The 1,049,459-nt window shown below is 45.0% G+C and overlaps 3 protein-coding genes across 11 annotated transcripts; all 3 read right to left on the bottom strand.

Annotated features, from left to right (window-relative positions):
• Nucleotides 1–55,331: 55,331 nt before the first annotated feature.
• On the bottom strand, nucleotides 55,332–201,427 carry BVES (blood vessel epicardial substance). Of its 9 annotated transcripts, XM_029595348.1 has the most exons (13): nucleotides 201,213–201,427; nucleotides 149,139–150,119; nucleotides 126,904–127,012; nucleotides 122,582–122,734; nucleotides 117,146–117,154; nucleotides 94,542–94,554; nucleotides 88,841–89,086; nucleotides 87,824–87,948; nucleotides 87,065–87,252; nucleotides 84,529–84,637; nucleotides 69,246–69,413; nucleotides 63,689–63,830; nucleotides 55,332–56,056 (listed from the first exon to the last, which is right to left on the bottom strand). In XM_029595348.1, exons 2-13 carry the CDS (start codon nucleotides 149,627–149,629, stop codon nucleotides 55,941–55,943), a joined length of 1,869 nt encoding a protein of 622 aa, XP_029451208.1. In that variant the 5' UTR covers nucleotides 149,630–150,119; nucleotides 201,213–201,427; the 3' UTR covers nucleotides 55,332–55,940. The 9 variants fall into 9 exon arrangements, with proteins under 9 accessions (XP_029451208.1, XP_029451201.1, XP_029451202.1 ...); XM_029595341.1 differs by lacking the exons at nucleotides 94,542–94,554; nucleotides 117,146–117,154; nucleotides 122,582–122,734; ... (1 more) ...; nucleotides 149,139–150,119; nucleotides 201,213–201,427 and adding an exon at nucleotides 95,162–95,600; XM_029595342.1 differs by lacking the exons at nucleotides 94,542–94,554; nucleotides 117,146–117,154; nucleotides 122,582–122,734; ... (1 more) ...; nucleotides 149,139–150,119; nucleotides 201,213–201,427 and adding an exon at nucleotides 94,945–95,155.
• A 159,318-nt stretch (nucleotides 201,428–360,745) lies between these two features.
• On the bottom strand, nucleotides 360,746–849,382 carry PREP (prolyl endopeptidase). The gene is made up of 15 exons (XM_029595338.1): nucleotides 849,243–849,382; nucleotides 837,677–837,751; nucleotides 834,746–834,879; nucleotides 833,726–833,856; nucleotides 827,519–827,728; nucleotides 819,322–819,443; nucleotides 764,693–764,798; nucleotides 654,370–654,561; nucleotides 615,683–615,880; nucleotides 576,093–576,196; nucleotides 489,739–489,875; nucleotides 456,903–456,997; nucleotides 410,569–410,700; nucleotides 382,712–382,868; nucleotides 360,746–362,895 (listed from the first exon to the last, which is right to left on the bottom strand). Exons 1-15 carry the CDS (start codon nucleotides 849,285–849,287, stop codon nucleotides 362,601–362,603), a joined length of 2,133 nt encoding a protein of 710 aa, XP_029451198.1. The 5' UTR covers nucleotides 849,288–849,382; the 3' UTR covers nucleotides 360,746–362,600.
• Nucleotides 849,383–870,207: 20,825 nt separating this feature from the next.
• Nucleotides 870,208–874,068, bottom strand: LOC115087783. Its single transcript, XM_029595337.1, has one exon. It carries the CDS (start codon nucleotides 873,933–873,935, stop codon nucleotides 870,447–870,449), a length of 3,489 nt encoding a protein of 1,162 aa, XP_029451197.1. The 5' UTR covers nucleotides 873,936–874,068; the 3' UTR covers nucleotides 870,208–870,446.
• Between the last annotated feature and the right edge of the window lie 175,391 nt (nucleotides 874,069–1,049,459).

The following is a 1,049,459-nucleotide window of genomic DNA, read 5'->3' as shown; positions in this document are numbered from 1 at the left end:
CTTTCGTTGCTAAAGCATGAAGATATTTCCCCCCGCCCCCCACCCCTCCATCCCAGAAAAGCAGAATGAGTGTTAATTGTCTTTGCTGTTTAGAAATGAATATGTTATTGTGGATGGGATGAAGACAGTGTGGATAGGTGGGTGGGATTGAGAGCCTGTAATATGCTGGTGACCCCACTCCGCTCCACCACCACCACCACCGTCTGACGCCACATCGGTCATGAGAAGAGCAGGCAGGGCGGCGGCAGCAGCTTCCCCCTCTCCCCCCCCCCCCCCCCCCCCCCCGCTGACCTGTCATACTCGCCGCATGTGGCTCCACTGTGCAACCTCCACTTGCCAGCTGCTGGGAGAGATGGAGGTGGATGCTGGCTTTTGGCAGGGCCACGTGCCTAACGAGGTTGCAGCTCTGTCTAACGCAAACGCGCGGTCGAGTATGCTTGGCAGGAGGACAAAGGGCAGTCAACCGACAAGCAGCGCAAGTCTGCGTCCAGTGAGCCCATAACTGAGATCGATAAGGCAGCAGCTCCAAGGAGCTTTACCAGCATGCAAACTGGTGCTGACCCAACCAACGAACTGGAACATCTTGCCAAACTGCATGAGACAAAAACCTCAATCCTCCAACCCTTTCTGCAGTTGTTAGAGAGAGGTAGCTAATATTCAGCACTTACTGAAGCAATAAATGTAAGCTGTGGTAGCGGGCTAGAAATCTTCCTCTGCGTTCTCTTCTTGCCCCACAAAGAACAATTCCTGGTGTCATTGGCAACCAGCAAGTATAAATCAATGGCATTCTGCCTGAGGATTACAAGTCATGGGGCTTCTCTCGTACAATATATATATTTTTTTTTTTTTTGAAGTGCAGAAGAAAATGGATTTGGTTTTTAGATTTAAAAATTTGCCTTTCCATAACCGAGCACAAGATGAGTTGCATTCAGATACAGTAGGTACAAAATGTTTAGAGACGATAACATTTGGATGTGGTTTTCTGGTTTATTCCCCTAAACCTCAGTCACCCAGCGAGCCGGATCCGAGGGCCACGGATTGAGGTGATGGTGCCCTACTCCCATGGCCTCGTGCTGCCGAGTTGCACAACAGATGAGTATTGGCAGCCTTTCCTGAAGGGTATTCACCGTGCAGACCAGTGCATGATGTCCTCAGCAGTGTTTGCACGAGTACCTCCGGCGGTTCACCCCGATTATCCTCATTGTTGCTGCCACCGTGCACATCTTTCCTTTGACGATATTGAATGTGATGCTCTAGCTGTAGAGAAATGTACTCCCTTGCCTTATGTGGAAGGAGGAGGAGGGGGGTGCGAACTTGTATTTAAAGTGTGACAAATCAAAATGGTGGTGTTCGGCCTGCTGGGAGCTGATATAGTCAGGCCAAGCAACAGAAATGCAAAAAAAAAAAAAAAAAAAAAAATTTTTTTTTTTGTTTGTTTTTTTTAAAGAGAGATGACCCAGTGAAATAAGAAAAACAACCCCCCCACAATGCAGGTCTCTTTGACAACCTTACAAACCAAAGTTTCTTGACTTTTTAGAGAAGTGGATTGTTGTGGATCAGAAAGCTGGACATTCCCTGTTTACAATTAGCAGAGCTCATTCTGAATGGAGGACCCCGGGAAGCTGGCGAGCCTGCACAGACTCTGCAATCGGCAGATGCACCAAATGCTGGGCTGGACAATTTTAAAAGAGCACACGCAAGCAAAAACAAACAAAAAAAACAGCCTTATGTGTTGGGGGAGGGTGGGGGACTTAAGGATGTTTCTTTTTGTATCAAGAGATGATAATTCTTACATTACGCACTCAGGACTAAGAACTCTTGCTCAGGGAAATAATACCAATGTAACGTCTGGTGTCTTTATTGCTTTCCTTTGGAGAAACATCTGATCTGCTTTACTCAGAACAAAACCAAATCAGTGTCGTGCTCTCTGTATTTCTCTGTAAGTGTTATGTATTTAGCAACTACCTCCGAGCTTGACTCAGATCCACCTTTCTGATAACCGGATCACTCAACCTTTTTTTTTTTTTTTATAGTTCTTGGGGGGAAGGGAGGTTGTTGGTTTTTATTTTTTTTTCATTTTCACGTAAAAGTGTTCCTGTACTGGTTACTTATGTGAATATGTGATTTACTTATTCATTATTTTAAATTCACAGTGTTAACATAGGTAAAAACAAAAAGGAAATCGTACTCTGTTTACAGCACAAAACTACCTCATTCTTACTGCATAGTGCATGAATTTATGCTGCTTCAGCCTTACCAGTGGCTGTTAATCCAATGGTACGTACATACATACCTTTTTTTTTGTCTTGTCTGTATTTTATATATGTGTAAATTCATAACAGAGCAGTGCGTGTGTCAGAACCACCCAACAGTCCTTTTTAATGCAGCAACCAAAATGAAAGCTTAAGAGGTCTCCTAACATTTAATGTTGGCTTATCTTTTGCATGCACATGTATGTAATCAGCTAGGTATGTTATGGGGCACTGTTCATGAAGGAGAAAGCTAGGGAGGAGGGTGTCTGGAAGCAGAGAGGTGGGCAATAAGCCGGAAAATGCATCCCCACTTACCGGCATCGCCTGTTCATGGAGCATCCATTGATGGGAGCGCCAGGAAATGTTAATAGTCCCTTCTGAGCAAAGCTGGAGAGGTGTACCCTTTTACTGCAATCTCATTCACCCTAACCCCTTCAAGTGCCTCAAAGCAAGGGAGGGAAGAATGTAAGAATAGGGGAGTATACTATAAAATACCAAATGTTTGCAGGGACAATATTTTTGTTTGCAATAGTTTTTAGACTTGCCAGAGGATTTATTTTAACTTTTTTTTGGCCACCAGTGTTAAATTATATTGTATGTCACATCGCTTTGCATGCCTGAACAGTAACACTGTGTTACGTCAACGTAGATTGCTCAAGCAAACACATAAAGTATTTGTTTAATATTTACCATTTCTGTGGTCTGCATTGTTGTAGAAAGTATTGCCTTATTGGAAAAATTTCCCTGTGAGAATGTATTCTCGTATTTAATTTCAGAAGAGAAGGCTGAAATCTTAGGCTGAGCCTCTCCTCCTTAAGGACGTGACTCTCCGATTTTTTTCACAGCGGTTGTATTAGATTTAGTTACCTGGGAGTTTGCATCTTATGAGATACATAGGTGCCGCAAACTGTCTGCACAAAGTCCCAAGAATACGTTTTGGCATGATGGGACAGATGTGAGGAATGAGTATTCCTGGAAGAGCTAAAGAAAAAACATGTTAAACAAAAATCTGAATTCGGTCTGCTATAGAATCTTAAGTAAAGATGTAGTGAAGGTTGGTCTCATCAGGAGTACCATCTGGTGCCAGCTGCTAAAAAGCTATAAGCTGCTAGGAAACTGGCCAGAAACTGGAGGCTGGCTCCTCTTAAAACTGCAGTACTGCTAAATAGATAGATCGATCCATGTTTCCCTGCCCAGTCCTGGAGGCACACCTAAGCAGTGTGGTTTTCAGTTTGGCTGTAGTGAATGTGCGTGCAAAATATTTGCACACTTTGGAGATGCATCATATGCAAAATATTTCTCATACATATTCGTCATGGATGGCTCCATACTACTTAGCTGCGCCTCCGGGACTGATGTGGATAATTCAAGTTGGCAGTCAAACATTCATCATTGGCTACGATGGCCTGCCTTTGGCTTTTTCCGTGCGGGGCTATGGGTGCCATATTGGTTCCGGAGAAAACTGGTCATTTCTGCAGGTTATGATAGATATGCACAAGAAGAATTATCCAAAGAGAAAACCATACACGTGCGCTTTGGAAACAAAGATCTCCAACTTTTTGTTTTGTTTTTGAAGAGTTGGTCAAAGGCGTGCTTTATTTATTTATTTATTTATTTTTTAAGTGGTGAACTGCTTCCTCTACACTCAGGCAAGTCAAGTCCACACCAGTGGGTGATACACTTCTACCAGCAGATGGAGACTGAGTAAAGCTGACTCTCTGACACTGACATACAGCCCCGCCCGATGACAGCCCACCAGTATTCTCCATCTCCAACAGATGGTGGATGTGCATCTCCCTTGTAGGGATTGCTTGTGGCAAAGGAAAAATATAGAAGACAGAAGACTAAGAGAAGATTCAGATGCACCGCTTCAGCTCCTGAGATGAAACCCATTTGGTCCCTCCCTTAGTTGAGCACTTTTAAGTCTGGAAGCCTGATCAGGTAAAGAGGACGAGGGAATGCTCAATGGTGAATACTTGTGCTCTCTTCCTCCCCTAGCCGGTGACCCCATCGTGCTTTCAGCCAGGGAGGGCTGAGCTCAGGTAAAAAAAAAAAAAAGAGTAGGGAAGTTTTAGGCTCTCTTTTTTTTTTTTTTCCTTACCAGGTCGTCCTTCCCTCTGCATTTTTCCTCTGTTTCTTACTCCCTTTTCCCCCTCACTTCTCTGGGAAGTTAGTGAAGAGCGGAGGCGGCTCGGGCCCAGTGGGTTGAGCAGCTTTTGACTAGGCCCTGCTTCTTGGGCTCAGCTGCGTGGTAGACCGCGATGGTGGTTTTTACGCACGTGCTTAGACGTGTGCGCATTCTCGCCGCACGCAGGTACACCCAGGCACTAGATCCAAGTGCAAGAAAAATGTCACTGGGGACAAAAAAAAGTCTAAGCGCCTTGCTATCTGTGAGGCTTGCTATATAAGGGCAATCCAGCCATTGCTCTCTCTGTGCCTGGGTCAGCACTAGTTAGATGCTCAAGGCAATTTGACTACTACAGATTTTGCAAAAATTGGGACATCCCCTCAAGCTATGGCAGCTCCATAGGAGAGTGGGGCAAGAGGCGACACAGTGGACAGTTCCCCTCCCCCCTTGCTTTCTATGACAGAGGCATCCCCGAGAGAGGAGTCAGAGAGTGCCAGGTTTGGGCCTATGGACCCCAGTATGGATTCATCCTCTTTCTCTTGGGTGGATTTTTCCCTTGGCATGCCTTGGATGTCAAGTGGCATCTGGTGCGGTACTTGAAGATTACTTGCTCCTTCAGGGAGTCTGATAAACTGTTTGAGCTCCATAGTGGGGGTAAACAAGGAGAACCGGCAGAGCGGGTGACTTATCGCCCATTGGGTGAAAGAAGTCATTATGGCTGCCTACGTGGATGCAGATGTCCCATTACCTAGACAGGTCAGGTCACATTCAACTAGAGCTCAGGTGGTTTCATGGGCAGAGATTCAGTTGTTATCTGTCGTCAAGATTTGCTGGACAGCGACGTGGTCCTCCTTACATACTTTTCCAAGCATTACCACTTGAACAGTAGGGCTCAGGAGGATATGGCTTTTTTGCATGCGTTGTTGACAGGACCGCGGGCAGCCTCCTTCCCTGTTTAGGTGTAGCTTTGGTCCTCCCCACTGGTATGTATTGGCCTGCCTGAGTGCAGAAGAAAAAGAAATTACTTCTTACTTGATAATTTCATTTCCTCCAAGGAAGGAACCTGCCCTGGGCTGCCTATTTGCTTTTAGTTCGTCCTTTATATGCGGATGATGAAGATTATTTCTCTTAAGTGGTAAGTGACATAACCAGCCCCTAAGATTAGTTGTTGTGAACTTTTTTGCAGAGCTCAGTGTTTCCCAATTGGTTGGAAGCATGAGTGGTTAACTGTTAATAGTCATGTTCAAGTATAATCAGTTTGTCCACAGTTTGGATTTTCTAGAGATACTGGTGGGCTGATGTCTGGGCAGGGGTATATGTCTGTGATGTCAGCATTACTCTGTCTCCATCTGCTGGTAGAAGTGCATAACCCACTGCTGTGGATTGGCCTGCCTGAGTGCAGAGGAAAGAAAATTATCAGGTAAGTAGTAATTTCTCCTTAACTGCGCCCATTATTCTAAATTTTAGGTAAAGCAAGGGAGAAACTGCCATGCTGATTGCCATCTAACCCTTTTGTTCAGATATCACATTTAAGATGTCAATGCAGCATGAGCAGCTGAAGAGAGGGGAAATGGAGACTTAAATTGTGGTGGGGGGAGCAGTGCGAAGGGCAGGAAGATCGTGGCTGTAATAAAAGGCAGGCACTTCTTATGTCCAAAATACTGTGACAAAACAAGGAATAAAGAACCAAGGATTAAGACCTGACCAGAAGCACAAGATGGGGGAAGTGTGTATTCTGAGCCATCTATAATAGTACTGCTGCTTTAAATGGGGGAGGGGTTGGGAGAATGAAAGGAATGTGCAACTTTTTAGCATTCGGCAGGCTTTTCGGAAGCTGTAAAATGCACCATTCAGATTGCCAGCTATCAAAAGCCTAGTTTTCATTTGGTTAATTGGGCACTATAGACAGACCTTTGCAAAACTCTTCACTTTTTCACACGCTGCCTGTCTCAAAAATTCAAATCAGAATGCATTAATGTTGGAGTTTTTCTTTGATCTACCCAACATAATTGTTCTTTCACGATGAAAGTAAAGAGTAACAGAAATATTCCCAAAGTATTTAAGAATAAACAAAAAAAAAAGTCTCAAATGTATAGATCTTCACACCCTTTGCCAAGGCAAACCCAGATTAGCTCTGCTTTGGAAAAACTGCCTTAACAAGGCCCATAATAACTTAAATGCAACCCACCTATGTCCAGTAGCAAGATTTGAGCTAATTCAAATACTCTTGGGTGAAGAATGAAGCTGTTTTTTGTGTGATGTGAATTTGAAGCAAAGGTCCAAACATACTGAACAAGGAGCTGCTGAAAGAACTTCACGATAAAGTTATTCAAAGGTAGAGAAACGGGGAAGGCTATAAGAAACTTTCAGTGTGTCTGAATATCCTTTAGGGCATTGCCAGGTCCATCACTGTGAACATAAGAAGTGCCATACTGGGTCAAACCAAGGGTCCAATCAAGCCCAGCATCCTGTTTCTAACAGTGGCCAATCCAAGTCACCTGGCAAGTACCCTAAAATTAAATACATTTCAAGCTACTATTGCTTATTAATTAATAGCCATTTATGGATTTTTTTCCTCTAGGAACTTATCCAAATCTTTTTTAAACCCAGTTACACTAACTGCTGTAACCACATCCTCTGGCAATGAATTCCAGAGCTTAACTATACGCGGAGTGAAAAATAATATTCTCCAATTTGTTTTAAATGAGCTACTTACTAACTTCATGGAATGCCCCCTAGTCCTATTATCTGAGTGTAAAAACCAATTTACATTAACTTCTTCAAGTCCTTTCATGATTTTGTAGACCTCTATCTTATCCCCCCCCCCCCCCAGTTGTACAGATCCCTGAAGCAGTCCACTGTTTACCTTTTTCCAGTGTGAAAACAGACCATTTAATCCTACTGTTTCCTGTCTTTTAACCAGCTTGCAGTCCTCAAAAGGACATCGCCTCCTATCCCATGACTTTTTAGTTTTCTTAGAAGCCTCTCATGTGGGACTTTGTCAGAGACCTTCTGAAAATCCAAATACACCACATCTGCTGGTTCACCTTTGTCCACATGTTTATTCACCCCTTCAAAAAAAGGTAAGAGATTTGTGAGGCAAGACTTTCCTTAGGTAAATCCATGTTGGCTGTGTCCATCAAACCATGTCTATCTAAATATTTAGATTTTATTCTTTACAACAGTTTCCATGATTTTTCCCAGCACTGAAGTCAGGCTCACCGGTCTATAGTTTCCTTGATCACCCCTGTAACCTTTTTTAAATATTGGGGTTACATTGGCCATCTTCTAATCTTCAGGTACAACAGATGATTTTAATGATAGGTTACAAATTAATTGAAATAGGTCTAAAATTTTATTTTCCTAGCATGTAGCAGATGGACTCAGGACCAATGGGTATAGTGTGCTCCTGATAGCAGTTGGAGACTGATCAAATCTCAATCTGACATCAGCCCTAGTACATATAACCCTGCAGGAAGCTCTGCTCTTCAGTATTTCTGTCTCCATAGCAGTTTGGGACTGTATACATGCTTGCACAGCGTTACAGTATTCTAACCAAAGAAATCCAAAACAAAGAAGAAAACTTACCTCTACAGACAAGTCCCGCTCTCCTGCAGTGATACCTATGGGTCCCTCCCTCAGTCGAGATTCCTGAGGTGATTTCCGCGATCCCTCAGAGGTAGGCCTTGGTCCGGCAGCCAGCTCCCGGCATGGACTTAGCCCCCAGCAACGGGTGCGGCTGAGAGGCAGCGGGTGCAACTTTGAGTGCGGCGGTGAAGGTACTTTTCCCTCTCCCCCCGCAGCCGGAGACCGCCTGGGACGAGACCGGGAAACGCCGAGACAAGGTAAGGTAGAAAACTTCCTAAAAGTCTTCGAGGCTCGAATAGCCGCACAGATCGCCAGCTGGCATCAGTGCTACCGGGTTGATCAGCACTATCCAGGCTAGACCCCGGTCCGACACAAGGGTCCTCCCATGTGGAGACCCTCCGAGGTGGTAGCCATATTGCTCGCGTGGTCGCCGTCGCCATTTTCACTTGTTTACCACCCTGTCTGCCGATTCGATCCGTGCGCACAGAGGCAAGCCATGCGCACAAAATCACTTGTGCGCACATAAGGCCATGCGCACAGTGATGCGCACAAGGGCGCACAGCCACACGCTTCACTGTGCCGGGCGCATAAGTAAACCTGTGCGCACAGCAGCGTGCGCATCTTATTGAGCGTGCATCCGACCTACACGCAGAACTTCTGCACAACCGGAGCGCATAACTAAGCCACCTGGCGTACATTTGAACACACAAACCGGAGTTTTCTGCAATTCTACATGCACAAACCATGGCACCACCGGACAAGAAGCTGAAGGCTCAGGACCTCTGCCAGGCATGCCACATCCGAGCTGTGCAGCACGAAGACGTCACGGCCCTGTGTCTACAGTGCAAGGAGGCTCTGGGTGAACCAGGCCAATGTCCTCTCCAGACGGCACTGGGATCTGGATCCACCGACAGTACACCGGATCTGGCTACCCCTGGCGGAAGCCTCCTTCAAACAGGGTTCCCCTGGGTCACGGATCCGGCCCCCGAACTCGCCCAGCAGACGACCCAGGCCGCAGACCCGCCGCCGACCACGAGGCCCGGACACCCCACCCCCTCCCGGAGCTCCAACCTAGCGGAGCGGAGCGCAGACGTCAGCGCCAGGGAGGGAGGCACCTGCAGCCCTTTAAAGTAAGGGCTCCTTTCGCTGCTCGGCCTTTCTCTTCACGGACCCGGCCCGAATTGCCCGGCCGCTTCTCCTGCCGCCTCCGATCGCCGATCCGGCCCCCGAACTCGCCCAGCAGACGACCCAGGCCGCAGACCCGCCGCCGACCACGAGGCCCGGACACCCCACCCCCTCCCGGAGCTCCAACCTATCGCAGCGGAGCGGAGCGCAGACGTCAGCGCCAGGGAGGGAGGCACCTGCAACCCCTTTAAAGTAAGGGCTCCTTTCGCTGCTCGGCCTTTCTCTTCACGGACCCGGCCCGAATTGCCCGGCCGCTTCTCCTGCCGCCTCCGATCGCCGATCCGGCCCCCGAACTCGCCCAGCAGACGACCCAGGCCGCAGACCCGCCGCCGACCACGAGGCCCGGACACCCCACCCCCTCCCGGAACTCCAACCTATCACACACCTCCTCCTAGATTGCTACAGAGACTGCTTCAGAGATAGCCTATCAGAGGATCCCAGGCCGGACTTTAAATCCAGATCCCAACTAGGCGCCGCGCGCCTCGCGTCGCGCGCCGAAGGAGCACGACAAAGGGGCCCGCCCCTTTGTGCGCCCCTTCGTGCTGCCCCATTGGACCCTGTGACCCCTCTTGGACCTCCCTGGTCTGCAGAGCAGGCCCCGAAGTATTGTTGCCTGCCTTCCCCAACCAAGACCCTCACAGATCCAGGAACCACAGAGTGAGTAGGCACCTCCCCGAAGAATCCATCTCCTCCCTCTCAGGAGCTCGTTAGCCTACCCCAGCCTCTTGGACCCCCCAGCCTTTGCAGCCCCTGGACCTTGGCCTTCCCCAGCCTTTGCACTACTCCCCCCCCCCTCCAGCGTACCTAACCCCTGCGTGGTATTCTCTAGAATAACCCGCGTCCCTAGCACTGTTTAATCTCTTTACCTATCTAACTGTATCTGCTCAAGCCGTATCAAACTGCTCCATATGTTTAATCTGCATTGAACTGTCTAACTTGCACTGCTCTGTCTAACCTGCATTGAACTGTCTAATCTAAATGTTTAATCTGCATTGATCTGCTCTGTTTATCTGCCCCCACCGGCACCACCTACCTCGCATTGTACTCCCTCCCTCATCCAGTCACACCTATACCCATATTCCCGTCCTGCTACGACCTACCCTTCACATTGCTCCCCCCTCTACCACAATGACACACAACACATCCGCCGCATTCACCTCCCCCACAACAGGCACCACCATTTCTCTCCCCTCCGACTACCCCCCACCTACAAGTCCCTACTCCCGATCCTCACGACCCCCATCAACCAACTCCTAGGACTCACTGCCCTCTCTATCATACTGTTCAACGCCCAATCTCTCTCAAAGAAAACCCCCATTCTAAATGACCTCCTCATTGACACTAACCCAGACATCTGTGCAATCACGGAAACCTGGCTCAGAGAAACTGACCTAGTCCTCCTGAACCAGCTACCGACCCACTCTTATGATTTCATATCCGTTCCTAGACCCAAGAAAAGAGGAGGTGGTATCCTCCTAGCCTTCAAAAAACACCTTAACCTCAAACTCACCCACTCCACCTCACCCACTAAACTTGAAATTGGCCTTTTCAAGTCTCCCTTGCTACAAATTTGCCTTATTTATGCCCCCCCTGGTTCCATTGAACAAGATCCCTCCCCCCTGATTGAATTCTTAACTACCAATATCAACACTGAGATCCCTTCCATTTTACTAGGAGATTTTAATCTCCATGTTGATGCCACCCCCCTTACCCCCGCCTGTGAGTCATTCCTCACGGCACTCCAGGCACTAGGCCTTAGACAAATTGTCGCCTCCCCCACCCATCAAACCGGACACTCCCTAGACCTCATATTCATCAACCACTGCTTCCAACCATCCCACCCCCCCTCCTGCTCCCCTGTACCCTGGTCGGACCATTTCCTAATAGAAGCCTTACTTCCCCTTAATTTCCCCGCTACCCCCGCCCCCACTAACAACACCACCATCACCTTTAGGAAACCCTGCTCAGGAGATGAACTAGCTATCGCTATCTCCAACGCCTCAACCAACCTCGACTGCACCAGCCCAGAAACTGCCATCACATCCTGGTTCAGCATAACCCAAGAAATTGCTGACAAACTCTGCCCCATCTCCAGACGTAACCCATCCCAACCCACAAAAAACCACCAACCATGGTACACTACCGAATTAAGATCCCTAAAAATTGCCCTGAGGCAGCGAGAGAGAAGTTGGCGTAAAGCCCCCTCACCCCAACTCGCCGCAAGCTACAAATCCGCCCTCCACCATTATAGAATAACCACCCTTAAAACTAAACGAGATTTCTATGCCTCTAAGATCCACCAGTACATCTACAACCCTAAAGCCCTCTTCAATTATATTGCCAACCTTACCAAGTCCCCCCAACCTGCTATCCCTGATAGTGAAGCCGCCGCCAAGAGTGAGGAACTCGCACAATACTTCCTCACAAAAATCACCAACATCCTCCGTAGATTTCAACACCCCTCTCCTTCAACCACCCCTTCTCCCTCCACGCCCCCTTCCCCCGCCCTTCAACCCTTCCCTTCTACACCCACCCTCCAAACCCTTGACCTGACCTCCTCTAAAGAAGTGGAATTGATTCTCAGAAAACTCAAACCTGCATCTCACCCCTCAGACACCATCCCCACAAAATCTCTCCTCTCCATCCCTACCTCCATCTCCAAACCTATTGCAGACATCATAAATTCCTCCCTCTCCTCAGGTTCTGTCCCCGACGCTCTTAAACAAGCAATTGTTAAACCCCTCCTAAAAAAACCAACATTAGACCCCAAAGACCCTGCCAACTTCCGCCCCATTTCTAACTTGCCCTTCCTCTCCAAAATCATGGAAAAGATTGTGAACACCCAACTTACAGAATACCTCGAAAACAATAACTTTCTGCATCCAGCCCAATACGGCTTCCGTAAGTACCTCAACACTGAAACCCTCCTGCTCTCCCTCTCAGACCACCTGCTCATAGGCATGGACAGAGGCAACTGTTATCTCCTCGCCCTCCTTGACATCTCAGCTGCCTTTGACACCATTAATCACAACCACCTCATCAACCGTCTAACAGACATAGGCATATCAGGCCTAGCCCTGTTATGGTTTAAATCCTATTTATCTAACAGAAAGTTCTCAGTCAAGATAGGAAACGCCAACTCCTCACTCTATCCCTTGTCTCAAGGTGTTCCCCAAGGTTCCTCCCTTTCCTCTACCCTCTTCAATATATACCTCACGCCACTATGTCAGCTCCTCTCAGACCTCGGCCTTAAATTCTACCTCTATGCAGACGACGTGCAAATTCTCATTCCCATTCACAACTCTCTCTCAGATGCCCTAGAACTCTGGAACTCATGTCTCTCCAACATAAATGACTTCCTCACCAACATCCACCTCGCTTTAAACTCTTCCAAAACAGAGTTGCTCCTCATCTCTCCTCACCTTCCTCCTAAATCCCTGATCTCCAAAGACCCAGCCTTCAACACCATCACATCCCAAACCTCAGTAAGAGACCTTGGGGTAATTCTCGATCAACAACTCAATCTAAAAAAACAGATCAACCCCATCCTAAAAGATGGTTTCTTCAAACTCAGTATTCTGAAGAAACTCAGACCCCTCCTACACTATCATGATTTCCGCACGGTCATCCAGGCTACCCTATCCTCAAAGCTTGACTATTGTAATGCCCTCCTCCTCGGCCTACCTTCATCCACTATCAAACCCTTGCAAATGTTCCAAAATGCCATTGCCAGGGTCATCACCAACTCACGGAAGGCTGATCATATCACCCCCATACTCAAAGAACTCCACTGGCTCCCCGTAGTATTCCGTATACTCTTTAAAATCCTTACCATAGTGCACAAATCCATCCACTCGCATAACTCCAACTGGCTTGACGATCCTTTCTCCCCCATACGCTCTGAACGACCTATTTGATCTGTCAACAAAGGCACCCTTTCTATTCCCCCTATAAAAAAAGCCCACCTCTCCGCTACTAGGGACCGCGCTCTATCCATTGCAGGACCCAAACAATGGAATGCCCTCCCCACCTTCCTCAGGCTTGAACCTTGCTACTCCAAGTTCAGAAAGAGACTTAAGACGTGGCTCTTTCAACAAGCATACCCTGACTAACCCCCCCCCCCCCCCCCCCCCCCAAGCTCACCCTGATTAACCCTCCCCTCCCCCCCCCCTCCTACCAGCCCCGTCTAACTGGTTCCCATTTGTTTTTAGGCTCCGGTCAGTATCCTGCTTAAGCCGCCATGTATATACCTGTAAATAGTCTGTTACACTTGTTAATTGCTTTAATTTCCAACCTGCCTGCTCTATGTATATTCCTCCCAGTTTTTCCCCTCCCTGTTGATTGTAATTCCAACCTTCTAGTTACAATGTGAACCGGTATGATGTATGCTTACTAATGCCGGTATATAAAAGGTTTCAAATAAATAAATAAATAAATAAATTTAGACCCAGTATCTTTCTCCTGGGTAGAATTCTTCAAAGGCCCACATACCTTTGTCCACATGCAACTGGCGCCCCCAATGACACACCACAGCCTGTACCAGAGGACCCGAACATCCCAGGACCCTCTAAATCCAGAGAAGTGCCCCTCCCGCCTCAAAGTCCCAATTTTGGGGACACAGGCACCTCGGATAAGGATCAAGACTCCCTGGAGAAAGGGGAAATCCCTCCAGGAACGGAACCTTACCGAACCATGAGGCATTTCTTCGCTAAAGACGAACTATCAGACCTCGTGGCTCACAGCCTGAAAGAACTCGCTATCCCAGGCACGAGTGCCACAGGGGAACCAAAGACTAACCCCCTTCTCGAGGGACTCCATCAGGCCTCCCGCCATTTCTCTTTGCTGCAGGCCGTTCAACAGCTGATTGACCTGGAATGGGAGGCTCTGGAGGCCACGTTCAAGGGGGGACGGACCCTGGCAGCCCTATACCCCCTGGACCCCACTGCCAAAGACCTCCTGACATTCCCTAAAGTGGATGCCATGGTCTGCGCAGTCTCAAAGCACAGTACCATCCCAGTCGAGGGAGGAGTGGCACTCAAGGATGCCCAGGACAGACGTCTCGAATCCATCCTTAAACAGTCATTTGACGTTTCAGCTATGTCACTACAGATCGCGGCCTGCTGTGCCATGGTGACACACGCCTGCTTATCAAAGACCAGGAACGCCACCACACCCGTCGAAGCACTAGAACCAGCAGTATAACTCCTCACGGATGTGACCTCTGACCTGATGTGCACTGCAGCCAGAGACGTTTCGTCTGTTGTGGCAGCCAGAAGACAACTCTGGCTCAGAAGCTGGTCAGCCAACGCGACGTCCAAGATGAGACTCACAAGAATGCCCTTTAAGGGAAACCTCCTGTTCGGAAGCGAACTAGAGAAGTTAGCTGACAAATGGGGCGAATCTCCAGTACCGCGGCTACCGGAGGACAAGAACAAGCCAGCGCTCCTCCCCCCGAACATCTAAGGGCAGGGAATCACAGCGCTTCAAACAGTGCATAAGTACATATCAAGCATCTCGCCCCGCAGGCAGGGGCCAGTCCTTTCAGAACAAACACAACAAAAGGGTAGCCGGCGCTGGTCCAGGCACCCGCCGCACCCCGCAATGAAGATCAGCCAACCCATCCACAGGAAGAAGCCATAGGGGGCAGGCTTTCTCTATTCTACCAAAGATGGGTCGAGATAACTTCGGACAAGTGGGTCCTAACCATCATTCGAGAGGGATATTATCTGGACTTCCACAACATCCCTTCGGACAAGTTTGTGAAATCTCCCTGCCATGACCCTTTCAAGAGGGAGGCAGTGAATCTACCCTGACCAAATTGCTTGACTTAAAGGCCATAACTCCAGTGCCCACGCAACAAGATAGGTCGGGGCACTATTCCATCTATTTTATCATTCCCAAGAAAGAGGGTACGTTCCAGCCCATTCTGGACCTCAAGTCCGTCAACCGCCAGTTGAGGGTACCTCGCTTCTGCATGGAAACCCTACGCTCGGTCATAAGGGCGATACAGCCGGGAGAATTTCTCACATCTCTGGACCTGTCAGAAGCCTACCTACACATCCCGGTCCATCACAAACAGCGTTTTTTACGCTTCGCGATCCTGGACCACCACTACCAGTTCCGGGCACTACCCTTCAGGTTAGCCACAGCACCCCGAAAGTTCACCAAAATCATGGTTGTAGTGGCGGCGACACTGAGGAAAGAAGGAATCCTCATACACTCATATCTGGACGATTGGCTGATCAGGGCAAAATCCCCAGAGGAAAGTCATCAGGTGACCACCAGAGTCAACACAAACAAGAGCTGTCTGCAGCCCTCCCAATCTCTGGAATACCTGGGAGTTCGGTTCGACACCAGACAAGACAAGGTCATTCTGACTCCTACAAGGAAAACAAAACTGATGAACCAATTGCGAAACCTGTTAAGCAGTCTTTGCCCCAAGGTGTGGGACTACCTCCAAGTCCTCGGTCTTACGACATCCACACTGGAAGTGGTCCCATGGGTGAGAGCTCACATGCGACCCCTACAGCATTCCCTACTGTTGCGATGGAATCTGATGTCCCAGAATTACTCCATTCACCTCCAGCTCACGGAGGAAGTTCGAACCCAGCTACAATGGTGGCTACAAGAAGACCATCTGAGCAAGGGAGTAAGGCTATCCCCGCCGACCTGGATCCTGCTCACAACGGTGCGAGCCTCCGAGGGTGGGGAGCGCACTGCCAGGAACTAACCTCCCAGGGACAATGGGACAAGGAAGAGTCGGGATAGAACAACTGACTGGAAGCATGGACAGTCAGGCTAGCCTGCCTACGCTTCAGTTACAGACTCCGGGGCGAATAGGTCAGAGTCATGTCGGACAACGCCACAACAGTGGCCTACATCAACCGCCAGGGAGGAACCAGAAGCCAACAGGTGTCCCTGGAAATAGACCCCCTAATGGCAGGGGCGGAATCAAACCTACAAGAGACCTCAGCTGCCCACATCGTGGGAAAAGACAACGTCACTGCAGATTACCTCAGCAGAGAAAATCTAGACCTAGGGGAATGGAGGCTGTCGCACACAGCCTTCCAGTTGATAGTAAACCGCTGGGAAACACCAGCCATGGACCTCCTGGCAAGCCGGTCAGACGCCCAAGTTCCCAACTTCTTCAGTCGCAGACGGGAACCACAATCCCAAGGAATCGATGCTCTCATCCAGACCTGGCCACAGGAAATCCTGTTATACGCTTCCCACCATGGCCACTACTGGGCGGAATCATCCGCAAGATAGAACACCACAGGGGACCAGTACTTCTAGTGGCCCCGGATTGGTCCAAGACGGCCATGGTTCGCAGACATGCGAAGACTACTGACAGGGAGCCTTCTCCCTCTATCTCCTCACAGGGATCTGCTCCAACAAGGCCCGATCCTCCACGAAGACCCAACTCTATTCTCTCTTACAGTCTGGCCATTGAGAGGACACGCCTGAGGATGAGCAGATACTCGGGGGCGGTGATTGACAATCTGCTCCGAGCACACAAGTTTTCCACGTCTCTAACCTACATACGAATATGGAGAATATTCGAAGCCTGAAGACCGCGACATCCTCCCACGGGCAGTCAAGATTCCCACGATTCTGGAATTCCTGCAGAACGGCTTACAGAAGGGGTTGTCTCTCAACTCCATCAAGGTGCAGGTGGCCGTGTTGGCCTGCTACAGAGCCAAGGTGGGGTGGCGGCAGCCTAGCTTCTCACCCGGATGTCTCCCGCTTCCTGAAAGGGGTCAAACAGATCCGACCACCTATAAAGTGGCCGGTACCTTTATGGAATTTCAATCTAGTCCTACACTTCCCAGCAGGAGCCTCCTTCAGACCCACCCGCGGTCTGTCCCTCCGACTACTAACATTGAAGATTGCATTTCTAGTGGCAGTCTGTTCAGCCCATCGCATCTCCGAGCTTCAAGCACTGTCCTGTCAAGAACCCTTCCTCAGGTTCACACCGGGATCCATACAGCTACGCACGGTCCCCTCCTTCCTCCCAAAAGTGGTTTCTCACTTCCATCTAAACCAAACCATCTCGCTGCCATCACCAGACAACATAAGGACTCAGAAGAATCTCGCTGCCTTCGCCATCTTAACGTTGGCAGACTCCTAGTCTGATATCTGGAAAGGTCGGAATCTGTCCTTCACAGCGGGAAGAAACAAGGGGAAGCGGCCTCACGGGCAACCATAGCCAGCTGGATCAAAGAAGTTATCAAGGCAGCCTACGTAGAGGCAGGCAAGCCTCCACCTCTACAAGTCAAGGCCCATTCCACTAGAGCCCAGGCAGTGTCCTGGGTGGAAACCAAGATGCTGTCACCCGCTGAGATCTGTCAGGCGGCGACATGGTCCTCCATTCATACCTTCTCTAGGTTCTACCGCTTGGATGTTCAGGCTCGGGAGGACACAGCATTTGCAAGGGCAGTACTAAGTGGGCCATGGGCAGCCTCCCACCCGGTTCAGGAGTAGCTTTTGTACATCCCATTGGTCCTGAGTCCATCTGCTACACGCTAGGAAATGGAGAAATTACTTACCTGATAATTTCGTTTTCCTTAGTGTAGACAGATGGACTCAGCATCCCACCCACGGCTGCCGACAATCACGGAAACCTCGAGTGACAATTCCCCAAGAGCAAGACAAACACTGGTAAGCCAAGCTTCCCTCTAATTAGGACACCCATTCCTACCGGGTGTCTGCGTTTCTCGGTTGAAGTGCACTGGCGGTCTCCAGCTATAACCACATCAACCAGTTCAGGTTAATCAAGTTAACCAAGTTATTCAAGTTAATCAAAGTTAACCAAGTTAATCAAGTTGTTCAGTCTTACATATATTCACAATTGCTTTTCGAAGAGAATACTGAAGAACAGAGCTTCCTGCAGGGGTATATGTACTAGGGCTGATGTCAGATTGAAATCTGATCCGTCTCCAACTGCTATCAGGAGCACACTATACCCATTGGTCCTGAGTCCATCTGTCTACACTAAGGAAAACGAAATTATCAGGTAAGTAATTTCTCCATTTTTAGTTCTTTCAGAACCTTGGGGTATATTGCCATCCAGTCCCAAGTGATTTATTATTCTTCATTTTATCAGTCTGGCCTAGCACATCTTCCTGATTTACCATGATTTGGTTCAGTTCAACTCATGAAAACCTTCTCCAGAATGGGTATCTCCCCAACATCCTCTTCAGTAAATACCGAAGCAAAGAACTCGTTTAATCTTTATGTGATGCCCCTTTAACCCCTCGATCATCTAATGGTCCAACAGACTCCCTTGCAGGCTTTCTGTTTCAGATATACTTTTTAAAGTTTTTATTGTGAGCTTTGCCAATTTTTTTTTCAAATTCTTTCTTAGCCTGTTTTATCAATGTCTTACATTTAACTTGCCAATGCTTATGCTTAATTCTATTTTCTTCTGATGGATCCTTCTTCCAATTTTTGAATGAAGATCCTTTGACTAAAATAGCCTCTTTCACCTCACCTTTTAACCATGCTAGTAATTGTTTTGCCTTCCTTCCACCTTTCTTAATGCGAGGAATACATATTGGCTGTGCTTCTAAGATGGTATTTTTTAACAATGTCCACCTATTGCACACTTTTTACCTCATAGCTGCACCTTTCAATTTTTTCTTTAAACTATTTTTCTCATTTTCTCAAAGTTTCCCTTTTAATGTTTAGTGCTACAGCTGTGGATTTACTTACTGTCCCCCTTCCAGTCATTAATTCAAATTTGATCATATTATGATCACTATTGCCAAGCGGCTCCACCACTGTTACCTCTCTCACCAAATCCTATGCTCCACTGAGAATTAGATATAAAATTGCTCCCTTTCTTGTCGGTTCCTGAACAAATTGCTCCATAAAACTGTCATTTATTCCATCCAGGAACTTTATCTCTCTAGCATGTCCCAATGATACATTTACCAAGTCAATACTGGGGTAATTGAAATCTCCCATTATTACTGCATTACCAATTTGGTTAGCTTCCCTAATTTATCTTAGCATTTTACTGTCCATCTCACCATCTTGGCCAGGTGGATGGTAGTATACTCCTATCACTATACTCTTCCCCAACACACAAGGGATTTCTTCCCATAAAGGTTTGATTGTGCATTTAGTCTCATGCAGGATCTTTATCCTGTTGGACTCCATGCCATCCCGGACATAAAGCACCACCCCACCTCCCAGATGCTCATCTCTGACAGTGCGATATAATTTGTACCCTGGTATATCACCACCAAGACAGTGCCACGATCAGGCAGTCCCTCCTGAGCTCAATGGCCATGGGTTAAGGAAACTGCTGCCCAAGGTCACAGTGAGGCCTAAGATTACTTTAAAAGAATTACAGAGATTTCTGGATGAGTCTGAGGAAAATGTTGATCATTAAATAATGTCAAGATTACTCTACAACCATAACCCTATGGGAGGATGACAAAGGTAGCCACTGCTGAAGAAAAGCCACAGGATGTGCTGCATAGCATTTGCAGAGAATCACTTGGGGATACTGCATGCATGTGGGAGGTGGTTTTGTGTTCTGAAGAGAGCAAAGTGGAAGTTTTTGGTCTCTTATGCTAAGGGATATGTGTGGTGTAAAACAACCACAGCACATCACCCTGGAAACACCATCCCTGCAGTAAAACGTGGTGGTGGCTTTATACTGTGGGGATGCAGCAGTGGGGACAGTGGGATTTGTGAAGATGGCAGGAAAGATGCACGATGCAAAGGACAAACAGATCCTGGAGGAACCTGTTCCAGTCTGCCACAGACCTGGGACTGGGGAGAAGATTCACCTTTCAGCAGGACAATGATCCCAAGCACAATGCAAAAGTAGCAAAGGAGTGGCTGAGCAAGAAGAAAGTGAATGTCACAGCCCAAGCCTAAATACAATAGAAAATCCATGGCAAGACTTGAAGACTACTGTGCACAGACTATCCACAGCCAACCTGAAAGAGCCCGATCTCTTCTCCGAAGAAGAATGGGAACAAACTGCACCTTTCCACTGTGCAAAATTGGCAAACATCCTAAACTACTCATGGTTGTTATTGCTGCACAAGGGGTTTTATCAACTATCGCGTCGAAAGGGCATGAAGATTTATGTAATCAAAACCTTTTGGTTTTATATTCTTAATTACTTTTGGAATATTTTTATAATTGTTCTTCGACAAAGATAGTGTAGAGTATATTGTGTAGATCAGTGAAACAGTCATCTATTTAAGTGCATTTTGATTTGTATTAACTTGTGAAAAATGTATAAGGATGTGAAGACTTTTGCAAAGCACTGGATACTGTATGTGTGTGTATGTATGTGTATATATCTGCAACCATGCAAGCAGTTGCTATTGTCAGATTCCTGGAATGCTATGACGACCTCTTTTTGGGGGGAGGGGAAGGGTGGGGTGCATGGGTTGTTTGTTTTGTTTTTGTTTTTGCTTTGCTTTTTGCTAGTGATGATCCCAAACGTGCAGCCTTGGGAGTGTCGCTTTCAGGATAGTGGTATATGTTTCATTACAACTAGCAATATTCATTCATCTTAAGAAATAATTTATAGACGTGGGATATCTCAATTCTTAAAATAAGTAATTTAAAGTAATTTATGTTTTCTTTAAAAAGTGTTTTATCATTTAATAAAAAAAAGATTATATATATGAATGCAACCTTATTAGTTAGGAAATTTTAACTTGGAGGGGAAAATGTGTGCCCCAACACACTGGTTTTTAACTTCTAGATGTCTTAAATGAGATTTAATCGTTCTTTAGAAACGAAGACCTTTTTTTTAGCGCATTGGGTCATACCTCACATTTGAGTCAACAAACTCTTTTAAGAACGGATTTTCCTGTTAACAGCACCTCTTCTGTAAGACAGTAACAGAGGGGGAAGGCTGGTCCTGTTACAATTACCTCTTCCACATAATAGTGGATTTTAACGGAGAAGAAGGCCAATCCCATTACAGCGCCTCTACTATAAGGTTGCCAATCCCATTACAGCCTCCCGTTTCATGAGTTGTCAGACAGAAATGGAAGGGGGAAAGCTGGTCCATGAATGCACCTCTTTAGCTTGATTTGGTGTAGAGTAACTGCGGAGGTGGAATTTGTATTGGCACATCAGGAAGGGCTTAGCCATGGACCATCACCATTGGCCATTAAATGTTGTGTTCTATGTTACCAGCTTTAAAACCACATGGTTTCAACTACCTCCTGCTTTTTCCTGCTTCCTTACAGTAACCGGTAGGCAGCCCATTACAGACTGGCTTTTTAATTAGCAAGTGCTGCCCATGAAATTTAAATAATCACACCAGAGACCAAAGTCAACTCCAATTTCTGTGTTTTTAATACTGTCTTAGCTACTGTTTAAATTATACTATGTAGGATAGATTACCTCATTTCCAATTTTGACTCAATATGTTGTTTACAAGACGTTTATTATTTAAAGGAAAAAATCACTTGAATTGTGTTAAAAGGAATAAAAAAGTGCTTTGAAGTGTTGACCATGTTTATCATTTGTTTACTGTCTCCTTGTTAGACTAAAGCACTGATTGCCCTTCTGCATATTATGTATTATATCCTCTCATTTCATTCCTAAATATTGGGTTTTTTTTGTTTAAATTTGTCAATCATGAGTATTTTGGATCTTAAATGAATTGTTACAAAAATAATAAAATTTGAAGCATATACTGGTTGTCATGTTATAGTGAACGTGCTGGAAGAGCAGGGCTTTCTACCCTCCAGTGTTTATCTTGGCAGTAAACAGTTTTGCAGAATGTTTAATTGAATACGGTTTTCTCCCAAGTCACTAAACTATGCAAATAGATGGATTTGTTTTGTATGTTTTCTATCTGTAATGCTCCTGCAACTGTTCGCTATTTGGGAAACCCTAAATGAGAGACATGTAATCGCAAGGGAGATTGTAGATGGTGGCAGATTGGCCCATCCAGTCTGCTCACTTACTCCAGTCCACTTTACTAAGGATATTTCCCAGCTGCTAGCCAAAGTAACTTAGCCATTTGTAGTTTTAAGTTGCTTAACCAAGTAGTTTTTTCTTGTGCATTTTATCTACCATTCTGTATGTATGAGTCTAAAAGTTCCCATACTTAATCCAACATGCAGCCCCACTCCCGTCCCCATCTTATCACCAAGCATTCAGGCCGATACAGTACAGTACCAAAGGTAGGCGCTAATTTCTACGGGCACCGGGAAAGTGCACAGAAAAGCAGTAAAAACTGAAAGTTTAAAAAAGTAAAAAAAAAAAACCCAAAAACTTTTGCTGGCGTCCGGTTTCCGAACCTGTGGCTGTCAGCGGGCTCGAGAACCGACGCCGGCAAAATTGAGCGTCTGCTGTCAAACCCGCTGGCAGCCGCCGCTCCTGTCCGAAAAGAGGCACTAGGGACACGCTAGTGTCCCTAGCGCCTCTTTTTACCGCCGGGCCTAATTTAAATAAATGTATTTACTGTATCGCGCGCACAGGAGAGCGGGTGCTCTCCCACAATTTTTACTGTATCGGCCCGATTGTAAGCTAAAGAGGGAGACTGTTACCTAATGATCATCCTGCTGCCTAGGTTCTCGTAGCCCTCCTGGACGGTGCCCAGCTTCTACCAACTAGAGATAGAAATGGCTTGCCCAGCGTGGATTTTTATTTTGTGTATGTATGTATTTCAGCATATTTATGAGGCACTTGTTCAGTAAAACAGATCCAGATGGCATATAAAAAACAATAAAACACTTTCATAAAAATATTCTCACAGAATTAAAATAAAACATAATCATATAATAAATCACAAGTAAACCTACAAATTCAAAAACAAGTCCATCGTAGGAAGAACAAAAGAGTAAGTTTTAAAATCAGCAGTAACACCCAATAATCCAGTTTTAAAATGTAGTGGTAAATAACCATGTCTAGCAGCCCTTCCTAAAAGAAAGGTACATATTAATAAGACAAGGTGTTTCACGGAGTGTGTCTGCTCTGTTTCTAATCTTGGCATATCTGATGTCCTTTGCTGAAGGAATACATAAAGTAACAGCAGCAGTTGTGGATCAGTATGGGGCGGATTTTAAGAGCCCTGCTCGCCTAAATCCGGGCGGATTTAGGCGAGCAGGGCCCTGCGCGCCGGTGCACCTATTTTACATAGGCCTACTGGCGCGCGCAGAGCCCCGGGACTCGCGTAAGTCCCGGGGTTTTCAGAGGGGGCGTGTCGGGGGCGGGCCCGATCCGTGCGGCGTTTTCGGGGCGTGACGGGAGCGTTTCGGGGGCGGGCCCGGGGGCATGGTTATGGCCCGGGGCGGTCCGGGGTCGTGGCCGCGCCCTCCGGACCCACCCCCAGGTCGCGTCCCGGCGCGCGGGGATTTACGTCTCCCTCCGGGAGGCGTAAATCCCCCGACAAAGGTAAGGGTGGGGTTTAGACAGGGCGGGCGGGTGGGTTAGGTAGGGGAAGGGAGGGGAAGGCAAAAGAAAGTTCCCTCCGAGGCCGCTCCGATTTCGGAGCGGCCTCGGAGGGAACGGAGGTAGGCTGCGCGGCTCGGCGCACGCCAATCCCGGATTTTAGCGGCTACGCGCGTATCTACTAAAATCCAGCGTACTTTTGTTTGCGCCTGATGCGAACAAAAGTACGCCAAATCGCGCTATTTGAAAATCTACCCCTTAGTGTTTTCTGATATGCATCCCTCCCAGTTCCCTTTTCTCCCCCAAGCGTGTGTGCGCTCTCTGCAACAAAATACTGGATACCATACAAAGCCTTTAATACAGAAGGTAAATCGTGCCCTACATTGACCATGTGGGTCTCCTTCATTGGAAGTGTTTTCACTTGGCACCCAGTCTGGGTGGAGAGTTTGTGCGTGACATCGGGCTTGCGCGTTAGAAAAATAGTTTTCTTCCATCGTTCTCGGTGTTTTTCACACACCAGTGCTGTGCAGGTTTGACAAACAAATGGAGCTTGTTTAGCATATTTTATGTTTAAAAGTGCTGAAATTTTCTTTTTGTGTATTCACACTGCACTTTATTAAGATTCTTGTACGTATTTATGGCACTTCATGAATGGAATTCTGTGAAAATGTTTGGGGCAGATGATTATAAATCTAGGTTCATTCTTTGAGTCCCTAAAGTTTCTTTCATAGCCCCTCTAATAGTTCCACATTTTTCTTTATCCCTTAAACATTATACCACGTGTTCTTTTTGAAATATGTGTGTGTGTGTGTGTGTGGCGGGAGGGACATAGGGGTAATGAAGCCATCAGGGGTTGTAGTTTATTGTGAGAATTTAGATTAGAAAGAGTTGAATGAAGATTAAAAATTGAGAGAGTGAGGAGATTGGAATCAGGGTATTCCAGACAGAAGCACAGCAATGAATGAAATGCTGCTTCTGATTAACAGAGGTCCAGGTTTTAAAGCTCAGACCAGTGAAATGGATGTTTGAGGGTATTGAAAGCTTATGGGTAAATTTTAAAAGGAACGCGCGTGCGCCCATAAACCCTCATTTTATAAAGTACACGCGTAGCATATAGAATCCTGTTGCTGCATGTACTTCTACAGGCTTTACACGTGTGAGAGAGAGCGAGAATCAGTCTGACACCCTTCATCTAGGTACCACTCAAGAGGGGCACTTTGAATCGTGGGGCGTTTTATAGCAAAATTGTCATCAGTAAAGAATTAGAGTCCTTATAAGTGATAAAGTCTTAACAAGGAATTAATTTGTATACTGCAGTCTCTGCTAGCTGCATTGTAGAAATCTACTCCTTTTCATCACTTATAAGAGCTGTAATTCTTTACTGATGTCAATTTTACTATGAATATCTCTGAAGGTGTCTATAACAACAACCCACCTCCAGAAAACCCACCCCGATTCAAAGTGCCCCTCTAGCGTGGTACTTATATGTAGGGTGTCAGACCGGCTCCATACAGAGGTGCACTCTCTCCCTCCCCTCCTGCGCCACACGAGGCACGGTAGCAAAGTCACACAGGCAACATACGTGTGTTGCCTTTGCAAAATTTGTGGTTACGCGTTGACCCGCTCCCAGAATGCCCATGACCTGCCTCTTTTCCACCTCCTTATTCTGGGCCCGCATACAGGCATGTACATGCACCCTTCCCAGCTTCTTAAAATTTGTGTGGCTCGCGCATGGCCCCTATCCACGCAGATGTGGCCATTTTTGCACAAAACGCTTTTAAAAATATACCTCTTAATGAGAAATGCATGACTTTTGGTATCAACCAGGGTAAGAAACACATTTTATTTATTTATTTAGGTTTTTTATATACCTAGTCATGAAAAGATCACATCATGCCAGTTTACATTTGAACAAGGAGTGCAGGTTAACAATAAAACTGAAACTAGTGCATAGGAAATGAAGTTACAATGAACAAGGAGAAGAGAGAGAAAGACAAAAGTAAAGTTAACTTCATAATTTAATTATTAAAGTGTGAGGGAGGAAAGGTTAAAATAATACTGATTGAGTAGCATCGCAGGAAAATTAACATAGAAGCTACTACCGTTAGCAACAGGGGAAAGGAGTGAATAAGAAGTGGTATAGGTGAATCTTCATATAATCCCTGAATTGTAATAAGAGAAACAAATTACCAGTAGTGGAGTAAAAAAACAAAAACAGCTAACGGGAATGAAATACTGAGAGGCCTCTGATCTGAAATAGAGAAACAAGTTTATCTCAAATGCAATGAAAGCCCTTAATAGAGGCTGGGAATCAAAGGTCCCAGAAAAACAAAATAGGAAAGTGATTAAATTAGATTTTCCTAAGAAAAATTCTGGTGAACTTTCCCAGCACTTCCTTTGGAGTTGGTGGGCATGCTGAATGAATATCCCATTGGCAAACTGCTAGTTCAGCTTAGCCACTCTGTCATGCTGGCAGTCCAGCTACGCAATCCATTTCCAAACGAACAGAGGAAACAGTGGAGAAAATTAGAATTACTATAACCAGAACGAATCCCTAGACTTGAGGACTTAACCGGAAAGAATCCATAAAATTATTATAGAAGTGTGGATAAATATATTAAGGAAAGTGCCAGATCTTAAAATCTATGCCGCAACGCGCGTATGTCCCGGGGCTTGCAAAAAAAGGGGCGGTCTGGGGGCGTGGCGGCGGTCCGGGGGTGGGATCGAGTACTCTGGCACAGTGGCCTGTGCCGGGGCATGGCATGCCAGCAGCCTGCCGGCAGGCGTAACCTTTGGAGTAAAGGTGGGGAGGGGATTTAGTTAGGGATGGGGGGTGGGTTAGAGAGGGGAAGGGAGGGGAAGGTGGGGGGGCCTTGGAGGGAATGGGGAACGCCATTGGGGCTCCCCTCGGGCTCAGCGCGCACAAGGTGCACATGTGTGCACCCTTTGCACGCGCTGAGCCTGGATTTTATAACAAGCGCGCGACAGTGCTCGCATATTATAAAATCGGGCGTAGATTTTAAGATCTGGCCCATTGTGAACTAACACAAAAAAGACACTCAAAATCTATACAGCAAACCTATCATAACATAACAGTAATAACACCAAGGACTCAAAACAACAATAACCTTACCTGTAAGTATTACACTGGGACCCAGAATACCACCTACCTGGGGAAACAAAACAAACCCAATTGCTATAGATCCCTACCCAGACACTACACGCTAGCAGAATCTCTCATCATGGTCACACGTGCAGAGCAGAGACATCCTCACCAAATACAGAATAAAGGATCACAAATTAGACAAGAACTGAAATGGAAACCCCAAGAAGCCAGACTCTTGTGTGTAACAATGGAAAACTAGAGCCAGCATTCCTCATAAAACAAATAAAATCAAGGAACATAAGAACATGCCATACTGGGTCAGACCAAGGGTCCATCAAGCCCAGCATCCTGTTTCCAATAGTGGCCAATCCAGGTCATAAGAACCTGGCAAGTACCCAAAACCTAAGTCTATTCCATGTTACCGTTGCTAGTAATAGCAGTGGCTATTTTCTTCGTCAACTTAATTAATAGCAGGTAATGGACTTCTCATCCAAGAATTTATCCAATCCTGTTTTAAACACAGCTATACTAACTGCACTAACCACATCTTCTGGCAACAAATTCCAGAGTTTAATTGTGCGTTGAGTAAAAAAAGAACTTTCTCCGATTAGTTTTAAATGTGCCACATGCTAACTTCATGGAATGCCCCCTAGTCTTTCTATTATCCGAAAGAGTAAATAACTGATTCACATCTACCCGTTCTAGACCTCTCATGATTTTAAACACCTCTATCATATCCCAACTCAGCCGTCTCTTCTCCAAGCTGAAAAGTCCTAACCTCTTTAGTCTTTCCTCATAGGGGAGCTGTTCCATTCCCCTTATCATTTTGGTTGCCCTTCTCTGTACCTTCTCCATCGCAATTATATCTTTTTTGAGATGCGGCGACCAGAAATGTACACAGTATTCAAGGTGTGGTCTCACCATGGAGCGATACAGAGGCATTATGACATTTTCCGTTTTATTCACCATTCCCTTTCTAATAATTCCCAACATTGTTTGCTTTTTTGACTGCCGCAGCACACTGAACCAATTTCAATGTGTTATCCACTATAACGCCTAGATCTCTTTCTTGGGTTGTAGCACCTAATATGGAACCTAACATTGTCTAACTATAGCATGGGTTATTTTTCCCTATATGCATCACCTTGCACTTATCCACATTGAATTTCGTCTGCCATTTTGATGCCCAATTTTCCAGTCTCACAAGGTCTTCCTGCAATTTATCACAATCTGCTTGTGATTTAACTACTCTGAACAATTTTGTATCATCTGCAGATTTTATCTCACTCGTCATATTTCTTTCCAGATCATTTATAAATATATTGAAAAGTAAGGGTCCCAATACAGATCCCTGAGGCACTCCACTGCGAAAATTGTCCATTTAATCCTACTCTCTGTTTCCTGTCTTTTAGCCAGTTTGCAATCCACAAAAGGACATCGCCACCTATCCCATGACTTTTTACTTTTCCTAGAAGCCTCTCATGAGGAACTTTGTCAAACACCTTCTGAAAATCCAAGTATACTACATTTTCCGGTTCACCTTTATCCACATGTTTATTAACTCCTTCAAAAAAGTGAAGCAGATTTGTGAGGCCTTGGGTAAAGCCATGCTGACTTTGTTCCATTAAACCATGTCTTTCTTTATGTTCTGTGATTTTGATGTTTAGAACACTTTCTACTATTTTTCCTGGCACTGAAGTCAAGCTAACCGGTCTGTAGTTTTCCGGATCGCCCCTGGAGCCCTTTTTAAATATTGGGTTACATTAGCTATCCTCCAGTCTTCTGGTACAATGGATGTTTTTAATGATAGGTTACAAATTTTTACTATTAGGTCTGCAATTTCATTTTTTAGTTCCTTCAGAACTCTGGGGTGTATACCATCCGCTCCAGGTGATTTACTACTCTTCAGTTTGTCAATCATACTAATAAAAGAATATTTTAAAACTACTGACAAATAGAATAACTTCCTTTAATTAGTCATATACAGTTTTTAAAAATTTCCCAATAAAATATTTCAAAACAGCACATATATCAAATAACACCCAATAATTAAAACTAATAAGATAAGAACAAAAAAAGCTCATGCTGCCCATACTTGGGAACTCGTGATTTCCAGTCACCCTGAGATTGTCGAGGATTAGCGTGTTGGGGGGCACACAAATTTTATCCTCTCTCACACATACTCGCATGTACATTCTCTCTCACACGTACATTGTCACATACACACATACCCTTATGCACACCTACAATCTCTCTCACACAAACACTGATACATTCTCAGGCTCTAAGACCCTCTCTCTCCCACCACCCCTCACACACAAGCTCTTACTCCCCCAGATTCTCTCATTATACACACACACTCACTCTCACTGGCTCCCTCACATAAACACACCCAAGCAAGTTCCCAGTCATTCTCATACACACACACAGACCCCCAGGCAGGCTCCCATTCACTTTCACACCACTCTGCCCCCACTCCCCAGGCATGCACACATTCATTCTCACACTCACACACACAAACAGGCACCCATTCTCACATAGACAGACCCCAGGAAGTCACCCATTTATACACATGCACACACTGAAGACAGACCCCCCCCCCCTCTTAATTTTGCCAGCAAACTCGGAGCCTCTCTTGTTTCTTTGCTACTGCTGTCACTGCTGCCGAGTGGCTATTGGGGAGGCGCTGATCGCAGCTACTGATACTGAAGCCCGTTCTGCCTCCTTCTCTGTGCAGGCCTCACGGTATTAATCATTTGTGGGGCTTCCAGTTCCTCCATGCTGATCTCGTACATAACGAGATCAGCATAGAGAAAGTGCTACTCTTGCACATTCCCAAAGATAACATATGCCAATCATTAAAAATTCAAAACTTATTTTTTTTTTACCTTTCCTGTCTGATCTTAGTTTCCTAATCAGTTGTTCACAGGCTTTTTTTTTCCACCTTCCCTTTCTTGGTCTTTTGCCAATTTCTTTTACAGGGTCTCTTTTTTTTCTGTTTCTTCTCTATCCACCTGTCTTCTTCCCTTTTTCCCTCAAACACACACTCAGATTCTTATTCTCACATGCTGCCTCACACACACTCAGGGTCTCATTCTCACACACTAACACTCAGGCTCTCATTCTAGCATGCTGTCTCACACACATACACACAATCCCTCAGTCTCACACGCTATCACACACACAGGCTCTCTCACTCACATGCTGTCTCACACAGACACACACACAGGCTCTCACTCCTACACACACAGTCTCTCAACTCACTCTCTTACACACACACTCTGCAGGGCCTCAGTCTCTCTCTCGCTTCTAGGCCTCCTCTTTGTGGGTCACTGCAGGATGGGCTCTGCGGCAGCCCTGATCTTCTCAGGCCACTGCGAGGTGGGATCCGGGGTGGCTCTTCCACAAACGCTGCTCCTCTTCTGCATGCAGTCAATGCTCCTCCTCCTTCTGTCCATGCAGCTCCAGCAACATTTTTCTTTCAGGGCCATGCAGGCAGGAAGGAGGAGGAGCCCCTGGACATGACTTTTTCTTCAGGCCATGGTGGGAAGAGCTCCATCACGGCCCCACCGATCTTCCTGCTGTGAGCAGCTAGCACACAGAATAGAGTAACATGCTTCCCTGTTTAGCCGCTGATGGGATGATGTCCACCGACGGTCGCATGGGCCTCCCTGTCGGCCATCAGCGCCTCCCTATAGCCCTGTGCTCAAGGGCATTGGCCCTCCCTGCCCCCCCCCCTCGGTACACCACTGAATTTTCTGGGTACTGCCAGGCAACCCACAGTGACCTTTGTCAGATACAGGATGTCAGGCTCAATGCACCATTGGTCTGACCCAGCATGGCACTTTTTCCAATTCTCCACTAATGATAAATTTCCCAAATGATAAAAATGGTAAAGAACATGGCATGAGACTTTACAAAGTGTAGCTGACGATCATGCCCCTGCCCCCCGGGATGGATTTAGGGTTTGCAACCCATAGGCACTTTTGGTGGTTTCACTGTCATAGGGTAGCAAAGGGCTGATCTCTGCTGAATGAAATCCAGCAGAGCTGGAAGGCAGCAAATCTTAACCAGCCTGCTGCCCCTACATGTTTACCCCCCTAGAAACACACATAATAGGTGCCTATTGACAAATCCAGGGCTGCCGCACCCCGCCTTCCCGAGATTACAGAAACCAGAACATAGACATAAAACCCCTTGGTATACTCATCAGATGCACACTTTGCACACTTAGATCTTGCTGGCACAAACAGAAGACAGCTGACAATCTAGCTGCCTACCAACAGCAACTGTCACATCGCAGAACTCAAGTAAATTTAGCTAAGAAAACATATTATAGTAATTGCATCAGTGCATCTGGAAATAATCCAAGGGAATTAATTAGCACTGTCAAATATCTAGTGAATCCTCCTAGTAAAAGCTTTAATTTTCTACCTGCTTATTCGTTTCCAGAGCTTTGCAGATCTTAATCCCATTCTCTACTGTCTCTGATGTTGAATATGTTTCACCATCAAAATTCTTCAAATTATTTCCAATTTAAAACCTTCCTCCTGTCTACTGAAACCATGTGCCACTTCTCTTCTCTAAGCTGTATAAAATGACATTGTCAAACCTGTCACCAAAATAGCCAACCTTTCCCTAGCAACTGGCAATCTGCCATCTACATTCAAACGGGCCTCTGTTAGATCCATTCTAAAGAATCCAACAGCTGATGCCTCTGATTTTTCAAACTTCCGTCCTATATCCTCACTTCTGTTTCTATCTAAAATAATTGAATCTGCAGACTTGGAACACCTCTCAGAATTTCTAGACCCAACCCAATATTAGACCAACACCAGTTTGGCTTCTGGGAGTTTCAAAGTACAGAAACACTACTGCTTTCCAGCAGTGATGTTGTGCACCAAGACTTTGATTCAGGCTGCTGATTTTATTAGTCCTAAAAGGCAGCCTTCAGTACCTTAAACCCTATTCTACATACTTGTTTATCTGAAATAGGAATTTATGGTTCTGTTCTTAGAAGATTCAGTTCATACAGAAACACTGGATTATCTTTCGTGGAAAGACAGTTACTACCATAAGAAACTTACTGGATGGACTGTTTGGTCTTTTTCTGCCATCATTACTATGTACCTTAATGGACAAACACAACAAATTTGTATTGCCTCGTGTACATCAACACATTGGCAATCCATAACTACTGGAGCCCCAAGGCTCTGCTCTCTCCGCCACTCTGTTTAATGTCTATCTCGGTCTGCTTTGTGCTTTGCTTTGCACACTTGGTCTCACAAGTTATACACTGATGACATCCAGTTGTACTTTCCATTGAAATCAACATGGTCCACCACGATTCATTATGCTTCATTCTCTCTCTCAGCTATTACAACTTGGCCATCACACAACAAATAATCTTTGAATCTCAGCAAAACAGGAATAACGATACTAGATCAAGCACCATCATCCTCAGTTCCCTCTACCTTCTCTTTTGTAAATCATATATTTCACATAACACACAAAGCACATAACTCGGCTATAATATTATATCCTACATTATCTTTTAAACCTCAGATCAAAGCAGTTATACAAGCTTCCTTTGCCAAACTAAGACTACTTTATCAAGTTAGACTGTTTTTAGACTCTCACAATTTTTGTACAGTCCTTCAAGCCCTAATTTTTACAGGTTTAGACTATTGTAATGCCTTATACCTTGGACTTCCAAAAAAATGCACTACGACCGTCACAATAAGCACAAAATGCTGCTGCCCGTCTCCGTTCTGGAACTCACATTCGTGAACATATTCCACCAACCTTGCCATTTTTACATTGGCTTCCTATAGTTTGGCGAATTCAGTATAAGTTAGCCACAATAATTCACAGCTTATTAAATAATACTGTTCCATTCTTCACTTCTATACCCCTGCAAGGTCTCTCCATTTATCCTCCAAACACCTTTAGGATGTACCATCACACAGATTTGCTAGATTAGATGATACTCATGAGACAGCGTTCTCTATAGCTGGACCGGCCTGGTGGAATTCCATGCCATTGTCCAGCAGCAGCATCACTGTCCATACGGCACTTAAGACATTTTTACAAATACATTTATTTCGGCAGGCATTCCTAATAGTCCACGCAGATATTGACTGCAGTGTCATTGTTATAAAGTAATGTTTTGTTTTTAGGTTTTTTATCTACATTTCATGATTTTTATGTATGTAAGCTTGTATCCTGCCCTGAAGTTTGGAGGGCATGGGAAATAAATTATTTTAAACAAATAAATGTTCTTTTTCATCTTGGGGTGGCCTGCCTCATTGTCACCCTATGACACCTGCTTGAGTCTCTTCCTGTGTGACCAGAAGCGCGTGCCAGCAAGGAGAAGGCTTGCAGTCAGACTGCTGCTCTTATACAGCCCCTAAGGTGATGCACGTACTCGGAAAGCAGCCTCCTTATTGGTAGGTTACCACTGCCAAACCAATCAGATGGATCCATTTGTAAAAGGAGGAAGGGGAGAAGAGAAGACCAAGGTTTGAACTGGAGGGAAAGAAAAAGGGCTGCAGTGAGGTCTGGTCCAGGGATCGAGCTGGGGATGAAGGAAAAGATAGGGTTGCTAACTTCCCACAGGCTGCAGCTCAACACTTTGTAGCTTGAGGACGGAGAGAAAGGAAGTCCCTGCAACCTTGTTCTAGCCTGTGCTCTGTTCAGTGCTCCTGCTCCTCCCTCCACGGCATAGTTTGGAAATTAACTCAGAACCACAGGCAGCGGTCAGCCAACCCTGAGAAGACACTAAAGATCCCACAATGCATTTGAAGAAGGGACCTACCGGTATGTGATCTCACAAGTTGATGCTGAATTCTTTGATGAAATAAAATGTATCACAATCTGCATATAGTCTGGTTTCCTCCAACACTACTTCTATGGCCACTAATTTAACAGTAAGCATTGCCTGCCCCCCCTCCCCAACTAGCCAGTCCATGGTCTCTCTGTGTGCTCCAAGTCTCCTCCCCCCAAACACTTTGGTTTATGATATTTAATCAATTGTTTCAACCATCTCTGCTGTCCTCACCCATGACTAGACAATTTTATTCTTCCAATAGTTCCTTTAATAAAGGCAATAACAAAAAAGCACTCAATGGACGTCTGGGAAGGATGGTCCAAAATTTCATTTTTTTCACTTTATAAATATTTTCAGGTTTTCACCAAAGTTTTAATGTATTTTCATATCATATGTGGGTGAAGGACACCAACCTATTATAATATTTCAGTCAAAATAAGGCTTACTGATAACATCAGTGATTGGATAACATGCTCATTCCTGTGCACAATGTACACACTATTCAGATCTCTTACTTTGCCTGTTGTATATTTTTGTATACATGGGAGACCTAGGGTGTGCGAATCTCTCTCTAGCACATTCGTTCTGGCTGGCCTGAAAACCAGGCTGGCTAGCTGTGTCTCCGGGAAAAGGTTAAGAAGCTAGTGCCCCAGCGGAGGGGGTTATAATAGGAACATTCAGATATCTCTGCACATGCAAATAATGCACAGAAAGCGAACAGAAGGTTCTAGAACAGGAAGCCACATTCTGAGGATCAAAGGGGGAGGACTCAGGAGTAACATCAGGAAGTTCTTTGCAGAAAGGGCGGTGGATACAGGGAACGGCCTCCCAGCTGAGGTACAAACGGTAACAGAATTCAAGAAGGCCTAGTACAAGAGGGATCTTCAGTCTTGAAGTAAAAGAAAATCAGAGCGCAGCCCTGGCCAATGGCTGGGGAGCTTTCAGGATCTCCCTAATTAATATGCATGAAATATATGTGCATGCAACTGAGGGACATCCTGAAAACCCAGATGCTTTGCAGCTGAGGACCGGCATTGCCCACCTCTGGTCTATGGTATGGCAAACAAAAATAAACAGCAGAGAGGAGGAGTAGATGATCCTTCCAGACGCTATCAGTCATTGCATTCCGTTTCTTGTGGTGGTTATTAGGAGAGGGGCACAGTGAAATTTGTAGCTGTGACTGTCCTAAATGCAGCTAATGCCAGGAATTTGTTATATGAAGTTACAAACAAGCATGTTGGTATCAGAATAGGTTTGTGATGCAGCATGCATAGGGACCTTAAAGGTAGATTTTAAGATCTGCACGCGGGCGTCCATGTGCGCGCAGTTGCTGGTGTGCACACGTGGATATGCCCATTTTGTAACATGCACTCGTAAGGAGTGGACTTCCTAAGCCTCCCTTTTACCCAACTAGCTCCAACCCCTAAAACCCCGCAGACTACTGATGTGTGCCTGAACAGAAAACCAACATGGAGAAGGAAATCCCCAGATTCCTTTGGTTTTCTTTAGCCTGCCTGGGCTGAATGAACTCTAAGTGCCTTGCTGCGCAAGACTTGCAGAATTTCCCTGGATATCTATAAAGGCAGTCAAGCTGTCACCAGAAAGGTGAGGCCGAATCATAGGGTCACAAAGAAGAAACCAACGGCGGGACCTTCAGGCCATACGAACACTACAGAGGCACTCTTTCTCAGGAGTTTTCTATAAACATAGCCATGTGTTCATTTCCTTGACCAGTAAGATTTTAACAGAACAAAGGACTATCTCGAGAGTGATGACAAATGAGCCACACCTGGGGGGGAAGTAATCAGGGCAGTTCAGAGATAGTCACATCATGTTGTTGACATGACAACCTATGTAAATGATTCTTTGGGCAGTCACACAAGTCTAGAATCTTCCACAATATTGTATGTTATCTATAAAAGAAGGATCACTTCCTGTATACGATGAGATGCTGTTAGTGTGTAAGAGACATGGCATCAGCATCTCCCAAGAATACTTATACTGAAAAATAAAAAATTATGCTTTCACTAAAAATCTAAGTGTTCTTGTCTCTCTGGCCATAAGCATCATAAAAAATGGCATGGCGCTTAACACTACCCTAGAATTTTTTGTTTTATTCTTACCCGTGGTCTGTAGCAGCAGCAGATTACGCGGGTCGGTTGGATCCCGGCACACGCTTGTGCAGGACTCTGCCTAATGGCGCTGTCCCAGCCCGCCCATGCCCCGCCCCCAGCCAGCCTCTTTTTCAAAACTCCCTCACAATCGGGCCGATACAATAAAGTGCGCCCAGGTTGAGCGCGCTGTTAGCCCCATTTGGACGCGCGTTTTCCACGCGCTATTTTTACCCCTTATACAGTAAGGGGTAATAGTGAGTGGAAAACGTGCAGCCAACCCCCCCGAAACTAATAGCGCCCGCAGCATGCAAACGCATGTTAATGAGCCTATTAGTTATTCCCATGCGATTCAGAAAGTAAAATGTGCAGCCAAGCCGCACATTTTACTTTCAGAAATTAACGCCTGCATCAGGAAAGTGTACAGAAAAGCAATAAAAACAGCTTTTCTGTACACCCTCCGACTTAATATCATAGTGATATTAAGTCGAAGGCCCCAAAAAGTTTTTTAAAAATTCTTAAAAAAAAAAAAAAAAATCTGCCCACGGATTGGAAGACGGACACTCAATTTTGCTGGCGTCCGTTTTCCGAACCCGTGGCTGTCAGCGGGTTTGACAACCGACACCGGTAAAATTAAGTGTCAGCTGTCAAACCCGCTGACAGCCGCCGCTTCTGTCAATAAGAAGGCATTTTACCGCGGGCGCTAATTTTCATACTCTTGCTTACTGAATCGCACGCCCAGGAGAGTGGGCGCTCACCGACTCTCCCGCGTGTTTTACTGTATCGGCCCAAGAGCGCGTACCAGGAGACATGCACGTGGCTGTGGGCCTCTGAAGATCTGCGCAGCCCAGCCACACACGTAATATCCCCTTTTCGTCGTGCATAGGGCTTTGAAAATTACCCCTTTAGTTTTTATTTTATTTTTCCTGGGAATTTCAATGTTTATAACACAAGTAAATCAGTGGAAAAATTACTTTGTGATAACAAACGGGAGAAAAATGAGTGGAAAAAGTCATTTTTCCATTTTTTAAAAAATTTAAATAACATTGAAATTTAACACCCCCGCCCCCCCCCCCCCCAAAAAAAAAAATTGAAAACAAGGGTCCCTAAGGATGACTCACAGCTTAGTAAAATATCTTCTCTGTGGAGTTTACAAGCTGGGTTTGAGTTGAGAGTTTGTGTTGTCATGGGATTGGGGGGGTGGTGCCTGCTGTACTGGGTTGAACCTGGGTGAAGTTTTATATAATCCCCTCCCTCCCCCCCCCCCCCCCCCCAAAAAGAAATACTATTCAGCAGATAAGGTACAGATAGGAAAATCCCTCATCTACAAACTCGAGCAACTGCACAGCGCAATACAGCAAACAACTGAAAGTATTGTATGCACACCAAGTAAGTGTGTGAGTGTGTGGGCTGTTGGAGCATTGTGCATCGCTGCTGGTGCAAGAGGCGCTGGTCCTGAAAAAACCCCGCCACTGCTGGTGCTCGCCTCTGCCTGCCCAGAAGAGAACAGGGGAAGGGAAGGGACTCAAAACAGGCATGGAAGCCGGAAGATAGACTGGTGGGGAGAGGAAGAGAGTGTGGGGGGGAGGGAAAACAAAGCAAAAAAATACTCCAAGGAAAAAAACCAAACAAAACTATGGGATAGATTTTTAAACCTATGCGCACGAGTCCATGTGTGCGTGTTTCCCAGCGCACACACATAGATGCACCAATTTTATAACATGCGTGCGCCGGCACACGCATATTATAAAATCTGGGGGCCGCGCACACATGGGTGCTGGATTTTATAATCCGCGCGCGCATGTGCGGGCAGCGCGCACAAGGAGGTACTTAGGAAATTTTTGCGTGGCGACTCATCCAAGCCTTCCCCAGTTCCCTACCCCCTACCTAACCTCCCTTCCCTGCTCTTCCCACCCCCTAAATCTAACCTACCTTCCTTTTTTTTTTTTTTTTTTTTTTTTATAGTTGCTGCTCTTCTGGAGCAGAAGCAACTTGCGCCTGCCGGCGAACTGCTGGCGCACGCTTCCCTGGCAGGGTGGCAAATGGCCACTGTACCGGCCGCCTCCAGCCCCACCACCCCTCCCCGCCCCCTTTACAGGCTCCGGCATTAAATTGCATATTTGGGGGGGGGGTTACACGCGTGGCTGGGCCCGTTTGAAAATTGGTCCAGCGCATGTAAGGCCCGGGATTTATGCACACAAGGGAATTTAAATCTGCCCATAAGTAAACAAAAAGCTTCTAAAACAATCTTTCTAAAAGGCAAAACAATAACAGGCCGATACAGTACAGTGCGCTCCGGCGGAGCACACTGTTAACCCGCATTTGGATACACATTTTCGACGTGCTAGCTTTACCCTTTATTCAGTAAGGGGTAATAGCGCATCCAAAACGCGCGTCCAACCCCCCCGAAACTAATAGCGCCCGCAACATGCAAATGCATGTTGATGGCCCTATTAGTTATTCCCGCACATTTTATTTTCAGAAATTAGCGCCTACCCAAAGGTAGGCGCTAATTTCTGCCGGCACCGGGAAAGTGTACAGAAAAGCAGTAAAAACTGCTTTTCTGTGCACCCTCTGACTTAATATCATGGCGATATTAAGTTGGAGGTCCCAAAAGTAAAAAATAATTAAAAATAAAAAATTTAAAATCGGCCCGCGGGTTGAAAACCGGATGCCCAATTTTGCCGGCATCTGGTTTCCGAAACTGTGGCTATCAGCAGGTTTGAGAACAGACACCAGCAAAATTGAGTGTTGGCTGTCAAACTTGCTGACAGCCGCTGCTCCTGACAAAAAAGAGGCGCTAGGGACGCGCTAGTGTCTCTAGCGCCTCTTTTTACCACGGGCCCTCATTTAGATACTGAATCGTGCACACAGGAGAGTGGCCTGTGCGCGCGCCGGGAGAGCAGGCGCTCTCCCGCCACTTTTACTGAATCGGCCTGTAAGAGAACAGAAAAAAAAAAGGTTGCAAGTAAAAACAATATTTTGTTCTGGCTCCTAACAATCCCTGGGATTTATCATTTCACTATAAATATAGCGGAACAATGGCCTGCGGGGAAAAAAGGGCGGGGGGTAGCGAAAGTATGCAGCCAGCTACGTTGCGGCAGTGAGTTTTCACCCACTGGAGTTGCAGTTGGGCCACACATTTTCGCCTCCCATAGCACCACGGGAAAAGGTGTTGTTATTTCTTGTGGAACTGCCAGCGAAAACGTGGAAAACATTATCGCCCGCAGCGCTGCCAGACCGTAACCCCCACCCAAACCCCACCCACACTCCTCCCTTTCCCCTGATTTAAATTGTACCGTCGCGATAAAGGCACGTCACAGATTAAAGAATGACCCTGAGTGTTTGGCTGCGCCCAAGTTTACCAAATATGTTTCCACCCTGTGGTCATTGGTGAGACCTTGCCTACAATAACGAGTCCAGTCCTGGAGGCCCCTACTGCTGCAATAATATAGAGAGAGTGGAGGACGTGCAGAGAAAGGCGCCCACAAAGGTGGTGAGTACTTGGAGCTGGGTAGAGGAGGGCAGTGATAAGCCTGGCCAGTTTAACCAGATAAGCAGCAGTTTGCCCTGATAAATGACTTTCAGAAAGTGTCCTCCTCATGTAGTATACTTAGATTTCAGGAAGCTTTTGAGCCCCACTCTCCAGAACTGAAGAAGCTGCAGTTCCTAGGGGTGGGACTGTTCAAAAATTAGTGGAGATTTAAACAACAGAGAGTAGGTAGTATATGGAGTTCACTCTGAGGAAAGCTGGATCCTCAGATGTAGTGCCTCGGGGATTGTTCCTAGGGCTGATTCTGCTCAATATTTTCATACAGTAAATGATATTTCAGAGGGATTAGTATTGAAGGTTTGTATTTTGGCAGATGATACGAAGATCTGCATTAGGGTGGCCTCTCTTGCTGGTGGAAACTCGACTTTATTTAGTTTTGTAAATTTCCATAAAAAATTATGCAGTGGATAAAAACCATATAGGCACATATATATAATACCTTAGATAAAAAGATAAACAATCAACATACCATTAATTTGAAACAGGAAAAATACCTAAGAACGTTACAATGATCCAACTGACTGCAAAAGCAAAGTAAAAAGTCAAAACGTATAGCTTGTGAGGCCCTACGACTTGAGCCACTAAATAAATATATATTTTGAGAAGAGAGTGGAAATGATAGAGATGTTCCAATATCTTGCAGATAATAATGCACCAAGGAAAAATAAAGGTGCGGGGGGGGGGGGGGGGGTGGAAGGAAAGTTCCCTCCAAGGACGCTCCAATTTCAGAACGGCCTCGGAGGGAACGGAGGCAGGCTGCGCGGCTCGGCGTGCGCATGCTGCCGATTTTGCACAGCCTTGCGCGCGCCGATCCTGGATTTTAACAGATACGCATGGCTACGTGCATATCTATTAAAATCCCGCGTACTCTTGTTTGCGCCTGGTGCGCGAACAAAAGTACGCTTGTGCGCAAATTTGTAAAATCTACCCCTCTGTGTTTGTCCCATGCCCTTTTGAAGCCATTTACTGTTTTCATCCTTACCACCTCTTCTGGGAGAGCATTCCATGTGTTCACCACCCTTTCCATGAAGAAGTATTTCCTGACATTGCTCCTGAATTTACCATCTTGGAGTTTCATATCATGACCTCTAGTGCTACAACTTCCTTTCCATTGGAAAAGGTTTGAGTTTTGTGCATCATTAATATTGTTAAGGTATTTAAAAGTCTGAATCCTATCTCCCCTGTCCCTCTTCTCCTCCAGGGTATACATATTTAGACTTATGAGACTGAAGGATCTTCCAGTGCAGACCCCACTCCATTTTGGTTTCTTTTCTCTGAACTGCTTCCATCCTGTCTTTATCCTTGTTGACATACAGTCTCCAGAACTGAACACTGTACTCTAGGTGAGACCTATAAAAGGGAATTATTACCTCCCTTTTCTTGCTGATTCTATCTCTCTATGCAACCTGGCATCCTTCTGACCTTAGCCAAATCTTGTTACAGTGCTTTGATACCATAAGATAGTGTCTGATGATCCCCCTGAGGCTTCTCTCCCAGTCTATGCACATCACTCTTTTGCTCCCATCGCTTACAGCTCCTTTGGATGAATATACCATGAATGTATGACGCTGCACTTCTTGGCACTTATCCCAGCTGCCAAACCATTGACCACTCCTCCAGTTTTCTTAGATCATGTCTCATTTTCTCTACTCCTTCAGATATGTCCATTCTGTTGCATATCTTATTGTCATCAGCAAACAGACATCCTTTACCTTCTAATCCCTCAGCAATATCGCTCACAAAGATTGAACAGAACCAGTACCAGAACCAATCCTTGAGATACTCCACTTATTGCTCTTCTTTCTTTAGGGTAGGTTCCATTTACCACTACTCACTGATATTTGTCGCTCAGCCACTTTTTAATCCATTCCACCATATTGGGACCCACTTCCAGGCTTCTCATTTTACTCATGAGACTCCTATACGGGATCAAATCAAAAGCTTTGCTGAAATCCAAGTAAACCATATCCTTGATCTAATTGTCCAGTCAACCAATCAAAAAACTCATTCATATTCAATTTACAGGATCTTCTTCTGGTTGCCTCAGATCCTACAACCCATTGGATTGCAGATAGTTCATTATCCTTTCACTTGGCAGAGTTGCCATTAATTTTCCCACCACCAAGACAGTGCTAACAGGCCTGTAATTTCCAGCCTCCTCCCTGCTACCACTTTTGTGAAGTGGGACCACAACCACCCTTCTCTGATCTTGAGGCACCACTCCAGTGTCAAATGATCTATTGAACAGGTCCTTTAGCAATTAATGAGCACTTCTCCAAGCTCCCTAAATATCCTAGGATACATTTCATCCGACTCCATGGCTTTGTCCACTTTCAGGTTTGCTGGTTCCACCCAAACACTCTCGTCTGTTAAGGGAGTAGTATCCCCTCCGCTCCCATGCATAATCTTGCCAACCAGTAACGGTCCTTCTCCAAGGTCTTTAGTGAACACCAAACAGGAGTGTGTGTTCAAAATAACAGAAATATTTTTCTCTTTCTCCCCACTTTGCTCGTTTCTTTTCAACCTTACGACGACATCACTGGCCTTTCTCATTTTTCTGATATATCTGAAAACTGTTCTGTCACTTCGGTTTATCTCTTTGGTAATCCTTTCTTCCACTCAAGCTTTCACTATCCTGATTTCTTTACTCGTCTTTTCCAGCCTCACCAGTTATTCTTCCCTGCGTTCCTCTTTTTGAGCTCCTTTGTACTGTTTGAATACTGATCTTTATTTTATCAGCCTCCTCCTTGGAGAACCAGATCAATTTCCTTTTCCTCTTACTTTTATTTGCTTTTCTTATACAAAGCTCTGTTGCCTCCATTATGCCTCCTTTTAATTTGGCCCACTGTTGTTCCACTTCATCTATTTCTTTCCAGTCTTCTACTCCTCCTCAAGGTATCTTGCCATTTTCCCAACTGACTTTTCTTTGCAATATCCAAGGGGAAGAAAGATGCATGTTTATTTTCCATAAGAGTTACTTTTTCAGGTACTACTTGTCCATCCTCATGCTGCTGCATTACTGATCCTGGAGGGACTGGCAGCCTTTTTCACACGTGTTCTTGTTGTAGGACATAGAGCTCAGAATGGAGCTTCTAGGGCTTACATGGAGCAAAATGAATAAATAAATACAAAGCATCACTGAATGTGTGAACATTAATCTTCCAAAACTATCCTTCCTCAAAGAAAAATAATCCATGGTGGTTTGATATTTGTTACATGGTCTTCTGGTGGACTGTTTCAAGCAAGTAAAGTTGGAACATAAAAGGCAGATTTTAAACGCCTTGCATGCAAAAACAGCCATTTATGTGTGTAAGTGGTCCGAGCGGGAGATACGCATATTTTAAATAGCCGGGAAGGGTGTGCATACATCAATATATGTGCAGCCAGAACATGGGTGTTCCAGAGGCAGAGTCAGCACTGACATGTAGCCTCTAATTTACCTCAGCCAGTGTGTGTGTGTAACACACCCATGCCACTTTCCTACTGCTCCTTGGTTAGGCGCAAGAGAACATTGGAGAGAGAGAGAGACTGACTCTCTATAGGGCTTAGTCTGATACTCTACATATGGATCATTGTAAGGGGGCATTTTGATTCAGGGTGAGTTTTCAGGAGGTGGGTGGGGGTTGTTAGAGACACATTCAGAGGTATCCATTGTAAAATTGACCTCATTAAAGAATTTTTTACCTTATAATTTTGAATTTTGGGTTTCCATGACTGCAGGACAACATTTTTATGTAATACATCAGTAAGTTTTTAATAAATGTCTCAGTAACCTCCTTTTTTTTTTTTTTTTTTTTTTTTTAAACGTGTACTAGGGCTTTCTTGGTTTAAGAAATTATGTTCCAGTTCATCATGATGCCAGAGGATCTTCTATTGTTCTGCTGGTGTTTCTTGGAGATCTCCCACCAGTTTGGGAATCTGGGAGCTTTCGCACTTCAAGCCTTATGCCCCCTGAAAATATCCAAGGGGTATCCGCTGGTTTCAGACTGGTTGGGGGATTTAATTGCCGGCACACAGATGATCACGACTCCCTTTCTTCATTTGTAACTCCTATACGTGCTCATCTATGTGCCGGTAATTAAATCTCCCATGGCCGATGCTTTACCCATGATCTTTACTGCAGCTGTACTGGGGAAACCGCAACCACCGAAGAGCTCAAACAGGAGGTTTGGGAGAGTAGTGTTTACTCCCTTGAGCATCTCTGCTTTTAGTCGCACAAGATTTCAAGTGGCCAAGTAACTGGAACCCAGGCTGCAAGAGTATTTCCTTAAACATGGCCGTGCTCCTGACCTCTTCCAGGCCCCCTAGTAATGGGGGCTGAGGCGGGGGAGAGCCAGTGCAGGTGCTCTGTTGATTTTGACGGAATCCCGCCCCAGACTTTAGTCTGGCGGATCCTGTGCAAGGTCACGCACGTGTTCATAGTGCCCCAGTCCCAGAGAGCTTCCCTCTTGAGTTTGAGTGCAGGGAGGTGGCTCGCTTCAGGTTACTCAACGAATGAAGAGGAGAATGGAAACCGAACTTCCTGGCACCAACTTCCCTGCCAGCACTGCAGCCAGCACCCCAGTCCACAAGAAGTAAGGCCTTTATAGTCACACGTTTTAAGCCAAAGCATGAGTATATTTTAGCCCTCAGATTTCACTGTCTACTCTTCTGCTTTATGAAAGCATTTGGCATTTCATTAAATTAATTTATTTAAATATACTTACTACCTGCTCAACCAGTGAACAGTGCTCATGGCGGCTTAACGATAACCGAAACATGAAATAGTATTAAAACCCATACTAATAAACATAACATAACAGTGAAAATCCATAGAAAAACATATTTAACCTCACCAAACCCTCCTAACAGAGGCCCTTGCACATCAGCTGCCAAAAAGACAAACATCATCCTGCCAACTAGCTCCAGACCCATCATCCCTAAAACTCTATCCAATAAAGCAAAGCACTGACCTTTGACCTGCGTTGGAGAGTGCAGAAGGTGAGACTCCTGTCCCGATGAAGCTTCTGTGCTAGGGACAGAGAGAGGGCCCTGCACCGGTTAACCTGTAAACGTGGCCTTTCTGAGTGAAGGCAAAGAAGGCCGATCAGAGCCTGAAGATCGTAGCGCCCAGGTTGACTCATAAGGGACCTAAACTGGCCCAGGATGACTAGCAGGCCTCCCTCTCTAACAGGCCGATGCAACACCAACACGCTAAATATGTGCGTCCAAACTGGACACACTTTTTTAATGCGCACACAATCACCTCTCCTGGGTGATCAATGCAATAGGCAAATGAGCCGCCGCGCTAAAAAGGCATGCAAGGCATAAATTTAAATTGTGCATCCTTAGCGCGTCCATAAGATGTGGCTGCGCACAGGTTAGGAAAATGGATGCTCGTACATTGATCATCCTTTTTCCTAACCTGCCAGCTATAAAGACCTTTTTATTTTTTTTGCTCCTTCAGTGGTTCCTCCTGCTTAGTATTATGACAATATTAAGTCTGAGGAACCACAGAAAAGAAGTACTTTCTGCTTTTCTGTGCATGGCTCGAGGCGCCTGAAAACTTAAATGCCAGCTCCAGGGCTGGCATTACATTTGAGCGTGAAAACATGCGTGCTATTAGCTACGCGCTGGTTTGGATGCGCTAATACCGATATTGCATCGAGATCTCATCGAGATGTAAGAGCTTTAAAGTTCAACACTACAGCTTTACATTCTCCAGCCAATCAGTAGCTGGTGTAAAGTCCTCTAAGACCAGAGAAACCCAGTCCAGATAACCAGGCATGGAACTGACCTGAGCTGCTGCCCTGTGAATGATCTGTAAAACAGGAATTGGGGGAAGGACTCAAATACAGTGCATTGCTGTAGTGCACCCCAGTCATTTTATTCTTTTCAGTTAGGCAAAGGGAATAGCATCATGCCCACAGACATCTTGGCATGACTGCTTTTATTTTTACCCAGTCCTCAACTTTCTAAGCGTGTAACCCGAAGCAAAAGGGAGACAAAAGTGATTTGCCCATGGTGAGATTTGAACTGGGGTCTCCTGGTGCTCACAGAAACTCACTCTTGACGTGTCAGGGATACTGTATCATATTTCTTCTATTCCTGCTCCCCAGCTGCTTGAACAATGCCTTCGGCCATGAGAAGTCGGACAAGGAGAGATGAGGAGCTGGCTGAGAAGCAGAGCTTCCCTTGTACAGTGGGAAAAGGCAAACGGTGTGGGTGTGGGTGACAGTCCATGTAATAAACCACGCTGACCTTAGTGCAGGTTTTAACCCGGGTTTTAGTGCATGTTTTTCCCATGCTAAAACCCCCTACATACCGGGGTTGTTATAGCATGGAAAAATCCACACCAAAACACAGGTTAAAACCTGCACTAAGGTCAGCGTGGTTTATTACACCTGTGTTTTGGTGTGGATTTTTCCATGCTATAACAACCCCGGTATGTAGGGGGTTTTAGCATGGAAAAAACATGCACTAAAACCCAGGTTAAAACCTGCACTAGGATTGGCACAGGAACATGTACATCCCATGATAATGGTTTAGCAACCATTATAGTGCCATGAAAGGAGGTGTGCTAAAATTCACTCTGCTTTCCTGCATATTTTTTAACGTGGAAAATTTAACTCCTGGATCTGAAGTGGGGTAAAAGATAACTCACATTTCTGGTGCTATTGCTGTGCCTGTGGGCTACTGTCTAGCTGCTGCTATCACACTGGGCAGTGATAAGAGAGAGGATGCATGAACCGTGCCCAAGATGTCAGCAAGAGGTGAGCATGCAGCAATGTCCGGAAAGGAAAAATTCATAGTAACAGAAATGACGGCAGAAAAGGACCGAATGGCCCATATCCAGTCTGCCCGGCATATTTCTTATGGTAGTATCTGCCGCGCCGTGCAGGCTACCCCCATGTTTCTTTTGAGGTAAGCAACTACTTATTGCTGCTTATGGTACCTGTATAAAATCCTCTTTTTCTCTTGCCCAACTAGACAGGCCCCTTCATCAGGCCAGACCAGCAGCTGCCTTGAATTCCCCTTTAAGCAAATCCAGATGGGGATATGAGAAGATAAGACCATCCATTGTGGGTGACACCTCACGTGTATTTTTTATTTTGTTTGGATTCCTGCTCATCAATCACTTCTAATCACGGGCTTCATGGTCCCAGAATGAATATAATATAAGGTGTAAGTAAGGAGATAAAACATACAGGGGCCGATGAAATAGCACCCTTGTTATGAGCCACGCTGGACACAGTAAACTAATCGGATGTGGGCACAGCAGGAGTATAAGAAAGCTCGCTAAATGGAAAAAAAAACCATATTCTAAAACTGTGCATTAACATGGAAATCCACAATGATGCAGAAAAGTGCTTTGAAAAGTGCATTAAAATCCTTAGAAATTACTTTATGAGCTGCACAGATGTACTTCATTAGGCAGTTATTTCACCCACCCCTGCAGGTTATTCAATTTAAAGGGGCGGGAGCAAAGTTCACAGCTAAAGCATCAGTGGGCGACTCCTGGAGGAGCAGAGCTTTGCCAAAAAGCATCGTTTCACACATCATACAGAGTAAAAAAAAAAAAAAAAATATATATATATATATATATATATATATATATATATATACACATAAAAGTTGGGTGTCACCAACAAATGAGATCTTATCTTCTGAAATCTCAAATCCCCATCTGGATTTCCTTAACAGGGAATTCTTCTGCTTGGAATTCAAGGCAGCTGCTGGTCCTGCCTGCTGAAAGGGCCTGTCTAGCTGGGCAATGTGGTTTATATCAAAGCAGAAAGGAAAAAAAAGGAGGATTTTATACAGGTACCATGAGCAGCAATAAGTAGTTGATAAAAGATGTTAATGATGCATGAAATCAAACAAAACTAACTTGGTTATAATTTACAACATAATGTAAGCGACCAAAAAAGAAGCAATTATTCCTAACAATCAACTCATACAGTCTCCAAATAAAATAAATCGGACAATATATAAAATTAAACAATCGATCTATTTTACACCTGTCCCCACAATAAATCAAAATGCACCTAAGCCAAAAAAAAATAAAAAAATATAGAATCAAAACATCCTCTCAAATAAGCCTCAAACAACTTTACATAATTCCACTAAACTTACACAGCAATCAACCACGGTTTTTGTAGATTTTTATCTGGTGACCTTCATTTTCAGTTTTTATTTTATTCTTCCTGGGAATTTCAATGGTATAACAAAAGGAAATCAGCGGGAAAAATGACTGTTATAACACACAGGAAAAAAAAAATTTCAGTGAGATGAGTCTTCAAAACCTGGTGACACTTCATTAAAATCCTAGGTGTAGGTGAGTTATAAATGTAATAAATATTAATAATAAAAACCACAAACAGCAAAATTGTCAAAATATCCACAAATCCCCTTCCAAATTACTTGTGGGCCACAGCTCGAGTCCAAAATTTTTGCAGCCTCTGCTGGGCAGAAAATCCAGTGGGGAGCCTCAGGTTTCTCCCGCCGCCTGCTAAAGGCATTCGGCTCCTTTACTCTCTCTCACTGCCACACGGATGTCACTGGGGATCCTTCCAACTGAATGATCCAAACTTAATATAATAAAAAAGGGGTGGGGAGGGGGGAAATCATTTTTCTTCTTCACTCCTCTCTCAGGGGCAGGAAGGATGGACAAATGCGGAGTTAATCTAATAGCGCTCATCTCATGCGTGTTAATGAGGCTATTAGGCATTCACTCCCCATGCAAAAAAAAAAAAAAAATGCGCGTCTCGGATGCACATTTAACTGTCATCTATTAACGCCTGCCTGGAGCAGGCGTTAATAGCTGTGCGCATCAGAAAAAAGTACAGGAAAGCAGAAAAAACTGCTTTTCTGTACTGCCTCCTACTTAATATCGTTGTGATATTAAGTAGGAGGCAGTACAGAAAAGCAGCTGGAAACCCTACTGGTGCTCTAAGCAACAGAGGAACAAACAAGTTGTGATATTAAGTAGGATGAAAAAAAAAAATAGTCGGACCCATCACAAAAACCGACGCTGAGTTTATCGGCATCTGTTTTCTACCGGCGGACAGCAGAGTCATGAAAACCGATGCCGATAAACCCGGCGTCAATTTTCATGACTGCCGTCCGCCGGTAAGGAAAACTGATGCCAGGTTAGTCGGTTTCCATGGCTGTCCACCAGTAAGGAAAACAGACGCCGAAAAACTCAGCGTCGGTTTTCGTGACCGGCAGTCACAAAAATCGATTGGGTTCGCGTTAGCAAGGAGGCACTAGGTTCGTGCCTCCTTGCTAATACGACCCCCTAATTTAAATATTGCATGGCACCCCCCTTGGGGGCGCGTTAAGAAAGTGGGCACTGACTGTTCAGTGCCCGCTTTCAATGCAAATTTATTGCATCGGCCCCTCTGTCAGTAGCCAGTCCCAGTCCTGGCTAACTGCTGCCCTTTGCCGGCATCATTGCACGACAAAAAGCCTATGAAAGGTGTTGGAAGAAACTGCACTCGCACCTCGATTTCACAATGTTATATATATAGCAACATAGGAAATGCCAACAGATAAAGACCCGCTTGGTCCATTCAGTCTGCCCAGGTGAGATTCTTCCACGTTGGGTGGATGTGCAGATATCGCCCCTATGCAAGCCAACGCCGTGTCATCCTTTCCGGCTCCTCTCCACCCAACCATGCCCTACGTCTCGGTGTTTATCAACCGGGAGGGTCTGTGGATCAGTACAGGTCCTCGGCAGCATTTCTGCTGGTACCGCGGAGGAAGAGGAGGCAGCAAGACCTGCTCCGCAGCTGCACGCACTGCACTACATCACAGCCAGTCAAGACTTTTCTATGCCTTCTCCCCCACAAACATGTTTTTGTCAGCTGGGGGGGGGGGGGGGCATTCCTGAGGCCCCCATTTCCGGGAAAGCAACAGGTGCAACTGAACGTTCCTGAGTCAGGGTCTGCTCCGTTCTCGGGCCCTGCCCCCCCTTACAGAAACCGGGAGAGGACGGGGCTGCCACGAGGCCTGAAAGCGGAGCAGACACTGACCCGACCTCGTTCTGGCACGCCAACATTCAGCTGCGGTAGCTCCCCTTTCCCAGAGATCAGGCCTTAACTGGGGAAAAAATAAAGCCCGCGGGTTCGATAGTAATTGCAGTAATCTTGCTGGATGGCAGGGGATGGGAGAGAAAGGAAGAAACTTTTATTTTATTTTATTTTTTTTAAGATGGGAAGCTGTTCTCTGATTGGGGGAGAGAAGAAAAGAAAGAGGGATGTTTTTTCTTTTATTTTAAATGACCAACGTGACTGACTGGATGGGAGAAAAGGAAGACAGGGAGGATTTGTTTTTTGATGATTAACTGGTGGCTGGCTGGGAGAGGGAAGGTGGGAAAGAGAAGGTTTTCCTTTAATAAGAGCAACTTTATGTTTTAGAAAACAATTTTGTTAAACTGGCTCGTTGCTTTCTTAAAATGGCACGGATCAGCTGCGAGGCCGAGCCAAGAAATTAAAAGACCAGGTGGGAAGGGAATCTATTGCTCCTGACGATCTGAAGGCGGCCAAGCAGTGTGTGACAGGGCGGTAGCTAAAGCCAGGAAGATGGCACGGAGAGAGGCATAACCAGCAGGAAAAGGGAGGTGGTGATGCCCTTTTGGCGAGGCCTCACCTGGAGTACTGCGTTCAGTTCTGCAGCCCGTTATCTCAGAAAGGATGGAGGCGGTAGGTGACCACAGGGCCGGTGCTGGCTTTTTTTGCTGCCCAATGTGAACAATTACTGTGCTGCCCCCACCCCACCCCATATTCAGTCTCTGACCCTGTCCCGGGCCCATCAAATAAAGCCCAGCTCCCTCCTGCATTCTATATTTTTAAAAAGTGACACGCCCGCACCCACCCCTGAAACCCATGGATAGGGAAGGGTATTAGGTAGCCTAGGCAAACCTTACAGCCTTGCACTCACACCACCCACACACACATTCCCACACCCTTTACAGAAACACACACAATTCAGTTATGCATTTATAACAAATTGTACATGAAAAGGTACATTCAAGAGTACAGTCTTCTGAGGCAGAAATAACCCTTACAACATGCATATTATATTTACATGCACTGCTGTGGTGCCAACCAGAAAACTGCAAAAAAGACACTTGGAACTCCTATCTAATTAGACTTTTTGTAATTGCATACTGGGTGTGGGCTTGGTTCTCAGAAAGCCATGAACAAACAGCTTTCATAGGGGTGTTACCTCCCATACCAAAACAACCCTAACAACCTTATCTATGAAAAGGCAACATCGCACATATTACACCAGGCCCTAGAACACCAATAAAAGCTCTTATTAGGAAACCAGGCTGCTATAGATCCCTACACAAAAATTACATGCAAGCAAAATACCTCACATATGCAGACGCTCTTCTTCCTCTGCATCTCCCAGGACAGCGGGAAGTAGCAACAAGTGCGGCACAACCATGGGAGAGGCAGAGGAGGAGGAGAGTCAACCGAGCCCCGAAAACAGGCAGGCGATTGGAGCGCTGCCAGGCTGCCACCACTGATTAACCCCTGGCCTTGCCTGACCGGGTTTTACAGTGTCCGGTTACCCTTGCAACTGGAAACGCTACAATAGGCTACAGAACCAGGCTGTCCGGTCAAAAACTGGGCAGTTGGTCACCCTACACACATGCTCTTTCTCCCTTGGATTCTCTCACACACACACGCACACAAAACGCTCTCACTCTCACTGGCTCCCTCAAATATACACACACACACACACACACCCAAGCAAGCTCCCATTCATTCTCACACACACACAGACTTCCAGGCAGATTCCCATTCATACACATGCACACACTGAAGACAGACCCCCACCCCACCCCCCTCTTTCTTTTGCCAGCAACCACGGAGCCTCTCTCTTTCCTCTGCTGCCGCTGTCACTGCTGCTATGTGGCCATTGGGGATGCAACGATCGCAGCTATTGGCACTGAAGCCTGTTCTGCCTCCTCCTCTATGCAATATTAAAAACTTGCGGGGCTTCCAGTTCCTCCACGCTGATCTCGTACATGATGAGACGGGCATAGAGAAAGTGCTACTCTTGCCCATTCCCAAAGATAATATATGCCAATCACTAAGAATTTAATTTCATTATTATTTTTTATTTTAACCTCTGCTGTCTGACCTTAGTTTTCTAATCGATTGGTCACAGGCTTTTTCCCCCCCCCCTGTAAAAGGAATTGGTCTTTTGCCAATTCCTTTACAGGGTCTATTTTTTCTATTTCTTCTCTCTCCACCTGTCTTCTTCCCTGCCTCCGTCAAAACACACTTAGGCTCTCATTCCCACATGCTGTCTCTCTCTCACACAAACACACTCAGGTTCTCATTCTTACACACTGTCTCTCTCTCTCTCATACACACACAGGCTCTCATCTCATATACTTTCTCACACACACACACAGTTCTCTCTCACATACTGTCTCTTACACACACACTGGCTCTTTCACATGCTGTCTCACTCTCACACCAGAGGCTTTCACTTTCACATGCTCTCACATACACAAACAGGCTCTCTCACATGTTGTCTTTCTGAACATACAAGCTCTCACTCCTACACACAATCTCTCAACTCACTCTCAAAGCACACACTCTACAGGCTTCCACAGATCACAGCAGCTTGGGCTTTGCGGCGGGCCTCCTCTTATCAGGCCGCTGCAAGGTGAGATCCGCAGTGGCCCTGTCACAGATGCTGCTCCTTTTCTACACATGGGCTGATGCTCCTCCTCCTTCGTGCCTGTGCGGCTCCGGCAACATTTTTCTTCCAGGGCCACGCAGGCAGGAAGGAGAAGGAGCACCTGGAGATTTGGAGGTTTCTTCAGGCTTTGGTGGCCCCCCCCCCCCGATAATCTTCCTGCTGTGCGCTGCCGTGCACGCACGCAGCTTCATGGGAACAGCAGCTGGCACCCAGGATAGGAAAGGCACACTTCTTTGCTCTGCTGCCAGTGGGATGAGGTCCACCGCCGGCCGCACGGCTTGTCTTCCTGTTGAGAATTATGCATTTATAATAGATTTTACAAGAAAACATATTCAAAGTACAGTCTTCTGAGATAAAAATATCACCAGGTGTATATTATATTTATACTAGCCATTAAGCCCGTAACAACGGGCTACATTTAACATTATTTTTGGTCCATTTCCTTTCCACTCCCTCCCCCTCTAGTCTTTCTCCTCCCTCCCTCCCTCCCTCACTCTCTCCTCCCCCCCCCCCCACTCTCTCCTCCCCCCCCCCCCACTCTCTCCTCCCCCCCCCCCACTCTCTCCTCCCTCCTCTTTCAGCTCATCCACAACAAGCTTACAGGGGGGCGGTGTCCCTCCCTCGCGTGCGCGTCGCTGGAGCTACTGCTCCTCCCGCTCCTGCTTGTCGTTGCCGCGGCTACTGCTCCTCCCGGTCCTGTTCGTTGCCGCCGCCGCTCCTAAGGAGCCAGCGCCATTTTTTTTTTCTGACACGCTGCGCTCTGGCCGACGTGCGAGCATGCTCGGTAGAGCTGCTCTCTACTGTGCATTTGCGGCACGTTGGTCCGGGCTCCCTTATGATGTAGATGAACTACTATGGTGCCAACCAGAAAAGCCTGCAAAAAAGACACTTGGAACCGCTATGGCATTAGGGTTATTGTGATAGATGTGGGCACCCTCAGAAAGCCATGAGCATATTACAATTCAAATGTAACAAACTTACCACATCAAAACAGCACTAACAAGCTTACCTACGAAAAGGCAACACTGCAAATATTGCACCAGGCCCTAAAAGACCAATACACCTTCTATAAGGAAAACAGAACATACCAAGTCGCTATAGATTCCTACACGATAGCAGAAGACCTCTCCTCGGTCACACATGCAGAACACAGGTAGACCCTCACCAAATACAGAAAAATAAAAACCATAAAGTATAATAGAAATGTGCAGGCAAAAACTGAACTGGAAACCACTACAAGTCAGACTCTGTATGCAGTGCAATAATAGAAAAACAGAACTTATCAATCCTCAGCCATTAAACAAAATCAAGAAATATAATAAATACATTAATCATAATAGTATAAACATACTAATAAAAAGAATATTTCAAAACAGCTGATGAATGGAAGATCCAATCATTAAAATATACAATTTGTTTTAAAAGTTCCCAAACACCTTTAAAATATTTCAAAACAGCAAACAACACCCAAACATTAAAACTAATAAGGATAAAATAATTCATGCTCTCCATACCTGGGAACTTTGGTTTCCAGCCACTCAGATTGTCGTGGATTAGTGAGAGTGGGATATACAAATTTTCTCTTCCCTCTCTTATAGATATAGATATATATCTATGCATACACACACATGCTCTTTCTTCCACACACATTCATATGCTCTCATACACACATGCTCCTTACATACACACTCACCCTCACACACATATGCTCTCTCTTACATGCACATACATACACACAAGATCCCTCTCACATACACATGCTCAGACACACACACAAAGAAAAGTACCAGGCCTGGACTCAGAACATCCTTTGCTTGAATAGCACAACCTTTCCTGATATAAACTGCATAATTTACTGCTCAAAAGAACTTGCTAATTACTACTTATTCCATCTGCCTAGAACTTGGTATCTGCACTTCTTTCAGTACTCTCTCTCACACACACAAATACACTCTCTCATACACACACACTAATAAAAATGGCGCCGACGGGCCTTTGCCCTTACCATGTGACAGGGTATCCGTGCCATTGGCCAGCCCCTGTCACATGGAGGGAGCACTGGATGGCCGGCACCATCTTTAAAAATGGCGCGGGCCATCCAGTGCTCCCACCATGTGATAGGGGCCGGCCAATGGCACGGATACCCTGTCACATGGTAAGGGCAAAGGGCCATCAGCGCCATTTTGATTAGTGGCAGCAGATGGCCCGGGAGCGGGACATAGCTCCCGGGACCCCCACTGGACCACCAGGTTCCTGTAAATTTTTTTTTTGGGGGTTTTAAGGGTTATTTGTGTGCCGTTTTTCCCGCCCTCTCCCAAAACAATAAGAGAACCCCCACGAACAATATCGTAGGGTTTTCCTATCGTTTTGGGGGAGCCCCCGATTTCTGACGATATTTTCAAGCGGCTGAAGCCCGATTCACATCCTTAGTGCTTAGTGCAGTTAGTGTAGCTGCGTTCAAAAAAGGTTTGGATAAGTTCTTGGAGAAGTCCATTAACTGCTATTAATCAAGTTGACTTAGGGAATAGCCACTGCTATTAATTGCATCAATAGTATGGGATCTTCTTGGTGCTTAGGTAATTGCCAGGTTCTTATGGCCTGGTTTGGCCTCTGTTGGAAACAGGATGCTGGGCTTGATGGACCCTTGCTCTGACCCAGCAACGCAATTTCTGATGTTCTTACTCAAACGTCGACTCTAACCTGCATTGCTCAGAACAGTTATCAATAACGCACATCGCTGAGCTCCGTGAGCTGATGAGGTAACTGCCCCCGATAGTCTGCTGCTGCACACATTCTTCTTTCTAGTTACTTGTTCTCTTTTTTTTTTTTTTTTAAACTGAGAACAAATAAAGATACACAGAAACCAATACTTTCCTTTGGTGCAGAGGTTCAGGTTCCAGGAACGCAGGCCTCATGGCAGATCAGAAAAGAGCCAGACCGCTGGCTATAAATCGGTCTCTTTTCCCCAAATTTTAGTGACCCAGCCCAGAGCAAACCATATAAAAGGGATGGCTCGTGGTGGATGAGGGATCTGGACCACCAGATGTCCACCCCAAGGCCCTCTGGACTGAACTATCCACCTCAAAAGCAGGGGGGGATATCCCCACAAAAACCTCACAACCCCCTGAGCAGATCCAGAAATGTTGTCTTTTAATCTATTTTTTTTTTCTCTCTGCCCAGATGGCAGGTTTTACACCATCTACCATCTGCTGGAGACAGAGAAATACTGAGGGAATGAATGTGGCACACTGGGTTACGTACAGTGTCAGTGAAAATTTCTCTGTCTCCATCTACTGGCAGGAGGAAAAAACCCAGGAGTCTGTACTGATCTGGGTACACACAGGGAACAGGGGATTCCATGCTGCAGCAGAATGAGGAAGGGTTAATGATACAAAATCACATACCTAGAAAGAATGATCTGAGTTCCATATTGCACCATTGTAAAAAAAACACAAAACAAAAAAAACACACCAATAACCTTGAGAATCTGTAGTGATTCAGTGACCTTTTATTGGTATTGTGCAAATAAAAAACCACACCCCAAGTATATATATATATATATATATACACACACACACACACACACATATATATAATCACAATATGCACAACATAGTTAAAAGATAAATACAGAGAAGGAGCAGTGAATGAAATGTAGACACAGAAAGCTTGATTCAGACATACACAGATCGGCCATAGGTGATGTATACAACCAAAACTGGGGAAAAAAAAAAAAAAAACATTGCCAGTCCGATTGGCTGATAGCTGAACCACATATTCATTATTAAATCAGTTCAACGAACCACATGTCCAGAACATTTCTAACCTGGGCTGTGTCCCAAAAGCAGAGTAAAAGGTATTTAAAACTGTTTCAGAATCTTGGCCGAAGCAGACAAGAATCTGAAGAGGAGAGTGACGGAAGAGCTAGGGCATCTGTAATTAAATGAGTGTACAACCAAACTAGAGCACCAGCTCGTTTAATGACATCACAGCTTTCAAACGCAGCAGGACGAGCGTGGCACTTTCACGCCTCGGTGGAGGCAGACTTCCTTCTGTGGCCAGGCCAAACGCCTCCTACTGTAGGCTGCCATCTGCTCAGGGGAGTCGCTGGAACCTAGGGGTGACGGGAAAGGCAGCCTCGAACACATCGTCTTCGATCCCTTCTTCTATCGGGTTCATTTTCGCCGAGGTCCTCAGGTAAGGAGAGCGGTCTGCCACAGGAGAAAAGGAATTTAATCCAGTCAGTAGCATGCGGGCTGGGCCAGGATCAAGCCTATGTGACTTGTCTGCGGGCAATAAGCAGGGACAATCTGCGAGCGCTTGGTTCCCTGGACTTTAAAACTGAGGGACCTGGGTGCACGGAGGGCAGGCGTTTCAAACAAACAAAAAAAAAAAAGAAAGCACATCCAAATTCTCCATTTTGTTTTTATGCAGCTTTCTATGGACGGATTTCTTAGATAGCGAAAGCAGAGCTCTTCCATTGCTGGCAGGCAGCAAGGAAGGAGCATGGATTGATATTACACAGGACTTTTGCAGAGCAAAGGCTTAGCCTTAAAGAATTAACACGCTCCCTCCCCTCCCAACTTCCAGCAGGTAGGGAGGCAGTGGACAGAATGACACGAAACCAATATATAACGTAAGTAATTTGTGTCCGACAGCCACTAGGGCCCAGTTTGATCGAGTGCATAAAGGGCTCCCCGTGTGACTGGACACAGAGTCTACTGATCCGACGTGCCCGTTCACGCAAGGAACACCATTGTTTGGATCAGTAAGATAATGCATGATTTTCAGCTGTGGCTATTTACGCTCTACAGGGTCACCGGACTGTTCCATATCATCAAGGACAAGCTGACCTGTCCTGAGTTTGTCCATGGTGCAGGTATAAATGTGCAGTTCCACTTTCTCTGAGAAGGAAAAATCAAACTAAAAGCCTCTAGCTGGAACAACACATAACCAGGATTGGCTCTGAGCATCTGAGCCAGCCTCTTATGGCCCCCCCCCCCCTTAGCTCCACTTCTTACTGACTGTTACTCTGCACAGCATCCGTACCTCATGGGAACAATGCAGGGCCTGAGTCAGGAAGCCTGGGTGGCAGAGCATGCAAGCAACCAAAGATTCATTTTCAAAACGACTTCCGCACGTAAGATCCTGCCCTATGCCCACGACCTTTTGGAAAGCAATCAGGGTCCAGTGAATGCACAAGCAATGGGTGTCGCCCGGTGTCATGCACAGAGGAGCGGGCTGGGAATTCCACGGATGCTTATGGATTTTAAACACGGCACGCCTTAAGTTACCCCCTCCCCGCTTGCAGCAGGAGCATCTCTGTGCGGGCACTCAGCCCAATTACCTGGGGACTTTCAAAGCAGACTTATGACTCCTAAGTTTGCTTTGGAAATACTCGGTAAAGGTTGCTTGTCCAGTGCATGCAGGCTGTTATTTAATAACCCTCTTAATGCAGGCCATGACCCACCCTATGAAGCCCTATCACTGGAAGGCAACGTTAAAATACCAGAAGCAGGAACACAGACCTTTTGGCACAATTCTTTTGCATCCAACACCTGAGTGGTTACTCCTCCTTGCTTTCTTCTCAGACAATTAAAAGCCAACCAAAAGGCAGAGAGCAGACCCGGATTTTAAAAGCCCCAGTGCTAGGGCTTCATGAAATAGCTTTTCAGTGTGCTGCACTTGCAAAGTTTCTGGATTTAAACAAAAGAAAGCAAGCAGAAGGGGATGAAAAGGTTGAGCACGACGACAGAGAACAGACACTGCTGCTCTCTGGTGAGGGAGGAAGCAGGATGCTTGCCGAGACTGAATCCTCTTTGCGAGGACGACTCATGCTAGAAGACATCTGTCCCTTCTGCAAAGGAGGCCAGGATTGGTTTCTTTAAAGGGTGGTGCAGAGGACCCTGGGAAGTGGTGGGAGGGGCATGGTACATGAACAGAGGATGATCCTTGCTGCTGGTGCAGAATGGCACCTAAGCGATCAGCCTGAGCACGTCTCTCTACCTTTGAATGCAGGAGTCCCACCCCCACGTTGACTCTTGTTCCACTGTGCTGCCATTTAAATAACAAAGGTCAGGAGGGGCAGGCTGAGCCTGTCCTGGTTTTGGACCTTTCATCCCACCGAACACACACCAACGTCCACGTATGAATGGTGGGGATCCACGGGAAAGCACTGCTGCAGCATGGCCGCTCCCACTGAAATTAAAGACTGAGGACCCTCGCTTGTGCTCCCTTCAAACAGGCAGCACCGGATGGGCCCCAGGGACCACGTGCTCTTACAGCGTGGCCCGGATCAACCTGTATCCAAGTAACTTCAGGTCAGCTGGCAACACTGACCACAGCAGAGCTGGTATTCAGAAGGCGCAGAAGATAGAAACTGTCGAACCGATACTTTATGTAACCCAGCATCCCGTCTCCAGCAGGAAATGTAGACTAAACAGGATGGGCGTCCATCCGCTGCCAACCTCCTCCGATCTCCAGCATTCATCATTTAGGGATGGATGAAGGCTGGGTCCGAGGCATAACTGATCCCTCTTCCAGACCCGCACACCTCCATGGCCGCATAGGACCCGACCCCGCGCTGGGGCACATCTTTTCTCAAAGGAAAGAAGCCAACACAAAGATCCTCCTCCTACCCCCTCAGTCATGGCTGTTTAGGAGCTGTAATTAACAGGCAAGGACTGTGTCTCCGACATCAACCTTTCCATAGAGCCTTAGCTTCAGAAACCAAATGAAAGGATGAAATATCTCTCTTTCTGCCTTCATTTATGCACATTCAGTATGGAAGTGCCTTCCTCCTTTTACTTTTAATCAGATAGCGTTGTGCCCGGATGTGGCGAGATCCCCTGGCGTCAAAACTTCTCCCACTGCCACAGAAATTCTTCCTGGCGCGAGTGGACATTCCCCAAGCGTGAGAGACCAGCAAAGGTGATGATTAGTAGGGATGTGCAGAGGGACACCATACGTTGCATTCGGGATTCGTATTCGTTGGGGGGGGGGGGGGGGGGAGGGGGCAGATACGTTACATTCGGCAAGGGGGAGCTCCGATATGTACATGCGTTAATTCTTATTCACTTCCCGGCTAAAATTGAATTAAGTACAACCCCCCGCCCTCCTGACCCCTCCAAGACTTGGCTATCTTGTCCCCACAAGACTTGCCAAAAGTCCCTGGTGGTCCAGTGGGGGTCCGGGAGCGATCTCCTGCACTCGGGCTGTCAGCTGCCAGTAATCAAAATGGCGCCGACAGCCTTTGCCCTTACTATGTCACAGGGGCTACCGGTTCCATTGGTCAGCCCCTGTCACATGGTAGGAGCACAAGATGGCACCGATGGCCATGTGACAGGGGCTGACAAATAGCACCGGTAGCCCCTGTGACATAGTAGGTCAAAGGCTATTGGCGCCATTTTGAATACCGGCAGCCGAGGGTGTGAGTGCAGGGGATGGCTCCCGGACTCCCCGCTGGACCACCAGTGAGTAATGGTTAAGTCTTGGGTGGGTCAGGAGGGTGGGGGGTTTGTTTAAATTGGCTCCTTTAGACGGCCGAATAATTTGGCGAAGATTCGTTGTATTCGTGGGGAATCACGATACGTTTCGCTTCCCCACAAATACAACGAATATGGCCCTATACGTTGCGGATTACAAATACGTAGGAAACGAATGCACACCCCTAACGATTAGCACCACATGTAAAACTGCCAGCGTAAGAGGCTGCAAGCACAGTTCACAATTACTGCACTGGTATGGTACCTTAAAGCCATTTCACTTCTTCGCAGACTTCTCCATGCTGTGGTTTTCCCAGCAGGTTTTTGGGTGGGTGGAGAGGCAGCAGTTCACTGTTAGAGCCATCTCCGCTTTGACTTCCCAGCCCCACCACGCCCTCCAGGCTTTCCCTTTCACAGGGTGGCTTCTGAATGCCTTCCTGGGACTGAGGTGAGTTTCTGGGGTTGGCAACTGGTGGAGAGCTTCTCAGCCCAGTAGAAGAGACCTGATAAACCGTGCTGGCGCAAGCGCTATTATTTGATGAGGTCAAGCTAGAGCTAATGCTTTTAAAATACGGGTCTGCAACCATTCCAAGATAGTTAAATTGAAGAAAGTCACAGGAGTGCCGGAATTGTGATGCTTAATGATGCAACCAAAGCAGAGACACGTTTACTGCAGAAGTCTGCCACAAACAGATAGGGGGGGTCTCTCACTGCTGAACCCCCTCCTCCTACACAAAATTCAGCATGGAGAGCACGCCCGGCTGAGAATGCAGAGCTTAAACCAAGACACGATGGCAAGGAGGCTCTTCCTGTTACATCCATGGCACGCCTAGCCTCACCCTCCCTCCACCAGGTAAGCCATACACCCCCTGGACTGGGACTGAATGACGTGGGGGGCTGGCACATCTAGGTCAGGCTGGCAGCGACTGAAAAGCACCACTAGCTGGGAGCTGCCTGACGGGACCACATGAGAGGAACTGGAGATCCTGTTCAGCTCACGCCCCAAACGAACAGGCGTCGACATTACACGTAAACCACCATTTACCCGTGATGCTGCATCCCCAGACCTCCCCCCCAGCCAGGAAGGGAAGCTTGGAAAAAGTTCCCATCCCTTTGTTGGTGCGGATTTAGGAAGGGAACCCCTCCAAGTGAAGCCCTTTTAAATACAAGCTGTATCTCTCAGCTGGAGGGGAAAAACACAAAAACACATTGAAAGAGTGTAAAATGTTCTTATGCCAGAACAGGAAGTCTCCAATTCCACCCAGGATCTTTTTAGGTCATTGATTAGCTGGAGTGCAATAAATACAGGTTAATTACAAGCAGAAGTCCCTGCTCCCCTTTATCCTATGTCTCTCTTCTAACTCATAACCCTTTTTCCCTGTTAAACCAAAGGGTTTAACAGGAAAACCTCTCCTCCAATTTGCTAATATACCACTAGCCCTGCATCTCCCACCAGTGATATTTACATTTTGCAGAGAGGAGAGTGAAGTGAGGATCAGAGCCAGCTCACCGCACTAAAGGCTGAGCATTTGCAAAAAAGCAAAGCAGTGCCCCTGGAGAGCCACTTCAGGCCCAGAGGTAGACGCCTCACCCCCCTGCACGTGAGAAGGGGGAGAAACCACCCATCCTAAATCCATTCCCACCACCCCAGGAATACTCCCGAGAACACCACCAAAGCGAGAGCCCCAGCTGCCAGCGGAAATGGGTCAGGGTAACCTGCTGCAGCGTCCACATTCGTTTAGGGTGTACGAGCAGAAGATTTGGGGGGGGGGCTGGCTTGATTTTCAACGAGCCGAGGGAAGCCAGAGTGTGGACCTTGCAATACCTTCTCGGCGAGGATGCTGGGTTAAAACGGTTAAGGCCCCCCTCTCTCTCTCTCAATAGAAAGCACAGCTCTGCAAACGGCCCATTCCATAGGCGTTAAAGAACTCCTGCTGGTTATTCCCTTAACGTAAAAAAAAGCAGACAACAGGGTTTTGAGTTAGACACAGAACACAGTGCTGACGACGATGAGCACAGTCTGGGCAGAGGGGCCTCTCTATGAACGAGACCGTCCCACCCTCCCTCTCCAATCGTGCCACACAGAGTACACACAGTAACTCTGCACAGTGCGACACACTGTGGGGGGGGGGGGGCTTTTGGCCTCAGAGGCAGCTCATGCGCCAAGCAGCGTTACATAAGTAACAATAAATGCCATCACCACCACCACCACCACAGGTGCCAGCCAGAGAGACACACACAGAGTCTGGGCCAGGCCACCTCTCCCCAGAGTGCGCAGAATGATTATCTGGTTACTAACCCAGGAAGGGATCCTGTAAACCCCCACTTTACAGAGTCCCTTCTGGCAACTGCAAAAAAAAAAAAAAAAAGGGGATTAGTTGTATTACCTTCTCCAAAACAGAGGTTAACAGACCAAAAAAAAAATTAAAATAAACTTTACGCACACAGGGACAGCGGGGTCAGGTGCCGTGTTAGTAAACTGGCCCCGACACGGTTCTTGGCAGGTAAGTGGTTTAGTGCGGGTTACACAGTGGGAGAGATTATTTTATTATCACGCTGTAACCAGTCCGGGCGGCACATGGCCCTGAAACACCCTAAAAAATATTCCCGCGAGAGAGGCATCGAGACCTTACATATCAGGTCAGCCTTCATATTAAAAAGCCCCTTTACCGTTATGCTGCCTGGTGCTCTAGAAGGGAACGCAAAAGGATTATTAGAGCAAAATTCAGGAAAAATTACACAAGAACTGTTTCCCCCAGGACCCCTGAAGTTTCTGCACTGGCACTGCCTATTTCGGGCATTTGTGGAAGGGAAGCTACAGCAGGACGCCCTTTCTGCTGGCGGAAGAAAGGGCCGCGTGGTTCTCCGGGGCTGCACCGCAGGCCTTTCCCTCCACCACCGAAAAGGGCGTCCTGCTGTAGCTTCCCTTCCACAAATGCCCGAAATAGGCAATGCCAAAGAGCCAAGAAGTAAAAGGGCTGATTTTCAAAGCTGCCTGCTGAATGCCCAGCTCACTAATTTCAATTGACTAATGATATGCATTTAATGTGCATTGACGACTCCAGGTCCTCCTCATGGCAGCGCGCAGCACCGCCACCAAGTCGGCCCACCCTATACTGTATTTTTTTGGGGGTCCGGTATTTTCTCCTCTCTCATCCGGCTCAATCAGAACCAGAGCTGGGATCCTAACGATTACCTTTTGGATTTTTTTTTTAAGTCCACCTCTCCAAAGCAGGTTTACAGCACTATTAGAATTCCACCGCAGTGTTCCTGCCCCAGAGAGCTTACACTGGAAGTGGATACCTGAAGCAACGGGAGAAAAAGTGACTTGTGCGAGGAATGTCAGTGGGGGGTGGTGAGGGGGGGGGGGTAGAGAAGGGTTTGCCCTGGTTCTCAGCCCACAGCTCTAACCATGAGGCCGCTCGTTCTTCTGAGCCTTTATTTGTAAATTCCCAGGCACCCCCCCCCCCCCCCACTGTCTGGCCATTGCGGCAACGGTCCTGAGGCCGGGAGATGATGACCAGGGCTCTTTCCAGAACCCTGTTATCCTGCAACCTGAATCCGGCCACCAGGTGCCACCCTTAACTCTGACCGTGACTCGCCACTCTCCCCGCCACCGGGGGGCTGTGCACACTGCCTCCGCAGCATTCCCAATCGATCCAGGGCGCAGAAGGCCCCGATGCAGGGTCCCTTAACAGGGCGGTGCATGGCACTACCACCGAAAGACTGGCCCTATTGTATTTTTTTTCCCCCTAATCATTTGAGCAATTTCTATAGGGAAAAGATTTCCCTCTGGGATGGGGAGGGCATTTGGAAAATCCAGGGGCATCCCCATCTTTTAAGCCACCTCTAGTGCTGCTTCCTTTCGGAGCGCAGATAAATTCAGCACAACATCTTCCCGTGGATTTTATTGAAAGTAAAATGTATGCGGCACCCCGAAAAGAAGGCGAATCAGCAAGCAAAGGCTAGAAACCATCTACAGTCCTCCGTGGCATGGCCCATACAGAGAATCGCAGAAATCCTGCCGGCACAGGCATTGCTGTATTCAGGACGGTGGCTTCGTTCCCGTTTCTTAGGTGTTTTTGCTATTTTATTATTTTTCTTTTAAAAGGGTAACGAGCGGTAAAAACAATCAAATTTAAGATAAATATTTTCTGAGCAGAAACAAGACAGCTCATCAACCTTTTCTAGGTTCTTGTGCAGATTGAGATGTTCACGAGCCAAAACGAACGTGCTGACCGACTTGCTGCTGTATTGTTTCATATGGTGGCCGCTCCCAGGGCGCTAGGCCAGGGACTTACGCAAAGCGGTACACATCCCTCGGAGCGGCCGCTCCCTTGAGCAGGGTTAGCGACTTACGTAGCGAAGAGGCAGTGGAGGTCCCTCGGAGGAAGTGATGCAAGCCATCGTCACTGTCGCTGGTGCTGGCCATGCTGTTCCTCATCTGCATGACAGAGAGCTGGGAGCACACGCTAAGCTGCCGGTCCATCTTCTTTGCTGTCTGGAGAGGCAGAAAAGATGCTGCATGGAGAATTCAGCTACAGTCACTGCCCCACACCCCATAAAACTGCGATCAGGCTAATTGCAGAGCTCCCCCCAACCGTCTGTCGCATTCTCCCTCCCCGAATGGCATACCCAGCCCTCACTGGCCCAGAGGACAAGAAGGATGCCTCCTCCGAAGCACACACTTACTGCTACTCATTGGCCGGTTGGATAGTAGTGGCAGCCGTCTTCCCTCCTTCCCTGGGCCTGAGGACACCCAGGAAAGCAGAGTTGCTTACCTGTAACAGGTGTTCACCCAGGACAGCAGGATGTTAGTCCTCACATATGGGTGACATCATCAGGATGGAGCCCAATCACGGAACACTGACTGGCACCACTTTGACTGGCACCACTGAGCATGCCCAGCATGCCACCAATCCTGCATCCAGCAGGGGTCCCCCCCAGTCTCGTTTATAGTAAAAAGAATGTGCGAAAAATAAAACAAAGTCTCAAGCGTACCCAACTCTGCGGGGTGGCAGGTGGGTTTCGTGAGGACTAACATCCTGCTGTCCTGTGAGAACACCTGTTACAGGTAAGCAACTGCTTTCTCACAGGAGAGGCAGGATGGTAGTCCTCATATGGGTGAATAGCGGGCTGAGGATGCCCAAGCAATGTACCAAAAGCACCCAAAGACGTGCAACAGGCACAAGAACAGGGGTGGTTTTGGATAAGAGGGCAGCCTGAAATTCCCAACTGGCCATTGGAAGGAAGTTGGGTATTAGGCTGAGAACAAATTGACGAAAGAGAGAATCTTGTCTGCCAGCCTTGTCCAGGCAATAATGAGCTGCGAAGGTATGGAGAGAACTCCATGTAGCAGCCCTGCAGATGTCAGAAGATGTACAGAATGAAGGTGTGCTACCAACGTTGCCATGGTCTAATGGAGTGCGCTTTAACGTGTCCCTGGAGCGGAAAGCCTGCTTGCTGGTAGCAGAAAGAAATACAGTCCGCCAGCCAGGAGGACAGGAACTGCTTTCCCACCGGGATTCCCAGTTTAATTGAATGAAAGGAGACAAATAGCTGGGTGGGCTTCCTATGAGCTGCAGTGCGTTCCAAATAAAAGGCTAGCGCATGTTTGCAGTTCAAGGAATGCAGAGCCTGCTCACCTGGATGCGAGTAGGGTTTTGGAAAGAAAGTAGGTAAAACAATGGATTGATTTAAATGGAACTCAGACTACTTTTGGTAAAAATTTAGGATGAGTGCGAAGGACCACTTGATCATGAAGGAATTTCGTGTAAGGGGTAAGTAACCAGTGCCTGTAGCTCACTGATCCTGCGAGCAGACGGCAAGGCAAGAAGGAAGAGCACCTTCCAAGTGAGATGACGCAACTCGCAGGAGTGCAGAGGCTCAAAGGAGGTTTCATGAGTTGCGCCAATACCACATTAAAGTCCCAAGCGGGGGCCGGGGGATGGAGAGGGGGCTTGAGGTGAAGCAAGCCCTTCATAAAGCGCACTACTAAGGGTTATGTCGACAGAGACATCCCTTATACCTCTATGGAAGGCGGCCACCACACTGACATGTACTCTAATGGAGGAAGTTGTAGACCCGACTCCAAGAGGTGCAGAGGTAGTCTAGAAACTTTGTTGTGGGGCAGGTAAAGGGATCTAAGTCCTTTGAAGTGCACCATAATGAAAACAGTTTCCATTTAAAATGATAAGATCTTCTAATAGAAGGCTTTCATGAAGCTACTAGGACCTGGGATACAATGTCCGAGAAGTTGAGAGGCCGTAAAATCAGCCTTTCAACATCCAAGCTGTCAGCACTAGAGCCTGGAGGTTCAGATGTCGCAGGTGTCCAGCGTTCTGAGAGATCAGGGACGGATCCGCACCCAGGCGAATTTGCAGGCAGACTGAGAGGTCGCGAAGGATGGGAAACCACACCTATCGCAGCCTTTCGGGGCTATGAGAATCATGAGACCCTTGTCTCGATGTAGCTTTGAGAGTCTTGCTGATGAGTGGAAGAGGGGGATAGGCATACAGGAGACCTGTTGCCCAAGAGAGGGTGAAAGCATCCCTCGGTGGAGTGCTGGGACTGCAATGTAGGGAGCAGAAGTTCTCTCCACTTTGTGGTTGTGGATTGACACAAAGAGATCTATTGGATACCCCCACTTTGGAATATGCGCTCCGCCACCGCAGGGTTCAGGGACCACTCGTGGGATGAAATGTGTGACTGAGTTTGTCCGCTAGTACATTATCCACGCCCTCCAGGTAAGTTGCTCTCAGTAGCATGGAATGAAATAGAGCTAGAGCCCAGATTTGAGCTACCTCCTGACACCGTAGGTAGGAGCCGGTTCCACCCTGCTTGTTGATGTACCACATCGCTACTTGATTGTCCGTTTGGATTAGGATTGCCTTGTTGGATAGGCAATCCTGGAAGGCTAGGGCATCTCTGATCACCCTGAGCTCCAGAAACTTTATCTGATGTGCTTCCGATGCAGACTAGGATCCCTGAGTTTGCAGGTCGTTGACATGTGCTCCCCACCCTAGAGTGGAAGCATCTGTCATCAAAATTATCTGAGGTTCTGGAGCTTGGAAAGGTAGCCCTCTGAGCAGGTTGGACTCTTGGATCCACCAAGCCAGTGAGAGATGAAGCTGCCTGGTGACGTGGACAATGTTGAACACTGGATGGTGGGCCTGAGACCACTGAGATTTTAGTGTCCACTGTGTTACTCGCACGGCAAGTCGAGCCATCGGTGTAACATGGACAGAGGACGCCATGTGGACTAATAAGACAAGACGACGACAAGCAGTCGTGGTTCGATGAGACTGTAAAGTGTGTGCAAGCACTGCCAGCATATGAGCTCAGTCCCTGAGAAAAAAAGCCTTTGCTTGAATGGTGTTGAAATCCGCTCCAATGAAGGAGAGGAATTGGGATGGAGCCAGATTGGATTTTTGATAATTGATTACAAATCCCAAGGACAGCAGTAGACACAAGGTGAGATGGAGGGATTGAAGAACCGTCTCTGCAGACTGAGTCCTCAGTAACCAGTCGTCTAGATAAGGGTAGACGTGAGTGCCCAGTATGCGGCTACTACTGCCAGGCAGTAGATAAGGGTAGACGTGAGTGCCCAGTATGCGGCTACTACTGCCAGGCATTTCATGAAGACACGAGGTGCCAATGCCAGGCCGAACGGAAACACTCTGTACTGGAAGTGCTTGTTTCTGATGAGGAACTGGAGGTATTTCCTGTGAGACGGGGTAATTGCTATGTGCATGTACGCGTCTTTTAGATCTAGAGAGCAAAGCCAATCTCCCTGTTGGATCAGAGGTAGTAGAGAACCCAAGGTTACCATTCTGAACTTTTCCTTTCAAAGATGTTTGTTTAGGGCACGAAGATCCAATATCAGGCGAATACCTCCCGAATTCTTTGGTATTAAGTATCAAGTAGAAGCCCTTTCCTCTTTGCAGAGGGGGAACTTGTTCTATGGCATTGGCTTGAAGAAGGGATATGATTTCTTCTTCTAGAAGGGAATTGTGATCAGTAGAACTCCATGCCGGATGAGGTGGAGAGTCTGACAGGATTAAAAGAAAGTGGAAATGGTAACCTTGAGTTATCACCGACAGGACCCACTGATCTGTGGTGAGCGTGTGCCAGATGCTGATAAATTGGCAGAGACGGCCACCCACTGGTAGATGTGGCAGTGGCGGAAGTGGACATTTCTAGTGGACAGTCAAAAACCGGAAGAAGGAACAGGCTGTGGAGGAGGCTGCATCTTCTGAGGCCTAGGTTGGCAAGTTTGAGACTTCTGATATGGTCTGGACGGGCGAGACAGTCTGAGGAGGGTAGTACCTGCATGCCTTGAAGGTGGTTCGTTTAGCCTTCATTCTAAATGGGCGTTTAGAAGAGGTGGAGACCTCCATGTGCCCAGTCAAGAGTTGTCGCAATGTCTCGTAATGATTTTTAAGTTGAGCTACCGTCTCCTGAATTTTCTCGCTGAAGAGGTTCTCCAACCTCTCCTGAACCTCTGAACACAGATCCAAAGATTTAAGCCAGGCCCACCTCCTAGCACTTATTCACCGGTATAGGTGGAGTCTCGGCCGCTGCTCCTACCGAGGGCGGGGAACGCCTCTGTGTACACGGCCTAGAGGAGGTTTGGGCTCCTCGGCACGGGCCTTCTTCCTCGGTGGAAGTGGAAGTCGACGCCACCAGTGCGCCTGGATCGGATGGCGAGGTTTTCTGATGGCGATGCCGATGTTTTTCTCGATGCTCGCCTTTACCCATGTCCGGCGCCTTCAATGTGAATAGAGAGTCATCGGTATCCGACCAATGACGGGACTTGGCTGGCAACGGCGTCAATGACTTCGAAGCTTTAGCTGAAGAAAGCTGTTTGGAATGAAACAATAAGGCCATCTTTTCCAAAAGAGCCCGACGTCCTTTAGGGGTCATTTGGGCACAGTTGGTACATGTATCCACATCATGGGTAGGGCCCAGGCACAGCACACAAACCTGGTGAGGGTCGGTGATGGATATTGTCAGAGGACAGTCCGGGCACCTACGAAAACCAGTCGCCATCAGTAAAGTCGAAAATTTAGGCCGCGATGTGGTCAGTGACCTCCGGGCCTAAAACTTGGACCAGTCAGTAACAGACCGAAAAGTTAGTAAAACTTACCGAACTGTCATGGGTATCGACTGTGTACAAGGGGGAACCCAGCCGGGGTGAAAAGTTTTGCAAATTTTGAAAATATTTCCTGAAGAAAATTCTTGTCAGGAAAACCATGAGCGCGCTCCTCACTCCGCGTGGCAGAAGCTGCGCGGAAAAAAAAAAAAAGACTGAAGGGGGACCCCCTGCTGGATGCAAGGTTGGTGGCATGCTAGGCATGCTCAGTGTTGCAGTCAAAGTTCTAGAAACTTTGACAAAAGTGTTCAGTGATTGGGCTCCATCCTGATGTCACCCATATGTGAGGACTACCATCCTGCTTGTCCTCTGAGAATGGCTGACCCTGAAGGATTAGGCATCTGAAAAGGGATCCTCAATGCTGCCATACAGTGTGCCACAGCCTGAGCCATGGGCTGGTCCATTAGACTTAATACAATTGTACACGCAAGTGCCAGGATCTTGCACAAGCCACCAAGTCAGATCCGAGCAAAAGGGTCCAGCAGCACAGATCAGCAATTAGACCCATCTGACTTCCCTATCTGCCACCTACTCACTGGGTCACCTCTAGCAAGTCACGTAACCTTCCCGCACTCAAACGTCCCACTGGAAGTTTTGTACATAGTGGGGGTGCTATATAGGCAGTTCTGCAAATTTATGACTCCACTACCCAACACATGGGGATGTAACCAAAGTTCTCAGAAGCTTCTGTTTTACATAAAGACCTATTTATGGATGGTTGGTTCTCTCATATACATATTTCTCACACACACATAAACCTACCTTGTCATTTAATGTAGGGTCATTCAGCGAGTACAGCTTGTTGGTGATATCTCTACCGATCAGGTATTTGAACATCTCGTACAGGAACGGTTCTGACTCCAGGAAGTAAGTCAGTCTTTCCCTTGACCAGCATAAGAACTTACAATTATCATCTGCTGTGATGGTGACCTGGAAAAAGCACACAAAATGACAGTCATCTGCCGAATGCTGATGCCGTTGCTGAACAGGATTACACTGGCACATGTGAGAAATTCTAGGAGAGGGTACCTATGGTATCTGAATGTAATCTGCTGTGCAGTGTCATGAAAGGCGGAATATAAATCAATTATAGACCTCCAGGTACACAAATACACGGACTTCACCACTAGCTCTCGTCTTTCGGAACAAGAACCTCAAAAGTATGAAAAACCTTCCAAAGTCATCTTAGGAATTTCCATTGTGCTGTTTCTTCATGGATCTCGTTAAGAGTAGAGTTCTTGAAAGTGCGTCACAGATGAACCGAATTGGTCCAATAAAAAGGTCTCATCTATAATTGGTTTGTTGACCCTTATTTCTACATCTTCGAGTGGAGCAACATAGAAACCATAATACTTTGGAAGTAACCAAATATAAAATGTGACAGGTGTCTGGGGCCTAGTAAAGCACATTCTTGAAGACAACAGAATTAGCAGAAAGCAAACTGACAGGGTTTTTAATCACAAAGCATATCACATGCTATAGGAAAATTGGTTCTTACCTGCTAATTTTTGTTCCTGTAATACAGATCAGTCCAGAAAAGTGGGTTTTGCCTCCCTACCAGCAGATGGAGTCAGAGAAACAAAACTTTGACACAATGCTACATAACAGATTGTGCCACCTACAGTCCCTCAGTATTGACTTGAACCCAAGCCAAGATGTAACCCCAAAACCCCTTCTCGGGCTAACAGGGAAAACTATAGGGTTGGAAAACCTCCAAAACTAAAGCCCAAAACACTCCCAAAAACTAAATCTGAAAAACCCAAACCATGATCAACAACTGCCCAAATACCCTGAAAGGCAAACCAATTTGACCCGCCAGTTGGCAAAAAAAACAGTCTTTCAGCAGTGATGGGTCTCCAGACTGATCGGTGGTATTACAGGAATGTAAATTAGCAGGTAAGAACCAAATTTTCCTTTTCTGAACATACCAAGATCAGTCCAGACAAGTGGGATGTACCAAAGCACCCCTAGACTGGACAGGAATCCAAAAGACCCGCACGCAGAACACTCTCAAAGAACGCATCTTCCTGCGCCCTTCATGACCATGCAGTAATATCTGGTGAAAGTATGCAACGAGGACCACACTGCAGCCCTATAAATCTCCTGAGGTGATAGCAACTGACATTCTGCCCAAGAAGTGGCTAGCAATCTTGTAGAGAGCGCCTTCAGCCCTGCTGGAACTTGACAACCCTTACAAATATAGGCCGCGCAAATAGCCGCTTTCAACCAACGGGAAATGGTTGCCTTAGAGGCCTTCTCTCACTACTTCCTGCCCCCATACAAGACAAAAAGGTGATCAGAGCGCTGGAACTATTCAACAACTCCAGATAATGCAACAGAATTCTCCTCACACCCAAAAGATGCAGCTCCCTGTCCCTAAGGGAACCCTTAGACCACTCCAGAAAAGCTGGAAGGTCTACTGATTTACATGAAAGGACATCACATTAGACCAAAAAGAGGGGACTGTCCGCAAGGAAACCCAGTCATGGGAAATCCACAGACAGAGCCTGTAACTCCGAAACTTGTCTGGCCGAATAGGCCACAAGGATCACTGCCTTCAGAGTCAAAGCCTTCAGTGTCGCTCTCCTCAAAGGCTCAAACGTAGCCTCACACAAAACTCGCATGACCAAATTAAGGCTCCAAACTGGGCATAACTTCAGGACCATGTGTCGCAAATGCTTGACCTCTTAAGAAATGAACCGTGTCCGGACGCAAGGCCAAGAACCTGCCTCGCCATTTGCCCCTAAGAGAGCCCAAAGCTGACACCTGAACACGAATGGAACTATAGGAGAGACCCTTGGACAAGCCCTGTTGCACAAATTCCAAGATGCGAGGAACCTCCACTAACAGGGGATGCCCCTATCCCCGAAGTCACTGAGAAACTTCCTCCAGACCTGAATGTACGCCAAAGTGGCAGGTCGACGAGCCTGGAGAAACGTAGAGATAACCTGCTCCAAATAGCCTTCCAGGTGCAGTCGCCACCTCTCAAAAGCCAAGCTGTGAGACAAAAGTGATCCTCTCGATCCAAAAATATAGGCCTCTGACGCAGCAACTTTGGTAGATGAGCCAGCCAAGGATCCTACCACCGCCAGATGCACCAGATCTGCAAACCATGGACACCACGGCCACTTGGCCACTAACACCACCACAGAACCGGGATGCGCCTCTATATGCCTCAGAATTCAACCGACCAGAGGCCAAGGAGTAAACGCGTGCAGCAGGATCCCCGACGGCCAAGGGCACTCTACAGCATCCTGGCCCACCAAACAGACCTCTCTTCTGTGACTGAGAAACCTCTGTCTTTGCGCTGAACCGTATCACCATGAGGCCCAGCTGGGGAACACCCCCCCACCAGGCACAAATGTGGTTCCAAGCCTTGTGAGACAACTCCCATTCCCCCGGGTCCAGTTGCTGCCTGCTGAGGAAGGCTGCCTGTATATTTTCCACCCCTGTGACATGCGAGGCCATTATACCCTTGAGGTGGCGCTCTGCCCACACGAACTCTGTGCCTCCAGAGCTATACCACCTATTTGCCTCACCTTGATGGAACCACAAAGTAAATGGAGTACCTGCCCTGCCCTTGTACCTTCCACAGCATGGGCACTATGGCATGTGACCACGTGATTGAGAGAGACTTCCCTAACCGGGCACAAAAATTCGAGAGCGTAGCCATGTCTTATGACTGCTAGCACCCAATGGTCTGAGGTAATCCTGGTCCACTCCATGTAAAAGCTGGACAAGCTGCCCCCTATGGCTTCTATGCACCCTGGCTTCCTTGTGTTGATTTTCCACCACCGGCCCCTTGACCGGCATCATCCCTGGAACCTCTATGGCATCCACGAAAGGACTTCTGGTGGTTGTCCTTTGGCTTCGCAGACACATTATAGGTAGTCGTACAAGACCAAAATCTCCTCAAATCGGGTTCAAGGCAGGAACACCTTCTTACTATCCTCAGGCAGCCTGTTCCCCCTTAGATTCCCCCAACATCTTCATCAGCTAATCCAAATCCTCCCCAAAGAGAAGCTTCCCTTTGAAAGGGAAATTACACAGCTGAGTCTTCGACCACATGTCCACTGACCAATTGCGCAGCCACAAAAGCCTGCGGGCTACCACCACTGAGACCATACTCTTGGCTGATGCGAGAACCAAATCATAGAATGCATCGGCTGCATAAACCACCCCAGCCTTTAAACGAGCTGACTGCAGGGCACCATTTCCTGTCAAAGTCGGGTCCTGTGCTTTCTACACCGCACGGTCAGGCCCTCTGCATCAAGCTGGCCCAAAGTCTCAGCGTGGGGACCTCAAATATCCGCTTTAGGTGAATCTCCAACTTGCAGTCCTGCACATCCTTCAAAAACAGTGGCCCTCATCACAGGGATGGTCGTCTTAAGTGACTGCCGACACCTTCGGTACTTGCAGTATCTCCAAGGTCTCCTCCATCGGGGGGATATAGCTTCCCAACTTCCTGATCTTCTTAGGTAAGGGAAAGGCACTTGGGGGACCCCCCCCCCCTCAGCCCATCCAGGAATGGACTCACCCCCTCACTATCCTACTCCTCCTGTCACTTTAACCCCCAATTCGTCCAAGACTCAGGGAATAAGAGGGCATAGTTCCACTTTCTTAAATAAATGGACAAATCGAGGATCATCCCCCTCTGATTTCATCCGGATCCTAGTAGTCTTTTGTTACATCTGGGTCCACACCAGATGCCAGTGTTACGTCAGTATCTGGAACCACCCTCTGGTGGTCCAAAGGGACATCCAGTGGATCATCCTTGGAGTCCCCCTCCAACTCCACCCGACAGTCCCAGACGATGCAATGGGTCCCCGGACTCACCTGCGACCCTCTTAGGCTTCTTCGGCGCGGATAGGGGAGGCCCAACTCTCGCCTGCTTCCCCTTTGCCGCCTTCCTTGCCAGGAAGGATTTATGCATCAAGAGGATAAATTTCGGCAACAATCCTTCAGGGCTATCCGTCCCCTGCTCCAGGCTGCCATTGGAATCCCCCCCCTCAGAGCCCCCCTGAACCACAGGTGAAACTGGGGGAGGGGAATTTGTGTTCCCTAGTTAAAAAGGACTCCTGTCCATGGCCAGCCACCTCGCGGGGTTCCCCAGACCCCTCAGCTGCCGACACCGAAGTCCCCCCCCCCCCCCCAAAGGGAGGGAAATCCTTTTCCCCCAGTGCGCCCCCGCCGAGGAACCCTCCTCTCCCGAAGCACATCCAGGTCAGAGAGAGCAAGAATTCAAGCCTGTAGATGCCAGCCCACTCGCACGGCACACTTCTCTGTGCAGTTCAGGCACCATACCACATGCTCCCGCACCGATGGCTGCCCTGCGGGCTGCAGACACCGCCAGCCTCAATCACTGCTTTGGTGCACGCCTTTTTCCCTTTAACCACACTGCGCCATTTTCCCGTGGCACGCTAAAATCAGTCGGGCACCACCGCAGAAAAGAATACTCTTCTCCAGCCTCAGCACGGCCCCTAGAGATGCGTGGGAAAACAAACACGGCCGCACCAACCACCGTTGCGCTTCTACAGGCCTGGCTGCTAATGCCGCTCTCCCCAGGACACACGCAGACCGGCGCAATAGTTACCTTCTGTCTACCGAGGCCTGCAGCCCTCGCTGTCTCATTACCATACCTTCCACTCCCCAGCAACCAGCTGTTTACCTTTCTGCCCTTTAAAATCACAGATACAAAGGCAAAACACAGGGCCTTGCAGACAGAGGCCTCAGAGGCCTTGAGGGAACCAGTCACCTGGCTTTCTGGGCCCCTGGCACGATGCAGGCGAGCACAAGACAGGGGGTTCCCAACCTCCCAGACACTCGGCTCAACCTGAGGGATAGTCCACCAAGGAGCCTAACACCTCAGGGAGCTTCCTCCGAAATTCTCCTACTTCAAATTTCTCTTTCTGCTTCTTAATTTCAGACTGCAGGGTTGCACCTCTACCATCTGCTGGAGTCAGAGAAATACTGAGGGGACTGCAGGTGGCACTCTTATGTAGCAGTGCCTCAAAGTTTTGTTTCCCTGACTCCATCTGCTGGTAGGGAGGCAAAACCCACATGTCTGGACTGATATGGGTATGTTCAGGAACTATAATTTTAGAATCCCTTTATTCTAAAACATAAAACCAAATTAATCTCAGTCAGGTAAGGTATCTACAAGAAATCCCCATTGACAGAGCAGGGCATTAATTCGGCACAAACCGTGGCTCGTTTTCCTCTCACCAGAACATACTGGTAAAAGTAAACAATGTCTTCCTGTAGACCTGTACAAATGGTCCTGGCAGCCACCCTGAATTTGCTACTAATGCCGCAATCATAGGCCCGTGTTCAGTGAAATCCATGAGAAAATTTATAAATGATACATGACATGGTTAGAATTCAACTTTCCGAAAGACAGAGCCGAACATTCAAGCTAGGCTGAATATACTGTACAGAAGGTGAATGTCCACAGATCCAGGCTTTAGGAATGTTATAGAACTGAGCTGAAGCCAAAGGAAGCAAGATAAACGTCAGGTGCCCCAAATCAGACACCATCCCATAAAGGTGTGCCGAAATCCCCCACCGCGCAGTCGTCATCATCGGAGGGGGTGGGGTGGAGGAGAGCACTGACCGATGGTAAGGCAGTTTTAAGAATGCATCATGAGAGGCAATACACAGACAGGGAGCGGGCTTTAACAATGCAGGACATCACCACAACCTGCTCCAGTGCCCATGAAATATCAGCCACACAGGAAAAGGAATGCACGTTCAGAACATCTGCGGAATTCTTTCCCAAGTACAGTAACATACTTCAAGGTGTGCAGTAAAAATTTAAAAACGTACATAACAGTATCAAGGAGCAAAAACGGAGCCAGAGGGCAAGTGTGCCCTCAGTATTGCGCCAGGAAATGAAACTGGACAGACCGGTTGGATCAATAACGATATCTTACACCCAAATCAACATACAGTACTGAATCCCTTCTAATATCTTTTGACACCATACTTAAGACACTAACATGGATTATATATTGGTACTTTTAGATATTTCTGATGCATTCGATATGTTAAATCATTAAATCCTCCTTTAAAACCTTGAACACATAGGAATATCTGGTTCCGTCCTTCAATGGTTTCAGTCCTTTCTGACTAACTGTCCACAAAGTTTCCCTCAGTGATGCCAATTCCAACTGGTACTATACCAATTTAGGCACACCACAAGGCTCAGCGTTGTCTGCTATCCTTTTTAACATCTATCTTCTTCCTCTGTTATCTCCTCACTGGCCTTGATTTGAATTTCAAAATTTACGCAGACGATATACAATTTATTATCCCATTCAAGGTCCAAAACTATCACTTCTACATTTGTACTTAACCACAATAAAAATCTGGTTATCACATAAATCGACTAAAACTGAATGCTTCAAAAACAGAATTGCTTTACTTATCCACAGTTCCAGACTCCACAAACTGTCCCCTAGACAATTTTATTTTTGATGACCACACAATCCCTATAACCAATTGTGCTAGGAATTTAGGTGTATTCATAGACTCAAAACTGTCTGTGTCAAACATCCTTTTTTAAATTACAAATCTTAAAGAAACTCAAACCATTGCTCTTTCCTTCTGATTTCCGTTCTGTAGTTCAAGCTTTAGTTTTATCAGGTCTCAAATATTGTAAATCATTGCATCTAGGACATCCTGCTATAAATATTTGGCCCCTTCAACTCAGCTGCTCGCTTAATATATAATATACCTCGTAAAGATCATATTACTCCAACGTTACAATTTTTACATTGGTTATCAGTTTCATATGTATTCAATACAAAGTTTTTACCACCGTTCATAACTTAATCTACAAACCATCATCAGTCGGGCTGTGCTCAATGCTGAGGCTTTTCAAACCATCTCAACAATTATGCTCCATGGATAAATGCATCCTAGAAGTGCCTACCATTAAGACAGCAAGAATAGACTTGACTCTTAAGCGAGCATTTTCAGTGGCTGGTCCAGTTTTATGGAATTCTTTGCCTGAAAACATCCATCTCATATTTATTTATTGAGTTTTATATACCGTCGTTCGGTTTCACCATCACAACGGTTTACAAAGTTTCGATGTTTAACAGAGTTTCCAAAAGAGTCCTGTGATGGTTAACAGATATAGTAGGCTTCATAAATGTGGTTCGGCTGTTAAAGTAAATGGTTTCAGTTATGTGTTGTATTACGTGTTTGCATTGGTTCCGTATGTTTGCATAGGGTTAGCAGGGGGACGTAATAGCTGAGAGTCATTGGGTGTTTTGGTAAACATCCAGGTTTTTAGTTCTTTTTTGAATGTTTTTAAATCTTGTTGTGTTCTAAGTTCGATTGGGAAGGAGTTCCAGAGTTGGGAACTTCCTAGCGATATGGCTCTCATCCAAGTTGAGGTAAGTTGTTTGGAGCGAGCAGGTGAGGTCTTTAATAGACCTTTGTTTGCTGAGCGTAGATTTCTGTTTGGAGAGTGTAATTTTATGGATGTACCTAGCCAGTTTGTTTTTCGTATATTATTTTGTGTAGTATGGATAGTTTTTTGTATTCTATCCTGAATCTTATTGGGAGCCAGTGCAGTGATATAAGTGTCTGAGTAATGTGATATTTTTTCATATCAAATACTAAAGATTTCAAAAAAGCTTTAAAAATATATTTCTGCTCCATTGTAACTGTCAGGCAATTACAGTACAGTGCGCTCCACCGGAGCACACTGTACTGTAATTGCCTGACAGTTTGACGCGTTATCTTTACCCCTTATACATTAAGGGGTAATAGCGCGTCGAAAACGCGCGTCCAACCCCCCCCCCCCTGAAACTAAAAGCACCCGCAACATAAAAATGCATATTGATGGCCCTATTAGTTATTCCCACGCAATACAGAAAGTAAAGTGTGCAGCCAAGCCGCACATTTTACTTTCAGAAATTAACGCCTGCCCAAAGGCTGGCGTTAATTTCGGCCGGCACCGGGAAAATGTACAGAAAAGCAGAAAAAACTGCTTTTCTGTAAACCATCCGACTTAATATCATAGCGATATTAAGTCGGAGGCCCCAAAAGTAAAAAAAAAAAAAAAGTAAAAATTGGCCCATGGGTCGGAAAACGGGTACTCTATGCCGGCATCCGTTTTCCGAACCCGTGGCTGTCAGCGGGTTTGAGAACAGACGCTGGCAAAATTGAGCATCAGCTGTCAAACCTGCTGACAGCCGCCGCTCCTGTCAAAAAGGAGGCGCTAGGGACACGCTAGTGTCCCTAGCGCCTCCTTTTACCGCGGGCCCTAATTTGCATAGGCCACCCTCCTTGAGTGCCCAGGAGAGTGGCCTGCGCTCGCCAGCTCTCCCGTGCGTTTTTCTGTATCGGCCTGTATGCGATTTTGACTTATCTATTTAAGTTTTAATTTTTAGACTGTTATTGTATATTGCTTTTATTTTATCTTAACTTGTTTTATTTTATTTTGTATTTATGTATGTAACCAATTTGTAAGCCACATAGATTACCCAATTGTATAAAGCGGTATATAAAAAAAATAGATGCCTGGATCTTTTCCAACACTTTATTGATGCAGAGACTTATCAAATTACCGTATTTTTCGCTCCATAAGACGCACTTTTTTTCCCCCAAAAGTGGGGGGAAAATGTATGTGCGTCTTATGGAGCGAATATAAAAAAAAACAAAAAAACCTAAAAATCTAACAAACCCCCCCCCACCCTCCTGACTCCCCCAAGACCTGCCAAACGTCCCTGGTGGTCCAGCGGTGGTCTAGGAGCGGTCCGGGAGCGATCTCCTGGGCTTGGGCCGTCGGCTGCCAGTAATCAAAATGGCACCGACAGTCCTTTGCCCTCACTATGTCACTGGGACCGACCAATGGCAGCGGTAGTCCCTGTGACATAGTAAGGGCAAAGGCCCGTCGGCTGCCAGTAATCAAAATGGCGCCGTCGGCCCTTTGCCCTCACTATGTCACTGGGACCGACCGCTGCTATTGCTCGGTCTCAGTGACATGGGGAGGGCAAAGGGCCGTCGGCGCCATTTTGTTTACTGGCAGCCGACGGCCGAAGCCGAGGAGATCGTTCCCAGACCGCTCCTGGACCCCCGCTGGACCACCAGGGATGTTTGGCAGGTTTTGGGGGGGCTCGGGAGGGTGGGGGGCTGTAGTAAATTAAGTCAGCAGGTCTTGGAGGTGGGTCAGGAGGGTGGGGGTTGTTAAAGGGTTGGGATTTTTTTTTTTTTTGGGGGGGGAGGGGTTCCCAGAGAAAGAAAAGTTTTCTGATCTGGGGAGTGGACCGAAATGGCCCTCCCCAGACCCGAAAACAAAATGGGGAGAAAAAAAAAAAAAGCTATGCACTCCCCTAATTTGCTCCATAAGACGCCCAGACGCAGAGCCGGTTTAGCACAAATTTTTTTTTTTTTTTTTTATTTTCCCCCTCTGAATCCTTGGTGCGTCTTATGGTCAGGTGCGTCTTATGGAGCAAAAAATACGGTAAATCGCCCGACTCAGGCAGAGTTTCGCAGCTTTACAGCCGCTGCCTCAGGGGCTACAAATAGAGCAAACAATCATAAATCAATAAATATTAAGATCTCAAATATTTAAAAAGAATTTTATATAAATGAATAATTATCCTTTATAAACATTGTAAAGATCTAAAATCAAAAATATAAAATCATAATGCTAAAACAGGAAATAAAAGGTGACAGATCCATATGAGGCATACTTAAACAAATTAAAACCAAATATAGTTTACCTCCACTCTTATCAGTAAGCTGTTTCATCCAATCAATTAGTATGCCAGCAGTACAAGACCAACTAGAAAAAATCAACCATTGACAAATCTATACATCATATTGAAAATGAATATAAACATGTGGTGTTATAATTTATCATATGTTGATTCTATCATTTGTGTGTGGCTAAAATATTTTTACAAAATGATTTGTAATTAGATGGCTCTTGATTATATTAATGCTTGCAGGAATTCTCTATTACATCTGAAACTATTCAAGCACAATATTCCATCTTATAACTATCAAATAGTGTAATTTAATGACAATAAATGACAGAATAGGATTCAAAATTATCACTACTGTTTAATCTTTAATTTGAACCTAATTGTTTCTAAGCTGTATCTCATATTTATTCAATATTTCTTATTAAAAAGTTGTACCTTATGCATGATGGTAAAAAACAATGACAGATCGCTAACTCATATTCTATCTAATTTAAGCCGTGTGTAATAAGCCATTTAATAAAATGTTAGTTTTGGTGCAGAAATCTAACAAAAACCTAAAAACTATGACTATTACCGAAATAAATCTTAGTTAATTAACTAAAGGGACCGCGGTATATGCTATGTTATCGGAGATCTCAAAGGGATCACACATTCGCTTTTAAATGCGCCGGGAGTTGCTCAATGGACAAATGTTCATACAGTAAAAAATAATTGTATATCCTTTGCTTAGCTTTTTAGTGACACTTCACAACTATACAGTACTTATAAAAATTAAGAGAATTTCTATTTGATTTTACCTTGTACACGAAAATTCCAAATGCAATGCAGCATAGCATACCACCGTCTCTGCTTCTATCTGATTCGAACCGCGTCTGTTCAGCCATTTTTAAACGCCAAATTTTTGGCACCAAAAATATCAACAAAACCTTTAAATATTATTACTAGTGCTAAAATAACAATTCTTAATTAATAAACCAAATATATTATTGAATTGAATTCAAAGGTATTAAAAACCTGATCTTAAATAAACAATCGTAAGCTGTCAATCAAAAAAAAGGGGGTGTGGTATGTTCTCTACTCTCGGCGATCTTAAACAAGTCTTGTAATGACTTTTAATTGCAATGCTTGTCTACATAAAAAAACAAAGGTTCACAAAATCTATGATACCATTAACTACAATTTAATAGAAATTCAAAACACTATTTGATCTTTTTGGTAATCTAAAATACTTAACAGTTGTTTTTAATAGTTAGGCTTTATCTATTTATATTAATATTTATTATTTTAGTTGGATTTATGGCCATTTATTAATACACTATTACGTTGTTGGAATAAGATGAAAGCAGAGGAATTGATTTTCTTTTCGAAAATTTGGGGTATGTACTCCTGTGCGCAAAGCATACAATAGTTTTTCTAATATTATTTCCAGTGGATCACTATGGATATTTACACAACTGTTAAGTATTTTAGATTACCAAAAAGATCAAACAGTGTTTTGAATTTCTATTGAATTGTAGTTAATGGTATCATAGATTTTATGTGAACCTTTGTTTTTTTATGTAGACAAGCATTGCAATTAAAAGTCATTACAAGACTTGTTTGAGATCACCAAGAGTAGAGAACATACCATGCCCCCTTTTGATTGACAGCTTACGTTTTATTTGAGATCAGTTTTTTTAATACCTTTAAATTCAATTCTATAATATATTTGGCTTATTAATTAAGAATTATTTTAGCATTAGTAATAATATTTAAAGGTTTTGTTGATATTTTTGGTGCCAAAAATTTGGCGTTTAAAAATGGCTGAACAGACGCGGTTCGAATCAGATAGAAGCAGAGACGGTGGTATGCTATGCTGCATTGCATTTGGAATTTTCGTGTACAAGGTAAAATCAAATAGAAATTCTCTTAATTTTTATAAGTACTGTATAGTTGTGAAGTGTCACTAAAAATATCTAAGCAAAGGATATACAATTATTTTTTACTGTATGAACATTTGTCCATTGAGCAACTCCCGGCGCATTTAAAAGCGAATGTGTGATCCCTTTGAGATCTCCGATAACATAGCATATACCGCGGTCCCTTTAGTTAATTAACTAAGATTTATTTCAGTAATAGTCATAGTTTTTAGGTTTTTGTTGATAGATTTCTGCACCAAAACTAACATTTTATTAAATGGCTTATTACACCCGGCTTAAATTAGATAGAATATGAGTTAGCGATCTGTCATTGTTTTTTTACCATCATGCATAAGGTACAACTTTTTAATAAAAATATTGAATAAATGTGAGGTGCGACTTAGAAAGAATTAGGTTCAAACTAAAGATTAAATAATAGTGATAACTTTTAGTTCGTGATTCACTGGTACAGCTTGTTAAATAAAATCCTATTCTGTCATTCATTTTTATCAAATTACACTGTTTGATAGTGATCTGTCATGCTGGATTGTTTTTTACCATCATACATAAGGTACAACTTTTTAATAAGAAATATTGAATAAATATGAGATACAGCTTAGAAACAATTAGGTCCAAATTAAAGATTAAACAGTAGTGATAATTTTGAATCCTATTCTGTCATTAAATTACACTATTTGATAGTTATAAGATGGAATATTGTGCTTGAATAGTTTCAGATGTAATAGAGAATTCCTGCAAGCATTAATATAATCAAGAGACATCTAATTACAAATCATTTTGTAAAAATATTTTACCACACACAAATGACAGAATCAACATATGAGAAATTATAACACCACATGTTTATATTCATTTTCAATATGATGTATAGATTTGTCAATAATGGTTGATTTTTTTCTAGTTGGTCTTGTACTGCTGGCATACTAATTGATTGGATGAAACAGCTTACTGATAAGAGTGGAGGTAAACTATATTTGGTTTTAATTTGTTTAAGTATGCCTCATATGGATCTGTCACCTTTTATTTCCTGTTTTAGCATTATGATTTTATATTTTTGATTTTAGATCTTTACAATGTTTATAAAGGATAATTATTCATTTATATAAAATTCTTTTTAAATATTTATGAGATCTTAATAATATTTATTGATTTATGATTGTTTGCTCTATTTGTAGCCCCTGAGGCAGTGGCTGTAAGGCTGCGAAACTCAGCCTGAGTCGGGCGATTTTATTTGATACATCTCTGCATCAATAAAGTGTTGGAAAAGATCCAGGCATCTATTTTTTTGTATTTACCTGCCGGTATCATAGATCGCCTACCTCTGTGTTTTCTTGGACTAAAGCGGTATATAAGAACTTTTAAATAAATAAATGGCCCTTTAGCTGCCATAAGTCTATGTTTCTGTGATATAAGGAGAACAGCAGGCACTCTGTAAATATATATTTAAAGAGTAACGCTTGTCAACTATTGCTAGTGGCTCTGCATACTTATTCGTTTTACGTATCTTTCAGTGGCCATCCTTGGACCCTGAATGCCCAATTTCCATTTTAATCCTGCACTGGAAAATTGCATCAGGCATAAAACCTGCAACACCGCTCAAATTCCCCACCTCAATCAAGCTTTGTAACCCTTGGTCAACAAGGCTGAAAAGTGGAGAAAGCTCGAGGTTCCTGTTTTAATTATTTCTTAATCTCAGGACATGCCACTGGGTGGCGCTACAATCAAGCTATCTGTCCCTGCTTAAATAAGTCAATTTTTCCATGGCATGCACCGGACCACTTCTTGGTTTCACACAGAGTTGTTTTTACCCAGTGCTTGCGCCACCAATAGCCTGGCTGTTCTCAATGAGGGGTGTAAGATATGTGCTTCCACAGACCCGATCAAGGTGTCTGGGAGTTTAGCGACTGCAGGGCACGCCCTCCTGGTCACCTTCTCTCCAGTGCATCAGGGGGTAAGGGGAATGAGGTAATACATCCTCACAGGAGAACGGGCACCAACGAGAGAGCTGGCAATCCAAGAGGATGCAGCACGTCTAGAGGGGTTATTTTGCAACATCGCGCATAAAAAAAAAAAAAAGTTGGCAGATATATGTGCAAGTCCACTTTGAGAATGATCCTGCCAAAAGCACCTCACACAAGTTGTATCTGCTAAATCAGCCACACAAATGTTTCCTGAAAATGTACACACAGGGAGGATAACTTTCAAACAAATGCACCCGGCGGTATATACCTGCGTATATGGCCATGAGCAGATATATGCAATCATTTTATGACCCAGGCAAGTGATATACACGTTTTATAAAATATGCGTCTCTCTACCCTACAACACATGCACTTATGTATGCTTACGCTTGAATACATGTACTGACACCACATATATCAATGCACAGAAAGTGCATACTTTTCCCATTTTAAAAATATACGCGCATATATTTTACATGTGAAAGTAAAGTAGGACAAAGCCAATTCTAAAACATGCGCACGTAAATGAAATTAGCCAGTTGCCAATTTGTCCACCAGTTGGCCCAGTCCTTCCTGGTTCTTCAGCCTGAACTGCCCCCAATTTGCCCAGACCTCCCACCCAGTCAGTGCTACCCAATAAGCACGTTTACCACCACTTACGCCAGATAATTAGCAGGTGTAATAGGCAATGAAGTTGGCAAATGCAATGTATGCAAGTGACTTAAAACGGCAACGTCTGTGCAGAAGTGTCTGACCCAATCTAGAGCTCCCCTTTCCAACACGTCTACGTGTGTGCATGAAAGTGAAAATAGGCAGGTTTTTGACTTTTACAAAATATGGAATACGAGTAGAGGCTACTTACATGCATATATCTACTTTTCACAGGCATAACGTTTTGAAAATTCACCCCACTCCGTTTGGGTAAGCTTAAGTGTGGAAATGACATAAATGCCTAAGTTTACCCACATATCGGGTGAGCAATTTTGTAAAATTTTTCATGTTTAAACTTTTTTTTTCCCCCTCTAAGGTTCTTTTGAAAATTACTCTCAAAACACCCAACTGGCCCACAGAACCAACCAAAACAAGCAGAAGTGTCACAAAAGCTGAGACACAGCAAAGATTTTGAGGTTAATACTGAATAGTCAATGTGCTCTTTCACATGTCCATCCTCGGTCGGGTTTAGCATCTTAGAGGATCAACATTGAGCACGGACGTGGGTAGAAAGGAAGGTGGGAGAAGCTCGCGTCTGTGCAGCTCCCTTCCCGGGCAGGCCAGGCCAGGCCACTGGCTTTTCACCCTAGCAACATGGGAGATGCAGTCTACTCTTCCATGGATCCTCGCAGGATGGGAGAATTTGACATGTTCGCCCAACCAGCCGGTCATACCGGCTGCCCGGTATCTGATTTTACGACATGCACTCTTATACAAGAGAACAGCTCACCTGGAATTTCTCCCCACGGTTCATCTGGGTTGATCGGAATTCCGGAGAATCTACGTAAGCATTGGGGTAAATATTATGCAGGAAATGCCCTCGATAGGAGACTTTCATTCTAATAACAAAAAAATTATATATGTGTTACAAAAAAAAAACAAAACCCCTAGCTCATCAGTTGTGCAACTCTATTGCAAAAGCAGCGCTGGAGTGTGCTTGGACACACTTGAGTGGTGAGGACTGGGTGGGTCATACCTAGAGTGCAGCCCCCATGTCATACCTCTCTGGGACAAAGAGTGACCGCTGCAATCATTTGGGTCCTCTGTTAGCTCCAGAACAACATGGCCTGAGTTTCAAAAGCAAACCTGGCTCTTCTGAGAACTACAGGGATATTTTGTTGCTACAGGCAATTTGACAGCCTGGATTCCACCTGCTGGAAGGCGAGGGAGGAGCGCTCCTGGGACACATCTCCTTTACCACTCGCTCTCCATGTCAGTGAGGGTAAGTGTCTTTACCTCTGGATACCTCAATATACTCCACTGCAACTAGCAATTAATACCCATATTCCCTAGCCTGCAATCATGTGTGCAGCCAACTCACCCAAAGGCCGAGCACATTTCAAAGGTGTGCACATTTCTCAGACTTGAAAGCATTCTAGGATGTTATTTAGATGAAAGGCACTGAACAAATACAAATTCTACTGTTTTGTTTAGGTTCTGTCAGATGTTGTGTGTGAAACCTAAGTGGAACCACGTGACAAAAGTCTCACATTAAGAGTATTCCACTGGAATCTGTACACCAATTATCTTGTTACAGAAAAACATTTGTCAAACATTCTGTACTATGGACGCGTATCATATTACTCTATAGGCAGTGCCCCTAGCCTCCGAAGATTGTACAGCTATGGGAGAAGCCACATAATTAGCCTGTAGAAGCATATTTCACAACCTGCCACAGAATCAACATTCCTGAAAGCTTTCACACCTCTTAATTTAATCTTTTGAAGAAAGCTGCAGGGTGCCTGGCTGCCTTCAGTCTCTGCTCTTGCTACTCCCTTCAAAAAAACAGCCTGCAGAGAACCCTCTCCTTCTGTTGTTCCCCCTACCGCACTTCCTCCTGCCCTGAAAGTGAATGGGGTGTGAAGTTGGCATGGACAGAAAGTTTGATCTCTCAAAGCTATCTTAAATCCTTATCAAACTAAAGATGATTTTTATATAATTTCTGCAAATGTGGCCAACCATACACCATTTACAAAGATCTGGATATGTTTTTGGATATCTGCAACTGCTGGTGTCCCACTGTTGGCAGAGAGGGCATTAATTTCAATTCATAGAAGCCTTGATGTCTGACAAGTTTCCAATTTATGCTAATTCAACTCCTTTTGTGTCTGTCACCATGGTGCTCAATATGGGGCGGATTTTCAGCGCCCTGCTCGCCTAAATCCGCCCAAAACCGGGCGGATTTAGGCGAGCAGGGCCCTGCGCGCCGGTAAGCCTATTTTACATAGGCCTACCGGCGCGCGCAGACCCCGGGACTCGCGTACGTCCCGGGGTTCTCGGAGGGGGGCGTGTCGGGGGGCGGGGCCGGAGCGCGCGGCGTTGCGGGGGCGTGTCGGCAGCGTTTTGGGGGCGGGTACGGGGCGTGGCTACGGCCCGGGGGCGTGGCCGCGCCCTCCATACCCGCCCCCAGGTCGCGGCCCGGCGCGCAGCAGGCCCGCTGGCGCGCGGGGATTTACGTCTCCCTCCGGGAGGCGTAAATCCCCCGACAAAGGTAAGGGGGGGGTGTAGACAGGGCCGGGTGGGTGGGTTAGGTAGGGGAAGGGAGGGTAAGGTGAGGGGAGGGCAAAGGAAAGTTCCCTCCGAGGGAGGGAACGGGGGGAGGCAGCGCGGCTCGGCGCGCGCAGGCTATACAAAATCGATAGCCTTGCGCGCGCCGATCCAGGATTTTAGTGGATACGCGCGGCTCCGCGCGTATCTACTAAAATCCAGCATACTTTTGCTTGAGTCTGATGCGCAAGCAAAAGTAGGCTGATCGCGCTTCTTTTAAAATCTACCCCTATATGTGCATTTATATTTCTGTATAAACCATATGACAAACTGCTGATTCCGAGGCATGTATAGCATACAGAAATTCATATACTTGGAAAGATAAGGATTTTCTCAAGAAAATATAAAAAGAATGGTTGCACTATTTCAACTCAAAATAAAAGTGACATTTCACATTAAAAGTTTGTCTTAACTTGATAAATTGTTGATTTTTCTACTTTGTATATTGTTTAAAAGCAATACACACAATATAAAATATTGTTTAAAAACAATGTGAATATTTTCCAATAAAGAAATTTATTTTGTATAGTCAGAGGTGTGAAATCTCTTTGCAAAATTATGCAAATTTGCCACATAATTGCTACAAAAGTTTGAAACATCTGCCACAGAATTTACTAACTCTTGCTGCAAAATCCTGAGAAACCTGCCATAGGAAACCAGGGGCTTTGTCTAATCCACTGAAAAAAGAGAGTCAACATTTGGCTTTTATTCAAACATACTTTCCTTTTAAGAGGATACTCAGGCGATCGTCAACAGAGGTTTTGTCCTCGGCAGCATAGATCTGGCCCTTTTTCAAGCTCTGGATGCTACAGAATTGTCCCGTCAGTCTCTGGAAGGTTTCTGGAGGCACGTGGAGAGGCTCAAACATCCTTTTATAGACGCCTTTCAGCTCCTTCTCTATCTTGATCTGAAAACAGGCCAAACATCAGTTATAAAGAAAACTAAGCAGATCCCTGCAGCTAGCGCCTCATTGTGCCTTCTCTCTCTCTCTCCTCAAGGCCAGAGCCTTATTGGACAATAGTCTGCCCATACCTTCCCTCCGACGGGACAGTACCCCGCCTTCTCCTAGGGATGTGCATTTGTTTGGCATGAAAAGTACAAAACGCAACAAATGAGGCTATTTTCGGTTTGTGTGAATGGTACAAACTAAAAACAGCCATCAAATACACATGAACAATTTTGTGTACATTTTATAAAAAAAAATATATATATATCCAAAATTGGGCCTAGGCCTATCCCAGAACCCAGCACCCACCATACGACCCAAATCCCTACCTTCTCTTGCCCTCCACGTGGCAAGTGCCTCGGTGCCCTGTATCCTTGCCCCCTGCAGCCAAAAGCTCCTTGCACTGTACCCCACCCTCTCCCTTCTCCTGACCAGACTCTTATCCCACGTCATCCCTCCTGACCAGAACCTCGTTGGGCTGCACTGCTATCTGCTCCTTCAGGGCACACACAAGCTACAGACCGCAACCCACCGGTCTTCTCTTGTACACCAAGTACACAAAATGCATCAAGTTGACAGCGAGGAACACTGTATTCCAGATCATTATATCCAGCGCGCAGCGGAAGAGGGTTGTCCATATGATAAAAAAAGTGCATCCTATTGGGGAAAAAGAGAAGAACATTTAGTGGTGTTTTAAAAGTAAGCTTCGCACACAGGAACTCAAAAAAAAAAAAATCAGTAACCCAGGAAAATAATTATCCAATATAGAATTCTACCGGGAACTCTTATTGTGATCAGAAGTAAGCTTCTCTTTTTCCTGTCAATTGTCTTCTTCTCCTGTGATAAATTGGGTACCTACTATATTCTATTTCCATACATAAGCAATAAGCTGCAGTAACATAAAACTTGAAGTACTTTGCATTCCTTTAGGTGTCGTAAACCCTGTGCTCAGGAGGAAATGCCCAAGAAGGAGCCTAAAAGGCAACTTTAGAAGCAAAGTGATATAAGCTTGCAGATATCTCTCTCAAAATTCATTTTTCTGCTGTAGAGGCAGTGCTCACGACCTCCGGGGAGAGGGTGTCCCAGCCACTGTAAGCCCCAAAGAGACAAATGTCAGGGCAATATATATTAAAAAAAAAAAAAAAATCTGGCTTTTTACCCTCGCCATGGTTTTAAAAATCTAAAAGGAAACAGATCACCACCTAATGCTAGATCCACATCTCTCCTCCCTGCCCCCCCCCTTCCCCATAAAGAGATCCCACTGTTTTACGTGGACGACACCACTGGTTTTAGAGGGCATGGAAACCAACGCAAAACGCCCGGAACTGGAAGGAAGGGACGCAGGGCCGAAGCTCGGCTTTTAGTTCCGAGAACCGAGCTCCGGGTGCTCTTAAACAATCCCTAGGTTGACGCTGAGCATGTCCTGGCTTTCCCAAACGACAGGCACCAGGAAAACGGAAAAAAACACAAGATTAAAAACCCCCGCTCTGTGAAGACTGAAGCCCATCAGTAAAGCCGGTTCCCCTCCCCCCTGTTGCCCGGGCCCTACCTAGACAGAGCATGGCTCGGAGCAGAATCATATGAAGGCTCAGTGTGGTGGGGATGACCAGGCCAACGGCAAAGCAAATGTTTGCCAGATGAAACACCAGATGATGGATCTCTCGCCAGTGCTCGCAGACCACCGCGGTCTCGTTGTACGGCGCGGTGGCGTCATTTCCGGATGCCGGCGGCGTGGAGTGGAAGGGCAGCAGGGTGCTCAGCTGGAGCCCCAGAGAGCGGTTCATCTCGAAGACACCTGCAGGAAACACAAAAAAGCAGAGGAGAAACCCAGTGCAAGAAACCGGGGAGGGTGACGGGGAAGCCACGATCACAGTCGCACCTTCACGACCACGAATGCACAGCGCTCTGATGGGTTAAAGGAGCACAGGTTTATCACTTTTTATTTTTTAAATAAACCATCATAAAAAACTAAAAACGGCCAGCCTGGGGGGCAAGTGCCAGGTACTGCTGTGCAGGAGACCTGGATTGCTGGGCTGGCCAGGTCTAGGAAGGCAGCACTCAGCGGAGGGAAGAGGAATCTCGGCCATCGCTCCAGGGTGACACCTAGCGCCCAGTTAAGAGTCCACTTTGGCCTGGGGTTTTGGAGGGAGTTATGGTTTGTGTGGCCCTGGCCCGGGACAGCCGCTGCAATGAAAGGGAAACCGCCTCCTCCCCACGCCCACAAGATGTGAATGAAGGCTCCCGGGCCCCCCATCGACTATTAGAAACCCAAGCTCCCAAGGAGCAGGAGGAAAGCCAGGCACAAAAATAAATAAATAAATAAAAAATGCGGGTTTGCCAGAACCCGCTATGAACTCCTCATGTGAAAGATTCTTTGACGCAACCAAAACGATCAAGGTAACAACGTTTGGCTTGCCTGATGGCCAGTGAAATCAAACAAATGCAAGGCCCCCCCCCAGGGGCCATCCAAGCTTTGCTTTAAATAAATCTTGCAAAGGGGAAATATACGCTGTAACCAATATCAGATCTTCGGAGCAAAACAAGTGATGCGTCAAAGGTCAAAACACACACATTTATCTCTCTGTCACACACACACACACACACATCTGAACTCTGGAGGCCCTGACGACTGATCGTAGCCTCCGGGGGGGGTTGGGGAATATTGATCATCGTACACTGGCGCCACTCACAGGCCAAACTCTGGATGATGGTGTACCAGGCTCCAGAGAGAGATGCAGGTCTGTGGCCCCCGATCAAGGACAGTTACTGGAGAGGACGGATTAAGGGGTTAGAAAAAAATGTGGGAAAAAAAGCACAGGATCACTGTAAATTAAGGCTCATGGTAATACAGCATCTGTACAAACTGCTTCTGATACAGATGGAAACCCCCAAGAAAGAAGAAAGCTGCTGGTGCAAAAAATCCTAAACAGTTTCATGCATCCCACAGGGGCAAAGAGAACCCTAAACCTGCCAATGAAGGGAAGATAGTGGCAGAGGGAGGGAGGGAGACCACAGGTTGAATAAGACTGTGGCAGCTACAAATGGGCAGAGTAGTAGGACCAGATGGTCCTTTTCTGCCAACATCATCTGTGCTTCAATATACCATAGGTAACAGAGTGAAAAAAATCCAGGGAGCCAGGTCACCTGGGTATCTAATAATCAGAAAAGGGAAATAAAAAGAAAGGGAAAAAAAAGCAAATTAATTATTAAAAAAACTAAAACAAAAAAAAAATCAAAGGAAAAAAAATGTTCCCTGGCTTCTAAAATGTTTTGTTTGGCACCTGTTTTCTCTAAATGTCTTTCCACCCCTGGGTGGGTGGGAATAAATCATTCCCCTTGCCAGGCACAGTGAGATCAGCTGCATTTTAAGTTGGTGCGCGCACTCCTCCGGACAGCGGGGCTCTGACAGCCGCCTTGGTCTGGGAAGAACCGAAGGCTGTGGGTGAGGAGGTGCTGCCATGCACTTGCCTTCCCAGGCCCAGAAAGGCTTCTCTTCTCCTTGACCCACAAAAAGCTGTCTTTGGAAGTGCTGGAGCTTCCTGGCTCTGCCAAGTCAAATTAGTAGCCCAAATTTCAGAGAAAAAAAAAAGAAAAGATCTCAGACAACTTTACAGTCAGAAAATATTACAAAAAGTTAAATCTCTGCTGGCCTGGTAAAAAGCCTCACTACCTGCAAAGAATCTTTGGTTCCCCAGGATCAATGTGTGGCTACTGGCACGCAAGCCAAACGAGCCCAATGACACGATGGGAGGATAGAATGTGAATTCCCTCGTTCTATGGTGCTGTTTGGACCGTCCACGTCACCTTTCCATTTACAGTGTCACAGAAGAGTCAAAAACCCAGGATAAGTTTATTATAAACTGAAACGTATCCCCCTCTGGAGAGCAGCAGCAGAGCGCTTACACAGGGTGGGAATAAAGTATTTCATGATATGTACTTTTAGCACTTGAAAACCTTTAATGGAAAAAAATATCCCATGCGCAAAACAGGCCACAGATATAGATTAAAAAAAACCAAGCAAAAAAAAAACGAGCTTGGATCCTTTTTATCAATTTACACGTTCAAGTGACAGAGCAGAATTTTCGGTGGGACCAGAACTTATTTTATAAGCAGAGATAGAAAGACAGAGGTGGACAGAGACACGAGATCTTCTAGACTGCCCCCGCCATCTCCCAACCCACCCCCCTAGGCAGGATCCCTCGTTCACAAGTTACCCAGAACAACGTTTAGCTAACCTGCTCTTGACAACCTTTTGTGGGGGGAGAACCTGTCACCATCACCACCCCGGGACCCCTCACAGTCAGGAAGGGCTTTCTAAGGGTGAGTCCCCAAATCTTCCCTGCTGCACTCTCTTGCCCTTTATTTGCTGGGGTCCTTACGTCCTAAATTATCAGAAAAACAACCGGCGATGGCGGTTGTGCAGGCAGCGATTTTGGCACGGCTAGGCCATCCCCACATTCTTTTTTTTTTTTGCAGGCATGGAGAAAAACTATTTGCTTGGCTGCAGCATTTGCAAAAAAAAAAAAAATAAATTTAAAAAAAAAAAAATATATATATATATATACCGTGACCCTGATTGTGGGGGGGCCTAGTAAAGCACAGTTCTTGTCTTGCCGGCACTGGATGAACTTTTTTGGCTGGTTTTTAAGGTATCGGTGCCCGGGAGGGTGGCCTCTTTCAGTGGGCACATCGCAGGATGAGGGTGAAAGGGGTGGACAGCAGTAAGCCAAGGAAATATTTCTTTACGGAGAGGGGCGTGCAGGCACGGAACAGCCTCCCCCCGCAGATGTGGTGCAGGCGAGGACGGGACAAGCAGAGGGCATCGCCGCGGGCGTGATAGGGATTGTAGAGCTGAACAGTTGTGTGGATGGGCAATATGCCCTCACTCTGTCTCATTCGAGACTGGATCTGTGGTACACAGGAGAATCTATAATCTCTTACAGACGGCTGGTTTATATACAAACGCAGAAGGGGGTCTGTGTGCTTCACAGGTCGCTCTACTAACTGCTCCTGCTTGTCTTTTTCTACTTGGCACCTGCCCTGTGGCCAAAGAAATGAGAATGGTAGAGGATTAACTCCACGTCAGAAAAATAAATGCAAAACTTTTTTTTTTTTTTTTTTAAATGCTGCTTTCAATGAGGCAAAGTAATTGCAGGTTCTACTTTCTTTTCAGGACTTGAGGATACCTGAATTCCTCATTACAATGTTTCTGTGTGTTTCGGTCTTATGCTTTTTGTATTTTCAATATATTTGTTCTTCAATCCTGTATTATCTGATCTTAATATGCACATCACTCAGAGTCTGTGCAAAAATCAGGCGACTAATGAAATATGTACAAGTAACTGGAAGACATTTCATTAAGCAGAGGGGCAAAGAGCGTGCTCTGTCCGGTCGGCAGGATATCCCCCGCGTGGACGCTTTCCAGCCCCGGCCTGGGGAAAGTCGTTTCCATACCCCTGCCACCCTCCACTGGGAATAAACGGAGAACCCGCTGGTCCAGTAAAATCTGGTTCTGCGCTTCTGAGCCGTGAAAGTGAAAAAGGCGACCATCGCGATTTACAAAAAAGAGTTCTCTCCCCGCATCAAGAAAGAGAACCCTGGATGACCTTAAATCCCCAAGATGGGTACCGGAATGAGGAAGACGCTTTCAAAACAGGCCCTTTTTTTTTAGGATGTAAAAAAAATCAGTGTGGAAGCTGGAACCCACATGGACTCAAAAACTCGTCTACAACATCTTTCTTGGCTGTGATATGGTTAATTGCAAGAAAGTAAGAATTAGAGTGAATACCTTGGGTGAAGGAAACCTTTTTCAGCTGGGTAAAAACATTAAGTCACGTACACAGTTGCTACTAAGAATTAGACTACGACGTACTGCAAGACTCTCAGATTTTAAAAAATGCCTCTCTCCTGATATCGGTAGCCTTTGACTTTAGTTTTGCTGGTCTGTAAAAAGGAGGCAAGCATTTTGAAAGTTTGGGTTAGGAAAATAAAAGGTTTATTGCAGTTTGGCATAATTTGCAGTTAAAACTCACATACTGCACCGTTGTTCTGCGCATGCCTGGCTGCTTCGTTTTAAGGGAGGAAACCTGAAATGCTTTGCATCTACTTCTGCCCTAATGTTATACTTGCTTTGGGAATAAAATTGTAATTTTTTTTTCAGTATATGTTTGGTTATTGCAGAATAAAACAAGATTCTAAATCTCTGGATGTGTTTTATTTTTATGTATTTATTTATTTATTTATTTTTACAGCAGCATGTATGACCAGGAAACAAGAAGCCAGTGGCTGCTGCTGTTTGTTGTCTTGATATCGGCTCCAAAAAGGAACCATCCTGAGTGCTGCACGCAATTTTATCTATACAGTCACTGATTTTTAATAAGGAAACGGAGCAGGTCTGAATCCTGATGCACACAGTCAAGTTCTCACCGTGAACCTTGCCAGCCTCCAGAGAGCAGCAATAAAAAAAAAGGGGGGGGAACACAGAAAGCTCTCTGGACTAAGGCATAAATCCAGAAAAGGTTTGTAAACGGAATTTTACACACGTTACAACATTACTGAACAAGCCAGACATTAGAACAGGGCAAAACGGCAGTCTAGTGCCCAAGTGCTGGAAAATCTGCCGGCACCAGGCAATTTACGATCACAAAGCACCCACAGCGTACAAGAGCTCAAAGATCGGACGCCTTGACGTCTGCGCGCCCATTTGCAAAGGCACACGCCTGCATCTAACTCATAGCCCCATGGACGCCTCAAACGCTACTCACCTGCATACAGCTGACTTGAGGTGGGGGATTTGATGTTTTTACCCCTAGGCCTTTCAAATGCATACACAGATATGGATTAACAGATTGCAATCTGCTACAAGCATACACACAAAACCTCAACTGGTCAACTTCAGAAAGGCTGACCTGACTGCATGGGCCAATCGGTCTTCTCTCTGCCATCATCTACTACCGACCAGGAATAGCACACGAGATACCAGCATTGCACTAATGGAACCGTATGGAGCACGTTTTGTTTTGTTTTACTGACCCGACAGGCATCAAACTGCACTAGCCTAAGGGGGGAGGGGCGGGCATCGAAAGCGCGGGCAGGTGTGCGCGTAGAACCTCGCGGCCAGTGACAAAACGCACGCGGGGCTTTTCGCGGTAGGTGTGAGTGCGCGCTATTTTCACCCGCACCGCAGCTGGCAACGTTCCAGGCGGCACTGCGCATATTGCGCACCGGCGGGAGACGAGCAAAGGATCGACCACCACCGCGTCCCTAGGCGGACATCACTGTTATTGAATGGGATCTGGGGCTGAAGTTAGCAGGGTCCGCTTTGGGCTGAGGCTCCCGAAAGTACATCCCAAGGAAACGAAATCGCTCAACTCTCCTGCAAATGCAGCGTGGGCACGCGGAGTGACCCACGCACCACGGGGTCATTTTCAAAAGGAGTTAGGCGGGTAAAAGCGGCAATGTCCCAACGCCCATTTGCCTGCTTCAAACCCAGTATTAAGCGTGCAAACCCTTACGAACATTCAGTCCCAAAGCAACAAATTCGAGAGGGAGAGGGAGTGGCGGGGCCCTTCACAAGTCCCTGAAAGGCAATGGGTAGCAGTGACCGGGAGAGGCTCCGGGCCACCCACCCCACAGATTTCAGCTCCCGCTTACTTTCCGTGCAGCCCCTGCAGTCTCTCCGGTACAAGGGGTGGCGCTGCGATGGCCCCAGGCCACTCGGGCTTTGCACCCACCCGCCGGTCTCGCTCCTGCACGGGAGGGGGGGGGGGGGGGAGTCCGGGCTCAGCGCTGTCCCCCGGCCGCTCTCTACTTTCCTGGGACCCAAAGAAAAGCCGATCGGACCTGGGCGGGATCCAGTGCCTCCCCTTACCTCGGTTACCCAGGAGAGGGTGACGCGTCCGGAACACCCGTACCCAGCTCCGCTCCCTCAGCAGCCGCCGCCGCGACCAAAACAGAGGGGGGGAAGGACGCGCGCCCCCGGCGGTCCAGGGCACGCGCTTCTCCACCCGCCCAGGCGGGGTGGGGCCGGGGGGAGGCGGTGCCAGGAAGCGAAAGAACCACGCCCTCGCCCCATCCCGGCTCGCGAGGGATCGGGGAGGGCGGAGGTCCCGAGAACGGGAAGTGGCGCGATTCTGAAGCGCGTTAAGGCAACGCCCGAGGGCTGGGGGGAAGAGGAGCGCGGATCTGAAGCGCGTTAAGGCAACGCTCGCGGTCTGCTTCCGACGTGCTGGAAGCTCCTCGCCCTCTTCTTTCCTTCTAGGGCTGCTGATTCCCACGTCTGTGCCAAGCGGCGGCCGAGGCAGGGGGAGTTTGATCCCGGGCTTCCCACTTATAGTGAAAAATAGTTTGAGCGATTTATTTTAACAAATTTCGTAATCGCTTAAATATAAAAAAAAATTATAGAATAAAATAAACATAAAAAGAAATGCAGACGATTCCAACACTGTAATAATGCAGATTGCAAACGTTAAATACTTCCTTTAGCGTTTCGTTCAAGGAGAAACCTGCAGTCTGAGAACACTTTTGTCTTCAGTGGAACAGCAGGTGGCAGCCCGACAGTGGACTTGGATTGACCGGCGTAATAATCTCCATTCATTTATTTTATATCGATTGCAGTTTATAAATACACAATATCAGGTAAAAAGTAAACAAAGACCATTTAACAGAAACAAATACATAAATGAAACATCAGGCCCAGTCAATCGTGTCATAAAACAAACATCAATGTCTTCTTTTATGAATCCTCTCTCCAGAAAGGCAGAGAGCATGGTGACTACAATAAAACAGCCACAATCCTAAGAATTTAAGATTTGCAATGGGTGCAAAGTACAACTAGGGCAGTTCACCTTACTGCCCAACATGCACAAAATAGGGAGTGAGAGAAAGAGAGAGAGAGAGACTCTCTACAAGGCCCTCACACAGGCCGATATAGTAAAAGTCGCGGGAGAGCGGGTAAGCGCCCGCTCTCCTGTGTGTGCGATTTAGTATTCAAATGAGGGCCCGCGGTAAAAAGAGGCGCTTACTGAATAAGGGGTAAAACTTACTGAATAAGGGGTAAAACTAGCTCGTCAAAAACGTGCGTCCAAACACGGGTTAACAGTGTGCTCCACTGGAGCGCACTGTACTGTATCGGCCTGACAGTAGGGATGTATGTATATCTTTATAGGATGGCCACCTAATAGGTCGAGGTGAGGTGTTGGTATAGGGGCCAGTTTCGCATGTAGAGTGAGATGTACGGACAGCACAGTACACCTTGGTGAGGAGAGTCTCAAAAAGATGAAATTTCTACTATGTTCTCTCACCCTAGCTTGATGCTTCAGAGCCAGGCATCTGGCTCTGAAGCATCATTTCTAACCTTTTCTAACCTTTTGTCCCCACTCTCCGTTTATAATTGATAATCCTTGGCTGGGGTCCACCCAGACTGCTGCCAGCCTCTGAAACCCCAGCATGTGCCCGCTATCACTCTGACCACTAGGTGTCGCGGTTGTGTGATGGCTGAGACTCCCTCCTTGGGGGTGGGAGCCTGTGATTGCTGCCTCTGTAGCATCCCCCAGCCCCTGCTGGAAGTATATATATATATATATGTGTGTGTGTATTTGTTTTCTATTTCAAAATGTAATGAATATTCAAGCTTTTTGAAATATCTGCCTGGATCATGAATCAGGATTAATCTTTTCTGTTATGGCTGCCAAAATCAAGGTTCCTAGCATAAAAACATAAACCGCTGCCTTCTTCTGAGTGAAATCTTTCTTTTTTTTTTTCCAAGTGAAGGGATAAAAGCCCCTGGAAATTAGGGTTGCAAATGGGCTCTAGATTTTTAGCACAGGTTGATCCAGTCCTGGTTTTACTCCTTTGCATGCAGGTACTTATAGTCTTGCTTTCCTTAGGGAATGCAATAGGGAAATCAGAACAAGTCCCAGCATGCAATGGGGTAAAACCAGGATTGGATCCACCTGTCCTGAAAATCTGGAGCTGGCTGGCAACACTACTGGAAATGCTTGTTAAAATGCAGGTAGGCTTTAACATTACACAAACAATACTTACTTTAGTGTTTCGTTCAAGGAGAAACCTGCAGACTGAGAACACTTTTGTCTTCAGTTCAATATATTTATAAATGATCTGGAAAGAAATACGACGAGTGAGATAATCAAATTTGCAGATGACACAAAATTGTGCAGAGTAGTTAAATCACAAGCAGATTGTGATAAATTGCAGGAAGACCTTGTGAGACTGGAAAATTGGGCATCCAAATGGCAGATGAAATTTAATGTGGATAAGTGCAAGGTGATGCATATAGGGAAAAATAACCCATGCTATAATTACACGATGTTGGGTTCCATATTAGGTGCTACAACCCAAGAAAGAGATCTAGGTGTCATAGTGGATAACACATTGAAATCGTCGGTTCAGTGTGCTGCGGCAGTCAAAAAAGCAAACAGAATGTTGGGAATTATTAGAAAAGGAATGATGAATAAAACGGAAAATGTCATAATGCCTCTGTATCGCTCCATGGTGAGACCGCACCTTGAATACTGTGTACAATTCTGGTCGCCGCATCTCAAAAAAGATATAATTGCGATGGAGAAGGTACAGAGAAGGGCTACCAAAATGATAAGGGGAATGGAACAACTCCCCTATGAGGAAAGACTAAAGAGGTTAGGACTTTTCAGCTTGGAGAAGAGACGACTGAGGGGGGATATGATAGAGGTGTTTAAAATCATGAGAGGTCTAGAACGGGTAGATGTGAATCGGTTATTTACTCTTTCGGATAGTAGAAGGACTAGGGGACACTCCATGAAGTTAGCATGGGGCACATTTAAAACTAATCGGAGAAAATTCTTTTTTACTCAACGCACAATTAAACTCTGGAATTTGTTGCCAGAGAATGTGGTTCGTGCAGTTAGTATAGCTGTGTTTAAAAAAGGATTGGATAAGTTCTTGGAGGAGAAGTCCATTACCTGCTATTAAGTTCACTTAGAGAATAGCCACTGCCATTAGCAATGGTTACATGGAATAGACTTAGTTTTTGGGTACTTGCCAGGTTCTTATGGTCTGGATTGGCCACTGTTGGAAACAGGATGCTGGGCTTGATGGACCCTTGGTCTGACCCAGTATGGCATTTTCTTATGTTCTTATGTTCTTAATACTGAAGAACAGGCAACTGTTTTGCCACGAAACTGTATTGCATCTGTTTTCTGCTACACCGGTGATTTGCAGCCTGAAGGGACTGGCGGTTCTCCTTCATTAATAAAAGCAAGGTTTACTTGACATCAGATTTACCGCATGGAGAATCCTCGGCAGGAAGATCTGCTGAGGCCAGAGTTTAGGGGAGACAGGCCGGGGATGCCTCTCCCTCAGCGAGAAGGCTGAGTCTGTTTCCTGCACAATGCTTTAATGCTGCGCTTCTCTGATCCTCACAGGAAACAGAATCCAAGAACAACATGCGGCTTTAATCTTGCACTGAAAGAGCCGGATGGTAAATTTGTAGGGGAATGATACTTAGGTATGAAGAGCGAACCGATCCAAAATGGGCTAAAAACACCCCCTGTGATAGCTGGGTGGAGGGGTTGTGTTGATTATTACTAAAAATTTAATTGGGTATTTTACACTTTAGCCTGCTTTTTGGGTACTCAGAAGAGAAGCCATTGAATTTTAAGGCGTGATTTGGTTTCTTTTCCTGCTGTGTGTCTCGCGGCCTCTCGTCCAGTGCTGTGGCCTTTTACAAAGAAAAACCTCTTGATATGGCTGGAACCAGTGACTCGATGGCCACTGCTGGGTACTGATGTGCGGAGGACCTGGTTTCATTTTCTGGGTCAGGCCCCCCCCGTTCTCTGGGCTGGCCAGGGATGGAGATGGTGCAGAACTAGTGCTCACAACCTCTATGGAGGGAAGGGAGTCTCCGCCATCAATTGGTAATGACAGCTTCTGGCCGACTTAGGGTCCACATTGGCCGGGTTCCAGAGGGAGCTGCGGTTTGTGGCTCCCTGTCCCAAGAATAGAGCTCTACAGCCCCGAAAGTTTTACTTCGGTTCATTTTGTATAGCAGGGGTGGAGAGGTGGGTTTTTTTTCAGTTCAGTTTCCTTGCCGAACCAAAACAAAAGCAAAACATTAAATCCCCCCCCCCCCCAAAAAAAAGAAATATATATATATAATGGGCCTCCCACAGCCCTCAAGCATCCTCCCACCCTGCCAAAATTTAACCCAGGGCCTGGACAGCCCAGGACCTCCTTGGGCCCCTTCTGTCACAAAACTAATCCAGCCCTGATTCCAGGCCTAGCTAGGGCCTTCCTGGACCCCCCCTCCCTTGCACTTAAAATCTACCAGGGCTAGGGAGCTCCCACCCCCAGCCCTCACTTATCCCTAATGGCACCATTCACCTGGAGGCTGGCGCTGGAGTGATGTCACGCTGGTGCCTGCCTCTGGTGTGTTCGGGGCTATTTTGCTGTATGGCCACGTGTTTGAAATTGGCCCGTGGGCTGGATTACTTTTGTGGCGGGAATGGGGGCTGAAGGGATTCAGGGAGGCCCAGCCTGGAAGGCCCAGGCCCTGGGTTAAACTGTGACAGGGCAGGAGGCCTGCGAAGACCTTTCTGGTACTGCTCTGCGGGGGAGGCGGGCCTTCATTTTAGGGCAACAGTAACAGTACAGCCCTGTAACACCACCGTCTGTGACGGCATCAGGAGCGGCGGGGCACTGGTGTTACCATCTTCCAAGCGGGTTTGGTGGCATGACTACTCCTGCAACTCCTCCGGTCTTCCGTTTCTTCAGCCCCACTTGCATCGTGTGAACTAGAGAAAATATGCAAGCCAAAGGGGAGTCCGACAAGACGAAAGAGCTGACCACAGCTATTACTTCTTGCTCTCATGCCCTGCTCAACCGAGCCTCTCCTTCATCAAATGATGGAAAATGAGGGACTTCTATGTTGCTCACTCCTGAACCCGTATGGATGCTACGAGGAGTAGGACCTTTCTCGAGTTCTGCAAGAAGTCTTAATGAAACTGCTCATTCTTTTTTACCAAATGCAATCAACTGCGGGGACAATATATCACAAAACGTCTTGCAGTATTAAGCTTCTGATAGAAATGCAATAATTATGTATAAATATATTCGGTTAGAAATAGAGTGCAAGATGAAGGGATATTTATGTCTAACTCAATAGCTCTCTCTTTAAATAAAATAGATATTTTAAAGATAAATTTTGAGATATTGCACTTAGTCCTTGGATTCCAATTAAAGTTTTGCTGACTCTGGCTCCGTCTTTGTCCCTAACCAGCTGCGTGTTTAAGTAGCACAAATGCTTGAGGTATATAAATATTTGCCCTGTGTCGTGAGTACTGGTTATGCACGGTCCTACGTATGGCGCGCTCCGTGAACATGAAGGATCGGGACAGATGGACACATGCATGAGCCTAAAAATATATATTTATTGTACAATATGAATTAATGCTTAGAGCTAATATTTTGAGCAATTTATTAAGTTTGACATATTGTCCATGTATTTCCAAACCTTTGGCTTGGTTTTTTTATTCTGAATGTCTGCCCTTGTATGTCCACTGCCTGTTTAATTTTCTATATCAGAAAATTACCCCAGAGGAAGCAGAAACTTGAAATGGGACTGGAGAGCTCTGTCCTGCCTTATATATGAATCCCTGCACCTATGCCCCCTCCGCTCTGTCTTGATTAAAGGACTCATGCTTGTGTCCACCTGTGCCGATCATTCATGTTCACGGCGCGTGCCATCCGTAGGACCGTGCATAACCAGTACTCACGACACAGGGCAAATATTTATACACCTCAAGCATTTGTGCTACTTAAACACGTAGCTGGTTAGGGAGAAGGACGGAGCTAGAGTCAGCAAAACTTTAATTAGAGTCTGCAAACAGCATGGAACAAAGAGAAGAAAATTGCATATTTTTTCAATGCTGATTTTGTGTGAAAATTCCCCTTTCTGCATCATTCATAATCCTTTCTGTGGCTGCTATTTTGGTCCCTGCCCTTAAATGCCTTAAACCTCACGGGAAAAACTGAGTGCATTTCCAATGACATCTCAAAGCCACCCAGATGCCGGCTTTTTCTTCCTTTACTCCCACCTTGGCAAGGCCCGTGACATCGCTGTGTCCCCAGTGAGGCCAGGTCGCAGGGTGTTAACTCTCCCCTTTGTACCTGTAGCCCCCAGACCGAGGTCCTATGGACGAGGCCATGGGCCGCACATACAATACCCGGGGCTCAGTGGTGCATGAATTTTCAGTATTTCTAACAGGTGCCAGTAACCAAAGTGGAGGCAAAGCCGGTGATCCAGCACAACTGTACTGCTGATCTGGAGTAAGCACGACATATGGCAGTTTGTGCAAATAGCTTCCAAATGATATCCTCAAACAGGTCGCATTGGTAAATGTTGGAATTGCTGCTTCTTTGATCCTTTAACTCAAGCATCAGGCTCCCTTCCTTATTTTGAGTTAGAATCATAAAGCCGCCCTGGGTTACTGGACATGGGAGGGATGTCTTCCCAGTTTAGACTCCCAGGTCAGTTACCTTGAATCCTTTTCTTGGATATTCACTTGTCTTCTCCCTTCCTTACTCTGATGCACCGGATGGGCACAGGTCCTGGGGAACGGCAGATAGACGAGAGCCCGAGGCACCTTTAACTCATGACGCCGCCAGTTCACGAAGGACACTGGATAAGCATCTCGCCTCCTCCAAAATTCTGCCAAATAGGCACTGGCCCTCCTGGGCTATGGGGACACGATGGGAACATAAAACGAATATTCAAACAAAAAGAAAAAGGAAGGGCGGAAATCTTCCTTTCAAATGAAATCCCAAGTGGGGTTAAAACCTTCTCCAACCTCAGAGGCAAAACAATTGGACGTCTCTTACATCTAAAAAAAAAAAAATCCTTGTCCCACTGACTGGGGCCTAGGAGTTTTTAGGGAGAAAGAAAGGTGAACACTCCAACTTTCAACCATAAAATCCACAGCTCCTACAGGGGGGTCTCTGTCTTATAGAAACACGGGAAATGACTGTTGCGGCACCCTCAGATAAGGTACGTTTCTCTCTCCTTCTCTGGCCGTATGGCCTTTCTACCAGGCCACACCTTCACAGGGATCCCAATGAAGCCCTAGATTCAGGTTCCCAGTGTCAGTGAAGATCCTGTGTGCCTCCCAGTCCTAAAGAGGCAGACATACCCTGTGTAGAGCCCTGCTGGGTCTCTACTAAGAGGATTAGATCATCAGTACAGGTAGAGGTCAGGCATGCTCTTAGGTGTAACCGGTCCCCCATGTGGGCTGCTGTATTGGCAATTTTCTGAGTCTATAAAAACTAGAAACACCATCTTAGGGTGTGGATTTGTATCTTGAGCTTTTCAGGAAGCAGGTTGTGTTTGCTTCTGCTCTTGAATTTTTTTCCTTTCATTTTGGGGAAAGAAGAACCCTTACCTTGGGGTAGATATCCAAACACTACTTAGCCGGATAAATCAGATTTATCCAGCTGTTGCTGAATATCCGGCAGAATAAGGGACTTTGCTGTCTAAATAGCCGTATAGTCAGTGGGCAGGCAGTGAGTGAAACTGGGTGGTGCTACCCATCTGGTTAACTTAGCCGGATAAGTAGCGATATTGAGCCTTATCTGGTTAAGTTAACTTGGTAAGTTAGGTGTGGCCCATAGCAGGTCTAAAGTTAGCCAGATAAGCTTATCTGGCTAACTTTAATATTTATTTGGGCATACTCAGTGTGTAAGTTAGCCAGATATATTTTAATATTGGCCCCCAACATGTCTAAAGGTCTGGATGCAGAAAGACTGGATAAGGTGTTCTTCTCCCCTCTTGTTAAGAAATATTATTTTCTAAGCTTCCTTCTTTCATGGATTTTCTGAGTTCTCTACCTGCCAGAGTCAGTTCACCCATCCAGGGTTTTGGCAGAGAACAGGGCAATCAACCAGTTATCCGGGAAGAAAGAGAGAAGACTTGAGATGTAAAGGAGAAGAGATGCACCCCACCAGCGGAGACCCACTACAAATATCTCCCAAATAGTCAGGAGAAGGAGTTAGATGAGTTACCCCACAGGTGCCTCAAGGACTGAAAAAGAAACCAGAGGAGCATGAGACCTGAATACCAAGACATCTAATCAGAGGAGCTATAAATGGGTAATTGAAATTGATCCATCACCTCATTGGAGTACCCACCCCAATGAGGAACCTTCTAAACTGCTCCTAGGATGGGAGGAGATCTGGCTGCTGTTGCGACAGTCGCTGCCCGACGTCTCCACCCCACCCACCTTACCTCTTTGGTCACTCCCTCTTTGCTTGTTGGATGTTTGGCTGCTGCGGCGTCATCTTGCCACCCTCCTCCGGCGTCCCCGGACCGGCAAGACGCTGCACTCTGCCATGTTTCCCAGAAGCCTAAGGGTGCGCGAGCGGTGCGGCCCCGACTCAAGTACCAGCAGTGGCACGAACCTCAGGGGAGTCCCCCTGAGATGACGTCATCTGCACTGGATATTTAAGGTCTCTGAATTCGCTAACTAATCGAGTTAGCAAGGAAAGGAAGGGAAAGGAATGGAAAGGAAAGGTTTTCTTACGCTCCTAGCTACTCTGCCTCCTCGGACTTACCAGGGGTACCCGCTCCTCGGGGGCCTCGTTTCTCTTTTGCCTTTCAGGTCGCAGTCTGGAACCGGTACTCGCTCCTCGAGGGCCCATGTTCTCAGACCTGCTTCTGAATACTACTTCTGCCAAGAAGTCATCGCTGCCTACAACACCAGTGAGTTACCATCTTTCTCTACAGCTCAGTTATCCAGGATCACTGTTCCAGTATCTGAGGGACTACAGCCCAGCCGGGCGCTTCCAGCTCACTACTGCCACCTCTGGTGGTTCAATATACTGTTTAATAAAAGAACTAGTGTGTGTCTGTCTCCAAACTCTGAGCCTGACCGGTGGTCCCTCTCGGGATCATCCCTAGGGGGCATGGTCATCTGCCACCAGTCCAAAGATCCACCCACAACTATCCCAAACAATAGCAGCTGCGAATGAACATTGAGTAAGAGACTGCAGAATCACAGATTTAACCCAGTAATGTTTGTGTTTTGGACTGTATGAAGACTGGACTTGTAAACAGAACTATTTCCAACCTTAAATCCACCTATCAGTAAAGTTATATTGGAACCATATTCTTGAGGCCAGCATGATATTTTGTTATTACTTGCAACAGAGTCTAATGGGTATGGGATGTGTGAGCTCTTAGTTCTGCAGCGTACTTGACCCAGCCTCGAGGGCAAATCTCCAAGGCCTATACCAGCAGCAGGCGAACAGACTTGATAATGGGCCAGCCTGGAGCTTCACCTATACCAGCCGCCTCCCCCTTGGGCCTGTGTGGAGAGCAGGACTTATGCGGGGCCGTGGGAGAGAGGTCATGGCTAGAGGTCAGGCGGCAGGCACTCATGGTCAGGTCCAAACGAGAGGTCGAGATGCAGGCTAGAGGTCAAGATCCAGGCAGCAGGCACTCGTAGTCAGTGCCAGGGAAGAGGTCAGGTCCAGAGCAGCAAGCAGAGGGAGACGTGGACGCACAGGAAACACCGAGGATGGGAACAAGGAAGACAGGCTGGACTGGAAGACAAGGCAAGGCTGGAAGGTGAGGCAAGGCTGGAAGATGGAACAAGGAACAGGGACGCTGGCAATAAGCACTGCAGGGCATGCAGGAGCCCCATTGCTGCTGGGGCGAAGGCTAGCAGTCTGAGGAGCCCTTATATGTGGAGGCTGCGTGATACCATCAGGAGCTGCCGTGGGGACTTTCCCGTCGCGGGCCCTTTACAGATCAGCCGTTGGGCACGCGCGCACCTAAGGAAGCTGGGGGTCATGGCGGTGTCCTCCCGCATTGGGGGCAGCACGTTGCAGCAGCGGGGGGGGGGGGGGGGGGGGGGGGTAAGTGAGGCAGCTCACGCTAGTTGCCCGTCATAACATAGAGATTGTGAAAGTACAACACCCGAGCCTAGGAGAGTGTTCTCACTCCCACCGTCTCACAGGGGCCTCCCGGAAAACTGTGGGCTAGCGGACCGTAGGGGGGAGTGAAGGTGGTTTAAGACCCAGGATTATCTGTGCTCCCTTGGACTCCCAAAGAGGATTTCGGCCCAGGGGGTTACAGCCACTTGATTCAGTGCGAAGGGAAACCAGAGCACTTTCCCCTAAAAGCATAAGTAATAAATACAGTGCGGAGTTCCAGCAGCCATATCAGTGCGGGAGAAGACTGTACAGGTCGTGCTGCCTTTTATCGGGCCAACAGCAGAATTGTCTTACGTTTTCATGAGCTCCTATAAAGCAGCGTACGTATACAATTCACGGGCTGCTCACTGGGTTAATGGTTTTGATATGATGAAGCGAGAGGGGGAAATGCATGCTTACTGCCGTGCTGTCTTGATTTTTTTTTTCTTTTGCACAATTGCCGAATTCTCAATTCCCAGAAGCAAAGCACAATTCTACCAACCAAGGCTGAGTATCGGGCAGAAGGGAAGGACAAAGAGGACTGTGCTCCCCCCCACACAAGGATCCAGCTCTACCGGTGCCGTTTTTTCATGCTTGTAAAATCATCAAAAGCAGGATTTCCAAAGTCACTCCCAGCCTGACAGGTCGGTCGGTCGGTCGCATCACAACCGATTGCTGTTTCTCTCTGCCTCCAAAACAACAAATGCAACTTCCCTGCCCCTTGCACAGAGAGGAAAGGGGAAAAAAAAGTTATCAGTTCTGTTTTTAAACCCATGAGTTTAATTTTCATTTTAGTTAGAATTCTGCTCACTCCTGCTTTCAAGTGATGGTGCTGAAATCCCTAAAGGTTCTTAGTAATATGAAACGTGGGTGATAGCATGGCCTGCAGAATTTTTCATGCGTTCAACCTGTAGGTTTTTGTCGGATGCACAGATAAATGCAGGATATCACAGGCCCCTGCGCTCCAGTGTTGTGAATGCAAGGGCGAGTAAATGCTGTGAAATGAAGCTCCGGTTTCTTCCAAATATTTTTAGTGGATGATTGGAGCGCAACATCTGCCGTAGCAAATGTTCCGGAGAAGCATAGAATAAGATGGCAGATGAAAAGCTGCTCACCCCTCCTACGTGATATCCACCTTGAAGTTTGCTCCCCCCCCCAAGCATCTCTCGTGCTTGTCCAAGGCGTTGTTGCATTTCAATAGTGTTTCTGCCCCATCCCCTCTACTGGGAGATTCTTCCATGCAGGCACCTCTTCCCCACTCTCTGCCCAACATGCTCTCCCTCCCTCCCCTCCATCCAGCCGCATCCTTATTTCTCATTCACCTTACTCCCACTCACTCTCGATCCAGCAATCCTCCTCCCATTCCCCCAATCCTCCCTCTCTCTCTCTCTCCCTCCCTCCCTGTTATTGTTTGGAGACTGTGGCTGCTGACCACACCCACGGGGGGGGGGGGGGGGAAGTCACGTGAGGGGCCACAGGTCAGGCTCAGCTTAGGACACACAATACAGATAGATATTTTATTAACATTATTGAGGAGCCACCAGAGGTGGCAGTAGTGAGCAGAGATGAAGCCTGGCTGGGCTTGTAGTCCCTCAGGGCTCTGGAACAGTGATCCCACAATGGCTGTGCTGTAGTGAAGAGAAACTGAGATAGTGAGTACAATGAAGTATATGCAGGGTTCTAGAATAGAGCCTCGTTGGTTGAGTACTCACACAGCGGTTTCTCTCGGTAGGGAACACAGGAGCTGAAGTAAAGGCAGGCCCTCGAGGAGCGAGTACCTGGGCCCAGGGAACAGCTCTGAGAGAAGTAGATAGTAACTCACAGATGGTGTAGGCAGCGGTATCTTCCAGGCAGAAGTGAAGTCCAGGCAGCGAGTCTGGGAACATGGGCCCTCGAGGAGCAAGTACCGGTTCCAGACAGCGACCTGAAAGAGAAGAGAGAGGCCCCCGCTGAACGGGTACCCCAAATAGAGTAAAGTCCAATAATGGAGAGGCAGAGTAGCTAGGTACGGAGAGCGAATCCCATCTGTAAGGAGTTCACCAGTATGAATACCTGTTGCTAACTCGATTAGCTAGCAGTAGTGTAGGCCTTTTGTATCCTGGATGCGTGACGTCATCACAGGGGGATGCCCCTGAGGTTTGCGCCAAAGAAAGTATTTGAAGCAGGGCCGCATGCTGTCCAGCGCCCTAAGGCAGCTGGACAGCATGGCGGGAGGCAGCGCCCAAGCCGGACTGGGGATGCCGGCAACCGTGGGAGGAGTTGCCAGAGAGGTAAGGAGGGCGGAGTGGAGACGGGCAACGACAGTCGTAACACCCCCACCCCACCCCTGCCTAGCAGCATCCCTCTCTCTTATCCACCCTCGGTGCAGCTCCAGTACCCCCCTCTCTTTCTGCTCCTGCACATTTCCCTCTCCTATTCTTGTTCCACAGCATCTCTGACATCCTCTGCCCAGCATTCCCCCTCTCTTTCCCCTGCTCCTGCCCAGGATCATCTATGCTTTCTCCTCACTTACCCAGCAGCATCCTTTCCTCTCCCACTCATCATCTGTCCAGCAGCTCACTCTTCACCCACCCTCTGCCCAGCACAGCTTCTTGCTTTCTCTTTAGAAACAGAGAAATGTGACAGCAGAAAATGAGCATATGATCTATTTAGTCTGCCTGTGACCAGAAAATGACCATATGACCAACGGCTCAGCTGTACAGTCTCTACCATTCATTCAGAGAGCCCCTGTACTTGGCCCATACTTTTTTTTGAACTCAGATATTAGCCTGGTCTCTACTTCCAGAGGGAAGCTGTTCCATGCATCCACCACCCTTTCTATATAGAAATCTTTCTTTCGATCAGTGGTCCCCAACCCTGTCCCGGGGGCCCACCAGCCAGTTGGGTTTTTCAGGATATCCACAATTAATATGCATGAGAGAAAATGTGCATGTTATCAGGACAGGGTTGGGGATCACTGCTTAAGCTTACTCCTGAGTCTACTCCCTTTCTCCCTCATCCAATGACCCCCTCATTCCAGAGCAATGGTTCTCAACCCTGTCCTCAGGACACACCCAGCCAGTCAGGTTTTCGGGATATCCACAATGAATATATATGAGATAGATCTGCATACAATGGAGGCAGGTCATGAGAAACAAAACAGCAGAAGGTCTGTTAGAGCCAGGAAGCTGATCGAGCAAACGAGACCGGTAGACTTAGTTATCAGAGTATTTTATTGTGGAGACAAAGATTATACAGTAGAAAACATTGAAATCTCAAGTGGCCCTACTCTGTCGAGTTTCGCCTGGAAAAAGGCTGCATCAGGAGCTACAAAAAATTAAATAGAACAATTAACAATCATGAATTTCAAAACAACCGTATAATCCACTTAAAGATTCTATTTAAACAATAAATATTTTAAAAAATAAAAGCAATAAAATAGAATATATTTTTATTAAATTAGCTTATATGTTTATTACTAGACATCAATGGCACTACTTATCAAAAAGGAGACAATAATTACAATTAAAACAAATAATATATGATACAGAAAAAGTACATCAGATACGAAAGACCAAAACATGCATGCATTTTAATTATGTTTAACATAGTACAGATTTAGGCCTAGATTTTCTAAGATACCACGGCGTCATGAATCGTGCGGTACAGGGGGGGTGAAGCGGGGGGCGGGCCTGTGCCATCGTAAAAGGCAGTGCTATTGGGTGCGAAATTGGAAGCGAAAAGGCTCCTTACCTTTTCGCCGTCCACGCTGTCTTCGAGGCGTCCGCCCCGGTGTCGTCCTGACTCCTGTTCCAGTCTTGATGCCGCCCCTTTTTAGTGATTGTGGGTTTTTCTTTGCATTGCGACAAGTTTCCCTGGCAATCGTGTCTGAAATCTTTCTTGGTCTACCTTCATATCAACAGAACCCATAATTTTCCACTTCTTGATCAGAATTTGAACAATACCGATTGGTATTTTCAAATCTTTGAATACTTTATATCCTTTTCCTGATTTATAAAGTTGAACTACTTTTGCTCGCAGATCTTTTGACAGTTTTGTTTTCCCCATGCTTCAGTAACCACCAGTCAGTGCACAAGGATTTCTCAAGAGCTAAGAAACTCATTGACTATTTATAAACAAACACTAATTGTAAATCAAACAAGGCACAGGTGTGGATACCTACCCCTTCATTGCCATCTCAATCTGTGTGTGTGTGTGTCAACTTGCATGTTTGGCAGCAGTTATCCTTTAAAGGATTTGATGTTCTTCCCAGATGCTGAAGGCATACATCCCTGCACTCAGATAGGGTGTGCACTGAAATTCTTTAATGCATATTCTGCAGATGCATAATATATCATATAAGAAATCTCAGTCACTCTGCTGAAGCAGAACCCTCCCTGTCAGCACTTGGTTACTGAGGTCACTTGTATGTACCTGTAACCCATTTATCCCCCTTAGCTATGCAGCAAAATCTACTCTGTTCTCCCCAGTACTGGCATTTCCTAACATGCAACTTACTTTGGAAAGTTATCCACACCGTAGAAAAGGGTAAGATGCAGAGTCAATGACAGTCTTGGCAGAATTTGACCATTTATAGAATTGATCTGAGCCTGTATCAACTCAGGCTAGCATACTATACTCAATAAGGGTGGAATATACATATTTTAAATAAATATAGGGTTAATGACACCTGTGGGCCTCAGCAGTACTGAACGCAGACCTTAAAATGATAAGATCTCCTTATTACTGTTTGCAGGGATAATAGAAAGGTCACCACCCTTACCCCACTGATGTAAGGCTTCTTTGATAAATGTGTACAGCAACCTGAAGGCCTCAGAAAAGGGCACTCTCCCTTCTATATGCTGATTATTGCTTTAGAGGAAAGTGCTAAAACCCTGAGAACTATCAGCTAAGAATCTGGGAGATCCTGGGCGCTGTAGACAACACCCACACAGGATATCAAAGCAACTCAGTTGTCATTGTTAAGATTCCACACAAGCACTATAAACCTGAACAAAGCTGTAAGAGAAAAAAAAAACTCACAGCCCTCAGACTTCCAGAAATGGCAGGACAGACTGCTCTCTTGAGCCCTTGTTTTCAGAGATTAGGCACATAAACTCTGTATCTATCTATCTATCTATCTATATATATTTTGCTAGGTACTCTATAATTGCCATTTGCAATCAAGGCTTCTGTATTATTTGACTTATTTAATCTCTGTTCTGTCATCCTTTTGCTTAGTAATAGCTCAAATGAACTTGCTATTAAGTGCCTTGTACTGCAGTACTCAGAGTACATTGGGCAAGCTGTTGAGGTCGTCCTGTCGACAGGTGAGCCTCCTCAGGTAGTTTAATCTCTGACCAGGTCAGGGAGGGTCTGGTTTTTTACATTGGCTGAACTCCTGGGGTTGCAGCCCCCCCAAGGTAAAAGTCCAGTGTTTGCATGCTGAACCCAGCACACAGAAAAAAGTCTGAGATGGTTTACTTTTGTATAATTATTGTCAACAGTAAACCTAGAGATGACCGAGCAGTGCAAACAAGTCTGGCTTTCGGGGGGGGGGGAAATGATCACAGTTATAAGCATTAATTTAAAAAAACAAAAAAAAAACACGGAACTAGCCCCCACTCCTGCATAGGCCCAAGTTTTTCTCTGGGTTCTTCCAGCGGTAATTCTGACTGCATTCTCGCGAAGGAGCTCACAGCCTCCAATGGATCCGATTATTTCAGAATAACCACACACTGCGTTCATGACATGTATGTGCCCCTGGATGGTGTAAGAACCATGTGTTTTACAAACTATCCAATCTATACTAATTGTTGAAAGGCAGGAGGCATTTAAATGATTTTCCAGGTGACAATACTCCCAACAGATGGCCAGCCATGTATATTGCTTTTGAGCACACCGATGATCTTTTGTTTCAAATCTATGAACATATGTCTTCTGTTGAACAATTTTATGTCACTCTGCCAGCCCATCCTTATCATATCTGAAGTTAAAAAAAAAAAAAGGAAGGTTAATCTTAAATGTCAACCACACTTTCATGTTCCGATGATAAACAGGATTATTTGTAGGTAATAACCCTGCCTGCAGACATAAATTGTCTTTCAGAATGCGCAGCGACTGAGGACAGCTCACAGGTTTCACTACGGCCCTGCCCGAGCTAAAGCCAAGCCAGTTTGCTGAGATTTCCATTAAGGAAAAAAAAAGATTGCAATTCCAGGGAATAACCTCTCTTTCAGGCCGATACAGTAAAGCACGGCCGCGGTTACCCTGTTTCTAACCCACTTTGTACGCACAATTTGGACGCGTAAGGCGAACCCGCGATTCAGTACGGTCTGGTGCATGTCTATGTCCATAGACCCCTTCACTTGTTCCACTGCAAAAGTTTCTGGACTAACTCTGGCATTTGTCAGAATCAGGTCTGAAAACTTCCTTTATAAGAGTGCACGTCAGTGCGGTAGCCACCTTTCACAATGGAATAGGAGATCTCTATTTCAACACAGCCCTTAGTCACATACTTCATGAGAGGTTTTCTCCACCTGAAACCTCCATTGTGCCCTCCGGCTCCCGCTTGGGACCTTAATGTGGTCTTAGGGTGGCTCATGAAACCTCCGTTTGAGCCTCTCCACTCCTGTGAGCTCCACTATCTCACCTGGAAAGTAATTTTTCTTCTTGCTATGACATCTGCTCGTAGTTAGTGAGTTACAGGCATTAGTCTGCCTACCCATCTTACACTAAAATTCTACATGACAGGGAGTGTGGGAATTTCGTCTTGATGAATCCATCATCTTACCTACTTTCTTCCCAAGGCCCCATTCAAACCTAGGAGAAAAGGCTCTACATTCCCTAGACTGCAAACGTGCCCTAGCCTTTTATCTAGAGCGCACGTCAGCCCACAGAAAGTCCACCCGCTACCCCGCGGAGTTATAATTTGTTTCTTTCGATAACATCAAATTGGGAAATCCAGTGGGAAAACAGACCCTTTCCTCCTGGTTGGCGGACTGTATCTCCTTTTGCTACCAGCAAGCAGGCATTCCGCTACAAGACCGTGTGAAAGCACACTCTGTTAGGGCCGTGGCAACCTCTGTGGCTCACCTTCGGTCGGTGCCACTTGTTGATATTTGTAAGGCTGCGACCTGGAGCTCTCTCCATACCTTCGCAGCCCTTTATTGCTTGGATAAGGCTGACCGGCAAAATTCCGTTTTTGGCCAGTCTGTTCTACGCAACTTATTCTCAGCTTAACTACCCAACATCCTACCAACGACCCGTTCAGCGTTTTCAGGATGCCCTCCTACCCAAATTCACCCCTGTTGTTGTGCCTGTTGCACGTCTTTGGGTGCACTTAGTGCATTGCTCAGGCATCCTCAGCTCGCTACTCACCCATATGTGAGGACTACCATCCTGCTTGTCCTGTGAGAAAGCAGAGTTGCTTACCTGTAACAGGTGTTCTCACAGGACAGCAGGATATCAGTCCTCATGAAACCTGCTCGCCACCCTGTGGAGTTGGGTTTGCTTGTGATTTGTTTTATTTTTCACACATACTTTTTGCTATACATGAGACTGAAGGGGGACCCCTGCTGTATGCAGGGTTGGTGCCATGCTGGGCATGCCCAGTAGGTGCCAGTCAAAGTTCTAGAAACTTTGACAAAAGTGTTCCGTGATTTGGCTCCATCCTGATGATGTCACCCATATGTGAGGACTACCATCCTGCTTGTCCTGTGAAAAAGCAAACTACTGCCATTTCCTTTCATGTTCCAAACCGATCAGAATTATTTTTCTTCTTTGTTTTGCATGAATAGGGCCTGGAAGAAAGAGGGTAAAAATCTTTTTCTTGAGCTCAGCTTTATCATCCCTTCTTCTCTTTCCAGAGTCTCAGTGCTTGGCCTATGCTTTCTTGCATTCTGCTGCAGGCTGTCCTCAGAATTACCCCATCCAAATTCTGTCCTTCTGCTTTCACCTCGCTGCTTATTTTAGACCCTACACCCCCCCTCACCCTCCCTGGACCTGCTTTCTCCTGACTTGGCTTCCAACGTTGAGCACGCAGGTGGCTCTGCTGTTTGCATATCCAAACCCGACCTTCACCAGGCGAAGGCTGGCCCCTCGCTGCTGCACCATGGAGGCGGCAACGGCTGGCACTAATGTCAGAGTGACTCAGCCCAGCAGGGACAGCATGCAGCTCTGCATTGGGAGCCTCAGCCCCATTCCTGGAGCAATCTGTGAGCGGTGGTGGCACTAGCAAGACTGCCAGCATTTACCCAGTTGTGGTGGTAGGAAGGTGCACTGGGGCAATGAACAGCAGCAAATAGAGGTAAGGCAGGGTACTGCACATGAGCAAATTTGTCAGCATTTTGGAGGTGGGCATGTTTTCTGCTATTTGTCTCCCTATACAGAGAAGCATCTTTCTGGCTTTTACTGTCGCTTTATTCTCCTGTTTGGCCTCCTTAAGATCATCAGATACGATCACCCTCGGATATTGCTCTTGTTTTGTGTGCAGAATTTTATAGTAACGACGGCAGAAAAAGACCAAAATAGTCCATCTAGTCTGCCCAGCAAGCTTCCCAAGGTAGTAACTGCTGCTCCTTGCAGGCCACCCAGTCTCTGCCAAGGGCAGCAACCGCCGCTCCGTGCCTGATAAGTTTTTTTTTAATTTATTTATTCCCATCCTCTAACCTTTAGGGATCCACAGTTTATCCCATGCCCCTTTGAAATCCTTCACAGTTTTAGTCTTCACCACTTCCTCCAGAAGGGCATTCCAGGCATCCACCACCCTTTCCATAAAGAAATATTTCCTGTCATTGGTTCTAAGTCTTCCTCCCTGGAGTTTCAAATCGTGACCCCTAGTTCTGCTAAATTGTTTCCAATGGAAAAGGTTTGTTGATGACCATGGATCATTAAAACCTTTCAAGTATCTGAAGGCCTGTATCATATCACCCCTGCTCCTCCACCGTATACATATTCAGGTTCTTCAACCTTATCTCTATACTGTACCTCTCCCTTGGGTTTTTGCAGCGTAAATGCACAACTCTCCATTATTTAGCATTAAAATATACCCAGACTTTAGGCAGGGGTATGCAATTCCAGCCCTGGTGTGCCATAAACAGATTTGGTTTTCAGGATATCCACCATGAGCATGCATGAGATAGATTTGCACGCAATGGAGGCAGTGCATGTAAATTTGTGGTGGATATCCTGAAATTCAGACCGGTTTGTGGCATTCGAAGATTGGAGTTGCCTACCCCTGCCAGGAACCAGTTAGCCGATCTCTTAAACTGCCGTGGACTGGCGGGCTCGTAGAGTTGGAGGGAGACTCCTGAAGCATGGAGGTAAGGGGAGTGGTCTATGACTGAAGAGCATGGGGCAGCCTATGTGGTAAAGTGTGTGTGTGTGTGGTGGGGGGGGGGGGGGGGGGGCCAGTGTACATACTTGCCCTTGGAATCTCCCCGTCTCAACTCCATCCCTCCCAAATGTTTCAAGAATTATGACAAAGGAGCTGTTTTTCTTGCACCCAAAGCAGCAGAGGGAAAAATAGGTCTCCTCATTCTGGCCAATAGTGGCACCACAGGAATATTGATGGTGGTGGTGGTGGTGGTGGGGGGGAGGGGGGAGGGGGTTGATGCCCCCTTCGGCCTGGTGCTTGCAGTAGCCTTCCTGGCTGCAAAGCCAGCAACCCAGTGGCGTCTTTTTTTTTTTTTTTTTTTTTTTTTAACAGAGCCAGAGTGGGGCAGTCCAGGCCTCAAATGAGCCCAATGTACAAGTTTAGTCTGCTGATCCAATGAACAATTCAATGCCATTGGTAGCGTAGAGCTGGCAAATGTTGGCAGTCTGTCACCACACCCTGAAGCAGCAGCTGTGCTCAGTGCGGTGGGGCCTGAAGTGAAGCCACTAGTAGGGCATTGTGAGCCAGTGATTTAGGGCAGTAGGGAATATCTTATTTATGGCTGCAGGCACTCAGATGGGAGCCAGTATCTGTGCAGCTTTACAGGGCTCTGCAGCGTAGATCTGCTTTCCTCCCACCATCACTGTCACTGCACAGACCCGCAAAAATATTGCCAGGGGCCACTGCTGATCCATGAGCCAATAGTTGAGAAACACTACTCTAGACCCTCTCTCAAGCTTCACTAGATCCCTCCTCCTGTTTCCCTTGCTTGTTCAACAATTTATAGTGCCTTATAAGGAGAACATCCCTACAAGAACATGTTAGTTGATAGATAATAGTCATAAAAATCTACACTTAAAGTAGCTTTCATTGCCAATTTTTTTTCTTTTTTAGAGCAGACCTCCATGGAAAAGCCACTTTGCACCACCATGACATTCACATTGACTATATATTGTTAAAAAAAAAAAAATTCAGGTCATTTGTGATACTAAACTAACTTATTTCAATATATTGTTATAGCACAATCAGGCCAAGCCTTGTGTTGACTTACCATGAAGATGCTGGCCATGTCTAATGAAAGTAGCAACCAAAAGAAGAAGACCGGTAAACATTAAGGATACTTTATTAGCACAAATAGTCATAAAAAGCCCGACTCAGGCCGAGTTTTGCTCTATTCTGAGCTGCTTCAGGGGCTATGGTGATACTGCTGTATGCAAGGTGGTCTACTTGTTGCAATCATATACATTGGAACATCGCTTGATGATTAACGTTGAGCTGTTTGAGCAAGTTTTGAAAATAATGCCGGTGGTTGCCTATTTGCAGCATTTCATACGGATCCCATATTCACAGCAATCTTAACATCCATGTAGTGTATTGTAAGTGCCAGGAGATGATACCACCATGACAAATGCTTGACAACTGGAAATGCACTACAGTACATCAAGCAGTGTTCCAATGTATATGATTGCAACAAGTAGACCACCTTGCATACAGCAGTATCACCATAGCCCCTGAAGCAGCTCAGAATAGAGCGAAATTCGGCCTAAGTTGGGCTTTTTATGATGATTTGTGCTAATAAAGTATCCTTGGTGTTTACCAGTCTTCTTTTGGTCGCTACTTGCAATATTGGATTGGTTTCCGGTTTGTTTGGCACATCTAATGAAAGGAAGCACAATGTGGTCTGAAAAAACCCCCAAAAAACTCATCTCTCTCGATAATCCTTGTGTCAATCCTATAAGGTGGTGGACCTATGGAACAATCTTCCAGCAGAAGGGGTAGAAGCAAAGACAGAACCGGAATTCAAGAAAGCCTGCAGTAAGCACAGAGGAGGCCCTACATAAGAGGTGAGGGGAATGTCAGACCTCAACTGGGATCTACAGCATTGCACTAGGACTAAGATTAAGCAGATTGAGCAGGTGGGTAGTAGAATCCTTATCTGACACACTTTAAAGAATCCAATGGCAAAATTTAATTTTTCTACTGCTGCTCCTACTATTCTGTATCATTTAATTAAGCTAAATAAACAAGTTTGTGCAAATACCATTGGATGGTTAGTTTGCAGCACTTGCTATAATCAATTAAAAAAAAAATATGTCTGAACACCCTGTGACATGATCTTGGAAGGAGGATGTCGTATAGTGCTTAAACTAAAATTTGGAAATTCCCTTCATTATTGACAGTGGGCCATGACCTTAGCCTTGTGCCTCTGGTTTAGCCAGTTAGAATTGGGCAGAAGTAGTATCACCTTTGTCTTTCCCCACCTGAGGATTTCATGCAGAAATATACTATTTGGCCATACATCCCAGAAGTAAGAACATAAGAAATTGCCATGCTGGGTCAGACCAAGGGTCCATCAAGCCCAGTATCCCATTTCCAACAGAGGCCAAACCAGGCCACAAGAACCTGGCAATTATCCAAACACCAAGATCATCCCATGCTACTGATGCAATTAATAGCAGTGGTTATTCCTTAAGTCAACTTGATTAATAGAAGTTAATGGACTTCTTCTCCAAGAACTTATCCAAACCTTTTGTGAACCCAGCTGCACTAACCACATCCTCTGGCAACAAATTCCAGAGCTTTATTGTGCGTTGAGTGAAAAAGAATTTTCTTAGTCTTAAATGTGCTACTTGCTAACTTCATGGAATGCCCCCTAGTCCTTCTATTATTCGAAAGTGTAAATAACCGAGACATCTACTAGTTCAAGACCTCTCATGATCTTAAAGACCTCTATCATATCCCCCCTCAGCCGTCTCTTCTCCAAGCTGAACGGCCCTAACCTCTTCAGCCTTTCCTCATAGGGGAGCTGTTCCATCCCCTTTATCATTTTGGTTGCCCTTCTCTGTACCTTCTCCATCACAACTATATCTTTTTTGAGATGCGGCGACCAGAATTGTACACAGTATTCAAGATGCGGTCTCACCATGGAAGGATACAGAGGCATTATGACATTTTCCGTTCTATTAACCATTCCCTTCCTAATAATTCTTAACATTCTATTTGCTTTTTTTGAGTGCTGCAGCACACTGAGCCGACGATTTTAAATTATCCACTATGATGCCTAGATCTTTTTCCTGGGTGGTAGCTCCTAATATGGAACCTAACATCGTGTAACTACAGCAAGGGTTATTTTTCCCTATATGCAACACCTTGCACTTGTCCACATTAAATTTCATCTGCCATTTGGATGCCCAATCTTTCAGTCTTGCAAGGTCCTCCTGTAATGTATCACAATCCACTTGTGATTTAACTACTCTGAATAATTTTGTATCATCAGCAAATTTGATAACCTCACTCGTCATATTCCTTTCCAGATCATTTATATATATATTGAAAAGCACCAGTCCAAGTACAGATCCCTGAGGCACTCCACTGTTTATCCTTTTCCACTGAGAAAATTGACCATTTAATCCTACTCTGTTTCCTGTCTTTTAACCAGTTTGTAATCCACGAAAGGACCGCCTCCTATCCCATGACTTTTTAGTTTTCATAGAAGCCTCTCATGAGGGACTTTGTCAAACGCCTTCTGAAAATCCAAATACACTACATCTACCGGTTCACCTTTATCCACATGTTTATTAACCCCTTCAAAAAAATGAAGCAGATTTGTTAGGCAAGACTTCCCCCTTGGGTAAATCCATGTTGACTGTGTCCTATTAAATCATGTCTTTCTATATGCTCTATGATTTTGATCTCGAGACTAGTTTCCACTATTTTTCCCAGCACTGAAGTCAGTCTCACTGGTCTATAGTTACCTGGATCGCCCCTGGAGCCTTTTTTAAATATTGGGGTTACATTGGCCACCCTCCACTCTTCAGGTACAATGGATGATTTTAATGATAGATTACAAATTTTAACTAATAGATCAGAAATTTCATTTTTGAGTTCCTTCAGAACCCTAGGATGCATACCATCCGGTCCAGGTGATTTGCTACTCTTTAGTTTGTAGCTCCACCTAGGTTTCTAAAATGAATTTACAAGGGGAAATATACAAAATATTGTGCCAGGTTTTTTTTTATTTTGCAAAAACATGTGTCCTGCATTTCTTTCTCTGCAGCTGGGTCCTCTCAGCTCTCTGCTCATTCACTCCTGCAGCAGGGGGAAAGGATATCTGGCTGCATGCTCACTACCCTTTTGCTGTCAGGGTCTAGGGAGGGAATCCTTGGCTCAACCTAAACATGTGACAAAGGAACCTGCATGCACTGTACTGCACCCCAGAACCGCTGCTGTAACTGGCAGCTGGACCGAACTCGCTCATTAAACAGCATGCCACTTTTTTCTTAAACCCTTTGGGTTTTTGTGTGGCAAAACTACAGCTTTTACTAACACCAAAGAGACATCTGAACCATGTGCAGAGAGCAACGGGAAGCATCCCAACTTATGCACCCAGGGCAACAAAGGGAAATAGCTATCATTATATAGGGAATGTGCACGGGGATCCTGTCTGGGAGGCGAATGGAAGTTCAGTATCGTGGTAGCGACTCGCATAAAAGGAATGAAGTCATGGGGATAACAGGTCCTTCCTTTAAAGCGACCTCAGCACTTAGAAAAGTTAAATGAAGTATTTATCAGCAGAGTGATGCCTTTTTTTTGGTCCAGCACCTAAAAAGTTCCACCTGTGTACCAGCAATTTTCTAATGACAAGACTTTGAAAATATCCATTTCTACTAATTTTTTTTTTTTTTTTTTTTTAACTTCCAACTATGAATTAAATAAAACACCAAGGCCACAGTACTGGCTCGCTTCCTCAAATCTGTTTTCATTTTGTTCCTTGAGCTTATGCCATTCATTTTATTTCCATGTTCTGAAATTTTGAACTAGAAAGACGGAGCCTTTAATACATGCAACAGAAGAAAAACTGGAACCTGCTCTGGTACACACGACCCCACAGGTTGCACTGGAAAAGCTTGTGTACTAGAGCAGGTTCTCCTTTATTCTTCTGTGGAGCTGATTAAAAAAAACAAACAAAAAAAGTAACATGCAACAACCTCCCAATTATGGAATAATTAAAAGAAAAAAAATAAGAGAATCTGCATCTTTAAGCACAGCTCCACCCTCTCAAATTTTTCTATGACACTACTCTACAGCTAAGCATACTTTGCATGCACCAGGGTGAAGCAGACATGGGGTGTTGTGTGTGCGTGTGGAGGGCGAGGGGGTCTCACACACACACACACAACACCCCAGAGTCATGGCGGCAGGTACGGCAAAAGCAGGCAGAGCTTTCAAAACAATGAAAGTGAATTATGCCCAAATGAATTCTCTAGAAAACAGAACGTAAAATAAAAAAGGGGGGAACAGGGAAACTTAGTCATGCTGTTTGCCTTTAAGGACTACCGTGTCTAGAAATCAATGCATGGAGAGTGCGCAGCGCCGTGGCTTTTAAGCTGCAAAGTTCCAGGAAGGGCTTCTCCTGTCAGAGGGAGCCCTCGGGAGTTTCTCAGCTGACTGGGGCCCGCATACAGTAAGCAAAGCCGCTTTCTGGCATTCATCTCCGTCTGGACCAAGGAGCTCTCATTTAAAAGAAAAAAATCACAGCACCTGACATTAGGATATCCATAAGCTGCAGTCACTTAGCGTCATGTGTCTGATACCTGATTAGACTGGGGCTTTGCTTTCCTTGGGAGAATAAGCATTAGATTACACTGAAAAAAATATATATTTTATATACGAATGAAGATATATATATATATACACACACACACACACATATACACACATATACACACATATACACACATATACACACATATACACACATATACACACATATATACATATATATACATATACATATACGTACATTTTGCCTTTTTATTGAGCATTGCTGAACACCGAAGAGCTCGATTTTCAGAGTTTACATGCCTGACTAACTGCAAACATCAGAGATGAAGCAGCAAATTCATTTCTGCTCCCTACCAAGCCTGTGGTTTAATTAAAGCAGGCTTCAGCTATTTGCTGTGAACATATTTTTCGTTGGTGGGGAAAAAATAAAGCCAAAATTGTTCTTACACAAGCAGCCAACTATTTAGCAGACACTCGTACACATTCCTAGATTATTTTTCTGCTTTGTTCTCATCTGACAATTCTCAATTCTGCAGGGACGTAATCAGGTCTGGGGGGGGGGAAAATAAATAAATAAATCTCCCCACCCTCCATACACGAATCCAAAAACTGCAGACATCTGTGGAAGAGAGGGTGCAAAGTGGAGGGGGGCAGGATCATGGTCGTCTGGCTCCTGTCGAGCAGCTGCGAAGGAAGTCGGCACAGACCCTGCATCTCTGCGCTGCTGCAGCATGGCTGTAACCAAACACAGAGAACAGAAAAACAGCACCAAGACTGTAGCCAGAAAGCAACTGAAGCGGATTGGAATAAACAGAATGGCGCTGCTGTAGATTCTTAGGACTTGATGAAAAATACAGCACAAAGGAAAACAAAAACAAACGTGTGATAAGCATCTGGGTATTTTTTTTGCAGATAGGGTAAGTCAGATATTGAAAAGAAGCTGAACACTTAGAATTTAGGCACCTAAGTTGAGTTCCTAATTTCAGCTGTACATAGGGGGCCTAAGATTTTTTTTTTTCCTAAAAATTCACCTAAAATTTAGACCTGCTATTCTTTTGCATATTTAGGACTCTAAGGAGGTCATTTACCAAGCATATTTCCTATAGACACAGGATGGGATAAATAGGCCCCTAAGTTAAGTAATTTTTTTTTTTTTTTTTAATTACAAATCAGTGTGGCCCCTAAATTTGAGATGCTACTGAAACTGGGAGCCTCAAAAATTTCACCATATAGCCTTAGTACATTTACAAAAGGGCCAAATTAAGAGCCTACCTCTCACAGTTAGTCAGGCATGTAAACTCTGAAAATTGAGCTCTTTGGTGTGCAGCAATGCTCAATAAAAAAGGCAAAATGTCTTGACCATCCTTCACAGCGTTGTTCCAGCCTACACCACCACTGAAAAAAACTCTTTAAAAAGGCAAAGAAATACTTTGCATTAAGGAGTGTTGCCAATGTAGTTTCTTGTATATGTCTGGCATTGTATTTTTCATCGAGCCTCAGGAAATCTGCATGCACGCTCCGCTGTATCTGCTTACATTTTTCTACCTACCTATTCCACTTAGTCACCAAACCTCAGTCAATGCAGCGCAACACGCAGTGGCCCCAGTACACCTTCACGCTTTCATTTGAAGAAAAAAAAAAAAAGTTGAATAAAGATATCTAAAGGCTAAGAAAAGAAAAAAAAAAAGCAGCAGCAAGGTGGTGGCAATATTTAACACCAGGATAATAAGATTTCTCTGGGAGAGATTTTCAAATTCCCACTTCCCCCGGTCGTGCTCGCCCTCTGTAACTCAGCAAGAGAGGCTGTGAACAGTGTGGAGCCTTAATTTCACAAGAAGCTAAGTATGAACAGAACACAGGCAACCTAGGATGCACTCTCCTAGACTTCATGAATCAGGACAAACACGTACATCTTAAATAAATAGGATTAACACCACCAAGAAAATAAATGAATCGTTTTTTCAGCATGTTGGATGCCACCTTTTAAATAAAGCTGCAATTGCAACTATTTATTCATTTTCCCCCCATCAAGACTTGTGACAAAAAATAAAACCTCACAGAAGAAAAATTATTGCAAATAAATCCTGTTGCAGTTAAATCAAGCTACGAGGGCCCTGTCCCGTTCCCCCCCCCCCCCCCCCAAGCTGGCTGTATAAAGGCAGTGAAGAGTTCAAAGGCTGCAGTTTCCTATGAGGCTAGCAATGGCACTTTCTATCCACTGAATTCTGGGATTGAGGAAGGCTCAGGCACCGAAGCCACCAGCTGCAGTCACTGTTCTACACTTTGACTCGAGGAGCTGTTGGCTAGGTGCTCCTCCTCCGTGGGCAGAGTCTGGGCCGAGCTAGGCCCTGCTGCCCGGTAGAAGTTGGGCAACCTGATGTCGAAGCGGAGTCCTCTGCCCGCGTGCACCTTGTCATTCAAGGCATAGAGCTTCTCCGCAATGTCACTCCTTATCAAAATGGAGAAGAGGCGGGCGATGAACCGGTGCTGGGCGAAAAGCAGGTAGAGTTTCTTTCTTCGCCACGCGATGTAGCGACAGTCCGTCTCCGCCGTCAGCGTGACCTGCGTTGTAGCACACACAAGAGGGCATCAAGCTTTGACTCCATGCCGTTTAGCTAAAAAATACAATGTCTATATTATAGAGAAGTGGGATAGCACAGCTTTTTCCTCTTCTGACATTTTTCAGACTTCCTCTCGTACCTAAAACATGCTGTATTACTCCCTGGGGGAATATCACAAGTCATCCTAAATATCTCAACGCATAAGCGTAGAGGCAGCAAGTATTCCCCCTACCCCTCCATGAAAGTAAGCAGCAGACCCAGTGGGTTGGACGCTACACCAAGGGAGTACACACTTGGGGGGGGGGGGGGGGGTTATCCTCCGGTAAGGGCGGGCAGGGAAGGGCGAAAATCAAAAGGGCTTCAATAAAAGAGCGCCGCGAACAAAGGCGCGGCTTAATAAAAGTGATGATAAAGAACGGTGAGATTAAAGGCCCGTGCTAATAAAGGCGGGGATTAATATGGGCGCCTCATTGCCTTTAGGAGGTTCGCCATTCTTCATCTTCGCCCTTTCCTGCTGGGCTCGCCCTTATCGGAGGATACCGCCGCTCCCGCGCCCGGCTGCCCTCTCCTCCTCCTCAGGAGCAGCACCTCGGGTGGGTCTGTCCCTTCTCCAGGTACCTGGCACCAGCCGGCTCTTTCCTGAGGGGGCGCAGGCAGGGCAGGGGGGGAGTGAGCCCCCACAGGGCCCCTGCCGTGGAGGAGGAGGAGAGGGCGGCCGGGCGCAGGGCTGCTGTCTGGCGGCTGCAAGAGGCTCAGGGCCCCGTTCTTCAGGGAGGAGCTGGGCGGGACAAGCTGCTGCTGCAAGTGCTGCAGGTAGGACAGATACAGCTTCAGAAAGGCTGAGCCGCCGGGAATCCCCCGGGCTTCAGCATCCACCGATCAAGTGATCCTCTTCCCTCCCCTGATCACATTAGCCACCCACTCCCCACCAGAATCTCCCACCACATCCAAGAGATCAACTACCCCTGTGACCCTCTCCCCCCCCCACCCGATCACACTGCAGCCTCCCTCTCCCCACCGCCAAGGCCTTCCTCCACCTTGGACACCGCCCCCCACCCCCCGATCCAACCTGAGAGAAAACAAAAAAAACTTAAACACTACGTGCGTGCGCAGACACTGCCGGGAGAGCAGAGGAGCCCGGGAAGAAGGCGGAGAGGGAGAGAGCATGGAGCGGCCGTATCCTCCGAAAAGGGCGAGCACAGCAGGAAAGGAAGATGAAGAATGGCGAACCTCCCTAACGATGATGAGGCGCCCTTATTCATCACCGCCTTTAATAGCACGGGCCTTTATTCCCATCGCCGTTCATCAATCGCTTTTATTAAGCCGCGCCTTTGTGGCGTGGCGCTCTTTTATGGAAGCCCTTTTGATCTTCGCCCTTTCCTGCTCGCCCTTGTTAAACCCACTCGGGGCGGGGTTAAAACAAGGAAACTATTTCTCAAGGGAAAGGGGCGGTGGAGGCACAGAACAGCCTAAGGAAGGCAAAATAATTCACGAAAACCTGGGCTAAGCACGGATCATCCTTAAGCTATGGGGAAGAGAGGGGGGGTAAAGGTGGAAGCAGAGCAGAGTCTATGGCACTGCAACCTGCAGAGAAAACAGGCAGGCAGGACAGAAGGGCTTCCCACTTTTACTTGTTGCACGCCTACGTTTCATTCAGAGTAAAAGCCACCCAGAAAGGGAAACGGCTCTCTCTTAGTGGATGCCATTTTTTTCTTCTTTCAAAAAAAAAAAAAAATCACACATAGGGCCAATGCAATATTGAGCTCTGAGCTCAGCACGCCACTAAACGCGCAGTTGGACGCACTAGACCGACGCCCAATGCAACATTGGGATTAGCGCGTCAACAACATGCGACAATACCGGTGCATATCTAATAGTGCTCATCGCATGCAAATGCCATGTTGAGGAGGCTATTTAGCTAGTAACCCTGACGGAAAAAAAAAATATCTGTGCCCAATGTGCACATTTTAACCCTCAAAAACTAACGCCAGCCCAGAACTGGTGTTAAGTTTTGAGGCACCCCCCAAGCCATGCTCAGAAAAAAAAATAAAAATACAGATTTTCTGTGGTTCCTTCTACTTAATATCATTGGGATACTAAGCAGGAGGAACCAGAGAAAGCTGCAACATGGAAAAAAATAAAACAACCTTGGCACCAGTCAGGTTAGGAAAAGGGAAGCTCAGTTTACGTGGCTGTGCACGGGTTAGGAAAACGGACGCTGGAAAACTGTGTCCATTTCCCTTGCCACTTCTCCTGGGTGCTCGATGCCATGGACGCACTAGGGATGTGCAGTTTATCCATTGTGCGCTGCTTTTAGCGCGCCAGCTCATTTGTGTATTGCATTGAGCGCCCAAGGGAGGCGATGTGCACGCGTTAAAACGTGCATCCGGGTTGGACGCGCGATCTTTTGCGTGCATGATATTGCATCAGCCCCTAGTGCAGAGAAGTCCAACTAAGGCTTGGAAGCCACTTGTGGGCTCTCAAACCACAAAAGCTGTAAGAACAGAATCACTGAGGATTATCCTTAACACTTCTATAGCAGAATTAGACATATGCAGTGCTGAACAACAAAAGCATGAGACACGGTCCTTGCTCGGTAGAACTTACAATCCTATCAGGATCTGCCCCCAGTGGCCTAATGGTTTAAGGCAGGGGCCTCCTAAGCCAGGGATTTTGGGTTCAAGTCCCATCTGGGGTGACACTGGGTGGCTTGATTAACAGTCTCATAGGGTGGTGGATGCGTGGAACAGCCTCCCAGTGGAGGTGGTGGAGACAAAACACAACCTGAATTCAGGAAAGCATAGGATAAATACAGGGGATCTCTAAGGAAGAGATGGGAATTATAATGCTGTTTCTAGATTTCTAAGATAAACATGCAGGGCAGGAGACACTTTGGGAATTCAATTTATTAAGACAACAGTTAAAAATTAACGTGGTGGTTAAGAATCAGAGGTTAAGATTTGAAAGCAGCCTCAAAAAGGTGGGTTTTTAGGCAGGATTTAAATAAGGCCAGAGAGGGAGCATGGTGCACCAATTCAGGAAGTCTCATCCAAGCACACGGTGCAGCCAGGTGGAAAGCACGGAGTTGGGGACTGGCGGCAGAGGAGAAGCGCATAGAGAGGAGGGACCTGCCTGATGAGCCGAGTGCATGAGGAGAGGGGTGCACCAGAAGCAATTGAATGTGGCCCAACTGAAGTTCTGCTTACTGCAAATGTGGCTTCGAATGGCACAAGACAAGAAATGAGTCAGGAGGCCAATATGCAGGAAACCATCACCCTTAAAAAGAGCAGTGCTAGCAAACAAGAAATGTATACACAAAGTGCTTCTAGGTGCCTCCGATAGGTATGACGACAAATAAAAATTCAGATTACCCATTTCTACCTAGGATTTGATTCACGGCACATTATGTTCAGATACAGTTCTGCGTTTCCCTGTTCTCAGGTTTACACAATCTTACTTTGCACCTGAGTCGGTGGAGAGTGATGTGACTTGTCCAAGGAGCATCAGTGATATTTGAACCCTGGCTTCCCTGCTTGCTGCTCCAACCACTAGGCCATGCTTCCATTCCAGCGCTGATCATTTTTTTCTCCCCCATTCATGAAGTATTAGTATTTATATTTTTCAAATGCTCTTCCTCTTTGGTCACTCGCTCCCACTCTGAACGTAAGCGAACAGATGATGTGTTTATTCCCACAGTGGCACGTGTGTGCGTTTCAGTGCTGTGTGCGCGCACACACAAAGTGGTTTTACATTGGGGTACAATTATTTAATTAGTTTTTGAATTATATGACAGCCTTACTAATTGAGCAGCTTTTTAGTTTAGTTTTTTTTTTTTTTTTTTTATATTTCTAGGTTTCAGTTTGCTTCAGAAGTTGGTGGTTTGGGTGTCTCGTGTGATTTTTGCAAACAGAGAGCAAGCATGTGGCTTGCTTTTCAGTCCCACTGTCCTGGCCCCTCACACACCTGCCCTACTTCCTGTTTCTCTTTTCTAAACAGGTAGTAGGATAGAGTCTAATTAGTTAAAGTTTTCCCTATCCACTACTTAACTCACCTGCTTCCAATCTCGACTAGAGTGTAAGTTCCACAAAGCAGGGTCTATCTCTTGTGGTTCTGTACAGTGGCTGCATGCGCCATGAACTGCTATATAAATGTTTAATAACCATATTTTACCTGAAAAAGTCCTTCTTCTGAAGGTCTGAGTGAATCCCATTCAGGAGAATCCAGGAATTGAAGAGGAAAAATGTAATGCAGAAATTCTCCGTCAACAGTCACCCTGATCCTACCAAAATAAAAAGGCCCAAGTCAGACAAACACAAGATCATGAGGGTCCACTTTACTTTTACAGGTGGTTCAGACACAAAGCAGAAGCTAAGTATGGCATGAAACTGGTCACGGACGGTTTTTATCTGGACACCTATGACTGAAATCACGAACTCCTGTACTCAAACTTATTCCAAGTTACTGTCATTCCAGATTTTACAAGGAGTTAGAAAGGCATACCAGAGAGATATTTTATAAAGATATTTCCTGAGCTGCAAAGGAATAGCTGAAAGAGCTTCTTACCCAGTGTGGCAGATTAAGGCTCATGGTAGAAATCTGGAATAGCTCGAACTGATGAGCAATTATGGTCTTAAAACTACTCCTTGGACACAGGAAAACAGAACAGCACTCAAGTAGTAAAAAGGATGTTGCTGTCATGTGTAGGGTTTAAGGGTGGGGTTGCTGTTCTTCCTTCTCCTTTCCCTGACCATCCTCACAAGGTTGCACGCCTGCTCTCTCACACCGCATACCATGTTGGCAAGCCTCCTCTCGTCAGCCTTTCCCCATTGCTGATCTCCCACTCTACTGCGCTCTGTGCAAATGCTCTTACCCACTTACTATTTTCCAGTACCCTGCTAGCCCCACTACTATTGGTCCTCGGCCACCCCCTAGTCTTCCTATCCCACCATCTCCACTCATCCCATGATGAATGGTGGGCTTAGGGGGGTTGGAGCCTTGGATGAGAGAGAGAGAGAGAGTCACTGGGGCCCTCAGAGTCTTAATTTTCATGACCTAAGCAAGTTGCATTTTTTTTTTAATTTCAATTTAACTTTGCCTTCTCCATAAAACCGCAATAAAAGTTGTTTCTTATGTGTGTGTTTTTGTGTGTGTGTGTATATATATATTCTTCTTTGGGGGGATTAGTTAAATAATTGAGTGTTAAAATGCAAATAAATACAGCCATTTCCTTGCAAAAAAAGTTCACCCCCAAAACATTTAGAGGTAGATCTTTAAAAAGTACGCGCGCGCATACTTTTGTTCGCGCAACTGGCGCAAACAAAAGTACACCAGATTTTATAAGAAATCCAGGGTCGGTGCGCGCGCAAGGCCGCGCAAAATCGGCAGCCTGCGCGTGCCAAGCCACGCAGCCTGCCTCTGTTCCTTCCCGCGTCCCCCCACCTTCCCCTCCCTTCCCCTATCTAACCCAACCCCCGGCCCTACCTAAATCCCCCCCTACCTTTGTTGGGCAAGTTACGCTTGCTTGAAGCAGGCGTAACTTGCGCGTGCCACCTCGCATCCCCCGGCACAGGCCGCAGGGCCGGGGGACTTGGGACCGCCCTCCCGGCCCGCCCCCGAACCGTCACCACGACCCCGGACACGCCCCCTCCCGCCCCTTTTACGAAGCCCCGGGACTTACGCGCGTCCCAGGGCTTTGTGCGCGCCGGCGGCCTATGCAAAATAGGCGCGCGAGTGCCCTGCGCGCGTAAATCCGGGAGGATTTACGCGCGCAGGGCTTTTAAAATCTAGTCCTTATTGCTAAATTTTGGGGACCCCTGGTGGATGCCTGTCTTGCCACCCTCGAAGAGTCCCAACACCATGAATGCTCTTCTAAACCCCTCGAGCCCTTATCCTCACTTCCCCCACCAGCAACACTAGGCCACACTGACAGCACCCCATAGGGAGAAGGTGGTGTCAGCACCTGGAAAAAGGTGCCCAGCGTCTGTAAGAGAAGAGTCACTGGACGGGTCACCTGAGGGGGTGTGAAATGGCTTGGAGGGGATAAAGGAAGGGGGTGGAGTGGAAGTGGGGACAGGATGAGGACTAATGTCAGCATGGGACAGAGCGGATGCACAGGAACAGGAGATTTTGGGACGGGGGGGGGTGGGGGGGCTCGCCCACTCTGCTTTTGGTTGCACCCATCACCACTCAGCTCTGTTGGCACAGCAGCACATCCTCGGTGCTTAAATCCATAAACGGACAGGCAAAGACCACAGGATGTGTTTTAAGGCTTTGCCTTCAGAACCCTAAAAAAAAAGGGTTAAAGGAAACACAAAAGAAAAAAATACATCATAGAAAACATTTCAGTCCCAGGACGATGGCTTAACTCTTTCTTTGAGGCAACAAAACGTTAGGGGGGGGGGGGGGGATTTACGTTCCTCCTCAATATTCCCTTCTGGGAGTGCTTCCTGGTGCCACTTCCCTCCTCCTTTCCATCTTATTTATCCCACCAAAATGTCAAAGGAAACTGGAAATTATAATAATTAATCCTCCCCCTTTATACAACTATGGTTTGAAACCTTGTGACGGCCAGAGTAAAGAGGGCTCTCCTGCTATGCTCTCTCTTTTCCTCCCATTAAACAAAAAACATATGTATTCTTTCCTGGTTCCTTTTTTTCTTATTTCAGTGCATCCTTTATTTTAGAGTCTGCTTTGTGTTTTTAGGACAGCTCCCTCCGTCCCCCTCCTGCCCGCACAGTCATTACCTGCTGCTAGGCGGGAGTCGGCCGGTGAACCAGTGTCAGTCAGCCTGGCCGCATTTATGGGAGCGAGTTTCTGCAGGAGTCCTGCGGGGCTGGGAGGGAGCTCTGAAAAACACAAAAATTAGGTTGAAAAAAAATACAAAAAACCCCCCAAAAAACTGGGGAGGGCACCACTAAAAGCGACAGGCCGACGGCTCAGCTGCAAAAAGTTTCACGCTCGCTTTCGGCTGCAGCACGGCCCCCTCGCAGAGGTAGTCGGCCACCATGAATACGCGCTTAAGCTCCTAGGCCGGCCTGCGCCCAACTAGGGATTCAAAAGATACAGCCTTTAGGATACACACAGCCTCAAGTGACTATTGCAACCTCACGGCATCACCTACGGACAAGAATTCTGATGTTGGGGGCAAGTGCATCACAGTGCAGGATCTGACTTAAGAAGGGAAGGCATAACACCCTGTCACCTAACTCTATTAGGGTGGCGATTAGACAACCCCTTGTTAAAGAAAAAAAAAATAGATGGAGAGGATGACATCGAAAGAAGTGGGTTTGAAGATTACGCAGTCTTTTAGGAGCTACCTTAATGTCAAAAGCCAAATTTTACAGAGAGATAACTGACTGAAGTCAATATAATTTTAAAAGACTAAGAGTTTAGAACTCCTATGTGTAAAGTTAATTTTGAGATACAGATGTGTGTGTGCTGTTACTTTAAGTGGGGGTTAATGTGCTAGGTTACGTTGTACAGAAAAAAAAAAAAAAAAAAAAAAAGAGGAAAAAAGGAAATCGGTGGGGGGTGGGGAAGAGGTAAGGAAGGGAGGAAAGTTGGTTATGGGTTAATATCTGATGCGTTTACATCCTTAGTACAAAAACGCTTTAAGATTTTCATGATTTTATCTTTCATTTAAAAATGTGAATATGCGCAACAGTGAGTGATAAAATTTTGTAATAAATTACAAGCTTAATATCATAAAAAATAAGAGAAACTGTTGTACATATTCTGTTCTATTTATAGTTTGCCTCCTCTTGACAGACGTCTCGAAGCAGCTTAAAAGAAGGTTCACACAGCAAAAGAAGCTGTTCAATGCTGCTCCCGAAGGGGAGGAGCTAGCAATTTGTAATACTCGGTAGGCGGAGTTAATGATCTATTGGGGGTTGGCTTGCCACAGAGTGGCAGTCTGCTATGATACCACTCTAGTAGTGTACGGAATAAACACTTCATGTAAATTGGTGAATCCTTGGGCCGATGGCAGATGACAGCGCCCCCAGGAGGATATCCTGAGAGGGACCACCAGCTAGGCTGGAGTATGGAGACAAACACAGATAGTTCTTTATTAGACAGGAAGTAGAACCACCAGAGGTGGCAGTAGTGAGCTGATATGCACGGCAGGGCTGAAGTCCTTCAGATACTGGAATTGCGATCTCTGGGTCGATGAGCTGTAGAGAGAGACTATAGGTAGTGAGTAGACAGGGTATGCTGGATACATAACCAGTAGTAGAAGATACACTCACAATTGTAGATATCTGTAATGGCTTCTATGCAACAGAGTCTTCAGTATATTCAGGGACAGGAGCCGTAGTCTGAAATAGGAATACACGATCTCCGTACCTGCGATAACGTCTAGACAGACAGAAGAGAGAGTCTTCAGAGACTAGGAATATAGGCCCTCATGAAGCGAGTTCCGGTTCCTATCTGTAATAGAACTTGCAATGTTCACGTCTGCGATCGCTTCCAGGCAGTAAGGAGTCTTCAAGCATTCAGGGACATAGGCCCTCGAGGAGCGAGTACCGGATCCCGTCTTAGCAATCTGAAATCAAGAAAAGAGCGGGGCCTCTGAGGAGCGGGTCCCCCTAGGTAGTACAAGAAGGCAGAGTAGCTTGGATGAATCGAAACCAAGAGGAGAGCGATTCGAGTCCTTGCTAACTCGATCCATAGTTGCAAACAAAAGCCTTTTTAAGTTGGAAGCGGATGACGTCACTACAGAGGGACACCTCCGAGGTTTGCGCCCTTGCTGGTACAAACTCCGGAGCGTGCGCGCGCCCTTACGTCATCAGGAACATGGCGGATCCGCAGCATCAGGCCAACCCGGGGATTCCAGAGAGATGTGGCAGGGAGAACCCACGGCAGCAAGCTGTCCCTCAGACCTGGAGGGAGTCGCCACACAAGTAGAGAGAGGGTGGAGCGAGGGCGAAGAGCAGGCACGAACGCAACAGAAGCACCATGCAAATCTAAATCCTAATGATGTCCCCTACTCTAAGGGATAAACTAGATTACAAAACAAACTCGTGACAATCTAATTCTAAATACAATTCATAAAAACGGTAATCAACCACCAACCCACTCATAGCTTCAATCTATATACAATCCACACCTACCAAACCTAACTATTACAACACCAAACTCCCAATCCCCCACACACAAACCTCACCCATTCCCTGGAGGCTGCTGCCCTAGGTGATCACTTAGTTTGCTTAATGCTTAAGCTGACCCTGGAGGTTACTGCATTGCAAACAACCAATCAACCTTTTGCTCTCTTGATAACACACAAAGGGCAAGGTTATTAGGAGAAAAAGTGCAGATACAGGAAGTGCAAGCTACTGATGAAGGTGATGGGATGGCCAAGTGAAAAACAACAAGCTACAACTTCCCAAAACCCAACCAGTTCAAGGCCAGTAGGATGCTGGTGACTGGCTATCATTCAGCAAGTCCAAGGGACATAGACAGCTGGATGTTTGGACAAAAGACTCAGTTTGCTAGCTATTTTAGACCATTACAAAGCTTGTTGGTAAGGTTTAGGTGTTGGATTAAATATGGGAACTTCTATGCTCACCTACCTAGGATGGAAAACCAACAAAAATGGACTTGGATAAGGAGCTCAAGGTTCTATAACTGGCAGCTGGGATATATATTCTTAGCAGTGTAGACTAAACTATCCAGGCAGCCTGGATGCACCAACTGGTGTTTTATCTACTGTTACATACTGAATAACATAGTAAGTAATTACGAATGAAGGCTCATGTGCCATATCCCCAGAAAAAGTCAATTCTGATTAAACAGGAAGACCAAATCCACAGGAGGAATCTGCTGGGCCAAAACAAGAACAGCTCTATAGCCATTTATTTATTGCTTATGTTATTACATTTGCTCCAAATTACAACACACAAGACATGACAGTGCAGGATGATAGTAACAGTGTACAAGACCAGCAACATGGTTACGATACCCTCTCTCTAAACCATTTAGAATCTACGTTGAAGCATAAATAGACAGCACCTTGTTCAAGTTCAGTCTGGGAATAAATATTTAAAAAAGATTTATGCTTGGAGAAGAGACGATTGAGGGGTGATATAATTGACATTTATAAAATCATAAGCAGGGTGAAATGAGTAAATAGGAACAAGTATCTGCTGGATCGTTATATAACTGAGGGATTAAAGGGGTACTTAGGGATGTCTGGGGTGGACAAGATGGCAGCATAGAGAGGCTGTGGATCATCAGCTGCGTCTAAGCTTTCTAAAAAATACAAATTTTCCTTACTGAAAATGCCTTCAAAGAGGAAGGGAAAGGTGAGGATTTTCCCTCCAGAGTCCTCACCCGAACCTGGTCGGCTGGATATTGTGCGATTCCTGTCTCAGGTAGTGGCTTTAGAGGGAACCAAGGAAACCGTTGCGAGCACCGCTACAGGAGAGCGAGGTGCGTCGCTGTTGGAGGTGGCCCTCAGCACCGACCTCCGTCAGCCCCCGGTGCAGCACGACCATAGCAGGGGAGCATCTCCGTCGCAAACCGATGACGTGGCTAGTGCATCTGAGGTGGAGGGGGCACAACCTGAAGGAGCACGAGGAGAGGAAAGGTCGGGACCGGCGGAGCCGGATCTCGGCGTTTGGAGAGAGGTGCCCGGTACATTGGAGAAATCTTTGGCGAATATGGTGGAGAAGGTTTTCCAGGGCCGGAGAAGAAATGGAAACAATGAGTGCTTCAGGTGAGTCAGTGTTGGTGCCAACAAGGCTGGAGGCGGTGACTCTTGAGTCAATATGGGACCCTAGTAGCAGGTTATAGGCTCTCTTTAAAACAGCTTGAGAAGAAAATGGATTCCTTTAATTATAACCTCCAAGGGAAAATATTGGGCATCCAGGAGCAAGAGACTGCGACGGTAAACAGGATAATAGAAGCTGAAAAGAAGATCCAAACTATTTCAACAGTTAATGCAGTAATTATAAAAGAACAGTTGTCTTGCTCAAGACGATTTGAAACATTAGAAAATAGATTGAGACAACAATGTAAAAATTTTAAACTTTCCCAAAATTATGGGAGAAATACCATATACTACACTAAAAAGATTTCTAACAGAAGCATTCTGCTTTTCTGAAGAGAATATTCCCTCAGGAAATTCATTTAGATTTCTGTCTAGTAGAGCAACTGTTAGAAATGCAAATTCTGATGTTAATATACCAGTAAATTTGACTAGTTTCCTGGAAAATTCCAATATGGATGTGATAGAAAGAAATCTATTATTAGCTTCCATTATTGCAACCCAAGATGTTAACATTATGCAAAATTACTTTAGAAAATTCCCAGTAATTTTTTATGGTCAGAAAGTCAGAATATCTCCTGAAATGGCACTGAAAGTTTTGCCAAATTCTGCATAGGAGGTGAATTCTGTGCTCTGCAGTAGCACAGAATTCCCCCAGGAGTACGCTTTCCAGTCTTGAGATACATTGGATGATTTTAATGATAGGTTACAAATTATAATAGGTCTGAAATTTCATTTGATCTTTCAGAACCCTGGGGTGTATACAATCTGGTGAGGTGATTTACTACTCTTCTGTTAGGCCAGATTGACAATTACATCTTCCAGGTTCAGTCTATCTGAATTGAAAACTGTCTCGAATGGGTATTGTTACACATGGGGTGTTTTAGTGTGCCCTTGGGCCTCAGCCCGACCCCAGACAGATCCAGGACCGAACCGAGGGTTGGAGATGTGTCCCAGAATGGCAGAGACACGGTCTTACCCTCTGCCGGGCCTGCAAGCTCCCAGCGCCAACAACATGATGATGTTGGTAGGAGAATGGTCCTCCGACCGTTCCAAGTCCTTTCGGACCTGCAGCTTGGATCGGCATGGAGCAGCAGGCTGGCCTGAGAATGAGGGCAGACGGAGGCCTTGACACAGACATTACACCAAGGTCGATGCGACTGCATCACAGACGAGGGTTGAAGGTTGAAGCGAAGATATGACACCAGGGCTGATGCAACGGCACCAGGGACGAGACGAGGAACTTGAAATCCAGACGAGACGGAAAGCTGGGCAGGTAGACGTTGGCACTGTCTTCTCAGGGCGCCCTACTCAGCCCACCTTCATGGGCGGACCCAATGGGCTGCTCGCAGACCACCCTGTCCCACTGCGTGTCCTACACAGCCAGAGGACGCTGGTCACAGACCACGCGGAGAGCGGGACAAGCGCAGGAGAGGATCCAGTCGAAGTGGGACTCTGACAATGAAGCTGATGTCGTCATCCGAAGCACCACAAAGGCTGGCAGGACAAGACGGCTCAGGAGCACAGGACACCAGTCCACTGCCGGCATCTCCCATGACGGCGATCCGTCACCCGGAGATCCACGGCCGGCAGAACAGAAGGCTCCGGAGCAAGAACGAACACCAAGGAGGGCTAGAACACCAGGAGGCGAGACATCAGGAGATGAGACACCAGGACGGGGACCCCAGGTAATGAAGACATGGCATGACGAGACAACAAGACGAGACGAGGAGCTCCACGAAGAAAACAGAAGACCTGACGGAGCTCTGGCAGGCAGGAGCCTCCAGGACTGAAGACACGCTGATGCAAGGCAACAAGGAAACGCAGCAACAGCCCTTTTATAGGGCTAGCACAGGAAATAGTCACTAGGTGGGGCCCAGGGCATATCCGGCCATGGGCCCTTTAAATTCAGAAGAGAGGCGCGGCCGCGCACCTAGAGGAAGCAGCAGGACCATGGACAGCGGTCCTGCACAGACGATGATGACGCAGGGCTGGGCCTGGAGGCAGGCCCGAAGACGACAGCGGCTCCAGCCGCCAATCCAGGCCGGGGCTTGCGGCCTCTGGCCGCAAAGATGTTGAAGACATCGGCGGCGGCTCCGTGCCACATAGGAAAGCAGAGAAGTCCGTGGCTCCAGCCGCGGTGAAGCAAGACACCAAGGGCTGCCTCCGGGACGCATGAGGGAGGAAAGTCCGCGGCTCCGGCCGCAAGGAAGGCCCGACTTTGGCGGCATCCGTACCGCGTCAGGCAGCAAGCAGCAGTAGCAGGGTAAGATGCCTGCTCGCGGGGGGACCCGCGGGCAGGGTTCCTAAAAGGTATCTCCCCACCATCCTCTTCAGTAAAAACTGAAGGAAAGACTTTTAATCTTTCCGCAATGGCTTTATCTTCCCTAAGTACTCCTTTATTTTATTTTTAATTTTCAATCAACTTTATACAATATCCTTTTTCCACAGTGGATTATGATAATACTTAATTTTCTATATAACATAAATTTATATCATTCCATCCAAACTGTGTACATAATCAAACAACTCTCACTTCCAAAAAAAACCCCACTCATAATTAGGAAATTAACATATCATTTAAAGAAAATAGAAAGAGGGGGACAAGTAAATAACCAGATTTAAGGAAACTTAATTTAGGCATGGGCTATGCATAGAATTCTGAGGTATTTTTTACATATGCCTCCTTTCCCTTAAGTATTGGGAGATGAAGTTACAGGTTTGCGAGCATCTATAAATTGACGTAACTGTTCAATTTGAAAAAAACAAAAATCTTTTCCCCCCTTTTTAAAATACATTTGCAGGGAGAACGTAATGAGAGAGAGAAAGAACTCAAGAGCAGTAACATTTTTGCCTATAAGACAAAAATTCCTTTCTCCTACACTGCACGAAATGAGGGGAACATATTACCCCGGCCCTCATTGACTTGCACTGGCTCCCCGCAGAGCAAAGTGGGCGAGTCTCTCCTACATGCCAGACTCAGCTGTAGGAGAGACTGTGCATTTTCAAATGCTGCCCCGGCTCTCTGGAACACATTCCCCTGAAACACTTCGATCGGTAGACAGTCTAAAGACCTTTAAGCTGTCACTAAAAACATGGCTATTCAGGCAGGCATTCTATTAATTGTCCATTTTGTATGTTACTAACTTGTTAAAAATTTTTAACATGTTGATTTGTTGTCTGTACAAGTTTTGATTAAAATCTTATGTTTTTGTTTTGTACATTGCCTAGTTCTTAAGTGATTAATACATTTTAATAAAGATAAGACATCCTTTTGTGGATTGCAAGCTGATACAGGAAAGAGTAGGATTAAATGGTCTGTTTTCACAGTGGAAAAAAAAAAGTGGAGAGCCTCAGGGATCTGTACTAGGACTGGTGCTTTTTAATATATTTATAAATGATCTGGAACGGGGTTTGACAAGTCAGGTGATCAAATTTATACATGACAAAAAATCATCCAAAGTAGTAAAATCTCAAGCAGATTATGATAAACTGCCGGAAGACCTTGTGAGACTGGAAGATTGGGCTTCCAAATGTCAGATAAAATTTAATGTGGACAAGTGAGGTGTTGCATATAAGGAAAAGTAACCCACACAGAAGTTACACAATGTTAGGTTCCATATTAGGAGCTACCACCCAGGAAAAAGATCTAGGAGTCATAGTGGATAATACTTTGAAATAGTCAGCTCAGTGTGATGTGGTGAACAAGAAAGCAAACAGAATGTTACAAGTTATTAGGAAGGGAATGGCAAAACTGTGGATGTCATAATGCCTCTGTATTTCTCCATGGTGAGACTGTGTGCAATTCTGGTCGCCGCATCTCAAAAAAAGTTATAATGGAGAAAGTACAGAGAAGGGCAACCAAAATGATAAAGGGGATGGAACAGCTCCCCTATGAGGAAAGGCTTAAGAGGTTAGGGCTGTTCAGCTTGAAGAGACGGCTGAGGGGGGATATGATAGAGGTGTTCAAAATCATGAGAGGTCTAGAACAGGTAAATGTGAATCTGTTATTTGCTCTTTCGGATAATAGAAGGACTAGGGGGAATGCCATGAAGTTAGCAAGTAGCACATAAAAAACTGATTTGTTTTTACACTCAACTCAAATTAAGCTCTGGAATTCACTGCGAGAGGATGGGGTTACGGCAGTTAACGTAACTGGGTTTAGAAAAGTTCCTAGAGGAGAAGTCCATAAACTACTATTAATCCATAAGGAATAGTAGCTTGGGATCTATTTAATGTTTGGATACTTGCCAGGTACTTGTGACTTTGGACTGACCACAAGATGCAGGGCTTGATGGACCCAAGATGGCATATCTTATGTACCCTTTCATACAACACCAGGACTAGGGGACACATCTTGAAACTAGCAACCGGCAGATTTAAAACAAATCATAGGAAGTAGTATTTTTTTTTCACTCTGTGCACAATCAAGCTATGGAATCTGTTGCTGAAGGATGTTATCAAAGCAACTAAATAGTGGGGTTCAAAAAGAGAATTGCACAAGTTCCTGAAGGAAAAATCCATGAACAGTTATTAGTCAGGTAGACTTGGGAAAGCCAGCGCGTACCTCTGGGCGTGAGATTCAAGAAATAGATCTATTGGGAATCAGCCAGGTATTCGTGCCCCGAACTGACCACTGTCAGAGATAGGATGCTGGGCTCGATGGAGCTTAGTTTGACCCAGGATGGCACTTCTTACTTTGTGATGTTATGTAGTTAAAAATAGTTGAATACATAAATAATTGGTTAAAAATATTCTCCTTCTGCCCTCCTCACTAGCTAAATCTGTGCACACAAAAAACGGGCTAGGTCAGAGAGAGAGTGCCTCAAGCAGGCTTATCAAATTAGTTAGGCGATATCCCAGGCTAACTGGATAAATTTGTATGGATATTACAGTATATAAAGAGATATTTAGGTAACTGCAAAGGATGCTGATATATCAGTATTTTATGATTGTCTCTTGCAATTTGTTTTTATAAATGGATGTTTTATTGAAGTGTTATGGCATGCTTTGGTTAAGTTAGAGACTTCCATTTCTTCTGTGGTCTTGGAAACAATCCCTTAAAGCAGAATTCACTTAAACTAATCAGCTTAAGAAGTCAAGATTGCTAATATAGAATCTAGAGTGGCTACTGTTGAAAAAGTACAACTAGTACAATCTGATTTAGTTTGCTCAAAAAAGCTTGAGAACATTGAAAACTCATTGCATTTTTTTTTTAATCTGAGGAGTATTAGTTTTCTTATAGTAAAAGAATATACTCCGGGGGAACTTTTTAGGAACTACCTGTCTCAGATTCTTAAAATTCCAGAAACAGCTATGTAGTAAAGGCATATCTACTGCCAAAACCAGACAGACTAAACGCAAGACAATTTGCCTTCAGGGATCCCGCGGGATTTATCAGATTTTCTGCAGAACTCTCAAGAGCTTGAAATTAATCAGAGAGGAACACTGCTTGTTAAATTTGCTTTTCCTATGGACAGAGAAAATGTTCTACGTGTATTTTTTCGTAATCGATCTAAATTATTATATGGTCAGAAAATTTGGGTATACCCTGATCTAGGGTTACCCAAATTCGGAGGAAAAAAATTCTGCAAATGCGATCCGAAGTTCAGTCTAAGGGGCGGCTTTTTCTTATTGCGTTATCCACGCAAATGTTTTGTCAAATATAACAATGTTAATTATATATTTTTTGAGCCTTACCAATTATGTGCATTGTTAAACTCTCCATTGCAATCGAACCGGTAGACGTGATGTAACTGGTGGTTCTCAATTTTTCTTGTACCCATTGATTATGCAACCATTCTCTCTCTCTCTTGTTCCCTCCCTATTTCCTTTTAAAACTAAGGGGTTACATAGTAACATATATAGTAACATAGTAATGACGGCAGAAAAAGATCAAAATGGTCCACCTAGTCTGCCTAGCAAGCTTCCCAAGGTAGTAACTGCCGCTCCGTGCAGGTTACTCCCATGTTTCTCTTAAGGGTAGTAAGGGTTTGGATATGTATTTTCAACTGCAAAAAAAAGATTACCTGTTATTTTCTTTTCTGTAAAATCTCCTTTTTTCAAATCAAGGTATTCCTTGTAATAGTTTTTGAAAGTGAATAGAAAAAAATAAATGGCTGTTTCATTATGTGTATTTTACTGTGATCTGCCCTGACAAGTGTCACAATTTGGAAGAATATAATTTTTTTTTTTTTAATTAAAAGACCACACACACACCACATTCCACATAAATGACTGTCCTAAATCTAACTGCACAAGTTTTGTGTGACTTAATATCTGGTTAAATCTAGTCACACGTTTAACCAGTTAAACGTGACCAAATATCCAAAGTTAACCAGTTAAACTGACCAACTCTGTCCGCTTTTTCTGCCATTCAAAAATCAACCCTCACAGTGGATACTGGAGAGAAGAAAATTTTAAATCAAAGTTTCTAGATTTTATGCATATGCGTACAGCACAGGATGCTCACCATAGATTTCAAAATGCACGCAATTCAGCAGACAAGAGACAACCCGGTTCCAGACAGGGTCATTATAATGGTCAAACCTGACCTGTCCAAAGGGCTGGAGGGTGGGTGGTTGTCATCCTGGGAAAACCCTGTCTCCCCCAAAATAAAAAAAAATACTGCATCATAAATGATATGCAAAGTTATCAATGAGAGAGATTCCTATTGTCAGTGGCTCCCTTCCATGCCACATTTTTCCTTGACCCTCATTACTTTGTATGGTCATTTCGAAAATTTCATTTAAGTCAACTGGAAAGATTTGGTTTGAAAGATAAAATTATCTAAGTTTCTAAAACATCTCTCTCAACTAAACTAGAGAAAAAAAAAAACTGAACATAGGTTTCAAAATCTAGCGAGCTCAAATCAGATTACAATTCATCGCAGACTAGACTAACCACCATAAATGGACTCCATTCCTTGCGGTAGGCGGGGGTGAAATTGAGGAGAAGAGTTTTTTTCCCCGTTTGTTCTCTATCTCCGAATTCTTAGTAGGCTGTGAGGTCTTCAGAACAGAAGAGAAGCCAGGTCTTGTGACCTTGAAAGCCGACAGTTCTATACTGCCATTATCAATTATTCTCTTAAGGTTGCCCTGAATAATTCTAGAGGATGGTTAAGTCTTATGATGAAGCCCGAGAATAGTCTTGATTGCTGTGCAGCCCTGTCAATGAGGTCTCTGAAGCTCCTTTATCTCTGTTCTATCTTAAAACTGACTTTATTCCTCTTGCTACATCTATGGACCCAAAATGTCCTCCACAGAGATGCTGCTTTCTAACATGAAGACTGACCCTTGCACCTTGGATTTTTTTTCCCTCTTTGGGTGACATGTTCTGAAGAACTTTTTCCAATTTTTTGAAAAATTATACTTTTCTGTCCAAGATCTTAATCCCAGACCCTCTGAAGAAGGTGGTTGTTCATCCTATGTTAAAGAAGTCTTCTCATATTGGGATGGACCCCGTTAGCTACTGCCCTCTCTCTAACGTTCCATCAATAGACAAACTGGTAGACAAAAATTGCCCTATCCCATCTGAAAGAATTTCTGGACTATCAGAGTACATTGAACCATTTCAGTCTGGGCTCTGAAAGAGACACAGGAAAGACATTACTGATATCGGGCCTTGAAAATCTACATTGTAAGTGAGATAGAAGAGAATCCATATTGCTTCTGTTTCTATGTATCTCTTCTGCCTTTGATACCATTAACCATAAAATACTAAATCAAACACTGTGGCAAAACATGGGTTTTGTATGCTTTGTGATTTATAGTTTTTCCTGCGACTATTTTCCCCAGAGAGCTAATTGCACCTGATTTGACCTCTGCACTGGAGCTCAGCCAGAAGCTTGAGATATTGGCTTGACATAGAATAAGGCTTGGACAATATATTTATTTATTTATTTAGCATTTTTCTATACCGACTTTCCAATAACAAAATTATTGATCAATTCGGTTTACATTTTAAACAATAACAACAATGACAAGTAAATGTCTTACAATGAACAGGTCGAATTAACTTGGATTAAGATATAAGGGGGTAATAACATAATTAACATGAGCGGTGCCTAATATAGGCTAGAGGCTGGGTTTTAATGATAGACTGCCGAAGATAAGAGACTGCCAAAGATCATGTGATTTCTAGAGAAGATCTATATAGTTCTCTAGCGTGTTACCACTGAGGGGATATTGGCAGGGATATTTCGCAGGTTGATGTTATGGGAAAGCTTGGTTGAATAACCAAGTCTTGAGTCTTTTTTTAAATGTAGTGGAGCATTGCAGTGATCTGAGCTCTGCTGGGAGAGAGTTCCAGAGTTTAGGCCCAGCTGTGGAGAAAGCTCTTTTACTTAATGCTGATTTCATCGGTGGAATTTGAAGGTTGTTTTTGTAGGCTTGTCTCACTGGTCTGGAAGATGTGTGGAGTTGGAGAGGGAATGTGAGCTCGAGTGGTGCCAGGTTGTGTATTGCCTTGTGGGTTACTGAGAGCACTTTGAATAGTATTCTGAATTTGACGGGAAGCCAGTGTAGGCTTTTTAAGATGGGTGAGATGTGGTCTCTTTTGTTGGACTTGGTTAAGATCCTCGCTGCAGCGTTCTGCAGCATCTGTAGCGGTTTTATGGCGTTGGCAGGGAGACCCAGTAGAAGTGAGTTGCAGTAATCTATTTTCGTGAGAATGATTGCTTGTAGAACTAATCGGAAGTCTTTGAAATGTAGGAGTGGTCTCAGTCTTTTTAAGACTTGTAATTTGAAGAATCCATCCTTTACGATGTTATTTATGAGTGATCTATAATTCATTTGGTTATCAAGTATAACTCCTAGATTTCTGACTTGTGGAGTTATTGTTAATTGAGTTGACAAGATGGTACTTGGAAGTGTGTAGGTTCCGTTTTGGGAAATGAGGAGATATTCTGTTTTGTTTTGATTAAGGATCAAGTTGAGGTTGGTGAGTAAGTTGTTGATGGCTTGTTGGCAAGAGTTCCAGAAGTCCAGAGTTTTTTGGAGAGATTCAGTAATTGGAATCAGTATCTGAACATCGTCTGCATATAAGTAGTGGACGAGATTCAGGTTGATGAGGAGCTGGCAGAGTGGCAGAAGGTAAATATTGAATAAGGTTGGAGAGAGTGATGATCCTTGTGGGACTCCTAAGTTGCAGGTGACTGGTGGAGATTCTTCCTTGTTGATCTTGACCTTATACTGTCTGTTCTGTAGGAACGATTTGAACCAGTTGAGGGCCTCATCTCTGATGCCAATTTCTGCCAGGCGATCTATTAATGTGTTGTGATTGACCGTGTCAAAAGCTGCTGTTAGATCTAGGAGGATGAGAAGACACGGTTGTCTGTTTTCAAGTTTAAGTAATATAGAGTCCGTTAATGAGATTAGGAGGGTTTCGGTGCTTCGAGATTGGCGGAAACCGAACTGCGATGGGGAAAGAATTTTGTGGTCGTTTAGGTATTCTGTTAGTTGTTTGTTTGCAACTCGTTCCAAGATTTTTGCGATGAAGGGTAGATTAGCTATTGGGCGAAAATTGGCTGGGTTTTCAGGAGAAAGATTAGGTTTTTTTATGAGTGGTTTTATGATTGCCATTTTTAGTGGGTCAGGTACAATCCCGTGAGAGAAGGAGCAATTTATGATTTGTGCGATGGGTTTGGATATGATTTTAGCACAAGAGATGAGGAGATTGGTGGGTATGGTATCCTGAGGGTGAGAAGAAGGTTTGAGCTTTTTTAGGATATTTTCGATCTCTAAGGATGAGGTCGGTTCGAACTCCTTAAGGCTAGCCTTTTGTGATGAGACTGCAGCTCGAGGTATTACTGGCGTAGTGTAATTATTATTGTTATTATTAATGGACTGAGTTAGTAGATTTGGTATCTTGTTTTTGAAGTAGGTTGCCAGTTCTTCTGCTTTGCTTGCTGCTTTATCATCTGGTATGGATGTTGGTAGGGGTTTAGTGAGGGATGAGACCAAAGAAAAAAGCGCTCTAGGGTCGAAAATGAAGTGGTGGATTTTTTGTGAGTAAAAGTCTCTTTTTGCTTGGAGGATGGATATTCTGTAATGGTGCATCATGGTTTTGAATGCTGTGATGTTGGTGTATGTTGGGTTTTTCCGCCAGTGTTGTTCTTTTTTTCTGAGATCCTGTTTTAAGGATTTTAGTTTTGGTGTGTACCAAGGTTTTCTGTTGTCCTTGTTTGCTTGAGGAGCTTTGGTAATAGTTGGGCATGTAGTATCGGCCACTTTTTTGGTAATGTTGTTCCAGGACAAAATGGCTGAGTCCGCGTTAGTAAGGTCCAGTTGGTTAAGTTCATCCGATAGTCTGTTGCTGAGAATTTCCTGGCTGCACATTTTTTTGAATTGGATTGTGTTATTCTGCTTTTCTGGGAGTGTAGGTAGGTTTATCTTTAGTGTTGTGTTGATCAGCTTATGGTCTGACCAGGGAACTGGAAGGCATGTAGGGTGAGAGGAAAGAGTAAGTTCCTGGTTAATGAAAATGAGGTCCAACGTATGACCAGCTTTGTGGGTGGGTTCCTTAATTATTTGTTTGAAACCCATGCAGTTTAGTGTGCTTAGGAGAGTTTCACAGCTGTGAGAATGGGGAGATACATCCACATGGAGGTTGAAGTCCCCCAATAGTATCGCTGGTGTGTCGGAGTTGATGTGTTTTACTATATTTTCAATCAAAGGTGATGGATCGGTTTCGAGGTATCCTGGGGTGGCGTATGTGAGCCCGATTTGAAGGTGAGAGGATTTAAATACGGCAAATTCTAGAGAATGTGAAGATATTGAAGTTTGTAGTGACATTCCTATACACATCCCAGTATCCTTGAGGAAGCTTTAGATTAACATTCTACAGTGCCATTGGCCAGAAAACTATTACTAGTCAGGCAGCCACTGGTAAGAGAGCCAATGTTAGTATTTTGTACTCAGACTGGCCTTTCAGACTAAGAACTAGTTCTGGAGTTTCTAGAATTCTCTAGTCTAGTCTGGGGTACAGAGAGAGCACTTCTCTGTGCCGAGAGACTGTGGTGAACAGCACAATTCTTGAAGTTTCCCACGCATTGTAAATAGTGAAAAGTGCTTAGCTTTTTATTGCTTAATCCTTATTTTACCTGTTGCTGTTTGCGAATTCAGTTTTTCTGTTCACTGTTCCCACTTTTTGTTAAACTCAGTTTGTTAGCTCTACCTGTTCCTAGTGTTTTGGTATTTGGCTTGCAAGTATATTTCTAGGAACTGATGGGATCCTAGCATCTCTAGGAACTACCAGGGAATAGTTTGCAAGGGGGACCTTGCTCTGAGGCAAGCGGGACCCAGCTGGAGAGCTGGAAGGCTGCCAGTGTAAGAGCATGTGCACAGGTTACAGCAGACCTGGGCAGTGCTCAGCAGGACTCTAAGTAGCCACAGGGTTAACAACTGAGAGGGTGATAAGGGTGGCACTGAGGTGTGACAAAAACATCTCATTAGAACTAGGTTAGAAAGAGCAGTACTTAAATGGTTTGCTCACACCTTACTGGTAGATCCCAACAGTTATATTAGAACGTAGGGAAAGATGATGTGAAGGTATTTCAATGGTGAAGTGTAGGGATAGCTAGCCCCCGAAGTAAAATGGACACTGACAAGTGGTATCTATATCTATCTGCTGTGCTTTAATGAAAAGAAAAAACAGTATAATTGCACACACAGTAAGCCATAATATAAAGCAGCTTTGCTCAGGACACAGAATAAAATAAAAATTAGTTACATATAAAAAACTACTTTTACTTAGATACACAGCAGAGAGACAGTTAAAGGTGAATTTTAAAAGCCGGGCATGTGCCAAAATTTGGAGATGTGCATGCACATAGGGCATGCGTGCGTCCACCTGATTTTAAAAGCTGCCCACATGCTCACACAAGTCCCAACACGCGAATCTCTCACATCAGACAAAAAAGGGGCCAAGAGATGTGTAAGCAAGTACCTCTGTGCTTGGGTGTGCGTCCAGGTATATTTGAGTGCAAATTTACTTCTGCTATAGAAGAGGTATAAGTCTTAATAAAAAACTATTTTCAGGCATCTTTGAACTGCTTGAGGGGTCCGGGTTAACTGAGGGAAGTGCAGGCTAATTAACCAGGGTTGTCTGGAGGACCTAGCTCTAGACTGGGCGAACTGGTGAAGCTGGTCAAGGCATTTTATAACGCACCTGTTATAAAATGTCCTCACTCGCGTGGCTCAAAGCCAACTTTACATGGCTGTGCACGTGCACTTTTAAATTTTATGCCGTTTATGTACAGCTTTAATTTTCCAGCTGCTGATATTTTTTGGAAACTAAGCAATTGATTGATGATTGTATGGAAGGAATAAATAAGTGGCTAAGTTATAAGAACATAAATGCCATACTGGGTTAGGCAGAGGGTCCATCAAGCCCCGTATTCTGTTTCCAACAGTGGCCAATCCAAGTATCTGGCAAAATCACAATTTTAAACATTGCCAAAATGGAGGTAATAGGCCAGCAGAGATTGACAAATTATCTATTTTAGGGGTTGGAATACGTTTTTCTACACAAGTATGTCATTTTGGAGTTCAGTACGATTTGTAATTAAGTTTTGTCTCTCATTAGATATGTATTAGCTAGTGATTACTTTAAGACAGCCATGCCATTTGATATTAGAACAAAATGATTTCAGAACTGTTGTACAGGCGTTTGTGATGACCACCATGGATTATTGCAATGCTTTGTGTGGGGTTGCCAAAAGCCCACATATGAGCATTGCAGTATCTTCAAAATTCAGCAGCCAGGTTGATAACAATATGAGCAAATATGAACATATTACTCCAATTTTACAAAAAAAAAAAAAAAAAAAATTTACATTGGTTGCCAGTAACAAAATTGAAAACTGTCCTGTTAATTGTCAAATCATTTCAATGAAACACTCCTAGATACGGTATTTAGCTAACTTTATTTAAAAAATAAGTCCAGGGACTTTGGTACACTTCGCAATATCTTTTAGAGCTGTCTAATGCGAAGGAAGCTCATCTCCAGGAAGTAAGGAATCATGCTGTTTCAATGATTGGATCTAGTTTATGGAATTCTCTCCCTGAAGAGAGAAAAATTATTACTAATCTTAAACTGTGTCACAAAAAATTAAAGGCATTATTTTTAGAAGCATTTTCAAATTAAGATTTTTATTATTTTATGAATTATTGCTGTATGATGCTTTATGTATTACATGATTGTGCTTCATGTAGTATGCAATATGTTCTTATTTGTTACATGATTTATCTACTATGATTGTGCTCCACTTGGCATGAATATTATATATTATAAAGCATTGCAATAATCCATGGTGGTCATCACAAATGCCTGTACAACAGTTCTGAAATATTATAGGTGGAATCTAAATATTTTAATAAAAATAAATAAAATTAGGAGCACACATACTCGCACCGGGGCTATTTTATAACATACACGCGTGTGTGTGGATATAAAATTGCTGCATATCTGGCTGAGCATCGGCACGCATGCGTATATGTGCACCCACATGCCTGTTTGAAAGTTACCATCCCTATGAATTCCTTAAGCATAAATTAAAGTTGAGGTATGTGAAGCTGTTTTGCCTAGATAAGCTGAAGAAATATAGTTGAAAAATAAGGAAGCCCTGCTAGTAAGAAACAGAGAAAGTAATTTGTTTCCTCTCCATGTACCTTAAGTCACATCTAGAGTTCAAAGGTATGTTGTTTCTCTAATGACCGCACGAGACCCAGGGATTCTCCTAGACTCAAAGCTTTCTTAAAAAGTCAGTTTAGGCATTAGCTAGAATAGATTATCCTTTAAGCTAGAACCTTTAAAAAGGATTTATTCTGGACACCTGGAGGTCTATATTCAGCCAGTATCTGGATAACAAAGTTAGCCAGATTCAATTATCTGGCTAACTTTGGAGATATATTCAATAGTGCAACTGCACAATTTAATATAGCCAGTTATCTTGAAGTTAGCAGGCTAATTTTATCCAGTTAACTTTAGGACAGCTCTCTGGCCCAACCAGACTTACCTGGCTAACTTTGAAAGTTATCCTCTAAAGTCCATTTTAAAAGATTTGCTCGTGCAAAAAAAATAGCCCCATACATATGTGGGCCTTACATGAGCAACACTAATTTTAAGAAGCCAGGAAGTATTGCACACATACCTGTGCATGTGTCAAGAATAAGGAGGCAGAAAAGGGGCGGGGCATGGGCATTCCAGGGAGGGGCCAAGACTTACATGTGTAAGCCCTGAATTTTGCAAGGCTGAACATGGCAGCACGCGCCATGTTACCTGCATAACTTGACTGCCAGAGGGATCCTGAACACAGGGGGGAGGGAGATAAGTGTCATATTCATTCTCTCTCCCTATCTCCCACTGTAAGAGGAATACTTTCAACTCGGGGTGGGTTTGGGGTGAGGAGGTGTTACCTTGGTCTGCCTAGTGCACAAGGGTCTCCAGATCCTTATAACAGCACCCCCCGCCCCCCAAAACCCACCCTGAGTTGAAAGTACCCCCCTTACACAGTGTGAGACAGATAATGTCAGACTATGTAACAGTCCCTCTCATGAGTACGCGAGTAAAGGCTCCACACATACGAGCAGTAGGAAAAATTTAAATGATACACGTGTACTTGCACACACGATATAAAATTAAAAGAGTTTTTGCTCATGTGCCCAATACACACCTTTATGGCTGCACGCATGCTCCTTTTAAAATTTTACCTGTAAGTCTGGTGGCCCTTGTACGACTGGTAGCATGTGATGATGGACTTCCCACCTGTATGGGTTTCCAGGACAAAATTCCCTAATCTTGATTTTGTGTGTTATTTTAATTGGTTGTACTACTGCAATTTCTGGTATTTTATTTATGTATATGATAGTGTGCTGCGGTGTTTTGTGTAATTCATCATGAACAGTCTTGGATTGGCAAAATATATGATTTTAGCAAAGAAATAAAGATGCACACAATCCATTTCTCTGAATTAAGTTATGTCAAGTCACAAAAAAATAAAAAATTTATAGGTACCATAACTTGCTAAGAATCCAGTTCTCTTGAGACCCGGCTATTAGAACTCATCTACTCTGGCAGGTGGATTTTAGAAATTGAGACAGTTAGGAGCTGAAGTAAATCCTTTGAAACAAAAAATGACTTTTTCCTATAAGCCTAGTTATATTCTATTTCCCCTATAAGCCTATAACAAACATTTGCACACTGAATTACAAAATGCACATTTCATGCAAAAAATCTAAATGTGTTTTGTTTGTGTTTAGCATGGCCCATGAATTTAGCAAGCCATGTAATATATAGCACTATTACATATTTATAATTTGTATAAATTTACACTTCGGCTATCAACAGGAAAATATGCATAATGAACAAAACACTCAAATAAATACAACATGCAGGCTCATTTCAGCACCTTCATAAGACAGTGTTGAAGCGTTATAATGGAATATCATACAAATATAATTAATGACGTCCATTCATACTGTTCCTTCCCTTCAGCATACATTTTTATTTGGAAACATTTATAAAACTGACACTTACCAGATGGAACATTTTCCATACTGCTAAACCTCATGACATGGAAATGCAATTTTAAGATCTGGAGGAAAAAAAAAAAAAAAATAGCCATTGAAATTCTACAAACCTTCCTGAGAGAAGCAAGGAGAGTTTGTCGATAGGGGTTTTGCCTTGCATGGCGTAGCAATGCTCATTCTCCAAAGCAACCACCTCTCTGTTGCAGCAAGAGATGATCTTCCGGTAGACGGTGGGCGAGATCCCCAGGGGCTGGAAGAGGGTGCTGTACAGCTCCTGGAACTCACTGTCGAAGGAAACGCTCCGCAGCTGGTAGGCAACGTGGATCACCTGCACCAGGCAGAGCACCAGGAGCACAAAGTTCCAGGAGAAGACGTCGGCAGCGCAGGCGTCCAGCCAAGCCCAGATTGAGGAGCAGAGGAATCCCAGCCCGAGGAGAACAAAGACATAGATGAGGCCGAAGAACCCGCTTCCTCCCATGTAGCCCAGAATGAACAGCACGCTGCCCAGGTGGTAGATGGAGCCCTCAGCCTCTAGCTTCCAGCTGTCGCAGACAGGGTGTCCAATTATCAAGCTCTCCCAAAAGCTTGCATTTTCTCCCATGGCTGGACCAGAGTCAAAACTTCCAGTTCCAATTCTTTCCACTGCTTTTCAAACCATGGTAAAATGCAAGGACAGAGCAGAAGGCAAGTCAGTCTCTTTTTTTCTCTCCACTCTTCCCGTTGACTCTTCTCCAAGTAACCACATTGTCAGGCTTCCCTTTGGTTTCCAGGGTTACAAAAAAGCTAGATTCTCCAAATCCACAACTGTGCCAGAAAAAAGGGATTTATGATTTTCCTCCCTCCTGGATCTGAAGCGGTCAATAAAACCTAGCTTAGACCAGTTATAACAAGTGGATCCAAACAAGTTAAGGCAAGTAGAAAAAAAAAACAAACAAACAAATGAAGTCCATTTACTCAGCCGACTTTCATGAATGGTTTCCTGAGGAACATGGGAACTGCTGCATGATTTATGGTTATGGTACTTTAGGAACACACTGACAGTTTTGTAGCCACAGATTCCTTTCTTCAGAAGGACAGGTGCTTTTGAGGATCTGAAAGAAAAACCAGAGGCAAGAAGATTAGACCACACTAGCTCTCTGCAAGCATAAAAAGCATTTGTAAGGGGGGGACGGGACCATGAGAACAGTGATGCACAGCAGATCATGAACACTCAGAAAACGGTTACTGACGTTCCCTCGTTAATTATACCCAACCCAGTGTTATTTCAACACTCCTTAAATCATTTCAAAAGCAAGGAAGTGAAAGATAGCCGATTTACTTGATAGCACATAAAAACTTAAAACAAGTAGTAAAGGAGCAGGCACAGAGCATACAGCTTCCTTTTAAATTATGGCCATGTTTTCTGTTTTTAATAAAACCCCTACTGCAGGGGCTGTTTATGCTGCCTGGATAGGCAGAGCCCTAGTGCAGGTTTCTAAAGATTTGCCTCTCTCTCTCTAACTTCAAAGTGTTGGACTGGTTAGGCAGGAGGAGTTGGAGACCACACAACACTCACTACACCTCAGGCATGTAAATGCATAAAAACAGAGAACATAAATGGTAGATAAAGACCATGCAGCCCATCCATTCAGCTTTATAGACCCTGCCTCAAGAGAAAAAAAAAATGGAATACTGCTCGTTTTCCTCCATTAGATTAATGTTTTTTTCAAAGATGCCAGTATTGTTATTTTAACACAGTGCTTCTTGATATTTTTTGTTTGAAATAAACAAGCTGGAAATGAACAGAATCTCTCAACAGAAAAAAAATAAATCACTCTACATCAGAAACTTGGGATTCTCCTCTTCCTCTATTTTTTTTTTGTAAGTGTTACATGGTTGGTCCAGGTTAAGAGAAGAGGTTCACCCATCTTCTGTACATGGTAATCTATAGCCAATTTTGTAACAATGGACACCTCCTTCAGACCTCAACCAACTCAGCAGTACAGGATTACCATACCCACAATTCGTTCTCGCCTCTAAAAACCACGCCCAATTAACTTTGCAAATAAGTTAGTGTCATGCTTCCAACACTTAAATCGGCTGATAAGTTAACTGTACATAAGATAAATGGCAGGTAAGACTGGCAAAATGTTTCACACCACCATCGCTCTGAATAAAACAAAAAAGAAACCTCTCTCAGATTTCAACCACCACTACTGGAGGAGGAATCACTTAAAGAAATATTCTCTGCTCCTCCTCTTCTGACAATCCACCTAACCTGATGCAAAGATTAATAAGGGGTCCGCTCCAAACAGAAACCCAAAACACGAGAAGTCTGTGCAAAACCGCGCAAGACACCGCCATGCAAGTTTGCCAGGACCCCACCCGAACCACCCACATGGGAAATGCATTCAAAATTTTAAAAAAGCGTTGAACTCTATGAATGTTGTGCCCAGGATCTCATGCATAAAAGTGTGAAGGAGGAGATGTTACATTGGTGAAACAAGCCAGAGATGATGGACAAAGATCATAAAATGTTAGAGAAAAAAAAAGGAATGACAGTACTTCTGAAAGGAAGATCATTCTCGTAACGACCTCATAAATCAGGGCACAAAGGGAACTTTAGGAGCATATATGAACAGAAAAAAAAATTGAATTCAGGATGTTCAAATCCTTGGAAACAGACACCATAGGACTTAAGTACATTGGCGCTCTCACCCATTATTATAGATCCTTTCAACTGTAAGGTTTTGCAGTCTCATCACTTCTGGTAACAGCCCTCACCTCTTCCCTTTACTGACCTATAATGGCACCTGCAGGCAGCCTCCAGTGTAACTGCCCTGTTTCTTCACTGATCTGATAAAGAGGATCATTCTCGAAAGCTACTCGCATATCTGTTGGAATCAGTCCAACTTGATTGTTGAACCTCAATTCTAAGAATACCCCCTTAGGAGTACACATCCTGTCTGGTTTTGTTTGTGGCCACTTCAGTAAATACATTGCCTGCAAAATCCAGTAAGATATATTGCTATAAAATAAGGTTCAGTAACTTGTGTAACAAAAAAAAAAAATAATAATAATAATTCACATCCTTGCACACTTTCTATATTGTCTACAGAATATAAAATCAAAATGCATTAAAAAAAATAGGAGTTTTCAGTGAACTATACAACATACGCTACTTTTGGATTTGTTCTCACATGATAAAAATGTAATTTTTTATTTTTTTTTAACTAAAAAGCCATTTTTTTGCAAGATCAACATTTGAGAAGCGACATGCAGGTACTGGTCTTATCAAATCTTGACTATTGCAAGTTGATATCTGTGGGGTTTCCTAAAAGATTAATAACTCTGCATTAATAAGTACCGCAGAGCATGGTGGTTAGAAGGATTACCATACAGTCACCAACAGGAGAGAGCGGCAACTCTTGACTGAATTCCATTGGTTACCTTTGTCTTGTGCAAGCTTGGCATACCATTCTGATGCTTGCTTTTCATGCCTCCGTGAGGGTTGGTCCTTTGCATTTAGCTGCTAAAATTAAGCAGGGATCTTCCAGGAAGGACTGTGCATTCCACTCATGGGCTTAGGCTAGAGCTTTTACCAACCAAGACTATTTCCAAGAGTGACTCTCCCTTCCATGAAGTTAACATATTTCAGATTATTCAATATTTAAAAAAGAAAAAAAAGGTTTTCAGCAATTTACAAGAGCAAGGATTTTTGGTAGGAACCAGCTATTGTTTTAGCAGTTGGATATGTGTGGGCTTGAGGAAGGGTTAGGAATGGATCCAGGATTGAGTGTATAATTTACTGGAGGGGATTATTTTACTATTGATTGTTGGATGCTGTTTACGTAATGTTTTATTTTGGTGGATTCACACTTTTTTTTGGAGATTTATTGAAATCCGGCTGGACATACCTCGCAGGTTATGTAAAATGGAATACACTAAGCCTGCTCCACGTCTTCTTCTGTACAAGGATAAGGATTGGGGTAAGGGAAGGGTTAGCTAAATACTGCCACCGGGTGAGGGGGGAGAATGAAGGGAAGGTGATGATGCTTCATGGGATGGGAAAGAGGTGGAAGGAAAGGGAAAATTATGATGATGCGAGGGACTGAGGCTGAGGGAAGGTGATGCCAGGGGGTAGAGGGAAAGGGAAAACAAGGTGATGACAGGAGATGAGAGATATGGAAGATTACGATTATGTTGGTGGGGGGACAGGAGTGGGGGGGGGGGAAGGTGATATCAGGGGGCGGAAAGGAAGAGAAGGTGATTGCCATGGGGCTGGAGGGAAAGGGAACAGAAAGTGATGATGCCAGGGGTGAAGGAGAGTGGTAGAGGGAAAGGGAAGCTGCTGCTGGGGTGAGAAGAGATGGAGGGGAGAGATGATGATGAGGATTGCCAGGAGGTGAGGGAGAAGGATAGAAAGAAAGGAAAGGTGGTGACAATGAAGATGTTACCAGGAGTGAGGAGGTGGAGAGGAGAAGGTAATGATGAGGCAAGCAAAGAGGTGGTTTGAATGGGTTGGGAGTGGGAGGGAGAGAGGGAGAGAGAAGGTGGTGATGATGCCGCCAGAGAGTGGGGGATAGGAAAAGGCATTATGATGTTGGTAGGAGAGGTGAGAGAGCGAGAGAGAGCCGGGTGTGGTGCAGAGGGGTAGAGGGAAAGGGAAGGTGATGATGCCAGGTGATAGGGGGAGAGGGAAGGGAAGATGATGATGATGCAAAAGAGAGGGGTGATTATTATGCTGGGTGGTGAGGGAAGAGTGAAGGGAGAAGGGAAGAGAAATGTGATGATACCAAGGGGTCGGGGGGGTGAAGAGAGAAGGTGATGATTATGCCAGTGGAATGAGAGAGAGGGAAGAAAAGAGAAAGTGATGATGGGGGAAGTGTTTGGTGTGCCACTATGAAGTGAAACTAGTGCCAGGTTTGCTACAAAACAAACAAGCAGACCGATACAGTACAGTGCGCTCCGTTAACCCGCGATTGGACGCGTGTTTGACGTGCTAGCTTTACCCCTTATTCAGTAAGGGGTAATAGCGCGACGAAAACGCGCGTCCAACCCCCCCCCCCCGAATCTAATAGCGCCCGCAACATGCAAATGCATGTTGATGACCCTATTAGGTATTCCCGCACGATACAGTAAGTAAAATGTGCAGCCAAGCCGCACATTTTACTTTCAGAAATTAGCGCCTACCCAAAGGTAGGCATTAATTTCTGCCGATGCCGGGGAAGTGCACAGAAAAGCAGTAAAAACTGCTTTTCTGTGCACCCTCAGACTTAACATCATGGTGATATCAAGTTGGAGGCCCCAAAAGTTAAAAAAAATTGTAAATGGGCCCTCGGCTCGAAAACCGGACGCTCAATTTTGCCGGCGTCCGGTTTCCGAACTCATGGCTGTCAGCGGGTTTGAGAACAGACGCCGGCAAAATTGAGTCTTGGCTGTCAAACCCGCTGACAGCCGCAACTCCTGTCCAAAAAGAGGCACTAGGAACGCGCTAGTGTCCCTAGCGCCTCTTTTTACCGTGGGCCCTAATTTAAATAAATTAAACTTACTGTATCGCTCGCATAGGAGTGTCCTGTGTGCTCGCCCGCACTTCCGTGATTTTCACTGAATCGGCCCGAAGGGTGGAAACTAGTGCCCTAGTAAACTCCTTTTAGCTAGTGCAGTATAGGTTGGTAATTAGGGGAAGACCCCATTCATATACAGCCCCTCCCTTTGAGGGAGGCAGTATGGCTGTCCCCCTGGGTAAGTAACAAATGAGCCTATACAGTAAACCATGTGGGAGAGCACCAACAGGACACTCTCCTGTGCACACGATTCAGAAAGTTAATTTATTTAAATTAGGGCCCACGGTAAAAAGAGGCGCTATGGACACTAGCGCGTTCCTAGCGCCTCTTTTTGGACAGGAGTGGTGGCTGTCAGCGGGTTTGACAGCAGATGCTCAATTTTGCTGGCGTCGGTTCTCAAACCCGCTGACAGCCACGAGTTCGGAAACCGGCAAAATTGAGCGTCCGGTTTTCAACCCGCGAGCCATGGGCCCATTTTTTTTTTTTTTTTTTTAAACTTTGGGGGCCTCCAACTTAATATCACCATGATATTAAGTCAGAGGGTGCACAGAAAAGCAGTTTTTACTGCTTTTCTCTACACTTTCCCTGTCGCCGGCAGAAATTAATGCCTACCTTTGGGTAGGTGCCAATTTCTTAAAGTAAAATGTGCAGCTTGGCTGCACATTTTACTTACTGTATCGCACGGGAATGACTAATAGGGCCATCAATATGCATTTGCATGTTGCGGGCGCTATTAGTCTCGGGGGGGGGGGGGGGGGGGAGGTTGGACGCGTGTTTGACGCGCTATTACCCCTTACTGTATCGGCCTGAAAGGCAGCTCTCTACTGAGAGACTGGAGTCAGTACCTTTGAGTTTAAGAGTTACATGGCAGTGCTGTAGCATTTTCTTAATTGGATTTTGGGTCTACATAGAGGATCCAACCAAGGTCAGTAGGCTGCACCCGCCAGTCCACTAACTGTCTGGTTGGGCTCATCTCCAGTTTGTTTTCGGGTTTTTGGACTTTTGCATGAAAGGAAGCCCTTGAGAGAACCTCTGGGTGTCACTTGGGTACAAGGCATGGGGAAACCTGACCCAGGGGCCACAGGATAAGGAAAGACCTGCCCCACTGTACCATTCTTCTGGCCCCCCCACTAAAAAGGATAGTGTCCCGATTCAAGGACCTTCTGATTATTCTTGGAATAAGTTTTGGGAAAAGATTTTTGGTTACCAGAGCCAGGAGAAAGATTTCTACTGCAGCTTTCCTACCCGTGAAGGAACATCAACAGACTGCACATTCCTGAGAGGATCCCTTGGGATTCGAGAGGAAGGAAGAGAAACACAGGAGAGGAGAACTGAAAGTAAGATCAATCTGAATTTCATCTGAAGACTCTCCCCACTTGGAGTCTTCAATCCTTGGGGAGAGAGGATTGTAAACTCTGTGCAGAGACTGATTTTACCCTTTTTGCTGGTGGGGTTTTCCTGTCCAGACAAGAATACCCTACCCACCTGGGACCTTCACTTTTCCAAGCCCTGGAGGGTGAAATCTTCCCATGCCCTGGTATTCATGCACAGCTAGAGGGATAAACTGTATCAAGAGACCATCCTGTGGTGCTGAGGACTGCGTTAATTGTACCTATTACTTCATCTGACTCACCATCAGTAAAGCATTTATTTTCGACAGTCAGCTCTGGGCCTCTGGTGTGTTATTTGGCACTCACAGCACACTCAAAGGGGAGAAAGAAGAGTCTCTCTCTCTCCCCCACAGAAAGTAATTCTAAAGGCACCCCGTGACACTCCGGGGCCTGAAAGGAGATTCCCTTCCCACCAACAAAAGAAATATGGCCCTGTGGCGGAGAGACTCGTGCAGAGGGCTAGCCTGCGAGAGATCCAGCCCCGGCAGAGACGCAAAATTATTTCATGGTCCCATCGGTGTGCGGCCAGCACCCGGAGATGGGGGGGCTGCACCAGCATGGCCTCCGCTTTCACAGTCCGAACACTATTTCCGTGCGTCTTCTACTACTTTCTTGCAAACAGTTAAAAAAAAAGAAAAAGGAATAATGGAGCTTCCACTAAGCCAGCACAATTTGCTAATTTGCAAATAACAAATCTCAAGTGGTTTTAGTGGTTAGCAAAAGACAATTAACAGCTTCTCTTTTTCAAAACTGGCTGGGTTTTGTCAGAGGGAAAAAAAAAAGTGGATGAGCACAGAAGCAGGATTTAAGGACAGCAAGACCAGAGGAGTGGCTGATACAAGCATATCACGCAACGTAGCACGTGAGTTCTCCCTTCATCAGATCAGTACAACAAAAAACGGATTATGCCCAAACATGCAAGTACATTTTAGACTGGATCACATCAGAACCATACAGAGCTGTAAAAACTAAAGGACCGGGGGGAGGGGATGGAAACCGCATTGCTTCACTTTTCATAAAAAAAAGGTGATGAAATCTTTCCCTCCTAGCCAGAGAGCTAGCAGAGTCTGGAAACTTGTGTACAAGCTGTAACTTTCCAGCCCTGCTCCCCGGAGGAGGACCAGAATACTGCATGCATGCCATCAGGGGAGCGAGACCTTGTCATCTTTGCTGTAAGTTTGGTACAGCAAGCCAACCCTGCACCGTGAAAGCAACAGGAAGGGAAGCTCCGTGTTTGCATAATATTGATGAGTTCACTGCTATTAGCAGCAGAAGGGCAGAACCACAAGCGCCTGTTTTATTTTTTTTTTTAAACACTTTATAGAACAGCAGCAACACAGCCTGGGAAAGAGGAAAGGAAGCACAGAACGTTCACATTTGCTGCAGATGCGGCAAAATTGTTTCTCTGCTTTGGAATCTTTCGAAACGGGCCTTGGGGCTGATAGGGAAGGAAGCTGCTGCTACTTACACCCCGAGCACGCCTACTGAAAGGAAAAATGAAGAGTTTCTGAAACTCCACCTTAATAATGGTTTATGGACTTTCCCTCCAGGATGTTGTCAAACTTTTTTTTTAAATGCAGTTACAGTACTAGCTTTCACCACATCCTCTGGCAATGAATTCCAGAGCTTAATTATGCATCGAGTCCAGTTGAGGCGTGGACTCTGGGAAGAGGTTTTTAAAAAAAACAAAAAACAGGATGCAGTCACAAATGAAAAGTGCACAGCTCCTTTTTATTCTGTGGACTACCATGGGGGAAGATCCCTACTTTAGATTCCCAAGTTGAGTCTTCCACTCTCCGGGTCGGACAATGCTGGGGATGCTAAAGGAGACAACGTTTATAGCCCTCAGAGGGTTTGGGGGGGGGGAGGAATTATGGTCATTACTTAAAAAGGCAACAGCGAGTGGTCAGATTCAGGGCCCATGATTGCAGGATTCCTGAAGGCGGCCAAGTGCACGGCCCCTGACAGTAGCTGTGATGACTAGAATAGGTCTGTTGGCAAAGGGAGATAAAGATTAGGGGAATCCTCAAGCTGAGAATGAAACCTCAAGGTGCTTCTATTGAGCTAGAAGCATAAAATGAGGAAAATGCCAGATAAAAAACAAATAAAAGAACTTTATTCAATGCATAAGTACATAGGACTCACAAGAGATCACCTTCCTCCCTCACTTTCCAGCAGGAACTCAATTCCAGTACTTTCACGAGGAACGCCAAAGGTCGGTATAAAAAAAAAAAAATTAGGTAACATGCGACATTAAAGTACTCGGGAAATACATGTAGGCAGACAGACCTGTACAATGTTTCAGAGTGCCACTGACATCTCCCAATGATACAGCACTGGATTGACAGGATGTGCTGCCATCCAAAGCACACGGCGCAGGCCAGGATACACCGCAATGGCTGGCCCTGGATTACGCCACCCCAGCGGGTGCTTCCTCACCCCTGCAGGCGGCCTTTGAAAGGAGCATCAGAAGCCTCAGTGCATTGCTCCGTCCCCTCTTCACTTGATTTTGCTCCTTTGTCAGGTAATCATTAAGGCCACCGACGAGTGCAGTTTGTGTTCTGCCATGCCAGAAACAGGTGCTCAACTTGCAATCATCTGCTCTCCAGGACAACTAAATAACTATAGAGGGTTTACAGTTCAGAGTTCCAGGAGGTGTAAGTCCTAGAGTAATCTGGATCCCTCAAATGCTCTGATGCTTTTTATCGTACATCATAATCTGATAAATCTTTTATCGGACCACCATACTTAACACAAGGTGCACGTGATCTACTTGGACGAACCAGCACGCTCTGTAGAGGGGTTCAGGCCTGCCAGGGAGATGGCTTGCTAAAGCCCTGAGAAAGAGGCCTGCTGGAAGGCAGGTGACCTGTCGGTTTACAGGAGACACCGGAGGGTTTAAATTCAGTTGCAAGAAGTACCGTTTCCCACCCAACCCTAAGTCTTGCAATTACCAAGATTTCCAAAGAGCACAGACACGACGGAAGAGAGAACAAAACAGGCTGCTGCTACCATCTTAACCCCTGCCAGCCAGAAAGGGGGTCGGAGACCAGCCTCCCGCTGGAAGCTTGCGAGTTGGCAGGACATGTCTTCCAGGGTGGGAAATTAAAAAATTGAAAGTCTTACCCTCAGCCAAAAGATACGTTTTTGAGCCCAAGCAGACTGAACTAGCTTAGCACCTCTGCCGCTCAAAGCATGCAACTTACGCCAAGAACACAGCGACACTGCAAGAGAGCCTGGTTCCTCACTCTCCCCCAGTGAGCAGGGCTGGGACACCACCTGGCAATGCAGCAAGCGGCTTAATCCTGCTGCTACAGATAAATACGGTGTTACAATACAGCTTAATGTGTCGCTATAATGTAGCAATCCTATAGTGCACCTTTTTGGAATATTCAGTTGAAAAGTGACTTTTGCTGCTATTTTTTATTTTATTTTTCATTTTCAATAAACTTTATACAATATCCTTTTTCCACAGTGGATTATCATAATACTTAATTTTCTATATAACAAATTTATATCATTCCATCCAAACTGTGTAGATAACCAAACTCACTTCCAAAAAAAAAAAAAAAAAAAAAAAAATTAATTCTCATATTTTAAAATTGCTACGCACTATTTGTAAAGCTGCAGGGGACCCTGCTCATATGCTGCTATTTCTAATACACTCTAAACTGCTTTGAGTGAATTTTGTATTCAGAAAAAGTGGGTAGCCAATCCAAATAAGTAAAATAAATTTCAATCATAGCTCTACCATTGCTAGTGCAAAAATAGATGTTCCTGGAAACAGAGAACTCTCCACAGCAAACCGCTCACAATCATCCACCCCATTTAAAAGTTTAATTATATTTAAAAAAAAAAAAAAAAAAAAGCCAGCCCTACAGTTTTAGGTGGGTGCTCCCCTTTAAATGCAAAATAAGTAAATATCAAAAGTTTCAGGTTTGAATTTACACGTCAGTTGACATACAGATATTTGTTTCTCTTAATCACCATTGCCTCAGATACAGACTTGGATTGTGAACCCTCTGGGGACAGGGAAATACCTACAGTACCTCAACGTAATCCACTTTGAAGTGCCTGAAAAAGCGGAATATAAATATAAAAAAAACCCCTCAGTGATATACAACACTCAATAATAAAAACAAAGCAATATAAAAAAAAAGCTACCCATATGACATAAAATGGAGTAGCCATAAATTAATAAAATGCATAAGTCATAATAAAACTAATCACCCACCATAACAATGCTCAGACTAATGGTATAATCACACCATCAAGAGACAATGGTGCTTTACTAGGCAAGTCACACAGAAACAAAGTGGCATTACAAGGACCCCCATCCAGTCTACTCATTGCTGATGCAATTACAGAGAGCCTGCCCAGTCTCGGGTTTTACCCTCATCTCCCGTCTAAGTTTCTTCTGTTCTCATCCCAGCCTTTAATTGTGCTGTTTTGGCCTCACTGCCTCCAGCAGGAGACTGTTTCACGTAGCAGGGCCGCCATCAGGAATTTTGAGGCCCCATACAGCAAGCAGACAGCGACGGCCCGCGCGCTTTGCCGGCGCATACTGTCTGACGCGGCGGTGACGTCACAGCCGCGTCAGACAGTGAACGCTGGCAGGACAGAGCGCGCGGACGAGTCTCTGTCTGCGGTGCTCTGTAAATCAATGCTATGCGTGTCTAAAAGACACGCATAGCATTGATTCTCTCCCTTCTCTGGGGCCCGCACCCAGGGCCGGCTCCAGGTTTCAGTAGGCCCCTGGGCGACAGACTGTCGGAGAGAGCCTCAGTGGGCCTCTTTGCCATGAACTAATACATCCCCCAAGCGCACCTGCCGCCTGGCGGCTGCGGCGGGCCCCCATATGTGGTAGTAGATCCTGGGGCCCCATACTGCAGGCCCAAGAATACTGCCCTGATGGCGGCCCTGCGTAACACCACCCTTTCTGTGAAGTATTTCCTAACGTTAACTCCGGAGTCCACCCCCTTTAATCCTCACGATCACCTCTCGTTCCAGGACTTCCTTACCACGGAAAAATACTTTGCTTCTTATGCTTTAATACCTTTTGTGGTATCTAAGGGGGATCAATGTTGAGCTGCTAGCCACACAGCAAAGTTAGCCAGCTGACTTAGCTGGGACATTCAGTGGCGAGGACCTGCTGCTGAATACACCCAGTTATGTAGAAGCCCAGGACTTAGCCAGACAAACCCCTTTCCATATTGACTCCTGAATGTCTGTTTGCGTTTCTCAAATTCAGCCAAGATGGACACATGTGGCTACTAATGGAATTGTTTTATTGCAGCCACAGGTAGGAAAACTCAGTTCATAAAGGGTGTGGGGTGTATGGAGGGGTGTACGAGAGCGAGAGAAGCATGATGAAGGCAGTGTGGTGAGAAGAGAAATTTTAGGAAAAAGTTTCAAAGCAAAACACCAGCAATGAGACCTGGTGGCTGCATCCTTGAGGTCAACCAAAATTTTTGTGGGCAGAATGTCTGTTCTAATCATATTCCTGACCCCTAAATGTTTTTGCCTCAAAGAAGAAGTTTACACTCCAAAAGGGAAAAAAAAAAAAATGCACAATGCAGAAGTCTGCCCTGCATAATTATGCCCAGGGCCCAGAAGACAGTAACAATGACAGCGGGCCGGAAGAGAGGCAGGAACAGTGTAGGCGTCATCCTGAGTAGGCTGGAAAAGAACAGTAATGGGGTGGCCTCAGCAGCGAGAGTCTAGCGGAGTCTGAAAGAGAGAAGTAGGCAATGAGCTGGGAGGGACTGGCTCTAGAGTGAGAGGGAGGAGAGGAGAGATCAAGCCTGGGGATGGGGCTCTAGCCAAACAGAGGAAGAGAGCTGGGGAAGGCCCAGGTTTTAGGTGGGAAATTTCTGCAAAACAGAAAAATAAGTTGTTAATCAAAGACAGGGATTACGTTATGTTATTTAAACAATAAAGTCTACAAAATTAAACAAAAAAAAAAAAAAATCACAGTGTGCAGAAATCACAATCCGAGCTTGAACACAAGGAGGTTAAAGTGACTCTCTCAAGCAAATACAGTAAATGGTTGACGGGAGAAAGTTAATCTATGGGATCTCAGGAAGTGTAATTAAGGTCTATGATGGCACTTCAGACTTCTAACATATCGAAGCGTAATGCTAAAGGGTCAGAATCCCCTCTTAAGGAAAAATCAACTCAGAGACAATGAAAGGTCGGCTTTAATGTACATCCGTCTGTGATAGCAGTCTGTCTACACTTTATATCCAGACTGTGTGTGAGAAACTAGAGGTTTCTAGGCCCATGACACGGACCGTGTTTTGCTTAGAGATGTGCATTCTTTTAACTCGAATTATGCAATTTCAAGAAATTGCCTAAATTCGTCATGGTTCGGGGGACCCGAACCACGAAATGGATTTTCCCCAAACTTTGGGGAAAATTCATTTTTTGGGTTAGTGTGGGGGGGGGGGGGCACATTTATTTAAAAAACCACCCCAACCCTTCAAATTTTACTTTATTACAACCCCCCCCCCCCCAACCATCCCGATCCCTCCCCAAGACTTACTAAAAGCCCTGGTGGTCCAGCAGGGCCCTGCGAGCGATGTCTCCCTCTCAGGCTGTTGGGCCTGCCAAGAATCAAAATGGCGCCTGTGGCCCTTTGCCCTTATGTGACAGGGGCTACCAGTGCCATTGGTCGTCCCCTGTCACATGGAAGGAGCAATGGATGGCCCGCACCATTTTCTAAGATGGCACCGGCCACCATTTTGATTCGTGGTAGGCCTGATGGCCCGACAGCCCGAGAGGGAGACATCGCTCGCGGGACCCCGCTGGACTACCAGGGCTTTTAGTAAGTCTTGTGGAGAGATCGGGATGGTGGGGGGTTGTAATAAAGTAAAATTGAAGGGTTGGGGTGGGTTTTTTTCCCCGATTCGGTTTTTTTTATATTCGTTTTTCGGGTTCGTTTTCCCAATTCGTACCACCAAAAAACGACCCGCTGGAAAACAGTTTCCCACAAAGCGCCCGAACCGAAACCCAACCCATCACAGAAAAACAAAGCTCATCTCTAGTTTTGCCACATCGGCTGTGTCGGGGGGGGGGGGACCGGTTCACAAGAGCTGTTGACGGAGCAAGAAAGACTGCATGTGAGTAAGGGTCCAGAATAAAGCATAATGGCTACGAAAATAAACTTAATGGCTACCGAGTAAAATTAGTCACGTACCAAGAAGTTCATTGTATGTAGCAAGTAGGAGACGGTAGCGGCTGTCCCAGCGTTCAGTGTCACAGAACAAAAAAGACAGAAGACACCCTACTGATGATCTCTACTTTACGGCCATTGAAATTTCCCATCAACGTCTCCATGGTGGCAGTTTTGGAAAATTCCTAATAAGCCAGGAACAACCAGCGGATTTACAATTTAAATTCACTTTCCCCCTTTGGCTTAAAAATTGGGACATGGAGCGGTCGGGTTTTTTTCCCCTCCCCGTATCTCATTTGGCCTGCCCACTCTGCTGCAACTGGTAGTTCCATACCATGTGATTTATGGCACCTTTTCTGCAATCTCCTCCCCTTCTTTAAGGTATCCGTATCCTATCCTTCGGCGTCTCACCAGACACTCCCTGTTGAACAGTTAACACAAGTTACTGTGATCTCACCGGGTACATTTTGTTATTCCTCCTATGGTTCAATCTTCTGTCTTTCTTCTGTTTTGTTTATTTTGCTGTAACTGGGTTCTGTGTCATTGAGGGCTTTTTTTTTTTTTTAAACACTTATCATTTTAAATATAATGCACAAGCATTAACTTGCAACAATAATAAAGGTTACATAGAAATCTTCATAATGGCAAAAAAACATCCAAAAATTTAAGCAATTGTTAACAGATCACAACAAAAGGGACAGCTGAGAAAGAGTAAGCCCACTTTTTTCATAGCTGTTTTGAACCCTGGGTCAGCCGCTACCGGCCCCTACTTCCTACATGCAATGAACTTCTTGGTACGCAACTAGTTTTACTTGGTAGCCATTAAGTTTAACTCTGGACCCTTGCTCACACAGTGTCTTTCTTGCTCCGTCAACAGCTCTTGTGAACCGGTCCCTCCCAACGCAGCTGATGTGGTGAAACACGGTCCGTGTCACGGGAATAGAAACCTTTTGTTTCTCACACACCATCTGGATATAAACTGTAGACAAGACTGCTATCACAGACAGATGTACATTAAAAAGCTGACCTTTCACGGTCTCTGAAGGAATGAGTTGATTTTTCCTTGTAAGAAGGGATCCTGGATCCTTTAGTGCTGCACTTCAGTATTTTGGGATTACATGTGTGTGTACCGCTCGCCTTCTGCACTTTATATTTGCTATTCACTTTAGAGACTTCCACACATCTCCTCCTGCCTTTGGCTTGGATCTGGTGCCCCACACTAACCAGTACATCAGCATCACTAGCAAAGTCACTGTAGCCTAGTACATTAGGATGCTATTAGCACTTTCCACAACTCCAATTAAATGCGGTGACTCATGGTTTTCTGCCTACTGTGGGCAAGGGGGGGGGGGGGGGTGGAAAATGAAAAGGTTGAAAGACTGTGCCCAGCTGCCTGGCAGGATTACTGTGATTTTTCCACATTCCCGATAGATACGCATACCAACTTCAGTAAGTACAACGCATGGTTTTTACAATTAAGAAATTTATCGCATTTGTTGTCTAATTTGAGATGTCCATGAAGGGGGGAGAAAAAAAAAAGTTGCTTGTAGCATTAAAAAAAAAAACCACCCAAAACAAAAAACCACATCATGGGATAGTGCTAATGCAGCAGAATTCTGTGGAGCTAGCAGGAGAGCAACATGCTGAGACATATTAATGATGGCAGAAAAAGACAAAATGTTCCATCCGATCTGCTGAGAAAGCTGCTTATGGTAGTAACTGCTGCTCCATGCAGGTTACCCCCAAGCCTTATATTAAAAGATAGTAATACTACTAGCAACATTTTTACGGGGGTGGGCAGCCTTAATAATTCAGAAAATGCTGCTTGAATGCATTTTGCTTTTGGACATGGCCATAGAAACAGTCCTGTACTATTTCCCTAATGTCTGCACATCAGTACTCCGGGCCGTCAAAGTCAGGGCAACAGTATTGGTGGTCATCTGAATCCAAGTCCTCTTTTACCTTCACCACTGCAATGGACAGCAATGCTGCAATTGTGTCAAAATCATGAAAGTTAATTAAGTGTAGTAGCTGCCACTCTATGCAGGTTACCTCCATGCACCCTTTTCTTCGTTTCCGTGCTCTAGCCTTTAGGGATTCACAGTGTTTATCCCATGCCTTTTAGAATTCTTTTTAATGTTTTTGTCCTCACCAACTCTTTCGTAAGCGCATTCCAGGCAACCACCACCTTCTCCGTGAAAAAAAAAATTCCTGATGTTGGTTCTGAGTCAGCCCCCTAGAGACTTTCTTTTCGTGACCTCCAATTCTAATGTCTGCATTCTAAAGGAAAAGGTTTGTAATTCATGAATCATTAAAACCTTTCAGGTATCTGAAGGTCTGTATCATGTCTCCCCCTGCACCTCCTTTCCTCCAGGGTATACCTATGTAACGTGAGAACATAAAGATATGCCATGCTGGGTCAGACCAAGGGTCCATTAAGCCCAGCATCCTGTTTCCAACAGAGGCCAATCCAAGCAACAAGTACCTACCAAGTACCCAAATATTAAATAAATACCATGCCACTAATGCCAACAAGAAGCAGTAGTTATTCCCTATTGATTAATAGCAGTTTATGGATTTCTCCTCCAGGAACTTTAGATTAAAAAAACAAAAAACACACACCCTCCCCCCCCCCCCCCAACATCCAAAGCTTAATTGTGCATGGAGTGAAAAAAATTCTCTCAAATTTGTTTTAAAATGTGCTACTTGCTACTTCATAGAGTGCCCCCTAGTCCTTGTATTATCCGAAAGAATAAATAACCAATTCACATTTACCTGTTCAAGTCCTTTCATGATTTTGGTTTCTATCACATTCCCCCCACTCAGTCGTTTCCAAGTTGAACAGCCCTAACCTCTTTTAGCCTATCCTCATAGTGGAACCATTCTATGCCCTTATTTTGGTCACCATTCTCTGTAGTTTCTCTAGTGCAACTATATCTTTTTTGAAATGCAGTGACCAGAATTGCACACAGTATTCAAGGTGCGGTCTCACCATGGATTAATACAGAGGCGTTATGACATCCTTTGTTTTATTTGCCATGCCCTTCCTAATAATTCCTAACATTGTTTGCTTTTTTGACCACCACAGCACACGGAGCCAATGATTTCAAAGTAATATCAACTATACACCCACATCTTTTTCCTGAGTGGTAACTCCTAATATGGAACCTAACATCATGTAACTACAGCACAGGTTATTTTTTTTCCCCATATGCATCACCTTGTCCACATATTTTATCTGCCGTGTGGATGCCCAATCTCGCAAGGTCATCTTGCAGTTTAAAATCAATCCGCTAGCAATTTAGCTACTCTGAATAATTGTGTTATCTGCAAATTTGATCCTTCAGCCTCTCCTCGTAAGTCTGATACAAACCCCACACCATTTTGGTCACCCCTCTCTGGACTGCCTCCATTCTGTCTCTTTCCTTTTTGAGATAAGATCTCCAGAACTGAACACAGTACTCCAGGTGAGGCCTCACCAAGGATCTGTACAAGGACATTATCACCTCCTTTTTCTTATTCCTCTCTATTCAGTCCAGCATTCTTCTGGCTTTAGCTATCGCCTTGTCACATTACTTTGCAATCTTCATATTGCCAGACACTTAGATTCCTCTCCCAGTCTATGCACATTCGACTTTCACCCTCTATCATATATAGCTCTTTTGGATTACCACACCTTAGATGCATTACTCTGCACGTCTTGGCACTGAATCCCAGTTGCCAAGTCTTCAACCTTTCTTAAATTACTTTTCATTCTCTACTCCTTCAGGTGTGTCCACTTTGTTGCAGATACTAAGATCTGCAAATAGACAAACTTTACCTTTTATCCCTTCTGCAATGTTGCTCACAAAAGATATTGAACAGAACTGGTCCCAAAACTGATCCTTGTAGCACTCCACTTGACACCGTTCTCTTTAAAGTAGGTTCCATTTACCATTACGTGGTGTTTCCTGTTAGTCAACCAATTTGGAATCTACTCCACCACCTTGGCGCCATCACCCAAGCCTCCTGCATGGGACCTCTCAAAGGTTTTGCTAAAAACCAAGTAGATCACATTGAGCCCTCTTCCTTGATCCAATTCTCTAGTCACCCAAATAAAACAACCCCCCCCCCCTCCAGATTTGACAAGACCTTCCCTTGGTGAATCCATGCTGCCTCAGGTCCAGAAACCCAGCAGACTGCATATAATTCACTATCCTTTCCTTCAGCAGATACTGTTAATTTTCCCACTACTGAGGTGAGGCTAACAAGCCTGTAGTTTCTAGCCACCTCTGCTCTCACTCTTGTGAAGCGGGACCACAACTGTTCTTCTCCAATCTCGCAGCACCACTCCCGGTTCCAAGGATCTATTGAACAAATCATTCAGCAGACCCGCCAGCACATCTCTGAGCTCCCTCAGTATCCTGGGATGAACCTCATCTGGCCCCATGGCCTTGTCAACTTTGTTTTCCTAGCTCTTCCCATATATTCTCTTCTGTAACCCATCCCACTCCTATCTAGTTTTGTCAACCAGCGACGGTCCTTTCTCCAGGGCCTTCTTTGGTGAACACTGAACTGAAGTATTTCTTTAATATATGTCTTCCATTTCTTCATCTCTCTCCACACATTGTTCCTTGTCACCTTTCAATTTCACTATACCACTTCAGGCCTCTCATCTTTCTCCAATATATCTGAAAAATATTTTCTCACCTTGCTTTTCCTCTTCAGCAATCCTTTCTTCTGCCTGACCTTTTGCTTTCACAATTTCTCTTAGTCTCCCTTAGTTTCACTGAGTATTCTTCCCCTTGTTAGTCTTTATGGGATCCTTTATACTTCTTGAACACTGTTCTTTTCACCTTTATTTTTTCAGCCACCTCCTTTGAAAACCGGATCAGTTATTTTCCTCTTACTTTTGTTTACTTTTCTAACTTATAGATTTGATGCCTTCTTAATAGTTCCTTTTAGTTTGACCCACTTCTTCCATGAACATTGCCATTTTGATAAAGTCTATTTTTGAAATTCAAAATTCAGGTCTTCGGGCAACTTCTTCGTCTTATTTATGATATCAAACTATATTGTCTTATCACTGGTGCTTAGGTGGGCATCTACTCAGACATTATCCCCATTTGTGAGCACCAGGTCGAGTATCACACCCTCCCTCGTGGGTTCCATTGCCATTTGTTTGAGCAGAACTCTCTTTACTTCTTGCAGATTCTGCAGAATTGATACTCCAATCCACATCTGGCAGATTAAAATCTCTGAGAAACAAACTCCCTTTTTCCCCTCCTTTTGGATGTCTTCAACCAGATTGCTATCCAATCCTTATGTTTGAGTTGGAGGTTTGTAGACCACACTGATGTAAATGGAAGCACCATTTTTTTTTATTTTTATTTTTTATTTATTTATTTATTTATTTTTTTAAGGACAGTCCATAATGCTTCTTCCTACCCCACATCCCTTGCATTTCAGTTGCTATAGCAGGTAATATATCTAGATTTGTAGGTCCAGAGTGTGGGACTATTTGAGAACGTATGTTGCAGAAAAATGTATCTCGATTGGATTTTTAAAAAATAAAAAACATTAACCTTGGCATGGTAAAAGGATTGAATGCCATAATTCTACACTGAAATAAACTTACATAAGAACATAGGATTTTCCATACTGTGTCAAACCAAAAGTCCATCAAACTCAATATCCTGTTTCCCCAACAATGGCTCATTCAGATCATAAGTACCTAGTAGGATCCCAAGGGCTAGATAGATTCCAAGCTACTTACCCCAGGGACAAGAAGTGGATTTCCCCAAGTCCACTTAATAATGGTTTATGCACTCTTCCCCAGAACTGAAAGGTAATCAAATCTCAAATTCCACAAAATTATTCAAGTTGCAAAAGTACAAATTTATTTATAACTTTGGATGGCAGTGCAGGCAAAGTGAAGGATTTGGCCACAGTCCCCCAACACTGAACAGTGTTTCGACAAGCTACATTGGGAGGCACCTCTAAACTATAAAAAAAAAAAAAAACAAAACCCTCTACAACCAAGAAGAAAGTTACCTTTGCTTTTTCTTCCTCATCCTTGGAAGACTCTTCTGGCAAAGATGCTCCTACTTCACTACCTTTACCTCATCTTCTTCCAGGACTTTACCTTTTGCAACTACCAATGAAACCAAGATTGTGTTCCGCCTCGCCAACCCTCTTTCCAGCCTCATTGTCATCATTCCCATGGACAGTTTCAAACTTCGGATCCTCCTTGACCCACATGACTCACCAGATTACTTCAACCAAAAGATTCATGGCAATAAACAGTTCTGGTTTGTTAGCGATTAATTTATCAGAGTTACAGCTTCCTAATAAAGGTTTATCTTTTGACCTCAGAATCCATTTTCAGAAATTTTTGTCTCTTACATCTCAAATTGTTTTTTTCAAATCACATTCTGCCTCACTCAATGGGTCACGTTTAACAAAAAAAAAAAATCTTCCTGGCAACCCCCACCAGGTTTCACTCACCCATTTTTTAAATCTTTAGAGGTTTTAGTGTTACATGACTTACAGGCCTTTGAGAGTTAGAAACATCACTTTTTCAATAATATGTCTCAATAGGACTACAAGGCTTACAAAATCTCTTCTTGCTCATGATTCCATCATAATAAAACCTGCTAACAAAGGAGGGGGTATTGTTATTTTGAACCGTGAATCTTATGCTGCTGAAGTGGAATGCCAACTCTCTAATCGCTCATATTATGTAACTTTACCAGTTGTCCCACCTTGTCATTGTAAACTAAAATTTCCTCAGTGGTTCAAGACACCATACAGGCTAAACTCATCACTAACTGTGAAGCCCTGTTTCTTACTGAACTGCATCTACATACTCCCACATTTTACATTCTTCCTAAGATCCACAAATCTCTTGCCAATCCTCCCGGAAGACCTATTGTCTCCGGTATAGGTTCTCTTCTTGAACCCTCAACCCTGTTTGTAGAATTTTTGAAACACATTATCCCTGAAGCCCCTTATGTCTGACTCAAGCCACTTCATCATTACTCTTGAAATATGTCCTTCCCTCTCCCGACTGTTTACTAGCTATTCTAGATATTGAATCTGTACACCAACATACCACAATCTCAAGTTATTGACTTGTCTCATCTACTCTATCACAACACCCTGAAATTCCCCCTTCCCTTGTTCCTTTTTTGACATAATTCACCTGCATTGCACTCTCAAACAAAACAAAAAAAAAACAAAACCCTGTGTTTGATAACCAATATGTTCAGATTAAGAGCACTGCAATGGGTGCCACAATGGCCCCCAGACATTGCATATCTTTATGTACCCCATTTTGAGGCTACTTATTTATATACTTCACATTTCTGGCCTCATTGCATCACCTGGCTTCATTATATAGATGATAGTTTTGTAATCTGGCAAGGTTCTGAAATTCAGTATTTTATTTTCATTTTCGATACACCATTCTCAAATTCTTTTTTCAGACACGACTGCATAAACACCACATTTTCCACTACAATTTTTTTTTATAAATCTACTGATAGAAATACTTTAAGCTATTCAAGTTGTCACTCTCAGTCTATGTAACAATATCCCAACTGGCCAGTTTTTTTTGTCTGCAATTATGTTCCTCTAAAGATGAATTTTTAGAACGTCTCTATGAAGTATACATTTTTTGCAGTGTTGTTATCCCTATAAAATTATCAAAAGGGCCTTGAAAAGAGCTTTATATGTAGACTGTGAGTTACTTTTCACTAAGTCTCCTGTTCCCACGGAAGATGTTTTCATGTGTGCTTTCCTACACCCCAGCCAGTCACGACATCTGTTCCATTATCTGTAGATATTGACATAAATTTATCTCCTCAAAGTCTGATAAACTGCTATGCTTTGCCTTCCGGAGTTGCAATTTTCATGATTAGTTTTTTCAGAATACACCATTTCCCAGACTGCTTCAGCACCACACACTAGCTATAATCTCTGTGGCCACTGTAAAGCTTGTGACCTCTCTCTTCAATCTTTTATTAATCCCCTTACTGGTATCTCCTATCCTCTTCATTTTTCAGATTGCTCAACAGTTAAGCAATGCAGTCCTTTGTCCATGTCCTCTAATTTATGTTGGCAAGACTTCACACCCCATGAAAGGGGGATATGATAGAGGTCTTTAAGATCATGAGAGGTCTTGATCGAGTAGATGTGAATCTGTTATTTACACTTTCAATAATAGAAGGACAAGGGGGCATTCCATGAAGTTAGCAAGCAGGACATTTAAGACTAATTGGAGAAAATTATTTTTCACTCAACACACACAGTTAAGCTCTGGAGTTTGTTGCCAGAGGATGTGGTTAGTGCAGTTCATGTAGCTGGATTCAAAAAAGGTTTGGATAAGTTCTTGGAGGAGAAGTCCATTAACTGCTATTAATTGTTTACTTACAGGCCGATACAGTACAGTGTGCTCCTGCGGAGCGAACTGTTAACCCGCAATTGGATGCGCGTTTGACGCGCTAGCTTTACCCCTTATTCAGTAAGGGGTAATTGCACGTCAAAAACGTGCGTCCAATCCCCCCTAACCTAATAGCGCCCGCAACATGCATTTGGTCCTATTAGGTATTCCCGCGTGATGCAGAAAGCAAAATGTGCAGCTAAGCCGCACATTTTACTTTCAGAAATTAGTGCCTACCCAAAGGTAGGTGTTAATTTCTCCGGGCACCAGGAAAGTGCACAGAAAAGCAGTAAAAACTGCTTTTCTGTGCACCCTCCAAATTAATATCATGGTGTATTAAGTAGGAGGTCCCAAAGTTTTAAAAAAAAAAAAAATTGAAATCGGCCCGCGGCTTGAAAACCGGATGCTCAATTTTGCCGGCATCCGGTTTCCGAACCCGTGGCTGTCAGCGGGTTTGAGAACAGATGCCGGCAAAATTGAGCGTCGGCTGTCAAACCCGCTGACCGCCACCACTCCTGTCCAAAAAGAGGCGCTAGGGATGCGCTAGTGTCCCTAGCGCCTCTTTTTGCTGCGGGCCCTCATTTGAATACAGAATCGCGTGCACAGGAGAGTGGCCTGTGCATGAGCCGGGAGAGCGGGCGTTCGCCCGTTCTCCCGCAACTTTTACTGTATCGGCCCGTTAAAGAATAGCCACTGCTATTAATTGCATCAGTAGCATGGGATCTTCTTGGTGTTTGGGTAATTGCCAGGTTCTTGTGGCCTGGTTTGGCCTCTGTTGGAAACAGGATGCTGGGCTTCATGGACCCTTGGTCTGACCCAGCATGGCAATTTCTTATGTTCTTATGTATGCACCCATATTTATGAACGCTGCTCTTGTATTCGTATCATCGAGGAGAATGTCCCTCTGTCATTACATTGGTCTAAAAAGTCATTGTCTGGCTCAGCTCCAGTTAAAAATAGTTGTTCCACCATCATGGAGTGGTGATTTCTCACTTATCTCAGCAAGAGCAAAGATGGATGTATCTTAATTCTGCATCACAGAATGGTTTAAATATTTCCACTGAATGGTCTATTTTTTTTTTTCTTTTTTATGTAGTACTGGAAGAAGAATTTTTTTTTCCTCCAATTCAAGTGTATTTCCTCTTTTTGCACAACCATAAGAATTTTTATGATTCTGGTCTAAGATGTATCCCCCTTTGCCTAATCGATGTTGCCCTCCCTTCTCTTTATAAGAATTGTTTCATTTTTCTTTAAGTTCATGTACTCTAATTTTTAGGGATGTGCATTCGTTTAATTCGTTTCCCATTACATGTCAATTAGATGTGCATTCGTTTCATATTACATGCTTGTATAGGAAACGGATGAAACGAATGCACATCCCTACTAATTTTTATATGTTATATTTCATTCATTTATCTTCTATCGCATTTTTTTTGCTTTCCTTAATTTTTATTTTGCTTCTGTAACTGTTTATATTGATGTTTTGGCGTGCAATTTGCAGATTTAATCCCCGCTGCCCAAACCTTCCCTTTCAATGTGTCATTTAATATTTTATTATCTCAGCATGAGCAAAGATGGATACATCTTAATTGTGTGTTATTTAATGGTTTAAATGTTTCCACTGAATGGTTTACGCTTAAATGCAGCACAGGAAATTAATTTTGCTCCAATTCAATTTTTTGTGCATAAAATCATACCACTTATGATTCCGTTCTATGTTCCTCTCCCTTCTCATGTACTCTAATTTTTATATATGTTATGTTTCAAACATTTCTTTACATATTTAGTCTATTTCATTCACTTATTTAGGGCATTTTTCTACGTTCTTTAATTTTTGCTTTGACAACTGTTTATCACTACATTTTGTTTGTTTGTTTACATTGACATTTTGGTGCACATTTCGCCGATTTAATCCCCGCTGCCAGAACTTCTGCTTTCAATGTGCCATTCAATATGTTTGAAACCACTATTGTTTCGGGTGAGTGTGCCACATTATCATGCATGTTATTAAGCCTGTCATTTATTGCCATACCGAGTGTAATGTTAATTTTGTTTTCGTTATAGTTTAGAGGACCCTCCTGACGCAGCTTGTCGAAACATGGTTCCGTGTTGGGGGACCGTGGAAAAATCCTTCACTTTACCTGCACTGCCATCAAAAGTTATAAATAAATTTGTACTTTTGCAACTTGAATAATTTTGTGGACTTTGAGATTTCTGACTACCCTTCAGTTCTGTTGATATTCCTTTGTTGGTTGGTCCCTCACTGCCTATCTGTGCTTTCTGCACCCTTCCTCCAGGAACTTGTCCAAACTTTTTTTTAAACCTAGCTATACTAATAGGTTCCACCCCATGCTCTGGCAATGATTCCCAGTGTGTGTGCTTCCCAGCACGCACATGTTATAAAATACGTGGGCAGCATGCGCAAGGTGGGGAGGACTCCTGCAGTTTCCACGCAGCGATGCATTCTGGCCTGCCCCAGTTCCCTCCTTAATTGAAGCGGACTGGGAGGAAATTTCCCTACTCCACTTCCTAACCTCCCTTCGAAAAAGCCCGGCATTTGTGTGCATACTGGGCCCCTTTGAAAATTGGCCCAGCACGGGCAAGGCTCAGCCATACGCATAAAGCTCAGATTTTACGCACAAAGGGGCAGATTTTATAAAACTACGCGCGTGCAAACAAAAGTACGCCATATTTCAATAGATACGCGCGTAGCCGTGCCTGTTAAAATCTGGGGTCCACATGCGCAAGGCTGCCCAAAATTGACAGCTTGCACACGCTGAGCCGTGCAGCCTGCCTCCATTCCCTCCACCCCCCCCGCACCTTCCCCTCCAGCCCTATCTAAACCCCCCTACCTTTGTTGCACAGGTTACGCCTGCCTTAACTTGCACGCGCCGGGCCGGCCGCCAGCGCGCCATGGTCCGGTCAGGGGGCTGGTCCGGAGGCTGCGGCCACGCTCCCGGAATGCCCCGATGACGCGCCGGCCGCGACACGCCCCCCCCCCCGCCACGCGTCCCGGGGCTTTGCGCGCGCCGGCAGCCTATGCAAGATAGGCTCAGCGCGCGCAGGGGGGGTTTTGGGGTAGGTTTTCAGGGGTTACGCGCGTAACCCTTTGAAAATCTACCCCAAAGTACGTATAAAATCCATGCTTTTTCTTCTGTTTGTTTTTGGAGAATAGGATTTAAATGTAGTGATGGTTTTTAGCTTCCTTTTTGGTGCAAGTAAAATATTTCTAGACAGGAACCAAGCTCACAGGATTAAGAGAAATAAAGAGTCCAAAAGAGTTCAGTGGAGCTCATCACTTGTGGGGTAAGTAGCACAAAACGTGACCAAGGGCGCTCCAATCAATTTGCACCCACTGATTATATTCCTGCCCAGTAACACTTGCGTGCACATTTTTTTTCCCCACCAGCAATAAAGCAAGTGTTTTAATCTTTCCGTTTGTAGTGTACATCTGGGTTTCTGTGGACCCGACACCAGTTTGAGTTCATCCTCCTTAGGTTCAGAAAAGCTTTGTGACTTCTGAGCCTCTGGGCAAGGAAGCCCACTCCACATAAACCAGCAAACTGTGCCACTCATCCTTTTGAGGACAACAAAATGAGTGGGTTGTAACAGCTATGGTTAGAGACTATCTTCTAGCTATTAAAAAAAAAAAAAAAGTTTTTCCAGGCTCACTTGAATTCTTTTAGTATTGTGGGGTAAGGCTAAAGTTTTTGGTGGCATCGGCAGGCTAGCTCTGGGATATTCCATACTCTTCACACCCTGCTGGAGAGCAAAAATGATCAATGTTCAACCTCCTCCCCACCACCCAAATAATCTTAAAATGCTACTTCCCAAGAGATTTGCTTCATCAATTCTAATGGCTCTGGGGTAGAAACAATGCATCCAGTAATGATTTTGATCCCCTCCAGAAAAAGAAAAAACCAAAAAAAAGTCTGCAAGCTAAACCGGAAGGTGAGGCCTGAAAAGGCTTTCAGGAGTTCCTCATGCTCGAGCCTCGGTCAGCAGAAACCATAAGCTGTCAGGGCATGGGCTTCTTTAGACCGTCAGAAAATCGTTTGCCATAAATCAAAATAAATCATTAGGAGCCCTAAAGAATTAAAGCTGCACACATTAAGCATATTATCTTATTAAATGAAGAGTGGCAAGCCTAACAGATTAAATTCTTTATTAAAAATAAAAGTTGGAGAATGCTTCCTTCCCTAATGTGATTTTGTCCTGGCCATTTATTGTCCCTACAAAAATAAATTTTTAAATAATTTAAGCATAAAATAAAAAAAAAAGTGCCAAGGCTGCAGAGGCAACCGGAAAAAAAAAAAAAAAAAAAAAAAAGTCATTTGATTTTAATCTGTTACTCAGCATTGCATATTCCCCAGGGCAATTTTCTTTAATGTAATCATGAACATAATTTAAACAAATAAGGTTTTTGTTGTATAAATATGCTCAAGAGGTTAACAGTTGAAATAAATTATATCAATAAGTCACACAAACTCCAAATATCTGTAGACATTCTTATATGAAAATGGGAAGTATAAGAATGTTGCTTTATAACGAGGACCTCATTTAAATAACTGCATTGAATTTTTTCCAGTAACTCCATGTAGGAAGTATAGCATTTTAAGATTAAGGATGTAAATTAATCTGCAATGGGTCCAAAGGGTTACCCACAGTTTTCTTCCATTGTAATTCCACTGAGCATGGAAGATTAGTCTCTTTCCTTACTAGCTTCTTGCAATGTCTGACTACATTGCTCAATTTAAAAAATGCAAAGGATTTGATATACTGTTTATGAGTTACCATGCTAAGCAATGTACAGCAAGACATACATAATGCAGCAAACATTAAAACAAAAATATACTCATAACAATACAAAACAAACCCCCATAGAATCATATCAATGAATAAAATATCTCAGGAGAAAGCCACTAAAAATAATGGACTTTCAGCTTTTTTCTAAAAAGCTTGTAATCATTAATGCCACAAAGCTCAATGGGTAATTGATGTGATGCCTATCATGAAACTCGGTATAACAAAAACAATAAATAAATAAATAATTCATTCCTTAAGGTAACACCAGTTATGGAAAAAGCCCTACTACGAATAGCCTGCAAACGCATAGTTTTAACTGTGGGGTCCTTTAGGAGACCTTAATCAAAAGATCACATAGCATGTAGAGGGTACGCCTAACTAATCTGTTAGCCAGTAAGTGAGGCGATTTCAAACAAAACCCAGAGCAAAACCTCAGATAATATTAAATCCACAAACAATACAAAACATATCCAAGCTAAAATGTAATACTAAGCACTTACTTCGGGAATTAGTATCAGATATATGAGTGCTTGTAATTCTTAAATCTACAGGTTCTTCTGCAATGGGCTTCAACCAGTATCATATATCAAGCACTAAAGCTCATGTCATACACCTGTTTTCCCCAAATTTTTTTTCTTACTTCATACAAAGAAGTTTTATTTATCCTTGAAAAATTAAATTAAAAACAATCGAGCAGATGCCTGGTGTGCATAAATTCCGGCCTTTACGAGCGTGGCTGCGCCTTACATGCGCCAGGCTAATCTTCCAAGGAGGCCCGGTCATGCGCGTAAAGGCCGGTACGCGCTCAAGTGCCAGGTCTCTTGGAAAGGGGCGGGGTTGGGCTGGGACAGCACCATTGTTTGCTGTCCCGGCTGCCGGTGCGCACAACTTACGTCAGCTCAGGAGCTGAAGAAAGTTGAGCAAAATAGGTAAAAAAAAAAAAAAAAAAAAGTTTGATTTAGGAGTTGGGTAGGAGAGAGGAAGGGTAAAATGTGTTGCCGCGTGAGGTATGCAAAAATTCTCCCCCTTTGCGCGTGGATTACAAAATCCGTGGCCCACTGATTTTAGAACGTGTGCAGGGGATGTTGTGTCTGTGCACAAGCCCATACTAATATAAACTAGACTTCTTACAATTTACGCTCCTATAAACCTAAGATGAGAACTACATGTGTTTCCAGTAAGGTAATCTAAATGATTTAGTGTCCTTGCCATTTTATATACGTGTGCAAGACTTTACGCACGTTAAACATGCAAATAATAGAACATCTTAGCGCTATCAAATGCCAGAGACTTGAAGCACCAATGGTAGAGCATTGCTTAATGAGTAGTCAAGCTTTTGAAGATTTTTCACCATGTTGGAGGTAATAAAAATGAATGTGCGGGGGAGGGGGATCTTAACCATTGGCTGCTTCAATGAGAACAGACGTGGATTTCTATGTTACAGACTGCCCACCCTTCGTGCTTGAATAAGGAAGCGGATTGGATGGTGTTTCTTTAGAGTATGACATAAAATTGTTTGAGGGTGCTGACTTTCTTTAAATTGATGTTAGCATAGGTATTAGAGTGAGGTAGCCACCATTTTTTTTGGAAAGTTGAGGAGAGTTGTGAGAGACTGTAACTGAAGGTATTTCCTACAGTAATCTTTTTAGCGTTTGATTTAGTTGGGCATTTATTGTATATGTGTGGTTTCTTGTTGAAATTGAGACATTTCCCCTGAAAGCAGCATCGCAGGTTACCGAAACATTGGCAATGTTGGGACAACTTTTGAGCACTCTAGCATGAAAGGAACAGGGCACAAAAGCTAAGTGACATGTTTTTAATTTAATTTTTCAAGGATAAGTAAGAGACATATAAAGAAACAAACATTTTTGGGAAAAAGATACGACGTGAGCTTTAGTGCATGTTATATGATACCTGTTGTAGCCCATTGAGGGCAAGTGCCTATAGATTAAGAGTGACAAGCGAGGAGACCACGTGATGTGGTGAACGGGGCCGGTCGCATCTGGCAACGCTCCGGGGATAGGACCCCCCTAATCCCTCCTCATCTGTCCTTCTGCGTTCTGAAGGATTTCATTGATCCTAAGTGTGGCATATGTCGATCACCAACTATATGCACAAATCGCCGGTGACCATGCCGCCGAAAACAGCGAGAAAAGACAAAGAAAAGCCGAGCGGCCTTGGAGCCAAGATGGCGGCGGACGTCGGGAAAGCGGGCAGTGGAGAAGGGAGCAACAGTGATCAGCAAGCTCACCCTACCACGCTGGAACTACAGGAGGCGATTTTGCAAGCACTAGAAAATAAATTTACCGGGCTTTCCGAACAACTAACTTCGGTGCAAGCGTCTTTATCGGAATTTGCTCCTCGGCTTGATCAGGTTGAAGGGCGTATGGGAGTTTTAGAAGATGACGTACTAGCCCTTACAAATCGTGTACAGGTGCTTGAAAAAGCACTGACTGAGCAAAAAGATAAAACAGATGACCTGGAAAACAGATCAAGGAGGTCCAATTTGAGGCTGATGGGATTCCCAGAATCTATTCTGGACCAGAATCTCCGAACCACGTTGACGGCCTGGATCCCTGAGGCGCTTGGGTTAAGCGAATTGCAAACTTGCTTTGAAATTGAACGAGCACACAGGCTGGGACCTCGCCCCCCGGAATCGGGGTTGAACCATCGCCCACGGATCGTCATTATTAAAATCCTGAATTACCACCATAAAGAGAGTGTGCTGCAAGCCGCGAGGAAAATACCTGACTTACAGTTCCAGGGACATCGCATTCGAATGGCGCCAGATTATTCGGCCCGGGTAACAGCACAAAGGAAAGCCTTCTCAGCGGTGTGCAATTTGCTTTTTGAGAAACAAATTCGTTTCATGTTGCAATTTCCAGGGAAATTAAAAGTATTCCGAGAGGGGAGCTGGACAGTGTACTCCTCACCTGCAGCCACAAGACAACTGCAGGAGGACTTAAATAAGTGATATATTACTAACATAAGGTTCCATGTTATGTTATGTTTCTATTGGTTCTAGTACTAGCAGGGAGGTGGGGGAGGGGGGGTCCTATACTCCCAACACATCCTTGCGTGCTCTCAATTCAGGCTTAGCCTGTGTGGGGTTAGAAGAACAGGAGGGGAAAGGGGGGGGGGGGGGGTGGCAGGGGTTCCATATTTACTTTTTTCTTTTGGGTATTGCAAAGGGAATCATGTTGGTTGCGATTGTGAGGGAGAGTCAGTGTGTGAATGAATGCAGTTTCCTAGATGTACTGAAGGAATTATTGATGGGAGGGAGGCTAGGCTGGGGGCCTCCTTCTCCTTTCGCATTAGTATTATTCCGGAATGGAAGATTTCTGGGGGAGGCTGGATAATGGGCTCCACTTATAAAGTGGTATCCTGGAATGTGGATGGCCTCGGCAGTCCTATAAAACGGAAAAAGGTTTTCCAGCACCTGGCCCGACTCAAAACGCATATAGCATGCCTTCAGGAAACACATCTCAATGTGTTGGAAAGTAAAAAGCTTTGTAGAGAGTGGGTGACTACATGTCACTTTGCCCCTGCAGCAGGACGCAAACGGGGAGTGGTAATACTGGTGAATAAAAATACTCCTTACATAATCTCTAAGGAGGTGGTAGACCCTGAGGGTAGGTTTATTCTCATCACAGGCACGCTGGAGGGGCAGCCCCTCACTATTTGTAATGTATATGCCCCGAATAATTCAGATAGCAGATTCTTTGGCCACCTTATTTCCCAGATATTAGAGCACATCCAAGGCCGCCTGCTTCTGGCAGGAGACTTTAATTGTGTAGCAGATGCTACTTTAGATAAGTCCAGCATACCTAGCAGTTATAAAATACCAAAAGAGTCTGACATGGATTATATTTGCAGGAAATTAGACTTGTTAGATGTCTGGAGGGTTTTGAACCCAACCTCCCGGGAATATACTCATGTCTCCAGAGCACATCATACTATGTCACGCATTGATTATGTGCTCGCCGCTTCATCTCTATTTCCTAATGTAGTTGAGGCGGACGTGGGTTCTATTGTAATCTCTGACCACGCCCCTATGTGGGTGTGTTTAAAACTGTCCCGGGAGCCCCGAGCCCCCGGATCGTGGCGATTCCCTGGTCAGTTGGGCAATGACAAACAATTTCACCTATATCTGCGCCAAAAATGGGAGGAATTTGAGAGGAATAATATTCAGCACATAGATCAGCCACTACTTTTTTGGGCTACAGGGAAAGTAGTTATACGTGGTGATATAATCGCATATACGGTTAAAAAACGAAAGCAATTGTTGAGTTCTATTTTATGCTTAGAAAAGGATTTAAAACAGAAGAAGACAATGCTAGCGCAATCCCCGTCACAAGTCTCCAAAGAAGCTTATTGGGCGTGTTTAAGCCAATTAAATTCCCTACTTCATATGCGGGCACAGAAGGCCTTACAACATGCGGAGCTCAATTACCATCGTTTTGGGAATAAAGCGGGAAGCTTACTCGCCAGATTAGTAGCTACTAAACGGAGGAAAAACTTTATTAGTAGCCTTTGTGCCGATAATGGGCAATTGGTCACAAAAACATCTGAGGTGTGTAAAGTTATGAGGGAATTTTATGCGCATTTATATACCGAAGACAGAGTTGGCACATCTCGGGATGAGGAGGAGTTTTTTGAAAATCTTTCTCTACCGCAATTGTCAGCCTCTCAATTAGCAGCTTTAAATAAGCCTATCTTGGAACAAGAGGTTCAGCAGGTAATTAAGCAAAGTAAGTCACATAAAGCCCCGGGCCCAGATGGCTTCTCCTCAGATTTTTACAAAATTTTACAATCTCAAATAACTAAACCATTGTGCCGGTTCTTTCGGGAAGCCGAATCTGTGGGGGAATTTCCGAGTGACTTCAATAAAGCTTATATCACTGTTCTTCCCAAACCTGGGAAGGATCCGTTAAAGGCCGCTTCCTATCGTCCAATCTCCCTGTTAAATTGCGACCTGAAACTCTATGCACGTATCTTAGCTAATCGTCTGAGTACGGTGCTCCCAGATCTTATTTCTCTGTATCAAACTGGATTTGTGAAGGATCGCAAACCAAGTGCTACCGTTATAAAGTTAATATCGGCAATTGAAGTCACTAGGAAGCAAGGTCACCCATCTATGGCTGTCGGATTTGATTCCGAGAAAGCCTTTGATAGGGTGGCCTGGGAATATATGTTTTCGGCTTTGCAAAGATTTGGGATAACGGGGAATATTTATCACAGGATCGCTATGTTATACAAGGATCCCGAATCCCATCTCCTGGTTAATGACTCGCTCTCTGATACTCTCTCTATACAACGAGGGGTTAGACAAGGTTGTCCCTTGTCACCTATTCTATATGTCCTTTCTTTAGATCCCCTGTTAAGGAAATTGGGTAGCTCAGTGGCAATATCGGGGTTTCAAGGTACCTCCCCCCCTTTCACCATAGCAGCATTTGCGGACGACATGTTAATATTTCTTAGTAATCCATTGTCGGCCTTACCGGAGGTACTTAACATCCAGAAGTCCTTTGGGAAATTCGCAGGTCTGAAAGTTAATACCGATAAATCAGAGGCGCTGGACATTACAGGAAAATTACAGTCCTTATGGGAAGGAGTATTCCTGTTGAAGTGGGTAACTTCCGAATTAAAGTACTTAGGAGTGAGAATCCCAGCGGACCCTGCCCTGTTATATTCCCTAAATGTAGGTCCCTTAAAGAAAAAACTGATTCGAAACCTAAAGCAGTGGAGGGATCTTCCCTTGTCCCTGTCGGGGAAAATTCAATTAGTGAAAATGATGGAGATCTCCCGTTGGATATATTTATTTCAAATGTTGCCCATCTGGCTGACCCGCACGGATATTATTGAGATTAACCGAGAACTCCGCTTATTTATATGGGGCGGTAAGCGAGCTCGCATATCGTTACCAATATTAATGCAGTCAAAGCAACGGGGAGGTCTAAATTGCCCTGATTTCTCTCTATATAACTGTGCCTGCCTACTTCGTCACATTAGGGATTGGCTCTTTGATACTGATTATATTACACCGTTGAAATTTTATAAGGATTGGGTGGCCCCCTGGTCTCTGAGTTCGATTCTACATATGCCGTCTGATATGTTACCCCAGCACCTACTTCATAGCACAATGATCAGACCTATGAGACTAGCATGGAAGTTTATTTGTCAACAATTGGGATTGTGGCCGGGTAACACAGCTTGTCTCCATATCACGGGTTGCCCCCTGTTTGCTCCGGGGATGGTACGCTCTCTTTTCACGACGTGGAAGGAGAAAGGACTGATTTGGATCTCCCAATTATTCAGTTCGGGCTCAGACCCGAGTCATCTATTAAGCTTTCACGATTTGAAGACTAAGTTTTTACTTGCCAATCAAGACCACTATGGGTTTCTTCAACTGAGGCATTTTATTCAGGAGCAATGTGGACTGAATCCCAGGTTTCCGGCCTTTTCGTCATTACATACTCTGTTGTTAGGCCTGGACAATAAACGTTTGAAATGTGCCCAGTATTATAAAGGTTTATTGGACCTGACGTCTCAGGCTCATATTCACACTCTACTGGAGGCATGGAACTCTGGATTGGGCACTTCCATTTCCAGCGACGCCTTCCTAACGTGTTTTGTGAATATTTCTAAAATGGTGGATAATGTGAACTTCAGAGACCAACAATATAAGCTGTTGCATCTTGCCTATTACACACCAAGGCATGCGTATTACATGGGACTAATACCACAAGCTAATTGTCTACGATGCTCACATCCTAAGCCCGACTTAATGCACTGCTTCTGGTTTTGCCCTTACACACAGCAATTTTGGACCGCGATTGCAAGGCGGGCGCACGGATTATGGAATACTGCCATACCGCTGGTTCCTGAACTTTGGTTGCTTGGATTATATGACTCTCATATTGCGTGGTTGTCAGTGCCACAAAGGATGTTGCTTGACAAATTGGCTCTGATGGCGAAGTCTGCAATCCTATCCTCCTGGACGATTCCTCTACCTGATTTATTTGCAATATGGACTCAGAAACTTCATCATTTAATACATTTAGAGAATTTGTTAGCCCATTCACTTGCCTCAAAGCGACTGCTTCTTTTCCAAGAGATCTGGGATCCTTATTTATTACTGCTGCCTGCAACACTTCAACATCAACTGGCACCGAAGGACAACTCTATGTCTAATCAGACACCCTCTGCGTGAAGGTTTTGTGTGGTCCAGCTCGGCTATCTGCGGACGTATACATCTAGTAATTTCACATGACAAGTCTACTTGAGCACTCTCCTATTACACAATCTGAATCCTACCGTGCATTTTCCAATGGACTCCTTAGTCCCACCTGTTATACGTAATTTTATATGTATACCCAACAGTGTAGCCATTTCTGTCGCTAGGGAGGGAGGGAAGGTGGGGGGGGGGGGGGGAAAGAAGGTCGGGTGGTGTTGTTAGGGCCTTCATTAAAAACAAGGTGTTTTCAAAGTTTCCATTTTTCAATTTTTCCAGTTTCAATGTTTCAATTTACAATTTCAATTTCAGTTTCCAGCTCATTTACAAGACGATATGTATATGTATGTTCCTGCTGATAAGTTACTTGTATGAAGAGGACGGTTGTATATCATAGTGAGATATGTGGTTATATGCTTACGCCTGTAATTTGCATTACATACTACTATTGTGTTCTATGGGAATGTTCCAGGTACTTGTTATGTCACCTTGAATAAACATACTATACAAAAAAAAAAAGAGTGACAAGCACCCATATATCTGATACCAATTGCCGAAGCAAGTGCTTAGTATTACATTTTGAAAGTTACAGTTTTGACTTGGATATTTTTGGTATTGTTTGTAGCCAGATAAATGGGACCATCTTCCTGGAGAGTTTTGAAAACTAGGGTTACAACCTTGAACTGGATCTTCTGAGCCACGGGTAGCTAATGAAGGTGTTTCATCTCCAAGCAGGACTCCACCAGGCATGCAACAGCACAGCACAGCACAGCACATGTTTTGGTAGTCCTACATATAGTAAAATTTAAATGATCTACAGTGGTCATAATAAACAACTGTTCAGAAGTCCTCAACAGGTAATGAGTATTTAAGGAGGACAGATCATTCTAAGCTTAAAAAAAAAAAAAAAGGCAGATTTTAATAACAGCATCCAGCTGAGGCTTTAGACAGAAAAGTGACATCCACTAAGAAACCAAGATCTTCAATAGTAGTAGTAGTAAGAGTAAGGGGCTCTTCTTCAATGGTGAAGCCAAGCAGCTTTGATGGAACAGGCTGCTTAATTATCCATGTCGTCTCAGTTTAATAAGATTTAAACCAGGGATAGGCAAGTTCAGGTCCAATTTTCAGGACATCCACAATAAATCTGCATGAGATTTATCTACATACAATGGGGGCAGTGATGCAAATATACTTCATGCATATTCATTGCAGATATCCTGAAAACCAGACAAGGCTGTGGCACTCCAGGACCAGCATTGCCTACCCCTGATTTAAAAGTAAATTTTGCCTCCACCAGCTGACTCAAAAGACAAATGGGGATCATAGAAGAAAAGTAGCTGAATATCATCAGTGTAGATTTTTAATTCTTCCACACCGAGACTGAGCAAAGAGGCAGCATGCATAAGTTAAACATTGACCAAGAGTGGAAACCTGGGGCACAGCCTTAGAAATAGGCTGCCAAGAAGAACTAGCTTGGCCAACCTTAACTTGAAGTTTATGCTGCAGTAAGTAGGACCGAAACATCTCCCATTCCAAGTGAATATAAATCTTTAAAAAAAAAAAAAAAAGAGAGACTTGAATGGTCTTACCAAATCAAATACAGCAGAAGTGTCCAAGGAGATCATTAGTGACTTACCTACTACTAGTTAACATTTCTATAGTACTATACATAAGAAATTGCCATGCTGGGTCAGACAAAGGGTCCATCAAGCCCAGCATCCTGTTTCCAACAGAGGCTAAACCAAGCTACAAGTACCTGGCAAGTACCCAAACACCAAGACGATCCCATGCTACTGATGCAATTAATAGCAGTGGCTATTCCCTAAATTAACTTGATTAATAGCAGTTAATGGACTTCTCCTCCAAGAACTTATCCAAACCTTTTTTGAACCCAGCTATACTAACCACTAACCACATCCTCTGGCAACAAATTCCAGAACTTAATGGTGTTTTTGGGTGAAAAATAATTTTCTCCGATTAGTCTTAAATGTGCTACTTGCTCACTTCATGGAGTGCCCCCTAGTCCTTCCATTATTCGAAAGTGTAAATAACCGATTTACATCTACTCGTTAAAGACCTCTCATGATTTTAAAGACCTCTATCATATCCCCCCTCAGCCATCTCTTCTCAAAGCTAAACAGCCCTAACCTCTTCAGCCTTTCCTCATAGGGGAGCTGTTCCATCCCCTTTATCATTTTGGTTGCCCTACTCTGTACCTTCTCCATTGCAACTATGTCTTTTTTGAGATGCAGCAACCAGAATTGTACACAGTGTTGAACAAGCATACAAAAAAAAAAAAAAAAGACAGTCCCACAACCTAATAAAAACAAACATACAGGACAAGAGCCTTGGGATATTTCATAAAGAAAAACAATGGTTAAAAAGAAAAGAAAGCTAGTTAAGACTAAAAGCAGACAATCTGGCATAAGATTTAAAAGCGGTTTCAAAAAGGTGATCTTTAGATGGGACTTAAACATGGCAAGAGAAGGAGCATGACACACCAGTTCAGGAAGTCTAGTCCAAGCACACGGCACAGCCAGATACATCAAAATTGTACGCATTTGATTTATATTCTGCTTTTTGGCACTTCAAAGTGGATTACACATTCAGGTACCGTAGGTATTTCCCTATCCCCAATCTAAGAGGTGAATTTTAAAAGCCCGGTGTGTGCCAAAACCGGGAGATACACAAGTATGTCTAGCCAGCACACGCTGCACGGATTTACAAAACGCACCCAAGTACGCACAATTCTCCCAATACTCACAAATAAGTTGCAAAAAAATTAGTACCACTTATGCGGTAGAGGCGGCATCTGCGTGCATCCACATAAAGTTGTGCACACATATATGCGTGTACAGCCTATTTTATACCATGCGCATGTTATAATATGGCTGCATTCTTTGGCATGAGCGGACATGTGTGTGTACATATGCGCCTGCGCACCAGTATCAAAGTTACCATCCCTATTTGTACCTGTAGTACAAACCATGCAGTCTGATAAAGATACTAAGGTTTCCATGCTATGATCGGCACGGAAGCCACATTGGTTTGCATGTCGAATCTTAAATTACTGTATGAAGTTGGAAAGCTGTAACTAAACTTCTCCAGAATTTTGGCTAAGAGAGGAAGGTTGGAAATAGGCCTAGAATTAGAAACTGAATCAATAGTTAATGTCCCTTCTTCAACACGGGTGTAGGTAAAGCCCTTGTACAGAAGTGTGGAACAGTACCCTCAGTACAGGATGAATTAACTGTGGTAATAACAGCATCCATGTACTGGGATTGCAAACACTCAGGTTTTTACATATTTTTGGTTTTTGGTTTTTTTTTACACTTCCTAGTGCCTGTCATTTCAAATGTCATTTGAAATGACATTTGAAATGACAGGTACCAGCGCACCCAGGTTACTGTATAGGCGCTGTATTAAGCGCCTATACAGTAAAATGGGTTGCGCGGGCATAACCCTTCCCTAACGCTTTAAAGCCACGGCATGCATTTGCATGCAATTAGAAGAGAGTATCGGGGACTAAGTGAAGAGAACTGTGCGTGCGGGGAGGAAGGGTGCGCCTGACACTGCCGCACTGTTTCTACCGCGGCCTTACTGTATCGACCTGATAGTAAAATAGTAACATAGTAGTGACGGCAGAAAAGGACCAGATGGCCCAGCCAGCTTCTTGAAATCATCCTGCACAGAACGGCAGATACTACCATACGTTTCTCTCAAGGGTAGTACCTGCCACTCTATGGAGTTACCCCCAAGCCTTATAAGGGTAGTAATATTTACAAATCCATCAAAACCAAGCAACTGTCAAACCCATAAAATTACTGCTAGCAACATTTTTTACTGGGCGAGGAGCTTTCTTGATAATTCAGACAATGCCGCGTGACGTTCTTTGCTTTGGGCCTTCGCCGTAGAAGCCGTCCTATGCTTTTTCCCTAATGTCTAAATGTTAGAACCCCAGACCATAAAGGTCAGGGCCCATGTTGGTTCTTGTCTATATCCAATTCCCTTTTCCCCTTGCCCTCAGCCATCAAAGCGGGGAGCAATGTGGCAGTTGTGTTAAAAATATCAAGGCTATTGATTGAGGGTGGTAATCCCCATACCTTCTGTTAAGGGCAGTAACTGCCACTCCGTGCACCCTCCTCTTCTTCATTTCTGTCCTCTAGCTCTTAGGAATCCACAGTGTTTATCACATGCCCTTTTGAATTCACTGACTGGTTTCTTCACCACCTCCTCCGGAAGGACATTCTAAGCATCCATCACTCTCTCCATGAAGAAATATTTCTTGACACTGGTTCTGAGTCGTCTCCTCTGGAGTTTCATTTCGTGACCCCTAGCTCTACTGCTTCCTTTCTGATAGAAAAAGGTTTGAAGTTTGTGTATCATTTAAACCTCTCCGGTACCTGAAGGTCTGTATCATATCTCCCCTGCACCTCCTCTCTTCCAGGGTGTACATATTCAGATCCTTCTGCCTCTCCTCATAAGTCTTCCGATACAGATCCCACACCATTTTGGTCGCCCTTCTCTGGACCATCTCCATCCTGTCTCTAGCCTTTCTGAGATACAGGCTCCAAAAACCCTGGGTCAGTGCAAAGGTATTAGGCGCCCTAGGCAAACCTCCTGTCGTGTCCCCTCCCCTCCAAGGTCCAGGCCCTTGTCCATACACACAAGTAAAAATTACGTAACAATAAAATGAACAATAGTAAAACCATACTAGTAAAAGGAATACTTCAAAATAGCAGAGTGACATCCAATAATTAAAACTAAAAAAAAAAAAAAATTGTTCCAGCTCCAAAACAAATATTGAAAAACAGCGCACACATCAAATATTAACACCCAGCGATTAAAACTAACAAAACTACCTAGGAACTTTTGATTTCCAGATGCTCTGAGATTGCAATTTACTGATGGGGTAGGGAGCGGGGGTTGTTGTGCACACACACTCTCTCATATACATTCAATTACACATATTCATTCTCACACATGCATACTCTAGACACACATACATGCTCTCTCTCACATACAAATGTCCTTATTCACTCAGACAGGCTCCTTCTCTCACACACATACTTAGGTTCCTTGTCTCATTCAAGATATAATTGCGATGGAGAAGGTACAGAGAAGGGTGACCAAAATGATAAGGGGAATGTAACAGCTCCCCTATGAGGAAAGACTAAAGAGGTTAGGACTTATCAGCTTGGAGAAGAGATGGCTGAAGGGGGATATATGATAGAGGTGTTTAAAATCATGAGAGGTCTAGAATGGGTAGATGTGAATCGGTTTTTTACTCTTTCGGATAATAAAAACACTAGGGGGCACTCCATAAAGTTAGCATGTGGCACATTTAAAACTAATCGGAGAAAGTTCTTTTTCACTCAACGTACAATTAAACTCTGGAATTTGTTGCCAGAAGATGTGGTTAGTGCAGTTAGTATAGCTGTTTAAAAAAGGATTGGATAAGTTCTTGGAGGAGAAGTCCATTACCTGCTATTAATAAAGTTGACTTAGATAATAACCACTGCTATTACTAGCAACAGTAACATGGGATAGACTTAGTGTTTGGGTGCTTGCCAGGTTCTTATGTTCTGGATTGGCCACTGTTGGAAACAGGATGCTGGGCTTGATGGACCCTTGGTCTAACCCAGTATGGCATGTTCTTATACCCTTACATACAGGTTCTCTCTCTCACTAACACCATCGCTCGTGTACAGACACCCACACACCCTCATACAAGCTCCCTCTCACATATACATTCCCTCAAAGGCTCCCTCTCACAAACACACACCTTCCCAGGTTCCCTTTTCCCCACACACTCCCTCACAAAGGCTCCGTCTCTCCATCTTATACACAGAGACACCGCCTGCAGAGTCTTCTTCTCTCGGCCACGGCCCACATGGCTGATCTTTGCTGCCCCCAATCTCAGGGTGATTGGAAATCAAGAGTTTCCAGCTATGGAGAGCAGGTAATTTTATTCTTAGTTTTAATTACTAGGTATTATTTGATGTGTCTGTTTTGAAATATTTTATTGGTTTTTGGAAAGTTTTTAAAGTTTAATTTAAAATTGTTTCATCCTTATTAGTTTTAATTATCAGATGCTATTTATCTGCTGTTTTGAAATATTTTTTTATTAGTATGATTGATGTTTTATATTTCTTGATTTTGTTTTATGAACAATCGGGGATGTTTCTGATTTTGCAGTTGCACTGCATACAGAGACTGGCTTGTTGTTGTTTCCAGTTCATGTTTTGTCTAGAGTTTTTGTTATTTATGCTTTATGGTCTCCTTAGTCTGTATTTGGTGAGGGTCTATCTGTGTTCCACATTTGTGACTGAGGTGATGTATTCTGCGTAGGGATCCATAGCAACTTGGCTTGTTCTGTTTTCCTAAAATGAGGTATATTTGTGTTTTAGGACCTGGTGTAATATTTCAGCATTGCCTCTTCATAGGTAGGGTTGTTACTGTTTGAGTGCTGGCAATCAGTGCTGTTTTGGAATGGGAGATTTACTATATTAGAACTAATTAATTATACTCACAGCATTCTGGGGGGCCAAGCCCACACCAGACACACCTTATAGTAGAACTAATGAGTTCCAAGTGCCTTTTTGCAGTGTTTTCTGGTTGGCACCATAGTAGCACATTTAAAAATATCACTTACATATACATTATATTTACATCAGAAAACTGTACTCTGAAGGTCCTTATGTAAAATCTCCCTTTTGGGGGTCAGGGAAGTGGTTAATACGAAATTATAAAATAAATGCAGAATTTTGAATTGTGTTTGGGGAAGGCCAATGGAAAATAAAATGGCCAATAAAAGTTCACCTAGGGTGCTTAATACCCTTATCCTGAGAGTGTGCCACACATCCTCCCACCTTTCACCCATCTCACATCCCCAGGGGGCAGATGGCGGAGTTGCCAACTCCCCAGAAATCACTATGTGCTACTCCTCTGGGAACCATGAGTCCTGCCCCCCTCCACTATGTGCTACTCCTCTGGGAACCATGAGTCCTGCCCCCCTCCCCTTTCCCCAGCATTTGAAATCACCTACGAGGGACCCCTCCAGCCCCCTCAGGTGATTTGACCTGGAGAGGGACGCAGTGTGCTGGAAGCCTGCTGGCAGTTCAACTTTTGGGCCCATCGTGCGCAGAGCGTCTTCTTGCTGGTGGGGGAACGCCGCCAGCACGTCATTAAATAGCGCAGACGCTATGACCTTCCTGCATATGTGCGCGACCTCAATCAAGGCCTGATGTCATACGGTTCAGCAGTTATGAAAGGATATGCCGGGGCAGACAGTAAGGAACGTAGGCGGCTGCAAGTGATATAAAATTTTAAAAAGATAGGTAGGCTGGCAGAAGGATGGTGAAGGGCTGGCTTTGGCCCGCAGGCTGTAGTTTGCACTCCCCCGGTTTATAGCATGCAACAAAAGGACTTTTCTGGTGACAAACCTTAAAATGTCATGTCTAACATAAGTTACATGTGACCCATAAGAAAAAAAAAAAGAAAATCTGGAGCTGTGAACTGGAATCTCTCTCCATGAGAAAAATGTTCCCATCGTACTGCAGAACAGCAGATTTCTTTCGCTTTCCTTTTCATATAAAATGTGTTTGTATCATTCTTTTGGTGTTGGTACCTTTTTCTAGATGAAAGCTCCAAGCGAACAAATGGTTAAAAACTATAAAACTGAAGGGGGGGAAAAAAAAGTGTGAACATTTCATGATACCGAGCTTTTTCTTCTTTAGTGCAGAAATCTGCACATGGTTTTGACAACATTCTTGATGGGACTTTGTTGAATAAAACAGATCATTAAACAGAGGCTTTTCTCCTTTCCTAAAAGGGAGAAAAAATTCCGGCCCACGCCCACTCGCCCTGATCAATGGCAAGGCAGTTTTAAAAATGCCTAGACACACACTGACCTCTCTGGGATTTCAGCTCCCCCATTTCCCAGTAGGAAACAATTTAACACAAGTAAAGAAAACAGCTCCAGGAATGCCTTCCAGCACAGGATTTGTAGAAGGGGCGAGCGTGGTGCTGGAGGAAATGTGTGTAGGGTAAGTAAGGTGGTGGTGGTGGGGTCTGGGAGCGTGCGAGTTGTGGGTTTGCATAGGACAGAGATATTCCCTTCCAGTCCTGGAGGACCGCCAACAGGCCAGTTTTTCAGGATATCCCTGATACACATGAAGGTTTTGCATATAGTGGAGGCAGTGTGCATGCAAATCTGTCACATGCATGTTCATTAGGAATATCCTGAAAAAATCTGACCTGTTTGTGGCCCTTGAAGCCTGGAAGTGAATACCACTGGTATGGTGGTGGTGATGTGAAACTGTGTGATGTGTATGGGTTTGTGCATGTATGGCAGCGTGTGTAGAGTATGGATGTAGGCGTGTATGGGTATTTGTGGGTTTTCTACGTAGAGTGTGTGTGTATTGGGGGGGGGGGGGTGAGGGAATACGGATTTGTATGCAAGAACGTGACTGCGGAAGTGTGTGTGGGAGGTGGCTTTGAAAGTAATTTTTTCTGCCGTCCATCCAGTTACTTCACTTATTTTTCCCCATCTGTCTGCCTATGTTGCTCTGTGCCGAAATACTGTAAGCATGATGGGGACGCAGCTTTTAGAGTGGTGCACTCGTCAACACTTCTAACAGCTTTCCATAGACAAAAAAAAAAAAAATCCCCCTTGCTTTCCTAAGTTGGTTCTCTAAAAATACTGACCCTGTTTCTGATTAAAAGTCCTCCAAGATATTCCGATTTTCTTTTTTGCATGCCAAATTTGGTAAATTTATTTTATTAAGAGAATTACTCTGCAAACACATAGACCGACATGGATCCTTTTTATGTAAAATTCTTTCCATCATCCCCATACACTAGAAATCATGAAAAGGGATTCTAGATGTTGGGGAGTGTTGAAAGCGTATGAAAGAAAGAAAAAAAATAAAGAGTTTGAGCTGAGTGTCATTCTGCACTCTAACATCACGCAAACCTGAATGAAATTGGATGAGCACTCCAACAGATATTACTGGAGACAGATTTTATAAGGCCAGTTTTTCCCTACAAGAAGTCAGGCTGAAAATGAATTTGCTGGATAACTTTAAAGCAGAAGCTAATGGGCTATTATAAAAAAAAAAAAACCCCCAAAAAAGTTCAATCTGATCATAATTTGTCTTGCACTGGTATATGTATGTACTCTCAGCTGAAGACTATATTAGCGAAACAGAAAAACTGTGACAGACCAGGGAGCTCTGCTGCACAAATGATATACGTGCATGCCAAATGCAAGTTTATGCAGAATGGTAAAATGCTCTCAGAGTATTATACAAAATATATCTGCCTGAGTTTTAAATAGATACCATTAACAGTTGTTCCTAACATTTCCTTTCTGACAAGGCTTCATGAACCATTTGCAGGAAGGAGACAATCATCAAGTGCCTCTCTCTCTCTTCTGGCCCAAATTCATCCAGCCCTGCTTCCCTCCACCCTGCATTAATGGGAGCGGCAGCTCCAATTTCACATTCAGACAGGCACGAGTGTAGGAGGATTTTATTCTAGGCATGTGCTTTCCAAGCAGGGTGTATAAATAGAAACAAGACCAAACAAACATATAGTAGATGACACCTTTTCTATTTGAATCACTTAAATCGATTTGTGACTAGTTTTTGAGAGAGTTATACTCCCATCAGGACTCTGCAAAGCGAGCTAAGGATACTGGGGGCCTGCATGCATAAAATCAGCCGTAGGTTGGATTATTGCACCACAGCTGTAATTTCTTCAAACCCGAGGGTCAGATATCGGTATAGGCAACACAGGCACACACCTAGGCCGAGAAATTCTGAAGGCAGAGAAAAACTAGGACTCTCCCCCCAGTGCTACTCCTTGGATTTCCGGGGGCAAAACTCCCTTGCCTGTAAATTCACTGCCTGCGGGCACTATAATCTTAAATCCAGCCCCGTTCAAATCCATAAACTGTTATAAAATAAGAAGGGTGTTGGGGGAATGGCCTGGGTGACCACCTAGTCATTACAGATGTTAAAAAAAAAAAAAAAAAGTGTGCTTGTTCACGTCAAGAACTCAATGAGGGGCGAGAGGCAAACCAAGAACAGGGCTTCCAACTACAGAAAAATAGCTCTAGAAAAAAAAAAAAAAAAGTGTGAGGACAACACAGTTTCTAGAAAGCCTCTGTGTGATCATTTTAGTTGTAACCCCACCCTTGGGGCATATAGACTGGATGGGAAGGGCCTACCTTCCAATTTTAAATTTATGGGTTCCGAATTTTGGATCATGAAGATGGGGCGTGGACCCGGATAGAACCAGCAGGGGCAGCTCACACATTCCCTTCACTGGTCGGGGAGAACGCCCACTCCCTCCCTTCCATGGCCCCTGGCCCCTGTGACTACCAACTTTATCTCTAGTTTGCAAGCCGTCACAATGTGGAGGAACAGAACAGGGCAGGCATTTTATTAGTGAATACCCAGAATCCATGGGATACAACACTCAGAGTAAATCTTTCCCTTAGTAAACCATCTGGTAGTCCAAAGGGTGAATGAACCGATCTCATTCCTGTTCAGGTGAAGGCTGAGAGATCTTCCCACACCCCCATGCTGAACATTTTACTGGAATGCATGGATCACATTCCTTACGGTTCCACCCACCCAAATTTTCCCACTTTCAGGTACACAATCCTTTCACATCCCGAACGCAAGGGACAGTGCAGTGCTCTCCTCAGATTCCTCTTCCCTTTTCAAAATGCCGGACTCACAACCGCCGCTGCCCCATCTCCTCATTTATTCTGGTGAGTGGAGGGCTGGAAGGAGCAGGACAGATACACACCCCCCCCCCCCCCCCCCCCGATCAGCTGGCGGAGAAATATTCAAACTTCAGACAGTCAGTCAATTTTCCAACCTCTGTTTCCGCAGCTCGCATCCATCCCTGGTCTCTGCGTGCTTTTGGATCTCTCAAGTTTCCTCTGCGCCTCCTCATTCCTTTTTCTTTTAAAGCTTGTTTTCTGGTCTTCCTGGTTTCTTATTTTTCCTGCAGGTGCTGTGCCATCTCCCTTCCTATCCACCGGCTGTCTCACCACAGCTCATTACCTTCTCACCTCCTCTTAGGCTCACGCCCACCTGACACTTCCATTCTTCTCCTTACTCCTCCATGCTCCTCTCTTCTTACAGCCGCTCCTTTGATTTACTTCCCTTATCAGTCCACACCTCTCTCTCTCTCTCAAGTTTCCTACAAATAATCCCTTGCCCCAGACCCTCTTTATTACAGCCTATGACCTCTCTTCCAGTTTGTATCCTCTTCTCCTTCTCCACTATCTTCTCCTCTCGCAACCCAAGTCTGCTCTTTCAGCCCTCTCAGCTCCTTTCCCAGCCTGGGTCTTCTCTCCAGTCCTTCCCCCCTTGCACATCCTCACCTCTTCCTTCCTCTCTCAGAGCCTCAAAGCAGTGCTCTCTCTCTCTCTCTCCCAGCCAGTATTCCCTTTCACAACCAATCTTCCCATCCCCCAGCCTGCATTACCTCTCCCAAAAAAAAAAAAAAAGTTCTCACAGCCCTTTCAGCAGACCGAAGGGAAGCAGGCAGCTGCTCTCCCCACCCCCCAGCAGCTCCTGAGACTACTGCTCTCCTTCCAAACCCCTGCACAGCTCCCCTTCTCCCTCCCTCTGCCCTTCTCACAGCTGCTCCTGCAGATTCCTCCAGAAGCAAGCACCCTCCCTGCTGCAACTCCACCTGTATATTGCAGCAATGGGGTTGAGTTTGCAGCTGAAGGAGCCACCGTGGGGGCTCTCTTTTTAGTTCTGGAGCAGATTAAGGCTTTTTTCCATTTACCTTCTTTCTTCCTTTAACCTAAAAGGCAAGGTTTGTTTGTTTTTTATTTTTTTATTTTTAGTCCCAGCTGGGTAATTTTCACCTCTTGATTTAGGTTTGCTTTTTCAATAGACAAACAGGCCTTTAATTTTCTGTTTTAATCCCACCCACCCCCCCCCTTCCTTTTTCCCCTCCTAAGAAAGCCTAAACTTTTTTTAGGCATTTTTCCTTTGGCGGACCACCAAGGCATCCGCATTGAAAAACAGGAGACGTACTTATCTATTGCCCTCCCCCCACAGCCGTACGGCAAGGAGCTCTCAGCTCCTTTATTCCAATACTTTTATTTATTTATTTATCGAGTCTTAGTCATAACAAAAGCATCCACTTTGTAATAGAAACATAGATGTAAGAAAAAAGAAAACATATGTAGGCAATAATAATTAGGAAACCAAAACCATCTACTTTAGACCCTAAATAAGAAAACAAAAGGGGGAGGAGAAGGAAATATTAGAGAAAACTATATAGGAAATATACAATCAGGGTAATGACCAGGTAAAGTCCAGGTCCATTATGTAATAGATGACAAATTAGGAACTCCAGTGGGACTCATCAACTTCTTAGAATCAAAAGGCTTTTAGCTGTTCCGGTGCATAAAAACACAAAGAGCAATCATATCTCACAATGCATTTGCAAGGGCACCTCAAGGAGAAAGCGGCACCCACTCCTAGGATTTCTTGCCCCTAGAGCTAAGTTTCCCTTTCTCCTCTCCTGTGTCATCTTGGAAAGATCTGGAAATATCCTAACTTTTTGCCCCATAAACAGAGTATTAGGATTCTTAAAATAATTTTATAACTGAACTCAAATCATGCTCAATGGAAAAAAAAAAAAAGGCCCCATAAGATAGCTCTTTAAGATTTCATAATCAGAGGATTCGAGGAAGGTAGTCAGATTAGCATCCAGAGCTTGATTTAAAATCTGAAGAACGAGATGGCAAAAAATATATTTTATCCACGGTGGGGATAGAATCAGAGGGAAAAGCCAATATATCCAAAAGATATCATTTAAACGTAGAATGAGGATTTTCACCCTCCACTCGTGGAAAATTTAACAAGCGCAGGTTCAAATTGCGCAGTTTATTTTCAATATATTCATATCTTCTGTTCAAGGCACTGCAATCTTCAATAATAGAAGATTGAACTCTTTTGAGAGACTATTTCCCCTTCCAATTTTCCCTAACAACTCCCAATATTCAGGTGTACAATTCTTGGAAATGCATTCAACTTGACGAGAAACAGCAGTTACCTTGGAATGACAAGAAGTAAAGGCCTTCCAAGATGAACCAAGAAATCCCACAAAATCTAAAGGGACTACCGCCGGTTTCTCTGGAGAGTAGAAAACCCGCGCTAGACAAAGTCCGGAGGAGAGAGAGAAGCTTCCTCCTTAGACACGACAAATCGTGCCTTGTCCAAGCACACCAGAAACACTTCCAGCTGATAATGGAAGCATTGGCAAAGAAGCTTGAAACGCTGTTGCTCCCTCTTTTCCGGTGACAACCTGAACCTCATCGGGACCCGCTGCCAATGAGGTATCCGGTCATCCAGGGGGCTAAGAGATGTGACGTCCACAGCCGAGGTAAGCTCTCCAACACAGACCTTGGCAATGGGAACCAAACTCCCTTCTGGAGCGGGGAGCAAGTATTGCTGGATATTAAGTTGACCCAAGGGTAGAGTGGACTCAGAGGGAAAGAGCCTAACTATTCCTTTACGTTTAGAAAGCATAAAAGCACTAACTAAACAGTCATAGAGGAAAAATAGTCGAGGCAACAAACAAGCTTGCAATCAGGCAGCCATCTTGGCTCCTTCTTAGGAATCAATACTGAAGGTGCTCAAGCACCCACAGAGCTAGCACCTATGATGGTGTGTTATTTATCATGGATATTTAAGTTGCGGGAGGAGAGGGGGGGGGGGGGGGGGGCTTGACACTTGCACAGTATGATTAAGTGCAGACTGCATCAAGCATAAAAGCCCACTTTGTACACAGTTTAGTAGTTAGCGGTATATAAAAAAAAAAGTTTAATACATAAATGACAGAATGACCATCTTCAACATGGATCCTCTTGCAACCTTACAGCAGCAGAGGCACCGAGCAGAGAAAGAGAAGCAGGTAACAGAAAGTAGAGGGGGAAAGAGCCCAGGAAGAACAAGTGAGAAAGGGGGTGGAGGAGAGGCCTCACAGCAGGCACCACTGGAGAGAATGCCAAATCGGACAGCACAAAGCCAACGAATAAATCTTTGGGGGAAGGGGCTGCACCCTCTTGTTTGAAATGCACCATTTTGACTCAGATCCTTAAAAAACCCAACTTGAGTGGGACAGAAGGTGCAAGTTACAGGCTGATGGCCAATATCCCTTTCTCAGCAAAAGCACCGGGAACGTTGTGACTGCACAGATTACGGTTTTTCTAGAGGAAAAGGATAGCCTGGATCAGTTCTAGGCTGGCTTTAGAAAAGGGCACAGCTGAAACCATTGTGGGTTTCAGCTCAGGGTGATATTTCGCCATTGTCATACAGAGTTAAAAAGGTACATATTTTACATCTCATTGGCACAATTCACAGTAAAACTTACCAAGTGCATGCACATTAGAACCCCAAACCCTTAAAACCCATTCACAAACGAATATTGGGATCCTAAATAATGAACATGGGGGGAGGGGCTGCTTTCCTAGCATTTCCACAGTTGGCCCTGGATTCTTCACTTGGTTAAGATGTTTACTGCAGGGTAGCGCTGACAGTGGTATGACTGGGTCAGTCTGTTCCTTTACCCAAACTGCATCCAGGAGAGCAGGTCCTCTAAGAAAAGCAGAACCAGAAGTCTGCAAGTGGGAAAAGCTAGGGCAGACTCAGCTAGTCCCTTAATGGACATAAAACCACTTGCAAAATCTACTACAGGGCAAAAAAAAAAAAAAAGCCAAAAAAGATAGGTCAATGAATTCTTCACACGCCTTTCTGTCTTGTTGATACTGGACAACCCTTGAGAAATGGCACAGTTATCACCTTTAGGTCTCTTGCAGAAGAGAAGAGGGTCACTGTAATTCTCTATAGGGCGTTTTTAGGACAATCCCCACAAGCAGATATGGAATTACTGTAGGTCCCCCTTTTTCTGTTGGGGGGGGGGAGGGAGGGAGATCTATAAGTATTAAAATAGAAGTAGACTTGTTGCTTTTTGCCCTCCCCTGAATGTGGTTAGCATCGAGCCAAAGAATGCAGATACCTAAGACATGATGACCAGACGGACCAGCCAGCCTGCACAGTTTCATTACCACTGCACAGACCACATTTCATCTCCAGCTCCAACTTCCTTTCCTCGTAATTAAAAAGAGCCTCTCCATTTATCCCGGGCTTTCTTGAATTGTTATTGTTTTTGCCCCATATTACGCTGTCTTGCACCAGAACTTCCTTTCTCCCGAAAAAACAACAGATGCTAATTTCTTGTACCTATTTATATGTTTGGTGTATTTATATTATCCCCCACCCCTGCCTGCTCTCCATTTCACAGGGCTCACAATACATGTAAAATAGCCTAGCACTTCTCTGACCTGCTTTCATCCATGCATTTCTGAAGACACAGCTTCCAGAATTGGACACAATACTCAAGGAGGCAGAAATGCATATTTAGGGCTTTAAATATTTCCTATGGCTTTTGGTGCAGACTCTGCACTAATTCGGTAGCCTCTGTCTCTGGGTTACCACCAAGCTATCTATAACCATTCAGGAGGTACAGCCTCTAGAACCGGACAGCACGTGAGAGGAGCATCACCACCTCCTATTTCCCACCGATAATGCCTCTCTCTACCACTGCAACCCCTCTTTGGGATGCCTTACTACTGCCCCTTCTCCTGGGCTCTCTTCTTTTCAAATCCCATCTCAGCAATCTTATCTTCTCCCCTACGTGCAAGTCCTTGATCTCTGTGAGGTCTTAAAAAGTTTAGCAATGAAAAAAAAAAATGGTCATCCGTGGCCATAGAGCGCAACCCCCCTCACCCCCTCATGAGCGCAGGCGGAGTTTACTGGATCACAGTGACAAATTCAATAGATTGAGAGGAAGAGGAATACCAGAGTCCCATCTCAGCCTGTCAGTCAGAGAATCTTGTCCGGTTTATGAAAACACAGTTCAATTAGGTGGGAAGCTGACAGAACGCAGCTTTCGCCTTTGTGAGTAAATCATCCCAGCAAAACTACAGACATGCCAGTTAAGGGGCATTAAACATTGCTATCTAATTAATCTGAAAGACAAAACGTGAATTAAAAAAAAAATCCACACACACACACACAACCCTGTTGCTTTGTGTTAAAGTCTTCGACAGTTACACCAACAATTATAAATTAGCAAGACATGGGTCGCGCGATCCTGTCCCTAAACCTGACCGTGTGGAATAAGGTCTAGACGCGCATCATTAAGACCTTCGCACGGAGCCAAGCCAAAGGAAAAATCCACCTTTTTTATCTTGCCCTCAGCCGCTGTTATTTTTGTTTTATTCCGAGTCCCAGCGTTCCCAAAGGATGCCCACAGTTAGTGCTTGGAAGCACGCCATCGACATGTGGCTACAGCTCGTCTGTCTCACCTTTGGGCGCGCAGGACATTCGGGCACTGCCGGTGTCCGTCCTGGAGGGAACAGATTGCTAGAGTAGCGCGCGCCCTTCCAGCTCTTGATTTCGGGAGGTTAATCGGACACCCCCGGTTTTTAGATTATATGCAACGGCTTCTTAGCTGTTCAGGGGCAGCTGAAAGATCCGGGCTCTCCCCTAGCCTGCCAGTACTAAAGCGTGTTTAGTACATCGAGGCTTACAAGAGGGCAAGCCAAAGAAGTGCCGTTCGCACACCAAAAGCATCAATTAAGAGAAGCTACAACTCACGAGGGAGATACTAGGTAGGAAGGACGTATATGCAAGACAAGGTAGCCCCCGAAGCTTGCACCTTTAAACACGCGAGTCTCTTTTAAGTTGTCATCTCTAGGCATTTCTTTGCTGGCATTTACTGTTATTACACATTCACTAACACCTGCTAGGTATTTAAAGTCGTTCGAGTAGGAAAATTAAGACAAATGCAATCCCTCAAGAAAGTCACCCTTATTGCACTAAAATTGTGCCCCGTCGCCGCGCAGGTTCTGTTTATACTCTCTCAATTTAGAGACCATGCAGTGAAAAAAGCATTAAAACTGCATTTCTGTTTCACCACACTTGGATTTCCATGGCAAGAAAAAGCCCCTCAAGCAATCTGTTCTTCGAACCGCTTCCGTTTATAAAGCCCCTTTCTGGCACAAGCGGAAGGAACCCCCCTCGCTGCTGAGCACCCCCTTAAGGAGGATGTATAATCTAAAGAGGGGACCCCACGTGCTCTCGGCGGCACCTCAGGATGCATTTTTCACGTCGATCTAACTTAAAATTAAAAAAACGGATCAGAACCGGACTTCGGTTTTGCCAAGGCCCAGCACACAGTAAGAGCTCCGCACCGCTGTTGGGAGTGCAAGGTTTCGGGACTCGGACCGGAGAGAGGAAGGAAGGAAGGCAGGCAGGCAGCGCCGGAGGCTGGCGAGCGACTGCACCTCTCCCCCTCCCTCCACACCGCTCAAGGCTGAACGTTTCCCCTCCCCCCCCCCCGAGCTCCCTGCGCCTCTGCGAGTGTTGGCCACTCTCTAAAAATGGTCTCCCCACCCCCTCCATGCAATCCGAAACTCAAAAAGCTACGAACATGCAAACAAATGCTGGCAGGAGTAGCGAAAAAAAGTTTAGTTAAAAAAAAAAAAAGATTTTCGTCCAACCTGCAAATGATAGCGGTAAGTCGGGGTCTCTCCCACTTTGCAAGCTCTGCGGTTGCGGTGAATTTAAGGCTCCCGAGCAGAGCTCCCCGGGAAAAGAAAGCCGCGCGCAGACTGACTTCATGCAAGAGACGGGAGGGCAGCCTGCGCGCCTTTTGGTTTTCTTTCCTTGCCAGCCTCACAGCTGCTGATTACAATCACCACAGCAGCGGCTTCGCCCACGCGCCGGGATTAAAAAAAAAAAAAAAAGACGCGCCCTGCCCCTCCCCGACAATCGCTCAGACCGCTCCGGCTCACTCTCTCCCTCCCCAGCAGGAGGGAACTGAAACAGCGGCTGCCACCTGCGCCTCTCCGCCCAGCGCGGGAAGCGGGGAGGCTCGCGCCCAGCGCGCGCACGTGCACTCCCTCCTGCCAGGGCTCGCGCTGCGCTTCCCCGCAAGAACACCCCCCCCTCACTGGGGGAGTTCGTGCTCCTCGGACGCCCCCCTGTGTTGCACTGTTCGGCCGCACACAAGGCTTTCCCCCCCGCTTAAGAGACAAGAAGCACGAAATAATACGAAAGAGAGCATAGGCAGCTTGCAGCTCCCGAGGTGCAGACACTTACCCAAGGGCAAGAAGAAAGCTCCCCACCCCCCAATCCTTTTGGGACTTACAGTCCTCGGAAAAGGTCCCTCTTTTCCTTCCTTAAAAGAGGAGCATCCCTTCTATGAGGAAAGAGAGTGGGTGACAGTGGTCGCCCCTCTCCCTCTCCGACACATTTTTTTTATTTTTCTCTTGTGCTTTCTGCAGGAGGCTCCCCGAGTTGGGCTCTTTCCTGTCAGGATCCCTTCTTGTAATAATAAGATCACCCTTGGCCAGACGGTGAGGATGTGGGAAAGGGGGCAGTTAAATCTGGCTGGGTTTAAGAAAGGTTTGGACAAGTTTCTGGAAGAGAAATCCACACGTGGGGGTGGGGATCACGGGACCCTGCCAGGTGGCTGGGCCACTGTTGGAAACAGGATGCCGGCCGGGCTCGATGGACCCTCTCTCTGACCCAGTGTGACAAGCCTTATGTTTTTAGAGCACAAGCTTTGCAGGGGCCACAGGGAGCACGGACAATACTGAGCTGGGAAATTGAAGTGTAAAAGAACACAGATTCCTATCAAATGTGTGCTTTATTGAACGGTGCTTTCCCTGTTCCCTGGAGAGGGGGGGGGGTGTAATTTTGCATTATTTTTTATTTACTGTGGGCTGCATTTTCTGTCTTAAATATCTTACCCCGTTGATCTCAATCAGGAGACTGAGTGGTCTGTATTTTTGTGATCTCTGTTTCTTCTTATTTTTGACATTTCCTATTCCTCATTTCTTGTTAGTTCTGAGCTTGCATAGGTGACCTTCGATCAGGTGGCTCCTTGGTGCAGTTTTAAACTCGCCTGTGTTTTTCAGTTCCTTACCCGGTATTTGAAGGCGCTCCTTTTGTTTGCTGTAAGTCTGAGGTGCTGATATCGTATCCCGCTCTCTGTCTAGTCTAGCCGATTCTCTGTCTGTGCCCGATTACTGATGGTAAGTTTTTCTTTTGCTTTGCAGAATTTATGTCTATGCCCCTTTGAGACAGCAAGTACGAAACAGCCTGTGTCAGGGGATTTTTCAGCCTTCAGCTATTTCAAGCTGCATTGTGTAGCTGTCATTATTCACTTATTGAACTGGGACTTCAGCCTCAGCCTGTTGTTTTCTGAGTCTCCTTATTTGTTAACCGATATTGGCACCTTTTTGACAATCATTCCGATTGATGTATGTCTCAGTGTCCTCCTATTAAAGATATTGCCTTTTATGTAAAAAACAAAACAAAAAAAACCCATCTTTTCTGATTTGTGCTGTGTTTTTGGACACATTTTTTTTATTACCTTCCTTTTATCAGTTTGAGTCTTTCCCATTAGGCCAGTAATTCTGTTCAACTGGTCTATGGTTTCCTGGATCATCTCTGGACCGCTTTTTAAAATTTAGCATTACAGTGGCTAACCTCCAGTTGTCAGGTACAGTGGCAGATTTTAATGATATATTACAGATTACAAGACTGAAATTTTATATTTGAGTTCTTTCAGAACTCTGGGTTGGATACCATCAGGTTCTGGTGATTTGCTGCTATCTAGCCGTTCAATTTGCTCTAGTACAATCTCCAGTTCCACTGTGATTTAGTTCATTTCCTTTTGCTCATCACCTTGAAAGAACTGTTCCTGCCTGGGTATCTCCCCAGCCTCCTTTTTGGAAGGAAAGAATTCATTTAGTTTTTCTGTAATGCCCTTGTCCACCCCGACTGTTCCTTTTATATTGGTCATCTGGTGGTCCAACTGCCTGCCTTGCAGGCTTCTTGCCTTTGGATATACTTGAGAACATTTTTGTTATTAATTTTTTTTTGCCTCAGTGGCCAGATTCTTCTTAAATAATTTCTTGGCCTACCTTATTTATTTATTTATTTATTTTTAATTTTTATATACCGATGTTCCTGTAAAGAATACATATCGCACCGGTTTACAAGGAACTGAACAGTCGCCTCCAGGGCGGAAATACATTAAAACAGTCGCCTCAAGGCAGAATACATTAACACAAGTATACAGGAAAACTATTAAAAGAGAACTTTCATAAACTCAATTAAATGTAACTGTGAACCATAAATCAGGAACCATAAATCAGGAACATATGTACAGAGGTAGGTATATCGTCTGTCGCTTCACCAGATTTTAGCTCTCAGGGAAAGCCAGAGTGAATAGCCAAGTCTTTAGCTTCTTTTTGAATGTCGGAAGGCATGGTTCTTGGCGGATATTATCTTATCAATATTTTACATCTGCCTTGTCAGTGTCTGCGCTCTTTCCTAGTCTCTTCATTTGGACTTGCTTTCCAATTTAAAAAGCTGCCTTTTTGCCATTAATAGCCTTTCACAGTGCCGTTTAACCTCTTTTAATGTGTGGAATGTATTTTAAAAATACCATTTCCATGCCTTGCAACCAACTGCTCCCTCTAGTTTCTTCCTAATTTTTTTCACAGTCTCCCTTCTCAAAGATGAATACTGTTGTGGCAGTTTTACTTAATGTGGACAGGTCCACAAAAAGAATTAGAAAGAAAGCGCAAAAAAAAATGTTTACTGGTTTTGTGAGTGATATCAGTGCAAGCTTTTCTGTTCAATAATCAGCAACAAGCAGGAGGGAAGATAAGGTTTCTGAGCAGCAGGAGGCTGCTAGCATTTAAGAACAAATGGATTGGTGGTAGCAAAAGGCTTGGCCATCATGAGGGAAGGAGTAGTGCCTGTTAGAAATCCTGAATCACAGTCCACGACAGATTCCGTTTCCAAAAAGACCAAGAATCGCAGAATGGTCCATGCAGCAAGAAATCCAGTTGCTGGGAGCCCCTGAACTGCTTTTCAAGGGAAATGAATGCAGAGCTATAGCGGAAAGAACTGAGACTCATTCCTCTGGAGATAAGAGATTTCCCAGTAAAAGTAAAACTGGGACATGTTAGATGAAAGTCAGCAGGATGCATTGAGAGAGCTGCTGCAACTTCGAAATGTATTCTCAAGGAGAGATACCGGCATAGATTATACGGAAGTTGTCACTCATAAAATTGATACTGAAAAGGTGCAGCCCATAAAGCAAAAGCATCAGATATCTCCACATATTTATGAGGAATTCCGGAGACATATAGGGGATCTGGTGCAACAAGGGATATTGCAACACAGTCACACAGTTCCTAGTTCTTGCCGGGAGTTATAAAGAAAAAAGATGGAGGATTAAGATTCTGTTGCAACTACAAGAAATTGAATTCATTCATTTTGAAAAATGCCTGTCCTCTACCTCGCATTGAAGAGTCTTTAGATGCTCTAAGTAATGCAAAATACCTTTCTTCCCTGGATCTCACATCAGGGTACTTCCAAGTGACGATGGTTTCCAAGATACTCAAAAAACAAAAAAATGCAGTTACCACACCCTTTGGGTTATTTGAATGGACCCATATGTGATTCCAGTTATGTAATGGTCCTGCTACCTTCTCCCTGTTGATGCAAATGGTGCTGAATGAGTATATCATGTCCATCCTGCTAATATACCTGGATGACAAACTGATTTTCTCATCTGACTTTGAATGCCATCTTAAGAGACTGGAAATGATATTCCAAAAGCTGAAAACTTTCTAAATGTCAACTTTTATTTCAAAAGACAACGTTTTTAGGACACAACAATGCATTATTACTGACGAGGATAAGCCAGAGCGTTGGAAGATTGGCCTGCCCCCACCAACGTGACTGACGTCCACAGATTTAGCGGGTTCATGAGCTATTACCGCAGATTCATTCCAGGATTTGCAAAAATAGCCAAGCCTCTGGGTTCGCCAAGAATTGGGAGCCAGTCCCATTTCTATGGAATGCAGCATGCCAACAAGCCTTTGATACACTGAGAAAGCATTTAATCACTGCACCAATTCTGGCATATCCTGATTTTTTTTGATAAGCCATTCATCTTGAAAATAGATGCTAGTCACTCAGGATTGGGAATCATACTATCCCAAGTGCAGATGGGTCAGGAAAGAATGATAGCTTATGCCAGCCATGGCTTACGAAATTCTGAGAGGAATGATAAGAATTACAGTCCTTTCAAGTTAGAATTACTTGCTTTGAAGTGAGCCATAACAGAAAAATTCAAAGAGTATCTGTTCTACAGAAAGTTCATTGTAAGAACTGACCACAGTCCTTTAAAATATTTGGACTCAGCTAATGTACAGGCAGTAATTCAAAGATGGCTTACACAGATTTGCTGAATATCAGTTTGAAGTTCAATATAAGCCAGGAAGAGAGAATATAAATGCTGACATACTCTCTAGAATTCCCAAGAAGGAGGAACCTGAAGAGGAAATAGATTACTCTCCTGATTGGTTTTTTTTTTTTTCCTAGATATGGAGAAACAAAGATGCATGAACCAGGAAGATAACAACAGGATTGAAGCTGAGAACCCCATGTTGTGAAACGCGGAGGCGCACTCACTTTCTCGAGAGAGATTGTGAGCCCTTGGGTCACGGCACGGCTCAGGGAGGAGCCCCAAGACACACCGTGAGAGGTGAGCGAGTACAAGCACAGGCGGAGCAGGAACGAGGCAGGACTGAAGACAAGGCAAGGAGCGTCTGGACTAGAACGAGGCAGGCTCAGCCTTCCACTGGACCTACACGCACCAATGAGACCCAGCAACGCAATGCTGGTCTTGAGAGTAGCCCTCCGGCCACTCGATAGCCCTTCTGGACCCGCCGCTTGGGAAAGATGAGTGCGTGAGGATAGATGGAGGCTGAGGACAGGAAGAAGACGAGACATGGAACTTGGAACCGAGGACTCAGGATACAGAAGACTCAGACGTAGACTCAGGATACTCGGAGGACTCAGACGTAGACTAGGAAACTTGGAGGACTTGGATGTAGACCAGGATACTGGGAGATTCAGACAAGGTTTCAGGTTATTCAGAAGACTCAGACAAGGTTTCAGGTTACTAGGAGGTCTCAGGCGAGGATTCAGGAGAAAGTACTGGGTGAGTACCGCATCGCAGCGTGCCCTACACAGGCGCCCATGGCTGGTCGCGGACCACGCCAAAAGCGAAGCAGACTCCAGACAAGACAGTGGAACTTGAAGCCAGGACATGATGAATATTCAGGAGAGGTCTGCATCGAGGTGCACCCTACACAGCCACCTGTGGCTGGTCGCGGACCACGCTGAAGTGGAGCAGGTTCTGGCAGAGTCTTGGGCATGGACGGAAGCAAACACAAGGAACTCCAAAGACCGGGAGAGAATTCAAGACTCAGGATTCAGAAGCTTGGTGTTAAAAACAGGAGCCTTCCGGAGGCTTGCGCTGCTGACGAGAAGAAGGCCTTGTACCACGAGGCATCCTACACAGCCCCCCATGGGCTGGTCACAGACCATGATGGTGGCATGCCAGGAAAGGTGGACAGACGAGGAACCTAGGAACTGGACGAAGAGCTGAAGAAGAGACGGACGGAGTCAAGGCAGGAACATCGGACTTCAGGAACGAGGAACACAGTACCTCTGGACATGGAACATCAGGACATCCCGATACGGAACATCTGGATATCAGGAGAACTGGATATCTGGAACATTAGGAACACGAAACAAGCGATGGAGCTCCGACAAGTGACGAGACCAGGAACACGAAGAACATGGACCAAAGATCTATCAAGGCACAGGAAGACCATGGAGGACCTGGACCGGAAGAAAACTACAGACGCTGTGAAGACCAGTCGAAGGCCCTGAGGGAAAGAAGCAGAGCCCTTTTATAGGGCTGATCCAGGCAAAGACTGATGATGTCATCCATTGGGGCTGTGGGGCTTTTGCCACCGCTGGCCCTTTAAATACAGAAGTGAGGCACGCGCCCGTGCCTATGCAGAGCTCAGAGGATGGAACAGCATCGGTGGCATCCTGCTGCGATGTAGCAAGGCTGGAGGCAGCTCCCACACCGCATGGGAGGTCCTGGCAGCGGCGCACAGGCCGTGAAGATGGGGCAGCGGCAGCGACGGCCTCCTGCCGCAGCAGGAATCCAGCGGCGTCAGCGTTACTATGCTGCGCGGAGGTGGATCCCGGCAGCAGCTAGGCCGCGAAGATGAAGAGTGGCGGCCCCTCCTGCCGTGAAGGGAATCCTGGAGGCATCTTCTCCGCTGAGAAGGTGGAGTCAGCTGCGGCAGCGCGGTCTGGGGCAGCCCAGGCCGCCAGAGAGGTTCCCACAGAGTCAGGCCGGTGAGGACTACTGCAGTGAAATGGCGGTAGGTGGAGGACTTGTCTGCGGGATGGGGTCCGTGGGCAGGAGCGTAACACCCCAGAGGAAAACACTGTGCAATATCAGATGAAAGAATGGTTGAAGAATATCCCGAGTTGATGCTCAGGGACTTTGAGATTAAGAAGTTTCAAAAGAAAGACCCTTATCTAAATCCAATAATAATGGCTGTATTGGGTGAAGAACCTTTACACCTTTACATATTGAAAACTGCACAGAGGAAACCAGGAAAATCTGGAGACAGCAAAGTAAACTATAACTGCAGAAGGGATTGCTGATCTGGATAATTAAAAACCTGAGAAATATGATGGAGCAATGACAGCTTGTGATGTTTAAGTGTTTGTGGAAAGATGTCATTGATAGGAAACATACTCATGCAGAGCACTTGGCAGAGGAAAATACGTTCAAGATGATCTGCAAAAATTGCTATTGGCCTTTGCTTAATCAGGATGTATGTTAGTTGGAGAAACAGTGTACCAGGTGCATACTTTCCAAAGATGTTTCCTCGAGGAAGAGTGGAAATGCAGTGCTTCCATGCTACATATCCATTAGAGGTCCTTGCCATTGACTACACAGTTTTGGAACCAGGAGTAAACAAAATTGAAAATATTCTCATAATAATGGGTCTATTCACGAGATATACAGTAGTTGTGCTCACTAAAAACCAACCTGCCCTCACAACTGCTAAAGTGATCTTTGAGTATTGGATTATCAGCTATGGAGCTCCACAGAGGATGCATTCTGTCCAAGGCCAGAATTTCGAATCTGAAATTATTCATCAACTCTGCAAGTTATATGGCATCACTAAGAGTGGCACTACTGCTTACTACCCTCAAGGGAATGGAATATATGAATGCTTCAATCACACGTTACATGATATGCTCTGATCTATACCAAATGAAAAGAAAAAGTACTGGGTGCAATACTTACCTGAGCTTTTTCTAGCATACAACTCTCACTTGCATGCATCAACAAGATGTTCTCCATTTTGCTCCAGTAGCAATCTTTGCAGATCATCTTGAGCGTATTTTCCTCTGCCAAGTGCTCTGCATGAGTATGTTTTACTTAATGTATATTCGTGATCCTAGACTACTGCAAGATATGAATTCCCTTTAGAGGGGTATCAAGAAGCAACTACTTTCGATGACTGGATAGACAAACAGATGTACAAATGGGATGTTGCAGTCATCATTACTTTCAGAACAGTTGAAAAGACAGGCGATGTGTGGAAGTGATATTATGACAAGTGAGCCAGAGGAGATCTTCTCAGATAAGGTGATCTAATGTTGCAACGACAACAGAAATTCAAAGGTAGATATAAAATGCAAGATTTCTGGAAAAAACAACCATGTATTATTGAAAATGTATTTCAAAAAACACATTGCAAATTTGACTAGAAAGGGGAGGACAGTCTAAGATTATACACAGCAATCATGTTAAATTGTTGAGATATCCTAGAAGTGTTGATAGTATGGGTTACAAATTTTTTTAAATAAATAAATATCCTTTTGTCAGGGCAGACGTGGAAGAAGAAGAAGTCCAAAAGGAGGAGTCTCATATTCTGAGAGCCTAAGATCATGACATATTGTACAATCTGTTGAAAACTCCTTCACTATGTACAACCCAATCTAAAGACCAAATGGAATACCCTTCTTTGAGGGTTAACTGTACCAGAGACAAGGTAGGAGTGACATTTGGTGAAGGAGACATAACAGCACAGAAAGTGTTCTTGAACTGATTGAGCCTCAAATCCGATATCCCTCCCATGTAAATCAAGGGAGACCTCCCAATTGTTTATGCGAGAACTATTATTTTTATGGAATTGGCAATCGATTAAAATTCACCACTGGAAGTGGATACTTAAATCCTCTAGAAGAAGAGCCAAGTTGGTTGAAAGAGAAGTGTAAGCAAATTGTAACATTTTCTTGAACAAATACTTGGTTCAAGAGAATTATCTATGTTTGTTTTTGTTCTGAACCTAGGTACTGTGATATACTATATTTGACTAAGTTGACTTGCTATACAAAAATTGATCCCTGTGAGAGGCAGGAATGATGATTTGAATGTTGAGGACAACATTCTTTCTTTAGCAGGGGGACGTTTGGACAGGTCCAGAAAAAGAAATAGAAAACAAGAGAAAAAAAAATGTTTACCTGCTTTGTGAGTGATGTCAGTGCAAGAGGCATCCAGGTTTCTGTTCAGTAATCAGCAGCCAGCAGGAAGAGAGATAAGATAAAGTAAGATTCCAAAGCAGCATAAGGCTGCTAGCATTTAAGAACAGCATCTTGTGGCTTGAAAGTTCCTCTGATCGTAACTCCCAAGGATGCATTGGGGCATCATGGGATTAAGAACATAAGAACATGCCATACTGGGTCCATCAAGCCCAGCAGCCTGGGTCCATCAAGCCCAGCAGCCTGTTTCCAACAGTGGCCAATCCAGGCCATAAGAACATTGCAAGAACCCCAAAACTAAGTCTATCCCATGTTACTGTTGCTAGTAATAGCAGTGGCTATTTTCCAAGTCAACTTAATTAATAGCAGGTAATGGACTTCTCCTCCAAGAACTTATCTAATCCTTTTTTAAACACAGCTACACTAATTGCACTAACCACCTCCTCTGGCAACAAATTCCAGAGTTTAATTGTGCGTTGAGTGAAAAAGAACTTTCTATGATTAGTTTTAAATGTGCTACATGCTAACTTCATGGAGTGCCCCCTAGTCTTTCTATTATCTGAAAGAGTAAATAACCAATTCACATTTACCTGTTCTAGACCTCTCATAATTTTAAACACCTCTATCATATCCCCCCCTCAGCCATCTCTTCTCCAAGCTGAAAAGTCCTAACCTTTTTAGTCTTTCCTCATAAGGGAGCTGTTCCATTCCCCTTATCATTTTGGTCACCCTTCTCTGTACCTTCTCCATCACAACTATATCTTTTTTGAGATGCGGCAACCAGAATTGTACACAGTAATCAAGGTGCGGTCTCAACATGGAGCGATATAGAGGCATTATGACATTTTCCGTTTTATTCACCATTCCCTTTCTAATAATTCCCAACATTCTGTTTGCTTTTTTAACTGCCACAGAACACTGAATCAATGATTTCAATGTGTTATCCACTATAAAGAATGGAGAGAAAATAAAACAACTGAAAACCTAACTAAGTACAGAAAATACCTAGCCTACTATAAACAAACAATTCTCAATGCAAAGAAACAGTTCTACAACACTAAAATAGAAAAATACGCTAACAACCCGAGGACACTATTTTCCATAGTAAAAGATCTCACTAATGACAAATCCAACCCTCCACAAAACCTACCAGTAAATAAATGCTATGAAATAGCCACCTTTTTCAACGACAAAATAAAAAACTTAAAAACAAAAATTCCTCCTACAACGAAACAAGAAATAAAAATGAAAAAAAGAGATATAGAACAATGGACAACATTCAAGATGGTTTCTGAAATGGAAATTGAATCGATGTTAAAAAAACTAAACCCGGCACCGCATGCATCTGACACAATACCAACCACTGAAATAAAAAATTTAGTCAACACAGTATCACCAACATTATCAAAGATAGTGAACCTATCACTAGAGGAAGGAATCATGCCAGATAGTCTAAAAGGGGCAATTGTAAAACCGATCCTAAAGAAGAAAAACAGCGACCCACTTAACCTGAGCAATTACAGACCAGTTTCAAACCTACCACTAATCGCAAAACTAATTGAAAAAACTATACAAAAGCAACTAGCAGAACACTTAGATAATAATAACATCTTGTATCCATCACAGCATGGCTTTAGAAAACACTATAGCACTGAAACACTCCTGCTAGCACTAACAGACAACATCATGAGAGGATTCGACAACGGCAAACATTATATCTTAGTAATGCTGGACCTCTCAGCAGCATGTGATACTGTAAATCATGAAATCCTTTTAAATAGACTAAATGAAATAGGTTTAAGTAACATAACTCTCAAATGGTTTAGATCATATCTAAGCAACAGATATTTCCAAGTTCAAATCAAAGACGCAATGTCAGAGAAAATACACTTGCAAACAGGGGTTCCACAGGGGTCAGCTCTATCTGCTACCCTCTTCAACATATACCTACTACCATTGTGCCACCTACTAGCCGGTCTAGGAATAACACACTATATATACGCTGACGACATTCAGCTAATACTACCCATAGATGAAACTATTGAAAAAACACTACACTTAGCCAATATGTACCTCGATATCATAAAACAACTACTAAACCAAATGGGGCTAGTAATCAATATTGAAAAAACAGAATTCCTACACTTAGAACGCAAAAAGAATGAGATCATCCAAAAGACATTCACAATCAAAAACAACCAAAAAATAGAACTAGCAGAGAAAGTACGGAACCTAGGAGTTATAATCGATTCTGAACTAAGCCTAAAACAACATATATCATTAAAAGTGAGAGAGGGATACTCCAAACTCATGGTTCTCAGAAGACTCAAACCGCTGCTAACGACTATAAACTTTCGTTCAGTGCTACACACATTGATTTTTGCAAGCACCGACTACTGCAATACCTTACTACTAGGTCTACCATACACATCACTTAGACCATTACAAATTCTACAAAACACTGCGGCAAGAATTTTGACAGGAAAAAGTAAAAAAGACCACATCACAGAAACCCTAGCCGAGTTACACTGGCTCCCAATTGAACAAAGAGTTCAATACAAAACACTTTGCACCATACATAAATTAATACACAATGAAAAAGCAGAGTGGCTCAACACAGCCCTCCACGTTCACAAACCAAACAGAAATCTAAGATCAGCTAACAAAGTACTTCTTACAATTCCATCAATAAAAACAGCAAGACTCGCACAAGTAAGAGAAAGAGCCTATCGCTGGCAGGACCCATACTATGGAACACCATGCCTTTAGAATTAAGGTTACAAAGCGACAACAAATCCTTTCAAAAAAACCTAAAAACCTTGTTATTTAAGAAGGCCTATCAAAGAGAGTAGGTGAATAGTGAAGCCGGTGAAGTGCGAGATATGAACAAAACGCAAGACGCGTGTAGCTGTATTTTATTTATTTTTATATTACTTTGTCTGATCATCCATCACTATAAGGCAAAGTGACACTGATAAAATTAGCATTGCTTTTAATTCCGGAAAACAAAACAAAACACTGTACAGTATCTTATCACACTACATTTATCTTATTTTTAAAAAGTATGTACCGGACCAATATGGCACTTGTGTAAAGTAACGTTTTAGCATCATTAATTGTTTGTGCCTATTGTAAACCGTTGTGACGGAAACTACTAAACGACGGTATAGAAAAGACTTAAATAAATAAATAAATAAAGCCTAGATCTCTTTCTTGGGTGGTAGCTCCTAATATGGAACCTAACATTGTGTAACTATAGCATGGGTTATTTTTCCCTATATGCATCACATTGCACTTATCCACATTAAATTTCATCTGCCATTTCGATGTCCAATTTTCCAGTCTCACAAGGTCTTCCTGCAATTTATCACAATCTGCTTGTGATTTAACTACTCTGAACAATTTTGTATCATCTGCAAATTTGATTACCTCACTCGTAGTATTTCTTTCCAGATCATTTATAAATATATTGAAAAGTATGGGTCCCAATACAGATCCCTGAGGCACTCCACTGCCCACTCCCTTCCACTGAGAAAATTGTCCATTTAATCCTACTCTCTGTTTCCTGTCTTTTAGCCAGTTTGTAATCCACGAAAGGACATCGCTGCCTATCCCATGACTTTTTACTTTTCCTAGAAGCCTCTCATAAGGAACTTTGTCAGAAGCCTTCTGAAAATCCAAATACACTACATCTACCAGTTCACCCTTATCTACATGTTTATTAACTCCTTCAAAAAAGTGAAGCAGATTTGTGAGGCAAGACTTGCCTTGGGAAAAGCCATGCTGACTTTGTTCCATTAAACCATGTCTTTCTATATGTTCTGTGATTCTGATATTAAGAAATTTTCCACTATTTTTCCTGGTACCGAAGTCAGGCTAACCGGTCTGTAGTTTCCCGGATTGCCCCTGGAGCCCTTTTTAAATATTGGGGTTACATTAGCTACCCTCCAGTCTTCAGGTACAATGGATGATTTTAATGATAGGTTACAAATTTTTACTAATAGGTCTGAAATGTCATTTTTTAGTTCCTTCAGAACTCTGGGGTGTATACCATCTGGTCCAGATGATTTACTATTCTTCAGTTTGTCAATAAGGCCTACCACATCTTCTAGGTTCACAGTGATTTGGTTCAGTCCTTCTGAATCATTACCCATGAAAACCTTCTCCATTACGGGTACCTCCCCAACATCCTCTTCAGTAAACACCAAAGCAAAGAAATTATCTAATCTTTACGCAATGGCCTTATCTTCTCTAAGTGCCCCTTTAACCCAACGGTCCAACTGACTCCCTCACAGGCTTTCTGCTTCTGATATATTTTAAAAAGTTTTTACTGTGAGTTTTTGTCTCTACGGCCAACTTATTTTCAAATTCTCTCTTAGTCTTTCTTATCAATGTCTTACATTTAACTTACCAATGTTTATGCATTACCCTATTTTCTTCTGTTGGATCCTTTTTCCAATTTTTGAATGAAGATCTTTTGGCTAAAATAGCTTCTTTCACCTCCTCTTTTAACCATGCTGGTAATCATTTTGCCTTCTTTCCACCTTTCTTAATGTGTGGAATACATCAGGACTGTGCTTCTAGGATGGTATTTTTTTAACAATGACCACGCCTCTTGCACACTTTTTACCTTTGTAGCTGCTCCTTTCAGTTTTTTCTAACTATTTTTCTCATTTTATCAAAGTTTCCCTTTTGAAAGTTTAGCACGAGAGCCGTGGATTTGCTTACTGTCCATTCCAGTCATTAATTCAGTTATTAATTCAAATTTGATCATATTATGATCACTATTGCCAAGTGGCCCCACCACCATTACCTCTCTCACCAAATCCTGTGCTCCACTGATAATTAGATCTAAAATTGCTCCCTCTCTTGTCGGTTCCTGAACCAATTACTCCATAAAACTGTTATTTATTCCATCCAGGAACTTTATCTCTTTAGCATGTACCGAAGATATATTTACCCAGTCAGTATTGGGGTAATTGAAGTCTCCCATTATTACTGCACTAGCCATTTGGTTAGCTTCCCTAATTTCTCTTAGCATTTCACTGTCCGTCTCACCATCTTGACCAGGTGGACTATCACTATAGTCTTCCCCAACACACAAGGGATTTCTACCCATAAAGATTCAATTGTGCATTTAGTCTCATGCAGGATGTTTATCCCGTTGGACTCTATGCCATCCCGGACATAAAGTGCTACACCGCCTCCCAGGTGCTCTTCTCTGTCATTGCAATATAATTTGTACCCCAGTATAGCATTGTCCCATTGGTTGGGATGGGAAGCTGCTCAGAGACTGCTGGGACAGACATGGAAATAGCTCCTGGATAAGTATTTTAAACTACTTCAGGCAGGAGAGGTAACGAGGTGCCCTATACATGCCCCTAACCTTTGCTAGGATGGTTATGTATGGATTTGGTGTTCAGAAAATTCCCTGAGACAGCACTACAGATTCAACAGGGATCCGGTCCTGGTTTTGTCCTGTAAGCACTGGGATCTATTGCAGCCTTTCCAAACAGATCAGGCTTTCCTCGTGGTCTTTTGGAGCTGAGAAAGCCAGCAGAAGGTTACCATTAAGGAGGTAAAGTGACTAGCCCCTGGGATTTCTGGGCAGCGCTGTTATTTTGAAGAGCAATGTGAATATAATAGAGGTGGCTGGCACCTGTGTCATGCTATGAGGACACCTGACAGTGATAACATTTGAGATGAGGAACAGTTTTAAATGTGGGTCTCTGCTATGATGTCCAATGTGTATTGATCCCTATAGGAAGAAAAAAAAACCTCATGGACACAGTTCTGCAGATATTGGGCTTAGAAACATAGAAATGACGGCAGAAGAAGACCAATCGGTCCATCCAGTCTGCCCAGCAAGCTTCACACTTCTTTTTTCTCATACTTATCTGTTTCTCTTGGCTCTTAGTAACCTTAGGTTCTATTTCCCTTTCACCCCCACCATTAATGTAGAAGAGAGCAGTGATGGAGCTGCTTCCAAGTGAAATATTAAGTTTGATTAGTTGGGTAATCGGCAGCATAGCTCTCTGCCGTTGAAGCAGAGAGCAATGCTGGATATGCATTGAAAGTGAAGTATGCCTTGAAAGTCACATTAACTATCATCAAATATTGAAAAGCCTAATAATTGGTAATTGAATAAGCCTAATAATTGGTAATACCTATAGCCCATGAACCCATCCCTGTTTTTTGTTTTTGTTTTTTTTAATTTGGAGATGTCAGCCCTCCATCCTTCCGCTCTGTTGTTTGCCAGGTGGAGTTTGCAGCCACAGAGGGATCATTATGGGATACTTTTATGTGTTGGGTGAGAACCTGAAGAGAATGTTTAGAGATTTGGAATAAGGTAAGGTGAAAACTGTTAAGGTTAAAACATTGAAAGTGTCAGTTACAAGATTAAGAACTGCCGGGAACGTGGATTTTTAGACCCAACATTGCCAAGTAAAAGAGGAAAACTATATAAATGTGACTGATATCACTAAGCTATAAACAGGGTCATTCGTTAAAACATGATAACTACCGCATTGCGACGTTAAGATTTAAATGAGGGAAAGGGCGGGGTTTGGGCAGGGTTAATAACATTTTTATGCCGGTACCACTGCGAGTGATAATGTTTCAACACATTATTGCTGGCAGTAGTGCCGGAAATAACATCTTTTGCTGTGGCGCTATGGGGCGGTAGTGGGCAGCACGGTCGCAACCGCAGCGGGTGAAAACACACCGCTGCGATGTGGCCACCAGCTCAGTATCTCCCGTGCCCCTGGTGTTTTTTGCACGACTCATCATTCCGCTATAATTATAGCGGAATGATGAATCCCGGGGAAAGTTTGAAGTGAGTCAATCTGATATTTCCCTGCCTAAAAGAGGTTAACCAGTTTGCTGATTTGTCTTATCAGAGTACCAAGATCAGGTGAATGAATGAGGGTGTACCAGACTGTGTATTGAGTCCAAGTAAAGTGAAGACATCTGGGACTCAGATCCAATAACATTTCTCCTCCGAGTCACTGAATAAGCTACAACATTGCTATCTAGTGCTCAGAATTTAAGACTTTATTATTTGTGTAAGCAATGCTGCAAGCAAAAATAAAATAAAGAGAGGAGTTTCTGATTGTCTGTAACTCTGATTTGTTTTCTTTCAAAATACTCACTGATCTAGTTTTCTGATCCCTCTGCACCAAAAAGATAGTGCTTGCTGCAAATATTTTTTTCTCCCTAAGATAAGCAACTTCAGTTAGATGGCAAAGACACACACCAAGCAAGATATTAGCATTTGCGGAAGATTATGGGTGATAGTGTAGCCAGTTACTCTTTTATTTTATTTAAAGCATTGAGAAGTATTTTCTTTCTGCAGGAGAGGAACATTATCTGAGGATAGTTTGCTCCAAGGTCACTGAATACTAGAGGAAGAGAGAGGCCGAGGAGACAAATGTCATCAACAGAGTTCAGCAGCACCAGCTTCACCTGCTAGCCAATGGCATCCCCAAGTCACTGTTATGCTCAGGCTTGTGGACCCTTGGCCGACGGGAGGATGGTATACCTTTCGGAGGGTCCGTAGGCTCTCTCGTCGGGTGGCGAGGCAGGACCAGCTGACCCTTGGCACTGGAGACTGAGGCGAACACGGAGGTGATGAAGAGACGAGATAAGGTGCTGTGTCTTCACCACTGGTGGTCTGCGGTCCGCCCGGGAGGAGCCCATAGGGACCCGACCGCTGGGACTTAGGTGGACCTAGGGAGGTCAGAGTAATGGTGCAAAGGCCAACTGGAGCTTCGCCCTGGAAGCCCGCGGTCCCCCCAGGAGGAGCCTGTAGGGACCCAGGCCGCTGGGACTTAGGTGGGCCCTTGGAGGCGGTGGTCTTGATGGAGTCCTAGGTCAAGTGCCAGAGGGTCGACGCTCACCAGTCCGAAGTCGTGTACCAGAGACTCACCGCTTGCCAATCCGAAGTCAGGAACCAGAGGATCACCGTAAGCCAATCCGAAGTCAAGAACCAGAGAATCACCGTAAGCCAATCCGAAGTCAGGAACCAGGAACTCCAAGACGAAACAGGAACCAGAGTCCGAGCACAAGGAACTCACCGAAGCAAGCAGACTAGACAGCGTTGGAGGACGTTGCCAAGTCAAGGAATGAGCAGAGGAAGCTTCCTTAAATACTTCCTCTGCTCTGGATCATTGGAAGCAGGTGTGTATCATTAAAGGGATCAGGTCCCTTTAAATCCAGCAGGGGGGCGTGGCCTCGCACCTAAAGATGGCGGCGGCCATCTTGGATTTCTGAGGAGGAGGAAAGCCAGCAGAACTCTGCGAGGGAGGAGCAGAGACGGCTCCCCAGCGGGTGGCCAGACCGCGGACCATCCCCGGGGTGATGGGCACCGGCCCCAGGGAGCATTTCAGGAGTTGCCACGGTGGGTTGCCGCCATGGTGGAGGTAGGGGGCCACGCCCGTGGACGGCCACGGGCGCAGAACACAACAGTCACCAGAAGGAGAGGACCACACTTCTGTCTGTAACAAATAAGTGGGTGCACTTACTGGGACACAAAAACACAAAGTGTAGAAAAAGAGAGACAAAAGACAGACATCAACAGAGAAAACAAACATATAAGTAAACAGAAAGTAAGACAGAACAAATTACTTACTGTTTCTTGCTAATTGTAGGGATTACTTTCTTTTCATTGCATGGACCTTGATAACACTAATTTCATCTGGAGGCAACTGATAAAGAAAAATATAAAAATATCAAATTCTTGTGTTCGCCTTATAGTTCATATACTCTTGCAAACACTGCAGTAAACTGTATGTTACATGTGCCGGCCGCGGCAGACCCGCAGCTCGGCCCCTCACTTCTCTCGGACGAATCCAGTGCCTGGTTCCTCTTCCCTGGTGGTGGTAGGCCGTCGGCTCCGTCCTCTGGCTGCCCCTGGTGCCTCAGCTACTGCTACGGATTCCTGTGCTCTGCGTCGGGCCTCTCCTCATGATCCATGGAGAGATGCCACCGTCCAGCACTGCACTCCTCCCTAGGCGTGCGCGTATCAGTAACACTTCTGAAGGGCCCACAGCGGGAACTTGGCCGTGGCCCCAGATGATAACATCAGCAGAGCTCCGGTACTTAAGACCGGACTCCGCTTCCAAGGATTGCCTTTGCAACAGGTCTCCACGCTGGTCGTGTACTCGTTGCCTCCTGGTGATTCTCCTACATTCCTGATTTTCGCTGACTCCTGTTCCTACGTTCCTGACTCCTAACCTACTATTGGACTGCCTTTTTGGACATGACCTCTGCTTTGCCTGACTACGCCATTGACCCTCTCCAAGCCAGGACCTCTGCTTTGCATGATTATGCCGTTGACCCTCTCGAAGCCTGGACCTCTGCTTTGCCTGACTACACCATTGACTCTCTCCAAGCCTGGACTCTGCTTTGCCTGACTACACCGTTGACTCTCTCCAAACCCAGACCTCTGCTTTGCCTGACTATGCCGTTGACCCTCTCCAAGCCTGGACCTCTGCTTTGCCTGACTACACCATTGACTCCCTCCAAGCCCAGACCTCTGCATTGCCTGACTACACCATTGACTCTCTCCAAGCCCAAACCTCTGCATTGCCTGACTACACTATTGACTCTCTCCAAGACAGACCTCTGCATTGTCTGATTACGCTACCGATTCTCTCTTCATCCAGGCCTCAGCTTTGCTTAACCACTGCTTCTTGAAGCAGTGTTCCAACATTTCTACTAAGAGGAATTGACTATCTGGAACTGGGCTGTTGAAGCAGTGTTTGAATATTTCCGCAATGAGGAATTGACTATCTGGGACTTTTTGAAGAAATATCTATAACGAGCCAAGGAAGAAATGTGAACTTATATATGAGAAGGAGGTTTGATATACATGGGACTTTTTAAGTGAACAACTTTATTAGGTGTAAAAGTGGAATGTTTTTGGGTATGAGATAAGTGAGGGTGGTTTTACATTGTGCAAATATATGGGTGTATTTTTAGTGGAGGTTCAGGGGAGTGTAGGGGTTTACAGGAATGGTGTGAATGATGTGTGAGTGTATAATGTAAATGTGAAAAGATGGTGAAATTATTTATAGTTATAAACTTGAAATAAAATAATTCAAATAATAGAAGATGGTACAAGAGTTGATGAACTGGTGAGCAGAACAGCAAGGTTTTCTTGTTTTCTTTTGAGTAATCAACATTTGTTTAACAACAGCGTACCATCCGCAAGCCAATGGACAAGCTGAGCGTATGAATCACTCCTTAAAATCCTTCCTCTGTGCCTACATAAATGACCGTCAAGCAACTGGTCTGAACTCCTTCCTTGGGCGGAGTTCTCCCACAACTCCCATATTGCTGCTGCCACAGGTATGTCACCCTTTTCAATCGTGTATGGGAAGCAACCGCGACCACCACTACCTATACCACTATCAGTGCCATCTCCTTCTGCGCAAGCAACTGCTGATGCTCTCAAGGCACTCTGGAATCAGATAAATCTTCGCTTACGCCAAGCCGCATCCCGGGCCAAGAAGTCTGCGGTCATCCATCGACGCTTGGCCCCTGAGTTCCTTCCTGGCTAGAAAGTCTGGTTAAGCATCCAGTATATTAGACTTAAAATACCTTTCTAAAGGTTTGCACCGAGGTACATTGGACATTTTCAGATTGCACCAAATTCTGTTGAAGTTTTTCAACTGAAGCTAATCATTTTTCAAAGGCATTTAATTTATTTTCTGAAATCCTTTTTTCAGTATTTATACTATGCCTATTAGTATCCAGGGAAGTTTGAGTTAATGTAACAATCGCAGACTCTACTGAGACTAAGGCTTCCCAGACCGAGTCTAACATTATGACAGAAGGTTTTGTAAGGAAAGGGCCTGGTGGAACCACATGCTCACCACTTCTTTTGATTTCAGTATCAGTGTCCCAATTTCGATCCAACGTTGATACAGCGACTCCAGACTGTTCCAGTAGAGAAGGGGGCAGATAGACCATGGAGTGGCCCTCCAAAACCTCTCCTGCAGAAATATTCTCCTTGAAACTTTCTCCCGTAGCTCCCGAATCGATCTCCTGTAATGCAAGTTGCTCAATAGAGCAGACGGGCGGGGGAGCTGCAATTGCAGCAATTCACACTGCATTCAATCGATGGGGTGGGGACGGCATTTCTGGTGCACGGGGATTGAGCGAGATCTCTTCTGCCATGGGAGGAGGTGTTCACTCTGCGACTCCTCCCTCTGTGGCCCTCGCTCCCGGCATGTTCAGCGTAGAGGAAAAGAAGCTCTCTATACGTGGCTGGTTAGAGTCCAAAGTATCTGAAACCACCAAGCTCTCTCGGAGCTTGGCTTTAAGTTTCGTATGTGGCATAGGAAATCTCAAAAAGGTAAAAAAAAAGTAAAGTTTGATACTAAAGAGAAAGAGAGCATTATAATCCAGCTCCTTAGTCGTCCACCATCTTGGCTCCTCCCCCAAATTTCACTTTTGTTGTTTCTGTTTAACCTCATTTTCTTTTATTTTACACAATAAATCTTGTTCTTCACCAGCAGAAGCAATCCAACCATTTATTATTCCTTGCATCCCCTCCCAACCTCCAGGAGCATCACTGGCTAGGCGGGATTTCCCAAACACACAAAATTACCTGGTCGGGAAAAAGGCAACTTTTAGAACCCCTCTGGGTTTGCATCCTTGACTCCAGTACTACCTGCCTACCCCAAAACCACTCGGAACACTTTAACTACCATAGCGGTGAAAGTCATCATTATACTGGTTGCCTCCAGGGGGCACTACATTAATAGGAGGGTAAATACACTCACCTAGCTTGAAATTCACCTAACTGGTTATGCAGGCCAAATCAAAACGAAAACAAAAATTATTTCATCTCGGACTGCAAGAGAAAGCCAATCCAAAGCTTAAACCGCGATTCAGCAAACACAAAGGGGTAGATTTTAAAAGGGTGTGCGCGGGCGTAGATGTGCGCGTGCTACCCGGAGCGCACACATGTACGCCCGATTTTATAACTTGCACGTGCACGGAAGTTATAAAATTGGGGGTCAGCGCGTGCAAGGGGGTGCACAATTGTGTACCTTGCGTGCGCCGAGCCGCACTGCCTTCTCCCGTTCCCTACCTCCACCCCACCTTCCCTTCCCCTACCTCCCCTGCCCTTTCACCCCTACCTTTTTTCTCTTCTTTTTTTGTTTCAGAACTTACTTCAGCCCTGGGGCTGATGTAAGTTGCCGGCGTGCGATCCCTGGCACAGCAGCAAATGGCTGCTGTGCCTGGAGCCTCTGACCCTGCCCCGTCCCCATCCTGCCCCACTCCACCCACATCCCGCCCCTTTAGTAAAGCCCCGGGACTTACAGGCGTCCCTGGGCTTTACGTGCGTCACTGGGCCTTTCTAAAATAGGCCCAGTGAGCGTAACCCTTTGAAAATCCAGCCCAAAGAGAGCAGGAGAAATGAGCTGGAGAAATGGACATTTTTGCATAAGGGTCTTTATGGTATTTTAGTGCTTTTGGTTTGATGTAGTCCTAATAATGCCTAATCTAAAAAAAAAAAAGAATGCTTTGGCATCATTATAGCGAAGTTCAAGCCACAGAAGGAAGGAAAAAAGTTGATAGATGTAAATAATGCAGGCAGGAGTATGCTAACAAAGCAACAAGACTGATGAAGCATTTAATAAAAAGCAGAGACTGTTCTGAAAGAGGACATGCCACATACAGAGAGCTAATAGGATGAAGTGTTAGAAAAATATCATCTGAGAAAGCTCTGCTTCAGGAGTCCCTTGTAACTAAACAAATTAATGCATTAAACACCTCATAGCATAGACACCAGCGTCTATAGTACATTGTTTTAAAACTGTAGCATTCTACTTTTTTTTAGACATAGGACCCACCTTTAGCCTGAATGTTATTTATTTATTTAAATATTTATTATCCGCCTATAACCTAACAGTGTTGCGTCAAAATCATCAAGGCTAATTGGTTAAGGGTGATTTTGATGCAACACTGTTAGGTTATAGGCGGATAATAAATAGTTTAATAAATAAATAATATTCAGTCTAAAGGTGAAAAGAGTGCTGGATTCTGAAAACAGCCAACGCTGGGCTCCGACCTTTATGGTCTGGGGTACTGATACGCTGACACTGGGGATAAAGCTTCTACAGCCAAGTTCAAAAGCAAAGAATGTTCAAGCAATATTGTCTGAATTATCAGGAAGGCTGCTCAACATGCAAAAATGTTGCAGTAATTTTGTTATGGGTTTGATAGATGCTTGGTTTTCGCTTGTAAGTATTACTATCCTTAGCAAACGGCATGGGGATAACCCGCATGGAGTGGCAGCTGCCGCCATGGGAAGCTTGCTGGGCAGACTAGATGGACCATTTGGCCTTTTTTCTGCCGAAAATACTATAGGGTAAATTTTCAAAACTGCGTGCGGGCGTCCATGCGCGTGCTGATTTCATAACGTGCAAGTCGTCGTGCGCATGTTATAAAATCCCTCCCTCCCTGGGAGGGAACTTTCCTAACCCCCAAACTACCCTTCCTCCTTTTTCCCCTCTCTGCCCCGACCCCTAATCCCCACCTAATTAATCTAATTTTTTTTTTGTTTTAAACTTACTTGCACTCAGGAGCTGAAGTAAGTTCCATGCTACAGCTGCCTACTGATGCTCACTTCACCGGGACAGCGCATGTGGCCGGGCTGCTCTGAAAATGCTCTTGGCGCGCGCGGGGCATTTAAAATTGCCCCATATGTTACTATGTATGAAGCGGAGTACAAACATTCATAGGACAATCTTAAAATACAAATTAGAGCAAAATATAAAATATAACCAAAACAACAACACGTGCTAACCAAATGAGCGGCTTTAGCAGAAGGGAGCAACAAAAGATTTTTCTCACTAGAACTGGGAGTATAGGGTGTCAAAGAATTTAAATTTGCGGGCTCATTGTGTTTCAAAACTTTAAAAAGTCAATCTAGGACCTTAAATTTAATTCTTTGCAAGACCAGCAACCAGTGAAGGTGCTTCAAGAAAGGGTTATGTGTTCATTCTGCCGTTTATTAATGATGAGGCAGGCATTGGAATTCTGTAATACCTGCAATGCTTTTAAAGTAGATTAAGGTAATCCATAATATAACAAACTACTATAATCAATGCATGTTAAAATATAAGCCTGCAAAATAGAGCAAAAATCTTCTGGGTCAAGAATAAATTTAGTATGCCTTAATAATCTCAATTTATAATACCCCCCTCTAAGAAGCTGTTGTAACAGCTTTTCAAGATAAAGTGCCACCAAAGAGTATTTCTAGATTTCAGACAGATACTTTAAATGGAATGAGATTTACTAGGGCTGAAAATGTGGAAAGGTTGTGATCCATCAAATATGTCCTAGATCAAGAAAAACAAAGGACTTCGGTCTTATTAGGGTTAAACTTTTAGTTGATTACTGCACATCCAGAGATTAATCTTAGTAAGAATCCCTACAGCAAATGCAAATGTGGTTGACGTTTTCAGTAATCAGAGAAAATAATTACATCGTCATCATACATTCCGAACTGAACACCAAGGGGTAGATTTTATAAATTTGCGCACACGCGTACTTTTATTCGCGCCACAGGCGCGAACAAAAGTACGCGGGATTTCAATAGAGCCGTGCGTATCCATTAAAATCCAGGGTCAGCGCGCGCAAGGCTGCCCAAAAATCGGCAGGCGTAACTTTGCGTGTGCCGGGCCGGCTGCCACGCACCATGTTCCAGTCCAGGGGCTGGTCCGGAGGCCGTGACCACGCCCCCGGAACGCCCCCGGATGATGTGCCGGCCGTGTCACGCCTCTGATGATGCGGTCGCGACACGCCCCCCCCCAGGAAAGTCCCAGGACTTACGCGCGTCCTGTGGCTTTGCGCGCGCCGGAAGGCTATGCAAGATAAGCTCGGCGCGTGCTCGGAGGGGTGGGGGTTGGTTTTCGGGGGTTACGCGCGTAACGCGTGCATGTTATAAAATCCGGGGTCGGCGCATGCAAGGGGGTGCACACGTGCACCTTGCGCGCGCCAAGCCAACGGGGAGCCCTGATGGCTTTCCCCGTTCCCGCCAAGGCCGCTGCGAAATCGGAGCGGCCTCGGAGAGAACTTTCTTTTTGGATCCCCCCCACCTTTCCCTCCCTTCCGCTATCTAACCCACCCTCCCGCCCTACCTAAATCCCCCACCCTACCTTGTTTGATGGAGTTATGCCTGCTTCTCGCAGGCGTAACTTGCGCGTGTCGGCTGGCCAGGTCCCGACACAGGCCGCTGTGTCAGGGCACTCAGCCATGCCCCCGGACCGCCCCGGACCGCCCCGGACCACAGACACGTCCCCAGACACGCCCCCGGACCGCCCATTTTACCAAGCCCCGGGACATACGCATGTCCTGGGGCTTGTGCGCGCCGCCGAGCCTATGCAAAATAGGCTCGGCACGTGCAGGGGCAGATTTCCTCAGGTTAAGCGCGTAGCCTTTGAAAATCTGCCCCTATATGTTCATTTTCTAGCATATGTGTTTATGCCAATAATTGATGAATTCAGAAATCTCTCTGCACACAACATTCAATGCTCTCATAAACTATAAATTACAGAAATGCTGTAAATTAACAATTCCTGAACTTATTGGACCTTCATAAATGTGGACTGTATGCGCTCTCACAGTGCAAATCCACATTGCGCACATATTTTCATTATTCCACTAACATTCTACTCGTGAGCCCAGTGAGTCTTTTTTAGGTATTTTTAAAATATTTTCTTGTGCATCTGAAATTGATTTCATTATAAAGATAGTTCAGTTATGAAGTGAAAACTTAACTTTGTATATGCAGTAAAGTTCCATCTAGCTTGTAACGCCAATTAATCAACCAGCCATCCGAACAATCATCCTGCATCAAACTTTCAAACCTGGATGCCTTATATGAGAAATGGGCCAGAATACTTCTCTCCAGACAAATACCTTTGTGCTTAATCTTAGAGATCAACAATGGAAAAAGTAAACATCCCTTAAAATGTCGCAGCAAAGCTGAGTGTTCTCAAATGCTAAAAAACACCACGACCCCATAGGATACCAATAAACGTTGTGGGAGGCATTTTTTGCCTATTCTGTCCCTCTGATGTGACATAAGACCTCTGGCCTCTGTACCTAGGATCTGTTTTTATGTTTTTGTTCCTCTGGAGTTTATGGAGGTCTTTTGCACGATTTGTATCCCTGATGCAGACAACAAGCTGAAAAATGATCATGCGGTTGTTAATTATTTTATATCAACAATTTTATATTGAATCTATGTGATTGCTGTTATTTTTATTACATATATTCTATATTTTTGTTTTGTTACTTTGTCTATGGTTTTATGCTTTATTGCAAATTATCAAAATGTATTTACGGCTGATTTAGAAACCCCCCCCCTGCGTGTAACAAACAGGGGTTATCCACATGGCCGAGCCTTGCGCACACTGGGCCAGATTTTAAAAGGGTTACGCAATCGTGTAAGTCCCAGGGCTTGCAAAAAAGGGGCAGGAGGGGGCTGGGCGGTCCGGGGCGGGAGCGGGGTCAGGCTCCTGGCACATTAGCCATATTTGCCACTGTGCCGGGGATCGTGTGCCGGCCGACTGGTTACAGAGGCAGGCGCAAAAGGTAAGACAAAGGTTGGGGGGGGGGGAAGGGTTGGGAAGGTCAGGCTAGGGAGAAGGGAACGGGGGAAGGCAGCGAGGCTTGGCGTGCGCAATGTGCACAATTGTGCACCGCCTTGCACGCACCAAACCCATGATTTTATAACATGCACACGCTTGCGCGTGCATGTTATAAAATTGGGCGTACATGTGCGCGCTCCGGGTAGTGCGCGCACATGTACGCCTGCGCACACCTTTTAAAATCTATCACACTGGGGGTAATTTTCATAAGGTTTTACACGTGTAAATGTAACTGCTATTGTAGCAATTTTCAAAAGCCATTTACTGGAGTAAAGGACACTTACGTGAGCAAATCCTATGGACAATTTATGGCATATATTGTAGCAATTTTCAAAAGCTGTTTACACGAGTAAAGTGCATTTACTCGAGTAAAATCCAGTTTTAAGTGAGTAAATGCTTTTTAAAATCAGGCCCACTGTGCGCATTTTAGAAGAGGCCTGGCCACGCGCGTAACCCCTGTTACTCGCACAAGAGCCAGGCCTCTTTGAAGGGGCGATCCTGGGGGTGGGGATTGCTGGCTGGGGCAGCACCATTCCTCGCTGTCCTGGTGCGTGCAATTTACTTTAGGTCGGGCCCTGAAGTAACTTGCCGATTAAAAGGTAAAAAAGAAAATGTTTTAGAGGGTGGGAAGGGGAAGGGAGGGGGTAAGAAAGTTCCCTCCCAGTCCGCTACTTAAATTTTAAAATCTGTCCCTAAGTGATTATTTGCAGTTATGTTTATTTTAATATATTTTTGCTTTTTGTATTTGTTATATTTACACAATTTATTTCTGTTTCATGTGCACATGTGCCACTCCGGTTTTCTGTTACCTTGTTTGTGGTCACTATTTTTTTCTGTACTTCCTATTCAATGTATGTATATAGTCAATAGGGGAGATTAATTAGAAATATGGGTTTCGTATTTCAGTCGTATGCAGGCGATATCTGGATTTATGCTGAACTTGGTATTGCTTGGCATATGAGACAAGCTGATTTGTTGAATTGCCATGAGGCAATATCTGTATGGATGAACCAAAATAGGTTATTGATCAATTCACAGAAAAGTGAGTTCTTCGGCTTAAAAGGTCCACTATGAAGGTTAACCCACCTCCAATTATTTTTTTTATGGGTCATTTACTTCCAGTTAAATTTGAGATCAAATTTTTGGGAGTAACTATTGATTCTGCCTTGGGAATGCAGCCACTCACCGATAATGTGGTGAGGAGCTGCTTCGCTTAGTTACTCATCATTTGTAATTGCTTATAAAACATCTTGCAACAGAAGTCCATGCCCTGGTTACAGGACAGCCAGATTAAAGTAATTCCCTTTACAAGGGCCTACATAGAAAGCAATTATACAGATTAAAATATGTGCAAAATACAAGTGGCATGGACTTTGATTTTCCTATAATGATCACTTTTATCGAAATCATGAGGAACAATAAAATACAAAGAAATTATAATGCAGTTCTCGACTCGGTACATAAAAAAGGATTAGACTGTCTGCAAAAACAGCTTTATTAATAGTAATAATTCATGATATTGTCAATGGATGCATCAAACCTAGCAGGATTATTGAAAATTGAGCAATTAAATCAAGGCCGATATTTTTCAATTTTTGAACAATTATCCTATCAAAGGTCAAAGAAATGAGATAAAAGAAACATCCCTAAGGGATCTTTGGTGAAATGACAATACATTTACTGTATGTGGACACTTATGTATTTGGACACCCAAGGGAAGGCGGTCTGTCTGCCCCCTTGCTCCGCCTCCCCACCCACCACCACCACCTTTAAAATGGAAATGGGAGACCATATTCTTGGCATATTTTGGTATCTATTTCTTACGTAGAATGTGATTAATTCCATTGTAAATGCTTTTCAAACAGACTGTAACCAACTGTTAACTAGGGGTTTGGTTCAAGATCTCCAGTAATGTTCAGTGTTTTGTTTAGCAGCCACTAATAAGTTAGTATCTAAACATAGAAACATGGAAATGACGACAGAAAAGGACCAAACAGTGCATCCAGTCTGCCCAGCGAGATTATGGTAGTATTTGCCGCGCTGCATAGGTCACTTCCATACTTAATTTCTAAGACTGTAAAAGTCAGGGCCCTTATTTATTGCTGTCTGAGTCCAATTCCCCTTGCCGTTGAAGCAGAGAGCAATGTTGGATTTGCATTAAAAAGTATCAGGCTTATTGGTTAAGTGTAGTAATAGCCACATCAGCAAGTTACCCCCATGCTTATTTGTTTCCCCCAGACCGTAAAAGTCAGGGTCATTGTTGGTTGCTGACTGGATCCAGTTCCCCTTTTCCTCTTTTCCCCCCTGCCATTGAAGCAGATACAGAACTGGATCCAGTTCCCCTTTTCCTCTTTTCCCCCCCCTGCCATTGAAGCAGAGAGCAATGATGGAGTTCTATCAACAGTATGAAGGCTTATTGGTTAAGGGTAGTAACCGCCACACCAGCAAGTTACCCCCATGCACTTTTTTCCTCATTTCCATCCTTTAGCCTTTAGGGATCCACAGTGTTTATCCCATGCCCCTTTGAATTCTTTCACTGTGTTTGTCTTCACCACCTCTTCCAGAAGGGCATTCCAGGCATCCACCACCCTCTCCATGAAGAAATATTTCCTGATGTTGGTTCTGAGTCGTCCTTCCCGATGGAGAAGTGGCAAAAATCATTGGCGTTCCCCAAACAGAGTATCAGTGGATCCAGAGGGAGTCTAATCCTAGTGAACCTAACCCCAGAGAGTAGCTCCTGCCAATATATCTTTATTACAAGACATGTCTATCACATTTGAATAAAGGAGCTGCCCCTTCTCCAATCCTCCAATATTTATTAGTCACAGTGTGCTTCGTTTTCTGCAAGTTGACTGGGATATGATATCCATTTTCCCATATTGCCATACAAATAGAATTTTCTTGAGTAAGCTTCCATATAATCTAGTCCCAGTCTTCTTTCCTCATCCATAATAATGCAATAGATTTTGTTGATAAGTCTTTTGTTAAATGGGGCAACCACTAATTACTTAAAAGTGGTAAATTATCTGCTATATTTTTTGTCAGTGCTCTTGTTAATAAGCCCTTTAAAGTGTAAATAACTAAATACAGAGCAATCCTTAATATCAAATTTAACTTCTATTTCCTGCAACAAGTGTTACATGTGCCATCTGCGGCAGAACCGCGGCACGGCCCCCTCACCTCTCTGCAGTGACTCCAGCTCCTGGTTCCTCCTCTCTGGCGACGGTGGGCCACCAGCTCTGTCCTCGGGCCTCCCCTGGTGCCTCCGGCTCAGCTGCTGTCCCTGGCATTCCCGGTCCAGCCACCACGTCCATTACTTCATGTCGGGCCTCTCCGTACGGCCCGCAGAGAGACGCTGCTACTCGGCGCTGCGCCCCTCCCTAGGCGCGTGCACGCGCATCTCCAAGGCTTAAGTAGGGACCGCGGCAGGAACTTAGCTGCGGCCCCGGATGTTGATGTCAGCAGAGCACCGATACTTAAGCCCGGGCTCCGCTCCCTAGCTTTGCTTTTGCAACAGGTCTCCTCGCTGGTCAAGTACTCGTTGCCTCCTTAGAGATTCGTCTTGTTCCTGTGTTCCTGTTCCTCATTTGATCCTGTTTCCTTGTTTCTACGTTCCTGCCTAGCACCTTTCTACGGATTGCCTACATGGACTTTGACTTTGCTTCACCTGACCACACCATTGCTTCTCTCCAAGCCCGGACCTCTGCTTTGCCTGACCACACCATTGATTCTCTCCAGACCCAGACCTCTGCATTGCCTGACTACGTCATTGCCACTCTCCAGACCCAGACCTCTGCATTGCCTGATTACGTCGTGGCCTCTCTCCAGACCCAGACCTCTGCATTGCCTGATTACGTCGTGGCCTCTCTCCAGACCCAGACCTCTGCATTGCCTGATTACGTCGTGGCCTCTCTCCAGACCCAGACCTCTGCATTGCCTGACTACGTCGTGGCCTTTCTCCAGACCCAGACCTCTGCATTGCCTGACTACACCTCTAGACTCTCCGTGATCAGACCTCAGCCTTGCTTGCCACTGCTTCCAGATTGCCTCCAGCCCTGACTCAAGCCTGTTCCTTGACGTCTCTTCTGCTTACCTCCTGGACTTGGACAATTCAGGCTTCGGCCTGCTCTTGCTTGGGCGCCCCCTGTCTGCCTTTGTTCCTTAGGCACCCACGTCTCCAGGACACTACCTTGTCCAGTGTAAGACTGTACCATCTCTCTCCTGCTGTCTCTGGGCTGAACTCGATCTCATTGACTACATACAGAGGCCCACCTAAGTCCAGCCGGCCCCGGCACCCAAAGGCTCAACCAGCGAGGAACGAGGGCTGGTATTGGTGAAGCTCCAGCTGGCCTCTGTTCATCAGCCCTCTCCACCTGCTGACCGTGGGGACCCGTAGGTTGCGTCAACTCCACCTCGGCCCAAGGGTCCACTTCCAGCGCAACAACAAGCAGAATCGTCCCTCCTTAAATTATTGATCCGTATGATTGACACCCTTATGCTGAAGCCTAATAATTGAACCTCAGCTAACGAGAGCTGATAATCATAGGTTGTTCCATAACAGTGCTGGAGGAGATAGCCAAACAGTGATCTTACCCCTGGTCACAATGGCATGCCATGTATTTAACACCCTGTGAGGCAGTGCCCCTAGTGTTCCCCTATTTACCTGTGCAGGACCAGGCTACACACTTGGTCCATCTTAAAAGCCTTAAGGAGAGTATGCTCTATGCACGGGAACCTGCGTGGGACTCAGAGGGCATAACCAGAGACTGGGGAAAAAGAGCTGGGATCCAGGTGGAGATAATCAGACCAGGCCCAGGTCTCCGGGAGGAAAGCAGCTCCTGTAACACAACACTGTCCAAACACTAGGCTGAGACGAAGCAGAACAAACTGTGAGTAGAGAGTACACTGACTAAAGGTAAAGGCAGTCCACTGTGGTGTATATGATTAAAGCTGTGAATAAAGATTATGTTTTAAGAAAGGCTGGAGTCTGACAAGTTCATGTCTCCAGGCCTGTGGGGAATCACTGCTCATTCCCAAACATCCCCTTAATGATGGGATAGTCCCCAACCATCTTTTTCTGTGCCAACTATGACAACCAAGAAATGCCCCAAACGCCATTTTAGGAGGTAATGCCTCCCCCCCTTCCATAATTACCCAATATTTTTCTTTTGGTTTCTTTCACCACAGAATACTTATAAGATGTATAGTACAATTTTCTCAGAAAACTTTAATGCAAATCTTACAAAATGGGATGAAATACTTGCTTGGATCCAGAAGGATTTGGAACATCATGAGAGCAAAATAATGGCCATGCTCAGGTATCTTTGGCATGAGACATGGGGAGTCAGCAGGTAGTGTTGTAGAGACCCTGCTTCCCCACTGACAATGGACTGAACTTTGTGTATGCAAAGCGTCATTCTCTAAGAAAAAGATGAAAAAGAATCACCGTCTACCGGGTGTTCAAGGCCTGGCAACAGAAGGGAAAAGTGGAGTCCACCACCACACTGGGAGCAGTGGGGCCCCTCCTCAGACAAACCCACCCCCCCCAGCATAGAATCCCTTGATGGCTGTATGAATCAGAATTTGCTGGGACTCATCTGGACCCCAGGGAACCGGAGTTGACTTTGTCGGCATTTTAGCATTCCTCTAAAATGCTATGGGTGGATATTCTCGCAGAGATCGGCCTCTCTGCTGGCCAGAAGAGGATGTCTCTCTTTTTTTTTTCCTTTTTACTTGATTCTCACTGTAAAGCAGACAAAAAAAGCTCTATATAAAATAGTACTTTGGATGTAGTTATACAAATGAGGTTGTAGTTCTGTATCCCACACTGTATTTCATGGACTTGTACATGCACAGAAAAGAATGCAAATGGTATCACTAACCCACTGAAATCAGATGGCAGTGAAAAAAAAGAAGAAAGAGGTCTCCCTCTGCTGTTTTCGAATTTGCTAAAATAGATCTTGTTTATGAAGTAACAGTTCCAAAAGGCTAGCATTTTGCACCACAAGTTTCCTTTGATTCAGGCCCATTTCATTAAAATATTCATAAGCAAAGCTGCCGCCTGTGTAGAGAAGTGTTAATTCAATTTCTGGTGCGATACTTTTGTCTCTTCTTAGTTTTTGAACTTACATCTTAATACACATTGGTATTTGTGGTCCTGCTTCTTCCATTTCACATTAAAATGACAGGCACCAAAGTGCATCAGGAAATAGAGCCTGCCTGCAATTTTCCCTCCCTGTGCCCGAGGAAAATTGGGGGTGAGGTGGGGGGGGCGGGGGGGAGCAGAGGGCCCATTAAATGCCACAGAAGAGCAGTGATGATCAACAGGCCATTCATCTGGGTCTAGAGTTGATCCCTAGTTCCAGCCGAGTTCTTGGTTCCACACCCTCCCGCCCCCCCTCCCCCATGACACTCCGAGCTCCACCCACCAACGTCATCGGCAAGGGCTTTATTGAGATGCCGAACTTGCTGGACGAATACTGGTATTGCCTGCACTTTTTCCTCCCTGCACCCACAGAGAGTTGGGGAGGTGTGCATTAAATATCACAGAAGAACAGAGATGGTCAGCGGGCCATTTGGGTTTGGACGTGAGACCTGATTCTAGCCGGGTTCTCGGCCCTGCCCCCCTGCCATGACGTGCTGAACTCTTCCCACCAGATCTTTGGAAAGGGCTTTCTTGAGATATGCTGAGCTGCCGTATGGTGGCGTGCTCCTTTGTACATTGTATTAGGGGGGAGAATTGTGCATAGGGTTAATTTTTATTTTTGAATTAAACATGTTTAGAAGGTTTCCCCATAGTTAGGTTAATGGGGAGGGGAAGAAATGGAGGAGGTTTTAGGGTTGATAGAAAGAAGAAGAAAGGGAGGAATGGTGTTTGATAGTTGTATAAAAGAGTGGGGGTAATAGATGGAAGGTTGGAGAATTGTCTAACAGGTTGAATTACCTTTTATTCAATGCTAGATCTTTGAATGAAAAGGCTGTTACTCTTCATGATTTAATGATTGAGTCTTCTGCCGATTTAGTGTTTATTGCTGACACATGATTGGCAGAGGATTCAGTGGCTACTCTACCTCAAGTATGTTAGTCAGGATTACAGATTTTCTCAGATAGTAGAATGGTAGGATAGGAGAAGGGGTGGCAGTCTTTTTAAAACATCTTGGAGGTTGGAGCCTATAAGAGGTTGTGGATATTTGTTATTAAGGTTGGGGAAGGTGCAGGTAGTTGGGGAAGAAGCACTGAGATTCTCTTGTGGGATAGTGGCTAGAGATTTTAATCTCAATGTGTATGTTTTGTCATGCCCTTTGGTTCAACATTTTCTGTTTTTTCATCATTTGAGTTAAGACAGTTGATTGACTTCCCTACTTATGAAGGAGGACGTATGTTGTATCGGGAGATGATTTGATTATTACTAGAGAGAGGGAAGTTTTATACTCTGAACACCGGGTGATTGATTTTTCCTTTAAGGTAAGTGATTCATTGGAGATGAAACTAGAAAAACTTGCCTAGGAAGAGGTGGGGAAAAATTGAACATGAAACTTTTTATACAACTTAGAGAGATCTGGGGCTAGTTTTCTCAGAAGGTAAACTTAAAGAGTTACTTAATAAATGGAATTCTTTCCATTCCCAGCTTTCAGATTTTGTTGTTCCACAGAAAATGGATGTGAAGGAATCGAAAACTTTACTTCCATGGTCAGGGGTGTCTCAAGGCAATCTGCTGCCTGAGGCAAAGGATGAAATGACGCCCGCATCATGGCCCAGTGTAGATGAAATCACTGAGGGTCAGGGCAGAGGGAAGGCAATGGAGGGTGAAGTGACTTGCCCAAGGTCACAAGGAATGGCAATAGCATTTGAATCCTGGCTTCCCTTGTTTGCAGCCCACTGCTCTAATCACTCAGTTTTAGGCCTGTTATTTTTTTGTTCTCAGTCTTCGGTGTCCACACTAGGGGGCGCCGGAGAAATGTTTAATGGGGTGCCACCCCACCTCCTGGGTCTAAAAATAGGACTGGTGAATGGTGGGAGTCTGTGTGCGTGACACACAGTCTCTTAGGCTGATACAAGAGTATTAGATGGCCTAGACAGCCTTTTGTTCCCCCTTCCCTCCCCTCCGATATCTTCCTTTTGCTGGCAGGGAGTGGAAACCCTTCCAGCACATCACAGTTCCATGCCGCCGTGGGACCTTTCTTTTGCTGGTGGGGAGTGAAAACCCTGCAGCATGTCACTGCTCCATGCCACCAGCACTGCAGGTTTTCCTGCTGGCAGAGTTGTTCGCCTGAATGAAGGGTGGCAGGAAAGTTTCAGGGGCAATTTTGCTGCCTCGAACTCTTACCACCTGAAGTGGCCGCCTCACCCTGCCTCGTTATTAGAACCGCTCCTGTCCATGGTTTACTTCAGATCTTCGGTCTCAAAGACAATCAGTAAGGAAACTGGAGAAGAGATGATTAAAGACACATTCTTGGGAAGACAAGTTGCATTAGTGAAAGCTTGCTAATCAATATTGTTTCAGTATTGTTCATTCTAAAAAGCTTTGTTTCATGACCCAGATTGCTAGGGCAGAGAACAGTCCAAAGGAGTTATTTAAGACACTGCAGCTTTTATTAGGTAAATACTGTAGGCCTAAATAGTGGTATTCCTGATGGATTAGATAGGAATAGGTTTTTCTAGATTGTGGGTGAATAAAATCAAGGAATATTGTGAGGATTTGGAAGTGAGCAGAAGAGGACAGAGGGTTACAGGAGAGGGCGAAGAATTCTGATCAAGGTTTAGTAGATTTTTGTCCAGTTTGCCAGATGGAAATGAAATGTATTTTATCTTCATGAAGGCCCACTTGGTGTTTGTATGATCCTTGCCAATTCTTCCTGAGTAAGTCCCTTCCTGAGGATTTATTGCCATGATTGAATCAGAATGTGAATTTCTCTCTACAAGAGGGCTGGCTTCCTAGTGCAACTTAAATGAACGGTGGTGATTCCCCCACTTTAGAGGGTGACCTCTTGTACCAGGTATTGGGCCAGGGGCCAATATTCTTTCCCTGCTGACGTTTGTAGAGAAAATGGTTGTTTCCTAATTATACTTTTATTTGAAAGAATTGGAGGATTTGGATGACTCAGTCTGGGTGTAGGAGAGGTTACAGTACAGAGATGGCACTGGTGACAGGAAATGAAGAGGTGATATGATGCAGAGATGGGGTGAATCTGTATTTTTCATTTTACTTGATTTATCAAGTGCTTTCGATTCTGCTGGAGTGTTGTAGACAAGTTACAATGGGAGGGATAATGGGTGAGTGGTTAACTTCTTGCTTGACGTCAAAATTATGATGCTGGGGGTGAAAGATGAGTTGTACAAATCATTCCAGATGGAGTGTGGAGTCCTTCAAGGGTCCCCTTTGTCATCGTTGTTGTTTAACTTGTTTATGCAGCCACAGGGGGCCTCATTCACTCCTTGGTGATTATGGCTTTTTGTATGTTGATGATGACCAGCTGGTCGACCTGGCAGGGTTGGATCCAACTTCCACCTTGGAAGGCCTGAATAATAGCATGAAGAGGATTTCAAGATGGTTGTTGGAGAACAACTTACAGGAAAACTGAGATTTTATTTGTCAATGGTGGGGAGCGTCTGGGGGCTTATCCTCTCCCTTGACTTTTAAGATAAATGATATGGAAGTTAGATGTGGGGAAAAGGTGAGAGATTTGGAAGTCCAGTTGGATGTCAGTTCAGCTTGGAATCCCATATCTCCATGGTGATGAGGGCAACCTTCCTTAAATTATGGCAGTTACGGAGATTACATTCAGACATGTGATTCAAATTTACTTTTCACCTTTTTTTTTTTTTTAGATAACTGTAATTGTCTGTAGGGCCTCCAAGCAAAAATGTTCGCTGTTTGCAGTTTATATGGAATGTGAGTATGGTGGCAAGGATGAATGTTTGAGTGTCTGTGTAGTTAGTGTGATTCTCCTGTCACCCTCCCCACCATAATACTCCTTGAAAACATATTTGTTCATGCTGGAATTTAATCAGGAAGTACCATCCGGGCAATTCGTTTCTGTAAATCAAGCATATAATATTCCCCTTCTGGTGGAAAACTGTATGCTTGATTTATATATACAAAATGGTCGCTATGGGCAAAATTTAGTGTAAAGCTAAATTTCAGACCACTTGGAAAACTGTAACTGATTTTTTGGCATTGTAAATGTAATGTCTGCTGCTTATATCCTTTCTAAATGCTAATTTATAGTGATCGATGGACTTCCACCTCCTTTTACTTTTATGTTCTTTTTTTTTTAATGTTCTTTTTCTTTTCCAATCATCAATAAAATTGTTTGAACAAAAAAAAAAGGCAGTACCATCTGGATAAAGGCCAGGCTTTGAGCAGGCTTTGCTTGTTCAATCTATACAGATTTTTTTCTCGGATTTATTGTATGTGTTTTATGACTGTTGCTTTATGTTCGTTATTCTTGTACACCGACTCGAACTTCCTTGCATGAATGCGGTTTACAAATTCTTTTAAATAAATAACTGCGAGAACTTTAAATTGATGATAATTTTCAAAGCCATCAAGGATATGGGAGCTAGGTCTGCAGAAGCTACTTAAGAAGTATAACCCTGGGTATATTTTGCGCTCGCCTGATGGGGGCGTCCTCCTCTGTTCAAGAAATGTGGACAATCATTAATTGTAGAAAAGCTTTTTTGGTGGTAGGCCCGAAGTGGTGGAATTCTGCGCTGGTGAAGGTGAGTGTGGAATCAAATTATTTGATGTTTAGGGAAGAAGTGAAAACCTGGTTATTTCCTGGCAAATAGAGGGCGTGGTTGGAGATAGGACATGCAGGGAGAATTTAAGATCTTTTTGAGCGTTGGGTGGGAGGGCGGGAATGATTGCATCTTGCCTCTGGGATCAGGCTGGTTAGAAAGCTATTTTTGGGAAGGTAGTAGCTGAGGGAGGGGGAATATGTTTTTAAATTGTGTGTTTTTAATTATGTTTAAACAGTTTTTTATTTTTTTGTTTTAATTTTTTGTTTTTATATTGTTGTATACTGCCATGGGCAGATTTTGTATCTAATTTGACGATATATAGGAAATAAATGAAATTACATGAATGGATGAATATCAAAATGACGGACCGGGTCTAAACCCTGCAGAAACTCTTGTCACTTGGCAGCTCCGCCGGTGATGGGATATCAGGAGCCTGGGGAGAACAGCAAATAAGCGCCAGGCTTTCACTGTTGTACAGCATGCCTAGTGTTAAATTTTAGGCCACAGATTTGTATCACCTGAGCCTTAGTATGTATGCTGGACTTCTCTTTCTTAAATGCCTTGGTATCCTTAATATGCCAGAAAGAAACTGTTCTAGCTAGAACAAAGGGCAGAAAGCAGATGACAATTTCCAAGTCTTTAAAGTGTTGGTAGTCTTGATAGACTACATTCTATGACACTCATGCTTCAAAGAGACTAAATTGCAGAGGATGGCAAGTAAAACACTTCTGTGCAGTGAGAGTGTGACATTTACTAAATGGAACTGCAGGGATTTTAATACAGACAAACGTGGTGATTCATTGATGGTTGTGAATCTCTGCGATGCACAGCAATAAGCTTGCCGGATCACATTTTTTATTTTCTCATTCTGAGTGCAAAATTGGCTATCTTTCATTAGTAGTTATCTTTTGATGGGATGATAGAAGGAAAGTGTCTCCAGACCGGTACGCAATTTACTGAAATGTCATTTTATAGTCGATGTTAGGGGACTGTGCAATTATTTTACTGCACGCTGAATTTTAATCCTTGCCTGGATTGCCAAGTTGAGTTTCAAGATGTGTGACTCACATTGTCCTGAGCTGTTGGTCTTAATGATTGTGGGCAGTAATGTGACCAGTTCCCTTTGACTGTACAATTTCATATTGAAACCTGGAAGTTGTGGGCAGCTAAGGGTTACTTGATCCATGTGTTACCTGCCTACAAACCCCTAATTGATCTCTGGTCTTCTCTCTCCTTTGCCCTGCAGCTCAAGGTCCCCTTGGGTTTTTTCCAAGCAGGACTGAATTCTGTCTGTGCGTTTTGGCCCCTACCATCTCTCCTGAAAGTTTATTCAAGGCGTCTGGTATTATTCTCTCAGAGGTCCATTTGACCAACTAGATTTAGGCCTGCTATAGCAGTGCGAGGTTTGGGTGCTCTAGTTAAGTGACTTAGTGGGAAAAAGCAGCTTTTGGTGTCCAGATTCTCTCCCCTGAACTAACCCCACCTCAGGGCCACCCAATTTTTTTGGCAGCCAAAATTAATTGTTGAGATGCAGCAAATGTCACCCCTTCTCCAATTCCACCCTCACCCCCGTAGGATCTAGCCACTTAACCTCACAGTTAGGGGGCTGGATCACACTGAAAACCCCACACCTCAGTGAAAAAATATCTTCTCGTATTATTTTTCAGCTTTCTCCGGCTTCATATAAATGACCCTTTGTCCTTGATCTGCTTTCACACACGCTTGCTCATGCTCTCTCTCATGCACACTTTCACGCCCCTCTTTCCTGTCTTCAGGCCCGACCTCTCCTCCCACCTGTTCAGCTTTGGCTGCTTTAGGACAGTTCAGCTGTACCTGCTGCCACCACCTCCTCCTTTGGATTCAGACGACAACCATGACAAGCCCTGGGGTACTGATACACAGACATAAGGGAAAAAGTACAATGGACAAGTCCATAAGCAAAACATATCAGCACTGTCTGAACTTTCAAGAAATCTCAACACCCAGTAAAAATCTTGCTAACAGTCATTTTTTATGGGTTATCATAAGGCTTGGGGATAACTGCATGGAGCGGCAGTTACTACCCTTAACAGAAACATGGGGGTAATCTGGAGGGAGCGGCAGTTGCTACCCTTAACAGTAAAATGGGGGTAACCTGCACGGAGTGACAGTTACTACCCTTAACAGAAACATGGGAGTAACCTGCACAGATCGGCAGTTACTACCCTTAACAGTAAAATGGGGGTAACCTGCACAGAGTACTCGGAGTGCAGAAACATGGGAGTAATCTGCAGGGAGCGGCAGTTACTACCCTTAACAGTAACATAGGAGAACCTGCACGGCGTGACAGTTAGTATCTTTAACAGTAACATGGTGTTAGGATCAGTAAGTGTGTGGGCCATTTGGCCAAGATGAGAGGTGGTACTGCCCAGGGGGAGGAGTCCCGCTGAGCCTCACTGTCGGGAGGCGGAGTCTCAGCTGTGGGATGATATACAGCAGATGTGTAGATGGAAAGAGAAAGAGAGGGTGACCCCAGGAGGCGGGCCCCGGAGCGTCAGACTCAGCTTGGAAGACTGGAGTCAGGCAATAGATGCGGCACTACCCGAGGAGTGGGGGTGCCAGAGGATTACAGTCACTGTAGTTACACTGGGTCCAAAGGAATGAAACTCAAGAGGGTTCCTCGGTGGGAGATCACGGTAGTGGTTCGCAGAGCAGGGTACACTGACGAGGGGTCCCACATAGATGACACAAGTGGGGGTCCACAGTGTGGTACTCACAGTGGCTGAAGACGAGTAGAAGTCCCGAAGAAAGCCTCGGGAAGTGAGGCAGGCAGGAGTCCTGGTGAAAGGCCCTCTGAGGAGCGGATAGCCAAGAGACGAGGAAAGCCCCCGAGGAGCGGGAACCTGATAGTCTCACACCACGGAAGCAGGAACTGGAACAACGCTGAAAGTAAGAGTAGGTAAATGCAGCAAGTGAACTCGTCGCCAAGTCACCGGCTGTCTGGGCTGGCGAGCTTAAATACCGGAGTAGAGTGACGTCATCTGATGGGGACGCCCCCGAGGTTCCTGCCATGACGTGGTTAAGCTGGTTGGGACGCGCGCGCCTAGGGAACCCCAAGGGTAAGATGGCAGTTGGCAGCATCCATGCTGCTCAGGTAGGCCCGGGGAACGGAGGCTGGAAGGCTGGTGGTGGCTGGCAGAGGCCGCGAGTTCGCCCAATGGAGTCAATGCAGCAAAAAGATAGGTGAGCAGCAGTGGTCGCAGCCGTCTGCGGCTGCGGAGCGTAACACATGGGGGTAATCTGCAGGGAGCGGCAGTTACTACCCTTAACAGTAGCATGGAGTGGCATCCTCCTCTTTTTCTCCTTCACTTCCTTCTCAGCACACCAGCATCCCCTCAATCTCTTTGCCACCTTTTCTAAGTGGCCCGTATTCTCTCTCTCTCTCCCTACCCCCTATCTCCCTCTCTCTGTCCACTCCCTCTACCCATCCAGTACCCTCTGTCTACAACTTCTCCACCCACCCAGATTACGCTCTGTTGCCATCTCCCACATTTACCCAACATCCTTTCCCTTCTCTCTTGTGGTACTGTAACGTGGGTGGGCAGCACCTGGATATTTCTGGGGTTTTTGCCCCCTCCCCCCTCAAAAGTCTTGGCATCCTAGGCGACTGCCTTGTTTCTCTAATGGAAGAATCGACCCTGGAGGGCACCAATCCTGCTGTGAAACTTTAGACACTGCATTTAGGGGAAGATTTTCAAAACTAGCGTGCGCATCTATGTGCTCGTTCTACCCGGCGTGCACAATTGCACACGCGATTTGATAACATGCGCGCGCCACGCCTCGCGGATTTACACGCGTAAGGTTTTTAAAATCTGGCCCTTAATCTTTTCATTTTGAAGAAATGTAACATGAAAGGAGTTTGGAGTCGTTCTGCTTTCTAAATTGTTTCACTGTGCTGTTCTTCTGTTATTGATTTGTTACAAAAATACTAAATTATGTAGCACCCAGAGGAACAGAAAAAACCCTCCTGCACACGGTGACTGAGGGAAGTTGTTATGGCTGTTAATTTGAGAGGTTTTCCTGAGACGTATTCCCTCGCTGGCTGCCGCATACGTCAGCAGTGAATAAACAAAAATCAAACAATGCAAGACTTAGCTAAAAAACTGAATTATAAAAACCATTATGTCAGGGTCTGCTTCAAATACCACACAACAGTCACACTTTTCAATTAAAGGTAAGCAACAGAAGTTCAAACATAACATGGGTTTCCTGACTTACAGCTTACAGAAAACAAAACAAGATAGTCCCGTAATGTGGATTCTCTTTCCGGACAGGCAAAGAGGAAGATCCAGCACAGCCCTGTGTATCCAGCATGATCCAGCTCAGATCCTATTCTCTACAAAGCAAAGGACATGTTGTGCCAACAGGGAACTACTTGCTGGCTATCACTTAAAAGCAGCTACTCAGGCAGGGTGGGTCTACCTGCTAACCAATCACAACCTACTTTGTCATAACTCCACCCACAAATACCTAAAGACCAACAGTATTAGAGGCTCTTTCTCTGTTCCCACTAATTGGGTAGCTCTCTGTTAGAGCTTTGGCCCCCATACCTCCAGGGCTAAGGAATCAAAACTCCCCATGAGCCTTACACAGTAATTGTGTTGTACAAAAAAACCTAAAATTAATTTCAGACCAAACGTCAATCAAATCCAGTATTCTATTTCCAACAATGGTTAATCTAGATCACAAGTACTTGGCAGGATCCCAAAAGGTTGATGGAATCCCAGGGATAAGCAGTGGAGTTCCTCACATTCACCTTAATAATGTTTTATGTGTTATGGCCGCCGGCTGCGGGGGCCCGCGACCGGGGCCGGCCACCTACCGCCACGGACAGGTGGCTTCTGAAGTGCCGGAAGGAGCTGGCAGCTGTCCCCGACGCTCTGTACGCAGCCATCCCAGCTGCCGCTGATTTGGCCGCGTCCCGGCCTGCCTTCTTCCTGGTTGTTGACTCCTCCCCTGCAGGGCCTCCCTAGAGCCATGCACATGGCTGAACTAGATATTTAAAGGGGCCACGACAGGAAATAGTCATGGCTCCTTCCTGGGGACTCCTCCTATCTGTTTGCTATTTATGGCAAGGTCTACTCCTCAGACCTTGCTTGGTTTCTTGGCTCCTGGTTCAGAGTTGTTCCTGATCCTGAGTTCCTGTTTCCTGTGCTCCGTTGTCTGCCCTTCTTGGACCTGCTTCTGTCCTCCTGCCTGTTTCCTGCTTCTGCTCCCGCTCCCTTCCTCCTTGGATGGATCTTCTGGCTCCGACCCCTGGACCGGTTTCCGACCATTTTTCTGGCTCCGAGGTCTGGACCGGTTTCCGACCTCCCTCAGGTTTCCGACGTAGGACTGTACATTGACTTTTCTCCTGCCTTCACGGAGGTCCACCTAAGTTCAGCCGGCCCTACGTACTCAAGGGTTCAATCCCGGGGGAACGGGGCTGATACTGGTGAAGCTCCAGCCAGCACTCGCTTCAGTACAGCCTCGCCTTCCAATGGTAGGGACCTGTGAGGGCCTTCTCTCTCAGGTAGCACCAACTCTACCTCGGACTAAGGATCCACCTCTCAGAATCATAACAGTATGGGCTTTTCTTTGAGGAACTTGTCCAAACTTTTTTAAACCCACCTACCCTAACAGCCTTTACTGCATCCTCTGGCAATGAATTCCAGATCTTAATAACGCATTGAGTACAAAAATATTTCCCCCCTATTTGTTTTAAATGTATTAGCAATTTAATTGTGTCCCCCCCCTAATATTTGTATTTTTTGAAAGAGTAACAACTGATTTGCATTTACCCATTCCATGCCACTCATTATTTTATAAACCTCTATCATATCTCCCTTCAGCTTTCTCTTTTCCAAGCTGAAATGACCTAACCTCTTTTGCCTTTCCTCATAGGGGAATCACTCCATCCCCTTTATCATTTTGGTCATCCTTCTTTGTACTATTTTTTTTAATTCTGCTATATCTTTTTTGAGATGCAGTGACCAGAATTGCACTCAATACTCTATGGAGCAATACAGAGGCATTATGATATTCTCTGCTTTATTCTCCTTTCCTTTCCTAATAATTCCTAACATTCTATTTCCTTTCTTGGCAACTGCTGCATACTAAGCAGAGGATTTCCACATATTATCCACAATGATACCTAAATACTTTTCTTGGGTGATGACCTGCAGTGTTGATCCTTGCATTGTATAGCTATAAAATGGGTTGCTCTTCCTTACGTGCATTACTTTGCACTTGTCCACATCAAATTTCATCTGCCATTTGGATATCCAGGCTCCCAGTCTCATAAGGTTCTCTTGCAATTTCTCATAATATTCTTGTGATTTAACAACTTTGAATAATTTTGTGTCATCTGCAAATTTGATCACCTCACTTATTGTTTCCATTTCCAGTTCATTTATAAATATATAAAAAATCCATGTTCTTAGTACACATCCCTGGGGATCTCTACTGTTCACCATATAGTCCTATTGTTTGTTTTCTCTCTTTTAACCAGTTCCCAATCCTCAATAGGACATTTCCTCCTATCCCAGAGTTTTTAATTTCCTCAGAGGTCTCTCATGAGGTGCTTTGTCAAACACTTTCTGAAAACCCAGATACACTATATCCACATGTTTATTCATGCCTTTAGAAAAATATATATAGCAGATTGGTAAGGCAAGATTTTCCTTGGCTAAATCCATGTTGGTTTTGTCCCATTAAACTATGATTATATATATTGTTGCGCCGGAGATGGACCCTTGGGCCAAGGTAGGGTTGGTGCTACCCATAGGAGGGATCCTATGGATCCCCACCATCGGCAGGCAGAGTGGGCTGAAAGACGGAGGCTGGCAGGCACTTCACCAATACCAGCCCTTGTTCCCCGCGGGTTGAGCCTTTGGGTACTGGGGCCAACTGGACTTAGGTGGACCTCCGTATGTTGTCGGTGATGGAAGGATCAAGAGTTCAGCCCAGAGGCAGCAAAAGTGGAAAGAAGAAGTCTGTACTGGATAAGGCGGAGTTCCGGAGACCCGGGAGCCAATAGAACCAAAGTCAGACAGGGGGCACTTGAGCAAGAGTAGGCCAAGCCTGAATAGGCCAAGTGTAGGACATAGACTGAAAAAGCATCATAGGGCAAGCTCGAGTCAGGGCCGGTGGCAATCTGGAAGCAGTGGCAAGGAGAAGCTGAGGTCTGGACGAGGAGAGAGTCAATGGTGCAGTCAGACAATGGAGAGGTCTGGGCTTGGAGAGAGTCAATAGCGTAGTCAGGCAATGCAGAGGTCCAGGCTTGGAGAGGGTCAATAGCATAGTCAGGCAATGCAGAGGTCCGGGCTTGGAGAGGGTCAATAGCATAGTCAGGCAAAGCAGAGGTCCGAGCTCGGAGAGCATCAACAGCATGGTCAGGCGAAGCAGGGGTTGTGTCCAAGAAGGCAATCCAAGTGAAGGTTAGGAATCAGGAATGAGGAGACCAGGAACAGGAGACAGCGAGGATTAGGAACCAGGCATGAAGGAGAATCACCAGGAGGCATCAAGTACACGACCAGCGTGGAGACCTGTCGCAAAGGCAGTCCTTAGAAGCGGAGCCCAGCCTTAAGTACCGGGACTCCGCTGACATCATCATCCGGGGCTGCAGCCAGGTTTCTGCCGTGGGCCCTTCATAAGATTCAATGGTGCGTACATGCACACCTAGGGAGGGGCGCGGCACTGGACTGCGGCGTCTCTCCGCAGGCCATTTGGAGAGGCCCGATGCAGAGCACAGGGATCTGCAGCTGAGACTGAGGCACTGGGGGTGGCCCAAGGATGGAGCCAGCGGCCCACCTCCACCAGGGATGAGGAACCAGGCACTGGATTCATATGAGAGAGGTGAGGGGGCTGGGCCGCGGGTCTGCTACGGCCGGCATGTGAACATATATGATCAGTAATTTTTTCTTTATAATAGCTTCTTCCATTTTGCCCAGCACTAACATAAGCTCACCAGTCTATAGTTTCTTGGATCTCCACTGGAACCTTTTTTAAAAACTGACATTAGGTTGGCCACCTCCAACCTTCAGATATCATACACATTTTTAATGATAGTTTAAGATTATTAATAGTAGGTCTGCGATTTCATTTTTCAGCACTATGGGATGTATACCATGAGGTCCAGGTGATTTGCTACTCTAGTTTGTCAATTTGCCCTGGTACGACTTTCAAGTTCTCTAAGCTTCGTTTCAGTTCCTCTGAATCATCACCTTTAAATATCACTTCTGGCATGGGTATCTGCTTTACATCATCCTCAGTAAAGACTGAAGCAAAGAATTAATTTAATCTCTCCGCTATAGCCTTGTCCTTCCTTACTACCCATTTTACTCCTCTATCATCTAATGGGCCAACTGACTCCCTCACAGGTGTTTGCTTCAAATGTATCTGAAAACATTTCATTATGAGTTTTTGCTTCTATGGCAAGCTTCTTTTGAAATTATCTCTTTGCCTTCTTTGCATCTAACTTGCCACTGCTTATGCTGTTTCCTGTTTTCATCATTCGGATCCCATTTTCATTTTTTGAAAGATGTTCTTTTGACAGTAATAGTCTCTCTCAAATCACCATTTAACCATGTCAGCAGTCAGGCATTCCTTTCTTTTTTAATTCATGGAATGCATCTAATCTGGGCTTCCAAGACGGTATTCTTAAACAATGTCCATGACTGATATAAACTCTTAATCTTTGAAGCTGCTTATTTCATTTTTTTTGTAACCATTTCCCTCATTTTTCATAGTTTCTCTTTTGAAAGTTAAATGCTATTGTAGAGGATTTCCTTACTGTCCTCCCTTCAGTTATCAAGTCAAATTTGATTATGTTATGATGATCATTATTCCCAAGTGGCCCCAATACCGTCACCTCCTACACCAAAGCCTGTATTCCATTAAGGACCAGGTCTAAAATAGCTCCTCCTCTTGTCAGTTTCTGTACCAGTTATTCCAAGAGGCAGTCATTTATTTCAGCTAGAAATTTTATCTCCTTGGTATGTCCTGATATGATATTTACCCAACCAATACTGGGATATTTGAAATCACCTATTATTTTTGTTAACATTTCATTGTCTGTTCATTCTGGCCTACGACATCTAAAACCTTTCCTTTCCCCCAATGACTTCAGAACAGTCCTCCAACTACTCATTTTCTCCAACCTGGATTATTGCAATTCCTTACTATTCAACTTACCTCTCACCACCATCCGACCTCTCCAAATCCTTCAAAACACAGCTGGCAGAATACTCACAGGAACAAAAAAATATGATCACATTACCCCAACTCTCATCTCTCTACAATGGCTCCCAAAAAAACACAGGATAGACTACAAAATACTATCCATAATACACAAAATAATATATGAAAAACAAACAAATTGGCTAAGTGCTTCCATAGATCTCCACTCACCAAAAAGAAATCTCCGATCAGCTAACAAAAGACTTTTAAAAATTCCACCTGCGCGTCACAAACTCACCTCAACTCGGAAAAGAGCTATATCCCTTGGAAGCCCCGAACTATGGAACTCCATCCCAACCGAACTGAGAACACAACAAAATTTAAAAACCTTCAAAAAAGATCTAAAAACTTGGATGTTCACCAAAGCCTTCCAAAACACCCTATGATTCTACACCACATTTTCCCCTGCCCACCGGCCCAAATAAACATACAGAACCAATCCAAAATATGTAAGTTAACCTGTACAATTGTTACAACCGTCGCTGCTCGACGTCTCCACTCCACCCTCCTCACCTCCTTGGCGACTCCCTCTTGCTCAAGTGGAAGGTTAGGTGCCACGGCGTCATACTGCCGTCTTCCTCCGGCGTCTCCAGAGTGGCTCGACGCTGCAGTCCACCATGTTTCTCAAGGGCCTAAGGGCGTGCACGCGGCGTGGCCCCGACTGATGTACCAGCAATGGCGCAAACCTCAGGGGCATCCCCCTGAGATGACGTCAGCAGTACCGGATATATAAAGTCTTAGAAATTGCTAAGCGAGTTAGCAAGGACCAGTTTCGCTCTCTCCTAGCTACTCTGCCTCCTCGGACTTACCAGGGGTACCCGCTCCTCGGGGGCCTCGCTCTCTCTTTGTTTTTCAGGTCACAGTCTGGAACTGGTACTCGCTCCTCGAGGGCCCATGTTCCCAGACTAGTTGCTGAATACTTATTCTGCCTGGAAGTCATCGCCGCCTACTGCACCAGTGAGTTACCATCTCTCTCTCAGAGCTTTCCCTGGAACCAGGTACTCGCTCCTCAAGGGCCTAACTCATTCCAACACCTGGACTACTTCTAGAGACTAATGTGTGAGTGTTACCATCAAGGTTCTGTTCCTGAACTCTGCATACTCTGCCAACTCACTATATTCAGTTTCTCTACAGCTCAGTTATCCAGGATCGCTGTTCCAGTACCTGAGGGACTACAGCCCTGCCGGGCACTTCCAGCTCACTACTGCCACCTCTGGTGGTTCAATATACTGTTTAATAAAAGAACTAGTGTGTGTCTGTCTCCATACTCTGAGCCTGACCGGTGGTCCCTCTCGGGATCTTCCCCCAGGGGCGTGGTCATCTGCCACCGGCCCAAGGATCCACCCACAACTACCTCAAACACCAACAACAATTTAAAATCCAAATGATGCCTAGAACGACTAAGATAACTATGTTAACAAGCATATGAATTTTTTGGACACTCTATTAAACATCGAAACTTTGTAAACCGTTGTGATGGCGAAACCGAATTGATGTGATGGCGAAAATTCAATAAATAAATAAATAAATAAATAAATAAATAAAGAATAAAATCATGGAACATAGACATGATTTAATGGGACACAGCCAGCATGGATTTGCCCAAGGGAAGTCTTGCCTCACAAATCTCCTACATTTTTATGAAGGGGTTAACAAACATGTGGATAAAGCAGAACCGGTAGATGTGGTGTATTTGGATTTTCAGAAGGTGTTTGACAAAGTCCCACAAGAGAGGCTTCTAAGAAAACTATAAAGTCATGGGATAGAAGGCTATGTCTTTTTGTGGATTGCAAGTTGGTTAAAAGACAGGAAACAGAGAGTAGGATTAAATGGTCAATTTTCTCAGTGGAAAAGGGTAAACAGTGGAGTGTCTCAGGGATCTGTACTTGGACCAGTGCTTTTTAATATATTTATAAATGATCTGGAAAGAGGTACAACGAGTGAGGTAATCAAATTTGCAAATGACACAAAATTATTCAGAGTAGTTAAATCACAAGCAGATTGTGATAAATTGCAGGAAGACCTTGTGAGACTGGAAAATTGGATATCCAAATGCCAGATGAAATATAATGTGGACAAGTGCAAGGTGATGCATATAGGGAAAAATAACCCATGCTATAGTTACACAATGTTAGGTTTCATATTAGGAGCTACCACCCAAGAAAGAGATCTAGGCTTCATAGTGGATAACACATTGAAATAATCCGTTCAGTGTGCTGCGGCAGTCAAAAAAGCAAACAGAATGTTGGGAATTATTAGAAAGGGAATGGTGAATAAAACGGAAAATGTCATAATGCCTCACCCTTGAAAACTGTCTCCAAACAGGTATCTCCCCTACATCCTCCTCATTAAAGACCAAAGCAAAGAATTAATTTAGTCTTTCTGGGATGGCCTTATTTTGCCTAAGACACCCTTTAACCCCCCTTGATCATCTAACGATCCAATTGACTCCCTCACAGGCTTCCTGCTTTGGATATATTTTAAAACGTTTTATTATGAGTTTTTGCCTCTATGGCCAATTTCTTTTCATTCTCTTTTAGCCTATCTTATCAATGTTTTACACTTAACTTGCCAATGCTTATGCTTTTTCCTATGGTCTTCAGATGGATCCTTTGTCCAGTTTTTTGAAGGAAGATCTTTTGGCTAAAATAGCCTCTTTTACCTCATCTTTTTACCATGCCAATAATCGTTTTGCCTTCCTTCCACCTTTCTTATTGCGTGGAATACATCTTGACTGCGCTTCTAAGATTGTATTTTTAAACAATGTCCATGCTTGTTTTACACTTTTAACCTTTGCAACTGTACCTTTCAGTTTTTTTCTATTTTTCTCATTTTATCAAAGTTTCCCTTTTGGACGGTAGTATACTCCTATCACTATACTCTTACCCAACACACATGGGATTTCTACCCATATAGATTCTACTGAGCATTTAGTCTCTTGTATGATCTTTATCCTGTTGGACTCTATACCTTCCCGGACATAAAATGCCACAACCCCACCAAGTTGATCCTCCCTATCATTGCGATATAATTTGTACCCTGATATAGCACTGTCCCATTGGATATCCTCCTTCCACCAGGTCTCTGAGATGCCAATTATGGTCTATCTCATCATTCATTGCTATACACTCTAACTCTCCCATCTTAGACTTCTAGCATTGACATACAGACATTTCAAAGTGCATTTTTTTGTTTGTATTAACAACCTGCTTTTCAGGTTGTAATGACATTGCACACTTTTTAAAGAATAAAATAGTAGATTTAATAACCAGTATTGATTGTACACCCAAACAAGAAATAAATATGCACCCGAAAGAGGTCAGAAAATGGTCAAATTCTGAAGAAGCATCAACAGTGGAGATTGAAAGTCTCATAAAGCAATTAAACCCAGCAAATCATCTTCTAGACCAGCGATTCTCAACCGGTGTGTCGCGACACACCAGTGTGTCGCCAAGCACTGGCAGGTGTGTCACGCCTCCCGGTGTCCCACTGCCCCGGTTGTGCTTCACCGTTCCCTACCCCTGCAGGCCATTGGCAAGCCTCCTTCATTCTTCCTGCCCCCGCGCAGGCCAATCAGAAGTCTCCTCCCTTCTACCTACCAGTGGGAGTAGAAAGAAGGGAGGAAGCTTTTAATTGGCCAGTGAGGCAGGAAGAAGGGACATAGCATAGGCCGGGGGTGGGGGGTTGGGAGGATGGCAGTGTCGAATCGAGGCTGCGGAAACCCAACCCCTGATGAAGCAAGGCCGCCACGGGAGCTTATCCCCGTGGTGGTGAAGAGGAAACCCGACCCTCGATGAAGCAAGGCCATTATGGGAGCTCATCCCCTTGGCGGTAAAGAAGAAACCCAACCCCTACGAATCAAGGCTGCCATGGGACTCCATCCCCGTGGCGGCGAAAAAGAAGTCCCGCTGGAGTAAAGCCACGGTGGAACTGGAGCCTATCCCTGTACGAAGGAAGAAGAGGTTTGGCGGTGAGGCCCAGTGCATGCATGTATGAATGGGAGCCTGGGTGAGGGCTGGTGTATGTTGGTGTGAATGGGTGCCTGGGTGAGGGCTGGTGTGGGTGTGAATGGGTGCCTGGGTGATGGGTGGTATGTGGGTGGGTGTGAATGGGTGCGAGAGCATTTGTGTGTGATTTTGAGCTTGTATATAACGGAGAGTATGTGTGTGATTGAGATAGAGACTGGTCAGGGAGATGATTGGTGTGTGCATGAGTGACTGGTTGTGGGCCCTAAGAAGAGGATCGTGAGGACAGAGCTTCAGCAGCTGCTGCTGCTTCTGGTGTGTGCTTTTGGCCTGCAAGAGAAAAGAGTAGGAGAGTTTCTGGAGATGGGCATGGAACAGCTCCCCTATGAGGAAGCGCTAAAGAGGTTAGGGCTGTTCAGCTTGGTGAAGAAACGGCTGAGGGGAGATATGATAGAGGTCTACAAAACCATGAAAGGACTTGAACGGGTAAATGTGAAACAGTTATTTACTCTTTCGGATAATAGAAGGACTAGAGGGCACGCCATGAAATTAGCAAGTAGAAAATTTAAAACAAATCATAGAAATTATTTTTACACTTAACGCACAATTAAGCTCTGGAATTCAAAGCTAGAGAATGTGGTTAAAGCAGCTGGTGTAACTGAGTTTAAAAAAGGTTTGGATAAGTTGCTGGAACAGAGAATATTGCTTGTTGCCAGCATTAGTAGAATGGGATCTATTTAATGTTTGGGTACTTTCCAGGTACTTGTGACTTGGATTGGCCACTGTTGGAAACAGGATACTGGGCTTGACCCTTGGTCTGACCCAGTATGGCATATCTTATGTTCTTATGCTATGTTTTTTGCTTGTATTAACCTGCTTATTACTTGAATGGAATAATTTGGAATCTTTCAACTCTATCTGCTCTTTACTTAAAGGCATCTGATCTAGGGATGTGAATCGTTTTCCATATCGTCTTAACGATAGAAATCGTGTGCCAGGGCAAGAAAATCGTCTTAGGCACGATTTTTTAGTTAAAAAATCGTTAAAAATCGTTTTTTCCGATTAGTGCGCACTAACTGGGAGTTAGTGCGCACTAACTGAAAATGATACAATTTGACACTTTTCAGGTCAGTTAAGGTCAGTTTAGGAATGAATATGTATTCCTATTGGCTGCCCTCTTATTTATTCATGTTACCAAGTTTCCTACTGACAGTATATGGGGGATGGGAAATGGAAACAGTTGGTAGCTTGACAAACAAGTAATGTGATCAGTCAATGTGACTAGAACTTGTGCCCTAACCCTGATACCAGGGGTATTGTGATCTTCCTGCACACAGTGCCCTATCCCTATTAATACCAGGAGTGTTGTGATCTTCCTGCACACAGTGCCCTATCCCTAATACCAGGGGTGTTGTGATCTTCCTGCACACAGTGCCCTATTCCTGATACTGGGGGTGTTGTGATCTTCCTGCACACAGTGCCCTATTCCTGATACCGGGGGTGTTGTGATCTTCTTGCACACATCCCGATATCAGGGATAGGGCACTGCATGCAGGAAGATCACAACACTCCTGGTATTAATAGGGATAGGGCACTGCATGCAGGAAGATCACAACACTCCTGGTATTAATAGGGATAGGGCACTGCATGCAGGAAGATCACAACACCCCTGGTATCAGGGATAGGGCACTGTGTGCAGGAAGATCACAATACCCCGGAGGAGTGAGGGTCAGGCAGCTCCCCCCTGTCTGTGAAGCCAGCCTCTCACTAGTAATGCAGGGAGGGAGCTGTCTCAGACTTCACCATCCTCCCCCCCCCCCTTACCCACACACCATTCACTAGCTGGGACATGGGGGAAGTCAGGAGTGAGGGTCAGGCAGCTCCCCCCTGTCTGTGAAGCCAGCCTCTCACTAGTAATGCAGGGAGGGAGCTGTCTCAGACTTCACCATCCACCCCCCCCCCTCCCCCACACACCATTCACTAGCTGGGACATGGGGGAAGTCAGGAGTGAGGGACAGGCAGCTCCCCCTGTCTGTGAAGCCAGCCTCTCACTAGTAATGCAGGGAGGGAGCTGTCTCAGACTTCACCATCCTCCCCCCCCCCCTCACCCACACACCATTCACTAGCTGGGACATGGGGGGAAGTCAGGAGTGAGGGTCAGGCAGCTCCCCCCTGTCTGTGAAGCCAGCCTCTCACTAGTAATGCAGGGAGGGAGCTGTCTCAGACTTCACCATCCTCCCCCCCCCCCCTCACCCACACACCATTCACTAGCTGGGACATGGGGGAAGTCAGGAGTGAGGGTCAGGCAGCTCCCCCCTGTCTGTGAAGCCAGCCTCTCACTAGTAATGCAGGGAGGGAGCTGTCTCAGACTTCACCATCCTCCCCCCCCCCCTCACCCACACACCATTCACTAGCTGGGACATGGGGGAAGTCAGGAGTGAGGGTCAGGCAGCTCCCCCCTGTCTGTGAAGCCAGCCTCTCACCAGTACTGCAGGGAGGGAGCTGTCTCAGACTTCACCATCCTCCCCCCCCCCTCACCCACACACCATTCACTAGCTGGGACATGGGGGAAGTCAGGAGTGAGGGTCAGGCAGCTCCCCCCTGTCTGTGAAGCCAGCCTCTCACTAGTAATGCAGGGAGGGAGCTGTCTCAGACTGGTATCAGGGTTAGGGCACTGTGTGCAGGAAGATCACAACACTCCTGGTATTAATAGGGATAGGGCACTGTAAGAGATGACTGTAGTAGATTGAATAAAGATCTGATGTTTCTGCTCTCCTCACACCAAACAAAAACAACACACAAGCAGAGAAGCCCTTCTTACAAAGCTGAGCTAGTGAGTTAAGTAGGAGGAAAAGTAAACATACTGGTGCCAGTGTGGCTACTTAAAAATACACTTACCAACAATCAATTACATATATTTGAACTGTGTACAGTTCCAGCCAGGACCACCTTTCTAAAATGCACAGTGATTGGCAAATTCAACATGCACTAGCATTTCAGGTGCCTGCTAACAAAAATAATAAACAAACAAGTTCTAGTCACGTGAGTGCTGATCATTACATTACTTTTTTTGTCAAGCTTCCAACTGTTTCCATTTCACATCCCCCCAACCATATTGGTAACATCAATAGATAAGAGCACAGCCAGCCAATAGGAATACATACATACATATTCATTCCTAAGTGATCTTTACTGACCTGGGAAGTGTGAACACTTTGTTTCATTTTCTGTTGGTGTTCGTTAGTTTCCAGTTCCATTTCCCATCCCCCCAACCATCACCTCAGTGGTAACCTTGGTAACATCAATAGATAAGAGGGCAGCCAGCCAATAGGAACACATATTCATTCCTAACTGACCTTCAGTGACCTGGAAAGTGTTTATTTGTATCATTTTCAGTTAGTGCGCACTAAATCGAGTTAGTGCGCACTAACGGGGAGTTAGTGCGCACTAACTCGAGTTAGTGCGCACTAACACGATTTAACGATTTTTAACGATAAATCGTTAGAATTTCTATTGTATCGTGTTCTATAACGATTTAAGACGATATAAACATTATCGGACGATAATTTTAATCGTTGAAAAACGATTCACATCCCTAATCTGATCCACCTTGGCATTTAATGCAACCTCTCTACTGGGATGCCCTAATTTCCCTGTTGTCTTAGTATCCTTTAAAGATGCATTATTCTGAACCATACACTTCTTAGCGACTGTCAGCTTTCCCCCATCATCCAGTTTAAAAGCTGCTTTATTGCCTTTCTAAAGGTTAGTGTCAGCAGCCTGGTTCCATTCTGGTTATGGTGGAGCCCATAACAAACCTATAACCCTCTTCCCTGCACCATCGTCTCATCCAAGCATTGAGACTCCAGCGCTCTGCCTGCCTCTGGTGTCCTGCACGTGGAAAGGGGAGTATTTCTGAGATTGCTACTCTGGAGGTTCTGGATATCAACTTTCTACCTAAAATCCTAAATTTGGCTCCCAGAACCTCCCTCCTGCACCTTCCTATGTCATTGTTCTTCTCATGTACCAAGGCAGAATAGGAAATTGGTTTAAGGTTTTATCTCAAAGATGTCCTTTGAGCAGGATACTGACTCCTTACACCATGGGGCATATATTGGCTTGGAGAGACGAGTGTTTGTAGTGAGCCACCTGCAGCATCCAGAGACAAGGTTGGATTAAAAGGAGAACAAAAGGGTCCATGAGCTTCTAAAGGGACCTTCTGTAAGGTCTGAAGTACAAACTATCCCTTATAAAATTATCTGAATGCAAGTCTCACTTTCTCCCATATCCGTAGCCTCGTGCGCTTAAATGAGCTGTAACTGATAAATAACATAATGAATAATTCATTGAAGTTCAGTAGCTATAATGAGGTACTTCTGATATTGAGTTGATGGAGATAAATGATGCGCCTGACTGTGACTGTCTCACAGCGAGGATGAGCTGAGGCAGTGTTTCTTCAGTCATTTTTCTGTACTAGTCAGGCCCTGCGTGTCTTATCTAAGAATCGTTTATTGTTCTGCTAACATTTCATTTTAAGATGCAGTATTATCAGTACAGTGGCAGTTCATGAAGAAGTTTACAGTGCATCAGTTAGGCGCTGTGCATCTTCAGTTGTACGATTGATTAATTATGTACTCTAGCACTCAGTACGGACATCATGTGGAATCTCATTTGAAAACCGATAATCTACGTTTGTTTGATCATCTGAACCCCAGACAGAGCACCAACCTCGCTTCATTCCCCATCAATAAAATTCGTTGCGGACCCAAGGTTTGAAGAGAATTTGTGGATTCCAGTTGGTTTCACTCTCAGTTCCATGCGTTGCCCAATCCACCAGGGAAGTCAGACCTCAGTTTGTTTCTAAAGCACAGCCAAGCCCTGCCACCCCAGTCGCAAAAGTGACATGTTGAAAACCCTCCCGGGCCCTCTCTCCACCCACCCTCCCTCCGAGCCCATCCAGTATCTTACTCTATCCACTGGTCATCCACCAGGATCCTCATGGGGCAGGAGCCCTCCCGTGCTCTGTTTTATAATGGCACAGCTGACCCAAAAGCCGGAGCCATTTTTGCTGTACAGTTCGTCTGGTGCTATTGTGAAACAGAGTACCAGGGGGGACAGGAGCCACTGGGGTTTGCTCCTGCCCCCTGGAGATCTGGTGGATGACCAGCGAATTGGGGGGGGGGGGGGTAAGATGATGGGGAGAGATGGCCCAATAGGGTTTTCAGTGTCTTTTTCAGGGCGTGGCATAGGGGGGCCAGATCTAACTGGGGGATATTCTGTGTCATGGAATTGAGGTTACAGCTGTAAGCTCGATTCTGAGTCACTTCAATTCCATGGGATGTCAGAACTGATTCGATTTCCTTTTTGGTTTTTTCCTGGAATACAAGTTCATAAACTAGGGCAGTGCGGTAGCAACAAGACAAGATTGGGGGTTTTTTGGACTTCATTTCAGTTGTGAATTCAGATGAGATTTCTTTTCATCCTGCTATCTAGAATGGTTGTAGACAGTCATGATAAATAGAAGTTGACTTAAACAAGAGATGGGACATTTTACCTGCAGTTAATGCCCCAAATGAAAAAGGTGAAGACCTAATGCAAAGCTAAAGTCATTTAACCCAGACAAGGTAAATGACCAGTCTGGACAGAATTATTACTATTCTAAGTTAAAATGTGTGTATATGACAGCATTTAAGACTTTTATTTCTCAATATTTTTTAAAGTATAGCAATTGATACACACATTTTTATTTTATTTATTTATTATTTTTATATACTGACATTCATCTGAGATTTCACATCGGTTTACATTCAGGTACTGTAGGTATTCCAAACAAGTTAGATGTGCAGCATTTCCAAGGAACTAATGTCCTTTGCTCTAACCCAGGGGTGCTCAAACTGGTCCTATGGGCCCCCTAGCTAGTCGGGTTTTCAGGAGATCCCTAATGAATATGCAGGAGGTACTGCATGCAAATAAATCTCATGTGTATTCATTAGGGATATCCTGAAAACCTGACAGGTTGGGGGGGAGGCATAGAACTGGTTTGAGCACCGCTGTTCTAACCAATCACCTTGTTCATTTACAGGTCATCTTATGCAGTAACGGAGGGAAGACCCATCGTTTAGAGAGCCTTCCAATTATCAGTGTGTGAGATAGATGTCTAATATTGCCATTTCCAAGAGTACTTTCTCCTATGGCCAGTCTCAGACAGCCACAAGCTGCTTCAGTTACTGAGGAATACAGTGAGTAATCCGGAGCTCTCTGTGTTGATTAGAGGCAATGGAAAAGAAGCTTTTAATCATGGCCAATAAGAAATTAATGTGCATCAGAATTTAATAAATCATTCTATTCCTAGCATGGCAGCTTTATATTTCCTTTTTATTTAGCCATCTGAACGGAAGAGCTAGGATGCGCTGACCACCAATATTAAAGGTTGGACTGGATTAAAATTTGATTGCACAAGGATTGCAAAAGACTAAGGAGAATGGAGGAGAATGATTGCTACATTAAAAGTGCCCCAACGATCGATATGGGCATGGGACTGCCTGACTGAACTTTAATTATAAAGCTGAATGGGAGATGTGGATGGGCAGACTGGATGGGCCGTATGTTCTTTATCTGCCATTGTGTTCTCTGTTTCTATGTTTCTAACAACAATTATGCACTTGACCCAACAGTTTTCTCCTGCTCTTTGTACCTCCAGTTCAATTGGAATCTGGTACCATTCATTCGTATCCCCCCAGGGAGGACATGTCAGGGGGTCTACAAGGACCATGAAAGGGGGAAGTTTTCTGAGAATCCATGGATTTCACAAATACACATAATTTCACCACACCAAATTTTCAAATACCAGGAGGTCTATTGATGAGGATCATGAGAAGCCTTCAGCTGCAACATCCAGGGATTTCACCCCTATTTTATATCCCCCACCTTGCCTCCAACTCTAACATACCTAGTCTGGTTATCATAGTGATGGTGCTCCTGACCCAGCACAAAAGTAGAAAGGAATCATGACAAGTTTTGTTTTTTTTCTTTAGCAGAAAAGAATAACATAGTGAAGAATATCTGGTGGAGCTGAAGGAAACAAGGAAAGAATATTATGAGAGTGGATCCTTGGGCCGGCGGAAGTGAGAGCCAATGGGGAGGAGCCCCAGAGGTACCCTTCCGACAGCAGGCGAGGCTAGAGGAGACCTGAGACCCCATAGGGACTTCACCACTACCAGCCTTGTTCTCCGCAGGTTGAGCCCTTGGGTACCGGGGCCGGCTGGACTTACGTGGGGTCTCAGGCAGGCGATGAATCACGTGGAGTGGCAGGCAAGGGTCTTGGCAGGTGGCGAATCTCATAGTCAGGCAGGCAAGGGTGTTGGCAGGGGGCATATCTCGTAGTCAGGCAGGCAATGGTTGTGGCAGGTGGCGTAGACTTGGTCAGGCGAAGCAAGGGTCCAGGAAACAGAGCAGATGAAAGACAGGAACCAGGAACAAGGCAACAGGAATTCTTCACAGGAACCAGAGCCAGGAATAGCCAAGGCAAGGTCTGTGGAGCAGGCCTTGCCTTAAATACTTGCAGGGCTGGAAGGAGGCGTCCTGACCCCTCCCATGCTGCCCCCTGAAAAGGGGTCAGGTGATGGGCGTGCGCACCTGGGAAGCCGGGTGTCAGGAAGCAGGCCTGAGCAGGCGCTGGCGGCGTGCCGTTCTGTGTGGTGCATCGGGGAGAGCGCCGAATAAAGAGGCCACGGCGGAGCATGCTGGCAGAATGCAACCTATTCTGAAGAAGGATGAGGGATAAGTGGAGTGCCTCAGGGATTGATTCTGGTACTCGTTCTGTTCAATATCTTTGTGAGTGATATTGTGGATTGATTAGAAGATAAAATTTGTCTTTTTGCAGATGACACTAGCATCTGCAACAGAGTGGATAGATCTGAAGAGGTAGAAAGATTGAGAAGCAACTTAGGAAAGCTGAAGGAATGGTTGAAAACTTGGCAGCTGGGATTCAATGTCAACAAGTGCAGAGTCATGCATTTGGGGTACGGCAATCCAAAGGAATTGTATGTGTTGAGGGATGAGAAGACTGATGTGCATGAACTAGGAAACCTCGGGGTGATAGCATCTGATGTTCTGAAGGCAGTGGAGCAATGTGACAAGGCAGTGGTAAAGCCAGAGGGATGCTGGGCTGCATCTAAAGAAAAATAACCAGCAGGAAAAGGGTGGTGATAATGCCTAGCATGATTTTATTAATATAAGCAGCTGATAAATATTTTTAATAAATACATTCCACTATACAGATCCTTGGTGAGGCTGTACAGAGGAAAAGAGTGGAAAAAGAAAAGAACCAAGAAGAAGATTCCGCCACCCAAAAGGTATGATGAGGGCCCAGGGAGGAAGGGTACCTTCCCCTAAGAGCTTACTTGTTTGGGAAGCACACACAGAGTGTGATAAGAGATTGTACTTGGATTTTTGTGCCTTTTTAAACTTTGGTTGCTGTTGGTGCATTATCATTTAGTGCATTCTTTGGACTTTGGTTTTCCTGCCATCAGTTTAAAAGAAAGCCTTCTCTTTAAAAATAATAAAACTGTAGTGCAGAGTTGGGGGTTTTTTTGTGTGACTGGAGTGGTCTGCTGAAGAGCCCTAGAGAGAGAGAGAGACAAAACTCTAAGGGATGTGAAAAGCTTGACTTTTCTGTCCATGGCCCACCCCAGGTGCCCACATGCCCAAGGGCTGAACATGACGGGGGCTAAAGAAGCAAAACCAAAAAGTTATTAGGTGGCATAATTGTGTGCATGCATTCATGGAATACACATATATGAAGACTGGAAAAAAAACAAAACTTGTCATAATTGTGTGAATGCATTCATAAAATACATAGCTTCCCCAAAAAACATACTCCCTTTCATGATCCTCATTGACCACCTGACTTCTGAAAATTTGATATGAATCAGATGCAAAATCAAAAAGTCCTTAGATTGGCATAACTGCACAAATCTCCATGGAATATGTGGATCCAGAAGCAGCACCCTGGTCAGAATCCTCATGGCCCTGCCTGACACGTTCTATAAATTTATTTTGGATAGAATGGGAAAAGCTTGTTAGCTGCAGTCCCTGACATGGATTTGGTGTGGATAGGATGGGAAAAGGCTATTAGATGCAACTCTGATGTGTATTTGGTTTGGACAGGATGGGAAAAGGTTATTAGATGCAACTCTGATGTGTATTTGGTGTGGAAAGGATGGGAAAAGGCTATTAGATGCAATTCTGATGTGTATTTGGTTTGGATGGATTTGTTAGGAGATTTCATGGCAACATTTTTTGTTTTGTGTAATTTTCCTTTAGTTTGTTTATTTCTGTTTTCTTTAGTTTCATGTTAAAATGTATCATCTTTATCGTGCGCTAGTTCCAAAGGTACAAACTATTTCATGTTCATGCATGAGCTTTCAATTTAGTGCACACTCAAAAAAACCCCAGAAAAACCTTAATTTTTGTGTTTTTGTTGTCATGTCTCATTTAAAACAATATGAAGTAATTAAAATGAAAGCTCCTATTTGGAGTGGATTAGATGCAAAACAAAGACATCATTTGGGGATGACAATTTGTAGCCTTGTGGGAGATATGGTCTCTAAATTTGGAAATAAAAAAGATAATATTGCATCTGTATAATCATTAAATATGTGGATCTGGATAAAAAATACCCATGCAAAAAATGTTTCCACATGCTCCTAAAACTTTTGGGTGGCACTGAAGTTTTTTGAAACATTTTTGTACCCTTGTATTTGGTTCTAAATATGAGCAATAGTATACAGTGCAGCTGTTTGTAAATCTGTTCAGAGCTTCACAATGTATATTTATGAAAGCTGGCACCTCTCAGAGATGATCCTATTACTATTGGCTGTCATTTGTGGATATTCTTGTCCTGAAGTTTCATTTCTTGAGTTTATGAAAGTGATTTGTACTATTTTTATAAAAATCAAGTCAGCATAAGTTCTGCTAGAAACGAAAGCTAGACTGAATGCTGGGCTGCTTAGAGAGAGGAATAACCAGTAAGAAAAAGGAGGTGATAATCCCCTTATACAGATCCTTGGTGAGGCCTCACCTGGAGTATTGTGCTCAGTTCTGGAGACCGTATCTCAAAAGAGACAGAGACAGAATGGAGGTGGTTCAGAGAAGGGCTACCAAAATGGTTTGGGGGATGTATGAGGAGAGGCCGAAGAATCTGAATATGTATACTCTGGAAGAGTGGAGGTGCAGGGGAGATATGACACAGACCTTCAGAGACCTGAAAAGTTTTAATGATGCACAATCATCAAACCTTTTCCATCAGAAAGAAATCAGTAGAACTAGGGGTCATGAAATAAAACTCCAGGGAGGATGACTCAGAACCAACATCAGGAAATATTTCTTCACGGAGAAGGTAGTGGATGCCTGGAACGCCCTTCCGGAGGAGGTTGTGAAGACGAAAACAGTCAAAGAATTCAAAGGGGCATGGGATAAACACTGAGAATCCCTAAAGGCTAGAGGATGTAAATGAAGAAAAGGATGCATGGAGGCAATCTGAATGGTCAATGTGTAGGGTTGGCAGCTGGCTCCAGATTTTCAGGATAGGTTGATCAATGTCTGGTTTCACCCCACTGCATGCAGGGACTTGTAGTCTTGTTTTTCCAAGGACATGCAATAGGGAAGTCAAAACTACAAGTCCCTGCATGCACTGGGGTAAAACTAGGACTGGATCAACCTGTTCTGAAAATCGGGAGCCAGCTGACAACCCTATCTATATGCCGCCCCACCCCCTGAAACAATCCCGTGTTTCACCCGAAGGCTGAGTCAGGAGGGACTAGGTAGGCAATAGCTCAAAACTAAAAAAGTGAAAGAGGAAAACTGAATTAATATTGTGAGAGGACAAATTGATAGGAGAACAGCAGAGCGTGCAAGTTTACTGTGGTTACTAGGAATTTTCCACAATAAAGCTCTTTGTTGATTTGTCTACCACAATTTCTTCAAACTAAAGGACAACAATTACTATCATGCTTTCCTGCCTGTTGCCTTGACATTTCAGAGTAATTTTCTCTTTCTTATTGACTTTTGCATAAAACCGATGTGAATATATGGGGGAATTTTCTTTTAGAGATAAATGAACGCCTTAGGAAAACTTAATAATAAATAATTCTGCACTACTTTATTTACAGTTTTGCATGTAACACTGGAAGTATAAAAGTTTCCTTAGATACAGAATACAAAGGGGAAAAACAGTTTTGTGAGATTAAATGTCAGTCTGGCATCTACCATTTATCATTAATATTTATAATTTATAAACCTTTGCCAATGTGCATGACACTATATGGCCTAACAGGCTTGTATAAATGCAAGTTTCCTGTTCTTAAGAGTTTACCATGTGGAGTCGCATAACACAAGCACCTGTAATAAAATGCATAATGTATGAGAGTAAGTATAGGCAATGTGATACAGTGTAATACAGTATCACACAGGTTAGCGCAGGAATACAAGAAGTGCCATGCTGTGTCTGTGCGTGTGTGCATGCGCCTGCCCAGCAGCCTGACTCTGATAGTGGTCAATCCGGGGCATTCAGCAGAATCAAATGGGGAGATCCATTCCCTGTTCCTCACTCTCAGGGGGAAGCAATCTTTCAGTCTTTCAGCCCCCTCCCCCCGACTCATAATTGTTAATGGACCTGTCCTCCAGAAACTTGCTTTAAATTCAGCGATGCTACTGGCCTTCACGCATGTCCTTTGGCAACAAATTCCATGGTTTAATCGTGCACCGACTGAAAACAAAATATTTTCTTAAATTCATTTTAAATCTGCCGCCAGTTAGTTTCATAGTGCGTCCCCTAATCCTGGGGAAGGGGGCGGGGGGAGTGGGAGGGGAGGAGGAAGAAGAGCAGGCTACAAAGGTATTCTGAGTAGGGACGATATGGACCAGCACCAAAATCTGAGGCTTGTCTCTGATATTGTACTTCCCATATTTAATTAATTTATTTATTTGTGCAGTTTTTTTATCCTGTTGCACAGAAAACAAGTTTCTATCTTTATGGTTTACATGTAAAATGAAAAATCATCATATAAATTAGAAAAAGGAGCAAAAAATAAAATAAAATTCAATATAAAACAAATATAAAAAACCCATATAACTAAAAATTTCTACTTATTAAAAACAGAGTAAAAGTGTAAGTGCAGATAAAAGAATAGAGATAAGAAAGTGCCGCCCATAATCTGTTACTTTACTTTATTGTTAATGTTTTGTAATTTTTACATTTTTTTCTTTCCCTTTCTATGTATAACTGTGGCAACACATGTAAAGCTGTCATGCCAATAAAGATATCTGAAAGAGTAAATAATAAGGATTTGTAGGGAAATTTTTGTTTTGATTTGTTTTTTTCATTTTCGGATAATTTTTAAATTTGTTTTAGGGCTTTTTTAAATGTTTTTTTTTTCATGTTAGTTTAAGAAAATAGTGCACACTATTTGCAAAATGAATGAACTTGAAAGCTATGTGCTGATAGCCCACTTACTAATAGAAATTTAAAAAAAAATTAATGGAGAAAATTATATTCTATTGTGATTCTTCTATTAATTTTAAATGCTTTTTCTATTAAAAAAAATCTAGTAACCTTTTTTATAAAAATGTTTAACCATAGGAACAAATCTAAGACTACAGCTTCAAAATGGCAAGCCTAATTGTATCTCAGTAATCTTAATCATTTGTCTAAAACAGTGTTTCTACAACCCTCTCCTAGAGGCACACCTAACTGGTCTGGTTTTCAGGATATCCATATTGAATATGCATGAGATAGAATCTCCAATGTGTGCTGTTCTATCTCATTGTGACAATCCTGAAAACCCAATTGGGTAGGTGTGGCTCCAGGAGAGGGTTGGGAAACACTGAGCTAAAACAACCTCCTTTTTTTCCCTGCACCTGACGAAGTGGACTCTGTCCTCAAAAGCTCATGTCTCATTAAATTGGTTAGTCTATAAGGTGCTACCCACCTCTTTTGCTACACCAGACTAACTTGGCTATCCCTCTGAAGATCTTTTTTTATAATGTTAATAATGTTCACATTTTATAAAGAAAAAATAAAATCTTAAACAAGAGATGCAAAGTAAACATCCCAGGAGTAGGTATCATCAAACAAGATGAAACCTCATAGGAAAGTGGCGGACCTTCCTGGTCTGGCCACTAGATGTCATTGTCCCTGTGCTTAGAACACCCTTAGTAAAAGCCACCCATCCCTCTCAGTCCCTCCCATCTGGAGGTTCTGGATTGGATGCCTCAATGCTATTTAGCCCAGCCATGCTAATGTTTGGGGGGGTTCAGTTTGGGGAAGCAGTCAGAGGGTAAAGATGTATTTTTTTTTCCCACACTGTGGTGGGGCCTCCCAGCTTCACCCAAAGGAGTTTATTTTAGAAGTGATACCTCCCCAGTGCATTCCCTGCCTGAGGGTCCTTCTCATAATTTTCAGAGAGATATATTGGTAAGCCTGATACCCTCTAGGGGCAAAAGGGCTCTCATCAGGGGACCAAAGACCTGCAAGCCTATTCTAAACCCTAGGTAGGCAGCCTCTCACCTCATGGGAAGCACCTCATGGGAAGCACCACTACAGTGCACATACACTGGCGACCTTTTTTCATTGTCTGGGCCAAAAGCAAGAGCTTCTCCCGTAAAAACAAATCCCCCCTAGGGAGGGGGTAAGTCACTGAGCGAAGCAGCCATAGGCCCATACTTCACTTTTTTTCCTACTGAACCACTTAACCGACTGTATTCTTTTTTTGAATATAGCCAGTTAAGCCTAAACTTATTCAGCCACCTTATGCTGGATAACTTTAGACCTGCTCCAAGGCACAGCTACAGTTAACCAATAAACTTATTTGGCTAACACCAACAACTTAAACTGTATGAGCCAATGGCTTTTCTGAAGGTTTCAGGGACACAGGATCACTCATTTGAAGAACCTCAATCAGCCTGGCTGCTGTAGTCCGAATAAGCTGCAACCGGGCCAATAGCTTTTTTTGAAAGCCTGAAATAGTCAAGTCTCAAGATCACTGAAATCTGAGCAATAAATCTCAAATCTTGAGGTGGCAAAAATTATCTGATTTGTCAGATTACTCTCAGAAAAAGTAAGCACACTTTATTCCAAAAGACCATATGCTCAGGCCCTGACAAATCCGATGCAAGCCAAAATCCTAAATCCTGAACCATCCTCAAAAGGTATCAACTAATGGGTAGATAAAGAGATGCTGAAAACTGACTTTATGTCAAGAGAACCGACCCATAGAATTTCAGGCTTAGTACTAGGATTAAGTTTAAATCCATTGTCTAAAGTTCATTTTACCACTTTAGAAAACGTATTCATAAAATTCTTTCCATCTAAGTTTCCATCCTTAGCTGTAAAGACTATCCGTACATCATTGTCAGCAAAAAAGCCAGAAGTCCAAATTTCTTGCAAGCTTTTAACATTCTTGTAACCTCTGGGTAGGACGGATCCTTTTTGCTTGCTCCCAGAGGCACATGGGAAAGAAAAGATGATGGTACACACTCTCTCTCTCTTGGACGCTCTATGGACAGCTTAAGATCTGAGTTCCCAGGCTCTCAGTGGCAGAAGAATAATACTTTCAAGGCCCCTTGTCCCATCTGCAAGAGCTCAGTACCAATCCTCTCCCATCCTTGTAAACAGCACAAATAATTATCACAGTCTTTCCAGTCACAAAACACATGGACAAGCAGGGTGGTTTGTAACTTCTTTACTGATAGCTGATTTGATGACTGATGAATATTTACAGCCTCATTTCTGGCTCAAATAAAGTAAATAAAAAATAACACAATAGGTAGATAAATATGGATACATGGACTTCAGATTCTTTCGGAAGTCCATTTCTTAATACTTTTCATCCTTCTCCTTACAGTTACTCCAGTTTCTCTTTACTCAGATTTATTCCAATTATTTAATCTCCCCAGATTAACGGTAGTTCATTCTCCTTTTAGATTCCCAATATTTTCCCAGTTTCTTCCCACTGTAGGTGGTTAAGCTTGCAGTTCCAGTATTTTATCAGAACATAGTCCCAGTTTCCATATCTTTTCCTGAACTCTTCTTAAATACTTTAGCTCTCTGAATTAATACCTGATGGACATTTCCCTCTTATTTACCTCAGCAAAACTCACAGATCTCAGAACAAATATCTCCAATTTCTTACCCCTTTAGATGCTTTAGTTTCCTTCCTCTATGCCATTGGCAGGAAAACTGGTTTCCAACTGGATTCCTCCACACTCCAGATTCTTTCAGGATGAAAGACACCAGTCTCCCAAGGTTTTGGTTACTGAGTCCTGGGTACTAAGGGCCATCAGCTCCCAGTGGAACAAAAACAGTCTCGAAGGGAAAAATCAAAACAGAGGCAGAAAGGATGGAAAAACTTCCTTGCCACACAACAGAGGAGATAGTCCAAAATAGTTAAGATAAAGTTTAAACTGCTGTGCATCAGGTCACTGTCAGGTCCATCCTCTGAAGGAGAGATAGTGCTCTGCAGGTCTTCTTTACCCTGTGATCCAGCCTTGAACACAGGAACACGGGAGAACCTGGCTCTCATAGGGAATTCTCCAAAAATGGATTAAAAGAGTAAAATCAAGCAGAATCAGGTCAGATGAGAGGCTGACCCCACCAGGAAAAATTCCTTATTCTTTTCCTATAAATAAGAAGAAAAATACAGCAGGAAAATCCAACTTAAAATCCACAAGGATAGATGATGTTTGGGGAGGATAACAGCTAGGATTGCATCTCCCACATGGCGGAGTAAAACACAAATCTCTCTTTACTAACAGGCTGATTCAGTAAAGTCCGTGGGAGAGCGGACGAACACCCGCTCTCCTGGCGTGCGCACCGGCCACTCGCCAGTGCGCGCGATTCAGTATTCAAAGTAGGTGGTGCGGTAGAAATGGGCAAAAGGAGGCACTAGGGACACTAGCGCGTCCCTAGCGCCTCTTTTTAGCCCGGAGTGGCGGCTGTCAGCGGGTTTGACAGCCGACACTCAATTTTGCTGGCATCAGTTCTCAAGCCCGCTGCAGCCACGGGCTCGGAAACCGGACGCCGGCAAAATTGAGCATCCGGTTTTCGGCCCGACAGCCGCCGGCCCATTTAAAATTTTGTTTTCTTTTTTTTTTTTTTACTTTTTTTACTCTTCGGGACCTCCGACTTAATATCACCAGGAAAAAGTGCGTCCAACCCACAGCACCTAATAGGGCCCTCAACATGCAAATGCATGTTGAGGGCCCTATTAGGTGTTCCCACGTGATACAGTAAGTAAAATGTTCAGCCAAGCCGCACATTTTACTTTTAGAAACTAGCGCCTACCTTTGGGTAGGCGCTAGTTTCTGCCGGCACCGGGAAAGTGCACAGAAAAGCAGTAAAAACTGGTGATATTAAGTCGGAGGGTGCACAGAAAAGCAGTTTTTACTGCTTTTACTGCTTTTCTGTGCACTTTCCCGGTGCCGGCAGAAACTAGCACCTACCTTTGGGTAGTAAAATGTGCGGCTTGGCGGGAATACCTAATAGGGCCATTAACATGCATTTGCATGTTGAGGGCGCTATTAGGTGCTGCGGGTTGGACGTGCGTTTTCCTCCCCTTACTGAATAAGGGGTAAGGGAAAACGCGCGTCCAAGGGCAGGTTAACAGTGCGCGCCGTCGGAGACACTGTACTGTATTGGCCTGAGAGTTCTGCCTAAACCTCCCCAGCTGGCTAGTACACGCCTGTTAGTTAGGGAAGCCAAGGGTTCTCTACATTCATAGGATACACAATGCATATTAACAGCACAGTACTAGAATTCTTATATCGTGTCTTTGTTCAAAGTACTTTACAAACATGGAACACTATTCTTGTTACTCAGTTATATTGAGTGATCCTTTTATCTATCTCAGAAAAATGAATAGCTAATTTGGCCACATCAGGATTTGTACTTGAAAACTGTGGGAGTAATTCTCAAAAGGATTTACACCCTTAAAACAGGGTTATATACATGTAAATACTCTTTACCCATGTAAGTGGGCTTTTGGAAATTGCTACGATGGTATGTAACATTTACACATGTAATGCCTTTGAAATTACTTCCTCTATGTTTACATCAGTGCCACTGGACTTTAGATAGCAAAGTCTCCAGTATTTGAACTGGGCATGACTACAGATTCAGGAAACTCTGTTGTTTATGACAATGTATACATGTATTGCCAAAGTAAAAGAAAGGTAATTTTTTTTTTAGTTCAAATCTTTTTATTAGTAAGAATGCAATAAACAAAAAACCAAAATACAAGGCAAAGACATAGGGGCAGATTTTCAAAGGGGTACGTGCGTAAGATACACGCGTACCTCCTGAAACCCTGCCCCCAAGTTTCCCCTGTGCACGCCGAGCCTATGTTGCATAGGCTGCCGGCACGCGCAAAGCCCCGGGACGCGCGTAAGTCCCGGGGCTTTCCTGGGGGGGGGGGGGGGCGTGTCGGGGGCGTGTCACGGCAGCGCATTATCAGGGGTGTTCCAGGGGCGGGCCTGCAGGCATGGTTCAGACCCGGGGGCATGGCCCCAGCCTCCAGACCAGCCCCCGGACTGGAGCATGGTGCGCCGGTAGCCGGCCCGGCGCGCGTAACTTTTCGAACAAAGGTAGGGAGAGTTTAGATAGGGCTGGGGGGTGGGTTAAGTAGGGGAAGGGAGGGATAGTGCGGGGGGGTAGAAGGAAAGTTCCCTTGTAGGCCGCTCTGATTTCGGAGCGGCCTCGGAGGGAATGGAGGCAGGCTGCGTGGCTCGGCGCGCGCAGGCTGCCGATTTTGCGCAGCCTTGCACGCGCCGACCCCGGACTTTAAAAGATACGCGCGGCTATGCGTGTATCTATTAAAATCCAGCGTACTTTTGTTTGCGCCGGTCGCGCGAACAAAAGTATGCGCGGGCGTAGTTTTTTAAAATCTGCCCCATAGACAATAAGGAAAACAAAACCTACAAAATACAAGGACAGATAACATAAAGCTGTCCTAACAAGTAAAACTAAGCGCTATCAGAGAGATAATACTGCCCTGGTAGAAAAGTTGTGCATCAGCTTGCCTTACCCAGAGAATCAAGAGACAAGACGGCGACTCTTAATAGCAACAGCTTTCTCATATTTACAATATAAACAGAATTCCAGCAAAAATGGTCATTGAGTAAATCACCGTGTTTCTAGAAGGACAAAAGTAAATGAATTGTAACAGCAAGGAAAAAAAATCCGATAATTTACGGTGTGGAGGGGGAAGAGAGAAATGCAACGCCACTCCCCTCCCAAAGAATAACTTTGTGATAAGTAAGTGGGGTGTCCGAGTGTAAGATCCGGGAAATTACCTCCCACACCTGTTGTCAAAATGAAAACACAGTGGGACAAAAAAATAACATGTGAGATAACGTGGCCTTTGGAAGAGGACAGGACCAGCAATTATGAGCGGACGCTGTGCCAGCTTGAAAGAGCTTCCTTGGAGTCCACACCGCCCTCTGTGAAACAAAAAAAGGAAGATTGTGTTAAGCTGGAGGACAGTGAAATACACAGTAAGGAATACCGAAAATACCTCCAATCTACATCTTCAGACAAAAGCAAGTACTTTCCGAGCACCAGAAAGACTGAACCCAAGAGCAGCAAGAAACAAGGGAATTCTTAAGAGATTTATAGATCCGAGAGGCCAATGACCCCTAGGACCAAAATCCTGATAGAGAACAAATAAACTGGGAAAATCAGCCAGACAAAATTGGGAGAACAGAGCAGGAGACAAACAGTCACGACGTTGTAACAAGGCATAAAACTGAGTATGAGAGTGACGAGAGAGTGGGGTTTATAGTGCCGGGGGTGTGGGGTGGGGGATGGACAGTGGCCTGGGATTTAGCGATTGTGGGAGGATGGGTGAGGGTCCGGTGGGGGGGGGGGGGGGAGCCTGATTTTGATGTTTAAATGTTCCCAGGGAAGAAGGTGTGTGTCTGTGTGTGTGTGTGGGGGGGGGGGGGGGGGGGGAGCACGACCTGCAGATCCCGCAGTGTTTATTTCATATTTAGGAGGAGTTTGTGGGGTGCATGGCCCAGCAGGGCTATATATGAAATTTGGGGAGAAGGGGCATAGGGAGTACCCAGATAACTTTAGACTGCTCTCCTGCACGACCAGACATACCCGGCTGAGATTTAGCCCCACCCCCAGAATGCCCTGGCACCGCCTCCTATGTTATCCAATTAAGTTTCAGCCAAGTGGGCCTACCAATTTGAATATAGACCTCGCAAAGTCCAGAATGTTCTGTGATGGGGGACTGAAATTTCATAGTGCTAACTAATCACCCTGCATTAAGATCGGCTCGTACAGCCTCAGGTGATACCATGCTTTATTCTGATTACTGTGTACAAGTTACATTCTCACCGAGCACTATAACAGCAGTAATTAACTTGATTGCTTTAGCATTTGCCGTTAATAATTACATTAGTGCCTTTTTGTTTTTGTGCTCTCATCAGGAAAACAGTAAAAATATTGATTGCACAGTGCATGAAGAACAGGATATTAATCTCAAGGGTCTATATTTTTCACCCTGTGAAGCCTCCCCTTTTGTAAAACAATTTCTAATTGCATAGCTAATGAAGAGAATCCTGTATAATGAAAAAAGGACTACATTAATTTGTTTCATGGCAGGTCAATAAAGATTTAGAAGTTCTCAGGGTTTTTGTTGATATCAAACAAACATTAAACATAGGCCTATTTCTAATGTATCATTTTTAGCCAATGTCATAGAGCAAGTGGGAATGGTTCAGGTGTACACTTTCTTGGTCAAGTCTGATTATCTGGATGGTTGTCAGTGTGGCTGTTTGACTTTCATTATAACATAGAGACAGCTCTGAATGCAGTAATGGATGAACTACAACTCAGACGGGATGGGGGTGGCTTGGAATTTTTGATTATGGTAAAACTTTGAATCACCATTGGCATGGAGAGCCATGAAATTCTGCTTGCTCATCTGTCAGCAGCCGGCATCCGAGATAAGGTGGCAGATTTGCTTGCATCCTGTCTCTTGAGTGCAATCTGGGGAAATGTTATCATTTGGCTGGCTTTTGCCTTGCGGTGTTCCCAAGAGCTATGCATTATTCCTTGTCATCCTGCCAGACCAGTCCAGACACGTGGGTCTGTGCTATCTTGCCAGCAGAAGCAGAGGACAAGACTTACACTGATGCCCTGCTGACATAAGGGGAAGCAGCCAGGAAGCCTCTCAGTATTTCTGTCTCCAGCCAACATTTCTGTGGAATCTCAGGGTTCTCCCCCCGTGAAGTTTCCAACAGGTAAAGGTCAGAGGTCCATCGGCCCTCCCTTCCCCCAGAGGGAGCTACTTTCTGGGGTAGGGTTGCTGCAGTCCTGCGGTGACAGTGCGCTCTAGAGGCCCTGCTTCCCATCCCGATTGCATGATGACTGGGGGGGTTGCAGTGGGCTTACCTTACAGGAACACCTCTTGCTGGCCAAGTTTTCCATTGGCATACTGGAGAGGTGGCAGCAGAAACAGAAAAAACCAGGGCTTTGTGGCTGCAGCCTCTCTTGGCATTGCCCTTATCACAGGGCTTCTCAAACTGTGGGTTGGAACCCCAAATGGGGGTCACAAAGCCTTCAGCTGGGGGTCACAGGTGCCTCAACTGGCAGCAGCAGCGGTATTTAGTAGTATAAGTTATCCCGGGCCCTGTGAGCCTGAACCCTTTCACAGGGCCTACCCTCACATGAGTTTATGTGGTAACAGGAAGCCCTGGGCTCAAGGGCCACTGGATCACTGTTGGGCTTGGATCCAGACAAGAGGGGAGGACATAGGCCAGCGGAGATTGCTACTGTTCCTCTCTCTTCACCCACCACTGAAACCCAAGAGAGAAAAAGGTTGCCCCTGTCGTTAACCTTCCCTCTCTTCCCACCAACTGTCATCCACCTTTCATCTGGGGCTCAAAGGAAAATATTGCCACTGACCCTGGCTGGTGAGGGACTGTGTGTGGAGAAGGGAGGGATCAGATGCAGGAAGGGTTTGAGGGCTGGAACAACTGGAGAGGGAATGGCTGTGGAGGGTGAGAGGGGAAAGAGAAGATCAACTGGGAGATGTATTAAGAACTGGGAGTGAGAGAAATGATGTCGGGGGATGCCTGAGCGAGGTTGGAGAGGAGATAAGGCTAGGGGTGAGAGAGGATGGGGATGACGGTGAGGCAGGGATGAGGTGAGAGGTAGGATGATAGAGGATCAGTTGGCTGTTATAAAAAGGGAATGGGTGAGAGGATTAACTGGGAGGATGAGAAAAGGATTGAAGTGGGTCAGAGAGCGGATGGACTCAGTAGGGGAGAGGATCTGGGATATGTAAAAGGGAACAGCTAAAAGAACAAAGGTTGAGAGAAAGAGAGGGTCTACTGGAAGGATGTTAAGAGAGGAGGTCATTTGGAGGGGGTAAAAGCTGAGAGAGAATATTGACTAGAGAAGGTGAAGGATAAGAGAGAGGATCATTTGGAGTGTGGTGATGATGAGTGGAGTGATCGTTGGAGGGAGACCACATCCCCATTAATTTGTTTTAGTGCTACAATTTGGTCCTACCGAAACCTCTTCTCTGCTGGGAAGTCCAGAGGCTGTGGTGGTGAAGGAGCCAGTCATGGCTGACAGCATTGCATACGCACCTGTTCTGAGGTAGGCCCTGGGTAGTTTGAGTGGAGCAGGGGTTGCACAGGCAGTGGGAGCTGGCATCAGTGAAGCGTGGCTAGATCATTTCGTTTGGTGCGCAACGGAGGTGACAGCAGGGTCATGGGCCTAATATTCATGGAGCTGGCACAGGTGAGGAGTGGAAGCAGGAGACATCACCCCCATGGGGCCTGGGGCCCGAATTCATGGACTGAGTGTTGGGAACAGTGATTGGCCCATCCCCTCACTTGAATCTTCAGTGACAGAAGAGGCTGTTCCCGCCGTTCCTTTCAGCGAAGAAGTGAAAGAAGGGACAGGAGGCTTCTGGGAGCTGTAGTTCTAAGAAGCCGTAGCATAAAGCAAGTTGTAAGGGGTAGTACTTTATGGAAAAGGCAGTTGGAAATTGTAGTCTTGAAGGAGCGGGACATAGAGCCAGCCAAGAGGAAGGAGCTGATGGCAGGAAGAAGCATCAGTGAATGCTGGGTACAATTAAGGGCTTACTTAGAGGAAACAGCTCTAAGTAATCCTGTGTAAGAACTGAATCTCAGGTTATAGTAACCCAAAAGATTTCCCACAAATTCCGAGGCCATCCGGCAGAACCTTTCTCTGGAGTCCTGCTCCTGGAGAAGTAGAAACCCCAATCCAAATGCAAACCCCAAGGGCAGAACAGGAAAGGGAGGGCTTTAAAACTGTCACGGGGCAAAACTGAATAACCTCTCTCTCTCCCTCATCTTTCCTCCAATGGCAGAACACGTTTTTCTCTGGACTGTGATTATTAATAATACAACTGGTTTCCCTGGAGGCAGGGGAGCAAAGTCAAGTGCCATAAGATTCGGTTGTTGGGAACTACTTTGCTGCCAGACCTCCCTATCACCCACCTTAGCCCACCCTCCTGAATCCTCCCTAGACTTTCCAAAATCACCCTGTGGAGGCCCAAGAGGAGGCCCTTTGGCCACGATTATAAGGCAAAGTAGGCTTTTGTACCTGCAAATCATCAAAAAACTTCCCATCTTCTGTTCACATTAATAAACTGTTGCATATATTTTTGCTTGTAGATTTTTTAGTTTTTTAAATTTATATTTAAGAACTGACATCTATCATTACTCTGCTCTAAGATTTTATTTTATGTTTTTACTGGGATGGGAGGTGAATGGGAATAGATAGTGTCAAGTCATTTACTATAACGTTTATTCTGTGGCCCTCTGGCCAGTCTCTCTTATAGTGACTGTATACATTTGGGCTGCCTGCCTGTGATGTATTATGGGATCTGCCTCTGCCAGTCTGGAACTGAAGAGAGGACAAGATCCTCTCTCTCCAATCCTTTCTTCTCCCTCCAACCCTCAATACCATTTTCCAGCCGAAGGCAGTAACTGGCTGGAGGAGAGTGGTACAGCCAGTTCACCTGCACGCCCACCATGCCATAAGCCTCCAGGGTCCCACTTATGTAGTGTAGGACCAGTTTCATGGAATGGACTCCCCAGGACTCTGCAGTCTCACAGGACCTCAGCCCCACACATTCAAACTTCAGAGTGAAGCTGGCAAAGGAGGAGGCAGATACATGGAAGAAATGCTGTTCGCCTCCTACCAGTAAGTGATGGGAGGAAAGATCGCTCTAATGGGCATGGGAGGAAGAGGGTTGCTAGAGGGAGGATTATGCCTAGGGTGGGGAAGAAGATCATAGGGCATATCAGGGGAAGAGGGTTGGAAAAAACAGGAGGGGAGGGGGGAAGAAAATCATGCCAGTGGTGGGGGAGGGTTGAGGAGAATAGGGGAGCAGGAGGAGAATCACAAGTGTCTGTCTGTGTGTAGGATTGTGCCTGGGGTGGGAAGTTGGAGAGGACCATATCAGGGCATAAGGAGTGGGACAGCAGAAGAAACACACAAAAGTATGTGTGTGGGGGGAGGGGGGGGAGTTAGAGGGGGTGGAGTGTATGGGCCCAAGCCTTGAATCTTTTAAATATCTACTGGTATCTCTGCCCCAATATGACTTGATAAAAACCGCATGGAGGGTCTGTGGCAGAGGGAGGTGTTACTCCCCATGTCCCAGGACTTCTGGAAGGAACACGGTCAAAATGTTCTAACCCTTAGACTATTCCTGTACAGGGCAGACGGGCAAAGTACCGACTGCCCTAGGATAACAAGGGAGCAAGCTTGGCCTCGTGCTGCTGGGAGCTGGCAGGAATGGGTGGGAGGGAGGGGAGTCGGTGCTTCAGGGACAGGAAGGTTAGGGACAGTGGTGGCAGCTGAGGGTATTTGAAGAAAGCAGAATGGGATTAAATGCTCCAATTGGTTGGAGTGCAGGGACTCAAGGAAAAGGGAAAGGAGCGTGGGTAAGAAAGGCAGGGGGTTGAGGGTTCCCCTTGTCTTTTTCCTATTGCTGTGAGAGCTGCAGGACCTCGGTTGGTAGTCATGGGTATCATGGCTGAGATAGTCAGATTATGGTGCGGAGATCCTTGAGGGCAATGTCTCTATGACAGGATCAGGTACAGGGAGAGGCAGTGGGCATGGACATGGAAGTCACAGTGGTGGTGATTGCTGGTGGTTCTGAGGAGGAGGACGATCAGGGTGTATGGCCTCATTGATCCGATGAGGCCAGCCTGCAGGAGATTGAAGTTTCTTCATGAGGAGATGTACATGCGGCTCCTGCTGTCCTGGAGGTGTCAGTGGCAGCAGCGTACGTGGGTCTGGCAGGGGAGGGATGACACTCGTGCAGTTGCATATAATCTCCCGAGGATCTCCTCAGCAGTGCACGTTGTTCTGGCATGGCAGGATGATGATATTGCAGTGGACAAGTTGGAAAAATGATTTGAGGTGTGAGCTGTGGCTTTGGCACCCAATGTCCCTCATAGTGCTTGATCCCGCTGTAGAGGCAGTAGTTTGGTGACATTAGGGTGGAGTGAAGCAACGCTTGTGGATAGCCTGCTGCCAGAGGAGTGTGACTTCAGCACTATAGGAAGAGGGACTTCATTGTGCAGCTCCAAGGGCGGTGAGGTGAGATGGCGAGAAGTGGGAGCAGGAGTGGACAACTGGTAGGGGTGGGCAGACCTACATTTGGGGAGGAGTTGCTAGGTCAGTGTAGTGATGGGGGTAGTGTTGTTGGGGCAGTATCAGTAGCTTGAGGAATGGCTCTGGGGAGCTTGACATCTGGAGCAACTGGCTCCTGTCAGGATGGAGGGGTGCTTTTGGGGGGCTGCTAGGTATCATGAACAGTAGGTTCCAGATGTTCTTGGAGGTATACCCTCGACTGCGGGTGTATACTGCATGGGTGGAGAGATAGATTTTATGGGAATGAGGGTATGCAATCTGGGTTTCTGGCTGGGGCCTTCCCACCATGTTCAGGAGGAGTGAGTAGAGGGGCATCCCAGTGGATGAGTGGAAGTTTGCCCAACAGGTTTCTGTCTCCCAGTCAGGCTAATTGGGGTCATTTTCCTAGCTGGTAGCCAGGATGGGGAGTAGAAGGTGCAGAGTTTGTTGTGGTTCCTCCTAGGTCGGGTGGTTTTTGGGAATGGCATCTTGGCGTGAGTATGCTGCCAGGCAGTGTATTTCTTTTGGTTGGAGTTTATCCTTTTGGATACACACCAGTGGACGTGGATTCTGCCATTTCTCTTGCTGAGACTCCTGTCCTTCCTTTTCAGATCGGCAGGCATGGGCAGGGTTCTCAGGAGGCAGCCAATGGTCCTGGCACATCTCAGTAGGAGGAGTAGCTGTGGCATCTCTCAGTTTGTTTCGTTATGCAGCAGTTGGGTGAAGCTGAATCCATAGCTCAGGAGTCTGCTGAGCTGACAGTACAGGATGACTCTGGGGTAACTGGTGTGGTTCTGCAGGGGGGTTTATGTTCTGGAAAGGTTTGATCCTTCTGAGGGAATAGTAGGGAGCCCTGATCAGTGTGGACTAGGAGGTTATGATGAGGACAGTTCTAAGCATAGGCAACGGCACTGGCAATCTAGTTCTTCTAGCTTGTCCAGTCATAGCTCATCCTCTTCCACATCATCCAGTTCCTCATCAAGGGGTAGATCTTCAGCAATATCAGGTATGAGGATTTATTTATTTATTTATTTTAAGTTTTTCTATACCGGCATTCACAATAGATATCGCATCATGTCGGTTTACAATTAACAAGTGGATAGGTAACAAAAAAGGTAAAAACTAATATTTATCTTAATAATAATAATAATAATAATAATAATAATAATCGTAGTAATAATAATAATAAAACATTAAACAAGAGAAGGCTAAGGTATGCAGTTACAATAAAACAAGGGAGTAATACAACTTGGAGCATAGAAAAGAAGCAGGGGATTAAATCGAAAGAACGTAAAAACGTAAAAACGTAAAGGATAAGGGTAAGGATAGAGGATAGAGGAACACCTGCATTGGTGCATTGTCTGAATTGTGGGAAGGGGTTTCACGTTCAATGTGGTGTAGGATAAGAAAGTGGGGGTGCATAGAAAAGTTGATAGAGAGTCATGGGGGTGGCAGAAGGAAGGTAAGAAGCAGAAGGATAGGAAGCATCCCTTGTACTATTTTGAACTGGATACAGTGTTTTATGCACCTGGTAAGTGTGGTTGGGTATGAGGACCCTGCAGAGAACAGGCCGATTTTGGCTTATGATGACATTATATTGACAGCTAATAGGGATTATGAGGGTTGGGCTTGGCTCAACTATGATGAGCGCTTCAGGTACAAGATCGAAGAGAATAAGTTCATATCTTGGGGCACTCAAGATGTGGGTCTATGGCTTACGAAAATGACGAGTCTGGTGGCTCTGGCTTCATCATTGGGGGTGGGTAGAACAAGTGCCCTGTCTGCAATGGGGGTCAAAGTCTTTCAAAGTGTGGCCATACCTGGTGCTGCAGCCAAACTGGGAATTGGGATGTGTGATGTGTGCTGCAGGTTTAACCGATCCATGTGTAACTTTACAGACTATAAGTTTCGATACTATGTTCCATCTGTGGGGCTAATAACTTAGCCAGCTGAGCAGGGAGGAATGCTGGAGGTACAGCAGTTGGGGGAGCTAAATGATTGTTTTCAGAAGGCTCTGTTGATGTTCATTGTGTTGGCTATGGCAGTTGTTCTCAACCTTTTTTCGGCTGGGACACACCTGACAGATGGTTCTCACATGTGTGACACACTAAACATATGACCGTCATGGGGCTAAATGTAAATATATACTCTGCATCCACAGGAACCCCTCAATTCCCAACAATGGGTCAGAGCAGAACTAGGGCATTACCCATACAACTCGCCATACAGAAAAGATATTCTGGTTCTGATGACATCTCAGTAAGAGCAAAACAAACTCCCTCTACTACCAGGTGCAATAGCCCTCCTTATGAAAAGACAGTAATTTACCACTAATGCATATCCTATTGAGAAACACAACAAATAAGATTGATACAAATGCCTACATGCTCGTAAAATATCTCACCTCAGTCACTTACCCAGAATTGACCTTCACCAAGTACAGAAAGATCACAAATTATAAATGTGAAGACAAACTGGAATGGAAAACAAAAAAAAGCCACTCTGCATGCAGAGCAAACCTGGAGAAATGGAAAGAGAAATATAGCACCTAATATAGTCCCAGGATCTGCAATAATGCACACAAACTAATCCTCACAAAGTTACACCTACATTATGGCATGCACTCAAATAGTAACAACCCTATCTATGAAAAGGCAACCCTACAAATATTAAACCAGGCTCTAAACACCAATATATCTCCAATTAGGGAAACAGAAAAAGCCAAGCTGCTATAGATCCCCACACAGAAATAATTGTAAAGCTATACTAATAAATGTTACAAAACAGCTGTTGAGAAGAATAACATCCAACAATTAAAGACTCATAAAAGTTATTAAAATTGTCCAAATATCAATAAAATATTTCAAAACAGCAGACATCATATAATACCCAATAATTAAAATGGCAGTCAATCAAGAAAAATAAATTTAAAAAGCCACCTTTACTTACCCTCTCCAGCAGTTCTCCTACTCCTTTCCCTTGCAGGCCAAAACCACACACCAGAAGCAGCTGCTGAAGCTCTGTCCTCAAGGTCCTCTTCCTTAGGGCCCACAACTAGTCACTCACACACAAACACACACACACATACCCTTCAATTAGATCCTACGACCAGTCTCTGTCTCTCACACACACACCAGTCAGGGTGTTTATTTATGTGTGGTAGAATGGGTGCCTGGGTGCGTGACCGACAGCTTGTGCAATTGGTAGAATGCGTGCCTGGGTGCGTGACTGAGAACTTGTGCTTGTGGTAGAATGGGTGCCTGGGTGCCTAACTGAGAGCTTGTGCATATGGTAGAATGGTTGCCTGAGTGCCTAACTGAGAGCTTATGTGTGTGGTAGAATGGGTGCCTGGGTGCGTGAGTGAAAGATTGTGCGTGTAGTAGAATGGGTACCTGGGTGCATGAGTGAGAGCTTGTGTGTGTGATAGAATGGGTGCCTGGGTGCATGACTGAGAGCCTGTGCGTGTGTTAGAATGGGTGCCTGGGTCCGTGACTGAGAGCTTGTGCGTGTGGTAGAATGGGTGCCTGGGTGCGTGACTGAGAGCTTGTACGTGTGATAGAATGGTTGCCTGGGTGCGTGACTGAGCTTGTGTGTGTGGTAGAATGGGTGCCTGGGTGTGTGAGCAGAACTATCAGGCTTACAGTTTCAGCAAGTAGGGTTGGGAAAGGATAGCTTAACATTGAAGAATTTGCACTCCAAGACTGAGCAGGTTGGCAAGGGGGCCACTTTGCTCTTGAGAGCAGTGTGAGGGCTGCAGATGTGTCCAATAGTGAATGTAGTGACTTATTTGAATCTTCAGCCTCCGTGTTTGTGTGTGCATTTTCTGGTGAATGAGGATCTAAAGCCACTGACAAATACCATTTTGAGGCAGACTTGAAGGCAATTTTGAAGAAAGTTTGGAGGTGGATCATTCTGGCACTCACTCTTTTTGGATTGGTGAGACAATGTCTACAACAGTGTCTGGTCTTTCTGGGAGCGCTGTTCAAAGAACTGGGCAATGGAAGTCTGACGCGTTTGAGTCCTATGTACGACTGAAGGCAGGGAATGTTTAATGTCGTCAATTAATTCTTTTCTCTGTATTTAGATCGCAGTCATGGGCTCGTAATGTGAGCGATATGGGACATTCATACATTTTGTGGGCGTACAAGCATGCTTGCAAGCATCCTTATGGTCCGCACTGGGACTTATCGAGCAACAAAGTGGCAATTCATTGAATGCGGCATCAAGGAATGCGCTGGGACGAGTTACTGCATCGCATGTAGTTTGGGTTAAACATCAAAGCGCATCCTGAGGTACTGATTATACATTCGGGGGTGAAATGATTGGGATAAATTGCCTGGTCACCAATTCATTAGTATTGGCTGAAAGGACCTGGCTACTTTGTTAGACTGGCTACCGAACTCTGTAATTGGATGGTCAAACAACATTCCAAGCCCTGCTGAAATGGATCAATTAATCTGAGGGCACAGTAGAGCCAGGAGGTGACATATCAGGCATGAGTGGACTTGGAATGTGGGTAGTGGCGTTTTCAGAGCAGATGGTGTTCATTTATCTTTTGTGGGTCGAAATTAGATTAATGATAGACTAATGATTTTCAGGAGACCTTGAAAAGTATATTGTGGTAAAATCTATGAGACCATATCTTTTAGTTGGGGGGGGGGGGGGGAGACGACACAGGATAGGTTTTACCTTACCATGCCCTGAGGAGGGTGGTGGAAGCCTCTTTAAGGTTTCCGCAACGGGCTGACGGGTTAGCCGGTTCGATCATGTGGTCAGCATGGGAAATACTCTTTGGCAGGAGTGACTGGGTGTAGTTGCTCTGAGTATCTGTCCTTGCTGGGCTGTGGCGGGAGCTGGGGGATGAGGCACCATGAGGCTGCCGGTGGCCTGTGGGTGAGTCATCTTGCTGGGGCGTGGCCGATGATCACCAGGGCTCGGTTGCAGGAATATTTTGGCTCAAGCTGGTTGTGTTGCACGGTGTTAATAAAGCTGTGGCCTGTTGCTTCCCAAGCAGTTGTCTGTGTGTTTTATTGTTTGTGGGAGTTATGCTGTAATAGAGACGGAGGCAGGGAGAGGCCAAGTCCTGGTTAGCCCTGTTATTCTGAGCAAGCACAGAGAAGCAGCCCAGAGGTCTCATTATCGCAGAATGATTTTTTGTCAGCAGGGAACACACAGTATCACAGGAATGTGTGTAATTGCAAGAAATACACTACTGTATCTCTCTGTGAGTTGGATACCTTCACATTGACTGTAGCTGTTTCTTAAATGTCAGACAAACTCTATAAATAACATTGAACCAGATCGTTCTGGCGTGAGACCTTTGTGTGGATTAATTCACACCTTTCCCTCTTTTGTGACGCAGCTGGAGCTGGAACTGGCCTGACCCAGGATGCCTGAATGAAAATTGCACTCTTCTAGCCATGGCAAGACCTACGTTGCTTCTTCGTTTATGCTGTTTTTGTAGGGTGATTTATTGTAAAGTTTTCCTCTTTCTTTTTTTTCATTTCCTCCACCAATCTATTGTCTTTAAAAGTCCAAGGAGGAAAGATCTAGGGAGGGCGTAAAACAGGGCAATTTTTTAAATTATTTTGATTGGAAAATTGCTCTTGAAACTTTCCTAGCAGGCATTACAGTATGGCAAAGCAGTGAGAAACCCAGAAACTGGACAAAATATCAGTCTCTGAATAACATTTCTTTATTTCTTTAATACTTTTATATTCTACCTCCTTTCAATAAAATTGCAAGAGGCGGCATGATTCAACCAACAGAAACATCAAGATAAAAAACATACAGCATCTAAAAGCAGACAACCAAGAATTAAAGATCTAAACATGTACACCCTAGAGGAAAGGGGAGATATGGTAGGGAGATTTAAATATCTCAAAGGTTTCCATGTGTAGGAGGCAGACCTCTTTCAATAGAAAGGAGGCTCTAGAACATGGGATCATGGGATGAGGGCAGAAGGGGGTTCAGATGCAGCAGTATTCTTAGGAAATATTTTTTTTACAGAGAAGGAGGTGGTTGCATGGAACGGCCTGCCAGTGGAGCTGGTGGCGACAAAAACAATATGTGAATTCAGGAAACCATAGGATAAATACAGGGGATCTGTGAAGGAGTGATGGGAATTTAAAGCTAAATTAGTTGGGTGGATGGGCAGACTAGATGGGCCATATGATATTTTTCTGCCCTCAGGTTTCTATGTTTCTAATAAATAACCAATGACTCACAAATCCCCCCCCCCCCCCCCCCCACACACACACAGTTAACCAATTTATTCAATTAGAACTACTAAATATTAAATAAGTAGGACCACCACTCATACTGCCTTAGGAAATAATTCTATAGACTGATGTTAGGATCAAGGTCCATAATGGTATATTTTTTTATGAATTTTTTTGAAATTCCTATGCAAATAAAACTTTTTCCTGTTCTGATTTATGCAGTCCAAAAAAATCATAATATGCAAGCCAACAATACACAGTCCTTATGTCACTCATTAACATCAGGAAAATACTTAGCTCTGGCCAATAATATCAATCCATTGTTTTGAAACAATCTGAGGGCTGTTGCCTATAAGCCCTGAATGCATGTGAGTCTGAACAGCAGTAGGAAACACCCCCCCCCACCCCCGATGCAGATTTTGACGAAATAGGGGTCTGAGTCTGGGTGGACCAAATGGATTGATATTATCAATCTGTTGTGGGAACGCTAGGGAGCGATCCCGATTCTGGGGAGATGTGTGCCCTTGGACCACGATGTGACTGCAGAGAGGAGCTCCGAGGAAGCACCACGGCAGGCAAGACATGTCCAAGCATGGGAGGAGTAGGCCGACCACCGAGCCCTAACCTCTGCCGAACCTGCACGCATCAGTAGAGACCCAACAACACAATGCTGGTCTCTGGGGTAGCCCTCCGGCCTCTCGATTGCCCTTTCGGACCTGCTACTGGGGAGCGGCAGATACGGCAGGACGGACAGAGGTCGAGGACAGTCGATGGTACTAGAACTTGGAACAAGACGGGACCTCGGACTTGGACTAGACTCAAAGACTTGAACAAGACGAGGATGCTTGGAGACTCAGATGAGACGAGGACGTGTAGAACTTGGGACTCAGATGAGACGAGGATGCTTGGTACTTGGAAGCTCAGACGAGACAAGGACAAGAGGTAGCTTGAAACTCAGATGAGACGAGGGTGCTTGGTACTTGAAAGCTCAGACGAGACGAGGATGCTTGGTACTTGGAACTCAGACGAGACGAGGGCGCTTGGAAGCTGAGACGAGACAAGGACATAAGGCAGCTTGGAACTCAGGTGCAAGATACTCAGACGTGGATGAAGATCAGAGGTGGATCCTAGAGAGTCAGGCGAGGATCCGGATATTCTGATGAGGACTTGGAACTTGGGAAGACTCAGACGAGGATAAGGACTTAGGATACTTGGAGACTTAGGCTGGCACTGCCCCTCAGGGCACCCAACACAGCCAATGTGGGCTGGTCATGAACCACCCTGTCCCGCTGCGCACCCTACACAACCTGAAGAGGCTGGTCGTGGACTACGCAGAGAGAGGAACATGCACAGGACTGAGGCTCAGGACAAAGGAGGAATCCAGGCAGTGCTGGAAGAGGGCTCCAACCACCAAACTCAGACACCGGACAGATACGGATTTAATCCCAGGAAGGTCAGCTGGAGGCGAGGTCCAAGGCAAGGCAAAGCTGGACCCGGAGCTAGGAACTGACGGTACTTCAGGATCAGAACTGGACAAAGTACATCAGGAGTGAGACTTGGAACATCAAGGTCAGGACTCGGAACATCAGAGCTGGAATGTAGGACATCAGATACAAAGGACACTGGTACCTCAGGACACCAAGACATCAAGGCATCTGGACATCTATGGAATCTGGACATCAAGGACATCTAGAGAGAATGACCTTAGGGACGACTGGAACATGGGACAAAGACAATCTGACGATAACGGGGACGTCTGGACATCTGAAGACGAGAGGATGGGATCCGATGAGAGACCAGAACATGGAATAAGGATGAGACAAAGGTTCAGGAACCCTGGACGAAGACAAGGAGTACCAACGAGGAACAGAGTGCCTTGAAGACGTGAAGAGGGATCACGGAGGACTCCTGGAACAAAGAGCTGGAACTGAAGATCCAGGAGCAGTCCGACTCCATGACCAACTCCTTGCGAAGGCAAAGACTGAGTGCAGGAAGGCCCTCCTTATAGGGCTGAAGAGGAAACACCTTGGAATATCAGCAGGAGGAGCCCAGGAGGACAGCCCACTGCTGGCCCTTTAAATGAAGCAGAGAGGCGTGGCTGCATGCCTAGGAGGAGGGCAAGACCTTGGAGAGCAGTGTCCTGTCGCACAGGAGGAAGCAGGCCCTGACGACGGTGGCTCCCTGCCACGAAGAAAGAAGAACGATGGCAGCTCCCTGCCGCATGAAGAGGAGCTCTGGAGCGGCCTCCAGGCTGCAGAAGAGGACCCGAGCAATAGCGGCCTCTGGGCTGTGGAAGAAGCTTCAGGGCGGCCTCCAGGCCGCAGAAGAGAAAGGCAAGTGGCGGCCTCCAGGCTGCGAAGAGACAGCAATGTTCGGTGGTGGCCTCCAGGTCACATGGGAGGCCTGGGCAGCTGTGGCTAGAGCTGTGTGGAGATTACGCTGTCGGCGACAGCCTCCAGGCTGCGGAATGGATGGCGCTGGCAGCGGCTTGTGCCGTGAGGAGCGGCTACTTCGGTGGCGGCCTTCAGGCCATGAAGGGATGACAGTCGGGCCGCCAGAGGCAGCGGTGATGGCGGCAGCCTCCAGGCCACGAGGGAACTTCGGCGGTGTCAGCAGCGGAGAGGTAAGAGGCTGCTTGTGAGCTAGTCTCACAAGCAGAATCGTAACACAATCAGAGTAAAGTATTTTTGCAACATTAATGAGTGACATAAGGATTTGTATTGTTGGCTCTCATATGGGGTGATTTTTTGAATTGCATAAATTGAGGGGTCTTTGTGGGTGGCTGGACATTGCTTCCTGGACAAATATGGATTATTGAGGGCTGACTTTTTGCCATCTAATAAATAACTGCTTTATAAAAATTAAGAAAAGTGAAAAGTGTCCCCATCTCCTCCAGGGAAATTTAGGCTTCAGCCAGTTGCACGTTTCATAGGTCTTCAATTTTGTTCTAAAATATACAAGATAGGTTTCTTCTTTTAAATCCATTTTTTTCCACAATGGGGCCGCAGCTCTGCTCCAAGTTACCTGAAGGTGATGGAAGTGTTTGTTTGAAGAGCCTCTGGAATACTAAATATTCAGCGCTACCTTCCTGGTCTATCTATCTATTTATTTATTTAACGTCATTTGAATTTTCATAGATCACCTTCCCCAGGCCTTCAAAACGTTGTGCGAAGTAATGTACAATTCCTGTCTGCATAACCGAGGGAAAAAAGTATCATAAGCCATTGGTTTCATGTCCAGTAGACAGTGTCCTTTGCTATTCTGAGGGCTCAGAAGTACCCTGGTAAGTTATGTGCCTTGTTACAGCTATATTTGCATACAAGTCTTTTCCCAAGGAACTTGATTTCCCTTTCGCTACATGCAAATAGAGTCCCACTTTCTATCATCTCAGGAAAGGTTCACCAGTTCTAGATGGGATACCTCTACGATGGAATGTCAATTTTATCCATAGTGTGAGTATTTCAGACCAGTTGGAGCCAGGCTATAGCCCCATTTCACCTTGCAGCTGCAGGCAGACGAAAGACAAGCCTAATGCTTACTTATGGGAATATATATTTTCGTGTAACAAAAAAATAAAAAGGTCTATTTTAAAGTGTCACTCGTGCAAAAATGGCCACGTACGCACGCGTATGTGGGCCACATGCAAACAGTGCGGATTTAAAAAAGCCGCAAAATACACGTGTACCTATGCACATGTGAGGAATAAGGGGGCAGAAAAGGGGTGGGGCATGTGAGTTCCTGGGTGGGAACAAAACTTAAATGCATAACTCCGAATTCTAAAAACGAAACCCACAGCTCGTATCCGCTAGATATCCGCGTAACTTTACTGCTGCTCCTGATGAGGAACAAGTCTGTAGAGCTCACGTTTTAGGGTGAGGGGTCTGGGTCAACTGGGCAGCATGCTAGATGAAGAACCAGAGGGGTCTGAAAGACTTCGCTATTAACTGGACAAACTGGTGGACTAATTGGAAAACTGGGAATGTACCAACCACGAGCATGCTTTAAAATTTGCTGATGTATGCGCATAAAAGTCCTATGGAAGACATGCATGCTGGCTGTGCTCGAGTAACCTCTTAAAATTAGGAGCATACTTATGCACAGTTGGTGCATTTTAAAACATACACACGTAAGTGTGCGCATGATTAAAAATTCTAGTGTATCCTTGATCACGTGGCAACACGCATGTTTATGGGCGCATGCATGCTCATTTTAAAATCGACTTGAAAGTGTTTTATGTTGCTGTGGTCAGGCAAACAGGAACCTTCAGAGGAGCAGGCAGGCAAGAGCATTTGATATCTTCGGCAACCCGTAAAATTGTCATACCAATAAAGTTATCTGCAACTGTGTCTCAGAGCTGGGCTCTGTTGCTAGGCAACAGAAAAGTTTGTAAGGGAAGCCTCTTTTGAGTGTGAGTAAACAATACAGTGATTTGCAGGTGTAAGAATACTGGGGGGTGTTTAAAGTTTTATATTATTTTTTGAGAACAACTTAAGTTGCTTGGAGCAAGATTGCTCGGCTGTTACTGTGGATCAGAGTAAGTTCAGAGACTGTTCTAATGTTTAAATACTGAGAGAACAACTAAACATGCAGGGGTGAATGAATATAAACGAATGGAAGTCAGGCAATAGATTTTCTTAAATTACAAACTTTGAAGATAAGAATTAAAATAGAATAAGTTAATTTTAATAAAGAGCTGGCATGCAGGAATTTATTTCAGCTCATAGTTGTGCAGATGTAATAAAATCCATGCTAAATTCAGAGTTAGAGTTTAGTGTGGGTTTTATTTAATGCATGACTTTAAACTTTGGGTCCCTGAAAGATACAGGAAGCTAATGACATATAAATAAACCAGAAATAAAGAAACTGTGCTAAACTGGAAAAAAAAACCCTGCTTTTTTTGCTTCTGTTTTATTTGCATGCCAATCTGCACAAAACCCCCAAACAACATATTCCCACCACCTGATTGGCTCATAGTCACTAATCCCAGAAGATGGTAGCATGGCCAAGCAGGCTAGTCCTCCCCCTTTCTCTCCCCCTCCCTCCCTCAACTCCCAAGAATGCAGAAACCTTCCCTCTCATATTAAACAAAGTGGTCAATGGTCCTTCCCCCATTCCTCACTTTCCCTAACTTCGCCAAACTAACTCCCACCTGTGGAACCCCCACCCCACCCAGGAGCCCCAGCAGAAGACCTTACCACCTCTGGCTGGGCTGTTTCCATTCTGGCAGCTGATTGGTCCCTCCACTGTTACATGTCATTGAAAGGACCAATCGCCTTTCAGAATTCTGAAATGCCAGCCTTCTGAAAGGGGATTAGTCCTTTCACCAACAACTGACAGTGGAAGGACCAATAAACAGACAGTGAAAGAGTGAATATATTAATATTAAGAGCCCGATACGTGCATACTTGTGTGTGTGATTGCATGTGGGGGGGGGGGGGGGGGGGGAGAGAGAGAGAGAGAATGTGTGTGTGTGTGTGTGTATGATTGCATGTGGGGAAAGGGAGAGAGAGAGAAAGAAAGAGAGAGAGCACATGTATGTGTGTGATTGCTTGTGCAAGAGAGCAAGTTTGTGTGTGGTTGCATGTAGGGGAGAAAGAGAGATTGTGTGTATGTGTGTGATTGCATGTGGATGAGAGAGAAAGTGTGTGTGTGTGTGTGTGATTACATGTGAGAGAAAGCATATGTGTATGTCTTGGAAAGTGTGTATATGTGAGAGTGGAGAACATTTGTGTGCACTCTCCTTCACTCCAACTAATTTATGACAAACTCATGGTGTCTGGAAATCAAAAGTTCCCAGGTATGGAGATCAGTTTTATTAGTTTATCCTTATACGTTTTAATTATTGGCTGTTATTTAATGTGTCTGCTGTTTAGAAATATTTTACTGGTGTATGGAAATTTTTGAGTATGAGCTTTAAATTATTGGATGTTATTCTATTCCTCAGCTGTTGGAAAATATTTATTTGTTGTATTGATATGCTTTTACTATTATAATTGATGTTTTATATTTTTTAATTTTGTTGTTTGATGTTTTATGAGGCATGGTGATGGTTCTGTTTTTCTATTGTTTCATTGCATATAGAGTTTGGCTCATTGCAGTTTCCATTTCAGATTTTGTTTGCATGTTTCTATTTATACTTTTTTCTATATTTGTGAAGTTCTTCATGTGTGACTGAGTTGAGGTATTCAGCTAGCTGGCATATAGTTTCTGTGTAGGGATCTATAGCAGCCTGGCCTGTTCTGTTTTCCTAATAGGGGGTGTATTGGTGAGGATGGGGGAGAGAGGGAGTGACATTTTTATCTTCCCTGTATATCATGTTGTTTTTATGCGAGGAAAAACACAAGTTTCAATCATATTTTTATATAATGTCAATTTTAATTTACATTAATTTTCATTTAAAATACTCGAGTTATGTAAAAATATGATTGAAGCTGATCTGTTTTTTCTCACGTATGAAAGATTTGTGAGAAAGGAATCTGATGGATCAGGATGGAGACCATCTTCTGGCACTCGAGGACCAGAGTTACCTACCCCTGATTTAAATTTTGGCCCACCGCTTCAAAAAGGTTGCCTAACCCTGGACTAGACATATGCAGCATTGTATAAATACACATAAAAGACAGTCCCTGCTTTATAGAGCTTACCGTCTATTCAAGACAGAGAAATAGGACAAATACAAGAATTAGGAAGTTTAATTTATTATGGAAATGGTTAAAACCAACAAGGATATGATCAGGAGAACCAGACCCAAAAAGGTTGTTTTTAAGATAGATTGGAATAAGGCCAAAGATGGGGTAAGATAAACTGACCCAGGAAGTCTATTCCAGGCCTATGGCACAGCAAGGGGAACACACAGAGTCTGAAGTTGCCAATAGAAAAGACGGGCATAGACAGGAGTGACTTGCCCGATGAGCAGAGTTCACGAGGAGAGATGTAGGGAGCGATAAGAGAGGAGAGGTAATGAGGAGCTGCAGAGTGAAGGCACTTGTAGGTGAGTAAGAAAAGCTTGATCTTATGCAGCAAGGATAGGGGGCCAATGAACTGACTCTAGAGGAGGGGTGTTATAGGTGCAGCGACATTGGTGGAAGTTAAGTTGCACAGCTGAATTTTAGGGGTGTGCGGGCCAAAACAATTTCATTTTATATCATTTGGGGGAGTTTCTGACCTAATTTTGCTTCATTGAGGGGCTTTTTTCATTTTTTGTTCATTCCTATTCATTTTTGGGAAATATTTGCGGAAATAAAAGAAATGGGAAAAATATCTAAATTTTGGCAGGATTCTTTTTTCTTTTGTTTGAAAATGACACAAGAGCATTTTGTTCCAATTTTTATTTCATTTTTATATGGATGCACATCCCTACTGAATTTTGGATAGATTGTAGTTGAGAACGATGGTTCAGTGGGAGACCTGTGAGCAGCAGGTTGCAGTAGTGGGAGGTAATGAGAGTGAGGATAAGAGTTATAGTAGTGTATTCAAAAAGGAAGCGAGGATAGTGTTGATGTATAGAGAAAGAAATGACACATTTTAGCAGTGTTTTGAATGTGTATAGAGAAACTAAGAGAGGAATCAAAGATGACTAAGAACATGACAGTGTTACATACAGAAACTGAAAAAGGGGGAAGAGGGAGGTGAGTTTGGGTGTGGTGAGTGGCATAGAAGTGAACTCTTGGTACTATGGCATAGTTGGCGCTGCCTATGAGGCCTATGCTGACAGATGGCGAACATGCCCTGTAGCGGGACAGGCTGGAGCTTCAGCTATACCAGTCTCTTCCCCCGCAGGTTGAGCCCTTGGGTTCTGGTGGGCGACAGGGCTTAGGTGGGTCCCTAGGATGGTCAGGAGAGCAAGAGTCCGAGGGCACACCAAGGGTCAGGACAGGCAACAGACTGGAGAAGCCAGAGATGGACCAAGGTTGGGGCAGGTGGCATGCAAGCACAGTCAGGTTCAAGGCAAGAGGTCAGGTCTAGGGCAAGAGGCTAAGAGTAGACAAACACACTGCTCCAGACTGGAATGAGGAGACAAGACGGACCAGGCAAGACAGGGCTAGCCAAAGCAAGGCTGGATGAAATAGGGCTGGATGGAGCAGGATAGGCAAGGCAAGGCTACACAGGAATACAGGAACATGCTGGAACACAGGAACAAGCTGGAATACAGGAACAGACTGGAATGCAGGAGCAACATGCATTGCTGAAGCAGGAGACCCATATCAGAAGGGCATTATCAGGTACTCATAATGTCCATCTCTGGTACTGAAGGCAGTCTTCCACTCTTCCTCTTCTTGGATCCTAATTGGGCTGTATGCTCCCCATAGCTCCAACTTGGCAAATATCTGCATCCCCTGGAGAATGTTAAAGAGCTTGGTGATCAAAGGAAGAGGGTACTGATTCTTCTTGGTAATAGCATTGAGACCCTGGTAGTCAATACATGGACTTAGTGAGCAGTCCTTTTTCCCCCACAAAAAAAGATACCAGCCCCGTTTGGCAACAAAGAGGGACAGATAAAGCCTCTATCCAAAATTTCCTTGATCTATTTGGACATGGCTTCTGTCTCAGAAGCAGAAAGTGGGTATACTCTCCCACTAGGTGGTACCTTCCCTGAAACCAAGTCTATGGCACATTCATAGGGGCGGTGAGGTGGCAGGATCTCCGACTGTTGTTTACCGAACACACCTGCATATTTGGTGTACTATGTTGGCAGAACCAGTAGCTCTGGTGGAACGGTTGTGCAAGATGCACAACCGGCAAGACTTTGGAAAGGCAGTGCTCATGGCACTAAAAGCTCCACTTGGCGACCTGCAGAGTACCCCAATTAATGTGAGGCTGGTGCAACATGAAGCAAGGGAGGCCTAATATGACGATATTGACTGTTTTGGGAAGCACATACAGGCTGATATGCTCTCCATGCAGGATGCCTGTTTGCATAGTGAGTGGGGTGGTAGCCCTCATGACATGTCAAGGTAAGGGCTCGCCATGCACAGACAAAATTGTGAGCACCATGCCCAAAGGAACCATCGGGATCCTGGACCAAGGACTTGTGGATGAAACTGCCTCCAGCACTGGTATCAAGAAAGGCAAGAGTATCAACAAGGGTGTCCCTGAATGAGAGATGTACTGGTCTGGTATTTGAGGAAAGGTACAGGATCAACCTAGGATGGCCTCTCCCACCAGACCTGGCTTGGCCAGGCAGTGACTTGCAAAATGCCCAGGGCCAAGACAATAGAGACACAGATTGAGGCTTTGGCACCTCTTCTCTTCTGCAGACAGCTTAAGGTGATTGATTTGCATGGCCCCCCGTGGAACTGGTCCCGGCTCAGGAGGTGATCTGGGAGCCATGAGTCACTGGAAGCTAGGGGCGAGATACATAGGGCAATGAGCCAAATCCCTCTCACAAGCTCGTTCTTGGAACCTGAGATCCAGATAACTGGCTAGGCCGATTATACCTTTCCAAAGTGTCAGGCAGATCCCTGGCAGCCAGCTCATCCTTAATGCATTCCACGAGCCCTTGCCTAAAGATTCCAATTAGGCTATCGCTGCCCCACTGAAGTTCAGAGTCCAGGGTGCGGAAATGCATCGCATTCTTTTCCACGGACCAGGTGCCTTGTTTAATCTGTAGAAGTTCGTATACCATAGAAGCAGCGCGGCCTGGCTCATCAAAAAGCAGATGAAATTCTCATAGGAAGCGATTCAGGTCCCCCAGGAGTGGATCATCTCTCTCCCAAGTGGATGACGCCCAGGCCAGGGTGGAAGCACCCAATAAGGACAGGATATTTATTTATATTTATTTAATTAATGTATTTATTTTGACGAATCACATTTCTTACATGTGTATGTCAAAGCTGTACTTATAAAAGCATATCTAGAAAGCATTACAAAACAAGTTAAATAAATAAAACTATTTAAATCAAAAAATGAAGTAAAATGAAACACAAGAATAAAACAAACTAAAGATTATGATATGTAACTCGGCATACATTAAAACTGATAATTAAAATATAAATTGAATTTCAAATCAATAAAATCCAGCAAATAAAATGAAACAAATACATTAGTGATCAAATAGAAAACACTAATCCTGAAAGGCCCGTGTGAAGAGAAAGGTTTTAAGAGACTTCCTAAATTTAAGATAGTCTTTCTCAAGGAGCAACCTCAAAGGAAAAGAATTCAAAAGACTGGGAGCCAGAAAATAGAAACATATTTCTCGGGTGAGTTCATGTCTGATCATCTTAGGTGAAGGGAAAACTAGTAATTTTTGTAGCAATAAATGGAAGGGTCATGTAGGCTGGTATGGGACAAGAAGATTGGATAAGTATGGTGGAGTACCCCAGCGGAAAGCTTTGAAAGTTAAACAGCTGATCTTGAATATAAGTCACTTTGACCCAAGCCAATAGAAAAAAGGGTACCTGAAATTCAAATTGCATCTAGCAGTGGTTCAAGAATCCCCTACATTTAGATGGATCAATATTGTACTTCGGGGACGGAGGCAGATGAAGTGCGGAAGTAGTAGGCTGTATTACAGGTTGCAGAGCAGAACCAAGCAGCCATACCCTGGAGATACCTGGCCATTGTGTTCAATTGATCCTACTGCTGTTGAAGTTGGTGTGCTAGCCTAGCAATGGTGGAAACCTGGGATAAATCTGCTGAGCTCATGTTCTCAGCAAATCTTGGTGAGTGGTGTGAAATTTCACCTTTAGTGCTATTGATGCTGCCTCATAGGAGAACCTATGAGGCCTATGCTGACAGCTGGCAAACGTGCTGAAGCTTCTTCATCTATACCAGCTGCCTGCCCCGCAGGTTGAGCTCGGGTTCTGGTGGCCAGCAGGGCTTATGTGTATCCCTAGGGCAGTCAGAAGAGCAAGAGTCCAAGGGCATGCTGGGGTTAGGACAGGCAGAAGACTGGAGATGCTGGAGACAGGCCAAGGTTGGGGCAGGTGGCAGGCAAGCGTGGTCAGATCCAAGGCAAGAGGTAAATACCAGAAGATCAGGCTGAGATTGGACAAAGACACTCAAGAGACACTGGAGCAGACTAGAATGAGGAGACAAGACTAGATGGACCAGGCAAGACAGGGCTAGGACAAGGAAAGGCTGGATGAGACAGGGGTAGACAGGGCAGGCTGGGCAAGGCAAAGCTAGACAGGTTGAAACAAAGGAACAGACTGGAATGCAGGAATGCAGGAGCAACACGCATTGCTGAAGCAGGAGACCCATTACTGAGGCAATGATAGTGAGCTTGGGCCGTGCTTAAATAGGGAAGTCCTACTGATGTCATTACCAGGTGCCTCAGTGCCTTTCCCGCCAAAGGCCTTTTAAATATTGACACTTAATATGCACCCTTGCCTAAGGGGAGGGCCTTGAGGAACTGGAAGATAGTGGTGTTAAGTTGCAGTGTTGATGTATGAGCTCTGTGAAGCAGCCCCAGTCACAGGAGGTGGTGTCCCAGCCTTGGAAGAGCTGTTGCTGCACTGGGTGTAAGTAAAGGGGTTGTGAGGGCATCCCACTAGCTGCTGACTGTGACATTGGGGAAAGATAAGACGTTCTGACTTGGCCATGTTAAGTTTAAGGTGGTGTTGAGACATCAAACGGCAATGTCAGACAAGTCTGTTGAGATTTTGAATTGGATGCTTAGTGAAATTTCTGGTGTAGAGATCTTGGAGTCATAAGCATAAAGATGGCACTGAAAGCCATGAGGGGAGATAAGAGGAAAAGTATACAGAGAAAAGAGAAGAGGTCCCAAGACAGTGGCCTGAAGAACATTGATTGATGGTAGGATAGCAATGGAGGAGGATGTATTGGAAGGTACTGTAAAAGTGAGATGGGAGATGTAAGAAAAGAACCAAGACAGAGTACAGTCCCAAAATTCAAGTGAGAAAAAAGTATCCAGAAGTAGATGGTGATGAACAGTGTCAAAAGCAGAAGATAGATCAAGGAGGATGAGTATCAAGTAAAGGCTTTTGGATTTGGCCAAGAATAGACTACTGGAGACTTTGGCAAGGACTGTAGAATGTAGAGGGTGAAAGCTATATTGGAATGGATTGAGATGAAAGAATGTACCAAGAGTAAAAGTGAGATGGTAAGAGCTCACTTTTACACTACCAAGATTTCTGGACTGTCATTCAAGCCACACTTTCCTCAAAGCTCGACTATTGTAACTCCCTTCTCCTTGGACTCCCATCATCTACCATCAAGCCTCTACAAATGCTCCAGAATGCTATAGCTAGGGTCATCACAAACACCCAGAAATCCGAACACATTACTCCCATACTCAAGGACCTCCATTGGCTCCCCATCACATCCCGCATCCTCTTTAAAACTCTATCCATAATCCACAAATCCCTCTACTGCCATAACTCTGATTAGCTTGACGAACCTTTCCACCTTACACGCTCTGATCGGCCCACCAGGACTGTCAACAAAGGGACCCTCACTATACCCTCCCTTAAAAAAGCCCATCTCTCTTCCACAAGGGTTAGGGCAATTTCTATCGCAGGCCCCAAGCATTGAAACTCCCTCCCGACCCTGCTCAGACTCAAATCATGTTACTCTAAGTTTAGAAAGAAACTAAAGACTTGGCTCTTCGACAAGCCTACCCGGATTAGACCTTTCTCTGCAGGCCCCCCCACACCACTTGATACAAGCTTTGCTCACTCTCCCGACGCTAGCCCTGTTCCTAACACTACGAAGCACACAATTTAGAATTCTTGGCCCTTGTATATAAGTTATTCCATATTGTAAAAGTTCAATACCGTTGCTGATCGCATTTTTTCCCTGCAATTTCTCCCTCTGCAGCTATCTGTTATGTCCCCGCCCCATACCCTTGTTCTTTGTACTTTTCCATCCTTTTAGTTACAATGTAAACCGGTATGATGTTTGCACACTAATGTCGGTATATAAAAGCCATAAATAAATAAATAAAAAAATAAATAAATGTCAAGACAGTGGAGGTGAGTGGCATGCTTGAGTAGTTTGGACACAAAAGGGAAAAGGAAGATGGAACAATAGCAGGGTAGGTAGAGTCCAGCGAGGTTTTACTGAGGAGTGGTGTGAATAAAGAATGTTTGAAGGCAGCAGGAGCAGGAGCAGTAGAAAGTGATAGACTGAGGATTTGACAGATGGAAGGGATGGCTTCAGGAAAAATAGATCTGAGAAGCTGAGTGGGAATGGTGTCAAGAGAAACAGGTAGTGGATTTGGAGGATGAGAGAAGATTTTCAATTTCTTCCTCCTTGATTTCAGAAAAGAAAGTGAGAATGGCAGGAGCCAAAGGAAAGGGAAAGGAATGAAGTGGAGAAGAGGAAGAGGAAGGTGAACTGGTAGAGAATTCAAAGTTAATCTTTTGAACCTTGTCATGGAAGTAATCAGTTAAAGTCTGGGAAGAGAGTGAAGAGGAAGAGACAGAGTCAGTTTGAGGAGAGAGTTGAATGTGGCAAAGGGACAGTGAGGGTTGGAAGCAAGAGAATTTGTCAGATGAGCATAGTAGCATTGCTTGACATGTGAAAAAGTAGACTGAAGGAGACCAGCATATATTTTCAGTGAATGAAACAGATATTGGGTATACTGGAGTTGTAAAACTTGTGATGTACCCCAGAGATGTTATGCCAATCAAAGAACAGTATAGACAATTATTCTCCACATATATGAAGAATTTAAGAAACATTTACAGCATTTGGAGGTGCAGAGAATTTTAAAGAAAAGAATTAGTCTATGGACATCTCTTGCTATGGTGATCAAAGATAGAGATGGCAGGGTAAAAGTCTGCTCTGAGAATCATAAGCTATATCAGATAACCACCAAAGATGCTTATCTGTTTCCCAGAATTGAGGAATATTTGGATGCTCTGGGCTAAGCTTCCTTGTTCTCTTCTCAAAAATGACATCCTCTTATTTCTAGGTTGGCATGAAGGAAGAAAAATATGCAAAAGATGGCAGTAACTAGTCCTTTCAGGTTGATCAAGTGCTCTCAAAGGTTATTTTGACTTTTTAATGCTCCTGCCACTTTCCAGCGTCTCATGGAATCCATGCTAAATGGCTACATTTTAGACAACATGAGGCCAATATTCAGCTGCTGAGCAGCTAGTTAAGTTAGCCAGATATACTTATCTGGCTAACTTAACTGGGATATTCAGTGGTGCAGGAATGCCACTGAATATACCCAACTATCTTAAAAGTTAGCTGGATGGGTGTATCCAACTAACTTTAGATCTTCCCTACAGCACGACCCAAGTTAGTTGGTTAGGTTAACCGGCTAGCTCCAAATATCGTAGTTAGCCAGTTAATCTAACTGGCTAACTCTGCACCTCCACGGAATATCTACCGCCCGCCCCAGGAACACCTCCAATCTATCTGGCTAAATTCTAGCCAGATAGTTATCCATCTAAATGGCTTTTAAATATCGGCCACTTTATTATTATGCCTCTCCAGTAATACTGGCCTGAGAAAGCTTGAACTTGGTAAAGCTCAGAAATTAAGCAGAGTCAGGCCTAGTTAGAATGTGGAAAATCAAGCACTGTGGGCTCTGGAAAACTCTAACAAAACTCTGTTGTATTCTGTCAGTAAAAGGTAACAAGAATCAAGGTGGATCCATGATTAACCAACCCTGTACAGCCAGAAATGGGTAGAAAGAGATAGGGAAAACAAATATTAATGTATTTAGATGACATCCTCATATTTTCTAAAAATGTTAAGGGTCATCTGCAAATATTGAAGAACGTTTTTGGAAACTAACTGACAATGGACTAAAATTAAAACTTTCCAAATGCAAATTACCTAAAGAGATACATTTTCTGGGCCATATTTTGTCCAAAACAGGTGTTGCTATAAATCCTGAAAAGACAAACACTTTAAAGCAAGTCAGTTCCTGAGAATGCAACAAATGGGAGAAGGTTTTGGGGATTATCAAAACTTATCAAAGATCTGAACCAAGTTTTCATCAGATAGTATCTCCGTTATACCATCTGCTTGACAAATTGAAGAAAAATATAAAAATTATTCCATTTCAGTGTCAGAAAGTATTTACTATGCTAATAGACAAGTTAACTTCTGCTCCAGTTTTGACCTACTCTGTTGTTAATTTACTATACAAATTAACATCATATGCCTGTTTCCAAAAATTAGGTGCCATCCTTGGTCAAATAAAACAGGGACAGCATACACTATTAGGGCCCTCAGGACTTTATCGCAAAAAACCTAAGTATCCCTCCTGAGGTGCAGTTAATTTTCTCATGATTATTCATTTGCGAAACAGCATGCATAGTTTATTGTTGTGCAAATCGGTAGTGAAGGCTTCTGTATAATTTTGCATCTCATTAGTTCAGCATTTTTTTGCTCATAAATTCTCAAAAGTTAAAGGTACACATGTTAAAAGCAGTTGTAGCATAGGAACACCTAGTTTAATTGTACTTTAGTACCTTAGCCTCAATGTGATGTTACCCAATAAAATTATGGAAAATGCTATCAGATGAAGAAATTTCTGTTTCATTAATTTTCTGAAACTACCAACACTTTTTTCACTGGAGATGTATTGGACAAAGAAGCATCTGAGGCCATTCATCTGATTTCTAAGACTATCTTCCTGCTTCCAAGACGGCAGCCAGGGAAGAAGGAAGGGTTTAGGATATTCGGTTATCTTTTGATAGTTTTGACTTGATTGCTATTTTTGAGAAATTTGAAGTAGAGACAGCTGTATATTCTACACTCATAGTTCACGTTATCTTGTAACCGCATAGAGAAAGCTGTAGTTGCAACATAAAGGTGTTCTGTTTCTATCCCAAAATGATAAAGGGGATGGAACTGCTCCCCTATGAGGAAAGACTAAAGAGGTTAGGGATGTTCAGCTTGGAGGAGATGGCCAAGGGGGGATGTGATAGAGGTGTTTAAAATCATGAGAAAGCTCTCCCCTCATCTCATTCTGTATGTACCGTTTATTAATGTGAAAATCAATAAAACAGTTGAAACATAAAATCATGAGAGGTCTAGGACAGGTAAATGTCAATCAGTTATGTACACTCTTGAATAATAGAAGGACTAGGGGGCACTCCATGAAGTTAGCATGTAGCACATTTAAAACTAATCAGAGAAAATTCTTTTTCACTCAGTGCACAATTAAACTCTGGAATTTGTTGTCAGGGGATATGGTTAGTGCAGTTAGTGTAGCTGGGTTCAAAAAAGATAAGTTCTTGGAGGAGAAGTTCATTAATTGCTATTAATCAAGTTGACTTACTGGCATTAGTAGCATGGGATCTGTTTAATGATTGGGTAGTTGCCAGGTAGTTGTGGCCTGGTTTGGCCACTGTTGGAGACAGGATGCTGGGCTTGTTGGACCCTTGGTCTGACCCAGCATGGCAATTTCTTATGTTCTTAACCCAAAGAATATGTATCTTCCCCATGCGGTAAGAGCTACTCAAAAGAAGAAAAAAAGTTATTTTTACAAGTGGGGTCTAAAGTGGTACAGTGTCCTAATATTTCAACGTAAATGCACTGTGTGGGACATCAAGTTGCTCAGGACATTTTTTCACATTTTAATCAGCTTTTTCTTTGTCCTTAGGGATAGACCTGAGTGGGATTTCCCTCCACCTGCATTAGTGCCATTTCAGTAACTGTGATACTGTCAGCAATCATTATTTCATATACTGGCTTGTGTTGGGATTGTAACAGCTCAAAAAGTGTTTTACTTTTTCCTTTTCTTTCCCTCCTCTGTATGTGTTGTGTTTATGGCATTGTGGACCCTTGGTCGCTGTGGAGATGACTCCACCCATGGGGAGAGGCCCCTTGGGGAACCACAGCGATAGGCTGAACTCAAATAGCAGACACAGTATGGATGGAGGGCTTTATTGTACTGCTGTAGATGGATGATGTAGGCAGGAAAGTAAGGCACTGAGATCCACGAGGTGCCAATGCGTTCAACAGGCTCGGATGTATAATCTCACCCAGATGTTCATGATAGGCGGGAGCCCGCAGTGCGGGTAGCGCCAAGGCTGGTGGGTGGAGCTGGAGCACCGGATCATAGAGGTACTCACAGGAATGTTGGCGTCTTCCTGATGATGAAATAGTGGGACCGAAGGTCTGTGGTGCAGGATACGTAGGCTGGTAGGCCCTCGAGTAGCGAGTACCTGATAGTCCGATATCCTGAAATGGAGAAGAGAGAGAAAGGCCTCCGAAGAGTGGTTGTCTTAATTAGTAGAGGCTCAGAAGGGTAGTTGGAAGCGAGAGACCCCCGAGGAGTGGGTGTCTAGAGCTTCTTGAGGAGCAAGGCCCTTGGAGTGATAGCGGCGTCTAAGCGTGCAGCTTAGAGCGGTCAGAGTAGCTAAACCAAAATCCTTGCTAACTCAAAGGTGATAGCGAAACGGAGGCTTGATATACCCAGAGGTATTGACGTCATGCGGTGGGCTGCCCCCGAGGTTCCCGCCATGATGTGTATTTGAGCGTAGGAGATGTGCGTGCGCATGCCCTAGGAGGTCAAGGGAGTGAGCATGGCGGACTGGGACGCCCATGCTATATTGGAGACGCCGAGACCCTCGGCACTTGGCACCAGAGGCAGCCATCTTGCCCAAGGAGAGAGAGGAGGGAAGAAAAGAGGTAAGGCAGAGCGGTCGCAGCCGACTGCGACCGACGGACGCAACAGTTTGAATGCATGTCTCCTAGCAATTCACAAATCCCATTTAAGCCCTTAAAGTGCACTTACACGTGTAAAACCTATGGACAATTCAATAGCATATATCATAGCAATTTTCAAAAGCACATGTACTTGAGTATAACCCAGTTTTAAGTGTATAAATCCTTTAGAAAATTACCCCCAATTGTTTAAAATTTGTTTCATATTGAGATACTGAGACTTGTGTCTTCCTTACTGTTAGAACTTGATAGGATATTTGGCTATATCTCAGTTTTTTTCTTTTCTTGTTTTTTTTATTTTTGGTGGATTGGTTAATTATGGTACCTCATGTCATTTCATTTGAAGGGTGTGTTTCATGGATTTGGCATTGTTTGAAAATTCTGACGGACCTGATGAAGATTTAAAAAAAAGCTCATCGCAGATGTATTACATTAGTCTAATAAAAAGGTTACGCTGCAACCTCTTTGTTGACCCTTAATTCCACAAATCTGAGTGGACTCACATGGCAGCCACAGCTCTTCGCTGAATAAATAAATAATTTGAAAAATGACATGTTTGCCCAGTGGACTTTTCTTTCTGGAAACCGGACCTCTTTGATATCTACCAGGTGACAATGCAACATAGCAAATGGAATGGAGCTTCTGAGTTCTTGAAATCAATATTTGATTCTGATCGGAATTGGCGGCATACATAAAGTACATAAAAAGGGAAGTTATTACTGAAATAGATTCAGTCATGAAATTTGCTTAGAGTGTGGGTTAAATGGATTTTCTCTTCACATATATAAAAAATAATCATGTATGCCAGATGTTAGATTCTATTTTTAAGTCATTTTCTGCACTTTGCAAATTATTCTCATTCAGTACCAGAGGAGTTTAACTTATTTACTAATCTGTTTATTTATTGAAGCTGGCTATAATTCAAAGAAGCACGAATGTACAGTATTTCTTACAAATCATATATTTTGGCTAAAAAATGTGTTAAAGCCAAAGGTTTTGGTATCATCTGAACCTAACCTAATATCCTTGCTGTATATTTTATTTTTATTTATTTGACTTATATTCTGCTTTTCGGCACTTCAATGCGGATTATGTGCAGGTACTGTAGGAACTTCCTTATCCCCAGAAGGCTCACAATCTAATAGGGAGATACATCAAACCATGATAGGGCTCTAGTGTGCATTAAACAGCATATATCGTGCAATATATGCTATTTATTGCATGATAAACAACCTGACCTTGCCCCAATCAGATGAGGAGTTTGGGGGGGGGGGGGGGGGGATCGAGGTGGAAGGTTAGGGTTTCCACTTGACACCAATGTGTTGGGACCTTGGTAGCAGTGTGGACCCTTGACCTGCACTGGGGTTGACACTACCTGGGAGGAAGGCCTACCGCGGGTCCCCAGCGACAGGAGGCGAGGCAGACGAAAGGCAGGGGCCAGCTGGAGCTTCACCAATACCAATCCCGCCGGCCATACGCGTATGGCCGGCGCCATTTTGCCGTACGGCAAAACGATTCGAGTTTAGGAGGTCGTTCCCAGACCCCCGCTGGACTTTTGGCAAGTCTTGTGGGGGTCAGGAGGCCCCCCCAAGCTGGCCAAAAGTCCCTGGGGGTCCAGGAGCGATCTCCTACGCTCCTGACGTCGGGGGACAAAAAACAAAATGGCGCCGGCGCTACCTTTGCCCTGTCATATGACAGGGCAAAGGTAGCGCCGGCGCCATTTCTACAACGCACCGCAGGCCCGAGAGTAAAAGATCACACCGGGACCCCCGCTCTGGACCCCAGGTAATTTAAGGCATTTGGGGGGGGGGTTCGGGAGGGTGGGGGATTTATTTTAAAGGGTCGGGGTGGGTTTTAGGGTTGTTTTAGTGTGCCGGTTTTTCCGCCTTCCCCTCCCCCTTCCCCCGATTTACGATTTTTGACGATAAATCGGGGGAATTCCTATTTTATCGCGCTTCTAACGATTTTTGACGATTTAAAATATATCTGACGATATTTTAAATCGTCAAAAAACGATTCACATCCCTAACAGCCAAAACAGTGCTGTGCATCCTTAATAGCTGTAGTAGCCCATTCCAGAGAACTTACCCTTTGCTTTCCCTTGGCATGCCTTGCTCAAATGGCCTTGCATGTGAGATTGCAACCAAGTCGGGATGCCCAGTGTCAATCTCACATGCAAGTATGCGTTTCCATGTACATGCACCATTTTCTGCCCACGGGAACACCTCTTTTTAATGTGGCTAGAAGCATGTGCACTATAGGATCTGCACACACTTATAGATGCATTTGTGGAGTGCATTTTTCAGTCAGTCCATTTTAACTGGATATATATCTTTGATAATTGTCTTGGATTTTCTTTGCTAGGGCACAGTGCTGCATGTCATTCTTTTAGAGCCTTGGGGCTCTATTTTCAAAAGTTTATTGCCATGGGCACACACTAGGAGAAACTTTCAGGGACAGAGGGCTTTTACTTTCTTACCCTGTATCGTAAGGCAGGGTGGCCCAAGAATCCCCTGTGGTTATACAGTGCAGGTTCAAAACAAATACACATAGTTTTTGAGTTTTGCAGCTCACTGATTTTTTTTTTTTTTTTTTGCAAGTTTAGCATTTCATCTGTTTAAGTTGCAAATTAGTGAGCAAGCTCTTGTCTTTTCTTTCCTTGACACGAATAGGATGTCCCAGGAGTAGAAGAATTCATGTTCCTTGAATGCAGCATTGATGTAATTCAGAAGGACAATTCACTCATGTTACTGTGATAACCTATTGGGATATCATTTTCTTTTGTAAGTGAAATGTGAGGTGACCTTCCTCTTACAACAAGAAAAAACCTTGACAAGAATTATCTAGGCCAGAGTTTCTTTTCCAAATTCATTATGAGGATAACTTTCATACTGGTATATGGGCACACATATACATACATGCGTATGCCGGACACAGCCATTTTTTAACATATGCGCGTATATGCACACATGGTATAAAATAGGCTGTACTTGTGTACATGTGTGCGCAATTTTGTATGGACACATGCATGTGCGTGCAAATGCCACCTCCACCACGTTAGTGGGGGGATTTTGATAGATACGCACGCCGATACAATTACCAGTTTCCTCAGTCTGTTCCTAGTTCGCCCATTTAAAGGATAGGACTTCCTAGCCCTCCTAGTTAATAAGCCTCCCTTTTGCCCTTTTAGCTCCAACTCTTAAAACCTTGATAATTAGCCTAGTGTTTTTTGTTTTATTATTTACACTCCATCCATAGCAGAAGTAAAGTTATGCAGATTGGGACCCTGAGTCGTGCTGGTGCACGTAAATACTTATGTGTTGGTTTCATTCATGTTTCCTGGAATGCCCATTCCCCACCCAGATTACACCCTTTTGTAAAAAAAAAAATTTTTGTGTGCATACTAGGAAGTACGCGCATACTTGTGCACTTTTTAAAATCTGCGCAGCGCATGCCGGTCTAACTTCTGCGCATATCTCCTAGCTTTGGCACAGGTAGGGCTTTTAAAATTCACCTTTTAGTGAGAGGACAGGGAAGTAAGAAAGAAATACTGGTCTGAGTGTCCAATATATGTTGATTAACCTGGTTCTTAGAGACTTAAAGGTGAATTCTGAAAGTCTGGCATGCGCATTAATCAGGAGATGCGTGAATAAGTCGGACTTGCACATTCCGAGTGGATTTTAAAAGCTGTCCAGATATGCATGCATTTCCTGCAGTGTGTGCATATCCAAAGTTTTCAAAAAGAGGCGGGTTGTGTGTGTGGTCACGCGGGGCATAGGTGTTTTGGGCATGAACAGGGATGTGCGCCTAAATACTTGCATGATCTGGTGCATGCTCAAATACCCATCTGCTTATGTTTACTTCTACTATGGATGAAGTGTAAGTTATAAAATAAAGATAAATAGGCAGATATGCAGGGTTTTAAGGTTCGGGGCTATCTGGGGGGACTGAATATTAAACTAGGTGGATTTGGAGGACCTACCTCTTAACTGGGTAAACCAGGGACAAACTGATTTAACTAGCAATGGAGTTTATGTGTGCCACTTTTAAAATCACCTGATTTAGGCAATAGAAATGGGATTTCTGTACACATGCATGCAACCATTTAAAATTTGGTGCACATGTGCATGCAGCCAGATGATTTTATAACATGCATGCATATGCGAACATATATTATAAAATGGCTGTGTCCCTGTGTGCAGGCTGATGCTTGTGCTCAAATGTGTGCTTTCACACCAGTTTGAAAGTTACTGTCTGAATAAGATTATTTTAGGGAGTTATTTTATAGTTTCACAGAAGACTTTTTGATGCACAGGTAGGGTTAATAGTATGGAATAAAATAATCACCAATCAATAAATAAATCAATAAACTAATAAATGTGGATCAATTTGTAGTGCACAGCTTAGAGTAAGACATGATACTGTTTTACTTTTTTTTCTTCTTCTTCTTTAAGTTTGCTTATTAACTGGCTGAGATAAGAACCAAGAATGTCTGTCAAAGCTATGAGTTCTAATTAGACCAACTGGCTATACAAAACATTAACTAGAGCCAGAAATGAGAAAATAAGGAAATGACAATTGCAGTGTCAATTTTAGACCATCAGAAAGACAGAGCACAGATAGCCATCTCATCTGGGGTGGTCTCTAGAACTACTGTCCCTTGATTTCTTCACAGATACGTAGGTTTGCACAGGGGGACTGTGAGAGAGGTATCTCTTATCTCTTTATTTCTTTATCTTCTTTGTATATATCTTAATCTTAATTTTTTACTATTGTAATGCTATTTGCCTTTTACTGATTCATGCAATATTGCTGTGATGCTGTGTGATGTTATTTGTCTTTGCTAATTTTTACCATATTTAACCATATTTAGTAAACTGAATTTTGCTTTTACAGATTTGTTTTGTGTGTCCTATGATGTAATATACCACCATTCAGGCCACCACTTACATTTGGTGTCACATAACAAGATATGGTATAGCGCTCAAAATTTGCGGATCTTTATACTGGATTAATCCAAAAAATGAAGCGAAAAAAGTTGTTAAAAATCAGCATTTCCACCTTTACTCATGAATAGTTGAAAGAAGGTCTTGGTCCCCCAACACGGACTGTGTTTCGCCACATGGGCTGTATCAGGAGGGACATAGGCCCAAGAAATCAGCTTATAGTGATGGCAATGAATATCCAATACATGAAATAGTAATAAAATCCATATGCTGTTGAAAGAGACGTCAGTGTATTATGTGAAGCGCCCTATGGAGGGTAATCCAAACTGGAGCAAACTTCCAAGCGTAAGTCAGAACAATGGGTTTTAAACTCTGTCGGGCAGATCTTTCAGACTGGAACCAAAAATCAGTGCCTTACACTTGGAAGTTTATTGCAATTTGGATTACCCTCCGTAGGGTGCTTCACTTAATACACGGACATCTCTTTCGACAGCATATGGATTTTATTACTGTTTCATGTATTGGATATTCATTACCATCACTATAAGCTGATTTCTTGGGCTTCTGTCCCTCCTGATGCAGCCCATGTGGCGAAACACGGTCTGTGTCGGGGAACTGAAACCTTCTTTCAAATATTCATGAATAAAGGTGGAAACGCTGAATTTAATAACTTTTTTCGCTTCATTTTTGGATTAATCCAGTATAAGGATCCACAAATTTTTAGTGCTATACCATTTGTTTTTGTTGGTTTTACTAATTGTGCATACTGCTCATCACCTCCACGTCCCATTGGATGAAACAAGATATTACATATTACGTGGTTAGTGTAGTTAGTGTAGCTGGGTTCAAAAAAGGTTTGGATAAGTTCTTGGAGGAGAAGTCCATTAATGGCTATTAATCAAGTTTACTTAGGGAATAGCCACTGCTATTAATTGCATCAGTAGCATGGTATATTCTTAGGGGCGGATTTTCAGAGCCCTGCTCGCCTAAATCCGCCCAAAACCGGGCGGATTTAGGCGAGCAGGGCCCTGCGCGCCGGTGAGCCTATTTTACATAGGCCTACCGGCGCGCGCAGAGCCCCGGGACTCGCGTAAGTCCCAGGGTTCTCCGAGGGGGGCGTGTCGGGGGGCGGGCCCGGTCGTCGCGGCGTTTCGGGGGGCGTGTCGGCAGCATTTTGGGGGCGGGTACGGGGGCGTGGCTACGGCCCGGGGCGGTCCGGGGGCGTGGCCGCGCCCTCCGTACCCGCCCCCAGGTCGCGGCCCGGCGCGCAGGAGGCCCGCTCGCGCGTGGGGATTTACTTCTCCCTCCGGGAGGCGTAAATCCCCGGAGAAAGGTAAGGGGGGGTGTAGACAGGGCCGGGCGGGTGGGTTAGGTAGAGGAAAGGAGGGGAAGGTGAGGGGAGGGCGTTAGAGGATTCCCTCCAAGGCCGCTCCGATTTCGGAGCGGCCTTGGAGGGAACGGGGGTAGGCTGCGCGGCTCAGCGCGCGCCGGCTATACAAAATCGATAGCCTTGCGCGCGCCGATCCAGGTTTTTAGCAGATACGCGCGGCTCCGCGCGTATCTACTAAAATCCAGCGTACTTTTGTTTGCGCCTGGAGCGCAAACAAAAGTAGGCCTATTCGCGGAGTCTGAAAATCCGCCCCTTAGTGTTTGGGTTATTGCCAGGTTCTTGTGGCCTGGTTTGACCTCTGTTGGAAACAGGATGCTGGGCTTGGTCTGACCCAGCATGGCAATTTCTTATGTTCTTATGTTCTTATAGTAACACGTCATTGAGTGTAGATATATTGCCATACAGTGAATAAATGCCAGAGAGTGACAAAAATAATGTGTGTCCTTCTTGCTGTTAATACTGCAATTATATGTAAGTCTAGCAATGCTCCTGATGATCAGGTTTCTGATAGTGTGTCTGGCTGGACCAGTCATGAATAATTTAATGCTCCTGCACAATTACTGAGTCAAACAGAGACAGCTGATTTGGAAGTGTTGGGACAGGGCTTTTTTTTTTTTTAATTATTTCTTTATTGAATTTTCATTTAAAACTTTTTAAACAAAATTTCAAATAAGTAATAGAGATAATTAACACTTATCCATATCATATTCAAACAATAGAAGCAACTTTCTCTATTACATTACCTATATAATGGGAGAGATTTTATACCATATATTAATTTATACAATATTCTAATTCAAATAGGAGAGAGAGACATGGAATTTATTTCTGACCTTCTAAACCATTTCCTCCATCCATATCCTTATCTGAAATAAAAGTCTCCAGATGTAATGGGTCTATGAAACTGTATTTCTTTCCTCTAAAAGAAATGATACAAATAGCTGGATATTTCAGGAAAAAAGTTGCCCCTAGGGCTATCACTTTACTCTTTAAGGACAGAAAATGTCTCCTTTTAGCCTCAGTGGCTCTGGAGACATCCGGGAACATTAGAATCTTTTGTCCACAAAAGGACATATCCCTGTGTTTGAGGAAATCCCCGAACACTCTATCTTTATCAGATTCCAATAACATTGAAACAAATAAATGGGACAGGGCTTTGATTTGACCTCTGAAATAGTTACCTACCTCCTCCAGTGAAGGTTGGAAAATGTCAGGAACTGTTTGCAATAGTTTTGAATACTTTTATCTGACTGCCACCATCATTCTGACTATCAGTATACACTTCAGAAGGGTGTAACTGTTTTACAGCATCAAATTGAGGAACTCCTGCCTTCCCAAATCCCGGAGCAGGAATCAGCTCCAGATCCTGTGTCAGTCTGCAGTAGAGACATACAGATATGCAGGAATTCAGAATCTTGTCACAAAGGGAGAAGAAAATCTCCCTAATGAGGATATTGCTGATTCAGTTGCTACAGAGGTGGATTACCAGTACTTAAGTTTTAGAACCTGAAAGGACACAGGGAACTGAAGAGTTAACTGAGTGTTTCATAGCAAACACAAACAAAGGAGAAAACATTTCTCTAGTGCTAATGGATTAGTTTTTCTGCATAAAAGTTATAAACAGACTGACAGCTGATTTTTACAGCAAATGTATTGAATTTAGTAAATTTCCAAAGTACATTTAATTCTGTCTGGACCAAAGTGAGATCTGCAACTTGTTAAAGTAACAGGGAGGTAGATATCCCCCTCCCAATGGCTTTCATTGAATTCTGGCAGAATTTGTACTTTGCTGAGCACTAATTTCCTTCAAAGAAACTATTTAGAAATTCTGTAGCTGATAGTATTGTAGCTATACAACTGTTAGCCCTTATTGAACATTGCCCAGTAGATATAATGATTGGTTTCTTTAAACACTGGATAACTACTTGGATGTGAGCCAGATCAGTATTTGTTTCCCCCAAGGAATGTGAATGGCTCTGAAGAGGAAATAGAGAGAGAGCAGTCTATCTTGTCCATTTTTTCCTGAATATAATGTATTTTTTCTTTCCCTCTTCTTTTCCATTTCTGTATCTGGCAGATGTGCCTATTAGTCTGTATGTTTGATAGCAAAGATCCCACTACAAGAAATGGGAGAAAAACCACCTGCATTCTTTTGGTCCTGATCAGCTGCCGAAAACTTACTCCATAAGACCGGAACATCTGTTGCACATGACCAATTGTGTTCATAAGTTTGTTTATATTTTATCCCTGTTATATATGCAGTGAAATAATATACTGTTTTATTTACTGAAGGAACTTGTATGTTATAGAACGAGATGCTGAATGTGAAAATGCTTATGTAAAGAGAGTTTTGTAGCTGAATGTTTTCTTAAGAGACAGAGAGACTTTGTAAGTGTAAGTTGCCTTAGTTATTTAGACAAGTGGTGGAGGAATATTTTTAGTCTGATAATAGTTATGTTGAGAAAAGGTTTAGAGCATGTGTTTACAATATTGAATAGATGTGGAACAGTACTGTGCACAAAGAAACTGATAGTGTTAAATTTTGGATTTCTTACCTGTGTTTTATCCCTCATTACACTAGGCAGAAGTCACTGCTGAAAGACAATATGACACTGTGGGTTTCCTTGCCTGTTTGTCATCAGAATTAATTATGTTTATCTACAAACCCTGATGCAAGCACAGAGAGACAAAAGACCATCTATGCTGCACATTTTGTGTTCATCTCTACTTTCTTGGGACTATAACTATAGTTACAATTATGAACATTCTATACAAAAGACTGGTTTGTTTGCTTTAACTTTTTGATATTGAATTTTATATGCTTAGTATTAGAATCATTCACAAATATTACATATAATGATAACTATAACACCCATATACATAGTGGGGTAGATTTTTAAAAAATGCGCGTTCGCGTACTTTTGTTGGCGCACCAGTTGCAAACAAAAGTACGCTGGATTTTATAAGATACGCGCGTAGCCGCGTGTATCTTATAAAATCCTGGATCGGCGCACGCAAGGCTGCCGATTTTGGGCAGCCGGTGCGCGCCGAGCCGCGCAGCCTGCCTCCATTCCCTCCGAGGCCGCTCCGAAAATCGGAGCGGCCTCGGAGGGAACTCTCTTTCGCCCTCCCCTCACCTTCCCCTCCCTTCCTCTACCTAACCCATCCTCCCGGCCCTATCTAAACCACCCCTACCTTTGTCCACGGATTTACGCCTCCCGGAGGGAGAAGTAAATCCACGCGCGCCAGCAGGCCGCTGGCGCGCCGAGACGCAACCTGGGGGCGGTTCCGGAGGGCATGGCCACGCCCCAGTCCGCCCTGGGCCGAAACCACGCCCCCGGGCCCGCCCCCGAAACGCCGCGTCAATCGGCCCCGCCCCCGACACGCCCCCGACAAAAAACTCCGGGACTTACGCGAGTCCCGGGGCTCTGCGCGCGTTGGCAGGCCTATGGAAAATAGGAGCGCCGGCGCGCAAGGCCCTGCTCGCGTAAATCCGGGCGGATTTACGCAAGCAGGGAATCCGCCCCAGTAAGCATTAAAAAGTAATTCATCAGAATTTAGCTCTTGAGATATTATTGGCCTTCCTTAATATTTCTAATTATACCACCCCCATGTTTGGTATATCATAGAAAGCCCCCATACTATTAGCCAGCATAATGGCAAACTGTATAATAGTAATACTAATTCTAGATTCTTTGCTCTGTACTCACAAGATAGACCTATAAGTTGCAACTGCTAATATTTTTTTTCTGTTAATACTATGCAATATTATAACCAGATATTCCAGCTGTACCAGGTAGTCACTGAGGTAACTTCAGTATCAGTGAATCGTACTAAACTCCATCCTATAACAATACCTCATGTTTGCATATGTGGAAAGAGTGGTTTCTTATTAAGATGATTATTCTGGATATTCAGTCTTTATATGCTTATTTCCCATCATGACCTAGTTTCAACTCTTGTGTATTTTCCTTGTTAAGGGGATATAAATTTAAGCTAGTCTCCCTGTTGACTGAACTGAAAGTGTATGCTTATCTGCACATTTTTCTTTCTTTATGCCTATTTCCAGACTTTTAGTAAGAGATGCATTATTCCAATGCTCATTTAAACATTACAGTGGAATCACAAAAGCATACTGCCATTAAATTAAAAGAAACAACAGCTACTTTACAGGATCATAGATTGGCCCTGGATTTGCTGTTAATGACACAAGAACATAAGAAGATAAGAACATGCCATACTGGGTCAGACCAAGGGTCCAGCAAGCCCAGCATCCTGTTTCCAACAGTGGCCAATCCAGGCCATAAGAACCTGGCAAGTACCCAAAAACTAAGTCTATTACATGTTACTTTTGCTAGTAATAGCAGTGGCTATTTTCTAAGTCAACTTAATTAACAGCAGGTAATGGACTTCTCCTCCAAGAACTTATCCAACCCTTTTTTTAAACACAGCTATACTAACTGCACTAACCACATCCTCTGGCAACAAATTCCAGAGTCCAACTGTGCGTTGAGTAAAAAAGAACTTTCTCTAATTAGTTTTAAATGTGCCACATGCTAACTTCATGGAGTGCCCCCTAGTCTTTCTAATATCCGAAAGAATAAATAAGCGATTCACATCTACCCGTTCTAGACCTCTCATGATTTTAAACACCTCTATCATATCCCCCCCATCAGCCGTCTCTTCTCCAAGCTGAAAAGTCCTAACCTCTTTAGTCTTTCCTCATAGGGGAGCTGTTCCATTCTCCTATGGAATGGAAGTGGTTTGGAGAGCATAACATAGGAGGCCTATGTTATGCACTCCAAACCACTTATGGTCATTAGTGATGTGTAAAAGTTACTGATTGTACCCCTATAATTCTTCATTAAACCAAGCATTTAAAAGGCAATTATAATTTATAATTTGCCCCTGACTAGCTAGCTAAACCAGAGTTAAGAAAGTTTTATTTTTAATCTTTATGGGAACAGATTAAAGAATGGGGAACAAAAGTATTAATCTATTTCCACATAGGATTTGCATGTTACATTGCAGTGGCCTTTATTATTATGTGTTTGAAAGTATTACATCAAACAGTTTGTAATCTATGCTACCACCTTGGCGCTCACTCCCAAGTTTCTCATCTTATTCATAAGCCTCCTATGCGGGACCTTATCAAATGCTTTGCTGAAATCCAAGCAGATCACATCGAGTGCTCTTCATCGATCCAATTCCTTAGTCACCCAATTAAAAAAATCAATCAGATTTGTCTGACAGGTGTTACGTGTGCCGCCCGCGGCAGCCCCACAGGGCGGCCCTCTCACCTTTTCAGACAGACTCCAGCTCCTGGCTCCTCTTCGCCGGCGGTGGCGGGCCACCAGCTCCAACCTCAGATTCCCTCCGGTGCCTCCGGCCCTGACACACCACCCGGTGTTGCTAGCCAAGATGTCCCTGTTTGTCGGGCCTCTCCGCGTGGGCCGCGGAGAGATGCGGCCATCAACACCCTGCCCCTTCCTAGGTGCACGTGTGCGCATCATTGATTCTTTTAAAGTGCCCGTGGCAGAAAAACCTGGCCGTGGACCCGGATGCTGACGTCAGACTCTTCAGCATATAAAAGCCCAGGCCTCGCTCCATAGCATTGTCTTTGCAACAGGTCTCCTTGTACTCCAAGTACTCTTTGCTGATCCTAGATTCATCTCATCATGTGTTCCTGTTTTCTTGTGGTTCCCTGTTCCTGTTCTCTTAGTTCCTGTTTGTCTATGTGTTGGACTGACTCATTGGATTTGACCTTCTCTACGCCTGACTACTCTTCAGCTTCTCTCCAGTCCCGGACCTCCGCCTCCCCTGACTACTCTTCAACTTCTCTCCAGTCCCGGACCTTCGCTACGCTTGACCACGCTCGCCTTCTCCGTGCCCTGACCTCTGCCTTGATTGACTACGCCTGCCTTCTCCGTGCCCTGACCACTGCCTTGAATGACTACGCTACAGACTATCCAGTGTCCAGAGTTCTACGTTGCTTGCCACAACTTCTACTCATCGCTGGCTCTAACCCTAGCCTGTCAGTGACGCCTCTCCTCACCTATCCTCTGGACATGGAGTTTCAAGGCTTCGGCCTTCCTTTGCTTAAGCGCCTTCAGTTTCTCCTTGTTCCTTTGGCGCCTGAGTTCCAATACCGAATCCAGTCCAGGATAGGACTGCGCCATCTACTGACTGCTGTCTCTGAGCTGAATCACCTATCTTCTCTAGCTGACCTAGAGGCCCACTTAAGTTCTGCCGGCCCCAGCACCCAAAGGCTCAACCCAAGGGGAACGAGGGCTGGTATAGGTGAAGCTCCAGCCCACTCCACCTGTTGACGGTGGGGAACCATAGGTCCTTGCCTACGGGTTGCATCAACCCCACCTCAGCCCAAGGGTGCCCCTCCAACGCAACAACAGGACCTTCCCCTGGTGAATCCATGCTGCCTCAGGTCCAGCAGTCCTCCTGCCTGTAGATGGTTCACCATCCTTTCCTTCAGCAGAGTCTCCCTTAATTTTCCCACCACCGAGGTGAGGCTAAACGGCCTGTAGTTTCCAGCCTCCTCTCTGCTACCACTCTTGGGATGCAGGACCACCACCACTCTTCTCCAATCACTCTGCACCAGTCCCGTTTCCAGGGATCTATGGAACAGGTCTATAAATTTGCATTACCCTCCTTCTAGTGCTTGTATCCTTGTTTTCCAATTGGCTCTCGCTGACTCAAACCCTGATTTGTGGTTGTTAAGCTATGATCTTTTTGGCACCTTTGTTTGCCCTCTAAATCCTGTACTGCACTTGACCTGATTGCTGCCTGCTTAGCTGCTTGACTTAGTAAGTATTCTCACACAAATTGCCTTTAGTAAGATTTTAAATACTTGTCTACTCAATCATGCTAACTATTGTACTTGAACTTTCTTTACTAGATAAATTGTTGTATTTTCTGAGCTGCTCTGTCAGCCTGATTTATTCTTTGAGATGTGTAACCGTTCCTGATAATTGTTGCCTGAAAGTATTTATTCAAGCTATTTTGCTTGCTGTGCCTATACTGTCCACCTCCTGCCGTTTGAGGTAGCTCTTTTATCATATTGCATTACTAGATAAGCTGCCCCCTTGAGAAAGCGATTCCGTGAAACATGGCTTGTGTCGGGGCTGGGATTTTTCCTCACTTTTTCATCATCTGACATCCTCTGTTGATGTAAACGCTTATCTTAAAGCTGAAGAACCAATGCAGCCTTTTGAATAAATAAAATATTCACTGACTTCACTGTATTTTTGTCAGCTCTGTGGACCCTTGAGCCGGCACAAGCACTGCTATCACCCCCGAGGGTCGGCCCCCAGAGGTCCTTCTAGCCAGGAGGTGGTACAGGTCCAGGAAACCCAGCAGGAGCTTCACCTATACCAACCCCGTTCCCCTCAGGTTGAACCCTTGGGTGCCGGAGCCGGCAGGACTTAGGCGGGGGTCTCCTGATGCAGGGTGGTCAAGGCGAAGAGGCGGTGTCAGGAAGTCTGGGTTGAGGCAGGCTGAGGACAGAAGAACCATGGACAGTCCAGAAGACAGGGCAGGCGGCGAGCAGGCTGGACGAGGAACCAGGCCAGGGGTCAGGGCAGGCAGTGGACTCAGAGGAACCAGAAACAAGCCAAAGGTCAAAACAGGCAGCAGACACGGAGATACCAGGAAGCCAAGCCGAAGTCGAGACCAATAAGACAATCCGAGGGACAAAGAGCCAGGAACTAGAACAGCGAAACTAAGGGCGAAGGGCAGGTAGGAACTCAGGAACAGGCAGGAACTCAGGAACGCAGCAGCACACACTCAGAGTAGGACCTGTTGCCAAGGCAAAGAACGCTGGTCTGAGCTGGGCTTAAATAGCCCGGGCGTCTGACGTCATCTTTGGGGGCTGGACCGAGGTTTCCCACCGCAGCCCCTTTAAGACATGGCAGATGCTGCACATGCGCGCGTGCCTAGGAAGGCATGCGCAGGAAGCCTGCCAGCGGCATCTTGGATCGCATGGGAGGCTTGCCATGATCGGGAACCAAAGCAGCCATCTCGTGCCGCCGGAGGGGGGTATCCGGCATCGGGGCCTGCTGGAGCAGGTAAGGAGACCCGGCTGCGGGGGACCGTGGCTGGGATTCCCAACAGTACCCTCCCCCCCCCCCCTTATGTCCCCTCACAGAAGAGCCAGGCTTGTTGGGATGAGCTTGATGAAATTGTTGGAGGAGGGATTTATCCAGTATATTTGCAGCTGGTTCCCAGGTGTTCTCCTCTGGGCTGAAGCCCTCCCAGGAAATCAGGTACTCCCACCGTCTGTGGTTGTATCTTACATCCAAGATATCACTGACTTGATAAACTTGATTGTCCTCTGAGACCACAGGTGCAGGTTTCCGGGGGCTTGTGGTGAAAAGGAGAAAAGAACCAGGGTTTCAATAAGGAAACATGGAAGGCTTTGTGTATCTTCAGGCTAGAAGGTAGATGCAACCTATAGGAGACTGGACCCAGGCGTTCCTTTATAGTGAATGGTCCAATGAACTTGGGCGCCAAGTACACGAAGGCGGATATGATGGGTGCTAACCCAGACCCAGTCTCCTGTATTGAAGAGTGGGGCTGCTCCTTTCTTGGCCACTTCTGCAGCATGTTGAAGGTTAGCCTGCATGGCGTTCCAAAGTAAGTGGAGTTATTGAGCAGTAAGTTGGGCAGCCGGAGAGGGCACCGTCAGTGGTAGGGCTAAAGGCAGTATGGGTTCATTCCCGAAGACTAGCTGAAAGGGGAAGTTGCTGTAGTGGAGTGGACATGTAGATTATGAGAAAACTCAGCCCACGGCAGTAGGGCTGCCCAGTTGCCTTGTCTGTCTTGTCTGTCTCCAACAAAGGAGCGAAGAAAGGTTTTCAGGTCTCGGTTAGTATGTTCCGCCTGGCCGTTTCCCTGTGGGTGGAAGGTGGATGTAAAATCCAGCTGAATTCCGAATGTTTTGCATAAGGCTCTCCAAAATTTTGCTGTGAACTGGGAGCCCCGATCTGAGGCTATATGACGAGAAAGACCGTGGAGGCGGAAGATGTGTTGAGTGAACAACTGAGCGAGTTCGGGTGCCAAGGGGAGCTTTAGGAGAGCCACGAAGTGCGCCATCTTTGAGAACCTGTCAATGGTCACCCAAATGACTTGATTTCCATCGGATGGGGGAAGATCCACCACAAAGTCTGTGGAGATGTGGGTCCATGGTTCTTCCGGCACAGGTAGTGGCTGCAGGAGACCCCAAGGGCGACCTGGCAAGGGTTTCTGCTGGGCACAGATTGGGCAAGAGGCAATGTATGCTCGGACATCACCTTCCTTGCAGGGCCACCAGTAGTACCGGGATAAGAGCTCCAGTGTGCGGGGCATGCCAGGGTGGCCAGCCATTAGGGAATCATGCGTGCAGGATAAGACTTTCCTATGAAGGCGGAGAGGAACGACCATCTTGCCTATGGGTACTATGTCTAAGGCCAAGAGAAGGACTTTAGCGGGGTCCAATATATACTGGGGAACAACAGGTGAGTCCTCTGTTTCACAAGTCTGGGAGAGAGCGCCGCTCGGGCATTCTTGGAGGCTGGCCGATACTGCAGGGTGAAGTTGAATCTGCTAGAAAACAGTGACCAGTAGGTCTGCCAGGGATTCAAACACTGGGCCTGGCAGAGATACTCTAGGTTCTTGTGGTCAGTATATACTGTGACGGGGTGTTGGGCCCCCTCCAACCACTGCCGCCACTCCTCAAAAGCCATTTTAATCGCTAGAAGTTCTTTGTCTCCGATGCCATAGTTCTTTTCGGTGGAAGAAAACTTCCAGGAGAAGTAGGAGCATGGTAATAGGGCTCTGGCTGGCGGAGCACAGCTCCTACTGCCACATCTGAAGCTTCTACTTCCTCCACAAATGGACATGAAGGATCAGGATGGCGGAGACAGGGCTCACGGAAGAAGGCCTGTTTCAAGTCCTCAAATGCCTGGAGCGCTTCAGATGGCCACAGTCTGATGTTGGCACTTTTTCTCGTAAGGGCGGTAAGAGGTGCTAACTGAAAGTACCGGGGAATAAAGTGTCGGGAAAAGTTGGCAAACCTGAGGAAGCGCTAGAGGGCACAGAGAGCTTCTGGATGCAGCCAGTCTCGGATGCTAGCCACCTTCTCAGGATCCATATGGAAGCTGGTGGTAGACACAATATACCCCAGGCAGGGAAGGGATTTGCACTCGAACAGACACTTTTTGAGCTTAGTGAAGAGACAATGGTCACGGAGAGCCAGGGAGGCCATGGCCAGTGGAAGTCGAGGTCAGGGCAGTCCAGAAAGGCAAGTAGAAAAACAACTAGGCCCCCATGAGGCGATCTGTAAGGTCTCCCAGTCGATGCATGGGGTATGTCTTTGGAGCCATGGGAATCCCAGCACCACAGGGTGGATTGATATAATGAAGATTTGGTTCAGAACTTTGGTTCATTTAGCCATTCCCAGAATCCTTAGCAGGCTGCTTCAGACTGAAACTGCTGAGATACAGTGAACTTCTGACTGACCTCAGATTCAAGACTTTGGAAAAGATCTAAGAAACCTGTAGGCTCTGCAAAGCCTATAATTAAAGGCCAGGAGGTCATCAATGGCAATATCTAAACCATAATACAAGCTTGGTTCTCACAGAAACCATAATACAAGCTTGGTTCTCACATATTCCTATCTCGACTGACAGAAGCCAGGTGAACTGGAGATCCCGGAGGTCAAGACTAATTAAAGGCTTGGAACCAACAACAGAACACAGACCAATCTATTTACAAAACACAGAAGATCACAAGAAAACATAGTGCATCAAAGCAATGCTAAGACAAAGGAACTTTTAAGGTGGGAGGAGGTTGTTTTTCAGGTTAAGAGGAGGTTAGGTTATGACACTGTCAAATTGGTGAATGATCCTCTCACAAGCATTTTCTATGTATAGTTGAAAGAATAAAATAACAGCTTGTACTAGAGATTATAAGACACAGTGTTGCTATGCCCATCTTGAAGGATGGCTCCTGTGCTTCCAAAGATATGAAACATTAAATTTATATTTGTTCTAACTAAAATTCTGAGTCATACCTTTGTTTGAAAAAGTGCTGACAAGCATCTTATTAAAGTCTAATAGACAGGATGGCCTTTTCTAACACGAAAAAGGTGATCTTCTTCCATGAAGAATCCTGGTGCGGAGAGACACCAGTGTGGTGACTGAAGTGACTCGGCCCAGAAGGGGGTCCGCCTGAATCGAGGATATCTGTAAGTGGGGAGCCCGTTGCTTCACCAAGTCAGCCAAAATAAAGTTCCCTCCAGCTCTGGAATCGATGAAGGCCAAAGTATTGAAAGATCCTCCAGGGTAAAGGAGAGTCACTGGAACGGTGCATTGGGGAGCAGGGTTCACACAGCCTAGGTTCAGTTTCCCCGTGATGCCGAGGCTCAGGAGTTTCCTGGTTTCTCTGTTCACTGGGCCAGCAAGTGGCCCTTGCTGCCACAGTAAAGGCAGAGTCCTAGCAACTGACAACACTGTCTTTCTTTAGGAGTAAGAGGACTACGACCAAGTTGATTGGCTCCTCTGAGTGAGATGAGCAGGAACTCAGGAACAGGCAGGAACGCAGCAACAGACACTCAAAGAGTAGGACCTGTTGCCAAGGCAAAGAACGCTGGTCTGAGCTGGGCTTAAATAGCCCGGGCATCTGACATCATCTTCGGGGGCCGGGTCAAGGTTTCCCACTGTGGCCCCTTTAAGATGTGGTGGAAGGCGTGTGCAGGAAGCCTGCCGTCAGTGTCCTGGACCGCGTGGGAGACCTGCCGCGGCTGGGAACCGAAGCGGCCGTCTTGTGCCGCCGGAGGGGGTTATCCGGCATCGGGGCCTGCTAGAGCAGGTAAGGGGACCCGGCTGTGGAGGACTGCGGTTGGGATTCCCAACAATTTTGGTGGACAATGCCTTTACTTGCGACACTTCTGCTGTGACCTTCATTTGTATTCAGTGTACAACCAGCTCCTATTGTTTTTGCTGACTTCTTTTCAGAAATTAAACTCTAGATATGACAATTGTTTTCTTAAAGTTTCTGAGCATCAAAAGAGATTGAAACTTGCATAATAACAGGGATAATTTTGCTAGAAGATTTAATTTGCATTTTATTAATTTTCCTCTCATTTATTCTGTTTCTCCTAGGAAGATGTTTAATAGGTTCTATTCCGAGATCTTAAAATTATCTCCTGCTGAAGTATCTAAGGTGTATTATCTTTCACAGGGGAGGATAGAGGAAAATGTATCTAGTTTATCTGACAAGTTAATCTCCTCAGTTGAAGGTGATTGTTGATTGGGTTCTTCTTTTTCTTCTGAGAGAGATTGTCTCAGTGCTACTCTATTAGTTACTTATGCTTTGGAGGCCAATAAAGGTCGGACTTTGAGGTTTTCTTTAGGCTTTAAGAGAAATCTTTTTTGGAAAAAGATTGGGTATTTTTCCTGATGTGACTAAATTGACTAAGTCTAGGCGGAGACAATTTCTCCAGAAAAGCAAAGAGCTTTAGCATTAGGTGCTACTTTGCAACTAAGATTTCCTGTAAGTGTCATATAAAATTGGCTGGGTCTAAATGAAAGATTTTTACTAGGGATGTGCATTCATTTGCGACGAAATAAGAAATAGAGACGATATTTCCTATTTTGTCGCGTTTCGGGGAGTGGCGTTGAAAAGATAAGAAAACCCACGAAATTTTGTGTCATTTTCTTATCGTTTTCAGGGGGAAGAAAGGGCACATTAAAAAAAAACAAAACCCCAAACCCACCCCAACCCTTCAAATTTAATTAATTGCAACTCCCACCCTCCCGACCCCCCCCCTCCCCCCAAGGCTTACCGAAAGTCCCTGATGGTCCAGCGGGGTCCTGGGAGCGATCTCCCCCTCTCAGGTCGTCAGCTGCCACTAATCAAAATGGTGCCAATGGTCCTTTGCGCTCACCATGTGACAGGAGCTATCGGTGCCATTGGTCGGCCCCTATCACATGGTAGGAGCAATGGATGGCCCACGCCATTTTTTAAGATGGCGCCAGCTGTCCATTGCTCCTACCATATGACAGAGGCCGGCCAATGGCACCGATAGCCCCTGTCACACGGTAAGGGCAAAGGGCCATCGGCACCATTTTAATTAGTGGCAGCCAATGGCCAGAGAGGGGGAGACCGCTCCCGGGATCCCGCTGGACCACCAGGGACTTTCTGTATGACTTGGGGGGGAGGGGGGAGGGCAAGTCTTGGGGGTCAGGAGAGTGGGGGGTTGCAATTAATTAAATTTGAAAGGTTGGGGTAGGTTTGGGGTTTTGTTTTTATTTTTAAAAACCCCCATTGGAATTCATTAAATCTGGAGGGTTGGGGCGGGTTTTGGGCTTCGTTTCGGGAGGCAGACGAAATAAAATCGGCCCGAACCATGGGAAAACGAAATTTCCTGCGGCGGGCCAATAACGAAGACCGAACCGAAAGGTTTGGCCGAATCACATCTCTAATTTCTACAGGATAAGGAAGCGATTCCATGAGATTGGTTTGGACATAGATTGATTTGTTGAGAATGTTTCTTGATACTATTTTCCTATATTGCTCCCCCCTATAGTGGTCGAAACACAGATCATTCAACTTTTGTTTCTGGCTATTCAATTTCTTCTTCTTTTTTTATTAATGATTCACTGTAATGTTTCGGTTTGATTTCTGTTAAAGTTTTTTTTTTAATATCTGTATTTGCAAATTTCATTAAATAAAAATATATCAGCTACGTTACCAGAAGACTGGATAGTGGCCAATGTAATGCGTTTTTAAAAAGAGTTCCAGGAGTGATCTGGGAAACTACAGATTGGTGAGCCTGATGTCAATGCCAGGAAAAAAAGAGAACACAATTACTGAACACATAGACGTAGTTTAATGGGAAAAAGTCAATATGGACTTAGCCATGGGAAGCTTTGCCTCACCAGTTTGCTACATTTTTTTGAAGGTGTGAATAAACATATGGATAAAGGTGAGCCAGTTGATATTGTGTATCTGGATTTCCAGAAAGTGTTTGGCAAAGTACCTCATGAGAGACTCTTGAGGAAATTAAAAAGTCATGGGATAAGAGGCAATGTTTTGTTATGGTGTGACTCCCAGAGACCTGGGAGTCCCACTTGACCAACACCTCAACTTCAAACTACACATCAAATCCCTGCTTAAAGCGGGCTTCTACAAACTCCAGATCCTTAAAAAGCTTAAGCCACTACTCCACATACAGGACTTCCGTTTAGTCCTGCAGTCCACCATTTTTTCCAAAGTGGACTACTGCAACGCCCTGTTGCTAGGCCTCCCATACTCCACCATCAAACCACTGCAAACACTACAAAACGCCATGGCAAGAATCCTAACTAACACACGCAAAAGAGAGCATATTACACCCATTCTTGAGATCTGCATTGGCTGCCCATCCCTTTCCGCACCCAATATAAAACCCTTACCATACTCTACAACATTCTCTACAAAAACAACTCCGCCTGGCTTAAGGAAATGCCCCACTTTCACATTTCCCATCGCCCCACAAGATCCACCCTTGCAGGCGCCCTACACAACCCCCTTCCTCAAGACAGCACACCCCTCCACCACCAGGGAAAGAGCATTCACCATCGCAGGCCCTGCCCTCTGGAACTCTCTCCCCACACACCTCCGCCTTGAACCCTCCCTGCCCAACTTCAAAAAAGGCATCAAGACCTGGCTCTTCAGACAGGCCTACCCGGAAACCAACCCCCCATAGACACCCCCCCCCTTAAAAACCAACCCCCATAGACACCCCCCCCTTAAAAACCAACCCCCATAGACACCCCCCCCCCTTTTTCCCCTCACCCTTTTGCAATTCCTGTACGCTCCTACGGAGTTCTCACTAGCTTGCTATCTGAATATTTTTGCCATAAGTTAATTGTATCCTATACCCTGCTGTAAATAAGTTGTAATATATAACCTGCTTTAAACAATCACACCTCTGCAGTCCTTCTGCTGTAAATTTCTCCTACTGTAAATAACTTCTCCACATATATGGTTTCTCTTCTCTATTTTCTCAGCTGCTATCCCTTCCTCCTCTATCTTTCCTCCTCACTCCCGCCCCCCTTTTCTCACCTGCTCCCTCTTCTTTGTAATTTCCTCCTTTCGCAAGTTTTATTGTAAACCGACATGATGTGCCCCATGAACACCGGTATATTAAAAGCTGTTAAATAAATAAATAAATAAATAAATATGGATTGGGAACTGATTGGAAAACAGAGAGCAGGGCTAAATGGTCAATGTTCTCAATGGAGAAAGGTGAATAGTGATATGCCTCCAGGGATTTGTGCTCGGACCACTGCTTTTTTAAACATATTTATAAATGACCTAGAGATGGGAACAAAAAATGAGGTGATCAAATTTGCAGATGATTCAAAATTATTCAAAATTGTTTTAATCATAAGAAGAGTATGGGAAATTGCAAGAGGACCTTGCAAGACTGAGAGATTGGGCATCCCAATGGCAGATGACATTAAATGTAGAAAAGTGCAAAGTGATGCATGTAGGAGTTGTGTGTCCCGGCTGCGGCAGACCGAGCCTACTCACCTCCGGCGCCCGGCTCCCGGACCTGGCCCATCCTCACTGGCAGCGGTAGGCAGCCGCCTACGCTCCCACACCCCGCTGCCTCCTCGGGTGCTCCCTGGACCCCTTCAGCTCCCAGCAGTTCTCCCCACGTGTGCCGTGGGGAGACACCACCATCCAACGTCCTGCCTCTTCCTAGGTGCTTGCGTGCGCCTCCTGTTGGCCTTTAAAAGGGCCGCGGCAGGAAACTAACCTGCAGTCCCGGATGATGACATCATCAGGCCCCGCTACTTAAGGCAGGGCCCACTATTCACTCCTTACCTTGGCATTAGGTCTCCACGCTAGTCATGTGCTTCATTGCTCGTTCCTGTTCCTGACTTCATTCCTGATTCCTGTTCCTGACCTCGTTCCTGGTTCCTGTTCCTACCTAGTCTTTGCCTTGGACTGATTACTGGCTTTGACCCTTTCTTCGTTGGACCATGCTCAGGACTGATTACTGGCTTTGACCTTTGCTTCGTTGGACTACGCTCAGAACTGATTACTGGCTTTGACCTTTTGCTTCATTGGACTACACTCAGGACTAATTTCTGACTTTGACCCTTGCTCTGCTGTACCTTGCCTAGCTCTGCCACCTGCCCCGACTCCAGCCTGTTCCTGACCTCGCCTCTGGTCTTGGCCTTGTTAGGCTTTGGCCTTCTACTGCCTGGGTGTCACCTATCCTTGCACTTTGGTCCATCCTTGGTGCTCGGTCCTCTGGACTCCTGCCTCATCCAGACCTGTCTAGGTCTCTGCTGGTCCCTGGCTGCCTACTTCGAATACCTACTGGGATTCACCTGATGGAGGCCCGCCTAAGACCAGCCGGCCCCGGCACCCAAGGGCTCAACCTGCAGGGAATAAAGGCTAGTATTGGCGAAGCTCCAGTCGGCCTCCGTCTCCCAGTCTGCTCCACCTCCCAACGGTGGGGACTGTGGGGCCTGCCCTACAGGTAGCATCAACCTCACCTTGGGCCAAGGGTCCACCACCAGTGCAACAGTAGGGAAGAGCAACCCACATTATGGCTACAATATGCAAAGTACCACATTGGGAGTAACCACCCAAAAAAAGGATCTAGGTGTCATTGTGGGTAATATACTAAAATCTTCTTCTCAGTGTGCAGCAAGAGCCAAGAAAGGAAATAGAATGCTAGGAGTTAGTAGGAAAGAAATAGAGAATAAAACAGAAAATTTCATAATTCCTCTGTATCACTCCATGGGGCGATTGCACCTTGAGTATTGTGTGCAATTCTGGTTATTGTTTTTCAAAATAGGTAAAGTGGAATTAGTAAAGGTACAGAGATGGGCATCCAAAATGATAAAGAAGATGACATTTTATTTATTTTGTATTTATTTATTTTAGAAATGATTCCCCTATGAGGAAAGTCTAAAGAGGTAAGGGCTGTTCAGCGTGGAAAAGAGAAAGCTGAGGGGAGATATGATAGAGGTCTATAAAATAATAAGTGGAATGCAATGGATACATGCAAATTGGTTGTTTACTCTTTCAAATAGTACAAAAATGTTGTGGCTTTAATTCAGGCAAAGCATGAGGGACACCACCTCCAGAGTGGAGTAGGATGGTGGGCAGGGCTGGAGCAGGGCTTGTCTGGAACCGAGTGCTTGTAATGCTGGAACCAAGGCTTGGATTGGAGTGGCGTGGAGATAAGACTGGAATTTCAAGAACACTGTGCAGGTAAGACTCGACCTCAGGAATTTTGTGCAGGCAAGGCTGGAACTCTGGAACAGAGTGCAGGTAAGAGTGGAATTGGAACTCAGGTAAGATTGGAACAGAGGGTGGGATTGGGACAGACTAGGATAAGACAAGACAGGGTAAGACAAGGACAATACAGAACATTGAACATTAAAGTCCGAAGGCAGCATAGGCAAGGAATGCCCCAAGGGGCAAGACAGTAGAAGACCTAGGAAGGCCACAGAACAAGGTAAGTACAGGAAGGCCCTTAGGCCGCAAGGCAAGATTGGGAATAGAAGGCAAAATGGTCACAAGGCAAGGCTGAGATCAGAAGGCCCAGAGGCCACGAGACAGAGCAAGGCAGAACTGGGACCAGAAGACCTGAAGGCCTTGAGTCAAGGCAAGGCAAACCTAGGATCAGAAGGCCTGGAGGCCACAAGGAATAGCAGGGTTAGGTCTGAGAAGGCTGGAAGGCAAAGATGGCTAAGGTAGGGAATCAAAGGAGACTCGATGCACAATCATTGAGGCAAAGGACATATAGGGTTAAATAGGGCTTGTGTCTGGTTGTGGTGCAGGCAGGGGGGAGGAGCTTGGCCAGCCTGTAGAGTGGACTCATAGAGGTCCCTTGGTGGAGCGAATGGTGTAAGACAGACTGAGGCATGAGACCAGGGACACGGAAGTGGAAACAGTCTTGAGCAGAGCTTGCTGGGGTCCCCTGGTGGAGGGGAGGCTGCATGAGCTTAGCCATGAACCTTAACAGTGCACCCCCTTTAAGACCCCCTCTGCCTGGGTCCCATTTTCCATGGGGGTTAGAACTGGTTGAGTGGGGCGAGACTTGACTGAGAGGTTGTTGATCAGGGCAGAAACCTCTTTCTAGACAGACTGGCTCTTAATGGACACTCTCTCCTGGGTGGACTGACTGTGACCAGAGGCCTTTTGGGTGGACTGGCTATGAACAGATGCCCCCTTTTGGGCAGATTGAATGGATACCTTTGGCTGAACTGGTTGTATCAGGGCAAGAGCCCTCTGCTGGGCTGGCAGCATCTGGGGTGAGCACTCTGCTGGACTCGTAGCATCTGGGGGTAAGCCTTCTACTGGGCTGATGGCATCTAAGCATGAGCTTCTGCTGGGCTGCATCAAAACTCACTGCCGAGCAAACTGCATCTGGATAAGAGGTCTTTGCTGGACTGGCTGCATGTGGGCGAGAGCCTTCTGCTGGTTTAGTTGCATCTGGGCAAAAGCCCTCTGCTAAACTGGCTGCAACTAGACTGGAGCCCACTGCTGGGATGGCTGCATGAGGGCGAGAGCCCTCTGCTGGTCTGGTTGCATGTGGGTGAGAGCCCTCTGCTGGTCTGGTTGTGACTGGACTGGAGCCCACTGTTGGGCTGGTTGCATGAGGGCGAGAGCCCTCTGCCAGGCTGGTTGCATCTGGATGAGAACCCTTCGCTGAATTGGCTGCAATGGGATTGGAGCCATTTGCTGGGCTGACTGCAACTGGGCGAGAGCACTCTGCTGGGCTGGTTGCATCTGGGTAAGAACCTTCTGTTGGATGGGCTGTAGCTGGAACAAAGCTGGAAGCCTTCACTGGGATGGCCAGAACAAAGCTGGAATCCTTTGCTTAACTGAGGGTGTGGACAGTGCTTATCTTTGAGCACTGGGAGTCTGTGGCAAAGCTTTTCTGGGTTTGAACACCTGGATTTTGTATGTGCAGCCTAAGATTGGTAAAAGCACATGCTGCTCTCAGATGTTTCAGTGAGGACCTCATTAGCTGCTGCTGAGTTCCAGCTGACAAATACTGAGCTCTGCTTGGATGAATTAGTCCTTTCTGTTTCTGATTATCTAGTATCTGAGAATGGAGCAGGGAAACCCCAAGATCACTTCAATTAAAATTTGTGTCAATCTTTTCTGGTGAAAATTCTGCAGTTTTTAAATTTAGTTGCAGATTTTCAGTTTTAATTTCAGTGTTGGTTCCTTTTCTCTAGGCCAAGGTTCTGTATCTGTCTTTTCTTTACTGGTAAGATTTTTGTGAGAGCAGGTATTCTGGGAGTGCCACAATCAAAACAGGACTCCATCCAGTGAGAAGTGTCTTGACATTTTTTGCCCCTCCACATAGCTGGATTAAGGAGATGGCACTTAACATATTCAGGAAAATTATGTGGGTTATGAAGCTGACAATTGGGACAGATTTAATATAGCCGAATATTAGATACTGGAGGTAATGGCTTAGGAATTCCTGGGTCTTCTTTAGCCAGTTTTAACTGGAACTTGAATATAGCTAGAGAGCAGTTCAAGGTAGAAACGTTTTCATAAGACTCACTGGGTTGATTCAAGGACCTGTCCCCACTCGTGGAGGTGATGTTTGGCTTCTGCATCCTGTTGTAGCTCTGGATCAGGTAAAGCATGGGGGAAACCACATTTTTTTTTCATTTCATTTTATTAAAATTTGCTGATCGCCAATCACAAAATAGGTCTAGGTGATTCACAATAAAAAACATACATAATGTTCTTTAAATCATATACATTACAAGTAATAAGACATACCATTAATCTTCATCAAACAATGGTAATATAAACATTAGTCAGAAAAAACCCATCACTAAATATTTACAGCAAATCATGAACATATTATAGGAGACAGTCCATCTTCTATAAACATCCCATTAGTTCTTTAGAATACGCTATAAGCACGTTGATGCAGGAAATCTTTTAGTAGACATCTAAATTTTTTTAAATTGTCTAATGTTTGGAGTTCAAATGGGAGGAGATTCCACAATGCTTTGATTCTTATTCATTTTGCCAGGACCCAAATTCGTTGCATTCGTTTCATGGGGAAAAACCAATTTCTTTGATTCATTTTATTCGTTTTCCGTTTTCCCATTAAAGTAAATGGGGAAGTATTTGCAGCCTATTTCTGGCTGCAGAATTGGGGTTTTCTTATCAATTCTGATGAAACTTCTGGGGAGCAATCATCAGAATTAGAAAAGAGCTCCAAGGTACTTAAACTGTGGCAAAGTGGCATGAATAGCCTAAGGCACTTTAAAGGGGCAAAGGGGTAACAGGAGTGGCAAGAGTGCTTTAACAGAGGTGCAAAGCAGCAGCGAGAGTGTAAAAAACACACCACAGCTTCAAAAGAGAGCACCAATAACAGATGCATGAACCCTCGAAGGCAGCACGACAGGCAAAGTGGCAAGACAAGTGGCATCAACATCCTACAGCACAATGAAGGGGGAACATAACAAGCAGAAAGACTAGCACCAACACACTGAGGAATCATGATAGTGGCAAGAACACCACAAGGAGTTGAGTGAGTCATCTGGTGTATGGCAGCAAGGCAGAGTGGCAGAAAGTTGATAGGGGCAAGACAGGCTGTCAGAGCGGAGGTAGTCTGGTCCCTGTGGTTTTGATAGGGGCTAGACAGGCTGGCAGAGCAGAGGTAGTCAAGTCGGTGTGGTGTTGATAGGGGAAAGACAGGCAAGACATGAGGAGGCTCAGCATGCGGCGCGACTGTCAACTAGGGCGAACTGTCCACCCGACAGACCAAGGAGTCTAACACGCGTGATAGGACCTGAAACATGATGAACTATGCCTGGGTGGGGTGGAGCATTGCTGCTGTGCACAGGGCTGGTGCAAGGGTATTAGGCACCCTAGGCAAACCTTACAACCTGGCACCCTACCCCCCACCTCCCCATACGCAATTTAAAATTATGCATTTAACACATATTTTACATGAAAAGTGACATTCTGAGGTAAAATTAATATATACGTTATTGTGATAATTTCATGCACTGTTGTGATGCCAACAAGAAAACTTTGCATCTTGGAATTCATATGGCATCATACCTATTGTGATATATTTCGGCTAGGTCCTCCCGTATCAACACAGTACTATCTGCCAACACTCAAAGAATAACAACCTTATCTATGAAAAAGAATGCCACAAATATTACACCAGAATCTAAAATATCAATATACCTCCTAATCAGGAAAACAGAACAGGCCAAGTTCAAACTACTACAGATCCCTACTGTTAGAAACAGGGGTGTTTAGTGTGCTCTTGGGCCTCAGCCCGACTCCAGATGGATCCAGGACCGAACCAAGGGTTGGCGACGTGTCCCAGCATGGGAGAACACGGTCTTACCCTCTTCCAGGCCTGCAAGCTCCCAGAGCCAACAACAGATGATGTTGGTAGGGGAACGGTCCTCCGACTGTTCCGAGCCCTTTCGGACCTGCCGCTTGAAACGGCATGGAGCAGCAGGCCGGCCTGAGGATGAGGGCAGACGGAGGCCTTGACACAAAGACATGACACCAAGGTTGATGCGAAGGCATCACAGACGAGGGTTGAAGCGAAGACATGACATCAGGGCGGATGCAACGGCATCAGAGCTGAGGAACTTGATGAAGTCCAGACGAGACGAGAAACTGGGAAGGAAGACATTGGCACTGTCTCTCAGGGCGCCCTACACAGCCCACCTTCACGGATGGACCCAATGTGCTGGTCGCGGACCACTCTGTCCCACTGCACGCCCTACACAGCCTAAAGAGACTGGTCATGGACCACGCGGAGAGCGGGACGAGCGCAGGAAAGGAATCCAGCTGACAGAGGCTCCAGTGACGGAACAGGAACCAGACGGAATGGATTTACCCTCATGGAGGTCACCTGGAGGACTAGGAGAGCTAGAAAATTACAGGAACAGACATCAGGAGACCTGGACGGGGACCTCAGGCAATGAAGACATGGTTCTAGACACAGACGAGATGAGGAGCTCCACGAAGAAGACAAGGACCTGTCAGAGCGCTGGACAGCAGGAGCTTCCAGAGACGAAGTAAGTCCGATGCAAGGCAAGGCTGACTGAAAGTTGAAGTCCTTTTATAGGGCTGCAGACAGGCGACTCCCTGGAAGGAGTTTGGAAGGCCCACGCTTAGCTGGCCCTATAACTAAGGAGGAGTGCTGCGGGCCGGCCCCTAGGGAGAAGGGCGTAGCTCAAACCAGGAAGTCCATGCAGACACAAGCAAGCCTCAGGCAGGCCCCAAGAAGATTGAGGCCTCCCAGGCCTTGGAGCAAATCCTGGATAGTTCGTAGGCGAGACCCCGGCTTCGGAGCGGCCTCCAGGAAGAGGTAAGGAGCCTCCCATAGCACCGCTACAGGGGGGTTCATAACACCTACAGAGAAACCACATATTAGAAGAATGTTTCATCTCAGTCTTTGCATGCAGAACACAAACCCTCACCAAATACAGAATAAAGCCACATAAAGTATAAATAGACATGTTCAGACAACTGAACTGTAAAACGCATCATGCTAGACTCTATACAGTACAACAATGGAAAAACAAAAATTTCACCATTCCTCATGAAACAATCAATACAATCAAGACTGTCTTCCTTAACTCATGGATTTCTCGCATACTTTGCACATCAACATGGTCTGTGTACCCTCAAATCTCAATTTAGTCTACCCTTTAATTTTTTTTTCTAGATATTTATTCTCGCTATAATCATGCCGAGCATTCACCTACGTCCTGTTGACGAGTTACTATTATTTTATTATTATTATCTATGTAATATTTAATTTAATCTATTATTAATATCCATATGTTATAGGTTATATGCTAAATGCAATATGTTATACGTTATATGTTAAGAAACGCTGTTCCATGTAACGCCTTTTGTGCGAAAGTTTTGTTATATGTAAACCGACCTGATTCGATACTTGTATTGAGAATGTCGGTATATAAAAATCCGAAATAAATAAATAAGATATATAAATCATTAATCATAATAGTAAAATCATACTAATAAAATAATTTCAAAACAGCTGATGACTAGAATATCCAATAATTAAAGACTCATGCAAATTTTGAAAGCTTTAACCAAACACCAATAAAATATTTCAAACAGCAGACACATCACAATAATTAAAATGGTAGTCAATCAAGAAAAATGAACTTAAAAAGCCACCTTTACTTACCATCTCCAGCAGTTCTCCTACTCCTTTCCCTTGCAGGCCACACCAGAAGCAATAGTAGCTGCTGAAGCTCATCTGCCTTACCCTGCTTGCCTTGTCCAGCTTGCCAAGTCCTGCCTGCCTTGTCTACCTCGTCCAAGTCTTGTCTTCAGCCTTGCCTGTCCGGCTTGACTGACTAATCTGGTTCCAGCTTATATGGACTCGCGACCATGATGTACTGCCGATGCGGAGACTTACTGGCCCCCAGAACCCAAGGGCCCAACCTGAGGGAAAGGGGGCTGGCTAGGCAGAAGACTGTCCTATGTTCTATCAAGAGCCTTGCCTTACAGTTCCATGTTGTTCTCCAGATGGGTGTCCCCTAACCCCCAAATCCCTAACAGAATGAGAAGCCCACCACCCGCCTATGAGTGTGTGTACAGGACCCATAGCCTAGTCAGTCTCCTCAGCTCTATGTTTGGCCCTGTCCTGCCTTGGACTACTCTCTGGCTTCTGAGCCTTCCAGCTTTGTTTTGCCTAGTCTTGTGGCCTTCTCAGGCCTTCTACCCTAGCCTTGTCTTGTGGCCTTCTCAGGCCTTCTGCTTTAGCTTTGCCCTGTCTCGTGGCCTTAGGGCTTTCTGACTCATTCCTTGTTTGTGGCCTACCTGGCCTATCTCTGACCTTTGCTTATCTAGGCCTTGCTTACTTCTGTGGCCTCTCTAGGCTTTCCATTGCCTTGCCCTTTGGAGCCTTCCTTGCCTTCGCGCTTTATGTTCCATGTTCTGTTATGTCTTGTCTTGCCTTATTCTGTTCCAGCTACAGACTTACCTGCTTCTCTGTTCCTGAACTCCAGCTTTGCCTTGCCTCAGACTCAAGCCTCACCTCAGACTCCAGGTCTGCATTGGCCCCAGACTTCAAGTTCCAGCCTGCACTTCAATTCCAGCCACAGTCCAAGTCCTGCCAGCTTCCAGAACCCAAGGGAGGTGGTTGGTATAGGCCGAAGATCCTCCAACTCTCCAATTCTATCTGCGTCTGTCCTGAAATCCAGGGCTGCCCCTAAGGAGTTTCATCAGCCCTAGCTGTGCCCTCAGCCATAAAATTGCTTTTTGCCCAAATTTGGTTTCAGGAAACTTGTTTATTTCTTAATTTCCATTTGGTTTGGAACATAGCATGCATGATTTTCCAAAACAAATGCAAACAAAAATGTTCATTATTTTTGGGAGCATTGGCCATTCAGTATCATGTTTAACAAATCAAAATGAATCTGCTTGCTTTGGTTAAGATTCCTTATTTGTTCTAAACAAATACACAGCCTTATCAGCCACACAACCTCACTTAATTGAAGAATATAGTGCTGTAAAGACTGTGGAGACTCACATGATGGGCAGCTGCAGGGGACAATCATAATTTTTTTCTGAGCTCTGAGACAGCTTTTCCATCTTGGCACTGTCAGGATGACATCACCAACTTGTGTGGCTGATTTATCCTGCTGTCGTTGGAGCACATCTATTACATGTGAGCAACTTTGCTTTACTCAGTATTATCCAGCAAAATCTTTTTTTTTTGTAGAACTCTCCTGCATACATAATATGTTTATTGGCAATGCAAAAGCAAGCAGGGACTCATTTAAAGGTTATGAACCCTGCAGAATGCAAAATGCATGTAGTCTTCAAAAATGTATTGAACACCATAATACCTAGTACTCAAAAAGCCATTATATTCCATCGGGAATTAATCCACTCTTCAGCTTGTTTCCTGCTGCTTTTACCTTCCTTATAAGAATACCAATCAGCTCCTTATAAGAATGACATAACTCTTCCTTCCATTACTCTAACATGAAAAACTAGTGTCTTTACTTAGATACTTAGAAATAAAGGTCAACAAGCAAGTTGTATGTAATAACGTTTTCTTAGACTACCGTTGCATATTGTAGTATAGTTATTATTTCTGTTTATGTCTTATGATGGGTTTGATGTTTGTGCATGTGTTTCTAGATGGTATTTAATGCAGTGTTGCATTTTATTTTGTGTGTATGGATTTTATTTTGTTTTAAAATGTTGGCTGGAAATAACTTTGATGATGCCTTTTATGTTGTAACTCATTTGGAGCATTTTAGGGAGGAATGAAGGTAACTAAATAAATATGTGACTAACTTTCAAGAGTCTTTATCAGAGCAGTGCAGAGCAGTCAAAATTAGCAAACAGATTTTAACAAATGCAACTCTATCCTATTTCCAGCCAACGCTCCCATCTCTTCAATGTATAACTCTGCAACTTTGAAAGCAAACAAATGCCCTTGTAATCCAGTCCACATTTTGTCTTCAGAGCTCATCCTGCATGGACACAATGAGAGGAGCTGGGCACATGTAAGCCAGTCACAAATGTTTTAAGGTAATCCAGTAAAATGGGATGGCATGCATCTGATTTGTTGACCTTTATTTCTAAAGATCTAACAGGAAAACAAACCCAGAAGGGTTTCACTTTATCATCTGCTGGCAGAGAAGACAGGCTGCTCTGTCATGCCAGAAAATAGCTCACAAGCTAAATGAAGCGAGGGCAGCCACTCTCCCTTTGTGTTTTTAAAACATATTTTGAAATGTTTTATTTATTTAGATGTAGTAGTGTTATATAATTCCATTAAACCACCTAGGTTGACACTTCTATAATTATGTCATTCAAACATCACAACACTGTTTAGCATCTATTTTTAGTTTTGGCAAGACTTAAAAATAATGCCTATTAGTTATCATAACGAAGCAATCATTCTGGAAGCCTGTCTGTCAAAGAGTATTCTCTGTATACAAAGAACCCACAAAGTACTGGGCTCAAATACAATATACCCTAGAGAAATAGGAGCAGTCACAACCCAATTGATATGGGCGGACTAAAAATATAAGATATTTATACATGAAGGGTGTCAGCAAGCTGGGCAAACGTGTAAGACCACCTAAAAAGTGGTAGCCTGGACCTCTCTATCATTCACCCCCATATAAATGTATTGATTGTGATGTTATCAATGTTACTGTCTTTTTATTAAGCACTTTTTAACGCACATAAAAAACGCCTATAGGCAAACTACTCAGGAAAATCAACATGATATAAGAGACACAAAACCCCAACGTCAGCCTCTTTGTTGAACTTGATTTGAGATCAACAGATCTGGATATAGCGATTGTATTTATGATGATTTCTGGTTTTCTGCAAAGATGGCTCATGAAAGAATACATTAATTTTTGTTTTATTACATGATTGGATCTAATTGTTTTCTATACTTGTGCATTTATAAACTGCAATAAATATAAAATAAATTCTGATTAATATGGAATTTTTAATGCTGGTAAGTGCTTGAAATAATTGAGGTAAATTATTTTAAAGTTTCATACATGATGCATAATTGCTGTTGCAACTTACTTAGAAAGCCATTCTAGGGTGAAGTATATGGCATTATTTATCAATAAGAAAACAATTAGTAGACCTGCATGCCTACAGCCCACCCATATTTTTTTTAAAATTTATATTGTATTAAGGTTTTAAACAAATTTACATTTGCAAAAAAATCAGGAAATAGTTTTTGTAACAGGAATAGAAAATAATAACATACATTCACTCCACCAATTATGTTAGTACTAACAAAAACCGTTAGTCCACATTATGGGAGGATATTTCAAAGCAATTTTTAAATCAGGTAACCTGTAATATTATTCATTACAGAAATAAGGAGAAAAATACACTTATTTTGCAGCCCACCCATATTAACCTTGTGCCCACCCAAAAAATCAATTCTGGCTATGCCACTGGCGGGTCGAACTGGAGATTTCTTAGTTCAGGAAAAACTAAGGGCCTTATTTTCCAAACGTATCACATGCGGTAAGGGCCGTTTCGCACGCGAAATGTCCCTTTTCACGTGCGATACCAAAATGGGGGCGGAGTCGGCCCCGAAGAGGAGGAGTCGGGGCATCACAGGGGCCGACTCTGCGCCGATGCCGCGGACAGCGAAAAGGTAAGTCCCTTTTCGCTGCCTATTTCGCTCCCAATAGCTACACCTCCTATGGTGGCGCTATTGGGTGCGAAACCGGCAGTGATCGCACAACGGTACGATCGCTGCCGGCTAGCGCAGGCCCGCCCCCCGCTTCGGCCCCCCGCCCCTCATCTTCTAAAGTATCGCAGGCCTGCGATACTTTAGAAAACGAGGCCCTAAGACCTATTTGTTGACCTTGGGCATATCCCTTATTTAGTTAATGAGATGCATTTGTTTTTTCTGGCTCCGATAGGAACAGTGACTTTTAAATGGATGCGTGGGCACGCACGTGCACGTGTTTGCCAGCTTGTGCCTAGGGACACAGCTGTTTTATAACATACGTGTGCATATGCGCTCATGGTATAAAATAGCCTGACTGTCGCACATGTGCCTGCAAATTTAAGTGGATGCGCACCTATGCACGCAAATGCAGCTTCTATCACATAAGTGGGGGGGGGCTTTCAAAAGCCACATGTGCCGACTTAATTGTCCATTATCCCAGTTCATTCCCAGTTCGCCCAAGTAAGAGATAGGACTTCCTAACCCCCCATAGTTAAATAGCCTCCCTTCTCCTGTTAGCCCCAACCCTTAAAACCCGCCGACCTGCCTAGATTTTATTTTACTACTTGCACGCCATCCATAGTAGAAGTAAAGTTACGCAGCAGAGGACCCTGGTCCACACTTGTGTAAGTTTTTACGCTCTGGTTTCATTGTGAAATCCAGACCATGCCCACGCCCCACCCCTTTTTCAGAACTTTCCATTTGTGCGCGTAGGGGGGAGATAACGCGCGTATTCTGGCGGCTTTTAAAATCTTCTCGATGTGCACCGGCCCAACATATTTTCATATCTCCTGGTTTTCTCATGCGTCGGGCTTTTAAAATCCAACTTTCAGTGTTGAGATCAAACTGTTAGCTAAGATAATTTTATTTGTAAATTGCTATTGTATTTTACATCTTTTAATCATGTTAGTGTTTGCGCCTATTATGCTGTAGTTCTAATGATATCTATGATTTTCTTGTTTTCTGCCTTTGAACTATTTTGCATAAAGCGGAATATAAATGTTTTTTAAATAAATAAAAATGCGCAATCACCCCCACCCATTCTGTTAATCAACAGCAGTCTGAGGGCTACCACAACTCAAACGTTTGCAGGAATGCCAATCCCACGTCTGGCGCAGATGTGGTGCTTAGAGCACACTGGTGGGGGATCAGTCTCTTCCCTCCTCTCCCCTTCCTTCTAGTTGGCCCATGACAGCTGTGGAAAATAAGTTAACACGCAGCCTATGAACAGCCCTGTCACCTGCCCCTCCTCTCTTGCATGGGTTTAGTTAGCAACAAGGAGAACTAGCAGGGAAGGGGTCCTGATCACAAGCTCCGCGTTGACTTCTTTCCATCGTTGCCATGGGCTGGGAAGAGGAGAGGAGGTTAGGAGAGGGGTGAAGAGGAACGTGCATGCGCAGAAGGGCAGGGCCTAGGTAGGGGCACCTCTCCAGTGCCCAGCGTCCCCCCCCCGCTGAGGGTGTTGAAGTTCCAGATCTGGCCCTGATGATACTGGCTCTGACATAATTGTAAAAACTGGGGAATCAAATACAAACTGCTCTAGTAGGTGAAAAGGATGCATTAATGGCCCATCTGTGCACTGACAACTCGGCTCTTTGAAGTAGCTTTTGGGCTGTATTCGTAATTTGAGCCCCCCTGGTGGTGAATGAGAACACTACAAGCAGAACTGCTACATGAAAAATAAAATATGTTAAAATCACCTCAAGCAGAGCAAGTACAGCCAGGCTCTACCTCAGATGTGATTAAATAATCAGTCACTGTACTCATGGCCTGTTTTTATTTCTCCCGAATAGTCACTTATTCACTAGAGTTTCTGTATTAGCACTATTTAAACAGCGTAGGTCATTTCCTTAATGTATCGTGTTTAGGGAACTGGTTAACTCTTGGATGTTTTCGTGAATGTTCTATGATTAAGCTGATCTTTACTTCTGGCTATTAAGTTTGAGGTATTGAGCCTAAATAATAATTCTATTATGGGTTCTGTAAGAGCTCATTAGGAAAAGGGCCTCCTACAATTTTATGTGAGGAAATATAAGAGATTTTTCTTGTGTTATTGTACAGTATGTAGGAAGCATACGGATGAGTAGTGACGCTTTTTGTGAATTCTTTTGTTTGAAGTGTATGTTTTAGCTTGTAGATTTGTTTTGTGAAATTATGCATTTTTTTTTTTTTATAATTGTAAACCGCCTAGAACTTTCTACAGGCAATATATTAAGTGTGAATAAACAAAGTCTGAATAAACAAATGTAATTCAGGAAGCTGCTAAAAATTATCCCATTTCCCTGGAGGTCCGAGATTTAGGGATCTTCCTACATTGTGAATTCACACTGAAAGCGTGCATTAAAAAAAATCATTAATGATGGGTATTTTAAATTGATTGTTCTTAAAAGATTGAAGCCTCTTTTATTTCCAAAAGATTTTAGAACAGTTTTACAAGCACTTGTTTTGTCAAAATTGGATTACTGTAATTCGATGTTTTTGGGCCTACCAGCGAATGTTACTAGACCATCGCAATTATTACAGAACTCAGCAACTAGACTTATGACAGGAACTAGAAGATCTGATCATATTATGCCAATATTAAAGGACATTCGTTGGTTGCCTCTTAAATACAGGGCTCAGCATAAAGTTCTATTGCTAATTCATAAAACTCTCTACAACGAAAAGATAGAATGGTTAACCTCAACATTATATTTTCATATCCCATCAAGAATTACAAGATCAGCAGGTACAGGGATGTTACCCATACCTTCTCCTAAAATTGATCATTTAAATAATGTGAGAGAAAGGGCTATTTCCATTTCCGGGCCCCAGCTGTGGAACTCTCTACCACAGGAACTAAGGATGGAATCGAACATTAAAATATTTAAAAAGGGTATTAAAACATGGCTATTCAAACAAGCCTTCCAAGAGTTTTAACCTAAGGATTATATACCCCCTTTAATATAAATATTTAGTTAAATGTATTATCTCTGCTCTTACTTTTCTGCTTCTTTAACTGTTTAAATTTTATGATTAATTATTTTACCATTTTATTTGTTTTTATTAGCTTATTATGAAACTTTGCATTTACATCTCTTCATTTAATTTTGGAAATGCAAATATTTTTAAATGAATATTTGTTAACTAATGTAAACCGATGTGATATGTTCTCATGAAACTTTGGTATATAAAACTTAATAATAAATAATAATAATTTATTGTACTTTATTTTCACAGTTAGACCCAAGCCTGGTATATTCTGTGCTGCACAATTTGGGCGCCATACCCGCCGACAGTACTGTACTATATATCTGTTGGATGAAGTGAAATATCAAGTATGCCAATAAAATAAAGTTGTATATCCTACCCTGTTGTAGCATGCTCTGCGTTCTCTAGTTGGAAAAGCCTGAGATGAGCAATGAGGATGATGATGGTACTGCTGTGAGGGGCATAGCCCCCTGTATTATTACAAGAGTGCCCCTGCCAGCTCTGCCTTGCTCTGTCGGATGTGTAGAGGTTGAACACTGCCCACTCTGTCATTTGCTATCTGAGCCGTCGGCGACAGGACAGCGGTCATTCAATTAAAGGTCAGGTAGATTGCATACACAGCAGCAGGTGTTTTGTGGTGTTTTGTCACGTGTTAGTCCACCATGACAGCATTTTGTAGTGCTTACTACCTTCCCCGGTCATTGCAGGATTTATTTTCTGTTTGAATAAAAGGATTTCTACACATGTCTTGCTATTGGTTTTTTTCCTTATTATTTCCTATGGATCCGAGCCATGCATTTGAGGGAATATTTGAAGGTGGCAATGAGAGGATTGCAGCGTGGGAAAGCGTGTTGGGTGTCCTGCTCTAAGATCGTTGATGTCATACCATGGGCATAATTCCGCTTTGAAAGCTCCCGGATACCGCCAGGCATTGTAACTTCCCTTGTGTGCATTTACACACATACTTGTGACAATTGCAAATATGAGCGTAAATGCTTTCCCCGCCCCAATCTGCCTCCAGGAATGCCTCTTGCTGGTCCAGGGAAATGTACGTGGAAAATCGTGCATACGTTTTCCCGGACTACCCCTGGATAATTTTCAAAAGCAGTTTTACATGCAGAAACCAGGGGGGGGGGGGGGGGGCGGGCTATGTGCGTAAATTCTTTTGAGAACTACCCCCACAATTATTTGGGGGAATACACTTAATTGGTATTTTAAGTTGTCTGTTTATTAATACTCATTCTTTCTTTGTTAAGGACTCCCAGCAGAAGTCTTAGAAAGATGACATCCCTCTGCGTTAAAGTAGGGATAAATCACTAAATTATTGAATGTGCTCATCCTGGTAGAATGCCCGTGAGGTGCCAGAGCTAGGAATAGATTTCCACTTTGTCATAACTGCAGGGAAGGGACATCTTTAGATTTCTGCTGCATCAAGATATCTAGAGAATTTGTAGCACTTTTGTGTGTCACTAAAGCCCTGACTGAAGGCTCATTCGACATCGCCGGTATTCATGAGTGACATTATAAATAGAACAGGACATAACACTGTCTCTCTCTGCCTTCTGTAGAAATGTAATTGGGACAAGTCCTTAAAAGGCATAATGGAGACTTCAGAAATGTATAGCAGTTTGTAGCTGGACTTTGCAACGTTACCCGAGAAGTTTTTAAATTCTAGTTCTATTTGTTGAGCTGCTAATAATATTTTATTTCTTTATTCTTATCCGGCATGATCCCAGTAGCCATTGGTAATAGGACCGCTCCTCTTAGAAAGATCCTAGTGGTTAGAGCAGCGTGCTACGGACCACGGAAGCCAGGGTTCAGATCCCACTTCCATTTCTTATGCTACTCCCCCCGTTGCTTCAGGTACCAACTTAAAGGTGAATTGTAAAAGCCCGGCACGCGCATTAATTAGTTGGAATTAGTTGGAAATAAGTTGGATTCACGCGCACCCGAGCGGATTTTAAAAGCCGCCCAGATATGCGCGTATATCCCACAGCGTGCACATCTCCAAAGATTTCAAAAAGGGGGCGTGGCGTGGGCATTTAAGGGCGTGGACCTGAGATGTGCGCGTAAATACCGACGCCCCCAGCGCGCACCAAAGGTCCCCTGCTCTGTAACGTCACTTTACCTGTAAGTTAAAATATAAAAAGGACTGAACCATTTCTGAGGGGTTTAAAGGGCCTGGGGGAACTATAGGCTATCAAACCAGAGGGGGTTTAGAGGACGTAGATGTTAATTGGGTGAACTGTTAAACTGGGAATGGCGTAGTTGCACGCCCCTTTTAAAATCCCCCGATTTACACGGTAGAAGCAGGATTTTGTGCCCATGCAAGCATCCACCTACAATTTTGTGCACGTGCGTGCGGCCAGGCTATTTATGCGTATGTTATAAAATGACCGCGTCCCTGGGTGCGTGCCAATGCATGCTTGCAAACGTGAGCCCGCGGGCTAGTTTTAAAGTTGCTGTCCCTGATTGTAAGCCCTCCTGGGACAGGGAAATGCCTACAGTACCTGAATGTAATCCGCTTTGAAGTACCAACAAGTGGAATATCAACAAGATAAACAAACAAACATAAAAATAATGAAGATCCAGGACATCTTCTTATCTCATTTCTCTGCCCTTCTTGCTGACCTATTACAACCAACTCCGGTAACAGCAATTGCCGCTCCCTGCTGGCTATCCCAAAACGGAAATGTAAACTTTGGGTGTAACAGAAAAGTTACCCCATTTCTTCATTTCCATTCTCTAGCCAGCGGGGATCCTCTGTGCTTATCCCATGCCCTTTTGAATTCCATTCCCATTCTGGTCTTCACCATCTCTTCTGGGAGGACGTTCCATGCCTCCACCATCCTTGCCAGGAAGAAATATTTCCTGATATTGTTCCTGAGCCTTCCCCTCTTGGAGTTTCACATCGTGACCCCTAGTTTTGCAGCTTCCTTTCCATTGGAAAAGTTTTGATTTTTGTGCATCGTTAATTCCTTTCAGGTATTTGAAGGTCTGTATCCTATCTCCCCTGTCTTCCACATTAAGGTCCTTCGGTCTTATTTCACATAGCTTTCCGTACAGACCCCCACACCATTTTGGTCACCTTTCTCTGGACTGCTTCTATTCTTTCCTTATCCTTTTTTTGAGATGAGGTCTCCAGAACTGAAATCAGTACTCTAGGTGAGGCGTCACCAAGGATCTGTTCTTCAGTTCTGGAGACCTCATTTCAAAAAAGATCAAGAGAGAATGGAAGCATTCCAGAGAAAAGCAAACAAAACCATATATCTTCTCTGTAAAGAGATTATCAAAGCTCAAGAAAGCATTCTCTTCCCTATTGCTACCACTCTCCAGTCCTTCATATTGCTACTGCTCTTGCTAATCTTTATGAATTGCTTCTTTCCCTGACTTCTTGAGAACATGAAAATTGCAGTTGTCACTCCCCTACTGAAAATCCTTCAGGCAGATGCATTAATTAGCATCCCATCCGCATCCTTCACATTTCTCCATTAATAAAATTCTTGACAGGTTTCACTCTGACTTCACACAAGACACGACACTGGCATATCTCTTGTCTAAATAGCGAATGCTCTCCTCTGTACTGATCGTTATTACTCCCCGCCCCCCCCCAACCACCACCACCAATTCTCAGCTTCAGTGTTGCCTTTGGCAAAGTTAATTACTGGACTTTCCAGGATGATTTTGAATGTTATGCTCAAGTATCAGATTTTTATCTATTTATTTAAAAAATTTTCTCTACCGGCGTTAAGTTAAATACCATCACAACGGTTTACAGAAGGGCACGATAAAGAGAAATATGGGTGGTATAGATTACAAATTACTCGTGTGCCATCATAGTACGGTAACAATGTAAAATAATAAACTAGGTGTGTAAATTAAACCTGATTGTTAGGAACAAATTAGGCAGTTTGATTTTAACATTAATATGCTTATGTAGGTTACTAAAAACTTCTAGCTTGGTGCATCCTTATCGCTCAACTATTTTTCTCCTTTTCTTTATCTTTATAAAAAGCTTGTTTAAAAAGCCAGGTTCCTTCGTTTCTTGGATTCACTTTTACTTGGAGTAAATTATCCTCTGCCCAAACAGGCCGATGCACTACCGACACGCTAAAAACGTGTGTCCAAACTGGACGCACTTTTTTTTTTTTTTAAACAATCACTTTGGGCGATCAATGTAATAGGCAAATGAGCTGCTGCGCTAAAAAAGGATGCGCTAGGGATAAATTGTAGAGATGGCCCGCCGTGGGAAATTTGGGAAAATTTCGTGAAAATTTGGTTTGGGTTTTGGGGTTCCCAAACCAGGATGAATTAGGCAATTTCACTGAAATTTCCTAATTCATCCTAAATGATTGCACATCTCCCTAAAAAATTGTGCGTCCCTAGCGCATCCATGGCATCGAGTGCCCAGGAGACGTGGCGGTGCGCAGGTTAGGAAGATGGATGCTCGTAAATTGAGCGCCTCTTTTCATAACCTGACAGCTTTAAAGACTTCTTTTTTTTTTTGCTGCTTCTGTGGTTCCTCCTGCTTAGTAAAACGACAATATTGAGTCAGGAGAATCACAGGAAAGCACAAAAAAGTGGTATTTTCTGCTTTTCTGTGCATCGCATGGGGCGCTCAAACCTTAATGCCAGCTCCGGGGCTAGCATTAAGTTTTTGGCGTAAAAACATGCGCACCCAGCATGCAGTAACATTTTACATCGGGCGTACTAGCTAATGGCCTTATCAACATGCATTTACATGTGATGAGCGCTATTAGCCATGCGCTGGTTTGGATGCGAGTTTTGGATGTACTAATTCCTGGCATTGCATCGGGTGTAAGTCTAGCGCGTCCAAAACGCGTGTTCAGCGGCGCACTGACCTTAGCACCCGATATTGCATCGGCCTGAAAGAACAAATCTGTGTTACAAAACATTATGCTTCTTTGACTTACACTGTCTTTCACTGTCTACCTTTAATCCTTATTACACTTTTTTATATCTACTACCAACCAGTCACATATTGATGACATTCAGCTGAATATCTCTTTTTATTCACTTAGACGGTAACTTTCAAACCGGTGCCTGTATGTCGTTTTACAACATACGTACACGTTCTAAAATAGCCTGACCACGTGCACCAAATTTTAAGCGGGTGCAGGCACATGCCACTTCTATCACGTAAATCGAGGGATTTTAAAAGGGGTATGCGCTGACGCTATTCCCAGTTTTCTCAGTTCATCCAGTTAAGAGATAGGTTCTTTAAACCCCACTAATCTAATAGCCTTCACTCCCCCCGGTTATCCTGACCCTTAAAACCCCACAGATCTGCCTACTTTTCTTTTCTTTTTTTTTTTTTTTTTAAATTACACGGCATCCATAGCAGAAGTAAAGTTACACGGCAGGGGGCCTGGGCACGCGCCAGATTGCATAATCATTTACGTGCACACAGAGCCATAGCGTGCCTATGGCCAATATGGCCACGGCCATAGGTGCCAATACCAAAAGGCACCATAGCGCTGCCATGTGCCGAAGAGAGCAATGTAGCCGGTGGGTCCTCAGCAAAAGAAAAAGCAGCATGGCCCCGTCAACATCAACAGCGTGGTCAGCATGACCTTAGTAAGTAGAAAATCAGCTTGATCCCGCTGGCAATGCCGATTCTGGTGGGGCCACGCTGCTTTTTAACTTACTAAGCCCACACTTACTACGCCATCGATTTCAGCAGGGCTGTGCTATTTCAGAGGACAAGGAGGAGTGCGCCCTGTTGGAAGTAGTCCAATGCCCCGTGGCCGGAAGTCATTCCCTTGGCCATGGTTGCTGAAGAAGAGACTGCTGCTGCCTGTTAAGTCAAGGAGGAAGTGAGTGAGAGAGAGCATGTCTGCAAGTGTGGGGGAGAGTGAGAGAGACAGCATGTGTGTAGGAGGAGGAAGACTTAGAACCAGTGTCAGGAAATATTTCTTCACTGAGAGGGTGGTGGATGCCTGGAATGCCCTTCCAGAGGAAGTGGTGAAGACTAAAACTGTGAAGGATTTCAAAGGGTAATGGGATGAACACTGTGGATCCCTAAAGGCTAGAGGATGAGAATAAATAAAAAAGCTAAACCAGCACAGAGCGGCAGTTACTACCCTTAAGAGAAACATGGGGTAACCTGCACGGAGCGGCAGTTACTATCCTTAAGAGAAACATGGGGGTAACCTGCACAAAGGGGTATTTACTACCTTGGGGAGCTTGCGGAGCAGACTGGATGGACCATTTTGGTCTTTTTCTGCCGTCATTACTATGTTACTATGAGAGAGATCATGTCTGCATGTGTGTGGGAAAGTGAGAGAGAGCATGTGTGTATATGAGAGGGAGCATGTATGTGCACAACTACCCCAGTTATTCTCTTCCTGCTAATCCATGACAATTTCAGGAAATTCTGGAAATTTTTTTGTGCATTTCTATTTATATTGTATGGTCTCTTTATTCTGTATTTGAGGGTCTATCTGTGTTTTGCATGTGTGACTGAAGTGAGTTATTCCATTAGTGTGTAATTTCTATGTAGGGATCTATAGCAGCTTGGCTTTTTCTGTTTTCCTAATAGGAGGTCTATTACTATTTTAGGCCTGGTGTAATATTTATAGTATTAACTTTCATAGGTAGGGTTGTTGCTGTTTGAGTGCTGGCAGTTAGTGCTGTTTGATATAGAAATTTGGTTGTTTTTTTTTGTGGCTCTCTGAGGGAAATGCCCATGCCCAAGATGTATTATAGTAGGCCTAATACCATATAGGTACCAAGCATCTCTTGCTTTTCTGCAGGGTTTTCTGGCTGGTGCCTCAGCACTGCCTGTAAATATAATATACATATTGTAAGTGATATTTTTGCCTCAGATGACTGTGCTTTGAATGTTCTTTTCCATGTAAAATCTGTTATTATAAATGCATAATATTAAACTGTGTGTGAGGAGGGTGTGATGGGGTGCAAGGCTGTAAAGGTTTCCCACTTGCTATGGGCATTGCTGTACAAACATTGAACAAAGTCTCCCAACTCGTACCATCATGTGCTGTGTAATGGGAGAGGATGAGGTTTTTCACTTGGCCATAGGTGCTAAACTGCCTGGCTACAGCTCTGCGTGCACATCTCAGGTTCATGCCCCGAAATGCCCATGTCCTGTCCAGACCACGCCCTCCCTTGTTTGAAAACGTTTGAGATGTGCATGCTGCGGGAGATATGCATGTATCTCACTGGCTTTTAAAATCCTCTCGGCACGTGCGAGCCTGACTTATTCGCGCATCCCCTAATTAATGCGTGCACCGGGCTTTTAAAATTCACCTTATAAGGCCTGATCCCACCTCCCTTTCCCTTCTGCATTCTATGTCTATCGGGAAAAAAAGTTTAGTAAATCAGGTCCTAGTGAATCTGCCACTGATACCGTTCACTTGATTTAAGCATGTCACCTCAAGACTGCCTAAACTTTCCAGAGCTGAATATCTTTAAGAATGATGTCATCCCTCGACCAGGAAATCCCTCTTCAACCACAGTTTTGCCTGTCTTCTCATCCACTCTAAACCATGTGACTAAGGAATGACAACTCAATGTCTATTTGTCTCATCAACTCTTTTCCTCTCTTCAAATCCCATCTCAGCATTTCCTTGGTGATAAATACCAATTTATGTCTACTCTTTAAAATGTGATGTATTATATTCAAATGGCAACTGAGTGATTCTATTTAGGTGCCTATTTTAAGCTGATGTAGCGCGCCTTAATTTTGGGATGAACATAGGTGCCCAACTAACTTTAGACATCTTAAATTTAGGACAGCTATTGCCTCACGTAAGTTGGGCTCCCAGCACTGGAAATCAGTCCCTAACATCATTCCCCTGACTCGGTCCTGCCTTTGGGCCCATCTGCTTTTAAGGCACATAAATATAGGCACTGAGCAGGGGAGAATTTTTATTTCGGAAGATTTAGGCTCCTAACTCAAAGTCAGGCAGCTGGATCTTTCGAATATCTGACTCTATGCACTATGTGCATGTAAGACATTTTGCGATGCATTTGGATGAAATGCACTCTATAGATGAACTGCATTTTTGCAGCATATTGTAGTATTGGATTTTAGCTAGTAATGCTCTATCCATAAAAGTGCACAGACTATAAGGCTATTTGGATAATAAATTTACATTCCTTCATCCTCCATAGATTTTTTTTCTTTAAGTGTTCAGGACCTTTTTGTAAATGGCTTTGTTCCCGTGGATCTGGCCTTGTAAATTTAGCTGTGTAGCTACCTATAACACTGTACGTTGCCTAACATACTATAACAGCCCTTTAGTGATAAATTATTGAGCTTTCTTTAGATAATATTCTCAATTGTTTCATCCCATCTGTACTGCACAAAAAAGGCCAGGCCGCCTGCTCAGAAGTTAACATAGTACTACTGTACTTAGTTTTCCTCTAAAAATAATTTTCCTGATGATCAATTTTTAAAAGAAGTCCACAGTTAATAATTAAAGTTGAGTTTAATTAGAGTTGGGCAAAAGAGCAAATATTGATTTATTGCATCAGTGCATATATGATAGACTCGTTGGCCCCTTGCCAGACTAATCAACTATGTCCCTATCACCAGTCCACCCACAGCAGTGAGCTTGATGCAAAACTTTTTTTCAGATTAATAGCAAATACATTTTTAGCGATCAAAAAAGGGGGCGTTTCATGCAAAATCTCACGGCAAAGATGTTTCAAGCTAATACGATAAAAAGAAATCACCTGAAACCAATTTACTGATTCCATTTTTTCTTGAACATTTTTAACTGGGAGATAAAACATGTCTTTATAAAAATGAAGGAAACAACTTTTTTTCTTTACTAATCATTGTGGATATTTAGAGTGCTACAGGGATGGGCAAACCACAGCCGGATGCAGGAGGTTTCCATCCAGGCTGTGAAATTGGGAAGGATCCCGGCCCATGGTGGGGCTAGCAAGATACTTCCGGCTAGAAGTGACCTTGGCCTGTTGCTAGCTGACCACCAGGGGGACCTCCCTCTCCTGTGCACCTCTCAGACTCACTCCTCACAATCTCTTGAGGGAGGATTCCCCCATCTTGGACACTCACCTCATCCATACTAGGGTCCCAACGCAGCCCTTGGGCTCAAATTCTTGCCAGTCCTGGTGTAATAGATGTGGCACCGTATGTACTGTCCTTATGGTGATTATAAAGCATTCTGAGAGACATTTGTTTGAAATATGCTATCTACAATAAAGAAATATGGCCCTACGTTAGTATTTCTGGGGTTCACTTCATAGCTGATCTGATACATTTTTTTTCTCTCTACATACTGAGTTTCTATGTTCTTCATGTTCTCTCCAACATCTTTCACTGGTCTGAAAAACACAAAAGTAAAAAAAAAAAAAAGCCTAGACCCTGGTTGGACTGAGAGAACCTTCCAGGATCCCAACAACAGGAGGCTGTAGACTCCAGAGTGCCCGGAGTATCATAGTCTGCGGGACCAGCTGTGCATACTTGTGGGACATACTGTAGCTACATCAGGCATCCAAAATCAGATCAGCAAACAGAGTTGAATTGATTTTGGATGCCCGATCTAGCCCCATTCTCAGTCGCTATAAGCTCTCTTTAATTTTCCAAATGGATGTTTTCTAACGAGCCCGCGATCAGCCCATTGTTGACAGCCTGACCCAACACGCTTAGCAAGCCATTTGGAGTTATTGCTCTTTTTCTCCTGCTCGCTGTTTAAATTTTGGATGCCCGCTATAGCCCCTTTGCGCTGCTATTTACTGTGAGCCTACTGTTTTGCCGTTCCTATATCTTTCCTTTAATCAGGGAATTATTTCACATTTTTAACCATTTGTTGATATTCCATACACCTCTCATTACAATTGAATATATCTGAAACCTATTGAGTGTGCATTTGTCCCTCCGATGCAGCAATGTGAAACACAGTCCTGTGTCGGGGGACTGAATCCTACAACATCCAATTAGATTATACAACTATTATCTGAAGAGATTCACACTTATAAAGGACATTCTCTGATTAAAAGTACTTTCTCCATTTTGAATAAATGATGATATTCTCACTTCATTTAGTTCTTTAAAAATGTTTTTTGTTTATACGCAACCACGTGAAGTGTTATTGCAACACACGTTTGTAATTTTTGAACATCCGCAAATAGACAAACTTTACCTTTTATCCCTTCTGCATTGTCTCAATTCCAGTCCCTGTGGCACTCCACTTAACCCGTCTCTCTCTTCAGATTAGGTTCCATTTACCATTACACACATCAGTTAACCAGTTTGCAATCCATTTCACCACCTTGGTGCTCACTCTGAAGCTTCTCATTTTGTTCACAAGCCTCCTATGTGGAATGGTATCAAAAGCTTGGCTGAAATCCAAATAGATGACATTGAGTGTTCTTCCTTGATCCAATTCTCTAGTCACACAATCAAAAAAATCAATAAGATTTGTCTGACAGGACCTTCCCCTGGTGAATCCATGCTGCCTCAAGTCCAGCAACTTACCGGATTTTAGATAGTTCAGCATTCTTTCTTTCAGCAGTGTTTCCAATAATTTTCCCACCACTGAATTGAGGCTAACTGGCCTATAGTTTGCAGCCTCCTCTCTGCTACCATTCTTACAAAGCGGGACCATCACCACTCTTCTCCAATCTCGCGGCACCACTCCTGTTTCCAGGGATCTATTGAACAGGTCATTTAGCGGACCCACCAGGGCATCTCTGAATTCTCGTATCCTAGGATGTACCTCATCCAGCCCCATGGACTGGTCCACATTCAATTTTCCTAGCTCTTCCCATATATACTCTTCTGTAAAAGGAGTTGTGTCTAGCCCATTCACTTTTACAGTCTTGTCAACCAGCAATGATCCTTCTCTGAAATGCTCCCTGTTCCATGTGCAGGACCCCAGAGGAAGGCAGAGCTCCAGAATCTCAATGTGTGGATGAGACTATGGTGCAAGGAAGAGGGATTCAGTTTTATAAGGAACTGGGGAACCTCTTGGGGAAGGGGGAGTTTTTTCCGAAGGGATGGGCTCAACCTTAACCAGGGTGGAACCAGACTGCTGGCGCTAACCTTTTAAACTAGAACAAAGGGGAAAGCCAACAATCACTCAGCAGCACATGGTTCGGAGGGAGGTATCTTCAAAGGATACTAATGACGCATTAGAACTAGGGAATCTCGACAGTGAGGTTCCATTAATAAGAAAAGTAATCCAAGTGCCTGTTATTAAAAACTCACCTAAGCTAAAAGATTCCAATTTATCCCTATCAATTAGAAAATGAATGAAAATACAAACAAAAAACACACTTTGAAATGTTTGTATGCTAATGCCAGAAGTCTAAGAAGTAAGATGGGAGAATTAGAATGTATAGCAGTGAATGATGACATAGACTTAATTGGCACCTCAGACATGGGGAAAGGGGGATAACCAATGGGACAGTGCTATACCGGGGTACAAATTATATCGCAATGACAGAGGTTCATCCGGGAGGCGCTTTATGTCCGGGATGGCATAGAGTCCAACAGGATAAAGATCCTGCATGAGACCAAATGCAAAATCGAATCTTTATGGGTAGAAATCCCTTGTGTGTTGGGGTAAAGTATAGTCATAGGAGTATATTACTGTCCATCTGGCCAAGATGGTGAGATGGTCAGTGAAATGCTAGGAGAAATTAGGGAAGCTAACCAAATTGGTAGTGCAGTAATAATGGGAGATTTCAATTACCCCAATATTGACTGGGTAAATGTAACATCAATACATGCTATAGAGGTAAAGTTCCCGGATGACAATGATAATTTTATGGAGCAACTGGTTCTGGAACAGAAGAGAAAGGGAGCAATTTTAGATATAATTATTAATGGAGAACAGGATTTGGTGAGAGAGGTAACAATGGTGGGGCCACTTGGCAATAGTGATCGTAATATGATCAAATTTAAATTAATGACGGGAAGTAAGTAAATCTATGGCTCTAGCACTAAACTTTAAAAAGAGAAACTTTAATAAAATGAGAAAAATAATTAGGAAAAAACTGAAAGGAAAGCCACAAAGGTAAAAAGTGTGCAAGAGGCCTGGACATTGTTAAAAAGTACAGTCCAGATGTATTCCACACATTAAGAAAGGTGGAAAGAAGGCAAAATGATTACTGGCATGGTTAAAAGGTGAGGTGAAAGAGGCTATTTTAGCCAAAAGATCTTCATTCAAAAAAGTGGAAGAAGGATCCAACAGAAGAAAATAGGATAAAGCATAAGCGTTGGCAAGTTAAATATAAGACATTGATAAGACAGTCTAAGAGTGAATTTGAAATGAAGTTGGCAGTACAGACAACTCACAGAAAAACTTTAAAAAATATATCCGAAGCAGAAAGCCTGCGAGGGAGTCAGTTGGACAATAAAGTGATTGAGGGGTTAAAGAGGCACTTAGAAAAGATAAGTCCATCGTGGAGAGATTAAACGATTTCTTTGCTTCGGTGTTTACCGAAGAGGATGTTGGGGAGATACCCGTTCCAGAGAAGGTTTTCATGGGTAATGATTCAGATGAACTGAACCAAATCACGGTGAACCTAGAAGATGTGGTAGGCCTGATTAACAAACTGAAGAGTAGTAAATCACCTGGACCAGATGGTATACACCCCAGGGTTCTGAAGGAACTAAAAAATGAAATTTCAGATCTATTAGTTAAAATTTGTAACCTATCATTAAAATCATCCATTGTACCTGAAGACTGGAAGATGGCTAATGTAACCCCAATATTTATTTAATATAACCTCAATAAAACTACAGATCAGTTAGCCTGACTTCGGTGCCAGGAAAAATAGGGGAAAGCGTTCTAAAGATCAAAATCACAGAACATATAAAAAGATATGGTTTAATGGAACAAAGTTAGCATGTCCTTACCCAAGGCAAGTCGTGCCTCATAAATCTGCTTCACTTTTTTGAAGGGGTTAATAAAACATGTAGATATAGGTGAACTGGTAGATATAGTGTATTTGGATTTTCAGAAGGCATTTGACAAAGTTCCTCATGAGAGGCTTCTAAAAAAATTGAAAAGTCATGGAATAGGAGGAATGTCCTTTCGTGGATTACAAACTGGTTGAAAGACAGGAAACAAAGAGTAGGATTAAATGGTCGATTTTCTCAGTGGAAAAGGGTACACAGTGGAGTGCCTCAGGGACTAGGACTAGGACCTGTGCTTTTCAATATATTTATAAATGATCTGGAAACGAATATGATGAGTGAAGTAATCAAATTTGCAGATGATAGAAAATTATTCAGAGTAGTTAAATCACAAGCAGATTGTGATAAATTGCAGAAGGACCTTGCGATACTGGAAGATTGGGCATCCAAATGGCAGATGAAGTTTAATATGGATAAGTGCAAGGTATTGCATATAGGGAAAAATAACCCATGCTGTAGTTACACGATGTTAGGTTCATATTAGGAAATACTACCCAAGAAAAAGATCGAGGCATCATAGTGGATAATACTTTGAAATCGTCGGCTCAGTGTGCTGCAGCAGTCAAAAAAGCAAACAGAATGTTAGGAATTATTAGGAAGGGAATGGTTAATAAAACGGAAAATGTCTTAATGCCTCCGTATTGCTCCATGGTGAGACCGCACCTTGAGTACTGGGTACAATTCTGGTCACCGCATCTCAAAAAAGATATAGTTGCACTAGAGAAGGCACAGAGAAGGGCTACCAAAATGATAAAGGGGATGGAACAGCTTTCCTATGAGGAAAGGCTAAAGATCTTAGGGCTGTTCAGCCTGGAGAAGAGATGGCTCAGGGGGGATATGATAGAGGTCTATAAAATCATGAGAGGTCTAGAAAGGGTAAATGTGAATCGGTAGACCAGGCCAATGAGGAGGCTTCCAATGCTGAAAGGAGCTGCATCCTTAAAAGTGGCTGTCAAGATCTGCTCCATTGAAGACAAATCCAGTGTTTTCCCCATGGGACTGAGAGAGGGAATTTCCAGCTCCCTTTCTCTGAACTCTGCATCAAAGCTGCTCCTGCCATGGCACTGAGCCTGCTGGCGGGAACAGACTCTGCCGATGCGGGCCCCCCCCTCGGAGCCCCCACAACTGCTGCACAGCACGGTTTTCTTCCCGCACTCTGCAAAAGAAGCCATGTCTCCTCTGCACTATGTCCCGAACAATTAGTACGCTGCCACAGCTGGGAATAACTGGGACAAAGTGACTCCCCCAGCACCCTTGTCCAAGAACTTCTGCTGCTTCCTGATCAGGAACTGTGCTCCTTACTCTCTTTTTAAAATTTTAAAACTTTAGCCTGCAGACAAAACAAAGACCCTTTTTTTTTTTTTTTTTAGGAGAGGAGACACCAAAGTAAAGAAATGAAGGTGGGAAGGCTAATTACAATGCTAGCTTAAGTCCAATCCAGAAACTAAACTGGAAGTCCCCCTGGCCCAGGCTATGCTCAGCTGGAGGAGGGAGTACTAGCCTTTCATCTTAGGAGCTGCCTTTCAAGACTAATGATTTATTTTGCCCCAGGGCTGTGCTCAATTGAGGGAGGCAATGTTAGCCTTTCACTTCAGCAGCTACCCTCTATCCTCTCATCCAACCAGGTCTTAGTCCACAGCATGGGATGTTTGCCTACCACATGCTGGAGACAGAGAATACTGGCAGCTGAGGGCTGACGTCACCAAACCAGTTGATCTCTATCTGCTGTTGGATAGGGGTGTACAGGGATAAAATATTTATTTTCACTTTTGGGAGGGTTTTTTTTTCACACAAATTTTGGTTTGTGGAATGTTTCATGTGTGTGTAAAAAAAACAAAAGACCACCCACCCACCCTACCCAGAAAATGCCATGGCCAAGATACACCTGGCCTTCACCTACCAAGTCCAGGGGGGAGCCACCTACAAGGCCGAGGCCCAGGCCAAAGCCAAGGTTGCGGTAGGTCACCAAACATCAAAATGGTAGCATCCACTGGGGTGAATGCAGAGTTAATTCCGGTGCAACCCCATCAAATGGCATCAGTTTACGAAGAAGAGAACAGTCATCACTGCTCTGAGGCCTGATTCTGGGCCTGACCCTATGCAAAGGCCTAGGCATCAGGAACCGGCCTCCAGGCCAGGTCCTCGGGTTGGGCCTGGGCTGAGGTCCTGGCATCGGAACATAGGCCTTATTTGTTACATTCGTTAAAAAAGAAAGCAAGGGGCCTAGGCTAAGGCCCTTGCTTTGGGCCTCAGCCCAGGCCCTAGGCAAGGCCTCAGCTTTGGGCCTAAGCCTAGGCCCCAAGCTTTCTTTTTAAACGAATGCAACAAATGTTTGTTTTATTCAGGGGGCCCTCAATTCATTTTAGGGCTGCCAAATGAAACTAATTGCCCTTATTCATCGCAGTTTGCACATTCATTAAAACAAATGCACATCCCTACTGTTGGATTGGCATAAGCCATGTGTCTGGACTGGTCTGGCTGGATGAAGAGGAAACATGTTTTTGTATAGTAGGCAGTGGAAATAGTTTTTGGTGCATATATATATATATTCAAATTTTGTACTATTTCTTATTGCAGGCAGTTTCTCTTTGCCCTGTTGCCTAACTGGCAATTTGTTCCTGATGAGTAAGTTGGAGGGGTTCTGAGGTTGTAGGCTATGCTAGCTTTTTAATAAATGTTTTTGAGTGTTTCATATGTAGTAAGCATAGATTGAAAAATCTTGCTGACTTCTTTGAATGGTGACATATAGAGAAAATGCCCTGTGTCGATACCTTTTCACTTTGTATTAAATCAGATTTTCTTTGAGTAATTGGATGACATATTCCATTTGTGTATTAGTCTGGCAGAGTGATTCTTTTGGATGAAGGCTTTGTGTAGCGAGAAGAGGTATCTCTGTTATTTTCATCCAGATTTGATGGCATTGGATAACCTGAAAGGAGATTGTGATTACCCTGTTAACCCACTTATGGGCCGATTCAGTAAAGTCCGCGAGAGAGCGGGCAAACGCCCACTCTCCCGGCGCGCGCACAGGCCAATTGCCTGTGCGCGAGATTCAGTATTTAAATTAGGCCCGGCGGTAGAAACGGGCAAAAGGATGCGCTATGGACACTAGCGCATCTCTAGCACCTCCTTTTGGCTTGGAGCAGCGGCTGTCAGCGGGTTTGACAGCTGACGCTCAATTTTGCCGGCATCGGTTCTCGAGCCCGCTGACAGCCACGGACTCGGAAACCGGACGCCGGCAAAATTGAGCGTCCGGTTTTCGACTCGACAGCCGCGGGCCGACTTCAAATTTTTTCTTTTTACTTTTTTTACCCTTCGGGACCTCCGACTTAATATCTCCATGATATTAAGTCAGAGGGTGCACAGAAAAGCAGTTTTTACTGCTTTTCTGTGCACTTTCCCGGTGCCCGAAGAAATTAGCGCCTACCTTTGGGTAGGCGCTAATTTCTGAAAGCAAAATGTGCGGCTTGGCTGCACATTTTGTTTTCTGAATCGCGTGGGAATTTTGCATGTTGCGGGCGCTATAAGGTTCGGCGGGTTGGACGCGCATTTTCGGCCCCTTACTGAATAAGGGGTAAGGGAAAACGCGCGTCCAATGGCAGGTTAGCAGTGCGCTCCGGAGTGCACTGTACTGTATCGGCCCATTAGATCTGTAAATATAAAAGGTCACACACACACACACATTGTGGCTGATACTATTCTAGGATGGACATTTGAATTGTATAGACATTTCTGATGGTGGTTACTTTTTTTTGTAGATTACAGTTGTGTTTTCTTTTATGCTCACAGTAGGGTCTAAGAAGCTGACCTTACTAGTGGCGTTTTCTGGCCTCCAGCGATCAGACTCGTTCTCTGAAAGCCAGAAGCTCTTAGCACTGATGTACACATACCACATCGCATCAACAACTGTACAATCATACATGTGACACTCACTGCAAAAACACAAGATAGCTCCCATCTCACTGCTGGATTTCTATCTGCATCTTAATTTGTGTTGAGTTATAAAGTTTTTAACGCTGCTTAAGGAATGGGTATGTTTAAATCTCAGGGTTTTAAATTTTATTAGGTGCATTTTATGTTAGTCAACGACCAGCAATTAGTCAAGTACTAAAATCAGGGTTAACGGCATGTTTTTCTATCTCACTGACTCTTACTTTGGAGATTTTCCTCTAATAGGGTAAACAATCTATAAATTAAAAAATACGACTGGGATGGGGCTCAAACACCAGTGACTGCTTGCCCAAGAACCAGTTCTCACATCTTCTCAGATCACGCAAAGGACTTTTCAAATCTCTGTCCATTTCCCAGTACACACACACACTTAGGGGTGAAATTTCAAAAGAATTACATGCTGAAAAATGGCACAGACATGCATATGTGAAGTATTTGCACACAAGTCATATTTTCCACATGGATCTCAATCGCGCATACATCTGCCTTTGCAATCAAATGTATGTGTGAAAAAAGTGGGTGTGGTTGCACTTACGCATGAATGTCATCAAATCCGCACTAGATTTACTACAGCTATTTTATGCCTGGTCCTTATCGACCAGGCTTCTCCACGTGAGTGGACACAGCTGCAGGCTAGGGGGAGGCAGAGAAGGTGTGTGAGGGAGAGGGCTAACTGGCAAACTTTCCCCTTGCCCAGAATGGTGTATTGATCAGAAGCCTCATGCATGGCTTTGGGGAACCTTTCACTGAATGGCACAATATTCCTGATAGGGTGTGTGTGAATGTGACTGGGCCATACGGGGGGAGAGTGGAGTGAGTATGACTGAAGAAACTGGGCCGTACTGGGAAGATGGAGACGCTAGGAAAGGTGGAGAAAAAAAAAAATGACATGACTCCAATAGGCATATGGATAGATACGCATGGCACGTTAGAGGAGTGAGAGAGAAGAGAGGAGGAACCTGCACAGTTTTTGGATCTCTCAGAGAAGCAAGACTCGCACAGATTCAGGTTCAACAAGGAAACCATACTGTAGCTATGCCAGCAGCTACAGCAGGACCTGCAGGGGCCATGCCTTGCTAGTGAACCTCAAGGTCACCAACACCCTGGCATTCTTGGCCACCGGCACCTTCCAGACACATCTAGGGGTCATGGCTGGAATAAGCCAGTCTGCCACCTATATATGTATCAAGGAGTTCCTGGCTGCATTTCTCCAGAAAGCACATCACTATATATCTTTCCTTTGGAGCAGACAGCAGCAAACGATGACTGGTTTCTACCAAATTGCACGCCTCTCCTCTGTCCTGGGGGCTGGCGATTGCACTCCCATCCCTATAAGGGGGAGATGAGGCCATTTACTGCCCCACAAGATCTTCCACTCCCTCAATATGCAGGTGGTTTGCAATGCCAAGGGGGTCATCCTGGATGTTGTGGGTAGGTTTCCAGGATCCAGTCAAGATGATTACCATCCTCTCACAGTCAGGAATTCATGACACTTCCATCCAGGAAGGGCAATTCACCAGGGGCTGCCTTCTAGGTAGGCATTCAGTTCTCATTATCACTATGCAGCAATTAATCTCTTTTCTTTTCTCTCCCTCATAATTAGGTGGAGTTACAGCACTGGCCCAGGAGGCCCACTTGACCAGGGAACAGATCTCCTGCCTAACCCTGAGGGATATCTAACTCTGCTCTTCTCTACTTTCTCCCCTACAGGCCATAGAGGATATCCACTTAAAACCTGGCTCGAGATTCCACTAGCTAATCCACAGACCGCAGAGGATACTCGCTACAGCAGGGCCCACCAGCAGACCAGGGCAGTCATTGAGAGAACCTTTGGCCTACTCAAAATACGTTTCCACGGCCTGGATAGATCTGGGGAATGCCTTCTCTGTAACCGCACAAAGGACTGTGAGAACTTCTTAGCCTGCTGCATGCTTCAGGACCTGGCCAAAACCTGAGGCCTGCCTCCTCCAGAGGGACTAGACGATCATCTGGATGAAGAGGTGGCGTATGATCTGAGTCAGGAGGAATTGCAGGAGATATATTGCCCACTCAACAGCAGGCTGTACGGGAAAGGAATACTCTGATACAAAGACATTTTCGATAGTGAAGGTGCATTAATGTACAAAACAATGCTTACTTGGGTACCCTCTTTTTTTTTTTTTGGGGGGGGGGGGGGCGGGGGAAGCTCCGGTGCTTTCACCTGTCCCTATCTGGTGATCTGCTGCAGAGATTTCCACTCACCATTGACAGTCAGGCAGATCATAAAATATGATGGTAAATCTGTGTAGACTCATAATCGGGCATATATGGGGCCAAGTTCTTGGAAAGTTATCCTCTTAGAATTAATTTCAAACCTTAAACTACACACAGGATTAATTTTAATTCTGTCAACTTCCCGGCACACACAATTATAAACTCAAAACGTCACGCAGGATTCATTCAAGCTCTCATACTACTTACCAGCATTCAAATATGCACACTCAGGTAATAGTTGAACCGCCGACAAATTCCTTCAAGCATGCTTTCCCAGCAAATCTTACCCACCAGCTGTCAGCACTCTCTCAGGAGTCCAACGTTCATGCTTCTGTTTGTCTTAGTCTTTTAAACAGCAGGCTATATTTTTGGTAGTATTCTTCCTGCTTATGTTGTGGGCTTTTGTTTTTAATTCCTCCAAGCAGCTGTGGGAAGCCCATACCAGTACCATTACTCTTAATGAAGCTGCCCACAAATTTCCTGGGCATGCCCAGAGGTTTCCATAGAGAACTGGCATCTTTTCAGTGGCTCGCTCTCTTACCCATTTCTACCCTGCATAACCAGCTGGGTCTGTTTTCTTCTCCCACCCGGGATCCCATGCTTTCATAGCACTGCATTCAATTTCCAATCTTTGTAAGGAAAGAGGATGGAAAAAAAACCTACATCCTTTACAGTAAAATAATTTGTATAAATGTTCTCTGTACAAATTGTGACACAAGGCCTGGTAAAATGCAATTGTCTCTCCCTTTTCCAGGCTGCATCAATTACTCCATCCTCTTACCAGTCTAAAGCAAATTCAGACACGCCTGCAGCGTACCACAATAACCAGGATGAAAGGGAATTATTAAAATAATCTGAAATCTCTGTTTAAAAGAACATTGCAGCTGGACTAAAGCAATGTCGACAACATTTTGGGAGAGGGATTTTGATATGGGGGAAATCTTCAAGTGTGTGTGGATGGTTGCCAAGCCCACAGGTATTTTTACTTGTGGACTTTGCACCAATTTTTAAAGGGAAAGCATACACAGGCTTTCCTTTTGAAAATTGCCTAGGGAAAAGCACCCCCAGATTTGCATCTGCTTTTTCTGTGTGCGCTTTGTCTCTGCTGCTTTGTGCATGTCTCATGTCAATGCGGGTAAAAGCAATGTGCATACTTTTACCCATGGCAATTTTCCAAAATTCCTTTTATGCAGGTAGCCAGCCATTTACCTGCATAAATGGCTTCTGGAAGAGTGTCGAGATTGCAGAAATGATTTCTGCCTAGATAACTGGACAAAGCTGAGCCTAAACTCGGAGTTGTCTTGCATTAAAATCAGCGACAACTTACATTAAAATGCAAGATGGGTCACTTAAAAAAAGTGAATCAGGATAAACTGGGCAAATCTGTGAATCTTCTGATTTCAATTCAAACGCTGAAATCTGCATAAAAACCAAACCTGAGATGAACCCAGAGAATCCAACCATCAGTTTTCATAAGCCATATGTTTAGATTTGGATTCACCATTGGAAGAGTTTTAGGAAAGTGATGGAGTCTAGGAGTCAATGCACTGAAATATGAGGTTGGAGGAGTCATCATTTTGGAATGGGAGTCTGAGGCTCCCTTCTACCACTGACTTGATCTCGCTGACCTTGGGCAAATCTATGTTTTGCCTTCTTCCCTAACACCACTGACTTACTCTCTATGACCTTGGACACGTGCCCTCCTGCACCTCTTTTCCTCCACTATAACTGGGTAATAACATTCTTCCCTCTTTTGGAAGATGCCATGCAGACCAGGTGCCAGAGATGTGCTGCCTGGCCAATCAAGGCTGCACACATATTTCTCAAGTACTGTAAAGCTCACTGCGCTCCTGACTGTCTTAAAGATGTATGCAAATCCAAATTATTATATGCTATAAAGCTAGATGAGCTGAAATAATATGAATCTACATGACAGATTAAACCTAGGGATCCATTTTTACCCACTATGTGGTTCAACTAGTTAGCTAGATAACTTTATCTGGCATACTAGCAGGGTATGTTCAGCAGTGCAGTTGTGCCACTGAATATACCCGGCTACCTTTAAGACAGGTCTGTGGCCTGACCAGATAATCGGGCCGATACAGTAAGATGCGCGGGAGGCCGGCGAGCGCCCACTCTCCCGACGTGCGCCCAGGCCACTCTCCTGGGTACTCAATTCAGGAAGGCCGGGTATGCAAATAAGGGCCCGTGGTGAAAGGAGGCGCTAGGGACGCGCTAGTGTCCCTAGCGCCTCCTTTTTGACAGAAGCAGCGGCTGTCAGCGGGTTTGACAGCTGACGCTCAATTTTACCGGCGTCGGTTCTTGAACCTGCTGACAACCACGGGTTCGGAAAACGGATGCCGGCAAAACTGAGCGTCCGTCTTCCAACCCGTGGGCAGATTTTTAATTTTTTTTTTAATTTAAAATTTTTTTTTATTTTTGGGGCCTCCGATTTAATATCGCTATGATATTAATTTGTCGGATGTACAGAAAAGCAGTTTTTTCTGCTTCTCTGTACACTTTCCCGGTGCCGGCCGAAATTAAAACGTGCGGCTTCGCTGCACATTTTACTTTCTGTATCGCGCAGGAATTACTAATAGGCCCATCAACATGCATTTACATATTGCGGGCGCTATTAGTTTTGGAGGGGGGGGGGGGGGTTGGCCGCGCGTAAGGGGTAAAAATAGCGTGTGGAAAACGCGCGGCCAAACAGGGGCTAACAGTGCACTCAGCCTGAGCGCACTTTACTGCATCGGCCCGTTAGTCAGATAATACTGAATATCGATGTTATCCGGCTAACACTGGGAACACTTCCCCTCCCACCCCTGGAAAGTTATCTGTCTAAATGGCTTTTGAACATCAACCTCCTAGAGACCCTCTCTCCAAAGTTGTGCACAGCATTTCAGTACAGAACACTGCACCCTGATGCAGGCAGATATCCTGAAATGTGCATGCGTCAGTGATTTCTGGAGGAATTACCGATGGCTATTACTTTTCAGGTAAGTGAGAGCCTGTGGCTATTGCTCCTTGCTCAAGTGAAGTCTGGAGCTTGTGTATACAGCACGGATAGCTTAACTTATGCAAAAGTCTATACATGTTTTGCAACAAACTTTATTACCTTTTCAGCATTATTTACAAAGAAACAGTTTTAATAGTTTTACTATTTTTTAAACTTACTACTTTCTTTTGTATCACTTTTTGAGATTTACGTCAATCACATTTCAGTCTTTATAGATATGAAAACCAAAACTGGGGTGCATGATTATGAATGCATCGGTCCTGAACAAGCTTTTCGTGACAGATGATTGTCCCTTTAATAATCTCGTCCGCTTTGCCAAGATGTTTGCCATTAAGCAATGCTCATATCAAGTAGTCAGGGTTGGCCCGGGTTTTGCATTGTCCACCTTTTCATAAGGGCAAACATTAAATATCAGCAAACTGGCTGAACTGTTTTCAAATTATTTTTCAGTGTTCAGACAGGACGACGCCTTCTCGCTGCACCTTTGCCATTCCTTTTGGATACAGAAACAATCTATGTTGCCGGGGTCTTCTCGCTGGCAGAAACAATAAAGCCCACACAGCTGTAAAAATGGTGGCAGAGAATGCTAAAAGGTAGGAAGGTAGAACCAATTCTTTAGCTTTTTATCCTGATCTCCTTTCCTTACAGTTGGCACATGTTTCTGACGGAAAGCAAGGACAAGTTACAAGGAAAAGGGAATTTATACTGGTAACAAATCTAGACCTGGCCGTAATATATTCTGTGCTGAATGTTTGAAGTAAAAGTCTAACAGTCATGAGGCCTAATTTATAAAATGTTCTCCCTACAGGCACATGAAAAAAAATTCCTTTATAAATCAAGTCCATGGTTTCATAGTTCTCATTTAATAAGCAGTTTTAGTAGTTAGGGTTACAAAGCTTATTACTTGTGGCTGTAAAAGTGGCCATGGGAATTATGACTGACGAGGGGCATTTACTCACAGTGAATGCCCTGCCAGCAGGAGATGAGGGCCTAAAGCAATGCAGTAGGCCCTAAACCTGCCAGAGAAGTAACAGAACGGCTCAACTCCGGAGAACATTACTGTTAAAAGCCCTTTTTGCTTTTCCCAATTAAAATCAAGCTTAAAAATAGCTTTCTCAATTCGAAGTCGGTCTCAGAAGCGCCATGCTGGGCGCCCCTCGCACTCTGAATGAAAGAAAACCGAATATTGGGTGCCAGTCGGTGAGAATACAAAATTCTCAGCCCATACCCAGGAGGCTGATCATCACATTTCATTACAAGCAAACTGAAAACTGCAGAGAGAGGCAAAATACACTATGTTAAAGTCAGGTAACAGTCACTTCATCTTCCAAGCTGAATAACTTACATTCAATAACTACCTATGATTTAGATTGTCAATGTACAGGAACAAGGTGCTTAATAATTAGATGTAAACAGCAAATCCTCAGCCAATACAGAAAACAAAAATTCAGCTGCGCTAAATGCTCAGGCGTATCATCCTTATACGTGGTAGCCTTTGGAGGTAGAGCTTTTGACCTTAAAATTATGGCACAGAGCTCTTACAAACAGTTTTGTAGCTTTCTGCACAAGTCCAATACATTTTTACGCTATGCCGTCTGTATCAGGAAAACCCTGGCTCTGTCAGCTGCTTTCCAATACAATCTAGAGTGTCAGAACCCATCCGGGGATTAGAATATTGGTTCTGATGTGCATTAAAAGAGGAGTTTGGGAAATTGTTTTTTTTGTGCGCGCGCGCCGGTCATTTTATGCAATCTTAGAAATAAAAAAGAACTTTATATCACCTTCCCCCTTTTTCTCCATCCTCAGTTCTGCCACTGTCTTCCCAAACTTGCAACACCTCTCAGAGAAGGACCTTCCGCAAGGCAGCTGGGGAACACTATTTGCAAACTTGGGAGGGTCATTTTTAGACTCTCTGTTCTCTTGCTTTTTTCCCTAATCTGTCCCACCTAAAGACTCCGCACACCTTCCAGCAGAGCAAAGGGCCATTCAGTTTGCCAGGCTGCAAAGCCATGCTTGGCTGGTGATTATTCCTTTCTCAGGGAAGGTCACTGAGAAAGTGGTAGAAATGCAATAATTCCAAGAGTTTATGGAAATCAAGGTGCTGAATCTCCAGTCCTGGTAGATTTCTGTAGAAATCTAAAGACGGGTTAAGACTTGCTATTGGCATTTCTTGACCATACTATGCTACTGAATCAGCTGTATGTTGTATAATACACCTTTCCTTAAAAGATGGGTTAAATCCTTTCTAACAAAAAGAACCCATACAGGTACATTTTAAAAGGAGTGCACATGCGCCCATAAATGTGCGTATTGGGCACGTGAGCAAAAATATGCTTAAAGTACACGCGTATCATTTAAAATACCCCTACCGCGTGTATGTGTGGAGCCTTTATGCGCTTATTCACATAAGTGACCATGGGGGCGGGGGGGAGAGCACCTCTATAACAGAGAATCTGACACCTCATATCTCCCACTGTAAGAGGGGCACTTTCAATTCAGGGTAGGCTTCGGGGGAGGGGGGGAGAGTTACAAAGATCTACAGACCCTTGCGCCCTAGGCCAACCAATGTAACACTGCCCCCCCCCCCAAAAAAAAAAACCCACCCAGAGTTGAAAGTTCCCCTCCTACAGTGGGAGATATATAGTGTGTCAGATGCTCTCTCTAACAGAGTCTCTCTCTCCCCCCCCCCCCCCCCCCCGCCTTGGTGTTCAGGATCCTTCTGGCCCAAAATCTCCAGACTTCTGCCTCATCAGGACCAGTAGTAAAGCTATGCAGGTAACATGGTGCGCGTGAGTCTTGGCCTCACCCCTTTTCTGCCTGCTCATTCTTTACGCACATACAGGTATGTATGCACGTACTTCCCAGCTTCTTAAAATTCATGTTGCTCACGCGCAGCCCACATATGCGTGACTGTAGGTCCTCTACCTGGCCTTTAGAATTTAGGGTTCTGTACAGGTCCATCTTATTGCCAGTTCTATTTAATATATCCCTAGGACAAGAAATTCAGAGTTCAGCGTAACGTTCCAGCTTTATGTTGATATAAAACTTCATACAGTCCTGTGCTGAAAGTCTTATAAAGCAATATCAAAACTGTATTCGTGCCTTGCCAGATTAGTGTCTTGCATGAAAATGCACAAACTTAAGTCATTCAAGACTGAGGCCTTAAGGGTAGGCAAGCCACCAATTCATGAATTTAAAGGGAAATTAATTCTAGATAGAGTAACCCTATGTTTGGGGTCATTCTAGACTAAGCTATCTACGGAAGCCTAACTTCAAACTGTGATGAATGTGGCGTTTATTTATTTATTTTTTTTAAATAAGGAGTACGGCAACTTCACCCACTCTTTGAAAGCGTTGCTTTTACAACTGTAATTTGTGCCCACGTTTTATCTTGTCTGGACTACAGCAATGCATTGTACATTGGCTTGCCCCAAAGGGTGAGCTGTAGACTGCGAATGGCTCAGGATTTGGCAGCTCATACACTAAGTGGCAGGAAGCGTTACGATAGGATCAGCCCAAGTTGAAAAAATTGCATTGGCTGTCTTCCAAATATAGCACTGAGTTGAAATTATTCCCATTGTTAATATTTAAGAAGTTTGTTAATTCCACAGAAGCTCGCTCGCTGTTTGGGGTCTGCAGATGAAGCCCTCTTAGAAAGACCTGCTCATCAGAGCTGACATTTGTTGAAATGTAGGGGTTAGCTTGCTCAGTAATAGGCCTTAGTCTGTGGAATTCAATCCCTAAAGAAGCTCGCTCTTCCAGCAGGTTTTTCGCATCACTGCAATTATTGATTGTATAAGGTAGTCTAGGATCTTATTTAAGTGTTAGTTTTACGAATGTCAGGTTTTATAAAATTGGTACATTAGTTTAAAATTTTATTTTTTTAAATTGTATTTGTTTCTCTGAATTGTTTTAGATTTCCTTATTTTTCTCAGTTGATCATGTTTCAGATTTATCATCTATCATTATTCCTAATCATTCTTTATGCTCTGCAAATGAAATGCTTCTGGAAGTGTCCTTACTTTTTTTTTAAATGAGATTAGCAGGAACAAAGGCAAATCCTTTTAATGTATGGGTCCATATTTATAGAAACTCTATCTGAGGAAGCTAGATTAACTGAAAATTATGACCTTCAAAAAGTTAATTAGAACCTGGCTTTTTAAACAGGCTTTTAAAGAGAGCTTTTAGATAGTAAAACATAAAATTTCTTCCAAGGATGCTGTGTGCTATGATGGGATTTATTGAATAATGGTTTTATTATGTTTGTGATTTTTAACTGCTTTAGGGTTTATTATTTTTTTATTTTTATGATGTGGCACTATTATAAAGTGTTTTATGTTTTTATCATTTTTATTATGATTGTACCTCACTTTGAGCACTTTAAGTTGGAAAGGCAGGCGATAAATATGGATTGGACTGGATAATATGCTTAGTAAACTAAATAAAATAAGTACACCAAATGTTTCTTGTTCTTTTTCAAATGCTGTGAAAGCCCTTGTTTTCAGATTAAGAAACAGGAAAAGCAAAAGCTTTATTCAATCCAATCAAGATGTAGGCATCGTGCAATAAAAGCAAACATATCAGATACTTCTTCTATAACTTTGGCTGTTGGCTTCCCAGCCCCATGACCCGCCTTGGTGTCAACATGAATGAGCAGGGGATTAGTTTGTTTCTGGCTTTGACCCACAGTGTACTGCAAAGTGGCTATAAACTTCAGCGAGTGGAGGGGTACCACCCGATCGTCGTGGTCTGCTGTTAGCAGCAGCGTGGCAGGATACTGGACTCCATCCTTTTCTGGTAACTTTATGTTGTGAAGCGGGGAGTACCTGAAAAACATCAGCATATATCCAGTAAGAGACTGAACCAGCTGAACTGTATAACCACTAATGAAAACATTTAGACAATCTGGTCCAGTTTTCCACAAAGAATTGACCATCACATAAACCAGCTTACACTGCCGCATGAGGCAGAGATAGCAAATGTTGCTTACCTGTAACAGGTGTTCTCACAGGACAGCAGGATGTTAGTCCTCACATATGGGTGACATCATCAGGATGGAGCCCAATCACGGAAAACTTCTGTCAAAGTTTCCAGAACTTTGACTGGCCCCTAATGGGCATGCCCAGCATGGCACTAAACCTGCAGCCAGCAGGGGTCCCCCTTCAGTCTTATTTGAAAGCTACAGGCAGTGCCGAAAAATAAAATAACAAAATGTTACGAATCCAACACTGCGGGGCGGCGGGCAGGTTTCGTGAGGACTAACATCCTGCTGTCCTGTGAGAACACCTGTTACAGGTAAGCAACATTTGCTTTCTCACAGGACAAGCAGGACGGTAGTCCTCACATATGGATGAGTACCGAGCTGAGGATGTCCGAACAGGCACCAAATGTCCCCAACCGCGTGCAACAGGCACAACAACTGGGGTGGAATTTGGTAGAGGGCATCCTGAACCCCACCGGGCAGGTGGAAGGGTGTTGGTACGTCACATTATGCAGGACAGACTGGCCGAAGATGGAATCTTGTCTTCCGGCTTTGTCCAAGCAATAGTGGGCTGCGAAAGTATGGAGAGAACTCCAGGTGGCAGCCCTGCAAATGTCAGGAAGCGGCACCGATCGTAGGTGTGCTACTGAAGTCGCCATGGCCCTCACAGAGTGTGATTTAACACGGTCTTGAAAAGGAATGCCTGCTTGCTGATAGCAAAAAGATATGCAGTCCGCCAACCAGGAGGAGAGAGTCTGCTTACCCACAGGTTGCCCTAATTTGTTGGGGTGGAAAGAGACGAATAACTGAGTGCTCTTTCTATGGGCAACTGTACGGTCTAGATAAAATGCTAGAGCCCGTTTGCAGTCAAGGTATGCACAGCCTGTTCCCCTAGAATGGGGCCTGGGAAAGAAGACACGTAGTATGATGGACTGATTAATGTGAAACTCTGAAACTACCTTAGGTAAAAACTTAGGGTGAGTGCGGAGTACCGCCCGGTCCTGCAGGAGTTTAGAGTAAGGGGTATAGGTAACTAGCTCCTGTAACTCACTAACCCTGCGAGCTGAAGTGATAGCCAAAAGGAAAATCACTTTCCATGTGAGATATTTTAGGTCACAGGAGTGAAGAGGCTCGAATGGTGGTTTCATGAGCCGACCGAGAACCAGATTGAGGTCCCAAGAAGGGGCCGGAGGATGTAAAGGTGGCTTGATATGGAGCAAGCCCTTTAGAAAGCGTGTTACAAGGGGTTGTACTGATATAGGGACATCCCCGACACCTTTATGGAAGGCGGCTACCGCACTGACATGCATTCTGATGGAAGATGTCTTGAGACCCAATTGAAAGACGCGACTCAGTTTGTCTGCTAGAACACTGTCCACTCCCAATAAGTAGGTGGCCCTGAGGTACATCGAGTGACACGCCTCTAGCTGCGGTGTGCACTAGATCAGAAGCAGCATCCGTGAGGAATGATACTGCTGGTTCCAGGGCTTCCCCGGGAGTGTTGTTCCTCGTCGGTGATAAGCAGGCACATGTCACCACAGCACAGCAAGCCGCGATCTGTAGAGACATAGCGGAGACGTTAAAAGACTGTTTGAGGATGGATTCCAGACGTCTGTCTTGGGCATCCTTGAGTGCTGCTCCTCCCTCGCCTGGGATAGTAGTGTGCTTCGAGACCGCGCAGACCATAGCATCCACTTTCGGACATGCCAGCGGGGTCCAGAGGGTACATGGCTGCCAGGGCATGCCCCCCTTTGAATGTGGTCTCCGGGGCATCCCATTCCAAGTCAATTAGCTGCTGGACGGCTTGTAACAGTGGGAAATGACGGGAGGTCTGATGGAGTCCCTCTAGGAGGGGGTTCGTCAGTTTCCCCCAAGGTTTTTAGCGAGCTCTTTCAGGCTGTGTGTGACTAGGTCTGGAAGCTCGTCTTTGGTGAAGAAACGCCTCATGGTTCGGTGGGGTTTGGTCCCTGGGGGGGCAGTTCCCCTTCCTCCAATGGTTCTGAATCGCCGACTGAGTTGTCCGTGTCCCCGAGGGTGAGGCTTCTGGGCAGTGGAGACACTTCTCTGGGCATAGAGGATCCCGGGATGTTGAGGTCCTCTGGCGGAGGCTGTGGCCGTGTTATCGGAGGCCCCGGCTGCATATGGATGAAGGTATGCAGGCCTTTGAAGAATTCCTCCCAGGAGATAGATGCTGGGTCTAAATTAAGAGGCACTGTGTCCCTGGGGAGCCCCGTTTGAGGGAGGCTCCCACTGGGGGATGCGAGGTCCAGCATACTGTTCGAGAAGTTGGATCCTGGCACCAACTGGGAAGGGCCATGGGCTGAATCCCCCAGAGCCTCCTCGCACTGTATACACAGGGCTGTGGCCTTCTCATGCTGCGCAGCTCTGATGTGGCATGCTGGGCAAAGGTCCTGAGCCTTGAGCTTCTTCTCAGGTGGTGCCATGGCTTGTGCGTGTAAAAAATACAGGGACCGGGCGGCCTAGTTATGTGCTCCAGTGCGTCGAGGTTGTGCGCGTAAGTTGGGTGCGCGCTCAATAAGATGCGTGCGCCGCTGTGCGCACGGGCCAAACGTATGCGCCCAGCACAGTAGGCATGTGGTTGTGCGCGTTGCTATGCGCACGGCATTTATGTGCATGCCAAAGTGCGCACAAGAGATTTGTGCACACGGCTCACCTCTGTGCGCACGGGTCGGGATGGCGGACAGGGCGGCCAATAGGTCAAAATGGCGACGGCGACCACCTTGGAGGGTCTCCATGTGGGACGACCCCCGAATCTGACCGGGGCCTAGCCCTGCTAGGGCTGATCAACCCGGTGGCACTGGCGCCGGCTGGTGACCTGTGCGACTCTTCGAACTTCGGAGACCGGAGACTTTATTTATTTATTTAGACATTTTTATATATCGACAACCGTTTGCACATCGTATCTGTTTACAGTTAACTTAGAACAGATAGGCGAAAGCCTTTACATGGAACGGTAACTATAGTTAACAGCAAAAACCGGAACAATAACTATAAAATCTAGTTTTATAGTTTACTAGTTTACAAAAACTAGTTTACAAAAACTAGTTTACAAAAACTTACAAGTAGTAATCAGTGAACGATGTCAAGAATATTTCAGGTAACAATCATGTGGAGGGATTGGCGGACGGGTAGGCCTGGAGAAAAAGCCAAGTTTCCAGTTTCTTTTTGAATTTAGGGGTGGATGTCTGTGCGCAGATCTGTAGGAACGGAGTTCCAGAGAGTGGGGCCGGCAAGGGAAAAGGCCCTCTTCATTGTGGAGGTCAGTTTGTAGGGTTTGATAGAGGGAGTGCGGAGAGTTCCTTGAAGGGCAGGACGGGTGGGTCTTGTGGAGGAGCGAGGTAGGAGAGGGGGGCAGAGCCAGCGTAGGTTATCATTAGTAATGCTCTTGTGTATGAGTGACAGTGTTTTGAAAAGGATGCGTGATTGGATAGGTAGCCAGTGGAGCTCGATGAGGGTTGGTGTGATGTGGTCTCTTTTTCTGGTGTTAGAGAGGATACGTGCTGCAACGTTTTGTAAAAGTTGCAGAGGTTTGGTGTGGTTGGAGGGAAGGCCAAGGAGGAGGGCATTGCAGTAATCGATTTTGGAGAAAATGATCGACTGCAGTACTGTACGAAAGTCTGAGAAGTGCAAAAGGGGTCTGAGTTTTTTGATAGTATGTAGTTTGAAGTAGCAGTCACTTAAGAGGAATTTGATGTAGTGTTTGAAGGAGAGTTGGTTGTCAAGGAAAACACCCAGGTTGCGGGTGTGTGAGTGAAAGGTAGTGGAAGAGTGAGAAAGGGGAAGAGGTGGAAGAGGGAGTTTAGAGGAGATGATAAGGAGTTCAGTTTTTTGAGGGTTGAGGGCAAGGTGCATGTCAGTGAGGAGTTTATTGATGGCGGCGGTAAGGCATGAGTCCCAGCTTTGTAGGGCGGATTTGAGAGAGTCAGAGAAAGGGAAGAGAATTTGCACATCATCTGCGTAGATGAAGTGTTTGATGCCAAGGTTAGTTAGGAGGGTAGTGAGGGGAAGCATGTAAATTTTGAATAAGGTTGAGGATAGCGAGGAACCCTGTGGAACACCCTGATCCAAACTGATAGTGTCAGATTCGTTGTTATCAGAGAGGACAGAGAATTGGCGATTTTGTAGGTAGGATTTGAGCCAGGAGAGTGCAGTTCCAGTAATACCAATACTACTGAGGACATTGATGAGGATGGTATGATTAACAGTGTCGAAAGCGGCAGAGATGTCAAGCATAGCAAGAAGGTAGGAAGAACCAGTATCAGTTCCTTTAATTAAGGTGTAGGTTAGAGAGAGCAATAGGGTCTCAGTGCTCAGATGCTTTCGAAAACCATATTGTGTGGAGGATAGAATATTGTGTAGTTCAAGGTAGTCAGAGAGGCGAGCGTTGACAAGCTTTTCTAGAATTTTAGCGAGGAGGGGGAGATTGGAAATGGGTCTAAAATTGGATAAGGCGGAGGGATCAAGGTTGGGCTTCTTAAGGATGGGTTTCACTACCGCTTTCTTGAGAGAGATGGGGACCGTGCCCTGTTCTAGGGAGCAGTTGGAAATTTCAGACAGAGGTTTGGAAATAGCTTTGGGAATGGAAAGAAGGAGTTTGGACGGGATAGTTTCGGCGGGATGGGAAGAAGGTTTCATTTTTTTTAGGATATTTTCTACTTCCAGGGGGGAGGATGAATCAAAGGCAGACATGGAAGTGGAGAGGTTGAAGGGGGGGGAAGAGTCACTTTGTTGGGATTATGGGAAAATTGTGCGGTGAGGGAAGAGACTTTGTTTTTAAAGAAGAGTGCCAGTTCGTTGCAGCGATTCTTAGAGGTGGGAGCTTGGAGTTGTGTTGTGGAGGAGTTGGTAAGGTCAGTGATCAAGGTGAAGAGGGCCTTGGGGTTGTGTTGGAAACCATGTATCTTTTTTGAGTAGTATTCTCGTTTAGTGGTGTGGATGGTGTTTCTGTATTCGTGCATGAGTTGGTAGTAGATTGTCTTGTATGCAGGGGTGGAGTGTTTATACCAGCACCTTTCAGCAGTTCTAAGGCGGGATTTAAGGTTCCTGAGTTCAGGTGAGAACCAGGGTTTTTTATTTGGATGGGAGGTTTTGATAGTTTTTGACGAAATGGGGCAGAGTTTGTTAGCAATGTTAAGAGTGAGGTTGTTCCAGGAGGTAAAGGCATTGTCTGGTGAAGAGAGGTCAAGTTGATGAGATATTTCAGAGCAGGCCTGTGTGAGGGAATCTAAGGAGCATGATTTGTGGAACTTGAGGTATAAGGGGGAGGTAGGGGTCGAAGGAGGTAGTGCAAAGGTGGTTTGGATGATGTGATGATCGGTCCAAGGTACGGCGAGGCATGTTGGAGCATTGATGGTTTGGATAGGAGAATTGGTGAAAATAAGATCTAGGGTATGTCCAGCTTTGTGGGTGGGAGAGTGTATGATTTGGGTAAAGCCCATTGTTTCAAGGGAGGAGATGAAGGCTTCGCAAGCAGGGGATTGGGGGTTGGCATCAACATGCAGATTAAAATCTCCGGGGAGGATAGTTGGAAGATCTGGAGAGAGTGTGTTGGCAAAGAATTCAATAAGGGGAGAGGAGTCTTTTTCTAGAAGACCCGGGGGTGTGTAGATGAGGCAGACTTGGAGGATCTTAGATTTAAAGTAGCCAACTTCGTATTGGGTGGGTAGATTGCATTTTTGGGATGTAAGATTCAATTCTTTTTTTGCCGCTAGGAGTAAACCGCCTCCTCTTTTCTTGCTGCGGGGTATAGAGAAAAAGTTGTAGCTTTGGTGGGAAGCTGATTTATAAGAGCAATGTCTTGAGGTTTGAGCCATGTTTCGGTTATGGCGCAGATTTCTGGGTTGGAATCAGTTAGGAGGTCATGGAGGAGATGTGTTTTTTTTTTGTAGGGACTGGGCATTGAATAGGAGCACTGATATTAGAGATAGGCCTAGGAATTGAGTCAGGGGGAAAATTGAAATAGGTATGAGCCTTCTTTGGAGGGGTATTGGTGGGTAAGGAAAAACAGGGGGCCGATTTGAGAGATATCAGCACTGGAAGGGTAGAGGACAGTCACAGCAAAAGGGTGGCATCGTAGAGGATGGAGGGGGAGAGAATAGGGAGGACAGGGAGCAAGAATGCCTTTTTTATTTTTATTTTTTTTTTGTAATTGGGAGGTGGGAAATGCGAGAAGGGATAAGGGTAAGAAAATGGGAGCAGAGGGAGCAAGAAAGGAGGCTATGATGCTGAGGCGAGGCGCTCAGGAGGCGCACACAAAGGGGCAGGCCCCTTTGTCGCGCTCCTTCGGCGCGAGGGCTCGGGGACTAGCCTCGTGGTAAGCGGGGGAGCCCGTGGAGGGTAAGAGCAGGATTAAAGGCCTTACCCCGACGGGCTTTGCGCCGACCGCGCAGGCCTTGTCTGCAGGTCCCGATCGCTGGAGGCAAAGGAAGGCCTTACCCCGATGGGCTGGAGGCAAAGGAAGGCCTTACCCCGACGGGCTTTGCGCCGACCGCGCAGGCCTTGTCTGCAGGTCCCGATTGCTGGAGGCAAAGGAAGAAGCTGGGAGGAGCGAGTCTCTTTAAGTCGGAGTGGCTGCCGGAAGATGACGTCGGAGACCAGCGCCTGGGGCCCGATTGGCCGCTTCAAGGTTGGTGATCGCGGCTTGAGCGGAGGGCCAGAACGGAGTGGAGGGCTCGGGGACCAGCCTCGTGGTCGGCGGGGGAGCCCGTGGAGGGTAAGAGTAGGATTAAAGGCCTTGCGCCGAGCGTGCAGGCCTTGTCTGCAGGTCCCGATCGCTGGAGGCAAAAAGGTTTTCTACCTTACCTTGTCTCGGCGTTTCCCGGTCTCGTTCTGGGCGGTCTCCGGCTGCGGGGGGAGAGGGAAAATACCTTCACCACCGCGCTCGAAGTTGCACCTGCTGCCTCTCAGCCTCACGCGTTGCCGGGGGCTAAGTCCACGCCGAGGGTCGGCTGCCAGTCTGAGGCCAACCTCCGAGGGATCGCGGAAATCACCTCGGGAATTCTCAACTGGGGGAGAGCGGGGCTCATCTGTAGAGGTAAGATTTCTTCTTGTTTTAGGTTTCTTTGGTAAATTACTCTAACGCTGTGCGAGCTTGCATAGAGTCCCGAACTGCTATGGAGACGGAAAATACTGAAGAGGTGCCCTTCCTGCAGGGCTATTTGTACTAGGGCTGACGTCAGATTGAAATCTGATCCATCTCCAACTGCTATCAGGAGTACACTATACCCATTGGTCCTGAGTCCATCTGCTACATGCTAGGAAATAGTTAAGTTTATTCATTTCTCAACTAGCATCCACGCAAATAATGACTAGAGAAATCGCACAGCCGGCAAAAATACAAAAAGCGGTTCGCACCTTTAAAAGATTAGGGTATTGAGTAAGGGAGAACGTTAAAGACTCCCATTGCATAGAAATTAAATCTGCTTAATTAGCCATAAAAAGAAGGAAGCTTCAGAATATGGCAGCAGGTGTAAAACCCAAGCCTGCTTAATTTAGTTGTTAGCAAAAGTTGGATGGGCTCAAAGTAGTAAGCGATGAGATTCTTGGTTTAAAAATACAACACTTCAGGTCTGAGCTGCAAGGAGCTCTGCAATATATTCCTTCTACACAACACACACAACCTATGAAGCAGCTGTATCTCTGCTAAACAACAATCTGTGACAATACTCTTGCTCTGTTTTCAGAAAGAGGAGACCCCACATAACGGGAAGAAAAGCATGTGTATTATCCAGGCTGTAATATTATCCTTCTTTGAAGAATTTCTAGCCAAATAAATGGACTAAGTGAAATGTCTCATACGTTAAGCACACGGCAGCAGATGCACATTTAAGCTTCTCGCTGGATCTCATATTTCTTTTATTTTTGGATGATTGATTTTTAAACATTTACCGCAGATTGACTGGAAAATACAGTGCCATCTATTCTTTTTCAGTTTATTAAATGACTGCACTGGTGTAAAGCGTCACGGTACAGCCTGTCTGAATGAAAAAGCACATAGGTCAGTCACTCTCCTCTTCCGCGCTGGTGCTCATGACGCGAGACACAGATGAAACAGGCTTTCTATTGTGGCACGCTCACCACAAGAGAAATTTTCACTACGTCACTCAGTGGCAAGGACCGTAGGTACTTTTATACCCCTATACAGGCACCTTTCAGTGAATTTTCAAATAAAAACTACAACTACTCATTTTTAAAGCACTACTAGACATACGCAATGTTGTAGAGATACACATAAAAGTCAATCCTTGCTCCATGGACTTTACAATCTAGTCAAGACCATAACAAACCCAGAGTCTATGAGAAATGTGTTTATTATTCCAGACATTGATTTATGCACACTTCTGGAAATGTCTCTTAATTTTGCTAAATGTACGTGCATGCATTTAGCCACTATGCAGCTAGCAGTTTTCATCCTGTTGGATCTAACCGGGTAGCTTCTTAATTACCTAGCTAGATCCTGTTGAAAGCTGTCCTCTTTCTATTCCAAAGTGGCTTGAGCTATAGAGAGATGCACCTAGCTAACATTCTATTATCTTGGGAGTGCTTCATCAAAACACACTAGTTAAAGGAAACCTGCTTAAAGCGATCAGCAGCAGCCATTACAGGACTTCATGCTAAAACCAAACAGGTCTGCAGCAGCACAAAGTCCTTCTGGGACTCTCAGCAGGTTCATTTCAGGAATGCCAGTTTGCTCTCTGATGTACAACAGAGGCAAGGCAGCCCAGACAAATCAGAAGGAATCAAAAAACCTGGTGGGTAAAGTATATCAACTAATACATGAAGCACAGTTCTCTCAGAAAGAAAATCATTACAAAGTAATGTTCAATAAATACCTAAGCAATATCAGGCCTTGCTCTGTGCTGGTGCTACACAGAACCATCAGCTCACTAAAAATATTCTAATACAGGGGTCAGGAACCTTTTTGGCTGAGAGAGCCATGAACGCCACATATTTTAAAATGTAATTCCATGAGAGCCATACAATATGTTTAAAACTAAATACAAGTAAATGTGTGCATTTTATGTAAGATCACACTTTTAAAGTACAATAAGTCTCTGAAAATATTACACCAGGTCTTAAGACACCAATACATCTCCTATTAGGAAAACAGACCAAGTCAGGCTGCTATAGAGTCCTACACAGAAACTACACGCCAGCAGAAAACCTCACCTGAAATCACGTGCTGACCCTCACCTAACATAGAATAAAGAGACCAAAAGGCATAACTAGAAGCATGCAGAAAAAACTGAATTGGAAACTGCAACAAGCCAGAGTCTCTGTATGCAGTGTAACAAAGGAAAAAAGAAACATCACCCATCCTTATAAAACAAATCAAGAAATATAAAATCATCAGCAGTAAAACTGTACTAACAAAAAGAACATATTTCGAAACAGCTGATGAGTGGAATATCAAATAATTAAAAACTCATATAAAAAATTTCCAGATACCAACAAAATATTTCAAAATAGCAGACACAAAGACCCAGTAATAAAAAATAATAAGGATACAAAAAATGTTTTGCTCTGCATACCTGGGAACGTTTGATATCCAGGTGTCCTGAGATTGTTCTGAATTAGCAGGAGGAGGGGTGGTTTGCTTGGAACTTTCTCCTCTCTCAGTCACATACCAGCGCTCTCTCTCACACTGGCTCTCAATTACACACCTATACACCATGCTCTCAGTCACTCACATATACACATGCTTTTTCTCTCTCACTTATATAGGCTCTTAATTACACATTTACACACATGCTGTCTATCTTTTCACGCTTACACACACAGGCTTTCAATCACATAAATACATGCTGTCTTTTTCTCTCACACAGACTCATTCACATGCTTACAAACATGTCCTCTCTTTCTCTCATTTACACACAGGCTCTCAATCACATACTCACATGCTCCCTCACCTAAATCAGCTCTCAATCACACACAGACACACATGCTCTCTCTTACTTATACACACAGGCTCTTAATCATACATTCACATGATCTCTCTCACACACAAAGGATCTCAATCATACACACATACTCTTTCATACAAACAGGTTTTCAATCACAAACTTACACATACAGGTTCTCAATCACACACTTACATTCATGCTCTCTCTCTCACAGGCAGGCTCTCAATCACAGACATACTCTCTTTCACATATACAGGCTCTCAATCATTCACATACATGCAATCTCTCACTCACATACACAGGATCTCAAACACACATGCTTGCTCGCTCATTCACTCTCTCTCTCCCCCACCCCGGGAACTCGCGGCAGCAGCAGCCTCCTCCCAACGCTAACCTCCTTCATTTTCAGCCCTCGCGGAGGAGGAGTCCCATCGGCCATGGTTGAAGCTCTTCTTCATTTTCCTCCGAGCCGCGCTGCACAGTCTTCTGCTCTTCGGGCCGACGCTGACCACACTAGCGTGGTCTCTTCTTCCCGCGCACGCACCCGATGCTCACCACTTCCTCTTCCGGGCCGCGGGGGGGGGGGGGGGGGCGGGAAGAAGAGAGCATGCCGGTGCCGCCGACTCCAGCTGTTCTGCCACGTTCCGCCCGGGCTGACAGCATTTTAAGCCCGGGCGGAGGAGGAGTCCCATCGGCCGCAGGGGTTGACCTTCTTCATTTTTCTGCGCGCCTCTCTTCTGCTCTTCGGGCCGACGCTGACCACACTAGCGTGGTCTCTTCTTCCCGCGCACGCACCCGATGCTCACCACTTCCTCTTCTGGGCCGCGGGGGGGGGGGGGAGGGGGAGGGCGGGAAGAAGAGACCATGCCGGTGCCGCCGACTCCAGCTATTCTGCCGCATTCCGCCCGGGCTGACAGTATTTTGAGCCCGGGCGGAGGAGGACCGGGGAGCAGCTGGGTCAGCGGGGGACTGGAAAGTGTGGCGACACACTGATTTAGATTTGTCTGCGAGCTAGATGCAGCCATCAAAAGAGCCATATCTGGCTCGCGAGCCATGGGTTCCCGACCCCTGGTCTAATACATCATTTCCGAAAACAAAAAAAGGCGTGCTGAAACAAAACAACAAACCACAACATGGCCCACAATACCCATCTCAAGGGGAATATTCCCAAAGAAACACACTGAACAGGATCGGAGTTGCTATATCGCATACATTTACATTTATGCTTTTACATGTCAGCATCCAGACTTGAATGTGCTATTACCACCAACAGTGATGGATTTCAGCTTCTGCCACCCCTGGAACTGTTGCTGTTACTGGTGCGCCCCTCAAAACCTCTCCCTCCTGACAGACTCTCCATCCTAGACCTCTGATTCAGGCGCTGCTGTCAACAGAAGGCAGTGAGTACAGGGAAGGCCTGAATCGGAGGGGGCCACTGAGGTGCCTGTGAGCATGAACGGACTCCATCTATGCGCTCACTGCTTTCTGCTGCCAGGTGCAGGGAAGGGCGAACCAGGAACTTAGCTGCTGACCAGGCCTGCTGACCAACATATGTTCAGCCAAACATGTCAGACTTTGTTTTTTGCTTTATTCATAGACAGAGAGATCTTAGCAATATTAAAAACTATAGAAACAAAATCTCACAGGGGTGTGCCTACAACTGCAACGCATCATTTCAAAATGTAGGAAAAAAGACAGGAGTTGAGTGGCACCTTATAGTAGAGAAATTACTTACCTGATAATTTCATTTTCCTTAGTGTAGACAGATGGACTCAGGACCAATGGGTATAGTGTGCTCCTGATAGCAGTTCGAGACGGATCAGATTTCAATCTGACGTCAGCCCTAGTACAATTACCCCCGTGAGACACCATACTCTTTAGTATTCTCTTTGAAAAGCAATTGTGGATATATGTGTGACTGAATAACTTGGTTAACTTGATTAACTTGAACTGGTCGATGTGGTTATAGCTGGAGACCGCCAGTGCACTCAATCGGAAAATGCTGACACCCAGTAGGTATGGGTGTCCTAATTAGAGGAAAGCTTGGCTTACCCGTGTTTGTCTTGTTCTCGGGGATTATCCCCCGAGGTTTCCGTGATTGTCGGCAGCTGTGGGCGGGATGCTGAGTCCATCTGTCTACACTAAGGAAAACAAAATGATCAGGTAAGTAATTTCTCCATTTCCTAGCATGTAGCAGATGGACTCAGGACCAATGGGATGTACAAAACCCACTCCAGAACTGGGTGGGAGGCTGCCCATGGCCCACTTAGTACTGCCCTTGCGAATGCTGTGTCCTCCCGAGCCTGAACATTCAGGCGATAGAACCTAGAGAAGGTATGAATGGAGGACCATGTCGCCGCCTGACAGATCTCTGCGGGTGACAGCATCTTGGTTTCTGCCCAAGACACTACCTGGGCTCTAGTGGAATGGGCCTTGATTTGTAGAGCTGGAGGCTTGCCTGCCTCTACATAGGCCGCCTTGATAACTTCTTTGATCCAGCGGGCTAGGGTTGCCCGTGAGGCCACTTCCCCTTGTTTCTTCCTGCTGTGAAGGACGAAGAGGTGGTCCGTCTTTCGTACAGATTCCGACTTTTCCAGGTATTGGATTAGGAATCTGCCGACGTTAAGATTGCGAAGGCAGTGAGATTCCTCTGAGTCCTTATGCTCGTCTGGTGATGGTAGTGAGATGGTTTGGTTTAGATGGAAGTGAGAAACCATTTTTGATAGGAAGGAGGGGACCGTACGCAGCTGTATGGATCCCGGTGTGAGCCTGAGGAATGGTTCTCGACAGGACAGTGCTTGGAGCTCGGAGATGCGACGAGCCGAACAGACTGCCACTAGAAATGCAGTCTTCAAACTTAGTAGTCGGAGGGACAGACTGTGGGTGGGTCTAAAGGAGGCTCCTGCTAGGAAGTCTAAGACTAGATTGATATTCCATAAGGGTACTGGCCACTTTAGGGGTGGTCAGATCTGCTTGACTCCTTTCAGGAAGCAGGAGACGTCCGGGTGAGAGGCTAGGCTGCCGCCCTCCACCTTGGCTCTGTAGCAGGCAAGCACGGCCACCTGTACTTTGATGGAGTTGAGAGACAACCCCTTCTGTAAGCCGTTCTGCAGGAATTCCAGAATTGTGGGGATTTTGACTGTCCGCGGGAGGATGTCGTGGTCTTCACACCAGGCTTCGAATATCCTCCATATTCTTATGTAGGTTAGAGATATGGAAAACTTGCGTGCTCGGAGCAGAATGTCAATCACCATCCCCGAGTATCCGCTCTTCTTCAGGCGTGTCCTCTCAATAGCCAGACCGTAAGAGAGAATAGAGTTGGGTCTTCGTGGAGGATCGGACCTTGTTGGAGCAGGTCCCTGTGTGGAGGTAGAGGGAGAGGGCTCCCTGTCAGTAGTCTTTGCATATCTGCGTACCACGGCCTTCTTGGCCAGTCCGGGGCCACTAGAAGTACTGGTCTCCTGTAGTGTTCTATCTTGCGGATGATCCCGCCCAGTAGCGGCCATGGAGGGAAGGCGTATAGCAGGATTTCCTGTGGCCAGACCTGGATGAGGGCATCAATCCCTTGGGACTGTGGTTCCCGTCTGCGACTGAAGTAGTTGGGAACTTGGGCATTGGACTGGGTCACCAGGAGGTCCATGGTTGGTGTTCCCCAGCGGTTTACTATCAACTGGAAGGCTATGGCTAACAGCCTCCATTCCCCTGGGTCTAGACTTTTTCTGCTGAGGTAGTCCACAGTGATATCTTTTCCCATGATGTGGGCGGCTGAGATCTCTTGTAGGTTTGATTCTGCCCACTACATTAGGGGTTCTATTTCCAGGGACATCTGTTGGCTTCTGGTTCCTCCTTGTCGGTTGATGTAGGCCACTGTTGTGGCGTTATCCGACATGACTCTGACCGATTCGCCCCGGATTCTGTGACTGAACCGTAGGCAGGCCAGCCTGATTGCCCGTGCTTCCAGTCGGTTGATGTTCCATCCCGACTCTTCCTTGTCCCATTGCCCCTGGGTGGTCAGTTCTTGGTAGTTGGTTCCCCACCCTCGTAGACTCGCATCCGTGGTGAGTAGGATCCAAGTCGGTGGGGATAGCCTTACTCCCTTGCTCAGGTGGTCTTCTTGTAGCCACCATTGTAGCTGGGTTCGAACTTCCTCTGGGAGCTGTAGTTGGACGGAGTAGTTCTGGGACATCGGATTTCATCGTGACAGCAGGGAACGCTGTAGGGGTCGCATGTGCGCCCTTGCCCATGGGACCACTTCCAGTGTGGATGACATGAGGCCGAGGACTTGGAGGTAGTCCCACATCATGGGGTGAAGACTGATTAACAGGTTTCGCAACTGGTTCATCAGCTTTGTTCTCCTTGTAGGAGTCAGAATAACCTTGTCTTGTCTGGTGTCGAACCTGACTCCCAGGTATTCCAGAGACTGGGAGGGCTGCAGACACCTCTTGCTTGTGTTGACCACCCACCCGAGTTCTCCAGTAGATTTTTGACTCTGTTGGTTGCCTGCTGGCTTTCCTCTGGGGATTTTGCTCTGATCAGCCAATCGTCCAGATATGGGTGTAAGAGGATTCCTTCTTTCCTCAGTGTCACCGCCACTACAACCATGATTTTGGTGAACGTTTGGGGAGCTGTGGCTAGCCTGAAGGGTAGTGCCCGGAACTGGTAGTGGTGGGTCCAGGATCGCGAAGTGTAGAAAATGCTGATGTTCGTGGTGGACCGGGATGTGCAGGTAGGATTCTGACAGATCCAGGGATGTGAGGAATTCTCCCGGCTGTATTGCTCTTATGACCGAGCGTAGGGTTTCCATGTGGAAGCGAGGGACCTTCAGGTGATGGTTGACAGACTTGAGATCCAGAATGGGTCGGAACGTACCCTCTTTCTTGGGAACGATAAAATAGATGGAATAGTGCCCAGTATTTTTTTTTTCAATTTATTCTTTATTCAATTTTCATTCAAAAAAGAAGATTTTTAAACAAAAATATTAAGTAGGTAATATTGATACCATAAAATTAACATAGAATAAAAGTAAATTACTTACATAAACAGCATCTTGTATCTCAATTACATCCAATAAATGGGGGAGAAATCATTTAAATAATCAGTATCATAATGAGAATTAAGAGGAGAGAGAGTGTTTCATTTCTTTTAACCATCTATATTACCACCTTCTACATTTTTATCTTGTAAGAATGTCTCCAAATGTAGTGGGTCAGAAAAACTAAATCTATTTCCTTGAAAAGTAACGTAACATACACTGGGATATTTTAGGAAAAAACTAGCACCAATTGCTAGCAATTTACTTTTCAAGGAGAGGAAGTGTCTCCTCTTAGCCTGAGTGGCTCTTGAGACATCATGAAACAAATTTTTTCTGTCCACAAAAATGAAGATCTTTATGTTTGAGAAAATCTCTAAACAACCTATCTTTGTCAGACTCCAACTGAAGAGATACAAATAGGGTAGCTCTTTTCTGAATGAGATCTATAGATTCTTCTAAAAACGTAGAAACTCCAATGAAGTTTCAGTTTTCTCCCCTTTCTGTTCTCCCAATTTATCCGAAAAATAAAAGATCTTAGAAACTGATGGTAAATCTTTATCTGCATATTGTAGTATATCTCTCATATACTTTTTAAACATTTCTATTGGAGATAATAGCCTAGTCTGAGGGAAATTATTTAACCGCAAATTTTTAAATCTCATCATATTTTCTAATTTTTCCAATTCCCTATGGACAGATAGGCTGTCTCTTATATGAGCAGTTTCAGTATCCTCCAACAGTTTTATTTTAGTTGTTACCTTCACTAAATCTTCTTTTAAATTGGAAATACCCTGTTTTTGTTCCCCTATTTGCAATTTATTAGAATTCACAATAGTTGACAATGACATATTCATTTGGGTAACATTTTCATTCATTTTTGCCATCATTTTCCAAATATCTTTTAATGTTACATCTTCCGGTGGGTCAGTGGGCCATTGACCTGGTCCATTTATCCCTCCTTCAGGTTTATTTAAAGTCTAAAGTCTCTCATCACAGAGAACTGCACAGTCACTTCCCTTAGGTGGACTAGCTGATTCTAGGTATAGAAACCCATCTGGCAACATTGGCATAGGCTGCAGGGGTAATGACGGTCCAGTGCCAGGGCTCAAGGAGGGTGAAAACTGTCCTCCTGAGTTATCCCCTAATGGCGATTCAACCCGTCTGAAAACGTGGTTGTCCATTGGGCCCTTAGGTGTTATTGGGGATATAGGAAAGCTTTTGACTTTTCTTTTCCTCCCCATAATATGGGTTGTACTTAGAATACAAAAATCTTCAATATCCAAAATCAGTGTTTGAACTCACCGGAAACTCTCCCGGTCTTCCCCGGGCTAAGCCGGGCAAAGCCGCGCGCGCCGGCGTCAGTGGTGCGCCGCTATCCTGGCGATTCTAAAGCCAGGCACTCGTCAATGACGTCACAGGCCCCCGCCCCTTGAATCGGGGTGCAGCTGTTCTCACGGCGTTTCAGGTGGTAAAAAAGTCCGGTTCGCGTCCAGAACCCCTGGGGGCCTCTCCCTCTCTCCTCTCAGGAGGCTCCCCAGTTGAATCGCCGCTATCCTGGCGATTTTAAGCCAGGCACTCATCGATGATGTCACAGGCCCCGCCCCTCGAATCGGGGCTCAGCTGTTCTCACGGCGTTTTAGGTGGTAAAAAAGTCCGGTTCGCGTCCAGAACCACTGGGGGCCTCTCCCTCTCTCTCGAGGCTCCCCCGTGCCCAGTATTTTGTTGTTGCATGGGCACCGGTGTTATGGCCTGCAGAGCGAGCAATTTGGTCAGTGTGGTTTCCACTGCCCTCCTTTTGGAGAGGTCATGGCAGGGAGATTTCACAAATTTGTCCGGAGGAATATTGTGGAAGTCCAGATAATATCCCTCTCGAATGATGGTTAGGACCCACTTGTCCGAAGTTATCTCGACCCATCTTTGGTAGAATAGGGCAAGCCTGCCCCCTATGGCTTCTGCCTGTGGATGGGCTGGCTGATTTTCATTGTGGGGTGCGGCTAGTGCCTGGGACAGAGCCGGCTCCCCTTCTGCTGTATTTGTTCCAAAAGGACTGGCCCCTGCCTGCGGGGCGAGATGCTTGATATGTATTTCAGTATGGTTTGAAGCGCTGTGATCCCTTGCCCTTCGGTGTTCGGGGGAGGGGCACTGGCTTCTCTTGATCTTGTCCTCCGGTAGCCGCAGTATTGGGGATTCGCCCCATTTGTCAGTTAACTTTTCCAGTTCGCTTCCGAACAGGAGGGTTCCCTTAAAGGGCATTCTAGTGAGTCTCGTCTTGGAAGTCGCGTCGGCTGACCAGCTTCGGAGCCAGAGTTGCCTTCTGGCTGCCACCACGGACGAGACGCCTCTGGCTGCCGTGTGCACTAGGTCGGAGGTCGCATCTGTGAGGAATGATACTCCTGGTTCTAGTGCTTCGATGGGTGTGGTGGCGTTCCTGATCTTTGATAAACAGGCGTGTGTCACCACGGCGCGGCAGGCCTCGATCTGTAGCAACATAGCTGATACGTCGAAAGACTGTTTGAGGATGGATTCCTGACATCTGTCCTGGGCATCCTTGAGTGTCACTCCTCCCTTGACTGGAATAGTAGTGCGCTTAGTGACCATGCAGACCATGGCATCCACTTTGGGGAATGCCAGGAGATCTTTTGCTGCGGGGTCCAGGAGGTACGTGGCTGCCAGGATCCGCCCCCCTTTGAACGTGGCCTCCGGAGAGTCCCATTCCAGGTCAATCAGCTGTTGGACAGCTTGCAGCAAAGGGAAATGGCGGGAGGTCGTCTTTGGTTCCCCTGTAGCACTTGTGCCTGGGATAGCGAGCTCTTTGAAGCTGTCCGCCACGAGGTCTGAAAGCTCGTCTTTGGCAAAGAACCGCCTCATGGTTCGGTAGGGTTTCGTTCCTGGAGGGATTTCTCCTTCCTCCAGGGAGTCTTGACCCTCATCCGAGGTGTCCGTGTCCCCAAGGCTGGGGCTTTTGGACGGGCGAGGCACTTCTCTGGGTTTAGAGGGTCCCAGGACGTTAGGATCCTCTGGGGGAGGCTGTGGCTATGTCATCGTAGGCACCGGTTGCATGTGGATGAATGTATGTAGGCCTTTGAATAATTTTACCCAGGAGAAAGATGCTGGGTCTAAATTGAGAGGCACTGCGTGCCCGGGAAGCCCCGTTTGAAGGAGGCTCCCGCTGGGAGCAGTGAGGTCCGGTGTACTGTCGGTAGAACTGGATCCCCGTATCGACTGGGGAGGACATTGGGCTGGATCACCCAGGACCTCCTCGCACTGTATACACAAGGCCATGGCCTCTTCATGCTGTGCAGCTCTAATGTGACATGCTGGGCAGAGGCCCTGGGCCTTAAGCTTCTTGTTCGGTGGTGCCATGGTTTGTATGCACCGAAAGAAACTCCTGTTTGTGCGTTCAAGCGTACGCCAGGAGCCTGAGATACGTGCTCCAGGTGCGCCAAAATTGTACGTGTAGGTCGGATGCGTGTGTAGAGATGCGCGCGCCTCTCTGTGCATGGGGCTTTTACTTATGCACCCAGCACAATTGGGTGCGTGGCTGTGCACCTGGCGCCTTTGAACTTATGCATGCACCGGTGTGCGCACAAGTGATTTTGTGCGCATGGCTCGCCTCTGTGCGCACAGAACGAATCGGTGGACAGGGCGGCGATTGAATGGAAATGGCGATGGCAACCATGTGGGCACTACGGCGACCACCTCGGAGGATCTCCATGTGGGAGGGCCCTCGTATCGAACCGGGGTCTAGCCCTGGTAGGGCTGATCAACCTGGTAGCACTGACGATGGCTGGCGATCTGTGCGGCTATTCAAGCCTCGGAGACCGAGACTTTTAAGAAGTTTTCTACCTTACCTTGTCTCGGCGTGTCCTGGTCTCGTTCCGGGCGGTCTCCGGCTGCGGGGGGAGAGGGAAAAATACCTTTACCGCCGCGCTCGAATTTGCACTCGCCTCTCAGCCGCACCCGATGCCAGGGGCTAAGTCCACGCCAGGAACCGGCTGCCGGACAGAGGCCTACCTCTGAGGGATCGTGGAAATCACCTCAGGAATCTCGACTGGGGGAAGGACCCATAAGTATCACCGCAGGAGAGCGGGGCTCGTCTGTTGAGTCAAGATTTCTTTTTTGTTTTGGATTTCTTTGGTTAGAATACTCTAACGCTGTGCAAGCATGTATAGAGTCCCGAACTGCTATGGAGATGGAAAATACTGAAGAGCATGGCGTCTCGCAGGGGTATATGTACTAGGGCTGACGTCAGATTGAAATCTGATCCGTCTCCAACTGCTATCAGGAGCACACTATACCCATTGGTCCTGAGTCCATCTGCTACACGCTAGGAAAACTAATTTATTAAAGCATGAGCTTTCGAATACTGAGTTGAAAGCTCATGCTTTAATAAATTAGTCTATAAGGTGCCATTCGACTCCTGTCTTTTTTGCTACACCAGACTGACAAAGCTATCCCTCTGAAGAGTTTTCATTTCAAGATGTGTATACGATGTTGAAAGTAAAGCCAGTAACCAATGAACATCAGAATGTTCTCTGCAGATACTTCAAATCCAGAGGCAAGGAATGAAACATCTGGATTGTGTGCAGAATTCAAAATTGTCCATCACTTGCAGTTTCTTACATAAAGTGAGCAAAATTGAAAGAACATTCTACAGTGGCTAAGAAGAGATTCTAACCTACTTTTTCATGCACCCAGAGGCTTACCTGCATAGCCATTCAAAGTGTTCTTTATTTTCTGAGCAGCCATAGTCCGTGGTCCAGGCATGACCAATTGTAAATTTGTGGAATTTCAGCATGTCCATTACTCCCACTTGAGAGATGACACAGCCAAACAGGTCAGGGCGTTGATTGGCACATGCCGCTGAAAAACAAACACAACAGAGGACTAGGAAAAGGGTGTGAAATGAAGCCCAGCAGCACATGGCGTTTCGGAAAGCTTAGACCACAGTGGTGGGTAGTATAGTGCTAGTTATGTTCATGGAACCTTGTCTTACAGAGCTCAGTCGAAGAAACTTAAAGAATTAAAAATCTGTTCTCTTCAAGCAACTGTGAATAAACAATGAATATGTTAAAATTAATTCTTTGTTAAGTTTCTTCGACTGAGCTCTGTAAGACAAGGTGCTATGAACATAACCAGCACTATACTACCTACTTCTGTGGTCTGTACCTCTCATCGTCTCCACTCCTCATTAGACATCTTAAGTTGGAAAAGACCATGGCGCTGCACATTTGTTAAAGAGCAAGATGCCTTTTTCTTGTCACATCCAGGGATTTCAGACAGACTGTCAAGATTTGGGGTCAGAAAAGACTTTTTTTTCTTCACCGCAGATGCACAGTGCTTTTTGCCTTCTCCTTAATTATGAAGTAGAGACAGCTGTTGGTTAAGCTGAAGGAAAACCAGCCTCAAACTGTGACAGGTGCTGCCTCCTCCCAGCCTAAACACCTACCCTACCCTCTCCCTCCACTCTAGTCCCAGCTTTCTCAAATGGCCCTTTATTCACCGTTATTCAAGAATTTACTGGCCGCAGCATAGGCCAATTGCAGACAATCATTTAATTACTGAATATAAAGAAATATGCCATCTAACTTCTTGAAAGCCCATAGGGTGACCACATCCTAGCTTGCTGAATTTCAGTTCGCAAACACTCAATAAGCATCATTCTGGACACAGGGCCCCCTCGGTTATTTGCACTTCAGTCTTTGTTCTCTGCAGGGCGATGATGTCCTGGTCTGTAAAACAGCAGGAGCCACTTATGAATACCCAACATAATTTTGGGTGGTGAGCAGGCCAGTCCTCGCTGTCAAAGCCGAAGACTTGACAGGCAACTCATCTCAGATCTCTCCTACCCAGGTAACGTAGCGGCAGGAAGATTGGCTACTTGGTATCCCCTACCTGACCAGCTTTAAAACAGAATACCTGCTACGTGCTTTTGGACATTGAATGCCATGCCCAGACTGCAGCAAGCTGAGCACTGGTGGATGGGAACATTTCTGAAAGAAGAGGCTGGTGGATGGGCGAACACACACTTAAATTAGTCGTGGTTAGCCCACCTCCAGCATTCATCCTCTCTCCATGAGCCGCATCCTGGGATCTGGAGACGGAGCACCACCTTGATTGTGGCCTTGCTATTCCTATATGGGGATGGATTGGCTCCATGCATAAAGTCCCCTGAAGAGGAGAGTAATGTTGAATACTAGACTCCAAATCAGGGAGTGGAAGGTAGAGATTGTATTCAGACACCCATATGTTCTTATGAACTCCTTTTAGATAAAATGTGAGCGAGACTGGGTGAGGGTGAGCTACTTTAAAGGATGTACATTGGGTTAATTTGCCGTTAATACAAACATGAAATCCCAACAGTGAACTCAATTGGATTTCTAGTTTTGAGATGCTGACGCACTACAGCACAAGTTGCTATTGTCCCAGTCTTTCATGCATGGCAAATCCAAGCTCTACTGCCAATTCACAGCACCTTTCAGGTACAGAAGGTCAAGCAGAGCTCTCTGTGCACTGGAAAGGAGTGTAAGGGCAGAGAGAGAGAGAGAGAGAGATGGAGAGGCAGGGAATGTAATACACACCAGAAAAGACAGCAATAAAGGAGAATAAAGGCAGCAATATAACAATGAAAGGAGAATCAGACCAAAGGAAGAGCTAAAAATCCAGAGAGAGGAAGGAGGACGTGATCCTGTTCCTGATGAGAGAGAGCAACCCAACCCAGATTAAGTCACTTTTGTAGAGGGGTTAGGAATCGTTCAGTACCGCTGTACACGTCGGACACTGCGTGCAGGAGCCAGAAGTGACAGCTCCAGCTCACAAGAACATAAGAAATTGCCATGCTGGGTCAGACCAAGGGTCCATCAAGCCCAGTATCCTATTTCCAACAGAGGCCAAACCAGGCCACAAGAACCTGGCAAGTACCCAAACACCAAGATCATCCCATGCTACTGATGCAATTATTAGCAGTGGCTATTCCTTAAGTCAACTTGATTAATAGAAGTTAATGGACTTCTTCTCCAAGAACTTATCCAAACCTTTTTTGAACCCAGCTACACTAACTGCACTAACCACATTCTCTGGCAACAAAATTCCAGAGTTTAATTTTGCATTGAGTGAAAAATAATTTTCTCCGATTAGTCTTAAATGTGCTACTTGCTAACTTCATGGAATGCCCCCTAGTCCTTCTATTATCCGAAAGAGTAAATAACAGATTCACATCTACTCATTCAAGACCTCTCATGATCTTTAAGACCTCTATCATATCCCCCTCAGCTTTCTCTTCTCCAAGCTGAACAGCCCTAACCTCTTCAGCCTTTCCCCATAGGGGAGCTGTTCCATTCCCCTTATCATTTTGGTCGCCCTTCTCTGTACCTTCTCCATCGCAACTATATCTTTTTTGAGATGCGTCGACCAGAATTGTACACAGTATTCAAGGTGCGGTCTCACCGTGGAGCGATACAGAGGCATTATGACATTTTCCGTTTTATTCACCATTCCCTTCCTAATAATTCCTAACATTGTTTGCTTTTTTTTTTGACTGCTGCAGCACACTGAGCCAACGATTTCAAAGTATTATCCACTATGATGCCTAGATCTTTTTCCTGGGTGGTAGCTCCTAATATGGAACCTAACATCGTGTAACTACAGCAAGGGTTATTTTTCCCTATATGCAACACCTTGCACTTGTCCACATTAAATTTAATCTGCTCATGTTGTACCGAGCGCATGCAGTAGATACAGCTAGGAGGCAGGTCCAGTCCCATGTGTGGCTAGTGTTTTCCACTTATTTCTTAAGGAAGAGTTTATATTTACACCTACAACAGCACTGTTTGTAGAGGCAAAAACCATCAACCACGTTCAGTGTGCCATTAGTAGTACCCAAGTTCTGCTGCACAGATATTGCTGGTAAATGTCTTTCTTGCTTTCTTCCTCTGATCTGCTGTGGGTGAAGAGTCTTGCTGTGTTGGCAGAGAAAGCATTATTAATACTAAACACTGGCAAAATGAGTTAAAGCAACAGAAGCATCAGCTAGAAAACATTTTGGGAAGGCATTAGGGCAGGGGACCACAACTCTGGGTTTTGAAATAAAGATTTGCATATTTGCAATGAATAATTATCAGCTTTATTTCACTACATTTGACTAGGAACTTGGGTTATCTCGAAAACCCAACCTGTTTGCTCACTCTGCGGAATAGAATTGTGCTCTAGTGCTTCAATAAGTAAAGGTCTATTGAACCCCTGTTCCAAGTTCAATCCTGAACATGATACAGCAGTTCTTTTAAATAAGCCCAAGGTGTATCCACAGCTGCTTTCACTAGTTTTAGTATTAATATGGGAGCAGATGAATCCACAGAAACTGACCCATTCCCCAAAGCATCATCTAAAAATATCGATCTGAAACAAGCAGCTAGAACTGCCCCCCTCTTCCTCCCTACCCCAATGAGCAGCAGAACAATTTGTCACACTGGCAGTGTGGTGCTCCTTCAACACACCACCACTACCACCACCACAAACTGTCTTTAAATTATCTGCAGAGGGAAGACAACAATTTGATACCTCTGTAACCATGCTTCAAGGGCAATCTTTTCTCTCCCTCAGGCAGTCATTCTGCAAAGGAATCTGTGGCCATTCACTATAAACAAGGTTGGAAAACTGCACGGTGATTAATATTTTTTCCCTAGTACCTGCTGCTGGGATGCAGAGAACAGAAGGCCAAGTTCAGTGTGGATCTGTGGTGGGAAGGGGAAGCAGGGGAAGATGAGAGGGAGTGACAGGAAGAAGCTACAAAAACATCGATGAACATGAAGAGGCAGGATGAGAAAAGCAAAAATAAAAAAACCCAACCTTCCCCAATAAAACGAGTCAAAAGAGAAAGGAAAAATAGGAAAAGTAAAAAAAAAAAAAAAAAAGCCAACATGGAAATAAAGAGGACATTCAAAGGAAAAAAATGAATTTCCCCCAGCTCCTAAAAATGTTTCCGTTCCACTTCTACTGTTAAAACAGCAGTGGACTGGGAGGGACTGCAGAAAGACCTTGACAGATTGGGAGACTAGCATCAGAATGGCAGATTCAATTTAATCCCAACTACAAGTACACCATGCTGAGTCCCATAGTAGGAGTTATCACCCAGGAAAAGGGCCTTGGAGTCCCTGTGGGCAGCATGTTGAAATTCTTAGCTTTGTGTGCGACGGCGGACATCACAAATGCAAGTGGAATGTTAGGAATGATCCGAAAAGGAATGGAGAATAAAATGGGAAATATCCTCACGCCTCTGAATCGAGCCATGAATTGTGTGTAGTTTTGGTCACCCCGTCTCAAAAAAGATAAAACTAGAAAAAGTGCAGAAGAAGGTATAAAAAATGTTAATGGAACATCTCTCCTATGATGAGAGGCTACGCTGGCCAGGGCTCTTCAGATTGGAAAAGAGACGCCTGAGAGGAGACAGGATAGAGGCTTATAAAATCCTGAGTGGGGTGGAACAGGTAAATAAAGGAGGGCTATTTAGCCTTTCAAATAATAAAACAAGGGGGTCACTCTGTGAAAGTAACAACCAGCAGATTTAAAACTAATGATAAAAAGCTGTAGAATCTGTTGCCAGAGGTCGTGGTTAAGGGGATGAGCATAGCGGGGTTTAAAAGAGGTTTAGTCAAGTTCCTAGAGGAAAAGCCCACAACACATTAATAGCCAGGCAGACTAGAAAGCCATTGCTTTTATGGGGAGTGAGTAACAGGAATTAGATTTCCTTTATGGGATCTGATGGCTACTTGTCACCTGGACTGGCCACTGTGGGAGACAGGACGCTGGGCTCGATGGACCTTGTTCTGGCCCAGCATGGCACCTCTTATCTTCTTATGAGGCACATTCTGGCCCTGCTATGGTTGAGGACATCTAAAAGAATTGGAAGACATTCAGCCCTTTGTACAGCGATAGGAGAAGAGTGCCATCTTATCAGTCTGCTTTCTCAGAAAGAACCTGAGCTCATTTCTGACTGCATTTTTAGCTAAACTGATAGGAATTCAATGTGTCTTTGCTCTGTTTGATTTCTCCAAGTACTGGGTAGATCTGCCCTCCTTCCCTCCCACCCACCGAGCTTCCTGTTATTATAAAGAGATTTATTACTGATGGGCGGGAGGAACTTCTGCTGTGCCTGCTCATTTAGCAAAGCTGTCCCTGCTGTCACTTCTGTTATCCTTGGAGTCACTGCCAAAGCAAGACACAGGATGACAGGAAGCATGCAGTAGGCTTCAACGTTGCCCCATCCATGTTCAGCTCTCTGGGATAAGGAGGGAAATTACTAGACAGGGAAGGTAACTTTCAAATAAATGTGCACAGCATCATATACGCACATATACAGCTGCAAGCAGATCTACGCTTGTATTTTACAATCCCTGCACATAAAATACGCGTATCTCTACCCCACAAAATACATGCGTATGTAGACTTACACGTGAATACATGCAATGCATTGAAAGAACATATAACAACACGCTGAATGTGTGTACTAGTCCTATTTTAAAAATGTATGTATGTGTATTTTATATGTGAAAATAACAAAGGACTTATTCGTGGAAATCAGTGTTTTTTTTTTTTAAACACGCACGTGTCAAAGAATTACGAGTTTTACCAATTGGCCACCAGTTGGGCCCAGTCCTGCTCCAGGTCATTGAAACCCCCTCCTGGCTTTTCAGCCTGACCTCCCACCCAGTTAATACTGAACAATAAACACGGGTAATATCACTTATGACAGATAATGAGCAGCTGTAAAATTGTGTGAGGAAGTTGGCAAACCCACATGTGCATCTTTTAAAACAGAAACTTATTTTCATGTGCATATATGCAGCATTTTACATTTATAAAACATGGGATATGCGAGTAGAGGCTACCTGCACACGTTTATGCTAATTTTTACACGTGTACCGCTTTGAAAATTAATCCCTTAGGGCTGAGCCTCAGAGTTGGTATTTTAGCCATTACTGCTGGTGCACAGGCCTCCAAAAAGGAGGGCGGACTATCTGACTGCAGGATCAGGGATCACAGCCATCTGTTAGGTTCTGCTACATGCTTGTTGATGGGCAAAATCAGGAGACAGCAGGTCTCCCCTATCCTGCAGGAGCACCACTGGCTCCCAATTGCAAATATATTTATGCATTAAGATTTTAAGTCTGTTCTACCAGTGCTTTAATCAGACCAGACTGGGGTATCTTTCAGGGATAATTGTGTGTTAGAATTAAGATCATGCACTTGTTGCTTTCAAACCTTTTATCACCTGCTAGATTCGTTTTTTTACCAGAGGCTCAGCCTTTTCATGTTCTGCTCTTGCAATGTGGAATTTGCTTCTCCAGGATACGATAGACTCCATTTGCAAAAAAATGTGAAAGCTTGTTTGAGTAGGTTTTGCTTATTGCTCTGTCCACTGAAGATACTTTCTGGATTGATGTTGACAAAGTCCAGAATCAGTCTTTCATGGGAATTGTTGATAGCTATATATAGATATATTGAGATCTATTCCCAATCATCTCGCATGGCGCTTGTATGGGGAAATGCTCGTCAACCACGTATTGTTCAGTGATTGCCTGAAGAAGTTTGTTTGAAGTGACTTAATGGGTGGAAAGTTGTTGGGAAACTTTTGTGACCGAGGACAATCTATTTAACTATCCTTCAGTTTAGCATAATCTAAGAAGTAGAAACCATCAAGCAGGCACCCTGTACTTTACGAGATCTTAATTTAATGTAACATGGGGCTTCTGGTTTTCAGTTATAACCGTAAACCTCCAGAAATGGACCTGCCTTGTGAGTGATGTCATTCAACTGTTGCCGCTACTTGCATTTGAAGAGGAAGGAAAACAGCGGACCCGTAGCATAGTGGCAACATCACCAGGCTGTTGCTGACAGCTCTTGCAAGAAGGAAAGCAGACAAAGAGAGTTGCAAGCAGCAGCAAATTACTTCATCTGCTGCCTACAGCAAACCTTGGAGGGAGCTGCAAGTTGAAAGTCTGCAAACTACCTCAGCTGTCCCCACAGCCAACTGCACAAGGGCTGCCTCTCTTCACCAGTGGGAGCTGAGACGGAGTGTGTGCAGGTGCTGCGCTGAGTAAGAGTCTGACGGCCTGGGCTGGGAGGGGATGCTGAAGCTGGGAGGTAGATACCTTTTTACATGAATCCATTAAATCTTTAATAATAGGTGTTTAATGGATAAACGCTGGAAAAGATAGCACTTCCCCTGGAATGTTCTCACCCGTCTCCTTGGTCCTCCACTCCACTTTTGTGATTTCCCACTGATAACTCCTCAGCTGCACAAATGTATGCATTTAATTCAGCCAGAAAAGATGCCCGGCAATAGTAGCAGTGCCATAAAAACACCCATATCACGGATTTTGTTTGCTCTCTCAAAGAACTCCTAATTAGCTAGAAAATAAACACCAATATTTACAATTTCTAAATGCCTAAGAATAGAAGCCCTCCTTATAACTCTGTGCTGCATGTTCTGTGAGGTTCATGGGAGAAATTAAGGCATTCTGGGCTCATTTTAAATCGTCGCTTACTGTAATCTGCGCTGAGCGAGTTTTCAGCCTCAGGAGAGTGGAATAAAAGTAGGACCTCTGGTTTTATTCGTTTATAAATTGTAAATGTAGTTATTTATTATTCAGGCAATTAGGTATTTTTGAACGGTACTAAAATAGGTGTTTATCAGTTTTATTGTAGCCTGCATACTTTAAATGCATTTTTCTGTTTATTCAGTAAAGCTTAATTCAATTTATTTCAAACTTTAACATGCCATTTTATGTTGTGTTTTATCGGTGCTTATTGGTTAAAATGTAAAATTGGAAACCCCGGTTATAATACATAATAAAACCAAAAGCAAATAAACAGTGAAATGGATATACATTGCACTGTGGGCACTTTGTGAATTTGAACAGTCTGCTTTTTACAGACTGGAACAGAGAAAAAGTAAATCTGAGGTGAAATTGGTTGTTTTGTCCTATCACTATCCCTGGACCTTCTTCTCACATTTTTAAGCTTATATTGAGAGCGTCATTAGATAGTTCTCAACTCAGTCAAGGAATCAAGATAGCCACAATGAATATGTATGAGCTGCCTCCACTCTATGCAGATCTATCTCATGCATATTCACTCTGTCTCTGGGTGTGTCCCGAGGACTGCATTGGGAACGACTGCTGCAGAGAATCTACAAGACTGGAAAGTCACAGAACAGTCAGAGCTATGCATACATTTGTTTTGACTGTTTCAACAAAAGATATTGTAACCTCAAAGTTATCTAATAGCATTTTAATCCATGAAATGGGAGAACACTGAAGTACAGCAAAGGGTAAAGCTCTACAGCAAAAAAAACCAAAATTAGATGTCACTCATGCCAAGAAAAGTGAACGTGTTCATAACAAGCATTCCTATCGTAAAACTCTAGTTATGCAAATCCGTCATATAATTTCCACCACAGCTGATTTGCCACAACATTAATTAATTAATTTTCTGCCAGCCATGGAAAAAGCGCAGCTCTTTTATTGGCTGCCTTCGCCCTTCTTACGCTGGCGATGCCCATGGCCTGAGTGACTTGAATTTTGCTAATACAGTTTTCAAGTCTCCAGCATGTTAATGACTTTTTGTCGTGTTAATAAGCATGAAGTTCAGCTTCCAAGGCAGACAGCTATTTGAGTGGCACCGTGTCATTGTTTATGATCACCAGGAGACTATTTGCTAATGGGATAAAGAATGAATCTTACTTTCCTGTCCATACAAGTTTGCCTCGGCTTCACCAACAAAAACTGAATCAGACGGTTTTCAGATAAGCAATAAATAATGCACCAGAGGAAAGCATTTATAGGTTATGATACCAAGTAAGAAGGGTAGAGACTCAGAAGTAAATAAGGAAGCGTTTCTTCAAAGAAAGCCTGGAAGAGGCATACACCACGCTGCTAACAGAGGAGAAGGGGGAACACCAGCATTTAACAAAGCATGGGACAAATATACAGCATCCTTAATGGAGAAGTAAAGCTGGCAAACAGTATGCCTGATGGGCCTCACCGCTTTCACCTTCAGCATACTCTGTTTCTCTGTTTTATCAAACTTCAGGAACTTGATGGTAATTAAAACCTAATGTTGCTGATCCTTATTGATAAAGCACAAACTGGGGGTAAACATGACTGCCTCTTACTACTTCCTTGTACCAGGCTACTACAGGAAATTGCTCTTTAAAGCTGTGATTGTGCTGAGTACCATTAGACCAACCTGCCCTGACCCTTGCAAACCATGCACGAGCTCTCAGAAACTAATGCGCAGTTTCTTCAACCCACGTTTTTAGGCATCTTAAGTTCCAGGAGCACTAGAATGCCTTACACACACACCGATTTCTGTCTGTGCCGTTTGGCAGCTTACGCCTGTAACTTGCGCTCTCACTCTCACCGGGGCTAGGAGGAGCCTTTGGCCCGCTGGGGACCAGCAAACACTTTTAAAATGGCTCATTGACTGACAAAGGTTGTGCACCATTGCTTTAAGCATTACATATTCCAAATAAGAATTTTATACAGTTCCTTTGTGTCATTCTCCTATCAAAAAATCTTCAGCTGTTCTTCAGAGCTGCATTTGACTTTGGGAGTTTATTAGTGAATCTTTCAGAAAGCACAAACTGCACGACACACAGCACACCTCATAAACAAGCTGCATATTTCTCAGAGAATTATTTCAGGAGATATTTTCTTGAATGCCTACATTTGAAGAAGTGTAAAAAAACTTACTCTTGTGTGTGATTCCCTTGCCAAGGCCTTTAAATTAAGGTCATTTTGAGGTTCTCTGTGGCAGACTGAAAACATATATATATTATTTTAGAACGGCTGACACAATATACATCTCTATAGCCAGAAATGACATCTCCACCAATAGCAGCACTGCCGCTTGCAGCGTGGACCAGAGAACCAGAGTCATAAATAACCTGCAGTGAGTCCTTGACAAAGCATGATGTCCTCTGAAGCACGATGTCCTCTGAAGTGATGGCTGATTAGCAGCAGGAAGAGGATTAAAGACATTAAGGAGTATCTTGACGTCTCCTTGTTGCTTACTGCATAAAGTGAGTGCCATGACCTACTTTGCTCTTTCAAGGAACAGAAACCATCAAACAGAAGACGCTGAAGTAAAGCTAGCTTCTAACTTTTAAGTTTAAAAGCTGAGCGCATCGAACAGCAGATTGTGGATGAGTTGTTGCTACTGTGGTTCTTTCAATGACAAAAGCTGATGACCATGAATGTAACTGCTGTAACTGGGAATCAAGACAACAGACTTATGGTTGTGCAAGTCCCTTCTGATAGCAAATATTAGTTGTTATACCCAATGCGCATCTCACCAATGCATACAGAGAACATAATAGTAGATAATTACTATAAGGCCATCTAGTCTTCGCAATGCCATGGACCACATTTGATCTCAGTCTTTCCCTTTACTTTTTTTTTTTTTAATTTTAATATTTTGCCTTTTGTGACTGGTCAGCCACGTTCCCTGTCCCCAGCGAAATCTAAGATCCTCATTTCGGAAAAGAAGTGGCGCAGAAACCAAAACCCAACAACACTATTAAAATTTAAGACATTACTCCACTACTACCGCACAGCCACGGACAAAGCAAAGAAAGACTTTTATGCAGCGAAAATCCATCAATTCCAATTCAACCCCCATGCTCTCTTCCAATACGTCAACAGCCTCGTTACTACAACGGTCAACACAAACTCAAACAACGATGATGAAACAAAATGTGAGCAACTAGCCTCTTACTTTCACAACAAGATTGAAACAATTATGACACGCTTCAATGCCCACTTCTCTCCCAACTCATATCTATCTCCAAACAGCGCCCACAACACCAAACTCTATCCCGGTGCACTCACTACTTCCCTCAATCAATCGCCTCACCACACAACCCCTCACACCAACTTCGAAACTAAGCTCACAAACCTTGAGACTACTTCTTCTCTAGAAGTTGAGACTATACTGAAAAAAATCAAACCAGCACTGCACCCCGCAGACATAATGCCCACTAAAACTCTACTCTCGATCCCCACTACTGTAGCAAAACCCATTGCAAATATCCTCAACAAATCTATATCATCTGGAATAGTTCCTTCTCAGCTCAAACATGCCATAATAAAACCCACCCTTAAAAAACCAAACCTTGATACTACAGATCCAGCGAACTATCGTCCAGTATCAAACCTCCCTTTCCTTGCCAAAATAATGGAGAGAATCATCAATAAACAACTCACTGAATACCTTGATGAGCATCAATTACTCTTCCCTTCTCAATATGGATTCAGAAAATACCACAGCACGGAAACGCTTCTCCTCTCTCTATCAGAATTGCTTCTAAAAGCTCTAGACACTGGACCACTCATACATTCTTGCGATTCTAGATATATCTGCCGCTTTTGACACAGTCAATCACAACACCCTCATCACCCGCCTCACCGAAATCGGTATCACCGGCACAGCTCTACTCTGGTTCCAATCATACCTGAACAATAGGACCTATAGTGTAAAAAGTGGGCGATGTGAATCTAAGCCAAGAAGCCTCACGCAAGGAGTACCCCAAGGATCTTCACTTTCTTCAACTCTGTTTAATATTTATCTTATACCGCTCTGTCGACTACTCTCAAAACTGGGTTTTCAACACTTCATTTACGCAGATGATGTGCAGATCCTCATACCTATAAACAGTTCTCTACCTAATGCCCTGAATACTTGGAACGAGGCCCTCACAGAAATTAAAAAACTACTTATTGACAACTTTTTAGCCATTAACACCAACAAAACTGAGCTACTCATAATCTCGCCTCCAAACAACGCCACTATGAATTCAACATTCACATCCCAAGTCTGCCCACCAACCGCACAACAAGTCCGCAGCCTTGGTATCATCGACAACCACTTTACGTTAAAAAAATTCATCACTACCACTGTCAAAAATGGATTTTTCAAGCTCCATACCCTAAAGCGCATCAAACCACTCCTACACCCGTATGACTTCCGCACAGTGCTACAAGCTACAATACTGTCAAAGCTTGACTACTGCAACTCCTTACTGTTAGGCTTACCAAAAAATACGTTACAACCATTACAAATGCTATAAAACGCTGCTGCCCGCTTTCTCACCAACACGCACCGCCACGCTCACATCACTCCTGCACTTCAGTTTCTACACTGGCTACCCGTTGCTTCCAGGATCATATACAAATCCATTATGCTAATACATAAAGCCATTTATAACCATAACATGCAATGGTTTTCTGAATACCTGCATTTCAAGAAGACGAACTGACCAACAAGATTACAGCACCAAGCCAAACTGCGGATACCATCTCCTAAACTTACTAAACATGTATCTACTAAGGAACGCTCACTCATCATTGCAGGATCCACTATATGGAATAGTTGCCCACCGAACTGCACCAGGAACCTTGCCACAGAAAATTTAAACAAAACCTAAAAACCTGGCTGTTCAAAAAAGCCTACCCATGACCGACCAGGACCTATTTGACTGACTAGGCCCCCTTCCGGCTGCATACTTCACTGTTAACCTCCCTCCGGTTTCCCCCTCCCACCCTTTCCGGCCCCTGTTCCCTAGAAAACTTCTCTTCAGTATTCTTCCTACAAGTAAATCAAATATTCGGTAATCCCTGTTACACTTACGTCATTTATAATTATTTAAGGTTCTAGTTGCTATGTTAACTGTTTAAGCATTTTACATGTACTGCTCAGTTTAATATTTTATTGTAAAGCCTGTTGCTGCATTATTGTTTGATGTAAACCGAGGTGATGTGCTGCACTTGCCGCGGTATAGAAAAATCTCTAAATAAATAAAAATAAATACTAAGAATTTTTCCCATGCACACAGAATGGGAGAAAAGCCTTAGTAAATGAGGCAATGGAGAATGAAGTGACTTGCCCAAGGTCACAAGAAGAGGCAATGGGATTTGAAGCCTGACTTCCCTGGTTCTACCAGTTCATGTAGCCTCTTTGCAACTAAGGATTCTCTGTGTTTATTCCAAGCCTTTTTTAATTCTGTTACTGCTTGTGGCTCCATCATCTCCCCTGGGAGGTTGTTTCATGCATCCATCACACCTTCCATGTTGAACTATTGCCTAAAGATGCATTTTTAGTCTGCTCCCCTTTGAACCTCTGTTCTAGAAATTTCTTGCCACTGAAAAAGGTTTGCTTCTTGTGCGTTATCTACAATGCTGAGGTATTTGAATGTCTATTGCCCCCTAAATGAATTCTTATACAGGAGTAGTTATAGCAGTCTCTGGCATAACAAATGCTCCTAGCCAATCTGTCATAGAGGGACCAGTCTACCTACTTGCAGCCAAAATAAAATACAATTAGAAAGTAGAGACAATTTGCCATCGCTTCCATTGACTTCAATAAAGCTGCAGTGGGTTGGCGAGGATTTCTGTGGCAGACTTGCAGGTAATTTTCAGATACTAAACAGTTCCATGAGTCACCGTACATTTATAGTGTGAAACCCGTCCATAAAAGGGGCCCAATGCTTTGCCCTGGAGGGCGCCAAGAATGTGAAACTGGACTTCCAGGTATTTTTGACCCAGAACAATGGTGTTAACAGACGGGTTTTAGGGTGTGTGTGTATATGTACATACAGATATATGCAAACAGATGCTGAAATCTGTCCGTTAAAACCATTGCTCTGGGCCGTAAATACCTGGCCTTCAGTTTCACATATGGGGTGAATTTTAAAAGCACTGCTCGCGCTAAAAGGCTCATATAGGTAAGACTCTGAGCAATGTGGATTTTAAAAGACGCAAATTATGCGCGTATATATGTGGGTGCAAGTATAAAACAAAAAGGTGGGTGGAGTCAGGGCTTGTTGGGGGCATTCTGGGCTGGGTACGCGTGTAAATCCATATTTTAAACCCAGCAGCTGCAATGCGAGGTGGCTTGTTAGGCGTGTATATTTACAGCTGCTCCTGAGGAGGTAAGGCTGCAGAAATCACTTTTTAGGCCTAATCGACAGGGTGAAGTGCAGGCTGAAGAACCAGAGGGTCTGGATGGCCTCAAGATCGACTGGTCAAACTGGGAATGGCCTTCAAGTGAGCATGTTTTAAAATCTGCTTACCTGTACGTGTTTAGGAGGACAAAGCCCTAAGGAAGGTATGCGAAGTACGCTAGCTCGAGTAATCGCTTAAAATTAGGAGCACATACATACGTGGCAGCATCTTTTAAATCATACGTACACAACTGCATGCATGATTTAAAACTCCAGCGTGTGTCCACTCATGTGCCCATACACTTATTTTAAATTTACCTTCATACAGTATAATGCTTTGAAACTGTTACACTACAGTAATCTTGTTGCAAAATCTCACAAGCAATTTCCATTTCTCAAATACTATTGTGTGTGCTATATATAACTGTGTGAAAAAGATTAGGTACCCAGGCCAACGTATATATTTCAGTGAATCTCCAAGTGAGCAGAGCTGACAACTTCTACACGGCACAACCCAAAAAACTGGCTCAAAAATATAACATTACCGCAATTAGACAAAAGAAATATTGTAATGTTCCAGACACATATAATCTGTGATATACACAATACTAAACCTACTATGATAAAAATTGTTTAATACAATTCCAAAACGCTTTAACAAAAAATAAATACTCAAATATACAATGAACCAAGAAGTGTATATATATATATATATATATATATATATATGTATTCATGTATAAGGATTCCTTTAGTATTTATATTTATTCATGGGTTTTGGAATCATGTATTTAAAAATTGCTTATTCTTCCATTTATAGCTTCAAGGCATTCAAGAATCTTACATGTTGGTACATTTTAGACAGTGTGTGTTTAAGGTAAATAAAAAATGTTTTCAAATCTATTATGTTGGAGGTCGTTGGAGCTTTAATATGGATTTGAGTAAAAAGGAGTACTTTATAATTATTTTAAGTTTTTTGGTATGTGGGTAAAAAGATTATTTTAACTTTAATTAAGTTTTCTTTTTTGTAAATATGTTTGGGCTTGTATTTTTATATTAAAATTTTTTTTTGCAATTATTATTTTTATAGCTGCGTTCAGCGAAGTTTCAGGTGTTCCGTTTTATCGATTAGTCCCCTGAGGAAGCTGACTGGGCGAAACAAGGGCCTTGTCGGGACATTACTACGGCAAGCAAGAAGAACAATGGCTTTGTGTCATGATAGCTTACATATAAATAAATTAAATTAAATAAGTAAATAAAATAAAATAAATTAAATAAATTTAATTTAATTAAATAGCTTAAACATAACCCCCCAGAATCCTCAAAGAAACCTACGTTCAAACAACTCAGAACGCTTAAATATACCCCCCATCAGAGATACGCATTTGACAAAAACCAGAGAAAGAGCCTTTTCCAACGCCTCCCCTAAAATTTGGAACTCCCTACCAAAAGATCTGAGAACTCAACCCAATCTCAAAACATTCAAAAAAGACCTAAAAACATGGCTGTTTCGTAAATTCTACATTGACATTCATACTTCTGAACATTCTAACTCCCAATCGAACTCTCATCCAAAAACCTCAAAATAACTTGCCTCCAACCAGAACCAATCAAACCCTCCTCCTCCCTCATATTGATACCTTCTGGACTAGAAATGTTTACCCTCTGTTTAATATGCACCTTGTTTTCTTTTGCACAATTGTTCAGAGAGTTACAATTTAAACTTTGTAAACCGTTATGATGGCTTCACCGAATGACAGTATATAAAACTCAACAAATAAATAAATAAATAAATAAATGATTGTTAAAGTGTAACATCACATTAATTGATTTGAGGGATATCACTTTGATAACATAGTTTAATATTTGTTATTATATGTAAGCTGGAAGGAGGAGTATAACGTTTAAGTTGGGCTAATATAGTATGATTGGTATAGTGTAGGTTATGAATGGTGATAAGTATGAGTATAGGGGTAACATTAGGTATGAATTAGTTTTTGATATGATACATATTAAAGGGTCTGTGTTTTTAGGAAAATTGTAATTTCTTGAATTAATAGAGAATGGAGAATATAATGTACATTTAATACTGTGACATGATCTAATTAATATTTCTTTGTAATATTTTTTGTAATAAATTATTTTTTGTGATAAATAAATGTCTTAGTGATTATAAAAAATGTTTCTAATATGAAAAGTGCTTGTATCCCACTCTTTTAGAGTGTCTTTTTTGTATATATATATATATACACACACACACACAATCCAACTGAAAGTAGGAAGGAATGAAGAACACATATACCTGTTACCCTTATGCCAACTTCTCACTGACCTCAAGCTCAAACATTTCCTCTACGCGGATGATATCCAGGTCCTGATCCCCATCAAGGAGTCACTCGCGAAAACACTGTCTCATTGGGAAACATGCCTCCAAAATATCAAACAGCTTCTCACAAGCCTCAACCTGGTACTAAATTCATCCAAAACGGAATTACTACTCATCACACCAGAGAACAGCTCCTGCACCCCCACTCATCCAGCCATACCAAAAACTACACAAGTGAGAGACCTAGGAGTTCAAATTGACAATCACCTGAACCTGAAAGCCACCATCAACAAAACCACCAAAGACTGCTTTTATAAACTCCAAGTACTGAAAAGAATAAGACCTCTGTTCCATACTCATGACTTTAGAACAATCCTACAATCAATCATCTTCGCAAAGCTGGACTATTGTAACACCATCTTGCTTGGTCTCCCCTCTCTACACACCAAACCACTGCAAATGGTTCAAAATGCCTGTGCCCGTATACTCACTAATACCAGGAGAAGAGACCATATAACCCCTATCCTAATGGGCCTCCACTGGCTACCCATCCACTTCAGAATAATATACAAGGCCATTCTCATCATATACAAACACATTCATCAACTAGCCCCAATTGACCTTCATTTCCCCCTCCGATTACACACTTCAACAAGACCGACAAGAGATGCTTACAAAGGATCACTTCAAGTCCCCCCAGCCAAAACTACCAGACACATTACGCTAAGAAATCGGGCCTTCTCCACAGCCGGTCCTACCTTATGGAACTCTATCCCCCCAGATCTTAGAATGGAACCCAGCCTCTCAACCTTCAAGAAAAGACTCAAGACCTGGCTGTTCAGGCAGGCTTTTCCTAACTCCAATATCATTTAACTCCTAACAATCATCACATCTCCATCAACATCACTATTAGCTACCTCTTACAATGTAATTATATGTAATTAGCTGGTTTTCCTTTTTCCTTTTTCCTTCTCATTCCAAGTTCAATTTTCCTTGTTACATGTAACTGCTATTTCCGCACTATTGTTCAAGTTTAAGTTTACTTTGCACTCCTGTTTCATGTGAACCAGCATGATGGGACTATTGTCTTGAATGTTGGTATATAAAAAAACTTAAATAAATAAATAAATAACAAGGAGGTCTGGTGGACTGCTGGGGCAAGCACAAGTCGCCAGGTTGCCAAGTGAACAACTCCCTCCGAATCCAGCAGGGAATTACCCACTGAGACAGAGCCCTCAGCCTGCTTGGAACAGTAGAAACAGAGAGCGAATGCCCCAAGGGAGAAATCCCGAAACCTCACTAGGAGACGGGAAGCTGGGGAATCGCATGTGCAAACCATGGTAGAAGAGGATTTCATTACCGGCCTGGAAACCTGAAGGGCACAAGTCAGGCCCAGGGCAATCTCCAAACAGACTGCCAAGCACTACTCCAGCCTTGAGAGCATATACTACCCCCCCAAGGAAGCACATAGTCCAGCAATTTGCAATCATTGCATGATCCAGGACTCCCCTGTACGCAGACAGGGTGATCCCGAAAAAGGGGAAGAATAGTTTGCATGCTACTCTGAGCACAGAGCAGCGCCTCTGTTGCAGGGTCACTCAGTCCCCAACTCTCTCTGCCATGGACATGGTGAAAGGCATGCTCGCCCATTTGATGGTCTAGAACTCTCCTCATAGAGGACGGTCCCACAGGCAAGAATGATTGGCAATAGCAGTCCCTAAGAAAAGACGCCCACAGAGGCCAGCAGGTATCAAAGTGACTCCTGAACAAGGGAAACCCTGGAGGGTCACTGGGGAGCAACACTGGACAGGCTCCCTCGTGAATAGACCTGCTGAGTGTTAGAGCGACCGAGGAAGATCGCTATCACTCAACTGGTTCTCGAAGCTGGCGAAAAACCAAGAGCGAATGACAGCCAGAGCAGAACCATCCCTTCTCCGGGAATGGAGAAATGAGGGACACCCCTCAAAGGGATGCAGAGTCGGCATCCAGAGGGGAACCCATTCAATTCTCCCCTTCCAGTAGGGAGAGGGAAGCAAAGGGATCGGGGCATCCTGATCGTGAAAGACCTTTCAACTCCCCAGAGGAGAGTTGAGGCACAATCACTGATTGCTGAGGTGTTGAAGTGACCAACTCACCACAGGCAGCTAGTTTCGGATTGGGGAGGTCGACACCATAATTCAAGGAGGGGCCCCAGCGAAAACGGTAAAATGACCGCCACTGCTGGTCCCCGGCCTCCAAGGAGACGCACCGATTCAAGAATCGAGGTCCTGGTTCAGAGAAAACTCTGCCAGGGGTTTCCCCACAAAAAAGGAGTTTAGGACACAGGAGAAATCGAAAGGCACATTCCTCTGCTGAGGGAGGAGAGGACACCCAAACCACTCTCCCGATGTCTACTCCCCTCAGGGTCCAACCAGGAACGCAGTCCTAGGTCAGTCTTCTGGCTGTGGAACACAACCTGTTATGTCCGACTGGAGAGAATAACACACACACACAGATGCCCAGACAGCAGAGAGAAACTGGAGGAATGAGCTTTTTGCTGTAAAAGCATGCTGAGCGGTACTCATGCAGTGATATCTCATCCCATGGATGGCGGCACACCTATGTTCCCATGCGCCGTGCCTGTGGGTAGAATTCCGAGCCATAGCACCATGTGCTAGAGTTGGTGGCTACACGCTGCCCCACGACAAAGCACAGAGTGTGTGATGATGCCAGTACTCCTCAGCACTGCAGAACTGACAAGGAGGCTGAGACCGTGACGAGACAATGGCAGAACCCTGGTATGGCTGAGGACTGTACAGACAGGGAGAATGCCATCGGCCATTGCCTGAGGCATTTGGAGTAGATGCCTAGCCTTTCCTGACTGCTCATTTTGTGCACCAACGTCACAGGAATTCCAAGGGAGTGAAGGAAAACAGTGGGATGACTGCGTCCCCAGAACAACTGATGCTCTGGGTAAGGCATAGTGGAGGGTGGCAGTCTATGACATCTCCCTTTCTAGGTCCTGAAAACATTGCAAGAGGTGGGCCCTCGAACTGCGTCAGGAATGGCTCACCTTCGATTCCCTCAGGGAATGACAGCAGCGAAGTCCCTGGCGACTGAAGGTGCCCATGGGGGTTCTGCAGATCATGTTCTGCAGTCTCTGACTGCAGCCACTTGTGCCTGGAGAGCCCATGGCATTTTCTTGCTCACCAATGCAAAGCCACAAGGGCATCCAGCAACTCTGCCCCCAGGGCTTCGAAGGCGCTTGACCAAACCTTAAAAGGTTCAAAACCATATAGCGCCATCCCGGAAACACAGGCGCCTGCAGACACCGACTGCCTGGTGGTCCCGATGGAGACTCCAGTGCCCAAAAGTATTGATGTACAGGCGGGTACCAAGGTGGCCATAGGCATCTGCAGGGAGGAGCCATGCAGCCCATACACAGATCACCGATGCCTAAAGGAACCAAGGACCGCTAGCACCATCGACTATTCCCCTTGGCTCAATTATTCGTCTGAGGGTGTCGATGCAGCAAGCTCGATGGTCTTGCGAATACTAAGGCTCCAATAGCTGTAGCCCATGAAGGGATAACACAGAGCTCCTCAGTACCTTGCAGAGGACACCACCAAGAAGCCTTGAGGGCACGGGACCAATGCCTCGGATGCCCCAGTATACCAGGGTGCCTCGAGTAGGTGTCGACCCCTGCGCTTGATCTGTTCAAGGTCAAAAAACCCCTGCTACCCTCGGTAGCAGGGTCACACGGGGGCTTGCAAGAGCCTCGGTGGTCAAAGGCCTTAGGGACGACCAGGGTGCTCAATAGCAAACCCAGCACCTGGTCAGTGGTGCTTGATGTATTTGAGGCAGGAACAAGAGGCATCGGTGGCCCAAAAGCCTCCATAGTGGCCCCTGCACCTCGATGGCCTCAAAGGCGGCAATGGTATCAGGGCAGCACTGCATCACGATGACACTGAGGCCATGCACCGCAACAAACTAGTGGACAGCAGTGGCCGCAAGGGTATGCACCTCGACGGCATCGAGGGCTGCCACAGCATTGAGACTATGCACCTTGACAGCATCGAGGGCTAACCGCCGCTTTAACCTCAACAGCCTCGAGGGTGGCCATGCATGCACCCTGATGGGATCGAGGGCATCAATGGCACTGTGGATGTCGAGAGCACCGTAGGCATCAAGGGCACAGTGGCATCGATGGTACCGTGGGCACCGCGGTATTGTTTGCAATGAGGGCACCACGGCTTCGATGGTGCCTCAGTATTGAGGGCACTGCGGCATCAATAGCATCACAGCACCATCAGCACACAGCAACTATACCACCTTGGCACCGATGACACCGCGGTCACCATGGCACTGAGGGCATCGTGGTATCGATGGCATCGCAGCCTTGATCAATGGCATCTGTTTGTGCTGCTAGTCCGCCACCTCGATGCCCAAGCTGGTATAGCGAGACTCCACTTCCACCGACACCAACAGCACTGAAGGTCTCTACGGCATTGCAGGCGTCACTGTACCTCAATGGCATCAATGGTGACCATGGTGCACAATGGTGGACCTGGTCCCTGACACTGTTCTGACATTGATGCGTTAGATGAACGGTGTGCTGGTCACAGCTGTATTTGGCACCAAGATGTGGCAGCAAGCTGCTAGCCCAGGCTCCTGCTCACCATCTCTCCCAAGGAGACTACACTACCAAGACGGGCAAGCAGGAAGCGGAGCCCTGGAAGACTAGTTTCCTTGGGATGTGGGGAGGATGACCTCTCTTCCCCATAAAAACTGCATGGTCCTCGTTCCCTGCACTGTCCGAATCCATCAATGCCAATCGATCAGTGAAACAACATGGAACTCCAGCCCAGAAAGAACGCAGGCGAATCCTCAGGCTCAGCGGCCCTCAGGGATCACCAATGGTCTCCATAAGTCAGACCTTTCGGCACTGGGGAAAGGGAGAAAAAGGAGATAGAGCAAGAAGAGGAAACAGATACAAAATTGCAGAAGCAGTTTTTCTTTGTTGTTTCTTTTTTTTTTTTTTTAAAGATAGTAATAGACTCTGCCAGGCTGCACAGAGGAAGCTCACCATGCAGCTGGCAGACAGTTGGAAAAAAAAGGAAAAAGAAGAATAAACTACCTTAAGAAAACAGTTGCAGCTCTAGAAAAAAATCACTTACAAGAACTGAGAGAAGAGAGCAAAGCTGAATACTGTGAGTAAACGGCTTCCGTGACCACACGGCTCCGTGGAAAAAAGGAGACAGAGTCTCTGCCTAGGGGGGGCAGGGTGATGACTACAGCTGCACATGCTCAGTAGGGCATGTTTGAGAGTTCTAGAATCTCTGAGATCGAAGTTCCATGCCGGGCTCCATCTGATTATGTCACCCATGTGCGAGGACCACCATCCTGCTTGTCCTAGGAGAATATAGTTGTCTACAGTGTTACCAGAGAACATTTCTGTTCTGGTCCTGCACGTTAACACAATATGGGGCCTGGAGCAGGTGTTAATAGCTGAGCACAGGTTAAAGAAGTGTAGAAAAGCAGAAAAAACTGCTTTCCTGTACTTAAAAAAAAAAAAAACCAAACCAAAAAACCTCGGCAGACCACCGAGTTATGAAGACCGACACCGAGTTTACCGGTGTTGGTCTTCATAACTGGCAACTGCGGCGGGGTCGTGTTACCAAGGAGATGCTAAGGTTGCCCAAGCGACCCTAGCGCCTCCTTGCTAGCGCGACCCCCTAATTTGGGTATAGCATGGCGCCCCCCCCCCCCCCCTTGCGGGCATCATGCTCGCGTTAAGAAAGTGGACGCTGAGTTTTCAGTGCCTGCTTTCCGCGCTTTTTATTACATCGGCCCCTTAGTATTTAAGCATCTTCAAAGTGGAAAATCTTTTGTGTGAAAATCTGAGACTAACTGTGAATCATGGCAAGCATTTAACATGGCTAATTAATTGATAGTTTCTCATCTCTGACTAGGCGCTGCTTATGCTTTTTACTACTTTTTTTTTCAGTTTTTATATATATGTTTTTTTAATAATGGGATTATAGTCTTGTATACGATGTTTTCTATATCACTTTCTGAGCTGTTTTCCAGTGATGGTGGTTTGTATATAGTTTATTACATGTATCACTCAATAAAACAGTTTGAACATAATGGGATTATATTTTTTATGCTATTATTTTTTATTATATGTTATGCGGTTTATGAGTGTTTATTGTTACCCGCCAAGAACTGTTGGACTACGCGGGCTACAAATTGTGAAAATCAATAAATAAATGTGATCCAGTGTCTATGTGCTTTGTTGTATATTGTTTAAACGATGCATATGATTATTATTGAACAAAGTAGTAACATACATAATGGCTGGGTTGATGGTCCTTTGGTTTCACATTGGCTTGAACAAAAACATGGCATGGATGAGACATGTTTCTTGGTTTTGCAGAATGTGAATAATTTACATGGCTGTAATATTAATTCTTACTTGACTTGTCAGGAACAGTGGTGGATATGCTGTTTAAATTCTATGAATCTTTTTGGACTTAAGGTAGAATGGTCTACTTTTTATGAATCTAGTTTAATGTTTATTAATGTAGGGGTTTATGGCTTGATTGGTCAGCCAGCTTGGAGAATATCAATGGTTTTACCCATTCTCTTTATGTCGATGTTCTTTATGAATTAGGACATGGAAGTGGAAGGACTATGTGAGCTTAGTCCTTGTATGTTTTTCCTGATAGGTTATTTTTGTTGGTAAACTGTAATGTTTAGATTGTGTGTTTAATATTTTATTTTAGCAGCAATAAAAAAACCCTCCTTTTTGATGAAATGTGTTTATTTATTCTTGTTTATTAGTCGCCAGGTGCCAGGCTCTTGGCAACGTACGTATAATAAACATCCATAATAAAATAAAAAAAGAATAAAAACTACAACTGCTGAAGTTTGTGATTTGAAGGGAAGAAAGAAACCCCATTGTCTTCCTGCTATATACTAACTTGAAGAAACCCCCAGGTGAATAAACCAATTGTAATGTTAAGGAAGCATTTGATCTTTATTACCTTCTGTGATCTGAGAAAGATGCTCTCTCAGATTGATAGCGACAGGATTCATTTTATTTCTAATACTTGCCGAAAGACATTTTTGGAACATTAAGTTTACAATTAGCTATTGCTGGCAGTGTTGGCCCAGTGGTTGGACTACCGCTGAAGATCCTACTTCATTCACTGAGGTTATGGAGATTAAATCTTTCGTGTACTTAGGGATCAATAGAACCACCATCTTTCCTCCCACTATTTTTTGGTTTTAATATTTTTCTGTTTTGTGTGTGTGTGTGTATATATGTTTTGGCTTCGGTCTGTATATTTGATCATTGTTTTATCATTATGTTTTTGATTAAAGAGATTTGGAATTGTTTAAAAAACATGTTTTCATAGTAGATTTAATATTGTGTATATTACAGATTATATGTGTGTGGCACATTACAAAATTACATTGTATATCTCCTCTATTTCAATTACAGCCCCATTAATTAAATATGCAGCTAGAAATAAAAGATATCTAGTTGTTTGGGGCTTTAATTGAAAGAGAGGAGAAATATAGTGCGTTGCAACAATATCCTTTTATTTGGCTTGTAAATGTGACATCTGCCTGCAATTTTTTTTTAATCTGTTTATTTGAGCCACACAAAAGAATATCTCAAGAAATAACAACCTTAGGCTCAAACATCAATAATACACACACACGCCACAATCATACCCCCATTCACCCACTCACTCCACCATCTGAGATTGGGAAGACAGTGCAAAGCCCACTGTGGTTAGGTCCAGAGAAATGGATCAGTTCACACTTCCTTAAAACCTTTTCCCAAAGCAAAAAGTAGCCTTTAAGAACTGTACATGCCCTTTTTGGGAGCAGATCCTTCTGCCACAGTTTCTCAACTTGCGCAGTGCTCTGAATCAGTGCTATCCAACGCACAAACTCAGGGATATCACTGGTTTTCCAGCATGACAATACAGTTTTCTTAGCAAGCAGCAGTGCAGATGCTAGAAACTTTACCCCCCACCCCTGTGGGAGCCGGAAACTCCTGTCCATAATATGCAAGTAAATAACTTCACAGACCAAGAAACTCCACCCCCCAGAATCTCATCTAGGAAGTCTGAGACCTCATCCCAGAACTCTTGTAGCTTAACGCAGCCAGTGAACATGTGCCATAGAGTCCCAGCATGGGTGTTACACTTATGCAAGAGTCAGATACCCAGAGCCTCATTTTAACCCCTAAAGCCCTGGTAATATATACTCTGTGCAGCAATTTAAACTGGATCGCTCGCATATGCGCAGCCAGGAGATATTTGTGAATCAGCACGAAAGCCAAACTCATGGAATCCATATCAATCTGTTCCCCCAAATCCTCACTCCAATTTGCTGCTAACTGTGCCATATGGGAGGAGGACAGGAGTTCTTTTAAATGAGAGGCCAATATTGAAAATTTATTAAATATAGGAACAGTGTCGAGAAAACCATCCTCCTTATCCGTAAGAATAACCAGAGACAGTTCTCCAGCACAAACCCTATAGTGGCCAAGAATTGACCATTCAGCAACTCCCATGCAACCTGTAACTGCTGAAAGGAGAACCAACAGAGGCTATCCAGGTCCACTAAAGATGCCAAATTTCCTAACCCCTTGCTAGCCCAATCGCAAAACACAGCACACTGAAGCTCAGGCAAAAAATCTGAATTCCCCAACAATGTAATAAAAGGAGACACCCGAACATCACAGAGCAGGAGGCCACGCTTTCTGAACAGCTGCTAACCAGAAGGCAGAAACCCCTAAGGAACTGAGTATTTTGCTGTGCATGAACCAAATTGGTTGGCAATTAAGGAGAGGTCCAGTCGTCCAACAATCCTTCCACATCAAACTTCTGTTTGCCCAAGACCCATTCCTGTAGTAGACAGACCCAACAGACCTATCCCACCCTTTTTCTTGTACAGTCACAACACATCATTGTGGATCCGCGCCCTTCTATTATTCCAAAGAAATGAACCCAAAAGCGACCAGAGCCTCTGTACCCTGCCATTGTCAATCCACAAAGCCAGCATTTGTAAGGGGTACAACACTTTGGGGTAGATTTTCAAAGGGTTACGCGCGTAAGATATGGCCTATGCCGGGGCATGGCATGCTGGCAATCGGCCGGCTCGGGCAGGTGTAACTTTTGGAACAAAGGTGGGGGGGAGGGCCAAAAAAAAGGTTCCCTCCAAGGCCGCTCCGATATTGGAGCGGCCTTGGAAGAAACGGGGAAAGCCATTGGGGCTCTCCTCGAGCTCGGCGCGCGCAAGGTGCATGTGTGCACCCCCTTGCATGCGCCGATCCCGGATTTTATAACATGCGGGCGGCAGCGCACGCATGTTATAAAATCGGATGTACATTTGTGCGCGCCGGGTAGCGCACACAAATGTACCCCGTGCGCTTAACTTTAAAAATCTGCCCCTTTGTCTGCAATTTGTCATGCAAAATTATTTGCTGCTGATTTTAACAGATTGAAAATAATAAAAAAGTGAATATCATATATTTGGAAAACCTTATTCTCAAATGTCTAGCTGCTTTAAGAAGCCAATGGTTATTGAAAGTAGACAGACAGAACAACAATCGCAATTTGAAAGGTTAGAAGGGTCAGTGTATTTGTTCAACCATGGAATTGTCTTCACCTGACTATCTGAAGACCTAATGAGTCAATGAACGTTTGGGGCCTTATGAACTTTTTTTTTTAAATGGAGTAATGAATCAACTGGAAGGGTGTCTAAACTTTTGCACATGCCATATTCATTTTTTAAATATCTAAATTAAAAATATATATAAAATAATTCACTCACACACACATACATATATATAATGATATTGGTTATATGAAAATGTCTTGTGACAGGGTTGCTATGGTTGACAGATTAATATGGCCAGAAGCTAGTGCTCCCTATGAGAAACTTGGCTTCTCTTTCACTGAACTTAACAAGAGATGTCACGGCCCAGTTAATGAACAGCTAATGAACAGCTAAATAAAACCCTACATCCACCTGTAGTCCGTATCTAAATATCTAACAGAGGGGAGGAAACAGAGAGTAGGATTAAATGGTCAATCTTCTCAGTGGAAAAGGGTAAACAGTGGAGTACCTCAGGGATCTGTACTTGGACCGGTGCTTTTCAATATATATATAAATGATCTGGAAAGGAATACGATTAGTGAGGTTATCAAATTTGCTGATGATACAAAATTATTCAGAGTAGTTAAATCAGAAGCAGACTGTGATACATTACAGGAGGACCTTGCAAGACTTGAAGATTGGGCATCCAAATGGCAGATGAAATTTAATGTGGACAAGTGCAAGGTGTTGCATATAGGGAAAAATAACCATTGCTGTAGTTACACGATGTTGGGTTCCATATTAGGAGCTACCACCCAGGAAAAAGATCTAGGCATCATAGTGGATAATACTTTAAAATCGTCGGCTCAGTGTGCTGCAGCAATCAAAAAAGCAAATAGAATGTTAGGAATTATTAGGAAGGTAATGGTTAATAGAATGGAAAATGTCATAATGCCTCTATATCGCTCCATGGTGAGACCACACCTTGAATACTGTGTACAATTCTGGTCGCCGCATCTCAAACAAGATATAGTTGCGATGGAGAAGGTAAAGAGAAGGGTAACCAAAATGATAAAGGGGATGGAACAGCTTCCCTATGAGGAAAGGCTGAAGAGGTTAGGGCTGTTCAGCTTGGAGAAGAGACGACTGAGGGGGGATATGATAGAGGTCTTTAAGATCATGAGAGGTCTTGAACGAGTAGATGTGACTCGGTTATTTTCACTTTCGAATAATAGAAGGACTAGGGGGCATTCCATGAAGTTAGCAAGTAGCACAAAATTTAGACTAATCGGAGAAAATTCTTTTTCACTCAACGCACAATAAAGCTCTGGAATTTGTTGCCAGAGGATGTGATTAGTGCAGTTAGTGTAGCTGGGTTCAAAAAAGGTTTGGATAAGTTCTTGGAAGAGAAGTCCATTAATGGCTATTAATCAATTTTACTTAGGGAATAGCCACTGCTATTGATTGCATCAGTAGCATGGGATCTTCTTAGTGTTTGGATAATTGCCAGGTTCTTGTGGCCTGGTTTTGGCCTCTGTTGGAAACAGGATGCTGGGCTTGATGGACCCTTGGTCTGACCCAGCATGGCAATTTCTTACGTTCTTATGTTCAATCAATAGGTGCAAGTTAGTTCTTACCCACTAGTAGACCTCCATTGGAACCTCCATTAATGGTGATTTTCTTGGCAGACGAGTACCCTTCTTTGATGAGATATTCAGCAGCGTACTGGAAGTCACTGAAGCAGTTCTGCTTGTTTGCCAGAATTCCACCTGAGAGCATAAAAAAAATAGATGATTCATCCCATTCTGTAAACCATCCCGTTTCTCATTCAACCATGCAAAATGAAATTATCAGCAGTTAAGTTTGTAATTTATATGGTTTCCTTGAGGTTTTCTATTATTGATGCAGTCCAGAAAGACAGGATACAACTCTTATATTCAGAAATCAAACGAGAATTCTACCAGTATCTTAGATGCTTTCAGAAGTACTAAATAATACATGCAGTGCCAATGTGATGGACGAAATAAAAGATAATGTTCCGAAGACTTGGGCATCCTTAACTTGTGCTAAAAGCATTGCACTGCACATTTTATATACAAGAGACCACATGTGCTGCTTCTGAGGTCTGGCTTAATGGAACATTTGGAACATTAAACGTGCAGATGGCCTTATAAGCAGATAAATCCTGAAATGAATTCTAATAAAGGATGGAATCCAGAAGAAATATTATGCAGAACATACAGTGTAGCGGGTGCTGCATGGTTCTTTCAAATTCATGTCAAATAGCACATGTGTTACCCATTTCCATTCTACATTCCCCCCCTTTCTGCTTTTAGATTGGAAGCTTCCATCATGCCGTGGGCTTACAGCCATAATAAAGACCTCCATCCTGTTGCTGTGAAATAACTATTTTCACAAATATTTGGGGTATAGTTAGCTCCATATCTTCTTGGGAGTATAAACATTTTCAAACTGCGATTACATTATTATTTTGCCGACTATTAAATGCAAATGCCTTCATGTAACTGGCAATCTGACTCAATGCTTCATTTTATGAAAAGATCATTAGTTTTAATCCTTATTATATAATATTTAATTAGTTATTAATCTGTGTCCACATTTTCCTGTCATTCCAATATATAGCATGGAAATCATGCAAGTATACTGCATAAATGCTTAAGAAATCTTAGATATGCAACAGGACTCTTCGGCTCAGAGAAATAACTTATGAATAAAAATAGAATGTCAAGGTCATGAAGTGGGCAAACAGTTGATAACATCAGCAAACCATTTTCTGTATGGGAGCACTGAGAGGAGAAGATCACCTTGCTGGTGGCTGAAAGGAATCAGTAAGTTTTTGTTGGGAAATTTTCTTTTTTAAAAGTATTAGGACGAAGTTAACTATTTGGGAATATTTAGTGTGTTTGTGCTTTTAATAGTCAATAAGGCAGGGAATAAACTGAACTTAGACTATTTGTATTTTTAAATAGTCAGTCAGTAAGGCAGCTAAAAGGCAGTAGTTAGTGTGTTTATTTTTAATAGTCTATAAGGCAGCACATTTTCTTTTTAGTCTAGATTTTAGATTTATATTCCACTTTTTTCAGTGCTTCAAAGTGGATTACATTCAGGTACTGTAGGTATTTCCCTATCCCCAGAGGGCTTACAATTTAAGTTTGTACCTGAGGCAATGGAGAGTAAAGTGACTTGCCCAAGGTCACAAGGAGCAACAGGACTCGAACCCTGGTGTCATGGTTCATAGCCCACTGCTCTAACCACTAGGCTACTCCTCCACTCTGATAGCTAATAAGCAGAGGTTAGAGTGTTTGTATATTAAAAAAAAAAAAAGGTAGCCAGAAGCTAGAAATAAGCTAGGAGCAGTGTATACCTAAGTGAAAAGGTTGAAAAGTTCAGCACTCACCTTGGAAAGGTGTTAAGGTAATGTGACTTTGGTTTGATTGGGTACAGACATTTGTTAATCAAGAGAGCAGTGAGTCACTCTGGCTGACTAACTGAAGTTAGACTATTTGCTTTTCCCAATCCTCCCACCCCTCACCCACCCACCCCTAGCTCATCCTTTAATCTATAGGCAGGTGCCACTTTCACAAAAAACCCCCCAAAAAACCTTATTGAGATTTTGATCATTCTCCTGCAGGTCACTACCAGACATATGGTGAATTCACTAATACATTTAAAGGACGTTAATTAGACACATTCCTTCTCCCGTAGCAACCTAAAACTTAACTAGGAACTGAACAAATTTGAGATGAAGGCAGCAGTCCAGCAGCAAGAGGGGGGCTTCCTAGTCTTTTGCATCGAGTGTCACATGTATGATTTTTTATCCACTGGTGAGAAATTGTACATGTGCATGCGATGCAAAGAGCTCCTGTCTCTCAGAAAACGAGTCCGATCTCTGGAGGCTAGAGTGGCAGACCTATAGGAGCTGAGGCAGCAGAGAGGTATATAGATGAGACCTTCAGGGATATAGTAGCCAAGTCCCAACTTCAGACTGGCAGCTCTGGTACTGCTTTGGAGGAAGAAGGTCTCATGATCAGAGAGCATCAACCTGGTGCAGCAGGAAAGGATCCTGTAGCAAGGACCTGCTCTCCAGGTGGTGCATTGTCCTTTTGCACTAAGGATGTGTCTCCAAGGTCTATTGCCTAGGAGGGAAGGGTTAGGTCGGCCGTCATAGTTGGTGATTCAATTATTAGGAATGTAGACAGCTTAGTGGCTGGTGGGCGTGAGGATCGCCTGGTAACATGCCTACCTGGTGCGAAGGTGGAGGACCTCACGCGTCACCTAGATAGGATTTCAGACAGTGCTGGGGAGAAGCCGGCTGTCATGGTACATGTGGGTACCAACGATATAGGAAAATGTGGGAGGGAGGTTCTGGAAGCCAAATTTAGGCTCTTAGGTATAGCCTACCAAGTTTAATCTTCCACTCTCGAGCGTGTAATCGCGCCTTGAAGAAAGATAACACTTTTGGATTTTGTTCTAGCTATCGTGTACACCGACTGATTGAAAACAGGAGAATATCCCCTGAGGAAAGGTCCTGTTAGGGACCAGAAACGTGGCTACGTCGGGCTTTTCAGCATTATCAGATAAGTCGGGACATTTAAAGCATGCTTTAAAAAGTTGGTTGATACAATACAACAAGAAAAAAAGAAAAAAAGAAAAAAAAGAACAAAAAACATATGTGGTTTTACCTATGATGTATGGAATCGAAAAAAAACTTAGGGTGGAGGAGGTTTGGTTTATGATTATACACGCAAACAGAGTATAACATTTTGTGGTTTAAAACTCATATATATGAAACCCTTCCTCCACTCTTTAAAAATGTTTTCATTTTGATTAAACTTGGTAGGCTATAAGAGTTGGAATTTACTCTATAGCCCCCAGTGAAGATTTTTCAGTAAGCAAGGACTCGTATTTTTTGAGCAGTGAAGAGATTACTGAGTATAACAATTAAAAAAAACTTAGATGGGGCATTAGCAGTGAATGATGACATAGACTTAAATGGCATCTCAGAGACATGATGGAAGGAGGACAACCAATGAGACAGTGCTATACCGGGGTACAAATTATATCGCAATGACAGAGAGGAGCACCCGGGAGGCAATGTGGCGCTTTATGTCCGGGATGGCACAGAGTCCAACAGGATAAACATCCTGCATGAGACTAAATGCACAATCGAATCTTTATGGGTAGAAATCCCTTGTGTGTTGGGGAAGACTATAGTGATAGGAGTATACTACCATCCACCTGGTCAAGATGAGGAGACGGACAGTGAAATGCTAAGAGAAATTAGGGAAGCTAACCAAATTGGTAGTGCGGTAATAATGGGAGATTTCAATTACCCCAATATTGACTGGGTAAATGTATCATCTGGACATGCTAGAGAGATAAAGTTCCTGGATGGAATAAATGACAGCTATATGGAGCAATTGGTTCAGGAACAGACAAGAGAGGGAGCAATTTTAGATCTAATTCTCAATGGAGCACAGGATTTGGTGAGAGGGGTAATGGTGGTGGGGCCGCTTGGCAATAGTGATCATAATATGATCAAATTTGAATTAATGATTGGAAGGGGGACAGTAAGCAAATTCACGGCTCTCGTGCTAAACTTTCAAAAGGGAAACTGATAAAATTAGAAAAATAGTTAGAAAAAAAAAATGAAAGGAGCAGCTACAAAGGTAAAAATTGTGCAAGAGGCGTAGTTATTGTTAAAAAATACCATCCTAGAAGCACAGTCCAGATGTATTCCACATATTAAGAAAGGTGGAAAGAGGCAAAAACAACCACCGGCATGGTTAAAAGGGGAGGTGAAAGAAGCTATTTTAGCCAAAAGATCTTCATTCAAAAATTGGAAGAAGGATCCAACAGAAGAAAATAGGATAATGCATAAGCGTTGGCAAGTTAAATGTAAGACATTGATAAGACAGGCTAAGAGAGAATTTGAAAAGAAGTTGGCCGTGGAGGCAAAAACTCACAGTAAAAACTTTAAAAAATATATCCGAAGCAGAAAGCCTGTGAGGGAGTCAGTTGGACTGTTAGATTATCAAGGGGTTAAAGGGGCAATTAGAGAAGATAAGGCCATCGCGGAAAGATTAAATTATTTTTTTGCTTCAGTGTTTACTGAAGATGATGTTGGGGAGATATGCGTATCAGAGAAGGTTTTCATGGGTAATGATTCAGATGGACTGAACCAAATCACGGTGAACCTAGAAGATGTGCTAGGCCTCAGTGACAAACTGAAGAGTAGCAAATCACCTGGACCGGAAGGGTATACACCCCAGGGTTCTGAAGGAACTAAAAAATGAAATTTCAGATGTATTAGTAAAAATTTGTAACCTATCATTAAAATCATCCATTGTACCTGAAGACTGGAGGGTGGCTAATGTAACCCCAATATTTAAAAAGGGCTCCAGGGACGATCTGGGAAACTATAGACAAGTTAGCCTGACTTCAGTGCCAGGAAAAATAGTGGAAAGTGTTCTAAATATCAAAATCACAGAACACATAGAAAGACATGATTTAATGGGACAAAGTCAGCATGGCTTTACCCAAGGCAAGTCTTGCCTCACAAATCTGCTTCACATTTGACAAAGTTCCTCATAAGAGGCTTCTAGGAAAAGTAAAAAGTCATGGGATAGGTGGCAATGTCCTTTCGTGGATTACAAACTGTCTAAAAGACAGGAAAGAGAGAGTAGGATTAAATGGACAATTTTCTCAGTGGAAGGGAGTAGGCAGTGGAGTGCCTCAGGGATCTGTATTGGGACCCATACTTTTCAATATATTTATAAATGATCTGGAAAGAAATAAGACAAGTGAGGTAATCAAATTTGCAAATGATACAAAATTGTTCAGAGTAGTCAAATCACAAGTAGATTGTGATAAATTGCAGGAAGACCTTCTGAGACTGGAAAATTGGGAATCCAAATGGCAGATGAAATTTAATGTGGATAAGTGCAAAGTAATGCATATAGGGAAAAATAACCCATGCTCTAGTTACACAATGTTAGGTTCCATATTAGGAGCTACCACCCAAGAAAGAGATCTAGGCGTCATAGTGGATAACACATTGAAATCATCGGTTCAATGTGCTGTGGCAGTCAAAAAAGCAAACAGAATGTTGGGAATTATTAGAAAGGGAATGGCGAATAAAACGGAAAATGTCATAATGCCTCTGTATCGCTCCATGTTGAGACCACACCTTGAATACTGTGTACAATTCTGGTCGCCGCATCTCAAAAAAGATATAGTTGCGATGGAGAAGGTACAGAGAAGGCTGACCAAAATGATAAAGGGAATGGAACAGCTCACCTATGAGGAAAGACTAAAGAGGTTAGGACTTTTCAGCTTGGAGAAGAGATGGCTGAGGGGGGATATGACAGAGGTGTTTAAAATCATGAGAGGTCTAGAAACGGTTAATGTGAATCAGTTATTTACTCTTTCGGATAATTGAAAGACTAGGGGGCACTCCATGAAGTTAGCATGTGGCACATTTAAAACTAATCGGAGAAAGTTCTTTTTCACTCAACGCACAATTAAACCCTGGGTTTTGTTGCCAGAGGATGTGGTTAGTGCAGTTAGTGTAGCTGTGTTTAAAAAAGGATTGGATAAGTTCTTGGAGCTGAAGTCCATTACCTGCTATTAATTAAGTTGACTTAGAAAATAGCTACGGCTATTACTAGCAACAGAAGCATGGAATAGACTTAGTTTTTGGGTCTTGCCAGGTACTTATGGCCTGGATTGGCCACTGTTGGAAACAGGATGATGGGCTTGATGGATCCTTGGTCTGACCCATTATGGCATGTTCTTATGTTCAAATTGTTACTGGAGATTTGATACTGCTGGTCTGCATAATATATTTCTCAGATTGTGTTTTGAGTTTCAAAACTACTGCATTATAAAGCTGTATTGCCTTTTACTGGAACACAAAGTTTTATAAAAATATTGGGCCTGTCAGGAGTCAGTCACTGTAAAATGGGAATCCACTATTCTGTAATCGGCTGTCATAGAAACACAGACTCGATTGTGCAATTTCATTCCTGTTGAAATGCCATGGACCCCAGTAGATCTCTGGCATTTCATTAATTCTTTATATCTAGGGATTCTCTGTGCTTATCTCATGCTTTCTTGAGTTTTGCTACGATTTGTCTCTCCCTGGGAAGTCATTCCATGCATCACCATCCTTTCTGTGAAAAAAATATTTTCTGCTCCCAAAACTATCCCCTTGGACTCTCACACTATGACCTCTTCATGTTTTAGAGCATTCTTTCCTCTGAAAAGGTTTGCGTCTTGCACATTGTTTATACTTTGAGGTATCTGAATGTCTCAATCACAACTCCCCTGCGACTCCTCTCCTCTAGATTACACATATGTCGGTCATAAAGTTTCATCTTCTTTGGCTTTTTTGATGAAGATGAAAAAAAACCTTGGAATACATCTTCTTTGGCTTTTTTGATGAAGATAAAAAAAACCCCTTGGAATACTGGAACACCTGTTTTCAATATATAAACAAACTTCTAACAACCCTTCAACTGATCCTAAATACCAAGAAGACGGAGATCCTCCTCATTACCCAAGAAGGAAATCCCTCCTTGTCCAACACACACCCTGCTACTCAACCAGTCTTCTCTCCCCAAGTCAGAAACCTAGGAGTCATCATGGACAACCAATTGAACTGCAAAAGTTTCATCAACACCACCACCAAGGACAGCTTTTTTAAACTTCAAGTCTTAAAACGATTGAGACCTCTCCTCCATTTCCAAGACTTTCGGACAGTTCTCCAAGCAATCATTTTTTCAAAAATAAATTGGGACCCTTACTGTTCAATATATTTATAAATGATCTGGAAAGAAATACGACGAGTGAGATAATCAAATTTGCAGATGACACAAAATTGTTCAGAGTAGTTAAATCACAAGCAGATTGTGATAAATTGCAGGAAGACCTTGTGAGACTGGAAAATTGGGCATCCAAATGGCAGATGAAATTTAATGTGGATAAGTGCAAGGTGATGCATATAGGGAAAAATAACCCATGCTATAATTACACAATGTTGGGTTCCATATTAGGTGCTACAACCCAAGAAAGAGATCTAGGTGTCATAGTGGATAACACATTGAAATCGTCGGTACAGTGTGCTGCGGCAGTCAAAAAAGCAAACAGAATGTTGGGAATTATTAGAAAAGGAATGGTGAATAAAACTGAAAATGTCATAATGCCTCTGTATCGCTCCATGGTGAGACTGCACCTTGAATACTGTGTACAATTCTGGTCGCCGCATCTCAAAAAAGATATAATTGCGATGGAGAAGGTACAGAGAAGGGCTACCAAAATGATAAGGGGAATGGAACAACTCCCCTATGAGGAAAGACTAAAGAGGTTGGGACTTTTCAGCTTGGAGAAGAGACGACTGAGAGGGGATATGATAGAGGTGTTTAAAATCATGAGAGGTCTAGAACGGGTAGATGTGAATCGGTTATTTACTCTTTCGGATAGTAGAAAGACTAGGGGGCACTCCATGAAGTTAGCATGGGGCACATTTAAAACTAATCGGAGAAAGTTCTTTTTTACTCAACGCACAATTAAACTCTGGAATTTGTTGCCAGAGAATGTGGTTAGTGCAGTTAGTATAGCTGTGTTTAAAAAAGGATTGGATAAGTTCTTGGAGGAGAAGTCCATTACCTGCTATTAAGTTCACTTGGAGAATAGCCACTGCCATTAGCAATGGTTACATGGAATAGACTTAGTTTTTGGGTACTTGCCAGGTTCTTATGGCCTGGATTGGCCACTGTTGGAAACAGGATGCTGGGCTTGATGGACCCTTGGTCTGACCCAGTATGGCATTTTCTTATGTTCTTATTGTTCGGCCTTCCGGCTAATACCATCAAACCTTTACAGATGTTACAAAACGCTTCAGCAAGGATTCTGACCAAGACCAACAAAAGAGACCATATTACACCCATCCTGCGGAACCTGCACTGGCTCCCAATCAAATTCAGAATCTTATACAAAGTTCTAATGAGCCATTCACAACATCACCCCCCTGGATCTTAAGTTCCTACTTTGACCTCACATTCCCTCCAGACTGGTCAGGTCAGCGTATAGAGACACCTTGCTGGCCCACTCCATTAAATCCTCATTAAGGAAGAGAGCCCTTTCCACGTCTGGACCAACTCAATGGAACTCGCTCCCACCAGAGCTCTGGCTCGAAAAATGCCCAGCCACCTTTAAGAAAAGACTCAAGACATGGTTGTTTAGCGAAGCTTTGCCTAACTCTGATGACCCTTTGAACCTCTTATGCAGCTTTGCTAGTAGAACTTCTTCACTAGCAAGCCGCTCTGAGTACAGACGATCTAACAAATGTTTTCTTCTTCGATACCTAATCCCAGTGTCATTTTCTTAGACACCAGACTATATACCTATGCTATCAGCCGGCTTGCCGGCAAAAATTTTTTTTCCTCCAGTTATCTCTTTGTTAAACCAAATTCGCTAGATCCAAGTTTTGTTTTCCTTTGTTTAATGTAATGCATCTTTTTGCAATGGTTATTGTTATATTGTAAACCGAGGTGATTTGTAACTTGTTACATGAATATTGGTATATAAAAGTGCCAAATAAATAAATAAATGAAGATCGGGGTAGGCAACTCTAGTTTTGGAGTGCCACAAACAGATCTGGATATCAGGATATCCAAAATGAATATGCATGAGGTATATTTGCATGCACTGCCTCCACTCTATATTAATTTCTCTCATGAACATTCATTGTGGATTTCCTGAAAACCAGGCCTGTTTGTGGCATTCCAGAATTGGAGTTGCCTAGTCCTGGCATAGACCCTGCACCATTTTTAGAGTCCTTCTCTGGACCACCTCCATCCTGTCCATATCCTTTCTGAGGTATGGCCTCCAGAACTGGACATAGTACTCTAAGGGCCTCATTTTCTAAAGTATCGCAGGCCTGCGATAGTTTAGAAGATGAGGGGCGGGGGGCCGAAATGGGGGGCGGGCCTGCACTAGCCTGCAGCGATCGCACCGTCGCGGTGCGATCGCTGCCGGTTTCGCACCCAATAGCGCCACCACAGGAGGTGTAGCTATTGGGAGCGAAATAGGCAGCGAAAAGGCACTTACCTTTTCGCTGTGCGTGCCGTTGTCGCGGAGTCGGCCCTGGTGACGCCCCGACTCCTCCTCTTCCGGGGCAGACTCCACCCCCATTTTGGTATCGCACGCGAAAAGGGACATTTCGCGTGCGAAACGTCCCTTACCGCGTGCGATACGTTTGGAAAATAAGGCCCTAAGTGACATCTCACCAATGACCCATATCTGTGCCCCTCTGACTGTGACCACCACCTTATCACACTATTTCACAACCTTGAAATCATTACATATATCTTTCTGGTTTTTTTGTTTATTGTTTAACCATATTTTTGAATGTTCAGTGAATACACAAAATATACATTTACATTTATTAAAATGTATGAATTGCCTAACACTAACAATAGATCTAGGTGATGTACAAAATAACATACCTAAAATTTAAAATAAAAGATGATAAAAAGGAAATAAAATAAAATACATAATATTTCTACATACTCAAAGCTAACACAGAGGTGAAGAGAAAAACATAGCTAACAACAGACCCAAGTCAATGAAGACAGCTGAAAACCCTTTCTGATTATCCTGTACCATCCCATGAATTATAAATCAGAGCTGCCACATACTCTTTGTAAGAAAATTGATCTGGAAGGACTTTATCATCATTTAAAGGATTGGATTACCATCCATTTTCAGAAAGTAATGAAGTACGTCTTGCAGGTTTTACGGAGTCTGTATTTCCACTTTCAAAAAATATGTTTAAAAATTGCATCCCAATGTTATGATACTTATGATTAGCCTCTACTGTTGTAGACTTAAAAAAAAAATTTACAATGGCAAAAATGCACTGTAAGGGTGCACTGTAGTATGATACCAGCATGCGATAGATATCCAACAATGTAATCCTATCATACCTTCCTGCTCAATTATAAACTCTTTTGTTTGTTGTATGGCACTGTGATCAGGGTGCCTTACAAAAATGTTTGTACAGTATATGAATGACACCAAGATTCATTCTAAATAGAGAATAATCAAGGTTACAGAGCCAAGACAAAGCAAGTGGAATAGATAGATTTTTAATTTAGTCCTGAAGGATGCAAAATTACCTGATCATTTCCTTTTCTTTAATAAGGACACTTGGATCCAAAACCAGTGGGGTATGCACCTCTACCAGCAGTTGAAGATGGAGCAAAGCTGATATCACAGTATATATACCCCTGCACTATCAGCCCACTAGTATTCTCTGTAATAGCCAACTGGGGACAAACTAACAAAACTTGATTATTAACAGACACACCATTCAAGCATTCAGCCTACAGGAAAACATTGAGCTCAGGCACAGAATGTAATAATGCTAGACTAGGGACTGGAGTAACACACCTCTGGAACACGCAGCCACGTAGGAGGACAACGGCACAACCCGTTGGCAGCCAAGGGCGGGAAGATGGATCCACCTACTCTTATTAAAGAAAAGGACATTATCAGGTAAGTAGTAATTTCTCCTCTCTTATCATATGGACAGGTGGATCCAGAACAAGTGGGATGTACCAAAGCTACTCCTGAACAGGGCAGTCTGATCAACACTGCATGCGCAAAGGTTGTGTTCTCTCACGACTGCACATCCAGGCAATAATATCTGCAAAAGGTGTGTAAAAAGCCCCACATCGTAGCTCCACAAATGTCAATGGGAGAAAACAATTTAACTTCTGCCCGTGACACTGCCTGAGCCCTTGTGGAATGAGCCCTAATCATGACTAGGCAATGGCTGCTCAACATCTGTGACTACCTCGTTAATCCAGTGGGCTATTGTAGCTCGTAACAAACAGACGATCAGTCTTCCTGAAAGTTTAGAAATCTTCAAATACCTCAAGATATGCCTCTTTACATCCAAGGGCCATAACAGGAGATATTCTTCCGCATCTCTTTCCCTGTCCAGGGACAGCAGGGAAATGGACTAATTCAAGTGAAAATCCAAGACCACTTTTGGCAAAAAAGAAGGAACAGTACACAGCTGTAGGGACCCCAGAATCACTCGTAGGAACAGCTCCCGGCAAGACAAGGCCTGCAGTTTGGAAACTCTACGCACAATACAAATTGCCACAAGAAACACCATTTCCAAGATCAATAACCTCAAGGAAAGGCTACGCATGGGTCAAAAGGTAGGGCCTGCCAAAAAATCCAAAACTAGATTTAAGACTTCACAAGGGCACTGGTAACCAAAAGGGAGGACAAAGATGCTTCATGCCTTTCAAGAAAAGGGCCACATCTAGATGACCACAGAAACAGGCCACAGCTGCCACCTCTACCTTCAATGAATTAAGGGCTATCCCCCTTACTCAATCCATCCTGCAAAAATTCCAAAAAGAGAGGAATATTAACTGAATGAGGAAGAACCCCCTCGATCTTCACACCAAGCCTCAAACACTCACCAAACCCGAACATTTGCTAAAGAAGTGGAGAACTTTCTCACTTGTAGTAAGGTGGCAATCACTGCAGTAGAATATCCATGCTTCAGCAACTGAGCCCTCTCAAGGGCCATACCGTAAGACAAAACAGAGTCAGATCTTTGTGAAGAACAGGCCCCTGCCATAGCAGATCCCTGTGAGCTAGAAACCAGAGGGGAGGCTCCATCAGGACCATTTGCAAATCTTCATATCAAGGTCTCCTGGGCCAATCTGGTGCCATCAGAAGCACCATCCCCCTGTGTCTCTCGATCTTCTGAATCATTCTACCCAACATGGGCCATGGGGTAAAGGCATATAGCAGCCTGCCCTCTGGCTACTCCTGCACGAGGGCATCAATGCCCAAGGACTTTGGATCTCTCCTGTGACTGAAGAAACGAGGAACCTTCATATTGCAAGAAGTCGCCAGCAGGTCCAGAAACGGAAGGCCTCAGCGATCCACTACGAGCTGGAACACTTTGCTTGACAATTCCCATTCTCCTGAATCCAGACTTTGTCTGCTAAGAAAGTCTGCTCTTATATTGTCTTTTCCTGCAGTGTGCGAGGCTGCGACCTCCTGAAGATGCACTTCCGCCCATTCCATAAGCTGGGCTATTTCCTGCAACACTTACTGGCACTTGGATCCTTCCTGCCAATTGATGTAAGCAACTGTTGTTGCATTGTCCGACATTATCCAGACCGCTCATCCCTGCAATTGGTCACCGAATCACAAGCATGCCAATCGGATGGCACGGGCTTCCAGCTGATTGATTCTCCAGAGAGACTCTTCTGTATTCCAGTGCCCTTGCGCTGTCAACTCCTGACAGTGAGCTCCCTAACCCCGGAGACTCGCATCTGTTGTGAGTACCAACCAGTCCGGTGACCACTGGGAAACCCTCTTTCTTAGATGATGTGCTTGTAACCACCACTACAGATCTGCCGATCTCCATCGGTAGGTGAAGTTGAATCGAATAGTCCAGAGACTGTGGGCTCCAACAAGACAACAGAGTGCACTGAAGGGGATGCATATTTATTTATGTATTTATTTAGACATTTTATATACCGTCATTCCATATATAGATCACAACGGTTTACAAAGTGACATTCATAATTATAACTCAACAAACAAACACACACCACCTCTAGGGTCACCGCCATCAATCCAAGTACCTGTACATAAGACCATATCATGAGGTGTATTGTGTTTGTCAATAGATGCACCTGTACTATCAGCTTCTGGATACAGCCCTCTGGCAGGAACATCCTACCCTGTTTTGTGTCAAACCAAACACCGAGATATTCTAGTGACTGTGATGGCTGAAGACTACTTTTGGCCAGTATCACTACCCGACCTAGCTCCTGCAACAAAAAGATCAATTTGCATGAGACCCGAAGGCTCTCCCCCTGACTCTTGGCCCAAATCAGCCAGTTGTCTAAGTATGGGTGTACCAAAATTCCATCCTTTTTAAACTCTGACACCATCATCATAACCTTGGAAAAAGTTCTGGGCGCAGTGGGCAAACCATAAGGCAGAAATCGATAATGCCACCCCAAAACCACAAAATGTAGGAACTGTTCATGCTCTAGATGGATGGGATATGGAGGTACGCCTCTGACAAGTCCAGGGACGTCAGAAACTCTCCCGAGGGTACTTCCATTATCACTGAGCGCAAGGTTTGCATGCGAAAACGAGTCACCTGCAAATGACGGTTGACCCCCTTGAGATCTAGGATGGGGTGAAAAGAGCCCTCCTTTTTGAGCACAATGAAATAAATGGAATATCTGCCCGTATTTTCTTGAGACATGGGTACTGGAACCACAGCCCGCAGGCTGCCTGTCTCTTCTGCAGAGAGTTGCAGGAAGACACCATGAAAACGTCCCGAGGAGCACTGCAAAACTCCAGCGCATGGTCATTTCTTATTACCTCTAGAACCTACTATTCTGATGTGATCTCAACCCACCTCAGATAAAAAAGAGAGAGGTGACCCCCTATCTCCTATTCCCGGGGGTGGGTCAGCACACTTTTATTGGGAGGCTCTGGAGGCTCCACTATCTGAGCCTGTACCCTGTCTGGGCTGCCTGGGATGAAAGGTTGAGCCCTCTGAAAAGCCACTCCTCTGAAGGGTCTAAAACATTTGTACCCCTTAGCATGTTCTCCCATACTGGAGTATTGTGGCGTCTATTTCTTATCATCTGGTAACCGAGGAACCTGGGACTCACCTCTCGTTGGCCAGTTTTTCCAATTTTGCTCCCAAACAAGCGCAAGCCTTTATATGGCAGTTTCTTCAGGTTAGACTTTGAAGTTGTATCGGCTGACCAATTTCTCAGCCATAGCTGATGCCTGGCTACTATTACTGAAGCCACCCCCTCTGGCCGAAGTGCAGATCAAATTGCAGCCTGCATCTGCCAAAAAAAACTGCCCTGGAATTCACCCCAGATTCATCAACCTCCTGAGAGAGAAGTAAACAAGAGTGAGCCACCAGGCAACAAGAAGCTATCTGCACATTCAATGCCACTGCTTCAAAAATCTGTTCAATATATATATCTTGCTCTTTTGGATGCTGTGAGCTTTCATTCACAGGCATGAACTGGGGCTCCCTCTGGAGCCAGGTACGTTCTGTGCTCTATAGGAACCAGTAAATGCCACAACTCGATGAATGCCAGGACTACCTCTCCCTCCCAGTGGCACAGAACGCTGCTTCTGCAGTATCTCGAGCCCGAGGAGAAGAGCCAGGTCTGGACTTGAAACCTAGGCTTCAGGATGACCCCCAAAGCATCCATTCTGAATGGCAACGGCTAGTACAATCCATTACAGATGCAAAGCAACTTCATGAGTCACATCTACCAGATTCACAGGCATGACCAATTCTTCTAGGCTTTCACTAAACTGAAAGTAGAAGAGGATGGTATATTTTTGTTTATCTCAGATGGATTAAATGAAGACAGAAAAGCAGCAAGCTGATCCAGATCAAAGAATACAAACCTGATCCTTAACTTTGATCTTATATTTCCAAGTTATTTCAAAGAAAATTTAACTTCCCTAGCCTACTTGAGGCTTAATCATTTGTTTGCAGCTTCCTTCTGTTAGATAAGACATATCAGGATACTTTCTAAAAAAAAGTAACATCTAACAAAAAAGAGAAATGATGTCACTTTTTTGAAGTACTGAATTCAAAGAATTCTCTAATAGTTGAGGTAGAGCTCATCTTAGATGTGGGGCTTTTTTAAAATATTAGTTTTCACAGACTGATTTCCAGGCAAATAACATGACCCAGATATTGTTGGTGAACTCTCTTTTGGAATCTGCATGCACTCTGTCATTTCTTCCAAACAATTCAACACTGGATGCATCTTTGAGAAATTAATAGGGCTCAGACTTCCTATTTTCAAATCGATATCATGGTTTAACTTTCTTCACAAAACAGTTTTGTCCCTGGACAGCGTGTTATTTATAGCTTGAAGTTGCCTGACTTACTTATCCAATTTCTCTAATTTTTAATTTCTTTTTCACTATTAGTATGTTGAACTAGAACTTATTGCTCCAGCTCAGAGCTCTTCATTTATCCAAATTGATAACAAGTGTGACGACCCTTTGGGATCATCATGAACCCTGTGAGCTAGGAGGATAGGAAAGGCAGTGGAGGGAGGAGGGCTCCATTTCAGAACAGCTCCTCCCCTGAGGTTACGGGAATGGCCGGCCCCCTGCTGCATATATAAAAGCAGGCTGCAGCATTGCTAGGTGTAATACTCAAATATATAGATCCTGTAACACAAAAGAGTGGGTAAAGGGGCCCAATGTGACCTCATATATTGGTGCCCAGAGGCTTAAGCTGATACAAGCTTGTATCAGCTTAAGCCTCTGGGCACCAATATATGAGGTCACATTGGGCCCCTTTACCCACTCTTTTGTGTTACAGGATCTATATATTTGAGTATTATTACTTTTTCCCTGTTCTTGTGGATTCTTTATATTGTGCATTGCTAGGTGTGGCATTTTGGTTAAGAGTTAGAAAGAGTAGGAAGATTTTTCTTGAGTTGCTCCCCTACTTGGGTACTGGGTTACACAGCCTGGGCCATTACCCTAGTGGGAATGGGATCAGTGCCTGCCTGGGGCTGGTTCTGTTTTTGATTAAGATTTTTGGATGTTTTTGCCTTTTTGGGTTTTCTCCTGAGAGAACTCGGGTACCCTTTGGTTGGAGGAATCTGGTGTTTCTGCCAGCTAGGTAAGATCAGGAGGTAGAGAAGAATCCGCATGGTGACTCGCTACAGGAGGATCCAGATTTTCTACCTTTGTGTGAAGATTTTTCTAAGTTCCCAGGAGGCCACCCTTCCTGCCTGAAGAGGGGACATCTGTATAGAGGTGCTATGTTCCCTGCTACTGGACTTTTCCTACGAAAAATCCTATTGAGACAACTGAAGAAAAGAACTTGAGTAAGATCTAATTTTCTATTCTGAGGACACCCGATGGAGTCTTCACCCTGGGCGAGGGAGACTGCAGAATTTGTAATTCTTATTCCCAATCAGTATGTTTGGAAGCGTTTTCCATCACTGCCTGATTGGGAACCTTGTTTGTCTAAACCATAGAGGGTGAGAGTTCCCTGCTTATTACTGAGAGACACTTGCATAAATAAAATGAAGAACTGTAGATTTGACCTGTTTCACGCCAAGAATTGATGTGAGCAGTGCCAATTTGCTATTTAAGAACTCTGACAGTAAGGATTTAATTTTGGACACTCAGTCTGAGTTTCCAGAGTCTTTTGTGCCACTCACTTCCCTTGAAGTGAATACAGAACTGATACTCCCTCAGGGCAACCAACTGGGAGTCACCCCAGCCATCTTGGGCCCTGGAGGATTTAGTCCTCCCCCCATTGGTAAAAGAACCCTGTCCCGGGGCCCCTGGACTGCGTTGGAGTGGAAGGAAGGTAAAAGACTGGCTCTGTGACCCTCGCATGCTCCTGCCCTCCTGGCCCCTAAATCGGAGAAGGGGGTTACACTTTTTTTCCAAATCTATAATAACCTTCCAATACACTAATTCTACAGTAACTTCCTGCAGGATCTTCATATTTCCAGTCCTTTATTATAGACAGCTTCTTCTGATTCATCAAAGGGTGTTTCAAAGCTATACTTTTGGCTTCCTCAACATGCTGAACGGAGTCAAAGCCCAGTGTTACAAACACTAAGACTGATGCCCTTTCCAATCTCAGAGTTCTGCACCTATTCATAGACCCAATCTGGGCAGCAAGTGGGGAACACACAGGCCCTGCTTTTCCATTTGACCATACTCTTACTTCCAGAGACTAACAGTAAACGAGCAAAATTCCAATCAAGTACTGTTGAGGCCACCAAATAGACCAAGTGAGACCTCATAACAATACCTATTTGCTGTGTTTTAATGAGGGTCTTTTTTTTTTTTTTTTTTTTACTGAATTCACAAGCATTTAGTATACTGTTTCCATTCACTGAACATAATATTAACTTATCTGGAAGGATACAACTGCCCTATTGTACAATAGATTTTAGGTTGTATCATTAGGAAGATCTGGGTCTTCTTCCTTGGACAGCCTGGGACTGGGAACACTCTATAGACTGCATTCACTGGGCAGGGAAAGGTAAGAGTGACATGTACTGGTTGGTAGAGAGGCACTTGTACTTGGATTTAAAGGGAGCAACAGTCCATACCCTTGGCCAAGGATCTTCACCACAAAAACCAGATGAGGGGGGATGGGGGTTTAAAAATCCTGATAGCCTATAAATGAAGGCTCATAACATCAGAAAGGGCCACTGGAGCCATAAGCCCAGTATTGCTCAGCAATCTAGTAAGGACTATGAAGGAATCATTTAACTAATAGTAAAAGTGAATGTTTTGCTAACTTTAGTTTTATAGTATAATTTATATCTGATTCTTTTCTCTCCCCTTTATACTTAGTTTAATTTAAAATGTTATCAATCACCTTTTCAACCAAAAGACTGCAGAAGATGATGAACAGCACCAGGGATACATAATATTCTAAAGGTTTTCAAAATTACTGAAATTTTCTAAAATATCTGGCTGCAACAGCTTCACATTTGTATATCAGCCATAATATATTCCACCAAGTATCTATTTCTAGGAAGGAACTATCCTTTCAGTTTCTAAGGATAAGTTTTAAGGCCAGGAAAATTAAAACATCAATATCTTATCTTCTGCATCTGCAATTTCCAAATAATGTGAAGTGAAACTTTATATTGAACATGCATTTTCTTCATCCCTTCCCATACCCTATCCATCTATTGTGTTCTCCTGCAGTGACAGGGCTTTTGGAATAACTGCCTTGTTTAGAATTACATGCACTTGGCCCTTGGCTTATGATATCCAGTGTGCGCAATTATCTAATGACAATGCCTGCTACGACAGGTGCTACTATATTCATATCCCTTTCTCCTCAGGCAGAGTTCAAGGAGCCCTCTAGGTCCTGCAGAAAACAGGATACTTTGCAGGACCTTTTACTGGATCGACACAAGAATTCTCTAAAGATACCATTAACTTGTACATGAACTTTAAAATCTAATTTTTCAGATAAAAAATGCAGAAGGAGGAGTTCTTATGTCATTTCAATAAATGGCACGTCCAAAAAATGAACAGACTATTCAACCCCTACATAGCAAAGGTAAATAACAAAAGAGGGTGAGATCTATTTTCCTGAAAATTTCAAAAGTAGCCCTAAAAAATCATGCATTACCTAACAGAGTGTGCGATAGTAATCAAAAAGTCAAAAAACCTTTTCATCACGGTCACACATTCTGTTAGACAGTGCTTGATTTCTATAGGTTTGCTTTTGAGATTTTCAAGATAATACCTCACCCTCTTTTGTTATTTTCTAACAAATAGTACGACATACTGCAAAGCATCTGATTTTCTCCAGAACCAATAGAACCATTGGAACTCTATACTAAAGAAGGGATGAAGCTGGTAAATAAATGAACAGCAGAAAGTGAGGCAACTGTTGAGGACTGGCAAATGAATAGGCTACATTTTAAATATTTCTTCCAGTAGAAGAGCACATTATACTCATCTGAAAAGAGGAAAGATAAACGTGGTCAAGTGATTTTATAGGACCAATCAACAATGGTGACACTCATATGTCACAGGGCATAAGAGGACATCGGAGCATAACTTTTGAATATTCGCTTCATAACTATTTATGTTAATTAAAAGAAGTTATGAATTTTTGGTAGTCAGTGCTCCTTACAATGTCTTCAGTTCTTTACATTTGGAAGGCACATTGACTGTGGAAATTAAAAATACTATATAATTCTGATGTATTTCTTCACAGATCAGAACTGACATTTAATTCATCGGACCCACAACTTGTATCCCCCGCCCCCCTCCTCCCATCAAATCCCTAGCGGGCCGATGCAGTACAGTGCGCTCCGCCATTGTTAACCCGCCATTGGACGCGCGTTTTCCCGTACCCCTTATTCAGTAAGGGGCCGAAAACGCGCGTCCAATCCCCCGAACCTAATAGCGCCCGCAACATGCAAATGCATGTTGATGGCCCTATTAGGTATTCCCGCGTGATTCAGAAACCAAAATGTGCAGCCAAGCCGCACATTTTGCTTTCAGAAATTAGCGCCTACCTTTGGGTAGGCGCTAATTTCTTCGGGCACCGGGAAAGTGCACAGAAAAGCAGTAAAAACTGCTTTTCTGTGCACCCTCCGACTTAATATCATGGCGATATTAAGTCGGAGGTCCCGAAACTTTCCAAAAGTAAAAAAAAAAAAAATTGAAGTCGGCCCATGGCTGTCGGGTCGAAAACCGGACGCTCAATTTTGCCGGCGTCCGGTTTCCGTGCCCGTGGCTGTCAGCGGGCTCGAGAACCGACGCCATCAAAATTGAGCATCGGCTGTCAAACCTGCTGACAGCCGCCGCTCCTGTCCAAAATGAGGCGCTAGGGACGCGCTAGTGTCCCTAGCACTTCTTTTTACCTGGTTTTACCGCCAGGCCTAATTAGCATACTGAATCGCGTGCACAGGAGAGTGGCCTGTGCGCGCGCCAGGAGAGCGGGCGTTTGCTCGCTCTCCCGCGGACTTTACTGAATCGGCCCGTAGGTGAGCTAGAGGAGAGCTTTGGAAAGGAGAAAAGACACTATCATTAAAAACTTGCAAACTACTGAAGAAATGGACTTGATATGAAGAAGTAAAAATTGGAGGGGAAAGACTTAATTAGGGGTACCTTTTTAATAGTCTGAAGAGTAATGTTTCTTAGCATTCCTTTATATTTATGTATTTATAAAAACGTATTCATTGTTTTCCAGTTTTTACAATAAAAGCTTCCAAAGCTATGTACATAGCCAATTTAAAACAATACAATAATAAAACAAATTACAACATAAAATAAACAAAACCACTTAAACACAAGATTCTATCATACCCTATGACCTTATTTAATCCTCATCCAGATTTTTACTCTATTAATTTTCAAGCATATTATTTCTAGGGGCTTCCAAGACACTGAACCACTACTAGATTTAATTCAGAAGCTCAATTCATAACGGCCATATTTTTACTTTACGCCAAATTTATAGGGTTACTGAATGAAAGATAAGCATGTCTATAAATAGAAAGATCTTTCTTTTTAGTTGAAAACATGGGACCAGAACTGTGTGAGCCAATAGTAGTAATAAAGGTCATGAATGTGACAAACTGACATATTTGCACGCAAATCTATTCTGATGACCTATTTGAAACTGGCATGGCTGGAATAGTTTGATATAATAATTGGTTTCTAAAACGGGAGTGCAAGGCCTGTTAGAGTCCTAACAGTTAATGCAGAGGGCATGGAATATGTTTCAAAGCAATATGCTCAGACAAATGGTGATGGAACCATTTACAAGGGGAGCAGCATTACTGGATCTGGTACTCACAAATGGAGACAGACTTTCAAATGTCCTTGGCATCAGTGATCCTCAGACAGCATGGTAGGATAGAACAGCCAAAAGGAAGAAAAGTCAAACGAAGATCAAGCTCCTGAATTTAAAAAATGGAGAAATTATTTACCTAATAATTTCGTTTTCCTTAGTGTAGACAGATGGACTCAGGACCAAATGGTGTAGTGTACTCCTGATAGCAGTTGGAGACGGATCAGATTTCAATCTGACGTCAGCCCTAGTACATATACCCCTGCAGGAAGTGCAGCTCTTCAGTATTCTCCTTGAAAAGCATTGTGGATATATGTGTGACTGATTAATTTTAATAACTTGAAGAACTTCATAACTTGAATAACTTGATTAACTTTATGACTTGGTTAACTTGATTAAATTAAACTGGTTGAATTGGCTATAGCTGGAATTGTCCTCAACTGGGAAACGTCGACACCCGGTACGATGGGCGTCCTAGGTGAAGGAAGCATAGCTTACCCTTGAATCACTCGCTCCCGGGGATGTCCCCCGAGAATTCCATGAGTAACGGCAGCCGTGGGTGGGATGCTGAGTCCATCTGTCTACACTAAGGAAAATGAAATTATCAGGTAAGTAATTTCTCCATTTCCTAGCGTGTAGCAGATGGATTCAGGACCAATGGGATGTATAAAAGCTACTCCCGAACCGGGTGGGAGGCTGCCCGTGACCCACTTAGTACTGCCCTTGCGAATGCTGTGTCCTCCCGAGTCTGAACATCCAGGCGGTAAAACCTGGAGAAGGTGTGGATGGAGGACCATGTCGCCGCCCTGCAGATTTCAGCGGGCGACAGCATCTTGAATTCCGCCCAGGACACTGCCTGGGCTCTAGTAGAGTGGGCCTTGACTTGTAGGGGTGGCGGCTTGCCTGCTTCTACGTAGGCCGCCTTGATAACTTCTTTAATCCAGCGGGCAATGGTTGCTCGCGAAGCCGCTTCCCCTTGCTTCTTCCCACTGTGAAGGACAAATAGGTGGTCCGTTTTTCGTAGGGGTTCCGACATTTCCAGGTATCTGGATAGGAGTCTGCTGATGTTGAGGTGGCGAAGACTTCGAGCCTCTTCCGAGTTCTTATGTTCCTCTGGCGATGGTAGCGAGATGGTTTGGTTGAGGTGGAAGTGAGATACCACTTTGGGGAGGAACGAGGGAACCGTGCGTAACTGGATGGTTCCCGGGGTGAGCCTGAGAAACGGCTCACGGCAGGATAGTTCTTGCAGCTCGGATATGCGATGGGCTGAACACACTGCCAGTAGGAAGGCTGTCTTCAATGTTAATAGTTGGAGAGATAGGCCGCGTAGAGGTCTGAATGAAGCTCCTGCTAAGAAATCTAGGACCAGGTTGAGGTTCCAAAGAGGTACCGGCCACTTTAGGGGTGGTCGTATGTGCTTGATTCCTTTCAGGAAGCGGGAAACATCTGGGTGAGAGGCTATGCTGTCGTTCTCGCTCTTGGTTCCGTAGCATGATAATGCGGCCACCTGTACCTTGATGGAATTGAGGGACAATCCCTTCTGTAGGCCACTCTGTAGGAATTCCAAGATCGCAGGAATTTTGACTGAGCATGGTATGATGTAGTGGTCCTCGCACCAGGCTTCGAATACTCTCCAAATCCTAATGTATGTTAGAGATGTGGAGAACTTGCATGCTCGGAGTGTCAATTACCACTCCCGAGTATCCGCTCTTCCTCAGGCGAGTCCTCTCAATGGCCAGACCGTAAGAGAGAATAGAGCTGGATCCTCGTGGAGGATCGGCCCTTGTCGGAGCAGGTCTCTGTGCGGAGGTAGTGGCAGGGGGGTCTCTGTCAGTAGTCTTCTCATGTCTGCGTACCATGGTCTTCTTGGCCAGTCCGGGGCCACCAGAAGGACTGGTCCCCTGTGTTGTTCTATCTTATGAATGATTGCGCCCAATAGAGGCCACGGCAGGCTAATCTGACTGCCTGGGCTTCTAGGCGATTGATGTTCCATCTCGACTCTTCTGTGTTCCACTGCCCTTGGGCGGTTAGCTCTTCGCAGTGTGCTCCCCATCCTCGTAGGCTGGCATCCATGGTGAGCAGGATCCAGGTTGGTGAGGATAGCCTTGTTCCCTGGCTTAAGTGGCCGTCCTGTAGCCACCATCTTAGTTGTGTCCGAACTCTGCCCGGGAGCTGTAGACATACGATGTAGTTCTGGGACAGTGGATTCCAGCGCGATAGAAGTGAGCGCTGTAGGGGCCTCATGTGGGCTCATGCCCATGGCACTACTTCCAATGTGGATGCCATGAGACCGAGGACTTGAAGGTACTCCTATGCTATGGGGCACGGTTCGCTCAGCAGGGTTTGCAACTGGTTCATCAGTTTTGATCTCCTTGTTGGAGTCAGGATGACCTTGTCTTGTTTGGTGTCAAATTGGACTCCTAAGTATTCTAGGGATTGGGAGGGCTGCAGACAGCTCTTGTTTGTGTTGACCACCCATCCGAGGTTCTACAGTAGAGTTTTGACTCTGTTGGTTGCCCAGTAACTTTCCTCTGGGGATTTCGCCCTGATCAGCCAATCGTCTAGGTAAGGATGTACGAGGATTCCTTCCTTCCTCAGTGTTGCCGCCACCACCACTATGATATTGGTGAACGTCCGGGGTGTTGTGGCTAACCCGAAGGGTAGTGCCTGGAACTGGTAGTGCTGGTCCAGGATTTTGAAGTGCAGAAAGCGCGGATGTTCTTGATGGATCGGGATGTGTAGATAGGCTTCCGACAGATCCAGGGATGTGAGAAACTCTCCTGGTTGAATCGCCCTTATTACAGAGCATAGGGTTTCCATGCGGAAGCGGGTGATCTTCAGGTGACGGGTTGACTGACTTGAGGTCCAGGATGGGTCTGAACGTTCCCTCTTTCTTGGGGACGATAAAATAAATGGAATAATGCCCAGTATTTATTTGTTGTGGAGGCACTGGGGTTATGGCCTCTAGGGTCAGTAATCTGGTCAGTGTAGCTTCCACTGCCGCCCTCTTGGAGGGGTCATGGCAGGGGGATTCCACGAACTTGTCCGGAGGGGTTCGGAGGAAATCCAGGTAGTACCCTTCTCGAATGATGGTTAGGACCCACTTGTCCGAAGTTATATCGACCCATTTTTGGTGGAATAGGGTGGAATGGCTTCTTCCTTTGGACGGGTCGACTGATTCTCATTGTGGGGTGCGGCTGGGGCCTAGTCCCGAGCTGGTTCCCCTTTTGTTGTGCTTGTTCCGAAAGGGCTGGTTCCTGCCTGTAAGATGAGGCACTTGATAAGTGTTTCTGTATGGGTTGAAGCACTGTGAACTTGTGCCCCTGGAAGATCGGAGGAAAGGACGCTGGTTTCTCTTATTCCTGTCCTCTGGTAGCCATGGCAGCGGGGACTCGCCCCATTTGTTGGCGAATTTCTCTAGTTTGCTACCGAACAGGAGGGATCTCTTGACGGGCATCCTTGTGAGTCTCGTTTTGGAAGATGCGTCGGCCGACCAACTTCGGAGCCAGAGTTGCCTCCTGGCTGCCACGGCTGATGACACTCCTCTAGCTGCAGTGTGCACCAGATCGGAAACAGCGTCCGCGAGGAATGATACCGCTGGTTCCATGGCTTCCCCAGGAGTGTTGCTCCTGGTCTGAGATAGGCAGGCACGTGTCACCAAGGTGCAGCATGCCGCTATCTGTAGAGACATAGCAGCGACGTCAAATGACAGTTTGAGGATGGATTCCAGACGTCTGTCTTGAGCATCTTTGAGTGCTGCACCTCCCTCCACTGGGATGGTAGTGCGCTTTGAGACTGCGCAGACCATGGCATCCACTTTTGGGCATGTCAGAAGGTCTTTGGCCGCCGGGTCCAGAGGGTACATGGCTGCCAGAGCCCATCCCCCTTTGAATGTAGACTCTGGTGCAACCCATTCCAGGTCGATTAGCTGTTGGACGGTTTGTAAGAGGGGGAAATGGCGAGAGGTCTGACGGAGTCCCTCTAGCAGGGGGTTCCGTCTTCGGTTCCCCCGAGGCACTTGTGCCCGGGATAGCCAGCTCCTTCAGGCTGTGGGTGACCAGGTCTGGAAGCTCGTCCTTGGTGAAGAAGCGCCTCATGGTCCGGTGAGGCTCTGTCTCTGGAGGGAGTTCCCCCTCCTCCAGGGGCTCTGATTTCTCTTCCGAGTTGTCCGTGTCCCCGTAAGTGGGGCTTCTGAGTGGTGGATTCACATCTCTGGGCCTAGAGGGGCTCGTGGCATAAAGGTTCTCTGGTGGAGGCTGTGGCTGTGTTGCCGGGGGCTCCGACTGCATTTGAACGAAGGTGTGTAGGCCTTTGAAGAATTCCACCCAGGAGATGGACGCTGGGTCCAAGCTAAGAGGCGCTGCGTCCCTAGGGGGTCCCGACTGGGGGGGGGGGGGGGGGGGGGGGGGGCCTGCTGTGGTTCGCTAGGTCCGGGGTACTTATTGAGGAGCTAGACCCCAGTCCCGACTGGTGCTGGCCCTGGGCTGGATCCCCCAAGGCCTCCTCGCACTGTATACACAGGGCGTTGGCCTCTTCGTTTTGAGCGGCCCTGATGTGGCATGCTGGGCAAAGGCCCTGAGCCTTGAGCTCCTTTTCCGGTGGTGCCATGGATGTAGGCACGTAAAATCTGTTATGCGCTCCGGTGCGTCGAAGATGTGCGCGTGGACTGTATGCGCTCAGGATGCGCACGCTGGTGTGCGCTCAAGTCGCAGTTATGCGCTCGGCCCAGTAAGCACGTGATACGCGCGTATCTTGTGCGCCCGGTTCTTATGCGTGGAAGGTTGTGCGCACAGGTAAATTTGTGCGTATGGCTCGTCTTTGTGCGCACGGCTCGAGATGGCGGACAGGGCGGCGAACAGGGCCAAAATGGCGACGGCGACCACGCGGGCAATATGGCGACCACCTCAGAGGGTCTCCACGTGGGAAGACCCTTGGAACTAACCGGGGCCTAGCCCTGCTAGGGCGGATCAACTCGGTGGCTCTGGTCCTGGCCGGCGACCTGTGCGACTCCTCGAGCTTCAGAGACCGGAGCCTTTAAAGAAGATTTCTACCTTACCTTGTCTTCAGCGCTTCCCATTTCATTCTGGGCGGGCTCTGGCTGCGGGGGGAGAGGGCAAATACCTTCACCACTGTGCTCTAGGTTGCACCTGCTGCCTCTCAGCTGCACCCGAAATCGGGGGCTAGGTCCCCGCCGAGGGTTGGCCGCCGGACCTAGGCTTACCTCCGAGGAACCACGGAAACCACCTCGGGAATTCTCAACTGGGGGAGGGACCCGAGGGTGTCACCGCAGGAGAGCGGGGCTCGTCTGTAGAGGTAAGATTTCTTATTTTGGGTTTTTCTTGTTGAATTTACTCTAACGCTGTGAGAGCGTGCAGGTAGTCCCTAACTGCTATGGAGACGGAAAATACTGAAGAGCTGAACTTCCTGCAGGGGTATATGTATTAGGGCTGACGTCAGATTGAAATCTGATCAGACTCCCACTGCTATCAGGAGTACACTATACCCATTGGTCCTGAGTCCATCTGCTACACGCTAGGAAATATAGATTTTGGTAAAATGGCAACATACCTGGAGGAGGAGCTAGAAGGCTGGGAGAAAATGGATGAAATGGAATGACAATGGGCCAAATTAAAAGGAGCTACAACAAAGGCAACAAACCTTTATGTAAAATAAAGTAAATAAAAGTAAGAGAAAAAGGAAACCAATCTGGTTCTCCAAGGTGGTATCTAAGAAAATAAAGGCAAAAACATCAGCATTCAAAAAGCTCACGGGAACTCAAAAAGAGGAGCATAGGCAAGAATGTTTGGTGAAGCTGAAGGAAACGAGGAAAGAAATCAGGATGGCGAAAGCTCGAATGGAAGAAAAGATCGCCAAAGAAAGAACGTGTGGTGACAACCTTTTTCAGATACATTACAGAAAGGAGGAAGACCAGAGGTGATATAAGATTGAAAGGAGATGAGGAACAAGGTGTGAAGAAAGAAAATAAGGAAAACAATAGAGAAGGACTGTTGCTGGCTAGCAAGCATACAGATTGGAGTGAGGAAGTTCCAGCCCCATTTATGAAAGAGAGTGTTTGGGTGTAACTAAGAAAACTGAAAGTGGCAAGGACATGGAGCTAGATGAAATACACCCCAAGATACCTAAGGAGAAGTGCTTGTGGGTTCGTTGGTCCTGTTTCACAAAAGTGGCAGCAGGAAGGAGGCTGTAAACTCTAGGTCAGTTAAGTCATACCTTAGTGGTGGGAAATTTGATGGAGACTGCTTAAAGAAAGGATAATGAACTATCTGCAATCCAATAGGTTACAGGATCTAAGACAACATGGTTTTACCAGAGGAAGATCCTGGCAAATGAATTTGAAATTTTTTTTTATTGGGTGACTAGAAACTTGGATCAAGAAGAGCAATTAATGTGGTTTACTTTAATTTCAAACAATTCACAACAGGAAACCATTCAATATTGATATTATATCAGTTGCCACTCACAACTTCAAACAACTCCAGAATGGCTTCTTTTATCAATGCTTAGTGTTAAACTTTGTTTTTGCCGCATCATCAAACCTGACAAACTCGGTGAAGATACTTCTATCTTTTACTTGTAGATGTCATGTAATCAGGTCAAACAAATATAGACTCCCCACATTTACTCGGCTTGCTCGACAACGGCCGGTGTTTCGCAGATCACTGCTTCATCAGGAGCTATGCATATATGTATTTTCTGCCAGTAAATTAATCCACCATTGTTTTCAACTCTGTTTATATTCCTATATCAAAGATAAATCACTATTAAAATCCAGTATCAACTCTATTTTATGTCACTTATCTCGTGTTGGCGACAACATACGACCTTTCATCAGGACCAAACTAGACAAAGCTCCAGTTCTAATACTTTGCAACAAGATCATTGTTTTTTAGGGTCACGAGGTCAGACAAATCGTCAGCCTTATACAGCAAGAGGCAGAGGCAAGCTGTGGTCAGAAGAGACCCAGTATCACCCACGACAAACACGATCACAAATGAATCGCAATCTTTAATTTTGAATTTATCTAAGATGGTGTTGACCCTGGCACAGATAAGAGTATTAAATAAAGGATTGACTTTTGTTCCTACCCCCACAGCAAAATTATTTGATTTAGAAGTGTCACTATTTAAATCTGTTTGTAAACTTTATATTAAACATTTTTTTGCCGGTCAGTCTATGGGTATAGATATGTCAGTGCTTAAGAACCCTTCTACTTGGTGTCCACCAGATCCACTAGACCCTATCATCCACACATTCCATCAAACTACATTGTATCAACTACGTTGGCAGTTTTCTGACAAACAAACGTTTTGTAATTTAATGACTGAAGAATTTAAAGCTATTCATGATTTACGTGACAATCAAGATTCCTGATTTACGTGACAATCAAGATCTTATTATCAAGCCAGCAGATAAAGGCAGAAAAATAGTGTTACTAGATAGAACTCAGTATTCGGCTTAAGTGACACACCAATTACAAAATTCTGAGTTTTATCAGCCATTGCACATGGATCCTACTTATGACTTGACATCAGAAATTGAAAAATTGGTAATTGAAGGTGAGCGCCGGGGTTTTTTGACAACTAAGGAAGCTCAATTTTTGGTGAAAAAATATCCCCTAATTCCAATTTGTAAACTTCTGCTTAAAATAGACAAAAATATCACAAATCCCCCTGGGAGACCTATCGTTTCTAGTAGAGGTTCCCTGCTAGAACCACTTTCAAAATTTGTGGACCATTTTTTGGCTTCGTTTGTACCTGAAATTCCATCATATATAAAAGATTCTCAGCGGATGATAATCCTTTTAAAAACATTCATTGTGATACCTCTGCCCTATATTTGGTAACTCTTGACGTCGAATCACTATATACATCTATTCCTCAAACAGAGATGATTGACATTGCTATGAGGTATTTTGAATCTCATTCTCGACCTCATCGTATTCCGTCTGACTTTTTATTATCTTTGTTAAAGTTGGCTCTTACAAATTAATTTTTTGCCTATGAACAAGAGGTTTTCGAGCAAATCCGTGGTATTGCAATGGGGGCCACGATGACCCCGGATTTAGCGAACTTGTATATGGGCGATTTTGAAGAGAAATGGATAAATGACAATCATCCTTTTTTTCAATACATTTTTATCTGGAAGCATTATATTGATGATATTTTTATTATCTGGCAAGGTACTCAAGAAATGTTTCAATGTTTTGTGACATGGTTAAATTTGTGCAACTCTTCTCTACGTTTTACAGCAGACTTCCAATCTAGACAAATTACATTTTTGGATATTTTAATCTCTAAAGAAACACAAGGTTTCAAAACTACATTATTTTGGAAACCTGTGAGTAGCAATACTTTACTACACTTTACTAGCACTCGTCCATGCTGGTTGAAAGAGAATCTACCCATGAGTCAATTCTTCCGGTTTCGACGATTATGCACAACAATGGATGAGTATAAACATCAAGCAAGAAATTTAAGTCATTGTTTTCTGGAGAGAGGATACCCCACGTGTTGTGTGAGATGGGCATTTTTTAGGGCTAAACACACAAATCGTGACTGGCTGTTTTTACCACATAAGGATGATGATGAAGATGATACATTGACATATATACTACGGTTCTCTTCAATGGCATCTATTGTTAAGGAAATTGTTTTTCAAAATTGGCATATTTTACAGACTCATGCTGAGTTTGAATTTACACCAAGATTCACCTACACAAAAGGCGCTAGTCTTAAAGATCAACTAGTATGTTCTGACTCTACAATTATCCAATCTACATTGAGAGATGGTTCACATTCAGCCTGTGGAGCTTGTTCAGGCTGTTCCAATATGACGACTTTGACCAATGCAGATTTTGAGACACTCCAATACACTGTATTTTTGATTATGTACATCGGGGTAGTGTACATAATCAAATGCCCTTGTAAAATGTTCTATATAGGTAAAACTAAACGTCAGCTGAGGATTAGACTGATTGAACATCGTTCAGGTTTAACCACCAATAGGTTAAGTGCACTGATAGTTCCACACTTAAAATAACTGTCATTGAACAAATATCTCCACATTGGCGCAGTGGGGATTTAAATAGAAAATTGTTACAAGCGAAACAAAAATGGATACACCGCTTAGATATCTTACATCCTAATGGTTTAAACACAGACATTGAACTGAATGTTTTTTTTGTAATAGCTTGACAGCCTGTGAATGTAAGGATGACATCATCACGTTTGCGTGGCCCCTGATTGGACAGTCTCTGAGACTTAAGCTGACATTTGGATGGTCTCTGTTCCTTTTCCTTCAAGCGTTCAAGGCAATGGTTGTCCTGATGAAAGGTCGTATATTATCACCAACAAGAGATAAGTGACATAAAATAGAGTTGATATTGGATTTTAATAGTGATTTATCTTTGATATAGGAATATAAACAGAGTTGAAAACAACAGTGGATTAATTTACTGGTAGAAAATACATATATGCATAGCTCCTGATGAAGCAGTGATCTGCGAAACACCGGCCGTTGTCGAGCGAGCCGAGTAAACGTGGGGAGTCTATATTTGTTTGACCTGATTATATGACATCTACAAGTAAAAGATAGAAGTATCTTCACCGAGTTTCCAAAAAGTTTTTCTACAAAAAAATTTTTTAGACCGCAAATGATTAGAAGACCAGACGACCTCATGTTGAAAATATAGTGAGGTGTGTTGTCAGGTTTGATGATGCGGCAAAAACAAAGTTTAACACTAAGCATTGATAAAAGAAGCCATTTTGGAGTTATATTCTGTATAGGCGCAGTATTAAGCGCCTATACAGTAAAATGGGTTGCGCGGGCCTAACCCTTCGCCTAACGCTTCGCAGACGCGGCTTGCATTTGCAAGCAATTTAAATAGAGTATCGAGCGGTATGTGAGCAGGACTGTGCTTGCGGGGAATGAGGGTGCGCCCGGCACTGCCGCACTCCTTCTAACGCGGCCTTACAATATCGACCTGTATGTAAACCGTTATGATGGCTTTACCGAATACCGGTATATAAAACTCTTCAAATAAATAAATAAATAAATGGAGAAATTGGTTCAGGAAACTACGAGAGAGGGAGCAATTTTAGATCTAATTCTCAGTGGAGCACAGGATTTGATGAGAGAGGTAACGGTGGTGGGGCCGCTTGGCAATAGTGACCATAATATGATCAAATTTGAATTAATGACTGGAAGGGGGACAGTAAGCAAATCCACGGCTCTAGTGCTAAACTTTCAAAAGGGAAACTCTGATAACATGAGAAAAAAGTTGGGAAAAAAACTAAAAGAAGCAGCTACAAAGGTAAAACGTGTGCAAGAGGTGTGGACATTTAAAAAAAATACCATCCTAGAAGCACAGTCCAGATGTATTCCACACATTAAGAAAGGTTGAAGGAAGGCAAAACAATTACCGGCATGGTTAAAAGGTGAGGTGAAAGAGGCTTTTTTAGCCGATCCAGGTCACAAGTAACTGGCAAGATCCCAAACAATTGATAGATCCCATGCTGCTAATGCACCGGGATATTTGGTGGCTTTTCCCAAGTCTACCTGGTTAATAACAGTTGTTGCAACTGCGGTCGTTAGTGTGAGCCCTTGGGCCACAGCACAACCCTGGGGCAAGGCTTCAAGAATACAAGCCGTGGACAGACGAGTGCATCCGTGTACGGGCTGGGCTGAAGCCTAGAAAAACTTGGAGACTTGCAACACTTGGAGACTCAAGCCTCTGTTGAACCTGCATGCACAGGAGTGAGACCCAGCAACTTAATGCTGGTCTTTGAGGCAGCCCTCTGGCCACTTCAAAAGCCCTTTCAAGACTTGCCACTTGGGAACGGCTTGAGCGTCAGGACAGATGGGAGTCGAGGACAGAGGATGGTTCAGGCAACGAAGACATTATGAAGGCACTGGAGACTTGGACGAGATGAAGGCATTGAAGACGTAGAACTAGACGAAGACTCAGGTTCAGGTTTCAGAATTCAGAAGGAGCCCTGCACCGAAGCATGCCCTACACAGCCCATGGGTGGGTCATGGACCACGGCGGATGCAGAGCAGACTCTGGACTTGCAACTTGATGAAGACTTGGCACTGGAAACATGATGATGAATCTGGGAGAGTCCTGTCTCACTGCGCACCCTACTCAACCCATGGGCTGGCTGCGTACCACGCCAGAGATGAAGTAGATTCTGGACTTGAGACTTGGACATGGACAGAAGCTGGGACAAGGCACTCCGAAGACCAGGAACAGGATTCAGGGACTTAGGAACTCAGAACCAGGGATAGGACCCTGGAGTTTAAAAACAAGGGACATCCAGAGATTTGATCAGCAAAGACAGACTTGGAGACAGACCTTGTGCCATGAGGCACCCTACAAAACCCGTGAGCTGGTCGCGGACCATGTCGCTGGCACACCTGGAAGATGACAACCTGGAAGGTGGAACTTTAAGACGAAGACTGGAACATCAGGGACTTGACTGAAGACTTGAAAGATGCTAAAGATAGGATCCGATGAGAAACCAGGAAATGGAACGAAGAAACCGAGGAGCTCCCATGAAGAACTTGAAGAAGCGAAGAACAAGAATTCTGACGACTCCTGGAGCAAGAGCTGGAACAGGAATGCCAGGGGTGAAGCAATTCCTTGCAAAGGCAACACTGGACTGAAGAAAGACCCCTTTTATAGGCCTGGCAGGATGACATCATTAGGAGAGTCTTGGTTTTTTTTTTTTACCGCTGTGGTCCTTTTAAATCTCTGGCTGAGGCATGCGCCTAAGGAGGCGCTGCACAGGAGTGGAATATTGGCGGCACTCTAGGGCTGCATGGAGATAGCAGCCGTGACTCAGAGGGAGAGGCTGCACAGGGGAGGAAAGGTGGTGTTGAGTATCAGCGGCGCTCCAAGGCCGTGCAGAGAGCAGGAAGATGTGGCATCAAGGGTCAAAAACATTTCAAGGCCACTCCAGCATCTGGGGAAAGGAGGTGAGAGAGCCGCTCAGGAGTGGCAATCACAACTCAGTTTATGGACTTCTCTAAGAACTTGTCCAAACTTTTTTTTAAAGCCAACTATGCTGTCTTTACCACATCCTTCGGCAATAAATTCCAGAGCATAATTGTGCATTGAGTGAACATATTTTTCTCAGATTTGTTTCAAATGTGCTTACTAACTTCATGGAGTGTTTCCTAATCTTTGTATTTTTTGAAAGTGTAAATATCCAATTCACATACCAGTTCTATTCCACTCATGATTTTATAGACCTCTATCATCTATCCCCTCAGTCATATTTTCTCCTTGAATAGCCTTAACCTCCTAGCCTTTCCGCATAGGGGAGCTGTCCCATTCGAGTGACGTCAGTGAAGTGAGCCATAAGAGACAGCTGATGAGTACAGAAGTTCATCTCCAAAGGGGCAAATCCAAAAGGCATGCGCATATCAGTGCTCTGTCTGAGTGCTGTTTTTAGTTTCTTAATTGGTTTAGTGTTGCCTTCTCTTCCTCTGAGGGAGTCAGGTAGAGTGGGCTGGGGAGAAGACAATTTTTTTTGTGAATTTTGAGGGGTTTTTGTAATAAGAAGGAAGTTGATTAGTTGGACCAGTGGCTTATTCCTCCCTAGTGAGTGTGGGATGTAAGAATTGCATATATTCAGGTATTTATATGCTACATATGTTTTTTAGATTGCTGAATTTTATTGTTGTATTTCTGTTAAGCCATATTTATTTATTTATTATTCGTGTGCTTTATATACCATCATTCCATGTGAAAATCTAGTTCATAACAGTGTACAGATCTGACACTCAAATAAATAATGAAAGCAGAGGTAGATGTACATACAGGTAGTGAACTAGGTAAACATTTAGGGGTAGATTTTCAGACCGCGCGAATAGGCGTACTTTTGCTGGCGCATCAGGCGCCAGCAAAAGTATGCGGGATTTTAGTAGATACGCGCGTTGCCGTGCGTATCCGCTAAAATCCTGGATTGGCGCGCGCAAGGCTATCGATTCTGTATAGCCGGCGCGCGCCGAGCTGCGCAGCCTACCCCTGTTCCCTCCGAGGCCGCTCCGAAATCGGAGCGGCCTCGGAGGGAATCCTCTAACGCCCTCCCCTCACCTTCCCCTCCCTTCCTCTACCTAACCCACCCGCCCGGCCCTGTGTAAACCCCCCCTTACCTTTGTCGGGGGATTTACGCCTCCCGGAGGGAGGCGTAAATCCCCGCGCGCCAGCGGGCCGCCAGCGCGCCGGGACGCGACCTGGGGGCGGGTCCGGAGGGCACGCCCACGCCCCGCCCCGGGCCGTAACCACGCCCCCGGGCCCGCCCCCAAAACGCTACCGACACGCCCCCTAAACGCCGCGCGGCTTGGGCCCGCCCCCAACACGCCCCCCTCGCCAAACCCCGGGACTTACGCGAGTCCCGGGGTCTGCGCGCGCCGGTAGGCCTATTGAACATAGGCGCACCGGCGCGCAGGGCCCTGCTCGCCTAAATCCGCCCGGATTTGGGCGGATTTAGGCGAGCAGGGCTCTTAAAATCCGCCCCTTAGAGACAAAGGGTGCATTTCAGAGACAGACATGTTTAGGAAAACATAACTGGATTATAGAGGGGTTAAGGGTATCAGTACATATTTGGTTGTCTGACTCATGGTGAACTGGAGGCATCTGTCCGACAGCAGGCATTTTTGAATAGCCAAGTCTTCAACTCGCTGTTAAATTTTTTATTGTTTGTTATAAGAAAATTATTCCTTACCTGCTAATTTTCGTTCCTGTAGTACTAAGGATCAGTCCAGACGGTGGGTTATGTCCCCCGTCCAGCAGATGGAGTCAGAGCAAACTTCGGAGGGTGCTGGCATATAAGCTGGTGCACCCTCCACTGATCCTCAGTATTGAGAATATCAAAGCCAAGACAGAACACTTGACAAACAGAGAAGGATGGATCAAGCACCTTCAAATTAAACCCATTTAAAACACATCAACCAATGCAACTTGCAAAGAGAACTGTCGAAGTAAAGAATAACGGAACAACAGACCGTAGGAGAGCGAGGGACAGGAAAGGAAACGTACACGAGCAAACACCGGGTGGGCGTCTGGACTGATCCTTAGTACTACAGGAACGAAAATTAGCAGGTAAGGAATAATTTTCTTTTCCCTGTACGTACTAGGATCAGTCCAGACGGTGGGATGTACCAAAGCTTCCCTAAACTGGGTGGGTCCCTGAAGACCCTGCTCGGAGCACCCTGTCCCCAAAGCAACCAGACTCACATACCGGTAATTGTAACCGGTAATGCTTCGAGAAGGTGTGCAGTGACTTCCAAGTTGCTGCTCGACAGATTTCCTGAATCGGAACGTGTTGAGACTCCGCCCGCGACGTGGCCTGGGCGCGCAAAGAATGAGCCTTAATCCCCGCCGGGGGAGCTTTGCCGGCGCCAACGTAGGCCGAGACTACCGCTTCTTTGAGCCACCTGGCTATAGTAGTCTTTGACGCTTGAAACCCTTTCCTGTTTCCAGACCAGAGAACGAAGAGATGATCGGATGACCGGAATTCGTTGGTCACCTCCAGGTAGTGCAGGAGAATGCGCTTTATGTCCAGGCGACGGAGCAACTTAGGGGCATCCGACGGAAAGGCCGGCAGCTCCACTCACTGGTTCAAGTGGAACGAAGAAACTACCTTGGGCAGGAACGAAGGTACCGTCCTAATGGAGACTCCCGAGTCCGTGAAACGCAGAAAAGGCTCCCTCCAAGAGAGCGCCTGAAGCTCAGAGATTCGCCGTGCCGAAGCTATGGCTACCAAGAACACCGCTTTTAGCGTGATGTCCTTGAGGGAGGCCTGCCATAGCGGTTCAAAGGGAGGTCCCCCGAGGGTCTTGAGCACGAGATTGAGATTCCAGGAGGGGTAAGGAAGACGCACCGGTGGTCGCAGGTGCTTGACCCCTTTGAGGAACCTCAAGATGTCTGGGTGAGACGAGGGATCCGTCCTTCCCGTGGTGCGCGCCAGGGAGGCTAACGCAGAGATTTGCACGCGCAGAGAACTGTAGGAGAGCCCCTTCTCCAAACCCTCCTGGAGGAAGGCTAGGATCTGTTGTAGTGAAGCCGTGGTCGCGGAAACCCCGCGTCCGGAGCACCAGCACTCAAACACCTTCCATACCCGAATGTAAGTGACTGATGTTGAATTCTTACGCGCTTTGAGGAGGGTGTCTACGACGGTGACTGCGTAGCCCTTGCGCAGGAGACTCTGTCTCTCAAAAGCCAGGCCGCGAGACAGAAGTGTTCCGCCTGGTCCGAAAATACCGGACCTTGGTGAAGCAGCCGCAGCAGGTGCGAGAGCCGAAGGGGCCCGTCCACCACCATGTTGAGGAGGTCTGCGAACCATGGGCGCCTCGGCCATTCCGGAGCCACGAGGATTACCATCCCCGGATGATTTTCTATCCTTTTTAGAACCTTGCCCACCAATGGCCACGGAGGGAAGACGTACAGGAGGAGCCGGGGCGGCCAGGGGAGGACCAGGGCGTCCACCCCTTCTGCTCCATGATCCCTTCTTCGACTGAAGAACCGAGGAGCCTTCGCGTTGGCGGACATTGCCATGAGGTCCATGGAGGGTGCCCCCCATCGTCGAGTGATGAGCAACATCGCCTCTTCAGAGAGAGCCCATTCCCCGGGGTCTAGCGTCTGACGACTCAAGTAGTTTGCCTGAATGTTGTCTACCCCTGCAATGTGTGAGGCCACTAGGAGGTCGAGGAAACGCTCCGCCCAAGACATGAGCCGTGCCGCTTCGAGGGCCACTAGACGGCTCTTGGTGCCTCCTTGTTGGTTGATGTAAGCTACCGTGGTCGCATTGTCCGAGAGGACCCGAACCGCTCGGTGTCGAAGCAGGGGCAGGAAATGCATGAGCACCAGGCGGACCGCTCTGGTCTCCAGAAGGTTGATCGACCACGTCGCCTGTTCCTTTGTCCACTGCCCCTGGGCCGAACTTCGGAGACAAACTGCCCCCCAACCTGTCAGACTGGCATCGGTAGTGACCACTATCCAATCCGGCGACTCCAAAGGGCAACCTTGAGCCAGACTTCTGGGGATCAGCCACCAGTGTAGGCTGAGCCTGGCGGTCGGCGGAAGGGGGAGTATCGCTTGATAGTCCCGGGAGACCGGTTTCCACTGCGAGAGCAGCTCCATTTGTAGAGGTCTCAGATGCGCGAAGGCCCATGGCACCAGATTGATTGTAAAGGCCATTGAACCTAGGATCTGGAGGTAATCCCATGACGTGTGAGTCGGAAGAGATGCAAAGTGGAGGATTTGCTCCCTCAGAGCTTGAGCCTTGTCCGGGCGTAGGAAGACCTTGCCCTGGGCTGTGTCGAAACGCGCCCCGAGGAAGTCCAACTGTTGAGATGGAAGCAAGCTGCTCTTGCCGAAGTTGACCACCCAGCCGAGAGACTTGAGGAAGTCGACTACCCTGTCGACCGCTTGCTGCCCTTGTGAGAAAGTCTTCGCCCGGATGAGCCAATCGTCCAGGTAAGGGTGTACTAGGATCCCTTCTCGCCGGAGCGCAGCTGCCACTACCATCATGATCTTGGTGAAAGTCCTGGGTGCGGTCGCCAGCCCGAAGGGGAGGGCCTGGAACTGAAAATGCTGGCCCAGTATCTTGAAGCGAAGGAACTTGCGGTGGGCCGGCAGGATCGGAATATGTAAGTAGGCTTCCGTCAGGTCCAGGGAGGCCAGGAACTCTCCCTGATGCACCGCCGCGATGACCGAGCGAAGGGTTTCCATGCGGAACCGGGGAATCCGGAGCACCTTGTTGACTTCCTTGAGGTCTAGAATGGGCCGGAAGGAGCCATCCTTTTTGGGCACCACGAAGTAAATGGAATAATGCCCCGAGCCCACCTCTCCGAAGGGGACGGGCGAGATGGCTCCCAGGGCCAGAAGCCTGTCCAGCGTGCTCCGTACCCCCAGGCGCTTGGGACTGGACCCACAGGGTGAGAAGATGAACCTGTCTTTGGGAAGCCGCAGCAAATCCAATGCGTGTCTTAGAATATCTAGGACCCACTGGTCCGTAGTGATGTTGGCCCACTCCTCGTAGAACAAGGCTATTCTCCCTCCAATCCGAGGTAGAGGGGAGCCTCTGGCAAGCCCTCCCAATCCTGGCATCATTGGGAGGGCTTGCCAGAGGCTCCTCCCTGCGCCGACGAGTCTCTGGGCGATCTGCGGCCATGAAAGGACCGGAGCCACGATTGTGACCTGGCTGAGGGGTTCCTAGGTCCTTGTTGCCTGGAGCCCTGAAATCGCCGTTGAGCGCGAGGACGGTTCCTGGAAAAAGAAGACGACGGACGATACGATCGCTGTCGGTCCTCGGGTAGTCTATGTACCGAATTTTCGCCCAGGGATTTGATTATTTGGTCAAGGTCTTCGCCGAAAAGGAACCTACCTTTGAAGGGTAGGGCCCCCAGGCTAGATTTGGACGAGGCGTCCGCCACCCAGTTCCGTAGCCACAACAGGCGCCGGGCGAAAACTGCTGAAACCATAGTCCTCGCCAGGACCCGCAGTAAATCGTGAAGGGCATCGGCCCCGTAAGCGATGACGGCCTCTAAGCGATCCGCTTGTGCCGCCTCCTCCGGCGGCAATTGCTGGGAAGTGAGAAGCTGCTGTACCCACCGAAGACCGGCTCTCTGGGTAAGAGAGCCGTAGATAGCAGCCCGGACCCCCAGTGCCGAGACCTCAAAGATCTTCTTGAGGCAGACTTCCAATTTCCTGTCCTGTAGGTCCCGAAGGGCCAGTCCCCCCGTCACCGGGATCGTGGTTCGCTTTGTGACGGCGGAGACCGCCGAGTCGACCTTGGGTACCTTCAGCAGGTCCAGAAAATCGCCGGGGAGAGGGTAGAGTTTGTCCATCGCCCTTCCTACCCGGAGGGACGCCTCCGGCGTGTCCCACTCCCGTACCAGCAGGTGGAGAAACGACTCATGAATTGGAAAAGTCCGTGCCAAGGGACGTAGTCCCGCCAAGACAGGGTCCCCTTTCGTGCTGGCTGAGGCGACGGAGGGAGCCGGGGGCCCTGGCGGTTCGACGGGGGGGTCGAGGTCCAATTCCTGGAGGACGTGGGGAATGAGATCCGACCGTTCTTCCTTGCGGAAAATGCGTAGTACCCTCAGGTCGTCACACTCCAGGTGCGCTGCAAGGAGCGAGTCATCATCAGGCGTCCTCGCTGGGTCACCCCCTGGGTCCGGGGCTGGGGCCCCCCCGCTCAGTGGAAGGGCCAGGTGTACCCTGGGACCCGCCCCCACGGCTCCCGGATTGGTGCCCGCCGCCCCCAACAAGCGGGGCACCTTGGCGGGAGTGGGGTCCGCCGGTGGCCCCCCCTTCGGCAGCAGGCTCTGGAGGTACGCCTGGTGCATAAGGACCACAAAGTCAGCCGAGAACCCGGCTGGAGACCCGGGGGGGGGGGGGGGGAAGGGGGGGATCTCTGGGGGGGCCCGGTGTTGCTGGGGGAGGACCCGGGTCCCGAATCGGCGTCGAGCGCGGAGAAAAATCCTGCTGAATCTCCTCAGCATCAGAATCCATGCCGCTTTGCAGCTCCAAGATGGCCGCCGCTCCCGCTCCCGCCAAAGAAGGGGGCGGGGCCATCCCCCCGAGAACCGTGGCGCTCCAAGCGTGGCGGTGACGAAGTTGGCGGAGCTAGGCCGGTCTCCCCCCCAGGGAGACATCTGCCGCAGGAGCCGTCCCGCGATCCGCCCTGCCCCGGGCCACCACAGGAAGGGCACCGGACGCGCTGCATCGCACGGGCCCGGGGGAAAAAAAAATCGCCGGGGCCCAGATCCGGGGAAAACTCGCGCCGCGGGAGGAGCGGGCTCGTGCCGCCCAGGCTCAACTCATCAACCCTCCCCTCAGAAGCGGCAGGGGAATGAAACCTCCTTGTCGCTGTGGCCCCGGGGAATGCTACGTCGCAGGGCCGAGGGGGGGAGGGGTCCGACCGCGGTGCAATCTAGGGGAGAGGCTGGCCCCACCAGCATCCACCTCCTCAATCCAACTGAGTAAGCTGAAAGCAAAAAGAACAGTCAAAAACTTACCCGGAGGAAAAAAGAGAGGAAGGAGGACAGAGAAAGAAACACAGTCCTGCTCGCAAGCCCACCAGGGCTGCAAGGCCCAGGTAGGGAGCTCAGAGGGACTCCTATAAAATTTGAAAGACTTTTTTTTTTTTTAACCCAGACCTGCTTGATCCTATCCTTAAGAAAGAGAACAACAAATGTGGAACAGAATCCACTACTAGGGGAAACAAAGGTTCCCCTCCTCACATCTGCTGGAGTCAGAGAGATACTGGGGATCAGTGGAGGGTGCACCAGCTTATATGCCAGCACCCTCCGAAGTTTGCTCTGACTCCATCTGCTGGACGGGGGACATAACCCACCGTCTGGACTGATCCTAGTACGTACAGGGAATGTTCGCAGGTCCTCTGGCATGGAGTTCCATAGTTTTGGTCCAGTGACTGAAATCGCTCTCTCTCTAGTTTGCGTTATTTACAGATATTGACATTGCTGTGAACCGTTACAGGTCAAACTTCTGTTTGAGCAGGGTGGTATACAAATATAACAACTACATATGTTGCACTGTGCTTATCTTATGCTTTCTTGAATTCCATTATCCAGTGCTGATTTTCTGCCAGGTTGTGCCAAGTTGCCAATCTGGAACTTTTTTTGAACTGCAGCAAATTGCTTCTTTTTCCCCAGTACAGCCAGAGGGAAAGTGGCTCTGACCTGGTGCAGCTTTTTAATGTATTTTTAAGAAAATCCCTCTGCTGTAACCCTTATTGGAAGGCTGCTTCATGCCTTTCTTACAGACCCATATAAAGGAGAGGAATACTAAGGATTTTATTGGTTTTCTCTTCAGCCCAGGAGAGCTGCAGAGCTCTGTCAGACTTGGGAATGTCATCTTTCAATGCGGGAACAGAGGCGACCTACTCTGTAGCGTGAATCCCTTCTGTCTGTGAGATTTATATGAGGTTTCCTTTAAAACTATTCCAGCAGCAGAAGAGACAGAAAGCAGAGTTCAACTGACAGGACACCCAGGAACCTTTTCCGAGCTCTTCAGGAGAATCTGCCAAGTGAAGAGATATCTGGAATCTTTGCTCATGAAATTAGCACACAACAGATTCATGTCTCATTATGCATTTGAGATCAAATACTATTGCTGCAATCCAACTGAAATTTGATTAAATAGGTAAGAGAGCAACGGAGTGGGATATTGCATGTCACAAGAAATGTGATTACAATCTCATTAAAAACAGAGAAGCTACGATCAAATTCAAAATTATTACAGATGGCTCCTTTGTCTCCTACAATAAAATCAGCTTGTGCATTGTTATTACCATTAAGTATTTAACTCCATTATAAAGAAATTTCCTGAACCAAAAGTTCCCTATTACAATAGTACTGAAATCCCTTTACCAGGAAGGCGTTTCCAGCCGCCACCAAAATAATGGTTCTCCTCCAAAAAATAGGGCGAGGATGCTCTTGAAAGTGGGCATAGTAGCATTGACAAAGAATACCTATTCGGTTTTGGAAAGCAGAAAGCTTAGTGTTCAGATGGTACTTTTCCTTCCCAACATATAGATCCCTTCTATTTGTTATTTCTTGCCTGCTGTATTGTGCTACTTTCATACTGCACGTTGCAGATAGGTGTTACCTGTCTGGATGTGATTTCTGTCAGATCCGGTACGCCAAGCAGCATGCCACTATGCAAAAAGGTTCACGTGGCATGTGTCATGGCTGTAACCAATTGCCGCATAACTGAACAGAGACCTTGGGAAAGTCACTTTACCTCAGGTCCCCAGTTACTAAGCTGTGTTAATGAGCAAACGAGCATTAAAAGCCATATTTGATGCATATTATGCATTAATGACACATTAATGTGTGCTACTGTTGTGATCACAAGCAGTGATAATGCTAAAAAAAAAAAAACCTGGCAAAAATTAATGAGCTATGTCGCAGGCAAATGCATGCAAATCAGCTAATTCTTATTAAGATGGTTTAATACAGATCACAATAAACCTTACGATTCATGTACGCCTTGGAAAGTTAACCATACTCAAGAGGTATCATTAAGTTTCCATGAAAGCTCGGCAGGCTGACTTGCCTGCAGACACTCTTACCCCACCCGCCCCATCTCAACTCCATGCATTCAAAACACAATGGGACACCTAGCCCTAAGGGTTAACTTCTGCTCCCAGCAGATTTCCCCCTCGACCCATGACCTCAAAATATCCCTTAAGGTGAGGAGGGTCTGAAAAGCCCTGGGGTGTTACTGGGTGGGGGTGGTGGGGTTGTGCTTTCCTTATCAGTAAGAGGGGAATTTTAAGGTGGTATTTTCGGGGCTGGGAGCAGGGAATCTTCTGCCATGTATGAGAGATGGGGAAATGGGGATTAACACTAGGGACTAGATGCCCCATTTTCCAGTGTGGCTCAGAAATGTGTGTGCATTACTACTGCTGGTAACATATTTTACTGGCGTTAACATGGGATTTACTAATGTGCTTTCATTCATTCACTCATTTAGTGGATTTATAACCCACTCCCAAAGCTTTAGTATATAGGTTCTGGGGGCCAGCTCCCCCAGGAACATACATGGACACTGCTCTCATCCTGGCACCCCTCCTAACCACTGCAATGAAAAGTGGTGGTAGTGGAATGGCCAGGTATGGAGGCAAACGAGCAGAAAGGACATCCCTGCTTGAACCATCACTGGACACTCCAGCCTGATCACAGCTGGAAGGTCGAGAAACAAATCGAGATCGGCACTATGGCTTCAGAGAGGTACGTTTTCCTCTTCCCCATTTCTGGAATAAAGGTCTTGGGTTGCACAAGGACTAGGCTCAGATGTGCGGAGGGTCCACCACAAGGAACCCCTTTTCCATAGAAGTCTGTCTCTATGGGCACTTTGGGAGTGGAAGGACCTAGCAGGTGAGCATCCCAGCTTCAGTACTTGCTTCTTTTATGCCTTCCTGTTAGAATAGCATTTAAAAATGCTAATGTGTCTCAGCTCTTTATATAGATGCTTTAGAGACATTTCATCTGGAAATAGAAGTAAATGTTAATAGCAGCATGTCCTTTTTCTTCCGTTTTTGCTTAAAGGGATGCTGCTAAATTTTGTGAAGACTCTCCTGAAGCAGGAATGGTAGTATTAAAACACTAGTTGTGTCAGATTGTCGCACTAGCAGTACATAGTTTTTGAATTAAAAGTTTGGACTAGAATGGTAAATGATTATAGCATATATTTGTGCACTAAAAAACTGGTCCTTATATAGTACCTTTTTTGAAGCATTCTGAAGCTGTCTTGGCTGAATTTATTTAGAGGAAATTATTTGATTACCACTTTTGTCTTTGATTATTTTGTATTTGCCTGTGGGTGACATTGAAGCTTTTTACCTTTTTTTTTTTTTTAATGAACAAGCTCTGCTAAATTTTTTATTGCATGAGTTTAATTACAAACTTCAAGACAAGCTTCATTAAGAGAAATCAACGAGCTTGATTTCCAGAAACACTGAGAAATATAAACAATTAAAGGAAAGCTTCCAAATAGGTCAATCATAGCCCAGGAAAACAAAAAAAGTGTGCATATGTGTGGGGGGAGCAACAAGAGAGAAGGAAAACTCAGAAGAAGCTATAACTGGCCTGTTTTACCCAAGATGTCCACCTCCAGCACTGGAAGAACTCAGCTTCTTAGAGTCCAAAAGAACCCCTATGCTGAAGTGAGTCACCAAAAATATAATTCACATTCTGAAACTTTGCAAGGCATTTACAGAGATATCGAAGACAAAATTCTGTGCTAAGCCTGGCACATTATCAGAAACAACTTACTCTTCTTCTGAGTTGGTCAGGAAAAACACAGATCCTATGACCAAAAAATACTGCTTGCTTGTTACGAAAACACAAAAGCATCACCAATACAAATGATGCCAGAACAGCTCTATTAACTCTTCTTGTTGCAGAGATATTTCCAAAAACCCTCTGAGACTGAGGCTCTTCATCGACAGCTATGTTTCTCCCCGTTTCACACCTTCACAGAGGCAAAAAACAGATTTTATTCATGAGAAGGTTGGAATATATTGGAATGCTGAGAAAGGCAGAGGACCTCGTTGTCATCTTGGGGGAAATCTGGACAATGAAGGTTTAAATGTCTTGTTTGGTTCTCCAACAGTTCCAGCTTACAGTGAATCAGGGCCTTATCTTGATTCACAGTAGCAGTAAGGCCTTAAGCTAAGAGATGCTGCGCTCAAGTGCCTCGATCTTACGTTTATGCTCAAGGAAAAGAATTTCTTTTTTTTTTTAATTCTTTATTTATCACTTTTTAACATCTTTACAAGAAAATCTAAAGTAACAATTTTCTATTCCAACAACATTATACTATACTCATTACTTGCATCCTTTCACTTATATTTTCTTATTTGTAGTCCACAATACTAAAATGCTGATCTCAAAATATTTATACAAAGGAAAATCAATACTTGTAATTATACAAAACATTACTGTATTTTAGTAAAAATATTCCCCCAATCTGGACCACTTTTGGTCTTAACAACAGAAATTGTTGCCTCCTTTTCTGTGTTCGTTTTGACACATCCGGATATATTCTCACCTTTAGTTTATAGAATTCCTCAAGACGATATTTGAAAAATAATCTTAATATCTAATCTCTATCTGGCTCTAAGACAAAGGACACTATCAGGGTTGCTGCCTGTACCAGTTCAGTATCAGATGTCTCCAAAATATGTGACAAATCTAAGTTTAGAGAAAAAGTATCCATAATTTGTCTACCTTCTTGATTAGATTCCAAATTCTCCTGTTTTTTATATGGCATTAAGTAATATACTTTTGCAGTTGGAGGGATCAATTCTTCAGAAATTTTTAATATTTCAACAAAATATTTTTTTTATTATATCTTTTGGTGCTATATGAGGCAATTTTGGGAAATTTATAAATCTCAGATTCTTCCTTCTATTAACATTTTCTAGATTTTCAACTTTCATTTGCAACACTTTATTTTCTGCTATTATCGAATCCTGAAGAGGTTTCCATTTGCAAATGTCCACCTTAACTTTTTCCATTTCTTTAGTTGTTATATTTTTACATTTTTCCAAATTAATCACTCTTTCTGGTATCTTATTAACTTTGGTCACAATAGGATTTATTTGTGTGGACATAGACATAGAAAGCCCAGTAATCACATCCCATATTGTATCCAATGTAATCAATTTGGGTCTTGCCAGCACTGGGGGGTTAAATTCCTCTAATGAACAATCACCTGCATTACTGCTTTCTCCTTGTGATCCCTGATTTTCTTCTTCTACAGATAGGGTTACCATATTTGGTCGTCCCTCTCCAGATTCTCCGGGACTTACTGACCCTGCTCCCAAAGCTGCATCGGCACCTTCCGCATATGCAGCTTTAGGCAGTACTTCTCGGGCTCGGGAGAGTGCCGGGTTGGTTGGTGGTTCCCTATAAATCGAGGACAATGATGTTGAATGGTCTGGTGGAGTGGACGCTTGAAAACCTATGTCCACTTCTCCCAACAGCGACCCATCCGATTTATTATCCCGTTGCACATGGGCATCCATAGGTCCTAGAACTCGAGCTACCGGAGAGTTAGCAGGGTCTAATCTCTCCTTAGCTCTCCATTTCCTGGCAGTGTGAGGCATTATTAATCCAAAAAACCCCCCAAAAAAACCTAAACACCTTGGAGCCCAATATTTGTTACAAAGTACATATTTAGAACAGCATCAAGTCCTTACTGGGGCTTTGAGAAAGAGAAATACTTAGTAACGAATATATTAGAGAGACAGTACCTTAACTTGATTGTAGTATTCATCAGATTTTAAAACAAAGCCGCACGCCCCTTTGGAGCGCGCGGCGGCGGCATGCGCCGCAAGGGGGTCGATTTTAAAGGCCTCTCTTGGTGCAGGCAATCGATGTCACACGCCCCAGCTGATCCCCGTCGGGGCCGGCGAAACCTGCACCCCCGGAAGGCCACTGGAGCTCCTCTCTCCTTCACAAATCCTTTTCCTCTCTGCCCCGATGACAAGCCGCAAGGGGGTGGATTTTAAAGGACTCTCTTGGTGCAGGCAATCGACGTCACACGCCCCAGCTGATCCCCATCGGGGCCGGCGAAACCTGCACCCCCGGAAGGCCACTGGAGCTGCTCTCTCCTTCACAAATCCTTTTCCTCTCTGCCCCCCAAGGAAAAGAATTTCATGGCTAATAAATTCAACTTCAACCCTTGGTGCATGTGCGCTATCATATGGCCCATATACGTGTGTATATTTTTCAGCATTAAACCACTGCTCCAAGACTCAGGTTTATCCCACCAAAAACATTGAGATTTTGGTACAGTAGCAGTTATTTAAAGTGGTTTCATAGCACTTTTGGCAACAAGCTGTACAGACAGCTTTCATATTTTATAAAATAGAAACACGTGAGATGAACTGGAAAAGCGAATGCAAATTCATTTATACATCTGTAACTCACATGGCTGACATTATTTTGTTTCAAGTAAAAATCTTTTACCTTTGTGCCAAGTCTCCCCATATTCGCCACCACCTCGAATATTGGCTACAGCCAGAACACCACCTAGATGCCTCACAAAGATTAGTCTGGACACACTGAAAAACAGAACATTGAAGAGCTGGGTTATTTTTAACGGAACTTGATTTGAAAACATACACAAGAAAATACCCAAAGCTGAATAAGCTGCTGGATGTGCAGGAAGCTCACTTGTGGGCATAACACTGCACACTGCAGAAACATTTATACATGCTGGATTCCAAGATCCTGCCTACTATATACTGTACACAGTGTTTTGCACTGCATGCTTGCCCAATACTATATTTTAAGAAAGCAGAGTTGCTTACCTGTAACAGGTGTTCTCAGACGACAGCAGGATGCAAGTCCTCACACATGGGTGGCAGCATCCGATGGAGCCCGGCACAGAAAACTTATCTCAAAGTTTCTAGAACTTTGACTAGGCATACTGAGCATGCTCAGCATAGCATGCCCTATACTACGTGTCCACGCAGGGTCCCTTCAGTCTCATAATACAGAATTCAAGAATAACCCATGCAGTGGAAACCCAACTCCACAGGGAGGCGGGTGGTTTTCATGAGGACTGGCATCCTGCTATCCTTGGAGAACACCTATTACAGATAAGCAATTTTGCTTTCTCTGAGAACAAGGCCTGGAGCTCACTGACCCTGCATGCTGAAGTGATCACCACCAAAAATATGACCTTTCTGCCTGAGGTAATACTACCCTCCTCTGCCTCAACCCTGCAACAATCGCAGGCCCCTCACAGCTGCCTCAGGCAACAGAGGGCCCCAAAGTCCCAGCAGGCACCTCAGTCAACTCCTTGGATGTATTTTTGCCTGGACTGCAGGAAGCACAGCCACATCTGTTTTATCCATTGTAAAGGATCTTCTGGTCGGGAGTAGGCTGCAGTTCTACATGAACCGATGGCTCAATATAAAGAGAACATGGCTGGCCTAGGCGGAGGTCCATATATCGGTGGTCTGGATTTAGCCTGCTCATTTCTAGGGCAACCCACAGACAACGTCACAGGATGAGGGTGAAAGGGAGTAAACTCGGGAGTAATCTAAGGTAGGGGTGCTCAAACTGATCCTAAAAGCCCCCCCAGCCAGGCAGGTTTTCAGGATTTCCCTAATGAATAGGCATGAGATGTATTTGCATCACTACCTCCTGTGAATGCAAAATATTTCTCATGCATATTCATTAGGGGAATCCTGAAAACCTGATTGGCTAGGAGGCCCATAGGACCAATTTGAGCACCTCTGATTTAAAGAAATCTCTTTCCAGAAAAGGTGGTGGAACAGCCTCCCAGTGGAGGTGATGGAGAAGAGGACAGTATCTGATTTCAAGAAAGCTCAGGGGATCTCTGAGGGAGCGACAGGCATTGTAGAGCAGAGCAGTTGGTACAGATGAACAAACTCTGATAAGCTCTATGATGTTTTTCTACCATCATGTTTCTGTGTTTTTATTTAAAAACATCCAAGTAGTGCAAGAGATCCCTCGATGTCGAAGGAGACAGCACTGTCAGTGCAAGGCTCCACTGGAGTGGGTACTTTCTCAAGTCCAAGACAGGCACAGTCTGTTTCCTTATTGACGAATTCCCTGGAATAGTGCCGGGTACTTTGTATTAGTCAGATCTACAGTCTCAGCACAGTCAAGGGTGACTGACATCCTGTTGTCCTTGGAGACAGGGCCGGCGCATCCCATTAGGTGAACTAGATGGTTGCCTTGGGCACCAACCATTAGTGGGCGCCAAAGAGCAGCCATATGGATTCTCAGCTGACCCCTGAAAAGATGCCCTCTGGCCCTCACCGAGAGCCTCGACATGAGCCGGGCCAGCACCGGCTTCGGCGGGAAGGCCCTGGCTCATGCTCCGTGGGCTCTCCACCACGGATGCCCCTGCACTGAATGACAACTGCAAGAGGTGAGCGCACGCACTCCCCTTCCTCCTGCTCCCCGGGCACCAGCCAGAGCTTCTCGCTCCCTCGCAGGCACTGACAGTTCGCCAGCCGTGTGGAAACCTGGGTCCCCCCTCACCTGCGGTAACCTGGACCCCAGCTCGCACCGCCTCCCGCCATCTTGCTTCGGAAGTACCGTCGCTCTTATAAATATTACTATTAATATCATAAAAATCCAACAGAGCAACAACTTATACAACATACAACACAAATGTTATAAACTCACTAGCTGTACTGATCCCTTTCAAGGGCCCACAAAGCTAGTCTGCGCTTCTTTCCTTGATGCTTTGTTTGGTCTCTCATCTCTCCCTTTGCGTCTGCTCTTGAGAGTGTGAAGGATGGTATCTTGGCAATACTGCAACCCTCCTGACCATGTTCCTATCCACTACTGATTTAGACTATGATAGTAGAAAGGACCATTAAGTCCATCCAGTCTGTCCAGCCCCACCTACAGTGCAACATCACAGACCCCAGTCCTTCATGGGCCCTCCCATCACTTGTCACCATGGATCCTCTGCGCTTTTCCCATGCTTTTCTGAATTCATCTTCAACCATCTTTAGTAGAAGTCCATACAATGTATCTATTACCCCTTTTTGAATAATTCAAATTTGTTGTAATATATAAAAGAAAAAGCTAAACAGCATGGAAAGGAGGGGTCATGGGAGAAGGATGACTCAGGAGTAATTGAAAAATATTTCTTTAAAAAAAAAAGATGGTTAATGTATGTTACAGCCTAGCAGTGACAAGGACCGTATCTAAATTAAAAAAAAGAAAGGGATGAGCCAGAGGAATGTGGAGGGAGTGGTGGGGATTATACAGCTGACCAGTTGGTGTACATGGGCAGACTAGATAGGCTGTATGGTCTTTTTCTGCTGTCATTTTTCTCTTGATATAATAAAACAGAATACCATAAAATGGTCGGCCCTAACCATAAGCAAGAATTACTGTAGAGGAGGGAAGCGGGCCTGATTTCTGGTTCCTGTTGGTTCTCAAGAAAAACTTTAAGCTTTAAATGTCATTGGAGATTTAGGAAGTAATTTTCAAAGGAGCTGCACATGTAAAAGTAGCATACAGTATAGCTATTTTCAAAAGTCCATTTATGTGTGCCAAACCTTTTGACAATTCAGCTCTATGGAGTGAATTTTCAAAGGAGTTACAAGTAAAAAGTAGCAATTTTCAAAAGCTATTTACGCATGTAAAATCTTTTGAAAATTACCTCCTTAGGATTCAATGTAATCCACTTTGAAGTGCTGAAAAAAGTGCAAAAAGCAGAATATAAATCTAAATAAATAAATAAAAATAAATTCATTCTAAAGTAGTGCAAAAAAAAAAAAAAGTCTACAAGTCAGCTTGCAGTGTTTGAAAAACGTACACCTTTGGCTCAATGATTTAATTTATTGCAGCAACTGTGAAGGGAAATAAAAACTAGCCGAGAAAAGCAAGCAGGCTAAAACTTTGGCATAAAGCATTTTGGTACTTCTGGCCATAAAGACTGCATTTATGGAAAGGGAAACTATTCCAGGGAAGTCTTTTGCACAAGATCTTGCCTGCAGAATTACTTCCCCTTCTAGTAGTTGCAGGAAATTAAATCCTTAGGCAAAGCTAAGTATAACTGCGCAGACACAGCGTTTTCCACACGCTATTACCCCTTACTGTATAATGTGTAATAATAGCGCGTCGAAAACGCTGCACCATACAAATCGGCCTGATTGACAGAGTTTGATGAAGGAAACAATTCTGGACGCTCCAGACAGCCTTCCTATGAGGTAGGACTGGGCCAACAGGATGACTTAGCTAGGTTTTAGAAGATCTTTACATCAATAAGCAGCACCATGTTGCAGGATGGTGTAGCTTCCTTGCATGTAACCCATTGATTAGATGGTCCTTGGGTATTATTTTTGATTAAGGGAGCAAAGGATTCACTTTTGAAGAAATTGCTACTGTTGGTGACTTTCTCCATGAAGAAGGGTCTTTCTCCTTAGTGGTTTAGTTTATTAACTTATTCCAATTTTTCCATAAACACCAAGTGGTTTACAATAAAAAGAAATCATACAATACATAATAAAAAAGAGATGTTAAATACATAAAATCATCCTATAAAATTTTAAAACAGAAACTAGAATTCTTAAAATGAAAACTAAAACCAGTAAAACTATTTTTAAAGAAAAAGTACAATCAAGCAATGGTTCACTGCCAATTAAAATAGACAATTGTCCACCCTGTTCTGAAAAGGGCAAGTTTGGATCAACAGGAAGAGAAAAATTTCCAACCCATCTTACATTTGCCCTGTTTGAGAAGGATTATTGAAAAATGAGTGACCATGCAGTTGTTGGATTTTATGAATATCAGTCTCTGTTGGACAGGTTCCAGTAAGGTTTCTGGAGAAATATTCAGACCCTGTGACTACAATGAGGGAGCAGGACACAATAGGGCCGGAGTGGCCAGTGAGGGCATGGGGAGGGGTAGCTCACTAGGGACAGAGAGTAGGATCAGGATAGGGAGGAGGAGTTGAGGGGGGGGAGAGAGGGAAAGAGGGAGGAGAGAGGGGTCGGGCAGCTCGCAACTGGCCGAGGTGGGGAATTCAAAAGGGTGCCTTGCTACCAGGGGCACCCTTTTGCCTTGGCTTGGCTATATGGTGGCAATCTATATTGAGGGAGAAAAGGATCCCTCAGTGGCCATCTTGACTGAGGGAAGGTGGCCATCTTTATTGGGGACAGCAAGTACTCCCTTCAGCAGACATCTTTAATTAGGGCAGTGTAAGCAATACCAAAAAAAAAAAGAGAGGCTAATGCATGAGCAGGCTGGCGATGCAATGTCTTGCATGGCATGGTGACATAAGAACATAAGAAAATGCCATACTGGGTCAGACCAAGGGTCCATCAAGCCCAGCATCCTGTTTCCAACAGTGGCCAATCCAGGCCATAAGAACCTGGCAAGTACCCAAAAACTAAGTCTATTCCATGTAACCATTGCTAATGGCAGTGGCTATTCTCTAAGTGAACTTAGTAGCAGGTAATGGACTTCTCCAAGAACTTATCCAATCCTTTTTTAAACACAGCTATACTAACTGCACTAACCACATCCTCTGGCAACAAATTCCAGAGTTTAATTGTGCGTTGAGTAAAAAAGAACTTTCTCCGATTAGTTTTAAATGTGCCCCATGCTAACTTCATGGAGTGCCCCCTAGTCTTTCTACTATCCGAAAGAGTAAATAACCGATTCACATCTACCCGTTCTAGACCTCTCATGATTTTAAACACCTCTATCATATCCCCCCTCAGTCGTCTCTTCTCCAAGCTGAAAAGTCCTAACCTCTTTAGTCTTTCTTCATAGGGGAGTTGTTCCATTCCCCTTATCATTTTGGTAGCCCTTCTCTGTACCTTCTCCATCGCAATTATATCTTTTTTGAGATGCGGCGACCAGAATTGTACACAGTATTCAAGGTGCGGTCTCACCATGGAGCGATACAGAGGCATTATGACATTTTCCGTTTTATTCACCATTCCCTTTCTAATAATTCCCAACATTCTGTTTGCTTTTTTGACTGCCGCAGCACACTGTACCGACGATTTCAATGTGTTATCCACTATGACACCTAGATCTCTTTCTTGGGTTGTAGCACCTAATATGGAACCCAACATTGTGTAATTATAGCATGGGTTATTTTTCCCTATATGCATCACCTTGCACTTATCCACATTAAATTTCATCTGCCATTTGGATGCCCAATTTTCCAGTCTCACAAGGTCTTCCTGCAATGTATCACAATCTGCTTGTGATTTAACTACTCTGAACAATTTTGTGTCATCTGCAAATTTGATTATCTCACTCGTCGTATTTCTTTCCAGATCATTTATAAATATATCGTACTGCCAATGTCTCCTTTCTCTTTGGAGCCAACCGAAAAATTTGCTGCAGTGGCTGTTTGGAACTTCAATGCTGGAAGTGAAAAACAAGTAAAACGAAGCAGGAATACCATTTTTTTTTTTTTAAAATAACGACCATCCCCTGGCGCAACAGCCGAACCCCTACACAGTATGACCCCATGCACGTGCTGGCAAAGCAAGGGCAGTAGCCCCAAAGAACGAGAAGCCAAGGAAGGAAAGAGCATGAAAGACTAGGGATGTGAATCGTTTTAGGACGATTAAAATTATCGTCCGATAATTTTAATATCGTCTTAAACCGTTATGGAACACAATACAATACAGATTCTAACGATTTATCGTTATAAATCGTTAGAATCGTGAGCCGGCACACTAAAACCCCTAAAACCCACCCCCGACCCTTTAAATTAAATCCCCCACCCTCCCGAACCCCCCCCCAAATAACTTAAATAACCTGCGGGTCCAGCGGCGGTCCGGAACGGCAGCGGTCCGGAACGGGCTCCTGCTCCTGAATCTTGTCGTCTTCAGCCGGCGCCATTTTCCAAAATGGCGCCGAAAAATGGCGGCGGCCATAGACGAAAAAGATTGGACGGCAGGAGGTCCTTCCGGACCCCCGCTGGACTTTTGGCAAGTCTCGTGGGGGTCAGGAGGCCCCCCACAAGCTGGCCAAAAGTTCCTGGAGGTCCAGCGGGGGTCAGGGAGCGATTTCCCGCCGCGAATCGTTTTCGTACGGAAAATGGCGCCGGCAGGAGATCGACTGCAGGAGGTCGTTCAGCGAGGGTTCCGGCGCCTCGCTGAACGACCTCCTGCAGTCGATCTCCTGCCGGCGCCATTTTCCGTACGAAAACGATTCGCGGCGGGAAATCGCTGCCTGACCCCCGCTGGACCTCCAGGAACTTTTGGCCAGCTTGTGGGGGGCCTCCTGACCCCCACGAGACTTGCCAAAAGTCCAGCGGGGGTCCGGAAGGACCTCCTGCCGTCCAATCTTTTTCGTCTATGGCCGCCGCCATTTTTCGGCGCCATTTTGGAAAATGGCGCCGGCTGAAGACGACAAGATTGAGGAGCAGGAGCCCGTTCCGGACCGCCGCTGGACCCGCAGGTTATTTAAGTTATTTGGGGGGGGGGTTCGGGAGGGTGGGGGATTTAATTTAAAGGGTCGGGGGTGGGTTTTAGGGGGTTTTAGTGTGCCGGTTTTTCGATTTTTCGATTTTTAACGATGTTCCGGCGAGGGATGGGGTTCGGGAGGGTGGGGGATTTAATTTAAAGGGTCGGGGGTGGGTTTTAGGGGGTTTTAATGTGCCGGTTTTTCGATTTTTCGATTTTTAACGATTTTTAACGATTTTTCACGATATTTTACCCCCCCAAACGGCAACAATACGATTCCCTCCCCCTCCCAGCCGAAATCGATCGTTAAGACGATCGAGGACACGATTCACATCCCTATGAAAGACTAACAGAACCTTGAACCCAGTGCCGCTAGGAAGAAGAAGATAGTCTAACCGGGATACCTCCCTGTAGCAATAAAGGCACCTCCCGGACAAATCAGTCAGACACTGAGGAACTCATGTCGGACCTTTGTCAGCAGGCGGAGATGCATGGGACAGACTGGCTGCGGTAACGCATGGTGAGCCCAGCAGAAGGCGATAATCCTCCCTCACCAAAAAGCCGTATGAGTCCTCAATTGGGGGACAAAGGTAAGGCGACAGTCACACAGAGCGATTCTGACTCTGATTCATCCTGACAGAAGCGATGAAGATCTAGCTCTTGCTACAGTTATGCAGAACACTTTAAAATCTTTTAAGAAGAAACGGTCGACTGGGAGAGCTGGCTCAGTCACAAGAGTTTGGGGCACAGGGTGCAGGGTTCTGCAAACCTCCTGATGCCCCCCCTTGGGCAATCAGTTTCGACCCCTATGCTCAAGAAGGAAGTTATGTGTGGGGTTAGCTCTCTCGCTTACAGTGTTCCCAAGAAAATTAAGAAAAAAATATGGAAACGGGAATTTACAGACATATTCTCCATGTTAATAAAGGATCTGGACGAGGGAGAGCGTGAAGCATGGGAAAAGAAGGGGGATGAAGTAAAAGAGAAGAGACCCAAAATTTAAAAAAACATACACATATTCATAAGCGTAGTAGTGTAGCTTGAGCCAGAACATGCCCCCATTTTATTAGATACCTGAACACAATCATGAAGGCACATAAGCGGGGTGGATGGGCTTGGCTGAACTATGACATTAAGTTCCGAAAAAGCAGGGCCCAAGACAGCTCTAACTCCTGCAGGCACAGGGTGTTGGACCTTTGGCTAGACTAGATGTCGACTCACAGGGCAATCATTGAGAGGCCAGCTTTCAACACAGGTACCTCAAGGGATAGGATGTCATAGCCCCCTGAGGGGAGGCGGGTTTTATGCAGGCAATTCAATGCTGGTCATTGCACAAGAGCCAACTGCAAATTCAAACACATTTCCTCCTGCTGTGGACTTGGTCCACACTCGGCAAATCAACGCTGAGGCATGAGAGATCGTAGGCAGCAACCCCTACCGCTGTGCGCGGCGCTAAAGGCCTTAGCGCCAACACGTTCAGCATCAATGCCATGAAGCCTTGGCTGCAGCTCTACCCTCTATGAAGTAAGGCTGCGGAGCTCACAGTGGGTTTCCCCATCCCGTGCCATTCTGACCCATCAGCCCAGGCTCTCTCCGTTCACAATGCGCAATAGTTATCAGTGCATGAGGCTGAAGCAGAGAAAAAGATCTCTTCCGAACTCGAGCTGGGCAGATTCATGGGCCCCTTTGCATTTCCCCCTTTCCCGAATATGATGATATCCCCCCTTTAGGAATGGTCCTGAAGAAGGAGCACGGGAAGATTAGGCTCATTCACAATTTATCCTATCTGCCAGGGAATTCTGTGAATGATCTGATTGACCCTTTGTTGTGTTCTGTATCTTATGTATCGTTCGATTTGGCGATAGCAATTATCAGGGAAGCAGGCAATTAGGTTGAGCTGGCAAAGGCGGACACAGAGTCGCGTTTCCGCTTTTGCCGGTTCACCTGAATCCTTTTACCTCCTGGATTTTCAGTTTAAAGGCCAGTTCTGTTATGATAGGTGCATCCCGATGGGCTGCTCGATGATATGTGCCTACTTTGGGCTGTTTAGCTCCTTTCTACAGTGGGTAGTTGAGCAGCAGTCAGGGTCCACACGAATGGTACCCTATTTCAATGATTTCCTATTCATAGGTACGCATGCACTAGACTGCGAACACCTAAAAGCCGCATTCCAGGCCATCGTGAAGGAGTTCGGCATTCCGCTAGCTAAGGAGAAAATGGAAGGGCTTCCAGATCGATATCCTGCTTGGGAATAGAGTTAGACGTGGAAGTGCAGATCTCGAGATTACCAAGCGATACGGTTTTGAAACTATGCAAGGCTATTAGGGATTTAGGTAGTGCCAAAAAAGCTACTTTGCACCAGTTTCAGTCCCTTATAGGGCTTCTCAGCTTTGCATCCAGAGTTATCCCAATGGGAAGGGCTTTCCTGCACAGGTTAACCCTGGACATATATGAAACATCATTGCATTAGGGTTACTAAACCCATCAGGCAGGACTTGAATATATGGGACCTTTTTCTATGGGATTTCAATGGGTGACCTTTTGGCAAGACCTCACAGATGCATCAGGCGGCAAAGGTTTCAGCATATACTTCAGGGGAGCCTGGTGTGCTGAACTTTGTCCTCCAAGTTGGCACGAGGGTGGAATTATCAGGGACCTGACATTTTTGGAGCTCATTAGACAGTTAGTGTTTACGTGCTTGCATTATAATATTACATGCTGCGCAGCACACATCCCTGAATAACATTGCCGATTCACTTTCACACATCCAGTGGGCGACTTTCAGATGCTACGGTCTAGAGACGCATTGTCTTCCAACCTTTATACCAGAGGAGATTTGGCAGCTTGGTCCCCTGACCTTTGGGAGTTGATCTTAGATTCTCTGGCTGAAAATATGAGGAAGAGCTATTGCCAAGCATTGGTCAACTTCCAGACCTTCCTGGGAGATGAAGCCGGGTCAGGGAAATGGCCCATACCACCTGCCTCATTGATCAAATACATTCTGCACTATAAGGAACAGGGCACTGCCAGATCTTCAGTAGCCACCCGTCTGGCAGGCCTATTGTTCTTTTCCTGAGTGTTGGGATTCCTCAGCTGTTCTGAGCTATTTCAGGTGAAAAGACTCATGACAGGATGGGCAAAGGAAAAAGGCAGACCTTGGGACTTAAGGTGACCCATCACGCACAACCTGTTGACTCGCTTCCTGGTGGCTCTTGAAGCCGCCTGTTTTGATGGCTTTGAGGCCTGCCTTTTTCGCTGTGCTTTCTTGTTGGCATTTTATGCAGTGCCATATGTGGTAAATTAGCAGCCCAGTCAGCTGAGAAGGCAGGTGTAGCTAGTTTACAGATGGCTGATGTAGCTCTCTAGAGCAAAAAAAACTGGTGCCCGATCTGTTGTACAAAACTCTATCTAGGGCTGCACCCTCCTCTCGGCGGGCAGCTGTTGATACATGCTGATAGTAGCCTGATTACACAATATCAATTCTGGAAAGAGCTATGTTTACCATTGCAGGCTAGTAGCGTATCTATGGAAGGTTATGGGACTCATTCCTTCCGTACTGGGGCAGCTACCATGGGGGCTGAGCTGGGTCTGTGTCTTAAGGAGATGATGTCCATTGGAAGATGGCGTTCAGGGAGGTTCAGTTTATGTCAGGTTGGAAGAATATTTTCGCTGTTAGTCTTGCAACTTGTGTTGTCTATTACAGGTTCGATGTCACGTATGTGCTTCGTCTGTATAATAGGGCTCTCTTGATTGCAGTGGGTTTATAGGAGAGCCATTGATCGAACTGGGAGCGAGCACCAGTGCATGGCCCCCCATCGCCTGTCACTGATCTGGAAAGGGATTCTGGGGATGAGGTGGGACCAGTTGATGCCGACCATTCTACACATGGTAAAACGTTATCCGCCGCCCCCCCCCCCCCCCACATTGATTATTCATCAAGGGGGCAATGATTTAACAGCTACATATAGCATGCAGCTGACCCAAAAAACACAAAATGATTTAATCAGCATGTCAGGAATTTTACCACAGCCAGACATCTGGCCCCAGGCGGGTTGGAGGGGGGAGCGGTCACATCAGGTGGTGGATAGAGCTAGAAGAAGCTGATAAAATATGCCCCTTGACATCCAAAAATATTAATCCTGCCCGTACTAACAAAAAACCCTGGTTCTCATCAGAATTAAGAACACTTAAACAAAACCTTCAACATAAAGAACAACAATGGCGGAAGAATCCCACCACCACTGCACGGGCCTCCTACAAAACCACAATGAGCTACTATAGGGTCACTATTCTTCGTACCAAAAGGGACTTCTATGCCAAAAAAATACACGGCTTCCTATATGACCCAAAAACACTCTTCTCATATGCTGCCACACTCACCACCCCTATTCCTCCAGTCATCCCGGAAGAAGAAGCACAAAACAAATCCTCCGAGCTGGCAGTCTTCTTCGACAACAAAATAAAAAATTTACTTATCCCGCTAACATCTTCCAACCCCATTCCTAACTCCCAGCCTCCTCCTGACCAAAACCATGCCCCATTGACACACAAACGGTCTCTAGAATCTTTTGATACTACATCATCCCTGGAAATAGAATCTATCATCAAGAAAATGAAGCCCTCTTCGCACCCTATAGACCAAATCCCGACCAAACTCCTTCTCACAATCCCTAACATCATCGCCAAACCTTTGGCTGACATCATAAACTGTTCACTCACAAACGGAACTGTCCCAGATGCTTTAAAAACAGTCTTGCTGAAACCATTACTAAAAAACCCCAACTTGGACCCGTCTAACCCCACAAATTTTCGCCCTATCGCTAACCTACCTTTCATAGCCAAGCTAATGGAAAAGCTGGTCAATACTAGACTCACAGACTATCTCGAATCCCACAACATTCTATATCCATCTCAATTCGGTTTCAGGAAACGCAGAAATACAGAATCTCTCCTACTCTCATTAACGGACAACATCCTGTTGGGTCACGACAAAGGTCAATCATACTTACTAGCTCTGCTAGACATCTCAGCAGCGTTCGACACAGTTAACCACACAATCCTCATCAACCGTCTGATGGAAATAGGCATCTCAGGTGCTGCACTCCTCTGGTTAAAATCCTTTCTAAGCAACAGATACTATAAAGTTAAAATAATCAACAAAGAGTCTCACCCTGTAGCTGCCAAATAAGGAGTTCCCCAGGGTTCCTCACTCTCGCCGACCCTATTCAACATATATCTTCTCCCCCTATGCCAACTCCTCAATAATCTCAACCTCACATACTTCATCTATGCGGACGACGTGCAGATCCTAATCCCCATCAAGGATCCCGTTTCCGACACTCTAAACTACTGGAATAGCTGCCTCCACGCCATCAACCTCCTTCTCACAAGCCTCTGCCTCGTACTCAATACGTCCAAGACTGAACTGCTAATCATTTCCCCCAATGATAATAACCCGCAAGCCTTCAATACCAACACACCTCTAGTAAATCAAGTGAGAGACCTTGGGGCATTCCTAGACTCCAGAATGAACTTCAAAAAATTCATCAACACCACCACCAAAGAAGGTTTTTACAAACTACAGGTACTAAAACAGTTAAGACCTCTCCTACACTTCCACGACTACCGTTCGGTCCTTCAAGCCATACTATTCTCAAAGATTGACTATTGTAATACGTTGTTGCTTGGTCTCCCGGCCTCTTCTACCAAACCTCTTCAAATGCTGCAAAACGCTGCAGCCAGGATCCTCACAAACTCTCGCCGCATGGACCACATCACCCCGATTCTAAAAATACTCCACTGGCTACCCATTCGCTACAGAATTCTCTTCAAGACACTTACTATTATCCACAAAACCTTATTTCAGGAATCCTCGCTCCAACTTACCATACCCCTCAAACCACACTCCTCTGCAAGACCCACCAGATCTGCATACAGAGATTCCCTCCAGGTTCCCCCCCCCCAAAATCCGTTCTCCACAACACCATTGAAAAATGTGCACTATCAATTGTCGGTCCGCATCACTGGAACTCTCTCCCGCCAGATCTCCGCCAGGAACATTGCCATATCACTTTCAGAAAAAAATTAAAAACTTGGCTGTTCGCCCAAGCATACCCCTGAAGAAGCCTCAGGGTCACCCTCACAGTCACATACCCCGCGGTTGCGTCCTCTTTCAGCAACTCAAAGGAACTGTTTTTCAGCTAACTGCACTTTAATATAACTTGCCTAATATTACACGATGTAAATTTGTATATAATGCTTACCATGTAAGCACTTACGTTTCTGCTTATTTGCTCTGCTCTCCAGTTAGAAATTGTTTAACCTATCCTCTTTTTCTCTAACAGCCCAGTCCCACATTCCCTGTTATAATGTAATTTCTTGCTTTCATTGTTAACTGGTTTTTTCTCCCTAGTTCATTGTAAACCGGTACGATAAGACCTGGTCTTGAGCATCGGTATATTAAAAGAATTTAAATAAATAAATAAATAAATAAGAAAAATTAACAGGTGGATCTGTAGATTTATGCCCACCATTCACGGGCTCTACACCCAACATGAATTGATGGATGAGAGCCCCGGTTTGTTCAGGCCAGATGGGGCGCATTTGTCAGACATAAGCTAGGATGTGTTAGAGACACTGCTAGACAGATTAGCCACAGCTAGGAAAGTGGGGGACCCTGGCAAAGGGATCAGTTACCAAGGTACATTGGTGTGGCGAACAGCGAGTTAACAGGGTCCCTTCCTAAGTTAAACCTCCCATTCACGCCATTTTGACTTGAGGGCAGCTACTCACAAGGGAGAGCAAGGTGGTTTTAGGGCATTGGTCACCAGGGGTTATTTGTGATAGAATGTTAATATTTATTGTATAAGTATATTGCATCTTTGATGCTGGATTGCTTTGCCTTGCTGTGAGGCTGCAGTCGAAATCTGTCCAATAATAAAACTTCATTATGCTCTGACCATGTGCTGATGATTGATTAATTCAAGTTGCAAGGGATGGAGCGGGGGGGAGGAGTGGGTGCGGGTGGAGGGGAATGAAGGCCTAACCCCTGCCTACATTCGGGCCAATACAGTACAGTGCGCTCCAACACAGCGCACTGTTAGCCAGCATTTGGACGCGCATTTTGGACGCGCTAGCTTTACCCTCTATTCAGTAAGGGGTAATAGCGCGTCCAAAACGCACGTCCAACCCCCCCGAATCTAATAGTGCCCGCAACATGCAAACGCATGTATGGACCTTTTAATATGAGCAAATCTCTTAAAATTCACCGTATGTGTGAAAAGGATTCCCCCCCCCCCAACGAACACCCCTGAGTGAAGATTTATTGTTTTTAAAATAAAAAACCTGTAGGAAATAGAGAACAACTTTGTCAGAAAAATTGATAGCATGTTTCAATAAATCACAGAGGGATTCCCTCTGTGAATCCCAGATCTGCCACTGTATAATATGCTTTTGTGAATTCCAGAACTGCTATTGTATAATACACCGTTTTTCCCTGTTCCCCACCCTGCATAGCATTAATCCTTGCCCCCCTTTGGAGTATGTAACTTACCTTTTGTAACTCCCCCTGCATAGTATTAACCCTGCCCCCCCTTTGGATTATGTAACTTTGGATTATGTAACTTACCATTTGCCGTTTGAACTCATTTTATCCCTCTAGATATAGTTATTTATTTATATATAGTTGCTCTTTATTTGTTGTTGAATCTATTTAACCGATGTTTACATTCCTATATTTTCTTGCCTCTGCTTTAGTTATTCTCTTCAGTCATCTTCCCTTTACCCTGTTATAATGTATTTTCCTCGCTTTGGTTAATATGTGAACCGACATGATGTGCCTTTCTAATGTCGGTATATAAAAATTACTAAATAAATAAATAAATAAATTCTATGAGGCATCTGAGAAACAGGGTTTTATAATTCATTTTATATAAAATGTCAGGAAAATTGGGCATGGCTTCTGAAAAAAACAACCCCCACAACCTAATGACAAGCAACCATGGAAGGATGAGCACTGGAAAGAATATATACAGCTCCAATGACATAACCACAATGTAAAAATAATAATGGCTGCTACTACTTTGTGGGTATAAAAAAAAAACAATTTAATAAAATTCTTTTCATATTGGTGAGCAGAGTCCATTTGACAGCGCTTTCATCTTCCCACAGATGCTGCCTGTCAAAGTGCCCGCCACATAGTACTTTGAAAAATTACAATTTCATGGTGCGCCTAAAACAGGAGGGAGGCCATTTGTAAAGTGACCTAACCCAATTCTTCTCACAACCAGATGGCTAAGGCATGCCAGACAGGCTCCTCATTCTTGTCTGCAGACCTGGTGCTGAAATGGGCATTCTTGAATACTCTGTTCTTACTCTCTGCGCTGCCTACCTAAAACATCCTTTTTCTACCATGGCTTGCCTCATTTCGCTCCGTGAACTGTTCAGCAGGGGACAGATAGAATTGTGCTACCACCACAATAAATAAAGACTTGCACAGAATCGAAAAACAAAACCCCAAAAATGGATTGCTCCATAATAGTGAGCTGCATAAAACTTTCAATCCCTCAGTTTACCAAATTTAAAAGCTAGGACATTCCTTTGCGTAAGAAAATTGGAAATAGCAATTTATTGGTTTGATATTGCTCAAGTGCTTTGTTTAAAAGCAGTATATAAATATGCAGAAATTAAATGTTTTCAGTGACCCATTTGCTTCGTAAGTGGAAATTGATTCACCCTTCTGAAGCACTTATCATAAAGCTAAAATAGTCCAATATAACCCTTCTGGCGAATTGCAGTGAACATGGAAATGCCCTGGTTTTACTGTCAGGAATATGCTTAGGAAATGTTAGCAATAGGAGTTACGCCTAAAAATATGAGCTATTTTGCAAGATCAGGATAAGATTATTCTTTAAAAAATAACGAGACCTTACAATGCTTAGGGCTACCAAACTGCATAATTACTAACCACGAATCTTTCACAAATTATTTTCAGTCTGACCTGCCAATATGCGATCATTATCCACACTTTGGGTCAAACCACTGTTTTAGGAAGGCGGTATACAAATATAACAATGAAAGTTGGATCCGACCAGCTCTATTTATGCTGAATGATGAGCACAGTCAGCAGTAGCAAGGAAGTATTTACAGATGCGCTTTTAGCTGCATGGCTCTGTTGCTATGGAATAGCATATCTTATGATCTAAGAGTTGAGAGTAACTATTTAAAGTACAGAAAAATGCTGAGAACCTGTTTTTTTTTTTTTTTTTACTAAGATTCAAAATATAAAATGATAATTATATTTTTAAATTTTATATTTTCATGCATCTATAATCAGTCACTGTTTGTCATGGATTAGGCAGGATGGGCTAGGATTTCCCCCAGTAGGAGTAAGGCCAGACTCGGGGGCAAGGCTGGATTGGGTCTTCTGCCTATACCAGCCACCTCCTCTGGAGGTTGAGCCCTTGGGTGACTGGCAGGACTTAGCTGGGACACAGCACAGACTTGGAAATGGATACAGGCACAGGGTAGAATTGAGGACCAGGGGAGAACCAAAATGGCTGCCACACTGTGAGTACGAGAAACCTTCTCTCCTGAGGCTTCGTTTTCTATTCGCTTTTCTTATATTGAATTACCTTTGAAAATTACCTCCAAATGCCTCATTCGAAAAGAAAAGCAAAAATCCGTGAGGTTCTTACCTCCACTCCTGACGCTGGTTCCCGACAGCAGAGAATAGAGGAGATTTTTCATTTAGCACAGCAGATGCCGGAGAGCGTGGCCGCTGGTGTTGGAGGCGGAGAGCGGCCGCCCGACGCCCTGGCCGAAGAGGCATCGTTAAGCCCCGGAGCACCAACGGTTCCTTCTCTGGTCTATAAGCCCCCGGAAGGTGGGGGAATGGAACAACTGAATATGCCATCTTTTTTGACATCGAATGACCGCGCTGAAACCCAGAGGAGAGATGGGGAGATACCATCAACTCCGGAGAGCCCGATGGATAAGGGCTCCAGGGACAGCAGTGGCGCAGTATGGCAGAGAGAGGTAGACATAGAAGGCCCTCTACAAACAGGAGGTAAGGAGCCGGAGATACAAGTGGTGTTAGCCCCTCTGGAAATGCCCGAAAAAGTGACTCTTGTTGAGATCTGGAAAGTTTTAACTAACATAAGTTTGGCAATAAATAATTTATCTAAATCAGTTAAAAAGAACATGGAGGGAACCCAAAAGCTTGAAAATAAAGTATAAATACTTGAGAATTTTTCGACTAAAGTGGAAAAAGAACTTAATGATGTGAAAGAATTACAAACAAAATTTATAAAATCTGAGAATATGGTCATGCAGAAAATGATTTTCTAGAGAACGAAATGAGAAAGAACAATCTCAGATTTTTAAACTTTCCCAAAACAAAATGGGCGAAACCGGTAGATCTTCTGAAAAGCTATTTAGTAAATATTTTTAATATCCCAGAATCAAGCATTCCAAAGGTTTCGAAGATTTATTACGTTCCAGGAAATGAAAAAAACAAGCAGCAACAAGAAGAACAAGACAAAGTTTCCTTTGATAACCTATCTGATTTTTTGGAAAAATCCTATGAAGCAAAAATTGAATTGAGAGCTACGCTGTTGGTGACGTTTCTGTATATTAAAGATAGAGATGAAATATTAAAAAAATCTTTTCAGAAACACACACAGCTCTTTTATGGAGCCTCAATAAGAGTATTTCCGGACATAACCAGGAGGACACAAGAGATAAGGAAAATATTTTTATCATTAAGAAATCAGGTGCTCTCTAGAGGGGCCAGATTTTATTTAAAATTTCCATGCAGGTGTATGATTATTTACCAAAATGATAGATATATTTTCACAGATCCAGAACACCTACGTATCTATTTAGACTCCCACTCCTGATTTATATTGTAGAGGGAGGTGGTCATTGAGTTTACTGTTGTGCTACACAGTGTTTCAGTTAAATATTGTTCAAGATGAATATAATCTTTTGAATCCGCTTAATTAATGGTTCTCCCCTATATTCTTATAAAGTGGATGTGAAATACAATCTGTATAATTTGTGTTATATTGATGGAAATTTTCTCCTTTTTTCTGTTTTGAATTGTTTTCAATGTACTTATATTGAAACATTAATAAATTAAAAATTAAAAAAAAAAAAAAAAAGAATTGAGGACCAGGCTAGGGCTGGAGCCAAGGACTGTAGAGAACAAGACAAGACAGGGCCTGGGCTGGAAACAGGGACTGAACAGGACAAGGATTGGGCAGCACCGGATAGGGCAGGATAAGACAAGCTTAGACAAAGACTGAACAAGGAAAGGACTAGAACAAGCAACAATAAACAAGAAGGCCCAAACACGGCACAAGGCTGGGTTATGCGAACCTGGAAGGCCCAAAAGCCGCAAGGCAGGACAGAAAGGCTGCAGAGCAAAGCAGGAAGGCTTGGAGACCATAAAGTAAGGCCATATGGCAAGGCAGGAAAGCAAGGCAAGGATGGCCAGGTAAGGGAGTTGAGGTGACTCAATGAAGAGACAAGGGGGGAATGGACAGCCTGGGTTAAGTAGGGCTGGAATTATCACCTCATGGGATCAACAAGAGGGTGGCTAGAACGGCTGTGGACGAGGCCAGATCATAAAGGGGTAGATTTTCAAAAACGGCGCGTTCGTGTACTTTTGTTGGCGCTCCAGGCGCAAACAAAAGTACGCGGGATTTTAGTAGATACGCGCGTATCCGCTAAAATCCTGGATCGGCGCGCGCAAGGCTGCCTATTCCGTGTAGCCGGCACGCGCCGAGCCGCGCAGCCTGCCGCCGTTCCCTCCAAGGCCGCTCCGAAATCACAGGGGCCGACCAATGGCATTGGTAGTCCCTGTGACATAGTAAGGGCAAAGGCTATCGGCGCCATTTTGAATACTGGCAGCAGACGGCCCAAGTGCAGGAGATCGCTCCGGACCCCCGCTGGACCACCAGGGACTTTTGGCAAGTCTTGGGGGGGGTGTCAGGAGGGTGTAGTTAATTAAATTTAAAAATTTAAAGGGTTGGGATGGGGAATGGGGACAATAAAAACATTTTATGCCCTACCCTAATTTGCTCCATAAGACGCACAGATGCCCGGGAACAGAGCCGGTTTAGCACACCATTATTATTATTTTTTTTTTAATTTTCCCGCTCTGAATCCAAGGTGCGTCTTATGGTCAGGTGTGTCTTATAGAGCGAAAAATATGGTAATATGAATAGCACGTTTAGTCCCTAAGGCTGAGACACAGCCTTTTCCATTTTTTCCAGTACAGAGAAAAAGCAAAACTGCTTACCTTGTAATAGGTGTTATTTTATTTATTTATTTTTAATTTTTCTATACCGAAATTCCTGTATGAGATACAAATCAATCCGGTTTACAGAGAACGGGAACTCGCCCGGGGCTTGTCTGGCCAGGGCTTTTTACATTAAAACATTAAAATTTACATAATAGGTGTTATCCCAGGACAGCAGGATGTAGTCCTCACATATGGGTGACATCACTGACTGAGCCCTATCACGGAATACTTTCTGTCAAAGTTTCTAGAAACATTTGACTGGCACACTGAGCATGCCCAGCATGCCATGATTCCTCGAGCCACAGGGGATCTCCTTTCAGTCTCCTATGTAGCAATAAGCGTTAGCAAAAATAAAATAATAAAACGTATTGGACCCAACTCCGTGGTGTGGCGGATGGGTTTCATGAGGACTACATCCTGCTGTCCTGGGATAACACCTATTACAAGGTAAGCAATTTTGCTTTATCCCAGGACAAGCAGGATGCTGGTCCTTACATATGGGTGATTAGCAAGCTATAGGCTGAGTCATTTTGTAGTGAAGCAACACTGAAGTATTGTTGGTGAAAATGAGGCAGCCGAAAATCACAGCAGGTTGGATGTAGGAGGAGTTGGGATTATACTGTGTTGCTTCACTACAAAATGACTCAGCCTATAGCTGAGTCTCCTGCACTTGGGCCGTCTGCTGCCAGTATTCAAAATGGCGCCGATAGCCTTTGCCCTTACTATGTCACAGGGACTACCAATGCCATTGGTCGGCCCCTGTGATTTCGGAGCGGCCTTGGAGGGAACGGCGGCAGGCTGCGCGGCTCGGCGCGTGCCGGCTACACGGAATAGGCAGCCTTGCGCGCGCCGATCCAGGATTTTAGCGGATACGCGCGTATCTACTAAAATCCCGCGTACTTTTGTTTGCGCCTGGAGCGCCAACAAAAGTACACGAACGCGCCGTTTTTGAAAATCTACCCCTTTATGATCTGGCCTCGTCCACAGCCGTTCTAGCCACCCTCTTGTTGATCCCATGAGGTGATAATTCCAGCCCTACTTAACCCAGGCTGTCCATTCCCCCCTTGTCTCTTCATTGAGTCCGTAGACTGAATCTTGTCATCCTTCTTTGTCCAAACAGTAATGAGCTGCAAAGGTGTGAACAGAACTCCATGTTGCAGCTTTACATATGTCAAGAACGAACTGGCACTGAACGATAGTGTGCTACTGAGGTTGACATTGCTCTTACTGAATGTGCTTTTACTCGCCCTTGGAGAGGAAGGCCTGTTTTTTCACATTAGAACTCTATACAATCTGCTAGCCAGTTGGAAAGAGTGTGTTTGCCCACTGGATTACCCAGTTTGTTTGGATCAAAAGAAACAAAGAGTTGAGTGGATTTCCTATGGACTGCAGTGCGGTCTAAGTAGTATGCTAGCACACGTTTACAGTCCAAGGTATGTAAAGCTCTCTCACTTGGTGAGAATGAGGTCTTGGGAAGAATATGGGCAAAACTATGGATTGATTCAAATGGAATTCCGTAACTACTTTGGGAAGGAATTTTGGATGTATACGAAGTACCACTCGGTCATGTAGGAATTTTGTATAGGGTGAGTATGCGACAAGTGCCTGTAACTCACTAACCCTTCTAGCAGATGTAACGGCTATTAGGAAGATAGTCTTCCATGTGAGAAATTTAAGATCACAGGAGGACATGGGCTCAAAGGGAGAATGCATGAGCCTTCTTAGCTCAGTGTGCTGCAGCAGTCAAAAAAGCAAATAAAATGTTAGGAATTATTAGGAAGGGAATGGTTAATAAAACGGAAAATGTCATAATGCCTCTATATCGCTCCATGGTGAGACCACACCTTGAATACTGTGTACAATTCTGGTCGCCGTATCTCAAAAACGATATAGTTGCAATGGAGAAGGTACAGAGAAGGGCAACCAAAATGATAAAGGGGATGGAACAGCTCCCCTATGAGGAAAGGCTGAAGAGGTTAGGGCTGTTCAGCTTGGAGAAGAGACGGCTGAGGGGGGATATCATAGAGGTCTTTAAGATCATGAGAGGTCTTGAACGAGTAGATGTGACTCGGTTATTTACACTTTCGAATAACAGAAGGACTAGGGGGCATTCCATGAAGTTAGCAAGTAGCACATTTAAGACTAATCGGAGAAAATTCTTTTTCACTCAACGCACAATAAATCTCTGGAATTTGTTGCCAGAGGATGTGGTTAGTGCAGTTAGTGTAGCTGGGTTCAAAAAAGGTTTGGATAAGTTCTTGGAAGAGAAGTCCATTAACTGCTATTAATCAAGTTTACTTAGGGAATAGTCACTGCTATTAATTGCATCAGTAGCATGGGATCTTCTAGGTGTTTGGGTAATTGCCAGGTTCTTGTGGCCTGGTTTGGCCTCTGTTGGAAACAGGATGCTGGGCTTGATGGACCCTTGGTCTGACCCAGCATGGCAATTTCTTATGTTCTTAGCACCAAATTAAGGTCCCATTCTGTGACTGGTGGCCGTATTGGTGGTTTAAGGTGAGTTAAACCTCTCATAAATCTACTGACAAGAGGTTGTACGGATATTGGTGCATCTCCCATGTTATTATGGTAAGCCGAGATTGCACTTAAGTGTACTCTTACAGATGAGGTCTGGTGCCATAGATAGTCTAGTAAAGAGGGTGTGGGGCAGGAAAAAGGGTCAATGTCTTTTTGCGTGCACCACAAAGTGTATCTTTTCCACTTCGAAGAATAGTTCTTCCATGTGGAAGGTTTATGTGAAGCTATAAGCACTTGAGAGACATTAGTGGAAAGATTGAGTGGTTGTAAGAGCAAGCTTTCAATATTCAGGCTGTCAGCGATAGGGATTGAAGGTTGGGATGGCGCAACCTGCCCTGATCCTGAGTTATGAGCGTGGGAGCTACACCCAGGCGAATTGGCTCTGTGATTGATAGGTCAAGAAGTATGGGAAACCACATTTGTCAAGGCCAATATAGGGCTATGAGTATCATGGACCCCTTGTCCTGTTGTAGCTTCACTAGAGTTTTGGTTATTAATGGTATCGGGGGATACGCGTATAGAAGACCTGAGTTCCAAGGGCGAGCAAAGGCGTCCTTGGCTGGCTGATGTTTCTGTTTGTGCAGAGAGAAGAACCTGTCCACCTTGTGATTCAGGTCTGATGCAAAGAGGTCTATTATTGGTTGTCCCCAACATTGAAATATCCTGGTCGCTACTAAGGGATCCAGGGACCATTAATGAGGTTGGAACTGACGACTGAAGCGATCTGCAACTATGTTGTGGATGCCTGCTAGATAAGTGGCCCAGAGAAACATGGAATGTATCAGGACCCAGTCCCAAATCTGTGCGGCTTCTTGACAAAGGAGATATGAGCCCGTACCTCCCTGTTTGTTCAGGTACCACATGGCGACTGTGTTGTCAGTTTGAATCAGAACAGTCTTGCGTGAAAGGCAGTCCTTGAACGCATGTCGAACATAACGTATAGCTCGAAGTTCCAGGAAATTTATTTGAAATGTTGCTTCATGTTTTGTCCAAGTACCCTGGGTTTGGAGATTGTCTATGTGAGATCCCCAACCTAAGGTGGATGCATCTGTAGTTAGAGTTATCTGTGGAACTGGTTGTTGAAAAGGTAGGCCTTTGCACAAGTTGTTCCTGTTTACCCACCAAAGGAGAGATGAACGTAGCTGGTGGGTTATTTGAATTGGAGATGACAGTAGTTGAATTGCTTGTATCCACTGTGATCTCAATGTCCACTGGGATACTCGCATGGCTAATCTGGCCATAGGAGTGACATGAACTGTGGAGGCCATGTGACCTAGTAAAGTTAGAAACTGATGAGCTGTCACCCTGTTTCTGCGAGCGTAGCGAGTTTGCTAATAAAGAGAGTGTTTCCTCGCCCAATCTTTCGGGTAGGAAAGCTCTTGATAGGATGGTGTTCAATTCTGCTCCGATGAATTGAAGTAGGTGAGACGGGGTGAGATGGGACTTTTGGTAATTTATGAGAAAACCCATCGAGTGGAGCAGAGTGATTGTTCGTCTGAGAGAAGCAAGAGCTCCTTGATGAGATTGACTTCTGATGAGCCAGTCATCCAGGTAGAGGAAATGTGTACACTTTCATTGTGTAAGTGTGCTGCTGCTACTACTGCTAGGCATTTAGTGAATACTCTGGGTGCTGAGGCAAGTCCGAATGTAGTACCCTGAATTGGAAATGCTGTTGACCCACCAGGAAATGCAGATACTTGCGATAAGGAGGGAATATGGGAATGTGAGCATAAGTGTCTTATAGATCCAGAGAACAAAGCCAGTGTCCTGTCTGAAGAAGGGGAAGCATTGTGCCTAAAGAGATCATCCTGAGTTTTTCTTTTCGTAGAAATCTGTTGAGATTTCTGAGGTCTAGGATGGAACGTAGGCCTCTCGTTTTCTTTGGAATGAGGAAATAACGGGAGTAGAATCCTCTGCCCTGCTGAGTCCGGGGTACCAGTTCTACGGCTCTGGCACTCAGAAGGGTGGATAATTCTGCTTGCAGATGAGTGATGTGATTTTCATTTAGCGAAAGAGGCTTTGGAGGAGAGTCTTTTGGAACTGATAGGAAATTGAGTTGATAACCTCGTGATATTATTGAGAGTACCCATTGGTCTGTTATCTGAAACCAATGGTTGTAGTAGAAAGAGACTTGACCTCCTACTGGTATGTTTGGATTGGGATTGTGGAGATGGCCTTTGTTCTCTGGTGTTGCCTCAAAAACCTGCAGCTGGTCCTGTCTGTGCTGGTGGTTGGGGCCTAGTAGTTCTAGGCTGTCTGGGTTGATATCTTTGCTGTGGTCGGGAAAATCTAGCCCTAGATGCCGGTGGATAATATATCCTCGGCCTGTAGTACGGCTTTCTGGTATCTTTTCTTGGTTGCCGACGGGATGCTAAAGAAGAAGAGTCTTGTGGGACCGCAGATAACTGACGCAGTGCCTCTGTATGTTCTTTAAGTTGGGCCACTGCATCCTGAAACTTTGACCCAAAGAGGTTGTCGCCTACACAGGGTAAGTCCACCAATTTATCCTGTACCTCAGGCCTGAGGTCAGAGGCCTTTAACCAGGCCCAACGGCATGCACTGATCCCCGAAGCTGCAACCCTTGAAGAAGTTTCGAAACTATCGTATGCAGCACAAACCTCATGCTTTCCAGCTTCTAGTCCTTTATGGATAATTGCCTGAGCTGCATCTTGGTATTGCTTAGGTAGGGAATCCTTGAGCTCCTGCATTTGTTTCCAGAGATTCCTCTGGTATTGGTTGGTAAGTTGGTTGGTAAGTTGGTTGGTAAGACGCAATCCTGGAGTTTAGCATTGCTCCTTGGTATACTTTCCTTCCTAGAGAGTCTAGGAAAAAATGATCCTTCCCTGGTGGTGTAGACGAATGAGGTCGTACTCTTTTAGATTTTTTCTGAGCCGACTTGACCACTACTGTCTGGTGTGGTAGTTGTGCCTTTTGGTAACCAGGGACATGCTGTACGAGATATGTGGTGTCCATTCTCCTATTGACTGGTGGAATGGAACATGGATATTCCCACAATCTATGTTGTAACTCCAGTAGGACCTCGTGGATTGGAATGGCTAGCACTTCCTTGGGTGGATCCACAAATTGAAGGACTTCTAATGTTTGTTGCCTCGTATCCTCCTCAGACACTAATTTAAAAGGGATTGTGACTGCCATATCTTTTATGAAGGTAGTGAAGGATAAGTCTTCTGGTGGGGACTTTTTTCTTCCTTCAGGAGGAGATGGCTCAGACATGAAGCTTTCAGATGATGAATCTGTGTATTTCTCCTCCCAGGAGTCATAAGGTGCATGTTTGGAAGGAGAAGTAGGAGAAGACCCCGGAGGTACTGATGGAACCACTGGTCTGAAAAGTCCTGAAGGTCCTGGTTGAGGTCCATCGAGTGGGAACTGACCAAAAGTATCTCCTATACCTGCAGGCTTAGTAGGAAGAGGTTGTGATGACATGGCACCGATGAGGACATTGAGTTTGTCCATGAGAGGTTGAAAAATTGAAATGTCCGGCTGCATTGGAGTCCCCGGCATGGGTACTAGCATCGGGAACGGCATCGGTGCTGGTCCCGGCATCGGTGCTTGTTTTGTCTTCGGGGATGGCCCCGGCATCTGCGCGGGCACCAGCATCGACAATAGTGTCGGCATCGGTGTCGATGGTCGATATTCTTGGAGTGCTTCTCGCACCGCCTGGCGGATGAATCCGCTGAGTTCCTCCGTAATAGCTGATGCAGGCAGAGCAGCTATACGTGGTGGCGGTGGAGGCATCATCAGCTCTACCACAGGGCCTTGCGGTGGCTTGATGTCCTGTACCTCTAGGGGTGGGGAACGCCTCGGTGTAGAAGGCCTCGGTGTCTCCTGTAGACGAGGTCTCTTGACTCCCGACTGCTCCGGCGATAACAAGGCTTCCGGAATTGAAGAATGTCGATGCCGATGTCGATGTTTTGTACGTAGCTCCGTGGCTTTTTCAAGGCCAGACGTTGACTTCGTCGATGCCGCGATTGGGAACGACCGGTCACCCGAGCCCTCCAGCGACACTTTTTAATAACCAGCCTTTTCGACGCTCCGGCCGGAGATGAATGGGTGGATGTCGACGTGGAAGGTAATAGCTGGATGTGGAAAAGGTGTTCCATCTTTTCCTGACGTGCTTTTTGACCTTTAGCGGTCATTTCTGCACATCTTGGACACGATGAGACATCATGGGACTGACCCAAACAAAGAACACACTCAAGGTGTGGATCAGTAATCGACATCGTTCGATTACATTTGGGACATTTCTTAAAACCTGTGGCCATGATAACTGCTACAGCCGTCGATGGATATCTGACTAAAGGTTTTGTGAACTCAAAAAGAGTCGGAAACAAAATTTCTACTCACCGGCCAGTGGTTGAAGAGAGACTCCGATGTGGGAATGAGAAAAAGTGATATTTTAATCTGTTTTTTAAACAGAGTTGTGTGAAAAAATTCACACAGGACTCCTGCTCTGTGATGCTAAAAGCAGCGCGGAAAAACGAAGACTGAAGGGACTGAAGGGAGAACCCCTGTGGCTCGAGGAATCATGGCATGCTGGGCATGGTCAGTGGGCTCAGTGTGCCAGTCAAAAGTTTCTAGAAACTTTGACAGAAAGTTTTCCGTGATAGGGCTCCATCAGTGACGTCACCCATATGTGAGGACTAGGATCCTGCTTGTCCTGGGATAATATCCTGTTTTATGTTATGCGTTTATTTTTTATATACTGACATTCGATCTCAATCGAGATATCACACCGGTTTACATTCAGGTACTGGAGGTATTTCTCTATCCCCAGAGGGCTTACAATCTAAGTTTTTTGTACCTGAGGCAATGGAGGGTAAAGTGACTTCCCAAGGTCACAAGGAGCGACAGCAGGACTCGAACCCTGGTCTCCTAGGTCATAGTCCACTGCTCTAACCACTAGGCTATTTCTGCCTTTTGACTCCAGTTTCAGGCTCAAGCATTCTGAAGGAAAATTAGTTTCTTACCTGATAATTTTCGTTCCTGTAGTACCAAGGATCAGTCCAGACACCTGGGTTGTGACTCCGCACCAGCAGATGGAGACAGAGCAAAACTTGTCGGGCACCCCCACATATAGTAAGGTGCCACCCACAGCTCGTCAGTCTTACGTAATGTCAAAGCACAACATTGAACTTCAACTAACTAACTAGATGGCCCGAAACCCCAGGCCAAATCCACAGAACCCCCGGCTGGATCAGAACTACCAGAACCAGAGGCCTCAACCAACTTACAAGAAAACAAACATAGAGTGCCAACCGAGCGGACTCTCTTCTGCAGAACTCCCAACCAAAACAGACTATACGGGCGGGATCCTGGACTGATCCTTGGTACTACAGGAACGAAAATTATCAGGTAAGAAACTAATTTTCCTTTCCCTGTACGTACCAGGATCAGTCCAGACACCTGGGATGTACCAGAGCTGAATTACCGAGGGTGGGCACTAGAGAGTCCCGCTCGCAGAACTCTCTCACCGAAACCCCCTGAATCCAGGCCCCGAACATCCACACGGTAGTGTCTAGCAAACGTATGCAGTGACTTCCAAGTCGCTGCTCTGCAAATCTCTTGTGGCGACACGTGGGAAGATTCCGCCCACGATGCAGCTTGTGCTCGCGTCGAGTGAGCCCGAAGACCCGCAGGAACAGACTTCCCCTTCAGAATGTACGCCGAAGCAATGGCCTCCTTGAGCCAGCGCGCAATCGTGGTACGGGAAGCTGCCCCACCACGTTTTGGCCCCGAGCACAAAACGAATAGATGATCCGAAACCCGAAAGGCATTTGTGACTTCCAGATAACGGAGCAGCACTCTGCGGACATCTAGCTTTTTCAACAGTCTAGCCTCAGGATCAGACCGCTCCCCTTCCGGAAAAGCGGGCAGCTCAACCGTCTGGTTCAAATGAAAAGCTGAAACCACCTTAGGAAGGAAGGAAGGAACCGTCCTTAGCGAGACGCCTGTCGCAGAAAAGCGCAAGAAAGGCTCCCTACAAGACAACGCCTGCAGTTCGGAAACACGCCGTGCCGACGCAATTGCCACAAGAAACACCGTCTTGAGAGTAAGGTCCTTAAGCGTCGCCCGTCTCAGAGGCTCAAAAGGGGATGAACACAGAGCGGAAAGAACCCAATTCAGATTCCAAGAAGGACATGGCGAACGCAAAGGCGGCCGCAAATGTTTGGCTCCCCGAAGAAAACGCGCCACATCCGGGTGCTGCGCCAAGGACCTTCCGCGCACCTTACCTCTGAGGCACCCAAGCGCCGCCACCTGGACCTTAAGAGTACTGCAAGACAGCCCCTTTGCAAGGCCAGACTGAAGAAACGCAAGAACATCCGGTACGGAGGGCCGCACAGGATCCCGCTCCCGAGCTCTACACCAGTCCTCAAACACTGTCCACACCCTAACGTAGGCAAAGGACGTGGACCGCTTTCTAGAACTCAGCAATGTGGCTACCACCGCATCCGAATATCCTTTATCCTTCAAGCGTTTCCTCTCAAAGCCAGGCCGCGAGACAGAAGTGATCCGCGTCCTCCAAACAGACGGGCCCTTGCCGCAGGAGCGCCGCTTCCCCGTGGAACCGGAGAGGAGGTTCCCGTGCCAACTGGAGGAGGTCCGCGAACCACGGACGCCGTGGCCATTCGGGCGCTATCAAGACCACCTCTGCGGGATGCATCTCTATGCGCCGAAGAATCTTGCCTATCAGAGGCCAAGGAGGAAACACATACAGCAGAACGTTTGTGGGCCAGGGGAGGACCAGAGCATCCACCCCTTCGGCTCCCCATTCTCTTCTTCGACTGAAGAACCGCGGGGCTTTGGCGTTCTGAGCGGTGGCCATCAGATCCATGTGTGGCGTTCCCCACCGCTCGCAGAGGAGGTGGTAAGCTCCCTCCGACAGCTCCCATTCCCCGGGATCCAAGCGATGTCGGCTGAGAAAATCCGCTTGGACATTGTCTACGCCGGCGATGTGGGAAGCCGCGATGCTGCTTAGATGTCTTTCCGCCCAGTGCATCAGTTGCCGCGTCTGCTCCGCGACAGCCCGGCTCCTCGTTCCTCCCTGTCGATTGATGTACGCCACTGTGGTCGCATTGTCCGACAACACTCGGACTGCTTTCCCCCGAACCAAAGGGAGAAAGGACTGCAGCGCCAACAAGACCGCTCTGGTCTCCAAGCAATTGATGGACCACAGTGACTGAGCCGTGGACCACTGTCCCTGCACCGAGCAACCCATGCACACCGCTCCCCAGCCGGATAAGCTGGCATCCGTAGTGACTACTGTCCAGGTGGGCATGAGCAGAGACACTCCGCGGGTCAGATTGCTTGAGCTGAGCCACCATTGTAGACTGGATCTCGCAGGATCCGTGAGTGGAAGTGGCATGTGAAAATCCCCCGACACTGGACGCCAGCGGGAGAGCAATGCGGATTGCAATGGCCGTAGATGAGCAAACGCCCAGGGAACCAGGGACAACGTCGACGCCATCGATCCCAACACCATGAGATGATCGCAGACCAATGGGCACCGCAGGGACATCAACCTGCGTACTTGGCTCTGAAGCTTGCACACCCGCTCCTGGGACAAAAACACTCTGCCCTGCTTTGTGTCGAATAGCGCTCCCAGGTAATGCAGCGTCCGGGTGGGGACGAGGCGACTCTTGGCGAGATTGACCACCCAGCCGAGAGAACGCAAGAGTTGCAGGACTCTTTCGACCGCCTGTCGGCATTGACTCTCCGTTTTGGCCCGGATGAGCCAGTCGTCCAAGTAGGGATGCACCAGGAACCCCTCCTTGCGAAGCTCGGCTGCCACCACCACCATTACCTTTGTAAACGTCCGTGGAGCGGTGGCGAGGCCGAAGGGGAGAGCTTTGAACTGATAATGCCGGCCCAGGATACAGAAGCGTAGAAACCGCTGATGGTCTGGCCGAATGCCTATATGCAGGTAAGCCTCCGTGAGGTCCAAGGACGCTAGAAACTCTCCTGGCCGTACAGCGGCGATCACCGACCGAATCGTTTCCATTTTGAAGCGTGGAACGCGAAGATACCTGTTGACCCTTTTCAGATCTAAGATGGGTCTGAAGGTACCTTCCTTCTTTGGCACAATGAAGTAGATGGAGTACCTTCCTCGATGGAGTTGTCCCGGGGGAACGGGTATTACTGCTCCCAGGTCTTGCAGCCGCTCCAGCGTATCCCGGACGGCCGCTTGCTTGCCTCGACCCTTGCAAGGGGAGACCAAGAACTTGTCCGCTGGCATCCTTGCAAAATCTAACGCGTAGCCTTGACTTATCACGGAAAGGACCCACTGATCCGTCGTTATCCTGGTCCATTCCCCGTAGAAACGCTCCAACCTGGCTCCCACGTGCGGCACAGCCGGAGGAGCAGGCGGCCGGGAACGGACCAGCCTTACTTCATTGTGAGGCTTTCGGCCCCGATCCGGATCCGGGACCGTCTCGCCTCCCAAATTTTCTGCCGCGAAAGGACTGAGACCATGAAGATGTTCTCGAGGAACCAGAGCCAGCTCGGTAGGCGGGCCCAGACGACCTCTGCTGCCGTGACTTCCGTGGACCCCGAAAACGGGCCCTACCTGAGAAGGATGTCCTGTTTCGGTACCTATCCTCAGGCAACTTGAACGCCCGGTTCTCTCCCAGAGACTGCATCAGGTCGTCCAGCTCCTTACCGAACAGCAGCTTCCCCTTGAACGGAAGGGCTCCCAGATGAGCCTTCGAAGACCCATCCGCTGCCCAATTCCGTAGCCACAGTAACCGGCGGGCCGAAACCGCCGAGACCATGGCCCTGGCCGACGTCCGAAGAAGGTCATGCATCGCGTCCGCACTATAAGCGATCACCGCCTCTAGGTGATCTGCTTGTGTAGCTTCCTCTCCCGAAAGCCCTGCGTTGGCCTGGAGCACCTGAGCCCAGCGCAACCCGGCCCGTAACGCAAAATTACTGCAGATAGCCGCGCGGACTCCCAAGGCTGACGCTTCGAAAACCTTCTTGAGCTGCGCTTCGAGCTTTCGATCCTGTATATCCTTAAGAGCCGTAGCCCCGGTAACTGGAATCGTGGATCGCTTTGTCACCGCCGAGACCGCAGCATCCACCCTGGGAAAACGTAACATCTCCAGAGCGTCCTCCGGCAAGGGATACAACTTATCCATCGCTTTACTGACCTTCAGGCCCAATTCCGGAGTATCCCATTCTCGGAATAGAATATCGGTCGCCGAGAAGTGAAAAGGAAAAGCCACCGCCGGTCCTGTTAGGCCTAACAGCACAGGATCCATCTTGGCGTCTGACCTAGCAGCGTCCGACCGAGACGCCACCGGGGGGGCATCTACTCCCACTTCATGCAGAATGGCCGGGATCAGCGGAGCCAGTTCCTCCTTCCTGAACAACCTGACGACCTTGGGGTCGTCTCCTTCTACGGCTGGCGTTCCCTTGGCCGTCCCTGGGCCTCCCGCCTCCGGGTCGGCTGGCGCGTCCGGTCCCCTCGGATTCTCGTCCGGCTCGTCCCCTGCCGACGAGACCGAATCCGACTCGGTGTCCTGGGGGATCCCCCTCAAGGACCGACGCTCCCTGGGCGGGTCCGCGGGCCTCCTGATGGCCTCCCCCGCCCGTTTCTTGCGATGGCCGGCTTTGCCGGGCTTCCTCTTCCGTTTTGAGCTTTTGTACTTCAGCAATTGATGCAATAGTCCCGCGATACCGGGAGATAAGGAGGCCTCCGAATCCGAGGAAGCCTCCTCCGAAGGGCAACTCGCCGGCGATCCGTCCCCCCCCGGGGGAGCCCCCCCGGGGGCCCGCTGCTGCGGGGAAAGTGCAGGCGGCAACGCGGCCTGCTCCACGGCCTTCCTTGTTGCCTCACGAACCGTGTCCAAGATGGCCGCCGTTCCCGCGCTAAGCGGGAACGGCTCTGAGCTGCCTCCGGCCTCGGGTCCGTCTCGCGGCGGCGAACGCAGCGGCCGAGTCCGGACTCCCCGACCGCTCTCGGACGGTCCTTCACCCCCCGAGACGCAAGTCGAGCAGAGCCCATCCCTCGACACTCGCGAGCGCGCCGAGCCGCACGAGCGGCAGGAGGAACCACGTGGCATTCGCGCCCTGTGCAGCGGCTCGCGGCCGGACAGCAAGGCAAGTAAAACCAAAATTTCGGCGATACGGCGGCCCCCCCTTTACTACCCGCGAACACCAGGAGCGAGCGAGAGAGAGAGAGCGACCGGCCGGCACCGTAAAGCAAAGAACAACAAATTTTTTTTTTTTTTTACTTGCTGCTGGCCCCGGTCCTGATTCTTCCTCTCCGACGGGGGTGAGTGAACCGGGCTCCCCGGTGTCAACCCCCGACGCTGCTGCCAGAAAGGGCCGGGCTCTCAGCCCTCAACAGCGGCCTCAACCAGGGGGGGATGGTCCCCTCAGAACCTTTCAACCCCCCTGGGAGGCTTGCAGGACCTGGACGGGATCTTCTTGAAACAAAACCCCTTAACCGCCTTATAAATAAATTCCCTTTACTTTTTTTTTTTTTTTTTTATATCTCCTGACTAACTAACTAACCAGGATCACCAGAGACTGTGGGTGGACCTGCCCCATCTGCTGGAGACAGAGTAAGACTGACGAGCTGTGGGTGGCACCTTACTATATGTGGGGGTGCCCGACAAGTTTTGCTCTGTCTCCATCTGCTGGTGCGGAGTCACAACCCAGGTGTCTGGACTGATCCTGGTACGTACAGGGAAACACACATTACGTAAGTAAAGACAAACCCTACCCTTCCCTTCTGTCCCTCCAAATAAAACATAAACGAATGGAGATTTTAAAGAGATTTTTCATGATAGCACTTAATTTGAAAGGTTGTTTGACACACCTAAGCTGCACACAATTATCAGCTGAGTGGAAAACTCTACCAGTTTCAAAATTCTTGCCATTATCTTAATGTAAGCTCTATGGTACATTGCATATTTGTCTACTGTAAGTGGTATATGGAAACTTGTGCACATCAGCATATGTTCAAACATAGTTGAATAAAATGGGCTGTCAAAGGACCATTGCTGCTTACCTGTAGCTTGGTGTGATGGATATATTGAAACCGCCATAGCCATATAAGAAAGCAGGATGGGAGCCATCCAGCTTGATTCCTTTTTTATGGATGATAAACATGGGTATCTTAGTGCCATCTTTGCTGGGGTAAAAAACCTATGAACAGAGGGAGAGAGTCAGGCAGCTGTTAATACAGAAGCAAGGAGACAACACAGTAACAACATATGATTTGTAAGATTTATTTATTATTTTTATATACCGACATTCAATCTGAGATATCACATCGGTTTACATTCAGGTACTGTAGGTATTTCCCTATCCCCAGAGATTGTCTCTAGGGATTCATTTTTTAATGTAGGCCTTCAGCCATGGACATTTTATCCCCCCACTTCCATTTTGCAGGCACATCCCCTGTTTGCTAGAGCTGCTAAATTGGCACTTGACTGAGGCTTGAGGCTCTTTCAGTCCATAGTGTTAATCTGCAGCCAGAAGGTGCTGGAGAGCAACAAAGACTGACTCTTCTAGTGGCCCTTGAGCATCTCAGCTCTCTTAAAATCAATCTGTATATTATCTATATTGAACTAGAAACAAGAACAAACCGTATTAATCAAATTTAAATGGTGGAGGGTAGCACTGCAACAGAAGGTAAACGTGTGGAACAGATACAGAGGGCAGTGATAAGAACAGGATTGAGAGACTGGGTAAAGACACTGATGTGGGGGATAGGGGGAGCTGGTGTTGGTTTAAGTATGGGAATGTAAATGCTCATTTACCCCAAAATACAGACAATCAGAGAGGAAGACAACTAGCACAATGAGCCGATTGGTACTTTTCTTCTATTACTATGTTTATTTACGTTACCAACCATGTATATTACTATTAGAAAACCAGGTTTACAGGTTCCAGAGTGCTATGAGATGGAGGTTAAAGAACCAGCGCTGGAGAAAATTAGACAGGTGACCTTTTCTCTCTGCTATCCATAGCTCTTTTGCTCACAAATATAAGAACATAAGAAACTGCCATACTGGGTCATATCAAGAGTCCATCAAGCCCAGCATCCTGTCTCCAACAGTGGCCAATGCAAGTCACAAGTAACTGACAAGTATCCAAATATTAAATAGATCCTCTGTTACTAATGCCGGCAACAAGTAGTGGCTATTCCTTATTGATTAATAGCAATTTATGGATTTCTCCTCCAGGAAATTATCCAAACCTTTTTTAAACCAAGCTACACTAACTGCCTTAACCACATCCTCAGGCAACAAATTCCAGAGCTTAATTGTATATTGAGTGAAAAGAATCTTCTCTGATTTGTTTTAAATGTGCTACTTGCAACTTTATGGTATGCCCTTAGTCCTTGTATTATCCAAAAGAATAAATAACCAATTCATATTTACCTGTTCAAGTTCTTTCATGATTTTGTAGACCTCTATCATAGCCCTAAACTCTTTAGCCTTTCCTCATAGGGGAGCTGTTCCATGCCCTTTGTCATTTGGGTTGCTCTTCTCTGTACTTTCTCCAATGCAACTATATCTTTTTTGAGATGTGGCAACCATAATTGCACACAGAATTCAAGATGCGGTCTCACCATGAAGTAATAGAGACATTATGACATTTTCCATTTTATTTATCATTCTCTTCCTAGTAATTCCTAACATTGTTTGCTTTTTTGATTGCCATAGCACAATGATCCCACAATTTCAGTGTAATATCAACTATGATGCCCACATCTTTTTCCTGGGTGTTAAGAACATAAGACTTGCCATACTGGGTCAGACCAAGAATCCATCAAGCCTAGTATCCTGTTTCCAACAGTGGCCAGTCCATGTCACACATACCTGGCAGGATCCTAAAGGATAGATATATTCCAAGCTGCTAATCCCAATAATAAGCAGTGGATATCTGCAACTCCACCTTAATGGTTTATGGACTTTTCCTCCAGGAACTTATCCAAACCATTTTTATATGCAGCTTCACTAAGAGCTTTCACTACATCCTCTGGCAACGAATTCCAGAGCTTAATTATGTGTTGAGTAAAAAATATTCTCTCTTATTAGTTTTAAATCTATTACCCAGAAACTTCATTTTGTGTCCCCTAGTCTTTTTACTTTTTGAAAGAGTAAACAACTGATTTACGTTTACTTGTTCCATTCCACTCATTTTATAAACCTCTATCATATCGCCCCTCAATCGTCTCTTCTTCAAGCTGAACAGCCCTAACCTCTTTAGTATTTCCTTATAGGGGAATCATTCCATCCCTTTATCATTTTGGTCGCACTTCTCTGTACACTGCTGACACCTTACAGCGTGCAGCTGGCTTCAGTTGACTGTCATAACTCTCTATTCACAGTCAAGTTTTACAGTTGCCAGCCACTTTCAATACCTCACAGACATTCTGTCCAGGTTCATCAGCTGACACTTCCCATGAAGACATGTATTAGCTATATGCTGGCTTTGACTTCCCGTAAGTCCTTAGTCAGTGAGTGTACTCCTTTCCATATCATCCGCAAAAAAGCCAACATTAGATTAAAACATGCTGCTGGTTATTTCTAGATAAGAATACACTGCAATTAATAATATATCACACCATCAATCAAATATACCATATAATGACATATGATTCATTTTAAACCTTTATTTTAATATAAAAAAATATTACAATAGAAAACCTTTCCAAATCCTCTTTTTTTGCTTCAAATATACAAAGGGAATACATGTATAAAGCTAACATTTGCTACTAAAAAAACATCATACCTCCATCCACACATACATATTAAAAACACATTTATAATTTTTTCTTCCGTAATGAATTTTCTATCTCCGTTGTTACCAGCAAATAACACTCTTCTCTTTTCAATAATATTCTCAAAAACATTTATAATTTTCTCTTGCGTAGTGAAATTTCTTTCTCCATTGTTGGTTATTTCTAAGCATAAGCAGCAGCAGAGGACTCTACTCAGATATTTCAGGAGCTACACTGACCACCCACTGCACCAGCTGACACAAGGCAGCATTGTTTTAGCTTTGAAAAATAATTTCTCACTAGTGAGAAACCTGGGTTTCGTTCCTAAGGCTGGCTTCTGCACCACGGGGCCAGGAATGCATGGGGTAATTTTAGATATGCTACAGTGTCACCTAGGGGCTAGACTCAGGGTGTATGCAGGCTAGGTTCTAGAGCAGCGGTTCTCAACTTGTGGGTCGCGACCCCGGCGGGGGTCGAACGCCCAAAACACAGGGGTCGCCTAAAGCAGGGGTCCCCAACCACCGGTCCGCGGACCGGGCCGTGGGAGTTTTTTTGCCAGTCCACGGCGCCGCCAAGCACCGGCAGGTGTGTCGCGCGCTCCCGGTCTCTCCCGCTGCCGTTGCCGCCGGGCTGTCAGCACGTTCAAGCCCAGCGGGAACGGCAGCGGCGCTAGAAGAAGCTGTGCACCCGTGGCTGGGCCTTTTCTTCTTCCTGCGCCTGCCCCCCCCCTCCTCCCGTGACCCGGAACAGGAAGTGAATCGCGGTGCGCGGGAAGGAGAGAGAGCCGCGCGAAAAAGTAGCAGCAGCGGCTGCAGCATCGGTCCTCGAGCAATAGAAGTAGCCGGTAATGGAGAAAGGAGACAGCAGCATGAGCCTCCCGCGGCCGATGGGATTCTTCTTTCTTGGCCAGCGGAGGCTGCTGCAGCTCCCATTTGTGCTCGGGGGAGAAGAGGAAGTGAGTGAGAGAAAGAGAGAGAAGCAGCCAGCCAGCCTGTGTGTGATTGACTGGTCAGAGAGCTGATGTGTGTGTGTGTATGTGAGAGACAATGAAAGTGATTGCTCAGGGAGATGACTGATGTGTATGTGAGAGTGTGAGACATTAGTCAGGGAGGTGACTGATGTGTGTGTGTGAGAGAGAGAAAAAGCATGGAAGTGAGAAGTCTGGGTATGTGAGAAAGCATGGGCGTAAGAAGCCTGGTGTTGTGGGGGTGAAAGAAAGCATGGGAGTGAGAAACCTGGGTGAGTGTGCATGCATGAGAGAGAGAGACTGCTTGGTAAGGTGATGGTGCGTGTGAGAGAAAAAGACTGGTGTGTGTGTGTGAATATGATAGAATGTGATTCAGGGAATGAGAAGCCTGTGCACGTGGAGAGTGAGCATGGAAATGAGAGAGACTGGTGTGTGTGTGTAACAGAGAGAAAGTGATTATGGGAATGAGAAGCCTGTGCATGTGGAGAGAACAAGCATGGGAGTGAGAGACTGGTGAGTGAGAGTGTGTGTGTGTGTGTGTGTGTGTGTGTGTGTGTGTGTGTGAGAGAGAGAGAGAGACAGAGAAAGTGATTATGAGAGTGAGAAGCCCATATATGTAAGTAGAACACGGGAGTGGGAAGCCTGTGTGTGTGTGTATGGCATGAGAGAAACTGTTCAGGAAGGTGATTGGTGTGTGTGTGCCAAAGACTGTTTGGGAGATGATTGGTGTGTGAGAGACAGAAACTGGTCATGGGGGCATGACTGGTATGGTGTGTGTGTGTGAGAGACATGGGCACTAAGGAAGAGGACCATAAGTATAGAGCTTAGCTTCTACTGCTGCTTCTGGTGAGTGCCACGGCCTGCAGGGAAGGGGAGTAGGAGAGCTGCTGGAGGGGGTAAGTAAAGGTGGCTTTTTAAGTTTATTTTTCTTGACTGCCATTTTAATTGTGTGATGTCTGCTTTTTTGAAATATTTTATTGGTGTTTGGAGAATGTTTAATAGTTTTTATGAGTTTTTAATTGTTGGATGTTCATAGCTGTTTTGAAACATTTATTCTGCTTATTAGTATAGTTTTACAATTATTTCTGTGTGGGGATCTATAGCTGCTTGCTAGTTCTGTTTTCCTAATAAGAGGTGTATTGGTTTTTAGGACCCTGATTTAATATTTGTAGTGTTGCCTTTTCATAGATAGGGTTGCTCCTGTTTGAGTGTATTCCATAATACAGGTGTAACTGTGTGCGGATTAGTTTATGTGCATTACTACAGATCCTGGGAGTATGTTAGGTCGGTTCTTTGTCTGTTACCGAGATGAGATATTTTGCTAGCATGTAAGCGTTTGTATCGGTCTTATTTGTTGTGTTTTCTCAGAGGACATGCATTGGTGGTAAACTGCTGTCTTTTCATAAGTAGGGCTATTGAGCCTGGAAATAGAAGGAGTTTGAGTTGCTGTTACTGAGATGTCACTAGAACCAGAATATCTTTTTTGTAGGGTGAGTTGTATGGGGAATGTCATAATTCTGCTTTACATCCATTATTGTGGGTCAGGGGGGTTCCTGTGGATACAAACTGTACTTTTACATCTAGCCCCGTGACGATCATGGGTCAGTGTGCCATGCATGTGAGAACCTATGGTGAGTTGAGTTACATTCACATTATAAATGTCATAATTAAATGATAAGTGTGCACTAAAATCCAACCCCATCCATAGCCCCGCCCTCACCCCACCCTCACGGGGCGAGGGCGGGGCGAGGGGTCACCGCAACATGAGGAACTGTATTGCGGGGTCACGGCATTAGAAAGGTTGAGAACCACTGTTCTAGAGGAAGCCACAATCATACGGTGCCTGGTCAAGGACTGTTGTTGTGACAGCTGGTCTAGATAGAAGGGGGTCAAAATAGGGGAAAAACTATGGAGTAGCCAGAATAGGACTTTCCTGATTAAACAAGATGTCTCCAAAAAAGAAGCTGGTGGGTAAGAGAGGTAGGGTGGGGGTGGAAGCCATGCTGCTGATTCAGTCAAAAGAGAATAGCAAACAAATGCTGCTTTTTAAAAAAATAAGTATCCTCAAAGCTCTGGACCTCCTTCATCAGGAAATTATCCCAACTCATTTGCCCTTCCTGCCATGAAAGGCTATAGATCTGGTCACGGTACTCAATCAAAAAATCATGCATCTTGTTGAAGCTGCCACGTCTGTCTCTAAGTTAGACTTACTGCTGGCAGGTGCTGAATAGGTCTTCAGGAGACAAACTCCTGTCTTTGCAGATTGCTAATGCTGCTTTGTGTGTAGAATACAACCTCTGCATCATCTCTTCATTTTGTTGTCTAGATTATACTGTTAAGCTAGAAAATAAAACTGATTTGGGCATTTCCATTCAAGGTTCTCTCTTACGCTACTTGATGAGATTATTGCTGTACCATTTATTTAAAATTTATATATTGCATAACCAGTAATGGAGAAATTACTTACCTGATGATTTTGTTTTCCTTAGACAGATGGACTCAGGACCTGTGGGCTTATGCTCCCCTGCCAGCAGATGGAGACGGAGCAAACTGACGTCACGTATATATAGCCCTGCAGTGACCCCAGCCTGCCAGCATTTTCTCAAAAGCAACTGTGGACAGACTAGCAAAAACTTGATTAAAAACATGATTAAAAACAGATAAGCAGAACTGTACTCAACCAACCACAAACACTGAACTCACATAAGATTCTAGGTACCCCAAACCAGGGACTGGTTGAACACTTACCAGTAACCCCTTGGGACCCAGAGCCCCACAGGAGGACTACTGACACCCTCATGCAACAGCTGAGCGCAGGAAGCTGAGTCCATCTGTCTACACTAAAGAAAACAAAATTATCAGGTAAGTAATTTCTCCATTTCCTAGCATGTAGACAGATGGACTCAGGACCAGTGGACTGTAACAAACCTACTCCCTAACAGGATGGAAGGCTGCCCGCGGTCAAGTCAACACCGCACAGCTCGGCAGATATTGACAGGAGACAGCAGACTAACCTCCACCCATGACACTGCTTGAGCCCTAGTGGAATGGGCCGTAACCTGATAGGCAATGGCTTTCCAGTATCCACATACACGACCGTGATCACCTCTTTAATCCAACGAGCTTTGGTAGCCCGTGAAGCCGGAGTGCCCTGCTTACTCCCGTCATGGAGAATAAACAGGCGATCCGCCTTTTGAAACCATCCAAATACCATATGACAAGATGCTTAACATCCAAGGAGTACAAAAGATATGAAACTCCTCCACATCCCTGCCCTTAACCAGGGATGGCAAGGAGATGGACTGATTCAAATAAAAGTCTGAGACTACCTTGGGCAAGAAGGATGGAACAGTATGCAGCTGTAATGCCCCCGGAGTCACCCGAAGGAACGGCTCCCAGCAAGTCAAGGTCTGCAGCTCAGAAAATTGACACGCAGAACATATAGCCACCAGGAACACAGTCTTCAAGGTCAACAACCATAAGGAAACGTTACACTGTGGTAGGACGTAGAATCCACCAAAAAGTCCAGTACCAATTTAAGACTCCACAATGGAACCAGAAACCAAAAAGGATGCCTAAGATGCTTCACTCCCTTCAAAAAAATGGGGCACATCATGATGAGATGACAAAGAAGCACCATTCACCAGGCCTCTGAAACAGGCAAGAGCCGCAACCTGCACCTTCAAGGAAATAAAGGGCCAATCCTTTATTCAATCCATCCTGCAAAAAATCCAGAATGAGGGGGATCTTAACTGAATGAGGAAGCACACCCTGTTCCTCACACCAGGCCTTAAAAACTCTCCAAACCCGCAATTAAGCCAAGGAAGAGAACTTGCGAGCGCGGAGGAAAGTGGAAATCACCGCACAGGAATAACCACGCTTTAATCGTCCAACCTTCTTAAGGGCCAAACCGTAAAACAGAATCAAGTTGGAACCTCGTGAAGAACCTGTCCCTGCTGTAGCAGATCCACGAGCGGCGGGCCTCTACCAGGAGTCATCGCAAATCTGCATATCACGGACGCCTGGGCCAGTTCTGCACCATCAGGAGTTCTATCCTACTGTGGCCTTTGATCTTGCAAATTATCCTGCTCAGCAAGGGCCATGGAGGAAGGCATATAGCAATTTGTCTTCCAGCCAGACTTGTACAAGAGTGTCTATTCCCAGGGACCATAGATCTCTTCTGCGACTGTAGAAGCAAGGAACCTTCGCATTTCGAGAAGTCTCCAGCAGGTCTAGGAATGGAAGGCCCCAGCGATCTACAATCAGCTGAAACGCCTTGGCTGACAACACCAACTCTCCTGGGAAAAGACTCTCCCTGCTGAGAAAGTCTACTCTCATATCTTTTCCTGCAATGTGAGAGGCTTATATCATCCGCAGATGACCTTCTGGTCAGTCCATCAGCTGGTCTATTTCCTGCGACACTTGCTGGCTCTTGGTTCCTCCCTGGCGATTAATATAGGCCACTGTCTACGATGTCTGACATCACATGAACCGCTTGATTCCATAGCCTGTGGCTGAACTGCAAGCATGCCAGCTATACCGCCCGGGCCTCCAGGCGACTGATGTTCCAGCGGGACTCTTTGGCATTCCAACGCCCCTGGGTCATTAACTCCAGACACTGAGCCCCCCAACCCTGGAGACTCGCATCTATCGTGAGTACCAACCAGGCCAGAGAGGACAAGGGAATTTCCTTTCTCAGATGATCCTCCTGCAACCACCACTGGAGGTGGGAGCAGATGTCCATTGGCAAGTGGAGTAGAACTGCATAATCTTGAGACTGCGGGGTTCCAACGAGACAGCAGAAAGTGCTGAAGAGGATGCATATGCACCCTTGCCCATGGCACCACTTCCAGGGTGGTCACCATGAAGCCAAGTACCTGTAGGTAGGACCACACCGTTGGGCGTATGGTGTTCATCAACTGACGCACTTTACAGTAGGAAAACTCTGTCCTGTCCCATGTCGAACCGGACTCCCAGATACTCCAATGACTGGGCTGGTTGAAGATTACTCTTGGTCAGGTTCACCATTTAACCAAGCTCCTGCGATAAGGAGATAACCTTGTGTGTCACCAGGTGGTGCTCTACCTGATGCTTGGCTCGAATCAGCCGGATGTCCAAATACAGGTGCAGCAGGATTCCTACCACCATAATCTTGGAAAATGTTCCGGGAGCAGTGGCTAGACCAAAAAGGCAGCGCCCAAAACTGATAATGGCACCTCAACACTGCAAAGTGTAGAAAAAGTTGGTGTACAAGCAGATGGGAATATGAAGGTAAGCCTCTCACAGATCCAAGGAGGTCAGAAATTCCCTTGACTGTATCGCCATTATCACAAAGCATAAGGATTCCATTTGAAAATGAGTCACCTTCAAGTGATGGCTGACCATGTTGAGATCCAGGATAGGATGAAAGGAGCCATCCTTCTTGGGAACAACAGAAGAAACAGAACATCACCCCATACTTTCTTGAGACGTTGGCACCGGAACCAGAGCCCTCAGTCTGAGGAGCCTTTGAAGTGTGAACGCCACTGCCTGCTTCTTCTACAGAGAGTGGCAAGTGGACACCATGAACATGTCCCAAGGAATACTGCGAAATTCCAGTGTATATCTTTCGCAGATCACCTCCAGGACCCACTTGCCCAACGCAATCTCGACCCACCTCCGATAAAAGAGAGAGAGGGAGATCTTCTCCTATTTCTTGGTTCCAGAAGGTGGGTCGGCAAACCTTCATTGGGAAGTTCAGGAAGGTCCACCCCCTGTTCTTGCTCCTCTCTTGGGCTGTCAGGGATGAAAGGACTGAGACCTACCAAAAGGCCGAGTCCACTGAAAGTTGTCCCTTTGTAGGGATGAAAATGCCTGGAACCCCGGAAATGACTCCTCATGCCAAAGGGGCGCTGTAACTGTTTCTTATCCTCTAGCAACCGAGGTACCAGAGACTCGCCCCACTTACTGGTCAGTTTCTCCAACTCGCTCCCAAACAAGAGCGAGCCTTTAAAGGGCATCTTGGTAAGATTGGCTTTGGAAGCTGTATCAGCTGACCAATTTCGCAACCAGAGTTGACGCCTGGTCGCTATCACCGAATCCATTCCTCTGGCTGAGGTCCGGACCAAATCACAGCCTGTGTCCGCTAAAAAGTTGGCAGCAGGCTCCATAACCTCTCTGGAATTCTCTCTAGACTCATCAACCGCCTGAGAGAGAACTAGACAAGATCTCGTCACTAGGGCACAACAGGAGGCAATCTGTAAATTCATCATCACTGCCTCAAAGGCTTGCTTAAAAATAGCCTCAATTCTTCTATCATGTACATCCTTCAAGGCTGCTCCTTCCACTATGGGAATACTCACCTACTTATAAATGGCACATACCAGAGCATCACCTTTGGGAAAACGCAAACGCTCTCTCACAGCCGGATCCAGGGGGTATTGGCCTTCCAATGTCCGACCCCCTTTAAAATTTACCTCTGGGGCATTCCATTCCAGATCAATCAATTCCAGAATGGCATCCATCACAGGGCAAAAACAAGAGGCTTTACATAAGGAAAGCAAAATGGAATTCTTCCTTGACTCTGACAAAGCATCCAAACCAGGGACACCCAACTGTTTGGAGGTCTGGGAAATCAGGGCTGGCAGTTCATCTCTATGAAAGAACTGCAATGTGGTTCGATTCGGTTCCAGCCCTGGAGGAATTTCCCCATCTCCCAGGGAACCAGGATCAAACTCATCATCAAAGCCATCTGGATTCCTGTCGGGAACACCAGCAGGGAGCTGAGGCGAGCCCCAGAGCTTAAGCATAAGACTGGAAGACGGAGGAGCCACTGGCTGAGGGTCCGACAGGACAGAATTGGGGGAAGCAGAGGACTGCTCTTGAACAAAGGCTTGTAAGCCTTGAAAAAATTCCACCCAAGAAAAAGGAGCCAGGTCCAGACCAAGCCCGGAAGGAACTGGAGCTGGTCCCACAGAACCGCCCTTGCCAGTGGAGGAGCCAGTCAAGGGAGAACCAAGATCTGGTGCACTTCCAGCCAAAACTGTAACCCGACCATCATCAGAATGAGAGGATTCAGGTTTAGTAAAATCCGAGGAAGACAACTCTCCCTAAGCAGCTGAACAGCAATGGCACAGGTTAGAAGCCAGGTCAGGCTGAGAAGCCCTAATATGACAGGCAACACAAAGAGAAGGGTGCTTAGGTTTTTTGTTTATCGGCGTCATGAGCGGCGGTAATTGTGCGTTCAAATGGCGTGCACTCAAAAAAGTTGTATGCACAAATTATAGGCCTAAGCTAGTCAAAGCACACGCACCATTAGTATGCCCTTCTTGAGCGAATCACCATGCTCAAAAAACGTATTTGCACGGCACACATAATGCGGGCACAGAACCAATGCACTGTGCACACTGACATCCTGTAGCGGGCAGAAAGCACATACAAGCGCGCAAAAATGCCGCTGTAGTCCATCACGCAGTGTGCCAAGAAAAGCCTACCGCGCGGCCTAGCCCATCTGGGCCGCTCAACTCGCCAGGCTGCCCAGTTTCCCTAAACCTAATGGGAGCGGGAACAACGTTGGGACAGTATGTTGAGCACGGAGACTGAAGGAAGGCCTAAAAACCTCATTTCTTTGTAAAGTTCTTTTTCTTCTTTCCTTTTTTTTTTTTTTTTTTGGAATACTTACCAGAACTCAGCTCTTACTGGTTGAGCACAGAGACGGTCTCCAGCTGCGGGGGGAGAGGGTATCTGTTGTCACTACAGCACTCGGCCTTCTGCACCTGCTGCCTTTCAGCTGTACAAGCAACTAAGTCTACACCGGGAGCTGGCTACCGGACCAAGGCACACCTCTGAGGGACCACAGAAATCACCTCAGGAATTCTTAACTGGGGGAGGGACCATTAGGTATCACTGCAGGAGAGCGGGGATTTCTTTTCCTGAATTTAGAATTTAAAATTTCTCCTTCCAAAAAGCTTGAAGCAATCCCCATAGGGAGATGCACATCCACCATCTGCTGGAGACGGAGAATACTAGCGGGCTGGGGTCACTGCAGGGTTATATTTACTGTGACTTCAGCTTGCTCCATCTCCATCTGCTGGCAGGGGAGCATAAACCCATTGGTCCTGAATCCATCTGTCTACACGCTAGGAAAAATGTACTTTTCTGGCCTTATGTGGGTATGTCTTTGTGTTAATCTCTGAAACTTTTAAACTACCAACTGAGCTATAAAAAAAAAAAATCTTTGCTGCTCCTACAGTATATCCCACTACACCCAGGCTCAAACTGACCTCTTTTCTGTCAAATCACTGGACAGTTCATATTTATTTAAAACATTTTTATATACCGCACAAATCAAATGCATTGTACTATGCGGTTTACATAATGCATTATCAAATAAATTCATAAACATAATAAAATAACCAAACTAAAATACATTTAAGTATATTAAAAACATTAGACATAATACAAACAATAAAATAAGTTCCCATGAGCTTTCCTTAAATCTTTTACATTTCAGCTACGACATTAGACACTACCAAAAGCTTCAGAAAATAAAAAGGCTTTAAGCTGTTTACGATTACTCTTAATATCAGAAATAGTGTGTATATGTTTAGGCCTGGAATTCTAAAGGTTTGGGCCTATAACAGAAAAGGCCTGAGTATGTGTTCTAACTAACCGATGTTCTTTTATTGATGGTACTATTAACAAAAAAAATCATGTTATGATCTTATTTATTTATTTAAAAATTTTTATATACCGCAAACAATAAGACATTTACATGTCCGTCTAGGCGGTTTACAAATATACATACATAAGTTAAAATAGTCAAACACAACAAATTTAAACATGATAAAGGTTTAGCAGTATATCGTATTATTGTAGTTAAGTTATATTGTCCGCATCATTGAATAGATGTATCTTTAGCATTTTCTTGAATTCTTTACGGTTTGATATAAGTCGAAGGTTGTCAGGGAGAGAGTTCCATAGGATTGGACCGGCAACTGAAAAGGTTCTTTTACGGATTAGAGCCAAGCTGACTGTTTTGACTGTTGGTACTTCTAGTAAACATTTGTTCAATTTGTTAAATTTCTACTTGGAGAATAACAGGATAGTAATTCAGTCAAACAGTAAAGCAATATACGAGGTGATAAAATGACTTACCTAAGGTGAGAGACAGAGAAGGAGAGAGAGGACAAGAAAGACGAATGGGGGGAGGTGATAAATTTACAACTCAAGAATAGGACTTTGCTCAGCATTTTCCTGAGATGTTCTTCCGGGCAATCTTTAATGGCTGAGCTGAATTTCAGTGGATACATCCTATGAAATCTTTTACTGAGGGAAACCAACTCTGCTATATTTTCCCCAAATATAGTGAAATCATCATAGATTAGAAATTTACACTAACACACTCTTCTCACCCTACAGGTCACAGGTGGTTCAAGCTTCCTCCTGTAAGTTCCTGCAGCATGATTAGGTATAGTTATCCTTCTTGAAGACAGAGACTCCTACTCTTTTGGGGGCAGGGGAGTGGGGAGAGAGGAGGGGACAGCAGAGCAAAATATCTTACTCCAATGGTTTTCAGTGATAAGTGACGCATCATCTCATTTTTTAATCAAATATCTCAAGAAAACTATGTCACTACAAAGAAACAGAGATGAGGGCAGAAAAAGACCATGTGGTCCATCCAGTCTGCGCATTAGTACTCGCCTACTGGCACAGACCCTACTCAATAACCGGTCTCCTCTCTCCATTGCCTCTGTGTCTTTCAGAAACAGAGACCTTATGAAGGGAGCACAGCTTTCGAAAACTAGTCACTGATGTAGTAGTAGTCCAATAAAAATGAATCTTCTACAACTTATCAATAAAACTGATAAATTAATCTCCACTGTTACATCATCAGTAAAACAAGAAATAAAAATGAATTCAAAAGAAGTGAACAAATGGAGTACCTTTGAAATAACCACTGCTATGGAGATAGAATACCTTATTAAACATTTTAACCCTGCATGTCACCCTAGTGACTCCATCCCTGTTATAGCACTTAAGTCAATCGCTCATTTAATTGCATCATCAATTGCTTCAATAATAAATTTATCGCTAAATGAAGGCAGCCTACCTGATATTATCAAATGTGCTGTAATAAAACCCATACTAAAGAAACCAAATCTTGATCCAGCAGTATTAAATAACTACCGGCCAATTTCCAACCTATCCTTCATTGCCAAATTAATTGAAAAGGTGATACAGAAGCAACTTACGAACCACCTTGAAACTAATAATATTCTATTCCCAAACCAATTTTGGTTTAGAAAATATTTCAATACTGAAATTTTACTGATAGCACTGATGGACACGGTTCTAAGAGGCTTTGACAGTGGTCAAAGATACTTTTTGATACTCTTAGATCTATCCGCAGCTTTCAACAGTGTGGACCACAAAATACTCTGTGATTTTTGACTGAAACAGGACTCACCAAAACTGCTTTAAAAAGGATCTTATCCTTTCTTACAAATCGCTCGTTTCAAGTAAAGGTTAAAAATACTATGTCAAAAAAGATTCCCCTCGAAACCGGGGTGCCACAAGGGTCAGCATTGTCAGCCACCCTTTTCAACGTTTATTTACTTTCGATATGTCATCTACTTGCTAGTCAAGGACTGAACTTTTATATTTATGCAGGCGACATTCAAATTCTGATCCCGATTGAGAATACAATTGATGAAACATATATACTAACTGCAGTTTACCTCAACATTATAAATCAGCTCCTGTCCCATATGAATCTTGTATTAAATATGGATAAAACTGAAATCATTTTGTTGAAAAGGAAATGTAAAAACGAAGAACTCTTACCAATCTCATTAAAAAACAATATAAAGATAAAACCAACTGATCATGATCGCAATCTCGGAATAATAGTAGACACCGATTTGAGTTTTAAAAAACATATCAATCAAACTGAAAGAAGGCTAATATAAACTTCGTACTCTTCGACAACTGAAACCACTACTTGAAAAAAAGGATTTTAGAACTGTGTTACAGTCACTGATTTTTTCCAGTATGGACTTCTGTAATTCCCTTCTATTTGGTCTTCCTTTATCCACAATTTGTCCTCTACAAGTCCTATAGAATGCAGTTGCTAGAGTTTTAACAGGCAGCAAAAAATACGACCACATTACACCCATTTTGATTTCATTATATTGGTTACCTGTCAAATATAGGAAAATTAGGTTCTTACCTTTGCTAATTTTCGTTCCTGTAGTACCAAGGATCAGTCCAGACAGCTGGGTTATGCCTCCTGTCCAGCAGATGGAGTCAGAGAGAAAACTGAAAGCACCCCCTAGATATACTGGTGTGCCATCTGCGATCCCTCAGTATATGTGATATCAAAGCAGAAATAAGTAATTGACCACTTCAGACAACTTCCTCAAAAATTTCCTGTACCCCCTTGTAATTTTGTAGGCATGTAGGTACTTAAAGACTAGATCAAACAGAAACTTCCTGGACAACATAGAAGACCAGGTAGAACTAATACAACACAAATAGTGTAAAAGACAAACTGAGGAATTACAACTTACCCTTAAAAACTGGTCCGAACGTAGCGAACACAATCTGCCAAGGAAGGACCGTGGAATATGAGAAGACGCGCGGACTCCCAGAACCGTGGGCGGGCGTCTGGACTGATCCTTGGTACTACAGGAACGAAAATTAGCAAAGGTAAGAACCTAATTTTCCTTTCCCTGTATGTACCAGGATCAGTCCAGACAGCTGGGATGTACGCCTGAACTGGGGTGGGACCCTGAGAGTCCCGCTCGAATCACGCTGCTCCCAAACGACTGCGCGGACGGACCACGGACATCCAACCGATAATGCCGGGAAAACGTATACCATGATTACCAAGTGGCCGCCCTGCAGATCTCTTGACTAGAGACCAATTGACGTTTTCCGCCCACGAAGTCGCCTGAGAACGCAAAGAATGAGCCGTAAGCCCATCTGGAACCGGTTTACCGCAACCAATATACGTGGACGCGATAGCGCCCTTCAACCAGCGGCGATAATAGACTTGGACGCCTGAAGCCCCTTCTTGGGCCCATTCCACAAGACAAACAGGTGGTCTGACCTACTAAAGTCGTTGATAACCTCCAGATAACGCAGAAGGACCCGACTGACGTCCAAACGCCTCAGGTCTTTGCCTGGAGCCGACCAGAGCTCCTCTTCCGAGAAAGAGGGCAAATCAACCGTCTGGTTAACATGGAACGAAGAAACCACCTTAGGTAAGAAGGAGGGTACGGTCTGTAAGGAGACTCCCGACGTGGAAACATGCTAGAATGGTGCTCTGCAGGAAAGAGCTTGCAGCTCAGAAACACGACGGACCGAGGAGATGGCCACTAGGAAAACCGTCTCGAGAGGTAGGTCCATCAAGGAAGCCATCCTGATAGGCTCAAACGTGCCGCACACAGGCCACGGAGTACCAAGCTCAAGTTCCAGGAAGGACAAGGAACACGCACCAGAGGTCGCCAATTCCGACCACCTCTCAAAACAAAACCGCACAACAGCAGGGTGACTCGCAAGAGAAAACCCCTCGACCTTGCCTCTCAAGTAACCTAACGCCGCAACCTGAACTCGGAGCGAATTGTACGCCAACCCCTTCTGCAGGCCATCGTGCAGAAACGAAGGAATGTGACCCACAGACGAATGACGGGGCGCAAAAGGTAGCGCAGCGCACCAAACGTGGAAATCTTCCAAAGACCTTCGCGCCTGAGGGAGAGTTGAAACAACCGCGTCTGAATAGCCTCTCTACCTCAACTGTTTCCGCTGATAAGCCAGGCCGCCAGCCAAAAGTGATCCGCCAGATCGAAAACACCGGGCCCTGACGGAGAAGATTTGGAAGATGCCCCAGCCGTAGTGGACCGTCGACCGGCAGGTTGACGAAACCGCAAACCACGGACGGCGCGGCCATTACAGAGGTACAAGAATCACCAGGCCTTGGTGATACTCTATGCGCCGCAACACCTTTCCGACCAGAGGCCATGGAGGAAAACACGTAAAGAAGAAACTGACGGGGCCACGGAAGCACCAACGTGTCCATTCCTTCTGACCCGTGTTCCCGCCTTCGGCTGAAGAAACGCACCGCTTTCGCATTTAGTCTGGTCGCCATCAGATCCAAGCGTGGGGTCCCCCAACGCTGGGCGATGAGGTGCATCGCCTCCGCCGACAGCTCCCATACTCCGGGATCTAGATGCCGACGACTGAGAGAATCCGCCTGCCCGTTGTCCACGCCGGCAATGTGAGTGGCCGCTATGCTCGACATGTGCCGCCCCTGTTGATTTACTTACGCCACTGTAGTCGCATTGTCCACCAGAATCCGGACCGCTCGGTCGTGGACGATCGGGAGGAGGCGGCGTAAGGCCAGAAGCACCGCTCTGGTCTCCAGGCGATTGATGGACCAAGTGGACTGGAGCGCTGTCCACGCGCCCTGGACTGCTCGGGCCTGACAGAACGCCCCCCCCAGGCCGATAGGCTGGCATCCGTCGTCACCACAATCCAAGACGGAGGCTCCAGGTCCGCACCCTGCAGGAGAAGACCGGGAGTTAGCCACCTGGAAGGACTGGAGTGGGCCGGGTCCAGCCAGGGCAGTTCCAGGCCGTAAACCTCGGACCTGAGATCCCAACGAGAAAGCAATGCGGTTTGTAACGGCCGCATTTGCGCAAAAGTCCACTGCACTAACTCCGCAGTAGACTCCAAAGGACCAATGATCTTTAAATAATCCCAAGCCGTAGGAATGGGAAGGGCAATCAGGCACCCCACCTGAGCCATGATTGAGCATGCGTTGATGTGGGAGAAACAACCTTGCCCTTTAGGGTATTGAAGCGAGCGTCCAAAAATTTCAACTGTTGGGTCGTCTCGAGTCAACTCGTCGCGAGGCTGACCACCCAACCCAACAACTGAAGTTGCTGCACCACCAAGGAACCGCCCGATTGCAAGAGTCTCGCGACTTCGTCCGGAGGAAGCAATCGTCGAGATAGGGATGCACTAGAACCCCTTGCCGACTGAGAGAGGCCGCAACCTCTACGAGAACCTTGGTGAATACCTGAGGAGTGGTCGTCAGCCCGAATGGAAGGGCACAAAATTGGCCATGACGTCCCAACACCATGAACCACAAGTACCTCAGATGCCGCTCTCGGATACCGATGTGAAGATACGCCTCGGCCAGGGCCAAGAAGCCAAAAGTCTCCCCTGTAAACGGCCGCAATAACAGACCGTAGCGTTTCCATCCGAAAACGAGGCACGCGTAAGGCCTTGATCACCCCCTTTGAGATCCAAGATCGGTCTGAAGGTGCCCTCCTTCTTGGGAACCAGAAAGTATATGGAATACCGACCTGTCTTGATGTTGTCCGGTGGGACCGGGACCACTGAAGTACAGCTTGCTGCTTCTCCGGGGGCCCGCACAGCGATGTTATGAAGAGATCCCGGAGTGAACGTGCAAAATCCAACTTGTAACCTCGCCGAGTCACGTCTTGCACTCATAGATCCGAAGTTATTTGGACCCACTCCTCCCAAAGACGGGACAGCCGATCTCCGGTTAAAGGAACGGAGGAGCGGGACTGCGCGTCTTCAATGAGCGGGCTTGCCGGCAGAAATCCTTGCGAGGCACCTCCCCGCGGAGGCCGCCTACCATGAAAGGAAGAAGACCAGGACTGGGACGTCGTGGGTTGCTGCATCTGGGGAAGAAATCACCCATACCCGTACGGAAATGCCGTTGACCCAGAAACTGAGCCCTGGTATTCCCAGAGGGCCGAAACCGATGGGGTTTGTCCTCGGGCAATTTGTAAACCTATTTATCTCCCAGGTCCTTAATAATCTGATCTAGTTCCTCACCGAATAACAACTTGCCCTTAAGAGGGGAAGGAGCCTAACCTGGCCTTGGAGGAGGCGTCTGCCGACCAACGACGGAGCCACAACAACCGCCGCACTGAAACTGTAGAGGACATAATTCTCGCTGAAGTGCGCAGCAATCACATAAAACATCCGCTGCGTATGCGACCGGCGCTTCAATACAATTTTGCCCGCTCCGCCACAGCCGGAGGGAGCTCCTGCGCGGTCAAGGCTGTTGGACCCAGCGCAGGATGGCCCTCTGGACGAGACTGCTGCACGCGGCTGCTCGTACCCCAAGGCCGCCACGTCAAAAATGCGTTTCAATAAGGCCTCCAACCTAGGGTCCTGGAGATCCTGCAAGGCTATTCCCCCCGTAACCGGACTAGCCGTATGTTTGACCACAGCCGTGATCGCTGAATGCACCGCGGGCGTCTGGAACAGATCCAAATATACCGCGGGTCACGAATACAAATTTTTTTTTTATTTTTATTTTTTTATTTATGGCCCTGTTCATCCGCAGGGAAGCCTCCGGTAATTCCCATTCCCTAGAAAAAATTTAGAAAACCTTGGGATGTAAAGGGAAAATCGGGGGGCCTTAAGGCTGGCCATAGCAATATCCCCCGTGGAGGTAGCAACATTGGAAGGTGGAGCAGGCAGCTCCCGCCCTTGCAGGACATGGAGGATGAGGGACTGAACTCATCCTTCCCAAATAAATGTAGCACCTGGGGGCATCCCTTCTAAGACCTCTAGGTCGTCCGCTGCATGCAACTCTGGTGCCCCCCTGGAGGGCCCGGAGCGGCTACTGAGTCCCCCGCACTCCCGGCCCCCCCCCTCGGGCGGGTGGCCTGCGTCTCTGTAGATCCCCGCCCCCAGCGGGGTCTCCTGTCCTGGGAGTCTTTGGGGGAGAGGGACCTGCTGCTTCCCCACCAGATTCTGCCTGCAGTAGAGCTTTGTGCTTTAGGAGCACACAGACAGACGAAAACGGCACCGACCTTTTTTTTTTTTTTTAATTCAACTTATGTGAGCCCGGGAGAAGGGGGGGCTCCGAAATCCCCCAAATCACCCCGTGGGCGCGGGCTGAGGTCGGGAAGGGAAGGGGGAGGAGAGGTTTCCTCCTCTGCAGCCGAGTGATCCGCCTGCCTCGTGGCCAAGATGGCCGCCGCTCACCTCCCCGAAGGAGGAGGGGCCGGAGGATGGCTGCTCGGAGCTGTGCTAAGCCGCGGCGTCGGGGGCAGAGAAGAATCGCTGCGGGCAGCGCTCGACCCCCGGGAAGGTCCCCCGCCCCCGGCAAGACAGTGGGAGCAGAGACCCTCCCGGGAGAGTCGCGCCCCCGCCCCCCCCACAGGCCGTGCAGGCCGAAGAACGCTGCATCGCAGCGGCAGAGGAGCTGCCAGAAAAGCGCGCCAAAAAAGAAGGTAAGTAAATTGTACCAGAGAACTGCGCCGGGTGACCCAGCCACCCCTTCCGACGTCCGTAGAGGCACTGGCAGGCCGGGGCTAAGCAACAAACCAGCTCACTGCCTGTCACCAACAGGCCTTAAATGGCTCAAACACTTTTTTGTCTTTTTTTTTTTTTTCAACTTTGCTCTCCTTCTAAACCCCCTTCAGGGCTAGGACCCTGGAAAATGGGGGGAGGGTGACCGGTCCACCGGTAAACTCTCCCCCAGCCTCATGGACACTCTAAGCCGGGGTAAATAAGAGGGCAAGCCCTCTGTGCCTGCCACGCTCTAAGCTCCTGCGCTGCCAGGGAGAGAGAGAGAGAAACAGACAGTCTAACAAGAATAACACAACAAGAGAGAGAAGAAACCACTTGATCCGGTCCTAAGTATAACTAGCGTACTATAATAATTTGTTTCCCAGTACTGACAAACTGACCAGGCCAGGACCGCAGGTTATGCCTCTCAATCTGCTGGAGTCAGAGATAATACTGAGGGATCGCAGGTGGCACACCAGTATATCTAGGGGGTGCTTTCAGTTTTCTCTCTGACTCCATCTGCTGGACAGGAGGCATAACCCAGCTGTCTGGACTGATCCTGGTACGTACAGGGAACGTACACAATACAAAACAGCCTGTATCTTACATAGAATTATCTACGGCGAAAAAACCCAACTGGTTAAATACAGCTATTCGATTGCATGCTACCCAGAGAAACCTTAGGTCGGCCAACAAGGGCTTGTTAACGATTCCCTCTGTGAATTCAGCACATCTAAGTCAAGTGAGAGATGAGTGATCTCTATAGCAGGCCCTAAATTTTGGAACACATTTCCAGTAGATCTGAGTCTACAATCAATACAAAAAAATTCAAGAAAGAGCTTAAAACATGGTTATTCAGCTATGCTTATGCAGAACCCAATAGAGAACAGCCCAGCCTATCTACTGATGTTACTTTTAAGAGGTCTTTTAACTTTTTACTGTTTAATATTTATTAGTTTCTATTTGTCATTACTTTTATTTTATATTATTTCCTACCTGTGTTTTATATAGCCGCTTTATATTTGAATCTTTATACGTATAATTATATTTCATTTTTCTTATAATATTGTAAACCGTTGTGATGGTATAGCTGATACGATGGTATATAAAACTCAATAAACTAAACTAACTAAAGTTGTTTGATGATTCTTAGTTCTACATATTCAAGCAGAGCTGGATTTAGGCAACATAGATAAGTGCCCAATAATTAGGACTCCTTACCCACTCTCGAATCTATGAGGGGGACCTCCTATCTTGCCCCCTGTTTCTGCTTCTGAGCTCCTTAATCTTATTTCTAGCCCTGCATTCACATGGACTGACACGGTAATCACAATACTTTGCCCAAGCAAGCTTTACTTGTAGCATTGTTTTGGTTCTTACCTACTCTGCTGGAAGTCTGTTCCAGGTACCTATCACTTTCTCAATTAAGAAGTATTTTCTCACTTTCCATTTGAGCCTTCTATGCTTTAACTTCATATGATTCTGTTCACCGCATCTCAAAAAAGAAATAGTTGTGATGGAGAAGGTACAGAGAAGGGCGACCAAAATGATAAAGGGAATGGAACAGCTCACCTATGAGGAAAGACTAAGAGGTTAGGACTTTTCAGCTTGGAGAAGAGACGGCTGAGGGGGGATATAATAGAGGTATTTAAAATCACGAGAAGTCTAGAACGGGTAGATGTGAAACAGTTATTTACTCTTTCAGATAATAGAAAGACTAGGGGGCACTCCATGAAGTTAGCATGTGGCACATTTAAAACTAATCGGAGATAGTTCTTTTTCACTCAACGCACAATTAAACTCTGGAATTTGTTGCCAGAGGATGTGGTTAGTGCAGTTAGTATAGCTGTGTTTAAAAAAAGGATTGGAGAAGTTTTTGGAGAAGTCCATTACCTGCTATTAATTAAGTTGACTTAGAAAATAGCCACTGATATTACCAGCAACAGTAGCATGGAATAGACTTAGTGTTTGGGTACATGCCAGGTTCTTATGGCCTGGATTGTCCACTGTTGGAGACAGGATGCTGGGCTTGATGGACCCTTGGTCTGACCCAGTATGGAATGTTATTATGTTGACCGCTTGTCCTTCAGCTTTCCACGATCTAGAAAATGTTTTCTTCTGTTACGATACTGAGTCTGATAAATGGTGCTTCTAGATCAAGGGTTGGAAAACTTTTATGCTCGAGGGCCACATTAATGGCCTTGCCTGGATGATGATCTGAGGGTTCCCCCCCCACCCCCAGCTCCAGATGAGGAAAGGGGGGGAGGGTTTCCCCTCTGAATTCCAGCAGAAGTTTCTTTACAACTTGCAACGACAGCATCATTTCTCGCCTGTGGATCTCACATCTCCAGTATCTTCCAGACGTCTGTGGATTTCATGTACAATGGTTGAATGAGCGGGAGAGAGGCTGGGAGCAAGGTTCCTATTCCCTCTCTTTGCTGAAACAAACTCTCTCTTCTCTGTTCCCCTCCTGTTTCTTCCCTTCTCCCAGAATTTCCCCTTCGCATCCCCTCCCCCCTCTTAGCAGCTACCCTTTTTACATTGCTAGCAACTCTCCGACATGCATGCATTCACCTGCTTGCCCTTATATCTCATCATTGGGGCAAGGGAAGAATGGAGGAGCAGCACTTCACTTACTGTGGCAGGGTGGGGAGAGATGGAAGAACACAGATGCTGGGTCACTACAAAGGCCTGATATCTTCGTACTCGGCCTAGGGGGGCGGCACGCAGAGCTCTTGGCTCACACTGCTCTACCCCATAGAACAGCAGTGGTTGTGGGAGCTGGTCTGTGGAGGAGCTTTCTGGGCAGGAAACCAGTAGAGCAGCAGACAGGAAAGCCCTAATGTGTGAGCGCAGCGAGCAGCATCATGTTGATGGATCCCTTTAAGTTTGGGGATTTAAAACAGAGAAAGCGTGGAGCTTGAAGAGGATGTGATGGCACCACTCTTCTGACTCTCAGTGTGGTGAGGAAGGTGGGAAGAGGGCCATAGCACTGGCAACATCTTGTGTTTCTACTCCCCTGCTGCACAGGTCTTGACCACATGTACAGATCAGTACAGGAAGCTAAACGTTTGTCCCTGAGGAGCCACCAAGCTCAACAGTGAGACAAGGAAGTGCCCCTGATGCTTTTCCTGCTGCAGCTGTGGACCACAGAGTGGGAACCCCTGTTTTGGAGATTTTCAGATTACCATTTTACCAACCCCAATATCGTACCTTTAGGCAGAAGTAAACTAATCAAATCATTGAGAACTTAGCCTAGAAAAGAGCAGCAAGGTCGTGCTGCAGTGAGGAAATGGTGTTATCGCCACAGACTCTGGATACTTGCCTTGCAATGTGCTAAGGATATCTCCCACTCCCCAAGTGCGCTATTGCTTTTGGAAAGATTTTCCATTTCTTGTGTGCACACTTTTCCACAATACTCCTCTCACATCCAGGGGGAGCCAGGCTGAGGTTTGGCTATTAATTGAATAAATCATTATTTTCTCCTCTGGTAGATCCAGACAATGAACGCCTTTCAATGAGCAAAGGAGAAAAAGCCTACCACATCGAGGTGACTTTACCTCTGTTGAAATCCAGCCACTGGCACTGAAATAACAACAGAACTAATAATGAATTATTAAAAAATGAACAGATCAATTTAGTCTCCGAGGCAGGTGAAGTTAAGACGACTTCTTCAAAGAATTTTCAACAACAAATTCAATCTTGTGTTCCATAGTTTTTCTCTTTCATTATGACCAATGAGGGAAAGTGCTTTTCTTTTCTGGAGATTACAGAAAATTGTACAGGGTGAGCCCTGGAGAGAAAAGAATGCCTTGAGATAGTGTTTCATGCCTAATTTTAGAACGGCTGTGACAGCTTTTACTGTGGCATGTTCATAACACAGAGTTACTCTCTCCCTTTTTATCTGAGCTGATAGAGACACTTCTGCTGGCTATATTAAGCATTACTAATAGAATCCACAGGGCATGGCTTTCTGCGATTCTTCTGCACATGAAAGGGAGAATTCATGGATGCCTGAACTTGAAGAAATGGAAGGAGAAGTCTTACCTACCAACTCAAAACCCAGCCTTGCTGAAACGTCAGTACAAAACACCAGGCGCCACTAGGGGAAGAAAACAGCTTCCTAATACAAATCGTTCTGGATGTCTCGTACAGTAGGAAATGCAAATTCCCTTTCCAGAGATGTCTCAGTTCTCCACTGAGCCTAGAAGGTCCCTGGAAGACTCAGGAGGGAAGTGGAGAGCAACACCTAGAAAAGATTCCAGAGCCACAGAGAAACTAATCTGTTTAGCATTCCACACACACAAAGAATATTTTCACCAAGCTGACTCCAAATTGGCTAGGCCGAAGTAATCTTTCAAAAGAGGGCTAAGGCGATTCTTCAAAACCTGCCTGTTCTTTGGCTCTACTGAACCCTTTTGGCCTTATTGCAAGCTCTCCTTTCTTTTCTTGCTGTGTGCATGGGACCCTCATGAGGATCAGTAAGGCAATGCTCCAAACCTACTTCAATTCATAACAGTGAGTGTGTCAACGTCAGAGAAGCTTTTACAAATTTTAACCACTGCCATCTCACCGTAATGAAATACCAATCTGAATGAAAAAGTAAGATCTTAATGACTTGGCATAACTGCAAGCTAAATTCTTTAATAAGAAAACATTCATTTTTTTCTAATACTGCTCTTCTGCAACATCTTCTCATACAAAGAGAGAGAGAGAAAGGGAACACTGTCAGATTCCTATTGAAAAGCAATTTCATTTATTTAGATTTATAATCTGCTTTTCACACTTTTTTCAGCACTTCAAAGTAGATTACATTCAAGTATTGTAGGTATTTCCCTGTCCCCAGAAGGCTTACAATCTAAGTTTGTACCTGAGGCAATGGAGGGTAAAGTGACTTGCCCAAGGTCAGAAGGAGCAACAACAGGACTCGAACGCTGGTCTCCTGGTTCACAGCCCACTGCTCTAACCACCAGGCTACTCCTCCACACATCCTGGCCTTTATTAGTTTAAGCTTCTTCATCTGAGCAGCTGAGAAGCCTCATCTCTTACCTTTCTATGCAAGGGTGCCAATTAAGCTTACAGTAAAAGCTGGAATGGCTAAAACGTCTACACATTATAATCAAAATGCATTTATTACAGGCTTTTTTCCAACTAACGCGTGCAAAGCGGGTCACAGCAAATGTGAAATTACATCAGCATTACATCAATATGTGCAAAGTTAGTTAAAGAACCAGGGTAGTAGTTATTTTTAAAAAAGCATGAAGGATAAAGGTAAAACGATGTATCAGAGTAACATCTGAAGAGGCACAGTGAGGTAAAGGCATCAGGGTAATGATTTAATAAAGCACAGGAAGTGAAAGGAGAAGGAAGTAGGGTAGCATCTGGAGCAGCACGAAGAGGCAGAGGTGCATAGGTATCCCAAGAACATTCTGTTTTGGTAACAACTGGAAAGGCATAATGAGGTAAAGCCATCAAAGTGACAGGTAGGAATGCAGAGTTTTAAGGACTGAGAGCAGTTTTGAATTAGATCAAGGGTGGTCTCTTTTGGTGACAGCTGGATAAGATGCAGGAAGTTGCCTAGTGATATGTAGTAATTGATTTAATTTAAAACATTTCTATACTACAATAAACCAGATCTTACTTTGAATGTCAATATTCCAAGCATGGGTTAAACTTCCAGAATGTAGCAATTGTAAAGTGAGCAGCCAATAACAGTTGAGATATCAGCCTTCAGTGTTGAAAGGGAATTGCAGAATCCTCCCACCTGCCTGGAAGACTCAAAGCGTGTGTGAGATGAATAGTGTCAACACATGACAGGATATAGGGGGTGTTACATAGCATATTATTGCTTGGATGGCATACATTAGTGGACTGTATTTATGATTAACATTTTTGATATGGGGCAAATAATACTGTGCATATTAACAAGATGCTGTAAAGAAGTTTTTCACTCAGTTGTCTTGTTTTGTATGCTGGAATATAAATAAAAAGGTAAAAAAACAAAATTTCTATACCACCTCCCTGATCCAAAATAGAATGCCCAAAATGGTGAACAGCAATAAAATACAATCAAATCAGTCAAAAAACACCAACATAATACATCATAAAAACCAACAACAAGACACAAATCCAGGTTGCAATCTCTAACAAATAAGATGCTACAGATGACCCACATCAACTTGGGAAAACCATTGCTTATCCCTGGGCATAAGCAGCATAGAATCTACCTACTGTCCGAGATCCTGCCAGGTACTTGAAAAACCTGGATTTGCCCCTGTTGGAGACAGGATGCTGGGTTTTGGTCTGATCTAGTAAGATGGCTCCTATGTACATAGTACTTCTATAGCTAGCCAAAACGTTTTTGAAGAAAAGGCCGCAGGTTTCCCCAAACGAAAAAAAAGTAATTTAGAATGCATACAAGCCTCTCTTTCCAGCAATGTCCTGAACTTCCACCATTCATCTGCACTAATTACCTCAATGGGAGGCAACCTGGACCCAGTCACTTATTTTATTTCTTTAAAACCATTTATAAAGCACTGTTCTTAATAACCATTATGCTGAACGGATTACAAGATCAAAAACATAAAACATAACATTCATACATGAAAGTGTTGAACTAAGGAGTGGGGGGGGGGGGGGGGTGGCAGGAGGTGGCCAGTGAAATTGAAATGTCACTCCCAAGTAATACAGGAAGTGGGAAGAGAAAGTAACAATCAATCAGTTCAACAGAAAAGGCGACTAGGAAGAGCAGCTGGAAAGCTATGACCACAAATGCTCGTAATTTGAGCAATAAAATCCCAGGCCTGCAGGCCCAATTGGTAGAGGCAGAACTGGACATTGTTGTGCGAGTTATCATCCAGTGGCTAATAGCCCATTATTGGCTAAGGCTATTGAGCGTACTGTGTGTCACAGTTGTCCTTGTATTTGGAGGAGTCTAATGTGTGTCAGTCAGGTTTCAAAAGTGGCTATAGTAAGAGATTGTGCTTTTGGCAGTATAGGGAGAAGTTTTGTCCTGTAGGGAGAAAGCAGAATCTGTGTTTTTAATTTTTTTAGATTTGTCTAGCGCATTTGACCTGGTGGACCATGTTTTATTACTGGAACGATGTGAGGAATTAGGTGTGCAAGGATAGGTTCTAACATGGTTGAATTCATTTTTTGAAAGAGATGTGCAGTGGTGTGGGTGCAAGGCGAGCATTCTAGGCATTTATTTATTTATTTAAGGCTTTTATATACCGATAGCCATTTGCACATCGTATTGGTTTACAAGGAACATTAACATTAATTCATAAAGCTGTTTACGGTAGGAACTCTGAATGGCTAAATGCTTCATTGTGCATTCATGTTCCAGCACAAAATTTGAGATCACTTGGACAGGCCTTATTGACTATTCCATCACCCAAACTGGCTCACTTGAGCTCAGTAAGAGAGAGATCTTTGTCTTTGGCGGGACCACTGATGTGGAATTCTCTGCCTGTTGAGATCCGGTTAGAAGAGAATATAAATAGCTTCAGGAAACAAATAAAGACCTGGCTATTTGAACAGGCTTTCCCAACTAACTGAGATGACTATTCTATTTCTATAGATGGAGTAGCTATAGCAAGGGTGGAGAAGGGTAAAAGGGAGAAGATTAGATGGATAAGGGATTGGAGAGGAGGGTAAAACTTATGAGCAATAGGGAAGATACGATTGGGGGGGTCAAATGTATGGAAAGTAGGGTAATTTTAGTAATAATATGAATGGGTGGGATTCTACGATAATTCTGTAAAAAGCTTTAGTTTAACTACATCATGGTAATGTAAGATGTATTAGGATATGTTTTATATTTGTGTATTTTTTGAGTGTTGCTACTGCAACTCAATTGTATGTAAACCGCCTTGAAATGAACTTGAAAGTCGGTATATAAAGATATATAAATAAATAAATAAATAAAATAAATAACATTGCGCTTATATATTGAAGCATAACAATTACAAAGAACAATAGGTAACAATTAGGGATAACAGACAAATAGCTAATAACATGTTTTCTACTATGGTGGGGATATGAGATTAACAAGCATGGAAAAAACTATGTACAGATTGAACAGTAGTGCTGGCGGGAATTTAGTCTGGATTCGTAGAAGAGATTAAGTATGGGGGGTTTTAGTGGAAGGCCTGTTTGAAGAGCCATGTTTTTAGTTATAGCTTCGAATGTGGGGTCCCACAGGATTCGCTTCTCTTCCCTTTGTTGTTCAATCTTTTTACGCAGCCTTTAGGGAACTTGATTAGAGAATTGGGGTTCAAGGGGTTCCCTTATGCTGATGAACGGAGGTAACATTGAGGAGGCTATGAAGAAGATTAATGAGAAGTTAGGCCTGCTTTCTAAATGCTTTTTAAATAACCACTTAGTGCTGAATATTGGGAAAACAGAATGGATGTACGTTGGAAGGCAGGATGTTTTGCAAAGAGCTTTGAAGTTAAAAATTGAAGGGGTACAGTTGAATGCTAGCTGTAAAGTGAAGGATCTGGGGTGATTTGTGATGATCAATGGGATTTTGAATCTCATATCTATGGCAGTTCAACAGATATTTTTTTTAAGCTCAAATTATTGAAAGGGATTTGAATGTTCCTTTCTTTGGCTGTTTTTCGGCTGGTGGTTCAGACTGTTGTCTTGCCTCAGGTAGATTATTGTAATGGGCTATTAAAGGGACTGTCAGTGAAGAGTGTTTACAGTTGCAGGTCATGCAAAATATGGCAGCAAGGTTGATCTATGGATGCCCTTGCACTGGCTTCTAGTCAGCAAAGAGTACAATTTAAAATTATGAATTTAATGTGCAAAGTGTCTAAAGGCCAGGGAGCAAAGTACTTAGAGCAGTACACCTAGGAGACGCCTTCGTTCAGCATCAAAGATTTTGTTCAGAGTACCATCAGTGAAGGAGGTGGCAAGAAGGGCAATAAGGAAGTGGCTTTTCCCTGTTATAGGATCAGAACTGTGGAACTCAGCGCCTAGAGTGTTACGGATGGAGTTAAATCATCTGCTTTTCCGGAAAAGGGTGAAATCTTGGCTTTTCCCATGTTAGATTGGAATGTAATAGGTTTTATTGTGTTAACAATTTATTGCTGTTCTTTGTATTTGAAAATCATGTAATGATTTGTTTCATTGTCTAGTTTTTGATATGTTGTACGCCGCACTGATCAGGCTTTCTCTGCATGAGCGGTTGGGGAAACTGTGTTACTTTGAAATAATCTGGCTGCAGCAGTTATTTCTGGGCAGGACACAAACAGCCCATGACTGGAAGAGATTTCGCAGTCATCCATCTCAGCCTCTGACTTGTCAAGCAGCCTCCTCTGCCTCAGTCTCAAGGAACTGCTACTGTACACCTTTATATAATTCCCACAGCAACTTTGTTCAAGCACTTTCTATTTTTACTGCTAAGCCAGTTTCCAAAAATGAAATGTTGGGCTTTTGGTCCATTTTCTGCATGCCTGCCTGCGTCTTTTGAATGCCCAGGAATCATTCTTGTATTTCTCTTCTTGCAGGGCACAAACTTTCAGCTTGTGTGATCTTTCAGTGGCTATCAGGTGAAACCAAATACTTCCGCTCTGAGGAACCATGAAGGTTCAACACATGTTGGAGACTTCATTCTCGCTGCCGGATCAGCATTATCACCCCGGCTTTTTAATTCTGTTTTATGGAATAAAACACTGGCTTTGACCTCAAGGCTTCTACCTCGATCAGGATTCAGGCTGATTTAATTTGTAACTCTACAGTGCTGAACTGAAGATCTGTTCATCCCTTGGCACAATAATTGGTTTTCTCACCCATATTCTATAATTTAAGAAAGCAGAGTATTTCTGAAGCTCTGTACAAGCAGGAAAACTAAGAAACACCATACAAGAGATACTCTCTGCCCTTCACTACATTTTGTTAGCTTGAGCCCCAGAGCTGAGCTTTGCTGTTTGCTTTGGACATTATGAATGTTACCTTCATAGGTGGGAATTTGTGTGTATAAACCCTGGTTTGTGTGCGCACATCCTTTTTGGAAATTACCTTGGGGGGGAGGGGGGGTGTCTTTGGGGAAAAATATGCACACATCTTACTCTGCACTTGAGGTAGATAGTCCAGGGGGCGAAGCTGGAGCAAGGAAAGCATTTATTTCAGCTGACAACATTCAGGGACATAGATGCTGGTAGAATGATTTGAAAGGGACTACAAGAAAGTTAAATTCCAATCTTTCTAAAGCATCTGAGTGGCTTAGGGCCAATAAACAAACTGAATCCAAGGAAGACTGAAGTTTCTTTGGGTCTGCAACACTATCCATTGCCTTCTCTCTTCCTGATATTATATTGGAGGGAGCGGTACTGTTGGTTCGGGCCCCAAGTCCGCAGTCTGGGAGTAATTCTGGATATTTCCCTTACAATGGAAACTCACATTTCAGCTACAGTTAAAAGTGACTTTTTCAGCCACTTCATAATACTGAAAGATTTAGTATCAGTAGTATACGCATTGATGCTTTCCCAAATTGATTAATGAATTCGCTCTAGGTAGATTTGCCCCAGGCACTAAAATCACAGGCAGTGCAGCATGCATAGTTTGAGAAAGAAAAAAACAAGTGGGATTCATTTTTCACCAACATTAAAGAGGTGACATTGACTGCCCATGAAATTTAAAGCTTAGTTTAAGATGTCAGTTTTAATGTCTAAAGCAATGAAGGCTGCCAGTCCCTCCTTTAGAAGCAAATGCTTGTTCTGATATGCTCCCGCCCGGTCACTGAGATCTGTGGGAGTGATGATCCTTGGCCTTCCTCCATGGAGAAATCTGATTGGAGGATACTAGAAGGCGGGCCTTTTCCTATGCCATGTCAAAACTGCAGTATATGCTCCCTGAAAGATGTGCAGCTATACATGAATTTACTAGGGTTTAAGAGACTCGTAAAAGCAGATTTATTTTGCCCTAATTTTGGAGGCAGTTGAATAGTTTTATGATGTTTTAAGAAATGACCTGACATTTTTGCAGGTGCTTTTCTATGTTTTCAGTGAGTTTAATTGTGTTACCAGCAGTGAATAATTTTTGTGTTTAAATTTATATGAAGCCCTATTTTGAGCTACTGACTGGCTCATCTTTCACTTTAAGCTAAAACTGAGCACGCAGATAAACTGAATAAATAAATAAAAGGGCATTCCTCTAACTCCTGGGCTTAGAGGATAATGGCATAAAGTTGTAGAACAGCAACTGTTGCTATGCAAACTCCCCCTGCTGCAACGCAAAAAAACACAAGGATTGTGTCTTATTTTTTGTAGTGCAAGACTGAGAAATTGCTCTCTCTCAATCAATATCTTTTTCCTCCAAAATCTTGCCCAGTTTACTTTCGGAATGTATTCAATTATTTATTAGGAAAAACACAATATGCTCTCACGCGATATGCCGGTGCTGGGTAATAGCCAAATGAATATTCACATAGGCGAAAGCTACCAACCCAATATGATAATCCAAATATACGTGTAATTGCACATGAGCAATTAGTGTTGATAAGACCTCATACAAAGGCATACATTACTGTGCTAGTTAGCACAAAATGTGAGTATACCACTAGTATAATCATAGGTCTTTTTCCATCGCTTTCATTTTTCTTTCAATATGCACAGTTGTGATAAGGTGAATACCAACGTTCAAACAAGCGATGTCATACTGTGAAATTTAACATTGTGAATGCCCACTTATTAAAGCATAGCAGTAGCACTTTGGCTTGAACACTTAGCTTTTATGCTGTTGTAGGTACTGCCTGAGACTTGGTCGTGGAGGTTTAGTATGATACGAGCCCGACACGGACCGCGTTTCGGCATGTAACAGCCTTCTTCAAGGGGCCGAGTGAGTGTATAGATGCGGCAGCGGCATGTTCAAGCCAAAGTGCTGCTGCTATGCTTTAATAAGTGGACATTCACAGTGTTAAATTTCACTATTTCACAGTATGACATCGCTTGTTTGAACGTTGGTATTCACCTTATCACAACTGTGCATATTGAAAGAAAAATGAAAGCGATGGAAAAAGACCTATGATTATACTAGTGGTATACTCACGTTTTGTGCTAACTAGCACAGTAATGTATGCCTTTGTATGAGGTCTTATCAACACTAATTGCTCATGTGTAATTACACGTATATTTGGATTATCATATTGGGTTGGTAGCTTTCGCCTATGTGAATATTCAATTATTTATTGTCAGCCCAGTCAGCAGGCTTGGGGCAGAAGACAAAAATAATCATTAAGAGGGTCTTTTCACACAGTCCCTGCAGCAGCGTTTGCACAGCCATTACTTAGTATTTGCAAAGCAAACTTATCTGCAAAGCTGATGTTTGTTTTGAAAATACTGGGATAAGTGGCCGAGTGCACGCACCCATTAGCAGGCGCAAACGTACGCCTGCTCCAAGTGGGACATAACTCGCATGGGGCAACTTAGGCGCGGGCTTTTTAAAACCATAATGTGTGCGTGTTAATCGCAATTCTGCCCCAACTCGAAACGCCTCTCCGTGGTACGAAAAAAAAAAATCATGCAGGAACCCAACTTCTGTGCACGCTTTTACATGCCACGGGCCCTGACTGATTTCCAAAATGCCACTTAGGGTTTTCTATGTGCGCAAGTCGCTTTGAAAATTGAGCCTTAAAATACACTATGCCAGGTAATAACGTAAGTTAAAATCAGACAAACCAGCTGATTTAGCTTTGTAGCTGTAATTAATTTTGCAAAACGTTCTGTAATTTTACCACTCCTTGAATAAAAAAAAAAAAATAGGCCTTTCCTTTTGAAAGTGGTGAAATCTGCTACATTAATCTTAGAGAATGCTTTCTTGCTTTGTTTGTAGCTGCTTTGGCAAGCAGCCTGTGAGATTCCTGTATGGTCCATTGATATACGGTATCCATATAATGTAATTAGATCTCAGCATCCCAACCCCCAAAGTTATGTTTTTAATGAGTGCATTGAGCAAGTAGGAGTTGGATTGCACAGAACAGCAACCCCACAGCCTGTTATTTTCTCAGCGTGACTGTTATCACCTGAGCTAACCTTTAAAATATACATAGCTATGTCTTAAATATACACACTGTACCCTTGTTATACTATTCCTGTGAGCATGTCATTATAAAAAGAAGTTGCAGCAACTGATTTTACAGAAAGCAGCAGTCCAAGTTAGCAAATTCTTTTCTTATACGACTCAGTCAGCCTTGTATATAGATAGGAGATATAGACATTGAACAGACTAAAACCATTCTGCATAATTTGCACTCCCTACAGGTGAGCTTCCCCATTGCCACACTTACTATTACAGCCCTGGTGGTGTAGCTGAGACCTGGGTCCAGTGGCGGCCATTTCTTCAAATGGTGCCAGACAGATGGACCATGCCCCTGCCTCTGTGACGTGATAGGGGCAGTTGGTGCCTCCAGAGCCCACTACATCACCAGGGCTACAACAGTAAGTTTGTGTGTGTGCAGTGCCGGGGGGGGGGGGGGGGGGTGTCTAGAGAGTCGGTTAGGGTGGAGACCTGACCATTGGGGGGGGGGGGGGGAGGAGGAGAGGATTTTTTTTTACCCAAAGAGGAGGGGTTGGGAGGGGCCTGACCACAATTTTTGACTTAAAGAATCCTTATTTTTTTTCTCTACAGCCAATTCAGGAACAGAGGGGGGGGGGGGGGGGGGAACAATAGGTCTGTGGAGACTCCCAGGAATTTTTTACATCTTGGGGGTGGGGAGAGGAGTTACTCAGGGCCAACCAGCCCCTTTAACACATAGCAGCTCCACAGTCCTGGGACTGCCATCGCACATTTTGCAGGGATTAAATAATGATGGTGGTATTTTACTGTTGGAAAAAATACCACAGGATTAACAAAGCAGTAGTGCAAAGTACAACCAATTTGTAAGTCCCGCAGTATTTTCCCCTCCGGGCCCTAAATTTGTACTTGAGGCAATGAAAGCTGAAGTGATTTAAGAACATAAGAGGTTGTCATACTGGGTCAGACCAAGAATCCATCAAGCCCTGTTTCCTGTTTCCAACAGTGGCCAATCCAGGTTACAAGTACCTGACAAGTACCCAAACATTAAGTCGATCCCATGCTCCTAATGCCAGTAAGAACAATGGCTATTTCATAAGTTAGCTTGATTCATAGCAGTTAACGGACTTCTCCTCCAAGAACTTATCCAAACCTTTTTTAAAACCACTACATTAACTACATCGTTGATTGAAAAAGAATTTTCTCCAATTTGTTTTAAATGTGCTACTTGCTAACTTCATGGAGTGCCCCATAGTCCTTTTATTATCTGAAAGAATAAATAACTGTTTATTATTTACCCATTCAAGACCTCTCATGATTTTATAGACCTCTATCATATTCCCCCCCCCCCCCCCCCACCTCAGCCATCTCTTCTCCAAGCTAAACAGCCCTAACCTCTTTAGCCTTTCCTCAGAGGAGAGCTGTTCCATCCCCTTTATCATTTTGGTCACCCTTCTTTGCATCTTCTCTAGTGTAATTATATTTTTTTGAGATGCGGTGACCAGGATTGTGCACAGTACTCAAGGTGCACTCAAGGTGCACCATGGAGCAATACAGAGGCATTATGACATTTTCCGTTTTATTCACCATTCCCTTCCTAATAATCCCTAATATTCTGTTTGCTTTTTTGACAGCCGTAGTACACTGAGCTGATGATTTCAATGTATTATCTACTATGATGCCTAGATCTTTTTCCTGGGTGGTAGCTCCTAATATGGAACCTAACCGTGTAATTACAGCATAGGCTATTTTTCCCAATATTCATCATTTTGCACTTGTCCACATTAAATTTCATCTGCCATTTGGATGCCCAATCTTCCAGTCTCGCCTGGTCCTCCTTCAATTTATCACAATCCACTTCTGATTTAACTATTCTGAATAATTTTGTATCATCTGAAAATCTGATTACCTCACTCGTTGTATTCTTTTCCAGATCATTTATAAATATATTGAAAAGCAACGGTCCAAGTACAGATCCTTGAGGCACTCCACTGTTTAATTTTTACACTGTGAAAACTGACCATTTAATCCTATTTTCTGTTTTCTGACTTTTAACCAGTTTGCAGTCCACAAAAGGACATTGCCTCCTATCCCATGACTTTTCAGTTTTCTTAGAAGCCTCTCATGAGTGACTTTGTCAAACACCTTCTGAAAATCCAAATACACATCATCTACTGGTTCACCTTTATCCACGTTTATTAACCCCTTCAAAAAAATGAAGCAGATTTGTTAGGCAAGACTTCCCTTGGGTAAATCCATGTTCACTGTGTTCCATTAAACCATGTCTTTCTATATGCTCTATGATTATGATCTTTAGAATAGTTTCCACTATTTTTCCCGGCACTGAAGTCAGGCTCACTGGTCTATAGTTTCCCGGATCGCCCATGGAGCCCTTTTTAAATATTGGGCTACTCTCCAGTCTTCAGGTTTTAAGTAGTATCAACGGAATTTGAACCTGGCTCTCTGCCCGATGCCCTTACCACAAAAGGATGCTCCTCCTCCACATTCTAGCTGTTACACTGAAGATCCTGGTCAACAATTTCTGGGAGAGAGAGGACTGGAGATGTGGACATGCAGATAATGTCTAACTTCATAACTGGGAATCAACCTTGAGGAAACATACCTTAACAGTTCAAATACATCTATTTAACTAAAATGTGTGACAAAATTTAGCCTTTTGTTTCATTCCAAGCCGTAATGAGACAACTCAAATGCAGCTGATAAAAAGTCTCAGCCTTCCAGCTTTATCAGTAACATGCTCTTATAGGTTACACTGTACCTGGCGTCTCCATTTGACAAGTAATATTAATTTACTGCGCATGAAAAACTCCTGCCAGCCCAACACAGCTGATTATTATTGGAAAACCTCAAGAGAGTCTAAAAATGCCAACAAATTTCTTTTCAAGGTTGCACAGCCCATGTGCCACTAATACTGCATTCTTGCTATGTCCTTGTGTCTCTGACCAGACACACGGAATATCTACAGTAGATACTTGGCTATATATAGATAATGCACCATTTCAATCTAGCAGGTGAAAAGTAAGCTAGGCAGAAAGCGAGAATATAGCACTTCAATTATAAAATGCTTTATCCCTTTTTGTGCCTTGTAATAATCAAGTTCAGAGAGTTATATAAGCTTCAAAGAAGAAAACTACTTTTGCTTAATTTTCTGTCATTTTCAGGCAAGTTCAAGGTATAGAATTCACAGATGGTTTCTCAACTGCAGGGTTACTAATCAAAAAGTAGCCCTCAAACTCAGGGTACAACAACAAAAGAGAAATTACTACTTATCTGATGATTTCCTTTCCTCTAATGAGGGCAGGCCAATCCCCACCAGTGGGCCATGCACCTCTGCCAGAAAATGGAGACTGAATAAGAAGCTCATGTCATGGATATATAGTCCTGCCCAGACATCAGCCCACCAATATCCTCTGGAAAAGCCAAACCGTGGATGAACTGATTAAACTTGAAAATGATTATTAACAATCAACTATTCATGCTTCCAACCATTAGGGAACACTGAGTACAGCCAAAAGAATAAACTTATTTACTAAACTAAGGGGCTGATTAAGCCACTTACCAGTCTTCAGTGAATAGCAGGAAAAAACACTCTGCAATGTCCACCCCAAAAAGGCGAACCAAAGGTAAAAGTGCAGTAGCCGAGGGAGGGTTGGAGATTGGCCTACCCTCAGAGGAACAGAAATTATCAGGTAAATAGTAATTTCTCCTTGCTCTGCATTCAGGCAGGCCAATCCCAACCAGCGGGATGTACCAAAGCTACTCCCTAATAGTGTGGGAGGCTGCTCGTGGTCCAGTCAACAACACCTGTACGAACGCAGCATCCTCCCGAGCCCGAACATCCAAGCAGTAATGCTTGAAAAAGGTGTGCAATGAGGACTACGTCGCGGCTCAGCAAATCTAGACAGGTGACAAAAATCAAAATTCCACCCACGATACTGCTTGCGCCCTTGTGGAAAGCGATCTAATCTGCTTTGGCAATCAGGCTTCCGGACACATTTAGTAACCTACAAGTACCACAGCAAATATCGTTAGACGTTCAATGTATGCAAAAGATGATACCCACTTTCATCTCTGTCTCTTTCCAAGCTAGTCAAGTAAATAGACTGATTCAAATGAAACTCCAAAAACACTTTTGGCAAAAAATGAGGGCAAAGTTCAAAGCTGTACTGCTCCCGGAAACATACACAAAAAATGCTCACGGCAAGAAAGGACCTATAGTTCGGGGACCCAACTTGCAGATCAGATTGCCATCAGAGAAAACGGTCTTCAAGGTAAACAGCCACAAGAAGATCACGCAGTGACCGGAAAGTCAGTCCTGCAAAGAATTCCAGGACCAGATTAAGGTCCTCAGATCATCAGAAGTCAAAAAAGGATGATGAAGAAGCTTAATGCCCTTCAAAAAACTGGGACAAATTGAGATGGGAAGACAAGGGCCCACCATTGACTCGCCCCTTATAACAAACGAGGGCTGCTACTTGAACCTTCAAGGTGATAAGGGACAGTCCTTTACACAATTCATCCTGTAAGTAATCCAAAATTAAAGGAACATCCACCTTGAGAGGCTGAGAACATTGCTCAGTATATCAGGCCTCGAAAACTCTCCAACACAGGCCACAGACGTAGAAAATTTCCTATCCTGAAGCAAAGTGGAAATCACAGCTGACAAATAACCACGTTTTAATAACCTAGCCCTCTCAATGGTCACACTGTAAGACAAAATCGACTCAGAGGATCGTGTAGAATAGAACACTGCTGCAACAGATCCGTCCGAGGCAGTAGCCTGAGGGGACTGCTGACCAGCAGAGTCTGCAGATCGGCATGCCACTGCTTCCGGGGCTAATCTGGAGCCACCAAAAGACTGTGTCGGCTTGACATGCAATCTTACGAACGATCCTGCCTAACAGAGGCCAGAGCATGAGGGCATACAGCAGGCTGCTCTTCAGCCACACCTGAACAAGAGTATCGATGCCCAGCACTTTTGGGTCTCATCTGTGACTGAAAAACCGGGGAACTTTTGTGTTTTCAGAGGTCGTCAGCCCCCAGCACTCCACAATGAGCTGAAAGGCTTCGTTCGCAAGTTCCCACTCTCCAGAGTCCAAGTTCCTTCTGCTGAGAAAGTCTGCTCTGACATTTTCCTTTTTATTAATGTGAGAGGTGGATATGCCTAGCAGATGTTGCTTCACCCACACCATGATTGCATCTATCTCCTCAGACACCTGTTGACTCTTGGTTCCGCCCTGACTACTCATGTAGACCACCATTTTCACATTGTCTGACATTATCCAGACTGCTTGAGCCTCTGTATGCTCAGTGAACTGCAGGCATACTAGACAAACCACCCAAGCTTTCAATCGGCTGATGCTCCACTGCCCCTCCTCGGTGTTCTAGCGACCTTGCACCATCAACTCCTGACAGTGAGCCCACATAACCCAGAAGGCTTGCATCTGTTTCAAGTACCAACCAATCTAGCATCTCAAAGGAAGCTCCCTTCCTGAGATGACCTGCCTGCAACCACCATTGCAACTGGGTGTTCACCTCTAATAGCAGAAGACCCACTGCATAGTCCTGCGACTGCAGGCTCCAGAGGGAAAGAAATGCACAGTAAAGAGGTCGCATATGAGCTCTTGCCCAGAAACCTACTTCCAATGCGTCCGCCATCAAACCCAGGATTTGTTAATAAGACTACACCATCGGGTGAGCAGAACTTATCAGGGCACAAACTTGAGTAATCAATATTTGAATTCAATTCTATGACAGAAAAATTTGACCCTGCTTCGTATCGAAGTGAATGCAGAGATATTGCCATCTCAGAAGCTGGAGTAAGCTGCTCTTGGCTAAGTTCACAACCCAGCCTAGCTCCTGTAGTAAGGAGACTACCTTCTGAGAAGCCTGGAGACTTTCTTCCACGCTTTTGGCTTGAAGCAACCAATCACCCAGATGTGGGTGCACCAGAATGCTGTTCTTGCACAAGAACACTGCTACCAGCACCATGGCCTTTACCAGTTGCAAGCCAAGGCCTGCAACTGGTAAAGGCAACCCAGGATAGTAAACCATAGGAATTGATGTTCCTGGCGAATGGGAATAGGCAGATATGCCTTCAACATATCCAGAGACGTGAGGTAGTCCCCTGATCGTACTGCCATTATGATGGAGCATACAGTTTCCATTCGGAAATGAGTGACCTGCAAATGATGAATGACTTCCTTGGCATCCAGAATGGGTCGAAAAGACCCCTCTTTCTTGGGTATGACAAAATAGATGGAATAGCGGGCTGTGATTCGGGAACAGGAATCACAGCCTTCAGGGCTAACAGTCATCTCAATGTAGTGTCCACTGCAACACTCTTCCGAGGGGAGTTGCATGGAGTTATAAAGGCATCTGGAGGAATAAGAAGAAATTCTAGACCATAGACATCCTGAATCACTTTGAGGACCCACTGATCCAATATGATCTGGACCCATCTGTGATAAAAGTGAGATAGGCACTCGCCTATCTCCTGCACCAAGAGGTGAGCCAGCAAATTTTCATTAATTAGATTAAGAGGCTCCACTCCCAGAACCCACACCTTTTCCAAGGCCTTCTGGGGTGAAAAGACTGAGATCTATCGAAGGGGTGAGATCTCTGAGAAGTAGTGCCCCTATAAGGATGAAATCGCCTATAGTCATGAGAGCGGCCACTTGTCTGAAGGGGCTGAAAAGCCAGCTTTTTATCCTCCAGCAAACAAGGGATCTGGGCTTCCCCTGATCTATTTGCCATCTTTTCCAACTCACTGCTAAACAAAAGAGAACCCTTGAAGTGCAGCTTGATGAGACTGGACTTAGAAATAGTTTCGGCTGAACAATTATGCAGCCACAGTTGCCGTCTAGCCGCTATCATGGAAGCAACTCCTATGGAGGTTGTGCGAACCAGGTCACATCCCACATCAGCCAAGAAGGCAGCCCCTGGTTCTATTACTGAAACGGCTCCACCAGAGTCGTGTGAAAGACGCAAGATAGCTCGAGCAACCAAGGCACAACAAAAAGCAATCTGCAAATTCAATGCCACAGCCTAAAGGCTTGCTTAAGGATAGCCTTAATCCTCCTTATTCTGAGCATCCTTTAGAGCTGCCCCTCCTTCCATCAGGATGGTGGTTCACTTAGTGATAGAACACACCATCTCATTCACCTCTGGGAAATGCAACTGCTCTCTAGCCTGCGGATCCAAGGGGTATAAACCCACTAAGGAGTGCGCCCCCCCCCCCTTTAAGTTCGCCTCTGGTGTATTCCACACAAGGTTAATTAACTCTTGAATAGCATCCAGGAGAGGAAAGAAACATGATGCCTTGTGTAGGGTGACCAATACAGGAACCTTTTTCTGCACACCTGAAAAGTCACTCCCAGATGTTCCACGGGTCTTCAGAGTCTGAGAGATCAGACACAGCAACTCATCTCTATGAAAGAAATGGAGAAGAGTTCTATGTGGCTTTAAATCCGGGTGAATCTCCCCTTCCTCAAGAATCACCAGTCTCATCTTGATCCACAACAATCAAACACTGCCAGGATGCGCAGCGCCATAGCATTTGCCTGTGGTGGCAGACACAAGGGAACATCGAGCATGTGATTCGATTTAAAAGGTATTGCCAACTCATCAGGACGCCCCTGTAGAAAGGTCTGTAATCCCTGGAAGAATTCCATCCAGGAAAACAAAGATGGCTCCATACCAGGCCTGAACCTCATGTCCTGAGAGCGAGTCTCCCCTGAAGACAACTCAGCCAGCGGATCAACTGGAGAAGGGGACACCCATGTTGTGTCGCCTTTGGCCCCACTCTCCTCAGATTGAGGGGATGGACTAGCGTCAGCACAATCAGGAGGCGGAAAATCTCTCTGAGCAGCCAGGCAGCGCTTTCCAGGCTTGAAGAAAGCTCCAGCTATATCGCCTTTATATGGCATGCAGCACAAATGGCTAAGTGCTTCAACTTCTTTGACGCTGGCACCATGGTTGGTATGAGGTCAATTCACAAGCAGTGGTCAGGAGTGCACTTAAATATACGCACAGTTAAGCGCTTAGCAAAATGCATAAAATACGCTGAAATACGGGCACAGAAAAAGCTCAGGCAGGTACACACTTAGGGAAACATACAAAGTGCGCTGAAAACGTGCAGGTACATGCGTGCAAAATGCGCTCAGCAATGTGCTTAGCTACGCGCACAAAAGTACACGCATAACGGGGACACGGATTTAGGTGCACAAGAAGTAGCGCAATTGCATGCCATCACACACATGCACAAAGGAACCGCTGTGGCCTACCATGCGGCCTGGGAAGGAAGCCTGAGAGCGGGGCTTAGCTAAAATGCTGCTGAACCCGCCATGCCTGAGCTGCCTTCACACCTCACAAAACTCCCCAGAGACGTGAGCAGGAGATGCCGATGAGAAGGACCAGGTAGGAAGTAGCCTCAGTGAAATACTCCTGTTTTGTTTTTCCTCTCTTTTTTTTTTTTTTTTTAAAATACAATCTTTTACCAGAGCTCACAGTCCTCCCTGGCTGAGAGGAAGAACGGGGGGGGGGGGGGGGGGGGGGGGTGGTGAAAGCCTTCACTGCTGAGCCTCTCTCAGCCTGCAACCGCTAATTTATTTTTTAGTCCATGCCATAACAAGGCTACTGGACTGAAGGGTCTCAAATGAGGGAGGGACCTAATGGTTTCACCTCAGGAGGTAAGTGGTGCTACACAATCATCTTGTTGTTCTGTTTTCTTCTTTTTTTGCAGGCAATCCCAAGTAGGGAAATGCATGTCTCCCATCTGCTGGAGATGGAGAATACTGGCGGGCTGATGTCGGGGCAGGACTTACTATGTCTCCAACTGCTGGCAGAGGTGCATAACCCACTGGTGGGGATTGGCTTGCCTGAAAGCAGAGAAAATCACAATTTTCTAAAATTATAAGTCATTTGCATACAGAGTACATAAAATTATCTAACTATGGAATCTTCTACAGCCTCCAGAGTGCGTGTGTCACAGATGAGGCTATTTTGTCCATGTATTTTGCAGAAAGGACGGCAGAGGTGCAGGGAACAGCTGCCCAATGGAGGTTATACAATCAAAAATGTTATCAGAATTCAAGGTGGTATGAGAGCCACTCAGAAGATCCTTGGCAGTGGGAAAGTGAGAGGGAAGTCAGATCACAAGGAGAAAAGGAAAACGGGCCTTAAGAGTAATTTTATCTGTTATATTTTATATACATAGTTTGTTATATTATATATGGATAGAAAATTCATTGTGTTTTTTGCAGTTTTGCAAAGTTGCAAACAATAAATGATTCCCTTTGAAAAGAGCACTATAGAAAAACCTGGAGAGAAATCTAAAGGAGGAATGTATAAGATAAAGGGAGAAATTCAAACGGGATTTGCAATGAGGACTGATAAAAGGCAGATATCTTAAAGAAATATTTTGCTCCATATTTACAGCAGAAGGAGAGTGGAGGAGTAGTCTAGTGGGTAGCACAGCAGGCTACAAACTAGAAGACCAGTGTTCAAGTCCCACTGTTGCTCCGTGTGACCTTGGGCAAATCACTTTACTTAGATTCTGGGGTTAGGGAAACACCTATAGTACCTGAATGTAATCTGCTTTGAAGTGCTGAAAAAAGCAGAATATGAAAATATAAACAAATAAACAAGGTGGTGATAGATTGAAGGAGAAAAACAGGATTGATAAATGTGAAATGATTCTAACCAAATTATTGGGGAGGAGGTACCTAAAGTACTTGTTTATTTAAACAATTTCTATACTGTTCGAATTAGCCTAGGCCACCAAAGCGGTTTCCAAATTAACATACACAATTGAAACATATATTATTAAAATATCTTCATATCGCCCCTGTACATACAATTTTAGCACTCAAGCTCTATTACCATTATCAGATCTCTTTGCCCTCATGACTCATTAATCCCTCCATCATCCGGAAATCAATGGGCTTTTACTAATTTTTTCAGTAACAATGTGAACTTCGTATGCAGTATTTGTTTTGAGACCGCTAACGATATGAATGCTTAGATGAATGAGTACTGTATATGTTTGATTTTAAATTGTAATATTTTGTTTAACTTTAAGAAAGTAAGAATGATGTTTTAGACTGTCGTAATGTTGCTTGTTATTTGCTAGATAATGACAAATATTGTAAACATATATATACATAGAAACATAGAAATGACGGCAGAAGACGACCAAACGGCCCATCCAGTCTGCCCAGCAAGCTTCACACATTTTTTTTTCTCATACTTATCTGTTTCTCTTACCTCTTTGGTTCTATTTCCCTTCCACCCCCACCATTGATGTAGAGAGCAGTGATGGAGCTGCATCCAAGTGAAATATCAAGCTTGATTAGTTAGGGGTAGTAACTGCCGCAATAAGCAAGCTACACCCATGCTTATTTGTTTTACCCAGACTATGTTATTCAGCCCTTATTGGTTGTTTTTCTTCTCCCCTGCCGTTGAAGCAGAGAGCTGTGCTGGATCCTTTATGATGGCTTTTTTTTTCCCCAAATAGCGGCATATAAAAGCTTTTTAAATAAATAAAAAAATTAAAATAAATAATTTTCGAAATTTCTAATAGTTTGATTCAGCTCTGATTTGGATAGGCAACTTATTCCAGAATAGGTGGTGTTTTATTAGTTTAGGGCCATAGGACCTGATGGTGTACATCCTAGGACACTAAACAAAGAATGCACCGACAGTGTGTCTCTTGTGGTTTTTTCAACTTATCCTTAAAGAAGAAAGAGGTTCCAAAGAATTGGAAGGCAGCAGATATGGCCCTGCTCCATAAAAGCAGGGGCAAGGAATCGTCTAACGTCAGTAATGGACAAAAGAATAGAAAGGCTATTAAAGAAAAAGATAGTGTAGCATCTTGGAAAGCAAAGCATTTAGCTGGATAATTCAAGTTATCCAGCTAAATGGCAATTTTTTTTTAATATGGAGCCACTTATCTGGCTATATTTTAGTTGATAAGTCATTAGCTGGGTAAAATTTAGCAGGATAAAAAAAAAAAAAAGAGGCGTCCCGGGGTAAGGTAAAGTTATCTGGCTAACTCAGCTGATTTTCAACTATAATTGGCTAAGCTAGTTGGCTAAGTTTAAGCCTGCATCAAAGCAGGTCTAAAGTTATCTGCCTCATTTAGTCGGATAACTTTAGACTTAACAGACTATATTCAAAAGAACAGAGTCGGTCAAATGCCATGCTGACCAAGCAATGAAGAAAGCGCCAGCCTGGGATTGTAGAAGCAGCCTGCTGTGATCCGAGCAGAAGATTAGATTTTACTGGGAGGATGGGAGGGCGAGTGGGGATGGAACCAGAGGGCTGGATCTTTTAAAATTTAGTACAAAAATTGATATCAGAGGGATTTTGGAGTGGTGGAGGTTCAGCCTCGCAGGACCCTTATTTAGTTGTTTGGGTGGGCGGGGGCTTTGATTCAGGCCGCTAGGCCTACATGATACTTTTTTTTTAAAGTTGGCATGGCACTTAACTGGCTATATTCTTTTGAATATAGACCATTAAATCTAAAGTTAACCTGCCACACGAGGCCAGATATATTTTGAATATAGCTGGTTGGGTTTAAGTTATCTGGCTAAAGGTACCTGGTTACATTTAATTGGGGATATTCAGTGGGAAAATCTGGGGAGCGGGGGAGGCTATACCTTTTGAAATAATTTTGTAGGGTGGAATTTTAATAGGGAGAATTTTAGGATGTATGTGAGTGATTTTGATAGGAATTCAGAAGTCAATATACAGCTGGCTGTTGCCGGGTATAGTTATCTGGATCACTTTTATCTGGATATTTGGCCTGAACCTGTGCCGACCTAGCATCTGCTGTAAAACTGGGAGAAAACTGGGTCACTTTGTCTAGGCAGTTCACCCCAGGAATGCTATCCCCATGTCTCCTCTTTTGACCTGGGTAAATTTCACCAGAGTGGGAGAACAATTTCAAACCTTGTGGCTTGTCCGGCTAAGCCCAAAAGGTAGCCTGATGAACCCTTTGAAAATTGACCTCACAGTGCTTAGCGCTTCTGATATTTGTGACCTCTCTCAAACCTTACTTATTGCTTCTGTTAAATTTGCAGATAAAGAACTGGTCTTCAAATCCTCCTTTTGCTTTGAAAGAGAATGTTTTTCTGACTTAACTTCACCCAATTTTTCCTGATATGTTATGTGCAACATATGCTAAAAAGAATCACATTTTTGGCTATGTGTCCTGAACTTGTTTAATAGGGCACCTCCTAAGTTCTATGCTGTGTATAAAAATGTAAGATACAGTTTTGGGATCTCATAAATCAGGTGTGGTCTCTGCTGGGAATGTGGATTTCAATCTGTCTTCAGTGTCTGCTGAAGAGTCCTTGCCACAGACCTTGGCTTTTGTTTGATTGATTTACTATAAAAAGACTGTGTAAGGTGTCTAATTTAAAAACGGAATTATTTTTGTATCTCTGCTTAAGGGAATTTGCCCTTGAAATTATATTGTATTCTGACTTACAAGGCTGATGAATGCCTTATGCTCTCTTTTGTTTTTTCTTTGGTAATGTATTTTTAAGTCAGTTGTCTAATAATGTGTTATCTTTTATAATTTCTGAAAAAGGAAACTAGCACTCACTTCACAACAATGAAACTTGGCAAAGGCTTTCGAGTCATTTTATTGTGGGAAAAATTGAATAAATGGGCACAGATGAAAGAGCCTTTACTTTGCTCTCTCATCTAACTTAACACATGGCATCTAGGAATAAAGCCCTCTGTTGTAAGACCAAGTAATTATAAAGGTCAAAACATGGCACCATTAAAGTGTTCATGATTAAATGTTAACACTAACCAGGAAAATTAAAAAATAACAACTTATCTACTATTTTGGAGATTGATTGATTGTGCTTTGAAGTATATTTCTTTCTGCTTGGAAGTGAGATAAAGCTGTCTCTCCGATCCATCATCTCAAATCTACATTCACGGACTATTGCCCAATTAGTGGGAAGGGAGAAACTTTGCATAGTAGGAATCAAATGCAATAGGACAAATAAGTGCAAAATAAACCTGCACTAAAACTTGGTGTATATACACTACTGCCCATTTTGGGGGTTGGGGAAATTAACTGTGCATAATAAGACATAAATTAGTGGCCTCCCAAAAATAAATGCAAAATTAACCCTGACTGAAAGAAATAGCAGGTCTCTTACAGAACAGTGGAAAACAGAATTATGTGTCATTGGTTTGAGAAAATACTGCTTTGTACTAGGCAGGGGAGAGTAAGTAAATGATTTAGGTCAAATATTGGTCATTGCAAACAGAACAAAAACAAAAATTAAGTAAATTTCAGGGGGTACATGACTGGTAAAATCATATTAGATCTTTGTGGTAAATATTTCTAGTTTACTTTTATGCCTTAAAGAAAAAGATTCTACAAAGGAAGCCATACTAAACAACACACCTCATAAATACATGAGTGCATACTGTGGTATGAAAGGATAAGTTAAACTTCATATTTTAAGCGATAAGTGAGCGAGCAAACAGGACTACAAACAGGTTTCTGAGTGTGGAGATGGAAGACAGATTCCACAGGAAAGAGGCCACCTGATATTACTTGCAGGAAAGCTGTTGAAAAGATAGAAACTTTGGTAGGTCTCTCATTTCTTTCAACAGGTATCAAAAGTTCTTAACAGAAGATAGAGGGATGGCAAACACTGTATTGCCAAGTGTTGTCACCTCTTCGGTCGACATCAAAAAGAGTATCTTAATCCACAGTGAGCAACCAGTTCAGTGTGAAAGGTGTCTAAAGATAGACTCCGTTTCAGGTACACAACACAGAGAGTATATTAAACCCTCCCCCTACCAACAATAACACACAGCATATCCATGTAGGGGCATCATAAATCTAATACATTGTATATTGAATATATACTATCCCATACATACAAACATTTTTCAATTTTTTATTATCACCTTATACATATCACACTTAAATATATAACAAATACATAAATTAAACTATTTGTAGAATATGTATATGTATAAGGTGATAAAAAATTGAAACATTTTTGTATGTATGGGAATAGTATATATCCAATATCCAATGTAGTAGATTTATGATGCCCCTACATGGATATGCTGTGTGTAAAGATAGACTCCTTCAGAAAACAAGTGGTGGAACCGAGAGAGGAATTGGCAAGGCTGGGACATTGAGGTCTACATAAAAGAAATGCTTATTGATGTGTCAAAGATGGAAAACTCAAGCCGAGAGGAAGGTGAAACTGGACTACAAGAAAACAGTTGGACCTAAAATACCACAGCCACTAGACCCTACAACCCAACTCCAATTTCTCTCTCATTGAAGAAAATGTATGCAGTCCTGGAAGTGGGGAGGAGAAACCATCCCAGAAAAAGGAGGAGCTGGAGGAAGAGAAACCAGAACTTATAAACCCCAAAGCTTTCGGCTCAACAAACATCGGAATCTAGGAAGCGAATGGTATTGGTGTGGTTGGTGACTTCCTTCTGAGGGGCATGGAAGCATCCATCTATTGATCAAACATGCTGCCCTGGGAGGTGTGCTGTCTTGCCAGGTGCCAAGACATTATGGATAGATTTATGAGAATCATCAAGCCTACTGACTACTATCCAATGCTGCTCATCCACATTGGCACAAATGATACTGTTAGGTACCACAAACAGCATATCAAAAGGGACGACATGTCTCTGGAAGCGATGGTAAAGCAGATATATGGACAACTGGTTCTCTCTTCGGTTCTCCCAGTCAAGAATAAAGTCCATAGCAGAGAAGCTCACATTCTAGAGATAAATGAATGGCAACATAGATTTGTTGTTGAGAGCATTTGAGCTTCCTGGATCATGGAACTGTTGAGTAGAGATGGGGGTTTAACCTGTTGAAGAAATGATGCAGAGTCTTTCAAAACAGAATGGCAAACCTACTGAGGAGGGCTTTAAACTAGTATCATGGGGATATGTGGACAAACTGTAATGTAAGTAAAAGCACTCAAGTAAGTAAATCTTCAAACATTTTTAGGGAAATGGCAAAAAAGGGCATCAACTGGAAAGATGTGTACATTAATGCTCACTGTATGGGAAATAAAATTCCAGATCTAGAGGCAGTTATAACAGAGGCTTTTGCTGAATATACTAGGAAATTTAGATAGACTCCTTCACCAGTTATCGCCCAGTTTCGAACCTGAGTACATTAGGTAAAATTTTGGAAAAGATAGTTTATTTTCAATTTGCTAATTTTTTGAAAGATTTTAATATCATTCATCCACAGCAGTGCGGGTTTAGACAGAAACATAGTACTGAAACTTTATTAGTTTCTGTCATGAAGTACTTGCTTGGTGAATTTGATCAGGGAAGGGCAGTAGTCAGATTGTTCTTGTATGTATCATCAGCATTCGATAATGTTTCCCACCACATCATGTTGGATCGTTTGAAAAAACTTCAGGAGGGTGGAACACTATATGGGTGATGTGATTCGTATGTTAGGTCTCGCGAGCAAAAAATTATTAAGGATTCCTCTTCAAAATTGTTCACTGTTTCTACAGGTGTACCCACAGGGATCTACACAATCAGCAGCTTTGTACAATATATAAATGTTGCCATTATGTTCCACATTGCACCAGTATTCAATGTTTTGAATGTATGAGGATGATATTCAGATGTATTTTCCTGTATCAGTTTCTTTATCCGATACATTAGCTTTGGTAACTGATACTTTCTATGTAATAAATGCCTGGATGTCTGAAAATCATTTAAAACTTAATGTTGAAAAACTGAACTTATCTGTTTTTCAACAAAGCATCAATATTTGCAAGAAGAGAATACTGATTCTTTTACGATAATGGGAAGAGATCTTCCTTTCAACCTACAATTTGCAATCTGGGCTTTCTTTTTGATTCTCAGTTGACTTTTCAGCCCCAAGTCCACCAGGTATTGAGGACTGGATTTTATAAATTACATTTGCTTAGACATTTAAGGTTTAACTTAGATAAAAATGACTTTTGGACACTTATTCTGGCATTTATTATTTCTGTTCTTGATTACTGCAATGCACTTTATATTGGCTTCCAGCTTCCATGACTCAGTCATTACAGATCATGCAGAATTCTGCTGCTCGGCTGATGCATGGAGGCCAAAGATGCGACCATGTTTCTACAATACTTATTGACCTACATTGGTTATCCCGTCAGAAAACATTGAATTCAAATTACTGATGTTGGTATTTAAAGCTTTAAAGTCAGAAGTTCCTTCTTATTTGTCAGTGTTTTTAAAGAGATATGTACCGTCTTGAGATCTATGGTCTCAGGATAAACAGTTGTTACAGGTTCCCACCATTAAACAGGCTCGGCTGGCAGAAACAAGGAAACCGGCCTTTTATGTTATTGGGCTTCAGGCCTGGATGGTCTTCTAGACTGGTTAAAAAGGATTGGCGTTCTAAAGTTTCACAAGCAAATGAAAACTTTGTTTAAAACTAATAATTCTTGTTTATGAAGTGTGTATATTGCAATTTTTAAGATGGTTTTATAATTTTTATTTCAGACTGTTTATTATACTGTATTTTTATTGTTATAATCTGCTTAGCATGGGATACCATTATATGTAGAATATAAATTGTTTTAATAAATAAAGTTATCCAGGTAACTTTAGCTATCCCACTGAAAGTAGACGGGTAAAGTTGTCAGGGTACATGTAACCCGGATAACTTTAAACTTAATCAGCTCTATTTGGAATGCAATTGGTTAAGTAAAAGCAAAACAAAAAAAATACCTCGAGTCAGTAGGCCCTGTTGTGTTTGGTGGTCCACAGGTCTGCCCTGTAAAACGCCATACTTACCATCCATGAGACTTCCTGACGCTGTGATAGGCCTCCAGACGAACAGCGTTTAACCAGGCCCAATGTGTGGTGAGAAGAGACGTCGCCGACTCTGAAGATGACCGCCCTTCGGCGCACATGTGCCCGCCCTGTCGCAACTTAAAGGGTTCGTGTTGGGAATTCTCCTGAGGTGCCCTCAGATAATGTCAGGAGCCTTGGCCTGTAAAAGGCCCATTTCACTGTGTAATCCTCACCTCGGCAATAGGTCCACTACAACTTTGTAGAGTGAGTTGCCTCAGTGGTCCTTGCCCGCATTCCTGGTCTTCGTGTCTTCAGTTCCTGGACTTCTTTGTCATTTATTCCGGCAGTCTTTGTCTCTCCTAGTGTAATCAGTCTTCAATTCATCTGAATCCTCTGTCTTCTTACCTGCCCACCTGTACTATTCCTTGCCTGCCTGCTTCTCAAATTTCACCTGAACTCTGCCTGCTTTCTGACCACACTTGAACTCAGCCTTTCACTGACCATGCCTGAACTGCGCTTGCCTTGGACCCTGGCCTGCTACCTGACCACCTCTACAGATCCTCTGCTCAGCAGAGGCCCTCACCTAAGACCTGCCAGCCCCGGCAACTGAGGGCTCAACCCTAGGGGAATGTGGGCTAGTATAGCTGAAGCTCCAGTTGAGCTTCTGCCTCGCCTAACTTCGCCAGTTGATAGCGGGACCTGCAGGGCTCCTCCCTGCAGGTTACACCAACTCCACCTTGGCCCAAGCGTCCATGTTCGCAACAGGTCCAATCCAATCCCCTATTCCCTACCAATCCCCCAAAATAGAACTCTATACCCCCTTCCTCACTACAAAAAAGTAACCATAGCATCCCTGAATTCCCTGCTGCCTCACTCACTCAGAACGCGTACCTGCACCATCCCGCATATTCATAAACCTCTAAAAATCCTCAAGGCCAGCCTCAACGGTAGAGTTGTACTGCTTTGACTGTGTCCAGCATTGTTCTAACAGCCACGCTAGTAGCTCATGCTGTCTTATCTAACAGCAAATTTTTAAGCATATGCTACCAGCATGGCTGTCAGAGCATGCTGGACATGACCAGAGAGGTCAAAATCTACCGTGCCAGCTGGTCTTAGGGTTTTTTGATACTTCTAGATGAGATGGGAGGTGCAGGGTGGGGGTTCTGGGCGAATGTAGTAAGAGAGGGCCCGGAGCCAGCACTTTTTAATATCAGCAAGGCTGCTATAGACACAACTGTTCTTTATTAGGGAGGGAGGGGAGGATTGGGAGCTACGCTCCAATATATATACCTGTTGTGTCCGTCGGTTCCCGACGCCCTCTCTCTGCCTTCCTTGCCTCTTTGGTGCCTCCCTCTTCACCCGTGGGAAGATTGGCTGCTGCGGCGTCCTTCTGCTGAAGTCCTCTGGCGTCCCCAGACCGGCCAGACACTGCAACCCGCCATGTTTCCTGGAGGTCTAGGGGCGCGTGTGCGGCCCCGACTAAAGTACCGGCGATGGCGCGAACCTCAGGGGCGTCCCCCTGAGATGACGTCACCCGCAATGGATATATAAGGTCTTAGAATTTGCTAACAGATTGAGTTAGCAAGGTTTACTCTACCTAAGCTACTCTGCCTCCTCGGACTTACCAGGGGTACCCGCTCCTTGGGGGCCTCGTTCTCTCCTTTGTTTTTCAGGTATCGGTCTGGAACCGGTACTCGCTCCTCGAGGGCCCTTGTTCCCAGACTTGCTCCGTATTCTCTTCTGCCTGGAAGTCATCACTGCCAACTACATCAGCGAGTTACCATCGCTCTCTCAGAGCTTTCCCTGGAACCAGGTACTCGCTCCTTGAGGGCCTATACATTGCAGCTCCTGGGCTTCTTTGAGACATTGTGTGAGTGTTACCATCTGGCTCGACACATGAACTCTGCATACCCTGCCTACTCACTATATTTCAGTTTCTCTACAGTTCAGCCTCCAGGGATCGCTGTTCCAGTATCTGAGGGACTACAGCCCAGCCGGGCATTCCAGCTCACTACTGTCACCTCTGGTGGTTCAGTATACTGTCTAATAAAAGAACTAGTGTGTGTCTGTCTCCTAATTCTGAGCCTGATCGGTGGTCCCTCTCGGGATCTTCCCCTGGGGGCATGGTCATCTGCCACTGGTCCAAGGATCCACCCACAACTCTCCTAATTAACTACAGATTGCTAACTCCCTAGCAGACTGTCAACTCCAATAACAACAGATTGCTAACTCCCTGCAATTGATTCCCAACAGATTGCTAACTCCCTAGCAGACTGTCAACTCCAATAACAATACCACAACAAAACACTCTAAAAAGAGTGGGACACAAGCATTGTTTATATTATACCAAAAAATCCTTATAATCACTAAGACAAAAACCTTTATCCCCCCAAAAGTTTTTATTACAAAAAGTTATTTCCAGTTTTGTCATACTATCAAATGTATATCATGTTCACCGTACCCTATTATTCCACAAAATTATTAACCTAAAACCAGAGTTTAATATATATACCATAGCATATATCATAAAAACTCATTCACACCCTACATTTACACTGTACTTATATATACTACCAACCATAACCCACTCTATATCAATCATACCAAAAATCTACACAACCTATAACTTATATAAATTATATATATATATATATATAATTTTGATTTTGGTGGTCTGGTTGTTGGGGACTCATGGGATTATGCATATGCACTGGTGTATGCATGCTGTGATGGTCTTACCCCGTGTCCCCAGAACAGGGAAAGATATAAAGGAAGGAATTTGTCAACCCCTATGAAAATTACTACAATATATGCTATTGAATTGTCAATAGGTTTTACCCGCATTAAGTGCACTCATCAAAGATAAATGGACTTTTGAAAATTGCTACGATAATACATTACATTTACATTTCCTTTGAAAATTATCCTGATTTCCTTGCTGATTTTCCTGGCTGTGGTTGGGTTTATTTCCCTGTGGTTTAACGATGACTCAAAGATGAAGAAGAGGTAGAAGCCCATGAACTGATATGGAGAGGGAAGAAAATAAAAGAACCATGAGCCACAAGAAAGTGGTTCAAGAGGGCAGATCCCTATTGGGTACTACCCACACAAATCTAGCCAGAGAACTATGAATTAATCTGTTCTAGGGAAGCTGACCTATTTTCGCAAAGCTACCCAGAGGACTGTGAATTAATCTGTGCTGTAAAAGACTAACCTACTCTTACAGGCTTTACTAGACTAACTTTGATTGCGAAACTTAACTCATCTGCACATCGAGGAGCTGAGCCACTCTAGGGAGTTATTTATTTTATTTAGATTTATATTCCGCTTTTTGAACTTTTTTGAGCACTTCAAAGTGGATTACATTCAGGTACAGTAGGTATTTCCCTATCCCCAGAGGGCTTACAATCTAACAGGCCGATACAGTAAGGAGCGGTAGGAAGAGCTGCGTTAGTGCCGGGCCGCGTTTGCCGCACGCACAGTCCGGCTCACCTACCGCTCGATACTGTATTAAAATCGCATGCAAATGCAAGCCGCGTCCAACACGCGTCCATGAAGCACAATCCATTTTACTGTATAGGCGCTTTATACAGCGCCTATACAGTATCCTGGGTGCGCTGGTACCTGTCATTTCAAATGTTATTTGTCTCCTTGTTGCTTCGGGAGGAGGGGATTTTAGGTTTTTAGGTTTTCTTTTGGGGGAAAGTTTGCCGTCTACCCTTACCGATGCCTCTAACGCAGGGGTAGGGGTAGGCGGTAAATTAGCAGGTTAAACGCGCGGCTAAACTGCAGGTTAAAAAGGTGATAGTCAGGGCACATGTTACTGAATGGGGGGGAATAGCTAATCCGATCGTTTACATCTCATATACATGCCGCGGGCGGAAAGGGGTACCCGTTGATATAAAGAAGCGGTAAGGATGGGTTGAAAGGGATAGTGAATCGCGGGTTGGGCTAACGCGGCCAAATTGTAAGTAGAAAGCGGGTTAGAAGCAGGGTAACCGCGGCCGCACTTTACTGTATCGGCCTGTAAGTTTGTACCTGAGGCAATGGAGGGTAAAGTGACTTGCCCAGGGTGTTTTTGAATGTTTCAATGTTTGAGTATCCTGCAGAAGTGAACTATCTACCAAAACACAAACTGTGTTCTGGACTACAACAATTGCATATCAGCTGAAGGAGATGGGAAATGTATGTCAGCAGCTGGTGGGGTGCATACTGTGACATCATCCACCTAAGCATATTATATATATGGATTGTCATTTAATATCCTACATTCAAACTCTCCAATCTTATTATTTTTCTAAAATGTGTCTATAGACACCAAAATGTATTTTGTTTTATAAGGAGTGGTGATATTTCTGTTTTTGTATTATTACACTTGCTTGTTGTGGTTTCCAGTTTAGTTTTTTTTAATTTATTCTTTATGGCCTCTATTTTTATTTGGTGAGGGTCTGTTTGTGTTCTGCATTTGTGACCGAGGTGAGGTAGTCTGCTAGCTGGGGGAAATGCCTTGTACCTCTTGGGTTGAAGGTTTTTCTGATTTTGGTAGAGGCTGGGATCCATGATTGAAAGGGCTCCTTGGGTGCTAAAAATGATGGCGCTTGAGCCTGCTGGTAACAGATACCTGCAGCAAGTGCTGGGGGTTTGGTTGCTGTGGCACGGAGCTCCCACCCCCTGTCCTGTTGTATCAGATGATTTGTAATGTGGCCCCAGCACAAAAAAGTCTGCCCACCCTGGCTTTAGTGTGATTATTGAAAAAGTAGCCTTTACCAACGAGACAGGCCCAATGTTAATCAGAATGGAATCCAGCTGCTCGTGCTAGCAATTAAAAAGAAGGGAGAGCAGGTTTTCAACTGGATCCTAGGGAAAAACTTACAGCCACTGAGTAGCGCATGGTTCAAGCTACCTGCCAAGGCCAGCATTAAAGCAGGGAAAACAGTGTATTCTGATAGAGGGGACATAGGAGGGCCCGGGCTTATTGGCCCGAGCCCGCCCCAATAACGGACGCGCCACCCTCGCAGGGCGGCGGTCCGCGGTAAGGACAAGGGGCGGAAGGTGCAGGGTAAGACGTCATCGGAAGGCGCCCGCGGCGCTGACCGATGACGCACCAGACCCCTTAAAGGGTCGAGAGGGGCAACAGCCGCCCCTTTTCAGCCATTCGCGAGGAGAAACGAGTCGCGAGGCGAGCAGCCGATTGGGAGGAGGCGAGCAGCCGATCGGGAGGCAAACGAGAGCTTGAGCAGACAGCGGAGCAGACCGGGAGCAAGTAGGCAAATTAAAAAAAAAAAAAAAAGACAAGGCCGCCCCCCGCCGGCCACCGCACTCGCCTGCCGCCGCCTCCGATGGCCCCCGCCGCGCTCGCCTGCCGCCGCCTCCGATGGCTGCCGCTGCGCTCGCCTGCCGCCGCAATCGCCGACGGCCACACCGCACTCGCCCAGCTTGCCCCCACCCAGGGACACACGCAGCGACAGGGCCACCCGGCGGAGGATTCCCCGGCTAGCCCCCCCCCCCCCCCGGAACACACGCGAGTGCCGCACCACTGCGATCCCCGGCGGCACGACCCCCCCCCCCCGGCTCCACGCGCCAGCGCCGCGGCAACAATAACCCACCCTTTTCCGAAAGGATGGGCTCCACCTTAACCAGGGTGGAACCAGGCTGCTGGCACTAACCTTTAAAAAGGAGATAGAGCAGCTTTTAAACTAGATGATGGGAAAAGCAGACAGTCGCTCAGAAGCATATGGTTCAGAATGATGTATCTTTGAAGGATACTAAGAGAATAGAGAAAATAGGGCATCCCAGTAGAGAGATTCCAATAAATGCCAAAGGGGATCAGGTGCCTTTAAGTAAAGTGATTCCAAATTACCCCTGACAACTGATGAGCAGGTTGTTAATACAAACAAGAAACATACTATGAAAAGTCTTTATGCAAATGCTAGAAGTCTAAAAAATAAGATGGGAGAGTTAGAGTGTATAGCACTAGAGAAGAGGTAGATATAATTGGCATCTCAGAGACCTGGGGGAAGGAGGATAACCAATGGGACACCAGGGTACAAATTATACCGAAATGACAGGATGGATCAAATTGGTGAAGGGGTGGCACTATATGTTAAAGAGAGCATTGAGTCAAACAGGATAAAAGCTCTGCAGGAAATAAAATGCAATGTTGAATCTTTTTGGATAGAAATTCCTGATGAAAAAGGGAACAAAATAGTAAAGTAGGTGTATTACATCCACCTGGCAAGAATGAACTAAGAGACAATGAAATGCTAAAATAAATTAGGGAAGCTAACAAAATCAGCAGCCCAGTAATAATGAGTGATTTCAATTAGCCCAGTACTGACTGGGTGAATGTCACATCAGGACATTCTAGAGAGGTAAAGTTCCTGGATGAAATAAATGATGGCTTTATGGAGCAGCTGGTACAAGAACCAACAAGAGGGGAGACTATTTTAGACTTATTTTATTTATTTATTTATTTAGTCCTTAGTCCTTAGTGTTGGAGCCACTTGGCAATAGTGATCACATTATCAAATCTGACTTAACTTGAGGGAGCAAAACAAAAAAAAAAATCAACTACGACAGCATTTAACTTTTAAAGAGGTGAGTATGATAAAATGAGGAAAAAGGTTAGGAAAAAAACTGAAAGGAGCAACTATAAAAAGTTAAGAGTTTAACTCAGACATGGATGTTGTTTAAAAATACCATTTTGGAAGTCCAGACCAGATGTATTTCACGCATTAGAAAAGATGGAAGGAAGGCTAAATAACTACCAGCATGGTTAAAAGGTGAGGTGAGAGAGGCTATAATATCTAAAAGAACTTCTTTCAAGAAATGGAAAAGGGATCCAAATGAAGAAAAGAGGAAACAGCATAAACACTGGCAAGTCAGATGCAAAGCATCGATAAAGGCAAAGAGAGAATTTGAAAAGAAGCTTGCCATAGAAGCAAAAACTCATAATAAAAACGTTTTCAGGTTCATTCAAGGTAAAAAGCCTGCGAGGGAGTCAGATGGATCATTAGATGATCGAGGGGTAAAACGGTCACTTAGGAATGACAAAGCCATAGCAGAGAGACTAAATTAATTCTTTGCTTTGGTATTCACTGAGGAAGATGTAAGAAATATACCCAGAAACTAAACACAAACTAACAGATGTTCCTTCAATATAATCACAAAAACAAAAAACAAAGGGCACAAGAAACAAAAAAATAAAATATCTTCCAAAAATCATTTATTAAACTATAAAGAAAATGGCATCAGAAAAAAAACTGGTGTAATCTGATATACATCCACCGCCTCTCGCCTTGTAATGGGCCGCAAGCAGTATTAGTAATGGACACCTATGATGATATTCATTTGCCAGTTCAAAATATTTTTTATACATAAATTGCAACTGCAAAATTATGAAGAAAAATATAGATAGAAAACAAGGAACAAACCTTAATATATCATACCACTCTTAAATCATGATAGAAATCTTTGAAAAATTACTTATTTTGATTTATCTTTCAAAAACAATGAATCTTGTAAGCTCAAAGAACGTCCCTCCTCACTAACTCTTCAAAATCAAGCCACCCGACATGAGCCCATGTTTCAGCGGTGGCAGCTGCCGTCTGCTTCAGCAGTAACTATTTAGGCAGGGACAACCGTTATACAACAACGGAGCCATTATTATTACCATCTTGAGTTAGAGGAGCCCCTGTCTCTTAACCGGTGAAATTGGCGACTCCAATATTGAGCAACAAAATGTTGTATAACAACCTATGAGCCAGCTTATATAGTGTATCTGGATTTCCAGAAAGCATTTGACAAAGTCCCTCATGAGAGACTTCTTAGAAAATTAACAAGTCATGTGGATTGCCAACTGGTTAAAAGATAGAAAACAAAGAGTAGGGCTAAATAGTAAATTTTCTCAATGGAAAGAGTGAATAGTAGAGTGCCCCAGGGAGAAATTGCAAGACGACATTGCAAAAAAAAGAGACTGGGCATGTAAATGTCAAATGAAATTTAATGTGGGCCACTGCAAACTGATGCACTTAGGGAAGAGTAACCCAAATTATAGCTACATAATGCAAGGTTCCACATTAGGGGTCACCACTCAGGAAAAGGATCTAAATGCCATTGCTGAAAATACATTGAAATCTTCTGCTCAGAGTGCAGCAGCAGCCAAGAAAGCAAATAGAATGCTAGGGATTACTGGAAAGGAATGGAGAATAAAACAGAGAATATCATGACAACTCTGTACAGCTACATGGTGCGACATCATCTTGAGTATTATGTGCAGCTGTTGCGACAGTTGCTGCTCGACGTATCCACCCCGCCCTCCTTACCTCCTTGGAGACTCCCTCTCACTCAAGTGGAAGGTTGGCTGCCGCGGCGTCTCTCTGCCGTCTTCCTCCAGCGTCCCCGGAGCGGCTCGACACTGCAATCCACCATGATTCACAAGGGCCTAAGGGTGCGTGCGCGGCCCCGACTGTTATACCAGCAGTGGCGCGAACTTCAGGGGCGTCCCCCTGAGATGAAGTCAGCAGTACCGGATATATAAGGTCTTAGAAATTGCTAACTAATCGAGTTAGCAAGGGTTACTCAACCTAAGCTGCTCTGCCTCCTCAGACTTACCAGGGGTACCCGCTCCTTGGGGGCCTCGCTCTCTCTTTGTTTTTCAGGTCACAGTCTGGAACCGGTACTCGCTCCTCGAGGGCCCATGTTCCCGGACTGGTTGCTGAATACTTATTCTGCCTGGAAGTCATCGCTGCCTACCACACCAGTGAGTTACTTTCTCTCAGAGCTTTCCCTGGAACCAGGTACTCGCTCCTCGAGGGCCTAACTCATTCCAACACCTGGACTACTTCTAGAGACTATTGTGTGAGTGTTACCATCAAGGTTCTGTTCCTGAACTCTGCATACCCTGCCTACTCACCATATTCAGTTTCTCTACAGCTCAATTATCCAGGATCGCTGTTCCAGTACCTGAGGGACTACAGCTCAGTCGGGCACTTCCAGCTCACTACTGCCACCTCTGGTGGTTCTATATACTGTTTAATAAAAGAACTAGTGTGTGTCTGTCTCCATGCTCTGAGCCTGACTGGTGGTCCCTCTCGGGATCTTTCCCCGGGGGCGTGGTCATCTGCCACTGGCCCAAGGATCCACCCACAACTACCACAAACACCAACAGATTGCTAACTCCTTGCATCACAGCTAACAGATTACTAACAGCAGCTCTGGTCACCACATCTCAAAAAAGATATAGCAGAATTAGAAAAGGTACAGAGAAGGGTGACCAAAATTATAAAGGGGATGGAACAATTCCCCTTTGAAGAAAAGCTAAAGAGGTTAGGACTCTTCAGCTTAGAGATGAAACAACTGAGGGGAGATATGATAGAGGTCTATAAAATAATGAGTGGAATGGAATGAGTAAAAGTTAATCAGTTGTTTACTCTTTCGAAAAGTACAAAGACCAGGGGCACACAATGAAATTACTAGGCAATATATTTAAAACTAATGAGAAAATATTGTTTTTACTTAATGCATAATTAAGCTCTGAAATTCATTGCCAGAGGATATGGTGAAAGTTGTTAGTGTAGCTGCATTTAAAAAAGGTTTGGACACGTTCCTGGAGAAAAAGAGTAGAGTTGCAGAAATTCACTGCTTATTCTTGGAATAAATAGTTTGAAATCTATTTACTTCTTGGGATCCTGCTAGATACTTGTAACCTATCTTGGCTATCTTGAAAACAGGATATTGGGCTTGATGGACCTTTTGTCTGACCTGATATGGCAAGTCTTATGCTCTCATGTTCTTATGATTATCTTAAGATGGCAAAACAGATGAATAAAGTGATGGCAAAAGCCAGAAAGATGCTTTGCTGCATACAGAGAGGAATGGTCAACAGAAAAAGGGAGGTGATATTGTCCCTGTATAGGTCCCTAGTGAGATCTCATTTGGAATACTGTGTACAATTTTGGAGACTGCACCATGAAAGGGATGCAAACAGATGGAGTCAGTCCAGAGGGTGTCTACTAAAATGGCCAGTGGTCTTCATTCTAAAGCATATGGCATAGATTTAACGATCTAAACATGTATACCCTAGAGGAAATGTGAGATAGAGGAGATATGATAGAGATATTCATATACTTCAAAGTTTTCCATGCACAGCAGGCAAGCCTCTTTCAATGGAAAGTAGGCTCTAGAATGAGGGGTCATGGGCTGAGGGTGAAAGGGGGTAGACTAAGGAATAAATCTTAGGAAATATTTCTTTACAGAGAGGGATGTGGATGCATGGAATGGCCTCCAAGAAAGCTTGAGATAAATACAAGGGATCTCTAAGGGAGTCATGGGAATTATAAAGCTAAATTAATTAAGCAGATGGGCAGACTAGATGGGCCACACAGTCTTTTTCTTCCACCATGTTTCTATGTTTCTGCTTTGCATTAAATGGCCACTGATTCAAATAGATACCATGTGTGCCAAGCAACAACTCTGAGTCCCCACTGTGGTTGTGATCCTGATCCCCAGTTGTCTTCCTAGCTCCATCAGCACTAAGGAGGATGCCATAAAGAGAAAGAAAACTGACTGCCTGAGTATCAGGCTCATGCTGAGGCCAGCTCAGGAAGCACTGTATGTCTGCAACCTACTGTGGGAGATCAGAGGAGTCTTGTGGTCATGTAGGGCAAAGATGAAGTTACAGATTTACTGGCCACAATCCGGGGGGGTTGGACAGAAGTACCTAAACTCTTGAGTTTGGTTGGGCGCCCTTTCAGGATTATGCCCCTTCTGAGTGTGTAATGCTACAATTTTAGCACTGGAAAACAAAAATGATACTTTGGTGTTAATATTTAAAACATTCTCAGGCTGCACCAGACAATTCTATGTTCTGGTCTGGAGTATATCATCATATGACTGCTCCTTATCCAGAACTACTTGTGTCCTCTGTTTAATACTATATCTATATCTATCTATATATCTCTCTATATATGTTCATTAGTAATCACCTCAATTTTTTTAAATGGTTTCATCCGGTGGTTCATCTAGTTTTTAGTTTATATTGTTTTCATACGATATTTTTATCTATGACCTTGAAAGTTTTATATTTGTTAAATTTTTGTTGTTGTGATGCAGTTCTCACAATACTAATATTAATAAATACAAAGTTTGAAAGAACGAAAACTTAGGTGCCAGTCAAAATTCTTAAGAGCTGGACAGGGAGGGGCTTGTAATTTTTGCATTATTTTGTTTAACTCTTTTTTGAGGTTAACTGAATTTTTTGCTAAGACATTGTTTGCTTCCCATGCCCCAACCTTCTCTCTTCTGCAGCTTGGCAGTGGCACTTCCACCACTCAGGCCTGGTGCTTAATAATTGTAGGCGCCTGAGTTTTTTCCCCAGCCTTGGATGTACCCCATGATGCAGATAAGGAAAAGTTCAAGAGAGGCTTTCATTCATTCAGTTCTTATAAAAAAAAAAAAAAAGAAAATCCCTAAATATTTGTCTTTCCTACTCATCTCCTCTGATTGCTACACTACAGTTTGTATGTGATATGCTCTTCTTGGGCTAGCAACAGAAAAGACCTGCATTCGCATTTCCTCTGTGAGCTCAGCATTTTAATCTCCTGCCCTGGCAGACGAGGGTACCAATTTCTCTTACATCAGGATCAGCTGAAAAATGTTATAATTAGGCAGTTGGGGTCCAAGTCCTAAGACAATTACAGTGACTGCAGAAGGAAATGCCCTACTTTCCTTCATAGCTGTCTGGAACTTTATTTTCCAAGTTTAATTGCTCCACAGTGAAAGATACCTTTCTAGCATAAGAAGGCCGATACGTTCCAAGCACACTGTGTTATTACAGTTCAGTAGTAAAGTAAGGCAGTGTTTCCCACTGCCTGATATTCAGGTCCACACCAGCACGTGTGTTCAGCCCTCAGTACCTCACAGCAACAAGAGACACCAGCAGTGGCTATTAAACATGTAGCAGTCCCTTTCAAACATGTCTCTTCTTCCTTGCTACATCATGAGCTCTGGAGACGTGGGAATTAATGGGCAGCATGCAAGACATGGAGAGCCAAGCCCTGCTTTGTGTAACACACACAGTGTACACAGCAGCAGCTCATCTTTCCCTTGCTGTCCACTTCTTCCCCCGAGTCCTTCCACCCTCCGTTTTATCTCCAGGTTGAGGAAGACGGGAAGAGTATGTGTTAGGCACTGGATGTCTGTGTTGGGAGCAGCAGCGGAGAAGCTCTGGCAGACAGGTAACTAACTGCTCTGGTTGGCCACACCACTCAAGATTTCTTTCTCCTGCATTTGTATACAAAAAAGGGAGTTGGTCCATTGTGAGGGGCTCACGTGTGTGTCTCTTACCTCTCTCTCTTTGTTATAAAATTTGGAAGAGACTGGCAGAGCTTTCAGTGCTGCCTTAGCTCTTCTTTTGGCCATAAAAGTCTCTTCCATGTCCGCGCTGCCTGTCCCACAGAGTTTGGTGTGTCTTGGACTTGAAAAGGCTGGGAAACACTGATGTAAGGCAAGATATTTATGATATAGATACACATTAGATATATAATATATATATATTTAGCGTGAGAATGACTGAACTGGGCATTAGTACTAAAGAAAATATAGAACATGTCTTCCTAGAATAGATGAGAACGTTACAACACAAAAATACAGCCTTCTATAAGTTACTTTTGGAGCACAAAGGAACATATCTCTCTCCTATAATCATTTATTTATTTATTTAACATTTTTATATACCGAAATTCATGTAGCAATGTTACATATCATTTCGGTTTACATTATAACGTTAAAAACACGCATGAAAGAGTGCGATTACATCGAACAGGTAGATGAAACTTGGATCAAGAAACTTGGGAAAAAATAAAAATAAAAATAAGATAAAAAGCAAATACAGTGTTACTAAACAGGAATGAAAATTAATACTGAAACCTGGCTAAGTGTCTTGGTGTCACGGAACTTGGTGTACATGTTTGGATAAAAAGAAGGGAGATTATTGGTATGAAATATTGTATGTATTTACACATATTATATGTATGTATATATATATATATATATATATATATATCTAATGCGTATATATATCAAATATCTTGCCTTACATCAGCGTTTCCCAGCCTTTTCAAGTCCAAGGAATATACACCAGCATGGAATTTCATGTGTGATCAGGCCAATGTTCCATTGAGCCCAGCATCCTGTATCTGACAGTGGCCAGTCCAGGTCATAGGAAGTACCAGGCAGATTCTAATGGGAAGATCCCTTCCCTGTTGCTTACTCCTAGAAGTAAGAGTTATTGATCCCCAGGTCTGCCTAGGGCTACATAGGGAGGGACAACATGACCTCCAAAGGTCCCAATGCAGCCCTAGGCAAAACACAGATCATGTTGGGGGATTACTGTTTATGGAATTGTAGGAGATATCAGAAGGTTTTACCATTGTATGCAACCAGAATTAATACTGACTCCACAAGAGGGACACTGTCTCTATAAGATGGACACTGACATGTATGTTTCAATATAAAAACAAAATTAGGAACTTTTGACAAGAACAACAAGAAGTGCCCAGGTTATCTGATCTGCCAGTTTAACTTAAGGGCTATAGCTTATTTATTTATTTAAAACAGTTTTATATCCCGTTGCATGGACAAATCCATCTCAGCGGTTCACAATTAATCATAATGTTAAAATAGGTGGAAAAATGGAAAAAATACAATTATTATATTATAAATATACATCTAAATATCTAAAATTATTAAAAACTATAAAACTACCAAAGTAAAGATAAAAAGTAAAAGCAGTATTAGAAAAAGTTAAGACACATCAGAATGTCTAGGCTCCTATGCTAATTTCTTGTCTGCATATGCTTGCTGAAACAGCCATGTTTTTAGTCCTTTCTGAAATTGTCTCTTTTCTGGCTGTAATCTCATTTCTGGTGGCAATTTGTTACAATATTTAGGACCCGCAATTGATATGGCGCGCTCTCTTACTTCACATAAGTGGGCTGATCTGATATTCGGAATTGTGAGTAGACCCTTATTAGATGATCTCAGATCACGTTGCGGTACGTGTAGTCTTATTGTGGTATTCAACCAATCTGTCATATCTCCGTATAGAATTTTATGGATGATACATAATACTTTGAAGATTATTCTCTGTTCTATTGGCAACCAGTGTAAACCCTTCAAGACTGGTGTTATATGGTCTCTCTTTCTTGTGCCTGTCAATATGCGTGCCGCAGTATTCTGCAAAATCTGCATGGGGCGGAGTGTAACTTTTGGTAGGCCAAGTAGCATCGAATTACAATAGTCTATTCCCGTAAATATCATTGTTTGTAATACCATTTCTTTCAATGGTATTACAATGTTGCCCAGAACAGGGACAGGTCACAGATACAAAACCATCCCAAATCTGCCCAGAGACAAAAGACAGCCTATCCAACGGGCAGTTTATCAGTCAGTTCAGTTCACAGAAAAGCACATACACCATAAGACAAGCTCATGGGTCAAGAGGATGCAGGACTGAGACCATATCCTGGGTCCAGGATCGCCATGCAGCAGGAGCAGTGACCCCACTGATGGGAAAGGGGGGGCCAGCAGTCTGAAATGGAGAAACGACCCTATCCATCCCACTGCTTGACTATGCATGAGCTTCTTACATATTCATGCTCTGCCTGTTAAAAGCAGCCAGGGAGAGGGCTCAGGGTGCCAGCAAAAGAAGAACCATTAACCGCAGAGGATGACACCCGAGCCAGCAGCCCCTGCCCCTCCTTGTGATGAAGCAGATGAGTTCTGGTGTCCTGCACATATAAGAAGCCCTGTTGTTACCTGGCTATTCATCTTGAACGTGTCTTTTTCTTCTCTAGGGCTCAGACCAGCCTTAGCCCAGCAAGCAATTGGGCCAAGAATGCCTGCTCCCTTCTGCAGAGACTGCATCCTCAGAGTGCGCTTCAGGGTGGAATGGAAAATAATCTCCTAAATTTATGGGATTAGTTAGCTAGTTACATTTATTAATATACCCTAAGTAAATCAAGGTCTCTGATATGCTAAGATTACTCATGATGCAGAGCTTTACTCTGCCTAAACTGATAATGAACAGCAAGGACTATAGAGACATGTATTGCCTATTTTATTCTGCTAAACCTGAAAAGCCTGACAAAATTCTGATTCCGTGGAAAAACCCAATGGTCTTTTCTGAGCTATTCAGATTACATAGGTAAAGGAGGTGATAGAAACATAGAAATGACGGCAGAAGAAGACCAAACGGCCCATCCAGTCTGTCCAGAAAGCTTTCACACTTATTTTTCTCATACTTGTCTGTTACTCTGACCGCTGAGTTCAGGGCTCTTATTGATAACTTTATGGTTCTAATTTCCTTCCACCCCCGCCGTTGATGCAGAGAGCAGTGCTGGAGCTGCTAGAGGTAATTGTCTATAGCACTGTCTGACCCAACAGGTTACAGAACACCCTTATATTGCTTTCATAACATGTAACTTCCTTTCCAGTTTTTTTTTTTTTTTTAATTAAAGTGCCTTTAAGTAAGCTACTGACATGGAAGACTGGAATTTCAAAGCACAGTACTATATCCTCTCTATCACACACCTTAAATTGTTGTTGATATTTTGAGTGTATTGCTGTATTTCTCTACCCTTCTGGTTGGCAGAAAGCACATTTGGATTAAAGCTTTTTTTCTCAGTTTCTGTGATCAGGAAGCGGCTACTTTCTTAATGTGCGAGTTTGTGTCTTGTGAGGATTTCAGAATATAACATTCTTCCTCTTACCTTGCTCTCCAGTTATCTCCCTGCCTTCTCCATCTGTCCCAAGCAGGCATGAATTCTGGAATTATTTTGGTTCCTGCCATCTCTGCTAGAGGGGACTCCAGGCATCCATCACACTCTAGCTTCAGATGTATTTCCTCACAAAAGAAACCCTTGTATGTGTAGGATAGCAAAGCTGAACCATTCTATTTCAAGACACTCGGGCAGTACCTCACAGATGATTTCTACTGACCACAAACACATCACCATGCTGATAAAAGAAAATGGCAAATCGATAAAAAATCATGAAATCTGTGTTCACAGAAATATCCAAACGTTAACAAGAAAAAAATTACTTTTCAAGCTTTGAAGGGCCGATACAAGATGTGCGTTGAAAATGGGCACTCGTATTGAGCATCTGTTTTCCTAACGCACGCGCAGCCACATCCCTGTGCACCCCGATGCAATATGTAAATAGGAGGCAACGTAAAAGGAGCATGCTGTGGGAGAATGTGCGTCTCTGGCATTCAAAAGAGGTTATTGCCTCAGGCGCCCCCAACTGCAACGGGAGCTCAATATGAGTGTCTGTTTTGATCGCACTTGCTTTGATTATTTTGCTGAGGTGCCAATTTCACATGCTGCAATTTATTATATCAGGCGCCAATTGCTCAAGGCGTCTAAATTGTGCAGTCATAAGAAACGTGTGCTTCTTTTGGAACCAATCAATATATATATATTTTTCACCACCGCAAGCAGTAAATTCAAGTGCCAGGATAATACTAAAGAGGAAGACACATTTATCGCAACACAGGGGACCACATTTTGTAATGTTGCTCATGAGCCCTTGACTGCGAGTTGACTTCACTCCACCTCTGGGGCTGGAGTTAAATTCCCCACGTTAAGTGTGCATTGGGCACCCAGCACTTTCCTGCAACGGATGGCAATAGCTAATATCCTCATCTACATGCACTGGGTGCTATCAGGTTCACATTTGTTAGGGTGTGTGTTTTGGAGGCATTGGGTGCCCAAAGCATGCAACCAACCGCACATAAACCCATGTGCTAGGCTGGGCGCACTTTACTGCATCTGTCCCTGAGTTTTTTGCATGAATGTCTGAAACCACAGAAACGCAAAACTACAACGCAGGGCTGCATGCACCCCATCTATCCAATAAAGAGAGAGTGCAAGTGGCTATCAATTTCCTATTAGCTCACAAAGTAAAATACAAACCGTCTAAAGGAGAAAAATTATTTTCAAGGGTTAATCTATGGGATTGATTCTCCAAACAGGGATCCAAAAGTACCCCGAGTACAGACAAGGCACATAACATGAGTAAAGTGCATTTCTATAGTGCCTTTTATTTAGTCAGATTCCTAAATTTCTTTATAATTTCAGTACTTCAGAAATGGGTATACAGTCACCTCTTGGGTGCAACTTCTGAATGCCGTTTGAACTGTCCTGATTGCTCTAACTCCTAGATGACATCTCTTCCCTGGAGCCCATGGTGGCACTTAACTGTATTTCTTCAGTTTATCAAACTGAAGTCTCCTTGAAGCACCAAAGACAATAACATTACATCTTCCATGACTGCATCTCTGGCAAGATGGCATCTCTAGCTCAACAGCCTCTCTGCAGAATAATCAGAAATTAATGACATTATTCAGCATCAGGCTTGAGCTGGGGCCAGCCCAGTCTATTTATAGATTTAGGATTAGCCTGCTTGGAGCCAGAATGCTCTACCTTGACTAGCATTTCCCCAATTAGAAGACAAAGCCACCACTCTTGCCACGAGCATAAAAATTGCTTAGTATGGACCAGAACCATTTTTTTTTCAGAATTTTTTAAAATTACTTTTCAAATGTAAACTAGGGTAACAATGGCACTCCGAAACTTTGCTTAGTGCCTAGAACCCTTAGAAGCTCAACAGTAATGATGTGGAAAGTCTAAATCTACACAAATCCTGGAATTGCAGATTTTAAGAGTTTGTGTTTAATACATAAAGCAATCTATGCAGAGCAAGTAGACTGGATGGATGCGGTCATACGCATTCATACCCCTCAGCGAAATCTGCGTTCAGCAGGTAAAGGACTCCTTACGATTCCTTCTATCGCTACTGCCAAACTTACTTCTGTCAGGGAAAGGGCTGTTTCATTGGCTGGTCCAAGCTTATGGAACTCATTACCCACTGAATTAAGGCTCCAGAGAGATTTAAAAGAGTTTAAAAAAGCACTAAAAACATGGTTGTGTATTCAAGCATTTCAAGTAGAAGCCAGTTAGTAATTTGTTGTACTATTATTTTATGTTAAAGACTCTTGCTTTTATATTTAGTATTTTTAATTTGTTATGTATTTTTATTTTATTTTAAGTATTTATATGATAGATGGTTTCTTTATGATTGGTTTAAATTTTATTGTATTTTATGTTTTATTCTGAAAAATTGTTTTTTATGCTTTATTTTAATTAAGAAACACTGTAAACTGGTGTGAAGGTATACACCAACAGCCGTATAGAAAATTAAGTAAGTAAATAAATAAATGTATTTATTTATTTTAAAACCTTATATTCCATACATATCTATACATTCCAAGAGGCTAACAAAAGCCTGAAGAACTAATGTAACACGTTACTAGGAGTGAAATCCGTTTTATGAATAAAATGCACAGAGAAGAATTAAAAGGAGGCCATTCTCCTATGGAGGAAACTAAAAATAGGTAGACTTTGTATGCAGAATTAGAACTGAAAAAGTGAAATATGATAAAATCAAATATTTCAAATGTTAATAGAAGAAAAATCAGTTAATGTTGCTGAGGAAACGGACTTGAGGCTACAGCTGGCACAAGCCCAGGCTCAAATTGTAAATCTGGAGTAACAGTTAAGTGACATTCAGGCAGAGCAGAGAAAAATGAAATTAGCAACTGATGGACCTTTAGTATTAAGAATGCAAAACAGAGAATAAGATGATACAGTAGAGCAGTGGTGGCCACCTCTGGTCCTCAAGACCCATAAATAGAGCTGGTTCTTAGGATATCCACAATGAATATGCATGAGATATATTTGCATACAATGGAGGCAGTGCATGCAATTCTATCTCATGGCTGATGGATATCATGGAAACAAAATCTGATTGGCTCTTGAGGGTTATAGTTGGCTGCCCCTGCAGTAGAAGAGCTAAAGCTGGGTAATGAAGAATTAGAAAAAGAAGGTCACAAAAAGAACATGTGACAAGTTATAAGCACAAACACACAAATGCAGGAAGATATAAAAGAAGAGAGAAATGAAACAGCAGAAAACGAGGGTGATCACGGAAGGGAAATAATCCCATTGACATCCTATAAATTGAGTAGAGCAGTGAAGAGCAAAGGACAGCAAAGAGAGAGCAATCTATGAGAAAATTAATACTCCCCTTACCCTCACTGATGCACCTGAAACAGTCTCTGGGAAGTTAGCATCTCTCTGTGGCTGCAGAGGTTTTCAATACTCATGTGGACAGGCTAATACAAATCAGTCTGACCAATCGAGACCTTGCTGTTAGTGCCAAGTTTGCCCCCAGATTTAGGAGATGATCTACCTTCTCAGATCATGAGAACGAGGAAATCTGATGATGAGGCCAAATTCACATGTGAGAATGCAAGCCCTTAAAGAACTAGTGGGCGGGGGAGGCCCTGACTGGGAACAAATCAGGGCTTACGCTTCCTTCCATTAGGCAAACTAGGCAGTCTGCCTAGAGTGCCAAAATTGTGGGGATGGCAAAAACCTGACAGCGCAGACCCAGAAGCGTGCTGTGACAGAGCCAATACTGCCAAAGAAGGGAGCGCTGTGCTGAAGCTACTGCTGCCGGTGGGAGGGAGCGCAGTGCTGGAGCAGCTGCCAGTAGGTAAGTTGGGAGAGGGGGATGCATGAGCGAAGGTTCACCTCAAATGTCTAATACTCTTGCACCCACTCTGAGAACGATTAGTGTTTATTTAGAATCTGAGGAATATCCCGTGACATTTCTGAAATGGATCACAGATCTGCAACAGGCAAGCAGAGAAATATCCTCAAACCTGTTTAATGATGATACAGATCAGGACCGTGCAGATATGCATCAGAAGAGGGACAGGAACTTTGTAGGAGAGAAGCGGCAGAACAGGATTTAGTAAAGCATGTGGATAGCTCACAAAACTGCTTGGATGTTAATTTTCAGACAGGTTTTCGCCGTTTAGATTCTGTTCATAGAGCAGGGCAAGCAAGTGAAATCTCCTGAAGGAGAAGCAGCGAGGGAGGCCATTCAAACGCTTCCACTTAAAAATCCATCAATTTTCACAGACGGTGCTGTTGCAGCTACTGTAGCAGAAGAGAAGTTTTACAGCTGCCAAGGGAGAGCTGCACGCACAGAGGCAGTGTGGGATTTAGAGGAGAATTGTGAAAATGTAATCACATCTAAATCCACAAAGCAGTCTTCAAGCAGAAGCTAATGCTAAAGCTGACCTGCAGCGGCACAAGGGGGAAGTGGGCAGATTCTACTTCGGACAAGTTATGGGGAGACCGCGTGCTCGATACCGATTCACTGCGATGGGAATGCACGAGAGTCTGTCGCCTCTGGAGGAAACATGGGGGGGGGGGGGGGGGGGGGGAAATCTAGTGCTGAAAGTGATAAGGAGAAAAGCGTTAGCAGGAGAAAAAAAACAGAAACATTCATACAACTGGGAAAAGCGATGAGTGCCCCAAATCCTTTTGAAAGCACATTGTTGTTACGGAACAAAAGAAAACTAGTTGGTGCAACTGAAATATGGGCGGGAGGGACTGGGAAACGATGGCCGAGACTTTGTAGACTCTTGTTTGATCTGTGCTCAGATGAATCCTTCCTGAAGGGCTCGATGGAAACCCACATGCAGATTTCATAGGACGATCACCAGGAGGATACGGATTACATTTTTTTATTTATATTCTGCCTTTGGTGATACTTCAGAGTGGATGAACATTAGGGTGTCTGTGGGTGTTTCCCTGTGCCCAGAGGGCTCACAGTTCTATGCTTAGAAAAACAGGGCCCCAAGTTTGTTCCTGAGGCAATGGAGGGAGAAGTGACTCGCTCAAGGTCACAAGGAACAGTGGCAGCGGGATCTGAACCTTGGTTTCCCTGATTCGCAGCCCGCTGCGCTAACCGCTGGGCCACTCCTTGTTCAGTAAATTGGAGGAAGCTTTCCTAGTTAAAAAAAAAATAAAGCTACTACTACTATTAAGACAACAAAAATACTATGGCTCCAAATTTGTTCCAGATGGGGATTTCAAACCATTTCTGAAAGCATAAAGGCCCAGAAAGTTGCCACCTACTTAAGGATTTCTTTTCTGGCTTAAAATCTGGTACTGGAAGAGCTCCCGGGGATTCTTTCCCTATTTTTTATCCCCTTCCAACTTACTTTAGTCCTTCTGGAACCCTTCAACCATGGGCCCTGCCGCCAGGTGCGACCGTTGCTGAGCCCAGAATCAAACTCAGTTCTTTTTTAATTTAAGGATTTTAATGATAAAAAACAAGAAGACTTTTCCAAAACTGCTCTGTTCGTTCCTGAACATGATGTATTAGACAATTTAGGAAAGGCAAGAGGATAAGTTTATCTAGCTCAGCTAAAGTTAGGCCCATCTGGAGGAAGCAGTTTTGAGCGATTGCTCTAATATAGAGAAAGGTAAAATGGCCCGTTTTCAATGTGAACCAGTAAGTGGTTCGAATCAACCAACAGTGGCTGAAACATTTAGAACTGCAAAACCGGAAATGTAAGGATTATTTACATTAGCAGAACTGGAGTCAGTCATGACAGTAAGAAAAGAAGCAACATATAAACTGGTGATTTGGTGTTTCACTCAACAAACGTAAGTTCCAAGTTATTTAACTGTCTTTGTTAATATATAAATCAAACTTAAGTTCCAATTTGTTTAACTAAGTTTCTATGTTACAATGTAATAATAATAATGACACCGTTGTCATATTATACCATGAGTTATTTCTGTAAACCAATGTGATATTCCAAATCGAATGTCAGTATAAAAAAAGACAAATAAATAAACAATGATTAGCTACTATTGAATATAACAATTATATGTCATGTGCCCATATTCCAAGGACCGTGTTGTAGTCATGGATCTCACAAGGCTCTCCTGATTAGCCTAATATCAGATTCTCTAAAAACTATCAGAGATGATGTTGATACATTCTCACATATACACGAGAAGGATTTCACACACAGAAATGCCTTAATCAATGGACATCTGAGTTACCGTAAACTCACATCAAGGCAGAATTGGGCTCTGAACAATTGGTAAAAGGAAAATGCATTTCTTTAAGACAACGCACACACAATTTAGGTAAAACCAGTTCTTGGGTTTTGCTGTACACTCAGGTACAACGATTTTATTTATTCTCTAAAGAGTAACATACAAGCTTTATAGGGAGGCAATTTTCCTTTTGTCTCTTGCACAAGAAGCTGAGAAAATTGCCTGGATAGAAGGGATAAGTGTGTATCCTGAATTCCTTGTGCAGGACAAAAACACTGAGACGTATAGTGTTTAACCTTGGTATGTTAATAAATCAAAGGGTATGGCACCCTATTCCCACATTCCCATATGGAATACGTAGTAATGGAACATTTCTCCAGGGGATATGTGTTAACATACCAACCCGGACAAAGGCTGTTAATCAAGAGTCAGTGCAAATTAAATCTACGTTACTGAGCTTTAAGCTTTCCATTTCACAGAGTTTCATACTGAGAAACTCCCAAAATGCTTTGTAACCATAGCAGACGAGTAGGACCGAATGACCTCCCCTTTCAGGATCCAGAATCAGGTGTGGCTACCTGGTCCACTGCAATCTAGCTCAGAAATACTGTAGCACAAACCTGATTGTAAAAGCATTATCAGGTAACAGTTGTGGGCCAGGCTGTAAATGCTGGTTCTGTGGCACTAGTAATTTTAAAGAAATATACAGTACAAAAGTATTATACATGTAAGGTAAATCTTTCCACGTATAAATGGACAAGTTTCATGACATTCATCAAATATTCTTTATTATGTAACTATGTAACCGGAATTTACTGGCACTTTGTTAATTAGTATTACCCAATTTAACTCTAACTTTACTTTACGTGCCTATCTGTAAACTGTTGGGATGGTATTTATTTATTTATTTATTTAAGATTTTTATATACCGACGTTCATCAGGGATATCACATCGGTTTACAGTGTAACTGAAATTGGCGCCTGGGAAGGCGTTTTACATCGAACAGATATAACGAAGTAACATGAAAACAAATGAGGATGCGATTTACATCAAACAGATATAACGAGTTAACATGAGAACAAAAGAGGGGGGGAAATAAGGGCGAGAGATAATCAGAAAAAACGTTATGAACAAAATTTACAGAAATTTACAAATATATATAGAGTATCAATATATACAGAATATTCATAAAAATATTCATAAAAATAGCAATAGTATATACTTAACAACGGTATAGAAAAGATTTTAAATAAATAAATAAATTAAATAAATGTGCTTTTTACCTTGTTTTAAAATTCTCAAGTAATCTCTACTTTTTGCTGTGCTGGGAGTTTGGAGCTACAGAATAGGATGGCATGGATTTTGCCCATTTCTGTAAGTATATGGAGAGAGGACGTGTAGGGGGCGTGAGTTCAGATTAGGAGTGAGTTATCTCCACAGTTCTAGTCTGAGGGAAAGGCTGAAGTGATTCTGGGAATCTCTGTGGGCCTGATGGTTTCTCCAGTCCAGCAGGTGCCAGTGTGCCAATGAAATGCTCCTAGGCATCCGACAAGAGGCACCTGGAAGGAGAGATGGACCCTAACTACATTATGGGAGATACTGTTCCTCTGTGACTGGAAGCGAATACTGATGAAAGACTCATGCACCAGGGGTGTTTGGGACAAGAGGAAGAGTAAATTGTGTTTATTCTCTTGAAGCTGCAATTTCTGCTGTAGGATCCTGTGACTTGTCCTTTTGTGATTTTGATTTATTGACTGACTGCTGGTTCCCTGGAAGAATTAATATAATTTTGAAACAAGTCTTTGTCTGAGACACCGATGAGAAATCCTAGGGTTGAGGATTCGAGGCTCTGAGTCTTCTAATGCATGCTAATAGAGAAGTCAGAAGTGCACAGTGGCAGTCAGTGTCACAGAGGTAAAAAGGTTGCTTTGGGTATTTCCCCCTTCCAGCAATAGAAAACACTGCCCTTACACCTCTAAGCTGGCTCCAACCCAAAATCTACCCAACCAGCATGATTTTTGAACTCTATTTTATGTTCCCCTAGCTAGGGTTACACAATGTGTGGTGTGATGCCTCTACTTGAAGAAATAAAATAAAGAAAAGCTTATTTACTGTGCATGGGTCAAGTTCACACAACTAATACTTAGCTGGAAAATTTCATTTCACCGTCCCAGTTCCATTATTAAAAGCCACGGACACTGATGACCTGCCCCGCACCCGGGAGGGGGCTCGGTGTGTCCATGCAGTGGTAACCATCTCGCTCTCAACACCTCAACCAGACGAGAGATTCTTCTAAGCATTACTGGTGAGGTAGAAAATTATTTCAAAAGTTAGGGACTCCAGTTCTTCTTTGCTTTCTCTTTTATCGTTTCCCATCCCCCCCCCCTGCCACGTTTATTTTTGTTCTTTTTTTGGGTAGGAATGGTAGGTTTTTTCCACATTTGCTTATGGTCCTTGCTTTTGATTTTATGAACAGCGGACATTTTTAGAACTGGGTTTTGTTCTGTGTCACCTTTTGCTGATGTCTCTACGATAGATGACTAGAATGCTGCCATTTACATTTTATAATCAGGCTGATGCAGTATGGTGCACTTGGCCACGCGCACAGTTAGCCCCCCGTTTGGCCACATGTTTTCGATGCGCTATTTTTACCCCTTATACGGTAAGGGGTAATAGCACGTCGAAAACGCATGGCCAACACCCCCCCCCTCCCTGGAAACTAATAGCACCCGCAACATGCAAATGCATGTTGATGAGCCTATTAGTTAGTCCCGTGCAATACAGAAAGTAAAATGTGCAGCCAAGCCGCACATTTTACTCTCAGAAATTAACGCCTACCCAAAGGTAGGCGTTAATTTCGGCCGGCACCGGGAAAGTGTACAGAAAAGCAGAAAAAACTGCTATTCTGTACAACCTCCAACTTAATATCATAGCGATAAAAAGAAATTTAAAAAATCTACCCGCGGGTTGGAAAACGGACGCTCAAATTTGCCGGCGTCCGTTTTCCGAATCCATAGCTGTCAGCGGGTTCGACAACAGATGCTGGTAAATTAAGCGTCGGCTGTCAAACCCATTGACAGCTGCCACTTCTGTCCCTAGCGCCTCCTTTTTACCACGGGCCCTAATTTGCATACCTTTCCTTAGTGAATCGCGCGCCCAGGAGAGTGGCCTGGGCGCACGTTGGGAGAGCGGGCCCTCGCCGGCTCTCCCGCGCGGTTTACTGTATCGGCTCGAATGTTTGTTAGTCATCATGAACTATTTTGTTTTGGAATTGACAGGCTATAAATGTAAATTAAAAAGAAAATGACTTTTTCCCTCTTTTTGTTGTATGAAGAGTTGTAAGCCACTTTGCTGCTCTCTGAAAAGCAGGCTAGAAATTAGCAAAAATAAATAAATATTAGGAAAAACAGGGCTTCCACTTTGGATTCAGACACACGGGAGGCCCAATACAGGACGTAATGCTGATGGCTGCAGGTTTTTCCTCTCATGATCGTTGTCACTGGAGTCACAGAAGTAATAAGTTAAAATAATTAATGCATGGTCGGTACTGCTGCTTACTTTGGTCTCTTCTATATAAAATTCAGGGGTGTGCACTGGTTAGATCTCCAACCAAATTCTCCCTGTGCTCTCCCAAACTGGGGTGGCCCAAATTTCTTTCTCCCAGTATGAGAGAAACAAATGTCATAGACCCAGCAGCTCCGGTTACTTCTTACATTTCTGCAGCTCAGAAACTTTATAGCTTACAGTGCTTCGGTAATGTCTGAAACGATTGCTAGAATACAACAAATACTCTCTTTCCTTTTTCCTTTGGAGAGTGCGCAGGAGATGACGACAGAAAAAAGACCAATCGGCCCAGCTGCCAGCCAGGGATTTCTCTCCTTATCCGGGACAGATTTTCTCATCTTCCTCACTTGTACTCTACATCTTAGGCAGATGAGCATAGACGACTCCACGCTTAGTTCACACCCAGCACCTCTCTTCCTTCCCATGTCTAATCACAAAGTTTTGTATGAATCTAAATAAATATCAATCCTAGTGAGGCTGTTGCCTGAACATTCAGCTTCTTAGGTCCCTACCTAACCCAAGAAAGAGATTTGGCTCCATGGGGGTCTGTGTTGTCCGCTGGGCCCTCTGGCTATTACTGTACTTGTAGCTTCTTACATGGATGCAGAATTGTCCATGCTTTCAACCCCAACACATGCCCGGGCAGGGCCCTTTAAACACTTGGTATTAGGTTGTGCTTCTGTTCTATTTTCATGATTTACAACGAAGGGATCCCTCTGTGCTTATCCCATATAACACTGAAATACTAAAAAATAAATTAGAAGAAACATTAATACACCTTGACCACAAAGACTGCAAAGACGCAACAACAACATGGCTAACAACCACCAATAAGTTAGCAGAGGAAATAAACCCCACAAAACAAATAAGAATTAATAAGCCTAAACAAATAAACCCGTGGTACAACGAGAAGATAAAGGAAGTCAAACGAAAGCTGATAAAAAAAGAAAAAGAATGTAAAAAATATAAAACAGGAAACCTGACCAAATTCCGGCAACAACTAGCTTATTACAAAAAAATAATTCTGGATGCAAAAAAACAATTTTTCAGCTCAAAAATTGAAAAATTTGCCAACAACCCAAAAACACTATTCAACATAGTAAAAAATCTGACAAATGATAAAACAGAAGCTCCCCATTACCTACCAGAGAATAAATGTAACGAAATAGCGCATTATTTCATAGACAAAATCACAAACCTAAAAACTAAGATCCCAAACTCAACTAAACAGGATATTAAGATGCACAAAAGAGATGTAACACAATGGTGCACGTTTGATGAAGTCTCAAATCTGGAAGTAAAATCCATGCTAAAATAACTAAATCCTGCCCCACATATAATCGACACCATACCTACCATGGACATAAAAAAACTAGCAAACACAGTTTCCCATACTTTAACTAAAATCATAAACCTTTCCCTTAACGAAGGATCAATGCCAGTTGTACTTAAAGGGGATATAATCAAACTGATATTAAAGAAAAAAAACAGCGACCCAAATATATTGAGTAACTGCAGACCAGTCTCTAACCTATCCCTACTTACTAAATTAATAGAAAAAACGGTACAAAAACAACTAGCTGAACACCTAGATAATAATAACATACTTTATCCCTCACAACATGGCTTTAGGAAACACTATAGCACTGAAACATTATTAATCTCTCTAGCAGACAATGTACTGCGAGGATTTGATAGTGGTAAACACTACGGTACTATTAGACTTGTCAGCATCATTTGACACAGTAAATCATATCATACTACTAAAAAGACTTGAAGAAATAGGACTAAAAAACAAAACAATTGACTAGTTCAGATCCTACCTAAACAATAGATATTTTCAAGTACATATAAAAAACGCAATATCGGACAAAATAGAGCTAAAAACAGGAGTACCCCAGGGATCAGCACTCTCGGTGACACTATTTAACATTTACCTGCTACCCCAATGTCACCTCCTGGCTGGACTAGGTATCATACATTACATATACACTGACGACATCCAACTAATACTACCCGTAGATGAAACAACTGAAAAAACATTAAACCTAGCAATGATGTACCTAGATATAATTAAACAACTGCTAAGCCAAATGGAGCTAGTAATCAACATAAAAAAAAAACGGAATTTATACACCTAGAGCGAAAAAACATTGAGTTGATTCAAACCCCCATCAGACTTTAAAATGATCAGAAAGTAGAACTAGCTGAGAAAGCTCGAAATCTAGGTGTAATAATCGACACGGAACTTAGCCTTAAGCAACACATATCACTGAAGGTCAAAGAAGGTTATGCCAAACTTATGGTCCTCAGGAGGCTGAAACCCTTATTAACCCAAACACACTTTTGAACAGTCCTACAGGCACTTATTTTCGTTAGCACAGATTACTGCAATACACTGTTTCTGGGATTACCGTATTCAACTATAAGACCACTCCAAATCTTACAAAACTCTGCCGCCAGAATACTTATTGGTAAAAATAAAAGAGATCACATCACAAACACTTGCCGAACTACACTGGCTGCCAATAGAACAAAGGGTTCAATATAAAACACTCTGCACAATTCACAAACTAATTAATGAAGAAAAAGCAGATTGGTTAAACACAGCGCTGCGCTTTCATGTCCCCCAAAGAAATCTTAGATCAGCCAATAAAACCCTTCTAACCATCCCTTCAGTCAGGACAGCCAGACTGACTCAAGTCAGAGAGCGAGCCCTATCCTTAGCTGGACCAATTTTATGGAACACAACAGGCAACAGAACATCAACACACAGCACAAAGTCACCTAGATGCGTATTTGCATATTTTATTATTTTCTCTCATACTTTACTTCTAAAGCTAAATAGAGACAGTATAAAGTACTATACTTATATGGTTACCCTATTAATCATATATATGGACAAGATCCATGTCACCTTTCATATAGATTGTATTATTGAAACATGTAACCAAAACTATATTGGCACTTTGTAAGATAGTATGACCCAAGCTGAACATTAAATATCCTATCCTAAAAAAAACCTCAAACCCACCACCCAGATACAATCCCAACCAAAGCACTCCTCTCTGTCCCTAACTCCATAGCCAGAGCAATAGCAAACATCATTAACTGCTCCCTATCCTCAGGCATTGTCCCCGATACTCTTAAGCAGGCAGTAGTTAAACCCCTCCTTAAGAAACCTTCACTAGACCTGAAAGACCCTGCTAACTACCGTCCAATCTCAAACCTCCCGCTTATAGCCAAAATAATGGAAAGAGTTGTAAACACACAACTCATGGACTACCTTGAGGACCACAAGATCCTTTACAACTCACAATTTGGATTCCGTAAACACTTTAACACTGAATCACTCCTACTCACTCTCTCCGACCACCTTCTTAGAGGAATGGACCGAGGGAACAGTTACCTTCTTGCCCTCCTCGATATATCTGCGGCATTTGACACCATTTGCCACAACCACCTGCTCACCCGCCTAAAAGATATCGGCATATCAGGCAGCGCCCTCTTATGGTTCACATCCTACCTCTCAAACAGAAAATTTTCTGTAAAGATAGGTAACGCCTATCCACCCATCACCCTCTCCCTGCAAGGTATTCCACAAGGTTCTTCCCTCTCATCCACCCTTTTTAACATCTACCTCACCCCCCTCTGCCACTTACTCTCGGACCTCAAACTAAAATTCTATCTATATGCTGATGATGTTCAAATCATCGTACTGATTCACACCACTATCTCCTACACCCTAAAGCACTGGGATACCTGCCTTACATCGATCAACTCCCTCCTCACCAACCTTCACCTAGCCTTAAATACCAGCAAAACCGAACTACTGTACATCTCACAACATACTACCCCCAAACTAGCCTTTGCATTCGACCCTGCCTTTAAGACCATCTCCACACAACCAGCTGTAAGAGATCTTGGAGTACTCCTTGACCAACATCTAAACCTGAAGAAATATGTCAGCGCCATCCTAAAAGAAGGCTTCTTTAAAATTAACGTTCTAAAAAAACTCAAACCCCTACTTGACTCCCATGATTTCTGTACAGTGATTCAAACCACCCTCTCATCTAAATTAGACTACTGCAACTCACTATTCCTAGGACTCCCTTACTCTACCATAAAACCCCTCCAAATGCTTCAAAACTCCATGGCAAGAATCATAACAAACACCCGGAAAACAGACCACATTACCCCCATCCTCAAAGACCTTCACTGGCTCCCCATCCCATCCCGTATCTTATATAAAACACTCACCATCATCCACAAAGCCATAGCCACAGGGAGGAGGAATAGCCTAGTGGTTAGAGCAGTGGACTATGAACCAGGAGACCAGGGTTCAAGTCCTGCTGTCGCTCCTTGTGACCTTGGGCAAGTCACTTTACCCTCCATTGCCTCAGGTACACACTTAGATTGTAAGCCCTCTGGGGATAGAAAAATACCTACAGTACCTGAATGTAAACCGGTGTGATATCTCAATTGAGATCGAATGTCGGTATATAAAAATAATAAAATAAATAAATAAAATAAATAAATACTCTCATCATTCTAACTGGCTTGACCTGCCCCTCAATGCTGCGCACCCTAATCGATCCACATGATCTATCAACAAGGGATCCCTTCACGTGCCCTCTCTAAAAGCAGCACACCTCGCGTCAACAAGAGAGCGCGCCCTCACAATTGCTGGCCCTGCACACTGGAATTCCCTACCTTCTATTTTACGTCTTGAACCATGCTACTTTAAATTCAGAAAGAAACTCAAAACGTGGCTGTTCAAACAGGCCTTCTCTGATTAATAGCCATCCCCTCAGTATAATTTCCTGCCTAAAAGCCCCTTTGAACCTCTAACCAAATATTCTGTATTTTATACCTTAACTACTTATATATATAACTCCAATATCCTTTTACTTACTTATGTATATAACTCCAGTATACTTTACTGACATATGTATATAATTCCAGTCAACTATACTTTTCGCTTATGTATATGCCTACAATCTCCATCAATTAGTTCTACTCAAGTAGCAACTAGAACTGCCTCTATATCGATGTATAATTTTGGCTCACATGAAGACGTTTTATCTGCTGTTGCACTATCCTTCCATACTGTCTTAATTGTACCCCTCCCTCTCTGTTTTACCATTCCTGTTATATGTATTTTCAACTATTTTGTTACAATGTAAACCGGCATGATGTACCCACTAATGCCGGTATAGAAAAGGTTTTAAATAAATATATAAATAATTGTGCCTCTCTGTAAACCGTTGTGATGGTGCATGACCAAACGACGGAATAGAAAAGCTTTTAAAGAAAGAAAGAAAGAAAGAAAATGAAGCAGGTAATGTTTTCTGCAGCTCAGAGAAGGGCAGGAACAGTAAAGTGAGGGAAGTTTGTAGAGTAGAGGCGAATCCTCGTGTTTAGAATAGGAGGCTGTGAAGCAGGGAAGCCAGGTTTCAAATCCCGCTGAAGCTCCTTGTGAAATTGAGCAAGTTACTTCATTGCCTCATGTTACAAGCCTGGGGGCCTCATTTTCCCCACAGACACAAAATAGGAGAAAAGCCTTAGTAAATCAGGCCCTTAAGATTGTAAACCCTCTGGGAATGGGGAAATCTGCTTTGAAGTGTCACAAAAGGTGGAATATAAAAAATTCAGTAAATTGTCCTTCTAAATATTGGGTTAACCCAGCAGCGCAGCTGACTGAATCAGATTTCTGGCAGAAGAGCGAAAGCTTTCCCTTGCTTGTTTTGTTGTGGCTCAGCACTTCCCTCCTGCTCTTTTGCGCTTCCAGTCCAATCAGAACCTGCCTTTACTAGGTCAATGGTACTAGGAGTATTCATTTGCATTTTCCTGGGCTCTCCCCTCCCCCTTTTTTTTTTAACCCTCTCCTCCCTTCAGCTAGCCTAGCTTTTGCAGTAACAGTCCATGGCCAGCCGAGTCTGGCTGCTGTCACCAACACTGAGCCATCAAGACTTTCTTTGCTTTTTCACCCCCTGGATATTAGCTGAAAGGAGAGATATTGTAGAAGATATTGCTGGCAGTACAGGCTTGATACATAGCTACAAAGAACAAAATACACCCCAGAGGAAAAGAATCTGATTTACTGTAGCAGTAAGAGAGATGGAGGCAAAGAATAGCTAATCGTTTAAACCTTTTGAAGATTGAGAGGATTTACATAGTAAAATGGTTAATGATGGCAGATAGAGACCAAAATGGTCCATCCAGTCTGCCCATTTCTTCATTTCTATCCTCTAGCCAGCAGGGATGCTCTGTGCTTGCCCTACGCCCTTCTGAATTCCATTCCCATTCTTGTCTTCACTGCCTCCTCTGGGATGGCATCCATGTATCCAGCACCCTTTTCATGAAGAAATATTTACTGACGTTATTCTGAGACTTCTGCCTTGGAGTTTCAGATCAGCCCTAGTTTTGCAACTTTCTTTCCATGAGAAAAGGTTTGATTTTTGTGCAAAATTAATTTATTGCAGGTATTTGAAACTCTGCATCATATCTCCCCTGTCCCTTCTCTCCTCCAGGGTCCTGCAGGCTTCTCTCATAAGTCTTTTAATGCAGACCCCACACTATTCTGGGTTGCCTTTCTCTGGACCGCTTCCATCCTGTCCTTATCCTTTTTGAGATAAGGCCTCCATAAATGAACAAAGTTCTCCAGATGAGGTCTCTACTGTCCTGGGGCCTGTCCCGGGGCATATTTATCACCTTTTACCTACTGGTTATGCCTCTTTCTATGCAACCCAGAATCCCTCTGGTCTTGTCACATTGTTTTACCACCTTCAGATTTTCAGACACTATTATCCTGAGCTCTCTCTCATGGTCAGTGCACATCAGCCTTTCACCGTCCCCCATCACATACAGCTCCTTGGCTTGCCGTATCCCAAACACATGACACTGCACTCCTTGAGCTCTCTTAGATCATGTCTCATTTTATCTGCTCCTTCAGATATATCCACTCTGCTGCAGATCTTACGGTCATCTGCAAAAAGACAAATTTTACCTTCTAATCCCTCAGCAATATCATTTACAGAGATATTGAACAGAACCAGTAACAGAACTAATCCCTGAGGAACTCCCTTCTTTTCAGAGTAGCTTCTGTTTACTACTACTTGCTGCTGTACATCAGTCAGCCAATTTGTAATCCATTCCATCACCTTGGGACCCACTTCCAAGCTTCTCATTTTATTGATGAGCCTCTTATGTGGGACTGTATCAAAAGCCTTGGTAAAATCCAAGTAAACCACATTGATTGCTCTTCTTTGATCCAATTCTCTGATCACCCAAGCAAAAGACTCAATCAGATTTGTTTGACAGGACCTTCCCTCTGGTAAAACTCTGTTGTCTTGGATGTTGTAAAACATTGGATTGTAGATAGCTCATTATCTTTTCCTTTAGCAGTCTCTCCATTAATTTTCCCACCACCGAGGTAAGGCTAACCGGCCTGTGGTTTCCAGCCTCCTCCTTGCCCTCACTTCTGTGAAACAGGACCAAATCTGCCCTTCTCCAATCCTGTGGCACTACTACAGTCTCCAAGGATCTACTTAACAGGTCCTTCAGCAGACCGGCCAGCACTTCTTTGAGCTTCCTTAGTATCCTGAGATGGCCTTCTAAACTTTCAGTTTTCTGGTTCCACCCAAACACACTTTTCTGTAAATGGTGATGTATCTACCCCACGCTCATCCATAGTCTTGCCAACCAGCACCGATCCTTCTCCAATGTCTTCCTTAGTGAATCCCGAATTGAAGTATTTGTTTAATATTTTTATTTCCTCATCTTTCTCCGTACCTTGCTCTTTGACTCCTTTCAATTTTTCAATGCCACCTCTGGCCTTCCTCTTTTCTCTGATATATCTGAAAAATATTTTGTTACATGTTTTACATCTTTGACTATCTTTTTTTCCATTTGAGCTTTTGCTATCCTGCTTTCTCTCTGTCTCCTTCAGCTTCACCAGATAATCTTCCCTGTGTTCTTCTTTCAGAGTTCCTTTGTACTTTTTGAATGCTGATCTTTTTGCTTTTATTTTATCAGCCACCTTCTTAGAGAACCAGAACGGTTTCTTTTTCCTCTTACTTTTATTTATTTTTTTGCATAGAGGTTTGTCGTCTTTTTAATTTGGCCCACTATTGCTCACCCATTTCCTCCCAGTTTTCTGGGTCCTCCTTCAGGTATGTTGCTGTTTTTCCAAAGTCCGCATTTTTGAAATCCAGGAGTTTGATCTTCTTGGCTGTTATATCAAACCATCCTGTCTGATAATCACCGGTGCGCAGGTGGGCACCTACCCAGACATTAGAGATACTTTCTCCCTGTGTGACTACCAGGCTCACACTCTTCCCTCATGGATTCCATCATCATTTGTCTGCGCAGAACACCCTGAAGGGCATCCACAATCTAATTCTTGCAGATGCTGCAGCAGGGTTAGTCCAATCCACATCCGGCAGGTTAAAATCTCCAACACTTCTCCCTTCCTTCCCATATTCTGTGGATGTCTTCAGCCAGATCTCTGTCGAGTTCTTTTGTCTGATTTGGAGGCCTGTAGACTTTACCAGTGGTAAATGGAAGTGCCATCATCTTTTCTTTTTAAGATAGCCCACACTGCTTCTTCCTTTCCTCATAGAAACTAGGATTCTAGGGTTAATTATTCACCTTTTCCAAATCCAAACTCAAGGTGAGTTACAATTCAGGTACTGCAGTTATTTCCTTGGCCAAGATGACTTACAATCAAAGGAGCTAATTTTCAAAAGGATGTACTTGTGTAAATGTAATTACTATTGTAGCAATTTTCAATAGCCCCTTAAAGTGCACTTATGCGTCTAAATCCTATGCCTAACTCAATGGCATTCCTTGTAGCAATTTTCAAAGGCTAATGTAAAGCCAAATTTTAGGTGTGTAAATACTTTTAAAATCAGGCTCTAAGTTTGTAGCTGAGGCAATGGAGGGTGAAATAACTTGCCCAAGGTCACAAGGAACAGCAGTGGGATCTGAACCCTGGCTTGCCTGGTTCACAGCCTGCTCTTCTAACCACTAGGCTACTCCTTCACTATATGGTTGCCTATATTTGACTGAATTATATTTCATGTTTTTGTATACCGCTTTGACTTGCTTTTGAATGGACAATGTGATTCAAGAAATAAATAAATAGGAGGGGACAAGGAGCAGAAAAGTGAGGTACAGAGAGATGGCAGAAGACTGTTACAGTTCTTGGAAGTAATGCAATAGATTTATCATCTATTTGTGCTTTTTCCACATTTCTATTCCTAATAGCTTTGATCCTTCATTTTATTTTATAACACTTCTTAATCATCCTTCCCCTGCTCCAGGAGCTCAACAGTAAAACTTCAAAATTCTAACACACACAAATGAGATAGAATAAAATCCTAAAATCCATCATTTACAAAATGCCAGCTCATAAGATAATAGCACAACACTCTTAGGATCCCCAGGTGGGAAAGGATTCTGACGATGCAGTCAAAAATGAATAAGCTGACTGAAAAAGATGCGCTTTCCAAAGCCACCTAAACATAAGACATTGTTTTTCTTGGGCAAGAATCTCCAAAGAACTGGCACCACACAAGAAAGGCCTGAGCCTAACTTACGAGCTCCTACAGACGAAACACACACATTTTCTACTCAGTTAAATTAAACCGAGGTGGAGTCAGACTGTGTAACAATGCATCGCAATTCTCCCTCGGAGGAGAGATTAATTTGGCAGCTATATGAACTTTCAGGAGGGGCAGGTAATAAATGCTTTAAAAAATATAAATATTAGGACAGCCCCCCCCGCCTTCAGGTAATAAAATCTATTGAGCAAAACCATGACCTCTGAGATCCCTAGCTATGGTTTCTGTAAAATAATCTCAGGAAGCCTGGGAGGATTTTTAGATAATTAGTAAAGGATCATCCTATTGTCTGACGACGTCTTTTCCTGTAAAGCAGCTAAGGAGGGCTTTCTCGCTTCTAAACTAAAATTGGGCTAATGGTATATTGCCTTTCTATCAAACAGTTCCTGGTATCAAGACCCCAACAGCCCCGTTAACTTCATAAGGGTTTTCTTTAACAGTAACAGATTTTATTTCAGGCAGGGAGAAAGAGGAACAGCCTAGGCCTCAAAAACTCTACTTCTTTTGTTTCAAATTTCTAATTTGAGAAGCAGCGTTAGCAAACACATTTTTTAAATGTTACTCACGTTACAACCAACAAAAAAATACTCCATTTTCTTAATCACTTTTAATTCCACAGCAGCAGTAAGTGGGGTTTATGGAAGCTCCTCCTATTTGATACAAACATCACCTCAAAACACCCAAAAGAATGGCTAAAGCGAGACCAGCTGAAGAGCGATCTCAAGGGAAATGACGGCAGAAAAAGACAAATTGACCCATCCTTTCTTCCCAGTTATTCCCGTCTATACTGCTCTAGCTAAATATATTTCCCAGCTGTACAAGGTTGCCCACCTGCAGGATATTGCTCTTTACACATGTCAGTATTGTTTTACCTCTTTAGTCAGTTATCATTCTGGGTAGATAAGGATGCAAGTTCCCAAACTTATACCAACACCCAGATCATTCTCAAAAGAGCCAGACTGGACAGAGTCGCAGGCCAAAAATGACTACTGTACAGATATTAAAATAGTAGCATGGGATCCTGGCAATCTCCTTTAAATATCTCCTGGGATGCAGATGGCTTGCCCTGTTCAAATAGAAAGCATAATCTGAGCTGGACAAGTGTCTAAACTGGGGAGCCTGCCGAAAAGGCTGAAAATCTCATGAATTAATCTAAAAGCTCCAGAAAACTGTCGCATGAGCCAAAATGAACCCATTCTCAAGGTAACTGAAGGGGTTTCTTTGTTTCTTATGGTGGTGGACCAGTGATTATTCAAGGATCAAAGGATGCACATTGCCTTTATTACCTGCACTGTCTGGTAGTCGGAAGGATCAAACCCTTTCACCGTCACCTCACGAAACACCACTGGCTCCAATGCATCTTTGGTCAGATCACAGTGATAAATAGTGCCTAAAACAGAGGACAGGTTTGGCAGCTTAGTACAAGGCATCATTAAAAGAACATTGGATCAGAAATGAGAAAGGTAGCACAGGCAGGGTTAGAAAGTGGCCTTGGCTACCTCTACACAGTTGTTAATTTACAAGCACTCACTCCATCGACAAAACCACAGTCAGAAGGCACAATTACTTCATTCCCATTAGGAGACCTAAACTTAAGAAGAAGCATTACACCTCACTGGACTGCACGCCTAGGAGCCATTTTGGCATTTCCTATGTATATGCCACACACAAAATTCTCAAATAACTTGTCCTCTATTCTATTTTTACAATAAAAATATGTAATTATAAAGAGAAGATTCATTTATTGCCCAGATTATGAGTTTAAACCAGCCATTTTTGTTTTAGTGGCATAAAAGTGTAATGACGTTTCCAGAATATATGATGAGAGGATGTATAAAAGTGCACTATGAAAGAAATTTAAGGTTGTCTTATTTTGGTGCAATAATAATATTTATTTGATATTTGGGGCTTAAAATACGAACCACTAAAAAGCTGCAGATTCCTACTGTTCAGGCCACCTTTCACAATCTGGAACAGATGCTTTCTGTTAACACCAGCATCGGCCTCACGTGTCCCTGCAACTGAACACAGTTCCTAAATATCATTTTAAGCCAGCTACTGGGTGCCTGACTCCACTTTCCCCTTTGTTTGAGAGCTCTCTCTGAACTACTCCCAACTCAAAAACTCTGAAGACGAATAAGAGGCTGGGCCTGGCATGTGGACCGGCATTATGCTGCCACAGGGTCTTTGGATCACACTAGTTTCTTTCTATTTTAACTCAGTTTTCTATAGTCCCCCTTGGCTGTGGGTTCTATCACGTCAAACTATCATAAACCTCTATGGTGGGCCCTCACTTTCCAACTCAGAATCGAATTTAGGTCGCTGGCAGTCACTCTGTGGTTCAGTTCAAATATGGAAACGACAGTTATCATGGCAAAGTAAAGAAAAAATGTCTCTTGCTAGGGCAAGGTAATTCCCAGGCTAGAAATTCGCTCTCCAGTATTCTTACCAGAGATGTAAGGTTTCACTTAGGGCAGTCAGTTCTTCCTGAATTGTGCATCTCACTGTGGGATACAATGGGGTGAGCTGAAATCAGATAAAGCTGCTGCTGGACGTTCCCAGCATTCAACAAATACTGTTTGGGAGTAAAATTAATCTACCTGGCTGACGCTTTCACCTGACTGGACAAGCATTATTTCTTTATCTTGCCATAATTAAGGATTGCAGCTTGACTCTTTAAAATTCCAGAGCTGTACTCTCATTGCATCCTGCTCTGGGCTTCCATCAGCTGGGAAGACAAACCCAGCAAGCTCACTGCCACTAAACTGTGCTCCATACTGACATCTGAAAACTTGTGAGAGTTGTGAATGGGTCATGTGGTCTCTACCTGCCGTCATAATCTATGTTTCTATGAATAATCTCACCTTTTCAGACCAAGGGATTCTTTGCAAACTCACAATTCTAATACTTAAAAATACTAAACTTTACTAACTCACAAAATTAATCTAAACACTTGCAAACAAATACTAGCCTTAAAAGCTAACACACAATATACACAGCCAGTAACAGTCTAACTCTTTAAGAATTTTTTTTTTTTTTTTTTTTTTAAGATTTAAGCGTTCTTTCCTAACAATTCCAACTTACTATCAGCAGATGAAGGTTCTGCAGTCAGCAATCCATCTGGACTGAGTAGGATGCCCGCACAGGAGGAGGAGATGGGGCCTGAGAGGATGTGTTGGCTCACAGGCCTTACAAACATTTATCAGAGAACCTGCCTCTTAAGTCAGATCTGAGGACCTGCTGGCAGTTCTCTTCCTCTTAGGACACTTATCACTCTTTCATCAAGGAGGTTTATTGGAAAAAGAAGGAACCGTCTGAAGTCTCTCATTCTGTCTGGTTGAGGGGGCAAATACGGGCATTGCATAAGACACCGGAATCCCTGGATCTGCTTCCACCTGAGCAGTCCTGTGACTACAGGACTCAAGTCTCAGGGACACTTGGGAGGAGACATTGCAACGTTTGCTCTGGACTGGAGGTGATCACTCAAACAACTTGGGAAATCTACATTAAGAACATAAGAACATGCCATACTGTGTCAGACCAAGGGTCCATCAAGCCCAGCATCCTGTTTCCAACAGTGGCCAATTCAGGCCATAAGAACCTGGCAAGTACCCAAAAACTAAGTCTATTTCATGTTACCGTTGCTAGTAATAGCAGTGGTTATTATCTAAGTCAACTTAATTAATAGCAGGTAATGGACTTCTTCTCCAAGAACTTATCCAATCCTTTTTTAAGCACAGCTATACTAACTGCACTAACCACATCCTCTGGCAACAAATTCCAGAGCTTTATTGTGCGTTGAGTGAAAAAGAACTTTCTCCGATTAGTTTTAAATGTGCCACATGCTAACTTCATGGAGTGCCCCCTAGTCTTTCTATCATCCGAAAGAGTGAATAACCGATTCACATCTACCCATTCTAGACCTCTCATGATTTTAAACATCTCTATCATATCCCCCCTCAGCCATCTCTTCTCCAAGCTGAAAAGTCCAAACCTCTTTAGTCTTTCCTCATATTGGAGCTGTTCCATTCCTTTTATCATTTTGGTCGCCCTTCTCTGTACCTTCTCCATCGCAATTATATCTTTTTTGAGATGCGGTGACCAGAATTGTACACAGTATTCAAGGTGCGGTCTCACCATGGAGCGATACAGAGGCATTATGACATTTTCCGTTTTATTCACCATTCCCTTTCTAATAATTCCCAACAATCTGTTTGCTTTTTTGACTGCTGCAGCACACTGAACCGATGATTTCAATGTGTTATCCACTATGACGCCTAGATCTCTTTCTTGGGGAGTAGCACTTAATATGGAACCTAACATTGTGCAACTATAGTATGGGTTATTTTTCCCTATATGCATCACCTTGCACTTGTCCACATTAAATTTCATCTGCCATTTTGATGCCCAATTTTCCAGCCTCACAAGGTCTTCCTGCAATTTATTACAATCTGCTTGTGATTTAACTACTCTGAACAATTTTGTATCATCTGCAAATTTGATTACCTCACTCGTCGTATTTCTTTCCAGATCATTTATAAATATATTGAAAAGTAAGGGTCCCAATACAGATCCCTGAGGTACTCCACTGCTCACACCCTTCCACTGAGAAAATTGTCCATTTAATCCTACTCTCTGTTTCCTGTCTTTTAGCCAGTTTGTAATCCACGAAAGGACCTCGCCACCTATCCCATGACTTTTTATTTTTCCTAGAAGCCTCTCATGAGGAACTTTGTCAAATGCCTTCTGAAAAATCCAAGTACACTACATCTACAGGTTCACCTTTATCCACATGTTTATTAACTCCTTCAAAAAAGTGAAGCAGATTTGTGAGGAAAGACTTGCCTTGGGTAAAGCCATGCTGACTTTGTTCCATTAAACCATGTCTTTCTATATGTTCTGTGATTTTGATGTTTAGAATACTTTCCATTATTTTTCCTGGCACTGAAGTCAGGCTAACCAGTCTGTAGTTTCCCGAATCACCCCTGGAGCCCCTTTTAAATATGGGGGTTACATTAGCTATCCTCCAGTCTTCAGGTACAATGGATGATTTTAATGACAGGTTACAAATTTTTACTAATAGGTCTGAAAATTCATTTTTTTAGTTCCTTCAGAACTCTGGGGTGTATACCATCCGGTCCAGGTGATTTACTACTCTTAAGTTTGTCAATCAGGTCTACCATATCTTCTAGGTTCACTGTGATTTGGTTCAGTCCATCTGAATCATTACCCATGAAAACTTTCTCCTGTACGGGTACCTCCCTAACATCCTCTTCAGTAAACACCGAAGAAAAGAAATCATTTAATCTTTCCGCGATGGCCTTATCTTCTCTTCTATTTATTTAATAAATTTTTATATACCGTTGTTCAGACGAGCCATCACAATGGTTTACAAGCTTAAGATACAATAAAAATTACAATTTAAATTAATAGAAAAGAGAGGCAATAGAGAAACACTCCAAAGTACACTCATCCAGCCTACTCAAGGAAAAGGCTCAACATGGTGTAAAAATAAAAAGAAGAATACAACTTCCAGAAATCAACAATTCCGAAATTTTGTAAAAAGGCTGCTGTGGGGCCTCCCCAATTAGATGGTGGCTGAAAATGACAGCTTTGCAGGACCAAGTCAGGAAAACCAGGAATGCAGTCAAAATGCTCCTGAACCTTTGCTCTCTAGAATACTGGAAGGGCACCACCAAATTATTGTTTTCCAAACAATGAAGCAACTTTGCAGGGGATTCAACGTTTCGGTAACATTCTGCCTAAGGTGAGAAAAATTTGGGGGTGAAAAAGGCTATTTCAGGTGAAGCAAGAGATGGGACTGTGTGTAATCTGCTTTTGGCTGCTAGTCTCAAACAGTAGCAACTCAAAAGTTCTGATTACCAGGGGCTGAATATAAGTTCTCTTATTTTGAAAATGTCTTTTCTAAGCTTCTTTCACCATCTGTAGTAGTAAATGTATTTTCTGAGGTAAGTGATAATTAATCCCCCATAAGCCTATACTAAGGTGCGAGTCACACTCTGCTGTTTCAAGGAACAGTTGGCACACCTGTGTCATAATCAGAACTGCTGTCCTAATAGAATATGCATTCTCCCCAATTCATCTGCCTTCTTTGGAACTATGCAGGCCAGTGGACCATCTGGCAAACACAGGCTGGCAGCTGGAACTGGCTTCACAGCAGATACTGGCTTCACCCCCTCACCTATTGAAGACTATGGATGGATATGAGCCAATCAGCCAAATTTAGAAAAAACACTGTTTCTAAACACCTTGGATGGTGCACAGAGGCTGAAAAGGAGAACACCATATTGGTAATGATTGCTGGCTATGGTGAAATGCAGAAATGTTCTGTGATTTTTGTGAATCAGGATATGTATGAAGGCATCCTTGAGGTCTAGAGTGGTTAATCAGTAGTTAATCTCCAGCTAAGGTAGGAATGCCCCTAAATAGTTCATTCTGAACTTTTCTTTCTTCAGCAGTTTGTTGAAATCTCAGGTCCAAGATGGAGTGGAGATTGCCATTTTTTTTTAATGAGAAGATAGTTGGAATAGAATCCCTTTTTCCTTTGTAGTACTGGGCCTGCTCCCACTGCATTTGCAATAATGAGGACTGGAGGAGTTGGCTTGTTCTACATTCATGGAGTGATTCTTTTGTCGATCTTTAATACCCAGCGGTCCATGGTTATCAGAGACCATAGTGGGCTGAAGTGTTAAGGCCTTCCAGCCATTGAAAGGCAGTTTACATATGACTGGGAAAACTTTTTTATATTGTAGACAAAACACAGGATTAGGTTCTGGCTGTGTTTGCTGGAGAGGTTTGGGCTGTGCTCTCTCTCTAGCACATGGTCTGCTTTGTTATTATTATGAGAAGGGTTGTTCAAAAGAGTAGGCATTGTACCTTCTTCATGAATATCAGTACTGCCTTCTTGTAATAGCGAAGTTGGCTTTTCCTGCTTGTAGACGGCAACTCAGTTAGAGCTGCTGACAGAGGGGCCGATATAATAAAGATTGCACTAAAATCAGAGTTAGATTTTAGAGTGGGTTTTACTTAATGTGGGTGTTATAAAATACGGTCCTCGCAGGATGCAGTAAGCTGATATGCAAAAAGACCAGGAGTGTAAAAAAAAAAAAAAAAAAAAAAAAAGCACACAATTGAAAAAGCACATTTTTATAACTTGTAGTCTATTTATATTCCAACTTGTGCTAAAAACTAAATAAGTAAGTCCCATGGCTTTCACCACTCCCCCTATCTAGCAAGTCTAGCTCACCTTTTTAAAAATGTCTTCTGCCGGGAAGTCTAGGGTTGGTTTTCTTCACATCCCCCTCCAGCTCCTGGCAGAAAATTAAATTAGACCAGCAACTCCCCAGCCCTCTAAATTCCCCCTCCCTACCCAGGAGCTCCTGCCGAAGAAGACCTTACCTCCTCTGGCAGGGCTGTTCCCTCACTGACCTCCACTTGGTCCATTCATTGACATGATACAGTGGAGGGACCAATAAGCAGATAGTGAAGGAGTCAATAAATTATTAAGTGCCCAACATTTAATATTAATTTAGCTTATTATATTATTACCCTGCAATTTACTCTTTCAGATAATATAAGGACTAGGGGGCACTTCATGAAGTTAGCAAGTAGCATATTTAAAACAAATTGGAGAAAATTATTTTTTACTCAATGAACAATTAAGCTCTGGTATTCATTGCTGGAGGATGTGGTTAAGGCAGTTAGAGTAGATGGGTTTAAAAAAGGTTTGGACAAGTTGGAAGTGTCCATAAACTGCTATTAACCGAGTTGACCTTCGGAATAACCACTACTTATTACCAGTATTAGTAGCATGGGATTTTGGAAACAGGATGCTGGGCTTGATGGACTCTCAGTCTGACCCAGGATAGCAATTTTTTATATTCTAATTTGCATGCACCTGTGCTGAGCTTGCCGTGTTTTTTTTTTTTTTAGCGCAGGATGTTTTGGCTGGTCAGACTGAGGTCCATCGAGTCCAGCATTCTGCTTCTAACAATGGCCAATCCAGAAGGCAAGTAACTGTCAGATCCCATAAAGTAGATCTAATTCCTGTTAGTTCCAGAGAGAGTAATAACTCATTAGTCTGTCTGGCTAATAATAAGATCATAAGACTTCCATACTGGGTCAGACCAAGGGTCCATCAAGCCCAGTATCCTGTTTCCAACAAGGTCACAAGTACCTGGCAGAATCCCAAGGGGTAGGATTCCAAGCTGCTTAGTGGATTGCTGCAACTCTCCCTTTATAATTTTTATGGACTTTTCCTCCAGGAACTTGTCCAAACCTTTTTTAAACCCAACTACTCTAACTGCCTTAACCACATCCTCCAGCAATGAATACCAGAGCTTAATTGCTCATTGTACTGGGTATTGTCCAATATCCAGTAACTTCATTGTCCCCCCCATGGTCTTTGTACGTTTTGAAAGAGCAAACAACTGATTAACATTTACTCATTTCATTCCACTCATTATTTTATAGACCTCAATCATATCTCCCCTCAGCCATCTCTTCTCCAAGCTGAAGTGTCCTAACCTCTTTAGCCTTCCTTCATAGGGAAATTGTTCCATCCTCTTTATCATTTTTGTCACCCTTCTCTGTACTTTTTCTGATTCTGTTATCTTTCTTGAGATGTGGTGACCAGAACTGCACACAATACTCAAGATGAGGTCGCACCATGGAGCGATACAGAGGCATTATGATATTCTCTGTTTTATTCTCCATTCTTTTCTTAATCATCCCTAGCATTCTATTTAATTTCTTGGCTGCTGCTGTACCTTGAGCAGAAGATTTCAAGGTATTTTCAACAATGATGCCTAGATCCTTTTCCTGAGTGGTGATTCCTAATGTGGAACCTTTCATTTTGTAGCTATAATTTGGGTTTCTCTTCCCTAAGTCCATCACTTTAAACTTGTCTACATTAAATTTATTTTGCCATTTGCTTGCCCAGTCTTCCAGCTTTGCAATGTCTTCTTGGAATTTCTTACAATCCTCTTGTGATTTGACAACTTTGAATAATTTTGTGTCATCGGCAAATTTGATCACCTCACTTGTTCCCATTTCCAGGTCATTTATAAATTAATTAAAAAGCATTGGACCCAGAACATATCCCAGGGGCACTCCACTATTCACCTTTTTCCATTGGCAAAATTTACCATTTAGCCCTACTCTCTGTTGTTTTTATCTTTTAACCAGTTGGCAATCCACCTATCCCATGATTTTCTAATTTCCTAAGAAGTCTTTCATGAAGGACTTTGTCACATGCTTTCTGGAAATCCAGATATTCTATATCAACTGACTCACCTATATCCACATGTTTATTTACGCCTTCCAAAAAATGAAGCAAATTTGTGAGGCAAGGCTTCCCTTGGCTAAATCCATGTTAGCTTTGTCCCATTAAACTATGTTTTTCTATCTTCTCAGCAATTTTGTTCTTTATTATAGTTTCTACCATTTTGCCTGGCACATGGCACAGACTCACTGGTCTGTAATTTCCTGGATCACCCCTTGATCCCTTTTTAAAAACCGGCGTTATATTGGCAACATTCCAGTCTTCAGGTAGCATAGATGATGTTTTTGATAATTTACAAATTTCCAATAGCAGGTCTGCAATTTCATTTTTCAATTCTTTCAGCACTCTGGGATGTATATAATTTGTCCAGGTGATTTGTTACTCTTTTGTTTGTCAATTTGCCCTAGTACATCTTCCAGGTTCACTGAGATTTGTTTCAGTTCCTCTGAATCATCACTTTTGAATATTATTTCAGGCATGGGTATAACTCTTACATCTTCCTCAGTGAATACTGAAGCAAAGAATTAATTTAGTCTCTCTGCTATGGCTTTGTCATCCATAAGTGCTCCTTTTACCCTTTGATCATCTGATGGTCCAACCTACTCCCTCGCAGGCTTTTTACCTCGAGTGTACCTGAAAAAGTTTTTATTATGAGTTTTTGCTTCTATGGCAAGCTTCTTTTCAAATTTTCTTCCTTGCATATCAATGCTTTGCATTTGACTTGCCAGTGTTTGTGCTGTTTCATGTTGTCTTCATTTGGATCCTTTTTCTATTTCTTGAAAGATATTCTTTTAGATATTATAGCCTCTCTCACTTTACCTTTCAACCATGCCGGTAGTCGTTTAGCCTTTTTTTCTAGCTTTTCTAATGCGTGGAATATTTCTGTTCGGTGCTTCCAAGATGATATTTTTAAGCATCCATGCCTGAGCTAAACTCTTAACCTTTGCAGTTGCTCCTTTCAGTTTTTTCCTTATCATTTTCCTCATTTTATCATAGTCACCTTTATGAAAGTTAAATGCTATCACAGTAGATTTCTTTTTTGCACTTCCTCTACAGTTAATTAAGTAAAATTTGATCATGTTGTGATCACTATTGCCAAGTGGCTAAACACTGTTACCTCTCGCACCAAATCCTGTGTTCCACTGAGGACTAAGTCTAAAATAGTCTCTCCTCTCGTTGGTTCTTGTACCAGCTGCTCCATAAAGCCATCATTTATTTCATCTGGGAACTTTACTTCTCTAGAATGTCCTGATGTAACAGTCACCCAGTCAGTACTGGGGTAATTGAAATCACTCAATTTTGTTAGCTTCCCTAATTTCTTTTAGCATTTCATTGTCTCTTAGTTCATTCTTGCCAGGTGGATGTAATACACCCCATTACTATTTTATTCCCTTTTTCATCAGGAATTTCTGTCTATAAAGATTCAACATTGCATTTTGTTTCCTGCAGAGCTTTTATCCTGTTTGACTCAATGCTCTCTCTAATATATAGTGCCACCCCTCCACCAATTTGATCCATCCTATCATTTTGATATAGTTTGTACCCTGGTATCATCGTGTCTCATTGGTTATCCTCCTTCCACTCTAACTCTCCTATCTTATTTTTTAGACTTCTAGCATTTGTATAAAGACTTTTCATAGTATGTTTCTTGTTTGTATTAACAACCTGCTCATCAGGTGACAGGAGTAATTTGGAATCTTCCAGCTCTTTACTTAAAGGCACCTGGTCCCCTTTGGCATTTATTGGAATCTCTCTACTGGGATGCCCTATTTTTTCTATTCTCTTAGTATCCTTCAAAGATACATCATTCCGAACCATATGCTTCTGAGCGACTGTCTGCTTTCCCCCATCATCTAGTTGAAAAGCTGTGCTATCTCTTTTTTAAAAGTTAGTGTAAGCAGCCTGGTTCCATAATGTGTTATGGACTTTTGCTCTAAAGAACTTATCCAAACATCTTTTAAATCCGCTATACTGGTTGTTGTGACCACGTCCTCTGGCAACAGATTCCACAGCTTGATAGTGCGCTAAGTGAAAAAGTACTTTCTATAATTTGTTTTGAATCTGCTGGTTGTTAGTTTCATGGAGTGTACCCTTGTTTTAGTATTATTTGAAAAGGTAAATAACCATCCTTCATAATACCCAATCCACTCCACTCATAATTTTATAAACTATCATGTCCCCTCTCAGCAGTCTCTTTTCCAAGCTGAAGAGTCCTAGTCTGCATAGCCTCTCATCATAGGATAGATGTTCCATCCCCTTTACCACTTTTGTCGCCCTCCTCTGCATCTTTTCTGGTCCTGTTATGTCTTTCTTGGCATGGGATAACCAGAAAGGCACACAATACTCAAGGTGCAGTTGCACCTTCACTTGATACAGAGGTAATATGATATTAATCAAAGGCAGGTCTAAATGGCTGGCAGTCTGGTATATGGCCCCACCACGGGTGATCCGATTTGGTCCTTAGGGGAATCAAAATGTATGCTGGGACACCTGGAAGGTATCTGGCATTTAGATGGCTAGGCAGCCAAGTGACAGTGTGGGATCCTGTGATCTTTTAATCCCATCTTATGTAATGTGAGAGTCTTAAAGTTCTGTGTCAATACTGGGTCTCCAGGATTTTCTTCATAGACAGACACACTGTGGAAACTGATCCAGACTATTTAATTTATATTCTGCTTTTTGGCACTTTCAAAGCTGAATACAGCAATGTCCTGTAGATATTTCCTTATCTCTAGAGCACTTACAATGTTGAGATTACTTACCTGATAATCTCCTTTTCCTTAGTGTAGACAGATGGACTCAGAACAAATGGGATAGTATCCGCGTGCTAGCAGTTGGAGACGGATCTGACGTCAGCACGGGGGTATATATATCCCCACAGGAAGTGCAGCAACTCAGTAATCTTCCTTGCAAAAGTTGTTATGGATATGTGTACTGACGCTCAGTGAAAAGTGAAAACAGGATTCCCCTGACCGATTGATAGTAGCTGGAGACCGCCAGCATTCCCAACCGGAAGGCGTTGACATCTGGTAGAGTGTACGCTCTTATGGAATATAAGACATGGCTTACCTTGAATCGGAGAAACCCATGTACACAGGCAGCTGGGCGGGATGCTGAGTCCATCTGTCTACACTAAGGAAAAGGAGATTATCAGGTAAATAATCTCAACATTTCCTGGCGTGTAGCCAGATGGACTCAGAACGAATGGGATGTACAAAAGCTTTACTCCCAGCCTGGGCGGGAGGCTGCCTGAGGACCATGTAGTACCGCCCTCGCAAATGCTGAGTCCTCCCTGGCCTGGACATCCAGACGGTAGAATCTGGAGAAGGTATGGAGGGAGGACCACGTCGCTGCTTTACAGATTTCTGCAGGCGACAGCATCCTGGATTCAGCCCAGGATGCCGCTTGTGCTCTGGTAGAATGAGCCTTGACTTGTAGAGGCGGAGACTTCCCGGCTTCTATGTAAGCTGCTCTGATAACTTCTTTAATCCAGCGGGCAATGGTGGGCCGCGAGGCCGCTTCACCTTGCTTCTTCCCGCTGTGCAGGACGAACAGATGGTTCGTCTTTCGTAGTTGTTGTGTCACTTCCAGATATCTGGGCAGTAATCTGCCAATGTCGAGATGGCGCAATAAACGCCCTTCTTCAGATTTCTTCAAACCTGCCATGGTAGGCAAGGATATAGTCTGATTAAGGTGAAACCACTTTAGGTAAAAAGGAGGGAACCGTGCGAAGATGGATAGCCTCTGGAGTGATTCGCAGAAAGGGATCACGGCAGGACAATGCTTGCAGCTCTGAGATGCGGCGTGCTGAACAGACAGCCAGCAAGAACACCATCTTCAAAGTGAGAGACCGGAGAGACAGGCCCCGAAGGGGTCTGAAGGTGGATCCCACGAGGAAATCCAAAACAAGGTTGAGGTTCCACAAAGGCACAGGCCACTTCAGTGGCGGACAGGAAGCGAGAAACATCTGGGTGCTTGGCGATGGTCTTGCCATCCCTCCTGGGACCATAGCAAGACAGCGCAGCCACCTGAACTTTGATGGAGCTGAGGGAGAGACCCTTCTGAAGTCCATCCTGCAGGAAATCCAACACAATAGGGATTGTGGTCACATGTGGATTGGTGCCATGAGTGTCGCACCATGCTTCAAATACTCTCCAGATCCTTACATAGGTGAGGGATGTAGAAAACTTGCGAGCTCGGAGGAGTGTATTTATCACGGGCTCCAAGTAACCTCTTTTCTTCAGTCTAGCCCTCTCGATGGCCAGATCGTAAGAGAGAATTGAGCTGGATCCTCGTGGAGGATGGGACCTTGACGTAGAAGGTCCCGGAGAGGAGGCAGGGGAAGGGGCTCCCCTGCCAGTAGTCTTCTCATGTCCGCGTACCAGGGTCTTCTTGGCCAGTCTGGTGCTACTAGAAGAACTAGGCCCCGGTGTTTCTGAATCTTGTGAATGATGGTGCCCAGCAGAGGCCACGGAGGAAAGGCGTATAGCAGAGTCCCTGGAGGCCATGTCTGAACCAGGGCATAGATTCCGTGTGAGAACGGGTCGCGCTTGCGGCTGAAGTATCTGGGTACTTGAGCATTGGACTTGTCCGCCAGTAAATCCATGTCTGGAATCCCCCAGTGATCCACAATCATCTGGAAGGCTGTGGGTGACAGCTGCCACTCTCCCGGGTTTAGACTCTCTCTGCTGAGGAAGTCTGCCGTGGTGTTGTCCTTCCCGGCAATGTGGACGGCGGAGATGTCCTGCAGATTCGCCTCTGCCCAAGCCATCAGTGAGGCGATCTCCAGAGATACTTGACGACTTCTGGTTCCGCCTTGACGGTTGATGTATGCCACCGTGGTGGCGTTGTCGGACATTACTCTGACAGCTCTGTTCTTCAGTCTGTGAGCCAATTGCAGACATTCCAATCGGACTGCCCGAGCCTCTAGGCGGTTGATGTTCCACGCTGACTCTTCTCTGTTCCACCGCCCTTGTGCGGTAAGTCCTTCGCAGTGGGCACCCCAGCCGCTCAGGCTGGCATCTGTGGTGAGCAGAGTCCACGTGGGAGAGGACATCTTCGACCCTCTGCTCATGTGGCTGGGCTGCAACCACCACCGTAACTGGGTCCGTACTCTGGTAGGCAGAGGTAGGTGCGTGGAATAGTTCCTTAGACGGGGACTCCAGCGAGAGAGCAGGGAGTGTTGTAGAGGTCTCATATGGGCCCTTGCCCAAGGTACCACTTCTAGGGTGGATGCCATGAGACCGAGAACCTGCAGATAATCCCAAGCTATGGGCCGACTGGTTCCCATCAAGTATTGGATACGCGTCTGAAGTTTCAACCTCCTCTTGGTAGTGAGACTGACTATGTCTGCCTGCGTGTCGAACTGTACTCCCAGGTATTCTAGTGACTGGGAAGGCTGTAGGCAACTCTTGTTGAGGTTGATTACCCAGCCCAAGCTTTCCAGGAGGGCGATCACTCTGTCGGTTGTCCGATAGCTCTCCTCTCATGATTTTGCCCTGATCAGCCAATCGTCTAGGTAGGGATGGACCAGAATTCCTTCCCGCCTGAGCGCTGCTGCTACCACGATGACCACCTTGGTGAAGGTCCGCGGTGACGTGGCCAACCCGAAGGGCAGAGCCCGGAATTGGAAGTGGCGTCCTAGAACCTTGAAGCGTAGGTAGCGCTGATGATCCGGATGGATCGGGATATGCAGGTATGCCTCTGACAGGTCTAATGCCGTGAGGAATTCTCCTGGCTGTACAGCGGCCTTGACGGAGTGCAGAGTCTCCATGCGAAACCTGGGGACCCGTAAGTATTGATTGACGGACTTGAGGTCCAGGACAGGCCGAAAGGTGCCCCCTTTCTTGGGCACCATGAAATAAATGGAATAGTGTCCAGAATTCACTTCCCAGGCAGGTACTGGGATGATGGCTTTCAAGGACAGGAGCCTCGCCAGGGTAGCTTCCAATGCTGCCTGCTTGTGTATGGGACATGAAGATTCCACAAACTTGAGATGATGAAAGTCCAGATAATACCCCTCTCGGATGATGGCGAGGACCCACTGGTCCGACGTAATCTCGACCCATCTGGGGTAGAAGAGGGTTAACCTGCCCCCTATGGCTCCGTCCCCCAGATGAATCGGTGGAACTTCATTGGGAGGCGCGGCCGGGACCTGAGCCCGGGCCTCCTCCCCCCTCTTGCGCTGCTTGGTCCGAAAGGACTGATTCCTGGCCTGAGGACGCGGCGCCAGATAGCGACTCCTGTAAGGAACGAAGCGCTGTGAACCCCTGCCCCTGGAGGGCCTTGGAAAGGCACGCTGACTCCTTCGGAACCGATCTTCCGGCAGTCTAGGCACTGGAGAGGCGCCCCATGTACTGGCCAGTTTATCCAGGTCGCTGCCAAAGAGGAAAGAGCCCTTAAAGGGCAATCTGGTGAGGCGTGTCTTTGAAGGCGCATCAGCTGACTATCTCCGGATCCAGAGCTGCCTCCTGGCGGCTACGGAGGATGAAATCCCCTTAGCAGTTGTCCGGACTAGGTCTGAAGCAGCATCCGTGAGGAACGAAAGAGCGGACTCCAGGTCAGCTGCTGGAGCGTTGTTCCTGACCTGTGACAAACAGGCACGCGTCACCACTGTGCAGCAGGTTGCAATCCGCAAAGAGAGAGAGCTGCCACCTCAAAGGTCTGTTTCAGAATGGCATCCAGTCGCCGGTCGTGAGGCTCCTTGAGGGCCGTCCCCCCTTCAACTGGAATAGTAGTGCGCTTGACCACAGCGCTAATCAAGGCGTCCACCTGAGGGCACGCCAGCAGGTCCTGGATAGCCGGTGCCAATGGGTACATGCCCGTCAGGGCCCGGCCCCCTTTGAAGGAAGCCGCAGGTGCCGCCCATTCTAAATCTATCAGTTGTTGTGCTGCTTGCAAGAATGGAAAATGGCGGGCTGTAGGACGAAGACCTTCCAGCAGAGGGCTCTGCACAGAGGGTACCATAGCGCTGGGACCCGTAATATCCAACTCCGCCAGACACTGAGACACCAGGTCGGAGAGATCCTCTTTAGGGAAGAACCGCCTCATGGTTCTATATGGTTCAATCCCTGGGGGAAGTTCCCCTTCGTCCGGGAGTTCGGACTCGTCCGGTGAAAACTCCTGGTCTGACTGATCTGGGCTGTCCAGCGGTGGGAGGTCCCGCTCACGATAAGGGCGTGAGGGTCCAGGAACAGGATCTGCCGGAGCCGCCACCGCAGCAGCCGCCGCCGCAGTCGCGGCCACCGCCGGAACCACAGAAACCGCAGGAACAGCTGGAACAGCAGGGCCTGGACGGGAAGCCGTCTGCATCTGTACAAAAGCATGAATCCCCTTAAAGAGATCCACCCAGGAAATTGAAGCAGCCTCTAATCGCCAGGGTACAAGATCCCCCGGGATTCCCGATTGGTCGATACTGCCCGCTAAGTCCGGGGTAGCCCCTGGGGAACTGTCCGCAAATCGCGGCTGAGACGGGTCCTGGCCCGAGGGTCCCATGGCCTCCTCACATTGGGCACATAGGGAGTCTGGCTCTTCACTGTGTGTGGCCCGAAGCTGGCATGCAGAGCAGAGGCCGAGGGCTTTAATGCCGGAGGCAGGCGGCGCCCCCGCTGAAGACGCAGAGGCGTTTTGTTCCATAGTATGCGCTGAATGAAAAGCGGCCACAATATACGCTCAATACAACAGGCGCTTAATACTATGCGGCAGCAATATACGCTCAATACAACAGGCGCTTAATACTATGCGGCAGCGATAGGCGCTCAATACAACAGGCGCTCAATCATATGCGGCAGCAATATGTGCGCTTAAGAACGCTAAATGATATACCATACGCTCTCAGTAATAGGCGATCACGAATACACGTTCAATGGCAATCAATAAGCTCTTAGCAATATGCAATTAGCAATAATGGCATTCAGTATGCTCTCAGCAATTAGGCGGTTTAGCAACACACGCTCAATGTCAGGCAATATGCACTCAGCAATATGCAGGAATAATAATGGCATTCAGTATGCTCTCAGCAATTAAGCGGTCAGCAGTACACGCTCAATGGCATTCCATATGCGCTAAGTAATATACAGGCTGCAACACAATCGTAATAGCCTTCGATAGGCTCTCAGCAATATGCGGGTGGCAATACACGCACAATGGCAGTCAATACCTCACAGTAAGAAGGCAATATACGCACAAGGAGGAATAGAGCTGCGCCTATTACGGGCGCCCTACCTGAACGAGGCCCACAAAATGGCGCCCTCCTTGGCGTGCCACGCCGCCGATCCTCTGTTCCTTCGGAGACCCGAAATAAGAGATGTACGCCTCACATGAACCACGGCGCTTCTCGGCTGGAACCCGGGCAGTCTCCAGCTGCGGGGAGAGCGGGTAAGTACCTTCACCACCGCGATTGAGGATATGCACCCGCTACCTCGTCCACGCCGGGACCGAGGCGCCTCGTATGCCTCACCCGAACCTCGCCCGGGGGCTATGTCCCTGTCGCGCTTCGGCCGGACCGAGGACTTAACTCACCAGGGGATCACGGAAATCACCCCGGGCAACTCTACTGGGGGAGGGACCTTAGGGTATCACCGCAGGAGTGCGGGGCTCGATGGGTTTGTAGAGATTAGGAAGTAGAATCTAGAATTATAAGAAAAGAGAAAATTAAAGTAGCTTTGGAAAGCACGCTCAACGAGCGTGCAGGCACTCCAAACTGCTTTGGAGACGGAAATTACTGAGTTACTGCGCTTCCTGTGGGGATATATATACCCCCGTGCTGATGTCAGATCCGTCTCCAACTGCTAGCACGCGGATACTATCCCATTTGTTCTGAGTCCATCTGGCTACACGCCAGGAAATCTAAATTTATACCTGAGACAACGGAGAGTAAAGTGACTTGCCCAGAGTCACAAGGACTGGCAGTGGGATTTGAACCCTGGTTTTCCTGGTTCTAACCACTATGTTGCTCCTCCTCTCCTGGAGGTGTTAATAGAAGTAGTTAGGAGTGGTTAGTAGACTGGATACGTGGGCTAGATTCAAGACTTGCCCCAACTGTGAGTGTTTGCAACCTTTATTGAAGTTGTTTATGCCTGCTGTACATCATAAGTTAAAGAATGTTTATGCTATTGCCTTATTTAATAAGGCACTGAGTCACAATCCACAGTATGATTGGTACTGCAGGGGCTTCCAACCAATTTCTTGCCTGGCTTGATATTGTGGAATAAAGTATCGCGTTTTGCATTCTGAAGCCATAAACTCTAAAATATAATACAACAGCTCTAACTGTGATAGAGGAGGTGGAGAATCTGGTAAAACAGATGTTGATGACATCAAGCCATATTTTCTGGCAGTTAATGCCAAAAATTTGCCTTGCCACCTGCAATATGATACATTTCAAGGGAGCATATAGCTGCCAGAAGTCTTGCCTCCCTGCCCATCAGACTGCCCACAAAAAAAACCAAAAACTTTTCTCTGTAAAAGACTTGTCTCCGGGCTGCTCTCTGCTTGTCTCATACCAGCCAGACAAGTTGAAGATGAGTGGCCTGAACACACTTCTTGCCTGCTGTGGCTGATCAGCATTTCCCTACCCAAATACACTCCTCTCCTTCCAGGCTTCTCAGCCAAAACATTACTGTTCCCACCCCTTGTTTCCCGAGGAGTTCTTTTGTACTGAGGCAAATATAAGAAGGTTGTCTTATATTTCGGCCAGATAAAGACCAAAATGGTCCATTCAGTCTCCCAGTTGAGATTCATTCATTTTGGGAAGATTTGCATATAAATTTCCAAATGCAACATAACACTAACTCCTCTTTCTCCCAAGTATTCTACCTGACCTCTCAACCCTTTTAACATCATTGTCCTCCACATCTGTCACACGCATGTCCAAAATCTGTTATACTGATGGCTTCCATCACCACCACTAGTGGGCCATTTCAGGCCTTGACATCTTCAAATTTAATTCTTACAAAAGCAATATCATGGTTAGTGATGTTATGGTACAAAAGATCCAGCCTCCCCATATTCACTGAATTTAAGTTTTATGATCCATTCATGCATGGCACCCCAGCCTTCTGGGAAGCCCAATAATGTGGTACTATTGTCTATATCTGTATCTGCTGCTTAATTAACATTTATCTTAATGCTTTCTTGAAGGTCTAATATAATCTTAGCACTGCTATTTAGGGTTGTAGCCACCACTCCATGCAAGTTATCCCAATGTTTTCTGTTTAAGTTTGCAACCGCCACTCTGTGCAGGTTACCCCAATAGGCTCTTAGAAGCACAAGCAGTCATACCACTGCTGTTATGAGATTATTTATTAATAATGCAATTTATAGCATCTTGGTCTTCAGATTTGTACAGTCCACACATATATACACAACATTATTTCTCTCCCTAAACAAATAAATCACAAAGCCGATATTCAGTGCCATATTTCAGTTCAGACTTAGCTGGACAAATGGCGAGGTTTGAAAATTTATTTATTTACAGCAATTTATAACCCACCCAATTACCAGGCCACTGTTCTGGGCAGTTTACATCACATAATATAACTTTTAAACAAAATTTGTATTCTCATTCCTATGGGAAAACATGAATCAGCTTATAGAATATAAAACATAATTTTATAAACACATATTAAATAAATACTATATATACGTACATACTTCCTTTCTATTGAAAAATGTTTGCCTTATGTACATTATTTATACCTTTATCTCAACTAAAAGCTTGTCAGGAGCAGACTGCTGGGTACTGGTTCAGAGAGAAACGTATCCGATGTTCAATATAACTAATGATTTCCAGAGAATAAAACAGAGTGAAATGCAGATAAAGGGGACACAAATAGAAGATAGTCAGTCTCTCCAGCACCTAAGGCTATGTGAACCAGCAAGTGTGAATTGTCACCGAAAACCCAGTTCTTCCCTTAGCCAATTTATCCATGGTTCTGACTTTTCAGCTACCTAAGAATAAGAGCCTGAGAAGTCCTTCTTTCTTTTTATGCTACAATATAGCCACAAACATGCAACAAAAATAGAAGAACCTCATCTTTACAAAACACAGGCAATCAATAGTGCGGCTATAGCAGTGTAACACTAAGCCCAGCAGTATCAACAACACAATTCAGGGGACCATAAGGGTCATCATATGTATCTGATGATACATGATAGATAAAACAAAGGTAAAAGCCAGAAAGATGCTTGGCTGCATAGGGAGAGGAATGGTCAGCAGAAAAAGGGAGGTGATATTGCCCCTGCATAGGTCCCTGGTGAGCCCTCACTTGGAATACTCTGTACAATTCTGGAGACCGCACTTTCCAAAGGTTATAAACAGGATGGAGTCTGTCCAGAGGTGGCTACTAAAATGGTCAGTGGTCTTCATTCCAAAGCATATGGGGATAGACAAAGATCTAAACATGTACACCCTAGAGGAAAGGCGAGATAGGGGAGATATGATAGAGACAGTCAAATATCTCAAAGTTTTCCATGCAGAGAAGGTGAGCCTTTTCAATGGAAAGGAGGTTCTAGAATGAGAAATCATGAGATAAAGATAAAAGAGGGTAGATAAAAACAGGGGCTCTCTAAGGAAGTGAAGTGAATTATAATGCTAAATTAATTGGAAGGATGGGCGGACTGGATGGGCCATATGGTCTTTTTCTGTCATTGTTTCTATATATAGACAGTTTCCAGCAGACTCAGTAGGTTTTCTGTTACAGTAATTTACATACCTCTGCCCCCCAAAAGTTATTTTTATTAAAAAAAAAAATTACAGAAATATAAAAACCTCCCATTCTACAGTTCAAAAACAATACCTGACCATACAAAGCACAAACATCAATTTAAAATTATATTTTGAACAAATAGAAGGAGCAACATTCTATCTAGTCTAAAGTGCCAATGCATTTCTTGTACAAATTCCCATATTTGCCTCCCTACCATGCCTCCAAAAAGCAAGCCCCAATCCTGAAAATGTAAAGGGGTAGATATTCAAAGCTGGCCGTGTAAGGAACTAATCCGGCTAAGCTACGATGTATAGTCAGCATTGCTGAATATACGCACTTCGCCGGGTAAGTCTACGGGGCCTCTAAACTTATGCAGCTAACTCCGAATATCGGGAGTTAGCTATATAACTTATACAGCTCTATAACTTATACAGCTAATTTGCTCTGCCCCCAATCCACCCACACGCCTACTTTTTGTGTGTGAAACTTTTAGCTGTATAAAGGACTTAAATGGCTAAGCGGTCGCCACTGAATATAGGCCCATATTCAGTAGCTTCTACTTAACTGCTTAAGTCCCTCTTATCTGGCTAAATAGTGCTGAATGTGCTTTGAATATTGGGCTCAAACTGTCTAATGTCCCGTCCCCCCCCAGTGACCTAGTTCCACACCAAGTTTGGCTGAGCTGGGTCCAGTCGTTCAAATATTATAAGGGGAACACACACACACACACACACAAACACAACAGTATGATCTGAGAAGCCTTTCCGTATATTGAACTGAGGCTACAAATTCAAACCCCTGAAATCAAAAAAGAAAGGAGCGTGGACCATATTCCCATATTAACCAATCTCTTTCTCAAGGAGACCATTTAATACTGATCTTAGCACTACTGATGATTAACAACATGAAATCAAGGAACACTCGTTGAGAATACCATTCAACTTAAGACTAAAGTCACTAACCTATGAGGAAGATCAAGGTTCTCTGTAAATTCTAAAGCCCATTGGGATGAGTTTAAAGTACAAATATTCCACCAAGGCTGCACAATGGAGCTCAGTATGAATTAGCCTTTATATAAAGACCAACTACCAGAGGTGAAGCCAGATACATTTTCATCAAAGAGTGCACTACCTTTCTTGGAGCAGCTAAGAAAAGTATTATACCATAGCTTCAAAAAATGACAAGTGGTTCTGGGCACACCTGTTGAGTGGTTTAGCGATTTTTTTTTGATTTTTTTTTACTTAATATAATGTTGCATACTGTTTCATTTTTGGATTAAAACAGTGGACTGAAGATTATAAGACTGAGGGGCAAGTTTCCTGCATAAAAATTAGCATATATGTGTAAGTAGCATCTAATTGCGCACAGATATTCACATTAAAGGGGGCATTCTGGGGCAGGGCCAACAAACACACTCGTAAGCTCTATTTGAAAAGACGCTTTCACGTAGGACTTTCCACCTCACGTGTATAATTTTACACTGCAAATTATCTTGCGGAAGTGACGGTAAACGTGTTTCTTGGGGACTATTGGTCAGATGAAAGATGGGAGCGGATGGTGGGGAAATCAGGGCCTTGATAACTTGGAGAAGGATTGGGCAAACAGGTGGCGGAATTGGTAAAACTGGTCATTTCAATTAGGCACGCAGGTTTTCAAATATACCAGCCTGTGCGCATAAATCCTGATTTTTGCAAGGAAGCCCTGTTTTATTTTCATGTGTAAAACCTACGCTCATACATTTTTTAAATAGGTGGGAAGCATTCAAACACATTCAATGCACTGAATGTATTTGTACGCATACTGTGGAGTAAAGATAAGCATATTTGAAAATATGTGCAAGCTATAAAATATTATTGCAAATCTACCTGTATATGACCCTGCAGCTGTTTGAATGTTATCCTCTGAGGTTTTTGAAGCCCTTATAGAGAAACCCATGGCAATATATGACAGCCACATTGCATTCTCTATGAGGAGAGTGGTAGATCATTTAAGTTTATTAGACTAGATGAATTACACAAGCATCTTTTTAGGATTCAGGGTCCTTTGCTTTGAAACTCCTTACCAGTGGTGATAAAGAGGGAAACTTCTCAGTTTAGCTTCAGGAAGTTGATTAAAACTTATTTGCTTAACCATGCATATAAGTAACATATAGTCCATATTTATTAGCAGTTATGGTGTTGAGTATAGCCAGACTATTAAGTCAGCAGGTATTAGGCATATCTAGGCTCTGGAAAAACCATTAACATTTTGTTATTATTTGTATTGTATTGATTGTTGTGATTTTATGTTATTTTGTTGATTTTATTTTATGTTTATATTATGTATATTATTTTAATGATTTTATTTATTTATATATATATAATGTATGTTTTATTGTAATCCACTTAGAAATTTGGTTAAGTGGTATATAAATATTTTAAATAAATATTCATCTCTCTTTTCAAGCTTTTTACTCAGCCTTCCTGCTACCAATATGACTAGCACTTCTTGGCTGACATCTGCAGCAGCAGCTAAAATCATATACTTAGTCAGTGTTCAGGATCATTTTAACTGGTAACGAAAAGGTGATTTGAAATCTATGCACCACAAGACTGCAACAGAAAATTGAAAGAATCCGTATAAACATAACAGTATCCGCTTTCAGTTGAGTTGAAAGTCACACCCAGTATAGACAATAGAAATTCTCAGGCTTGAGGTGAGTGTTAGGCTTTTTTTCTTTTTTTTTTATTACATATTTTAGTTACCCAGTTATTTAACAACTGGAAGCCTCCCACAAATCTAATGTGGCCCTTCCAACAACCTTTACCCTCTTCCTGATCTCCTTTGAACGAGAGTACCAATCTCGTGCATAGCAAAATAATCAACCAAAGATGGAAGTTTCCAAATATCCGTCTTAAGGAAGAAAAATTCTGGTTTTCCCCCTCAATACCTCATGTATTCCATTATTATTTAGAAAGCTCTTAAGGAGGCAATACGGCAAGAGACTGAGGGAGTTGCAATCTTCTCCTGAAAGGTATTAGGGACCTTTGTGGAGACAAAAACTGCAAAATGGTTATGTTTCTGACTCATGGATGAGTGTTCTCAGTAAACCCTAGTAATCTTGATTAAACACACAGATCATTTCTTTATCGTCACTTTGATAGCTGCTCCTATTTGATATAAGCCAAAAAAAATTAATATAGCCTGTGCTATCCCTATTGTGTGCTAGTGTAAATATACACCAATCATGTGTCTGTGTAATAAGCAAGCCCTCAAGTTTTATAAGGCCACCTTGCCAGAAATGCCATTTTAATACAAACATGTGAAATGTAACTGAGATGAGCTCAGATTTCCTGTACTACAGTGCACCAACGAAGCAACCATGCCAACAGGATGCACAGCTTCCCTTGGCTCCGTTCAGGAAGGAAGCAAATGCCATGGGAGACTTCACACCTCCTGCAACAATTACCTTAGTAGCAGCCTTCTGTGCCACATCAAAAAGAAAAAAAAAAGAATTAATGGCATGATTTTTACTTCCTTAGGCAATCAGGTGTAGAAAAAAAGAATGAATCATACTCAAGATCCAGTGGCATTTTAAATATCCCTCATAGTGCACTATTTGTTTCTTGCTTTTATTTAATCTAAATTCATTCTGCTGCTCCATGTACTGTCAGGAAGAAATGAAATTACTTATTTTATCACTGGGATAAAGGTTCCTTTAATCCACAAGATAGAGGTGACCTGTTTCAGAACTAATGTACTATATGGCACTGTCACCCAAACGTGTTGGGAATCTGAGATTGCTTTTAGTCATGCTGTTCTGTTCTATTGTCTGTGTCTAACTTACCCAATAGTTTTTCTATCCTAGGACAGGGGCGAGCAAATCTGGCCACTGACAGCTTTTCAGAATAACTAAGACATGCAAATTAACTTGATTCCTAAACCAAACACATGCCAGCATATGCGATGAATTTCCTGGAAATCAGATCAGATTCTGGATCTTGAAGACAGGTGCTGCAGTTCTGTACTCTAAAACTTCAGAATTAGTTTATGCCTCAAGTTTGATTCTTCACTTTGGTACTCTTTGTCTAAGGCAGCAAAATAACAGAATTTGAGAAAGGCCTGGGATAAGTGAAGGGAAAGCCAGAGATCAACGTAGGGGACCTAGGAGACTCCACACTGGTACTGGTAGCTGTTTAGATTATTACAAAGCTTTGTCGTTAGACCTGGAGAGGAAGGGGTGTTGGATGTGAACTAAATGGCCCAAGATGGTATAGTACAAATGATGAATACAACAAAAGCTATCCTGGTTAAGGAGCAAGATCTATGGCTGGCAGCTGGGCAGGAATAATGGGCAGACAAGATAGGCCAGGTGGAATTTTTCTTGTCATCATCTACTATGTTATTATAGAGTAAAAGATATTTTATCAGGAAGCAAACTAGGCAGGCTAGATGAGCCCTACAGTCCTTAGCTGGATGTTATATTCTGTTTATTTTTAAAAATTAGTTAATTCATACTCTTTATTATTGCCATGCCTCTTGTTTCCAAAAATCTCTCTCTCTGAGATCACAATTCAACTGTTTATGCTATTGTCATAAATTAAGGTGGTACAGGAAACATTTGAGTTGCAGAGCAGCACCTCAACTAATTGAGCCTAGAATGGGGAGACTGGCTAAGTAGGAGCAGCTTTTAAATCCTTAAAGGCTTATTTTTAAAAAAAAACAACAAAAAAACAAACAAACCCAGAACAAAACAAAATTTTAATGAATTTAATTTAATCTAACTGCTGACTAGAGGCTCCAATGTAATAAGACAGGAGTAAAAAACGGTGCACTCAAATTCACTCCACATTTTCTTTAGTTATGCACTAAAAAAAAAAAAAAAAAAGATTTAGCTCCTGATCCAGTAAGGAGTTTAAAACTGCACTAACCTGAAAACATGCACAGAAAAATACTTAACACATAAAATATGAGGTCAGTAAATGCTTAGCACACACAAAATATGAAGCTAGCAAGCAGCACAATTAAACCAAATCAAAGAAAATTCTTTTTCACTCAGTACAAAATTAAGCTATGGAACTAATTGCCAGAGGATTTGATAAACATAGCTAGCTTAGATGGGTTTAAAAAAAGATTTGGACAATTTCTTGCAGCAAAAAGCAGAGTTGCTTAGCTGTAACAGGTGTTCTCTGAGGACTGCAGGATATTAGTCCTCACACATGGGTGACATCAGATGGAGCCCCAATGTGGAAAACTTGTGTCAAAGTTTCTAGAACTTTGACTGTGTACACTGAACATGTCCAACATGCCTTATACTACGCGTCCACATGGGGTCCCTATCCAGTCTTGTAATTTAGAATTATGATTAAATTAAGAAATAGGTGAAACTCAAATCCGCGGGGTGGTGGGCAGTTTCATGAGAACACCTGTTACAGGTAAGCAACTGTGCTTTCTCTGAGGACAAGCAGGATGGTAGTCCTCACATATGGGTGAATCCCTAGCTACAGGCTGCTCCCCAACACAAAAGGGAACAGACACCCAACCAGGTGTTAGCGGACACAACACCAGTGCTGTTGGTAACAGAGGGGGAGACAGCCTGAATCCAAACAACAAGCCCTAGGCGAGAGAGTGGAGTTCTACATCTCAAACAGGTTCCAAAGGACAGACTGGCCGAACGTACTGTTGCATCGGCTACTCCTTAACCAGTAACGAGATGTGACTGTGTGGAGAAAACGCCACGTCACACCCTTGCAGATCTCCTCCTCGGGAACTGTTCGCAAGTGGGCCACCGACGCTGTGATCACTCTGACAGAATGAGCCTAGACGTGACCCCCAAGATGCAGTCCCGACGCCTGGGCATAACAGAAGGAGATGCAATTTCCTAGCCAATTGTATATAGTGTACAATATATATATACCTTTATCCTCAGTTATGTTTCACTCTGCATATAACGCCATGCACCTTTCTTTAGTTTCAATATATATCTAAACATGCCTTATTACCTAATTTTTATCCAAACATTGTATATAGTACCCAATATATATATATATATACTTATATCAACAGTTATGTTCACTCTGCATATAAAGTTATTCTCCTTTCTCTGTTTGCCATGTAGCCAAATTGTTCAATGTATTTTCTTTATTATTAATCGTTCTATGTAAACATAGAAACATAGAAACATAGAAATGACGGCAGAAGAAGACCAAATGGCCCATCTAGTCTGCCCAGCAAGCTTCACACATATTTTCTCTCATACTTATCTGTTTCTCTTAGCTCTTGGTTCTATTTCCCTTCCACCCCCACCTTTAATGTAGAGAGCAGTGATGGAGCTGCATCCAAGTGAAATATCTAGCTTGATTCGTTAGGGGTAGTAGCCGCCGCAATAAGCAAGCTGCACCCATGCTTATTTGTTTTACCCAGACTATGTTATTAGCCCTTATTGGTTGTTTTTCTTCTCCCCTGCCGTTGAAGCAGGGAGCTATGCTGGATATGCGTGACGTATAAGTCTTCTCCCATGCTGTTGAAGCAGAGAGCCATGCTGGATGTGCATCGAAAGTGAAGTATCAGGCACATTTGGTTTGGGGTAGTAACCGCCGTAACAAGCCAGCTACTCCCCTCTTTGTGAGTGTGAATCCTTTTTTCCACATTTCCTCTTGCTGTTGAAGCTTAGAGCGATGTTGGAGTCACCGTAAGCCTGTGTATGTTTATTTAATAAGGGAATTGACTCCAGGCAGTAGCCATCATTCTGGCGAGTCACCCACTCTTCATTGGCAGCCTCTTGACTTTATGGATCCACAGTGTTTATCCCACGCCTGATACGAGGTGAATACGGTTATCGGTATATAAAAACATTTAAATAAATAAATAAAATAATTTGATATTGTCTGTTTGGCAATGCCCATGCCCAACTTATTCTTATCAAAAGAAACAACAAGTTGGGCGGACTGTCTCTTTGCTTCTGTCCACTCCAGATAGAAGGCTAAAGCTTGCTTGCAGTCCAAACTGTGCAGTGTTCATTCATCTTGGTGCGAATGAGGCCTGGGAAAGAATATTGGCAGGACAATTGACTGGTTAAGATGGAAATCCATCACCACCTTAGGCAGGAACTTAGGGTGCATGCTCAAGACCAACGTATCATGTAAAAAATGAGTGTAAGGAGGATACGTCACTAAGGCCTGGAGCTCGCTGACCCTGCACACTGAAGTGACTGCCAACAAAAACATGACCTTCCAGGTTAGGTACTTCAGGTCATAGGTGTGCAGCGGTTCAAAAGGAGCTTTCATCAGCTAACACCACTTTGAGGTCCCAAGACACAGCAAGAGGCCACAGGGAAGGCTTCAATTGAAGCAGGCCCTCCATGAAATGTACAGAGATGGGCATTCCATATACACCTTGGTGGTATGCACCAACTGCACTAACATGAACTCTAATGGAGTTGGTTTTTAAGCCAGCCTCCAAAAGGTGTAGAAGGTAATCAAACAGTTTTTGTGTGGGGCAGGAGAATGGATCTAGGGGCCTTCTGCTCACACCACATGGAAAACCTCCTCCACTTCAGTCTGTAGGACTTTCTATTGGAAGGCTTTCTAGGAGAGACATCCTCTGAAATATCAAGTAGCTGCAGGCTTAACCTCTCAACATCCAGGCTGCGAGCGACAGGGCCTGGAGGTTGGGATGCTTCAGCCTGCCTTGATCTTGCATGATGAAATCTGGGGGCGTCCCCAGACTTATCGTTCTCCGGATGGACAACTCTCGTAGGAGTGGAAACCAGACCTGTCTCGGCCAATGAGGGGCTATGAGAATCATAGTCCATCTAATCTCGGGAAGCTTCAAGAGAGCCTTCTCCACTAAGGGAACCTGAGGATACGTGTACAGAAGGTCCTTGCTCCAATGATGGGCAAGGGTGTCCGTGACTGGTTTGCCGTCTGACCTGCACAGGAAGCAGAACCGAGGCACCTTTCTTTTGCAGGGGGACACAAATAGATCTATGTCTGGGCTCCCTCAGAGATGGAGTATCCAATTTGCTACCTCCTGGTCCAGGGATGACTCAGCCTATGCACTACTATGTTCTCCATCCCAGCCAGGTACAAGGCCTGAGCACCATCCTATGGGACAGGGCCCATGACATATCTGGACTGCTTCCTGACAACAGAGGTGCGATCCCGTGCCTCCCTGCTTATTGACATACCACATGGCTACTTGGTTGTTGGACTGGATCAGGACAACTTTGTTGGACAGGCGATCTCTGAAAGCCCATAGCGCGAACCTGATTGCTAAAAGCTCCAGGAAACTGATTTGACAAAAAAGTTCCTGAGCAGACCAGAGACCCTGGGTACCGAGCCCATTTACATGCCCCAGGGTAGATGCAACCGTGGACAGTACATTTGGAGTAGGGAGAATCAGAAAAGAGATAGCAAGTGTTGTTTACCTGTAACAGGTGTTCTCACAGGACAGCAGGATGCTAGTCCTCACATATGGGTGACATCATTAAGATGGAGCCCAATCACGGAAAACTTCTGTCAAAGTTTCCAGAACTTTGACTGGCCCCTACTGGGCATGCCCAGCATGGCACTAACCCTGCAGCCAGCAGGGGTCCCCCTTCAGTCTTATTTGATAGCTACAGGCAGTGCCGAAAAAATAAAGCAACAAAACATTACGAACCCAACACCGTGGGGCGGTGGGCGGGTTTCGTGAGGACTAACATCCTGCTGTCCTGTGAGAACACCTGTTACAGGTAAGCAACACTTGCTTTCTCACAGGACAAGCAGGATGGTAGTCCTCACATATGGGTGAGTACCGAGCTGAGGATGACCGAACATGCACCAACGGCGTACAACAGGCACAACAACTGGGGTGGAATTTGGTAGAGGGCATCCTGAACCCCACCGGGCAGGCGGAAGGGTGTTGGAACATCACGTTGGAAATAGGTTACGCAGGACAGATTGGCCGAAGATGGAATCTTGTCTTCCGGCTTTGTCCAAGCAATAGTGGGCTGCGAAAGTGTGGAGAGAACACCAGGTGGCAGCCCTGCAAATGTCAGGAAGCGGCACAGATCGTAGATTTGCTACTGAAGTCGCCATGGCCCTCACAGAGTGTGCTTTAACACGGTCTTGGAAAGGAATGCCTGCTTGCTGATAGCAAAAAGAAATGCAGTCCGCCAACCAGGAGGAGAGAGTCTGCTTACCCACAGGTTGCCCTAATTTGTTGGGATGGAAAGAGACGAATAACTGAGTGCTCTTCCTGTGGGCAACTGTACGGTCTAGGTAGAATGCTAGAGCCCGTTTACAGTTGAGGGAATGCAGAGCCTGCTCCCCTGGGTTGGAGTGGGGCCTGGGAAAGAAGATAGGTAGTATGATGGATTGAATAATGTGAAATTCCGAAACTATCTTAGGCAAAAACTTAGGGTGAGTGCGGAGTACCGCCCGGTCCTGCAGGAGTTTAGTGTAAGGCGGATAGGTAACTAGGGCCTGTAACTCACTAACCCTGCGAGCTGAAGTGATAGCCAAAAGGAAAATCACTTTCCATGTGAGATATTTTAGCTCACAGGAGTAAAGAGGTTCGAATGGTGGTTTCATGAGCCGCCCGAGAACCAGATTAAGGTCCCAAGAAGGGGCCGGAGGACGTAAAGGTGGCTTGATATGGAGCAAACCTTTAAGAAAACGTGTTACAAGGGGTTGTACTGATATAGGGACATCCCCAACACCTTTATGGAAGGCGGCTACCGCACTGACATGCATTCTGATGGAAGAGGTCTTTAGACCTGATTCCGATAAATGCCAGAGATAGTCCAAAAACCTTGGGATTGGACAGGAAAAGGGATCAAGGGACTGTGAAGAACACCATAAGGTATACCTTTTCCATTTATAGGAATAAGACATTCTTGTGGAAGGCTTCCGTGAAGCAATCAGGACACGAGAAACTGAATCTGAAAGGTTAAGTGGTTGAAGGATTAACCTTTCAACATCCATGCCATCAGGGACAAGGCCTTAAGATTGGGATGGCGTAGACATCCGTCGTTCTGAGTGATCAGAAGTGAGTGCGTTCCCAAGGGAATGTGCCTGCGGTTGGAGAGATCCTAGAGTATGGGAAACCATACTTGGCGTGGCCAGTGAGGTGCTATCAGGATCATGGTTCCCTTGTCCTGACGGAGCTTCACGAGAGTCTTCGAGAGAAGAGGAAGTGGAGGGAATGCATAAAGCAGACCGGCTGCCCAGAAGAGGGAGAATGCATCTCTGGGCTGGGAGTGCTCGCTGCGAATGAGGGAGCAGTAATTGTCCACCTTGCGGTTCTGAGGGGACGCAAAGAGGTCTATTTCGGGATGACCCCATTGCTGGAAGATGGAGTTCGCCACCGAGGGATTGAGAGACCACTCATGCGGTTGGAAGACACGACTCAGTTTGTCTGCCAAGACATTGTGCACTCCCAGCAAGTAGGTGGCCCTGAGGTACATCGAATGGGAGAGCACTTCCGCCCAAATCTGTGCAGCTTCCTGACACAGAAGGAAGGAGCCTGTGCCTCCCTGCTTGTTGATGTACCACATGGCCACCTTGTTGTCCGTCTGAATCAGGATGACGTGATTTGATAGGTAATCCTGAAAAGCTCTGAGAGCATATCACATCGCTCGAAGCTCCAGGAAATTTATCTGGTGTTTGGCTTCCTCTGGAGACCAAAATCCTTGTGACTGCAGATCGTTCACATGAGCTCCCCAGCCGAGGTTGGAAGCGTCGGTGGTGAGAATGAGTTGAGGATCTGGCAGGTGAAAAGGCAGTCCCTGGAGGAGATTGTTCTGATCTCTCCACCAGGTGAGAGACAGACGGAGTGCGTTGGTGATGTGGACAATGGTTGACAGAGGCTGAGTCGCTTGAATCCATTGTGACCTCAGAGTCCAATGCATAACTCTCATGGCCAGGCGGGCCATTGGTGTAAGGTGGACTGAGGACGCCATGTGTCCGAGAAGGACAAGGAATTGTCGAGCTGTTGCTGTATACTGAGACTGAAACTGATGAGCGAGGGACACGAGGGTTTGCACTCGTTGTTGAGGTAGAAAGGCTTTTGCCTTTAAGGTGTCCAAGTCTGACCCAATGAATGATAAGGTTTGAGATGGGACTAAATAGGATTTCTCGTAATTGACGAGAAATCCTAGAGAAATTAGAGTGTGTAGGGTCAAATCCAGGGACGACTGAGCGGCTTGCTGGGTTGGGGCCCTGATTAACCAGTTGTCTAGATAGGGTAGACGTGAACACCTTCTTTCCTGAGAAAGGCTGCGACAACCACGAGACATTTGGTAAAGACTCGCGGTGCTGATGCTAGGCTGAATGGAAGCACTCGGTATTGATAGTGCTTTGGGCCTACTAAAAACCTGAGATACTTGCAATGAGCTGGAGATATCGCAATGTGGGTGTACACGTCCTGGAGGTCCAGAGAGCAGAGCCAATCTCCTCTTTGTAGAAGAGGTAGAAGCGAGCCCAGGGTTACCATCTTGAACTTTTCCCGCTGGAGGTACTTGTTGAGGGCACGTAGGTCCAGAATTGAATGAAGCCCCCCGGATTTTTTGGGAATCAAAAAGTACAGGGAATAGAACCCTAGGCCTTGTTGTGAAAGAGGGACGGGTTCTATTTCTCTTAACTGGAGAAGAAGGGAAACCTCCTGCTCCAGAGGGACAGAGTGGTCGGTTACTCTCCACGCTTGTAGAGGTGGTGATTCCAGTGGAAGAGCAAGAAAGTTGTCGGGACTGAGAAGGAAGGATTTCCTGGACTGATTGGGAGCCCGGGGTAAGACCTCGGTCTGTGCCCCGGAGAAATTATCATCTGCCCATCAGCTGTGCAATGTTTGGACGCCGAGCCCGGACCCCGGAAGTGGTCCTATAAGGTCGGGCTAGTTTTTTCTTACTCTCAGGACCGAGAAGGAAGGATTTCCTGGACTGATTGGGAGCCCGGGGTAAGACCTCGGTCTGTGCCCCGGAGAAATTATCATCTGCCCATCAGCTGTGCAACGTTTGGACGCCGAGCCCAGACCCCGGAAGTGGTCCTATAAGGTCGGGCTAGTTTTTTCTTACTCTCGGGACCGAGAAGGAAGGATTTCCTGGACTGATTGGGAGCCCGGGGTAAGACCTCGGTCTGTGCCCCGGAGAAATTATCATCTGCCCATCAGCTGTGCAACGTTTGGACGCCGAGCCCGGACCCCGGAAGTGGTCCTATAAGGTCGGGCTAGTTTTTTCTTACTCTCGGGACTGAGAAGGAAGGATTTCCTGGACTGATTGGGAGCCCGGGGTAAGACCTCGGTCTGTGCACCGGAGAAATCATCATCTGCCCATCAGCTGTGCAACGTTTGGACGCCGAGCCCGGACCCCGGAAGTGGGCCTATAAGATCGAGCTCTTGGCGGCGCACAGTCAACGCCGGCACGCCGCCTAAGGGGTGCGCGCTTGTCAGGCTTTGCCTGGCTTCGCCTGGACTTGCATGGGCTGATAAAGATCCGAGGCACCTATCCTTCTTAATCTCCAGTGGGGGTCAAGATTGAATGAACAACTCAAGCTAAGTAACTTTATTCTTTACTTTTTGGCTTTGAATAAAAAAAAAAAAGAGATAGCATGCCTCACTCAGCCCGCAAACGCAGGGCAAAGGAGAGACTTGCCATTGAATCTGACTTAGCCAGTCCGGTGTTGGGCCCTATGGATGCCCATATCAGAAGGGGAGCTGAAAAACTGGGTGAAAACTCACTTGAGGGTTTGCAGAAAGGCACTATAAACCCTCATGAACTGGAGATCTCGTTATCCCCAGACTATAGAGCACCCCCTGAAAATCCAGCAAAATTAAGAGCAGACCCTATTGAGGATATGTCTTCGCCCTTTGAGGAAAGTGGAGAGCGGGAAGACAACCCAGGAACATCTTTGGATCAAAATGCTGTGCGAACTAGAGCTTCTAGCGTTTCAGGGGTAAAGGTTGATGAAGGAGTAGCAACCTCACACGGACTTGGTTTAGATAGAGAAAATGTTGAATTAATACCAATTGTTAAGCCTTTAAATTTCTCTTGAGATTATTTGGGAAACTTTGGTAACTCTAAATAAAAATATGTCATTACAACTATCACCGATAATTAAGACTATTGAAAAAGTAGAATTGAAAGTAAATAAGATCATTAATGATGATAAATTGAGAGATCAGAATATTGAAAACAATGTCGAGGAATTAAAAAAAGTGAGAAAATTAAATGAAAATGTTATAAAGGAAAATCAATACTTAACTAGAAAGATGGAAAATATGGAAAATTTAATAAGAAATAAAAACCTGAGATTAATCAATTTTCCTAAAGTGCCCAACATCTCAGCAAAGGAAATGTGGAATAAGTTTGCATTGGAATTTCTTAAAATTCCTCAACAAGCTCTCCCTCCTTTAACACAGGTATATTACGTTCCTTCTTGGAAAGTTTCCCCAGACAAAGATCAAGATTATCAATCCATAATGCCACTAAATGTAACAGAAATTTTAGAATCTACTGGCTTAGAAATAGCACAATCCTCTACATTGTTAGTCTCCTTTTTATTGATAACAGATAAGGAATGGGTACAAAAGCTATTCTTTAGAAATATCAAAGAGAAATTTTTTCAAATGGAGGTGAGGATGTTTCCAGATGTTACCAGGGAAACTCAAAAACGAAGGAAAGAGTTTATTGGTCTGAGACCAGCAGTATTAGCAATGGGAGCATTATATAAATTAAAATTTCCGTGTAAATGTTGTATTGAATACCAGAAAATCAAATATTGCTTTTTTCAACCTGTACATTTAAAAACTTTTATTTCTGAGAAGTCTAACCAAGCTATGAGAGAAACTACTCCTTAGTAAACATTAAGCTCTATGATATAATATATAAAAAAGTTTTATTTATTTATTTATTTATTTAAAACTTTTATATACCGACGTTCAAATGGATATCACATCGGTTTACATTATAACAGGGGTAACAATTAACATCAGTAGGAGGAAAATAATAGTTACATCTAACAAGGTAAATTCCAAGGAACGGGATGTCGAAAAAGAGAAGCAGAGTTTAGTGAGGGATAGAGTTAACGTTAAGAGAGAAAGAAAGAAAGCAACTATATTACATTACTGCCACATTATAATACGGTACAGTAGTAGAGTATTATATAACATTATCTGAAGGTATATTACATTATGTTACATTGTAAATTACAGACTTTAATACAGAGCTATGTTGACCAGGGATGCTACGATTAGGTGAATGTCTGTTTGAACAACCAGGTCTTCAACTTTTTTTTGAAGGTTGTTGTGCTCTGCTCTAGACGTAAGTCAGGGGGCATTGAGTTCCATAGATATGGTCCTGCTATGGAAAAGGCTCTCTCTCGGGTGGAGGCGAGCTGTGAAAGTTTGTGGGAAGGGGTTGACAGAGTTCCTAAATAAATGGATCTGGTTGTTCATTTTTAATATTCTTTTTGAGACATTTGTTCTAATCATGCCGCCTTATATTTCTTTCTCTGAACCCCCATTTTTTGTGGACTTAGAAAAATATGAAGTAAATTTACAATTTGGTATGTGATTCTTTATGGTATTGTTAAATATGAAGACTTCATACATCTGTAACAAGTTTTAATTTACTTGTTGTAATTTCAAAAATTCCAGAAATAAATAATAATAAAAAAAAAAGAGCAAGAAAGTTCAGGTGGTAACCCTGAGCAATGATTGCTAGCACCCATTGGTCGGTTGTGATTGATTGCCACATGCCGTGAAAGTGGCACAATCGACCTCCCCTCTGGCTGGCAGAGGGATCAGGCTGCTGCTCTCCAACTGAAAGTCAAAAACCTGAAGCAGGCTCCAGCTGGGGAGCTGCTTATGGCTTTTGCTTCCGGGGCTGGCGGGGCTAAGATTTTTGATAACCTCGTAACTTGGGACCTTGTTGGTGGAGGATAGTACTTCCTTGGGCGGAAGAATGACTTCTTAGAGTCCTTCTTGAAGGGCTGTCTAGAAGGGAAGTCAGAAGGTATCGATGAGAGCTGTTTGAGGGTCTCATGATGATCCTTTAATTCAGCCACTATTTGCTGAATCTGTTCACCGAACAGATTATCTCCTATACAGGGTAGGTCAGAGAGCCTGTCTTGTACTTCTGGGCGAAGATCAGAAGACTTGAGCCAGGCCCAGCATCTTGCTGAAATGGCAGCTGCAGACACTCTAGTGGAGGTGTCGAAGATATCGTAAGCTGTTCTTATCTCATGCTTTCCTGCTTCAAACCCCTTGTTGACAAGGGTTTGAAGATGTTCTTGAAATTGGTCAGGCAGGGTTTCAGAGAAGTCCTGTAGTTGCTTGAAAATGACCCTGTTGTATTGGGTCATATACAGCTGGTAAGAAGCAATCCTGGAGATAAGCATGGCCCCTTGGAACACTCGACGACCAATATTGTCAAGGAACTTGTGTTCCTTGACAGGAGGGGTAGAGGAGTGTGGTTTCGTTCTTTTTGCTTTCTTTTGAGCCGATTCCACCACAACTGAGTGGTGGTCAAGCTGAGATTTTTGAAAGCCAGGGGCTGACTGTACCAAATAAGTAGTGTCAGCCTTTCTGTGTACTGGGGCAATGGATCCAGGGTTTTCCCAGTTCTTTTTGAGGAGGTCAAGAAGAACTTGATGAATGGGAATAGAAGTGATCACTTTAGGGGCATCCAGGAATTGGAGAAGCTCCATCATCTGGTGCCTATCATCTTGCTCCGTCTGAAGCTGGAAAGGGACTAATTCTGACATTTCTTTCACAAAATTAATGAAAGAGAGGTCCTCCGGAGGAGAATGCGTTCTACTTTCAGTAGGAGAGGGAGGTGAAGGTAAGTCATCGGTGTCTGTGGAAGTATCATCACCCCAGGTGTCATAAAGATCAGTAGGCTGACCTGTAGGACGAGAAGGGGGTTGGATACCTGAAGGACCCGGCTGAGGCTCCGAGAAAATCGAAGGAATCACCAGGGGCATCGGTGCCGGCATCGAAGGCATGAATGAATCGGTGGCATCGATGAATAAATCGGTGGCGAGGGACGACATGGCATCGATGGCTGAGGCAATACCCCCGAAGGAGGAGTGCGAAACTGTGTTTATCCTCCCGATGAAGCCGACATCGGGGAGCGCACCAGAGCCATCGGAGACCCGGGAATTACCGGTGGAAGGGCAGTCATGAGCGCCTCCATCTGGGATAGCAGCGGTGCCAGCGCTGCTGGAATCGGGTCGGTGACCGGTTCCACTCTCGGTGCCGGAGGGCCCTGGAGTCGTTGCATCGTCTTGTCGATGGCCTCCTGGACCAGCCGGTCCAGTTCTTCCCGGAGACCTGGGGCAATCAGTTCTGGCTCCGTGATGGAAGAGGGAGGCCGAGGCACAGTCGGAGGGACCACCTTTACAGGCGGAATCGCGCCTCCCAAACCCCGATCGGGTGAGGGTGGCCTCAATGTCCCGGTCGCAGGAGTGGTCGGTGCCGTTCCTGGACGGGGCTTCTTCGATGGTGGCTCGGACGGTGGCTCGGTCGATGATTTCGCTCCCTCGACGGTCCGAGACTTACGATGCCGATGGCGATGTTTCTCCCTTTGATCACCTCGATCTTGAGGGGGAGAAACGGGAGTCGATGGCCGTGAAGACGTCGATGGCGGGCGGTCACCAGACGGTTGTCGATGGTGGTGCGACTTCGACGGTGCCGGTTCCGATGACGTCGATGCGATGGATGGTGTCGGGGTGTGAGCACGGAAAAGGAGTCCCATCTTCTCCATTCTGGCTTTGCAACCTTTTGGTGTCATGAGGGCACATTTGGTGCAAGTCAGGACATCATGCTCACGGCCTAAACACATTACACAGACTCTATGAGGGTCTGTGATAGACATGGTACGAGTACAGTCTGGGCACTGACGAAAACTCGACGCCATGGCCATAGAAAAAAACAAGCCGCGGTACGGTCGACGGCCAGTAGGCCGCGAGGGCCAAACTCGACAGTAATCGACGAAAAACGGTGAAAAACTTACCGGAGTACCGCGGCCTGAGAATAGTTAGAGGAGGGACCCCTGTGGGGCAAAATAATTTTAAATAAGTCCGTGAGGAAAATTCCTGTCAGGAATGTGTTCAGAGCTCCTAAACTGCGAGGCTACTGTGCGCGGAAAAAAGAAGACTGAAGGGGGACCCCTGCTGGCTGCAGGGTTAGTGCCATGCTGGGCATGCCCAGTAGGGGCCAGTCAAAGTTCTGGAAACTTTGACAGAAGTTTTCCATGCTTGGGCTCCATCTTGATGATGTCACCCATATGTGAGGACTACCATCCTGCGTATCCTGTGAGAAAAGCCAGACCTTTTTTTCTTCAAAACCTTACCAAACTTACAATATCTATTCCCTAGAATGGAACACAGAGCTGCTAGCAGAAACGAAAATCAGCCAAATTTTAAAAGGGACCAACTAAAAGAAATCAGCCGCCCTTAGCCTGTAGCTGCCTCAGCAGCCTCATGAAGAGGAGGGATCTGGACCATAGAAAATCATCTCACAGTGCACAAGGGGGCAGATTCCACCCCCAGATGCTGTACTCTGGTCCGTGGATTCATAATAAGCTGGACTGCAGGAACCACCATAAAAAAAGCACACACATGCATATTTTTACAAAACCCTGGTCTTCTTTTTCTTAGTCATTCAAAGGCAAAGCGGATATATCCGCTTTGCCTTTGAATGTCTAAAAAAAAGCATAACATTTTGGATATTATGTTGTGTGTGTGTGTATGTATGTGTATATATATATATATATACACACACACACACAACATAATATCCAAAATGTAAAGCTCCTTACACCTCAATGTTATGAGCAATAGAAAGAAGTTATATGTCTGTAGAGGCTTGACTCTGAAGCAGACTGTGGTACATTTTATTGGACCAACATAAAATTATAAATGATTTTGGTGTTTCCCTTCTTTAAATGTCAGTTGGGGGAAAATTTGACCCGGCGACTTTTGAGTACTCACTCCCAAGCCACGCTTTTATTTTTTAAATTGCAAAAGAAAAGTGAGTAGAGGCAGCCCAAAAGGAGCAAGTCCCAAGGCACTTTGATTGAGCACTGAAATCTGCTGGAGCATGCTTACTATGTGGTGAAATTAGGAAAACAAATGTGGAAAAAAAAAGTCATCTAAAAACAGTAAAAACCCTTTCAAACCTTGCAGCGCCAGCTGTTTTTATGTTTTTTTCCTTACCCCTTGCTTTGCAAGCTCTACTGAAAGATTGAAGACAGGCCGAGGCCAGTGGCTCACGCAGTACATAAGAGCATCGCGACGCACGCCTGTCTTGAGAGGTCCGCCAGACAGGCAAGGCCGGATGATCTTATCTGTCACGACAAACGTGCAAGCGGCAGCACTCATATAGCAAGAGCTACCGGCTCTGTCACATCTCAGCTTATTATAAGGTAACTACCATGTTCATGTTTGGCTTTTAGAATACATTAGGCTGCTTCATTTGAAACAGTTTAACTGCGGTTCCAGGTGCAGCCGTACTCCACAGGGGTTAAGAGAGTTTGATTGGCCGAGAGCTCCTTGGCGCTCTGAAAATCCATTAATTATCTGGGAACTAAAATCAGGATTCATTGAGCCACGCTTTACAGAGTGGGAAAGCTTGCAAGTACGGTGACTCTCTCAAACATTTTATTTCAATGTTAATAAATACTGAAGTAAAAATTTTAAAAAATGACCTGTTTTTTTGTGCCTTTTGCTGGATTTTAAATGTTATACAACTGGAGTTCTGCTTATCTAAAATGCTCTATTTATCGAGGCTAACCTGTGGTCATATACCCAATAATACTGCAGAGCAGACATGGAAAGTGCCAATTAATAATGTCCTTAGGGCAGCTGAATCTTAAGAGGATTGTCTCAGCGGCTAAATGTGGAAAAGCTGTTAAGTCTCCACTTTTGTTTGGCAAAAAGGAGTCCAATTTTCCCCCCTCCTGAAAGTCCAATCTGATTCCAGGGGCGAGTGGGCTTTTTCACCATTTTCCCAGAAACCCTCTGGTTCAAAAGGCCGACATGAGTTAGTGATGAGTGCATGGCTGTTTCATTATTTTTCTAGGGCACTGCTCAGTTTTAAGGCTCGGGAGGATAAATGGTGGGAAACGCTTCTGATGGAGCTCATCTGCACCTGCCTTTAGGGAGAAAGGGCCAGAAGGGTTACTTTTCTTTCCAGTCTCCATCCTAAAACTTCTCTGACTCTCACCAAGGTTACCGTGGAAGAATCTTCCAGTGCTGGGATGCATGTTTAAAAAGCACAGCACAAGAAGTTCCTACTTTCTGGGATGCATGCGCGCATCCATGCTCCGCACATACGCATGGAATTTATTGGAAAAAAAAAACCCTCACCCCCAGAGTTCTCGTGTTCCCCCCAATATGTCCTGAAAATCCAGTGTGGTCAGGACATCAAACAAGAAAGTTATTAGGGACACGTAGAGAGGCCGTGATCTCATAAGCTGCCTTTTCTTTTGGAAAGTAAGCTAAAAAGCATAGGCCATGGAGACACTTAAAAACAAAGTCTCTGGGATTATCCCCTGCCCCTTTACAGCAGAAGACTGACTTACATCCCCCCTAACGCCAGGATGTCACAATGGACAAAGTTAGGCCATGCTGATCTGTATCTGTAGCGATACTTTGGCTTTGCCAAGGTCGGATCCCGTCCTGCATTGCTCCCCCTCCAGCTGGCTGTGACCATGTCCCTTCCCCAGTGGGAACAGAACAGAACTAAAGCTTCATTCAAACTTCCATGTTTCAGGAAGAGGCACTGAAATTTCTCCCCAGCATTGCCTTAACTTTTCTGTAAGCCTCCTCCGAAGATAAAGCATGGCTTTCTCATAAATTAAGTAAATGAAAAAAAAGGGAGGAGAACTGGAGCAAATAATCACCTGGAGACAAAAATGACGTAAACTGATAGAAGATTTCAGAGTCCTTCTTTTGGCCACTGTATCCCACAATGCTGCCAACATCCAGCGGAAACGGCTTGAGGAGCGCGCCAGTGGCAAGGTCGTGTAGCTGGAGGACGTTCTTCACATCGTGGAGGTAGCACATGACCAGAAAGTTCGACCTGACGCATGCCACCCATTCTGGGGAGGAGGGAGAATGAAACAGCCACGTTATTAAAAGCTCTTGATATAATATGAATAATTTAGCAAAGGGAAATCTGAAGGCTCCGTGTTATGGAGTCCTTCAGCTTTAGGTCACAGACTAGGACTGACAAAGTCATTACCTTACCAGAGCGGCTCTGAAAACCTGCAGGAGAGCAGATGTAGCCCCCACTCCAGGCAACTACAGAAGCAGAAGCTGGATATTGGACTAGTGAAAGCGACCTAGCTGCTTAACCACATGGAAGAGCAGAGAGCCAGAGATAAAGCAACGCAGGGCAGCAGTCAAGCCTGTACAGCTCAGAGCTGAGCAGAGGAAGCAGAGTCTAAGAAATGCCTTGCTCGGTTATACCAAGGTCCATCGAGCCCAGCATCCTGTCTCTGACAGTGGCCAGTCCAGGCTGCAAGTGCCTGGCAGATCTCATAAAGCAGATCTATCTCCTGTTACTCACGCCCAGGAAATAGATTTACTTTATGGTGCCTGTCAACATCTCACATGGAAACATGACAGCATATGGCCCATCTAGTCGGTCCATCCGTCCAATTTACGTAGCCCTTATCATTACCTTCGCTCCCCTCAGATATCCCTGCCTTTACCCCACGCTTTCCTGAATTCAGATACCACTTTTGTCTCCACCACCTCCACTGGGAGGCCGTTCCATGCATCCAGCACCCTCTCTGTAAAGAAATATTTCTCAAGATTACTCCTGAGTCTACCCCCTTTCACCCTCATTCTAGAGCCTCCCCTTTCCATTGAAAGAGGCTTTATAAATAAGTTTATAGCCTTTAACCTAGTTCCAGTGGGCAGATGCACAAAACACAACCCTCCCCACATTTTGACACTAACGACCACAATTGTTACTGTAGTGGACTCAGCAGGCAGGGAGCTCCTGCCCATACTGTACCAGTTCTGTGGATAAAACAGACTGTTAATTGGGCTTCAAAATTCAGTAAAATTGTTAAGTTAAAGTAATTTAACAAGTTGTTTTAAGTTCAATATTTATTATATGAAACATAGCTACTGCAGTTTAAAATATTTTAAGATTCTCAAAAGCAAAAGGAAAAAAATGCAATACTTTTTTAAAATACTTTTTCTCGTACCCTAGTTTTTAATATGCTTTGACTTCCTCTGTTAAAGCAACTTGATTCTTTTCTGCAGGCTGCCCTGTCTGCTTTTGTCCTCAGGGAATTCATGCCACAGAGAACAGGAGGAAGTGCTGAGCGTGTGTGTGAGACAGACACAGAGAGGCAGATGGCAGAATCAGCACCAAACACTGAAAACCAGTTTTACAGAAAAAGCCAAAGACATACGGGAAGCCAGGATACCCCACCAGGCATCTGGGATCCCCCTCGCTCTTAAAAAGACAGGAAAAGGGAGCATTTTACTGGAAAGAATAGGGAGAGGATGATTTTAAAGTCATTAATCCAGAAGGTACGTGCCAATGATGTTTCCCTAGCAACTTGAAGCAGAAGTTCAGAAGCTCTGTGGCACTCTATTGAGGTTTTCCGGGTTTTTTACCACTCCGTCTCCTTTCAATATGCTTTCTTCTGCTTTACTGGTGCTTTCCTGGCATAACTTGATCCCCCAACCCTCACCTTCTCATCCTGGTTTTCTTGCTGACTAGTTACAGTGTCTTTGTCGAGCTCCCAGCACAGGAAACACTGTTACTACATAAGAATGCCCTCATGGTGAGGGGTTCTGGCAATCTGAGAGAACAGAATGGATGAGCAGCATTCTGGCCGAGGGTTGTTTTAAAATTGGCTTGCAATTAGCTTTTGCATATTTAAAAAATAAATCTTTGTAACAGAAGATCCAGCTCTTTTCTGCAGTTCAAACCACTACAGCATATCCCGTCTCTAGGGGGAGCCAGATGTGACATGACTACCCAAGTAAGACATGAACGTGGACAGTCACTCTGTCGAGAATAATCTGCTTTATCGAGCAGAGCAAGATTTATGGAACAGCGCGAAGTGAGAGCGACTGTAGCAGCTTCCATACCGGTCCGCTAAATAGGGCGGGAAAGGACAAACGCCTGGACATTCCTCTTAACATCTTTCATTTTACTCTCAACATCTTTCGTTTTCATTCCTTCCAAAGTCAAGTTTCTAGACCAACTGTTAGATAATTGGGTGTCTTATAGGTTGTTTTGTTTTTTTTTTTAAACATATTATGTTTGCTGTCACACCCTAACAGCTCCCGATACATATTGGTGCAAGTGAGAGCAGCATTCAAAGATGCTGACAGCACCTCCATGGAAGTACCAGGGATGAGCTTTCTGGACCCGTTCTTTCGAACCATGAACTCCAATTGGTCCCATGTTCTCCTGCACTGTAATAAGGCAAATAAATAGGAAAAAAAAGAAAGGAACACAAATAAGTAGGTCCAAGCCTTAGGGTAAGACGAGCTTTACAGATCTTACAGAGGAGTTAGCCAGAGCTCACAGCTCTGATGCAGGAGTTCAGAGAAATCCAGGCATGAGCCAGCATGATGCTACTCTCCCATCCTGTGTACCGTTTTACGTATATGGTTTTGTTCCATTGTAACTCACTTTGAGCACTCGTAATAGAAAAGTATGAACTTAATAAAAGGTGATAATGATGCAAGTCCCCAAGTTCTGCTGCCGACGGGGATAAACTCTGCACTCCAGTTTATGAAATTTGCCATACATTAAATATGTGCAAAAAGCCATCTTTACTGAAAATCCTTAACTGAAAGTTTTCTAACCTTTGTGTGTCCTTTGCTTTTTTGAGTCTCCATTCGTTTTCTCCCTTGTTCTACTTTTCAGTGGGTTTTCCTTCTCCCATTTCCTTTCTTCTCTTCTACACCTTCCTCAGGTTGTTCTCCTTGCCTCCACTTTTCCAGTTTATGCCTTTCCTTCTCTCCCCGCCTGCCCTCCATTAACCCATCTTGCCTTACTTTCCCCCAGTCTCCTTTTCTCCTATTTCTGATTCTTACTCTCACGAATTCTGCTCCTCTTCAACCCTTTCTCCTCTTCCTGCTGCTGCCTGCCACCACCTCTAGCCTTACTTTCCACCCGGTTCCTGCTGCTGCTGTCTCCCAACCCCTCACCCCACCTCTCCAGTCACTGGCTTTACTCTTCTTCCTTCCGGCTGCTGGTGCGTGGCTGGCTTAATACTCTTCTCTCCTAGCTGCTGGCCTTTCCACACCCTCTGAAACAAACTAATCTTTACTGTGCCCTAAAACAAACTGTTTCCTCCTCCTCCTCTCGGGCCCTCCCAAAGCCAATGGCCTTTCTTTCTTTCCCCTACCCCCCCTCCCCTACTTACAACCTATCCACATGCAGGTCTTCTCCTCTTTCCAAGATGCCCTACCCTCAAGCCGCTGGCAGTCTCCTCTCCCCAACCCACTTCCCAGCCATAAGCTGCCTTCTTGTCCACCTCACTGTGGCCAGCGCTATTAGCCACTGTTACTGCTTGGGTCCTTGCCACCCACACCTTCAGGCCGATACTGTAAAAACTGCGGGAGAGCGAGCGCTCCCTGTTAAGTGCCCGCTCTCCCGACGGGCACTCGGGCACTTCTCCTGGGCATGCGATTCTCTATTTAAATGAGGTGGTGCGTTAATAAGGAGGCACTAGGGACAATAGCATGTCCCTAGCGCCGCCTCATTAGTGGCAGAGCTGGCTGTCAGCGGATCCAACAACGGACGCTCTTACTTTACCGGCATCAGTTTTCGAACCTGCTGACAGCCACAGGTTAGGAAAATGGACGCCAGTAAAATTGAGCATGTTTTTCTAACCCGCTGACCGGCGGGCAGATTTTTTTTTACTTTTTTATTTATCTTAGATTTTTTTTGCTTTTCTGTACACTTTTCTGGGTTTTTAGAACTTAATGCCTGCCCTTGGGCAGGTATTAATTTCTGACAATAAAATGTGTAGCTTGGCCGCACATTTTACTTTCAGTATCCTGGGGCGACTAATAGGCTTATCAACATGTATTTGCATGTGATGAGCGCTATTAGTTTTCGGGGGGTTGGCCGTGCATTTTCAACGCACCATTACCCCTTACAGTATAAAGGGTAATAAGAGCGTGTCGAAAACGCATGGCCAAACAGGTGTGAGCGCACCGTACTGTATCAGCCTGCTTGTGTGGCTCTGAGTCCTGTGAGCTGTGTGGTATCAATACTAATTCTCATGAGAAACCAAGAAGCGTGATGCCTGTGAAACAAAGAATGAAACAGTAGCAGTAGCGGGCTCAATTAGGCCAGCCACAGTAAGGTGGCGAGGGTGGTGGCCAGCAGCAGAGTGGAGGTGGGAGGAGCAAGGATCTAGCAGCAGCAGTGGGGAGGAAAGGAAGAGGAGAGCATAGAGAAGAGTTAAGGAGCGACTGGAAGAAGGGAAGAGAGCAGGACAGGTCCAGGTAACAAATGCTGGCAGACATCCATTCCTAAGCTTTGCCAAACATGTATTTCTTATTTATTTCAATTTAGCTCATGCCTTTTCATTGGTAGCTCAAGGTATGTTACATGGCAAATATTTCCCTCCTCCAGAGGGCTCTCAATCTAAGTTTGTACTTGAGGAAATAGAGGGTGAATGACTTGCTCAAAGTCACAAGGAGGGCAGTGGGATTTGAACCCTGGCTTCCCTGGTTCTCAGTCCACGGCTCCAACTATTAGGCCACTTCTCCACTCTAAGGTACTTCACTGTAAAGTCTTTTTTGAGATCCTGTTTGCAAGAAATGCATTATTATTATTATTGAAAAGACAGACAATTATTTTATGTTGCATGTTATGAAATTTAATAAAGCCTTCTCTTACTCCTGATACAGCTTCGCCAAAACAATAGAGTTATGCCAACTCACCCACCTGTGAGGTTCTCCAAACTCACAGGAAGCTGATTTCCATAAAATTAGCATTTCCAATCAAACAGAGAACATGAGCACTGCAAGAAACCAGCAGGGCACATGCACTTCAGGCAGAAGAGTACAAAACTGATATGGAAGTTTAGATAATTTGAGCTATAGGGGATTTAAGTTAGTTATCTAAGAGAAGACAAAGAGGTGACCTGGCAGCAAGCAGTACTCAAATACATAATGGCAAAGGAAGGGGAATAGAGAGGAGAGTGATCACTGGAGATAGGACAAGCCCTAACAGGCTTATATTGTGGAAGGAGAGCTTTGGCTTAGACATTAAGGACTTGCTAACTGTAAATGTCGTTTAGGACTTGAACAAGTAGTGGAATCACCATCGCTGTAGGCTTTGAAAAGCCAATCCGAGATTCCATCTCTTGAAAGCAGGAGCGTAGAAGAGACAAACTCTCCAGGTCCCTTCCGTGCCGTCTCTTTCAGATTTGGGTCCTCTGAGTGGAGATTTTTCACAGTTACCTGTGTGCTTTGCACCAGTTTTCAAAGGGAAAGTATGCGTGTGCTCTCCCTGCGAACACTGCCTGGTAAAAAGCACCCACAGAGATCAGAACCTGCTTTTTCTGTAAATACTTTTTCCCTTGGAAATAACACACACAGCTTTATAAAAATGCCTTCTATACGCCTTCTCTTCCTCCCCTGAACTAAACACGTGCTCAGGAATACTTACATTATACCCGGCTAAAAGTATGCGTGGTTTTTCAGCTCGCGCAATTATCAGATGCTCAGTTTACCAGGGCAACTGATTTCTGAACATTGCCTTTCCCGGGTTTATTTTTTGGTTTTCACATGTTTTTGCAAATTAAAAAAACCCTCAAAAATGGTTGTCAGCAGAGCACAAAAAGTCCCAGGTTCGGCAACTAGGGCCCAATTAGTTTTGATACCAGATAGACACTGGCTTATGGATACTTTCATAAGCAAGGCGCCAGCTACTGAAAGCATGCAAAAATCTGTGGGGCAACTGCAGATTTATTGCTGGTAGCCAAGACACTTCTGTGAGATGTCACAGACTGCCAGGACTCTAAGTGAATTTTACATCATTAGTGAGTATGCCCAAGTTATGCAAAATGAGATGGAAGACTACCAAACTTTTATAAGGTCAGGCTCAGTGCACGCCTTTCAGCACTGAAGGAAAGACAAGCATTGGCCACTATCAGTTTACACTTGTAATAAAAAACACTTTTACTTTATACGGCACCTCTCACAGATTTATCCCAAAAGGGGTTTGGACTCCTTGCGAGGCAAAATAATGCAATAAATGTCAGGAGGAGGATGGAAAGAACGAGAGGAACCCCGTAAGTGGGCCTGGCTGAGAGCCTGAACATCAAGCTGTGAAAAGGTTCTGAACAGGGATAATGGAGGAAAATCAAAGACAACGGAAAAGAGATGACTTTTCACGTTAAATTTGAAAATGGACAAAGAATCAGTCACCTGAAGTGAGAAAGGGGAAGGGTGTTCCAAAGTTTTAGGGGCAGAGGACGAAAAATCTGTTTTGCCATCAGTGCCAAAGTTGAGGAATGGAGTAGTAAGGAGGCAGGAGCTTAAGTAGCAGATGTTCCAAAGAAGAGAAGAGTGAGTGTTGAGATTGAAGGGTACATGTAGGAGCAATCATGTGGAGGATGCTGGGCTATGTATTTAATTGGGGCTGGAAGACTTGTCTTACCTAGTCCTTCATCGAGGGGGGGGGGGGGGGGGAATCAGTTGGACAAGTTTGGAATGGTGCGAATAATTGTTTTGATGATTATTATATTGTATTTAATATTGCATGTTCTATGCTATTTTGTATTTATATAGTTTGTATGATTTTTGCTATTTATTTAATTTCAAAATGTTTTGATTGTTAACTGCTTTGAACAGTCTTGCTAGACAAAGGGGTGGGAATACTAACTGTAAATAGAAATAGAAAAAAAAATGCTGTGTAGATCACTGAATAGGCCAAGCATGCTAATTGTTTTGGGGCAAATAGAGAAGCAGGAAGTGATAATGAAATTATACTGAAGTTGAGAGAGCTGGGACTAGGGAGACCAAACAGCAAGCAAACAGTTTCAGTAGCCGAGATAAGGATACAAAAGCATAGCTGAATATTTCAGCAAAAGGATATCTCATATGCAAGAAAGCATTGCAGACCTGGCAATAGGCAGTCTTTACTTAAGATGTCTGCGGATAAAGACAGCCCAGCATCAAGAAGCAGAGCAAGGAGGGGCTGAGGATGGATATATGTGAGCAAGTTAGCTGTCCACCGTTCAAAAACTGTGAGCAACCAGCACCGTTTAGTGGGAATTTCAAGCCAAACTTTTACGGTTTGCTCTGCCCTCTTGTTAGAAAGGCATAATAAAAATTCAATATAGTATCATAAATAAGGAACAGCAAGTAAACCTGCCATTCTTCATTCAATACAGTACAGCAATCTGTTTCACTCAGAAGAAAACCAGCTCTTGGCTGAAAACTAGTTGCCCATAGTGAACTTTCTTCATGACAAATGATAGTTTCACCGTCCTGTAACAAGCAGAGATATAAATGCCCTTATGCCACAGCCAGGCTAGTTATAAATGACAGCTTCTAGCCACTCATGCGGAAAGCCAATCTGAAGCTGTGTGCGGCAGCTGCAAGCCAAGTCCTTTCCTTCACAGCACACACTTTAGTTGCCACATGCAAAGGGGACAGCCGCAGGCTGGACACAGAGCATGAGGTATCAGAACAGACCTAAAAAACGACTTCCACTCACAAGATTAAAAAAAAAACCAAAAAACAAAACAAATTGATTCAATTGGGGTATTTTACATTTCTCAATTTTCCTCCACATTTTCTGCTTGTTGCTTGCCCATTCCAGGATATTTTGGAGGAACTGTCTATAAAATTTAGGGGTGCGAAGAAAGAGTTGCTTACCTGTAATGGGTGTTCTCCAAGGACAGCAGGATGTCAGTCCTCACACATGGGTGACATCATCAGATGGAGCCTAGCATGGAAAACGTTTGTCAAAGAGTCTAGAACTTTGACTAAGCCTCTCAGAGCAAGCTCAGCATGCATTATACCATGCATCCACGCGAGGTTCCTTCACCTTATAACATAGAATTGAGAAACGAAAAATGAAAATATGAATAAAACCCACAAAGTGGAAACCCAACTCCATGAGGTAGCAGGCAGGTTTCGTCATGAATGACATCCTACTGTGTCCTCAGAGAGCACCTATTACCTCTGCATCAATGGCAGGGGGTGGCAGGAAATTTGAATCAAACAGTTACCAACAAGGGTCCTGAACTTGGTGGTCAGTGAAACAGAAAAGTATGGGAAAATAAATGTGGGAGCTTACAGGGCAGACTGGATGGGCAGATTGGTCTTTTTTTGCTATAATTTCTATGTTTCTATATATTACAGGTAAGCAACTCTGCTTTCTGAGGACAAGCAGGATGGTAGTCCTGACACATGGATGAATCCCTAGCTAAAGGTGGCACCCCCCCCCCCCCCAACAAAAAAAGAGGACCAACAAAACAATAAATCAAGTGCCAACAGGCACAACAACAAGTTTTGTTGATAACAAGGAGGGAGCAGCCTGAACAGAAAGAATGGTCTCTAAGTGAGAACAGATTTTGGTTTAACAAATTCTGAAGGACAGACAGGCTAAACCTACTGTTGCGTTGGCCATCCCTATCTAAACAGTAATGCAAAGTGAATGATTGGATTGAACTCCACATTGCAGCCCTGCAGATCTCCTCCACTGAACTGTTCTCGAGTGGGCCACTGACATTACCATGACTTGAACAGAGTAAGCCTTGACATAGCCCCCAAGAAGCAATCCCGTCTGGGTATAACAGAAGAAGATGCAGTCTGCTAGCCAATTGGAAAGTGTCTGCTTGGCAATGGTATCTTGCTCTGATCAAAAGAAACAAAAAGTTGGGTGGACAATCTATGGGCTTCTGTCTGCTCCAGATAAAAGGCTAAGGCTCGTTTGCAGTCCAAATTGTGAAGGGATCGTTTGCCTTGGTGCTAATGGGGCCTGGGAAAAAATGTTGGCAGGATGATGGCCTAGTTAAGGTGGAAGTCTAACATCTTAGGCAGGAACTTAGGTTGCATGCTCAAGATCACCCTATTGTGTACAAACCTAAACTAAGGTGGATAAGTCACTAAGGCCTGGAGCTCGCTGACCATGCGAGCTGAACTGACTGCCAGGCAGGTCAGGTACTTCAAGTCACAGGAACATAAGAAGCTTGAAGGGAGCTTTCATCAGCTGAGCTTCTAGAAAGCATTCCATTAGAAAGTCCTATATACTGAAGTGGAGGAGGTTTTCCATATGGTATGAGCAAAAGGCCCTTGATTCCCCCCCCTTCTGCTCTACACAAAAACTGCTTGACTATCTTCTATATCTTTTGGAAACTGGTCTGAAGACTAATTCCATTAGGGCTCATCTGAGTGTGATTAGCACCAAGGCAAACGATCCCTAGACAATTTGGAGTGCACTAAGTCCCAGTAGACAGCAGGAAGCCTTAGGGGAAGCCTCAATTGAAACAGACCTTGTATGAACTGCACAACTATGGGCTGTACAGAGTTAGGCTTACCTTCTACACCAATGGAAAGCGAAGGCATCTGAGGCTGGATTGTCGCGTACAGGGAACAGAACTACAGAACTGAGGAACCTTCCTGTTCCAAGATGCAGCGGACAGATCCACCTCTGGGCTTCCCCACAGGTAGAAGATCTGATTCGCTACCCCTTAGTCCAGAGACCATTTATGCAGTCAGAAGGAACGACTCAGCCTGTCCGTTATTTCATTCTCTGTTCTGGCAGATACATCACGCTGAGCACCAGCCCTTGGAAGAGGGCCCATGACCAAATCTAAACTGCTTCCCGATGCAGGAGGTGTGAGCCCATACCTTCCTGCTTGTTGACATACCACACTGCCATCTGGTTGTCAGTTTGTATCAACATAATTTTGTTGGATAGCTGATCTCTAAAAGCCCGCAGAACGTACCTGATCGCCTGGAGTTCCAGGAAGTTGATTTGACAGAACTGCTCCTGAGTTGACCAGAGAACTTGGGTGCTAAGCCCAGGGCAAATGCATACATTGTCAATACAATTTGGACCCAAGGACTTTGGAAGGAGACCCCCCCTCATTCCAGATTGGAATCTTTCTGCCACCAGGACAAAGAGTCCCAGAGGAATGGAGTAACTCAGATGCAGTCTCAAAGCCTCAGAGTGGCCTGACACCACTGGAACTATAACATCCATTTGGCTCTCTGCATGTGTAATCGTGCCCAGGGAATGACATGTACTGTTGCGGCCATGTGGCCAAACTGTTTCAACATGTGCCAGGCTAAGACCTGCTGGCTTGTTTGAATCGCTGCCACGATGGTCAAAGAGATGGTCCTCTCATGCGCCAGGAAGGCCTTGGCCTGAGCCATGGCTAGTAGGGCTCCTATGATGTCCAATTGCAGTGATGGGTTGAGATGGGACTTGGGATAATTGATGCAAACCCTAGTGACTCCTGCACCTGTATGATCAAGCGCATGGACTAATCGGCTCCTGCCTGAGAGGTGCTCTTGATCAGCCAATCGTCCAGGTAAGAGAGAATATGGACTTCCAGTCTGCAAAGATGAACTGCCACCATGGCTAAACATTTTATGAAGGTACACGAGGCTGACACTAACCAAATGGCATAACGCGGTACTGGAAGTGATGGGATCCCAACACAAATCTAAGATATTTCTAGTGAACGTGGAAGATCTCGATGTGAGTATACGCATCAAGGAAGTATAGCCAGTCCCTTTTTTGTAACAAGGGGATCAAGGTGCCCAAGGAAACCATCTTGAACTTTTCTCTTTTGTTAGTAAATTTCTTTTTTCAACAGTGAAATCTCTTACTACTCTGCCAATTGGAAGTGGATGTGAAAATGATCTGATAATGTCAAAATGGTCAGATGATATGTTTGCTGATGTTTTTATGCAGAAAACTAAAGATATTTGTTCCAAATTATCAATAGAAGTTGATATTTTACCGGTTACTGAATCGGTACTTTTCCCCCTTTGGGATAATTTCGAATTGGTTTTGATGTTAGAAGTTCAACAAATTATTTAAAAAATGAATCCATCATATTGCCAGCTTATTCCAATTCAAGTTAATTGTTTTAAGGAAATTCGGATGGAGCTTTCTCCATTTATTGTAAAATTAACTAACTTGTCCCTAAAGGAAGGGATAGTACCTGACCAGTTACAGAAGACAATGGTGAGACAGTTAAAAAATGAGAAATTGGACCTTGTAACTATGACAAATTATCCTATAACTACATTGTCCTTTATTGGCAAAATTTTGGAAAAAGTTGTTCATAAACAGCTTGATGAGTTTTTATAAGATAATCAGTTACTAAATTTGAATCAATATGGATTCAGAAGAAGCATAACATGAAGTTACTATTATTGTCCTTGACTGATTCAATTCTGAGGGGTTTTGATGTTGGGCAATGTTTTGTGTTGGTGCTTCTTGATATATCAGTGGCCTTCAATACAGTAGACCATAAATTGTTGCTGTACCGACTATCTGAATTAGGTATAGCTGGTGTGGTTATGAAATGGTTTTCATCTTTCTTTCACAGAGACGTTAAGTAATTTTTGTTGATACATCAAGATGGATAGAAAGCTCAAGAGGTGTGCCACAGAGTTTGGCCCTGTCTGCCACATTGTTAATATCTATATTGCTCCACTGTGTAATGTTTTGCAAGAGTTAGGAGTAGAGTTTAGGCAATTTGCTGATGGTATTCAATTTTTGTTTCCAATAAAGGGATCATTGGAGGAATCTTTGGATAAACTGAAATCCTATCTTCAGATAATTGAAACCTGGTGAATCAGAATTGTTTATCTTTAAATTTGAGTACAACAAATATTGATCTTAAATAAAAATTAATTGAGGATGGGGGAATGCCTACCTTTTCAATGTGATGGTGTTGAAATTAAGTTACCCGAAGGGGGTGCATTATTTGGGAGTCCAGCTTAATTCTGAACTATTGAAGGAACATGTTTTCAATCTAGCAAAAACCGGGTATTTTAGATTACGGCTACTGCGCAGTTTGAAACCCTATTTGGAAAGTAATGATTTTAGATTAATTTTACAAACAATGAATGCGATTAAGCCTTTACAACTACTCCAAAATTCGGCTGCTAGGGTGTTATGTGGGGTTGGAAGATATGATCATATCATGCCTGTTCTTTGTCATCTTCACTGGCTACCTGTAGAGGCTAGGATTAAGTTTAAAATCCTATACCTATATATATATATATATATATTTATGGGGGTGTAAAGACTGGGTTGGGGGCTAAGTTGCAATGGTACAGACTACAGAGAGAATTATATGCAGCCAACACATTTTTTTTTTTTTTTAACAGTTCCTTCAGTTAAAGATGCTCGTTTAAATGCTACTCATGTTAGGGGTAAATCAGTTGCCAGTCCGCTGATTTGGAATATATTACCAGAAAATATGTGCCTTTTGGGTGATTATAAGGCATTTAAAAAAGCATTGAAAACTTGTTTTTTTAATGAAATATTTCAAGAATATTTGACGGGGTAAATAATGCCTGTTTAATAAACTATGTTTTATGTGCTGAAGGAAGAACACATCAGTCTATCATAATTGGAGTTTTGTTCTTATATTTTGTGCTATGATATATTTGTATGGCATTATGTATGCTGTTGTCTCTTTGCGATTAATATGAATGTTTTAGATTTGTACACTGTTTAGCTTTACTGATAATCTGTATATAAGCACAATAAATAAATAAGTTCAAGGCCATTAGGTCTAGGATGGAACAGAGTCCTCCAATTTCTCTGGAATCAGAAAGTACCAGGAGTAAAATTCCTGCCTTCTTTGCCCTGGTGGAACGGGCTTGACCACCTTGGACATTAAGAGGAAGGAGAACTCCGCTAAGATTACTTGCTGATGTGCTACCGATTGCCAATGCGGACTCGGGGGGGGGGGGGCAACTTGGCTGAGTACTCAAAAGGTAAATGGCACGTCAGCGAGTCACTCCTGCACTTCATGACAGAGATCAGATGCCTGCAGCTAAGTGAGTCTGCAAGCACCAATCCCAGTGGCAGAAAACATTGAAAAAAAAACCATAGGTGGATGGACCCCCATATTATCCACACTCCAGCCCTTATGCACCAGCGACTAAAGAGTGTCCTCCTGCTATTGTTGAGGCAGCTGCTCAGCCATGTCTTGCACCTGCTTCGGGATGACCCGCATATATTAGCTCATATAGAACTGGTAGGCCATTATGCAGGCAATAAGCATAGTGCCCTGAAAGACATTTCTCCCAACAGTATCCATGGCCCTCTGATCCTTCCTCGGGGCACTGAGGAATGAGTCCGAAGTTGCTTGGACTTTTTGAGAGCATATTCATCTACCATAGACTGGTGTGGCATTGAAGCTTGTTGAATCTGAGAGCCTTCTGGCTGAGATAAATCACATCTGCCTTCCTATTCTCTGGAGGATCTAAGACGGGGTGTTCCCACATCCTCATCAGTAACTCCACAAGGATCTTGTGCACTGGGATTGCCACGATCTCCTTGGGAGGCTCCATATACTGGAGGATATCCAGCATCTTGTTTTGGATATCCTTCTCTGTCTGTAACTGAAATGGGATAGCCTCCGCCATCACCCGGACAAAACCTGTAAAGGAGAGGCCTTCCAGAGGACACTTCCTGTCATTGTTGGAAGGATATGGTTCTGAAGAGACACCATTCAACACTTCATCTGCAACACTGGAGCTGTCATACTCCAGGGGTCATATGGGCCCTCATCCTCACTACAAGGAGGAGGAGATGGAGCCCTAGGTGTTTGGCCTCTGGCTAACTGCATAGGTACCGACTTGATTGGCCGTCAGGGCTCGTGCCCTGGTGGTGTCTCAATCCCCAGCTGAGGCTCCTCCTGTTAGGAACCATGGACAAGTACGGATTTGGCTGGTGGTGCCACCAATACCCCGTTGGGTGTCAATGTTGGCCTGGGAACCAACACAAGCTGCATCGTAACACTCCAATGAGAGCATGCAGGGATTACAACAGCGGTTCTGACACCAAAGCTCCGCACTGCCTTCTCCATAGCCAGCTGCACATGCCTCTCCAAATCCTCCTCAAAGAGTGTCAATGCCAAGACTGACCGGATCCACAAGATGTAACCACATTCTCTTCTTAATCAAGGAGGATCAGTGGTGAGTATCACAACCAGAGGAGACCACTTTGTACTTCAGGCTATTGATGGAGAATTGGTTCTCCTTACCATGGGGATTCTTTGGGGGCATCACAGCAAAAGCTGGTGCATCAACGAGGACTAATGCCAATCCTTCTTTGGCTTATCTTGATGTTTGGATCAGTCCTTCCCTGGTGCCAAGGCTGAAGACAAACTAGACGTCTTTGATCAGAGAGAGGCAGACAATGGCCTGTCTCCAGCATCCCTAGCAGCCACTGATGCTGATGGAACTGACAGTCCCACCGATGTTGATAGCTCAATGTCCATCAGTGCGGAGCTGTGGCTCCTCAATGCTGATGCCATTTTTTTCCAGCCTGAAGAGTTGGTCCATGATCAACATACTCCTAGAGCACCGGCTTAAGCCCAATTGTGGATATATCAATTCAAAATAAACAGAATACAAAATCAAACGCAATGGCAGCGACCTATGATGACCGGCGGACACGGAAGGCACTGCTGCTCAGGGGAAACAACTGTGGAAGAAAACTTACCCAAAATGTCGAGAAATCTGGCTAAGATAAGAGAATCTGAAAGGACCCTGCATTAACCGCGATCGGGAAAATACACTGAAAAATAAACTTTCTAAGAAGTTAGAAAAGGAGAGAGACACTCAATGTTGCTACAACACACTACACGCTGCGGGGAAAAAAAAAAAAGTGTGAGGGGACTCCACGTGGATGCGTGATAGGATGCATGCTGAGCATGCTAAATGAGACTCAGTGAAAGCTCTAGAAACTTTGACATAAATTTTCCATGTCAGGTTCCATCCGAGGATGTCAGCCATGTGTGAGTACTGTTGGGAATCCCAGCTGCGGACTGCTGCAGCTGGGCTCTCTTACCTCGGCCGGCAGGCGCTGGTGTTTGCTGCTTTCCCCGGCCGAACGGGGCACACCGCTCCCAGGCTCGACTGCTGCGCACCTCCCATGCGGTCTCAGACACCGCCGACTTCCTCCTCGCGTCTGCCTTCCTGGCACGCACGCACAGCTGCTGCCGCTTCTTAAAGGGGCTGTGGCGGAAAACCTTGGCCCGGCCCCCGAAGATGACATCATCTCTATGGGCTATTTAAGCCCGGCTCCCTGCCCTGTTCCTAGCCATGGCAACAAGTCAGTTCGTGAGAGTAACTAGTTGCTTGTCCTGGATTCCTGCTTCCTTCCAGCAGTCCAGTTCCTGTGTTCCTGCCTCTGTTCCCGGGTCCTGCTTGCTCCTGCCTCTGTTTCTGTGTTCCTGCTCCTGTGGTTCCAACTCCTGATGTCGGTTGTCTCCTCAGTTCTGACCTCGGCTTGGTATCCCGATTCTCCTGTCTTCTGCCCGTCCTGACTTCTGGCGTGTTCTCTGGTTCTTGCCTTCAGCTTGCCCCGACTTCTGGCCTGGTTTACCATACTGCACCGCTGCTGCCTGACTCGACTCCTGGATCATCCCTGTTCCTCCAGATTTCCGCCAATCTTGACTCGGACCCCCACTGGACTCTCTTGGCCAGGAGACCCTTGCCTAAGTCTTGCCGGCCCCAGCACCCAAGGGCTCAACCTGCAGAGAACGAGGACTAGTAAAGGTGAAGCTCCAGTCTGGTCTGGACTTGTACCGCCTCCCAGCTAAGAGTACCATTAGAGGACCTCCCCTCGGTGGATCCATCTGCTCTCAGCCAGCCCAAGGGTCCACTAACACAACAAATCCTCCTCATCCTTCGTGGCCTTGGAGAAAGAAAGATCTCAACAGACGAATTCCAGGCTGACACCTTCTTACTGGACCAAATTGTTTGTTGACCCTTCTTTATATATATCTAAGAAAACTATGTTAAAAGCCATGTTACTTCATTCCCAAACACTTAGGGGCCGATGGGCTCGGGTTGTATAGGCGCTAACTAATCCCCTTATGCAATAAGGGAATTAGTGCCTCTACAACCCGCATCCAATGCGAGTGAATCTAATAGTGCTCATCACATGCAAATGCATGTGAATGAGGCTATTAGGTATTCACTCCCAATGCAAAAAATAAAGTGAATCTAGGACGCACATTTTAGCTATCAAAAATTAACACCTGCCTGGAGCAGGCGTTAATAGCTGAGCGCTCCTAAAAGTAGAAAAAACTGCTTTTCTGTATTGCCTCCTAGGAGGAAAAACTAAAGTAAATTAACAAAAAAAAAAAAAAAGGTAAAAAAAAGCACCAGCAGTCAGGTGCAGGAAACGGACGCACAACTGACAAGTGTTCATTTCCTGAACCCCTGGCTGTGTGGCTTCGGTTTTCCTAAACGGCGGACAGCCGACGCTCTCAGGCTCTCATTAGCAAGGAGGCGCTAACATGACCCCCTAATTTAAATATTGCATGGCACCCCCAGGAGGTGAGAGTGAATGTGTATAGAGAGGGATGTGTGTGAGAGAGGGGAGGAGGAAGGGGTGCAAGAGGGGAGGGATGGGTGAAAGAGAGGAGGGGATGTGAGAGACAGAGCAGGTGGAGGGGTGTGAGAGAGAGAGCAGGGGGTGAGAGAGAAAGGGGGGATAAGAAAGATATAGAGAGCGCAGAGGGGTGCGCAGGAGGGTAAGAGAGCAGGGGACTTGAGAGAGCAGAGGAGGTGGGAGACCAGGGAGGGTAAAAGCAGGGGGGTGTGAGAGAGAGCAGAGGGCGTGAGAGAGTGAGAGTGTGTGTGTGTGTGTGGGGGGTGCTTGAGTATGGGTGCCAGAGAGAGGGAGCCTATATGAGGAGATTGTGAAGGAGTGTTTGTGAGAGAGATTGGGAGCTGGTGTGCATGAAAAAGAGATCGTGTGTATGTGAGGGTGCTAGCCTGTGTGAAGGGATTGTGTTTGTGTGAGACAGAGTCTGTGTGAAGGGGTGCATGAGAGAGAGACATAGAAACAGAAACGTAGGAATGACGGCAGAAGACCAAATGGCCCATTCAGTCTGCCCTGCAAGCTTTCACATTTTTTTTCTCTCATACTTATCTGTTACTCTTGGCCTTTAGTAATGTTTTGGTTCTATTTCCCTTCCACCCCACTATTAATGTAGAGAGCAGTGCTGGAACTGCTTCTAAGTGAAGTATCTAGCTTAATTGGTTAGCGATAGTAACCGCCGCAATAAGCAAGCTACTCCCACGCTTATTTGTTTACCCAGCCTGTGCAATTCAGTCCTTGTTGGTTGTCATCTGAATATAAATCCACTTTTCTTCATCCCCCCCCTGCCGTTGAAGCAGAGAGCTACTCTGGATTTGTATTGAAAGTGAAGTATCAGGCTTAATTGATTCGGGGTAGTAACCACCGTAACAAGCAAGCTACACTCATGCTTGTTTACCTAGACTGTGTAATTCAGTCCTTGTTGGTTGTTGTCTGAATATAAAATCTTCTTTTCTTCATTCCCCCCCTGCTGGTGAAGCAGAGAGCTACACTGGATATGGATATGCATTGAAAGTGAAGTATCAGGCTTGTTTGATTTGGGGAGTAACCGCCGTAACAAGCAAGCTACTGCCCGCTTTTTTGTGAATGCAAAATCCTTTTTTCCACATTTCCTCTTGCCGTTGAAGCATAGAGCACTGTCGGAGTCACATTAACCGTGTGTATGTCTATTGAATAAGGGTATGATCTCCAGGTATTAGCTGTCTTTCCCGCAAGCCACCCTCTCTTCATTCACATCCTCTAGACTTTATGGATCCACGGTGTTTATCCCACGCCCCTTTGAAGTCCTTCACAGTTTTGGTCTTCACCACTTCCTCCAGAAGGGCATTCCAGGCATCCGCCACCCTCTCCGTGAAGAAATACTTCCTGACATTGGTTCTGAGTCTTCCTCCTTGGAGCTTCAAATTGTGACCCCCTGGTTCTGCTGACTTTTTTCCAACGGAAAAGGTTTGTCATCTTTGGATCATTAAAACCTTTCAAGTATCTGAAAGTCTGTATTATATCACCTCTGTTCCTCCTTTCCTTCAGAGTGTACATATTTAGATTCTTCAATCTCTCCTCATAAGTCATTCGATGAAGACCCTCCACCTTTTTGGTCACCCTTCTCTGGACCGCCTCCATTCTGTCTCTGTCCCTTCGGAGATACGGGCTCCAGAACTGAGCACAGTACTCCAGGTGAGGCCTCACCAAGGACTTGTACAAGGGGATAATCACTTCCCTTTTCTTACTCGGTATTCCTCTCTCTATGCAGCCCAGCATTCTTCTGGCTTTAGCTATTGCCTTGTCACATTGTTTCCCCGACTTCAGATCGTTTGACACTATTACCCCAAGGTCTCTCTCCTGCTCCGTGCATATCAGCCCTTCACCTCCCATCAAATACAGTTCTTTCGGATTTCCGCACCCCATATGCATGACTCTGCACTTCTTGGCATTGAATCTCAGCTGCCATATATTTGACCACTCTTCCAGCTTCCTTAAATCTCGTCTCATTCTCTCCACTCCTTCCGGCATGTCCACTCTGTTGCAGATCTTAGTGTCATCCGCAAAAAGACAAACCTTACCTTCTATCTCGTCCGCTATGAAACTCACATAGATATTGAACAGGATCAGTCCCAACACCGATCCTTGCGACACTCCGCTTAACACCGCTCTCTCTTCAGAGTAAGTTCCATTTACCATCACACATTGTCTTCTGTCCGTCAACTAGTTTGCAATCCAGGCCACCACCTCGGCACTCATTCCTAAGCTTCTCATTTTACTCACCAGCCTCCTGTGCGGGACCGTATCAAAAGCTTTGCTGAAATCCAAGTAGACGACATTGAGCGCTCTTCCTCTATCCAATTCCCTAGTCACCCAGTCAAAAAAGTCAATCAGATTTGTCTGACAGGATCTTCCCCTGGTGAATCCATGCTGCCTCTGGTCCAGCAATTCTCCTGACTGTAGATAGTTCACTATTCTTTCTTTCAGTAGCGACTCCATTACTTTTCCCACCACCGAGGTGAGGCTAACCGGTCTGTAGTTACTAGCCTCCTCTCTGCTCCCACTCTTGTGAAGCGGGACCACCACTGCTCTTCTCCAATCTCTTGGCACCACTCCCGTTTCCAGGGATCTATTGAATAGGTAGCTTGTGTGAGGGTGTATGCGCGAGAGAGAACGGGAGCTTGTGTGGGTGTGTATGCAAGAGAGAGGGACCCTGTCTGAGGGGATGTGTGTGTGCAAGAGAGTGAGGGAGCCTGTATGAGGGTGTGTGTATGTGCACTAGAGAGAGGAAGCATGTGTGTGTGAGAGAGAGAGAGAGAGAGGGACAGAGGGAGCCTGTGTGAGGGGCATTACTGAGAACAGGGTCAAACTCAGAGTGGTGATATAGTGGAAGGGTTTGAGTCTAGAGGTAGAGGGGAGAGATACTGGCAGGAGGAGGATTGGGGGGCTTGAGAGGGCAAAGTGGCCAGGGAGTAGGGAAAGAGAGTGGAAGGGACACTCTTACAATGAATTTCTAGGGAAATTCTGCTCAAAGTATTTAAAATTCTGCATCTTTAAGTAATATTTTTCTGTAGTAATTAAAAATGTAATTACTTAAAGACTGTCACATAAATTGTGTTATTTTGACCAATATAAATATGCAGAATTTTAAAATTTTTTGCGCAGAATTCCCCCAGGAATACTGGATGGACCATTTTAGGTCTTTATCTGTTATCATTTGCTATGTTAGAAAACAGTATAAAAACATATCTCCATTACTAGTTTTGCCAAAGAAACTTAGTGGCCCAAAAAGTACTAAGTGGAAATTTAGAGGTCCATATTCATCAGCAAAGGGAGTGGGTAAGTTATCAAGGTATATTCAGTGGAAGGCAGATGATTGTGCATTCCGCTGAATTGACCCAGATAAAAGCTCCCGTTATTGGAATATGTTTAGGACTGCTCTCCAGCAGCATGACTCGAGTTACCCAGAATTCCCTAAGACCAGAGTTATCCAATTATGTTAACCCCGCCTTAGAATGCCTCCAGGGAGATCAGCACATCAGGTCATTCAAATCCTGCAGTTTGTACGGCTAAGTTATAGTTAGCTAGGTTAGGAAAGATGGCATTTTTGAAAACTGGCTCCTAAGTGGAAAGATATGAGGATGGAGGAGAAGATGGGTTTGAGGGAGACATTTATGGTCAGTCTCCAGAAATGTGCATCTTTAGGCAGGACTAAAAAAGGGAATGAGTTTCACATGCGAGTGGAGTGGAGAAGCCTAGTGGTTAGAGCAATGGGCTGAGAATCAGGGAAGCCAGGATCAAATCCCACTTCTTCCACTGACATCCCATGTGACCTCGGGCAAGTCATTTCTTCCTCTATTGCCTCTGGTACAAAGTTAGACTGTAAGCCCTCTGAGGCAGGAGAATACCTACTATACCTGAATATAACTCACCTTGAGCTTTGGAAAGGCGAATAAATTAAATCAAAAAATCCAAAAGCTAAGCAATGGGCATGAAAGGAAAAAGCTTGGGAGTAAGAGCGAACTACACTGTGGTGGAAGGGGGTATAATGAAAAATCAGAGCTGAAACCAGAAGGCACACAGGAGTGTATGGATTTGAAAGAAAAAAGAATCTTAATTTTACTGGAGACATGGATTAGGGGCAAGCAAAGTGATGCAACTGTAGATTACAAAAGTGCATGATATGGTGAGAAGGGAATGGTCTTCCTTAAAGGGTGTCACAAATACAACAGGGGTGATTAGTGAGATACAAAAAAACCCTAAAACCTATTTTTGCAATTGAAGAGAGAAAAAATAGAAACACAGAAACATGATGGCAGAAAGAGACAATATGGCCTATCTAGTCTTATCCACCCAACTAAATATATATTTTATTTAAAAATAATTTATAAACCACTTTCCCAGCTAAAATTATTTGTCCAAAGTGGTGTACAATATTAAGACATGTTTTTGTAGTGCTGCTTCTTTAGCTGAAAGCACTGGAGATGAGGTTCAGTGCTATGACAGTAGTAGTCTGTCACAGTGCATCAGGATACTAGCGAATGATGAGTTAGGAAGAGGCATATCTTAAGAGCTTAGATGGCTGGATGAAGGTTGCAGATCAAGTGGGGAGTTGCCCAGGAGAGAAGAGAGTCCAATGGCGATCCCAGAGGAGCAGCCAAGGCTGGAAAAACCAGGCATTGCTTGGAAGCTTCAAGTGACTGTGGCACTGAAGCAGTCTCAGGATCAGGAAGCCAGGAGAAAGCCATAGAGAGCAGGGAATGCTGAGCTGGACAAGAAGCAGTAACACCAGAGCAAGGACTGCAGAGCAGGATAGAGAGCAGGAACACAGAGAAAGACCTGACAAGCAAAAGCCCCAGAGGACATATCTCAGGAGACTACTGTACCAGCAAAGGTGTCTCTCTATTGTTCTCCTTGTATTTTAGCACCAATCAGGTATGCCCCTATGCTGAACCAATGGGGTCATCAGAGGGCATGTCTGTCTACCTTCCAATCAGAGGATAAAATTCCCTTAATTTTTCCCTGCCTTTGCATCTTCTGTTGTGACTCTGCAGCTTCCTGACCTCTACTTACTAGGGTCACCAGTTTAAACCCTGTTGACCCTGACATAGTGACGAAAAACTAAACCTAAAAACAAATATGAAAAATACTGTACTGTAAGTCAATATATATGTAACTGAGTCTTCTAATGCAAACAAACAGATGTGGTTGCATATGCCAATATTATAAATGTGTCCTAGTATTGTTAACCTACAAATATAGTGATAGTCAATAAGAGAGAAAAGCTGCCACACGGAGCAAAACACCCTTGTTTTCTTTTTTCTAATTATTCAGCTCCAGATCAGAGCTCTAAATTTAGCTGTCTGTGCAAGGTCCCTGCTGAGTTGGTACAGTAAACCCTGACTGCGTTGATTGCTTAGGAAAGGGTGATTCACCAAAATAAGAATGCTAATGAGGCTTTACGCCTCTGATGTGTTTGAAGGAGCGCTACCTGAATAAGTTAGCTTTCATGGGATGTTTCCATAAGACATTATGTTTGCTGAAGTTGGTGAATCCTCAGGATGTCAGGAGCTACGTAAAGCAAATATATTCTACTGCTGCTCTGTAGTTCACTCCAATACGTTTTGGGAGCTGCTCACCTAGACAATAATTCAGCTCAATCTGTTGTCGCAGAATTGGCAGTTTCAGTTCCCCAACTTTCATGTTCATAAAACCTGTCCTTGGTATTTCTCACTTTCATGTAACCACCATCCGAGTTTTTAATATGGTATGCATGTGTATTGCCTTACCCATTTCCTAGATTTTTTTTTAAGGTAGAAACAAACCCGTGGATAAAGCTGAGTCAGTTGATATAGTATATTCGGATTTTCAGAAGTCATCTGACAGTCCCTCAAGAGACTCCTCAAGAAATTGGAAGGTCATAGGATAGGAGTAAGTGTCCTATTGTGGATTGGTAACTGAATAAAATTCAGGAAACAGAGGACAGGACTAAGTGGACAAAGGTCGTAATTGGAGTGCCCCTGGGGTCTGTACTGGGACCTGTGCTATTTAGTGTATTCATAGATGATTTAGAAAAGGGACCAACAAAGTGACCAAATTTGCAGGTAGCACAAAATTGTTTAGTTGGTAAAACAGCAGTGGATTGTGAGGAACCTCAGAAGGACCTTGTGAGACTACAAGACTGGGTTTCTGAATAGTAAAGAAATGTTATGTGGCCAAGTGCAAAATAACACACACAGAGAAAAATCATCCCAACTACAGGTACACGACGCTGGGTTCCATGTTAGGAGTCACCACCCAGGAAAAGGACCTTAGAAACCTTGTGGACAATACCGTGGAATCTTTGGCGCAGTGGACAGCGGCAATCAAAAAGCAAATAAAATGTTAGGAATTGTTTGGAAATAAGACAGAACAAAACTGAGATCCACCATGCGACTGTACCTTGAGTATTGTGCGCAGTTCTGGTCGCCCCATCTTAAGAAAGATAGCGGAACTAGAAAAGGTTCAGTGGAGGGTGACAAAAATGATACAGGCAATGGAACTTCTCTCCTCTGATGAGAGGCTACATAGGCTCGGGCTCTTCAGCATGGAAAAGAGACGGTTGAGAGGGGACAGGATAGCAGTTTATAAAATCATCAGTGGGGTGGAATGGGTGAAGAAAGGAGGGTTATTTCTCTTTCAAATAATACTAAAACAAAGGGACACTCTGTGAAAAACCTGCAGATTCAAAACAAACTGCAGATAGTACTTTTCCACCCAGAGAACAGCCAACCTCTGGAATCTGTTGCCAGAGGACGTGATCAAGGCAACGAGCATAGCAGGGTTTAAAAGCAGTTTGGACAAGATCCTGGAGGAAATGTCCATAACATTATTAGCCATTTAGCCTAAGGAAAGCTATTGCTATCCCTAGAAGTGAGAAGTAGAAGGATCTACTTTATGGGATCTGCCAGGTGCTTGCAATTTGGACTGGCCATTGTGGGAGACAGGATGCTGAGCTTGATGGACCTTGGTGTGGCCCAGCAGAGCATTCCTTATATTCTCCATTTAATTACATTTTGTAGAATTACCACAGTTAAATCTGATTAATGAAGTATCCAACCTCTGCATCCCAGGGTGGGTTGTGGGGTACCTTTCCCTCAGCAGAATAGTTTAAGAATCACCAGCAGTATTCAGCAACATATGTTTACCAAATTTATACAATTCCCACAAAGCTATCTCTGCTAGTCCCTAGAAAGTTCCCAAAGAAATACCATTAGAGAGTTCATGCCATGCCCCACAAAGTTATATAATACACAGGGTAATTTATCAATATATCCCCTCACACCTAAATAATACAATACCCAGAGAATATTTAAACAATACCAAGTAATGTGCAAACTTTATTGAATCATATCACAATCCTCACTCTATCTAGACAATAAAAACTCTCTATATCACACATTCATACACATTCACACCATGCTAAAAACATTTAAAACATATGTCTGATGAACATAGTGACCCCTAATACACTTCACCATCAATTTTATATCAATACACTGTGAACATGAAAATCACATAAATATAACAATAATTTGTTTATTCAATTTTACAAATCTCTCATTATTATTTCCTTAATGCAGTGGATAACCACCACTGCTCGCCTCAATTGGGTCATAGTCCACTATCCATTATTTCTCAGATGTTTCTTTTAAATCGTAGGTTATTTCCTTAACACTGTGAACGCCACCTCTTGCTCGTGTAATCACACTCAGCTGTCCAACAAAAGATCTTTGCTGAAAGCTTTAGTTGTAACGTTACAACATGTGATTTATTTATTTAAAAACTTTTCTATACCGTTGCTAAGTTATGTACCATCGCAACGGTTTACAAATAGGCAAAAAGTAAGATATGTATAGGTAGGTTATCACAAAAAGCAAATCGGAAGCCGATCCAGTTGGCTGTGATACAGTAAAGACAATGAGAATCGGACGATCAGAAGAAGCCCTTTATTTCATTGAAATAAAGGGCTTCTTCTGATCGTCCGATTCTCATTGTCTTTACTGTAGGTAGGTTATCATACATTTTAACAGGTGCCAATTAAGTACGGTTACAAATTCATTAATAAAATCAATGTTTCAATGGTCTAGTCCTGGTGTATTATTGAGTTACTTTTTCTTTTTGGTTTACTTCTTAGTTGTAGGATCATGCACTTTTTGTTGTGTTCATTCTCATCTGCGTTTCTCTGTACTTATTTTCTCTCTACCCTCCAGACTCTTTAGGAAAGGCTTGTTTAAAGAGCCATGTCTTTAAAGTTTTCTTAAAAGATTTGAGATCACTCTGTAACCTGATTTCAGTGGGCATTGTGTTCCATAGACTGGGTCCGGCTAGTGATAAGGCCCTTTTTCTCTTACTTGGGTTAGTTTTGCTGATTTTACTGAAGGAACTGTTAGTAGTGCTTTGTTAGCTGAGCGAAGGTTTCTTTGTGGGACGTGGACTCGAAGTGCTGTGTTTAGCCAGTCTGCTTCTTTATCATATATTAGTTTGTGTATAGTGCATAAGGCTTTGTATTTTATCCTGTATTCGATGGGCAACCAATGTAAGTCTGCTAAAGTTTCAGTTATATGGTCCCTCCTCTTTTTTCCCATCAGTATTCTGGCTGCAGTATTCTGAAGTATTTGGAGTGGTCTTATTGATGTGCTAGGGAGTCCTAGTAAAAGTGCATTGCAGTAATCAGTGCTGGAAAAAACAAGTGTTTGTAATACTGTTCTGAAGTGGACAGGTGTGAGTAATGGTTTCAATCTTCTGAGGATCATAAGTTTTGCGTATCCATCCCTTACTTTTAAGGATATGTGTTGCTTTAGATTGATTTCTGAATCCATAATTACTCCCAGATTTCTTACTTTTTCGACTAGTTCTATTTTCTGGTTATGTCTTAGAGTTAATGGGGTTTGAATAATTTCAGTATGTTTTCTTTCAAGGTGTAGGAATTCAGTTTTCTCAATGTTAATAACCAGTTCCATTTGGGTTAGTAGTAGTTTTATTATGTCTAGGTACATGTTTGCAAGACCTAGTGTTTTTTCGATTGTGTCATCTATTGGTAAAATTAATTGAATGTTGTCTGCGTAGATGTAGTGTATTATCCCTAGGCCTGCCAGTGAGGACATAAGTTCCGCTGAAAGCTTTAGTTGTAACGTTACAACATGTGATTTCCGTTAGTGAGGACGTCAGCACTGGCGTTTTTTACTTTAGAAATTTGTGAAGAACAGTATATTTCGGATTGATGAATTGTTTATTCTGCACGAGTCCCTGAAGAAGCCCCGATTGAGGGGAGAAACAAAGATCTTTTGTTGGACAGCTGAGTGTGATTACACTGTGGCAAGCAAGAGGTGGCGTTCACAGTGTTAAGGAAATAACCAACGATTTAAAAGAAACATCTGAGAAATAATGGATAGTGGACTATGACCAAATTGAGGCGAGCAGTGGTGGTTATCCACTGCATTAAGGAAATAATGAGAGATTTGTAAAATTGAATAAACAAATTGTTATATTTATGTGATTTCATGTTCACAGTGTATTGATATAAAATTGATGGTGAAGTGTATTAGGGGTCACTATGTTGATCAGACATATGTTTTAAATGTTTTTAGCATGGTGTGAATGTGTATGAATGTGTGATACAGAGAGTTTTTATTGTCTAGATAGAGTGAGGATTGTGATATGATTCAATAAAGTTTGCACATTACTTGGTATTGTTTAAATATTCTCTGGGAATGCCCCACAAAGTGGCATTCTTACAGCCACTGAGGTTTAGCTATCTTACACTAAGTGGAAAGGAAAGGGCCTTTCATAAAGGCTGCAATTATTTGTGAGAAATTAGCAGCGTATTTTAGTTGTGCCAAGTGTCCCAACACTGGCACACATAGTGTAGCGACTGTGCAGCTGTCTTTACAAATGGAAGGAAAGCACTCAGAGACAGGACCTTCTGACCATCTCCTTCCTGACAGGATTTCCCAGTTTTTCTGTTTCCAAAATTGAAAGCAATTGGAAACACCCAGCTCCCACTATATTCCATGGAAGGAAACGAAAATATTGGAGAAATTACTTACCTGATAATTTCGTTTTCCTTAGTGTAGGCAGATGGACTCAGGACCAATAGGTATACTGTACTCCTGATAGCAGTTGGACGGATCAGATTTCAATCTGATGTCAGCCCTAGTACATATACCCCTGCAGGAAGTGCAACTCTTCATTATTCTCCTCGAAAAGCAATTGTGGATATATGCATGACTGAATCATTTGAATAACTTGGATAACTTAATTAACTTTATAACTTGGTTAACTTGATTAATTTGAACTGGTTGAATTGATTATAACTGGAGACCGCCAATGCCCTCAACCGAGAAACGTCGACACCCGGTAGGATGGGTGTCCTAGTTGGAGGAAAGCATGGCTTACCCATGAATCACTCGCTCTTGGGGATGTTACTCAAGAATTCCATGAATGACGGCAGCTGTGGGTGGGATGCTGTGTCCATCTGTCTATACTAAGGAAACCGAAATTATCAGGTAAGTAATTTCTCCATTCCCTAGCATATAGCAGATGGACTCAGGACCAATGGGATGTATAAAAGCTACTCCCGAACTGGGTGGGAGGCTGCCCGTGGCCCACTTAGTTCTGCCCTTGCAAATGCAGTGTCCTCTCGAGCCTGAACATCCAGGCGGTAAAACCTGGAGAAGGTGTGCATGGAGGACCATGTCGCCGCCCGACAGATCTCGGCGGGTGACAGCATCTTGGTTTCCGCCCAGGATACTGCCTGGGCTCTAGTGGAATGGGCCTTCACTTGTAAAGGCGGTGGCTTGCCTGTTCTACGAAGGCCAGCTTGATGACTTCTTTGATCCAGCGGGCTATGGTTGCTCGCGAGGCAGCTTCCCCTTGCTTCTTCCCGCTGTGAAGGATGAATAGATTGTCTGTCTTTCATACGGATTCCGACCTTTCCAGGATTCAGATTAGGAGTCCGCCAACGTTGAGATGGCGTAAACTGCAAGACTCTTTTGAATTCTTATGCTCACCTGACGATGGTAGCGAGATGGGTTTGGTTGAGATGGAAGTGAGAAACCACTTTGGGGAGGAAGGACGGGACCGTGCGTAACTGGATGGTTCCCGGGGCAAGTCTGAGGAATGGCTCCCGGCAGGACAGTGCTTGTAGCTTGGAAATACGACGGGCAGAACAGACTGCCACCTGTTCTGTCTTCAATATTAATAGTTGGAGAGACAGGCCGCGAAGAGGTCTGAAGGAGGCTCCTGCTAAGAAATCTAGGACCAGGTTGAGGTACCAAAGAGGCTCCGGCCACTTTAGGAGTGATTGGATTTGCTTGACTCCCTTCAGAAAGCGGGAGACATCCGGGTGAAAGGCTAGGTTGCCACTCTCGCTCTTGGTTCCGTAGCATGACAATGCGGCCACCTGTACCTTGATGGAGTTGAGAGACAATCTTGTCTGTAGTCCGTTCTGCAAGAATTCCAAAATCGCAGGAATTTTGATTGAGCGTGGAATACTCTCCAAATCCTTATGTATGTTAGGGATGTGGAGAACTTGTGTGCTAAGAGCAGGGTGTCAATTACTGCCCCCGAGTGTCAGCTCTTCCTCACCAGCTCTTCCTCAGGCGAGTCCTCTCAATAGCTAGGCCGTAAGAGAGAATTGAGCTGGATCCTCGTGGAGGATCGGTCCTTGTTGGAGCAGATCCCTGTGTGGCGGTAGCGGGAGAGTGCTCCCTGTCAGCGGGCTTCGCATGTCTGCGTACCACGGTGTTCTTGGCTAGTCCAGGGCCACTAGAAGTACTAGTCCCCTGTGGTGTTCTATCTTGTGGATGATTGCGCCCAATAAGGGGCATGGTGGGAAGGCGTATAATAGAGTTTCCTGTGGCCAGGTCTGTACCAGGGCATCGATTCCCTGGGACTGAGGTTCCCGCCTGCGGCTGAAGAAGCTGGGCACTTGGGCGTTGGACCAGTTTGCCAGGAAGTCCATGGTTGGTGTTCCCCAATGGTTTACTATCAATTGGAATGCTGTGGTCGACAGCCTCCATTCTCCTGGGTCTAGACTTTCTCTGCTGAGGTAATCCGCAGCGAAGTTATCTTTCCCCACGATGTGGACAGCCGAGATCTCTTGAAGGTACGCTTCCGCCCATGACATTAGGGGGTCTATTTCCAGAGACACCTGTTGGCTTCTGGTTCCTCCCTGACGGTTGATGTAGGCCACTGCTGTGGCGTTGTCCGACATTACTCTAACTGATTTGTCTCTGAGTCTGTGACCGAACTGTAGGCAGGCTAGTCTGACTGCCCGGACTTCTAGGCGATTGATGTTCCATCCCGACTATTCTTTGTTCCATTGCCCCTGGACGGTTATCTCCTGGCAGTGTGCTCCCCATCCTCATAGGCATATAAAAATAATAAATAAATAAATAAATCCTTGTGTGTCTCGTTTTGGAAGATGCGTCGACCGACCAGCTTCTGAGCCAGAGTTGTCTTCTGGCTGATGACACTCCTCTAGTTATGGTGCGCACCAGATCAGAAGCAGCATCCATGAGGAATGATACTGCTGGTTCCAGGGCTTCCCCAGGAGCGTTGTTCCTGGTCTGTGATAAGCAGGCACATGTCACCACGGCACAGCCGGCCGCAATCTGTAGAGACATAGCAGAGACGTCAAAAGACTGAGGATGGAACCAGAAATTTGTCTTGAGCATCCTTGAGTGCTGCTCCTCCCTCAACTGGGATAGTAGAGCGCTTCGAGACCGTGCAGACCATGGCATACACTTTTGGACATGCCAAGAGATCTTTGGCAGCTGGGTCCAGAGGGTACATGGCTGCCAGGGCACGCCCCCCTTTGAACGTAGTCTCCGGGGCATCCCATTCCAGGTCAATTAGCTGCTGGATGGCTTGTAATAGTGGGAAATGACGGGAGGTCTGACGGAGTCCCTCTAGTAGGGGATTTGTCTTAGGTTCCCCCGAGGCACTTGGGCCTGGGATAGCAAACTCTTTCAAGCTGTGTGTGACCAGGTCTGGAAGGTGTGTGACCAGGTCTGGAAGCTCATCCTTGGTGAAGAAATGCCTCATGGTTCGGTGGGGCTCTGTCCCCGGAGGGAATTCCCCTTCCTCCAGGGGTTCCGATTCCTCATCTGAGTTGTCCATGTCCCGAAGGTGGGGCTTCTGGGCGTTGGAATCGCTTCCCTGGGCATAGAGGGTCCCGGGATGTTGAGGTCCTCTAGCGGAGGTTGTGGCTGTATTATCGGAGGCCCCGGTTGCATGTGGACGAAGGTATGCAGGCCTTTGAAGAATTCCACCTAGGAGATAGATGCTGGATCTAAATTAAGAGGCGCTGTGTCCCTGGGGAGCCACATTTGAGGGAGGGTCCCGCTGGGAGACGCTAGGTCCGGCGTACTGTTCGAGAAGCTGGAACCCGTACTGGCTGGGGATGACCATGGGCTGGATCCCCCAGGGACTTCTCAAACTGTATACACAGGGCCGTGGCCTCCTCATGCAGTGCAGCTCTAATGTGGCATGCTGGGCAAAGGCCCTGAGCCTTGAGCTTCTTTCCCGGTGGTGCCATGGCTTATGCGCATAAAATACAGGGCCCGGGTGGCTTAGTTATGCGCTCCGGTGCGTTGAGGTTGTGCGCATAGGATTGGTACGCACTTAGGGAGATGTACGCGCTGTTGTGCGCACAGATTGAAGTTATGCGCCCGGCACAGTAAGCGCGTGGCTATACTCGTTGCTTGTGCACACGGTACTTGGGTGCGCGGCTCACCTCTGTGCGCACGGGTCGGGCGGCGAAGAGATCAAAATGGTGACGGCGACCATGCGGACAATATGACGACCACCTCGGAGGGTCTCCACGTGGGAGGACCCTCGGATCTGACCGGGGTCTAGCCCTGCTAGGGCAGATCAACCTGGTGGCACTGGTCCCTATTGGCGACCTGTGCAACTCCTCGAGCTTCGGAGACCGGAGGCTTTTAAATAGATTTCTACCTTACTTTGTCTCGGCGCTTCCCGATCTCGTTCCGGGCGGTCTCTGGCTGCGGGGGGAGAGGGAAAATACCTTCACCGCTGTGCTCGAAGTTGCACCCGCTGCCTCTCAGCCTCACCCATTGTCGGGGGCTAGGTTCCCGCCGAGGGTCAGCCGCCGGTCCGAGGCTTACCTCCGAGGGATCACAGAAATCACCTCGGGAATTCTCAACTGGGGGAGGGACCCAATGGGTGTCACTGCAAGAGAGCTGGGCTCGTTTGTAGAGGTAAGATTTCTTGTTTTGGTTTTCTTTGCTAAATTACTCTAACGCTGTGCTAGTGTGCACAGATTCCCGAACTGCTATGGAGACGGAAAATACTGAAGCGCTGCACTTCCTGCAGGGGTATATGTACTAGGACTGACGTCAGATTGAAATCTGATCCGTCACCAACTGCTATCAGGAGTACACTATACCCATTGGTCCTGAGTCTATATGCTACACACTAGTAAATACGTTTTTATCTCCATAGTAAATAATGGGAGCTTAGAGGACACCAAGACTTATTCCTGCTCTGAACAGCAGTAAATGTACTCGGCGTAGAGGCCTCAGGGAAGCAACTCAAAATGGTTTATCGAGTGTAACTAGTGTAATGTAAAAATTTATATCAAGGACACAACAACAACAGAGACTGTAGGTTTCCCAGAATTAAAATTTTTATTCTTATGCACATAAGGAAGTCAGCTCTTAAAGTTGCAGAGTCCGACTTAATCAGAAATCCAATTGACTTCACTTAAATATATTTTTGCCCAGGATGTTGTTAGAAGTTGTTGTGTTCTTGGTATAACTTTTTTTACATTACACTAGCCCTTTGGAAGTGGGGCCAGAGGGAAGGAAAAGCCAGATAATGCAGGCTCCAACTCCGGAGCACTCCAAATATATCTATATATATATATTTTTAGATTGTTCCAAACAGCTGTTTGTGTGTTCAAAAACATACCATATAGCAGCTGAATATCCATTTTATAATGGTAGATATTTGAGAAAACATAATATTTATCTGCTATTCACCAATGACCGTCACTAAAATTATTTCTGGTCATCTGTTCTTTCTAAAAATCCATAGCATGTGTTTGAAATGAACAAAACAATCGGTCCAAAGGGCTCATATTAGAAAATGAAATAACTTATTACTAAAAAAAATTCACTTTACCATTTTGAAAAATAAAACATACAGAAACTATGGACTTAAAACCAAGCCCCTATGCTAATCCATGCCCTCAGGAGGTTTGGTTTATCAACCACCAGCTATTTTGGAAATAAAACTCCACTATATGATTTCAGTAAAAAAAACCCCAAAGAAACAAAACCTAGATTCACACAATGTATTAAAACAAGTGATAATTAAATCTCTCCAAATTTCAAAAGAAAATAGTCCACACTTTGAAAACAGAGACTCTCTGTTAGAAGGGGTTAAGACTATCCCTAAACAATATGAACATACCCTTGGTGTCTCATCAGATGAAAAGTTAAGTATGCACAATCTCATTTCTGTGGTGATGAAGTTGGCTTTCTTCTATCTACGCCTTTTTCACCGGTCGCTACCATTCTATTGGGTATGACACGGCAACTAAACTGCACTGATTACTGCTTGGGGCATCTGTGGCTAACCTGAAATGTTTACAGCTTCTCCAAATCATGGCAGCTCGTTTACTAACTGGTAAGAAACAATCAGGCCGATACAATACAGTGCGCTCCGGCGGAGTGCACTGTTAACCCGCGTTCGGACACGCGTTTTCGACGCGCTAGCTTTACCCCTTATTCAGTTTGTACCTGAGGCAATGGAGGGTATTGTGACTTGCCCAAGGTCACAAGGAGAGGCAGTGGGGTTTGAGCCTTGGTTTTCCACGATCACATTCAGGCCGATACAGTAAAAATCGCGGGAGAGCGCTCACTCTCCTGTGCATGCGATTCAGAAAAAAAATTATTCACATTAGGGCTCTAACAGGAGTGGAGGCTGTCAGCGAGTTTGACAGCTGATGCTCAATTTTGCCGGCATCCGTTCTCAAACCCGCTGACAGCCACGGGTTCAGAAACCGGATGCTGGCAAAATTGAGCGTCCGGTTTTCAAGCTGCGAGCCAATTAAAAATTTATTTTTTTTTTTTGTATTATTTTTTACTTTAGGGACCTCCGACTCGGAGGTCCCTAAAGTAAACAATAAAAAAATGATAGAAACATTCAAATGATAGAAACATTCAAATATTTGACAGGCTTCAGTGAAGTACAAGAAGGAAAGATTTTCCATAGAAAATTCAGTGACAAGGTTGGAAGTCTCAGAGGGTGATAAATGCCTAGAATAATCTGCCAGCTTGAGTGGTGGCTAACCATGACGGAATTTAAACATGTCTAGGACAGGTAGATGGGGGGGGGGGGGGGGGGGGGGGGGGGGGAGAGGGGTATCAGGTAGAAGAAATGAAGGAGGAGTTTGTGTGTTTGCTCAGTCATATGAAGCTTTAGAGGGCCAAAGAGGGGATAGTAAAACCAATGGACAGAGGATTAGTAGTTATGGCTGCATCAGGCTTCCAAGCAGACTGGGACCTGAGCCTTGCCCCAGTCATGTGACAGATAGGAGCCATCTTGAAACTGGCGCAGCCTGGGGCTAGGTGGTGCCTTGGGTCCTTTCCCTTGCAAGATTGCCATTTTTTGAGATAACAGGATGTGGGGGAGGTCAGGGGGCAGTATCAACCCAATGATTGATTTTTGTACTTGGGGTTTTTTTTTTTTTAAACTTGGAGGCTGGGAAAGAAAGAGGTATAGGGAACCCATCATTTAACTTTTTTTATTCAAAGGGAGTGTAGGGAGGGCTACCATTTGGCCAATATTTATTCTGTTTGGATGGGGTTGGGGGAGGGGGGGTTATCGCCTGAACTGTGCTACATATTTTACTATTTTTGTTGACAGAATTGTGAAAGGGGGGGGTGGGTCAAGTTTCACCCCCGATCACTTTTGGGGACTTTTGACAGCAAATTTCTTTTTAGTAGTTGAGCTCTTTAAAGCGATGGTGGCCCCATGTGTTGAGGGCCGCCATCGCATGGTAATGGGCTATGCCGCATTGTTTTCTCAGGGTAGGGGCACAATATTGTGAGTATGCCCTCCCCTGCAATATTGGAGCTCCTCCCATGACAAAATTCAGGCCGATGATTCCTATTTTTGACAGTTTTCTATAATCCTTACTCTAGTAGCAGAACTAATTGTTAAGCAATTATGTTTTCTCCTCGTCAGCCTCTACAAATTCCTCCCCTTCAACTCTGAGTCTCTCAGCTCTACTTTTCAACCTTCCACCTGTCACTAACACATCTAAAAAGACTTTTCTTTTAGTCTCATCACTGTTTACCATCGGGCCGATTCAGTATGGTGCTCTTGGCCGAGTGCACCTTTAGCCGCGGTTTGGCCGCGTGTTTTCGACGCGCTATTTTTACCCCTTATAAAGTAAATGATAATAGCGCGTCGAAAACGCGCGGCCAAACCCCCAAAACTAATAGCGCCCGCAACATGCAAATGCATGTTGATGGGCCTATTAGTTATTCCTGCGCGATACAGAAAGTTAAATGTGCAGCCAAGCCACACATTTTACTTTCAGAAATTAACACTTGCCCAAAGGCAGAAGTTAATTTCGGCCGGCACAGGGAACATATACAGAAAAGCAGAAAAAACTGCTTTTCTGTACACCCTCCGACTTAATATCATAGCAATATTAAGTCGGAGGCCCCCAAAAATAAAAACAGAATTAAAAATCTGCCCGCGGTCCGCGGGTTGGAAGACGGACGCTCAATTTTGCCGGTGTCTGTTTTCTGAACCTGTGTCTGCCAGTGGGTTTGAGAACCGACAAGGGTAAAATTGAGCGTCGGCTGTCAAACCTGCTGACAGCCGCCGCTTCTGTCAAAATGGAGGCGCTAGGGAGGCGCTAGTGTCCCTAGCGTCTCCTTTTACCGCGGGCCCTAATTTGCATATCTTTATTTACTGAATCGCGCGCCTAGGAGAGTGGCCTGAGAGCGTGTCGGGAGAGTGGGCGCTCGCCTGCTCTCCCACGTGTCATACTGTCAGCTCAGTACTGTAAAGTGCGGCCGCGGTTACCCTGCTCCTAACCTGCTTTCTACTCACTTTCCGGCCGCGTTAGCCCTTCCTGTGATACACTATCCCCTTTAACTGATTCTTACCACCTCTTTAAATCCCTGGGTAACCCCTTCCGCACGCGGCATGTATATCAGATGTAAACGAGCGAATTAGCTATTCCCTCCCATACAGTAACGCGCGCCCCGACTATCGCTATTTTACCCTGCCATTTTGCCCCGCGTTTAACCTGCTAAATTACCGCCTACCCCTACCCCTGCGTTAGAGGCAAGGGTTAAGGGTAGACGGCAAACTTTCCCACAAAAGAAAACCTAAAAATGGGTATAAATACTTTAGATGTCACTTTCCGAATCCCCCATCTCCACGCGGGCGGGCGTGCGGTCATCGAGGCGGGAGCCGGCAGGCGTGCGTTTATCCAGGCGGCGGCAGTGGGAGCTGGCAGGCGCGCGTTCATCCGGCGTGCTGTCGAGGTGGGAGCCGGCGGGCGGGTGGGCGCGCGTTTATCCAGGCGGCGGTGGGAGCTGGCAGGCGCGCGTTCATCCAGGCGGCGGCGTCGGGAGCCGGCGGGCGCGCGTTCGTCCAGGCGGCGGTGGCGGGAGCCGGCGGGTGGGCGTTCATCCAGGCGGAGGGAGCCGGTGGCGAAAGCGGCCTCCAGCAACCCCCGCCGGCAGTGAATGAATGCATGCCTGTGTACACCCGTGCAATTTCGGCGCTCAAGGCAGGGCATTAGAGAACGCCGACGCCACGTGCCGAGACGTCAAACATCATGATGTCACGCCTTGAGCGCCAAAATTGCACAGGCGTACACAGGCTTGCATTCATTCACTGCCGGTGGGGGTTGCTGGAAGCTGCTTTCGCCGCCGGCTCCCTCCGCCCGCCGGCTCCTGCCGCCGCAGCATGGATGAATGCGCGCCCGCCGCTTCCCACACAAACGTGCGCCCGCCAGCTCCCACCGCCGCCGCCTGGATAAACGCGCGCCCGCCGGCTCCCACCGCCTGGATAAAGGCGCGCCGCCGGCTACTGCCGCGCCTGCATGAACGCGCGCCCACCCACCCACCCGCCGGCTCCCGCCTTGATGACAGCCCGCCGGCTCCCACCTCGATGAACTCGCTCCCGCCTCGAATGCGTGCCCGCCCGCCGGCTCCCACCAGTAAGTTTACTTTTTTTACACTTTTGTTTTAATTTTCACCTGCGCCTTGCTTCGGGAGGTGGGGGAACCATCCACTTCCTGGTACCTGTCATTTCAAATGTCAGTTGAAATGACATTTGAAATGACAGGTACCAGCGCACCCAGGATACTGTATAGGCGCTGTATTAAGCGCCTATACAGTAAAATGGGTTGCGCGGGCCTAACCCTTCGCCTAACGCTTTGCAGACGCGGCTTGCATTTGCAAGCAATTTAAATAGAGTATCGAGCGGTATGTGAGCAGGACTGTGCGTGCGGGGAACGAGGGTGCGCCCGGCACTGCCGCACTCTAACACGGCCTTACTGTATCGACCTGTGTATCGGCCCGCATATTAGCTATTTTTTTTTCATTTTCAAGTTCAGTCTCTTGATTACTTTCCCAGCTTCTCAGTTTTTTCAGATATTTTTACGTCTTCCTCTTCCCGTGATCTCTTGTAATTTGGGAACGCCAACCTTTTTTCCGTCACCTTTCAACCATTTTCTTAGAAAATCATGGTAGCCCCCTTTTCATCTTACCTTTATTTACTTTCCTAACGGAAAGGTTAATTGCTAGTGCAATACCCTTTTAGTTTTGCCTTCTGCTCTTCTTCCTTAGTTTTACTCAACCAGTTAATGACTCCTTGAGAGAGTTCCCCTTCTTAACCAAATACGTTTTCTTGATGTCCAGATCCCTCGCCTTCATCTTTGGATCGCAGGTGATCACCCACCATAACATCTCAAACACACTCCCCATTTGTAAGCGCCGGATCCTGTATCACCCCCCATTCTGTTATCAGATTAGTTCTCCTTGCAGAGAATCCAGGATCTCTCTGCTTCTAGATGGCAGCCAGGATGTCCCAATCGGCATTCTGCAGATTGAAATTACCAAGAAAAAGCACCTCCCCTTTCATAGCAATTTTATGCACATCCTTAATTAAATCTCTCACCATTTTTCTGCCTGTGAAGGAAGTTCATATATCACACCAGTATAAATGGATGTTCGCCATTCTCTCTTTTCAGATTAAAGCACTATAATGATTCAGTGGAGCTTATGGGTGCTCTAAACAATGGGATCCCCTCGCCTAGGTCCATGCCATCTATCAATTTGTCCCCCCACCTCTTATTCAATCAGGACTATGCTTTTTAAGGTCTCCTAAAATCCTCTCCTCTGAATGATCCCAGGGTTCCCAGTTACTCAAGTCTCATGTCTGGGAGCTCCAAACAAACGCAAGCAGCGCAGCTCCCTCCCACATGTGGCAAATGAGCGTTGCATCAAGCTGCTTCTGATCCTTTCTTCTTGAAAGTTTCAAAGGCTCCAATCCCATTTCTCTCCTGCTTGGGAGCTGCCAATGTGTTCTGTCTGTGCACCTCCATGTGCCAGAAGTTGGTAACTTGCTCATCCTTCCTTGATCTTCTTAAATACATCACCACCTAATGGGCTCATTAAAGACCTGGGCTTTAAACTTTTTTTAATACTTTCTATTTTATTTCAGTAGTTCTAAGCAAAAAAACAAACAAACCAAAAAACAAACAAAGCCAGTGCTTGAGACAACCTGCTTGTCAGTCTGGATTTCAGGCTATCCCTAATGAAATATGCAAGTGATGTATTTGCATGCATCAATGTAGTTTTTTGAATTAAAATCTCAAATTAAATGCTGCTCTCCTCCAAGAAGGACCCAGACTGGCTTATAACATAGAAGTAATAATGCAATCGAGCAAATCATGAGTGCATGTAAAATCTATCCTGAACATTCACTATAGATATACTGAATCCCAAGGACTGGTTTGAGAACCACAAGATCTGTTTATTTTTCTTTATGGAAATGTATTTATTACTACCTCTTGATATCCCACAATTCCATATACATCAAAGTGGGTCACAATAAATTCCAAATGCGCTCAACATACACATAACAACCCACCCTCTACCCACCCAAGAAAAGAATCCCACCGCTAGACAGCTAACGCTACTGGTTCCTTTCTTTAAGCCCATACAACTGAACAGAAGCAAACGCAGAAGTAAACAGCCAAGCCTTTGCCGTTTTTCTACACTTCAAATAATTAGTCTCATCTTGAATTTTGATCAGGGGCTCATTTCAACCTCCTGGGGCATTCCAGTTAAACATAGTCTTGTGTTGCAGAAAGCCTAGCTAATGCCATTGAGAAGACGGTCTTAAAGCTTGTAAGGGGGTCTATGCCAAGGTAAGGCATTCTGCAGATATTGTGGCCCCCAGTCTGTGCAGTCATTTATACACTATTGTCAAAATTCTAACCTTCAGCCTAAAGTGGATTGGCAAGTCTTTTTTTATTCTGCTTTTTGGCACTTCAAAGCAGATTACATTCAGGTACTGTAGGCATTTCCCTATCCCCAGAGGACTTACAATCTAAGTTTGTACCTGAGGCAATTTTTTGGGTTTGTGATGCAGGCCATCTATCATTTCAATAGCCTTTTTCGGACCTGCTTTCATCCTCTCATTGTCCTTACAAAGCTGTGGCTTCCAAAACTGAGCACAAGGGCAATATTACACTTTTTCCTGTTGATGGTAGGACAATACCTCTAACTTATACTGTTAATATTCTCAATTAGTTTATTACATTGCCTGGCTACCTTGAGTTCCATTGAAATGATTACTCTTAGATATCTATCTGGTTAGACAGTTTCCAGTTCTTACTCTTTTAAATAATATGTGGCTAATAGATTTTTGCATCCCAACTGCATGATTTAGGCTTACCTAGCACGTCTTTCTCATGTTCGGGGACAAGCACTTTCCACTTGGATTCATTTGGGTCATTGAAGTCAATGTTGACTAATCGATAGTTGGGTGAATGGAGGTTGGTCTTAAAAGTGAATACGGTGCCTTCATTAGTGATATACTCATACTCAGCATCAAAGTTGTCAATCAACTTCTTCCACAGAAGAATTCCTGCAGATATGAGACAAACAGCATTAATTTCTTTCAGATCACATTACTGTTGCATCAGAGGCATTGAACAATATTTACAAGTTATAAAATAGCACTTGGAGCATTGTGATTAGTCTGAAAACAAAATCACATGACTGCGTGGTAAAATTTCATTTATCTCACAGCCACTTGGGTTCTTTCTGCCCGCTTATAAAAGAAGCAGTGCAAGCTTTTTGTAAATATAAGCATCCGCTCTTGGGTGAACAGTAGAGAGATCTTGTATCACTTCCTGAGTTGTAGCTCCACTTTGTCGCTAACATACTCCAGGGCTTCTATAAAAATCTGTTTTGTACAATGGGTAGTAATGATGTATATACAATATAGAGAACTGAAGCAACTAATCAAGCTATTGACGATTTCATGGCATTTTTACCAGTAACCCCAGTACAGAAGAATCTAACCAAGAAGACTGTTCTATTACACCTGAGAACTGCTTAGGATATATAGACATATGCTGGTATGTTATTTTCTATTAGCAATCTTTAGGTATGAATCTTAAAATGCTGGGCTAATGCAACTCTTTAAAGGTGACATCTCACATCTTTTTCAACAAATATTTTGACATTTAAAAAAGTTCAACCATTCTCTTCTGAGCTTTCATCTTAAGCACATTAAGAACACCACAAAACTTATCATCTTTATCATACTGTTTGACTCTTGGATATACTTACTTATTTATAAGATTTATATTCTATCAGTGCAACAGTGTTGTTCAGGGTGGATAACAGTTAACACACGGACATTAAAAAAACATTTAACCAGTAACAATAACAAACTGGCAAGATATCAGAGTAGAAAAATACTGCATTACAGAAGAAATAAATCTTCATATAGATTAAGGAAAAGCATTAGAGAACAACGTTTTAAGCTTTTTCCTAAAAGGTCCCACGTCAAACTTTTAAAAACCAGAGAGCGCCTGGTAATGGATCTTAAAAGATGGGCTAGCAGCTTCTTCTCTAGTGACCGCAGAGGATGGGTCACAGCACAGTCATGCAACAGGTTTTTTTTTTTGTTTTTTTTTTAAGTAAACACTGGTCCACCTTCACCAAGGGCCTTATATTTTAAGACTAAGACTTTAAATCTTGCTCAGCCAGCCACTGGCAAGCAGTGAAGATCCTTCAATCACGGTATAACGTCAAACTGGTAAGCCCTGGGAATCAACCTGATAGCTGTGTTTTAAAGGAGCTGAAGGACATTATGGTTGGGAAGGTAATCCCAACCATAATGAGGTACGGTAGTCCAAGGAGCTCAATATTGCAGTCCAAACTGTGCAAGGCTCATTCGCCTTGGTGCAAATGGGGCCTGGGGAAAAAATGTTGGCAGGATGATGGACTGGTTAAGATGGAAGACTGACACCACTTTAGGCAGGAACTTAGGGTGCATGCCCAAGACTACCCTATCATGGAAAAACTTAGTGTAAGGTGGATCAATCATGAAGGCCTGGAGCTTACTGACCCCTGCATGCTGAAGTGACTGCTACCAAAAATATGACCATCCAGGTCAGGTACTTCAGGTCACAGGAGCACAGTGGTTCAAAGGGAGCTTTCATCAGCTGAACTAAAACCACACTGAGGCCCCAAGACCTAGCAGGAGGCCATAGGAGAAGCTTCAACTAAAGCAGACATCGCATGAACTGTGAGGCTCCGAAATCCCTTGATGCCGATGCCTCTGATGCAGACATTGATGGAACGGTTTTAGCTAGCCTGAAGAGTTGCTCCATCTTATTGAGCCAGATCTTCTTTCCTTTAGGGGTCATCTAGACGGACTTGCTCCAGCCCCAAATGTTGTGCGATGGTCCCAGGCAGATGACATCTATCACGGGGGTCTGTGATAGACCAAGGTCCTCGTGCACTGAAGGCATTGCTTGAATCCAGACGTGGACATGTTGGCATGAAACAAGAGGGATGCGATATCAAAATTGAAGGCGGTGGCACTCGATGGCCGGTGGACGCTAAAGAGTGCAGCCACCCAGGGTTCAACTGAGAAAGAAAACTTACTACAAAAACATCGAGAAACCTGGCTAATGACAATGAGAGGAGAAGAGAGGAGGACCCCATGCAAATTGTGCGATCCCGCAAAAAATTCAGAAAAAAGAAATAACCGCGATTTGAAAAAGTTTGTAGACAGGCTCTGCAACTTGCCATAACACACAAGGCTCCACAGAAAAGAAGTGACTGAGGGGACGCCGCATGGATGTGTGGTATATCACAAGCATGAGCATGCCCAGAGAGTCTTAGTCAAAGTTCTAGAAACTTTGACATAAGTTTTCCATGCCGAACTCCATTGGATGATGTCACCCATATGTGAGGACTGCCACCCTGCTTGTCATAAGAACATAAGAAATTGCCATACTGGGTCAGACCAAGAGTCCATCAAGCCTAGCATCCTGTTTCCAACAGTGGCCAAACCAGGCTACAAGAACCTGGCAAGTACCCAAATACTAAGATCCCATGCTACTGATGCTAGTAGTAGCAGAGGCCATTCCCTAAGACAACTTGATTAATAGCAGTTAATGGACTTCTCCTCCAAGAACTTATCCAAACCTTTTTTAAACCCAGCTACACTAACTGCACTAACCACATCCTCTGGCAAAAAATTCCAGAGTTTAATTGTGCGTTAAGTGAAAAAGAATTTTTTCTGATTAGTCCTCAGAGAATTTCTTTTCTTTGATACATTTTTTTTGTTTTGCTTGTGGGTTAGTTTTCACAGTATTATTATCTTATATTAAGATCTTGCATAAATACTTGATTTAAGTAATTTTTGGTGTGCCTGTTTTCAAATTCTCTATTATATATGCCTACTGGAACCCAAAGCTATCTAAGTACACTATTAGAAATAGCTCTGCAAACAGAAATAAAAAAGTCAGCACTTAATAATTTGGGTTTTTTGGGGCAATGTTAGTTAAGTAATATTGCAGCAAATATAACAGCAAAGCAGTAGATAAGATACAAACAAATAACTAAACACAAATTTCTTACAACTTAGAGATGCTTTTTTAGTCAATGAGAATATCTACTTACAGTAGAAAACTAGCATTACATATGCATGCTTTCTCCATACAAAACAAGGATTCAAGGGCTGGGAGCTATAGTAAGGGAGCTGTAGCATTGGATCCCCCAATTCTCAAGTCTGGCTGGGCCTAAGCAAACCAAAGAGGTGATTTACTTAAGCCCAGGGAGGAACATGGCTGCTTCTACTGTAGAGGCTCCTGCCAACTGATGACGGTCTAAGGGTGTGCCTCAGCCAAGGAACACGTCTAGAGGCCCCGTGAGCAACCAGGGCATGCCAGATGGGAAAGGGGAAGCAGCAGACACTGATGAGGGATTATGAGGTATAAAGACAGTCTCTCCCCCAAACGATTCCCACCATGATGGACATCCTATAATACCAGCAACACACTTTTCCAGACATGCCTTATGTGAATGGTGTTGAGATACAATTATTGAGAGACATATGTGCTTTAATGCCCCACTTAATGTTGGAGGAAGGAAATTGTTTTTAGAAGAGAGACCATGTAGACCAGCCCAGTGGCTCATTGGGTTTTAATTCCAGGTCAGGTCTTTTGCTCCTTGGGTTGGCTGTGGATGCTGTGGAAGCAGCTTTCACAAACCCTGGGGAAGGTGTCCTCGTCATCACACAATGGCAATCCTGATGATTATATTCAGGATCCCTGACTGCAGGGTTCTGGTACATGGCCTTGGGTGAAGCCTGTCACTGCACTAACAGGCCAATACAGTATAGTGCGCTCCGGCGGAACGCACTGTTAACCCGCGTTTGGACGCGCGTTTTCGACGCGCTAGCTTTACCCTTAATTCAGTAAGGGGTAATAGCGCGTTGAAAACACGCGTCCAATCCCCCCGAAACTAATAGCGCCCGCAACATGTGATGGCCCTAATAGTTATTCCCGCTTGATTCAGTAAGTAAAATGTGCAGCCAAGCCGCACATTTTACTTTCAGAAATTAGCGCCTACCCAAAGGTAGGCATTAATTTCTGCCAGCACCGGGAAAGTGCACAAGCGATATTAAATCGGAGGTCCCAAAAGTTAAAAATAATAAAAAATAAAAAAATAAGAATTTAAAATCGGCCCGTGCCTTGAAAATCGGATGCTCAATTTTGCCAGCTAGTGTCCCTAGTTCCTCTTTTTACCACGGGCCCTAATTTGAATATTTCTTTTAGTGAATCGCCCGCTCTCCCACAAATTTTACTGTATCGGCCTGTTACTGGGCTAAGTGTCTTGAGAGGGGATATAAAACATTATAAGGAAAAACTCTCCAGATAATTGCAAATTAAAGTTCAAGATGCTGGATCCCAGCCCTGGTTCTGTTTGATCTGAAATCCAAAGGTTCAGGAAGAAATTCCTATGATCCCCTTCCCCCAAAATAAGAAGTTGCCATACTGGGTCAGAGCAAGGGTCCATCAAGCCCAGCTTTCTGTTTCCAACAGTGGCCAATTCAGGTTAAAAGTACCTGGGAAGTACCCAAACATTAAACAAATCCCATGCTACTGTCAGTAATAGCAGTGCCTATTCCCTAAGTTAACTTGACTAACAGCAGTTTATAGATTTCTCCTCAGGAGTTTAACCAAACCTTTTTTAAACCCAGCTATGGTAACTGCCCTAACCATATCCTCCAACAACAAATTTCAGAGCTTAATTATGTGTTGAGTGAAAAAGAATTTTCTCTGCTTTGTTTTAAAATGAGCTACTTGCTAACTTCATGGAGTGCCCCCTAGTACTTCTGTTATCTAAAAGAATAAATAACAGATTTATATTTACTGTTCTAGTCCTCTCTTGATTTTATAGACCTCTATCATATCCCCCCCTCAGCCGTCTCTTCTCTAAGCTGAACATCCCTAACCTCTTCAACCTTTCCTCATAGGGGAGCTGTTCCATTCCCTTTATCATTTTGGTTGCCCTTCTCTGTATCTTCTTCAGTGCAATTATATCTTTTTTGAGATGTGGCGACCAGAACTGTGCACAGTACTCAAGGTGCGATCTCACCATGGAGCAATACAGAATCATTAGGACATTCTTGTTTTATTCACCATTCCAAAAAAGGGAAGGGGAGAAGAAAGGGAGCTGCTGAATAGGGAGATCATCATCTGAAGCACATGGGCAGCAGCAGAATAAGAGGGTAAGAATTTTGGGTGGTGAATGCAAATGATAGGGCCAGATCTCTTCTAATTACACTGAAGTTCAGTCAGGGACTGCAAAAAGAAATGTAATCTAATTTCTCCATTTATATTCCACGTCATGTGACCGCCAAGGCACACAAAGACAGATTAAAACACTCCCGCAAAAGGAAAGGGAAATTTTGATATTTTTTTTTAACCTATGTTATGTTTATATACCATCCCTAGAAATCCCTGGACAGTTTACATCATAAAGCACTGATACCAAAATGATCTACATCATAAAATACAATACACAAAAACCTTCTGCAAGTAAAGCTCAAACGTCTGCAGCATTTTCTGAATTCAGGTCTCAAAGAGCATTCAATCTGGCTGAGACAGCACGAGACAGAAGTGACTTGCCCAAGATCACAAGTTGTGCCAGAGAGAGAAATGGAGTTTGAGCCCTGGTTTCCCTGGTGCTCAACCCCACTGCTGCTATTCCTTCTCATGCTCTGGGTGGGAGAAGAAAAATACCCTGATTATTTCCAAACTTTTCAGTATGAGGTCTTCATATTCTACAGGCCAGAGGGATGCCTTTTTGTTTTGGTTTTTTTTTTTTTTTTTTTTTTTACTGTGAAATAGGTTAATTATTGCTGACATATGCTAATAATGTGCAAATGTGCAAGATTAACCTTTCAGCTGTCAGTCTGAGGACTTAATTTCCATCAATCCTACCTATGACAGGAAGTGATTTAATTGCAGCGGGGCAAAAACAGGTTCATCACTGCACTGAACCTGCATTTCTAGAATAAGATATTCCACTTAGCAGTACAGACATCACCAAAATGAAAGGCATGCTAATGTGATGGAGAAGGTAAGATCAGACAAAAAAGCAACCTAAAAATACAGTATGGGTTAATGGAAAGTTTTAGTGAATAATATATGATTCTACTGCGCTATCACTTATATTGAGACTCCAATTCAGAGCAAAGAGTGTGCAGGTACAGCGTCCTCGCAGAAAACCCTTAACACTCTGACATTTGAGTCAGTAAATGTCAGCCTACTTAAATGCTCCACTACCATGAAAATGGCACTGATCTCAAAAGTTTCCTCTTCTCTCTTCCCAAGGAGATCTAAAAGGAAGTATGGAAGGGGAAGCTTTGCTTGCATCACTGAAGGGGGGACACTTGCCATGGCAAAAGTCAGAGTGAGCAAGGCGAGATCAGACAACAGGCACGATGCTGTTTACTTTGCCTGCAAAGTGTTATTAGTAAGAAATGCATGCCTCATATATATATATATATATGCACACACAAAGTAACATAACAGGCAGCGTGAATAATGTGCATATTATCAACTGAATTTTGTAGCTATGAACATTATTCTGTGGATTTATCAATTAATACTCACACTATCCAGTGCTTCTTTACCCATAATACCTAAAACCTGCTAGCTATATTTTTATACTCTATACACACATTTTGTAGCTCTAGCAACACTCACACATAATATACATGATGCCGGCCACATTCGGCAGTGTTCGGAGGCTGCAGCCACCAGTGTCGCAGTTCTCTTCAAGCACAGTAAACCATACCATTTTCTTGACTAGTCTAGAGTCATATGGGCTCTCAGGCTGTGTTTTGAAATGGTTTAGTTCCTTTTTGCATGGGAGAAAGCAGAGAGTACAAACTGGTGAGCTTAGCTTTAGTCTAGCTGGTATAATGTTGATCTGGGGTACCACAAGGCTCAGCCTTGTCATCTACTCTTTTCAATCTTTATCTTCCCCTTTAGCAATGTTGTTAAAAGAGTTGGGTCTAATAAACTTTACCTATGCTGATGATGTGCAGTTCTATACACCTTGTGATAGAGATGTTGGGTTTCCTGTGTCTTTTCTTCAAATATGTATTATAGAGGTAAAGTCCTGGCTAGCACGAAATGGATTAGCTATGAACTTAGGGAAAACAAAATTGTTATGGGTGGGTTCTCCAGCTTTAATGTCTGATGTTCCTCCTATTACAGCTGAGAATATCACAACGCCCTTTTAAACTGAGGTAAAGGATCTGGGGATTATTTTGGATTCCCAGCTTACTCTGCATTCACAGGTTAGACGGATGGCTCAATCTTCTTTTTTTTTAAGTTAAAAATTAAACAAACCATTAAAAAAAGATATTCCCCAAGGAAATGTTTAGGACTGCTTTACAGGCATTAGTTTTGGGTCAGCTGGATTACTGCAGTTCCCCTTTATGTGGGCTTGCCCAACATGCTATTGCACGTGCTACGCCTGATCCAGCATCGTGCTGCCGCATGTGTTTTAAAGGGACGGTGTCGGAGCGATCACATTCAGCCCACACTGAGGGTGAAGCAGAGATCCAAATTCAAGTTGATCACCTTGGTACATAAGCTTATGGTTTCAAATCATGGACAATTATTAAAACATAAATGGGAATGGTATAAACTGAACCATGACTGGCAGTCGGCAAGCAGAGCTTCGTTAAAGGTGCCAGCAAATAACTTGGCTCAGTTACAGAGAACAAAAGCTAGGGCCCTCTTTTTTTGTGTCTCCTGTATTGTGGAACTCTCTTCTTGTTCAACTGAGATCCCTAACGGATGTAAAGGACTTTCCAAGACAGCTAAAATCAATTCTGTTCAGGGAAGCTTTTGAATAATAGGTCATTTTATGTCTAGTAATCATATTTTTTTCATTTTATTGTATTTAATTTACTATTGTGTTTCATAGATTTGTTGTAATCCACACTGAACGTTCTGAGAGTGGAAGGAGCAGAACAGAAGCGTTTGCATAAATAAATAAATACATATAAATTATAAGACACTAAATAACAGCAGATAAAGCCTGAAAATGGCCCATCCAGTCTGCCCAACAAGTTGCTTTGGATTACTGGCAACGCGGGGAAAAGTGATATACTCGCAACCTGCCCACAGCTTATGTTCATTTCCCACTGCTTCTTATGGTCTGAGATATGGTGGCTGTCACTGTCCCTGTCAAACTGGCTTCTCAAACATTTTTCTTGTAGCAGGGGAACTACCATATTAAAAGTCACATTTTCACTTGCTTAGTATTTTCTCCAAAATGATCCCCCTTTGCCTGAATTCTGAGAGAGGGTCAGAGTGCCAGTTCCCTTCCAGACTGTCAAATTTCTCACACCAAAAAGTTCAGGCCTCAAACGTTCCTCTACCATATTTCTGAATAATTCTTATGTTGGTCCAGTACATGGGATAAGAGCCAGCAGAGAATCCAGTTGTTTTCCCAGCTTCAATCCAATGACTAGAAACTTGTATTTAAGCTATTTGTTTTTTTTAGGTAGACAAAAAGACTGCCCTGGATAAGAGATACTTTAACTGATAGGGGGGGATGCATTCTTAGGAGGCGATGTAATAAGACCCGCGGTGAAATCGGTGCTATTTTCAGCGAATGTTTTTAGCGCACGCGTGACAAAAGCAGGTGCCTCTACAAGATGTAATAAGGGGACGGCATGAAAATGAGATTCATGCAGAAAATCCATGCAAAACAAATATCTGTGCAGATATGCGCGCTGAAGGCCTATGTAATGAACTGTGCATAAACCTTCATTAATGTGGTGACCTGTGATTGATTCTCACTTAAAAGCCTTCCCCTTTCATAAGACAGTAGTGAGTTAGTGGTCCAGGAGCAGGACTGAAGGTGGGTAGAGCAATGTCTAACTCCTTCATGATGATAAAGGGGATGGAACAGCTCCCCTATGAGGAAAGGCTGAAGAGGTTAGGGCTGTTCAGCTTGGAGAAGAGACAGCTGAGGGGGGATATGATAGAGGTCTTTAAGATCATGAGAGGTCTTGAATGAGTAGATGTGACTCGGTTATTTACACTTTCGAATAATAGAAGGACTAGGGGGCATTCCATGAAGTTAGCAAGTAACACATTTAAGACTAATCAGAGAAAACTCTTTTTCACTCAACGCACAATAAAGCTCTGGAATTTGTTGCCAGAGAAGGTAGTTAGTGCAGTTAGTGTAGCTGGGTTCAAAAAAGGTTTGGATAAGTTCTTGGAGGAGAAGTCCATTAATGGCTATTAATCAATCATACTTAGGGAATAGCCACTGCTATTAATTGCATCAGTAGCATGGGTTCTTCTTAGTGTTTGGGTAATTGCCAGGTTCTTGTGGCCTGGTTTTTGGCCTCTGTTGGAAACAGGATGCTGGGCTTGATGGACCCTTGGTCTGTCCCAGCATGGCAATTTCTTATGTCTTATGTTCTTATGATCAGTCACCGACCATGTGGGATCTATAATGGCGAATGCCTGTGAGTGGGGGAAATGCGGCAGAGATTTGGAAAGGGCTACAAAAGGACCCAAGGAAGCTTTGAAAGACTGAGCTTACACGGCAAGGCTTGCATCTGCCTCAGAGCCTCCCAGTACCCCACTCAGCTGTGAGACTGTCATCCAGATGCAGCCAGCCACAGGAATTATCAGTTCAAGGGTGCAGCAGGAACTGAACGTTTCACAATTCAGTGACATGCAAGGTAAAAGAGAAGCAGGGGTCAGCATCCAGCATTTCTGACATGTGCCTGCTCCCTCTCCTCTGGCTTCTGCCGCTTAATTCTTCGACTTCCAGACAGGTGCTTAAACTTAACTCCTGCCCTGACCCAGGCACTAAAAAACCCGCACTAACGCCAGCGTGACTCTCTGCATCGCCCGTGAATAGTTAATTGCCTCCTCTGCATGGAATTAGCATGGACTCGTGCTAAATCAGCCTCGGCTTTTTCAGCGTGTTCGTGCGTGCATTTTTTCCTGCACTAACCGTGTTATTACACATATGCATAAGATTCGTGCGGTTTATTTCCTCGGCTCCTTAGTATGGACAGACTGGATGAGCAAGATGGTATTTTTTCTGTTGTTATGATAGAAGTGTTGAGGGTAGAAAGGAGAACTGGGGTTTCCACAAAGCCCTACAGGAGTTGAGAGTTAGACGAAGCAGAGAGCGAGCATGTTTGAGGAGACCAAGGCTAGAGCGGACTGGAGTAAAGAGAGAAGTTGTGCTGGAGTTCTGCAGGACCCAAGGGAGAGCGGGGCCTGTGAGAAGTTCCAGCTGCAGGTGAGGAGATGCATCTGCCTGCTAAAACTGACCACCCAAGCAACGCCGGCTTTGTCTGACCAGGTTTTTTTTAAATAAAGAATCCTCAAAGGCGATTGAATGTTTCTTAAGGGAAATGTCCAATGAAGATTAGTTTTTGGTTTCTACAAACATCCTAACATGTTGGTCTCCAATTACACTCTATAACGAGGGATTCTTAAATCTACACTTTGCTTCAAAAACAACAAGAAATTGCATTAGCTTGCCACCAAGTCCTTTTGTTTTGTATGCTCGCTGCCTTTAGCTCCAGCTCTGTGCCTCACTAGAATTCTTCTCTTTTGTATTATCTTATTGGGGTTTTACTACCTGAAACAGTAGTCTGAGCATCTTTTGCCCACTGGAGGTCACTTTTGAAATCCTAGAGGGCCATATTTTCCTTGAAATGTTCAGTTCATTTATCATTTCTGTCACATCCACAAATATAAACGCTCTCTGTGCACCACCAACTCCTTTTCCTGCTCATCAGGCCTTTCTATTTGCTGTTGCTCGACTCTTCAGAGCTCAAATGCTTTAAGTTTTACTAAGAGACAGTGAGCTTAGGGAGGAGACTGGGGAACAGGAAGAGGGCTGGAGCAAGAGGGGAAGAGACACTGCAGAGATAGTGCAATCAACGTAAAGGAAGAAATAGTGAAGGCATCAAGAAGTCAGGAGCAACAGAATGAGCCGTGGAACAGGCTGGGGAGACGGGGCGAGCAAGATGAGGGGATGGAAACCATTCCTGTTTTCATGCCTGTAGCCCCGAGAAATGTTGCGAGCCTGCTCCAGAGAGAGCTTGTTCAGTTTCAGAGAGACTGGGAGAAGTGGCACGAGAGAGGAGCTGCCTGCATGAGGCTGATTCACAAGCAGCAGCAGCGTGGAAGCCTTCCTCCTAGTGAGGCCTAGCGTACCTGAGAGGAGAATGCATGAGGGTCCAAGCCGGTGAAGAACAAGAAGTAAAAGGGATTCTTTCCCCAACTCTAAGGACACAGGAGACCCCATTTTATGGTGCCATCTAAAAGGGATGCATGTGCAGTAAAGCAGTCAGGGGGGTCACTTCCTTCAGGAAGACTGAAAGAAGCAGCATGCCCTTATATCCTACAGGTTTTCTTTGGGATTTCTATCTAAAAGTGGTGCGGTAAAATATCGGATCTCTGAAATGAAACGGTCTGTTCAGCACAGAGAAAGAAATACATACTGCGTCCACACACACTGCGCCAGTGGAGCAGCATTTCTATATCCTTCCTGTGTAAATAAAAGTCAGACTGTTTGGAACCTTGGCTTCTGCAGTTGTCTACAATTATTTCTGGCACTTGCTCCGGTTATCAGTGCTGCCACAGAGAGGACTCGCTTTAACCTGCAGTCCTCTAAACCGCCTGAACAACCACACTGAAAAACGAGTCCTCACCGTGATCGGGATGTCCCTTGATCTACAGGTCACATGTGCAAAACTGTTTATTTCGGTATTTCTCTATTCAATAGTCAGTTTTCACTTAATTGCTGTCATTACAACAGAAAACTACTCCAGGGATAAATATCAGTTGTGCTTACACTTAATGATGGAGCGGAATCCAAAACTCCACATGCACACATTTAACCTAGGATTAGTCACTCCAGAATTAATTATTTCACCTCTCTTGGAGTGACTTCACTGTGAAAGCCTCCCCCAGTGTTAATCTGATACACACTCAAGACCCTTTCTAAGCTTTGGGAAAGGTTAATGCAAAGAATTGTTTGGCGATAGCCACCACCTGAATGCAACAGTTGAAAACCAACAGACCAATTTTCCCATCCATGGTTCTGACAGATCAAAGCTCGATTGGACCTAAGCCTTAAAGATGAATTTGGCCAAATGCCTAAAGAACAAGTTAGCAGCATCTTCACTGTCTGCACAAATCAGTGCCGCTGGCAGCAGCAATGCAAAAGCACAGAATTAAAAGCTTTTGGGAATTTCACTCAGCAAAACACGTGATCAGCAGCAAGACTGCCGTGCTGATTCACAATCAGATTCCCTCGCTGGCTCGGGTCAAACATGACAAGAAATCTAGGTTAAAAATTGGCTATTGAAATTTACCTGACTGTCTGACCCAACGTTTGAAGTGAGTGTGTGAAATCTGGTTAGCTGCAATCTCAGTTCCACGTGTTGTCTGAACAGGGAGGTCGCTTAGATCTCTGTTATGGCAGCTTAGTCTGGCCCCTAAGCCCCACAGCAAAAAAAAAAAGGCAGAAAATGCTCCTGAGCCCTCTCTCCATCCACCACTTGCTGGTTGTTCATAAGCAGAAATGTTGCCCAATCGCTCCTACCTTGCATTTTGCTGTATTGCTGTATGGATCAGAGTGAAATAGAGCACCATCGGGGCAGAAGCAACTAGGGATCATTCTTGCTCCACAGACATGCCTGGATTTTCCAAGAGATGCACTAGGCCTGTGCCTTGGGCAGCAAAATTCCTGCTCTCTTTCACACAGACCTCTAATTTTACCGCCCCTCTTCCCCCCTTGATCTGACCCGATTCCGTCCAACAGCCCCTCTGCAGAGCTCAGAGTTTCCCCCTCTACTTCTGCTTCCAGGCTGGAGGGGATTTCTAGGCCCCACCAGGAGGAGGCCGGGACCAAAACAGTGAAACTGGGGGGAATCCTCAAGCCCTATCAGCAGCAGAAGTTGGAAAGGCTAGGACCGGAGCTGCAAGGCTGGCAGGGTTTCCAAAGCTCTGCCAGTAGAAAAGGAAGGGCTTGGAACCGAAGCAGCGAGTACGGTATGGATCTCCAAACCCCGGTGGCGGAATTAGTGTGCGTTTGAGTTGGGGGGGGGGGGAGTGGAGGGACAGACCAGACCTTCAAGACTGGTAGGATATCCCAGGCCTCATTGGCAGAAGATGAAGGGGGTGTCTGGAACTGGAGCTGCAAAGTCAGACTTGTTTCCCTGGCCCTGCAGGTGGAAGGGGGCAGACAGAGACCAAAGGGGGGATAAATTGAGGACACAGGGAGATGTCAGAGGCAGAGGGAGAAGGAGGAGGCAAAAATGGGGATGTTGTGAGTGAGGACAAAGGTTGGGGGGGGGGGGGGGGGGTGAGTCAGGAGGGGAGAGATTGAGTCCAAATTGGGAAGGAGGCAGTTGCTGGAAAGGGTGGACTGAGGTGGGAGACAGGATGGGAGCTGGACTGAGGCCAAAGGGAGGTAGTCTGAGGCCAGCGAGGGTGCGACAGCAGGCAACACCAGTGTCTAAGGGCTGCAATTGCAGAAATCCATCTCTGCTTGTGAACAACAACCAGTAAATGAGCTAAGAGACCAGGGAGCGAGTGTTTACTACCCTTGTTTCACAGTGGGGGCAGGGCTTAGGGACCAGACCTCTCATGGAAATGAGGTTACAGCTGCAACCTCGATTCTGAGTCACAGAGATTCCATGTGACATCGGAACCAGGCTACTGGGAACATTTCTCCATGGCTCTCAATACTGCTGCGCATCCATACTAACCTTTAATGAACAGCCATATGACACTTGCTATGCTTACATTTATACTCCAAGAAAAATGGAGAGCAAACGGCACATCGCAACTGTTTAATTCATTCTAATCAGGTTTCATTCTGTTCCCAGACTACTACTTTGAAAGTAATTAATATTAAATGGAATGTGTGTGCACATGTAATTCTGGAGTCAGAGCCATTATTAAGTACGAGCAGGTCAGGAAACAAATGCACACTTGTTCCTGGAATAATCTGTTGATTTGAACAGAACAGAGAGGGAAGCTTCATTAAGCTAATCCAAAGCTGAATTCTGAAGTAGCTATTGTAGAAATAGAAGGGCTTTGCATACGAAAGCAGTACAAAATTTTCCTGCAGTTCCTTAAAATGAGAACATAATGAGCCATTTGGCAGAGAAGTAGCAAATCATGTTTAAAATTAACGAACATCAATTTCATTTAAAGGAAACGTTCCACCATCCAAATCCGGCTCATTACCTATCTTCTCTCTCCCTAGCTCCTCATGAGTTCCGTTCATCAGGCACTCTGAAGCTCCTTGAAATCCTAAGCACTTTACGTGTATATTTGTCATGTATGTTTACCTTGATTAGAATGTAAGCTCCATGGAACAGGGAACTCTCTTGTATCTGTACAGAGCTGCGTATGTCTATTAGCACTTTAGAAGTGATAGGTAGTAGCAGTACTAACAGTAGTTAATTCAGTGTCATTTATGTCTAACCAGTCGATAGTGTACAGCCAGCCTGCTTGCCATGATCGCTACTCCTGGGAGAAGAGAGTCAAGTCAATAAGCTACAGTAAGGAATTCTTGTCTAGGGACAAGGAGGGGCTTCCATAAAGATGCCAAGCCAGAAACATCTTGCATTTTTGGTGCAGACTTTGTCTGCAACGCTGAGAATTTTGTTATATAACCGCAAGTCTCATGCTGTTCTTGGACTACTCCATGATTCTTTCAAAGATGTTCGTTCCAGTGGCCAATAATGTAATCACGCTCTCCTTAGAACAAACTGTAATTGAAATAAATGAGCATCCTGTTCATTTCTAATACAGTAATTGCTACAGCAGTCAAATTCTTCCAGAACGGATCCTCTCCAACATGGGTTTTTTTTTTTTGGGCTCTGCATATTAGGTGGAAGTAGTTTTCAAACTTGGAATATGGTTTGGCACCAGTGCTCACAGACTCAGCAGAAAGGCCACAAAAGTCGGAGCTTTGCTAAGATGCAGTCAGAGAATGATTTTGCTTCTGGCATTCACACTCCCAGTAACACAACCAGAATTTATAGTATGGTGATGACCCTCTTGGATTCCTTACAAGATGCAGCCCCCTAGGTCTTACCCCTTTTGAGCTAGGACAGGAGAGTAGTAGTAGGGAAAGGGGAGGCATCATCCTGAACAGCTCCGCCCCTGGGATTATAAAAGCAGCTTCCAGCAGTGCAAGAGTGGGCAGTGCAGCCCTGATTCAGAAGTTAGTGGAGGCAGGAGGGTTTTGCCTTAAGAGTCTGGGCCTTTTTTTAGGGAGCAAACACTGAAATCCCTGAAAAGATGGGAGGGATTCCCTACCTGTCACTCCGTCTGGCTGGGTATCTTCCATCAAATTGTTTGGACTTCCATTAAGTTTTTGGAGTTTTTTGTGAGACCCTTGGTTTCAGGACTTAGGAGAAGATTATGGGGGACATCATTTTCCTGGGGGGGGAGGCAGGATAAGGAAGATTCTGCCCTTCCATTCCTGAAACTTGAGGGTGGTGGGATGCAGCTGACCCGCTGCAATAAATTCCTGGGTTTGGATTCAGTTGAGAGCTTGTTTGAGAAGGTCTGGGAGAAAGTTTTTTTGCTACCACCCTTCCTGCCCTGAAGGTGGAATATCTGGACAGCTCCTATGTTTCATGTTGGACTTTTCTTAAGAAAAATCCTGTTGATACACCTGAAGAGGAGAATTGTGAGTAAGACCGTTTGAAACATTAAGGACCCTCATCAGGAATCTTCACCCTGGGAGAGATTCTGGGGAGACTGCAAAAACTGAGTTGCAAGTTCTTTAGACCAGATTTTGGAAGTGGTTTTTCTGACCAAGCAAAGATATCCCTACCCACCTGGGAACTCTACTTGTCCAGGACCTGGAGGGTGAAAGGTTTCCCTTGCCCTGGTATCGAGCAACCCTTGTACAGATAGAGAACAGAAAGACCTGAAAATTCCATTTTTATGCCAAGAACTGATATGAACAGTGCCAATTTGCCTTTTAAGAACATTTACAGTAAAGAATGAATGTTGGACACTCAAATTGAGCATCCAGAGTCGTTTAGCACTCACATCCTCTAAAGGTGAAAGAAAGCTGAAGTCTCTCCCAGATTTAGAGATAGCAAATGTTGCTTACCTGTAACAGGTGTTCTCACAGGACAACAGGATGTTAGTCCTCACATATGGGTGACATCACAGGATGGAGCCCAATCACTGAAAACTTCTGTCAAAGTTTCCAGAACTCTGACTGGCCCCTAATGGGCATGCCCAGCATGGCACTAACCCTGTAGCCAGCAGGGGTCCCCCTTCAGTCTTGTTTAAAAGCTACAGGTAGTGCCGAAAAATAAAATAAGAAACGTAACGAACCCAATACTGCGGGGCGGCGGGCGGGTTTCGTGAGGACTAACATCCTGCTGTCCTGTGAGAACACCTGTTACAGGTAAGCAACATTTGCTCTCTCACAGGATAAGCAGATGGTAGTCCTCACATATGGGTGAGTACCGAGCTGAGGATGTCCGAGAAATGCACCAAATGTATCCAAGTGCGCAAGGCACTAGGACTAGAATATAATTTGGTCGAGGGCATCCTGAACCCTAACGAGCAGGCGGAAGGGTGTTGGTACGTCATGTTGGGAACAGGTTACGAAGGACAGACTGGCCGAAGATGGAATCTTGTGTTCCGGCTTTGTCCAAGCAATAGTGGGCTGCAAAGGTGTGGAGAGAACTCCAGGTGGCAGCTCTGCAAATGTCAGGAAGCGGCACCAATCGTAGGTGTGCTACTGAGGTCACCATGGCCCTCACAGAGTGTGCTTTAACACGGTCTTGAAATGGAATGCCTGCTTACTGATAGCAAAAGGATATGCAGTCCGCTAACCAGGAGGAGAGAGTCTGCTTACCCACAGGCTGCCCTAATTTGTTAGGATGGAAAGAGACGAACAATTGAGTACTTTTCCTATAGGTAGCTGTACGGTCTAGGTAGAACGCTAGGGCCCGTTTACAGTCAAGGGTATGCAGAGTCTGCTCTCCTGGGTTGGAATGGGGCCTGGGAAAAAAGGTTGGTAGTATGATGGATTGATTTAGATGAAAATCCGAAACTACCTTGGGGCACTTAGAGAAGATAAGGCCATCGCAGAAAGATTAAATGATTTCTTTGCTTCGGTGTTTACTGAAGAGGATGTTGAGGAGGTACCCGTAATGGAGAAGGTTTTCATGGGTAATGATTAAGATGGACTGAATCAAATCACGGTGAACCTAGAGGATGTGGTAGACCTGATTGACAAACTGAAGAGTAGTAAATCACCTGGACCGGATGGTATACACCCCAGAGTTCTGAAGGAACTAAAAAAATGAAATTTCAGACCTATTAGTAAAAATTTGTAACCTATCATTAAAATCATCCATTGTACCTGAAGACTGGAGGATAGCAAATGTAACCCCAATATTTAAAAAGGGCTCCAGGGTGATCTGGGAAACTATAGACCGGTTAGCCTGACTTCAGTGCCAAGAAAAATAGTGGAAAGTGTTCTAAACATCAAAATCACAGACATATAGAAAGACATGGTTTAATGGAACAAAGTCAGCATGGCTTTACCCAAGGCAAGTCTTGCCTCACAAATCTGCTTCACTTTTTTGAAGGAGTTAATAAACATGTGGATAAAGGTGAACCGGTAGATGTAGCATACTTGGATTTTCAGAAGGCGTTTGACAAAGTTCCTCATGAGAGGCTTCTAGGAAAAGTAAAAAGTCATGGGATAGGTGGCGATGTCCTTTCGTGGATTGCAAACTGGCTAAAAGACAGGAAACAGAGAGTAGGATTAAATGGGCAATTTTCTCAGTGGAAGGGAGTGGACAGTGGAGTGCCTCAGGGATCTGTATTGGGACCCTTACTGTTCAATATATTTATAAATGATTTGGAAAGAAATACGACGAGTGAGATAATCAAATTTGCAGATGACACAAAATTGTTCAGAGTAGTTAAATCACAAGCAGATTGTGATAAATTGCAGGAAGACCTTGTGAGACTGGAAAATTGGGCATCCAAATGGCAGATGAAATTTAATGTGGATAAGTGCAAGGTGATGCATATAGGGAAAAATAACCCATGCTATAATTACACAATGTTGGGTTCCATATTAGGTGCTACAACCCAAGAAAGAGATCTAGGTGTCATAGTGGATAACACACCGAAATCGTCGGTGCAGTGTGCTGCGGCAGTCAAAAAAGCAAACAGAATGTTGGGAATTATTAGAAAAGGAATGGTGAATAAAACGGAAAATGTCATAATGCCTCTGTATCGCTCCATGGTGAGACCGCACCTTGAATACTGTGTACAATTCTGGTCGCCGCATCTCAAAAAAGATATAATTGCGATGGAGAAGGTACAGAGAAGGGCTACCAAAATGATAAGGGGAATGGAACAACTCCCCTATGAAGAAAGACTAAAAAGGTTAGGACTTTTCAGCTTGGAGAAGAGACAACTGAGGGGGGATATGATAGAGGTGTTTAAAATCATGAGAGGTCTAGAACGGGTAGATGTGAATCGGTTATTTACTCTTTCGGTTAGTAGAAAGACTAGGGGGCACTCCATGAAGTTAGCATGGGGCACATTTAAAACTAATCGGAGAAAGTTCTTTTTTACTCAACGCACAAATAAACTCTGGAATTTGTTGCCAGCGAATGTGGTTAGTGCAGTTAGTATAGCTGTGTTTAAAAAAGGATTGGATAAGTTCTTGGAGGAGAAGTCCATTACCTGCTATTAAGTTCACTTAGAGAATAGCCACTGCCATTAGCAATGGTTACATGGAATGGACTTAGTTTTTGGGTATTTGCCAGGTTCTTATGGCCTGGATTGGCCACTGTTGGAAACAGGATGCTGGGCTTGATGGACCCTTGGTCTGACCCAGTATGGCATTTTCTTATGTTCTTATGTTCTTACTTTTTGGGAAATCAACTCCATTTTGCAAGTCAACAACCACCTAGCAAGATTTCCCTACCAAATCAAGTTACAGGGGATTTGGATTGCAAAGAGTACATGATTGTGTTTATAGATGTCAAATCCAATGCAAAATACACAAGTTAACACAAAGAATAAACGCCCTTGAAAACATCATATTATCAAAGAAGCCTTATCTAGTATGGGTAAAACAGAAAAGGACTGTAGTAATAAGTCTTTCTCCTTTAAAGGGCAGTAATTTAGGATGAAAACCAAGGAAAGCAGAGTTGCTTACATATAAGACATTCTCCGAGGATAGCAGGATGCCAGTCCTTGTACATAGGTGACATCATCGGGTGGCGCCCAGCATGGAAAACGTATGTCAAAGTTTCCAGAACTTTGACTGAGTCTCTCTGAGCATACTCGGCATGCATTATACCATGCATCCATGCAAGGTCCCCTCAATCTTATAACATAGAACAGAGGATTAAAATAAAATAAAATAAGTACAAAACCTACGAAGTGCAAAACCAGCTCTGCAGGGTGGTGGCCAGGTTTTCTGAGGACTGACATCCTGCTGTCCTCGGAGAACATCTGTTTCAGGTAAGCAACTTTACTTTCTTTGAGAACAAGCAGGATGGCAGTCCTCACACATGGGTGAATCCCTAGCTAAAGGCTGCTCCGTGACAAAAAAGGGAACCAACAAAAAACCAGAACAAGTGCCAACAGGCACAACATAAGGTTTGTTGGTAACAAGGAGGGGGCAGTCTGAACAGAAATAACGGGCCCAAGGTGGTAACAGATTTGGGCTCTACACCTCAAACAAGTTCCGAAGGACAGATTGGCTAAATCTACTGTCACATCAGCCATCCTTATCCAAACAGTAATACGATGTGAATGAGTGGATGGAACTCCACGTCTCAGCTCTGCAGATCTCCTCCATGGGAACTACTCACAAGTGGGCCACCAAAGCTGCCATGGCTTGAACAGAGTAAGCCTTGACATGGTCCCAAGATGCAATCCTGCCTGGGTATAACATAAGGAGATACAGTCTGCTAGCCAATTGGAAAGTGTCTGCTTGGCAACGGCGATCCCAAACTAGTTCTGATCTGAAAAAGTTGGGTTGGTTGTCTTTGGGCTACTGTCCACTCCAGATAGAAGGCTAAGGATTGTTTGCAGTCCAGCTGTGCAGGATTTGATCACCAGATGTGAATGGGGCCTGTGATGATATAATGGTTAAGATGGAAGACTGACACTATCTTAGGCAGGAACCATTCTATCATGGAAAAGCTTTGTGTAAGATGGATAAGTCACTAAGGCCTTGCACTCACTGACCCTGCATGCTGAAGTGACCGCCACCAAAAATATGATCTTCCAGGTTAGGTCACAGGAGCAAATTGGCTCAAAAGGAGCTTTCATCAGCTGAGCTAAAACCACATTGAGGTCCCAAGACACAGCGGGAGGCTTTAGGAGAAGTTTCAATTGAAGAAGACTTTGCATGAACCATACAACTATCGGCTGTACAGAAATGGGCTAACCTTGTACACCATGGATATATGCGCCAATCACATTCAGGTGAACCCTAACATAGTTAGTCTTCAGACCAGTCTCAGAAAGGTATAGAAGATAGTCAAGCAGTTTTTGTGTGGAGCAGAAGGGATCTAGGACTTTTTGCTCAAACTACACAGAAAACCTCCGCCACTGAAGCCCATAGGACTTTCTAGTGGAAGGCTTTCTGGAATTTACCAGAACTCCAGATTACGAGAAGTTGAGCAGTTGTAAGATCAACCTCTCAACATCCAGGCTGTGAGTGACAAGGCCTGGAGGTTGGGATGCCACAGCCTGCCTCAATCTTGGGGGATGAGATCTGGAGAAGTCACCAGCTTGACTGGTTTCCTGATGGACATCTCCCAGAGGAATGGAAACCAGACCTGTTTTGGTCAATGAGGGGCTATGAGGATCACAGTCCCTTTGTCCTCTCAAAACGTCAATAAAGTCTTAGCTACCAATGGAGCTGGAGAAAATTCATACAGGAGGCCTTCCACCAAATGGCGAGTGAAGGCGTCTGAGGCTGGTTTGTCACATGGTTTGTACAGGGAACAGAATTGAATAACCTTCCTGATCCAAGGCGCAGTGAATAGATCGACCCCCAGGCTTCCCCACAGGTGGAAGATCCAATCTGCTACCCTTTGGTCTAGAGACCATCCATGGGGTTGGAAGAAACGAGACAGCCTGTCTGCTATCGCATTCTCCATTGCAGCCACATACACGGCCCTGAGCACCATCCTTGGAAAGGCCCATAACCAAATCTGAACTACTTTCCAATACAGAAGGTAAGTTCTTGTACCTCCCTGCTTGTTGACATACCATATTGCCACCTGATTTTCAATTTGTATTAACATAATTTTGTTGCACAGCTGAACTCTGAAAGCCCACAGACCATATCTGGTCTGTGGGCTTCCTGAAGCTCCAGGAAGTTGATTTGACACAGCTGTTCCTGGGCGGACCAGATACCTTGGATGCTGAGCCCATCTACATGAGCTCCCCAGACCAGGGTGGACGCATCCACTGTCAGTACAATTTGGACCCAAGGACTTTGGAAGGAGATTTCCACCCCCCCCCCCCCCTTCCAGATTGGAATCTTCTTGCCACCAGGACAAAGAGTCCCAGAGGGACAGAGTGCCTCAGATGTAGTTCCAAAGCCCCTGAGTGGCCTGACACCACTAGGATTGTAACATCCATTGGGATCTTCGCATGTCTAAGCGTGCACAGGGAGTGACATATACTGTTGTGGCCATGTTGCCCAACAGCCTCTAAATGTGCCATGCTGTGAATCTCACTTGCTCACTTGAATCTCTGCCATGATGGTCATCAAAGAGATGGCCCTCTGGTGCAGCAGGAAGTCCTTGGCCTCAGCAGTGTATAGCAGCTTATCCGAAACACCAAAAAACCTGGCTAAGATAAGGGAAGAACCAGGAGGAACCCTGTGTTGATTATGATTGTGAAAAAACACAAAAACATCCTAAGAAGTTATAAAAAGGAGAGATACAGAGAGATATTCAACCATGCCGTGACACATGGCTCTGTGGAAAAAAAGTGATTGAGGCGACCCCGCATGGATATGTGGTATAATGCATGCTAAGCATGCACAGAGAGGCTCAGTCACAGTTCTAGAAACTTTAACATAAGTTTTTTTTTTTATTTTATGTTTTATCATTTCAAACATTACAGCAAGATACTACTTACTTACAGAAAATGGAAATGCAATAAATCAAATACATGTAAACACATTACAAAATCCTAACATTGATCCTCCATTACTGCATTCCCCTGAAAAGAAATTTTCCAAAAGGGACAGAATATAAAGGGAGTATACAAATAACATAATTGCTAGAATCAGGCTTAACATTTCATAAAGACATTCATTTACTTTATGATCCTCTCACTAAGGCTAATTGACGAAGGGAATAACAACCCTCCTAGCATTTAGGAAGGATTTTAACTGCTCGGGGTAAAAAAAAAATAAAACATTCTGTTGGAGATTTTACGACACACTTGCAAGGATATTTTAATACATATGAAAACCCCAAAGCAGCTACTTGTGGCCTTAAAGCAAGAAACTGTCTCCTGTCCTGTGTGACAGGAGCAAAATCAGGAAAAACACGTATCTGTAGGCCTCTGAAAGGTAACTATATTTCTAAAATATCTTTTCATGGTTTCAGCAACATCACTTTCTATTATAAAAGAGACCATTAATATTGTGCATTCATAGAATTCAGCTGATAAATCTTCCAAGAATCTGGTTTAATTCTCTTTATTTTCATTTCCTTGTAATATATCTCTATTCCTAGCTGACCCAGGTAAGTAATATAACTTATTCACTGAGGGACATTCTCCCTCCTGGAATTTCAAAATTTCCATGAAGTATTTTTTTAAAATAAGATAAGAGAGTTCACCAACTATCTTTGGGAAGTTTATGATCCTCAAATTTAAATGTCTTGAATGGTTCTCAAAGTGTTTCCAGTCTCCTCGAAACCACGGTAATATCCTTCACAACTTTAGCATTACATTCTTGGGTTTTCTTTAATCCAGCTTCCACTGTTTCCAGTCTTGGCTTGATTTCTTCTAACTGTGTGTCGTGTGTATCCAACTTATGATTAACTGTTTCAAATCTGTCCTGAAACTCCCCAAGTGACTTCACTAATGCGGCCATAATGTCCCATATCGCTTCCAGCATGATCTTTTCTGGCTTATTGGGCATCTAAAAGCGGGAACGCTGAAAAGACTCACCCGCTTTCACCACAGGAGATATTCCAGCCAGCTGAAGTTCCCCATCGTTGGCAGCCATCACTCCTTCCAGAAACTCAGTCTCCCTCTCCTGTGTTGGAGTCAACATTGGAGGCATAGAAGTTAAAACTTCCACTCCTGATACTCCGGGGCTCTCTTAGGACTGTAACAGAGCTTCGGCGTCCTCTGCTCTCTAACCTTCTCCTGCTGCTATCGCAGCAGCCTGAGAGAAGCTGGGAATCGAAGCAATCTCGGGCAATCGAGGATCCAGGGGGCTTAAGGTGACTTCACTAGGTGAGAGCAGCGCTCCCTTGCTAGCTCCCACAGCTGTTACTTCACCTCCCATTGAGAATGTCCTTACAGGTACGAAGGATTTATTAATTGCCGAGTTGTGATAACTTCCGATTCCGAAGGAATCACTTTGCAGGCATTCTTTTGCTTGTAATAGTGCAAGTAACGAAGCTCAGCGTTTCCGTGCCTGCTCACGCCGCCATCTTGCCCCAATGACGTAACATAAGTTTTCTGATGAAGTCACCCATGTGTGAGGACTGCCATCCTGCTTGGAGAAAAGTGTGTTAGATTGGTACCAGTATACTTAACTGCTATCTTGCTTTTGAAAGACAACTCTATAAATACACAGAATCAAAGAGATACTCGCTGGAAGGAAGGAAGAAAAGAGGAGATATGACACAAATGTCTAACAGGGTAGCTTGCCATGATTTACCATACTGTTTCCTTCCTTGACATCATTAGACACTATCACTATGAGATCTCTTCTCCTGGTTGGTGAACATCAGTATCATACCCTCCATCCCTGGATTTCTGCAGCCCAAATTCATAACTCTGAACTTTATTAGCATTGAATTTTTATCTACTATGCACTCAAGTTTCTTAAATCGCTTCTAATTCTATCTCCTCCCTGGGAGGGTGGGAAGGGGAAGAGGCCCACTCTGTTGCAGATCTTTGGAGTTTATTTATGAGCCTCCTATGCAAAATGGTATCAAAAACAGCTGAAATTCAAGTAAACAATATCCAGTGCATTTCCTTGATCTAATTCTCCAGTCATTCAATCAAATTGAGCAGAATCATTTAACATTATCTTCTGCTGGTAAAAACATGCTGTATTAAATCTTGACACTGCTGGATTCTAGATACATCACTGTCCTTTAGTAGTCTCCATTAATATTCCCACCAGTGAGGTCAGACTAACTAGCCCATAGTTTCCAAACTCTTCTCAGTTACCACTTTTATGAAGGACAAAATCTACTCTTCTCTAGTCCCAAGGGACCACGCCCATCTCCAAAGATCTCCTGAAGAGATACTTTATGGACCGCCAGAATCTCTGAGTTTCTTTAATAAGCTAGGATGTATCTCATTCAGCCCCACAGGTTTATCTACTTTCAGTTCTGCTAGTTCCATAAAGGTTGTGGATTCTTCTCCACTACTATAAGTATTCCTTCACCAATCCAGGGAATATGGAACAAAATTATTTGTTTAATGTTTATGCTTTTTTTGTAACCCTCCATACAGTGTTCCTTTTCTCTTCTTAGTCTTATAATACCACTTCTGCACTTCTTCCTTTCACTATCTTAACTGTGACAGGTGCAACTTGCCTCCCCATTCCCAAAACCCTGTTTTATTGTCCGCCCTCCCCTTCCTGATCTATACCTGTAAAAGAAAGCTCTATATTAGACTACTGCTCAAGAAAAGATATTATTATTGGATATATATGCCATCGCATAGGTCAATTACATACAATTATTCCATCACAGGATATAAACAAATACCCCAATTCTTAAGTGCCCACAGGATGGCCATGCCCTTGTCTACTGCATTACAGATCATAAGTGTTCAATAAGAATCAGGACGCAGTCTAGGACGCAGGTCCGTCAAAGCCTCGCCTCTCACATTATCCTACAATTAAATCAGTGATTACTGTGTAAACGTTGTTTGCAGTGTGATAATGTCCTGGTCTGTAAAAGATAAATAAATAAATAATAAATAAATAAATAGATAATAAATAAATAAATAAATAAATAAATGTGCAATATAATTCTTTTGAGTGGTGAGCAGGCAAGTCCCAGCCGACAAAGCTGCAGATTTGACAAGCAACTCATCGCAGCTTTCCACACCCATGCAACATATGGACAAAAGACCAGTTACCTGGTATTTCTTGCTTAACTAGCTGGTAACACAATACTTGCTGTGAGCTTTTGGACATGGTCAACCCCGCCATGGCAGCAAAATCTCACTTCCCAAGTGCTCCCCACAAATCTAGCAGTGGCCATATCTCTAACACAGCAGCTGTATATAGCCGACACCCTCTGGGCCCAATTCTAAACTCAGTGAAGCACCATAGTGCTATAAACAGACTGTAAATTGCCATACACCTATCAGGTCCATATCTAACACAATATAATGCCTACATTATTCTGGTACGAACATGTCACTGATACCAAACTCAGTTCAGCAGTATAGTGCTATAACTGGACTGTATACTGCCATATACCTATCAAGATCAATATCTGACCCACTGTAGTGTATACAGTATACTGCCACAAGCACGTCAAAGCCATAACTAAAGGCCGACATTACCCCTATTTTTTGGTGTGTTTATTGTAAGTTGTTCTCATATGCGGAGGGAGTGGAGGTGGTATCCTGCAGGATATTTAGCCTGCATAAGATTCGATAGGCATCTGACACAACTATCCCAGGCCACTGCCTAGCCCTTAACTTTGCATTCAGCTATTAGCAGAGACCATTGAGCAATTTAAGGAACAGCCGTATGGAGAGCTGGCATATTAAGCCGACATTGACCTTCGCCTGAAGACAAAGTGAACTAAGTAGACATTAATCACAAAGCAAAAATTTTAAATGCATTCCTGTAATGACCTGACAAATGGTGTGCCACCTTGGGACAAATGCAGAAGATTGAAATGATTGTTTCAACATCGTAACTCACAGAAACATATTACTCACTGCTGGAGATCACAGACAGATTGAAATAGCCTTATACTGACAGTATGACTGTGCTATCTGCACAGCTCATAATGCATATCATACATGCATTGGAGGCTATACCAGACCAGAAACTAGCACTAGTCTGCAGGAAAGAGATACAAAAGTGAATTTCTGTCTGCAAGGATGAGGGATGAAAGAAAGCAAGGAAATCAAACCACAAGTCAGTTTGGTCAAAACTCCAGCTAAGGTTTCCTGCAAGAAGAGATGAGCCGTTTGCAGAAGCACTGCTCAGCCTGGAAAGAACCTGTCATTGGCTAAGGCAATGGAAGCAACTAAATGTGCAGGTAATTCACCGAGAAAAACAGTGAGGTATCCTAGGCACACTACCAAGTGATTCGAAACAACAAGCCCAACTTAACGAGTAATAACGATTTCTTTTTCCAACTGATGAAAGTGTGAAAAGATAACTCCAGCAGAGCAGATGAAAATGCCTTTCTTACGAGAGGAAGGAAAAGGCGTACGCTGGGGAGCGATTCAAATAGGCTACCACAAGTGCACCTGCCCTAAAAGGCGGTGTAGTGTCTGTGCCCAGGACCTGCAGTTCACAGCAGAACAGGTTGCATAAAAGAACTCAGTGCCTAAGGGCCTCATTTTCTAAAGTATTGCAGGCCTGCGATACTTTAGGGAATGAGGGGCGGGGGGCCGAAACGGGGGGGCGGGCCTGCACTAGCCGGCAGCGATTGCACCGTCGCGGTGCGATCGCTGCCGGTTTTGCACCCAATAGCGCCACCATAGAAGGTGTAGCTATTGGGCGCGAACTCGGACGCCCCGATTCCTCCTCTTCCGGGGCCGACTCCGCCCCCATTTTGGTATCGTGTGCGATCCGGATGGAAAATGAGGCCCTAAGTCATGACACCCAGCGTCTGGCTGAACCCAAAGTGAAACGTGGCATATTATATCACCCCAGGCCACCCTGCAAGGCTGCAAAAAACCTGTAATCACGCCGACCCTCGGAAAGCTGCCTGCACAGGTTCAACAAAACACATAACAGGAACATTTGTTTTAAAAACCATATTGATAGCAAGGATGTCCACCGGCTGTACATAAAATCAGGTAGCCCTACGCTAAGCTGGCTGGGAGCTTGCTGCATATACCTTGCATATGTGAGTCCGCTGTTCGCAAGGCACACCAAACACATTTTTCTTTTTAGAAAATGCACTGGAGATCGCACCAGTGCAGGTGACTAATCTGGCCACTGTGTTTTCCAAGCTTATAAATAAGAATCTCACCTTGCTGCTCCATGTTCTTTGTTGTTGTTTTTATATAGACCAATTTCTTATTCCCACTGTAAAGTGCAGATCCTGCCGCACGATGGGCACTGTGCTTTGCCATGCTATTTGACCTCTCCATGATGGCTGCTGCCATACTCAAAGAACTTAACATAGTAACATTGTAAATGACAGCAGAAAAAAGACTTAAGTGACCATCCAGTCTGCCCAGCAAGCTTTATTTATTCTTTTAATTTATTTATTTTTATTCTATTAATGTAGTAACTGCCGTTCTGTGCAAGCTACCCCCAAGGCCCTCTGTCAAGGGCAGCAACCACGGCTCCATGCAGATTACCCTAAATCTTCATTTCCATCCTTTAGCCAAGAGGGATCCTCTGTGTTTATCCCAAGACCTTTTGAATTCCATTATATTTCTCGTCTTAACTACCTTTACTGGGAGGTCATTCCATGCACGCACCACCCTTTCCATGAAGAAATATTTCCTGATGTTGCTCCTGAGTCTACCCATTGGAGCTTCATATTATGACCCCTAGTTCCACTGAGAGCAATAGTTGCAGCCCCTTCCGTAGGTACACACTATTTTTACCTCTCCAAGATGGCCACCCACTAGCGCAAATATTTGACATGAAGAAAATAGCTGCCACCCTTGTGGGTCCTCAAATAAAGACCCTGGTGATCTTCGTAGAAGCCTGAACATTTTCCTGCTTTAAAAAAAATGTATGCGGAATTCCCTATAACAAGGAAGTCATGCAAACCAGACCCTACCTATAGGCCAAACTTTGCCCCAAACCTGGTGTGACACAAACCCTATAGAGGGACAGACATCAGAAGGTTAAAGTGAGCACACGAAGGGATTACAGCAAGATAGACAATACTACTACACATACCTCTTTACAGCCCCAACCAAAGGCTAAAGGCCTCCTGTGCCACAGCAGTTTTGTAACTAGCTCTCACTGATGTAGGACAGCGCCTCCATATTCATCGCCAACATACAATCGCTTGAGCTATCCCCAATATTGACGACAACATGGCAGTCTCAAAAGACCGCAGCCTCATCACCGCTGAAAGCACAGCTTCACCCAAAAAATGAAGTAACCACCCTAGTAGGAGAACTAAAAATTGAAAGCCCAGCCTTTAAATTCCTATACGTCAAGTCACAAATCTGGGACCACAGCCTCTCCTTCTGCACACAACCAGGAGACCAGTCTCTCCTCCCTGGATCATCAGCGCCTGGGAGCCACCCATCCTGCTGCCGAACCCTCTCTGACTTGGACACCCTGCATGCCAGATTGTGGGGGCTGGAAGGCCGTGGTCCTTCTCCATACCGGTACACAGCTGCAAACACTGGATGTGGAGGAGCAAGCCAAAACCAGGTGGGGGATGGGACCATGCAGCACACGACTGCCCCACCAAATCGGAAAAAAATATCCAACCCAGCTTTCCTCCAATGACTGCCCAACCTCGCGCGAATGGGTTGAGGATGGAAGAACCACGCTCGCCACCCCAAACATAACTGCTTCCCTCCCAATTCCTCGGGCACCTTACCTTATTTATTACATATACATTCTTTTTTTGTCGTTTAACTACTCGATAGGTGTCCACCCAGCACAGGATGGAAGCCAGGTACAGGCAACTCAAAGAGGAGTTGCAGAAAAAAAACAAAAACTCTAAAAGAAGAAGCTGGCGCGTGGTCCAGCACACACACAGTCGGGCCGATACAGTAAGGACGCGTAAGAAACAGTGCGGCAGTGCGGGGCGCACCCTCGTTTGCCGCGCGCACATCTTGTTTCACAAGCTGCTCAATTCAGTATTCAAATTAGACGCAAATCCAAGCGGCGTCCAAAGCGTGTCAATGAAGCGGTAGGCGTTCGCAATCCATTTTACTGTATAGAGCAGTATGCAGCGCCTATACAGTATCCAGGGTGCGCTGGTACCTGTCATTTCAAATGTCATTTGAAATGTCATTCCACCAGTTAAGTGGATGGTTCTTTTCTACAGACCCTGCTGCCTTGGATGTCCGGCCGGGCGTCTGATCATGTACGCCTGGACACAGGCACGAAGGTCCATGAACGGATGCCGAGGTCGCGGCTTCCGTTCATGGACCTTCCCGTCTGTAGGCCCCGCTGCCTTGAGCGCCCGGCTGGACGTCCAAGCCGTCCAAGCCATCTCTCCGGCGTCCGTAGAGGTGTCCATGTCTCCGCTGGACCCGGAGCCTCAGGACGCCTCTCCAGCGTCCGTAAAGGCGTCCATGTCCAGAGCCTCAGAGACGCCCAAAGATGGATGGATGGTACAGTTCAATCGAAACATATCACATACCTCCTCCAGTCTTGCTGCTGGGTTCTCCGGTCGGATGGGTTCTCCTTGCTGCTGGGCTCCCCTATTCGCCTCTCCAATCTGATGAGCATTTCGAGCGTTTCTCATTCGAGCATTTCTCATTCTGCTTCTCAACCGAATGAAAAATAGCACCAGAGCAATAATATACATGTTGTCCATGGCGCTGTCCGGTACGAAGCTGACTGAACACCACACTAACGCCAGGGTCAGGGTAGGCGGTAAATATGCAGGTTAAAGACGCGGCAAATAAGCTGGTTAAAAAGGTGATAATCTGGGCGCACATTACTGTATCAGAGGGAATAGCTAAATCGATCATTAACATATCATATACATGCGGCGGGCAGACACGGATACGCTTCCATTTCGGCAAGCGGTAAGGACGCGTAAAACCGGATACTGAATTGCGGGTTAGCCTTACGCGTCCAAAATGTGCGTCCAAAGCGGGTTAAAAACAGGGTAACCGCGGCCACGCTTTACTGTATCGGCCCGACTGTGATCACCAGTCCAGTCCACCACCCAGTTTCCACCCGTCCCCTTGCTCCAATCCCCGTGGTGTCGGGAGATAGTGTACCCCTAATTATAGGGATGGGCCGGCTCCTGAAAACAGTCTATTTTTGTTTCATCTCTCGCCTTCACATTCTACCTTCCCTGCTTCTTTCAGAGATCCCTTCTACTTTTTTTTTTTACTTTCTCTTATTTAGTTTATAACAATTTATAAGTGAAACACACGTACTGAAAAAAAATCATACGATATCAAGAAATAAAGAAAAAAATGAATCCTAGGCACCATAAAGACTACAGAATAAATGGGAAGACAAGACTAACATTACAGGAAAATAATCAGCAGGAAATATGAAAATAAAAGGTCATACACAAAACTAGATGCGATACATAGGTCTAACATCTGCACACTAAATTAATTGCTCGTCTTATTACTCAAAAAATCAATAAACTGGTAAGGAACACAGAAAATGCATCTGATTCTCTGCAACTTTAGCTCTTGCATTAAAAAAAAAAGACTTGGAAGAGATCACGTGACACCTTGACGGAAGAGGATGTGATCCCCCGTCGCGGAGCTCGGGCCCGGGCCTACTACCTCATCCGGAATCATCGGTGCTTCTTTTTGACTCCCCATACCTCAGCAACGTGACCCCAACACGCGATCCTACCGCGGCGATCTGATGGCGACACGATCGGGGAAGAAAGACAAAGCGAAGGAAAAAGACCGCGAGACAACCCGGAAGTGGCAGCGATGTCGGAGCAGAGCGTGCCTGCACAGAATATGACGGCCGAATTAACAGCAGCAGTCTTAGCCGCACTTACCCCGGAGCTTCAAAAGATTTCCGAGCAACTGAGGGACTTAAAAGACGAGATGGCGACGATTGATCGCCGGTTCGTGGCCCTGGAGGCTCGGGTATCCGACAATCAAGATGGCCACCACGTGGCCACTGCAGATATTGCGGCCCTGAAAACGGAGCTGGGAAAACAGGCCCTTAAGATCGAAGACCTTGAGAATCGCTCCCGGAGGGCAAATATAAGGTTAGTTGGCTTGCCAGAACACCTTTTGGAATATCAGCTGCCCAGCTTTCTGGAGGGATGGCTCCCGCAGGCACTGAAGCTGACTGGGATGTCCGGTCCGCTACGAGTGGAGAGGGCACACCGGTTGGGGCCTAGACGGGACGGCCAGGCGAAGCCCCGAGTAATTATTGCAAAAATCTTAAATTACTCGCACAAGGTGGCTATTGTTAAGGCCTTTCAGCAGGGAACTAAACCCACTTATGAAAACCAGCCGGTTTTGATTTTTCAAGACTTTTCTCAAGCGGTCTCGCAGCAACGCAGGGCTCTGGCTCCCTATTGCTCCCAATTATATCAAAGGGGTGTCCGGGCTGTACTAGTATACCCAGCCAAAATGCGGGTCCAAACTGCGCAAGGGGTGCGCTGGTTCACAGATGCGGACTTGGTGAAGCACTACATTCAGGAGCTACCTGCGCCAGATACTCCTGTTACTTGAAGGGGGCCGGGAGAGGGGCTGTGACCCGAAAGCAGAGTTTTCAGCTGCACTGGGGACGCGAGACAATCTAGTTGGATCGTTGGACAGTTTCTTATTGTTGCTCATCCCGGATTTCTGTTAATTGGGGATGGAACTTTACAGAGTTTATCCGGATGTTCAGATGTGGAGATCACGACCGCTCTCCTGCCACCAGCTCTCCTGGGGAGGACGGAGTGGTGGCAGGGCTCAGACCGTCTCTGTATGGGCTGCCTAGGGCTGAGTTGTGCTACATTTCCTGCGGTGAAGCACTCTATTCAAGATCTCAGTGTGCGGGAGCCCTCTGTTACTTGAAGGGGGCCTGGAGAGGGGTCGTGTACTGATAGCAATGTTTTTCCTCTGCACTGGAGAGCGTGCTCATTTCAATTGGAATGTTTTTTCTTGCTACTATCCCCGGCTCCTTGTTATTGGACGGTGGACCTTCACAGCGTTTATCCGGACATCCAGATGGTGAGCTTATATCTGATGTCATACAGCAGTTTCCTTACTGGATGTCCAGAACTGCTCGGGGCAACATTGACAGCAGATATTGTTGACTGAGAAAGTCCGCCGGTGACTGTCAGCCCTTGCTTCAGGTTCCCCGCCTTGGAAGTTGTCTTCCCCCCGCCTTGGAAGTTATTGTCTATCTGTTGGAGAGTTTCTTCAGTTATGAATGTTTAACTTTTGGTGCAGTTTGGTGATGCTGGGTGAGGGTAGGGGGGGCCGAGCGCTGGGTCAGTGTGATCCATTCTCACTATCACTAGGATGGTGAGTCGGGGGATGTTAGACTTGGGGGGGGGAGGGATGGGGGTTTGGGTGGGGTTGGGGGGGGGAGGGGGGAGGGGAATGGAGACCATTTCTGGGTTCCACGGGGGAGCCTACAGTGTTATTTCGTTACTCTCATTTTACGGCTCGAGGGAGACGCTCAGCTGGGAGGCGCCTTCCCTCACCATTTCAGATATGTACTCTATTTTTTCAGCACACATTTACTGAATCTCTGTAACGTCTGGGACTTTTCATTATTTTTCGTGGAACGTAGGGGGCATTAATTCTCCCATTAAGCGTACCAAGATTTTGCAGTTACTGAACAAAAAACAGGCAGATGTGGCTTTCTTGCAGGAAACCCATTTATCAGATGTGGAACATGAGAAATTGAAGCAACGCTGGGTGGGGGCGGTCCATTACGCCTCGGCCAGTTCTCACTCGGCCGGAGTAGCGATTTTGGTTAAGCGGTCCTTCCCTCTTACGATAAGTAAGGAAATTAAAGACCCCAATGGCAGATATATTATTTTGTTGGGAGAATGTAACCAGACGCCGATTCTCTTATGCAATGTATACGCCCCTAATGTGTATAGGGCATCCTTTTTTACTGAGCTGTGTGCACTTCTTCTTCCACATCTTGATGATTTGATTGTCATGGGTGGGGACTTCAATGCTGCGAGAGATCCCTCACTAGATAAATCGACCACAGCTAAAATACATGGGGCCTCTAGCAAAGGTCTAGCGTTCTTGGAAAAATCCCTTCATCTGACAGATGTATGGCGGTTACTGCACCCCCAGGAAAGGGCGTTTACCCATATCTCTAGGGCTCATAATACCCATTCCAGGCTGGATTATTTATTGTTAAGTACTAACCACTTCTCTAGGGTTGTGGGGGCAGGGATCGAAGATATTATCATATCAGACCACGCCCCGATTTGGCTTGAATTGTCCAATCCCCTCATTTCTCAGTCCACTTACACCTGGCGATACCCCTACTTTTTGGCGGAGGATGTCGCGTTCCAAGCTTATTTAAAGGAACGTTGGGCTGTGTTTGAGAGTACGAATGCCCAACACAAAGACGACCCAACTCTCTTTTGGAATACGGCCAAAGTGGTTCTCCGGGGAGACATAATCTCTTATGTAGCCTATCGGAAAAAATCTATAGATAAACGGCTTCTCCATCTTAGTGCTCAGTTATCCAAGGCCCGGAGATGGCTAGCGCAGTGTCACTCACTGGAAAATAGAGAGAACTATTTTTCTCTCCAAACGGCTATCAATTCTCTAATCCACCAACGCACTAAGAAAAGCCTCCTTTACTACCAATTCAAACTGTTCCAATTTGGGCAAAAGTCAGGTAAACTGCTGGCGAGCCTTATCAAATCATCCAGAGGGAGTAGACATATCCCTGCGATTAAGAACGCCAGACAACAGGTGGTTCACGACCCTGAAAATATTCGCAAGGCCTTTCATGCCTATTACTCGCGGTTGTATTGTACTGAAGGATGGGATGCCGAGGGGTGGGAGGCATTTGGTGACTCGATCCAGCTTCCTTCTTTAACGCGTGAATACAGTGGCTATTTAAACGAGCCTATTTCGGAGGAGGAGGTTGGACGTGTTATCTCACAAATGCATAAATTGAAGGCCCCGGGCCTGGACGGATATAGTGCGGAGTTTTATAAGTGCTTGGTAGACCCATTGTCCAAACTGCTCCCTACAGTTTTTCAGTCTTTAATTGCCCAAGGGACCTTTCCTTCAGGGGGAAATCAAGCATATATTACTCTCATCCCAAAGCCGGGTAAAGACCCCCTCTTACCGATGTCCTATCGTCCTATATCTCTGCTGAATGTAGACCACAAGATCCTGGCAAAAGTCCTTGCAAACAGGCTGGGGAATGTTTTGCCATCATTGATTCAGCCGGGACAGGTGGGGTTTATTAAAGGACGGTATGCGGTACGCAACATACGTCAGATAGTCACAGCTATGGCATTATGTCAAAGGGTGGACGAGTCCTACCTAGTGGTCAGCCTAGATGCCGAAAAGGCCTTTGACAGAGTGGAGTGGGGTTACATGTTCCATATCCTCTATTTGATGGGCTTTGGGGGCTTTTTTTCTCAGGCTATTAAACTATTATATGAGGCTCCTGAAGCCCGGATACTGGTTAATGGGGGGCTGTCTGATTCTTTTTCTGTGGGCAGGGGAACTCGGCAGGGCTGTCCCTTGTCCCCTCTGCTCTTTATACTCACTTTGGAACCCTTTTTGTTGGCCATCCAGTCTACCCCAGCCATTCGGGGAATACAATTTTATAGCGAGGGGCAGTCAGAAATTTTTAAATATGCGGCCTTTGCAGATGATGTGCTGCTTTTTCTCACCTCCCCACCTCGGTCTCTTCAGACGCTTCTTGAGTTATTTTCCCGATTTGCAGCTCTATCTGGCATGAAGATCAATTGGGAGAAATCTGAAGTTTTAGCATATCCGGACACTATTACGGGACACTGGGAGGACTCCTTTCCCCTTCAATGGGCAACGGGCTCGCTTAAATACTTGGGGATATATCTCACTACGGATTTACATCAAATATACCATCGCAACATCATGCCGCTGCTTCAAATCACCAAAGACAAACTCCATGCCTGGCATAACCTTCCGGTGTCTTTGGGGGGTAGAATTAATCTTTTTAAAATGGTAATTTTACCCAAATGGTTATATGTTTTCCAAAATTTTCCTTTGGTTTTATTAACACGCGATATTCATCAAGTAGACCGGCTAATTCGTCGGTTTCTATGGAAGGGAGGGAAGGCTCGAATAAAATTGCAATGGCTTAAGTGTTCCTGGCGGCGTGGTGGCATGGGGCTACCCAATCTTTATCGCTATGGGTTGGCAGCTAATCTTCGTTTGATTCGTGGGTGGTTCTTGGGGAAATCTCAGTTTATCAATGTTTTAGCTGAAAACGCCTTTACCAGACCCTTAGCTCTGAGTTTTGTGCTTATGAGCCCCAGCACTAAGCTGCCACCTTTGCTAGCCGCTCACCCCCTGATTGCGCCACTGAGGAAAACATGGATACAACTTACCTGTCACTTGGGGATTTCCCGTCAATGCACGTACCTCACTTCCCTTAGTGGCAACTTGGACTTTACCCCTGGGTCCACAACTGCATACTTTAAGCTATGGCGTCATAAGGACATAACGTACTTAGGTCATGTCATAGATGATGGCGGTACTTTCTTGTCCTTTGACAGGTTACGGGAAATGTACAATCTTCCTGGGTCCCATCTGTTTGGATATTTGCAACTTAGGCATTATTATCAGTCCTTGGGTTCCCCGGATCAACATTTAGCAGCGTTCAAACTATTAAAAGTTTTTTTTCAATTTGACCACCAAAGTGGCCCGTCTCTTTCTCTTTACTATAGGCAGTTGGCCTGGCGTAGCACTCCGGATTCTTACCAAGTTTCCGTTAACCGCTGGAATCGAGAGGGAGCATTTGTGTTAACCCTCCCTATTTTTTCCTCGAGTGTGAGGAGTATCCTTCCTATTACGGGCAATATGTACTTCCGGGAGATGCACATTAAATTTTTGAGTAGGGCGTATCTCTCACCTCATGTAGCTTTTAAAGCTGGCATCACAGATGGTGATCAGTGTGTACGCTGCTGGAAGGGGACGGGGACCCTGTCTCATGTATTTTGGGAATGCTCGGAAATTCAAAAATATTGGCAGCAAATTGTGAGTTATTTAGAACCATTGGTGGGGGTTCGCCTACCGCTTTCCCCTTATCTATGGTTGTTTCACTGTGTTACACGCCACTTGGTGGTGCTGCCGGGTCTACGCAGCCTGCTTAAAAAAGCTGGTTTGGTGGGAAAGAAAGTCTTGCTTCTTCATTGGTGTGATACGGAGCCGCCCACCTTTTGGACGTGGAGAATTCACTTTCACAAACTGATGCAGATGGAGCAGCTTTTCGCCCGTAGTTCGCCTAAACGCCGGAAATGGTTTTTGAACACTTGGGACTCCTACATTCAGGCATTGCCCCATAGGGCAAGAAGTTTGGCTCTTAATGATTGAAACAATTTATTGGAGAGTATACGGACTTTACTCTTTTGGGTTCAATTGGTCTCCATATGTGTTGGGGGGGGGATAAGGGGAAGGTTAACGGGGGGATAGGCTGCTCATGCTTATTATTAAAATGGTGTATTAGTTTCAAGTCCAGCATTATTATATTCCTATTGTACTGTTCACTTCGCATTTTATTTGTTTCCTTGCTGCTTGTTTCTGTACTACTTGTTTTGGTACACCTAATAAAAGATGTTTATACATAAAAAAAAAAAGACTTTAGCTTTAGCAAAAGAAAATGCTTCCTCCTCTTCTGTGTTCCCCTTGAAACATCAAGAAAGATCTGAACACGACAATTCATAAACAATACAAAATGTTTCAAAATCCAATCCTTTTTACTTTTTGAATGCTAATCTTTTTGCCCTCTGTGGTAAAGCATACTGGTCCTCTTATTTCTATTGACTTCCCAAACATGAAGATTTGTCGCGCTTACCCTAGTTCCTGTTCATTAATTCAGCTTCACAGTTCATACACTTGGTACTCCTGTAGGACCCCTTCTTGCTTTATTAGCAGCATGAAACCATGCCATCTGATGAGCACTGAGATTCAGGTAACCGCCAACCTGCACATTACTAACACTGTCTTCATTTCTACATACTAGGTCCAGTAGCGCCTCAACTCTTATGGGTTCTGTTAGCTATTTCCCTGAAGACATCCCCTTGATCAAAACTGCTGAACATTTAGATAGGCACAGTTTAATGGAACAAAGCCAACATGGAGTTAGCCAAGGGAAGTCTTGCCTCACCAATCTGCTACATTTTTTTGAGGGTGTAAATAAACATGTGGATAAAGGAGCGAGTTGACATAAGGCCAGATTTTAAAAGCACGGCGTGCCGCGGCGTGCCTAAAAATTGCCACTTACATGCGTGGCTGGGCCCTACATGCGCCATGCACATTTTCAAAAGGGCCGATACACACACAAGTGCTGGGTTCTAAAAAAAGGAGTGGGTCAGGAGGCATGGTCTGGGCAGGGGGGGACGGGGCAGGATAGAGGCCAGCCGTCCCAGGGAAGCGTGCGCCAGCAGCCGGCCAGTGTGCGTAACGTACCTCTGCTCCTGAGAAGCAGTAAATAAGAAAAAAAAAACTGGTGAAAGGGAGGTTAGGGTTTAGGGGATGGGGAGGAGAGGGGAAGGGGAAGATGAAGGAAGGTCAGGCAGGGGGGGGTTAGGGAACTGAGGAAGGCCCCATTGCATCGCATGAAAATTGCAAAAATTCACCCCTCCCCCCCCCACACATACGCGCGCAGATTATAAAATCCGGTGCACGTGTGCACAGCCAACGAATTTTATAACATGCACGCACCACCGCGCGCATGTTATAAAGTCAGCGTGTATGTTTTAAAATCTACCCCATAGTGTATCTGAATTTGCAGAAGGCATTTGGCAAAGACCCTCTTGAGAGACTTCTTAGGAAATTAAAAAGTTACATGATAGGGGGCAGTGTCCTATTGTGGACTGTCAACTGGTTAAAAGGTAAAAAAAAAAAAAGAGAGAGAGTAAGGCTAAATGGTAAATGTTCCCAGTGGAGAAAGGTGAATAGTGGAGTGCCCCAGGGATCTGTTCTGGGACTAATGCTTTTTAATATATTTATAAATGACCTGGAAATGGGAACAAGTGAGGTGATCAAATTTGCTGATGACACAAAATTATTCAAAGTTGTTAAATCACAAGAGAAATGTGAGAAATTCAAGAGGACATTGCAAAACTGGGAGACTGGGCATGGAAATGCAAATGAAATTTAATGTAGACAAGTGCGAAGTGATGCACTTAGGGAAGAGTAAACCAAATTATAGCTACAAAATACAAGAGTCCACATTAGGAGTTAGCACTCAGGTGAAGAATCTAGGTATCATCATTGATAATACGTTGAAATCATCTGCTGAGTGTGCTGCAGCAGCCAAGGAAGTAAATAGAATGCTAGGGATTATCAGGAAAGGAATGGAGAATAAAACAGGGAATATCATAATGCCTCTGTATCGCTCCATGGTGTGACCTCATCTTGAGTATTGTGTTCAGTTCTGGCCAGCACATCTCAAAAAAGATATAGCAGAATTAGAAAAGGTACAGAGAAGGGTGAACAAAATAATGGAGAAATTACTTACCTGATAATTTTTTCCTTAGTGTAGTGCTCTTAGTATAGTGCTCCTTAGTGTAGTGCTCTTCTGCTAGCAGATGGGAGACGGAGTCAGATTTCAAAGCTGACGTCACCCTAGATATACCCCTGCAGTGACCTCAGTATCCTCCTCGAAAAGCCATTGTGGACATATATCTATTAATAATAGATATATTATTATATATATTATATTACATATATATTATATATATATATATATATATATATTATATATATATATATATATATATATATATATATATAATATTATATATTATATATATATTATTATATCCCCCCAGATCTAAGGCTAGAACCAAGTCGTCAGGAGTTCAAAAAAAAAGCTAAAAACATGGCTTTTCCGTCAAGCCTTCCCAGACATCTAATGCTACCTAATCAAGTCTTTTAACCCATATCATGGGTTATTCTCACTGTTTTATGCTATTAAGATTAAGATTTTGTCAACTGTACCTAAATTTTTGAGCTCTTTCATCTTTTGTATTTACCGTATTCACTTTTCATTTACTCTATCCCTCTTTATTTATTTTCTATATAATATTTAATTACTATATTACTATGTTTAATTGGTTATCTATTCTATTGGTTCCATCATTATTGTTATTGTTCTATTGTTACCTGTTCTATTGTTTCATTGTACCTGTTTTATTGTTCAATTGTTCTATGTAAAGCCCCCTACTCTTTGGGCATTTAAAAGTTGTATGTAAACCGGATTGATTTGTAGTTCCTACAAGAACTTCGGTCTATAAAAATTAAAAATAAATAAATAAATAAATAATGTCAATGTAAAGCCTGTTGCTAAGTTATTGTTAAATGTAAACCGCGGTGTCAATGTAAAGCCTGTTGCTAAGTTATTGTTAAATGTAAACCGCGGTGATGTATTTCTTTACGTACTGCGGTATATAAAAACCCTTAAATAAATAAATAAATAAACAAACAACTTGCTTAAACTGATTTTAACCGAGTTAACACAGACACCAGACTAACTGCGGGTGTCCTGAACTAGGGGTAGGCAACAGCTTACCGTACTTGTTTTAATCTCGAGGTTCGCTTTCCAAGGCCCTCTTTCTCTGGGGGCAGCTGTATCCATCTGTCTACACTAAGGAAAATGAAATTATCAGGTAAGTAATTTCTCTATTTCCTAGCATGTAGCAGATGGACTCAGGACCAGTGGGATGTAAAAAATCTACTCCCGGACAGAGCGGGAGGCTGCCCGTGGCCCACTTAATATTGCCCTTGCAAAGGCTGCGTCTTCTTGGGCCTGGACGTCCAGGTGGTAGAACCTGGAGAAGGTGTGTAGGGAGGACCACGTCGCCACTCGACAGATCTCGGCGGGTGACAGTAATTTGGCTTCTGCCCAAGATACTGCCTGGGCCCTAGTAGAATGAGCCTTAACCTGTAGGGGTAAAGGCTTTCCTGCCTCTGTGTATTTTTTATTTATTTAGCATTTGTTTATATACAGAGGTACAGCTGACAATGCCTTCACTCCGGTTTACATTACAAAGAACCAGTTACATTTGAATTCATATCATTAAAACAGATTGAAACAGAATATTAACTTAGTAAAAGTTAACAAGTACATTGAACATTAGATAAGAATGTATGCAGTGCTTGAAGTTGACGGTTGAAGCTGTTAATGAGAAAGAAGGTTTCTGCAAGTCGGGCGAGAGTCAGAAGGATTGTTGGAATAAAAAGGGGCGAGAGGTGGATATGAAAAAGGTTTTATGCTCTGTTATCATTGGGTGAACAGTCATTGTAAGACTGTGAGAGTAGCCATTCTTTAAGTTCCTTTTTAAAGGATTTAAGATTTTCTTGTGAATTGAGGTGTAGAGGTAAAGAGTTCCATAATTTTGGGGCCGACTATAGAGATGGCTCTATTTCTATGTGTAGGCTGCCTTGATTACTTCCTTGATCCAGTGAGCTATGGTCGATCGTGAGGCAGCTTCGCCTTGATTCTTCCTGCTGTGGAGGACAAACAGGCGATCCGTTTTGCGCACCTGTTCCGATTGTTCCAGTTATCGCATCAGAAATCTGCCAACATTCCGGAGATGGTAGGGAAATGGCTTGGTTCAAATGAAACTCGGAGACCACTTTTGGTAGAAAGGAGGGGACGGTGCGAAGTTGTCTCATTCCCAGGAGTGAACCTAAGGAACAGTTCCTGACAGGATAGTGCTTGTAGCTCGGAGATGCGACGGGCACAACATATTGCCACCAGGAATACCGTCTTCAAGGTTAAGAGGCGTAATGACAGACTGCCCATTAGTCTAAAGGAAGCCCCCGCTAGAAAGTCCAGTACCAGATTGAGGTTCCATAGGGGCACCGGCCACTTTAGGGGTGGTTGAAGTTGTTTCACCTCTTTTAGGAAATGGGCCAAGTCCGGATGAGCTGATAGACTGATTCCGTTCAATTCGGCTCTGAAGCAGGAGAGGGCTGCTACTTGAACCTTGATGGAGTTGAGTGACAACCCTTTCTTCATACCGTCCTGTAGAAATTCCAGAATCATAGGAATCTTGGCCGCCCGCGAGGATATCCCACGGTCCTCACACCAGGCTTCGAATATTCTCCAGATCCATATGTATGCCAGTGATGTTGAGAACTTGTGCAAGTGGAGGAGGGTGTCAATCACGGCCTTTGAGTATCCGGGCTTCTTCAGGCGAGTCCTCTCAAGGGCCAGACTGTAAGAGAGAATCGAGACGGATCTTTGTGAAGCATCGGGCCCTGCTGGAGAAGATCCCTGTGAGGAGGTAGGCACAGAGGATTCCCCGCAAGGAGTCTTTACATGTCTGCGTACTATGGGCATCTTGGCCAATCCAGGGCCACTAGAAGAACTAGTCCCCTGTGGTGTTCTATCTTGCAGATGATCTTGCCCAATAGTGTCCATGGGGGGAAGGCGTACAAGTAAGTCGTCCTCTGGCCAGGTCTGGACGAGGGTGTTAATCCCTTGGGAGTGCGGCTCTCGTCTTCGGCTGAAGAATCTGGGGACTTGGGCACTGAGAGAGGTGGCCAGTAGGTCCATGGCTGGGAGACCCCAGTGATTTACTATCAGTTGAAATGCTCTGTTCGACAGCGCCCATTCCCCTGGGTCCAGGCTCTCTCTGCTGAGGAAGTCCACTGAGAATTTTGTCTTTCCCTATGATGTGGGAGGCCCAGATCCCTTGTAGGTTTTCCTCTGCCCATGCCATGAGAGGGTCTATTTCCAGAAACACCTGCTGGCTTCTGGTTCCTCCCTGGCGGTTGATGTAGGCAACCGTTGTAGCGTTGTCTGACATTACTCTGATTATTTGCCCTTGGAGCCTGTGGCTGAATCGCAGGCACGCTAGTCTGACCGCTCAAGCTTCCAGGCGGTTTATGTTCCATGCCGCCTCTTCCTTGTTCCATTGTCCCTGGGCCATTAGTTCCTAACAGTGGGCTCCCCACCCTCGTAGCCTCGCGTCTGTGGTGAGTACGATCCAGTTCGGTGGGGATAGGCTTACTCCCCGTAGCCACCACTGAAGCTGAGAACGTACCTCTGTTGGTAGTTGAAGGCAAATTGAGTAGTCTTGGGACAGTGGGTTCCAGCGTGACAGTAAGGAGCACTGGAGAGGTTGCATGTGAGCCCTTGACCATGGAACGACCTCCAGGGTTGATGCCATGAGCCTGAGGACTTGAAGATAGTCCCATACCTTGGGATGTGTACTGGTCATTAATCGTCGTAATTGTTCCATCAGCTTCCTTCTCCTCGAGGGAGGGAGGAAGACCTTGTTCTGTTTGGTGTTGAAACAGGCTCCCAGGTTCTCAAGAGACTGGGATGGTTGTCGGCTGCTCTTGGCTGTGTTCACGACCCAACCGAGTTCCTGCAGTAGGTTCTTGACTCTGCTGGTCACCTGTCTGCTTTCTTCCAAAGACTTCGCCCTGATCAGCCAGTCGTCCAAGTAAGGGTGTACCAAGATCCCTTCCTTCCTCAGTGTTGCTGCCACTACCACTATGTTCTTATAATTTTGGAGAATGCTCTGGGGGCGGTTGCTAGTCCGAAGAGTAGCGCTCGGAACTGGTAATGGTGTCCCAGTACCGCAAAGCGTAGAAAACGCTGGTGATCTTGATGGACTGGAATGTGAAGGTAGCGAGAGGTCCAGGGAGGTTAGAAACTCTCCTGGCTGTACTGCCATTATTATGGAACGGAGAGTCTCCATGCAGAAGTGTAGTATCCGCAGATGAAGGTTGACGTTCTTGAGATCCAGGATGGGTCGGAATGATCCTTCTTTCTTGGGGACGATAAAATAGATGAATTAACGCCCCGTATTTTGTTGGGACATAGGAACCGGAGTTATAGCCTTCAGACTGAGTAGTCTTGTCAGAATGGCTTCCACTGCCAGTCTCTTGGTGTGTGAGTGGCAGGGTGATATTATTTTGTCCTGTGGGATGCTGCGGAACTCCAGAGAGTAACCTTCTCAAATGATGTTTAGTACCCATTTGTCCGATGTGATCTCGACCCATCGTTGGTAGAACAGAGAAAGTTGACCCCCTATTTCCTCTTCCTGTGGATGGGTCGGCCCATTCTCATTGGGGAGTACGGCTGGAGCCTGGCCCCGGGCCTGTTCCTCTCTTGGTTTGTCGGTTCCGAAAGGGCTGGCACCTTGCGGAGGGATAAGGTGCCTGGAACGCCGAGATCCTGTAGGGTCGAAAGCGCTGAGAGCCTCTGCCCCTAGTTCTTCTGGGGGAGGTGTGCTGGGATCTTTTACCCCTGTCCTCCGGTAGCCGAGGCACTGGAGATTCGCCCCACTTGCGGGCTAACTTCTCCAATTCACTTCCAAATAAGAGAGACCCTTTAAAAGTATTCTTGTGAAATTCGCTTTATAGGTCACGTCCACAGACCAATTCCACAACCATAACTGTCTTCTGGCCGCAACTACCGAAGCTACTCCTCTGGCTGAGGTACGCACCAGATCTGAGCTTGCGTCCATCAGGAAGGCTGCTGCAGGTTCCACAGTTTCACCGGTATACGTTCCGGAGTTATTTGCCTCTCTCTCGAGGAGCAAGCAGGAACGTGCCACCAGTGCTCCGCAGAAAGCAATCTGCAGTGTCACTGCTATTGTGGCGAAGGCCTGCTTAAGGATGGATTCTAATTGCCTATCCTGAGTATCCTTCAATGCAGCCCCTCCCTCAACGGGAATCGTTGTTCGCTTTGAGACAGCACAGACCATGGCGTCCACTTTCGGGAAACTCAGGCGTTCCTTGGCCTCTGGTTTGAAAGAGTACAAGGCTTCCAAGGCCCGACCTCCTTTAAAGCTGGCCTCCGGAGCATCCCACTCCAGGTCAATCAGTTCCTGGATGGCTTCCATCATTGGGAAGTAGCATGAGGCCTTACAAAGGGACACCAAGATGGGGTTTTTCTTTGGTTCCGCCATAGGGTCCATGCCTGGAAAACCCAGAGTCTTCAGAGTCTGAGAAACAAGGGCTGGTAATTCATCACTGTGAAAGAAGCGAAGCATGGTTCCAGCGCTGGACAGATTTCTCCTTCTTCCAGAGATCCATCATCATCATCATCTGAGATGTCCGGGTGTCAGGGAAATTCTTGGTTAGGCGAGGCATATCTCAAAGCATCTGAGCAGGGCCGGGAGGATCTTGTGCTTCCAGCAAGGGTTGAACCCGGGCTGCAGTCGGGGCTGATTGCACCTGAACGAAAGCTTGCAGCCCCTGGAAAAATTCTAACCAGGAGAAGGTCCCTGGGTCCATGTTAATCCCAGGGGGAGTCGGAATCGGGGCCCCTGAGGTGCCCCTTTTGTGGAGAAGCCATTTTGGAGTTGCACAGCTTCGGGGTGCTACCATATGCAGTAGTTCCGGACCCATCCTCAGACAGTTAGGGACCAGGCTTTGGTCCCCCCCTGGGCTTCTTCGCAATGGTGACACAAGCAAGATTCCAATTCAGGTTGTGCGGCTCTGATGTGGCAGACTGTGCAAAGAGAGGGCCTTCTGGGCTTATTGGATGCCAGTTCATTGCCTCTATGTCTAGGCGCACAGGTAGTGTGTGCGTGAGCACAATGCACGCGTGTAGATTTAAGCGCAGCTGTGCGTGTAGTTATGCATGCGGTTTGCATGCATCTATGCTGAAGGCGCACAAGTTGGGTGCATTGACCGACCGGCCTTCCCCGCGCGTACCACCGGATGAGAAGTGAAGATGGCGCCCCCCGAGGGACTCCACATGTCCAGACCCCTGCACCGGACTGGGGCCTAGCCTAACCAAGGCCGCTCAACTCTATCGGTGCTCCCTTTTACCTCGCCGGGTGAAAATCGAAATGGAACTCCAAGCCCCGGAGACCGGAAACCTTAATTTAAAGTTTTCCGCTTACCTGGTCTTGGCGCTTACCGATCACGTGCCGGGACAGTCCCCAATTGCGGGGAGAGAGGGCTTTACCTTCACTGCTGTGCTCGGATGTGCACCCGCTGCCTTTCAGCTGCTCTAGTGGCTAAGTCCACGCCGGGGTTACCGGCTACCGGACCAAGGCACACCTCTGACGGATATCGAAATCACCTCAGGAATTCTCAACTGGGGGATGGACCCTTAGGTATCACCGTAGAAGAGGAGGGCTCATCTTCTTAAGGTAATTTTTTTGTCTTCTTGCTGTAATTTCCTATAACTGTGCTAGTGTGTGGGATATTGTCCGCATCTGCTAGGAGACGGAGAGATACTGAGGAGCTGAGGTCACTGCAGGAGTATATCTAGGGTGACGTCGGCTTTGAAATCTGACTGTTTCCCATCTGCTAGCAGAAAAGCACATAATCCACTGGTCCTGAGCCATCTGGCTACATGCTAGGAAATAAAGAGGATGGAACAATTCCGCTATGAGGAAAGGCTAAAGAGATTAGGACTCCTCAGCTTGGAGAAGAGACGGCTGAGGGGGGATATGATAGAGGTTTATAAAACAATGAGTGGAATGGAACCAGTAAAAGTTAATCAGTTGTTTACTCTTTCAAAAGGTACAAAGACCAGAGAACACACAAAATCGCAATGATCGTAAATCATTTAAAACAAATGAGAACATATTTTTTTACTCAATGCATAATTAAACTCTGGAATTTGTTGCTAGAGGATGTGGTGAAAGCTTTTAGTATAGCTGCGTTTAAAAATAGATCTGGACAACTTCCAAGAGGAAAAGTCTATTAACCATTCAGACAGCGTTGCAGAAATCCATTGCTTATTCTTGGGATAAGCAGGTTGGAATTTATTTACCCCTTGGGATCCTACCAGGTACTTGTGACCTGGCTTGGCCACTATTGAAAACAGGATACTGGGCTTGATGGACCTTTGGTCTAACTCAGGATGGCAAGTCTTATGTTCTTATGAAGGGGAGTCCAGGATCTCTCTATTTTTGACTTAATTCCACAAATGGGATGATCCAATCAACATCCAGCACATTAAATCACTGCCTAGCTCTCCATCTAACTCTTCTGTCTGTGCCAGAGGTCTACAAATCACGCCAGAGTATCATCTCCTTTTTCCAACAGTGCCTGCTCCTTTCTCCATATCCCCTACACTTCTGTTGCTTCAATATTATTTTTTTATATAAAGCCCTATTCCTCCCCACTTTTCTGCCTACTGGCTTTCTCGAAAAGATTATAGCCCAGTAAGGATTCACTGAGTCATAGATTAATTGAAAAATTTCAAGTGACAGCCATAATATCCGCATCTTTCTCTGCCATTAGGGCTTCCCAGTTTATTTCATTAGCTAGCATGCAAGACAAACAATTCTAGGAGACTACTGTTACTAATGTCACATGAATGGCACAAGCGGCCTCCCACGGGAATGGGTTTGGCAGGCGGGGGTTGACTTCTGCTCTCTAGAAAGGAGTCAAAACCCCGATGCTGGACCAGTCTGTGGAGTTGGTTGGGCTTTTGGGGCTCTGGGCTGTCGAGGGTGGCTTCTTTGGGGAGGTCTTGGTTGCAGAGTACGGGATGGAGGGGAGCGTCTGCATTCTTCTGGGGGTGAAAGCTCTGACAAGAGTTCATCCGAGTTTTGAGTGTCGGAAGAATCATCACCCCAGGGATCATATGGTGCATCCCCAGTACCTTGATGGCATTCAGATCGAGGTATGGGTCTAAATTCAGCCAGATCTGGAAGTGGCACCGATGGGAAGGATGGAGGCATTGAGGACGGTGATGGCATCGATGGAATCGGTGCTTTCAATGGACGTTGGGGTGGCAGTAGACCCGATGGTCCTGGAACCGGCTCCGGCATCGGTAAATTTTGTTCCTCATCTGAGGACAATAGGATAGGTATTGGTGTCGGCGGTCTTGGCGGTGCCGATGGCATAGCAGGAGCAGGCACCGATGGCAATGCACCGATTAAGGTATCCAGGCACTCGAGAAGCGGAGCCAGCATGGTAGGCATCGGGTCGGACACAGGCATGGTGGAGATTGGAATCCCCCGAAGTGCCTGGAGTACTGCCTCTTGGACCATCTGGTCCAATTCCTCCCGGAAGGCTGACGTTGGTAGCACAGCCACCGGGGGTGCAGGCTCGGAGGGTATTGCTGAAGGGTCCACATGTATTAGTGGAGTCTCAGCTCCCAGCACCGGTGGGGAACACCTCGGTGGTCCTGGGTCCAGAGGGGGATGGGGCCCCTTCTCCCCAGGACTTCTTGGCTGCTGGTTACGTTGATGCCAATGTCTTGCCGGTGGCGACACCAGAAGAAGTATCCCGTTGATGGCAGTGATGGTGTTTTTCCTGATACTCGGTCCGGTCCTTCTCCGGCACAGAGGAAGAAGATGTCAATGCCTTGGAACGTGAAGAGGCTGGTGAGGGATGGTCACCGGTGCTTCGATGGCGCTGCGACTTCGATGGTGACTGAGTCGTTGAAGAGGAAGGCTTTTGACTCTGTGTCGCCTTGGCTGGAGTAGATGGAGACACTCGCTTAAAGAGGTGTTCCATCTTTTCCAAGTGGGTCCTGTGGCCTTTTGGTGTCATTTGGGCACAGCTAGTGCACTGCTGGACGTCGTGAGCGGGGCCCAAGCACAGGACACATACTTCGCGAGGGTCCGAAATGGACTTGGTCCTTGGGCACTCGAGGTACTTACAGAACCTGGTTGCCATCTTTTTAGAAAAAATAAAGGCGGCGCACGGTCGGTGGCCGTTGGGCACCGATGGGAAAAAACACCGCTGAGAACCGACCGCGAAGGACGAGGTAAACTTACCAGTGTCAACAAAGATTGGTAGTTGATAGGGGACCCGGGATGGGGGGAAAATTTTAATTTTTGAAATAATTTTCCATGAGGAAAAGTTGTGAGGAATTCTCACAGAGCTTCAGAAATCCGCAAGGCTACTGCTTTGCAGAAAAAAAGAGACTGAAGGGGGACCCATGCTGGATGCAGGGTTGATGGCATCCTGGGCATGCTCAGTGTGCCAGTCAAAGTTCTAGAAACTTTGACAAAAGTGTTCCATGATTGGGCTCCATCCTGATGATGCCACCCACATGTGAGGACTACCATCCTGCTTGTCCTGGGAGAAAGTTTGCTGTTATAAACATTTATGTGACAGTAGAATGTCTCCTAGAATTTTTTGTACTGCATGTAAGCTAGATTCTGGGATCAGTTAAACAGTCTTTTTGCCCATACTGTTTGTAGATAATTTTATTAGTTAAAACCACTTGTTCTTAATCCAGCCCTCAGTAAACACCTAGCCAGTCAGGTTTTCAGGATATCCACAATGAATATGTGTGAGAAGGATATGCATACAATGGAGTCAGTGCATACAAATCTATCTCATCATTTGGAGTATTCTGAAAACCTGACTGGCTGGGTTTGTTCTGAGGACTGGGTTGAGAAGCCATAAGCTAGACCAAGAGCATCTATGCTCATAGCCTCACTGGTGTTCCTCCTCCTTGCCTTCTCTGTTCCCTCAAAACTTTCCCTGTGCCATCCCTATTCCTTACCAGCACAATCTCTCTATTTAGTCCTGTGAAAACTTTGCACTACTGCGGAGTGCAGAATTCCCCTCCTGCGTAGTTGCACAGAATCTGCACAGACTTTGGCAGGCGTCGGCGTGCCATGAGTGGGACAGCCTCCACTTGCGGCATGCCCGGGACGGCTCCATCTTTGCCGCTCACGGCACAGCCTCCGCTTACGGCACACTCCTGGGCCTTCTTCATTTTCGCTGCAAGTGAGACGGCCTCCACTCGTGGCGAAGATGAAACAGACTCCAGTATGCTGTGAACGGAGGCCGTCCTGCTCGCAGTGAAGGAGCAGCCCCCGGCATTACACGAACGGGACAGTCTCCGCTTTTGGCGAAGATGGAGCAGGCCTCGGTGACAGTATGTGTGTGTACGCATGTGTGTGTATAAGACTGCAGCCTGGAGGGTGAGAGCGCGCATGTGTGTGGGTGCCAGAGAGAGGGAGCCTATGTGAGGAGACTGTGAAGAAGTGTGTATGTGTGAAAGAGATTGGAAACTGGTGTGTTTAAAAAAAGGGATTGTGTGTATGTGAAGGTGCCTGCTTGTTTGTGAGAGAGGGAGCCTGTGTGAAGGTGTGTATATGTGTAAGAAAGAGAGCCTGTGTGAAGGTGTGTGTGTGTGTGTTTGTGAGAGAGAGAGAGAGAGAGAGAGAGAAGGAGCCTATGCGGGGGGTGAGCAAGAGATGGAGCCAGTGTGCAGGAGTGTGTGAGAGAGACAGACATAGGTAGCCTGTGTGAAGGTGTATGCATGAGAGAGAAAGGGAGCTATGTGGGTGTGTGTTCAAGAGAGAGAGGGGAGTCTGTATGAGGGAGGGTGTGTGTGTGTGTGTGTGTGTGCACGCATATGAGAGAGAGAGGGAGCCTATATGAGGGGATGTGTATGCGAGAGAGAAGAAGGCTGTATGAAGGTGTGTGTATGTGCACTAGAGAGAGGGAGCATGTGAGTGTGTGTGTGAGAGGGAGAGAGAGAGAGGGACAGAGGGAGCTTGTGTGAGGGGTAGTACTGAGATCAAACTCTGGAGTGAAGATAGAGGGGAAGGGATTGAGCCGAGAGGAGAGATAGTGGCAGGTGGAGGTGTTGGGGCCTGAAAGGGCAAAGTGAAAGGAGACTGTCCAGGGAAGAAGGAAGAGATTGTGGAAGACACTCTTACAGTGAACTTCTAGGGAAATTCTGCTCAAAATATGTATAACTCTGCATCTTTTAGTAATAACATTTTTCTGTATTACATTTTAAATCAATTACTTAAAGACTGTCATGTAAATTGTGTTATGTTGACTAATATAAAGAATGCAGAACTTTGCAGAATTAAACATTTTTTTTGCACAGAATTCCCCAGGAGTACCTATATCAAAGGTTGACTGTAGCCCCTTGTCTCTTAGAAGTGAATTTTATGCTTATGGAAGTTACTAAACTGTCAGCACCTTGTCTTCCATATGAAAAAATCACATGAACTAGGGTCTATGGTACAGTAACAGGAAGTAAAAGAGGCAGACTAGATGGGACTTACAATTCTTATTTGCCATCATAATGTTTCTATATACTTTGATCCAGATAGGACGTTAAATAAAATTGGTAGCCATACAGAGTGGATTACAGGAATCAGAGAAAGAAAAATTCCTTAAAGAGATATTGAACATAAGGCATGACAGCATCATTTAACAAACTTTAACCAATAATTTCCTTTCTACATTTCTTTACATATTTATTGCACCTGCAGCTCTGTCTAAGACCGTTTTGTATACCAGATCCTATGTTGTTTATGGGGTTTCTCACTGCCGTCATGTGTGATTAGTTAGGCCTCTTACTGTTGCTCTTTTAAACAAAATAAAAATGAAACCAAAATTTAAAACAGTGCTAAAAACATTGTTAATCTCGACTTTTTAAGGCAAAACAAGATATTGGCATAAGTCGGTAAGCCGAGACTCGAGGATGTTGCTCTGTTAGAGCTGAGCTTTATCACAGACACTGCTTTTTCGAGGGGTTCTCATTCGTACATTTGGAGATATGAGCAGTTTCTTTTCTAACAATGACTATTGCTTGGGATTTGGGCCTTTATCCTCAGACTTCGGCAGTAATCGGACTTATTGAATTCATCTCATCAGTCACCTAGTAGGAAACAGGGTTTAGTCACCGCCCAACTCAGCCAGGCTTGAAAGGCTGGTTCTCTGCCAATGCACTGAGCCCCTAAGCTTGTTCATTTCTCTTCATTTAACTCTGTTTTCCTCCAATTTAAATCCACTTGTAGCACCTTTTGGGATTTTCTGGAGGGAGGGCAAGGGGATCTGCCCATCTATTTTCTTGCTTTTAAAAATTAAATCTCCTCTCTGCCCCTTATATTTATTTGTATGTTTAATGCTTTTTTTTCAGGCTCATCACACTGATGCAATGTCAAAGGTTTGAGAATGTGGGAGTGGGAGCAAAATGTCAGTTAATAAACTGCTCGTCCAAGCTCTAAAGCGAGGAGACTCAATACAAACATTCAGCGTCTTAGACTGGGCAAGTATCTTGCGAAGCAGCAGGGACTCCTACTCTCTTGCAAAAACAAAATCTGTAGCAAGCAGGAGACCGGGAGGAGAGAGAGGATATGATGGCACCTTTTGGGTCAGCTCTTTAAGAACTTATTATTAGGCAGGCCGGAAAAACTAATCAAGTGCTCTGCCTACAGAATTAATTGGGCTGTGAGGAATGGCTGGTGCCAGCGCAACACACGCTCCGCTCCTTCGGCTTGGGGTGGAATCAAGAGCGGGCAGGAAAGGCCACGGCAATTCTGTCAGACGCAGGTTTAATTCTGCAAACGGAGCTAGAGTTTTAACTTTCCCAGGCTATTTGTTAAAAAAATAAATAAAAAACGGTGGTGGGGGTGGAACGCCACCGTTCAGCAAATAAACTTTCCTACACAGGCAGATAAGCTTTAAGCAATATTAGCTAGAAATAAAAAAGTCTAGAGGATTTGTGGTGAGACCAGCCACGTTATTTGTCCTCATGGAGCCACGTGATGGAACATGCTTTTAATGATCGGGAGTCCAACCCGTGGAAGACAGTGAATCCCAAGGTCATCACCATGCCTTGCACTTGTCCCACTTTCCTTTTTTTTAATAGGTGGATGTAAGGCTAGCAAAAAAGGGAGTGGGTGGTGGGGGTAATCTGATACAGACAATTATAAAAGACATACTCCTTTGAGCCTCTCATTTTAGGTGCAGCTTCTTCTAAGTGCCTTAGAAGCTTCCTGGCTTTCTAAAGGAAGTCGTTAAAAAAAAAAAAAAAAAAAAAAAGCAGTGATTAATGGTTGGCAGGCATTTCATGGACTTTCGCCAAGGGCAGCTGAAGACAATCTGCTGCCTGAGGCGAGGGATGGGATAAGATGGCGCCCCCCCAAGGCAAAGCACAGGAAAATCCTCGAGAGGGTCATGGGAGGCAGAGAGTCCCCTTGGAGTTTGGCCCTTCCGGTGACCGGAAATGCTACAGAAGGGGGAAAGGAAGGGTCAGAATTTCCAAAGAAATGGCAGACAGTGTGACCCTGCTACACTCCCAGGAACCCTACAACCTGCTTCCCACAGCATTTGCCCCCTGGAGAAGTGGGAAATGGGTGAATAGGGGGGGGGGGGGGTTGGTATGTGGCACACTCTCTCCAGGTCGGTGCAAGGATATCAGGCGCACTAGGCAAACTTTACACACTAACCCTCATCACACACAATTAAAAACTGTGCATTTCTAACAGAGTGCACATGAAAAAAGGTATTAATAATATCAAAGCAACATGTATATTATCTTTATATGCACTGCATTGGGGCCAACCAAAAAACTCTGCAAAAAAGACATTTGTTGTTAGAACTATTGTAAAGTACATTTGATGTGGGCTAAGCCCTCAGAAATCCATGAGTAAAACTTAACAATGATCGTATAGTAAACCTATTATGATGTATTTTATGTTTACATTGTAATCTGCTTAGTACAATATGTTTTCTATAAGCAGCCTAGAAATATTTTAAATAAGTAAACCTCCCATACCAAAAGAGCACTAAATGCAAGCATTCAAGCAGTAACAACCCTACCTGTGAAAAGACAACACTGCAAATATGACACAGGTTCTAAAACACCAATACACCTCCATAAGAACATAAGAAATTGCCATGCTGGGTCAGACCAAGGGTCCATCAAGCCCAGCATCCTGTTTCCAACAGAGGCCAAACCAGGCCACAAGAACCTGGCAATTACCCAAACACTAAGAAGATCCCATGCTACTGATGCAATTAATAGCAGTGGCTATTACCTAAGTAAACTTGATTAATAGCCGTTAATGGACTTCTCCAAGAACTTATCCAAACCTTTTTTGAACCCAGCTACACTAACTGCACTAACCACATCCTCTGGCAACAAATTCCAGAGTTTAATTGTGCGTTGAGTGAAAAAGAACTTTCTCAGATTAGTTTTAAATGTGCCACATGCTAACTTCATGGAGTGCCCCCTAGTCCTATTAACCGAAAGAGTAAATAACCGATTCACTTTTAGCCATTCTAGACCTCTTATGATTTTGAACACCTCTATCATATTCCCCCCTCAGCCATCTCTTCTCCAAGCTGAAAAGTCCTAACCTCTTTAGTCTTTCCTCATAGGGGAGCTGTTCCATACCCTTTATCAATTTGATCACCTTTCTTTGTACCTTCTCCATCGCAACTACATCTTTTTTGAGATGCGACAACCAGAATTGTACACAGTATTCAAGGTGAGGTTTCACCATGGAGCGATACAGAGGCATTATGACATTTTACGTTTTATTCACCATTCCCTTCCTACCAATTCCTAACATTGTTTGCTTTTTTGACTGCTGCAGCACACCAAACCGATGATTTCAATGTATTATCCACTATGACGCTTACATCTCTTTCCTGGGTGGTAGCTCCTAATATGGAACTTAACATTGTGTAACTATAGCATGAGTTATTTTTCCCTATATGCAACTCCTTGCACTTATCCACATTAAATTTCATCTGCCATTTGGATGCCCAATTTTCCAATCTCACAAGGTCTTCCTGCAATTTATCACACTCTGCTTGTGATTTAACTACTCTGAATAATTTTGTATCATCTGCAAATTTGATTACCTCACTAGTATTCCTTTCCAGATCATTTATAAATATATTGAAAAGCACGGCAAACCCAGGTTCTCATTCTCACATACTCTCTCGCTTTCATACACACACACACTCTCATGCTTTCTCTCTCACACATACACACACAGGCTCTCTTACTCGCATGCTGTCTCACCGAGCATACAGGCTTCTCTCTCCCACACACAGTCTCTCAACTTACTCTAATACACACACGCAACTCTACAGGGCCTCAGCCTCTCTCTCACCTCTGGGCCTCCTCTTCGCATGTTGTCGCAGAATGGGCTCCGTGGTGGACCTGATCTTCTCAGGCCGCCATGAAGTGGGATCCGTGACGGCCCTACAACTAGCCTCCTCTTCTCGTGCCGCTGAGAGGTGAGATCTGCAACAGCCCTGCTGCCAGGCCTCCTCTTCTTGGGCCGCTGTGAGGTGGGATCTGCGGCAGCCCTGCTTCCGGTCTCTTCTTCTTGGCCTTCATGAGATGGGATCTGCGGCAGCCATGCCAAAAATGAGGATGCAGCTCCTCTTCTGCATGCAGCAGATGCTTCTCCTTTCTGCCCATGCGGCTCTGGAGGAGCATCTGGAGGTGACTTTTTCTTTGGGCCGTGATGGCATCATGACCTCCCCTCTCGGTATGCCACGGAGGCAGTGTAAGATGGATGCCACAGCGGCGTTCTGAGAGGGGCATTTTTTGCTGCCTAAAAATTCTGCCGCCTGAAGTGGCTGCCTCACTCTGCCTCATTATAGAACCATCCCTATCGCACTCCTCCTCAGTGTTATCAGCATTGTCAGAATACAATGAACGGACCAGATGAACACCATCCATGGAAAGATGACTGAATTAACATAAAATCTGTAAGATGAGCGCTGGTGTGGCCATGAAGGCTTTAGCTCTGATTATTCTTCTGCTGTTCAGCTATCCTTTCAAAATGTGTGCTCATCTTACTAGCAAGTGTCCAGCATGTGCAGTGCAACTCACTTAGATGCATTTCAGAGAGGGTTCAGTGTCATAGTGTAAGGCAGCTTAATTAGGAATCCATATTCAGCCATTTAAGGTGCCTTAAAACAAATGAATATAGGCGTGCAGATAAGGCTTTTGAATGAGAACATTTTTCTGGGCGTGTGCTTTAAAAGAGGGCAGGGCCCACAAATTTAGATACTTGGTGCTGATTTCTAGTGCTGGGATCCTAAATAACTCCCTTGGGTTTAGGCACCTCAGGTTCAGACAACTTCAGTCTTTTTAGACACCTTAATTGGGAGCCTTACCTACGCGCCTATATTCATTTGTTTTAAGGCACCTTAAATGGCTGAATATGGATTCCTAATTAAGCTGCCTTATACCGGGGGCAGTGAGCCCTCTCTGAAGTGCATCTAACTGCACCCAAATATTCAGGCCTTAAAGCCGCTTACTGCAGGTTTCTTGGTCTTGAGCTTTTTCTGTGCTCCTCGACATCTTACTTTATCTTAAATTCTCAATCTTCCTTTTTTTTTTTAAGAACTTAGTTCTGTAAGAAGAGTTGCCAAGACAGCAGCAGAAAACTTTTATAGCAATGAGAGACAAATAGGAGCACTACGAACCAAAAAGTAGAGAAATTTCTGAGAGAGACTGGGACATGATCATGCAGTAGCTCAAATAAAGAAAGACTGAGGGGCTCAAAAGGCAGGGTGCAGATGCAGGAACTCCTGAACATGCTCAGTAGAGTCTTTACTGAGCTCTGACAGCTGGGTATGTGTCAGCATTGTTGGATATTCTAGTCATGTAGTTTATTGAACCACGTGTCTGTGATAGCCACAGCATCTAGACCTACCTCTTCCATTTGGGTTTCCAAATTTATAATTTTACTAATGACAAGGGTCTGGTCTTTAACAGCTTGTTTGTGTGCGCGAATGTGTGTGTACATAGGCACACAAAAGCTTACACACTAGCTTGCATATGTCTGCCTGCCCCTGTATGGGAGCATGAGAGACAGGGTTTCACAGACAGAGCATATTAGTGAACATTACCCAGTTTTGCTCGAGTTGTCTGGTCAATAACCGCCTGTGCGTCTGTACTTCTGCCAGTGTGTGTGTCTGGAGGCATATGCCTGTGTATGTGTCCATGTAAGTATGTGTCTGCCTGAGTGTGTCTCTCTCCACCTGTGTGGGTGCCTGTGCATTTGCAGACAAAAGCATGTTGTCTTTGCACACTGCACCTGCCACTGTTCTGGGAGCCACCTGGTGGCCATAGACAAACATAGCAGTGTGACCAACCAACACATACAAACCTTATATATATATATATATATATATATATATATATACACACACATACATATTTATATTACACAGATTAGAAGCATTTGTGTTCATAGACTTCCAGATATTCCTCCTTCCCTTTTTTTCCCTGTGCCTATCATATCTGCCTCGCTTGTCTTCTGTATTCCTTACAGGTAGTCTTCTGTTTTTTTGTCTTAAATAGTCTTGCATTTGTATTTTTCTCCACTAATTTTGTCTGGCGATACAATAACTGATAAAAATAGGAGGCAATAATGCTTTTGGCTGAAGAGACTTCATCTGGAGCATTGTGAGCAATTCAGAAGGCTGTATGTCCAGAAGAATAGAGGCAGTTTAGAAAAGTGTTATGAAAATGGTGCAGGATCTGAACAAAAAAACCCCTAAGAAATGAGATTTAAGGAAATAAATACATATATCCTGGGGACACGTCAGAGAGGAAGGTTGCGCTAGAACCAATTCAAATGTCTCAAAGTTATAAATAATACACAAGAAACAAACATTTTTCAGTGGAAAAAATTGTGGTTGCAGTGTTAGTCCAGTTGCATATCTGAAATTAAGAATTAACCAACAAGTTGAAGGTGATACCTTTTGATTGGTTATGCATCTCCCTATGCAGCCCAGCAGACCAAAGGGATGCTGAGCTGCACAGAGGAAGAGGCATAAGCAACAGGAAAAAGGACAAGATAATGCCCCACGCCGGTCACTGGTGGGGCCTCATTTGGAGTACTGTGTTCAGTTCTGGAGCCCGTATCTCAAAAAGGATAAAGACTGGATGGAAGCGGTCCAGAGAAAGGCAATCAAAATGGTGTGGAGTCTGCACTAAAAGAGTTTTCAGAGGAGATTGAAGGACCTAAATATGTATACACTGGAAGGGAAGAGCGATGGGTGATATGATACAGACTTTTAAATACATGGAAAGTTTTAATAATGCACAGGAATCAAACCTTTTTTGATGGAAAGAAAACTGGAGTAAAACTGATCATAATATGAAGCCCCAAGAGGTTGAGTCAGGACCAACATCAGAAAGTATTTCTTCACGGAAAGGGTGGTTGATGCATGAATGCCCTCCCAGAGGAGATATTGAGGACAAAAACAGTCATGGAATTCATAAAGGCGTGGGATAAGCACAGAGGGTGGCTAAATGATGGAGATAAAGAAAAGGAAAAAATTCGTGTTGACTCAGATAAACACACAGAGCAAAGATTACCCCAAGAATAAAAAAATAATAATTAAAAAAAAAGATTGCTGGGCAGACTACATGTGTCTTTTTCTGCCAACATTTATCATGCACTATATTGGACTAACTTAATACATATAACACAAGCTTTAGAGAGTTATTCTCTCCATCTCTACATGAAGAAGAAAGTGTAACTCTTCAAAGCTCGAAGACGTATTAAGTTAGTCCAATGAAAAGGGATCACCTCCAACTTGTCTACTGATCCTTAATTCCACACATCAGTGGAAAGAAAATTCTAAAACAAGAAGTCATATGAGGCTCAAAGGGGCAAACTCAGGAATAACACTAGAAATTATGTCTTACAGAAAGCATGGGCAGCCTCCTAATATAGTAAGTAGAAGCAAAATCAGCAACAGAATTCAAGATGACCTTTGATAAGCTATGAAGAAGTGAAAATAAAGGTTTGCCAAGCTTATCTCAGGGAGCCCTCTTAGAACAGCCCTCTATTAAATTTGCCCAGTTGTCATGGGCTAGAAAGTGTGGTTTCAGTGTGTGGTTCCTCATTGTTGGAACAAGCTGCCACTGGAGGCTCGCAAATCTGATTATGTGGCGTTCAGGAAACTAGTCAAGACTTTTCTCTCACAGGCTTTTGGCTGAATTTTCTTTTTGGTTTAGGGATGGTGTTCTGTTTTCATTTTATTATATTTTCTTTTTATCACAGTAAAGCAAAGTTGCTTACCTGTAACAGGTGTTCTCCAAGGACAGCAGGATTTTAATTCTCACACATGGATGACATCATCAGATGGAGCCCAGCATGGAAAACTTTGACTGACACACTGAGCATGCCCAGCATGCCACTATCCACGCGGGGTCCCTTTTCAGTCTTATAACAGAGTTCGCAAAAATAAAATATCAAACCGAAAGAAACCCAACTCTGCAGGGTGACAGGCAGGTTTCGTGAGGACTACCATACTGCCTGTCCTTGGAGAAATTTGCTGTCTCTGTTGCATATTAGTACCTCATCTCAAGTGTCTTTTTGACAAAGAGGTATGAGTTAAATTTGACTAAATGATCAACTGAGGTCTAAGGCATTTGCAAAAGAAGCAGACTAGGCAAATTACATGGGTCTTGTGGTCCATATACATCATCATATTCTGTTTCTCTTAAACACAATTTTAGTGCCAGATCTGCATGACTGTAACTACCATATTTCATTCAGCAGTATCACTATGTTACTTCTGAATGATGGGTAATTGCAGGCGTTTGTTCCTTACACATTTTCTTCTGTTTTGTATATTTAGCTTTTTCTTTTGTGAAAACAATATGATAAGATTGCTCAGTGTTGGAGGAGGGAGGAATGATAAACTTTTTTCTTTTGCTTCAAGATGATAGCTTTGTGATGCATGAATATACTTCTGTGAACACTAAATATTAAACCTTACCGGAAAGCAATTAATTTGGTTTAATAATAAGCCATCACAAGGGGAGTGACAGGGAAGATGAGTTCCTATATTAATTATTTTTTTAAAAATTCAATCAGTATAGTGATACTTTACAGATATAAGATACTAACATAAGTACTATGATCTTTTATTTATGATTTTGCTAGGTTTCTCCAGTGCAAAATCAGCAGATTCCAGAAAACACAAACCCAATATATACTGGAGAAATTACTTACCTGATAATTTCGTTTTCCTTAGTGTAGACAGATGGACTCAGGACCAATGGGTATAGTGTGCTCCTGATAGCAGTTGGAGACGGATCAGATTTCAATCTGACGTCAGCCCTAGTACATATACCCCTGCAGGAAATGCAGCTCTTCCATATTCTCTTCGAAAAGCATTGTGGATATATGTATGACTAAATAATTTGAATAACTTGATTAATTTTATAACTTGGGTAACTTAATTAATTTGAACCGGTTGAATTGGTTATAGCTGGAGACCACCAGTGCCCTCAACCGAGAAACGTCAACACCCGGTAGGATGGGTGTACTAGCTGGAGGAAGGCATGGCTTACCCGTGAATCACTCGCTCTCGGGGATGTCACCCGAGAATTCCATGAGTAATGGCAGCCGTGGGTGGGATGCTGAGTCCATCTGTCTACACTAATGAAAACGAAATTATCAGGTAAGTAATTTCTTCATTTCCTAGCATGTAGCAGGACCAATGGGATGTATAAAAGCTACTCCCGAACCAGGTGGGAGGCTGCCCATGACCCACTTAGTACTGCCCTTGCAAATGATGTGTGTCCTCCCGAGCCTGAACGTCCAGGCGGTAAAACCAGGAGAAGGTGTGGATGGAGGACCATGTTGCCGTCCAGCAGATCTCGGCGGGTGACAGCATCTTGGTTTCCGCCCAGCACTGCCTGGGCTCTAGTAGAATGGGCCTTGACTTGTAAAGGTGGTGGCTTGCCTGCTTCTACATAGGCCGCCTTGATGACTTCTTTGATCCAGCAGGCTATGGTTGCTCGTGAGGCCGCTTTCCTTTGCTTCTTCCCGCTGTGAAGGATGAACAGATGGTTCATCTTTCGTACAGATTCCGACCTTGCCGACGTTGAGATGGCGTAGGCTGCGAGACTCTTCCGAATTCTTATGCTCATCTGGCTGTGGTAGCGAGATGGTTTGGTTGAGATGGAAGTGAGATACCACTTTGGGGAGGAAAGACGGGACCGTGCGTAACTGGATGGTTCCCGGGGTGAGTCTGAGGAATGGCTCCCGGTAGGACAGTTCTTGTAGCTCGGATATACGACAGGCTGAACAGACTGCCTCCAGGAAGGCTGTCTTTAATGTTAATAGTCGGAGAGAAAAGCCGCGAAGAGGTCTGAAGGAAGCTCCTGCTAAGAAATCTAGGACCAGGTTGAGGTTCCAAAGAGGCACCGGCCACTTTAGGGGTGGTCGGATCTGCTTGACTCCTTTCAGAAAGCGGGAGACATCCTGGTGAGAGGCTATGCTGCCGCTCTCACTCTTGGTTCCATAGCATGATAATGCGGCCACCTGTACCTTGATGGAGTTGAGACACAATCCCTTCTGTAGACTGTTCTGCAGGAATTCCAAAATCGCAGGAATTTTGACTGAGCATGGAACGATGTCGCAGTCTTCACACCAGGCTTCGAATACTCTCCAAATCCTTATGTATGTTAGGGATGTGGAGAACTTGCATGCTCGGAGCAGGGTGTCAATTACTGCCCCCGAGTATCCGCTCTTCCTCAGGCGAGTCCTCTCAATGGCCAGACTGTAAGAGGAATCGAGCTGGATCCTCGTGGAGGATCGGTCCTTGTTGGAACAGGTCTCTGGGTGGAGGTAGTGGGAGGGGGCTCCCTGTCAGCAGCCTTCGCATGTCTGCATACCACGGTCTTCTTGGCCAGTCCGGGGGCACCAGAAGTACTGGTCCCCTGTGGTGTTCTATCTTGTGGATGATTGCGCCCAATAGGGGCCATGGCGGGAAGACGTATAACAGAGTTTCCTGTGGCCAGGTCTGTACCAGGGTATCAATTCCCTGGGAATGGGGTTCCCGCCTGCTGCTGAAGCTGGGCACTTGGGCATTGGACCGGTTTGCCAGGAGGTCCATGGTTGGTGTTCCCCAAAGGTTTACCATCAATTGGAATGCTGTGGTCGACAGCTGCCATTCTCCTGGGTCTAGACTTCCTCTGCTGAGGTAATCCACAGCAACGTTGTCTTTTCCCGCGATGTGGACGGCAGAGATCTCTTGAAGGTTTGCTTCCGCCCGTGACATTAGGGGGTCTATTTCCAGAGACACCTGTTGGCTTCTGGTTCCTCCCTGATGGTTGATGTAGGCTACTGTTGTGGCGTTGTCTGACATTACTCTGACTGACTTGTCTCGGAGTCTGTGACTGAACCGTAAGCAGGCTAGTCTGACTGCTCGGGTCTCTAGGTGATTGATGTTCCACCCCGACTCTTCGTTGTTCCATTGCCCCTGGGCAGTTAGCTGCTGGCAGTGTGCTCCCCATCCTCATAGGCTGGGGTCCGTGGTGAGCAGGATCCAGGATAGTGAGGATAGTCTCATTCCCTGGCTCAGGTGGCCTTCTTGTAGCCACCATCGTAGTTGGGTCCGAACTTTGTCCGGGAGCTGAAGACATACGGTGTAGTTCTGGGACAGTGGATTCCATCGTGATAGTAGTGAGCGCTGTAGGGGTCTCATGTGAGCGCTTGCCCATGGTACTACTTCCAGTGTGGATGCCATGAGGCCGAGGACCTGTAGGTAGTCCCAAGCTGTGGGGCGAAGTTCGCTCAACAGGGTTCGCAACTGGATCATCAATTTCGATCTCCTTGTCGGTGTCAGGATGACCTTGTCTTCTTTGGTGTTGAACCGGACTCCCAAGTATTCTAGAGACTGGGAGGGCTGCAGACTGCTCTTGTTTGTGTTGACAAACCCACCCGAGGCTCTACAGAAGAGTTTTGACTCTGTTGGTCGCCTGGTGGCTTTCCTCTGGGGATTTCGCCCTCATCAGCCAATCGTATAGATAAGGGTGTATGAGGATTCCTTCCTTCCTCAGTGTTGCTGCCACTACCACCATGATATTGGTGAACGTCCGGGGTGCTGTGGCTAACCCGAATGGTAGTGCCCGGAACTTGTAGTGACGGTCCAGGATCATGAAGCATAGAAAACGCTGTTGCTCTTGATGGATCGAAATGTGTAGGTAGGTTTCCGACAAGTCCAGGGATGTATGGAACTCTCCCGGTTGTATTGCCCTTATTACCGAGCGTAAGGGTTCCAAGCGGAAGCGAGGAATCTTCAGGTGGTGGTTGACCGACTTGAGGTCCAGGATGGGCATGAACGTTCCTTCTTTCTTAGAACGATAAAATAGATGGAATAATGCCCAATATTTATTTGTTGTGCGGAAACCGGTGTTATAGCCTCTAAGGCTAGGAATCTGGTCAGTGTAGCTTCCACTGCCGTCCTCTTGGAAGGGTCATGGCAGGGGGATTCCACAAACGTGTCCGAAGGGAGATGCTGGAAATCCAGGTAATATCACTCTCGAATGATGGCTAGGACCCACTTGTCCGAAGTTATCTCGACCCATCTTTGGTAGAATAGGGCAAGTCTGCCCCCTATAGCTTCTTTCTTTGGACGGGTCGGCTGATTTTCATTGTGGGGTGCGGCTAGGGCCTGGGCCCGAGCTGGCTCCCCTTTTGTTGTGCTTGTTCCGAAAGGACTGGCTCCGGCCTGCGGGGCGGGCCGCTCAATATGTGCTTCTGTATGGGTTGAAGCGCTGTGATCCTCTGCCCCTGGAAGTTCGGGGGAAGGGTCGCTGGTTTCTCTTATTCCTGTCCTCCGGTAGCCGCGGCAGTGGGGATTTGCCCCATTTGTTGGCTAGTTTCTCTAGTTCGCTTCCGAACAGAAGGGTTCCCTTGAAGGGCATCCTTGTGAGTCTCGTTTTGGAAGATGCGTCGGCTACCAGCTTCGGAGCCAGAGTTGTCTTCTGGCTGCCACGGTTGATGACACTCCTCTAGCTGCGGTGCACACCAGGTCAGAAGCGGCATCCATGAGGAATGATACTGCTGTTTCCGGGGCTTCTCCAGGAGTGTTGTTCCTGGTCTGTGATAAGCAGGCGCGTGTCACCACGGCACAGCAGGCCGCGATCTGTAGAGACATAGCGGAGATGTCAAAGGACTGTTTTTGGATGGATTCCAGACGTCTGTCTTAAACATCCTTGAGTGCTGCTCCTCCCTCCACTGGGATAGTAGTGTGCTTTGAAACCGCACAGACCATGGCATCCACTCTCAGACATGCCAGATCATCTTTGGCAGCTGGATCCAGAGGGTACATGGCTGCCAGAGCACGCTCGCCTTTGAACGTAGTCTCCGGGGCATCCCATTCCAGGTCAATTAGCTGCTGGATGGCTTGAAATAGTGTGAAATGAAGGGAGGTCTGGCGGAGTCCCTCTAGTAGGGGATTCGTCTTAGGTTCCCCCGAGGCACTTGTGCCCGGGATAGCAAGCTCCTTCAAGCTGTGTGTGACCAGGTCTAGAAGCTCGTCCTTGGTGAAGAAGTGTCTCATGGTTCAGTGGGGCTCTGTTCCCGGAGAGAGTTCCCCTTCCTCCAGGGGTTCTGAATCCTCATCTGAGTTGTCCATGTCCCCGATGGTGGGGCTTCTGGACGGTGGAATCACTTCCCTGGGCATAGAGGGTCCCGGGATGTTGAGGTCCTCTGGTGGAGCTTGTGGCCATATTATCAGAGTCTCCGGTTGCATGTAGACGAAGGTATGCAGACCTTTGAAGAATTCCACCCAGAAGATAGATGCTGGGTCTAAATTCAGAGGTGCTGTGTCCCTTGGGAGCCCCGTTTGAGGGAGGGTCCCGCTGGGAGATGCTAAGTCCGGCGTACTGTTCGAGAGGCTGGAACCCGGCACCGGCTGGGGAGGGCCATGGGCTGGATCCCCTAGGGCCTCCTCGCACTGTATACACAGGGCTGTGGCCTCCTCATGCTGTGCAGCTCTAATGTGGCATGCTGGACAAAGGCCCTGAGCCTTGAGTTTCTTTTCCGGTGGTGCCATGGCTTGTGCATGTAAAATACAGTTATGCACGCTGGTGCGTCAAAATTGTGCGTGTAGATTTGGTGCGCGCCCAGGAGATGTGCGTGCTGTTGTGCGCACAGATCGAAGTTATGTGCCTGGCACAGTAAGCAAGTGGGTATGCGCGTTGCTTGTGCGCACGACGTTGTGTGCACAAAGTATTTGTGCGAACGGCTCGCCTCTGTGCGCATGGATCGGGACGGCGGACAGGGTGGCGAACAGATCAAAATGGTGGCGGCGACCACGCGGAAAATATGGTGACCACCTCGGAGGGTCTCCATGTGGGAGGACCCTCGGATCTGACCAGGTTCTAGCCCTGCTAGGGCAGATTAACCCGGTGGCACTGGTCCCGGCTGGCGACCTGTGCAACTCCTCGAGCTTCGGAGACCGGAGACTTTTAAATAGATTTCTACCTTACCTTGTCTCGGGGCTTCCCGGTCTCGTTCCAGGTGTTCTCCGGCTGCGGGAGAGGGAAAATACCTTCACCGCTGCGCTCGAAGTTGCACCCGCTGCCTCTCAGCCTCACCCGATGTCAGGGGCTAGGTCCCCGCCGAGGGTCGGCCGCTGGACCGAGGCATTGCGGAAATCACCTCGGGAATTCTCAACTGGGGGAGGGACCCAATGGGTGTCACCTCAGGAGAGCGGGGCTCGTCTGTAGAGGTAAGATTTCTTATTTTGGTTTCTTTGGTAAAATTGCTCTAACACTGTGTGAGTGTGCATAGAGTCCCTAACTGCTATGGAGACGGAAAATACTGAAGAGCTGCACTTCCTGCAGGGGTATATGTACTAGGGCTGATGTCAGATTGAAATCTGATCCGTCTCCAACTGCTATCAGGAGTACGCTATACCCATTGGTCCTGTCCATCTGCTACACGCTAGGAAATGCAGGTTATCTTCAAACCCTTATCCCCCAGAGTAACTCAGCAAAGGCTTAGAAGACAAACAAAATGCTCATTAACTTCCATTTCCATATTACTCAATTAGAATAGCAGAAAGCAGAGTTGCTTACCTGTGTTCTCTGAGGACAGCAGGATCTTAGTCTTCACACATGGGTGACATCATCGGATGGAGTCTGGCATGGAAAACCTATGTCAACGGTTCTAGAACTTTGACTGAGCCTCTCTGAGCATGCTCCAATATGCATTATACCACGTGTCCATGAACAGTCCCCTCAGTCTTATATCATAGAATTAAGAAGAAAATAATAATAAAAAAAAACAACCCACGAAGAGGAGACCCAATTCCATGGGGAGGTAGGTGGGTCTCATGAGGACTTACATCCTGTTGTCCTTGGAGAATACTTATTACAAGTGAGCAACTCTGCTTTCTCTAAGGACAAGCAGGATGGCAGTCCTCACACATGGGTGAATCCTTTAGCTATAGACAGTCCTCCAATAAAAACAGCGACCAACAAAACAGGTGCCAAAGGGTCCAACAAGTTTTGTTGGTAACAGGAAGGGGACAGCCTAAACAGAAATAACGGGCCCTAGATGGGTAACAGAGTTGGGTTCTAAACCTCAAACAAGTTCTGAAGGACAGATTGGCCAGACCTGCTGTTGCATCGGCCATCCCTATCCACCAGTAATGTGATGTGAATGAGTGGATGGAACTCCATGTTAAAGCTCTGCAGATCTCCTCCATGGGGATTGTTCGCAAGTGGGCCACCAACGCTGCCTTGGCTCAAATAGAGTAAGGCTTCACATGATTCCCAAGATGCAATCTGGCCTGGGCATTACAGAAGGAGATGCAGTCTGCTAGCCAACTGGAAAGTGTCTATTTGGCAATGGCAATCCCCAGCCTATTCTAATCAAAACAAACAAAAAAAAGTTGGGTGGACTGTCTATGGGCTTCAGTCCAAACTGTGTAGGGCTTGTTCGCCTTGGTGTGAATGTGGCCTGGTAAAAAATATTGGCAGGATGATGGACTGATTAAGATAGAAGTCTGACACCACCTTAGAGAGGAACTTAGGGGGTGTGCGCAAGACCATCCTATCATGACAAAATTTAGTGTAAGGTGAATAAGCAACTAAGGCCAGGAGCTCACGGACCTGGGCACTGAATTGACTGCCATCAAAATTATGACCTTCCAGGTTGTGTACTTCAGGTCACAGGAGTGCAGTTGCTCAAAAGGAGCTTCCATCAGCTGAGCTAAAACCATGTTAAGTTCCCATGATACAGTAGAAGGCCTTAGGGAAGGCTTCAACTGAAGCAGATCCTGCATGAAACTTACAATTATAGGCTGCACAAAGATGGGCTTGCCCTCTACATCATGGTGATACGTGCCAACTACACTTTGACGAAATCTCAGTTGGTCTTGAGTACAGCATCAGAGAAGTGTATAAGGTAGTCGAGCAGTTTTTGTGTGGGGCAGGAGAATGGATCTTGGGCCTTCTGCTCACATCATATGGAAAACCTCCTCCACTTTAGTCCGTAGGACCTTCCAGTGAAAGGCTTTCTGGAAGCCATCAGGGCCCAAGACACATACTCGGAGATCAAACGGTTGCAAGATTAACCTCTCAACATCCAGGCTATGAGCGACAGGGCCTGGAGGTTGGAATGCCGCAACTTGACTCAATTTTGCATGATGAGATCTGGAGAAGTCCCCGGATGGATAACTCCCATAGACCTGTTTCAGTCAATGAGGGACTATGAGAAACATAGTCCCCTTGTCCTCGCAAAGCTTCAAGAGAGTCTTCACCACTAAGGGAACTGGAGGATACGTGTGCAGGAGACCCTTGCGCCAATGACGGGCTAAGGTGTCAGAGGCTAGTTTGCCGTCTGACCTATAAAGGGAGCAGAGCAGAGGCATCTTCCTGTTGCAAGGGGTTTCGAACAGATCTACGTCCAGACTCTTCCAGAGGCAGAATATCCAATTTGCTATTCCCTGGTCCAGGGACCACTCATAAGGTCTGAAGGCACGACTTAGTCTGTCTGCTACCCTGTTCTCCATTCCAGCCAGGTACATGGCCCTGAGCACCATCCCGTGGAACAGGGCCCATGACCAGATCTGGACCTCTTCCAGACAAGAGATATGATCCCATGCCTCCCTGCTTGTTGACATATCACATGGCTACCTGGTTGTCAGTTTGGATCAGGACAACTTTGTTAGACAGCCGATCTCAAAGCCCAGAGCGCGAATTTGATTGCTTGAAACGCCAGGAAGCTGATTTGTCAAGAATGTTCCTGAGCAAACAAGAGACCCTGGGTGCTGAGCCCATCTACATGAACTCCCCTCCCTAAGGTGGACACATCCATGGTTAGGACAATTTGGATAGGGGGATTTTGAACAGTTCCCCTGTTCCAGATTTCAAAGCACCTGACACCAGGACAATGAGTCTCGGACCAATGGGGTGACTTGGATGCAATCTTGGAGGTTCTGAGTGGCCTAGCACCACTGCAACCTCAGGGTCCACTTTGCTCTTCACATGTGTAAATGTGCCCAGGGAGTGACATGGATGGTTGTAGCCATGTGGCCCAACAGCCTCAACATGTGCCAGGCCAACACCTGCTGGCTCTGATGAATCTCTGCCATGAAAGTCGTCAAGATGTCAGCCCTTTGATGAGGCAGGAAGTCCAATTAAAGTGACAGGCTGAGATGGGATTTTGGGTAGTTGTGAACGAACCCTAGTGACTCCAACAACCGGATGGTCAAGTAAATGGACCTGACAGCCCTTACCTGAGATGTGCTCTTGACCAGCCAATCATCCAGATAAAGGAAAACATGCACTCCCAGCTTCCAGAGCTACGCCGCCATCACACTCAGGCATTTTGTGAAGACTTGAGGGACTGACGCTAGCCCAAACTGCAACACCCAGTACCGGAAGTGCTCTTTTCCCACCACAAATCAGAGATACTTCCTGTGACCAGGGAAGATCTCAATGTGAGTGCATCCATCCTTTAGAATGAGGGAGCATAGCCAGTTCTCTTTTTGTAAAAGAGGGATCAAGGTGCCCAAGGAAATCATCTTAAACTTTTCTTTTTTTTTTAGAAACTTGTTCAAGGTCCTTAGGTCTAGGATGGGACAGAGTCCTCCTGTTCTCTTTGATATCAGGAAGTACCTGGAATAGAATCCCTGCCCTCTTTGCCCTGGGTACAGGCTCAATGCTCTGGCCATTAAGAGGGAGGAGAGCTCTGCTAGCAGCACCTAATGCGCTACCGGCCTCCAAAACAGGCATGGAGGGCAATTTGGCGGACCACCCAATATGTTCAGTTGGTACCCTTGACCGACGATGGAAAGAATCCACTGATCCGAAGTTATACTGGGCTACTGTTTGTAAAGAACCATAGCCTGCCCCCAACTAGAAGGTCCAACGTTCCGTGTATAGGTGACTGGCTTATGCTCCCAGTGACCCAGTCAAAACCCCGTCCCTGGAGTTGACTGTGGTGCTGGCTGGGGCTTGAGGGTTCTCTGCTGCCTGGAACGGCTGCAGGAGCCCTGATGATGTTGACGGGAGAGAGGGGGCAGAGGAAAGTACTTCCCCTGGTGAAACAAAGACTTCCTCTGCCCTAATCTCGTCGACCTTCTAGAAGGCGAGGATAGGTCCAGAGTGCTAGCGGAGAGTTGTTGGAGGGTTTCATGGTGGTCCCTAAATTGGGCAGTGTCCTTCACCCTATCTCCAAAGAGATTCTCCCCAGTACACAGCACATCAGTGAGTCATTCCTGTAACTCTGTTTGGAAATTCAAGGCCCGCAGCCATGTCATTCTGCAGGCTCCGATTCCCGCTGTAGAGACTCGTGATGCCATCTCGAAAACATCATAGGTTGCTCAGACTTTGTGTTTTCCGCAATTCAGGCCATTAAATGCATCAGCGACATGAGGGTGCTCTGCTGCTGTTGAGGCAGCTGCTCGGCCACCTCCTGCACCTGCTTCCAGATGTCCTGCAAGTACCGGCTCAAATAGAGCTGGTAGGCAGCAATGCAGGGAATAAGCATGGTGCCTTGAAACACCTTACTCCCAAAAGCGTACATTGCTCTGTGGTCCTTCCCTGGGGGTGCCAAAGAATGAATTAGAGAATGCTTGGCTCTCTTGACAGCGGATTTGATCACCACCAACTGGTGAGGCAGCTGAAGCTTATCGAATCCAGCAGCCTTCTGGACAAGTTAGACCCTGTCCACCTTCTTATTAATGGGAGGCACTGTGAAGGGGTGTTCCCTTATCCTCAGCAGCAGCTCCTTAAGGATCTCATGCACTGGGACCACCACGATCTCCTTAGGAGGCTACTCAAGCATTTTGTGCCTGGCATCCTCTTCCATTAACAACTGAAATGGGATGGCTTCTGTCATCACTCTCACAAACCCTGTGAAGGTCAAGTCCTCAGACAGAGACTTCCCTTGTTCCTCTGGAGGAGAAGGGTCTGATGGGAGACCCTCAGAGCCCTTGGAGAAGGACTCCGAAGCATCATCCCCCCAGGGGTCATAGGGGTCCTCATCTTCAGTGTAAGGTTCAGGGGATGGGGCCCTAGGTGCTCGGCCTTCTTCCAGAGGTGCAGGCACTGGTAAAACTGGATGGGAGACTACAGGCCTTGGCATCTTTGCCAGTCTCGGTGGAGCTTCCTCCTTGGAGAAACTTGTAACGACCACCATATAAGTAGGGGGAGACTTTGGTGTCCCACAGGGCACTGATGCTGTCCCAGGAACTGACACTAGCTGGGTCTGTAATGCACTGATGAGCATATGGACGAGGACTGGTGGCAGCAGTATAAGGATGGGTGGCACCAGTGGTCCACCCATCCTTGTACTGGTTTTGGTCCTGTGGCACAGTCCAGTGACTGTGCCACAGGACCAAAACTCTGCATCTCCTGATCCACCTCCAGCTGGACTCTGCCTCTAGCTCCTCCTCGAACGTTGCCAATGCCAACACTGACTGGGAGGAAGGAAGAGTGGCCAGATTTTTGGACCCGCAAAGCAGATCAGTGACTGGCATCAGGACGGTGGAGACCATCGTGGACCTCTGGCACTGATGAAGGACTGCCATTCCTCGCCGTGGGGTCACTTCAGGGACATTGTGACATGAGCCGGTGCATCCCTATGCCCAACACTGTGCATCAACAGGCACCAGTGCCGATGCTTCTTCAGCTTCCCTCAATGCTTGGCCCAGTCCTTTCCCAGTGCCGAGGCAAATGACAAGGAACCCTTTGTCCTTGGAATGGAGGAGATTGACGGTGGTCAATCTCCGTTGCCCCTATCCACCAATATCACCAACAGAATAGACGGCCCCGCCTATGTCAATATCGCGGTGTCCAGTGAGGCTTCCAGGTCCATCAATGCCGATGGCTCAAACTTTTCAACCCGAAGAGCTATTCCATCTTGTCAAGTTGAAGCATGTCCATTCGGGGTCATGTGGGTGCATAAGCGGCAACCCGAGACATCATGCGATGCCCCCAGGCAGAGGACACATCTCATGAGTATCAGTGATGGACATGGTCCTCGGGCACTGGGGGCATCACCAAAAATCGGTCATGGCCATGTCGGGATGAAACAAAAGGGCCGCATAAACCAAAATAGATGGCAGCGGGTGTTAAAAGCTAGCGGGCACTGAGGCACCAAGGCCGCGGCGGAATCGACCACAAAAGGAAACTTACCAGAATCACCGAAAACCCTGACTAGGAACACTATGGGACCCAGTGACGGAACATCGAGAAAAACCCACGAAAAACGCGAGAAGAGAGGAAAGTTTTCCACAAGGCCAAAAAACAGCCAAAGTGAGCTCACTCACACCGCGAGGCTTACAGCTCCATGGAAAAAGAGAGACTGGAGAGGGACCCCGCGTGGACACATGATATAAAGCATGCTGGGCATATGTTTTCCGAGTCAGGGCTGCATCTGATGTCACCAATGTGTGAGGACTACCATCCTGCTTGTCCTCAGAGAAGAGGATCTTCCAGGTGCACCTTGATATGCTGCTTATTCATATTACATCTTATGAATTCCAGAAGGATGCTCATTTTGGCAAAATACAAATATTGAGGTAAGCATCAGCAGTACACACGATAGAGACTGAGATCATATTCAACATACCCTGGCTTATGAGTGAGATTCAATCTTAAGGTGTGTGCAAAACAAATTCATATTAAGACATTACCCTTAGTTTACAAACTTTGTTCTATTATTACATAGCACCCCAAACCACAATTAGGCATAGTGTCAATAAGGAACAGCACACTTTGCTTTGCCTTGTAAATTAATCTGATTCTAATCTTTCTTACACTTTAGGCTTTGAAGCAATGAGCTTCAGAATCTCTGCCTTCCCTCTCTTGAGATCCAATAGTGGAATAACTGAACAAAATAGTCTCTACTCAAAGTGCTAATTATTTCATTTTCACTTACAAAAAGCTGAAATGACATCCAGCTGCCAGCTATGATAGACTGGATAAAATGTGCTGAAGCATAACTGGTCCAGCTCCTTCCTTATCCCATCCCCAACAGGCTCTGCCTATCTGTCGTCAAGTAATGCATTCCTTTGCTTACCCCATAGAATTTAACAGGCCCAAACCAAAAGAGCTGAAAAGGATTAGGATTTTTTTCAGGAACTGCACCCATTTGGTTCAGTTGACCCCAACCAAATATCAACTTGTCATGTTTTCCCATTCAGATCAAAACAAATGCACATCTCTATCAAGGAAGTTTATTTTGTAAACCACATTTCTGCAAAAAAATTAAATTAAGATCTCAAAATGTTCACAGTATGTAAAAAAGAGGAAACAATTCTCTAATTATGAATTGTAAATAGATAGATAGATATATCCCTCTTTGGCAGTTCTAGCAACAAAACTTGCTGATTTGCTATGCATCAATTCATTAGAATTGGCAGCATGCATCAGAATACTTTGAAGCATTCAGCAGCAATCTGTCTTTCTCCTAAAAACTAAATATATCAGCTTATCATTATACTAACCATAGTTCAAACATAAAATAGGACCTCCTGGGTTCATAGTGCAAAATCCTGCCACCAAAGCAGCAGGTGAGCTGGGGAGGAAAATAATTTTATTTCTGACATTTAATATTGCATTAAATATCCCATTATAAAATAATCCTTTGCTCTTCCAAGATTTCAAAGGATTTTCTCTGGCAGGCCATCTTCAAAAGTCTCACTTGGGCTTTCAAAATGCAGACTGCGATTTCCCACTTAGACCCCAAATGTATAGAGGATAAGTAAAGGACACAATATATAAGTGGATAGAAATGAGAAGAGGCATACTCAGCTGCCTGACTACCACACACGCCAACTTACAATCAAAACAAAGATGTTCTGTTCTAGCGGCAGGAAGCACTGAATTCTGAATCGTACAGTTCAAAGTTCTAGTAACAGCTTTAGTCCTGCGAAAGACTGGATTATTTTATGGTTATGATGCCTTTAATGGAACAAGTTTTCCAAAGATGTTACTATTGCACGAATTTTCATGACCACATCCGACAAATGGACCAACATAATCTCAAAAAATCATCATCTGTGAATAAGTCTTATGGTGGTTCAACAAAAAATTCTGGAATTTACAAGTGAAATCAGGATTCTCTCTCTCACTTTCTCACTACTTCATTTAATCCATGCCTTAATTTTTCATCAGCATTTGTATAATGAACTGATTTTTTTCTTAATGGATTTTAAGTGTTACTGCAGCTTTTTGATATTTGTAGACCTTAATTTTGATCTTCTTATAATGTTTATAGGGTATGGTGAATTGGAACATCTTACATGCTTGTTTCTGTATGTGGATACTTTTATATTTCCTACCTAGAAAATGAGATAGTAGGGAATATACATGTTTTGACTAGAATAAATAATAAATTATTTATTGTTGTCTTGCTCAGAAAAACGAACTCTTCTCTCAGCCCAGGCAGGGCTCATGCTTTCAATAAGTGAGCAGCAGCAGCATCACCATCTCCCTACTGAGTGGAAAAGTGCACTTAAGCTCATGGGTCCCTGGTATGTCAGCCAACACAACACTTAAGCAAAGATCTTTCTTCTGGGGGCTCAGCAGTTTCCTCTGACTCCTTAAGGCTTCCAGCTTTGTTGGGCCCAACATTATGAGCCTTCATTTTTCCTCTATCATAAATCCCCTTATAAAGTTACTTCGTCCAATCACTGGGAGCCACGCACCAGGGCTCCTTCTGGAACTCTGCCTCCAATGGATCATAAATCTGATTACTATGAATCATTATTGCATGCTGACAGAGCCCCTCCCCCCCCCCCCCCCCACCCACAGAAGCCGTGAACATTGCCTCCACAGCATTCCCCTGCCCCAGCCAGCCCAGGGAGCAGAAGAGCTGCGCTAGAAACAAACTGAGGTGCTCCTTGCAGTGACTGCGCCTGCTCAGAAATACAGATCTTTAAAGAAGTCATACCCTCCTTTGTGGTATGCAGCACTGAAAAAATATATCCAGCAATAATACTTACTCTGCACCATTTAAAAGTGTTACTCTAAGTTCTTTTTAAAGTCTTTAAGCTGTTCCCCTGCAAATTTCCTGACATCATATTGGTAACAGTCACACATCATCTCAAATTCACTGGATATAATTAGGTCATAATGGCTGTGATGTCACAAGCGATATCAAATACTGTATGAACCAATCAGATGTCATTTAATGTAAGGTCATTTGTGACATTGACAAACATAGCTGCTCTCAGGGAGTTCAGAATCATTGGGGAATTATTTTAATTTATTTTTTTTTAAATTGGGCTGACCTGGTGGCAAAAAGTCCCTGGTTTGACCCCAGAGAAGAGTCTTCCGCACCCTGACAGATATCAAAATGGGCAGGGAAACAGGACACAGGAACATTATTTCACCAAGATATCTATACCATAGTCAATAACTCCAACTACAGATTCTAAAGCGCCAATAGACATACACACAGTGCCGTACAGAAACGTATAAGACAAACATACAAGAGAAACAAGAGTCTATGGGAAGTGTATTTAATGTAGAGAAGTATTTAGAATTTAAAAGCAGCTTAAAAAAGGTGAGTTCTTAACTGGACTTAAATACGTCCAGAGCAGGAACAGGATTCATGAACTCAGGAAGTCTATGCCAGGTATACAGCAGAGCAAAGTGAAAGTGCAGAGTTGGGATTTGGTGGTAGAGGAGAAGGGCACAGATAAGAACAACTTGCATGGTGAATGTGTTCATGAGGAATGGCACAGGGAGAGAGAAGAGGAGTGAATGCATCTATAGGGGAGTAAGAGAAGTTTATATTGTAAGCTCTCTGGGGAAAGGGAAACACCTACAATACCTGAATGTAATCCGCTCTGAAATGCTTTAAAAAAAAAAGTGTGAAAAGCGGAATATAAAAATCTAAATAAATAAATAAAATTGTATACAGAAGCAGACAGGGAGCAAGAGTAGCAACTTGAGAAGAGGGCTTACATTACCGTAGTGATGTTAACATTCATGCAGCGGAATTTTTAGTAGACTGCAGTGGAGAAAAACGATTTAGCAGGAAGCCCTGAAACTGCAAGCTGCAATGGTCTAAGCAGGAGATAAGAGAGTGGATGAGCATTTTGGTAGCATACTCCGAAAGGAAGGGACAGATTTTAGCAATGCTATAAAGAAAGCTGGCACATTGTAGCAGTGTTTTTGAATGTTCATGAAGGAGAACGGCATCAAAGTTGACCATAAGGTTACAAAAGCCAAGAGAACCGGGAGGATGAGGGTACCCTCTGCAGAGTGAGAACAAGAGGGAAGAAGAGAAAAGAAGTTTCATCTTGGCTATGTCAAGGCAGCGGCAGAACAATCAGGTGGTGATGTTTTAAAAGCAGGATGAAATTAGGACTGGATTTCTGCTGAAATTTCTGGTGAAGAAAGGCAGACCTGGGAATTATCGTATAAAAGTAGTACCGAAAGTTATGGGAGCAGATCAGAGCACCGAGGGGAGAAACATACAAGCCGATACAGTACAGTGCGCTCCGGCAGAGCGCACTGTTAACCCGCGTTTGGATGCGCGTTTTCAACGAGCTAGCTTTACCCCTTAATTCAGTAAGGGGTAATAGTGCGTCCAACCCCTCCGAAACTAATGGTGCCTGCAACGTGCAAATGCATGTTGATGGCCCTATTAGTTATTCCCACGCGATTCAGAAACTAAAATGTGCAGCCAAGTCACACAATTTACTTTCAGAAATTAGAGCCTACTCAAAGGTAGGCATTAATTTCTCTCGGCACCGGGAAAGTGCACAGAAAAGCAGTAAAAACTGCTTTTCTGTGCCCCCTCTGACGTAATATCATGGAGATATTAAGTCGGAGGTCCCAAAAGTTAAAAATAATTAAAAATTAAAAAAAATAAATTTAAAAATCGGCCCGCAGCTTGAAAACCGGACGCTCAATTTTGCCGGAGTCCGGTTTCCGAACCCATGGCTATCAGCGGGTTTGAGAACCGATGCCGGCAAAATTGAGCGTCGGCTGTCAAACTCGCTGACAGCCGATTTTTACTGTATCAGCCTGTCAGATAGAAAAGATAAGAAAGCTCAAGACAGAGCCCTGAAGCACGCAGACCGATAACCGAAAAGTGGTGGAGTAGGGAATATACATTTTTTAACTAGAATAAATAATAAATTATTTATTGTTGTCTTGCTCAGAATTACCACATAAGGGGAGCGGTTAGAAGAAAATCAAGATAGAGCAGAAACCCAAAATTCAATTGAGTATAGCATGTCAAGGAATAGACTGTGAGCAATTGTGAAAAGCAGCAGGTAGGTCAAGCAGGATGAGGATCAAGTAAAGGCCCTTGGCCTCAAAGAGGTCACTGGAAACTTTGGCGAGAGCAGTTTCTGTGGAATGTAGTCAGGAAAGCCGGACTGCTGCAGATCCAGAACAGACCTAAACAAGTCAAGACATGAACATGAACAGTACGTTCAAGCAGTCTGGATGCGAAGCGAAGGAGGAGAATGGGACAACAGATATCAGGGAAGGCAGGGTACAGTGACATTTCTTGAGGAGCAACATGATCACAGCGTGTTTGAAAGAAGAGGGGACAGTCACAGTGGCAAGTGATCTACTGACAATGTGACAGATGGAAAAGAAGATAGAACTGAGAACAGAGTGGGAATGGGGAGAAAGTAACAAGATGTGAGTTTAGAGGAGGAGGAGAGAAGATGGGCTGTTTCCTCCTTCATGATGTCAAAAAAGAAAAAGTGAGGCAGAGACTAAAGGAAGGGGAAATGAATGAAATGGGGGTGGATGCAACAGACTAGAGGAGAATTTATGATTAATCTGGTCTTTTCATGGAAGTCGTCAAACAGTCTGGAGAGCAAAGGGAGAATGGGAGGCAGAGGTAGTTTGAGGAGGAAGGTTTTAAGAGGTGACAGATTGCAAGAAAGTTTGTGTGTCAGATGGACATCATAATCTTGCTTGGCAACTGTAATAGCAGACCGGAAGGAGGTGAGCATGAACTTAAAATGAAAGTCAGCATGGAAACGGGACTTCAGCAAAATGCTCTGCAGTGTGGGCACAGGAACATAGGAAGTGAATGCGGGAGGTGAGCCAAGGACGGGGTTTGGCACGCCTCACAGGATGAAGGAGGGGTGCAGCAAGAATGCCTAAAGCAGAAGAGATTATACTGCCTCATGGGCAGGATCAAGTGAGGGCAGAGGACGTCATGGTCGGTAGCTAAAGGTGGTGTTGATGACTGGACAAGACTCGGGGGGGGGCAGTGGTTAAGAGTGAAAAAAACAATATGAACATTTCAGCAACACATCAGAATCCTTTTCGATGAACTAGGATACATAAGCTCAAATTACTTTTATTGATTATAGATTTATAATCTGCATGATTGCATTTACCACATTGTCGTCATTCTCCAACCTTGTGGATTATATTATTGAGAGAAAAGGCATGAGTTTCAGAAATCTGCTGCTTGGGGGCTAGCTGTTTGTGCCAGGTGCAGGAAACGTGTCTCTATGTATAAGAGAAGCGGCTGAGGCATATGAGCATTTGCTTATTTAATTATTTTTTTTGAAATTGGGCCTGAAATTGGCTGGAGACTGCAGTCGGCAAAGCTTGCTCAGAATGAGCTTGGACTGCTTGGAGCTAAGTTACTTCCGTTTAATTTGTCTGTCGGGTTAATGTTTGTGTCTGCTTCAGCTGATGGCTGGGGTAATGGTGGATTTACTGGTATTCTTGGCTATAGCTGGCTTCAAAAAACTGCTGCTCAGGGGCTTGATCTCTAGCAGATGCAAGAAGCTGTCCCCTATTATGTAGATTAAGGCAAAGGTCCCTCCTATCCTACTCTTACTACTTTTTATATATAGCCTCCTACAAGTATTATTTATTTACAATAATTTCTATTCTGCATCATTACCAAAAAGTTTTGTTTGAAGCAGATTACAACAATATCAAATACAACAAATATAAATTATACAGTTAAAATTAAACACTAAAAAATAAAAACATAAAATCTCAATTAAAAGCAAGTCTAAACAAGTATGTCTTCAACACTTTCCTAAAGCCTATGTAATCTGTGATTTTATGCAACTCCAGTGGAAGAGCAACCCAGAGCAAAGGGGGTGGCAAAAGTGAAAGCATGTTGCCTGGTTTCTTGCAACTGGGTTCTTTGGCTGAAGGATTCACCTACAATAGCTGGTTCTAATTCCTTACAGCTTCACGCAATTGAATCTGCCTCTCTCTCAATTAACTGACTGTATTTCCAATTTGGTTAAGTTTTTCCTAATCACAGCTTCACTGCTTTAACTCTAAGTCTCTTATTTTTGTTTTGTAATAGATCTTGTCTTTCTGTCTAAACTAGATTGTAAGCTCCTGGGAGAGATGGAGGAACAACTTGTTGCCGTCAGAGGGACTATCCCTCCCTCTCCTTGCAAGTGACTCAGCGCATAAAAGGCAGCTCTCACTGGTGCTGAAGCCACGCACCCCTTTGTACATCTTTTATTTCTCCATTAGTTTCACTGGTATTCTTATGAGAAAGAAGAGAAAGGGGAATATTTGACTGATTCCATCAGCCTCTTCGTCTCAGACATATGCAAGGAATAGGTGAACCTGGGGCAATTAGCCCCGTTCGGGGTGAGATTGCCATCTCTTTGAGCCCTGCAGGGCCCACTCCTCTGAGACCAGCGTTTGGAATGCTTAGTGGACTGGGTTTGGAAGGGACTCCATCTACTACCACTATGGCTGAGTTGGGCCGAGTTCTCAACAACTGATGACCAAACCTGCTGTGATAGATCTAGGAACTGTATGGGCAGCTATTACCAAACTAGATCAGTCAATTTCCACTAGATTTGACTCTTTTTGGAATGGTCTGTGTCTGTGAGTGGACATTCCCAATCTTTATCAGATCAGTCTGAGAAGATAAAATCCTTGGAAAAACAATATGAGAAGTTACCGGAATGGGATGTTTCTTTGATTAAAGACCTTCAGTTGGTTCACCAAAAATTGGAGAATGCAGGCAACCATCCGAGACGACGCAATCTGAGATCTTAACTTGCCTCGTTGCCCAGTAATTTCTCCAAAGGAAATGCTTAAAAAATTCTATCTTGAGTTTCTTAAAGTTTCAAAGGAAATGATCCCAGAATTTACAAAGCTGTATTATTTGTTTCCTAAAAAGTTAGTTTGGGGAATCAAATTCAGGATCTTTCTCTTGGGACTAATTTAACCACTTTCTTGGAACAAAGTTCTACAGAGACTGAGAATGTAGAGAGATCAACTTTGTTGGTTAACTTTTGCTAATGAAGAGGCTAAACGATGGACACTGTTTTTTTGAAAAATATTTCTTTCATGGGTAGCCCTATTTCTATATTTCCTGATGTGGTTAAGGAAACAAGCCAGGAGGAGAGTTTTTCTACTAACAAAGCCTAGAGCCTTGGCCCTAGGTGCTACTTTTGTATTAAGGTTTCCCTGCAAATGTTTTATTGATTACTTGGGAGTTAGATATTCATTTAGATTCCCAATGTAGTTGAAGGCTTTTTTGCAAAATAAATCTGTCTGCTAGTTTGATTAGCTGTATATAAATGTTGAAATAAGATTTAAAAAAACCTAGCTTACCATTCAGGAGGGCCCCCAACATTTTTAATTGGGTGATTTATTGAAATTTCTTTTTCTTCTTTATTCTCGCCCCATGATGTGATCTTATATTGATAGATTACAGTTGTTTCCTTTATTTAAATGGTACCAATTATTATTTTCATATAATCATGTTTTCCTTAAAGCAAGTATAATCTTGTGATGTCATTTGTTTGAAGTATTAAAAATAAATTTTAAAAAGTAAGCTCCCAGAAGCAGGAATTGTCCACCTTTTAACCGGCATGCTTAAAAGGTGAGGTGAAAGAGGCTATTTTAGCCAAAAAAAAAAAAAACCCCCTTCAAAAATTGGAAGGAGGATCTGAAAAAAATAGGAAAAAGAGTAAGCATTGTCAACTGTAAAAAATTGATAAAGAAGGCTAAGAGAGAATTTGAAATGAAATTGGCCATAGAGGCAAAAACTCATAATAAAACCTTTTAAAATATATCCGAAGCAAGAAACCTATGAGGGAGTCAGTTGGACCATTAGATGACTGAGGGGTTAAAGGGGCTCTTAGGGAAGATAAGGCCATTGCAGAAAGACTAAATTAGAATGTATAGCAGTGAATGATGACAGACTTAATTGGCATCTCAGAGACATGGTGGAAGGAGGATAACCAATGGGATAGTGCTATACGGGGTACAAATTATATCGCAATGACAGAAAGGAGCATCTGGCAGGTGGGGTGGTGCTTTATGTCCAGGATGGCATAGAGTCCAACAGGATAAAGATCCTGCATGAGACTAAATGCCCAATTGAATCTTTATGGGTAGAAATACCTTGTGTGTTGGGGAAGACAATAGTGATAGGAGTATACTACCGTCCACCTGGCCAAGATGGTGAGACGGACAGTGAAATGCTTAGAGAAATTAGGGAAGCTAACCAAATTAGTAGTGCAGTAATAATGGGAGATTTCAATTACCACAAACAAACAGAGAGTCAATAGATAACCACAAAAATAATCTAGTACAGAAAATGTGGAAATCGAAACATAATAAATTTTAGCCTAAGAAGGTGTCAGCAAGCCTGACGTTATATGTCCTCATAACAGACACTAACCGGTCTACTCAATCATCCACCTTCATCATTTTTTAATGCTTTAATATTCCAAAATTTTTTTTTTTTTTTTTTTTTTTTTTCTTTGAGTTTTTGTCTTTTAACTAAAAATGTCCTCCATGGAATTCATAGAACAGCAGACTCTTAACCAACGACTATTTCATGTTGCCCTACACGGGCCGGTGTTTCGCTTATGCAGCTTCGTCAGGAGCACATCAAAAAGATGTTTAAGCAAGAGTCAGTTACCTACAATAATCATATGGTAATTACTTCATATATCAAGAAGAGGAGGAAAATAGTACTTATCTTAGTAAAGGCAAGGCTACCGTTCAGAATGGACCTCACGTCTCGACCATCTTGTAAGAAGAAAAATGGAGGAACTGAAACCGAGGTTCAAAGCTCTTTAAATTCACCTGAATTCTGACGTCACAGACCTAATTCACACTTGAATTAGGTCTGTGACGTCAGAATTCAGGTGAATTTAAAGAGCTTTGAACCTCGGTTTCAGTTCCTCCATTTTTCTTCTTACAAGATGGTCGAGACGTGAGGTCCATTCTGAACGGTAGCCTTGCCTTTACTAAGATAAGTACTATTTTCCTCCTCTTCTTGATATATGAAGTAATTACCATATGATTATTGTAGGTAACTGACTCTTGCTTAAACATCTTTTTGATGTGCTCCTGACGAAGCTGCATAAGCGAAACACCGGCCCGTGTAGGGCAACATGAAATAGTCGTTGGTTAAGAGTCTGCTGTTCTATGAATTCCATGGAGGACATTTTTAGTTAAAAGACAAAAACTCAAAAAAAAAAAAAAAAAAAAAAAAAAAAATTTTGGAATATTAAAGCATTAAAAAATGATGAAGGTGGATGATTGAGTAGACCGGTTAGTGTCTGTTATGAGGACATATAACGTCAGGCTTGCTGACACCTTCTTAGGCTAAAATTTATTATGTTTCGATTTCCACATTTTCTGTACTAGATTTCAATTACCCCAATATTGACTGGGTAAATGTAACATCAGGACATGCCAGAGAGATAAAGTTCCTGGATGGAATAAATGACAGTTTTATGGAGTAACTGTTTCAGGAACTGACAAGAGAGGGAGCAATTTTAGACCTAATTCTCAGTGGAGACCAGGATTTGGTGAGAGAGGTAATGGTGGTGGGGCTGCTTGGCAATAGTGATCATACGATCAAATTTGAATTAATGACTGGAAGGGGGACAGTAAGCAAATCCATGGTTCTAGCGCTAAACTTTCAAAAGGGAAACTTTGATAAAATGAGAAAAAAAAAGTTAGAAAAAACTCAAAGGAGCAGCTTCAAAGGTAAAAAGTATGCAAGAGGCATGGACATTGTTAAAAAATACCATCCTAGAAGCACAGACCAGATGTATTCCCACACATTACGAAAGGTGGAAAGAGGCAAAATGATCACCGGCATGGTTAAAAGGTGAGGTGAAAGAGGCTATTTTAGCCAAAAGATCTTCATTCAAAAATTGGAAGAAGGATCCAACAGAAGAAAATAGGATAAAGCATAAGCACTGGCAAGTTAAATGTAAGACATTGATAAGACAGGCTAAAAGAGAATTTGAAAAGTTGTCTGTAGAGGCAAAAACTCATAGTAAAAACTTTTTAAAATATATCCAAAGCAGAAAGCCTGTGAGAGAGTCAGTTGGACCGCTAGATGATCGAGGGATTAAAGGGGCACTTAGAGAAGATAAGGCCATCATGGAAAGATTAAACAATTTCTTTGCTTCAGTGTTTGCTGAAGAGGATGTTCGGGAGATATCGTTTCTGGAGAAGGTTTTCATGGGTAATGATTCAGATGGACTGAACCATTTCACAGTAAACCTAGAAGATGTGGTAGGCCTGATTGACAAACTGAAGAGTAAATCACCTGCATCAAAGAGTATACACCCCAGGGTTCTGAAGGAACTCAAAAATGAAATTTCAGATCTATTAGTTAAAATTTGTAATCTATCATTAAAATAATCCATTGTACCTGGGCTGGAGGGTGGCCAATGTAACCCCAATATTTAAAAAGGGCTCCAGGGCAATCCAGGAAACTACAAACCTGTGAGCTTGACTTCAGTGCTGGGAAAAATAGTGGAAACTATTCTAAAGATCAAAATCACAGAGCATATAGAAAGAATTTGGTTTAATGGAATACAGTCAGCATGGATTTACCCAAAGCAAGACTTGCCTCACAAATCTGCTTCATTTTTTTTAAAGGGTTAATAAACACGTGGATAAAGGTGAGCCAGTAGATGTAGTGTATTTGGATTTTCAGAAGGCTTTTGATAACGTTCCTCATGAGAGGCTTCTAAGGAAAATAAAAGTCATGGGATAGAAGGCAGTGTCCTTTCGTGGATTGCAAACTGGTTGAAAGACAGGAAACAGAGAGCAGAATTAAATGGGCAAATTTCTCAGTGGAAAAGGGTAAACAGTGGAGTGCCTCAGGGATCTGTACTTGGACTAGTGCTTTTCAATATATTTATAAATGATCTGGAAAGGAATTTGATGAGTGATGTAATCAAATTTGCAAATGATACAAAATTATTCAGAGTAGTTAAATCACAAGCGGATTGTGATAAATTGCAGAAGGACCTTGTAAGACTGGAAGACTGGGAAGCCAAATGGCAGATGAAATTTAATGTGGACAAGTGCAAGGTGATGCATACAGGGAAAAATAATCCATGCTGTAGTTACAAAACGGTAGGTTCCATATTAGGAGTTACCACCCAGGAAAAAGATCTAGGTATCATAGTGGATAATACATTGTAATTGTCAGCTCAGTGTGCTGCAACAATCAAAAAAGCAAACAGAATGTTAGGAATTAGGAAGAAAATAGTGAATAAAACAGAAAATATCATAATGCCTCTGTATTGCTCCATGGTGAGACCGGACCTGGAGTACTGTGTACAATTCTGATCACCACATCTCAAAAAAGATATAGTTGCGATGGAGAAAGTACAGAGAAAGGCGGCCAAAATGATAAAGGGGATGGACCGGCTCCCCTAGGAGGAAAGGCTAAAGAGGTTAGGGCTGAGGGGGGATATGACAGAGGTCTTTAAAATCATGAGAGGTCTAGAACGGGTTGAAATGCAAATTGGTTATTTGCTCTTTCGGATAATAGAAGGACTAGAGGGCACTCCATGAAGTTAGCAAGTAGCACATTTAAAACTAATCGGAGAAAATTCTTTTTCACTCAACGCACAATTAAGCTCTGGAATTTGTTGCCAAAGGATGTGGTTAGTGCAGTTAGTATAGCTGTGTTTAAAAAAGGTTTGGATAAGTTGATGGAGAAGTCCATTAACTGCTATTAATCAAGTTGTCTTAGGGAATAGCCACTGCTATTACTGGCATCAGTGGCATGGGATCTACTTAGTGTTTGGGTACGTGCCAGGTACTTGTAGCCTGGATTGTCCACTGTTGGAAACAGGATGCCGGGCTTGATGGACCCTTGGTCTGACCCAGTATGGCAATTTTTTATGTTATGTTCTTATTTTTTGTCTCTGTACAATGCTGCATATATCTGGTAATCGCTAATTAATACTATCTTTACAGCACTGAATTAGGATTCATTAAAGCCCAGGGATTCAAGATCCAGCTTCATCTCTACCAATAATTGTGCATAATTTTTGGCAAGTGACAATATCTGCCTGTGTTTCTGGGACCCGTTAAAAACAAGGTATAGGTCTTAATGTGGTTTTTCAGATCAGAAAGCAAAGTAAAAATCAAGTCAATGTAGAATATGCAATTGCTAAATGTTATTAAATCAGTTTTGTTACAAAAATACACACTACCACCACACAAAAGCAAGCAAGCCTTGACAAAAAATAGGCATCAGATTTTCTGTCACATCATAATTTAATCCAAGAACCACCATGAACAGATGAGTCTTGAAAGCTGCTGTCCAGAAGAGAACATTCTTTACTGTCCTCGTCACGTATATAAAAATATTATTTTTAGCCTTTTCAGTTCAGCTGATGAAAGCATCTTCTGTTTGACATTTACAGCCGGCTGAACGTCAGGAGAAGACAAAAACAAACTAAAGCATTGGACTGTGCTATGGTTTCTAAAACGGCACAAATATGATCATTTGCAAAGTAGTAATGTGGTAGAAAATGAAGAGATGGATTCCCTCACAGCTCTATGACATGAACAATAGCTCACCCCAGAATTCAAAGTGGGTGCAGAGAGGGGTCTGAAGTGCTTCTCTGAACTTGCAAGTCAAGTCACGACACAGGACTATTATCATACTCTGATCAACACAGTGGTGCAGAAGTCAAAAGGCCAATCTTGCAGTTTTTGCAGGAAAACATTCTTTCTAGACAGTGAAGATGGGAGATGGGTGTTTCAAAAGCTCATGTACATCATCATTTCTGGAAACTGCTTACGTTGGCGTAATAAAAAGATATCAAAATCAGCAAAGAATTGGATACGCACACAAACTAATACCAAGCCAGAAGTGTGCAAATCCGATCAACTGCCACAAACAGGTCTGGCTTTCAGGATACTGACAGGGAATATGAATGAGATTAATTTGCTTATATTTGGCCCAAGACAGAGGTTTATTTGCACGTTGTGGATGCCCACTTTTGAATACCCCTAGACCAGAGTTTTCTTAACCAGAATCTCGACTGACATTAAGTATTTGTTTCAGAATGTCCCTTTACTTTAACTCTGCTTCTCACTTTTCCAGTTTTATTCTCGGCTCTCTAAGAGTTAATTGGTTTCAAACTTTATTTTGCTTGTTTTAGCATTACTGCATTTGTTTATAATTAAAATTCCTCTGTCATGGGCCTTGCCACCCAGACTTTAAAACTCCCTCAGCTATTGTCATTTTTTAAAAATTTGTGTGAGATGGATTGTTTGATCGGGTTTCTCTGATGAAGAAGAGCGCACAGCCATGTTCATCCTAGCCCCGCTGGCCATTACAGTGTTCTTCCAAGAGCATTAAGCCCATCATAAAAACTGCTCTCACTAATTTAAGTCAGTCTCCTGGGGCACATCTGGGAGCAGAATGTAACTTATTACACTGAGCATCCAACTTTCTGCCATTCTCTTTTAATATGACGTTATCAACCATCCAGAGATAACGTATCATATATTTATCAACTCCAGGATATTTAAGTGCAATACAAAATTTCAACACAACATTCATGCCTATCGACGCATGCAAGGGCCATGGACTGCTCACCTTTAATTCAAACACTTTGCACTTTAATGCATACACTGGGCAGAGTCTAAATGAGACAAGCTTTATTGGCATCTTAAACTTTATTTCTAGTCTTAAGTCTCCTCTCCAGCCTCTTTAGTTTTCCCAATTAAGAATCAGACAAAGGGAACAGCTAAAAATATATAAATTAAAAAAAACAAAACAACTCCACCCCAAAAGTCTTAATGATTCAAAAACATATGTGCCAAGCACTTAAAAAGAACCACTCCTAGGAGAAAACTTAAAGCACAGGCAATTGCTGGAGTAAATATATTTATTGTCTAATTTAACTTTTTTTATGTGGACTCAGCTACTTTTCATTCTACCCTCCTCTGTGCAGTAGAGAAAAAGGCAATTCTGTTACAGCTCAAGAGATATAAGCATGGTACAGCCCATCTGCTTAACGTGTCATGTTGTTTTACAAAAGGCTGCCACGTACTACACGATATACCATGATCAGAAGTTGCTGGTAAATGATGCTTACAGCTGCAGACAGTAGGAAGGGAAACTTATGGGAGATGCGTAGATTCTGAACCATTTACAGAAGAGACCTTGCATGGAACAAGCAAAACTAAAAAAAAAAAAGACAAAGAATTATAGGGCAGGATGGTGAGGAACTTGGATAGCAGGGGAGCTCAGAGAGGTGCTGGCAGAAGGAAGTGGTTCCACAGGACTGGAGGAAGGCAGATGTCTCTCTTCATAAAAGTGGGAAAAACAGGCCGGGAAATCTCACATGTAACCACAGGACATTTTTAATTACTTACAGGTTGAAATATTGTTTTATGCAGATCATTAGGTCTTATAGCTTTATATTATTTAGCTTAGTTCTGTATACCACTGATATTTTTATTGAATTGTGGTAAATTAAATACACTTCAGTGATGGGTGAATTAAGGGAGAAGGAGAGGACAGTGAAGTATCTCAAATCCAGCAGCAAGGTTTTACCAGAGGAAGATCATTGCAGACAAATTTGATTGCTTTCTTTGGGTGATGAAATAATTAAATCAAGGGTGTGCTCTGCATGTGGTATACTTCCATCTCAACAAAGTTTCTGACATTGTCCTGCACGAGAGGCTAAAAAAAAAAATACTGAGCGGCTGGATTAAGTGACAGATGGCAGAGCGTGCTGGTAACGCAAATTTACTCTACAGAAAGAGGAGTGATTTGTGGAGGGCTTCTGCGACTGGTGCTAGAGTTGGTTTTGTGTTGTGAGCGATATTGCTGAGGAGTTAGAAAAGTTTTCTTCTTTGTAGATGATTAAGATCTGCGACACAATCAACATCCCTGAAGGAGTAAATAGAATGAAGTGTGATCGGAGAAAGCTTGAAGAGCGATTGAGTGCTTGGCAGAAAACATTGCAGAAATCCAAGCAAGTGGTGCACAAAGTTGGATGGAGGTGGTGGGGGAGGGTGATGAGTTACTGATGTGCACTAACCAGGAAGAGACCTCAGGGCAATTGTGGCCTATGATCTCAAAGCAGCAAAACAGTGTGACAAGGCGGTGGCCAGAGTCAAAAGGATGCTAGGACGCACAGGAAGAGGAAAACCAACAGAAGACAAGAGACAATGCTACTGGACAGGTCATTGATGAAACTTCACCTAGAATACTGCATTTGCTTCTGGAGGCCGTACCTCCAAATGGATCAAGACAGAGTGGAGGTAGGTCCAGAGAAAAGCTGCTATTAAATGCATAAGAAGCAAACCTGGCTCAGGGGAAAGATATGAGGCTCCAAACGGGGCAGACTCTGAGCAACATCAAGAAAGATTTCTTCACAGCAAGGGTGGTAGCTGTAATGAATGGCTTTCGGGAGGAGATGGACAATGCAAACAAAGTTGCAGAATTCAAGAAAAAATGGAAGTAGTCACAGAAGATTCCTTGTTACAAAAAGTTCAATTTGGGTCTATGGCACTGCAGCAGGAATGATGGACCTTAAGGTCATATTGTGTGTCTCTAATCTTAAGCCTGTCCAGGCGTCACACTGATAAATGTAACTCTTAAATATAGAATGAACAGGGAGACTAATTATCATTTAGAAAAAAAAAAAAAGCAGCAAAACTATAAACCCCCTCCCCAAAAAATGATCCTGTTTTAAAGAACCCAGCGAGAGCTTGGGCTATAGGTAACTGCCAAGGTTCCATTTATTTCTGTATCCTGAATGGAGGGTTTGTTTGCAGTTTGAGGGGAAAAATCCCCAAGTCAAAACAGAGATGTGAAAATTACTGACTTTTGGACAAGGGGAGGAGTCAAGATGGCTGCATGAGTGGTTACCTCTCCGTTTGCCTCCACCGTTTTTTCTTATTGCTTTTCAATTCAAAAGTTTCCTATGCCATCTAAAAGGAAGGGTTAAGTCCGGGTCTTTCCTCCAGACCCCAGTCTCCCCTTGAGGCAAATGAATATCACGGAGTGTCTCTCTCCTAACCCTGAAGCTGCGTGGGCATGGAACCCCATTGCCGAGGCAGGAGATCCTTCTTCAGCTGGGGAAGAGGCATCATTGAGCCCACTGGATCAGCTGCCCCCCCCCCCCCCCCACGGAGAGCGTGGTCACAGCAGCACTGATGTCTCCAATGCACTCAATGACGACCCCATCGGGAGCGTTTCGATGGAAGAAGCTGCCAGCGTTAGAGATCTTGCTGCGACTGGAGAGAGCTGCGAAGGAGACACCCAGAATCTGGGTTCATTGGAGCAAGCAATCTCCCATTTTGCATACTCCCCAGAGCAGAAAAGTCTCATTATTGAGCCGATTGCTGGTGTTTCTGCGGCTTCTGGTGAGTCAGCTCGGGGTAAGAAGCTTCTCTTACACCCTAAGCCAGCTGTAGTTAGATTGGATGTAATGTGGGACTTGATTGTCAGCCTTTTCTCTTTTTCTTCTGAATGTTATGCTGAGGTGGACTCTTTATCTGAAGAATTGGGGTCCCTTGCTCAAGCTCAGCAGAGAATAACATTGGAACATTCAGAGAAAATTAGAGTTTTAGAAGCTGCTGTTTCTAAATTGGAGTCTGTAAACACTTATGATTCAAGAGCACAGGGCCATATCTCAAAGTGGAACTCTGCAAAAATCATTTGAGATCTCATAATTGGCAATTTACAAATTTTCTTAAGAGTAATGGGTGAATTACCTCAAATGACTCTTAGGAAGATCTTTTTGAACATTTTACATCTCCCAGTTGAGTCTATACCTATAATCAATAGAATATATTTCCTTCCATTTAAGTAAATTCCTAGCCTGGGTGATGCTCCTCAAGCTTCCTTGGATTTGTCCAATTTATCTCAGTTTATTGAATCAACTTCTATTCATGTGGGAGTGTAGCACTTTACATCTGAGAGGGTACAGAGTCCAACAGGATAAAGATCATACAAGAGACTAAATGCTCACTAGAATCTATGTGGGTAGAAATCCCATGCGTGTTGGGTAAAAGTATAGTGATAGGAAATCTAACCAATTTGGCAGTGCAGCAATAATAGGAGATTTCAATTAGCCCAATATTGACTAGGTAAATGTAACATCAGGACATGCTAGAGACATAAAATTCCTGGATGTAATAAATGACTGCTTTATGGAGCAATTGGTTCAGGAACCAACGAGAGAGGGAGCTATTTTAGATTTAATTCTTAGTGGAATGCAGGATTTGGTGAGAGAGGTGACAGTGGTGGGGCCACTTGGCCATAGTGATCATACCATGATCAAATTTGAACTAATGACTGGAAGGGGAACAATATGCAAATCTACAGCTCTAACATTACATTTTCAAAAGGGAAACATTGATAAAATGAGGGAAATAGAAAAAAATTGAAAGGTGCAGCTGCAAAGGTTAAAAGGGTCCAACAGGTGTGGACATTATTTAAAAATACAATCTTAGAAGTGCAGTCCAGATGTATTCCAACCATTAAGAAAGGTGGAAGGAAGGCAAAACGATTACCGGCATGGTTAAAAGGTGAGGTGAAAGAGGCTATTTTAGCCAAAAAATCATCCTTCAAAAATTGAAAGAAGGATCCATCTAAAGAAAATAGGAAAAAGCATAAGCATTATCAAGTTAAGTATAAAACAGACAAGGCAAGCTAAGAGAGAATTTGAAATGAAGCTGGCCCTAGACTTTTTAAAATATATCTGAAGAAAGAAACCTGTGAGGGAACCTGTTGGACCTTTAGATAACCGAGGGGAAGATAAGGCCATTGCAGAAAGCCTAAATTAATTCTTTGCTTCTGTGTTTACTAATGAGGCTGTTGGGGAGATACCAGTTCCGGAGATGGTTTTCAAGGATGATGAGTCAGATGAACTGAACCAAATAACTGTGAACCTGGAAGATGTAGTAGGCCAGATTGACAAACTAAAGAGCAGCAAATCACCTGGACTGGATGGTATGCATCCCAGGGTTCTGAAGGAATGCAGAAATGACATTTCAGATCTATTAATTTACATTTGTAACCTATCATTAAAATCATCCATTGTACCTGAAGACTGGAGGGTGGCCAATGTAACCTCAATATTTTAAAAGGGCTCCAAGGGCGATCCGAGAAACTAGAGACCAGTGTGTCTGACTTCAGTGCCAGGAAAAATAGTGGAAACTACTCTAAAGATCAAAACCACAGAGCATATAGAAAGACATGGTTTAATGGAACATAGTCAACATTGCTTTCCCCAAGGGAAGTCTTGTCTCACAAATCTGCTTCATTTTTTTGAAGGGGTTAATAAACATGTGGATAATGGTGAACCGGTAGATGTAATGTATTTGGATTTTCAGAACGCATTTGACAACATCCCTCATGAGAGGCTTCTAAGAAAACTAAAAACTCATGGAATAGGAGACTATGTCCTTTCGTGGATTAAAACCTGGTTAAAAGACAGGAAAGAGTAGGATTAAATGGTCAATTTTCTCAATGGAAAAGGGTAAACGGTGGAGTGCCTCAAGGATCTGTACTTGGACCGGTACTTTTAAAGATATTTATAAATGATTTGGAAAGGAATACGAGTGAGGTTATCAAATTTGCAGATGATACAAAATTATTCAGAATAGTTAAACCACAAGCCGATTATGATAAATTGCAGGAGGACCTTGCAATACTGGAAGATTTGGCATCCAAATGGCAGAAGAAATTGAATGTGGACAAGTGAAGGGGTTTGCATATAGGGAAAAAAAAACATGTTGAGGTTACACAATGTTAGGTTCCATATTAGCAGTTACCATAGGGGAAAAAGATCTAGGCACCATATTAGATAATACATTGAAATGGTAAGCTCAGTGTGCTGCAGCAGTCAAAAAAGCAAACAATGTTAGGAATTATTAAGAATGGAATGTTGAATAAAATGGAAAATGTAATGTCGTCTCTGTATCACTCCATAGTGGGACCACACCTTGAGTACTGTGTACAATTCTGGTCACTGCATTTCAAAAAAAGATATAGTTGCAGTGGAGAAGGTACAGAGAAGGGTGACCAAATGAAAAAGGGGATGGAACAGCTAACCTATAAGGAAAGGCCAAAGAGGTTAGGGCTGTTCAAGCTTGGAGAAGATAGTGTACTCCTGATAGCAATTGGAGACAGATCAGATTTCAATCTGACGTCAGCCCTAGTTCATATACCCCTGCAGGAAGTGCAGCTCTTCAGTATTCTCCTCAAAAAGCATTGTGGATATATGTATGATTGAATAATTTGAATTACTTGATTAACATAACTTGGATAACTTGATTAAACTTTATAACTTGGCTAACAATTAATTTGAACTGGTTGAATTGGCTATAGCTGGAGACCGCCAGTGCCCTCAACCGAGAAACATTGACACCTGGTAGGATGGGTGTCCTAGATGAAGGAAAGCATGGCTTACCCGTGAATCACTCACTCCCGGGGATGTCCCCCGAGAATTCTATGAGTAACGGCAGGCATGGATGGGATGTTGAGTCCATCTGTCTACACTAAGGAAAACAAAATTATCAGGTAAGTAATTTCTCCATTTCCTAGCATGTAGCACATGGACTCAGGATCAATGGGATGTATAAAAGCTACTCCCGAACCGGGTGGAAAGCTGCCCGTGACCCACTTAGTACTGCCCTTACAAATGCTGTGTCCTCCTGACCCTGAACATCCAGGCAGTAAAATCTGGAGAAGGCGTGGATAGAGGAACATGTCGCCGCCCAGCAGATCTCGGCGGGTGACAGCATCTTGGTTTCCGCCCAGGACACTACCTGGGCTCTAGTAGAATGGGCCTTGACTTGTAAAGGTGGTGGCTTGCCTGCTTCTACGTAAGCCGCCTTGATGACTTCTTTGATCCAGCGGGGCTACGGTTGCTCGCGAGGCCGCTTCCCCTTGCTTCTTCCCGTTGTGAAGGATGAATAGATGGTTCGTCTTTCGTATGGATTCCGACCTTTCCAGGTATTGAACTAGGAGCTTACCGACGTTGAGATGGCATAAACTTCGAGCCTCTTCCGAATTCTTATGCTCATCTGGCGATGGTAGGGAGATGGTTTGGTTGAGATGGAAGTGAGACACCACTTTGGGGAGGAAGGGCAAAACTGTGCATAACTGGATGGTTCCCGGGGTGAGTCTGAGGAACGGCTCTCGGCAGGACAGTGCTTGTAGCTCGGATATACGACGGGCCGAACAGACTGCCAGCAGGAAGGCTGTTTTCAATTTTAATAGTTGGAGAGACAGGCCGCGGAGAGGTCTGAAGGAGGTTCCTGCTAGGAATTCTAGGACCAGGTTGAGGTTCCAAAGAGGCACCGGCCACTTCAGGAGTGGTCGGATCTACTTGACTCCTTTTAGAAAGCGGGAGATATCTGGGTGAGAGGCTATGCTGCCGCTCTCGCTCTTGGTTCCGTAGCATGACAAGGCAGCCACCTGTACCTTGATGGAGCTGAAGGACAATACCTTCGGTAGGCCGTTCTGCAGGAATTCCAAAATCGCAGGAATTTTGACCGAGCGTGTTATGATGTCGCTGTCCTTGCACCAGGCTTCGAATACTCTCCAAATCCTTAAGGATGTTAGGGATGTGGAGAACTTGCATGCTCGGAGTAGGGTGTCAATTACTGCCCCCGAGTATCCGCTCTTCCTTAGGCGAGTCCTCTCAATGGCCAGACCGTAAGAGAGAATCGAGCTGGATCCTCGTGGAGGATCGGTCTCTGTTGGAGCAGGTCTCTGTGTGGAGGTAGCGGCAGGGGGCTCCCTGTCAGCAGTCTTCGGATGTCTACATACCACGGTCTTCTTGGCCAGTCCGGGGCCACTAGAAGTACTGGTCCCCTGAGGTGTTCTATCTTGTGGATGATTGCGCCCAATAGGGGCCACGGCAGGAAGGCGTATAACAGAGTCTCCTGTGGCCAGGTCTGTACCAGGGTATCGATTCCCTGGGACTGGGGTTCCCACCTGCGGCTGAAGAAACTGGGTACTTGGCCATTGGACCGGTTTGCCAGGAGGTACATGGTTGGTGTTCCCCAATGGTTTACTATCAATTGGAATGCTGTGGTCGATAGCCTCCATTCTCCTGGATCTAGACTTTCTCTGCTGAGGTAGTCCGCAGCGATGTTGTCTTTCCCGGCAATGTGGACGGCCGAGATCTCTTGGATTCACTTCCGCCCATGACATTAGGAGGTCTATTTCCAGAGACACCTGTTGGCTTCTGGTTCCTCCCTGATGTTTGATGTAGGCCACTGTTGTGGCGTTGTCCAACATTACTCTGACCGCTTTATCTCAGAGTCTGTGAACGAACCTTAGGCAGGCTAGTCTGACTGCCCGGACTTCTAGGAGATTGATGTTCCATCCCGATTCTTCTTCGTTCCATTGCCCTTGTGCGGTTAGCTCCTGGCAGTGTGCTCCCCATCCTCGTAGGCTGGCATCCGTGGTGAGTAGGATCCAGGTTGGTGAGGATAGTCTCGTTCCCTGGCTCAGATGGGCTTCTTGTAGCCACCATCGTAGTTACGCCCGAACTCTGTCCGGGAGCTGAAGCCGTACGGTGCAGTTCTGGGACAGTGGATTCCATCGTGATAGTAGTGAGCATTGTAGGGGTCTCATGTGAACTCATGCCCATGGCACTACTTCCAGTGTGGATGCCATGAGGCCGAGAACTTGTAGGTAATCCCATGCTGTGGGGCGAAGTTCGCTCAACAGGGTTCGTAACTGGGTCATCAGTTTTGATCTCCTTGTCGGTGTCAGGGTGACCTTGTCTTGTTTGGTGTCGAACCAGACTCCCAAGTATTCTAGAGATTGGGAGGGCTGCAGGCAGCTCTTGTTTGTGGTGACCACCCATCCCGAGGCTCTCCAGTAGAGTTTTGACTCTGTTGGTTGCCTGGTGGCTTTCCTCTGAGGATTTCGCTCTGATCGGCCAATCGTCTAGGTAAGGATGCACGCGGATTCCTTCCTTCCTCAGTGTTGCTGCCACCATCACTATGATCTTGGTGAACGTCCGGGGTGCAGTGGCTAACCTGAAAGGTAGTGCCCGGAACTGGTAGTGACGGTCCAGGATCGAGAAGCGTAGAAAACGCTGTTGTTTTGATGGATCAGAATGTGTAGGTAGGCTTCAGACAGATCCAGGGAAGTAAGGAACTCTCCAGGTTGTATCGCCCTTATTACCGAGCATAGGGTTTCCATGCGGAAGCAAGAAATCTTCAGGTGAAGGTTGACCGCCTTGAGGTCCAGGATGGGTCTGAACGTTCCTTCTTTCTTGGGGACGATAAAATAGATGGAATAATGTCCAGTATTTATTTGTTGTGGAGGCACCGGTGTTATAGCCTCTAAGGCTAGCAATCTGGTTAGTGTAGCTTCCACTGCCGTCCTCTTGGAAGGGTCGTGGCAGGGAGAATCCACAAACTTGTCCGGAGGGAGGTGGTGGAAATCCAGGTAATATCCCTCTCGAATGATGGATAGGACCCACTTGTCAGAAGTTATCTCGACCCATCTTTGGTAGAATAGGGCAAGTCTGCCCCCTATGACTTCTTCCTTTCGATGGGTTGGCTGATTTTCATTGTGGGGTGCAGCTGGGGCCGGAGCCGGCTCCCCTTTTGTTGTGCTTGTTCCGAAAGGACTGGCTCCGGCCTGCGGGGCGGGGCACTTGATATGTGCTTCTATATGGGTTGAAGCGCTGTGATCCTCTGCCCCTGGAGATTCAGGGGAAGGATCACTGGTCTCTCTTATTCCTGTCCTCCAGGAGCCGCAGCAGTGGGGACTCGCCCCATTTGTTGGCTAGTTTCTCTAGTTCGCTTCCGAACAGGAGTGTTCCCTTGAAAGGCATTCTTGTGAGTCTCGTTTTGGAGGATGCATCGGCCAACCAGTTTCAGAGCCAGATTTGTCTTCTGGTTGCCACAGCGAATGACACTCCTCTAGCTGCTGTGCGTACCAGATCCGAAGCGGTGTCCGCGAGGAATTATACAGCTGGTTCCAGGGCCTCCCCAGGAGTGTTGTTCCTGGTCTCTGCTAAGCAGGTGCGTCACCACAGCACAGCAGGCCGCGACCTATAAAGACATAGCGGAGACATCAAAGGACTGTTTGAGGATAGATTCCAGATGTCTGTCTTGAGCATCCTTGGGTGCTGCTCCTCCCTCCACCAGGATAGTAGTGCGCTTCGAGACCGCGCAGACCATGTCATCCACTTTCGAACATGCCAGGAGATCTTTGGCAGCTGGGTCCAGAGGGTACATGGCTGCCAGAGCCCGGCCCCCTTTGAATGTAGTTTCTGGGGCATCCCATTCCAGGTCAATTAGTTGCTGGACGGATTGTAATAGTGGGAAATGGCAGGAGGTCTGACGGAGTCCCTCTAATAGTGGGTTCATCTTAGGTTCCCCCGAGGCACTTGTGCCTGGGATAGCAAGCTCTTTTAAGCTGTGTGAGACCAGGTCTGGAAGCTCGTCCTTGGTGAAGAAGTGTCTCATGGTTCAGTGGGGCTCTGTCCCCGGGAGTTCCCCTTCCTCCAGGGGTTCTGAATCCTCATCTGAGTTGTCCGTGTCCCCAAAGGTGGGGCTTCTGGGCGGTGGGATCACTTCCCTGGGCATAGAGGGTCCAGCATGTGAGGTCCTCTGGTGGAGCCTGTGGCCGTATTATAGGAGGCCCCAGTTGCATGTGGACGAAGGTATGCAGACCTTTGAAGAATTCCACCTAGGAAATAGATACTGGGTCTAGACTAAGGGGTGCAGTGTCCCTGGGGAGCCCCGTTTGAGGGGGGGGGGGTCCGCTGTGCAAAGCTAGGTCCGGCGTTCTGCACGAGAGGCTGGAGCCCGGTACCGGCTGGGGAGGGCCACGAGTTGGATCTCCTAGGGCCTCTTGGCAGTGTATACACAGGGCCGTGGCCTCCTCATGCTGTGCAGCTCTAATGTGGCATGCTGGGCAAAGGCCCTGAGATTGGAGTTAATTTTCCGGTGGTGCCATGGCTTGTGCGCTCCGGTGTGCATCGAAGTTGAGCGCTCAGGGAGATGTGCGCACAGATCGAAGTTATGCACCCGGCACAGTAAGCGCGTGGCTATGCACGTCGCTTCTGCGCCCGGTACTTGGGTGCTTGTGCGCCCGGTACAAGGTATTTGTGCGCATGGCTCGCCTCCATGGGAGGACCCTCGGATCTGACCAGGGTCTAGCCCTGCTAGGGCAGATCAACCCGGTGGCACTGGTCCCGGCTGGTGACCTGTGCGGCTCCTCGAGCTTCGGAGACTGGAGACTTTTAAATAGATTTCTACCTTACCTTGTCTCGGCGCTTCCCTGTCTCGTTCCGGGCGTTCTCCGGCTGTGGGGGGGGGAGGGGGAGAGGGAAAATACCTTCACCGCCGTGCTCAAGGTTGCACCACTGCCTCTCAGCCTCACCCGATGTCGGGGGCTAGGTCCCCGCCGAGGGTCGGCCTCCGGACCGAGGCTTACCTCCGAGGGATTGCGGAAATCACCTCGGGAAATCTCAACTGGGGGAGGGATCCAAAGGGTGTCATCGCAGGAGAGCGGGGCTCGTATGTAGAGGTAAGATTTCTTCTTATTTTGGTTTTCTTTGGTAAAATTACTCTAACGCTGTGCGAGCGTGCATTGAGTTCCTAACTGCTATGGAGACAGAAAATACTGAAGAGCTGCACTTCCTGCAGCGGTATATGTACTGGGGCTGACGTCAGATTGAAATCTGATCCGTCTCCAATTGCTATCAGGAGTACACTATACCCATTGGTCCTGAGTCCATCTGCTACACGCTAGGAAACTTATTTGCTCTTTCGGATAATAGAAGACCTAAGGGGCAATCCATGAAGTTAGCAAGTAGCACATTTAAAACTAATCAGAGAAAATTATTTTTCAGTCAATGCACAATTAAGCTCTGGAATTTGTTGCTAGAGGATGTGGTTAGTGCAGTTAGTGTAGCTGGGTTTAAAATAGGTTTGGATAAGATTTTGGAGAAGTCCATTAACTGCTATCAATCAAGTTGACTTAGGGAATAGCCATTGCTATAACTGGCATCCGTTGCATGGGATCTACTTAGTGTTTGGGTATTTGCCAGGTACTTGCAGCCTGGTTTGGCCACTTTGGAAACAGGATGCTGAGCTTGATGGACCCTTGGTCTGACCCAGTATGGCAATTTCTTATGCTCTTATGAGATAATTGAGAGGGCTATGCTATTAGCTTCCTTTTTTAGTAAGCGTGATGCGTCTTTCATTATGAAAAGTTATTTTAAAATATGTCCGCTTTTTTGGGGAACACCCAGTCAGGATTTATCCTGACCTGACTAGGGAAAAACAAGAAAGGCGTAGAAAGTTCTTGGCTTTACGTTCACAAGTTCATGGTTTGAGGGCTTCTTTTTTACTCTGATATCCCTGTAAGTGTGTCATAAAATTTGGAAACAATTCTTATATATTTTTTGTACCAGAACAGCTTAAATCCTTTATTGATGGGAAGAAAATGGCCATTTCCCCAGTGTTTTCTTGATATAAGTTGTGACTTTCCTATGTAAGATCTAGGGTTGGGTCATGTCAGCCTAATTTCCAATTAGTCTTTTTTTCCTTCTTAGTTTTTTGTTTTTTTTAATCTTCTGTGCTTCTCTCCCCTCCCCCCCCCCCCCCTTTTTGGTTAGAAGGTCTAAATTAAAGAGGGTATTATATTATTAGATTATGCTGTATGATATATTCTCTTATTTTGTTTCCTTGTTAAACTCAATTTCTGTGCAAAGCTTTGTTCTTTGTAAATTATAAAATAAAAAGTTTTTAAAAAATTACTGAGTTTCCTGTCAGTAAAATATTTATAACACAATGCATCTATGTGGAGGAATTCCAACAGTTCTATAATGGCATTTTAATTTTTCACATTTTTGCCAAGAATCACAGCCTCATTAGCGATTCTCTCAACAAGCAATAAAACACAAGCACACAAAATAATCAGTTTAAACATCTTTATTTTATTTATATATAAAGTGGGATAACAACATTTAGGCAGCAGTTTAACTAAGCACTTTTACCAACAATCACAAGGCAGGTGCAGGGTAAAGGAGAAACCAAGGCCAAAACCACAAATGCCACACCCAGAGATTTCTCAGCTAACCCTTGGAGCCTTTAAAATGGTGGGTCTGACCACAGTGCCAGGAAAGATCATATGAGCTATTCTAAAGAACAAAATCACAGAACAAAGATAGACATGATTTAATGGGACACAGCCAGCATGGATTTACCCAAGGGAAGTCTTGCCTTTCAAATCTGCTACATTGTTTTGAAGGGGTTAATCAACATGTGGATAATGGTCAGCGAGTGGATGCAGTGCATTTGGGTTTGCAGAAAGTGTTTGACAAAGCCCCCATGAAAGACTCCTGAGAAAATTAAAAAGTCATGTGATAGCAGGTAATGACCTTTTGTGGATTGCAAACTGGTTAAAAGATCTGAAACAGAGAGTAGGATTCAATGGTCAGTTTTCTCAGTGGAGGGAGGTAAACAGTGGAGTGCCTCAGCGATCTGTACTAGGACCAGTGCTTTTCAATATATTTATAAATGATCTGGAAAGGGAATGACGAGTGAGGTAACCAAATTTGCAGACAACACAAAATATTTCCAAGATCTGAAATCAAAAGCAGATTATGATAAATTGCAGGAGGACCTTGTGAGACTGGAAGATTGGGCATCCAAATGGCAGATGAAATTTAATGTAAATAAGTGCAAAGGGATGCACATAGGGAAAAATAACCCTTGCTGTAGTTATACGATGTTAGGTTCTATATTAGAGTTACCACCCAGAAAAAGAATATCATGGACACTACTTTGAAATCCTCGGCTTGGCGTGCAGCAGCGGTCAAAAAAAAAACCAAACAAGAATCTTTATCTAAAATTTGTATACCGCCATACACCAAGACCCAATGTTGTCCACAACAGAGCACATACATAATAAAATAGTATACCACAACAAAGTAAAACACATAAAAACAGTTAGTAAAACAGTAAGAAATGAAATCAGCAAGGTGTCATTTCACTACAATAAAATACCATCAGAGATATTAAAAGCACGCTCAAATAGCTGAGACACGTGAGGGCGTCTTCAGCACTCCTTTAAAAGTTTTAGTGCAACTTATAAGACACAATGTCAAGGGCAGGGAATTTTGGAGATCTGAAACAGCAACTGAAAACGCCCTCACGTGTCTCAGCTAGTTCAGCCTGACAAACTGAAGGCATACCCAACAACCCTCTCTCGAAGGATCACAGAGCTTGGCAAGGGTTATAGACCCATACAAGTGCATTAACCCACGGAAAGAAATCTTGAGCAAGGAGATTATGGACAAGCAATAAAACTTTGTACATAACAAGCGAGTGAACTGGTAACCAATGTAGCTCCAAAATCAAAGGGAAATATAAGCTCGCATTGAAGGGCCTGAGATCAACCCTGTAGCAATGTTTTCTAACATATACAAAGCTAAGGGATAATGCTGGGAGACCAATGTACAAAGTGTTGCAACAACCTAAAAGGGGCAATATTAAAGCCTGTGCAATGACCCAAAAGTCTGCGAGGAATAATAATGACTTAAGATTACGTAAAACAAGTAATTTGAAGAACCCAGCTTGGACAACATATTTAACTTGACTCTTGCACCTAAAGCACTGTGTGCAATTCTGGTTGCCACATCTCAAAAAAGATAAGAATATAAGAACATAAGATATGCCATGCTGGGTTAGACCAAGGGTCCATCAAGCCCAGTATCCTGTTTCCAACAGTGGCCAATCCAAGTCTCAAGTACCTGGCAAGATCCCAAATATTAAATAAATCACAAGCTACTATTGCTTATTAATTAATAGCAATTTATGGATTTTTTTTCTCTGGGAATTTATCCAAACCTTTTTTAAATCCAGTTACACTAACTGCTGTAACCACATCCTCTGGCAATGAATTCCAGAGCTTAACTATGCACTTAGTGAAAAAGAATTTTCTTCGATTTGTTTTAAATGAGCCACTTGCTAACTTTATGGAATGCCCCCTGGTTCTTCTATTATCTGAGAGAATAACCGATTTACATTAACTTGCTCAAGTCCTTTCATGATTTTGTAGAACTCTTATCATATCCCCCCTCAGTCGTCTCTTCTCCAAACTGAACAGCCCTAACCTTCTTAGCCTTTCCTCATAGGGCAGCTGTTCCATGCCCCTTATTTTGTTCACCCTTCTCTGCACTTTCTCCAGTGCACTAATCACTCAAAGAAATAACCAGAAATATAATGCACCATAATACTGCAGAGATCAGAAAACAATGTCAGCAAAGCTGCCTTTAAAGTGTGCACTGGTGAAGCACTATGGTACTGCAAGGACAGATATTACAAACTTCCAATAGCGATTCTGCCAAAAATAAACTGCAAATCTATGCTTCTCTCTCAAGACAGGACAAAACTGGGTTTCTCTAATTCTAGTAGGAAAGTCAATTTCCAACTGGTAACAAGCTGGCACCACACCACTTTTGGATCCAACAAGGGTATTTGTACATTTTATAATATGGAAACGGAAGATCATTTTAGTAGCTGACACAGCAGCTGTTAATATGCTTCACAACACTAATTATTTTTTTCTCCCAGGGTGGGATCAGGATAACAGCAGCCAAGCTCGCTGTTAATTGGAGTCCTGTCAGTTTCAACAATTTTCCATTCATTAAAAGAACGCCACAAGATAAATCACTCTGCTAAGCTAGAGGCCAAAGAGATAGTGTTTCTCCCTTGAGCATCTGCTGGTAGTTAACTTGTTTCATACGGAGAAAATAAGAATAAATTAATAACTCTTTCTAACAAAAAAAAAACAAAACCCAAAACACAGACAAGGCCAACCAGTAATTAAAGTTTTTTAATGAAAGAACTCTGTGTACTGTGAGGATATCAAAACTAGATATGACAAGTAGCAATGCTCAATCCATTTCAATTCAAAATTTTACAATCAAAATGTAATTTTTTAAGCTACTCACTTGTAATTCTGTAAACCCATGAGTGCACCTACATTAACAACAGTAAAATAGGCTATTTTACAGACCAGATTGGTTTATAAGGGATGCGTTATCAGAAATGTACTCCAGGCAACAAAGTTAATTTGGTCTTCACATTTAATTGGAGGAGAAAGTTTGATGACACCCCAACTAAGTTAACCCAATGATTGTTTCATGATGTCACTTTGTCAAGGAGATCCTGTATATGCTTGCTGACCAGGAATGTCAATCCTCCAGCCAGGAGGTGAGGGACTGAGGAAATATTGCAGAAGTAGGAGCGGGAGGGCAACGGCAGGACGAGCACTAGCAGGGGAGACTGGAAAGATGGAAGGAGAAGAATGGAAAAACAAGTCCAGAAGATTGGCAGGGTGGGAAGGAAAACCAGCAGGAGCAGAGAGGAGATGATAGGGAAGAGACTGCCGTGGAACAAAGTGGAGGGAACTGGAGAGGCAAAGGAGCAGAAGAGGAAGGAAGGGAAGTGCAGAAAGACTAAAAGGTGCTGGGAGAGAAAGAAGAGGAGAGACCACAAAGGCAAGAGGAGGGTGAATGTCTCCTGGTCTAAGGATCCCGGGGGGAGGGGAAGCATTATAGTCATTATTTGAAGGTGGTAGAAATAAAGGTCAACTATCCACAAACTTTTTTTTTTTTGTAAATTTCATTCAAAGTGATGAATTTAATAGTAACCAAGGAAAAAGGCATCCAAAGGCAAGTCACTTTACAGAAATCAATTCAGAAATGCTACACATGTCTACCATCTTCCGCTTTTAAAATAAAAGGCAGGCGTGCAGGAGTGGCCTATGGTACAAACTTAAGATTGTAAGCCCCCTGGGGCAGGTACCTACCAACTGTATCTGAATTTGTAATGTGACTTGAGCTACCAATGTAAAGGAACGAGCTAAACTAAACAAATAAAATCAATACCCAGGAAGGGCACATTTTAAAAATAAGGTCTTAATGCCAGCCTGCTGGGTCTCACAGTAGGGCAGGGATTCGCAGTAGGAGCCTAATGGAAAACTAGCACAAAATGCTTTAGCTCCAACTTGTTTTCCAAAATGAACATCAGAGGGACCCCTAGAACTGATGAAAGGTTTAAAGGGGGGAGGGGGGGAGGGTGTTCAGGGCACATCCTACATCCCCTTCTTTTATTTAAGGTGTTTTAAGGAGGTGAAAAGAACTAACCTGATCAGTGCCTTTATCAAAGGAGCTGTCCAGACCATGGTGCTGAACAGCAGTGCAATGCACTTTAAGAAACATTGGGAATGAGCATTCGTTTTATTTATTACTGTACACACGAACAATCATATTTACAGCAGAAAATTGATTTTATGTGCACAACAAAATGAAATAAAAAAATGCAACAAAAATAAAATTAAACAAAATGAAAGGAAATGAATATAATACTTCCCATACACAGCCCTACTGATCATATGTTTTGGGGGGGGAGGGGGGTTTACCCCAAAGCACAGGTGGTTGACTTAATTCTGTAAATGTGGTCAAGCTGTGGTCTCAATATCCTGCTTTATACATCGGGTTGTTCAGGATGGGGCTTTGTCCTGTGGACGTGATGTAAAATCATGGGCTTAAGCACAACAGAAAACTGCACATGAGAACAGCTAAACCTGTGGAGCTTCTGAGCGCTCAAAGTGCACAGTGTTAGATTGGGAAAACTAGTCAAAGACACAAAGATTTTAAGATAAACCTAAAAGAGCTTTTGTCATCACTTTATTTTAGCAAATTTGTTTTCCTAATAGGAGGAGGATTTTAAAGGGGAAAATTATGTGCATCTGTAGGTTATGAGGAAGAGAGAACAATATAACAGCCCGCCTAAATTAGGCAGCAAAAATGCATGTAAGTTACACCAATTTTCAATGCAGACTCGTGTGAACCAATCCACTTTGGAAATTATCCCTCCAAGTTCACCCATATGCAATTATTCCTGGAATTACGTGTGGGGGAAGTTTACATGTGGAAATGCCTTTAAAAATTGCCTTTAAATGTTAACTGGAAACCGGGCAGTTTTGGTTGTTGCACTATAACTGACCCTGTGAGATTGGCAGGTCCTATTCCACCCATTCTGCCATACTGCTGCAGGCAGGGCTGCCTCCAGGGCTTCAGAGCACGCGTCTGCAAGCCGTTAAAAGACTTTCAAGCAATCACGACTGCGCTGCAGCAGAGATCATTGACCCGGGGCACACATCACTACCTGCCACTATGTACTTTTCAAATATTGCACAGCACACAGAGGTCACAGCTGTCTTTTCAGCACTTCATCCTGAACGCTGGATAGCACAATCCTCCATGAAACCCCGATATAGCTGAATAAGAAATACTTTAACTGTATTGTACACACTTGGGAAAGGCCTCCGGGCTGCAGACTGGTTTCAATCCAGCTTAAAGCACAAGCAATGCCTGCACACACATACAAATCAAATTCAGTCCCTGGCATTTCTTTCATCTTAATATGAATTCTACCCTACATCTTTCACTTCCTTCAGATTTGAATTTAATTGTTTGTCTTTCCAATTTACTACTCAAAGTGATTTACACCTCAAGTACACTATTGCTCTTTCCCATAAAAAATGCAAAATTCTGCATCTTTGAGTAATTTTTTTTTCTGTATTGCATGTTAAACTATTACTCAAAGACAGGTTACGTTGTATTATTTTAACATGCAGAATTTTGCAGAATTTTAAATTATTGGGCCAACCACAAGACAAAGGGCTAAGACAGAAGAAAGGCATTCCAGACTAGTAGACATTCAAGAACATCATAGCGCCCAATAAACAAGATGAAAGTGCTAGTACTGTCATTACTTCTTCACCATTATAACACTCCTCTGGTGCCCCATTAAGTAATGAGCCATTTTATGCTGTGTTCAGTTACAAAATGTATCCATGGTCTTCCTCCACACTTATCTTTCTGTTCATCTACTTACATCACTTACCTCACATGGGAGACCGTCCCTGCTCCATGGAACTCCCAATCTGCTCAGGACATCCAGACAACACAAATAATCCATCATCCTCTCTCTGTTCTGTGCAGCTCGTGTACTAAACAGGATGCCACTCGCATTCGAGATAACACCGTTTCATACAAATTAGCTCCCGCAAGAAGTCCAAACTGAAAACTCATCTCTCTCAACATGCCTATCCCTACAGTTGACTCCCTCAATTCCTTTCTTCTTGGTTCACTATCCTCTTTTGTAGCCTTGGTTCAATAGAACTGAGATGTTTATTAGATGGTAAAATGTCTGTGCGAGTAGGTGTAGATCTCCCCATTACCTTATTACTTTGACGTGGCTAGCCCTAGCTGCACCAAACATTGTGTGGCGTTGGAAGGGAGTGCAACACTGGACTTTTCCACTTTTTGATATTGGTGAGTGATTTTTTTGGGGGGGGAGGGGGGTGGGGGGGGAGTGCAAGAGAATTTTCTCATGAGAAATGTATGCACTTTGTGTGTCCCCACCTTATAACTATAAAATGGATGCATCTAGCTCTTTGAAGCTTTGAGTGAGCTAAGTCCATGGAGGGGACAGACTTTCCCACTTCTCAAAGCTGGTGAGTGATTCAGTGGGGGCAAATCTGGCACCTTTGGAAAAGAAATGCACCAGGGTTTGAACCAAAGCTATCTAGAATGTCCTATTTTTAGCTTGTTCTTTTTTTAAATTATATACTGGATTAAATCATTTTATTTGTTGTTGCAAGACAAAAAAAACTGTAAACTAATTAAAAATAAGGGCTCAAAATTTGTTTTCCATGAGGCTGACATTCATGGTGTAATTTATTCTTGTCACAGAGATGCCAGCATACAGTAACACCAGACTATTTGATAACCACAGTGAGATTTATCTGTCTGCAAGTGGAAAACAGGTTTCAACACAACCAGCTGCTGCTACTTGCATTCCTGAATACTTTTCTCATCTGAAATGGGCCAAGAGGTGTACAAAGTCCTTGCTATACCCTCTTCACATAATATTAATACACCAACAAGGCATGGATACATACAAAATAACTCACAATTATGAAGTCCCCCCCACCCCCCTAAAAAAAATAAAATAAAAATACAAGCTGAGCACAGAGAAGTAAAATTACTTGCTCAAGACCACAGGGTAAGCAGTAGATGGTTTCAGCACATGGACCCCCAGGGTTTACACATTTATGGTAAAACCACTACACCAGGGCTTTTCAAACCCTAATTGAGCCACTCAGATTGTCAAAATATCCATTATAAATATGCATTAGATAAATTTGCATACGCTGGGTCGCTAATGCATGCAGATTTCTCTCATGTACATTCATCGTGGTTACTCTGAAAACCCAAGTGACTGCAAGGTCCCTAGGACAGGTTTGGGAAGCCCTGCACTATACCACATCACTGGTTGGATACATTTTTAGCTGTTAATGGAAGAACCGGTTATGCAGTTTTGATGAGATTCTAGATAGGTGACCCCCGGAGTCACAAAGGGGTTCTTTCTATCTAGGAAGCACGACCTCCTACAGTCGTGCACGGTTCTATGCCTTCTTCTGATCATGGCATGCAAACACGAATATGCATTCTAGGAAAGAGCACCTCTCAACAAACTGCAATTCTGACTACCTAGGAGATTTCCACATTTATTTTGTGCAGGTCTAGAAGATAAATATGGCAATCAGTAATCATCACTTTTGAATATTCAGCAGCAAAGTTCGGCAAATACGCAATATCTCAAAAAACAGCTACCACGTTTTCAGTAATTACTGATTGTTTTTTCCTGCAGCGTTAAATCCTATTCAAATGATTGAGATGCTGGCCCCAATCACTTCAAGTCAAATTTAGCATCATACCAAATACGTCTATTCAAGTCTGTTTGTAGAAATGTGTGCTGTGCGCACTAAAGATGCTCCAAGTGAGACATCATCGTAATATAGTAAATGACAGCAGAAAGAAAGAAGAAAAAAAAAAGACAAAAATGGCCCATGCAGTCCGTCCAGCCAGATTTTTCAGGGCAGTACTGCTGTGCTCTGTGAAAGCTACCCCGTGCCTTTTATTTAGGTTTGTAACTGCCTCCCTGTGCATGTTACTCCAGTGCTTCATCCTCCTCCTCTGGGGTCATCCCCTGCCTTCCTGAATTCTTTTCCCCACCACCCCCACTGGGAAGGCATCCCAAGCATCCACCACCCTTTCCATGAAAAAATATTTTCCGACATTGGTCCCGAGCCTGCTCCCTTGGAGTTTCACATCATGCCAGTGACTTCAGGAAGTCATCATGTTGGTCTGTAATAGTATAAAGTGTACTTCCTGAAATCGCTGGCTTGCTTCAATGACATCTCAGGTTAAAAAAAAAAAAAAGAAAGTGAAGTCAAATGGAAGAAACTGTTGAAAAATTTTGGGAACTTATGAGGAGAAATAATTTGACCATGCCATAAGCGCAGGTTGACAAGGTTCAGAAAAGTAAGCAACCTATTGGGATCATACAGAGGCAACAAAAGGTTAATACAACCTTGCAACTTGACAAAATATCTGACTAAGCACACTACAAGAAAGAGGACCCATATTTGAATTTTAAAAAAAGCTGCAAAAATGTTGTGAGGTTTTAAAAAAACAAAAGAGCAAGAAAAATCCGAGTCACATGATGCTCTTCAGACATACTCAAAAACAGAATTGAGTGGCAGTTGATCAAGCGATCACATGGACACCCTACCTCTCCGCACAAAAACTTTCCTAGACTGCTCTAGATGACACACGTGACTCACTCACATGACCTTTACATGAGTCCATTGAGATCGCAAGCCTACCCTACACTCAATCAGTTGTGTCCCTCAACTAATGAGAAAAATCACATGCTAATGTACTTCAGTCATTTTCCTCATGAGAAACACTACACTGTAATACTAGGTATTGGCCATAAGGCCCATTTGAACCACCAGGTTTAGCCGATTGTCCCCTCCTAAGGAGATCATACAACAGTCAGCTGCACAAGCTTGACCATCTACACTGCTTTAGCTCTGGCCGTCACCCTTCTTTGCTCTTACCTCCACCCAATGCACAAAGGATGTCTCCCGGCTATCAGTCATACAAGATGATCGGTCCTACTTTTTGATCTTTGCTGGGAAGTGTAACCAAGTCTGCCTCCTGCCCATGCTGGGAAAACTTGCCACCTACCCTCCCCACACCCCGGATTATATCTGAGAATGGAACAAAGACCTTGTCACTGCTTCATGCTGACCTTGCCTCATCTTCCTGGGAGCTTGGACCAGCTGTACAGGCACTTCTGTGCAAGCTGGCTTTGTCAATGTCTCTTTCTGGCCCACTACCCTCCTGGCTATATGATCACATAAAATGCCATACCTAGGCCCCTCACCCTTTTTTATACCCTGCTTCTGACCCATTCATGTTCTTACCATTGGCCTTGGTATCTGTTTCTAACATGCCTGAATTCTGCCACGCTCTTGGTTACCACCACCTCTGCACTTAGGCTATTCCCAGCACTTACCACTCTCCCAGAAAAGCAGAATTTCCTGATAATTCCTCTTTGCCGCCTTCACATCATGACTCTTTCTACTTTTTTTTTTTAATATAGAAAATTACACCTGCTTGTACTTTATTGTCGTCTTATAAATACGTGAATGTTTCTATGAAATCACTCCTTCAGAGAACATATATCGATTTCCTTCATCCCTTTTTTACGGAGTTATTCGGGGAAGACCACACCTCACAGTCTAGGATATTTTTAGGTTTTTTGCTCTTTAGAGTCGCTATGAGAAATACGTTAGTGGGAAATGAGTCCAAATCAATTTAAACCTCTTTTTTTACTTGCAACATATCAAACCACCATAAAAAACATAGAAAAAGAATACATAAGATAATAAAAAAAAATGTAAAAAGTAACAAATGGAATTTTCTAGTCTCTGAAAGTCATGCTACATAAAAACAAACTAAAAAAAATCTATTTTCAAGTACTCCTCAAATATGCTTCTATATAATAAACAAACATACATGTATGAAATAAATATGCACCGCAAAGCAGTGCATATATGACCTATAAATCTGTCACTCACGTTCCTGATATTTGTAGCTCACTAGTGCATCACAGTAGTAAAAACATAGGGATATTCTGTCCCACTCTCCCACATATATTGCTTCTTTTTTTTCACCTGCCCCCCAGGCTCTGCATTCTCTCGAGGGATTGTGTTCATGTGAAATAGGCAAGATATTAGGAGAGTGGGTTTCGATCAGTCTCAATGCTGTATCGCCACTGCCTTCTGAGAGGCCGCCTCGCATGGCATCATGGAGAAAAAACAGTTTTCACATGATTCTACCTGGACCAAAAGCCCCTTCCCCTTGGGCGGGAAGGGTCTGCACTGTTTCACAGCACGGGTGCTTTTACCTGTGACTCAAAGGAGCAGAGGCAGGGATGGGATGGGGCCGGGATTTCATTTCACTCTTAAATCTCTGCGCGTGCTCCTTGACGCTGACTTATCTGCGGATATGGAAGTGCCTATGGCCATGCAACGATTTTAAAAACTGCCTCCTCTGTGACTTCATGGGCAAAAGTCGGAAATCTAGAAAAGTTCATTTTGGGTCTGGAAGCATTATTTTTATAGGTAACAGTTAAATTGAACATAGCATCCATAGCATCCCAAAGATCTGCAGTCCCTCTAACTCCCCTCTGCTGGCCCAAGAAGCACTTTTCACCAGTTTAGAACACCTGATTGCTCATCAGGAACTTTTTCCAAATGCTGCTGTGATGGCAAGTGCAGGCTAACTCGGCTGGGATGCAAGTGTTAGTGGGGAAGTCAGACTGCAGCCATTCCCCTCGTTCTCCTGCCACTACATTCATGGGGATATTGACCAACCCTCCCCCTACACGAGCTCTGTGATCCCCAGCGATGGAGGAAAAGGAGAACTCCCTGCAAAGTACATCTAAGGTCTCTGCTCTCCACCTCCCTCTTTTATCTTGGGTTATCTAGCAGCCCATCTTCCCATTGCAGCCTTCCAGTGTAACATGCTGTACTAGCAGGCAGGACGTGGAGGGGAATGGTTGCAGATCTGAAGTCTCTGTAACCTCCCGTGACCTCAGACATACAGCCCATGCTTTCCAGCAGAGTTATGTTCAAACCTTCATTTCTATTGTTAGGAAATACATGGCAACAGCATGTAGTCCCGTGCTGTAGGATGAGATGTGCCCTAATACTTTTAAGGACACTTGCTGGATGTAGTAATAAAGAGTCCCGGTGAATCAGCATTTGGATGTCTACATGCCATGAGCCCTTGCATAACATCTTATGGGACCCCCTTGTATGTAGAAGCCCCTGCAAACAAGGTCAAGAGAGAAACCCTGTTTCCAGCCTCTGGTGCTGGAACTGTAGAGAGTGTGCCAGCAGTTCCAGAGAGCAAAGCAAAATGTGACCACCTCGCCAGGCTAGCTCCAGAACCAGCATGGCACATTCCAGCAAATCACCTAACTCCTACGCAGGCCAATGCAGTGCTATCAGCACAACCTCCCATTTCTAGAAGCCCCCTTCAGATATCAGCATCTGAGTGCTGAGAATAATAAGCTTTGCTATACGGAATGCTGAGGGGGATTTAGGACCCCAAAGCTGGAATACCTTAATATTCCTGGGATTCCCAATTAATTTGGTGAAAAAAAATACACTAGCTGATGTCCCTTCCTTCATGAGCTCATGTATCTACCCTGAAAGTGTGCTTTTATACAGTACTGATTTGTTGCTTTACAACTCTCTCAAAGCATGGAGTACTTAATTCCTATGGACTGGCCCATATGACTATTTCTCATCTGTAAATAGTCGGACCAGGTGGAACTGCAAGGTTTTGCTTGAAATCCTTTCAGATCTGCCCCACAGAGTTGAAAGCCATGCCTAGAGAGAATTGGTCATCCCTTTCTATCCACTGATTACAACCCTTAACCCAGTCAGGAAGGACCTCCTGAGAAGCTTGCTGGAAGATGGACTGGAAATAACTGTTACAGGGTCTGTGAACTGCGTTCCAGCCGTAATGAAGCCTTCTTTGAATAACTGTATCTGAATCAGGGTGAAAAGCAAGGCTTTCTGTGAACTCTGAGAAAGGAAGAGAGATGTGAGGGAAGCTATAATCCTATCTGATGGCTGCCAACAGAGTGAACCAAATCGCTGCCTTCTTACCCAATCGTTGCCAAGGTTACAAAACTTTTCCTACTGATGCCTAAGTGACTTTCTAATGCAGCTTCTCTGCGCATCCACCATAGTGCACATAATACAAAGGTACGGTATACACAGAACAGTAACAGAACAGAACAATGTGTATAAAAAACACCTCCCTCTTACAGACATCAGGCAAATCTTTACACAGCATCACTAACAGAGATTTGAAACAATACTGATAAAGCAAGCTTTGACACAGAGAAGCAAAAAACGAAAGTATCTGCTTAACCTCTTTTTCTATCCCAGGGTAGTTTCAACAATAAGTTACCCTGAGATTCTTAAGACGTGCCATTGCACGCCTTGCAATGAACATTTTGTTATTTTGCTGAGGCCTCTCAGTGTGGCAAATTGCTTACATCACTAGAAATAATTAAAATCTGGGCTCGGCTGAAGAGTAAGGCCCGAAGAAGAACATTCAGTTCAGCACGGCGGGACCAGCCACCAATTTTTGTGACACCAGGTTAAACACTGCCAAACCACAACCTTTGCATTTTTTCAGCTGCTAGGAAGAACTTACCAGTAATCCCATTTGCCTCCTGCTGTAGATCACAGTACCATAACCTGTTCACTGGATCACACCCTTCCCGTATAGACAGCAAAACATATCTTCCATCGTCAGACACCTGTAAGAGGAGAGCACACATAAGCAAGTCGGGCAGTCCAAATGTCAAAAGCTGCCATTTATAGTCTTTCGTTCAAAGCAAGCGCCAATTTAATACTTCAGGGGTGGAATGGCCTTGCAGCACATAAAATCTTCCAAAAGGTGAGAGAGGGAAATGAATACATTATTACTATTGCGTTAACTGTGCAATTCCATTTGGGTAAGCTGAATGGCAAGGACATATAGCGAGGGATTGCAGCACAGATTCCTCCCCACTTGTTATAGTGATTTTCCAGGATCTAAGCACCAGATAATATCCGCTCCACCTGCAGCGGCAGGAAGAGAATTCACGGTCAAGTGATAGCACAAGGAAGAATAAAATAACATTACAAAAAACAGAAAAGATACAGCATGGATATCACACCAGAGCACAACACAGTACAGCGGTATCCGAAAAAGAAAATAGTCAACTACCTATTTTATGATACTGCAGTGTAAAGTAATTTTCTGAGTAAAGAATTACACAGTATAACAAAAAAATCCACAATAAAAACAAAAAAATATCATACTGGCATAAAAAAAGTCTTATTGAAAATCTGCATTAAAAAAAAACCTTACTAAATGGGCTTTGGAAAGATACTAATAGGATTCCATCCTGTCATTACCAAAACACCACACAGACATGTGTTCAGTCTTGTAGTCATCATACCACTCACAGAAGGCATTTGCCAGGCAAGTTGGTAAAGATGTCAATGGTCATTGAGTTTGCTTTTTCTATCAGTTGTGAAACTTTTAATGGAAAAAGATTTTCTCTGATGATTATGAACAGATACAAGTCACCCAACTATCTGCCTTAACTGGGGTCAGCAATTTGCTGTTGAACAAAAGCCTCCTCTACCAATGTGTCAAGCCTCATCAATTGTAAGACGCATGAAAAATGCTACACTAGGGGAGCAGGTCATGCATTCAGATCCCAAACAAATCTACAGATCCAAAATAGCATACCACATATGAAAAATTAGACCATTCCATCCAGGCCCTCAAAGCACAATTAAGCTCTGGAATTCACTGCCAGAGGATGTGGTTAAGGCAGTTGGCGTAGCCTGGTTTTAAAAAACCCATAAATGGAGAAATTACTTACCTGATAATTTCATTTTCCTTAGTGTAGACAGATGGACTCGGGACCAATGGGTATAGTGTACTCCTGATAGCAGTTGGAGACGGATCAGATTTCAATCTGATGTCAGCCCTAGTACATACATATATCCCTGCAGGAAGTGCAGCTCTTCAGTATTCTCCTCGAAAAGCATTGTGGATATATGTATGACTGAATAATTTGAATAACTTGATTAACTTTATAACTTGGTTAACTTGATTAATTTGAACTGGTTGAATTGGCTATAGCTGGAGACCGCCAGTGCCCTCAACCGAGAAACGTCGACACCCGGTAGGATGAGTGTCCTAGATGAAGGAAAGCACGGCTTACCCTTGAATCACTTGCTCCCGGGAATGTCCCCGAGAATTCCATGAGTAACGGCAGCCGTGGGTGGGATGCTGAGTCCATCTGTCTTCACTAAGGCAAACGAAATTATCAGTAAGTAATTTCTCCATTTCCTAGCGTGTAGCAAATTGACTCAGGACCAATGGGATGTATAAAAACTACTCCCGAACTGGGTGGGAGGCTGCCCGTGACCCATTTAGTACTCCCTTTGCAAATGCTGTGTCCTCCCAAGCCCGAACATCAGGTAGTAAAACCTGAAGAAGGTGTGGATGGAGGACCATGTCGCTGCCCTGCAGATCTCGGCGGGTGACAGCATCTTGGTTTCCGCCCAGGACATTGCCTGGGCTCTAGTAGAATGGGCCTTGACTTGTAAAAGCGGTGGATTGCCTGCTTCTATGTAGGCAGCCTCGATGACTTCTTTGATCCAGCAGGCTATGGTTGCTCGCAAGGTCGCTTCCCCTTGCTTCTTCCCGCTGTGAAGGACGAATAGATGGTCCGTCTTTCGTACGGATTCCGACCTTTCCAGGTATCGGACTAGGAGTCTGCCAACGTTGAGATGGCGTAGACTTCGAGCCTCTTCCAAATTCTTTTGCTCATCTGGTGATGGTAGCAAGACACCACTTTGGGGAGGAACGACGGAACTGTGGGTAACTGGATGGTTCCTGGGGTGAGTCTGAGGAATGGCTCTTGGCAGGACAGTGCTTGTAGCTCGGATATACGACGGGCTGAACAGACTGCCAGCAGGAAGGCTGTTTTCACTGTTAATGTTAAATGAGAGACAGGCCGCGGAGAGGTCTGAAGGAGGTTCCTGCTAGGAAATCTAGGACTAGGTTGAGGTTCCAAAGAGGCACCGGCCACTTTAGGGGTGGTCGGATGTGCTTGACTTGAAGTGTGTGCAGCTCCCCCCACTCCACAAAAATCTCAAGGTGACTGGAAATCGAGAGTTCCCAGGTACAGACACAAGCAGGGGCTTTTTTTTTATCCTTATTAGTTTTAATTATTGGGTGTTATTTGATATATGTGCTGTTTTGAAATATTTTATTGGTGCTTATGAAATTAAAAAATATATATGATTTTAATTAATAGAAGTTATTCTATTTATCAGCAGTTTTATTAGCATGGTTCTACTATTATAATTGATGCTTTATTTTTCTTGATTTTATTGTTTGTTTTATGAGGAATGGTGGTTCTGTTTTTCCATTGTTACACAGAGTCTGGCTTCTTGAGGTTTCCATTTCAGTTCTTGTCTAATTGTGATCCTTTATTCTGTATTTGGTGAGGATGTCTCTGCTCTGCACGTGTGACCATGATGAGAGATTCTGCTAGCATGTAGTGTCTGGGTAGGGATCTATAGCAATTGGGTTTGTTTTGTTTTCCCCGGTAGATGGTGTATTGTAGTATAACATTTACACTGGGCAGGCAGGGGGCGCAGCGCTCCATCTCATCCCTCGCCTCAGGCAGTAGACTGCCTTGAGCCGCCCCTGCATGCTTCTAATGTATAACACTATTGATTCAATACTGTAGATGTATGATGTATTCTTTATAATGTGCGTTCAAAATAACATCATATATTGCTGATACCATGTAGTCTCATAAAGAATGACCAGAGAAACCTCATACAATATGGCGGGCTTGGACTTTAATAGCCCAAACAGCCACTGCTTATACGTGTGCGGTAACCAATAAATACCAGACCGTCACGGTACTATAATCATTGGTTTATCCGGTAATGTTTTTATGTTATTTTTTTGAGTTTTTTCAAACTTTTGAAACTTTTAAGGCAGTAAGTTAGTTTTCACTTATCGTAGCGGTAGGTGCAGCGGGGATATCCGGTTGGCTTTGGCCCGACACGGCTCGTGTTTCTGTTAACTTCCTCAGGGGCCGCGAAATGCCAATACTGTGGTAAAGAAAGATACTTTAATCCAACATTATTATATGTAAAACCGTAGTTATAGCTGCTAAACTGTGATATACGTACGATTCCCAAGTCTGCCCGAAAAAATACTGCTACTCGGCTGCAGCTTTATCTTGACAGCTGGATCCGCCATGTCTTAGGAAGAAATCAATTGTTAGAGCAATTACCCAAGCAATTACCCAAGCAATTACCCAAACAATGAGCCCTTAACCCGCTAAATAAGCGAGGACCATTCAACTGAGTCATTGAGACCCTGTGGAGATTGTGTATCCAGGGTATAGATCCACCATTGTTCGCGGTAATTCAGAGTTTGATTCAAGTCTCCCCTGCGGGGGTTCGGGGATACCTGTTCCAGAATAGTCCATTGTAATTGGTCGAATGAATGACCTACCTCAATGCAATGGCTTACTATGGGTGCCTCTAAATTTGCTGTATTGAGGCGACTGCGGTGCTCCCGGAGGCACGTTCTAATTTTTCTGCTGGTTCTGCCCACATATAGAGATGGACAGGGGCATTGTATTAAATATACCACCCATGATGAGTCGCATGTTGTCGATGATCTTTTTTTATATACGTGACCTGTTCTGGGGTGTTGCCACAACTGTCCAGCGATGGTGATTGCACACATATCACAGGTGCCACATTGATTGTGACAACCTTGCAGCCTATTGTGATCTTGCTGTCTAGTGGTTGCTCGGACAGACTTGGGAATCGTATGTATATCACAGTTTAGCAGCTATAACTACGGTTTTACATATAATAATGTTGGATTAAAGTATCTTTCTTTACCACAGTATTGGCATTTCGCGGCCCCTGAGGAAGTTGACAGAAACACGAGCCGTGTCGGGCCAAAGCCAACCGGATATCCCCGCTGCACCTACCGCTACGATAAGTGAAAACTAACTTACTGCCTTAAAAGTTTCAAAAGTTTGAAAAAACTCAAAAAAATAACGTAAAAACATTACCGGAGAAAGCAATGATTATAGTACCGTGACGGTCTGGTATTTATTGGTTACCGCACATGTATAAGCAGTGGCTGTTAGGGCTATTAAAGTCCAAGCCCGCCATATTGTATGAGGTTTCTCTGGTCATTCTTTATGAGACTACATGGTATCAGCAATATATGATGTTATTTTGAATGCTTCTAAAGTATGACATGTCTGCTATGTACGTGCTAAGTGTTCTTTTTTTCAGGTTTTGTATTATTCTACAATGCAGCTGGTAGTAGAGGAGGGTGATGTTGCTGTTAACTGAGATGATACCAGAATCAGAATCTCTTCTTTGTATGGTGAGTTTACAGGGAAATGTTCAAGTTCGGCTATGCATCCATTGTTGGAGGGGGGGGGGGGGGGCAGGAGATTCCTGTGGATGCAGCGTATGTTTACATTTAACCCCATGATGGTCATCTGTCCAGTGTCCCGAAAGAAAAAAGGTTAAGAGTGACACCAGATTCTAGATAGTTGGGGCCCCTTGGAGAGTAGGGAGAAGTTCAATATCACATATAAAGGCTCCATGATGCCTCAGTTTTGAATTGTCTGTCATAAATGGTAGTGACAGAGAGTGTGATGGATGCATGGGACTGCATCTCAGTTTAAGTAGTAGGGGGTAGATATAATAAGAATTCAAGAAAACATAGGCTGAGCACAAAAGATCCTTCGCAATGCAGAAGTGAAAGGAAAACCTGACAAAGCAAATGTTGCTTACCTGATGTAACAGGTGTTCTCACAGGACAGCAGGATGTTAGTCCTCACAAATGGGTGACATCGAGGATGGAGCCCACCACGGAAAACTTCTGTCAAAGTTTAAACAGAACTTTGACTGGCCCCTACTGGGCATGCCCAGCAAGGCACTGACCCTGCAGCCAGCAGGGGTCTCCCTTCAGTCTGATTTTCAAAGCTACAGGCAGTGCCTAGAAAGTAAAAACAAAACAAACCCAACACCGCGGGGGTGGCGGGCGGGTTTCGTGAGGACTAACATCCTGCTGTCCTGTGAGAACACCTGTTACATCAGGTAAGCAACATTTGCTTTCTCACAGGACAAGCAGGATGGTTGTCCTCACAAATGGGTGAGTACCGAGCTGAGGATGTCCTGACTTGCACCAAATGCACCCAATGACGTGCAACAGGCACTACAACTGGGATGGAGTTTGGTAAAGGGCATCCGCACCCTACCGGGAAGGTGGAAGGGTGTTGGTACATCACGTTGGAAAAAGGTTACGCAAGACAGATTGGCCGAAGATGGAGTCCTGTCTTCCAGCTTTGTCCAAACAATAGTGGGCTGCAAAGGTATGGAGAGAACTCCAGGTTGCAGCTTTGCAGATGTCAGGAAGCGGCACCGATCGAAGGTGTGCCACTGACGTCGCCATGGCCCTCACAGAGTGTGCTTTAACACGGTCTTGAAAAGGAATGCCAGCTTGCTCATAGCAAAAAGAAATGCAGTCCGCCAACCAGGAGGAAAGAGCCTGCTTACCCACAGGATGTCCTAACTTGTTAGGATGAAAAGAGACAAATAATTGAGTGCTCTTCCTGTGAGAAACTGTACGGTCTAGATAAAAAGCTAGAGCTCGTTTGCAGTCTAGGGTATGCAGAGTCTGTTCCCCGGAGTTGGAGTGGGGCCTGGGAAAAAAGATAGGTAGAATGATGGATTGATTAATACGAAACTCAGAAACTACCTTAGGTAAAAATTTAGGGTGAGTGCGGAGTACCGCCCGGTCCTGCAGGAGCTTAGTGTAAGGCGGATAGGTAACTAGGGCCTGCAATTCACTAACCCTGCGAGCTGAAGTGATAGCCAAAAGGAATAACACTTTCCATGTGAGATACTTTAACTCACAGGAGTGCAGAGGTTCGAAAGGAGGTTTCATTAGACGACCAAGAACCAGGTTAAGGTCCCAAGATGGGGCCGGAGGACGGAAGGGTGGCTTCAGATGGAGCAAGCCTTTAAGAAAACGTGTTACTAGGGGTTGTACTGAAATAGGGACACCCTGTACACCTTTATGGAAGGCGGCTACCGCATTGACATGCATTCTGATAGAAGAGGTTTTAAGACCTGATTCAGAGAGATGCCATAAATAGTCCAAGAATTTGGAGATTGGACAGGAAAGGGGATCAAGGGACTGAGAAGTGCACCATGATGTGTACCTTTTCCATTTGTATGAGTAAGACTTTCTTGTGGAAGGCTTTCGTGAAGCTATCAGGACCCGAGAAACGGAATCTGAAAGGTTGAAAGGCTGAAGGACTAACCTTTCAACATCCATGCCGTCAGGGACAAGGCTTGGAGGTTGGGATGGAGGAGGCATCCGTCGTTTTGAGTGAGCAGATGTGGGTCCTTTCCCAGAGGAATGTGCCTGCGGATGGAGAGATCCTGGAGTATTGGAAACCATACTTGGCGTGGCCAGTAAGGTGCTATCAGGATCATGGTTCCCCCGTCCTGGCGTAGCTTCACGAGAGTCTTTGACACAAGAGGAAGTGGAGGGAATGCATAGAGCAGACCGGTTGTCCACTTGAGGGAGAATGCATCCCTCGGCCGAGAGTGCTGGCTCCGAATGAGAGAGCAGTAATCGTCCACTTTGTGGTTCTGAGGGGACGCAAAGAGGTCTATGCGGGGAGAACCCCACTTGTGAAACAGAGAGGTCGCTACCAGAGGATCGAGTGACCACTCGTGCGGTTGGAAGACACGGCTCAGCTGGTCTGCCAATACATTGTCTACTCCCGGCAGGTAAGTGGCCCTGAGGTACATGGAGTGGGAGAGGGCTTCCGCCCAGATCTGCGCAGCTTCCTGACACAGAAGGAAGGAGCCGGTGCCTCCTTGCTTGTTTATGTACCACATGGCCACTTGGTTGTCCGTCTGGATTAAGATTATCTGATGAAAGAGATGATCTTTGAAAGTGCGGAGCGCATAGCGGATTGCTCGAAGTTCCAGGAAATTGATCTGGTGTTCGGCTTCCTCTTTGGACCATAACCCTTGGGTTTGAAAGTCGTCCACATGGGCTCCCCAACCAATGTGAGAAGCGTCGGTGGTTAGGATTACTTGCGGATCCGGTGGAAGAAAGGGTAAGCCCTGAAGGAGGTTGACCTGAGTCGTCCACCAGGTTAAGGATAGGCGCAGCGCTTGTGTGACTGTGACTATGGAGGACAGAGGCTGAAAAGCTTGAATCCATTGGTGTCGTAGAGTCCATTGTGTTACTCTCATGGCTAGTCGGGTCATGGGAGTGACTTGAACCGAGGATGCCATGTGCCCTAGGAGAATGAGGAACTGGCGAGCCGTGGCAGTGTTCTGAGACTGGAGCTGGCGAGCCAGGGACATTAGGGTGTGGACCCTCTGAAGAGGAAGGTAAGCCTTTGTCTGTAAGGTGTCCAAGTCTGCCCCAATGAAGGATAAGGTTTGAGATGGGACTAAGCAAGATTTCTCGTAATTGACGAGAAACCCTAAGGAAAGGAGTGTTTGAATTGTCAATTTTAGGGAGGATTGAGCTATCTGTTGGGTGGAGGCCCTGATTAGCCAATCGTCCAGGTATGGGTAGACGTGGACACCTTCCTTCCTGAGGAATGCTGCTACCACTACGAGACATTTGGTAAAGACTCGTGGGGCAGAAGCTAGACCGAAAGGGAGGACACGGTATTGATAATGGTCGTGGCCAACTAGAAACCGCAGATATTTGCGATGGGATTGTGTGATCGCAATGTGGGTATAAGCGTCCTTGAGGTCGAGAGAGCACAGCCAATCCCCTCTTTGTAGCAGAGGGAGCAGCGCGCCTAGGGTTACCATTTTGAACTTCTCTTTTTGAAGGTATTTGTTGAGGGCTCGAAGGTCCAAAATGGGACGTAGTCCCCCCGATTTCTTTGGTATTAGGAAGTATCTGGAATAGAATCCCTTGCCTCGTTGAGAGGGAGGAACGGGTTCTATAGCATTTGATTGCAGAAGAAGGGATACTTCCTGTTGTAATTGAGCCAAATGGGTGGATAGACTCCACGCTTGAAGAGGCGGGGAGTCTGCCGGAAGAGTTATGAAATTGAGGTGGTAACCCTGTGCGATAATTGTTAGCACCCACTGATCTGAGGTGATCTGCAACCAAGGTTGTAGAAAATGGTACAGTCGACCTCCTACAGGGATGTCCGGAAGAGGGGTTTGGCATGTGTTCCCTACAGGGGAGTCAAAGGCCAGCCGCAGGCCCAGGAGGAGGGGCTACAGTAGGCCTTTGTTTCCTAGGCTGACGCGGCTGAGGCCTAGTAGAGGATCGAGCTGGACGAGGCCTGGCCGATGGAGGGTAATAACGGCGTGGTCGAAAGAATGACTTCTTAGAGTCTTTCTTTTGCGGTTGCTTGGAGGTCAGCTCAGGTGGGACAGATGAGAGTTGTTTCAACGTCTCATGGTGGTCTTTCAACTCCGCCACAATCTGCTGAATTTGCTCTCCAAACAAATTATCGCCTAAGCAGGGTAAATCAGCAAGATGATCCTGAACCTCTGGGCGAAGGTTGGATGATTTTAACCAAGCCCAACGTCTGGCTGAGATGGCTGTGGCTGAAACTTTTGTGGAAGCATCGAATATGTCGTAGGCAGTCCTAATCTCGTGCTTCCCTGCCTCAAATCCCTTGTGAAGAAGGGCTTGAAGCTGCGGTTGGTATTGGTCTGGTAACGTGTCAGCATAGTCTTGCATCTGCTTAAGGATGGCTCTGTTGTACTGAGTCATATAAAGTTGATATGAAGCTATGCGTGAAATCAACATAGCTCCATGATAGACTTTCCGTCCAACACTATCTAGGAACTTGTTGTCCCTGGTAGGTGGGGTAGAAGAGTGTGGCTTAAGGCGCTTGGCCTTCTTCTGTGCGGACTCAACCACAACAGAGCGATGATCCAGTTGAGGTTTTTGGAAACCTGGTGCTGACTGGACAAGGTAGGTGGAGTCAGCTTTTTTGTTAACTGGGGACACTGATGAAGGAGATTCCCAGTTTTTCTTGAGCAGATCCAAAAACACCTGGTGTATAGGGATGGAAGCGATGATTTTTGGAGCATCCAGAAATTGAAGGAGTTCCATCATCTGGTGTCTGTCATCAGCTTCAGATTGTAGTTGAAAAGGTACAACTTCTGACATCTCTTTCACAAAATTAATGAAAGATAGATCCTCAGGAGGAGATCTTTTTCTACTCTCTGTAGGAGATGGAGGTGAAGGCAAATCCGTGTCAGAAGATGTATCATCATCATCACCCCAGGTATCGTAGGGATCAAGTGGGGTTTGTAACCCTGATGGACCTGGCTGAGGCTCTAAAGGCATCGATGGAAACCGAGGTGGAATCGGTGCCGTAGGTGGAACCAGAAATGGCATCGATGGCTTCGGTGCTGTCGATGGAATCGGTGCCTGGCGTGGAATGGATGGAACCGAAGGATATATCGGTGGAGATATACCAGAAGGCACCGATGGAACCACCCCGGAAGGGGGAATCCGGAACGGTGTTTCTCCTGCCGATGAAAATCCAGTCGGAGACGGTGGTGTTGTCGATGGCACTGGAATTACCGATGGAAGGGCCGTCATGAGCGCCTCCATGCGGCTCAGTAGCGGTGCTAGCGCTTGTATCAACGGCTCGGTGGTCGGTTCCCTCCTCGGTGGCGAAGCCGGTGCCGGTGCCGGGGGCGGCACTGGAACCGGTGCCGGAGACGGTGCCGATGGAGGTTGCAATTTCTTCATCGCTTTCTCGATGGCCTCCTGGACCAGCCGGTCCAGTTCTGCCCGGAGACCAGGGGTAACCATACCCGGCTCGACGGGAGAGGGAGGCTGAGGCAGGGCCGGAGGGACCACCGTAACCGGTGGGATCACGGCCCCCGCACCCCGGGAGGGTGAGGGTTTCCTCGATGCCTGCGAACGAGACGTGGAGGGTGTCCGGTCTGTTCGCGGCTTCTTTGTCGGTGGCTCGGCTTGAGCAGAGGTCGATGGCTGTGGATCCTCGACAGGCCGAGATTTGTGCCGTCGATAGCGGTGCTTTTCCTTCCGATCCCCTCGCCCGTCCAGGGAAGGGACGGGAGTCGACGGCCGAGAAGCGATCGATGGCGGACGGTCACCGGAGGGTTGACGATGATGGTACAACTTCGACGGTGCCGGTTCCGATGACGTCGATGCTATCGATGGCGTTGGGGTGGGTGCATGGAAGAGGAGCCCCATCTTCTCCATCCTGGCTTTGCGACCCTTGGGTGTCATTAAGGCACATTTGGTGCAAGTCAGGACATCATGCTCACTACCCAAACACATCACACAAACCCTGTGGGGGTCTGTGATGGACATAGTCCGGGTACAATCCGGACAACGGCGGAACCCCGTTGCCATGGCCTGAAGCCAAAATTTAGGCTGGGGATCGGTAAGTGCCAACAGGCCTCAAGGGCCAAATTCGACGGTAGTCGATGGAAAAAGGCAAAAAACTTACCGGGTTCCGTAAGATGACTAAAAATTTGTCGAAGGGAGACCCCTGAGGGGCAAATTTTCTTAGGAAATTAACTTCCAAATTCCTGTCAGGAACGTGGTTAGAGAGCTCCTTTCACCGCGTGGCAACTGCTGCGCGGAAAAAAGAAGACTGAAGGGAGACCCCTGCTGGCTGCAGGGTCAGTGCCTTGCTGGGCATGCCCAGTAGGGGCCAGTCAAAGTTCTGTTTAAACTTTGACAGAAGTTTTCCGTGGTGGGCTCCATCCTCGATGTCACCCATTTGTGAGGACAACCATCCTGCTTGTCCTGTGAGAACAGCATCAACAAGGGCACTGTAACAGGAGGTGAAATGGACAGGCCAGATGGGCTTTAGGGTCCTTAACTGCCATCATATTTTTTATACCAAAACATGACAAAATGTTCACTATTGAGGGCTTAACTAACTATAATCAACTCCAAATATGCTACCACAACCATCTATTCTCTTTTAACAACTTCAAAAAAATCCTTAATTAAAGAAACACAAACTGTGCTATGTTGATGAATCACAAACGATATGAAACCTTCCCCTCCACCTTTAAAAAATTTTTTCCAGAGTTTTTTTTATTTTATAGTGGTGATTCATCAATATAGCACAGTTTGTGTATTTCTTTAATTAAGGATTTTTTTTTTAAGTAGTTAAAAGAGAATAGATGGTTAAGGTAGCATATTTGGAGTTGACCATATTTTTATAAGCAGGTTTGAAGCAAGGTCCATCTGGGCTTCCAGAACTCAGAGGCAGCAACTTGAATGGGGGGGAAAAAAAAAAACAGACAAGTGTATACAATCTCCACGGATCTTGCACAAAAGAGCATATAGGCATGCATTTCACCATTTGGTTGAAACTATGCTATCCTCCCTTCCCTATCACTTTTTAGTTGGATGGGTGGCTACATTTTTACATTATCTTTTTCTGTGGTAGCTAGTGGACATGTCATCTGTTTTCACTAGAGCCTTCAGATAAACAAGGAGTACAACATGCAGTCAAGCTCCTTTCCAGAGCAAGATGGACATAGCTGCTTTTCAGACAATGTGCTTTCTTCCAGAACAATCCTTCGGCCAACGAATGGACAGTTGAAGATCTACTTCAGAACTATGGATTAACTTTCCTCCACAAAGACTGCCCAGTGCACAGAGCGAGGAGGATGAATCTTGCCATTCAACTTCCACCCTTTGAGGAAAGATGCTGAAATGTTTACGATTTTATTCCAATACTCATTGTCATTCAGATCAGAGATCATACTCCCTCCCCTCTCTCTCTTTGCTAAGCTCCATCGCATCCCATCTCAACACACACTAATTCCCAAATGTCTACTAGAAACTGAGTCCACAACTTCCTCCATGCTGCCACTATCACAATCCACTACTTGTTTTGCATCCTAATGTCGGTAACCATGAAACCTCATCTGAGTCATAAATCCTTTTGGCTGGAAACCTGCTAGCATTTGGATCAATTTGTTCCTTGTGTAATTTTGTCTACTTTATTTTATAAAGTGATGTGGACGGTGACGGCATGGTAAATAATAGGATACTGAGCATCCAGATGTGCATTCGATTTCAGTTTCACCCTTTGCACAGCCATCTCCTTTAAACATCACCCCCTTGAATCTATGAAGGCAGATGAAACAAAATGCCTGGATCTTCTCTATTTGTGCATCTACTGATAGTTGCTAAGTAGACTAGATAAAAACATTCTATTCCCTCTTTTCAAGGTTCTCCCTTTTTTCTTTACATTATTTAGGGCTTTGTTTCTTATATTTTTTCCACCAGCATCAAGCAACTGGCTGTCCTCAGCTCAATGCTGAGTCCATCAGAGATCCACTGTCTACTGGGAGAATATCTGGCAAGTATATAAGAGCATGAGAACCACCAGAAGAAGGAACAAATGTCCTCATGCTAAGCCCATGAATAACAAATACCACGAGGTCCACATTCAAAAACATTTAGCTGGCTAACTCAGAAGTTACCTCTAGATTCATCAAAATGCGATAATGCATGGATAATGCCCACGCTAAAAAAAAGGGGCATGTTTATGGAAATTTTAGAATTACCACACCACACGATAACATCACCGCTTCGCATTGGTAGTATCGAACGGTGAAGTAACTTTTCATGCCCCATGATAATTACTATTTCGCATCAGAGAGAGGGAGAGAGAGGCAGATTTCGGGCACCTACGTGGACCATAGTGAGGCACACACACAGCTTTACTTATATTCTACGCCTAATAAGTTGTGCGCGTATGTATATGTATGGCAATATGCGCACAACGTGTGCGCAGAGCCGAAACGCACTGCGTGTACCAATGCTCTATGGCGGGCAAAATAGCACGCGCAAGATGGCGCCGTCGCAGCCTACTACACACAGTGTGCCGACCAAGCCTGAAGTGGGGCCTAGTCCACCGGGGGGGGGGCTGCTCAACCCGCTCGGAAGCTGACTTCAGCTTACCCCACCGGGATCGGGAAGAACGTCTGTACAGTGCGCTGAGCAAGGAGACTTACCAAAACCCCTCCAAAATATCCCTGAATTGGGAGGTAAATCCTTTTTTTTTTAACATACTTGGGCTCAATACTTACCGGCTGAGTACAGAGACAGTCTCTGGTTGCGAGGGGAGAGGGCTTTGGCCGTCACCGCCGCACTCGGCTTCCTGCACCTGCTGCCTTTCAGCTGCTTAAGCAGCAAAGTCTATGTCGGGAACTGGCTACCGGACCAAGGCACACCTCTGAGGGATCTTGGAAATCACCTCAGGAATTCTCAACTGGTATAACCGTAAGGGAACAGGGCTCAATCTTTTCTCCAATTTAAAAGTAAATTTCTTCCAAAAAATACAGCGATCTCCACAGGGAAAGCACGTCCTCTATCTGCTGCAGACGGAAAAATACTGAAGGACTGAGGTCACTGCAGGGGTGTATCTAGGGTGAAGTCAGCTTTGAAACCTGACTCCATCTCCATTTGCTGGCAGGGAAGCATAAACCCACTGGTCCTGAGTCTATCTGGCTACACGCTAGGAAATAATGTTTATGGACTTTTCCGCCAGGATCTTATTGAAACCTCTTTTAAACCCTGCTATGCTAATTGCCTTAATAACATTCCTCTGACAACAGAGTTCAGAGCTTGATTTTTATTGCGTGACAAGTATTCCCTCAATTTTAAATCTGTTGGTTGTTACTTTAATGGAATATCCCCTTGTTTTAGTATTAGTTGAAATAACTCTCCTTTAGAGTCCTAGCCTGTGTAGCCTCTCATCATAAGGAAGTCATGCCATCCCTTTTATCCTTTTTGTTGTCCATCTCTGTAGTACCTTTTCTAGTTCTGCTTGTGCTTCTTGAGGTGGGGTGACCAGAACTGTACACAATACTCAAGGTGCAGTTTGCACCATGACTTGACACAAAAGCATGAGATTCTCTGTTTTATTCTCTGTTCCTTTTTGGATCACTCCTAACATTCCATTTGCTTTTTTTCACCACCACTGCACACTGAGCTGAAGATTTCAACATATTGTCCACAAGGACTCCAGTCCTTTTCCTGAGTCACTCCCAATACAGAACCTAGCATCTTGTACCCATAGTTGGGATTATTTTTCCCCATGTGCATCTCTTTATACTTTTCCACATTTAATTTCATCTGCCAGTCTCCTTATTTTCACAAGATCTTTCTGCAGTAACTTCCAATCCACCGCTGTTTAAACAACTTTGAATAATTTTGTGAATTCTGCAAATGTTTCCTTTTCTATATCATTTATGAATATGTTAAACAGCATAGTCCCAGTATTGATCCCTGTAATACTCCACTAACGACCTTTCTCCATTTGGAGAACTGACCATTTAGTCTTACCCTCTGTTTCCTGTCTTAACCAGGTACCAATCCACAATAAGTCATTGCCTTCTATTCTATGACAATTTCCTGAGGAGTCTCTCAAATGCCTTCTAAAATTCCAAATACATTATATCAACCGGCTCACCTTTGTTTACATGTGTATGTAGGAACCTTCTAGGTCCCCACATCTACTTTTTGTCGATAGCTCAGGCCATGGGTTAGGATTTAAGCAGCAGTAGTTGGCAGATCATCCCTTGTGGGCACCTCCTGTGAAGCTGCATGGACAAATGCAGCGTGCGCTTCAGGTATGGCATTTTTGGTTGAGTTTTGGAGAAACAGGAAAGGATTGGAGGGTTTTGCCATTTTTTAGACCACACGGCCTGATAAATTTGAATAATTGTGTGTCATCTGCAAATCTGATTACCTCACTCATCATTCCCTTTTCCAGACCATTTACACAGCACAGGTCCCAGGACTGATCCCTGTGGTACTCCACTAATAACCTTTCTCCATTTGGAAAACTGACCATGTTTCCTATCTTTTAATCAGTTATCAGTTCACAACAGGACACTGCCTCCTATCCATGACTCTGTAATTTCCTGAGGATTCTTGCTCATAGATGAACTTTTTCAAATGCTTTCTGAAAACCCAAATAAACTACATCAACTGGCTCACCTTCATTTACATGTTTATTTCCACCTTCAAAAAATCTAAAAGATTTACAAAACTTCCCTTTGCTAAATAAATAAAATAAAACCATGTTTGACTCTTCCCCATCTATATAGCCATTAAGTTTGTTTTTAAGAATAGCTTCTATCACTGAAGTGAATCTCACCAATCTATAATTTCCGAGATTACTCTGGAAGCCCTTTTTAAAAATCAGCTTTACATTTTCTACACTCCAATCCTCAACTATTGTGGTTGTTTTAAATGACAGGTTACAGATTACTAGTAAGAAGTTGGCAATTTCATGTTTGAAGGTTGTTTTTTTTTCAGGACTCTTGAGGTGGATCCATCCAGTCCTGGTGATTTGTTACTCTTTATTTTGTCAATTTGATCTATTGCATCTTCAATTATCAAACAGATTTGCTTTAAATAAAACAGAACCACCACTATCAAAGGATGTAACCAACCTCGAGCTACCAAAGAAAAAGAGAAATATAAAATAATAAAACTAAAAAAAAGTGCCTTCTAGAAAAGGATATGAAGAGTACACAAAACCTAAAGCAAATTCAATGTCTAAGATACAAGTTCTACAACAGAGTGCAACGCTTAACTAAAACAATAGAACAGATGATAACTGAACTGAAACTACTAGCAAAAGACTACAAGTTCATTGAAACAGATGAAACAATCAGACAAAGAATGATTTTTCATACACATGTCCAAACATAAGATGAGAATGCAGAAAGTACCATAGCTAGAACTTAGATAAAGACAGTAAGCAGGTCCTGACAACAGTATCTAGGTGACTACTCAGAAACACCCAACCAGATGCAGTCACAAAGATCTATAGCAACTGAATATACAAAATCTGCCTGCAATCAGAGAAGCCTACAGAAGTTATGCAAAGATGTGGGAAGGCACATAAAGTGAATGCCTGCCATGCTACAGGGAAGCTCTGCGCTAAATACAGCAAAAGGAATCACTTTGCTTTAGTATGCATGACAAAAGCATTACTTAAGGTCAGTGAAAAAGAATGTAATAGGGCAGGAAAGCTGTTTGTAGAAACAATCAGCAAGTTTAAACCATCTGACTACAGAATCACAGCAAAAGGCATGCAACAAGTTCAACTTTTCACAGAAACAGTAGCAGAGGGAGACATCCAGCAAAATTTATTTATTTTTAAAACTTTTATATAACGGCGTTAGTGGGGACATCACACCGGTTCACATTTTAACAGCAGATCAGAAATTACATTATAACAAGGCGAGGGAACTTGGTAGGGGAGAACAATAGTGAAGCATAGAAGGATAGTGAACAAGCCGATAAAACATTAAACAAGCATTTACAGCATTAGTAACATTAGATACATCAGTAACCTAGGATGATAACCATGGAGTATCGCAGACTGAAATTAGGGGATCATGAGTTAGGTGCATAGCTAGGGGCATTTGGTAACATGGTCGATTCTGGGTAGGCTCGTTTGAATAGCCAAGTTTTCAATTTCTTTTTAAATTTGATAAGACAGGGTTCGAGGCGCAGGGTGAGGGGCATGGAGTTCCAGAGGGAAGGGCCGGCAATTGAGAGGGCACGGTCACGGGCAAAGGAAAGGCGGGCTGTCCTTAGGGAGGGTACACGTAGTGTGCTACTATTGGTGGATCTGGAGGGGCGGGAGGAGTGGTAGGGGGTGAAGGGGATATCTAGCCAGTTGGAGTTGTGTGAGTGAATGGATTTGTGTACAATGATGAGGGCTTTACAGTGGATACGGGAGAGGATAGGAAGCCAATGGAGATTTTTGAGAATCTGGGTGATATGTTCGTATTTGCGTGTGTTTGAGATGATTCTTGCTGTTGCATTTTGCAACATTTGCAGGGGTTTAATTGTGGCGTAGGGGAGACCTAGGAGGAGAGCACTGCAGTAGTCCAGTTTGGTAGCGATGGTGGCCTGGATCACTGTACGAAGATCTTGGGGGTAAAGCAGGGGTTTCAGTTTTTTTAGGACATTAAGTTTAAACAAGACTTCTTTGAGTATGGAGTTGATGTATTTCTTCATGTTTAAGTGTTGATCAAGGAGAACACCAAGATCCCTTACAAATGGTTGGGCAGTGGCGATGTTAATGTTGGGATCGTTGGCAAAAGGTAGGGGGAGGGTGGCGTAGGGGGAGATAAGTAGGGTCTCAGTCTTGGTGGCATTGAGAGCTAGATGGAGGTTGGTAAGGAGATAGTTGATGGCATCAAGGCATTTCTCCCAGTGCTTTAGGGCATCAGAGATGGAACTTTGAATGGGGATGACGATCTGGACATCGTCGGCATAAAGATAGAATTTAAGGTTAAGTTCGGAAAGGAGTTGACATAGGGGTACAAGATAATTGTTAAAGAGGGTGGAGGATAGTGATGAATCTTGGGGGACTCCCTGTTGCAGGGGGCGTGGGTTGGATATAGTTTCACCGATTTTAACAGCGAAATTCCTATTTGAGAGGTAGGATTTAAACCAGGCAAGAGCAAGGCCTGAGATGCCGATGCTTTCTAGTCAGGTAATGAGATGATTGTGGCTGATGGTGTCAAAAGCCGCGGAGATATCAAGGAGGGCAAGTAGGTAGCTGCGGCCTTGGCCCAGGCCCCTGAGGAGGTGGTCAGTTAGAGTGAGGAGGAGCGACTCAGTATTGAAGTGTTTCCGGAAACCAAACTGGGAGGTATGGAGGATTGCGTGATTTTCAATGTAATCCATGAGTTGTGCATTGGCAACTCTTTCCATTAGCTTGGCAATAAAAGGGAGGTTGGAGATTGGGCGGAAGTTGGAGGGATCTGTTGGGTCTAAGGAGGGTTTCTTTAAGAGAGGCTTAACAACAGCGTGTTTGAGAGAGTCAGGGACAGTTCCGTGGGCGAGTGAGCAGTTGATAATATCTGCAATTGCTCGGGCAATGGTGGTAGGGACTGCCAATAGTGCTTTGGGTGGAATGGTGTCGCTGGGGTGGGAGGCAGGTTTGATTTTTTTAAGGATGTTTTCAACTTCTTTAGAGGAGGTGAGGTCGAGGACAGTCAAGTTGGGGTGAGAGGGAGAAGGAAGTGTAGGAACAGGTGACGTGGGGAATCTTGAGAGGAGGTTGGTGATTTTACTCTGGAAGAAGGTGGCGAGTTCTTCGCATTTGGAGGCTGCGTCTGAGTCAGAGATAGTAAGGGGGATGGATTTGGTGAGACTTGAAACGTATGAGAAGAGTACTTTGGGGTTAAATCTGTAGTCATGAATTTTCTTGGCACAGAAGTCTCTTTTTTGTTTTAGAGTGGCAATTCTGTAGTTGTGTAAAGCTGATTTGAAGATGGAAGAGAGCTGGGGGGACGGATCCTTTCGCCATTTTCTCTCTTTTTGTCTGAGATCGGTTTTAAGAGCTTTAAGCTCGGAAGTGTACCATGGTTTTCCTGGTTTGGCTGTGGTACTTAATATTCATTTAGAGGGTGGACAAAGTTTGTTCGCTATGTCACCTGTGAGGCTATACCATGAAGCTAGAGCTGAGTCGGAGTCGTTGCAGACTAGGTTAGGTAGGGAGGAGGATAGAGTCGCTGCAAGTTCATCACTGGGGCAGGATTTTCTGGCGATTATTGTAGAGTTGTGGGCGTGGTTTGCGGGGGGGGGGGGGGCATTGGTGGAAAAGAGGCCTTCTATTAGGTAGTGGTCAGACCAGGGTACCGGGGTACAAGAAGGGGTGGTGTTAGTGTGGACGTCAGAGTTAATGAACATCAGGTCCAGAGTGTGACCAGCTTTGTGTGTGGGAGATGTTATGATTTGATGGAATCCTAGGGCTTGGAGAGATTTGATGGTTTGGCATGATAGGGAGGGAGGAGAAAAATGTTGTTTACACCAAATGCAAAGGCACACCGCTGCAATTGTTTGAGCAAGAAATGTTTAGTGAACCTGTCTGGATATAGTGGAAAATCACCTGATGTAATAGATATGTGTACCAACCATCGACTGCAAATACAAGTCCTAGCAAGCAGACTGGCATTCTGATGCGACCCTAATATTAGGACCCTGTATATGCTTGGATCTCCAACCGATTCAACCAATATTATCTGTGGAAAAGGCCTAGGAAACAATTCTACCAGAGGCTGCAAATCTTATGCTAAATTCCCTGGCAAACAGAAAAGGACAGCAGGCAATGTTGAAGACCCTAATATGCACATACCACACAAATCTTCGGTAGCAGTCAAACAAGAAAAAAATATAAAAATGCTGAGCTCTGGGAAAGCTGAGATCAGACAACAGTTCAGCATACAACATAGCAGAATACGAACACCCTGCACAAGGTTACCGAGGGTTACAAACCATCACGGCCCACATTAGAGAAGCAGCTCAAACTCCAGTCATCAGGAGGCTCCAGATAAGAATGGAGAAAAGCAGAGACCCCCCATGTACAGAAAGGCACCCATTAAGGGCAAGGGATCACCCGCACCAGCACCAAGTCATCAAAGAACCAAACCATTAATGACCTTACAAAAGGATGACAGAGTGTTGACACAGAGATGGATTCAGAGATCGGATGAAAAATAACCACTTGGTTCCAGTACTGCTAAGTTACCATCTCCATGATCATATCTAATGTGTAGAGCAGGGCTTTTCAAACCTGTCCTGGGGACCCCACAGCCAGTCAGGTTTTCAGGATATCTGCAATGAATATGCATGAGATAATTTATATACCAAGGAGACTCAGAATATGCAAATTATCTCATGCATAATCATTGCTGATATCCTGAAAACCTGACTGGCTGTGGGGTCCCCAGGACAGGTTTGGGAAGCCCTGGTATAGAGAAAACATGACCTGATACTAAAAAAAGGGGAAGTAGATTATGAAGAAACTATCTGCTCTCCAGAGAATGTAACAGTTATACTTACTGCACTCTGTATTCCACTACCATGGACATCCAAAGCTCTTACAGAGCATACTATAATAGAAGAGTGGAGAGTTACTAAGGAAATAAGAAGGAAGACAAGGAGGGAAAAAGGAAAGCAGAATTGCTTACCTGTAACAGGTGTTCTCAGAGGACAGCAGGATGTCTGTCTTCACAAAAGTGACATCATGCTATGGAACCCTGCACAGAAAACTTATGTCAAAGTTTCTAGAGCTTTGACTGTACCTTACTGAGCATGCCCAAGTGAAATGGGACAGCTACAACTTCCTTAGGGGACTTCACAAACTAGAGGATGCTCAGCATTTTATTCTGGACTCATCCTCAGTCTGTACAATCTATCTTAAATTCAACAGAGTGACTTATCTTTCACCAAAGTCACTACACTCACAAACCCCTCTTCTAAAGCTATTACATTGGCTCTCTATCCAGTCCCACATACAGTTCAAGCGTCTTTGTCACCTACAAATTCCTTCACTCTGCAGCACCTCACTACATCTCCTCTTATCTCTCTCTACATCCCTGTTTCATCATTTTTATGATGAAAGGAAATATCGTACAGTATTTCCTTTTTCATCACGTATCGGGGGTCCCCGAAAATGATAGGAAAACCCCACGAAATTTCATGTGGTTTTATCATGGGGGGGGGGGGAGGAGAAGGGCACACAGAAAAAACCCCCCAAAAACCTCAAACCCACCCCAATCCTTCAGATCAAATTATTTACAAACCCCCACCCTCCCAAACCCCCCCAAAACTTGCCTAAAGTCCCTGGTGGTCCAGCGGGGGTCCCGGGAGCAATCTCCCGCTCTCGGGTTGTCGGCTGCCAGTAAACAAAATGGCGCCATGGCCCTTTGCCCTTACCATGTGACAGGGCTATCGGTGCCATTGGCTGGCCCCTGTCACATGGTAAGGGCAAAGGGCCACCGGCGCCATTTTGTTTACTGGCAGCCGATGGCCCAAGAGCGGAAGATCGCTCCCGGGACCCCCAGGGACTTTAGGCAAGTTTTTTTTTTGGGGGGGGGGGGATTGTAAATAATTTGATCTGAAGGGTTGGGTGGGTTTGGGTTTTTTTTTGTAAATAATTAAATGTGAAGGCTCAGGGTGCGCTCTAATGGGTTTGTGTTAGCACGCACTAATGGGAGCTAGTGCGCGTTAAACCAGAAACGATTTTATACGGAAAATAAAATGCCGATCCGCGGGAATACGAACTTTTCCCGCAGCTACACAAAACCGAAAAGAATCGGGCACCCGATGCACATCTCTACTATCTATGCCATTCTCCTCTACCATTGTTTCCCATCTCAATGCTCTCCAGCTGGCTGTGCCATGTGCTTGGAATAGACTTCCTGAGCTACTGTTTCATGCTCCCTCTCTTGCCGAATTTAAATCCCATCTAAACACCCAACTTTTTTCGGCCGCTTTTAAATATTAGCCCTGATTGTCTACTTTTAACCTCTTTAACTTTCTGTTTTAACCATTGTCTTACTTAATGAAATGCCCTGAGTTTTTTGTCCTGTATGTTTGTCTTATTAGATTAAGCTCTATTGAGAAGGGACTGTCTTTATGTGTTTTTAACGTATGTCATGTACTGCTATAGAAATGTTTAGTAGTAGTAGCCTCAGCCATTTTCCTAACAAAGCCTGTGACTACAGGTCACTGAGGGGGGAGAATGACTTCCTTCTCTCAGGTGGAAGATAGGGGTCAGAAGGGAGCCCCAACTGCTTCCCATCTTTAGAGGTATCTGCAGAGTTATAGCCACAACCCAAGAATATTCAGAGTCTGACTCATCCTAGTCTGCCAGTGATGAGGACACCCTCAGTGCTCCATCCACAGACAAAGACTCAAGGCACTTGGCTGTTTTGGACTGCATCCCAAGTTCTTTGAAAGCACAGAAAAACTTCATCCCCCGAGCTGCTGGACCCCGATTTCCATATGGGCATCAGATCCAGCATCTTAAGAATATAAGAAATTGCCATGCTGGGTCAGACCAAGGGTCCATCAATCCCAGCATCCTGTTTCCAACAGAGGCCAAACCAGGCCAGTACCCAAACACCAAGAAGATCCCATGCTACTGATGCAATTAATAGCAGTGGCTATTCCTTAAGTCAACTTGATTAATAGCAGTTAATGGACTTCTCCTCCAAGAACTTATCCAAACCTTTTTTGAACCCAGCTACACTAACCGCACTAACCACATCCTCTGGCAAAAAATTCCAGAGCTTAATTGTGCGTTGAGTGAAAAAGAATTTTCTCAGATTAGTCTTAAATGTGCTACTTGCTAACTTCATGGAGTGACTGCTAGTCCTTCTATAATCCAAAAGTGTAAATAACCGATTCACATCTACTCGTTCAAGACTTCTCATGATTTTAAAGACCTTTATCATATCTCCTCTCAGCTATCTCTTCTCCAAGCTGAACAGCCCTAACCTCTTCAGCCTTTCCTCATAGGGGAGCTGTTCCATCCCCTTTATCATTTTGCTTGCCCTTCTCTGTAACTTCTCCATCGTAACTATATCTTTTTTGAGATGCAGCGACCAGAATTGTACACAGTATTCAAGGTGCGGTCTCACCATGGAGCGATACAGAGACATGACATTTTCTGTTTTCCATTTCCTTCCTAATAATTCCTAACATTGTTTGCTTTTTTGACTGCTGCAGCACACTGAGCCAATGATTTCAAAGTATTATCCACTCTGATGCCTAGATCTTTTTACTGGGTGGTAGCTCCTAATATGGAACCTAACATCGTGTAACTACAGCATGGATTATTTTTCCCTATATGCAACACCTTGCGCTTATCCACATTAAATTTCATCTGCCATTTGGATGCCCGATCTTCCAGTCTTGCAATGTAACATATCACAATCCACTTGTGATTTAACTACTCTGAATAATTTTGTATCATCTGCAAATTTGATAACCTCACTTGTCGTATTCCTTTCCAGATCATTTATAAATTGAAAAGCACCGGTCCAAGAACAGGTCCCTGAGGCACTCCACTGTTTACCCATATTTCCTTTGATCCTTGCAACTTCATATTATGATCCCTTGTCCTTTATTTTCCTTTTCTATACAAAAATTCACATTTTTGTAGTTGACTGAGAATGCCACTTTCTCAATAAGATACTGGAGCACTGTTCATCTTCTGAGAGAAGAATCCAGCAAGAGGTCAAGGGCGGCAAAAGACAGGTTGTGGAAGGAGATGGCCAAAGTCATCACCTATTTGGGGGTATCCTCTGCCTATAGTTCCATGTATGTCGTGATTCTTATCACTATTTTATCAACTAGTTGTTACTTTATACATGTTACTTTATGTATCCATGCTATATGAGATTTGGCTTTACTCATATTGTTGAATCACCTAATAATTTCTTCTATTAGTTCATTACTATATTATGTGTGTTCTTAATGTACTATAAATCATACATATGAAATGAGCGTACAAACTTTGTCAAAATTTACATAACTTTTACCATAAAATATATCCAAACATCACTAACACTCGCCTTTATGCCCATACACACTTACACATTCTTCAATATTAAAACAATGTTACAATATTCAGTCATAACACACCCTGTTATACAAGCTTGTTCAAATGTGTTATTTTATCAGTTACAATCTATATGGACCCTTATGGCTTTTATGCCATTTACAACTCTAAATACAAAAAATATAAATAGGGGAACATTTAATCGCTACCATGTTAATGGTTATATTATACACCTTATAGTTATACTGTCAAACTTCTCTCAATGATTGTTGAATCTTCAATATGTAGATGACAAACGATTACTCCGATTCTTGTGTGTCATTTACTGCCACCATCAGTGCTGAAATCCACACTTTCAACTAGCAACGATTCTAACCTGTATATAGTTCACCAATCAACCTTCGATGTTAAACTCTTTTCTCACACATCTTGAATGACGACGATTCTCCCTTCATCTGATCATCAATCTCCCTACAAGTGGCCCTTGTTTCTCCTATACAGCTTCATCAGGGGACATACAGCATCTGTGATGAAATCCAACACATGTTTTTTCAATAAAACCCATGACACCACATCTTAAAATCATGAAACCATCCGCAAAACACTCACACATCCATTCTCACTGAATAAGCTTTCACAAAAGATTATAATTACTGAACCAGCTGCAACTATAGAGAACAATTTGGACACCGACCAACATTTCAATTCACATTTCAACTTTTCGGATTATAAACCACGTCTTTACCACCTAATAAAAGCACAAACAAATCACAACCTATTTAAAAGGCTGTCTCGTTTAAACCTTCAAACATTATATATGCATACTCAGCCCTAAGACATCTTTTTATATCAAACAAACCCTTTTTGCCATATGACCCACCCCGTGCACGCTATGCCGAACACTCCTTAAATAATTTTACATAATACGGTCACGTTCAAAAACTTACCCGACAATATTTCTAACCGGGTACCTGCTTATTCTCAATATATCGAGCATGAAGTCGATTCTTTCACCTTCAAAGAACACCAAAGTCCTTTTCCTGCAACGATTCCTTTTTATACAAAATATACTCGCCATTAAGCCCTCCTACAACACGACGTGCGGTGAGTTTCCACACGGACTGACGTTCATGACGTCACGCTCCGTTTCTTTGATAAACAAAGCAAAACTGGGGTTTTAAAAGTGTTCACAAAAAAGCCCAGAAACCCTCCACTTCATGACCACAATGGAACCACAAATTGATTATATCCTCATGTCAATATCTACTCAAAGTCCATGCAAAAATATATATATCACTGCACAAGAACAGTCACATCAAAATTCTATATGATCACCTCCTCTTCAAAAACATTCCTATTTCATAGCAGCCAACAAAAACAGGAATAAACCACCACACCACTTATCCAAGACAGTATGGCTATGTAAATGCAATCCATTTAATTTAATTTCACTATTTAAACCCTTTGGGGCTAAAGTTTGCCACTAAAAAATACTTCTCTGTTCCCATTGTCTCAATAACCGTGAGGTATCTCCATCTGCACAGTGACACTGATGATAAAAAATTTTATGTCATCAATACTATGACCTGCCTGATTCCAATGGGACACCAAAGGAGCATTTTCCTTATTGGTTCTGACACAACTTGTGTGTACCGTGATTCGTTGTCTTATGAATCTATTAGTTTGACCTATATACACAAGGGTACACGGGCATACCATTGCATATACTACTCTGACTGGCACAAGTAAACCGACCTGGTAAAATGTAGGGATATTTCAACATAGAATGTAATTACTGACGAATCACTAATACATGTGGACACACTGCACACAACTCCACTGGCCCTCCTCTATCTCCTCATTTGAATTATCCCTATGTTTTGTTAACCTATTCTTAAGATTTTTCCCTTTCTTAGTGGCAAAAATAGGGCCCTCCTGGAAACACGGCAAAGATTTCAGCACTGCCCAGTGACGTATTATTCTCTGTTTGATTCGTATCATCTTGGTGGAATATGGCAAAGTGCAAACAATCCTAGACACAGGTTCCTTATGTTGTACCCTCAACAAATTCTCACGATTAGCATAAAGGCCCCATTTTGTAGGCCCTTCTCACCATTTTGTAACTATAACCCCTGTCCATGAACCTTCGACACAACTCTTGTGCTGACAATTTATACTTCTCCAATGAGGAAAAAAAGTCTGCGATATCTCAGGAATTGACCATATGGAATATTTTCCTTAAATTTTCTGGGATAAAAACTTTGGGCATGTAACAATGTATTTCTATCGGTTGGTTTTCTGTAAACAGTAGCTTCAATACCTTGTGTGCCTCGTTATATCCAAAAATATGACTTCCAACAAGTGTGTGTGGAAATTGAATTCCAAGTTACTATCACATGCATTCATGTACTTCATAAATTCTGTAAGAGTTTCAAAATCACTCATCCACAAGAAAAATAGGTCGTCAATGTACCTTTTCCACATATAGAACCATTGGAAATGTCTGGCTGAATAAATGTACTGGGATTCATATCTTGCCGCGTATAATCCCGCAACCGAAGGAGCTAATGGTGACCCCATTGGGATGCCCTGAATCTGTTTGTAAAATACGTTTTCAAATTTGAAATAACTACTTTTAATCACCAGCTCAGCTAATTTGACCAACAACTCATATTTCCTGTCAGGCAATAATAAACTTTGTAATGCTTCCTGAATAATTATGAGGGCTTGATCCTGCGGTTTACAAGTATAAAGCGAGGTAATGTCTGCTGTAACAAACCACTTCACTAGCTTCTGCTCTACTCCTGATATGGACACCATAAAATCTGTTGAATCTCTAACATATGACAATACACTAACAACTATAGATTGTAATAAATTGTCAACAATCTTAGCAATGGGTTAAAAAATCGAACCAATTCCCGAAACAATTGGACGTCCCGGAGGAGAACTGAGCGATTTCTGTATTTTAGGGACGGTATAAAAATATGGCCTAGTTGGAAAAGGTTGATATAAAAATCGATGTTCTTTACGATTGATGATGGACAACTCTAGAGCTTCATCTAGCATTATTTTGATATCTTTCTGTAAATCAGTGGGGTCTTTGTCTAATATAACATATGTAGAGTTGTCTCCAAACTGTCTTAAGATCTCCTGCGTGTATTGAGTGGTCAAGCACCACTACCGCTCCCCCTTTATCGGCAGCCCGAATAACTATTGACGTATCTTCTCTCAACCTTTTGATTGCAATGAACTCCTCATGTGTCAAATTGGACCTGATCCTCTCTATGTCTCGTTCAAATTCTTGTATATCCTGCATCACTAACGACTTGAATGCAATAATCAAGGGATGGGGAGGGTTCGGTGGCATCCAATTAGAGGGTTTGAACAACTTTTTCTGTTGTCCTTCCGAAGTTAATGGTACACCAAAAAACTCTCTTAATTTGATCCATCTAAAGAACTTATTTAACTCTATAGGAGAAACAAGGGCCTCTTGTAGGGAGATTGATGATCAGATGAAGGGAGAATCATCATCATTCAAGATGTGTGAGAAAAGAGTTTATCATCGAAGGTTGATTGGTGAACTATATACAGGGAGAATCATTGCTAGTTGAAAGTGTGGAAAGATTTCAGCACTGATGGTGGCAGTAAATGACAAGAATTGAGGAGTAATCGTTTGTCATCTACATACTGAAGATTCAACAATCATTGAGAGACGTTTGACAGTATAACTATAAGGTGTATAATATAACCATTAACATGGTAGCGATTAAATGTTCCCACATTTATATTTTTTGTATTTAGAGCTGTAAATGGCATAAAAGCCATTAGGATCCATATAGATTGTAACTGATGAAACAACACATTTGAACAAGTTTGTATAACAGGGTGTGTTATGATTGAATATTGTAACACTGTTTTAATACTGAAGAATGAATGTGTAAGTGTGTATGGGCATAAGGTTGAGTGTAGTGATATTATTTGGATATATTTTATGGTAAAAGTTATGTAAATTTTGACAAAGTTTGTACGCTCTCATTTCATATGTATGATTTATAGTAAGTGCATTTGAGAGTGTGGATAATTTCACCCACATTGTTTACCTGTTCTTAATGTACCCCACTCTGAATGTAAGCAGGGCGAGTAATAAATATCATTAAATAAATAAATAAATACAACAGACCACTCCTAGAAGAGGTATAGGCATTGCAAGCAATTACTCTGGAAGAAGAATTTGCAAAGATACAAGCGCATAAATCCATGACTGGAAGGAGGAGGGCATCTTCCATTCAGCTCTGTGCAGTGCCAGAAAAGCTGAAAAAGGTTCTGGGCTTTAGGACATCCCCACTACATGCTGCCTGCCTGGCCTTCTTTTCTGCCAAGGATCTTGCTTAAGGCCATATTCCTAGATCAGAAGGTAGGCCTTTGTCAGGTCAAAGGAGCACAGGAACTCTCCCTGATGAACCACGGCAAGGATGGACTTCAGCATTTCCATGCAAAAACGCAGGACTCTCAGGCAGCGATTCACCCCCTTGAGGACCAAGATAGGGCAAAAAGACATGTCCTATTTGGACACTACAAAATAAATGAAGTAATGGCCCTGACCCTATTCGGAATGAGGTACCAGGATGACGGACCACAGAAGTTGAAGCCTCAAAGTCTTGCAGACAGCCTGCTGCTTGGCTGGATCGAAACATGGTGACACCAGAAAGACATCTCAAATGGGGCAAGAAAGATCTAACATACCCCAAGCGAACAATCGCCAACACCCACTGGTCGGATGTTATCTGGGCCCATGCCCTGTAAAACTCAAGCAGACATTCTCCCATGGGAACCACCTGGGAACAGACCTGCAGGACCTCAAGATGCAGCTCTGCCAGCCCCTGTAGCCATGCTGGTTTCAGTTCTCCTCCTTCTAGCTTCACAAAAGGGTTGACCACAACTTCTTGGCCCAGAAAATGCTAGGGAACTAGACCCAAAAAACTGTTGATCCAGACAGTATCTTCGAGGTGTCCAAAATTGCCCGCAACATCCGCTCTCCCTATAGAAAGAGTGACCCTTATCCTCAGGCAGTCACTGGGACTTCAGAATTCCAAGGTTTTTCATCAGCTGATCCTGGTCCTCCCCAACAGGAGCTTGCCCTCAAAAGGCAGCTTCCCCAGTCGGGTCTCAGACCAAGAGTCCGCCGCCCAATTCTGAAGCCATAACAGACAGACCTCCACCGAAAGGGCCACCAACCAGGACAAACTATTGCAGTAAGTCATACAACTCATCCGCCAAGGTGGCTGACTCCATCCGGGCAACTTCCTTGCTCTTTGGCTGCTGCTGAATCCAGCAAAGGAGCGCCCGCACTACCAAAATCAAACAGATTGAGACTTGTACAGTTGTCGACAATGATATGAACAGATTCCACAACAGTGGCTCCATTTTCCTGTCCTGCAGATTTTTCAGGGATGCACCCCCTTCCTCCAGAATAATGGTATGCTCTGGTGACAGTCGTCACCAAGGCATCAACCACCAGAACCTGAAAAAACGTTTGTACCACAGCTGGAGAAGCGGATACAAATATTGCAGGAGCCCCATGCTCCAAAGACACGACTCTTTGGACTTCCACTCAGCCAACATCATCTCCTCCACCTCCGGGTGGAGAGGAAAAGCTGTAGTGGTCTTTCATTTGCCCTTAATAATGGAGTCCCACCTCTGGGTCTTCTGCAACTCCTCCAGGTAAAGACAAGTGATCACTTGACCTATCAAAAGTAGATATCCCATCTCTATGAAAGAGACTGATAATAGAATCAATCTCCGGGACAAGGGTGAGATCCCCTTCCTCCTCCGGATCTGTGGTGTCCCCATCCATGGGACGTCCAGGTCCCCCCTGGGACCTTCCAAGATGGTCCAGGGGCCTCAAAGGCTGTCTGAGCTCACTTAGGGAAAATTCACCTTCAGCCCTCAGAGCCAGGGCAGACTCCATATCTGGAAGCAGTTCCTCTGCTACCCTGCTGGCACAGTAAACTGGCAGTGCATCCGACTCCCCCACAGGCAAGCCACCTCAGCAGTCTCCAGGCCACAGCATGTGGCCAAATCTAAAATGGCTGTCACCTCTGGATCCTGTGCACCTGGCCGCGTGCCTAGGCCTGCAACCTTGCCTCTAGCTAACATACCAAAAAAATGTACCAGGGGGACGAGAAGGAACAAGCCCAGCAGTAGAACATACCCCTAGGAGCTGCCCCATGCAACAGCATGCCAGGCAGAGCATTCCTTTCTCCCCGGCAGCATGCAGAAACCCGGAGGCCTCAACAGCACATCGCACTGCACATCTCTCCCCCCACCACGAGGCAATGAACAAGAACACCCCGACCATGCCATGCCAGAGGTTACTGCAACCCTGCCCAAATAAACACTGACTTCCCACCTGCCCTCTCCACACCCTACTTCCACAGATATTTGTTTGCTCTTTTTTCAACAAGAGGAGAGAGAGAGAGAGTGGTGACAAGAAAGGAAAGGGGGGGGGGGGCAAAAGGCAGAGGAAGAACAGGGAGGGGGGGAACCCACTCTCCACAGGCCCGGGAGTAGGGAAAGCTCGAAGAAAGGGAGAGCCAGTGAGAAAAACCCCACACTCCGATATTTTGTTTTGGTTTTTTTTACCATCTGCTGGAAGAAGAAAAGACTTGCTTCCTGCTGCTGGCACACCACCTAAGTAGTGCTGTGATATCACAAAGGAAAACAGTGTTGCTGCCTCCATCTGCTCTGCTGGTAGGTGAAAATAACCCATTTGTAATGGCTGGATTGGTGTAGCAGGATAAGATGGAATAAGTGTTTTAAGATACAGACAATACACTGCAAGTGAAACTGAAGTTCTTTACATAGAGAACAGGGCATACTGTGAATTCACTGCACTTCATTTACACACTCGCTAAAAAGTATTAAAAAGAAAATACAAAACTGTTAAAATGCTGTGTTGAAAAAGTACTAAACAGGTGCTAGGCTGCACAATTTATAGCTGTGACTAAGGATCAAAGAAGCTGTGAATTATTCATTGTTTAAATAAAAGGAATATTATTTAAGTTTCATACTGATTAGCTAACAGCTGGAAGATGTTTTCATGTTGGGTAACATGACAAATCTTTGCACCACATGCCTGCCCCACCCATCTCCCACATGGTGTCCCTAACCCTCCTGCTGTGGGTTTCTTCTACTCCTCAAGCCACAAAGGTTCATCCACTTTCTGAACGTCTGCTCAGTTTCACCCACCACCAGGCATTCCAAACCCCCAGGTCCTCAGGGGGGCTTTACTGAAAGGTTGATGTGCAGGCACAACACGGCTACATGTACACGTGCTGCCAACCTGCGTAAGAAGTGGGGAGGGGAAGCGGTAATAGCAGCTGCATTTTCAAATCACCGCATGCACTTTCAGGCAGGGGCAAAGTTCACGGGTACAAACGTAGCTGCAGGTTCGCACACTGCCCACATTTTCAAGAGGGAAAACCCCACGGACGTGCCTCAACGCAGAGGAGAATTCTTTTCATTAGGAACGCATGGCCACTTGTTGACTTTTCTCGGGCAGGATTCTTGCAGCTCTGAACTTGCAAATTTCACATGTAGTTGGCACCTCTCCAAAATGAGTTTAGCACCTTTATAGGGTGTCTGTTAATTCTTGTAACAGACATCTAAATCCATCCCAGTTCATAATCTGTCTTCTTTTCTCCTGTATGGGAAAACAGTCATCCAGACAGTTCACATCTTCAAACATATGTTAGCTTAATAAAATCATCTAACTATGATGTTGACCTCAAAAGCTTATGCATCAATACATTTGTTAGTCTATAAAGTGCCACCAGCCTCGGTGACATTTTTGCTACTATAGTGCTCTTTATGAGGTATCCTGCAAGTCCTGCCTATTGATATGGTGTTATATTTTTATGGATTTAACAGTTTTGCCTGTTAAAGAAAATACTGTATTTTAACCACACTTACAAATCTGAAAGCACAGTAATATACAGGGACCTTATCTTTGCTTACAAAAACCTCTGCATCATCATAAGCAACATCTTTTGAATTTTATAACTGACATCTCCTCTTTCATCTGTGAGATCTGAATGCCATTACCACTTGTTCTGTGACAAGGGCAATCTGGAATACCGTGACAATATTTCTCCCTAGGACATCTAATCAGGGTTCCTCTGAATTCCTGGACTGAAACTAGAGACAAGCTGATAAAGCTCGACATTTCATCTGAAGCGGGAATTCCCAGCACAGAGAGAACTGGCAGAATGCCAGCTGAGATTCATCTTAGTCACTATAAGGAGTTCATGGCGTCATGACAAATTGTGGTACCTTGGAATAAACGCTCCTTGACCCACGATCCACAACTGCAGCTCGGCTTCAGGATTCCAGGCCTGCATGCGTGCAGCTCTCTGATTTAACATCAGGGATCTCATAGCCTGGTCACAAATCCACTAATGCATGTACTTTGTAGCGTAAGCATTATGCAATTTACATAAACATCTTCCTCACCTAATGTATCGCTACCCAATAGACTCATGGGATATGACGACAGGATTCGGTTTCATGGATACTTCTCTACTGCTTTTGAAATTAGAATACTAAAACTGTTTTAACGCACAGAGAAGGACAATAACCAAAGCCGTGTCCACGGGTAAACCGTCCAAAGAGGTTTTTTTACCCACTTTTGGAGATGTTTCTGTGGAGGGGATTGGTCAGTAGTTCTGAATAATCAAAACTGCCCACGTATTTTTGAATTGAAAAAGTGCATGCACACAAAAAGATCACAAATTTGTATGGTACTTCTCCATGGGGCAATAATCAAAGTAAAACTCCCCATGGGATTAGCAGAAACGAGGAGTTTGAATATTGCTTCTTTAACAGGCATAAGGAGAACAAAATAAGGATTCCTTTACTTGCACAGTGACAAAAGAAAAATTAATTTGTTGCCCAAGGGACACATTTCCTGCTACTCTAGAAAAGCATGGAAAAAGTACTGAGAGACTGGCCAAAGGTTTCACCTTGCTTTATGCAGATGATGTAGCTTGTACAATTTTTTTTTTTTTTTTTACAGAAGTCATTCTCTTCCAGAAATTGCAAGAAATTACATTCCTGGATATAATATTGTGTTATTTCCAAATCAAACAAGAAAAATGACTTGCACTTACTCTGCACTATTTTTGCCCAAAATATAAAACTAGCTCCACATAAAGGGCTTTCCAAATACCTGAAACTGTATTATAAAGCCTCATGCTCCTTTACAAAAAAAATAATAAGGTTTAGCATATGAAAGCCAAGATTACACTTGCACCATCCCATAGCAAAAGATTCAAACCCTGACCTCCTATTGGCTGCAGATTTCACGGTACTCAACAAGCAAAAAATGTCATTGGGCTTTCATTTAAAGATTCAAAATGGGACTGAATTATCAAAGTTTGAAACTTGGGAGAGTAGATAAGGTAGAAGCCTCAGTAATTCTCATTATTGCTCACAGGTTTCAGGCAGCTTATGCTAATCGGCTCTTCTTTGCTTTTCTTACTATGTGTTCAGTATATGCACACATACACCCCTTTTAAAGGGAGTTCAAACCAGATTGCTAGCAAAATTGAAATGCATCCCACCAACCATGCTTAGTGTTAAACGGCCATGTGAAAGACCCAAGGGTTCCTATGCAGGGAACGTAGGATGATGGATGACCAGGAAATGGCCACACTGATACTGCTGGTTATTTAGATTGTTTCAGCATTTTGCGGTTAGTCATGGGAAAAGTGGGTGCCAGGATAAGAAGAGATAGCTTACAAGCAGTCATATTCTGTGGCTGGCAGCTTGGATGCATCCTTAGTGGACAGAATAACTGGATTACTAGTTAATAACATGAAAAGACTGTGGTTGACAATGCTATCCCACCTTAGTTAAATGCTGGGCCTAGCTGCAAGGATACCTAGGAAAATAAAACACTCCAACTGTGAGAGCTCTGGAAGAAATTACAGAGGAGGAAATGGTGGCACCTCCACTAGTGGAAGGTTTTCAGAGCATGTCAGAAAAGCATGCCTGGGATAGTTCAGGAACAGGAGGAGCTGCCTTGAGCTGGAAAGCGGCGGAGGGATGGACAAGACAACCTCCCAAGTCGCCTTCTACGATTCTGTTAGCATAAGTTACCCTGGCTCATGGGATGCTGACCCAAATAAAGACTGATGCGATCAATTAGCTCCAAGGGAACTAGAGTCCGCAGTGCACGTGGACGTGGCTGTGGGGGTGCCACGTCATCCCGACAGAAGAGAACGCTGGTAGCAGAGTTCTCTTCCTTATGACTGGAAACCAAAGCATGTGTGTCAGCGCTCAGAAAAACAGCATGCTGACTCATCCGATCAAAATGTCTCTTTACAACCAGGTTTTTTTGCCAAAGCTATTGGAACATAAAAGCCATAGGTATTTTAAGTAACAATTCCAGAGTGTGTTTATACAATAATCCTTCAGCAGAAGTACAATTATTAATCATCTGTAAAAACAACAGATTGCTAAAAAGAACAAAAAAACAAAAAAAAAAAAGCCATCCTTCCTAGGACAGCATTTGTTATTTACACTCAATGTCCATTTCTAAGGAGGGCAAAGGGCTTTATTCTTGCTCTGCTACAGCAGAGGGCCGGGCTCATTATGAATTTTTCATGACGATTATGCGAAAGCCGATAGAATGTAAGGTTATTTAACATGACATGAAGATACTGCCCCGCCTTGCATCCAACAAGAGGGTCCACAGTGCTACTTATGGAGCATTTTAGTCTCCAGAAAAATATATTTCATAACCTCTATCACGATTCGGAAATCTCTTAAAGAGCCAGCTCAGTTCCGACCAGCAGCTTACTCACCAACACCTTCTTTAACAGAAGGACAGGCAAGATAAGAATATCTCAACACAGGCACGGAAGCAGGGCACAGGACCCACAATTTCGCCTTCTGATGACATCAAAATGTTCCTGTCACCGGCACGGCCAGCTGGCGACAGGAGGCGGTTTCTGAACAGCAGCACATGACAGCCCAGCACTGTTTATCCCAGCAAGACAAAGCTCAGTACAGATCTGTTCTCAATACCTTCACAGTACGGCAGCAGCTCAGAGAGACAAACACTTCAGCCATGAGTGAAAGCAGAGGATTGAGCCACCACTTAAGGAAGGGGGGGGGGGGGGAGACTGGCTGAGTGGAAGTTACGGAAAATATTTCTAACAATGCAAAGATGTGTATATTTTTAATAACGCAATGCATTTCAAAGCCGGCGCTGAGATAAACAAATGTGTCATGCCAGGCACTAGGCAGCGAAGTAAAGCAGTCACAGCAATCAAGTCATTCACTGGTGTGGGCGATGTGCATCTGATCTGCTTGCAGCAAGGAGAGACACAAACATACAGGCCGATACAGAAAAAAGTGCGGGAGAACTGGCGAGCGCCCGCTCTCCCGACGCGCGCACAGGCCACTCTCCTGTGAATGCGATTCAGGGGTGAAGAATATGCAAATGAGGGCCCACGGTAAAAAGATGTGCTAGGGACACTAGCGCGTCCCTAGCGCCTCCTTTTTGACAGGAGTGGCGGCTGTCAGCGGGTTTGACAGCCGACTCAATTTTACCGGCGTCGGTTCTCAAACCTGTTGACAGCCACGGGTTCAGAAAACGGACGCCGGCATAATTGAGCGTCCATCTTTCAACCCGCAGGCCGGCAGCCGATAAACTTTTTTTTTTTGATTTTTGATTTTTTTTTATTTTTGGAAGTCGGAGGGTGTACAGAAATGGAGAAATTACTTACCTGATAATTTTGTTTTCCTTAGAGTAGACAGATGGACTCAGGACCAGTGGGTATAGTGTACTCCTGATAGCAGTTGGAGATGGATCAGATTTCAATCTGACGTTAGCCCTAGTATATATACCCCTGCAGGAAGTGCTGCTCTTCAGTATTCTCCTCAAAAAGCAATTGTGGATATATGTGTGACTGAATAACTTGGATAACTTGATTAATTTGAACTGGTTGAGTTGGTTACAGCTGGAGACCACCAGTGCCCTCAACCAAGAAACATCGATACCCGGTAGGATGAGTGTCCTAATTGGAGGAAAGCTAGGTTTACCTGTGATTATCTTGCTCTCGGGAATGTTACCAGAGAATTCCATTATTGACTGCAGCCGTGGGTGGGATGCTGAGTCCATCTGTCTACACTAAGGAAAACGAAATAATCAGGAAAGTAATTTCTCCATTTCCTAGCGTGTAGCAGATGGAATCAGGACCAATGGGATGTACAAAAGCTACTCCCGAAGCGGGTGGGAGGCTGTCCATGGCCCACTTAGTACTGTCCTTGCGAACGCTGTGTCCACTCGAGCCTGAGCATCCAGGCGGTAGAACCTAGAGAAGGTGTGAATGGAAGACCATGTCGCCGCCCAACAGATCTCGGCGGGTGACAGTATCTTGGTTTCTGCCCAGGACACTGCCTGGGCTCTAGTAGAATGGGCCTTGACTTGTTAAGGTGGTGGCTTGCCTGCTTCTACGTAGGCTGCCTTGATAACTACTTTGATCCCGCAGGCTATGGTTGCCCGCGAGGCCGCTTCACCTTGCTTCTTCCCGCTGCGAAGGACGAACAGACGGTCTATCTTTTATACGGATTCCGACCTTTCCTGGTATCGGACTAGGACTCTGCTGACGTTGAGGTGGCGCAGATGGCAAGATTCATCCGAGTTCTTATGCTCATCTGGTGATGGTAGCGAGATGGTTTGGTTGAGATGGAAGTGAGAAACCACTTTGGGGAGGAAAGACGGGACCGTGCGTAACTGAATGGCTCCCGGAATGAGCCTGAAGAACGGCTCCCGACAGGACAGTGCTTGGAGCTCGGAGATACGACGGGCCGAACAGACTGCCACCAGGAAGGCCATCTTCAATGTTAGTAGTCGCAGGGACAGGCCACGGAGAGATCTGAAGGAGGCTCCTGCTAAGAAGTCTAGGACAAGGTTGAGGTTCCATAGAGGCACCGGCCACTTAAGGGGTGGTCGGATCTGCTTGACTCCTTTCAGAAAGCAGGAGATGTCCGGGTGAGAGGCTAGGCTGCCGCCCTCACTCTTGGTTCAGTAGCATGACAATGCGGGCACCTGAACCTTGATGGAGTTGAGAGACAACCCCTTCTGCAGGAATTCCAAAATCGTGGGAATTTTGATTGACCGTGGGATGATGTCGCGTTCCTCACACCAGGCTTTGAATACTCTCCAAATCCTTATGTATGTTAGAGATGTGGAGAACTTGCGTGCTCGGAGCAGGGTGTCAATTACAGCCCCCGAGTATCCACTCTTCCTCAGGTGAGTCCTCTCAATGGCCAGACCGTAAGAGAGAATCGAGTTGGGTCTTCGTGGAGAATCGGCCCTTGTTGGAGCAGATCCCTGTGTGGAGGTAGAGGGAGAGGGCTCTCTGTCAGTAGCCTTCGCATGTCTGCGTACCACGGCGTTCTTGGCCAGTCCGGGGCCACTAGAAGTACTGGTCCCCTTGTGGTGTTCTATCTTGCGGATGATTCCGCCCAATAGGGGCCACGGCGGAAAGGCGTATATTAGGGTTTCCTGTGACCAGGCCTGTACCCGGGCATCGGTCCCCTGGGACTGAGGTTCCCGTCTTCGGCTGAAGAAGTTGGGCAGTTGGGCATTGGACCGGTTTGCCAGGAGGTCCATGGTTGGTGTTCCCCAACGGTTTACTATCAACTGGAAGGCTGTGGTCGACAGTCTCCATTCTCCTGGGTCTAGACTTTCTCTACTGAGGTAATCCGCAGCGACGTTGTCTTTCCCCACGATGTGGGTGGCCGAGATCTCTCGAAAGTTTGCTTCCACCCATGTCATTAGGGGGTCTATTTCCAGAGACACCTGTTGGCTCCTAGTTCCTCCCTGACGGTTGATGTAGGCCATTGTCGTGGCGATGTCAGACATGACTGACTGATTTGTCCCGGAGTCTGTGACTGAACCGTAGGCAGGCTAGTCTGACTGCCCGTGCTGCTAGTCGGTTGGATGTTCCATCCCGTCTCTTCTTTGTTCCATTGTCCCTGGGTGGTCAGCTCCTAGCAGTGTGTTCCCCATCCTTGTAGGCTGGCGTCCGTGGTGAGCAGGATCCAGGTTGGTGAGGATAGCCTCACTCCCTTACTCAGATGGCCTTCTTGTAGCCACCATCGTAGCTGGGTTTGAACACTGTCTGGGAGCTGGAGACGAACGGTGTAGTTCTGGGACAGCGGGCTCCATCATGACAGTAGAGAGCGCTGTAGGGGTCTCATGTGAGCTCTTGACCATGGCACTACTTCCATGTGGATGCCATGAGGCCGAGGACTTGGAGGTAGTCCCATGCTGTGGGGTGAAGCTCGCTCAACAGGGTTCGCAACTGGGTCATCAGTTTTGATCTCCTTGTCGGTTTCAGGATGACTTTGTCTTGTTTGGTGTCAACCGAACTCACAGGTATTCTAAGGATTGGGAGGGCTGCAAACAGCTCGTTTGTGTTGACCACCCACCCGAGGCTTTCCAGTAGAGTTTTGACTCTGTTGGTCGCCGGGTGACTTTCCTCTAGGGACTTTGCCCTGATCAGCCAATTGTCCAGATATGGGTGTACGAGGATTCCTTCCTTCCTTGGTGTCGCCGCCACTACCACCATGATTTTGGTGAACGTCCGGGGCGCTGTGGCTAACCCGAATGGTAGTGGCCCAGAACTGGTAGTGATGGTCCAGGATCATGAAGCGTAGAAAACGTTGATGCTCTTGATGGACCAGAATGTGCAGGTAGGCTTCCGACAGATCCAGGGATGTAAGGAATTCTCCCGGTTGTATCGCCCTTATGACTGAGCGTAGGGTTTCCATGCAGAAGCGAGGGATCGTCAGGTGGCGTTTGACAGACATGAGATCCAGGATGGGCTGGAATGTACCCTCTTTCTTGGGAACGATAAAATAGATGGAATAGTGCCCAGTATTTATTTATTGTGAGGGCACCGGTGTTATAGCCTCTAAGGCGAGTAATTTGATCAGTGTAGCTTCCAGATAATATCCCTCTAGAATGATGGCTAGGACCCATTTGTCCGAAGTTATCTCGACCCATCTTTGGTAGTCTGCCCCCTATGGCTTCTTCCCTTGGACGGGTCAGCTGATTTTCATTGAGTGGTGCGGCTGGGACCTGGACCCAAGCCGGCTCCCTTTTTGTTGTGCTTGTTCCGAAAGGACTGGCCCTTGCCTGTGGGACAAGACGCTTGATATGTGCTTCTGTATGGACTGAAGTGCTGTGATCCTCTGCCCCTAGATGTTCGGGGGAAGGGTCGCTGGTTTCTCTTATTCCTGTCCTCCGGTAGCCGTGGTAGTGGGGAATCGCCCCATTTGTTGGCTAGCTTCTCCAGTTCGCTTCCAAACAGGAGAGTTCCCTTGAAGGGGCATCCTCGTGAGTCTTGTTTTGGACGACGCGTCGGCCAACCAGCTTCAGAGCCAGAGTTGTCTTCTGTCCACCACGGCAGATGACACGCCTCTAGCCACAGTGTGCACCAGATCAGAGGTGGCATCCGTGAGGAATGATACTGCTGGTTCCAGGGCTTCACCGGGGGTGTTGTTCCTGGTCTGTGATAAGCAGGCACGTGTCACCATGGCACAGCAGGCCGTGATCTGTAGAGACATAGCGGAGACGTCAAAAGTATGTTTGAGGATGGATTCCAGACATCTATCTTGGGCATTCTCGAGTGCTGCTCCTCCCTCGACTGGGATGGTAGTGCGCTTCGAGATCGAGCAGACCATGGCATCCACTGTCGGGCATGCCAGGAGATCTCTGGCAATGGGGTCCAGGGAGTACATGGCTGCCAAGGCCCGCCCCCCTTTGAACGTGGTCTCCAGGGCTTCTCATTCCAGATCAATTAGCTGCTGGACGGCTTGTAACAGCGGAAAACGGTGGGAGATCTGACGGAGTCCCTCTAGGAGGGGGTTCGTCTTAGGTTCCCCCGAGGCACTTGTGCCGGGACAGCGAGCTCTTTCAAGCTGTGTGTGACCAGGGCTGAAAGCTCATCCTTGGAGAAGAAACGTCTCATGGTTTGGTGGGGTTCGGTCCCTGGGGGGAATTCTCCTTCCTCCAGGGGTTCTGAATCCTCGTCAGAGTTGTCCATGTCCCTGAAGGTGGAGCTTCTGAGCGGAGGAAGCACTTCTCTGGGCCTAGAGCGTCCTAGGATGTTGGGGTTCTCTGGGGAAGGCTGTGGCCGTGTTATCTGGGGCACCGGCTGCATGTGGACAAATGCATGCAGGCCCTTGAAGAATTCCACCCAGGAGATAGATACTGGGTCTAAATTGAGAGGCGCTGTGTCCCTGGGGAGCCCCGTTTGAGGGAGGCTCCCGCTGGGAGTTGCGAGGTCCGGCGTACTATCCGAGGAGCTGGATCCCGGTATCGACTGGGGAGGGCCTTGGGCTGAATCTCCCAGGGCCTCCTCGCACTGTATACACAGGGCTGTGGCCTCTTCATGTTGTGCAGCTCTAATGTGGCATGCTGGGCAGAGGCCTTCAGCTTCTTCTCCGGTGGTGCCATGGCTTGTGTGCGTAAAAATTACAGGCACCGGGCGACTTAGTTATGCGCTCCGGTGTGTCGAGGTTGTCCTCAATAAGATGCATGCGCCACTGTATGCACAGGCCAAACTTATGCGCCCGGCACAGTAAGCATGTGATTTTGGGCGTCGCTATGCGCACGGTATTTATGTCCATCGATGTGCAGACAAAAGATTTGTGTGCACGGCTTGCATCTGTGCGTACGGGTCGGGATGGTGGACAGGGCGGCGAACAGGTCAATATGACGGCAGCGACCACGCGGCCAGTATGGCGACCACCTCAGAGGGTCTCCACTTGGGAGGACCCTCGAATCTGACTGGGGCCTAGCCCTGCTAGGGCTGATCAACCCGGTGGCACTGGCACCGGTTGGCGACCTGTGCGACTCTTCGAACTTCGGAGACTTTAAAGAAGTTTTCTACCTTACCTTGTCTCGGCGTTTCCTGGTCTCGTTCCAGGTGGTCTCCGACTGTGGGGGGAGAGGGAAAATACCTTCACCGCCGCGCTCGAAGTTGCACCCGCTGCCTCTCAGCCTCACCCGTTGCCGGGGGCTAAGTCCACACCGAGGGTCGGCTGCCGGACCGAGGCTTACCTCTGAGGGATTGCGGAAATCACCTCGGGAATTCTCAACTGGGGAGGGACCCAAAAGGTGTCACCACAGGAGAGCGGGGCTCGTTTGTAGAGGTAAGATTTCTTCTTGTTTTGGGTTTCTTTGGTAAATTACTCTAACGCTGTGCGAGTGTGCATAGAGTCCTGAACTGCTATGGAGACGGAAAATACTGAAGAGCACCACTTCTTGCAGGGGTATATGTACTAAGGACTGACGTCAGATTGAAATCTGATCCGTCTCCAACTGCTATCAGGAGTACACTATTCCCATTGGTCCTGAGTCCATCTGCTACATGCTAGGAAACGCGTTTTTTTCTGCTTTTCTGTATACTTTCCCAGTGCTGGCAGGCGTTAATTTCTGAAAGTAAAATGTGCGGCTTGGCTGCACATTTTACTTTCTGTATCGCGCGGGAATAACTAATAGGGCCATCAACATGCATCTGCATGTTGCGGGCGCTATTAGTTTCGGGGGGGGGGGGGGGGTGTTAGACGTGCGTTTTTGACGTGCTATTACCCCTTACTGTATAATAAGGGGTTAAGCGTACTGTATAAGGGGGTAGCGCTTCGAAAATGCGCGTCCAAACCTGAGCGCACTGTACTGTATCTGCCCAATAGAAAGCAACTAAATATCTCACAGGAGAAGCACATTTGTATGTTGGCTACCTATTTCCCTTTCTAAAGCAAAGAACAAATAAAATAAGGCAGTATTTTTTTACTGGACTAACCTACCATATTTCTTGCCTAGCTTGCGAGAGCTGGCACTCCCCTCCTTACGTCCCAAATCAGCTAGTCAAGAAATATGTAAAGTTAATCCAATAAAACAATACTATGCTTGGCTTTTACCCTTTATTTCTGTACATCTAAATTCCATTGCAGGGCAGCCGCATGACTTTATGTTTAAGCAGCAAATAATCATGTTGTGATACTAAGTCTGTTTCCTTAGGACAATATAGCAGGTTAATTATAAATTGGATTTTAATCCTTGAATGATTGCCTGCTTTGCTGTTGAACCAGCCCAACTTGAGGCCAAACATAACTCTACAGAAACTGAAGTTACACACACACACACATACACTAGTTTGGCTGGACTCAAGGAATTAGCAAGCAAGGCTGAATTTCCCTTTCCTCTTCATCCAGCCAGTCCAGTCGAGACCCTTAGACTGGGTAGGAAACTGCCAGCCCTGCTCTCAAAACACCCGAGCCAAATGTTGGATTCTCCCTGGCTTGAACATTCAAACAGTAATGTTTTGTAAAGGAATGCAAGGAAACCAAAGTAGCGACCTGACAAATCTCCACTGAGGACACCAAACTAAGCTCTGCCCACAATGGGGCCTGTGCCCTTGTTGAATGCGCCTGAGAACTCCTGGGCAATGGCAAATGCTTAGCAACATATGCTGAACCAATCGCCTCCTTAATCAAACAGGCTATGGAAGTCTTAGAGGCCATCTTGCCATTATCCCTGAAACAAAAAGATGATCCAGACTACTAAAGGGATTGGTCACCTTCAAATAACACAGGAGAACACTTAACCGGGGAGTGCCTCATAGCCCTCAGAGACAGATTCCCTCTTGAAGGAAGAAAGGAAGGACACCATCCAATTAAGATGAAAATTGCAATATCATCTTTAGAAGGAAGGAAGAAAATGTGAATTGACACCACCTACTCAGAGAACCTCAAAAAAATGTTCTCTACAGGAAAGGGCCTACAGCTCAGAAATTTACCTCCCCAAACAGACCACTACAAGAAAGAGTGCCTTAAGAGTCGCATCTTAAAGCCCTTTTAAAAGGCTCAAATGGAGGAAATGGCCATGGATCTTAAGACCAAACTGAGGTTCAGAGAGGCAACTGCTTCCCTCCTGGGAGAAAGTATATGTTTTGACTCTCCTTAGGAAACGTAGCATGGCCATGTGAGCTGCCAGGGACTTGCCCTAAAGATGACCCCTAAAGCAGGCAAGAGCACAAACTGAACCTGAGAGAATTTAATGTCAGACCTTTCTCCAGGCCCTCTTACATAAAGATCAAAATTGTACCAATCAACACTTTAGCAGAAGAAATCTCTCTCTCAACCCACCACGCCTCAAAATCCTCCACAACCTAACATAAGCCAGGTTTGTAAAGGAGTGGGCACCACACTATCAGGATAGCCTCTCTTAGTCAAGCACGCATTCTCAAGGGCCAAACAATAAGACAAAATGGAGATGGATCCTCGAGAACCACTGTTCCCCCCATGACAACAGACCCCTGACTTTAGACGGCTGTAGAGATCCCTCTCTCTGAAACCTTCATCAGATCCACATTTGGTTCCAACAATAGTCACCCATTCCCAAAGCCCTACTATTCTCTGCAGACCCACCAAGGACCATGGAGGGAAACCATACAGGACACCAAGACAAGGCAGAGACTGCATCAGCACATCCAGACCCACCAAGTTCTTCTTCCTGCAACCGAAAAATTATTTCACCTCGGAATTGTCCCCCATATGCATACAAATAGAGATAAGGTCACTTCTGATAATGCCCACTCTCCTGAATCTAGAATGCCACTTGAACATGTTCCACACCTACAATATGAACCCCCGAGTGTAATTGCAAGTGCTTTTCCATCCACCTTATGAGCAGGCTTATGTCTCTGGCTCCCGGATTTCAACCAGAACTGCTCTTGCCGACCACATTTCCTCTTTTTCCCTTCCTTAATTTTTTTCTCCAGACTTGTTGGCTAAGGGAGGAGAAGGTTGAGGAGGAAGGAGAAGGCCAGAAGAGACAAGGATAGAAAGAAAGGCATAAAGGCAGTCAAGCCCCAGTCCAGGAACACCATCTGATGCCACCTGGAAGGCCCCGGAATCAGGCTATGCTCAACTGAGGGACGGACACTCCCACAGGCCTGAGGCCCCAGAGCAGCTAATGTCCTCCTTCAGATTTCTCTTCATTTGGCTACACCGGAATCAAGAACTGCAAGGGAAGTTTGCCTACCATCTGCTGAAGACAGAGAACACTGGCAAGGTGATGTCAGAAAACTAGTTATTCTCTGTCTCCATCTGCTGGTAGATGAGCAGAAACCCAGGTGTTTGTCTGGTATGGCAGGCTGGCTGACTAGGAAGATGCTTCTAACAGTTCTTATGTTGATCAATTAAAGATCTCACAAAGAACCATTTTCTCCTGGAATGCTGGCTCCAGGTCAGAAAAGCACCTTAGTCCATCCTGTTTTATTGTACTGCTATTTTGAAGTCTACCAGGAATTTATGAAAATGAAATACTTGGAAAGAAATGAACACTACTTGTGGAGTCAGGTGTTCAGCCTCTTTCCACTGTAAACATGGAAACAGGCATTACTAGAGCAGAAGTGCTAATGGGTATTCAGACTCTCTCACTGGGACGTGCAGCAAATGCCTGCCTAACTGATCTGATGGCATTTTACCAGTTTCTACAGCTATTTATTAATCTAAGATGGAATTCCATCCCATTATTTACTTGTTCTTGCCCCTTCTTCCTTCTAGTCGGTGCATTCATTTTAATGGTGTTAAAGAGACCGTGATGGCAGATAACTGCAAGGCCCACCTAGTGTGCCCATTCCCCCAACCTAGGGCAATATCGCAGCTCCTATCTGATCTCTGGCTTTGACCAGGGATCGCATAGGAGCTCCTGTTACTCTACAACTACGGTTCCTGTGTGCTTATCCCAGGCTTTCTTGAATTCTGTTACTGTTTTTGTCTCCACTACCTCCTCTGAAAGGCCATTCTGTGTACCACCACCCTTCCATAAAGAAATCTTTCCTTATGCTACTCTTGAGAATGTTCCACTGGATTCTCATCCCACGACCACTCATTCTAGAACTTCCTTTCCATGGAGAAATACTTGCCTCTTGCACATTAAACTGGAACAGCGTACAACCAGGATTCAAAGCAAACGTGCCCCATATTTAATCAACAATCCAAAGAACAACTCAGAATATACTTTTTTTTAAATACACAGTTCCTCAAACAATTGCACCACAATTGCCAGGGACTCTGCAGGGAAGCCCTATCATCATGGGAAACTGTGTATCAATGTCCACTGTTTTGTTTTTTTCAAAGATTTTTTTACTATATGCACTTAAAAATAGTCCAAACAAAAACTTTCATATGAATATACTTAGCTTTTTTTAGGGTGAGAAATCCAGACTGGTCACCCAACGCTTTTCTGTACTTTTTTTCAGTGTGCTCAGCTATTAACGCTCCAGCAGGCATTAATATCGGAGCAATAAATGTGCGTCTGAGACGCACATTTATTTTTTTGCATTTGGAGTGAATGAGTAATAGCCTTATTCATATGCATTTGCATGTGATGAGCGCTAACTCATTCACTCCGCGGACGTGCATTAAATAGGCACTAATCCCCCTATTGCATTAGGGGTGGATTAGCACCTATTTAACCCACGTCCGACAGAGGGTTAAACAGTGCGCTCGGCTGAGTGCACTGCATTGCATCGGCCCCTAATTTTGTAACCGAGGCAAGGTAAGGTAAACTGGTCACAAGCAGAGGCAGGATTTGAATCCTGAACCCTGGCTTTCCTGCTTCACAGCCCGCTGCTCTGACCACTAGGCTACTACTTTCAGCGGAGGTAGTGGAGACAAAAAAAAAAGTAACAGAATTCAAGAAAGCCTGGGATAAGCAGACAGAAGCCGTAGTAATGATGGCAGAAAAATACCAATTGGCCCATTCAGTAGCCCAGTGAGTGAGGCATCTGATAATCTCCTACCTCTTCTAGCTAAGTTGACCAATTCGTTCATATCAATGTTTCTCAAAATTCGTAGGAAAAATAATTTTAGGAATAATGTGTGTTCTGATATTGGCTGATCAGCAGTGAGGAGGACAGAGGCCTAGGGAGTACTGAGAAACAGAGAACGGAGCATGGCAGCCTCAGACCTTGGTGGGACAGACCTACACAAGGAATATACTAAAAACTTGAAAAAGAGTGAAGAAGAAATATAGAAAACTTGGGATGAAGGAAGGAAAATATCGGGACTGGCCTACAGGAGACACCACTGCATTAAACAGTAAAGAAATGAGAAGTCGGAGAACCACCCAATATTTAGCATTGCTTAAATGGCAGAAAGGTGATCCCCAAGGCCTGCCAAGGTTAAGAGCTTGCACAAGTTTTGTTTTTTTTATTTCTGCCTTTCAGCCACTTCAGAGTGGATTAGATTCAGGTACTGAGGGTTATTTTCCTTACCTCCAAAGGGCTCACAGTCTAAGGCCCTGATTTATAAGGTTTAGTGAACTGGGCCCAAGGTTTGAACCTGAAGCAATGGAGGGTGAAGTGACTTGCCAAAGTTCACAAGGAGCCGCAGTGGGATCTGAACCTTGGTTTCCCTGGTTTGTAGCCTGCAACTCTAACCACTAAGCTACTCCTCCACTCAAAGGTTCTTGAATACAATTTATTTTTTGGATGGGGGGCACAGCAATGCAATACTGCAAGGATCGCCAACTGGGATTTCACAAGCTGCATGCGGTCACCAACGCTGAAAATGCGGCTCTTTCAATGCCGCCAGCACCAACAGCTGTAGCGGCAGTGGAGTGATCAGGCCGCACTGTTAAAGGGAAATGGGGTGATATCATTGTGTGCGTGTGCCAAGAGGAAGAGGAGGTAATATGTTAGTGGTCTATATGGCTGAAGGGAAGCCGGTAGCCTGGCAGGAGCCCTGTCTCTCCACTGGTTTATTACTAGCAAGATTACGGTGATCGCAATCCCGGACCAGCTCCCCTCTCTGCCACTGGCCTTTTCTCCATGGCCTATCTCCTGTCACCACTGCAGACTTTCCTCTCCTGTCAAAAATCAGAGGTCCTCGAACCTCACAGGCCACCAGGGAAAGGATTATACAAATAGCTCCGCAGGCTCCAGAGAGTCTCCTCCCAAAAACTACAATGGAGGGCTGCTGCTTACTCCAGACCCCTTAAAGGGGCAGCATACTACTTTTTAACCTCTCCTTGCATGGAGGCCAGAGTGGCAGCAGGCTAGCTGAGGAGGAAGGGTGGCAGATTCAAGCTGGCTGGGGGGTGACTGACGGTAACTTCACTGGCTTGTCGAGGTGATGTGGCTGGCTAGTTGGTTTGTGGGTGGGGGGCACTGACTTGCCAGCTGAGAGGGTGGAAGAGGTGGGAAAGGGGTCTGGCTGAGTGGGGGTTGATATTCGTGGGAGAGAGAGACACACACACACACAAAGACTGGTGGGTGATTTTGAGAGGGAGAGAGACTGGTGAAGACCAGGAAGAGGGTTAGAAAGTTGGTCTTTTCTTTTGGGCAGAGCAGGGCAGGGCAGCTTCTACACACACACACACACCCTCATCTCCCCAGTTCTCTGCCACTGTGAATTTTGGTTTTGAGGCTCTTGATGTGTGAAAGGTTGGCCACCACTGTGTAACTGTAATGAGTTTCTGAGGCAAAGTCAATATCCAGTCTTCTGAAAGTCACTGTCAAGCAGCAAGATCACAGGATCTGAAACAGTCTGACATTTGTCGGTTTCAAAGGAAGGAAGGAACATTTGTGACACTACCCTAAGCCCATTCCCTATCCCTCAAAGTAATCGATGAAACTGTAAATCAGAAATAATTTCAGGACAATTTCCCCTATTTCCCTAGGCAAGTATGAGTTTTTAATTATTTCCAACTTGTGTAAACTACAGTATATTTTCTGTATTCTTTTTGAAAATGTGTCGATGAAAAATGCAATAGTTAAAAATGTGGGCCCTAAACCATTAAGTACCAGCAGCTGCAGACTGTTGTGAGAAACTGCTAATGGTGTTTGAAGTTCATTTTTACCACAGTGGCTTCCGAGTTTTTGCTACAGCTGGAAATTCAGTCTCAAATGGTCAAATTTGAGCCTCAGTGATTAAACCTTGCTCTCTCTATCCGCATCCCACAATGCCCTCTACTGACAAGAAAAGAGAAAGCTGAAGGAACCATTTATTCTTCTACCTCAGGATACTTCGGACAAATTCTGGACGAAGCATGCTCACTGCATTTTGTCTATGCCCCTTCTCTTTACATTTCAACGCAGACATGAAAATTGGTTCTTACCTGCTAATTTTCATTCCTGTAATACCACAGATCAGTCCAGAAAAGTGGGTTGTGTATCCCTACCAGCAGGTGGAGTCAGAGGACAATTAGAACTTTGGGCACTGCTACATAATGAGAGTGCCACCTGCAGTCCCTCAGTTTTGGTCTGTACCCAAGCCCACACTAACAGAACTAACTAGCGGCAGAGGTTGAAACCCAAACTAAAAAACAACAACTTGCGGCCTCAACAACAGACTCAAACTGCTCCATCAAGTAACTCTGTCAACACGGAGCTCCGTAATAAATAAAAAAAACCCCAGCAAATTGTAAGGCAATGCAGTCTTTCGGTATCTGAAGAAAGGGGTGGGGGCCTCTGGACTGATCTGTGGTATTACAGGAACGGAAATTAGCAGGAAAGAACCAATTTTCATTTCCTGAACATACCCAGATCAGTTCAGAAAAGTGGGATGTACCCAAGCCACCCTACACTAGGCGGGAACCCGAAAGACCCTCACGCAATACACTCTCACCAAAGGACGATTCATCATCAGCTTTAACATCCAAGCGATAATGTTTAGTGATAATGCCGCCCTACAAATCTCCTGAGGAGACAGGAGTTGACATTCCGCCCAAGAGGTCGCTTGTGCCCTGGTTGAGTGTGCTCTGAGACCCAATGGCACTTGACTCCCTCGGGAAATGTAGGCGGAGCAGATGGCTTCCTTAATCCAACGAGAGATGGTCGCCTTAGACGCCTTGTCACCCTGTTTGTGCCCCCCAAACAGGAGAAACAAGTGATCCGAACATTGGAAATTATTAGTAACCTCCAGGTAGCGCAGCAAAACACGCCGGACATCCAATAGATGAAGGTCCCTGCCCTGAGAGGAATCCCGAGTCCAGTGCGGAAACCTGGGAAGATCCACCGCCTGATTGACATGGAAGGCCGAAACCACTTTGGGAAGGAACGAGGGAACCATGCGCAGGGAAATTCTATCGTCATAAATCCGAAGAAAGGGATCACGGCACAACAATGCCTGCAATTCCAAAATCCGGCGGGCCGAGCAAATAGCCACCAAAAACACTGTTTTTAAAGTCAGATCCTTCAATGAAGCCCTGCGCAGAGGCTCAAAGGGGGCTTCGCACAGCGCCCGGAGAACTAGATTCAAACTCCAATCGGGACATAAAGGCCGGACAGGCGGACACAGATGTTTAACCCCTTTGAGAAAGCGAGCAATATCCGGATGGACAGCTAGAGACACACCATTCAACCGACCCCGCAAGGCGCCCAACGCTGCCACCTGAACCCGAAGGGAATTAAACGCTAACCCCCTAGCGAGTCCTTGCTGCAAAAATTCAAGCACCCGGATGACGCCCACCGTCAACAGATTGCAGGAGCGTTGGAGACACCATGCCTCAAACAGTTTCCAAACACGAACATAAGCCATAGACGTGGCTGGACAGCGAGCCTGTAGGAGCGTGGAAATAACCTGCTCGGAATAACCCTGCAAGTTTAAACGTCGCCTCTCAAAAGCCAGGCCGCGAGCGAGAAGTGATCTTCCCATCCGAAATTATGGGCCCCTGATGGAGAAGATGCGGTAGATGAGCGAGTTGCAACGGACCCTCTAGGGCCAGGCAAATCAGATCCGCAAACCACGGGCGATGCGGCCACTCCGGAACCACCAGAACCACCCTGCCGGGATGGAGTTCGATGCGACGAAGAAGTCGACCGATGAGGGCCCATGGAGGAAAGGCGTACAGAAGAATTCCCGTGGGCCAGGAACACACCAGTGCGTCGAGACCCACTGAACCCTGCTCTCGCTGACGGCTGAAAAATCTGTCCGTCTTCACGTTCGCCCTGGTTGCCATCAGATCCAACTGCGGCACACCCCACCAGGCGCAAATGAGGTTCTACACGTCGTGAGACAGTTCCCATTCCCCGGGATCGAGCTGTTGTCTGCTGAGAAAATCGGCCTGCTCGTTCTCCACTCCTGCGACGTGAGAAGCTGCAATTCCCTGGAGATGGCGCTCCACCCAGGCGAACAGGAGGCGCGCCTCGAGCGCAACCGAGGAACTTCTTGTGCCCCCTTGGTGGTTGATGTAAGCTACCGTCGTCGCATTGTCTGAGAACACACGAACCATGCTGTTCCGTATCCAGGGGAGAAACGTCTGTAAGGCCAGCCGTATGGCTCTCGTCTCGAGCCGATTGATGGACCAAGACCCCTCCGTCGGAGACCAGAGCCTTTGGGCGGTTCTGTCTGCACACACTGCTCCCCAGCTGGACAGACTGGCATCGGTGGAGATTATTATCCAAGTCCACTCCCCGTTCCAGATTGTCGAGCAACAGCCACCACGACAGACTGAGTCTGGACTCGGTAAGTAGCGGCATTGGGAGATGGAACTGTTCCGACACCGGACTCCAGCGCGACAAGAGCACACGTTTTAACGGCCGCAAATGAGCGAACGCCCAGGGCACCAAATCCAAGGTGGAAGCCATGGAGCCCAGGACTTGCAGATGATGCCACACTGTGGGCTGCTCGCTCCGTAGGAGAACATGAATCTGTTCTTGCAACTTCTGCAGACGATCCTCCGCCAGAAACACCTTGCCTTGTAATGTATCGAATCGCGCTCCCAAGTAAATCAGCTTCTGGATGGGTTCCAAATGACTTTTCTGCACATTGATGACCCACCCGAGTGACTGTAAGGTGACCATCACTGTGTGGACGGACTGTATGCAATCCTCCCCAGACTTGGCGCGAATCAACCAGTCGTCCAGGTAAGGATGGACCAGAATACCCTTCTTGCGAAGGAAAGCCGCTACCACCACCATAACCTTAGTGAAAGTCCGAGGAGCTGTGGCAAGGCCAAACGGAAGGGCTCGAAACTGGAAGTGCTGACCCAAGACCTTGAAGCGCAGGAACCGCTGATGATGCATCCAGATCAGAATATAAAGATACGCCTCCGTGAGATCCAGGGACGCTAGAAATTCTCCCTTTCGAACCGCCGCCAATACAGTCCGTAGGGTTTCCATACGAAAACGAGGGACCCTGCGACAATGGTTCAGTTTCTGCAGATCGAGGATGGGACGAAAAGTGCCCTCCTTTTTTTGGACCAAGAAGTAAATTGAGTACTGTTCCCGTCCTTGCTGCGCTTCTGACACCGGGACAATGGCTCTGAGGTCGAGCAGCCGCTGCAGGGTATCCCATACTGCCTCGCGTTTGGCGTGAGAGAGCACACGGGACTCCACGAACACTTCCCGGACTGGAAGCGCAAACTCCAGGGCGTAACCGTCCCTGATCACCTCCAAGACCCAGCGATGCGAGGTTATTCTTGCCCATTCCGCGTAAAAGCTTCCGACAGCTTTTATGATGGAATGGGTGCTCATGACTTCATTGGGCAGGTTTACTGCTACCGCCCCGAGGTGTCCAGAGTCCCTCCCAGAGTGGCGGCCACTGCAAAAGGACTGTTGGCGACCCGGTGTCGACTTAGGATCCGCTGGAGCGGAATATCTGCCAGATCGAAAACGGTGAGTGTCCCAAAAACAAGCCTGAGGGGGAAAAACTTTCTTGGTCACTCTTCTGTCCTCTGGCAACCTATGGCCTTTGGACTCCCTGAGGAGCTTGACCAACTGATCCAACTCCTCCCAAAAGAGAAGCTTGCCCTTGAAGGGAAGGTTACAAAGTTGGGATTTTGAGGAGAGGTCCGCTGCCCAATTCCGTAACCAGAGAAGGCAACGAGCTGCCATCACGGACACCATGGACCGAGCTGAGGTCCGAACGAGGTCATATAGCGCATCTGCTCCATACGCAATTCCAGCTTCCAAATGGGCCAGCTGCAACGCTCCGTCGGCGTCCGCCGCATTAGTACTTGCCTCTTGGACCCAGCACAGGCACGCTCGTTGCATAAGACTCACGCAGACTGCCGCTCGAAGGCTCAAAGCGGCCACTTCAAAAGGATCTCCAGCTTTCAGTCCTGCATGACCTGCCACGGGTATCGTGGTCTTCTTTGTGACCGCCGAGACGGCCGCATCCACTTTCGGAATCTTCAGCAGGTCCAGCACTTCTGACGACAGCGGGTAGGGCTTTCCTATCACCCTACCCACCTTTAAGCACGCATCCGGAGTATCCCACTCGTGGGTCACCAGCTTTCGGCCTTTCTTAGGCAGTGGAAAAGCTGTTGATGGTCCCCAAATATCATCCAGAACCGGATTAACCCCTTCATTATCGGAATCCTCTTGAGTAACCTTAAGACCGAGGGCATCCAGTACCTGGGGAATAAGCGGACGAAACTCATCTCGCTTAAACAGGCGGACAACAGTAGGATCATCACCCTCCACCGGAGGGAGATCATCCCCATCAGGATCATCCGTATCCGTGTCCACCGGATCAGGATTCTAGTCCGGATCCGCAACCGGTAGCTGCGCAGATCCGACCCCCAGAATCGGAACCGGCGCCGCCCTTGCCCCAAAACCTGAGTAATGGGGATCCCCGCGACCATCCTCTCCAGACCGAGAGCGGACCACTGGGCGATGCTGGGTGGCTGCAGGACGTCCCTGCTTCAGAGGGGGCTCAGCGGGATCCCCAGCGCACCCGGGTCTCTTTAAGGAAGTCTGTCTCCATGCCAAAAAGGCCTGATGCATCAACAAGATAAACTCTGGGGAAAAATGTCCCGCGTCTACCTCCCCATCTGAAGGGTTCTGCGGGGCCGATTCCCCAGTCCCCAACATCGGATCTACTGCCATGGGGACCAAAGCAAGAGGGGGGGAATCCTCTTCTTGCTCAGTGTCGCGAGTCACCCCCCCCCCCCAACGGACCTTCCAAACCCGAGCAGCTGGGCAGAACGATGCAGCGTTCAAATTCTGCCCGCGCGCCCCACAGGAGTGGTAGACCGCCGATTTTCGCGGTGCCATGCCGGGCCGCATAGCCACGCGGTCAGAGCAGCCGAGGGAAGAAAAAAATAGGCCCGAGACCTAGAGCCGCGCGAGTGCCGCCGGCAGCGCGGGGAAAAAAAAAAAAGAAAGAAAGAAAAAAACAAGGCCTCCGCGAGGAACTGCACTGTTCAACCACCTGGGTGCTGAAAACGCGGCCTGGACCCGGTACACACACTGCCTACCTTCACTATTAACCAGGAGCCCGGGAGAAGAAGGAAACGAAACTGCGAAGGCTCAAACCTGTCCCCACAGCCTGCTGCACAGCAGACTCCCCCGGTGCCGACTCCTTACCTCAGACTGAAGAGACTTTTTTTTTTAAAACTAACTTTAAACAATTTAACTACTGAAGCCTGCATTAACAGGGGTCGAGGAAGCAGCTTCGGGGTTAGGAAGACCAGGAGCCCCCGGCCTGTACACCTCGGGACAGAGCAGGCGAAACACAGCCAGGGGTGTCTAACCCCCCGGATGCCCGGTTTCCACTGAGGGATGGCTCACAAAGGTGCCTAACACCTCAGGAAGCAAATGAGAAGGAAAAATAAAATAAATTTCCTAACTACCCTGAAAAAAACAGACTGCAGGAGATGCACCGTACCACCTGCTGGAGTCAGAGAAATACTGAAGGACTGCAGGTGGCACTCTCGTTATGTAGAAGTGCCCAAAGTTCTATTTGTTCTCTGACTCCACCTGCTGGTAGAGATACACAACCCACTTTTCTGGACTGATCTGGGTATGTTCAGGAAACCAAGATACAAAAGCAAACTGATGTGCAGCTATGTATTCATTCAAACCATACGCAGAGAGAGAAAGAGTGAGGTAGGAAGATGTACGGAGCAAAATCATGCATGTTTAGCAGATTTACTTTATGCACAGTACAAAAAAAAAAGACATTGGCTGAGGTGTCAAACAAACATCAAGATAAAGAATCCGGTTTTAACATTTAGGAAGATGGAGGTGTGAGCCCCAGGCAGGACGCCATTATAAAAACATGAAATTAAAACACTAAACAGCGAGCTCCCCCTCCCCCACTGTGAGTGTCACAAGTACCAGGTACTGAAAAAAAACCATGGCCTGAACCCTGGGCTTCTGGAGCAAGTCACAGTCCATGTCCCACAGACCCAAGTGTGTGCTTGCCAGGATGGATGAGAGAGATGGGGGGGAGGATTGACTAACAGGGAAAAAAAATCAGTGCTATGAAGACTCAAAGCACCACAGCAAACCAGGGAACTAAAGCAGATTCCAAGTGGGTTTGACACTCAGGAGTCACTGAGCAGGCTGCCTTCTGCTGAGTCACTTGGCATTTTCAGCTTGGGAGATTCACGGATGTCAGGTGGACACAGCTCCAGGAATGAGACTCGCTGCCAATCCAAGCCATAAAGCTGCACTGATGTGTTTTTTCAATCAAGCGTGGATGACAGATCAGGAGCATGGCTCTCCAGATCTGAAGATGGGAGAGGTTTCCTTTCTCCTGCCCCAAAAGGTTATGAACCTTGACAATATCTCAGGAACACATAGACTCACAGAGATCAGCCCCATTTATCGCTGGAGGAATCTAGCCCAGACTATTTCATAGTCCTAGAGAGCGGGCAAGCAGATGTGGCAGATGTCCTAAGTGTAAGTCTCTGGGGAAATGTGTTTCCATCAGATTGCCCAGCAATAGAAGAATCTACACATTGCCCCATGCTTCCAAAACTCACCTCTACGCCACCCATCCATTTGGGATGGTCAGGAAACTCGGCACACAGAACGTCTTTGGCTTGGTCAGTCCCCAGAACATGGTAGAAAAGCTTCTGATGCAGGTTTGTGGATGTCTCAGTACCTACAATGGATTACAAATTTGTTTCAACATATAAACTACATTAAATAGGCAGAGTTAGATTTCTAACACAGAGCCCTGAGCAATCTCCTCAGAGACGAAATGAGAAAAGGTACGGCCCCAGCCTCTGTAAATCTGATTTACAACAACTGAGCAAGTTCTACTTTCAAAGAAGTCAAAGACTAGCCCAGTTTTTGGAAAATTTTTCTATTTGCTTAGCTTCAAAAAACAACAGAGAATCCAGGTAAAAGTGGGATGTTCTAAGAGCAGCAAGGCATCCTGGGTATATTGTGATATCATAGGGCCTGAGAGCAGCAGGGGTCTTGGGTATATTTGACATCACAGGGCCCGAGAGCAGCAAGGAGTTCTGGGTATATTGTGACATCACAGGGCCCGAGAGCAGCAAGGAGTTCTGGGTATATTGTGACATCACAGGGCCCGAGAGCAGCAAGGAGTTCTGGGTATATTGTGACATCACAGGGCCCGAGAGCAGCAAGGAGTTCTGGGTATAGTGTGACATCACAGGGCCCGAGAGCAGCAAGGAGTTCTGGGTATAGTGTGACATCACAGGGCCTGAGAGCAGCAAGGAGTTCTGGGTATATTGTGACATCACAGGGCCCGAGAGCAGCAGGATTCCTGGGTATATTGTGACATCACAGGGCCCGAGAGCAGCAGGATTCCTGGGTATATTGTGACATCACAGGGCCCGAGAGCAGCAGGATTCCTGGGTATATTGTGACATCACAAGCCTGAGAGCAGTAGGGAATCCTGGATATATTGTGACATCACAGGGCCCAAGAGCAGCAAGGTGTCCTGGGTATACTGTGACATCAGCAGGGAGTCCTGGGTATATTGTGACATCACAGGGCCTGAGAGCAGCAGGTGCCTGGGCATAATATGAACTTAGAAAACCTAGAGAAGCAGCCTGCGAGGGCTGAAAAGGCACTGCCTGGGCCAGCTAAATAATCCACAGATTTTATTAAAAGAGTCTCCATGCCAGACTATCAAGACAGTGGCCTTTCCAAAAGGTTCACCATAAAATGTGGACTGTCTTAAAGGAGGCTTCCATGGATTTTTAAGAACATTATTTGAAATGAACATTATCATTTACCATAGGAAGTTGTGAATTTGGAAACAGCATTCGTTTTAAAAAGGAGTTCTTTGTAAAAATATTTTAATGTAGTATCATAGTAATGAGAACCCAGCTTCTAAGGATGCTGTAGGGAAGAAATCTCTACAGCGACATCAAAGCAATATCTCTTACGGGAAGTGATAACAATGTTCATTTACAATAGTGATCTTCAAATACACCAGCTGTCCTTCACATGTGCAAAGCCAACTGTGCCGGAAGCAGGCAGGTAGGCGGGCTTTGCAAAGCACTTAGCTAAAACTTGACGTGCCCTGATGGAGCAACTCTTCAGAAAACGTACGCAAAAAGCCGAAAAGGAGCAACTACAAGTTTCCTCTCTCTGCATAAAAACAGGGAAATTCATTGTACAAAGGAACGCACGGTAACTGGGAGAGCATTTCTGGGCTGAGCCAAGGCAAAGCTTTGTACTTAAAAGTGGAGCTTCAAAACAAAGTCCAGTTTCCAGAGCAAGCCAGATCCAAGTCCTTCGGCACACTGATTGGTATCCTTATTGCGGGGAAGATTCAGTGTTGGGGTAGGGATGGGGGAAGAGGTTCAGCTTTTTTCACCTTCCCTCTCCACAAAAGGCAGGGTAGCTAAGGCAGCAGGCAAAAGAGTCTTTTTAAATTAAAAAGTCAAGTTCAGGGTTTTTCACTAGTTTTCAAAGGTAACTGATACTTGAAGTACTAGAGAAAGGGAGGGGCAGGAGGCACATAAATGCCGGTAACAGTTGTTGGCAGGTAAGGATCTCTTGCCCCAGCCCTTCTGCCCATTGTATCACCACACACCCTAAACAATCTGAGCAACTCCCTCCCTACGCCTTACCAACAGGGAGGGGAAAAGAAAATTATTCCTTACCTGCTAATTTTCGTTCCTGTAGTACAAGGATCAGTCCCGGACAGTGGGTTATCTCCCCCTTCCAGCAGATGGAGTCAAATAGAACTTTGAAGGATGCTTCCTTATAAGGTAGTGCACCCTCTACTAATCCTCAGTATGGAGTATATCAAAGCAAAGAGGAAAATCAGGATGGATCAAGAACAACAGAATTAAGTAACAAATAACAGTGTGCAAAAGGCACAAAACAGTGTCAAACAACAAACTTGCAGAATAAACCATTAACCAGCCAAAGGAAAAAAGGCACTAAGAACAATTTGAGCAGAGAGGCAATCCCAAACCCAATAAAACAGTCAGGGAGGGCGTCTGGACTGATCCTTGGTACTACAGGAATGAAAATTAGTAGGTAAGGAATAATTTTCTTTTCCCTGTACGTACCAGGATCAGTCCAGACAGTGGGATGTACCAAAGCTTCCCTACGTAGGGTGGGCCCCGGAAAGCCCTGCTCGAATGACCCTAGAGCAAAAGGAGCCAAAAGTAGGTGACTGTATGTGTAGACGATAATGACGAGCAAAGGTATGTAACGATTTCCAAGTTGCGGCTCGACAAATCTCCTGGAATGAGACCAATTGCATCTCCGCCCAGGAAGCAGTCTGAGTTCAAAGAGAATGAGCCTTGACACCCGCTGGAGGCTGTCGACCCACTCCAATGTAGGCCACCGAGATCGCCTTCTTCAGCCAGCGAGCAATGGTAGTTTGACGCCTTGGCCCCCTTCCTCGGACCATGCCAGAGAACAAAAAGATGGTCCGACAAGCGAAAATCATTAGTAACTTCCAGATAGCGAATGAGGATACGCTTGACATCTAGCTTGAGTAGATCCGCCGATGCGTACACTGAAAAGGACGGAAGCTCTACCGTCTGATTCAAGTGGAACTCGGAAACCATCTTGGGCAGAAATGCAGGCACAGTGCGCAAGGAAACTCCCGAATCCGTAAAACGTAGGTAGGGCTCTCTGCACGAGAGTGCTTGAAGCTCCGAGATTCTGCAGGCAGAACAGATAGCTATCAGGAAAACCATCTTTGAGAGTGATATCCTTGAGGGTCGCGGAACGTATGGGTTCAAAGGGTGGACCGACCAAGATTCGGAGAACGAGATTGAGACTCCACGAAGGATAAAGAGCGTGGACCGGGGGTTTCACGTGCTTCACCCCCCTGAGGAATCGGAAGTTCCCTCTCGTTGATGAAGTAGAGAGCCTAGGGCAAAGACTTGCACTCTCAGCAAGTTGTAGGCTAGACCTTTGTCCAGTCCCTGTTGAAGAAAAGATAGGATCTGAGCCACCGAGGCGGTCCGTGGCGACACAGGTATGGAGTCACACAAGTTCTCAAAAACTTTCCATACCCTGATATAGGAGATGGAGGTAGACGTCTTTCTAGCCTTGATGAGGGTCGAGATAATGGCCTCTGGGTATCCACGCCTTCTCAGCCGGCACCTCTCAAAAGCCAGGCCCAAGCAGAAGCGATTGGCCTGGGCAAAAGATACTGGACCCTGATGCAGCAAGCGTGGAAGGTGACCCAGAAGAAGAGGTCCATCCACTGCGAGGTTGATCAAGTCTGCAAACCATGGACGACGGGGCCATTCCGGCGCCACCAGCATTACCGGACCCTGGTGAGACTCTATTCTCCGGAGCACCTTGCCCACCAGAGGCCAAGGGGGAAACACGTAGAGGAGAACGTGACAGGGCCAGGGGAGGACTAAAGCATCCACTCCCTCTGCGCCATACTCTCTTCTGCGACTGAAGAACCGAGCTGTCTTGGCATTCCGGGAGGTTGCCATTAGATCCAGATGGGGTCCCCCATCTGTGGAACAGGAGATTCACCGCCTCCTCTGAGAGCTCCCACTCTCTGGGATCTAGATGTTGACGACTGAGAAAGTTGGCTTGAACGTTGTCTACGCCTGCGATGTGGGAAGCCACTAGGTGGGAGAGATGAGTCTCCGCCCACGCCATCAACCTGTTTGTCTCCCGAGAGACATGCCGGCTCCTCGTGCCCCCTTGGCGATTGATGTAGGCCACAGCGGTCGCATTTATTTATTTTATTTATTTATTTATAGGTTCTTCTATACCGCGGTACGTATAGCAATACATCACCTCGGTTTACAGTGAAACATTAATTTAGCAACAGGCTTTACATGTAACAGTATAAAATAAACAGTAAAACAATTAATAGCAACAGGCTTTACAGAAAAACATGGGTTTCAAATAATATGCATTGTCAGAATATTCGGACTGCACGATGATGGACGAGAGGTAGGAAGCGTTTCAATGCCAGACGCACTGCTCTGGTCTCCAAGCGATTGACTGGCCCAAGTTGCTTGGGACGGCGTCCACTTCCCTTGCGCAGAACTCATCTGACACACCACTCCCCAGCCAGAGAGACTGACGTCCATCGTGACTATTACCCATTCTGGGATGTCCAAAGGAACACCCTGGAGAAGATGAGACAGGTTGAACCACCACGAGAGACTGTCCTTGGCTCCCTGCAGGAGAGGAAGGATGGCTTGGAAGTCCCGAGACACCGGCTTCCAGCGGGAGAGCAAGGCGCACTGTAAGGGACGCATATGTGCAAACGCCAGGGGACCAGATCGATGGTGGAAGCCATGGATCCCAGGACCTGGAGGTAATCCCACGCCACTGGAAGCGAGAGACCGATGAATCGCTGTATCTGAGCTATGAGTGTATGGGGGGCAGAGACAACTTGCCCAGCGCTGTGTCGAAATGCACCCCCAGGAAGTCCAGAGACTGAGATGGAGAAAGGCTGCTCTTGGCGAAGTTGACCACCCAACCGAGGGAGTGAAGAAGCGTCAACACCTTGTCGACCGCCCGGTGGCACTGGGCTGAGGACTTTGCCTGAATGAGCCAGTCGTCCAGGTATGGGTGCACCAAGACTCCCTCCCTCCGGAGAGCGGCGGCTACTACTATCATCACTTTCGTGAAGGTTCGAGGAGTGGTCGCAAGACCAAAGGGTAGAGCCTGGAACTGGAAATGCTGTCCCAGAATCTTGAATCGCAGAAAACGCTGATGCACTTGGAGGATGGGAATGTGTAGATAAGCTTCCATCAGATCCAGGAAGGCCAAAAATTCTCCGGAGTGTACCGCCGCTATCACGGAGCACAAGGTTTCCATCCGAAAGTGGGGAATCTTGAGGGCCCTGTTGACCATCTTGAGATCCAAGATCGGGTGGAAGGAACCTTTCTAATTGGGGACTACGAAGTATACCAAATAATGTCCCCGGCCTACTTCCAGGGGGGGGACCGGACGAATCGCTCCGAGAGCCAGAAGCATGTCGAGTGTCTGCCGGACTATGAGTTGTTTCTGGACTGGGCCACATGGAGAGACGAGGAACCTGTCTCTTAGCGGTCGAGAAAATTCTAACGCATAGCAGTGTTTTAGAATATCCAGGACCCACAGATCTGACGTGATGTTGACCCACTCCTCGTAGAAAAGGGAGAGATGTCCCCCTATCCTGGGGATCGGGGAGTGGGCTGACATAGCTTCATTGTGAAGACTTGGATGTCCCTTGGGCCAGACCAGAGCAGGGCTGTCTTCGGGCACGAAAGGACTGAGTTCAGGATTGAAATCGAGAGGACGGCTGACGAGGAGCTGCAGTCCTTGCCTGGAGGAAACTATGTTGATTCCTGAATCGGCTTCTAGTGGAATTAAAAGACCTAGAAGAACGGGGGCGATCCTCTGGCAGTTTGTGTACCATATTCTCTCCGAGGGACTTGATAATCTGGTCCAGATCCTCCCCAAATAATAGCTTGCTCTTGAAGGATAGGGATCCCAGCTGTGACTTGGAAGAAGAATCCGCTGACCAGTTGCGAAGCCAGATGAGGTGTCTAGCCGAGACTGCAGAAACCATAGATCTGGCCAATACTCTCAGAATGTCATATAGAGCATCTGCTCCATATGATATGACGGCCTCCAGGTGGTCTGTCTGAAGTGCTTCCTCAGGAGGCAACTCCTGGGAGCTGAGCAGCTGTTGAAGCCAGCAGAGACCTGCACGTTGAGTGAAGGAACTACAAATGGCCGCCCGGAACCCCAGGGCAGACACCTCGAAAACTCTCTTAAGATAAACTTCCAGCTTTCGATCTTTAAGATCTTGCAAGGCTGCACCTCCTGTTACTGGAATGGTAGTTCTTTTCGTCACCGCTGAGACTGCAGAATCTACTTTGGGAACCTTAAGAAGCTCCAGAAAATCATCCAGGAGAGGATATGGCTTATCCATGGCTCTGCCGACCTTGAGGGAGGTCTCCAGAGAATCCCATTCCCTGGATAACAGTTGAAGGAACGTGGGATGGGAAGGAAAGGACCTACACGGCGGACGTAGACCAGCCAGAAGGGGGTCCCCTTTCTTCGCTGGTGGATTAGGCTCAGGTGGGTCCAGAGGGACCTCAATGTCCAATTCCTGTAGGATATGTGGAAAGAGGGGGGTTCAGCTCATCCCTCTGGAAGATCCACAGGACTCTAGGATCATTCCCTTCCAATTGAGCCATAGTTGAAGGTTCATCCGGATGCGGGTCCTGCTGAGGAACAGACACCCCCCCCCCCCCCCCCCCCCGCAGAGGGGCGTACCAAACAGACCCTCGGAGCGCTTAAGGTAGTCGGAGGTACCTATGGTCCCGGGACCGCTGACCCTTGGGCACTCCCCACAGTCTGGGCATTTCCCAAGACCTCAGTGGAATCAGCCATTCTGGGTACCTTAGGAGGAGGAGGTCCCGCCAAAAATTCCTGGTGCTGGCCCATTCTGGCCAGGTAAGCATTGAAGCAGGAGAACAAAATCCGTAGAAAACGGAGGTGGCCCTGATGGAGGAAGAGTGGGAAGATCCCCTGACGGAAGAAAAGGCTCCAGAGGTGGAACGGGTGCCAAAACTGGTGGCTGAGATGAAAAAGGAGCGTCCTGCTCTTCTCCTGTTAGCGCTGGAACAGCCGAGTCTGGAGACAAAATGGCCACCGTTCCCGTGGTCAGCGGGAACCGGGGCTGGCCCCTGAGCGTCGAGGCACACCAGAAGACTAGAACCAGAGCGGCCCAGCGGTTGAGAGGGTCCCTCCCCACCAGGGAGGCAAGCTGTGCAAATACCCTCATGGGAGAGCCTCAACCCTGGCTCTCCACAAGCACAGCACCTGGACGAACGAGGCATGGGGGAACCTCGACGGAGCTGCGAGGGAACCAGCTGTTCTTAACGTGAGAAACAGGCAAGATTTAAAGCTGCGAGAAGCGGGAAAAACCTCCACTTCAGCCTGTTCTTCCTCACGCTCACCAGGTTCGTGGCTGTAAGAAGCGGGTAATAGCCTCCACTTCAGTCCTGCTCTCTCTCTATCCCTCAGCGACCCACGGCACGGAGAGGAATAAAGCCTCTCCGTGCCGGCTGCCCCGAGGAAAATGGCGTCTCAGGGGTTGCGGGTCGGATAGCAGCCACAGGGGGAGAGGTCGGCACCACCGACTTGCACCCCGGAGAGAGGAAGAGAAGAAATAACCTGTCAAAAGGAAATAAAAACAAACTTACCCCGACAACAGAGAAGGGAGGGGTGGGGAGAGCTGCAAATAGTACTGCCTGCAAGCAATAGAATGCTCCCACTAAAACAGGAGCGGAGGCTACAGGAAAGCTCTCCAAATAATTCCCTCAGAAAATTCAAAATTCAAAGATTTTTTTTTTTAATTGATCCATCCAAAAGAAAAGAAAGCTGAGGAAAATAGAGAAAATTCCTAAAATAGATTTCTAGTCATCTCAGTGGGGAACGAAAGCCACCACTGTCATCTGCTGGAGTCAAGAGAATACTGAGGATTAGTAGAGGGTGCACTACCTTATAAGGAAGCATCCTTCAAAGTTCTATTTGACTCCATCTGCTAGAAGGGGGAGAGATAACCCACTGCCTGGACTGATCCTGGTACGTACAGGAAATTCCCTCTTTTAGTTCTCTAAGGTTTTACACTGTGAATCTTATTTATGATGTAGCTGAGGTAATCTGAAATTAGATTTATATTCCTGCAGAATTAAAATGTGAAACAATGGAGAGAGAGAGACACTCTCCCTCATAAAAAGCCAGGCACTAGCTCACCATCACTCTTTCCGTCCTGCTTGGGGTAGGAGTTATAGAACATTCCTTTCCCGTCGTGGGTCCAGGCCATGCAGCTGAACTTCACCCTTTCCAGCACATCCGGAAGCTGAGTCCCCTTCTCCACCTTCATGAACTGGATCGTCACCCAGTCTGAGCCACTAGTGCTCAAACCGTAAGCAAAATATTCTCCATCTTCGCTGAAGGCATAGCCTAGAAACAATGCCAGAGACAACATGAGCTCCCCAAGCACAGGACTGTCACCGGGCTAAACGGCATCCCCTCCTGTCAACGCATAGGAGTGGCCACAGCCACCGTCCTGTCACTCCCCCAGCCTGGTGCCCATCTCGCCTGTTCCCCTTCCGACAGCCCTGCCCAATCAGCTTTCCTTTCATTCAGCACCAGCTCCCTAGGCTACCTACAAAGAGTTGTGGACGTCCCTCGCAACCTTGGTGGCCCTCTCGGCTGCCTGCTGAACAAAAGCTGCAGCAAAATTATAATCGCTGTTGCATTTCTGTCACTGAATCTCATACGCTTGGAGGTCAATGAAAACTCGTAATCAAATTATCAGAATTTAGGAAGTGTGGCAGGCTTTTCACCCCCTCTCTTGTTTATGATGTCAATGCACCTTTCATTCTAGCAATTCTTTTCCAACCAGCATGAATGGAAGCAAAGGGAAAATTGGTTCTTACCAAATTTTCGTTCCTCTAATACCAAAGATCAGTCCAGACAAGTGGGTTTTGCATCCCTACCAGCAGATGGAGGCAGAGAACAAAACTTTGAGGCACTGCTACATAACCGACAGCACCACCTGCAGTCCCTCAGTATTGACCTGTACCCAAGCCAAAGATAAACATAAATCCCCCTCTAGGGCGAACAGATAAAGCAGGGCTGGAACCCCCTGCACTGGAGCCTCTGTCCCCTCCAGACACCAAAAAACATATGTACAAACTACAATCAATTCTTTGAAAAAATTTACATCAATTATCAGGAAACAGTCTTTCAGCAGCAACGGGGAGGGTCTCTGGAACAATCTGTGGTATTATAGGAACGAAAATTCCTTTCCTGTTCATACTCAGATCAGTCCAGACAAATGGGATGTACCCAAGCACCCCTAAACTGGGTGGGAACCCAAAAGACCCTCACCAAAGGACGCATCCTCCTGTGCCCTCATGTCCAAATACTAATGTCTGATGAAAGTGTGAAGCGAAGACCACACTGCCGCTCTCAAATATCCTGAGGAGATAGCAACTGATACTCTGCCAAAGAGGCAGCCTGCGCTCTTGTAGAATGCGCTTTCAGCCCCACTGGAATCTTGCAACCCTTACACAATATACGCAAAGCAACTGGCCTCCTTCCGCCACTATGAAATTGTGGCCTTTGAAGCGTTATCACCCTTCTTCGCGCCCCCAAACACAAAAAGGTGATCAGATTGCTGAAAAGAATTAGTGACCTCCAGATAACACAACAGAATCCGATACACATCAAAAAGATTCAGTTCTCTTTCCTGAGGTGAATCCTTAGACCAAATAGGCCAGAAGATCCACCGTCTGATTAACATGAAAAGAGGACACCACGTTCGTCAAGCAAGAGGGGACCACCTACAATGTGACCCCGTCCTTAGAAATATGCAAAAAAGGATCTCTGCATGACAGAGCCTACAACTCCAAAATTCGCCTGGCAAAACATATGGCCACCAGAAACACCAACTTCAACGTCAGGTCCTTCAGCATCACCTGTCTCAAAGGCTCAAAAGGTGCACCACAGAGCACTCACAGAACTAGATTGAGGTTCTAATCCGGGCTCAACTTTCGAACTGGTGGCCGCAAATGCTTGACCCTCTTCAGGAAACAAAACAGATCAGGCAGACCTCCCCCACAACTTGCCCGTAAGGCAACCCAAGGCAGATACTTCAACGCGGAGGGAATTATAGGCCAAACCCTTAGGCAATCCCTCCTGCAAAAAGGCTAAAATCTGAGGAATGTCCACAGCTAGGGGTTCCAAACACCTCTGAAGGCACCACGACTCAAAGACCTTCCAGACCCTGACTTACACTAGAGACATAGTGGACCCCTGAGACTGGAGGAGGGTAGAAATAACCGGTTCCGAATAGCCTTTCAGCTGCAACTGCCGCCTCTCAAAAGCCAAGCCACAAAACAGAAGTGATCCTCCTGATTGGAACTTTTTGAGCCCCTGACATAGCAAGAATGGAAGATGGGCCAACCTGAGAGGTCCCTCTACCGCGAGCTGTACAAGATCCGCGAACCACAGGCGCTGCAGCCATGCTGATGCCACCACCACCACCAACCTCGGATGCGACACTATGCACCGCACAACTCGTCCAACTAGTGGCCACGGGAGAAACACGTACAGAAGTGTCCCTGTCAGCCAAGGGCACACCAGAGCATCCAGCCCCACCGCACCGACCTCTCTTCTGCAACTGAAAAACCTCACCGACTTTGCGTTGGCCCACGTCACCATGAGATCCAACTGGGGAAGCCCCCACCTGGCACAGATGCGATCCCAAGCCTCCGGGGACAACTCCCACTCCCCCGGATCCAATTGCTGCCTGCTGAGGAAATCTGCCTGCACATTGTCCGCACCCGCAACATGGCCGGTCACTATTCCCTCAAGATGGAGCTCCACCTAGACAAACAACTACCAAGCTTCCAGAGCCACTGCTTGACTCTTTGTCCCTTCTTGCCTGTTAATGTATGCCACTGTCATTGCATTGTCCGAGAAGACCCGAACCATCCTGCCTGTGACCCAGGGAATGAAGGCCTCTAGTGCTGGTGAACCACCCCTGTTTCCAGACAATTGAATGGCCAGGTGCTCTCCTCTGCTGACCAAAGTGCTTGGGTAGTCCTACCCAGGCACACCGCTCCCCAACCCTTGAGGCTGGCATCCATGGTCACCTCCACCCAGTCTGGTGTTTCCAGATTCATTCCCATTTTCAGACTGTGACGCAACAGCCACCATGAAAGACTGGACCTGGATTCTTGTTGAAGAGGCAAAGACAGATGATACTCTTCCGACACAGGATTTCACCTGGACAAATTGCGTTCTGCAGCGGTCTTTTGTGCGTAAAGGCCCATGGAACCAAATTCAATGTGGAAGCCATGGACACCAGGACGTGCAAATAATCCCAGGCCGATGGCACCGACAGCCGTAACAGATGCGTCACCTGCGCCTATAACTTTGCCAGCCTGGGGTCAAACACCCTGCCCTTTTGGGTGTCGAAAAGCACCCCCAAATACTCCAACGACTGGGTCAGAAATGTGAAGAGTCACCTAGTCATCACCCAACCCAACGACCGCAAGGTGACCATGACTTGCTGAAGCGACCGCACACAGTCATCTTCTGTCTTCGCACAAACGAGCCAATCGTCCAGGTACAGATGTACCAAAATTCCTTCTCGTCGAAGGGCTGCTGACTCCACTACCATCACCTTCGTGAAGGTCCGTGGCACCATGGCCAAGCCGAAGGAAAGAGCTTGAAAATGGAAGTGCTGTCCCAACACAATGAACCGAAGAAACTTCTGATGGTCCTTTCAAATGAGAATATGGAGGTACGCTTCCATCAGATCTAACGATGCCAAGAACTCTACTCTGTGGACTGCTGCAATCACAGTTCGCAACATCTCCATTCAAAAATGCGGAACCCTCAAGGCCCTGTTCACATTCCACAAGTCAAGGATAGGCCTAAAATTTCCTTCCTTCTTGGGACCTCAAAATAAACGGAATACTTTCCCCATCCCTGCTCCTCCCGTGGGATGGGGACTATTGCGTTTAACCTTAACAGCCTCTGCAGAGTTCCCCACACTACCTCCCACTTGCTTCAAAAAGCAACGCGAGACTCTTGAAAGGCTTCCCTGACAGGGTGCAAAAATTCTATAGCGCAACCTTCTCGCACCACCTCCAGAACCCAATGATCCGATGTAATCTTTGGCCCACTCCTTGGAGAAGTTGGAAAATCTGCCCCCTATCGCTTCTACGGAGGAATGGGCGATGCTGGCTTCATTGAGATGACTTTCCATCATTGGTCCCTTGACCGGCAATATCCCTGGAAGATCTGCGGGGGCCTCGAAAGGACTGATGTCCAACAGACTGCTTTGCTCCCACACAAGAGGAGAAGTTGTCTGCCTGGAACCTACACGACTCCCAAAAACGGGACCACAATGGAAAAACCTTTCAGGTGGCCTTCTTATCCTCTGGCAACCTGTTCCCTTTGGACTCTCCCAAAGTCTTCATCAGTTGATCCAAATCCTCCCCAAAGAGGAGTTTTCCTTTGAATGGAAGATTACACAACTGCGCTTTGGACCACATATTAGCCGACAAATTTCGCAACTACAAAAGCCTGCAAGCCGCTACTGCAAAGACCATGGCCCTGGCTGAAGTGTGCACGAAGTCATAAAGCGCATCTGTGACATAAGCCACTCCAGCCTCCAAGCGCACTGACTGTAGAGAACTAGCATCTCCTGAGGAAGTTTGCTCCTGAGCCTTCTGCACCCAGCACAAACAAGCCCTCTGCATCATACTGCCACAAATCACGGCTCAGAGACTCAAAGCGGAAACTTCAAACATCCGCTTCAACTGAATCTCCAACTTGTGGTCCTGAACATCCTTCAGAACGGCTGCCCCCACTACCGGGATGGTTGTAGTCTTAGTCACCGCTGAAACCACCGCATCCACCTTCGGCACCTGCAGGAGAGGTCTCCTCCATCAGAGGGAAAAACTTAGCCATGGCCCTGCCAACCTTTAGACCCGTTTCCGGAAAATTCCACTCCCAGTTCACCAACTTGTGAATCTTCTTAGGCAAAGGAAATTCACTAGGAGGGCCCCACTCCATCCAGAACAGGATTCATGCCCTGATTATCTGACTCCTGGGTCACTTTAGCCCCCAATTCCTGCAGCACCTGAGGAATAAGGGGACGCAATTCCCCCTTCTTAAAAAAGTGGACCACCCTAGGGTCATGTCCTCCTGACATCGGAAACTCGTCCTGATCCAGATCATCCTTATTTGCTTCCTGGTCCACATTCAGAGCTGCGACAGCGTCCACATCCGGATCTGCCCCATGCAAGTCTAGAGGGTCCTCCTGCATATCAACCGAATCACCCAGATCCATGAGAACAGCCTCCGAACCTCTGCGACCCTGACACAGGCATCGCAGCAGATCCCTGGACTTCCCAGAAGGCACCACTTTAGAAGCCTGACGGGAAGGCCTCTTCTTCGGACGCTTAGCTCCCAATCCTTGCCAGGAAGGCCTTATAGAGGAGTAAAACAAACTCCGGCAAGAAATCTTCATGATCCATAGTCCCCTGCTCCAGAAGACGTCCCTCCTGTACCATAGACCACAGGTTTGCACTTCTGCCACCTGCTGGAGACAGAGAAAATACTGAGGTCCTGCAGGTGGCACTCTTGGTTATGTAGCAATGTCTCAAAGTTGTGTTCTCTGCCTCCATTTGCTGGTAGGGATGTCTGGACTGATCTGGTTATGAACAGGAATGTTAACTAGCCCAGAGGAATTGCACGTACATGCCATTACAAATGAATGCTCACTGTCTTTAGCCACTAGAAAATTAAGATCAGAACGTGAGTTCTGGATGAGATGGAATTTGTCAACAGTCCTGTCTACAGTGGAATACCTCATTTCACCCTGAGGAAAGCCCTGGGATTTCTGCTTCATTTATTCAGTAACTGTGTTACGTCTCCTGCACAAATTAGTTCTACAATGCTGGTAAGCTGTGGAGAGGACAAGTCAAAAGTGCGGGGAGCTTGATGGGTGGATAGAGGAGTTGCACTTAATTATGGTCAAACCACAGCAAAAGTCTAAGAGGCAAAAGACTCCCGAGGGTGCAGTCAAATACAATACAGCACTGGCTTTTCCTCAAAAAGAAACACAGAACTTTCAAATTAAAAGTATTTACAAGGTTACAGAGCTGATTTAGGGCATCTAAGCCAAGTTCTTATGACTGCCTAACAGATTTCTCCCAAAATAACAAACCACAGGGAATACAAACACAGACTGCATGCATTTCCTCCAAGAAGTGGTTTTGCTTCATGGTGCCTTGCACCCGGCTGCCCTCCCTCCCCCACTGAACTGAACACTCAAATGCTCTTAACACCGAGTACAGAGATCCCCTTAAGGGGTTTCCCTGCTGCCATCCAGCATTATCCAGAATTATTTCTAGCAATCCCAAGACCACCGACCTCGCAGGGCCACAGTGCCGTCCTCAGAAAGCTTATTTGGATCCAGAAATACTCTGGGTTCGCCGCTCAAGGAATCCTGTACATACAGCACTCGCTGGTTCTGCAGCCCGGAATTGTAGAAATGGAAATACCTGGGGAGCCAGAACAGCTCTAGTTTAGTGAAAAAAGGAAAAAGAAAAAAATGTGTTCTTAAAGGGAGGAGCAGAATGGGGAGAGGCCCCCTGGTGACAAGAGTCACTTACTTTGGTGACATGATCCAAATGCGCTAACCTTAGGATGACTCTTTCAAGTGTTGCGATAACGCCCTGCACCTGACTGAGGTCACAGCTCCTGAAAGAGTCCTCCAAAGCACCACGCTCCATCGTAGTAACATGGTACAACAGCAGCCCATCTGCCCCTGCCAACGGTATCACAAATACTTCGGATCTTATTAAACGTTAGTTTCCTGCCAGCATGAAAGCGCAGCTCGTTTTTCTGCATTCAGATTTCACTATAACAAACGCACATGAGCTGAAAACATAACAGCAGTCATCTTCAAACTACTTCCCTTGATGCAAAGCCCATGGCTCATTTTTCCCCGAAGGGCTTTGTGCCACTTCGCCAAGGGAAAGCACACACAATCTTCTGAAAACTGTCCTGGGGGGAAAAGGCACCTGCAGATGTTTGCATCTGCTTTTTGGTACGGGGGACTTTTTACCACAGAAGGTAATGCACGGAGACTCTGAAATGCAATCTACGTGCATCGTTTTCCACCCCCAGCCCCTCAGGAATGCCCTCTCCATGCGGGTAAAGCATGCCTGCTGCCAAACAACGTGTGTGCTTTGAGCTTGGTAAAAGGCTGGGTAATTTTTCAGACGGCCCCTGTTACCCGGTCAACTGACTTTTGAAAGACGGGTAAGAAATAAAAATGATTGACCACCGCATGGTGGGATGCAGTTCCTGCTTTACTTAGGAGCTGCGATCACCACAGGGTATGAAAGTGCAGCTCAGCTGCTTTGAAATCTGCATGGCACGCAGTACCTTGTCCCTTTCTTAAAATGGCAGCTGTACTTGGGGTAGTCATATAACTCAGTCATTCGCTCTTTAAATAATCCTCGGACAGGACACTGCTCCAGAAAGGGCACCGTAACTTTGTTCTGTGCTTCCACGAATGCCTGAAGTGATAAAATTAGAAGAAAAAAAAAAATAAGAGATGCCATGTGAGTTACAGGACACACACATCATTAGGAGCGATGCTTATCCGCAGTTTGCCTGTGTATTTAAAAGTCAGCAAGTTTTCGTTCTTATCACATTTCTACAATGAGTACTTATAAACAGGCTTTTATTGGGAGTTAATGCCCTGGCAGAGAAACTCAAACTCACGGGCCGATTCAGTAAAAACGCGGGAGAGCGGACAAACGCCCGCTCTCCCGGCGCGCGCACCGGCCACTCGCCGGTGCACGCGATGCAGTATTTAAATGAGGTGGTGCGGTAGAAACGGGTAAAAGGAGGCGCTAGGGACACTAGCGCGTCCCTAGCGCCTCCTTTTGACCCAGAGCGGCAGCTGTCAGCGGGTTTGACAGCCAACGCTCAATTTTGCCGGCGTCAGTTCTTGAGCCCGCTGACAGCCACAGGCTCGGAAACCGGCAAAATTGAGCTTCCGGTTTTCGGCCCAACAGCCGCCGGCCCAATTTAAATTTTTTTTTCTTAGTTTTTACTGCTTTTCTGTGCACTTTCCCGGTGCTGCTTGGCTGCACATTTTACTTACTGTATCCCGCGCGCATACCTAATAGGGCCATCAACATGCATTTGCATTTTGAGGGTTTAATTAGGTGTCGCGGGTTGGACGCTCATTTTCCGCCCCTTACTGAATAAGGGGTAAGGGAAAACGCGCGTCCAAGAGCAGGTATTGTACCAAGAGCAGGTACTGTATCGGCCTGTCACTAAGGTTTTAGTGAACAAGAAATGCCTATCCTTTCATATCCCTTTATCCATACAAATACAAATTCATAGAAAACCCTCTTCCATGGTTTATTGGGCGAGACAGGGAGATGTACCACCACGATAGTACGACTTTAATACCATGCCCAGCTGTAATATCATGGAAAGGAACGTTCTCCTGACAATAAAGCTGGAGATTGGATAGCCTGTCATATTTCTGGAGACAGCAGGCTGGATTTCTCTAGCTTTTTCAAAGAAAGGTTAGTCTGGTTTTTTCTGGGTGCAGGCAGGATTTGTCTTTCATGTACCTAGCTTAAAACATGAGTAATGATGAAATAACTATTTTACAACAGCTGTCTTCAAAACCCCTTCAGAGATCATACATGCAAGGGACACAGGGTCCACTTTAGGATAATTCAGTGAAGGAAGATTTTAAAATTGCAGGTGGAGTGAAGCAGAATTTACTATGAGCTTAACAAGCCGCACATGAACAGCTACAGCACCACAAGCCAGCTCTAGACCTGAAGGGCCGCAAATGGCTTTCATTTTCAAGTAAACAATGTAAACTACCTTGGTTCTTAGCTGATGAATATTTATGCTGCAGAAAACCAGGAGGTGCCCAACTCTAATCTATGCCTTTGGCTAAACAAACTCCTCATGCTCTGCACTGGGAGACAAAGTATTCCCTGATCCTACACCTAAGAAGTAAGTTCTGTTTCTTTCGAGAAAAAAAAAAAATATATTAAAAAAAATTCCCTCACAACTAACAAACAGCAGGCCGGAAGCCTACACTATTCATCTTATAGGCAGTCCACCCTTCACTGAAACCTACTCCTAACTACCCCCTCCTACCTATACCCGCACAGCAACCTGAAAAAATCAACATGATACAAACTTTCCCTATCCCCATCATCCCTCATTCACCCTTCAATAGAGGTAACACACACATACTCAATCTCCAACGACCTAAAAGGTCATTGATTCCCATCATGATTTCCCCCCTAACTCAATTCCTGGGCCTATCTTTAATCACCCTAACCCTACTCAACGCACAATCCTTATCAAAAAAATCCCACATGCTCAACGACTATCTCTTAGACACCCAACCGGAACTGTGTGCTATCACTGAATCTTGGTTGAAAAACACAGACACACCACTAATCAACCAATTACAGACACAAATATATGACCTTTTCTCTATTCCCAGAGAGAAAAAAAAGAGGGGGTGGACTACTGCTAGCCACTAAAAAAGATCTGAAACTAGCCCAACACCCAATTAAATCTGCGACTAAACTTGAAATCGGACTATTCAAATCCTCCCAGCTCCAAATCTGTCTGATCTACGCCCCGCCTGGGCTACTAGAATCCGACCCTTCGCCTCTCATAGAATTGGTAGCCAAACACATCAACACCAACGCACCAGCCATACTGCTAGGAGACTTCAACATTCATGTTGACTCCCCTTCCCCATCCGCCAATTGTGAAGCCTTACTCTCTTCCCTACTAGCTATGGGATTCAAACAAATTAACAGCAAAGCAACCACTCCTTGCTGATCGACTCTTCTATACGTTTAGAATAGAAATTGTTAATCTATCCTTTTCTTCTAACAGCCATGTTCGATCTCCCTGTTTTAATTTAACTTTTTTTCGCTTCCTATGTTAACTGGTTTCCCCCTTGTTTACTGTAAACCGGTAAGATAAGACCTAGTCTTGAGCATAGTTATATTAAAAGAACTTAAATAAAAAAATAAATAAATAAATCCTGCTGCACAGGTAACCTTTAAACTCCATCAGTAATCTTCGGGCAATGTTGATCAGGGTGTGCCAGAAACAGAAAGACAGACCTTGAACGGAACCGTTAATTCCGTTCCTGTTCTTTTCTTGCTATTTAATCAATTCCATACCACCCTGTTTTCAATTGAGCAATTAAAGGAAAAAGTCAGCCAAGGTGGTGGGAAGTAATAGGAGAAACCAGTCTGAAATGAGAGACACGCCCACAGCCCAGCCTCCTAACAGAGCTGCTTCCCTTACCTTTGTCTGCTCACTATCAGGATCTTCAAGCCACTTATAAGGATCACAGATTTTGCACCCATGATAGTCTTCTATCTGCAAACCACAAGAAACACACGGATTCCATAACAGACAAGTGACACCTTATTAGAAGTCTGGGCAAAGTGATGCCTCTCCATGCACTGCACTGCACTTATTCTAGCAAAAACCTCTGTAGCACATGAGTCTTTGGGGGGAGTAATGTAGCACATAATCTGTCCATTCGACCATCTGTCAGAGAATATGTCCCAGCTGAGAGCAGACTGCATGACCATCTAGTCTAGAGACAGCAGCAGAGGCTCCAGTGAACGGTCGGACACTGGACTGCCTCATGGCTCAGAACCGCAGCTGCTGGCTCTACACCAGAGGAAGGCAGTGTGGAATTCCAGATGGGACATGTGCCCTCGCCGCAGTGTCTGCTCATAGGTCTGAATACCTTAAGCTTCAGGGATGCTCTTGTGCTCAGTATCTGTTGAGCATTTGTTATTCAGAGGTCTATGTATAGGATGACGACCATACAGCTCCATGGCTGGGGTTTTACCCCACTGCATGCACAGTAGACCTAGTCCTGCTTTTCTTAAGGTACTCAAAAACTCCATTTCCCTGCATTCAGTGGGCTAAAACCAGGAGTGGCTCAACTCGTTGCCCTGGATATGAAATTGGACAGTCACCCCATGTATGTACATAATGAGTCTCATCTAGTGTGATTAGCAGAAATTGAAACTGTAATAGCCTCAAGGCAAAGACTATGGATGCAAGTGATGACACAGATCTCTTGGTTCTACAGGGCTGTAATCACTCATTTTGCCCTCTCCACTAGTCCATCAATTGATTTGCATTAATGCAGTATTATGTGGCGTTGTACCAAGCTGCAATATGTCTGTGAGTTCTATTTTTCAAACTGTATTAAAATGGATGATTGAAAACTGTGTGTCAATTTTACCAACATACGAGTGCACTGGAACCTGGCAGATCTAGAAAGATCAAAGACCAGAAATGGAAGCGGCAGAAATAATATAGACGGCAAAAGAGAAGGAGAGGAAGAAGAGAAAATTAAATGAGAAAGTCCAGTCCCGGGGCTCAGACCACCACCATCTCTATGAGCATGGATCAGAGATGCTAATTTTATCTTCTTCGAGGCTAGCTCATCGGTCTTTTGTTTCATGGCACAAAACAACTAATTTTAAAACCTCCCTTATTTTAATACTCAACTCTTCAAAAATCCATCCACTTTAATGTAATTAAATTGAGCATTGCTCATTACAAAGAACATCTTTTAAGAAAGGTGGAGGGTCTTCATCGAATGACTTGAGGAGAGATTGAAGAATCTAAATATGTACACCCTGGAGGAAAGGAGGAGCAGAGGTGATATGATACAGACTTTCAGATACTTGAAAGGTTTTAATGATCTAAAGACAATGACAAACCTTTTCCATTGGAAAATAATCAGCAGAACCAGGGCTCATGATTTGAAACTCCAGGGAGGAAGACTCAGAACCAATTTCAGGAAGTATTTCTTCACGGAGAAGTTGGTGGATGCCTGGAATGCCCTTCCGGAGGAAGTGGTGAAGACTAAAACTGTGAAGGACTTCAAAGGGGCATGGGATAAATACTGTGGATCCATAAAGTCTAGAGGATGTGAATGAAGAGAAGAGGCATGGGGGTAGCTTGCGGGAATGACAGCTACTACCTGGAGATTAATGGAGAAATTACTTACCTGATCATTTCGTTTTCCTTAATGTAGACAGACTCAGGACCAATGGGTATAGTATACTCCTGATAGCAGTTGGAGACGGAGTCAGATTTCAATCTGACGTCACTACTGGTACATATACCCCTGCAGGAAGTGCTGCTCTTCAGTATTCTCCTCGAAAAGCAATAGTGGATATATGTGTGACTGAATACCTTGAATAACTTGGATAACTTGATTAATTTGAACTGGTTGAGTTGGTTATAGCTGGAGACCACCAGTGCCCTCAACCAAGAAACGTCGACACCCGGCAGGATGGGTGTCCTAACTGGAGGGAAAGCTAGGCTTACCCGTGATTATCTCGCTTTCGGGGATGTCTCCCGAGAATTCCACGATAGACGGCAGCCGTGGGTGGGATTCTGAGTCCATCTGTCTACACTATGGAAAACGAAATTATCAGGTAAGTAATTTCTCCATTTCCTAGCGCGTAGCAGATGGACTCAGGACCAATGGGATGTATAAAAGCTACACCCGAACTGGGTGGGAGGCTGCCCGTGGCCCTCTTAGTACTGCCCTTGCGAATGCTGAGTCCTCCCGGGCCTGAACATCCAGGCGGTAGAACCTAGAGAAGGTGTGGATGGAGGACCATGTCACCGCACGACAGATCTCGGCAGGTGACAGCATCTTGGTTTCCGCCCAGGACACTGCCTGGGCTCTTGTGGAATGGGCCTTGACTTGTAAAGGTGGTGGCTTGCCTGCTTCTACGTAGGCTGCCTTGATAACTTCTTTGATCCAGTGAGCTATGGTTGCCCGTGAGGCCGCTTCCCCTTGCTTCTTCCCGTTGTGAAGGATGAATAGACGGTCCGTCTTTCGTAAGGACTCCGACCTTTCCAGGTATCGGACTAGGAGTCTGCCGACGTTGAGGTGGCGCAGACGGCGAGATTCATCCGAGTCCTTATGCTCATCTGGCAATGGTAGCGAGATGGTTTGGTTGAGATGGAAGCGAGAGACCACTTTGGGGAGGAAAGACGGGACCATGCGTAACTGAATGGCTCCCAGAGTGAGCCTGAGGAATGGCTCCCGACAGGACAGTGTTTGGAGATTGGAGATACGACGGGCCGAACAGACTACCACCAGGAAGGCCGTCTTCAACGTTAGTAGCCACAGGGACAGGCCGTGGAGATGTCTTAAGGAGGCTCCTGTTAAGAAGTCTAAGACTAGGTTGAGGTTCCATAGGGACACCGGCCACTTAAGGGGTGGTCGGATCTGCTTGACTCCTTTCAGAAAGCGGGAGATGTCTGGGTGAGAGGCTAGGCTGCCGCCCTCACTCTTGGTTCTGTAGCATGACAATGCGGGCACCTGAACCTTGATGGAGTTGAGAGACAACCTCTTCTGTAAGCCGTTCTGCAGGAATTCCATAATCGTGGGAATTTTGACTGACCGTGGGATGATGTCGCGTTCCTCACACCAGGCTTCAAATACTCTCCAAATCCTTATGTATGTTAGAGATGTGGATAACGTGCGTGCTCGGAGAAGGGTGTCAATTACAGCCCCCGAGTATCCACTCTTCTTCAGGCGCGTCCTCTCAATGGCCAGACCATAAGAAAGAATCGAGCTGGGTCTTCTTGGAGGATCGGCCATTGTTGGAGCAGATCCCTGTGTGGAGGTAGAGGGAGAGGGCTCCCTGTCAGTAGCCTTCGCATGTCTGCATACCATGGCCTTCTTGCCCAGTCTGGGGCCACTAGCAATACTGGTCCCTTGTGGTGTTCTATCTTGCGGATGATTCCGCCCAATAGGGGCCACGGCGGAAAGGCGTATAGTAGGGTTTCCTGTGGCCAAGTCTGTACCAGGGCATCGATCCCCTGGGACTGAGGTTCCCATCTGCGGCTGAAGAAGCTGGGCACTTGGGCGTTGGACCGGTTTGCCAGGAGATCCATGGTTGGTGTTCCCCAACGGTTTACTATCAACTGGAAGGCTGTAGTCAACAGTCTCCATTCTCCTGGGTCTAGACTTTCTCTGCTGAGGTAATCCGCAGCGACATTGTCTTTCCCCGCGATGTGGACGGCCGAGATCTCTCGAAGATTCGCTTCCGCCCACGTCATTAGGGGGCCTATCTCCAGGAACACCTGTTGGCTTCTGGTTCCTCCCTGACAGTTGATGTAGGCCACTGTCGTGGCATTGTCCGACATGACTGACTGATTTGTCCCGGAGTCTGTGACTGAACCATAGGCAGGCTAGTCTGACTGCCCGTGCTTCTAGTCGGTTGATGTTCCATCTCGACTCTTCTTTGCTCCATTGCCCCATGGCTGTCAGCTCCTGGCAGTGTGCTCCCCATCCTCATAGGATGGCATCCATGGTGAGCAGGATCCAGGTCGGTGAGGATAGCCTCACTCCCTTGCTCAGATGGCCTTCTTGTAGCCACCATCATATCTGGGTTTCAACTTTTTCCGGGAGCTGGAGGTGAATGCTGTAGTTCTGGGACAGCGGGCTCCATCGTGACGATAGAGAGCGCTGTAGAGGTCTCATGTGAGCTCTTGCCCAACGCACTACTTTCAGTGTGGATGCCATGAGGCCGAGAACTTGGAGGTAGTCCCAATGCTGTGGGGCGAAGCTCCTTGTCGGTGTCATAATGACCTTGTCTTGTTTGGTGTCGAACCAAACTCCCAGGTACTCTAGAGATTGTGAGGGCTGCAAACAGCTCTTGTTTGTGTTGACCACCCACACGAGGCTCTCCAACAGAGCTTTGACTCTGTTGGTCGCCTGGTGACTTTCCTCTGGGGACTTTGCCCTGATCAGCCTTCCTTCCACAGTGTCACTGCCACTTCCACCATGATTTTGGTGAACGTCTGGGGTGCTGTGGCTAACCTGAATGGTAGTGCCCGGAACTGGTAGTGATGGTCCAAGATCGTGAAGCGTCGAAAACGCTGATGCTCTGGTGGACCGGAATGTGCAGGTAGGCTTCCGACAGATCCAGGGATTTAAGGAATTCTCCCGGGTGTATCGCCCTTATGACCGAGTGTAGGATTTCCATGCGGAAGCGAGGAATCTTCAGGTGTCGGTTGACAGACTTGAGATCTAGGATGGGCTGGAACGTACCCTCTTTCTTGGGAACGATAAAATAGAGGGAATAGTGCCCAGTATTTATTTGTTGCGAGGGCACCGGTGTTATAGCCTCTAAGGCAAGTAATTTGGTCAGTGTAGCTTCCACTGCCGTCCTCTTCTGTAGGGGTCGAGGCAGGGGGACTTCACAAACTTGTCCGGAGGGATGTGATGGAAGTCCAGATAATATCCCTCTCAAATGATGGCTAGGACCCACTTGTCCGAAGTTATCTCGACCCATCTTTGGTAGAATAGGGCACGTCTGCCCCCTATGGCTTCTTCCCTTGGACGGGTCAGCTGATTTTCATTCTGGGGTGTGGCTCCTGCCTGCGGGGCGAACCGCTTGATATGCGCTTCTGTATGGATTAAAGCGCTGTGAGATCCTCTGCCCCTAGAGGTTTGGGGGAAGGGTCACTGGTTTCTCTTACTCCTGTCCTCCAGTAGCCGCGGTAGTGGGGATTCGCCCCATTCGTTGGCTAGCCTCTCCTGTTCGCTTCCGAACAGGAGGGTTCCCTTGAAGGGCATTCCCATGAGTCTCGTTTTGGACGATGCATCGGCCGACCAGCTTCGGAGCCAGAGTTGTCTTCTGGCCACCACGGCAGATGACATGTTCTAGCCGCGGTACGCACCAGATCAAAGGTGGCATCCGTGAGGAATGATACAGTTAGTTCCAGGGCTTCACCGGGGGTGTTGTTCCTGGTCTGGGATAAGCAGGCGCATGTCACCACGGCACAGCAGGCTGCGATCTGTAGAGACATAGCGGAGACGTCAAAGGATCTTTTGAAGATGGATTCCAGATGTCTGTCTTGGGCATCCTTGAGTGCTGCTCTTCCTTCAACTGGAATGGTAGTGAGCTTCGAGATCGCGCAAACCATGGCATCCACTCTCGGACATGCCAGAAGATCTTTGGCAGCAGGGTCAGGGGGTACATGGCTGCCAGGGCCTGCCCCCTTTTGAGCGTGGTCTCCGGGGCTTCCCATTCCAGGTCAATTAGCTGCTGGACAGCTTGTAACCGCGGAAAATGGTGGGAGGTCTGACGGAGTCCCTCCAGGAGAGGATTCGTCTTAGGTTCCCCCGAGGCATTTGTGCCTGGGATAGCGAGCTCTTCCAAGCTGTGTGTGACCAGGTCTGGAAGCTCATCCTTGGAGAAGAAATGCCTCATGGTTCAGTGGGGTTCCATCCCTGGGGGGAGTACCCCTTCCTCCAGGGGTTCTGAATCCTCGTCCGAGTTGTCCGTGTCCCCGAAGGTGGAGGAGGCACTTCTCTGGGCCTAGAGGGTCCCGGGATGTTGAGGTCCTCTGGGGGAGGCTGTGGCCGTGTTATCTGAGGCGCCGACTGCATATGGATAAATGTATGCAGGCCTTTGAAGAATTCCACCCAGAAGATAGATACTGGGTCTAAATTGAGAGGCACTGTGTCCCTGGGGAGCTCCGTCTGAGAGACCCCCACTGGGGGTCACGAGGTCCGGCATACTGTCTGAGGAGCTGGATCCCGGTATGGCTGAGGGCCTTCGGCTGAATCACCCAGGGCCCTGTATGCACAGGGCCGTGGCCTCTTCATGCCGTGCAGCTCTAATGTGGCATGCTGGGCAGAGGCCCTGCGCCTTGAGCTTCTTCTGCGGTGGTGCCATGGCTTGTGCGCATAAAAAATATAGAGACCGGGCGGCTTAGTTATGCACGTGCTCAAGATGCGCGCGCCACTGTGCACACAGATCAATTTTATGTGCCCGGTACAGTAAGCTTGTGGCTATGCACTTTGCTATGCGCACGGCACTTAAGTGCGTGTCGATGTGCATATAAGGGATTTGTGCGCACGGCTCGCCTCTGTGCGCACAGGTCGAGACGGCGGACAGGGCGGCAAACAGGTCAATATGGCGACGGCAACACGTGGCCAATATGGCGACCACCTCGGAGGGTCTCCACGTGGGAGGACCCGCGATTCTGACCGGGGCCTAGGCCTGCTAGGGCTGATCAACCTGGTGGCACTGGCACCAGCTGGCGACCTGTGCGACTCTTCGAACTTCGGAGACCGGAGACTTTAAAGAAGTTTTCTACCTTACCTTGTCTCGGCCTTTCCCGGTCTCGTTCTGGGCAGTCTCCGGCTGCGGGGGGAAGAAGGAAAATACCTTCACCACCGAGCTCAAAGTTGCACCCACTGCCTCTCAGCCTCACCCGTTGCCGGGGGCTAAGTCCACACCGAGGATCGACTGCCAGACTGAGACTTACCTCGGAGGGATTGCGGAAATCACCTCGGGAATTCTCAAATGGGGGAGGGACCCAAGGGGTGTCACCGTAGGAGAGCGGGGCTCGTCTGTAGAGGTAAGATTTCTTCTTGTTTTGGGTTTCTTTGGTAAATTACTCTAACGTTGTGCGAGCGTGCATTGAGTCCCGAACTGCTATGGAGACGGAAAATACTGAAGAGCAGCACTTCCTGCAGGGGTATATGTACTAGGACTGACGTCAGATTGAAATCTGATCCGTCTCTAACTGCTATCAGGAGTACACTATACCCATTGGTCCTGAGTCCATCTGCTACACGCAAGGAAATACCCTTATTCAATAAACATACTCACAGTCAATGCGACTCCAGCATTGCTCTATGCTTCAACGGCAAGAGGAAATGTGGTAAAAAGGATTTGTATTCACAAAAAAACCAGGGAGTAGCTTGCTTGTTGCGGCGGTTACTACCTCGAATCAATTAAGCCTGATACTTCACTTGGAATACATATCCAGCGCAACTCACTGCTTCAACGGCAGGGGGAATAAAGAAAAGAGGAATTATATTCAGACAACAACCAACAAGGACTGAATGGCACAGACTGGGTAAACAAATAAGCGTGGGAGTAGCTTGCTTATTGCAGCAACTCCTACCCCTAACCAATTAAGCTAGAGACTTCACTTAGATGCACTGCTCTCTACATCAATGGCAGGGGTGGAAGGTAACTAGAACCAAAAAATTACTAATAAGGGCAAAAGAAACAGATACGTATGAGAAAAAAAAAGAAAAAAAGTGTGAAAACTTGTTGGGCAGACTGGATGGGCTGTTTGGTCTTCTTTGCCGTCATTTCTATGAATTAAAAAACCCTTCTTTATACATAAATCCAAATCTGCGATAAATCTGAATAGGAGCTCCCACGGACCATAAAGTCTAATGCGGGGATAGTGTACAAGCTCAAATCAATAAATTATTTTTATTGTATTCTGTTTACTGTTGTACACCACTCTGAGCCGGTTTAAAGAAAAGCAGCTAGGAAATGTAAAAAGAGTAAAATTCTAGCGCTCAGGTTCCCTCCACATTGTGCAGGACTGTCAGATATAACACTGCCTTGTCTACTGTACATCCTTTACCGATGCAGTGACATGACAGAAAACGGAACAGCTGCGGCACAACACTGCAATCCGTACACCAAAGGCAGTCTTCCACAGGGGCTGAAAGGTGCACAGCTTTTGCCAATGGCCAGAAGAGCCTCACTGAAATGGCGCAAGAGCGATTGGGCATCGCTCCTGCCCACGAGCACTGCCACTTGCCGTGGGGTAATGGGGAGCCGGAGCGGAATGGGGGGGGGGGGGGGGGGAAAGGATGATCAGAGGCTTTTGCAGGTCGGCTGGGGGGGGGGGGGGTGGAGTGGGAGAGTAGCACAGGCTTTCCCTTGGGAAAGTGGAGGGAGAGAGCACAAGAAGAGTAAAGTTGTTCTCTCCCATTATTTTTTATGGGCTTTTCTACCAGTTAAACCACAGTTCTGGTTACCCATAATCCCTTTAGATCTAATCAACTTGCACTTTGACTCAGATGCATCTTTGTAGTGTAATGCCTCTTTTTTGCCAAAAGACAGCCTCCATCAGTGGAGGCAAGAACGGTATCTGAATTCAAGAAAGCCACCTCTTATGACCTCACTCTGTGCTGTAAAGGAGGTGTGGTCCTGGTCCACTGCCAGCAGCCTACTGCCAAATCACTGTGACCGTCAGAGATCCCCTTAATGCCACATTCTCGATAAGCAAAATATCAGGTATCTAATACGGTGCTGACTGAATCAAGAGGTAAGACAAGAGAAGAAAGCATGAAGAATAACGACATGCCTTATGCAACACTGTTGTTCCTTATCGCCCCTGTATTCTCGGAAGTGTTCTGGATTGGTCTAGCAGGACTCTAGGAAAGAAAATTATCAGGTAAGAATAATTTAACCTTCTTTATCTTCCTGCTAGACCAGTCTTCACGTATGGGAGATATTTAAACTTCTCCTTGTTGGGGGCGGGAGGAAAAGGCTGTCTTAATGATCCCTGCCCCAACTGTGATGGCAGAAAAAGACCATATGACTTTATCTAGTCTGCCCTTCTATCCAATTTATCGAGTCTTATAATTTCTATCACTCCCTCAGAGATCGCATGTATTTATCCGCTACTTTCTTGAATTCAGATACTGTTTTTGTCTCCACCACCTTCACTAGGAGGTCATTCCATGCAGCTACTACCTTTTCTGTAAAGAAATATTTCCTTAGATTACTCTGTCTATCACCCTTACCCTATATGCCCTCCTTAATTCTAGAGCACAGATTCCCCAGCTGGTCAGGCTTTCAGAATATCCAAGGTGAATATACATGAGACAAACTTGCATGCGCTGCCTCCCTTAACTGAGGGTGCTCCAGGCCAGGTTTGGGAACCAGTGTCCTAGAGCCTCTTTTCTGTTGATTATTACTAAATTCCTTATTGGTATATTTTACCCTTTCAGAAAGCTGTGATTTCAGAATTCTGAAAGGGGATTGGTCCTTTCACTGACAGCTGACAATAGGGATACCAACAGGCTGCAAGTGATGGAGGGGATAAGGTCTTCTCTGGCTAGGGTTGCTGAGGGGGGGGGGAGGGTGGAACTTAAAGGGCTCTGACCAGTTTACAGGGGGATTTGGGAGGGTGGGAACGGGTTCTGCTCTAGCCTAGCTAATTTTTTTAAGGTAAGAGAGAGGATAATTCGGGCCTGGCCACATCAGGCCAAGAAGTTCCACTTGGGAGTTCAGGGCTAGCACAGATTTACAGATGACGACATGCAAAGTAGCCACTGAGTTTTAAAAAAAAAAGGGCTATTTAGCGTACTTTCCTTTTTTACTCCTGGCTATTTATATGTCATTAGTTTCTTACATATGTGTGGGAAAAGCATGTAAGGTGTGCGAAAAATAAAACCCACACTAAAATCTAACTGATTTTAGCAAGGGTTTTATTACATCGGCCTCGATAGAGAGGATAGTGGTGGAAACAGAGTAGAGGGGTGAGTGAAAGGAGAAACAATTGGGAGTGGGAAACAGCAGTGTCCATGTTCTACATTTATTTAGACATGTTATAAACCCTCGTTCCATTTATAGATAACGGTTTACAAAGTGACATTCATAACTGTAACTCAACGAATAGACAGTGGTGGTACACAGGGGCAGGCATTTATCAAGTCTGAAATTTCTAGTCCACATTAACATTGATCTAGTCCTTCTTGTTTTTGTGGTTCTTTATATTCTGATGTTTTTAAGTTAAATGATTTGCATTTTTGAATAGCCATGTTTTTAATTCACATTTAAATCTTTTTCTATCTGGTAAAATCCGACATTTCAGGCAGAGCATTCCAGAGCTTTAGACCCGCTATGGAAAACACTCGATCTCTTATTTGCATCAGATGTGTGATCTGTAGTGTGGGAATAATCAGTAGTCCTTTATTTTGAGATCTTAGTGTTTGCTGAGGATTGTAAGGTTGTAGTGTCATTTCTAACAAGCCAGTGTTATTGGAATGAATGATGTTGAATATTAGTGTTATTACTTTATTGTACATTCTTGACTGTACTGTTAACTAATGCAGTGGTATCAGCGATGGTGTAATACTATCATATTTCCTAGATCATAGTAATAGTCTTGCTGCAGCATTTTGCAAAAGCTGCAGTGGTTTTAGATGACTTGCTGGAAGACCTAGTAGTAGGGAGTTGCAGTAGTCAAGGTTTGAGAAGATAAGCCTTCACAATGTAAGAGTTAATAGTGGTTTTAATCGATGTAGAATACTCCCCACTTGGCCTTACCATTCTTAATTAATTTACTGTTGTACATTTTCATTGTGAGGTTCTCATCTAAATCCGGGACATACCATATTGGGTTTATTGTTGTACCTCTGCACTTAATGTTTGTGAAGTATTGGCAACCATGTATGCTATATTTTGTACTTGCATCTTGTTTAATAAAAATTAATTTTCAGAAATTAAAAAAACCCCCAAGGACATGGGGTGAGATGGTGTTTCTTTTAAAGTCTGAGAATTTAAATGCTCCTCTACGCAAAGCTATAGAGCTGTGCTTCCCAACCCAGACCAGGAAGACAACTGGGAAGAGGTGGCCGGGCCTTCTGGGTCTTTCTGTGCCCCCATTCACGGAGTTATGGCGTGGGGTGGGAGGGCCACAGTTTCGGACCGCCGCACTTGCCAGAGGCACAAGAGCTGCACCCTGGAGACGAGCCAGGGACAGCGCTCCCGGAGTGAGGAGCTTCACCTCGGGAAGGTGCCTGCGGGTAAGCCCTCGTCATGCCGGCATCTGTGCTGAAAGATCATCTGCAGGCGCTACCGGGCAACGTCCTGAGCCACCCCCCCAGACAGAGGGCACTTTGGAAGGAAGACGTTTTCATTTCGCTTTCGCACAGGGGCCCCGGCGATGGGAGGGCGGTCGCCGGACAGAAAGCGGTGCCCAGTCTGAAGAGCTTAAGGCCCGCACGTCTGAAACCAGCGGGGACGCCCCCCTCACTCACCGCCGTGTCGTCGCGGAAGGCCTGCGGGTAGTGGAAGGGCTGCATGGCCGCCAGGAGGAGAAGAAGGAAGCCGGGAGGGAGCCTTCACTACAACTGCCGGGAGGGAACCGACGAGAGAGAGAGCGAGAGAGAACCGAGAGACCTGCCGAGGGAGGAGGTGGAAGATCACAGCGGCCCCTGCCGTGCACCGCCGGTACTGCACGAGCAAGACGCACGTGTCCCCGCCTCCCTCCGTCGCAAGAACCAAAGAGATAGCAGGCTCCATCCAGCCCAGCATCCTCTCTGCCATAGCCCGGATCAGGCAGAAATACCCAGCAGCTCCCAAAGAGTACATCCATCTCTCGTTCCTCACGCCCAAGTCCCAAATCAAACCTTTTCCAATGGAAAGGAATTGGCCATACTGCATCAGACCAAAAGACTAGTATCCGGTGTCCAATCCAGGTCACGAGTACATGGCAGGAACCCAAAGAGTTAATTCTGCTCATCCCAGGGATTTCCCCAAGTCCATCTTAATAATACTTTATGGACTTTTATTTTGATGTTTCACTTTACACAACAGATTACATGCAGGTATTTCCCTATCCCCAGAGGGTTTATAATCCAAGTTTGTACCAGAGGCAATGGAGAGTAAAGCAACAGTTGGACTCAAACATTGGTTTCCTGGTTTATAAGCCCACTGCTTTAACCACTAGCCTATTCCTCTTATTCCAGAAACATCTCCAAATCTTCTTTAAACCTAGCTACACTAACAGCTTTCACCACATCCTCTGGCAACAAATACCAGAACTTAATTATGTATTCAGTAATAAAATATTTCGCCTATTTGTGTTAAATATATCATCTAGTAACTTCATTGAATGCCCCCTAGACTTTGAACTTTTTGAAAGGATAAGCCACCGATTCATGCTTACCCATTCCAAGCCACTCATTATTTTATACACCTCTATTATATCTCCCCTCAGCCATCTCTTCTCCAAACTGAAGCGCCCTGACCTTTTTATCCTTTCCGCATAGAGAACTTTTTCCACCCACTTTATCATTCTGGTCTCCCTTCTATGTAACTTTTCTAATTTCACTATATCTTTTTTGAGATGCGATGACTAGAACTGCACACAATACTCAAGATGAGGTCGCACCAATGAGCGCAATACAGAGGCATTATGATATTCTCTGTTTTATTCTCCATTCCTTTCCTAATAATTCTTAACATTTTATTTGAAGTTTCTAGCATTCTGTAGAACTAGGGTTCATGATTTGAAACTTCAGGGGTAAACTCAGAAACAATGTCAGGAAATATTTAAGAAAGGGTGATGGATGCATGGAATACCTTCCTGGAAAAAATGGTGAAAACAGAATGGTAATGGAATTTAAAAGGATGTCGCATAAACACAGAGGATTTCTAGCAGCAAGAGGAAGGAAATGAAGAAATGGTATAATGAAATATACAAAGATAACAACTTTCCACTTGATTGCATGATTAAACTACACAAACCACCACGGTCAACAAGAATCTCTAATAAATTGCAACTAATCATACCCCCTCTCTCAGATGCAAGATTATCTAGCACCAGGAATCGAGCTTTCTCTATAGCTGGCCCTATAGAATGGAACTCCTTACCATCTTATCTAAGCTCAATAAGGGATACCAAATCCTTCAAAAAAGAACTTTAAACCTGGCTATTTAAGCAAGCATTCACAGCCTAAAATTGATGTCCACCCTCAGTCTTTGATTTTTCGCCTTGTAAGAACCCTTACCCTCTCATACTATCTCTACTTCCTTCCACTTAACTCTTCCCATTCTGTCCACCATCTCTTTTTTTCTCCCCTTTATCACCTTGAACCTTATCGCTTTAATTCCACAACCCTTACACTTTTAATTCTCTATTTTCATCCCTCTTCACCTCCATTCTGACTTCTCTTTATTCTTAAACTAATATTTCACTTTTCTTAAGAAAACCCAATTATATGATACTTACTATAGTTATGATATCTAATGATGTTCCTTATCACTCTGCTTTTGCTGAGATGTTAATTATAACACCAATGTTTTTATGTTTATATTCTCTGATATTAAATGTTTTCATGTATGAAGTTGTTCAATGTACACCGGAGTGAAGGCTTCTCGCTATACTTCGGTATAAAAAAGAATCTAAATAAATAAATAAATAAATAAATAAATAAAGTATAATGGGGTAATGGGGTAACCTCTGTTAACTTTAGGTATAACATTTCATCATGGGAATAACCTGCACAGCAGGGGCATTGCTAGGTACTTCAAAGATCTGGGGCATGAGTCTATAGGTCCTTTTCTCCCCTGCCACCCCACACCATGTTGTCAAAGTTTCCACAGGCGAGGACTGGTCATTTGAGGACCAGGGAGAGGAAAGACACCTGACCCGACCTTCATTTGCATAAATTTGCATGAATGTGCCACCACTGCCCCTGAACCTGCCTCTGTCTCTCTTCATTCCTCTGTGCCTTCTAGTCTAGCATCCCCAAGATAGTGGCCATGGATTTACCAATGGATCAACAGAACCAACAGAGCTATCAATGACAAGTGATGCGTTCATAAATCTATCTAAAACACCAAAAGAATGGCAGAGCACAACCTACATAGATGAATGCATTCCATTAATTGTATATGCATATGTGTATTATGGGTGCACTGATCATTTTCCCCAATGTTATGGAAATATGAGTGAAGCAATCATCCAAACCCTTCACTGATCTCTTTTCAAGGTGCACTTACAGCTGGTGAAGGGGCCCACAGCACATCACACAGCCACTTGCACTCAGTATTGTAAAGATTTAAAAATGGTGCTGTCTTTAATTCGATGTGGACAATAAATTGGCAATGAATCCTCTGAAAAAAAGTGAATTACAATTACAATATTACAATATTGTAAACTTTCCATAGCAATATAGCACTAACTGCTAGCACTCAAATAGTAACAACCCTACCTAAGAAAAGGCAACACAGCAAATATTACACTAGACCCTAGAACATCAGTACACCTTTATTTATTTATTATTTATTTATTTTGTTTTATATACCAGCAACCGTTTGCACATCGTGCCGGTTTACAGATAACTTACAACCAAAGGATATATAGGCAAGGCCTTTACAAGGAACAGTGTGTAACATAAACGCAGTAACATAGCAATTAACTAGAAAAATAAGATAAATAAGGTAAATAAGGGAGGGAGGGGTAGGGGTAGACGAGGGAGGGGTAGGGGTAGACGAGACAAAGGAAGGGGAGGGGGAGGGTGAGAGTGGAAACATAAGGAGAAGCTATGTACAGGGGTACGAGGAACAATTGATATGTACACTGGTTATATACAAGATTGTATAAGCGCAGAACAACAATAATTGAGGTGGGAAAATGTGTGCGGTTGTACTAAGTAACATTTTTTAGGTTTGTAGTTCCTTAGAGGGGGGTGGGTGTTGGGTGTTTGTCCTGTGGGGGGGTGTTGGTGAGAGATAGAGGTTGGGTTAGGGCAGGGGTCAGGAACCTTTTTGGCTGAGAGAGCCATAAATGCCACATATTTTAAAATGTAATTCCATGAGAGCCATACAATATGTTTAAAACTAAATACAAGTAAATGTGTGCATTTTATGTAAGATCACACTTTTAAAGTACAATAAGTCTCTGAAAATATTACACCAGGCCTTAAGACACCAATACATCTCCTATTAGGAAAACGGACCAAGTCAGGCTGCTATAGAGTCCTACACAGAAACTACACGCCAGCAGAAAACCTCACCTGAATCACGTGCTGTCCCTCACCTAACATAGAATAAAGAGACCAAAACGCATAACAAGAAGCATGCAGAAAAAACTGAATTGGAAACTGCAACAAGCCAGAGTCTCTGTATGCAGTGTAACAAAGGAAAAAAGAAACATCACCCATCCTTATAAAACAAATCAAGAAATATAAAATCATCAGCAGTAAAACTGTACTAACAAAAAGAACATATTTCAAAACAGCTGATGAGTGGAATATCCAATAATTAAAAACTCATATAAAACATTTCCAGATACCAACAAAATATTTCAAAATAGCAGACACAAAGACCCAGTAATGAAAAATAATAAGGATACAAATATTTTTTTGCTCTGCATACCTGGGAACGTTTGATATCCAGGTCTCCTGAGATTGTTCTGAATTAGCAGGAGGAGGGGTGGTTTGCTTGGAGCTTTCTCCTCTCTCAGTCACATACCAGCGCTCTCTCTCACACTGGCTCTCAATGACACACCTATACACACATGCTCTCAGTACTCACATATACCCATGTTTTTTCTCTCTCACTTATATAGGCTCCTGATTACACATTTACACACATGCTGTCTATCTTTTCACGCTTACACACACACAGGCTTTCAATCACATAAATACATGCTGTCTTTTTCTCTCACACACAGACTCTCATTCACATGCTTACAAACATGTCCTCTCTTTCTCTCATTTACACACAGGCTCTCAATCACATACTCACATGCTCCATCACCTAAACCAGCTCTCAATCAGACACAGACACACATGATCTCTCTTACTTATACACACAGGCTCTTAATCATACATACACATGATCTCTCTCACACACAAAGGATCTCAATCATACACACATACTCTTTCACACAAACAGGTTTTCAATTACAAACTTACACATACAGGTTCCCAATGGTAAACTTACATACAGGCTCTCAATCATTCACATACATGCAATCTCTCACACTCACACAGCCGCGCCGCCCCCCCCCCCCCCCCCGGAAGAGGAAGTGGAGAGTATCGGGTGCCTGCGCGGCAAGAAGAGGCCACGCTAGTGCGCTCGGCATCGGTCCGAAGAAAAGAAGACTGCAGCGCGGCTCGGAGGAAAATGAAGAGGTTCAGCCGCGGCCGATGGGACTCCACCTCCGCGAGGGCTGAAGATGAAGGAGGTTAGTGTTGGGAGGAGGCTGCTGCTCCGCGAGTTCCCGGGGTGGGGGAGAGAGAGAGTGAATGAGCGAGCAAGCTGTGTTTGCTGCTCATTCACTCTCTCTCACGCCCACCCCCACCGCGGGAACTCGCGGAGCAGCAGCCTCCTCCCAACACTAACCTCCTTCATCTTCAGCCCTCGCGGAAGCGGAGTCCCATCGGCCGCGGCTGAACCTCTTCATTTTCCTCCGAGCCGCGCTGCAGTCTTCTTTTCTTCGGACCGATGCCGAGCGCACTAGCGTGGCCTCTTCCTGCCGCGCATGCACCCGATACTCTCCACTTCCTCTTCCGGGCCGCGGATGGGGGGGGCGGGAAGAAGAAAGCACGCCGGTGCCGCTGATTCCAGCTGTCCTGCCGCGTTCCGCCCGGGCTGACAGCATTTTAAGCCCGGGCGGAGGAGGACCGGGGAGCAGCTGGGTCAGCGGGAAAGTGTGGGGACACTTGTCTGCGAGCCAGATGCAGCCCTCAAAAGAGCCATATCTGGCTCGCGAGCCATGGGTTCCCGACCCCTGGGTTAGGGTGTTAGTGGAAGATGATGATGATTGGGGGTATGCTTGGAAGAAGAGCCAGGTTTTGAGTTTCTTTTTGAAGGTGGGTGTGGAGGTTTCTGTGCGTAGGTCAAGGGGCATGGAGTTCCAAAGGGAAGGGCCTGCGAGGGAGAGGGCCCTATTGGTGGTGGAGATGAGTCTTGTGGATTTTATGGAAGGGGGAATGAGGGTTCCACGGAGAGAGGAGCGGGTGGGTCTTGTGGAGGTACGAGGGAGGAAAGGTGGGTTTAGCCAGTTGTATTGTTCGTTAGTTATACTTTTGTGGATGAGGATAAGGGTTTTGTAAATAATTCGTGAATGGATGGGGAGCCAGTGGAGGTTAATGAAAACTAGAACAAACCAAGTTGCTTTAGATCTCTACATAGAAACTGCATGCTAACAAAATATTTTGCCTTGGTCACACAGATAAATCCTCACCAAGCACATACTAAAAGGACCATAAAATATAAAGAGAAACTCAGCTTGAACCCACAACAAGGAAAATTCTGTATAAAGAGCAACAATGGGATAACACAAACATCATCATTCTACATAAAATATAAAATAAAATAAAATCAATAAATATAAAACATCATAATAATAAAATTATACTCAGAGAAAGAATAAACATTCCAAAACAGCTGGCAAAAAGAACATGTCTTTCTTTATTTTATTTTGTAAGAATTATCACCCACTCTCTACTGTTTATACGTGAGGTGGCTTACAATATTAAAACATTCATAGTAAAAATAGACCAACATCAGTTTGTATACATACAATAAAACATCAGATCAGACCTCTTAACAATAATTAACTCATACCATACAATAGTGTGTTATACATTTAATGCCTTGGAAGTGAATAGAGAATGTCAAAAGCCTTGGTAAAGAGGCATGAGTTTAAAGCCTTTTTGAACATTTTATGGCAGGAGATGCTGCATAAATGATCTGGGATAGAGTTCCATAGTTGTGGACCTGCTACTGAGAAGGCTCTTTTCCAAGTATTATCCAAGCGAGCCAGCCTAAGTACTGGAACTTCAAGAAGGTTTTTTTGTATATGTTGCGTTCGTGCCTGTTCTCGCCCTCGCTCCACCCTCTCTACCTTAGAGGTGACTCCCTTTGGGTCTGACGGACAGATGCTGCCGCGGCTTCTCCTCGCCATACTTCCTGGAATCCCTGGGCTGGCCTGACGCTGTGGATCCGCTATGTTCCTGATGACGTAAGGGCGCACGTGCGCGCGCGCTCCAGAGTTTGTACCAGCAAGGGTGCGAATCTCGGGGGCGTCCCCCCGTAGTGACGTCATCCGCTTCCAGCTTAAAAGGTCTTTGTTTGCAATTATGAATCGAGTTAGCAAGGGGTTTGATTGCGGGGATCATTCCGACCCGCTTCATCCTCCGCTGCTCTGCCTCCACCACCTTACCTAGTGGTACCCGCTCCTCGGGGGCCCCGCTTTCTCTTCTTGATTTCAGATTGCTAAGACGGTTCTTTCCACCCTTGTTATATGTAACTGCTCTCTTCCGCACCATAGCTTCAGTTTGAAGTTTATTATGCACCCCTGTTACACTGTGAACCAGCATGATGTGATTGCTGTCATGAATGCCGGTACATAAAAAAACTTAAATAAAAAAATAATAAAAAGACGGGATCCGGTACTCGCTCCATGAGGACCTACGTCCCTGAATGCTCAGAAGATTCCTTACTACCTGGAAGCAATCGCAGACGTGAACACAGTGAGTTCTATTACAGGTAGGAACCGGTACTCGCTCCACAAGGGCCTATGTTCCTAATCTCCGAAGACTCCCTTCTGTCTAAGACTTTATCGCAGATACGGAGATCGTGAATCATTATTATAGATTGCAGATAGGAACTGGTACTCGCTCCACGAGGGCCCATGTTCCTAAATCCTTTCTCAACTCTCTTCTATATCAGAAGCTATCATATACCTATATCTTGTGCACTACTATTTCAGATTGCAGATAGGAACCGGTACTCGCTCCACGAGGCCTATGTTCCTAAAACCCTCCAAGACTCTCTTCTATTCCATAAGTCATCTCATACACAGAATAGATATTGTGAGTTCTCATTCCAGACTTTATATAGGAACCAGAACTCGACTACGGCTCCTGTTCCTGAATATACTAAAGACTCTGTTGCATAGAAGCCATTACAGATATCTACAATTGTGAGTGTATTATCTACTACTGGTTATGTATCCAGCATACCCTGTCTACTCACTACCTAATGTCTCTCTCTACAGCTCAGCAATCCAGAGATCACAATTCCAGTATCAGAGGGACTTCAGCCCTGCCGGGCACATCAGCCACCTCTAGTGGTTCTACTTCCTTTCTAATAAAGAATTGTCTGTGTTTGTCTCCATACTCCAGCCTAGCTGGTGGTCCCTCTCAGAATGTCCTCCTGGGAGCGCTGTCATCTGCCATGGGCCCAGGGATTCACCAATTCACCTCAAGTGTCATTCCTTACACTACTAGAGCAGTATTGTACGACTGCCACTCTATGGGAAGCCAATCCACCACAGATCATTAACTCCGCCTACGGAGTATTACAATTGTTAGTTCTTCCCCTTGGCAGGGTGACCTATAACAGATTGCTAACTCCCTGGCGGACTCATAACAGATTGCCACTCCTAGCAGCAATGATTGATAAACAGATTGTTAACTCCTCCCTCTCCAGGAGGAGATCCATAACAGACTACTAACTCCTCCCTCTACAGGAGGAGCTCGATAACAGATTGCTATCTCTGAGCAGCAGAATTATAACAGATCTCTACTCCTCCCCTCTGGAGGAGCAGATCTACCACAGGTTGCTAACTCCTCCCCTCTGGAGGAGCAGATCGATGACAGTATATGACCGTAGTTGTCTAGTGGGTTTGTAAAGTTAGAGTGATGAATTAAGTCATAGCATGTAAAACTTTAAAAAAAAATTCCCAAGCACCAATAAAATATTTTAAAATAGCAGACACAACAAATATCACCCAATAATAAAAACAAATAAGGATAAAAAATCCCTTGCTCTCCATGCCTGATTTCTAGTCACTCTGAGATTGTCATGGATTAGTGAGGGAAGGGGGCACACAAACCTTCTTCTCTCTCTCTCACAGATACACACTTTTTAAATATTAGGGTTACATTAGCCAACCTCCAATCTTCCGGTACAATGGATGATTTTAATGATAGGTTACAAATTTTTACTAATAGATCTGAAATTTCATTTTTGAGTTCCTTCAGAACCCTGGAGTATATAACTGTTATGTTTGTGAGGTGTTTGTGGATTCTTGGTCGCAGTGGAGATGACTCCTCCCATGGGGAGGGGCCCCGTGGGGAACCACAGCGATAGGATAGACTCCAATGAAGTGGACACGGTGGTAATATTCTTTATTATACAGCTGTAGAGGCTGTCCATGAAGCAGGCAGTAGATGTTGTAGACTATCATCATTGATTCAGTCCAGTAGTCCTCAGACAGAAGATGTCTGGTAGCTCTCACCTTCGCTGGGTATAGGTCCGGTAGTGCTCCGCCAGGCGGGATAATCCATGAACCCGGTCCCAGGATGTAGTTGCTATGCAGATCCGGTAGTGGTCTGAACTCAGAGTACGCCGTGAATCTGTAGGTGAGGCAAATAGAGGAGAACGGCCAAGAGATGGTACTCACTGAAGTAGATAGCTGTATGCAGAGTCATGAACCACCAACGAGCAGGCTGGCGGTTGATGTCCGAGATGCAGGTACCAAGGAGCAGGATCGATAGGCCCTCGAGGAGCGAGTACCCAATGTTCCCACAGATAGGCACCTGAAAGAGAAAGCAGAAGGGCCCCCGAGGAGTGGGTACCCAAAACTAGGAGATAGCAATACCCCAAAGGACCAAAGGAAGTTCCAAGCAGCAGCTTAGAAGCGGTCAGAGTAGCTAGACGGGAGTCTTTGCTAACTCGTAGCAGTAGTGGTGAGAGGAGGCTAAATATCCGGAAGTACTGATGTCATGCGGTGGGGCCGCCCCCGAGGTTCCTGCCATCACATGGATTATAGCGTGGGTGGCATGCGTGCACGCACCCTAGGAGGCCCTCAGGAAGTAACATGGTGATCGCCATCCTCCATGCCGGTCTGGGGATGCTGGGGAGTTCGGCAAGCAGCAGCGGAGGCAGCCATCTTCCCAAGGAGAGAGGAGAGGTGAGGCAGAGGGGTCGCAGCCATCTGTGACCGATGGATGCGACAGTACCCCCCTTTAAAGGGCCCCCTCCAGACCCCCTACCTGGTGGTCTTGGTTTCCGAGGATGTGACTGGTGAAAGTGTCGGAGCATCTCTTTGTCCATGATGTTAGCCAGCGGCTCCCATGAGTTTTCTTCTGGTTCATACCCCTCCCAGGAGATGAGGTACTCCCAAGTCTTTCCTCTTTTCCTCACATCAAGGATGGCATTGTTGCGACCGTTGCTACCCGACGTCTCCACTCCGCCCTCCTTACCTCTTTGGCGACTCCTCCTGCGGTTGACGGACGTTTGGCTGCCACAGCATCTGCCTGCCATCCTCTCCGGCATCCCCGGACCGGCTTGGGCGCTGCCTCCCGCCATGCTGTTCAGCATGGGGAAGAAGGACGGTACCCTAAGTCCTTGTATCGATTACCGAGGTCTGAACGAGATTACGATTAAAGACCGCTACCCCCTGCCTTTAATCTTGGAGCTGTTTGACTGGCTTCAAGGGGCCAAAATATTTTCAAAACCCGACCTGAAGGGGGCCTACAACTTAGTTCACATTCGTAGTGGTGACGAATGGAGAACAGCCTTCAACACTCGAGATGGCCACTTCGAGTACTTAGTGATGCCTTTCGGCCTGTGCAATGCACCCACCATATTTCAGAACATGATGAACGACATCTTGCGGGACCTACTGTACAAGAGTGGTGTGGTATACATGGATGATTTCCTGATCTTTTCCCAGGATCTGCCCACTCACATTGAAGATGTCAAACAAGTACTCCGCCGACTCCGTGAACACCGGCTCTTCGCCAAACTCTCTAAGTGCAAATTTCACAAAGGCTCAGTGCCTTTCCTTGGCTATATTGTGTCTAAAGATGGCTTCCAGATGGACCCTCACAAACTCAAGAGTATCAAAAATTGGTCCCAACCTACCAGCCTGAAGGCCCTGAGACGATTCCTGGGGTTCACCAACTATTACAGAAGCTTCATTAAGAACTACTCTTCTTTAACAGTACCCTTGACCGCAATGATCCGCAAGGGTGCTAACACTTCCAAATGGTCTGCGAAGGCCATTTCCGCGTTTGAGAATCTGAAGACTGCCTTTTCCACGGAACCATGCTTGCGGCATCCTGATCCCAACAAGCCCTTTATCGTTGAAGTTGATGCTTCAGATGTCGGCGTGGGGGCCTTATTGAGCCAGACAGGAGTCTCTAAAGCCTTACGTCCCTGTTCCTTCTTCTCACGATGATTCTCCCCAGCCGAGAAGAACTATGGGATCAGCAATAAAGCTTGCTTTCGAGGAATGGCGGCTTTGGCTTGAAGGCGCTCAACATCAAATAACCATATTCATGGACCACAAAAATCTAGAGTATCTCCGCCATGTGCAACGTCTTAACCACAGACAAGCCAGAAGGTCCTTATTTTTTAATTGTTTCGACTTTGTGCTCAAGTATCGCCCCGGAGACAGAAATACCAGAGCCGACGCCTTGTCACGCTCCTTTCTCTCGGAGGATGTGCCTGAAGAACCTCAGCACATAATTGACCCGAAGTAAGTCATCTTGGCGACTACCCATTCTGTGCCTGCTGATAAGACCATCGTACCAAAGCACTTCAGGAAGAAGGTGCTCTTTTGGGCGCACGATTCCAAGTTGGCTGGCCATCCTGGTCAACGCTGTACCCTGCTCAAAATCTAGAAGTTATATTGGTGGCCTATGATCAAGAAGGATACCTATTCCTATGTGGCATCCTGACCCAACTATGCCAAGAACAAACCTGCTTCTGGCCAACCGTGGGGTTTGCTGCAACCTCTGCCAGTTCCGGGACAGCCCTGGTCACATATCACTACTGATTTTGTATTTATTTATTTATTTAACAGTTTTTCTATACCGACATTAAAATACACATCATGTCGGTTTACATGATAACAAAAAGGTGGAAATTACAAATAACAGGGGGGGGGGGGGGGGGTAGATGGGAAGCTGAGAATAACTGGGGGTCAGAAAGGGACCCCAACAAGTAGTAGGAGAGAAACAAGAGGAACAGTAACATCTAAGTAACAAAGGTTAACTATGGTTCAAGTGAAAAATATATTGATAAATAAGGTGTAGGAGTGTAAATATACAAGGGGTACATGAGTACAGGGAATAGATGAGAAAATAAATGGTGAGGGAGGGTGAAGGGGTACAAGGATATAAAGAGGGTACAGGAAACAGAGTAGAGAAGAGTAGGGGGGTAGGTGAGGAAGAATGCAAGGGAAAAAGAAGCATACCGGGGGTAAAGAAGCTGGGGAGTCAAAGGAGGTTAATCCGGGAAGGCTTGATGAAAGAGCCACGTTTTTAGAAGTTTTCTAAATTTGAGAGGGCAGGGTTCCATGTGAAGATTGGGTGGTAGGTCATTCCAGCGCGTGGGGCCGGCAATAGAGAAAGCACAACTTCTTGTGACTGAGAGGTGGGCTTTTTTAAGGGGGGGGGGACGAGCAGGGTACATTTGTGGATTGTTCTGGTAGGGCGGGAGGATTGTGTGGGTTGGAGGGGTTCATTGAGCCAGGAGGAGTTGTGGTTGTAGACAGCTTTGTGTAAGATGGTGAAGGTTTTGAACAGGATGCGGAAGCAGATGGGGAGCCAGTGTAGGCTTTTAAGGACAGAGGTAATGTGCTCAGATTTACGTGTGTTACTAATGATCCTTGCTGTGGCATTTTGCAGGATCTGGAGAGGTCTGATGGTGGAGGAAGGAAGGCCAAGATAGAGGGAATTGCAGTAATCGAGCTTAGATGTTAATGTGGCATGAATGACAGTTTTGAAATCGTGGGTGTGGAGGAGTGGCTTGAGCTTTTTTAAGACCGAGAGCTTGTAGAAACCTCCCTTAATAACGGAGGTGATGTGGTTTTTGAGGTTCAGATGAGGATCAATAAGGACCCCTAAATTTCGAACTGAGGGTTGCGAGAGGAGGGATGTGGTCAGAGGGTCAGTGGGAGTGGCCAGTTTAAATGTGTGGTGGTTATGTATAAGGAGTAGTTCAGTTTTGGCAGAGTTGAGGGCAAGTTGCATTGAGGTGAGTAAGTTGTTGATGGCAGAAAGGCAGTTTTCCCAGAAACATAGAGTGGCAGCAAGAGAGTCGCGGGTGGGAATGACGATCTGGACGTCGTCAGCGTAAATATAGAATTTGAGTCCAAGTTCAGTTAGAAGATGACAGAGGGGGAGGAGGTAAATGTTAAATAGTGTAGAGGACAGGGAGGAGCCCTGGGGTACACCATGTGAGAGAGTGAAGCGTGAGGATTCAGAGGAGCCAAGTTTAACAGAGAAGCATCTGTTAGATAGATAGGATTTAAACCATAGGAGTGCAGTACCAGAAATGCCAATGTCGGTTAGGCGGGCAATGAGGAGATCGTGGCTTATGGTGTCGAAGACAGCGGATATGTCGAGGAAGGCAATGAGGAAGTTGTGTCCGTGGTCGAGGCCGGTGAGGAGGAAGTCTGTAAGGGATAAGAGGAGGGTTTCGGTACTCAAATTTTTGCGAAAACCAAACTGTGCTGTGTGGAGTATGTTGTAGTCCTCAAGGAATGTTGTGAGCTGTGTATTGACTACCTTCTCCATGATTTTCGAAATGAAAGGAAGATTGGAGATGGGACGGTAGTTGGTGGGGTCTTTGGGGTCTAGAGAGGGCTTCTTGAGCAGGGGTTTGACTATCGCATGTTTAAGGGGGTCAGGGATGGAACCTGTGGAGAGGGAGCAGTTGATTAGGTCAGCTAAGGGAGACGCAATGGTATTGGGGATGGAAATGAGATTTTTAGTGGGTATAGTGTCAGAGGGGTGGGATGTGGGCTTGGATTTTTTAATGATAGCCTCAATTTCCTTGGGTGTGGTGAGTTCTAAGGAGTCGAGGGGGGAGGGATTATGGTGGGTTGTGAGGGGGTGGAGGGTTTGGGGGGTTGTGGGGGGAAATTGGAGGAGTATGTTGGCGATTTTGTTGTGGAAGAAAAGAGCAAGTTCTTCGCATTTCGTGTTGGTGTCTTCAGTAACTTTAGGGGTGAGGGGGTTGGAGAGGGTTGCTACATAGGAGAAAAGGGCTTTGGGGTTGAAGGTGTACTGGTGGATTTTGGAGGAGTAGTAGTCACGTTTGGTGTTTTGTATGGCTAAGCGATATGTGTGTAGGAGAGATTTATAGGAGATGGAGCGCTGTGGGGTGGGGTCTTTACGCCAAGCTCTTTCTTTCTTTCTAAGGTCGTGTTTTAGGTTGTGTAGTTCTGTAGTGTACCAGGGTTTATGACTGGAGTGGGGGGTGCGTTGTTGTCGAGGGATAAGGGGACAGATTTTGTCAGCTATGTCTTGGGTGGTCTTGACCCAGGAGGTGAGGGCAGTGTCAGGTGAAGAGAGGTCAAGATTAGACAGGGAGTCGGAGAGGGCTGTGGAGAGCTCATCCGATGAGCATGCTTTGCGGTATGAGAATGAGGTGTTGGTGAGAGGGGGGTTGCAGGAGAGGGATGTGTCAAAGGTGAGGCAGGTCTCAATGAGGGCATGGTCGGACCATGGTATAGAGGTGCAGGTAGGGGGAGAAGGGACGTGAATATAGGAATTGGTGAAAATGAGATCAAGGGTGTGTCCCATTTTGTGTGTGGAGGTTGAGATGGTTTGAGAGAAGCCTAGGGCTTGGAGGGCCGTAAGGATGGTCTCATAGGAGGGAGAGAGGGGGGAGGAGTCTACATGGAGATTGAAGTCTCCCAGAAGTATGGCGGGCTTTTCACAGTTTATGTTCTTGGAAACAAGTTCAATCAGTGGGGAGGGGTTTTGTTCTAGTAGGCCAGGGGGGGCGTAGATGAGGCAGACTTGGAGGTTGGAGGTTTTGAAAATGCCAGCTTCCAGTTTGGATGGAGGGTTAATGTTCAGGGATCTAAGATTGAGGGTTTTTTTGGCAATAAGGAGGATACCACCTCCTTTCTTTTTGGGTCTGGGGAGGGAGAAGATGTCGTGGGAGGAGGTGGGGAGCTGGTTCAAGATGACGGTGTCAGTGCACTTGAGCCAGGTCTCAGTGACTGCACAGATGTCTGGTTGGTGGTCTTGAAGGAGGTCGTCAAGGATATGGGTTTTTTTGGTGAGGGAGTGAGCATTGAAAAGCATGAGGGATAAGGTGACGAGGCCGATAAGTTGTGTCAAGGGGGAGACAAGGATGGGTAAGAGGGATTTACATTGGGCTGGAGGGTGGTAGAGGGTGAGGGTTGTAGTCTGCACAAGGGGAGGTGAATACGGGGAATGGGTAGTCGATTTGTAGTCGATTTACCCCCTTCTGGAGGAATGAATACCATCTGGGTAACAGTTGATCGCTTCAGCAAGATGGCACACTTCGTGGTGCTTCCTGGCTTGCCCTCAGCATTGGAGCTTGCGAAGCTCTTTATATGGCACATATTTCGCCTTCATGGCCTACCTAGTCACATTGTCTCTGACCGAGGATCTCAATTCACATCAAGATTCTGGAGGGCCTTGTGCAAGTTATTTGACATCTCACTAGACTACACTTCAGCCTATCATCCGCAATCAAATGGCCAAACAGAACGGATGAACTTTGAAGCAGTTCATTCGTGCCTACGTCAGTTCCTGTCAGAATAACTGGGCCAAACTGCTACCATGGGCTGAATTCGCCATCAACTCTCATCCAGCAACATCAACTGGATCAACACCTTTTGAAGTGGTATATGGACGCTCTCCAACACCACCACTTCCACTTAAGCTCTCAGTGATGTCCCCAGCAGCTCAAGCTACTGCTGATGAAATCCATAACCTGTGGATTCAGACAAAGGACATGCTGAACAAAGCGAGTGATTGCGCTAAGAAGTACTATGATGCTCACCATTCTCAAGCGCCAGTCTTCAAACCTGGAGATAAAGTCTGGTTATCTACCAAACACCTCAGACTGAAGCTACCCTCCACTCGGTTCATTCCTCGCTACGTTGGACCATTTCCAATCCTTCGACATCTTGGCAACATCACCACCTGGACAGCTACCACCTGGACTCAACATCCATAATGCTTTTCACGTTTCACTCTTAAAACCGCTCATTCTCAGCGAATTCTCTTCCAAGACTCAGAAACCACCTGTTATCAGTGCAGATGATGACTTTGAATTCAAGGTTGAAGAGATTCTTGATGTCCGAAGACGAGGCAAAACACTTGAATACCTTCTTTCATGGGAAGGTTTTGGCCCCGAAGAAAACTCTTGGGAGCCTCAGCTAACATCCTTGATAAAGAGATGCTCCGTCAATTTCACCTTGCGCATCCTTCTAAACCAAAACTTGGCCTCCAACAATGAGGTGGGGGAGAGCTCACTATTCGGAACCCTGGTCTCAACAAAAGATCCGCCATGTCCTCACTGTATGTGCAACAATGTAATTGGATCTAAGAGCTCGTTGAAGTAGTGGAGAAATGGGAAGCATCATAAACAGAGAGGTCAGATCAACTCCTTCCAACACTCCGGCCTCTAAAGAAAGGTGAGCCATTCCTTAGTTGTGGTTCATCCAGTCTTTAAGTCAAGCTAGTCTGGATACCCAGTAATAAGCTAAGAGATGAGGCAGTGCCATACTACCATTAAGTGTGGTCCGCCAAAGGGAACTCAGTTTAACCCTACCAAATAAAATGTGACATGTCTCTGTTAAAGTTAGGAAGAAAAAAGTCATAGGCAATGAATTTGGGATGTGCAGAAAAAGAGAAATTAATCTAGGGTCTTCACATTGAGGATAGCAATTGTCCCAGCCCAAGACACAAACATAACCTGCCAATCTCTCATAGTCTCTTGAATCTTTGGAACCACTGGCACATAATTCTTCTGGTAAAGGTCAGCCCATTCGCTTTGGATGAACAAAGAGCACACAGTGTGCAACTTAATGACAGAACATGGGAAAGGAGGAGATTTGAGCTAAGTTCTCTTCCCTGGATGAATGGATTTTTCATGGCATAGCTAAGTCTGGTTATTCAGTTGGATTTGGGTTTATTCACTGTTTCTATCAGCTTTTCCCACATACCATTTTCACATAAAAAGGAGAGTTTTAGAATGATTATGCAAGTGAATATCATTTCAAGAGCCAATTGGCTTTACGAATGAGGATGATCTTAAGACCGGATGAGCTCATGATTTGACATCTGAAGACCTGTTCTTCCATATATATATACACACACACACACACACACATATATATATATATATATATAAAATATGTTTAAAAATATAAAACATAATAAATGTATTTTATTTCGAATGTGCTACTGGAGTTGTTTTTGCAGGATATCTCATTTGTGTTTAATATACAAACCCTTGCCACCATCTTAGGGTGTGGATTTTAGTTGGATTTGCATTGTGGATTTCTGTCGTGGAGTTTAGTTCTGGTTTTTTGAGTTGAGCTCTTAATTTTAATCTCCTCAGTTGCCCTTTTGTGGCTCAGCCTTTTTTGTCTGACCTATTTTGGCACAGTTATTATTTTTGGCTCCACTTTTCGCACAGTTTAGTCTGTGAGAGCCTTGGTGCCCTTGCAGAGGATTGGGACATCCCTGTGTAAGGTTAGATCGGGGGTAGGGAAGATTGTGCTGCTTTCTATCTCATCTCCAATGGAAAGATCGGCAAGTGACCCGATGCAGAGGAGGTCCTCTTTAGTGACAAGGAACATTTTCCACCCTTCCTGTCTCTCTGTTTTGAGTCAAAGTCCATTTTTGTTCTTTTTTGGAACTGAGTGCTCTTAGTACCAGGAGCTTGGTCTCCAATCCATCAGGAGGAAGAGGTGCCTTTAACCTAGGAAGAACCTGGGGAGTGGAGGTTTCATCTGTGAGGAATGGGTTCTCATCCTTTGCCAGCGGGAAGGAATTGAAGGGATTGTTCAAGAGATTTTTTTCTATCGATCTAAGTGTCCTACACTTGGAAGTAAAGTGCCAACTCAGTGCTTCCAGAGGGAGATCTAAGATATTTATGAAGACTACAAGAGAAAGATGAGACCTTGGACATGCTGTATTCTGATAATTAATTGGGACTGAATTCTACACAGTGGAAGGAAGCTTAAATTAAATTGGGAGCTGGAAGAAAGATTACACTTCAAAGGAGAAGGCAATGAATTACTCTGAAACTGGCTTTATCAAATTCAGACTTTTACTAGAGAAGTAAGGTCACAAATTATTAATTTTATTTTTTGTACATCAATTGGAATTAATATCAAAGAGCTGTAAACAACATTTTGCAACCATTTGATCAACTATCAGTAAAATAAGTTGGAAATCACACAGCTTCTAAGTGTTTATTTGTTATGGTCCAGGGCCGTGGTCCGGTCCTTCCACTCACCTCGGGCCTCCCTGCTCAAGATTTAAAGGGGCCAGTGCGGGAAGAAGCAGGACAGCCCTCGGATTGTAACCGTCTGTTTTTAATCAGTAAGGAGGTCCAGACAACTGATCCGCAAAGATAGACTTTTATTGCTAGCAAGATGCAGCTAAGACAAAGGCTCAGTACAACTGCATGCCACGCCCCCTTAGGAGCAAACTTTTATGCACTTTACAATTCTTATCTTTTGCACATGCGTTCTGGTTTTGCTGAACAATCATTTTACAAACTGCTGAACAAGCAATAGCTAGCGTGGTCTCTAGTAGGTGTAGCTTATGATCAGACTATTGTTTCGTCATTTAATTGATGGGTTAGACATTTGCGACGGCGTTCGTATTAATACAATACAAAATATGAATCCAAAATGGAGTCACGTTCACTAAACGTTAGTGCGTAAGTACGTCATTACGTGTTAGGGTTCGTTTGCGTTGCAAATGTTAGTAAATCAAGATGGCTGTGCGTTTCACTGCAGCATGATTAGACATAGTTCTTCAGATCTTCTCGTACAGCGATAGTCCATAAAATTGAACTCCTTCATTCCCCCCTTTGATACTTCAACTTCGGTAAGAAGGCGTAAGTATCACCGTCATATGTGAAGTAACTGAAATGACAAGAAAATAATTAGTACCATAATACTGAGTAAGGCCCTAAATTGTTAGCCAGGTCGATGGTGTCTTCACCGGTTTGAGACGGATGGGCCCTATTGGCTCCACCCCCCTTTGTAGCCGGACTTCACCTGAGCAAACAAGGTGGCCGTATGTTTTCAATTAAAAATTAGTGTCATAGTAAACTGAAGATTCATCTTCTGAGTCCGAAGAATCACTGAAAGGTAATGAAGAAATTGAAGCGTACTGGTTCAGCATCATAATTTGGGCTGCTGCTCGTCGATCAGCGATCTTCTCCATCATAGACGAAAGGCTCCTGAGGAAAAGAGGGAAACACATAGGGAGGAGTGCACAGGATAGTAAGAAAAATAATAAAGGGAATAAAAGTTCCCTGAACCCAGGAATAGATGTAAGCCAGGAAGGTAATGAAGCTGTCCAATCCAAGGCTCCGGACCAGGATTGTACCGGAACATGAGCCAACCGCACCATGCGGTCTGTGATTTCTTCGATGACTTTACTCTTATCATCGATCTGCAAACAACAATTGGAAAGGTTAAATTTCCCACATACACCACCTTCCTGAGCAAGGAGGTAATCCAGGGCTAATCGATTCTGGTATACAGCAGTAATTAATTTGGTATTCTGTTTGGCAAGAATGTTAAGGGCTAGAGCGGAATCATTGGTGAGGAACTCGAGAACAGCTTGAAGTCTGATGATACGGTTGTTCATGTATACAGGCGTTCTGTATCCAAAAGAACCATCCTCTGCCCAGGTTCCTGGACCATAATATTCGATAATCCGTTCGGGTGGCCATTCTTGATCGGACCAGTCTCCGATAGAGACCTTATGTCTTCGTCGCCTACTGGGCTTCATTGGACTATAGACAGGCACCCCTAGCGTTTCTCCTGCTGTGACTGGTAGCAAGAAGAAGCTAGGGCGGATAGTAGCTAGGAAGCAGGTACCGTACCATTGAGGAGGTAGTTGTTCATAAGCACGTCGTCCACATACGAAGTAATAGCCGTCTGGGGCTATGAACGACGTGGTTAATTGGCCAGCTTCTTTCCACGTAGCGTTTAAGGTAGGCTCAGTCCAGAATGGTGTGGGTATGGTCTGGTTTTCTGTTTGCCACCATGATTGAGTGTTGCTGGCAACTGTGAGAACTCCTGTGCATGGTGAGTTGCCGACGGGCACTTTGTACGACTTGGAGAAGTGCCGTGACAAACATTGTCTTCCGATGACATCCGTCTGTAGAGCCCATTCATAAGGATTGTGATTTCGATTATACGTGGTGGATGTGTTCATAGTGTTCAAATCAGCTTGAAAAATTTCCCTGGCCTCCCATGGCCATTGTTCTCCAATATTGGTGCCACCACAGACAAAGCAATTTTGTATTTTCAGAGATAAAGCTATGTTCTCAGCTAAATTGATGAACATATTTTTTGCTTGGTTGGAGATAGCATGCTTTTTCAACTCCTCATTGATTTGGGAAATTTCATCGAAGAAGGACTGATAGCCCACCACAGTGGTTTGATGAATGATAGGGAGCGGCTTTTCTCGTCGCTGAGTGATGGTAAGGTATGTCATGGGATCTCCTCCTGTGCCATCAATTCCAAAACCCCAAGTATCTTGCCATGGGGATCCCTCAGACCGGACTGGCCATTCTAGAGTAATTAGGTTTCCCGCTCCCTTACTTAGTCGACCCATTCCAGGGCATCCTGAATATCCTCCTCCAGTATAGTCACAGACCAGTTTCCATCCGGAAAGTTCTTTATCCCCGGCACACGGTAGCCACCGGGAGGGATTAGTGGAACGGTCATAAGGGCAGAGATATTTGTGATTGAAAGTGTAGGCTCTCTTCCATGCTGGAGAACCACAATGTACTGCACTTGGATGTTTGTCGATGGCATCACAGGCATTAAAGTCAATGGAGACAATGGGTGGTCCCCCAATTAGGACCTTTGTTGAATTGATGTAGTATAGAATTCCTTTTCCAGCTGGTACGATGTCAGAAGTATAAGCTTTTGGCAATCCGGTGGTGAGCGTTATATTGTAGTACTTGGGTGTGGTAGGCGAATGACAGATGAGCTTGCCGTTAAGGATACATCGATGGAAAGACTGTTGTCCTTGAGTGGTGTTTAAGGCACAAGCAGGCTTTTTTATACATAATGGTGGTGGCTGAGATTGATGAATGATTGTGAATACCAACTGGTACCCATCTTCAGTTGTAGTGCGGACTTGCTTGATGCATTCTGTACAGTTTTGGCTGAGCGAAGATGGAACTGATGTTGGTACTATAACTATTAGGATCATTAGTAGCCATAGGATTCTCGGATTATGGCAAAGATGAGCCATAGTTGAGCAGAAATGATGATATAGATGATGCTGATGAACCATTTCCAATCGCTGCTAGAAGGGCATATGATAGTTAGAGCGGTTACCAGGATGGTACTGATAACCCACTTCCAGAGCATTGAGATCATATGCTTTTGATGCCTGCGAGAAAAGAAAGAAACAAACAGATTATTAGTATTTCTGTGACTGCATTAGTTTCTATAGTAGGTTGACCTTTGCTGTATTTCTAGTAAAGCGCAGGGTGCTGTCACCGGTCTTGGAGACCTGCCAAGTTTCGGTGGCTGGTTTGACTCGTGTCCAGTGGATCCAGGTGGGACAACCGGATACTTTGAGAGCGGTGGGTGTGGTTAACAACACAGTGAATGGTCCCTTCCATCGAGGTTTAAGGAAGTCTGATTCGTCCCATTCCTTGATCCACACAGAGTCGTCCACCTGGAATTTATGGATAGGATTGATTAAGATTAATGGCTCTGTCTCACAGGTATATTTGCGAATTGCTTCCACAGTATTGTAGAGTCCTTTCATTTGGTTGCTGAGTGACATTTCCCCTTGGACTTGTAAGGATTCGGGGAAAGAGGGCAACGGTGGCGGTCTTGCGTACATCATTTCATAAGGGGTTAGTCCTGATTGTCGTGGAGTGCATCTGATGTTAAGCAATGCCAATGGTAGCATTTTGGGCCATTTGGTTCTTGTTTCTTGACATAGCTTAGCTAATTGACTTTTTAAAGTTCTGTTAGCTCGTTCAACAGTCCCACTACTTTGAGGTCTCCATGTGCAATGGAGATGCCATTTGAGGCCCAAAATTTTGGTGAGGTGTTGAGTTGCTTCGCTGGTAAAAGCTGGGCCGTTGTCTGAGTTGATCTGCCTTGGTAAGCCATATCGTGGTAAGATTTGGTTCAATAATAGGGAAACGACTTCCTTTGCAGTTTCTGTTCGTGTAGGCACAGCTTCAATCCATCCGGTGTAGGTGCATACTGCTACCAACATGGCTTTGTAACCTTGTGCAGGGGTCATGTGGGTGAAATCAATTTGACAGACTTGAAATGGTATAGTTCCCCTTAGAACGTGTCCCGGTGCAGGACCAGGTCCATTACGAGGATTATTTCTTGCACACGTAACACATTGATTAATTGCATGTTTAGTCAATTGTGTGATTCGGTTTATATAGTATGTTTTTGCCAGTAGTTTTGCCAATGAATCACGTCCCAGGTGTGTATGACAGTGTGCTTCTCTTACTATTGTCCACGCAATAGTATCAGGTATCCATATCCGTCCGTCTGATATGATCCACCACCCATTCTGTTGATGGAAATTTTCAGCTTTTGCCCAGTCGTTTTCTTCGGCTGAGTAGGTGGGTACTTCAGTTGGAAACTGCAAGAGGGGACATATGGTCATTTTTGTTTGATAAGGGTCTTGGGCTCCTGCTTTGGCGGCAGAATCAGCTTTCTGGTTTCCCCTTGCGATAGGATCAGATTTTCCAGTGTGTGCTTTGCAATGCATTACGGCCACTTTGTGTGGTAGCCATACGGACTTTAACAGTTCATGGATCTCTGGCGCATTTGCCAATTGTTTTCCTTCGGCATTGAGAAACCCTCGTTCCTTGTACAATGCTCCGTGTACTTGGATGGTTAAGAAGGCATATTTAGAGTCTGTATAAATATTTACAGTTTTCCCCTCTGCCAACTGAAGAGCTCGAGTAAGGGCAATTAATTCAGCTTTTTGTGCAGACGTTCCTGAAGGCAAGGGTCCAGCTTCAATGATATCATCTTCAGTTACTACTGCATAGCCAGCCACTCGTACTCCATCCTTTACCTGACTACTTCCATCTGTAAATAAGGTCCATGCGCCTTGCCAAGGCTGATCTCTTAAGTCAGGTCGACTGGAGTGTACTGTGGCCATGACTTCTTCACAATCATGGCTTACTGGTTCAGGTGCTGGCATTAGAGTGGCTGGGTTTAAGTTTTTACTGTCTTGTATTTGAATTTCAGGAGTTTCACATAGTAAGGCTTGGTACTTTACAAGACGTGAGTTGGTCATCCACTTTGGTCCATGTGTTTCGAGCAGTCCCTGAATAGTATGAGGAGTTGTTACTTGCAAAGTTTGTCCAAATGTCAACTTGACTGCTTCTGGAATTAGTATGCATGCAGCCGCGATGCTTCGAAGACAACCCGGCCATCCTTTGGCAACATTGTCCATTCCTTTTGACAGATAGGCAACAGGTCTTTCCCATGATCCGAAGATTTGAGTTAGGACTCCAATGGCCATTCCTTTTTTCTCATCTACAAACAGATGAAATGGTTTAGTTACGTCAGGTAGCCCCAGGGCAGGGGGTGAGATCAGGGCTTCTTTTAGTTGCTGTAAGTGTACCAGTTCATGTCCTTCCCACTGGAAGGGTTGAGATTCTGCTTCTTTACCCCGCAGCTTGTCGTATAGGGGTTGGGCAATAACTGCATAGTTAGCTATCCAAAGCCGGCAGTATCCAGTAGCTCCCAGAAATGCTCGCAGTTCCTTTTTGCAGGTTGGTGTAGGCTGATGTCTTATCGAATTTGTACGAGAGATTCCAAGGCATCGAGTGCCTTCACGGATTCGGAAACCCAAGTACTCTACTTCTAATTCACAGATTTGGGCTTTCTTTTTGCTTGCCCGGTACCCTTTTGAATACAATGTCTGTAACAGGTGAAGGGTAGCTTTCGCACAGTCAAGATATGTGTCTCTGAACAACAGTAAGTCATCAACGTATTGTATTACTGGCCCATATTTTTTCTGGTAAGTTTTCAAATCTTTTGCCAGCTGTTCCCCGAAAAGCGTGGGAGAATGTTTGAATCCTTGAGGCAACCGAGTCCAGGTGTACTGTTGTTTTATTCCAGTGTGTGCATTTTCCCATGTGAAGGCAAAGATCTTCTGACATTCTTCTGCTACCGGAACGGAGAAGAAAGCATCTTTGAGATCAATTACACTGTACCACTTTGATGTGGGGTTGACTTGAGCTAGAATGGAGTAAGGGTTGGGTACCAGGGCCACCAAGTCCGCCACTTGGCTATTTACCTTTCGTAGATCTTGTACAGGTCGATAGTCATTAGTACCAGGTTTCTTTACTGGTAGCAAGGGAGTGTTCCAGGCAGACCGGACTTGTCGCAGGATACCCAAGTCAAATAGTCTTTGTAGATGTACTTGTATTCCCTGCCTGGCCACGTAGGGAATAGGATATTGGGCTTGGTTAATGACTTGTGCATTCTCTTTCAGTTCTATCCAGACTGGGTCAGCCTCGGTTGCCAGTCCTCCTGGATTGTTTTCAGACCATACTGAAGGTACGCTATCCATCAGGTACCTTCGTTTTACATTGAGAGGGGTATCTTCCTCATATCGGTGCTCGATGGTTCGTTCGACTATGGGAAGATGTAGTCTCCATTCCTCCTGAAGAGGGCAAATAAGGGAAACAGGGTTGTCTGCAAAGGAAGCTTTGATTTCACCATTTGATTCAAACTGTAGAGTGGCCCTTAATTTGCAAAGGAGATCTCTACCAATTAATGGGACTGGACATCCAGGGACATAGAGGAATCGGTGGGATACTAATTGTCCTCCCACTCGAACCTGTCGATTCTGAAGAATAGGGGCTGCCAGTGGTTTCCCGGAGGCCCCTACAATGGAGATGCTTTGTGCTGTGGGAATAGCGATTGCAGTAGTCATGACAGATCGTTGTGCTCCAGAATCTAGTAATCCTTTGAAGGTTTTAGACCCAACCTTTATTTCCACCAACGGATCGGAGGGCAGGGCTTCCTTGTTTAGTCATGAGTTTCGCCCGATATCGTCACTAGACTCATCTGACAATTCGTCCAACGCCATTTGCCATTCAGTTTCTTGAGATTTTGAGGGTTTTGAACCGTTCCCTCCTTCGTCCTCCCGTGGTTTCTCAGGGCAATCAGCCTTCCAATGTCCTTCTTGTTTACAATATGCACATTGATTGACCCCTATAGGCGTTCTTCCTCCTCTGAACGATCCGCCCCTTCCTGATCTTCCTCTCTGCCATGCCTTCTGTGGCGGGTTGCCTCTTCCTCTCTGCCCAGGGTATCCTCGATACTTCCTGGCTTGCTCTCCGAAATTAGTTTCTTCCATTGCTGCCGCTAACAAGTTAACACTTTCTCTCATCCTTCTGCTACTTTCTTTTTTCTCCTTTTTCTCATCTTCCAGCTCTCTATTTCCATAGACTTTGTCTGCCATAATTTTTAGCTGGCTGATGTTCATTCCTTCAAATCCCTCTGTTTTCTGGATTTTTCGGCGTATATCGGGGCATGACTGTCCTACGAAACTCATGACTATTATGGGGTGGTTCTTTTGATCTTCTGGATCAAAAGGGCTGTATCTGCGATACGCATCCATTAATCGTTCAAGGAAGTCTCCCGGAGTTTCGTCCCTTTTTTGTACTATATCCTGGATTTTAGTCATGTTCATAATTTTCCTTTTTCCCTTCCTTAAGGCTTCTAGGAAGGCTCTCTGATAAGCCGCGATGCGGTCTCGTCCACTGGAGGTTTGGTAGTCCCAGTGAGGGTCTGTTGTCGGAGCAAGTTCCCTTGCGGCGGCATCAGGATCACCGTCTGACCCGGCTCCACTTCTGGCTGCTTCGTCCATGTTTTGTTGTATTTGTCTCCGTTGCTCAGTGGTGAACAGGAAAGAAGCCAGATGGCGGATGTCAGCCCAGTTGGGATTATGTGAGGAGAAAATTCCGTTTAAAAAATCAATCATTTGATCTGGTTTTTCAGCGTAGGAAGGGCCGAGCTGTTTCCAGTTAAAAAGATCGCTTGATGAAAAAGGGACATAGGTATATAGTCTAATAGTCTGTGCAGTTTGGAAAGCATTTTCCTCACTTGGGACTGCAGGTACGACAGTTGCAGTTTCTCTGATTGGGAGTTGGAGACTGGCAGCCGCTTGTGTTCTCCGACGAGTGTGGGCTGAGACAGGAGGTTCCGGTTCGTCCTCTGCCCTTACCGATTCTAACTCTCTTTTCGTTTCCTGTGAAGTACTAGGCAAGGGCTCAGCTTGTTCATAAGAAGGAATCGGTGGCAGATTAAGTAGCGGTGGGTAAAGTGGGATGTAAGGCGGCGGTGCTAGAACTTCTGGTTCATCAATTAATATGGTCTCCGCTGCCGGCAGTGGTTTAATTTTTTTTTCTGTAGTTTCTTCGTCCTTCTGGACTACCAATATGGCCGCCTCCGGTGACGTCATGCCGTCTGCGTCCAATATGGCCGACTTCTCCTTTCTTTTCCGGTTTGGTGACTTCCGGTGGCCCGCCTTCTGCATCTGCGCCACCATGATGAGGGCAGCTCCCTCTACTAACTTTTGTGCCCAGGACGGGGGATTGAGAATAACTTCGATCCAGGCATTAATATATGGGATATCTTCAGGAAAACCTGGCTGATCTTCTTTTGTGACTACTATTCGGACTCTAGAGGCCGTAACAAAATCGAAAGTTCCTTTCGGGGGCCAGTTGACGCACAAGCTCGGCCACCGATAGGCACAGCGTTGGATCATACCAGGTTTAGTACAGGTATGTTTGTCAAACACTTCGCTAAAGTGCTCAGTCATAACTTTTAACGGGGTAGACCCTCCCCCACCCATTTAGGATAGAGGCACAGACAAAGAGGGGAAGGGATAGCAGATAGGTAAGGGGTCCGTATCTGCCAGACACAAAAGGGTCACACTTGCCCCGACTAGAACGCGGTCGCCCGGTCTAGAACTGCGAGGCCATTCACTCTCTTTCACACAACAAGAAACCTATTCCCAAGATTTCTTTCTGATTCCCAAAATTCAAAAATTTCCGAAATTCCAATTCAGGTTTTCAGTAACGAGGTCTTCGGAGGGGAAGCTCCTACTAACCACGCTGTGGGGTTTGATCAACGCCCCCTCGATCCATTTTTCAGGATCGGCTGGTAATTTAGCTGTATCTGGTTTCTAATTCAGGTTCCCACTTCTTATTCCCGTGCAGATAAAAGTATACTTGCCTGAAACGTTCTCTCGATCGCGAAGAAAGCCTTCTTTTCGAATCACCAGCCCAGAGGTCTCAAGAAGTTCCCTGTGGAACGGTCCCTTCAGAAACCTGATCGCTGAACTCAGCGGTGGCCACTCACCAAGTAAGTCTGGGGGATCGCTCCGCCACCAAACCACCGGACCAGCTGGGGGGCTAAAATAGCGTCCCCGGCACCTCCTGGCTGAAGCTCGCCAAATGTAACCGTCTGTTTTTAATCAGTAAGGAGGTCCAGACAACTGATCCGCAAAGATAGACTTTTATTGCTAGCAAGATGCAGCTAAGACAAAGGCTCAGTACAACTGCATGCCACGCCCCCTTAGGAGCAAACTTTTATGCACTTTACAATTCTTATCTTTTGCACATGCGTTCTGGTTTTGCTGAACAATCATTTTACAAACTGCTGAACAAGCAATAGCTAGCGTGGTCTCTAGTAGGTGTAGCTTATGATCAGACTATTGTTTCGTCATTTAATTGATGGGTTAGACATTTGCGACGGCGTTCGTATTAATACAATACAAAATATGAATCCAAAATGGAGTCACGTTCACTAAACGTTAGTGCGTAAGTACGTCATTACGTGTTAGGGTTCGTTTGTGTTGCAAATGTTAGTAAATCAAGATGGCTGTGCGTTTCACTGCAGCATGATTAGACATAGTTCTTCAGATCTTCTCGTACAGCGATAGTCCATAAAATTGAACTCCTTCAGGATGACATCAGACGTTGCAAGGGTATTTAAACGTTGCAGTTAGGCCTATACGTTGCCTTGCAACGAGGTTCACTCTCTTACGGGCCGATTCAGTAAAGTCCGCGGGAGAGCGGGCGAATGCCCACTCTCCCAGCGCGCGCACAGGCCACTCGCCTGTGTGCGCGATTCTGTATTTAAATGAGGCCCGGCGGTAGAAACAGGCAAAAGGAAACTTTTATTTAAAGTTTCCCTGCCGATGTTTTGTCAATTACCAGGGGAAAAAGTTTATCTTTACATTACCTGCACATATGGAGATTTTTTTGAGGGATAAAGAATCAGAGAAGTTGAATCAGGTTCAAATAATGGAAGTGGGTTAGAAATTAAATAGAATCCTCCTCTTTCTTTGAATTATTTTGTTTTGAATGATTATTGTTTAAAGCGGCTCTCTTTATAGGGTAAAATGTGCTAATCGAATTGAATGTTATTGTTTTATTGTGAAGATATTATGTGGCACAGTTTTATTTACTTGTTTAAAGTTTGAAAAAATCTTGTATACACAGGATGTGTGATTGAAAATCAATAAAAATATAGATTACAAAAAAGAAACAGGCAAAAGGAGGCACTAGGGATACTAGCGCGTCCCTAGCACCTCCTTTTGGCCCGGAGCGGCGGCTGTCAGCGGGTTTGACAGCCGACGCTCAATTTTGCTGGCATCGGTTCTCGAGCCCGCTGACAGCCACAGGTTCGGAAACCGGACGCCGGCAAAATTGAGCATCTGGGCCGACTTCAAATCCACGGGCCGACTTCAAATTTTTTTTTCTTTTTTTCTTACATTTTTTACAGTTTGGGAGCTCCGACTTAATATCACCATGATATTACGTCGCAGGGTACACAGAAAAGCATTTTTTACTGCTTTTCTGTGCACTTTCCCGGTGCCCGAAGAAATTAGCGCCTACCTTTGGGTAGGCGCTAATTTCTGAAAGCAAAATGTGTGGCTTGGCTGCACATTTTGTTTTCTGAATCATGCAGGAATACCTAATAGGGCCATCAACATGCATTTGCATGTTGAGGGCGCTATTAGGTTCAGCGGGTTGGACGCGCATTTTCGGCCCCTTACTGAATAAGGGGTAAGGGAAAACGCATGTCCAATGGCGGGTTAACAGTGCGCTCCGTCAGAGCGCACTGTACTGTATCGACCCGTTTGAGAGCTACTAGTTGCTGCTTCCGACTACTGGCTTCTGACTTCGGCTTCCGACTACTGGCTTCAGACTTCAGCTCGTCCACTGGTTCTTCACTTTAGCTGTTTTCCAGGAGGCCCCTCTTAAGTCCAAGCGGGTTCTCACAATCTCCTCTCGGGGGGACCACGGGCTTCCAATGGTAAAGTTCCAGTTGGCCTCCTGGCTTCAGCTCTACTCTCCTCGATCCTCTGGTATTCCTCTTCAGTCACCGGCCCTCAGGAGACCGCACATAAGTCCAAGCAGCTTGGGTCCTCACGGGCTCCTCCTGGGGGGATCTCGGGCTTCCAGTTGTGAAGATCCCTCTGGTCTCCTGCTCAGTGCCGCCTCCCGGCTTTGACATCCACTGTGGGCCTCCCCACAGTGAGTCTTCATCTGTACCAGGCAGCTCAAGGGTCCACGAATCCAACAGGTTGCAAGGCTATGGACCCGGCGGACGTGGCCAGCTTAAAGGCCATCCACGAAATTGCCCAACGTCTGCAGCAACAGGAAATCTGTCTGGATGCCATGATGAAGACCGTAGAGAGACTGGCCAATCGGATTGATCACACACCCGAACCGGTACCTCCTATGCCAGTTGCCGCGGCCAATTCCATACAGGCAATGCCCACCCAGCTTCCAGCACCTTCACGGTACTCGGGTGAAGCGAAGTACTGCTGTGGATTCCTCAGTCAGTGTTGCATCCGATTCAACCTCCTGCCTTTCCAGTTTTCGACGGACCAGATTAAGACCAGTTATATCATTTCTTTGTTGGACGGGAAGCCTCTGGCCTGGGCTTCTCTGCTATGGGAGTGTAAAGATCCCTTTCCAGGGAATCTGGAACAGTTTGTCTCTGCCTTGCGACATATATTCGATGAACCTTCTTGCAGGCCCACTGCCGCCTCTGAGTTGCTTCAGCTATGCCAGGGCAACCGGCCCCTTGCCGAATATGTGGTGGAATTCCGTACTCTGGCAGCCGAGCTAAATTGGGGGGGTGACAGCCTCCACGGCATATTCCTGGAGGGTCTCTCCTCAAGACTCCAAGATGAGCTGGCAGCGATGGACCTCCGGATGACCTGAACAGCCTGATTGATCTAGATGGACGGGTGGACCGTCGTATCCAACGCTGTTTCCGGGAAGGGAGGCCCGGTCGCAAACCTAGTAACTCTGGGACTATATTTCCCTGACCGGTACCCTCCTCCTCTGCCTCTCCTGGGAATCAAGATGTTGAGCCTATGCAGTTGGGCCAGGGTCCAATCTCGCAGGAGGAGAGAAGAAGACGCCGTGGTCAAGGACTGTGCCTGTATTGCGGTGGCAAGGGGCACTTCCTAGCCCGATGTGGTGAAGGGCCGGGAAATGCCAGAACCTAGGGATCAATGGGGAGCTGACCCTGGGTAATATTTGTTCCGCCTCCTCATGTACTGTACCTGTTACCCTCGTCTACCCAGGGGACATGTTCGATACGCTAGCTTTGGTCGACTCCGGAGCCGGGGGGAATTTCATACACACAGACCTCGTCCAGCAGTTGCAGATTGGGGTCCGACCCCGAACCCTTCCTATCCAGGTATCCTCTATTCATGGTACTCTCCTTCCGGGGAGCATTACTACCTGCACCAAACCTTTGGTCCTTCGTACCAGTCTCCTGCACGTGGAAGAGATCTCCTTCCTTATACTGGAGAAATCCATGCACCCCATTATCTTGGGCTTACCCTGGTTACAGAAACATTCCCCAGTCATACAATGGGATACCCTTCAGATCACAGCTTTGGGCCTGTCTTATTTTGACTCCTGCCTGATGAATATTCCTCGTCCCAGTGTGCCTTTCTTGACCACGCCCATGGCACTCCTACCACAGTACCAAGACTTTAAAGATGTCTTCTCTAAGGAGAAGGCTGAACTTGTCCTGTAACACCGACCCTTTGACTGTGTCATTAACCTTGGCTCAGGCAACCTGCCCCCCAGGGGGTGGGTTTACCCCTTGTCGCTTCCAGAAACTCAGGCCATGTCTTCCTATATTCAAGAGAATCTGGACAGAGGTTTCATTTGGCCCTCTAACTCCCCTGCCAGAGCCGGGTTCTTCTTTGTGCCAAGAAGGATGGGTCACTCCGACCCTGCATCAATTACCGCGGCTCAACGCCATCACGTGATGGGACAGGTACCCTTTGCCTCTGATTCCAGAGTTACTAGACCGGCTGCAAGGAGCGAAGGTCTTTACCAAGTTGGACCTCTGGGGTGCCTATAATTTGGTACGGATATGACCCGGCGACGAATGGAAGACTGCCATCAATACCAGAGACGGGCACTATGAATATTTAGTCATGCCCTTTGGCTTGTGCAATGCCCCTGCAGTCTATCAGAACCTCATGAATGAGGTCTTGAGGGATATGTTGCATACCTTGGTTATAATGTACCTCGACGACGTGTTGATATACTCTAAGGATTTGTCCACGCACCAAGTACAAGTGCGGCAAGTACTACAGAAACTCTGGGACAATCGTCTGCCAAGTTAGAGAAGTGCCAGTTCGAACAGGAGTCCTTGCCATTCCTCGGATACACAGTTTCATCCACGGGCTTCCATATGGACCCTGATAAAGTGGCGGCCATTCGGGATTGGCCGCAGCCGGTAGGGGTCAAGGCTCTACAATGCTTCCTGGGCTTTGCCAATTTCTATCGCCAGTTCATATACCATTACTCTCGGATAGTGGCACCACTACGGCCCTTACCAGGAAGGGTGCCGATGCGAAGACTTGGTTCCAGATGGCAATGGATGCTTTCCAGAGGCTGAAGGAAGCCTTTCTCCTTGATGTCTGTCTCCACCATCCAAATCTGCAGCATCAGTTCATTGTGGAGGAAGACGCATCTGATGTTGCGGTAGGGGCTATCCTGAGCCAGTTATCCACGAAACGCAAATCCCTACCATGCTTCTATTATTCCCGAAAATTCTCTCCGGTGGAGAGAAATTATAGTATCGGCGATAAGGAGCTCCTGGCCATCAAGCTCACGCTGGAGGAGTTGCGACAATGGCTGGAGGGGGCCCAATACCCCGTGATCGTCTATACGGATCACAAGAACCTGGAATCCTTGTGCCAAGCCCAATGCCTTAATTTTCGACAAGCCCGATGGTTGCTCTTCTTTAGCCAGTTCAATTTCCTCCTCTGGTACAGGCCAGCCTCCAAGAACATTAGAGCGGACGCTCTCTCACGCACGGCTGAAACAGAGGATAACCCGGATCTGCCCCGTTATATCCTCGACCCAGTCAAAGTCCTTCTTGCAGCTTCAGAGGTGGTTCCTATGGGTAAGACGGTAGGACCCGTTCGCCTGCGCAAGAAGGTGTTGTCTTGGGCTCATGACTCCTTGACCACAGGGCATTCGGGAGTCGCCCGTACTTTGGATCTACTGACCAAATATTAGTGGTGGCCTCAGGTAAGGAGAGATGTTCGTCTCTACATCAGCTCCTGCCCGACCTGTGCTCGGCAAAAGACACCAACTGGTCGCCTGTGGTGGCTCCTCCAACCGTTACCTATCCCCACCGAGCCATGGACCCACATTCAGAAGGGAAAACAGTTATATGGGTCACAATTGACAGGTTCTCGAAGATGGCCCACTTCGTCCCCCTCATTAAGTTACCAAGGCACCTGAGCTCGCTAGCCTTTTCGCCCAGCATATCTTTCGCCTACAAGGTCTTCCTCTCCATATTGCCTCCGACCGGGGCTCACAGTTCATGGCTAAATATTGGAGAGCACTCTGCAAGAAATTTGGGGTCCAGTTGGACCTCACGACTGCCTTTCATCCCCAAGGCAATGGCCAAGCGGAGCGCACAAACCGGACCTTGAAAGCCTTCCTCCGAGCCTTCGTGGGAGACCTACAAGATGATTGGGTGGCTCTACTCCTGTGGGCAGAATTCTCCTACAACTACCATAGGCATTTGGCCACCGGTAGGCCTCCCTTTCAGGTAGTCTATGGGAGATGTCTCCGACCTCCCTTGTCTTTGCCATTGGCTGTTCTGTCACTAGCCGTGCAACTCACAGCTCAACAGCTATGTAGCCTCTGGGGCTCTACTCGGGAGAAACTTCAACGCACGGCAGTCACGGCAAAGAAGTACGTGGATCGTCTGCGACGTCCAGCTCCAACGTTCCATCCCGGGAACAAGGTATGGTTAAGTACCAAACACCTTCGCCTATGGGTTCCTTCGATGCGCTTGGCTCTGAGGTACATTGGTCCATTCCCAGTCACAGAACGAGTAGGTGCTGTCTCCTACTGGCTCCGCCTGCCCTCTAAACTCAGGGTTCATAACATGTTTCACGTCTCCTTGCTCAAGCCACTGGTCTTGTCTGTCTTTCATAACAGAATCCCTGCACCTGCTGCTTCCGCGGCCCAGGAGGATACGGTCTACAAAGTAAAGGATATCTTGGATGTCTGGTTCTACCATGTTGTGCTCCGCGGCCTTGGCGCCCCACGACCATGTCCCCCTACCTGACTCTCAGCACCATGAAAGCCCCGGGGGAGGGCTCCGACTCGGGCCCGTGCTGCCCGCTGCAGGGGAAGCCATCCTGCTTCCCCCAGTGGCGTCTCCTCCACCGGGGAGATCCAAGATGGCCGCCGCCATGGGATCCAAGATGGCCGCCGTCAACTCATTTGCATTTAAAGGGACCTGGTCCCTTTAACTAGACTCACCTGCTTCCAATGATCCAGAGCAGAGGAAGTATATAGGGAGGCTTCCTCTGCTCATTCCTTGACTTGGCAACGTCTCTTGCTAGTGTTGTTTGAGTCTGCTTGCCTCGGTGAGTTCCTGCTTCTTGCTCCTGTTACGTCTTGGTGTTCCTGGTTCCTGACTTCGGATTGGCTTACGGTGATTTTCTGGTTCCTGACTTCGGATTGGCTTACGGTGATTCTCTGGTTCCTGACTTCGGATTGGCTGACGGTGATTCTCTGGTTCCTGACCTTGGCTTGGCAAGCGGTGATTCTCTGGCACTCGACTTTGGACTGGTGAGTGTTGACCCTCTGGTATTCGACCTAGGACTTCTTTAAGACTCTGTCTCCAAGGGCCCACCTAAGTCCCAGCGGCCCGGGTCCCTACGGGCTCCTCCTGGGGGGACCGCGGGCTTCCAGGGCGAAGCTCCAGTTGGCCTTTGCACCGTTGCCTGACCTTCTAGGTCCACCTAAGTCCCAGCGGTCAGGTCCCTACGGGCTCCTTCTGGGGGGACCGCAGACCACGAGTGGTGAAGACACAGCACCTTGTCCCGACTCCTCATCACCTCCGTGTTCACCTCAGCCTCCAGTGCCAAGGGTCTACTGGTCCTACCTCCTGTCCTGCCTCGCCACCCGATGAGAGAGCCTACGGACCGTCCGGAAGGTATACCATCCTCTCGTCGGCCAAGGGTCCACAAGCCCGAACATAACATACCATCACAGATGGGAGTACCTCCTTTCCTGGGAGGGCTACGGCCCTGAGGAGAATACGTGGGAACTACCCTCTATCATCCTGGACAAGGGTCTTCTCCGCCAGTACCTCTTGGATCATCCTGCAAAGCCCAGGCCCCCGGGAAGGGAGCGTAGGAGAGGGGGTACTGTTATGGTCGCGGGCCGTGCTCCTGTCCCTCCACTCACCTCGGGCCGGCCCGGGCCGCTGAAGTACCTCCCCGTTCGACTAGGTCTGATCCTGGCCTCTGCCACGGCGCTCCCTCTGCGAGGGAGACGCTGCCGATCTGACACGTCTGGCCCTGCCTCTTAAGCATGCGTGCGAGCTCAAGATTTAAAGGGGCCAGCGTGGGAAGAAGCAGGACATCCCTCGGGGCCAGATTTAAAGATTTAAAGGGGCCAGCGTGGGAAGAAGCAGTATTTAAACCCTGCAGCTAGGCCTATATGTTACATTACAACGAGGTTCTCTCTCTTTGAGAGCTACTAGTTGCTGCTTCCGACTACTGGTTTCTGACTACTGGCTTCTGACTTCGGCTTCCGACTTCTGGCTTCAGACTTCGACTTGTCCACTGGTTCTTGACTCTGGCTGTCTTCCAGGAGGCCCCTCCTAAGTCCAAGGTCCCCCCGTGGTCCCCCCGAGAGGAACTCGGGTCCTCACGAGCTCCTCTCGGGGGGACAATGGGCTTCCAGTGGTGAAGTTCCAGTTGGCCTCCTGGCATCAGCTCTACTCTCCTCGATCCTCTGGTACTCCTCTTCAGTCACCGGCCCTCAGGAGACCACACATGTCCAAGCGGCTCGGGTCCTCACGGGCTCCTCCTGGGGAGACCTCGGGCTTCCAGTGGTGAAGATCCCTTCAGCCTCCTGCTCATTGCTGCCTCCCGGCTTCGACATCCACTGTAGGCCTCCCCACGGTGAGTCTTCATCTGTCCCAGCTGGCTCAAGGGTCCACGAATCCAACATTATTGCTATCATAGACTTGAGAGATTATCAGTTCTGTTTACCAGGGACTTATGGCAGCCATATAATGGTGGTGCATATAAAAGGCCCTTGAAGCTAAGTTTTCCACCACAGGATGCTCTGGACTACTCAGAAGAATAAGCTATCCATGGAGAACTGGGCAAATAGGCTCTGTTTAATTATTGTGTGCCCTTGGGGACAGTCATCAGGGTTTTATCCCACCCAGGGGTTACATATGAAATTACTGCAGTACCTGAATCGTAACTCAGCCTGAGCTCAGATTTGGAGAAGGCGAGTAATTTAATTCCAGAATACTCTAGCTCGTCAGCAAGTGTCGGCTCACAGACACCCTACTCCACGACTTCTGCCACCGCCATCAGTACCGCTGTAGATGGCAGCGTAGTCATTTTTCAAACAGGGTGGCTCCATTGGGAACCATTGTACTAGACGGACCAGGTTAGGTCTGCATAGACTGTAAGAGGCAGAAAGACCCAGCTGCAAAGCCAAACATAATGAGCTTGTGTAATGCAGGGTTTCCCAGACCTGTCCTGGTGAGCCCACAGCTCGTCAGGTTCTCAGTTTAGCCACAGTGATAAATACAGGAAATAAATGTGCATATACCAAGTCTCTAATATATGCAAATTAATCTAAGGCTGGTGGAAGGGTATCCTGCGCCCTAGATAAACCTTTAAACTTGCACCCCCCCCTCCGGCCCTGACTGCTGAGACCGCAGTGCTGGCTGCGATCGATCGCTAGCTGTCTGAGACCTGACACAGCAGTGAGGAGGAGGAGGAGGGCAGGGAGAGACTGAGCTGGTGGCAGCAGCAACCATCCAATCAAAAGAGAAGAGAGATCTGGCAGAAGAGAGTCAGTGGGATAATTTTGGCGCAGCTGCCACTGTTGGTTAGCAGAAAGGCAGATATAGAAGTAACTGGTCCTTCCTTAAAAGTGGGTAAGCGGCACCCATAGGTTACTGAGATTTTGCTGCCTCTCCACCAAAATTGTGGTGCGATAAGTCAGGGGTGGGGCCACATTATGAGAGCTGAGGGGGCAGTCCCATCCCCTTGAAGCTCCAGGTGGGGGGTGGTCCTCCTTGAAGCTCCTCGACACGAAAATTCATCCCCCAGCACTTCCTGCAGGCAAATCAGTACCCAGCAGGCTTAAGTGCCATCATTTTGAGCACCCAAGGAGCCCCTTCGGTCATGGATCCCAACCTCTACAAGAGATGCAAGCCGCTTTCCTAGCTGACAGACCACCTCACCTCAGTCACAAATGCAGAACACAGGCAGACCCTCACCAAATAAGAATAAAAGTCCATAAAGTATAAATAGAAAGGGGCAGAAAAAAAACACTAAACTGTAAACCATTGCAAGCAAGTGTAATAATGCAAAAACAGAACTATCACCATTCCTCATAAAACAAAATCAAGAAATATAAAATCAAATCATGATATGCTAATAAAAATATTTCAAAACCAATGAACAACAGAACATATAATAATTAAGAAGAATAAGTATTAAAAAAGGTTAAACATTTCCCCAAATCAATTTCAAAAGAGCAGATATATCTAACACCCAATTATTAAAACTAATAAGGATAAAAATTCCCTCCTCTCCATACCTGGGAACGTTTGATTTCCAATCACCTTGAGATTGTAGTGGATTAATGGAAGTGGGGGGATGACACACTTTCTCCTCTCTCTCTCATTCACACACACACACACACACACACACTCACAAAGCCTTCTACCCTCTCTTATTCCAATCTTCCACTTCCTCCCTCCCTCTCACTCATCTTTCAATCATTCATCCTCTCCCCATCACTCACCCCCTCAGTCATTTACCCTCTTTCTCTTTCCTCTCATTCAGTCACTCGACTTCCCACTCAATCCCCTCACTCCCATTCACCCTCTTCCCCTCTGTCAATCACCCCTCACTCCCTTATCTTTGTGCCCTTCATCCCTCACTTCCATTCACTCCTTTTTCTTCTTTGTCACTCACACACTCACACACTCACTCACTCACTCAATCCCCTTCCGTTTCCTCATTCTTCTTACCCCCTTCCCTCTGTCAGGCTCCCTCACCCTCACTCACTTGCTGCTTTCTCTCTCAGTCTTGCTCCCTCCCTTCCCACTCAATCCTTTCCCTCTCAGACAAGCTCCCCCTTTCCTCAATTCATTCCTTTCCCTCTCAGTCAGGCTCCCTCCCTACTCGCTCTCTTCCCTCTCACTGAAGGCTATCTCACTCACTTTCTTCCTTCCCTCTGTCACTCTCCCTCCCTCCACTCCCTCCCTTCCTTCTCAGTCACTCTCCCTCCCTCCACTCCCCTTCCTTCTCAGTCATGCCCCCTCTCCCCTTTCACTCCCTTCCCTTCTTTCCTCTAAGTTACCCCCCCCCCCCACCACCACCTTTGTTCCATTCCATTCCCTTCCTTTCTTCATATTCCTTCCCTTCCCATCATGTGTCTCACCCTTCCTACTGGCATCATTGTGATCCCCATACCTGATAACTTTTGATTTCTGGTCTCCCTAAGATTGCTGTGGATTAGTATGGGGGAGGCAGGAACTTTCTCCTTCATACAAGTGCTCACATACACATAGATACTCTCATACATGCTTTCTCATACATACATGTTCTCACCCCATACACCCGCTCTCACACTTGCTCTTTCACACACATACACAACACATGCTTTCCCATACACACATTTTCTCAGATACACACACAGGTGCTCTCTCATACATATACATATACTTGCTTTCACCCACACACATAGATGCTCTCACAAATGCTCACACATGCATATGCTTTCATACACACATGCACACACACACACCCAACATATGCCCTCTCATACATACACATGCTCTCAGGCACATGCATAGATGGTCTCTCTCATTCATACACAGATGCTCTCACATACACAGATGCCCTCTCATACATATATATACACTCGCTGTTGCGTCCGTCGGTGCTAGACGGCTTCGCCCCATTTGCCTCACCTCATTCACGGCTCCTCCTGCTTACCTGGGCAAGATGGCTACTACAGCGTCTACAGGCCAACCTCTCTGGCGTCCCCAGAATGGCTATGGTGGAGCCTTCCGCCATTGTTCCTCCCAGGTACCTACTAGGCTGCACGCACGCTCGCAACCCATGTCTTTGAACCACCCTTGGCGAGAATCTCGAGGGCGTTCCCCCTTGCTGACGTCACGTCATCTGGGTATATTACCACCATTCATTTGCTAGCTCATTGAGTTAGCAAAGACTCAAATTGGTTCCTGTCTATGCTACTTTGCTGCTTCCGTGCTGCTGCAGGAAGCTCTCTCTCTGCCCTTTGGGGTAATCTCTCACCTGGGTGCCTGCTCCTCGGGGGCCCTCTGCTTTCTTTCAGGTGCCTTACAGGAAACAGGTACTCGCTCCTTGAGGGCCTGCTCTCCCTGCCTTGGTGCCTGTATCTTCAACAACATACCTGGTGGAATCACTATCTACAGCTTACTAGTGAGTACTAACATCAGACATTCTCATTACAGAGTCACCTCGCTAGAACACCTACAGTGGAACCTCCTGACGTCATCTAGGAGAGAAGGGCTCCCTCTGCCGAGGTCCCTGAGACTGCCTCACTACTGCCACCTCTGGTGGAGACTATAGCTGTACAATAAAAGAATTGCCTGTGTTTGTGTGATACGAGTCTAGCCCAGTGCTGTGGCTCCTCACGGGGCTCCTCCCCGTGGGCATGGTCATCTCTGCAGCACCCAAGGGTTCACAAAACATACACAACCATAACAGATTGCTAACTCCATGGATCCGGCTCAGCTCACCGCATTGCAGGCCATTCCAGGCCTGGCTCAGTGGATCTCTGTACAGCAGACTACACTGGAAGGACTGACCTCTGCATTAAGTCTACTACATACACAGATGAACTCGCCTTCCATCTCAGGTAAAGAGACTATACCGTCTGAGGTGACTGTCAAGACCAAAGTGCCTTTAGCAGCACCCACCCGCTTCTCGGGAGAAGTCTGGAGATGCAGAGACTTCATTAACCAGTGGTGCATGCACTTTGCATTACAACCTGGCTACTTTCCCACAGTTTATGCCAAGACTACATACATCCTGTCGTATCTTGACGGACGAGCATTGTCTTGGGCTTCCTCGCTGTGGGAGCGCGAGGATCCAATCCTTCATGACATTGGAGGATTTCTTGACTTGACTCAGTTGTAGGATCTTCTTTGGTTCACCTGAAGCAAGGGAACAAACCACTAGCTGACTTCATTATCGCGTTCAAGACACTGGAGTCTGAACTATCTTGGGACCCGAGATGCCTGAAAACCCTCTTCTTTGAAGGACTGAATTCTCGTCTGAAAGACGAGCTCGCTGCTCAGGAAATGCCTGAGACCTTGGCTGAACTAGTGAAGTTGGCTACAAGAATCGATCGCCGACTCCGCGACAAGGTTCATGAGACCAAGACTTTCAGGAGACCCTTCTTGGATGAGGTTCGAGCCAAGTCCACTCCCAGGCCGGTCCCTCCGGTTCCAGCAGCCACTAAACAAGAACCTATGCAGTTAGGCCGCAGTCATCTAACTTCAAAAGAGAGAAGAACGCGGAAAAAATTAGGGCTATGTATGTACTGTGGACAAGCCGGCCATGCTGTCCAGAATTGCCCCATATGTCCGGGAAACTGGCAGACCTAAGTCCTGCAGGAGGACTCTTCTAAGGTTTTACCACTCCTTCTCCTCCGCTCTCTCTTCCTGTATCCTTGATCTGCGGACCCCTCGAGTATCAGACTCTTGCCCTTGTGGACTCCGGGGCAGGAGGCAATTTTATTCTACATCGATTAGTGGAGCATCTGCGGATTCCCACTTCCACTATGAAGCCTCCACTACTACTTTCATCCATCCATGGAGAGCCCTTACTGGGTGAAGTAACGTTATGTAAAGAACCAGTGTGTCTGCAGACTGGTGCCCTCCATTCGGAAACCATCTCCTTCTTTGTGTTAGAGAAGGCAATGCACCCCATAGTACTGGGATTACCTTGGCTACAGCAGCATATGCCTCAATTTAATTGGGCTACACTGGAACTATCAAGATAGGGTCCAGACTGCCATAATAAATGCCTGAAGGAGGTAGCTCCATTACCTTGTATGCCTACTACCCCAGTGATGTCAGGTTTGCCGCCCCAATAAGCATCTTTTCAAGATGTCTTCTCAAAAGAAGCTGCAGATGTGCTTCCACCTCACAGACCCTATGACTGCGCTATTAACCTGAAGCCGAATACGGTGCCACCCAAAGGTAGAGAGTACCCCCTGTCCGTGGCAGAAAACAAAGCCATGTCCGAATATATTCAGGAGAATCTCCAAAAGGGCTTCATACGACCATCCAAGTCCCCTACTGGCGCAGGCTTCTTCTTTGTGGGCAAAAAGGATGGTACGTTACGTCCATGTATCGATTACAGGGGCCTCAATGAAATAACAATAAAGGACCGCTATCCCCTGCCTCTGATTTCAGAGCTATTTGACAGACTACAAGGAGCTCAAATATTTTCCAAATTGGATTTGAAAGGAGCCTACAATTTGCTTCGCTTTCGAGCTGGCGATGAGTGGAAGACGGCCTTCAACACGCGGGACGGCCATTTCGAATATCTAGTGATGCCATTCAGCCTGTGCAACACCCTGGCCGTCTTTCAAAATCTAATGAACGACATCTTCCGGGACCTTCTCTACAAGTGTGTTGTCATTTACCTGTTGACATATTAATATTCTCGCAAGACATGACCACTCAACAGGAGGATGTTAAGAGGGTATTACAGAGACTCAGAGAAAATCATCTCTATGCCAAGCTATCCAAATGTGAATTTCACAAAGAGTCAGTGCCTTTCCTAGGCTACATCGTCTCCAAACAGGGTTTTCAAATGGAACCACAGAAGCTGGAGAGTATCAAGAAATGGGAGCAACCCACCGGGTTAAAAGCTCTCAGACGCTTCTTAGGGTTCACCAACTATTACAGGACATTCATCAAGAATTACTCCTCACTTACAGTGCCGCTTACCTCTATGACAAAGAAAGGTGCCAATGCCACAAATTGGTCTCCAGAGGGTATTGCCACATTCCAGAAACTGAAGGAAGCAATCCCAAGCAAGCCGTGTCTTCAACAACCAGACCCCTCCAAGCCTTTCATCGTGGAGGTTGATGCATCCGACGTCTGAGTAGGGGCCGTATTCAGCCAGACGGGTGATTCCAAGGTGCCTCAATCCTGCTCATTCTTCTCCAGTTGATTCTCTCCGGCAGAGAAAAACTATGGAGTAGGAGATAAGGAACTCCTAGCGATAAAGATGGCATTCGAAGAATGGCGCCCTTGGCTTGAGGGAATGCAACATCAAATAACAGTCTTCACAGATCATAAGAACCTGGTGTACCTCCACCAATGCCAGCACCTGAATCATAGACAAGCAAGATGGTTGCTGTTTTTCAACAGATTCAACTTTGTCCTCAAGTACCGCCCTGGAAATAAAAATATCAGAGCTGACACTCTATCTTGCTCATTCCTCTCCGAGGATTTATCGGAAGAACCACAATACATCATCGACCCTGAGAAGGTCATTTTGGCCTCTACCCACTCAGTGCCTGCTGGAAAGACTATTGTACCCAAGAACCTCTGAAAAAAATTATTGGATTGGGCACACGACTCTAAACTTTCAGGACATCCTGGACAATGTAGGACCCTGTCTAAATGTCAAACCTATTACTGGTGTTGTAAGTGAGCTGTTTAGTGGACCCTTGGGTTGACCTGTGAGAGACTGGGGAGAGGTGTACTATAGTCTCTAGTGAGTGACAGGTCGGGAGGCGGATACCAGGCAGGAGCTGGACGTGAGCTTCACCCTGGAAGCCGGTACTCCCTCGGGAGGAGCCCGTGGGAGCCCAGCCGCTGGGACTTAGGTGATTCACCCTGGAAGCCAGTACTCCCCCAGGAGGAGCGCGTAGGAGCCCGGCCGCTGGGACTTAGGAGATCACGGAAGCTGGAGCTGGAGCGGGCAGGCAGGGATGAGCGGTCAGGCAGGAACTGAAGCAGACTGGCTACTAGAACCAGACAGGAGCTGAAACAGGACTGGCTACTGGAACCACACAGGAGCTGAAGCAGGACTGGCTACTGGAACCAGACAGGAGCTGAAGCAGGCCTGGCTACTGGAGCCAGACAGGTGCTGAAGCAGGACTGGCTACTGGAGCCAGACAGGAGCTGAAGCAGGACTGGCTACTGGAACCAAGCTGGAACTGAAGCAGAACAGGTTACTGCAAGCAAGCCAGACAGAAGCAAGACTTGGGCACGGAGTGAAACAAGTCTCAGGCAGGAAAGGAGTTGCTAACGCAATAGCACACTCCGGGGCACGGTGCAAACAGAGAACAGCAAGGAACCCCGTTGCAAGGCAAAGTCCTGGGCTCCGCGGCGGCCTTACATAGGCCGTGGCGTCTGACGTCACGGATAGGGCGGAGCCTTCAGTGGCGGGAAACGGCCTTCATAAGCGCGGCTTGCACACGAGCGTGCGCCTAGGGAGAAGGCATCCAGGCAGGGCTTCTCGGCGGCGTCTCCCCCGCGGGGATGCCGTGAAACAGGCCGCAGACCCTCAGAGACGGGCCGGGACCAAGGAGGTAAAGGCCTAGTTGCGGCTGCCGCGACTGGGACCTCAACAACTGGTTGCCTATAATGAAGGAGGACACATTCGCCTACGTTGCTTCTTGCGCTAACTGCGCTAAACAGAAGCCACCACCGGGTCGTCCATGAGGTCTATTGCAACCCTTGCCAGTGCCAGAAGTACCATGGACACATATTGCCACAGATTTAGTGGTAGATTTACCATCATCTGGAAGGAACAACACCATATGGGTAACCGTAGATCGGTTCTCGAAGATGGCGCACTTTGTGGCTCTCCCAGGCTTACCCACTGCCATGGAACTCACCAAACTATTCATAAATCACCTAAACCTGAAAGCTAACATCAACAAAAACACCAGAGACTGCTTTTATAAGCTCCAAGTGCTGAAAAGAATACGACCCTCTCTTCCACACACATGACTTTAGAACGATTCTACAATCAATCATTTTCGCAAAGCTGGACTATTGTAACACCATTCATGCTTGGTCTCCCCTTCATCACACACCAAACCATTGCAAAAGGTCCAAAATGCCTCCGCCCGTATACTCACTAACACCAGGAGAAGAGAACACATAACCCCTATCCTGATGGGCCTCCACTGGCTGCCCATCCACTTCAGAATAATCTACAAGGCCATTCTCACCATTTTCAAAAACATCCATCAATTAGCCCCAATCGATCTCCATATCCCCCTCCGATTACACTACTCAACAAGACCGACAAGAGATGCTTACAAAGGATCACTTCAAGTACCTCCAGCCAAAACTACCAGACACATCACGCTTAGAGATCGGGCCTTCTCCACAGCCGGTCCAACTTTATGGAACTCCATTCCCCCGGATCTTAGAATGGTACCCAGCATCTCAACATTCAAGAAAAGACTCAAGACGTGGCTGTTCACGCAGGCCTTTCCTAACTCCAACATTATTTAACTCCCATCAATCAACACACTTCACTAGTAATAGCATTAATAGCCACCTCTTACAATGTTATTATATATATATATAATTATCTGATCTTCATTTTCCTTCTTACTCCAAGTTATTTATTTCCTTGTTACATGTAACTGCTTTTCTGCACTATTGTTCAAATTGTAAAGTTTATTATAATTGCACCCCTGTTTCTTGTGAACCAGCATGATGGGACTACCGTCTTGAATGTTGGTATATAAAAAACTTAAATAAATAAATAAAATAAAGCACATCTTCCGTTTGCATGGTCTGCCTCAGCACATAGTCTCCGAATGTGGAGCTCAATTCACAGCCAACTTCTGGAAGGCACTCTGCAAAAACTTCAACATCTCTCTTGATTTCACCTCCGCATATCATCCACAGTCCAACGGACAAACGGAGAGAATGAACAGGACTCTCAAGCAGTTCATTCGTGCCTATGTGAACACTCGCCAGAATGACTGGAGCGACCTACTACTAGAGATGTGAATCGAAACCGGAATCTGATCGGTTCCGGTTCCGATTCAAATCTTAAAATTTTTATTGTCCGGTCCAATTGGGCGCCAGCCATCCAGTGCTCCTACCATGTGACAGGGGCCGGCCAATGGCACGGATACCCTGTCACATGGTAAGGGCAAAGGGCCATCGGCGCCATTTTTATTAGTGGCAGTCGATGGCCTGAGAGCGGGAGATCGCTCCCCACGCCCCCATTGGACCACCAGGTAATTTTAAAATGTTTTTGGGGGGGTTGGGAGGGTGGGGGAAGCTAAGGGGTCGATTTTTAAAGGGTCGGTGGGTTTTTTTTTTTATCGGGCCATTGGCGCCATTTTTATTAGTGGCATCAAAATGGCACCAATGGCCCGAGAGCGGGAGATCGGTCCCGGGGATTCCACTAGACCACCAGGTACTCGTAAAAAGTTTTGGGGGGGTTCGGGAGGGTGGGGGAAGGAAGGTTTAGTTTTAAAGGGCCGGGGTGGGTTTAGGGGTTGTTTTGGGTGTGGCCGGTTTTCCCGCCCTCCCCCCTCCCCCGATTTACGATTTTTCACGATAAATCGGGGGAATTTCTATTGTATCGCGCACTCTAACGATTTTTGACGATTTAAAAAATATCGGACGATTTTTTAAATCGTCAAAAATGATTCACATCCCTACCTACTACCATGGGCAGAATTTGCAATAAATTCCCATCCAGCAACATCCATGGGAGTATCACCTTTCGAAGTGATCTACAGACGACTACCTATGCCACCTTTGCCACTTCTGATATCAGTGTTGTCCCCGGCAGCTCAATCAACTGCCAAAGACATCCAACAACTGTGGACTCAGTGTTGCGACCGTTGCTGCTCGACGTCCTCACTCCGCCCTCTTTACGTCTGTGGCGACTCCCCTCCGGGTCTGATGGCTGGCTGGCTGCCGCAGCATCTCCATGCCGTTTCTCTCTGGTGTCCCCGGACTGGCACGACGTTGCAGTTCCACCATGTTGCCTGAAGACCTAGGGCGCGCGCGCGCTCTGAAGTACCAGCAAGAGCGCGAACCTCAGGGGCGTCCCCCTGAGATGACGTCATCCGCTTCCAATATTTAAAGGTCTCTATTTCACTATCTAACTGAGTTAGCAAGGAAGGGGATTGCTTCGGCTACACCTCCCAAGCTATTCTGCCTCCTCGGACTTACCAGAGGTACCCGCTCCTCGGGGGCCTCGCTCTTTTTCTTTACTTTTAGATTACAGATAGGAACCGGTACTCGCTCCTCGAGGGCCCATGTTCCTGGACACTCTGAAGATTCTCTACTGCTTGGAAGCTATCGCTGCTACAAACAATTGTGAGTTACCATCGCTCTCTCAGAGCTTTCCCTGGAACCAGGTACTCGCTCCTCGAGGGCCTAAACCTTTCCAGCACCTGAGCTTCCTTGAGACCTTATGTGAGTTTTGTCATCTAGTTCTGTTCATGAACTCTGCCTACTCTGCCTACTCACTTTCTACAGTTTCTCAACAGCTCAGCCATCCTGGATCGCTGTTCCAGTACCTGAGGGACTACAGCCCTGCCGGGCATATCAGCTCACTACTGCCACTTCTGTTGGCTTAAAAAACCTATTTAATAAAAGAACTAATGTTTGTCTGTCTCCATACTCAAGCCTAGCCAGTGGTCCCTCTCGGGATATCCTCCAGGGGGCATGGTCATCTGCCACTGCCCCAGGGATCCACCCACAACTATAACAGATTGCTAACTCCTATCTGATTACTCCTCCCATCAGATAGCGGAACACACCAGATTGCTAACTCCCAGCTCCAACACAGAGCTTTCCTAACAGATTCCTAATACTCAGACAAAAGAGATGCTTACTAAAGCAGGACTCTGACCAAAGAAAGGATACGATGCTCATCACTGTAAGGCTCCAGACTTCAAGCCTGGTGACAAAGTCTGGCTTTCCACGAAGCACTTAAGACTTAAACTTCCTTCAGCTCACTTCGCTCCTCACTTCGTTGGACCATTTCCCATTCTCCACGACTGGGCAATCTCACTTATAGTCTGAAGCTACCATCTACTTTAAAGATCTACAATGCATTCCACGTCTCACTACTGAAGCCTTTGATACTTAGTGAGTTCTCCAACAAGGGTACCAGATGCTACACCTATAGATGCTGAAGAAGACATTGAATATAAGGTAGAAGCAGTTCTTGATGTGAGAAGACGAGACAGAGTATGGGAATACCTCCTGTCTTGGGAAGGGTATGGCCCTGAAAAAATCTCTTGGACACCAAGTCAAATATCCTGGATAAAGAGATGCTACAGTACTTTCATCACTTGCATACTCAGAAAAGAAGACCTGGTAGGAAACAGCGTGGACGCCCTTTGAAGGGGGATACTGTTGCGTCCGTCGGTGCTAGACGGCTTCGCCCCATTTGCCTCACCTCATTCATGGCTCCTCCCGCTTACCTGGGCAAGATGGCTACTACAGCGTCTACAAGCCAACCTCTCTGCCGTCGCCAGAACGGCTATGGTGCAGCCTTCCGCCATTGTTCCTCCCAGGTACCTTCAGGGTGAGCGCGCACGCACAACCCACATCTTTGAACCACCCTTGGCGCGAACCTCGAGGGTGTTCCCCCTTGCTGACATCACGCCATCGGGTATATAACCACCATTCATTTGCTGTCTCATTGAGTTAGCAAGGACTCGAATCGGTTCCTGTCTACGCTACTCTGCCACTTCCGTGCTGCCGCAGGAAGCTCTCTCTCTGCCCTTTGGGGTAATCTCTCACCTGGGTACCCGCTCCTCAGAGGCCCTCTGCTTTCTTTCAGGTGCCTTACAGGGAACAGGTACTCGCTCCTCGAGGGCCTGCTCTCCCTGCCTCGGTGCCTGTATCTTCGACAACATACCTGGTGGAATCGCTATCTACAGCTTACTAGTGAGTACTAACATCAGCCATTCTCATTACAGAGTCTCCTCGCTAGAACACCTACAGTGGAACCTCCTGACATCATCTAGGAGAGAAGGGCTCCCTCTGCCGAGATCCCTGAGACTGCCTCACTATTGCCATCTCTGGTGGAGACTATAGCTGTACAATAAAATAATTGCCTGTGTTTGTATGATACGAGTGTAGCCCAGTGCTGTGGCTCCTCCCCGTGGGCGTGGTCATCTCCACAGCACCCAAGGATCCACAAAACACACACAACCATAACACTCGCTTTCACCCACACACATTGATGCTCTCAAACACGCTCACACATGCATATGCTTTCATACACACATGCACATATACAAACACAACACATGCCCTCTCATACATACACATGCTCTCAGGCACATGCATAGATGGTCTCTCTCACTCATACACAGATGCTCTCACAATCACAGATGCTCTCTCCTACATATATATACACTCGCTTTCACCCACACACATTGATGCTCTCATACATGCTCACACATGCACATGCTCTAATACACACATGTATATGTACACACACACAGATGCTCTCACATACATACACATACAGATGCTCTCGCTCACGCAAACCTTTGCTCTATCACATACACACCCATCAGGCTCAGTCTTCCCTTTCTCTTGTGGCAGTGAAAAGGTTGAGTTCAGCAGGCAGTTCTTATTTTCTTCTGCTGCTGCTAGGCCTCTTCTTTCCTCCTGTTGCCTGCGGGCTGTGCTCCATTGGCGGCCATGAAGCTTTTTCTCTTCCTCCTACCCAGGCCTTGTGCTCACAGATGTGCAAATTATGTAAATGCACGGGGCAACACACGTGGGGAGGGGGCGGGTCCACAAAAAAGAAAGAAGAGGGCCGCCTGTTGACCCCATCCCATCGGTGGTGAAGACAAGTCAAGGCCTGTGCATGATCCACCCTAGAACAGGAGGGATCTACAGCTGCTGATCTTTCTCCTGTGCTGGCCCCATGGTATTCAAAAATCGCGGGGCTAGCTGATCTCATGATGCATGAGATCAGCCTAAAGGAAGTGCTAGCTCCAAGAATTTTGAATACCGCAGGGCCTGCACAGAAGGAGGAGCAGCAGCTGAATGGGTTCCCTTCTGCTCCAATTGTGTTATGCATGGGCCTCTTCTTGCTTTTGCCGCCAGTGGGATGGGGTCTGTAAGCAAGTTTAGGGGTGCAGGGACATGTCTGCTACAGGACACTTTCTGTTACCCTCTCACCTTACTTCACGATCCTAAGCTCAGGAAAAAAACAACATGTATTTTCCTCAGAAACAGACTTTTATTTATCAGATTTGGCATGATATAGCATTTAAAAAATAACAACAATTCCTGTCTCTAACATTCTGGCCACTAAGCACCAGTTTTCCCTAAAGAGAGTTCTGTACCATGGGAGGTTACAACATGGCATAAACCTGAGCCTGCTTAATATATTAATATTTATGGCTAAGTTACTTACCCCTGGTCCAGACTTCAGGTGATCTCCCCTGTTTACCTCTGAAGCAGGCTCCAGCTAGAGAGCGTGGGCAGGTGAGGAGTCTTGACTCTGTCACGGGTTCTGGCAGACCTACCGGCTGTCTGGGGGCTTACTTCTGGTCCCTTCCCTTACAGGCAGAGATGTTGGGCTGCTCTCAGCTCCCCATCGCCTCAGACTGCTCACCACCATCTCTCGTCAGGGCGTCTCCTCTCTCCGGTCTCCTGGCCACACCTAGTCTTCTCCCTCTTCGATAGCAGGGGGTGCTGGTCTGCTTAGGCTCCCCTTCCACTCTCAAGGTTCACTTTCAGGATTTTTCTTTCTCAGCCTCCAGGGGGTCCTTTGCTTCCAGGGTCACTCCTTTCCCTTATTTGCCCCCCTGTCTTATACTTTCCAGCTGATAAATATGCATAATCACGTGGTGGATGAAGGGTCTTTGCCGCATTGCAGATCTTTTCCCTCCCCATTTCTTTGGGGGGGGGGGGGGAGAACTGCCATGTCTGTATGCCAAGTTGTATGCCAGAGTGTTTTTCTCTATCTCCAAGTGCCTCCCAAGGGTGGGGGATTTTCTGACCTATGAACTCGCCTTGGCTGTCCCTGACTCCCAGCTTATGAGCTTAAGTTGTACTGTCCTTCTGACTGCTTTTTTATTATGCAAACAGACACATCTTGATAAGGTATTTTCAGTGTATCAGGGCAAAAGTTTTCTTTTTTCCACTGAGCTGTGATAGTGCTTTTGGGGCCTGTCAGTATTTGGCCTGTACATTTCTTGGCTAAAATGATCCATATTTGGTGATTCAGTGGTAAAACATGAGATATCTCCCTTTAGGTCTACCAGCAATGCTCGATGTCTGCTTTCTTCTCCCTACCGCCATCGCCCATTAAGTCTCTTCTCTTCCTCCTGCTTCTAGCAGAATGCAGAGGTCTTCTCCTATTTCATTCGCTGGTCTGGAGTGAAAGGGGAGAGGGGGCATGACTGAGAAAGAAGGGAGTGGAGGGAGGGATAGTGACTGAGAAAGAAGGGAGTGGGGAGAGAGAGTGACAGAGGGAAGGAAGAAAGTGGGTGAGAAGCCTTCAGTGAGAGGAAAGAGAGCAAGTAGGGGAGAGGGAGCCTGACTGAGAGGGAAAAGAATGAATTGGTGGAAGGGGGAGCTTGTCTGAGAGGGAAAGGATTGAGTGGAAGGAGAGGAGCCAGACTGAGAGAGAAAGCAGTGAGTGAGTGAGTGAGGGTGAGGGAGCCTGACAGAGGGAAGGAGGTAAGAATGAAGGAAGGGAAGGGGATTGAGTGGGTGGGTGAGTGAGTGAGTGACAAAGAAGAAAAAGGATTGAATGGGAGTGAGGGATGAAGGACACAAAGATAAGGGAGTGAAGGGTGAATGACAGAGGGGAGGGAAGAGGGTAAATGGGAGTGAGGGCATTGAGTGGGAAAGAGTGTGACTGAATGAGAGGAAAGAGAAAGAGGGTAAATGACTGAGAGGGTGAGTGATGGGGAAAGGATGAATGACTGAAAGATGAGTGAGAGGTAAGGGGGAGGGAGAAAGTGGAAGAAGGGAATAAGAGAGGGTAGAAGGGTTTGTGAGTGTATATGTGTGAATGTGTGTATGAGAGAGAGAGGAGAAAATGTGTCATCCCTCCACTAATTCACTACAATCTCAGGGTGATTGGAAATCAAAAGTCCCCTGGTATGGAGAGGAGGGAATTTTTTCCTTATTAGTTTTAATAATCGGGTGTTTGATATACCTGCTCTTTTGAAATTGATTTGGGGGTCATGTTTAACCTTTTTTAATCCTTATTCTTCTTAATTATTATATGTTCTGTTGTTCATCTGTTTTGAAACATTTTTATTAGCATATCATGATTTGATTTTATATTTTTTGATTTTGTTTTATGAGGAATTTTGATAGTTCTGTTTTTGCATTATTGCACTTGCTTGTAGTGGTTTCCAGTTTATTTTTTTTGTCTGCCTCTTTCTATTTATACTTTATGGACTTTTTATTCTTATTTGGTGAGGGTCTGCCTGTGTTCTGCATTTATGACAGAGGTGAGGCGGTCTATCAGCCAGGAAAGCGGCTTGCATTTCTAGATAGAGGTTGGGATCCATGACTGAAGGGACTCCTTGGGTGCTAAAAATGATGGCGCTTAATCCTGCTGGGAATTGATTTGCCTGCAGGAAGTGCTGGGGGATGAGTTGTCATGTCGAGGAGTTCCAAGGAGGAACACCCCCCACCTGGAGCTTCAAGGGGGTGGAACTCCCCCCTCAGCTCTTATAATGTGGCCCCATCCCTGACCTATAGCACCAAAATTTGGAGGGAGAGGCAGCAAAATCTCAGTAACCTATGGGTGCCATCCACCCACTTTTAAGGAAGGACCAGTTACTTCTGTATTTGCCTTTCTGCTCACCAACAGTGGCAGCTGTGCCGAAATTATCCCACTGACTCTCTTCTGCCAGATCTCTCTTCTCTTTTGATTGGATGGTTGCTGCTGCCACCAGCTCAGTCTCTCCCTGCCCTCCTCCTCCTCCTCACTGCTGCGTCAGGTCTCAGACAGCTAGGGATCACAGCCTGCACTACTGTCTCAGCAGTCAGGGCCGGAGAGGGGTGCAAGTCTGAAAGTTTATCTAGGGCGCTGGATAGCCTTCCACCAGCCTTAGATTAATTTGCATATATTAGAGACTTGGTATATGCACATTTATTTCCTGTATTTATCACTGTGGATAAACTGAGAACCTGACGAGCTGTGGGCTCACCAGGACAGGTCTGGGAAACCCTGCATTACACAATCTCATTATGTTTGGCTTTGCAGCTGGGTCTTTCTGCCTCTTACAGTCTATGCAGACCTAACCTGGTCCGTCTAGTACAATGGTTCCCAATGGAGCCACCCTGTTTGAAAAATGACTGCACTGCCACCTATAGCGGTAGTGGTGGCGGCGGCAGAAGTCATGGAGTAGGGTACCTGTAAGCCGACATGTGCTGATGAGCTAAAGGATTATGGAGTTAATTACTCACCTTCTCCAAATCTGAGCTCAGGCTGAATTACAATTCAGGTATTGCAGTAATTTCATACGTAACCCCTGGGAGGGATAAAACCCTTTTGACTGTACCCAAGGGCCCACAATATTTAAATAGAGCCTATTTGCCCAGATCTCCATGGATAGCTTATTCTTCTGAGTAGTCCAGGGCGTCTTGTATTGGAAAGCTTAACGTCAAGGGCCTTTTGTATGCACCACCATTATATGGCCACCATAAGTCCCTGGTAAACAGAACTGTTAATCTCTCAAGTCTATGATAGCAATAAAAACTTAGAAGCTGTGTGATTTCAAACTTATTTTACTGATAGTTGATCAAATGGTTGCAAAATGTTGTTTACAGAAATCCACAATGCAAATCCAACTAAAATCCACACCCTAAGATGGTGGCAAGGGTTTGTGTATTAAACACAAACCCTTGCCACCATCCTGGAAAACAACTCCAGGAGCACATTCGAAATAAAATATATTTATTATGTTTTATATTTTAAACTTATTATATATATATATATATATATATATATATATATGTGTGTGTGTGTGTGTGTGTGTGTATAAGGAGGAAAAGGACTTCAGATTTCAAATCATGAGCTCATACGGTCTTAAGATGATCCTCATTCGTAAAGCCAATTGGCTCTTGAAATGATTCTCACTTGCATAATCATTCTAAAACTCTCCTTTTTATGTGAAAATGGTATGTGGGAAAAGCTGATAGAAACAGTGAATAAACCCAAATCCAATTGAATAACCAGACTTAGCTATGCCTTGAAAAATCCATTCATCCAGGTAAGAGAACTTAGCTCAAATCTCCTCCTTTCCCATGTTCTGTCATTAAGTTGCACACTGTGTACTCTTTGTTCATCCAAAGCGAATGGGCTGACCTTTATCAGAAGAATTATGTGCCAGTGGTTCCAAAGAGTCAAGAGACTATGAGAGATTGGCAGGTTATGTTTGTGTCTTGTGCTGGGACAATTACTACCCTCAACGTGAAGACCCTTGATTAATTTCTTTTTCTGCACATCCCAAATTAATTGCCTATGATGTTTTTCTTGCTAACTTTAACAGAGACATGTCACGTTTTATTTGGCAGGGTTAAACTGAGTTCCCTTTGGCGGACCACACTTAACGGTGGTATGGCATTGCCTCATCTCTTAGCTTATTACTGGGCATCTAGACTAGCTTGACCTAAAGACTGGATGAACCACAACTAAGGAATAGCTCGCCTTTCTTTAGAGGCCGGAGTGGTGGAAGGAGTTGATCTGACCTCTCTGTTTATGATGCCTCCCCTTTCTCCACTACTTCAACGCGCTCTTAGATCCAATTACATTGTTGCACATACAGTGAGGACATGGCGGATCTTTTGTTGAGAGACCAGGGTACCGAATAGTGAGCTCTCCCCCACCTCATTGTTGAAGGCCAACCCTAACATTTCTGTGTTTACTTTCTAGGCTGATATGGAATACTGGTGGAAGGTGGCTCTCAGGTTCCTGGGTCAGTTGTGGGATGATAAGGGATGGATATCATTTGAGTCTCCAAAATATGATTTGGAGACTCAAATGACTAAGGTCAAAGTCATCTTTATGTAGAAACATAGAAATGACAGCAGAAAAAGACCAAACAGCCCATCCAGTCTGCCCAGCAAGCTCCTACACTATTTCCCCATACTTATCTGCTTCACCGACCACCAAGTTCAGGGCCCTTGTTGGTAACTGTTTGATTCGAATTTCCTGCCACCTCCTGCCATTGATGCAGAGAATAATGTTGGAGTTGCATCAGAGGTGAATCATAAGGCTTAATGGATATGGGTAGTAACCGCCACATCAAGCAAGTTACCCCGATGCTTGTTACTCAGACTGCACAGGTCAATGCCTAGTTGGATGTTGTCTGACTGTAAATCCTCTTTTCCACTTTCCCCCCTGCCGTTGAAGCAGAGAGCAATGCTGTATGTGCATTCAAAGTGAAGTATCAGGCTTAATTGGTTTACGGTAATAACCGCCGCAATAAGCAAGCTACCCCCACGCTTATTTGTTTACCCAAACTGTGTAATTCAGTCCTTGTTGGTTGTTGTTTGAATGCAAATCCTCTTTTCACATTTCCCCTTGCCGTTGAAGCAGAGAGCAATGTTGGAGTTGCGTGAAGGCTTATTGCGAAAGGGTAGTAATCACCAGGTAGTAGCCACCATTCCAGCAAGCCACCCAATGGCTCTTCTCTTCATTCCCATCCTCTAGCCTTTATAGATCCACAGTGTTTATCCCATGCCCCTTTGAAATCCTTCACAGTTTTAGTCTTCACCACATCCTCTGGAAAGGCATACCAGGCATCTATCACCCTCTCCATGAAGAAATACTTCCTGACATTGGTTCTGAGTCTTCCTCCCAGGAGTTTCAAATCGTGATCTCTAGTTCTACTGATTTTTTTCCAATGGAAAAGGTTTGTTGTTTTTCATGGATCATTAAAACTTTTCAAGTATCTGAAAGTCTGTATCATATCACTCCTGCTCCTCCAGGGTATACATATTTAGGTTCTTCAATCTCTCCTCATAAGTCATTTTATGTTGACCATCCACCTTTTTGGTCGCCTTTCACTGGACCGCCTCCATCCTGTCTCTGTCCCTTTGGAGATAGTCTCCAGAACTGAACACAGTACTCCAGGTGAAGCCTCACCAAGGCCCTGTACAAGGGGATCATCACTTCCTTTCTCTTACTAGATATTCCTCTCTCTATGCAGCCCAACATTCTTCTGGCTTTAGCTGTCGCCTTGTCACATTGTTTTGCCGACTTCAGATCGTTAGACACTATCACCCCAAGGATTCTCTCCTGCTCCGTGCACATCAGTCCTTCACCCCCCCATCAAATACAGTTCTTTCAGATTTCAACACCCCATATGCATGACTCTGCACCTCTTGGCATTGAATCTCAGCTGCCATATCTTCGACCACTCTTCCAGCTTCCTTAAATCTTGTCTCATTCTCTCCACTCCTTCCGGTGTGTCCACTCTGTTGCATATCTTAGTATCATCTGCAAAAAGACAAGCCTTACCTTCTATCCCGTCCGCAATATCGCTCACAAAAATATTGAACAGGACCATTCCCAACACCGATCCTTGCGGCACTCCACTTAACACCACTGTCTCTTCAGAATAAGTTCCATTTACCATCACACATTGTCTTCTGTCACTCCTATGCTTCTCATTTTATTCACAAGCCTCCTGTGTGGGACTGTATCAAAAGCTTTGCTGAGATAGTTCACTATTCTTTCTTTCAGCAAGGACTCCATTACTTTTCCCTCCACCGAAGTGAGGCTAACCGGCCTGTAGTTTCCAGCCTCCTTTCTGCTCCCACTCTTGTGAAACGGGTCCACCACCACTCTTCTCCAATCATTCGGCACCACTCCCATTTCTAGGGACATATTGAACAGGTCACGCAGCAGACCTGTCAGCACATCTCTGAGCTCCCTCAGTATCCTAGGATGAACCTCATCAGGCCCCATGGCTTTGTCCACTTTCAGTTTTCCTAGCTCTTCCCATACATTCTCTTCTGTAAACCGAGTTTCATCTACTCCACTCCCCTCTAGTATCTTGTTAACTAGCAACGGTCCTTCTCCAGGGTCCTCTTTAGTGAACACCAAACTGAAGTATTCGTTTAATATTTCTGCCATTTCTTCATCCCTCTCCATACATTGATCCTTTTCACCTTTCAATTTCACTATACCACTTTGGACTTTTCTCCTTTCTCTAATATATCCGAAAAATGTTTTGTCACCTTGCTTTATCTCTTGGGAAATCCTTTCTTCCGCTTGACTTTTTGCTTTCTTGATTACTTTCTTCATCTCCCTCAGTTCCACCAGATATTCTTCCTTATGATTCTCCCTTTGGGATCCTTTATTTTTCTTAAATGCTGTTCTTTTAGCTTTTATTTTATCAGCCACCTCCTTTTGAGAACCAAATAGATTTCATTTTTCTCTTGCTTTTTCTTTACTTTTCTAACATATAGATTAGTTGCCTTGGTAATTGCTGCTTGCAGTTTGGCTCACTGTTGTGCCACATCTCTCATTTTCTCCCAGCCTTCTAGTTCTTCCTCCAGGTACTTCCCCATTTTGACAAAGTCCATGTTTTTGAATTGCAAAACTCGGGTGATCCTGTGATTTCTCCGTATCCTGTTTGTGAGATGAAACCATACCGTTTGATGATCACTGGTGCTGAGGTGGGCTCCCACCCGGACATTAGAGACATTATCTTTGTTAGTGAGCACTAAATCGTGTATAGCTCCCTCCCTCATGGGTTCCATTACCATTTGTTTGAACAGAGCCCCTTGCAGGGCATTCACTATCTCTCTACTACTGTTAGATTCTGCAGAAGGGATTCTTCAGTCTACATCCAGAACATAAGAACATAAGAACATAAGAAAATGCCATACTGGGTCAGACCAAGGGTCCATCAAGCCCAGCATCCTGTTTCCAACAGTGGCCAATCCAGGCCATAAGAACCTGGCAAGTACCCAAAAACTAAGTCTATTCCATGTAACCATTGCTAATGGCAGTGGCTATTCTCTAAGTGAACCTAATAGCAGGTAATGGACTTCTCCTCCAAGAACTTATCCAATCCTTTTTTAAACACAGCTATACTACCTGCACGAACCACATTCTCTGGCAACAAATTCCAGAGTTTAATTGTGCGTTGAGTAAAAAAGAACTTTCTCCGATTAGTTTTAAATGTGCCCCATGCTAACTTCATGGAGTGTCCCCTAGTCCTTCTACTATCTGAAAGAGTAAATAACCGATTCACATCTACCCGTTCTAGACCTCTCATGATTTTAAACACCTCTATCATATCCCCCCCTCAGTCGTCTCTTCTCCAAGCTGAAAAGTCCTAATCTCTTTAGTCTTTCCTCATAGGGGAGTTGTTCCATTCCCCTTATCATTTTGGTAGCCCTTCTCTGTACCTTCTCCATCGCAATTATATCTTTTTTGAGATGCGGCGACCAGAATTGTACACAGTATTCAAGGTGCGGTCTCACCATGGAGCGATACAGAGGCATTATGACATTTTCCGTTTTATTCATCATTCCTTTTCTAATAATTCCCAACATTCTGTTTGCTTTTTTGACTGCTGCAGCACACTGAACCGACGATTTCAATGTGTTATCCACTATGACACCTAGATCTCTTTCTTGGGTTGTAGCACCTAATATAGAACCCAACATCGTGTAATTATAGCATGGGTTATTTTTCCCTATATGCATCACCTTGCACTTTTCCACATTAAATTTCATCTGCCATTTGGATGCCCAATTTTCCAGTCTCACAAGGTCTTCCTGCAATTTATCACAATCTGCTTGTGATTTTTTGAATTAAAATCTCCAACAATCACCACTTCTCCCTTCTTTCCCATTTTTTGGATGTCTTCAACCAGATCTCTGTCAAGTTCTTCCATTTTATTTGGGGACTTGTAAACCACTCCAATAAAAATGGATGCCCCCATCATCTTTTTTTAGGACGGCCCAAAATGCTTCTTCTTTGCCCCATCTTCCTTGCAGCTCAGATGCTTGGATATTGTTTTTGACATAAAGAGACACTCCTCCCCCTTTTCTGTCCTCTCTGTCCTTCCTTAACAAGTTATAGCCCGGTATGGCCGTATCCCAATCGTGAGATTCCGTGAACCACGTCTCCATGACAGCAACAACGTCCAAGTCCACCTCCACCATTAGGGCTTGCATATATCGGATTTTATTGCCCAAACTGCCAGCATTTGTGCTCATATCTTTCCAGCTTTTCTCGTTCGGGTTACTGCTTTTCTTGGACTCCTTTTGTGACTTATTTAGCTGACATTTGTTATCCACTTCACCCTTTTCCATTGCATTTGTATTTGGGGGGGTGAAATTCTAATTTCCTTCTGCCACCTCCGGCATCTAGTTTAAATGCCTTATGACATAGGATTTGAATTTATCACTTAGGATCCTTTTTCCTTAATTCTGGGCTTTTTAAAGATTTTAATTCTTCAATAAAGGATTGGAATTTGGACATTTTGGCTTCTAATCCTCATTCTGTTGCCTTCACAGACAGATATAAGCCATCTTTGACAAAGAGCTTTTTACTGTTCCATACATGGCCCCAGCCCCCAATATATCCAAAACTTTGTTCTTTACACCAGGATTTGAGCCATATATTAAAGTTATCAATATGATATAGCCTCTCCTTCCCCTTGCCATGAACAGGTAACACTTCTGAAAAGGCAATGGTTGTCGCCATGTGACTAATCTGCTTTGCTAGAGAATGGAAATCTCTCTGTACCGCTTGGATGCTGTTACTAGCAAGGTCGTTTGTTCCCAGATGGATGATAATATCAACTTTAGAGTCTTTGCTTTCTTCTTTGATTGCTTTGGCTATCTGAATAGCATTCCTGCCAGCCGATGATCCTGGAAGGCTTTTAACTGTAGTGTTTCCCTCAAAAAGAGTTCCCAAATTAGTGCTGATAAAGGCGGTAGAAGTAGCCCTTTGTTGTGTAAGGCGATTATCCAGACCTTGGAAGTTAGAGCTCCTTTGACTGTTTTGTTCAATCAGTGGAATACAGATCATTTATTTTATTTTTATTTATTAAGCTCTTATATACCGTCGTTCAGAGTGGCCATCACAATGGTTTCCATATATAAAACATAAATAACAACAATAGATAAAGAGCAATTATTCATAAGATATAACAGAGTAAAACAAAAAATAAAATGCAATCGATGAAAATACAAAAAATAAATCATACATATTTAAAACATTTCATTAATATCTTAAAAAGGTTTTCTCTCTCTCTGATGTTAAAAAGTTAAAATTAAGCGCCTCAAGGTTGAGTTTGCAGGAAGGGGATTAGAAAAAGATGGCTCATGCTATGTCTCTCTGTGGTCGCAGGGTGGAATTGTCCCCCTCTTCTTCGAGACTCTGTTGGAGAAGGTATGGTGAGGAAGGGACATCCATGCACATGTAAATCTGAGGACATTCTAGGGACTGCTTTAACCCTGTTTTATGCTTGTGGCAGTGGGGGGGGAGGGCATTTAGGTTTATTGAATTTGTATTTGTGCAAATTAAGTAGACTATTGTTGTTGGCAGGATTCACAATAGTCACATTCTGGAAAACAACCGTCTTACTTGCACTTTGGAAGAAACAGGTACACAAGGGGGCCCTATTTGAAAAAATGACATATGAGCTGGGGAATAACAGTGCCATGCATGAAAAGACATGGGAAATGTAATAGGAATTTGTTCTAAAATGAATCAATGTTTTGATATTGATTTGCTCTTAATTGGTCTCTGTATTATTTGGGAGACTCCTGTTATGTACTTTCTCCTGTACATGGTAACTGTACCATTGTGTTTTCTGTATTCTTATGATTTGTGTTTGATCTGTAGGTTTCAGTACATAAGAACATAAGAACATAAGAAAATGCCATACTGGGTCAGACCAAGGGTCCATCAAGCCCAGCATCCTGTTTCCAACAGTGGCCAATCCAGGCCATAAGAACCTGGCAAATACCCAAAAACTAAGTCTATTCCATGTAACCATTGCTAATGGCAGTGGCTATTCTCTAAGTGAACTTAATAGCAGGTAATGGACTTCTCCTCCAAGAACTTATCCAATCCTTTTTTAAACACAGCTATACTAACTGCACGAACCACATTCTCTGGCAACAAATTCCAGAGTTTAATTGTGCGTTGAGTAAAAAAGAACTTTCTCCGATTAGTTTTAAATGTGCCCCATGCTGACTTCATGGAGTGTCCCCTAGTCCTTCTACTATCCGAAAGAGTAAATAACCGATTCACATCTACCCGTTCTAGACCTCTCATGATTTTAAACACCTCTATCATATCCCCCCTCAGTCGTCTCTTCTCCAAGCTGAAAAGTCCTAACCTCTTTAGTCTTTCCTCATAGGGGAGTTGTTCCATTCCCCTTATCATTTTGGTAGCCCTTCTCTGTACCTTCTCCATCGCAATTATATCTTTTTTGAGATGCGGCGACCAGAATTGTACACAGTATTCAAGGTGCGGTCTCACCATGGAGCGATACAGAGGCATTATGACATTTTCCGTTTTATTCATCATTCCTTTTCTAATAATTCCCAACATTCTGTTTGCTTTTTTGACTGCCGCAGCACACTGAACCGACGATTTCAATGTGTTATCCACTATGACACCTAGATCTCTTTCTTGGGTTGTAGCACCTAATATGGAACCCAACATCGTGTAATTATAGCATGGGTTATTTTTCCCTATATGCATCACCTTGCACTTATCCACATTAAATTTCATCTGCCATTTGGATGCCCAATTTTCCAGTCTCACAAGGTCTTCCTGCAATTTATCACAATCTGCTTGTGATTTAACTACTCTGCACAATTTTGTGTCATCTGCAAATTTGATTATCTCACTCGTCGTATTTCTTTCCAGATCATTTATAAATATATTGAACAGTAAGGGTCCCAATACAGATCCCTGAGGCACTCCACTGTCCACTCCCTTCCACTGAGAAAATTGCCCATTCAATCCTACTCTCTGTTTCCTGTCTTTTAGACAGTTTGCAATCCACGAAAGGACATCGCCACCTATCCCATGACTTCTTACTTTTCCTAGAAGCCTCTCATGAGGAACTTTGTCAAACGCCTTCTGAAAATCCAAGTATACTATATCTACCGGTTCACCTTTATCCACATGTTTATTAACTCCTTCAAAAAAGTGAAGCAGATTTGTGAGGCAAGACTTGCCCTGGGTAAAGCCATGCTGACTTTGTTCCATTAAACCATGTCTTTCTATATGTTCTGTGATTTTGATGTTTAGAACACTTTCCACTATTTTTCCTGGCACTGAAGTCAGGCTAACCGGTCTGTAGTTTCCCGGATCGCCCCTGGAGCCCTTTTTAAATATTGGGGTTACATTTGCTATCCTCCAGTCTTCAGGTACAATGGATGATTTTAATGATAAGTTACAAATTTTAATAATAGGTCTGAAATTTCATTTTTTAGTTCCTTCAGAACTCTGGGGTGTATACCATCCGGTCCAGGTGATTTACTACTCTTCAGTTTGTCAATCAGGCCTACCACATCTTCTAGGTTCACCGTGATTTGATTCAGTCCATCTGAATCATTACCCATGAAAACCTTCTCCATTACGGGTACCTCCCCAACATCCTCTTCAGTAAACACCGAAGCAAAGAAATCATTTAATCTTTCCGCGATGGCCTTATCTTCTCTAAGTGCCCCTTTAACCCCTCGATCATCTAACGGTCCAACTGACTCCCTCACAGGCTTTCTGCTTCGGATATATTTAAAAAAGTTTTTACTGTGAGTTTTTGCCTCTACAGCCAACTTCTTTTCAAATTCTCTCTTAGCCTGTCTTATCAATGTCTTACATTTAACTTGCCAATGTTTATGCTTTATCCTATTTTCTTCTGTTGGATCCTTCTTCCAATTTTTGAATGAAGATCTTTTGGCTAAAATAGCTTCTTTCACCTCCCCTTTTAACCATGCCGGTAATCGTTTTGCCTTCTTTCCACCTTTCTTAATGTGTGGAATACATCTGGACTGTGCTTCTAGAATGGTATTTTTTAACAATGACCACGCCTCTTGGACATTTTTTACTTTTGTAGCTGCTCCTTTCAGTTTTTTTCTAACAATTTTTCTCATTTTATCAAAGTTTCCCTTTTGAAAGTTTAGCACGAGAGCCTTGGATTTGCACACTGTTCCTTTTCCAGTCATTAAATCAAATTTGATCATATTATGATTACTATTGCCAAGCGGCCCCACCACCGTTACCTCTCTCACCAAGTCCTGTGCTCCACTGAGAATTAGATCTAAAATTGCTCCCTCCCTCGTCGGTTCCTGAACCAATTGCTCCATAAAGCTATCATTTATTCCATCCAGGAACGTTATCTCTCTAGCGTGACCCGATGATACATTTACCCAGTCTATATTGGGGTAATTGAAGTCTCCCATTATTACTGCACTTGGTTAGCATTTGGTTAGCTTCCCTAATTTCTCTTAGCATTTCACTGTCCATCTCACCATCTTGACCAGGTGGACGGTAGTATACCCCTATCACTGTAGTCTTCCCTGATACACAAGGGATTTCTACCCATAAAGATTCAATTTTGTATTTAGTCTCATGCAGGATGTTTATCCTGTTGGACTCTATGCCATCCCGGACATAAAGCGCCACACCTCCTCCCGACTGCTCCTCTCTGTCATTGCGATATAATTTGTACCCCGGTATAGCACTGTCCCATTGGTTATCCTCTTTCCACCATGTCTCTGAGATGCCAATTAAGTCTATGTCATCATTTACTGCTATACATTCTAATTCTCCCATCTTACTTCTTAGACTTCTGGCATTAGCATACAAACATTTCAAAGTTTGTTTTTTGATTGTATTTTTATTCTGCTTTTTAATTGATAGGGATAAGTTAGAATTTTTTAGCTCAGGTGAGTTTTTAGTTACAGGCACTTGGACTACTTTTCTAATTATTGGAACCTCACTGTCGGGATGCCCTAATTCTAATGCATCATTAGTATCCTTTAAAGATACATCTCTCCGAACCATGCGCTGCTGAGCGACTGTCGGCTTTCCCCTTTGTTCTAGTTTAAAAGCTGCTCTATCTCCTTTTTAAAGGTTAGCGCCAGCAGTCTGGTTCCACGCTGGTTAAGGTGGAGCCCATCCCTTCGGAAGAGACTCCCCCTTCCCCAAAAGGTTCCCCAGTTCCTAACAAAACTGAATCCCTCTTCCTTGCACCATCGTCTCATCCACGCATTGAGACTCCGGAGCTCTGCCTGCCTCTGGTGACCTGCGCGTGGAACAGGGAGCATTTCAGAAAATGCTACCCTGGAGGTTCTGGATTTAATCTTTCTACCTAAGAGCCTAAATTTGGCTTCCAGAACCTCCCTCCCACATTTTCCTATGTCGTTGGTGCCCACGTGTACCACGACAGCCGGCTCCTCCCCAGCACTGTCTAAAATCCTATCTAGGTGACGCGTGAGGTCCGCCACCTTCGCACCAGGTAGGCATGTTACCAGGCGATCCTGACGCCCACCCGCCACCCAGCTATCTACATTCCTAATAATCGAATCACCAACTATGACGGCCGACCTAACCCTTCCCTCCTGGGCAGTAGGCCTTGGGGAGATATCCTCAGTGCGAAAGGACAATGCATCACCTAGAGAGCAGGTCCTTGCTACAGGATCCTTTCCTGCTACATCTGGTTGGTGCTCTCCCATTATGAGACCTTCTTCCTCCAAGGCAGCACCAGGGCTGCCAGTCTGAAGTTGGGACTGGACTACTATGTCCCTGAAGGTCTCATCTATATACCTCTCTGTCTCCCTCAGCTCCTCCAGGTCTGCCACTCTAGCCTCCAGAGATCGGACTCGTTCTCTGAGAGCCAGGAGCTCTTTGCATCGCATGCACATGTACAACTTCTCACCGGTGGGTAAAAAATCATACATGTGACACTCGATGCAAAAGACTGGGAAGCCCCCCTCTTGCTGCTGGACTGCTGCCTTCATCTCAATTTTGATCAGTTCCTAGTTAAGTTTTAGGTTGCTAGGGAAGTAGGAATGTGTCTAAGTTCCTTTAAATGTATTAGTGAATTCACTATATGTCTGGTAGTGGCCTACTGGGGTCTGATCGAATTCTCAATAAAGTTTTTGTTGATGGGGTTTGTTTTTTTTTTGTTTTTTTTTGTGCAAGTGGTACCTGCCTATAAATTAAGGGATGAGCTTGGGGTGGGTGGGTTGGGAATTACAAACAGTCTAACTTTAGTTAGTCAGCCTGAGTGACTCACAGCTCCCTTGATTAACAAATGTTGTTCCCTATTCAAACCTAATCACACTACCTCAACACCTTTCCAAGGTGAGTAACTGAGCTGAACTATTCAACTTTTTTACTTTGGTATATACTGCTCCTAGCTTATTTCTAGCTTCTGGCTACTTTTTTGTGGGGGGGGGGGTTTTTGTGTGTTTTTTTTTGTTTTTCAATACAATGCACTCAGTTATTTATTAAATAAAACACTTAGCTCTTTAAAAGTCTGGAGGACACTTTAATAGTCAGGCAGACTTTTAAAAAATAAACACACTACCTACTGCTACCTTATTGACTGACTAAATACAAACAGTCTAACTTGTTTATTTATTCACTGCCAACCTACTGCTACCTTATTGACTGACTAAAAATACAGCAACGGAAAGTTTAAAAAAAAAGGCCCAAATGGTCTTCCCAGTAAGTTGTTTAGGGTAGTAGCTACCACTCCATGCAGCAGGGGCATCGTTAGCACTAGGCATATGGGGCCCATACCCTGAGTACTCCACGGCTCAGCCTTATCTCCCACTAAGAAGGAGGCTGCAGCACTGCTGTGTTAGCTGGGCACGTGCGGCTCGAGGAGGATGAGATGACTGCTGTGTCAGCCGGCCTGCAGGGCTCAAGAAAGAAGGCTGCTCCTGACTGCACCCTGCTCGCTGATGAAGAGAGGCAGCATTTGTTCATATTTGTGACAGCATGAATGCCTGGGTGTAAGACATAGACTGAGAGCATGAATATGCATGTGTGTGAGTGAAACGGAGCATATGTATACGTGAGTGAGACACAGCATGAATGTGCATGTGTGCATGTGAGACAGAGAGAATACTTGTGTATGTTGGTGTGTGTGAAAGAGATCATGAGTGTGTGTGAGAGACAGAGCATATGTGTGAATATACAATCTTGTAAAAGCAAAGCTCAGTTTACTAAATATAATGAATAATTGGTAGAAAATTGTATATGCAGCAAAGACAATATCAAAAGTAAATATCAGTAGTAAGCACACAGCATCGTCATAAGCATTACATAGGTTAATCAAGATAGATATTGCAATAACAAATAAATAAAGAAAAAGAATCTGTACAGGAATTACTTTCCTCATAGGCCTTCCAGTCTACGAGATAGCAACTTCACAAAAAATGGAAGGCTTACAACGTCGGGAACTCCATCAAACCAACTGCTCGCTCTCTGTCCGTGTTTCATTCCAAGAAAACACTGTCACTGTAGTTCCTTATAGTATCATTCTCCTGGCTTTTTTCCAGGGTCTGCAAGTTAGATGTTTTGATTTGCACCCAGAGCTCTGACATTAGTCATCTGGAGCTGTTAAACTATGACAATTAAAGATCCTAATACTGCCTGAATGGCAATGCCTGACTCCCAAAAGGTTCAAACACAGGCCTTCAGCAGGTTTATCTCTTAGAACAACAAATGAGTATCCTGGCTCTTATGCTAAGCTATGTGTAATGTACATATATTGATCCACATTTATCATTTATTGGGGATAGTTTTGATTCATAACTAACCCCACTTCCATGTACAATGCCTTCCGGGGAATCTAAAAATAACTCCCTAAAATAATCTTAACACAGTGAGACAGAGAGCATAAGAGTATGTGAGTGAGACAACATAAGTGTGTATATCTGCATGTGTGTGTGAGAAAGAACATGAGTATGTATTTGTGAGACAGAGCATGAGTGTGCACGTGTGTGTGTATGTGTGAGAGACAAAGCATGAGCGTGTATGTGTGAGAAAGCATATGTATATATGTGAAAGAGAGCATGTGTGTGGCCGAAGCACGCAACACCCACTCCATGCCAGCAAATGAAATAGGAGTTTCTGGAAGCCAAATTTAGGCTCTTAGGTAGAAAGCTGAAATCCAGAACCTCCAGGGTAGCATTCTCTGAAATGCTCCCTATTCCACGCGCAGGTCCCCAGAGGCAGGCAGAGCTCCGGAGTCTCAATGCATGGATGAGACGATGGTGCAAGGAAGAGGGATTCCATTTTTAAGGAATTGGGGAACCTTTTGGGGAATGGGGAGTCTCTTCCGAAGGGATGGGGTCCACCTTAAGCAGGGTGGATCCAAGTTGTTAGTGTTAACCTTTAAAAAGGAGATAGAGCAGCTTTTTAACTAGAACAAAGGGGAAAGCCGACAGTCGCTCAGCAGCACATGGTTCGGAGGGAGGTATCTTCAAAGGATACTAATGACGCATTAGAATTAGGGCATCCCGACAGTGAGGTTCCAATAATAAGAAAAATGTCTGTAACTAAAAATTCACCTGAGCTAAAAAATTCTAATTTATCCCTATCAATTAAAAATCAGAATGGAAATACAAACAAAAAACACACTTTGAAATGTTTGTATGCTAATGCCAGAAGTCTAAGAAGTAAGATGGGAGAATTAGAATGCATGCAAACCTTCTTGCTTTTGCCGCCAGTGGGATGGGGGTCTGTAAGCAAGTTTAGGGGTGCAGGGACTTGTCTGCTACAGGATACTTTCAGTTGCCCTCTCACCTTACTTCACGATCCTAAGCTCAGGAAAAGGGCAACGTGTATTCTCTCAGAAACAGACTTTTATTTCTCAGATTTGGCATGATATAGCATTTAGAAAATAACAACAATTCTTGTCTCTAACATTCTGGCCACTAAGCACCAGTTTTCCCTAAAGAGAGTTCTGTACCATAGGTGGTTACAACAAGGCATAAACCTGAGCCTGCTTAAATTATAAATACTTATGGCTAACTTACTTACCCCTGGTCCAGACTTCAGGCGATCTCCCTTGTTTACCTCTGAAGCAGGCTCCAGCTGGAGAGCTAGAGAATGTGGGCAGGTGAGGAGTCTTGACTCTGTCACGGGTTCTGATAGAGCTACCAGCTGTCTGGGGGCTTACTTCTGGGTCCCTTCCCATACTGGCAGAGTTGTTGGGCTGCTCTCAGCTCTCCATCGCCTCAGACTGCTCACCACCATCTCTCGTCAGGGCGTCTCCTCTCTCCAGTCTCCTGGCCACACCTAGTCTTCTCCCTCTTCGATAGCAGGGGGTGCTGGTCTGCTTAGGCTCCCCTTCCACTCTCAGGGTTCACTTTCAGGATTTTTCTTTCTCAGCCTCCAGGTGGTTCTTTGCTTTCAGGGTTGCTCCTTTCCCTTATTTGCCCCCCTGTCTTATACTTTCCAGCTGATAAATATGCATAATCACGTGGTGGATGAAGGGTCTTTGGCGCATTGCAGGTCTTTTCCCCTCCCCATTTCTTTGGGGGGGGGGGGGGGAGAACTGCCATGTCTGTATGCCAAGTTGTATGCCAGAGTGTTTTTCTCTGTTTCCAACTGCCTCCCAAGGGAGGGGGATTTTCTGACCTATGAACTCGCCATGGCTGATTCCTGACTCCCGGCTTATGAGCTTAAGTTGTATTGTCTTTCTGTCTGGTTTTTTTATTTGCAAACAGACACATCTTGATAAGGTATCTTTTAGTGTATCAGGGCAAAAGTTTTCTTTTTTCTCCTGAGCTGTGACAGTGCTTTTGGGGCCTGTCAGTATTTGGCATGTACATTTCTTGGTTAATATGATCCATATTTGGTGATTCAGTGGTAAAACATGAGATATCTCCCTACAGGTCCACCGGTGGTGCTCGAGGTCTGCTTTCTTCTCCCTATCGCCATCGGCCATTAAGTCTCTTCTCTTCCTCCTGCTTCTGGTAGCGTGCAGAGGTCTTCTCTTATTTCATTTGCTGGCACGGAGTGGGTGTTGCATGCCCCGGCCACGGCAAGCCCCTGACAGGGCCTACTCAGCTCCGGCACCTGGCTCCCGGACCTGGCCTGTCTTCATTGGCGGCGGTGGGCTTCCGTAACCCGCTGCCTCCTCGGGCACTCCCAGTTGCTCCGTGGACCTCTCCGGCTCCTGGCGGGTCTCCCCATGTGTGCCATGGGGAGACACCACCGTCCAGTGTTCTGCCTCATCCAAGGCGTGCGCGCGTCCTGTCAGCCTTAAAATGGGCCACAGAGGGAAACTAACCCACGGCCCCGGATGATGACAGCATCGGGCCCTGCTATTTAAGGCAGGGCCAGCTACTCACTCCTTGCCTTGGCAACAGATCTCCATGCTAGTCGTGTGCTACGTTGACCGTTCCTGTTCCTGACTTCGTTCCTGGTTCCTGTTACTGAGTCCGTTCCTGGTTCCTGTTTCTGACTTGTTCCTGGTTACTGTTCCTGATTTGGTTCCTGGTTCGTGTTCCTATCTAGACTATGCCTTGGATTGATTACTGGCTTTGACCCTTCCTTCATTGAACTATGCTCAGGACTGATTACTGGCTTGACCCTTGCTTCGTTGGACTACGCTCAGGACTGATTTCTGCCTTTGACCCTTGCTCCAATGTAACTTGCCTAGCACTGCCACCTGCCCCGACTTCAGCCTGTTCCTGACCTCACCTCTGGTATCTCTTTGGACTTGGCCTTGTTAGGCTTCAACCTACTAATGCCTGGGCATCACCTATCCCTGCACTCTGGTTTGTCTTTGCCGCCCGGGCCTCTGGACTCCTGCCTCATCCGGACCTGTCTAGGTCCCTCCGATACCTCTGCTGGTCCTTGGCTGCCTACTTCGAACATCCACTGGGATTCATTTGACAGAAGCCCGACTAAGACCAGCCAGCCTCGGCACCCAAGGGCTCAACCTCAGGGAACGAGGGCTGGTATTGGCGAAGCTCCAGTCGGCCTCTGTCTCCCGGTCTACTCCGCCTCCCGACGGCGGGGTAGCATCAACCCTACCTCGGGCCAAGGGTCTATCACAAGCGCAACAGATTGCCAAGGCCATGGACCTTGGCAATCTGTTGGCCCTCCAGGCCATTCTGGGCCTGGCTCCGAAGATCCAGGAACAGCAGCAGTTCTTAGAGGCACTGGCTTCCTCCGTCAGGTGCCTCCATGTTCGCCTAGATACTCACGCTGGGTCTGCAACACTAATGTCTGTACCGCCTAACCTTCAGCCGTCACCTTTGCCCTCCAGGGACCTGCTGGCCCTACCCACTCCATCCCATTTTAATGGGGACCCCAGGCTCTGCAGAGGGTTTCTATAACCAGTGTTATATGCAATTCGCTCTGCAGCCCTCCATCTTTCAGGATGGGCTTACGAAGGTTACCTTCATTCTTTCATGTCTAGAGGGCAAGGCACTGGCATGGGCGTTCGGACTCTCTCCTCCAAGAGCTGCCATGTTTCATGGCCGTCTTTTGTCAGATGGCCTAGGAAGGCAGGCTGTAGCTAGTTCCAGTCTCCTACATTTGTGTCAAGGCAAACGAGCACTCAATGAGTATACAATTGAGTTCCAAATTCTTGCCACTGAATTGGCTTGGCAGGAGGATTGCCTCCGAGCCATTTAACCAGACTGTCTGTTGTCTGAACTCAAGGAGGAGCTTGCAGCCCGTGAGCTACCTTCCTCTCTCGAGGATCTTATCAACCTTCCAGGCCGCATCGAATATCGCCTCCAGGAGGGTCAGCGAGAAGTTTGGACACCCCGACGTCCCACTGCGGAATGTTCCTTCTCTCCACCTGCGGCGGGGTCCACCCCCAATGGAATATCACTGTACTCCAAAGTGGAAGAACCCATGCAGCTAGGCCGAGGACGTCTGACTCTGGAGGAATGCCTCAGATGGAGGCATTCGGGTCTGTGCCTGTACTGCGGGGCTGTGGTTCACCACTTATCATTTTGTTCCATCCATCCAGGAAACTCCCTGGCCTCAGTTCAGTTGGGGTCCTGAACTTGGGCGCTATTGCTCCGGCCGCTCAGTTGACACTACCTGTCACCCTGACTTGGGACTCTCGTTCCTTTCCTACCTTGGCTTTGATTAACTCAAGAGCAGGTGGGAATTTCATCGTCAATGACCTGGTTCACCTCCTAGGCATCTCCACTCGTGCTATCGCAAAACCACTAATCATCGCCTCCATCCATGGCGACCCGCTACCCAGAAGGATCTCCCAGGTGACGAAACCTATCCATCTCTTCACTGGAGCCCTGCACGAAGAGGAGGTCGAGTTCTTCATCATAGAGAAATCCATCCAACCAGTGGTCTTAGGGTTACCGTGGCTCCAGCACCACTCCCCCCAGTTTGACTGGGAAACCTTACAACTTGCTCAGTAGAGCCCAGCCTGTCATCAGACGTGTCTCGGAAGGATGGGACCACCCTCCACGATTCCCATCACTGTGGCTAATTCCAGTCTCTCCCCTCCATATGCCAAATTCGAGGATGTGTTCTCCAAGCAAAAGGTGGATATACTTCCGCCCCTGTGCAAATTTGATTGCCCCATTGAGTTGCTGCCCGGCACTATGCCCCCTAGGGGCAGAACCTATCCTCTGTCTGTACCAGAAACCTGAGCAATGTTGGAGTATATCCAAGAGAACCTGGCTAAAGGTTTCATTTATCCTTCCACTTCGTCCGCAAGCGCGGTCTTTTTCTTCTCACGAAGAAGGATGGTCTCTAAGATCATTACCCACAAGGAAATGTACCCTATACCTTTAATCACAGAGCTGTTTGACTGCCTCTAAGGCACCACCATTTTCACTAAGCTAGACCTGCGAGGTGCTTACAACTTGGTCTGCTTACGTCCTGAAGACGTCTGGAAAATAGCATTCAATACCAGGGATGGATATTACGAATACCTCGTAATGCCATTTGGACTTTGTAATGCCCCTGCGGTATTCCAATGCATGATAAATGAAATCTTCTGCGACCTTCTGTACACCAAGGTCGTCGCTTACTTAGATGACATCCTCATCTTTTCAAAAGATCTGATCACTCGCCGTGCTGATGTCCACACGGTGCTTCAGCGCTTGCGGGAGAATCGCTTGTTTGCCAAGCTCGACAAATGCCTATTTGAAAGGTCAAGCTTGCCTTTCCTAGGCTACTACATCTCCCAACGTGGCATCACAATGGATCTCAGCAAGTTAAAAGGCATTCAGGAATGGCCTAGGCCTCTGGGCCTTCGAGCTCTCCAAAGGTTCCTATGGTTCAACAACTACTATCGCCATTTCATAGCAAATTACTCCCTATTGGTTGCTCCTCTTGCGGCCTTGACCCGCAAGGGTGGCGATATCAAGAACTAGTCTCCCGAGGCCCTCACTGCCTTCCACAGCCTGAAGGACACCTTCATCTCGGGCCCTAGTCTGAGTCACCCGGATCCGAACTGCCCCTTCATCGTGGAAGTAGATGCCTCTGCCATAGGGGCTGGGGCAGTCCTGAGTCAGCACTTGACCAAAGGACTCCTCCATCCATGCTCCTTTTACTCTTGTAGGTTCTCCCCCGCCAAGCAAAATTATAGCATAAGGGATCGGGAACTACTCGCTATCAAGCTCGCCCTCAAAGAGTGGTGTCCCTGGTTGGAGGGCGCCCAGTTCAAGTTTATAATCTTCACCAATCATAAAAACCTTGAGTATCTCCGACATGCCCAGTGTCTCAACGCTCACCCGGCCTGCTGGGCATTGTTCTTTTCCCGATTCAAGTTCGATCTCTGCTATAGTCCTGCGGAGAAAATCCTCCGAGCGGACATCTTATCCCGCTCCTTCAAGCCTGAAAACACCCAAGACGAACCATGCCATGTCATAGATCCTTCTCGCATTGTCTGTCTGCTTCCATGACCGTTCCAGCGGGAAAGACGGTGGTACCTCGCCGGCTCCAGGAGAGGGTGTTGCGCTGGGTGCACAACTCAAAGTTAGCTGGCCATCCGGGATGTGCCCGGACTCTGTCACTCCTCTAGCGCTACTACTGGTGGCCACCATGTCCTCCGATACCCGTGCCTACGTGGACTCCTGTCCAACATTTGCCCAACAGAACCACCAGTAGGTCGACCTTGGGGATTACTCCAACCCCTGCCAGCAGCAGAAGAGCCCTGGACTCACTTGTCCACGGATTTTGTGGTGGATCTTCCAGCATCAAAGGGGAATACGGTCATCTGGGTCATCATGGACTGATTCTCCAAAATGGCTCATTTTGTCCCTTTACCTGTCTTACTGTTGGCCCCGGAGTTGGTACGCCTCTTTATCCTGCATGTGTTTCGCCTGCACGGCCTGCCCATGGACATTGTCTCCAACAGAGGCCCTCAGTTTGTCACCCTCTACTGGCGCTCCTTATGTAAAAATTTGGGATCTTCATCAGCCTGACTATCGTGTACCACCCTCAAGCCAACAGCCAAGCTGAGAAGAAGAACCGCTCCCTCAAATGCTTTCTCCACGCCTATTCTAATGTCCAACAAGACAACTGGGTGGAACTGCTTCCCTGGGCTGAATTCTCCCATAAATCCCACATTGCAGCAGCCACCAGAGTCTCTCCCTTCTCGCTTGTGTATGGCAGACAACCTCTGCTCCCTTTGCCAATCCCTCTCTCGGTATCCTCGTCTGCAGCCCAGGCCACGGCAGGTGCCCTCCAGGCCCTATGGACTCGCACCAACCACCGTCTGCACCAGGCCATTGCATGAGCTAAAAGGTCCACTGATGCTCTCCGCCGACCGGCTCCAGAATTCCAGCCGGGCCAGAAGGTTTGGCTGAACACCCGCTACATCTGGCTCAAACTCCCTTCACAACGGTTCGCTCCCAGATACATTGGGCCCTTTCCGGTCACCCGATACATTGGACCTGTGACGTACCAGCTTAGTCTACTACCGACCTTGGGGATACATAACTCGTTCCATGATTCACTACTCAAACCACTGGTACTTTCTTGGCCTTCACATAAAATTCCCGAACCTTCCCAGGTTACTTCAGAGGCCAATACCGTCTACCAAGTTCGTGAGGTTCTCGACGTCCGGCGAAAAGGTCGCCGTTGGGAGTACCTTCTCTCATGGGAAGGCTACTGTCCCAAGGAGAACTCCTGGGAGCCAGCAAGCAACATCCTAGACAAATGACTCCTCCTTCAGTTCCATCAAGCCCATCCGGGCAAACCCAGGCCTCCAAGAGGGGGGTGTAAAGGGCGGGGTACTGTTGCATGCCCCGGCCATGGCAGGCCCGCAACCAGGCATACTCACCTCTGACGCCCGGCTCCTGGACCTGGCCCATCCTCACTGGCGGCAGTGGGCAAGCGCCAGCGCTCCTGCACGCCCGCTGCCTCTTTGGGCGCTCCCAGTTGCTCCGCGGACCCCTCCGGCTCCCGGCAGGTCTCTCCACATGTGCCGCGGGGAGACGCCGCCGTCCAGCATCCTGCCTCCTCCTAGGCGCGCATGCATTTTTTTTTTTTTTTAGCATTTTTTTTTTTTTGTATACCGTCGCTCAGGATCCATCGAAACGGTTCACAACAGATTAAAAAACATTTTCCTAATACCTAAAAAATACATTATTGGCTTCTTAAAATACATAATAAATTATTAAAATTTCCTAATTAAGATTATAACATACCTAAAAACACCTACAGTTCAGTATATAGAATCCTACAAGTAGAACATTTAGCGATCCTATCCTACTTAAAATTAATTAAAACACATATTAATACAATCTCAACTAAAACTAAAAGCAGTTTCATCTACAGTTGCTTTCCATATAAAACTAAGCGAGAGACCAGAGCTAATGGCTTAAACTCATTACAGGCGATCTGAGATTTCTTAAATTTAGCTCGCATAAGCCTTACTAAAAAACCAGGTCTTAAGCGCGCATCTCCTTGGCCTTTAAAGGGGCCGCGGCGGGAAACTAACCCAAGGCCCCGGATGATGACATCATCTGGCCCCGCTATTTAAGGCAGGACCTGCTACTCACTCCTTGCCTTGGCAACAGGTCTCCACGCTAGTCGTGTTCTCCGTTGCCCATAACTGTTCCTGAATTCATTCCTGGTTCCTGTTCCTGAGTCCGTTCCTGGTTCCTACCTAGCCTATGCCTTGGATTGAATACTGGCTTTGACCCTTGCTTCATTGGACTATGCTCAGGACTTATTACTGGCTTGACCCTTACTTCGTTGGACTACGCTCAGGACTGATTTCTGGCTTTGACCTTTGCTCCGCTGTACTTTGCCTAGCACTGCCACCTGCCCCAACGACAGCCTGTTCCTGACCTCGCCTCTGGTATCTCTTCAGACTTGGCCTTGTTAGGCTTCAGCCTTCTACTGCCCAGGCGTCAGCTATCCCTGCACTCTAGTCCGTCTTTGCCGCCCGGGCCTCTGTATTCCTGTCTCGTCTGGAGCAGTCTAGTTCCCTCCGATACCTCTGCTGCTCCCTGGCTGCCTACTTCGAACATCCACTGGGATTCATTTGATGGAAGCCCGCCTAAGACCAGCTGGCCTCGGCATCCAAGGGCTCAACCTGCGGGGAACGAGGGCTAGTATTGGTGAAGCTCCAGTCAGCCTCCATCTCCCCGTTTACTCGCCTCCCGATGGTGGGGACCTGTGGGGCTTGCCCTATGGGTAGCATCAACCCCACCTCGGGCCAAGGGTCCACCACCATCGCAACAGTGGGAACCCTGCCAATATTTAGCTAAATATGTATCAGGGGGAGAAAGCCACCAGGCATTTTGGAGGGCACTTTTTGCCGCTCCAAAATTTTGCTGCCATCCATTTAATGTGGATAAGTGCAAGGTGATGCATATAGGGAAAAATAACCCATGCTATAATTACATAATGTTGGGTTCCATATTAGGTGTTCCAACCCAAGAAAGAGATCTAGGCGTCATAGTGGATAACACATTGAAATCGTCGGTTCAGTGTGCTGCGGCAGTCAAAAAAGCAAACAGAATGTTGGGAATTATTAGAAAGGGAATGGTGAATAAAACGGAAAATGTCATAATGCCTCTGTATCGCTCCATGGTGAGATCGCACCTTGAATACTGTGTACAATTCTGGTCGCCGCATCTCAAAAAAGATATAATTGCGATGGAGAAGGTACAGAGAAGGGCTACCAAAATGATAAGGGGAATGGAACAGCTCCCCTATGAGGAAAGACTAAAGAGGTTAGGACTTTTCAGCTTGGAGAAGAGACGGCTGAGGGGGGATATGATAAAGATGTTTAAAATTATGAGAGGTCTAGAACGGGTAGATGTGAATCGGTTATTTACTCTTTTGGATAATAGAAAGACTAGGGGGCACTCCATGAAGTTGTTAGCATGGGGCACATTTAAAACTAATCGGAGAAAGTTCTTTTTTACTCAACGCACAATTAAACTCTGGAATTTGTTGCCAGAGGATGTGGTTAGTGCAGTTAGTATAGCTGTGTTTAAAAAAGGATTGGATAAGTTCTTGGAGGAGAAGTCCATTACCTGCTATTAAGTTCACTTAGAGAATAGCCACTGCCATTAGCAATGGTAACATGGAATAGACTTAGTTTTTGGGTACTTTCCAGGTTCTTATGGCCTGGATTGGCCACTGTTGGAAACAGGATGCTGGGCTTGATGGACCCTTGGTCTGACCTAGTATGGCATTTTCTTATGTTCTTATGCCCCGGGCATACGGAGTTTCCGGGTGTTGACCCGGAGACCTGACAATTTGTTCAGAATTCCAGAGACTCTGGACAAATCCGGAGAGTTCCCAGGTATGGTGATCTGCTTCCTGCTGTCTGGGTGCTGGAAGCCTAGCCAGTATATCAACTTCAGGCCCACACCATGATGGCTTCTTCTTGCTGGTGAGGGTGGGAACCCTGCTAGCATGTCTCTCCAGCATGCTGCTCTTCTTCTTGCTGGCGAGGCATTGGTAACCCCACCAGTGTGTCTCTCCACTGTGCCACTTTTCTTCTTGCTGGTAGGGGTTGGGAAACCTGCCAGCACATCTCTCTACTACGCTGCTCTTCTTGCTGGTGTGGGGCTGGGAACCCTGCCAGCACATCACTGCACAGGGCTTTAGTACAGGACAGACCCTCTTTTTGCTTGACACATGGCTCAGGCCGCAGATAAAGTTAATTTTTAACAGATAGGTGAGCTGGACGAAATTTACTGATGGGCTGGATTTGGCCTGCAGGTTGTAGTTTGCCAACTCCTGCTTTTAGTGACTTCCTAGTTCATCTAATGGAGGAACTGGCCCTGTATTCATCTCATGCATATTCATTTTGTGATATCCTGAAAATGCAAATGGACAGGTCTGGAAAACTCAACAAATGGCTGTAGTGGGCAAACCTTGAAAACTTGCTAGAGTAAGACTGTCTGGAGAACGGGTGTGAGGGAGAATACAGAAAACTTCCTCAGACTACCTTAAAGGGCAGGCATAGCTGTTTCGCTCCGATCTCCTTAAGATCCAAACCCACAGGGAATCCTGGGTGAAGGAAGTAGCTCCTCACCAGAGTTTAAGAACTCAGGGCCTGGAAGGATTAAACGGGTCCCGGAGAGCAGGCAGAGACCCACCATATGCTAAGAACTTTTATCTTTAAGAACTGGGTATTACCTGAAGCTAAGGTGAGCTGCATTGTTTGTTTTGAGTTTACTTTTTCATTGTAAATAAAGTGCACTCAAGGAACAGCTAGAATCTGCCTCCTTATTTCTCTGGCTTTCCCGAACCGCTATCGTCCAAGTTACCACTGAGGGGTTTAGTTTTATGAATGTTTCTAGTGGTGAAATAGCTAGTGCCCAATTATGAATGTCAAAAATGCTACAGTATATTGACCTCCTGATTGAGAGGTACCGAGACTAGGAAGGCTCCTGATGAACCCTTGCGCTAAGTCAGAGGACATGACTTGTCACTAGAGAGACCCAGTGTCTGGCTTTAAGCATGACTGACCTGTTTTTAAGACATGTCCAATGTCCACTTAAGCCAGCAGAATATATCATTGTCTTGCTTTATAGTCTGGTTTTACACCTGATTTTGAAAAATATGATTGAATTCCATGCATGACTCATGTGGGCAGATCTAGGACTTGAAAAGGGGGGTGGGGATGATGTGGGGCATCCCTCTCCCTCTCTTCCTTTAAGTTCACCTCTACCTCTCCTCTGATCCTCCCACCATGTTCGTCTCCATCTCTTCTTCATTCCCAAACCTTCCCCCCCTCCACCCCCGCAGGTTCTTCTCCCTCTCCCTCCTCCCTTCATGACCTGTATTCTGGGAATTCATCAGTGGTCATCCCTCATCCTTATAGGTAGCAAAACCTTTAAGAGATGAACAAAAAATATGTTGTAGTGCATCTTTGCTCGAGACCATTTGACAACAAGACCTGTGAGATCTTGAAAGCTCTTATCCCACAACATCTTTTTTTATGTTCATTGTATAAAATTTGTCACAGCCTACAATGTAGAATAGGTCAGGAATGGACAGTTGGCTTGCTGGCCTTTAATTCTTTCTGGTTCATTAGAAATGTTGTACTCTGCTTTTTTATTTTTAGCCCCCAACAGGTGGCAGCAAAGCCTTGCGGACACGGCCAGTGGTATTGCATTCCCCAAAAATGTCAGTCTGCTATCCAAGGGTTTCTCTCAGAGACTGGAAATAAAACAAGCGAAACCACGGGATAATTTGCCATCTCTCTTGGAACCACATTCTGATCCTCCAAGGGGCATGATGGCAGCACTGTCTTGGTCATCTTTTCGGAACTGCTTCCCCAAATATCTGCTTTCTGAGTTGGACACTTTCAAATAGGCTGGCTGGACTCCCAGGAATGGAAGATGTGACCTGAAAATTCCTGTTAATGCGCTGGACAAGTCCAGACACCTGGCCACTGATCCAATGTGGAACAGATTCAGCTGTGCCAGTAATTATCCATTGACAGAAAACTGGATGGCCGACATAGAACGTCAACTTTAGTTAGTTATTTTATTTGATATACCGCCTTATAGCAGCAGGATTTGAACCCTGGTTTGCAGCCCACTGCTCTAACCACTAGGCTACCACTCTTCCACTCCACCTTCAAATATACAGCAAAGTGTTTTTTTTAAGCATTGCAAAGCTTTGCAGACCATTGAGTTTACAGGAATCTGGCTCTATATTTATACCTACTGTAGTTACAGGACCCATGTTACAATGATATATAATAGTATATATATATATATGAGCGAGAATACAGAAAACTGACTCCTTCATTATATATTCCCAAGGTAAGTATGAGCAATAACAACTGCTGTCATTACTCCCTGCACATTCAAAATTTGAGCCTGCACAGGCAGCCCAAGTTTGGGCAATTGACTTTAGGAAGTTATGTTTGAGGGAGGAAGAATTCAAAAAGTTCCATCTCCCCATCTTTCACCTCCCTCCAGTCTCCATCACCCCTCCTTTGTTGCTCATTCCCTCTCAGCCTCCATTTCTGCCTTTTTATTTAATCCTCTCCCAACCTTCATCTCCTCACACCCGTGAACCCCTTCCTAACCTCCATCTCCCCCTTATTGTCTTTTCACCCCCTTGTCAGCCTCCATCTCCCCTCTCACCTTCTTCTCAACATTCATCTTCCAACTTAACATCTTTTTTTGCCAGCTCCTAGCCTCTGTCTCCATCCTCAGTCTTTCACCCTTCCCAGTTTCCATTTCCTCCTGTTTATCTCACTGTCCTACCAGTCTCCATCTCCTCTCTCTCGCTTACCTCCTCCCAGCATCTTATCTCATTCACGCTACGGCTTCCACTTTCATGCTTTCTGCCACTCCTCCCATTTTCTACTCACCCCTTTGCTCCATCTCTCCCTTTTCATCCCCTTCTCATCCCTCTTTAGCTTCTATGTCTCCCTCATCCTCTGCTACCTTCTTCTTTCCCCTCCCCCCTCCCCCCTTCCATCTTTCTCGTACACCTCCCACTCAGCCTTTCTATCTCCCTCTCAACTCAGCACTGGAGCAGAAGTAGTAACAGCACCCCTGATTAGGAAGAGGAGGCGGAGTTCGGAAACGCTGAGTGTGCTCTCAGTGCCCCCTGTAGAACACACTGCCTCTGGCTGCAGTTCTGGGGTCCTGCAAGGAGGAGAAGCAGGAGCACTGCTACTTCTTGGGGGGGGGGGGGGGGAAACTCATGGATTCAGTGTCTAAGCTGGGCAAGCCAGTGAGGGATCCAAGAGGGCAGGGTAGCCTGCGGGACCTCCGGATGATCCAAGATGTATTGTGAGACACAAGACCAGAAACTGAAAGACTTCCATGTCAAATCATGTGCATCAGAATCCTTCGAGGCACACCCTGCAATATAAGTTTCCAGGAGGTTAGCCGTGTTCGCCTGTAGCAGCAAAAACAACCAAGCAGCCAGTGGCTCCATATAGACTAACCAATTTATTGAGGCATCAACTTTCAAAGAACAAGAGTCTGCTTTGTCAGATGGATGAAGTGTGGTTATTTATTTATTTATTTAAAGGCTTTTATATACTGAAGATCATGTACTGGTACATATTGCTTCGGTTTACAGAGAACCAAAAATTGGAAATTACAGCAAACAAAATGAATGAATACATTGAACATGGAATACATAATAAGGATTAAAGAGAACCTCAAGAAAGGCAAAACATCCAAACATAATAACAAGTATAGTATGAACTCAAACACAGAGTATAAAGAGTATCATCTGGAACACGTAGATATTTGGGCCTTTGCCACAGACGTTCTAACCTGTGACCTTAGATCTGGGGGTGATCTAGTCCAATGAAGTAATAAGAGCATAAATACGGATAACAGTCAATGCTGTAGTATTAGGTAGTAAAGACTTTAAGTAAAGGCTCTTGTGAAGAGCCAAGTCTTCAGCTTTTTCTTGAATGTTCGCAGACAGGCTTGTGGAGTAAGTACACGTGAAGGGGTGTCCAATTCTGCTCCTACCAGAAGTGGCTGCCCATTAGTGTTATGGCATTAGAAACATAACATTGAAACACAGAAATATAGAAATGATGGCTGAAAAGGACCAACGGTCCATCCAGTCTGCCCAGCAAGCTTATAGTGCTATCTGCCGCGCCGTACAAGTCACCCCATACTTTTCAATTTCCCAGACCATCAAAGTCAGGGCCCTTGTTGGTTGAACCTTGAATCCAATTCACCGTTACCTCCTGCCGTTGAAGCAAAGAGCAATGTTGGAGTTGCATGAAGAGTATCAAGCGTTTTTGGTTAAGGGTAGTAACAGCCGCATCAGCAAGTTACCCCTATGCTTAATTGTTTTCCCAGACCAAAAAATTCAATGTCCTTGTTGTTTGCTGTCTGAATCGAATTCCCCTTTTCATCATTTCGCCCTGTGGTTTAAGCAGAGAGCAATGATGGAGTTGCTTCACAGTATGAAGACTTATTGGTTAAGGGTAGTACCACCGCTCAGCAAGTTACCCTCATGCACTCATTTCTTCAATTCCATCCTCTAGCCTTTAGGAATTCACAGTGTTTATCCCATGCCCTTTTGAAATCTTTCACTGGTTTTGTTTTCAACACCTCCTCCAGAAGGGCATTCCAGGCATCCACCACCCTCTCCATGAAGAAATATTTCCTGACGTTGGTTTCATTACGTTGGTCACGTAATGAAACTCCTCCCTGGACTTTCATTACATGACCCCTAGTTCTACTGATTTCTTTCCAACGGAAAAGGTTTGTTGTTGATTGTGCATCAGTAAAACCTTTAACGTATCTGAAAGTCTGTATCATATCTCCCCTGCACCTCCTCTCCTCCAGGGTATACATATTAAGGGCCTTCAACCTCTCCTCATAAGTCATTTGATGGAGACCCCCACCTTTTTTTTCACCCTTCTCTGGACCGCCTCCTTCCTGTCTCTGTCCCTTTTGAGATATGGTTTCCAGAACTGAACACAGTACTCCAAGTGAGGCCTCACCAAGGACTTGTACAAGGGCATCATCACCTCCTTTTTCTTACTGGTTATTCCTCTCTCTCTATGTAGCCCAGCATTATTGTGGCTTTAGCTATCGCTTTGTCACATTGCTTCACCGTCTTCAGATCGCTAGACACTATCACCCCAAGGTCCACTCTCTCGCTCCATGCACAACAGCCCTTCACCCTCCATCACATACAGCTCTTTTGGATTACCACACCCCAGATGCATGACTCTGCACTTCTTGGCATTGAATCCCAGCTATCATATCTTTGACAAACCCTGGGGTGGGTGGGTAGAGGGGTTTGGTGGGAGGGAATTAAATAGTTGGTATTAGCTACTATATGTATTTTGCTTACATTAGGCTATAGGGATTTTAATTCTCTCTTCCCCTTTGCACTGCTAAGATTCAATCTCAATAGTCCAGGCAGCAGGCTGAGCAATCCCCTGTAAATCACCCCAGACACCCCAACATTGCAAACACACAAAACGTTTGGCTAAATATTTCAAGATATCAGGCAGTAATAATATCCTCTACTTAACTTCTGTAGCTTGGAGCTCTTGTGGACAGAAACTAGCCAGTGAGCAGTCTGGCATTTGATCTTGTAATTAACTAGACGTTTTGTTCACTGGCTAGGCTTGACAGGTCATCCTGCCAGCAGTGAAAGTCAGAGGTCCCGTCCAGACCCTGCTCCTAGTGTGAGTTCAGTGTAGTGTATCATCCCCCCATTGGGAGGGGTTGTAAGTGTGTATAAAACTCCTGAGCCCATGTGATATGGTAGGAGGCCTGAGGAGATCAGAATCAGCTTTAGAACAGGTCTGAGGGTGCAGGTGTCTCTCCTTATGCAGGACACTCAGAGGGCTTATTCTCTCCACAGGAAAAGTGCCTGGAAAAAAAGAGGAAATTCATGTTTGGCGAAGGTAGTTGGGACCAAGGGAGAGGTTGGTCACGTCTTATTGGGAGAAAAGATTCCAGAAGGGGTGAAGTCCTGGGACTCCAGACTGTGCCAAAGGAAAGGTTTCTGGAAAAGAAGAGAATCTGAGGAGTGAATCTGTGTCATTGAGTGAGAGTGCCAGGAAGGTGTCAGTGGAGAGATGAGCTGCCTGGGAAAAATCCACAGAGCTAGAGATTGATCAAGCACATCTGTCAGAGGCTTGAGAGAGAAGCAGAAGTATGGGACTGAGGAACACAGAAGATTCCACCACTGAAAAGATACTGGGAGCTACCTGTTTGGGAAACTGTGCAAGGGATCTTCTTGGTGTTTGGGTAATTGCCAGGTTCTTGTGGCCTGGTTTGGCCTCTGTTGGAAACAGGATGCTGGGCTTGATGGACCCTTGGTCTGACCCAGCATGGCAATTTCTTATATTCTTATTCGATTTTGTAATATTTTTGGACTTGCATTGCTGGAGTGCATTACTGTCTGATGCATTGTTTTGGACATTGTTTTCTTGCATTGGCTTGCAGTAAAGGCTTTTATTTTGAATAGGAGTGTTGGCAAGGAAGAATGATTCTTATGTGTGACTGATCAGCCCCCATGATTGAGATATGGCCATCCCAGGTTACAACTTGCTAAGAAAGGGCAGAGAAGACAGAAAAGGCGAGGCGTAGCTCTTTATGCCAAAACCAAATCCAAGCAACTGAATTGCATGGGACATGAGGAAGAGATGAAGCATGGTGCACCATCCTAAATAAAGAAGACAGTACTTCCATTTCTACTGGGGTGATCTGCAGGCCACCAATTCAAACAGAAGAACTGGACAGAGAACTCATAGAAGACATCCAAAAGGTGGGAAAGAAGGACAAAGTGTTGCTCATTGGAGATTTTAATCTTCCTGATATGGATTGGAGCATCCTTTCTGCGGAATCTACAAGAAGTAGAAAGATAGTGGATAATCTTCAAGGGGCTCTGCTCAAATAAATGGTAATGGAGCCCACAAGGCAGGATGTGATACTCAACCTGGTGCTCACAAATGGGGATAATGTTTCTAATGGATGTATAGGTGCCCACCTGAGCATCAGTGATCATCAGACGGTATGGTTCAATTTTGCGAATAGGACACAGAAAAATCACTTGAAGACCTGAGTTTTGAATTTCAAAAATACAGACTTTGTCAAAATGGGGCTGTACCTGGAAGATGGGAGAAAATGGGTGAGGTGGAACAACAGTGGGCCAAGTTAAAAGGAGCTATTACAAAGGCAACAAATATTTATGTTAGAAAAGTAAACAAGAGTAAGAGGAAAAAGAAACTGATCTGATTCTCTAATAAAGTGGCTGAAAAAATAAAGGCAAAAAGAATAGCATTCAAGAAGTATAAAGGATTCCAAAAAAAGGAACATAAGGATGAATTCCTGGTGAATCTGAGGGAGATGAAGAAAGAAATAAGGAAAGCAGAAGGTCAAGCAGAAGAAAGGATGGCCAAAGAGATAAAGTGAGGAGACAAAACATTTTTTCAGATATATCAGTGAAAGAAGGAAGGTCAGAAGTGGTATAGTGAAACTGAAAGGGGACAAGGAGCAATGTGTAGAGAGTAACAAAGAAATGGCAGAAATATTAAACAAATACTTCAGTTCGGTATTCATTAAACAAGACACTGGAGAAGTACTGTTGCTGGTTAACAGACCGTAGATGGGGATGGAGATGATAAAACTCCATTTATAGAAGAGAATTATGGGAGGAGCTAGGCAAACAAAATAGGAAGGCCATGAGGCTACATAAGATACACCCCAGGATACTGAGAGAGCTTAGAGATGTTCTGGCGGGTCCGCTGAAGGACCTTTCAATAGATCCCTGGCAATATGAGTAGTGCCGCAGGATTGGAGAAGATCAGTAGTGGTCCTGCTTCACAAGAGTTGTAGCAGAGAGGAGATTGAGAACTACAGGATGGTTAGCCTCATCTCAGTGGAGGGGGAAAATTAATGAAGACTCTGCTGAAGGAAAGGATAGGGAACTATCTACAATCCAGTGGGTTGCTGGACCTGAGGCAGCATGGAATCAACATGGGAAGATCTTGACAGACAAATCTACTTGATTTTTTTTTTTGATTGGGTGACTAGAGAATTGGATCGAGGATGAGCAGTCGATGTTATCTACTTGGATTTCAGCAAAGCTTTTGATATGGTCCCACACAGGAGGCTTGTGAATAAAATGAGAAGCTTGGGAGTAAGCACCAAGGTAATAGTGTGGATTATAAGCTGGTTGATGGATAGAAGATGGCGTGTAATGGTAAATGGAATCTATTCTGAAAAGAGAACGATGTTAAGCAGAGTGCCACAGGTTTCAGTTTTGGGACTGGTTCTGTTCAATATCTTTGTGAGCGACATTGCAGAAGGGATGGAAGATAAAATTTATTTACAGATGATACTAATATCTGCAATAGATTAGACACGCCAAAGGAGTAGAGAGAATGAAAAGAAGTTTAAGAAAGCTGGAAGAGTGGTCAAGGATTTGGCATCTGGGATTCAATGCCAAGAAGTGCAGGTCATGCTTCTGGGGTGTGGTAATCCAAAAGAGCTGTATGTGATGGAGGGTGAAAGACTGATGTGCACAAACCAAGAGAGGAATCAAGGTAGTAGTGTCTGGTGATCTGAAGATGGCAAAACAATGTGACAAGGCGATAGCTAAAGCCAGAAGAATGCTGGGCTGCACAGAGAGAGAAATAACCAATAAGAAAAAGGAGGTACTAATGCCCTTCTACAGGTCCTTGGTGAGGCCTCACTTGGAGTACTGTGTTCAGTTCTGGAGTCCATATCTCAAAAGGGACAAAGACAGGATGGAGGCGGTCCAGAGAAGAGTGAAAAAATGTTGTGGAGTCTGTATGAGAAGACCCATGAGGAGAGACTGAATACATATACCCTTGGAAGAGAGAAGGTGTAGGGGAGATATTATACAGAACTTCAGATACCTGAAAGGTTTTAATGATATACAAATATCAAACCTTTTCCATTGGAAAGAAATCAGAAGAACTAGGGGTCACCAAATGAAACTCCAGGGAGGATGTCTCAGAACCAATGTCAGGAAATATTTCTTTATGGAGAGGGTGGTGGTTGCCTGGAATGCCCTTCCAAAGGAGGTGGTGAAGATGAAAACCGTGAAAGAATTCAAAGGGGCATGGGATAAACACTGTGGATCCCTAAAGGCTAGAGGATGGAAATGAAGAAAAAAGTGCATGGGGGTAACTTGCTGGTGTGGCGGTTACTACCCTTAACCAATAAACCTTCATACTGTTGATGCAACTCCATCTTGGCTCTTTGCTTCAACGAAGGGGAAAAAGGGAGAATTGGATTCAAACAGCAACCAATGAGGGCCCCAACTTTTACAGTCTGGGGAAACAAATAAGCACTGGGTAACTTGCTGATTTAGCGGTTACTATTCATAACCAATAAGCCTGATACTTTGATGCAACTCCAACATTGCTCTCTGCTTCAATGGGAAGGGGTAATGGGAATTTGAGTTCAAAAGGGCCCTGACTTTTATAGTCAAACATGGGGGGTAACAGGGAATTGGATTCAAACCGCAACCAATGAGATCCCTGATGTTTACAATCTGGGAAACTGATAAGAATGGGGATAACCTGCACAGCAGAGCAGATACTACCATAAGCTTGCTGGGCAGACTGGACGGAACATCTGATCCTTTTCTGCCATCATTTCTATGTTTCCATAGAATTAGCAAATACACCATGCAAGTCTAAAGCATTACTTCTTTCTTTGCCTTACACAGTAACATATTAGTGACGGCAGAAAAAGATGAAATGGCCCATCCAGTCTGCCCAGCAAGCTTCTTATGGTAGTAACTGCTGCTCCATGCGGGTTACCCCCATGATTCTGTTAAGGGTAGTAATTGCTGCTCCATGTACATTACCTCCATGATCTTCTCATTTTGGTTGGATCTGATATAAGGGAGTATAACTTAGTTATAATTTATTAATTTATTCCAGTGAAAATGTTTTGCATTGATGTGCCCAGTTTTGAAAATTGACCCTATCTGATGGTTGTAAATTGTGCTTTGAAAATCAAACTGTGAGGGAGAGGATTCTGCATGTAAACGTAGGCACAAAACCCAAATGATTTACACGCATGCTTTCAGTTTTTGAAAATAGGGGGCATAAATCTATATGGATAACATTGATCAGGAAGCAGGCGTAACTTGGTGGGTGTCTGTCCAGGTGAGCGCAGGTCAGCTTTGAAAATTCAGGCTACAGTTCATGAGTAAAACGTATAAAATTATCCTCCCAATGACTTCACATCAAGGGATACCCAGAGTAGGAACAAATTAGATCCATGCAGTGAAGGAAGTTGTCCTCTTTAATTAAGCAAATACTATGTCTGGACTTTAATTCAGCTTTTTATTCAGTCTTAGCTCCTATTGAGAAAATTGACTGCTGTTGGGCGTTTAACGGTAGATCAGTAAATGAAAACAGATTTGCTTACTGGAAAAAAATGTAGAGTGTAAAAAATTACCCAACAGGCTGGACATTTACTGGAAAGCAATAGTGAACTGGAGGTGCCCTTTCTGGTGCTGAGGGCCAAGCAGAGCCAGATCTCATCATTGACACGTTGCGTGCATGGAAAGAGGAGGTGGACTTACATTTCACAAGTTCTAACTTGCTGGCAAATGAGTCAAGGTTCAGCTGGGAAATAGCTGTCTGGAAGGAATATGGTATCCCCTTTAATTTTTTGCTTTTGTTAACAGCATTTTAGCTGTCAGCTAGAACTCTGTGGAACATCTAACATTACAGGTCAGACCTGCTCCTTTGTAATATGGCCCCCTTCCCTGCAGAAGAAGATTCAGTTATGATGGCTAGAAAACTTTCACATCCTCATAACGGCTGTTTTTCAGGGAAAAGATTTAGAGGTCCATGTTTAGATGGCTTTTCTAATGAAGTTTGTGGCTTAGCTGGAAAAACCGTGTTTATTAAAATAAGCAACGCAGTCACCAGCTCTGACATATTCAGTTAAGTTGTTATCCAGGTACCCTGGGAATGCCTCCAGATTAAGTTTGCATTTCAGGGCAGGGCTAATTTAGCTGGATAACTTAGCAAGAAACTTCTACCATTCAGAGTTATCCAAGTAAGCTATCTTGCTACATCTGATTGCGTTGCAAGGCAGCCCTAAAGCTATCTGGATAAACTTATCCTGACATTTTTTACATTCTGCTCTCTGCCATTGAACATCCTGCCTATGTGTATCCAGATAACTTACCCAAACTACCAGCGGCTAAATAGTGACCTCCCAGCTTCTGTTCTCAGTGACCGTGGTTGATGGGAGGTGGTTCTGGATTCATGAGTGATAAAAGTCACAAGTTAGTTAAGAAACCTTTTCTCTCACGTGATGTGTAAAGAGAAGCCCAGCATCTAATGGCCAACCCTTCGGGGGTCAATGCTTGACAATCTAATGGTTCCTTAGCAAGTGGTCAAAAAGGTGCTTATGGCCTGGATTGGCCACTGTTGGAAACAGGATGCTGGGCTTGATGGACCCTTGGTCTGACCCAGTGTCAGCTTTGTGGACCCTTGGGCCGATCAAGGCGGATATGGAGAGCTGTGCAGGGACACAGCAGGCGTCTTGACCGGGAGGCGGCCAGATGGACTAGGATACGGCTTGGAGAGCGTGGGTCCGGATGGAGCCCTATGCGACCAAGAGCTCTGCGGTGAGACGAAGAGAAGTGGAGGCAGGACCCAGGAGTTGGAGACCTTCACCCTGGAAGCCGGTACCCCCCCGAGAGGAGCTCGTAGGGGTCCAACCGCTGGGACTTTTGGAGGTTTCGCCCTGGAAGCCGGAGCCCCCCAGGAGGAGCCCATAGGGGCCCGGCTGCTGGGACTTAGGAGAATCTTCGGGTCCGCAGAGGAGAGAGCCCAGGAACAGCGAAGGTCCGAGACGGGATCCAGTAGCCAAGCCAAGTCGAAGAGCCGGGAGACAGATTAAGAAGCCAAAGCCGAAGGAGCAGGAGAAAGCGTGGTCAGGTACAAGCCAAGATCAGAGAAGATGCCAAAGCCAAGGGAGCAGACGGAAGCGTGGTCGAGATACAAGCCGGGTCGGAGCCAAGGACAGTCGGATCAGGAACAGAGGGATGCAGCAACTAGAGACAAGGAATACCTTGGAAACCTCGTTGCAAGGCAGGGAGATCCGGGACTGCAGGGCTTAAGTAGCCCTGCAGCGTCTGACGTCATCCCAGGGGAGGATCCGGGCTTTCCTGCGCTGGTCCCTTTAAATAGAAGGCAGAGACGCGCGCGCGCGTCTAGGGGGCGGAGCCAGCCGCGGAGGAACGCCGGCAAGGTGGGGGAAGCCGGAGCGTGGCGTCCGAGGGCCCTGCAGGCCCGAACGAGGTGGGCACGCGACGGGGACACAGCGACCGAGGTCCCTGCAGCCCCGGAAGAGGAGAGACCGAGGCAGAGCCGTGGCGGGGTGAGCGCCGATCCCGGGGCCGCCCCGGGATCGCAACACCCAGTATGGCATGTTCTTATGTTCTTATATTCTTAACAAGTGGCAGCACTGACAGCTGGAGCTAAGTACTAGAATTATTTGTAGACAACTCCAAAGTTGTGGTTCCAACAGATCTGGCTTTTATTTACATAGGGAAATATTTACAATGTAGCTCCACAGGAACAATTTGAGTGCATTTTATTTATTTATTATTCATATTTACTTAGTTAGCATAAATGCCCATAGCAATGCACAACACATAAAAATATATATTCAAATAAATATAATGAAAACATAAAAACTAATAGGATGGTATACTAAATTGTTTAAATTGTAATCTATATCAATTATATAATTCTTATTGTGCCTTTAGATAAACCGTTGTGATGGTGAATTAACGACGGTATAGAAGAGTTTTTAAATACATAAATAAATAAATAATCTAATAAAACAACACATTACAGATTTTCTATTAATAACAGTAACCAGCATAAGAAAAAGCTCTGTTTCCTGCAGACACCAATTTTGCTGCTGTGGCCGCAGGAATGCATAATAAGATTTAATCTGAGGACTGCAATTGAATACAGTTCTAGGTGTTTCTCTGCTAAGGAACTGGATTCAATTCACAATCTCACTTCAGTGATCAAATATTTGACATTGCTTCCTTTCTAGGTAGGATTCTCAGGGAAATAGTTAAGTATATAAAAATGTGTTGCTTTTCTAAGCCTTCCTGGGGTGATCCATCTTCTGATTTGCTACAGAATGCTTCCTTTTTAGGCAGGTGTCATAAGAAAGGGTCTAGCGTATCCTTAGAATGTGCATGTTGGGAGGATTCCCTTTTTCTCATTGCCCCAGGTCCTTATTGCTTAGAAACTCATACAGGTAGGACAGCATTCTCCTCCCAGGAGCTCTAGGCTTCACTAGAGATCCACACTACTGCGGACAATGTCATGAAGCTAGGTAGTCACAAGATAGAAGAGCTCTAGCTGGGCCTAATCTTTTTTTCATATTTTATGCACCCTCCTGTTCCCTCTTTGAGTGGAAGAGACAATATGTCTACGATTCACTACTGGATGTAACATGATGACCACAAAAATGCCTAGAGGAACCAGAGAAAAAGGGAAACTTGGAGACATCAAGATGGCATCAGAATTTGAGCAAGCGATGCAAGAGATGAAGGCTGAACTTATAAAAGAAATTTCTAAAAATGGCTCAGCAACTCTTGAAGACCAAATAAATAATGGCAAGCATCTACTAATGACTTGAAAAATGGGATGGAGTCCCATATGAATCGAGTGGATGGTTTGGAAAATAGAGTCTTGACTCAGGAAATGGCAACGGAACACTTAGAGTCTGAAATTTCAGCCATAAAAAAAGAGAACGCACTTTTGTTTGAGAGACGGAAGGTCCGGGAAAACAGAAATTGCTGCAATAATCCTCATTTAATTGGAATTCCAGAGTCAGTTAAAGACCCAGACTTAAGACACTAGGCTTGGGTATGGCTTCTGGAGGCCCCTGGCCTATCTTTAGAAACAGAGTCAATTGTAATCGAACACATTCACAGAGTGGGATGCCCGGAACAAGTAGAAAATAAGCCAAGACATGTCATAGCAAAGATATTGAACTTTGCGCACAAAGGGGCAGATTTTCAAAGGCTACGCGCATAAGATACGCGCGTAACCCGAGAAAATCTGCCCCTGCGTGCGCCGAGCCTATTTTGCATAGGCTCGGTGGCGCGTGCAAGCCCCGGGATGCGCGTATGTCCCAGGGCTTTCCAAAATGGGTGGTTTGGGGGCAGGGCCAGGGCGAGGCGCCAGCCCGGGGGCGTGACGGTGGCGTGACAGCGGTCCGGGGGCAGGGCCAAGTGCTCCAGTCAGGGCGGCGTAATTTTTGGAACAGAGGTAGGGGGGATTTAGTTAGGACTGGGGGGTGGTTTAGATAGGAGAAGGGAGAGGAAGGTGGGGGGGGGGGCAAAAAAAAAGTTCCCTCCAAGGCCGCTCCGATTTCAGAGCGGCCTTGGAGGGAACGGGGAAAACCATCAGGGCTCCCCTCGGGCTTGACGTGCGCAAGGTGCACAAGTGTGCACCCCCTTGTGCATGCTGATGCCAGATTTTATAACATGCGCGCGGCCCTCGCGCAGATTTTAAAATCCGGCCCAAACTGAGAATATTTACAGCGTATTAAAAAAGTGCAACACAGAGCCTCGACAATATGCAGGAGTGCGGGTATTGCTTTTTAATGATTACTCAGCCAGAATGTCTGAGAGCTATTTCTCAAAGGTGTTAAATTTGCATTGCAATATCTTGCCAAGCTTCATATTTATCATGATGGCAAGATCTTTACTGTGTTAACTGAGCAGGCGACTAAAATTATGGCTGACCTGTTTGGCCGACAGGAATGAAGCAGTAAGTAATGAGAAGCATTGAGACCTTAGACGTGGACAGATAAGCAGTGGCTTAGTTGTTTTATCTTTTTTTTTATCTGCGCATAACAATGCCTGCTTTTAGTGTTATGGGGGCTATCTTCCTTCCTTTTGTTTGCTGGCAATGGGACAGTGAATGATAAGATACTTTGTTCTCCAAGAACCTTTACAAGAGAAAATTTTCCTTTCTTTTCCCAATGTGCTAAGCGGCTTGATAGATTTCCTCTTCTTCAACTGTCTTGATGACAAAATGATGAAGTCACGTTTTCTCTGATGTGCCACCTATGTTTAGCATTTTTTGTTATTTTCATGATGGTTTTGCTCTGTTGGCTAAGAGCAAATATTTTTGACTGTATTTGTAATATAACCTATATCAGATATCCTTCATTTATTTTGCAATAATGTGATACAGCAATTACCAGGAAGAACATTGACTAGCTTGGACAAACCGAGTGGTAACAAGCCATTCTATGCTCCTTTGAATCCGGATGGATTATTTTCTTTACTTATTTGGACGACCTGTTTGCAAAAATGTGGCAGATGTTTTTCTCTGACTTACGTTTCAATATGTTGATTAAGCTCCAGAAGAGGATGGGAGGTGCCTTTCTTTCATTAATGGGTCCGGCAGACATATTTTCAGCCAAAGAAGAAACACAGGAAGCATGAAGATACGGCCCCTTGGAGCTGATTGTTCTTTTTTCCTGTTTTGGCTGCGGTATTGGGTGGGATTTTGTATGTTAGGGAATGGTGTGAGTGAGTGTTATGGATGTGTGCTGATTGTGTGGTATGGGGGAAACATGAGAAGCAGAGGTGGTGTACCATACGTTTGACTGTTGATTTGTATGATTGGATGAGAAGGATAATTCCTGAATGTATCTTACTACAATTTCGAGAATCTGCTTGGGTGTTCTATTATTGCATTGACAAAAATGAAGGAAACATAACAGTGCAGCAAGAGTTAATAAAAGAAAACCAAATTTTGCACTCTAGAGTTGAAAATTTGGATAACCAATTACGAGTAAAAAATTTGAGATGTTTAAATTTTCCAAAGCTTCCTTATATTGCACTGAAAGACCAGTGGTGAAGATATATGCTGGAAATATTAAAAATCCCAGAAGAAACATTGCCAATAATAGCAAAAGCTTATTATATTTCACCTATGAAGAAGGGACAAACTGATATTAATAACTTCCAAGTGATACGTATCTCCGGAGAAGGTCCAAGATGGCGGATTGGTAAGACGTGTGTGAGTGTCGCTCTCCAACTTACCTCGGAATTAGAAATTCTTATGCCTCACTCAGGTTGCAAGAAGAGGGTGAGGGAGCGCCTAGCCCTGGAGACCCCCTCGACTCAAGCGGTAATTGACCCTATGGACGCCCACCTGCGTCGGGGATCAGAAGCTCCGGTATTGAGCTCGCTGGCTGGTAATCGGAGGGAAGAGGAGTCCGAAACCGGCCCTGAGCTAACATCCTTTTCGCCGGAGGATAGACAACCACCCGTGAATCCAGCGCTGAGATGTGCCAGTCAGCTGCAGGGGGAATCAGAGGCACTGGAGCTGAGTGCCGTTCGAGATTCCTCTCCGGAGCCTGCGTTGCCGGGGGAAAGTTCATCAGTGTTACACCATCTGGATCCGGCCATTGAAGGAGTTATACCAGAAGCTGAACAGCAGTCACAGAGAAGGGAGACTGTGGAACAAATTTCCCAGGACCTAGAGAATGTCGGACAAATCAGAGAGCTGGTAAGACCACAAATTTTCTCCCTAGAGACTATCTGGGAGGCAATAAAAGAAACAAAAATATTTCTCGGCAGATTGCACAGACTGCTAGGAATGTGGAAAAACTGGAAGAACTTTTGGGTATTGTAGAGAAAGACCAATTTGAGATTAAACAGAAAATACAGACATCTGAGGTAAAAATTGAGAGCATAAATAATTCACAATACGAAATGCTTAAATAAAATCAAAATTTGCAGCAAAAATATGAAAATTTGGATAACCAAGCATGATCAAGAAACCTTAGATGCATTAATTTTCCCAAGTTATCATATATGACACCTAAGGAGCTTTGGAGAAAATATAAGCTGGAGGGATTAAAAATTCCAGAAGAAACATTACCTATTATCTCAAAGGTTTACTATATACCTCTGAGGAAGAAATCACAGATAGACATAGACAATTTTCAAGTACTAACACCTAGGGAAACACCAGTTTAGAACATTTCTGCAGTCCTTTAACAATCAGATGAACACACAGCGGTACCATCAACTTTAATAGTAGTATTCTTACTTGAATCCGACAGAGAGTGGGTATTGAAAAAGTATTTCTCACACCGAACTGAGCCTGTTCTTGGTCTTAAAGTTCAGATTTTGCCCGACCTCTCTCGAGAAGAGACGCCAGCAATTCTTAATGCTGAAACCTCAAGTTTTGGAGTTGGGGTGTTTACTTTTAATAAAATTTCCGTGTAAGTGCTTGATAAAGCACCAAGGCAACTCCTATATATTTTTCCAGCCATCCCAGTTTATCTCTTTCATATCAAGTAAAAAGAATGTTGTAGTCTCTTCTTCTCCAGTGACCTGATTGTCAGCCTCATAAGATGTAACTTCTGTTCTATCTTAAAGTTAAAATTGCACCCCGTGTTATCATATTTGTTGTTTAAGAATATTTTCTTTAGGTTGAGTAAATTTTGGACCTTATATTGAGGGCTAAGGTATGCGTTTGGTAGCTTTTTTTTTTTTTTAAATGGTGTATTTCTTATTTCTTATAGAAAAATGTTTTTTGGGTTTAAAATTTCTGATTGATTAATTAAGATGGGATTACACCTTTTCTTTTTGAATATTTGAAACACATATTATAAGTTCTACCAAACATGTATTTCTGTTCAAGTACATGCTTGAATTTATTTGTAAACTGATAAATAGAAAATAAAAAAAAAAATAATAATAACTTCCAAGTATTGATTCCTAGGAATCCCCTAAATTGAATATATCAGCAGTACTTGAACAATCTGATGAAAATGTTGTGACAACTTTAACTTTGTTGGTTACTTTTCTTCTTGAAGCGGATAAAGAGTGGATTTTTAAACGCTGTTTCTTGCATAGGAATGAGTCCTTCCTAAATCACAGAATACAAATTTTCCCTGATTTGAGTAAGCAAACTCAGAAAAGAAGACAGCAATTCCTCTTGTTAAAACCACAAGTTCTTGAGTTGGGTTCTATGTTTATATTATATTAAAATACCCATGTAAATGCCTGATTAAACATCAAGGGCTTTATTTTTTTATTTTACCAGCAGTCCCAGTTAGTTTCTTTTCTATCTAATAAAAGGAAAACTCCAATTAGTTCATCTCTAGCTGAAAGCCCAGTTATTCCATAAGCTGTAATTGTAGACCTTCTTATGGTATTGTTTCCTAAATTGTTGCCAGAATATTCCTTAAATATTTATTTTGGGTATGTGAATTCTTGGATCCATATCGTGGGCTAGTGCTTGTCTTTAGCTTTATATAATGATGTTTTTTCTAAGATAGAGGATATTGTTGAATGTATATTTGTTTAATTATTTTTCCTTTTTGAACTTTGTAACTATTGGATAAATGCATTTCCATTTCAAGTATGATACTTGGAAATTTATGTAAAATGAATAAATAGAAAAAAACCCCAAACCTCTGGCCATGACTCATAGCAGCATCCATCCTAGATTGAGCTTCGGGGACCAGGCGAGATCGGCGCAGGACAATCTGAAGAAGCGACGGCTTCAGACCCAGTGCAGAAGACACATCCGAAGGTCATCCAAAGATGAAGAAGACAGTCCACTAGGAGGTAGAATCCGAAACCAGGATATCCAAGAGGAAGGCTACCCTGACGAGGAGACAAAGAGTCTGAAGGCTCCTTGACATAGGAGTTAAAAGGTTCCGAATGCTTGACAGCGAAAAGGACTGAAGACGAGGACGTCAAAAGGATTCTGAAGACGAAGACAACTTGACACGAAGACATTTGGCACATCAGTACATCTGGACTTCAACCCCCAGGACACTCAGTCAAGAGCATCAAGGAGGTGTGAAGTGAACTGGAGAATGAGACATCTGAGACATCTGGACCTCGGACTCCCAGGTCACCCAACCAAGAGCAGCGAGGAGGCTCTGAGAGGAAGAACAACAGGATGACGAACTTCAGGAAAGACAGGACACCAGAAGATGAGGACTTCAGGAAGATCTGAAGGTGAAGACATCAGGAGGATCGGACGATGAAGACATCTGAAGACAAGGACTTAGGATCCGGCGAGAGACCAAATATGGAACGAAGATGAGATGAAGGATCAGGAACCACAAAGGAAGACAAAGGAATTCCCACGAAGAACAGAGTGCCTTGAAGAAGCGGAACTGGACATCAGGAACTTGTTGCGACCGTCGCTGCCTGATGTCTCCACTACGCCCACTTCACCTCTTTGGCGACTCCCTGGACCAGCTGGACACTGCACACCGCCATGTTTCCCAGCAGCCTAAGGGCGCGCGCACGGCGCGGCCCTGACTCAAGTACCAACAGTGGCGCGAACCTCAGGGGCATCCCCCTGAGGTGACGTCATCCTCACCAGATATTTAAGGTCTCTGAAATCGCTAATGAATTGAGTTAGCAAGGGCTTTCCTCCAGGTATTGGCGGATGGGATTCTGTCTCCGCATCCCTTGCTACTCTGCCTCCTCGGACTTACCAGGGGTACCCGCTCCTCGGGGGCCTCGCTTTCTCTTTGCTTTTCAGATCGCAGTCTGGAATCTGTACTCGCTCCTCGAGAGCCCTCATTCTCGGACTTGCTACTGAATACCACTTCTGCCAGGAAGTCATCGCTGCCTACAACACCAGTAAGTTACCATCGTTCTCTCAGAGTGTTCCCTGGAACAAGGTACTCGCTCCTCGAGGGTCTACTTCATTCCAGCTCCTGGGCTGCTTCTAAGAGAATATTGTGTGAGTGTTACCATCAAGGTTCTGTTCCTGAACTCTGCATACTCTGCCTACTCACTATATTCAGTTTCTCTACAGCTCAGTTATCCAGGATCGCCGTTCCAGTATCTGAGGGACTACTGCCCAACTGGGCACTTCCAGCTCACTACTGCCACCTCTGGTGGTTCCATATACTGTATAATAAAAGAACTAGTGTGTGTTTGTCTCCATACACTGAGCCTGACCGGTGGTCCCTCTTGGGATCTTCCCCCCCGGGGGCATGGTCATCTGCCACTGGCCCAAGGATCCACCCACAACTACCACGAACACTAACAGATTGCTAACTCCATGGATCCAGCACAACTTAATGCCTTGCAGGCCATACCGGGCCTGGCCCAGCGCATTGTGGGGCAGCAAGGTGCCTTGGAGAAAATCATCTGTATGTGTAGCTGATTCATCAGCTACACACACAGAAGGTTCAAGGCACAGCTTCCAGCCATGAAGGTCAATTACAGGAGGTAACTTTAAAAACTGCTGTACCACTGGCGGCTCCAATCCACTTTTCCGGTGAAATTCAGAAGGCCCTGGGCTTCTTAAAGCAGTGCTGCATGCATTTTGCCTTACAGCCATCTTTATTTCCTACAGCTCTTTCCAAGATTACCTACATCCTTTCATACCTGGATGGTAGGACCTTGTCTTGGGCATCTACCTTGTGGGAGCACAAGGACCCCATTTTGCAGGACATAGAAGGATTTATGGACTTGTTTAAATCCGTTTTCAATGTCCCTGCTCGAACTGCTGTAGCCGGTTCTGCTTTGGTGGAATTGAAGCAAGGCAGCAGATCATTGGCTGAATTTGCCATCGAGTTCAAAATTCTTGCAGCAGAACTCCACTGGGACCCCAAATGTCTCAAGAACTCTTTTGCAGAGGCCTAGCTTGAGGTTGAGAGAACCTTGCCCAAATCTCATCTTGGAGTGAGTTTCCTCACTCTGAAGGCCAGCAAATCTTCACAAGAGACCACTGTTCTGTTCGTAGGTGTCACGTAGAATGTCAAAGTGGTCCCTAACCCCCTACACTCTTACCTAATCCCCACCTCGAGTTACTAGGTGGGCCTACCATAGGGATACAAATACCTGCCTATGGGCCATGATATTATGGCCAGGCTCACTCTCTCTCTCTCTCTCTCTCTCTCTCTCTCTTTCTCTCTCTCTCTCTCTCTCTCTCACATTAAAAATGGTCCCACAGTGGTTGAATGCTGGAAATACAACAGCTCTGGCACTTATTGCAGAATCTGAAATGGTATTGCAATTTGTGGTAATTTAGCTCTTCACACAGGTAATTAGCACAAATTATGATAAATACTATATTAGCATAAAACACACACCTTTTGCTATCGCATGCATTACTTACCGCATTTTGATAAATCCACCCCTAAAGAGGATTGGGTGGGTCAATAATACCACTATGCTTCATATTCCCATAGGCAACATGGAATTGCAATTCTTATCCATAAGCAATGCCCTTTAGTTCTGGAAAAAAAAATAGTTGACAAAGAAAGGCGATACATCAATTTAAGTGCTTCCATAGCACAATCAAAACTGGTCCTTTGAAATGTTTATGCCTCTAATATATTTTTACAATCTTTTTTTTCTAAGTTAGTTATTGAACTAGGTCAATTCCTGCAACACACTATTGCCATCTATTTTAGAAGTCTCTGTCTCAGCCACATGTAGGCAGCTGCTCTCTTACATGGTTTCACACATCAAACATCAGCTTCAGTCTCACTGAACCGAATGCATCTAAACATGCCTCGTTTTAACCAACAGTATTTACTATACATAATGTGCTATTGGTTCAACTTTAACATGTGTAAGTAAATGATCCCAGGGAGGATATCTTTAAAATATGCATGTGCAATTATATGGATGTGCGGAAATCTACTCCAGTATTTTATAGTCTGCACATAAATGATGTACACACTGGTTATAAAATACATGTAAATTTATCCAGGAACAAGTACACGCATGTAAAAGAACACACAATTACTTTTATACCTCTCCGGATAAGTTTCTACTTATCCAGTTAAGTAGTGGCACTTATCCGGATAAGTTCAGATTATCCAGCTAAGTATCGGCTTTGCCGAATAAGTCTGAAAAGCATTATTTGTCCATCTAAGTAGTGTTTTTCTGATTTATTCAGTTAAATGACATAGTCGGATAAGTCTGAAAAGCGCTATTTATGTGAATAGCGCTTTTCTGACTTATTCGTTTACTTAGCTGGATAATTCTTAAAATGCCACTTATTCAGCTAAACCAGATGGCTGGTTAAGAGGTGCTTTTCAGATTTATCCAGTTATCCAACTTAGCCGGATAAGTGGCATTTTAAGATTTATCTGGATAAGTAGTGTTTTAAGACATTTAGATAATAGTGAATTTGCTGCTACTTAGCCAGATTACTCAGAACTTGTCCGGGTAAGTGTTGATTTCAAGATTTACCCAGATAAATTGGAATTTATCTGGATAAATAGTGTGCAACTGCTATCCTCTCATATTTTTGCAAATATAGCAGTTGTGTGCTATTTAAAAATATGACAGGAGTTTTCTGACGAAGCGGTCTCTGTCCTCGAAAGCTCCTGCTTCAATAAATTGGTTAGTCTATAAGGTTCTACCCGCCTCCTGTCATTTTCGCCTCACCAGACTAACACAGCTATCCCTCTGAAGATATTCAAAAATCTGTGTATGAAGATTTTACCTGCATAATGTACACATATTTACCCCCCTATAATTTGGCTTTTACACATTTGTCAGATTTATAAACATGCACGCAGCAATAAAATTACCAGTTTTACCAATTGGTCTACCAGTTCGCCCAGTCCATGGGCAGGTCATCAATTTTTCAACAGTCCCCCACCCAGACAGTACTTCAGATTTGCAATCACTTACTCCAGTTACAGCGCAAGAGTGCATATAGGCAAATAAACTGCCAAATCTACATTCATAAATTGCTTATAAAATAGCCTTACATGCATAAATGTTGGCTTCTGCCTGGTAGGCCCCTGGCCCACCCCCTTTTTTACACATGCAAATTTCTTTACGTGTGGAAGTTGAGGTTATACATAACTATATACTGTTTTACGTGCATTTCTGCTGATTGTTACATGCACAACTTTTGAAAATTGTTGTAGGTGAGGACCCGGCTAGGCTGGGGAACCCCATAGGTACAATACAGGGCTACAGGGCAAGACAGAACTAAGCTAGGGAATCTTCAGTCTATACCAGCCATCTTCCCCGTAGGTTGAGCCTTGGGTTCTGGTGGCCGGCAGGACTTAGACAGGGGCTTGGACTGAGGCTAGTGCTGGACTGGAGACTGGAACCGAGGCAAGACTGGAACCAAAGGCAGGTGTGGAACTGGAGTCTGGAACCAGATGCAGGGAGGCGAGGCACACTGAAGCAGGCTGGGATACTGGAACTGGATCTGCTTAGTGTTTTGGTACTTGCCAGATACTTGTAGCCTGGATTGGCCACTGTTGGAAACAGGATACTGGGCTTGATGGACCCTTGGTCTGACACAGTATGGCAATTTCTTATGTTCTTATGTTCTTAACACTGGAGTAGGCTGGGACACTGGAGTGGGACAGGATAGACAAGACAAAGACTAGATCAGACAGGTAACACAAAAGGCCTAGAAAGGCCACTGAGCCAAGATAGAGCAGGGGCTTGGGAAAGCCACAGAGCCAAAGCTGGGAAAAAAAGCTTAGAAAAGCCATAGAGTAAACTTGGAACAGAAGGCATAGGAAAGCCACAGAGCAAACTTGGAACAGAAGGCTTAGGAAATCCAGAAAGCATTCAGAGATGGGGGCCAAGCAGGGAGTCAAGAAGACAATGACAAAGCCCTGAGCATAACCAGGAGCAAGGTTAAATAGTCTGGACCCTGCTGAATCATGGGACCATAGTGACTATGAATGAAGAGAGGGTAAGAGCAGCTCCCCGAGGGCCTCTGGTGGTTGGGAGGCTGCATAACAGACAGAATCACAACAAAAATTAACCTTTTAGATACTAAACCCTGTGGGGAATTCTATTCCATGCATACGGTGCAGCCAGATGGGAGTTGGAGGTAGAGGAGAAAGTGACTTGCTTAATGAGCGAGTTCAAGAGGCGGGATACAGGGAGAGGAAAGAGAGAGGAGAGGTAGTGTCGAGTTGCAGAGTGAAGGCACTTGTATGTGAGTAAGAAGAGCTTGAACTGCATGCAGGAACGGATAGGGAGCTAAAGTAGTAACTTAATAAGAGGGGTTATAAGCATGTAGTGACTTTGTAATGGAGAGAGAGGGTTCACTGGGAGATGATGGGAGAGTGGATAAGGGCTCTGGTAGTGTGCTCAGAAAGTAAGGGGCAGATTTTGGTGATGTTATAGAGGAAGAAATGACACCTTAGTGTTTTGCATATGTGTAGAGAGAGAGCAGTCAAGATGACCCCAAGATTAAGGGCTAAGGGACTTGGAGGATGACTTCACTTTCTATTTTGTAAGGCCTTTTGCACAAACAAGCTATATCTAGTATAGACTGTACACATAATGCATCATGAAGTATAAAGTACAGAACTGCCATGAAGAGAGCAATTAGATACCAACTTTTATGACCCCGCAGTCCATATAGACCATGTGCCAATGCAGAGGTAGAACAGGTGCTGCAGCAGACTCCATACCTGTAAACACTAGAGATGTTACACATGACGGTATTTCATAAAACAAGAAATACTCATCACCACACAGAAATACTTCACATGACAAATATTGTAATAAAGGAGAATGAACGTAATGCCTACCACATCTCTCTGAATCATGTTCTAGTGCATGCTGATATGTATCAAATTTATTTTATTATTTATTTTATTTATATACCGACATTCATCTCAATTGAGATATCACACCAGTTTACATTCAGGTACCATAGGTATTTCCCTATCCCCAGAGGGCTTACAATCTAAGTTTGTACCTGAGGCAATGTAGGGTAAAGTGACTTGCCCAAGGTCACAAGGAGCGATAGCGGGACTTGAACCTTGGTCTCCTGGTCCATAGTCCAGGCTATTCCTCCCCTACAAATAAGAACTGAGGTAACTTATGAATACAGAGGCCTGTAATCACATCAATACACTGCCAAAAAGTGAATCAATAAAACTCATCCTCTCAAGATCTTATCTGTTAGTCTTATTTCATATTGTTCTACAAACTGTACTCAAAGCCTATTACACCAAATAATAATAATGCATCTTACAAATCAAATATAAAACAAAACACAAAAGCATCAAATACAATAATAAAATATCATTCATTAAACAATCAAAACACAATCCGCCCACCTCACCCACCCAATAATCCACAACAATAATGCAGAGGTTCAATCCTTCTAATTCCCACCCACACATCTATTATATCACTCCTAATCTCTCCTGTTCGCTCCTGAAGGAGCTCCCAAATGAGTGACCCTTGTGGTTTGCTCCTTTGATGGCAACTCACTGGAGGGGCTACCTCCAGAGGCAGGCTTCAGCTTCTAATCAGACAAAGATGATGGCTATTCATGGGGGAGAATTACCAGCAATGGCAAAGTCAGTCTGAAGCAGGAACAAAGTACATGGGTACAAAATGACTGCATTCCCCCACTGGACCAAATTTTCAAGGGAAACTTGGTGTGCAGTTAATGATAGTGGGGATGTTATGATTGTATTCTCAGGACTTCACTTTAACAACAGCCCAGGCCTAGAAAACATAAGATCACTCCATCCTCCAACCTGAAGGAAGTGAAAAACACATTTTTCATTGCTCTCTCAAATGTACTGCAATCTTATTGCCACCCCGTTTGTATCCTTATTAAAAAGGGCTTCTCTTAAATTGAAACTCCAACTTGACAGTGGAGTAGATTAAAATGCAGTCATGTAGATAAAATATGGGGGTACAAAAGTGAGAGCTGCATCCATTCTTTCAGTAGAGAGAAACTGACACAAAAACCCCATTTACATCCAAAAATACTTCTTATCTTTTAAAAAAAATAAAGCAATATCGTATCACAGAGAGGTGAGGAAGGAATCTATTGCAATTTTGACTTACAAAATACTCAAAAATGGGGCCAAAGCTGTACAAGTTTCAATTTGTGCCAATTCAAGCCATTTTTATGTCCATTACCATGTGTCTAAATATGGACCGAAAGGAACGGAAGGTCATCTGCATACTGCTCATACTGCATACTGCTCCCAGCATCCCCCGGGAGAGGAATCCAGAGGTCACAGCAAGCGATCCAGGGATTGAATTCTACAGCCCCAGCTTCCTGAGGCCCCATACACTTTGCAGTAGAAGAGGACTGGAAGGCTCATCTGCATGCTCTTCCCAACATCGACCGGGAGAGGAGTCCAGAGATCACCGCAAGCGATCCAGGGATTGAATTCCACAGGCCCAGCTTCCAGAGGCCCCGCACCCTTTGCAGTAGAAGAGGACCAGAAGGCTCATCTGCATACTTCTCCCAGCATCCCCCGGGAGAGGAGTCCAGAGGTCACTGCAAGCGATCCAGGGATTGAATTCTGCAGCCCCAGCTTCCAAGACCACCACACCCTTTGCAGTAGAAGAGAACCAGAAGCACACACCAGAATCTCAAACCCTTCAATTCTTTGAGTGAAGATTAATTTAATGGTGGTTAAAGAGGATTGGTAAGTATAGCTTTGGGAAATCTTTGGACTCACAAAAGTTTGGAGAAAGGTGAAATAGTGGGATATATTCTTTAGAGTTTGTGTGTGTCTGAGGTAATAAGCAAGCCAGAGATAGTTAATTCTAGAGTCTGTCTTTCCCACCCACTCAACCCTTGATTTTTAGGCAAGAGACACTTTCTCATTAAAAATCAATCAGGCTCTTATCTAAATTATACTATTGTACCAGCCCTTATTGAATGTTTAATCATCTCCTTGTAGGACACTAGCTATTTAATTAGTAAATTCACCTGTAAATGTGAAGTACTCTAATTTAGGGATGTGAATCATTTTTCTGACAATTGAAAATATCGTGTGATATTTTCAAACTCGTCAAGTATCGGGGGGTCTCCGAAAGCTGAAATCCAGAACCTCCAGGGTGGCATTCTCTGAAATGCTTCCTGTTCCATGTGCAGGTCCCCAGAGGCAGGCAGAGCTCCAGAGTTTCAATGCGTGGATGAGACGATGGTGCAGGAAAGAGGAATTCAGTTTTGTAATTAACTGGGGAAACTTTTGGGGAAAGGGGAGACTTTTCGGAAAGGATGGGCTCCACCTTAACCAGAGTGGAACCAAGCTGCTGGCACTAACTTTTAAAAAGGAGATAGATCAGCTTTTAAACTAGAACAAGGGGGGAAAGCCGACAGTCTCTCAGCAGTGCATGGTTTGGAGGAATGTATCCTTGAAGGATACTAATGAAACAGGAGAGTTAGGGCATCCCAACAGAGAGGTTCCAATAAAAGCAAATGTAGTCCATGTGCCTATATGTAAAAAATCACCTGAGCTAAAGATTTTCAAATTATCCCTAACAACTGAAAAGCAGGTTGTTAATTCAAACAAAAAACACACTTTGATATGTCTGTATGCCAATGCTAGAAGTATAAGTAAGACGGGAGAGTTAGAGTGTATAGCAGTAAATGATGAGATTGACATAATTGGCATCACAGAGACTTGGTGGAATGAGGATAACCAAAGGGACAGTGCTATATCAGGGTACAAATTATATTGCAATGATAGGGAGGATCAACTTGGTGGGGGTGTGGCACTTTATGTCCGGAAGGGTATAGAGTCCAACAGGATAAAGATCATACAAGCGACTAAATGCTCACTAGAATCTATATGGGTAGAAATCCCATGTATGTTGGGGAAGAGTATAGTGATAGGAGTATATTACCATCCACCTGGACAAAATGGTCAGACAGATGATGAAATGCTAAGAGAAATTAGGGAAGCTAACCAATTTGGCAGTGCAATAATAATGGGAGATTTCAATTACCCCAATATTGACTAGGTAAATGTAACATCAGGACTTGCCAGAGACATAAAGTTCTGGGATGTAATAAATGACTGCTTCATGGAACAACTGGTTCAGAAACCAACGAGAGAGGGGAGCTATTTAATTCTTAGTGGAACGCAGGATTTAGTGAGAGAGGTAACGGTGGTGGAGCCACTTGGCAATAGTGATCATAACATGATCAAATTTAAACTAATAACTGGAAGGGGGACAATAAGTAAATCTACAGCTCTAACACTAAATTTTCAAAACGGAAACTTTGATAAAATGAGGAAAATAGAAAAAAACGGAAGCGTGCAGCTGCAAAGGCTAAAAGCATTCAACAGGCATGGACATTGTTTAAAAATACAATCCTAGACGTGCAGTCCAGATGTATTCCACACATTAAAGAAGGTGGAAGGAAGGCAAAACGATTACCATCATGGTAAAAAGGTGAGATGAAAGAAGCTATTTTAGGCAAAAAGACATCCTTCAAAATTGGAAGAAGGATCCATCTGAAGAAAACAGGATAAAGCATAAGCATTGTCAAGTTAAGTGTAAAACATTGATAAGACAGGCGAAGAGAGAATTTGAAAGGAATTTGGCTGTAGAGGCAAGAACTCATAATAAAATTTTTAAAAAATATATCTGAAGCAAGAAACCTGTGAGGGAGTTGGTTGGACTGTTAGATGACTGAGGGGTTAAAGGGGCTCTTAGGGAAGATAAGACCATTGCAGAAAGTCTAAATTAATTCTTTGCTTCCATGTTTACGAATGAGGATGTTGGGGAGATACCAGTTCCGGAGATGATTTTCAAGGGTGATAAGTCAGAGAAACTAAACCAAATCACTGTGAATCTGGTAGATGTAGTAGGCCAGATTGACAAACTAAAGAGTAGCAAATCACGTGAACTGGATGGTATGAATCCTAGGGTACTGAAGGAACTAAAAAATTAAATTTCTGATCTATTAGTTAAAATTTGTAAGCTATCATTAAAATAATCCATTGTACCTAAAGACTGGAGGTTGGACAATGTTGCGATGGAGAAGGTACAGAGAAGGGCAACCAAAATGATAAGAGGGATGGAACTACTCCCTTTGAGGAAAGGCTGAAGAGGTTAGGGTTGTTCAGCGGGGAGAAGAGATGGCTGCAAGGGGAATTTATAGAGGTCTTTAAAATCATGAGAGGTCCTGAATAAGTAGATGTGAATCAGTTATTTACACTTTCGGATAATAGAAGGACTAGGGGGCAAACTATGAAATAAGCAGGTAGCACATTTAAGACTAACCGGAGTAAATTATTTTTCACTCAATGCAGAATTAAGCTCTGGAATTTGTTGCCAGAGGATATGGTTAGTGCAGTTAGTGTAGCTGGGTTCAAAAAAGGTTTGGATAAGTTCTTGGAGGAGAAGTCCAATAACTGCTATTAATCAAGTTGACTTAGGGAATGGCCTCTGCTATTACTGGCATCAGTAGCATGGGATCTTCTTGGTGTTTGGGTACTTGCCAGGTTCTTGTGGCCTAGTTTGGCCTCTGTTGGAAACAGGATGCTGGGCTTGATGGACCCTTGGTCTGACCCAGCATGGCAATTTCTTATGTTCTTATATCCAATAGATAGATAGATATTTTATTTTCTTTATTAAGGAACGATGTGCAATATTCTTGTGTGGACCTTATTTCAGGGCATCAGAAGAGGTGACTGACTTGCTCTGCTCCCACAGTTATATTTCACAGTGAAAGTGACTTTTCCAAAAACTTACCTCATGGCCCCCGGGTGAGTGACAGATCAAGCACAGGTGGAAACCACATGTTTATGCACAAAATCGACGGTCTTGCCTCTGGCTACAAGATGTAGAAAGGTGCATGAATCACAAAGACATTTACAGGAAAGTATTAAGAAACACACCCTCCCCCTATAATTCCCCAGTGCATATTTGTGTATGTGTGCTTCGCCTTCCAAACCTCAGGAATGACTTCAGGGGCATTGGAGTGGACATGCTTCCGAGTCTCCATGTTGCGGTTGACCTTGCTCTCCGAGAATTAGAAAAATATGGAGTAATGTTAATATAATTCAGCTACAAATTCAGGAGAATTCTAGTCAATAAAAGATCATCTTTTCTTTCAATGTTTTCTCCATATCATGTACCATTTTTCACCTAACCAGAATCTGTCCCAACCCCATTCTCCAAGTTTAAAGGAGGGATGGGAAGTATCTAGTTAAGGACAGTTATAAGTCCAGCAGAAATTTTAGGACTTTTCCCAATATCCCCCCTCCCTAATTTTTCCCTGGTTATGGGTTGAGGAATGGAAAAGCAGGAAATCTTAGCCAAAATGAACCCCCATTCTTCCAAACAAACAATGCTTGAAGACATCATTAGGATCCCTTGATGAATCTAAAAAGAAGTGACCAATAGACATAAACTAGAGGAATGACAATCACAAGATTCTTGGGACTATGTGCTGTGCCAGTCAGCCCAAGAGTCAAGTACATTAACACCACCATGGAGCACTAGGTTTGGCCCCTACAAAGATCCAGATTTAATGGGAGAACCAACAATGGCAGAAACCAGCATCAACAAAATGTGCTTTTATGACCAAATTTCCTAGAAATTTATAATCTATAAAAGTAGAAAATAAACTGAAAAACATTGGCTTATACATCTGCCAAACTTAGAGGACTATGGTGATATCAGGAGTAGACAACTCCAGTCCTAGATTATCACAGAAAGGTCCAGTACCTCCTGCATATTCACTGTGGATGTCCTGAACACCAAACCTGTTTGTGGCACTCCAGGACTGGAATTGCCTAGCCCTGGGTTATACCCAACCCAGTGGTTCTAAAAAAGCATCTCTATCATCAAGCTACAATGAAAACCAGTCCCCAAGAAGTGTATTGCAGTTTTTGTTAAATGAACTGCTGTGAGAAAGTGGAAGAAAACAAACTTTTTTTTTGTTTACATCAGGGGTGGCCAACACTCGCTTCTACTGCATAAGTAGGGGGATTTTAAAAGACAGGTGTGCCGACACCATTACCAGTTTGCCAAGGTAAGAAATAGGGCATCCAAATCCCCTAGTTTAATAGCCTCCCTTCTCCCCTGTTAGCCCTGTCCCTTAAAACCCCGCCAATCTGTTTATTTATCTTTATTTTGTAACTTGCACGTCTTCCATATCAGAAATAAAGTTATGCAGCAGGGGACCCCGGTGCGCGCCTGTGCACATAAGTATTTGTGCGCTAATTTCAAGTTGAAATCCAAGAACATCCATGCCCTGCCCAGACCAAGCCCACGCCACATCCCTTTTTTTGAACTTTTCATTCGTGTACGTAAAGGCAAGTACGCATGTATCCAGGCCGTTTAAAAAATCTGCTCAGTGCATGCCAGCTGACATGTGCGCATATCTCCCGGTTTCAGTGTGCGACAGGCTTTTAAAATTCATCTTTTAGAATGTAGTCCCTCGATTCCTTGGTTGGAAAAGCATGAAACCAATAAACCATGATGGTGTTGATGGACCAGCTCTGTTAGCTGCTTAAACTTCAAGACTGAGACCATTTAATTTCAGAGGGGGTTGGCTGAGCTGGTAAAGAAGCATGCTGAGGAAATACTGATGTATTCTACAATAACCTCCTCCTTTTACTTACCCGCCAGTGAGTATGAAATGCATTCTGTTTAGTTGACTTTATTCTGATTACATATACATTATGTTAAATAAAATCACAACAGTTAACAATTATAATAAAAGTAAATGTCATAAGTATACAAAATTACATAAAATCTAAAAGAAACGCTACACACAGAATACATACAATAAAATAATAATACAGTAATATACAATGGAAACAGCAGCTATCCTAACCTAAGAAAAAACAGTGGGCACATTGAGATGAGAGGATCACCTTGCTGGTGGCTGAAATGAATCAGTAAGTTTTGCTTGGGAATTTTTTTTTTTTAAGTATTGGGGAGAAATAAGCTATTGGGGTATATTATTTAGTATGTTTGTGTGTTTGTGCTTTTAATAGTCAGTAAGGCAGCTAATAAACAGAAGTTAGAGTGTTTATTTTTAAATAGTCTGTCAGTAAGGCAGCTAATAAGCAGAAGTTAGTGTTTCTGTATTTCCCACCCCTCCCACTCCTCTCCCACCCACCCCTAGCTCATCCTTTAATTTATAGGCAAGTGCCACTTTCACACACAAAAAAAAAAAAATTCAATGTTTTCTCCATATCATGTACCATTTTTCACCTAACTGGAATCTGTCCCAACCCCATTCTCCAAGTTTAAAGCAGGGATGGGAAGTATCTAGTTAAGGACAGTTATAAGTCCAGCAGAAACTTTAGGACTTTTCCCAATATCCCCCTTCCCTAATTTTTCCCTGGTTATGGGTTGAGGAATGGAAATAGCAGGAAATCTTAGCCAAAATGAACCCCCATTCTCCCAAACAAACAATGCTTGAAGACATCATTAGGATCCCTTGATGAATCTAAAAAGAAGTGACCAATAGACATAAACTTCACTTCATGAATTCTCCACACTTCACTTCACGAATTCTCCACACCTTACTGAGAATTTGATCATTTCCCCTATAGGCCACTACCAGACATATAATGAATACACTAATACATTTAAAGGATGCTAATTAGACACATTCCTACTACCACAGCAACCTAAAACTTAACTAGGAACTGTATAAATTTGAAATGAAGGCAGCAGTCCAGCAGCAAGAGAGGGGCCTCCCAGTCTTTTACATCGAGTGTCACATGTATGATTTTTTACCCACTGATGAGAAGTTGTACATGTGCATGCGATGCAAAGAGCTCCTGGCTCTCAGGGAACGAGTCCGATCTCTGGAGGCTAGAGTGGCAGACCTGTAGGAGCTAAGGCAGACAGAGAGGTATATAAATGAGACCTTCAGGGACATAATAGCCAAGTCCCAACTTCAGACTGGCAGCCATGGTGCTACCTTGGAGGAAGAAGGTCTCATGATCGGAGAGCATCAACCTGGTACACAGGAAAGGATCCTGTAGCAAGGACCTGCTTTCCAGGTGGTACATTATCCTTTCACACCGAGGATGTGTCTCCAACGGCAATTGCCCAGGAGGGAAGGATTAGACAGTACTGGGGAGGAGCCGGCTGTCGTGGTACATGTGGGCAACAACAATATAGGAAAAGGTGGTAGGGAGGTTCTGGAAGCCAAATTTAGGATCTTAGATAGAAAGCTTAAATCCAAAACCTCCAGGGTAGCATTCTCTGAAATGCTTGCTGTTCCATGCACAGGTCCCCAGGGCCGCCATCAGGGCAGTATTCTTGGGCCTGCAGTATGGGGCCCCAGGATCTACTGCCACATATGGGGGCCCGCAGCCGCCAGGCGGCAGGTGCACTTGGGGGATGTATTAGTTCATGGCAAAGAGGCCCACTGAGGCTCTCTCCGACAGTCTGTCGCCCAGGGGCCTACTGAAACCTGGAGCCGGCCCTGGGTGCGGGCCCCAGAGAAGGGAGAGAATCAATGCTATGCGTGTCTTTTAGACACACATAGCATTGATTTACAGAGCACCGCAGACAGAGACTCGTCCGCGCGCTCTGTCCTGCCAGCGTTCACTGTCTGACGCGGCTGTGACGTCACCGCCGCGTCAGACAGTATGGGGCCTCAAAATTCCTGATGGCGGCCCTGCAGGTCCCTAGAGGCAGGCAGAGCTCCAGAATCTCAATACATGGCTGAGACGATGGTGGAAGGAAGAGGGATTCAGTTTTGTAAGGAACTGGGGAAACCTTTGGGGAAGGGGGAGTCTTTTCCGAAGGGATGGGCTCCACTTTAACCAGGGTGGAACCAGACTGCTGGTTCTAACGTTTAAAAAGGAGATGGAGCAGCTTTAAAACTAGAACAAAGGGGAAAGTCAGCAGTTGCTCAAAAGCGCATGGTTCAGAGGGAGGTATCTTCAAAGGATACTAATGATGCATTAAAATTAGGGCATCCTGACAGTAAGGTTCCAATAATAAGAAAAGTAGTCCAAGTGCCTGTAACTAAAAACTCACCTGAGCTAAAAAAAATTCTAATTTATCCCTATCAATTAAAAAGCAGAATGAAAATACAAACAATAAACACACTTTGAAATGTTTATATGCTAATGCCAGAGTGAATGATGACATAGACTTAATTGGCATCTCAAAGACATGGTGGAAGGAGGATAACCAATGGGACAGTGCTATACCGGGCTACAAATTATATTGAATGCCAGAGAGGAGCATCCGGGAGGCGGTGTGGCACTTTATGTCTGGGATGGCATAGAGTCCAACAGGATAAACGTCCTGCATGAGACTAAATGCACAATTGAATCTTTATGGGTAGAAATCCCTTGTGTGTTGGGGAAGACTATAGTGATAGGAGTATACTACCGTCCACCTGGTCAAGATGGTGAGATGGACAGTGAAATGCTAAGAGAAATTAGGGAAGCTAACCAAATTGGTAATGTAGTAATAATGGGAGATTTCAATTACCAAAAAATTATAATCAGGGAGAGTCAATACAGTAACCCGTCTGGTAAACTGTAAACAATGGGGGAAACCAAATTTGTTTTAAATATAGCCTGATGGTGTCAGCAAGCCTGACGTTGTGACTGAAAAAGAACACAACCGTTCTTTAATCATTCACCATCACTATCAAAAATCTTTTTATTAGTAAATCAAAAAGTTTTTTTGTCTTAATTTTTATCATTTTCATTAAAAGTCTTAATAGACATTAAATTCCAATGCAAATCCATGAAGAAGATTTAGGCAGCAATCTCTTTATTGTAAATAATAAACAGATTTTTGATAGTGATGGTGAATGATTAAAAGACCGATTGGGTTCTTTTTGAGAAATCACAACGTCAGGCTTGCTGGCACCATCACTTAGGGTATATTTAAAATAAATTTGGTTTCCCCCATTGTTTACGGATTTCAATTACCCCAATATTGACTGGGTAAATGTATCATCGGGACATGCCAGAGAGATAAAGTTCCTGGATGGAATAAATGACAGTTTTATGGAACAATTGGTTCAGGAACTGATGACAGAGGGAGCAATTTTAGATCTAATTCTCAGAGGAGCACAGGATTGGTGAGAGAGGGTAACGGTGGTGGGCCACTTGGCAATAGTGATCATAATATGATCAAATTTGAATTAATGACTGGAAGGGGGACAGTAAGCAAATCCATGGCTCTAGTGCTAAACTTTTAAAAGGGAAAGTTTGATAAAATGAGAAAAATAGTTAGAAAAAAACTGAAAGGAGCAGCTACAAAGGTAAAAAGTGTGCAAGAGCCCTGGACATTGTTAAAAAATACCATCCTAGAAGCATAGTCCACATGTATTCCACACATTAAGAAAAGTGGAAGGAAAGCAAAATGATTACCGGCATGGTTAAATGGTGAGATAAAAGAGGCTATTTTAGCCAAAAGATCTTCATTCAAAAATTGGAAGAAGGATCCAACAGAAGAAAATAGGATAAAGCATAAGTGTTGGCAAGTAATGTAAGACATTGATAAGACAGGTTAAGAGAGAATTTGAAAAGAAGTTGGCCGTAGAGGCAAAATCTCACAGTAAAAACTTTAAAAAATGTATTCGAAGCAGAAAGCCTTCAAGGGAGTCAGTTGGACTGTTAGATGATCAAGGGGTTAAAGGGGCATATAGAGAAAATAAGGCCATTGCGGAAAGATTAAATAATTTCATTGCTTTGGTGTTTTAATGAAGAGGATGTTGGAGAGTAATCCATTTCAGAGAAGGGTTTTCATGGGTAATGATTCAGATGGACTGAACCAAATCATGGTGAACCTAGAAGATGTGGCAGGCCTGATTGACAAACTGAAGAGTAGTAAATCACCTGGACCAGATGGTATACACCCCAGAGTTCTGAAGGAACAAAAAAAAATGAAATTTCAAATCTATAGTACAAATTTGTAACCTATCATTTAAAATCATCCATTGTACCAGAAGACTGGAGGGTGGCTAATGGTAACCCCAATATTTAAAAAAGGGCTCCAGGGGCTATCCGGGAAACTACAGTTCAGTTAGCCTGACTTCAGTGCCAGGAAAATAGTGAAAAGTGTTTCAAATATTAAAATCACAGAACATATAGAAAGACATGGTTTAATGGAACAAAGTCAGCATGGCTTTACCCAAGGCAAGTCTTGCCTTACAAATTTGCTTCACTTTTTTGAAGGGGTTAATAAACATGTAGATAAAGATGAACTGGTAGATGTAGTGTATTTGGATTTTCAGAAGGAATTTGACAAAGTTCCTCATGAAAGGCTTCTAAGAAAAATAAAATGTCATGGGATAGGTGGCAATGTCCTTTCGTGGATTACAAACTGGTTAAAAGACAGGAAACAGAGTAGGATTAAATGGACAATTTTCTCAGTGGAGGGGAGAGGGCAGTGGAGTGCCTCAGGGATTGTATGGGAACCATGCTTTTCAATATATTTATAAATGATCTGGAAAGGAATAAGATGTACCCCCTCCTGGGGGCGCCATGCAATATTTAAATTAGGGGTCACATTATCAAGGAGGCACTAGGGTTGTATAACGCTCTCCTAGCGCCTCCTTGATAACGGGAGCCCATGAGCGTCGGTCATCCGCCGGTAAGGGGAAACCGACGCCGAATTTATCGGCATAAGGGGATTAATTAGCACCTATACAACCCGCATCCAACTGCAGGTTAAACAGTGCAACTCGGCTGATCGCACTGTATTGCATCGGCCCCTGTTAGTTAAAAGCTTGTGTAAAAACCCATCCCTTCTCTGCCTTCCAAAATTTAAGGTTGAAACACATTTACTACGAATGTAGAAATAAAGATCAGCAAATTAGTCCAATAAAAAAAAGGATCAGTTACAACTTGATTGCCAAACTTTCTCTATGTATCCCAAGCAGAGTAACATATGGTGGCCACACAACTTTATGCAAAAACATTTGATGCTCAAAGTGATTGAGGACTGGTCGGTACATGTGGGCAGCACATGTCATGTCTATGATGCTGTGCTCTCACATGCCATGACATAGACTTCACTGCATATTAAATTATAGTATAGAAACAGAACATGATGCTCAATAACAGAGAGTAGATGACAGCAGGAAAAGATTGAGTAGCCCATCCAGTCTACCCTACAATTCCTGTCCACACTGGTAAGGATATAGTTGGGATATATCCTCAATCACTTTGAGCATCAAATGTGTTTGCATAAAGTTGTGCGGTGAACATATGTTACTCTGCTTGGGATACATAGAGAAAGTTTGGCAAACAAGTTGTAACTGATCCTTTTTTTATTGGACTAATTGTGTGTAATTTTCTGATCTTTATTTCTACATACGTAATAAATGTGTTTCAGCCTTAAAAGCTTGACCACTTCTAGGATATCGCTCCTTATCCAAGTCAGCTTTTGTTTCTTTCTCCCTGGATCACTTCTCTCCCATCTTGGATAGATGAGAGAATACAAGATCGCATACTTAAGCCAACAAACTGCCCCTCCCCTTTTCCCCCATGTCTTACTCCTGAGTCTAACCCCCCCCCCCCCCCTACTGGCCTCCAGTCATGACCTCTTCTTCTAATATTTACTTTCCATTGAAAAATGTTTGCATCTTGTGCATTATTTTTTGTGTAATAGTGTTGAAGAAGCCCTATTAGGAATCAAGGATTTAAGGGGTACGAAAGAGCTGAGGAAAGCAATAATAGAGGGGCCAGGGCATTGGAAGATAACATATCTCTGGTAAAAGCAGGTTGTCAAAGGGGAAAAAGAAATGAAAATAGTTCTCCAAGGCGGTAACATTCAGAAAACACAAAGATGAAAAGCAGTGTTTGAATCTTGTGAACAGTAAACGTCAATGCTCAAGGCCGCAGCCCTAGTCTTCTTCTCACAACATTTAGGAGCCTGTGGCATGCGCCTAATGCATGCGCATCTATTTTTCTGAGGAAAGTACAACAAAGCATAGGCAAAGAAGGAAAGCAGAATTATCAGGAAAAACAAAGACAGAAAGGGAAGGCAGATGAACAAAGACCCAAAGAAAGGAGATTGCCCTCGCAATTAAAGGAGATAAAAACTTCATTAAAAACATAGGAACATAAGAATTGCCAGGCTGAGTCAGACCTGACGCAAAATAACACGAGCATATATGCTTGTGATATGATCACTAGCTCATTTACGGTTAAGGGTAGTAATTGCCATTCTGTGCAAGTTACCCCCTGCCTTCTTTTAAGGATAGTAACTGCCACTCTGTGCAGGTTACCCCATGCCTTCTATTAAGAGTAAAAATGTAAATATTGCTCTGTTCTTTCTCTCCCCTCTTCCAGTTCCAAGTTAATTTTTCCCTGTTTTATTGTAACTTTTCTCACATCCTTTTTCTGATTCCCTGTATTTAAAAGTTCAAGGTTCTTATTGAGAATATTGTTTAATACGCTACGTTATGCTTTTCACACTTTGTTAATTGTAAACCGGGTTGATGTGATGCCTGTCATGAAACTCGGTATAACAAAAACAATAAATAAATAAATAAATAAGAGTAGTAACTGCCAGTCTGTGCAAGTTACCCCCATGCTTTCTGTTAAAGGTAGTAACTGCTGCTCTGTGCAGTTTACCCCCATGCTTTCTTTTTAAGTTTAGTAACTGCAACTCCCCTGCAAGTTATCCCCATTCATTCTGTTAAGAGTAGTAACTGTTGCTCTGTGCAGGTTACCCCCATGCCTTCTGTTAAGGGTAATGTTACGATCCTGCCTGCGGACCCCATCCTGCGGACAGGCTCTCACCTCCTCTCCTGTGTTGGCTCGATGCTGCTGTCTTCATTGCAGCCCGGTTCACCGCTGAGCCGTGCCTCCCTTCATCTTCGCGGCCTTGCTGCTGCTTCCTCCTGCGCGGCTGGAGCCACGCCGCTGACTCCTCCTAAAAGGGAAGTCCCCACCGGGATTCCCTTCTCCTCCGCAGCCGAGTGCCACCGTCGGAGCTCCTCTTCAGCGGCACGGAGCCGCCGCCATCTTCCCTCCTCTTTGGGGCGGGAAGTCGCCCCCAGTGTGGCTCCTCTTCGCGGCAAGAGCCGCCTCAGGCCTGCTCCTTCTTCCACTATGCGGCAGGACACCACTGCAGGCCTTAGCTCCGCCTACCTTACTCCGGGGCTCCCTCTAGGCACGGGAACGCGCCTCTCTTCCTCCTTTAAAGGGCCAGAAGCAGGAAGCACCCTTCGGCCCCTCCGGATGACATCCTCAGGGCACTTCCTGGACTTGCCATATAGAAAGGCCCTGCTTCAGTTCCTCGGGGCCTTTGGATGGAGTTACACACACACCCCTTGGAGCCCTTTCCATCTCCCATGGAGTTCCCACCTGTTCCATCGTGGTCCATCTAGCTGCTCCTGTCCGGATGTCTTCATGTTCCATGTCTTCTTATTCTCAATGTCTGTGTCTGATGCTCCGAGTCTTGTTCCTCGTCGGATTGTCCTCGTGGCATGTTCCAGCCCTCGGCTTCCCTTCCTGAAAGCCTTGGGGTGCCTCGTCTGTACCTAGATGTCCCAGACATTCCAGATGTCTGGATGTCTACTCGTCCGGATGTCCACTCGTCCTGATGCCCTGATGTCTTCTCATCCAGATATCCTCTCATCCAGATGCCCAGATGTCCAGATGTCCACTTGTTCAGAGATCCAGATGTCCAGATATCCAGATGTCCCCCTCATCCAGATGTCCGCTCGTCTGCTTGTTCAGATTTCCGGATGTCCACTCTTCTTGATGTCCATCTGTCCAGATGTCCACTCATTCAGAGATCCAGGTGTCCAGATGTCCTTGCGTCCAGAGGTACCATTCTCGTCTGTACCGATTTCCTTTACTCCTTTCTCGATCCTGAAGAATCTGCTAGCAGCCTTGCTGTCCACCGGACTTCGTCTCCAGCTGACCTTCTTAGGAGTAAGTCCGTCTCATCCGGTGTCTGTCTTCAGATGACTGGAATCCCCTTCCAGCTGGTCGTCTCTCAAGCGCTGCCCAGATCCTCTTCTACGCGCTGTGCATGTTCCGCTCTCCACGTGGTCCACAACCAGCCCCCCAGGATGTGTAGGGGGCGCAGCGAGACAGGGTGGTCCATGACCAGTCCACATTGGGCTGTGTAGGGTGGTCTGAGGGACAGCATCTTCCAAGTCTAAAGAGTATCTTCTCTTCCAAGTTCCAAGAGCCTCGTCTCTTCTCCATCTCCAAGAGTCTCATTTCTTCCTCGTCTTCAAGAGTCTCGTCTCTTCCTCATCTCCAAGAGTCGCATCTCTTCCTTGTCTTCAGAGTCTCATCTCATCTCGTCCAAGTCTTCAGGAGTCTTCGTCTCGTCCAAGTTCCAGGAGTTCTCGTCTCTTCTTTGTAATCTGACTCTGGTTCCTTGTCTCTTAACTCCAGCACTCTGCCTCCATCTGACCTCTTGTTACGATTCTGCTTGTGGGACAAGACCACAAGCAGCCTCTCACCTCTTTCTTGGCCAGCCAGCTTTCTGACGCCATCTCCACCCGGCTGAGACTGCCGCTGCCAAGCTTCACGGCGGGCCCACCTCTGTCGCAGCCTGGAACCACTGTTGCTGCCTCCTCTCCTTCGCAGCAGGAGCCACCATCGTCTCTTTTTCATCTCATGGCCAGGAGGCCGCAGATGCCGTTCCCATGTGGCCCGGAGGCCGCCGATGTCCTCTGCATCCCAGCGCGGTATTGAACCACTCTCGTTTGGGCCCTCCCGCTGCAGGGAGTGCCGCCTCCAGCATCCTCTTTGCGGCTAGGCCGCCACCAGTGTTTCCTCAGCAGCTGGAGCTGCCCCCAGCTTCTCTTCTGCGACAGGAGCTGCCTCCGACACCTCAGGCCTGCTTCCTCTTCTCAGTATGGCTGCTGACCCTGGTCCTGCCGCCTTAGGCGCAGGGCCATGCCTCTCCTCAGCATTTAAAGGGCCAAACCTCCTGGCTCCTCCTCGTGATATCATCCTGGCTGATCCTTTTCAGCCTTACAAAAGGGCTCAGCCTTCAGTTCCTCTTCGCCTTCGCAAGGAGTCAGTCATGGAGTCGGACTGCTTAACTTATTAACATTTTTATTTTTGGCATGTTAACTAAACCCCCCCCCGAGTAATAAAACCCATAAATGTGATACCAATATACCTTAACATGCCAAAAATAAAAATATTAATAAGTTAAACATATTTACAAGCCAGAGTATATTAACAGGCTATCACATATAGAATCGGGTCTCTAATGAATATGCATTTATTCTATTTTATTTCATTTCATTATACATTGATATACATTGATCATGTTTTGTGATTATGATTATTAAATTTATGATTTATAGTTTACATATGAAAGCAAACTTTTTTTGCATAATATGTAGAAATATGTCACTATGCAAGATTTAGTTTGAATTTTCTCCAGTTAAAGTAAAATTGTTCCATGTGCATAATAAGATTCTGAATGGTTGGATATTTAAAGTTAATAATTTTAGTTCTTTTATAGAATGATGTCCATTATAATATAGTCTTAATATTATTTATTATTTTTTTAAAAAATATATTTCTCTGGCTTGCATGTATATTATATGCTCCTTAAATCTGTTTGGATCCTTTGCAATGAGTCCTTCCCTGTCAAAAAATCTTTTCTTTTATTATAGTTGAAGAATTCTGTTGTAAAATTACGTCCCTCCCCGATGCAGCCGTGTGTGGCGAAACACGGGTCCGTGTCAGGGTCCCTGTTAAATTTCTGTCTCTGTAAAGCAATGGAGTTGCCGTCATTAAAAATTTAAAATACTTCAACATCAAAGTTGTTGCGATCCCGGGACGGCCCCGGAACCGGCACTCACCCCGCCGCGGTCCCGTTTCTGTTTCCCGCGCCCCGGGGCTGCAGGGACCCCGGCCGCAGCGTCCCCCGCGCGTGGCCAGCTCTCCCGGGCCTGCAGGGCCCTCAGGCACCGCGCCTCGGCCTCTCTCTCGCTGTCGGCGTTCCCCGCGGTTGGCTCCGCCCCCCTAGGCACGCGCCCCTGCCCTACATTTAAAGGGCCCAGCGCGGGAAAGGCTAAAATCAGCCCTGGATGACGTCAGACGCTGCAGGGCTACTTAAGCCCTGCAGCTGCAGCCATTCCCTGCCTTGCAACGAGGTTCCCAGGTGTTCCTGTCTTCAGTTGCTGCGTTCCCGTGTTCTCTTAGTCTTCTTGCTTCCTGATCCTGGACTGGCTTACGGTGTTCCCTGGCTTCTGACCCCGGACTGGCTTACGACGACTCTCTGGCTTCTGACCTCGGTTTGGCTTACGGCGTTCCCTTGGTTTCTGATCCCGGACTGGCAAGCGACCTTCCTCTGGCACACGACCCCGGACTGGCAAGCGACCTTCCTCTGGTACACGACTCTGGACTGGTGAGCAGCGACCCTCTGGCACTCGACCTTGGACTCCGTCTGACTCAGCCCCCGCGGGCCCTCCTAAGTCCCAGCGGCCGGGTTCCTATGGGCTCCTCCTGGGGGACTCCGGCTTCCAGGGTGAATCTCCTAAGTCCCAGCGGCCGAACTCCTACGAGCTCCTCTCGGGGGAGGCTCGGCTTCCAGGGCGAAGATCTTCTCACCACTGTGCCAGTTCCACCGTTTCCGTCTTCCTTGCCAAAGCCCTTGGTCGCATAGGGTTTCCTAGGGTCCTCCTTCGGCCATCCACAACTCCGTCCTTGCCGCCTCCCGGTCGGAACCTCTGCTGCCACCTCGCTCAGCAGTTCACCTTCTGGTTTCGACCGGCCCAAGGGTCCACGAATCTAACAAAAGTTGTCATTGGGACTCATTATAAAATTACTGCACTTCCTCCTTTTTTGTCTAATGTATATTTGAAGTGCAGCACTCTGCTCCCTAATTTGTTTGAACTTTGGCATAGCCATGATTGAACTTTGACATAGCCATGTCTGAACCCTAACATACCCTTGCCTTGACCTTGATGTAACCATGCCTCGTAACCATGCCTTGATCTTGACGTAACCATGCCTTGACCGTGATGTAACGTGCCTTGACCCTGATGTAACCATCACCTAGCCTTGCTTTCTTGCCTGATATTTCGCCCAACCATGTCTCCAAGTACCTTAATCCGACCATGTCTTCAAGTATCGTCTGATCGTGTTTTCAAGCATCCTCGTCTAACCATGTCTTCAGTGTCCTCATCTGACCATGTCTTGAGTCTTCGTCTTGTTCCAGCATCATCGCCTGTCCTCTACCTCTCTCGACCTGGCGCATTTGCCGTTCCTGTATGGCAGGTCCAAAAGAGCTATCGAGTGGCCTGAGAGCTACCCCAGAGACCAGCATTGTGTTGTTGGGTCTCTACTGATGCGTCATGTTCGGCGGAGGTCCAAGTCCCTGGTCTTCTGCCTGTCCGCCTGTGCTTGGACACGACTCACCTGCCTCAGAGTTTCCACGGAGCTCCTCTCTGCAGTCATGTCATGGTCCAAGGGCACACCACTCTCCCCGGAAGCGGGGTCGCTCCCTAGTGCTCCTGCAACACCTCTCAGGTGCCTGTTGGCTCAGCGGGGGGGGCTGACCCTGTTTCGTCCTACTTCAGTGTTCTTGCTTCGCTCATGCCTGTACATACTCATCTCCCTAAGGGTGTGTCTTGCAGCTCCTCTCTGAGTCGCCTCGTGGGCCAAGGGCTCACTCTCTCTCAGGAGCAAGCGATCATGCCTCCGCGTCCCTTCCTAGGGCTCGCTGGGCGCGTTCGTAACAGGTAGTAACTGTCGCTCCCTACAGGTTACCCTAGCTTTCTGTTATGGGTAGTAACTGTTGCTCTGTGCAGTTTACACCCTCATCTTTTGTTTAGAGTTGTAACTGCCGCTCTATGCAGGTTACCCCCATGCCTTCTGATAAGGGTAGTAACTGCTGCTTCGTGCTTTCTTTTAGGGTAGAAACTGCTGATCTGTGTAAATTACCCCCATGCTTTCTGTTAAGGGTAGGAGCACCCCATGCTTTCTTTTAAGTGTAGTAACTGCCGCTCTGTGCAGGTTACCCCTATGCCTTCTGTTAAGGGTAGTAACTGCTGCTCCATGCAGGTTACTCCCATGCCTTCTGATAAGGGTAGTAACTAACTCTCCATGCAGGTTACCCCCATGCCTTCTGTTAAGGGTAGTAACTAACTCTCCATGCAGGTTACCCCCATGCCTTCTGTTAATGGTAGTAATTGCTGCTCCCTGCAGGTTACCACCATGCTTTATGTTAAATTTAGTAACTGCAACTCCCTGCAAGTTATCCCCATTCATTCTGTTAAGGGTAGTAACTGTTGCTCTGTGCATGCAGGTTACCCCCATGCCTTCTGTTAAGGGTAGTAAATGCTGCTCTGTGCAGGTTACCCCCATGCTTTCTATTAAGGGTAGTAACTGCCGCTCCTTGCAGGTTACCCCATGGCTTCTGTTAAGTTTAGTAACTGCCACTTCCTGTAAGTTATCCCCATTCATTCTGTTAAGGGTAGTAACTGCCACTCCGTGCAGGATACCCCCCATGTTTTCTACTAAGGATAGTAACTGCCGCTCCTTGCAAGTTACCCCCTGCATTCTGTTATAGGTAGTAACTTCCGCTCCATGCAGGTTACCCCCATGTTTCTGTTAAGGGTAGTAATTACGCCTCTGTGCAGGTTACCCCCCTCACCTTTTGTTTAGAGTTGTAACTGCCGCTCTGTGAAGGTTACCCCCATTCATTCTGTTAAGTGTAGTAACTGCTGCTCCGTGCAGGTTACCCCCATGTTTCTGTTAAGGGTAGTAACTGCCACTCCATGCAGGTTACCCCCATTCATTCTGTTAAGGGTAGTAACTGCCGCTCTATGCAAGTTACCGTATGCATTCTATTATGGTTGTAACTGTCGCTATGTGCAGCTTACCCCCTCACCTTTTGTTTAGAGTCGTAGCTGCTGCTCCATGCAGCTTACACCATGCCTTTCTTGGACACACAATATACTCATTTCAAAGTGGTTTTAGGATGAACCATTGCTCCGTGAAGGTTACCACAATGTTTTGTTTCCGTCTTCTTGCCAATAAGGAATCCTCTACGTTTATCCTGATATGAAAGTGGACCCTTGTTTCGAGGTAGATGGCTACCGTCGAAGGGCGAGGCCTCTTGGGCTGCAGAGACTTGCTAGAAGACTTCACCCTGGAAGCACGCGACCCCCCCAGGAGGAGCCCGTAGGGGTCCGGCCGCTGGGACTTAGGCGACTCCTCTGAAGACTGTAGAAGGTCTGGATGCAGGCGCCTCCTGCAGGTCGTGGGTTCCAGACGGCTGGCGCCTCCAGCAGGTCGAGACAGTCTGAGGACGGAGTCGAGGAAGAGTCCAAAGCCGGTCCAAGAATCAATATACCAGCGGGGTCTGAGACCAGTCCAGGGTCAAAGCAGGAGAAGGGTTCAGAGCCGTACCGGGGTCAAGCCAGGAGAAGGGTCCAACGCCGTACCAGGATCAAGCCAGGAGAAGACACGTCCACCAGTCCAGAGGTCAGAAGCCAAGAATCAATCCACGGAGCAGGGAAGAAGAGCGGGTCGTAGAACCAAGAATCAGGAGCCAGGCACACACTAAGGCAGGAACCTCAATACCAAGGCAAGGTCTGAGAGGCAGACCTTGCCTTTATACACCTGGAAGAGGAAGCAGCATCAGAAGGGAGCCACGACATTTCCTGTCGTGGCCCCTTTAAATCTATTCTTCAGTTGCGCGCGCGGCTCTAAGAAGCCAAGAAGGGGGAGGAGTCATCGCAGCCCCGCTGGGCTCCGCGGCTGGCCCGGACAGTGGCCAAGGTCGCGAGAAGAACGTTGGAGGAGGCTCCCTGCTCCTGCAGGTGCCTCCGGGTTCCCCCGATGTCTCGGGTGAGTTGCTGATCCCGACCGCGGTCCGCCGCGGCCATGACGGTCGGCCCCGGTCGCGGCTTGCCGTGGCCAGCGGCCATAACATATCCCATGTGTTTCTGAATTCTGCTTCTGTCTTTGTCTGCACTTCCTGCAGGAGGGGCATTCCAAGCACACCTTTTCTGTAAAAAAAATATTTTCTGACACTGTTCCTGATTCTACCTCCTTGTTGCGTCGTAGTGTGACCTCAAGTTCTACAGCTTCCTTTCCACTGGAAAAAATGTGTTTGTTCATAAATCTCTTTCAGATATTTAAATGGCTGCATCATAGTCCCCCCCACCCCTCCCCAATCTCTCCACTCCTCTAGGGTACGCAAGTTGAGGTCCTCATGTCCAATCTCCTATCCTTTTTGTGGTCAATTTCTATCTTTTTTGAGATACAGTCTGCAGAACTGAACACAGCACACAAGATGAAGCCTCACCGTGACCTGTGCCGAGGCATTATCACCTTTATATTTTTTACCTTTATGGTCCTCTGTATGCAGTCTAGCATCCCTCTGGGTGTGGCCACCACCATGTCACACTGAGATCATCGGACACTAGTACCCCAAGGGCTCTGCCTTGATCAGTGCACATCAGCATCTCCTACACCCCCTTCCACCCCACTCATCATGCACATCTCCTTTGGTCTTTTGAACCCCAAGTTCATGAGTGCACTTTTCCCCACTGAAAACATTTGCATTCTGTTTTCTCCTTCAGACAGATGCATCCACTCTGTGGCAGATCTTAGTTTTGTTCACAAAAAGACAAAATTCTTCCTTCTAAGCCTTCTATAATATTGCTCAGAAAGATACTGAATAGAATCAGCCCTGAGGCACTTTACTAATCAGCTTCCCTTCCTCAGGATGAATTGTGTTTACTACCACCCTCTGTCACCCATCAATCAACTGATTTGTAATCCGTTCTGGCACCTTGGGACCCACTCCCTGGTTGCTCGGTCGATTCATGAGTCTCCTGGGTGGGACAGGCAATGGAGCCCGGTGAAGTACACGCCAGGATACTGAAAGAGCTCATCTGATATCTGCACCCCTCACAGCTCGATTTAATGCATCTTTTGGAGAACAGAGGTGATTCTGAAGAACTTACGGAGAACAAATGTAGCTTCACTTTACAAAAATGGTAAAAAGGAAGAGGTAGGTAAATAGAAATGCAGACCTGTCAGTCTAACTCGTAGAGAAAATTATTAAAGAAAAAGATAATGCAGCACCTTGAAAGAGATGGATTACGGGACCCCTGACAGCATGATTTCACAAAGGGAAGGTCCAGTCAGACACATTTAATTGAGTTCTTTTGATGAAGTGACAGAAGCAGTGGATCAAGGAGAAGCAGTAGGAGCTGTCTATCGGGATGTTGTTCCACATAGCAGACTGTTAAGCAAAAGAGCCAGTATGGCGATAGGCCAGAAAGCCGTTAACTGGGTGAGAAACCATGCTCAGAGGGTAGTAGTCATTCTGGTGAAGTAAAGTGACCTGTAAGTTGACTCAGAGCTCAATGCTGTTGCCAGTTCTTTTCAATGCCTTTATTAGCGACATTCTGAGAGACTTGAGGGAAAAATTTGTTTGTGTGTAGACGATACAAAAATCCATAACAGTGCTCTCGGAAGAATGGAAAAAATGAAAGAAAGATTTGAAAAAGTATCAGAAGACTGGTCAAGAGTTTGGAAGCAGCATTTCGTTGCAAGAAAGTATAAACTTGGGCATCCAGGGCACAAACATTCATTATCTGTTGCACTCGGAGGTGGACCCTTGTCCTGGGACAGTGGATGGACACCTCCTGAAAGGGAACAGGAGGTAACTGCCCCCAGGGGGAGGAGCACTGGAGGAGACAGAAGCTGGGAAGAGCTTCATCACTGGAAGCCCGAGGTCCCCCCGGGAGGAACCCATAGGGACCCGGGCCGCTTGGACTTAGGTGGGCCTCGAAGGGTCTCCTGGGAGAATTGAAGTGCAGCGTGCCCACAGACACAGGGAGAGCGTGATCAGGTTCGAGACTGGAGGTTGGTTGGTTGGTTGGAGCAGAGAGAACCAGAGCAGTGTAGGTGACAACAAGGCGAGGAACAGAGCCAGACTCTAGGGATGAGGTCAGGCAGGCAAAGTCCAGAGGTCAGTCCACGGGATGGTCAGCAAAGCAGAGGTCAGGTACCGGAGGTCAGTTGAGGTCACAGGCAGGCTGAGGTCTAGAGGCAGGCGGCAGGCAGGCAGGTAGGTCAAGGAACAAGCTGAGGTCTTGAGGCAGGTGGCAGGCAGACAGGCAGGTCAAGGAACAAGCTGAGGTCAGAAGGCAGGCGGCAGGCAGGCAGGCAGGTCAAGGAACAAGCCAAGGTCAGTACCAGTGAGTCAGTCCGGAGATACTATCTGGGAAGACAGACAGATGAATGCAGGAATAGCAGGATACAGGAAGTAGGATGCAGGAACAAGGCAGGAACAGAACTGGAACAGAAGGATCCTGGAATGAGATTTGGAACAGATAGCATGGGGCACATTTAAAACTAGTCGGAGAAAGTTTTTTTTTACTCAACGCACAATTAAACTCTGGAATTTGTTGCCAGAGGATGTGGTTAGTGCAGTTAGTATAACTGTGTTTAAAAAAGTTCTTGGAGGAGAAGTCCATTACCTGCTATTAAGTTCACTTAGAGAATAGCCACTGCCATTAGCAATGGGAACATGGAATAGACTTAGTTTTTAGGTACTTGCCAGGTTCTAATGGCCTGGATTGGCCACTGTTGGAAACAGGATGCTGGGCTTGATGGACCCTTGGTCTGACCCAGTATGGCATTTTCTTATGTTCTTAACAGACAAGAGCAGGAACAAAAGCAGAAGCAATCTTAGAGAACACACCGACCCGATTGCCAAGGCAAGGAAGCATAGACAGGAACTTCCATATATCGGGGACTCAATCAGGGTGCACCGTGGAGCTAAGACCCACCCTTGGCCCTACAAGAGGCCGGGCGGTCCGCCCGCATGCGTAGGGGCATGGCCAATACCGCTGAGGACGCCGAGCCTTGGCGTCAGGCCTGGTGCGCCGTGGAAGGCCCGGCGACCACCGTCACGGGACGCCGGGGCCTAGCAAAGCTGGCAACTACCGCGAAGGAGGCCGACCCGGGATCTGCCGTGGAACCATGGAGGTGAGCAGGCCCATGCCTGGGACAGCCACGGGTGGGGCACGTAACATTATCTATTATACAAGTCAAGAACTCACAACTGTTAACCAGGAGAGAAATTGAGGATTAATTGTCTCTGTGATCCTGGACTGAGCCACTGATGAACGGATCTTCTCAGCAATGATATTTTCTTTATGTGAATGCAGACCAATTCTTGAACTATGGGTTCCACAGAGATTGCATTCCAGCGAGGGACCAGATGGCAAAAACCACTGTTTTATGGCACTGACATTTCAAATTTAAACTAATAACTGGAAGGGGGACAATAAGTAAATCTACAGCTCTAACACTAAACTTTCAAAAGGGAAACTTTGATAAAATGAGGAAAATAGAAAAAAAACTGAAAGGTGCAGCTGCAAAGGTTAAAAGTGTTTAACAGGCAAGGATATTGTTTAAAAATACAATCCTAGAGGCGCAGTCCATATGTATTCCACACATTAAGAAAGGTGGAAGGAAGGCAAAACGATTACCGTCATGGTTAAAAGGTGAGGTGAAAGAGGATATTTTAGCCAAAAAAAAACATCCTTCAAAAATTGGAAGAAGGATCCATCTGAAGAAAATAGGATAAAACATAAGCATTGTCAAGTTAAGTGTAAAACATTAATAAGACAGGCGAAGAGAGAATTTGAAATGAAGTTGGCCACAGAGGCAAAAACTCATAATAAAAACATTTTTAAATATATCCGAAGCAAGAAACCTGTGAGGGAGTCGGTTGGACCATTAGATGACCGAGGGGTTAAAGGGGCTCTTAGGGAAGATAAGGCAATTGCAGAAAGACTAAATGAATTATTTGCTTCCAATGAGGATGTTGGGGAGATACCAGTTCTGGAGATAATTTTCAGGGGTGATGAGTCAGACAAACTGAACGAAATCACTGTGAACCTGGAAGATGTAGTAGGCCAGATTGACAAACCTCAAATCACCTGGACCGGATGGTATGCATCCTAGAGTACTGAAGGAACTAAAAAATGAAACTTCTGATCTATTAGTTAAAATTTGTAACCTATCATTAAAATCATCCATTGTACCTGAAGACTGGAGGGTGGCCAATGTAACCCCAATATTTAAAAAAGGCTCCAAGGGCAATCCGGGTAACTATAGACCAGTGAGCCAGACTTCAGTGCCAGGAAAAATAGTGGAAACTATTCTCAAGATCAAAATCGTAGAGCATATAGAAAGACATGGTCTAATGGAACTCAGTCAACATGGATTTACCCAAGGGAAGACTTGCCTAACAAATCTGCTTCATTTTTTTGAAGGGGTTAATAAACATGTGGATAAAGGTGAACCGGTAGATGTAGTGAATTTGGATTTTCAGAAGGCATTTGACAAAGTCCCTCATGAGAGGCTTCTAAGAAAACTAAAAAGTCATGGAATAGGAGGTGATGTCCTTTTGTGGATTACAAACTGGTTAAAAGACAGGAAACAGAGAGTAGGATTAAATGGTCAATTTTCTCAGTGGAGGGTACACAGTGGAGTGCCTCAGGGATCTGTACTTGGACTGGTGCTTTTCAATATGATCTGGAAAGGAATACGACGAGTGAGGTTATCAAATTTGCTGATGATACAAAATTATTCAGAGTAGTTAAATCACAAGCGGATTGTGATACATTACAGGAGGACCTTTCAAGACTGGAAGATTAGGCATCCAAATGGCAGATGAAATTTAATGTGGACAAGTGCAAGGTGTTGCATATAGGGAAAAATAACCCTTGCTGTAGTTACACGATGTTAGGTTCCATATTAGGAGCTACCACCCAGGAAAAAGATCTAGGCAACATAGTGGATAATACTTTAAAATCTTCGGCTCAGTGTGCTGTAGCAGTCAAAAAAGCAAACAGAATGGAAAATGGAATGGAAAATGTCATAATGCCTCTATATTGCTCCATGGTGAGACCGCACCTTGAATACTGTGTACAATTCTGGTCCTCGCATCTCAAAAAAGATATAGTTGAGATGGAGAAGGTACAGAGAAGGGCAACCAAATGATAAAGGGGATGGAACAGCTCCTTTATGAGGAAAGGCTGAAGAGTTTAGGGCTGTTCAGCTTGGAGAAGAGACGGCTGAGGGGAGATATGATAGAGGTTTTTAAGATCATGGGAGGTCTTGAATGAGTAGATGTGAATCGGTTATTTACACTTTCGAATAATAGAAGGACTAGGGGGCATTCCATGAAGTAAGCAAGTAGCACATTTAAGACTAATCGGAGAAAATTCTTTTTCACTCAATGCACAATAAAGCTCTGGAATTTGTTGCCAGAGAATTTGGTTAGTGCAGTTAGTATAGCTGGGTTCAAAAAAGGTTTGGATAAGTTCTTGGAGGAGAAGTCCATTAAATCAAGTTTACTTAGGGAATAGCCATTGCTATTAATTGCATCAGTAGCATGGGATCTTCTTAGTGTTTGGGTAATTGCCAGGTTCTTGTGGCCTGGTTTGTCCTCTGTTGGAAACAGGATGCTGGGCTTGATGGACCCTTAGTCTGACCCAGCATAGCAATTTCTTATGTTCTTATATTCTTATGTTCTTTATCAGCAACAAGATGCGATTCTGTTCAAACTGGCATCCGTCCGTGTGGCAAATCTTGTGCCAAAAGTTCCATTCTGTCTTCTGTCATTGAGCAGAAGTCAGAGTTTTCCGGGCTGCAAACTGTCTTTAGACTTTTTAAACTGTCCTCACTTTTTGCTGTCTATTTTCCAGCTGGCAAAAGAAAACTTGGGAATACATGCGTTGCCCATCCACACAGCATGCCCAGTCAGTGATGCTACATCTGTGAAGCACCTTGGTGTTGGGATCTCTTTCTTCCTGTCTGATATCAGCTCTTCTGGAGCGGCAGAGTAGATGGAACTGATCAAGCTTCAGGATTTGCATCCATAAAGCAGAGTGATGAGGACAACTGCACGGTAGACCGCCAGCTTTGCCATCATCTGCACATGGTGCTCATTCCATAGGCACTGCCCCAAGCGTGCAAAGGCAAAGCTTGCCTTGGCCCACCTACATTTTGTACAGGTAAAATTCCACGCATTGTTCATCCCTGTATATACCTTCTGCTGGTGGAAAGTCTGCGCAATTTTTAGACAACCAATTTATTTTTCAATGGCTTTTGAAAACTGATCTCCAAGTGCCGAACCTTCATGTGTTTAGAGCAAATGCCACTCGCACATCTGTAGCCAAAGGAACAGAATGCAGCTCTCTTTATGGCTGCTCTTTGGAAAATCAGTAGGTGACACTGTAAGACCAATACTTTGCATTCCTTCCCCCCAACCACCCAGGGCCGTAAAGATTAATTACCTCTATTGTGTACTGTGGAATTGAAGGTTGTCTTCTGGAGGGCTCAGCAATAATATTATATTCTTCTTGGGCAATCATACCTGCTACCATCCGAAATGAAAGGATTAACAGGAAATGCACAAAATAAGAGCCATTCTGTTGTATAGGTCCATTATGACAAAATCTTGCAATGTCTACCAGGCCCCCTGTGCATAATCCTCTGTAACCATTCTGCCTTGGGGTGGTGATAAGCTCTGGGAAGGGTTCTACTTGAAAGAGAGAGGTGCATCTGCTCACAGAATGATTTGTTTTTTCACGATGTGCTTCACTCTGAGATATTGTGGCGCTGTTTCTGAGTGTCGTACCTGGTGTGGTTGGGTACACAATGCCTGTGGTGAGTCATTTTTGCTCAGGAAACAGCTCACTGCCCAGGGGCTCAGCCGTAAATGCAAATTCTAGCAGGTACACAGGCAAGCAGCAGTTGCAACATTTCTTCTGAATCGGACAAGAATGCGAGCCATCTGTTTTATCCCGGATGAAATAAGAAACACATGTGATGGTCGGCAGTGAAAGAAGGAGATGAAATGAACTTGTTAACTTGTTTTTCTCTCTGAGGAAGTTTAGCAGTCACTGAGTGGGCACGCACTAAGTTTAGTACTTTTACAGGCCAAGAGGTGGCCGGGCCAGAACCTGCAAATACAAAGTCTATTCTGCATGGAAAAAAAAACCTTGCAAAGGGGAGAGAGAAGTTGACATGCGCTCGCATGTACGAAAAGCACAAAACACTCAACGGCTTTGCTGGTTTTCTTTATAATAAAAAACAGTATGGGGGTAATTTTCAAAAGGAGTTACATGCATAAATGTAGCTACTATTGTAGCAATTTTCAAAAGCCATTTACTCAAGTAAAGTGCACTTATTTGAGTAAATCCTATAGACAATTCAATGGCATATATTGTAGCAATTTTCAAAAACCCACTTACTCAAGTAAAGTGAATTTACTCCAGTAAACCTGGTTTTTACTCAAGTAAATGCACTTTACTTGAGTAAGTGGGCTTTTGAAAATTGCTATAATATATGCCATTGAATTGTCCATAGGATTTACTTGTGTAAGTGCACTTTACTCCAGTAAATGGCTTTTGAAAATTGCTACAATAGTAGTTACATTTACATGTGTAACTCCTTTTGAAAATTACCCCCTATGTGTATATATTCCTTTTCAGAAGCTAACATGGTACTCCCCTTTCACTTTCCATTAAATTTTATCAGAAAACGTGAAGAAGAAACTAAAAGCATTAAAAAAGGGACCAAGCAGGGATCATGTCTGCGCGTTCACCCCTAAGTGGGCATATTGATTTGCACAATTTGGGGTTTACATTGCTAGGAAGGTGCTCAACAATCCCTAGTATTTTTTTGCTTGGCTAGGCTCTTTGTTGCAGCAAAGCTCAGCATAATATTGTCATCCAGAGTGAGTGAGAAGAGGCGGAAGGCATGACAACAGTTTTTTTTTCAGGACCTAAGGCTGGCACGTGTTGCTTCCACTGATTGAGAAAAACATCATCACATAAAGAGAGAGAAAGACATTGGGTGTGGTCTCAGAATGCACTTGGCTGTCCCCTAGTAAGTGAAATATTTACCTACTCAGCTGAATAGATACCATCTCTTCCCACAAGTAACATACGGGCCGATACAATAAAAATCGCAGGAGAACGGGCGAGTGCCCGCTTTCCCAGTGCGCGCACAGGCCACTCTCCTTTACGCGGGATTCAGTAAATTAATCTATTTAAATTAGGGCCCATGGTAAAAAGAGGCATTAGGGACACTAGCGCATCCCTAGCGCCTCTTTTTGGACAGGAGCGGCAGCTGTTAGCGGGTTTGACAGCCGACACTCAATTTTGCTGGTGTTGGTTCTCGAGCCCGCTGACAGCCACGGGTTCGGAAACCAGATGCCGGCAAAATTGAGGTACGGTTTTCAACCCGCGAGCTGATTTTAAATTTTTTTATTTTTAACTTTTTTAAACTTTTGGGACCTCCGACTTAATATCGCCATGATATTAAGTCGGAGGGTGCACAGAAAAGCAGTTTTTACTGCTTTACTGTGCACGTCCCCGGTGTCGGCAGAAATTAACGCCTACCTTTGGGTAGGCGCTAATTTCTTAAAGTAAAATGTGCGGCTTGGCTGCACATTTTACTTATTGTATCGCGCGGGAATGACTAATAGGGCCATCAACATGCATTTGCATGTTGCAGGCGCTATTTGTCTCGGGGAGGTTGGACGCACGTTTTCGATGCGCTATTACCCCTTACTGAATAAGGGGTAAAGCTAGCGCATCAAAAACGCACGTCCAAATGCACTGTACTGTATCGGTCTGTTAGTTTGGCAGCCATCGGGGTTGAACTCACATACACCTTGGCCTGGTGGTATGTTTCAATGGTTGCACAATGACTAGTGTCAGTAATGAGAACACTGCAGTTTTAGGCCCACAAGAGGCATGTTTATTGATAGGTGTGCCACCTGATGATGGTTTTGTGGGGTCAGACATTTCTGAAAGACGTGGTTGTACATTTACTACGCTGAAAGAAGAAATTTATACAGGAACAGAAACTACAGGTTGTTTGGATGAAGTCTCTGGCTCATGGTTGTGGAGTTGATAAATGTGGCAATGCTAGATCAGTCCAACAGGCACTTCTGTGGTATCTGAAACAGATTTGGTTTGATGACGGTAGCTAGAATCCACTTTGGTCCAGTAGCTTTATGCAAATACAGGATCATGCTTCTCAAACTTTTGTTGTGCCTTGAATAAATTCACTGGCCTCTATAGTAAAATCTTGCTTCTCTTTAAGATGTGTAGCCCAGTTTAGGTGAAAGTGTTCTAAATAAGTCCTCCAATAACAATTCATGAGCATTTCTGACAAACTTCTTTTCCTTGCAGTACATGATACGACATGTTGTGCAATTATGAAAAGAGGAAGTTGTATCAATTAATTTCCTTCAGTGATCTTCTTCAGCCATTCGCTCAACTTGACCTTTTGATGCAGGATGAAATGGTACAATAGTGGGGGGACTATTCTGCAAACAAGACTGTGACACCATTATCCAACATGATAACATCTGAAATCCAGGTATTCAGACTGCAACCAATTAGGGCTCTGACTTTTACAGTCTGGGGTACTGATAAGGATGGGGGTAACCTGCATGGAGCTGCAGTTACTACTCTTATTGGAAGACATGAGATTGCTACCCTTAACCATTAAGCCTTGATGTTTTTGATGTAACTGCAACATCACTCTCTGCTTCGACAGGTGGTGGAGTGGAAAGAAAGAAGAATTGGATTCAGAGAGAGCCATCACGAGCAATAACGTATTTATAGTCTGGGGTACTGATGTGCAGACATAAGAGAAAAAACACAGGACTGCGTCTATGGCCAAGTCCATAAGCAAAGCACATCAAGCAGCATTGTCTGAATTTTCAAGAAGGCTCATCATCCAGTAAAACCCTTAAGAGAAACATGGTGGTAACTTGCACAGCACGGCAGATACTACCATAAAAAGCTTGATGGGCAGGCTGAATGGACCATTTGGTCCTTTTCTGCCATCATTTCTATGTTATTATGTTACAATGTATGTGTAGTTTTAATCACAGATTTGTTGTGACTTCCCTTGGGTGTTACATTATGTAATATTTGACCAGGGCCAATGCAAGAATATTTGGCACCCTAGGCGAACCTTTGGACATCTATCTCCCTCTTCCAACTTACCTTCAGCATAGCACTTCCTCTTATCGGTGGCAGTAGTTTCAGCACAGCAGTTCCTTCTTTGGCAATATTGGCTCTGGCATAGCACTCCCTTTGGGTCTTGTGCTAGTTGGATTTTCCCACCCCCAAATTTTGCCAATCTATGGGACCACCTAGTTTGCCTAATGGAAGCACCGGCCCTGCGTTTAACACTTGAATTTCTTCAAGGTGTGTTGAATTTCAGCTTCTATTCCTTGCCACTAGATGCAACATTCAAGATACACAGCCTTTGCTCTTTCAGGATGATGACTTCACTTCCCAGCAGAAGATATTCTTTGTATACTGACAATTTGTCTGCACAGTCAAGAACAATGCTCCACCAGTTTCTTTTTGGGGCATCATTTTCACAGACATTTGAGGACTTGATGTCATTCTTGCAATATCATGCGCATGTAGGTATAGCTTTGGTATTGTTTCTAGCATTAGAACGTCTAACCTGCCCTTCCTATCCAAAATTATGGAAAAGATTGTAAACATCCAACTTACAGAATATCTAGAAAGCAACAACATTCTGCATCCAGCCCAATACGGCTTCCGTAAATACCTCAATACAGAAACCCTCCTGCTCTCCCTCACGGACCACTTACTCATAGGCATGGACCGAGGCAACTGTTACCTCCTCGCCCTACTCGACATCTCAGCTGCCTTTGATACCATCAACCATAACCTCCTCATCAACCGGCTATCCGAAATAGGCATCTCAGGCCTAGCCCTACTATGGTTTAAATCCTACTTATCTAACAGAAAGTTCTCCGTCAAGATAGGAAACGCCAACTCCACACTCTATCCCTTGTCCCAAGGTGTCCCACAAGGCTCCTCCCTCTCCTCCACCCTTTTCAACATTTATCTCACACCTCTATGTCAGCTCCTCACAGACCTCGGCCTCAAATTCTACCTCTATGCAGATGACGTTCAAATCGTCATTCCCATTCACAACTCTCTCTCAGATGCCCTTGCCTTCTGGAACACATGTCTTGCCAACATCAATGACTTCCTCACCAACATCCACCTCGCTCTAAACTCCTCCAAAACAGAGCTGCTCCTTATCTCTCCTCACCTCCCTCCCAAACCACCGATCTCCAACGATCCAGCTTTCAACGTCATAACACCCCAACCCACAGTAAGAGACCTTGGGGTTATCATAGATCAACAACTCAATCTCAAAAACAGATCAACTCCATCCTCAAAGAAGGTTTCTTCAAGCTTCACATCCTGAAGAAACTCAGACCCCTCCTCCACTATCATGACTTCCGCACCGTCGTCCAAGCCACCCTTTCCTCAAAGCTGGACTACTGTAATGCCCTCTTCCTTGGCCTACCCTCCTCCACCACCAAGCCCTTACAAATGCTCCAGAATGCCATCGCCAGGGTCATCACCAACTCAAGGAAAGCTGATCACATTACCCCAATACTCAAAGAACTCCACTGGCTCCCCATCGCATCCCGAATTCTCTTCAAAATTCTAACCATAGTGCACAAGTCCATCCACTCGCACAATTCCAATTGGTTGGATGAACCCTTTCGTCCTATACGCACTGAACGACCCACTCGCACTGTCAACAAAGGCACCCTCTCCATTCCCCCTTTGAAAAAAGCCCACCTCTCCTCTACTAGGGACCGTGCACTATCCATTGCAGGCCCTAAACAATGGAACACCCTCCCTACCACTCTCAGGCTAGAGCCATGTTACGCCAAGTTCAGAAAAAAACTTAAAACATGGCTCTTCCGACAAGCCTACCCTGATTAAGTACACCGACTTCTGCAAGTATCTTGCCTACGCCTTGTATATTCCTGTAAATAGTCCGTTGCAGTTTTTATTTATTGCTTTAATTCCTCCACCTCCTGCTCTTTGTATACTCCTCCTTGTTCGCCCTCCCTGTTCATTGTAATTTCTACCTTTAAAGTTACATTGTAAACCGGTATGATGTATGCATACTAATACCGGTATATAAAAGTTTTTAAATAAATAAATAAATAAATAAAATACCAAGCTTCTGATACTTCAGCAGTGATCATCTCAGAGCATCTCCATTTGTGAATGATTCTCCAAGATGGTAGACTAAGTTGAAGTCTTATAGATATAAAATCTCCAACAAAGCATTTGGGGAGATGTTGCTTGTAGAGGTGGGCTGGTTCTTAGCCAGCAAACCTTATAGCAGCTTGTGATCTGTGTGAATCTATAAAAATAATCATGGAATTTCTTGAATCTTCAGTATCAAACAAAAACCTGATGATCCAATCAAACCAATAAGAAACCCACCAACTAGAAAGGGCCTGAAATCAAAAACCATTTTTGAACCTGCTGGTATCATAAACAGTGCAGGCAGCCCATTAGATTAGGCAAAGGCGCCAAGAATTTAATCATGTACCAGACTAATGCCCAATGACTTTTGCTTTTTTATAAATATTTTTTTGGGAGTGAATATTGTGAAACTGTTAAACAATTTGATTGGCTCCTGAGGCAGACAATTTTATATTGCCAAAACACTGCAGTGTTGGGCTTGTTGCGCTGGAGGTGGACCCTTGGCCTGGTGCAGGATTGGTACAGCCCTCAGGTCAGACCCAGAGAGCGCCTGCCACCAGGAGGCAGAGCACAGGAAGAGACAGAGGTTAGCTGGAGCTTCGCCAATAGCAACCCGGGGTTCCCTCAGGTTGAGCCCTTGGTTACCCGGGCCGCCTGGTCTTAGGTGGGCCTCGCAGGGTCTCCTAGAGAGGAAGTGCAGGGGAGTGCCCACCACGAACAAGGGTGCATGGTCAATGTCCAAGCAAGAATGTCCAGAGGTCACAGGAGGCCAGAAGAGAGTGTCCAAGTGGATAGCGAGGATTAGGGCCAGGGTATCAGTCCAGAATGGTCAGCCGAAGCAGGGGTCAGTACCTGTAGTCAATCCGGGAGTAGTCAGTCAGGCAAAGGTCAAGTTCCAGGCAGCGGTCAGACATGGTCAATGAACAGGCAGAGGTCGGATCCAGGCAACATTCAGACGAGGTCAAGAGCAAGCAAAGGTCAGTACCATGAGATCAGTTCGAAGGGTACTACCAGGAATGGAGAGACGAAGGAACAGGAGACGCTGGAACAGGCAAACTAGAGAACACCGGAGTGTACAACCCGATTGCCAAGGCAATGAGTTAGTGTCTGAGCCCTGCATTGGGCATCGCCCGAGGGTTTCCCACACTTGGCCCTTTAAGTTCACCAGAGTTCCACGAGCACGTGCACTAGGGGGTGGGGCCAATGCCAAGGAGGACACCGAGCCCTGGCGCGAGGAGCGTTGTGAGGTGGAAGGCTCCGTTGGGCCTGTGGACGCTTGTGGATGCCACGGTCGAGCAGAGCTGGGATTGAGAGAGGAGCTGGTAGATGGTCACGCCAGGTGAGCAGGCCCGGTCACGGCACCAGTGCGGCTGGGAAGCGCAACAGGGCCGTTGATCCCCCGAGACAATATGATGGTGATACCAGCAACTATCTGAAGGTCACCAGTTCATTTGAAGCTAAGTTCTGCTTGCTAATTATAAGATAAAAAGCAATATACAATGAAAGTTCTCTGGAGGCAAAAATCATATGGAATTAAATACTGGCGGCATTAAGAAAGAGCTGCTTATGGATATTATAAGTAATGATACTGATCACAGTGATTTTAGCTGCAACAAAAAATATATATATTAAAAAAGCAAAATTCATCGGGCAATAGTATGGTAACTGATTAAATTCTCTGTGCCTTTGCCTAATCTAATGGGCTGCCTGCACTGTTTATGATACCAGCAAGTTCAAACATTTTTTGGATTCAGACCCTTTCTAGATGGTGGATTTCTTGAATCCTCGCAACAAACAAAACATTTCTTACTCATAGAAACATAGAAATGACGGCAGAAGAAGACCGAATGGCCCATCCAGTCTGCCCAGCTGCCTTTTTTTTTTTTTTTTTAATTTTATCTTTTTCTCTCTCCCACCTGTGACTATTGGCTTCCAGTACCCTGCAGTCCTAATTCCCCTCCACCCCACCACCAATGTAGAGAGCAGCACCGGATCTGCATCCAAGTGAACATCCAGCTCAATTAGGGGTAGCAACCGCTGCAACAAGCAGGCCACACCCCTGCCCCATACTCTTACCCACCCCTGTTTTTTTGGTTTTTTATTTTTTGGAGATAGCAGCCCTCCATCCTTCCGCTCCATGAAGGTGGAACACCAACCACTGGCATCCCGCTCCGTGAATGCCTCTGTGGCTACTGCCGCTCCGTGCAGTGTTTTGCTGCCTCCTCTTTATTCACGTCCTCTAGACTTGATTGATGGATCCACAGTGTTTATCCCACGCCCCTTTGAAGTCCTTCACAGTTTTAGACTTCACCACGTCCTCCAGAAGGGCATTCCAGGCATCCACCACCCTTTCCGTGAAGAAATACTTCCTGACATTGGTTCTTAGTCTTCCTCCCTCGAGTCTCAGCTCGTGCCCTCTGGTTCTGCTGATTTTTTTCTGATGGAAAAGCTTTGTCGTAGTCTTTGGATCATTAAAGTTTTTCAAGTATCTGAAAGTCTGAATCATATCACCCCTGCTCCTCCTTTCCTCCAGGAAGTACATATTTAGATTGTTCAACCTCTCCTCGTATGTCATCCGATGAAGACCCTCCACCTTCCTGGTCGCCCTTCTCTGTACCGCTTCCATCTTGTCTTTGTCTCTTTGTAGATACGGTCTCCAGAACTGAACACAGTACTCCAGGTGAGGCCTCACCAAGGACCTGTACAAGGGGATAATCACTTCCCTTTTCTTACTCGATATTCCTCTCTCTATGCAGCCCAGCATTCTTCTGGCTTTTGCTATCGCCTTGTCACATTGTTTAGCCGACTTCATATCATTAGACACTATCACCCCAAGGTCGCTCTCCTGCTCCGTGCACATCAGCCTTCCCCCCCCCCCCCCCCCCCCCCCCCCCCCCATCGAATACAGTTCATTCGGATTTCCACTCCCCATATGCATGACTTTGCACTTCTTGGCATTGAATCTCAGCTGCCATATCTTCGATCACTCTTCCAGTTTCCTTAAATCTTGTCTCATTCTCTCCACTCCTTCCGGCGTGTCCACTCTGTTGCAGATCTTAGTGTCATCCGCAAAAAGACAAACCTTACCTTCTATCCCGTCCGCAATGTCGCTCACAAAGATATTGAACAGGACCGGTCCCAACACAGATCCTTGCGGTACACCACTTAAAACCGCTCTCTCTTTAGAGAAAGTTCCATTTATTTTATTTATTTATTTATTTCGTAGTTTTTTATATACCGCGGCACGTTAATAACATCACCTTGGTTTACAGTAAACGATAAACCAGCAACAAGCTTTACAGTCAAAATGAAATAATGTGTACATAATAAATCTATTAACAATAAATTAAGAACAACATTAAGTACAAATATTAAGTATATCTAACAATTAAACTAATGATAATCATATTCCATAGTTAATGGTAATCTTAATAAAAGGGGGGTAAGAGTATTTACCATCACACATTGTCTTCTGTCCGTCAACCAGTTTGCAATCCAGTTCACCACCTCGGCACTCACTCCTAAGCTTCTCGTTGTATTCACCAGTCTCCTGTGCGGAACCGTATCAAAGGCTTTGCTGAAATCCAAGTAGATGACATCGAGCGCTCTTCCTTGATCCAATTCCTTGGTTACCCAGTCAAAAAAGTCAATCAGATTTGTCTGACAGGATCTTCACCTGGTGAATCCATGCTGCCTCTGGTCCATCAGTTCTTCCGACTGTAGATAGTTCACTATTCTCTCTTTCAACAGTGACTCCATTACTTTTCCCACCACCGAAGTGAGGCTAACAGGTCTGTCGTTACCAGCCTCCTCTCTGTTCCCACTCTTGTGAAGCGGGACCACCACCGCTCTTCTCCAATCACTCGGCACCACTCCCGTTTCTAGGGATCTATTGAACAGGTCACACAGCGGACCCGCCAGCACATCTCTGAGCTCCATCAGTATCCTTGGATGAATCCCATCAGGCCCCATGGCTTTGTCCACTTTCAGATTCTTTAGCTCTTCCCATACATTTTCTACTGTAAAAGGATTTTCATCTATACCACTTCCCTCCAGTTTCTTGTTGTGTAGAGATGGTCCTTCTCCAGGGTCTTCTTTAGTGAACACAGAGCTGAAGTATTCGTTTAATATTTCTGCCATTTCTTCGTCTCTCTCCACACATCGATCATTTCCACCTTTCAATTTCACTATACCACTTTGGACTTTTCTCTTTTCGCTGATGTATCTGAAAAATGTTTTGTCACCATTTTTTATCTGCTTGGTAATCCTCTCTTCCGCTTGACTTTTTGCCGACTTGTTTAATTTCTTTGTCTCCCTCAGTTGAATCAAATATTCTTCTTTGTGCTCCTCCCTTTGGGATCTTTTATATTTCTTGAATGCTGTTCTTTTAGCTTTAATTTTGTCAGCCACCTCCTTTGAGAACCAGTTAGGTTTCAATTTTCTTTTGCTTTTCTTTACATTTCTATCATATAGAATAGTTGCCTTTGTGATTGCTCCTTTTAGATTGGTCCACTGCTGATCCACATCTCTCTCGTTCTCCCATCCTTTTAGTTCTTCCTCTAGGTACTTCCCCATTTCCTCAAAGTCCGTGTTTTTGAACTGTAAAACTCGGGTCTTTGTGCTTCTTTTCCATATTCTTTTAGTGATATTGAACCATACCGTTTGATGATCACTGGTGCTGAGGTGGGTGCCCAGCTGGACATCGGAGACATTATCTCCATTAGTGAGCACTAAGTCGAGTATAGTTCCTTCTCTCGTGGGTTCCATTACCATTTGTTTGAACAAAGTTACTTGCATGGCATCCACTATCGCTCTACTATTTTTAGATTCTGCAGATGGGATTTTCCAGTCTACATCTGGCATATTAAAGTCACCAACAATCACCACTTCTCCCTTCTTACCTATCTTATGGATGTCTTCAACCAGATCTCTGTCCGGCTCTTCCTTTTGGTTTGGAGGCCTGTAAACCACTCCAATATAAATGGACGCTCCGTCATCTTTTTTTAGGTCGACCCATAGTGCTTCTTCCTTGCCCCAACTTCCTTGCAGCTCAGATGCTTGGATATTGTTTCTGACATAAAGAGCCACACCTCCCCCTTTTCTATCCACTCTGTCCTTCCTTAACAAGTATTGCTGTATCCCAATCATGAGATTCTGTGAACCATGTCTCTGTGATAGCAACAATGTCCAATTTTGCCTCCGTCATTAGGGCCTGCAGATCTGGGATTTTATTTCCCAAACTATGAGCATTTGTGGTCATAGCTTTCCAGGTTCTCTCTTTAAGGTTATTGCTTTTCCTGGACTCCTTATGAGACTTTAGTTGAGATTTGTTATTCACTTCACTCTTTCCTTTTGCAGTTGTGCCACTGAGGACAGAGTTATCCATCTCAATTAGCTTTTTCTTTTGGTTATGGATCTTGAAATTCTGCATGCATTGGGTTTTTTCTCTCTTTTCTGGTAACACTTCAATGTTTTTCTCAAGAACTTCTTCAGTTTTTAATATAGCGAAGACTTTTTGTTCATTTTGCATTTGGTACAATGTGTGTCTCCTCATCACAGATCTAATTCTACCAGGGCCCATTGTAATCCTGGTTTTTAATGAATTCCTTAATGACCTGTTTGAGTGGGGGGGTATACTTGTTGGCTGCCCATCTGTCAAGATTGGGTGACTGTGGGTCACATGTGTTATCCTACCTGAGCCTATTGTATCTCTATTTCTTGACTCCTGGTTTTTCTGTGGTATTGGGGAATTATTTTCTGAGTAATGCAATGTGGGTGTAATTATTGTAATTGAAGCTAATTGAGCTTCAATTACAAGAATTACTCAGACTCAAAGATCCAGCTCAGTGTATTGGGAGGAAAACAACGACAGTGTAGAGCAATGAAACTCAAGCGCAGTACTGCCCTATCATTCATCGGTCTGAAAATTTCCTCTAAAACAGCGATGCCATCACCCAGTAATCCAGGAGTCCAAGAGGAGAGAGTGAGGTACAGGATTCAAACATTTGGAAAATCCAGTGCCACCTAGAGTCCTTGGGAGGCAGGGAGCCCAGCATCCATCCAAGGAGGCCTGAATCTTGAAGATGAGGAGTGAGAAGATCCCAGGAGGGTATTACAGCAAAGGTCAGCAAACCCCCTTATTACTTCTAAGACTGTTCCTCCTGAAATATTTATTTGAACTGTTTCAGTAAAGACTTTTTTGCTTTGGACCCCCTTGCCTTGTGTCAAGTGTCTCCTTGGTGTTAGACCATCAAAATGCCTTAGCAGCTGAAGGATCCATGCCAGGGCTGAATCAGGAGTAAGCCCTGGTACTGAGAGTACCCTCCCCCCCAGCTGAATGCTGTATTGAGTGGAGGTGTGCTACATTACCTTATGACATAAACAAGCCGATGCAACATAGTGCTTTACATGCGTGTCCAAAACTCCTCATGTAATAAGGGGATTAGCGCAGCCAAAACATGCTTCCAAACCAGCGGGTAGCTAATAGCGCTTATCACATGTAAATTCATGTTGAAGAGGCTATTAGCAATTACCCCCATGCAAAAAAAAAAGACGTATGCATGACATGCACATTTTTACTCTCAAAAATTAACGTCTGCCCCATAGCATAACATTCTTGAGGAGCCCCAAAAGTTAACAGAAAAGCAGGAAATAGAAATACTGCTTAATATTATGGTGATATTAGGTCAGAGGAACCAAAAAAAGGTGGATGGGAAAAAAAAATGTCACTGGCAGTCAGGTTAGTAAAACGGATGCTCATTAAATTGAGCGTCCGTTTTCCTAACCCGCTGACAGCCACCTCTCCCGGGCACCCGATACTGAGGTGGCGCTAGGGATGCACAATTTCCCCTAGCACCTCCTTTATACTGCGGCAGCCCATTTAAATATTAAATCGGGCGCCTGCGAGAGGTGGATCGGCATGCGTTAAGAGAGCCGATATTGCATCTGCCTGAATGTGAGATTATGGTTATCCAAATGCTACCAAGGGACAAAAAATAAGGGCATAGCGAATCCAGATGTTAGTATGGACCCTCAAAAAAGTATGGCAAGTTCAGATTTAATATAGGATGCAAGTGAAAGCTTGGGTACTCAGATATTACTGTAGGATCTGAGTGAGGGCATGGCTAATACAGAGGTTAGCAGAGGTCGGCAGGGAGAGCATCACTCGTGTTCAAATTCTGTTGAAACCGCTGGAACTTTTATTCAATGGATCAGTACTAAGGTGGCATGAGTCATTTTTATTTAGATGTTTTTCAGCTGAAGCAGTGGAGCAATCTCTTTAGCTATGCTTGCAATGCATAAAGAACATTTTTATACTTTAAATTCCAATAGCCAAGGAGCTCATTAAAGATGTTGATTGTTTTTTTTGGAGGGAGGAGGGGAGAGAGGGGTGGAAGCAAAAGGATGTGTAAGCTTGGTACAAAAATAAACTCTCAGCCAAGGGAACTGTGTTTGTTTATAGTAAATCTTGGTGTGATTCAGCTTGTCAGACATCTTTTTACATATTTTGGTGATAATGAACCCTGCTGTCAGGCCTGGACTGACACAAGATATGGGCCATGCGTGTTGGGCACCTTCCACCCAAACATGGAAGAGCAGCAGAGACTGTTGCACGCCCCGTCCGCGTCCGACCCGCGCACAGGCCTGCTCACCTCTCTGGTTCCTTGGCAGGTCCCGGGTCGGCCTCCCCAGTGGCAGCCGCAAGCTCTTCCAGGCCCCAGCATCCTGCGGTGGCAGTCCCTGGGCCTTCCACTGCGCACCAGGCCTCACGCTGGAGTTTGGCGTCATCTTTAGCATTGGCCACACCCCTACGCGCATGCACGCGCGGAATGCCCGGCCTCTTGTAGGGCCAGGGGCGGGTCCTAGCTCCGTGGCGCGCCCTGATTGAAGGAATTACTTAAGGAAGTTCCTGCCTGCACTTCCTTGCCTTGGCAATCGGGTCGGCATTGTATTGTGTACTAGATTGTCACTGCGTTCTAAGCCTTGTTCCAGTCTCGTTCCAGTCTTGTTCCAGCCTTGTTCCTGTAGCCTACTGTTCCAGTGTACTTCTGTTCCAGTGTTCGTCTGTCCGTCTCTCCAGGTAGTACCCCCGGACTGTCTCTCCGGTACTGACCTCGGCTTCTCCCTTGACCACTCTCCCTGCTGTCTGCCTTCTGATCTCAGCCTACCTGTGACCTCGTCTGACATCCGGAACCTGACCTCTGCTTGTTGACTGCTTGTGAGGCTCCTAACAAAAATTTCAAAAATCCCTAAACTTAGACTCAGAAGGAACTCAACCAGACAGGTTGTGTACTAGAACCTGGGTTAGCCTGCCTTTACTGACTGGGCCTTTAAAACAACAAAAGGTAAACTCCTAACACCTCAATGGACTGCCTCCCAAGCTGTAGCAAGGACACAGTTATTTACTGTTTCAAGTTTATTTATTTATTTTTATATACTGACATTTGATCTAAGATATCACATCAGTTTACATTCAGGTACTGTATTTCCTGATCCCCAGAGGGCTTACAACCTAAGTTTGTATGTGAGGCAATGTGGGGTAAAGTGACTTGCCCAAGGTCACAAGGAGTGATAGTGGGACTTGAACCCTGCTCTCCTGGTTCATAGCCCACTGCTCTAACCACTAGGCATTCCAGATCCTGCTGGAGGAGGAGCTGTATTTGAATGGATCCTCCCTTCACTCTAACCTATTCTCTCTCTCTCTCTCTCTCTCTCTCTCTCTCTCTCTCTCTCTCTCTCTCTCTCTCTCTCTCTCTCTCTCTCTCTCTCTCTCTAGCTGAACAAAGGGCTCAGCCAGGTCCTACTGGTGATGCAACCAGAGGTCCATCACAATACAAAGAAACAATAAAAAGAAAAAAACAATAGGGCATGAGAACATCTTTGCAATAACTTAAGAAGGCCTTTTTCAGTTGGAATTACCAAGTAGGCTGCATGCTATCAGGACAGGCTGACCTACCCCTGTTGCCACCCCAGTTAGGATTGCCAACTGGCTCCAGATTTTCAGGACAGGTTGATCCAGTCCTGACTTGACCCTGTTGTATGCTGGGACTTTTTCTGATTTCTCTATTGCATTCCCTAAGATCAGAGTGTACCTAATTCTAATAATTTCTAATAATGCTCGACCTATCGGCAGCCTTCGACACAGTTAACCACAAAATACTACTAACTAGACTAGAAGAAATCGGACTACAAGGCAAAACATTAAACTGGTTCAGCTCATATCTAAAAAACAGGTTTTTCCAAGTTCAGATCAATAACACATTATCAGAAAAAATCAACCTCAAAACAGGGGTTCCGCAGGGATCAGCCCTGTCTGTGACCCTTTTTAACATATACATGCTGCCATTATGCCACTTACTGGCAGGACTAGGAATTATACATTACATTTATGCTGACGATATCCAACTAATTCTACCTATAGATGACACAATAGAGAAAACATTAAATCTAGCTAACATGTACCTAAGCATTATAAAACAACTACTGACACAAATGGAACTTGTTATTAATATTGATAAAACAGAATTTCTACACCTAGAATGGAAAAATACTGAAATCAGCCAAACCTCAATAATCCTCAAAGACAACCAGAAAATTGAACTAGCTGGAAAAGTACGTAACCTTGGAATAATAATGGACCCTGAAATCAATCTAAAACAGCCCATATCACTAAAAGTAAAGGAAGGATACGCAAAACTCATGGTACTCAGAAAACTAAGACCACTACTAACTCAAAATGATTTCCGAACAATTCTACAGGCACTAATTTTCTCCAGCACGGATTACTGTAATGCCCTGCTGCTAGGACTACCAAATACTACGTTAAGACACCTTCAAATACTTCAGAACACAGCAGCTAGAATACTAACCGGAAAAAGGAGGAGGGACCACATAACTGAAACCCTAGCGGAACTACATTGGTTACCGATTGAACACAGAATTAAATACAAAACCCTATGTACCATCCATAAACTAATTCATGATGAGAAATCAGACTGGCTAAACACAGCATTACGGGTACCCGTCCCACACAGAAATCTTCGATCAGCAAATAAAGCACTCCTAACCATCCCTTCAGTTAAAACAGCAAGACTAACCCAAGTGAGGGAAAGGGCCTTATCATTAGCAGGACCCACAATTTGGAACACAATGCCTCCAGAGATCAGATTACAAAGTGATCTCAAGGCATTTAAGAAAAGTTTAAAAACATGGCTTTTTAAACAGGCATTTTACAAGGAGACGAGAGAATAGAAATTATTCAGGAATAAGCAGATAAACACCGACACACAGTACTTATGACAATACAGTAGAGTAGTCTATGAACCCCACATCACAACTAGCATATTGATAACACTATGTATAATAAATTTACCCGTAAAAGTACTTTCAGTACACTCGGTCATGACCCACTTCTCTAAAAATTATTTTGTCTAATGATATATTGTAACCGAACCTTTGACGGCACCTGTTAGAATGTACTATAGTACACTTTTACTTACATTAAATATGTGCCTACATGTAAACCGTTGCGATGGTATATAACTTAGCGACGGTATAGAAAAGATTTTAAATAAATAAATAAATAAATAAATAGAATTCCTGACGGCCATGGTAGTTTATCCTTCCCCACCTCAACAGTGGACCTGCATCAGGGTTGTGCAAGAGTGAGCCCCTCTACCTAAAGAATAGCCCAGGTCAGGGTTACATAGAGACCTGTGATATCGATTTCTCTCAGGAAGCTTGGGCTACAAGTCCCTAGATGCACTGGGGGCTAGGGTTGCCAGCTGGCTCCAGATTTTCAGGACAGGTTGATCCAGTCCTGGTTTTACTCCTCTTTACAGGTAAACTTTCTTCCATACAAACTCTTAAAAGAGAGAAATAGCTAACGAGCCACTGGGTGTGAACTAGCAGCAAATCTCTCTTCTAATGTACGGGTTTCTCACCAGGGGCTACGGGCCTGGAAGAATCGGGTGCAACCCCCACTCTGGGAAAGGGCCTGTTCTCCCAGCCCTGGAAACCATTGGCCCGCTCACCCAGGGTGGACGGAAAGACTCGGGCAGGAATACTCAAACAGGGCCACTGAGAGAAGGACACTACAGTGCATGCCAGAGAATGTGTGCCAAACCAGAAAGAGTTTATGTGAAGAGTTGACTAGGTTAAAGCTGATACAACCCCCAAGGTGCAGCAGATACAACATGCAGAATAATGCAGATTCCAAAGAATCTCCAGCTTAGTTCTGCAGATACAGGTCTTCTTGTTCAGTTTACGTGCAGGAGCACTGGATGGCTGGCGCCATCTTTAAAGATGGCGCCGGCCATCCAGTGTTCCTGCCATGTGACAGGGGCCGGCCAATGGCACGGATACCCTGTCACATGGTAAGGGCAAAGGGGCATCGGCGCCATTTTTTTTTAGCGCAGCTGATGCCTGGGAACGGGAAATCATCCCCCAAGGCCTCCCTGGACCACCAGGTAATGTTAAAAAGTTTTGGGGGGGTCAGGAGGGTGGGGGAGGCTAAGGGGGGTCGATTTAAAGGGTCGGGTGGGCGTAGGCCTCCCTAAAAGGGTCGGGTGGGCATGGGCCTCCCTAAAAAAAAAATTAGCGATGTGAATTGGAATCGGAAACGATTCCAATTCACATATCTTAACGATCAGATTTCCCCCCCCCCCCCCCCCCCAGCCAAACCTGATCGTTAAGACGATCTGGCACATGATTCACATCTCTAGAAGACACTATGCAAGAAGTTTGATCTCTCTCTCGACTTCACCTCTGCATACTATCCTCAGTCAAATGGGCAAATGGAGAGAATGAATAGGACCCTGAAACAGTTCATTTGCGTCTATGTAGGCACTCATCACAATGATTGGGCTGAACTGTTGCCCTGGGCTGAATTCACCATCAACTCTTATCCAGCAACATCCACTGGATCATCACCATTTGAAGTGGACTATGGACGACTACCAGCACCACCCTTACCACTTCCACTTTCAGTGTCGTCCCCAGCAGCTCAATTCACTGCTGCTAATATCCAACAACTTTGGACTAAAACTAAAGAGATGCTACTCAAGGCAGGACAATGATCTAAGAAAAGCTATGATATTCATCATGACAAGGCTCCAGAATTCCAGCCTGGTGATAAAGTCTGGCTGTCTACAAAACACTTAAAACTCAAGCTACCTTCAGCTCGCTTTGCTCCTCTCTTCATCAGACCATTCCCTATTCTCCGACAACTAGGTACTCTTACCTACAGTCTAAAACTACCATCTGCATTGAAGATCCACAATGTGTTCCATGTCTCACTATTGAAACATTGATCCTTAGTGAGTTCTCAACTAAGACACCAGAACTAACACCTATTGATGCAGAAGAAGACATTGAATACAAGGTAGACGCTATCCTTGATGTCAGGAAATGAGGCAGAGTATGGGAATACTTCCTGTCATGGAGGGTTATGGACCTGAAAATAACTCGTGGGAACCTATGGCAAATATCATGGATAAAGAGATGCTTCATCAGTTCCACAGAATGCATCCCCGGAAACCAAGACCAGGTAGGAGGCCTGGAGGGGGCCCTTTGAAGGGGGGTACTGTTGCATCTGTCAGTTTCAGACAGCTTCGACCTCTGTGCCTCACCTTTTTCTCTGCTCTCCCCGCCAGCCTTGGAAAGATAGCCACCACCGCATCTGCAAGCCGCTCTCTCCGGTGTCCCTGGAATGGCTATGGCATTGCCTCCCACTATGTTTCCTCCCTTGGACCTCCTAGGGTGTGTGCGAGCAACCCAAGTCTTTATTCCAGCATTGGAGCGAACCTCGAGGGCGTCCCCCTCGAGTGACGTCACAAGATCCGGGTATTTAGCCTTTGCTTGTTTGCTAGCTCTTTGAGTTAGTAAGGATTGGATTCGTCCGGTCTAACGCAACTCTGCCGCTTCCGTGCTGCCGCTGGAAGCTCCCTCTCTGCCCTTTGGGGTAACTACTAACCTGGGTACCTGCTCCTCGGGGGCCCTCTCTTCTTTTACAGGTGCCTTACTGGGAACAGGTACTCGCTCCTCGAGGGCCTGCGCTCCCTGCTGTGGTGCCTGGAACCATCTACTTCTGCCTGATGGGAACTTACTACATTACAGCTACCATCTAGTGAGTAACCTAATCTCAGTCTGTCTCATCTACAGCTTTGCCGTGCTGAGGAACTTTACATCGGAATCCCCCTTATCACCTTGGGGAGACGGGTTCCCTCTGCCGAGGGTCCCGGGACTGTTACCACAAGATCTACTCACTACCGCCACCTCTGGTGGCCAACTTCTGCTGTACAATAAAAGACAAATTCAATGTTTGTGCATCTTGATTCTAGCCCAGTACTGTGGCTCCCTGCAGGACTCCTCCCTGTGGGTGTGGTCATCTGCCACAGTACCCAAAGTATCCACTCAAACACCTCAAAACCATAACACTCTTGTATTGATCACAACTCAGGAGGTGACCTGGAAACCACTGGGCACTGGAAACTAGGGGCAAGGTGAATGGAATGATGATGGTCTTGCTGCTGTTGTAGCTGGTGAGCTAACCTGGCAATGGCAGAGACCTGGGATGAGTCTTCCAAGCTCATGGACTCAGCATACTGTGATGACTGGCATGGGTGTGAGCCCTTTATGGTTTGGTGTAATTGACGCAGCCTCACAGGTGCGTCTCATGAGACCTACGCTGACAGCTGGTGAACACACCCTGATGCAGGAAAGGCTGGAGCTTCACCTGAACTAGCCACCTCTCCCACAGGTTGAACCCTTGGGTTCTGAAGGCCAGCAGGACTTAAGTGTGTTCCAAGGGTGGTATAGAGAGCAAGAATCCAAGGGCACACCGGGGTCAGGATAGGCAGCAGGCTGGAGATACTGGGACAGGCCAAGGATGGGGCAGGTGGCAAGCAAGTATAGTCAAGTGCAAGGGAAGAGGTCAGGTCCACGCAGCAGGCAAACATGGTCAGGTCCAAAGCAAGAGATCAGGTCCAGGTGGCAGGCAGTTGTGGTCAGGTCCAAGCAAGAGTTCAGTATCAGGAAGTCAGGCCAAGGATGAACGAAGACATACAAGAGACACTGGATGAGACAGGCTGGAGAAAGCAAGGCGGGACAAGACAGGCTGGGCAGGGCAAGGCCCAACAAGGCAGGCTAGAGGACAGGAATTCAGGAACAAGCAACCAGGAATGCAGGAGCAAACAGGAATTCAGAAGCAACATGCACTGCTCTAGGCAGGAGATCCGTTGCTGAGGTGAGACAATGCTGCGGGGCCCTTGCTTAAATAAGGGCTGATAGGGCTGATGTCATCAGGAGGCACTGCTCACAGTTTTCCTCCACTGGGCCTATATTATGAGTGCACACGTGAGCCTAAGGAGAGGTGGTGGCCTGGCCAGGATGGCTGCATTAGTGGCGGTCGGTGGCGTGCAGTGATGGCGGAATCCTGCCATGACAGGAGGCCTCCGGCAGCATCAGGCAGCAGCTGGGGTGAGTGTGGTGGCTCGTGGGGCAGGTCCTTGAGCCATCAAATGTAACATTTATTGTTTGATGCTCTTGAATAATTTTAGTGATAGTTTTACTAGATGGTTGAAACTGGCTAGGGTTTTTGTTGTTGCATAGAAAGTCCTTCTGCCTAGAGATGCTACTGACATACATACCCAGCACTTTGCGACAATGTTTCAAAATGCTTGCAGCTGTGTCTGCTGCTATATGAGCAAAGGTATCCTGTCTCTGTATGGATGGAAGTAAGAGGTGGGTGTGGAGAGAACCAAGGGACTCCCGTCGGTATCAATCTAACTGGATGATTCCTTGATAACAGCTGCATGGGAATGTAGAAAAGAGATAATTTTAAAACTGAATATTTAAAAGTGTGATGTCTAATTAGGTGTTTTTACAGGATTTTTCTGGGGAAGGGGGAAGCTGTTCATTATGATGAAGAGAAAACTTATGGGCCTGTGCCCTGAATCTTTTAGGTACCTAGCAACGCCTCGTTACTGTGTAATTACATTTTTTGTGAAATCGTTTCTTTAAATTATATAATGGCACTTTGGGTAAAGGGCCACATGACTTATTGTACAGATGGGCCCTAGTTTTTGCAACCATCAGTTTTCTTGTGCTTTTGAGCGCTCATACAATGCAACGACCCGGTCTCGCCTACGCTGGCATCACTATAGTTCATTTAGTTTCTTAACCAGGTAAACATTTCAAGCAAACAGGCCCCTTTCTCTTCTCCTGGACGCTAGGCATAATATTATTAATGACTATCTACCTGCGATAAGAATTGTAGTCTCATCTTACATGACTTGAAAGGGTCATCCATATCGTCAAGCCTAATTAACTTGTCTTACTCTCACAAAACAAGGGGTTAGGGAGAGGCCACATCTCTCTGCATACCATTGGCACGCTGTTCCGGTGCTGCAGGCTGATCAAAGGATGTGAAAGGTACCAGGGGCTGGAAACAACAAATAGAATGCACACGTTAGATTGTGTCGGGGGAGTTTTCATCATTGTATTTTATTTTATTTTATTTTTTAAGGGAGCACTGTAGCCAGTGGAACCGTATGTTGGCACAAGGAAAAGACCCACGCTTCTCATTCCCATGCAGGCTGTCCCAGCAGATCTTAATGGGAAGCCAGCCAATGCACTTTGATCTTGATTTGACGTATACCCCAACGCTTGAAAACACTACTACTACTTTATCAGTTCTACACCACTGCTAGATGTACGCAGAGCTGCACCAATGCACATAAGAGACAGTCCCTGCTTCATAGAGCTTACAATCCGTCAAAATGAGCACACATAAGAACATAAGAACATAAGAAAATGCCATACTGGGTCAGACCAAGGGTCCATCAAGCCCAGCATCCTGTTTCCAACAGTGGCCAATCCAGGCCATAAGAACCTGGCAAGTACCCAAAAACTAAGTCTATTCCATGTAACCATTGCTAATGGCAGTGGCTATTCTAAGTGAACTTAATAGCAGGTAATGGACTTCTCCTCCAAGAACTTATCCAATCCTTTTTAAACACAGCTATACTAACTGCACGAACCACATTCTCTGGCAACAAATTCCAGAGTTTAATTGTGCGTTGAGTAAAAAAGAACTTTCTCCGATTAGTTTTAAATGTGCCCCATGCTAACTTCATGGAGTGTCCCCTAGTCCTTCTACTATCCGAAAGAGTAAATAACCGATTCACATCTACCCGTTCTAGACCTCTCATGATTTTAAACACCTCTATCATATCCCCCCTCAGTCGTCTCTTCTCCAAGCTGAAAAGTCCTAACCTCTTTAGTCTTTCCTCATAGGGGAGTTGTTCCATTCCCCTTATCATTTTGGTAGCCCTTCTCTGTACCTTCTCCAGCGCAATTATATCTTTTTTGAGATGCGGCGACCAGAATTGTACACAGTATTCAAGGTGCAGTCTCACCATGGAGCGATACAGAGGCATTATGACATTTTCAGTTTTATTCACCATTCCTTTTCTAATAATTCCCAACATTCTGTTTGCTTTTTTGACTGCCGCAGCACACTGTACCGACGATTTCAATGTGTTATCCACTATGACACCTAGATCTCTTTCTTGGGTTGTAGCACCTAATATGGAACCCAACATTGTGTAATTATAGCATGGGTTATTTTTCCCTATATGCATCACCTTGCACTTATCCACATTAAATTTCATCTGCCATTTGGATGCCCAATTTTCCAGTCTCACAAGGTCTTCCTGCAATTTATCACAATCTGCTTGTGATTTAACTACTCTGCACAATTTTGTGTCATCTGCAAATTTGATTATCTCACTCGTCGTATTTCTTTCCAGATCATTTATAAATATATTGAACAGTAAGGGTCCCAATACAGATCCCTGAGGCACTCCACTGTCCACTCCCTTCCACTGAGAAAATTGCCCATTTAATCCTACTCTCTGTTTCCTGTCTTTTAGCCAGTTTGCAATCCACGAAAGGACATCGCCACCTATCCCATGACTTTTTACTTTTCCTAGAAGCCTCTCATGAGGAACTTTGTCAAACGCCTTCTGAAAATCCAAGTATACTATATCTACCGGTTCACCTTTATCCACATGTTTATTAACTCCTTCAAAAAAGTGAAGCAGATTTGTGAGGCAAGACTTGCCCTGGGTAAAGCCATGCTGACTTTGTTCCATTAAACCATGTCTTTCTATATGTTCTGTGATTTTGATGTTTAGAACACTTTCCACTATTTTTCCTGGCACTGAAGTCAGGCTAACCGGTCTGTAGTTTCCCGGATCGCCCCTGGAGCCCTTTTTAAATATTGGGGTTACATTTGCTATCCTCCAGTCTTCAGGTACAATGGATGATTTTAATGATAAGTTACAAATTTTTACTAATAGGTCTGAAATTTCATTTTTTAGTTCCTTCAGAACTCTGGGGTGTATACCATCCGGTCCAGGTGATTTACTACTCTTCCGTTTGTCAATCAGGCCTACCACATCTTCTAGGTTCACCGTGATTTGATTCAGTCCATCTGAATCATTACCCATGAAAACCTTCTCCATTACGGGTACCTCCCCAACATCCTCTTCAGTAAACACCGAAGCAAAGAAATCATTTAATCTTTCCGCGATGGCCTTATCTTCTCTAAGTGCCCCTTTAACCCCTCGATCATCTAACGGTCCAACTGACTCCCTCACAGGCTTTCTGCTTCGGATATATTTAAAAAAGTTTTTACTGTGAGTTTTTGCCTCTACAGCCAACTTCTTTTCAAATTCTCTCTTAGCCTGTCTTATCAATGTCTTACATTTAACTTGCCAATGTTTATGCTTTATCCTATTTTCTTCTGTTGGATCCTTCTTCCAATTTTTGAATGAAGATCGTTTGGCTAAAATAGCTTCTTTCACCTCCCCTTTTAACCATGCCGGTAATCGTTTTGCCTTCTTTCCACCTTTCTTAATGTGTGGAATACATCTGGACTGTGCTTCTAGAATGGTATTTTTTAACAATGACCACGCCTCTTGGACATTTTTTACTTTTGTAGCTGCTCCTTTCAGTTTTTTTCTAACAATTTTTCTCATTTTATCAAAGTTTCCCTTTTGAAAGTTTAGCACGAGAGCCTTGGATTTGCACACTGTTCCTTTTCCAGTCATTAAATCAAATTTGATCATATTATGATCACTATTGCCAAGCGGCCCCACCACGTTACCTCTCTCACCAAGTCCTGTGCTCCACTGAGAATTAGATCTAAAATTGCTCCCTCTCTCGTCGGTTCCTGAACCAATTGCTCCATAAAGCTATCATTTATTCCATCCAGGAACGTTATCTCTCTAGCGTGACCCGATGATACATTTACCCAGTCTATATTGGGGTAATTGAAGTCTCCCATTATTACTGCACTACCAATTTGGTTAGCTTCCCTAATTTGACAAAAGAGACTTCGGGAGTCTCATGTATTAATTGCTTTCTCGTTGACATGCATTGCAGTCACAGAATTGTTTAGAAAGAAATAATATGACAGAAGATATGGACTATAAGTCTCACCTGGTCCACCCAATATCCCTCCAGTTCCAATACCATAGCGAAGCAATGATCTCCAGCTTTATTTTCATTTACTCACACCCAAGGATCCTCTTGTGCTGATCTCAGGCTATCTTGAATTCTGCTACTTTTTTTTTTTTTTTACTTCTCTTGTACCTAGCACATGCATCAACTACCCTTTCTGCAAAAAACGTTTTCCTTATTTCACTACCGAGTCTTTCCAATTTGAGCCTCATATTGTATGATATTATTATGTTATTCTGTGCCAGGATCTAATCTGGAAAAAGTGGCCTAAAAATTGAATAAATGAATATGAATAAATAAATACATGGTTATCAGGATTTCTGGTTCTATAACTTCCTCTCCATTGAAAAGTGCTTGATTCTTGTGCATTATGTATTCCTTCGATGTATTTGAATGTCTCTATCTTAATCTCTCTCCGTCTGCATCTCTAACTTATTCTCATTTTAGAAGCTCTAAGCTACAGACTCTGCACCATTTTGGTAGCTCTTCCCTGTCTGTTTCCTTTTGGAGGTCTGTCTCATAGTCTCCAGATTTGGGCACAATACTCCAGCAGGAAGACTGAAAACATTGGTTACATATTTGGGAAGTCTCTTCGGTGTTCATTGGCACTGCCTGTGGGATAGGGCACAAAAGCAGAAGCTCAGAGTTATATAGGGTCTGCATCAATTCTACATAATGAAAAACAGGCTGACCACATCCTGGTTTTACCCAATGGCATATATGATGATGTAGTGCTGTTTTTCTTAAGGAAATCAGAGCTAAAATCTCATGTGTGTAGTGGGATAAAACCAGGACTGGATCAGCCTGTAAATGTTGACAGCCATAGTCATGGAGGACCTCCCAGCAAGGTGCAGGACACTTGCATATGGCTCACACGATGGAGCCCCAGTCAGGAAAACAAGGGTAAATCATGGGAGAGCTTGGCTGCTGTTGATATTTTCTAAACATTTAATGTATTTCTGTGCTTCCAGCTTCCTGTAGCCCCTCCAATTTCTATGAATGAATAGGCAAAGGAGCCCCCAACGAGCAAAGAGCCCAAAATCTGTTATATTTTTTTCACAGGTTTAATTTTAACCAGGGGCTATCTCCACACTGCTCCTGGCGAATGGCTTCCAAACCCTAAGAGGAACTCTAATGCATACAAGAGTAGAACCAGCCACAATTGCCACTGGGCTGAAGAATTGGAGATCTTCCAGAGGTTTGTACATAATCCATTGGCTGCGACATGGAAGAAGACCTAAATTATTATTTAAAAAAAATAAACTCACGGATACGTTTTTGCAGAACTCCTTATCAAGGCCAAACTGATAAGGAGTCCTGCAATCATGCTGGACTCTGGAAACAGAACACAAATTCATGGAAGGCAGGAAAATAGGTGACATTGCTTAACAATGGTCAATCGTAAGGCATTTTACCTATTTTCCAGTCTTCCATGGATTCAAAAACCCTGGTTATCCTTTGTGTTCAGTTCTCGACAAACTGTCTCCTTCTGATTAAACTTGATTTACCTCTAGTTTAGTCCTCACTGTCCACCTTCTTCCTCAGATTAAAATTATTCAGATGCTGCACCTACAAGTCTTTGAATGTATATTACCACTCTAATATGTTGTACCCCCCACCTTGGGTGAATATCTGATTCACAAAGGTGAGTAAAAAATCCAAATAAATAAATAATGTCCAGATAGGTGCCTACCTTAGTACCAGTAAGCATGGTAGACCATTCACTTTGAGGAGGAAGATGGTGATTAGTGGAGTGCTTCATGGATTGACGCAGTGGCCACTTCTGTGAGTGTATTGCAGAGGAGTTAGAGGGAAAAGTATATCTGCAATGATCTGCAACAGAGTGGACACTCTTGAGGGAGTAGACAGAATGAGAACTGAGCTAAGAACATTCAAAGAGTGGGCAAATACTTGGCAGTTAAGATTCATGCACTTAGCCTGCAGAAATTTCAAGGTAGCAAACACTGCGACAAGGCAGTGGCCAGAGCCTGAGGGATACGGGAATGCACAGGGCGAGGCATAACCAGTAGAAAGGAAGAGGCTTACAGGCTGTTGGTGAGGCCTTGCACAGAGTGTTATGTTCAGTTCTGGAGGCCATGTGGAGATCTTTACTATTTTCTCTAATTTTTTAAAGGCCTGGCAATTCTTTCCACAATTTTAAAATAGACAAAAATGAATCTGTTGCAGTACAAATCTACCAAGTTTAATTGACATGTAATATTTACAAGGGAAAATATCACATGGGAGAAAACCACACTTCGAACAGGTTCTGAGAAATCCAGTAATTACAATCAGTCTTATACAATGTTTCTAAATACAAGGTCATCATGATAAAGCAAAAACATTAAAAGAATTTTATCTTGACCAATTACAGTTACATTTCGGCATTTTATTTAAATACCATAGGTTTTATGTCCTGACTAATCATCAGGTCAGCTTGACTTAGGTTCTGTTTGCAATTACCTACAAGCACAACACATTTTATTACTAATATGAAAAGGTCACACATCATTATATCTCTTTTCTACCAATTATAATTATCTTTTATCTTGTCCATGGAGCCAAAAAGTCTACTGATGTACAATCATGTGCTAATTGCTTACATATCTTTCATACTTATTATAATCTAAACAGTAGCTTCTATCTTTGTTCATAACAAGCATAGCAAAAATCAGGAAAGAACATTATAAGCGAAATTAGGAGTAGCCTACTGGTTAGAGCAGCAGGCCTTGAAACAGGGAAATCTAATTGCTGTTTCTTGTGACCTTGAGCAAGTCATTTAATTGCCTCAGGTACAAACTTACCCCCTCATTTATCAAAATGCTATAAGGCGTTTTCGCATGCATTAAGGCCTTATCGCATGCGAAAAGCGCCGTGCGAAAGCACCATATCGTATGGTGTGATGCAAATTTGAAAAAGAGGAGGAGTTAGGGGTGGGCTTTGCCATTCTGATTTTAGATACAACTTTTTCAGTAGTGTTAAGCTGTGTGATACAGCTGTATCACCAGTTGCGATGTTTTTCGTGAATGCTGGTTTTGGTACTTTGAAGCTCCCAGAGAGCCAACCTAGCTATCAGGAACCTTGGATGAGAGAGAGAGAGAGAGAGAGAGAGAGACTGACTAGCCCTAATGCCCTCACACTAGATAGGTATTTAGATCCCTATGGGAGGCCCACTTATTAACTCGAGGTGAGGTTTAGGTATTAGTGTAGGGGTTAGGGGCCACTTTGACATTCAAAGTGAGACGTACGAACAGAACAGTGCTTCTACTGAAGATTTGATGACCCTCGGAGTGAGGACACTCACTCAAAGATGAGATTTGTGCAATGTTCTCTCATCTTTGAGTGACCCTCCTGACCCCCATAAGACTTGCCAAAAGTCCCTGGTGGTCCAGCGGGGGTCCGGGAGCGACCTCCTGCACTCGGGCCGTCGGCTGCCAGTATTCAAAATGGCGCCGATAGCCTTTGCCCTCACTATGTCTCAGGGGCCGACCAATGGCCCTCGTGGAGCGAGTACCGGTTCCTATCTGTAATAGAACTCACAGTGTTCACGTCTGCGATCGCTTCCAGGCAGTAAGGAGTCTTCTGAGCATTCAGGGATGTAGGCCCTCGAGGAGCGAGTACCGGATCCCGTCTTAGCAATCTGAAATCAAGAAGAGAGAGAGCTTGGCCCCCAAGGAGCGGGTACCCCTAGGTAAGTTTGTGGAGGCAGAGCAGCAGAGAAAGAATTCCCCTTGCTAACTCGATTCGTAGTTGCAAGCAAAGACCTTTTAAGTTGGAAGTGGATGACATCAGTACGGGGGACGCCCCTAAGGTTCACGCCCTTGCTGGTACAAAGTCTAGAGCGCGCGCGCCCTTATGTCATCAGGTACATGGCGGATCCGCAGCATCAAGCCAGCCCGGGGATTCTGGGGTGAAGGGGTGAGGAGAAGCCGCTGCAGCATCTGTCCGTCAGACCCCAAGGGAGTCACCACAAAGGTAGAGAGAGTGGAGCGAGGGCGAGAACAGGCATGAACGCAACACTGTGTTCACTCGCAGTCCATCTTCATTCCGACGTGGAGCCCATGCTCCTCCTCCTCCTCACGCATATAGCTCAACGGGTCTCTTCCTTCCAGTGTGGGGGCTAACATTCCTCCTCCTTCCAGGTTGTGCAGCCCCGATAGATCTCACTTCAGCCGCATGCCCGGTGACTTTTTTTTTCCAGGGTCTGCTTCTGCAGCAAGTACCCGGAGTTTTCTGATGTTGGCCCGAAGACCCGGCAATTCCTTTAGAATTCTGGAGTCTCTGGAGAGTTTCCAGGTATGAACACCAGGTAATATTTTTTCACAGGTATGGTGGTGGATACCTGGGATGCTCTCCCGGAGGTGGCAGTGGAGACAAAAATGGTAACAAACTTCAAAAAATATTGGAATAAACCCAGAGGATCCCTAGTGGCGAGAATGGTAATGAAGCACTGGGGTAACTTGCACGGAGGGGAAGTTGCAGCCCAGTCAGCAGTGATTATGACCATGCAAACACACAGTATGGGACAGAGGGAGCAGGCACTTTGAAAAAGTTGACCCAAATAACACACACAAACAAGACAGAAGAATACAGCAGGTGCTGGATCGGCATGCTACACAGAGATAGACACAAAGGGGCAATTTTCAAATTATCTGAATTAGGTATTTTAGGGAGTAATCTTCAAAAGGATTTTGGCTGAAATTTAAAATGGCCACGGGTGTAAAAATCAGCACTTACACGTGTGGCCGGGCCCTGTGCACGCCGCGTGCATTTTCAAAAGGGCCCGGCCACGCGAGTAAGTGCTGATAAGCGCACAAGCGCCGGGCCCTGAGAAAGGGGGGGCCAGGGGTGTGTGTTCTGGGCAGGGAGGGGGCAGGACAGAGGCTGGCCGGGACCGGGAAGCACGCACCGGCAGTTGGCTGGCGTGCGCAAGTTGCTTCTGCTCCAATGGAACAGTAAGTAAAAAAATTTTAAAAATTCTTTTACTTAGGTAGGGGTTAGGCGTCGGGGAGGAGAGGGGAAAGGGAAGGAAGGTTAGTCAGGAGGGTAGGGAAGTTCCCTCCAATCCACTCCTTAATTGGAGCGGACTGGGAGGGAACTGGGGAAGGCCTGATTGCGTCGCTGCACATAATTTGGTAAAATCCCCCCCCCCCCCCTCGTGCGAGCTGCCCGCACATGCACGAGGGGATTATAAAACCTGGCGTGCATGTGTGCGAGGCCCACAAATTTTATAACATGCATGCGCCAGCACGTGCATGTTATAAAATCCACGCGTCCATGTGCAAGTAAACCATCTTCTGAAAATCAATTGGAGATTGAGTTGGGAAAAACTAAGCTTGAAACATGATTTTGTATGTACTGGCAGGAGACATTCCAGGGGGAGAGTTGTGGTGGAAAAAGTATTTACGCACATACTTTTGATTTTCGAAAGTATACGTGAAAATATCCATGCAGAAAGTGACAACTGCTCGGGCGGAAGTATAACTTCCTGTGCATAAGTCCATGTGCATACCATCAGATCCCCTCCCTGGTCTCCTCTATCAAATTTTTCAAGATTTTATGGGAATTATTGTTATGAATCCTGCTGCCCGCGGGTCCCCCCGCGAGCAGGCTTACTCACCATGCTGCTTTCTTCACCAAACGCGGCATGGACGCCGCCATCGGGCCTGCCCACGCGGCTGGAGCCGCGGACTTTCCATCTCTCCTGTGGCCCGGAGGCCGCCCTGGGGCCTTGTCTTCGCCGCGGCAGGAGCCGCGGACTTTGCTTGACCTTCTTCGCGGCTGGGTGCCGCTGCCAGTGTCCCTGTGATCTTCGGGCCTGGAGGCCACACCCCCGGGCTGGAATAGCGGCTGGAGCCGCTGCCGTCTTCGGGCCTGCTCCTCAGGCCCAGCCCTGCGATTCTAACACTGTACACGATGACGCTGTGCAGGCCGCTGTCCACGGTCCTGCACAGCCCTGCTTCCTGCTCCTTAGGCACCGGCGCTGCCTCTCTGCAAGATTTAAAGGGCCAGGCACAGGAAGTGTGCTGGCCCCACCTAGGGAGTGGACTTCCTGCTTCAGCCCTATAAAGGGCTGCTCCGTCAGTACGTCTTTGCCTTGCTTCACTCTGGAGGCTCCTGCCTGCCAGAGCTCACATTCCGGAAAAGGTTTTCATGGGTAATGATTCAGATGGACTGATTCAAATCACGGTGAACCTAGAAGATGTGGTAGGCCTGATTGATAAACTTAAGAGTAGTAAATCACCTGGACCGGATGGTATACACCCCAGGGTTCTAAAGGAACTAAAAAAATGAAATTTCAGACCTATTAGTAAAAATTTATAATCTATCATTAAAATCATCCATTGTACCTGTTTTGTGTCCGTCGGTGCCCTCTCTCCGCCCTCCTTACTTCTCTGGCGCCTCCCTCTCCATCCGCTGGAAGACTGGCTACCGCGGCGTTCTCCTGCCATTTGTCCTCGGGCATTCCCGGACCGGCTCGATGCTGCAATCATCATGTTTTCTGGAGGCCTAGGGGCGCACGCACGGCGCGGCCCTGATTGAAGTACTGGCATTGGCGCGAACGTCAGGGGCGCCCCCGAAGATGACGTCACCTGCGACGGATATTTAAAGTCTTGGAATTTGCTAACACATCGAGTTAGCAAGGGTTTCGCTACCTAAGCTACTCTGCCTCCTTGGACTTACCAGAGGAACCCGCTCCTCAGGGGCCTCAGTCTCTCCTTGTTTTTTTCAGGTGACAGTCTGGAACCGGTACTCACTCCTCGAGGACCCTGATCCCAGACTTGCTTCGTATACACCTCTGCCTGGAAGTCTTCACTACCAATTATATCAGCTACATCAGTGAGTTACCATCATTCTCTCTGAGCTTTCCCTGGAACCAGGTACTCGCTCCTCGAGGGCCTATACTTTCCAGCTCATGGGCTTCATTGGGGCATTGTGTGAGTGTTACCATCTGCATACCCTGCTTACTCACTATATCTCAGTCTCTCTTCAGCTCAAACTCCAGGGATCACTGTTCCAGTATCTGAGGGACTACCGCCCAGCCGGGCTTACCAGCTCATTACTGCCATCTCTGGTGGTTCAGTATACTGTCTAATAAAGAACTAGTATGTGTTTGTCTCCTAACTCTGAGCCTGACCGATGGTCCCTCTCGGGATCATTACCCGTGGGCGTGGTCATCTGCCACTGGTCCAAGGATCCACCCTCAACTCTCATATATAACTACAAATCCCGAACGGATTGCTAACTACTATCTGATTGCTCCTCCCATCAAGCATCAGATTCAGAACAGATTGCTAACTCCCTAACAAATTCGGAACAACCTGAAGACTGGAGGATAGCTTATGTAACTCCAATATTTAAAAAGGGCTCCAGGGGCGATCCGGGAAACTACAGACCAGTTAGCCTGACTTCAGTGCCAGGAAAAATAGTGGAAAGTGTTCTAAGCATCAAAATCACAGAACATATAGAAAGACATGGTTTAATGGAACAGAGTCAGCATGGCTTTACCCAAGGCAAGTCTTGCCTCACAAATCTGCCTCATTTTTTTGAAGGAGTTAATAAACATGTGGATAAAGGTGAACCAGTAGATGTAGTGTACTTGGATTTTCAGAAGGCGTTTGATAAAGTTCCTCACGAGAGGCTTATAGGAAAAGTAAAAATTCATGGTATACGTGGCGATGTCCTTTCGTGGATTACAAACTGGCTAAAAGACAGGAAACAGAGAGTAGAATTAAATGGACAATTTTCTCAGTGGAAGGGAGTGGGCAGTGGAGTGCTTCAGGGATCTGTATTGGGACTCATACTTTTCAATATATTTATAAATGATCTGGAAAGAAATACGACGAGTGAGATAATCAAATTTGCAGATGACACAAAATTGTTCAGAGTAGTTAAATCACAAGCAGATTGTCATAAATTGCAGGAAGAACTTGTGAGACTGGAAAATTGGGCATCGAAATGGCAGATGAAATTTAATGTGGATAAGTGCAAGGTGATGCATATAGGGAAAAATAACCCATGCTATAGTTATACAATGTTAGGTTCCATATTAGGTGCTACCACCCAAGAAAGAGATCTAGGCGTCATAGTGGATAACACATTGAAATCGTCGGTTCAGTGTGCTGCGGCAATCAAAAAAGCAAACAGAATGTTGAGAATTATTAGGAAAGGAATGGTGAATAAAACGGAAAATGTCATAATGCCTCTGAATTGCTCCATGGTGAGACCCCACCTTGAATACTGTGTACAATTCTGGTCGCCGCATCTCAAAAAAGATATAATTGCGATGGAGAAGGTACAGAGAAGGCGACCAAAATGATAAGGGTAATGGAACAGCTCCCCTATGAGGAAAGACTAAAGAGGTTAGGACTTTTCAGCTTGGAGAAGAGATGGCTGAGGGGGGATATGATAGAGGTGTTTAAAATCATGAGAGGTCAAGATGTGAATCGGTTATTTAGTCTTTCAGATAATAGAAAGACTAGGGGGCACTCCATGAAGTTAGCATGTGGCACATTTAAATCCAATCGGAGAAAGTTCTTTTTCACTCAACGCACAATTAAACTCTGGAATTTGTTGCCAGAGGACGTGGTTAGTTCAGTTAGTATAGTTAAGTTTAAAAAAGGATTGGATAAGTTCTTGCAGGAGAAGTCCATTACCTGCTATTAATTAAGTTGACTTAGAAAATAGCCACTGCTATTACTAGCAACGGTAACATGAAATAGACTTAGTTTTTGGGTACTTGCCAGGTTCTTATGACCTGCATTGGTGACTGTTGGAAACAGGATGCTGGGCTTGATGGATTCTTGGTCTGACCCAGTATGGCATGTTCTTATGCTCTTATGTTCTTAACTGAGTCTATTGCACGTTACTGATGCTTGTAATAGCAGTGGCTATTTTCTAAGTCAACTTAATTAATAGCAGGTAATGGACTTCTCCTCCAAGAACTTATCCAATCCTTTTTTAAACCCAGCTACATTAACTGCACTAACCATTTGTTGAACTCGACCGCCAGCACTTTTTTTAAACTTTTTTTTTTTTAATTGGCTTTAAGATTTTGTTCCTCCTTCTTAATATCGCAGTGATATTATGTAGGAGGATGTACAGAAAAGCAGTATTTTCTGCTTTTCTGTCCAACTTTTGAGCGTAAAAATATACGTCTTAGACGCACTTTTTTTTTTTTTGTATTGCTGGTGATTGCTAATAGCATCATCAGCAAACGTTTGCATGTGATGAGCGCTATTAGTTTCTCCATGTGTTGGAAGTAACTGAGCATGTTTAGAAGGGGAACGGCTGAAAATGAGCAAGGCAAACTCACCATAAGACTGCACTTTGTGCAGATGTCTGGATGCTATGGTGCTGCGCCTCGGCACTGGGGCGTAGCACAGGAGGAAATCACTGCTTCAGTATGTAACTATTTATTGATTTGTATTTGTATTCCGCTTACAGCGGGGATGTGCTAAGCGGAAAAGCCTCTGCCAAGCTGCCGTTTGAATAAGAAGTGGCCCTGTTCTCAGCTTTTCCTGGGGTTCTCATGCCGGCGTCAACATATATGGGCCAAGGCTGGGCCACATAAGGGGAGGGTCCTGGAAACCCAGCTGCTTGTTTTCTCCTGGGGGCCGACACAGAGGAACTGGCTGCCTGGTCAGGTAGGGTTCGTCCTAACTGCTGGATGAGTTATTGCAGCTTGGTCTGGGACTCGTTACTCTCTGCTCCCTTTGTCTCCCCAGCGCTTTCTCGTTTCCGACGGTGACGCCCTGGTCAGCCTTAGCCCCTTGAAGTCCTTTGCTTGGCTCCCTGCCTCCTTACCTTCTAATCCTCTCTGTAGGGCTTTCTACTATACCCTCTGTCCATGCCTTCCTTTACATCTCTGTCCCATCATTGTCAGGCTCCATCTATGCTGTATACGGACCTGTTGTTTGTGTGGCTTCCTGTCATATCTTTGTCTACTGCGGTGTTTCTCAGACCTGTCCTATTAACCTCACAGCTTGTCAGGTTTCCAGGATATTCACAATAAATATGCACAAGACGTAATTTTATGCACCGGAGACCCAGTATACATAAATCTATCTCATGCATATTCGTTATGACTATCCTGAAAACTTGACTGGTGGTGGGGACACAAACAGCCGATTCAGTATGGTGTGCTCAGGCCGAGCGCACTGTTAGCCCTTGTTTGGCTGCGCGGTTTCCACGCGCTATTATTACCCCTTATACAGTAAGGGGTAATAACACGTGGAAAACACGCAGCCAACCCCCCCCCCCCCCCCCCCAAAACTAATAGTGTGCTCAACATGCAAATGCATGTTGATGAGCCTATTAGTTAGTCACTCTCAATACAGAAAGTAAAATGTGCAGCCAAGCCGCACATTTTACTCTCAGAAATTAACTCCTGCCAAAGGCAGGAGTTAATTTCAGCCGGCACCGGGCAAGTATACAGAAAAGCAGAAAAAAACTGCTTTTAATGTGTTTGAGTGCTTGGCTATCCTCAGTTATAAAGTGATTTCCAATCATCTTCACTATGAAAGTTGGCAGCTGTAGAGTGCCAGTTCTCTGTGCCTAACTTTCCTCCATGTTTTATTCGGATCACCCCAGGCTTCTATCTGCTTTATCCTATCTCCTTGGCCCTCTCTTATGCCCTGGAGTAAGAATGAGCTTAATTTGCTGGCAGTACATGAGCAGCAAATCTCATTTTCCCTTTGACCTGGTGTTGTACCAGGGATCATCCACCTTCCATTATATCATGCACTCTTTCATTTGAGATCGGGTCCTTCCAGTGAATCTTCAGAATTCTCCTACAGCACCGTATTTCAAAAGGCATTTTCTGCATGGGGATCTCCTCACTCTTGAGTCTGTGACTAAGGTGCAACCGAAACTTCTCTGGTTTAAAAGCCTTTTCAGATTGTACGGCTGCTGCCCTGGTGTGAGTTACTGAGGTTGGTAGGTAGCAGCGCTCCCGCCCTGTTAGGATTGACAGCCGCTGTAAGGTGATCCTGGCCTGTTGGGCCAGAAAGGTCACTGGCCAGCCCTCCCTGTCCTACTTATGTGACACTATCAGGGCCATCTCTTGAAACAACAGTCACTTCCAGGGCTCCTTCATCTTCTTCAGTACCGGGCTGTCCCTCCGCCCTGCCTGCCCTCTGCTTCTCCCTTGGCATGCGTCCTTCAGCAGCCCCTTTCTCCTCTCCTGACCTCTTCCGGCTGTCATCGCCGAGATCTGCACTTCCTTCGTCCAGGCCTGCTCAAAGGGCACCCCTGTCTAGGGTGAAAATCTATCATTTCCAAGGCTTCTCTTTTCAGTTGGATCCTGCGACTTTTGTTTAAACAAGAAGAAAAGAGCCTTTAAAGCAAATTGAATGAAAACACTCCGAAGAAAATCTTCAACAGAAACTTTCATTGTTTGCTGTCCATCAGGATTCGGGGGAGATTTAAGATTTATAACTCTTGTTGTACGTTGTACAAAGTGGGGGCGTGCTTGGGTTTTCGTTTTGTTTCGCCTGATTAATTAATTACATATGTTTTTTAATATGTTAACCTTTTGCTTTATAGTTATTTACCAGTGGTACATCGAATCCAATAAACATAAGCACTGGTGTTTCGATTGCTCCCTTTATTCATGGACTTGTCCTGAATAACAATAAAAACGTGATTACATGTGCTTCAGTGTTCCCCCTGGAGCGCACTGTGCCCAGTTCTGAAGGCTGCTGAGAGAGGGGTGGATATAGAGGAGAGAAAGTTACAGTCACAGACACCATAAAATAGGGGTGGAGGGGTCAGGTCCAAGCCCATATCTAGGGCTGCCAGATTTCGCTGGAGGTTGCATCACATGCTATAACAATATTAAGGACTGGACCCTATTCAGCTCATTTGCTAAGGCAAAAGCAGTTTTCACCAGCTGAAAATACGCAAAGTTCAATGGTATTACAGAAACAAAACATCATTGAATAATCAGTGCTAATGCTGTGAATCTTATTTTTTTTTAAAGGGTGAGGGGATTTACTTTACTTTTCAATGCTTTTTTTACTGGTATAGGCTAATTCCCTTCAGTTTGTTAAAAACAGAAGTAAAAGAAAATAGTATACTACTACAAAGTGACTGATACATCCAAAATGCACTTGAGTTAAAAAAAAAAAAAGCCCTGAAAATGCAGCTTTTTCAGCAGGCATTTGGGGAAACAGGCCAGTGACGTCCATGTCTTTTTTACATCTTGGACGAATCGTGACCGAGCATGGTTATCGTGAACCTTTTGACAGGCCAAATTGTATGTCCCTGTTGTGTTTTTTACTGTTGTTATACTTCACATATGTAACGAGCTTATAGGTCTCTTTTTTTTTTTTTTAATTTGTTTTTATATGTAATGAACTTGTAAGCCACCATTTATCATAGGCCTGTGCAGCAGATCAGAGTTTCCCAAACTTTTCCAGCCCAAGGCACGCCTACCTTACAAAAATGTTGTGTGTCACACCGAGCTCCACGGAGCAGGCAGCGCAGGCACACGGGGCTGTCAGAACTCCTTCGCCGCTGCTGCTGCTCCCAGCAATCGGGGAAAATCACATCCAGCGCTCAGTGCACACTGTTCCCATCTCCCTCGGTCTGCGGATAGGACAAGAGGATGGAGGGACTCAAAGGAAGAGGCCCAGGAGAGGGAAAATGAGAAGATGCTGTGTGCTTGTGCTGCACAGAGCAGATCCCAGATAACCGCACCCTGCCTGCTGCCCATTAATTACCCACACTGCGGGTCTCAAGCTGTACCTAGGAAGAGGAGGCACGCGTCATTGCACATGTTCTCAGGAAGGAGCTCCTACACGTTTACGAGCCGCTGCTGGCGTATCTTGCTGCTGTGAGGTGCTGAGAGCAGAGCCCGGGTTCTGGGCTGGATCCAAGCACCGGGCAGTGGTGACTTTTCCGTGGCACAACCTGATCAGGTCTGAAGGCGCACAGCTTGGGAAACGCTGATATAGATAGATAACCCAGGAGCCATAAAAGACTGAAGAATAAATGTCAACAAATTAGATAGGGTGCACTTGAGCAGCAGGGTGGGTTAGGTTGGGAGAAGAGGTTAGAAGAGCACCAATGGAGAACACAATAGTCCAAAGCAAGAGACTAAAAGAAAGGGGGGGGGAAAAAAGGAGGCATCAACTTTCTATAGAGAAAATGTTTAATAATTATAACAGTAGAATTTAGACTAAAAATAGAGCTATGATCTGGAAATTATTTTTTACTTTATTTATATGAGGAAATCTTCCCATTGCTACAGCAATCATCATGCTTTCCAAGGAAATGTAGTGATGGGATACCCTTAGTTCAGTAAAACTACTCCAAGCCACTGGAATAAAGAGCACACAAGACAAGATAAACAAAACACAAAGGCGCAGATTTTAAAAGCCCTACTGGCATCCTGGCCTGTGTATATCTGTACTATTGCATAGGATGTGATTACTAATCACTGTGAATCTTTATCCATAATATTAGCAGATGCATTGCTGTATCGTGGACTCGTTTGAGCTTAAAACTGATCAGAACATTTGCAGATTCATTGCAGTAAGAGACAGCAGTCTTGCATTTTGACTCCAGCATTCTCCTTCGGTGGTGAGAACGTGATCAACCACCTCGAGTACTTAAGAACATAAGAACATAAGAAATTGCCATGCTGGGTCAGACCAAGGGTCCATCAAGCCCAGCATCCTGTTTCCAACAGAGGCCAAAAACCAGAACACAAGAACCTGGCAATTACCCAAACACTAAGAAGATCCCATGCTACTGATGCAATTAATATCAGTGGCTATTCCCTAAGTAAAATTGATTAATAGCCATTAATGGACTTCTCCTCCAAGAACTTATCCAAACCTTTTTTAAACACAGCTATACTAACTGCACTAACCACATCCTCTGGCAACAAATTCCAGAGCTTTATTGTGCGTTGAGTAAAAAAGAATTTCTCCGATTAGTCTTAAATGAAATGTGTTACTTGCTAACTTCATGGAACGCTCCCTAGTCCTTCTATTATTCGAAAGTAAAAATAACCGAGTCACATCTACTCGTTCAAGACCTCTCATGATCTTACTTCCCGTTGAGGTGCATCTCGACCCATCCCCTCCCATCTGAAATGTGAAACAAATGTCCTGGGGCTTGCAGTTAGGCTCCCCCTTTCCCCTGTTCTTGTCATAAAGAAAAATCTGGCTGGCGCGCATGTTATAAAATCAGTGCATCCATGTGTGCGTGCGCGCACTTTATAAAATCATGAGAGGTCTTGAACGAGGAGACGTGAATCGGTTATTTACACTTTTGGATAATAGAAGGACTAGGGGGCACTCAATGAAGTTAGCAAGTAGCACATTTAAGACTAATCGGAGAAAATTCTTTATCACTCAACGCACAATTAAGCTGTGGAATTTGTTGCCAGCGGATGTGGTTAGTGCAGTTAGTGTAGCTGGGTTTAAAAAAGGTTTGGATAAGTTCTTGGAGGAGAAGTCCATTATCTGCTATTAATCAAGTTGACTTAGGGAATGGCCTCTGCTATTACTGGCATCATAGAAACATAGAAACATAGAAATGACGGCAGAAGAAGACCAAACGGCCCATCCAGTCTGCCCAGCAAGCTTCACACACTTTTTTCTCTCATACTTATCTGTTTCTCTTAGCTCTTGGTTCTATTTCCCTTCCACCCCACCATTAATGTAGAAAGCAGTGATGGAGCTGCATCCAAGGGAAATATCTAGCTTGATAAGTTAGGGGTAGTAGGGGTAGTAACCGCCGCAATAAGCAAGCTACACCCATGCTTATTTGTTTTACTCAGACTATGTTATACAGCCCTTATTGGTTGTTTTTCTTCTCCCCTGCCGTTGAAGCAGGGAGCTATGCTGGATATGCTTGAAGTATCAGATCAGTAGCATGGGATGATCTTGGTGTTTGGGTACTTGCCAGGTTCTTGTGGCCTGGTTTGGCCTCTGTTGGAAACAGGATGCTGGACTTGATGGACCCTTGGTCTGACCCAGCATGGCAATTTCTTATGTTCTTACCCCTGCATTTTCCGAGCAAAGTGAACTGTAGGCAAGTGATGTGACCTGCAGGAAGTGAGGCGCTGCTAATTTTTATCAAGGAATTTTGCGAGCTCTCTGTAAGTCCGTTTTCATAGAATAAATTAGCAAGAAACTCCTGAAAATCTCTAGTAATCTCTTCCAAGCGCGTCACTGCTTGAAGGGTTTTTGCACTTTTCTGCCCAGTCCGTAAATCTGGCTCCTAACTTTCTCTTCTTAGCAGCGTGTGTACAGTTGACGTTGATGTAAATGAATGTTCAAGTTGAGTTAATTGACATGTACCTACATTACCTAAATGCAATCCACTTTGAAGAGCCGAAAAGCTGAATATAAAATATAAATAATGATAATAATAATAAGATACAGTTGTGGTTCCTTAAAGTTGAACTTTCTTTCTGCACTAATCACCTCTTATAATGACAGGATGAACCTTCAGGCAGAAATCTGGTGGTATAAATTTACCAGCTTCAAAACGGAAGTGAGATTTTGAAGTCACAAGGAGCTGGTAAGATGCCAGAAATAGAGTAGATCCTCAGACAAAACCAGCTCATGAGTTCATCGCTCAAGCTTATTTGCTTAAAGCTAGATTTTAAAAGGGCCGCACCGATTTTACAACATGCGCATGGTATAAAATACAGTTCCCGCGCACACATGCCCACCCGATTTTCATGTCCACGTGTGCATGTGCAGGCGGGTGGCCTCCTTTGCATGCGGGGGTGGGGGGGTGGGGGGGGATTTTTTCAATTATGCGTGGCAATGCGATCGGGATTTTCCCAGTTTACTCCCAGTCTGCTCAATTAAGGAGTGAACTGGGAAGGAACTTCCCTACCCCCTACCTAGCCTTCCTCCCTTTTCCCCTCTCCACCCTGACCCCTAAATCTACCCTACCTAACCCTTTTTTTTGTTTGTTTTTTAACTTACCTGCTCTGATGAGCAGAAGAAACTTAAGTGCGCTGGCCGGCTTCCCCGAGACAAACCCCACCCCGAGACTGACTCCCTTGCTCCTTGTGACCTGGGCCAGATTTAAGATTATGACACCCATAGGCAGAGAGGCATGGTGGTGCCCCTTTGAAGCTATCCCAGTACACGACTATATCAAGCAGAGGCAGGCTCTTCTTTGGCCTGGACATGTGGCACCCTCAGAAATTGGCACCCTAGGCACTTGTCTATGTTTCCTGTGTGTAAATCCGGGCCTGCCACTCCCTATCGGCAACAGGCCTTTCACCAGAAGAAGAAAACATTAAGCAGGTGAACCCAAAATGCCACAGAAAATCACTTGTGATGGTGATACATTTAGCTGGGCTTTTCATCAGTCTTGTGCTGGTAATTAGTGGTACCGGTTTTATAGCGCCCCATCTACCTCAGATGCCTGTTTTCTTTGCTCCTGCCTCCAGAATGCTGTCAACATAATAAACATAGTAATGATAGTAGAAAAGGACCAGTTGGCCCATCCAGTCTGCTCAGCAAGCTTCTTATGGTAGGACCTGCCGCTCCGTGCAGGTTACCCCCATTCACCCTCTTTTTCATCACAATGTTTATCCCATGCCCCTTTGAATTCTTTGACTGTTTTCTTCTTCACCACCAACTCCAGAAGGGCATTCCAGGCCTCCACCACCCTCTCCATGAAGAAATATTTCCTGACCTTGGCTCTGAGTCTTCCCCCCTGAAGTTTCATTTTGTGACCCCTAGTTCTACTGTTTCCTTTCCAATGGAAAAGATTTGAAGTTTGTGTATCATTAAAACCTTTCAGGTGTCTTTCACCTTCAGATACCTTTCAGGTACCTGAAGGTCTGTATCATATCTCCCCTGCACCTCCTCGCTTCCAAGGTGTACATATTCAGATCCTTCAGCCGCTCCTTATATTTCTTCTGATAGTGACCCCACACCATTTTGGTCGCCCAAAATGTGTTAAGTGACCCTGTAATTGATCCCCCGCCACAGGTGAGATAAATGTCTTCATCTCAGCTAATTTGCACTTTGATATTTTTGCCATTGTCTTATATGCATTATCCTTCTTGGCAGCTGAATGTGTCAAACATGCCTTGACCGACATGCACGTGCACACCCACAAGCACGCACACTCAGGTGCAGCATGTAGAGAGACTGGGCCACAAAGGGATTGGCTCGCATCCTGTGCCTACGTTTCTGCTGCACCTCGCGGGCCATTCTAGGCCTGGGACACACTCTTGGTTACAGGAAGAAAAGGCACAATTCTGATTTCTTTCTAATCTTAGCAGCCATTTTTTTTATTGTAGTATTTAGCCCCTGTGTTTTCCCCTGCTCCTTTGGGCTTCTAGCTCATGAGCCTTTTCCCATAACTACCCCAGGGTAGTTCTCCTATTTACATAACCACCCCTTGCCCAGCCATTCCAGCGATGGTTTGGGGTCGGGACCCGCACACCATGATTCCCTCTGGAATTCGGTATGCTTGCGCCCAAGTTCCAGCCAGCAGTGGCATCTCTAGATAGAAGTATTTTGGGGTGACAGGGAAGCAAATTAGGTATGCAGGGGTGGTTGCAGGCCAAAGTGACATTTACTCCCATATCATGTCCACTCCCATGGCACGGTCCCTGCCTTTAAACTGGCTATAAAAGACGCCAGAAGAGAAAAAGCCCAGTGGCCTTCTATACAATATGAAATAGCATCATTCAGCCAGTTCTTGAACATGGGAGTGACGTCTGGCGCGTCTACAGGATGGGACAGAACCCCAATATAAACCCTGCACCTCGAGATCTATAAACATTTCCTGAAGTCACAGAATCCGCCCCAACAGTGGGTGCAGAAGAGACTTGGAACTTTTCCCCGGCGACTCACCACACAAAAAGGATGTTCAGATTACGAAGGCATCTCATTAGCAGCATCACAAATTCCCTCCCCTTACCAGGACCATTGCGATGCGACACAAAACCCTGCCACAAAGAGCAAGCTGGCCTGCAACAGCTCCCTTTGCAGAAACTAAATAAAATACTAGCACGTAACCCTGCTCAGGGCTCCTAAAATAAAACCACAGGCTTGGCACATGCTTGCGCATGGGTGCAAATCTTTCGGTTGGGTAAAATGTTAGACTGAACCAAGCTCAGAGGAAAGTGGTGAGTATTTCTCTGTAGGACGGGGAATAAGAAGAATAAAGAGTTTTTGCCCCCTCCGTGACCATCTAACTGCCCTTCCCCCCAGCAGAACTCTTTCCTTCATTTTCAGACCTTCCCTTGGTAGCTGCTGATGCTTAAGAATCCAGAAACCTCAACCCTGGGTTGCAACAAAGGAAAACTCACAACAGGGCTTAAAGGTTTCACATTTTAAACTTCCATTTACTTCTTCGGGGGTACCAGCCGTAATCAAAGATAAAATGGAAGAGTCACAGGATCCTGACTGTAGAAATACTAACAGACAGCCTTAAACACACAGGGCCCAATATTCAAAGCGCTTTCAGTGCTATTTATCCAGGTAAACTGGACTCTTGCAGTTAAATAGCGATCGCTGAATATATACCTACTTTCAGTGGCCGCCATTTAGCCATATAAGTCCCTTATATGGCTAAAATTTACATGTACAAAATTAGGCATGTACTGATTGGATCGGAGGTGGAGCGAGTTAACCATATAACTTCATATAATTTAAATGGCAGGGGGTTAGTCATATAACTTTATATAACTTCAATGGCAGGGGGAATGAAGAAAATATGATTTATATTCAGACAGCAACCAACAAGGACTGAATTACATAGTCTGGGTAAACAAATAAGCATGGGTGTAGCTTGCTTGTTACAGCGGTTACTACCCCCAATCAATTAAGCCTGATACTTTACTTTCAATGCATATCTAGCGTAACTCTCTGCTTCGACGGCAGGGGGAGTGAAGAAAAGTGGATTTATATTCAGACAACAACCAACAATGACTGAATTACACAGGCTGGGTAAACAAGTAAGCGTGGGAGTAGCTTGCTTATTGAGGCAGTTACTACCCCTAACCAATCAAGCTAGATAATTCACTTAGATGCAGTTCCAGCATTGCTCTCTACATTAATGGTGGGGGTGGAAGGGAATTGGAACCAAAAGGTTACTAAGGGTCAAGAGTAACAGATGAGTATGAGAAAAAAACAAGTGTGAAAGCTTGCTGGGCAGACTGGATGGGCTGTTTGGTCTTCTTCTGCCGTCATTTCTATGTTTCTATATGTTAACTTATAACTACCGACATTTGAAGTTAGCTGCACAAGTTTACGTCAAAGTTTATTTATTTATTTATTTATTTTTATATATCGACATTAGATCAGAGATGTCACATCGGTTTACAGGGAACGGAGAATGAAATAAGTGAAGAAGTTCTTATTTCTTACAATGAAACGAGTTAACCACATAGAACATGTATATAACATATAACCTTATAGAGCAGGTTTAAACTTAGCCGGGCAGACGTATCCGGCTAAGTGCGTACACATACTTGTATATTCAGCAGCTTAGCCGTGCCGCTGAAAATACATCGTAACTTAGCCGTATTATTTCTAACCAGCTAAATAATTACATGGCCATCTGTGGGAATATCTATCAAACAGATTCCAATTCTTGATAGCAGCAAAAAAACAATTTGAATTCCCTCTGCTCCAATAAAACATTGAAAATCTTCCAGTTTGATCCCATTGATAATCCAGGTATTAGTCACACATGAGCCCTAAATACCTCAGCATGGAAATTGGTCTAGCAGCTAGTGGTAAGCATCTTCCTAGGGCTCTTGATAAGAGACTAGGCATCCGTACCTAGGAGTGGTCCTGTTGCCCCCTAACATCCATTGTGACAGATGGGACCTCTCCTCTACAGTTCCCCTCTACAGACTCTTGGATATCCCAGAATCTAATGTCCTCCCACTTAGAAACACAAATTTATATATTTAGTAGGAACATGTATTCGTTTTAAATGGATTTGGAACTGAACCAAAAATACCTATTTCAAATGAACCAAAAGCCAAAAAAGGTTATTGTGATAGTCCATTAACTGCTATTAATCAAGTTTACTTAGGGAATAGCCACTGCTTTTAATTGCATCAGTAGCATGGGATCTTCTTAGTGTTTGGGTAATTGCCAGGTTCTTGTGGCCTGGATTGGCCACTGTTGGAAACAGGATGCTGGGCTTGATGGACCCTTGGTCTGACCCAGCATGGCAATTTCTTATGTTCTTATGTTCTTAATGTATTGTTTTGACAAATAGTGTGTGCTGTTAGCAGATAGCTTGCACAGTTTTCTGAGAAATTTTTAAAAGCATGGTTCCCTCTCCTCCTACCCCTTGCCTCTTCCACAGGGGTGATGCAAGGTGGAAAGGGGCAGAAGCAATTCCCAGTTCCTCCTGCCCCTCCAGGTCCTCTTTAAAAATTATGGCCATAAATTATTGTGCCAAAATGTCCCGTCACCGCTGTATTATACAAATGTTTATTTTAAACCAATTTCAACTTTTTTTCCATGCTAGAAAACTCCCCCTCAGGGGGTGTTAATCTGCATGAATATTTAGCGAGTCCTCTCCGTAATCCTTGTTCCTCAGAGCGTCCTCTCTTGCCACGCCATGGTGTTCTGAAAAAACATGATTCGAAATCAGCTGATCCCTAGCGTATAACGTATTTTATGCATCATCTGGGCTTGTCAAGTCAACCAATGCGCTATCACAAAGCTGCTCTTGACCAATGGGAGACACTCCATCTGCTATACCTAGCCACTACTCCTCCTTGAGGAAGGACGGTTTGTTTGAAACGTGGTCACGTTGGGATTGTTTACATCTATTTGGGACTTCAAAGCAGGGTTCATTTATATTTTAGGTTAAAGTGTGTGGAATAATACATATATAAAAAAAAACCAATACAATAAGAAAATATATATAAAAAATGGATGCCATTCGATTGAAGGAATTTGGGACTTTAGCAATTTAAGAAAAATATGGAGGTGGTTGGAAGTGGATGATTATATCACAAACTTATAAAAAAAAATTTTCAAAAAGTTTTCTTTAAAATTTTAGAGAATATTAAGGCCAGAGTTTTCTGGCATGGTAAAAATGTTGAAATTGGTTTAAAATAAACATTTGTATAATACAGCAGTGACGGGACACTTTGGTCCAATTGATTGATATAACGTGAAGATCACCGCAAGTGGTGGAGTAAATTAGGTGTGTCAAAGTATTGTGGACATAAAGCAATATGGCTCTGACTGGTTCCATCTTTAAGGAGGACCCTGCGGGGCAGCAGCTCCTGCCTCTATCAGCCTTGCAGCACTATGGAAGGGGTAAAGGGTGGTAGGGAGTGGCTGGAGCTGCAAGGGGAGGGGGTTGGCATTTTTGTCTGTATTTTTCTTTTATTTAATGCTTATTTCAGTTTGGCAAACTGAAACAAACAAAACAAAACCGCGACTCAAATGAAAATCTTGCATCTGTTCATCCCTAATATAGAGGGTTATTCTTCTTCTAGAGATTAACTTTCCCAACATACTCACTTAAAGAAACAGAAACCACAAGTGCTATCCTGTGCTGCAATGAGGTGAAGTGAAATTAAAGGACATCTGCTCTCCAAATTTGGACCAGGGCTACACCTAAAACAGCTCACTCCTGTCACATGGAAGACCATCACCAAATACAGAATAAGGGACAACAAATTGGAAACGTGCAGACAAAAACTGAACTGGAAAGCTCAAGAAGCCAGACTCTGCAAGCAGTGCAGCACCAGAGAAACAGAAACAGCAATGTATATACAGAGCAAAATGCAAAGGCATAAGTATGCTTCCAAAGCCGAGATTTTCCAGTTACTAAACTATACGCATTTCCTTTCTACTATTGCTGTCTGGAAATCTCCTTTGTCTAATTGTATTGGTCCCAGTCTCTCTTTTCCACTTTCCTCTTGTCTTTTCCTGACTCCTTTTCCAGGCTCTCCCTTCCATTTATTTCTTTCTGTTTCCCCAGTCTACTTTTCTCCCACCACCTCGTCTCATTTGCATTTTCTGTACTCATCCCCTCTCCAGTCCTCAACTACTTTCCTCTGCCTCTAATTTCTCATCTGCCCTAGCTTCTCCCCTGTTGTCAATCCCCTCCCTTGCCTCCAGCCCCCTTTCTATTGTCTCCTAACCCTTACCCAGCCTATTACCCTTCTTTCACCACCTCCCCAGCCCCATTCCTCCACTCTGTCACCCACTTCACAAACCCATTCCTTTCCTCTTTCTCACCACTCTCACAGCACCCTCACCCCTTTCCACTGCTTCTTACCCTCTCTCTAGTCCTCCAGGTCAATCACATCACCTATAAACTCCTTTCCTCTCTTCATCTCCCTTCTCTTGCCCCCATCTTGCACTTTCACTCATATACCCCAGCCCACCTAACACCCCCCACTCATACCCACCCAATTGTCAAGTATTCCCCACAAATCCCTGCTCAATCGGAGTCCCCACTCCCCATCCTCAAAATCCTGCTCTGCCCCCAACTCTATCTTCAAGTCCCCACCGTCCCACCCAATCTCAGTATCCCTGCTCTCCTCCCAATTTCCTCCTGCTCCCACAATCTTGAAGTGTCAGCTCTCCCAAGTCCCTACTCTCCTGAAAATCCCCAAACCCAGAATACCTGGTCTTCACCAGTTCTTCCTCCCTGCCTCCTACAATTCCCAAGTATCCCTGCTTTCCCACACAACCTTTATTCTTCCCCACCTCTGAGTCCCTAATCTCCACAAAATCCCCATCCTTGAGTCCTTGCTCTCTGTCTCTTGCTTGCTCTCTCTCTCCACCCTTCCCCCTCTCCTCCTTAGAATGTTATGGACACAGCGTTCACAGCTCCCCCCCCCCCCCCACCCCCCAGAAGTGAGGGGAAGAGTTTAAGGGCAGGGCCACTTTAACCACGTAAGATGTCCTAGATAAACTGCTCTGGAGGGATCTCCTTTCATTTTTTACATATTGATCAACACACTCCCTCTCCTCCCCAACCCTAGCATTATCCTCTCCCCCCCCCCCCCTCCCAATTAATCTGATGCTGCTAACCCACTACTGCATTTTTTTTCTTCTCTGTGCTGGCTGATGGGAGGGCAACTACATGCCGCCTCCTCCTTCCAGCCAATACAGGTTGACACAAGCATGCCTCTGTCTTCTTCCAGCTTGTACAGGCCTACAGAACAGTGGTGTAAACATCTTCCTCTTTCCAGTCACTGCTGCTTGGTGCATGTTCCATCCCCTTTATCATCTTGGTCGCCCTTCTCTGTACCTTTTCTAATTCTCCTATATCTCTTTTGAGATGTGCTGACCAGAACTGCACACAATACTCAAGATGAGGTCGCACCAATGAGCGATACAGAGGCATTATGATACTCTCTGTCTTATTCTCCATCCTAGGATTCTATTTGCTTTCTTGGCTGCTGCTGCACACTGAGCATAAGATTTCAACTTCTTATCAACGATGACACCTAGATTCTTTTCCTGATTGGCGACTCCTTTATTTTGTGTGTGCATATACAGTATATATGAAAGAAGAAATGCACTAAACTCTGTTACACCTAAAGTTTACATTTCTGCATGGGGTTAGCCTGCTTGGAGAGGCAGTTACTAGCCCATAAAACACTGAATTTAAAAACACCTAAAATGGTGGACATGATTTAAGGTTTTGTTTTCTAGACTGACAGCTTCAGGATAGGTATGGGGATGATACGTTCAAGAAGTTGCTTCAAAAAGAACCGTTATGAGGTCATAGTTTCAACACTCTAAGGCCATATGCTCTTAAATCTGACCAAGATTTTTCGGTGTTTTTGTGAGAGCAGTCTTTAAAGTTTGTTTTGTTCTTTCTTTAGTTTGCCTCGTTTGATTTGCTCATGTCAGGTAGTCCGCAATTTTAGGTATTTTTAAATTCAGCGCTTTTCGGACCAACGTTTTATGTGGACTTGTCCTAGAACTTAGCGAGGCTGTTTTGCATCCAAACATGAGTATATCATTCAGATAAGTTTTCTTTCCATTTGTTCCCACAGATGCAGAACTGCCAAAACATTAGCTAATGTCGAGCTTTTATTTGCATAAGAAAATGTAAACGTTACCATGGACCGGGTTTATTTATTTATTTATTTAGACATATATTTATATTCCGCCTGAGTCAATCCTGTTGTCAATCCAGGTTGTCTTTGTAGGTCTAAAATAATTCTTTTATGCCTAATACCCTTGCGTCGGCTCTGTCCATAGCACAAGGTCTTGCTGACCCTCTATTATATTTATGAAATGTTATACATTGCTTTGTGTTTCCTTAGGGAACATTGTAGTTTCACCAGCTTTGGGCTGGCCTGGCATGCAGCTTTAAGAGGGTCATTTACAAACAGCCCACACTGCAGTAAATTCTGCGTGTGCATTGTGCACGCAGCCTTTACCGAGTATTTCCAAAGCAAACTTGCGCGCATAAGACCACTTTCAAAATTACTCACGTAACTGGCTACACAATCACTTGCGTACAGTTAACTCTTCGGAGGGTGTAACTTATGCACACACACACATAGGTAAGGTATATCCTTTGTAAAATCAGAAGGCATGTGTGCAAGTGCCACCTCCATACCCTGGAGCGAATGCCTCTGCTCGGAGCTCGTAGCTGGGTTACTCACGTGCTTTTACACAGGCTCAACCCTGGACTATTTTAGTGCAGCCATTTACGAGTGCAAAACTGGATTTAAATGTGTGGGTATAGCTTTGAAAGTTGCCCCATCCCCTCAAAAGCTGCAGCATAAGCTTCACATCAGTTTGTGAGTAATATATATAAGCTCACCTGGGTCTTGAAGCCTTTCTGAACTGGCCTGGGAGTACAGGGGGACATGGTGGTGCTGCAAGGATTGGGGTCGATATGAATAGCTGTCTGGGGAAAAGCTGGAGCTGGGGAAAAGGAAGACCCTGAATGAAATGAGGTGAACAAAGAAGGAGATAGATCAAAGGTCTTTAAAAGAAGATACTTTATTGAAATGTCTCCTTCTTTGTTCAAATTATGGCTACGATAGATCATTTTCCTTGTTGCTTTTTGGGTCCAGAATGAAACGAGGCCTAGCTGTGAGCCACTGAGAAAGGAAGCCAAGAAACTGTGAAAGGGGGCCCGTGGCAGCAGTGCTAGCAGGGAGAGGTAGGCCCGGTTGGCTGACTGTGGAGGAAAGCTGAAATGGCTGTCAGCCGAGTGAGAGCCGGGAGCTGTGCTTTGCAGAGGAAGAGAAGAAATTGCCCTAGTGGGAGTCAATGGCAGTGGCTATAAGCAGCCGTGAAGAGGCAGAGAGCAGCAGTTGAAGAGGAAGCCAGAAGGGGAGGAGCTGAAGCGAGCCTCCCCCCCCCCCGGACCCCTGACCACAGTGGTGAAAGTTATTGGAGTGGCGGCTGAGGCCCGCGGGGGAGCAAAGGGACAGAGTTGAAGGAGTAGCTGATGGGGAGAGGAGGAGCAGCTGGGAATCATATCGCTGCTGCTGCTGCCAGCTCCCCCAGTGACATCCAGGACCCAGATATGAGTCTCCTGACTTTGCACCGCTGCAGTTAAATTGGAAAACGAGCGATTGGCATTGGGGGCCCTTGGGGAGGCTGTGGCACGGTGAGTCTAGCTAGGCTACAATCCTCCTGATGTCAGCAAAGAAGACAGCAGGAACCATGGCTCCAAAGGGGGGGGGGGGGGGGGAGCTAAAAAAAATAGTTTACAAAAAAGAAATTAAATGAAAACCAAACAAAGCAAGTGCAGTGGGCAGGAGGGGAGACCCAGGACTCGAGGGTGACACCACCTCCCGGACCCAAAGGCATCTTTTAGAACCAGAATTTGCTCCATTAAAACCCCCTAAAAATTCTAGAAAACTGGGAAAATTTGGTGGTGGTCAACGGAGAGGAACCCACGCACCCTGGCACAGTTGTGGTTAGGGCTGTTGGAGCAGCAGATTTTAAATGGTGTTTATTAACGCGGAAAGAACAGCTTGGGGTTTATTTGAGTTTTGTGGTGACATGGGCTCTAAGAAAACTTTTATTGTTCAGGAAAACACTTTTTAATACAGAACATTTTGATATTGCCATACCATGGTAGCTTCCACTTCATCTATTTTGATGGTTTAACTCACCACTTGCTTAGCAAAACTAGGACCATCATGGTAACCAGGTAAGATTCTAAAGCCATAACCAAGGCGACATGATGATGGCTTCCCTGGTTTCCTGCGTCGTAATAAACCTTATCGTCAAAGCTCTGGAAAGTACAGAAAAACAGAGGCAGGGCAAAGAAATGTTAAAAGCCACAAAAGATTTCTAGCATAGATGGCAGAAACATCAGACAGGAAAGACACCCATAGAATATCATTTAATAGGAAAACCAACTAACCCTGAGAACTATTTGCTATCATGATGTCAACGAGAGCAGTAATTTTAGATCATTAGAAGACAAGTGGCAATTTAGAATACGTGCCAGTAACCCAGAGAATTTTGGTCAGAGCAGGAACTGTTTGCTATTGCAATGCTCCACCCTGAGACCAAAACTTTTACAAAAACACTTAATAACTGATAAGGGCAGAATGCGGATAGAGTATGAATGAGTGTGCGAATGTAACAGAATAAATTAGAATTAGGAATCTGGCCAAGGTAAGGTGTAGAAAAGGAAAAAGAGTAACTGTAAACTTCATCTGACTTGCGGGAGCTAGGGTCAGCATTTGACAGGTTTTAGGATGAGTGAGGTTTATGGCTGTCCCAGAGTTATGCAAGTGAGAGTGGCAATATTTGTAAAAGGGAAAGAAAGAAAAAATAAATTTACCATTGACACAAAGTGTCCTTTACTTATAACACACCTACAAAGACAACTGCCTTAAAAGAGATTTTACCTGTAAAGACAATCTTGAATCTTGTGAGTTTGCCCCTTCGGCGAAAAGTGAAAGCTTCCTATATGGGTGAGAGCCTTTGCTGCCTCCTAAGTCCATGTAAGAGAACTTATCAGGGACTAGCCAAGGAAGTAATCTACCGATATAATGACACCACAGTGTACAGCACTACAGGCAGTTGTTCTTTGATATATAACCTCCTCTAATAAGGAAGTGGTTGTCACTCCTGTCTCCAAAGTCACCCTGAATAGATGAGGGTAAAGACAGGTGTGAAAGGATAGGGCTGATAAAGTGATCCTCTGTCTTTGTCCTAAAGTAGGGGAATAGGAGTATCCTTTGTTTTCATTAGATAGCTGCACAGTTTCACTTAGTCATTAGAGACATATTCTATTAGGGAACCCGTTGATTAGCTGGCAGAAGATCACCGGTGCAGGGAGTTAGATTCTTATGTTACTTTGTTAAAGCAAAGGCTAGCAGGGAGAAAAGAGAAGATGTTGTCAAGCAAGACCTCCTGCCAGTGCTCCCTAACTTCCAACACCAGCAGCGACAGCCAGCCCCAGAAAATACTAGAGCTAAGTGTGTGTGCCCACATCACCATGATTACAATTTGACCGAACAAAAGAGAGTGCACTCAAAGTGACAAATACACACAAAAGAACGTCAACAGAGAGAATAAGAGGAGGAGAAAGAGAGGTCAAGAAAGAGAATACAGACACAATACAGACAAAGACAAAACAAAACATAAAAAGTAAAGAGAAAAGTAAAAATAAACCCTTAAAACCAGCAGCATCTGTACGTAACCTATAGGAACTCCTCTGTAAGAGATAAATAGAACACAAAGATTCATTTTCTAAGAAAAATAGTAGCATACACTGTAGTTAGGAAAGGTAGAAAATAGAAAATTACTTATCTGAACATTTCACTTGTTTTCTTGAACCAGTTCTTTATTTTTCCTTTAGGATAAGCTAAAAAGAAATAGAACAGTATACTGTTGGCAACAGTTTTTTGTTTTTTTTTAAAGTAGAATGAAATTGTTGACGTTATCACCCTGAAGGGACAGTACATTCCTTTATCCTATCCTTGCCTCCCCTCCATTCCCTGGGAGGCAGTGCTGGGTAGGTTATGTGCCCCCTATCCCCTTGGGAGATCTGGTTGGGAGGAGGGCATTGGACTGTCTGCTCTGTGGGACAACACCATAGGACCCGCTGCCGTAGAAGAGATGACTACAACAAACAACATCATCATACTCGGCCATGACGGAGATCCCCCTCGAAGGTAGTGGTCTACATTGGCAGCCCCTGCAATAGGATGATTACATCTCCTGGGTTGAGGGGCAGTATACGTGCAGTAGGAGGTGCTCTAGTTGTATGGAATGTTCAGGTTCTGTGCTCTGTGCTAGATACTCTCTTGGTTCCTGTTCCTGTCTTTTATCTTTTCTGTCTGTGCAGCTCGCACTTTAGTGGTGCTGGTGCACACATTAAAATTTGATTAATGTCTGCTGGCTTCACCAAATATTCTGCATCCCCGCTAAACACTTGTCCACTATTCTCTGATGACTTCCTTTTCTCTCTGTCTCTAGCCCAAACATTCACTAACTATCCACTCTGTCACTACCTTACACATGTGCCACCCCCTCTTACCCCCCCCCCAAACCCGTCCCTCTGCCCCAAGGCCCACTCTTCATGCTTTCCCAAGCAAAGTCTCCTCTTCAGTGCTCAGCCCCTTCTCTGTGCCATCTACCAGCTTTGCTCCTCAAAGGTATTCGCAGGGAGCCCATAAACAGGTGACTTGCCCAGGGTTCAAATCCTGCTGCTCCTCCTTGTGACCTTGGGCAAGTCACCTCACCCTCCATTGCCTCGGGTACAGAAATTAGACTGTTAAGTCTTCCGGGGACTGGGAAATACCTCCAGTACCTGAATATAATCCACTATGAAGTGTCTAAAATGTGGAATAAAAATAAATAAACACACAAGCAAATACATAGGCACAGTTAATACATTTTTTATGAAGAATGAAAGAGAGCTTTATTTTTCATAGGCTTTTTCTTAGTTTACTTTTTTCCTTAGGCAGGGAGATAATAGCCCGATTCTTCTTCTGGGCTCTCGCTGCCTACGTGCTGGACAGGGGACCACCACAGGAGAGGAAGGACTTTAATAACCCAAGAATGTTTTGAACCCAGCCTTTGGCGCACATCTTCCTGCTACAATAATAATGCTGGAAGTTTATCCTTTTCTGTGAAACAATTTGGAACTAATTAAGCTTCTGTCCAACCAGTGTAGTAATGGAAAAACTGCGTAATCCCAGAGCAGTCTGGCCAGGTTTTCAGATTTTTGCACCTGGCATGTTTCAGTGCATTTTCATTTTATGTGCCAATGAATTACTGGCTAAAGCAAACCAAAAAAAAAAAAACACAAACAAACAAGAAAGTTGTTTGCTGGCACAGTTAATACTCTTATGGCTACCAAATGTTTAAAGATGTAAAACTTCCCTGGGCATTTGCCTTGGTACTCCCAAATCCTCTGGCAGCTCTAATTATGTCAGCCCTAGGGATTTGTGCTCTGGATAACTGTGATGTTTGGGAAGTATATTGAGAGTTTTAACATGCATGTTAAGCAGGGCCTGCTTTACTGAGGTCTGAAACTGGCTGTTTGTAAGCCATATGTAGCTGTGTTAAATGTTACTGCATCCTTTTTATTTTTGGTGGGGAGATGGTGGGTGGTCCCAAGATGGCATCAAGGAGAGACACTGCCTAAGAAGCTCTCTAATGTTGCTGTGGAATGTTAGAATGGCCTCCCAGTGGAGGTGGTGGAAACAAAGACAGTATCTGAATTCAGGAAAGCATGGGATAAATTCAGGAGATCTCCAAGGAAGGGATAGGAATTATAATGCTAAATTAATTTGGCGGAGGGGCAGACCAGTTGTTTCTAAGGTATTTTCCTGGCCATCAGAAGGATGGCTTAGTTCAAGGAACCACTGTTGGACGGGTATTGTATGCTGCTTTGTATTATGTGCTAGAGGGTTTTCTCTTCTCTTAATAATTTTGCCTTTTTTTTTTTTTTCTTGTAATTTTGATCCTAAGTTTTCTAGAAACAAATTCCCCCCCCCCCCTCCAGCTTTCTTTTTGTGGATACCACATAGCAGGTGCTGATATTTAAATATCTCTTTTGTATTTTCTTTTTTCTCTTTTTGATCAGGGTTATGCCATCACCCGTGCAGTTTCTTGTATTCCCTTGTTTTATTGTAACTTTTGCTCCTTCTGGTTATGGTTCACTGTTATTGTTAATTTATTGTTACTGTACCCTGTAAACCGATTTGATTTGATTTGTATCATGAAAGTCGGTATAGAAAAGCTTTAAATAAATAAATTAAATAAAACACATAATAAAATTAAATGAAAACATAATGCATCTGCATATGCAAAGCATGTTAATAGGATGGTAAAGACTTCATATATTATTACCAAGCTTATGTACCACAAGCCTGGACAGGAGCTAAATGTAGTGCAACCTCTTATCATGATAAATTTAGTTCCTGGTCTGGGGCTGTACTTAAACATAGAAACATAGAAATGACAGCAGAAAAAGGCCAATTGGCCCATCCAGTCTGCCCAGCAAGCTCCCACACTTATTTTCCCATACTTATCTGTTTCATTATTTTCCCACACCTATCTGTTTCATCAACCACCAAGTTCAGGGCCTTTGTTGGTAACTGATTCAAATTTCCTGCCATCCCCTGGCATTGATGCAGAGAGTAATGTTGGACTTGCATAAGGCTTAATGGTTAAGGGTAGTAACCGCCACATCAAGCAAGTTACCCCAATGCTTGGTTATCCAGACTGCATAGATCAATGCCTTGTTGGATGTTGTCTGAATGTAAAACCTGTTTTCCACATTTCTCCCCACCGTTGAAGCAAAGAGCAGTGCTGTATATGTATTCAAAGTGATGTATCAGGCTTGATTGGTTTAGGGTATATCTGCCATAAGAAGCAAGCTACCCCCACGCTTATTTGTTTACCCAGATTGTGAAGTTCAATCCTTGTTGGTGGTTGTCTGAATGCAGATCCTGTTTTCCACATTTCCCCCTGCCGTAGAAGCAGAGAGCGACTCTGTATATGCATTCAAAGTCCATATTTATTCCATGCATTAAGAAAGGTGGAATGGAGGTCAGGCGATTGCCAGCATGGCTAAAAGGTGAGGTGAAAGAGGCTATTTTAGCCAAAAGATCTTCATTCAAAAATTGGAAGAAGGATCCATCAGAAGAAAATAGGATAATGCATAAGCTTGAAAAGAAGCTGGCCATAGAGGCAAAAAGAAAAAACTAACAATAAGAACTTTAAAAAATATATCCGAAGCAGAAAGCCTGTGAGGGAGTCAGTTGGACTGTTAGATAATTGAGGGGTTAAAGGGGCACTTAGGGAAGATAAGGCCATCGAGGAAAGATTGTTCTGGTGTTTACTGAAGAGGATATTGGGGAGATACCAGTTCCGAGATGGTTTTCAAGGGTACTCCTTCAGATGAACTGAACAAAATCATGGCTAACCTGGAAGATGTGGAAGGCCAGATTGACAAATTGAAGAGCAGTAAACCATTTTTTTTGAAGGGGTAAATAAACATGTGGATAAAGGTGAACCGGTAGATGTAATGTATTTGGATTTTCAGAATGCATTTGACAAAGTCCCTCATGAGAGGCTTCTAAGAAAACTAAAAAGTCATGGGATAGGAGTTAATGTCCTTTTGTGGATTGCAAGCTGGTTAAAAGATAGGAAACAGAGAGTAGGATTAAATGGTCAATTTTCACAGAGGAAAAAGGTAAACAGTGGAGTGCTTTCAGTTATTCCCAGGAACATCTGTCCAATCTTAAAAGAACCGTCATTATTTTCAAATACTATATTAAAAACTACCTCTAGCTCTTGGTCAGAATTGTTAATGTTATCTAAAAGGATTGCAAGAAGTGAGTTATAAAGAATAACTTTAGTAGAATATTGTAATCTAGAAAGGATTCTGAGGGGTTTGAGGATCCATAAAGAATCTAAATTTTTTTTACTGAAGATCAAACTTTCCTGGAGAGGTGGAATGTGATACTCAACAAATGCTCATTGGATTTGATGATTTTAATCATTGAATCAACACAAAATTTGTGTAATAAATTAAGAACAGATTTGGATGAAAAATTAGTAGTGATAAAAACAGAGGTTGATCATGAGACTTTTGAGAACAATTTTCCTGATTTACAAAAATCTATTGATAGATTTAAAAAGGAATTAAGGGATTACAAACTTTCTAAATTTAATAGAGATGAAATGGATTGCAAGAGGGGCAGCATATACTCATGGACGCAACCAAAAAGATAAGAAACGTTACTTTTAACAACTCTTCTGAGCAGGAAAGAACACAATCACAAAGTGATTTTTGTGAGAAACCGGCTTACATGCAAAGAAAAGGAAGAGCAGGGTGGAAGGATCACAAGAATGTACCTCCCAATATTACAACGAGGTCACGAGGCCAAACGAGAAGAAAGAAGATGCAGTAATTAATTTATCAAATCGACAATTAACAGAGGAAGAGGAAAAAGTTTTGTATTTAGGATTATCATTCGTGCCGACAGAGAAACATGATCCTTTTCAGTTCCATGCAGATTCTCAACAGTTCATCAGAAAATTATCACTTAAAATTTATTTTCAAGAGACCACATTTATATTATGGGGATACAAGCGTAGTTATAAATCATTCGACATAGATTCCACCTGGGCCAATACATCCATTAATTGACACATTTCAACAATTAGTATTAAGGGATGTTAAAGCTTTAGAACAATGGTCACCAACCCTGTCCTGAAGGCCCACCAGCAAGTCGGGTTTTCAGGATATCCACAATGAATATGCATGAGAGAAAATTTGCATGCAGTGCCTCCATAACATGCAACTTTTCTCTCATGCACATTTGTTGTGGATATCCTGAAAACCCAACTGACTGGTGGGCCCCCAGGACAGGATTGGGGACCACTGCTTTAGAGCATAAAGATGAGAAGTTTCATAATAATTTAGATCAAACATCACAAAAGGCACTTTCTTCATTGGTCAAGAATCAATATGTGGTAATCAAACCAGCCGATAAGGGTGGGTCAGTTGTGTTGATGAATAGGGAAGATTACATCAATGAAATCATACAAAAAATTAAAAGAAGATCCGACTAAAAAGTTACAACAAATAATTAAAAAAATTACAGATAATGGGAAGGAACAAGGTTTCTTGAATGTAAAAGAACATACATTTTTGAACCCTAAACATCCACGAGTTCTGCTGATATATGTGTTACCTATGATTCATTAAACTTTACAAAAAAAGGTAAACAGTGGAATGCATCAGGGATCTGTACTTGGACTGTGCTTTTCAATATATTTATAAATGATCTAGAAAGGGGTACAATGAGTGATGTGATCACATTTGCGGCTGACACAAAATTATGCAGAGTAGTTAAATCTCAAGCGGATTATGATAAATTGCAAGAGGGCCTTGTGAGACTGGAAGACTGGGCTTCCAAATGAGAGATGAAATTTAACGTGGACAAGTGCAAAGTGATGCATATAGGGAAAAATAACCCTTGCTGTAGTTACACGATGTTAGGTTCCATATTAGGAGCTACCACCCAGGAAAAAGATCTAGGTATCATAGTGGATAATAATACATTGAAATCATCGGCTCAGTGTGCTGCAGCAGTCAAAAAAGCAAACAGGAAATATTAGGAAGGGAATGGCGAATAAAATAGTGGATGCATCTTGAATACTGTGTGCAATTCTGGTCACCACATCTCAAAAAAGATATAATTGCACTGGAGAAAGTGCAGAGAAGGGCGACCAAAGTGATAAAGGGCATGGAACGGCTCCCCTAGGAAGAAAAGCTAAAGAGGTTAGGGCTGTTCAGCTTGGAGAAGAGACAACTGAGGGGGGATATGATAGAGGTTTACAAAATCATGAAAGGACTTGAACAGGTTAATGTAAATTAGTTATTTATTCTCTCAGATAATAGAAGGACCAGGGAGCATTCCATGAAGTTAGCAAGTAGCTCATTTTAAACAAATTGAAGAAAATTCTTTTTCACTAAGCGCATAGATAAGCTCTGGAATTCATTACCAGAGGATGTGGTTATGGCAGTTAGTGTAACTATTTTAATTAAAAAGGTTTGGATATGTTCCTAGAGGAAAAATCCATAAACTGCTATTAATCAGTAAAGATCAGTAGCTTGAGATCTAGTTAATGTTTGGGTACTTGCCAGGTACTTGTGACTTGGACTGGCTACTGTTGGAAACAGCATAGAAATGAAATGAAATGACAGCAGAAGAAGACCAAACGGCCCATCCAGTCTGCCCAGCAAGCTTTCACACTTTTTTTTTCTTTTTTTTTCTCATACTTATCTGTTACTCTTGGCCCTTATTAGTAACTTTTTGGTTCTAGTTACCTTCCACCTCCACCATTGAAGTATAGAGCAGTGCTGGAACTGCATCTAAGTGAAATATCTAGCTTAATTGATATGGGGTAGTAACTGCTGCAATAAGCAAGCTACTCCCACGCTTATTTGTTTACCCATCCTGTGCCATTCCGTCCTTGTTGTCTGAATATAATTCCTCTTTTCTTTATTCTCCCTGCCGTTGAAGCAGTGAGTTGCGCTGGATATGTATTCCAAGTGAAGTATCAGGCTTAATTGATTCAGGGTAGTAACCGCCGTAACAAGCAAACTACACCAATAACTATTTGTTTACCCAGACTATGTAATTTAGTCCTTGTTGGTTGCTGCCTGAATATAAATCCTCTTTTCCTCTTCCCCCCCTGCTGTTGAAGCAGAGAGCTATGCTGGATATGCATTGAAAGTGAAGTATCAGTCTTTCCCCCCTGCCGTTGAAGCAGAGAGCTATGCTGGATATGCATTGAAAGTGATTTGGGGTAGTAACCGCCGCAACAAGCAAGCTACTCCCTGTTTTTTTTGTTAATGAAAATCCTTTTTACCACATTTCCTCTTGCCGTTGAAGCATAGAGCAATGCTGAAGTTGCATTGACAGTGTGTATGTTTATTGAATAAGGGTATTAATTTCCAGGTAGTAGCTGTCATTCCCGCAAGTTACCCCCATGCCTCTTCTCTTCATTCACATCCTGTAGACTTTATGGATCCACAGTGTTTATCCCACGCCCCAGTTTTGGTCTTCACCACTTCCTCCGGAAGGGCGTTCCAGGCATCCACCACCCTCTCCGTGAAGAAATACTTCCTGACATTGGTTCTGAGTCTTCCTCCCTGGAGTTTCAAATTGTGACCCCTGGTTCTGCTGATTTTTTTCCAATGGAAAAGGTTTGTCATTGTCTTTAGATCATTAAAACCTTTCAAGTATCTGAAAGTCTGTATCATATCACCTCTGCTCCTCCTTTCCTCCAGGGTGTACATATTTAGATTCTTCAATCATGCTGGGCTTGATGGACCCTTAGTCTGACTCAGTATGGCATATCTTATGTTCTTATGTAACATGGTTTTAAATAATTCAGGTGACTGATAAAAGAAATGTGATAATTAATGTTCTTCTTTTCCATTATTTAATGATGTATTTGATTATGGTTATGATTTATTTGATTATTGTACTATGTTGTTTCTTATAAAGCTTGGTTACATGAAGGCAGTCTATAAGTGTAACATAACATAATATTATACTGTTTATTTAATTCCTGAGAAGATAATAGCATAATAGTGTACATAGTAACTGCGGTTGTTGGGGCCATGTCCTGTGAATGTCTCTGTGTTTGTACTACCCCACTCTTCTAATCCAGCGTCAGCCCTCCTGCATAAAGTGTCAATTCTCATGCTGCTCTGTTAATGTGTAGTAGCATATTGCATTTTACTGTTTCCATTGTGCATGCAACTGTAAAATATTTGAAAGATGAAATTATAGTAATCTAGTAAATGATGGAAGATAAAGGCCAAAATTGTTGCGTGTGCCGTCTGTGGCAGGCCCACGGCCAGGCCCTCTTACCCCCATTCGCCTGCTCCAGTGCCTGGTTCTGCCTCTCTTTCAGCCATGGGCCGCCGCCTCTGACTCCGGGCCGCTCCCCATGTTCCCAGCTCCACAGCGGATGTCTCAGCTCCGTGGCGGGCCTCCCTGTGTGGTCCACGGGGAGATGCCATCATCTTGCACCTCACCCCTCCCTAGGCGCGCGCGCATCAGTTCTCCTTTTAAAGGGGCCACAGCGGGAATCCATCCCACGGCCCCGATGTTGACGTCACTGGGTCCCGGTACATAAGGCCGGGCGCAGCCAGTGCTTCCTTACCTTGGCAAAAGGTCTCCATGCTAGTCATGTGCTTAGTTGCTTCTTCCTGTGATTCCTCTATGTTCCTGGTTCCTGATTCGTCTGCGTTCCTGTTCCTCATCCTGGTACCTGTTCCTGCTCCTGAGTTCCGTGTCTACCCTGCTTGTTGCTACTGACTGACTCCTGGCTCTGACCACTGCTTTATCTGACCATGCTTCTGATTGTCTCCTGGCTTTGACCTCTGCTTCGTCTGACTATGATCCTGCCCATCTCCTGGTTTGACCTTTGCCTTGCCTGACTATTCTCTAGCTGACTTCTGGTTTTGACCCACACTTGTCTTGCCACTCTTCCTTGCCTGCTGCCTGCCCTGACTTCAGCCTGCTCAACGACGCTCCTCTTGTATTCACTCTGGACTTGGCCTCTCAGGCTTTGGCCTGTTCTTACTCGGGCGCCCTATGTCTGCCTTCTGTTCTCATTGGCGCCCGGGTCTCCAGGACTCCGCCTCGTCCAGATCAGACCACCGACTCCTACTGCTGTTGACCCCTAGCTGACCTCCTTGTCGTCCCTGAGAAGACCTTGGACGGAGGCCCACCTAAGTCCAGCCGGCCCCGTTACCCAAGTGCTCAACATGCGGGGAACAAGGGCTGGTATTGGCGAAGCTCCAGCCAGCCTCCGTCAGTCAGCCATCTCCGCCTGCCGACGGTGGGGACCTGTGGGGCAGGCGGTGGGGACCTGTGGGGACCTGTGGGGCTTGCCATGCGGGTAGTGTCAACCCCACCTCGGCCCGAGGGTCCACCTCCTGTGCAACAAAAATGTTCCAATCAGTTTACCTACCAAGGTGTTTAGGGATGTAACTGCCGCTCCGTGCATGTGACCCCCATGTTACTCCCAAACAGGCTGATACAGTAAAGTGTGGCCACGGTTATCCTGCTTCTAACCCGCTTTCTACTCACAATTTGGCCGCGTTAGTCCAACCCGTGATTCACTATCCCTTTTAACCCATCCTTACTGCCTCTTTAAATCAACGGGTAACCCTTTCCGCCCGCGGCATGTATATGATATGTAAACAATCGGATTAGCTATTCCCTCCCATACAGTAAAGCGCACCCCAATTATCGCTTTTTTAACCTGCAGTTTTGCCGCATGTTTAACCTGCTAATTTACCGCCTACCCTTACCCCTGCATTAGTGTGGAGCGTCAGGCAAGCCGAGATGAAATTTCACGGGCAAACTTTCCCCCAGCCCCAGCTCACCTGCCCTGGCCGCGTCTATGGGTGCCGGTCTCCCGCGCTGACAGCTCCGCAGCAGCCCCAGCCAGCCCCGCTTCACTGCCTGACCCCCTCACTCCCCGGGACAAGACCAAAGTGAATCGGGCAAACTTTCTGCCAGCCCCCGCTCACCTGCCCTGGCCACGTCCATCTCCCGCGCTGACAGCTCCAGAGCAGCCCCAGTCCTCTCTCCCCTCCTCCCAGGGACAGCCGGCGGCGAGAGTGGCTTCAGCAGCCTGGGTCAGATCGGGTGCTCCCCATTGCTCCCAGGATTCCTAATCTCTAAAAGGTAATGAGCGCCCAGCTGGGCGTCCGAGGTCACGGCGTGTGCTCATTACCTCATTACCTCATTACCGCGCTTTGGACGCGGCTGGCATTTGCATGCCATTTAAATACTGTATTGAGCGGTATGTCATCCGAACTGTGCGTGCGGCAAACGCGGATGCGCCCGGCACTGCCGCACTCTTTCTACTGCGTCTGTACTGTATCGGCCTGAAAGTTAGCACAGGTTACTCCATTTATTTCCATCCTTTAGCCATTAGAGATCCTTTATGTACTGTTTATCCCACGCTCTTTTGAATTCCGTTAACGTTCTTGTCTTCGCTACCCCTTCCATGCATCCACCACCCTTTCCCTGAAGAAATATTTCCTGACCTTGTTCCTGAGTCGTCTTCCTTACAGTTTCATATCATGATCCCTAGTTCTACAACTTCCTTTCCATCAGATTTAGGGTCCATATTTGATTCTTGTGCATCATTAATTTCTTTCAGAGTTAAAGGTCTCTGTCATATCGCCCCTATCTCTCCTCCAGTGTATGCATATTTAGGTCCTCCAGCCTCATCTCATGTCTTTCGGTGCAGATTCCACTCCGTTTTGGTCGCTGTTCTCGGGAGTGCCTCCATTCTGTCCTTATCTTTTCTGGGATGAGGTCTCCAGAGCTGAACACAATACTCCATCCAGGTGAGGCCTCACCAAGGATCTCATCATGACCTCCATTTTCTGCCGGTGATGCCTTTCTCTCTGCAGCCCTTCATCCCTCTGGCCTTAGCCACCTCATTGTCAAAGTGCTTTGCTACATTCAGATCATCAGACACCATCACCCCCGACGTCTCTCTCATTAACAGTTTGTATACAGAATGTACAAATACTTGTGCAAAGTTAAAGGCTCATTTTTGAAGTAAAATAGAACATTTTTGTGAAGCTATTACTGTTACCTTCTTGGTTTTTTATTTCAAAGAAGATTTTGGAAGTTAACAATGTTGAAATACAAGGGAACTGACAATTTTGCATGATCACCACTAGTTAGAGCTGTAGGCAAAGGAAAGGAAAAAGCCCAGGGAGGAACTGGGTGTTGAAAGGGAGGAGGAGGCAGCAGTGGCCAGCAGTCTGCTCTCTTAGGCTACCCTGCACAGGGCTGGTCCTCTTCAGCAAGTTCGCTGGAGACTCAGGCGCATTGACTAGACTTCCTGGCTGATAAAAGTGCGCAGATCCCGGTGGCCAGAGATGCCAGATAAATGAGAATTGACAGGGACTGAAAATGCCCAGGAGGTGTGGGCTCTGGTGGAATGAAGAATGCAGAAGGCTCTGAGGTGAAACGACTCTGAACATGACAAGGCTGGGGGGAGGTGGCAGAGGCTTTTGTTCTGCATTTGTCACATACCGTACTCTCCTTCAGACACAATTAGCCTGCAGTATCTCTTGCTTGCCATTTTGCACTTTTGTCTCTTCTAGTGAAAGCAGATTTTGCTTTTGAAAATATTTCCCCATTCTTTAGGTTTTGTAACAGGCAGAATAAGGGGCTGGCCCTGCGACGTGTGGCAAGAGCCATATAGCCTTCACTCGAAAGACCTGGGTAAGGGTCTCAGGCCAGGCCTCTCCTCCCAGGGAGGCCGGGACTGGGGGAATGCTGTGGAGGTGAGGTTCAAACCCCCTGGGGAGGAGGGGAAGGATTCACAGCCATTGCAGAACAGTGACACCTAGTGGCCAGACTTAGGGTCCCTATTAGCCAGGTTACAGAGGGAGCTGAAGTTGGTGGCCCTAGAATAAAGACTGGCACTACAATGGCGGGCTTGAGTTGGGAGGGGGATAAAAATAAGGAACCCGCCCCGCCCCCAGGTAGGGAGAGTGAACTCCAAAGAGGCACACGTAACCTTTATTTAAAAATGCAAATCCATTTACAAAGCAAGGCTATGAAACATGTAATGTATTTTTATTTTGAATGTTTATGATTTAGCACTTACATTTATTTAAAATCTCCACATTTTGAAATAATCTTTGTCACAAAATCCTGTTGGCTGCAGATGTCTATATCAGGCAGACATCGCCTCCTGTATGGGCTGAAATGAAGTGAAGAATGGCCGGTTCTGGATCTTGATAAGCTGCGCCCAGCCCATTCAGATAGATGGCAAGCTGCCCCCTAACTGCCTGCGCTGCCGGTGCCATCTGCCGTAAGATCACGCAGCGACACAATTCTTTCAGTTTGCTCCGAATGGGGCGAGAAATTTCCAATTGCAAACATTGCTGCACCAGGCCAGAAGTTATGGGCAACAGCTGGCAAAGGCACAGAGACATGGAACATCCTGTATCGACTCCCCCGTGGGCAAGGAAGGACTTCAGCAATTACTTTCCATTGTTCAGGGGGCTTTGTCTGCAGCTATCCCGCCTTCCGCTGGGAAGGACCTGGCAGAGGGCACTCATACATTTCCAGTTCTGGACATTTTTCCAACAGACGCCTTGCATCACTTCACATGCCTCGACAGAAATCAATTCCCTTTTCATTGGTTGATTCTTTTGAACTCCGCTTGTCAGTTCTTTGTATATCTTTCCTCTGTGATTATAATTCTGGTGGGGGGAGGGAGTGGTTTGTCTCCATTTTGATCAGGTGTTCCCCGTGGCTGCCGACGAGGTGCATAGACCCCTCTTGTTTTGCAACAGCAGTGGCTGAAGACTGCTTGACCAAAAGGACTTGATAACAAGACATTTTGCAGCAGCTGGTGGAATTTCTGGGTGTTTCCTTTTGGGCAGTTATGTCGGAATTTGGCGTTGTGCACCATGCAAACAGAGCCTATAAGGCAAGGCCCGGTTTACAGTGTCTCCCTCCTGCCTCATGGACCTCTGTCTCCTCTCTGTCGTGAGGACAAGCAAAGTGGACACAGGGCGCTCTCCCCTTCAGTCAGTCTTCCCTGGCCCTGTTGGCCTGTTTGGAAGTGCTGGGCCAAGACATGGCTAGATTCTTGAAGGCCTTCCAGCTGGAGAGGAGAAGGGAATGGATGGAAGAAGATGAGCGAGGAGACAGGATGGCAGATGAGGAAAAGTCAGGTGAGGGGGGACCCTGCAGCCACTGCATACATCTGCCTCCTATTCAAGCTCTGAGCGACGGCGATCAAAAAAGAGAACATGTTTAAAGCGTCCCTCTGTTGTGAACAGCAATCACTTGGATGTAAGGCTTTTTTTCAGGGGCTGCAACATTAGCAGCAGGGGTGAAGTTAGCAAAGGACAGAGCAGGCAGGTGCTTGTGGGCAGCCACCCTGTTTTGTTGTGCGTCACTGGTTTTGCATCAGTGGTTCTTGACGCGGTCCTTGGGACTGCCCAGCCGGTCTGGCTTTCGGGATGTCCATCATGATAATGCACAGAGACATTTGCATACAGTCGGTGCATATTTATTGCGGGTATCCGGAAAACTCAACCAGCTGGATCGGTCCCCCGAGGACCGGGTCGATGACCATTGTTTTCCATTATATCGGCTGTGGCTCTTCAGTGCTGCGGTAGGCTCTTGCTCCTCCTTGTCACTTTCTAAATTGTAAGGGGCCTGATGAGCTGCAGCAGCATCTAGGAGCTAGTTTTATCCAATTGTATTCACTGGCAGCCCCCTCACCGTAGTCAGACAGGCCAATACAGTAAAACATGCAGGAGAGTGGGTGCTCCGTGTTAAGTGCCCACCCTCCTGATGCGCACCCAGGCACCTCTCCTGGGCACGCCATTCTGTATTTAAATTAGGTGGTGCGCTAATAAGGCGGCACTAGGGACAATAGGGCGTCTCTAGCACCTCATTAGCGGAAGAGGCGGCTGTCAGTGGGTCCGACAACCGACGGTCTATTTTACCAGCGTCGTTTCTCGAACCCGCTGACAGCCACGGGTTAGGAAAATGGATGCCAGTACAACTGAGCGTCCATTTTTCTAACCCGTTGACCAGTGGGCAGATTTTTTAAAACTTTTTTTTTTAAGCTTTGGTTCCTCCGACTTAATATCGCTAGGATATGCCTCCCCTTGGGTAGGCGTTAATTTCTGAACGTAAAATGTGCGGGGATTAACTAATAGCCTCATCAACATGTATTTGCATGTGATGAGTGCTATTAATTTTCGGGGGAGTGCAGAGTTGGCGGTGGGGAGGGGGAGGGGGAGGAAGGGGATAGCTGGCTGTCAATATGCATAAGGGGAGCAGAGGGTATAAATTCACCACTGCCCAGTGCTGTCACAGCTTAAGTTCTCCTTATCACCTCTTTTCTGTGCAACAGCTGGATGTGCTAGAGAAAGTGATTTTCTTCCCCATTAGGCACGCGGGTGTGAGCTGTAGGTCATGGAACAGCCTCACAAGATCTCGCTTTTCCAAAGTACGTTTTTTATTTCCGGAAGTCTGATCCCATGTCCTGTCCACTCCCTATTACGGCAAGAAAACCTAAAGAAGGCGTCCAAAGAGCCCTCTTCCTTTCCACCTTGTCTTTCTGCTCCACTCTTTCCTCTCTTCTCCTTCCCCCGCCCCCCCCCAAAAAAAAAATGACTTCTTGTAGGAACAAGCCAAGCATCTGCTGGGACTCGCTAAGATACAGCTTCGTGGACTTCATTGTGTTAAAAAAAAAAGGGGGGTGGGGAGAGGAAAGTGTTCCTTCTGTACAGCTGAGAAACGGTGGCTGTGCATTGTTTCAGGATGAGCCCCTCATACAATGCGCAGGGGAAGAAGCAGGATTTGGCTGTTGCCTTTGGCGTGCAGGTGTTAGCGTCTCAGCCAGATGTGGAATGAGCTGCGGCACCTGCTTCCCTCCTCTGCCGTAAACTGGACCAGCGGATGCAGGATTTTAATCGAACCCTGATGCGCTTCGGCAGAAGTGCAGCGATGATGCCTTCTTACCCACGTGCAATGTTTGTAGGTGTACTGTGTGTGTGCGGCGGGCGTGCACAAAAGTGTGCCTGCGGTGATGCACCTACAGTAGTCCATATACCACTGTAATTGCAGCTGTTACTACTGTACCTCCCAGCATGAAGTGGAAGTGTAGCCCAATATTTAGAATAACAGGCTGAGGATCAGGGTTTCAAATCCCGCTTCCTCCCACTAATGCTCCTAGTCACCTTGGACAAGTCGTCACGCTCCACAGCTTCCCATACAAACATAAATTTTAAGCTCTCTGGGGAAGGAACCTACCTCCTGTGTCTGAATGTAGCTTAGATCTGGGAAGGAGAGTAATTAAATCAGTCCCTCCTCCTCTTGTCATCAGGGTAAATAACATCATTGTCTTCCTCACATGCTGTTGCCGTTTGAAACTGTGGTGACGTTCATCATCCTCCTGCAACTCATCCAGTGCAAACTCAACTCGCGCCGTGCTCTTCTGTTGGGAGTCATTTGGGTGGAATATAATCTAGAGGGAAGCGGTGGTAATTTTCTAAAAAAAAAAAAAAACCCAAAACCCAAAACCCCAAAACAAAACAGTGTACCAGCCAGCAGTGCCTTCCAGCTGCAAGGGTGAAAAACAAAGCAAGTTCAAACAAGCTCCAGGTCGGCCACGAAAGGCTCCAGGTTGGCGACCTGGCAGGAATTCACCACTGGAGGGCGGCGCAGTGCTGGAATTAATCGCAGGGCTGCAAGCAGACAGCTAGTGCTAAGTTTAGTGCTGCATGCGCCCAGGAAAAGCTCTTCAGTGCATCTGTCCTTTAACAGCTTGCTTGCATGGAGAATGTACCATTCTCAGAGAGATGAGAACGAATTTCCCCGTGGGATATTGCTGCTATATGTTATGCAGCATCAAGAAAAGAAGACACAGCCAGCGATCAGTGCAATATACTAGCAGGTGAGGGGCACTATCAGCATCCCCACAGCAGAAATTCACAAATGCCATAACCCCACAAACAGGGCACATACAATGCGAGAGGATCGGTGAGGATCAGTTTCTCTAATTTATTTTGTGGGTTCACCAGTTTGGGTCATGCGGATGAAATGGCCCCTGTTGGAAGCAGTGGGGCAGAATACTTTTTTTCCTGGCTGCTACAGGGAAAGCATTGCCTATTCATGGCCCTAAGCGAACTAGGCAGTCGCCTAGGGCACCAACCATTAGGGGGCGCTGAAGAGCAGCCATGTGGGGCCACAAGCAGAGCCTGCCCAGCTCACGGCAGAGGAGTAGAGACTCGGTGGGCTGTGAGCGGCGCCCATCCTGCTCGCGGCCCAGAGAAGCGCACACTTGGCGGGCCACGAACGGCATCGCAGTGAATGGGGGTGGGATTGGGCTCAGGGGGGGGGCGCTAGGCAGAAGTTTCCCCTAGGGCGCCTCATACTCTTACACCGGCCCTGTGCCTTATCCTCCCTCCGTGAACCTGGTTCCCCTATTTGTCCATTAGTGCTGGCATACGTAAAGTTTTCCCAACAAAATCGCACCACTCACAGGCTTAACCAAACTTCTACCTTTATTTCTCTGGATTTTCCAGCCAGCAGTGCTGTACATTTTAGCAGAGGGTAAACAGTCTAAATTCTCAGAGTTACTGGGGCATGTAGACACAATAAAACATCTATCTGATACCCCCAAGGTTTGGAATGCCATCCTCCCAGTTCACATTGGAACATAATCTGGATCTTTCAGTCCCAGAATCCCCTTCTTTATATCCTCCATGTTTCTCTCTCTCCCTTTGGGGAGCCTGGAGCTCAAATCCAGGTGGTCACCCACACCCAACCCCATGAGCTATTCACAACCTTTCCCATCTCAAGCACCTCTCTCTCACCGTCCTGGGCCTCTCCCTCTGACAATGTGCAGGCTTCCCCAGTTTCCTCCACACTCCGGGCCTCCTTGTGCTCTCCTGCTTGATGGTCACCCCCTTCAGCTCCTCAGGGGGAGGAACTGCCTGCTCTCCAGTTCTCACCTTTGGGCTAGTGTGGAGGAGTAGCCTAATGATTAGAGCAGCAAGCCCTAAACTCAGCCAAACCAGTGTTCATTCAAATCCTACTGCTGCTCCTTGTGACTGTGGGCGAAGTCACTTTACCCTCAGGTGCAAACGTAGGTAATGAGCCCTCTGGGAACAGAGACATAACTACAGTACCTGACTATAATCTGCTTTGAACTGCTGAAAAGTGAAATATATATAAATAAATCTCCCTTAGGGGCAAAAGGCCCTGTAGTTCCCACTCTATCCTGGAAGGGGTCCCCAGCCCACAAAGTGGCTCTGGGGGACCCTGAAATCCCTCTCTTCCAAAGCTTCAACCTAGAAAGGGCAACTCCTGCCAATCTGACCCAAAATTTATACCTTCCGTGGCCATGTCCCCGCCAATCATGTGCTCCCGTTACTCTTAAGGGTACAACCTCATCAAAAACCCTTCACTTACATTGCCTTAAAATATCCCAGAACTCACATCCCATGGATTCCGTATCACACAAACAGGCCGATGCAATATCCGTGCGGGAAAAATGTGAGCGAATGAATGAACGCACGCCCATCCACCTCTCCCGGGCATGCAATGCAATGGGAAAATGAGCCGCTGCCTTAAAAAGGAGGTGCTAGAGGAAATTGTGTGTTGCTAGTACCTCCTAGGAGAAGTGGCTGTGCATGGGTTAGGAAACCAGGCACTCAATTTTATGGGTTAGGAAAATGGATGCTAACCTGACTGCTGTCAAGACATTTAAAAAAAATTTTTTTTCGTGTTGTTGTTGCTTTCTGTGGTTCCTCTGACTTCATATCGTCACAATATTGAGTTGGAGGAACCACAGAAAAGCAGTATTTTCTGCTTTTCTGTTCAACTTTTAGGGCTCCTCAAAACTTAACGCCAGCTCTGGGGCTGGCGTAAATTTTTCAGGGTTACAGTGTGCGCATCGGGTGTGCGGTTATTTTTATACATCGGTGGGTATTAGCTCATAGCCTCATCAACATGGCATTTACTTGTGATGAGCGCTATTAGCTGCGCCCTGGTTTGGAGGCGTTGTTTGGACGCGCCAATCCCCTTATTGCCATCAGGGTTTATAGTCGAGCGTCCAAAACGTGGGTTAACCTGAGCACTAGCCTGAGCGCAGGGTGTTGCATTGGCCTGAAAGTGCAATCCAGGGGACATTAGGCAAGAGCTGCGGGTTCAAACATTCAAACATTTTCCATAACATTTCAAACAATGACATATCCTGGGGTCTCCCCCACCCAAAATATCTGGTCCTACTAAATGGGAGTGGGGCACAGCTGGGGGTTCAGCCCCACACTGATTTGTTGTGGATGAAGAAGGGAAGAGGGACTCAGATGAGCTGCAGGTAGGAGGGGAGCCCCTGACCATGATATATTTGCCGGGTATTCAGCACAGCAGCCGCCAGCTCATTGTCAAATTCCCTGCGACTCTCCTGCTCTCTAAAATTTCCAATCTGCCATCGCGCTCAAGGAAGCCCCCACCCGGATGATCGGCAGCGTTTTAGAGTGCAATCACAGGCCCTGATAGTTTTGCCCCTGAATGTAACCTTTCTAGCTAATGATGTTCTGCCAGGTCACGCCAGGTCACCCAACCCAGAACCTTTCTGGAAAGGTGGAGGCTGCCGCTGGGCCCGACCCGGTACCTTTGCTGCCACTGGTGTCCATAAGCAGAGGAACGGGTCCGAGCGCCCGCCGAGCCCGGGCGTGCAACCCCTGCCGCCGCGTTATCAGCATCCTGCATCCCTCACTCCCTCTCCGTTTCTGGAAGACAAAAGGAGCCCAGCTGAACCCTGAACAAAGGAGAATGTGTGGAAAAAGGAACGGAAGACGGCAGGCAAGAATAGCTTGGAAAGTGCCAGATGTGGAAAAGGAAATCTAAATCTGTCTTGCTGCAGAGCTGGGGGGGGGGGGCGGGGGGAAGGAGAAAACATTTTGGAGAAATGTAAACAATTCAGGAAACCCTGGCACTTACTCCAGTTCCGATCTGGCCCAGCACAAAGCCCTTTCCGTGTGCGAGCAGCTGTTTATGAATGAAGTCCAGATTAAACGTGCGCTCGGCTTCTCCCCGCAATTTTAAGATTTCCTTTTTGCCTTTGGCAAATCTTTTCTTCCCCCCCCTCCCCCTTAGACCAAAATACATATGCATGTTATTAACTGCCCATATTTAAATGGGCGTACAGTGCTATCATAAATCTGTCCCTTTTTTATATGTACATCCATATAACAATTCCTTTCTTCCGCAGGAGGCTGCAGGAAAAGCATTGTCCCTCAGCCATCTCGACATGAAAGGGAGCTTTCAGAAAACAGTTATGATAGGGGGAAGCGTGGGCCCTGGCAAGCCAAGATTAAAGTTAAGTCGTAAAAGGAGCAGGAGATGGGGGGGGGAGAGCGAGGATGATGGCTTGGTTCAAGAAATGATTAGACACAGGACATCAAGGGCAAATTAAGGGACGCAGAAAGAGCAATTTCCACCAGATAACTAGAAACAGTTCCAATAGTATTAAACACAAAACGTTCTATGTACTTCAGGCTTTAAATTCTGTCTTCCTGCCTCACACCACATGCACTTTTATGCTGTGCTATAATTACACATGCAAATGTTTATGGAATTGTACACACACAGATGCCCCACACACAAACACCACACACACAAACACCACACACACACACACACAAACACCACACACACACACACAAACACACGTATCTTGCATGCTGTGCACATACCAGCATACTCTGCATTTCAAGCATAGGATGAAGAGCTGGCAGGTTTTCCTCCTGCAACCTATTGCCTGAGGAAAGCGGACTAGACTGGGGGGGAGGAGGCCTCCTGGGTTGGGAGGGAGGGTCTAGAATGGAGGGGGTGCCTCATGGAAGGGTGGGGACTGGGTTCTCTAAAGGAGGTAAGACTTCATGGGGAGGAACACCAGAAGGGGCTGCAGCCCCCTGGGAGATTGTTGGGGGAGGAAGGGGGCAGAAAGGTTGTGAGAAGATGTTTGGGAGAAGGGAGAGGAAGGCCTGGACATTACCTCCCCGCCCTCAGGCCCAGTACATCTCTTTTGAAGGAGGCAGGTTTATCTGGGCTCGTTACCATGCTATTTACATCATTTGCATATGCTAAAAATAGCACAGTTTAGTACACAGGTCCTCACATCACTCCAAAGTATGCTTAAATTCTGCTATCAGTTACTCGGCAGTCACTATCCTCTCAGTACAGAAATATTTCCTCCTGAGTCATGTGTTGCACATCCATAAGTAAGTACTATACTTGTGCACATTCTACACTGTATATGCACACACACACACAAACACATATATATATATATATATATATATATATATATAAACATACTGTACATAGAAATACAGATATAAACACACCTTGGATTTGTATGCATATAATGCATATGTCTTTGCACATGTTCACATCTTAGCATTCATAATAAATATACACATACACTATGGTATATCTATATACTGATATACACATATTTAACATACATACACACACACACACACATCAATGTACATTTACAGCTATGTGCGTAGTACATGTATAATAGTGCACCTGTGTACTTACAAACATGCGTACAAATGAACCAATTCTGAAATTATGGAGGGGAATTTTGTGGCTTTTCAACTAGAATTTCTAAAACTCATAACAGATTCTGACAGAGGTAAATTTCCAAAGGCCCAGGAGTCTTTTCCACTGGTAAAAATAGAGTGTAACCCACCTAAATTGGCCATATCTGGGTAAGACAAACAGTACCTGAATGTAATCCACTTTGAAGTGGCTGAAAAGGCAGAATCTAAATCAAGTAAATAAATAAATAGGTGGATTTTTAGCTAGGAGTGTAGGGATTATAAATGTACACTGCTGTCTGGATTCTGCCTTCCACCCTCCTCCCTAGGGAAACTAACAGATTGTAAGCCCTCTGGGGATAGGGAAATACCTACAGTACCTGAATGTAAACCATTTTGAAGCGCTGAAAAAAGTGTGAAAAGTGGAATATAAATCTAAATAAATAAATAACAGTGCATAGAAATTAATAGGGATGCATCATCATTTT

This window comes from Rhinatrema bivittatum, chromosome 3 (genome assembly GCF_901001135.1).
Source record: "Rhinatrema bivittatum chromosome 3, aRhiBiv1.1, whole genome shotgun sequence".
NCBI lineage: Eukaryota > Metazoa > Chordata > Amphibia > Gymnophiona > Rhinatrematidae > Rhinatrema > Rhinatrema bivittatum.
This window is presented reverse-complemented; position numbering and strand designations above follow the sequence as displayed.

What these genes read in the sequence shown, in the direction of transcription:
- LOC115087783 (XM_029595337.1), bottom strand. Translation starts at nt 873,935, where the DNA reads ATGACTACTGCAATCGCTATTCCCACAGCACAAAGCATCTCCATTGTA.
- PREP (XM_029595338.1), bottom strand. Translation starts at nt 849,287, where the DNA reads ATGCAGCCCTTCCACTACCCGCAGGCCTTCCGCGACGACACGGCG. An exon ending in AATGGATGGGTGGCGTAGAG is followed by an intron (nt 764,799 to 819,321) that starts GTGAGTTTTGGA and finishes CTCCTCTTACAG; the next exon opens with GTGTCTGACGATGGAAGATA. An exon ending in GGAGGCAAATGGGATTACTG is followed by an intron (nt 654,562 to 764,692) that starts GTAAGTTCTTCC and finishes TCATATCTGCAG; the next exon opens with GAATTCTTCTGTGGAAGAAG.
- BVES (XM_029595348.1), bottom strand. Translation starts at nt 149,629, where the DNA reads ATGGGAGAAAATGCAAGCTTTTGGGAGAGCTTGATAATTGGACACCCT. An exon ending in CAGAAGAAGGACTTTTTCAG is followed by an intron (nt 122,735 to 126,903) that starts GTAAAATATGGT and finishes GCTACAACGCAG; the next exon opens with GTCACGCTGACGGCGGAGAC. An exon ending in AGTATCCTCTTAAAAGGAAA is followed by an intron (nt 84,638 to 87,064) that starts GTATGTTTGAAT and finishes TTTTGTTATTAG; the next exon opens with AATGAAAGTCTCCTATCGAG.